At 40.6% G+C, this 1,153,433-nt stretch overlaps 4 protein-coding genes, 2 long non-coding RNA genes and 4 pseudogenes across 7 annotated transcripts; 8 read left to right on the forward strand and 2 right to left on the reverse strand.

Moving 5' to 3' along the window:
• Nucleotides 1-17,467: 17,467 nt before the first annotated feature.
• LOC147361867 (uncharacterized) lies at nucleotides 17,468-19,579 on the forward strand. The gene is made up of 3 exons (XR_015137687.1): nucleotides 17,468-17,622; nucleotides 18,244-18,341; nucleotides 19,163-19,579. It is a non-coding gene; the product is annotated as an uncharacterized LOC147361867 (long non-coding RNA).
• A 3,185-nt stretch (nucleotides 19,580-22,764) lies between these two features.
• Nucleotides 22,765-99,601, forward strand: LOC147361868 (ATP-binding cassette sub-family C member 4-like). Its single transcript, XM_086328625.1, is given in 11 exon segments — nucleotides 22,765-23,045; nucleotides 54,228-54,389; nucleotides 55,575-55,700; nucleotides 56,853-57,102; nucleotides 60,682-60,783; nucleotides 72,649-72,738; nucleotides 78,280-78,300; nucleotides 78,302-78,472; nucleotides 83,909-84,002; nucleotides 84,226-84,312; nucleotides 98,814-99,601. Coding segments are annotated over 11 exon segments (1,374 nt in total). The 5' UTR covers nucleotides 22,765-22,974; the 3' UTR covers nucleotides 99,014-99,601.
• Nucleotides 99,602-105,291: 5,690 nt separating this feature from the next.
• On the forward strand, nucleotides 105,292-473,782 carry LOC147361869 (ATP-binding cassette sub-family C member 4-like). The gene is made up of 31 exons (XM_086328626.1): nucleotides 105,292-105,419; nucleotides 186,381-186,491; nucleotides 187,577-187,697; nucleotides 212,813-213,037; nucleotides 226,109-226,198; nucleotides 228,534-228,697; nucleotides 229,868-229,993; nucleotides 231,125-231,374; nucleotides 275,386-275,487; nucleotides 285,193-285,282; nucleotides 287,824-288,015; nucleotides 298,384-298,478; nucleotides 298,704-298,790; nucleotides 313,913-314,009; nucleotides 319,788-319,997; nucleotides 321,243-321,383; nucleotides 322,180-322,217; nucleotides 322,611-322,705; nucleotides 325,063-325,209; nucleotides 375,507-375,586; nucleotides 380,796-380,946; nucleotides 390,405-390,524; nucleotides 391,815-391,925; nucleotides 392,882-392,982; nucleotides 394,040-394,231; nucleotides 404,418-404,573; nucleotides 418,414-418,503; nucleotides 430,177-430,349; nucleotides 430,941-431,046; nucleotides 436,784-436,918; nucleotides 473,399-473,782. The coding sequence occupies exons 1-31, from the start codon at nucleotides 105,346-105,348 to the stop codon at nucleotides 473,441-473,443; spliced, it is 3,915 nt and encodes a 1,304-aa protein (XP_086184752.1). The 5' UTR covers nucleotides 105,292-105,345; the 3' UTR covers nucleotides 473,444-473,782.
• On the reverse strand, nucleotides 271,612-273,759 carry LOC147361870 (glutamyl-tRNA(Gln) amidotransferase subunit A, mitochondrial pseudogene; annotated as a pseudogene).
• Nucleotides 473,783-495,558: 21,776 nt separating the features above from the next.
• On the forward strand, nucleotides 495,559-944,118 carry LOC147361871 (ATP-binding cassette sub-family C member 4-like). Its single transcript, XM_086328628.1, has 40 exons — nucleotides 495,559-495,781; nucleotides 497,713-497,911; nucleotides 515,777-515,890; nucleotides 516,436-516,556; nucleotides 526,888-526,989; nucleotides 539,781-539,870; nucleotides 541,765-541,957; nucleotides 547,517-547,611; nucleotides 547,835-547,921; nucleotides 570,571-570,704; nucleotides 656,008-656,118; nucleotides 657,198-657,318; nucleotides 680,706-680,930; nucleotides 698,697-698,786; nucleotides 707,210-707,373; nucleotides 708,520-708,645; nucleotides 709,787-710,036; nucleotides 732,669-732,770; nucleotides 742,226-742,315; nucleotides 746,483-746,674; nucleotides 757,033-757,127; nucleotides 757,353-757,439; nucleotides 789,748-789,844; nucleotides 795,636-795,845; nucleotides 797,059-797,199; nucleotides 799,048-799,085; nucleotides 799,488-799,582; nucleotides 801,399-801,545; nucleotides 850,076-850,155; nucleotides 856,168-856,318; nucleotides 863,731-863,850; nucleotides 865,138-865,248; nucleotides 866,209-866,309; nucleotides 867,370-867,561; nucleotides 877,557-877,712; nucleotides 887,661-887,750; nucleotides 898,471-898,643; nucleotides 899,220-899,325; nucleotides 904,804-904,938; nucleotides 942,277-944,118. The coding sequence occupies exons 10-40, from the start codon at nucleotides 570,631-570,633 to the stop codon at nucleotides 942,319-942,321; spliced, it is 3,915 nt and encodes a 1,304-aa protein (XP_086184754.1). The 5' UTR covers nucleotides 495,559-495,781; nucleotides 497,713-497,911; nucleotides 515,777-515,890; nucleotides 516,436-516,556; nucleotides 526,888-526,989; nucleotides 539,781-539,870; nucleotides 541,765-541,957; nucleotides 547,517-547,611; nucleotides 547,835-547,921; nucleotides 570,571-570,630; the 3' UTR covers nucleotides 942,322-944,118.
• Nucleotides 729,143-730,635, reverse strand: LOC147361872 (glutamyl-tRNA(Gln) amidotransferase subunit A, mitochondrial pseudogene; annotated as a pseudogene).
• On the forward strand, nucleotides 797,214-798,849 carry LOC147361873 (large ribosomal subunit protein uL18 pseudogene; annotated as a pseudogene). The gene has a single exon (XR_015137688.1). The product of XR_015137688.1 is annotated as a large ribosomal subunit protein uL18 pseudogene (transcript).
• Nucleotides 944,119-994,803: 50,685 nt separating the features above from the next.
• On the forward strand, nucleotides 994,804-1,015,151 carry LOC147361874 (uncharacterized). The gene is made up of 3 exons (XR_015137689.1): nucleotides 994,804-994,925; nucleotides 1,005,220-1,005,444; nucleotides 1,015,060-1,015,151. It is a non-coding gene; the product is annotated as an uncharacterized LOC147361874 (long non-coding RNA).
• A 990-nt stretch (nucleotides 1,015,152-1,016,141) lies between these two features.
• On the forward strand, nucleotides 1,016,142-1,138,333 carry LOC147361875 (ATP-binding cassette sub-family C member 4-like). The gene is made up of 26 exons (XM_086328419.1): nucleotides 1,016,142-1,016,327; nucleotides 1,016,416-1,016,579; nucleotides 1,017,759-1,017,884; nucleotides 1,018,835-1,019,084; nucleotides 1,021,454-1,021,555; nucleotides 1,033,435-1,033,524; nucleotides 1,035,430-1,035,621; nucleotides 1,040,335-1,040,429; nucleotides 1,040,653-1,040,739; nucleotides 1,049,715-1,049,811; nucleotides 1,053,649-1,053,846; nucleotides 1,055,176-1,055,316; nucleotides 1,056,076-1,056,113; nucleotides 1,056,808-1,056,902; nucleotides 1,060,589-1,060,735; nucleotides 1,065,956-1,066,035; nucleotides 1,069,494-1,069,644; nucleotides 1,082,798-1,082,917; nucleotides 1,084,062-1,084,172; nucleotides 1,087,539-1,087,639; nucleotides 1,088,823-1,089,014; nucleotides 1,100,308-1,100,466; nucleotides 1,118,578-1,118,667; nucleotides 1,130,263-1,130,435; nucleotides 1,131,547-1,131,652; nucleotides 1,138,106-1,138,333. The coding sequence occupies exons 1-26, from the start codon at nucleotides 1,016,142-1,016,144 to the stop codon at nucleotides 1,138,238-1,138,240; spliced, it is 3,426 nt and encodes a 1,141-aa protein (XP_086184545.1). The 3' UTR covers nucleotides 1,138,241-1,138,333.
• A 14,962-nt stretch (nucleotides 1,138,334-1,153,295) lies between these two features.
• Nucleotides 1,153,296-1,153,433, forward strand: part of LOC147361876 (small ribosomal subunit protein uS12 pseudogene) — a 431-nt pseudogene continuing 293 nt past the window's right edge.

Genomic DNA, 1,153,433 nt, shown 5'->3' on the forward strand with positions numbered 1-1,153,433 from the left:
TTGTACAGAGGCTGTGCCCAGAGGGGCTGGTGGCTTAAGGTTGCCCACTAGCAGCACTTCTAGTGGCTGGGCAGTGAGTCTGTGAAGGGAGGTTGAACAGCACATCTGCATGCCCCTCATGGCATGTGTCACAGCTCCAGGGGTAGGTGATGAGTGTGTACTATGATGGAAACTCTTGGTGATTGATGTTTAACTAAAATGACTGAGTAACTGATTCTCCTCAATACCCTATGGTTTAAAAAATAAAGGAGGAAGTCCATGTAGGGGAGAAATCCTCATTCTGTAGGGTCAGCCCAGTTGTCACCTCCTCTAGGAAGCAATCTCAAGACCATTCATCATCCTAGTTAACACTTATTTCTCTGATATCCTGGTTATCTCTCATTTGTTAAACCCAATCATGCTTGGCTAGTGCCTGGTCACACCATCTTGAAATACTTAATTTTTGAACAAGGGTCCCTTCTTTTGCCATTTTGCACTGGGTTCTGTAAATTATGTAGCCTACCCTGACTATGAGTATTCATAGGTGGTTTGTTTTCTTACTAAACCATGAGCTCCTAAAAACTTTAAACTGTGCCCTGTCTACTTTTTAATTACATCTTGCAGCACAATGTCTATCACATTTTTGTTGTTCATTAGTCGCTAAATTGTGTCCAATTCTTTTGCAACCCCATGGACTGTAGGCCACTAGGCTCCTCTGTCCATGGGATCTCCCAGGTAAGAATACTGGAGTGGGTTGCCATTTCCTTCTCCAGGGGGTTTTCTGGACCCAGGGATCATACCCACGTCTCCTGCATTGTCAGGCAGATTCTTTACCACTGAGTCACCTGGCTAGCCTTGCAGCACAGTGTCTGTCACATAAGGGATGCTTGTTGCTGAATGAACATTGACTGGAAACAAATATTCTTTCTGAACGTTATGATTTTGAAATTTTTTAAAAAATTTTTATTGTTTTTTTATTTTTTTATTTTATTTTATTTTTAAACTTTACAATATTGTATTAGTTTTGCCAAATATCGAAATGAATCCGCCACAGGTATACCCGCGTTCCCCATCCTGAACCCTCCTCCCTCCTCCCTCCCCTACCCTCCCTCTGGGTCGTCCCAGTGCACCAGCCCCAAGCATCCAGTACCGTGCATCGAACCTGGACTGGCAACTCGTTTCATACATGATATTATACATGTTTCAATGCTATTCTCCCAAATCTCCCCACCCTCTCCCTCTCCCACAAAGTCCATAAGACTGATCTATACATCGGTGTCTCTTTTGCTGTCTCGTACACAGGGTTATTGTTACCATCTTTCTAAATTCCATATATATGTGTTAGTATACTGTATTGGTGTTTTTCTTTCTGGCTTACTTCACTCTCTACAGAGTGATTTTGAAATTTTAAGAGGTAGCCTGGAGAAGGCATGGCAACCCACTCCAGTACTCTTGCCTGGAAAATCCCATGGATGGAGGAGCCTGGTAGGCTGCAGTCCACAGGGTCACAAAGAGTTGGACACGACTGAGCGACTTCACTTTCACTTTTCACTTTCATGCATTGGAGAAGGAAATGGCAACCCACTCCAGTGTTCATGCCTGGAGAATCCCAGGGACGGGGGAGCCTGGTGGGCTGCCATCTATGGGGCTGTACAGAGTCGGACATGACTGAAGCGACTTAGCAGCAGCAGCAGCAGCATCCTGGTATAATAGAAAGCCCTAGGTTTGGAGGCAGTCACATTGATCTGCATGCCAATTCTTTATCTGCTACTTGCTAGCAGTGTGGGTGTTCAAAAAGTGTAGTGTCCAATTGGGACACTTGGGAGTGAAAGGAAATAACTAGCTGAGTTACCAACTTAATAAACTGGCACCAACCTTGACAAAATGGGCTCTGGATACCACATAGGTAAGTCTCAAGTTCTGAATCTCAGCTTCTTCATCTGGAAAATGAATGTAACTTCTGCTCTTGAGCAGTTGCTTTGGTTGGATGATGGATGGACCGAAAGTATCCAAAGAAGCAAAAGATGGAATCACTGACCTTGGTGATTCTTAATCACCAAGAGAAGAGAGCGAGATGGGTATGTTTGAAAGTAGGTAAGAGACTGTAAAGGGTGTTTTTGAGTAGGTTCTCATCTGATGGCCAAAGTTATAACTGTTCCTCTTCATTTAACATATAGTTAAAATGACATAAGCACATGGGGAGGAGCACAAGCTCTGGAGTCAGCCTTCTAGGGACAAATACTGGCTTCTCTGGGCATTGCTGACTGGGTTTGGATACGAGTTCTGCTACCTGTTAATTGTGGGCTGTTAAGGTTGGGAAGCCCACTGTGCTTCAGTTTCTTTGTAACGTTGAGATGGGAGTGGTATGTTTCTCAGAGAGCAATTTCAAAGATTAAATACATCAAAGACAGTCACAGAATATGGTCTGTGAGCTGGTGCCAGTTCATGACCTGTTTGTAACCAGGTCTGAAATAAGTACAGAAAATTCAAGAAAGCTAGAAACTCACAGCCATCTGCTGTTGCAGTGACATCCACACTCAGGATGGCTGGGATCTTGAACAGCCCAGAGACCATTGTGAGTGTTGCACTTGCAAAGGGAGGTGCATGTGGCTGAGCTGCACACTAGCTGTGCACAATGGATCAGTGATTAGGCTGCAATGGGCTGAAAATGTAAAAGCTGATTCTTAATCTGAGATGTGAGAAACACTACTTTAGAACAATACTGGATATCTGGTTAGCTCAACTACTTTCTTTATTGTTACCATATATATATTTAAAATTAGAACATAGTGGTAATTCCCTGTCAGTTGAATGGTTAAGACTCTGCGCCTTTATTGCTGTGGGCATGTGGGATGCTGATGCTGGTGCTCTGTGGACCACACTTTGCCAAAAGAGTGCCTGGAGGAGACGGCTCTGGACTGGGGTGTGTCTCCTTGGCTCTCAGGGGCTTCACCCCATGGGGACTGGGATGAGGGTGTCAGCAGAGGACTAGACTGGGGTTCTTTAAAGTGTGAGGCTCAGGGAAGAGGCCTCTTGCCCTGCTCTAAGGATAGCCTGGTCCCCTCTTTGCCCATGTCCCCATGCATCCATGGGCTCTGTTGCCACACTGCAGGCTCTGGTTCTCCCATACCAGCTCTGCCAGCAATAACCTCCTGTAGAGCACAGGGAACAATATTCAATATATTTTAATAACCTTAATGGAAAAGAATCTGAAAAATATATAATATATATATTATGTACATATTATATATATAACTGAATCATCTTTGCCATACACTTGGAACTAATATAATATTGTAAATCAACAGTACTGCAAAAGATACTAAGTCCTTCTTCAAAAAAGTTTTAAAGAATAAAAGGATGAAATCCTGCTTACAACTATGAATGTGGTGACACCTAGTGAGTTCACCTGGCCACCACTCCTCACCTGCACTCTGTAGGTGGGAGCCTGAGTTATCTTTCCTTATGGTTACCTGCAGGATTCAGGCTAGCCATACCTGCTGTGTGTGTGTACACACGCACATGCACACAATTACAGGTAATCTTTTGAGAGTCTGGGCACCACACATGAGCAGGAATGCCTACAACTCTCTGCCTTTATTGATGTTCCTGTACCTACCACGACCCTCCAGTCCCTTGCCATCTCTATGGAAGGCAGAGGAAAGCTGGCAGCTCATGTATGAATGTGGGGTTCCCATCCAGTGGACAAGGACCACAAAGAACTGTTGGGAGGCAATCCTCAATGCATATGCTTACCTAGTGTTGCTGCTGCTGCTAAGTCGCTTCAGTCATTTCCTACCCTGTGCGACCTCATAGATGGTAGCCCACCAGGCTCCCCCATCCCTGGGATTCTCTAGACAAGAACACTGGAGTGGGTTGCCATTTCCTTCTCCAATGCATGAAAATGAAAAGTCAAAGTGAAGTCGCTCAGTTGTGTCTGACTCTTATCTATAGGCAAAAATAAATGGAGTCTTGAGAAAACATGTGATGCTCTTTTTCAAACTCAGGTAGGAGATAGGGTTCCTGAAAATATAATTTTAAGTTTAAAATATTTCTGATTCCAGGGTAGCTCTCCTCAAAGACTTTTTTGCTCAATCAACAGAGCACAGCAGCACAACTGTAATTGTACTGTAGGGGCCTGTGATTTCCTCCCAACTTTCATCCACGCCACCCCCAGTGAGTGGCAGCCACTTTGGATCTGCCAAAATCATTGGTTTACAAGCCTGGCTACACATTAGAATCACCCCAAGAGTTTCTCTGATGCCCATCCACTCCTATTCCTATGGAATCGGGATCACTAGAGAGAGGTGATCCTGATGGGCAGAGGGGTGGCAAACCCCTGGTCCAACAGAGGACTCTCATCTTCTGGACACATTGATTATAGATAGCAGTGACCTGAGACCTAAACCAATCAGCATAAAATGAGGTGCAACAAGAGTGGTCTAAAGATACATATGTATCTTGATCCCTGGAACCTGTGAAAATTACCTAATATGGTAAATGATGTGGGTAAGTAAGCATCTCCAGAAGAGGAATTCATCCTAGATTATCTGGGTGGATCCTAAGTGCCATAACATGTATCCTTGTAAGAGAGGCTCAGAGACTTTAGAGGTAGACAAGTGGAGGAGAGGTGACATGATGGTGGAGCACAGAGAGATGCAGCTGGAAGTCAAGGAAAGCCAACAGCCACTGGAAGATGGAAGAGGAGGATCTCTGGTAGAGCCTCCAGGGGGAGTGTGGGCCTGCCTGTCCCCTGATTTCAGACTTCTGGCCTCCAGAACTGTAAGAGAATAAATGTCTCTTGTATTAAGAAATAAATGAGAATTCCATCTCCCTGAAATCCTCACCAATACTTGGTTTTGTCAGTCTTTTTAATCATAGCCATTCTAATTGATGTGTAGTGGTATCTCATTTAGTTTTAATTTGAATTTCCTTAATGGCTAGTGATGTTGAACATCTTTGCATTTGTTTGTTTGCCATGTAGATCTTCTTTTGAATTTTTTTATTATAGTTTATATGATTTAGCATACATTATAATGGATACTTTTTTGGATTATCCATTATCCAAAATGGTAGGATCCTGAAAGGGGAACTCCCCAGGTCGGTAGGTGCCCAATATGTTATTGGAGATCAGTGGGGAAATAACTCCAGAAAGAATGAAGGGATGGAGCCAAAGCAAAAACAACACCCAGTTGTGGATGTGACTGGTGACAGAGCAAGGTCCAATGCTGTAAAGAGCAATATTGCATAGGAACCTGGAATGTCAGGTCCATGAATCAAGGCAAATTGGAAGTGGTCAAACAGGAGATGGCAAGAGTGAATGGCGACATTCTTGGAATCAGCAAACTAAAATGGACTGGAATGGGTGAATTTAACTCAGATGACCATTATATCTACTACTGTGGGCAGGAATCCCTCAGAAGAAATGGGGTAGCCATCATGGTCTACAAAAGAGTCTGAAATGCAGTACTTGGATGCAATCTCAAAAACAACAGAATGATCTCTGTTCATTTCCAAGGCAAACCATTCAATATCATGGTAATCCAAGCCTATGCCCCAACCAGTAACACTTAAGAAGCTGAAGTTGAAAGGTTCTATGAAGACCTTTTAGAACTAACACCCAAAAAAGATGTCCTTTTCATTATAGGGGACTGGAATGCAAAAGTAGGAAGTCAAGACACACCTGGAGTAACAGGCAAATTTGGCCTTGGAGTACAGAATGAAGCAGGGCAAAGGCTAATAGAGTTTTGCCAAGAGAATGCATTGGTCATAGCAAACACCCTCTTCCAACAACACAAGAGAAGATTCTACACATGGACATCACCAGATGGTCAACACCAAAATCAGATTGATTATATTCTTTGCAGCCAAAGATGGAGAAGCTCTATACAGTCGGCAAAAACAAGACCGGGAACTGACTGCGGCTCAGATTGTGAACTCCTTATTGCCAAATTCAGACTTAAATGGAAGAAAGTGGGGAAAGTCACTAGAACATTCAGGTATGACCTCAATCAAATCCCTTATGATTATACAGTGGAAGTGAGAAATAGATTTTAAGGGACTAGATCTGGTAGAGTGCCTGATGAACTATGGACAGAGGTTCCTGACATTGTATAGGAGACAGGGATCAAAACCATCCCCATGGAAAAGAAATGCAAAAAAGCAAAATGGCTGTCTGAGGAGGCCTTACAAATAGCTGTGAAGAGAAGAGAAGAGAAAAGCAAAGGAGAAAAGGAAAGATATAAGCATCTGAATGCGGAGTTCCAAAGATTAGCAAGGAGAGAAAAGAAAGCCTTCCTCAGCGATCAATGCAAAGAAATAGAGGAAAACAATAGAATGGGAAAGACTAGAAATTTCTTCAAGAAAATTAGAGATACCAAGGGAACATTTCATGCAAAGATGGGCTCAATAAAGGACAGAAATAGTATGGACCTAACAGAAGCAAAAGATATTAAGAAGAGGTGGCAAGAATACACAGAACTACAAAAAGATCTTCACGACCCAGATAACCACGATGGTGTGATCACTGACCTAGAGCCAGACATCCTGGAATGTGAAGTCAAGTGGGCCTTAGAAAGCATCACTACGAACAAAGCTAATGGAGGTGATGGAATTCCAGTTAAGCTATTTCAAATCCTGAATGATGATGCTGTGAAAGTGCTGCACAATATGCCAACAAATTTGGAAAACTCAGCAGTGGCCACAGGCCTGGAAAAGGTCAGTTTTCATTCCAATCCCAAAGAAAGGCAATGCCAAAGAATGCTCAAACTACTGCACAATTGCACTCATCTCACACGCTAGTAAAGTAATGCTCAAAATTCTCCAAGCCAGACCTCGGCAGTCCGTGAACCATGAACTTCCAGATGTTCAAGCTGGTTTTAGAAAAGGCAGAGGAAGCAAAGATCAAATTGCCAACATCCGCTGGATCATGGAAAAGCAAGAGAGTTCCAGAAAAACATCTATTTCTGCTTCATTGACTATGCCAAAGTGTTTGACTGTGTGGATCACAAGAAACTGTGGAAAATTCTGAAAGAGATGGGAATACCAGACCACCTGACCTGCCTCTTGAGAAACCTGTATGCAGGTCAGGAAGCAACAGTTAGAACTGGACATGGAACAACAGACTGGTTCCAAATAGGAAAAGGAGTACGTCAAGGCTGTATATTGTCACCCTGCTTATTTAACTTATATGCAGAGTACATAATGAGAAACGCTGGGCTGGAGAAAGCACAAGCTGGAATCAAGATTGCTGGGAGAAATATCAATAACCTCAGATATGCAGATGACACCACCCTTATGGCAGAAAGTGAAGAGGAACTCAAAAGCCTCTTGATGAAAGTGAAAGAGGAGAGTGAAAAAGTTGTCTTAAAGCTCAACATTCAGAAAATGAAGATCATGGCATCCGGTCCCATCACTGCATGGGAAATAGATGGGGAAACAGTGGAAACACTGTCAGACTTTATTTTTTGGGGCTCCAAAGTCACTGCAGGTGGTGATTGCAGCCATGAAATTAAAAGACGCTTACTCCTCGGAAGGAAAGTTATGACCAACCTAGATATCATACTGAAAAGCAGAGATATTACTTTGTCAACAAAGGTCTGTCTAGTCAAGGCTATGGTTTTTCCAATGGTCATGTATGGATGTAAGAGTTGGACTGTGAAGAAAGCTGAGGGCCGAAGAATTGATGCTTTTAAACTGTGGTGTTGGAAAAGACTCTTGAGAGTCCCTTGGACTGCAAGGAGATCCAACCAGTCCATCCTAAAGGAGATCAGTCCTGGGTGTTCATTGGAAGGACTGATGCTGAAGCTTAAACTCCAATACTTTGCCCACCTCATGCGAAGAGTTGACGCATTGAAAAAGACCCTGATGCTGGGAGGGATTGGGGGCAGGAGGAAAAGGGGATGACAGAGGATGAGATGGCTGGATGGCATCACCGACACGATGCACATGAGTTTGAGTGAACTCCGGGAGATGGTGATGGACAGAGAGGCCTGGCGTGCTGTGATTCATGGTGTCATAAAAAGTCGGACACGACTGAGTGACTGAATAACTAACTAACTATAATGGATAATGAATTAATTTATACAAATTTAACTATTTTGTTGAGAACAAATAATAAAAAATTATATAAAAATAAAGGAAAGCATCTTTCAGTTTATACTTTGTATTATAAAACAGCATACTGAATACATTCTTTTTTTAAAAATTTTATTTTATTTAACTTTACAATATTGTATTGATTTTGCCATATATCAAAATGAATCTCCCACAGGTATACATGTGTTCCCCATCCTGAACCCTTCTCCCTCCTCCCTCCCCATACCATCCCTCTGGGTCCTCCCAGTGCACCAGCCCCAAGCATCCAGTATCGTGCATCGAACCTGGACTGGCAACTCGTTTCATACATGATATTATACATATTTCAATGCCATTCTCCCAATTCATCCCACCCTCTCCCTCTCCCTCTCCCACAGAGTCCAAAAGACTGTTCTATACATCATTGTCTTTTTTGCTGTCTCGTATACAGGGTTATTGTTACCATCTTTCTAAATTCCATATATATGTGTTAGTATACTGTATTGATGTTTTTCTTTCTGGCTTACTTCACTCTGTGTAATAGGCTCCAGTTTCATCTACCTCATTAGAACTGATTCAAATGTATTCTTTTTAATGGCCAAGTAATACTCCATTGTGTATATGTACCATAGCTTTCTTATCCATTCATCTGCTGATGGACATCTAGGTTGCTTCCATGTCCTGACTATTATAAACTGTGCTGCAGTGAACATTGGGGTACATGTGTCTCTTTCAATTGCCACAGTCATCAAGACAGTATGGTACTGGCACAAAGAAATATAGATCAATGAATACATTCTTAATGAACTCTATTGTACGTCCCTTCCTTTATTAGGCACTAACATTTGGAGCAATGGGGCTGAATCAGACTTCATATCAGGTGCAACATCAAGTCTCTTCATTTATTCTGTTTCTGTTGGAGCACAGAGGGTGTAATCACAATGGGGAGAAGAACATAAATGGCATGTTTTGCAATATTGGGGCATTTTTGCAATGGGCTGCTCTGAAAATCATTATTTCATCTTGGATAGCTCTCCTTCCAGTTTTTCAGGATCTGAAGGCTAAAATTATTCATCTTCATTCTGAATTGTTCAATTTTTTGTGTTTTCAGAGCCACAAAATTGACTTTTGGTTTAAAACTGCAGGTCTTTCAGATCCATTCACAAGACAAATAAAAATAAATAAAATAAAATAAAATACACAAGGAACATTGAAATTCTCACAAATATGTGCTGAAATTATGACTCATAACAGGCTGGTGACTGTTGAGAAGACAGCATGCTGCTTACCTCTCCATGGGCATCATACATGGACACATGAGGTGCCCTTATTTCCTGATCTCCCCAGGTATGCTGTACCATTGTAAAAGGGACATTGTCTTGTTTTAGTAATAACCTCTTATAAACATATTTAATATTGTTCTTACATATATTTAAAAACTACACATAAGAACATATATTCTTGCATAGATTTTTGCTGCTGTTGTTAAAGAACTGACTGTTATGATCATGGATAAGTCTGTGAAACTCTGTACCAAGCAGATTCAAATTCATTATTTCACTGAATTTTATTTCAACTCTAGATGAAATAAAATTCACAGTTTAGCAGGTTAAAACTCATTTTAAATGTACTATCTGAATAAAAGCTTTTTTTTTTTCCCCCCAAACTTGCTCCAGCCTGTTGTGAAGAACAAGGACTCAGGATGTGAGATTTGGACGGAATCTTTAAGCCCATCTAGTTGAGCCTCCTCAGCTAACAGCAGACTGAAATCACATTATGAAATCTCACAGCAGTGTAATGGTTTTCTGTGAAAATCTCTAAAACACAAGGATGTTTTAAAATAACCACAATATCAAATGCCCACCTAAAAACAATTAGCAATAATTTTTAACAATCAAATACCTGTTTATATATAAAATAATTTGAACTTATAATTATTTCATAGAAGATAGATTCGCCATCGTCTTGATATATAATCACTGTTTAATCTGTCCTTTTATCCTTGTTCCACAATAGCTGAGTCCTGCACTCTGTATGGCACCTCACTCCAGTACTCTTGCCTGGAAAATCCCATGGATGGAGGAGCCTGTTAGGCTGCAGTCCATGGGGTCGCTAAGAGTCAGACACGACTGAGCGAATTCACTTTCACTTTTCACTTTCATGCATTGGAGAAGGAAATGGCAACCCACTCCAGTGTTCTTGCCTGGAGAATCCCAGGGACGGGGGAGCCTGGTGGGCTGCCGTCTATGGGGTCGCACAGAGTCAGACACGACTGAAGCGACTTAGCAGCAGCACTCTGTAAATGTTGTCATACTACATTTCACCAGTAGATGGCGCTGCTAATTATGGGGAAGAAAGATGCTTGTTACCATTCAGATTCCTGCTTCAACTTCCCCAGGAGTTCTGATTCAGTTTGTCTGGGTGGGATTTCCCATCTTCTCCAAGTAGTTTGGAAGAGTTTGTCAGGCTTTGAGAAACAATGTACAAGGCCCTAAACGGCCTTAAACTGGGATTGTTAAATTTTCTGACGGGGCTTTCTTTTGATACAGGGACGGGAATTAGAAAAAAATATTATAGTCTAGTAACAAGCAGGAGAAAAAGGTATAATTTAAAGATTTTATAACAACAAGAACTTTAACTTGTTTAAAAAAAGCAGTGTGTTGAACATATTGGCACTGCATATGAAGTACAAACCCTCAGGTCCAATTAGAATCCTGTCAGCCTGGAGTCAAAAGACCCTCATCTCACACAAATGGCCTGTGTAGTCTTGGGTAAATCACATGACATCCTCAGATACCAATGGAAAGAAACAGCTCTGAGACACCCCTCTCCCACTCCCCGTGGACTGGGTCCTCTGCGGCTGTGTGAACTGATTGTATTTAAGCAGGTGGGAGGACAGAATATTGAGATTGGGAGTATGACTGTAACTATGATCTCACTTGTACTCTCAGGTTGATGATTTTTTAAACTTCTTTTTCTAGATGAATTATACAAAATATGCCAAAGTCAGAAACTAATTTTATTGAGTAATTATGTATTTTTAATAGTTTATGTTTATAGCAGGACTGGGCTGGAGCGAAGAAGGGGGGATCACTGGCAGAAAGATGGCAAATTGCACAGAAAATCATTACATTGCTATGAGATTTCATAATGTGATATAAGTCTGCTGTTAGCTGAGGAAGGGTCAACTAGATGGGCTTAAAGATTCCATCCAAATTTCACATCCTAAGTCCTCATTCTTCACAACAGAATTTCACATCCTAAGTCCTCATTCTTCACAACAGACTGGAGCAAGTTTGGAAAATAAGTTTTTATTCAGATAGTACATTTATAATGAGTTTTAACATAGATCATTTGTGCAAATAGATTCAATTTGCTTTTTTTCTTAAACAGAAAATTATAAAAACATAAGGGCATCCATTATTTAACACTAAAAATTGTTGACCTAGTAAAGATGACAGGAGCTTCCCATGTTACCTCTTAAAAAAAAAATTGTTTGACATAAAAATTTTCCCTTGAAATTGGAATGTATTGAGCTTTTATGCATGATACACAGAGTCAACAGGCTATTTTCAATTTTTGCGTTAATATATTTATTTATAATTGCAAATTGCGTACAAATGATGTCTTCCTTTGTGTAAAAGTGAAGTGAAGTCGCTCAGTCGTGTCCGACTCTTAGCAACCCCATGGACTACAGCCTACCAGGCCCTCCGTCCATGGGATTTTTCAGGCAAGAGTACTGGAGTGGGGTGCCATTGCCTTCTCCGTTTGTAAACTGTTAGCTAATGTCACGATTATTAGTGCCATCTACTGGTGTTAAGTAGTATGACAACATTTACAGAGTGCAGGATACTGAACTACTGTGGGACAGGGAAAGGATAAAAGGACCCAGAGTGATGGTATGGGGAGGGAGGAGGGAGGAGGGTTCAGGATGGGGAGCACATGTATACCTGTGATAGATTCATTTTGATATTTGGCAAAACTAATACAATTATGTAAAGTTTAAAAATAAAATAAAATTAAAAAAAAAAGGACAGATTAAACAGTGATTATATATTAAGACGACCAGGGTATTTGATGATGTTAAAAATTATTGCTAATTGTTTTTAGGTTGGACATTGATGTTGTGGTTATTTTAAAACATCCTTGTGTTTTAGAGATTTGGGGCTAAGTCTGTCCCACTATCTGTTCCTTATGGCCTGTAAGCTAAGAACAGTTTTTATATTAATATTTTTAAATGGTTGAAAGAATACAAAGAAGAATATTTTCTCATAGGAAAATTATATGAAATTCAAATTTCAGTGTTCAGAAATAAGGTTTTATTGGAGCATAGCCATCCTCATTCACTAATATTTGTCTGTGGCTGCCTTTGTGCTCCACTAGGAGAGCTGAGGGGAGAAGGCAATGGCTCCCCACTCCAGCACTCTTGCCTGGAAAATCCCATGGACGGAGGAGCCTGGTGGGCTGCAGTCCATGGGGTTGCTAAGAGTCGGACATGACTGAGTGACTTCACTTTCACTGTTCACTTTCATGCATTGGAGAAGGAAATGGCAACCCACTCCAGTGTTCTTGCCTGGAGAATCCCAGGGATGGGGGAGCCTGGTGGGCTGCCATCTATGGGGTCACACAGAGTTGGACACGACTGAAGTGACTTAGCAGCAGCAGCAGCAACAGGAGAGCTGAGGGGTTGCAGAGATCATCTGATGTGAAAATCCTGGAAATGTATTTCCTGGTCCTCTATAGGAAACCTCTGCCCACTCAGCCCCAGAGCTCTGCTATTCTAAGTGTGGCATGTGGACCGGCAGCATAGGCTGGCCTGGGAGGCAGTTGGAATCTTGTCTCTACCCCAGACCCACTGACTCAGAATCTCTGGATCTCAGGTGAGTCCTGCTCACAGTACAGTCAGAGAAGCGCTGGTTTAGAAGCCCTGCTCGGTCCTACTGTGGTTGCACCCTCCCCAGGGGCAGGCGGAGAGGACTAGAGGGAGTGGCCACCTGGAGCCCTGTCCCCTCCAGGTTGTGCTCTGAGCACCTGGAGCCCAGAATCCTGCTCCCAGCACCGGTGCAGGCCTCTTCCTGGTGCCCATGCCCCAGCTCGATAGGTGGTCAAAATACAGTGTTTAGGGCGGGAAGAGGGCGGCCTGAGCTTGGACTTGAAGGCTGGGGGTGCTCTTGCTTGAGCAGTGGATTCCTCAGAGCACAGAGAGGGTCAGAGCCAGATGTGGGAAGAGCAGGGGGAGGGCTGGGACCTGGGGCGGCCCTTCCCTCTGCTGTCCTGCCTTCTGGTTCCAAACTCCGGGGTCCAGGAATCCCAGCCTGCTAGGTGGTTATGAAGGTGTACTTGACAATGTGTTAGCTTGACTTTTAACTTTTAAATATTTAAATATGTAGGATGGGCTTCATTTATACTCTTGACCCAGGGCCCACAGATGTGAGTGGCAGGTCTGTTAAATGCTTCTCAAAGTGTTCAGAGATCCCCTTGTGTCACATCCAATGGGGTGTTGGTTAAAAATTCAAATTTCCAGGCCCCACTTGTGTGACCCCCTCGATCAGATCTTTAGGGCTGGAGCCTGCTGCTGCTGCTGCTGCGTCTCTCTTCAGTCGTGTCCGACTCTGTGCGACCCCATAGATGGCAGCCCACCAGGCTCGCCCGTCCCTGGGATTCTCCAGGCAAGAACACTGGAGTGGGTTGCCATTTCCTTCTCTAGGAGTCTATATTCTAACCCCTCCCCTGGTGAGTCTGACCTACAGCAGAACTATGGGAAAACTTGTAATGGGGGTGGGGGGAGTGTGGAGAGGAGCAGGAAGCATCAGGGAGAAGAGAGGGAGGTCCCAGGTCAGAGGAAGGTGCCGACCATCAGCTCACACCTTCCTGTTTCTCTCCTGATTTTCTTCACAACTTAGCCTGACCCCACCCCTGGGAGTTGGCTGCAGGGAGAAGCTGCCAGAACTGGGCAAGGGTGTCCTCCTGCCGACTGTGGGACTCTCGGGGGCTGCTCTGCAGAAGGAAGGACCTGAGTCAGGGGCAATAGGAGCAAAAGGGCTGCGGGCGCCTGGAGGGACCACACGGATACACCTGGGGGGTCAGGCTGAAGCTGCTGAGCAGGTCTTTGGGCAGGGAGACCTCCTGGTCCTGCCGGGACATGGGTGGAGCTGGAACAGAGGCTGCATCTCTCAGGAGTCGAATGACATTGATCAAGGTCCTTAAGCTCTGTGGGTTTGTTTCCTGGTCTGTAAATGGGGATCCTAATACCGTCTGAGCCTGTGTTAAAATTAAACGTGATAAAGTAAAAACACATCCTGCCACACAAAGCAGAATAAGGGGTGGCTGCTGTTCATTGAGACGCTCATTAGCTTACATGTCTGCACTTTCGGATGCTCGATATCATAGGCACTTGTCACTGGCTGTGCTCAGTCATGCGTGACTCTTTGTGACCTTGTGACTGTGGCCCTCCAGGCTCATCTGTCTATGGGATTTTCCAGGCAAGAATACTGGAGTGGGTTGCCATTTCCTCCTCCCAGGAGTCTTCCGGACTCAGGGATCCAACTCACATCTCCTGTGTCTCCTGGATTGGCAGGTGGATTCCTTACCACTTAGCCCAGGAAGCACCTGTCACTGGAGGATAAGACCAATTTCCCAACCTCCCAGGGGGCGCTAGTGGTAAAGCATCTACCTGCCAATGCAGGAGATCTAAGAGACATAGGTAGGGGAACAGCCCCTGGAGGAGGAAATGGCAACCCACTCCAAGTATTCCTTCCTGGGAAACCCCATCCTCTGTCCACGGGGTCCCAGAGAGTCGTCATGACTGAGCACACACACACACCTCAAACCCCAGGCACAGGAATGGTCCAGTCACAGGCATGTGCCAGACCTGTGCTTGGCCAGTGGCCTGGAGCTCCCTGAGCTTCCCTGGACAGGAGCAGCTCCTGAAGTTACTGCCGAGCTGCTCATCCTGTTACAGTTCCCAGGGTTTCCCTCCCAGCAAGTTCATAGGGTTGTGCTGAGCTAGCACATACGGAGGATATAAAAAACTACCTGGATGAAGAAACAGAGTAAACAGAGCGATTCTTCAGGAGCAGGAGTGTGCATTTCTGTGTGCAGGGTGTAGATGAGGTGCTTGTAAGTTTGTGCTGAACTAACTGCGGAAAATTCTGAAAGAGATGGGAATACCAGACCACCCGACCTGCCTCTTGAAAAACTTACATGCAGGTCAGGAAGCAACAGTTAGAACTGGACATGGAACAACAGACTGGTTCCAAATAGGAAAAGGAGTACATCAAAGCTGTATTTTGTCACCCTGCTTATTTAACTTATATGCAGAGTACATTATGAGAAATGCTGGGCTGGAGGAAGCACAAATTGGAATCAAGATTGCCAGGAGAAATATCAATAACCTCAGATATGCAGATGACACCACCCTTATGGCAGAAAGTGAAGAGGAACTAAACAGCCTCTTGATGAAAGTGAAAGAGGAGAGTGAGAAAGTTGGCCTGAAGCTCAACATTCAGAAAACTAAGATCATGGCAACTGGTCCCATCACTTCATGGGAAATAGATGGGGAAACAGTGGAAACAGTGTCAGACTTTATTTTTTTTTTGGCTTCAACGTCACTGAAGATGGTGATTTCAGCCATGAAATTAAAAGACCCTTACTCTTTGGAAGGAAAGTTATGACCAACCTAGACAGCAGATTGAAAAGCAGAGACATTACTTTGCCAACATAGGTCCATCTAGTAAAGGCTATGGTTTTTCCAGTGGTCATGTATGGATGTGAGAGTTGGACTGTGAAGAAAGCTGAGTGCCGAAGAATTGATGCTTTTGAGCTGTGGTGTTGGAGAAGACTCTTGAGAGTCCCTTGGACTGCAAGGAGATCCAACCAGTCCATCCTAAAGGAGATCAGTCCTGGGTGTTCTTTGGAAGGAATGATGCTACAGCTGAAACTCCAGTACTTTGGTCACCTCATGCGAAGAGTTGACTCATTGGAAAAGGCTCTGATGCTGGGAGGGACTGGGGGCAGGAGGAGAAGGGGACGATAGAGGATGAGATGGCTGGATGGCATCACTGACTCGATGGATGTGAGTCTGAGTGACCTCCGGGAGTTGGTGATGGACAGGGAGGCCTGGCGTGCTGCAATTCACGGGGTTGCAAAAAGTCGGACACGGCTGAGCGACTGAACTGAACTGAACTGAACTGAAGGTGGGGGCCTGTGTGAAACCTCCAGGGAAAACTGTGCCACACTGAAAATCACCAGCAGGGGGCAGCATAATCCACGCGTCCAGGTGAGCAGTGTGCAAAGGCCGTGGAAAGAGGGGCCAGGAAGGCCTCACACGGGGCAAAAGGTGTCACAGCCCCCACCACCCCCCCCCCCCCCCCCACCCATCTACACCTTATACACAGAAACGCACACTCCTGCTCCTGCAGAATCACTCTATCAGTTTACCCTGTTTCCTCATCCAGGTACAGGTCTTTATATCTTCAGTATGGCAAAGGGCAGGGGTTTGTAAACTTGGCTACAGGGGAGTTCTTTGAAATCCCAGTGCTGAAGCCTCATCTCAGTTAACTCAGAATCTCGGGGGAGGGGAGGCAGGAGTCAAAACTTTTTAAAACCCCACAGGTGATTCCACCTTGCAGCAAAGTGAGAACCATTGTTGGAGGCAAAAGATCTCGTCTTCCCAAATGGCAGCTGCTTTCATTGCTAGCAAGTGTGAACAAGTATAAGTTGCTCAGTTGTGTCTGACTATTTGTGACTCCACGAACTATGTGGCCCACCAAAATTCCATGGACTTCCCCAGAGAAGAATACTGGAGTGGGAGGCCATTCCCTTCTCCAGGGAATCTTCTCAACCCAGGGATTGAACCTGGGTGTCCTCCATTGCAGTCAGATTCTTTACCATCTGAGCCACCAGTAAAACCAAAGATGGTTTGATTTCTTCCTATTTTGCTACCTACCCTCCCCAGTCAGACCCCAAAGGCCAAAGGGTTCCTTCTGCCAGGTATGTGTATGCTCAGTCACTTCTGACTCTTTGCAACCCCATGGACTGCAGCCCACCAGACTCCTTTGTCAATGGGATTTCCCAAACAAGAATAGTGGAGCGGTTTGCCAATTTCAGCTCCAGGGGATCTGCCTGACCCAGAAATCAATGAGAGTCTTCTGCACTGGCAGGCAGGTTCTCTACCGCTGAGCCACCTGGGAAGCCCCTCTGTCAGGTATGGCTTGTCCATTGAATGTGATACAGAGGACAGGCTTTCACATAAAAGCACCCCTGGGACTGCTGTGTGTGATTCCTGTCAGCTGGGGGATGGGTGGGTTCTCACAGAACAGGCTCAGGTGTGCTGCCTGTGACTCCAGATCATAGTGCTGGGTCAGCATCTCTGCACACGGCCCCCTGGCCGCCATCTTGAATCACAGTGCCCGGCGCAGAGACTCTGCACACGGCCCTCAGAGCTGAGGTGTCGGCACAGCCATTTTACACCAGGGAATCTCATCTGAAGGACCAAGTGTGAGGCTTCTGCGGGTGGCGCCCTGTGAACAAGTGAAAAAAGACTCGGCACAAAGGGAGAGATAAAAGGTAAACTTCATTTCATTAACCAGATTCTGACTTTACTCCTAGGGAATGGTTGATGGGCTTTATCAGTGATTGTTCCATCACAGCCCAGCCTCCCTGAATATTAAGGGCCCCAGCTTAACTTTAATGACTGTTTCCTTTGTTACCTGTGGAGATCATCTTGATGAAGAGAAAGAGACAAATTTCTCTTCTATGCCTGAAGATCCAAAAGGAAAGGTATTGATATAATCAGTTTTGTTTTTTTACCCATAAGGTAACTCCCTCTTGGCTGGGGCTTGATGTTGCTCCTGAAATAGGTGGGAGTCTGTGGTGCCCTTCATTTGAGGAGGACAACCTGGTATTGCTTAAATGGGCAAGGGAAGGGCCTGGGCATCAGAGTACACAGAGAACCAGGTCTGGATTCCCAGATGAGAGGCTAAGATGGCCTCATCACTATGGAAACAGTGTTTCTATGCTTGTGAGACAGGAAGGAAGAGGGCACAGATATTGAGAAAAACAGGATCCCACAAACACTGGCTTGAACCAGCTAAAATCAAGATGGTGTTGAGTACGGTCTGGCCTCTGACCTCTAACTCTTACACCTTCATTATAACACTAAAATTCACTCCCCTCTCACTGTGACAGGTGCTGTAATAGCTTAAGGCTGATCATAGAAAGCCAAACAGTGATACCGAAGAGGCGGGTCTGGCTTCTCGCTGCTCAAAAGCCAATAAAGAGGCCAGGTTGGTAGAAAGAACATTTACTTTATTTTGGATGCCAGTATGTGGTGAGGGGAAGGCTGGGAACCTCTCCAAAGGCTGCCTGCCTGCTCCCTTGAGAATGAATGGACAAGAGCTTTTATAGACAGAGGGAGAGGGTTACGTGTAGAAACAGCAGAGTCAACGCTGACAATCATCTTGAGATTGGTCATCAGTGGTCTGACCAGCTTTATCTTGATTGTTTTAAGTATAGTTACTCTTCAGTTCCAGGGTGTTTGTTCCCATTTCTCAAGGTCCATTCTCAGATCTGTGGCAGCTTATATCATGGCTACAGTCCCGTCATCATGTAGTTCTTTTACCTGGAGGGGTTTTCAGTACCTATAAGACAGCTCACAGGGTATGGCTCAGAATATTATCTATAGCCCTTGGGAAGGAATTAAGAGGTCCTTGACTATGCTTAATGGCTACATTGTTATTATTTGGTGTCCTTTAACTGTTTTTCTTTGTATCTGCATGTTCTCACTTCTGGGATTAAATTTATTATTTGGCTAAAGGTTTTCAATAGACAAAAGGCAGGCAGAGGACATGGGGGGCAAGGACCATAGGGTCCTGCTCCATTTCAAAAGTGTGCAGTGGTTCAGGTCTTGAAAATCCTGTTCCTTCCCTGTAATAGCAAGAATATTTGCCCCACTTATTATTGTATGAAATTACTCAGCCCATGACAACTAACAACCTGGGTCCTCTCACCTCCTGAGAGGGTCCATATTTTGACTATGGAATGTGTGTCTCCCTGAATAAGTCCATTTTCACTCTACTTCAGCTCCCTCTTCCACTCTCTCCTGCAGGAAGCCAAAGACCCTGACTTGGAAGCTGGTCCCTGGTACTCCCACATCTCCCAGGATGAGATATTTCCTTCTCCTGCACCACTTGTAACATGGAGAATGAAAAATAGGGACTATAGATCTAACCTGATTATAAAGCAGATGATCTAGATTTAGGAAGAGTTCTTATTTATCTTCCTGGTGTTGTTTCTTAAACTTTAGCAAAGTCTGGTTTCCACTTTTCTGGGCAAATGTTTTTTAAAATGTATTCTGTTTTTAAAATCAACTCTGCTGTGGGGTTTTAAAGGAAGGATGTAACTGAGTTCTCATCTGCTCCCCAGATGGATGGCACATGCTTCATCGCCTTCTATGGCATTCTGTCATCCTGGCTCACAGACTGTCTAAGCTTGCTGCCTCCCTCTTTCTGAATTTTCCAGACCCCAACTGGGAAATCAGGTTTTTCTATTTAACTTGTAACACAAAATGATGGTATGGGAGTCTCCTCTGCAAAGCAACCAACTCACCTGGCTTCTAGCAGGAGGTAAGGCACCAGCTGTACTTGAGTGGGGGGGGGGGGTTCTATGATATCCTGTATCCCCTCTACTTTGTCCTTGCCTGGGAGGTTGAGGATGGTGACTACTGGGGACAGGGGTCACCAACTCTCTGCCTCTTGTCCCCAGACCTTTGCTCTCCTCTGGCTTGCGTTTCAATCTCTCCTCTCTGGAGGAAAATTCATTTGGTTAAGTTTTCTTGCAAACTGTGCTCTTCATGCCAGCACCAGTGGTCTTTAAGCTATAACCTCAAGAATTCCATTTTCATTCCTTTAGCACAAACATTCATACCATAGCAAGGACAATTAATTTAATATTCTGATAAAATATCTTGCTATAATAACCTCCACTTATTGAACATCCTTTCTGCATCAGAAATTACAAAAAGCACTTTCACATAAACAATAACTCCATGAGACAGTTATTACTTTCTTTTTTTTTAATTTTGGCTTTGTTGGGGCTTTATGGCATGGGTGTCATGCAAGATCTTTCATTGGGGTACATTGAATCTCTTATATGGAGCGGGCAAGCTCAATAGCTGCAGTGCTCAGGCTTAGTTGCTCTGCTGGCATGTGGGCTCTGAGTTCCCTGACCAGAGATTGAAACCAACTCCCCTGCATTGCAAGGCAGATTCTTAATCCCTGGACTATGAGGGAAATCCCAGATACTACTTTTTAATACCCATTTTACAGATGAGAAACTGAGTTCAGAGAACATGTGTCACTCAACTAGAGGTGGAAGAGACGCCCCTATTATGGGGTGGCCTTCCTTATTTATCTGGTACAGCTTCTAGAAACCTTAAGAGTTTCCAGTTTTTGGAGGATCAGGTAGAAAGAAAAGACAAATGTTTTAATTCTACTTACAAAGTGTAATTAACCAAATTGTTGTAAGTCATAATTAGCTTGAAGGAAAGGATTTTCTTATGTTAGGAAAACACTAACTTAATCATTTAAATCACTAATATTTTAGACAAAAACAGTAAAATTTACAAGCATATTCTCCAGTTCACTCAGCAACTAGTCCTTTTTGTTAATGGTTTTATTGAAGGCATCAGGTTTTCCATTAGGACTTCATAATTTCTTACATAGTTTAGCTTGTGGTTTGAAACCTATCAGAAATATGTACTTGTCAAAAGTCCTTCCCATGAATCTTCTTAAAAATGAAGCAGTTTTACAAATGCATCTGAGTACAACAACAACTGTCTGTATGATGAAAGACTTATTGCATACATGTGCATGCCGTACAGGTTAATAAACTGTTTTTCTCTTGTTCATCTGTCTTACATCAGTTGAATTTCCCAGGCCCCAGCCAGAGGGCCTAGAAGGGTAAAAGGAAAAGGAATTTTCTCCTCCCTTACATGGTAAAATATACATAACACAAGTGAACAAGTTTAACCATTTTAAAATGTACTATTGTGGGTGTTGATTATATTCACACTTCTGTGCAACCATCACCACAGTCCCTCTCCAGAGCTTTTTCATCTTCCAATTGAAACTGTGTCCATTAAACACTCCCCACCCTCCCCGCCCCCCACCCCCCCAACAAACACCATTCTACTTTGTGTTTCTATGAATTTGACTAGTCTAGGCCCCTCATATAACTGGAATCACAGTATTTGTCTTTTGGTGACTCAGTACTTCTGGACACCATGTGTGTACTAAGCAATCCTAACCAATTCTCCAACTCACCAGACACAACTGTGTCCTGCAATTTAAGTCAGTTCTGACACTCTGCCTGAAGTTAGTGTTAGACCTCATCATGGGTTAAGGACTCAGTCTCACAAGACTGCCCCTTCTCAACTTCAGAGCCAGTCATGAGTCCTGTTCTCCTTATGGACTGCTCATAAATCAGGGTTCCCATAACCCCTTCCTTGGGTTTGATAATTTTCTAGAGTGGCTTACAGCTCAGGAAAACAGTTTACTCAACTAGATCACTAGTTTATTATAAAAGGATTCAAGTCAGGAACAGCCAGATGGAATGGATGCAGAGCAAGGTAGGGGGAGGGGAGGGGCTTCTAGGCCCTCTCCAGGAGAGAGCTTCCCAGAACCTGCACATGTTCACCAGCCGGGAAGCTCTGTGGACCCCATCCTATTGGTTTTTTATTGAGGCTTCATAGAAACATACTTAGGCAAGGTTGATTAAAGCATTGGCCATTGGTGGTTGAACTGTTTCCAGTCCCTCTCCGTGGATGTGGGGGGTGGGCTGAAACTGCCAACCCTTTAATCAGGTGTGATTTTTCTGACCAACAGATGCATTCACTAAAACTCAGGTGTAGTTGAAAGGGGCTTGTTACCATTATCAAGATACTTTTCCACTCTTAGAGCACCTAAGGGTTTTAGGAGTTCTGTGCCAGCAACAGCATGAAGATTAAGTATTCTGAGTCACAATACAAGTCTTCAAGGTTCATCCACTCTGCCGCATGTGTCAGAATTCCCTTCTTTTTTAAGGGTGAATGACACTCCACTGTATATACCACACTTTGTTTATTCATTCCAGAAATACTTTTGAATGCTTCATATATATTCATATGGGATTTATATATGGGAAAAAAGTTTGAAGTTCTTTATTTCCCTCTTGTACTGATTCCCGCTTATTGGCTGATTCAAAATTTATTTATTTGAGGGATAAACAAAGTTAACCTTGACTTCTTGCTTATGTACTTTTCTCTGTGCATCAGTTCACTGCTGAGTAACTGTCCTTCATGCCACGAGAAAGATGTTCTGTGGTCTTTCCTTTTCCCTCCTCTTATCAAAACAGGATTCCTCAGGGCCAGCCTATAGTAGAACAGACACTGGGGAGCCTGGGGCTGTCATCTCAGTAGCCTGGCAGCTTTGTGCCCGTCATCTGTGCTCACCTCCACTGACCAGTACTGGCCACTAGCTCAGGGTATCTCGCGGTGGGGTGGGGTCTCTTCCAGGAAGGCCCCCTAGGGTCCTGCTCCATTCCAGTTGGAGACTTTCCCACAGCGCCCTTGTTTGGTCCTGATGAGGGCAGCGTGCCCGGAAGGGCGGGCTGCTATCTCCTTCTGCCAGCTTTCTCCGGGTCTTCACCATAGCTGAGGGGCGTTTCCGCTGCAGCCTGCCCCTCCCTCTCCACCTTGTGGGTGCGGGTCCGGGCTTAGAGCGAGCCCTCGGGTAGCGTTTGCAGCCAGGGTGGAAACGAGGGCGCCTGGCGTCTTACGCCCCGCGCCGTGCAGTTCCCCCACCGCTACCATCAGCGGCGCCTGCGATCTCGCCTCACACCTGCGTGAGGCCCGCGGCTGCCCCCACCCCACAGGCCGGCAAGATGCGGCCGGTGTCCCCGGAGGAGAAGCCCAACCCGCTGCAGGACGCGAACATCTGCTTGCGGCTGTTCTGGTGAGGGCACGCCTGGGCTGAGACACCGCGCCGCCTCAGGCTCAGTGCCTGACGCTGCTGCGCCTTGCAGGGGCTGAGGGTCGAGGTCAGGGCGAGGGAGAGCTTTCCGATGGCTGCTTGGAGCGGGTGGGGTCTCCCCACGCCGGCCGCGGGGGTCCCTGTCTGTGCCCTCTGGGTGAGGCGGCGGGAAGGGGTAGCAGGAACGGGAAGAGCGACCTGGTGGCAGGGCGCAGGGTCTCCCTGCCTTGCAGCACGCTGCCCCGTCAGCCTCCTTAGTCCCGGGAGCAGGAGGGGCAGCGGGAGCAGGAGGCAGGGAGGCTGAGAACCCAGGCTGCCTCGGGGGTCACTGCCAGAAGGAGAAGGACCGGACCCGCACGCCATCCTTAGCCGGCTTCCCCAGGAGAGCTCCGGATTCGTAATTCTAAACTAGTTCGCACCCTTTCCCCACTAAGCAAAAGACATGAACAGCTTCCTTAATCTAATTAATGCTCTGCTCCTGTTGCCATCTGCCAATAATGTCCCCAGCTTCCTCCATATTCTTGAGGTGACAGCTGAGTTCCAACTGCACCAGGCTCCCTTGTCACTGTGTCTATGGCCATGTCTCCCTCCCTCCGTGTGCATCTCTCACTATATTTCAGTATCTAGTTGTGACAAATTTCATGTGTGTAAAAAAACACTTTTTAAAAAATGAACGGGGATATGATTCTTGAACCCATTTTGCTTTTATCTGGGATACATTGAGAGGACTGGAGGATGTATTTGACCAGCCCCTTTTCTTACTGTGAATCTCTGCTTCCACTTTTGAGAGTCACTCTGGGGATGGGGTCCCTGAAGCCTGTGGGGTCTTATCTGCATCTCTAGCCTTTCCAGAAGCAGTGCAGGGTCTTGATGCAGGTGGTCCTGCCCAGGAGTCCTCTGGTTCTGAAACCACCGACGGGCCTCTGAGCTGGGAGGAAACATAGATGAAAAGCAGCTCAGAGAGGTGAAGCTCTTAACTAAAGTTTTCCATCTGGTAATTGGGACCACTAATTAGGTGGGTTGGAACCTTTGGGTTTAATCACACTTGAGTGATTATGTCTTTCATTGATGGACCTTTAACCATCCATCTTTCCCACAAATTCTGATATTTCCATTTCTTTATATGGGAGGTCCTTGGGGATTCCCAGGAAACAGAAGCTTCTGTGCTTGTTCTGATGGTGGTGTATTCAGTGTGTGTAACTACATCTCTTGGCCATTTGGTGGCCCTTAAGGAAAGAGGGTCAAGAAGAAAAAATATGGGTGTAGGCTTCCTTGTTGGCTCAGTGGTAAAGAATCCACCTGCCAAAGGAGAAGACCAGGAGATGTGGGTTTGTTCCCTGGGTGGGGAAGATCCCCTGGAGTAGGGAATGGCAACCCACACCAGTATTCTTGTCTGGGAAATCCCATGGACAGAGGATCCTGGCAGGTTATGGTCCATGGGGTTGCAAAAGAGTCGGACATGACTTAGTGACTAAACAACAACCACAATAAATAGTAACAAAGTAGGGACACCTCTCCTTAACTTCAGACAGGGCAAGGAACTCTCCAGGGCAAGGAGTGTTCTATTTGTGGATTTTCAAAATGTATGTGCGTGGAAATGGGAATGTGAGGACTTCTTATTGATTTGGGTAGGCACCCATTTCCAATTTTTCTGCTGGAGTGGAAGGAGCTATTACCTCTTATTTAACATGTGAAATCACTGAAGCAGAGAGATTGAGTAATTTTTAAAAACACTTTTTATTTTATAAACTTGTGGCTCAGCTGGTAAAGAATCTGCCTGCAATGCAGGAAACCAGGGTTCGATCCCTGGGTTGGGAAGATTTCCCTTCTGGGAAAGGGTACCCACTCCAGTTTTCTGACCTGGAGAATTCCACGGACTGTATAATCTATGGAGTCGCAAAGAGTCGGACACGACTGAATGACTTTCACTTTCACAGCCAATTTACAATGTTGTTATAGTTTCAGGTGGACAGGAAAGTGATTCAGCCATATATAAACATGTATCCATTCTGCCCCAGATTCCAAGAGGTTGACCAGGTTGCCTACCATCACACAGCTACTAGTAAGAGTTGGATCCCAAACGAGGCAGTCTGGCTTCCGAGCCTGTGTTGATGTGGATGTAACTGCAGTACTGAGCTGCTTATGTTGAGATTCTTGTTCTTAAATGGAGGAAAAAGGTGATTCCAAACACACCTTTGGTCTTGTAGGTGGAGTTTCTCAAGGAAAGTTCTTAAAGATCTTGTTGCTGGAGATGATGCACGTGAAACGTCTCTATAATCAAGCTTTAGGGTGGCTGTTCTCAAATATGGCTTTCAGACCTGCAGCATCCTCCTCACCTGGGAGCTTGTTAGAAATGCAAATCACCACCCCCACCCCATCCCTGCCCCATGCTCCTTCTAGGCCAATTCTGTAAAGTTAGAAACCCTGGGGATGGGGTTAAACAAGCTCCAGGAGATTCTGATGGAAGGTAGAGGCTGTTTTCTGCTTTAAGCCACTCCTCCCATTGGCATTGTTCCTTCGGTGTTAACTTTTAAAAAGGGGTCCAGACTTTGTGAAGTTAGTTGGTGACCACAATTTCCATCTTGTTTGTAAAGTCTGAGGTACCCTCATGATTTCCTCGTGTCCCCCACTTGCTGTCCTGGGAAAATGAAATGAGCCCAGGCAGGAAGTGCTACCCAGAGTGTTGTCTATCCACCTTGTAGAGAAACTGAGTTTTCATCTTCTCATTGGGTGTTTGCATTTCTTACATTTCATCTGCTTTCTAAATTTGTAAATGATGCCAATAACTAGCTTATTGTCTTTATACAAATGACCTCACAGGGGTTTTAGTGTTTTCACAGCACAGGTAGGACTTAGAGTCTAAGAGAAGGCATACATTATGGCTATTGGTAATTGCAAATTTTAGAAAAGAATATATATTTTTCTATTTCTATAAAAAACTTTATGGAGGAAGAAGGGCTTCCCAGGTGGCCCAGACATAAGGAACCCACCTGCCAATGTGGAGACACAGAGACATGGGTTTGATCTCTGGGTCAGGAAGATCCCCTGGTGTAGGAAATGGCAACCCACTCCAGTACTGTTGCCTGGAGAATCCCATGGACAGAGGAGTCTGGTGGGCTACTCTGCAAAGAGAAAGACATGACTGAGCACATAGAAGAAGAAGAAAGGAACAAGGATTTTTTTTTTTTAAGCCAGGTATACTTGCTGATATTTTGGTTATTTCTTATTCTTTCCCCGTGAGGTTTTTGTGCATATCTGCACATGCACAGTTTTTTTTTTTAATCGAAATTATAGCTCATGGTTTTTTAGAATTTTATTGTAGCATAGTTGCTTAACAATGTTGTATTATGCACACTTTTCTATAAAGTTAAATATCTTTGGATCCTGATTCCTTCTTAATTTTCTATGGTTAACATTTATTTATAGCATTAAATAATGTTCAAAATGTGGCATTTATTTTTTAGGTAAACTTTTTATTTTGTATAGGAGTATATCCAACTGGCAATGTGATAGTTTCAGGTGGACAACAAAGGAACTCAGCCATACATAAACACGTATCCATTCTCCCCCAAACCCCACTCCCATCGAGGCTGGCACATAACATTGAGCAGAGTTCCCTTTGTGATACAGTGGGTCCTTGTTGCTTATCCATCCTAAATACAGCAGTGTATGCATGTTCCCACTAAACTCCCTATCACTTTCCCCTATCACTCTCCCTGGCAACCACAAGTTCATTCTCTAAGTCTGTGAATCTGTTTCTGTCAAAATGTGGTATTTAATTGAAATGTATGCAGTCTTTTGCTTTTGTTTAATAGAGTTTATTGCTAATTAGGATGTGATGCATATCTATGACCATATATTTTGGTGCATCTTTTCTTTTTCCAAATTCCCCAGAAGTAGAATAATTAGTGAAAGGCTGAATTGTTTTCCATTAGGTTCAGATCAGTTTGCCCTCTTAACAGGTGTTTGTGAGCTTATTTCATTGTCAACTTTGAGTACCTGAATTACATTTTTTTCCCTGGGCCTAAAGTTAAAAATAATTCAAAGAGTTTTAATTTGAATTTATTTGATTTATGTGTGCTCAGTCACCTACTCCAGTTTGACTCTGTGCAACCCCATGGACTGTGGCCTGTCAGGCTCCTCTGTCCATGGGATTTCCCAGACAAGAATACTGGAGTGGGTTGCCATTTGATTTGTAGAGATGGAAGATTTTTTATGTCTACTGACCATTTATTTGTGTTTCTTCAAATGTCTATTAATAGATTATTTTTCCTATAGAGCATTTATATTTTTGAAATAACTTGTAATAAATGCTTATAATAAGTGCATATAATACTTTTCCAGATTTTAATTTGTTCTTTAGAGGTTTTAAATTATATGTCACTGATTAAAATTGAGCTTTTTTTTTTTTTTTGATTTCTCTTGTTCATTTTGTAGTATGTGTTTTAAAAATCCTAACATCATCTAAAGCTCTGTGTTTAATTTTAGCTTTTTTCTTATTTTAACAGTAAAGGCAGCTAGAATTTTTTTAGTTTTTGATGTAAGAATAGGCCCCATTTTTTTCTAAGACAGCCCATTTTCCTGTTATGGTTTATTGAATAATAATTCTTCCCCATTATTGGAAATCAGTGGCCTAGTTTATGAACTACGTCCCTCTGGGGACTGGACTGTCCAGTCTGCTGAGACTCTCCCTGGTGATGTCCCTGATGTCCCTGCAGCCTCTGGGTGAGCTCTGCGTTTCTCTCCACCCTTGTCCCAGAGCCCACAGCAGGCTGGGGGTGAGTGCAGGACCTATCCCCAGGGATGAGGTGGAGCAGGGTCTTGGACCAGATGCACTTGACCCTTCAGGGAGTGGTTACATCCTTGCTCCCCTGACCCTGACCACGTCTCAGTCAGTGAACTGTCCCCTTGCAGAGTGAGTGCGGATGTGGAAACTGTCCACAAGACTCTCCAGAGACTCTTGTCAGAGAAGCTGATGACATGAGGGGGATGTGAACTGGCTGAGTGCTGAGATAGTTTAGGGAAGTTGGTCCTGTAAGGCCCTTAGTAGCTATCGATTGTGAATACACTGAAATGTTAAATTTCAAGCTAGGATTCTTTGCACCATTTTCAGAATATTACTTGTTATTCTTCATTAACAGTCAGAAATCCACATGTTGGAGAAGGAGGCTGGGTGAGCTCTGCAGGGCTGTTTCTCTGGCCTTGACCTGTTCTCAATAACTGTTTAATTTGATGAGTTTTGATAATTTTATACAATATCCACAGCCTCAAGCAAGAGGTAGAACATCCCAAAGGTATATTCACATTTAATGGTATGTCCTTATGGCAGAATAAACTTCCTAACAAATTTATCTCCTGTAGTTTATTCTTGATTTTTTTGGTCTTTATAGTTCTGCATCTTATCAGCCTGAGACAAGTGTCCTTTCAGATGTGTCAAGTGGATCATTTACCTTTTGGAGTTTTCCATGGGTCCCCCAATCATGTTGATTCCCTTCCCTCTGTTGACCTGAACAAACAGAGTGTCAGATATTTCTCCAGCAAAAATGGGTTTATTTAGAATCAGCAGAGAATTGCAGTTTGAGGTTTGCATTTGTGGAGAGCCAAGTGTAAGTCCCCAGAGTGCCAGGGCTGGAGAGCACTTTTATAGAGGAGAAGAGGAAGTTGGGATGGCTCTTTCAGAGTCATGGCTTTTCAGTGGCTGAGCCCTTGCCAGGAAAGGAGAGGAGTCTTTCTTCCTCTTGGGGGCTGCTATTGTTGTAACTTCATGTATCAAACTTTCAGAGGCTTTCTAATGGGGACCACATGGGATTACTCAAGCACTCTGTGGTGGTGATGACTGCTGTTTGTCTGGGGGTACTTTGTCCTGTTCAGAGCATCACTGACCCTCTCAGCATCCCAGGGAGATGTCTCTCCAGGTCTTCTCCCGACTTTCCTGAGGCCAGTACTGAGAGGTTTTGTGGCTGGTTCACGATCATATAACCAGGAAGTGGCAACGTCTAGCTCTAACACAGGAAGATTTCCAAATGAGGGACATCAGGTGCCATTTTTGTTTCTGACTAAATTTTTTAAAATTGTGGAAAATGCACACAACATAAAATTTACCATCTTGACAATTTTTAAGCGTGCAGTTCAGTATTGTTAAGTAATTCACATTATTGTGCAGCCAGTTTCCAGAACTCTTTTCATCCTGTACTGCTGCTGCTGAGTCGCTTAAGTTGTGTCTGACTCTGTGCGACCCCATAGATGGCAGCCCACCAGGTTCCGCCGTCCCTGGGATTCTCTAGCCAAGAACACTGGAGTGGGTTACCATTTCCTTCTCCAATGCGAGAAAGTGAAAAGTGAAAGTGAAGTCGCTCAGTCATGTCTGACTCTTCGTGACCCCATGGACTGCAGCCTGCCACGCTCCTCCATCAATGGGATTTTCCAGGCAAGAGTACTGGAGTGGGTTACCATTGCCTTCTCTGCGTCTTGTACTAGTGTGCTATTAAAACACTAACTGCCCACTTCCCTTGTCCCCAGCCCCTGGCAACCACAGGGCCACTTTGGTTCTCTTTGAATTTGACTACTCTGAGGACTTCATGTAAATCAAATCATAAAATCTTTGTCTTTTGTGATACACCATTTTACAATCCCACTGTCAGTGTGCAGATTTCCAGTTTCTCCACATCCTTGCCAACACTATCTTTTCTTCTTTCTTTTTCCCACAGTAGCCCTCCTAATATGTGTGAGCTGATGTCTCATTGTGGTTTTCATTTGCATTTCCCTCATGATTAGTGCCAGAGAAGGCAATGGCAACCCACTCCAGTACTCTTGCCTGGAAAATCCCATGGACGGAGGAGCCTGGTAGGCTGCAGTCCATGGGGTCACTAGGAGTCGGAGATGACTGAGTGACTTCACTTTCACTTTTCACTTTCATGCATTGGAGAAGGAAATAGCAACCCACTCCAGTGTTCTTGCCTGGAGAATCCCAGGGACGGCGGAACCTGGTGGGCTGCCGTCTCTGGGGTCGCACAGAGTCGGACGCGACTGAAGTGACTTAGCAGCAGTAGCATGATTAGTGATGCTGAGCATCTTTTCCTCTTCAAGCAGAATTTTAAAGAGGGTCTTTTGTGGGCTTCCCTTGTAGCTCAGATGGTAAAAAATCTGTAATGCAGGAGAACCTGGTTCAGTCCCTGGGTCAGAAACATCCCCTGGAGAAGGGAATGGGTACCCACTCCAGTATTCTTGCCTGGACAATTCTTTGGACAGACAATGGGGTCGCGAAGAGTCGGACACAACTGAGTGACTAATGCTTTCACTTTGGCTGCAGGGTATCATCATCTGGGTAAGTCCCAGTGCTGATTCCCTGAGCATTTTCTTTAGGGGACAAGTGTGGAATAAATCACCCAACATGTTTCAAACCTGCTTAGTGGTAAAGCTCCTAGATGTACACCATTGTTTTGGAAGGAAACTGAGACCTAGAGATGTTAAAGGTCATGGAGCTGCTGAATTGGAGTGGAGACGTGGAGCAGAGGACAGCTGAGGCCCTGGGTGCTCAGCACCACTGCTGGGACTAGAGTCCAGTCTTCTGACTCCTGGACTGGGATTCTTTAGGGGTGCCAAGGTACCCAGATTAGCAAAATCTGAAGTTCAGTTTATCTTATTTCTTCTTTAATGAGTCATGGATATTCATACATTCAACAAATATTTCTTGTGCATCTGTACCCATGTTATCATAGGAATAACAGGATAAAAGAAATGTGATCTCTGTCATTGCTGTTATTCAGTTTCTCAGTCGTGTCTGACTCTTTGCGACCCCATGGACCAGCACACCAGACTTCCTTGTCCTTTACTCTCTCCCGGAGTTTGCTCAAACTCATGTCCATTGAGTGGGTGATGTTATCTAACCATGTCATCTTCTGCTGCCCTCTTCTCCTTTTGCCTTCAACCTTTCCCAGCATCCAGGTCTTTTCCAATTAGTCAGCTCTTTGCATCAGCTTGGCCAAAGTATTGGAGCTTTAGCATCAGGCCTTCCAATGAATATTCAAGGTTGATTTCCTTTAGGACTAACTGGTTTGATCTCTATCCATGGGTTATTATGGTCTGGACTTGGAAATTTCCTTACCCTGGCAAAATTAGTAAAATGGTGTTTACCTATGTGCTGTCTCTGCATACTATTATCATTTAAATAATGCATGATCGATCTGAATAGGTTTTTTGGTGGGATCATCTGTACACTTATTGTTTTTTCCCTTTATAATAAATAATTGCAGAGAGATAAGTTGAGCTTATATAAATATCATCTTCTGCTTTAAACTTTCAGCCGGTTTTTAATTTCCATTGATGATTTTCTTGACTTGATTTTTCCTTTATTATTTTTATTTTTTTGAATTGTTAAACATGTTTATTGTGCAGATTTATAACTTTACAGGACATGCAGGATAAAAAAGTGTAAAATATCAGTAGGCATATAAAATTTCAGCAGTCTTTTGGACCAGCACTTGATTTGCACAAGGGACTAAGCATCTCTCTAGAACAGACATGTCTTGGAATACATAGTTTATAGATTGAATCACAAAACAGTTTCCCAAGTGATTTTCCTCATGTAAAGATAAAAAATATCTTGCACTTAAAAATTATTCAGTATAGTACATTTTCAGTTAGGTACATAGTTTAAAAGTAATTGATTACTCCTTTTATGTTTGTTTGCATTTGTTTGTGAGTTTTCCTTTCTCTCCTGTTTATGTAGCACTACTGATTCATGGATTCTTTCATTATTTACTGGGTTAAGCTTCATTGCCATTTGTTTGTTTTGATGCTCATAGTATTCCAGATTTGTCTAGCAAGAGCCATTCAAGCTTCTCTGTCCTTCTACACATCCTCATGATTCCTTGAGTGCTTCCTTATTTTATGGCACAAGATGTCTTAGACCCATCTTGGACTTTCCCTGCCTGTTGGTCTTGGCCTGTAGACAGTGAGACTTTTGCCAGGACTTCCTGGGGCTCTGCTCACCAGGGCTCATACTAGTTATGAGCAGCCCCCACAGAAATTCTCTTTTGCAGTCAGTGTTGTGGCTGGACCGGCCCTTGTGGTTCTTAGGATTGTGAGACACATCTCAGCAACAACCATCAGGGAACTTTGAAATGTCAAGGTGTATCACTCACATTCCCTGGAGGGTACAACGCACCCCTTTGGTGACACAGCGAGGTCCTGGGTGGAGAGAGAGAGCTCATGAGCCAGCTTGGACTTGGGGTTCTGCCTTTTTGAGGTTGAGGGTGGGGAGTCTAGAATTTTAAAGTTTCACTCTTTATTGGTGAATTTAAAAAATAAGAGAGGGAATTAAAGTGCAGGAAGGGAGGAGCAAACAGTCAGTGAGATGGTCTGTAATCAGGTCAACCAGAGCTTTCTGAAAGCGGGAACTTCATGGGTGGGGTGGCCTGGATCTTTACCTCGTTGTGTAGCTGTCATGTGTTCACCGGAGATGGATGCCTTTGACATGGATGTCTCCAAAACTTCATGTCAGGCACTTATGTTACAATAAAAAAGAATAGAATTATCACATGCTGACACACACTGCCCCAGTTTTGGAAACAGCCATTTCTTAGATGGTTCCTTTTAGGGGAGAAGGTATTAAAAAGCCAAGGTCTGGGTGAAGGGGGCCAGAGGGCACAAACTTCCATTATAAAATGAGTCAGTTATGGGGATGTAATGTGTGGTCTGGTGATTATAGTTAATCCTACTGTTCTGAATATTTGAAAGCTGGCCACCTCATGTGAAGAGTTGACTCATTGGAAAAGACTCTGATGCTGGGAGGGATTGGGGGCAGGAGGAAAAGGGGACAACAGAGGATGAGATGGCTAGATGGCATCACTGACTCAATGGACATGAGTTTGAGTGAACTCTGGGAGATGGTGATGGACAGGGAGGCCTGGCCTGCTGCGATTCATGGGGTTGCAAAGAGTCGGACACGACTGAGTGAACTGAACTGAAGAGAACTTAACATTTCTTACAACAACAAAAAAAATTGTGATTGTGTATGTTACCCCAAACCCCAAGATCAGGGGGCTAGAATGCTACCAGTGTGTCACTGCTTCCAGGGCCTCTCAGAGTACAGAGTTAGGGGCTGTGTGTATGTATGTGAGTGAGTGTGCAAACACATATCTAATTATTGCCGCTTGCCTCTATATATTTAAAATGTAATTTTTTGTTTTTATTTAACAAAGCCCATAAATGTAGGATTCTAATTAGAGATGTGTAATTTTGATGTACAGTTGAGCATCTGAGCAGAGCAGAGAGAATTGGATATATGTCACTGTCCTTTTAATTTTTAGCAGGTGGCTAAACCCCTTGTTTAGAATTGGTCATGAACAGAAATTAAAACAAGATGACATGTACTCGGTGTTTCCGGAAGATCACTCCCAGCGCCTTGGAGAAGAGCTGCAAGGCAGCAGGGGGGAAGGGAGGGAGAGTGAGAATTTCCACGTGGGGCTAAAGGTGCATGTGGCGGGGGCTTTGCTTCCTTTGGGTTCTCCTGAGCCTCCTCCCCTGACACTGAACGCTCACCCCCTCAGGCTGACCCAGGGCTCAGCCCACTTTGGAGGCTGTGGGAGCCCTTGTTCCCTGTGCATCTGTGGAAATGGAGGGAGCCCGCAGCCATGGCCCTGGAGGCTGAGCTCTGTCTCCGGAGGTGGGGTCCCTGGAGGACGGAGTCTGCCTCCCCTAAGCGGCTTATGACCTGTGAGTCCAGCAAAGCTTGGAAGGAACTTATTTCCAGAATTGGGACTTTTTCCTCTCAAAGCCTTTTATTCTGGTGCTTCAGGGTCTACATTGCTCATCTTTCAGGAGCCCTGTGAGCAGGTTCAGTTCAGTTCAGTTCAGTTGCTCAGCCGTGTCCGACTCTTTGCAACCCCATGAATCGCAGCACACCAGGCCTTCCTGTCCATCACCAACTCCCGGAGTTCACTCAGACCCACGTCCATCGAGTCAGTGATGCCATCCAGCCATCTCATCCTCTGTCGTCCCCTTCTCCTCCTGCCCCCAATCCCTCCCAGCATCAGAGTCTTTTCCAATGAGTCAGCTCTTTGCATGAGGCAGCCAAAATACTGGAGTTTCAGCTTCAGCATCATTCCTTCCAAAGAAATCCCAGGACTGATCTCAGTATTCAGAATGGACTGGTTGGATCTCCTTGCAGTCCAAGGGACTCTCAAGAGTCTTCTCTAACACCACAGTTCAAAAGCATCAATTCTTCGGCGCTCAGCCTTCTTCACAGTCCAACTCTCATATCCATACATGACCACAGGAAAAACCATAGCCTTGACTAGATGGACCTTTGTTAGCAAAGTAATGTCTCTGCTTTTGAATATACTATCTAGGTTGGTCATAACTTTCCTCCCAAGGAATAAACGTCTTTTAATTTCATGGCTGCAGTCACCATCTGCAGTGATTTTGGAGCCCCAAAAAATAAAGTCTGACACTGTTTCCACTGTTTCCCCATCTATTTCCCATGAAGTGATGGGACTGGATGCCATGATCTTCGTTTTCTGAAGTTTTAAGCCAACTTTTTCACTCTCCCCTTTCACTTTCATCAGGAGGCTTTTTAGTTCCTTTTCGCTTTCTGCCATCAGGGTGGTGTCATCTGCATATCTGAGGTTATTGAGATTTCTTCCAGCAATCTTGATTCCAGTTTGTGTTTCTTCCAGTCCAGCGGTTCTCATTATGTACTCCGCATATAAGTTAAATAAGCAGGGTGACAATATACAGCCTTGACATACTCCTTTTCCTATATGGAACCAGTCTGTTGTTCCGTGTCCAGTTCTAACTGTTGCTTCCTGACCTGCCTGCATCTTTTGCGCAGCCACAGAGCACCCTGTAGTGCAGGCTCGTCTCCCACTCTTCCCTGCCCCCTTTTCCCCTTTGGTGGACACACTGCTCTTCACTGTGCTCTGTTTCTCATCACAGGTACTGGGATCAAGAAGTTTTGAGAGCCAAGACATACAAACGGGAGCCTTGTTTAATGAAAGCAATCATAAAATGTTACTGGAAATCCTGTCTAGTTTTGGGAATATTTACATTTCTTGAGGTAAAAATTTTTACATACTGTGCGTTGCTTTTAAGTGTATGCAGTTCAGTACTGAGATGGATGTGATGGCGGGGAGAGAGAACAGTGGTTTGTCACAGGATAAATATCATGATGTAGCTCAGTGGTTATGTTTATTTTTAGAATGAACTGATGCTTAAAGGAGTGAGCCTCCAGGGGATTAGTACTAAGTTGGCCAAAAGTTCTTTCAGGTTTTCGCATAACTGCTTATGGGAAAGGATGGCACTGACAAGACGTTTTATACCATATTAGGATGTTTTTAGTGCTCAGTACTTGATATAAACGCTGAAAGTGATCCTTGAGATAAAGATCCTACAACCTCAGGAATATGAGCCTCCTGGTTTGGAGGAAGTAAGTTTGGATCAGAGCGCAGTAACATAAGCCATTTTACAGGTGCTCAAGCAAGTAATTTTTAACTTGCCCAGGTCACATCTGATAATCATTTCCTAAAAAGGGGTCCTCGCTTCTTCTCCTCTTGTGGAACAGAACTCTGGGCCCTGCATCTGCGTGGGGAGCTGCCAGACCTCCCTGTGGGCCAGGTGACCCGGGTCAGAAACCCCATGTGGAGGAGCTCCAGCTTCACCATGAATTCATGCACCCTCCATGGTGGTTTCTGTCCTGGCTGTGGGGGTGGTTTGCTGGTTGAAGGGAGAGTCTTGGTATCATGGCTTTGGTGGAGGGTGGAGGAGGGGATGTGCAGGAGGAAACCAGAGACATAAAGCTGTGAGGTCACTGACCTCTGTGACCCTGAAGATCCTGGGTCAAGATCCCCCAGAGGACAGTCCACCTGGGGACACAGTGCCGGCAGCCTCCCTGTTCTGGCTGAGCCTGCTGGAGGTCTGCTGCAGAACCCCCTGGGTGGGCTCGTGCTCACCATGGTCCCTTAGCGCTGCCTTAGGGACACAGGTGGCCTGTGAGTGTGTGATGGAAGGAGGGATGGAAGATGCAGTTGCTGTGAAAGGGGTGTTTTAGGTGGAGTAGGTGTGAGCTGTCATCAGTCCATTGTGTTGAGGTGAGGTTATGGGCCGGGTTGGAGAAGGCAATGGCACCCCACTCCAGTACTTTTGCTCGGAAAATCCCATGGATGGAGGAGCCTGGTAGGCTGCAGTCCATGGGGTCGCTAGGAGTCAGACGTGACTGAGCGACTTCACTTTCACTTTTCACTTTCATGCAATGGAGAAGGAAATGGCAACCCATTCCAGTGTTCTTGCCTGGAGAATCCCAGGACGGGGGAGCCTGGTGGGCTGCTGTCTATGGGGTCACACAGAGTCGGACACGACTGAAGTGACTTAGCAGCAGCAGCAGCAGCATGGGCCAGGTGGTTTATAGGTGGGTGGCGTGGCTCTTACTTAGAGGCTGTGCTGTACTGAAGGGCACTGCGGGCAGTGGGCAGTGGGTAGCTGGGTAGGTGACGTCCACCCTATACAACTGGAGAGACAGAGGATCTGTCAGCTCCCAGGTGACTGGGTGGTCCTGGGAGATGAAATTATTGTTGATAACAAAGTTGTGTTGACCACTGTGCCAGAGGGTGGGGACAGGTATATGGGGCAAAGTGCCACCTTAGAGAGGGCTCTGATTGCCGAGGTACTGCAGTGCCTTGTGAAGGGTGGGGTGGAGTGTTGATTTCACAGTTGTCCAGCCCCAGGAATACTTCCTGCTGGGGATCCAGGAAGGCCAGGCCTGGGGACTGCATAAAGTGTAACTGGTAGAGCCCCAGCCCCTCTTTCAGGAGGCTGGTTGTTGGGCGGTCATGGCAGAGAAGTGGGGAGTCGAGGACCTGGTAAATGGGGGGGCTCATCTCAGTAGTAGTACTGTAAGTACTGTAAGTAGTGGCAGTAACAAGGGGTCATACTGAGTAGTACTGGTGGTGGCAGCCGCAGTACTATTAGTGGTGCAGCAACAGCAATAGCAAGTGCTCGAAATAAGTTATGTATCAGGAATTGCTATGAGCACTTTATGCATAATAACATTTTTATTCCTTTGGCTAACTCAGCGAAGTTGTGGGTTTCCTATATACTCCATTGTAGGAGAAAGGACTCTGAACCCAAGTAATTACATAGGTTGCCTGTGGTTACAGGGAGCTTAAATGACAAAGTGAGGTTCCATTTCAGGCACTCTGACTTACAAGCCTGATCATCTCAATGGTTCATCCAGGGTCAGGAAGGCTTGTCTTTAGAGCTTTATCTTCAGGGTCTCAGACACATGCATCCTGAACTTTGTTTAAGGATAATAAATAGGACACTAAGAACTTTCTGAAGCAGAAAGTCAGATTTGGGATCGTAATTGTGGGTAGATTTCAGGTGACCTTGTCCCCTGGGTGCCAGATTTGACTAGGAGGTTGATGCCAGCAACAACATCATGCTGTGGTCAGATGGACCAGGAGCATCTTAAGAAGCCAGCTTCCCCTAATTACCATCCCTAAGTGGTGATAATTTTAGATAGTGGAAGATCTAGACTCAGCTCTGGATTCTCTAAAACATGAACACATTTACTTTGTGACCTCCTGCCCTCTTTTAATTCCTCTAGTGCACAGACGACTCATGGGTTACCCGTGGTTCCCAGACAGTGCTGTGACCAACCACAGCACAGGCACTCCTGGCAGCACAGGTGGGAAGAGGCAGGTGGTGCCAGTCCAGGGTGAGGATTCTGGGGTTAGGATTTAAGTGTGAAACCTCTGTCCTGTGAGAATTGAGGAGTGATCATAATGCTTGGGGAAGCCAGTACCAGGCTAATGTTCAACCTGGAGCATGTGCAGGTCACTCCTAATTAGAACAGAACGGCCAGTGAGTTCTCAGCACCCTGGCCCCTGTGAGCACCCTCATGGGGACTTTGGGTGAGGAGAACAGGTCTCCACCTGCCTGGGCCCCTCAGGGTGGAGAGGAGGGGCCTGAAGACTCTTCCTGGACCAGAGACACAGAGACCACTCCCCAGGTCATCAGGGCTTCTCTCTGAGAGGTGAGGTCTCCATCTGTTGGTGTGTAAGTGGGGTGGCCTCAGAGAACCAGAGGGGGTTCACCCAGTCCTTTCCCCTAAGAGGGGCAGAGTGAAGAGGGTTTATGTCTGCGAACCTTGGAAATGGCCGGCCTTGTCTAATTACTGACCTTTGTCCAAGGCCACTTTTGCTGGTTGTCTCTGCTTTAGGTGGAGAATGTAGGAAGTACATATTTGTGTAAATCTTCACATTGGAGCTCAACTAATGAGCAGGAAGTAAGCAGAATCCTCTGCGTCCCAAAGTGGGCTTTGTGCCTGGACTCAGGGCTTTGTGCCTTGACTCACTTCCGGAGAGCAGAGTGGTCTTTGCATTTATTTCCAACCCTTTCTTCCTTGTATCCCTCATTTCTGCTCCACCCAAGAGGCTGAGGAGTGGCTGCTGGTGGCAGAGATATGTGGGCTCAGAGCAACCACTGAGGACCACACAGCAAGGGAGAGGAGGAGAGAGCACTGAGCCAAGCAGACAGGGACCTGCAGAGCAGACCTGCCCTGCTGATTCTTGAGGGCTTAGCATGAGCCATCAGATGTCAGTAATATCCACAGTGACGACCTTGAGACATATATGAGGGTGATGCTTTTCAATTCATTTTTTAAAACTGTATTTTTATTGTCTCATTGAAAAAAAGTTTTAAAAATTGAAGTATGATTGACTTACAATATTATATTAGTTTCAAGTATATAGTGTAGTGACTCAGTATTTTTGTACATTATTAAATAATCACCCTGATCAGTCTAGTTATCCTCTGTCACCATCCAAATTTTTCCAGTGTTATTGACTGTATTCCCTATGTTGTACATTACATTCCCACAATTTGTTTATTTATAACTGGTTTGTGTCTCTTAATCTCCCTCACCTATTTCACTCATCCTCCAATTCCCCTCAATCCATTTTCTTTAAAAAATCAAGGAAATATATGACTCCTTTTTTTTAAAGATTACTTTCATAATGATGAAAAAAAACCAAAATCCTTTTTGGAAGTGAAACTTTTAATTACTTTCCAGAAAAGTTGGCTTTTAGAAGTGACTTTTCTCAAGAGATCTCATTCAGCCATAATGGCCTATAAACAGCAATGAGTTTTTTAAGCCCTTTGTGAAACCAGCCTCTGCCATTAAGGATAGAATGCGTCTCTTCCCAGGACTCCTGTCTTTTGTGCATACTGTAGAAATCCTTGCTAATTTTTTGATTTCTGATGTGACAAGATGTTTCTAGTTTATCTTTACACAAAAAAAGCTGCTCACCCTTAAGTACAAATTTGCTCCAGCCCTGGAATCTCCGTTTCTCCAAGCAGCCATGGCTCCTTCTAGTGGGAAATGGTATTTAGAGACTATGGTCTGGGCACTAGGGGTGCTCCTTGCTGTTGAGTTGTCTATTGTTCCTCAGCTTTGTCATTGGACAAAGCTAGTATACATTTTTTGTAGTAAACAAACCTTGAGTTTATATGGGTATTTTCAATCTAAATCAGATTCCAGACAGTAGTGTTTTTACTTTCTCTTTTAACTCTTAGATTGGTTTCTGTTTTCTTTCACTACCTGTTCTCTTTTCTGCCATGCCTAATCCCAGTTCTCAATGATATCAACATAATTACTCATTTAAAAATCTTATAGTATCAACACTATTAACCATAATGTGACTTTTGGAAGCTTTTGGGTTTTTTTTTTTTGCTGTTCGTATTGTCCTTAGGCATATCACACAGGGAATGTGTTTTTAAATTATTTTTTTACAACCACTTTTAATGATTCTCTTTTGTATAACTCAGCCTACTGGATGGATATAACTTTTGTTTCATTTTATTCTGAAATTTTAGGAATTGCTTTTGAAAACTTTATTGTTTTATAATTATAATTCTGTATAATGTTTTCCTTGGGCTTCCCTGGTGGCTCAGAGGTTAAAGCATCTGCCTGCAATGTGAGAGACCTGGGTTCGATACCTGGATTGGGAATATCCCCTGGAGAAGGAAATGGCAACCTACTCCAGTATTCTTGCCTGGAGAATCCCATGGACGGAGGAGCCTGGGGGCTACAGTCCACGGGGTCGCAAAGAGTCGGACACAACTGAGCGACTTCACTTTTACTTTCATAATGTTTTCCTGGGAAAGATTGAAGGCAGGAGGAGAAGGGGACAACAGAGGATGAGATGGTTGGATGGCATCACTGACTCAATGGAGATGGGTTTGAGTAGACTTTGGGAGTTGGTGATGGACAGGAAGGCCTGGCGTGCTGTGGTCCATGGGGTTGCAAAGAGTCGGACATGACTGAGCAACTGAACTGATAATGTTTTCACAATTTCAAACTCAGTCAACAGAAGAGGCTGTTTTTAAGGAAGACTGATATCCTTGTTGGCTCCATTCTAATTCTCCCTCCCCTTTTAGAGGTAACATTACAATTTTTGATTCATGTTTTTATTTTGTAGATACAGTATTTTGTAAACATTTGATTTTTTCCGTAGTGCCAAATGAAAGGTCTGAATTTCATCATTGGAGTCTCAAGAGTTTGGTTTCATAAGGAATTTTCCTAGAAGCATGATATGTAACATGGAACTGTGGTTAATACCCTCTGTGGCACTTGTAAGTCCTTCAGAGCAGGTTCATGGCCCCTCCACGTCCAGATGCCCTGATGATGCAGGAGAATAAGATGCTTACATGGGATTAGTTTCTGCATCCAGCGTCTTCTAGGGAGAGGGAACTTCAGGCTCCATCCCTAATCATATGAACCTAAATCAGTTTCTGCAGGCTGGGTTTCAGGCTTCAGAGTGCTCCTAACCCCTCCCAGGTGATGCTAAGCTGCAGTCAGGATGAAGACCACTGTGTCAGGAGGAGTGAAGTTATATTTAGAATCCTAATGGTTATTATTTTCCCAGATTCACTGCTTTTCCTCCTTAGCTCTGGATCTTTCTCAGCTCTACTCTTTGTCACCTGTTCCCCCATTTCTGAAGATAAACTGTCTATTCGTTTTTTCTGTAAGCTCATTATTTTCTGCTTATATATTTCACTCAAGCATTTTTTTCTTTGATAACTTGTTTCTATTTTCTGTGTTTTCTTAATTTTTCTCATGAAGTGGAGATGGTGGAGTTGGGTAAGAAACCTTTTAAGTACATGTAGAAATATAACAGAAAAACTATACTGACTAGGGAAGTTTTAGCACTTAACCCTCTGAGAAGTTCCCCTAAGAAGCAGGAAATAGGGCCCAAAAGTCAAGTACTTTCAGAAGGTTGATACTAGGGACTGCACCAAGAAATGTCTGTCTGTCTCTCTTATACCCTGAGATTCCTGTGGAAACTTGAACAAATGTTGTCATATTGTATTGGACTCTTTTAAAAATCCTTTATGGTTTCACAGTTGTGAAGAATTCCTGTGAAGGAGTAAGAACTCTATCCTCAATTGGTTTGTGGAAAGAATATTCACAGATCAAATTTAGACTGACGTCAAAGATGAATGGTTTGGGGAACAATTTTTGATCTTCTCCTTGCTTATCCAGAAAGTTTTAATTTGGTTAGTTTCAAGTTTGTGAAAGTCACTCAATTGTGTCTGACTCTTTGCGACCCCTGTAGACTATACAGTCCATGGACACTGGAGTGGGTAGCCTTTTCCTTCTCCAGGGGATCTTCCCAACCCAGGGATCAAACCCAGGTCTCCCACACTTCAGGTGGATTCTTTACCAGCTGAGCCACAAGGGAAGCCCAAGAATACTGGAGTGGGTAGCCTACCCCTTCTCCAGTGGATCTTCCCAACCCAGGAATCAAACATGGGTCTCCTCACTGCAGGTGGATTCTTTACAAACTGAGCTATCAGGAGAGCCCCTAGTTTCAAGTTTGATAGTGAATACTTTCTCGGTTGTTTTTTACCTCACTAATGGAGGGTTAGAATCAGGAACAGACAGAAGAGTAGAAGTTATAGGCCCTGGACTGGCATTAATCCTTAGTGAGGCTATTTGCTCAATTGGCATATTAAATTCTGTCTCTCAGCAGAAAAATCAAGACATTTAGGCAGTAATGACCTGCCTTTATTTTGCAGTATTTTTCTTTTTTTTTGCTGGATTTGTTGCATTTACATTGTTCAAATTTGTATGCAGGTCAGGAAGCAACAGTTAGAACTCGACATGGGACAACAGACTGGTTCCAAATAGGAAAAGGAGTTCGTCAAGGCTGTATATTGTCACCCTGTTTATTTAACTTATATGCAGAGTACATCATGAGGAACGCTGGGCTGGAAGAAACACAAGCTGGAATCAAGATTGTTGGGAGAAATACCAATAACCTCAGATATGCAGATGACACCACCCTTATGGCAGAAAGTGAAAAGGAACTCAAAAGCTTCTTGATGAAAGTGAAAGTGGAGAGTGAAAAAGTTGGCTTAAAGCTCAACATTCAGAAAACGAAGATCATGGCATCTGATCCAATCACTTCATGGGAAATAGATGTGGAAACAGTGGAAACAGTGTCAGACTTTATTTTTTTGGGCTTCAAAATCACTGAAGATGATGATTGCAGCCATGAAATTAAAAGACGCTTACTCCTTGGAAGGAAAGTTATGACCATTCTAGATAGCATGTTCAAAAGCAGAGACGTTACTTTGCCAACAAAGGTTCGTCTAGTCAAGGCTATGGTTTTTCCAGTGGTCATGTATGGATGTGAGAGTTGGACTGTGAAGAAGGCTGAGTGCCGAAGAATTGATGCTTTTGAACTGTGGTGTTGGAGAAGACTCTCGAGAGTCCCTTGGACTGCAAGGAGATCCAACCAGTCCATTTTGCAGGAGATCAGCCCTGGGATTTCTTTGGAAGGAATGATGCTAAAGCTGAAACTCCAGTACTTTGGCCACCTCATGCAAAGAGTTGACTCATTGGAAAAGACTCTGATGCTGGGAGGGATTGGGGGCAGGAGGAGAAGGGAACAACAGAGGATGAGATGGCTGGATGGCATCACTGACTCGATGGACGTGAGTCTCAGTGAACTCCAGGAGTTGGTGATAGACAGGGAGGCCTGGCATGCTGTGATTCATGGGGTCGCAAAGAGTCGGACACGACTGAGCGACTGATCTGATCTGATCTGACAGTGTTCTTTAAGTAGATGACATTACTCTTACTTTTCTTGTAATTACAATGATATTAGGACCAAATAGAGAGCTGAGTAACAGACTGTGGTCATTCCCAAAGAGAATCACAGTTTTAGGACACTTTGGGATGGCAGGTGTTACTGCTGGGATTCTGGTGGATATCCCCAGGTTTGTAGCCTGCAGCACTGGGCGTCCCTTGATCGTACCTGGGCTGGGACTGCCTTGTGTAGTTTGACATTCTTGCTTCTCTGTGTAAGCCTGCAGATTTCTATCTCAGTAAACTCTATAAACAGTGTGTTTTATAATCTATGGTGTGAGGGGCTCTTCCTAAGGTTTTAGCACTTCTAGGGGTGAATGATGGGGCTTTCTGGAAATGTAGCAGTGAGCTTTTGTGTTCTTAAAAACTGGGCATCTTACTCTGATATGGTCATGTTACTCATAATTCTTCCACTACATGGTCTTCTTGACTTCCTACCTTTGCATTCCAGTCCCCTATAATGAAAAGGACATCTTTTTTGGGTGTTAGTTCTAAAAGTCTTGTAGGTCTTCATAGGACCATTCAACTTCAGCTTCTTCAGCATTACTGGTTGGAGCATAGGCTTGGATTACCGTGATATTGAATGGATTGCCTTGGAAACGAACAAAGATCATTCTGTCGTTTTAGAGATTACATCCAAGTACTGCATTTTGGACTCTTTTGTTGACCATGATGGCTACTCCACTTCTTCTAAGGGATTCCTGCCCACAGTAGTAGATATGATGGTCATCTGAATTAAATTCACCCATTCCAGTCCATTTTAGTTCGCTAAATGAATCACAGCATGCCAGGCCTCCCTGTCTATCACCAACTCCTGGAGTTCACTGAGACTCACGTCCATCGAGTCAGTTTAGTTTAGTTTAGTTTAGTTTAGTTTAGAACATCCTAGAATATCGATGTTCACTCTTGCCATCTCCTGTTTGACCATTTCCAATTTGCCTTGATTCATGTACCTGACATTCCAGGTTCCTACGCAGGTTCAGCAGTACGTGAACCGTGAAATTCCAGATGTTCAAGCTGGTTTTAGAAAAGGCAGAGGAACCAGAGATCAAATTGTCAACATCCTCTGGATCATTGAAAAAGCAAGAGAGTTCCAGAAAAACATCTATTTCTGCTTTATTGACTATGCAAAAGCCTTTGGCTGTGGATCACAATAAACTGTGGAAAATTCTGAAAGAGATGGGAATACCAGACCACCTGACCTGCCTCTTGAGAAACCTATATGCAGGTCAGGAAGCAACAGTTAGAACTGGACATGGAGCAACAGACTGGTTCCAAATAGGAAAAGGAGTACGTCAAGGCTGTATATTGTCACCCTGTTTATTTAACTTATATGCAGAGTACATCATGAGGAACGCTGGGCTGGAAGAAGCACAAGCTGGAATCAAGATTGCTGGGAGAAATCTCAATAACCTCAGATATGCAGATGATACCACCCTTATGGCAGAAAGTGAAGAGGAACTCAAAAGCCTCTTGATGAAAGTGAAAGTGGAGAGTGAGAAAGTTGGCTTAAATCTCAACATTAAGAAAACTAAGATCATGACATCTGGTCCCATCACTTCATGGCAGATGGGGAAACAGTGGAAATAGTGTCAGACTTTATTTTTTATGGGCGCCCAAATCACTGCAGATGGTGACTGCAGCCATGAAATTAAAAGACACTTACTCCTTGGAAGGAAAGTTATGACCAACCTAGATAGCATATTCAAAAGCAGAGATATTACTTTGCCAACAAAGGTCCATCTAGTCAAGGCTATGGTTTTTCCAGTGGTCATGTATGGATGTGAGAGTTGGACTGTGAAAAAGGCTGAGCGCCAAAGAATTGATGCTTTTGAACTGTGGTGTTGGAGAAGACTCTTGAGAGTCCCTTGGAATGTGAGGAGATCCAACCAGTCCATCCTAAAGGAGATCAGTCCTGGGTATTCATTGGAAGGACTGAAGCTGAGATCCAATACTTTGGCCACCTCATGAGAAGAGTTGACTCATTGGAAAAGACCCTAATGCTGGGAAGGATTGAGGGCAAGAGGAGAAGGGGATGACAGAGGATGAGATGGCTGGATGGCATCACTGACTTGATGGACGTGAGTTTGAGTGAACTCTGGGAGTTGGTGATGGACAGGGAGGCCTGGTGTGCTGCAATTCATGGGATCGCAAAGAGTTGGACACGACTGCGCGACTGAACTGACTGAAATGGTCTTCTCTTCTCTGGAGTAGATGAAATCTCCTGTGACCTTGTGGAAGGTAAGGTAGGTGTTACAGCCTGTGAACATGTGTGTGTAGAGCAAGACAGGAGTGTAGGGCTTCAGTGCCTCATCCATTTGAGAGATGGAGTCAGCTTTCTGTAAATAATTTGAGCAGGCACTAGTTGGTTGAACAGAAAATATTTTTTAGTTGTGCTTCACATTTTGAGCTTTGGATTCTTCCTCCTTTCCTCTTGTGTGTGGGTGCCTCAACTTTGTACAGACAGTAGAGAGCTCTCAAAAGAAAACCCATCTGGGAACTTCCCTGGTGGTCCTAAGAGTCTGCCTTTCAATGCAGGGGTCATGAGTTTGATCTCTGGTCATGGAAGTAAGGTATTACATGCCTCAGGGCAACTAAACTGGCAGTTCCCAACAAAAGAAGCCTGAGCACTGCAATGAAGACTCAACACAGCCAAAAAAGGAGAAAAGTTTTGTGCTGGAGGTTTCTTGGTGGATAATGTTCCACAGTTGGTTAGACCAGTTGATAGTAGAAGTTGATAGAGATAAAATCCAGACATTGATTGAGAACAATCAATGTTATATCATGTGGGAGATAGCCAACATTCTCAAAATATCCAAAAAAACATCAAAAGTCATTTTGCCATTTTGTTTATGTTAATCACTTTGTTGTTTGTTTTCCATCTAAGTTAAGCAGGGGGCAAAAAACCCTTCTTGACCATATTTCCACACTCAATTCTCTACTGAAATGTAACTATTATTAAAATGCTCCTTTTTAAAAACAAATCGTGATGGGTGGTGAAAAGTGGATACTGTGCACCAATGTGGAATAGAAGAGATCATGGGGTAAGTGAAATGAACCACCACCAACCACACCAAAGTCCAGTCTTCATCCAGAGAAGTTGATGTTATGTATATTGTGGGAGTGAAAGGGAGTCTTCTATTATGACCTTCTTCTGGAAAACCAAACAGTTAATTCAAATGAGTACTTCTCCCAATTAGATCAACTTAAAGCAGCACTTGATGAAAAGTGTCTGAAATTAGTCATCAGAAAATGCATTATCTTCCATCAGGATAATGTAAGACCGCATGTTTCTTTGATGACCAGGCAGAAACTGTTACAGCCTGACCTGGAGGATCTATCTCATCTTCTATGTTTACCAGACATTGCATCTTCAGATTTCCATGTATTTTGTTTTTTTACAAAATTCTATTACTGGAAGAAAATTTTAATTCTCTGGAAGACTGTAAAAGGCACCTGAAATAGATACAAAGTTTTCCTCAAAAAGATAAAAAGTTTTGGGAAGGTGGAATTAGGAAATTGCCTGAAAAATAGAAGAAGGTAATGGAACAGAACTTTGAAAAGGTTGTTCAAAAAAATTCTTGGTGAAAATGTGCCTTTTATTATTGCTTAAAAAGCAAAAGAACTTTTTGGCCAACCCAATACTAAGGCTTTATTGTCTTTGAATGTAAGATTTTGGCTTACGTTAAAACTAAAACTGTTGTCTGCTTGTCTTCTTTGAGATAGTGGATCTGTGTACTTTTCTTTTAGATTAGCCATGAATGTAGCCTTTTTTCAAGATGGCTTTTTAACATGCTAATAATAAAGTAAAGCTTGTGTTAAGAAAAACTGGCATGACTTGTATTTCTAATTAAGGTTTTTTTCCTTCAGGAAGGCATCAAAGTAGTTCAACCCATGTTTTTGGGGAAAATGGTTAGTTATATTGAAAACTATGATCCCAATGATTCTGCCGCTTTGCACGAAGCCTACAGCTATGCGGCAGGGCTGAGCGCCTGCTGCTCTTGTGGGCCGTTCTGCACCACTTGTACTTCTACCACATGCAGCGTGTGGGGATGAGGCTGAGAGTAGCCGTGTGCCACATGATCTACCGCAAGGTGAGTGTTACTTAGTACCATGGTGTGTACCTCCCCTCAAGCAACAGAAGCATTTTGGGAAAGTTCTCTGAAAACTAAAAATTTGTAACTGGGATCATTTACACCTTCCTAGAGAGGTTTGCTATTTGCATCAGGCCAATTTTGTTGTTGTCATTTAAGCAAACTTTACCAGTAAATAATGAAAAGTTTTGTGTTGAGATCGGGTCAGAGCTGCCTTTGATAACTTTTATCCACAGGTTGTTGCATAATATCCACTCAGCTTGTAATGGATTCTGATTATCAAATTGGTTTTCAATGTTTTCATACTTAAATCTCATAGCTGTATTTGTGGAACTTTTGTTGTTCATTAAAACCTTCTTTTACATTGATCAGATCAGATCAGTCACTCAGTTGTGTCTGACTCTTTGCGACCCCATGAATTGCAGCAGGCCAGGCCTCCCTGTCCATCACCAATTCCCGGAGTTCACCCAAACTCGTGTCCATTGAATTAGTGATGCCATCCAGCCATCTCATCCTCTGTCGTCCCCTTCTCTGCCTGACCCCAATCCCTCCCAGCATCAGAGTTTTTCCAGTGAGTCAGCTCTTCTCATGAGGTGGCCAAAGTATTGGAGTTTCAGCTTTAGCATCAGTTCTTGCAAAGAACTCCCAGGACTGATCTCCTTTAGAATGGACTGGTTGGATCTTGCAGTCCAAGGGAATCTCAAGAGTCTTCTCCAACACCACAGTTCAAAAGCATCAATTCTTCAGCACTCGGCTTTCTTCACAGTCCAACTCTCACATCCATACATGAGCACTGGAAAAACCATAGCCTTAACTAGACGGACCTTTGTTGGCAAAGTAATGTCTCTGCTTTTGAATATGCTATCTAGAATGGTCATAACTTTCCTTCCAAGGAGTAAGCGTCTTTTAATTTCATGGCTGCAGTCACCATCTTCAGTGACTTTGGAGCCCCCAAAAATAAAGTCTGACACTATTTGCCCATCTATTTCCTATGAAGTGATGGGACCAGATGCCATGATCTTAGTTTTCTGAATGTTGAGCTTTAAGCCAACTTTTTCATTCTCCACTTTCACTTTCATCAGGAGGCTTTTGAGTTCCTCTTCCCTTTCTGCCATAAGGGTGGTGTCATCTGCATATCTGAGGTTATTGGTATTTCTCCCAACAATCTTGATTCCAGCTTGTGTTTCTTCCAGCCCAGCATTTCTCATGATGTACTCTGCATATAAGTTAAATAAGCAGGGTGACAATATACAGCCTTGACATACTCCTTTTCCTATTTGGAACCAGTCTGTTGCTCCATGTCGAGTTCTAACTGTTGCTTCCTTATCTGCATATAGGTTTCTCAAGAGGCAGGTCAGGTGCTCTGGTATTCCCATCTCTTTAAGAATTTTCCACAGTTTATTGTGATCCACATAGTCAAAAGTTTTCACATAGTCAATAAAGCAGAAATAGATGTTTTTCTGAAACTATCTTGCTTTTTCGATGATCCAGCAAATGTTGGCAATTTGAGCTCTGGTTCCTCTGCTTTTTCTAAAACCAGCTTGTACATCTGGAAGTTCATGGTTCACATATTGCTGAAGCCTGGCTTGGAGAATTTTGAGCATTCCTTTACTAGCGTGTGAGATGAGTGCAATTGTGTGGTAGTTTGAGCATTTTTTGGCATTGCCTTTCTTTGGGATTGGAATGAAAACTGACCTTTTCCAGTCCTGTGGCCACTGCTGAGCTTTCCAAATTTGTTGGCATATTGAGTGTAGCACTTTCACAGCATCTTCTTCCAGGATTTGAAATAGCTCAACTGGAATTCCATCACCTCCACTAGCTTTGTTCATAGTGGTGCTTTCTAAGGCCCACTTGACTTCACATTCCAGGATGTCTGGCTCTAGGTGAGTGATCACACCATCATAATTATCTTGGTCATGAAGACCTTTTTTGTACAGTTCTTCTGTGTATTCTTGCCATCTCTTTTTAATATCTTCTGCTTCTGTTAGGTCCATACCATTTCTGTCCTTTATGGAGCCCATCTTTGCATGAAATGTTCCCTTGGTATCTCTAATTTTCTTGAAGAGATCTCTAGTCTTTCCCATTCTGTTGTTTTCCTCTATTTCTTTGCATTGATTGCTGAGGAAGGCTTTCTTATCTCTCCTTGCTCTTCTTTGGAACTCTGCATTCAGATGCTTATATCTTTCCTTTTCTCCTTTGCTTTTTGCTTCTTTTCCTTTCACAGCTATTTGTAAGGCCTCCCCAGACAGCCATTTTGCTTTTTTGCATTTCTTTTCCATGGGGATGGTCTTGATTCCTGTCTCCTGTACAATGTCACAAACTTTCGTCCATAGTTCATCAGGCACTCTATCTATCAGATCTAGTCCCTTAAATCTATTTCTCACTTCCACTGTATAATCATAAGGAATTTGATTTAGGTCATACCTGAATGGTCTAGTTGTTTTCTCTACTTTCTTTTAAGTCTAAATTTGGCAATAAGGAGTTCATGATCTGAGCCACAGTTCCAGGTCTTGTTTTTGCTGACTGTATAGAGCTTCTCCATCTTTGGTTGCAAAGAATATAATCAATCTAGAAGAAATATACAAAAAAGATCTTCATGACCCAGATAACCACGATGGTGTGATCACTGGACGAGAGCCAGACATCCTGGAATGTGAAGTCAAGTGGGCCTTAGAAAGCACCACTATGAACAAAGCTAGTGGAGGTGATGGAATTCCAAGTGAACTATTTCAAATCCTAAAAGATGATACTGTGAAAGTGCTGCACTCAGTATGCCAGCAAATTTGGAAAACTCAGCAGTGGCCACAGGACTGGAAAAGGTCAGTTTTCATTCCAATCCCAAAGAAATAGAATGCTAAAGAATGTTCAAACTACCCCACAATTGAACTCATCTCACACGCTAGCAAAGTAATGCTCAAAATTCTCCAAGCCAAGCTTCAAGAGTATGTGAACTATGAACTTCCAAATGTTCAAGGTGAATTTAGAAAAGGCCGAGGAACCAGAGATCAAATTGCCGGCCTCCACTGGATCATCAAAAAAGCAAGACAGTTCCAGAAATACATCTACTTCTACTTTATTGACTATGCCAAAGCTTTTGACTGTGTGGATTACCACAAACTGTGGAAAATTCTTGAAGAGATGGGAATAGTAGACCACTTGACCTGCCTCCTCAGAAATCTGTAAGTAATAGTTAGAAACAATAGTTAGAAGCAGACATGGAACAACAACAGACTGGTTCCAAATTGGGAAAGGAGTACATCAAGGCTGTATATTGTCACCCTGCTCTTTTAACTTATATGCAGAGCACATCATGAGAAATGCCGGGCTGAATGAAGCACAGGCTGGAATCAAGATTGCCAGGTTAAATATCAATAACCTCAGATATGCAGATGACACTACCCTTATAGGAGAAAGCGAAGAACTAAAGTGCCTCTTGATGAAAGTGAAAGAGGAGAATGAAAAAGTTGGTTTAATACTCAACATTCAGAAAATTAAGATCATGGCATCCGATCCCATCACTTCATAGCAAATGGATGGGAAAACAATGGAACGAGTGAGAGATTTTATTTTTTTTTGGCTCCAAAATCACTGCAGATGGTGACTGCAGCCATGAAATTAAATGATCCTTACTCCTTGGAAGAAAAGCTATGATCAACGTAGACAGCATATTAAAAAGCAGAGACATTACTTTGCCAACAAAGTTCCCTCTAGTTAAAGCTATGGTTTTTCCATTAGTCATGTTTGGATGAAAGAAAGCTGAGCACTGAAGAATTGATACTTTTGAACTGTGGTGTTGGAGAAGACTCTTGAGAGTCCCTTAGACTGCAAGGAGATCCAACCAGTCCATCCTAAAGGAAATCAGTCCTGAATATTCATTGAAAGGACTGATACTGAAGCTGAAACTCCAATACTTTGGCCACCTGATGCAAAGAACTGATTCATTGAAAAGACCCTGATTATAGGAAAGATTGAAGGCAGGAGGAGATGGGGATGACAGAGGATGAGATGGTTGGATGGCATCACTGACTTGATGGACTTGAGTTTGAGTACTGACTGACTGATTGGGTATCTATTTATCTGTTAGTGGACATTTGAGTTGTTTCTACCTTTTGACTGTTGTACATAATGGTGCTATCAACAGGGTGCACAAATGACCAGTCAAATTCATGCTCTGTTATTCTGGGTACATTCTGGGAAATGAAATTGCTGTGCTGTGTACTAATTTCGTGTTTGGTTTTTGAGGAAATGCCATACTCTCTTCCATTGTGGCTACATCATTTTACATTTTCTCTTAAGCATTGATTTTTCTGTTTAACTTGAAGACTAAATAGAAAGAATTTATGAACCATGATATTTTGTTTGGACCCATGGCTCCAGCTGATGGTCTGTTGAAATTGCTCAAGGTGGTCTGTTCAGGTTTCTCAGTTCTAGGGAATTTTTCTGAGCTTTTTGTCAAATCAAGGGATTGTACAGCACAGTCTGTTTTTTTTGTAAAGTCAGCAGACTGGCGTTAAGAACACAGGTTCCTCACAGGATTAGTATTTTGACTGTTATACTGATCAATTTTAGAATGAGGAAACTAAGACCAAAGTGTTTAAATGGTGTCATACCTGGTATCAATGACCGACCAGATTTATAGTCCAGGTCCCCTAATCTCTTTCCTTAAGGCGGCCTCTCCACTTTCATCTTGTTGTTGTTCAGTCACTAAGTCCTGTCCAACTCTTTGTGACCCCATGGACTCCAGCACACCAGCCTTCCCTGTCCTTTATTATCTCTCGGAGTTTGGGCAAACTCATGTCCATTAAGTCAAGGATGCCATCCAACTATCTCATCCTCTGTTGCCCCCTCCTCCTCCTGCCCTTAATCTTTCCCAGCATTAGGGTCTTTGCCAATGAGTTGGCTCTTGGCATCAGGCAGCCACACTGTTGGAGCTTCAGTTTCAGTATCGGTCCTTACAATTAGTATTCAGGGTTGATTTTCTTTAGGATTGAGTGGTTGGATCTCCTAGCTGTCCAGGGGACTCTCAAGTCTTCTCTAGAACCACATTTCAAAAGCATCAGTTCTTCAGTGCTCAGCCTTCTTTATGGTCCAGCTCTCACATCAGTACATGACTACTGGAAAGAAGATAGCTTTGACTATATGGACCTTTGTTGGCATAATGATGTCTCTGCTTTTTAATATGCCATTTAGGTTTTGGCTGAAAATTACTTAGTTTACTTAGTCTAAACCTACATTCACTTATCCTTCGGACAGGTCCAAGTTCATTGTGAAACAGAGTGGAGGGTTTTGCTTCTGTCTCCTGCTCCTCCCTTTGCTGTCCTTGTAAGCAGGGCTGCCGCCACATTGAATCGTTTAAGGATGAACATGGGTCCCCAAAGCCCTGCTGTCAGGCATCATCCTGCTCGTCCTGACACCACACAAGACCCCATGAAAACGCACTCCATTTTGCTAAGTTCTCAGACTGACTTGGTATCACTGTAGGAATCGATTCTCTGTATCTTTCTCTCATTTCAGTCACTGTGCCTGAGTAGCTCAGCCATGGGGAAGACCACCACAGGCCAGATAGTCAACCTGCTGTCCAACGATGTGAACAGGTTTGATCAGGTGAACTGCCCCTGAGGGATCATCTTCCATTTCCCATCCTTCTTCTTACTGGATTTAGCTTATTGGGATGCCAGGTGCCAGGGTATGGTTCAATCAGTGTTCTGTTGAGGACATAAGACAAGGGTTCTCTTTATCCAACGCTCATTTCCTCTGTGTGCAGCTTAGATGTGATAATATGTTTTGTCCTGTACACGAGAAGTTTGTTTTTCTGACATTGTCTGCAATATACTTCAGTAATAGGCAGTAGTGTTCTGGGACAGCTTGATTAGTGTTAGTAGAGGTCCTCCATAGAAGTTTCGTAGTGGCCCTTCTTGGCATGTGGTGTCAGTGTTGCTGCCTGAACTGTCTTCCTCCTCCTCTGCATGATGAAGGCCTGGTGGGCAGGGATTGTTCCTTCTCCTGCCCCCTGTTCAGTGCTGCTGCATAGGGAGCCATGGAGGAATAATGCCAAGTGAGTGGTCTCCAGCTTTGCACAACCTCCTCTCTGCTGTCCCATCATACCTATTTCACACTTACCTTATGAATAGATCACAATTCCAGGGTGTTGCAGCTGTTGGACAGATCTGCATAGAACAGTTCTCTTTCCTGGATGATCCTGGCCTTTAAGTTTGGGGGCTTATCTGGTAGCTCCAGGTAAGAGCTGGAGTCCACCTGCAATGCAAGAGGCCCGGGTTTGATCCCTGGGGTCAGGAACATTCCCTGGAGAAGGAAATGGTACCCCGCTCCAGTTATCATGCCAGCATAATTCCATGGACAGAGGAGCCTGGTGGGCTATAATCCATGGGGTCGCAAAGAGTCGGACATGACTAAGCGACTAACACTTTCACTTCTCCTTCAATTATTCACTCATGAAACATGACGTAAGGCCTCTATTCAATTTGAAGGATGAATAAGCCTTAATTTCTGCCCTGGAAAGGCCACAGCCTGTCCAAAAGGTAAATGTACAAGCAGTTGTCGGAAGTGTGGTAAGTACCATAATATAGGCTCTTCTGGGGAGATGGGGCTGAATTTTGGGACAGAGAGAGTTGGGGAAGCCCTGAGTTCATCTGTGTTGTGGATAAAATCAACATCTTCCATCAGTGGTGCTGGTCGGGTTCTCCCTGGATGTCCCTGAGGCTGGCCCTGTGCTGCCCCAGAACAGCGTGATCTGGGGTGGAAGCTTGGATTTCTGCTTCAGCAGGTGTAAAACTCACTGAGATAATTTCTGTTTAAATTCCTGTCTGTTCCTTCAGAGCAGATTGTTTCTACACTGTGTCCTTACTGTATTGTTATATTGTATGCAGTCCTGAGAAGGCTTGTCTTTCTCTTTAACAGTGAGGATGTTCTTCACTATCTGTGGGTGGGGCCACTGCAGGCTGTCACAGTGACCGCCCTGCTCTGGATGGAAATAGGAATGTCGTGTCTTGCTGCGATGGCGGTTCTCATCATTCTTCTGCTTTTGCAAAGCTGCTTCGGGATGTTGTTTTCATCACTCCGGTAAGAGAAACACTGGTTTAAAAAATAGGTGATAAGTGCTTAGTAACATGCAGCATCTGCTCGATGCTTGTGTTCAAAAACAAAACCAATGCCTTCTCTGGTCTCTTCTTTGAGTGCATTGTAGACCCTTCAGGCTTTGCAGGTGGAGGCTCCAGCCTTAAGCTGAAGGCTGATCTTGAAGAGGGAAAGGAGATGGCACTCACTGGCTCCTCCCACTACCATAGCTGAATAAGTGGAGTGTCCTTGAGCAGAATGTACCTACATTGACGTTTTGTAAACTTTATTAAATAGTAATAATCCTATAGGCTCAAATTTAGCTACATGTGTTTTTGTTATTCTTATGCTAGAGCAATTTTCAGGTATCTATTTTCATGTTTTGTTTTTAATTCAGTGTTTCCATTAACTTATAAGTGCCTCAAGGACAAGGTCAATCTTAATTAACTATGTCTTAGTAAAGCCCCACAGTCCCAGCAGAATATGTGATAGAACAGTCACTGGTGATGAAGGACCTAATGGCGAAGAGATAGACCTGAAGCAGGTCCCAGAGGGTTGGAGGTGGGTCATTTGTCCAGGCTGTCAGGTGGTGGAGGTGTTGTGCTCTTTGAAGTTTTTTTTTTTTTTTTTCTTGAAATTTCTCTTCTTCTTTTTTTTTTTTTTAATGACTTTACATGTGATATTTTTGTCTATTTGCAATTTCCTTTCCTGTCTGCTGTGAAGAGATGTCCCTCATCCTTCGAGGCCCTGTTCCAGTGCTACCAGGTCTCTGAATTTCTTCTTGTTCTGCTTTCCTGGTAGAATTAACAGTCCCATCTTTTCTGCTTCCCAGAACTTCTCTCCTATTTTATCACAGCACAGACACTGTCTTCCCATTAGATTCAGTGTCTTTCTGCCTTCCCTGCCCAGCTGCGACCTTCTTGGGCAGAGTTTATACCTGACTGACTTTGGGTCTTCCTCAGCCAGTACTGCAAGTTCCCAAGTTACTCCTTGAATTAGGCTGAATGGTTGACTTCTAGAAGTCTTTTTCTCCATTTTCACTTTGAGAAGGACCTGCCTGTGATGTCAGCACAGAAGAGCTGTAGGGAATCATCGATCCCTGGTCCCTCCCTTTGCCCCCTCCTGCTGCTGCTGCTGCTGGAAAGTTGGGCTGTGGTCATTAAGTCTCATCTCTCACGTCTATTCCCTCAGGAGTAAGACCACAGCTTTCACAGATGACAGGATCAGGACCATGAGTGAAGTTATAACTGGCATCAGAACAGTAAAAATGTATGCTTGGGGACAGTCATTTATAGACCTTATTACCAGATTAAGAAGGTACGTTTTTATACATATCACACCATATTTTTGTACTTTCCCCTCTATTTTTATTGACTGAAATTAGAAGGCTTACCAAGTTTTCAAATGAAGATGAACTTAAATACTATGAACTCCACACCTCACATGTGGCAGGAGGGTTAAGTGGAAGAGGGGATATGTCATTTTAACCTGCTGTTCCATTACCATCTTCTTAAAGGAAAAATTATATACGCTTCTGAAGACATACAGATAGCCAATAAACACGTGAAAAAGTTCTCAACATCATTCTTTCTTAGAGAAATACAAATCAAGACTACAGTGAAGGCGCTCCTGGGGAAGGGGAGGGGAGGGGAGGGGGCGGGGGCCGGCGCCGACGCGACCGGAGTCGCCGCAGCCGCCGGCCGGGCCGCAGCCGTGCAGACACCGCCCGCGACGCAGCCGCCTGCCACTTCTCTGCCGCCTGGCTCGGCGCCTCGGCCGTCTAAAAAAAATTAGAAAAAAAAAAAAAAAGAAGAAAAAAAGACTACAGTGAAGTATCACCTCACACTGGTAGGCATGGCCATCAACAAAAAGTCTACAAACAGTACCCTCCTGCTCTGTGGTAGGAGTGCAAATTGGCACAGCTATTATGGAAAAGAGGCTGGAGATTCCTTAGAAAACTAGGAATAAATCTGCCATATGACCCAGCCATCCCTCTACTGGGCATATGCCCTGAGAAAACCAAAATTCAAAAAGACACATGTCCCTCAATGCTCATTGCAGCACTATTTCCAACACCCAGGACATGTGCTTCCATAGGGGCCATGGTGCCTGTCTCTGTCTAATGTCTTGGTGCCTCACAATTTTGGGGTGTTTTATTCTCTTCCCCCACAAATTCATGAGCTCCTGGAGGGGACGGACTGTGTCTTTCTGTCATTAGCGGGGAGCCTGGTCCAGGACTTGTGGTTATGAATATTTGTTGAAAGAATGTTCAAACCCAGTCCAGTTGACCCACAGTGTTTAAAAGGGTGACGTGAAGCCGCTGTTTAGTTGGAAGTGAAGTGGTGATGAAGTGTGCGTCCTGGTGTTGGGACGGAGCCCCAGGCGTGCAGTGTCTCCATGTGAGGACTTGAATTCGTGCCTTGGATGTCGATGCTCCTTTTAAAACCTCTTTCCTATTCTCTTTTTCAGGAAGGACATTTCCAAGATTCTGAGAATTTCCTACCTTAGGGGAATGAATTTGGCATCATGTTTGGCTGTCAGCAAAATTATAATTTTTGTCACCTTCATCACCAATGAGCTCCTTGACAACCTGATCACAGCCAGCCAAGTGTTTGTGGTGGTGATGCTGTTTGAGGCTCTGAGGTTTTCGAGCACCCCCTACTTCCCCATGTCCATTGAGAATGTGTCAGAGGCCGTTGTCAGCATCCGAAGAATCAAGGTTTGGGGACAAATAATTGCTTTCAGTTGTAGGTGGATTTTTTGTAAAATGCCCTTTTGTTTGGTGTCACTGTGTTCCAATTAGGAGATATTTAACTCTCTCAGTGCCAAAGCTGGCAGTCTTCCCAGAATGTTGTAGGTGCCCACTTCTGTTCATAGGTAGAGTGAGTTACCGATACCGTAAGACTGGTTTTCATGGAGGGGCAGTAGTATATATAAGTAGCAGTAGCACAGGGCTCTTGTGTAGTGATGCCTGCAGAGTGATTAAAATGTCTAAAAGCAGGAGAAGCAAACAGAGTGCATCTCCTGTGCTAACCCCAGTGACCAGGCAGTGACTGTGCACAGTCCTGGGGTGTAAGATTCCTCTCTGGGCTGGGAGGGGAGGAACTTGCTGAGAGCTCCCTGCTGCTTGGACAGAAAGACTGGCCTCAGATTCACTTAATTCTCTGTGTTAAAAAATGAGTTCTTTCCCCCACAGATGTTTTGCTTGTTGATGTCTGAGCCACCTTTTGCATCTGCCTTTTCATCCCTGTCCCCTCTTTATTTACTGCTTAATCTTCTCTCTCTAGCTGCCCTCTTCTTTTCACATTTATAATTCCCACCATTATGTGAATTAAGAAGTTCCAGATCCAAGCTGGATTTAGAAAAGGCAGAGTGCCGGGGACCAGCCCCGGCTGATCCAGGGTATTCAAAGGAGAGACGGCATAGGCGAGGATCAGGAAACACTTGCTTAATTAAACGTTAATTAAGGATATAAAGAGTAATAGAATGAGGATAGCTTAGTGAGGAAATTCAGTGGAGAAAAGAGGCTGAAATAAGGATAGCTCAGTGAGGAAATTCAGTGGAGAAAAGAGGCTGAATAATTCAGCCAGAAGGTAAGAGAAAGAATGACATGGTGAGACCAAGTTTCGGTGAACAAGGCCCGCACTTTATTTTCCAAAGTAGTTTTTATACCTTAAGTTATGCATAGAGGATAATGGGGGAAGGGGTAGAGTCAGGCAGCAAGCCAGGCTTTCTTCCTGCAAACATATCATATGCAAAAGCTTAGGTGATTTGCATCATCTTCTGGCCCGGAGGCCTGTTAACATTTTAAGACCTTTTCTTCAGAAAACTTATTTTTCTCTAAAGGTGACTGGTCAGGAGCCACCCTCCAAAAGCATTAGATAAAGTTGCATTTCTACAGAGCAAAGGTGTGGTGGGCTATAACAAGAAAAAGAATTAACTCAAGGGTCCCAGGTTACAAACATTAAAGCTACTATTTACACCAACTATATTAATCAATACACTGCCAGGGACACAGCAGGTAAGGGATATGGAAACTTAGCAGTAAACATTGGCCCAACAAGTGAAAATCCCTTCACCAATACAATTTCTAATCAATCTTTTAACTATTCAAAAGAATCTGTGTTTACACAGTTTAGAACATCTCCTGCCTCTCACAGTTGGGAGGCTCTGAACAATCACATGTGGCCGGAAAAACCTATTCAGGCAGGCTAGAGGATTTCCAAAGGAGTTTGTAGGTTAAACACTGTCACACCCAGGAATTATTAACTGGAGCTGTAAGCTAACTTTTTTCAGAGAGGTAGTGGGGGACAGCCCCCCGTAAAGTCAGAGGTGTAGGTGAAAGCACAAAGCAGAAAGTAGGCAGACTCTGGTTTTGGGTGTAAATGCTCAAGAATTTCCAGGGGGACTCCTGAGGCTCGATCCCGCCTTTGCGTGTGCCGAGCCGCTTTCCTCATGACCTTTGTCATGGGCGGAGTTCCTCACTGGCTCCCAGCAGTGATAGAATTCCAGTTGAGCTATTCCAGATCCTGAAAGATGATGCTGTGGAAAGTGCTGCACTCAATATGCAATATGCAGTATGCCGGCTCCCGGCAGCAGAGGAACCAGAGATCAAATTTCTAGCATCCAATGGATCATAGAAAAACAAGAGAATTCCAGAAAAACATCTGCTACTGCTTCACTGACTACTCTAAAGCCTTCAACTGTGTGGATCACAACAAACTGTGGAAAATCATGAAAGAGATGGGGATATCAAACCACCTTACCTGTCTCCTGTCAAACTTGTATGCAAGTCAAGAGGCAACAGTTAGAACTGGTCATCGAATAATGGACTGGTTCCAAATTGTGAAAGGAGTACATGAAGGCTGTATAGTGTAACCTTGCCTTTTTAACTTATATGCAAAGTACATCATGAGAAATGCAGGGCTGGATGAAGCTCAAGCTGGAATCAAGATTGCTGGGAGAGATATCAATAACCTCAGACATGCAGATGACACCATCCTTATGGCAGAAAGGGAAGAGGAACTAAAGAGCCTCTTGATGAAGGTGAAAGAGGAGAGTGAAAAAGCTGACTTAAACCTCAGCATTCAGAAAACTACAATCATGGCATCTCATCCCATTACTTCATGGCAATAGATGGGGAAACAATGGAAACAGAAACAGACTTTATTTTCTTGGGCTCCAAATCACTGCAAGTGCTGATTGCAGCCATGAAATTCAAAGACCCTTGCTCCTTCAAAGAAAAGCTATGACAATCCTATACAGTGTATTAAAAAGCAGAGACATTACTTTACCAATAATGTTCCCTATGGTCAAAGCTATTGTTTTTCCACTAGTCATGTATGGATGTGAGTGTTGGACCATAAAGAAGGCTGAGAATGGAAGATTTGATGCTTTTGAACTGTGGTGTTGGAGAAGACTCTTGAGAGCCCCTTGGACTGCAAGGAGATCAAACCAGCCAATCCTAAAGGAAATCAACCCTGAGTATTCATTGGAAGGTCTGATGCTGAAGCTCCAATACTTTGGCCACCTAATGCCAAGAGCCAACTCATTGGAAAAGACCCTGATGCCGGGCAAGATTGAGGGCAAGAGGAGAAGGGGATGAAAGAGGATGAGATGGCTGGATAGCATCGCTGACTCAACAGATATGAGTCTGAGCAAACTCTTGGAGATAGTGATGGACAGGGGATCCTGGAGTGCTGCAATCCATGGGATTGCAAAGAGTCAGACATGACTTAGTGACGGAGCAACAACAAATACACTATATTATATGATTATATTGATATATACCATGAGCTGTAATAATAGTAATTATTAATCATGTAATAATAGTAATTATGTAATATTTTGTTCTATACATTATTTAATATGTTCTGAGTGAAAGTGAAAGTTGTTCAGTTGTGTCTGACTCTTTGCAACCCTATGGACTATACAGTCTGTGGAATTCTCCAGGCCAGAATACTGGAATGGGTAGCCTTTCTCTTCTCCAGGACATCTTCCCAACCCAGGAATCAAACCCAGATCTCCTGCATTGCAGGTGGATTCTTTACTAGCTGAGCCATAAGGGAAGCCCAAGAATACTGGAGTGGGTAGACTAACCCTTCTCCAGTGGATCTTCCTGACCCAGGAATTGAACCAGTGTCTCATGTATTGCATAATATGTTCTGATGTGAACTAATACTTTTTAGCAAAACAGTATTTAGACTGTTCAAAGTTTGCAGATCCCAGGAAAGCAATTGTTTTTGTTTGTGCTTTCTTCCTGCAGTTTAACAATCTGTTTTTTCCCTCGTTTCTGTAGAATTTTTTATTACTTGATGAAATACCACAGGTCAGCACTCAGCTGCCATCAGAGGGTGAAGTGATGGTGGACATGCAAGATTTCATTGCTTTTTGGGATGAGGTAACAGATCTTCCATTCCAAGATCATGACTGCTAACAGACAACTTTGACTACGATTTATTGGAGAATTTTTAGATTTTATCCATGGTGTAAAATGTGACTTGCTCATTTACTAAAAGTATGTTGCAAAATTTTTCAAAATAGGGACTAATGTTTGTATCTAATGGAAATTAATTATAAAATCAGCCTAAGATGTTTGACATGTTGTGCTTGCTCTCATTTTCAAGAGAACTTTCAAAGTATTATCACATTTTGATCTCAAAGTCCATACAATTGTAATGTTAGCATTTACAGAATTGGACAAACAAAATGCTGCAATGTGATATGGGTTATCTGAAAAACACACAACTAGTTTTTAAAGAGGCTTTGGGGAATCAGCATATATTTTTTGCCTTGATTTTCAGACCAGTTCATTATACACAGAGTGAGGCCATGATCTGGATCTTTGTTGGTAGAGCGGGTGCTCTCCCATCCTGAGCTTCTGGATGGTTCTGAATACTTTGGTGGCATTCAGGGTAGGAGGAGACAGCAGGTGACCGTAGTGAGCACCAGTGATTCCTAGTTAAAGGATTACGCTGTGTGGAAGCTGACTAGGAGAGCTGATGATTTCCAACACTTGGTTTATTTGTTAGGTTCAGTCAAACAGAAAAAACAACAGGGTCTGGTCTCAAGAAGTTGTCAGTATCACACGCCCAGTGCAGCCCCTTTACCAACTGAAATGCCCCGCTGCTCCCCGGTTCCGTGGTCTTCTGTGCTCACCCTCCTGTATCAGTGAGGATTGGTTAGGAAAACAGAACCCCACCGCGGGAGAGGGAGTTCCATGCAGGGAATTAGTTACGCAGATGATAAAAGAGGGAGAAAAAAGCAGTAAGGGCAAAATGGTGGTGTGTGAGACAACCCAGGGGTTATCAAAGGCAGGAAGCTGCTCCCACCCCCAGGGCTGGAGGGACTCAGGGAGGCGGCGCCTCCACCAGAGGGTCCACCCTCCAGAGCAGAGCCCAGGAGCCAGGCTGTCAGAGTGGGGACCACAGAGCACATGTCCTGACTGTAGACTTGTCCTATATTTTGTCCCTGTGACTCTGTAGTGCTCCCTGCATCCTGTTCACCTGCTTCTGACTCAGCAGCTGCCATCCCCACCGACAACCAGTGGTTTGTTCCCTCATACATGAAACCACATCCCTGTACCTTCTGTCTGTGGAAACTCACACAAGGTGTCTGATCTAACCTGAGAGCTTCTGATACCTTAATATGGTGGATTTACCTTCTGGTTGATGTTTCTCGTCATAATGCTCTTGAAGCATTTATAGAAAGCACCACTAAAATTCCATTATAAAGAACATTTCATGTGAATGCTAACACATACTTTGTATGAACTTATTAGAATTCTTTTGTTCCCAGCAAACATGTAGATTTGTTTTAAATCAGTTCAGTATATATTCTGCAGTTATTAACTGAAATAAAATTATCTGTATTCAGCAGTCTGCCTGTGCAGCAAATGCCTGTAATGTAGAATAAGGGATTTTAGTTGTACTATAGTCCATGTGAATAAATCAGATGAAAAATCTGAAAAGGTTTCTATATAGCTTCTAGAGTTAAAAAAACAAAACAAAACAAAACACATTATTACTAACTCAAGATACTAAACTCCTGAAGGAAGAGGGGAAAAGGCTGTGAGTTCTGTTGTAAGTCTCTTGTAAAATCTAAAGGCATATTATGATTCTGTTAGAGCAGAATTCAAAATTACAGAGATGAGAGGCTTCGTCAGCTATGTTTACACAAAAATAGATACAATGTTAACATTATTGTGTGTCAAGGTTTCCTTGGAGAAGGAAACGGCCACCCCCTCCGGTATTCTTGCCTGGAGAATCCCATGGATAGAAGAGCCTGGTGGGCTACAGTCCATAGGGTTGCAGAGTCGGACATGACTGAAGTGACTTAGCAAAGCAAAGCAAAGGTATTCCTCTCTAGGTAAATGATGATTATGGTATTGTAGCTAATTTTTACCACTTTCAGAGAATGGAAATTCTAAATATTTTCAACTGAATCTAGTCTAATAGCACTCATTAGAAACTAACAGCCATGGCACCATAATAACATTTTTCATGCAGTACCAGACTGTCACTACTGAGGGAGACACAAAAATGTGAGGTAAGCATATCTTTTCCTAGAAACCTTTGAAGCCAGAGATATTAAACAATTAAGGCACTTGAAAACATTAGGGATATGTATAAACTTGCGAGTAAAACAAACTATAGCTGTACCAGCAAGCAATGAAGAAATAGTAAATCTTCATTTTATGAACCTTTAATTATCTAAATGTAAGGAATTTTGGCTTAAGAAATGGTCAAGAGCAACTTGTCATTTCTTACTATATAATATTGAAAACCAAGTGCTAAATTCAGCCATTGTAGGGTAAGGAAGCTAAAACAAAAAAGCCTTAATGACCTGGAGCCTTAGTGAGCAAAAGCTCATTTTAAACTGACTTAAACCCCTCAACTAATCCTGCGTGTCAAAGGCAGGGAAGAGGATCCCTCTAAACCTGAAAAAACTAGTGATTCATAAGGAAACTAAAGAGATGAAAGTATGCATGCTTACCATACCACAGGAATTGGAACTAAGAAGAAAAAGATGGGTGAGAAGAAATAAAAAGTGCGATCTATTTACCTAGGGCAATCATCATTATAAATTGACAGTAATCTGATCAACTAAGATTTTTTCTGAAATTATACTGCTCACATTTTCTGTGTCAAAACTTAAAATGATTGTCTCATTAAAGAGTAAATGATTCTAAAACAACTTCTTTCTTACCTCATAAAAGTTACATTTTAAAAAAGCTCAGTGGAAATCTTAAGGTACAACAGTTAGGAAACTTTTTTGAAGTATGAAGGAAAATATGATTAAATCAACTTTATACTTTTTAACAGCCATAATAAAAATTTAGGGTGGTTCAATAGATGAAGGCTTTTGACTTCCTATAAATTATTTAAGTTACTCGGGCTTGAAATTAAGTAGGTAAGTTTTCAGTTAAATACTAACAGTGTAGTATCTTAGAGCAGATTTTTTATTGCCCACATCAACAGTTATATCCTCAGACCAACTTCTCCCTTCTTTAATGTGAAATAGCAAATCACCAGCATTTTAGGTTAAGTCTAGACTTTAAGGCATTATTCTTTAATTTCTAAGTGATACAAAGTGCTTTATAAGTATGAACAATAATCTGTTATACTTTACTATTGTTTTGTCCTTTCCATTCATTTTTTAAAATCTGGAACATGGCATCTTTTTTTCCATGTAGAAAAAACTGTTATCAAGCACAAAATTTTACTCTAAGGATACTAAATTTTTAAATTTATTCCACTTTTTAAATGATAGCCAAAAATCCACCTGATTGATGCTCATTTAGCACCTTCTCAATTCTGGTCACTAAAGTACATCCTGAGTTTGAATAAAAATAATGCATCTTTCAGGCTTTAAAATGACTACTTTTTAAAAAATTTTAATTGGAGGCTAATTACTTTACAATATTGGGCTTCCGTGGTGGCTCCACGGTAAAGAATCTGCCTGCAGTGCAGGAGATCCAGGTTCGGTTCCTAGGTTGGGAAAATCCCCTGGAAAAGGGAATGGCAACCCACTCTAGTAATCTTGCCTAGGGACTGCTAAGTGACTTTTCCTGCACCTGCAAAAGGGTTATGAGGCTGTCTGCACAGGACAGTGTTTTCCATCACTTACAGAATTACATTTGGCATGTAAAGAAGAGAGAATCTAATCCCACAGCAGAAGGCATTTAAGGTATAAGAAGAAGCCACAAATATTCATGCGGAGTACTTTAAATATTCCCCTTGAGCAAAATGATTTAACTGATTTTTCTTCAAGAGCGATGCTCCTATATGCATCCCTTGAAAAATTAAAGATCCCAGAATAGCATGTTCCATGTGGGACATATTGAAAGACGATATTTTGGTTTCAGTGAGTTACACTCCAGTCCTTGTTCATTTAGCAGATCCATTTTCAGAGGGTGAGGTTGGTGTTAGTCGCTCAGTGGGGTCCAACTCTTTGTGACCCCAAGGATTGTAGCCCTCCAGGCTTCTCTGTCCATGGAATTCTTCAGGTAAGAATACTGGAATGGTTGTCATTCTCTTCTCCAGAGAATCTTCCCTACCCAGGGGTCAAACCTGAGTCTTGCACATTGCAGGCAGATTCTTTACCATCTGAGTCACCAAGGAAGTCCATAGAGTGTGGTAATTTTGTTTTTAGATTTGCAAATCTATAGAGAAAGAAAATTACAGCCTACACACCCAAGAAAGGACAGCTCCTCCAAAGAACCTGGCTGCATCAGAGGCAGACTTTGGCGTGGATTGTAAGCTCAGAGTTAGTGGTTTTAGTTACACATGATGTGGCAGCTGTGGTGGGAGCTGTGGAGGGGAAGGCAGAGTTGTGGTGTTAGCTCTCGAATTGGTTGGCAATGGTGTGACAGCGGGCACAGAAAGAATTCTGTGTTTACCAACTGGCAGTGACTAACTCTGAATTATGTAAACAGTAGCATTTACCTTTCATTCAGTCCAAAAGGAGGTAGTATTAGCAGCCTTAGCATCAAAACAGGAAACACAGCTGTTGTGGTTTCCCAGATTTCTGATGCTGGAGAGGTGTCCCTGAGGAGTTGGCGGTACTGGGGCTATCGTGGTGCTCAGTAAAGCTGGACTGTAGTCACATCAGCACCGGGGAGGTGTCCTGAGCCGGTCATCACACAGAGCATGGCTAGGCAGCCCGTGGCCCAGAGCAGCAGGTGGGAGAGCCCAACAACACGTCCTCCATGCAGGTGTTCAACTGGACCTGGGCGCCCAAAGCTGTGTCTGTCCTTCTGTCTCCTGCATCCTCACCGCCCCCCCTCCCCAACCAGTGTGTGCGGGTGTCCATTGGAATTGATTTTGTACCAAACTATGCGTGGCAGAAAGTGAAGAGGAACTAAAAAGCCTCTTGATGAAAGTGAAAGTGGAGAGTGAAAAAGTTGGCTTAAAGCTCAACATTCAGAAAACTAAGATCATGGCATCTGGTCCCATCACTTCATGGGAAATAGATGGGGAAACAGTGGAAACAGTTTTAGACTTTATTTTTTTTGGCTCCAAAATCACTGCAGATGGTGACTGCAGCCATGAAATTAAAAGACGCTTACTCTTTGGAAGAAAAGTTATGACCAACCTAGATAGCATATTGAAAAGCAGAGACATTACTTTGCCAACAAAGGTCCGTCTAGTCAAGGCTATGATTTTTCCAGTGGTCATGTATGGATGTGAGAGTTGGACTGTGAAGAAGGCTGAGCGCTGAAGAACTGATGGTTTTGAACTGTGGTGTTGGAGAAGACTCTTGAGAGTCCCTTGGACTGCAAGGAGATCCAACCAGTCCATTCTGAAGGAGATCAGCCCTGGGATTTCTTTGGAAGGAATGATGCTGAAGCTGAAACTCCAGTACTTTGGCCACCTCATGCAAAGAGTTGACTCATTGGAAAAGACTCTGATGCTGGGAGGGATTGGGGGCAGGAGGAGAAGGGGACAACAGAGGATGAGATGGCTGGATGGCATCACTGACTCGATGGACATGAATCTGGGTGAACTCCCGGAGTTGGTGATGGACAGGGAGGCCTGGCATGCTGTGATTCATGGGGTCGCAAAGAGTCTGATATGACTGAGTGACTGAACTGAAATGAACTGATGCAGCATTTTAAAATGAACTATCTTGTTCTTTCAAGAGCTTAATAACATGGTCACCGACTTCTGTGTAAATTTCACTGTAGTTCAGAATACCTTGTTCTGTTGTCCTGGCCTTTCCTATGGAAGGACTGTGTCCCTTGCTGGGGTCATTAGTCATTAGGGCTGTCAGGTTAGGTCATGGGTGAGGGAGCCTTTGGAGGGGAAGGGGAAGACATTGGGGTTTTGGATAGAAGCTGAGTCTGAATGAAGCCCCTGCTGGTCTCGGAGGCAAAAAACAGATGTGAGCTCTGTAACTTGCTCTCCTAGACAGCCAGGTGGGCAGGTGGGCAAGGTCTCAGGGACCCAGGTCTCATTCATGAAATGATGAGACTTGGTGTCGATCTTTAAGTTTTAAAATAAATGCTTCCAGGGCCTTCTCTGGTGGTCCAGTGATTAAGAATCCACCTTTCGGTATGGGGGACTCTAGTTCCATCCCTGGTTGAGGAACTAAGATCTCAAGCTATGAGAGATCACATGAGAGATCAACTAAGATCACATGCTATGGAGCAACTAAACCCACACACCCCAACAAAGACCCAGAGCAGCAGCCAAAAAAAAAAAAAAAAAAAAAAAAAGGCGAAACATACGTCTTGTGGGAGCCTCCAGATCTCACGGGGCAGGGTTTTGAACCTTGTCTGCACAGAGTAGTGGCTTAAATTATGATCCTTGTTAGTCAGTGTTCCTGAGCCTGGATAACCAGTGGGGGAGGGACCCAGCAGCATGAGCTGTCGAGTGCTGCCACCTTCTGGTCACCCTGGAGCAGTGCGTGATCCTGAAGCCTGAATGCAGAGGCAACTCTGTCCTTGACAGACTGAGGGGCTGTGATAGGAAGCTGGTGTTTGTAGGTGGTTCACTATTTTGCTGTCATACCTGATTGAAAAGTAGTAAAATAGGAATCCCAAGTGTCAGGCAGGAAGAAAGGAGTTCAGTTCAGTTCAGTCGCTCAGTCGTGTCGGACTCTTTGTGACCCCATGGACTGCAGCACACCAGGCCTCCCTGTCCATAACCAACTCCCGGAGTTCACCCAAACTCATGTCCATTAAGTCGGTGATGCCATCCAGCCATCTCATCCTCTGTTGTCCCCTTCTCCTCTTGCCCTTGATCTCTCCCAACGTTAGGGTCTTTTCAAATGAGTCAGTTCTTCGCATCAGGTGGCCAAAGTGTTGGAGTTTCAGCTTTAGCATCAGTCCTTCCAATGCACACTCAGGACTGATCTCCTTTGGGATGGACTGGTTGGATCTCCTTGCAGTCCAAGGGACTCTCGAGTCTTCTCCAACACTACAGTTCAAAAGCATCAATTCTTCGGTACTCAGCTTTCTTTATAGTCCAACTCTCACATCTATACATGACTACTGGAAAAACCATAGCCTTGACTAGATGGACCTTAGTTGACAAAGTGATGTCTCTGCTATTCAATATGCTGTCTAGGTTGATCATAGTTTTTCTTCCAAGGAGCAAGCGTCCTTTAATTTCATGGTTGCAGTCACCATCTGCAGTGATTTAGGAGCCCACCAAAATAAAGTCTGACACTGTTTCCACTGTTTCCCCATCTATTTGCCATGAAGAAATGGGACCAGAGTCCTTGATCTTAGTTTTCTGAATGTTGAGCTTTAAGCCAACTTTTTCACTCTCCTCTTTCACTTCCATCAAGAGGCTCTTTAGTTCTTCTTCGCTTTCTGTCATAAGGCTGGTGTCATCTGCATATCTGAGGTTATTGATATTTCTCCCGGCAATCTTGATTCTAGCTTGTGCTTCATCCAGCCTGGCATTTCTCATGATGTACTCTGCATATGTTAAATAACTTGGTGACAATATACAGCCTTGACATACTCCTTTTCCTATTTGGAACCAGTCTGTTGTTCCATGTCCAGTTCTATCTGTTGCTTCCTGACCTGTATACAGATTTCTTAAGAGGTAGGTCAGGTGGTCTGGTATTCCCATCGCTTAAAGAATTTTCCACAGTTTATTGTGATCCACACAGTCAAAGGCTTTGTCATAGTCAGTAAAGCAGAAGTAGATGATTTTCTGGAACTCTTTGACTTTTTTGATAACCCAGTGGATGTTGGCAATTTGATCTCTGGTTCCTCTGCCTTTTCTAAATCCAACTTGAACATCTTGAATTTCATGATTCACGTATTACTGAAGCCTGGCTTGGAGAATTTTGAGCGTTATTTTACTAGAGTGTGAGATGAGTGCAATTTGTTTAGTAGTTTGAACGTTCTTTGGCATTGCCTTTCTTTGGAATTGGAATGAAAACTGACCTTTTCCAGTCCTGTGGCCACTGCTGAGTTTTCCAAATTTGCTGGTATATTGAGTGTAGCACTTTCACAGCACCATCTTTTAGGATTTGGAATAACTCAGCTGGAATTCCATCACCTCCACTCTCTTTGTTTGTAGTGATGCTTCTTAAGGCCCACTTGACTTCACATTCCAGGATGTCTGGCTCTAGGTGAGTGATCACACCATTGTGATTTTCTGGGATGGTAAAGATCTTTTTTGTACAGTTCTTCTGTGTATTCTTGCCACTTCTTTTTAATGTCTTCTACTTCTGTTAGGTCCATACCATTTCTATCCTTCATTGCCCATCTTTGCATGAAATATTCCCTTGTTATCTCTAATTTTCTTGAAGAGATCTCTGGTCTTTCCCATTCTACTGTTTTCCTCTATTTCTTTGCACTGTTCACTGAGGAAGGCTTTCTTATCTCTCCTTGCTATTCTTTGGAACTCCACATTCAAATGGATGCACCTTTCCTTTTCTCCTTTGCTTTTTGCTTCTCTTCTTTTCTCAGCTATAATGTAAGGCCTCCTCAGACAGCCATTTTGCTTTTTTGCATTTCTTTTTCTTGGGGATGGTCTTGCTCCCTGTCTCCTGTACAATGTCATGAACCTCTGTCCATAGTTCATCCAGCAGTCTGTCTATCAGATCTTGAATCTGTTTTTCCACTTCCACTGTATAATTGTAAGGTACTTGATTTAGGTCATACCTGAATGGTTTACTGATTTCCCCTACTTTCTTCAATTTAAGTCTGATTTTGGTAATAGGGAGTTCATGATCTGAGCCACAGTCAGCCCCCCATCTTTTTTCTGCTGACTGTATAGAGCTTCTCCATCTTTGGTTGCAAAGAATATAATCAGTCTGATTTTGGTATTGACCATCTGGTGATGTCCAATTGTAGAGCCTTCTCTTGTATTGTTGGAAGAAGGTGTTTGCTATGACCAGTGTGTTCTCTTGGCAAAACTCTATTGTCCTTTGCCCTGCTTCATTCTGTACTCCAAGGCCAAATTTGCCTGTTAGTCTAGGTGTTTCTTGACTTCCTACTTTTGCATTCCAGTCCCCTATAATGAAAAGGACATCTTTTTTTTTTGTGTTAGTTCTGGTAGCTCAGACAGTAAGACATCTGCCTACAATGTGGAAGACCTGGGTTCAATCCCAGGTTGGGAAGATATCCTGGAGAAGGAAATGGCAACCCACTCCAGTATTCTTGCCTGGAAAATATCATGGACGGAGGATCCTGGTAGGCTACAGTCCATGGGATTGCAAAGAGTCGGACACAAATGAGAGACTTCACTTCACTTTCTAGAAGGTCTTGTAGGTCTTCATAGAACCATTCAACTTCAGCTTCTTCAGCGTTACTGGTTGGGGCATAGGCTTGGATTACTGTGATATTGAATGGTTTGCCTTGGAAACGAACAGAGATCATTCTGTCATTTTTGAGATTGCATCCAAGTACTGCATTTTGGACTCTCTTGTTGAGTACGATGGCCACTCCATTTCTTCTAAGGAATTCTTGCCCACAGTAGTAGATACAATGGTCATCTGAGTTAAATTCACCCATTCCAGTCATTTTATTTTGCTGATTCCTTAAATGTCAATGTTCACTCTTGCCATCTCCTGTTTGACCACTTCCAATTTGCCTTGATTCATGGACCTAACATTCCAGGTTCATCTACAATATTGCTCTTTACAGCATTGGACTTGGCTTCTGTCACTAGTCACATCCACAGCTGGGTGTTGTTTTTGCTTTGGCTCCGTCTCTTCATTCTTTATGGAGTTATTTCTCCACTGATCTCCAGTAGTATATTGGGCGCCTACTGACCTGGGGAGTTCATCTTTCAGTGTCTTATCTTTTTGCCATTTCATACTGTTCATGGGGTTCTCAAGGCAAGAATACTAAAGTGGTTTGCCATTCCCTTCTCCAGTGGACCACATTTTGTCAGAACTCTCCACCATGACCCGTTTGTCTTGGGTGGCCCTACATGGCATGTCTCATAGTTTCATTGAGTTAGACAAAGCTGTGGTCCATGTGATCAGATTGGTTAGTTTTCTGTGATTGTGGTTTTCAGTCTGTCTGCCTGCTGATGAAGATGGTTAAGAGGCTTATGAAAGCTTCTTGATGGGAGAGACTGACTGAGGGGGAAAGTGGAGAAGCTTAAAAGGCTTAAAAAATGTTTCTTGCATATGAAAATGTAGCTTCTTTTGGTAGATCATTCCTTCCTAAAATCTGAAACTAGTTTTTTTGGTGATGAAAAATCATTGTCATTTTTTAAGTATGTGAATGTTGTTTAATTAGTTCAGTCTTTTCTAGAAAAAAATTTCAATTTGATGATTATTCCAGACTTTTAATCCAGACTCTATGCCTTTAGTCTTTTGGGTGTTTTACTTAATAACATGAAACCTTTTTTTTTTTTTTTGACATAGCAGTTACTATTTTCTTAACACTAAAGATATGTAAAGACATGCAGATACTCTAGGTCTCTCTGGAATGTGACCTGTGATCAGCATGAGGAGTACTTTGTCCTTCACCCTTGAGTTGGATTATGTGTTGTCATATATACCTTCATGCTTTATATTTTTCTTACAGTAGGAGTACTTTATTGCCCTGTTTAGCCAGGACACATAATGCATGTATCATGTATAAAATTGAGGCTTTATCACTCTGACCCATGGTGTCATAATTAATTTCTTTATTACCCATTGTTTTGTTGTTGGTGTTGAATTAAAGCTCTCTTTAGAGCTTTGAAGATTACTTATAAGAGTTAATTTACCAAGAGTGACTTCTTAATATAAAGTGCCTGTTTGCTTATTGAGCATTACTGAGGTTTGTTCTATCAAAAGAAAATGGAGAGATTAGTGGAGCTTTCAAATTATTTAGGGCTTCCCTTATAACTCAGTTGGTAAAGAATCCATTTGCAATACAGGAGACCCCAGTTTGATTTCTGGGTTGGGAAGATCCCCTGGAGAAGGAATAGGCTACCTGTCTGGTATTCTTGGGCTTCCCTTGTGGCTCAGTTGGTAAAGAATCCTCCTGCAATGTGGGGGATCTGGGTTTGATCCCTGGGTTGGGAAGATCCCCTAGAGAAGGAAAAAGCTATTCACTCTAGTATTCTGGCCTGGAGAATTCCATGGACTTTATAGTCCATGGGATTGCAAAGAATTGGACAGGACTGAGCGACTTTCACTTTCAATTTATTTATTTAGTAAAAGGCCAGGCATGCCAGGTACTTATGCTGCTGCTTTGTGGAGATTAATGAAACAGTTAAAACCAAGGGTCCTGATGAAAACTTATAAATGATTAAAAACCTTCTACACTGGATATTGTATTAAGTACATTATTTTAATAAAGTAGTGTGCATCATTCAGTTTGCATTTCAGGAAGATGCCTTGTCATGTCTGCTACTAAATTCTGTGGGTGTCTAGAGCTGAATCCATATGTAAATCTGGTAAAAGAAAGAGGCTTCCTAAAGGCAACTTAGATGCACGATACTGGATGCTTGGGGCTGGTGCACTGGGACGACCCAGAGGGATGATATGGGGAGGGAGGAGGGAGGAGGGTTCAGGATGGGGAACATGTGTATACCTGTGGTGGATTCATGTTGATATATGGCAAAACCAATACAATATTGTAAAGTTAAAAAATTAAACAAACAAAAACTACTTCAAACCCCCTAAGTCATAGGATTGGATGAAAAGGCCTTCGGGACACAGTATCTTAAAATAGGAAGGAGAAAAATGTGAGTTAATGTCAGGATATCAGTGACTATTACATTATTTTTTCTACTTTTTAAAGTCATGTGTATTACTTTATTGAAATGGGTACATTTTTATAAACTTTAATTTGCAGGAATCAGAGACCCCAACCCTCCAAGGCCTTTCCTTTACTGTCAGACCTGGTGAACTGTTAGCTGTGGTTGGACCTGTGGGCGCAGGAAGGGTAAGTTGTGATGCCTTTTGTCAGCCTGATGCAATGCCACAGCCCCTGTTCAGACCTCAGAGTGGAGCCCAGAGCTGAGTGTGACTCAGTTTGAGCTAGAATTGGGTATATCTAGAAAGGTGTTTCTCTAAGTACATTAGTTTTGCAAAAAGGTTTCATGGCCAAATACATCGGGATAAATGCACATTGTGTTTTCCTTCTTGATGCTTCATGTGACATGGTTGGGAACTGCTCGTGGGGAGTTTGGACGTCTCAATGAAGGAGATTATCTATGTGGCAGCTGTTCAGGATGGATGGAGACAGTGGGGATTTCTTTTTGTCACAGTGGCCCCTCCAGGAAGTCTGGAGGTGGTGAAGGCTCTTCCAGGAAGCTCTGAGCATTTCTTCATGTGACTTGACTTGGTCCCATCAGTGCACATTAGGGAATGTGCAGCCATGTACTGGAGCTAAAGATATAGACATGAGCCAGATCTTGACACCTCTGTCCTCCAGAGGCAACCAGGTTTTGGGGCAAGACAGATATGCAGGCAGACTATTTCAGCCCAGTGTGGTGAGTGCTCTGATGATGTGGACATAGGCATGTCATTTCTCTGTGTTACAAGAGATATGAAGGACATGTACATGTGCACTTAGTGTCCTGTGTTTTGTACAACAAAATACAGAAACCTAAATGTGGGATGTGCACACGAGAGGGTGATGATTTCCTCCATGAAGGAGTTTTTTTTTTTTTTTCCCTAATTTTATTTTATTTTTAAACTTTACATAATTGTATTAGTTTTGCCAAATATCAAAATGAATCCGCCACAGGTATACATGTGCTCCCCATCCCGAACCCTCCTCCCTCCTCCCTCCCCATACCATCCCTCTGGGCCGTCCCAGTGCACCAGCCCCCAGCATCCAGCATCATGCATCGAACCTGGACTGGCAACTCGTTTCCTACATGATATTTTACATGTTTCATTGCCATTCTCCCAAATCTTCCCACCCTCTCCCTCTCCCACAGAGTCCATAAGACTGTTCTATACATTTGTGTCTCTTTTGCTGTCTCATACACCGGGTTATTGTTACCATCTTTCTAAATTCCATATATATGCGTTAGTATACTGTATTTATGTTTTTCCTTCTGGCTTACTTCACTCTGTATAATAGGCTCCAGTTTCATCCACCTCATTAGAACTGATTCAAATCTATTCTTTTTAATGGCTGAGTAATACTCCATTGTGTATATGTACCACAGCTTTCTTATCCATTCATCTGCTGATGGACATCTAGGTTGCTTCCATGTCTTGGCTATTATAAACAGTGCTGCGATGAACATTGGGGTACACGTGTCTCTTTCCCTTCTGGTTTCCTCAGTGTGTATGCCCAGCAGTGGGGTTGCTGGATCATAAGGCAGTTCTATTTCCAGTTTTTTAAGGAATCTCCACACTGTTCTCCATAGTGGCTGTACTAGTTTGCATTCCCACCAACAGTGTAAAAGGGTTCCCTTTTCTCCACACCCTCTCCAGCATTTATTATTTGTAGACTTTTGGATCACAGCCATTCTGACTGGTGTGAAATGGTACCTCATAGTGGTTTTGATTTGCATTTCTCTGATAATGAGTGATGTTGAGCATCTTTTCATGTGTTTGTTAGCCATCTGTATGTCTTTTTTGGAGAAATGTCTATTTAGTTCTTTGGCCCATTTTTTGATTGGGTCGTTTATTTTTCTGGAGTTGAGCTGTAGGAGTTGCTTGTATATTTTTGAGATTAGTTGTTTGTCCGTTGCTTCATTTGCTATTATTTTCTCCCATTCTGAAGGCTGTCTTTTCACCTTGCTAATAGTTTCCTTTGATGTGCAGAAGCTTTTAAGGTTAATTAGGTCCCATTTGTTTATTTTTGCTTTTATTTCCAATATTCTGGGAGGTGGGTCATAGAGGATCCTGCTGTGATGTATGTCGGAGAGTGTTTTGCCTATGTTCTCCTCTAGGAGTTTTATAGTTTCTGGTCTTACGTTTAGATCTTTAATCCATTTTGAGTTTATTTTTGTGTATGGTGTTAGAAAGTGGTCCAGTTTCATTCTTTTACAAGTGGTTGACCAGATTTCCCAGCACCACTTGTTAAAGAGATTGTCTTTAATCCATTGTATATTCTTGCCTCCTTTGTCAAAGATAAGGTGTCCATATGTGCGTGGATTTATCTCTGGGCTTTCTATTTTATTCCATTGATCAATATTTCTGTCTTTGTGCCAGTACCATACTGTCTTGATAACTGTGGCTTTGTAGTAGAGCCTGAAGTCAGGTAGGTTGATTCCTCCAGTTCCATTCTTCTTTCTCAAGATCGCTTTGGCTATTCGAGGTTTTTTGTATTTCCATACAAATTGTGAAATTATTTGTTCTAGCTCTGTGAAGAATACTGTTGGTAGCTTGATAGGGATTGCGTTGAATCTATAAATTGCTTTGGGTAGTATACTCATTTTCACTATATTGATTCTTCCAATCCATGAACATGGTATATTTCTCCATCTATTAGTGTCCTCTTTGATGTCTTTCACCAGTGTTTTATAGTTTTCTATATATAGGTCTTTAGTTTCTTTAGGTAGATATATTCCTAAGTATTTTATTCTTTCCGTTGCAATGGTGAATGGAATTGTTTCCTTAATTTCTCTTTCTGTTTTCTCATTATTAGTGTATAGGAATGCAAGGGATTTCTGTGTGTTGATTTTATATCCTGCAACTTTACTGTAGTCATTGATTATTTCTAGTAATTTTCTGGTGGATTCTTTAGGGTTTTCTATGTAGAGGATCATGTCATCTGCAAATAGTGAGAGTTTTACTTCTTCTTTTCCAATTTGGATTCCTTTTATTTCTTTTTCTGCTCTGATTGCTGTGGCCAAAACTTCCAAAACTATGTTGAATAGTAATGGTGAAAGTGGGCACCCTTGTCTTGTTCCTGACTTTAGAGGAAATGCTTTCAATTTTTCACCATTGAGGATAATGTTTGCTGTGGGTTTGTCATATATAGCTTTTATTATGTTGAGGTATGTTCCTTCTATTCCTGCTTTCTGGAGAGTTTTTATCATAAATGGATGTTGAATTTTGTCAAAGGCTTTCTCTGCATCTATTGAGATAATCATATGGTTTTTATTTTTCAATTTGTTAATGTGGTGTATTACATTGATTGATTTGCGGATATTGAAGAATCCTTGCATCCCTGGGATAAAGCCCACTTGATCATGGTGTATGATCTTTTTAATGTGTTGTTGGATTCTGATTGCTAGAATTTTGTTAAGGATTTTTGCATCTATGTTCATCAGTGATATTGGCCTGTAGTTTTCTTTTTTTGTGGGATCTTTGTCAGGTTTTGGTATTAGGGTGATGGTGGCCTCATAGAATGAGTTTGGAAGTTTACCTTCCTCTGCAATTTTCTGGAAGAGTTTGAGCAGGATAGGTGTCAGCTCTTCTCTAAATTTTTGGTAGAATTCAGCTGTGAAGCCGTCTGGACCGGGGCTTTTGTTTGCTGGAAGATTTTTGATTACAGTTTCAATTTCCGTGCTTGTGATGGGTCTGTTAAGATTTTCTATTTCTTCCTGGTCCAGTTTTGGAAAGTTGTACTTTTCTAAGAATTTGTCCATTTCTTCCACGTTGTCCATTTTATTGGCATATAATTGTTGATAGTAGTCTCTTATGATCCTTTGTATTTCTGTGTTGTCTGTTGTGATCTCTTCATTTTCGTTTCTAATTTTGTTGATTTGATTTTTCTCCCTTTGTTTCTTGATGAGTCTGGCTAATGGTTTGTCAATTTTATTTATCCTTTCAAAGAACCAGCTTTTGGTTTTGTTGATTTTTGCTATGGTCTCTTTTGTTTCTTTTGCATTTATTTCTGCTCTAATTTTTAAGATTTCTTTCCTTCTACTAACCCTGGGGTTCTTCATTTCTTCCTTTTCTAGTTGCTTTAGGTGTAGAGTTAGGTTATTTATTTGACTTTTTTCTTGTTTCTTGAGGTGTGCCTGTATTGCTATGAACTTTCCCCTTAGGACTGCTTTTACCGTGTCCCACAGGTTTTGGGTTGTTGTGTTTTCATTTTCATTCGTTTCTATGCAAATTTTGATTTCTTTTTTGATTTCTTCTGTGATTTGTTGTTTATTCAGCAGCGTGTTGTTCAGCCTCCATATGTTGGAATTTTTAATAGTTTTTCTCCTGTAATTGAGATCTAATCTTACTGCATTGTGGTCAGAAAAAATGCTTGGAATGATTTCTATTTTTTTGAATTTACCAAGGCTAGCTTTATGGCCCAGCATGTGATCTATCCTGGAGAAGGTTCCATGTGCGCTTGAGAAAAAGGTGAAATTCATTGTTTTGGGATGAAATGATGAAGGAGTTTTTTAAAAATTTATTTTTAATTGGAGGATAATCGCTTTACAATATTGTGTTGGTTTCTGCCATACATCAGCATGAATCAGCCATAGGTATACATATGTTTCCTCTCTCTTGAACCTCTTTCCCACCTCTCATCCCATCCTACCCTCCTAGGTTGTCACAGAGCCCAGGACTTGAATCCCCTGGGCATGATGGAATTCTGGTCTTCAAATACATCAACCTCAGAGTTCTTTTAAATAATAATCTTCTGATATATTTTTCACACATAGTTATCAGTTTTTTTAATATACTTATTTATGTGTTTGGTTGCATTGGGTCTTTGATACAGTGCATAGCATCTCTAATTGTGGCATGTGGGCTCAGTTGCCCTGGGCATGTGGGATATTAGTTCCCCCACCAGGGGACCAGGGATCTAACCAGAGCCTCTGGCATTGGAAGATGGATTCTTCTTTTTTTCAGTGTTTATTATTTGGATATAATTATTGTTTTTTTTAGCATTTCCTTTTGTACTGGGGTGTAGCCAGTTAACAATGTTGTGATAGTTTAACGTGAACAGTGAAGGGTGTATGTCAGCCATACGTACACATGTATCCATTCTCCCCCAAATTCCCCTCCCATCCAGGCTGCCACATAACATTGAATAGAGTTCCATGAGCTGTGCAGTAGGTCCTTGCTGGTAATCCATTTTAAATACAGCAGTGTGTACCTACCTGTCCATCCTGAACTCCTAATTATCCCTTCCTCCCATCCTGGAAGGTGGATTCTTAACCACTGGATCACTAGGGAAGCCCCACATAGCTTTTTAAAAACAAGTATTTGTCAAGTAAAAGATACTCAGATGCAGGAACAACTGCATTAAACATCAGATACAGAAAATACACATCCTGCTTGTCTACTCTGCTAGAAAAGGATGTTAAACATTCTTAGTCTTTGCTGAGTAGAGCATTTCATCTGAGGGAACTCAGGCAGAGTAGATTGTTATTGTGTTAATATTCCTTATCAACCTTTAGTTTACGGTGACCAATAATGCTCTTTTCCATTTTTTTCCCTGCAGTATCCAAAGCTGTACTTTATAGTCTTCTGATATCGTGTATCAAGCACCAGGGTGGTGTTGGTTCTGCTGTGGGTCGTGTTCCATTCTAAGTGCACCCTGTTCACCTGTGTGTGTTTCCGTCTGTTGCAGTCGTCACTGTTAAGAGCTGTGCTTAGGGGAGCTGCCCCCAAGCCAGGGGAAGGTCAGCGTGCTCGGGAGGATCGCATATGTTTCTCAGCAGCCCTGGGTGTTTCCAGGAACTGTGAAGAGTAACATTTTATTTGGGAAAAAATATGAAGAAGAACAATATGAAGAAGTAATAAAGGCTTGTGCTTTGGAAGAGGTGAGTAATGACTCTTGAGTTGCATGTAGTCGAATTTCAAATAATGATAACATTGATTTAAGCTCTAAGGTTTGTTAAAAGTTCTTTTTTTTTGAATCTGAAAGGTCTTATTTGTTGCTTTATGCTGGACTTCTGGGTAAGTATGAAGTCATATATGTTGCTGTTTTAATTCTGGTGTGATAATGATGGTCATAGAATGCCTTTGTTTCATTTGGTGAAGTATCATTCACTTTTAGATTTTTTTTTTAATGGACAGTTAACAAAATTTTGAAGAATAGAGAGTGCCATGTAATGAACCCTCATGTTTGCACCCCCAGGTTCAGCCGGGGTCAGCTGGTGGCCAGTCTTGCTGGGTCTTTACCCCTGCCCTGTGCCACCCCTCCACCCAACACCCCACCCCATCCCCCAGTATTCCAAAGCAGATCCTAGATCTCAGATAAGTTCATCTGTAAGCATTTCATTGTTGTTGTTCAGTCACAAAGTCCTGTCCAGCTCTTTTCGACTCCATGGACTGCAGCAGGCCAGGCCTCCCTGTCCTTCACCATCTACTGGAGCTTGCTCAAACTCATGTCCATCGAGTTGGTGATGCCATTGAACCATCTAATCCTCTGTTGTCCCCTTCTCCTCCTGCCCTCAATCTTTCCCAGTGTCAGGGTCTTTTTCAATGAGTTGGCACTTGTATCAGTTAGCCAAAGTATTGGAAATTCAGCTTTAGCATCAGTCCTTCCAATGAACATTTAGGGTTGATTTCCTTTAAGTATGCACTGGTTTGATCTCCTTGCAGTCCACGGGACTCTCAAGAGTCTTCTCCAGCACTACAATTCAAAAGTATCAGTTCTTTGGCACTCTGCCTTCTTTATGGTCCAACTCTCACATCCATACGTGACTAATGGAAAAACCATAGCTTTGACTATATGGACCTTTGTTGGCAAAGTGATGTCTCTGCTTTTTAATATACTGTTTAGGTTTGTAACAGCTTTTCTTCCAAGGAGCAAGCATCTTTTAATTTCATGGCTGCAGTCACTGTCTGCTGTGATTTCTGAGCCCAGGAAAATAAAATCTGTCACTATTTCTACCTTTTCCCCATCTATTTGCCAGGAAGTAACTGTGAAGACAGCTGAGTGCTGAAGAATTGATGCTTTTGAACTGTGGTGTTGAAGACTCTTGAGAGTCCCTTGGACTGCAAGGAGATCAAAACAGTCCATTCTAAAGGAGATCAGTCCTGGGTGTTCATTGGAAGGACTGATGCTGAAGCTGAAACTCCAATACTTTGGCCACCTCATGTGAAGAGTTGATTCATTGGAAAAGACTCTAATGCTGGGAGGGATTGGGGGCAGGAGGAGAAGGGGACGACAGAGGATGAGGTGGCTGGATGGCATCACCGACCTGATGAACATGAGTTTGGGTGAACCCCGGGAGTTGGTGATGGACAGGGGGGCCTGGCGTGTTATTTATGGGGTCACAGAGAGTCAGACATGACTGAGTGACTGAATTGAACTGAATGGGGCCAGATGCCACATAAATCATCAATAAACATATTCTGTTACCATAAGCAATATAGTATGTAACATTTTATATTATCATTAACCACTTTTAAAAACTTAATTTTTTAAAACAAGTTTAAAAAAATCTTTTAAGGATTTTAAAAAGTTTTAGGCATTACCTAGTTACAGGTATCATGTTGATAAATTCTGGTTTGATATTTTCCCATATATATTGCTTGACCTTACAAAGCCCTCTTGGACGCCTGTAAGTTTATACTTTCATATTTACACATTCCTGGCGACTTGGACATTTTCTTTTCAGGTTGCCTTGACAATCATAGATAATAAGATCCTTCTGTGTCTAGGTATAGAGGCCTGCGAGACTTGAGTTATTTTAGTGTTGCCTTCATTTCAGATATAATCTTTGGTCACCCCCTGGGCCATGTGATGTGAAAGAACAATAGGCTATGAAGTGGTTCAAAAGGACATGATCTGGTTCAGATTCCAGCTCTTCTGTTTAACAGCTGACCATCCTCAGACCAGTGATACGACCTCACTTAGTCTCAGTTTCCTCATCTGTGAAATGGGGCCAGTGCTTCCTGTGAGCTTGTTGTGAGGATTAGAGATAATCAGCATCAGGGTCCAGCACAGAGCTTGGTGCACAGATCTTACCCCCCATGACCTGAGAGAAGCCATGTACATGTGTACAAATGATGGAGCAGAATAAGATGGTCTTTCATGAGAGATGAGAGATGTAAACAGAGCCTTAGGAACCCAGCAGGTAGAGATGAGTCCAAGATGGTTTCATGCGAGAGTACACTTGGGATGAGCGTGGGAAAATGGGCAGGATATTGACAGGCTGTGAGAGGAGGGGTGATTCCATATGGAAGAAAAGCTGTGAAGGAAGCAGGGCTCCTGCTGCTTGACTCTAGAGTCCAGCCCTCCTCTGCCAGGGCCTCACGTCCGGACCCACATTTACCATTTCAGCAGTCTGCTCCGTGGTGCTTCTACTGTACGTCTCCACCATCACTGAAGGGCCCTTGATGTACTTCTGGATGGATGGCATCAGATCTGCTTTGCCATTTCCTAGTTTTCCTCTAGTGTGTGTGTCTTCTGTCCAGTGAGAATTGGGGAAACTTAAAGGAAAATAACGTGAATAAGAACACCTGTCAGTTGGGGAATTGTAGTCTATATGCAAGTCAGGCTTTTCCCTTTAACCTAATTGGAAAATGGTGGCTAGGAATTTAGCCTGACTTGGATTTTGTTGCAAATCCTGTGAAATGGTTTTCCCATTTGGGGCTGGTCCATAAATAATGTTCAGAGTCAACAACACAGTCACAGTCTTGCTACCAAACTCAGAGAGAGCCTGTTTCTTGTGCCCTAACTGTGCTAAGTGAATGTGTGGATTTAGGTGCTTTTTCTAGAACATGGTTAAGGTTGCTGTGCTATGATGTGTTACTATTTTGTTAAGCAAAATGAAACAATGTAGAATCAAAGCATAAAAGCTACTGCTGCTAAGTCACTTCAGTCGTGTCTGACTCTGTGCGACCCCATAGACGGCAGCCCACCAGGCTCCCCCGTCCCTGGGATTCTCCAGGCAAGAACACTGGAGTGGGTTGCCATTTCCTTCTCCAATGCAGGAAAGTGAAAAGTGAAAGTGAAGTCGCTCAGTCATGTCCGACTCTTCACGACCCCATGGACTGCAGCCTATCAGGCTCCTCAAGTTAAGTGGAGCAGTTTTCAAGGACTTCAACAGTGAAACAGAGGCCAATATATGTGTGTGTGTGTATGTGTGCATGTAGGGCTGGGAACCTGTTTAAAGTGGCTCATTGTTGTTCATGAAAACCAAATCAAGAGATGGTAATAACTTCTGAACTCAACAATGAAAGATGATGAAAGAATGATGAATTTTCATGACAGATCAGTTGCTGCCTTTCATTGGATATAACCTACTTAAGCTTTGAGTGAGCAGGGACCCTGTGTGTCTGTGTGCCTGTCAGGGAGGGAGGGTTACGATGGACACTCTTTCTTCTCTTTATGGTCATGTGCTTTGCATGTTATGACCCACACTGTGAATGTGGTCCCACTGTTGGTTTGATGGGAAAATAGGCATCAGCCACCAGTTGCAAATTACAATCAATTCCAGTCCTTTTTCCATTTATAGAGGGTGTTCTCACTTTTGAGTTTAGTGACTCTTGTTTTTGTAGCACATTCTGTAGAAGAGGAATGTGAGACTTAGGGAGATCAAAGGACTTGTTTCTCATGCAGACTCCAGTGTGCTACCCGTTTTCTCCCCAAATTTGCTAAAGTAGAAACAGAGAGTGAGGGCGTCATCTGCAGAAAGGAACTGCTGTGTATCTTAGGTTGATGCCTGAGGGGTTTAGTAGATAATTCAAAGATTTCTAACATAATAATTGTGTAACAAAACCTGATAGTTATCTTGTTATTGGGGGATATTGTTGTCATTGTTTTTTTAATTTCCCTAGATACTCTGGGGAAAATAGACTGATTTGTCCATTTACTTCTTAAATAATATTCAAATATAGCTTATGGTAGATTCCCAGATCCTCAAGTCAAAGCTTCATATCCTTCTTAACTTTGAGTTTTTCCTGCTTTCACAGACAAGCATCTACTTAGTCCAGCTGATCTGCTTGGTGTCCCTCAAGCACGTTGTTTCTTTCCTTTTGGTTTTCCTGCCCAGCCTGCTCTTTCTGCTCCCATTTCTCTACAGACCTTGTCTGTCACTCTATGAATTGCCTTAATTATCACTGTGAAGACATTGGTGAGGTGTTATCCCTTCTCTGAAAGTGAGAAGCAGAGACCAAGATCAGGAAAACTGGTAACTTGAGATAAAACAAGTCCTGTGCCTTCACCTCTTGGGCTTCCAGCTCTCACACCTGTGTCTCTAGCACAGACCTTTGCACCTGCATGTCCAGCTGCACCGTGATGTCACCGAGAGCTCATCTCAGCTTGTCCACAAGTGATGTCTCCTAAACCTGCCTCCACCATCTTCCCCCGCTCAGTAAATGGAGACCCTGTCCTTCCCCTTCTTCACTCCAGACACCACAGTCTCCTCTTCTCTTTACAGCCCACACCCATCCTGTCCGCAGGTCTTACAACTCTGCCTTCCAAATGTGTCTGGAGTGTAACCCTGTCTCTCCATTCCCACTGTTTTCTAGCTTATTCCAGTAATGTCCTCACTTGTATCTACCTTTACCCTTCCCCACTTACTGCCTGGTTTCTGCAAAGCACAGGAGTTTCCTTGTAAACCTCAGACCATGTCAGTCCTCCCCACCCCCTCCTCCTCTTACTGGAGTGCCCCCAGGCTCCTCCTGCTCTGTCTCCACCCTCACCCCCTCATTCTCACTCTGCTCTCCTGCCTCCTTGTCCTGAACCCCTTGGGCATCTCCCCATAGCCCCTGCACTCACCCCTCCCTCTGTGAGGACCAGCCTCTCCAGGTCTGCCTGAGCCCCTCCCCACCCCCAGATCTGCTCACACCCTCTCTGAGGAGAGCCCTCACACCCCAGTGTGGACTCACTTCCCTCCTTCACTCTCCATCCCCCTGAGCCGGCTTCCTTTTCCTTCTTGTCCTCAGTCCTTGTGCTCAGGTTAATTTTCCATATCACCTATCTCCCAGCACGGAAAGAAATTCTAAGAGCTCCGTTTCCTCGTGGCAGAATTCATTGTGCCCAGAATGGTGCCTGGTGTATAGTCAATCCTCAATAAATACGTGTTAAAGTGGTAAAATGCATAAATGCTTTGAAAAAATACAGAATGAAAAAAGTGAAAAGCCCTGAGAGTTTAATTTTCCTGGTTCCAATTTAGTCACTATGAAATAAGCACATTGCTGTTGATTAAACACTTGTATGAAGAACTGATGCTAAAAGGTTAGGATGGCAGGAGGACACATTTTAAACATTTTTCTTTTTTCCGTTTTCTATCTCTACACAGGATTTTCAGAATTTGAAGGAAAGAGATCTAACTGTGGCAGGAGATGGAGGAACCCCACTGAGTGAAGGACAGAAAGCCCTGTCAGTCTCGCCAGGTAAATGGGGTTTCAGTTGCCATCCTGCCCCTCTTCCTCTGCGGCTCCTAGTGGACATGAGCACGCAGACCCCGCTCACTGGGTGGGCCTGTGTGAAGCAAGGTCTTGGCCCTTTCCCTGGGCTTGTAGAAGGAACCTGGTGTTGTTGGACACCATCATGATTCAGAGATGAGACCCAGGGAGCGTGAAGTGTCCTTTCCTGATGTCTCTCCACATTTTCTAGAGCCATGTATCAGGATGCAGACATCTACCTCCTGGACAATCCGCTCAGCTCAGTGGACGCAGAAGTCAGCAGGCACTTGTTCTAACAGTGAGTTTGCATGTGTTTTATATCATTTTTTCTTTCCAGGAACCCTGAAGGGATCAGGAAAGGGAGCTCAGGAAAGCCTTTGTGCGAGACTCAACTCCCTCTGCTCTAGTGTTCCTCCCTCCCTTCTCTTCCCTCCACAGAAGATCCATCATAGAGAAATCTTACATCATGATGAGGTCAGGAGAGGAAAATACAGCAGGTGCTTCCAGTGTGTGGAGGAGAGTGGGGTCCATGCTTTAGGGAGAGAGGGATAGATGGCAGATTCCCCCATGACTTGCAGTTGATGGATCCAGACCCCAGGGATAAGCAGGGCAATGTAAAAATTTTAAATCGGAGAGTAGGACTTGGTAACCTGGTAACTGGATGCCAGTCCTTTTTCCTCCATTGTGTGTTGAAGGCACATTGCTGCTGCTTCTGCTAAGTCACTTGACTCGTGTCCGACTCTGTGTGACCCCATAGACGACAGCCCATCAGGCTCCCCGTCCCTGGAATTCTCCAGGCAAGAACACCGGAGTGGGTTGCCATGTCCTTCTCCAGTGCATGAAAGTGAAAAGTGAAAGTGAAGTCGCTCAATCGTGTCTGACTCGTAGCAACCCCATGGACTGCAGCCCACCAGGCTCCTCCGTTCATGGGATTTTCCAGGCAAGAGTACTGGAGTGGGGTGCCATTACCTTCTCCTGAAGGCACATTAGAAGTGAAGTTTTCAGTACCAACATAGGACTTCCATGGAAAGACTATTGGTTTTTGCTTATTAATTAATCTGTTGCTTTGGAAATACTTAATAAAGACTAAAATTTACAAATGATTTATTTCACATCTGAGTATAACTCAGTTGTTTTACATTGCTTCATGGATTCTTACTAGAATTAATAGTTAGACCCTTGTGTAGGTTTACCTTGAATTTGAAAATCAGTATCTTGGTTGAAGTCCTGACTCTCACTTTATTTCTGGAATTTGTTGTCAGTGGCTCTTTCTTGGCCACAGAACTCCTGGAGGAGAAGAGCTCTGATGCTTTTCTGTCCTAACACACGCTGACTGACGCCTCCGGTGGAGTCTAGACTGGCCTCTTTGTAAGCCTCATGAATTCGCTTTTTCTGAAACAGCCTCCACATCTACCCCACAGTTAGTTCCCTTGCTGTTGTTCACCTTGTAAAGCCAACGAGCTTTCCAGCTGCACTTATTAATGTCCTGCTGTATACACTGAGATCGATGCCCTTACAGATGTTCCTACACAAAACCTCTCAGTTTATAAGGAGGACGGTGAGCCAGGAGAGGGGAAGGACCACACTGGGCAGAATAAGGGAGACTAGGATGCCCAGCTCTCATTCCTGCCTTTGAGGAACCTGTCTCTACATGGAGCTGGTTAAGACAGATGCCTGGGAAAGCTCAGCAGAGTCATGGTTTAGAGAGTTTCCATACAGGGTAGGAAGTACTAAGTGGAAGCGGAAGTGGCAGCTGGAGGGTTTCACTGAAGTTGGAAGGTTCCCTGTGCCCGGGGCTGGGCGGGCAGTGCCCTGGGGCCTGCGGGCTGGGCAGATATGTGGAGGCTGAGAAGAGGACCCAGTCCTTTACTGAAGGAAGAGGAGAAGCTCAGGTGTGGAGGGAGGAGGAAGCAGGGCTGTGAGGAGGACAACAGGCACATCCTCGCCTGGAGGAGGCGGGGTGTTCGGTAGAGAGAAGCTGTTTGGGAATTCTCGTTGTCAGGTCCTGTATTAGTTTCTAGGACTGTGTCCATCCAGGCTGCTCTCACAGGAACCAGAGCTGGGTGGCTTAGAAATAATGGAAGTTTATCTATCTCGGTTCTGGAGGCTGAGAAAGTCCAAGTCACGGTGCTGGCAGATTCAGCATCTGGTGAGGGTCTGATTCCAGTGTCCTCTTGTGCTGGAAGGGTGAGGGAGCCCTGTGGTTCCTTTTATCAGGACACTAATCCCTTTCATGGAGGCTCCACCCTCATGACCCAATCACCTCCTGATGGCCCCACCTCCTAATACCAACACAGTGAGGATTAGGTTTTAATGCATGAATTTTGAGGACAAAAGCATTCAGTCTATAGCAAACTATCACAGATGGAGGTGCTTAGAGAACAGAAATTGATTCTCTCATGGTTGTCGAGGCTGGGAGTTCAGCGCGTGGGCAGCTTTGGTCTCTGCTGAGCATGCCTTCTCACCCGCTGGCGGTGGCCACCGCGCGGTGTCCTCACGCGGTCTCCCCTCTGTCCTTGAGCACCCCTGTGTCTCTGTCCTTCCTTATAAAAAAGTTTTTATTGAAATATGGTTAATTTACAATATTGTGTTACAATATTGTACAGCAAAATGGCTCAGTTATACACAGCTATACATTCTTTTTAATAGTCTTTTCTGTTATGGTTTATCTCAGGATATTGAATATCCTGAATACAGTTCTCTGCACTATACCATAGGACCGTGTTGTCTGTCCATTATACACATAATAGTTCGCATCTGCTAACCCCAAATTCCCAGTCCATCTCTCCCCCACACCCCTCCACCCATGCAATCCCAAATCTGTTCACTGTCTGTGAGTCTGTTTCTGTTTTGTAGATAGGTTCATTTTTGCCATTTTTTAGATTCCACATATAAGTGATACGTGATATCTTTCTCTTTCTGGCTTACTTCACTTAGTATGATAAAGTCTAGGTCCATCCACGTTTCTGCAAATGGTATTCTTTCTTTCTTTTTATTTTATGGCTGAGTAGTATTGCATCATCTATATGTATCATATCTTCTTTACCCATTCATTTGTCTATGGACATTTAGGTTGTTTCCGTGTTTTGGCTATTGTGAATAGTTTTGCTATGAACATAGGGTTGCGTGTGTCTTTTTGATTTATAGTTTCCCCCAGATATATGCCCAGAAATGGGATTACTGGATTATAAGATAATTCTGTTTTTAGTTTTCTGAGGAATCCCCATACTGTTTTCCATAATGCCTGCAACAACTGATAATCCCACCAGCAGTGTAGAGTGGTTCTCTTTACTCCATTCCCCCTCAGCCACTGTTATTTTAATGCTGGCCATTCTCACTAGTGTGAGGTGATACCAGATTGTAGTTTTGATTTGCATTTCTCCAATAATTCACAATGGTGAGCTTCTTTTGGCCATCTGTGTCTGTCCTTTGGAGAAATGTTTATTTAGTTCTGCCTATTTTTTGATTGGATTTTTTGTTGTTGTTGAGTTGTATGAGCTGTTTGTATATTTTGGAAATTAAGCCCTTGTTGATCACGTCACTTGTAGTATTTTTTTCCCATTCTGTAAGTTGTCTCTTCATTGTGTTTATGGTTTCCTTTACTGTGCAAAAGCTTGTAAGTTTGATTAGGTCCTATTTGTTTACTTTTTTTTTAATTAAAAATAATTATTTGTTTATGGCTGTGCTGGCTCTTTGTTGGTGGGGTTTTCTCTCTAGTTGTGATGAGCAGGGGCTTCTCTCTAGTTGCAGTGTGGGCTTCTCATTTCAGTGGCTCCTCTTGAGCAGAGCACCGGCTCTAGGGTGTGTGGGCTCAGTAGTTGAGGCTCCTGGACCCCAGAGCACAGACCCGGTAGTTGTGGCCCATGGACTGAGTTGCTCCGTGGTATGTGGGACCCTCCTGGACCAGGGATCGAAGCCATGTCTCCTGCATTGGCACATGGGTTCTTTACCAGTGAGCCACCAGGAAAGCCCTTTTTGTATATTTTTGCTTATATTTCTATTGCCTTAGGAGACTGACCTAAGGAAACATTGGTATAATTTATGTCAGAGAATGTTTGCCTCTAATCTCTTCTAGCAGTTTTATGGTGACAGTCTTACGATTAAGTCGTTAAGCCATTTTGAGTTTATTTTTGTGCATGGTGGGAGGGTGTGTTCCCACGTCATTGATTTGCAGTCCTGTGTCTCTGTCCTTGTGTCTTAGTCTCTGCTTCATCTAAACACACCAGTCAGATTAGATTAGGTCCAGTATAATTAAGGGTAATGATTAATTCTTTAAAGTTCCTGTCATCAAATTCTAAGGAACTGATGGTTAAAGTGTCAAGTGAATCTGAGAAATAGCCAAGTGAAGAGATTTCAGCAGAGTCCAGTGTGTGAGAGGGAGACGTGTGAGGAGCTCTGAGCTCTGGACACGAGGAGCTGGGATTCCACGTCCACTGGGGTCATTAGTCTTTGGTGGGACCTGCCCGGCTGTAAAATGTGCTGAGTGTTGGGGTGATGAAAGAGTCGTGGAGATGGATGGTGGTGATGGCTGCACAACTATGTGAATGTACTTAGTGCCACTGGGCTGTATGCTTAAAATTGTTAAAATGGTAAATTTCATGTTATATACATTGTAACACTTACACAAACCTGCATAGTAGCACTGAATCTTTGAGAACATGAGAGAACAGGGCAGATGACACATGGTGTGGCCTTCAGTTCTCTGATCTGTCCTCCCACCTTCTCCTTTTCATGACTTGATGAATTTTTCATTAGAGAAGTGCCTGTGTCTTGTCATGAGTTCAGTGACAGGAGCTAGTGCTGTGACAGCGATTCCCTACCCCCACCCTCCTGGCATCCTCCGTATCTCAGCATCTTTATTCCTAGGACCCTACCTTGAACTCACAAATGTGTGTCATCCCATCTTGTGAGCATCTGCATAAGTTTCCCATAAGGGCAGGAACAGATCCTACTGGCTGTTGCATCCATGTCACAGGGGAAGGCAATTGGTGTGAAGTACAGTGTGCTGATCACAGAAGTTGTCCTGAGTTATTTTTTGAACAGAGGAGATATTTACAAAATCCTCTCAAATATTTTGGGTGTACCACTTTGGATATATACTTGAGAGAAACAGGCTTAAGACAGTTGTTTGCTAATCAGAACCACATTCTCTAGGGTGATTTAAAGCAAAAGCAGGGAGTATGAAAGAAATTTAGGAAATCACTCAGCAGCAACTGGAGAGTGTTCTCAAGCTAGAGAATTGGATGGAACAATATGCTGTGAGAGATGGTGGTCATATGGAAGGTTAGTCATGTGAAGGGTTCTGTATTAAATGTGAACGAATCACACTTCTACTTACAATGAACAGATTCCTTCAGTCATGAAGGAAGGTCATTAAGGTTGTGAGTTTTACAATTTATGCTGTGAATACTAAATGGGTTCTGTCACCCACAGAAGGTTAGGGGCCTTGGGTGAACTGATGCTGTCTCACCTGTGTCCAGCTGTGGATCCTGTCCTGGTTCAGCCCCAAATCCCAGACCCCCGCCTCCTGCATTATCAAGTCTTTGGGTCTGTCCTGATCAGACTCCCATGCTGTTGTCTACACAGCTCACTCTCCTGCTCCAGCCCTTCTTAGACCCCTCTTCACATTTATGGAGCAGCTCCAGGTCCTCAGACAGAGAACAGGCTTCCTTGCCGTCTGCCCCCCTCAGCCTTTCCGGCTCCACCCCCACTCTGTGTCTGGCTGTGCAGGCTCTGTGGGGTCCTTTCTCACCCCATCTGTCTGTGCACACTGGTTCCTCTGTCCCAGAGCCAGGAGCAGTGCTCAGGATCCAGAAGGAAGGTGGCCCTGCCGTTCCCTCCCGCTCCTCCAGGGGGCGCCCATGCCCTCTGTGGGTGCACTTGACCATTTATGAGTCCCCCCACTGGCACCCCACTCCAGTGCTCTTGCCTGGAGAATCCCATGGATGGAGGAGCCTGGTGGGCTGCAGTCCATGGGGTCAAGAAGAGTCGGACACTACTGAGCGACTTCACTTTCACCCATTGGAGAAGGAAATGGCAACCCACTCCAATGTTCTTGACTGGAGAATCCCAGGGATGGTGGAGCCTGGTGGGCTGCCGTCTATGGGGTTGCACAGAGTCAGACATGACTGAAGTGACTTAGAAGCAGCAGCAGTAGCAGCCATCTGCCCCCAAGCTGTGAATGCAGGAAGGTGCTTTAGCCCAGCGTGTTCTGTTTCAGGACCCCTGCACTTGCTGTGTCTTCTTCCAGGATGTTTCTCTAGACAGTCTCAGGGCTCCCGTGTCTCCCCAGAAAAGTGAAAATCGTTCAGTCATGTCCGACTTTGTGACTTCATGGACTATACAGTCCATGGAATTCTCCAGACCAGAATACTGAAGTGGATGGCCTTTCCCTTCTCCAAAGGATCTTCCCACCCCAGGGATCAAATCCAGGTCTCTTGCATTGCAGGTGGATTCTTTAGCAGCTGAGCCACAGGGGAATCCAAGCAATATTGTAGTGGGTAGTCTATCCCTTCTCCAGCATATCTCCCCGACCCAGGAATCGAACTAGGGTCACCTGCATTGCAGGCAGATTCTTTACCAGCTGAGCTGTCAGGGACCAGCCCTTATATAGGATTATATGTGGGATTATAGGATTAATACAGCCTTTATATAGGAATAACAATCAAACAACTGGTAGCTGCTCAGTAATTTCTATGTCATGACTTGGAAATCTTTACTCTAAAAACTTGGAAAACAGCTGTTGGTGCCTCCTTCACTGGACTACTTTTTAGAATTTTTTCAGTTCAGTTTAGTCGCACAGTCATGTCTGACTCTTTGCGACCCCATGAGCTGCAGCACGCCAGGCCTCCCTGTCCATCACCAACTCCCGGAGTCTACCCAAACCCATGTCCATCGAGTTGGTGACGTCATCCAGCCATCTCATCCTCTGTATTCCCTTTTTTCTCCTGCGCTCAATCTTTCCCAGCATCAGGGTCTTTTCAAATGAGTTAGTTCTTCGCATCAGGTGGCCAAAGTATTGGAGTTTCAGCTTTAACATCAGTCCTTCCAATGAACACCCAGGACTGATCTCCTTTGGGATGGACTGGTTGGATCTCCTTGCAGTCCAAGGGACTCTCAAGAGTCTTCTCCAACACCACAGTTCAAAAGCATCAGTTCTTCGGCTCTCAGCTTTCTTCACTGTCCAACTCTCACATCCATACACGACCACTGGAAAAACCATAGCCTTGACTAGATGGACCTTTGTTGGCAAAGTAATGTCTCTGCTTTTGAGTATGCTATCTAGATTGGTCATAACTTTTCTTCCAAGGAGTAAGCGTCTTTTAATTTCATGGCTGCAGTCACCATCTGCAGTGATTTTGGAGCCCAGAAAAATAAAGTCTAACACTGTTTCCATTGTTTCCCCATCTATTTCCCATGAAGTGATTGGATCAGATGCCATGATCTTAGTTTTCTGAATGTTGAGCTTTAAGCCAACTTTTTCAGTCTCCACTTTCACTTTCATCAAGAGGCTTTTTATTTCTTCTTTACTTTCTGCCATAAGGGTGGTGTCATCTGCATATCTGAGGTTACTGATATTTCTCCCAGCAATCTTGATTCCAGCTTGTGCTTCTTCCAGCCCAGCGTTTCTCATGATGTACTCTGCATAGAAGTTAAATAAGCAGGGTGACAATATACAGCCTTGATGTACTCCTTTTCCTATTTGGAACCAGTCTGTTGTTCCATGTCCAGTTCTAACTGTTGCTTCCTGACCTGCATATAGGTTTCTCAAGAGGCAGGTCAGGTGGTCTGGTATTCCCATCTCTTTCAGAATTTTCCACAGTTGATTGTGATCCACACAGTCAAAGGCTTTGGCATAGTCAATAAAGCAGAAATAGTTGTTTTTCTGGAACTCTCTTGCTTTTTCCATGATCCACCAGATTTTGGAGGTTTGATTTCTGGTTCCTCTGCCTTTTCTAAAACCAGCTTGAACATCAATTAGATGGTGTATAAACCTGTGAAGTTCTCTAAGGGGTCGATAGGGGGATACTTTGTTAATATAGACCCTCATTAGTTACCCTCTGGTAACTAATATGTTACCAGAATTTCATAGATTTTTTCTCCCTTTTCCTTCCTTCCTTCCTCTTTGTCTTTTGAAGGGCATGTACAGAGATTTGCCCTAACTAATATCCCCATGCTCCACATCCGCCAATTACTAGCATTCCCTGCCAGAGTGATATGTTGGCAACATCTAATGAATCTACACTGACACATCATGTCCACCAAGCTCCATGGTTTACCTTAGGGTTCACTCTTGGTGTTGTACATTCTATGAGGTTGGACAAATGTACAATGACATTTCCATCATTTTGGTATCATATATAGTATTTTCTTTCTCCTTAAAAATCCTCTGTGCTCCACTTATTCATCCCTCACCCTTTCCACCACCTGCTAGCAACTATTTATCTTTTCATTGTCTTCACGGTTTTGCCTGTGTGACGATATAATGTAGTGAGGCTACACACTATGTAGCCTTCTCAGAGTGGCTTCTTTCCCTTAGTGATAAGTGTTTAAGTTTCTTGCACGTGGTGTCCTAACTTGGTAGCTCATTACTTTTTAGTGCTGAATAATAGTCCATATCTGGATGGACCAATTTATTTCTCCTTTCATTTGTTGAAGATCACTTGGTGAATTCCAAATACTGTGAAATATGATTAAATGTTGGGGAATGAAATGGCAACCCACTCCAGTATCCTTGCCTTAAAAATCCCATGGACAGAGGAGGCTGGCAGTTTGAAGTTCATGGAGTCACAAAAGAGCTGGACACGACTTACTAAGGAACTACAATAATATTTAGTTATTATTTAATCTTATTTAAATGTACTATAGGTATTCCATTAACTAAAAAGAAACTATTTCTTTCCCTTCAAAATTAAACATATAATCAACAGACTTACTTCCCATGAGCATCCAAACCAGACTGAACAGCAACCTCCTTTCTTCTACTTCCATGCTCTGTTCATCTTGTGTTCATTGCATGGTCAGTAATATCATCATGTTAATTGTATCCATTTTATATTCATTTATTTTAAGGAAACCAGGAAAATGTATTAAAACACCCAAATGAATCTACCAATAAGTGCCACTGTAAGCAGAGATGGCTGTTTTCTGGAAACTGACCAAGTAGACTGATGGGCAGAGATGGGTGGCAATGCTTGATAGCTGAAGGATGAAATTATAAATGTGAGATAAGAAAAGTGGTTTCAGGATAGCAGAGTAACGGTTACAGTCTTGTAGGACGTACAGTGGTGTGGTAGAAATAGCCTCCCTGGCTGTTTTCTTTAACAAGTGAAGACTTAAGTTTCATGACTGCTGAAAAATGCTAAGTGATGTGCATATACACATATCATTGTTGGTGAGAGGGGTGCAAACTTTTGGTCCAGAATTTGGTGTGAATCTAGAGAGAGTGGCATCTCTTCTGGGATACAAGCAAGCTATACTTCCTTGTTGGATTCTGAACTGTTTATGGATACATAACATGGGGTTAAATGTATCATTGCAGAACAGCTCCTTTGAAGAGGTGGCACCTCAGGCTTTTGGACCGAAACCATCATCTTTGGGCCAAAGGCCAGCCGCCCTTTCCCACTTGCTTCTTATTTAGAGTTACCACCCTAGCTTCTGTCCACAGAGCTATAAGGTGAAGCCCATGTCTAATTTTAAATTTTATAATAACCATGTTAAAAAGGAAAAACGAACTAGTGGAATTGATATTAGGAAGATGTTTTTAAACCTTCGTGTCCAAATAATATTATGTAAGCATGTAATCAATTATAAAATATTATTAGTGAGACCAACAAGTATTTTATAGTGTCTTTGAAATCCACTGTGTCTTTTACACATACAAAACATCTCATTTGGACCCAAAAGCATTTCAAGTTTCAAAACCCACATGTGGATCATGCTACCATAAAAGCTGAACCATAAGGAAGGCTGAGTGCTGAAGAACTGATGCTTTCCAAGTGCGGCGCTGGAGAAGACTCTTGACAGTCTGTTGGACTGCAAGGAGGTCAGACCAGTCAATCCTAAGATTATCAACCCTTTATATTCACTGGAAGGACTGATGCTGAAGCTGAAGCTCTAATACTTTGGCCACCTGATAGGAAAAGCTAACTCACTTTCCCAGACCCTGATGCTGGGAAAGGTTGCAGGCCAAAGGAGAATGGAGCAGCTGAGGATGAGATGGTCAGGCACCATCACTGACTCAGTGGCCATGAACTTGAGCAAACTCCCAGAGCTAATGGAGGACAGAAGACCTGGAGTGGTGCAGTCTGTGGGGTCACAAAGAGTCAGATGTGGCTTAGCGACTGAACGAAAGCAACCACAAATTGGTCAACCCACAGTATTCAGTATTAGTTAGGACTTAAAAAAATTTTCTTTTTAGCGTTCTTGAAATATCTCATGTTAAAAAGAGAGGAAAATTTTACTAATCATTTAGGAACAGGGTATAAAGACATTAGCAAACCAAAGCACCTTCTGACAGAAACATTCATGTCTTCAGCTGTCATTCTTTGGGCAAGTTCAGTCTTACAGAAGACAGCTGAGGAGAAGAGGCATCTAAGTTGCGTAAATCATATGTCCAAACTCATCCTTATTATTCCTAGTAGAGGCCCTCAGATCCTTATTTAAATCCTATTCATTCTTAACTTACAGAGCATCTTAAAAGTAGCAAAAAGTAAAATGCTGGCAGAGAAGCAGAGGAGAAATGTACAGACATGAAAGTGTTAAAGGATAAATGGTTGCTATTAAGTGTATGTATATACGTTGAAAAACCTAGACAGTGTACTAAAAAGCAGAGATGTCACTTTGCCCACAAAGGTCTGTATGGTCGAAGCTATAGTTTTTCCAGGAGTCATTAGTTTAAGTGAGTTTGGACCATACAGAAGGCTGAACACTGAAGAATTGATGCTTTCCAATTGTGGTGTTGGAGAAGACTCGTGAGACTCCCTTGGACTGCAAGGAGATCAAATTGGTCAATCATAAAGGAAATCAACCCTGAATATTCACTGGGAGGACTGATGCTGAAGCTGAAGATCTGATACCTTGGCCACCTGATTGAAGAGCCGACTCACTGGAAAAGACCCTGACGCTGGGAAGGATTCAGGGCAGGAGGAGAAGATGGTGACAGAGGATGAGATGGTTGGATGACGTCACTGCTCAATGGACATGAGTTTGAGCAAAATGCAGCGGATAGTGAAGGACAGGAAAGCCTGGGGTGCTGCAGTCCATGGGGTCACAAGGAGTCAAACAAGGACTTAGCTACCGAACAACAACAGCACCAAATGTAAATAAGTAAATCCATAAATGTTATACCCGTGCTACATTAGGCTGTTAGAATATTGTTCCAAATGGCACAATACATTATGATGGTAAGGATACCAAATAATCAATAACAACTGTCATGTTCTGCATACTCTAAGAATGGAGGTACATCAGTAACACATTTTAAAAAAAAGCCAAGCAAAAAATTCAACAAGTTTTGTGTTAATATTAAGACATAATGGACTTCATTTCTGTTGTCCACATTATAATGAAACCCTTTGGACAAAGCGTGACTCCAAGGATGGGAATTGCAGACCCAGTACACGCTGTAAGCTCTGTGAAGGTAGGACACACACATTTCATTTAGATGCAATTTGCTACTTTTGTACCTACAGCTTCCCTGAGAGTGCAGTTGCAAGTGGACTGTCTAAGCAGAATGAAGGGTAGTCTGTTTTCGGAAAACAAAAGAGAATCCTAAATTTCTTTATGTAGAGAAAGAGTTCTTCAGGTTTTAAAGGCCTGAGTGTTCTATAAGACATCTATGCATATCCAAAACAGAGACTAAATATTAATAGTCAAGCACTGCTAGTGAATTGAAAACCAAACTTTGTTTGTTCATTAACTTTTGGCCGTGGTGGGCCTTTGTTGCTTTGTGCTGGCTCTTTTCTGCTTGTGGGGATTGGGGGCTACTCTTTGTTGCCTTGTGTAGGCTTCTCATTGCAGGGGTTCGTCTTGTTGCCTTTCTTGCTGGGCAGCATGCGAACTTCAGTTGTTGCACTACCCAGGCTCAGCAGTTGTGGCTCACGGGCTCAAGAGTGAGGGCTTAGTGGTTGTGGTGCAGGGACTTAGTTGCTTGTCGGCATGTACGATTTTCCCAGTCTGGGTATTGAACCTGTGTCCTCTGCACTGGCAAGCAGATTTCTATCCACCGTGCCACTAGGGAAATCTGAAAATTAATCTTATAAGTGTATTTCTTAGCTCAACTTCTGTTTCTCCTAGCTCAATGGAAAGTCACATTTAATAAACCCAGAAATAGAGTTTGATGAAGGAGAAATGGCCCACAGAGGATGATTTTCAAGGGATGGAAAGGAGATTATGGGATAATTTTGGTAGTGTTTTATAAATTCTTTTTAAAAATTGACAAGAGCAAGGTTAAGTTTGGCCCTCTAGTTTTCTTGATTGTGTTGAAGAAAGCTATGGCTCTAATCAGATCTTGTATAAGCCCATGAAATTCTCTAAAGGGTTGATGGGGGGATATTTTGTTAATATAGACCCTCAGTCTATGACTTAAAAAAATTTCTTCTCCATATCCTATAATGTAACACTTCACATTTTGGATATATAAACTTCACCAATATATTACCAGCATTTCATAGATTGTTTTTTCGCTTTTCCTTCTTTTGTGTGTTCTTTTCTTTGAGGGGCTGTTCAGAGTTTTCCCCTAATCCATGTCCCCACACGCCACAGCCACCAATTACCAGCGTCCCCCACCAGACTGAGAGATCAGCTACCTCTAGTGAATCTACACTGACTCGTCAATGTCCCCCAAACACCGTGGTTTACATTAGGGTTCACTCTTGGTGTTGTGCATTCTATGAGGCGGGACAAATGTACAATGACATTACCCTAATTTTGGTATTATACAGAACATTTTATTTGTCCCAGAGGAAGAAGGATCCTCTGTCTTCCACGTATTCATCTCTCAGCCCCACCACCCCCTGCTGGCAACTATGGATCTTTCCATTGTCTCCAAAATTTCGCCTATTGACGATGTCATACAGATAGAAATACATACACCACATGGCTGTATCAAATGGGCTTCCTTCACTTGGTAATAGCATTTAAGTTTCCTCCTATTGGTTTTCTGACTTCACAGCTCGTTTCTTTTTAATGTGGAATAATAGTCCATATCTGGATAGATCAGTTTATTTCTCCATTTACTTACTGGCTATCATCTTGGTCACTTCCAAATTTTGTCAAATATGATTAAATGTGCTATCGGCAGTCCATGGAGTAAAAAAAAAAAAGAAAAAAAAACAGAAACAAACTGTTCGTTTCCCTTCAAAGTTAAACATATAATCAATAGGCTTACTTCCCATGAGCATCCAAACCAGACTGAACAGGAACCCCCTTTCTTCTACTTCATGCTCTGTCCATCTTGTGTTCATTGCATGGTCGGTAATATCATCATGTAAATTTTATCCATCTTCTATTCATTTATTTTAAGGAAACCAGGAAAATGTATTAAAACACCCAAATGAATCTACTAAGTGCTGTTATAAGCAGAGATGGCTGTTTTCTGGAAACTGACCAAGTAGACTGATGGGCAGAGATGAGTGGCAATGCTTGATAGCTGAAGGATGAAATTCTAAATGTGAAATAAGAACAGTGGTTTTAGGATAGCAGAGTAATAGTTACAGTCCTGTAGGACATACAGCGGTGTGGTAGAAATAGCCTCCACGGCTGTTTTGATTAACAAGTGAAGACTTAAATTTCATGACTACTGAAAAATGCTAAGTGAAATGTACATATACACACATCATTGTTGGTGAGAGGGGTGCAAACTTTTGGTCCAGAATTTGGTATGAATTTAGAGAGAGTGGCATCTCTTGTGGGATACAAGCAAGCTATACTTCCTTGTTGGATTCTGAACTGTGTATGGATACAGTGATATAGAAATATATCTATATAGTGATATAGAAAGTGAAAGTGAAGTCGCTCAGTCGTGTCCGACTCTTTACGACCCCGTGGACTGTAGCCCACCAGGCTCCTACATCCATGGGATTCTCCAGGCAAGAATACCGGAGTGGGTTGCCATTTCCTTCTTCAGGGCATTTTCCTGACCCAGGGATCGAACCCAGGTCTCCCTCATTGCAAGCAGATGCTTTAACCTCTGAGCCACCAGGGAAGCCCAAACATGGGGTTAAATGTATCATTACAGAATGGCTCCTTTGATGAAGTTTGACCTGAGACTTTATGACTAGAACTACTATGTTGGGACCCAAGGCGAGTTACCCTTCCTAGTTGCTTTTTATCTAATGTTGATACCCTCGTTTTGTTGTTAGAACCTTAATATATACATAGAATTATATATTTAGAATTTTATAGTGAAAAATAAATTGAACCACAACTGAAATTAAAAAAAATTTTTAGTACCTATATTCAAATACAAAAAAAAAAACCCAAAATTTAAACTTATTAGTGTTTAAACCAACATGTGCAAAATTATATTATTTTCCATGTATTCAATGTAAATGTCACTGAGATCAGGAAATGTTGTATACTGTCTTCAAAAGCTTTGTGTTTTACCATTATTTCACATCTCAGTTTTCAGTAGACATACTTCAAGTGGTCAGCATCCTATTGTGAGTAGTGCTCATTTGTTCAATAAAGCAGAGTTCATTGTATGAACTGGGTATGGAACAACAGACTGGTTCCAAATAGGAAAAGGAGTATGTCAAGGCTGTATATTCTCACCCTGCTTATTTAACTTCTATGCAGAGTACATCATGAGAAACGCTGGGCTGGAAGAAGCACAAGCTGGAATCAAGATTGCTGGGAGAAATATCAATAACCTCAGATATGCAGATGACACCACCCTTATGGCAGAAAGTGAAGAGGAACTAAAAAGCCACTTGATGAAAGTGAAAGAGGAGAGTGAAAAAATTGGTTTAACGAAGCTCAACATTCAGAAAAGTTAAATCATGGCATCTGGTCCCATCACTTTATGGGAAATAGATGGGGAAACAGTGGAAACAGTATCAGACTTTACTTTTTGGGGCCCCAAAATCACTGCAGATGGTGATTGCAGCCGTGAAATTAAAAGACGCTTACTCCTTGGAAGAAAAGTTATGACCAACCTAGATAGCATATTGAAAAGCAGTGAAGAAAGCTGAGAGCCGAAGAACTGATGCTTTTGAACTGTGGTGTTGGAGAAGACTCTTGAGAGTCCCTTGGACTGCAAGGAGATCCAACCAGTCTACCCTAAAGGAGATTAGTCCTGGGTGTTCATTGGAAAGACTGATGTTGAAGCTGAAACTCCAGTACTTTGGCCACCTGATGCAGAGAGTTGACTCTTTGGAAAAGACTCTGATGGTGGGAAGGATTGGGGACAGGAGGAGAAGAGGACAACAGAGGATGAGGTGGCTGGATGGCATCACCAACTCGATGGACATGGGTTTGGGTAGACTCCGGGAGTTGGTGATGGACAGGGAAACCTGGTGTGCTGTGGTTCACGGGTTCGTGACTGAACTGAACTGAAACTCAATAAATTTATGAAATATAAATTATATTATCATATATTGTATCAATTTTGTAAGTTTTTAAAATATAAATTATTATATTATAGTTAGGATATTGTGCAAGCAAAGGACAATATTCTTTAGCTCTTAGAAGGACATTTCTGTTAGTTGTCTTAATTAGGCCTCCCATGAACTCTGAGACAAGGATTTGAGTGAACGTAGGTAATTTAGAAGTGATCCCAGGAAACATTTGTAGGAAGTGGAGAAGTGAGACCGAGAATGATATTAAATCAATAAAAAGTGTGTTAACAACACAGTTACTGTTTGGGTTACTGGCCTCCTTCCTGCAGGGTCACCCTGGGAGACAGAATTGTTCCAACTGACAGGCAAAGGCACTGGGGTGTTTATCTACCCACTCCCCATCCATCATTGTTTGAGGGCTGAATCCAGGGGTTCTGGCTTATCTTGCGTATGTCCCCATTGTGCTCCCACAGGCAGAAAAAGGCCCTTCAGCAGAGAGCTGCAGGTAAGCAGTGAGTTGCCTGAATTTTGAATGAATGTCAGAGGACATGAGCTGGGAAGTGACAGTTTCTGCTCCAGCTTCTTCTGCTCCAGGTCACACCAGCCAATGAGGGATCCCCTTAGCCTCAGGAGTCCCAGAGACTTGATGCCACCAAGACTCTCTGTTACACCACTTGTCCTGTTCACTTATATATCCCTTGCTCCTGGAACAGTTGTTGGCACACAGTAGGTGTTTAATAAATAGCCATGACTGTATGACTTCCCCTTGAGTACCTGCTTTATTCTTTCAGGCATCTCCACATAAATGGGGCACATGGCTACCAGCAGTGTTTGGTCATATCCTTATAACTCCCTCATTAGAAATGAAAGAGAGGCCTTTCCCTTTCTAACTTCAGGAAAAGAAACAAAGATTCTCAAGGAGGAAAGCAAGTTAGTCTGATGTGGGCCACGAGGTTATTTCTGTGCCAAACCCTCTGGACAAGAACATGGTATATTACGATTGGCTATATTTGATTTGAGGGCTGACTCTTGAGCTTACAGAGGTGGATAGATTGATAGAAATTGCAGTAACAAAGACATTGTTGCCATATTCAGAACTGTGGATATTCACTGGAGTATATTCAAATTCTGAATGTCATCTCTCCTATGTGCCTTGGTAGAAAAATGCTTGAGGACCAGCACTGTCTTAACTGAAACATTTTATTAATATTATCACTCTTATACCTGGGCTTTCTAGGTGGCTTGGTGGTAAAGAGTCTGCTTGCTAATGCAGGAGACTTAGGAGACAGGGGTTCAGTCCCTGGGTTGGGAAGATCTCCTGGAGAAGGAAATGGCAACCCACTCCAGTATTCTTGCCTGGAAAATCCCATGGACAGAGGAGCTTGGTGGGCTACAGTTCATGTACTTGCAAAGAGTTGGACATTACTGTAAACCTACTTTAGATTTAACATGCTTTTTTGACTTTTTGACAGGATCCTTTAGACCATTTAGTAATTTATAGATTGCACATATACAAATTTGTATCATGTGTCCCTGAAGTTTGGGAAGGAATTATCAAGTCCAACAAGATTGAATCTCTCCTTAGAAGTTGTCTCATCATCCTCACTAGCGTCAGTGTTTGCCTTCACTAACTCAGCATAATGTTTTCAGTGTTCATCCATGTTGTAGCATACATCAGGATGTCTATCTTGCCAAATAGTATTCCATTGCATGTAATATCACAATTTATTTATCCACTCACTAGTTGATGTACACATGGTTCTGCACACCCCTAGTATACTTTTTGACTTTTTTTTGAATAATGCTACTATGACTTTGTATCAGGGTTTTTGTATAGACATAGGTTTTCATGTATCTTGGGTAGAAAACTAGGAGTAGTATTCCTAGGTTATATGGTACCTTTGTGGCTGTACTATTTTACATTCCTACCAGTGTATGAGGGTTCCCGTTTCTCTATATCCTTTCTACTTGCTATTGTCTTTTTAGTTATAGTACTGAACCATTTAAGATCAGTTGTTGTTCAGTTGCTCAGTCATGTCCGGCTCTTTGTGAATCCATGGACTGCATCACACCAGGCTTCCCTGTCTTTTACCATCTCCCAGAACTTGCTCCAACTCATATCCATTGAGTTGGTCCATTTACGTCAGTAAACAATTGCAGATAGAGGCCTTATGACATCATCCCCATGTTTACAAGCTTGTGCCTGGCCTAGTGGTCATGTACCTAGAAGGCCTTCATTTGTTCAGTGAATAAAAACAAACAGACAAACATTTTCTTGTATATTGCCTTAAAACCTAACGTTTTTTACAAAGTGTATTCACAATTTCTGAGGCTTACAATAACCCTGTAGGAAGTAGGAGAAATATGGGTTTCTCATTTTAGACCTGAGAAATTTAGATAACAATCAAAACATCAAGATCTTTGGTCCCTGGCTTAATATACAGTCTTCCCCGTATAATTCAACACTGGTTCTCAATATCTCTACTAAAAAGCATATTAGTTGATGTTCAGAAAAAATGCTAAGTTTCAAAAGATCTTAATTTTAAAAAAGACAAGAGAATGGACTGAGTGTACTCAGCAGTTTGGAGATCGCTAATTATGATCCTGAGATGGTAATGGGGACTGGAGACAACAGTCTGGGGCAGTCTGACAAGGGAAGTCACTAAACGTCCATCTTCAGCAAGAAATTTCTTCATCTTTGAAGTAGAACTAGGGCTGGAAAATGTAGGCAATGTCAAAGAGACCATCAAAGAGAACTGTAAATCAGATGTGAGGACTGACTATAAAGGTTGTAGATTGTGTTATCTGAGAAAGAACTAGCATCAGAAAGCAGGTAATTGAAAAGTTACATATTTCAGCTCTCATTGTCTTCCTTTTTGTAACAGAAAATTTCAAACAAACATGAAATATCAAGAAAATAGTATAGTAAACCCCTATCATGTCCATTAATTTAAAATTATCAACATTTTGCCATTCTTATACATTTGACTTAAAAAGTATTTGAATACATTAAGGCCTTCCTCAAAAGCCATTTTCCTTCCAGCTTTATTGAGGTATAATTGAGAGTCAAAAATTGTATATAGTTAAGTTGTAGTCTGATGACTAGATACATGTGTACACTGTGAAATGTAATACTTCACACTTTATCCATTTTCCCTTTTTTTATTTTTTATGTTGGGAACACTTAAGATGTACTCTCTTAGAAGATTAAAAGCATGCAGTACTGTATTGTTAACTCCTGTACATCAGTTCTGTAGCACATACTCATTTTTGAATGGCTGAAGCTAAAAGCCATTATTAATAACAATGTTTTAGCCAAGGGCGATGGGCAATTGTCAAAGAATAATAAAGTGATCTTGTTATAAGCACCACAAACTTTGATCTTTCTTCATTTATGATGAAAGGGAAGGGGAGCTGCTGAGCTAGTAAGACAGCCACACAAACAACTAAAGATTTGAGTGAGAGCCCAAGATCTTATTCTTTCAGTTATGAAGTCACTCATTCAAACAGCATATTCTAGACACTTTTCACACACACTGTCCATCCTCCAGTGAGACAGACCATGCTGGAATCTCACTTGAGTCTAAATTAGGATTCATCATTCACTTATTTGAAGACCTTGGACAAGTGCTGTCCTCATTTTTCTTATCTGTAAAGTAGCGATGATACTACTTTCTTGAATAGGGCATTGTTAGAGTTAAAATGAGGTAAGGCCCCCAGAAAAGCATACGACCTGTGCCCTAGAACATATGTCACTCTTATTCTGCCAGGCCCTGAGCTCATGATGAAAGAAATCATAAGGCAGCCTCTCTCTCCCCATGTTCTCCTTTCCCAATCCAAGAGGGCAGCAAAAACTCACAGAAATCCCCCACACAATACAAGATGTGAGATGCCAAAAGCCTTTCCCAATAACTGCATGGATTTGTCTTCCAAAATCATTTGAGCTTTTCTAACCTTCTGTTACCTTTCCTTAGGTGTTTGTAGCTGAGAGAGTTAGTTCCTAGGCAGGTTGATAGGGAGTCTAGGGGTCCCCAAGGGGAGAGGGGTCTGGAATGCTCAAGGAGGAAGAAAGGACAAACTTTTTTTCTTTCTCCAAATTCCTTAGGATTATGTAACAATAATGTATTCTGCCTAAGGACAGTCTTTGGATTAAACCTTCTGTTATCTTAAACTGTAAATTATGGGAGTAGACCTGGTCTTTACAAGGATGTATCCTGCCTGAGGACAGTGTTATCTTAAAATGTAAATTATGGGAGTAGGTCTGATGAGGTCTTTACAACCTCCAGCCATTCTTTGGATTCATTGGAGAGTATATAAGTTCATTGCTAACACTAGCAAGTAGATACTCTTTCTGCCCCCTTATGATGCCTGTGTCAGAAGCTTTCTCTATTTTGTTTATACTTTATTAAAACTTTATTACACAAAAGCTCTGAGCGATCAAGCCTCGTCTCTGGCCTCAGATTGAATTCTTCTCCTCCGGGGGCCAAGAATCTGGGTGTCTTCGCATGATTCAACAACCTTTCATAGCTCAACAAACAAACTGTGTTAAACCATGCTGTTGTTTGAGGTCAAATGCTTGGCCATGAATTGTGTATAACCCAAGTTACTAAGTTGGAGGCAAAGTGAGGCCAAACAAACCAAAACATAGGAGTTCAGAGCAGACAGAGACTTACTGTAAGGGCCAAAGCAAGGAGTACAGGCAGTTCATGCTCAAGAGAGCTGAACTTTCTGATGGATTTCAGGGGAGGCTCTTTAAAAGCACAGTGAGGGAGAGAGTCCAGGGTGTGTGATCAGCTACTGCTCTATTCTTTAATTGGTTGGTAACAAAGCTAGTGTCACAGGGTTTAGCATCATCAATCCTTAGGCTCCTGCTGGTCAGGGTTTTTGCAGTTAACTGCATCTGGTGGAGTTTTTAGCAAAACAACTCAAGATATGCATCAGACACTGTTACTAGGTTCTTCAGGGAGGAGCTATAGACTGTTACATGGCTGATCTACTGTTTAAATATTTTTTGACAATATGTTCACATTCTTTTAATCATTAATCCTGAGTTGGCCTTTTGTGACTCAGGGAAGGCCTAGGAGAGTAAAGCTTTTCTACAACAAGAGACAGGCAGAGGAAAAGGGCGTGGGGAGGCGCACATACCCTGGGAAAGGTGCTGCTCCACTACAGTTCTCCCACAGTGCCCTTTTTTGGTACTGATGAGGGCAGCTTGCCCAGAGGTCGGGCTGCTATCTCCTTTTACCAGCTGCAGCAGCGTGGGGGTGGGGGGGGGCGGTGGGGGGCGGCACGGGGGGTTGGGGGGAGGTGCGCCGTGGTGGGGTGGTGGGTGGGTGGCGAAGTCTATGCTCCCTCTGCACCTCCTCGGTGGGTGCCTGAGTTCACAGCAAGCACTTTGCTAGAGTCTGAAGTCAGGTGAGTAGGTTGGGGCGTCTGGGAGGACCCAGTGTGGCGGGTAATTCACTTATCCACCTCAATCAGCTGCCCTCATGGCCTTGCCTTCCACCTGCGTGGCTCCTTGCAGTGTCCTCCCTAACCTGGGGGTGGTGGTTGCGGGGCGCTCCCATCGCTCCCACCCCCGGGCACTCCTCAGCTGTGGCAGAGGCGCTTAGCGGGCGACCTGGAAGAGGGGGAGCCGACAGGCAGCTGGCACTCCAGTCCCAGAGACGCAGGTGGTTCTCAGTGTCGAAGGTCTCTGTCGGGCCCTACAGGAACAGGGGCAGCGATTGCAAGGACGGCCACGATCCTCACCCACACCCTCGGCCAGCAAGATGTTGCAGGTGTTCCCGGAGAGGAAGCCCAACCCGCTGCAGGACGCGAACCTCTGCTCACGCCTGGTATTCTGGTGAGCGCCCTGCCTGAGCTGAGACGCGCTGCCGAACTTAATGCCGCAGGCACTTTTCCCGAACTTAATGCCGCAGGCACTTTTCCCGGGACCAAGGGGTCGGGATGAGGGAGCGATTTCCGCTGGCTCTCCTACTGCCCGGTTTCTTGCTTTTGGTGGAGCCTTCCCACACCGGCGGGGTGATTTCTGCCTGCGCCTGGGTGCCCGCGGCGGGCGAGAACCTGACGGAGGTGGGGAGGGTGCCAGGGACCTGGTGACTGGGGCGCATCTCTTTCCACTCGAAGGCCCGCTAGCCTAGAGAGCGGGAGCGGGAGGCTGGGACGCTGCCCTGGGAGAGTCATCGCCCAACTGGAGAAGGACTGGATCCCCACACTCCATCCTTAGCCGGCTTCCCCAGTTACAGCTCCGGAGTTCGCAGTTCTGAACTAAAGTTGCACTCGTTTACCCTCCTTCCTTTATCTAATTAGTGCCCTGGACTGTTGTCACCTTCCAATAATGTCCCCACCTTTTCCCATATTCCTTAGGTGACAGCTGAGTTCCAACTTCACCTGGCCCCTTCGTCCCTGTGTCTATGACCATGTCTCCCTCTCTCCCTGTCTTCCAGTACACCTGTTACTGTACATCCTTGTATTTGGTTTGGGCAATTTTCATGTGGGTGAATAACAGTTATTTTGTATTTAACGAATGGGAACAGTATTCTTGAACACGTTTTGCTTTTGCCTGGGACACACGGCCACGACAGAAGAATGTATTTGACCAGCCCCTTTTCTTAATTTGGAGTAGAAAATGGCAACCCACTCCAGTGTTCTTGCCTGGAGAATCCCATGGACAGGGGAGCCTGTAAGGCTACAGTCCACGGGGTCGCAAAGAGTCTGACACTACTGAGCGACTGAGCATTTCCTTAATTGCTAGTATTTCTGCTTCCTCCTTTGAGGACAACCCTGGGGATGGGGTCCCCGAAGCCTGTGGGGTCTTATTTCTAGCCTTTAGAGAAGTGGTACATGGTCTTGAAGCAGGTGGTCTTGCTACCTAGTTAGACCTCCTTCTCCTTGCCCCAGGACAGGCCAGTAAATTGGGAGAGGGGTTGTTTGGGCAAGGGTTGTTTGGGCACTCTATTTGGAAAGTTAGAAGTCTGAGTAGACTGAAAATTAATGTCCTAGGAAACCATCTTACCAAGGTCTGGACACTAGTCTCTTTTATAGAACAAAAGGGAGGGAAGTGAGGAGGTAAAGTAGAAAGGCCATTTGTTGTTGTTGAGTTGCTAAATCATGGCTGACTCTTTTGTGACACCATGGACTGTAGCCCGCCAGGCTCCTCTGTCCATGTGATTTCCCAGGCAAGAATACTGGTGAGGGTTGCCATTTCCTTCTCCACAGGATCTTCCCTACCCAGGGATCAAACCCACACCTTCTGCATTGGCAGGTGTTTTCTTTATCACTGAGCCTCCTGGGAAACCTCAAAGGTCCTAAGTCATTGCAAATATCTCCTGGTCCCCTCTGAGTGTGTTAATATCTTTTGTCCTGCAGCCATTCATAGATGGTCTGGGTCAGGATGTTTCCTGTAAGCTAAACAAAGGTATTTTAGTTTAACATTAAGACTTGAGGGGCCATTATGTATAGTTTGAGCTATAGACATCCCTTTCCTGATTAACTTGTAGCAAAATCAATAGAATACAAAGGTTAAAATAAAAGTAACAGGTTTAACATGGAATCCAATTTTTTCTTCACTATTATAGGCCTTCCCTGGAGTCCTTTGTTCTTGAAAGCACTGAAGGTCCTTGAGCTGGGAGGAAACACAGATGAAAAAGGGCTCAGAGGTGAAACTCTTCTCCCACTCTCTTAGGCCATGCTGTGGGGCCTGCTGGGATTTTAGTTCCCCAACCAGGGATTGAACCCACACTCCGTGCAGTGGAAGTTCAGACTCTTAACCATTGACCCACCAGGGAAGTCCCTGAAACTTCAGTTTTCCATGTAGTAGCTGAGACTATTAACTAGGTGGGTCTCAGCCTTTGGGCTTTGATCACACTTGGGTGATTATTAGATTTTTTGTGCTGAGAACCCAATCTTTTCATCTTTCCTACATATTCTGATATTTCCTTTTTATGGGACCACCTAGGGGACCCCAGGGGATGGGAGTTCCTATGCTTTTTTCCACTGTGGTGTTCAGTTTGTGTAGCTGCCTCTCTGGGTCCTTTGGTGGCCCTTAAGGAAAGAGGGGCATAGAAGGAGGAATATGAATACTGGTACCTTAAATGGTAACAAAGTTGGCAACTGTCTCCTTAACTTCAAGCAGTTCTACAGCCAAAATTTTGGCTTTCTCTGCCTACTGATGCCAAATAAAAAATATATGGAGACAGAGTTTGGAGGGAATAGAAAGATGGCTTTAAAAATCAGCCAGCAGAGGGGAGAACACAGCAGGCTAAGGCCTCAAGAGCCATATACCCCCACCCCGGGGAACCAAGAGACTTTATATAGCCTGGCTCTTGTGGCCTTAGACTAAATGATAAAGTTCAGAGTAATGATGTTTTTGGGCTTCCAAGGTGGCGCAGTAGTAAGGAATCCGCCTGCTAATGCAGGAGATGCAAGACAGGTGGGTTTGATCCCTGGGTCAGGAAGATCCCCTAGAGTAGGAAATGGAAACCCACTCCCCATTCCTGCCTGGAAAACTCCATGAATAGAGGAGCCTGATGGGCCATAGTCCATGGTTTGCAAAGAGTTGGACATGACTGAACAGACACAGCACAATGAAGTTTTTGCATTTTTTTTCTTCCTGCATTATTTCAAAACAGTCACAGCTGGCATCAGGCAGCCTGGTAATTGGGGTCCACTTGTCTCTGGATTTTTGGTCTGCAGTCTTCTTTCTGAAATGCAAAAAAACTGTAAAGGGTAGTTTTCTGTAAGAGAGGTCAGGGAGAGCAAATACCAAGTGCAGGGTGTAATTTACCTAGTATTAGGGGGTAATAGGTTAGCTTCTGGTTACACTACAGGTTAGTAACCGTTAAAGTAAAACTAGAAGTGATTAATTCTTTCAGTCGTGTCCATGTTTCTTCCCTGGGCTGTTCACTGTTCTTACTTCCCTTGCTTTCAGGAGAGGAGAAACTTCATTTCTATTTTTGCTGCAATAGCAGGGCAAGGAACTCTCCAAGCATGTTCTGTTTGTGAGTTTCAAAGTGTATGTGCTTGGAAATGGGAAGGTGAAGACTTCTAATTTTGGACTAGGAAACTGTGACCCTGAGAGACCTCTTTAAATTGTTTGATATTTGATAGTAATAACACTGCTGCTGCTGCTGCTGCTAAGTCACTTCAGTCGTGTCCAACTCTGTGCACCCCATAGACAGCAGCCTACCAGGCTCCCCCATCCCTGGGATTCTCCAGGCAAGAACACTGGAGTGAGTTGCCATTTCCTTCTCCAATGCATGAAAGTGAAAAGTGAAAGTGAAGTTGCCCAGTCATGTCTGACTCTTAGTGACCCCATGGACTGCAGCCTATCAGGCTCCTCCATCCATGGGATTTTCCAGGCAAGAGTACTGGAGTGGGTTGACATTGCCTTCTCCAGTAATAACACTAGCTGTGGATAATTAAGTATGGATGATCAAAGCTCTGTTCTATCTTATAATCCCCCTAGTGGGTATTTTTTGCAAAGCTGGAAACTCTTCAGTTTCCATTAATAAAAGCAGTTTGTATTTCTCCCTGTACCTTTGAAATGGGAATCTGAGTTCTTGTTCATGAAGCCCAAGAATGAACATCACTAACATGCAAACACTCATGGTAGCAAACAAGCAGGATTTATTTTAAGGTAAAGAGAAGTACAAAGCCCCAGCATTGACACCAAGAGTGGGTGAAGTGACCAAAAAGGTGAGAATTATAGCAGTTTATGTCTTTATTAGTATTGATCTGTTCCTTTTTGGCTGGCTCATGTCCCTGACATATGTAATCTCTGACCAATCACTTTGAAGGGAACTATGTACACTTTGTCATCTTTATGTTTTTTTTTTTTGATCCCCAGTTTTTCAGTTTTTTTAGACATTGAGTCGCCATTCCTGTGATTCTTTCTCATGACCCCAGGCCACTGTTTAAGAACCAGATGTATGGGTTAAGAGTTAATGGTCCATCTGGTATTTTTCTTCTTGATAAATTGGACAGCATTAATGATTGTCCTGTCTTGGGTCTGGATATTTTATGACCAACCAGACTGAGGTGGCATTCTTTTGGATGCCTGGAAACTGGAACAACAAGTATAGCTTTAGGTTAATGGGTTGAGATGTTTATTTGGGAGGGTTGCAATTAAAAAAAGGAACCAAGGTCTCAGATCTACACTAACTGCCTAGCAACTTCTACCTCACCTTGAGAGGTAAATAATCTACTTGGGCTCTCAAGGAGAAACAATAGACAAAGGCCTTAAAAATTTTTTTTTTAGCAAGTTATTTATATTTCTTTATTTATTTGGCTGTTCTGGGTCTTTGTTGCGGCATATGGGGTCTTTGTTGCTGCATGTGAGCTTTCTTTAATTGCAGTGGGCAGGGGATGTTTTGAGCTTTGGTGCATGGGCTTCTCATGGTGGTGGCTTCTTCTGTTGTGGAACACAGGTTCTAGGGCCTGCGAGTTGTTGTAGCAGGCAGGCTTAGTAGCTGTGATGCTCAGGCTTAGTTGCCTCACAGCATGTGGGATTTTAGTTCCTGGACTAGGGATCAAACTCCTGTTTCCTGAACTGGCAGGCAGATTCTTAACACTGGGCCACCAGGGAGGTTTTTTTTTTTTTTTTAAATTTTATTTTATTTTTTAACTTTACAATATTTTATTGGTTTTGCCATATATCAACATGAATCCGCCACAGGTATACGTGTGTTCCCCATCCTGAACCCTCCTCCTTCCTTCCTCCCTGTACCATCCCTCTGGGTCAGTCCAGTGCACCAGCCCCAAGCTTTCAGTATTGTGCATCGAACCTGGACTGGCGACTCATTTCATATATGATATACATGTTTAACTGCCATTCTCCCAAATCATCCCACCCTCTCCCTCTTCCAAGAGTCCAAAAGACTGCTCTATACATCTGTCTATTTTGTTGTCTCATATACAGGGTTGTCGTTACCATCTTTCTAAATTCCATATATATGCGTTAGTATACTGTATTGGTGTTTTTCTTTCTGGCTTACTTCACTCTGTATAATAGGTTCCAGTTTCATCCACCTCATTAGAACTGATTCAAATGTATTCTTTTTAATGGCTGAGTAATACTCCATTGTGTATATGTACCAAAGCTTTCTTATCCATTCATCTGCTGATGGACATCTAGGTTGCTTCCATGTCCTGGCTATTAAAACAGTGCTGTGATGAACATTGGGGTACACGTGTCTCTTTCAATTCTGGTTTCCTCAGTGTGTATGCCCAGCAGTGGGATTGCTGGGTCATAAGGCAGTTCTATTTCCATTTTTTTAAGGAATCTCCACACTGTTCTCCATAGTGGCTGTACTAGTTTGCATTCCCACCAACAGTGTAAGAGGGTTCCCTTTTCTCCACACCCTCTCCAGTATTTATTGCTTGTAGACTTTTGGATCACAGCCATTCTGACTGGCATGAAACGGTACCTCATAGTGGTTTTGATTTGCATTTCTCTGATAATGAGTGATGTTGAGCATCTTTTCGTGTGTTTGTTAGCCATCTATATGTCTTCTTTGGAGAAATATCTATTTAGTTCTTTGGCCCATTTTTGGATTGGGTCATTTATTTTTCTGGAATTGAGCTGCAGGAGTTGCTTGTGTATTTTTGAGATTAGTTGTTTGTCAGTTGCTTCATTTGCTATTATTTTCTCCCATTCTGAAGGCTGTCTTTTCACCTTGCTTATAGTTTCCTTTGTTGTGCAGAAGCTTTTAAGTTTAATTAGGTCCCATTTGTTTATTTTTGCTTTTATTCCCAATATTCTGGGAGGTGGGTCATAGAGGATCCTGCTGTGATGCATGTCAGAAAGTGTTTTGCCTGTGTTCTCCTCTAGGAGTTGTATAGTTTCTGGTCTTACGTTTAGATCTTTAATCCATTTTGAGTTTATTTTTGTGTATGGTGTTAGAAAGTGTTCTAGTTTCATTCTTTTACAAGTGGTTGACCAGTTTTCCAAGCACCACTTTTTAAAGAGATTGTCTTTAATCCATTGTATGTTCTTGCCTCCTTTGTCAAAGATAAGGTGTCTATAGATTTATCTCTTGGCTTTCTATTTTGTTCCATTGATCTATATTTCTGTCTTTGTGCCAGTACCATACTGTCTTGATAACTGTGGCTTTGTAGTAGAGCCTGAAGTCAGGCAGGTTGATTCCTCCAGTTCCAGTCTTCTTTCTCAAGATTGCTTTGGCTATTTGAGGTTTTTTGTATCTCCATACAAATTGTGAAATTATTTGTTCTAGCTCTGTGAAGAATACCGTTGGTAGCTTGATAGGGATTCCATTGATCTATAAATTGCTTTGGGTAGTATACTCGTTTTCACTATATTGATTCTTCCAATCCATGAACATGGTATATTTCTCTATCTATTAATGTCCTCTTTGATTTCTTTCACCATAGTTTTCTATATATAGGTCTTTAGTTTCTTTAGGTAGATATATTCCTAAGTATTTTATTCTTTCCGTTGCAATGGTGAATGGAATTGTTTCCTTAATTTGTCTTTCTATTTTCTCATCATTAGTGTATAGGAATGCAAGGGATTTCTGTGTGTTGATTTTATATCCTGCAACTTTACTATATTCATTGATTAGTTCTAGTAATTTTCTGGTGGAGTCTTTAGGGTTTTCTATGTAGAGGATCATGTCATCTGCAAACAGTGAGAGTTTTACTTCTTCTTTTCCAATTTGGATTCTTTTTATTTCTTTTTCTGCTCTGATTGCTGTGGCCAAAAATTCCAAAACTATGTTGAATAGTAATGGTGAAAGTGGGCACCCTCGTCTTGTTCCTGACTTTAGGGGAAATGCTTTCAATTTTTCACCACTGAGGATAATGTTTGCTGTGGGTTTGTCATATATAGCTTTTATTATGTTGAGGTATGTTCCTTCTATTCCTGCTTTCTGGAGAGTTTTTATCATAAATGGATGTTGAAGTTTGTCAAAGGCTTTCTCTGCATCTATTGATATAATCATATGGCTTTTATTTTTCAATTTGTTAATGTGGTGTATTACATTGATTGATTTGTGGATATTGAAGAATCCTTGTATCCCTGGGATAAAGCCCACTTGGTCATGGTGTATGATCTTGTTAATGTGTTGTTGGATTCTGATTACTAGAATTTTGTTAAGGATTTTTGCATCTATGTTCATCAGTGATATTGGCCTGTCATTTTCTTTTTTTGTGGCATCTTTGTCAGGTTTTGGTATTAAGGTGATGGTGGCCTCATAGAATGAGTTTGGAAGTTTACCTTCCTCTGCAATTTTCTGGAAGAGTTTGAGTAGGATAGGTATTAGCTCTTCTCTAAATTTTTGGTAGAATTCAGCTGTGAAGCCGGCTGGACCTGGGCCTTTGTTTGCTGGAAGATTTCTGATTACAGTTTCAGTTTCTGTGCTTGTGATGGGTCTGTTAAGATTTTCTATTTCTTCCTGGTCCAGTTCTGGAAAGTTGTATTTTTCTAAGAATTTGTCCATTTCTTCCACGTTGTTCATTTTATTGGCATATAGTTGCTGATAGTAGTCTCTTATGATCCTTTGTATTTCTGTGTTGTCTGTGATATCTCCATTTTCACTTCTAAGTTTATTGATTTGATTTTTCTCCCTTTGTTTCTTGATGAGTCTGGCTAATGGTTTGTCAGTTTTATTTATCCTTTCAAAGAACCAGCTTTTGGCTTTGTTGATTTTTGCTATGGCCTCCTTTGTTTCTTTTGCATTTATTTCTGCCCTAATTTTTAAGATTTCTTTCCTTCTACTAACCCTGGGGTTTTTCATTTCTTCATTTTCTAGTTGCTTTAGGTGTAGATTTAGGTTATTTATTTGACTTTTTTCTTATTTCTTGTGGTATGCCTGTATTGCTGTGAACTTTCCCCTTAGGACTGCCTTTACAGTGTCCCACAGGTTTTCGGTTGTTGGGTTTTCATTTTCATTTGTTTCTATGCAAATTTTGATTTCTTTTTTGATTTCTTCTGTGATTTGTTGGTTATTCAGCAGCGTGTTGTTCAGCCTCCATATGTTGGAATTTTTAATAGTTTTTCTCCTGTACTTGAGATCTAATCTTTTCTAATTAATCTTTTCTAAAATCTAATCTTTTCTGAGATCTAATCTTTTCTAATCAATCTAATCTAATTGTGGTCAGAAAAGATGCTTGGAATGATTTCAGTTTTTCTGAATTTACCAAGGCTAGATTTAAGGCCCAGGAAGTGATCTATCCTGGAGAAGGTTCCGTGTGCACTTGAGAAAACGGTGAAATTCATTGTTTTGGGATGAAATGTCCTATAGAATATCAATTAGGTCTAACTGGTCTATTGTATCATTTAAAGTTTGTGTTTCCTTGTTAATTTTCTGTTTAGTTGATCTATCCATAGGTGTGAGTGGGGTATCAAAGTCTCCCACTATTATTGTGTTATTGTTAATTTCCCCTTTCATACGTGTTAGCATTTGTCTTACATACTGTGGTGCTCCTATGTTGGGTGCATATATATTTGTAATTGTTATATCTTCTTCTTGGATTGATCCTTTGATCATTATGTAGTGACCTTCTTGGTCTCTTTTCACAGCCTTTGTTTGAAAGTCTATTTTATCTGATATGAATATTGCTACTCCTGCTTCCTTTTGGTCTCTATTTGCATGGAAAATCTTTTTCCAGCCTTTCAGTTTCAGTGTGTCTGTGTCCCCTGTTTTGAGGTGGGTCTCTTGTAGACAACATATATAGGGGTCTTGTTTTTGTATCCATTCAGCTAGTCTTTGTCTTTTGGTTGGGCATTCAATCAATTTAGATTTAAGGTAATTATTGAGAAGTATGATCCCGTTGCCATTTGCTTTATTGTTTTGGGTTCGAGTTTATACACCCCTTTGTGTTTCCTGTCTAGAGAATATCCTTTAGTATTTGTTGGAGAGCTGGTTTGGTGGTGCTGAATCTCTCAGCTTTTGCTTGTCTGTAAAGCTTTTGATTTCTCCTTCATATTTGAATGAGATCCTTGCTGGGTACAGTAATCTGGGCTGTAGGTTATTTTCTTTCATCAGTTTAAATATGTCTTGTCATTCCCTCCTGGCTTGAAGAGTTTCCATTGAAAGATCAGCTGATATCCTTATGGGAATTCCCTTGTGTGATATTTGTTGTTTTTCCCTTGCTGCTTTTAATAGTTGTTCTTTGTGTTTGATCTTTGTTAACTTGATTAATATGTGTCTTGGGGTGTTTTGCCTTGGGTTTATCCTGTTTCGGACTCTCTGGGTTTCTTGGACTTGGATGGTTATTTCCTTCCCCATTTTCAGGAAGTTTTCAACTATTATCTCCTCAAGTATTTTCTCATGGTCTTTCTTTTTGTCTTCTTGTTCTGGGACTCCTATGATTCGAATGGTGTAGCGTTGTAATATTGTCCTGGAGGTCTCTGAGATTGTCCTCATTTCTTTTAATTCGTTTTTCTTTTATCCTCTCTGATTCATTTATTTCTATCATTCTATCTTCTAATTCACTAATCCTATCTTCTGCCTCTGTTATTCTACTATTTGATTTGTTGCCTTCAGAGTGTTTTTGATCTCATTTATCACATTATTCATTATATATTGACTCTTTTTTATTTCCTCTAGGTCCTTTTTAAACCTTTCTTGCATCTTCTCAATCCTTGTCTCCAGCCTATTTATCTGTGATTCCATTTTGATTTCAAGATTTTGGATCATTTTCACTATCATTATTCAGAATTCTTTATCAGGTAGATTCCCTATCTCTTTCTCTTTTGTTTGGTTTGGTGGGCATTTATCCTGTTCCTTTACCTGCTAGGTATTCCTCTGTGTCTTCATCTTGTTTATATTGCTGAGTTTCGGTTGTCCTTTCTGTATTCTGGCAGTTTGTGGAGTTCTCTATTGTGGAGTTTCCTCACTGTGGGTGGGTTTGTACATGTGGCTTGTCAAGGTTTCTTGGTTAGGGAAGCTTGTGTCGGTGTTCTGGTGGGTGGAGCTGGATTTCTTCTCTCTGGAGTGCAATGAAGTGTCCAGTAATGAGTTATGAGATGTCTATGGTTTTGTAGTAACTTTGGGCAGCTTGTATATTGGAGCTCAGGGCTGTGTTCCTGTGTTGCTGGAGATTTGCATGGTATGTCTTGCTCTGGAACTTGTTGGCCCTTGTGTGGTGCTTGGTTTCAGTGTAGGTATGGAGGCGTTTGATGAGCTCCTATCAATTAATGGTCCCTGGAGTCAGTAGTTCCCTGGAGTCAGGGTTTGGATTTAAGCCTCCTGCTTCAGGTTTTCAGTCTTATTTTTACGGTGGTGTCAAAACTTCTTGTATACAGCACCATTGATAAAACATCTAGGTTAAAGATGAAAAGTTTCTCCACAGTGAGGGACACCCAGAGATGTTCACAGAGTTACATGGAGGAGAGAGGAGAGAGGAGGGAGTTAGAAGTGACCCGAATGAGCTGAGGTGGAATCAATAGAGGAGAGAGCAGGCTAGCCATTAATCACTTCCTTTGTGCACTCCACAACTGGACCGCTCAGAGATGTTCACGGAGTTATACAGAGAAGAGAAGAAGGAGGAAGGAGACAGAGGTGGCCAGGAAGATAAAAGGGGGGAATGAAAAGGAGAGAGACGGATCCAGCCAGTAATCAGTTCCCTAAGTGTTCTCCACCATCTGGAACACACAGAAATTCTCAGAGTTGGGTAGAGTAGAGAGGGGTTAGGGAGGAGACATAGGCGACCTGATGGAGAAAAAGGAGAGTCCAAAGGAGGAGAAAGCAGTCAAGCCAGTAATCTCATTACCACATAAAAGTGGATACTGAAGATTGGGTTCTTATAGGTACAAAATTGATAACAAATACCAAAAAGCAAAAATTAAAAATCTAGAGTAGAGTTTGAAATTTCAAAAATACAATGTTAAAGAAAAGAAGAAGAACAAGACAGAAAAAAACAAAACAAAACAAATTCACAAAAATTATAAAAAAAAATATAGATACAAAATTGATAAGAAATACCTAAAAGCAAAAATTAAAAATCTAGAGTAGAATTTGGAATTTCAGAAATACAATATTAAAGAAAAGAAGAAGACAAAGAGAAAAAAAGTCACAAAAATTATATAAAAAAATATAGGTACAAAATTGATAACAAATACCAAAAAGCAAAAATTAAAAATCTAGAGTAGAGTTTGGCATTTCAGAAATACAATGTTAAAGAAAAGAAGAAAAAAAAAAAGAAAGAAAAGATAAAGTCACAAAAATTATAAAATATATATATGAAGTTTGCTTTTAAAAAATATGGTCTTTTTTTTTTTTTTTTTGCAAAGTAATAGTACGTTATAAAAGTGAAAATTAAAGGAGTAATAGAGGACTGAAAATTTTTTTTAAAAATTAAAAAAAAAAAAGAGTGATCATGCAAATAATAAAAATATATCTAGGACTTTCTCTGGTGTTGTTGTGGGTATTGTGGGGTCAGTTCATTTTTGGCTAGTTCCTTGGTCCAGCTTATATTTCTCAAGATCTATAGGCCCCTTCCTATGTAGTCCATACTAACGACAGGGTTTTAATCTATTGCACCTGTCGCTTCCAAGGCGGTTCCCTCTGTTTTAATGTCTTCTGTTTGCTGGTGTCTTCAGTGTCTGATTTCCACCCTGACACAAAGGGGGCAGTGGTGGACACTTTATTTATTTATTTTTTTAAGCTCCCTTGTTCAGTCGCACTGTGGGGAGGGAGGGACGCTGCAAACAAATAACACTGGCATGTGCTCGCAGTGCCTCAGCCACACTGGGCCTGCCCCTGCTCACAACGCGTGTACCCTCCCTGCCCACACTGCTCATGCCCTAGGTTGCTCTGCCGGGAACCATCTGAGGCTGGCCCTGGGCTGCATGCACCTTCCAGGTCTAAGCCACTCAGGTTCAGGCACTCGGGTAGTCCTCAGAGGCGCAGACTCAGTTGGGCCTGTGTTTTGTGCCCTTCCAAGGTCCAAGCAGCTCGGGTAATGAGGTGTTTGGCAAGCACTGTTGCTGCGACTTATTGCCTCCCCGCCACTTGGTTTTCTGGGTGTACAATTGGCGCACCTTCTAAGGGGGATGTTTACCGTCCAGAACCCCAAGAACTCTTAGTTAGCAAAGAAGCCTGCTTACAGCTTTGTAGATAATGTCTCTCTGGGGCTGCGATTGCCCCCTTCCGGCTCTGGCTGCCTATCACTGGAGGGGGATTGTCTGCAGCTGGCTATCTCTGTTCAGTCCTTTGTTCTGTGCGCGGGCCTGGTGGTGTCTTAGGTTAGGGCTGGCTTTTCACGTGGTAGTTATCCCACAGTCTTGTTTGCTAGCCCAAGTTATTTCACTCAGATAGCGCTCGGGGCATTCAGGCCAGTTCCTTACTGTAAGCGATGCAGCTCGCGCCTCCCTGCCCAGCCCCCGCTTGCTAGTGGTGGGTGCAGGCGTCTGCACTGCTTCTCCGCTGGGGGAGTTACCCTTGGGCTTGTAATCTGTAGGTTTAATTGTTTATTTATTTTTCCTCCCTGTTATGTTGCCTCTGTGCTTCCAAGGCTTGGCACAGACTCGGCAGTGAGAGTGTTTCCTGGTGTTTGGAAACTTCTCTCTTTTTAAGACTCCCTTCCCGGGATGGAGCTCTGTCCCTCCCTATTTTGTCTCCTTTTTTTCTTTTATATTTTTCCCTACCTTCTTTCGAAGACAATGGGCTGCTTTTCTGGGTGCCTGATGTCCTCTGCCAGCATTCAGAAGTTGTTTTGTGGAATTTACTTGGCATTTAAATGTTCTTTTGATGAATTTGTGGGGGAGAAAGTGGTCTCCCCATCCTATTCTTCCTCCATCTTAGCTCTTCCTCCACCAGGGAGGTTTTTAGAGAAAGGCCTTTTTAAACTCAAGCAGAAAAACTGAGATCTCTGGTTCCATCCGTATGTAAAAATTAATTCGTAAATGAGCTCTACTTAACTGACTTAAAAGTAAACCCTTACAAATTAAATACTACTTGCAAATCTTTAAAACATCAGCCAAATATATTGCAGGTTCACATGATCTAGGGAATATTTAGTACTGAATCATGTACTATTGAAGCTAGCTTAAGCTTGTTAGTTTGATTAACATAGGCATTTGTCATCAAGAAAAATAACTTGATATGATAAAAGGTAAACTCTATAGCAGTACTTATGTTTTGAAAACATCATCTCAAATCTTCAGATTTTGATAACCTGAAACTAAAGCTGAATGATAAGAATTCAGTGACTATCTGTGCCATTTCAAATAGGATGAAATATTGGAACATTTGTTGCTGGGCAGGTCTAAGTTGACCTACCTTTTTTTGCCTTGTTAGGAAAGGAAAACTAAAGCATAAGTTTCCAATCAGGAAGTGCTGCTATGACAAACAGTTCACAATTACTTGCCACTTGGTTTCCACTAGGAATTAATAAGATTTTTAAGAGTTGAGGATTCTATTTTAAATATGTGACTAAAGCCGCTAAAAATAATAAAAGAAACATTTCAGTATATAGTAGGAAATATGTTTTGAGTAGAAAAAGGAGTTTTGTACATGGTTGAGCTGAGGTTAGGTTAAACTTAGTTAAGTAAATGGATTTTGTTATTAAAAGTAGGATGGTACAGTACTAGTCTTGTTTCCACTCTGCTAAGAAAATAAGTTTTACTTAGAATACTGCTTTTGACAGCAGATTTTGTGAACTTCCTTGCCTTTAAGCAATCTGATTTGTTTGTAAATATTCACAGTGACATAGGATTCTTTTTTTTTAAATTATTTATTTTTGATTGGAGGATAATTGCTTTACAATATCGTGTTGGTTTGTGCCGTACATCAACATGAATCAGCCATGGGTGTATATATACGTCCCCTTCCTCTTGAACCTCTCTCCTACCTCCCACTGCATCTACCCCTCTAGGTTGACACAGAGCACCAGGTTGAGCTCCCTGAGTTGTCATACAGTAAATTCCCACTGGTTATCTATTTTACATATGGTAATATATCTGTTTCCTTGTTATTCTCTCAATTAGTCTCATCCTCTCCTTCCCTCACTTTGTCCACAAGTGTGTTCTCTATGTCTGTGTCTCCATTTCTGCTCTGCAAATAGGTCTATCAATACCATCTTTGTAGATTCCATATATATATACATTAAAATATGATATTTGTTTTCCTCTTTCTGACTTCAGTCTGTATAACAGGCTCTGGGTTCATCCACCTCATTAGAATAGCCTCAAATGTGTTCCTTTTTATGGCTGAGTAATATTCCATTGCATATATGTACCACAACTTCTTTATCCATTCATCAGTTGATGGACATTTAGGTTGCTTCCATGTCCTATCTATTGTTAATAGTGCTACAATGAACATTGGAATACATGTATCTTTTTCAATTATGGTTTTCTCAGGGTATATGTCCAGTAGTGGGATTGCTGGGCACAGTGGACTATGATTCTATCTGACCAAATGTTTTTAAAACTTTTTGATATTTTTTACAAACTTACTACCAAGTCTCAAAGTTTTTTGACTTCAGCTAACTTTTGGTTGCTTCAGAGAGCCTCTGAACCATCTCAGAGAAAAAAAATTTAACTAGGATTGGTTTGTATGTTAAATTACACAGGAAGCATTGTCAAATGAATGCTAACCCCCTCAGATTATATAGTATGGATAAATATTATTAATATAAATATCACAGAAATTATATATAGATTCTAAAATTTGAGTATCTTCTGATAAAATGTTACTAGTCATAATCTAGTTATTACATTGTAATTAGGTGTTTAACCGTGCCTTTTAACTCTATTATTTATAGACAGTTCTGATGCTTTGGCAAAAGTGCTTCATCTTCAAGAAGCTTCGTAGGACTTTTTGACAAGTGCAGGTCTCTGATAAATTTCAAATGATACTGCTGAACTGGTACCACATTAAAAATCCTAATGGAAAACGTGATGGCTTCTAAAGAAATTAACAAAGGTATTGATTACCAAGTAAACTGGTGAATGTGGTTATAATGTTTATGTTCTTTTTTTCTGTTGGTTGGAATTCTATTGGAATGCTATTGGTTTTGATCTGTTTTCCAGATACAGGGAAGCCCTTCCTCTCAAGTTACTCATGACTTATAGCAATTTGGTAAATTATCCCTCTGTGAATAAAATGAAATAGTTTTCTTTTTTTGAGGTGGGGGGCTGGTTCCTCCAGAAATGGAGACTTTTGGGTTCTAAGCAGCCTTACTCTGCATATAAGTTAAATAAGCAGGGTGACAATATACAGCTTTGATGTACTCCTTTCCTCATTTGGAACCAGTCTATTGTGCCATGTCCAATTCTAACTGTTGCTTCTTGACCTGCATACAGGTTTCTCAGGAGGCAGGTAAGGTGGTCTGGTATTTCCATCTCTTTAAGAATTTTCCAGAGTTTGTTGTGATCCACACAGTTAAAGGCTTTAGCATACAGTCAATGAAGGAGAAGTACATGTTTTTCTGGAATTCTCTTGCTTTTTCTATGATCACAGATATTGGCAATTTGATCTCTGGTTCCTCTGCCTTTTTAAAATACAGCTTGAACATCTGGAAGTTCTTGGTTCAGGTGCTGTTGAAGCCTGACTTGGAGAACTTTGAGCATTATTTTGATTGTGTGTGAGATGAGTGCAATTATGTGGGTATTTGTTTACTTGGCCAGTTATCTCGTTTCTTTCTTCTCACCTGACTGGTCCTTGGACCCTCTCCAAGATTTTGCCAAGATGGATCCCACTGCAGAGGCCTATAGGTGCATGTCTATGCTTATTATGGGGTGAAGCCCCCTCCCTTTTTGAACTCCAAGGAACCTTCTGTGTATGTGTGGAAGGGAAAGTTTTCCTTGACCTCAGGAGTGGGCACCTTATCTCTTTGTTTTAGCAGAGCTCAGCTTTTACCACTAGCTTTGTCATTGAAGTGTTTGGGTGAGAACAAAGCTTGAATTTTACTCCTCTTGACGAATACTAGTTGTCTAGCCCAGGGTCCATCTATCTCCTACTTCAAACTCTCCACTTACAAAGGGAGTGTGGATGTGGAAACTGCCGCTGGTGTCAAGACAGACTCTCTGGAGGCTCTTGTCAGAAAAGCTGATGACATGAGGGGGGATGTGAACTGGCTGAGAGCAGAGATGGTTTAGGCTTTCAGTAACTAGTGATCATGAATGTATATAAATGTTTAATTTCAAACTAGGATTCTTTACATTATTTTCAGAATACCGTATGTATTGCTGCTGCTGCTGCTAAGTCGCATCAGTTGTGTCCGACTCTGTGCGACCCCATAGACAGCAGCCCACCAGGCTCCTGCGTCCCTGGGATTTTCCAGGCAAGAGTACTGGAGTGGGGTGCCATTGCCTTCTCCGACCATATGTATTAATCTTGTTGTTTTTCACTAACAGTCAGAAATCCACGTGTCGTAAACAGAGGCTAGGTGAGCTCACCAGGGCTATTTCTCTGTTTCCATTAAACATTTAGTTTGATGATTTTGGCAATTTTATACAATAACTACAGCTTCAAGCAAGATGTAGAACAGACTAAAGGTGCATTAAAATTTACAACTAATTCCTTATAGTGGAATAGATAGTATAACAAGTATAAGTTTATCTCCTGTAGTTTATTCTTGATTTTTTGGATCTTTATAGTCCTGCATCTGGTCAGCCTGAGAAGTGTCAACTAGTGTCCATTCAGGTGTGTCAAGTGGATAATTTGTCTTTCTGAGTCTTCTGGGTGTCCCCCAATGTGTTGACTCCCTTTCTCTGTTGACCCAAAGCACATAGACTATCAGATATTTCTCCAACAAAGGTGGGTTTATTTGGGATCAGCAGAGAATTGCAATTCAGTGTCTGCAACCATGGTGAGTCACATGCAAGTCCCCAAAGGGCAAGGGAAGGAGAACTCTTTTATAGAGGGAAAGGAAGTTGGGAGGGTTGTTGTGGTCCATAACTTTTCATTGGCTGAATCCTTGTAAGGAAAGAAAAGTCTTTCTTCTTGCTGTTGGACTTTGCAAGTGTTGTAGGTGTGACATCCCACTTCTGGTCTTCTGACTATTTGAGGCTTTATTTACACCTCATTGTCTGTCTCCCAGGCTTTGTCTTCTCTGTGGAGTGTGGATCACCTTTATCCTAATCTTGTCTTTAACTTTGTTACTGTACACAAATTTGTGTGCTCTAAGCACAGTGAGGGTAAACGAGTTTAAATGTCAGAGTTTGGAGCAGATCAATGTTTATTGCAGGGCCATGCAAGGAGATGGGTGGTTTCTGCCTTATTCAAACCCCAAAGGGTTTCAGCAAAGTGTTTTAAAAGGCAAGATGAGGGAGGGACATGGTTGGTTGGTGCAAACTTTTGGTGTCATAATCCTTTGTTCTTGCAGCTATCCATATGTCAGGCCACGAAGTTCCTGTGAACCTCCAACAAGACAAATATTATTCTTTGTTTTGCAAATTTTATATCTCTGTATGACTGGAAAAGTGCTATATCCTTAGAGATCAGAGCCTTGAGAATGGGGTGTCCTTTATATTTCAGGCTATAGGCAATGTTCTTAACTTTATACAAAAGCAATAGAATGCAAAGATTAAAGTAAAGGAAACATATCTAAAATGGAGTTCTTCCCTATTACAGCTTTTTGATGGGGTCAGGGAACCCTGTCTTATCATGAAGATATCTCTGTGGATTCCTTCTTTGTGAAAGATAAGCCCCTGTAGACATTTTCTGTGTTTCTGTGTCCACCATGGGTGAAGATGGATGCCTGTAGTACAGTGAAAAAGTGTAGGCTACTGAATGACTGGATGGTCTTATCTTGGCCCTGAAAATTTTGTGTGGCTAAATGTGAGTGAAGCTCAGCTTTAGCTAGCTTAAAATTGGAAGGATGGGATGATCTTAATGTGTTCACCCATTCTAGGGTTAAGGCCTCATGTTATTGGGGCTAGGGAATACTTGAAGACAGGAAGGTAACTTTTAGATCCGTATAAAGATTAATAGGGCTTCCTTGGTGGCTCAGACAGTAAAGAATTTGCCTGCAATGCAGGAGACCCAGGTTCTATCCCTGGATGAGGACGATCCCCTGGAGTAGGAAGTGACAACCCTCTCCAGTATTCTTGCCTGGAGCATCCTTTGGAAAGAGAAGCCTGGTAGCTACAGACCATGGGGTTCAAAGAGTTGGACATGACTGAGCGACTAACACACACACAAAGATTAATGCTTTAAAAAAATCTGTTATATTAGGTATATATCTAGAGATGACATTACTGATAATCACACCTATTGGATGCTTCATGAGGGCTCATAATTTGTTACCATTTTTACATATGTCTTATTTAATCCTCAAACATGCCTATGAGGCAGGCATCATATGAATACTTACTTTACAAATAAGGAAAAATATGTCCAGAAAGTGTGGGCAGTTTTTTAGGAGCCTCATAGCTGGAAAGTCTCTATGCCCTAACTGCAGCTGTACTCACATCTTCAGCACACACTGAGGCTGGCAGTCCTCAGGTTCCTATTTACCTGGCTTTAACTCCCTCAGTTTGAGTGAATATTAAGTGAATATGCTAACTCAATCTAGCAGACATTTAACAGTCATATTAGTGACTGAATATACTTTTTGTATAGGCATGCATCTGAAGTGTGTTCTCCTACTTTATTATGGTGACTCTTGATTGCTGGAAGCGTTGTTGGAATCCTTATCCATCCAGTCCTGAAGGCATCAAGCTATCAGTTCTCCTTGACTTCTTCACTCTCATCTGCTAACATCAAATCCTACTGATTCAGCTTTAGACATGCCCTTGGAGTCACTCATTCTTTCAGTAACTGTTTCCTGAGTGTGGATGTGTGGGGCCCACAGGGAAGGCAGCTTCTGGAGTTTGTGTTCCTCGAACCCCCCCCTCCCCCTCCCCGCCCCTGCAGTCCTCACCTAACACTTTTGGCTTCTCTTCCTCCCAACGTGCATTCCTGCTACCAGTCTTTCCCCTAAAACAAACCCATGCTGTACTCTTGCTTAAAAACCTCTCCCACCTCCTGCTCTCAAGAGTAATTCTTTAGCCCTAGCCCTCATCCTGCTTATTTAACTTACATGCAGAGTGCATCATGAGAAATGCTGGGCTCGAAGAAGCACAAGCTGGAATCAAGATTGCTGGGAGAAATATCAATAACTTCAGATATGCAGATGACACCACCCTTATGGCAGAAAGTGAAGAGGAACTAAAAAGCCTCTTGATGAAAGTGAAAGAGGAGAGTGAAAAAACTGGCTTAACGAATGTCAACATTCGTGGAAACAGTGTCAGACTTTACTTTTTTGGGCTCCAAAGTCACTGCAGATGGTGATTGCAGCCATGAAATTAAAAGATGCTTACTCCTTGGGAGGAAAGTTATGACCAATCTAGATAGCATATTCAAAAGCAGAGACATTACTTTGCCAAAAAAGGTCCATCTAGTCAAGGCTATGGTTTTTCCAGTGGTCATGTATGGATGTGAGAGTTGGACTGTGAAGAAAGCTGAGCGCTGAAGAATTGATGCTTTTGAACTGTGGTGTTGGAGAAGACTCTTGAGAGTCCCTTGGACTGCAAGGAGATCCAACCAGTCCATTCTAAGGGAGATCAGTCCTGGGTGTTCATTGGAAGGACTGATGCTGAAGCTGAAACTCCAATACTTTGGCCACCTCATGTGAAGAGTTGACTCATTGGAAAAGACCCTGATGCTGGAAAGGATTAGGGGGAGGAGGAGAAAGGGATGACAGAGGATGAGATGGCTGGATGGCATCACCGACTCAATGGACATGAGTTTGAGTGAACTCCGGGAGTTGGTGATGGATAGGGAAGCCTGGCATGCTGCGATTCATGGGGTCGCAAAGAGTCAGACATGACTGAGTGACTGAACTGAACTGAGCCTTCAAGGATTCTTCTGAGTCTGCTTTCTGATCCTTATCTTCCATCGTTTCTTACACAGTTGCACTTATGATGAGTTGAGGCAGATCTTATAACTATCCTGTCTTTAGGGCTATCAGGGCTAGGATTGGGGTCCTGCCTTCTGAAAGGCATGCCCCTCTGAGTGAGCTGTTGGATTAGTAGGGCCATAGGAGTGAACGCAAGATAGCAGGATAGTGCCCATGTTGTTTTCCCAGCACCATGGCCAGAGGCTCATTTACACAACACTGCACCCTCATCCTGGTTGGGTAGTACAGTGGAGTGGCACCCCATTTGAAGCCAGATTGCCTGAATACAGATCTGACCTCTGCTGCTTACCTGATCATCATACCCACCTTATCAGATGGTGAAAAGCATTAAATGAACCAGACACACTGGTGAAACATTTAAAATAGCATCTGGCAGGTAAGTAAGTAAGTAAGTGTTAGTCATTAAGTCCTATCTGACTCCTTGTGAGCCTATGGACTGTAGCCCACCAGGCTCCTCTGTCCATGGGATTCTCCAGGCAAGAATAGTCGAGTGGGTTGCCATTTGTAAATGGTAAATAAATACTGAAAGATAGTCATGCCACCTTCCTTTTATTTCTTAACAATTGTAAGATAACATTTTCTTCTGTAAATTGCCATGGTTTATTTCCCAAATGGATTAAAAATGTAAAATTATGAATCCCATTTCTTACTCATAGGATCATAATCTCTTGTGATTATGTTGAGGTTGGGGTGAAGAAAGAAGTGTCATCCTGAAATCTGAATTTTTAAACTTGTTTCCTGAGTGATTCAGATGCTAAAATTTTGGAACCACTTCTCAGGTCTTTCTTAGCCCTAATGTCCATTTTTTTTTTTAAATTTTTATTTTTAAACTTTACAATATTGTATTAGTTTTGCCAAATATCGAAATGAATCTGCCACAGGTATACCCGTGCTCCCCATCCTGAACCCTCATCCCTCCTCCCTCCCCGTACCCTCCCTCTGGGTCGTCCCAGTGCACCAGCCCCAAGCATCCAGTATCGTGCATCTAACCTGGACTGGTGACTCGTTTCATACATGATATTATACATGTTTCAATGCCATTCTCCCAAATCTCCCCACCCTCTCCCTCTCCCACAGAGTCCATAAGACTGATCTCTACATCAGTGTCTCTTTTGCTGTCTCGTACACAGGGTTATTGTTACCATCTTTCTAAATTCCATATATATGCATTAGTATACTGTATTGGTGTTTTTCTTTCTGGCTTCACTCTGTATAATAGGTTCCAGTTTCATCCACCTCATTAGAACTGATTCAAATGTATTCTTTTTAATGGCTGAGTAATACTCCATTGTGTATATGTACCAAAGCTTTCTTATCCATTCATCTGCTGATGGGCATCTAGGTTGCTTCCATGTCCTGGCTATTATAAACAGTGCTGTGATGAACACTGGGGTACACGTTTCTCTTTCCCTTCTGGTTTCCTCAGTGTGTATGCCCAGCAGTGGGATTGCTGGGTCATAAGGCAGTTCTATTTCCAGTTTTTTAAGGAATCTCCACACTGTTCTCCATAGTGGCTGTACTAGTTTCCATTCCCACCAACAGTGTAAGAGGGTTCCCTTTTCTCCACATCCTCTCCAGCATTTATTGCTTGTAGACTTTTGGATCGCAGCCATTCTGAGTGGCGTGAAATGATACCTCATAGTGGTTTTGATTTGCATTTCTCTGATAATGAGTGATGTTGAGCATCTTTTCATGTGTTTGTTAGCCATCTATATGTCTTCTTTGGAGAAATGTCTATTTAGTTCTTTGGCCCATTTTTGGATTGGGTCATTTATTTTTCTGTAGTTGAGCTGTAGAAGTTGCGTGTATATTTTTGAGATTAGTTGTTTGTCAGTTGCTTCATTTGCTATTATTTTCTCCCATTCTGAAGGCTGCCTTTTCACCTTGCTAGTAGTTTCCTTTGTTGTGCAGAAGCTTTTAAGTTTAATTAGGTCCCATTTGTTTACTTTTGCTTTTATTTCCAATGTTCTGGGAGGTGGATCATAGAGGATCCTGCTGTGATGTATGTCGGAGAGTGTTTTGCCTATGTTCTCCTCTAGGAGTTTTATAGTTTCTGGTCTTACGTTTAGATCTTTAGATGTTAAACATCTTTAGATGTTAGGTGTTAGAAAGTGTTCTAGTTTCATTCTTTTACAAGTGGTTGACCAGTTTTCCCAGCACCACTTGTTAAAGAGATTGTCTTTAATCCATTGTATATTCTTGCCTCCTTTGTCAAAGATAAGGTGTCCATATGTGCGTGGATTTATCTTTGGGCATTTTGTTCCATTGGTCAATATTTCTGTCTTTGTGCCAGTACCATACTGTCTTGATAACTGTGGCTTTGTAGTAGAGCCTGAAGTCAGGTAGGTTGATTCCTCCAGTTCCATTCTTCTTTCTCAAGATAGCTTTGGCTATTCGAGGTTTTTTGTATTTCCATACAAATTGTGAAATTATTTGTTCTAGCTCTGTGAAGAATACCGTTGGTAGCTTGATAGGGATTCCATTGAATCTATAAATTGCTTTGGGTAGTATACTCATTTTCACTATATTGATTCTTCCAATCCATGAACATGGTATATTTCTCCATCTATTAGTGTCCTCTTTGATTTCTTTCACCAGTGTTTTATAGTTTTCTATATATAGGTCTTTAGTTTCTTTAGGTAGATATATTCCTAAGTATTTTATTCTTTCCGTTGCAATGGTGAGTGGAATTGTTTCCTTAATTTCTCTTTCTGTTTTGTCATTATTAGTGTATAGGAATGCAAGGGATTTCTGTGTGTTGATTTTATATCCTGCAACTTTACTATATTCATTGATTAGTTCTAGTAATTTTCTGGTGGAGTCTTTAGGGTTTTCTATGTAGAGGATCATGTCATCTGCAAACAGTGAGAGTTTTACTTCTTCTTTTCCAATTTGGATTCCTTTTATTTCTTTTTCTGCTCTGATTGCTGTAGCCAAAACTTCCAAAACTATGTTGAATAGTAATGGTGAAAGTGGGCACCCTTGTCTTGTTCCTGACTTTAGAGGAAATGCTTTCAATTTTTCACCATTGAGGATGATGTTTGCTGTGGGTTTGTCATATATAGCTTTTATTATGTTGAGGTATGTTCCTTCTATTCCTGCTTTCTGGAGAGTTTTTATCATAAATAGATGTTGAATTTTGTCAAAGACTTTCTCTGCATCTATTGAGATAATCATATGGTTTTTTATTTTTCAATTTGTTAATGTTGTACTTTTCTAAGAATTTGTCCATTTCTTCCACATTGTCCATTTTATTGGCATATAATTTTTGATAGTAGTCTCTTATGATCCTTTGTATTTCTGTGTTGTCTGTTGTGATCTCTCCATTTTCATTTCTAATTTTATTGATTTGATTTTTCTCCCTTTGTTTCTTGATGAGTCTGGCTAATGGTTTGTCAATTTTATTTATCCTTTCAAAGAACCAGCTTTTGGCATTGTTGATTTCTGCTCTGGTCTCCTTTGCTTCTTTTGCATTTATTTCTGCCCTAATTTTTAAGATTTATTTCCTTCTACTAACCCTGGGGTTCTTCATTTCTTCATTTTCTAGATGCTTTAGGTGTAGGGTTAGGTTATTTATTTGTCTTTTTTCTTGTTTCTTGAGGTATGCCTGTATTTTTATGAACTTTCCCCTTAGGACTGCTTTTAAAGTGTCCCATAGGTTTTGGGTTGTTTTGTTTTCATTTGTTTCTATGCAAATTTTAATTTCTTTTTTGATTTCTTCTGTGATTTGTTGGTTATTCAGCAGCGTGTTGTTCAGCCTCCATATGTTGGAATTAGTTTTTCTCCTATAATTGAGATCTAATCTTACTGCATTGTGGTCAGAAAAGATGCTTGGTATGATTTCTATTTTTTTTAACTTACCAAGGCTAGATTTATGGCCCAGGATGTGATCTATCCTGGAGAAGGTTCCATGTGCGCTTGAGAAAACGTTTAAATTCATTGTTTTTGGATGAAATGTCCTATAGATATCAGTTAGGTCTAACTGGTCTACTGTATCGTTTAAAGTTTGTGTTTCCTTGTTAATTTTCTGTTTAGTTGATCTATCCGTAGATGTGAGTCGGGTATTAAAGTCTCCCACTATTATTGTGTTATTGTTAATTTCCCCTTTCATACTTGTTAGCATTTGTCTTACATATTGCGGCACTCCCGTGTTGGGTGCATATATATTTGTAATTGTTATATCTTCTTCTTGGATTGATCCTTTGATCATTATGTAGTGACCTTCTTTGTCTCTTTTCACAGCCTTTGTTTGAAAGTCTATTTTATCTGATATGAGTATTGCTACTCCTGCTTTCTTTTGGTCCCTATTTGCATGGAAAATCTTTTTCCAGCCCTTCACTTTCAGTCTGTATGTGTCCCCTGTTTTGAGGTGGGTCTCTTGTAGATCACATATGTAGGGGTCTTGTTTTTGTATCCATTCAGCCAGTCTTTGTCTTTTGGTTGGGGCATTCAACCCATTTACATTTAAGGTAATTACTGATAAGTATGATCCCGTTGCCATTTGCTTTATTGTTTTGGGTTCGAGTTTATACACCGTTTTTGTGTTTCCTGTCTAGAGAATATCCTTTAGTATTTGTTGGAGAGCTGGTTTGGTGGTGCTGAATCTCTCAGCTTTTGCTTGTCTGAAAAGCTTTTGATTTCTCCTTCATATTTGAATGAGATCCTTGCTGGGTACAGTAATCTGGGCTGTAGGTTATTTTCTTTCATCACTTTAAGTATGTCTTGCCATTCCGTCCTGGCTTGGAGAGTTTCTATTGAAAGATCAGCTGTTATCCTTATGGGAATTCCCTTGTGTGTTATTTGTTGTTTTTCCCTTGCTGCTTTTAATGGTTGTTCTTTGTGTTTGATCTTTGTTAACTTGATTAATATGTGTCTTGGGATGTTTCACCTTGGGTTTATCCTGTTTGGGACTCTCTGGGTTTCTTGGACTTGGGTGATTATTTCCTTCCCCATTTTAGGGGACTTTTCAACTATTATCTCCTCAAGTATTTTCTCATGGTCTTTCTTTTTGTCTTCTTCTTCTGGGACTCCTATGATTCGAATGTTGTAGCGTTTAATATTGTCCTGGAGGTCTCTGAGATTGTCCTCATTTCTTTTAATTCGTTTTTCTTTTATCCTCTCTGATTGATTTATTTCTACCATTCTATCTTCTAATTCACTAATCCTATCTTCTGCCTCTGTTATTCTACTATTTGTTGCCTCCAGAGTGTTTTTAATTTCATTTATTGCATTATTCATTATATATTGACTCTTTTTTATTTCTTCTAGGTCCTTTTTAAACCTTTCTTGCATCTTCTCAATCTTTGTCTCCAGCCTATTTGTCTGTGATTCCATTTTGATTTCAAGATTTTGGATCAATTTCACTATCATTATTCGGAATTCTTTATCAGGTAGATTCCCTATCTCTTTCTCTTTTGTTTGGTTTGATGGGCATTTATCCTGTACCTTTATCTGCTGGGTATTCCTCTGTCTCTTCATCTTGTTTAAATTGCTGAGTTTGGGGTGTCCTTTCTGTATTCTGGCAATTTGTGGAGTTCTATTTATTGTGGTGTTTCCTTGCTCTGTGTGGGTTTGTACAGGTGGCTTGTCAAGGTTTCTTGGTTAGGGAAGCTTGTGTCCGTGTTCTGGTGGGTGGAGCTGTATTTCTTCTCTCTGGAGTGCAATGAAATGTCCAGTAATGAGTTATGGGATGTCTATGGTTTTGGGGTGACTTTGTCCTGCCTGTATCTTGGAGCTCAGGGCTGTGTTCCTTGTTGCTGGAGAATTTGCTTGGTATGTCTTTCCCTGAAACTTGTTGGCCCTTGTGTGGTGCTTGGTTTCAGTGCAGGTATGGAGGCATTTGATAAGCTCCTGTCAATTAATGTTCCTTGGAGTCAGGAGCTCCCTGGAGTCAGGGTTTGGACTTAAGCCTCCTGCTCCAGTTATTTGTCTTATTTTTACAGTAGTTTCAAAGCTTCTCCTTCTATACAGCACCATTGATAAAACATCTACATTAAAGATGAAAAGTTTCTCTACCGTGAGGGTCACCCAGAGAGGTTCACAGCGTTATACGGAGAAGAGCAGAGGGAGGAGGGAGTTAGAGGTGACCCGAATGAGATGAGGTGGAATCAATAGAGGAGAGAGTGGGCTATCCAGTAATCTCTTCCTTATGTGCACTCCACAACTGGACCGCTCAGAGTTGTTCACAGAGTTATACAGAGAACAGAAGAAGGAGGAAGGTGACAGAGGTGGCCAGGAGGATAAAAGGGGGGAATGAAAAGGGGGGAGACAGATCCAGCCAGTAATCAGTTCCCTAAGTGTTCTCCACTGTCTGGAACACACAGAAATTCTCAGAGTTGGGTAGAGTAGAGAGGGGTTAGGGAGGAGACACAGGCGACCTGGTGGAGAAAAAGGAGAGTCCAAAGGGAGAGAGAGCAGTTAAGCCAGTGATCTCACTCCCTAGTGAAAAATGGGTACTGAAGATTGGGTTCTTAAAGGTACAAAATTGGTAACAAATACATAAAAGCAAAAATTAAAAATCTAGAGTAGAGTTTGGAATTTCAAAAATACGATGTTAAAGAAAAGAAGAAGGAAAAGAAAGAGAGAAAAAACAAACAAACAAAAACAAACAAGGTCACGGAAATTATAAAGAAAATATAGGTACAAAATTGATAACTAATACCAAAAAGCAAAAGTTAAAAATCTAGAGTTGAGTTTGGAATTTCAAAAATACAATGTTAAAAAAAGAAGAAGAAAAAGAAAGAGAGAGAGAAAAAACCAAACAAGGACAAACAAAGTCGCATAAATTATGAAGAAAATACAGGTACAAAATTGATAACAAATACCTAAAAGCATAAATTAAAAATATAGAGTAGAGTTTGGAATTTCAGGTATACAATGTTATTTAAAAGAAGAAGAGAAAGAAACAGAGAAAAAGAAAAAGAAAAAAGAAAAAAGGGTCACAGAAATTATATATAAAAAAAACTATAGGTACAAAATTGATAACAAATACCACAAAGCTAAAATAAAAAATCTAGAGTAGAGTTTGGAATTTTAAAAATACAATGTTAAAGAAAAGAAGGAAAAAAAAAAAAAACAAGGTCAAAAAATTATAAAAAAAATATATATGAAGTTTGCTTTAAAAAAAAATAGGGTCTTTTTTTTTTTTTTTTTGCAAAGTAATCGGTTATAAAAGTGAAAATTAAAGGAATAATAGAGGACTTAAAATTTTTTTTTAAATTAAAAAAATAATAAAAAAGAAAGAAAGAATGTTCATAAAAATAGTAAAAATATATCTAGGACTTTCTCCGGTTTTGTTGTGAGTATTGTGGGTTCAGTTCATTTTTGGCTAGTTCCTTGGTCTGACTTATATTTCTCAGGATCTATAGGCCCCTTCCTATGTAGTTGGTACTAACCACAGGGTTTTAATCTATTGCCTGTAGCTTCCAAGGCGGTTCCCTCTGTTATAGCTTCTTCTGTTTGCTGGTCTCTTCAGTGTTTGGTTTCTGCCCTGACACAAAGGGGATGGTGGAGGACACTTTTTTTGTTTTTTTAGGCTCACTTGTTCAGTCACGCTGAGGGGAGGTAGGGAGGAATGCTGCAAACAAATAACACTGGTGTGTGCTCGCAGTGCCTCAGCCACACTGAGTCTGCCCCCCCGTTCATGGCGCGTGTAGCCTCCCTGCCCACGCTGCTCAGTCTCTAGGTTGCTCCGCCGGGAACCATCCGTGGCCGGCCCTGGGCTGCCTGCACTTCCCAGGTCCAAGCCGCTCGGGTTCAGGCACTCGGGTAGTCCTCAGAGCGCAGACTCTCGGTTGGGCCTGTGTTTTGTGCCCTTCCCAGATCCAAGCAGCTCAGGTGATGAGGTGTTTGGTGCGCACGATTGCTGCGACTTATCGCCTCCCTGCCGCTCGGTTATCGAGATGTGCACCGGCGCACCTTCTCAGGCGGATGTTGACCATCCAGGCCCCCAAGAAGTTTTAGTTAGCAAAGAAGCCTGCTTACAGTTTTATAGATAATGTCTCTCTGGGGCTGCGATTGCCCCCTTCCTGCTCTGGCTGCCTGTCACCAGAGGGGGAAGGTTTGCAGCCGGCTATCTCTGTTCAGTCCTTTGTTCTGTGTGCGGGCCTGGCGGTGTCTTAGGTTAGGGCTGGCTTTTCGCGTGGTAGATATCCCACAGTCTGGGTTGCTAGCCCAAATTATTTCGCTCAGATAGCGCTTGGGGTATTCAGGCCAGATCCTTGTGGTGCAGCCTGCGCCGTGCCTCCCTGCCCAGCCCCCGCTTGCTAATGGAGTGTGCAGGTATCTGCACTGCTTCTCTGCTGAGGGAGTTACCGTAGGGCTCGCAATGTACGGGTTTTAATTGTTTATTTATTTTTCCTCCCTGTTATGTTGCCCTCTGTGCTTCCAAGGCTCGGCACAGATTTGGCAGTGAGAAGGTTTCCTGGTGTTTGGAAACTTCTCTATTTTTAAGACTCCCTTCCCAGGATGGAACTCCGTCCCTCCCTCTTTTGTCTCTTTTTTTGTCTTTTATATTTTTTCCTACCTCCTTTCGAAGAGTTGGGTTGCTTTTCTGGGTGCCTGATGTCCTCTGCCAGCATTCAGAAGTTGTTTTGTGGAATTTACTTGGCGTTTAAATGTTCTTTTGATGAATTTTTGGGGGAGAAAGTGTTCTCCCTGTCCTACTCCTCCACCATCTTAGCTCCTCCCCCCATTTCTTTTTAGAGCAAGGTAGGAGACCAAGGGTACTGATACGGTTCTGATTCTCTGTGGCAGTGAAACTACTTTGTATTATACAATAATGATGGATAAAAGTTCTTATACACTTGTCCAAACCTATAGAATATACAAAACCAAGGGTGAACTTTAATGTAAACTATGAACTTTGGGTGATAATGACAGATCAGTGTAGGTTCATTATTTGTAACAAGTATACCTATCTGATGGGCGTTGTTGATAATGGGGGAGGTTGTACATGTTTATGGGGAAAGAGTATGTCAACTGAAAGTAAAAACACACAATCTAAAAGCTGAGGATTATGTTTTAGTTAGGCAGGCAAAACTGAGGACTTCAAGTCCATGTGGCCTCTCAAGTAGCTCTGAGAGACATCTCTGAAGAGGTAAGGGAGGCACCAAATGATATAGGAGTGTCTGCAAAAGAAAACTCCATGTTGTTGGAACAGCAAAAGATTACAGTTAATTAAAGAAAATCAGATACCCAAAGTTAAGGAACTTAGAACTTTTCTATGTCTGGGAAGATAAAAGATGCAAGTGTGGGTCCATTTAAATCACTCCTATGATATGCACCTCAACAATCTGGGGCTTATATCCTATACATTCTCTTCTTAAGTCTTCTCAGGGTGTGCCATCAGGGGTGGTTGTGGCAGCTGACTGCTAGATGGGGGGTGTTTTGTTCCTATCCTGAGTTCCCTCAGGGCACACTGTTGGGACAACTATAATGTAGTAACTTGAGGACTGCACTATCCTTTGTTTACTGATATGGCAGGCAACTTTTTTTTTTTTGATAGATATATGGAAACTCTCTGTACTACTCAGTGTTGCTATGACTGTATAACTGTGCTAAAAAAAAAAAATCTGTAGAAACAAAAAGGGTGTATTACTGAAAGCAAGTTTATGTATGTGATACATGGTGAAACAGTACTGAAATACTGAAGTTTGAGGCAGAGAAAGGTTTATTGCAGGGCTATGCAAAGAGACAGGTGACTTATGCCCCCCAAACCCTAAATTTCCTGGAGTTTAAGCAAAGCACTTTTAAAGGGCAGGTAAGGGAAGGGGCATTGCAGGGTAAATAATCAGCTCATGCACAGTTCTCTGGTTGGTTGATGGTGTCACAGATTAACATTATCAACCTTTAAGCTTCAGGAGGCCTGGAGGCTATATGCTCCTAGTATCAAGTAGTTAACATTTTCCTTTGGTGGTGGTGGGTGGTTTTCAAATTTGTAAAACAACTCAGGAATGTACATCAGATACTGTTGTCTAGGTACTTTGTGTGTGAAGTGGCTCAGTCCTATCCCACCCTTTGTGACCCCGTGGACTGTAGCCTGCCAGGCTTCTCTGTTCATGGGATTCTCCAGACAAGAATACTGGAGTGGGTTGCCATTTCCTTGTCCAGGGGATCTTCCCAACCCAGCTATTGAACCCGGGTCTCCTCCATTGCAGGCAGATGCTTTATCCTCTGAGCCACTAGGGAAGCATAGAAGTGAAGTCACTCAGTCGTGTCCAACTCCTTGCAACCCCATTGACTGTAGCCTACAAGCCTTCTCTGTCCATGGAATTTTCCAGGCAAGAGTACTGGAGTGGGTTGCCATTTCCTTCTCCAGGGGATCTTCCCTACCCAGGGATCGAGCCCGGGTCTCCTACACTTTACAGTCTGAGCCACCAGGGAAGCCCCTCCAGGGAAGCATAATGTAAACCAGTTAAAGTCAATTGGGTCCATCGTGATTATCTTGGTCATGAAGATCTTTTTCTTACAGTTCTTCTGTGTATTCTTAACACCTCTTCTTAATATCTTCTGCTTCTCTTAGGTACCTACAATTTCTGTCCTTTATCGAGCCCATCTTTGCATGAAATGTTCCCTTGGTATCTCTAATTTTCTTGAAGAGATCTCTAGTCTTTCCCATTCTGTTGTTTGCCTCTATTTCTTTGCATTGATCACTGAGGAAGGCTTTCTTATCTCTCCTTGCTATTCTTTGGAACTCTGCATTCAGATGCTTATATCTTTCCTTTTTTTCCTTTGCTTTTCACTTCTCTTCTTTTCACAGCTATCTGTAAGGCCTCCTCAGACAGCCATTTTGCTTTTTTGCATTTCTTGTCCATGGGGATGGTCTTGCTCCCTGTCTCCTGTACAATGTCAAGAACTTCTGTCCATAGTTCACCAGGCACTCTGTCTATCAGATCTAGTGCCTTAAATCTATTTCTCACTTCCACGTATAATCATAAGGGATTTGATTGAGGTCATACCTGAATGGTCTAGTGGTTTTCCCTACTTTCTTCAATTTCAGTCTGAATCTGGCAATAAGGAATTCATGATCTGAGCCACAGACAGCTCCCGGTCTTGTTTTTGGTGACTGTATAAAGCTTCTCCATCTTTGGCTGCAAAGAATATAATCAATCTGATTTTGGTGTTGACCATCTGGTGATGCCCATGTGTAGAGTCTTCTCTTGTGTTGTTGGAAGAGGGTGTTTGCTATGACCAGTGCATTCTCTTGGCAAAACTCTATTAGTCTTTGCCCTGCTTCATTCCGTATTCCAAGGCCAAATTTGCCTGTTACCCCAGGCGTTTCTTCACTTCCTACTTTTGCATTCCAGTCCCCTATAATGAAAAGGACACCCTTTTTGGTTGTTAGTTCTAAAAGGTCTTCATATAACCATTCAACTTCATCTTCTTCAGTGTTTCTGGTTGGGGCATAGACTTGGATTACTGTGATATTGAATGGTTTGCCTTGGAAACGAACAGAGATCATTCTGTCATTTTTGAGATTGCATCCAAGTACTGCATTTCGGACTCTCTTGTGGACCATGATGGCTACTCCATTTCTTCTAAGGGATTCCTGCCCACAGTAGTAGATATAATGGTCATCTGAGTTAAAGTTACCCATTCCAGTGCATTTTAGTTTGCTGATCTAGAATGTCGCCATTCACTCTTGCCATCTCCTGTTTGACCACTTCCAATTTGCCTTGATTCATGGACCTGACATTCCAGGTTCCTATGCAATATTGCTCTTTACAGCATCGGGCCTTGCTTCTATCACCAGTCACATTCACAACTGGGTATTGTTTTTGCTTTGGCCCCATCCCTTCATTATTTCTGGAGTTATTTCTCCACTCATCTCCAGTAGCATATTGGGTACCTACTGACCTGGGGAATTCATCTTTCAGTATCCTATCATTTTGCCTTTTCATACTGTTCATGGGGTTCTCAAGGCAAGAATACTGAAGTGGTTTGCCCTTCCCTTCTCCAGTGGACTACATTCTGTCAGACCTCTCCACCATGACCCTCCCGTCTTGGGTGGCCCCACAGGGCATGGCTTAGTTTCATTGAGTTAGACAAAGCTGTGGTCCGTGTGATTAGATTAACTAGTTTTCTGAGATTATGGTTTCAGTGTGTCTGCCCTCTGATGCCCTCTCACAACACCTACTGTTGTACTTGGGTTTCTCTTACCTTGGACGTGGGGTATCTCTTCATGGCTGCTGCAGCAAAGCACAGCCACTGCTTCTTACCTTGGACGAGGGATATCTCCTCACCGCTGCCTCTCCTGACCTTGAACGTGGAGTAGCTACTCTAGGCCCTCCTGTGCCCATGCAGCCACTGCTCCTTGGATGTGGGTTTGTTCCTCTCAGCCACTGCCCCTGACCTTGGGCATGGGGTAGCTCCTCCTGGCCGCCGCCCCTGACCTCGGATGTGGGTAGCTTCATTCGGCCGCCACCCCTGACCTTGGGCGAGCTCCTCTCGGCCAGGCTTCTGTGCAGTCCATTGCAGCCAGCGCACTTTTGTGCGGTCTGGTTAGTGCCTTTGGGACATACCAAAGAGTAGCCTCTTCAGAGTCCCTCAATTGTGCCCACTGCCGCCTGTTTGCGGGTGATTCAAGGAAACAAGAAATGAGAGATTGTAAAGGAATTAAGATTTTGTTAGGCATGTCCCTCCAGCCATAGGAGCGAGGACCACCTAAGTTAACCGGAGGTCTTCTGGAATCTGAGACTGAGCCGTGTGAGCTTTATGCTGAGTTCATTTTTCATTGTCCCGGTTTCCAGCATGATGGGCTTTCCCCTTCGTTGGGTTTTCTTCACATTCTTCTTCTACTGCAGGAGCTTTGCTGAGTTGGGCTCCTGCTGTCCTAGGTACTTTAGAGAGGAGCTAAAGCAGAGGATGGGCTTCCCTTGTAGCTCAACTGGTAAAGAATCTGCCCTCAATGCCGGAGACCTGAGTTTGATCCCTGGGTTGGGAAGATCCCCTGGAGAAGGGAAAGGTTACCCACTCCAGTGTTCTGGCCTGGAGAATTCCATGGACTGTATAGTCCATGGGGTCGCAAAGAGTCGGACATGACTCAGTGACTTTCACTTCACTTAAAGCAGAGGATATGGGGGAAGAGCTTGCCCCAGGAAGGCCCCATGGATCCTGCTTGATTACAATACCCCTTTTCTCTTCGATACTCCTCAATCTTCAGGAAAACTGGTGTTGGACAAGAAAAAGGAATTATTTTTGGATAAAGAGTTTAATCATAAACTCAATAGAGGAACTAGATTTTAGGGGAACTTGGTTTCAATCTCCAATCCTATCTCATCCCTCCCCAAATCTTTCAGGGAATGAGGCAATAACTGGTCTGGCTACTTGCTGCTGAAATGGGTTGTAGTCCTGCCTCAGTTTGGGGACTGAACACCAAATTGGAAATATTCCCGAGTTTCAAGTTTCTGAGTCTTGTGTGATTAAGATCTCAGTCACTTGGTCTTCCCTTTGGTGCCAAAAGACTCAATTAGAAATAGATGGAGGAGTGACAGCCAGAACAAAATAGATCTCATTCGTTGAGCAATTCAGGAGAAAAAGTCTAAAGGCCAGTCTGGACCTGGTTCTTTTGGGGAGACTTGTAGCTAGGTAGCTGGTTGTCTATTTTTATCTTCTGTAGGTTTTGACTTCCAATGTGGGATTAACATATACATAATAGGAGATATTGGCTAGTACATATGTATCCTTTTTCTGCTAATATCTGATTTAAAGCAACTGCAGCCATGAAATTAAAAGATGCTTGCTCCTTGGAAGAAAAAAGTATGACCAACCTAGACAGCATATTAAAAAGCAGAGACATTACTTTGCCGACAGAGGTCCGTCTAGCCAAAGCTATGGTTTTTCCAGTAGTTATGTATGGATGTGAGAGTTTGACCATAAAGAAAGCTGAGCGCTGAAGAACTGATGCTTTTGAACTGTGGTGTTGGAGAAGATTCTTGAGGGTCCTTTGGACTGCAAGGGCATCAAACCAGTCAATCCTCAAGGAAATTAGTCCTGAATATTCATTGCAAGGATTCATGCTGAAGCTGAAACTCCAATATTTTGGCCACCTGATGTGAAGAACTGACTCATCTGAAAAGACCCTGATGCTGGGATAGATTAAGGGCAGGAGGAGAAGGAGAAGACAGAGGATGAGATGGTTGGATAGCATAACCGACTCGATGGACATGAGTCTGAGAAAGCTCCGGGAGTTGGTGATGGGCATGGAAGCCTGGCATGCTTCAGTTCATGGGGTTGCAAAGAGTGGGACACGACTGAGCAATTGAAATAAACTGAACTGATAAGTAAGAATTTAAGTTAAGAACTTCTATTAGGTGCAGCCGGGTATATCCACAGGTTATCTGAGTTTGTTTCATACTTATCCTTTTCTTTAAGGGAAATTGTATATTGGTATTGTCCAAAAGATACCCAGCCCAATTTCTTACTATTACTAGGCTGGTTATTCTAGCATGGTTTAAAGGGATCCTTTAAACTTAAATGACCACAGCCATGTGTTAACCACATAAATCCATCCCATAGTTGTGGGAGGTTATTTTCTATGGTTGAACTACTGTTTGTTGGTCTGATGGAGTGCGAGTAACTTTAGAAGAAAACTCATATTTATGTCTGGGTTCAGAGAATTATTATTATTTTTAGTTTTAGTTATTATAAAATTGCCTTAGTTCACTTTTTTCCACATTACAAGCTGGCGGTGAGCAATGGCCTGCTGTGCTCCTAACAATACTGATTGGAGCAGGTATTATTAATTGACCAGGTGAGGGAATCCCACCTGGTAATATCAATAGTGGCCTGAATAGAACTATAATTTCTTCCTTCTAGAATAAATTTCCTAAGGGCCAACGAATAAGAGATTTGGAGTGAAGAAATCCACCAGGGTAACCCAGAAGTACTGAATATAGGTAGTGACTGTAAATCTAAAGTAATTGGATTACTTCAACTCTGCATAAGATTGTGAAATACAGTTGGTTCATAAGAAAGGTACAAGCAATTATCAAAGTAATTGGTATACATACCTGTTCCGCATCTTACATCTGTTGTCCACTTAAACTGTTGTCTTCTTCTTATCCTGGTATGGTAGTTTCCCCTCTGAAAAAGAAAGAAAGAAAAAAAAGTTAGTCACTCAATCGTGTCCAACTCTTTGTGACCCCATGGACTGTAGCCCATCAGGCTCCTCTGTCCTTGGATTTCTCCAGGCAAGAATACTGGAGTGGGCTGCCGTTTCCTTCTCCATCAGGTCTTCCAAACCCAGGGATCAAACCTAGGTCTCCCACACTGCAGGCAGACTCTTTACCATCTGAGCCATCAGGGAAGCCAGTTTTCCCTTTGAGTGTTATTTAAAGGTAATTTTGAGATCAGCAGTCCTCTCTATAGGCCAGTCCAGTATACAGCCCCGTATAAGTTGAAATGTTAATCCAAGAGTCAATTCTCTTCAGTTCCATTGCGTATGAGCTAGTTAAGTGTGCCTGATAAGGGTCTTTTTAAAATCTGGTTTGGAAATAGCCCGTTAAATGATGCTCCTTGCACTATGTATAATCCCTGGCTGCAGGTCATAAGGCATCTGATACTCATCCAAAGGTAGATTAAGCCTCAGAAATATAGACTTAGAATGTCTTTAATAATTCAATTAAACTTTACAATTATGTAGGATGACAGCAAGGAACTATCTGGGAAGTGAGTCTTAGACAGTACATGCAGACCTCAGTTAATGGAATCAGAATTTGACACCCACTGCAACATAATCTTTCTCTAAAACCCTAATTTTTATCAAAAACAGCTAAATTAAGACTAGCTTGTTTGCAAAATGAGTCTGGTTAATTGAGCATGTTGGTTCCTTTAAATTGGCTGTGCTGCAGCTTTTCATAAGGAGTCTCAGACTGAAATTTAAAGGGCCTTTCAGGGTTAGGAAAGCCATACCAAGGACTTGCCATATATTTTACCTTACAAATTTAGGTGAATTTCTCCCTTTTTGAGGTCCCCAAAATACTTTATGATTTTTTTCACCTGTTCGGAAGTGGCCTTCCTAATTTACCTGATAAAGCTGTTGGGAACCTGAGAGTTTCCAATCTCTGGAGAGATCAGATAAACAGAAAAGATAAATGTTTCAACTGTGCTTACAAAGGTATACTTTACCAAATTGATAGAAGTCATAATTGGCTTAAGAGGAAAGTTTCCTTTTGGGTATGGTTCTTTTTCCTTGGTCTTTGTCTTGTCATAGTGAAAAATTAAAATGACAAACCATGAAAGCTCACACAGGCAGGATTTATTAAACAAGCGACATGAAATATGCTCCTGAGATGTGAGGGTGGGCTGACCCTTATATAAGTGATCCCACCCTGTTTCAGGCTTTCCTTTCTATGTCCTTTGTCCCCCAAACAGATCCCAGAACCTGATTTTTTTCTGCCCCATGTCAAAGCAGGGAGCTTCCCAGGTGGAACTAGTGTTAAAGAACCTGCCTGCCAATGCAGGAGATGTAAGAGATGTGGATTCAATCCCTGGGCTGGGAAGATCCCCTGGAGGAGGGCACAGCAACCCACTCCAGTATTCTTGCCTGGAGAATTCCATGGACAGAGGAGCCTGGTGGTCTACAGTGCATTGGGTCAAAAGAGTCGGGCACCACTGAAGTGACTTAGCATGCACTTATGCATGTCAAACAGGCCTTGTACCTTAGGCCAACCAGAGAAGGGGGAGTGTTGGGTGTGTTTTTCCTGCCAAATGTTTTTACTCCATGCTGCGGATTTTCCCTTTGTTCTGTTTTTTGAGGGCTATTTCATATCTTTGTTTGCCTTTTAGCTGCTGCTGTTTAACTGCCGTTCTGGACTCTTTATTCTAATTACCTAACATTCCTCCCTCAAGAGATGGGAGGCCCAGTTCTTTGGGAATAGGGACACTGATGTCGCTCTGGCTACTGCTTCCTGAGTTGGGATGGCAAGGAGTGTTGGGCCTTTCCCTCTTGTTAGCCTCAAGCTTCAGGGACCTTATGGTGGTGTCTGGTTAAGGGTGAGTGATAGATATTTTCTGTGGTCAGGTGTAGTTCTACATATCCTTGTTGAATCAACTGCATTTTGTAGCTTGCTGACCTGGGCAGAGACAAAACAGGTTAAACAATTGATAACACATGAAGCAATCACAAATAGTATTAATATGGTGATAACGGGTTTTAATAGGGGCATCAGCCAATTTCAAATCCTCCTTTACCAGGAGAAGAATTCCCCAAAAGAGATTGTAGCCATCCTGAGGACTCTCTAGCTCATTCTTTTTTTTTTTTTTTTTTACAAAGATAACGTTGTATTTAATTTTCACAGCACTTGAACCAGGTAAGTGAAAGTGAAATCGCTCAGTCGTGTCCGACTCTTTGCGACCACATGGACTGTAGCCTATCAGGCTCCGGTGTACATGGGGTTTTCTAGGCAATAGTACTGGAATGGATTGCCATTTCCTTTTCCAGCGGATCTTCCCAACCCAGGGATCGAACCTGGGTCTCCCCCATTGTAGACAGACGCTTTACCGTCTGAGCCACCAGGGAAGCCCTCTAGCTCATTCTTTAAGATCCTGTAGGATCTAAATGGTTTCCTTGAGGACTGTGAGACTTTTTTCGACTTGGCTGGAGATGTTTACCCCAAAACAACACGTGTCATTTAAGATGGCGCAAGCCCCTCCTTGTTTAGCCTTCAGGAGATATGCTGCCCTTCTATTTTGGAGTGCAACCTCTGTCAAGCTGTTGATGGATTTTGTTGGGCCTCTAAGGCCAATACTGTGGCTTTTTATCCCTGCTGCATTATCACTGAAAAATTTATGATTTGTCTTTCCAAGTGAGGTATTTCCCTAGACCAGATAAAGCCCTGAATAATATTGTGTCCAATTCTGGGGTCCTTCAAGATAGGGCTATATTGGTAATTGAGGTGTCCAGATCTCTCAGGAGAGAGGTTATATGAAGGGAAATTCTGCCTTGCTGTTCAGTCACTCAGTTGTGTCTGACTATTTGCAACCCCATGGACTGCAGCACACCAGGCTTCCCTGTCCTTCACCATCTCCTGAAGCTTGCTCAAACTCATGTCCATTGAGTCAGTGATGCCATCTAACCAACTCGTCCTCTGTCATCCCCTTCTCCTGCCTTCAATCTTTCCCAGCATCAGGGTCTTTTGCAATGAGTTGACTCTTCCCATCAGGTGACCAAAGCACTGGAGCTTCAGCTTCAACATCAGTCCTAATGAATATTCAGGATTGATTTCCTTTAGGATTGACTGGTTTGGTCTCCTTGCAGTCCAAGGGACTCTCAAGAGTCTTCTCCAACACCACAGTTCAAAAGCATTAATTCTTCAGCATTCAACCTTCTTTATGGTCCAACTCTCACATCTATACACGACTACTGGAAAAATCACAGCTTTGACTAGACTAGACCTTTTGTAGGTAAAGTACTGTCTCTGCTTTTTAATATGCTGTCTAAGTTTGTCATAGCTTTTCTTCCAAGGAGCAAGTGTCTTTTAATTTCATCACTGCAGTCACCATCTGCAGTGATTTTGGAGCCTAAGAAAATAAATTCTGTCACGGTTTCCTTTGTTTCCCCATCTCTTTGCCATGAAGTGATGGGAGCAGATGCCATGACCTTTGTTTTTTGAATGTTGAGTTTTAAGTCAGCTTTTTCACTCTCCTCTTTCACTTTTGTCAAGAGGCTCTTTAGTTCCTCTTGGCTTTCTGTCATAAGGGTGGTGTCATCTGCATATCTGAGGTTATTGATATTTCTTCTCGCAATCTTCATTCCAGCCTGTGTTTCCTCCAGCTCGGTATTTCACATGTTGTACTCTGCATATAAGATAAATAAGCAAGGTGACAATATACAGCTTTGATGTACTAATTTGGAACCAGTCCATTGTTGCAAGTCCAGTTCTAACTGTTGCTTCTTGACCTGCATACAGGTTTCTCAGGAGGCAGGTAAGGTGGTCTGGTATTCTCATTTCCTTAAGAATTTTCCAGAGTTTGTTGTGATCCACACAAAGGCTTTAGCATAATCAAGGAAGCAGAGGTAGATGTTTTTCTGGAATTTTCTTGTTTTTCCTGTGATCCAACGGATGTTGGCACTTTGATCTCTGGTTCCTCTGCCTTTTCTAAATCCAGCTTGAACATCTGAAAGTTCATGATTCATGTACTGTTGAAGCCTGGCTTGGAAAATTTTGAGCATTACTTTGCTAGTATGTGGAATAAGTACAATTGTATGGTAGTTTGAACATTCTTTGGCATTGTCTTTCTTTGTGATTGGAATGAAAACTGACCTTTTCCAGTCTTGTGGCCACTCCTGAATTTTCCATATTTGCTGGAATATAGAGTGCATCAGTTTAACAGCATCATCTTTTACGATTTGAAATAGCTCAGCTGGAATTCCATCACTTCCACTAGCTTTGTTCGAAGTGATGCTTCGTAAGCCCCATGTAACTTCACACTCTAGGACTTTGCATTCTTCTTAGAACAGCTCAAAGCATCATCTCATAAGGTCTGCTCTAAGAAGGAGCCTAGGTTTGGAATTTCTCCCAAGGTGGCCTTAACTTCTTGGGTTGTGGAATCTTACTCGTGGAGCAACTTTAACAATTGAACAGTCTTTGCCATTTAGTTAGAAGTGTGATATACAAGTTTTTCCCACATGGGAAATAGTATTCAATCCCTATTAAGGATACTGTGGTAGGAGTCTGGCAGGCAGGATAAGTGATGACCACCAACAGAGGATGTTTCAAAAGGCCAGAGATAAACTGCTGTCTTTTATAAGCGTATACTTGACTAAGTAGGTTGTCCAGGTGGTCTTAGTTGAGGAGGCTGGGGACTTAGTTGAGGTAATAAGGACTCCTCGGATTATAATTTTAAATTCCATCTGATCTTCCTCCCAAGGTCAGGTTACTGGTGGGAGAGAGGTTTATATATCTACCCGTAAACCAGGTTAGGTTGTTGTTGTTTGGGAAGCTGTATTATTGATAATATGCTCTAAGCTATAGAGTATATTTGTTTTATTTCTATTTGGTCCCAGGTTCAGATCTAGGAGATCTCAGCTAAGAGCTTGTCCAAACAGATGAGGACTATTAATTGAATCCCTGAGGTAATACTGTCCAGGTCATTTGTTGGCGTTTTTTTCCTGGAGCCTCCCACTAGAAGGCAAAAAGTATTTCTCAGCCAGTGGTGTGCAAAAGAATGTGTCCTTAAGATCCAGGAGAGTAAACCACTTGAAATTGTGTGGGATTTCTCCCAGGATTACATAGGAATCAGGCACTGAGGGGTGGAGGGGGCCTACAGCCTCATTTATGATCTGCAGATCTTGAACCACACACCAGATTCCCTCCTTTTTCTTTACAGGGAGGATCGAGGTGTTACATGCTGAATTGGTGGGGACCAATAGCCCACAGGCAAGGAATTTATTTATTAGAGGTTTTAGTCCTTCCTGAGCTTCTCTTCTGAGGGGGTATTGTTTCTGATTTGGAAACTAAGTGGGGTCTCAGGACAATGACAACCAGTCCAGCTCAGTGAGCTCATCCAGGAGTCCCCTGATCCCACACCTAGGGGTTAATTTTGTCCTCTCAAAGTTTTTTTGCCCAATTGGAGAGGCTATAATGGGTTCCTCAGCAGTAACCAGGAGCTGCAGAGCCCCAGGGGCTGAAAGCTTCTAATCATAAATATGGTTCCCAGCTTGATGAGTATATCTCTTCCCAATAAGGGGGTAGGGCACTCAGGGACCACAAGAAACGAATGGGAAAATATTTATCCACCCCAGCAACAAAAAAGTGCTCAGATGAATCTTTTTCTCATTGTTTTTCCCATAGCACTCAAAATGGTACAGGTTTGGGAGGAGAAGGCTCCAGAGTAGGAGGTCAGGACAGAGGAGGTAGCCCCTGTGCCAACCCAGAAATTCTTGGACCTACCTGTCACATCCACTTGCACTCTTGGCTCCAGCCCCATGATGGTTATATGTGACAGTGGCTGGCTGGAGCAGGCTGCTTCAGTCCTGTTGAACCATCATGAGGGAAGGTTTGGTAGTTGACCTTGAGGCTCTTGGGTCCCCAGGGCAGAGTGCCGCCCAGTGTCCTGACTGATGGCATTTGTGGCAAGCTGTTTTAGGAGGCTTGTCATGATTTGGACACTTTGGCCCAATGTCCTGCCAGGACAGATTAGGCATTTGTTTCATGCCCTGTCATTTAAGGATTCAGGGTTTGCCATAGGGCTTCCCTGAAGGGCAGCCAGGGTCTAGGCATGCTTTATCTCTTTACTTCTCTCCCTTTCCTGGGTCTTGGCTTTCCTCTCCTGTTCTCTGTTATAAAAGGTTTTGGTGGCTGTCTGGACCATCTTGTCTAAGGAGGCAGTAAGGCTATGTTGCTATAGCTATTGTTACTTTATATCTGATGCACATTGGGACAGGAATTTGTCATTTAAAATCACCTGCCCCTCATAAGAGTCAAAGTTCAGACAGGTAAACTTTTGAAGGGCCTCTTTTAACCTTTCCAGAAAAGTAGTGAGCTCCTAATTAGTGCTGAGACCTGGGCATAGTTGGTTACTTTTTATTGGGCTGTCTTTAATCCTGAAAGTGAAAGTGAAAGTTTCTCAGTCGTCCCCGACTCTTTGAGGCCTCGTAGACTATACAGTCAATAGAATTCTCCAGGCCAGAACACAGGAGTGAGTAGCTGTTCCTTTCTCCAGGGGATCTTCCCAACCCAGGGATCGAACTCAGGTCTCCTGCACTGCAGGTGAATTCTTTACCAGCTGAGCTACCGGGGAAGCACGTCTTTAGTCTTGCCTTTACACAAATCAGAAAATGTTCCTTTTCCCAGTTATACTCAGGATCATTAGAGTTTCAGCTGGGATCTGAGGAGGGAACTGCAGTTTACCCCTTGACATGTAAAGTCCTGTAGCGTGTTTTTGGGCTTCTTTAAAGACCCTAGTGTCCTTGGGGTCAGATAAAGTTTGATCAAATAAAACCATGATGTTCACATCAAGTCAGAGGCCAAAGTCATGTGGTAGCATGTGTCTATATATTTGTCTGGGTCATCTATATAGCTTCCCAGGTCTTCCCTGAGTTGTCTTAATTCTAAGAGGGAGAAAGGCTTATGGACCTGGGTTGGTCTGAATTTCCCTCTGATTTCAACTAAGGATGTACTCAGGCTGGCTCTTGTGGTCGGAATTCTCCTCCAGTTTCAATCAAAGGACATACTGGGGCTGGCTCTTGTGGAGGGAGTGCACCAGGGTATGGGGCCAATTTTGGATATAAGGGAAAAGGAGCACCAGAAGACTCAAGCCATGAGATAAGCCTTCATGGGGGACTTCTTCCCTTGGTTGTCTGTGACTAACACTATTTGCCTAGTAGGCTAGCTTTTAGGGCATTCATCAATCCCACACTTAAGACAGAGTCCCTTCATGTCCCTTAGCTGAGAGAAAATTTGGACATAGGTGATCTCTGTCCATTTCCCTTGCTTTTTGCAGAGAAAGTTTAGCTGCAGGATGGTATTGTAATTTAAACTCCAATCCTCAGGTCAGTGTTCCCCATCCCCCAGTGAATATAGCAGCTATGCAGTGTTTTTTTTTTTTTTTTCCCCTTTTCAATCTTTTTCCTCTATATCTTTTTAAAATAAAATTAATTTATTTATTTTAATTGGGGGCTAATTACTTTACAATATTTGATGGTTTTTGCCATACATTGACATGAATCAGCCATGGGTATACATCCTGAACCCCCCACCCACCTCTCTCCCCATCCCCTCCCTCAGGATCATCCCAGTGCACTGGCTTTGAGTGCCCTGTTTCATGCATTGAATTTGGACTGGTGATCTATTTCACGTATGGTAATATACATGTTTTAGTGCTCTTCTCTCAAACCATCCTACTCTCATCGTCTCCCACAGAGTCCAAAAGTCTGTTTTTTTTTGTATCTGTGTCTCTTTGCTCTCTCACATATAGAGTCATCGTTACCATCTTTCTAAATTCCATGTATATGCATTAATATACTGTATTGGTGTTTTTCATTCTGACTTACTTTACTCTGTATAATAGGCTCCAGTTTCATCCACCTCATTACAACTGATTCAAATGTGCTTTTTAATAGCTGAGTAATATTCCATTGTGTATATATACCACAGCTTTCTTATCCATTCATCTTCTGATGGACATCTAGGTTGCTTCCATATCCCAGCTATTGTAAAAAGTGCTGCGATGAACATTGGGATACACCCATCTCTTTCAATTCTGGTTTCCTTGGTGTGTATGCCCAGCAGTGGGATTGCTTGGTCGAATGGCAGTTCTATTTCCAGTTTTTTAAAGGAATCTCCACACTGTTTTCCATAGTGGCTGTACTAGTTTGCATTCCCACCAACAGTGTAAGAGGGTTCTCATTTTTCCACATCCTCTCCAGCATATATTGTTTGTAGACTTTTTGATAGCAGCCATTCTGACCAGCATGAGATGATACCTCATTGTGGTTTTGATTTGCATTTCTCTGAAAATGAGTGCTGTTGGGCATCTTTTCATGGGTTTGTTAGCCATCTGTATGTCTTCTATGGAGAAATGTCTGTTTAGTTCTTTGGCCCATTTTTTGATTGGGTCATTTATTTTTCTGGAATTGAGCTGCAGGAGTTGCTTGTATATTTTTGAGATTAGTTGCTTGTCAGTTGCTTCATTTGCTATTATTTTCTCCCATTCTGAAAGCTGTCTTTTTACCTTGTTTATAGTTTCCTTTGTTGTGCAGAAGCTTTTAAGTTTAATTAGGTCCCATTTGTTTATTTTTGCTTTTATTTCCAATATTCTGGGAGGTGGGTCATAGAGGATCCTGCTGTGATGCATGTCGGAGAGTGTTTTGCCTATGTTCTCTAGAAATTTTATAGTTTCTGGTCTTACATTTAGATCTTTCATCCATTTTGAGTTTACTTTTGTGTATGGTGTTAGAAAGTGTTCTAGTTTCATTCTTTTACAAGTGGTTGGCCAGTTTTCCCAGAACCACTTGTTAAAGAGATTGTCTTTTCCCCATTGTATATTCTTGCCTCCTTTGTCAAAGATAAGGTGTCCATAGGTGCGTGGATTTATCTCTTGGCTTTCTATTTTGTTCCATTGATCTATATGTCTGTCTTTGTGCCAGTACCATACTGTCTTGATGACTGTGGCTTTGTAGTAGAGCCTGAAGTCAGGCAGGTTGATTCCTCCAGTTCCATTCTTCTTTCTCAAGATTGCTTTGGCTATTTGAGTTTTTTTTTTTTTTTTTGTATTTCCATACAAATTGTGAAAGGATTTGTTTGAGCTCTGTGAAAAATACCATTGGTAGCTTGATAGGGATTGCATTGAATCTATAGATTGCATTGGGTAGTATACTTATTTTCACTATATTGATTCTTCCAATCCATGAACATGGTATATTTCTTAATCTACTTGTGTCCTCTTAGATTTCTTTCACCAGTGTTTTACAGTTTTCTATATATAGGTCTTTGGTTTCTTTAGGTAGATTTATTCCTAAGTATTTTATTCTTTCGTTGAAATGGTGAATGGGATTGTTTCCTTAATTTCTCTATTTTCTCATTATTAGTGTACAGATATGCAAGGGATTTCTGTGTGTTGATTTTATATCCTGCCTTTACTACATTCATTGATTAGCTCTGGTAATTTTCTGGTGGAGTCTTTAGGGTTTTCTATGTAGAGGATCATGTCATCTGCAAACAGTGAGAGTTTTACGTCTTCTTTTCCAATTTGGATTCCTTTTATTTCTTTTTCTGCTCTTATTGCTGTGGCCAAAACTTCCAAAACTGTGTTGAATAGTAGTGGTGAAAGTGGGCACCCTCGTCTTGTTCCTGACTTTAGGGGAAATGCTTTCAATTTTTCACCATTGAGGATAATGTTTGCTGTGGGTTTGTCATATATAGCTTTTATTATGTTTTTATCATAAATGAATGTTGAATTTTTTCAAAGGCTTTCTCTGCATCTATTGAGATACTCATATGGCTTTTATTGTTCAATTTGTTAATGTGGTGTATTACATTGATTGATTTGCGGATATTGAAGAAACCTTACATCCCTGGGATAAAGCCCACTTGGTCATGGTGTATGATCTTTTTAATGTGTTGTTGGATTCTGATTGCTAGAATTTTGTTAAGGATTTTTACATCTATGTGCATCAGTGATATTGGCCTGTCGTTTTCTTTTTTTTGTGGCATCCTTGTCAGGTTTTGGTATTAGGGTGATGGTGGCCTCATAGAATGAATTTGGAAGTTTACCTTCCTCTGCAGTTTTCTGGAAGAGTTTGAGTAGGATAGTTGTTAGCTCTTCCCTAAATTTTTGGTAGAATTCAGCTGTTAAGCCGTCTGGACCCGGGCTTTTGTTTGCTGGAAGATTTCTGATTACAGTTTCAATTTCCAATCTTGTGATGGATCTGTTAACATTTTCTATTTCTTTCTGGTTCAGTTTTGGAAAGTTGTACTTTTCTAAGAATTTGTCCATTTCTTCCAAGTTGTCCATTTTATTGGCATATAATTGCTGATAGCAGTCCCTTATGATCCTTTGAATTTCTGTGTCTTCTGTTGTGATCTCTCCATTTTCATTTCTAATTTTACTCATTTGATTTTTCTCCCTTTGTTTCTTGATGAGTCTGGCTAATGGTTTGTCAATTTTATTTATCCTTTCAAAGAACCAGCTTTTGGCTTTGTTGATTTTTGCTATGGTCTCTTTTGTTTCTTTTGCATTTATTTCTGCCATAATTTTAAAGATTTCTTTCCTTCTACTAACCCTGGAGTTCTTCATTTCTTCCTTTTCTAGTTTCTTTAGATGTGGAGTTAGGTTATTTATTTGACTTTTTTTTTTGTTGTTTCTTGAGGTATGCCTGTATTGCTATGAACTTTCCCCTTAGCACTGCTTTTACAGTGTCACACAGGTTTTGGGTTGTTGTGTTTTCATGTTCATTCATTTCTATGCATTTTTGGATTTCTTTTTTGATTTCTTCTGTGATTTGTTGGTTATTCAGCAGCATGTTCTTCAGCCTCCATATGGTGGAATTTTTAATAGTTTTCCTCCTGTAATTGAGATCTAATCTTTCTGCATTGTGGTCAGAAAAGATGCTTGGAAAGATTTCAACTTTTTTGAATTTACGAAGGCTAGATTTTTGTCCCAGGATGTGATCTATCCTGGATAAGGTTCCATGTACACTTGAGAAAAAGGTGAAATTCACTGTTTTGGGGTGAAATGTCCTATAGATATCAATTTGGTCTAACTGGTCTATTGTATCATTTAAACTTTGTATTTCTTTGTTAATTTTCTGTTTAGTTGATCTATCCATAGGTGTGAGTTGGGTATTAAAGTCTCCCACTATTATTGTGTTATTAATTTCTCCTTTCATACTTGTTAGCATTTGTCTTACATAATGTGGTGCTCCTATGTTGGGTGTATATATATTTATAATTGTTATATCTTCTTGGATTGATTCTGTGATCATTATGTAGTGTCCTTCTTTGTCTCTTTTCACAGCCTTCTTTTTAAAGTCTATTTTTTCTGATATGAGTATTGCTACTCCTGTTTTCTTTTGGTCTCTATTTGCATGGAATATCTTTTTCCAGCCCTTCACTTTCAGTCGGTATGTGTCCCCTGTTTTGAGGTGGATCTCTTGTAGACAACATATATAGGGGTCTTGTTTTTGTATCCATTCAGCCAGTCTTTGTCTTTTGGTTGGGGCATTCAACCCATTTACGTTTAAGATAATTACTCGAGATCAGTGGAGAAATAACTCCAAAAAGAATGAAGGGATGGAGCCAAAGCAAAAACAATACCGAGTTGTGGATATGACTGGTGATAGAAGCAAGGTCTGATGCTGTAAAGAGCAATATTGCATAGGAACCTGGAATGTTAGGTCCATGAATCAAGGCAAATTGGAAGTGGTCAAACAAGAGATGGCAAGAGTGAATGTTGACATTCTAGGAATCAGCGAACTAAAATTCACTGGAATGGGTGAATTTAACTCAGATGACCATTATATCTACTACTGTGGGCAGAAATCCCTTAGAAGAAAGGGAGTAGCCATCATGGTCCACAAAAGAGTCCGAAATGCAGTATTTGGATGCAGTCTCAAAAACGACAGAATGATCTCTGTTCGTTTCCAAGGTAAACCATACAATATCACAGTAATCCAAGTCTATGCTCCAACCTGTAATGTTGAAATAGCTGAAGCTCAACGGTTCTATGAAGTCCTACAAGACATTTTAGAACAAACACCCCCAAAAGATGTCCTTTTCATTATAGGGGACTGGAATGCAAAAGTAGGAAGTCAAGAAACACCTGGAGTAACAGGCAAATTTGGCCTTGGAAATGGAATGAAGCAGGGAAAAGACTAATAGAGTTTTGCCAAGAAAATGCACTGGTCATAGCAAACACCTTCTTCCAACAACACAAGAAGAGACTGCACATGGACCTCACCAGATGGTCAACACTGAAATCAGATTGATTATACTCTTTGCAGCCAAAGATGGAGAAGCTCTATACAGTCAACAAAAACAAGACCAGGAGCTGACTGTGGCTCAGATCATGAACTCCTTATTGCCAGATTCAGACTGAAATTGAAGAAAGTAGGGAAAACCACTAGACCATTCAGGTATGACCTCAATCAAATCCCTTATGATTATACAGTGGAAGTGAGAAATAGATTTAAGGCATTAGATCTGATAGACAGAGTGCCTGATGAACTATGGACTGAGGTTCATGACATTGTACAGGAGACAGGGATCAAGACCATCCCCATGGAAAAGAAATTCAAAAAGCAAAATGGCTGCCTGAGGAGGCCTTACAAATAGCTGTGAAAAGAAGAGAAGCAAAAAGCAAAAGAGAAAAGGAAAGATATAAGCATATGAATGCGGAATTCCAAAGAATAGCAAGAAGAGATAAAAAAGCCTTCCTCAGTGATCAATGCAAAGAAATAGAGGCAAACAACAGAATGGGAAAGACTAGAGATCTCTTCAAGAAAATTAGAGATACCAAGGGAACATTTCATGCAAAAATGGGCTCGATAAACGGCAGAAATGATTGGGACCTAACAGAAGCAGAAGATATTAAGTAGAGGTTGCAAGAATACACAGAAGAACTGTATGAAAAAGATCTTCGCGACCTAGATAATCACGATGATGTGATCACTGACCTAGAGCCAGACATCCTGGAATGTGAAGTCAAGTGGGCCTTCAAAGCATCACTATGAACAAAGCTAGTGGAGGTGATGGAATTCCAGTTGAGCTATTTCAAATCCTGAAAGATGATGCTGTGAAAGTGCTGCACTCAATATGCGAGCAAATTTGGAAAACTCAGCAGTGGCCACAGGACTAGAAAAAGTCAGTTTTCATTCCAATCACAAAGAAAGGCAATGCCAAAGAATGCTCAAACTACCGCACAATTGCACTCAGATCAGATCAGTCACTCTGTCGTGTCCGACTCTTTGCGACCCCATGAATCACAACACGCCAGGCCTCCCTGTCTATCACCAACTCCCGGAGTTCACTGAGACTCACGTCCATCGAGTCAGTGATACCATTCAGCCATCTCATTCTCTGTCGCCCCCTTCTCCTCCTGCCCCTAATCCCCCCCAGCATCAGAGTCTTTTCCAATGAGTCAACTCTTCGCATGAGGTGGCCAAAGTACTGGAGTTTCAGCTTTAGCATCATTCCTTCCAAAATAATCCCAGGGCTGATCTCCTTCAGAATGACTGGTTGGATCTCCTTGCAGTCCAAGGGAGTCTCAAGAGTCTTCTCCAATACCACAGTTCAAAAGCATCAATTCTTCGGCGCTCAGCCTTCTTCACATCCATACTCTCACATCCATACATGACCACAGGAAAAACCATAGCCTTGACTAGACGGACCTTTGTTGGCAAAGTAATGTCTTTGCTTTTGAATATGCTATCTAGGTTGGTCATAACTTTCCTTCCAAGAGTAAGCGTCTTTTAATTTCATGGCTGTACTCACCATCTGCAGTGATTTTGGAGCCCAGAAAAATAAAGTCTGACACTGTTTCCACTGTTTTCCCATCTATGTCCCATGTAGTGGGACCGAATGCCATGATCTTCGTTTTCTGAATGTTGAGATTTAAGCCAACTTTTTCACTCTCCACTTTCACTTTCATCAAGAGGCTTTTGAGTTCCTCTTCACTTTCTGCCATAAGGGTGGTGTCATCTGCATATCTGAGGTTATTGATATTTCTCCTGGCAATCTTGATTCCAGCTTGTGTTTCTTCCAGTCCTGCGTTTCTCATGATGTACTCTGCATATAAGTAAAATAAACAAGGTGGTAAAGTAATGCTCAAAATTCTCCAAGCCAGGCTTTAGCAATACATGAACCGTGAACTTCCTGATGTTCCAGCTGGTTTTAGAAAAGGCAGAGGAACCAGAAATCAAATTGCCAACATCCGCTGGATCATGGAAAAAGCAAGAGAGTTTTGCCAAACAATGTTTGGCAAAACTAATACAATATTGTAAAGTTTAAAAATAAAATAAAATTAAAAAAAAAAAAAGCAAGAGAATTCCAGAAAAACATCTATTTCTGCTTTCTTGACTATGCCAAAGCCTTTGACTGTGTGGATCACAAGAAACTGGAAAATTCTGAAAGAGATGGGAATACCAGACCACCTGACCTGCCTCTTGAGAAACCTATATGCAGGTCAGGAAGCAACAGTCAGAACTGGACATGGAACAACAGACTGGTTCCAAATAGGAAAAGGAGTACATCAAGGCTGTATATTGTCACCCTGCTTATTTCAGTTTTATGCAGAGTACATCATGAGAGGCGCTGGTCTGGAGGAAGCACAGACTGCAATCAAGATTTCTGGGAGAAATATTAATAACCTCAGATATGCAGATAACACCACCCTTATGGCAGAAAGTGAAGAGGAACTAAAATTCCTCTTGATGAAATTGAAAGAGGAGAGCAAAAAAACGGCTTAAAGCTCAACATTCAGAAAACGAAGATCATGGCATCTGGTCCCATAACTTCATGGGAAATAGATGGGGAAATAGTGGAAACAGTTTCAGACTTTATTGTTTTTGGCTCCAAAATCACTGCAGATGGTGACTGCAGCCATGAAATTAAAAGGCCCTACTCCTTGGAAGAAAAGTTATGACCAACCTTGATAGCATACTTGATAGCGTACTATGGGATTTCTTTGGAAGGAATGATGCTAAAGCTGAAACTCCAGTACTTTGGCCACCTCGTGCGAAGAGTTGACTCATTGGAAAAGACTCTGATGCTGAGAAGGATTGGGGCAGGAGGAGAAGGAGACGACAGAGGATATGATGGCTGGATGGCGTCACTGACTGATGGACGTGAGTCTGAATGAACTCCAGGAGTTGGTGATGGACAGGGAGGCCTGGCGAGCTGCAATTCCTGAGGTCGCAAAAGTCGGATACGACTGAGCGACTGAACTGAACTGAACTGAACTGATGATACCGTTGTCTTTGACTTTATTGTTTTGGGTTCCAGTTTATACACTCTTTTTGTGTTTCCTGTCTAGAGAATATCCTTTAGCATTTTTTGGAGAGCTGGTTTGGTGGTGCTGAATTCTCTGAACTTTTGCTTGTCTGTAAAGCTTTTGATTTCTCCTTCATATTTGAGTGAGATCCTTGCTGGGTACAGTCATCTGGGCTGTAGGTTATTTTCTTTCATCACTTTAAGTATGTCTTGCCATTCCCTCCTGGCCTGAATAGTTTCTATTGAAAAATCAGCTGTTATCCTTATGAGAATCCCCTTGTGTGTTATTTGTTGTTTTTCCCTTGCTGCTTTTAATATTTGTTCTTTGTGTTTGATCTTTGTTAATTAATATGTATCTTGGGGTGTTTCACCTTGGGTTTATCCTGTTTGGGACTCTCTGGGTTTCTTGGACTTAGGTGATTATTTCCTTTGCCATTTTAGGGAAGTTTTCAACTATTATCTCCTCAAGTATTTTCTCATGGTGTTTCTTTTTGTCTTCTTCTTCTGGGACTCCTATAATGCGAATATTGGGGCATTTAATATTGTCCTGGAGGTCTCTGACGTTATCCTCATTTCTTTTAATTGGTTTTTCTTTTTTCCTCTCTGATTCATTTATTTCTACCATTCTATTTTCTACTTCACTAATCCTATCTTCTGCCTCCATTTTTCTACTATTTGTTGCCTCCAGAGTGTTTTTGATTTCATTTATTGCATTATTCATTATGTATTGGCTCTTTTTTATTTCTTCTAGGTACTTGTTAAACTTTTCTTGCATCTTCTCAATCCTCATCTCCAGGCTATTTATCTGTGATTCCATTTTGATTTCAAGATTTTGGATCCTTTTCACTATCATTATTCAGAATTCTTCATCAGGTAGATTCCCTATCTCTTCCTCTTGTTTGGTTTGGGTGGCATTTATCCTGTTCCTTTGCCTGCTGGGTATTACTCTTTCTCTTCATCTTGTTTATCTTGCTGAGTTTGGGGTGTCCTTTCTGTATTCTGGCAGTTTGTGGAGTTCTCTCACTGTGGGTGGGGTTGTATGGGTGGCTTGTTAAGGTTTCCTGGTTAAGGAAGCTTGTGTCGGTGTTCTGGTGGGTGGAGCTGAATTTCTTCTCTCTGGAGTGCAATGAAGTGTCCAGTAATGAGTTATGAGAGATCAATGGGTTTGATGAGTAACTTTGAGCAGCCTGTATATTGAAGATCAGGGCTGTGTTCCTGTGTTGCTGGAGAATTTGCGTGGTATGTATGGCTCTGGAACTTTTTGGCCCTTGGGTGGTGCTTGGTTTTAGTGTAGGTATGGAGGCATTTGATAAGCTCCTGTTGATTAATGTTCCCTGGAGTCAGGAGTTCTCTGGTGTTCTCAGGATTTGGACTTAAGCCTCCTGCTTCTGGTTTTCAGTCTTATTTTTACAGTAGCCTCAAGACTTCTCCATCTATACAGCACAGTTGATAAAATATCTATGTTAAATATGAAAAGTTTATCCACATTGAGGGACACCCAGAGAGGTTCACCGAGTTTCATGGAGAAGAGAGGAGGGAGGAGGGAGATAGCGGTGACCTGGTGGAGAAAAAGGAGAGTCCAAAGGGGGAGAGAGCAGTCAAGCCAGTAATCTCACTCCCAAGTAAAAATGGGTACTAAAGATTAGGTTCTTAAAGGTACAAAATTGATAATAAATACCAAAAAGCAAAGATTAAAAATCTAGAGTAAAGGTTGTATTTTCAAAAATACAATATTAAAGAAAAGAAGGAAAAAAACATAAGAAAACAAAACAAAGTCACAAAATTATATTAAAAAATACATATATGAAGTTTGCTTTAAAAAAATAGGGTCTTTTTTTTTTTTTTTGCAAAGTAATAGTAGGTTATAAAAATGAAAAAGGAGTAATAGAGGACTTAAAAATTAAAAAAAAATTAAAAAAAAGAATAATCATGAAAATAGTAAAAATATATCTAGGACTATCTCTGGTGTTGTTGTGGGCAGTGTGGGGTCAGTTCATTTTTGGATAGTTCCTTGGTCTGGGTTATATTTCTCAAAATCTATAGGCCCCTTCCTAGGTAGTTGGTACTAACGCCAGGGTTTTAATCTTTTGCACCTGTCGCTTCCAAGCTGGTTCCCTCTGTTTTAGCTTCTTCTGTTTGCTGGTCTCTTCAGTGTCTGATTTCCGCCCTGACACAATGGGGGCGGTGTGGACACTTTTTTTAAGCTCACTTGTTCAGTCGCTCTGTGGGGAGGGAGGGACGCTGCAAACAAATAACACTGGCATGTGGTTGCAGTGTTTCAGCCACACTGGGCCTGCTCACTGTGCATGTGCCCTCCCTGCCCACACTGCTCAGGCTCTAGGTTGCTCTGCCATGAACTGTCCAAGGCCGGCCCTGGGCTGCATGCACCTCCCAGGTCTATGCCGCTCAGGTTCAGACACTCAGGAAGTCCTCAAAGGCGCAGACTCAGTTGGGCCTGCGTTTTGTGCCCTTCCCAGATCCGAGCAGCTCAGGTGATGAGGTGTTTGGTGAGCGCGGTCGCTGAGACTTATCGCCTCCTCCATCCCTGCCGCTTGGTTTTCTGGGTGTACAACCAGCACACCTTCTCAGATGGATGTTGACTGTCCAGAACCCCAAGAAGTCTTAGTTAACAAAGAAGCCTGCTTGCGGTTTGGTGGATAATGTCTCTCTGGGGCTGCAATTGTCCCCTTCTCGCTCTGGCTGCCTGTCACCGGAGGGGGATGGTCTGCAGCAGAGTAACTCTGTATAGTCCTTTGTTCTGTGAGTGGGCTTAGTTAGGGCTTTTCACGTGGTAGCTATCCCACAATCTGGTTTGCTAGCCCAAGTTAGTTCTCTCAGATTGCTCTTGGGGCATTCAGGCCTGGTCCTTACTCTAAGCAATGCAGCCCCTGCCTCCTTGCCCAGCCCCCGCTTGCTAGTCGGGGGTGGAGGGGAGGGGTTTGCAGGTGTCTGTGCTGCTTCTCCACTGGGGGAGTTACCGTTGGGCATGTAATCTGTGGGTTTTAATTATTTATTTATTTTTCCTCCCAGTTATGTTGCCTTCTGTGGTTCCAAGGCTTGCCACAGACTCGGCAGTGAAATTGTTTCCTGGTGTTTGGAAACTTCTCTCTTTTTAAGACTCCCTTCCTGGGACAGAGCTCCGTCCCTACCTCTTTTGTCTCTTTTTTTGTCTTTTATATTTTTTCCTACCTCCTTTCGAAGACAATGGGCTGCTTATCTGGGTGCCTGATGTCCTCTGCCGGCATTCAGAAGTTGTTTTGTGGAATTTACTCAGCATTTAAATGTTATTTTGATGAACTTGTGGGGGAGAAAGTGGTCTCCCCATCCTATTCCTCCTCCATCTTAGGACCGCCCCCTGTTTGTATTTTTAATAGTTTTTTTCCCCTGTAGTTGACATCTAATCTTACTGCATTGTGATCAGAAAAGATGCCTGAAATGATTTCAATTTTTTTGAATTTAACAAGGCTAGATTTATGGCCCAGGATGTGGTCTATCCTGCAGAATGTTTTGTGTGCACTTGAGGAAAGGTGAAATTCATTGTTTTCGGGTGAAACGTCCTATAGATATCAATTAGGTCTAACTGGTCCACTGTATAATTTAAAGTTTGTGTTTCCTTGCTAATTTTCTATTTGGTTGATTTATCCATAGGTGGGGTATTAAAGTCTCTCACTATCATTGTGTTACTGTTAATTTCCCCTTTCACCCTTGTTAATATTTGCCTTATGTATTGAGGTGCTCTTATGTTGGGTGCATATATATTTATAATTGTTATATCTTCTTCTTAGATTGATCCTTTGATCATTATGTTGTATCCTTTGTCTCTTTTCATGGCCTTTATTTCAGAATCTATTTTATCTGATATGCATATTGCTACTCCTGCTTTCTTTTGGTCTCAGTTGCATGAAATATCTTTTTCTAGTCCTTCACTTTTATGTCCCTTGGTTTGAGGTGGGTCTCTTGTAGACAGCACATATAGGGGTCTTTCTTTGTATCCATTTGGCCAGTCTTTGTCTTTTGGTTGGGGCATTCAACCCATTTACATTAAGGTAAGTATTGGTAAGTATGATCCCATTGCCATTTACTTTGTTGTTTTGGGTTTGAGTTTATAAACCTTTTCTGTGATTCCTATCTAGAGATTAATAATAAAAGAAAATTCCTTTAGAATTCTGTTGAAGAGCTGGTTTGGTGGTGCTGAATTCTCAGCTTTTGCTTGTCTGTAAAGCTTTTGATTTCTCCTTCATATTTGAATGAGATCCTTGCTGGGTACAGTAATCTGGGTTGTAGATTTTTCTCTTTCATCACTTTAAGTATGTCCTGCCATTCCCTTCTGGCCTGAAGAGTTTCTATTGAAAGATCAGCTAGTATCCTAATGGGGATGTTATTTGTTGCTTTTCCCTTGCTGCTTTTAATATTTGCTCTTCGTGTTTGATCTTCATTAGTTTGATTAATATGTGTCTTGGGGTCTTTATCCTTGGGTTTATCCTGTTTGGGACTCTCTGGGTTTCTTGGATTTGGGTGGCTATTTCCTTCCCCATTTCAGGGAAGTTTTCAACTATTATCTCCTCAAGTATTTTCTCACAGCCTTTCTTTTTGTCTTCTTCTTCTGGGACGCCTATGATTTGAATGTTGGGATGTTTAACATTGTTCCAGAGGTCTCTGAGGTTGTCCTCATTTCTTGTGATTCTTTTTTCTTTTTTCTTCTCTGCTTCATTTATTTCCACCATTTTGTCTTCCACCTCACCTATCCTGTCTTCTGCCTCAGTTATTCTACTGTTGGTTTCCTCCAGAGTACTTTTGATCTCCATTATTGTATTATTCATTGTTCTATGTCTTTGTTAATCATTTCTTGCATCTTCTCAATCCTTGTCTCTAGTCTATTTATCTGTAACTCTATTTTGGTTTCAAGATTTTGGATCATCTTTACTATCATTATTCTGAATTCTTTTTCAGGTAGACTCCCTGTCTCCTCTTCTTTTGTTTGGCTTGGTGGGCATTCATCATATTCCTTTTCATGCTGTATATTTCTCTGTGCCTTTTCATTTTGTTTAGATTGCTGTTTTGGGGGTGGCCTTTCTATAGGCTGGAAGTTTGTGGTAGCTCTTAATTGTGGAGCTTGCTGTCTGTGGGTGGGGAGGACTAGTGGCTTGTCAAGGTTTCCTAGTTAGGGAAGCTTGTTTCTGTATTCTGGTGGGTGTATCTCTGTCTCTTGTCTTCTCTCTGAAGTGCAGCGAAGTGTCCAGTAGTGAGTTCTGGGGTGTCTATGGGTTTGGTATGGCTTTGGGCATCCTGTCTTTTAGTCCTCAGTGCTGTGTTCTTGCTTTGCTAGATAATTAGCATGGTATATCTTGCTCTGGAACTTGTTGACTCTTTGTTGGAGTTTGGTTTCAGTGTAGGTATGGAGGCTTTTGGATGAGTTCTTGTCAAATTAATTAATGTTCCCTGGAATCAGGAGTTCTCTGATGTTCTCAAGTTTTGGAGTTAAGCCTCCTGCCTTTGGCTCTCAGTCTTATTCTTACAGTAGCCTCAAGACTCATTTTGAAGAGAATGGGCTGCCTTTCTGGGTGCCTGGTGTCCGCCACCAGTGTTCAGAAGTTGTTTCGTGGAAGTTGTTCAGCATTCAAACGATCTTTTGATGAATTTGTGGGGGAGAAGGTGGTCTCTTGGTCCTATTCCTCTGCCATCTTGGGACTACCCTCTGCAGCTATGCAGTTTTACAAAATAATCTCAAGCATCTTAGCCTTAGAGTCTGAGGGTCGAACAGCTCCCAGTTATCAAGGATGTATCTCAAGGGCATCTGTGCGGGAGTGGATTTTTTTTTTCTCCCATCTGAAAGTAATGACAGGAAAAGCTAATAGGATCCCATGGGTGGACTTCCCTGGGCTAACGCTTATCCTTCCCAGCACTGGGGCAACCTGAGAGCTGAGCGTCCTTGTGTCAAGATGCAGATCCCTGGGAAGGTGAAGGCAGGTCAAACTCCTGGGATCCCAGAAGTGGAGTTAGGCATTCCCAAGGCCTCCAGCATGACTAGTGCTGAGTAGGATTAAGACATTGTGTTCTGAGAGCCAAGCATCCATCCCTCGGTCAGGACATGGATGCCAAGGGAGCTTGAGAGACTTGTTGGGATCCCCTTTACTGGAATTGGGTGTCCCCAGGGTTTCCAGTAGAGGAGTGTCACATGGACCTGAATGGAAGAAGTGGTCAGACTTGTTGTCAGTTTGTCCACCTCAGTTGGAAATAAATAGCATGATGAAGAGCAATCCAAGCCTATGCCCTGAAACTGGGAACTTGGTGGAATAGCTGCAAATTTAATTTTGTATTGTCCTGAGGGTTGTAGTCATTGGTTTTTAATTTTTTAAGAAAAGTTTTCTGAGTCAACCGATTAGAGCCTTGGAATGGAGAGATCCACCAAGGTAGCCCAGAAGTGCTAGACATAGATAACTGGCCACAAACCCAACAATTTGGTTGATTTTTTAAATTAGCATAGGATCATGTCTATGATAGAAAAATATTTGATTTAAATGCAAAGATCTAAAAAATCAAGAAATCATTATAAAGAAAACATGATGAATCATACGAATCAAGGCTCTTGGATGAGTTGTCCTACTTCTGATGTCATCTTTTTATCCTTGTGTGAGTGTAATTTTTCCCCGTTTGAGCATTGTTTTAAGGTGATTTTGAGGTCGCAGTTCTCTCTATAGGCCACTCCAGTGCAGGGACCCTTTGTCAGTGGAAGCTAACCCTAGAGTTAATTTTCTTTTAGTTTCACTGTACATGAGCCAGTTAATACCTGATAAGGGTCCTTCTATCTAGGTTGGTGATAGTCCTTTGCATTGTGTCTTTTCTAGAACCTATAATCCTCTGGTTGTAGGCCACAGAGCATCTGATTGCCCTCCAAAGACACATTACTGAGATAAGCTTTAGAAACAAACTTTAGAGTATCTCTTAATAACTCAATTAAAGTTTTTAGTAATATGACAAAACAGCAAAGGAAGACCTGGGAAGTGAGCCTTGGCAAACATAGACCTTAATTAACAAAACTAGAATTTAATATTTAGTGAAACATAAAGAAAATTTTCCTTCATGAGGACATATTAACTCTGCAGCCAGGCAAGGCTTTATTCCATCAAATAAAAATGAGATTTGTTACAGAGCTGGGGAAAGCCAAGTGACCATCTTGTGTTTCCCTCAACCCTATTTGATTTATAGTTAGTTTACCCATTTTAATTTCCCCAATTTAGGAGTAGACTGTTGCCATGTTTTAAGGACATCAGGATAGCAAGCATCTGACAATAAGGGGTTAATTTTTGTAAAAGCAAAATAAAGACTCTGGTCAGTTCAGTTAGTCAGTTCAGTCGCTCAGTTGTGTCCAACTCTTTGAGACCCCATGAATCTCAGCACGCCAGGCCTCCCTGTCCATCACCAACTCCCGGAGTTCACTCAGACTCACGTCCATCGAGTCAGTGATGCCATCCAGCCATCTCATCCTCTGTTGTCCCCTTCTCCTCCTGCCCCCAATCCCTCCCAGCATCACAGTCTTTTCCAGTGAGTCAACTCTTCACATGAGGTGGCCAAAGTACTGGAGTTTCAGCTTCAGCATCATTCCTTCCAAAGAAATCCCAGGGCTGATCTCCTTCAGAATGGACTGGTTGGATCTCCTTGCAGTCCAAGGGAGACTCAAGAGTCTTCTCCAACACCACAGTTCAAAAGTATCAATTCTTCAGCCCTCAGCTTTCTTCACAGTCCAACTCTCACATCCATACATGACCACAGGAAAAACCATAGCCTTGACTAGACAGACCTTTGTTGGCAAAGTAATGTCTCTGCCTTTGAATATGCCATCTAGGTTGGTCATAACTTTCCTTCCAAGGAGTAAGCGTTTTTTAATTTCATGGCTGCAGTCACCATCTGCAGTGATTTTGGAGCCCAGAAAAATAAAGTCTGACACTGTTTCCACTGTCTCCCCATCTATTTCCCATGAAGTGATGGGACCGGATGCCATGATCTTCGTTTTCTGAATGTTGAGCTTTAAGCCAACTTTTTCACTCTCCAGTTTCACTTTCATCAAGAGGCTTTTTAGTTCCTCTTCACTTTCTGCCATAAGGGTGGTGTCATCTGCATATCTGAGGTTATTGATATTTCTCCCGACAATCTTGATTCCAGCTTGTGTTTCTTCCAGCCAGTGTTTCTTATAATGTACTCTGCATATAAGTTGAATAAGCAGGGTGACAATATACAGCCTTCACGTACTCCTTTTCCTATTTGGAACCAGTCTGTTGTTCCATGTCCAGTTCTAACTATTGCTTCCTGACCTGCATACAGATTTCTCAAGAGTCAGGTCAGGTGGTCTGGTGTTCCCATCTCTTTCAGAATTTTCCACAGTTTATTGTGATACACACAGTCAAACGCTTTGCCATAGTCAATAAAGTAGAAATAGATGTTTTTCTGGAACTCTCTTGCTTTTTCCATGATCCAGCGGATGTTGGCAATTTGATCTCTGGTTCCTCTGCCTTTTCTAAAACCAGCTTGAACATTACGAAGTTCATGGTTCACATATTGCTGAAGCCTGGCTTGGAGAATTTTGAGCATTACTTTACTAGCGTGTGAGATGAGTGCAATTGTGCAGTAGTTTGCGCATTCTTTGGCATTGCCTTTCTTTGGGGTTGGAATGAAAACTGACCTTTTCCAGTCCTGTGGCCACTGCTGAGTTTTCCAAATTTGCTGGCATATTGAGTGCAGCACTTTCACAGCATCATCTTTCAGGATTTGAAATAGCTCAACTGGAATTCCATCACCTCCACTAGCTTTGTTCGAAGTGATGCTTTCTAAGGCCCACTTGACTTCATATTCCAGGATGTCTGGCTCTAGGTCAGTGATCACATCATCATAATTATCTGGGTTGTGAAGATCTTTTTTTGTACAGTTCTTCTGTGTATTCTTGCCACCTCTACTTAACATCTTCTGCTTCTGTTAGGTCCATACCATTTCTGCCCTTTATCGAGCCCATCTTTGCATGAAATGTTCCCTTGGTATCTCTAATTTTCTTGAAGAGATCTCTAGTCTTTCCCATTCTGTTGTTTTCCTCTATTTCTTTGCATTGATCGCTGAGGAAGGCTTTCTTATCTCTTCTTGCTATTCTTTGGAACTCTGCATTCAGATGGTACATGTAGATTAAGCTCAGCCTTATTTACTTTAACAGAGTAAGAAAAGCTTTTAAAAACAAATATAAACCAGTTAAAAGCAAAGAAATTCACACTGTGTTATTAAATACCACATTCCTAGATAACTTTGTTTTCTTAACAGAGAGGAAAAAAAAAAAAAACAGTGGCACCAGGTTACTATTAATTATAAAATTTGTTTATCTGGTTCATCTTTAAAAATGTTTACCATAAACCTTAAAGAAGCAGCGGTATTTTTGCAAAAGCATCAAAATGAAACCATGGAAGACACATTTAGAATCTGATTACATTGCAGTTGACAAAGCAACCTGGTTATTGCTGTGTCATGTAACACTTTAATATGATAATTAGAATCACAACTGACAATATTTTTGCAGGACATATCAGATCTTTATGAATTTCACATGATTTTTAGACTACCTGCATTAGTGTCATTTACCATATAATATAGCCTAAAAAGATTTGTTAGTTATTTACAGTACTTCCCATGTACCTTTAACATATTAAATGAACATAATTAGTTTAATATCCTTCTTTGGGATGCCTCAGGGCCCCTCAGAAACACCTCAAAGTTAGCTAGAAGTCAAAACAACTTCATTTGACTTTAAGGAAGTTTTCCCCAAAATATCTAAAGGGTTTATAACATTCAGTGAGATAGGATCATGCAGTTCACTGTGAAACAACAGTTATTCACTTAGCAATAGTAACAAGAGATTTCAAAGGTAAACACAGAACAGATCATTTCAAAGGAAAATAAACAATATCCATTATCAAAGGCAATTTAACATTTTAAGAAAACTTGTACGACGCACCCTATATTTCTTAAGCAACCATGAAGTATCCTTTATATCAGTACAGTACTCTATAGATTGGTAAATATAAATCACTTAAAGCTCTTACCTCATTTGCATTTTCTTTCCTTTAAAGTTTCTTTGCATCGTCACTTTCCTTGCTGACAATTTGCAACAGATATAAACCTATGCACAGTAAAAGTATTACACAATGTCAATGACTCAAGACACGTCTCTGTTAATTAGATCACCAAACAAACACAAACAGTTCACATGAAACTGAAATTCATTTAGTTTAATTTTTTTTGAATTTAGAATTATTTGATTTGTAAGCACTTACTTTTCTTTAGGCCAACTAAATTAGAGCTCATTTATAAATTAGCCTCAGTAATATTATCCAGAGACAAAGATACACACTGAGACATACATATATATCCAGATAGAGACTTTATAATTTTTTTGTTTGATCAGAAGAACCAGACAGGGTAAAGAAACTGGGTAGGGGAAGGAGTGAGGGAATCTGGGCTCTCCTTCCCCCTGAGAGATAGGAGAATTTAGATGGGAATTCTTTATGATGTTAGGAGAGTTTTCTGATTTTTTAGGCTATGGATTATAGGATAAAGTCCTAGTATTTTAACAGAGGATTTTTGAACACAGAGTAAGGTGGGAGATTGTTCTTCTCAAGTACAGTGGGTGAGAAAAATCCAAGGAAAAAGTAAAGAGCAGAGCACGCTGGCTGGTGAGATGGTATGAGGACTAGCAAGCTGCTCAGGAAGAAAGATTCTGAGAGGCAGCAGGACCTGGGGGAGGCAAATTTTTTTTTTTTATCCCAGGAAAACAAGTTTATCATTCAGTGGTGCAGATTTGTTGCAGCAGGCGCCAAGTTCCAACTCCTAGCACACTGTTCGCCCTGTTGAGAAAAACACAATCCTAGTGCATAAGGCATACTGGGGGTTGTAGTTTAGGCAGAGTGAGAGAAAGAGAGAGAAAAGTCAGAAGTCTCCAGCCGAGGTTTGGGCGAGACCTGCAGTTTACCTTACATCTGAGGCATGGCACCAAATTGTCAGGTGTGGTTCTTTTTCCTCCATCCTTGTCTTGTAGAAAAAAATTAAAATTACAGATCAGGAAAGCTCATGCAGGCAGGATTTATTAAACAAGCGACATGAAACACACTCTTGAGTTGTGAGAGCAGACCGACCTCTGTAAGAGTGGTCCCACCCTGTCTTAGGCTTTCTTTTAATGTCCTTTGTTCCGTCTCCTAAGCAGTCCCCGGAGTCTGATTTGTTCTGCCACATGTCAAACAGCTAGTTGTGATTTTGGTGTTCTTGTAGAAAATGAGCGCATGCCCTTCTATTCTGCCATCTTAAAGATATTACTAGCAATATCACAAGGTTGCCAGGGGGAGTGTCAATAACCTCAGATATACAGATGTCACTACTCTAATGGCAGAAAGCAAAGAAGAACTAAGGAGCCTCTTGATGAAGGTGAAAGAGGAGAGTGAAAAAGCTGGTTTAAAACTCAACATTTAAAACACGAAAATCATGGCATCTGGTCCCATCACTTCATGGCAAATAGATGGGGAAACAATGGAAACAGTGACAGACTTTATTTTCTTGGGCTCCAAAATCACTGTAGATAGTGACTGCAGCCATTAAATTAAAAGATGCTTGTTCCTTGGAAGAAAAGCTATGACAAACCTAGACAGCATATGAAAAAGCAGAGACATCACTGCCATCAAAGGTTCATATAGTCAAAGCTATGGTTTTTCCAGTAATCATGTCTGGATGTGAGATTTGGACTATAAAGAAGGCTGAGCACCAAAGAATTGATGCTTTCAAACTGTGGTGCTGGAGAAGACTCTTGAGAGTTCCTTGGACTGCAAGGAGATCAAACCAGTCAATCCTAAAGGAAATCAATCCTGAATATTCATTGGAAGGACTGGTGTTGAAGCTGAAGCTCCAATACTTTGGTCACTTGATGTGAAGAAGCCAATTCATTGGAAAAGACCCTGATGCTGGGAAAGATAGAGGCCAGGAGGAGAAGGGGATGACAGAGGATGAGATGATTGGATGGCATCATCCATTAAATGGACATGAGTTTGAGCAAGCTCTGAGAGATGATGAAGGACAGGGAAGCCTGGTGTGCTGCAGTCCATGGGGTTTCAATGAATCAGAAAGGACTGAGCGACTGAAGAACAACAGCAGCGTCAATCAGGGCTTATACCTGAGACCAACCAGGGAAGGGGTCATGATGGGTGTGTTTTTCCCACCAATGATTTTTACTCCAGGCTGCAGAGTTTTCCTTTGTTTTATTTTACTCTGGCTTTTTTTATTTCTTTGTTTGCCTTTTAGTTGCCACTGTTTAACTGCCATTTTGGACTCCTTTCTCAAACCACCTAACATTTCCTTATATCTGTAGAAACACAGATTAAGGACTGGTAGTATTTCAGACAAAACCTCAAAATTATAACCCATATGTATCAGTTTGTGTGAATGTGTGTGTTCAGTGAAGTCTGACACTTTTGCAACCCTATGGACTGTAGCCTGCCAGATTCCTCTGTCCATCAAATTTTCCAGGGAAGAATACTGGAGTGGGTTCCCATTTTCTACTCTAGGGGATCTTCCCGACCCAGGGATTGAACCCACATCTCCAGCGAGTTCTTTACCACTGTACCACTTGGGGAGCCCATTCATTAGTTTACTCAATCTTATAGAATTAATCATTTTTACTAGCATTTTCATGAAGTGAGAAATTCTGTTAAATTTTAAATATCTTACCTGGTTCAGCAGCATGATATGAAAGTTTTCAGAAACCTGTTCTTGTCAGAAGTCCTTCCTGTGACTCTTCTTAAAGATGGAGCAATTTGGAAAGCCTCAGCTTAAACTGTCTGCAGATGATTAAAGACTTAAAAAAGCAAAGTTAGAGATCTGATTACAGTGTTTTTTGACAAGGAAGTTTAACCAAGTTGTTGGGGCATCCAGTATTTTAAGATAACAACTAGAATTATGACTGATACAATTATACCAGTACATATCCAAATTTCAGAAACTTTAACTTTTACCATGTCTGTGTTAATAACATTCATTCATAAAGTATACTCTAAGTAGCTTTATCACTCATGTGATAATGCTGTCCAGTAATTTTATGTACCAAATAATATTAGTTAAGAATTTCTCTTAGATGCATCAGGGGCTCTCTAAAGCATTTTAAAGCTGTCTGGAAATCAAAAGAACTTTAATGAAAATTGTATATTTGAAAAGTTTGTGAAAAATTTTCAAAACACTTGGTCAAATAAGGTCATAGATCACTGTGAAACATTACTTCTTTCTTAACCAAAGTGAGAAGACATCTCAAACGCAAATACAGATCACTTCAAGGCACAGAAGTTCACACAATCTGTTATCAAAGTCAGCATTCCAGGAGAACTTTGTCCTTCTAACAGAAAGAGAAAACCAAATCTAGTCTTGTACCAGTTTGCTTTTAATAATAAAAGTCATTTACTTAATTAAATTCAGTATAAACTTAGCCCATCTGTACCATACACAAAGTTCTTTTTTCAGTGTTGCCTTTCTACAAACCTTTCATCATTTTCTGTATCTATGTTATTTTGTTCTTAAATTATCCCGTGTTGGAACAACTGCATAAACTTCCATCATTTAACTTGATTTAGCACAACTCTAAAATTTTACATTACCAAATATCTGTAGAGATCATTTATATCTAAAAGGCACAAAAAGAGAAATGCAAATTTCTCTTCTAACTCATTATACAAAACTCAATCATCTTGGCTATTTTCAGGAATTTTTTTTCTCCAGTTCTCAAGTATCCATTTAAGTTTTAAAAAACAGATAATAGTAATAGACAGCAATGTATGTCATTTGCTCACATTCACATGGCTCACTTAAAACCAGAAAGAGGGAACAGGATTTGGACTCAGGCAGGAAGATAACACAGACACCCACACACATATCCTCCAATATAAGCCAAATTGCAAAAGGCCCATTTTGATACAATAGCAGAGCCATTATGGGTCATTGTTCTCCAGATCTTAGAGAGTATTGAGCATACACAGTGTTACAATAAAAATACAGTTTTCTTTCATTTACATGAACATAGCTGAAGATCTCCCAGTTTTGTAACATATACCCTAGCGGAACTGTAAGATGGAGCAGAGCTCTGATCATCCATTATTCATGGCTGGTGTCATCAAATATCAAGCAAACAACAATTTAAAATGTTCTCTCAGGATCACAGTTCCCTAGCCCCAAACAGGGAGATTCCAAAACCATGTCCCTTTAGTCAAAATGGGGAGAATCTCAACCAACATCCCATCAGAAATAAAACTGAATGAATGACCAAGGCTAGTCCAAAAGGGAAAATGCTAAGCAGTGCTGCACCACAGGCAAAGCCCAACTCAATGCATCATCACACATGAGCTGCACTATTCACCAAAGACATCTCAGTTGGCCAGTGCAAGTACTGACGCACATACAAACAACAAACGTATGGTCCCACATACAAAGAATCAGCCCAGGTAGAGCCCCCAAATTCCACCTCCATTTCCAGATGGAGGCCGCAGAGTGACCTGGCTCCCAAAAGAGACTGGACACAAGTGACTCACCCCAAAATGATACAAAAGCATATGAAATACAGTTGCACAGACAGAAATTCAGAGGAGGTGTAAAAATTTTTATATCCATACCCAGATAGAGGCCTCTAAACAGATTGGCCCAGTTCTCTAAAGAGAACAGACCCAGAGTGGCTCACTTCCTGTAAGAGAAGCAGCCCAAATGGAGTAGAGAGAGTTCCCAGCCTGCACAGGCTGGAATGACTTAACTTCCAAGCAACACTGAATGTGAACTGCAGCTCTGGACATTTCTTTGCTCCAAACAGTCTTGTGCCATGAGGCAGTTGGTACCTCTCAAGGACAGTGCCTCCCAGTTCCTTGGAGCAAATGAGCTCCAGCAGCCTCTGGGGACTCAGAGAAGGGGCTTTCTGTGGCTGGAGTTGACCTACTGTGGGCACAGACTCTGGGCTGCCTTGCCAAAATTGTAACTGAAAGCAAGTTCATGTGCCTGATGTACAGTGAAGCCAAACAATAAGGAAATGTCAGAGTTTGGAGGAGAGCAAGGTTTATTGTAGGGCCATGCAAGGAAATGGGTGGCTTATGCCTCCAAAACTCCAAAATCACCAAAGGATTTCAGGAAATTATTTTTAAAGGCTAGGTAAGGGAGAGGGGTCACAGGGTATGTGATCAGCTCATGTACAATTCTCTTGATTGGTTGATGGTGAGGTAAAAGGACAGTGTCACAGGGGTTAACATTATCAATCCTTAGGCTTCAAGGGGCCTGGGAGCTATATGCTCATGATCATCAACTAGTTAACATCTTCCTTTAGGTGGGGGTTTTCATATCTGTAAAACAACTCAGGAAATATGATTCAAATACTGTCATCTAGGTGCTTCAGAGAGGAGTTAAAACAGGATATGGGGAAGGGATCTGTCTTGGGAAGACCCCATAGGGTCCTGCTCAGTTACAGATAAAGGCCTATGAGGGACTGGGGTGGATGCAGGGTGGGAGGATAAAGGTAGGCATGTCAGTGAGTGTTCAGGAACAAGATGGAAACCAACCTGGCTGTGAGAAAAGATTCCTGTTGGGACAGAGGGATATATGATGGGAAAAGCAGGTTGGGGCTATTGCAAATATGCAGGCACTCACATTGGTCCTGATTGTACTGAGGCAGGAGGCTTGGCTTTGCAAGCTGCATAAGATGATATATCTCCTAAATTCACCTAAATGCACCGATGTTTATTTCTCAGGGACTGATAAACTGAGCAATCTGTTAAAGCACCAAGATAACTCACAAGATTCTATCAGTTCTTTGGTCTTGAGTTGTGTCCTTTAATTAAGAAAATATGAATTGCATGTTCATGTGCATTTAATTCAGGTTCTGGAATGATTATTTGATCCAAGTAAAGTAGTTTCTTTCCTATGCTTTGGTTTCTCAAATCCCAGTGAGTGGCATCAAAGGCTTGCTTGGGTAGTCAGATATACTCCCTACTTTCAGGAAGGATACCTGGAACTTGGAAGCAAGAGCTCTGTCCTTCCTCATGGGGAAGAATTTTAATAGTTTAGAAGAAAGTGGTTGATTGGAACAGATACTAAAGACCAAATATTCTGAGGTGAGTCAGAACTAGGCACTTGGAGGGACTTTGGTGATGATTGAGTCCTGTACCTAGTGGTGGCTGTACACCTGTTACATGCAGGTAGGGCATCATCTGCTCGTTGCTTACTGGTTCCAATCCCCATGGACTGCAGCCCACCAGGCTCCTCCGTCCATGGGATTTTCCAGGCAAGAGTACTGGAGTGGGGTGCCATCGCCTTCTCCAAGCAGTACTTTAATCCTATCACAACGTTGGGAGTTGGTCAGCGAGAACAGTATTTTAGTTGTGACTCCTCATTTTTTACTCTCACTGTTGCTGAATTTTTGCAAATGTATCAAATGTGTGTGTCTTTTTTTTTCTCTTAAAGAAGAGGATTTAAAACAGTTATCTGTGTGTAATAGTAGATTCTTGGTGTTAGCTGTAGTGTGGGAAAAAGTGTTGGGAATATGTGTGTTGATAAGACAAGGGACACTGAAGAAGTAAAGTCTTTGATTACCTGATAGGAAAGAAGGGAGACAAAAGGCCAGGCATGAAGCAAAAAAGGCCTAGAAGTTCTGAGGCAGGAAGGCTCTGCAGTGCCCACAGCCTGGTGGACCCCAGGGCAGAGGGTGTGGAGAAAACTGGAGAACCTTGGGGAGGGTGGGGCATGCAGCCTGCACTGCTGCTTCAATTATTTTGAAGTGGAAAGAACAGAGAGTTGATGAAAGGGGAAGGGATGAGAAAATGGATTGTGAGCAAGTTTTAGGAACCAAGGCAAGTCTCAGAGGAAAGGAGAGAAGATTCTAGCTTGAGCATTGACACTCATGACTAATTGGATTTGGCTTGGGTCACTCTGAGAAAGCCAGGGTGGTGCCCCATAGCTCAACAGCAATGTGGGTGTTCTGATATCCTCCTGGATGGGTTCCAGTGACATCTATGCTAGGCGCTGTGCTTGGTCATGGAGATTCCATGTAGTATGTAAGTAGTCATTGCCCTGAAGGATTGTGGTCTCTGGTGGGACAGTTAGTGGGAAATACTGCTGCTGGATGAAGAGTTGTAGGAGGAGAGGGAAGGAGAAAGGATCATGGTGGAGAGGATAATTCTTGGAGTGGAACTGGGTTGGGGGATAGCTCATTCAGCATTGGTTGAATTGTTGAGTATATGCCCTCAGGGATAAATTGGAATTAAGGAGTCAGGTCTGCAGGTCCAAATCCTTATTTAGGTGGTGACATGTGATTTAGGTTCCTGTCAGTCATCTAAAGGAGGTGAAAATCTTCATCCCTTGATGGTGTCCAGAGGGCTCTGTCTGGAATTTTGAGATTTGGCAGCAAAGGAATTTGTGAAAGTTCTTAAATCAAGAGCCATGGGGAAAGAAATTTGCCTAATTGAGCAAATTAATTTCTTTTCTGCATGGGATTACTCAAGAGTGGTGTCGTGGTGACAGCTGCTCTTTGTCTGACTTTGTCCTGTTCAGAGCAACATTGATCCTTTCAGTTAACTCAACAGCCCAGGTGGGTGTTATTATCTCCAGGTGTTCTCCCCACTTTCCAGAGACTGATACTGAAAGGTTACTTGACTAGTTCAAGGTCATACAGCCAGAGAGTGGTAAAACCTAGACTCTAACACAGGAAGATTTCCGCCTGAGGTATACCAAGTACAATTTTTTTTATCTTTAAATTTTAAAAAGTAGTGGTAAAATGCAAAAACCATAAATTTACCATCTTAACTACTTTTAAGCATTTGATTCAGGGTTGTTATGTACATTCACATTATAATACAACTTATTTTCAGAACCCTTTTCATTCTGCATTAGTGTGTCATTAAACACTAACTCCGCAGTCCCTTTCCAGCCGCTGGGAATCACAGGGCCACTTTGTTTCTCTCTAAATTTGACTGCTCTGAGTACCTTCATGTAAGTAGAATCATACAGTATTTTTCCTGTGTCCATTTTACACCCCCTCCCTCACCATCAGTGTGTAAGGGCCCAGTTTCTTCACATCCTTGCTAAACCTTCTCTTTTCTTCTTTGTTTTCCCCATATTAGTTCCTCTAAAATGTGTGAGGTAGTGTCTCATTTCCCTGATGGTTAGTGATGTTGAACATCTTTCCTGCTCAAGCAGAATTTTACAGAGGACCTCTCAGGCAGGGTGTCATTATCTGGGTAAGTCCCAGTGCTAATTTCCTGAGTGATTTCTGTAGGGAATAACTGTAGGATAAATGACCCAACATCTTTTAAGCCAGTTTGGTAATAAAACTCATAGATTTATACTTTTGTTTTGGAAGGAAATTGAGACCTAGAAATATTAAGGGTCATGAATGTACCGAACTGGAATGGAGTAGGGGAGCAGTGGGGAGGTGGACATTTAAGGCCCTGGGTCCTCATTACCACTGCTGGGAGTAGAATCCAGTCTTCTGACTCCTGGACCAGGGTCCTTTAGGCATGCCAGGCAGGGTTTACACAATCTGAAGCTCAGTCTCTTATTGCTTATTTAATAATTCATAGACATTCATTTATTTAACATGTAATTCTTAAGCATCTTCTCTGCACTATATATTGTGCTAGAAATAAAGCAATAGGTATAAGAAATCTGATCTCCACTTTTACAGGTTATTATTATTTCACCTTGAAAATTTCCTAGCTCTGGCAAAATCAGTAAATTGATCTTAGTCTTTGGGCTATCTCTGCATATTAATTATTATCACTTACACAGTGCATACTGGATTTGAATGGGGTTTTGTGGGGTGATCTTCTATTTAGTTACTGTTTTCTCCTGTTAAAATTAATAAACAATTTGCAGAGAAATAATTTGAGATTATATAAATATCATACTCCACATCAAACTTTTACCCATTAGTTTTAAGTTCCATGGATAATTTTCTAACTCCATTGTTGCTTCTATGTTTGTTTGCATTCTAGAATGGAAAAGCTTTCCCTTCTCTCTTGTTTATGTTACAGTAAGGATTCATGGATTCATTCATTATTTAGTGGGTTATGATTCATTGCCATATATTTTAATTTTTTTTTTTTTTTCTAAAGGCAAGATTGTTTCTTTATTATTTCTGGCTGTGCTGAGTCTCTATTGCTGTGTGTGGGCTTTCCTTGTGAAGAACAGGGGCTACTTTCTAGTTTGGTTTGTGAGCAGTGGTCTCTCTTGTTTCAGAGCATGGGCCCTAGAGTGAGTGGGCTTCAGTAGTTTCAGTTCTTGGGCTCAGCAGTTGTAGCTTATGGGCTCTAGAGTGCTGGCTGAGTGGTTATCCTGTGACATGTGGGATCCTCCTGGACCAGGGATCAAAGCTGTCTTGCCTGCATTGGCAGACAGATTCTTTACTACTGAGCCACCAAGGAAGCCCCATTCACTTATTTCTGTGCTTGAAGTATCCCAGGTTTGTCTAGTGAGAGCCCTGCGAGTTGACTTCTCTGTCCTTTCTACACATCCTCATGATTCTGTTGAAAAAAATTTCACAACATGAAAGTTGGGAATTACAATTTATTTGCCAGCAAATTTGGAAAACTCAGCAGTGGACACAGGACTGGAAAAGGTCAGTTTTCATTTCAATCCCAAAGAAAGGCAATGCCAAAGAATGCTCAAACGACTGCACAATTGCACCCATCTCACACGCTAGTAAATTAATGCTCAAAATTCTCCAAGCCAGGCTTCAGCAATACATGAACCATGAACTCCCAGATGTTCAAGCTGGTATAGAAAAAGCAGAGGAACCAAAGATCAAATTGCCAACATCCGCTGGATCATGTAAAAAGCAAGAGAGTTCCAGAAAAACATCTATTTCTGCTTTATTGACTATCCCAAAACCTTTGACTGTGTGAATCACAATAAACTGTGGAATATTTTTAAAGAGAGGGGAACACCAGATCGCCTGACCTGCCTCTTGAGAAACTTATATGCAGGTCAGGAAGCAACAGAACTGGACATGAAACAACAGACTGGTTCCGGATAGGAAAAGGAGTATGTCAAGGCTGTATATTGTCACCTTGCTTATTTAAAGTATATGCAGAGTACATCATGGGAAATGCTGGGCTGGAAGAAGCACAAGCTGGAATCAAGACAGCCGGGAGAAATATCAATAACCTCAGATATGCAGATAACACCACCCTTATGGCAGAAAGTGAAGAGGAGGTAAAAAACCTCTTGATGAAAGCATATTAAAAATTAGAGACATTACTTTGCCAACAAAGGTCCATCTAGTTAAGGCTATGGTTTTTCCAGTGGTCATGTATGGATGTGAGAGTTGGACTGTGAAGAAAGCTGAGCGCTGAAGAGTTGATGCTTTTGAACTGTGGTGTTGGAGAAGACTCTTGAGAGTTCCTTGGACTGCAAAGAGATCCAACCAGTCCATTCTAAGGGAGGTCAGTCCTGGGTGTTCTTTGGAAGGACTGATGCTGAAGCTGAAACTCCAATACTATGGCCACCTCATGGGAAGAGTTGACACATTGGAAAAGACCCTGATGCTGGGAGGGATTGGGGGCAGGAGGAAAAGGGGACAACAGAGGATGAGCTGGCTGGATGACATCACCAACTCGATGGACATGAGTTTGAGTAGACTCCGGGAGTTGGTGATGGACAGGGAGGCCTGGCGTGCTGCGATTAATGGGGTCGCAAAGAGTCTGACACGACTGAGCGACTGAACTGAACTGAACTGAACTGATCTGAATTGAGGCAAAATGAGGACTGTGACCCGGGAGACAGCTTTAGAGAAATGGCTCAACGGAGGCAAGAGGAGGAGCTAGGATATATAGGAGTTTTGAAACAAAGGGCAAGTAGCCAGGAACATCAAAAGATTATTGTAAATTAAAGTAAATCCAATATCCCAAGTTAAGGAATTTAGTGCTTTTATATATATGGGAAGACAAGAGTCTGGGCTCACTGAACATATTTCTTTGCTGTATATCTCTGTTATCTGGAGCCCGTATCCTGTGTTTTCATGTGCTGAGTTTCCTTAGGGCTCATCACAGGGAATGGCTGCAGAGAGTGGCTGAGGTCTAATGGCTACTAGATGGCAGGTATTCTTTTCCTTCCTGAATTTCCTCAGGGCTCACCAGTTCCTGCTGATGTTTGTGACATCCTTGTTTACTGATATTGCAGGAAATATTTAATTTCTTAAAATAATTTCATCTCTCAATTCCTTGCTTCCTTATTTTATGGTGCAAGGTGTTTCAGGCCCAGCTTGTACTTTCTCTGGCTGTTGTTTTTCACCTACTGATAGGGGTTCTGCTACTGGAAATGCCTGGGACTTTGCTCACCTGAGTTCATACTAGTTATAGCAGCACCCACAGATGTTCCTTTTTTGGAACCAGTCTTGTGACCTGACCTGTACTTGAGTTCTTAGGATTGTGAGACGAGTCTCAGCAAGAACCATTAGGGAACTTTGAAAAGTCAAGGTTTATCACTCACAAGTACACGTTGGGTGACAGAGTGATGTCCTGGATGAAAGAGAGAGAGTTCAGTTCAGTTCAGTTCAGTTCAGTTTACTCAGTCAAGTCCGAGTCTCTGTGACCCCATGGACAGCACGCCAGGCTTCCCGGTCCATCACCAACTCCCAGAGCTCACTCAAACTCATGTCATCGAGTTGGTGATGCCATCCAACTATTTCATCCTCTGTCGTCCCCTCCTCCTACCACCTTCGATTGTTCCTAGCATCAGGGTCTTTTCTAAAGAGTCAGTTCTTTGCATCAGGTGGCCAAAGTACTGGAGTTTCAGCTTTAGCATCAGTCCTTCCAATGAATATTTAGGACTGATGTCCTTTAGCATGGATTGGTTAGACCTCCTTGCAGTCCAAGGGACTCTCAAAAGTCTTCTCCAACACCACAGTTCAAAAGCATCACTTCTTCAGCACTCAGCTTTCCTTATAGTCCAACTCTCACATCCATACATGACTAATGGAAAAATCATAGCTTTGACAAGGTGAGCCTTTGTCAGCAAAGTAATGTCTCTACTTTTTAATATGCTATCTAAGTTTGTCATAGCTTTTCTTCCAAGGAGCAAGCATCTTTTATTTACAGATGGCTGCAGTCACCATCTGTAGTAATTTTTGAGCCCAAGAAAATAAATTCTGTCACTGTTTTCATTGTTTCCCCAACTATTTGCCCATGAAGTGATGGGATTGGATGCCATGATCTTTGTTTTCTGAATGTTGAGTTTTAAGCCCACTTTTTCACTCTCCTCTTTCACATTCATCAAGAGGCTCTTTAGTTCTTCTTCAATTTCTGCCATAAGGATAGTGTCATCTGCATATCTGAGGTTATTGATATTTCTCCCAGTAATCTTGATTTCAGCTTGTGCTTCATCCAGCCGAGCAATTCTCATGATGTACTCTGCATATAAGTTAAATAAGCAGGGTGACAATATATAGCCTTGACGTACTTTTTTCCCAATTTGGAACCAGTTCGTTGTTCCATGTCTGGTTCTAACTGTTGTTCTTGACCTGCATACAGATTTCTAAGGAGGCAGGTAAGTTGGTCTGGTATTCCCATCTCTTGAATAATTTCCCACAGTTTGTTGTGATCCACACAGTTAAAGGCTTTAGGGTAGTCCAGGGAGAGAGTATTTGGATCTGGACTTCTGCCTCTTTGGGGTTGAGAGTGTGGTGTCTAGTATTCAACAGGTTCACTCTTTATTGGTTAATTAAAACATGAGAGTGGGACTTAAAAAAACAGGAAGGGAGGAGCAAGCAAGCAGTGAGATAGTCTGTTATCATGTCAATGTGAGCTTTCTACAAAAAGGAACTTCGTGGATAAGCTGGCCTGGCTCTTTATCTAGTCGTGTAGTTGGCATGTGTTCACTGGAGGTGAATGTTTTTGTAATGGATGTCTCCATAGCTTGATGTTAGGAAATTACATTATAATCAAAACAGCTAATTGTCAGGTGTTTGCATACAGTCTCCCAACCCTGGAGTTAGCCATTGCTTCAAGGAGCCTGGTTCCTTTTAGGAAAAAATGTATTAAAAACCAGGATCTAGGTGAAGAGGAACAAAAGGCACAAAATTCCAGTTACAAATAAATCATGAAGACTTAATGTCCAGGTTAGTAACTGTAGTTAATAATACTGTATTGCAGACTTTCCTGGTGGTCCAGTCATAAAGAATCCACCTGCCAATACAGGGAACACAGTTTCAGTCCCTGGTCTGGGAATACCTCACATGCTGCAAGGCAACTAAGCCCATGCAGCATGGAGCCCATGCTCCCCAATAAGGGAAGCCATCACAATGAGAAGCCTGAGCACCACAACTAGAGAGTAGCCCCTGCTCGACACAACTCAAGAAAGCCCATTCATAACAATGAAGACCCAGTGCAACCATAAATAAACAAAGTTAAAATTACCTCCCCCAAACTACTAATACATTGAAAAATTACTATACTGCATATTTGAAAGCACTGGCACCCCACTCTGGTACTCTTGCTTGGAACTCCCATGGACGGAGGAGCCTGGTGGGCTGCAGTCCATGGGGTCGCTAAGAGTTGGACACGACTGGGCGAATTCCCTTTCACTTTTCACTTTCATGCACTGGAGAAGGAAATGGCAATCCACTCCAGTATTCTTGCCTGGAGAATCCCAGGGACAGAGGAGTCTAGTGGGCTGCTGTCTGTGGGGTCGCACAGAGTCGGACACGACTGAAGCGACTTACCAGCAACAGCAGCAAAGTGCCTAAGGGAGAAGGCAACGGTAACCCACTCTAGTACTCTTGCCTGTAAAATCCCATGGGTGGAGGAGCCTGGGAGGCTACGGTCCATGGGGTCGTGAAGAGTCGGACACGACTGAGCGATTTCACTTTCACTTTTCACTTTTATGCATTGGAGAAGGAAATGGCAACCCACTCCAGTGTTCTTGTCTGGAGAATCCCAGGGACGGGGGAGCCTGGTGGGCTGCCGTCTATGGGGTCAGACTGAGTCGGACACGACTGAAGCTACTTAGCAGCATCAACAACAGCAAAGTACCTAAGAGAGTCGATTGAGAAAAAATTGCAGAGCCTAAATATTGACAGTTATGTTTTATTCAGTAGATATTCTTAAGACTTCAAGTCTAGGAGGAAGCATCTCAAGTAACCCTGAGAAAAGTGTTCTGAGGAGGTGAGGGTGTAGAGCCCAGTTATATAGGAGTTTTCCCCTAAAGGACAGGTAGTCTGAACGTCAAAATATTCTTAATGAAAGAAAACCAGATATCTCAAATTGAAGAATTTAGTGCTTTCCTTTGAATGGGAAAATGCAGGAATCTGGGCTCATGGAAATTATTCCTTTGATATGCACCTCAGTTATCTGGGGCCAGTATCTAGTGTTTTGTCATCCTGTGCTCCCTCTGGGGTCATTATTGGGGGTTGCTGCAGTTTGACTGTTGCTGGGAAGGATTGAGGGCAGGAGGAGGAGGGGCAACAGAGGATGAAATGGTTATATGGCATCATTAGCTCAATGGGTATGAGTTTGAGCAAACTCTGGGAGATCGTGAAGGGCAGGAAACCCTGGCATGCTGCAGTCCATGGGGTCCCAATGAGTCAGACCTGACTGAGCGACTGAACAGCAACAACATATAGCATGGTTTTTTGTTTGTTTGTTTGTTTCCTTCCTGTGTTCCCAAAGGACTCACCAGTTCACTCACTCAGAGGGAGGTGGCTGCAATTATTGATGACTCTGATATCCTTTGTTTACTGGTATGGGAAGCAGTATTTTATTTCTCAACTGTGAAAGTTCTCATCATGAGAAAAATATTTTGTAATTGTGTAGGTTAAAGAAACAAAACCCCTAACATTTGGGGGCTGGAATGTTCTTTGCAACTGGTATGTCTTTGCTTTTAGGACCCCTTCAGTGTGTAGAGCTAGGGCATATATATGAATGTATTGTTGTTTAGTCATTAAGTTGTGTCTGACTCTTTTGTGACACCATGCACGTTAGCCCACCAGGCTCCTCTGTGCCTGGGATTTCTGAGGCAAGATGCTGGAGGGGGTTACCACTTCCTTCTCCAGGGGATCTTTCTGACCCAGGGATCGAATCCGTGTCTTCTGCATTGGCAGGTGGATTCTTTACCACTGAGCCACCAGGGATGCCCATATATTCCCCCCACTCATGTCTCTATATATTTAAAATGTAGAATTTTCTTTTTAATAAAGCCCATTAATATAGGGTTCTAATTAGAGATTGTTACCGAGTCCAAGCTCACTATGCTCACCTCACAATAGGCTGATGAATCTGACAGATGAGCTGCTGATGCAAGGTAGAGACTTTAATTGGGGAACTGACAGAGAAGATGGCAGGCTCAGTTCAGTTCAGTTGCTCAGTTATGTATGACTCTTTGTGACCCCATGAACTACAGAATGCCAGGCCTCCCGGTCCATCACCAGCTCCTGGAGTTTACCCAAACTCATGTCAATTGAGTCAGTGATGTCATACAACCATTTCATCCTCTGTCATCCCCCTCTCCTCCTGCCCTCAAACTTTCCCAGCATCAGGGTCTTTTTAATGAGTCAGTCCTTCACGTCAGGTGGCCAAAGTATTTGTACTTCAAATGAACACCCAGGACTGATCTCCTTTAGGAGGGACTGGTTGGATTTTCTTGCAGTCCAAGGGACTCTCAAGAGACTTCTCCAACACCACAGTCCAAAAGCATCAATTCTTCGAAGCTCAGGTTTCTTTATAGTCCAACTCTCACATCCATACACGACTACTGGAAAAACCATGGCCTTGACTAGACGGACCTTTGTTAACAAAGTAATGTCTCTGCTTTTCAATATGCTGTATAGGTTGGTCATAACTTTCCTTCTAAGCAGTAAACTTTCTTTTAATTTCATGGCTGAAATCACCATCTACAGTGATTTTGGAGTCCTAAAAAATAAAGTCAGCCACTGTTTCCACTGTTTCCCCATCTATTTGCCATTAAGTGATGGGATCAGATGCCATGATCTTAATTTTCTGAATGTTGAGCTTTAAGCCAACTTTTTCCACTCCCCTCTTTCACTTTCATCAAGAGCCTCTTTAGTTCTTCTTCAATTTCTTCCATACGAGTGGTGTCATCTGCATATCTGAGGCTTTTGATATTTCTCCCGGCAATCTTGATTCCAGCTTGTGTTTCTTCCAGTCCAGCGTTTCTCATGATGTACTCTGCATATAAGTTAAATAAGCAGGGTGACAATATACAGCCTTGACATACTCCTTTTCCTGTCTGGAACCAGTCTGTTATTCCATGTCCAGTTCTAACTGTTGCTTCCTGACCTGCAAATAGGATTCTTAAGAGGCAGGTCAGGTGGTCTGGTATTCCCATCTCTTTCAGAATTTTCCACAGTTGATTGTGATCTACACAGTCAAAGGCTTTGGCATAGTCAATAAAGCAGGAATAGATGTTTTTCTGGAACTCACTTGCTTTTTCAATAATCCAGTGGATGTTGGCAATATGATCTCTGGTTCCTCTGCCTTTTCTGAAACCAGCTTGAACATCTGGAAGTTCGTGGTTCACATACTGCTGAGGCCTGGCTTGGTGAATTTTGAGCATTACTTTACTAGAGTGTGACATGAATGCCATTGTGTGGTAGTTTGAGCATTCTTTGGCATTGCCTTTCTTTGGGATTGGGATGAAAACTGACTTTTCCAGTCTTGTGTCCACTGCTGAGTTTTCCAAATTTTTGGCATATTGAGTGCAGTACTTTCACAGCATCATCTTTCAGGATTTGAAATAACTCAACTGGAATTCCATCACCTCCACTAGCTTTGTTCATAGTGATGCTTCCTAAGGCCCACTTGACTTCACATTCCAGGATGTCTGGCTCTAGTTGAGTGAACACACCATCATGATTATATGTGTCATGAAGATCTTTTCTGGTGGAGTCTTTAGGGTTTTCTATGTAGAGGATCATTTCATCTGCAAACAGTGTGAGATTTACTTCTCCTCTTCCAATTAGAATTCCTTTTATTTCTTTTTCTGCTCTGATTGCTGTGGCCAAAACTTCCAAAACTGTGTTGAATAGTAGTGGTGAAAGTGGGCACCCTTGTCTTGTTCCTGACTTTAGGGGAAATGCTTTCAATTTTTCACCATTGAGGATAATGTTTGCTGTGGGTTTGTCATATATAGCTTTTATTATGTTGAGGTATGTTCCTTCTATTCCTGTTCTCTGGATAGTTTTTATCATAAATGGATGTTAAATTTTGTCAAAGGCTTTCTCTGCATCTATTGAGATAATCATATGGCTTTTATTTTTCAATTTGTTAATGTGGTGTATTACACTGATTGATTTGTGGATATTGAATAATCCTTGAATCCCTGGGATAAAGCCCACTTGGTCATGGTGTATGATCTTCCTAATGTGTTGTTGGATTCTGATTGCTAGAATTTTGTTAAGGATTTTTGCATCTATTTTCATCAGTGATATTGGCCTGTAGTTTTCTTTTTTTGTGGCATCTTTGTCAGATTTTGGATTAGAGTGATGGTGGCCTCATAGAATGTGTTTGAAAGTTTACCTTCCTCTGCAATTTTCTGGAAGAGTTTGAGTAGGATATGTGTTAGCTCTTCTCTAAATTTTTGATAGAATTCAGCTGTGAAGCCGTCTGGACTTGGGCTTTTGTTTGCTGGAAGATTTCTGATTACAGTTTCAATTTCTGTGCTTGTGATGGGCCTGTTAAGATTTTCTATTTCTTCCTGGTTCAGTTTTGGAAAGTTGTACTTTTCTAAGGATTTGTCCATTTCTTCCATGTTGTCCATTTTATTGGCATATAATTGCTGATAGTAGTCTCTTATGATCCTTTGTATTTCTGTGTTGTCTGTTGTGATCTCTCCATTTTCATTTCTAAGTTTATTGATTTGATTTTTCTCCCTTTGTTTCTTGATGAGACTGGCTAATGGTTTGTCAATTTTATTTATCCTTTCAAAGAACCAGCTTTTGGCTTTGTTGATTTTTGCTATGGCCTCCTTTGTTTCTTTTGCATTTATTTCTGCCCTAATTTTTAAGATTTCTTTCCTTCTACTAACCCTGGGGTTCTTCATTTCTTCCTTTTCTAGTTGCTTTAGGTGTAGAGTTAGGTTATTTATTTGACTTTTTTCTTATTTCTTGAGATATGCCTGTATTGTTATGAACTTTCCCCTTAGCACTGCTTTTACAGTGTCCCATAGGTTTGGGGTTGTTGTGTTTTTATTTTCATTCATTTCTATGCATATTTTGATTTCTTTTTTGATTTATTCTGTGATTTGTTGGTTATTCAGCAGCATGTTGTTTAGCCTCCATATGTTGGAATTTTTAACAGTTTTTCTCCTGTACTTGAGATCTAATCTTTCTGCATTGTGGTCAGAAAGGATGCTTGGAATGATTTCAATTTTTTTGAATTTACCAAGGCTAGATTTATGGCCCAGGACGTGATCTATCCTGGAGAAGGTTCCGTGTGCGCTTGAGAAAAAGGTGAAATTATTTATCCTTTTCCTTTACCTGCTGGGTATTCCTCTGTCTTTTCATCTTGTTTGTATTGCTGAGTTTGGGGTGGCCTTTCTGTATTCTGGCAGTTTGTGGAGTTCTCTTTATTATGGAGTTTCCTCACTGTGGATGGGGTTGTACAGGTGGCTTGTCAAGGTTTCTTGGTTAGGGAAGCTTGTTTCGGTGTTCTGGTGGGTGGAGCTGAATTTCTTCTCTCTGGAGTGCAATGAAGTGTCCAGTAATGAGTTATGAGATGTCAGTTGTTTGGAGTAACTTTGTGCAGCCTGTATATTGAAGCTCAGGGCTGTGTTCCTGTGTTGCTGGAGAATTTGCATGGTATGTCTTGCTCTGGAACTTGTTGGCACTTGGGTTGTGCTTAGTTTCAGTATAGGTATGGACGCCTTTGATGAGCTCCTATCGATTAATGTTCCCTGGAGTCAGGAGTTCTCTGATGTTCTCAGGATTTGGACTTAAGCCTCCTGCTTCTGGTTTTCAGTCTTATTTTTACAGTAGTCTCAAGACTTCTCCCTCTATACAGCACTGTTGATAAAACATCTAGGTTAAAGATGAAAAGTTTCTCCACGGTGGGGGACACCCAGAGAGGTTCACAGAGTTACATGGAGAAGAGAAGAGGGAGGAGGGAGTTAGAGGTGACCCGAATGAGATGAGGTGGAATCAATAGAGGAGAGAGCAGGCTAGCCAGTAATCACTTCCTTATGTGTACTCCACAGTCTGGACCGCTCGGAGATGTTCACGGAGTTATACAGGGAAGAGAAGAGGGAGAAAGGCGACAGAGGTGGCCAGGAGGATAAAAAGGGAGAATCAAAAAGAGAGAGACCTACCCAGCTAGTGATCAGTTCCCTAAGTGTTCTCCACCATCCGGAACACACTGGTGATTCACAGAGTTGGGTAGAGAAGAGAAGGGGGAATGAGGAGACAGAGGCGACCTGGTGGAGACAAAGGAGAGTCCAAAGGGGGAGTGAGTAGTCAAGCCAATAATCTCGCTCCCAAGTAAAAATGGGGACTGAAGATTGTGTTCTTAAAAGTACAAAATTGATAACATACCAAAAAGCAAAGATTAAAAATCTAGAGTAAAGGTTGGATTTTAAAAATAAAATATTAAAGAAAAGAAGAAAAACAAAACAAAACAAAGTCACAGATATTAAAAGAAAAAAAAATATAAGTTTTTAATAGTTCTTCTGTGTATTCTTGCCACCTCTTCTTAATATCTTCTGCTTCTGTTAGGTCCATACCATTTCTGTCCTTTATTGAGCCCATCTTTGCATGAAATGTTCCCTTGGTATCTCTAATTTTCTTGAAGAGATCTCTAGTCTTTCCCATTCTATTATTTTCCTCTATTTCTTTGTATTGATCCCTGAGGAAGGCTTTCTTGTCTCTCCTTGCTATTTTTTTGGAACTCTGCATTGAAATGGGTATATCTTTCCCTTCTTCCTTTGCTTTTCACTTCTCTTCTTTTCACAGCTATTTGTAAGGCCTCCTTAGACAGCCATTTGGCTTTTTTGCGTTTCTTTCTTGGGGATGGTCTTGATCCCTGTACAATGTCACGCTAATGCCTCAAAATAACCATTTTATTGGGGTCTGGATACCAGATTCTTTTATAGATCACAGAGAGAAAAACAATCAGTAGCTAAAGTCAAAAGGCAAAATAGAGAGGGAGAGGCAGTAAAGTAAAAGGGTCTTCAGTCTTTCAAAACATCTCCAAGGGAATGACCAGCCTTTGAAGTGGGTGTGTCAAGCTCTTCTACTCACAGGTAGGGAGGGACAAACTCTGTCTCAATGAGCTGAACAAAGGCACTGTAGTTTACAGTGAAGCAGAAGGGCAAGGGTTCTTTTAGGAGGCCGTTGTGTATGATTTTACTAATAAAAGCAAGTCAAAGAAACAGTTTTCAACATGGAGTCAGAATTGGCTTCTTCTCTGCGACAAGATGTGTAGTTTGAATTTACATCTGTTTTCTTTTCTCTTAATTTTTAACAGGTGGATAAATCCCTTGTTTAAAATTGGTCACAAACGGAGATTAGAAGAAGATGACATGTACTCGGTGCTTCCAGAAGATCGCTCCCAGCACGTTGGAGAAGAACTGCAAGGGTAAGCACAGGCAGCAGGGAGAAGGGGAGGAGAGTGAGAATTTCCACATGGGGCTAAAGGTGTGTATGTGGGGGGCTTTGCCTTCCTCTGGGTTCTTCTGAGCCTCCTCCCCTGACTTCACATGCTCACCTATCTCAGGCTAACCCTGGTCTTAGCCCACTTTGGAGGTTCAGGGAATCTGTGTTCCCTGTGCATCTGTGCAAGTGGAGGGAGCCCACAGTCGAGGCCTTGGAGGCTGAGCTCTGTCCTGGGAGGTGGGGTCCCTGGAGTGTTACTGAGTCCAAGCTCACTCTGCTCACCGCATGACAGACCAATGAATCTGAGAGACAAGGTATTGAGGCAAGGAATATGACTTTATTCAGAAAGCTGGCTGACCCAGAAGGTGGCAGACTGGTGACCCAGAGTAACCATCTTGTGGAGGTCTGGATGCCAGGTTCTTTTGTAGAGTCAGAGAGAAGGAAGCAATGGGGAACTAAAGTCAAAATGCAGAATAGAGAGGGAGAGACAATGGGGAAGTAAAGTGAAAAGATTTTCAGTCCTATAATACACCTCCAAGGGAATGGCCAGCCTTTGGAAGGGGAGTGTTAATCTCTTCTATTCACAGGTGGGAGGTCAGATTATCTACAAACTGAACAAAGGCACTTTAGTTTACAGTCAGGCAGAGTGGCAGGGTCCTCTGAGGCAGGCCATTACCTATGACTGTAATAACAAAAGCAACAAAAAGCAAGTCAGAAAAACAGTTTCCAACATGTAGTCAGGATTAGCTTTTTTTTTTTCCTGCAGCAGGAGGAAGGTGTCTGCCCTCTTGAGCTGTTCATGGTGCTGTGAATCCAGCAAAGTTTGGCAGGAACTCATTTCCTGAGACTAGGACTTTTCTCTTCAAGGCTTGTTGAAGGGAAACACACCTGGTACTTCAGGGTCTGCACCGTTTATCTTTGCTTACAGAAGCCCTATGGGCAGTTAGCCAGCATCTATAGGGTAGCCACAGGGCGCCTTGTAGTGAAGGCTCATCTTCCACTCCGCCCCTCCCCTGTTTTCCCTTTGTGGACATGCTGTTCTTTACTGTGCTTTGTTTCTTATCACAGGTACTGGGATCAAGAAGTTAAGAGAGCTGAGAAAGATGCACGGGAGCCTTCTTTAATGAAAGCAATCATAAAGTGTTACTGGAAATCCTATTTGCCTTTTGCAATTTTTAAGCTTTTTGAGGTAAAAGCTTTTATATACAGTGCATTACTGTATACATGCAGATCAGTACTGAGATGGATGCAACTGGTAGGGAAAGAGGCCAGAGGTTTAAGATCAGAGGATAAAATGTCTAGGAAACATGATGTAGCTCAATGGTTGTATTTATCTTTAGAATACAAAGATAATTAAAGGACTGGACCTCTGGTGGTTACTCTTTTCCTTTTAACTGATTAAAATGTAGTATCCTGGAATGAAGGACTGAAAAGAAAAGACATTTTATTCCAAGTTAGGATATTGTTCAGTTCAGTTCAGTCGCTCAGTTGTGTCATACTCTTTGTGACCCCATCAACTGCAGCATGCCAGGCCTCCCTGTCCATCACCAACTCCTGGAGTTTACCCAAACTCATGTCCATTGAGTCGGTAATGCCACCCAACCATCTCATCCTCTGTCATCCCCTTCTTTTCCTGCCTTCAATCTTTCCCAGCATCAGGGTCTTTTCAAATGAGTCCACTCTTTGCATCAGGTGGCCAAAGTATTGGAGTTTCAGCTTCAACATCAGCCCTTCCAGTGAACACCCAGGACTGATACCCTTTAGGAGGAACTGGTTATATCTCCTTGCAGTCCAAGGGACCCTCAAGAGTCTTCTCCACCACCAGAGTTCAAAAGCATCAATTCTTCAGTGCTCAGCTTTCTTTATAGTCCAAATCTCACATCCATACATGACTACTGGAAAAACTATAGCCTTGACTAGACGGATCTTTGTTGGCAAAGTAATGTCTCTGCTTTTCAATATGCTTTCTAGGTTGGTCATAACTTTCCTTCCAAGGAGTAAACTTTCTTTCAATTTCATGGCTGCAGTCACCATCTGCAGTGATTTTGGAGCCCGCCAAAATAAAGTCTGACACTGTTTCCACTGTTTCCCCACCTATTTCCCATGAAGTGATGGGACCAGATGCCATGATCTTAGTTTTCTGAATGTTTAGCTTTAAGCCAACATTTTCACTCTCCTCTTTCACTTTCATCAAGAGGCTCTTTAGTTCTTCTTCAATTTCTGCCATAATGGTGGTGTTATCTGCATATCTGAGGTAACTGATATTTCTCCCGGCAATCTTGATTCCAGCTTGTGCTTCTTCCAGCCCAGCGTTTCTCATTATGCACTTTGCATATAAGTTAAAAAAGCAGGGTGACAATATACAGCCTTAATGTATACCTTTTCCTATTTGGAACCAGTCTGTTCTGTGTCCAGTTCTAACTGTTGCTTCCTGACCTGCAGACAGGTTTTTCAAGAGGCAGGTCAGTGGGTCTGGTATTCCCATTTCTTTCAGAATTTTCCACAGTTTATTGTGATCCACACAGTCAAAGACTTTGGCATAGTCAATAAAGCAGAAACAGATGTTTTTCTGGAACTCTCTTGCTTTTTCAATGATCCAGCAGATGTTGGCAATTTTTCTATGGTTCCTCTGCCTTTTCTAAAACTAGCTTGAACATCAGGAATTTCACGGTTCACGTATTGCTGAAGCCTGACTTGGAGAATTTTGAGCATTACTTTACTAGCGTGTGAGATGAGTACAATTGTGCAGTAGTTTGAGCATTCTTTGGCATTGCCTTTCTTTGGGATTTGAATGAAAACTGACCTTTTCCAGTCCTGTGGCCAATGCTGAGTTTTCCAAATTTGCTGGCATATTGAGTGCAGTACTTTCACAGCATCATCTTTCAGGATTTGAAATAGCTAAACTGAAATTCCATCACCTCCACTAGCTTTGTTCGAAGTGATGCTTTCTAAGGCCCACTTGGCTTCACATTCCAGGATGTCTGGCTCTAGGTGAGTGATCACACCATCGTGATTATCTTGATCGTGAAGATCTTTTTTGTACAATTCTTCTGTGTATTCTTGCCACCTCTTCTTAATATCTTCTGCTTCTGTTAGGTCCATACTATTTTTGTCCTTTATCGAGCCTATCTTTGCATGAAATGTTCCCTTGGTATCTCTAATTTTCTTGAAGAGATCTCTAGTCTTTCCCATTCTGTTGTTTTCCTCTATTTCTTTGCACTGATCACTGAGGAAGGCTTTCTTATCTCTCCTTGCTATTCTTTGGAACTCTGTAGTCAAATGGGTATATCTTTCCTTTTCTCCTTTGTTTTTCACTTCTCTTCTTTTCACAGCTATTTGTAAGGCCTCCCCAGGCAGCCATTTTGCTTTTATGCATTTCTTTTCCATGGGGATGGTCTTGATCCCTGTCTCCTGTACAATGTCACGAACCTCAGTCCATAGTTTGTCAGGCACTCTGTCTATCAGATCTAGTCCCTTAAATCTATTTCTCACTTCCACTGTATAATCGTAAGGGATTTGATTGAGGTCATTAAACAAATCCATTTAAGTCTGAATTTGGCAATAAGGAACTCATGATCTGAGCCACAGTCAGCTCCCGGTCTTGTTTTTGCTGACTGTATAGTGCTTCTCCATCTTTGGCTGCAAAGAGTATAATCAATCTGATTTCGGTGTTGACCATCTGGTGATGTCTATGTGTAGAGTCTTCTCTTGTGTTGTTGGAAGAAGGTGTTTGCTGTGGCCAGTGTGTTCTCTTGGCAAAACTCTATGAGCATTTGCCGTGCTTCATTCCATATTCCAAGGCCAAATTTGCTGGTTACTCCAGGTGTTTCTTGACTTCCTACTTTTGCATTCCAGTCCCCTATAATGAAAGGGACATCTTTTTTTGGGTGTTAGTTCTACAAGGTCTTGTAGGTCATCATAGAACCGTTCAACTTCAGCTTCTGCAGTGTTACTGGTTGGGGCATAGACTTGGATTACTGTGATATTGAATGGTTTGCCTTGGAAACAAACAGAGATCATTCTGTTGTTTTTGAGATTGCATCCAAGTACTGCATTTCAGACTCTTTTGTTGACCATGATGGCTACTCCATTTCTTCTAAGGGATTCCTTCCCTCAGTAGTAGATATAATGGTCATCTGAGTTAAATTCACCCATTCCAGTCCATTTTAGTTTGCTGATTCCTAGAGTGTTGACATTCACTCTTGACCACTTCCAATTTGCCTTGATTCATGGACCTAACATTCCAGGTTCCTACGCAATATTGCTCTTTACAGCATCAGACCTTTCTTCTATCACCAGTCACATCCACAACTGGGTACTGTTTTTGCTTTGGCCCCATCCCTTCATTCTTTCTGGAGTTATTTCTCCACTCATCTCCAGTAGCATATTGGGCACCTACTGACCTGGGGAGTTCCTCTTTCAGTATCCTATCATTTTGCCTTTTCATACTGTTCATGGGGTTCTCAAGGCAACAATACTGAAGTGGTTTGCCATTCCCTTCTCCAGTGGACCACATTCTGTCAGACCTCTCCACCATGGCCCTCCTGTCTTGGGTGGCCCCACAGGGCATGGCTTAGTTTCATTGAGTTAGACAAGGCTGTGGTCCTAGTGTGATTAGATTGAGTAGTTTTCTGAGATTATGGATTCAGTGTGTCTACCCTCTGATACCCTCTTGCAACACCTAACATCTTACTTGTGTTTCTCCTACCTTGGGCATGGGGTATCTCTTCATGGCTGCTCCAGCAAAGTGCAGCCGTTGCTCCTTACCTTGAAGGAGGGGTATCTCCTCACCACCGCCCCTCCTGACCTTGAACGTGGAGTAGCTCCTCTAGGCCCTCCTGCACCCGCGCAGCCACTGCTCCTTGGATGTGGGGTAGCTCCTCCCAGTGCTGCCCTTGGCCTCGGATGTCGGTTAGCTCCTCTGGGCCATGCTTGTGCTCCGTCACAGTCACTTGTGTTTGTGCCATATCTAGGCTCATGTGTCATAAGCCTAGATATTTAAACAGTGGACATTTATCAATAGGCCTGTGGTCATATCCTGATAAACATAATGGGATTTATGACTTTGTTCTGTTACAGAGATAATTAGCACATTCTTTTAGGTGACTGGAGAGTCTAGGTACAAATCCTGAGGCTCCTTCCTCTGGGGTGGGGGGGAAGTGGTGTCTGGTTTTCCATTAGTATGTTGTTTCCATAGATACTGGGCATGAAGCTCAAAGTTCACAGTCCAGCCCAAGATGGAGTCTTGCTCTCAAGATAGAGCCTGTTCTGTTTCCTCCTTCAATAAATGAAGGTTATCTTTTCAATCCACTTTCGTTTTCTTTTTAAAAGCATGTGTAAGTTTTTATTATAGCATTAAAAATTAAAATAAATTAAGTATAATTGACTTACAACATTGTATTATTTTCAGGTGTGCCACATAGGTTTTCAAGAATATTTCAAAAATACAAAAACAGTATAGGATTATAGGGCAGCAGAATATGTCACCCCAGAACATGCATCTTTGGATTGTTTTGAGCTGATTTTTTTTTTTTTTTTTTGAGACTAGACACAGGAGAAGATCTGAAGACAGAGTATAAACTAACCTTCCGTGAGGGACATTTACATTGATAAAGGAAATCTCCATTTGTAAGAGTGTCTCCCTCTTTGTACCAGAAAGATGGCTCTAAATCACATAAGAATCCTGTCAATGGAAAAGTCTTCCAGAAGCCTTAATTATGCATGACACACCCAGTCCCATGGTGTTGCTTTTCCTATTAATCTCTTATAAGTACTACCTCACTTTTTTGTTTGTCTTGAGCTCAAGATGGTATTTAAGGTAGTGAATTGAGCCAGGAGATACCTGAGTATCTCCCAGGTATATAGGAGGTCTGCATATTAATAAACTTCTGTTTCTTTTTCTCTTGTTATTCTGTCTCTTATTACAGGGAGTGTTAGTTAAGAACTCAGAGGGTAGGGGGAAAATAAGCCTCTATGTCATCCTAAGTCAGCTTCAATAGTTCCCAACTCACGAGCAGTCTTGAATCATCTGAACCCCTACTCTCACTTCCCCAAATTATTTTGAAGCAGTACCTAGATATCGCATCATTTTTATTCTGTAAATATTTTAGTCTGTATCTTTAAAAGATGTAGAATTGTCCCTTTATATAACTCTATTCCCATTATTATGCCTAAACATTAACTTTCGGTTCAGTTCAGTTCAGTCACTCAGTCGTGTCCGACTCTTTGCAACCCCATGAATTGCAGCATGCCAGGCCTCCCGGTCCATCACCATCTTCCAGAGTTCACTCAAACTCACGTCCATTGAATCAGTGATGCCATCCAGCCATCTCATCCTCTGTGATCCCCTTCTCCTCCTGACCCCAATCCCTCCCAGCATCAGAGTCTTTTCCAATGAGTCAACTCTTCGCATGAGGTGGCCAAAATACTGGAGTTTCAGCTTTAGCAACATTCCTTCCAAAGAGCACCCAGGGCTGATCTCCTTTAGAATGGACTGGTTGGATCTCCTTGCAGTCCAAGGGACTCTCAAGAGTCTTCTTCAACACCACAGTTCAAAAGCACCAATTATTTGGTGCTCAGCTTTCTTCACAGTCCAACTCTCACATCCATACATGACCACTGGAAAAACCATAGCCTTGACTATATGGACCTTTGTTGGCAAAGTAATGTCTCTGCTTTTCAATATGCTATCTAAGTTGGTCATAAACATTAACTTTAATATCATCAATATTGAGCCATTGCACACATTTGTCCTATTTCCCCCTGCCTTGTAGTCTGAAGCAGAATCAAAAAAGGTGCATTTGGTTGACAGAGGTTGCATGGGTTACTTTCTATTCCCCTCTACCTCCTGTCTCTTTCCTCTCAGCTATTTATTTTACTTATTATTATTTTTTAAAGTTATTCCTCTTTGGTTATTTATTTATTTTATTATTATTATTTTTTACTTTACAATATTGTATTGGTTTTGCCATACATCAGCATGCATCTGCCATGGGTGTACACGTGTTCCCCATCCTGAACCCCCCTCCCACCTCCCTCCCCATACCATCCCTCTGGGTCATCCCAGTGCACCAGCCCCAAGTTTCCTGTATCCTGCATCAAACCTGGACGGGCGATTCGTTTCTTATATGATATTATACATGTTTTAATGCCATTCTCCCAAATCATCTCCCCCCTACCCCCCATAGAGTCCAAAAGACTGTTCTATACATCTGTGTCTCTTTTGCTGTGTCGCATAACGACAACCCTGTATGCGAGACAGCAAAAGAGACACAGATATATAGAACAGTCTTATTATTATTTTTTAAATGGAAGAAACCAAGTTGTTTGTCCTGGAGAGATTCCCACAGTCTGGATTTGGCTGACTGCTTCTCTCGCTGTGTCATTTAACATGTTCCTCTGACAGCCTACAGTCCATGGGGGTCACAGAGTTGAACACGATTGAGCGACTAACACTTTCACTTTCTGGCACCTTAAGTTAGTGGTTAGAAGCTGATCTGACTCATTCAGGATTTCTCTGCCCCTCCTTTATATAGGAGGTAGGCTTGTAGGGTTGTGCACCTCCCTTATAAAGTAGATAAAGTCTTCTCTTTTTGTGTGTGTGAGATGTTAGGAACTATTCATAATCATTACTCAAGTTTCATTAACTCATTAAGAATTACAAAATGTTGACGTTCTAATTCTCATTTTTACCTTTTTCATTTATTAGCTAAAATAAAGAGCCACTTTGTCATTGTTAACTCTTTGGTTACCCCGAGCTATAGTATGCATAGGAATGTCAGGGGAAATTCTTATTTTTTTAACTTAAAGCATTTTTTTTCCCCTTCTTTGTTATTTTTGCCAAGCCAAGTGACATGTGGAATCTTTGTTCCCTGACCAGGGATCAGACCCATATTCCCTGCATTGAAAGTGTGGAGTCTTAACCACTGGACCACCAGTGAAGTCTCTTTTTTACTTTTTTTTCTTAATATATGTGCTTTGTTGTAGTGTAGTTGACTTACAATGTTTCAGATGTACAGTAAGGTGATTCAATTATATATAGTAGTATTAGTCACTCAGTCCTGTCCAACTCATTGTGACCCCATGGACTGTAACCTGCCAGGCTCTTCTGTCCATGGAATTCTCTAGGCAAAAATACTGGAGTGGGTTACCATTCCCTTCTCCAGAGGATCTTCCCAATGCAGGGATCGAACCCAGGTCTCCCACATTTCAGGCAGATTCTGGGCCACAAGGGAAGACTCCAATTATACATATATGCATATATTATTTTTTAAATTATTTTCTATTATAGGTTATTATAAGATATTGATTATAACTCCCTATGCTATACAGTAAACCTTTGTTGCTTTTCAGGTATTTATTTTTTTAAAATTAGGAATCTAGCATTCTATCCATACTAAGTCAAACAAGTAGAATCAAAATGTCATAAAATTTTTATCTAGGTAAAAGCTCATGTTTTCTAAAATATATATATTATATATATTATTTATTTATACAAAAGCTTTCCTACTGCACTTGATAAAGGCTTGAGGAAGAACATCAAAAACAAAAGAAGAGATGGAGAAATTGGAAAATACAAACTAAATAAAATTGGAGCACTGAATATGAAATAGAAAAAGTGAAACAAGTTAGATAAAAGTAAAAGATCATCATATAGTCCAGTTATTTTTATTTTATTTTTTTAAAGTGTTTACCAAATTTTATTTTTATTTTTTTAAATTTTATTTTTAAACTTTACATAATTGTATTAGTTTTGCCAAATATCAAAATGAATCCATCACAGGTATACATGTGCTCCCCATCCTGAACCCTCCTCCCTCCTCCCTCCCCATACCATCCCTCTGGGTCGTCCCAGTGCACTAGCCCCAAGCATCCAGTATCGTGCATTGAACCTGGACTGGCATCTCGTTTCATACATGATATTTTACATGTTTCAATGCCATTCTCCCAAATCTTCCCACCCTCTCCCTCTCCCAGAGTCCATAAGACTGTTCCATACATCAGTGTCTCTTTTGCTGTCTCGTACACAGGGTTATTGTTATCATCTTTCTAAATTCCATATATATGCGTTAGTATACTGTATTGGTGTTTTTCCTTCTGGCTTACTTCACTCTGTATAATAGGCTCCAGTTTCATCCACCTCATTAGAACTGATTCAAATCTATTCTTTTTAATGGCTAATACTCCATTGTGTATATGTACCACAGCTTTCTTATCCATTCATCTGCTGATGGACATCTAGGTTGCTTCCATGTCCTGGCTATTATAAACAGTGCTGTGATGAACACTGGGGTACACGTGTCTCTTTCCCTTCTGGTTTCCTCAGTGTGTATGCCCAGCAGTGGGATTGCTGGGTCATAAGGCAGTTCTATTTCCAGTTTTTTAAGGAATCTCCACACTGTTCTCCATAGTGGCTGTACTAGTTTGCATTCCCACCAACATTGTAAGAGGGTTCCCTTTTCTCCACACCCTCTCCAACATTTATTATTTATAGACTTTTGGATCGCAGCCATTCTGACTGGTGTGAAATGGTACCTCATAGTGGTCTTGATTTGCATTTCTCTGATAATGAGTGATGTTGAGCATCTTTTCATGTGTTTGTTAGCCATCTGTATGTCTTCTTTGGAGAAATGTCTATTTAGTTCTTTGGCCCATTTTTTGATTGGGTCATTTATTTTTCTGGAGTTGAGCTGTAGGTGTTGCTTGTATATTTTTGAGATTAGTTGTTTGTCAGTTGCTTCATTTGCTATTATTTTCTCCCATTCTGAAGGCTGTCTTTTCACCTTGCTGATAGTTTCCTTTGTTGTGCAGAAGCTTTTAAGTTTAATTAGGTCCCATTTGTTTATTTTTGCTTTTATTTACAATATTCTGGGAGGTGGGTCATAGAGGATCCTGCTGTGATGTATGTCAGAGAGTGTTTTGCCTATGTTCTCCTCTAGGAGTTTTATAGTTCTGGTCTTATGTTTAGATCTTTAACCAATTTTGAGTTTATTTTTGTGTATGGTGTTAGAAAATGTTCTAGTTTCATTCTTTTACAAGTGGTTGACCAGTTTTCCCAGCACCACTTGTTAAAGCGATTGTCTTTAATCCATTGTATATTCTTGCCTCCTTTGTCAAAGATAAGGTGTCCATATGTGCGTGGATTTATCTCTGGGCTTTCTATTTTGTTCCATTGATCTATATTTCTGTCTTTGTGCCAGTACCATACTGTCTTGATAACTGTGGCTTTGTAGTAGAGCCTGAAGTCAGGTAGGTTGATTCCTCCAGTTCCATTCTTCTTTCTCAAGATCACTTTGGCTATTCGAGGTTTTTTGTATTTCAACACAAATTGTGAAATTATTTGTTCTAGCTCTGTGAAGAATACTGTTGGTAGCTTGATAGGGATTGCATTGAATCTATAAATTGCTTTGGGTAGTATACTCATTTTCACTATATTGATTCTTCCAATCCATGAACATGGTATATTTCTCCATCTATTAGAGTCCTCTTTGATTTCTTTCACCAGTGTTTTATAGTTTTCTATATATAGGTCTTTAGTTTCTTTAGGTAGATATATTCCTAAGTATTTTATTCTTTCTGTTGCAATGGTGAATGGAATTGTTTCCTTAATTTCTCTTTCTGTTTTCTCATTATTAGTGTATAGGAATGCAAGGGATTTCTGTGTGTTGGTTTTATATCCTGCAACTTTACTATAGTCATTGATTAGTTCTAGTAATTTTCTGGTGGAGTCTTTAAGGTTTTCTATGTAGAGGATCATGTCATCTGCAAATAGTTAGAGTTTTACTTCTTCTTTTCCAATTTGGATTCCTTTTATTTCTTTTTCTGCTCTGATTGCTGTGGCCAAAACTTCCAAAACTATGTTGAATAGTAATGGTGAAAGTGGGCACCCTTGTCTTGTTCCTGACTTTAGAGGAAATGCTTTCAATTTTTCACCATTGAGGATAATGTTTGCTGTGGGTTTGTCATATACAGCTTTTATTATGTTGAGGTATGTTCCTTCTATTCCTACTTTCTGGAGAGTTTTTATCATAAATGGGTGTTGAATTTTGTCAAAGGCTTTCTCTGCATCTATTGAGATAATCATATGGTTTTTATTTTTCAATTTGTTAATGTGGTGTATTACATTGATTGATTTGTGGATATTGAAGAATCCTTGTATCCCTGGGATAAAGCCCACTTGGGCATGGTGTATGATCTTTTTAATATGTTGTTGGATTCTGATTGCTAGAATTTTGTTAAGGATTTTTGCATCTATGTTCATCAGTGGTATTGGCCTGTAATTTTCTTTTTTTGTGGGATCTTTGTCAGGTTTTGGTATTAGGGTGATGGTGGCCTCATAGAATGCGTTTGGAAGTTTACCTTCCTCTGCGATTTTCTGGAAGAGTTTGAGCAGGATAGGTGTTAGCTCTTCTCTAAATTTTTAGTAGAATTCATCTGTGAAGCCCTCTGGACCTGGGCTTTTGTTTGCTGCAAGATTTTTGATTACAGCTTCAATTTCCGTGCTTGTGATGGGTCTGTTAAGATTTTCTATTTCTTCCTGGTCGAGTTTTGGAAAGTTGTACTTTTCTAAGAATTTGTCCATTTCTTCCATGTTGTCCATTTTATTGGCATATAATTGCTGATAGTAGTCTCTTATGATCTTTTGAATTTCTGTGTTGTCTATTGTGATCTCTCCATTTTCATTTCTAATTTTATTGATTTGATTTTTCTCCCTTTGTTTCTTGATGAGTCTGGCTAATGGTTTGTCAATTTTATTTATCCTTTCAAAGAACCAGCTTTTGGTTTTGTTGATTTTTGCTATGGTCTCTTTTGTTTCTTTTGCATTTATTTCTGCTCTAATTTTTAAGACTTCTTTCCTTCTACTAACCCTGGGGTTCTTCATTTCTTCCTTTTCTAGTTGCTTTAGGTGTAGAGTTAGGTTATTTATTTGACTTTTTTCTTGTTTCCTGAGGTGTGCCTGTATTGCTATGAACTTTCCCCTTAGGACTGCTTTTACCATGTCCCACAGGTTTTGGGTTGTTTTGTTTTCATTTTCATTCGTTTCTATGCAAATTTTGATTTCTTTTTTGATTTCTTCTGTGATTTGTTTGTTATTCAGCAGCGTGTTGTTCAGCCTCCATATGTTGGAATTTTTAATTGTTTTTCTCCTGTAATTGAGATCTAATCTTACTGCATTATGGTCAGAAAAGATGCTTGGAATGATTTCTATTTTTTTTGAATTTACCAAGGCTAGCTTTATGGCCCAGGATGTGATCTATCCTGGAGAAGGTTCCATGTGCGCTTGAGAAAAAGGTGAAATTCATTGTTTTGGGATGAAATGTCCTATAGATATCAATTAGGTCTAACTGGTCTATTGTATTATTTAAAGTTTGTGTTTCCTTGTTAATTTTCTGTTTAGTTGATCTATCCATAGGTGTGAGTGGGGTATTAAAGTCTCCCATTATTATTGTGTTATTGTTAATTTCTTGTTTCATACTTGTTAGCATTTGTCTTACATACTGCGGTGCTCCCGTGTTGGGTGCATATATATTTATAATTGTTATATCTTCTTCTTGGATTGATCCTTTGATCATTATGTAGTGACCTTCTTTGTCTCTTTTCACAGCCTTTGTTTTAAAGTCTATTTTATCTGATATGAGTATTGCTACTCCTGCTTTCTTTTGGTCCCTCTTTGCTTGGAAAATCTTTTTCCAGCCCTTCACTTTCAGCCCGTATGTGTCCCCTGTTTTGAGGTGGGTCTCTTGTAGACAACATATGTAGGGGTCTTGTTTTTGTATCCATTCAGCCAGTCTTTGTCTTTTGGTTGGGGCATTCAACCCATTTACGTTTAAGGTAATTACTGATAAGTATGATCCCGTTGCCATTTACTTTATTGTTTTGGGTTCGAATTTATACACCGTTTTTGTGTTTCCTGTCTAGAGAATATCCTTTAGTATTTGTTGGAGAGCTGGTTTGGTGGTGCAGAATTCTCTCAGCTTTTGCTTGTCTGAAAAGCTTTTGATTTCTCCTTCATACTTGAATGAGATCCTTGCTGGGTACAATAATCTGGGCTGTAGGTTATTTTCTTTCATCACTTTAAGTATGTCTTGCCATTCCCTCCTGGCTTGAAGAGTTTCTATTGAAAGATCAGCTGTTATCCTTATGGGAATTCCCTTGTGTGTTATTTGTTGTTTTTCCCTTGCTGCTTTTAATATTTGTTCTTTGTGTTTGATCTTTGTTAATTTGATTAATATGTGTCTTGGGGTGTTTCGCCTTGGGTTTATCCCTTTGGGACTCTCTGGGTTTCTTGGACTTGGGTGATTGTTTCCTTCCCCATTTTAGGGAACTTTTCAACTATTATCTCCTCAAGTATTTTCTCATGGTCTTTCTTTTTGTCTTCTTCTTCTGGAACCCCTATGATTCAAATGTTGTAGCGTTTAATATTGTCCTGGAGGTCTCTGAGATTGTCCTCATTTCTTTTAATTCATTTTTCTTTTATCCTCTCTGATTCATTTATTTCTACCATTCTATCTTCTAATTCACTAATCCTATCTTCTGCCTCTGTTATTCTACTATTTGTTGCCTCCAGAGTGTTTTTAATTTCATTTATTGCATTATTCATTATATATTGACTCTTTTTTATTTCTTCTAGGTCCTTGTTAAACCTTTCTTGCATCTTCTCAATCCTTGTCTCCAGGCTGTTTATCTGTGATTCCATTTTAATTTCAAGATTTTGGATCAATTTTACTATCATTATTCGGAATTCTTTATCAGGTAGATTCCCTATCTCTTCCTCATTTGTTTGGATTGGTGGGCATTTATCCTGTTCCTTTATCTGTTGGGTATTCCTCTGTCTCTTCATCTTGTTTAAATTGCTGATTTTGGGGTGTCCTTTCTATATTTTGGCAGTTTGTGGAGTTCTCTTTATTGTGGCTTTTCCTCGCTGTGTGTGGGTTTGTACAGGTGGCTTGTCAAGGTTTCCTGGTTAGGGAAGCTTGTGTCGGTGTTCTGGTGGGTGGAGCTGTATTTCTTCTTTCTGGAGTGCAATGAAATGTCCAGTAATGAGTTATGAGATGTCTATGGTTTTGGGGTGACTTTGGGCAGCTTGTATCTTGAAGCTCAGGGCTGTGCTCCTTTGTTGCTGGAGAATTTGCTTGGTATGTCTTGCCCTGGAACTTGTTGGCCCTTGTGTGGTGCTTAGTTTCAGTGTCGGTATGGAGGCGTTTGATGAGCTCCTGTCAATTAATGTTCCTTGGAGTCAGGAGTTCCCTGGAGTCAGGGTTTGGACTTAAGCCTCCTGCTTCCAGTTGTCGGTCTTATTTTTACAGTAGTCTCAAAACTTCTCCTTCTATACAGCACCATTGATAAAACATCTACGTTAAAGATGAAAAGTTTCTGTACTGTAAGGGTCACTCAGAGAGGTTCACAGCATTACATGGAGAAGAGAAGAGGGAGGAGGGAGTTAGAGGTGACCCAAATGAGATGAGGTGGAATCAATAGTGGAGAGAGTGGGGTAGCCAGTAGTCACTTCCTTATGTGCACTCCACAACTGGACCACTCAGAGATAATCACGGAGTTATACAGAAAAGAGAAGAAGGAGGAAGGAGACAGAGGTGGCCAGAGGGATAAAAGGGGGGAATGAAAAGGAGGGAGACAGATCCAGCCAGTAATCAGTTCCCTAAGTGTTCTCCACCATCTGGAACACACATAAACTCACAGAGTTGGGTAGAGTAGAGAGGGGTTAGGGAGGAGACACAGGCGACCTGGTGGAGAAAAAGGAGAGTCCAAAGGGAGAGAGAGCAGTCAAGCCAGTAATCTCGCTCCGTAGTGAAAAATGGGTCCTGAAGATTGGGTTCTTAAAGGTACAAAATTGGTAACAAATACATAAAAGCAAAAATTAAAAATCTAGAGTAGAGTTTGGAATTTCAAAAATACAATGTTAAAAAAAAAGGAAGAAGAAACATAAAGAGAGAAAACAAACAAACAAAAACAATGTCGCAAAATTATAAAGAAGATACAGGTACAAATTTGATATCAAATACAAAAAAGCATAAATTAAAAATCTAGAGTAGGGTTTGGAATTTCAGATATACAATGTTATATAAAAGAAGAAGAGAATGAAACAGAAAAAAGAAAAAAAGTCACAGGAATTATAAAAAAAAACTGTAGGTACAAAATTGATAACATATACCAAAAAGCTAAAATTAAAAAACTAGAGTAGAGTTTGGAATTTCAAAAATACAATGTTAAAGAAAAGAAGAAGAAAAAAAAAGGTCAAAAAATTATAAAATATATATATATGAAGTTTGCTGAAGAAGAAAAAAATAGGGTCTTTTTTTTTTTTTTTGCAAAGCAATAGGTTATAAAAGTGAAAATTAAAGGAACAATAGAGGACTTAAAAATTTTTTTTTAATTAAAAAAAAGAAAGAAAGAAAGAAAGAAAGAAAGAATGATTGTAAAAATAGTAAAAATATATCTAGGACTTTCTCTGGTTTTGTTGTATTGTGGGTTCAGTTCATTTTTGGGTAGTTCCTTGGTCTGACTTATATTTCTCCAGATCTATAGGCCCCTTCCTATGTAGTCCGTAGTAACCACGGGGTTTTAATCTATTGCCTGTAGCTTCCAAGGCGTTTCCCTCTGTTATAACTTCGTCTGTTTGCTGGTCTCTTCAGTGTCTGACTTCCGCCCTGACACAAAGGGGACGGTGGGGGAAACTTTTTTTTTTTTAGGCTCACTTGTTCAGTCGCGCTGTGGGGAGGGAGGGAGGGATGCTGCAAACAAATAACACTGGCGTGCGCTCGCAGTGCCTCAGCCACACTGGGTCTGCCCCCACTCACGGCGCGTGTAGCCTCCCTGCCCACACTGCTCGGGCTTTAGGTTGTTCCGCCGAGAACAATCCGAGGCCAGCCCTGGGCTGCATGTACCTCCCAGGTCCAAGCCGCTCAGGTTCAGGCACTCGGGTAGTCCTCAGAGGCGCAGACTCAGTTGGGCCTGCATTTTGTGCTCTTCCCAGGTCCGAGCAGCTCAGGTGATGAGGTGTTTGGCGAACTCCAATGCTGCGACTTATCGCCTCCCCACCACTCGGTTATCTGGGTGTAAAACCGGCACACCTTCTCAGGCAGATGTTGACCATCCAGACCCCCAAGAAGTTTTAGTTAGCAAAGAAGCCTGCTTACAGTTTTATAGATAATGTCTCTCTGGGGCTGCGATTGCCCCCTTCCTGCTCTGGCTGCCTGTCACCAGAGGGGGAAGGTCTGCAGCCGGCTATCTCTGTTCAGTCCTTTGTTCCGTGCGCGGGCCTGGCGGTGTCTTAGGTTGGGGCTGGCTTTTCGCGTGGTAGATATCCCACAGTCTGGTTTGCTAGCCCAAATTATTTCACTCAGATAGTGCTCAGGGTATTCAGGCCAGATTCTTACTCTAAGCGATGCAGCCGGCGCCGCGCCTCCCTGCCCAGCCCCTGCTTGCTAATGGCGTGTGCAGGCGTCTGTGCTGCTTCTCCGCTGGGGAAGTTACCGTATGGCTTGCAATCTGCGAGTTTTACTTGTTTATTTTTTCTCCCTGTTATGTTGCCCTCTGTGCTTCCAAAGCTCGGCACAGATTTGGCAGTGAGAAGGTTTCCTGGTGTTTGGAAACTTCTCTCTTTTTAAGACTCCCTTCCCGGGATGGAACTCTGTCCCTCCCTCTTTTGTCTCTTTTTTTGTCTTTTATATTTTTTCCTACCTCCTTTCGAAGAGTTGGGTTGCTTTTCTGGGTGCCTGATGTCCTCTGCCAGCATTCAGAAGTTGTTTTGTGGAATTTACTTGACGTTTAAATGCTCTTTTGATGAATTTGTGGGGGAGAAAGTGTTCTCCCCGTCCTACTCCTCCGCCATCTTGGCTCCTCCAGTCCAGTTATTTTTAAACATGGCTGTTCATTAGAGATATATCTAAAGCTCTGGAGAAAAAAAAGCAATACCTATACATTTATATTTTTTGAAAAATTCCAAGATAATTCTGATATGCATCTGGATTTAAAAAAAGGATACAGGAAGCTTGGGGCTGGTGCACTGGGATGACCCAGGGGGATGGTATGGAGAGGGAGGTGGGAGGCAGGGGTTCAGGGTGCGGAACACGTGTACACCCATGGTGGATGCATGTTGATGTATGGCAAAACCAATACAATATTGTAAAGTAAATAACAATAATAATAATAAAATTAAAAACAAAACAAAACAAAAGTGGTAACAAGTTTTTCTATTAAATTGTACTTTTCATGATATAGAGTATTATTTTTCTGTTGACCAATCATGACAAAATGGTATTAAGTGAGTGAGGTGAAGTGAAGTGAAGTCGCTCAATCGTGTCCGACTTTTTGCGACCCCATGGACTGTAGTCTACCAGGCTCCCCTGTCCATGGGATTTTCCAGGCAGTAGTCCTGGAGTGCATTGCCATTTCCTTCTCCAGGGGATCTTCCCAACCCAGGGCTCGAACCCAGGTCTTGCTTTGTCTTTGGATGTGGGGTATCTTTTTTTTTTTTTGGTATGTTCCAGCATCCTCCTGTCAATAGTTGTTCAGCAGTGAGTTGCAATTTTGGTGCTCTTGTAGGGGAAGATGAGTGCATGTCCTTCTATTCTGCCATCTTGAACTGCCTGTTTTTACATTTTAAAAACTAGTTTTCAAAATAATGAGTTGCTTCTCCTCTGGAGATAATGAATTTTGTGCTGTTGTTATTTATTTTGTTGTTTTGTGAAGCCCCAGAGTATTTAAGCATTTCTGATGTGCTTCAGTTGTTATGATGATTACAGTTGTTATGCTTAAGCCAAACTTTGGCCATCTTTGGCCAGTGGGAGTCCATCCAGGTTGGGTCCTAAGTCTTTTGTACATATTCTAGTAGGCTTAGCTAGCCTTTTTTCCTTTCTGGTGTGACAAGATATTTCTAGTTCATCTTGTACAGCTTTTCCCCCAGCCCTGGTATCAGAATTTCTTCAAGCAACTCTGGCTCCTTTTGGTGGGAAATGGTATCTAAAGTTTATAGTCTGAGCACTAGAGTTGCTCCTTGCTGCTTAGTTGTTTATTGCTTCTCAGCTTTTTGATTGGACAAAGAGAGAATACATTTAACAGTTTTTAAATTTGGTTTATTTTTATTTTTGGTTGTGCTGGGTCTTTGTTGCTGTGTGGGCTTTTCTCTGGTTGCTGCTAATGGGGGCTACTCTCTGGTTGTGGTGTGTGGGCTTCTCACTGTGGTGGCTTCTCTTGTTGCAGAGTACAGGCTCTAGGGCACTCAGGCTTCAGTAGTTGTGGCACATGGGCTTAGTTACACTCTGGCATGTGGAATCTTCCTGAGTCAGAAATAGAACCAGAGTCTCCTGTATTTGGCAGGTGAATTTCTAACCAGTAGACCACCAGGGAAGCTGTAGAATACATTTTTTTTTTTTTTTAAGGTAAACATATCATGAGTCTACATGAGTATTTCCAATTCAAATCAGATTTAGGACATTAGTGTTTTTTCTTCATCTCATTTCTCTTAAATCTATAATATATCTCTTTTTTCCTGTCATCTATTCTCTGTTGTCCCATATCTAATCCCAGTTTTCAATGATAGCAATATAATTATATTCAAGTGTTTTACCTTATGATATGAACACTATCACCCATAATGTGACTTCTCAAAAGAGTTTTAGAATTTTTTTTGCAGTTCATATTCTCTTTAAGTAGATATCTCACACAGAGGGTACATTTTCAAATTATTTTGTTTTAAAATCATTTAAAGATAGTTCTTTTTAATATGGCTCTGCCAACCAATTGGATGAGTATATATTTAGTTACTTTTGTTTCACTTTACTCTGAGATTTTAGGAGTTGCTTTTTAAAAAATTAGTTGTTTTGTAACTATAATTCTGTATAATGGTTTCATGCTTCCAAAGTTAAATCAGCAGAAGAGCTACTTTTTTTAAAAAAAGGTGATATCCTTGTTCCATTCTAATTCCTTCTCCTTTTAGAGGCAACTTAACAAACCCATTTGGATTCATCTTTTCATTTTGTGAATGTAGTGTTTTCTGAACACTCAATTTTTCCTACTGTGCAGAAAGGTCTTAATTTCATCATTGGAACCTCAGGATTTGCGGTCATAAAGATTTTTCTGGAAGTATGATATGTCATATTGAATTCTGATTAAAACCCTTTGTGGTAGACATCCCTGGCATTCCAGTGGTTAGGAATCAGCCTGCCAATGCAGGGGACACTGGTTCTATCCCTGGTCTGGAAAGATTCCACATGCTACAAGGTAATTAAACCCCACTGCACCACAACTACTGAGCCTGTGCTCTAGAGGTTGGGAGCCACAACTAAGGAAACCCACGTGCAAAGAACCCGTGCTAGGCAACATGAGAAGCCACCACAATTAGAAGCCTGGGCACTATAACTACAGACTAGCCCCTGCTTGCTGCAACTAGAGAAAGCTTATTTTCAGTAATGAAGACCACGCACAGCCAATCAATCAACCAACCAATCAACCCACCTACCAATTCAGTCAGCCTTTGTGGTACTTGTAAGTAGGTCTGTAGCTTTTCCAGGCTCAAATGCCATGACATTGTGGGAGAGGAGGATAGCAGATACTTACATGGGATTAGTTCCTGTACCCAGAATTGTCCATGGAGAGGGAACTTCAGGATCCATCCTTAACCAGTTGAACCTAAAGCAGATTCTGGAGGCAGGTCTCAGTTCTTTGAGTGCTCTTAACTGCATTGCTCCCCTAGGTGATGCTAAGGTGCAGTCAGGATGAAGACCACTGTGTAAAAGAGAAGTGAAAGTATATCTAGGGTCCTGATGGTTGTGATTTCCCCAGATTCACTGCTTTTCCTCCTTAGTTCTGGATCTTTCTAAACTCTACTCTTGTCACATTTTCCCCATTTCTAAAGATTAACTACCTATTCATTTTCCCACAAACTCACTCTTTTCTGCCTATGTTTGACTCAAGCAGTCTTTCTTTGCCTGATTTCTTATTTCTATATCCTGTGTTTTCTTTCTTTCTTTCTTTCTTTTTTTGATCATGGAATTGGGCAAGAAATGTTTCATGGGGAAACACTGAGGAGGCATTGTACCCTCTGAGGAAATTCTAGCACCAAACGTGTAAGAAGTTCCCCTGAACCAAGACATGGGGTCAAACAGATGATGCTTTTAGAAGGCTGAATACGAAGGACTCCATCAAGAAATGTCTGCCTCAGAGACTCTGAGACTCTCAGAGAACTTTGAATGATGAGCATTGTGGAATTAAGTTGGGCTCTTTAAAAAAATCTTGTATGGTTTTACAGTTGTGAAGAATACTTGTGAAGGAATAAAACTATTTTTAGTTGGTTTGTGGAAAGAATTTTCATTGGGTCATAGATTCGTGTCAAAAGAGAAGGATTTATGAGGATGATTTTTGTCCTTGTTCCTACTTATCTGGTTAGTTTCAGGTCTGATAGTGACTATTTTCTCAGCTGTTGTATTTCTTACTTGTTGAGGTTCAGGATCAAGAATAGACAGAGGAGTTCAAGCTATGGGACATGAACTAGCATTACTCTTTAATAAGACTGTTTTTTAAACTGGGTTATTAAATGATACCTTTTAGTATAAAAATCCTGACACTTAAGCAGTAATGACGTACCTTTATTTGCACTCCCCCCCACCCCCGAATTTGTTGCATCTGTCGGTATGCTCTTTGGTGGGTGATATTGCTCTTACTTTCTTTTATAATTACACCAATGTTAGGCTAAATCAAAGAGCTGAGTAACAGGCAACAGTGACTCCCAGAGACAATCATAAGTTTCAGGACAGTTTGGGAAGGCAGGTGTTAGTGCTGGGCTTCTGGTGGAGAGCCCCAGGTTTGCAGGCTGCAGCACTGGGCTGTCCTTGGCCATACCTGGGCTGGAACTGTGCATGTGTCCAGTCTGACATTCTTGCTTCTCTGTGCAAGCCTCCCATTCCACCTCAGTAAACTCTATAAAAAGTGTGTTTTATCATCTATTGTATGAGGGGCTCTTTTAAGCTCTTCATGCCCCTTGGAATGAATGATGAAGCATGCTGGAAAGGTAATAGTGAGCCTTTGTGCTTTTGAGAACTGAGCATCTTGCTCTGATTTGATCATCTTACCCATATTTAACTAAGCATTATTTGCTTACTTCTCTATTGTTGCTGTTTAGTTGCTAAGTTGTGCCTGACTCTTGCAACCCCATGGATGGTAGCCTGCCAGGCTTCACTGTCCATGGGATTCTCTAGGCAAGACTACTGGAGTGGGTTGCCATTTCCTTCTCCAGGGGATCTTCCTGACCCAGGGATCGAACCTGCAGCTCCTGCTGCATCTCCTGCATTACAGGCAGATCCTTTAACGCTGAGCCTTTGGGGAAGCCCTACTTCTCTATAGTAGATGAAAACTTCTGTGACCTCTTGGAAAACAAAGCAGTTGATGCAGTGTGTGAACATGTGTGTGCAACAAAACAGGAGTGTTGGGGTTCAGTGTCACACCCATCTGAGGGATGAGGATAGCTTTCTGTACATATCCTGATTGGGTACTAGTTGGCTGAGCAGAAAATGCTCATTAGTTTTATCTTATGTTTGGTGTTTTGGATTCTGCTTTCCCTTCCTCTTGTGCATGGGTTTCCCAACTTCAGATAACAGAAGAGAACTATCAAAGCAGGCCTGCCAGTTGTTTACCTTGTCTGTGTTAGTAAGGAGATTGCTTAAAGGAAAAATTTATCTCAAAATGGAATTCCAGAAAGATTTCCAAGCTTTTGGCATTTTGTCTTTTGATAAGTCTGTGGAGGAAATGATGTTGAGGGCCTAAGTGTTTACTTTTTGTGACTTGAATTCGTGTTGAGAGTTTGATTTTCCTTCCTGGGGAAAAAGGGTACTTTCTCAAGGTGTGACTACAGGGAGGAAGTAGTAGGATGTTTGGTGGAGTGGCTATTTGGCAGGGTGGGCAAGTGTTGCTATTTCTTTGGGGAAAGACAATTGTTTTCTGTAAGTCTTATTCAGGAGTTAAGCCCTAATGCCTCCCAACTTATTGGTTTAGTATTTTAAATTTTTGCTCTGGGGAAGAAATAATTTCTTCCAAACCAACACCTGCAGTGTGTGGCTGATGGAGAACCACGGATGTTTTATTTTTAGCTTGTCTTCTGCTGTGTTTAACTTTTAACTCCAAGGAACATCCCAGCTTCTAAGGTCTAGAGATATATTGATGCAGTGCCACCTGGAGCTGAGAGTTTGGGAATCTCCCAAGCCTGGTTTATTTGTGATACTCCAACAAAAGCTAAAGTCTGATATCTTGATCTGCTGACATGTGGAATTCTGGCTGGGAAAGATTGTATCTGTTTTTTCCCAATGTGTCAGTTCATAAAGGCTCTTAAAGCAAAAGATGATAGCAGGAGTGTGTCATGCCTACATGTGCCATCTTGACTTTTCTGTCGTGCTGGGATGTTGAGACTACAGGGGACAGGGGCAGGCTACCAGCAGGGCTTGCTCATATGGAAGCAAATCTCTTATCCTTCTTCTGTCACCTTTTCCTCATTCATCTTAGGCAAAGACTCACTTGGTGTTTTACTAAATGTGTTCTAAAACACTGGATGTAATATTTATTGAGCATCCACAGTGTGCCAAACACAGTGTACCAAGGATTTATTACCTTGGAAAATTTTGGCTTAAGTTTAAAGCTATTGTCTGCTTGTCTTATAGAAGAGAGTAGATCTGTATATTTTTCTTTTAGATTAGCCATGAGTGTAGCATTTTGTGAAAATGCCATTTTAATATGCTAATAATAAAGGTGAAGCTGGTTTGTGTATAGAAATGCAAGAGACTTATGGGTATTGATTTTGTTTCTTGAAAGCTTACTGAATTCATTGATGAGCTTTAGTAGTTTTCTGGTAGCAGCTTTAGCAATTTCTATGTATAGTATCATGTCATTTGCAAACAGTGAAAATTTTACTTCTTTTCCAATTTAGATTCCTTTATTTCTTTTTCTTCTCTGATTGCTGTGGCTAGGACTTTAAAAACTATGTTGAATAAGAGTGACAAGAATATACATCCTTTTTTTGTTCTTGATCTTAGAGGAAATACTTTCAACTTTTCACCACTGAGTATGTTAGCTGTGGGTTTGTGGCATATGGCCTTTATTTTGTTTAGGTAAGTTCCCTTTATGCCCACTTTCTGCAGAGTTCTTACCATAAATGGGTGTTAAATTTTGTTGAAAGCTTTTTCTGCATCTATCGGGATGATCATATGGCTTTTATTCTTCAATTTGTTAATATAATATATCACATTGATTGATTTGCATATACGGAAGAGTCCTTGCCTCCCTGAGATAAATCCCACTTGATCATGGTGTGTGATCTTTTTAATGTGTTGTTGGATTTGATTTGCTAGTATTTTGTTGAGGATTTTTGTTTCTATGTTCATCAGTGAGATTGGCTTGTAATTTTCTTTTCTTTTCTTTTCTTTTTTTTGTGGTATCTTTGTCTGTGAAGCCATCGGGTCCTGGACTTTTGTTTTTTGGGAGGTTTTTACTCACAGTTTCAATTTCAGTACTTATGATTAGTCTGTTCATATTTTCTACTTTTTCCTGGTTCAAAATTCAATCTTGGAAGGTTTTATTTTTCTAAACACTTGTCCATTTCTTCGAGGTTGTCCACTTTATTGGCATATATTTGCTTATAGTAGTCTCTCATCTTTCTTTGTATTTCTTTAGTGTCCATTGTAATGTCTCCTTTTTCATTTCTAACTTTGTTGATTTGAGCCCTCTTCCTTTTTTGCTTGATAAGTCTGGTTAAAGGCTTATCAATTTTGCTTATATTTTTGATGAACCAGCTTTTAGTTTCATTGATCTTTTCTATTATTTTCCTTATCTCTATTTAATTCATTTCTGCACTAATATTTATCATTTTTTCCCTCCTCCTAACTTTGAATTTTTTTTTTTTTTTTAGTTCTTTCTCTAGTTGCTTGAGGTGTAAGATTAGGTTGTTTATTTGAGATTTTCTTGTTTCCTGAGATAAGATTGTATTAGTATAAACTGCCCTCTTAGAACTGCTTTTGCTGTATTCCATAGGTTTAGGATCATTTTGTTTTCATTTGTCCCTAGGTATTTTTTGGTTTCCTTTTTGATTTCTTCAGTGATGCATTGGTTGCTTAGTAAGATATTATTTAGCTTTCATATCTGTTTTTTTTTTTTTTTTTTTTAACAGTTTTTCCCTTGTAGTTGATTTGTAATCCATAATGTTGTGTTGGATAAGATGCTTGATATGATTTCAGTGTTCTTAAATTTATTGAGCGTTGCTTTGTGGCCCAGCATGTTAGCTATCCTGGACAATGTTCCATGTGCACTTGAAGAGAATGTGTATTCTGCTGCATTCATATAGGATGTCATATAAATATCAATTATGTCCATATGGTCTAATATGTCATTTAAGGCCTCTGTTTCCTTATTGATTGTTCTGTCTGTATGGTTTGTCCATTGATGTAAGTGGAGTGCTAAAGTACCCCACTTTCTTGTGCCAATGTTGATTTCTCCTTTTATGAAAAGACAACCCACAGAATGGGAGAAAATATTTGCAAATGAAGTGATTGACAAGGGATTGATGTTCAAAATATATAACAGCTTATGCAGCTCAAAATACATACATACATATATATATATATATATATATATATATATATACACCCAATCAAAAAATTTGCAGAAGGTCTAAATAGACACTTGTCAAAAGAAAACATACAGATGGCCAAAAGGCACATGAAAAGATGCTTAACATTGTTAATTATTAGAGAAATGCAAATCAAACTATGAGTTGTCACCTGACACCAGTCAGAATAACCATCATGAAAAAGTCTGCAAATAATAAATGCTGGAGAAGATGTGGAGAGAAAGGAAACCTCCTACACTGTTGGTGAGATTGGAGGTTCCTCAAAAAAACTAAAAAAATAGAACTACCACATGATCCAGCAATCCCTCTACTGGGCATGTATCTGGAGGAAACCTTAATTTGAAAAGAGACATGCACCTCAGTGTTCATTGCTTCACTATTTACAATAGTCTGGAAGCAATATAAAAGTCTATTGACAGAGAAATGGATAAAGAAGATGTGGTATGTATATACAATGAAATATTATTCAGTCACCAAAAAGAATGAAATAATACCATTTGCAACCACACGGTTGGGCTTAGAGATTATAACACTGAGTGAAGTAAGTCAGATAGAGAAGGACAAATATCATATGGTATCAATTATATGTGGAATCTAAAAAAATGATACAAATGAACGTTGTTCCAAACAGACTTCAAGCACGGTTTTCAAAGGGGAAAGGCATGGGGAAGAATAAATTAGGACTTTGAAGTGAATATATACACACTACTATATATGAAATTGATACTAATAGTTAACAAGGGCCTACTGTGTAGCATGGGGCTTCCCTCGTGGTTTAGTAGTGAAGTATCCACCTGCTAATGCAGGAGATGCAGGAGATGTGGTTTTGATCCCTGGGTCAGGAAGATCCCCTAGAGGGGAAGTGGCAACCCACTCTAGTATTCTTGCCTGGAGAATCCCATGGACAGTGGAGCCTGGCAGGCTACAGTCCATAAGGTTGCAAAGCATCACACAGTGAGCAGACAGCACTGTGTAGCACAGGGACCTCTACTCAATAATCTGTGATAGCCTATATGGGAAAAGAATCTGAAAAAGAATAGATATATGTATATGTATAACTGAATCACTTTGCTGTACACCTGAAACTAACATAGCATTGGAAATTAACTATACTTTACTGTGCCAGTAAAGGTCCACATAGTCAAAGCTTTGGTTTTTCCAGTAGTCATGTATAGATGTGAGAGTTGGACCATAAAGAAGGTTTAGCACTGAAGAATTAATGCTTTCAAACTGTGGTGCTGGAGAAGACTCTAAAGAGTCCCTTTGACTTCAAGGAGATCAAAGCAGTCAATCCTAAAGGAAATCAATCCTGAATATTTATTGGAAGGACTGATGCTGAAGCTGAAGCTCCAATTCTTTGGCCACCTGATGCAAAGAGTCAACTCACTGGAAAAGACCTTGGTGCTAGGAAAGATTGAGGGCACAAGGAGAAGGGGGCGACAGAGGATGAGATAGTTAAATGGCATCACTGACTCAATGGACATGAGTTTGAGCAAACTCTGAGAGATAGTTAAGGGCAGGAAAGCCTGACATGCTGCAGTCCATGGGGTTACAAAGCAATGGACATGACTTAGCAACTGAACCACAGAAAAAATTAAATTAAAAAAAGTGAAGCTTGTGATAAGAAAAACTGATATGGCTTGTATTTCTAATTAAGGTTTCTTTTCCTTTCCTTTTAGGAAACCTTCAGAGTACTATTACCGAGATATTTTGAGGATTTACTTACTCATTTTCAAAAGTTTGATCCCTCTGATTCTGGGGTTTTGTTCAAAACCTATGGCTACACTGCTGTACTGAATCTCTGCCTTTTCATTTGGTCAATTCTGGTGCACTTTTGCTTCTATTACGTTCAGCGTATAGGAATGAGATTAAGAGTAGCCATGTGCCATATGATTTACTGCAAGGTAAGTGTCATTTGGTACAAAAGTTTGTACCTCCTCTGGAGAATCAGAAACATTTGGGGAAAGTTCTCTGTAGATTAAAAATTTTGTAACTGGTGTCATTTACTCCTTGCCAGAGATACTCGATATTTGTTTCAAGCCATTTTGTTGTTGTTTGAGCAAACTTTACCAATATATAATGAAAAGTTTTGTTTGGAGATCAGACCAGGGCTGCCTTTGATAACTTTATGCATAGGCTGGTGCATAATACCCATTAAACTTATATTGAAACTAATTAAAAAATAGGTATCAAAATTATCAAACTGATTTTCAATGTTTTCTTGCCTAAATCTTATTGTGGTATTCATGGAAATTTTGTTGTTTTTCATTTAAACCTTCATTTACATCAAAGTTGTATTTAAAAGTGACTTTAGTGATTGTATCTATAGCATTAAATTTAGGAGAAAAATATGTTTTTAATAAAATAAATGATTATATTTTACATGATGCATCTAGTCATGTTTAATATAATTGTGCTTACTAAATAAAAATATAAGTGAAATCTGTGCCAAATTAGACTCACTCATGATCTTCTGTAGTTCTGATTGTTTTTGATAATATTAAAGAAAATGGCTGTTTGGGAGAAAACTTGAAATTTTAATTTGTTTTTAGCAATTTTAGAGGGCATTTATGTTGCTATTCATTGAAGTTATTTTCTTAATACAATATTTGCTTTTTTTTTAGTATGCATTATAGCAGCTTTAATAAAATCTGGTTTGATGTTTCTAGTGTTTTTGTATTGAGAAATGCTGTAAAATTATTCTATGTTTTACTCTAGTCTTATCTAGTATAAAAGGAGTTAAGTATTTCAATGTCTTTACAAATGAACTGCCACAGATACATCAGTGTCATGTGCTGGAAAGCTCTTGATAAATGAGATCTTAGATATCTCTTTGTCCTGGGCTGTTTCATTAAAAAAAAAAAATCCTTATTTAACCATGTTGTATATTTGAAATATTCTGAGAGAGAGATTATAAGTGTTTTCACTGCACACAAAAAAAGATAAGTACATGAGGCAATGGATATGTTAACTGTTTTAACTATAGTAATCATTTCCCAGTGTACATTTATGTCAAACATCTTGTTGTGCACATTTATATATATATATATATATATATATATATATTTCATTAAAAATAAACAAAATCCTCATTGAAAGATAAAACCAAGCAATTTAAATGAAAACAAGCACTTCTTTTACTTGGTTGCTACTTATCTGAAACTTCTATTTTTTAGGAATACTTTTCTTAGCAAATTAAAGATATCTTTCCTCAGCCTTTTTTGAGCAGAGTCTTGTTAATCTTTGGGCTATGTGAACCTGATTCATGGACCTAACATTCTAGGTTCTTATGTAATATTGCTTTTTACAGCATTGGACTTTCCTTTCACCACTAGACACATCCACAATGGGGCTCTGTTTTCACTTTGGCTCAGCCTCTTCATTCCTTCTGGAGCTATTTCTTCGCTCTTCTCCAGTAGCATGTTGGGCATCCACTGACCTGGGGAGTTCATTTTTTAGTGTCAAATCGTTTTGCCTTTTCATACTGTTCATGGGATTCTCAAGGAAAGAATGCTGAAATGGTTTGCATTTCCTTCTCCAGTGGACCACTTTTTTCCAGCTGAGCTGTTTCAAATCCTAAAAGATACTGCTGCTAAAATTCTGCACTCTGTATGCCAGCAAATTTGGAAAACTCAGCTGTGGCCATAGCACTGGAAAAGGTCAGTTTTCATACCAATCCCAAAGAAAGGCAATGCCAAATAATGTTCAAACTATTGCACAATTGCACTCATTTCACATGCTAGCAAAGTAATGCACAAAACTCTCCAACCTAGGCTTCAACAGTACATGAACCAAAAACTTCCAGATTTTCAAGCTAGAGTTAGCAAAGGCAGAGGAACCAGAGATCAAATTGCCAACATACGTTGAATCATAGAAAATGCAAGAGAATTCCAGAAAACATCTACTTCAGCTTCATTGACTACACTAAAGCCGTTTACTTTGTGGATCACAACAAACTCTGGAAAGTTCTTAAAGTGATGGGAATACCAGAACACCATACCTGCCTCCTGAGAAACCTGTATGCAGGTCAAGAAGCCACAGTTAGAACTGGACATGGAACAATGGGCTGATTCCAAATTGGTAAAGGAGTACGTCAAGGCTGTATATTGTCACCCTTGTTATTTAACTTCTATTTAGAATACATCCAGAGAAGGCAATGGCACCCCACTCCAGTACTCTTGCCTGGAAAATCCCATGGGTGGAGGAGCCTGGTAGGCTGCTGCCTATGGGGTCGCCAAGAGTCAGACACGACTGAGCGACTTCACTTTCACTTTTCACTTTCGTGCATTGGAGAAGGAAATGGCAAACCACTCCAGTATTCTTGCCTGGAGAATCCCAGGGACGGAGGACCCTGGTGGTCTGCTGTCTATGGGGTTGCACAGAGTCGGACATGACTGAAGCGACTTAGTAGCAGCAGCAGCAGCAGCAGCAGGGCACATCATGGAAAATGCCACGCTGAATGAAGCACAAGTTGAAATCAAGACTTCTGGGAGAAATATCAATAACCTCAAATATGTAGATGACACCACCCTTATGGAAGAAAGCAAAGAGAAACTAAAGAGCCTCTTGATGAAAGTTAAAGAGGAGAGTTCAAAAGCTGGCTAAACCTATTATACAGAATGAAGTAAGCCAGAAAGAAAAACACCAATACAGTATACTAATGCATATATATGGAATTTAGAAGATGGTAACAATAACCCTATATACGAGACAGCAAAAGAGACACTGATGTATAGAACAATCTTTTGGACTCTGTGGGAGAGAGAGAGGGTGGGATGATTTGGGAGAATGGCATTGAAACATGTATAGTGTCATATATGAAATGAGTCGCCAGTCCAGGTTCGATGCACGATACTGGATGCTTGGGGCTGGTGCACTGGGACAACCCAGAGTGATGGTACGTGGAGGGAAGAGGGTTCAGGATGGGGAACACGTGTATACCTGTGGTGGATTCATGTTGATATATGGCAAAACCAATACAATATTGTAAAGTTAAAAAAAAAAAAGCTGGCTAAAACTCAGCATTCAAAAAACAAAGATCATGGCATCCAGTCACATCGCTTCATGACAGATGGGGAAACAATGGAAACAGTTTCAGACTTTATTTATTTATTTATTTTTTTGGGTGGGGATCTCCAAAATCACCACAGATGATTACAACCTTGAAATTAAAAGGCACTTGCTCCTTGGAAGAAAAGCTATGACCAACCTAGACAGCATATTGAAAAGCAAAGACATTACTTTACCAACAAAGGTCTAGTCAAAGCTATGTTGTTTTTTTTTTTTTCCAGTAGTCATGTAGGTATATGAGAGTTGGACCATAAAGAAAGCTGAGCGCCAAAGAATTGATGCTTTTGAACTGTGGTGTTGGAGAAGACTCTTGAGAGTCCCTTGGACTGCAAGGAAATCAAACCAGTCAATCCTAAAGGAAATCAATCCTGAATGTTCATTGGAAGGACTGATGCTAAAGCTGAAACTCCAACACTTTGGCTACCTGATGCGAAGAGCTGACTTGTTGGAAAAACCCTGTTGTTGGCAAAGATTGAGGGCAGGAGGAGAAGGGGGTGACAGAAGATGAGATGGTTAAATGGCATCACCAACTCCATGGACATGAGGATGAACAAGCTCCGGGAATTGTTGATGGATAGGACAGCCTGATGTGCTGCAGTCCATGGGGTTGCAAAGAGTCTGACATTACTGAGCAATTGAAGAACAACAACAAGTGTGAAACTGGGGGTCTGGCATGTCACTGTCAGTCATAGACTGTAGAACATAAGCTAATTTGTTCCTAGTTGATGTGGAAATGCAACGATGCCCATACACTCCAGTCAAGCATCTTCCTTGTCCTCAATCATCATGTTTGTTATTCTGTTGCACCTCCTTCTATTTAGAAGATGAATACTCAGGTTTCCCTACAAATTGTCTAGAAGTTTGTCTTTGCAGATCATGTTTAACTCCTATAAATAAATAAATAGGAAATTTCACCAGAAGTACACTATGAAACTCTTATATTAGTTGTGAGGTGATGTTTTACTCAAAGTTTACTCTTTGTTCCACATGTAAGCCATTGTCCAACTGGTTTCCTTTCTCTACCCACTAGTTCTTTGGAATGTTGCCTTTGAGAAATTGGACCCTTCCTGGCATGCTGCTTGAAAGTGAAAGTGACAGTCTTAGTTGCTCAGTCATGTCCAACTCTTTGTGACTCCATGGACTGTAACCTGCCAGGCTCCTCTGTCTATGAAATTCTCCAGGCAAGAATACTGGAATGGGTTGCCATGCCCGTCTCCAGGGGGGCATGTTTCTTACATGAAAGTAAACATTTTCCAAAGGCATTAATTTGCCTACTTGATTAGCCTTAAGGAATTGTTTCCTTTTCCATTTTTTAGAAAATTTTATATGATATTTAAAGATTACACTCCATTTAGAGTTATTATAAGATATTGGCTGCATTCCCTGTGTTGTACTATATATCATTGTAGGCTACCTTACTCCCAATAGTTTGTACCTCCCACTCCCCCATCACTATATGGCTCCCCCACTTCACTGGTAACCACTAGTTTGTTCTCTGTATCTGTGAGCCTATTTCTCTTTTGTTTTATTCACTAGTTTATTGTATTTTTAGGCTCCACTTATAGACAATATCATACAGTATTTATCTCTCTCTCTCTCTGACTTGTTTCATTTAGCATCAGTTCCATTCAGTTCAGTCACTCAGTCATGTCTGACTCTTTGTGACACCATGGATTGCAGCACTCCAGGCTTCCCTGTCCATCACCAACTTCTGGAGCTTGCTCAAACTCATGTCCATTGAGTTGGTGATGCCATACAACCATCTCATCCTCTATCATCCCCTTCTCCTCCCGCCTCCCATCTTTCCCAGCATCAGGGTCTTTTTCAGCGAGTCAGTTCTTGGCATCAGGTGGCCAGAGAATTGGAGTTTCAGCTTCAGCATCATTCCTTCTAATGAATATTTAGGATTGATTTCCTTTGGGATTAACTGGTTTGATCTCCTTAATGTCCAAGGGACTCTTAAAGGTCTTCTCCAACACCACAGTTCAAAAGCATCAATTCTTTGGTGCTCAGCTTTCTTTATAGTCCAACTTTCACATCCATACATGACTACTGGAAAACCTATAGCCTTGACTAGAAGGACCTTTGTTGGCAAAGTGATGTCTCTGCTTTTTAATATGCTGTCTAGGTTGGTCATAGCTTTTCTTCCAAGGATCATGTTTCTTTTAGTTTCATGGCTGCAATTACTATCTGCAGTGATTGGATGTCTGTGTATGGATGCTTAGGTTGCTTGCATATCCTGAGAACTGTAAATAATGCTTATATGAACATTGTGGTACATGTATCTTTTTTGAAGTAGTGTTTTTGTGGTTTTTTTTTTGGATATATCACAGGAAGTTGAATTGCTGGGTCATGTGGTAGTTCTCTTTTTAGTTCTTTGACAAGCCTTCATACAGTTGTTCACAGTGGTTGTCCAATATACATTTCCACCAATAGTGTATGAGTGTTACCTTTCCTCCACATCCTTACCAGAATTTGTTATTCATGTTCTTTTTGATTAAAGTCATTCTGACAGGTGTGAGGTGATATCTCATTGTGGTTTCGATTCAAATTTCCTCATTGGAAAAATGTCCATTTAATTCTTTATGTCCATTTTTAATAGGGTTGTTTGTTTTTATGATGTTGTGTTATATAAATTGCTTGTATACATAGGATATTAATCCCATATAGGTCATATCATTTACAAATATTTCCTATGATTCAGTATCTTTTCTTTTCATTTGGTTGATGATTCCCTTCTCCATGCAAAAGTTTTTAAGTTTAGTTCTTTTCTATTTGTTTTTGCTTTCATTTCTTTTACTTTGAGAGAACCCCAAAATACATTGCATTGGTTTTTGTCAAAGAGCGTTCTGCCCATGTTTCCCTCTAGGAGTTTTATAGTATCTGGTCTTACATTTAGGTCTTTAATACATTTTGAGTATATTTTTGTATATGGTATTAGAGAATGGTTTAATTTCATCCTTTTAAATGTAGCTGTCCAGTTTTCCCAGACCTTTGTTGGTAAAGTAATGTGTCTGCTTTTTAATATGCTGTCTAGGTTTGTCATAGCTTTTCTTCCAAGAAGCAAGCTACATTTAAAAATAGCCAAACTGATCACTTGAATCACAGCCTTGTCTAACTCAGTGAAACTATGAGCCATGCCGTGTAGGGCCACCCAAAATGGATGGGTCATAGTGGAGAGTTCTGACAAAATGTGGTCCACTGGAGAAGGAAATGGAAAAATCACTTCAGCATTCTTGCCTTGAGGACTCCATGAAGAGTATGAAAAGGCAAAATGATAGGACACTGAAAGATGAGCTCCCTAGGTCGGTAGGTGCTCAATATGATACTGGAGAAGAGTGGAGAAATAGCTCCAGAAGGAATGAAGAGGCTGAGCCAAAATGAAAATGACACCTAGTTGTGCGTGTGACTGGTAATAGAAGTAAATCCTGATGCTGTAAAGAACAATATTGCATAGGAACCTGGAATGTTCCATCTATGAATCGTGGTAAATTGGAAGTAGTCGAATAGGTTATGGCAAGAGTAAACATCAACATTTTAGGAATCAGTGAAATAAAATGAGCTGGAATGTGTGAATTTAATTCAGATGACCATTATATCTACTACTGTGGACATGAATTCCTTAGAAGAAATGGAGTAGCCCTCATAGTCAACAAAAGAGTCTGAAATGCAGTACTTGGATCCAGTCTCAAAAATGACAGAATGATTTCTGTTTGTTTCCAAGGCAAATCATTGAATATCAGAGTAATCTAAGTCTATGCCCCAACCAGTAATGCTGAAGAAGCTAGAGTTGAATGGTTCTATGAAGACTAACAAGAACTTCCAGAACTAACAGCCAAAAAAAGATGTCCTCTTCATTATAGGGGACTGGAATGCAAAAGTAGGAAGTCAAAAGATACCTGTAATAACAGGCAAACTTGGCCTTAGAGTACAAAATGAAGCAGGGCAAAGGCTAACAGCATTTTGCCAAGAGAATGCAGTGGTTATAGCAAACACCCTCTTCCAACAACACAACAGACAACTACACAAGGACATCACCAGATGGTCAATACCAAAATGAGATTGATTATATTCTTGGCAACAGAAGATGAATAAGCTCTGTACAGTCAGCATAAACAAGACTGGGAGCTAACTGTGACTGAGTTCATGAACTCCTGATTGCCAAATTCAGGATTAAATTGAAGAAAGTAGGGAAAACCACTGTGCCATTCAGGTATGACCTAAATCAAATCCCTTATGATTATGTAGTAGATGTGGCAAATAGATTGAAGGCATTAGATCTGATAGATACAGTGCCTGAAGAACTATGGATGGAGGTTCATAACATTGTACAGAAGGAAGTGATAAAAACCATCTCCAAGAAGAAGAAATGCAAAAAGGCAAAATGATTGTCTGAGGAGAGCTTTCAAATAGCTGAGAAAAGAAGAGAAGTGAAAGGCAAAGGAGAAAAGGAAAGATATACCCATTTGAATGCAGAGTTACAAAGAATAGCAAGGAGAGATGAGAAAGCCTTCTTTAGTGATCAATGCAAAAAAAAAAAAAAAAAATAGAGGAAAACAATAGAATGGAAAAGAGAGATCCCTTCAAGAAAATTAGAGATACCAAGGGAATATTTCATGCAAAGATGGGCTCAATAAAGGACAGAAATAATATGGACCTAACAGAAGCATAAGATATTAAGAAGAGGTGGCAAGAATACACAGAAGAACTATTCAAAAAAGATCTTAATGACCCAGATAATCATAATGGTGTGATCACTCATCTAGAGCCAGATATCCTGGAGTGTGAAGTCAAGTGGGCCTTAGGAAGCATCACTATGAACAAAGCTAGTGGAGGTGATGGAATTCCATTTGAGCTATTTCAAATCCTAAAAGATGATGCTGTGAAAGTGCTGCACTCAATATGCCAGCAAATTTGAAAAACTCAGAAGTGAACATAGGATGGGAAAACTCAGTTTTCATTCCAATCCCAAAGAAAGGCAATGCCAAGGAATGTTCCAACTACTGAGCAATTGCACTCATTTCACATGCAACCAAAGTAATGTTCAAAATTCTCCAAGCTAGGCTTCATCAGTACACGAACCGAGAACTTCAGATGTACAAGCCAGATTTAGAAAAGGCAGAGGAACCAGAGATCAAATTGCCAATATCCGTTGGATCATAGAAATAGCAAGAGAATCCAGAAAAACATTTACTTCTGCTTCATTGACTACACTCAAGCCTTTTACTTTGCTTGTTGTGGGTCATAACAAACTCTGGAAAATTCTTGAAGAGATGGGAATACCAGACCACCTTACCTGCCTCCTGAGAAACCTGTATGCACGTCAAGAAGCAACAGTTAGAACCAGACATGGAACAATGGAATGGTTCCAAATTGGGGAAAGAGTGCATCAAGGCTGTATATTGTCACCCTGCTAATTTAACTCATATGCAGAGTACATCATGCGAAATGTTGGGCTGAATGAAGCACAAGCTGTAACCAAGATTGCAGGGAGAAGTATCAATAACCTCAGATATGCATATGCCACCACCCTTATGGCAGAAATCAAAGAGAAACTAAAGAGCCTCTTGATGAAAGTGAAAGAAAAGTGTAAAAGCTGGAATAAAACTTAAAAAAAAAACAAAACACGAAGATCATGGCATTTGGTCACATAATTTCTTGGCAAATAGATGGGGAAACAATGGAAACAGTGACAGACTTCATTTTCTTGGGCTCCAAAATCACTGCAGACAGGGACTGCAGCCATGAAATCAAAAGATGCCTACTTCTTGGGAGAAAAGCTATGACCAATCTAGACAGCATATTAAAAAGCAGAGACAGTACTTTACTGACAAAGGTCCATCTAGTCAACTGTGGTTTTTCCAGCAGTCATGTATGGATATGATAGTTGAACCTTAAAGAAAGCTGAGTGCCAAAGTATTGGTGCTTTTGAACTATTGTGTTGGAGAAGACTGTTGAGATTCCTTTGGATAGCAAGGACATCAAACCAGTCAATCCTAAAGAAAATCAGTCCTGAATATTCACTGGGAGGACTGATGCTGAAGTTTAAGCTCCAAAACTTTGGCCACCTGATGTGAAGAACTGATTCATTGGAAAAGACCCTGATACTGGTGAAGTTCGAAGGCAGGAAGAGAAAGAGACAACAGAGGATGAGATGGTTGGATGACATCACTGACTTGATGGACATGAATTTAAGCAAGCTCTGAGAGTTGGTGATGGGCTAGGAAGACTGGTGTGCTTCAGTCCATGGGGTCACAAAGAGTTGGACATGAGTGAGTGACTAAACTGAACTGTGCATTTTTTCAGCACCAGTTATTGAAGAGACTGTGCTTTCTCCATTGTGTATTCTTGCCTCCTTTGTCTTAAATTAGTTGACCCTAAGTGTATGGGTTTATTTCTGGGCTGTCTATACTGTTCCATTGATCTATGTGTCTGTTTTTGTGCCAGTATCTACTCTCTTCCCTTGGACTTCCCTTGTGGCTCAGCTGGTAAAGAATCGCCTGCAATGTGGGAGACCTGGGTTTGATCCCTGAGTTGGGAAGATCCCCTGGAGAAGAGAAAGGCCACCCACTCTAGTATTCTGGCCTAGAGAATTCCATAGACTGTATAGTCAATGGGGTCACAAAGAGTTGGACGCAGCTGAGTGACCTTCACTTCACTTTCATACTATTATTTTGATTACTGTAGCTTTGTACTATGGTCAAAGTCAAGGAGTGTGATTCCTCCAGCTTTGTTCTTCTTCTTCTTTTTTTTTTTTTTTGACTATTTGTGTCATTTGTTTTTCCATACAAATTTTATATTTTTTTGTTCTAGTTCTGTGAAAAATGCCATTGGTAATTTGATAGGTGTTGCATTGAATCTGTAGATTGCCTTGGGTTGTACGGTTATTTTGACAATACTAATGTTTCCAATCCAAGAACATGGTATATCTTTCCATCTGTTTTGTCATCTTCAATTTCTTTCATCAGTGTCTTATAGTTTTGGGGGTACAGATCTTTTGCCTCCTTAGGTAGGTTTATTCCTAGGCATTTTAGTCTTTTTGATGCAATGGTAAACGGGATTGTTTCCTTAATTTCCCTTTCTGATACTTTCTTAATAATGTATAGAAATGCAGCACATTTTTGTATATTAATTTTGTATCCTGAAACTTTACCGAATTCATTGATGAACTCTAATGGTTTTCTGGTAGTGTCTTTAGGATTTCCTATGTATGCTGGGAGGGATTGCGGGCAAGAGGAGAAAGGGACAACAGAGGATGAGATGGCTGGATGGCATCACTGACTCGATGGACGTGAGTCTCAGTGAACTCCAGGAGTTGGTGATGGACAGGGAGGCCTGGCATGCTGCGATTCATGGGGTCACAAAGAGTCGGACACGACTGAGCGACTGACCTGATCTGATCTAATGTATAGTATCATGTCATCTACAAGTAGTGACAGTTTGACTTCTTCCTTTCCAATTTAGAGTCTTTGTATTTAAAAGAATTGTCTTTTTACAAAGTTAGGAATTGCTGAGGTAAAACCACAGAGGTAACGTGGATTTTAAGAAACATCACTCAATTGTGTCTAACTCTTTGCGACCCCATGGACTATACAATCCATGGAGTTCTCCAGGCCAGAATACTGGAGTGGGCAGCTGTTCCCTCCTGCAGGGGATCTTTCTAACCCAGGGATTTAACCCAGGTCTCCCCACATTGCAGGCAGATTCTTTACCAGCTGAACCACCAGGGAAGCCCAAGGATACTGCAGTGGATAGCCTATCCCTTCTCCAGGAAATCTTCCTGACCTAGGAATTGAACTGGAGTCTCCTGCATTGCAGGTGGATTCTTTACCAGCTGAGCTACTAGGGAAGCCCCTCCAGACACAGGAGAGACAGTTTCCTCATGCACTTTCATGCATCTAGAATCCTGCTGAGGTGAAGAAATAAGATGTTTCTTTTTTGTAGGTTACAGGTGGGCTGACTCTTTAGGGCAAAAGCTGGTGCTGCAGAACGGCTCTAAAAGGCCCATCTGAATGTTCCTGGTTTATGCTGAGGCCCTACTTGCTCATCTCTAGTCCTGGAAAGAAATCAGATTGAGTGTTAGAAATGGGATGGCCGATAAGCTTATAGTCATAGTTTGTATTGTTGAGTGATTTGTGGCATGTATGATATATAGAAAATGACTTGTCTTTTAATTACCTTTCCACAACTGTGGTAAAATACCTTTTGGCTTTTGATCATTGATTTTTTTAAAAGTTGCAACAAAATATACACAACAAAATTTACAGTTTTAACTCTTTTTAAGTGCACCATTTAATGACATCAGGTACATTCATATTGTTGTGGAGTTATCATCATTATGCATCTCCAGAACTTTTTCATCTTCCCAAATTGGCACCCATTAAACACTGTTTCTACTCCCATCCCTTCACCACCATCACCATTCTACTTCTCTTAATGAATTTCACTACTCCAGGTGCCTCATATAAGTGAAAGCATATGATGTCTGGATTATGTCACCTAGCATAATGTTTTCAAGGTTTATCCATGTTGTATCAGGTGTCAGAATTAAATTCCTTTTTAAGACTGAATGATATTTCATGGTAGGTATGTACAATATTTTGTGTATTCATTCATCTGTTAATAAATGTTTGGGTTGTTTCAATCTTATATCTATTGTGAATAGTGCTGCTATGAACATAGGTAAACAAATATCTGTTCAAGGTTGTCCTTTCAGTTCTTTTGAGTACATTCCCAGTAGTGGAACTGTTGTGCTATATATTAATCTTATGTTTAATTTTTTGAGAAACTGCCATACCCTCTTTCATCATGGCTACATCATTTTATATTTCCTACTTGATCACTGATTTTTCTCTTTAACTTGAGAACTAAATGAAAAATTTTCATGAATCCTGACATTTTGTTTGGATCCATGGCTCCAGTTGGTAGTCCACTGAAACATCTTACAGTGGTCACTTCAGATTCCTGATCTCTAGGGCATATTTTGGAACTTTTTACCAAATAAAGGGATTGTGTAAAACAGGCTATTTTTTGTAAGGTCAGGCATTAAAGGCCACAGATTCCTCATGAGAATATTATTTTGAACATTATTCTCTGCTCATTTTATTGTATATTATTTTAAAACATTTTAAAAAAGAATTTAATAAGTATTTATTTTTGTCTGTGCTGGGCCTTTGTTGCTTTGTATGGGTTTTCTCTAGTTTCCTTGTTGAGGGCTGCTCTCTAATTGCAGTGTGCAGATGGTTTCTCTTATTGTGGAGATGGCTTCTCTTATTGCAGAACACAGGCTGTAGGGTGCTCAGGCCCAGTAATTGTGGTGCACAGGCTTAGTTGCCCTGCAGCATGTGGGATCTTTCCAGATGAGGGATCAAAGCTGTGTTTCCTGCATTGGCAGGCAGATGCTTAACCACTGAACCACAAGGGAAATTCTCTGCTCATATTGGAATGAGGAAACTAAGGTCAAAGTTCTTAAATGATTTCACATACAGTGTGATTGATTCCAAGTCTCCTAATTTCTAGTCCAAGTCCTCTAATTTCTTGCTTTAAGGCAGTTTCTCCACTTTCATCTAGTTAGGCTCACATTTACTTTATTTTGCTTCTAAATCTAAACCTACATCCTTTACACTCTGGGCAGACCCAATTTAATTGCGAAACAGGGTGGTGGATTTTTTTTTCCCCTACCTCCTACTCCTTTGCTGTCCTTGCTGTCCTTCTGGGTGGGGCTTCTGCCACATTGAGGAGATAAAGGATGAACACGGGTCCCTAGAGCCCTGCTGTCAGGGGTTATCCTGCTCATCCTGATACCATGGATGATCCCAAGAAAGTGTTATCCAGTTTGCTATGTTTTAAGTGTGAATTTGTATCAACATGGGAATCCAATTCTCTGTCTCCCTCTCTTATTTCAGACCCTTCGCCTGAGTAACTCAGCCATAGGGAAGACTACCACAGGCCAGATAGTCAACATGATGTCTAACGATGTGAACAGGTTTGACAGGGTAAGTGACCAAGGGATCCTCTTCATTTCTCACTGGGTTCAGCTTTTTGGGAGCCAAGTGCCAGGGTTTGGTGTCAGCCAGGGTTCTGTTGAGAACCTAAGATAAGGAAGGGTTGTTGTTATCCAACTCTCATCTCCTGTGTGCAACTTACATGTAAAAAGATGTATTGACCTGTGGATTGGAATTTTGTTTTTCTAATACTAGATAGGCAGCAGTGTTCTATCCCAGCTCGGTTAGTGTCCCTAAAGGTCCTCCTGGTGTAGCCCTTCTTGGCACATGCTGTCAGTGTTGCTGAACTGTCTTCCTCCTCCTCTGGATGATGAAGGCTTGATGGTCAGGGATTGTTATTTCCCCTGTGCCCTGTTCAGTGCTGCTGCACAGGGAGCCTGTGAGGAATATGCCAAGTAGGTTTTCTCCAGCCAGACTCAACTTCCTCTCAGCTGTCAACCCCACACTCTTTTTTCTTTTTACACTTACCTTATGACTATGCAGTACTTGTTTCCACTGTTTCACATCAATTTGCCATGAAGTGATGGGACCAGATGCCAAGATCTTAGTTTTCTGAATGTTGAGTTTTAAGCCAACTTTTTCACTATCTTCTTTCACTTTCATCAAGAGGCTCTTTGGATCTTCTTCACTTTCTCCTTAATTGTGGTGTCATCTGCATACGTGAGGTTATTGATATTTTCCCCGGCAATCTTGATTCAAGCTTGTGCTTCATCCAGTCCAGCATTTCTCATGATGTACTCGGCATATATTTTTGGGCTCCATAATCACTGCAGATGGTGACTACAGCCATGAAACTAAAAGATGATCGCTCCTTGAAAGAAAAGTTATGACCAAACTAGACATCATATTAAAAAGCAGAGGCATTACTTTGCCAACAAAGGTCCATCTAGTCAAGATTATGGTTTTTCCAGTAGTCATGTATGGATGTGAGAGTTGGACTATAAATAAAGCTGAATGCCAAAGAATTGATGCTTTTGAACTGTGGTGATTGAGAAGACTCTTGAGAGTCCCTTGGACCACAAGGAGATCCGACCAGTCCATCCTAAAGGAAATCAGTCCTGAATATTCATTGGAAGGACTGATGCTGAAATTCTAATACTTTGGCTACCTGATGGGAAGAACTGACTCATTTGAAAAGACTGTGATGCTGGAAAGATTGAAGGTGGGAGGAGAAGGGGACAACAGAGGATGAGATGGTTGGATAGCATCACTGACTCAATGGACATGAGTGTGAGAAATCTCCAGGAGTTGATGATGGACAGTGGGGCCTGGCATGCTGCAGCGCATGGGGCCACAAAGAGTTGGACATGACTGAGAGACTGAACTGAACTGAATGCAGTACTAGGATACAATCTCAAAAATGACAGAATGATCTCCATTCATTTCCAAGGCAAACCATTCAATATCACAGTAATCCAAGTCTATGCCCTGACCAGTAATGCTGAAGACGCTGAAGCTGAATGGTTTTGTGAAGACGTACAAAAACTTCTAGAACTAACACTCAGAAAGATATCCTCTTCATTATAGGGGACTGAAATGCAAGAGTAGGAAGTTAAGAGCTATCTGGAGTAACAGACAAATTTGGCCTTGGAGTACAAAATGAAGCAGGGCAAAGGCTAACAGAGTTTTGCCAAGAGAACACATTGGTCATAGCAAATACCCTCTTTCAACAACACAAGAAAAGACTCTATACATGGACATCACCAGATGGTCAATACCGAAATCAGATTGATTATATTCTATGCAGCCAAAGATGGAGAAGCTCTATACAGTCAGCAAAAACAAGACTGGGAGCTGACTGTGGCTCAGATGATGAACAACAACAACTTCTCTTTCAGTTATTCATTCATCAGACATGAAATCAGGTACCTCTTCAATTTCAGGGATAAATAAGGCTTAGTTTCTGCCCTGGAGAAGTCAAAGCCCATCAGGGAGGTAAATATACAAGTCATTACTGGAGAGAGTGGTAGGTACCATAATGTAGACTTTCCTGGGGTTGCAGGGAGCCCCAGGGAAAAAGGCGCCTGAATTTTGGGACAGAGACTTTAGGGATTCCCTGAGACCATCTGCATTGTTGACAAAATCATTTTCCTTCCAGTGTGCCTGTCTGCTTCTCCCTGGATGTCCTAAACCCAGCCTTGTGCTGCCCCAGAACAGCATCATCTGGGGAAGATGCTTCGATTTCTGCTTCAGCAGGTTTAAAACCCACTGAGATCATTTCTATTTAGGCTCCTGTCTCTTCCTTCAGAGCAGATTGTTTCTAAATTGTGTGCTTATGGTTTTGCTTTTATACAGTTCTAAGAAGACTTTGTCTTTTTCTTTTAAGGTAATGATACGCTTGCACATCCTGTGGATTGGGCCACTTAATGCTATCACAGCGATTATCCTGCTCTGGATGGAAATAGGAATATCATCTCTTGCCGGGATGGCACTCCTCATTATTTTTATGCTTTTGCAAAGCTTCTCTGGGAAGTTGTTTTCATCACTCCGGTAAGAGAAACACTGGTTTAAAAAAACAGATGATATGTACTTGGTGAATCCACAGTCTACTCTATCCTTTTGTTAAAACAATAACAACAACAACAACAACCTTCTCTGATCTCTTTTTTTGCACGTCTTGTAGACCCTTCAGGCTTAGCTAGTGGAGGCCCCATCCTTAAACCAAAGACTGATCTTGAAGGGGGAAAGGTGAAGCCATTTCCTGGCTCTTCTTGGAATTGTACTTGAATAAGTATAGTGTCTGTAAGCAGAATTTACCTAAGTCCAGGTTATTTAAACATTCTTAAATAGTAATCATCCTATAGGCCCAATCCAAGCTGCATATATTTTTGCTATGCTTGTTTTAGGATCATTTTCAATTATTTAAGTTCATGTCTTGTTTTTAATTCACTGTTTGCATTAAGTTATCAGAAGTCCAAGGGCATAAAGACATAAATTTATAAAGCCCCACAGTTTGTTTGTTCCCCACAGTACCAGCAGCTTATGTGGTAAAAGAGTGTCTAGTGATGAAGGGTCTAATGGTGATGAGTTAGACTCGAAGCATATATCAAGGGATTGGAAGTGTGTTGTTCAGATTGTCAGGTGATAGAGATGTACTGTTTGAAGCACATTGAGCTCTTTTCCTTTCTTTTTTTTGGTGACTTTATGCATATTATTTTTCTCTACTTGGAATTTCATTTCTTATCTTTACCACAGAGAGATGTTCCTTATCCTTTGAAGCCCTGTTCAAGTGCTACTATGTCTCTGAAGCTTTTCTTGCTCTGCTTTCCCAGTGGTATTCACAGCCCCATCTTTTCTGATTCCCAGCACCTTAATCCTATTTTATTATAGCACATTGTCTCAATTAGATTCGGGTGTCTTCTGCCTTCCCTACCAGACCACAACTTCCTTGGGCAGGTGGATTGTACCTGACTTACTTCAGGTCTTCCTTAGCCAATACTGCAAGTTCTCCAAGTTATTTGTTGAATTGGGCTGCATGGTTGACTTCCTAATTGAAGTCCTCCTCTGTTTGTACTTTGAGTAGGACCTGCCTGTGTTGTCAGCTTAGGGGAGCTGTAGGAAATCATTTGATCCCTGGTCTCTGACTGTGCCAATGCTGCTGTCAGGAAGGAAATTTTTGTTGTGATCACTAAGGCTCATCTCTCATGTTTGTTCCCTTAGGAGTAAGAGTGCAGCCTTCACAGACACCAGGCTCAGGACCATGAATGAAGTTATAACTGGCATCAGAACAATAAAAATGTATGCTTGGGAAAAGTTATTTGCTGAGCTTATCACCAGATTGAGAAGGTAACTTTCTGTATATGTCAAACCACAGTTTGTACTTTTTTATTTCCTGTTTTTACTGAATGGTTTAAAAGTATTACTGTTTTTTTATTTACCATCCTCCTAAAGGAAAAATATATATGCTTCTTTCTTATATAGAAATGAAATTTCACATATTAATACCCAAATCTCAAGGAAGCAATGATCCTAAGATGTTCGTATTTGAGTTGATGACGTTTAAACTAAAACTACAATTTATGTTAATATAGAACAAATGGGAAGATTGTAGAGATTGGGTATATTTGTATTGGGCCAAACTTTATGAATCAGTATTTTTTATTCCAAACAGAGCCATGAAAATACCATTCCTTTTGAATTTGCTTTAGGTTTATAGAAATTTTGTCCATCTTTCATTTAAATATCTGATGACTGTTTATACTCCAGCACAAGCTATTCATAATTCTCTGGCTGCATCCTGTTACCTCTCACCTTCGCACCTTTGTAAGGGCCCCTCCCTCTGCTGGGAATACACCCTCTCATCTTCCTTCTTCTCTGGCTTCCACCAGCCCTAACTGACTCCCACTCATCTTCTCAGGGTCCATGTATTTGTGAATTGCCTCTGGGTTACAAATCTCTGTTCTGTGCTCCCATGGGGGCCATGCTGGCTGCCTCTGTCTAATGTCTTGGTGGACATGTGAAATCTTAGTTCCCTGACTGGGGATCAAATCTATGGCCACTGCGTTAGAAACATGGAATCTTAACCACTGGACCACCCATCTTCTTTTCTAAGTTCATGAACTCCTGGAAGGGACAAGTTCTCTCTTTCTGCCATCCTCAAGGTACCCTGCACAGGACTTGTGATTACAAATGCTTGTTGAATGAATGTTCAAACTCAAGTGTTATTGACCCAAAATGTTTAAAAGTGTGATATTAAGCCTCCATTTAGGTGGGAGAGTGAAGCGATGATGAAGTGTGTGGTCCTTGGGTCGGGGCAGAGCCCCAAGTGTGCACTATATAGTGTCTCCATGATGTGAGGGATGGTTCATCTTAATCTGTGTCCACTCCCTAGAAAGGGGCCACTCACACAGGGCATTTGAATTCATAGCTTGGATGTTGATGCTTCTTTTAAAATCTATTCCCTTCTCTCTTTTACAGGAAGGAAATTTCCAAGATTCTGAGACGTTCCTACCTTGATGGAATGAATTTGATATTCTTTGACGTTTCAAGCAAACTCATCCTTTTCATCACCTTTACCACCTACGTGCTTCTTGGCAACACGATCACAGTTAACCAAGTGTTTTTGGCCATAACACTGTACCAAGTTGTGCAGTTTACAGGCATCCTCCTCTTCCCCACAGCCATTGAGAACATAGCAGAAACAGTCGCCAGTGTCCGAAGAATCAAGGTTTGGTGACAGATAACTTTTTAAAGTTTTAGGTAGATTTTAGGTAAAATGGTTCCTTTTATTTGGTGTCACTGTGTGCCAGTTAGGTGAGATTTAATGCTTTTGGACATAACTGGTAGCTGTTCCAAAATGTCATACATACTCCCCTCTCTTCTTTGGTAGAATAAATTACAAATAATGTAAGATCACTGCTTATTTATGAGCAGCAGTAGCAGTGGCACAGGGTTCTTGATGTACAAGTGATGGCTGCAGGGCAACTAAAATGTCTAAAAGCAAAAGAAGTAAATAGATTGCATCTCCTGTGTTAACTTGAATGACTAGCACCTGTGTCCAGCCTTGGGGTGAAGTGGATTCCTCTCTGAATCTGGAGGGAAAGCACTTGCTGAGAGGTCCTGCTCCTTGGACAGGAAGAGTGGCCTCAGATTCACTTAATTCACTGTTTAAAAATGGTTTCTTTCCTCCACAGATGGCTTGCTTGTTGATTTCTGAACATGTCTTTTGGATCTGACTTGTCCTCTTTACCCTTACTCTTTAATCCTATCTCTAATTGGCTTCTTCCTTTCAGATTTGTGATTTCCACCATATCCACTGTCTCCTTTTTTTTCTGTCTCTGTATTGCCAAGGGCAAATAATTTACGTCACCAAAATAAGAGCCTGGCATACAGTAGGCTCTAAAGTACTTGCATGTTTATGAGTAGGTCTAAAATGAAGGTAAACTGGCTCTGTGAGCCAGCCTGGGCATGACTGAATATCTGGGCTTTATAAAATATTTAATTGCTTTTGTCCTTCTCCTCAGTGATGGACAGACAGTAACAGATCTATAGTGAAGTTAGATAGGTTTGGGTGCGATTTTATTTTATTTTTGGGTCTTATCATAAAAGTTGTATTTTTTTATGATGAAGTTTCTATATACTATAAAAAAAAATGATTACTCACAAAGCAGATCAGTCATACAGGGTTAGTTCTGGTCCCCTGAGTTTTGTCATTCTTTCTGCCTGGGGCTTCTAGCAACACTGTTAAGGGATGGTCCATTCAGTTCAACAATTTTTTTTTTTTTTCCCCTTAGCTTTTGCATCTTGAAAGAAAACACTTAGGAATATTCCTGGGCCATAGTCACATTGTCAATGACAGGGTAATGTGTCCAGATGGAGGCTTCATACATGTGCTGTACTGCTGTGATTTTGTTACAGCGCTGTGATTTTGACACAGCCACTATCTTTGATCGCTGTTGCCAGGGCTCACTGTGTGGTCTGGGTACACGCAAAGTCTTACAGGGTTTCTCATTTAATCCTGACAGCAATTGAATGAGATTAGCATGTGTCCCTGCTTTACAACTAAGGAAACGGTTTTCTGTATCAGGTGAAACAATACACCATCCTCAAATAGCCTGTAAATGACATTCTAGGATTCTACCCAAAGCCTGGTTTCTTAGCCATTGTTACATTATTGTCTTCTTTGTACCTTCTGCCAAGTGGAGTAACTCCTTAAGTGTGATTTACATCAACTAGTCTCACTCTGAAAATATGCAAAGGTTCCCTGCTTCCTGAAAAATTAAACATTTTAACTGTTAGCTCCATTGGCCATTCTGTTTGTTTCCCAGCACTTTGACAAGTGAGGAGGGAGGGAGGTGGTGAGGTTGTCTCTGTGACTGCCACAGTCACCCCCACTTTGGGGTCTTGGCTTACTCTGTTGGGCCCCCTGGGTCGCCTTCTCTTCTCTCGTTGATTTAAGCAAATACTGTTGAGTCTCCAGTAGCCCCACGAGCCTCTCTCAGCACTTTCATTCACACTGATCCAGGGCTTCCGTTTATGTATACAGCCAGTCCCGCGCCACCTAGCATCATGTCAGGTGGGCTGATGTTGACTCCCTGGTAGTGTTCCAAGCCCTGTGACAGCTGACTGTGTCTGGTAGACTGTGTCTGATTCTTTAATGTAGTGCCTGGACCATACTGGACATACCATGGGCATCAAATACATACTGGATTGACTGAAACAACAATTACAGGAAATGGCTGGGAGCCTACAGAGGCCCAGGGTGGCTCAACCTGCACTAGAAGCTGGAGAAATGCAGAGGGAGGGAGCAGACTGGGGTTAGCATTCCTGGAACATTGATCTTTGGTGTGTATGTGTGGTAGTGTGTTTCAACTTAGGGGAGCTGGATCTTATCAAGTGGAAATAGATCTGAATCTTCCCTTTGTTTTCTGTGTCTGTCAGTGGGCCTGCTCTCTAAAGAGAGGAGTTGTGGCTAACACATCCTGGTGTTCATGTAGACTCTGCTGGCCTGACTCCTGGTCTGGGCTCTTGAGTCTTGTAGATAAATAGGAACACTCAGTCTTGATTAACAAACTTAGTCTGAAAGTCTTGCCAGCCATCATGAGATAAAAGAAGGTTAAAACTATCAGACTTTATGCTAAAATGTATCTGGAGTCCAAAGATGATCTTGACACAGAATTTCCTCCTGTTTGGAGTTGGTCAGTCTTTTTTCTCTTTTTTTCTTATTTTCATTTTATTTATTTATTTTTAATTGGAAGATAATTGCTTTACAATGTTGTGTTGATTTCTGCTGTACAAGATAGTGAATCAGTCATAATTATACATATATCCCCTCTTAAACCTCCAACTCTTTTCACTCCTGTGGATTGTAGCACACCAGGCTCCTCTGTCCGTGGAATTCTCCAGGCAAGAATACTGGAGTTGGTTGCCATTTCCTTTTCTAGCAGTTCTTCCCAACCCAGGGATCGAACCCAGGTCTCCTGCATTGTAATCAGATTCTTTACCATCTGAGCTACCAGGGAAGCCCTATTTTCATTTTATGTATTTATTTTTAATTGGAGGATAATTACTTTACAATGTTATGTTGATTTCTGCCATACAATGTCATGAATCAGTCATAATTATACATATATATCACTTCCCTCTTAAACCTCCCTCCCCTCCACATCCCACCCCTCTAGGTTGTCACAGAGCACCAGGTTGAGCTCCCTGTGTTGCACAGCAACTTCTCTCTAGCTAAGTTGCTCAGTCATGTCCAACTCTTTGCAACCCCCTGGACTGTAGCCCACTAGGCTCCTCTGTCCATGGGACTCTTCAGGCAAAAATACTGGAGTGGGTTGCCATTTCCTACTCCAGGGGATCTTCCCAACCCAGGGACTGAACCTGTGTCTTCTGCATTGGCAAGTTGATTCTTTACCACTGAGCCACCTCTGTTTTAACACGATAGTGTATATATGTTAGTGCTATTTTTCTCTCTCAATGTATGTCCCACCCTCTCCTTCTCCTGCTGTGTCCACAAGTCTGTTCTCTACATCTGCTTCTCCATTCCTTCCATGCAAATAGATTCATCAATATCATTTTTCTAGATTCCATATTTATACATTAATTTATGATATTTATTTTTCTTTTTCTGACTTACTTCTCTGTATATAACATGCTGTAGTTTCATCCACCTCACTATAACTGACTCAAATTCATTCCTTTTTATGGCATTGCCAAATTTCGTTGGATCTTAGAGAAAGCAAGGGAATTCCAGAAAAACATTTATTTCTGCTTCATTGACTATGCCAAAGCCTATGACTGTATGGATTACAACAAACTGGAAAATTCTTAAATAATTGGGAATACCAGACCATCTTACCTGTCTCCTGAGAAACCTGTATGCAGGTCAAGAAACAACAGTTAGAACTGGACATGGAACAATGGACTGGTTCAAAATTGGGAAAGGAATACAACAAGGCTGTATATTGTCACCATGTTTATTTAACTTATATGCAGAGTACATTATGAGAAATGCAAGAATGGCATTTGTGAGTTGAAAACAGGGATCAAAGAATGCTGGGAGAAATATCAGCAACCTCAGATATGTAGGTGATACTACTCTAATGGCACAAAGCAAAGAAGAACTAAAGAGCCTCTTAATGAGGGTGAAAAAGTAGAGTGAAAAAGCTGGTTTAAAACTCTGTATTAAAAAACTAAGATCATGGCATCTGATCCCATCACTTCATGGTAAATAGAAGGGGAAAAGTTTTAAACAGTGACAGGTTTTCTCTTCTTGAGCTCTGAAATCACTGCAGATGGTGACTGCAGCCTTGAAATTAGAAGACACTTGTTTCTTGGAAGGAAACTATGACAAACCTAGACAGCCTAACATGTATAATATCATGTATGAAATGAGTCGCCAGTCCAGGTTTGATGCACGATACTGGATGCTTGGGGCTGGTGCACTGGGACGATCCAGAGGGAGGGTATGGGGAGGGAGGAGGGAGGAGGGTTCAGGATGGGGAACACAGGTATACCTGTGGCAGATTCATTTCGATATTTGGCAAAACTAATACAATATTGTAAAGTTTAAAAATAAAATAAAATTTAAAAAAATTAAAAAAAAAATAAAAAGGAAAGACATCATCTTGCTAACAAGATGTAAGGTCTGTATAGCCAAAGTTATGGTCTTTCTAGTAGTTGTATATAGATGTGAGAGCTGGACCATAAAGAAGGCTGAGCACCAAAGAATTGATGCTTTCAAATTGTGGTGCTGGAGAAGACTCGTGAAAGTCCCTTGGACAGCAAGGAGATCAAACCAGTCAATTCTAAAGAAAATCAACCCTGGATATTAATAGGAAGGACTGATGTTGAAGCTGCAGCTCCAATAATTTGGCCACCTGATGTGAAGAGCTAACTCAATGGAAAAGACTCTGATGCTGGGAAAGATTGAGGGCAGGAGATGAAGCGGGCAACAGAGGATGAGATGGTTGGATGACATCACTGTTTCAACAGACTTGAATTTGTACAAACTCTGGGAGATGATGAAGGACAGGGAGGCCTGGTGTGCTGTAGTCCATGGGGTTGCAAAGAGTCAGACACGACTTAGTGATGGAAAAACAACAACAAATATTCCGTTGTATATATATACACCACGATTTCTTTATCCATTCATCTGTCGATATATATCTAGATTGCTTCCATGTCCTGGCTATTGTAAATAGTGCTACAGTCAACACTGAGGTACACATGTCTTTTTGCATTATGATTTTTCTCAGAGTCAGTGCTCAGTGGTGAATTTCTGGGTCATGTGGTAGTTTTATTCCTAGAATTTTAAGGACTTCCATACTGTTCTCCATAGTGGCTTGTATGGATTTACATGCCCACCAACAGTGTAAGAGAGTCCCCCTTTTTCCACATCCTCTCCAGAATTTATTGTTTGAAGGTTTTTTGATGATGGCCAATTTGAGTGGTATGAGGTGATATCTCATTTAGTTTTGATTTGCGTGTCAAAAAGGAATGCAAAAAAAGCAAAATGGCTGATTGGGGAGGCCTTACAAATAACTGTGAAAAGAAGAGAAGTGAAAAGCAAAGGAGAAAAGGGAAGATATAAGCATCTGAATGCAGAGTTCCAAAGAATAGCAAGAAGAGATAAGAAAGCCTTCCTCAGAGATCAATGCAAAGAAATAGAGGAAAACAACAGAATGGGAAAGACTAGAGATCTCTTCAAGAAAATTAGAGATACCAAGGGAACATTTCATGCAAAGATGGTCTTGATAAAGGACATAAATGGTGTGGACCTAACAGAAGCTGAAGATATTAAGAAGTGGTGGCAAGAATACACAAAAGAACTGTACAAAAAAGATTTTCACAACCAAGATAATCACGATGGTGTGATTACTGACCTAGAGCCAGACATCCTGGCTTAGAAAGCATCACTACAAACAAAGCTAGTGGAGGTGATGGAATTCCAGTTGAGCTATTTCAAATCCTGAAAGATGATTCTGTGAAAGTGCTGCATTCAATATGCCAGCAAATTTGGAAAACTCAGCAGTGGCCACAGGACTGGAAAAGGCCAGTTTCATTTCAATCCCAAAGAAAGGCAATGCCAAAGAATGCTCAAACTACCACACAATTGCACTCATCTCACATGCTAGTAAAATAATGCTCAAAATTCTCCAAGCCAGGCTTCAGCAATACGTGAACCGTGAACTTCCAGATGTTCAAGCTGGTTTTAGAAAAGGCAGAGGAACCAGAGATCAAATTGCCAACATCTGCTGGATCATGGAAAAAGCAAGAGAGTTTCAGGAAAACATCTATTTCTGCTTTATTGACTATGCCAAAGCCTTTGACTGTGTGGATCATAATAAACTGTGGAAAATTCTAAAAGAGATGGGAATACCAGACCACTTGACCTGCCTCTTAAGAAACCTATATGCAGGTCAGGAAGCAACAGTTAGAACTGGACATGGAATAACAGACTGATTCCAAATAGGAAAAGGAGTCTGTCAAGGCTGTATATTGTCACCCGGCTTATTTACCTTATATGCAGAGTACATCATGAGAAATGCTGGGCTGGAAGAAGCACAAGCTGGAATCAAGATTGCTCAGGGAAATATCAATACCCTCAGATATGCAGATGACACCACCCGTATGGCAGAAAGTGAAGAGGAACTAAAAAGCGTCTTGATGAAGGTGAAATAGGAGAGTGAAAAAGTTGGCTTAAAGCTCAACATTCAGAAAACTAAGATCATGACATCCAGTCCCATCATTTCATGGCAAATAGATGGGGAAACAGTGGAAATAGTGTCAGAGTTTTTTTGGGGGGCTCCAAAATCACTGCAGATGATGATTGCAGCCATGAAATTAAAAGACACTTACTCCTTGGAAGGAAAGTTATGACCAACCTAGATAGCATATTCAAAAGCAGAGACATTACTTTGCCAACAAAGGTCCATCTAGTCAAGGCTATCGTTTTTCCAGTAGTCATGTGAGAGTTGGACTGTGAAGAAAACAGCACCGAAGAATTGATGCTTTTGAATTGTGGTGTTGGAGAAGACTCTTGAGAGTCTCTTGGACTGCAGGGAGATCCAACCAGTCCATTCTAAAGGAAATCAGTCCTGGGTGTTCTTTGGAAGGAATGATGCTGAAGCTGAAACTCCAGTACTTTGGCCACCTCATGCGAAGAGTTGACTCATTGGAAAAGACTCTGATGCTGGGAGAGGGGGCAGGAGGAGAAGGGGACGACAGAGGGTGAGATGGCTGGATGGCATCACCGACTCGATGGATATGTGTTTGAATGAACTCTGGGAGTTGGTGATGGACAGGGAGGCCTGGCGTGCTGCAATTCATGGGGTCGAAAAGAGTCGGAGACAACTGACTGAACTGAACTGAACTGAACTGAATAATGAGTGATGTTGAGCATCTTTTCATATGTTTATTGGCTATCTGTATGTCTTTGGAGAAGTGTCTGCTTAGATCTTCTGCTCATTTTTTGATTGGGTTGTTTGTTTTTCTGATACATTTCATGAGCTTATATATTTTGTAGACTAATCCTTTGTCAGTTGTTTCATCTGCAATTATTTTCTCCTATTCTGATGGTTGTCTTTTCATCATATTTATTGTTTCCTTTGCTGTGCAAAAGCTTTTAAGTTTAATTATATCCCATTTGTTTATTTTTGTTTTTATTTCCATTACTCTAGGAATTGGGTTAAAGAGAATGTTGATGTGATTTTTGTCAAAGAGTGTTCTGCCTACTTTTCCTCTAAAAGTTTTGTAGTTTCTTGCCTTACATTTAATCCGTTTCAAGTTTATTTTTGTGTGTGGTGTTAGGAAATGTTCTAATACCTTTCTTTTACAAGTAGCTGTCCAGTTTTTTCATCATCACTGATTGAAGAGGCTGTGTTTTCTCCATTGTATGTTAGTCTTTTTTCTCTTAAGGCCTTTGACTAATTGCATGAGGCCCACCCACATTATACAGGTTTCTCGCTGGTCTCTGACCCTAGGGTAGACAAAGTGTGAGTCGGAAAGCTGGATGAAAGTGTGAGGAGCCATAGGAACTGCTGCTGCTAAGTCACTTCGGTCATGTCTGACTCTGTGCGACCCCATAGAGGGCAGCCCACCAGGCTCCCCCATCCCTGGGATTCTCCAGGCAAGACCACTGGAGTGGGTTGCCATTTCCTTCTCCAATGCATGAAAGTGAAAAGTGAAAGTGAGGTTGCTCAGTCGTGCCCGACTCTTATCGACCCCATGGACTGCAGCCTAGCAGGCTCCTCCGTCCACGGGATTTTCTAGGCAAGAGTACTGAAGTGGGTTGCCATTGCTGGAGTGGGGTGCCATTGCCTTCTCCAATAGGAACTACAGGCATGCTTTATTTGCTAGTGGCTGATACAGCAGCAGCAGGGATTTTCAGGTGGGCTTATAAGGTATACATGAACAGAAGTGGCAAGTGGCCAAGCTATTACTTTGTATTGTTCCTGTGCAGTGCTATAGATGATCTCAGCCATTACAGAATCATGTAACACCATTGTTTCTAGAAGTGGGGCAAAAGAGCCAGACCATTTCCATCTTGGCTACTTAGTATTCTTCTACAAGAGGATAGTCTGCTTTACTGAGTCTACTGGTTTTAATACTAATCTCATCTAAAAATACTTTCACTGTAATAACCAGGTGTGTTTGAGCAGGTGTCTGAAGACTGTGGTTTAGTCAAGTTGACATAAAATTAACCATCACACCCTCTTTAATCCCCATCTCTTCCTTTGAGCTCATGGATGTGACTTTGCACTCACTAAACCATGTGTTTGTGGATTTCTTTCCTTCCCTGAACTGCAGACTTATCTAAAGGGCAGATACAGTGCCTCATTCGTCTTTGTAGTCCTCAAAAATAGCAGGTGCCCAGAAAGTATGTAACTGATGGAACCATCCAGCTCCATCATATCTGGGAGGGATTCTGCAAATGCCTAACCATTAAGCGTGGTTTTAGTGGGAAAAATGTTAACTCTTATTCTTTGGTGGATTATGTGGTGCACCAAAGAGTGTAGCACAAAAGGGGTGCTAAATAAGGTTTCTATGGAATTGTGCTCAAATATTTGGGTAGGATTTTTTTTTCCATCAAAATTCAACTGAACTGTGTCTGAGGCTTGAAATTCCTTCCTATGTAGGTGTGTGCAATAACATTAACATTATGACCTGCTGAGAACTTTGAATTTTCCTGGTGCTGACTTTGTCAGGTTTCTTTGTGTCCTGGTAAAGGAAGCACATTTGATTTGGGCAAGAAACACCAATTTTCCCTCATGTACATAAAATTTCTGGCTGGAAGATGGCCTAGGAATTGACATCTTTTTGACAGTCATTTTCAGTAAATGTGGGACAAATGGCCAAGAATAGAGTGATGAGAAGGGTTAGTGTCAGAATGGCAAACTGCTTCCTGGTGGGTTGAAATCATTATTGAAACATATATAATTTAAAATTTTAGATTTTAGCCTCTTTTTGAGTTCATTTGATTTCTCTAACCCTTAAAAAGGTTAGTTCTCTAGTTTATCAGAATCACCTGTAGTGCTTATTAAAACTAAATGATCACACCTTGGAGATTCTGATTCACTAGGTGTTGGCTGGAATCCGAGGTGTCTATTAATACACCTTTAGTAAATGTCCCTGGGTACCTGAAAATAGGTCACATTTGGCAAACAGTGCCCTAGTTGTGGAAAAGAGCAAACAAATCCAAACTGTGCAAATCCAATAAAGAGGATGTCAAGATCATTTGAAAAGTAAAATTAGTTGAGAGGAAAAACCTGTCTTGGTTTACACTAGATGTTTTAGGGGAAGATTTGGAATTTATTCATCTATTCCATCACCAAGATAATTGAATACATAATTGAAGCCTGGCACAGGCTAGGTGTGTATGTATAATGGCTGGTAAGGAAATACAGAGAAGTCTGTCCTGCTTGGAATTCCTTTCATCAAGTGGAGGGTTAATAACAAACCAAACAGTGAAACTCACTGTGGATGTGTGTTTTTGTGTCATTAGTCCTTGGAAGGAGAAGTCTGAGTTGAAATGAGGTACTTTGATAGAGACGCTGGTTTAATTTTGGAGATGGTACTTCCTGGGAAGACTGGAGAATTTCATGTGTGGGGGTGGGGGAGGTGGGAAGCTGATACTTTGCATTTTCATGGGGATGGTGACTGTGACAAAGGCTTTTAGTGCATAAGAAGGAAACAAAAATGTTTGAGGCTGCAGAGTAGGAAGTACTGGAGGCCTGAGGAGGGAACTGAAAGGAAATCACAAGTTAAGGTTTTTAGTGTCTCAGAACTCAGCCTGGCTGCAGCCTTGGGAACTGGACAGGGAGGTGGGGTGGGAACCTAGAACAGAGGCAGGGAGATGAGTGGGTCAGGAGCAGTACATGGTCCAGGGGCGAGATGATGTGGTTTGGTTTAGGGTGAAATAGACTTGGCCAGATTTCAGAGCATTCAAGCACAACTCAGCGCATGTCTTGAATTGGGTATGGCAGAAAGGGAGAGGTGAATGCTGGGCTGTTTTGGGTTATGGGGCTGTAAAATACCTGAATTTGTTGAAATATAGAGTTCTAATACCCTGGCAAATTTGGAAACTCAGCAGTAGCCACAGGACTGGAAAAGGTCAGTTTTCATTCCAATCCCAAAGAAGACAATGCCAAAGAATGTTCAAGCTACTGCACAATTGCATTCCTCTCACATGCTAGCAAGGTAATGCTGAACATTTTCCAAGCTAGGCTTCAACAATATGTGAAATGAGAATTTATAGATGTTCAATCTGGATTTAGAAAAGGCAGAGGAGCCAGAGATCAAATTGCCAACATCCGTTGGATTATAGAAAAAGCAAGAGAGTTCCAGAAAAACATCTACCTCTGCTTTATTGACTACGCCAAAGGCTTTGATTGTGTGGATCACAAAAATACTGTTGAAAATTCTTCAGGAGATGGGAATACCAGACCACCTTACCTGCTTCCTGAGAGATCTATAAGTAGGTCAAGTAGCAACTGTTAGAACCAGACATGAAACAATGACTGGTTCCCAATACAGAAAAGAGTACATCAAGGCAGTATATTGTCACCCTGCTTATTTAACTTATATGCATAGTGCGTCATGAGAAATGCTGGACTGGATGAAACACAAGCTGGAATCAAGATTGCAGGGAGAAATAGCAATTACCTCAGATATGCAGATGACATCACCCTTATGGCAGAAAGCGAAGAAGAACTAAACAGCCTGTTGATGAAAGTGAAAGAGGAAAGCAAAAAAGTTGTCTTAAAATTCAACATTCATAAAATGAAGATCATGGCATCCGGTTCCATCACTCCATGGCAAATAGATAGGGAAACAGTGGAAACAGTGAGAGACTTTATTTATTTATTTATTTTTTGGCTCCAAAATCGCTGCAGATGGTGACTGCAGCCATGAAATTAAAAGACGCTTGCTCCTTGAAAGAAAATCTATGACAATCCTAAGTTCAGTTCAGTTCAGTCACTCAGTCATTTCTGACTGTTTGCGACCCCATGGACTGCAGTGTGCCAGGACTTCCTGTCTATCACCAACTCCCGGAGTTTTCCCAAACTCATGTCCATTGAGTTGGTGATGCCATACAACCATCTCATCCTCTGTCATCCCCTTTTCCTCCTGCCCTCAATCTTTCCCAGCATCAGGGTCTTTTCTAATGACTCAGCTCTTCATATCAGGTGACCAAAGGATTGGAATTTCAGCTTCAGCATCACTTCTAATGAACACCCAGGACTGATTTCCTTTATTTTTTTTTTAATTTTATTTTTAAACTTTACATAATTGTATTAGTTTTGCCAAATATCAAAATGAATCCGCCACAGGTATACATGTGTTCCCCATCCTGAACCCTCCTTTAGAATGGACTGGTTGGATCTCCTTGCAGTCCAAGGGACTCTCAAGAGTCTTCTCCAAAACCACATTCAAAAGCATCAATTCTTCAGCACTCAGCTTTCTTTATGGTACAACTCTCACATCCATACATGACTACTGGAAAAACCATAGCCTTGACTAGACGGGCCTTTGTTGGCAACGTAGTGTCTCTGCTTTTTAATATGCTGTCTAGGTTGGTCATAACTTTCCTTCCAAGGAGTAAGTGTCTTTTAATTTAATGGCTGCAATCACCATCTGCAGTGATTTTGGAGCCCCCCAAAATGAAGTCAGCCATTGTTTCCCCATCTATTTCCCATGAAGTGATGGGACCAGATGCCATGATCTTCATTTTACGAATGTTGAGCTTTCAGCCAACTTTTTCACTCTCCTCTTTCACTTTCATCAAGAGGCTTTTTAGTTCTTCTTCACTTTCTGTCATAAGGGTGGTGTCATCTGCATATCTGAGGTGATTGATATTTCTCCTGGAAATCTTGATTCCAGCTTGTGCTTCATCTAGCCCAATGTTTCTCATGATGTACTCTGCATTTAAGTTAAATAAGCAGGGTGACAATATACAGCCTTGATGTACTCCTTTTCCTATTTGGAACCAGTCTGTTGTTTCATGTCCAGTTCTAACTGTTGCTTCCTGACCTGCATACAGATTTCTCAAGAGGCAGGTCAGGTTGTCTAGTATTTCCATCTCTTTCAGAATTTTCCACAGACAGCGTGTTAAAAAGCAGAGACAATACTTTGCTGACAAAGATCCATATTGTCAAGGCTATGGTTTTTCCAGTATTCATGTATGGATGTCAGAGTTGGACCATAAAGAAAGGTGAACACTGAAGAATTGATGCTTTTGAATTATGGTGTTGGAGAAGACTCTTGAGAGTCCCTTGAACTGCAAGGAGATTCAACTAGTCGTTCCTCAAGGAAATCAGCCCTGAATATTCATTGAAAGGACTGATGCTGAAGCTGAAACTCAAATACTTTGACAACCTGATGCTAAGACCTGACTCATTAGAAAAGACCCTGATGCTGGGAAAGATTGAAGGTGGGAGGAGAAGGGGACAACAGAGGATGAGATGGTTGGATGGCATCACTGACGCGATGGACGTGAGTTTGAGCTAGCTGCTGGAGATGGTGAAGTACAGGGAAGCCTGGCGTGCTGCAGTCGTTAGGGTCTCAAAGAGTTAGATTCAACTGAGTGACTGAACAACAAGGGAAAGAGAAGATCATAAACTCGGTTTTGTATTCTGAGAGGCTTTTGAAATCCCCCAGTGTTTGCTATACGATCCACCCCAATGATGAGCCAAGTCTGATTCAACCTCCTTCCTAGTTTCTAAAAGGAAATAGGAAATAAATATAATTATCTGATCTGATGTTCGTTTTTCTTCCTTCCCATGCCTCTCACTTATATGTGTTAATCCCAATTAAAAGGTGAATTTGGAAACAGGAAAGAAAGAAAAGATCAGCTGAGTTTACTGACTAGGTGGTCAAAACTGGGCAAGGTTTGACTGTAGATCACCTGGGATCATTATGAGGTATAGAGTTTAGAAGATAGTATGGTGTTGAGCCCTGCTGCTTCCTGCAGCCTGGTACTTCGTAGACTGTATAGTCATCTCTCATAATTTCCACTTATCATGTCTGGGAGCCCTAGGAAGAAAATCCACCACCCCTGCTCACCTTGGAGGGGGTTTAGTGGTTTTACCTGTGGACCTGCATATGGGTTTCATAGCATTGTATCCTCTTGTTTATACATGCTTTTCAATTTCCTTTTTTCCATGTACATAAAATGAAAATTTATTGATATTATAACCACATACCAAGAAGTCCATCTATTTTTCTTTAAGTGAGGAAAGGGGCCCTGCAGTTTTGGCATTGCATTACTTCAATAGGATTTCAAAAGATCTTGTTTTAACTTCAAAGCACTAAAAATCTTAAATAACTTTTACATCCAGTAAAATGTTTCTCTGAGGTTATATTTTTCACAAAGCTGCTTAGATTTTCCCCTATTAGCCATTGGAAAGTCAATCTTTTTGGCTCTAGTTCTGACCCTGATACTTTCCTGCATGACCTGTGCTTGTCCTGCACTTCATGGTGAGATAGACTGAGATGTGGGATGCTTTACTGGACTGCTTATAGGTGTAAAAACATCTCTTTGAGCAACAAAATATAAAGAAACTATAAGACTAAAGAAACTATAAGACATAAGAAACTATGAGACTAAAAATAACTGCATGCACTGGCAGTTGGGATAAATTATGAGCAATAAGATACAAAAGGCCAAAACCAAACTGCCATTTCTGAGGTACCCAGAGCAAAAGCAATGTACTGCACATGATCCCCGCACATAGCACCATCAAAGGGGTGGGCAGACCACCTAAGCCACCTCTTCAGTCCCATCCACTGATCCGCCTCAATTTTCGCTCCATTTAAGGAACTAGTTTAGCCCCCACCCCAGCCCCCTGTGAGTGAGCAAGGACACGTGTTAGTTGTTTCCACTCCTAAGTCAAAGTGCACTCTGCTTATTACATGGCAGTCCAATATATCAGAGACAATGTGTTGAGGCAAGAAATGCAACTTTTTTGGAAAGCTATCTGATCAAGAAGATGGCAGACTACTGTCTCAAAATAACCATTGTATTTGGTCCTGAATGCAGGTTTCTTTTGTAGACTACAGAGCAGGAAGAGGTGAGGAAGTAAAGTAAAAAGGTCATTAATCTTGCAAATATCTCTTGGAATGGCTAGCCTCTGGTAGGGGATGTATTAATTTCTTCTTTTTTGCAGCCGTTCTTAGGTGGACAGCTTCAGGATGTTTCCATGAACAAAGGCATTTTGGTTTAACATTCAGACAGAGAGGCAGGGTTCCTTGAAACCAGGCCATTGTGTACCTTAAAGCTATAGACAATGATTATAATAACAAAAGTTCCAAGGCAAACCATTCAGTATCACAGTAATCCAAGTCTATGCCCCAACCTGTAAGGCTGAAGAAGCTGAAGTTGAACAGTTCTATGAAGACCTAAGACCTTTTAGAACTAACAGCCAAAAAAGGTGTCCTTTTCATTATAGGGGACTGGAATGCAAAAGTAGGAAGTCAAGAAACACCTGGAGTAACAGGCAAATTTGGCCTTGGAATATGGAATGAAGCAGGGCAAAGACTAATAGAGTTTTGCCAAGAAAATGCACTGATCATAACAAACACCCTCTTCCAACAACACAAGAGAAGACTCTACACATGGACATCACCAGATGGTCAACACCAAAACCAGATTGATTATATTATTTGCAGCCAAAGATGGAGAAGTTCTATATAGTCAGTAAAAACAAGACCAGGAGCTGACTGTGGCTCAGATCATGAACTCCTTATTGCCAAATTCAGACTTAAATTGAAGTAGGGAAAGTCACTAGACCATTCAGGTATGACCTAAATCAAATCCCTTATGATTATACAGTGGAAGTGAGAAATAGATTTAAGGGTCTAGATTTGATAGATAGAGTGCCTGATGAGCTATGGAATGAGGTTCGTGACATTGTACAGGAGACAGGGAGCAAGACAATCCCCGTGGAAAAGAAATGCAAAAAAGCAAAATGGCTGCCAGAGGAGGCCTTACAAATAGCTGTGAAAAGAAGAGAAGCATAAAGCAAAGGAGAAAAGGAAAGATATAAGCATCTGAATGCGGAGTTCCAAAGAATAGCAAGAAGAAATAAGAAAGCCTTCTTCAGAGATCAATGCAAAGAAATAGAGGAAAACAACAGAATGGGAAAGACTAGAGATCTCTTCAAGAAAATTAGAGATACCAAGGGAACATTTCATGCAAAGATGGGCTCGATAAAGGACAGAAATGGTATGGACCTAACAGAAGCAGAAGATATTAAGAAGAGATGGCAAGAATACACAGAAGAACTGTACAAAAAAGATCTTCATGACCCAGATAATCACGATGGTGTGATCACTGACCTAGAGCCAGACATCCTGGAATGTGAAGCCAAGTGGGCCTTAGAAAGCATCACTACGAACAAAGCTAGTGGAGGTGATGGAATTCCAGTTGAGCTATTTCAAATCCTGAAAGATGATGCTTTGAAAGTGCTGCACTCACTATGCCAGCAAATTTGGAAAACTCAGCAATGGCCACAGGACTGGAAAAGGTCAGTTTTCATTCCAATCCCAAAGAAAGGCAATGCCAAAGAACGTTCAAACTACTGCACAATTGCACTCATCTCACATGCTAGTAAAATAATGCTCAAAATTCTCCAAGCCAGGCTGCAGCAATACGTGAACCATGAATTTCCAGATGTTCAAGCTGGTTTTAGAAAAGGTAGAGGAACCAGAGATCAAATTGCCAACATCTGCTGGATCATTGAAAAAGCAAGAGAGTTCCAGAAAAACATCTATTTCTGCTTTATTGACTATGCCAAAGCCTTTGACTGTGGATCACAATCAACTGTGGAAAATTCTGAAAGAGATGGAATACCAGACCACCTGATCTGCCTCTTGAGAAACCTGTATGCAGGTTAGGAAGCAACAGTTAGAACTGGACATGGAACAACAGACTGGTCCCAAATAGGAAAAGAAGTCTGTCAAGGCTGTATATTGTCACCCTGCTTATTTAACTTATATGCAGAGTACACCATGAGAAACGCTGGACTGGAAGAAACACAAGCTGGAATCAAGATTGCTGGGAGAAATATCAATAAACACAGATATGCAGATGACACCACCCTTATAGCAGAAAGTGAAGAGGAACTAAAAAGCCTCTTGATGAAAGTGAAAGTGGAGAGTGAAAAAGTTGGCTTAAAGCTCAATATTCAGAAAACGAAGATCATGGCATCTGATCCCATCACTTCATGGGAAATAGATGGGGAAACAGTGGAAAGAGTGTCAGACTTTAGTTTTTTAGGCTCCAAAATCACTGCAGATGGTAAGTGCAGCCATGAAATTAAAAGACGCTTACTCCTTGGAAGGAAAGTTATGACCAACCTAGATATCATATTCAAAAGGAGAGACATTACTTTGCCAACAAATGTTAGTCTAGTCAAGGCTATGGTTTTTCCAGTGGTCATGTATGGATGTGAGAATTGGAATGTGAAGAAGGCTGAGCGCCAAAGAATTGATGCCTTTGAATTGTGGTTTTGGACAAGACTCTTAAGAGTCCCTTGGACTGCAAGGAGATCCAACCAGTCCGTTCTGAAGGAGATCAGCCCTGGTATTTCTTTGGAAGGAATGATGCTAAAGCTGAAACTCCAGTACTTTGGCCACCTCATGCGAAGAGTTGACTCATTGGAAAAGACTCTGATGCTGGGAGGGATTGGGGGCAGGAGGAAAAGGGGACGACAGAGGATGAGATGGCTGGCTGGCATCACTGACTCGATGGACGTGAATGTGGATGAACTCCGGGAGTTGGTGATGGACAGGGAGGCCTGGCGTGCTGAGATTCATGGGGTCATAAAGAGTAAGACACGACTGAGCAACTGAACTGAACTGAAAGTAAAGGAAACAGATCCAACATGGAATCGGACTTTGTTCTTGTCTTTTACACTCCCTCATACTGCAGCATGAGTCCCACTAAAACTTGCCTGAATTTCTCATCTGATCTCTTATCAATTTCTATTGATTCAAGAGTCCAAGAACCCAGGTCTGTGATAGTGGCTCTAATGGCAACTTAATTTCAGTTTTTTCATCACCATGGTCGCTAGAGAATTCAGCCAGGACTTCTGACACCTTTACAAGCTGGTCAGATATTGACTGAAGTCTCATCTAACCTCTGGAAGATTGTAACTTCCCCCTCAGATGTGTTATTTATAGACAAGTGCTCAACAGATTTTCTTCCTCTTTTAAGGCATAATTCTTATTTTTGAAGGTGGAGAATTCTATATTCTAATATGCATACACTGAATATTAAGTTTTATGTTTTGGTAATATGCTTAAGCTTCAATTGGAATTTCTGCCTTGACAAGATTTATAACATATATAATTTTTTTCTTGTTGCTGTATTAGCTCTGACTATGCAAGGCTGTAGCTTGTCTGTAGTTGGACTGATTTGAACAGCCCTACAGTCTGTTCCTTCCTTTAGCAGATACCCATGATGGGCCGACTCTGTGCAAGATTCAGTCTCATTAGAGTTGGGGCTGTGTCTGTAAATGCTTGAATGACATGGTTATCCACCCTCTATGTGATGTAATGGTAATCCCCCATGGGAATTCAGAGGTAAGGAAGTAAGTGTAAGCTGAAGACATTCTGACTGGCTCCCAGGAGGATTAGTATTTGAGGTGATGCTGAAGAATGGGTGATGTTAGTACTCAGGGTCTCCAGGCAGAGGCCACTTGGGGAGTGTGGATTTAGGTACTTTGGTCACTGGAGGGTTTTAAGCATGGTGAACACTCCTAGAGGTGTTAAATCTAGATCTCTTAGATCTCTCTCTGTAAAGACATCAGGAGGAAGTGGTGTTGGGAAGAGCTGGGGAAGGAACTGCTACCAGGGTTCTTAGCCTTCTTGAACAATAGAAATTGACTAGAGACCAGACAAGAAATTCAGGCAAGGCTTTATTGGGGCCCCTGCTCCAGCAGTGGGGAGGGAAAACAAACAATAGTTTCCCTTGCTTGCTCGCTCCCCCATGAGGGGCAAGCCTGTTCCTTATATGGGGAGAGGGTAGGGGTGTGTCCAGGGGTCAGGCCACAGGTGTGGTTTAGGTGTGTCATCCACTCCTAAGGTGGTATTGTGTGCAGGGGCATGTGCAGTACCCTGCTTTTGTTTTGACATGCTGCTTTTGCTCCAGGCTTTTCAAAAAGTGGCAGTTTGGGTTTTTGATCTCTTTCTATCTTTTGGGTCCAGAATTTGCCCCAACTGCGCATGCACCCAGTTATTTTTAGTCACATAAGATTTATTTGTAGTTGGTTCCTGGAGGAGAGATGTAAGATTAATAGTGAGAGTCTGAAATTGTGTTGTTTCAAGAAAAAAGCAGAATTGGGAGAGGGTTGAGCTGTGTCAGAATCGATGAGAGCCCATACCTGGCTGACGATGGGAGAGGTGGTGTGGAGAGAGAACTCAGGCTGCGGTGGTTGAGAGTCTGCAGAGGAGTCCTTAGACCACCATCCGTCCATCCTGCCTCCTGTTGAACACAGGCTCAGGGCAGGTAGGAGTAGCCATGCTCAGTGTTAGGGTCTCAGTGAACCTGGGTAAGAGGAAGAGGGAAACAGTTGATCACATCTCCTACCAGTTAGTCTTTGAGAGAAATGCAAGGATCCTGTCTTCCTTTTCCTGCACAGAAGCAGGTTATCATATTCTATTTTTAACTAGTTGTTCTTTGCTTTTCCTTTGAAAAAAATTTATTTCAAATTATACATACATACAGAGAAGGCAATGGCACCCCATTCCAGTACTCTTGCCTGGAAAATCCCATGGATGGAGGAGCCTGGTAGGCTGCAGTCCATGGGGTCGCTAAGAGTCGGACACGACTGAGCGACTTCGCTTTCACTTTTCACTTTCATGCATTGGAGAAGGAAATGGCAACCCACTCCAGTGTTCTTGCCTGGAGAACCCCAGGGATGGGGGAGCCTTGTGGCTGCCGTCTATGAGGTCACACAGAGTCGGACACGACTGAAGTGACTTAGCATAGCATAGCATACATGCATAAAAAAGACTGGGGCAAAGATTTATTTGCCTGACATTTACATCATACATTCTCCCCCAACTGAGAGTTTTGTTATAAAGTAAAGCAATTCTTTATTCTTTGGGGACCCAAAATCACTGCAGATGGTGACTGCAGCCATGAAATTAAAAGACACTTGCTCCTTGGTAGAAAAGCTATCACCAACCTAAACAGCATATTAAAAAGCAGGGACGTTACTTTGCCAACAAAGGTATGTCTAGTCAAAATTATGGTTTTTACAGTAGTCATGTATAGATGTGAGAGCTGGACTATAAGGAAAGCTGAGCACCAAAGAATTGATGCCTTTGAACTGCAGTGTTGGAGAAGACTCTTGAGAGTCCCTTGGACTGCAAGGAGATCCAACCAGTCAATCCTCAGGGAAATCAGTCCTGAATATTCATTAGAAGGACTGATGCTGAAGCTGAAAATCCAATACTTTGGCTACCTGAAGAACTGACTTATTGGAAAAGATGCTATTGCTGGGAAAAATTGAAGGCAGGAGAAAATGACAGAGGATGAGATGCTTGGATGGTATCACCAACTTGATAGGCATGAGTTTGAGCAAGCTCTGGGAGTTGGTGATGGACAGGGAAGCCTGGCATGCTTCAGTCCACGGGGTCTCAAAGAGTCCGACAAGACTGAGTGACTGAACTGAACTGAATTCTCTGTTGTGAATTTCTTCTCTTTCAGGGATTCACAGTCAAAATATCCAAAAATATAGTGTACCTTTCACAGAAAACTTTTATGTAAGCTTATCAAATTGAATATTTGGTAGTGGGAGAATCCCAGGGAGAGAGAAAACTACTAATGAAAATTACCAGGCAGGTTAAACTCCCACCATGCGATGTTCTAGTGGTTTCAAGAAGGTTCTGCCTCTTATGTTTTCCTTCATGTGTTTCACATTTAGAAAAGCTTTTTCCCCCCTTACTAAACAAAGTAAGTTTAGTAAATTATATTTGTTTGAAATAATTTAAATAATTTAAAGTTTGTTAAATTATTTAATAAACTATTAAATAATTTGCCTCCCTACTTATCAACAATAAATGTGTTAAAGTAGAATACTTATACTTATCAAGAGTAAATGTGTCAAATGATAAACATGAGGTGACATTGATTTCTGACAAAGATTGAACAATGAAACTTTAAGTGGGTAAATATATGATTTTCATTAGTTTTTTTTCAAGTTCTGAGTACATACTCCCATTAATGTTTCTTTGCACTCAAGGAGCCTAAGGAGAGACCAGTTGTAAAGAAACTTTCTCACTAAAGCTGTGCTCTACTAGCTACCAAGTTTTGAGTCCATTGTGGTCTGTTAGATCATAACAAACTTCTCTGTGACATCACTGAGCTTATTTGTGATTGGTAACTAGGAGAATGAACTCAGTGTAACATGGAGTTATTCTGGTTCTTTTGCATGGGACTCTGAAATAGCAGAAGTGACATTTTAACTTTTAGAAGGAAAGGAAAAAAGTTCTCATTCGTTACAGCTCTATTCTTAGAGAAGTGCTGATATGTTGGTCTCTCCCTAGAGAGAGGCACATGGCTATCTGGTATGACTCTGGGGCCCATCAGGTTGTACTTCCTCCTCTACTCAGAGTTCCTCTTCCACCTGTTCTGCTCAGATTTGGAGATGGATATTACCATTTTACTGTTTTTTTTTTTTTTTTTGGTGCATTTTTAACATCTGCTGAGGTGGCCCCCACTGAACATTGAGTTGCCTGTTCACTGAGCTGTCCAGGTTATCTCTGTAGGTACAGAGATATTTTTGCTTTGGGTTTGGGTTTTTGCTGTACCTCCATTGAGGTACAGGTTATTATTATTTTTTTAACTTATTTATTTTTAACTGAAGGATAATTGCTTTACAGTATTACATTGGTTTCTACCAAACATCAGCATGAATCAGCCATAGGTTTACCCATGCTCCTCCCACCTGAACGTCCCTCCCACATCCCTCTGGATATCACCCCTCTAGGTTGTTACCCAGCCCCTGATTAGAGTTCCCTGAGTCAGACAGCAAATTCCCATTGGCTATCTCTTTTATATATGGTAATGTATGTTTCCATTTTACTCTCTCCATACATCCCCCTCCTTCCTCCCCCACTAGCCTTGTCTGTAAGTCTGTTCCCTATGTTTGTGTCTTTACTGCTGCTCTGCAAATAGGTTAATCCGTATTATCTTTCTAGATTCCACATATGTGCGTTAGTATTTGATATTTGTTTTTCTCTTTCTGACATAATTCACTCTGTATAATAGGCTCTAGTTCATCCACCTCATTAAAGGGAAAGGGAAGTCACTCAGTCATGTCTGACTTTTTGCAACCCCATGGGCTGTAGCTTACCAGGCTCCTCCGTCCATGGAGTTTTCCAGGCAAGAGTACTGGAGTGGGTTGCCATTTTCTTCTCCAGGGAATCTTCCTGACCCAGGGATTGAACCTGGGTCTCCCGCATTGTAGGCAGACGCTTTACCATTTGAGCCACCAGGGAATCCCATCCAACTCGTTAGGGCTGACTCAAATGCATTCCTTTTAATGGCTGAGTAATATTCCATTGTATATATATACCACCACTTCTTTTTCTTTTTAGTGAATTTATTTATTTTAATTGGAGGCTAATTACTTTATAATATTGTAGTGGTTTTTGCCATACATTGACATGAATCAGCCATGGGTGTACATGTGTTCACCATCTGGAAACCTCCTCCTACCTCCCTCCCCATCCCATCCCTCAGGGTCATCCCAGTGCACCAGCCCTGAGCACCCTGCCTCATGCATTGAACTTGGAATGTTGATCTGTTTCACATGTGGTAATATACGTTTCATTGCTATTCTCTCAAATCATTCCACCGTCACCTTCTCCCACAGAGTCCAAAAATCTGTTCTTTATCTCTGTGTCTCTTTTGCTGTCTCAAATATAGGGTCATCATTACCATCTTTCCAAATGCCATATATATGTATTAGTATACTGTATTGGTGTTTTTCTTTCTGGCTTACTTCACTCTGTATAATAGTCTCCAGTTTCATCCAACTCATTAGAACAGATTCAAATGCATTCTTTTTAATGGCTGAATAATATTCCATTGTGTATACGTACCACAGCTTCCTTATCCATTTGTCTGCTGATGGACATCTAGGTTGTTTCCATGTCCTGCCTATTGTAAACGGTGCTGCGATGAACATTGGAGTACATGTGTCTCTTTCAATTCTGGTTTGTTCTAGTTCTGTGAAAAATACCATTGGTAGCTTGATAGGGATTGCATTGGATCTGTAGATCGCTTTGGATAGAATACTCATTTTCACTGTATTGATTCTTCCAATCCACGAACATTGTATATTTCTCCATCTATTTGTGTCATCTTTGATTTCTTTCATCAGTGTTTTATAGTTTTCTATATACAGGCCTTAGTTTCTTTTGGTAGATTTATTCCCAAGTATTTTCTTCTTTTCATCGCAATGATGAATGGAATTTTTGCCTTAATTTCTTTTTCTGTTTTATCATTGTTAGTGTACAGGAATGCAAGGATTTCTCTGTGTTAATTTTATATCCTGCAACTTTACCATATTCATTGATTAGCTCTAGTAATTTTCTGGTGGTGTCTTTAGGGTTTTCTATGTAGAGGATCATATCATCTGCAGTGAGAGTTTTTCTTCTTTTCCAATCTGGATTCCTTTTATTTCTTTTTCTTCTCTGATTGCTGTGGCTAAAACTTCCAAAACTATGTTGAATAGTAGTGATGAGAGTGGGCACCCTTGTCTTGTTCTTGACTTTAGGGCAAATGCTTTCAATTTTTCACCATTGAGTATAATGTTTGCTGTGGGTTTATCAGATATGGCTTTTATTATTTTGTGGTTTGTTCCTTCTATGCCTGTTTTCTGCAGGGTTTTTTTTTTTTTTTTTATCATAAATAGATGTTGAATTTTGTCAAAGGCTTTCTCTGCATCTATTGAGATAATTATATGTTTTTTATCTTTAAGTTTGTTAATGTGGTGTATCACATTGATTGATTGTGAATATTAAAGAACCTTGCATCCCTGGGATAAAGCCCACATGATCATGATGTATGATCTTTGTAATGTGTTGTTGGATTCTGTTTGCTAGAATTTTGTTGAGGATTTTTGCATCTATGTTCGTCAGTGATATTGGCTTTAGTTTTCTTTTTTGTGGCATCTTTGTCTAGTTTTGGGATTAGGGTGATGGTGGCCTTATAGAATGAGTTTGGAAGTTTTACCTTCCTCTTTAACTTTCTGGAAGAGTTTGAGTACAATAGGTGTTAGCTCTTTTCTAAATTTTTGGTAGAATTCACCTGTGGAGCCATCTGGTCCTGGGCTTTTGTTTGCTGGAAGATTTTTTTATTACAGTTTCAATTTCTGTGTTTCTGATGGGTCTGTTAAGATTTTCTATTTCTTCCTGGTTCAGTTTTGGGAAGTTATACTTTTCTAAGAATTCGTCCATTCCTTCCAAGTTACCCATTTTATTGTCATATTGCTGCTAATAGTAGTCTCTTACGATCCTTTGTATTTCTGTGTTGTCTGTTGTAATTTCTCCGTTTTAATTTTTAATTTTGTTGATTTGATTCTTCTCCCTTTTTTCCATGATAAGTCTGGCTAATGGTTTGTCTATTTTATTTATCTTCTCAAAGAACTAGCTTTTAGTTTTGTTGATTTTTGCTATAGTCTCCTTTGTTTCTTTTTAATTTCTTTCTGCCCTAATTTTTATGATTTATTTCCTTCTATTAACCCTGGGGTTCTTCATTGTTTCTTTTTCTAGTTGCTTTAGGTGTAAAGTTAGGTTATTTATTTGATTTTTCTCTTCTTTCTTGTGGTAAGCTTGCATTGCTGTGAACCTTCCCTTTTGCACTGCTTTTACTGAATCCCATAGGTTTTGGGTTGTGGTGTTTTCATTTTCATTTGTTTCTATGAATTTTTTGATTTCTTTTTTTGATTTCTTCCACGATTTGTTGGTTATTCAGAAGCATGTTGTTTAGCCTCATATATTTGTATTTTTAATATTTTTTCCCTGTAGTTCACATCTAATCTTACTGCATTGTGATAGAAAAGATGCTTGAATGATTTCAATTTTTTTTGAATTTACCAAGGCTAGATTTATGGCCCAGGATGTGATCTATCCTGGAGAATGTTCTGTGTACTCTTGAGACAAAGGTGAAATTCATTGTTTTGGGGTGAATTGTCCTATAGATATCAATTAGGTCTAACTGGCCCATTGTATCATTTAAAGTTTGTGTTTCCTTGCTAATTTTCTGTTTGGTTGATCTATCCATAGGTGTGAGTGGAGTATTAAAGTCTCCCACTATTATTGTGTTACTGTTAATTTCCCCTTTCATCCTTGTTAGCATTTGTCTTACATATTGTGGTACTCCTATTTCGGGTGCATATATATTTACATTTGTTATATCTTCTTCTTGGATTGATCCTTTGATCATTATGTAGTATCCTTCTTTGTCTCCTTTCACAGCCTTTATTTCAAAGTCTATTTTATCTGATATGAGTATTGCTACTCCTAGTTTCTTTTGGTCTCCGTTTGTGTGAAATATCTTCTTCCAGCCCATCACATTCAGCCTGTATGTGTCCCTTGGTTTGAGGTGGGTCTCTTGTAGACAGCACATATAGGGGTCTTTTTTTTGTATCCATTCAGCCAGTCTTTGTCTTTTGGTTGGGGCTTTCAACCCATTTACATTTAAGGTAATTATTGATAAGTATGATCATCTGGTCCCATCACTTCGTGGGAAATAGATGAGGAAACAGTGGAAAGAGTGTCAGGCTTTATTTTGGGGGGCTCCAAAATCACTGCAGATGGTGATTGTAGCCATGAAATTAAAAGACGCTTACTCCTTGGAAGGAAAGTTATGACCAACCTAGATATCATATTCAAAAGCAGAGACATTACTTTGCCAACAAAGGTCTGTTTAGTCAAGGCTATGGTTTTTCCAGTGGTCATGTATGGATGTGAGAGTTGGACTGTGAAGAAAACTGATCACTGAAGAATTGATGCTTTTGAACTGTGGTTTTGGGGAAGACTTTTGAGAGTCCCTTGGACTGCAAGGAGATCCAACCAGTCCATTCTAAAGGAGATCAGTCCGAGTGTTCATTGGAAGGACTGATGCTAAAGCTGAAACTCCAATACTTTGGCCACCTCATGCGAAGAGTTGACTCATTGGAAAGACTCTGATACTGGGAGGGATTGGGGTCAGGAGGAGAAGGGGACGACAGAGGATGAGATGGCTGGATGACATCACTGACTCGATGGACATGAGTTTGATTAAACTCCGGGATTTGGTGATGTGCAGGGAGGCCTGGCATGCTCCAATTCATGGGGTCCCAAAGAGTCGGACACGACTGAGCGACTGAACTGAACTGAATGATCCCATTGCCATTTACTTTGTTGTTTTGGGTTCAAGTTTATAAACCTTTTCTGTGTTTCCTATTTAAAGAATATCCTTTAGCATTTGTTGAAGTGATGGTTTGGTGGTGCTGAATTCTTAGCTTTTGCTTGTCTGTAAAGCTTTTGATTTCTCCTTCATATTTGAATGAGATCCTTGATGGGTATAGTAATCTTGGTTGTACGTTGCCAGAGTCCAGCTCCAGCAGCCAGGGATTCAACCTGAAAAGATGAACGGTGTCAGCGATGAGGAAGCCTCTCTATTTTCTTTTGGACTGCCTGTTTATTTCAAGTTTAAGATTCTCTTTTATACTTTTACAAAAACATTAGGCCAGAGGCTTGACATATTCAGTTCCCCCTCTCCCAGATTTATTATCTCCATAAATCATTGTTGCGCTTCAAACAGAGTTCCTGCTTCAGTGATTCTCTTAGAATCAGCCTTATCATCTATTATGTACCTCCTCTAATATGTCCTATAGTTAACTTGTGATTACATTGTAACTCAAGCTACATTCCTCAGTTTACTACTTATCTTCCTAAATCCTGTTTGCTCCTAACATCCTGAGCTCACTATCTCTTAAAAAGGCTTCTAGCTATAGTGTCTCTAAAAATTCCTAACTTCTATAAGCTAGAGTAAAATATGCTAACTTTACAACATTACTTAAATCTTTAACTTCTAACTGTTTTAATTATTTCTAAGCCCTAAAGCCAGTAAACTCCTTTGCCATAAACATTCTCCTCACATATCAGATCAGATCAGTCGCTCAGTCGTGTCCGACTCTTTGCGACTCCATGAATTGCAGCACGCCAGGCCTCCTTGTCCATCACCAACTCCCGGAGTTCACTGTGACTCACGTCCATCGAGTCAATGATGCCAGCCAGCCATCTCATCCTCTGTCGTCCTCTTCTCCTCCCGCCCCCAATCCCTCCCAGCATCAGAGTCTTTTCCAATGAGTCAACTCTTCACAGGAGGTGGCCAAAGTACTGGAATTTCAGCTTCAGCATCATTCCTTCCAAAGAAATTCCAAAGCTGATCTCCTTCAGAATGGACTAGTTGGATCTCCTTGCAGTCCAAGGGACTCTCAAGAGTCTTCTCCAACACCACAGTTCAAAAGCATCAATTCTTCAGCCCTCAGCCTACTTCACATTCCAACTCTCACATCCATACATGACCACAGGAAAAACCATAGCCTTGACTAGACGAACCTTTGTTGGCAAAGTAATGTCTCTGCTTTTGAATATGATATCTAGGTTGGTCATAACTTTCCTTCCAAGGAGTAAGCGTCTTTTAATTTCATGGCTGCAGTCACCATCTGTAGTGATTTTGGAGCCCAGAAAAATAAAGTCTGACACTATTTCCACTGTTTCCCCATCTATTTCCCATGAAGTGGTGAGACCGGATGCCATGATCTTCGTTTTCTGAATGTTGAGCTTTAAGCTAATTTTTTCACTCTCCACTTTCACTTTCATCAAGAGGCTTTTGAGTTCCTCTTCACTTTCTGCCATAAGGGTGGTGTCATCTGCATATCTGAGGTTATTGATATTTCTCCCAACAATCTTGATTCCAGTTTGTGTTTCTTCCAGTCCAGCGTTTCTCATGGTGTACTCTGCATATAAGTTAAATAAACAGGGTAACAATATACATTCTTGATGAACTCTTTTTCCTATTTGGAAACAGTCTGTTGTTCCATGTCCAGTTCTAACTGTTGCTTCCTGACCTGCATACAAATTTGTCAAGAGGCAGATCAGGTGGTCTGGTATTCCCATCTCTTTTAGAATTTTCCACAGTTTCTTGTGATCCACACAGTCAAAGGCTTTGGCATAGTCAATAAGGCAGAAATAGATGTTTTTCTGGAACTCTATTGCTTTTTCCATGATCCAGAGGATTTTGGCAATTTGATCTCTGGTTCCTCTGCCTTTTCTAAACCCAACTTGAACATCAGGAAGTTCACGGTTCACGTATTGCTGAAGCCTGGCTTGGAGAATTTTGAGCATTACTTTACTAGCGTGTGAGAGGAGTGCAATTGTGCAGTAGTTTGAGCATTCTTTGGCATTGCCTTTCTTTGGGATTGGAATGAAAACTGACCTTTTCCAGTCCTGTGGCCATTGCTGAGTTTTCCAAATTTGCTGGCATATTAAGTGCAGCGCTTTCACAGCATCATCTTTCAGGATTTGGAATAACTCAACTGGAATTCCATCACCTCCACTAGCTTTGTTCGTAGTGATGCTTTCTAAGGCCCACATGACTTCACATTCCAGGATGTCTGGCTCTAGGTCAGTGATCACACCATAGTGATTATCTGGGTCGTGAAGATCTTTTTTGTATAATTCGTCTGAGTATTCTTGCCATCTCTTCTTAATATCTTCTGCTTCTGTTAGGTCCATACCATTTCTGTCCTTTATCGAACTCATCTTTGCATGAAATGTTCCTTTGGTATCTCTGATTTTCTTGAAGAGATCCCTAGTCTTTCCCATTCTGTTGTTTTCCTCTATTTCTTTGCATTGATCTCTGAAGAAGGCTTTCTTATTTCTTCTTGCTATTCTTTGGAACTCTGCATTCAGATGCTTATATCTTTCCTTTTCTCCTTTGCTTTTCACTTCTCTTCTTTTCACAGCTATGTGTAAGTCCTCCCCAGACAGCCATTTTGCTTTTTTGCATTTCCGTTCCGTGGGGATGGTCTTGATCCCTGTCTCCTGTACAGTGTCACGAACCTCATTCCATAGTTCATCAGGCAGTCTATCTATCAGATCTAGGCCCTTAAATCTATTTCTCACATCCACTGTATAATAATCATAAGGGATTTGATTTAGGTCATACCTGAATGGTCTAGTGACTTTCCCTACTTTATTCAATTTAAGTCTGAATTTGGCAATAAGGAGTTCATGGTCTGAGCCACAGTCAGCTCCTGGTCTTGTTTTTGCTGACTGTATAGAACTTCTCTGTCTTTGTCTGCAAAGAATATAATCAATCTGATTTTGGTGTTGATCATCTGGTGATGTCCATGTATAGAGTCTTCTCTTGTGTTGTTGGAAGTGGGTGTTTGTTATGATCAGTGCATTTTCTTGGCAAAACTCTATTAGTCTTTGCCCTGCTTCATTCCATATTCCAAGGCCAAATTTGCCTGTTACTCCAGGTGTTTCTTGACTTCCTACTTTTGCATTCCAGTCCCCTATAATGAAGAGGACATCTTTTTTGGGTGTTAGTTCTAAAAGGTCTTGTAGGTCTTCATAGAACTGTTCAACTTCAGCTTCTTCAGCATTACTGGTTGGGGCATAGACTTGGATTACTGTGATATTGAATGGTTTGCCTTGGAAACAAACAGAGATCATTCTATTGTTTTTCAGATTGCATCCAAGTGCTGCATTTTGGACTCTTGTTGACTATGATGGCCACTCCATTTCTTCTGAGGGATTCCTGCCCACAGTAGTAGATACAATGGTCATCTGAATTAAATTCACCCATTCCAGTCCATTTCAGTTCGCTGATTCCTAGAATGTCGACATTCACTCTTGCCATCTCTTGTTTGACCACTTCCAATTTGCCTTGATTCATGGACCTGACATTCCAGGTTCCTATGCAATATTGTTCTTTACAGCATCGGACCTTGCTTCTATCACCAGTCACATCCACAGCTGGGTTTCTTTTTCCTTTGGCTCCATCCCTTCATTCTTTCTGGAGTTATTTCTCCACTGATCTCCAGTAGCATATTGGGCACCTACTGACCTGGGGAGTTTCTCTTTCAGTATCCTATCATTTTGCCTTTTCATACTGTTCACGGGGTTCTCAAGGCAAGAATATTGAAGTGGTTTGGCATTCCCTTCTCCAGTGAACCACATTCTGTCAGATCTCTCCACCATGACCCGCCTGTCTTGGGTTGCTCCATGGGTATGGCTTAGTTTTATTGAGTTAGACAAGGCTGTGGTCCTAGTGTGATTAGATTGACTAGTTTTCTGTGAGTATGTTTTCAGTGTGTTTGCCCTCTGATGCCCTCTTGCAACACCTACCATCTTACTTGGGTTTCTCTTACTTTGGGTGTGGTGTATATCTTCACGGCTGCTCCAGCAAAGTGCAGACATTGCTCCTTACCTTGGACGAGGGGTATCTCCTCACTGCTGCCATTCCTGACCTTTAATGTGGGATAGCTCCTCTAGGCCCTCCTGCGCCCGCGCAGCCTCGGCTCCTTGGACGTGTGGTTGGTCCTCCCGGCCACCGCCCCTGGCCTCAGTCGTGCGGTTGCTCCTCCCCACCGCTGCCCTTGGCCTTGGGCTTAGAGGCGTGGGGTAGATCCTCCCGCCTATCGCCCCTGGCCTCTGGCTTGAGGTGTGTGGTACTTCCTCCCGGCTGCCGCCCCTGGCCTCAGACTTGGGGTAACTCCTCTGGTCGCTGCCCCTGGCCTCAGGTGTGGGTTGCTCCTCCCGGCCGCCGACCCTGGCCTCCGGCGTTGGGGCGTGGGGTAGCTCCTCCGGGCGGCCGCCCCTGACCTCAGACGCTGGGTATCTCCTCTCGGCCGCCCCCCCCCCCCCCCCCACCCCGACCTCGGATGCGGGGTAGCTCCTCTTGGCCGTTCGCAGCCGCCTGTGCTATGGCGCACCCGTCGCAGCCGCCTGCGCTATTCTCCTTACAAATAGGCTTCAAATAGCAATCCCTCCCATGGGCCTCAAGCTATGGCCTATGTGCTTATCCTGGAACACTCTTTTGAAAAAATCCTTGAACAAATGACAATGTAACTTTATGAATTATTTTCTGAGCACAGCTGCAGAAGGCTTTGTGCCTTCTCATGCTCCTCTCAAGAACAATAAGCACCTTAATATTCCTTTTCAGTCATCTCAGCCAAGGAGAGGAAAAGACAAGTCAGAATTACAAAGCCTAACTCCTTCATACCGGGGCTGTGCCTGCGGAATGAGGAGAGGGGTCTGTGGCCGTGCCTCCATTTTGTCAGTAATGCCTAACGCAGCTCCTGACAGTACATTTTTCTCTTTCATCACTTTAAGTATGTCCTGCCATTCCCTTTGGAGAAGGCAATGGCACCCCACTCCAGTACTCTTGCCTGGAAAATCCCATGGGCGGAGAAGCCTGGTAGGCTGCAGACCATGGGGTCGTGAAGAGTCGGACATGACTAGGCGACTTCACTTTCACTTTTCCCTTGCATGCATTGGAGAAGGAAATGGCAACCCACACCAGCGTTCTTGCCTGGAGAATCCCAGGGGCAGGGGAGCCTGGTGGGCCACCGTCTATGGGGTTGCACAGAGTTGAACACGACTGAAGCGACTTAGCAGCAGCAGCAGCAGCAGCAGCAGCAGCAGCAGCAGCCATTCCCTTCTGGCCTAAAGAGTTTCTATTGAAAGATCAGCTGTTATCCTAATGGGGATGTTATTTGTTATTTTTACCTTGCTGCTTTTAATATTTGCTCTTTGTGTTTGATCTTCATTAGTTTGATTAATATGTGTCTTGGGGTCTTTATCCTTGGGTTTATCCTGTTTGGGACTCTGTGTTTCTTGACTTGGGTGGCTATTTCCTTCCCCATTTAAGGGAAATTTTCAACTATTATCTCCTTGAGTATTTTCTCATGGCCTTTTTTTGTTTGTTTGTTTCTTCTGGGACTCCTTTGGTTCAAATGTTGGGCATTTAACATTGTCCCAGAGGTCTCTGAGGTTGTCCTCATTTCTTGTAGTTCTTTTTTCTTTTTTCCTCTCTGCTTCATTGATTTCCATCATTTTATCTTCCACCTCACCTATCCTATCTTCTGCCTCAGTTATTCTACTGTTGGTTTCTTCCAGAGTGATTTTGATCTCAGTTATTGCAATATTGATTGACTCTTCTTTATTTCTTCTAGGTCTTTGTTAAACATTTCTTGCATCTTCTCAATCCTTGTCTCTAGTCTATTTATCTGTAACTCCATTTTGTTTTCAAGATGGCGGACCATCTTTCCTATCATTATTCTGAATTCTTCTCCAGGTAGTCTCCCTATCTCCACCTCTTTTGTTTGGTTTGATGGGCATTTATCATGTTCCTTTACCTGCTGTATATTTCTCTGCCTTTTCATTTTGTTTAGATTGCTGTGTTTGGGGTGGCCTTTCTGTAGGCTGGAAGTTTGTAGTTCCTCTTTTTGTGAAGCTAGCTCCCTGTGGGTGGGGTTGGACGAGTGGTTTTCAAGGTTTCCTGGTTAGGTGCTGGGACCAGCCCAACAACAAATTGACATGAGGGAGCAGTGCCGCAGAAGAATAAAGAAAACTAAGACTCAGAAATAAGGTGAGGATCAGGGGGCTGATGCCATTCGCAGGCAAAAGCCAAGATCCTGATCCTTGCAGGCTTTTTATTGCTAACATCTACTTTCTTGTGTGTGCTCTAAAGACATCTGTTTTTTACAATTTCAGATCAGGGATAAATGACATACAATGCACAGTCTTCAATGTCAAACCTTCAGGCATTTCATAACTATGTTTAGCCCTGCAGCTAGTGACGACCTTTCTCAGCAACTCCCTCAAGGCTCTGGTCAGGAGAACAGTCACTAATATTTTTCCATCAATCACATCACTACTTCAGCATCTTGTTTTCAAGAAGTTTTCCCACGATTTACTTTTTACTGCTCCTGGCCCTTTGCCTGGAGGTGATGAGAAAGTCATTCTTATTTTTCAAAGAAGCCTTGTTAATTATAGTACAGGCCTGTGCATAGCATATTCCCTACATATCCCCCCCCCCCTTTTTTAGAAGCTTACTTTTTTATGATTATTGTTGATCATAGAAGCCAAAGCGATAGTCACTAATTGCTGTTGTCCGTTGACTTTCTTGGTGATTCACCACCAGACTATGTAGAAACAGAGAAAAAGACATACGAAAATTAACATAAATTGATTCTCCGTTAGTTGTCAGGGGTGGAATGCGATTTAATTGAGAAATACCATTGCTGCCGCTTCCAGCAGATTAGATCCTTGCAAAAGGTGTAGTTTCCGAGAGAAAGTTTCCATAATCTCTTGTTGTAAGTTATTAATATCCAGAGATATATTACCTTGACTGAAGCGGTGTTGTTTAACTTTGTCTCAATGAAATGCAGATTCATTATATTTGTGAGGAGTGACACAAAAAGAAGTTATGTTCCAATCACACTTAAGACGAATCTGTTTTTGCATACTATTTACTCGATCACCTAGTAGTATAGCAACCTGTTGTAAATCAGCCATTTGTGCAGCTAATTTTCCATCTGTTTTTCTCTGGGTAGAGCAAAGAACATCAGAGTCTTTATGCCATTCTTGCACAAAGGGCACAGTCTGTTCACTCTGAAGTAATGCCACTCTTTCTACAGCTGCTGTAGTAGCTATAGAAATAATTCCTAAAATGGCAGCAATTAACAGTCCAATAAACCGTTTAGTGTGTTTTAACACTTTCTTAAGGATTTCTTCTACAATATAGACTGTGAGGGTATCATGCCATGGTCTATTCATTTTTACAGGAAGCCATACTCCAGATCTGATTTTTAGAATATATAGAGAATAGTCATTCTGAAACTGGAGAGAAGAATTGATACAAGTGTAAAAGGAACAATTTTGACAAGTAGGTAACCCAGAAGAGGAATTATAAAAAGTAGGTCCTGTCAAAAATACAAAAGGTAAATGAATAGATGCTTTAATCCAATGGGTTGAATTTTTATAAAAATGTAAGGAATGACCAGATGCTATCGAGTTAAATTGCCCTTTCCATGCTGTTATGGGTTGAAAGGCGGCTGATATTTTCCACAATTCTGAATGTAAAGGCAAACAAGGTAATTTAGGTAAGGGAGGGGAGAAACTCCCTCCATGCCAATATATAGAGCTAATAACAATGTTATTGATAGAGTCTAAAGTATTGTTTAACAATATCAGATCAGATCAGTCACTCAGTCGTGTCTGACTCTTTGCGACCCCATGAATCACAGCACGCTAGGCCTCCCTGTCCCTCACCAACTCCTGGAGTTCACTCAGACTCACGTCCATCGAGTCAGTGATGCCATCCAGCCATCTCATCCTCTGTCGTCCCCTTCTCCTCCTGCCCCCAATCCCTCCCAGCATCAGAGTCTTTTCCAATGAGTCAACTCTTCGCATGAGGTGGCCAAAGTACTGGAGTTTCAGCTTTAGCATCATTCCTTCCAAAGAAATACCAGGGCTGATCTCCTTCAGAATGGACTAGTTGGATCTCCTTGCAGTCCAAGGGAGTCTCAAGAGTCTTCTCCAACACCACAGTTCAAAAGCATCAGTTCTTCAGCGCTCAGCCTTCTTCACATTCCAACTCTCACATCCATACATGACCACTGGAAAAACCATAGCCTTGACTAGACGAACCTTTGTTGGCAAAGTAATGTCTCTGCTTTTGAATATGCTATCTAGGTTGGTCATAACTTTCCTTCCAAGGCGTAAGCGTCTTTTAATTTCATGGCTGCAGTCACCATCTGTAGTGATTTTGGAGCCCAGAAAAATAAAGTCTGACACTGTTTCCACTGTTTCCCCATCTATTTCCCATGAAGTGGTGAGACCGGATGCCATAATCTTCGTTTTCTGAATGTTGAGCTTTAAGCCAATTTTTTCACTCTCCACTTTCACTTTCATCAAGAGGCTTTTTAGTTCCTCTTCACTTTCTGCCATAAGGGTGGTGTCATCTGCATATTTGAAGTTATTGATATTTCTCCCGGCAATCTTGATTCCAGCTTGCGTTTCTTCCAGTCCAGCATTTCTCATGGTGTACTCTGCATTTAAGTTAAATAAACAGGGTGACAATATACATTCTTGATGAACTCTTTTTCCTATTTGGAACCAGTCTGTTGTTCCATCCAAATTATTATTTTTGTCTAAAGGATCTCCTTTGGGACTCCAATCAGTAATTTCTCCATCAGAAGTATTGGCCATAATGTGTCCAGTATTAGCTTTCCATAATTTCCATTGTACCCAATGTTCTATTCCAGATTTTATAGAAATAATACATTTCGGTAGATGGGGTGGAAACATAGTAGTATTTTCTCCTGTGATATTAAAGGAAATGTTTCTAATAAGAAAAAATGAGTTTTGGTCCCTTGAGGTTCTTTAACTATAGATAACCATCTTTGTAATCCTCTTTTTAAGACAATGAATTTCCACTCCCATACATATAGGGGTAAGATCTGTTCCCACAGTATAATTAACACTAACATTTGAAAGTTGTCGGGTCTCTTCTGATTTTAAAGGAAGGCTCAGTCAAAAGATCCGGGTAACCAAGGAGAGTCATTTATGAAAATTGGAAAAGAAGAATCCTCCCACATAATTGGCCTTAATAGGGGAGGATTGGGAACATACCCCCAATAAGTATGATTGGCACCTACTGTGGTAGTTACCACAGATAACATAGCCAGGAACATGGTAGCTGAGGTCAAAGGCTGTCCCTGTTCTTTGACCAATTTTTCCTATTCAATGGTCAATTTCTTCAATTGACCCCAAGTGGGTGGTTTGGCTTTGTTGGTCCTTGGAGCTGGTTCAGGGCCGTTGCTGATCATCAGTCTTGTTATCCCCATCACTGGTGGCTCTCCAGAAGGATCAATGTCAAACCATGTCCTCTTCTTTCCTTACTTTGACATGCCTTCCTGGTATCCAATGGTGTTGTCCATCATCTGAAATGACAAGAGCATAACCTCGTCCTTTCTTAAGTCTAAAGCCCTTACACCAATAGTTCATAGCATTTTCCAACCATACCGGAGTATTATCTGCAATCATTTGACCAGGAATATAATTTTCACTAAGAATGGTATTCTGAAACTGCAGTGTTACTGCTGGCGTTGTATGATCCAATTGTAAATCCAAAAAATTTAAAGTAAATTAGCTTGGGCTAATTTCTCTTTTGGTGTCATCAGTATGCCATACTTTTCTCCCCCTTTCTGTTTAAAAAACGTATTTTTCAGAGTATGATGAGTGTGTTCAAGACCACAATGAGTGGTCTTGAGAATTATATGGAATACCTGTAGAATGAGAAATATTCCAATCAGATAAAAATTTTGCAAAACCATGACTCACATATGCAGGGCCATTATCAGTTTTAACATGTTTTGGTAGGCCCATGTAAGAAAAGGCCTTCAAAAAACGTGAGATAACACGAGCAGATGTTTCTTCAGAATGAGCAGAAGCATAAATCATGCCCGAATATGTATCCACAGAAACATGAACAGCTCCCAAATGTCCAAAAGAAGGGACATGAGTAACATCAGTCTGCCACAAAGCATTGGGATAAAGGCCTCTGGGATTAACTCCTGTAGTTGTAGGAATGTGGTAACTAAGAATATATGTAGGGCAGGCAGAAACAATATTTCTGGCCTCTTATCTGGATAATTGAAATTTATTCATCAAGCCATGTATATTTATATGTGTGAGTTGATGAAATTCATAATGAGTAAGAAAAGCAATTAACAAAGAGTTGATGGAATCATTGCCCTTTGCCAATGGTCTGAGGAATATAGAATGAGATCTGATATGTGTAATGTGAAAAGGGGTAGAATGAAGCCTTACTATATTTTGTAATTGAGATAACATTGTAATAATAGATGATTTAGAAGAAGCCTTTTGTAGAGATATGGTTTCAATGATTTGTGTTATCTGTATAGCATCTTGAGAATCTGATATAATATTTAAAGCTGTAGAAACATCCTGTAATAAGGTAGCAATAACCTCTAATTCATCTTGTTGAACAGAGGCTAGGGTAGATTGACAAACCTTTGTTGTGGGTACAGTATAATCAGCTTTGAGAGTTTTGTGTCAGTAAAATACATGGGGCATGAGCAAGAGGAATTGTTTTAGTAATAATAGGAATTATCCAATTGTGTTTAGCAGCAATAGTAATCAAAGGTGACTTTGGAAAATGGTTATGAACCTCACCTATGAAATCAGCAATGGCAATTTGCCAATCCATACTGGTAACAAATAATCTATGGATTTGTTCATTAGTGAAAGGAAAAACAATTCATATGGATCATAACCAGAAAGTTGTATACATCTGGATCTCATTTTTGAAATAAGAAAGGAAATAAGCATTATATAAGTAGTCATTATTTTCTTAGGAGTGTGGGATAAAATTCCCCATTCAAGGATACCCTGCAGTTGTCATAATATTCCTGTAGGGGAATCTAAAGCAGGAAGAATAAGTAAAGAAATTGGAACAGTCAGATCTACTTGTTTAAGTTGTCTCTGTTGTATAGCTTGATTTACAAGATTCAATTTCTGTTTAGCCTGTTCTGTTAGTATATGGGGTCTGTTTAAATCAGATTCTCCTTGCAGGATTTGAAATATATGTGTTAAGGAATGATTGGGAATTCCTAAAGATGGTTGTAACCAATTTATATCTCCTAAATAATTTCTTAAAATCATTTAAAATTTTCAAGGAATCAGTTTGAATTTGTATTTTTTTGAGGTTTAATAATATTTACTTGCAATATATATCCTAAATAGGTATATGGTTCCTGCTCTTGTGATTTATCGACAGCAATATATAACCCATATTCTTTTACTTTAATTTCTGTATTTAAGAAAATACGTTGAAGTTCCTCAGCAGAAGGAGAAGCTAAAAGAATATCATTCATATAGTGGATAATATAAGCATGAGGGAATTGTTTTCTAATAAATTTAAGTGGTTGGGAGATGTATAATTGACATAATGTAGGACTATTAAGCATTCCTTGTGGCAATACCTTCCAGTAATATCGAGACACTGTTTTTTTTTTTTTTTTTTTTATTAATTGATGGTATAGTAAAAGCAAAATGGAGAGCATTAAATTCTTGTAGAGGAATAGTATAAAAACAATCTTTAAGATCAATGATTTTTATTTTCCAATTTCATGGTATCATAGAAGGTGACGGAATGCCTGGTTGTAAAGCACCCGTAGGTTTGATTAAGCATTAATTGTTCTTAAATCAGGTAACATTCTCCATTTCCCAGATTTCTTCTTAATAACAAAGACAGGAGAATTCCAAGGACTGGTAGTTGAAGCAATATGATTAAGAGACACTTGTTCCTCTATTAGCTGTTCAAGAGCCTGTAACTTTTCATGTGATAGGGGCCACTGGTCTGTCCAAGTAGGCTCATCAGATTTCCATGTCAACTTAAGTGCTGTTTTTTGTTGTTTGCCAGTTCAGTTAAGTTCAGTTCAGTCACTCAGTTGTGTCTGACTCTTTGCGACCCCATGAGTTGCAGCACGGCAGGCCTCCCTGTCCATCACCAACTCCTGGAGTTCACTCAGACTCATGTCCATTGAGTCAGTGATGCCATCCAGCCATCTCATCCTCTGTCTTCCCCTTCTCCTCCTGCCCCCAATCCCTCCCAGCATCAGAGTCTTTTCCAATGAGTCAACTCTTCGCATGAGGTGGCCAAAGAAATCCCAGGGCTGATCTCCTTCAGAATGGACTGGTTGGACCTCCTTGCAGTCCAAGGGACTCTCAAGAGTCTTCTCCAACACCACAGTTCAAAAGCATCAGTTCTTCGGCGGTCAGCTTTCTTCACAATCCAACTCTCACATCCATACATGACCACTGGAAAAACCATAGCCTTGACTAGACAGACCTTTGTTGGCAAACTAATGTCTCTGCTTTTCAATATGCTGTATAAGTTGGTTATAACTTTCCTTCCAAGGAGTAAGCATCTTTTAATTTCGTGGCTACAGTCACCATCTGCAGTGATTTTGGAGCCCAAAGAAATAAAGTCTGACACTGTTTCCCCATCTGTTCCCATGAAGTGATGGGCCAGATGCCATGATCTTTGTTTTCTGAATGTTGAGTTTTAAGCCAACTTTTTCACTCTCCTCTTTCACCTTCATCAAGAGGCTTTTTAGTTCCTCTTCACTTTCTGCTATAAGGGTGGTGTCATCTGCATATCTGAGGTTATTGATATTTCTCCCGGCCATCTTGATTCCAGCTTGTGCTTCCTCCAGCCCAGTGTTTCTCATGGTGTACTCTGCATATAAGTTAAATAAGCAGGGTGACAATATACAGCCTTGATGTACTCCTTTTCCTATTTGGAGCCAGTCTGTTGTTCCATGTCCAGTTCTAACTGTTGCTTCCTGACCTGCATACAAATTTCTCAAGAGGCAGGTCAGGTGGTCAGGTATTCCCATCTCTTTCAGAATTTTCCACAGTTTCTTGTGATCCACACAGTCAAAGGCTTTGGCATAGTCAATAAAACAGAAATAGATGTTTTTCTGGAACTCTCTTGCTTTTTTGATGATCCAGCAGTGGCCTCCACTAAAAAGCCTGTGTATTTTGAACAGGACTGTATCCCATATTTTCCATAATTTGTTTAGCTTGAGAAGATATAGTAAGAATTGTTACATAAGCTGTCCATTGCATCAATAGATCTCATCTCCATAAATTAATAGGGATATCTGCAACTAAAGGTTGTAAAGTAGCATGTTGTTGTTTGGGGCCTGAACAGGTCAAAATATTAGCACTTTTTTGAATATTTTCCATAGTTCCAATTCCTGATGCTGGGAAAGATTGAGAACAGGAGGAGAAGGGGACGACAGAGGATGAGATGCCTGGATGGCATCACCGACTCGATGCACATGAGTTTGGGTGAACTCCGGGAGTTGGTGAGGGTCAGGGAGGCCTGGCGTGCTGTGATGCATGGGGTTGCAGAGAGTTGGACACGACTGAGCGACTGAACTGAACTAAATAATGAATGATGTTGAACATCTTTTCATGTAATTATTAGCCATCTATATCTTTTCTTTGGAGAAATGTCTGCTTTGGGCTTTTGCCCACTTTTTGATTGGGTTATTTGTTTTTCTGGTATTGATTTGTACAAGCTGCTTGTATATTTTTGAAATTAACCCTTGTCAGTTCTTTCATTTGCTATCATTTTTTCCCATTCTGAGGGTTGTCTTTTCACCTGTTTACAGTTTCCTTTACTGTGCAAAAGCTTTTAAATTTACTTAGGTCCCATTGTTAATTTATTTTTTTATTTCCTTTACTGTAGGAGGTGGGTCATAGAGGATCTTGCTGTGATTTATGTCATAGTGTTCTGCCTATGTTTTCCTCTAAGATTCTATAGTTTATGGCCTTATATTTAGATCTTTAATCCATTTTGAGTTACATTCTTTTTCATGTAACTATCCAGTTTCCCCAGCAGCACTTATTGAGGAAACCGTCTTTGCCCCATTGTGTGTTCTTGCCTCCTTTGGCAAAAATAAGCGTACCAGTGATTTTGTTAGTGCTTTGGTTGCAAAGATGTAGGCGTTTTGAAAGGTTTACTCCTAAGCTTACTTGTACTGTAAGCAGCGTTGTTTTTAATGATCATTTTTGCTGAATGCATCATTTTTCAGTAACAGGTATATTGTATGATAATAGAAATCCTATACTTTGTTTATACTTAGTGGATGCTTAATAAATTCTGACAGATTTTTATAATTAACTACATCACAAGAATTTTAAAAAGTGATTTCAAGGAATGACTGTAATGAACCAAATTACAAGATCACTTAAATTGTCTAGAACATAAAAGCTTTAAAAGTCATAATAATTTGCATGGTATAGTTATTACTACTATTTTAGAGAAGCAGAGATAACGTTTAATTTTCACAGTTTGATGAACAATCATCCATTAGTTTGATAAGTTGAGTAACAGGAAACAGTACTTGTTTTTCAAACCATTTGCAAACTGTAAAAAAGCAGCTGGTCACAAAATGTACAACCATTAAACTGCAGTCCTATTGACAATCCTTGGCTTGACAGGGCTGTAGGGACACTCACCAATGGCAATTCTGCCATATTACAGTCTGTGTAAAAATATCACCCTGGGCAATTCATGTTCTGTTGTCTTCTTTGATGCACTTTGTGTATGGCACTGCCTCACTCAAGGCAGTGGAAGTTAGCAAAACATCTACTCCAGAGTTAAAAACATTCACAAAATCATTAGTAATGAGTCATCTCACTTTCTCTGCTTTGATAAAATAGTTCTCATAATTTTCTTTTAATAAGAAAGTTTCCTGAGAGGATTCTTCCCCACACCAAATCATTGAACTCTTCTTGTTTAGTTGCAGCATACATGGCTTCAGTAGACACATCAATGTTAAATCAGTGACCATATTCTAACCTATCAAATCTTGCCATATTTGATGCCACTTCTGATGTACACAGTACATGGTAGCAGACAATTGAAAACTGGTTGGGGCAGGGACACTTCAATTACTTTGGCCCCCTCAGACTAAAAGAGATTAGCAGCTTTGGACCAAAAAGATTGTACTTCACTTGACAATTCTTGTATAAGATATTCCTTTGGAATTCCTATACATCATTTGCTCATATCTGTTAAACTGGGAAGCATAAATGGTTTTAACAGGATCTTGAATTGTGGTAGAATCTTAGAGATCCTGCCCAGCTAGTATACTCAACACATTGGTGCATCATCCACACCTTTAGTTAAGATTCTGGGCACATCATTGAATTCACCAGGGGAATGAGGCCATGACAAGAAACTAAGTCATAGCTGGATTTTAAACCAACAACCTCATAGTGGGCAGCTGGATTGCTGGTTGATCCTCTGGAATCTGGTCCTAAAGCAACGAAGCAAGTGAATGCTGACCCAGCCACTGTACTCCCTCCTGAGCTTCCTCCAGTTATAAGCCAATTTGAATCCTTATTCTCACCATGAGACTTCTGCTTCCTCTTTTCTCTATATTGTTTGAATAACTCCATGGGTTTATAACTGGTCCAAAAATTCCATCTGTGCTTCTGTATCCCATAGCAGACTCATCTAAGTTTGTTTTTACCATTAACAGAGCTCCCTGATCCAACAATCTCTGTGGAATTTAAAGTGATACTTAACTTTTCAGTATGTTTGATGCACATGTTGTCTCAATGCCAGATGTGCTAAAGTTGTCTTTTACTGCAATAGGAATTTCATCTAAATTCCACAGTGAGTGACCTTATATCTTTTCTCTGATTCTTCAACTTGCTTTAAGACCACCTCTTCTGATACAGTAACTTGGTCTTCTTGATAAAGGAGAGCTATCCTTGACAGAGCTCAGTTGGAGTAACTTGGCCTTGTTCTAGTGCCACAGAAACTTCTTGGAGGGTCCAACCCAACGTGGTCCTTGTGCCCTGCCTGCCACCACCAGGGCCTGGTGACAAAGGAGGAAGAGGAACAGTTGTTCTTTTGAAGTAGAAGGTGTTTATCAAATTTGTAGCTTTATGGCACAATAGATAAGGGTGTCAAGGACTTGAAGGCTATTTATGAGGTTTAGGGTAGTAGGTTACTATTCACGTCCATTTTCTTTTTCGAACATCATCACATGTTTGTTTCAGTTGCCCCCTGTGTTGGTTAAGATTCTGTGCCTATAGGTCCTAGAATTACGCATGGCAAAGCCACTTTTCACAGAAATATAGTTTGTTTTTCACTCATGCAAGAAACCTTGTAAGGCTTTGTATCTGTTTTCTGGGGCTGCCATGACCAAGTACTACAAACCAGATGTTAAAACAATAGAAATTTACTGTTTCCCAGTTGTGGAGGTTGGAAGTCTGAAATCAAGGTGTCAGCAGGGTCACCGATCCCTCTGAATTCTGGTCACAGGGAGAATCTTTCTTTGCCTCTTCTAGATTTTGGTGGTTGGAGACAAACCTTGGGTTCCTTGGTTTTTAACTGCCACCACTCCAGTTTCCGTTTTCTTCAGGTGGCTGTTTTCTGACTGTGTTTGTCTCCTTATAAGGACATCAGTCATATTGGATTTAGGGCCAACCTGACTCCAGTATGATTGTATATTAATCAGACCCTAATTCCAAATTAAGTCATGTTTTGATGTAACTGGAGTTCCTAGATAGGACTTCAGTGTATCATTTGGGAGAGGGATATAATTTAACCTGTAACAAGCTCCATGGCTAGTATGATCCTCCATGATGTTAAATACATTGACCTTGACCATGCTGGCAGCCTCCAAGGCCCAGGCCATGGGGTGGAGAAAGAGCCTGGTTGTCACCCTCCACTGACCTGGATTTAGTCACGTGGCTGCTCCTATTTGCTCAGAAGGCTGGAGAGAGAGAGGGCCTCTTTTCAGGTTGTCATGTGGAGCTAAAATTCAAGGTTTTGTTAGCATGGAAGAAAGAGAGCAAGAAAGAGAGGACAGCCAGTAGTCTCTGCCACATGTTCATAGTACTTGGGGTTGGGGGTGGGAGTGGTCTCAGTTGTTCATTTTCTTTCCCACTGTGCCTTTTCTCATTGAATTATTTTTAGCATTTAAAGGGTAAGAGGGAGTTTCCTGTATATGATTATATTAGATTTCTAATGATTTTCAAGACTTTATTTTATTCAGCTAAATTGCATTGAATAGTTCCTATTAATAATTGTGCAGAAAATAGCAAGAAGTGGAAGATGTGATCATTCTGTTGAGGAGGAGAGGACTTTGACTAAGGAGCAGAGACAAGTGTTTGTCAAAAGATGCTTGTGAAAAGTAAGAAAGAGATAGAGACTTAATAGCATTATCTTTTAAGAATGATGATTTTAATGATAGTTAATGACAACCAGTGATAGGGATTTGATACACAGGAGGAGGAAAGCAGAGTAAGGCTTTCATTCAGAGTTTCTTCCAAAGGTCTTATGTTCCCAGCCTGTCCTTTGCCACCTGACTGCTGAAGGCCTGGGAATGACCTTCCTCTCTGTGTTCCCAGCAGTGTTGCATGGTGCTTGGAACCTGGTTGGATTCAGTAAATATTTATGAAATTATTTTCTGTCAAAACCCATTTGTATTATTAATAACACAAGAAAAATATCCCGCTTCTTGATGTGTTCAAATTTGGAGACATATTTGTTCTTTAAAGGGGAGCCAGTATACTTGTTAAAAAAGTTACAAAGATAGTTCCATGGCCTGAAACTATGTGTGTGTGTGTGTGTGTGTGTGTGTGTGTGTGTGTGTGTACCTATATACACACCATAAGCTATATGTGTATACTGTATGTACTATACTATATGCTATAATACTTTATACTACAGATTATTTAGTATTTCTAATGACCTAACATTGGACTTACCTGGTGGCTCAGATGGTAAAGCATCTGTCTAGAATGTGGGAGACCCTGGTTCGAGCCCTGGGTTGGGAAGATCCCCTGGAGAAGGAAATGGCAGTCCACTCCAGTACTACTGACTGGAAAATCCCATGCACAGAGAAGCCTGGTAGGCTACAGTCTATGGGGTTGCAAAGAGTCGGACACGACTGAGCGACTTCACTTCACTTCAATGACCTAACATAATGAAATACAGTTTAAAAATATATTGCAAATTTCATGGAAGCAATTATTTTGCTTGTGCTTTATTCCTACAGTTTAAACAATCTGTGTTTTTCCTTTTTCTGTAGAACTTTCTGTTACTTGATGAGCTACCACAGTGTGATCATCAGCTGCCATTAGATGGTAAAACAGTTGTGAATGTGCAAGATTTCACTGCTTTTTGGGATAAGGTAACAAATCCTTAATTTCACAATTGTGACTGCTAAAGGACAACTGTAACATAGATTTATTGGAGGATTTTGAGATTTTACACATGATACAAAATGTGACTTGCCCATTTACTATGGAAGTATGTTATAAAAATTCTGAATCAGGAATGAGGTTTACAATTAACAGAGGTTAAAAATAAAGATGGTTGTTTTGAGGCATTAGCCTGTAGTCTTCCTGGTCTACCAGCTCCCCAATTAAGGTCTTTTCCTTGCCTCAAAACCTTGTCTCTCAGATTCATTACCTGTCATGCAGTGAGCAGAGCAAGGTTGGACTCGGTAAAAATTTGGCTTAGTCAGCCAGGAGCCTTGCTGCTTGTGGCTAGCCGGCATCAATCAGGGAATACTGGAGCAAGACCCTAGCAGCTGCTGGGATCACTTGTCCTGAGGTTCTTTCCTTCAAGATTCCCTGAATGGGTACTGACTTCCCTCAGCTTGACAATTGAGACAAGGAACTGACAAACTTCTAGAATCAACAGACTTGATTTCGGTTGTAGGGTAAGTCTACCCAATTTGATAGCTGATTCAACCAGTTCACTTGTTTTGTGTGTCGTTTTATGTTAAGAGCTGACAGGCTTGATTTTGAAGGGTAAGTCGCTCCAATGTGCACACCGGGAACATTTTTTCCCCTCAATCTGGGCTTTTCCTTTACAGGACAAGCTAATTTGGTTGGGTACCTGTTTACAGAGGGGAGGTGTTGTTGGACTCTACCCTGAACTAGTTCATTGGGAACTAGTTCTCATGGGGCAAGCCCACCATAGCTCATATGTAGGGTACATTTATTTACCTGATTTGGGAACTGGTTCAGTTGGAACCGGTTCATTTGGGAGCTAGTTCTTGTGGGAGTGGGTAACCTAGATAGAATTAGTCCATTTGTTTTATAGGGTAAATTTATTTACCCTGTTGGTGGCCAGTTCATCTGTGTGCATTGATGCTGGAATCTGTCTTGTACCATTTTTGTTGGAAATTGCCTGCATCTTTTGTGTTTTGGTGTTTTGCAAAAATGGGAAATATTTCATCTGTCCTGAAGGAAAGATCTTTGGGGTGCATATTGGATATGTTAAGATCAAAAGAGCAATGGCCTCTGTATGGCTCACAATTAAACAATCTGGCACTCAGAAGTGCTTTACAAAGCACTTCTTTGTAAAGAAGTATAAAGCACTTCTTTGTAAAGAAAAAAATTCCTCTGTTTACACAGGAGAGGAATGCTCTGGTAATGAACATGCCCGGGGTGGGGGTGGGGGTTTCCCTTGGACTTGAGGCATCCAATTGTAATTTCCCCTACAGGAACTCCAAAGAAAGAAATGGCAAACCACTGTGGTATTCTTGGTTGGAGAATTTCATGGACAGAGAAACCTAGCCGGCTACAATCCATGGGATCACAAAGAGTCAGACACGACTGAGAAACTAACACTTGCTAACACTAAAAATAAAGTCAGCCTGAGGCATTTGATGTATTATTATTTATCTCACTTTCAAGAGAACCTTCAAAGGGTTATCATATTTTGAACTTGAAGTAAGTGCATTTATAATATTAGAATTTGTAGAATTGGAGAGACACAATGCTGCAGTATAGAAAGGGTTAACTAACAAATACACAATCAGTTGTTAGAGACCAGAGACTTTGGATGCAATCAGTATATGCTTTTTGCCTTAATGTTATCAAATATCTTATTACATAGTGTGAGTGAGTGCATCTTTGCTGGGGTAGGGTGGGGCTCCTCTATGCTAAGCTTCTGGATGGTTCTGGCTACTTTTGTGGCAGCCAGGGGCAGGAGGAGAGAGCAGGTGGGCATAGTGAGTACCAGTGATTCCAAGTTGAAGGGTTGTACTGTGTGACAAGCTGACAAGAAGAACTGGTGATATCACAAAGATTTTCCCAGCACTTGGTTTATTTCTGAAATTTAGCAAATAGGAAAAACAATAGGGACCACTCTCCAAAAGGTCTCAAGTTTGCACTCCCAGTGCAACCCCATTACAGACAACTGAAAGTCTCCTCCTGCCTCCAGCTTTATAGTTCTTTGTGCATATCCTCCTGTATCAGTGTGGATTAATCAGGAGAACCTACAGCAGGGGAGAGGGGATTCCATGCAGGAAATTAGTTACATAGGAGATGAAAGAACAAAAAAGGGCAAAGCAGTGGTGGATGAGGCAGCCCAGAGATTAGCAAAGGCAGGAAGCTGTTCCCACCCCAGGACAGGAAGGAGTTAGGGAGGAGACACCTCTACCAGAGGGTCTCCCCTCCAGATCAGAGTCCGGGAGCCTGGCTGCTGCCAGAGTGGGGACCACAGAGCAAATGTCCAGACTCTGTAGACTCCTCCTGTCTTTCATGCCTGTGACTCTGTTGTGCCACCTGCATTGTGTTCACCTACTTCTGACTCAGTACCTTTCATCTCCACTAGCAAGACAGTAGTATGTTCTATATAAATATATAGAAAATATATAAACCACATCCCTACACCTTTTGCACATGGGAACTCATACAAGGTGGCTGACCTACCCTACCTTAATAGAATAGATTTGCCTCCTGCTTGGTATTTTTTGTCATAATCCACTTGAAGCATTTATGGAAAGCACCACTAAAATTCCATTATGATGTTAACTTTATGTGAATGTTGACACATACTTTGTATGTTGTTTTTCAGTTGCTAAGTTGTGTCTCTTTGTGACCCCATGGACTGTTGCTCACCAGGCTCCTCTGTCTGTGAGGATTCTCCAGGCAAGAATACTGGAGTGGGTTTCCATGCCCTCCTCCAGGGGATCTTCCCAACCCAGGGATCAAACCTAGGTCTCCTGCATTGCAGGTGGATTCTTTACCTTCTGAGCCACCATTTGACAAATTACCAAATTTCTCTTATATCAAACTATGCAACATTATAAACTAAGATGTTTTGTTTTTCTTCAAGAACTTCCAAGAACATGTTCTTAGACTTCTGTACAACTTGCATAATTGTACAGAACACTCTATTGTGTTGTCCTGGACTTGCCGATGGAAAGACTGCACCTTGGCAGAGTCATTAGTAGTTCAGTTCAGTTCAGTCGCTCAGTCGTGTCTGACTCTTTGCGGCCCCATGAATCGCAGTACGCCAGGCCTCCCTGTCCATCACCAACTCCCAGAGTTCACTCAGACTCACATCCATTGAGTCAGTGATGCCAGCCAGCCATCTCATCCTCTGTCGTCCCCTTCTCCTCCTGCCCCCAATCCCTCCCAGCATCAGAGTCTTTTCCAATGAGTCAACTCTTCGCATGAGGTGGCCAAAGTACTGGAGTTTCAGCTTTAGCATCATTTCTTCCAAAGAAATCCCAGGGCTGATCTCCTTTAGAATGGACTGGTTGGATCTCCTTGCAGTCCAAGGGACTCTCAAGAGTCTTCTCCAACACCACAGTTCAAAAGCATCAATTCTTTGGTGCTCAGATTTCTTCACAGTCCAACTCTCACATCCATACATGACCACTGGAAAAACCATAGCCTTGACTAGATGAACCTTTGTTGGCAAAGTAATGTCTCTGCTTTTCAATATGCTGTCTAGGTTGGTCATAACTTTTCTTCCAAAGTGTAAGCGTCTTTTAATTTCATGGCTGTACACACCATCTGCAGTGATTTTGGAGCCCCCAAAAATAAAGTCTGACACTGTTTCCACTGTTTCCCCATCTATTTCCCATGAAATGATGGGACCAGATACCATGATCTTTGTTTTCTGAATGTTGAGTTTTAAGCCAACTTTTTCACTCTCCTCTTTCACCTTCATCAAGAAGCTTTTGAGTTCCTCTTCACTTTCTGCCATAAGGGTGGTGTCATCTGCATATCCGAGATTATTGATATTTCACCCCTCAGTCTTGATTCCAACTTGTGCTTCTTCCACCCAGTGTTTCTCATGATGTACTCTGCATATAAGTTAAATAAGCAGGGTGACAATATACAGCCTTGATGTACTCCTTTTCCTATTTGGAACCAGTCTGTTGTTCCATGTCCAGTTCTAACTGTTGCTTTCTGACTTGCATACAAATTTCTCAAGAGGCAGGTCAGGTGGTCTGGTATTCCCATCTCTTTCAGAATTTTCCACAGTTTATTGTGATCCACACAGTCAAAGGCTTTGGCATAGTCAATAAAGCAGAAATAGATTTTTTCCTGGAACTCTCTTGCTTTTTCTATGATCTAGCGGATGTTGGCAATTTGGTTTCTGGTTCCTCTGCCTTTTCTAAAACCAGCTTGAACATCTGGAAGTTCACGGTTCACGTATTGCTGCAGCCTGGCTTGGAGAATTTTGAGCATTGCTTTACTAGCGTGTGAGATGAGTGCAGTTGTGTGGTAGTTTGAGCATTCTTTGGCATTGCCTTTCATTAGTAGTTAGGGGCTGTCAAGTTAGGTCATGGGTGAGAGGGCCCTTGGGAGGGAGAAAGGCAAAGACATTGGAAGTTTTGAAGAGAAACTAAGTCTTAATGAAGCCTCTGCTGGGTTGGGAGGCAGGAGATAGACATGAGCTCTAACTGGCTCCTCTGGACAGCCAGGTGGACAGGTTGGAGATGGTCTCATGGACGCAAGTCTCATTCATGAAATGATGGGAATTGATCTCAATCTCTAATCTTTAAAGTATATTTGGGGGTATCTCTAAATCTCCACAGGGCAGGGGTTTCAAACTGTTTTCACACAGAGTGGGGACTCAGCTGATAATCTTTGTTGAGTCAGTGGTCCCCTGAGCCTGAATAACCAAGAGGGAACATACCCAGGACCCATGGGCTGTCGAGTGCTGCCCCCTTCTGGTTGTGGCAGAGCAGTGCTTGATCCCGAAGCCTGAACTGGGAGGGAACTCTGTGTGGCCTTGATAGACTTTGAGATCTGCAGACAGGAATTTGATGTTTGTATTTTGTAGTCTTAACCAAGTGAAAAGTAGTAAAATAGGAACCCTAAGTGTCAGGCAAGAAGAAAGGAGTGGATAAGCTTAAAAATGTTTCTCATGTATTAAAATTTAGTTTCTTCTTGATCAGTTCTGTTCAGAGGCTCAGTCATGTTGGACCCTTTGTGACACCATGGACTGCAGCATGGCAGGCCTCCCTGTCCATCACCAACTCCCAGAGCTTGCTCAAACTCATGTCCATTGAGTCGGTGATGCCATGCAACCATCTCATTCTCTGTCGTCCCCTTCTCCTCCTGCCTTCCTTCTTTCCCAGCATCAGGGTCTTTTCCAGTGAGTTCTTCCCATCAGGAGGTCAAAGTATTGGAGCTTCAGCTTCAGCATCAGTCCTTCCAATGAATATTCAGGACTGACTTCCTTAGTCTGGTTGGATCTCCTTACAGGCCAAGGGACTCTCAAGAGTCTTCTCCAATACCACAGTTCAAAAGCATCAATTCTTTGGTGCTCAGCTTTCTTTATAGTTCAACTCTCACATCCATACATGACTACTGGAGAAACCATAGCTTTGACTATATGCATCTTTGTTGACAAAGTAACATCTCTGCTTTTTAATATGCTGTCTAGGTTTTTCATAGCTTTTCTTCCAAGGAGTAAACTATATTCTTGACACTGTTCATAATACCTATAAAATCTGGTATAATTTGATGATTAAAAGTAATTGTTGTTTTAGTAAGTGACTGTTCCATAATCAGTTCAGTTATTTCTAGAGGAATTTTTACTTAGAAGATTTTCCAAACTGTTAATTTAGATCCTGTTCCTTTAGCCTTTCAGGCATTTTGCTAATCACAGGTGATCACTCTCTTAAGAAAAAGAAAAAACTAGCAGTTATTGAGAAGTTTTCTTAATACTTAGTATATGTAAATGTATGTGTATGTATATATACACACACACCCTTAAATCTCTTTACCTTAGAACTTACAGATTACTCAGAAATACAACTTGTGAATGGCATGATGAGCGCTCTGTCATTTGCTCTTGTGTTGGATTGTACATGCTATAGCACATCTGATTTTTTTTTCTTTAAACAGAAGTACTTTGTTATCCCTGTTTAGCCAGGGCAGATTATGCACGTAATAAGTGTAAAATTTAGGGGTATCACTGTAACCCATAATGTCATACTTTACATCTATTTCCTTTTTTGTTTTTGTTGGTTTTGGTGTTAAGTTAGAGCTCTAGTGAGATTAGAGTCTTGACTGCCTTTTGCAGGAAATTTTTATGGTTGGCTAAAAAGTTTCTTTGGTTTTTAAGTAAAAATAAAAGACGTAGTTTTAATTTTCACTAAGAACTTTTCAATTTTTCACAATTTTGGGTTGAATTTTTATTTGCTATTTGCCAAAGAATGCTCTAGTACTCTTGCCTGGAGAATCCTAGGGACGGAGGGGCCTGGTAGGCTGCCATCTATGGGGTCACACAGAGTTGGACACGACTGAGTGACTTAGCAGTAGCGGCAAAGAATGCTCAATCTACTGCACAATGCACTCATCTCACACACTAGTAAAGCAATGCTCAAAACTCTGCAAGCCAGGCTTTAGCAATACGTGAACCGTGAATTTCCAGAGATGTTCAAGCTGGTTTTAGAAAAGGCAGAGGAACCAGAGATCAAATTTCCAACATCCACTGGATAATGGGAAAAGCAAGAGAGTTCAGCTTTATTGACTATGCCAAAGCCTTTGACTGTGTGGATCACAAGAAACTGTGGAAAATTCTGAAAGACATGTGAATACCAGACAACCTGACCTGTCTCTTGAGAAACCTATATGCAGGCCAGGAAGCAACAGTTAGAACTGGACATGGAACACCAGGCTGGTTCCAAATAGGAAAATGAGTACATCAAGGCTGTATATTGTCACCCTGCTTATTTAATGTATATGCAGAGTACATCATGAGAAATGCTGGGCTGGAGGAAGCACAGCTCGAATCAAGATTGCCAGGAGAAATATCAATAACCTCAGATATGCAGATGACACCACCCTTATGGCAGAAAGTGAAGAGGAACTAAAAAGCCTCTTGATGAAAGTGAAAGAGGAGAGTGAAAAAGTTGGCTTAAAGCTCAACATTCAGAAAACAAAGATCATGGCATCTGGTCCCATCACTTCCTGGCAAATAGGTGGGGAAATAGTTGAAACAGTGTCAGACTTTATTTTTTGGGGGCTCCAAAATCACTGCAGATGGTGACTGCAGCCATGAAATTAAAAGATGCTTACTCCTTGGAAGGAAAATTATGACCAACCTAGACAGCATATTGAAAAGCAGAGACATTACTTTGCCAACAAAGGTCCATCTAGTTAAGGCTATGGTTTTTCCAGTGGTCATGTATGGATGTGAGAGTTGGACTGTGAAGAAAGCTGAGCACTGAAGATTCATGCTTTTGAACTGTGGTTTTGGAGAAGAGTCTTGAGAATCCCTTGGATTGCAAGGAGATCCAACCAGTCAATCCTAAAGGAGATCAGTCCTGGGTGTTCATTGGAAGGACTGATGCTGAAGCTAAAACTCCAATACTTTGGCCACCTCATGCGAAGAGTTGACTCATTGGAAAAGACTCTGATGCTGGGAGGGATTGGGGGCAGGAGGAGAAGGGGACGATAGAGGATGAGATGGTTGGATGGCATCACCGACTCGATGGACATGAGTTTGAGTGAACTCCGGGAGTTGGTGATGGACAGGGAAGCCTGGCGTGCTGTGATTTATGGGGTCACAGAGTCGGACACGACTGAGTGACTGAACTGAACTGAACTGATTACCATGTAAATATCATTAACTGCTAGGAAAAGTAGTGTGTAGTGTTCACTTTTTCTTTTTTTCATGAAAGTTCCTCCTACCCTTCTGAAATTTATCCATTTTTCATTTGATTAGTTTATGTATATAAATCCATCAATAATTCTTTCCTTATTCAGCTGCTTGTCAGTACTATTTTCTATGTGGACAAAGGGCATGGGTAGTCTTCCTAGCATAACTTTTCCTGGAGCCCTCTCTCAGAGTTCTTGTTGCTCTGGTTGATTGTCACCAAGAACTTCATTGAACAACATACTCACTGTTTTGTTCCACTACCTTCTGCCATTTTCCAGGGAACTGCATAATTCCATCTTTTCAAAATTTTTTGATTTTTTTTGAGCAAAGAACTTTTCCAGATACCTTTTACAGTTTTCCAGGGAATTGAATTTTTTCCATTAAGAGAATTTTGTAAAGACTGAAATAAATGGAAGTCCAAAAGTACAATGTCTGGTGAATACGGGGGATCAGTCAGAACTTCCCAGCCAATCTGTAACAGTTTTTTGCCTGGTCATCAAAGAAACATGCAGTCTTGTGCTATCCTGATGGGAGATTATGCATGTTCTGTTGACTAATTCTGAATGCTTTTCATAGAGAACTACTTTCAGTTGATCTAATGGGAGCAGTATTTGTTGGAATTAATCATTTGGTTTTCCTGAAGGAGCTCATAATAGAGCATTCCATTGCAATACCACCATATACACAATATCACCTTCTTTGGATGAGGACTGGCTTTTGGTTGTGGTTGGTGCTGGTGCATTTCACTTGCCCACAATCTATTCTGTTCCACAGTATTGTACAGTATCCATTTTTCATCACCTGTCACAATTTGTTTTAAAAATGGAATGTTTCTGTTACGTTTAAGTGGAGAACTGCGTGCAGAAATATGGTCAAGAAGGGTTTTATTTGCTTAACTTCTGTGAAACTCAAATATCAAGGTGATTAACATAACCAAGTTGGTGCAAACGATTTCCATTCAATACTTTGCATGAAATATTTGAATACTTTGAGTTGTCAGCTGATATAGCGTTGTTTGTTCTTCATGTCTTGATGTAATCTCTATCAACTTCAACTGGCATACCTAACAGTAGAGCATTGCCCAAAAAGAAATATCCAGCACAAAACTTTGCAGGCCACTTTTGACACATTTGATCAGTCATAGCACATTCTCCATACACTGCACAAATCTTTTTCTGCATTTCAGTTGCATTTTTACCTCTTTTTAAATAATAAAGCAAAAAAAAAAAAAAAAAGAAATAGTAAAACATAATGTACCAAAAATGTTGCTTTTCAATTTTAATATTAAAATGGCTACACAAAAATTCACCAATTTTAAAAAGTTTTTTAAAATGCATGCTGATATGACAGCTGTCATAATACAATCTTAATGACATTGTTAATGCTACTAGAGCCATCTTACAGAAAAAACTGAACAGACTTTTTGGCCAACCCATATTGAGAATGACTTCTTTATATAAAGTGCTCCTTTGCTTTCTGAGCATTACTGAGATTCTTTCTTTATCAAGTGAAAATGGAGAGATTAGTGGAGATTCAAATTATTTAAAGGGCCAAGTCTGCCATATACCTATGTAGCTCCCTTGTGGAGATTAATGAGATATAGTTAATTAAAGCCAAGGGTCATAATGAAAACTTATAAATGATTAGAAAACTTCACATACTGGATACTCTATGAAGTATATTATTTTAATAAGTTAATATGCATCATGAAGTTTTCACTTCATGCGGGTGCCTTGTCATTTCACCTACTTAAAATCTGTGGGTGTCTAAAGGCAACTAAAGCTGCCTGAAACTCCCGAAGAGATATGATTGGATGAAAAGGCCTCCAGGACAGGACGTCTTAAAATAGGCTGGAGAAAAATGTGGGTTAATTTGCATATCAATGTATATTATATTGTTTTCTCCATTTTCTGTAGCATTTGGCATACTTTATTGAAATGGATATGTTTTTATAAACTTTAATTTGCAGGAATTAAGAACCCCAACCCTACAAGGCCTTTCCTTTACTGTCAGACCTGGTGAACTGTTAGCTGTGGTTGGACCTGTGGGCGCAGGAAAGGTAAGTTGTGGTGCCTTTCAGCAGTTTGATGCAACACTACAGTCCCTATTAAATTTTCAGAGTTGAGCCCAAAGCTGTGTGTACAATGTTTTTTTTTTTTTTTTTCCAAACAGGATAGTTTATTGAAATTGAATAATAGTAAAATAATTACAGTGAAACCCATCTCTGCATTGCCTCAGTTTTGGCACATCCGTCTTGATTCTCAGAAAGTTTTACGTGTACACATGTGTGTTGATTCCTTAAAATTTATAATGTCATATAAGAGATATTTGGTAAGGATTACAGTGATTGCCATGAAACTTACTGACAAGAGCATGGAGAAGCCTGCCGTAGCTTTCTCATGGGCACAGGAGTCCTGGACAGACCCAGGGACCTTCTGAGCCAAAGTGTAAGTTCATTTCACAGAGGGATCTATAAAGATTTACTCTCTTGAGAAGTTTTCATTGATCTTCACATTTGTGAAATCTCCATGATGATTATAGTCCATATCTTTCAGCTCATTAAAAATGCTATTCTATTGTCCTAGGTTTACATTGTTTTAATAAGTCATCCATGGTCATTCTTTTTTTAAATTTATTTTTCAATTGGAACATAATTGCTTCACAATGTTGTGTTAGTTTCTGCTGTACAACAATATGACTCAGCTGTAAGTATGTGTATGTATATATATATATATATCCCCTCGCTCTTGAGCCTCCCACCCACCCTCCCCCAATCCCACCCTTCCAGGTCATCACAGAGCACTGAGTTGAGCTCCTTGTGCTGAGCTGTGCTTAGTCACTCAGTTGTGTCCACCTCTTTGCTACCCCATGGACTGCAGCATGCCAGGCCTCCCTGTCCATCACCAACTCCCGGAGTCCACTGAAACTCATGTCCATTGAGTTGGTGATGCCATCCAACCATCTCATCCTCTGTTGTCCCCTTTTCCTCCTGCCTGCAATCTTTCCCAGCATCAGGGTTTTTTCAAGAGAGTCAATTCTTTGCATCAGTTGGCCAAAGTATTGGAGCTTCAGCTTCAGCATCAGTCCTTCCAATAAATATTCAGGACTTATTTCCTTTAGATGGACTGGTTGGATCTCCTTGCAGTCCAAGACACTCTCAAGAGTCTTCTCCAGCAGCACAGTTCAAAAGCATCAATTCTTTGGTAATCAGATTTCTTTATAGTCCAACTCTCATATCCATACCTGAGTACTGGAAAAACCATAGCTTTGACTAGACAGGCCTTGGTTGGCAAAGTTATGTCTCTGCTTTTTAATAAGCTTTCAAGGTTGGTCATAACTTTTATTCCAAGGAGTAAGCGTCTTTTAATTTCATGGCTGCAGTCACCATCTGCAGTGATTTGGGAGCCCCCCAAAATAGTCTGTCACTGTTTCCACTGTTTCCCCATCTATTTGCCATGAAGTAATGGGGCCAGATGCCATGACCTTGGCAATGGCAACCCACTCCAGTACTCTTGCCTGGAAAATCCCATGGACAGAGGGGCCTGGTAGGCTGCAGTCCATGGGGTCGCTAAGAGTCGGACACTACTGAGTGACTTCACTTTCACTTTTCACTTTCATTCATTGGAGAAGGAAATGGCAACCCACTCCAGTGTTCTTGCCTGGAGAATCCCAGGGATGGGGGAGCCTGGTGGGCTGCCATCTCTGGGGTCTTACAGAGTCAGAAATGACTGAAGTCACTTAGCAGCAGCAATGGGACCAGATGCCATGACCTTAGTTTTCTAAATATTGAGTTTTAAGCCAACTTTTTCACTCTCCTTTTTCACTTTCATTAAGAGGGCCTTTAGTTCTTCTTCATTTTCTGCCATAAGGGTAATGTCATCTGCATATCTGAGGTTATTGATATTTCTCCTGGCAATCTTGATTCCAGCTTGTACTTCATCCAGTCCAGCATTTCTCATGATGCACTATGTATATAAATTAAATAAGCAGGGTGACAATATACAGCTTTGACATACTCTTTTCCCTGTTTGGAACCACAGCTACACTTTGAAAGAACAAAATGTGGAAATCTAGATGTGAGATGTGCACTCAAGAGAGTGATGATTTCCTTTAGGATGGTCTTTTGCTCTTTGGACACAACTCACTTCAGAGTTCTTTTAATAATAATCTTTGGATATATTGTTCACATGTAGCTTTTTAATAAGTGTTTGTCAAGTAAAGGATACCTGGATGCAGAAAGAACTACTTGAAACATTGGATACATGAAATACACATCCTGCTGCACTGCTGTGCTAGTTAAGAATGTTTAACTTTCTTAGCTAGACTTTTCTGAGTATAATTTTTTATTTGGGGGAAAATTCTGAGCAGTTTAGGTTGTTATAGTATTATATTAATGTTTCTTATCAACCATTAGTAGTACATGGACCAATGGGGTTCTTTTCTTTTCTTTTTTTCGCAATTGCCAGGGATCTACTTCATCCTGTTATAAATGAAAGGGTTCTATAATGTACCAAGGGCAACGGTGGGGTCTGCTGTACTACGGGTCTTGTTCTATCCTGAGTGCTGCCTGTTCACATGTGTGTGTTGCCATCTGTTTCAGTCGTCACTGTTAAGTGCTGTGCTGGCGGAGCTGCCCCCAAGCCAGGGACAGGTCAGCGTGCACGGGAGGATTGTGTATGTGTCTCAGCAGCCCTGGGTGTTCTCAGGAACTGTGAGGAGTAACATTTTATTTGGGAAAAAATATGAAGAAGAACGGTATGAAAAAGTAATAAAGGCTTGTGCTTTGGAAAAGGTGAGTAATGACTTTTGAGTTGCATATACTTAAATTTCAAATAATGATAGTGTTGGTTTAAACTACAGAGTTTATTAAAGTTTTGTTTCAAATTTTGAAAGCTTTCTGGGTAAATATACACATGTAACCCAGCTGTTTCAATGGCCAATGTGATAGCAGCACTTACAGAAATGCCTTTAGAAAGTAGTGGGTGGTTGTTTAATTGTATAAGGTTTTATTCACTTTTTAATTTCTTTCTTTAATGAATGATTACAAAAATTTACAGAAATAGTGTAGTATAATGAACTCTCATGTACCACCCCCAGCTTTAGCCAAGATCAGCTGGTGGCCAGTTTTGCTGCATCTCTACCCCTGACCCCTGCCAGCCCCACACCCACCCCAGAGTATTCTGAAGCAGATCCTAGACATCAGATTTGTTCATCTGTAAACATATCATTAGTTTTCTCTACAAGATAGGATAGCCTTTGGGAAAAAATCACCACATTATTTCACCTGAAAAATAGCTCAAATACTTGAATATCATCAAGCTTCTAGTCTGTGTTTTTTTTTTTTTAATTAATTAATTTATTTTAATCAGAGGCTAATTATTTTACAATATTGTAGTGTTTTTGCCATACATTGACATGAATCAGTCATGGATGTACATGTGTTTCCCATCATGTCCCTCCCTCCCCATCCCATCCCTCAGGGTCATCCCAGTGCATCAGCCCTGAGCACCCTAAATTATAAATCGAACCTGGACTGGTGATTTGTTTCACATATGATAATTTACATGTTTCAATGCCATTCTCCCATATCATCCCGCCCTCGCCCTCTCCCACAGAATCCAAAAGACTGTTCAATAAATCTGAGTCTTTTTCACTGTCTTGCATACAGGGTTATTGTTACTATCTTTCTAAATTCCATATATATGTGTTAGTATACTGTATTGGTGTTTTTCTTTCTGGCTTACTTCACTCTGTATAATAGGCTCCAGTTTCATCCACCTCATTAGAATTGATTCAAATGTATTCTTTTTAATGGCTGAGTAATATTCCATTGTGTATATGTACCACACTTTCTTATCCATTTATCTGCTGATGGACATCTAGGTTGCTTCCATGTCCTGGCTATTGTAAACAGTGCTGTGATGAACACTGGGGTACACGTGTCTCTTTCAATTCTGATTTCCTTGGTGTGATTGCCCAGCAGTGTGATTGCTGGGTCATAAGGCAGTTCTATTTCCAGTTTCTTAAGGAATCTCCACACTGTTCTCCATAGTGGCTGTACTAGTTTGCATTCCCACCAACAGTGTAAGAGGGTTCCGTTTTCTCTGCACTCTCTCCAGCATTTATTGTTTGTAGAATTTTTGATAGCAGCCATTCTGACTGGCATAAGATGGTACCTCACTGTGGTTTTGATTCGCATTTCTGTGATAATGAGTGATGTTGAGCATCTTTTCATGTGTTTGTTAGCCATCTGTATGTCTTCTTTGGAGAAATGTCTGTTTAGTTCTTTGGCCCATTTTTTGATTGAGTCGTTTATTTTTCTGGTATTGAGCTGCATGAGCTGCTTGTATATTTTTGAGATTACTTCTTTGTCAATTGCTTCGTTTGCTATTATTTTCTCCTAATCTGTGTTTACATGTTGTTAATCATATCATTGAGGAATCTCCTTCACCATTGTTGAAATCAGACTCTGTATGACGTCTGTCCATTGTACTTGGTTGATGCCTTCTTGCTCCATTTCAGTCTCTAGGTTTCCCTCTCCACTTCATTTTTGACTTGTAGTTTATTCTTTAAAGAAAATCAAATGCTTTAACATTTCCTTTTAATACTGCATCTTTTACTTTGGAGAGGTTGTTTTCAGGAATGGCACTGAGTTTCACAGGAAATGGCAAGATGAAATGTTTAACTGTATATTGGGGTATAAATTAGTGAATAATGAAAACTAAACCTACCTGATAGGAGAATATCATTTGGCAAAAAAAAAAAAAAAAAGAAAAATTTAAATACTGGTAAATACTATGTTACTCTCTTGGGTTAGAAAAATCAGTGAATAACAGTGTTAAAGGGCTTCCCCTGGGGTCTACTCAGTGCAGTCTGGACATCTGATTTCTTTTATATTGTGAAGAAAAGGATGGGACAGACTTTCAAAGTTGTGGGGTTGAAGGCTTCAGACCCACTTTCTGAGGAAATAGTAATTTTGCTTGAGCAATGGCTTGAGTTTCATAGATTATATCAGGTGAGTACCATTTTATGATGATGTGGACAAACAAAATTGCTTGTTTAACTGTCTTATTTCTTTCTCCTGGGTTATTGTTAATGGATGATTGTGCTTTTGCAGAAATGATGTCGTTAGCAGTAATGAACTAGATTTTTATTAAATGACATACTTACTGTGTAAGAAAATAAGAGGGAAAGCAAATGTAAGACAGTGAGACAATAGCTCTCATTTATTGAGTCCATGTGCCAATCTGCTTTCTGTGTATCACTCACACATGCACACATGTACATACATAAAAAAAATACGAGTTATGAATCTTTTACCAGTGTCTTTGATGTTACCACCTCATTTTATAGTTGGTAAAACTGAGTCTTGGTGAGAAGAAATGACTCACCTCAATACTGGCAGCTCAGGTTCAGAGCTGTTTCAGCAGCACTCTAGACTCCACAGTGCCATGCTACCTTTCAATTGAGGAAGTTTATAAGGAACAACTTATTTAAAAAATTGGGTGATTTATGCAAGTGGGATGGGAAATAAATAGATTTCAGGCATTTCATAAGAAACAGGTTAATAATTACCTTAATCAAGTTGAGTTTTTGATGTCCAGATCAGGCTCCAAAGACCCAGGCCACTGTGCAGCTGTTTCTTTTATGACCTTGCCTTTCTGGTAAAGCTCAGCATTATCTTTTGCCCCAAACTTGAGCATCTCTGAAGAAGAGCAGGTACTGGGACAGTGGCTGTCATTCAGTATTTCCCATGGGAGCTGATGCTTTGCTGCAGCCACATGGGGTGACTGGACCAGTAATGTGGGAGGTGTCCTGGGGCTTCACCCAGCCTAGGGCATGTGTGCAGCACAGACCCTGGTGGGAAGGGGACCTGCAGGACCGGTTTCTGAAATGTCATCTGTGACTATGATTAGCAAGGGGTCAGCAAGGTTTTTACACCTGGGAACCACCTAATGAGATTCTTTGCTTATCTTTTTTTGAATCCCTATATCAGTGTGCGGGCATAATACTTCCATAGATAATAGGGGTTTCTAGAACTATTTTGACCTGTAGTTATAAAAACTGTATGTGTAGAAGAAAAGGCTTGGCTTTTGGAGAGAAACAAGTGATCTTCTGTATGTGATGTGGTGTTTATAAACACGGACTGCTCTCCTGTTTTCTGCATGTTTGGGTTATGGAGTTGGGGCCCCTTGTGTCCATTTCCTCCCTGGCAGGAAGGGAGGGATCAGAGAGCAGAGTCTTGTCCCCAGCTTTGTCACTTGCTCACTGTCACTCTGGACATGTCCTGTTACCTGCCTGGACCTCTGATGTATCTGCAGTAAAACAAGGACTCTGGATCAGAGGGTATCCAGGAGGTTTTGTTACTGCTCTGAAATGTCATCTGTGACTATGATTAGCAAGGGGTCAGCAAGGTTTTTACACCTGGGAACCACCTAATGAGATTCTTTGCTTATCTTTTTTTGAATCCCTATATCAGTGGGCGGGCATAATACTTCCATAGATAATAGGGGTTTCTAGAACTATTTTGACCTGTAGTTATAGAAACTGTATGTGTAGTAGAAAAGGCTTGGCTTTTGGAGAGAAACAATCTTAGTTGTTAACTCTGGGTGTTTATCTCAATTTATTTTCTTATTGAATGCAAGGAGAGGTGGAATTATTGTAAAGGCTACAGGCCATGCATGTGGAATGCAAACATGCCAGTGTTTCAGTAAATGGTAGCTATTTTTACTATTATAGCCCTTTTCTCTACAAATATACATACATATAAATGAAGATGTCTCCTCACTGTTTTCCCTAACCCCACTGCCCCCAAATCCGGGAGCAGTAAAAAGAGCAAATTTTCTTGTATTACATATGTTAATTACAACATCATATATTATACTAGATTTAATTGAAGTAACATTTAAGTTCATTGAGCTGAAAACATTTCTATTAATATGATAAAATAGGGAGAAATGAAGTAATCACAGTGGCAAGATCAATTCAGACTGATGACATCAACTTCAAGGCCCAGGAGTCAGAGGCTCAGGAATTGAGTCTGTTTCTCTGTTCACTAGGTGCATGATCCTTCATCTGTAAAATAGAGGTAATAATACTATTAACCTCATAATGTTGTTTTGAGGATGAAATGCAGGAGAGATTTTAAAGCACCTGATTGCTAGGGACATAACAGGCACTTTATAAATGTTAGAATAATTTTGAAAAAAATTAGCTGTTAATTTTAAGCTCAGTAAGTTTTTGGTAAAACACATCCATAAAATATGACATGTAAGAAAGAAGGTATTTGAATATTTAACTTCCATTATTTAAGTTTATATTTATGTAGGTGCTCTGTACATAGTACATTATGTAAAGGCATTCCTCAGAGCAGTGATGTGACCTCACTTAGTCTCAGTTTCCTCATGTGTGAAATGGGGCCAGTACTTCCTGTATAGCTTGTTGTGAGGATTAGAGATAAACAGCATCGGGGTCCACCACAGATCTTACCCTCCAGGAGCTGAGAGACACCTTGTGCATGTATACAAATGATGGACCAGAATAAGACAGTTCTTCATGAGAGATGAGAGATGTAAGTAGAACTTTAGGAAACCCGTAGGAAGAGATGAGTCCAGGATGGGTTCATGGGAGAGTGTGTTTTGGCTGAGCCTGGCAAGATGGGCGGGATATTGACAGGATGTGAGAGGAAGGGCGATTCCAAGTGGAAGAAAAGCTGTAAGAAAGACAAGACATCCGCCGTTTGACTCTGGAACCCAGCCTTCCTCTGTCAGGGCCTCATTAACAGTTTCAACAGTCTACTGTGTGGTGTTTCTACACTAAGTCTCCACCATCATTGAAGGGCTCTTCATGTTCTTCTGGATGGATGGCATCAAGAATCAGCAGCACCATTTCCTAGTTTGCCTCTAGTGTGTGTGTCTGCTGTTCAGTGAGAATTGGTTAAATTTAACTTCGAGGAAAATAACGTGAATAAGAACACCTTCCTGTCAGTGGGAGGAACTGTAATATATGCTCAACTCAGGCTTTTCCCTTTAACCTAATCTGAAAATGGTGGCTGGGAATTAACCTGACTTGGATTTTACTTCAAATCCTTTGAAATTGTTTTCCCATCTTGGTTTGTCCATGAATAATTGTCAGAGCAATTGTCATTCTAGCAAAGTAATGTTCAAAATTCTCCAAGCCAGGCTTCAACAGTATGTGAGCCATGAACTTCCAGATGTTCAAGCTTGATTTAGAAATGGTAGAAGAACCAAAGATCAAATGGCCAACATCCGTTGGATCATCAAAAAAAAAAGCAAGAGAGTTCCAGAAAAGCACCCACTTCTCCTTTATTGACTATGCCAAAGCCTTTGATTGTGTGGAACACAACAAACTGTGGAAATTTCTTCAAGAGATGGGAATAGCAGACCACCTTACCTGCCTCCTGAGAAATCTGTATGCAGGTCAAGAAGCAACAGTTAGAACTGGACATGGAATAATAGACTGGTTCCAAATTGGGAAAGAAGTACATCAAAGCTGCATATTGTCACCCTGTTTATTTAACTTATATGCAGAGTATATCATGAGAAATGCTGGGCTGGATGAAGCATAAGCTGGAATCAAGATTGCAGAGAGAAATATCAATAACCTCAGATATGCAGATGACATCACCCTTATGGCAGAAATCCCAGAGGAACAAAAGAGCCTCTTGACAAAAGTGAAAGTGGAGAGTGAAAAAGTTGGCTTAAAGCTCAACATTCAAAAAAAGAAGATTATGGCATCTGGTCCCAACACTTTATGGCAAATAGATGGGGGAAACAGTGAGTAACTTTATTTTCTGGGGCTCCAAAATCACTGCTGATAGTGATTGCAGCCATGAAATTAAAAGACGCTTGCTCCTTGGAAGAAAAGCTATGACCAACCTAGATAGCGTATTAAAAAGCAGAGACATTACTTTGCCAACAAAGGTCCACCTAGTCAAAGCTATGGTTTTTCCAGTGGTCATGTGTGGATGTGAAAGTTGGACTTTGAAGAAATCTGAGCACCAAAGAATTGATGCTTTTGAACTGTGGTGTTGGAGAAGACTCTTGAGAGTCCCTTGGACTGCAAGGAGATCCAACCAGTCCATCCTAAAGGAGATCAGTCCTGGGTGTTCATTGGAAGGACTGATGTTGGAGCTGAAACTGCAATACTTAGGTCACCTGATGTAAAGAGCTGACTCATTTGAAAAGACCCTGATGCTGGGAAAGATTGAAGGCAGGAGGAGAAGAGGACGACAGAGGATGAGATGGTTGGATGGCATCACCGACTTAACAGACATGAGTTTGAGCAAGCTCTGGGAGTTGGTGAGAACTGAACTAAATTGTCAGAGTCAAGGAGGCACTCAAAGTCCTCCCACCAGATCTGGAGAGAGAGTGCTTGCATCTTATGCTCTGACTGTGCTAAATGAAGGAGTGGATTCAGGTGCCTTTTCTAGAGCATGGTTGAGATTGCTGTGCTACAATGTGGTGCTCTTTTGAGAAAGAAATGAAAACAACATAAAATCAAAGCATAAAAGCTAAGTGGAACAGTTTGTGAAGACTGTCAACAGTGAAACAGAAGCCAGGTAAACAGTTGTGTGTGTGTGTGTGTGTGTGTGTGTGTGTGTGTGAGGCTGGGAACCTATCTTAAAATGGCCTGTTGTTTTTCTCTAAAGCCAAAAGCATGAGATGATAATTTCTGAGCTCCACAAAGAAAGAAGGTGCAATAATGAATTTCCACAACAGAGCTATTGCTGCCTTTCATTGGATGCACTCCAGTTTAAGCTTTGAATGAGCAGGGAACCTGTGTGCCTGTATGTCTTTGTGGCTGTCAGGGAGGGTTATGATGGAGACAATCTCTTTTTCTTTTGGTCACATGCTTTGCATATTGTGATCCAGACTATGAGCAGGGTCCCATTGTTGGCTTGATGTGAAAATAGGTCTCAGTCACCAATAGCAAGTTACAATCAATTCATGTCCTTTTTTTTATTTATGGAGGGTGTTCATATGTGTGTTTTGATTCTCACAGCATCATTGAGTTTAGTGACTCTTGTTTCTGCAGCACATTCTGTAGAAAAGGAAAGTGAGACTTAGGGAGATCAGACAACTTCTTATCCTGGAGACCCTACTGTGCCATGTGCTTTCTCCCCAAATTTGCTAAAGTAGAGACAAAAGAGGGCTTTATATGCAGACAGGTACTGCTGGGCATCATAGATTGATGCCTGATGGGTTTAGTAGATAACAAACTCCCCCAAACTCTGTTTGTCTGTGCCAGGATCTGTCCAGTGGTAATTACAGGCAATCTAAGATTTGTAATATAATGCTGTGTAACATAAACTTTGGTTGTTATCTTGTCATTTGGGGATGTTCTTATTATCTCCCCCCCAACCCCCACCAGATACTCTGATTTGTCTACTTAGTTCTTAAATAATGTAAAATTATAACTTTTGATAGATTTCCAGATTCTCAAGTTGAAACTTCATATACTTCTTAGCTTTGAGTTTTTCCTGCTTCCATGAACAAGAATCTACTTAGTCCAGCAGTTTTGCTTGGTGTCCCTTGAGCACACTGTTTCTTTCCCTTTGATTTTTCATGCAGACTGTTCCATCTTTTTTTTTTTTTATGCTTCATTTTATAGCAGTTTTAGGTTTATAGAAAAATTGAGCAGGCACTGAAGAGTTCCCATACACTCCATCTTCTGATTACCCCTCCCCCAGTTTTCACTATTATCATCTGCATTAGTGTGGTACATTTGTTACAATAGATGAACCCAAAACAACACATTATTATTAACTAAAATCCACACTTTACATTAAAGTTCATTTTTTATTGTACATTTCTATGGGTTTTGACAAATACGTAATGTCATACATTCGCTAGTACTGTATCATACAGAGGTTTTACTGCCCTAAAAATCTGTGCTCTGCATCTTCATCTTTCCTCCTCACTCAACCATTAGTGATCACTGATCTTTTTCATGTATTTATAGTTTGCCTTTTTCATAGTGTTTTAGAGTTAGAATCATACATAATGAAGCATTTTCAGACTGGCTTCTTTAATTTAGTCAAATGCATTTAAGATTTCCACACATGGCCTGATAACTCATTCATTTTTATTGCTAAATAATATCCCGTGGTATGGTTGCACCTCAGTTTGTTTCTAAATGCAGCTAGTGAAGGCCATCTTTCTTGCTTCTAGTTCTTAGAAATTATGAAAGATATTGATATGAGTATTAAGGTATAGGTTCCTGTGTGGACATAAATTTTCAATTCATATGGGCAAATATCTAGGAGAATGATTACTAGATCATGTAGTAAGCCCCATGTTAAACTTTGTAAAAAAAAGTGCCATAATATCTTCCACAATGGCTATGCCATTTCACATCCCGTTAGTAATGAATTATAGTTCCTGTTGCTCCACACCCTCTTCAACATTTGGTGTTTTCAATGTTTTGAATTTTAGCCAGTCTAATAGGTATATAGTAGTATCTTGTTGTTTTGATTTGTAATTTCCTAATGACATTTCTGTCAAATATCTTTTCATATGCTTATTTTTTTCTGCTTCCATTTCTTGTACTGATCTCATCAGTCTACCACTTGCCTTAAGTATCACTGTGGAAGACACAGGTCAGGTATTATCTCTTCAGAGAGCATGGGAAGCTGAGGCTGAGATCAGTAAAATGTTTTGTTTAAGACACATTTACTCCTTGATAAAGTAAGACCTGTGCCTTCACCATGGCACCCCACTCCAGTACTCTTGCCTGGAAAATCCCATGGATGGAAGAGCCTGGTAGGCTGCAGTCCATGGGGTTGCTAAGAGTCAGACACAACTGAGCGACTTCACTTTCACTTTTCACTTTGATGCATTGGAGAAGGAAATGGCAACCCACTCCAGTGTTCTTGCCTGGAGAATCCCAGGGATGGGGGAGCCTGGTGGGCTGCCGTCTATGGGGTCGCACAGAGTCGGACATGACTGAAGCGACTTAGCAGCAGCAGCAGCAGCAGCAGCAGCAGCAGTAGCAGCAGTGCCTTCACCTCCTGGGCCACCAGCTCTCACACCTGTGTCTCTAGCACAGACCTTCACACCTGCATGCCCAGCTGCACTGTGACACCACTGGGAGGTCATCTTAGCTTGTCCACAAGAGAAGTCTCCTAAACCTGCCTCCACCATCTTCCCCAACTCAGTAAATGGAGACCCTGTCCTTCCCCTTCCTCACCCCAGACACCACAGTCCTCTTCTCTTACAGCCCACACCTGTCCCGTCAGCAGGTCTTCCAGACTCCACATTCCAAGTGTGTCTGGAGTGTGATCCCCTCTCTCCATTCCTGCTGCTTCCACTCTGGTCCTGGCCACTGTAATCTCTCACCTAGATTATTCCAGTAGCCTCCTCACTTGTACTGCCCTCACCTTTCTCCCATTATTGTCTGTTTTCCACAAAGGGCAGGACTGATTTCTTAAAAATCTCAGACCATGTCAATACTCCCCTTACTTCTTTATTGAAGTGACCCCAGGCTCCTCCTGCTCTGTCTCCACCCTCACTCCCCTCATTCTTACTCTGCTCTGCTCTCCTGGCCTCCTTGCTTGTCTTGAACCCCTTGGGCATCTCCCCGTGGCCCCTGCACTTGCCCCTCCCTCTGTGTGGAGCAGCCCCTCCAGGTCTGCCTGAGCCCCTCCCCACCCCAGATCTGCTCACACCCTCTCCGAGCAGAGCCCTCACACCCCAATGTGGACTCACTTCCCCCCTTTACTCCCTATCTGCCTGAGCCCGGCTTCCTTTTCCTTCCTGTCCTCAGTACTTGTGCTCAGGTTAATTTTCTATATCATCCGTCTCCCTCCATGGAAAGAAATTCTGAGCATTTGTTTCCTCATGGCTGAATTCTTGTGCCCAGAATGATGCCTGCCATATAGTTGATGCTCAATAAATACCTGTTATAATGGTTAAATGCATAAATGCTCTGAAAAAAATATAGAATGAAAACACATTAAAAGCCCTGAGAAGGTTTTTTTTTTTTTTAATGTTCAAAGTTACAATTTAGTTGCTATGAAAAATAAGCACACTGCTGCTGATCAAACACTTGTATGAATTACTAACGCTGAAGGGCTAAGATGGCAGGAGGACAACACATTTCAATTCTTTGTTTTTTTCCCTTTTCTCTCTGTATGTAGGATTTACAGTTTCTGGAGAATGGAGATCTAACTGTCGTAGGAGACCGAGGAACCACACTGAGCGGGGGGCAGAAAGCCCGGGTCAGCCTCGCCAGGTAAATGGCACTTCAGTTGTCATCCTGCCCCTCCTTCTCCATGGCTCCTAGTGGACATGAGCACACAGACCCCGCTCACCGGGTGGGCCTGTGTGAAGCAGGGTCTTGGCTCTTTCCCTAGGCTCTTGGAATGAACATAAAGAGTTTTTGAACACTGTCTCGGTTTAGAGATGAGACTCAGGGAGTGTAAAGTGTCCTCTCCTGATGTCTCTCTACGTTTTCTAGAGCCCTGTATCAGAATGCAGACATCTACCTCCTGGATGATCCACTCAGTGCTGTGGATGCAGAAGTCAGCAGGCACTTGTTCAAACAGTGAGTTTGCTCCTATTGTCTATCATTTCTGCTTTCCAGGAACTCTGTACAGATCAGGAAAGAGAGCTCAAGGAAGCCTTTGTACTTTGGGAGACTCAGCTCACTCTGCCTGGTATCTCTCTTTCCCCTCCCTTCCCCTCACAGAAGATCCATCATAGAGAAATTTTGCATCATGCTGAGGTCAGGACAGGAAAATAGAGCAGGTGCTTCCACTGTGTGGAGGACAGTGGGGTCTGTGCTTTAGGCAGTGAGGGATAGATGGCAGATTTCCCCCTGCTATTTGTAGTTGCTGAATCCAGACACCAGGGATAAGAAGGACAATGAATAGGGTGGTCTGGTGGTATAGTGGTTAAGAATCTGCCTTGCAATGTAGTGGACATGGGTTTTATCCCTGTTGGAGAACTAAGATCTCTTATGCCATGGAGTAACTAAGCCCATGTGTTACAACTGTTGAGCCTGAATGCTCCAGAGCCTGCGCACCACAGCTTGAGAGTCTGCATCGCAACAAAAGATGCTGCATGAAATGACTAAGACCTGATGCAGCTAAATAAATAAATAAATATTTAAAAAGAAGAAAGATGATGCATGCTTTTTTTTTTCTTCTTCTTCTTCTTCTTCTTCTTTTTTTTTTGTTTATGTGTCAGGGGGAAATGTTCTGCATAATCTTGAGTCTAGAGTGACCTTGTGAAATTACAGGAGGCTCACCCTGCCTCTGGCATCACATGTTCTATACGCACAGCCTGGTGATTTAGACATAGCCTTTTCTTAAAGTTGTCCAGGGCACAAGACCTCAGACTTCCCCCAGTCATCCATGCTGGTCCCAAACTCACCTCCAGTGCTTGGCTCATGCCGTCCCCTCTGCCTGACATCTCTTTTCTCCTCTCCTCACCTTCTCATTCTTTTTTTTTTTCCTCTGTGTAACACTTTAGAGGTATCTTTTTTTGACTCATTTTTTAAAATTTTAATTGGAAACTAATTACTTTACAATATTGTATTAGTTTTGCCATACATTGACATGACTCCGCCACGGGTGTACATGTGTTCCCCATCCTGAACCCCTCTCCCACCTACCTCCCTCCCCATCCCATCCCTCACTGGGATTGACCCAGAGGGATGCATGCTTTTTAAATTGGAGAATGGGACTAGGTGACCTACTACTTGGCTGCCAGTTCTTTTCCTCCATCATTTGTTCAAGGCCCATTAGAAGCCAAGTTTTTAGTACTGGTATATGGCTTCTGTGGAAAGGCCTTGTTGGTTTATTTTGCTTGTCATTCCATTGGTTTGAAATTCTTACTAAAATCAAGAATTTCAAAGTGATTTATTCCTCACCAGCATATGGCCTCAAACATTAAAATTGCTTCATTGATGCTTAGTAGAATGAATACTTAGACCCACAATGTAGGGTTAACTTGAATTTGAAACTAGGTATCTAGAATCTGACTCTTTGTGTCTGGATTTAGTTGTTGGTAGTTCTTGTTTGACAACTGAATCCCTGAGGTAGAAAGACTCTGATGCTTTTCTGTGTATAATGTGTCCTAATACACGCTCACCGAGACCTCTGGTGGAGTCTAGATGGGTCTTTTTGAAAGTCTCCCAAACTTTCTTTTTCTGAAGCAGCATTCACATCTACTCCATCTTGCTGTTGTTCACCTTGGTGAAGCCAACAAGTCCTTCCAGCTGCACTTATTAAAGCCCTGCTGTGTGCCCTGAGATCGATGCCCTTAGAGATGTCATTGCACAAAACCTCTTAGTTTACAAAGCAAGATGGTCAGCCATGAGAAGGGAAGGACCTACACTGGTCAGTATTAAGGGAGACCAGGATGCTCAGCTCTCATTCCTGCCTGTAAGGAACCTGTCTCTACATGGAGCTTGTTAAGACAGAGGGCTGGGAAAAGGTCAGCAGCTCAGTTCAGTTCAGTCACTGAGTCATGTTCGACTCTTTGTGACCCCATGGGCTGCAACATGCCAGGCCTCCCTGTCTATCACCAAATCCCAGAGTTTACTCAAACTCATGTCCATTGAGTTCATGATGCCATCCAACCATCTCATCCTCTGTCATTCCCGTCTACTCCTGCCTTCAATCTTTCCCAACATCAGGGTCTTTTCAAATGAGTCAGTTCTTTGCATCAGGTGGCCAAAGTATTGGAGTTTCAGCTCCAACATAAGTCCCTCCAATGAATATTCAGGACTGATTTCCTTTATGATGAACTGGTTGGATCTCCTTACAGTCCAAGGGACTCTCAAGAGTCTTCTCCAATACCACAGTTCAAAAGCATCAATTCTTCGGTGCTCAGCTTTCTTTATAGTCCAACTCTCACATCCGTATATGACTACTGGAAAAACCATAGCTTTGATTACCTGGACGTTTGTTGGCAAAGTAACATCTCTGTTTTTTAAGAAGCTGTCTAGGTTAGTCATAACTTTTCTTTCAAGGAGTGAGCATCTTTTAATTTCATGGCTGCAGTCACCATCTGCAGTGATTTTGGAGCTCCCCAAAATGAAGTCTGTCACTATTTCCACTGTTTTCCCATCTATTTCCCATGAAGTGATGGGACCAGATGCCATGATCTTCTTTTTCCAAATGTTGAGTTTTAAGCCAACTTTTTCACTCTCCTCTTTCACTTTTGTCAAGTCAACTCTTTCACTCTCCTCTTTCACTTATCCATTCATTGTCAAGAGGTTGTCTAGTTCTTCTTTGCTTTCTGCCGTAAGGGTGATGTCATCTGCATATCTGAGGTTATTGATATTTCTCCCTGCAATCTTGATTCCAGCTTGTGCTTCATCCAGCCCAGCATTTTTCATGATGCCCACTGCATACAAGTTAAATAAGCAAGGTGGCAATAAACAGCCTTGACATACTCCTTTCCTGATTTGGAACCAGTCTGTTGTTCCATGTCCAGTTCTAACTATTGCTTCTTGACATTTAGAGGGTTTTAATACAGAATAGTAAGTGCTGAGTGAAAGCAGAAGTGGCAGCTGGAGGCTTTCACTGAAGTTGGAAAGTTCCCTGTGCCCAGGGCTGGGCAGGAAATGCCCTGGGGGCCTGCAGGCTGGGCTGGTGTGTGGAGCCTGAGAAGAGGACCCAGTTCTTTTTTTTTTAATTAATTACTTAATTTATTTTACTTTACAATAGTGTATTGGTTTTACCATACATTGACTTGAATCTACCATGGCTGTACATGTGTTCCCCATCCTGCATCCCCCTCCCAATCCCTCCCCATCCCATCCCTCTGGGTCATCCCAGTGCACCAGCCCTGAGCACCTTGTATTATAAATCAAACCTGGACTGGCAATTTGTTTCACATATGATAATTTACATGTATTAATGCCATTCTCCCATATAATCCCTCCCTCGCCCTCTCCCACAGAATCCAAAAGACTGTTCAATACATCTGTGTCTCTTTTGCTGTTGCATACAGGGTTATCGTTACCATCTTTCTAAATACCATATATATGCATTAGTATACTGTATTGGTGTTTTTCTTTCTGGCTTACTACACTCTGTATAGTAAGCTCCAGTTTCATCCACTTCATTATAACTGATTCAAATGTATTCTTTTTAATGGCTGAGTAATATTCCATTGTGTATATGTACCACACTTTCTTATCCATTCATCTACTGATGGACATCTAGGTTGCTCCCATGTCCTGGCTATTATAAATAGTGCTGCAATGAACACTGGGGTACACATGTGTCTTTCAATTCTGGTTTTCTCAGTGTGTATGCCCAGCAGTGGGATTGCTGGGTCATAAGGCAGTTCTATTTCCAGTTTTTAAAGGAATCTCCACACTGTTCTCCATAGTGGCTGTACTAGTTTGCATTCCCACCAACATTGTAAGAGGGTTGCCTTTTCTCCACACCCTCTCCAGCATTTATTTTTGTAGACTTTTGGATAGCAGCCATTCTGACTGGCGTAAGTTGGTACCTCACTGTGGTGTTAATTTGCATTTCTGTGATAATGAGTGATGTTGAGCATCTTTTCATGTGTTTGTTAGCCATCTGTATGTCTTCTTTAGAGAAATGTCTATTTAGTTCTTTGGTCCACTTTTTGATTGGGTCGTTTATTTTTCTGGAATTGAGCTGCACGAGTTGCTTGTTTATTTTTGAGATTAATTCTTTGTCTGTTGCTTTGTTTGCTATTATTTTCTCCCATTCTGAAGGCTGTCTTTTCACCTTGCTTATAATTTCCTTTGTTGTGCAGAAGCTTTTAATTTTAATTAGGTCTGTTTGTTTATTTTTGCTTTTATTTCCAGTATTCTGGGAGGTGGGTCATAGAGGATCCTGCTGTGATTTATGTTGGAGAGTGTTTTGCCTATGTTGTCCTCTAGGAGTTTAATAGTTTCTGGTCTTACGTTTAGATCTTTAATCCATTTTGCATTTATTTTTGTGTATGGTGTTAGAAAGTGTTCTAGTTTCATTTTTTTACAAGTGGGGTTTTACCAGTTTTCCCAGCACCATTTGTTAAAGAGATTGTCTTTCCTCCATTGTATATTCCTTCCTCATTTGTCAAAGACAAGTGTCCATAGGTGCGTGGATTTATCTCTGGGCTTTCTATTTTGTTCCACTGATTTATATTTCTGTCTTTGTGCCAGTACCATACTGTCTTGATGATGGTGGCTTTGTAGTAGAGCCTGAAGTTAGGCAGGTTGATTCCTCCAGTTCCATTCTTCTTTCTCAAGATTGCTTTGGCTATTTGAGGCGTTTTGTATTTCCATATAAATTGTGAAATTATTTGTTTTAGTTGTCTGAAAAATACCCTTAGTAGCTTGATAGGGATTGCATTGAATCTATAGATTGCTTTGTGTAGTATACTCATTTTCACTATATTGATTCTTCTAATCCATGAACACGGTATATTTCTCCATCTATTTGTGTCCTCTTTGATTTCCTTCACCAGTGTTTTATAGTTTTCTCTATATAGGTCTTTTGTTTCTTTAGGTAGATATATTCCTAAGTATTTTATTCTTTTCATTGCAATGGTGAATGGAATTGTTTCCTTAATTTCTCTTTCTGTTTTCTCATTGTTCATGTATAGGAATGCAAGGGATTTCTCTGTGTTGATTTTATATCCTGCAACTTGATTATATTCATTGATTAGCTCTAGTAATTTTCTGGTGTAGTCTTTAGGGTTTTCTATGTAGAGAATCATGTCATCTGCAAACAGTGAGAGTTTTACTTCTTCTTTTCCAATTTGTATTCCTTTTATTTCTTTTTCTGCTCTTATTGCTGTGGCCAAAACTTCCAAAACTATGTTGAATAGTAGTGGTGAGAGTGGGCACCCTTGTCTTGTTCCAGACTTTAGGGGAAATTCTTTCAATTTTTCACCATTGAAGATAATGTTTGCTGAGGGTTTGTCATCTATAGCTTTTATTATGTTGAGGTATGTTCCTTCTATTCCTGCTTTCTGGAGAGTTTTTATCATAAATGGATGTTGAATTTTGTCAAAGGCGTTCTCTGCATCTATTGAGATAATCATATGGTTTTTATTTTTCAATTTGTTAATGTGGTATATTACATTGATTGAGTTGTGGATATTGAAGAATCCTTGCATTCCTGGGATAAAGCCTACTTGGTCATGATGTATGATCTGTTTAATATGTTGTTGGATTCTGTTTGCTAGAATTTTGTTAAGGATTTTTGCACTTATGTTCATCAATGATATTGGCCTATAGTTATATTTTTTTGTGGCATCTTTGTCAGGTTTTGGTATTAGGATGATGGTGGCCTTATAGAATGAGTTTGGAAGTTTACCTTCCTCTGCAATTTATCTGGAAGAGTTTTAGTAGGCTAGGTGTTAGTTCCCTAAATTTTTGCTAGAATTCAGCTGTGAAGCCGTCTGGTCCTGGGCTTCTGTTTGTTGGAAGATTTCTGATTACAGTTTCAATTTTCATGCTTGTGATAGGTCTATTAAGATTTCTATTTCTTCCTGGTTCAATTTTAGAAAGTTGTACTTTTCTAAAAATTTGTCCATTTCTTCCAAGTTGTCCATTTTATTTGCATATAGTTGCTGATAGTAGTCTCTTATGATCCTTTGTATTTCTGTGTTGTCTGTTGTGATCTCTCCATTTCCATTTCTAATTTTGTTGATTTGATTATTCTCCCTTGTTTCTTGATGAGTCTGCCTAATGGTTTGTCAATTTTATTTATCTTCTCAAGAACCAGCTTTTGGTTTTGTTGATTTTTGTCTCTTTTGTTTCTTTTGCATTTATCTCTGCCATAATTTTTGAGATTTCTTTCCTTCTACTAACCCTGGGATTCATAGTTTCTTCCTTTTCAAGTTGCTTTAGATGTAGATTTAGGTTATTTATTTGACTTTTTTCTTGTTTCTTGAGGTAAGCCTGTATTGCTATGACTGTTCCCCTTAGCACTGCTTTTACAGTGTTCCACAGGTTTTGGGTTGTTGTGTTTTCATTTTCATTCATTTCTATGCATATTTTGATTTCTTCTGTGATTTGTTGGCTATTCAGCAGCATGTTGTTCAGCCTCCATATGTTGGAATTTTTAATAGTTTTTCTCCTGTAATTGAGATCTAATATTACTGCATTGTAGTTAGAAAAGATGCTTGGAATGATTTCAATTTTTTTGAATTTACCAAGCCTAGATTTATGGGCCAGGATGTGATCTATCCTGGAGAAGCTTCTGTGTGCACTTGAGAAAAAGGTGAAATTCATTGTTTTAGGGTGAAATGCCCTATAGGTATTAATTAGGTCTAACTTGTCTATTGTATCATTTAAAGTTTGTGTTTCCTTGTTAATTTTCTGTTTAGTTGATCTATCCATAGGTGTGAGTGGGGTCTTAAAGTCTCCCACTATTACTGTGTTATTGTTAATTTTCCCTTTCACACTTGTTAGCATTTGTCTTACATATTGTGGTGCTCCTATATTGGGTGCATATATATTTATGATTGTTATATATTCTTGTATTGTTCCTTTGATCATTATGTAGTGTCCTTCTTTGTCTCTTTTCACAGCCTTTGATTTAAAGTCTATTTTATCTGATATAAGTATGGCTATTCCTGCTTTCTTTTTGTTTCTATTTGCATGGAATATCTTTTTCCATTCCTTCACTTTCAGTCTGTATGTGTCCCCTGTTTTAAGGTGGGTCTCTTGTAGACAACATATATAGGGGCCTTGTTTTTGTATCCATTCAGCCAGTCTTTGTCTTTTGGTTGGGGCATTCAACCCATTTACATTTAAGGTAATTATTGATAAGTATGATCCATTGCCATTTATTTTACTGTTTTGGGTTCGAGTTTATATACCCTTTCTGTGTTTCCTGTCTAGGGAAGATCCTTTAGCATTTGTTGGAGAGCTGGTTTGGTGGTTCTGAATTCTCTCAGCTTTTGCTTGTCTGTAAAACTTTTGATTTCTCCTTTATATTTGAGTGAGATCCTTGCTGGGTACAGTAATCTGGGCTGTAGGTTATTTTCTTTCATCACTTTAAGTATGTCTTGCCATTATTGAAAGATCAGCTGTTATCCTTATGGGAATCCCCTTGTGTGTTATTTGTTGTTTTTCCCTTGCTGCTTTTAATATTTGTTCTTTGTTAATTTGATTAATATGTTTCTTGGGGTGTTTCTCCTTGGGTTTATCCTGTTTGGGACTCTCTGGGTTTCTTGGACTTGGGTGATTATTTCCTTCCCCATTTTAGGGAAGTTTTCAACTATTATCTCCTCAAGTATTTTTTCATGGTCTGTCTTTTTGTCTTCTTCTTCTAGGACTCCTATGATTCTATGTTGGGGTGTTTAACATTGTCCCAGGGCTCTCTGAGGTTGTCCTCATTTCTTTTAATTCCTTTTTCTGATTCCTCTCTGATTCATTTATTTCTACCATTCTATCTTATACCTCATTTCTGCCTCCATTATTCTCCTGTTGGTTCCCTCCAGAGTGTTTTTTATCTCATTTATTGCATTATTCGTTATATATTGACTCTTTTTTATTTCTTCTAGGTCCTTGTTAAACCTTTTTTGCATCTTCTCGATCCTTGTCTCCAGGTTATTTATCTGTAATTCCAATTTGTTTTCAAGATTTTGAATCATTTTCATTATCATTATTCAGAATTCTTTATCAGGTAGATTCCCTATCTCTTCCTCTTTTGTTTGGTTTGGTCCCTATCTCTTCCTCTTTTGTTTGGTTTAGTGGGCGTTTATCCTGTTCCTTTACCTGCTGGGTATTTCTCTGCCTTTTCATCTTGTTTATATTGCTGTGTTTGAGGTGGCCTTTCTGTACTCTGGCAGTTGGTGGTTCCTCTTTATTGTGGAGGTTCCTTGCTGTGGGTGGGGTTGTACGGGTGGCTTGTCAAGGTTTCCTGGTTAGGGAAGCTTGTGTCGGTGTTCTGGTGGGTGGAGCTGAATGTCTTCTCTCTGGAGTGCAATGAAGTGTCCAGTAATGAGGTTTTAGATGTCAGTGTGTTTGGTGTGACTTGGGCAGCCTGTATATTGAGGCTCAGGATTATATTCCCGTGTTGCTGGAGAATTTGCGTGGTATGTCTCTCTCTGGAGCTTGTTGGCCCTTGGGTGGTGCTTGGTTTCAGTGTAGGTATGAAGGTGTTTGATGCGCTCCTATCAGTTAATGTTCCCTGGAGTCAGGAGTTCTCTTGTGCTCTCAGGATTTGGATTAAGCCTCCTGCCTCTGGTTTTCAGTCTTATTCTTACAGTAGCCTCAAGACTTCTCCATCTATACATCACCAATGATAAAACATCTAGGGTAATGATGAAAAGTTTCTCCACAGTGAGGAACACCTGGAGAGGTACACAGAGTTACATGGAGAAGAGAAGAGGGAGGAGGGAGAAAGAGGTGACCAGGAGGAGAAGAGGGGGAATCAAAAGGGGAGAGAGCAAGTGAGCCAGTAATCACTTTCCTATGTGCTCTCCACAGTCTCGATCCCTCAGAGATGTTCACAGACTTAAACAGAGAAGAGAAGAGTGAGGAAGGAGACAGAGGTGGCCAGGAGGATAAAAGGGGGAATCAAAAGGAGAAAGACAGATCCAGGCAGTAATCAGTTCCCTAAGTGTTCTCCACAGCCCAGAACACACAAAGAGATTCGAGTTGGGTAGAGAAGAAAAGGGGGAGGGGGAAGATAGAGGCGACCTGTTGGAGAAAAAGGAGAGTCAGAAGGGGGAGAGAGCAATCAGGCCAGTGATCTCGCTCCCAAAGTTAAAGACTGGGTTCTTAAAGGTACAAAGTTGATAACAAATACCAAAAAGCAAAGATTAAAAATCTAGACTAGAGGTTAGATTCTCAAAATTACAATATTAAAAAAGTCACAAAAATTATAATATATATATACAAAGTTTGCTTTAAAAATAGGGTCTTTTTTTTCTCAAGGTAATAGTAGGTTATAAAAATGACAATTAAAGCTGTAATGGGGACTTAAAAATCAAAAAAATAAAATAAAATAATTTTTTAAATTAAAAAAATGACAATAGTTAAAATATATCTAAGACTTTCTCTGGAGCTATTGCAGTCAGTGTGGGTTCAGTTCATTCTCAGATAGATCCTTGGTCCAGCTTGTACTTCTCAAGGGCCATAGGCCCTTTCCTATGTAGTCGGTGCTAACTGTAGGATTTTAATTGACTGCACCTGTCACTTCCAGAGCAGTTCCCTCTGTTTATTTTAGCTTCTTCTATTTGCTGGTCTCTTCAGTGTCTAATCTCCGCCCTGACACAAGGGGCGTGATGGTGGTCACTTTTTTTTAGGCTTGCTTATTCAGTCGTGCTTTGGGGAGGGAGGAACACTGCAAACAAATATCACTAGCATGTGCTCATAGTGATTCAGCCACACTGGGTTTGTCCCCGCTCACAGTGTGTGTGCTTTTCCAGTCTGCTCAGACTCTAGGTTGCTCTTCTGGGAACTGTCTGATGCGGGCCCTGGTTTGCATGCACTTCCCAGGTCTAAGCTGCTCAGGTTCAGGTTCTCAGATACTCCACAAAGGTGCAGACTTGGTTGGGCGTGTGTTTTGCTCCCGTCCCAGGTCTGAGCAGCTCAGGTGACTGGGTGCTTGGCGCGCATAGTCTTCCCCAGTTGAAGGCTGTGGCTTATCCCCTCCCCCATCCCAGCCGCTCGGTTTTCTGGGTGTACAATGGGCGTGCCTTCTCAGGTGTGCTGTGTGTCGCTTCTGGGGAGCTAATCTCTGGCTGCGACCCTCCTGGCAGATGTCGACCATCCAGAATCCCAAGAAGTATTGGTTAGCAAAAAAGTCTGCTTGCAGTTTGGTATAGGATGCCTCTCTTGAGCTGTGATTGCACCCTTCTGGCTCTGGCTGCCATCGCCTGCCTTTCTCTGGTGGGGGATGGGCTGGTCCACAGCCAGCTAGCTCTGCTCAGTCCTTTGTTCTGTGAGCATGCCTGGCAGTGTCTTAGGTTAGGGCTTTTCACGGGGTAGCTATCCCACAGTCGGGCAGGTCATGGTGGAGAGGTCTGACAGAATGTGGTCCACTGGAGAAGGGAATGGCAAACCACTTCAGTATTCTTGCCTTGAAAACCCCATGAACAGTATGAAAAGGCAAAATGATAGGATACTGAAAGAGAAACTCCCCAGGTCAGTAGGTGCCCAATATGTTACTGGAGATTAGTAGAGAAATAACTCCAGAAAGAATGAAGGGATGGAGCCAAAGCAAAAACAATACCCAGCTGTGGATGTGACTGGTGATAGAAGCAAGGTCCGATGCTGTAAAGAGCAATATTGCATAGGAACCTGGAATGTCAAGTCCATGAATAAAGGCAAATTGGAAGTGGTCAAACAAGAGATGGCAAGAGTGAATGTCGACATTCTAGGAATCAGCGAACTGAAATGGACTGGAATGGGTGAATTTAACTCAGACGACCATTGTATCTACTACTGCGGGTAGGAATCCCTCAGAAAAAAAGGGAGTAGCCATCATGGTCAACAAAAGAGTCCGAAATGCAGTACTTGGATGCAATCTCAAAAACGACAGAATGATCTCTGTTCATTTCCAAGGCAAACCATTCACTATCACAGTAATCCAAGTCTATGCCCCAACCAGTAATGCTGAAGAAGCTGAAGTTGAACGGTTCTATGAAGACCTACAAGACCTTTTAGAACTAACTCCCAAAAGAGATATCCTTTTCATTATAGGGGACGGGAATGCAAAAGTAGAAAGTCAAGAAACACCTGGAGTATCAGGCAAATTTGGCCTTGGAATACAGAATGAAGCAGGGCAAAGACTAATAGAGTTTTGCCAAGAGAATGCACTGGTCATAGCAAACACCCTCTTCCAACAACACAAGAGAAGACTCTATACATGGACATCACCAGATGGTCAACACCAAAATCAAATTGAGTATATTCTTTGCAGCCAAAGATGGAGAAGTTCTATACAGTCAGCAAAAACAAGACCAGGAGCTGACTGTGGCTCAGATCATGAACTCCTTATTGCCAAATTCAGACGTAAATTGAAGACAGTAGGGAAAACCACTAGACCATTCAGGTATGACCTAAATCAAATCCCTTATGATTATACAGTGGATGTGAGAAATAGATTTAAGGACCTAGATCTGATAGATAGAGTGCCTGATGAACTATGGAATGAGGTTCGTGACACTGTACAGGAGACAGGGATCAAGACCATCCCCATGGAACAGAAATGCAAAAAAGCAAAATGGCTGTCTGGGGAGGCCTTACAAATGGCTATGAAAAGAAGAGAAGTGAAAAGCAAAGGAGAAAAGGGAAGATATAAGCATCTGAATGCAGGGTTCCAAAGAATAGCAAGAAGAGATAAGAAAGCCTTCCTCAGCAATCAATGCAAGGAAATAGAGGAAAACAACAGAATGGGAAAGATTAGAGATCTCTTCAAGAAAAATAGAGATACCAAGGGAACATTTCAAGCAAAGATGAGCTCGATAAAGGACAGAAATGGGATGGACCTAACAGAAGCAGAAGATATTAAGAAGAGGTGGCAAGAATACACAGAAGAACTGTACAAAAAAAGATCTTCATGACCCAAATAATCATCATGGTGTGATCCCTCAACTAGAGCTAGATATCCTGGAATGTGAAGTCAAGTTGGCCTTAGAAAGCATCACTACGAACAAAGCTAGTGGAGGTGATGGAATTCCAGTTGAGCTATTCCAAATCCTGAAAGATCATGCCGTGAAAGTGCTGCATTCAATATGCCAGCAAATTTGGAAAACTCAGCAGTGGCCACAGGACTGGAAAAGGTTAGTTTTCATTCCAATCTCAAAGAAAGGCAATGCCAAAGAATCCTCAAACTACTGCACAATTGTACTCCTCTCACATGCTAGTAAAGTAATGCTCAAAATTCTCCAAGCCAGGCTTCATCAGTACATGAATCATGAACTTCCAGATGTTCAAACTGGTTTTAGAAAAGGCAGAGGAACCAGAGACCAAATTGCCAACATCTGCTAGATCATGGAAAAAGCAAGAGAGTTCCAGAAAAACATCTATTTCTGTTTTATTGACTATGTCAAAGCCTTTGACTGTGTGAATCACAATAAACTGTGAAAATTCTGAAAGAGATGGCAATACCAGATCACCTGATCTGCCTCTTAAGAAACCTGTATGCAGGTCAGGAAGCTGGCATACGAGAGGAAGGGACTCACTGCAAAGGGGTACAAGGAATTTTGGGGGGATGATGAAAATATTCCAATCCATGACTCTGATGATGGTAAGCTACTGCATAACTTTTTAAACTTATTGATTTGTATAATGAAGTGCTGAATTTTATTTTTCATTTAATATTCTTCAATAAAAGTGATTAATATTTAAAAAAAGAAAAAAAAAAAAAAAAAAGAAACCTGTATGCAGGTCAGGAAGCAACAGTTAGAACTGGAAATGAAACAACAGACTGGTTCCAAATAGGAAAAGGAGTACGTCCCAGCTTATTTAACTTATATGCAGAATACATCATGAGAAACACTGGGCTGGAAGAAACACAAGCTGGAATCAAGATTGCTGGGAGAAATATCAATAACCTCAGATATGCAGATCACACCACCGTTATTGCAGAAAATGAAGAGGAACTAAAAAGCCTCTTGATGAAGGTGAAATTGGAGAGTGAAAAAGTTGGCTTAAAACTCAACATTCAGAAAATGAAGATCATGGCATCTGGTCCCATCACTTCATGGGAAATAGATGGGGAAACACTGGAAACAGTGTCAGACTATTTTTTGGGCTCCAAAATCACTGCAGATGGTGACTGCAGACATGAAAATAAAAGATGCTTACTCCCTGGAAGAAAAGTTATGACCAACCTAGATACAATATTGAAAAGCAGAGAAATTACTTTGCTAACAAAGGTCTGTCTACTCAAGGCTATGGTTTTTCCAGTGGTCATGTATGGATGTGAGAGTTGGACTATGAAGAAACTAAGCGCCAAAGAATTGATGCTTTTGAACTGTGGTGTTGGAGAAGACTCTTGAGAGTCCCTTGAACTACAAAAAGGTCAAACAAGTCAGTTCTAAAAGAAATCAGTCCTGAATATTCATTGGAAGGACAGATACTGAAGCTGAAACTCCAATCCTTTGGCCACCTGATGCAAAGAGCCAACTCATTGGAAAAGACCCTGACACTGGGAAAGATTGAAGGCAAAAGGAGAAGGGGGCAGCAGAGGATGAGATGGTTAGATACCATCATTGACTTAATAGACATGAATTTGAGCAAACTGTGGAGACAGTGGAGGACAGGGAAGCCTGGTGTGCTGCAGTCCATGGGGTCAAAGAGAGTTGGACATGACTTATGGACTAATTGACAACAATTCCGTGAAAAACTTTAATACTAACTGGAGATGGGGTTACTCAGTCAAGAAACTTATGTTCAAAAGCTGAACTAAGACATGTCAAAAGGTAAAAATAAATCTGTTTGGAATTAATGAAACGATGCTGAATGTGTCTGCATCCCAGGGTCTTCTTTCTGATCACAGACCCTGTGTCCAGAGTGTCCCCTCAGAGTTTTTCTATTCTGAGTCCAAAGCATATGACCACTTGTGGTTAGGGAGGAGTGGGGAAGGGAGCTGGCATTTACTGAGCAGATGGGTGGTTAGATTTCTCAGAACATGTGATTGTCATTGATGTTGTTCTGAGATGAAGAAACTGAGGCTTAGTGGCTTGTCTGATGGAACTGAGCTGCAGTCTACTGCCTCCAGGTTCTCCATCTGACTCACTCAGCAGGTTGAGCTCTGGCCCATGTTCCTGAGATTTGCTTTGTGAGGGTGCAGGGCACTCAGAGTACCTGCCTGGAGCCCTGCCCATGCTCACTGGGGCCTCGGACCTGGCTACTCACTTCTCTGAAGGGGTTGTGGACGCTGTAGGAAGAGACTGGGGCTGAGTTCCTTGGGGTCTGCATTTAAAATGTAGGGGCAGTTTGAGGGGGTTGCTGTGAAAAAAAAATACTTAAGTTTGGATAGTTTGGGGGGATCTTGGCTAAGAGAATTGTGTGTCTTGAGCTGTTGGATTATTTCCTCTAATTTGGGCCATTTGGACTCTCATCTTTCATTTTCATATTCAGAAAGTTTTTGGTTCAAATGAAACGTTTAATTCCTGGTTGGGATGGAATGTTGCAGAGACATATGGAGGCCACATTAGCATTCATTTTCTGTCTAATGCTATTTGGGAAGAAGTGTCTAGAAAATGCACTCTGGCAAAGGTTACCAAGAGTCTATTAATTTGTTGTTGTTACTATGTACATTATAAATCATAAACAATCACTTAGAAAACTGCCTGAGAAAAATATAAAGAGTTTTAAATGACATAGATTCCTCTTCTCCCATTCCTGTATAGTGATGAAATAGTATTTTAGTTCAGTTAGTTGTTCAGTATTGGTCAGTTGTTTATTATCATCAAATGTGTAAATAATTGATGAGTTTTTTGAGGAAAAAAAAACCTAGCTGTTGGTGCCTCCTTCACTGGACTGGTTTGTAGAATTTTTGAACAGAGCTGGATTCAGGTTTGCTGCTGATGAATTTGAGGACTTAGTCAGATTTATTGATTTATATTGGTACTTAATTTGTATTATGTATTTGGTATTTAAACCATGGATCTTCAACTCCTGTGTTGTCTTTGTCTCATTATGTTTTCAAAATATGTGTTTTCAATTGGAAGCACCCCCATTCATGTTTTTACATACTGTACCTTTTACGTTTGTAGGTGTATTTGCCAAGGCTTGCATGAGAAGATCACAATCTTAGTGACTCATCAGTGGCAGTACCTGAAAGATGCAAGTCAGATTCTGGTATTGGAAAAGGTAAGTAATTTCTAGAAGTCTGTGGAACTTGCTGACACTCAGGTGTGTTGAAGGTCAGGCCTCCCAACCGGTCACTCTCTTTGGATTAATGGTAAATGCCCTCTTCTCCCTCAGTTGTACACTCCCTTCTTCTCAGAGCTGGTGGTATTCTTACACTTGAGGATGAATCCAAAGGCCTGTAGAAATGTCACTATTACACTGTAAGCCACATGAAGCTTAAAGTGTATAGAAGCACAACCACAAGGCTACTGAATCATCACTGTTCTAGTGAAATTGTTAAGGATACTGATGGCAATGTTTTTTAGAACTTTTTGTTTTCCTTTTCCAGGATTTAAGTCAAATTGTATTATTTGTAAATTAGAGATACTAAGACCTGTTTGTAGTCACATGATTGTCATGCAGTTTGCCTGAAGAGCATCTTCCATTAGTACAGGAAGCAAGGTTGGGTAGCCAAGCACCTGGGTCAGAGACACCCTCTCTGCTGGTGTTGCCAGTCGCTGGTCTCCCTGCCCAGGTCTCTATGTGCCCAATACATGTGGGAGCCTGTGCAGCAGGACAAGGCCCTGCCCTCACGGGGCTCCTGTTCTTATGGGGACAGATATGACAAAGAAGGTGACATCCTGGCTGCCTCCCTGAGGAGCTGGCGCCTCACGAGGTCTGAGTGACATGAAGGTGGGGACCATGCTGTCACCTGGGAGGGGGAATCTGAGGCAAGGGGGTCTTAAGGAAGGAGCTGACCTGGCATGTTGGAGGAACATCAGGAAGACCAGCATGTCTGAGGAGAGTGAGCAGGGGGATGTGGAGGGAGCTGGTCTCTGAGCAGTGGGCAGTGAGCCCAGAAGTGAGATGGAAGCCTTGGATGGTCCAGAGCAGAGGAGGATGTGGTCTGATGTGGGATTTAAAAGATTCCTCTGATGGTCACTGGAGAGGTGACAGCAGAAGCAGTTACAAGGCTTAGTAAAGCTGAGAAGACAGAAGTGTGGGCTCAGGCTAGAGTATCAGTTTCTAGCTGCTGTAACAAAGTACTGCAAACTGGGTGACTTCAAACAACAGAAATATATTTTATTTTCTTGAAATATAGTTGATTTACAATATTGTATTAATTTCTGCTGTACAGTGAAGTGATTCAGTTATACATATACATATATTTATTTTTAAATATTCTTTTCCATTATGGTTTATTATAGGATACTGAATATAATTCTTCGTGTGCTACACAGTAGGACCTTGTTGTTTATCCATTCCATATATAACGCTTACATCTGCTAATCCGAAACCTCGTACTCGAAGTCTCCCCAGCTCCCTCCCTGTTGGGAACTATAGGTCTGTTCTCTCTGTCCTAAAAACAACAGAGATTTATTGTCTCCCAGTCTGGAGGCTACAGACCAGGCCACAGCCCTGCTAGTCCAGGTGCTGGCAGGGCTGTGTTCTCCCTGAAGGCTGCAGGAGAGAATCCTTCCTTCCTGCCACTGGTGTGCCCCGGTCTTCCTTGTGTTCTTTGGCTTCCAGCTGCAGTATTGTGGTCTCTGCTTCTGATACCACGTGGCCATTATCCCTTGTTTGTCTGAATCTCTTCTGTTCTCATAAGGACATCAGTCATATTGGATTTAGAGTTACCCTGCTCCAATGTGACCTCATCTTAGCTTGATTGCATCTGCAAAGACCCTGCTTCCAAATAAGGTAAGTTCACAGGTATCATGTTTAGGGCTTGAACACACCTTTTTAAGGGGCCACCATTAAGTGCACAATACCTCACAAGATTGGGAGTGGGTTGGAGATTAGTGAGAATTTTTCAGACTTGGTAATTGTTTGATGTTTCACCCCTTAGTTTGTCTGTGTCTGTGCCTCAGCACCTCTGTTGTTAACCCTTGTCTCTTTCAACAGACACATGGCAAAATCTCTCACTTATCAAATGAATTTCTGTTCTAAGAAAGATGATTAAAACATAGCATCTCTACCTCTCAAAGCAATTCCATGTGTAGACTGTTCTCCACTCCTCCAGGAATGTGGAGCTCAGATTTCTTAAGCTTGAGACCAGTTAACTTCACATGCAAAGCAGATGATGTGCTGTGCTTGGTAACTCAGTCATGTCCAACTCTTTGTTACCCCAGACTCCTCTGTCCATGGGGATTCTCCAGGCAAGAATACTGGAGTGTGTTGCCATTCCATCCTTCAGGGGATCTTCCCATCCCAGGGATTGAACCCAGGTCTTTTGCATTGCAGGCAGATTCTTTACCATCTACGCACCAGAGAAGTCCAAGAATACTGGAGTTGGTAGCCTATCCCTTCTCCAGGGGATACTCCTAACCCAGGGATTGAACCAGGGTCTCCTGCATTGCAGGTGGATTCTTTACCTGCTGAGCTACCAGGGAAGCCCACAGAGCAGGTGATACTAGTATGTAAAACCCTGCATTGGCAGTATTGAGTACAGAATGGTGAGAGGCACAATAACATATTTAGCCAGTCCCTAGATGTTTTGGGGCCCCCTTATTGATTCTTTTGAGAATACCATCCTCAATTTTAGAACAACAATTTGTCCACTAGTGAGCACCTGGATGAGTTGGGGGTCCATCCTTTCTATTTGTCTGATCTCTCTCTCACACCAGAGGGGGGATGGCATGCCCCCTTGTCCCCTTGGAATTGTCAGGGCTTGGCTGCTGAGTGAAATTACTGTCTTTGTACCACTAGTAATTTCCTTGTGCAGCTTACAGATACTAAGTAGAAAGTGGTAATTTCATTAAGTAAGGTGTATGTATTTTGTCTCTCAAGTGGCACAAGACACAATATATCTTGAATAAAATTCTAATTCTTCAGTATCAGATGGTTCCCAAAGGTTTCATAGGGTTTCTTCAGGGGACCACCTCAGGAGATAGGATGAGAGGGGTCAAAGGTAGGGTCATGGGGCACTTTCTTCTACTTGATCTACCTTAACCAGATTCCCTCTTTTGATTGGTTTTGCATCCTGAAATTTTGGCCTCATATTTTGTTTGCCACTGAGTGAATTAGCTGTGTCTTGTTTCATGGGGTTAGAAAACAGTGAAAGCACCTGCATATGGGAGTTCCAAAGAACAGCAACGAGAAATAAGAAAACCTTCCTCAGTGATCAATGCAAAGAAACAGAGGAAAACAATAGAATGGGGAAGACTAAGGATCTCTTCAAGAAAATTAAAGATACCAAGGGAACATTTCATGCAGAGATGGGCACAATAAATGACAGAAATGGTATGTACCGAACAGAAGCAGAAGATATTAAGAAGAGATGGCAAGAGTACACAGAAGAACTGTAGAAAAAAGATCTTAATGATTCAGATAACCACAATGGTGTGATCACTCACCTAGAGACAGACAGACTGGAGTGTGAAGTCAAGTGGGCCTTAGAAAGCCTCACTATATAAAAAAAAATAAAATAAAAAAATTAAAAAACAAAACAAAAAAAGAGAAAGCCTCACTATGAACAAAGCTAGTGGCAGTGATGGAATTCCAGGTGAGCTGTTTTAAACCTTAAAAGATGATGTTGTGAAAGTGCTGCACTCAATATGCCAGGAAATTTGGAAAACTCAGCAGTGGCCACAGGACTGGAAAGGGTCAGTTATCATTCCAATTCCAAAGAAAGGCAATGCAAAGAATATTCAAACTACCACACAATTGCACTTATCTCACACTCTAGCAAAGTAATGCTCAAAATTCTCCAAGCTAGGCTTCAACAGTACATGAACTGAGAACTTTCAGATGTTCATGTTGTATTTAGAAAAGGCAGAGGAACCAGAGATCAAATTGCCAACATCCATTGGATCATTGAAAAAGCAAGAGAGTTCCAGAAAAACATTTACTTCTGTTTTATTGACTACGCTAAAGCCTTTGTCTGTGTAGATCACAACAAACTGTGGAAAATTCTTCAAGAGATGGAAATACCAGACCACCTGACCTGCCTCCTGAGAAATCTGTATGCAGGTCAAGAAGAAACAGTTAGAACCAGACACGGAACAGAAGACTGATTCCAAATGAGGAATGGAGCATGTCAAGACTTTATATTGTCACCTTATATATTTAACTTCTATGCAGAGTACATCATGTTAAATACTGGGCTGGATGAAGCACAAGCTGGAATCAAGATTGCCAGGAGATTATCAATAACTTCAGATATGCAGATAGCATCACCCATAAGGCAGAAAGCAAAGAAGAACTAAAGAGACAGTCTCTTGATGAAAGTGAAAGAGGAGAGTGAACAATCTGGCTTAAAACTCAACATTCAAAAAATGAAGATCATGGCATCTGATCCCATCACTTTATGGCAAATAGACAGGGAAACAAAGGAAACAGTGACAGACTTTATATTTTTTGGCTCCAAAATCACTGCAGATGGTGATTGCAGCCATGAAATTAAAAGATGCTTGCTCTTTGGAAGAAAAGCTATGACCAACCTAGATAGCATTTTAAAAAGCAGAGACATTACTTTGCCAACAAATGTCCATCTAGTCAAAGCTATGGTTTTTCCATTAGTCATGTATGGATGTGAGAGTTGGATCATAAAGAAAGCTGAGCACGGAAGAATTGATGCTTTTGAACTATGGTGTTAGAGAAGACTCTTGAGAGTCCTTTGAACCACAAGGAGATCCAACCAGTCAATCCTCAAGGAAATCAGTCCTGAATGTTCATTGGAAGGAATGATGCTGAAGCTGAAGCTCCAGTATTTTGGCCTCCGGATATGAAGAACTGACTCATTGGAAAAGGCCCTGATTCTGATAAAGATTGAAGGCGGGAAGAGAAGGTGACAACAGAGGATGCAATGGTTGGATGGCATCACTGACTCAGTGGACATGAGTTTGAGTAAACTCCAGGAGTTGGTGATGGACAGGGAGGCCTGGTGTCCTGCAGTCCATGGGGTCTCAGAGAGTCAGACACGACCAAGCAACTGAACTGAATTGAACTGGAGGGAGGGAAACTGAAGTAAAATATCATGTATTTTCAAAAAACTTGATTAGATTGGCAGTAGCTTAAGCAGTTACCTGATCTGAGGAGGCCTGGTTATCTGCTTGTGATTGGTTGTTTTTAAGTTTTCCTCTCAAATTTGAGCGCACTGATTCTGGGTTAGGTTTTGGTTTGCTGCCAAGGCTTTACAACCACTCTAGTGTCATGGCCTTCTTTTTTAATGACTTGAACAGAAAGAATATTAAATTTGCAGTTGGGAACTTCCTGAGTTTGTGGGGAAGTTATAAAGACAGTGAAGACACAGATAATGGATTCTCTGTCCAGAGCTACTTTTTACAGGTCTTGTCCCAGCTGAACACATGCTTCTGTGATAGTAACATGGTCAGCAAAGATTTGATGAATGACTCTTACCTATGCAGATGTGCTTGTGCCCATCTCTGTGTCAGTCTCAAATTTGTTTCCTGGAATATCTTTTCCAATTGACTTTTTAAAAATTCTGCTTGTCACATGAAATTTATCTGAATTGTCTAAAAAAACTCTTTTGATACTTCTACTGGCGTCTATAGTTTTTGCTTCCCTAAGTGCCCACAGTAGTTATCTCAATGGCCTCCATTTTTAACACATGAGCACACATTTCTTTCATATCTGCCCGCACCTTACACAGTATTTGGTTTGGCAGAGGACAGAAGGCTTGTACTGAAATAGATTTGTGAACTATAATTCCAGACCTAAAAAATATTTTCTTAAAAAAGTTATAGTTTAATACCAGTTAACTTTTCTTGATTAGTATTTAGATTAGTATTATCTAATGCAAGTACATTCATCTCAAGTTTAAAATTTTTATTTTAGGGTGAAATGGTGCAAAAAGGGACTTATGCTGAGTTACTGAAATCTGGGATAGATTTTGCTTCCCTTTTAAAGAAGGAGAATGAGGAGGCTGAACCATCTCCAGTTCCTGAATCTCCCACTATGAGGACTCAGACCTCTTCCGAGTCTTCAGTTCAGTCTCAACAGTCTTCCACACCCTTGTTGAAAGATGCAGCTGCAGAAGACCAAGATGTGAGTTTCTCATTCTGCAACATCCCGGTCTGTCTGCTTTTGATGGCCGTTCAGTCTTCTCCTCTCATGACATCTTGTCTCAAAGTAAAAAAGTTTTCAGGGCCTTATTCCATGGAATTGGTAGAATTAAATTGCTCTCTGACCAGGGTTCTCCTCTGGGTATAGGATGATGAATCTTATCAAGATCAGTAGTGGGTACACTGCTATGAATTTCTGGGTGTATGTTTATAATGGCTCCCAGCTTCCCTTTTACATCCAGAGGCTTACTATGAAGACCCTCTCCTATCAAATCCTGCTATGACCACATTAAATCAGCTATTTTTTCCTACATATTGGAATGTTCTGGCACTGCAGATGACTGATTGTCATATTCTGTCTTGGTGTCAGAAGGTTTGTGATAGACCAGAGATAACGTGTGCTAAGGACCTGACACACAGCAGACACTGATTAGTCTCTCACATTCCACACTCAGGAATCACTGAAATTCAGGAACCACATAGATTCAGATCATATGCTGTCCTCCTGCTATCCAAACTACCTTACTCCAACTTATTGTGTGAACTCAGCTTATTGTATTTGAATAGTATTTTGAGGCCCAGCTATGTTTTATGTTTTCATCATTGAATGACACAAGTCATCTAGAGGGATACATTAGCTACATATCATTTTGTGTGTTATTTTGGAACAAACTTCTGCATTCATATTTGAATTGGATATGTTTTGCATGTGCTGAAAGTCATAATATCCTACTTTTATTCTTTAGTCATATAATTTATTTTTTAATTGGAGTATAACTGCTTTACAATGTTGTGTTGCTTTCCACTGTGCAATGAGGTGAATCTGCTCTATGTATACATATATCCCCTCCCTCTTGGACTCCCTTTCCCCCCTACACCCCTGTCCCAAACATCTAGATCATCACAGAGCACTGCTACTTTAAGCAAAGCCACACAACTATGAATAACCTTGTGCAAATGATATTCCCTTATTTCTTTTTTTTCTATTTCCTTATTTCTAATAGATAACTAGAAGTAGTATGGCTGGGTCCAAGAGCCAATGCATATATGGTTTGGTTAGATATTTTCATACCTTCTCCATAGGAGATGGACCATCTTGCACTCCTACCAGCATGTGAGGTGTGTCTGTTTTCACCACAGAATTGCAATTTAGGGCATTGTTGAACTTTTGTAGTTTTGTAGTTCATTATTTAAAATTTTGTCTTTCACTACCATTTTTCCCTCCAAGACTGAGAATATACAGCATACACTATCTGAGGCGAGACGTTTAGAAGGAAAAGTTGGTTTTAAGACCTACAAGAATTACTTCAGAGCTGGTGCTCACTGGTCTGTCATCATTTTCCTTATTCTAGTAAACATAGCAGCTCAGGTAAGTAAGGAAATTTGTTTTGGTGTGTTCCCTTAGCTTGATATGCACATACTATTTATACTGTACCTATATTTAATTATTATTATGTTTCTGAAGAGATTTATTAAAAAAAAAAAAACTGGCTCATGAAGCTGTGGGATCTACCTGGGTGAATCTGAAAGCAGAAGAGCAGGCCTGCAGGCTGGAACCTCAGGCAGGAGCTGCAGTCTTAAGGCAGAATTTCTTCCTCCTCCAGGAAGCTTCAGGTTGTGCTCTTACAGCCTTCGACTGACTGGATGAGGCCCACCACATTGTTGATGGTTATTTTTACTTAAGGTGACTAATTATAGATATGAACCACAATCCACAAAATATACCTTCACATTAATATCTACAGGAGTGTTTGATTAAGTGACCAGAGACTAGAATGGCCAAGATGACACAGAAAACTGACCATCACAGTACTGTAAAGAGTCTTCCTTCAAAACACTGAGCATTTACACTCCTACTTTTTTTTTTGACATGTACTTGGATTTGCACTCAAATATGCTATCTTTGGGTAACAAAATAAGTGAGGCTTATTGGTGTGTGTTTGTGACAGAGTCTAGGAAAAAAAAAAAAAGAATGCCTTTTAGAGATATTAAAATATAACATACCCTCCCCTGACCTCTCATCATCTGGGATGTGGGGCTTGACACAGACCTGAGTCGGAAGGACCATCTCCCTGTTCTCAAACCTTTCCGTCCCCCATCCTAGTGAGTGGGGTGTGAGGGCTCAGTAATGTCAGTGTGTGAGTGACTGTTGTTTCCTGCTCTAGGTTGCCTATATCTTGCAAGATTGGTGGCTTTTAAACTGGTGAGTGATTCCTGCTCTGGTCCAAAGTACTGTGAAGTCTACACAGAGCCTCACTTTCCCACAGGGTCAGGGGGAGGGGTGGGGATTGTTCAGCCTCCTCTTCTGACCCTCATGTAGTTTCCCTGAAGAAAAATCATAGTTCCTGCTGGACTGTGACCCTCCCATGGTCTCTCTCCATGTCTCACTCTCAGAAGCTTCCTCACAGACATTTTTGAGAATTGAAAGCTGTGATTCAAGTGGTATCTCTATAAGGTAGAGAGACATAGGGCCCTTAGAGCTGGGAACCATTTTCTAGCATTAAATTCATCTCCTAAATCAAGGTTAATTTTTTTTTTCTGGTATATATGTATATTCTATCTATAGCATAATATTTTTTTCTTCCCTGTTCCATAGGGCAAATGAACAGGATACTCTTAATATCACGGCACATGAAAAAGGAAATATAACAGAGATGATTGATCTGGACTGGTACTTAGGAATTTTTTCAGGTAAAGCCGAATCATCTGGTCTATTATACTAGAGTTTGAGGTGCTTACAAGGAGCCTGTGTGAGCAACTAGGGCTTCCAGGAGAAATTCAGAAATACATCAACAAATAAGAGTCTGACTCGTATTTACTCTATTAATTAATTGGAATAATTATTTAAAAAATCTACTAGAAGAAGATGAATGAAGACTCTTAATTTGCTCTGTATTGGATTTTGGAAGTTAAACTAGAATTGAACATCCAGAAAATCAGCCACTGGAAACGTGCTACTGTCTATTCTGATAGGTTGCTTTATCTAAATCTTATTATATGGATGGACAAGGGGATTAGAAATGGATCCCCACCCAGTGGTTTGAATTTTTCCAGTTCTGTCTGAATAAACCCTGTCTTTTATTGAACTTAGATGAATTCCTCTGGCAGCAAGGGCCCCCAAGCAAAAGCACTATTTTCTTGCAGGTATGCAAACTCCCCTTTGCCACACTGCTCATCTCATGGGCTTCACCAATTACTTAAGAGAGAAGCTAAGTAGGGAGAAATCCAGTGTCTGGGAATTAATTAGGATTCCTTCTCTTTCTTACCTTGAGATCACAATGTTATTGCACCTCCAATTGTATGATTAATTTAACATCTGGCTTGCCAGACTAATATTAATTAATATGGCTCTGTTTTCACAAGAGTGCCTAAAATATGTGTAGCATTGCATACTTTCAAAAGGAAATCCTCATCTAAAATTTTAAATTATTTGCACAAGAAACATGCATACTAACTTTCTGCAAAGATACAGTGAATTAGATCTTTGTAAGAACTCACTCATTGAAATTTGGTATTTCTTTTGTTGATCACTTGCTAAGAAACCTAAATCCGTTAGTTGTTTACCTTCTGAATTGGTGGACTGTGGGGGCTTAAAGGAAGAAGGAAAAGATTCTGTTGTATATTCATTTAGGATAGTCAGCTAAGGCAGATACCTGTTGATGGAATTCAGGCATTCGAACAGCTTCCAGAGTTGGAATAACAGTGATGTGAAAAGCTGAAGGAGAAAAAATACTTGATGGAATATTTATAACAGAAGTTATTTCCAGTTTCCTTAGTATCATGGGTTCAAGAGATGTTTGGAGGGCTATTTTAATTTTTATATGCATAGTAAACACTTATTTATGTCATAAATAAAACAAATTTCAATAATTATGTGCATTTACAAATGCTTTTTGTTTCTATAAAACAATGAGAATAGATGCTCTTTTAGGTTAATTATCTTGTGTTAAGATATAATTTGTATTTTCTTGCAATTCAACTATTTAAGACATTTTCTACTTGTAACTTAGTATGGTATTTTCCTATTTTTAAAGCTACTGGGTATTTTGTACAATGAAGTGAAATAATTTCTCCTGTTTCCCGTTAATTCACATGCTGGTACCAAAGCATACCACAATTTCACATTATGGAAAATTTTGTAAATAGATTTGAAACATGGAGAAAGAACGATTAACTACTTTTTATAATTAATTTTTCTGCTGAGTTTTTATTCAGTTCAGTTCAGTTCAGTAGCTCAGTCGTGTCGGACTCCTTGCGACCCCATGAATTGCAGCATGCCAGGCCTCCCTGTCCATCACCAACTCCTGGAGTTCACCCAAACTCATGTCCATCGATTCGGTGATGGCATCCAGCCATCTCATCCTCTGTTGTCCCCTTCTCCTCCTGCCCCTAATCCCTCCCAGCATCAGAGTCTTTTCCAATGAATCAACTCTTCACATGAGGTGGCCAAAGTATTGGAGTTTCAACTTTACAATCAGTCCTTCCAAAGAACACCCAGGACTGATCTCCTTCAGAATGGACTGGTTGGATCTCCTTGCAGTCCAAGGGACTCTCAAGAGACTTCTCCAACACCACAGTTCAAAAGCATCAATTCTTCGATGCTCAGCTTTCTTCACAGTCCAACTCTCACATCCATACATAACTACTGGAAAAACCATAGCCTTGACTAGATAGACCTTAGTTGGAAAAGTAATGTCTCTGCTTTTGAATAGTTTTTATTAGAACTTGCAGATTGAGTTTGGAAAGCCTAGAATGAAATTGTAGTTTACACTTCACTTTTTCTTCACATGTGGTTTCTGTTTAATGAAAGTAAAATACTGATTTTCATATTCTTTTTAATGTCTCTTGTGAATGCATTAAACTCTTACAGAATCCATTCTATATATGTATCTAAACTTATTTATTTCAAATTCTATATATAAAATTTATATGTAAATTCTTTTTATAGTGGAAAATACATAATATCTTTATAAACTGCTTGCTGTACTTCAGTATCGTTGAAGAAAAGACAGAGATTTTATGTTATGAGTGACATTTCTTTATTTCAGGTTTAACTGCATCTAGTCTCCTTTTTGGTGTCACAAGATCTCTCTTGGCATTGTACATCCTTGTTAATTCTTCACAAACTTTGCACAACAAAATGTTGAAGTCCATTTTGAGAGTTCCGGTATTGTTCTTTGATAGAAATCCAGCGGGTAAGTCAGACACCAGTTTTCTCAGTAAATATATCTTAACACATTTAGTGCTTTGCCATGTTCTGGTATTTGAAAATGGAAGAGATGCTTGGAAGAAATCACTGTGTGTGTCGATTCATTTTCTACAAAAATCTTCACTGATATATTTCCTCTTACTAGAGAAAATTTGAATATAGGCGCATATAAGCTTTTCATTTATGTGTGTGGGGGAAGGTAAATCAGTGTTCACTTAGCAGAATGATTTAGAAATCCATTTGTTGTATGGCTTATGAAACACCATATATTTGTTTTAAAAATGTATTTATTTTAATTGGAGGGTAATTAATTTATAATATTGTGGTGGTCTTGCCATACATCATCATGAATCAGCCATGGGTGCACAATTGTCCCTTCATCCTGAACCCTCCTCCCACCTCCCTCTCCACCTCATCCCCCAGGATTGTCCCAGAGTACCAGCTTGAGTGCCCTGCTTCATTCATTGAACTTGCATTGGTCATCTATTTTACATATGGTAATATACATGTTTCAATTCTATTTTCTCAGATCATCCCACCCTTGCCTACTCCCACATAGTCCAAAAGCCTGTTCTTTACAGGCTCTGTGTCTCTTTTGCTGCCTTGCATATAGGATCGTCATTACCGTCTTTCTAAATTCCATATATATGCGTTAATATTCTGTATTAGTGTTTGTCCTTCTGACTTACTTCACTCTGTATAATAGACTCCAGTTTCATCCACCTCATTTGAACTTACTAAAATGATTTTTTTTCGAGCTGAGTAATATTCCATTGTGTATATGTATCATAACTTCCTTATCCATTTGTCTGTTGATGAACATCTAGGTTGCTTTCATGTCCTAGGTATTGTAAACAGTGCTGTAAAGGACATTGAGGTGCATGTGTCTCTTTCAATTCTGGTTTCCTCAGTGTTTATGCCTAGCAGTGGGATTGTTGGGTCATATGGCAATTCTATAGCCAGTTTTTTAAGGAATCTCCACACCATTTTCCATAGTGGCTGTACTAGTTAGTGTTTCCACCAACAGTGTAGGAGGGAAATACCCTATATTTGATGTAAACATATTTAAATGTCCTAGACTAGTTGCTAAAACATGGACTCTTAAATAGCATTAAGTTAGGTTGTCCCATATGAAGAACCTTCTTACAAGTAATCTCCCTATAGGACACAGGCTATATATTTCTTTCTTTCATTGCCCTTTCATTCCTGGAATCACACAGCTCTGGCATGTTCTCCAGCTATGAGGTTTTCCTAATAAGGTAATGACTTCAAATTACATATAAGAGGCTTTGTATTATCTAACAGGTGAATCTTCAATAGTAAGTTTCGAATATGAGTGTCCCTGGAGGTTTACCAGTGGTTGATGCCTCCACCTTGAGGCCTTTCACCTGTCTTTGGAAGGTATCCTCCTAACTTGGGTTTCTATGAAGAGTTAGTTCATCAGTTAATTGGACACGTTCAGTCTGCCAGTTAATTAGACTTGTGCTGAGGCCCAGGGCAGCTTTGTTTTTGCAGGTGATGATTGACAGGACCTACTGAGGTACAGAGGTGGGCTGGAGGGAGGATGGAAGTAGTCTTGGACTGGCCATCAACTAGTCGTGTGATGAAGCCCAAAGCAAGTGCATACTACTTGAGCAGCCAAATATCAAGGCATGATATTATCATGATATAAGTATGGACTGTGGAGCCACCTTCCTAGGTTCAGTCCCAGTGCTAGTTCCTAATTGTGATAGCTGATTGTAGTTATGTTAATACTTATGTGTTAATTTCTCTGTGTCATAGTTTTCTCACCTGTAAAATAGAGATGCTGTTCATATCTACCATGTCACAATAACATGAAAATTAAACAGGTTAATATATTCAGAGGGCTTAGCACATGGTTAGTGCCTAATGAACCTTAGTGATGATGATGACATCATCACAAAGTCTGGGAACTTTGTCTTCTGTGGGATGGGAATAATGGCTGCCCTCCTTGTTTCATAAGACTTTTGTGAGAATTAAATAAGACTGTTTAGGGTAGTATCCTGTGAAAATTTATTCAGCACTTGTTTAGTTCAGGCACTGGATAAAACACAGGATAATAACCTGCAAAAGCCCACACAAATCTCATCTTACTATGAAACTGTAGAGAGAAAGTGATTGGAGAAGTCTATGCTATTATGGCTGTGAAGTTGTTCCACTTTGTCAGTTAATGCAAAAACTACAGTCATAAAGTTTGAAGCATTAAGTGGGACTGGATTTATTTCATCACAGCTTCTGAGTGCTCATGACCACAGTTAACCAGGTTCTTCATGTTCAAGACCTGTAGGCTTCTCCACATGCTGATTCATTTATTTTTCAAGGATTTGGGACCAAGTTTAAATTTTTGAGGTTGCTTATCTTAGAGCAGCCGGCACACTCGTGTTTATCTTGCTTCCTTTTCCTTGTATCTCTCAGCACGACTTCATTGTTTCAAGAAAATAGAAGTCCAGATAAGTACTGCAAAGACAGGCCTAGTTTGCTCAAAAGGTTTAGGGGCAGAAAATTATTTATTTTCTCTTTTAATGATGTGTTAAATTAAACTCCTGTTTATAGTTTATTTTCAAAGTAGAATTTGTAATAAATTGTTTGTGGTGGGCTTTCTTTCTTGTATGTGATGGCATGAAGAGCAAACCACATATAGTGATTCTTTGGAACTTCTTTGGAAGTTCATAGATCCAGACTATTCAAGCTTCCAAGTTCTGTTGTCTGTCAATCAAGGAACTGAAACTGTTAAACAACGAATACATTTCCCTGGGGTTTATTTATGCTTTAAAGAAGTTTTGTGGGTTAAATATTTGATATCTGATAGTAGCTTTACCTCACAAACTTAGGCCTTTATGAAGTAAAGAGGAGGAATTATTTTTCACAGAGCTAGAACAAATAATTTCACAATTTTTATGGAAATACAAAAAACCTCAAATAGCCAAAGCGATCTTGAGAAAGAAGAATGGAACTGGAGGAATCAACCTACCTGACTTCAGGCTCTACTACAAAGCCACAGTTATCAAGACAGTATGGTACTGGCACAAAGACAGAAATATAGATCAATGGAACAAAATAGAAAGCCCAGAGATAAATCCACGCACATATGGACACCTTATCTTTGACAAAGGAGGCAAGAATATACAATGGATTAAAGACAATCTCTTTAACAAGTGGTGCTGGGAAAACTGGTCAACCACTTGTAAAAGAATGAAACTAGAACACTTTCTAACACCATACACAAAAATAAACTCAAAATGGATTAAAGATCTAAACATAAGACCAGAAACTATAAAACTCCTAGAGGAGAACATAGGCAAAACACTCTCTGACATACATCACAGCAGGATCCTCTATGATCCACCTCCCAGAATATTGGAAATAAAAGCAAAAATAAACAAATGGGACCTAATTAACCTTAAAAGCTTCTGCACATCAAAGGAAACTATCAGCAAGGTGAAAAGACAGCCTTCAGAATGGGAGAAAATAATAGCAAATGAAGCAACTGACAAACAACTAATCTCAAAAATATACAAGCAACTCCTACAGCTCAACTCCAGAAAAATAAATGACCCAATCAAAAAATGGGCCAAAGAACTAAATAGACATTTCTCCAAAGAAGACATACAGATGGCTAACAAACACATGAAAAGATGCTCAACATCAGTAATTATCAGAGAAATGCAAATCAAAACCACTATGAGGTACCATTTCACACCAGTCAGAATGGCTGCGATCCAAAAGTCTACAAATAATAAATGCTGGAGAGGATGTGGAGAAAAGGCAACCCTCTTACAATGTTGGTGGGAATGCAAACTAGTACAGCCTCTATGGAGAACAGTGTGGAGATTCCTTAAAAAACTGGAAATAGAACTGCCTTATGATCCAGCAATCCCACTGCTGGGCATACACACTGAGGAAACCAGAAGGGAAAGAGACACATGTACCCCAGTGTTCATCGCAGCAATGTTTATAATAGCCAGGACATGGAAGCAACCTAGATGTCCATCAGCAGATGAATGGATAAGAAAGCTATGGTACATATACACAATGGAGTATTACTCAGCCATTAAAAAGAATTCATTTGAATCAGTTCTAATGAGGTGGATGAAACTGGAGCCTATTACACAGAGTGAAGTAAGCCAGAAGGAAAAACACCAATACAGTATACTAATGCATATATATGGAATTTAGAAAGATGATAACAATAACTCTGTGTACGAGACAGCAACAGAGACACTGATGTATAGAACAGTCTTATGGACTCTGTGGGAGAGGGAGAGGATGGGAAGATTTGGGAGAATGACATTGAAACATGTAAAATATCATGTATGAAACGAGATGCCAGTCTAGGTTCGATGCACGATACTGGATGCTTGGGGCTAGTGCACTGGGACGGCCCAGAGGGATGGTATGGGGAGGGAGGAGGGAGGAGGGTTCAGGATGGGGAACACATGTATACCTGTGATGGATTCATTTTGATATTTGGCAAAACTAATATAATTATGTAAAGTTTAAAAATAAAATAAAATAAATTTCTAAAATAAATAAATAAATAAATCACAAATAGATCCACTAGTCAATTGTTAAAATCAATAAATGATAAACTAGTACTTTAAAAAAAAATCAGACATTTAAAATCTATTATTGGACAGAGAGTTGGGATGTAGGTGAAGATGCTATGACATCCCAGTTCTACTGAAACATAGCTTTGGAACAGCTGTGCCAGTCACTTTTCTTCTCTTGGCCTCAGGTTTTAACATGTAAGAAGTGGGGACCTTTTCACTCTATTGGTCTTCTACTAGTTGTTATTTGTGGACCCAAGCACTAGAGAAAAAGTCCCTGTCTTCAAGGTATTTGAAAACATAAGTAATTGCAGACAATGGATTGATTCTTTTTTTTTTTTTTAATGTCATGTCAATATTCTTTGATTCCGTATGGAAAAGATACAGATCCAAAATTTAATATAGCTGTAGATTGGAGATCTCAATTCACACGTACACACAACATAGACACTTATAAGCATAGTCCTGTGGTGTATTTCTTTTTCATAGTCAATTACATAAGTTGTTGCCCTTATTTAAAAAAAAAATTCTAAAAACTGTTCTGGAACTTAAAGATGAACGGTTTCAAAATGAAATCACACCAGTGGGAATGTGAGAGGAATTTAGGAAACAAAACTGATTAAAAACAAAACAAAACAAAACAAAACAAAACAAAACAAAACTATCATCTCTAAGCTTACAGCAAACTCAGCTCAGTATCCAGACTCTTGATGATACTGAAATGCTTTCTTGAGCCACCAGGGACAATCTAGGTGCTAAAGCTAATCTCAGAAAGTGTGTTAGGGAAAGAAGAGGGAAGCCAGCACTTTCACTGTTGCCCTTGGTAATCTCTACGCACACTTGTCTCTGGGCCTTTTAGAAGCATGTTACAAATGTTTTGACAGTAGGCTGAACATAAGCAATGATGTTTCCTTCATAAATACTGTCATGAAACTAACTGTGATCTGTTGAATGTTTTTTTCATTCTTGGTAACTAGGATTAATTTTCAGAAATTTCTCCCTCAGGTGAAACTCTAATATATAGGAAAAAAGATGACAAACTTCCAAGTACACTTTGAGTGGAAATTTATTAAGAGATTGTTGAGTACAAAGCTATTATAAAATCAAAGTCTGTGTTCTGGAAATATTTTCCTTTCCTTTCCTTTTTTGCAACTGCATTTTAATAGATTGTATCCCATGGGATTAGTTTTCATTCCAATCCCAAAGAAGGGCAATGCTAAAGAATGTTCAAACTACGGTATTATTGCACTCATTTCATATGCTAGCAAGGATATGCTCAAATCCTTCGAGCTAGAACAACTGACTAAGAATTAATCTCCAAAATATACAAGCAGCTCATGTAGCTCAATACCAAAAAAGCAAACAACCTAATAAAAAAGTGGACTGACTGAAGAACTGAACAGACATTTCTCAAAAGAAGATTTATAAATGGCTAATAAACACATGGGAAAATGCTCACCCTCGGTCATTATTAGAGAAATGCAAATCAAAACCAAAATGAGGTGTCATCTCAAGTCGGTCAGAATGGCCATCATCCAAAAGTCCACAAACGATAAGTGCTGGAGAGGGTGTGGAGAAAAGGGAACCCTGTTGCACTGTTGGTGCGAATGTAAACTGATACAGCCATTATGGAAGACAGTATTTTTGTTGCTGTTCAGTCATTCACTCGTGTCTGACTCTTTGTGACCCCATAGACCACAGTACACCAGGCTTCCTGTCCATCATCAATTCCCAGAGCTTACACAAACACATGTCCGTCGAGTTGGTGATGCCATCCAACCATCTCATCCTCTGTTGTCCCCTTCTTCTGCCTTCAATCTTTCCCAGCATCAGGGTCTTTTCCAATGAGTCAGTTCTTCACATCAGGTGGCCAAAGTTTTGGAATTTCAGCTTCAGCATCAGTCGTTCCAATGAATATTCAGGACTGATTTCCTTTAGGATTGACTGGTTTGATCTTGCAGTCCAAGGGACTCTCGAGAGTCTTCTCCAACACCACAGTTGAAAAGCATCAGTTCTTCAGCACTCAGCCTTCTTTATGCTCCCAACACTCACATCCATACATAACTATGGAAAAACCATAGTTTTGGCTAGGCAGACATTTGTTGTCAAAGTTATGTGTCTTCTTTTTAATACACTGTCTAGGTATATCATAGCTTTTCTTCCAAGGAGCAAGCGTCTTTTAATTTCATGGCTGCAGTCACTGTCCATGGTGATTTTGGAGCCCCCCAAAATAAAGTGTGTCACTGTTTCCATTGTCTCCCATCTATTTGCCATAAAGTGATGGGACCAGGTGTCATGATCTTTGTTTTTTGAATCTTGAGTTTTAAGCCTTGAGTTTAAGTGAAAAAGTTTTAATTTTTTTCATTCTCCTCTTTCACCTTTATCAAGAGGCTCTTTAGTTCCTTTTTACTTTCTGCCATAAGGGTGGTGTTATCTACATATCTGAGGTTATTGATATTTCTCCCAGCAATCTTGATTCCATCTTGTGCTTCATCCAGCCTGGCATTTCACATGATGTACTCTGAATATAGGTAAATAAGCAGGGTGACGATATACAGTCTTGAGGCACTCCTTTCCCAATTTGGAAACAGTCCCTTGTTCTGTGTCCAGTTCTAACTATGGTTTCTTGACCTCCATACAGGTTTCTCAGGAGGCAGGTAAGATGGTCTGGCATTCCCATCTCTTGAAGAATTTTCCAGAGTTCGTTGTGATCCACACAATCAAAGGCTTTGGTATAGTCAATGAAGCAGAAGTAGATGTTTTTCTGGAATTCTTTTGCTTTTTCTATGATCCACTGGATGTTGGCCATTTGATCTCTGGTTCCGCTGCCTTTTCTAAATATAGCTTGTACATCTGAAAGTTCCTGGTTCATGTACTATTGAAGTGTAGCTTGAAGTATTTTGAGTATTACCTTGCTAGCATGTGAAATGAATGCAGTTGTGCAGTAATTTCAACATTCTTTGGCATTGCCCTTCTTTGAGACTGGAATGATACCTGACCTTTTCCAGTCCTGTGGTCACTGTTGAGTTTTCCAAATTTGCTGACATATTGAGTGCACCACTTTCACAGCATCATCTTTTAAGATTTGAAACAGCTTAGCTGGAATTCCATCAAATCCAGCAGTTTTGTTCATAGTAGTGCTTACTAAGGCCCATGTGACTTCACACTCCAGGGTATCTGGCTCCAGGTGAGTGATCACACCATCGTACTTATCTGGGTTGTGAAGATCTTTTCTGTACAGTTCTTCTGTGTATTCTTGCCACCTCTTCTTAATATCTTCTGCTTCTGTTATGTCCCTACGGTTTCTGTCATTTACTGTGCCCATCTTTGCATGAAATGTTCCCTTGGTATCTCTAATTTTCTTGAAGTGATCCCTAATATTTCCCATTCTATTGTTTTTCCTCTGTTTCTTTGAACTGTTCACTTCATAAGACTTTTTATCTTTTCTTGCTATTCTTTGGAACTCTGCATTCAGATGCATGTATCTTTTCTTGGCTCCTTTAGCTTTTGCCTTCTATTCTTTTCCCAGCTATTTGTCAGGCCTCCTTAGACAGCCATTTTGCCTTGTTGTGTTTCTTTTTCTTGGGGGTCATTTTAGTCACCACCTCCTGTACAATGTTATGAACCTCTGTCTATAGTTTTTCATGCACTATTTCTATCAGAGATAATCCTTGAATCTATTTGTCACTTGTACTGTATAATCATTAAAGGATTTGATTTAGGTCATACCTGAATGGTCTAGTGGTTTTCCCTACTTTCTTCAATTTAAGTCTGAATTTTGCAATAAAGAGCTCATGATATGAGCCACAATAAGTTCTTGGTCTTGCTTTTGTTGACTATATAGAGCTTCTCCTGCACAAAAGAGCTGGCTGCAAAGGATATAATCAATCTGATTTCAGTATTGGCCATCTGGTGATGTCCATGTATAGAGTCACAGTCTATGGGGTCTGAAAGACATGGACGTAACTTATGGACTAACAGTCCCATAGGGAAATGGGGAAATGTTTCAACTTCTTGAACACTTGGAAAGTCTATTTTAGACTTGTTATATGTTTAAAAATCTCTATCTATATGTTATTACAAACAGTCATGCTTCTCATGATGGGAAAATCCTGCCTCCAAACCTGCCATTGAGAGAAGGCAGTGTTATATAGCAGAATGTTGTTAACAATTAAGTAGAAAACAGAGCAACGGCCCTGGGTGATTTTCTGTCTAAGTCCCTGATTTGGGGATTTTTAAGTGAACAATTAGTTAATTATTTCTTTCTGAACTTTAAGTGAATGTTTCTGGAAGTGTTCTTTTGATTCAGTGAGTAATCTTATCCTTCGCTCTGTTTGATTGAAGCATGTAAGCAAAAAGAAGAGAATCTTGAAGGTGTCATAAGAAAAATAATGCGGTCATTTCTTGCCATCCTACACAAAGAAAGATATTTGAACAGGTATTGCAGTGTATGTGGACTAGTACTTAAATACATTTTCTCACATAAATAATTCTATGTATCTAAATAAGCAGCAGTGCTTTGAATTATAGGCAGAATCATGGATTAATTGTTTTTTATTACCTTTATTTATTTTTAATATAAATTTATTTATTTTATTTGGAGGCTAATTACTTTACAACATTGTATTGGTTTTGCCATACATCAACATGAATCCGCCACGGGTATACACGTGTTCCCCATCCTGAACACCCCTCCAACCTCCCTCCCCATACCACCCCTCTGGGTCATCCCAATGCACCAGCCCCAAGCATTCTGTATTATGCATGGAACCTGGACTGGCAATTTGTTTCATATATGATATTATACATGTTTCAATGCCATTCTCCCAAATCATCCCACCATCTCCCTCTCCCACAGAGTCCAAAAGACTGCTCTGTACATCTGTGTCTCTTTTGCTGTCTCGCATATGGGGTTATCGTTACCATCTTTCTAAATTCCATATATATGCATTAGTATACTGTATTGGTATTTTTCTTTCTGGCTTACTTCACTCTGTATAATAGGCTCCAGTTTCATCCACTTCATTATAACTGATTCAAATGTATTCTTTTTAATGGCTGAGTAATACTCCGTTGTGTATATATACCACAGCTTTCTTAACCATTCATCTGCTGATAGACATCTAGGTTGCTTCCATGTCCTGGCTATTATAAACAGTGCTGTGATGAACATTGGGGTACATGTGTCTCTTTCAATTCTGGTTTCTTCAGTGTGTATGCCCAGTAGTGTGATTGCTGGGTCATAAGGCAGTTCTATTTCTAGTTTTTAAAGGAACCTCCACACTGTTCTCCATAGTGTACTAGTTTGTACTAGTTTGCATTCCCACCAACAGTGTAAGAGGGTTCCCTTTTCTCCACACCCTGTCCAGCTTTTATTGCTTGTAGATATTTTTTGGATAGCCATTCTGACTGGCATGAAATGGTACCTCATTGTGGTTTTGATTTGCATTTCTCTGATCATGAGTGATGTTGAGCATCTTTTCATGTTTGTTAGCCATCTGTATGTCTTCTTTGGAGAAATGTCTGTTTAGTTCTTTGGCCCATTTTTTGATTGGGTCGTTTATTTTTCTGGAATTGAGCTGCAGGAGTTGCTTGTACATTTTTGAGGTTAGTTGTTTGTCAGTTGCTTCATTTGCTATTATTTTCTCCCATTCTGAAGGTTGTTTATTCACCTTGCTTATAGTTTCCTTTGTTGTCCAGAAGCTTTTAATTTTAATTAGGCCCCATTTCTTTTTTTTTTCCTCATTCTTTTTTTTTCTTTTTTCTTTTTTTTTCTTCTAATTTTATTTTTAAACTTTACATAATTGTATTAGTTTTGCCAAATATCAAAATGAATCCGCCACAGGTATACATGTGTTCCCCATCCAGAACCCTCCTCCCTCCTCCCTCCCCATACCATCCCTCTGGGCCGTCCCAGTGCACCAGCCCCAAGCATCCAGCATCGTGCATCGAACCTGGACTGGCAACTCGTTTCCTACATGATATTTTACACGTTTCAATGCCATTCTCCCAAATCTTCCCACCCTCTCCCTCTCCCACAGAGTCCATAAGACTGTTCTATACATCAGTGTCTCTTTTGCTGTCTCGTATACAGAGTTATTGTTACCATCTTTCTAAATTCCATATATATGCGTTAGTATACTGTATTTATATTTTTCCTTCTGGCTTACTTCACTCTGTATAATAGGCTCCAGTTTCATCCACCTCATTAGACCTGATTCAAATGTATTCTTTTTAATGGCTGAGTAATACTGCGTTGTGTGTATGTACCACAGCTTTCTTATCCATTCATCTGCTGATGGACATCTAGGTTGCTTCCATGTCTTGGCTATTATAAACAGTGCTGCGATGAACATTGGGGTACACGTGTCTCTTTCCCTTCTGGTTTCCTCAGTGTGTATGCCCAGCAGTGGGATTGCTGGATCATAAGGCAGTTCTATGTCCAGTTTTTTAAGGAATCTCCACACTGTTCTCCATAGTGGCTGTACTAGGTTGCATTCCCACCAAGAGTGTAAGAGGGTTCCCTTTTCTCCACACCCTCTCCAGCATTTATTATTTGTAGACTTTTGGATCGCAGCCATTCTGACTGGTGTGAAATGGTACCTCATAGTGGTTTTGATTTGCATTTCTCTGATAATGAGTGATGTTGAGCATCTTTTCATGTGTTTGTTAGCCATCTGTATGTCTTCTTTGGAGAAATGTCTATTTAGTTCTTTGGCCCATTTTTTGATTGGGTAGTTTATTTTTCTGGAGTTGAGCTATAGGAGTTGCTTGTATATTTTTGAGATTAGTTGTTTGTAGGTTGCTTCATTTGCTATTATTTTCTCCCATTCTGAAGGCTGTCTTTTCACCTTGCTAATAGTTTCCTTTGATGTGCAGAAGCTTTTAAGGTTAATTAGGTCCCATTTGTTTATTTTTGCTTTTATTTCCAATATTCTGGGAGGTGGGTCATAGAGGATCCTGCTGTGATGTATGTCGGAGAGTGTTTTGCCTATGTTCTCCTCTAGGAGTTTTATAGTTTCTGGTCTTACGTTTAGATCTTTAATCCATTTTGAGTTTATTTTTGTGTATGGTGTTAGAAAGTGGTCCAGTTTCATTCTTTTACAAGTGGTTGACCAGATTTCCCAGCACCACTTGTTAAAGAGATTGTCTTTAATCCATTGTATATTCTTGCCTCCTTTGTCAAAGATAAGGTGTCCATATGTGCGTGGATTTATCTCTGGGCTTTCTATTTTATTCCATTGATCAATATTTCTGTCTTTGTGCCAGTACCATACTGTCTTGATAACTGTGGCTTTGTAGTAGAGCCTGAAGTCAGGTAGGTTGATTCCTCCAGTTCCATTCTTCTTTCTCAAGATCGCTTTGGCTATTTGAGGTTTTTTGTATTTCCATACAAATTGTGAAATTATTTGTTCTAGCTCTGTGAAGAATACTGTTGGTAGCTTGATAGGGATTGCGTTCAATCTATAAATTGCTTTGGGTAGTATACTCATTTTCACTATATTGATTCTTCCAATCCATGAACATGGTATATTTCTCCATCTATTAGTTTATTTTTGCTTTTATTCCCAATATTCTGGGAGGTGGGTCATAGAGGATCCTGCTGTGATTTATGTTGGAGAATGTTTTGTCTATGTTCTCCTCTAGGCGTTTTATAGTTTCTGCTCTTACATTTAGATCTTTCATCCATTTTGAGTTTATTTTTGTGTATGGTGTTAGAAAGTGTTCTAGTTTCATTCTTTTACAAGTGGTTGACAAGTTTTCCCAGCACCACTTGTTAAAGAGATTTTCACTTTTCCATTGCATATTCTTGCCTCCTTTGTCAAAGATAAGGTGTCCATATGTATGTGGATTTAATCTCTGTGCTTTCTATTTTGTTCCATTGATCTATATTTCTGTCTTTGTGCCAGTACCATACTGTCTTGATGACTGGGGCTTTGTAGTAGAGCCTGAAGTCAGGTAGGTTGATTCCTCCAGTTCCATTCTTATTTCTCAAGATTGCCTTGGCTATTTGATTTTTTTTTTTTTGTTTGTATTTCCATACAAATGTATTTGTTCTACCTCTGTGAAAAATACTGTTGGTAACTTGATAGGGGTTGCATTGCATCTATAGATCACTTTGGGTAGTATACTCATTTTCACTATATTGATTCTTCCGATCCATGAACATGGTATATTTCTCCATCTATTAGTGTTCTCTTTGATTTCTTTCACCAGTGTTTTACAGAGGGATTGGGGGCAAGAGGAGAAGGGGACGACAGAGGATGAGATGGCTGGATGGCATCACTGACTCGATGGACGTGGGTCTCAGTGAACTACTGGAGTTGGTGATAAACAGGGAGGCCTGGCATGCTGCGATTCATGGGGTCGCAAAGAGTCGGACACGACTAAGTGACTGATCTTATCTGATGTGATATATAGGTCTTTAGTTTCTTCAGGTAGATATATTCCTAAGTATTTTATTCTTTTCATTGCAATGGTGAATGGAATTGTTTCCTTCATTTCTCTATTTTCTCATTATTAGTGTATAGGAATGCAAGGGATTTCTGTGTGTTGATCTTATATCCTGAAACTTTACTGTATTCATTGATTAGTTCTAGTAATTTTCTAGTGGAGTCTTTAGGGTTTTCTTTGTAAAGGATAATGTCATCTGCAAACAGTGAGAGTTTTACTTCTTTTCCAATTTGGATTCCTTTTATTTCTTTTTCTGCTCTGATTGCTGTGGCCAAAACTTCCAAAACTACATAGAATAGTAGTGGTGAAAGTGGGCACCCTTGTCTTGTTCCTGACTTTAGGGGAAATGGTTTCAACTTTTCACTGTTGAGAATAATGTTTGCTATGGGTTTGTCATATATAGCTTTTATTATGTTGAAGTATGTTCCTTCTATACCTGCTTTCTGGAGAGTTTTTATCATAAATGGATGTTGAATTTTGTCAAAGGCTTTCTCTGCATCTATCGAGATAATCATATTGCTTTTATTTTTCAATTTGTTAATGTGGTATATTACACTGATTTGCCGATATTGAAGAATCCTACATCCCTGGGATAAAGCCCACTTGGTCATGGTTTATGATCTTTTTAATATGTTGTTGGATTCTGATTGCTAGAATTTTGTTAAGGATTTTTGCATCTATGTGCATCAGTGATATTGGCCTGTAGTTTTCTTTTTTTGTGGCATCTTTGTCAGGTTTTGGTATTAAGGTGATGGTGGCCTCATAGAATGAGTTTGGAAGTTTACCTTCCTCTTCAATTTTGTGGAAGAGTTTGAGTAGGATAGGTGTTAGCTCTTCTCTAAATTTTTGGTAGAATTCAACTGTGAAGCCATTTGTACCTGGGCTTTTGTTTGCTGGAAGATTTCTGATGACAGTTTCAATTTCCGTATTTGTGATGGGTCTGTTAAGATTTTCTATTTCTTCCTGGTTCAGTTTTGGAAAGTTGTACTTTTCTAAGAATTTGTCCATTTCTTCTACGTTTTCCATTTTATTGGCACATAATTGCTGATAGTAGTCTCTTATGATCCTTGGTATTTCTGTGTCTTCTGTTGTGATCTCTCCATTTTCATTTCTAATTTTATTGATTTGATTTTTCTCCCTTTGTTTCTTGATGAGTCTGACTAATGGTTTGTCAATTTTATTTATCCTCTCAAAGAACCAGCTTTTGGCTTTGTTGATTTTTACTATGATCTCTTTTGTTTCTTTTGCATTTATTTCTGCCCTGATTTTTAAGATTTCTTTCCTTCTGCTAACCCTGGGGTTCTTCATTTCTTCCTTTTCTAGTTGCTTTAGGTGTAGAGTTAGGTTATTTAATTGACTTTTTTCTTATTTCTTGAGGTATGCCTTTATTGCTATGAACCTTCCCCTTAGCACTGCTTTTACAGTGTCCCATAGGTTCTGGGTTGTTGTGTTTTCATTTTCATTAGTTTCTATGTGTATTTTGATTTCTTTTTTGATTTCTTCTGTGATTTGTTGGTTATTCAGTAGCGTGTTGTTCAGCCTCCATATGTTGGAATTTTTAATAGTTTTCCTCCTGTAGTTGAGAACTAATCTTACTGCATTGAAGTCAGAAAAGATGCTTGGAATGATTTCAATTTTTTTTGAATTTACCAAGGCTAGATTTATGACCCAGGATGTGCGCTATCCTGGAGAAGGTTCCGTGTGCACTTGAGAAAAAGGTGAAATTCATTGTTTTGGGGTGAACTGTCTGATAGATATTAATTAGGTCTAACTTGTCTATTGTATCATTTAAAGTTTTTGTTTCCTTGTTAATTTTCTGTATAGTTGATCTATCCATAGATGTGAGTGGGGTATTCAAGTCTCCCACTATAATTGTGTTATTGTTACTTTCCCTTTCATACTTATTAGCATTTGTCTTACATATTTCAGTACTCCTATGTTGGGTTCATATATATTTATAATTGTTATATCTTCTTCTTGGATTGCTCCTTTGTTCATTATGTAGTGATCTTCTTCCTCTTTTTTCACAGCCTTTGTTTTAAAGTCTATTTTATCTGATATGAGCATTGCTACTCCTGCTTTCTTTTGGTCTCTATTTGTGTGGAATATCTTTTTCCAGCCCTTCACTTTCAGTGTGTATGTGTCCCCTGTTTTGAGGTGGGTCTCCTGTAGACAACATATATAGGGGTCTTGTTTTTGTATCCATTCAGCCAGTCTTTGTCTTTTGGTTGCGGCATTCAACAAATTTACATTTAAGGTAATTATTGATAAGTATGATCCCATTGCCATTTATTTTATTGTTTTGGGTTCAAGTTTATTCACCCTTTCTGTGTTTCCTGTCTAGAGAAGATCCTTTAGCATTTGTTGGAGAGCTGGATTGGTGGTGCTGAATTCTCTCAGCTTTTGCTTGTCTGTAAAGCTGTTGATTTCGACTTCATATTTGAATTAGATCCTTGCTGGGTACAGTAATCTGGGCTGTAGGTTATTTTCTTTCATCACTTTAAATATGTCCTGCCATTCCTTCCTGGCCTGAAGAGTTTCTATTGAAAGATCAGGTGTTATCTTTATGGGAATCCCCTTGTGTGTTATTTGTTGTTTTTCCCTTGATGCTTTTAATATTTGTTCTTTGTGTTTGATCTTTGTTAATTTGATCAATATGTTTCTTGAGGTGTTTTGCCTTGGGTTTATCCTGTTTGGGACCCTCTGGGTTTCTTGGAGTTGGGTGATTATTTCCTTCCCCATTTTCGGGAACTTTCCAACTATTATCTCCTCAAGTATTTTCTCATGGTCTTTCTGTTTGTCTTCTTGTTCTGGGACTCCTATGATTCGAGTGTTGGGGCGTTTATCATTGCCCTGGAGGTCTCTGAGGTTGTCCTCATTTCTTTTAATTCGTTTTTATTTTTTCCTGATTCATTTATTTCTACTATTCTATCTTCTACTTCACTAATTCTATTTTTTGCCTCAGTTATTCTGCTATTTGTTCCCTCCAGAGTGTTTTTGATCTCATTTATTGCATTATTCATTACATATTGGACTCTTTTTTATTTCTTCTAGGTCCTTGTTAAACCTTTCTTGCATCTTCTTAATCCTTGTCTCCAGGCTGTTTATCTGTGATTCCATTTTGATTTCAAGATTTTGGATCATTTTCACTATCATTATTCGGAATTCTTTATCAGGTAGATTCCCTATCTCTTCCTCTTTTGTTTGGTTTGGTGGGCATTTATCCTGTTCCTTTACCTGCTGTGTATTCCTCTGTCTCTTCATCCTGTTTATATTGCTGTGTTTGGGATGTCCTTTCTGCATTCTGGCAGCCCTTTCTGTATTCTGGTAGTTTGTGGAATTCTCTTTATTGTGGAGTGTCCTCACTGTGGACGGGGTTGTATGGGTGGCTTGTCAAGGTTTCCTGGTTAGGGAAGCTTGTGTTGGTGTTCTAGTGGGTGGAGCTGGATTTATTCTCTCTGGAGTACAATTAAGTGTCCAGTAATGAGTTATAAAATGTCAATGGGTTTGTAATGACTTTGGGCAGCCTGTATATTGAAGCTCAGGGCTATGTTCCTGTGTTACTGGAGAGTTTGCATGGTATTTCTTGCTTTGGAACTTGTTGGCCCTTGGGTGGTGCTTGGTTTCAGTGTAGGTATGGAGGTCTGGAAGAAACACAAGCTTGAATCAAGATTGCCGGGAGAAATCTCAATAACCTCAGATATGCAGATGACACCACCCTTATGGCAGAAAGTGAAGAGGAACTCAAAAGCCTCTTGATGAAAGTGAAAGTGGAGAGTGAAAAAGTTGGCTTAAAGCTCAACATTCAGAAAACGAAGATCATGGCATCCGGTCCCAACACTTCATGGAAATAGATGGGTAAACAGTGGAAACAGTGTCAGACTTTATTTTTCTGGGCTCCAAAATCACTGCAGATGGTGACTGCAGCCATGAAATTAAGACTCTTACTACTTGGAAGGAAAGCTATGACCAACCTGGATAGCATATTCAAAAGCAGAGACATTACTTTGCCAACAAAGGTTCGTCTAGTCAAGGCTATGGTTTTTCCTGTGGTCATGTGTGGATGTGAGAGTTGGACTGTGAAGAAGGCTGAGTGCTGAAGTATTGATGATTTTGAACTGTGGTGTTGCAGAAGACTTTTGAGAGTCCCTTGGACTGCAAGGAGATCCAACCAGTCCATTCTGAAGGAGATCAGCCCTGGGATTTCTTTGGAAGGAATGATGCTAAAGCTGAAACTCCAGTCCTTTGGCCACCTCATGTGAAGAGTTGACTCATTGGCAAAGACTCTGATGCTGGGAGGGATTGGGAGCAGGAGGAGAAGGGGATGACAGAGGGTGAGATGGCTGGATGGCATCACTGACTCGGTGGACGTGAGTCTCAGTGAACTCTGGGAGTTAGTGATGGACAAGGAGGCCTGGCATTCTGCGATTCATGGGGTTGCAAAGAGTTGGACACGACTGAGCGACTGATCTGATCTGATCTGATGGAGGCATTTGATGAACTCCTGTTGATTAATGTTCCCTGGAGTCAGGAGTTTTCTGGTGTTCTCATGATTTGGACTTAAGCCTCCTGCTTCTGGTTTTCAGTCTTATTTTTAAAGTAGCATCAAGACTTCTCCATCTATACAGCACCAGTGATAAAACATCTAGGTTAAAGATGAAAAGTTTCTCCACAGTAGGGGACTCCCAGAAAGGTTCACAGAGTTACATGGAGATAAGAGAAGAGGGAGGGGGGAGATAGAGGTGACCCAAATGACATGAGATGGAATCAAAAGAGGAGAGAGCAAGCTTGCCAGTAATCACTCCCTGTGTGCATTCCAGAGTCTGGGCCACTCAGAGATGTTTACGGAGTTATACAGAGAAGAGAGGAGGGAGGAAGGAGGCAGAGGTGGCCAGGAGGATAAAGCAGGAGGAATCAAAGGGAGAAAAACAGATCCAGCCAGTAATCTGCTCCCTAAGTGTTCTCCACTGTCTGGGTCACAGAAAGAGATTCACAGAGTACAGTAGAGAAGAGAAGGTGGATGGAGGAGATAGAGGAGACCTGGTGGAGAAAAAGGAGAGTCCAAAGAGGGAGAGAGCAATCAAGCCAGTAATCTCGCTCCTAAGTAAAAATGGGTACTGAAGATTGGGTTCTTAAAGGTACAAAATTGAAAACAAATACCAAAAAGCAAAGATTAAAAATCAAGAGTAGAGGTTGAATTTTGAAAAATACAATATTAAAGAAAAGAAAAAAAGAAAAGAAAAAAAGAAAAGAAAAAAAGAAAAGAAAAAAAAAACAAATAAACAAAGTCACAAAATTACATTATATATATATATATATATATATATATGAATGAAGTCTGCTTTAAAAATAGGGTCTTTTTTTTTCCAAAGTAATAATAGGTTATAAAAATGAAAATTAAAGGAGTAATAGAGGACTTAAAAATTTAAAAAAATTTAAAAAATGATAGTAAAAATAGTAAAAATATATCTAGAACTTTCTCTGGTGTTGTGGGTAGTGTGGGGTCAGTTCATTTTCAGCTGGTTCCTTGGTCCGGCTTATATTTCTCAAGATCTATAGGCCCCTTCCTATGTAGTCAGTACTAACACCAGGATTTTAATCTATTGCACCTGTCACTTCCAAGGCAGTTCCCTCTGTTTTAGCTTCTTCTGTTTGCTGGTCTCTTCAGTGTCTGATTTTCACCCTGACTGAAGGGGATGGTGGTGGACACTTTTTTAGGCTCACTTGTTCAGTCGTGCTGTGGGGAGGGAGGGATGCTGCAAACAAATAACAGTGGCATGTGCTTGCAGTGTCTCAGCCACACTGGGCCTGCCCCTGTTCACGGCACGTGTGCCCTCCCTGCCCCCACTGCTAAGGCTCTAGGTTGTTCCGCCGGGGACTGTCGGAGGTTGGCCTGGGCTGCATGCATATCCCGGGTCTAAGCTGATCAGGTTCAGGCACTCGGGTAGTCCTCAGAGGCGCAGACTCGGTTGGGCCTGTGTTTTGTGCCCTTTGCAGGTCCGAGCAGCTCAGGTGATATGGTGTTTGGAGAGCGCAGTTGCTGCAACTTATCGCCTCCCTTGTCCCTGCCATTTGGTTTTCTGGGTGTACAACTGGCAAGCCTTCTCAGGCGGAAGTTGACCATCCAGAACCCCAAGAAGTCTTAGTTAGCAATGAAACCTGCTTGCAGTTTGGTAGATAATGCCTCTCTGGGGCTGAGATTGCCCTTTTTGAATCTGGCTGCCTGTCGCCAGAGGGGGATGGTCTGCAGCTGGCTATCTCTGCTCAGTCCTTTGTTCTGTGAGCAGGCCTGGCGGTTTCTTAGGTTAGGGCTTTTCTCGTAGTAGCTATCCCACAGTCTGGTTTGTTAGCCCAAGTTAGTTCCCTCAGATTGCCCTCGGGGCATTCAGGCCTGGTCCTTACTCTAAGCAATTCAGCCCACGCCTCCCTGCCCAGCCCCTGCTTGCTAGTGGCGGATGCAGGCGTCTGCGCAGCTTCTCCACTGGGGGAGTTACTGTTGGGCACATAATCTGTGAGTTTTAATTGTTTATTTACTTTTCTCCCAGTTATGTTGCCCTCTGTGATTCCAAGGCTCACCACAGACTTGGCAGTGAGAGTGTTTCCTGATGTTTGGAACTTCTCTCTTTTTAAGACTCCCTTCCCCTATGGAGCTCTGTCCCTACCTCTTTTGTCTCCCTTTTTGTCTTTTATATTTTTTCCTACCTCCTTTCAAAGACAATGGGCTGCTTTTCTGGGTGCCTGATGTCCTCTGCCAGCATTCAGAAGTTGTTTTGTGGAATTTACTCAGCGTTCAAATGTTCTTTTGATGAATTTGTTGTGGAGAAAGTCTCCCCATCCTATTCCTCTGCCATCTTAGGACCGCCCCCCTTTTTATTGACTTTTAATATTTAGTTAGTTCAGTTGCTCAGTTGTGTCTGACTCTTTGAGACCCCATGAATCAGAGCATGTTAGGCCTCCCTGTCCATCACGAATTCCCGGGGTTTACTCAAACTCAAGTCCATCAATTTGGTGATGCAATACAGCCATCTCAACCTCTGTTGTTCCCTTCTCCTCCTGCCCCTAATCCCTCCCAGCATCAGGGTCTCTTCCAATGAGTCAACTCTTTGCATGAGGTGGCCAAAGTATTGGAGTTTCAGCTTCAGCATCAGTCCTTCCACTGAACACCCAGGACTGATCTCCTTTAGGATGGACTGGTTGGTCTCTTTGCAGTCCAAGGGACTCTCAAGAGTCTTCTCCAACACCACAATCCAAAAGCATAAGTACTTCAGCGCTCAGCTTTCTTCATAGTCCAACTCCCACATCCATACATGACCACTGGAAAAATCATAGCCTTGACTAGATGGACCTTTGTTGGCAAATTAATGGCTCTGCCTTTTAATATGGAACTTTGCTTCCAAGGAGTAAGCGTCTTTTAATTTAATGGCTGAAATCACCATTTGCAGTGATTTTGGAGCCCAGAAAAATAAAGTCAGCCAGTTTCCACTGTTTCCTCATGGATTTGCCATGAAGTGTTGGGACCGGATGCCATGATCTTAGTTTTCTGAATGTTGAGCTTTAAGCCAACTTTCACTCTCCTCTTTCATATTCATCAAGAGGCTCTTTAGTTCCTCTTCACTTTCTGCCTTAAGTGTGGTGTCATCTGCATATCTGAGGTTATTGATATATCTCCTGGCAATCTTAATTCCAGCTTGTGCTTCCTCCAGCACAGCGTTTCTCATGATATACTCTGCATATAAGTTAAATAAGCAGGGTGACAATATACAGCCTTGATGTACTCCTTTTCCTATTTGGAACCAGTCTGTTGTTCCATGTCCAGTTCTAACTGTTGCTTCCTGGCCTGCATATAGGTTTCTCAAGAGGCAGGTCAGGTGGTCTTTCCAGAAGAAGAAAGGTCAGAACTTTCCACAGTTTATTGTGATCCACACAGTCAAAGGCTTTGGCATAGTCAGTAAAGCAGAAATAGATGTTTTTCTGGAACTCTCTTGCTTTTTCCATGATCCAGCGGATGCTGGCAATTTGATCTCTGGTTCCTCTGCCTTTTCTAAAACCAGCTTGAACATCTGGAAGTTCTCAGTCATGTATTGCTGAAGCCTGGCTTGGAGAATTTTGAGCATTACTTTACTAGCGTGTGAGATGAGTACAATTGTGTGGTAGTTTGAGCATTCTTTGGCATTGCCTTTCTTTGGGATTGGGAGGAAAACTGAACTTTTCCAGTCCTGTGGCCACTGCTGAGTTTTCCAAATTTTTGGCATATTAAGTGCAGCACTTTCACAGTCTCATCTTTCAGGATTTGAAATACCTCAACTGGTATTCCATCACCTCCACTAGCTTTGTTCATAGTGATGCTTCCTAAGGCCCACTTGACTTCACATTCCAGGATGTCTGGCTCTAGGTCAGTGATCACACCATCGTGATTATCTGGGTCATGAAGATCTTGTTTGTACAGTTCTTCTGTGTATTCTTGCCACCTCTTCTTAATATCTTCTGCTTCTGTTAGGTCCATACCATTTATGTCCTTTATTGAGCCCATCTTTGCATGAAATATTCCTTTGGTATCTCTAATTATCTTGAATAGGTCTCTAGTCTTTCCTATTCTATTGTTTTCCTCTATGTCGTTGCATTGATCAATGAGAAAGGCTTTCTTATCTCTCCTTGCTATTCTTTGGAACTCGGCATTCATATGGGTATATCTTTCCTTTTTTCCTTTGCTTTTCACTTCCCTTCTTTTCACAGCTATTTGTAACGCCTCCTGAGACAGCCATTTTGTTTTTTTGCATTTCTTTTTCTTGGGGATGGTGTTGATCCCTGTCTACTGTAAAATTTCATGAACCTCCATCCATAGTTGATCAGGCACTCTGTCTATCAGATCTAGTCCTTTAAATCTATTTCCCACTTCTACTGTATAGTCATAAGGGATTTGATTTAGGTCATACTTGAATGGTCTAGTGTTTTCTCCACTTTGTTCAATTTCAGTCTGTATTTGGCAATAGGAGATCATAATCTGAGCCACAGTCAGCTCCAGGTCTTGTTTTTACTGACTGTATAGAGCTTCTTCATCTTCAGATGCAAAGAATATAATCAATCTGATTTCGTTGTTGACCATCTGGTGATGTCCATGTATAGAGTCTTCTCTTGTGTTGTTGGAAGAGGGTGTTTGCTATGACCAGTGCATTCTCTTGGCAGAACTCTATCAGCCTTTGCCCTGCTTCATTCTGTACTCCAAGGCCTAATTTGCCTGTTACTCCAGGTGTTTCTTGACTTCCTACTTCTGCATTCCTGTCCCCTATAATGAAAGATCAGATCAGATCAGTCGCTCAGTCGTTTCCGACTCTTTGCGACCCCATGAATCGCAGCACGCCAGGCCTCCCTGTCCATCACCAATTCCCGGAGTTCACTCAGACTCACGTCCATTGAGTCAGTGATGCCATCCAGCCATCTCATCCTCTGTCGTCCCTTTCTCCTCTTCCCCCCAATCCCTCCCAGCATCAGAGTCTTTTCCAATGAGTCAACTCTTTGCATGAGATGGCCAAAGTACTGGAGTTTCAGCTTTAGCATCATTCCTTCCAAAGAAATCCCAGGGCTGATCTCCTTCAGAATGGACTGGTTGGATCTCCTTGAAGTCCAAGGGAGTCTCAAGAGTCTTCTCCAACACCACAGTTCAAAAGCATCAATTTTTCGTCGCTCAGCCTTCTTCACAGTCCAACTCTCACATCCATACATGACCACTGGAAAAACCATAGCGTTGACTAGACAAACCTTTGTTGGCAAAGTAATGTTTCTGCTTTTGAATATGCTATCCAGGTTGGTCATAACTTTCCTTCCAAGGAGTAAGCGTCTTTTAATTTGATGACTGCAGTCACCATCTGCAGTGATTTTGGAGCCCAGAAAAATAAAGTCTGACACTGTTTCCACTGTTTCCCCATCTATTTCACATGAAGTGATGGCACCGTATGCCATGATCTTCGTTTTCTGAATGTTGAGCTTTAAGCCAACTTTTTCACTCTCCACTTTCACTTTCATCAAGAGGCTTTTGAGTTCCTCTTCACTTTCTGCCATAAGGGTGGTGTCATCTGCATATCTGAGGGTATTGATATTTCTCTGAGCAATCTTTCAGCCCAGCATTTCTTATGATGTAGTCTGCATATAAGTTAAATAAACAGAGTGACAATATACAGCCTTGACGTATTCCTTTTCCTATTTGGAACCAGTCTGTTGTTCCGTGTCCAGTTCTAACTGTTGCTTCCTGACCTGCATACAAATTTCTCAAGAGGCAGATCACATGGTCTGCTATTCCCATCTCTTTCAGAACTTTCCACAGTTTATTGTGATCCACACAGTCGTCAATAAATCAGAACTATAATGAAAAGGACATCTTTTTTGGGTGTTAGTTCTAAAAGGTCTTGTAGGTCATCATAAAACTGTTCAACTTCAGCTTCCACAGTGTTTCTGGGTAAAAGAGTATTTAGTAATTTGAAATTTTAACTTTACAAAAATCTATCCTTTCCCCAACTAATTTTAGAAAGCAAGTTTAAGAAGTTGGACCTGGATTGTTGTGGGTCAAATTTAAAGGAACCTGCCATTTCTTTTCTCTCTCTCTCTCTCGTTTTTTCTTCAATTTTCCTTCCCTGATAGCTCAGATGTTAAAAAATCTGCCTGCAGATTACAGTCCATGGGGTCACAAAGAGTAGGACAGGACTGAGTGACTAACACACAACACTTTCATAGTTGATTTACAATGTATCAAATGTATAGTGGAGTGATTCAGTTATGTCTACATATATAAAATATGTACATGTATGTATCTTTTTAAGATTCTTTTCCATTATATGTTATTAGAAGTTATTGAATATAGATCCCTGTGCTATATAGAGTAGGTCCTTTCTGTTTACCTATTTTATGTACAGTACTTTGTATCTGTTAATGTCAGATTCCCAATTTATTCCTTCCTTCCCTTTTCCCTTTGGGAACCATAAATTTGTTTCCGATGTTTGTTAGTCTGTCCTGTTTTTTAAATAAATTCATTTGTGTCATATTTTAGATTCCACATGTAAGTGGTACCATAAAGTATTCATTTTTCTCTGTATGATTTACTTCACTAAGTTCACTTAGTTCATCTATGTTGCTGCAAATGGCATTATTTCATTGTTCTTTATGGTTGGGTAATATTCCATTTTGTGTATGCACTGCATCTTCTTTATCCATTCATTTGTCAGTGAACAATTAGGTTGTTTCTATGCCTTGGCTTTTGTAAATAGTGTCACATATCTTTTAGAGTTATTGGATTTCCCGGATATATGCCCAGGAATGGGATATGGTAGTTTTATTCCTAGTTTTTAAAGAAATATCCATATTGTTTTCCAAAGTGGCTATATTAATTTACATTCCCACCAACAGTGTAAGAGAGTTCCCTTTTCATCACACCCTCTCCAGCATTTATTATTTATAGACTTTTTAATGATGACCATTTTGACAGGTGTGACATAATAGATTACTGTAGTTTTGATCTACATTTGTGTAATAATTAGTGATGTAGAGCATCTTTTCATGTGCTTGTTGGCCAATATATGTCTTCTTTGGAGAAAAGTCTATTTAGGTCAGCTGCCCATTTTTTGATTAGGCTGTTTTTTTCTTTATACTGAGATGTATAAACTATATAATATAATTAGGTATAATTAATTTATATTCTGGAAATTAATTTTTCATAAATCTCATCATTTGCAAATATTTTGTCCTATTCAGTAGGTTGTGTTTTCATTTTGTTGATGATTTCCTTTACTGTGAAAAAGCCTTTAATTAGATTCCATTTGTTTATTTTTGCTTTTGTTTCCATTACTCTAGGAGATGGATCTAAAGTATATTGATAAATTTATATCAAAGAGTGTTCTGCCTGAGGTATCCTCTAAGAGTTTTATGTTAGCAATATTGATCCTTCCAATTCAAGAATACAGTGTATCTTTTTGTCTGTGTGGTTTTCAGTTTCTTTATCAGTGTCTTATAGGTTTTGCCTCCTTAGGTAGATTTATTCCCAGGTTTTTGGATATTGTTTTGATCCTATGGTATACGGAATTGTTTCCTTAATTTTTCTTTCTGATACTTTGTTATTAGTGTATATAAATGCAGCAGGTTTCTGTATCTTAATTTTGTATCCTGGAACTTTACCAAATTCATTGATTGGCTCTAATAGTTTCCTAGTGGCATCATTATGATTTTTGTTGTTATCTGCAAATGATTAACAGTTTTACTTCTTCCTTTCCAATTTGGGTTCCTTATTTTTTCTTTTTCTTTCCTGATTGCTTGGCTAGGCCTTCTAAAACTGTGTTGAATAAGAGTAGTGAGAGTGAACATCCTTGTCTTGTTCCTGATCTTAGAGAAAATACTTTCAATTTCACCATTGAATATGATATTAGATGTGGGTTTGTTATATATGGCCTTTATTATGTTGAGGTGTGTACCTTCTATGCCCACTTTCTGGGGAGTTTTTCTTTTTTTTTAAATCATGAATGGGTGTTTAGTTTTATCAAAAGCTTTCCCTACATGTATTGAGATGATCATATGGTTTTTATTATTTAATTTGTTAATATGATGTATCATATTGATTTATGGCTATTGAAAAATGCCTGAGATAAATCCCACTTGATTATGTTGTATAATCTTTTTAATGGATTATTGGAGCTAATTTGCTAGCAATTTTTTTTCTTTTTGAATTAGTGTTTTTGTTTTCTTAAAAAAAAAACAAAAAAACACCTATTCTGTATTGAGGTATAGCTGATTAACAATGTGATAGTTTCAGCTAAACATTATGTGCTAGAATTTTGTTGAGGATTTTTGCATCTATGTTTATGAGTGATATTTGGAGAAGGCAATGGCAACCCACTCCAGTACTCTTGCCTGGAAAATCCCATGGATGGAGGAGCCTGGTGGGCCGCCGTCCATGGGGTCGCTAAGAGTCGGACAAGACTCAGCTACTTCACTTTCACTTTTCCCTTTTCACTTTCATGCATTGGAAAAGGAAATGGCAACCCACTCCAGTGTTCTTGCCTGGAGAATCTCAGGGATGGGGGAGCCTGGTGGGCTGCCGTCTATGAGGTCACACAGAGTCGGAGACAACTGAAGTGACTTAGCATAGCATTATGAGTGATATTGGCTTGTAATTTTCTTTTTTTGTGATATCTTTGTCTAGTTTTAGTATCAGGGTGATGGTGGCCTCATAGAACAAATTCAGAATTGTTTTTTACTTTGCAGTTTTTTTCTGGACTAGTTTCAGAAAGATGGGTGTTTATTCATCTTTAAATATTTGTTAGAATTTGCCTGTGAAGCAGCTGATCCTGGACTTTTGTTTGTAGGAGTTTTAAAATTACTGATTCACCGTCAGTATTGGTAATTAGTCTGTTCATATTTTCTATTTCTTTCTGGTTCCGTTTTGGGAAATTGTACCTATCTAAGATTTTATCTACTTTATTGATGTATAGTTGTTTGTAGTAGTTTTAGGATCCTTTGTATTTCTGTGGCATCAGTTACAATTTCTCCTTTTTCATTTCTGATTAATTTGAGCTTTTTTTCTTGTTGAGTCTGGCCAAAGTCTTGCCAATTTTGTTTGAGTCTTACCAGTTTTGAGTCTTGAGTCTTACCAATTTTTAAAAAAAAAATTTTAAATTTTATTTTATTTTTAAACTTTACAATATTGTGTTAGTTTTGCCAAATATCGAAATGAATCCACCACAGGTATACATGTGTTCCCCATCCTGAACCCTCCTCCCTCCTCCCTCCCCATACCATCCCTCTGGGTCGTCCCAGTGCACCAGCCCCAAGCATCCAGTATCATGTATTGAACCTGGACTGGTGACTCGTTTCATACATATTATACATGTTTCAATGCCATTCTCCCAAATCTTCCCACCCTCAGAGTTTTACCAATTTTGTTTATCTTAAAAATAAACATCAGCTTTTGGTTTCATTGATCTTTTCTATTTCTTTTTAATCTTGATTTCATTCATTTCTGCTTTGATATTTGTGATTTCTTTGCTTCTAATAAGAAAGAGTTATCATTTGGGTTTTGTTTGTTCTTCTTTGTCTAGTTGCTTTAGGTGTAAGTTTAGTTTATTTATTTGAGATGTTTCCTGTTTCCTGAGGTAAGGTTGTATCACTATAAACTTCCCTCTTAGAACTGCTTTTGCTATGTCCCAGAAGTTTGTATTGTCATTTTTGGCTATGGTTTGTTTTTGTTTATATTAGTATTTGTCTCCAGTTATTTTTTTATTTCCTCCTTGATTTCTTCAATGATCCATTGTTAGTTTAGTAGCATATTGTTTACCTTCCACTTGTTTGTGGTTTTTAATAATTTTATTTTTCTTGTAGTTGATTTCTAATCTCATAATGTTATGGTCAGAAAAGATGGTTGGTATGATTTCAGTTTTCTTAAATTTACTAAGGCTTGCTTTGTGGCTCAACAAGTGATCAATCCTAGAGAATATTTCATGTGCACTTGAGAAGAATGTGCATTCTGTTGCTTTTGGATGGAATACTCGGTAAATACAATTTACATTGGTTTAATGCATTATTTAAGGCCTGTGTTTCCTTATTGATTTTCTGTCTGGATGATCTATTTGTCCATTGATGTAAGTGGGGTGTTAAAGTCCCCTACTGCTATTGTGTTACTGTCAATTTCTTCCTTCATGACTGTTAATATTTTCCTTATATATTGAGGTGTTTTTATGTTGGGTGCATATATATTTATAATTGTTAGATCTTAGATTGATCTCTTGATCATTATGTAATCTCCTTTTTTGTCTCTTGTAAGTGTCTTTATTTTAAAACCTATTTTGTTCTGATATAAGTATTACTATTCCTGCTTTCTTTTGATTTCTATTTATGTGAAGTGGCTGGATGGCATCACTGACTCAATGGACGTGAGTCTCAGTGAACTCCGGGAGTTGGTGATGGACAGGGAGGCCTGGTGTGCTGCGATTCATGGGGTCGCAAAGAGTCGGACACGACTGAGTGACTGATCTGATCTGATCTGATCTTTAACTATCCCCTCACTTTCATCTGGTATGTGTCTCTAGATCTGAAGTGAGTTTTTTATAGTCAGCATATATATAGGTATTGTTTTTGTATCCAGCAAGCCAGTCTTTGTCTTTTGGTTGAAGGATTTAGTCTGTTTACATTTAAAGTAATTATCAATATGTATATTCTTATTGCTATTTTGTTTATTATTTGGAGTTTGCTTTTGTAGGTCTCCCCCCCCCCCCCCGCCCCTTTCTTCTTTTGTTCTCTTCTCTTGTGAGTTTATGACTATCGTTACCATTATGTTTGGATTCCTTTTCCTTTTTTGTGGACATATCTATTACAGACTTTTGTTTGTAGTTACTATATATAGTACTATATGTTTTCCTTTACTGGTGAGATTTTTCATTCTGTAATTTTCTTGTTTCTAGTTGTGATCTTCTTTTGCCTAGAGAAGTTCCTTTGACATTTATTGTAAAGCTGGTTTGTTGGTACTGAATTCTTTTATCTTTTGCTTGTCTATAAAGCTTTTGATTTCTCCATCAATTTTGAATGAGAGCCTTGTTGGGTGAAGTATTCTTGATTGTAGGTTTTCCCTTTCATCACTCTAAAGACACTGTGCCACTCCCTTCTTGCTACAGGATTTCTGATGAAAAATCAGCTGATAGCCTATGGGAATTCCCTTATATGTTATTTGTTGCTTTTAATAATCTCTCTTTATCTTTTTGTTGTTTTGATTACAATGTGTCTTGGAATGTTCCTCTTTGGGTTAATCCTGTATGGGACTCTCTGGGCTTCCTGGGTTTGGGTAACTATTTCCTTTCTCAGGTTAGGGAGATTTTCACTTATTATCTCTTCAAATATTTTCTTGGGCTGTGTTTCTTTCTCTTCTCCTCTGACATTCCTATGATGCAGATACTAATGTTGTATTGGCCTGTCAGTGACCAGAGCCAGGGCCTAGCTGATCCCAAGGTAGGATCTGTTTTACATTGCTGGGATTGTAGTTTTCTTGCTTCTAGTGTCTGTTCCCTGGTGGGTGAGGATGCTCTAGAGGCTTGTGCAGGTTTCCAGGTAAGGAGGGCCATGTCTGTCTACTGGTGGTTGGAATTGGGTCTTGGCCCTCTGAGGGCTGGGCCATGTTTAGACACATGTCCAGAGGTGGCTGTGAGCTCTCTAGTCTTTAGGCAGCCTATCTTCTGATGGGTGGGCCCATGTCCTGTCCAGTTAGTTGTTTGGCCTATGGTGTCCCTACACTGGTGTCTATAGGCTGTTCAGTGGGACCAAGTCTTGGCTCTAATGTTCTAAGATTTCAGCCTGCAGAAGTGTTCATGTGGCTGAATGTTCCCTACTTCTTCCACCAGTATCTATACCCGTAGGGTGAGCTACAGCCACCCTCCATCTCTCTAGAAGACTCTCGAAAACCAGCAGGTACATCTGCCCCAGGCTTCTATTAAATTATTGTTTTTGCCCTGAGTCCTGGTGCATGTGAGATTTTTGTGTATGCCCTGTAAGAGTGAAGTGTCTATTTCTTCCAGCCCTTTTGGAACTCCTGTAGTTAAATCCCACTGGCATTCAAAACCAAATGTTCTGGGGCTTGTCTTTCCAGTGCCAGAACCCTGGGCAGTGGAGCCTGATGTTGGGCTCAGGTTTCACTCCCATGGGAGAACCTCTGCAGTATAATTATTTTCCAGTTTTAGGTTGCCCGCCTCGGGGCATATGGGATTTGATTATATCGTGAGTCTGTCCCTCCTCCCATCTTGATGTGGTTCCTTCTTTGTCTTTAGTTTATAGAAGATATTTCCTGGTAAGTACTGGTCTTTTTCACTGATGGTTGTTCTTCAGATAGTTGTGATTTTGGTGTGCTCTTGAAGTGAGGTGGGATGAAGGGCTTTCTACTCCACCATTTTGGCTGATCTCTCTGCTCAGTTTGGATGTGTTTGGAGTTTAAGATGTTCTGTAGGACAGCCACATGCCCAAGAAAGAGATTAGGAGTGGAGATATGATTTGGGATGCATAAGCAAATAGGAAATCATAATAATAAAAGTGAGCGAAGTTTAGAAAGAGCACCAGGAAAAGGAGAAATGGTCAATGGAACTATCCTTAGAAAGAAATGAGGCAGTAAGGGATATTGCAGGAAGTTGTGCTACATAGTAGGGTTTCCTTGCCTCCTTTCTGTGCTAAGTGGAAATTCCAGGATGACTGTAGGGAAGCCCTTGACGTTAGCACCCACCCCATAATGAAATGTTATTGCATCACCCTGAGCAAGGTTGGACCTTGTCTCTTATATCACTGGAAGCTTGGTTTACAAAGGGATTTGGACATTTCTCTTAGCTGCAGAAACCTTTCTTCAAAGGCCATTACTATGTGAACATCCAGATATATGTAAGGGACTCTGTTTGAGGAGGATGGGCAGCAAGGGAGACATCCAGATGGTGTGCCTGGAACTGGGCAAACTTGGCCATTACTCCCTCTTTTGCATCATTCTCTGAGGCACCTCTGTTGCATATCATATGTTTCACAGGACAAAGTTTGGAAATTACTATCCCTGATGATCTTTCATGTCCCTTAAAGCCCTAAAATCTCAAGGGATAATATGAATAATATCTTGCATGCATGTGTTTCTTTACAGTTTAGGAAGAAACTGACTAAGCATGATGTTTTATCCTGTGAATGTTATCTCACCTTTAAAAATAAGGTATTTACCTCTCAGTGGAGTTTGGATGAGTTGCCTAAATGCTTATTGCTACAGTGCATTAGAGGAGGCCCAGAACCTTGTGTTTTTCCACTGATGGTTTCCTAATTCCTGTTCTATTATGTTGGTGCATTTTATTTATTTATTTATTTTTATGTTGGTGCATTTTAATAGTGAGTTTTAAATCATTTTAAATTTAAGTTTAAATAGTGATATTTAAATCATTATAACTAGGCTCAAACACATCTTTAATTAATTAAAGTAGGAACCATTTCAATCAACACATTTTTGCCAACAAGAAAAAATTTTTATTCCTGTAGGAAAAAAAAAAAATCTGTGCTTTGGAATTTGATGAATTATTGGAAAGTACTTTTTGCATCCTGCTGGTTGTGGAATCATATCCTCTGCAAAGAGTTGTTGAGATTCTTGAAGTGGTAGTTTGTTGGTGAGAGGTCAAGTGAATAAGGTGAATGAGGCAAATCTTTGTAGATAGGGAAAAAGATGGCGAGAAATAGGTAGACATGGAGTACATGTCTCTCTATGGAAATGTCAGGAATACACCTTCAGACACCACTGCTTGGAGAACACCAGCTAAGAGCCAACAGGAGTACCTGACCACTGGAAAAGAATATATAGAACCACATAAAACTGAATAGGATGAAGGAATTAGGGGGAAAAACAGGAGTGTTCGTAGGACTGGACCTACCCTTGGTGGGTGAGGGAATTGAAGCAGGGGTCAAATCCCCACATTGGGACAGTAGTCTGGGTCAGAAGAAAAACATTTAAGGCTGAGAGTGAAACAGCTGATTTGTGGCAGCCTAAATGGAATGAGAATTAGACAGTACATATTGTAACCATATGTACCCCAGAGAGGGATTCAGATCCCCTAGAAGATGCAGCAACTGGGAGCTGGAGCGTAGGGATTATGGAGCAATCCCAGGGTGAGCGCTGCTGTTGACTGTGGAGAGATGGAGTGAGGGGACATGAGGGAGGAGATTGTGGTGGGAAATGTCTGTGGAAGAAAGCCAGGCAGGCATGGAAACAAGGCGATACTGCTGAGACATGTGTAGGGGGTGGAGCCATTACAGTAGCTTTTCCTGCCACACAGGCAGCATCAGCAACAGAACAAAAGAGAGGCTGGCCTATCAAATGGCTGACGCACTGAACTACAGAGTAGGACCCCACCCAGGGTGCTCCTTTAAGTGACTGGTTCACCAGACTACAGAGTAGAACCCCATCCAAGGTGCCACTTTAACTGCCTGATGCATGGATCTACAGAGTAGGACCCCAGTCTGGGGGGCTCCTCTATGTGCCTGATCTCCTGAACAACAGAGAAGGACCCCAGGCAAGGGAGCCCTCTAAGTGCCTGAATGGGCAGAATTATGGAGATAGAACTAGCCAAAGAGGTCTTCTGATCACCAGCTACCAGAGGCTTGAAAAAAGATGCTGATAGGGCCATAACTCCTGTGGCAGAGACAGTCCATGTCCCTGCACAATTAGCGCCACCAGGTACCCACAGCCCAAGCAGCTGCACCACCTTAATGCTCAACTCTCACTGGGGCAGAGCTGCCACAGGCAAAAAAAGTCTTGAGTCTATGCACGTAGGGTCACTTAAGTCGTGTTGGACTCTGTAACCCTGTGGACTGTGGCCTGTGAGGTTTCTCTGTCAGAAGGGTTCTCCAGGCTAGAATACTGGAGTGTATTGGCCAATACTGGTTGCCATACCCTTCTACAGCAGTATATTTCCTGCTGCCCTAGCCACCAACTCCCCTGAGTACCTGGTGCTGCCAGAACCCCTGTGACCCAAGCAGCTGCAACATCTCCACATGTGGCCTTCACTGGGGCAGACCCAAGTCCTCCAGGGCAGCCTCAGGAGCAAACCCCTGGGGATGACCCACATGCAGAGGTGGAAATAAAACCACAATTGAAACCCGGGGACAGTGTGGCTAAGGAAGAAGACACAAAACCTTCCCACCAGCTATACGAGCTGCAGATTAAATCCATATGATGAACTAGGCAGACTCTGTGTCTATATAAAAGGACACTGAGAGCTCCACAAAAGAAAACACACTAGTTCTGATAGTTGTGTACATTGGAGGCAAGAACACACAGAAATAGGACCAGATTAGAGTCTGAGCTACCCCCACAGCAGGTCCAGAGACCAGCACAGTGTTGGAGGGCATCCTAGGGAGGTAAGGTGGACTATGACTCCCAGCGAGGGAAAGGATGCTGACAGGAGAGACTCAAGAAAAACATTTATTATTCTTATCTTTGACTTGTTCTGTAGTTTATTTTGGATCCCCCCCCCTTGTAGTTGTTGATTTTATTAGCACTGTGAAATCTAATTAAGCTTTTGAGGGTTTCTTTTTTAAATTTTCCTTCAATCACACTTTTTATTGCTGTTACAAAACTCTGCCTGTATGTTGGCCTTTTTAAGTTCTGTGGAGTTTTCATTTTTTTTCTTCTACTTTTTATCCCCTCTCTTTTTAATTTTAATTTTTAAATTTTTAAAATCTATTATTATTTTTCTACATTTATTCCTTTGTTTGTTTTTCCTACTCTTATTTCCCCCATGCAATTGATCTTTAATATATATAAATCTTCTTTATATACCTTTATTTAACTCTGTATTTCTATTCTTTCTTCTTTCTTTTTCTCACCATATATCTTAGTTTTGCTTTCACTGCTTTATTCCCCATTTGACACCTTGCTGTAGTTTTGTTTTCCAATTTGTGCTTTAGTTAGTTTTGTTCTTAACTGGCATATATCATTTTTTGTTTCCTTTGTTTGCTGAGTTGATATACTGTACTTTATGTTTGTTGGTCTGTTTTGATTTTGCTTATGGATGTATATGTATATGTGTATACTTCATTATTTTAATTATTATTTACCTGATTTTGTAACTTCCATTTGTCTAGCATTCATCTTTGGTTTCCTGTTTTGGGGTATTTATTTTAATCCCACTTAATGCCATAACAAACCACCTGAGGAATCTCCATCCTGGCCACAGATCAAGCCCTGAGCCTTTGGAGTGGGAGTGCTGACTCCAAGAAGACTACCAGAGAACTAACCCTAGGGAGTATTCAATAGTGAGAACTCCCACAAAGGCAGCCACTTGTATACAAGACCTGGCATCACCCAGGATGCCTCATCAAAACAACAAACAAAGCAAAAATACAAACCTAATCATCAGCAGACAGGATTAACACCTCACTCTGCCCATCAGAGGAAAAAAACAACAACAACTCAGCACAAATCTCACCCTACATGAGGCTTACACAAACCACTGGACCAGCCTTAGGAGGGAAGAAACCAAAAGGAATAAATAATTCAAACTTGAAGCCTGGGAAAAGGAGACCTCAAACACAGTAAGTTAAAAAAATAGATAATGAAAAGGTAGAGAAATACTGCACAAATGAAGGAACAGACTAGTAATACACAAGCCCAAATAAATGAAGAGGAAATAGGCAAACTGCCTGAAAAAGAATTCAGAATAATGATAGTGAAGATAATAAAAAACCTTGAAAATAGAATGGAGAAAATGCAACAATCAATTAAAAAAGACTTAAAAGAATTAAAGAATAAACATATAAAGACAAATAGCACATTAATAAAATTAAAAATACTCTAGAAGGAATCAGTAGCAGAATATTTGAAGCAGAGGAACAGACCAATGAGCTGGAAGATAAAATGGTGGAAATAACTGCTTAAGAGTAGAATAAAGTAGAGAGTGAAAAGAACTGAGGTTAGTCTCAGAGATTTCTGGGACAATATTAAATGCACCAACATTCAAATAATAGGGGTCCTAGAAAAAGAAGGTAAAAATAAAAGTTGAGAAAAAATTTGAAGAAATTATAGTTGAAAATTTCCCCAACATGGAAAAGGAAATAGTCAATCAAGTCAAAGAGGCACAAAGAGTCCCATATAGGATAAACCCATGGAGAAACACACTAAGACATACTAATCAAACTAACAAAGATTAAACACACAACGAATATTAAAAGCAGCAAGGGAAAAGCAACAAGTAACGTACAAAGGAAATCCCATTTACTTAACAGCTGATCTTTCAGCAGAAACTGCAGGTCAGAAGGGAATGGCAGGATATATTTAAAGTACTGAAAGGGAAAAATCTACAACTAAGATAACTCTACCTGGCAAGGATCTCATTCAAAATTGATGGAGAAATCGAAAGCTTTTCAGACAAGCAAAAGTTAATAGAATTCAGTACCACCAAACCAGCTTTACAACAAATGTTAAAGGGAATTATATAGTCAGGAAATACAAAAGAAGAAAAAGATCTACAAAAGCAAACCCAAAGCAATTAAGAAAATGGCAATAGGAACCTATATATCAACAATTACTTCAAATATAAAAGGATTAAATGCTCCAAGCAAAAGATACAGACTGGCTGAATGGATATAAAACAAGACCCATATATATGCTGTCTACAAGAAAGCCATTTCAGACCTAAAGACATATATAGACTGAAAGTGAGAGGATGGAAAAATATATTCCATGGAAACGGAAAGCAAAAGAAAACTGAAGTGGCAATTCTCGTATTAGACAAAATAGATGTTACGATAAAGAAGATTACAAGAGATAAGGAAGGACACTACAAATGATCAAGGGGCCAATCCAAAAGACATAACAATTTTGAATATCTATGCATCCAACACAGGAGCACCTCAATACATAAGACAAATACTAACAGACATAAAAGGAGAAATGACAGTAGCACAATAATAGGAGGAGAGTTTAACATCCCACTTACACCAACAGACAGGTCATCAAAATAGAAAATTAATAAGGAAACGCAAGTCTTAAACCATACATTAGATGAGATGGATCTCATTGATACCTTCAGGACATTCCATCCAAATGCAAAAGAATACACCTTCTTCTCAAGTGCACATGGAACATTCTCCAGAAGAGAGCACATCTTGGATCATGAATCAAACCTCAGTAAATTTTAAAAAATTGAAATTGTATCAAGCATCTTTTCTGATGACAATGCTATAAGACTAGATATCAATTACAAGAAAAAAAATCTGTAGAAAAACACAAACAAATGGAGATTAAAAAATATGTTTATAAATAATGAACTGGTTACTGAAGAAATCAAAAGGGAAATAAAATTCCTAGAAACAAATGACAATGAAAACATGACAAGTCAAAACATATGGGATGCAACAAAAGTGGTTCTAAGAGGGAAGTTTATAGCAATACAATCCTACCTCAAGGAACAAGAAAAGTGTCAAATAGATAACCTAACTTTACACCTAAAACAAACTGGAAAAAGAAGAAGAAAAAAGAAATCCCAAAATTATCAGAAAGAAAGAAATAAAAAAGATCAGAGCAGAAATAAATGAAAAAGAAATGAAAGAAACAATAACAAGAATTAATAAAACCAAAAGATGGTTCTTTGAGAAGATAAACAAAATTGACTAACCTTTATCCAGACTTATCAAGAACAAAAGAGAGAAGAATCAAATCAACAAAATTAGAAATGAAAAAGGAGAGGTTACAACAGACAATACAGAAATACAATGATTATAAGAGACTATTACAAACAACTACATGGCAATAAAATGGATAACCTGAAAGAGATGGACAGATTCTTAGAAAAGTTTGATCTTCCATTACTGAACCAGGAAGAAATAAAGATTATGAATGACCCAATTACAAGTACTGAAATCAAAGCTGTGATAAAAAGTCTCCCAAAAAACAAGCCTAGGACCAGATAACTTCACAGGTGAATTCTGTCAAACATTTAGAGAAGAGCTAATGCCTATCCTTCTAAAACTCTTTCAAAAAATTGCAGAGGAAGGAACACTTCTAAACTCATTCTATGAGGCCACCATCACCCTGATACCCAAACCAAAGACAACACAAAAAAAGAAAGCTACAGGCCAATATCACTGATGAACATAGATGCAAAAATTCTCAACAAAATTCTAGCAAACAGAATTCAACAACACATTAAAAAGCTCATACATCATGATCAAATTGGGTTTACTCCAGGGGTACAAGGATTCTTCAATATATGCAAATCAATTAATGTGATGCATCATATTAACAAATTGAAAGATAAAAACCATATGATAATCTCAACAGATGCAGAAAAAGCCTTTGACAAAACTTGGCACCCATTTATAATTGAAATTATTCAGAAAATAGGAAATAAAGGAACCTACCTCAACATAGTAAAGGCTATATATGTGCCGGGGTCCAGCCTCAGCAGAGGCCAGGGATACCCTCAGGATGAACAGCGTCAGTGAGAGAGATGAAAGTAAAGGAGAGAGAAAGAGGCTGATATTCCTTGGTTTACACAGAAAGCCAATAAAGCCCCTGACATGGGACTTGCTCTGTTCACAGAGGCCTCAGGCGCCCTCTCGATGGGGTCTTAGAAGCTTGGGCAGGAAAGTGAACTCAGAGAGCCTCAGGATCAGCCTGAAAAAAAGAGAAGGAGAGAGAGTGAGTGAGAAAGAGAGAAAGAAAGACACGGGGAGACCAAGCTTAGGTGGAACGGGTCTGCAATTTTATTTTCAAAAGGAGCTTTTATACCCTGAGTTACACATTTACAGAAGTGAAAGATGCAGAGTCATGCAGAGTCAGCTCAACATTCCATCAGATTTAACCTTTATCGAAACCAGGCTGTTTTTCACATACCTTTCCACTTACAAGGGTCTTCTGTTGTGTACATTATCTCCTGGCCCTGTGGCCTGTTAACATTTTATCTCTTTCCTGATAAAGGTTGGTCAACCAGAAAACTTGTTTTCCTTAAAATGCTTTTTCTTTATTTTTCCAATCTGCGTCCCCCTCAGAAAATAAAGTTACATTCTTATGGAGCAAAGGTGCAGTGGGTTACAACAAAGAAAGAACTTATTAACTCAAAGGTCTTATGTTGCTAATGCCAAGGCTACTACTTGTTTTTCCTACATTCTAACTATATCAACTAATGCACTCCCAGGCACACAGTGGGTAAGCAAGCATTGGCTCAACAATGCAGTGTTATTCTTTTTTTTTTTTTAATTTTATTTTATTATTTAATTTTATTTTTTAACTTTACAATATTGTATTGGTTTTGCCATACATCAACATGCATCTGCCACAGGTATACACGTGTTCCCCATCCTGAACCCTCCTCCCTCCCCATACCATCCCTCTGGGTCATCCCAGTGCACCAGCCCCAAGCATCCAGTATCGTGCATCAAACCTGGACTGGTGACTTGTTTCATATATGATATTATATATGTTTCAATGCCGTTCTCCCAAATCATCCCACCCTCTCCCTCTCCCACAGAGTCCAAAAGACTGATCTATACATCTGTGTCTCTTTTACTGTCTCGTATACAGGGTTATTGTTACCATCTTTCTAAATTCCATGTATATGCGTTAGTATACTGTATTGGTGTTTTTCTTTCTGGCTTGCTTCACTCTGTATAGTAGGCTCCAGTTTCATCCACCTCATTAGAACTGATTCAAATGTATTCTTTTTAATGGTTGAGTAATACTCCGTTGTGTATACATACCACAACTTTTTCACCGCTCGAAGGTCATGGTTGGGATGTTGTGAACAATCATGTGCGTTAGTTGCAAGAGTATGGATAAACCTGACAAGGAATCTAAAATGCCAACAGAGGGGTTTGAATTGAAATACTCCATTCATGCCCAGGAGACTTATTAATTAGAGCCTTAAGTTGATCTCCTTCAGAGAAAGGTGGTCAGGGAGAGCCCCCTGTTACATCCTGGAATGTGAAGTCAAGTGGGCCTTTCCTGAAAGATGATGTTGTGAAAGTGCTTCACTCAATATGAAAGCAAATTTGGAAAACTTAGCACTGGCCACAGGACTGGAAAAGGTCAGTTTTCATTCCAATCCCAAAGAAAGGCAATGGCAAAGAATACTCAAACTACCGCACAATTGCACTCATCTCACACTCTAGTAAAGTAATGCTCAAAATTCTCCAAGCCAGGCTTCAGCAATATGTGAATCGTGAACTTCCTGATGTTCAAGCTGGTTTTAGAAAAGGCAGAGGAAACAGAGATCAAATTGCCAATATCTGCTCGATCATGGAAAAAGCAAGAGAGTTCCAGAAAAACATCTATTTTTGCTTTATTGACTATGCCAATGCCTTTGACTGTGTGGATCACAATAAGCTGTGGAAAATTCTGAAAGATATGGGAATACCAGACCACTTGACCTGCCTCTTAAGAAACCTATATGCAGGTCAGGAAACAACAGTTAGAACTGGAAATGGAACAACAGATTGGTTCCAAATAGGAAAAGGAGTACATCAAGGCTGTATATTGTCACCCTGTTTATTTAACTTATATGCAGAGTATGTCATGAGAAACGCTGGACTGGAAGAAACAAAAGCTGGAACCAAAATTGCCAGGAGAAATATCAATAACTTCAGATATGCAGATGATACCACCCTTATGGCAGAAAGTGAAGAGGAACTAAAAAGCCTCTTGATGAAAGTGAAAGTGGAGAGTGAAACAGTTGGCTTAAAGCTCAATATTCAGAAAACGAAGATCATGGCATCCGGTCCCATCACTTAATGGGAAATAGATGGGGAAACAGTGGAAACTGTGTCAGACTTTATTTTTCTGGGCTCCAAAATCACTGCAGATGGTGATTGCAGCCATGAAATTAAAAGACGCTTACTCCTTGGAAGGAAAGTTATGACCAACCTAGATAGCATATTCAAAAGCAGAGACATTACTTTTCTAACAAAGATTCATCTAGTCAAGGCTATGATTTTTCCTGTGGTCACGTATGGATGTGAGAATTGGACTGTGAAGAAGGCTGAGCGCTGAAGAATTGATGCTTTTGAACTGTGGTGTTGGGGAAGACTCTTGAGAGTCCCTTGGACTGCAAGGCGATCCAACCAGTCCATTCTGAAGGAGACCAGGCCTGGGATTTCTTTGGAAGGAATGATGCTAAAGCTGAAACTCCAGTACTTTGGCCACCTCATGTGAAGTGTTGACTCATTGGAAAAGACTCTGATGCTGGGAGGGATTGGGGGCAAGAGGGAAAGGGGACGACAGAGGATGAGATGGCTGGAAGATATCACTGACTCGATGGACTTCAGTCTGAGTGAACTCTGGGAGTTGGTGATGGACAGCAGGGAGGCCTGGTGTGCTGCCATTCATGGGGTTGCAAAGAGTCGGACAAGACTGAGCAACTGATCTAATCTGAATGTCAAAAGAGTTGGTGAAAGGCATAATATAGTAAACAGTAGACAGACAGACTTTGGTTTCAGGGTAGATGCTCGAGCAGGTCCAGGGTGTCCTTTGAGTCCTGATCCTCCTTGCCTGTCAGTTCTCCTCTGCATGACCTTGCTATGGGTGGGATCTCCTGTGCTGGCTCCCGACATATATGATAAGCCCACAACCTATGTTATTCTTAATGGTGAAAAACTGCAAGCATTTCTCCTAAGATGAGGAACAAGACAAGGGTGTCCACTCTCACCACTGCTATTCAACATAGATTTGGAAGTCCTAGCTACATCAATCAGAGAAGTAAAATAAGTAAAAAAAAAAAAAAAAATCCAGATCAGAAAAGCAGAAACAAAGCTCTCACTGTTTGCAGATGGCATGATACTATACATAGAAAACCCTAAAGATACTATCAGAAAATTACTGGAGCTAATCAGTGAATTTAGCAAAGTCACAGGCACAGGATACAAAAATCAATACACAGAAATCACTTGTATTCCTATATACCAACAATGAAAAATCAGAAAGAGACATTAAGGAATCACTCCCCATTCGCCATTGCAACAAAAAGAATTAAATATCTAGGAATAAACCTACCTAACAAGAAAAAAAGACCTGTACACAGAAAATTATAAGACTCTGATGAAAGAAATCAAAGATGGCATAAACAGATGGAGATATTCCATGTACCTGGGTAGGAAGAACCAATATTGTGAAAATGACTATACTACCAAATGCAATCTACAGATTCAATGCAATTCCTATCAAATTACCAATGGAATTTTTTCACAGAACTAGAACAAAAAATCTCAAAACTCTTTTGGAAACACAGAAGACCCCAAATAGCCAAAGCAGTATTGGGAAAGAAGAATGGAACTGGAGCAATCCACCTTCTTGACTTCAGATTATACTACAAAGCTACAGTTATCAAGACAGTATGGAACTGGCACAAAAACAGAAATATAGGCAAATGGAACAAGATAGAAAGCCAAGAAATAAACCCATGCATCTATGGGTATCTTATTTTTGACAAAGGAGGCAAGAATATACAATGGAGCAAAGACAGCCTCTTCAATAAGTGGTGCTGGGAAAACTGGACAGCTACATGTAAAAGAATGAAATTAGAACACTTCCTAACACCATACACAAAAATAAATTCAAAATGGATTAAAGACCTAAATATAAGATCAGATACTATAAAACTCTTTGAGGAAAACATGGGCAGAGCACTCGATGACATAAAATAAAGCAAGATCCTCCATGATCCACCTCCTAGAATAATGGAAATAAAAACAAAAGCAAACAAATGGTACCCAATTAAACTTAAAAGCTTTTGCACAGCAAAGGAAACTGTAAACCCAGTGAAAAGACAACCCTCAAAATGGAAGAAAATAATAGCAAATGAAACAACTGACAAAGGATTAATTTCCAAAATATACAAGCAGCTCATATGGCACCCCACTCCAGTGCTCTTGCCTGGGAAATCCCATGGATGGAGGAGCCTGAAAGGCACAGTCCATGGGGTCTCTGAGGGTCGGACATGACTGAGGGACTTCACTTTCACTTTTCACTTTCATGCATTGGAGAAGGAAATGGCAACCCACTCCAGTGTTCTTGCCTGGAGAATTCCAGGGACGAGGGAGCCTGGTGGGCTGCCATCTATGGGGTTGCACAGAGTCAGACACGACTGACGTGATTTAGCAGCAGTAGCAGCATACAACTCAATACCAGAAGAAAAAAACAACCCAATCAAAAAGTGGGAAAACTACCTAAACAGATGTTTCTCCAAAGAAGACTACAGATGACTAACAAACACATGAAAAGATGCTCAATATTGCTCATTATTGCTCCTGCTGCTGCTGCTAAGTTGCTTCAGTCATGTCCGACTCTGTGCGACCCCATAGACGGCTGCCCACCTGGCTCCCCTGTCCCTGGGATTCTCCAGGCAAGAACACTGGAGTGGGTTGCCATTTCCTTCTCCAATGCATGAAAGTGAAAAGTGAAAGTGAAGTCCCTCAGTCGTGTCCAACTCTTAGCGACCCCATGGACTGCAGCCCTCCAGGCTCCTCCGTCCATGGGATTTTCCAGGCAAGAGTACTGGAGTGGGGTGCCATTGCCTTCTCCGATTGCTCATTAATAGAGAAATGCAAATGAAAACCACAATAAGATGTCACTTCACACCAGTCAGAATCAATTCAGTCAATTCAGTTGCTCAGTTGTGTCTGGTTCTTTGCAACCCCATGAACCACAGCACGCCAGGCCTCCCTGTACATCACCAACTCCTGGAGTCCACCCAAATCCATGTCCATTGAGTCGGTGATACCATCCAACCATCTCAGCCTTTGTTGTCCCCTTCTCCTCCCATCTTCAATCTCTCCCAGTATCAAGGTCTTTTCAAATGAGTCAGCTCTTTACATCAGGAGGCCAAAGTATTGGAGTTTCAGCTTCAACATCAGTCCTTCAAATGAACACCCAGGACTGATCTCCTTTAGGATGGATTCGTTGGATCTCCTTGCAGTCCAAGGGACTCTCAAGAGTCTTCTCCAACATCATAGTTCAAAAGCATCAATTCTTTGGTGCTCAGCTTTCTTCACAGTACAACTCTCACATCCATACATGACCACAGGAAAAACGATAGCCTTGACTAGATGAACCTTTGTTGGCAAAGTAGTGTCTCTGCTTTTTAATATGCTGTCTAGGTTGGTCACAACTTTGCTTCCAAGGAGCCAAGTTGTTTTAGTTTCATGGCTTCAGTCACCATCTGCAGTGATTTTGGAGCCCAGAAAAATAAAGTCAGCCAGTGTTTCCACTGTTTCCCCATCTATTTGACATGAAGTGATGGGACCAGATGCCATGATCTTAGTTTTCTGAATGTTGAGCTTTAAGCCAACTTTTTCACTCCCCTATTCCACATTCATCAAGAGGCTGTTTACTTCTTCTTCACTTTCTGCCATAAGGGTGGTGTCATCTGCATATCTGAGGTTATTGATATTTCTCATGGCAATCTTGATTCCAACTAGTGCTTCCTCCAGCCCAGTGTTTTTCATGATGTACTCTGTTTATAAGTTAAGCAAGCAGGGTGACAATATATAGCCTTGACGTACTCCTTTTCCTATTTGGGTGCAGTCTGTTGTTCCATGTCCAGTTCTAACTGTTGCTTCCTGACCTGTATACAGGTTTCTCAAGAGGAAGATCAGGTGGTCTGGTATTCCCATCTCCTTCAGAATTTTCCACAGTTTATTGTGATCCACACAGTCAAAGGCTTCGGTATAGTCAATAAAGCAGAAATTGATGTTTTTCTGGAACTCTCTTGCTTTTTCTATGATCCAGCAGATGTTGGCAATTTGATCTCTGGTTTCTCTGCCTTTTCTAAAACCAGTTTGAACATCTGGAAGTTCATGGTTCATGTATTGCTGAAGCCTGGCTTGAAGAATTTTAAGGATCTCTTTACTAGCATGTGAGCTGAGTGCAATTGTGTGGTAGTTTGAACATTCTTTGAAATTGCCTTTCTTTGGGGTTGGAATGAAAACTGACCTTTTCCAGGCCTGTGGCCACTGCTGAGTTTTCCAAATTTGCTGACATACTGAGTGCAGAACTTTCACAGCATCATCTTTCAGGATTTGAAATAGCTCAACTGGAATTCCATCACCCCCACTAGCTTTGTTCTTAGTGATGCTTCCTAAAGCCCACTTGCCTTCACACCCCAGGATGTCTGGCTCTAGGTGAGTGATCACAGCATCGTGATTATCTGGGTCACGAAGATCTTGTTTGTACAGTTCTTCTGTGTAATCTTGCCACCTCTTCTTAATATCTTCTGCTTCTTTTAGGTCCATACCATTTCTGTCCTTTATTGAGCCCATCTTTGCATGAAATGTTCTCTTTGTATCTCTAATTTTCTTGAAGAGATCTCTAGTCTTTCCCGTTCTATTGTTTTCCTTGATTTCTTTGCTTTGCTTGCTGAGGAAGGCTATCTTTTCTCTCCTTGCTATTCTTTGGAACTCTGCATTCAGATGGCCAGTGAGCATGGCCATCATCAAGAAGTCTACAAACAATAAATGCTGGACAGGATGTGGAGAAAAGGGAGCCCTCTTGCACTGTTGGTGGGAATGTAAATTGGTACAGTCAGTATAGAAGATGGTATGGAGATTCCTTAGAAAACTAGTAATAAAACCACCATAAGACCCAGCATTCTTTGACATTGCCTTTCTTAGGGCTTGGAATGAAAAGTCACTTTTACAGTCCCTGTGGCCACTGCTGAGTTTTCCAAATTTGCTGGCATAGTGAATGCGCCACTTTACAGCATCACCATTTAGGATTTGAAATTGTTCAACTCAAATTCCTTTGCCTCCACTGGCTTTGTTTGTAGTGATGCTTCCTAAACCCACTTGACTTCACATTCCAGGGTGTTTGGCTCTAGGTGAATGATCACACCATTGTGATTTTCTGGGTTGTGAAGATCTTTTTTGTACAGTTCTTCTGTGAACTTCCAGATGTTCAAGCTGGATTTAGAAAAGGCAGAGGAACCAGAGATCAAATTTTCAACATTCACTGGATAATTGAAAAAGCAAGGGAGTTCCAGAAAAAAACATTTATTTCTGCTTTATTGACTATGCCAAAGCCTTTGACTGTGTGGATCATAAGAAACTGTGGAAAATTCTGAAAGACATGGGAATGAATGCCTTTCCCAAGAGGCAGGTCAGAGGCAGACCACCTGACCTGCCTCTTGAGAAACCTGTATGCAGGTCAGGAAGCAACAATTAGAAATGGACATGGAACAACAGACTGCTTCCAAATAGGAAAAGGAGTATGTCAAGGCTGTATATTGTCACCTTGCTTATTTAACTTATATGCAGAGTACATCATGAAAAACACTGGGCTGGATGAAGCACAACCTGGAATCCAGATTGCCTTGAGAAATATCAGTAACCTCAGATATGAAGATGACACCATGAAACTTAAAGAGGAGAGTGAAAAAGGTGGCTTAACGCTCAACATACAGAAAACTGAGATCATGGCATCCAGTCCCATCACTTCATGGCATTGATGGAGAAACAGTGAAAACAATGAGAGACTTTATTTTTTGGGGGTTCCAAAATCACTGCAGATGGTGACTGCAGCCATGAAATTAAAAGACACTTACTCCTTGGGAGGATAGTCATGACCAACCTAAACAGCATATTAAAAAGCAGAGACGTTGCTTTGCCAACAAAGGTCCATCTAGTCAAGGCTTAATTTTTCCAGTGGTCATGTATGGATGTGAGAGTTGGACTGTTAAGAAAGCTGAACGCCAAAGAATTGATGCTTTTGAACTGTGGTGTTGGAGAAGACTCTTGAGAGTCCCTTGGACTGCAATGAAATCCAACCAGTCCATTCTGAAGGAGATCAGCCCTGGGATTTCTTTGGAAGGAATGATGCTAAAGCTGCAACTCCAGTACTTTGGCCACCTCATGTGAAGAGTTGACTCATTGGAAAAGACTCTGATGCTGGGAGGGATTGGGGGCAGGAAGAGAAGGGGATGACAGAGAATGAGATGACTGGATGGCATCACCGACTCGATGGACGTGAGTCTGAGTGAACTCTGGGAGATGGTGATGGACAGGGAGGCCTGGCATGCTGCGATTCATGGGGTCGCAAAGAGTCGGAGATGACTGAGCAACTGACCTGAACTGAATTACTTTACAATATTGTGTGTGTGTGTGTGTGTGGGGGGGGGGTTTGCCATTCATTCACACGAATCAGCCGTGGATGTACATGTGTTCCCCATCCTGACCCACCCTCCCACCTACCTCCCCATCCCATCCCTCAGGGTCATCCCAGTGCACCAGCCCTAAGCACCCTGCCTCATGCATGGAACCTGGATTGGCGATCTGTTTCACATATGATAATATACATGTTTCAATGCTATTCTCTCAAATCATCCCACCGTCACCTTCTCCCACACAGTCCAAAAGTCTGTTCTTTACATCTGTGTCTCTGCTATCTCACATATAGGGTCATCGTTATCATCTTTCTAAATTCCATCTGTATGCGTTAATATACTATATTGGTGTTTTTCTTTCTGACTGACTTTGTTCTGTATAATAGGATTCAGTTTCATCCACCTCATCAGAACTGATTCAAATACATTCTTTTTAATAGCTGCGTAATATTCCATTGTGTATATGTATCACAGCTTTCTTATCCATTCATCTGCCGATGGGCATCTAGGTTGCTTCCTTGTCCTGGCTATTGTAGACAGTGCTGAGATGAACATTGCGGTACACGTGTCTCTTTCAGTTCTCATTTCCTCGGTGTGTGTATGCCCAGCAGTGGGGTTGCTGGGTCATATGGCAGTTCTATTTCCAGTTTTTTAAGGAAATCTCCACACTGTTATCCATAGTGGCTGTACAAGTTTGCATTCCCACCAACAGTGTAAGAGGGTTCCTTTTTCTCTTCACCCTGTCCAACATTTATTTTGTAGACTTTTTGATAGCAGCCATCCTGGAGATCCAACCAGTCCATTCTGAAGGAGATCAGTCCTGGGTGCTCTTTGGAAGGAATGATGCTAAAGCTGAAACTCCAGTACTTTGGCCACCTCATGCGAAGAGTTGACTCATTGGCAAAGACTCTGATGCTGGGAGGGATTGGGAACAGGGGGAGGAGGGGACGACAGAGGATGAGATGGCTGGATGGCATCACTGACTCGATGGAAGTGAGTCTGAGTGAACTTCTGGAGTTGGTAATGGACAGGGAGGCCTGGCGTGCTGCGATTCATGGGGTCACAAAGAGTCGGACACGACTGAGTGACTGAACTGAACTGAATTCTGACCGGCGTGAGATGGTACCTTATTGTGGTTCTGATTTGCATTTCTCTGATAATGAGTGATGTTAAGCATCTTTTCATGTGTTTGTTACCCATCTGTATATCTTCTTTGGAGAAATGTCTGTTTAGTCATTTATTTTTCTGGAATTAAGCTGCAGGGGTTGCTTGTACATTTTTGAGATTAATTCTTTGTTGCTTCATTTGCTATTATTTTCTCCGATTCTGAAGGCTGTCTTTTCACCTTGCTTATGGTTTCCTTCATTGTGCAAAAGCTTTTAAGTTTAATTAAGTCCCATTTTTTATTTTTGCTTTTATTTCCATTACTCTGGGAGGTAGGTCATAGAGGATCCTGCTATAATTTACATCAGAGAGTGTTTTGCCTGTGTTTTCCTCTAGGAGTTTTATAGTTTCTGGCCTTACATTTAGATCTTTAATCCATTTTGAGTTTATTTTTGTGTATGGTGTTAGAAAGTGTTCTAGTTTCATTCTTTTACAAGTGGTTGACAAGTTTTACCAGCACCACTTGTTAAAGAGATTGTCTTTTCTCCATTGTATATTCTTGCCTCCTTTGTCAAAGATAAGGTGTCAATAGGTGCGTGGATTTATCTCTGGGCTTTCTATTTTGTTCCATTGATCTATGTATCTGTCTTTGTGCTGGTACCATACTGTCTTGATGACTGTGGCTTTGCAGTAGAGCCTGAAGTCAGGCAGGTTGATTCCTCCAGTTCCATTCTTCTTCTCAAGATTGCTTTGGCTATTTGAGGCGTTTTGTATTTCCATACAAATTGTGAAATTATTTGTTCTAGTTCTCTGAAAAATACCATTGGTAGCTTGATAGGGATTACATTGAATCTGTAGATTGCTTTGGGTAGTATACTCATTTTCACTATATTGATTCTTTTGATATCCATAAACATGGTATATTTCTCCATCTATTTGTGTCCTTTTTGATTTCTTTCACCAGTGTTTTATAGTTTTCTCTATATAGGTCTTTTGTTTCTTTAGGTAGATATATTCCTAAGTATTTTATTCTTTTCGTTGCAATGGTGAATGGAATTGTTTCCTTAATTTTTCTTTCTGTTTTCTAATTACTAGTATATAGGAATGCAAGGGATTTTTGTGTGTTGATTTTTATATCCTGCAACTTTACTATATTAATTGATTAGCTCTAGTAATTTTCTGGTGGTGTCTTTAGCATTTTCTATATAGAGGATCATGTCATCTGCAAATATTGAGAATTGTACTTCTTCTTTCCAATCTGTATTCCTTTTATTTCTTTTTCTTCTCTGATTGCTGTGGCTAAAACTTCCAAAACTATGTTGAATAGTAATGGTGAGAGTGGGCATCCTTGTCTTGTTCCTGACTTTAGGGGAAATGCTTTCAATTTTTCACCTTTGAGGATAATGTTTGCTGTGGGTTTATCATTATCTGTTCTCTTAATGTTTCTTAGTGCAAGAAGTAACTGTTAAACTTGCTGACCTCACATTTTCTGCACTCAGCTCATTGCTGATTAGAGTTTAGTTTTTTTTTTTATTATGATATTTGATATTTAGTTCAGTTTTTGTAGTTGCTATGTGGAGAGATGGTTTTTCTCATTGGTTTTGTTTTTCTTGTATTCTACAAACTTTGCTAATCCTGTCTCTCAGACCTTAAGTCACCCACATCTGGTGAAAAGTAAAGGGGTGTTTTCATGTACTGTTCATCTCTGGGTAGCCTTTTCATCTTTAATAAAATTCCATCATTACCTTATACACTTTTTAAGCTGAATTGTATTTACAGGGTTTCCAAATTCTGCCTATGTTAAATAGTTGTACTCTTCCGCTGATGAAACCATATGCATGTAAACTGTGTCTTTAACATTTTTTGACATACATTTTCCTTGTTTTTGGTATTATTACTTTGAGAAGTTAAAAAATGACCATTCAGGGCTTCCCTGGTGGTCTAGTGGTTAAGAATACACCTGGCAATGCAGGGATAACTGGTTTGATCCCTGGTCTGGGAAGATTCCGCATGCCATAGGGCAGCTAAGTCAATGCACCACAAATCCTGAAGCCTGTGTGCCTAACGCCCATGCTCAGCAACAAGAGAAACCACCGTGCTGCAACTAGAGAAAGCCCATGTGCAGCAATGGAGATCCAGCACAGCCAAAAATGAAATAAATAAATAAATCTTAAAAAAAAAAAAAAAGAAGAAGACTAGGTAGGTAGCAAAATTATCTAGAATATTTGAAAAATAACCCATTTGATTTTAATGTTCCTAAAGCAGAACTGATTAAATAACCCAACCTCTTGCCCCTCGAAGTGTGGTGTGGGAAACAGCAGAAAGGGTGTCATGCTGCAGCTTGGTGGAAATGCAGACTCTCTAACTCCCCCAGCCCTCCTGAGTCAGAATCTGCATTTTACCAAGTGGACCTCCTGCATCGCCTGGTGGACTTTCGCAGGAGACGTGATGCTGCAGAACCTGGGGGTCAGAATCATCATCTCACCTTGGTGGTTGAGTGCCTGGTAACTTACCTGGCATAGTGGCTGGGTTCTTTCACCTGCAAGAGCCTATTTAATCCTGAGAATCACCCTCTAAAACAGGCATTCTTACAATATCAGAAGAGTTGTCACCAGATCTGCCAAAGGTATCACTAAAAGACAGTTTTTGCATCTGTATTTCCTAAGTCTGAGTAGGGAAATTTGAGGCCCAGTCTGTAATGCTGGCCTGGCCAAGGGTGAAAGCCTCCAGTGACTCCAGTTCCTGGTGTGGGCACACCCTGTGCTTCCAGTGAGCCAGACACCCTGTGGACAACAGAAGAGCCTCACATCCCAGCAGAAGTTGAAACTCAGCCCCAACTGCTGCTCATTCACAGTCCTGTTGTGGGTTGATGTGAAGGGCCTTGGGAGGAAGTCATCTGTGCCTGAGGTCAGGAAGAGCAGGTAGAGGTCCCACATCTCATCTGCAGGCTGGCTTCCTGAAGCTTCAATTACAAATGAAGCTCAGAGGGGTAGATAAACACATTTCCCAGGGTAGATAAACACATTTCCCTGGATATACCAAAATTGATTGTGTGTATGTATGTATTTGTGTAGCTTCAGGGTTGTTTGAATTAAATCATTAAAAGCAGTAGATATTAGAAATTCTCATCTTCCAATTCTGCAGCATTTAGGATATACTGTTTTAGTGAATTTTGAGAAGGCAAATAAAATCAATGATAAGAAGCACTTGGAATGAAGCCTTAGATGGGGTGGATCTAAAAGGAGGGAACATACTAAAATCCATCAACCCTTCCACAAGATTCCCTGCCCTCAGCCCACCATTCTTTTAAAAACCAAGGGCTAATTTCAATCCCACCAACTTCTATTTGGTGGTATTTTTGTTTCTTTTTAGGTATTATCCTATTTTCTCCTTCTTTACCACTGACATCAGCTTATTTCATATGACTCTGAAATATATTAAATAAATATGCATTTAAAATATTATTTTATTTGGTCATGAATTGTTTGTCTTAAAGGGCCTGTCTGGGTCAAAGAGTAATTTCTCATATCCTGTTCTTACAGGAAGAATTTTAAATCGTTTCTCCAAAGACATTGGGTATATGGATGATGTGCTGCCTTCATCATTTCAAAAGTTCTTCCAGGTAATGTATCAGTCCTGTCAGAGTTCTCACAGGGAAGAACAGAGAGCCTGTTTCTCAAGGCCTTTTCACAGGGATTGAGGGTGGGCCTTTCAGCCTGGTGATGTGTCCTTTAATCTTAAATAAAAGCCATGTTTGTGAGAGAAAGGTGTGGCTGTGATTGGGAGGCTGAGTTAACATTAGTAACACCTGGGACAGAAATGGCTACTCTGTCATGTCAGGGTTGGTCTGAAGCAGCACATGCTGGGTAAGTGGTTCTCCCTCTGCCTCCCAGGTGTCTGGTGTGGATTCCCTTTACTGTAAGCATATTTCATAATAGAAACAAGCACCTCTCATGAAAAGATAGCCAAGATGAACTAAATTGTGTATTGTATTACCATAAAAGACAAATATATACTTCACCTTTTTTTCTAATAAAGCACGTGTTACAAAGAAAAGATTAATAATAATAAGGTAACCAATAATACTTGAACAGAAACAATCATTGTTGTTCACTCGCTAAGTTGTGTCTGACTCTTTGCAACCCCATGGACTGCAGCACACCAGGTTTCCTTGTCCTTCACTATCTCCCATAGTTTGCTCAAGCTTATGTCCATTGAGTTGGTGATACCTTCAAACCATCTCATCTTCTGTCACCCTCTTCTCCTCCTGTCTTCAATCTTTCCCAGCATCAGGATCTTTTCCAATGAGTTGGCTCTTTGCATTAGGTGGCTAAAGTTTTTGAGCTTCAGCTTCAGCATCAGTCCTTCCAATGAACATTCAGGGTTGATTTCCTTTAAGATTGACTAATTTGATCCCCTTGCAGTCCAAGGGACTCTCAAGAGCCTTCTCCAATGCTGCAATTCAAAGGCATCAATTCTTCAGTGCTCAGGCTGCTTTATGGTCCAACTCTTACATCCATACATGACTACTGAAAAAACCATAGATTTGACTACATAGATCTTTGTCGGCAAAGTGATGTCTTTGCTTTTTAATGTGCTGGCTAGGTTAGTCATAGCTTTTCTTCCAAGGAGCAAACGTCTTTTAATTTTGTGGCTGAAGTCACTGTCTGCAGTGATTTTGGAGCCCAAGAAAATAAAGTCTTGTTACTGCTTCCTCTTTTCCCTCTTCTATTTGCCATGAAGTGTTAGGACTAGATTCCATGGTTGTTTTTTGAATATTGAGTTTTAAGACATCTTTTTCACTCTCCTCTTTCACATTCATCAAGAGGCTCTTTAGTTTCTCTTCTGTTTATGCCATTAGGGTGGTATCATCTGCATATCTGAGGTTGTTGATATTTCTCCTGCAATCTTGATTCCAGCTTGTATAGAGTCTTGCCCTCCCTATTAATATTCAAGAATGTTAACACTAAACCCCATCTCAGCACAATATCAGGCTAATGGAATTTCTCCTCTAGGTGTATTTATCATATTCTGCAAATTAAATACTTATCTGAATTGTGAAAAATGACCATGTACTCTCAAGTGAAAGAGTCATCCAAAAGATTATTTCTATTTATTCATGTGGATTCATGACTTCTGATAGAATTCCCAACTGGTGTGCTCCCAGTGGGAAATAAACATATCAAAATAATGATTCCCCTTATTTCCTGGAGCATCAGGACTTGGATCACTTCTTCTGGGTCAACATGTTTCTTGTTGTACACATATCATTGTCTTTGTGCCATGGTGAGACAGAAGTACAGAAGCACTGGCCATGGTAATATGGGCCATCAGATGGGTCTGAAATCCAATCAGATGGGGAGAATTGTGTGTGTAGCTAGGATTAGGCTCATTGAAATTCCTGAGAATGTGGAAGAAAGAAATGAGACTGGCTTCAAGGAAGGGATCTCTGTCTCACACAGAAATCTGCTCCCTCCCTCTTCAGAGTGTTGACTTTTTGCTTGGATACTATTTTTGTCTTCTACAGCTTCTGTTAACAGTTTGAGACAGCTGGTAATAAAAGATTCATACATTCATAAATAAATTTAAATATAAACTCTTGCATTGTATATATGTTAATATAATATAATATGTAAAATCCACTATGAAAGTGAAAGTTGCTCAGTTGTGTCCAATTCTCTGTGACCCTGTGGACTATACAGTTAATGGAATTCTCCAGGCTAGAATACTGGAGTGGGTAGCCTTTCCCTTCTCCAGAGAATCTTCCCAACCCAGGGACTGAACCCAGGTATCCCACATTGCAGGCAGATTCTTTACCAGCTGAGCCACAAGGAAAGCCCAATATCCACTATAAGGCTGGATAGGGTATGACTTGTAAATAGAAATAAAGCTCTTATAAAAAGCCTATTTGAATTGCTTCAGAATTAAGGAGCATGAAATCTGAAGGACCTAATTTAGGAGCTTTTGAGAGCAACAGTCACAAGTTTTTAATAGGGACTCAGGGAAAAAGTATTGGTACAGCTCAAGTGGAGCCCTTCATTTTGATCTTACCTCTTCTTCCTAGGTTATCTGCCATGCTGGGTTGGTCATAAAAGGCCCTCACCTGGGGAGAGCCAGGCTATTGAAACTGGTGAATATTGTCCAATAAAATAATGTGTCTATGAAAAAGCTGTAATTTGAATTTTTTATAATTGACGTTTCAGATCTTTTTTCCTGACAACTACTGATGGCAAACCTAGTGACTTGACTTAAGATCACACACAGAAGGAAGGACCCCTCCCCATGAGAAAAAGGTATAGCAAGGTGGGATGCATTAGTTAATCCTATGGCTGTAAGAAATTGTTCAACTGAAAATATAATAGAAGGGAGGTTAGACAGACCTATATTTTTCCACTTATGATTGAAATTTGTTCCTTCAGATTCCATGATTTTCACTCTGAATTTTATATTGACACCACAGCAGATGGGAAGAAACAGGAAAAGCAAATGTCTCTATCCAAATAATGCAGTTTGATTCACAAGGGCTCCTGGACACAGAATCACAGTTCTGGACATTTCCTTCTCCTTTCAGGCTCCCCTGCAAACAACTGTGTCTCTGAGATTCCCAGAGTACAGATTCTTCCTGTCTTTCTTCATGACCTGCAGTACCTTCCTGGGAAAACTTAGGACAACTGCTTACCCTCCTAGCTTACCATTTTCTTACCTATAAATGGAAATGAAAGTTCTTGCTTTTCTCATTCACAAATGGTTGTGAAGATCATCTGAGAAAACTTATATGGAAGAGCTGTGAAATGATAACCCAAGTCTCTGTGATATAGGCATTACTCTGCTAATGCATCCACCAAAGACATGCTGGGAACAGCTGCCCTGGGCAACAAAGTGTGGAGGTCCTGGGTTGGTGAGCAGGGGTGCTGGTTCTAAGAGGCACAGAACACCTGGTGCTAACTTGGACAAGCCATTTGATCTTCCCAGCCCAGCTCCCTTTTGGTCAAAATTTCCAGGAATTGTGATTGCTACCCCAAATTATTCATGTCGTTCTCTGTTTCTCTGGCCTGTGAAATTCAGTTGTTAATCTCTTCTTCAAAGTTTCAATAAAGGATTCCCATGTTCTTCCCTGTGTTTCCCCAGTGCCTTGTGCAGATCACCATGGAACTGTATCCATCTGAGATCATAAACTCTGGAGGCATTGGCCCAAACTCTGTGAATCTGCATATCCTCAACTTTTGACCCCTTTTCATAGCAGGCTAGATACTAAGATAGATACTACACATAGATACTAAGTGCTGGTTGCATTCCTATCACCTGAAACTTTTCACCAGGGTATCATACTTTTCCTGATAAATATGTATGTCTAAATCAGCATCAATCAATGATTTGGGCTTCTATTCTACCTGCTGTGTTTTTAGACCAAGATCATTTCCCAAGATAAAATCACCTCATGGAACGATGTGATGCTCAAGTGAATGATTATGGAACTCTTATCGAAGTGCTGTGCATAGAGTAAACACCTGGTAAATGGCACCCCCTGTTGTTATAATCACTACTCCTTAAAATAGTCATCTTTATCATAATGTTAAAAAATTTAATGTATATCCAGAGGATAAAACAAACAAACAAACAAACAAAAAATATATTCATGATTTAAAGTTGTTTATTATTAAAATTCTTCCCCTGATTTCTAGGAAATACCAAAAACTGGTTTTATCACATTTCTCTTCTTTTGTCTGTTCTTTATTGGGCATGCTGATGAGCTCTGAAATTCCTTAAATAAGGTATTTAGAAGAAAAATTTAAGATAAATTAGGAGGCTCAAATAAGTAAAAATAATTTTCCTGGACAATAAATAGTTGGTGGTATGTTGGGAACAAGCTTAAGTATGTCCTAATGGCTCATGATGTAGACTCTCTGGCTCCATGGCTCAGGCTTTGTTTCCATCAAGCTCCTTTTCCTTTCCCTGTGCCTCAGTGTTTCCATCTGTAAAATGAGATAATACTAGTACTTGATTGGGCTATTGTGAGAAGTAATAAGCTAATACATGTCAAGTATTAAATGTGTAGCCCTGTACAGAGTCAGCACTCAGTAAATGTTAACTATGGATAGAAAACCAGCAAAGAAAAATTTCCACTTTAAAAGTCACATTTGCATCTTTTCCTCCTTTACTGGACACTAACTTTGTAATTAACCACTTCTTTATCCTTACCTGGGTAACTGAGGCTTCCGGTTTCCTTATCTGTGATGCCTGCTCATTCATCTCTAGTAATACCTACTGACTCATGATATTTTAGGGTTCAAGTCCTAGTCTCTCTGAACGTAAAATATTCTCTCATCTATTAAAATTAGTAATTCCTACCTTATAGACTACAAAGTGTATTAAAAGAGCTAGTACCTAGAAGATTCTTAAGGTTTTGGGCACACAGCAATCATGTAATAAAGCTTCCCAGGTGGCTAGTGGTAAAGAATTCACCTGGCAATGTAGGAGATGCAGGAGGCCCATTTGATTCTTAGGTGGGGAAGATCCCCTGGAGGAGGAAATGGCAACCCACTCCAGTATTCTTGCCTGGAAAATTCCATGGACAGAGGTGCCTGGAGGGCTGCAGTTCATGCAATCACAAAGAGTCAGACACAACTAAGCAACTGAGCACACACACATAATCTTGCAATAAATATCATTAGAACCACCTATAATTTTATTTGGATGGCAAAGCTATCTCTACTATTTCAATACATCTTTCAGGAAAAGAAGTTTAATCACAACAAAATAGTCTATTAAAGTTTATTTTTGAAAAGAGTCCTTGACAAAGAGTCTCCTACATCTATTTTTCACTCTTCTAGACATTCCTACAAGTGATTGGTGTGGTGGTTGTGGTGGTGGTGGTGATTCCTTGGATTGCTATACCTGTGATTCCCCTTGGCGTCATTTTCTTTTTTCTTCGGCGGTATTTCTTAGAGACGTCACGAGATGTGAAACGCCTGGAATGTTCAAGTGAGTACTGGGACTCTCAGGTTGGGATGGCAATGCAGGTTGGCTGCATTTATACCATAATTAACCACACCCCTGAAAACCTACAGAATATATCTTTTTTAAAAAAAAGTCTCCCTAAGTCAGCATTGCTGCTGCTGCTGCTAAGTCGCTTCAGTTGTGTCCGACTCTTTGCGACCCCATAGACGGCAGCCGACCAGGCTCCCCTGTTTCTGGGATTCTCCAGGCAAGAATACTGGAGTGGGTTGTCATTTCCTTCTCCAATGCATGAAAGTGAAAAGTGAAAGTGAAGTCGCTCAGTCGTGTCCGACTCTTAGCGACCCCATGGACTGCAGCCTAGCAGGCTCCTCTGCCCATGGGATTTTCCAGGCAAGAGTACTGGAATGGGTTGCCATTGCCTTCTCCGCATGACAGTCTACTGCTACTGCTAAGTCACTTCAGTCGTGTCCGACTCTGTAGGACCCCATAGACAGCAGCCCACCAGGCTCCCCCGTCCCTGGGATTCTCCAGGCAAGAATACTGGAGTGGGTTGTCATTTCCTTCCCCTAAGTCAGCATTAGGTAATTATATATTATGGGCCCTGTGAGTCAGTGTGACCCTTAAGCCAAGTTAAGCTGGTAGCAGGTCACCTGCAGCTTTGCATTTTAGCACAAGGACAAATGTGGACAGGGGCCATTTCTGTCTTGTTCATGACATCCTTCTGAACACAGAACAGCCACCCAGTAAACAGTGTTCCAAAAAATAATATGTTTCATCATGTTGGTACTATTGTAGAAGGAAAATAGGGAATTTTTCTTCCCTTAGAGTTACTAGAAATGACGAGGAAAGGCAAATATTAAGAAAAGAAAAGGAAGCATCAGGAAATGTACTCATACGTCAGAGGTGATAGTTTTAGAAAATACATTCTTTCACATACTCCTAAGATGGTAATTAAATTGTAGTTGTTAAATGTATTGAAAAGATAAGCCCTGTTATTTCCAGGTTTGCTCTTTATCATCACCAGTATTTGAGCTGATGTCACACTGTGGTCAGCCCTCCCCAAGGCTGTTCATATAAATGGTGCTGGAAATAATCCCTTCAGGAGGACCCAAGATGAGGATCTGTTTAGTAGACTTTTAGTTTATAACTCCATTCAGCTTCCTAGTTTTAGAATAATGAGGAACATTATTTTATGATTAATCATTCTATTCTTCAGGTTATCAGTTCAGTTCAGTCACTCAGTCATGTCCGACTCTTGCGACCCCATGAATTACAGCACACCAGGCCTCCCAGTCCATCACCAACTCCCGGAGTTCACTCAAACTCACGTCCATCGAGTCGGTGATGCCATCCAGCCATCTCATCCTCTGTCATCCCCTTCTTCTTCTGCCCCCAATCCCTCCCAGCATCAGAGTCTTTTCCAATGAGTCAACTCTTCGCATGAGGTGGCCAAAGTATTGGAGTTTCAGCTTTAGCATCATTCCTTCCAAAGAACACCCAGGACTGATCTCCCTTAGAATGGACTGGTTGGATCTCCTTGCAGTCCAAGGGACTCTCAAGAGTTTTTTTCCAACACCACAGTTCAAAAGCATCAATTCTTCGGTGCTCAGCTTTCTTCACAGTCCAACTCTCACATCCATACATGACCACTGGAAAAACAGCCTTGGCTAGATTGACCTTTGTTGGCAAAGTAATGTCCCCGCTTTTGAATATGCTATCTAGGTTGGTCATAACTTTCCTTCCAAGGAGTAAGCGTCTTTTAATTTCATGGCTACAATCACCATCTACAGTGATTTTGGAGCCCCAAAAATAAAGTCTGACACTGTTTCCACTGTTTCCCCATCTATTTCTCATGAAGTGATGGGGCCAGATGACATGATCTTCGTTTTCTGAATGTTGAGCTTTATGCCAACATTTTCACTCTCCTCTTTCAGTTTCATCAAGAAGCTTTTTAGTTCCTATTCACTTTCTGCCATAAGGGTGGTATCATCTGCATATCTGAGGTTATTGATATTTCTCCCAGCAATCTTGATTCCAGCTTGTGCTTCATCCAGCCCAGCACTTCTCATGATGTACTCTGCATATAAGTTAAATAAGCAGGGTGACAATATTCAGCCTTGATGTACTCCTTTTCCTATTTGGAACCAGTCTGTTGTTCCATGTCCAGTTCTAACTGTTGCTTCCTGACCTGCATACAGGTTTCTCAAGAGGCAGATCAGGAGGTCTGGTATTCCCATTTCTTTCAGAATTTTCCACAGTTTATTGTGATCCACACAGTCAAAGGCTTTGGCATAATCAATAAAACAGAAATAGATGTTTTTCTGGAATTCTCTTGCTTTTTCGATGATCCAGCAGATGTTGGCAATTTGACCTCTGGTTCCTCTGCCTTTTCTAAAACCAGCTTGAACATCTGGAAGTTCACAGTTCACATATTGCTGAAGCCTAGCTTGAAGAATTTTGAGCATTACTTTACTAGTGTGTGAGATGAGTGCAATTGTGTGGTAGTTTGAGCATTCTTTGGCATTGCCTTTCTTTGGGATTGGAAGGAAAACTGACCTTTTCCAGTCCTATGGCCACTGCTGAGTTTTCCGAATTTGCTGGCATATTGAGTGCAACATTTTCACAGCATCATCTTTCAGGATTTGAAATACCTCAACTGGAATTCCATCACCTCCACTAGCTTTGTTCATAGTGATGCTTTCTAAGGCCCACTTGACTTCACATCCCAGAGTGTCTGGCTCTAGGTGAGTGATCACAGCATTGTGATTATCTTGGTCGTGAAGAGCTTTTTTTGTACAGTTCTTCTGTGTATTCTTGTCACCTCTTCTTAATATCTTCTGCTTCTGTTAGGTCCATACCATTTCTGTCCTTTATCAAACCCATCTTTGCATGAAATGTTCCCTTGGTATCTCTAATTTTCTTGAAGAGATCTCTAGTCTTTTCCATTCTGCTGTTTTCCTCTATTTCTTTGCATTGATCGCCGAGGAAGACTTTCTTATCTCTCCTTGCTATTCTTTGGAACTCTGCATTCAGACGCTTATATCTTTCCTTTTCTCCTTTGCTTTTTGCTTCTCTTCTTTTCACAGCTATTTGTAAGCCCTCCCCAGACAGCTATTTTGCTTTTTTGCATTTCTTTTCCATGGGGATGGTCTTGGTGTACTGTCTCCTGTACAATGTCAGGAACGTCATTCCATAGCTCATCAGGCACTCTATCAGATCTAGTCCCTTAAATCTGTTTCTCATGTCCACTGTATAATCATAAGGGATTTGATATAGGTCATACCTGAATGGTCTAGTGGTTTTCCCTACTTTCTTCAATTTAAGTCTGAATTTGGCAGTAAGGAGTTCATGATCTGAGCCACAGTGTAATCACAGAGGATGAAATAATCCAGAACTTATCTCATCATTGATGCACAGATGTATTTCATCAATATTAAAACAAATAATTATAATGAAAGTAGAAATGTTAAATATTTTTAAAGAAGGTATAAGGACAGAAAATAAAGGAAGATGTTTGTGTCAGAAACCTTAACTATGGATATTTATTGTAATTTAATACCAACTTAACTCTAGAAACCCAGCCAAGAAGAAAAACATATTGAGTCTCATTCTTCTCTGTATCTACTAAGTGGAAAAATCTAAGTTAATCAAGACAAAGGACTTTTGGCGGTGAAATGTGTGTGTTTCATTTTTAATAATAAACTCTTGAGAGGCATTCATCCTGTGTATTTGCATAAAGTACACTTGGTGTCATAAATGCTGTAGAAAATTTCAGCCAAGAGAACCAGCTAAACTCCCATGAGGTCTGGGTTTTGGGAGGTGTTTGATTGGATTATGGAGCAGTAGAGTTAAAATGTGTGTGATATTTTGCTGATGTGATTCCGTAGGATGGTAAGACCTGGGAAAACAGAATAGAAGTGATGAGCTCCATACAGTCTTTTGTGTAGACAGGGCTTCAATCATTTTATGATTTGAAGTCAGTCATCAAATGGAGTCATTCAATAGTCTTGTTCAAAGCAGGTAGTTCCATTCAAAGAGGAATTGCTCCAGAAGGAATGTTTTTCAGAAATTTTTGCCTGGAGCATGGGTCACTTCCCATCCGCATGAAAGTGGAGAAAAGGGCAACTTCTGAGGCTCTTTTCAAAAAGCAGTACAGGATTTCACCTGTAGAGTCTGAGAACTTTTTGGCCCCATCCCTGTGGAGTATTTGGATTTTTTGCAACCTCATAGGCTGCAACAATGTTAGACAGTAAATTCAATCCAGATACCCCTCTTCCACACCTCAGGTAACCAAATGAGATGGCCTGTTGATTAGAACATTTATGTTCTCTCTCCAGGTTGTTGGTCTGTGCCATAAATAATGATACCACTTTTTTCTCTATGCAGTGACTAATCGTTTATCTTAAGGCCACTGCTGGAGCCACCAGGAAAAAGACATCTGATCGCTGTAACCAGAAAGCACAAGCCTACTTCATTCCTGTGTTCTGAAAAACTGCTAAAATGCTGAGGTTTATATTCAGATCAAGCTGCCTACCTTTCTGGAGCATTATGTTGAATTTTGTCCTCTTAGTGACAAATCTGCAGCTGATCATAATGGTTTTTCATTTTTATAGAACTGAGCATAACTATAATTCAAAACCAGGATGGCACTTCTTTGCATTTCTCTAGCCAAATCTATTCATTTGGCAGTGCCTGAATTATGAATCTGTATCAAATCCTATCTATAAGGATTCTGTGACCAACTAGCAATGTCTGCCAGGGACATTGCAAAGGGAGGTTTAGCACATATGCCACATTTATTCAGATCATGGATCCTCAAGTCTGCTGTTTTAAGGCATTCTCATGCCGGATTCCCTGGGACTTTATTCAACCTAAGGTGCTTAGCATGATGTATGGTAATGGCTAGGGCTGTTGGATGTTAGCTAAGTAAGATTTGAGGGTTTTCTGAAGGTAAACAAAGTCTGGAGAAAAGTGCATTTAGTCACACATGGACATCCTTAAACCTGATTATTCTCCCTCTGAGACACTGCTGTTGTGATTAAAAGCACAGCCTTGGAAATAAGACAGAATTGGGTCTGACACTCAGCTCTACCACTTAGGTGAGTTAATTTACTTAATCTTGGGCAGGAAGTGCTCTTAATTCCTCGGTCTGGTTTTTCCTCTGTCACAGGTATACTAATACCTGCCTTCTGGGGCTCTCAGGATTTCTTGAATTGAAGCTTGTAAAATACTTGCTGTGCTGTGCTGTGCTTAGTTGCTCAGTCATATTGACTTTTTGTGACCCCATGGACTGTAGCTACCAGGCGCCTCTGTCCATAGGGATTCCAGTCAAGAATACTGGAGTGGGTTGCCATGCCCTCCTACGGGGGATCTTCCCAACCCAGGGACTGAATCAAGGTTTCCTGCCTTGCAGGTGGATTCTTTACCATTTGAGCCACCAGAGAAGCCCATGAATGCTTGAATGGGTAGCCTATCCCTTCTCCAGGGGATCTTCACAACCCAAGAATTAAACCATGGTCTCTTGCATTGCAGGCAAATTCTTTATCAGCTGAGCTGCCAGGGAAGCCCCAAAGTATTTGGTAGTGACTACCAAAGGCACCAGAACTTTGAACATGAGGGTATTTAAATTTTTTTATTTATTTGTTTTTGGTTGTGCTACGTCTTCGTTGGTATGTGGGCTTTTCTCTAGTTGTGGTATGGGGGCTTCTTACTGTGATGGCTTCTTTTGTTGAGGGGACACAGGCTCTATGAGGCTTGGGCTTCTAGCTTGTGAGCTCAGTATTTGTGGCTCTCAGGCTTGAGAGCACAGTCTCAATAATAATTGTGCATGAGTTTATTTGCTTTTTGGCATGTGGGATCTTCCCAGATCAGGGATTGAGCCCTTGTCTCCTGCACTGGCAGCAAGATTCTCATCCACAGAGCCACCAGGGAAGTCCAAATGTGAAGGAATTAAGAACATAGTAACAACTGGCAGTTCTCACATAGGTGAATGATAACCTGCAGCAAGGCTGCCACCCTGGGGTTTTTTCATGTGGTTCCCTGCCCCCGCCCCCAGCCCAGGGAAGATCTGCAGTCCAGGTGGAATGTGTCCCCAAGTGTCCTCAGGGTTGTGGAGACACAGCCGTATGTCATGTAAACTGTAGGGTTACATGCGTCTATGACTTCTGACTGATGTCATGGCTGTTTTATAGTCTGCTTCAGGATCGTGGGCTCGGTCTTTGTGGGGGAAAGGGTGTTATGTTGGGCAAGGTAAGACCAGAGCCTTGACATCCCCTCTCCTCATGTACTAGTTAATTTTCTTTGCAGACCCTCCGGTTCCCTCATTCTGGCATCCTGCTCACCCCTAGTGGGGTTTGAAAGAAACAGGATAGATTTTCACAGGTCAGCATTCCCTCTGGCCCACTGTAACTCTTGGGTATGAGGTGAGGTAGGTGATGGAGTGTTTTCTTCCCTGGTGTTCAAGGCTGAGATGACATCTAGTTTCTAAAATCAACCCCATCCTCCATCCCTGCTGGAGAGAATCAGCTGCACTTTGATCTCCTGGTGAGGGAGGCCATGCTGAAGAGTTCATTCCAGGACTCTCCCTGGGGGGACAGGCATGCCTGCCTCCTGCTCAGAAGCCTTGTTTGTGATGAATAGTGTTGATGTCACATTTGCTCTGGAAATCACGGCCTGGTTCTAGTGAGTTTTCTGTGTTCTCTGGAGTTGGACTCTTGACATCCTCCTGACAGTGTGATGGGCCCGGAATTCACCTGTGTCATCGCTGTGAGCCCCCTGCTTCCAGAATAATTGAGTTCTGGGGTCTGGTTGGGACACCTACTGGGAATGCAGAAAAGGCCTGAAGAGAGTTCTTAGCCTTTGTTATTTGGAGCATAAGCTCAGCCTTAAAAGTGCTGTTAAAAGTTTATATTGCTATTTTAAAAGTGTAAAGTTAAAGCTAAAATAAATACAATTAAATGTTACTCAATAGAATAAGGGTTTCCCAGGTGGTGCTAGTGGTAACAAACTCACCTACCAATGCAGGAGACTAAAGAGATGCCGGTTTGATCCCTGGGTTGGGAAGATCCCCTGGAGGAGGGCACAGCAATCCTCTCCAGTATTCTTGCCTGGGGAATCCCATGGACAGAGAAGCCTGGTGAACTGCAGTCTATAGGATTGCAGAGTCAGACATGATTGAAGCAACTTGCCATGCAATAGAATGAAGAGAGAGAACAGTGTGGATGCTGAAGTAAGACCACAGACATGCCCTTGGAAGGTCAGAGACACCATTGAACCACTTTAGGCTCTTTGCCTGAATTAGACACAAAGGGAAATGTTATATCATGTCCTGTTTCAAAGAAGGTTTTTTCCTTACAGCAATATTACAGCTGAGGGTCCCTAACAGTTAGGGTTCCTGATCAGATGTCCCAGGTAGAAAGAGCCACAGGGCTGAGTGGATGGTCAGCTAGGACCCAGCCCAGGCTGTCCTCCCCCCAGCACAGAGCTTCCCACCCTCTCTGAGCTCCAGTGTCTCAGAGGAGGAAGCCTGCTCCTTCCTTTCTTATATGATAGATCCAGGAATAATAAACACAAGAGGAGTTCTGTGTCTTTGCCCATTTATACCCTGCCCCCCTACAGCCACTCCACGCCCGTGGAGCCTGTGTGTATGTCGATAATGACTGAACTGTCACCCAGACAGGCATTTGGATGCCAGGCTAAGGAGTGAAAACCTGAAAATAATTTGGAGTTTCTCCCCTTTGATTCTTTCCCCATCATTTTATATAATTTTTGAGGCCTCCTGCAAGATAAGCGACCTTAACTTCCCCTAAATGCCCAGATTTTATTAACAGGTCTTTTTAGGAGATGTACAAGTAAGAAAGTGATGTCAGCATTTCCTGCTGATACAGCACAAGTTATTACTCACCCCAGACAGAGATCACAGGCTCACTATCTGCCTCTAACAGCAGCAGGTTACAGCCTCATTCATGGTGGAAATGAGAACTGTAAGGGTCCTCCCTGGCTGGCAGCCTGCAGCCCACCTATTCCCTGATGGGCAGGTGCCTAACCCTGGTGCTTGTGGTCAATGGCCTCTTAGAGAAGATGGCAGGAAATGAATGGTCAGTGAAGGGACACCAGACCCCAAACCCACATGAAGTCACTCAAAGAGAATGATCACTAAGGGCACAGTTAGGTTTTATAAGGTATGTGAGTATCACATGCCACAGTGACCTCCAAATGCCAGAAAAAGCATTGAGCAGGTAGTTTTAAAAACCTGGATTAGATTCCCAGAGCAGAAGTCAAGACCATTCAGAGACACCTGGCTAAGCAAGTCCTGTGGGCACAAGAGCGGTGCAGTACCAGGTGTTCTGTGACCCGTGCAGAGACACCTGGTGCAGGTGCAGGGAGAGTCCCAGGATGGGGGAGATGGCAGACTGTCTGCTCCTCTTACTCATCTTGCTCCTGTCCTATGTCTGGCTCTGGTTCAGCATAGGGATGTACTGGCTCTATCCTGGCTCTTAGGTTACTCATCTAAATTGGAGACAGCACACAGATAGCTCACCAAAATTCAGTGTGGTAAGAACTCTCAAAGAGAATTAAATTTAAAAATGTTATTGAATTGGGACTACCCTGCTCATCCAGCATTTAAGAATCTGCCTTCCAATGCAGGGGACTTAGTCTTGATCCCTGATTGGTGAACTAGGATCATATATGTCACAGGGCAACTAATCCTGTGTGCCACAACTAGAGAGCCCATGTGCTGCAACTACTGAGCCCATGAGCTCTAGAGCCTGTGATCTAAAATAATGGAAGCCCAGGCACTGCAACTAAAGAACGCTTGCATGCCGCAATGAAGACCCAGTGCAGTCAAAGAAAGTGCTATTGAATCAAAAGTTTGTGAACAGTTTCCACCCAGAGAGATGTCAGTGAAGAATTTGGAGAGAGGCCATGTTTGAGGATTGTGATGAATGAGCTAGTAAAGAGTTCCAGTATCTAAATCTAGGTCAGGTTTGAATTTGGTTAAAGATAGATTCAAGCTTCCCTGGTGGCTCAGCGGTAAAGAATCAGCCTGCACTGCAGGAGCCACAAGAGACACGGGTTCGATTCCTGGGTTGGGAAGATCCCCTGGAAAAGGGTATGGCAACCCACTCCAGTATTCTTGCCTAGAGAAACCTCTGTACAGAGGAGCCTGGTGGGCAAGTCCATAGGGTCGTGAAGAGTCAGACACAACTGAAAAGACTTAACATGCATGCACAAAGATAGATTTAAAGAGAATCTTTCATTTCTAGGTTGTTAAGGTAAAGCTTGACGTGAGCAGGAGTTTGAGCGGCACATGGAGAATTCTCTCAGAAAGGGCATCATCCCTTCTTCCCCAGGCAGCCCAACCAAGAATTCTAGTGCACTGTTTGGCAGAACGTGCAATCACAGCACACGGGAGGCTATGGGTTTCTTTGCATCCAGCCTCCTTGACGTTCTCTGTCGTGTGTCTGTCTCTGCTTCCCCAGCACAGAGCCCAGTGTTTTCCCACTTAGCATCTTCTCTCCAAGGACTCTGGACCATCCGGGCGTACAAAGCTGAGCAGAGGTTTCAGGAACTGTTCGACTCACACCAGGACTTGCATTCAGGTCTGTGAGTTTCTGGAGATGATTTCAAAGGATGAGATGTGCTGTCGTCTGAGGCCTGACCTCCCTCTCAGGTGGTCTTGCTGGCCAGCACCTCTCTCTGTGCTGCCCCATGTTCCCCTTTGCACACCTGCGTCCCCCACCCCTTCCTCTCAGAACCCCGTCTGTGCTCCCCTTTTCCCCCTTCTCCCCAGACCGACTTCCATTGTCCTTCCATCACGGAGTCCTATAGCTTTCTGTCGCTTTAGGACAGAAGTCAGTATACTTTTTTTTCAAACAATAGATAGTAAATATTTTAGACTTTGTGTGCCATTCTATCTCTGTTGTAACTTATCAACTTTGCTGTTGTAACACAAAAACAGGCAAAGATAATACATCAGCAAAAGCACATGACTGTGTTCCAATAAAACTTTATTTACAAAAGCAGGTGATGGCCATTCTTGGCCCACAGGCTATCATTTGTCAACTCTCTTTTCAGAGCATGCAGGGCAGCAGATTTCATTGAGGTAAATCATTATCTAATTAACAGATTTTTAACTCACTTGGTTAATATTATTCTGAATATTGGTAATATTTTTCCCTAAGTAGAAATTTCAGAATTCCCTCTAGATCTGTAAAATCCTGGCCCAACTCTCCAATCTTTATTGTATCTTAAAGATAAAATGGCATTTTGAAAGTCACATGCAGATCCAGTTAGCTCATGGTTGTATAGACGCTGGCTCCTAAGAATAAACACTGTGCAGGGCCCTGTAGTAAGTGTGGAGGTGCTGGAAACAGCGTGTGAGCTGTGCTCTCTGCTGTCACAAAGCTGGGAACAGTTGCTCCTGAGAGAGGATGAGCCTCACGTCGAGGCCTAGCACTGTAGGAAATGCACCAATGAGACCATTTTTCCATTTTCTCCATTGTGATCATATTACTGTTTATAACCTGTGAGTTGAATTTTTTTCTTATTGAAGTATAGTTGATAAACAGTAGTATGTTAGTTTCAGATGTACAGCAAAATGATTCAGTTTTATATGTGCATTTTTTTCAGATAATTTCCTATCATAAATTATTACAAGTTATTAAATATAGTTCCACAGAGCCCCTGGCTTGATTCTTCTGTGTCCCATATTATCTGGTATCAAAACAGCTTTTTGGAACCTTCATGTTCCTTGGGTGTATAACTTTGCCACCCTACTTTGTGTAAAAATCTTCTGTAGCTCAACTGAGCAAAATGGTCTTTCTTGTTCAAAGCAGTTAACATGGTTTTTCTAACTTATTCATTTTGCTTATTATGGTTCACAAATCCAGAGGCCTGGTTCTTGCTTTTGACTATAACCCGATGGTTCTCTTTGCGTCTGGATATCATCTATTTAATCTTCATCTGTCTTGTTGACTTTGGGTCCCTGCTTCTTTCACAAAGTAAGTATGGGTGTAAGTAACTATTTATGGTGTGATTAAAATTTATAGCTGTATTTATAGTTATTATATTAAACTCTTGCTGCCTTGTCTAACAAGTACAGTTTGGTTCTAATGAATTGTATTAAAGCATTTGCAGCATGTGATTCCACAGTGTGGCCCATGTAGAGAGGTCATTTGGTCTTGTTGGGACCTTTTATTCTTTTCTCTTTCTTTGAATGAGTTGATGTCTACTCAGCGATAGCAAGCTGACCTTAGAAATTTCCTGGTAGTGTTTAGTAGTTGGATGGAGAGAACCAAATTTGCCGTAAAGCTTTTTGTCCAAGTTAGGACTTTAGATTTTGGCTTTAGGGCTACTTGGGTCTCTTGGTTGTAGGTGCTTGGTGCACGAGGATGAGAAATATTCTCTGTAGCAAAGGACACCATCCTCATCACTGTTTGGGTACCAGATGAGCAGGTGTTGGTGTAAATGTCATGAATTTACCAGCCCTAAATATTCTATAAGAACAATATTGAATCACAGTATTTAATATGGAACAATGAGAATTTTATTTCAGTTTTAAAAGCACTGGCTTTTAGAAACCATTGCCTTGTTTTTCATGGTTTCCAACTATGGTTGCATTGGACATAGAAAGTGACATTGCTTGATTGTTCTTGAAACCACAATGACAAAAGTCTTAATAATAACATTATTCCTCATTGTCTACTGTATATTGACAATGTTGAGATTAAGTTCATTTAAGTCTTTCTGAATTCATAGTGGTTTTAATTTTTGGGGAGGGAGGTTTTAATTGTATTGTGGACTCAATCAAATGATAGTAAAAGTATAAGTAATATTGTCATTATATGTTAATGATTTAAATATTATAAACGAGTTATCTTAATAAAGTGATAGAAGGAACTGGCCTCAAGGTCAAAAACAGGACTGACTTTTTTCCCCCCTCTTCTTCCTCATTTAGTTTTGAATGTCGGGCAGCTTGGCCTGATACTGTCCTATGCCCTCAACGTCATGGTGGTGTTCCCATGGTGCATCAGGCTAAGCGTTGAAGTTGAGAATATGGTGATGTTTATCTTAACATTCTTAACCTTGTACTACTTCTTGCCATTAAAAAGTGTAAAAGGAATTCTTATGTAAAATATTAAAACTTGTTTTTACATCTAGCTTACAGAGGTTTTTATATCCTCCTCCATCTGTTTAAAGCTAATGTAAAAAAATATATCTTTTACTCAGTCTTATGTGTGCCATGTCAGCAGGTTTTTATTCATCACAAACTGTCTTCAAATGTAATAAATGTCTCTGTAGGAGGGAGGTTCTGAAATGTTGGAGAGAATATAAACCAGTTTGGGGAGAGGTTGTTTATTATTGTTTCTTAACTGGTAATTGCTCATTATTGGTAAAAGAAGAATTCAATATTTTGTAGTTCTTTGTTTAATTGATAGATATCTGTCCCTGCCTCATTTTAGCATTTATTCTTGTATGTGTTAAACACCTGAGTATGCTGCTATCCCTCCTTTTTGGTAGAATAAGCCACCTTTCTGAATGTGCTGTCAAAGATAAGTTATTTTTGTTTAGGAGGCCTTGGTCAGTATTTAAATTATATTCTCCTTTGAGTATTGCATATTGTCCCAAAGAGAGAAAAACAATAAAAATGCAATATTTGCATTTCTCTCTTCTAATAGAGTAGAAAGTGAGAAATTATTAAAATGAGGTTTGATGACCATCCAGTTCTACTCCTCTGTAACACGTGGCCCTTTTATAACCACTGATTAGTGTTCATATATATTCTTTTCTTTGACAAAATTCTTTTTATTTAGATATGGAAAGTGAATAAATAAAATCTTTGCATTCATTTATCTAATTCTTTTAGTTTTAATAAAATGCTGAAGGAAGCAGCCCTAAGTGAAACTGTTATAGGATGATGAATAAGTTTGCAAATCATCAAAGGAGTCATCACACTCCTACTTCAGTCCTTCACAGATACTAAGACCTGGAATATTCTTAACCATATAAAAAGCAGATATAAAGATATAAAAACAGAACACCTTATTTACAGTCTCTGAACGTCCATAAATAAAACCTTCAGCTCCTAACCCACATGATGTCATATATGTTTCAGATGATTTCAGTAGAAAGAGTGATAGAATATACAGAGCTTGAGCAAGAAGCACCCTGGGAACTCGAGTTTCGTCCACCACCAGACTGGCCCAACAATGGAATGATTGCCTTGAGCGATGTGAACTTCAAGTACAGCTCAGATGGGCCTCTGGTATTGAAGGATCTGACAACAGACATTAAACCAGGAGAAAAGGTTTGTTTAAGCCATTTGCCTTTTTAAAATTCAGCTGAAGATTTAGTGCCACATCTGCTGTTGACTTTCTTGTGTGTGTTGGGGGGACTCTTTGTTCTTCATGGGTGCAGATTAGATCAGTGACACCACAGGTGAATCTCTCTTGAAAACTGACCAGGGATGGGGATCCCAGTATTTCTTTCCCTGTGTTGTGAACTCCCTCATGGTGGTTGGAGGGTCCTGAGCTCCTGAACTATAACTTAGCCTGACCCAGGACACTATATTGACACCTGATTATTCATGTGGATTCTGAGAAGTCAGCCTTGACTCACTGTCTCTTAACTCTCCAATATCTCCTTTTTTCCCCATCCATTCTTCTTTGTATTTCTGAAATCTTCTCTTCTTCCTCTGATGCCCTTCAGCTATGGCCTCCTCCTCTGTTCTTTCAGCCTTCCCGTAGACTTGTCCTCCATTAACCCACACTCGACTGTCATCCTCCTGCCTTGCGCCCACAGACTGCTTCTTTCTTAAGCACAGATCTGATCCTTACTGGACTGGGCGAGCTGCTGCTGGAACCATAGGGCAGCCCTAGATCCATTCTAGCAGGGATTGTGTGGCCAGCTCAGAGCCACCAGAGAAGAGCCCAGAATCAGTCAGGGGTGAAAAACCAGAGCCCTCCATGGAGGCAGAGTTCGGAGACTCAATCAGAGTTGATGAAAGCAAACCAAGAAGATCAGGGAAGATTCCAGGTGGAAGATGGCAGAAAGACTTGTGACCTGGTCCTGTCAGCACCCATGTTTGCAAGTGATGTTCCTTTTCCATGCATCTTGAGGCCCTCAGCTGGGACCAGGGCAGAGTCTTGAAGAACAGACTAAACCAGAACAGACAAGGCAGTAGGCATCTCTTCCCCACCTACCTCTCCAGCCTCAAGTCCTCATGTTCACACACTCCCCAACACTCAGGTTGTGTGTAGATTCTCCTAAAGTACCACATCCTCCCTGCTTCCCATGTGCACACACGGCCCTCTCTACTTCAGAGACCCTTCCCCTCTGTCATCTTCTGGTTAAAGCCTCCTCATTTTCTGAGTTAATTCTAATGTGTCTGCTTCCCAATTCCTCCTAATGTTGTATACCCTTAAGATAGCATTTATTGTACACGTCTGTACAAGTATCCATCAACAGGTGAATAGATAAATAAAATGTTACTCACTCACTCTCCCAGCCAGCAGTCCCTCAGCACCCTCCCTGTGCCCTGCAGAATGCCATTTTCTGAGGAACAGAGCTAAAAATAAGATTCTCCCTGATCCATACAATGTAATATTATTCAGCCTTAAAAAGGAAGGAATTTCTGACCCATGGATAAACCTTGAGTACATCATACTAAATGAAATATGCCAGACACACAAGAAAAAAATACTATATAATTCTACTTTTATGGGGTTCCTAGAATAGTCAAATTCCTAAACACAGAAAGTAGAATGATGGTCACCAAGGTAAGAAGGATGGGAAGTAGGGAGTTATTGTTTAATGAGTATAGAATTTAAGTTCTACAAGACAAAGAATAAAAGGCAAAAAATATTCTGGAGGTTTGTTGCACAACAATATGAAAACTTAAGACTAAGCTGTCAATTTAAATATAGTTAAACTGGCAAAGTGTATGTTATATGTATTTTACCACAATTAAAATAAAAGAAAGCATCGTCACATGCTTTGTAATTTTGAGTATATATCCCAGAATACCCTAAGGCTTCTAAAGATCAGGGAACATCTTATTTTTAGCTCTGTTCCCCAGAAAGTGTTCTGCAGGGCACACAGAGTGCTGAGGGACTGCTGGCTGCGAGGTTGAGTGAATAATACATGGATAAGTGCAACCAGTAACCAAAACATACACACAGGGCAACTCATTGTAAGTAACCAGTTTCCTAGATGTGTTAAATACTTTAGGAACTGCTGTTTAAATCTCTATCTACCTCAGACCCACCTAGTGGACCATAGCCATATTTAATGAATGATACCCTTGTGACTCTGTGTGACGCTATGGACTGCATCCCTCCAAGCTCCTCTGGTCATGGGATTTTCCAGGCAAAAATACTAGAATGGGTTGCCATTTCCTTCTCTAGGGGGTCTTCCCAACCCAGGGATTGAACAGAGGTCTCTTACCTCTACTTGCATTGGCAGGAGGATTCTTTACCACTAGCGCCACCTGGGAAGCCCTTGTGACATGAAAGAATATTAAATATAATGCCCAAATGATATCCAGGGCCTGGAGGAGGACATGGCAACCTAGTTCAGTATTCTTGCCAGGAAAATCCCCATGTACAGAGGAACCTGGCGGGCTACAGTCCAGAGAGCAGCTTCAGTTAGTCACATGGCAAAAGCTTGCTCCTAAGTATTTCCAGTTTCAGTGTAGGTTGGGAAAATAGTAATTGTACCTCATGATGCAATCCTGTCCTTAAAATCACCATAGGTGATGTTTGCTTACTAGCAGTTAAGTATGTCCATCAGATTTCTCATCATAAACATAATTCTGTCAATTTGCTCCTGTCTTAAATTTTGCCCAAAGACATCAAATATGAATTATCTATATCTTAGGGACATAACATATTTGTATTCTTCTACCTTAAAATTCTCAAATCATAGGACTATCTGAGCTTCTAAAATGTTTGAGGGATGATTGAATCTGGAGACTGAGTTAATAACTTCAGTTACTTGACTTTTGATTTGTGTCATGGTCCACTCACAGTATCACCATTAGTTTCATTTCTGTGTTTAAAGATTATAACAGGCAGCATGTTCATGAGGTGATTTCACACCACCTGTGTACATCCTCAGGTTTCCTCTCCTGCTCACTTGTTCCAGGCCCCGTCACTCCTGGATACCCTTTTGTGTTGGATTTGATTGACTGAGGTTGCTGGGAGTGAGCCAGACCAGCAGAAATTGGGCTTTATTCTCTCCCTCATTTCCTCTGCTGTCCTAATTCCTGGAAGTTAGGGTAAACGGGAAAAATTAATAGGTATTATGCTGGTTTCTAATTTATAGAAGAAATAGCAAGCAAAAAATGAGGTAAATAGCACCTTAGGCTTCCTGCCTAGATATTGAACCTGGGTTGAGTTTTTCATTTAGATGATTTGATGGTTTATTTGATCATTTTAGAGAGTCTAGGCTATTTTAAAGCATTTTTCAGCTCTAGAGGTAGATTGATATTGGTTTGTTATATTTTTTTCTTGCTCAGAGTTATTACTTAGATAATACATTTTAATAGATGCTTACTAGACCTTGATATAATGTACAAATATGTTAGTTTCCTACATTTTCTCCTTGTTTTTTTCCTCAGCAACTCCTCTCCCCACTCCCAAATTGTCCCACTTTCTTTACCAGCTTCCTAATTCCTCATGACTCAGACTGTGGTGCCACAGTCAACAGCACCTGCATCTCCTGGAGCTTCTTAGAGATGAAGAATCCCATTCTCATCCAGACTTCTTGACTCAGCATCAAATTTGAACAAGACCTCCTAGTAAAGTCCTTTCTCTCCCATAGACAGTGTTTGATGACTCATAACCCATAATTTCCATGAAACATTCTTTGACAGTTTGAAATTGAGCTCATGAATCACCCAAACCCCTCTTGTGTCTGAGCATGAGACTCTAGAAAGTTCTGTATCACCTACCACCCTACAGATTCATATTTATATTCTGCAAATCATGCCTTTACAGTATAATCTAAGACTGTGTGATTCCACTGCATTTCTTTGCATCTTTTCAGTGAGTCTGTCTTCATTACAGGCAGTTTTCATCCTGCTCCAGCCTTCCCCACACCAGCCTCCTGCAGGGACTGGAGGGATTTCCCACAGGCTCAGTCCTGCCTGGACCTAGAATCAGAGACAGCCCTGCACAGCAGTGTATGTGCAGCTCTTTCACCACCTAATGGGATCAAAAATGAGTCTTGCTGCCCTAAGCAGTGCCTGCGGTCTGTTTGGCCTGTTTCCTGGGAAACCTTATGTCCCACTTAGCTGCAGGGTTCTCCCCCAGCCCACCTGTAGGTGCTGGTTTTTCATGCTTACAGCCTGCCCACCTGATCTCAGTCATTCTCTTTGTTCAGAGATTTTGTCCTTCTTGTCCCACCCACTACTTTATAGTCACCCGTATCCATAACTTGCTTAAACTCTCTGGCCATAGGATCTCCATGTTAGGTCTGTTCCTTTAACTGTAGCTACACCTCTCCCCACTTTCTCTGTTCTAGTTAGCCAGAGGGACATAATAGGGAGTCATGCCAACCAGGTGATAAAGAGGCCATCAGCAGAATGGAAAAGAACTTGACATATGTGGAATGAGTCCCATCCTTGCACTTAAAAACTTTATTATTTCAGGTGGACTAGTTAATCTAACTAAGCTTTGATCATCTCTTTTGCAAAATGGAGGTGACAGGACCTAATCTCTAAGGTAGTTGTACAACTTAAACAACATAACATACATAAAACACCCAGCATGGAGATCAGCATGCAGTACATGCTTGGACAAAGATAGCTGTCATTTTCATAAGGTGTAAAATGACCATAATCACTTATGCTTTGTTTACTTATAAACTATCTCATGAAAATGAGCTTAGCCATTTGCAATTGTATTTATGGCTATAGAATCCTTATGCTGTGTCTGTTTTTCTGTCCAGCTTATCACATTCCTAGACAATATAGTAATAGATCTTTCATACATTTCTCCAGCCTGAGTTAAAAACTTCAGCTCCCTACAGAAGCCTCTTTTGCACAGGACACCATAGGTAATGCAAAGGCAAATCCAATGCAGATCCTACTCTCAACATATACAGTCCAGTTGAAGAATAAGAAAAAGGCTGTATTAACTTTGTAAGAACTTTTATGGAAGTTTATTAAAAGATGGTATAACATCTGTTAGGGTTGAAACAAACCCCCATGAGGGGAGAAGTACAGAATTTCCAAGGAATTACACAGGTAAGAGAGGCTTTAGTGACTTGTGGTTAGAATTTTAGCAGGTGGAAATGTATATGAAAGTCATTCCAGTAAGTGGGACATAAGCAAAACATGATGCTCTGATTCTGTGAATGAAGACTTAGGCACCTAGTATTCAGTTAAGTGAACTATCAGATGTATAACACACTTTCATGTCCAACTCCACAACTACCTAGTGACCCCAAGGAAACTGACTCATAGACATGAAGAATGGAGAGGTCAGATATCCTGGGGTGGAGCAATGGGCACAGAACCGGCCTTCGTGAGGTTAATCTGAGAAGTGAGAGCATGTGCACCAGAGTGGGCAGACGTGAGAGGCAGGGAGCCAGGAACTCTTGTGCCTCCAGGAAGCTGTCCTGGGAATATGATACCACATTTTGAAATCAAACTGATGTAAATTAAAACTAAGTTATAACACATGGGTTTGTGAATGTGCAGGGAAACAGCTGAAAGTAGAAATTGCTATCATATTTCTGGAGGTAGTTTGGCAGTACTTAAGAGTCTACTTTAAAAATGTTCATACCTGTTTCTTGGCAATTCCACATATGAGAACTTATCTTAAGAAAATAATGACAGTTGTTTGCAAAGATTTGGCTTCAAGGGTATTTAACACACAGTTATTTATAATAGCAAAATATTAGAGACTGCCTAAATATTCACCAATAGGGGGTTTATTAAATAAATTATCACACATACTATAATATTATATAGTCATTAAAATAAATATTTTTAGTGAATATTAAATGAAAACAAATTGCAATATGTTCATATCTCTTTTTTTAATGAGTTTTTGTCTTCAACATACACACACATAGACACACACACATCCAGAAAGAAAATACATCAGTATCTTAGGAATGGATTTATTGGTGTGCAGGGGTGATGACTAGTATTTATTTACTTTCTAGATTTATTTGCATTGATTATGATTAACAAAAAGATTTGTTTGGTTTTTTAAAAGCTAACACAGCCTGTTACTCACATAATGATTATGGTCATTAAAATAAGGGATTGAGTCATGAAACATTGCAGGTATAGAATCTGTAGGCCTTGGTACCATGCTGGAATCAGGGAAAACTGGAAATAAAGTGGACAGTTGAGCCTGGGAAAGAAGTAATGAGATTAAAGTAGGAAAGTCAGAAGAAGTGGCTGTTTTGTGGGGGCATTTGATGTTAATCATGTGGAGTTCAATGTATCAGTATGGAAATAGATCCGGGGGCAGATGTCAACAAGTTGGTGTGGTTGTCAGAGACCAACCCTGGCCTGGTTGGAAAAACAAAAAGGAGCAGTTGTAAAGCTGAGGTAAGACTGTTTCCAAGTACCTTTGGATTTAGGAATATAAAATTACCGAGATTGGTGACATTCCCCACAGGCACTTAGCAAAACCCTTTGGTGACCTGGGAAAGACTTCCAGACATAGCTTTGAAAACTGAACGGTAGAAATAGCCCAGGCCAGATTTTCTTTGAGTTGCCTTTTTCTTATTCTTCTTTTTGGAATTTGTAGTTTATAGTCCTGCTCACACACATTCTTACAACACAGTTCTCACCTATGTCCCGATATGTTTTGATTCACATATGAGAACACCCAGAAATACAGGGATACCTGGTTTTATTGTGATTGACTGATACTGCATTTTTTGCAAATTGAACGTTTGTGGCAACCCTGCCTCAAACATGTGGATAAGTACCATTTTCCCTACAGAATTTGCTAATTTCATGTCTTTCGGTCACATTTTGATAATTCTCGCAATATTTCAAACTTATTATATTATTATATTTGTTATGATCTGTGATCAATGATCTTTTATGTTGCTGCTATAATTTGCCAGAGGCTCAGTTGATAGTTAGCATTTTTAAGCAATAAAGTTTTTTTAAATTAAGATACTAATACTGTTTTTTAAGATGTAACACTATTGCTCACATGACAGACTATAGTATAGCATACCATGACTGAGTGACTGAACTGAACTGAACTGAACTTTTATATAGATGGGAAAACTAAAAAAGTGTGACTTGTTTTATTGCAATACTTATTTTATTGCAGTGGTCTGGAACTGAACCTGCCATGTTGCCCAGATCAGCCTGTACAGAGAATATATGAGCTATTCATGTATGCAGAAGAACCTACCTATACGCAGAAAATGACCCATCAGTGTTAAAAAAATTAAGATAGAAAATTGGCTACAAAGATAAATCAACTAAAGCTACTTTTCTTACATGTAATCTCTGTAAAGATAAATTCCTTTTTGAAGTGCCATTATTGATCTTATAGGTTAAGCTTTGGAATTTTGAAGGTATTCAAATGAGAAAATATGTAAGGTTCCCAGAATATAATCAGTGCTCAGAAAGATTTAATTCTTCTCTGTTTAAAGCTGTGAATTTTCAATACTGGATGCTTGGGGCTGGTGCACTGGGACAACCCAGAGGGTTGGTACAGGGAGGGAGGAGGGAGGAGTGTTCAGGATGGGGAACACGTGTATACCTGTGGTGGATTCATGTTGATATATGGCAAAACCAATACAATATTGTAAAGTTAAAAAATAAAAAAATAAAAATTTACTAACTGAATTAATTTACAAATGATTGAAAGCATGTCTTATGCACATCATCAATTCCAAATTCCTAAATAGAGAGAAAATCATCTTTTGAGAAGCTCTCACTAAGGAATCTGCAGTTATGCAAGCTCATTGCTATAAAAAAGCCAGTTTCTGCATACATGCTTTTATTTATTTTTATTGAAGTATAGTTGATTTACAATGTTGTATTACTTTCAGGTGTATAGCAAGGGGATTCAGATGTATAGATTCTTTTTCCATATAGATTATTACAAAATACTGAGTATAGTTCCTTATGCTATATGGTGAAGTGAAGTTGCTCAGTCATGTCCTACTCTTTGTGACTCCATGAACTGTAGCCCACCAGGCTCCTCCATCCGTGGGATTTTTCCAGGCAAGGGTACTGGAGTGGGTTGCCATTTCCTTCTCCAGGGGATCTTCCTGACACAGGGATTGAATCCAGGTCTCCCACATTGTAGCCAGATACTTTACCATCTGAACCACCAGGGAAGCTATAGGGTAGGACCTTTTTATTTTATATATGGTAATGTGTATGCGCTGTGCTATATTTAGTCACTCAGTTGTGTCTGACTCTGAGATCCCATGATCTGTAGCCCGCTAGGCTCCTCTGTCCATGGGGATTCTCCAGGCAGGAATACTAGAGTGGGTTTCCATGCCTTCCTCCAGAAGAAGTGTGTATATGTTACTCCAAAATTCCTAATTTATTCCCCCACCACTTTCCCCTTTGGTAACCATAAATTTGTTTTCTATGTCTGTGAGTCTGTTTCTGTTTTGTAAATAAGTTCATTTGTATCATTTTTTTTTAAGATTCCACATGTAAGTGATAACATGATATTTTCTTTGCCTTTGTCTGATTTACTTCACTTAGTATAATCTCTTGGTCCATCCATGTTGCTGCAAATGGTAACATTTCATGACTTTTTATGGCTGAGTAGTATTCCCTTTGGAGAAGGAAATGGCAACCCACCGCAGTGTTCTTGCCTGGAGAATCCCAGGGACGGGGGAGCCTGGTGGGCTGCCGTCTATGGGGTCGCACAGAGTCGGACACGACTGAAGCGACTTAGCAGCAGTAGCAGTATTCCCTTTATATATGTATCACATCTTCTTTATCGATTCCTCTGTTAATGGACATTTAGTTTGCTCCCATGTCTAGGCTACTTTATATTGTGCTCTGCATGCATGTTTATAGCACACAGTGAAAAGCCAACTTTTATTTTTTTATTTTTTTTAATTAATTTTATTTTATTTTTAAACCTTACATAATTGTATTAGTTTTGCCAAATATCAAAATGAATCCACCACAGGTATACATGTGTTCCCCATCCTGGACCCTCCTCCCTCCTCCCTCCCCATACCATCCCTCTGGGTCGTCCCAGTGCACCAGCCCCAAGCATCTATTAAAAAGAATACATTTGAATCAGTTCTAATGAGGTGGATGAAACTGGAGCCTATTATACAGAGTGAAGTAAGCCAGAAGGAAAAACACCAATACATTATACTAAAGCCAACTTTTATAATACAGTTTCATTCCTAATCAGCATTTTACCTGCATTATTGTGATTCTTTGATCTTATTTTTAATGTACTAATTTCTTTATGCCTTGGTTTTAAATTACCAGACTGATTCTTGACATATATCTTTCCAAGGCTTAACTATAAGTATTAATTGGTTTGTAAAATGCCTTTTGAACTGTTCAGATGAAAGGTTCCATATAAATAGCAAATGTTTTTGTGTTGTTGTTGATTTTATTATATGTGTTTTGCGTACTGGCTACTGTCTTTTAAGACACTGAGATGAGTATTTTGCAATTTTAAAATGATTCCTTTCAAGACAGAACATAACCAAGGCATTTAATACCTTGAAGTGATTTAGTTTCTCTACCAGAGAATGTATGTGTGCTCAGTTGCTCAGTCGTTTCTGACTCTTTGCAACCCTATGGACTTTAGCCTGCCATTCTCCTCTGTCCATGGGATTCTCCAGGCAAGAATACTGGAATGGGTTGCCATTACCTACTCCAGGGAATTTTTCCAACCTATGGATTGAACCACTACATCGTTGACATCTCCTGCATTGGCAAGCAGGTTCTTTACCACCAGCGCTACCTGGGAAGCCCAGAGAATAAGCCCTTTTAAATAAGAGAACTCTGGGAAAATGTATACTTATTTATATGTAACAGTTCTGATTTGATTTGTTGATATCTCTATGAAATTATCCACAAAATTCTCAAGGTTCAAAATATGCAGACAGTAGAAATAAAAACTAAAGATTTATTTCTTATGGAACACTTAGGCAACTTCTGATTTTTTGTTGCTAGTAGATTGATTCTGTTATTTTTAACTCTTCTTTGGACCAGGGGATCTCAACCCGAAGACATTTGTCAATGTCTGACATTTTTGGTTGACAGTTTAGGGGTGCTTCTGGCCTCTAGTGGGTAGAGTCCATGGCTACTGCTAAACATCCTACAATACACAGGACAGCCTCCCACCCCATAACAACGAAGTATTTAAACAAAAATGTCAATAGTGCCATGGTTGAAAAATGGATAGACTATATTCAATATAGAGCTTTTAAAATTCAACTTCAAGCACCAGGGTTTCTCCCAGGTTTGTTGCATGTTGTTAGTTCTTAATCCCTCCTGGATCTCTTCACAGGTTGGCATCGTGGGAAGAACAGGAGCTGGAAAAAGTTCTTTCATTGCTGCCCTCTTTAGATTGTCAGAGCCTGAAGGTAGAGTTTGGATTGATAAGATCTTGATAACCAAAATTGGACTTCATGATTTAAGGAAGAAAATGTCAATCATACCTCAAGTATGTACATCAGAATATTCTCACATGTTCTTTTCATCCAGTATCTAAGTTTAATTGCTTTTAATTTGATTGATTTTAAAAAATGAATGAAACGATTAATATTCCCCCCCACCCCACCCCAGTAGAGCATATTTTTAACAGCAGGTATTTTCAACAGATACTTTAATCAGAAACCAGGTTTTGTTGTTTGTTCTTTTGGTTTGTATATATGTGATTTAATAACTTATCCAGATAGATTTCTAGACTCAAAACTTTGCCAGATGCCACAATCTTATCCACTGATAACACACAATTCTGAGAACAATATGATAAATGATTTAGCACTGGAACACAGGTTGTGTCTTACTGATGGAATTTTGCTATGGGAAATAAAGTTAACTTTTTAAACATGATTATCTCAAAATGGATTAAAGATCTAAATGTAAGACCAAAAACTATAAAATTCCTAGAGGAAAACATAGGCAAAACACTCTCCCACATACATCACAGCAGGATCCTCTATGACCCACCTCCCAGAATATTGGAAATAAAAGCAAAAATAAACAAATGGGACCTAATTAAAATTAAAAGCTTCTGCACAACAAAGGAAACTATTAGCAAGGTGAAAAGACAGCCTTCAGAATGGGAGAAAATAATAGCAAATGAAGCAACTGACAACTAATCTCAAAAATATACAAGCAACTCCTACAGCTCAATTCCAGAAAAATAAATGACTCAAACAAAAAATGGGCCAAAGAACTAAATAGACATTTCTCCAAAGAAGACATACAGATGGCTAACAAACACATGAAAAGATGCTCAACATCAGTAATTATCAGAGAAATGCAAATCAAAACCACAATGGGACACCATTTCACGCCAGTCAGAATGGCTGCTATCCAAAAGTCTACAAGCAATAAATGCTGGAGAGGATGTGGAGAAAAGGGAACCCTCTTACAATGTTGGTGGGAATGAATGCAAACTGGTACAGCCACTATGGAGAACAGTGTGGAGATTCCTTTAAAAACTGGAAATAGAAGAACTGCCTTATGACCCAGCAATCCCACTGCTGGGCATACACACCGAGGAAACCAGAATTGAAAGAGACACGTGTACCCCAATGCTCATAACAGCACTGTTTATAATAGCCAGGACTTGGAAACAACCTAGATGTCCATCAGCAGATGAATGGAAAAGAAAGCAAGGGTACATATACACAATGGAGTATTACTCAGCCATTAAAAAGAATACATTTGAATTAGTTCTAATGAGGTGGATGAAACTGGAGCCTATTATACAGAGTGAAGCAAGCCAGAAAGAAAAACACCAATACAGTATACTAACGCATATATATGGAATTTAGAAATATGGTAACAATAACCCTGTATGCGAGACAGCAAAAGAGACACAGATGTATAGAACAGTCTTTTGGACTCTGTGAGAGAGGGAGAGGGTGGGGTCATTTGGGAGAATGGCATTGAAACATGTATAATATCATATAAGAAATGAATCACCAGTCCAGGTTCAGTGTAGGATACAGGATGCTTGGGGCTGGTGCACTGGGATGACCCAGAGGTATGATATGGGGAGGGATTGGGAGGGGGGTTCAGGATGGGGAACATGTGTATACCCATGGCGGATTCATGTTGATGTAGGTCAAAACCAATACAATATTGTAATTAGCCTCCAATTAGAATAAATTTAAATTAAAAATAAATAAATAAAGGTGATTATCTCCCTGCAGGGCTTTTTGTGAAACTGTGGGGTTTTAAGAATTACAGAGTGTATGGATGCTTTGGGGAGACTTTAATAAATGAGTGATTAATAAAAGATTTTAATGAGGCAAGCAAATCATTTCAGCATTCTTGCATTGAGAACCCAATGAACAGTATGAAAAGGCAAAAAGATATGACACTGAAAGATGAACCCCTCAGGTCAGTAGATTTCCAATATGCTACTGGAGAAGAGTGGAAGAATAGCTCCAGAAGGAATAAAGAGGCTGAACCAAAGTGGAAGCAACGCCCAGTTGTGGATGTGTCTGGTGGTAAAAGTAAAGTCTGATGCTGTAAAGAACAGTATTGCATAGGAACCTGGAATGTTAGGTTCATGAATCAAGGTAAATTGGAAGTGGTCAAACAGGAGATGGCAAGAGTGAACATCGACATTTTAGAAATCAGTGAACTAAAATGGATGGGAATAGGTGAATTTAATTCAGATGACCATTATATCTCCTACTGTGGGCAAGAATCTCTTAGAAGACATGGAGTAGCCTTCATAATCAACAGAAGAGTATGAAATGCAGTACTTGGTTGCAATCTCAAAAATGACAGAATGCTCTTGGTTTGTTTCCAAGGCAAACCATTCTACATCACAGTAATCCAAGTCTATGCCCTAATCACTAATGCTGAAGAAGGTGAAGCTGAATGGTTCTATGAAGACCTACAAGACTTTCTAGAACTAATACCAAAAAAAAAAAAAAAAAGTCCTTTTCATCAAAATCATTGCAGATGGTGGCTGCAGCCATGAAATTAAAAGACACTTGCTCCTTGGAAGAAAAACAATGACAAAACCAGACAGCATATTAAAAAGCAGAGACATCACTTTGCTGACAAAGGTCTGTATAGACAAAGCTATGGTTTTTCTAGTAGTCATGCACAGATATGAGAGTTGAACCGTAAAGAAGGATGAGTACTGAAGATTTGATGCTTTCAAACTGTGGTGCTGGAGAAGATGCTTGAGAGTCTCTTCAACAACAAGATCAAGCCAGTCAATCTTAAAGGAAATCAACTCTGAATATTCATTGGAAGGACCGATGCCAAAATTGAAGCTCCAATACTTTGGCCATTTGATGTGAAGAACTGACTCTTTAGAAAAGACTTTGATGCTGGGAAAGATTGCAGGAAGGAGGAAAAGGGGTGACAGAGGATGAGATGGTTGGATGGCATCATTGACCCAATGGACATGAGTTTGAGCAAACTCTGGGAGATAGTGAAGATAGTGAAAGCCTGGCGTGCTGCAGTCTATGGGGTCACAAAGAGTCAGACACAACTTAGTGACTGAACAACAACAGCAACAAGCAGGCAAGCAGTAGAGAATAGTGAAGAAGAATATGGGATATGGTATTTGATCTCTGTGCACCTCAATTTTCTCTCCCTTACAAGGCAGCTAACAAGTACCAACTCCTTGAACTATTGTGAGGACTTAATAGGTCTGTGTATGGAATGCTTCATATAAAACCAGTATCTGGCTGCTGTGATCATGGAAAGTTGAATTGTCCATTTCTTCTTGGTCTCTGATTCTGTTTTCCTTTGTTCTGCTTCTTAAAGAAGTATAATTTTGAGGAAATATCTTGGCGATTCTCTAGAATGTAACAAAAGTAAATAAGTATAGATCAAAACAGGACAATATTTCTTCTAGTGCTATGTCCTTCACTTGAACAGTATCAGTTTAGAAACAAGTTTATTTACTTATGTGTCATGGACTAATAAATGTCAGAAGATACTAAAAATCTTAGCCCTCCCCAGCCAAGAGTCCTTTCTCTTCACAACATCTTGCTGACTACAGAGATGGAGAAAGTCTGTTGACTTGATTACTTAAAGTTACTTGTCTGAGTGCAAAAAGCTTATATCCCCCTTCCCCAAAGGAGTAGGAAGCAGTGATGCTTGTACCTCAACACACTGATTTAGGGAACCTAGGAAGCTGAGAGGAGATTCTGCAGAGGGGGAGCCCAAGGCTGTTTCTTTGAGTTGTCCCACTCAGCTGAGCTAGGCCCACACCATCTTCCCTAGCTCCCTGCTCCCTGTGATCCTGGGAGCAGCAGCGAGCTTCTGGGATCATCTCTCTCTCTCTCTCTCTCTCTTTCTGTCTCTCTCCCCTCTAGGCTCATCCCCCTCACTGTTGACCCCACCATGAGCAAGTCAGAACGGGGGGAGATGTGATAGCACCAAGGGCCTGCATAGGAGCTAGAGGCAGGGAAATGGTGTCATAGAGCATCAATCCTGGAGTCATGGGGGGTGGTGGGAAGGTTTCAGAAACAAATACTATATTCTTAAGAAAGTACTCCTCAATTTGTGTTCAAAATTTCAGGAATAAGTAAAAACTGAAAGCACTTCCTAGATAATTTCCTTAAACAACAGGGGGCTGAAGTGTATGCATCCTTTATGCTCATGATGTGAAGTAGTTATGTTCCCCAGAGAGAACACCGTGGAGTGATTACATTCAAGTAGTAGCTGCTTATCTAAAAGAACCTAAAAAAATGGATTTCAAAACTTCTTTGGATGACACTGCACCTAGAGACCCTTATGCTGTTGGCACAAAGAAAATGTTTTTTTAATTTTAATTTTTATTTTTTTACTTTATAATATTGTATTGGTTTTGCCATACATGGAAGCAACCTAGACGTCCATCAGCAGATGAATGGATAAGAAAGCTGGGGTACATATACACAATGGAGTATTAGCCGTTAAAAAGAATATATTTGAATTAGTTCTAATGAGGTGGAAGAAAATGTTTTCAGTTGAAGAGAGATTCCTTGCAAATTGAGTGTTTATGATTACAGACCAAGGGTTGGCAAAGATCAGCACAGATCTGTTTATTATTAAACAGATTCATTTTTATATGTTATAGATTTTTGAAATATCAAGGCAAAAGTTAGGTTTTTTTTTTTTTTTAATAGCCCACTCTGCTCTTTTGATATTTCTATTTCTCGAGTTTTCTCCAGTAGGTTGAAAGAGGTAAATCAGAGCTGTCTCTCTCTAAGACATCCCAAATTACCTGGCTTTCTTTCCCCTTTTTTCCTCATTGAGAACAAAACTCAGAACATGTGGATGTTCTATTACTAGACTCTAGACCAATGCAGTCAGAAGCCTTTGTTAAATCCCTTTGAACTGCTCCCTGGAGCTACCAAAAGAGAACTTTACAGGACTTATATTCATTTATTTTGCTGGCAAACAATACTCTTTCTTCTGAATATGGATGATGATCAGTTCATTTAGAGGCTGCTGCTGCTAAGTCTCTTCAGTTGTGTCTGACTCTTTGTGACCCCATGGACTGTAGCCTGTCAGGCTCCTCTGCCCATGGGATTCTCCAGGCAAGAATACTGGAGTGCCATTTCCTCCTCCAGGGGATCTTCCTGAGCCAGGGATTAAATTTGTTTAGAGGCTACAGGATTACAAAAAAAGATGAAGAAGAAGAAGAAGAAGCAAACTAAGATTTTAAAACAACTCTGGGTCCTTATTCTTGAAACAGGGAGATTAGCTGCACCTTAAAGGTTCTCAGATTAGAAATGAGGACAGAGCTTTTAGGACTCAAGGGAGCAGCAGCTATAGTTACGCTTCATAAACATTAGTGGAGGGCAGTTTCCTGGTTTTGGACTGAAATCATTAAAACTGTTGTTCTGTATCTGCCCCATTTGTAACCACTTGTATGATTTTTGTCTGGGTCCCAGGCTGTTTTAAGCATCAGATTAGTGGGTAGGGCTTCTTTGTAAGATAATGAGAGTCTTATCTTCCAGGAGCATATAAAAAGGTCCAGTAAGACTGAGGTTTTCAGGCTTGCAGTTGTGTTGAGGGGTTATTAATTTGCTACACTAAATGCTCTGATTCAGAGTGGCCATTTTTGTGTCACATGTCTAATATGAACTTACAGTAGTAAGAAGGGAAAAATTACTACTAAATATGGTATGAAGGGTTACATTTAAAAAGTATCAACTTTATACCATGATGAAAAACAGGTTTGAAACTAGTACTCCATAAAACTCCAATAAAACTCCATTATATTGATGAAGAGCATTTGTTTCCCTGATTCTGCTGTGCCAGCTAACTCTTATTGTTGTTGTTCAGTTGTTATGTGCAACACTTTGCAACGTCATGGACTGTAGCACACCAGGCTCCTTTAACTGTTTAATTCTTATTAAATGAGATTTAATTGTGTACCTTCAGAAAGAATATACTTAGGCCAACAAATTTAGTGTATATATAAGCATTTTTTATGTTCTACTGTAAATCTCTACACTGAAGTGTTCTGCCTGTACACATCTTTATAATGATTATTTATAAGATAAGTTTATTTACTTCATTGCCTAGAGGTACTGTAGTACCTGATACTGTAATAATAATATGTTTTTATTACTTTGATCCTTATCTGCCCTTGCATATGTGTCTACTGTGAGCACTTTTACAGTCAGTTCCACAATTCATGTTTTAATAGATAATTCTTTTTATTCAATAAGCTTTGATGAAAATTTTACTGATTTTGAGATATATATTTGGCATGTAGAACAAAGGGAAATACTCTTATTTACTAAACTCTGTTCTTCCATATACTACAGCTAAATGAGCATGCATAATCTCCCCATATATCCTTTTAGACTGGCAGTATAGATGTAAGTGTGTGCCCATATTGCAATGGGAAATGCTTAAATTTAATTTTTAGTTTTAGTTGCTCAGTCTCAGCAAGGAGAGATAAGAAAGCCTTCCTCAGTGATCAGTGCAAAGGAATAGAGGAAAACAATAGAATGGAAAAGACCAGAGATCTCTTCAAGAAAATTAGAGATACTGAGGGAACATTTCATGCAAAGATGGGCACAATAAAGGACAGAATTGGTAGGGACCTAACAGAAACAGAAGATATTAAGAAGAGGTGGCAAGAATACACAGAAGAACTATACAAAAAAGATCTTCATGACACAAATAATCACGATGGTGTGATATCCCACCTAGAGCCAGACATCCTGGTGTGAAGTTAAGTGGACCTTAGGAAGCATCATTATGAATGAAGTTAGTGGAGGTGATGGATGGAATTCCAGTTGAGCTATTTCAAATCCTAAAAGATGATGCTGTTAGAGTGCTGCACTCAATATGCCAACAAATTTGGAAAACTCAGCAGTGGCCACAGGACTGGAAAAGGTCAGTTTTCATTCAAATTCAAAGAAAGGCAATGCCAAAGAATGTTCATACTACTGCACAATTGCACTCATCTCACATGCTAGCAAAGTAATGCTCAAAATTCTCCAAGCCAGGCTTTGACAGTAAGTGAACTGTGAAATTATAGATGTTCAAGCTGGATTTAGAAAAGGCAGAGGAACCAGAGATCAAATGCCAGCATCTGTTGGATCATTGAAAAAGCAAGAGAGTTCCAGAAAAACATCTGCTTTTTTGACTATGCCAAAACCTTTCATTGTGTGGATCACAACAAACTCTGGAAAATTCTTAAAGAAATGGGAATACCAGAGGGAGGAGCTAAGATGGCGGAGGAGTAGGACGGGGAGAACACTTTCTCCCCCACAAATTCATCAAAAGAACATTTAAACGCCGAGTAAATTCCACAAAACAACTTCTGAATGCTGGCAGAGGACATCAGACACCCAGAAAAACAACCCAAGTCTTCGAAAGGAGAGAGAAGAAATACAGCTCCACTCACCAGAACACCGTCACAAGCTTCCCTAACCAAGAAACCTTGACAAGCCACCTGTACAAATCCACACAGAGCGAGGAAATGCCACAATAAATAGAACTCCACAAACTGCTAGAATACAGAAAGGACACCCCAAACTCAGCAATTTAAACAAGATGAAGAGACAGAGGAATACCCAGCAGATAAAGGAACAGGATAAATGCCCACCAAACCAAACAAAAGAGGAAGCGATAGGGAATCTACCTGATAAAGAATTCCGAATAATGATAGTGAAATTGATCCAAAATCTTGAAATCAAAATGGAATCACAGATAAATAGCTTGGAGACAAAGATTGAGAAGATGCAAGAAAGGTTTAACAAGGACCTAGAAGAAATAAAAGAGAGTCAATATAAAATGAATAATGCAATAAATGAAATTAAAAACACTCTGGAGGAAACAAATAGTAGAATAACAGAGGCAGAAGATAGGATTAGTGAATTAGAAGATAGAATGGTAGAAATAAATGAATCAGAGAGGATAAAAGAAAAATGAATTAAAAGAAATGAGGACAATCTCAGAGACCTCCTGGACAATATTAAACGCTACAACATTCGAATCATAGGGGTCCTAGAAGAAGAAGACAAAAAGAAAGACCATGAGAAAATACTTGAGGAGATAATAGTTGAAAACTTCCCAAAAATGGGGAAGGAAATAATCACCCAAGTCCAAGAAACCCAGAGAGTCCCAAACAGGATAAACCCAAGGCGAAACACCCCAAGACACATATTAATCAAATTAACAAAGATCAAACACAAAGAACAAATATTAAAAGCAGCAAGGGAAAAACAACAAATAACACACAAGGGAATTCCCATTAGGCTAACAGCTGATCTTTCAATAGAAACTCTTCAAGCCAGGAGGGAATGGCAAGACATACTTAAAGTGATGAAAGAAAATAACCTACAGCCCAGATTATTGTACCCAGCAAGGATCTGATTCAAATATGAAGGAGAAATCAAAAGCTTCTCAGACAAGCAAAAGCTGAGAGAATTCAGCACCACCAAACCAGCTCTCCAACAAATACTAAAGGATATTCTCTAGACAGAAAACACAAAAACAGTGTATAAATTCGAACCCAAAACAATAAAGTAAATGGCAACAGGATCATACTTATCAGTAATTACCTTAAATGTAAATGGGTTGAATGCCCCAACCAAAAGACAAAGACTGGCTGAATGGATACAAAAACAAGACCCCTACATATGTTGTCTACAAGAGACCCACCTCAAAACAGGGGACACATACAGACTGAAAGTGAAGGGCTGGAAAAAGATTTTTCATGCAAATAGGGACCAAAAGAAAGCAGGAGTAGCAATACTTATATCAGATAAATAGACTTTAAAACAAAGGCTGTGAAAAGAGACAAAGATGGTCACTACATAATGATCAAAGGATCAATCCAAGAAGAAGATATAACAATTATAAATATATATGCACCCAACACGGGAGCACTGCAATGTGTAAGACAAATGCTAACAAGTATGAAAGGAGAAATTAACAATAACACAATAATAGTGGGAGATTTTAATACCCCACTCACATCTATGGATAGATCAACTAAACAGAAAATTAACAAGGAAACACAAACGTTAAACGATACAATAGACCAGTTAGACCTAATTGATATCTATAGGACATTTCATCCCAAAACAGTGAATTTCACCTTTTTCTCAAGCGCACATGGAACCTTCTCCAGGATAGATCACATCCTGGGCCATAAATCTAGCCTTGGTAAAATCAAAAAAATAAAAATCATTCCAAGCATCTTTTCTGACCACAATGCAGTAAGATTAGATCTCAATTACAGGAGAAAACCTATTAAAAATTCCAACATATGGAGGATGAACAACACCCTGCTGAATAACCAACAAATCACAGAAGAAATCAAAAAAGAAATCAAAATTTACATAGAAACTAATAAAAATGAAAACACAACAACTCAAAACCTGTGGGACACTTTAAAAGCAGTCCTAAGGGGAAAGTTCATAGCAATACAGGCATACCTAAAGAAACAAGAAAAAAGTCAAATAAAAAACCTAACCCTACATCTAAAGAAACTAGAAAAGGAAGAAATGAAGAACCCCAGGGTTAGTAGAAGGAAAGAAATCTTAAAAATTAAGGCAGAAATAAATACAAAAGAAACAAAAGAGACCATAGCAAAAATCAACAAAGCCAAAAGCTGGTTCTTTGAAAGGATAAATAAAATTGACAAACCATTAGCCAGACTCATCAAGAAACAAAGAGAGAAAAATCAAATCAATAAAATTAGAAATGAAAATGGAGAGATCACAACAGACAACACAGAAATACAAAGGATCATAAGAGACTACTATCAACAATTATATGCCAATAAAATGGACAACGTGGAAGAAATGGACAAATTCTTAGAAAAGTACAACTTTCCAAAACTGAACCAGGAAGAAATAGAAAATCTTAACAGACCCATCACAAGCACGGAAATTGAAACTGTAATCAAAAATCTTCCAGCAAACAAAAGCCCAGGTCCAGACGGCTTCACAGCTGAATTCTATCAAAAATTTAGAGAAGAGCTAACACCTATCCTGCTCAAACTCTTCCAGAAAATTGCAGAGGAAGGTAAACTTCCAAACTCATTCTATGAGGCCACCATCACCCTAATACCAAAACCTGACAAAGATCCCACAAAAAAAGAAAACTACAGGCCAATATCACTGATGAACATAGATGCAAAAATCCTTAACAAAATTCTAGCAATCAGAATCCAACAACACATTAAAAAGATCATACACCATGACCAAGTGGGCTTTATCCCAGGGATGCAAGGATTCTTCAATATCCGCAAATCAATCAATGTTATACATCACATTAACAAATTGAAAAAAAAAAACCCATATGATTATCTCAATAGATGCAGAGAAAGCCTTTGACAAAATTCAACATCCATTTATGATAAGAACTCCCCAGAAAGCAGGAATAGAAGGAACATACCTCAACATAATAAAAGCTATATATGACAAACCCACAGCAAACATTATCCTCAATGGTGAAAAAATGAAAGCAGTTCCTCTAAAGTCAGGAACAAGACGAGGGTGCCCACTTTCACCATTACTATTCAACATAGTTTTGGAAGTTTTGGCCACAGCAATCAGAGGAGAAAAAGAAATAAAAGGAATCCAAATTGGAAAAGAAGAAGTCAAACTCTCACTGTTTGCAGATGACATGATCCTTTACATAGAAAACCCTAAAGACTCCACCAGAAAATTACTAGAACTAATCAATGATTATAGTAAAGTTGCAGGATATAAAATCAACACACAGAAATCCCTTGCATTCCTATACACTAATAACAAGAAAACTGAAAGAGAAATTAAGGAAACAATTCCATTCACAATTGCAACGGAAAAAATAAAATACTTAGGAATATATCTACCTGAAGAAACCAAAGACCTATATGTAGAAAACTATAAAACACTGGTGAAAGAAATCAAAGAGGACACTAATAAATGGAGAAATATACCATGTTCATGGATTGGAAGAATCAATATAGTGAAAATGAGTATACTACCCAAAGCAATTTATAGATTCAATGCAATCCCTATCAAGCTACCAACAGTATTCTTCACAGAGTTAGAACAAATAATTTCACAATTTGTATGGAAATACAAAAAATCTTGAATAGCCAAAGCTATCTTGAGAAAGAAGAATGGAACTGGAGGAATCAACCTGCCTGACTTCAGGCTCTATTACAAAGCCACAGTTATCAAGACAGTATGGTACTGGCACAAAGACAGAAATATTGATCAATGGAACAAAATAGAAAGCCCAGAGATAAATCCATGCACATATGGACAACTTATCTTTGACAAAGGAGGCAAGAATATACAATGGATTAAAGACAATCGCTTTAACAAGTGGTGCTGGGAAAACTGGTCAACCACTTGTAAAAGAATGAAACTAGACCACTTTCTAACACCATACACAAAAATAAACTCAAAATGGATTAAAGATCTCAATGTAAGACCAGAAACTATAAAACTCCTAGAGGAGAACATAGGCAAAACACTCTCCGACATACATCACAGCAGGATCCTCTTTGACCCACCTCACAGAATATTGGAAATAAAAGCAAAAATAAACAAATGGGACCTAATTAAACTTAAAAGCTTCTGCACAACAAAGGAAACTATTAGCAAGGTGAAAAGGCAGCCTTCAGAATGGGAGAAAATAATAGCAAATGAAGCAACTGACAAACAACTAATCTCAAAAATATACAAGCAACTCCTACAGCTCAACTCCAGAAAAATAAATGACCCAACCAAAAAATGGGCCAAAGAACTAAATAGACATTTCTCCAAAGAAGACATACAGATGGCTAACAAACACATGAAAAGATGCTCAACATCACTCATTATCAGAGAAATGCAAATCAAAACCACTATGAGGTACCATTTCACGCCAGTCAGAATGGCTGCAATCCATAAGTCTACAAGCAATAAATGCTGGAGAGGGTGTGGAGAGAAGGGAACTCTCTTGCACTGTTGGTGGGAATGCAAACTAGTACAGCCACTATGGAGAACAGTGTGGAGATTCCTTAAAAAACTGGACATAGAACTGCCTTATGATCCAGCAATCCCACTGCTGGGCATACACACTGAGGAAACCAGAAGGGAAGGAGACACGTGTACCCCAATGTTCATCGCAGCACTGTTTATAATAGCCAGGACATGGAAGCAACCTAGATGTCCATCAGCAGATGAATGGATAAGAAAGCTGTGGTACATATACACAATGGAGTATTACTCAGCCATTAAAAAGAATACATTTGAATCAGTTCTAATTAGATGGATGAAACTGGAACCTATTATACAGAGTGAAGTAAGCCAGAAAGAAAAACACCAATACAGTATACTAACGCATATATATGGAATTTAGAAAGATGGAAACAATAACCCTGTGTACGAGACAGTAAAAGAGACACCAATGTATAGATCAGTCTTATGGACTCTGTGGGAGAGGGAGAGGGTGGGGAGATTTGGGAAAATAGCATTGAAACATGTATAATATCACGTATGAAACGAGTCGCCAGTCCAGGTTCGATGCACGGTACTGGATGCTTGGGGCTGGTGCACTGGGATGACCCAGAGAGAGGGGAGGGGAGGGAGGAGGGTGGAGGGTTCAGGATGGGGAACGCGGTTATACCTGTGGCGGATTCATTTCGATATTTGGCAAAACTAATACAATATTGTAAAGTTTAAAAAAAAAAAAAAAAAAGAAATGGGAATACCAGACCACCTTACTAGCCTCCAGAGAAATCTGTATGCAGGTCAAGAAGCAACAGTTAGAACTGGACATGGAACAACAAATTGGTTCCAAATCAGGAAAGGAGTATGTCAAGGTTATATATTGTCACCCTGCTTATTTAACTTATATGCAGAGTATATCATGAAAAATGCTGGGCTGGATGAAGCACAAGCTGGAATGAAGATTGCCAGGAGAAATATCAATAACCTCAGATATGCAGATGACACCACCCTTAGGGCAGAAAGCAAAGAAGAGCTAAAGCAGCCCTTGATGAAAGTGAAAAAGGAGAGTGAAAAAGTTGGCTTAAAACTCAACATTCAGAAAACTAAGATCATGACATCTGATCCTATCACTTCATGACAAATAAATGGGGAAACAATGGAAACATTGAGAGACTTTATTTTTGGGGCTCCAGAATCACTGCAGATGGTGATTACAGCCATGAAACTAAAAGACACTTTCTCCTTGAAAGAAAAGCTATGACCAACCTAGACAGCATATTAAAAAGCAGAGACATGACTTTGCCAACAAAGGTCTGTCTAGTCAAAGCTATGGTTTTTCCAGTGATTATGTATAGATGTGAAAGTTGGAGTATAAAGAAATCTGAACATAGAAGAATTGATGCTTTTGAACTGTGGTGTTGTAGATGACTCTTGAGAGTCCCTTGGACTGCAAGGACATCAAACCAGTCCATCCTAAAGGAAATCAGTCCTGGATATTCATTGGAAAGAAGCTGGAACTCCAATACTTTGGCCACCTGATGCGAAGAGTTGACTTATTTGAAAAGACCCTGATGCTGGGAAAGATTGAAGGCAGGAAGAGAAGGGGATGACAGAGGATGAGATCGTTGGATTGCATCACTGACTCGATGGACATGAATTTGAGTAAGCTCTGGTAGTTGGTGAAGGACAGGGAAGCCTGGTGTTTTGCAGCAGTCCATGAGGTCACAAAGAGTTGGACATGACTGAGTGATTGAACTGAATTGAAGTGATTTGCAACCTTACTATTAATGATTGTAGTAAACTTTGCCTTTTTTTTTTTTTTTGCATTTTAAATCTGTTCTCTAAAAATTGGAATGAAATAAAAAGAGATTGCAGTAATAACATTCTCTATTTTGTTGTATTTAGGACCCTATTGTGTTCACTGGAACAATGAGGAAAAATCTGGATCCCTTTAATAAGCATACAGATGAGGAACTATGGAATGTCTTAGAAGAGGTAATTTATTAAATATGATAAACTTGTTAGCATCAATATCTCATGTGTGTACATTTAAAAGCATTGTAGGTAATTAAGGGAGCTTAACAGTTTAATTGACTTCATTTACCTCCTAGAAGAACATTGATGACATGGATGTACTTAAAATATGTTTATGATGCAATGAGTAAATATGAAAACCAACAGTATAATTCATCATGTTTCCATTTTACCTTTTTCCCTAGAACCCAAAACAATTAGATACATTACATTTCTTGCCCTTCAGTTCAGTTCAGTTCAGTTGCTCAGTCGTGTCTGACTCTTTGTGAGTCAATCACAGCAGGCCAGGCCTCCCTGTCCATCACCAACTCCTGGAGTTCACTCAAACTCATGTCCATTGAATCAGTGATGCCATCCAGCCATCTCATCCTCTGTTGTCCCCTTCTCCTCCTGCCCCCAATCCCTCCCAGCATCAGGGTCTTTTCCAATGAGTCAACTCTTCGCATGAGGTGGCCAAAGTATTGGAGTTTCAGCTTCAACCTCAGTCCTTCCAATGAACACTCAGGACTGATCTCCTTTAGGATGGACTGGTTGGATCTACTTTCAGTCCAAGGGACTCTCAGGAGTCTTCCCCAACACCACAGTTCAAAAGCATCAATTCTTTGGCACTCAGCTTTCTTCACAGTCCAACTCTCACATCCATACATGACCATTGGAAAAACCATAGCCTTGACTAGATGGATTTTTGTTGGCAAAATAATATCTCTGCTTTTGAATATGCTATCTAGGTTGGTCATAACTTTCCTTCCAAGGAGGAAGCGTCTTTTAATTTCATGGCTGCAGTCACCATCTGCAGTGATTTTGGAGCCCCAAAAAACAAAGTCTGACACTGTTTCCACTGTTTCCCCATCTATTTCCCATGAAGTGTTGGGGCCAGATGTCATGATCTTAGTTTTCTGAATGTTGAGCTTTAAGCCAACTTTCTCACTTTCCTCTTTTTTGCCCTTAGTAGAACACTAAACCAGGTGGTAAAATTATGTGTTCAAATTCTCCTAGTGACCTAGTGAATTAATTACCTTAATTTGCAACATTCATTTTTATTCCTTTGGTCTTAGGAAATATCTACTATATGGCAATATCAGTTGTTTTTCATTGTTAACAGAAAGATAAATGAGATCATGCCAGTAACATGGTATGAAATTTCATAAGAAAGAATTTATTAAAGGTATATTATACATTTGAAAAGTGATAATTATTTATTAGCAGCTGCATCATTCAATGCTGCAGAGCATATGCTGGTCACAGAACTCTGGAGCTTTTGCTGAGGCTTTGTACTAAGTTCATTTCTAGAGGATTTTCTATTATTTATATCATATTTCTCTTTGGCCCACTACTTTGAATCTCCTCAGTCTTGCATGAAAAGGGTTTTGACTGTTAAGGTGCTCTTTTGTTTTTTAATGTTAATTATTTTTGTGGATTTTCCCTAGTTTTGCAAATTTATTCTAAGGTACTGATGGCAGAAACTCTACCTAGACTTCTAAATAATAGGCAGACTTCTAGGCTCTTATAGAAAATACCTAGCCAGGTCTTTTACCTTGAAAAAGTATGTGTTGCACAAATAGGCAGTGAATATTTACTTTCTCTTATTTTAGAGAATTGTATCTTATTTTTTTGTCAAAAATACCAGAAAGCAATTGCTCACATTGTTGTTTTGCCTCAGTGTTTTTATCTTTTGGTGTCACTCTTCCAGGGATAGCACTGAGATGTGTAATTCATAAAGGGCCTTTGACTATGAGTCAACAGATTTGGAGGTCTGAGAACTTCCTGCCAGTAATTCTGGTTTCTGAAGGTTGTCAGCACTGGGTCTTTACACACCCACCCTGCTTTCCAGCGATTGTGGTAATTTTATTTTCCTAAATCAGGCTGTTACTTCACCTTACCCTAATTGGAAAACAGTGGGCCTCTGATTCATTTAAATTTTTAAGTCTTTCTACAGTGAAATTCTAGAAGAAAAGAGGTGGGGAGAACAATAAACCACTAAGTGTAAATAAAGGTAGGATGATAGACTGTTCTCGTGGTCATAGGATGCATTTACTGGTGAAATTGGGACACTGGTATATCCCTGTTTATTTCTGAGCTTGTGATCTCTCTTCAGAGATTATCAGAAAAATTACTTTTAAATTTTAGAAAACATTATTCCATGGACAGAAAAGAAATGTTAGCTGGAGACAAATCCTGTTAAAAACTCTCTTAGAACTTAGCACTAACTTGTCAATTCACCTGAAGGAGCTAAAATTAAAATAAAATTTAGTAGCCTCTCAATTCTAAAATTATGAATGGTACATGATACTAAGATCTACATTTATTTAGACTACATTTGGAACTTTCCATAAACAGAAATAAATATGAGTTTATGCACAAAGTAAAGTGTGTGGTTTCTGTTATTGCTTCTGAAATTAACCCTATTATTTTAGTGATATATCTTAAAGTGAGAAATCACCCCATCATTGTGTTCCTCTGGGAATTATTTCTTTATGTCCTTTGTATATGTTGTTTACCGATCTTCACTGGAAAACTTGTAAATCTCATAAAGAAATCATTCCTAGAGGAACACAATGATGGGATGATTTCTCAGTCTAAGCAATGAGGTCAGTTTTTAGGTGGATTAAAAACCCCAGTCATTGCTTTATAAATAAAGCCAAAGTGAAAATGTCAATCAAAACTAATACAGTTGACCTGAGAGTAAGAGGGCACCCATTTTACTCTTTAAGAACTTTAACTAAAAGGAAAAGATGCTTTTAAAATTTTTTTAAAGTCCTCTATTTCTGCCTCCTCATTCTCTCCTGTTAGAGATGAACGTCCATAAGGAAGATAGCCCTATGGATGCTGTCCCTCTCATCTTGGTTATTTTTCAAAATATGTTAAAAATATGTTTTTCAATTTCTGAAAAATAGCCAACTTACTATACACTAAAGAATGTTCATTAGAAGTTAGAGAACCTAAAAAAACAACAGCAGGTCTACAAATATATAGAGTAGTGCTTAAAAATGAAGCACTTTATCACTCAAAGATTAAAAGAGCACAGTAGATAAAACTCTGGAAATGAATCAGCAGTGTGTTGCTTCCTCTGAAAAAACAAAACAGTTTTGATCCAGGAGTTTACAATTGAGAATATAGTATTTCATGTCAAAACTGTGCAGAAAACATCCAGATATGTGAACCGTTGATAGTATCTCTGTTAAAATACGTGTATGTCTCATCACACAGGAAGCCAAGATACAGAAATCTGGGCATCAGCAACCTGTACACACGGTTCAGTCCTTGCTATGGCAACAGGTCATAGGCCCATTTCCCAGGGGCCTTGTATTTAGGTGAACAAGCTCCCCTTTACTTCATTTACTGCTGGCTCTGCTCTGGTAATAGCTCTTCCCCATTTGCTGATTGCATTTCACTGTCTCTTTCCAGCCCACACCAGCCTTTCATTTTGAAAAGTAAGGGTTCACAAAATGTGGAAACCATCTTACATCTGTGTTAACCTTCTGTGAGGGACATTGGCACCTGGTTGAGAAAGATGGTTTATTTACTAGGTTATTTGAAAGTGTTTATGATGATAGAACTGAGATGTCCTATAAGTTCAGCTTATTATTTTCAGTTTTGCTGTAGTTTATTATTTTCCCAAGCTCAAAAATGATCTGAACTATTCTATACAAGATATGTAATTTCAAATAGTGTTATTTTCTCTGTTTTTCTTAAATTACCAACTTTTTAAAAAAAAGTTTTCCATAGTTTAAAGTTAGATATTATGATATCTTGGGGACAGTTAATTGTTGTTATAAGGAATATATTTCTTTCATAATGATATTTAATGAGAAAATAGAATTATATAAAATTATGTATGGATTTATTTCCTATCTTATAGAAACAGGTTATGTCACAAGATAAGATGCACTTGTCGCTTCATTCATACTTCCAATAAATGTGTATTGAGAGTTTTTTGGATAGGCAGTGTTGCAATGGCACCCCACTCCAGCACTGTTGCCTGGAAAATCCCATGGACGGAGGAGCCTGGTGGGGTCCATGGGGTCGCTAAGAGTTGGACAAGACTCAGCGACTTCACTTTCACTTTTCACTTTCATGCATTGGAGAAGGAAATGGCAACCCACTCCAGTGTTCTTGCCTGGAGAATCCCAGGGACGGGGGAGCCTGGTGGGCTGCCATCTCTGGGGTCTTACAGAGTCAGAAAGGACTGAAGTCACTTAGCAGCAGCAGCAGCAGCAGCAGTGTTGCAGATTCTGAGGCTATCACAGTTACCAGAAGAGACAAAGTCTCTACCTTTTGGAGTTTATTTTCCTATAGAGAAGGTAAAAAGAAAACCACCAATGTGTGTAATAAAGTCTCAGTACTGAAACATGCAGGGAGAAGAATAAAGTAGAACATGAGGAGAGGATAGCTGACAGCACTATTAACAATGGGCAATATCTGTTGATCCCTTCATATCAACCTCTGTTGTAGATTCTACAGGTACTGACTCACATTATACTCTAACAATGTTAGGAGGAAGACACTTTGTTACAATATTATAGTCTTATTTAGAGTTTAGGAAGCTAAGATAGATTAAGCTCAGGAAATTTCCCAGTTGGCAGACCAGGCCGGACTTATGCCTAGGCCGTCTAAGTTCAAGGTCCCAATTTTCTGTTTTAAAAATTTCAAATCACAGGAACATGAAAGGAATGGTATGATGAACACATATATAACTTCACCAAAATTCACCAGTTGTTCATATTTTTTCTGTATTTGCTTTCTCTCTTCTATCATCTATACTTTGCTGAACTGTTTGAAAGTAAGTTGCAGAAACTTTTTTTAAAGTTGCAACTCATCCTATATACATAAACATGCACTTTTAAAAAACAAGAACATTCTCCTAATTGCTGAGGTCCAGCCCCGGCTGATCCAGGGTATTCGAAGGAGAGACGGCGTCGGTGACTTATTTAAATATTAATTAGAGATATAAAGAGTAAGAGAATGAGGATAGCTCAGTAGGAAAAGTCAGTGGAGAAAAGAGGCTGAGTAGCTTGGTTTACGCGGAAAATCAATATAACCTGTGACACCAGGTTAGCTCTGACCACAGAGGCCGCAGGCACCCTCTCGAATAGCAGAAGGTGCCCCACCTTAGACACCTTCTCGAGTGGGTCTTAGAAGCCCAGGCAAATAAATGATCGCAGAGGACCTCTGCACTCCAGATGGAGACTCAGCCGGAATGTGAGAAGAAAGAATGACATGGGGAGACCAAGCTTTGGTGAGCAAGGCCCATAGCTTTATTTTCAACAGGGTTTTTTATACCCTAAGTTACACATAGAGGATAATAGGGGATGCAAAGTCAGCAGTCTTTGACCCTTATCAAAAACTAGGTGTTTTTTTTTTTTTTTTTTTTCCTGCAAATTTATCATATACAAATGGTTTAGGTGATTTACATCATCTTCTGGCCAGAAGGCCTATTAACATTTTATGACTCTTGACAAAGGTTTGTCAACCGTAAGACTTATTTTCTCTAAGAGTAATTATTTTAAGGTTTGGCGCCATCCTCCAAAGGTGTTAGATAAAATTGCATTCCTATAGGGCAGAGGTGTAATGGGTTTACAACAAAGGAAAGAATTTATTACCTTAAGGGTCTAAAGTTGCTAACACCAAGGTCACTACTTATTTTTTCTACATACCAACTATATTAATTAATACACATTCAAGGATACAATACAGGGAATGTGGAAGCTTGGCAGCAATCATTGGCTCATCAATGAAATCTTTTACTAGTTTTATTCTGACAGTTTCTAACTCCCTGAGAGGCTCTAAGCTATTTGAATATCTTAAGCTTCCCATGCCTCTTGAGGCTGGGAGACTGTAAACAATCGTATGCATAGCTGTAGGAGTCCGGGTAAACTTGTCAGGCGAGTTAGAGAGCTATCTGAGGGGTTTAGATTTAAACACTCCTAATGCCCAGGAACTTTATTAATTGCAGCTGTAAGTTAACTCTTTTTCAGAGAGAGCGAGATGGTGGTAGGGGACAGCTCCCAGTAAAGTCAGAGGTGAGAGCACAAAGCAATAAAGTAGGCAGACTCTGGTTTTGTGGAGGGTAGATGCTCGAGAATATCCAGGGGGACTCCTGGGGCTCGATCCCACCTTTGCGTATGCCAAGCCTCCTTCGTCATGACCTTTGCCATGAGTGGAGTGCCTCTCGCCGGCTCCCGGCACCTAATGTTCCTAATAACATTATGCTAATATCTCACTCAAGAAATTTAATAGTAATATTACACTATTGGGCTTCCCTGATAGCTCAGTTGGTAAAGAATCTGCCTGCAATGCAGGAGACCCTAGTTGGATTCCTGGGTCTGGAAGATCCCCTGGAGAAGGGATAAGCTACCCACTCCAGTATTCTTAGGCTTCCCTGGTGGCTCAGCTGGTAAAGAATCCACCTGCAATGCGGGAGACCTGAGTTCGATCCCTGAGTTGGGAAGATCCCTTGGAGAAGGGAAAGTTAACCCACTCCAGTATTCTGGCCTGGAGAATTCCATGGACTGTTGTCCATGGGGTCTCAAAGAGTTGGATATGACTGAACGACTTTCACTTCACTTCGCTGTATTACACTATTATCTGATATGTTTTCAGATTCTCCAGTTGTAACTCCTAGTTATTGTCTACTGTCTCTTTTGTCTTTTTTTCCCTTCAAAAAATTATAACTTGATTATATGATTACACTACAAAGGGTCTTATTTGCAGCATTGTCATAACCATCCCTGATCCATAAATGAAGTTAGAGTCTCAGAAAACCATGTGTTCTGGAAAACATTTTCACCTCACAACAGCTTATTCCTTGTCAGGCATTTGTAGACAACTTGAAGGAAAGTAAAAATCAGATTAGTGGTGAGATATCACCTGAGTCACCAGTAGGTTTGAGGTTATTTCCTCACAGTCATCATGTCAGTCTTAAGAAAGACCAATTTGCATTTACAAGGATTTCCAAAGTCAACTCAGAAGGAAAAGAGAAAGTCTTGCCAGTGTTACACTCTTGATCAGTCCCATCACTTGAGTTTAGATTTATGGAATATGTTTCATAGAATATTCAGTAAGGCTTCTTCCTTGTAATGAGATGGGCGGGGCGGGGGGGGGTGATTAAGCTGACTTCCATTTTATAATTTTCAATGGAGCCATTTATCTCATAATCCATATCTTATCCTTCAAATTTTGCATATTTTTCATGCTATCACTAAATACTAATACCATGTTTAATCCTTACTCAGAATTCCCATTTCTATGGATTAGACTTTCAAAAGGAACACAATTCAGGATAACATTCATGGAAGTACTCCAGCATTTAGGATACCATGAAAACATTGCCCACTCACCTTGGTGTTCTGTAATTTGCCTTTGTAATTCTGTGTACCTGCTAATTGGCCATCACTCATCAATCTTTAATCCTTTAATTTGAAGTGTATTTACTCTCTGTTCTTTAATTTCAAGCACAGTCTGAATTTTGTTCTTAATCTATAACATTTTATGACTCGACAAAGGTTTGTCAACCGTAAGACTTATTTTCTCTAAGAGTAATTATTTTAAGGTTTGGCGCCATCCTCCAAAGGTGTTAGATAAAATTGCATTCCTATAGGGCAGAGGTGTAATGGGTTTACAACAAAGGAAAGAATTTATTACCTTAAGGGTCTAAAGTTGCTAACACCAAGGCCACTACTTATTTTTTCTACATACCAACTATATTAATTAATACACATTCAAGGATACAATACAGGGAATGTGGAAGCTTGGCAGCAAGCATTGGCTCATCAATGAAATCTTTTACTAGTTTTATTCTGACAGTTTCAAGTCTGGGGTAAATAACTTCTTGTGTTGTGGTCTTGTTTTCCTGAGTTTTCACTGAAAAACATTTATGAAATTCTTCAAAGGAGACATACATGAATAGACACATGAAAAGATGCTCAGCATTATTAATTATTAGAAAAATGCAAATCAAAACCACAATGAGGTACAAACTCATACCAGAGTGGCTATCATCAAAAAGTTTATAAATAATAAATGCTAGAGAAGATGTGGGAAAAAAGGAACTCCAACACACTGCTGTGTGTGTATGCTCAGTCATGTTTGACTTTTTGCAACTCTATGAACTGTAGCTGGCCAGACTCCTTTGTCCACAGGATTTTCCAGGCAGGAATACTGGAGTGGGTTGTTATTTCCTTCTTCAGAGGATCTTCCTGACCCAGGGATCAAACCCACATTTCTTTCATCTCCTGCATTGGTAGCTGGATTTTTTACCATTGAGCCACTTGGGAAATCCCCAACACACTGTTGGTGGGAATGTAAATTGATATGTGGAAAACAGTATGGAAGTTCCTAAAAAAACTAAAAATAGAGCTACCACATGAGCCAGTAATTATACTCCTGGGTAGATATCTGGGGGAAATGGAAATACTAATTTGAAAAGATACATGCACCCCAGCATTCATTGCTGCACTCTTTGCAATAGCCAAAATATAGAAGGAACTCAAGTGTGTGTCAACAGAAAATTGGTTTAAGAAGATGTGGCACCATACACACATAAATATATATATATATATTTATATTTATATGTATATATGTATGTATATTGTGTTATACAGACATAAAAAGTAATGAAATATTGCTTTTTGAAGCAACATGGATAGACCTAGAAACTCATCCTAAGTGAAGTCAGAGAAAGACAAATATTACTAATATCACTTATATGTGGATTCTAAAAATAAAATAAAGCAAATTAATGTATATATAAAAAGAAACAGACTCACAGACATAGAAAGTAAACTTACGGTTACCAAAGGGGAAAGAGAGGAATCAATCAGGAGTATGAAATTCACAGATGCAAACTACTATACATAAAATAGAGAAGCAACAAGGATTTACTGTATAGCACAGGCAACTAGAGTACCTTACAGTAAGGGATTAGATCTGATAGACAGAGTGCCTGAAGAACTATGGACGGAGGTTCATGACATTGTACAGGAGGCAGTGATCAAAACCATCCCAAATAAAAAGAAATGTAAAAAGGCAAAATTGTTGCCTGAGGAGGCCTTACAAATAGCTGAGAAAAGAAGAGAAGTGAAAAACAAAGGAGAAAAGGAAATATATACTCATCTGAATGAAGAGTTCCAAAGAATGACAAGGAGAGATAAGGAAGCCTTCCTAAGTGAAAAATGAAAAGAAATAAAGGAAAACAATAGGGTGGGAAAGACTAGAGATCTCTTCAAGAAAATTAGAGATACAAAGGGAACATTTCATCAAAGATGGGCACAATAAAGGACAGAAAAGGTATGGACCTAACAGAAGTAGAAGATATTAAGGAAAGGTGGCAAGAATACACAGAAGAACTATACAAAGGAGATCTTAATGACCCAGATAACCATGATGGTGTGATGCCTCACCTAGAGCCAGACATCCTGGGGTGCGAAGTCAGATGGGCCTTAGCAAGCATCTCTATGAACAAAGGTAGTGGAGGTGATGGAATTCCAGTTGAGCTATTTCAAATCCTAAAAGATGATGCTGTTGAAGTGCTGCACTCAATTTGCCAACAAATTTGTAAAACTCAGTAGTGGCCACAGGACTGGAAAAGGTCAGTTTTCATTCAAATCTCAAAGAAAGGCAATGGCAAAGAATGTCCAAACTACTTCACAGTTGCACTCATCTTACACACTAGTAAAGTAATGCTCAAAATTCTCCAAGCCAGGCTTCAACAGTAAGTGAACTGTAAACTTCCAGACGATCAAGCTGGATTTAAAAAGGCAGAGGAACCACAGATCAAATTGCCAACATCTGTTGGATCATTGAAAAAGCAAGGGAGTTTCAGAAAAATGTCTACTTTTGCTTTATTGACTATGCCAGAGCCTTTGATTTTGTGGATCACAACAAACTGTGGAAAATTCTTAAAGCCATGGGAATACCAGGCCACCCGACCTGCCTCCTCAGAAATCTGTATTCAGGTCAAGAAGGAACAGTTAGACCCAGACAGAACAATGGACTGGTTCCAAATTGGGAAAGGAGTATGTCAAGACTGTATATTGTCACCCTGCTAATTTACTTACATGTAGAGTACATCATGTGAGATGCTGGGCTGGATAAAGCACACATTGCAATCAAGACTGCCAGGAGAAATATCAATAACCTCAGATATGCAGATGACACCACCCTTATGGCAGAAAGCGAAGAACTAAAGCACCTCTTGATGAAAGTGAAAAAGGAGAGTGAAAAACCTGGCTTAAAACTCAACATTCAAAAAAAGAAGATCATGGCATCTGGTCCCATCACTTCATGACAAATAGATGTGGAAACAATGGAAACAGTGAGAGACTTTATTTTTTGGGCTCCAAAATCACTGCAGAGGGTGACTGCAGCCATGAAATTAAAAGACAATTTCTTCTTGAAAGAAGAACTATGACCAACCTAGACAGCATATTAAAAAGCAGAGACATTACTTTGCTGACAAAGATCTGCCTAGTCAAAGCTATGGTTTTTCCAGCAGTCATGTATGGATGTGAGTGTTGGACCATAAAGAAAACTGAGTCCCAAAGAATAGACGTTTTTGTACTGTGCTGTTGGAGAAGACTCTTGAGAGTCCCTTGGACTGCAAGGAGATCCAACCAGTCCATCCTAAAGGAAATCAGTCCTGGGTGTTCATTGGAAGGACTGATGCTGAAGCTGAAACTCTAATACTTTGGCCACCTCATGTGAAGAACTGACTCATTTGGAAAGACCCTGATGCTGGGAAAGATTTAGGGGAGGAGGAGGAGATGACAGAGGATGAGATGGTTGGATGGCATCACCAACTTGAAGGACATGAGTTTGAGCAGGCTCGGAGAGTTGGTGATGGACACTGATGATGGAAGCCTGGTGCACTGCAATCCATGGGGTGGCAAAGAGTCAGACAGGACTGAGCGACTATACTGAACTGACTGATAGTAAATTACAGTGGAAAATAATCTGAAGGATATATATATATATATAAACTGATTCACTTTGCTGTATACCTGAAACTAAAATAATATAGTAAATAAATTACAGTTAAAAAAAAACTTTTCAAAATTATAACATTGAAGAAAACACACTTGACTTGTTCACAATTATGGAATTAAACATGAGAAAGAATCATCACCAAAATAGCTCTAGTTTTACAGATCTATGAGGTACAATTTGCCATTGTTTGAATTTATTTTTTTTTTTAGACATTTGGACCTTGCAAAATGGTAAAGTGCTGATAAGATTATATATTTAGAGAACCATACTTCCTACAATCAATATATATATATATATATTTAATTTACTTTAGTAACTCCTTTACAAAATCTATTTTTGGGAAATCTGACTCATCCATAGCGTCCTTTTAACTTTTCTGTTCAAATAATACTGAGAGAAATAGCTTAGTTTTTTGAGAGACTTTCTTAACTAATCCTTAAGTCGGTGTGGGGGACACTGAAACCTTTTTGTCCTGAGTTGACTCCACCATTTTCCTCAGTGAAAACTCTTTGGAAAGAGTTCTCCCCATCATCTGGCTGTACATGTAAGATACATAAGAAGTCCTGAGGACATCAAAGCTCTAGCGTCTAAGAGGCTTGTCTACTTCAGTAGTTGTTTAAGAAAATGTCATTCTTCTTTCTATATGCACAGGTTCAACTTAAAGAAATCATCGAAGAGCTTCCTGATAAAATGGATACTGAATTAGTAGAATCTGGATCGAACTTAAGTGTTGGGCAAAAACAACTGGTGTGCCTTGCCAGGAATATTCTCAGAAAAAATCAGATATTGATTATTGATGAAGCCACAGCACATGTGGATCCAAGGTATGGAGCTGAGATTCATGAAACTTGGAATCTGAATTTTAAATATAGTAAATGGGAAATATTTAGTGATGTTGAGAAATGTTTTTTATGTGCTCTGTTTGCCCCAAAGACATCTCCTGATAACAATAATTCCAGAAAACAGAGGAAGAAATCAAAACGTGGTAATAATGTTGTTATCAGGCATCCTGAGAAAGCTAGATTTGTAAATCCAGCTCCTGATAGTTTCAAGTAATTTGGCAGGAAGAAAACTTTCCATTGTTTTATGAAAAGTAGTAAGTTTCCAAGTAGACTTTCCCCTGGGTTGGGAAGATTTCATGGAGCAGGAAATGGCAACCCACTCCAGTATTTTTGCCTGGGAAATCCCATGGACAGAAGAGCCTGGTGGGCTATAATCCATGAGGTTGCAAAAGAGTCAGACACAATTTAGCAACTAAACAACAACAACAAAGACTTTTTATACTTAGTGTTTCAAGAGCAGGATTATGTCTTAACTATTGATTATTAAAAGCATAAAAATATCATGTGATATTTTCAAGTCTTAAGTCTGCTTTTCCTGTCTTTACTTAACTAAATGCAATTCTTTGATTCCAGCACTGATGAGTTAATACAAAAAAAGATCCGTGAGAAATTTGCACAGTGTACTGTGCTAACCATTGCACACAGGTTGAGCACCATTATTGACAGTGACAGGATAATGGTAAGGCCCTCACCTATGGGATTTCTATTGTCTCCATTTACCTTCAATTTTTAAATTTATTCTTCCTTGTATAACTTGATTAAAACTTCTAATTAATTAATTAATTCTTTTTTTTCTCTCATCCTTTACAATAACTCAAGTACTTAAGCGTAGTTTCAGAATGTACTATTAAATAATACATTCAGTAATTTTCTATTTCCATTTAAAAGTTTATTTGAATTGCTGTTTTTTTAAGGTATCCAACCATGAAAATATTCCAAACTCACAATGCGACTTCAGATTTCAGAGTGGTGCAGCAAAGTCATTTTTACTGTGTCACAGTTCTTTCAGCTTTTTTGTATTCCCTTAATAAAAACAGCATTTCATTACACTGCCAGGCAGTTGTTAGGTGAAGTTGAAGAATTTCCAAGTTGTTGGGACATTCACAATACGTGCTCTCAGAGGGGAGTCATGGAGGAGAAGACGCCTAATGAGAAAAAGTATTTAAACAGAAAGGATTTAATAAAGAAAATTTGTTACACAAGAATTGGAGGACTGGAAAAATGAATCACTGGGATAATAATTTTAGGAAGAAATGACTATGTTCTAGGATAGATCTCCAGACCTAAGACTCAGAGAAGAAGTCTTATGAGTCAGTGCTGAGTCCTCCAGTTCAGTTCAGTTCAGTACAGAAATTAAAAGATGCTTACTCCTTGGAAGGAAAGTTATGACCAAACTAGCTAGCATATTCAAAAGCAAAGACATTACTTTGCCAACAAAGGTCTGTCTAGTCAAGGCTATGGTTTTTTCAGTGGTCATGTATGGCTGTGAGAGTTGGACTGTGAAGAAAGCTGAGCGCCAAAGAATTGATGCTTTTGAACTGTGGTGTTGGAGAAGACTCTTGAGAGTCCCTTGGACTGCAAGGAGATCCAACCAGTCCATTCTAAAGGAGATAAGTCCTGGGTGTTCTTTGAAAGGACTTATGCTAAAGCTGAAACTCCAGTACTTTGGCCACCTCATGCGAAGAGTTGACTCATTGGAAAAGACCCTGATGCTGGGAGGGATTAGGGGCAGGAGAAGAAGGGGATGACAAAGGATGAGATGGCTAGATGGCATCACCGACTCGATGGACGTGAGTTTGAGTGAACTTCAGGAGTTGGTGACGGACAGGGAGGCCTGGTGTGCTGCGATTCATGGGGTCGCAAAGAGTCGGACATGACTGAGCGACCTCCAAGGGGAGGTCATTGTCTAGCTACTGGTCATATTTGTGAGTGAGCATGATGAGGCTAGTTCTCCATGTGCTGATAGAAGCTGGAGTTATGCTGCAGAAGTAGCAGAAAGGAGGGAGACCATTTGCTCTGTTTCCCACCTTCCTCCTCCCTCTAGTGCCCCCTACTGGCAGAACCTCACAAAGGGCCAGCAGGCCAAAGAGCCTCTGAAATATGATTTGCAGAGACAACTTCTGCATCACAGATGAAAGTGTAGAAAGAAAGGCAGATGGAGACTGAGTGACTGTAGATGGACAAGCAGCTAGTCTCTCTCTCTTATTTTTTTTTTTTACTAGCAAGTCTCTTATACAATGTATCCAGGCATTGCAGACACAGCAAGCTCCAAACTTTGGTCTCTGGATGTCTGTCTAGTGTCTTTCTTTCAGGTTTGATTGGCTCTTTCTTCCTTAGTAATTTAATATTTCCTTCCATAGCTTTATCTCCTCCATTTCTTTCTCCCTTCATTTTCTCTCTTTTTCTTTCTATTCTCTCTCTTTGTTCTTCCCCTCTGTTGCTTGCTGAGTTTCAATAGATTTTAGGTTGTGGCTTATTAAATGACAAGGAAATCATCCCTCAAAGGAAAAACCTTTGGCAGCAAATAAGCCCAAAAGAAGCAAGGTATTTACAGCCTAACCTAGTCTGGGTCAATGAGCTTATTTCACCCACTGTATAAATACTAGTCATCACAAGACTCCAGAGTATACAATTGATGCTGATTAGTGATGAAGTAAATAGATAAAGAAGGCCTGCACAATGCACAAGAGGCAGCAGATGGAATTAACCAGTGATTTTGATGGTCCACACTAAACAGGTAAGAATCAGGAATAAATGGTCAGTAATACCTCAAATTCCTTATGTCCAATGATATAATGGAACTTTTGACTTCTTGGGCAGTTTCTAGAAAATCACATCCCACCCTCCTCCCCATGCATTGTCAGGTGGGATCATCAGTGGGGACACTGAATAGATACCAGACTGTCAGCACTGAGGCAGTACCTGTAGCCTCACTCCCCTGATCTGAATATGCACAGAAGTGAGCTCTGTGGAGGCAGATGACAGGAGTCGGGGATTGCCAACCAAAGGGATGCTCTAGGCTCCAAGCAGTGCAGCTGTTCACAGGACAAGAACATCTCAGTAGGAAGCAGGCTTCTCCTGCAGAGTTTGTGAGGGACCGGGTGACAATCCAAGATTGTAGAACAGTGACTCTTAGAATCCAGAGATGTTTAGCATGGAGCATCTTTAGTCACTCATTTTGTGTTCTTGAATGCTAATGGGAAAAGTAACCTTTTCCTTCTACTCTTTACCTGTCACTTTGTTAATTCTTATCTCTCAGCATTGCATTTCTATACTGTTCTCACTTCTTCCACAGTAAGTGAATGATGCTGTGAACTTTACCTGTTTCAAGCCCTTTTTCAGGTTTTTCTTTCACCCTGTCCTTGCCCTCCACCTCTCCCTGCAGCCACCCCATTGTCATTGAAGACATCCTACCAATAAAAATGAATTAAATTATCTTGCATTGGGTCCATTTAAGTTTTATGCCTAGGACAACTAGCTGGAATATCAGCAGATACAGAAGCCAGCTAAATACATCTTTATTGCATTTATATAACTGAATTAGATAATATAATGCATTTTTCCTAAACCTACTAGAGAGTGGCAAGCAATTTGAGGTTGGTATTCATTGGGGTTGAGAGTTGAGGGATTCTTATCACACCAAATTGAATGTGTGGTTTACTTTATAGTTTAACTTGAGTTATGGGAAGAATGGAGATATACCTGGAGATTACAGGAGACTTTTAATTTCAAGATTAAAGGGTTTTAAAATAAAAAAGTTAACACTATACATATTTTTTCTGAACACAAAGAAAAAAATTATAGTTGTTTATGTCAATTTGTTCTGAAATATCTAGAATCTTTGATCAAAGCTGTAAATGTAAAGGCTAAGTTGGTAAAATTCTGTTCCTGGCATTTTTCAGTCTGGGTCCCATCTCAGCTCTTGTTGCCTGACATGAGTCTGAGCTGCACTAAACTCTTGCTCCTTTCAACTCTCCCTCCTCTCTGACTGTCCTTTTTCTTTCTTTTATTCCGATATTTGATGTAAATGAGTTTCAGTCCTCAACCCTGCTTTGTCCCTCCCTCATTTCCCCTCTCACTCTCCCTCTTGGCCACAGTCATCAATCTGGGGCATGTCGTCCTCCAGGTCCACATTGCTATTCCCCATGCCAGCTGGACTCATTCTCCAAAGCTCCTGATCTCATCCTATAGCCTTGACAGATTATACCATCGGGTAGTCACTCATTCATGTCCTGAATTTAGTTTCCTTTCATTTAACTTCCAATGAGCATGTATTAAGTGCCTGTTACCTGTCATGTACAATGCCAGGGGCCTGAGATGCAACACCAAACAAGGGAGATTGCATACCCTGCACTTAAGGAGATGCCAGTCTCTCCTCCAGCCCTCTTGACCTAGGTTATGCCCTGTGTCTGGAATGACCATTGTCCACCCACCCACCCACCCCCACTTCTGCATGTTCATGTCTATCCATTCTTCGAGGCCCAGTTCATTGCCCAATCTCCTCCTTGAAGCTCATACTCAGAACCTCTGACAGAAGTCATCTTTTCTGTTACTAAACTCCTTTTTATTTTTTTCTCTTGCATTGTAGACATTTGAGGATTTCCTTCTCTCTCTCCTCTCAGTACAGGCTCCCTGAAGGCAGAGGCTGTGACTCACTTATGTTTGGCTCTTCCACAACATCTAGCATAATGACAGGAATGCAATTAAATGTGTAATAAATATTTGCTGAATAATTCAGAAATTAATGAAAAATTTTCTTGTGTTCCTCAAATGTGTTTTGCCTATGTGTTACTTAACTCTTTATTAATCTTGAAAGCTAAATCAGATTTGTTTTATTTTTCTGTGAATGTATAAGAGGTACAGAGTAAATAATTTGAGCCTGAGTGTAATAAAAATTGCAGTAGAAAGTAGGGGAAATATTTATGCTTATGGGCATATTTGTTTAATTTATATATAAAGCTAGTACAAAGTCTTCAGTTCAGTTCAGTCTCTCAGTCATGTCCAACTCTTTGCAACCCCATGAACTGCAGCACTCCAGGCCTCTCTGTCCATTACCAATTCCTGGAATTTACCCAAACTCATGTCCATTGAGTCAGTGACGCCATCCAACCATCTCATCCTCTGTCGTCCCCTTCTCTTCCTGCCCTCAATCTTTCCCAGCATCAGGGTCTTTTCAAATGAGTCAGCTGTTCACATCAGGTGGCCAAAGTATTGGAGTTTTAGCTTCAGCATCAGTCCTTCCAATGAACACCCAGGACTGATCTCCTTTAGGATGGACTGGTTGGATCTCCTTGCAATCCAAGGGACTCTCAAGAGTCTTCTCCAACACCACAGTTCAAAAGCATCAATTCTTCAGTGCTCAGCTTTCTTTATAGTCCAACTCTCCCATGCATACATGACTACTGGAAAAATTGCTTCTTTAGTCTTACTCAAAGAGAAAATTGGATTTCTAGATATTTCTTCAGTGCAGAGCGATTATACTAAAGCTGCTTATGTAGCAACTCTTTTTTGTCAGGCTTTCACTCTCAGGATAATAAACTACAACCAAAACCAACTTTTAGAAGCACTTTAACCTCACTGACAAGGGATTCAGCCCCAAAGAGGTGACATAATCTGGAAACACTTACTTTTTTACCAAGTTTTGCTCAGTGTTTTTAAACCAACTTGACAGTTAATTTGCTGTCAGGTCACTGTTGTCTGATTTATATGATACCACTGTACTTTTTCAGAGAAGGCAATGGCAAGCCACTCCAGTACTCTTGCCTAGAAAATCCATGGATTGGAGGAGCCTGTCCATGGGGTCGCTAAGAGTCAGACACAACTGAGCGACTTCACTTTCACTTTTCACTTTCCCGCAATGGAGAAGGAAATGGCAACCCCCTCCAGTGTTCTTGCCTGGAGAATCCCAGGGACGGGGGACCCTGGTGGGCTGCCGTCTATGGGGTCACACAGAGTCGGACATGACTGAAGCGACTTAGCAGCAGCAGCAGCAGCAACTGTACTTTTTAGATAAATTGAGTTTGATTTTCTTGAATTAAGAAATTTCCCAGCTTTGAATGTCTGTATAAACAACTCTCAAATCTTAGAGTCTGAAAGCTAAAAATACTAACTAATCATAATAACCCCAAATGCCATTGACAGAATATAAATGATATAGATTGTTAAGTGCCTGTAATCATAGTCTAAAACTTTGATTTTCTTCTATTCCTATAACATTATAATAGTAAAACATTGGGTTAGGGCTTGATCTACTAGTAAACTAGAGTAATCAAACTATTTAAATACCAGCCAGTCTTACCACCCAAATAGATTCTCTGTATTATCCCTGTCCCGCCCCTTTTTGAAATATTGTTGGAGTTATAATAAGTTACTGTGAAATGTTGTGTGCTAACAGGTTTCCTTCTGCTGCTTAACAGGTTTTGGATTCAGGAAGACTAGAAGAATATGATGAGCCATATGTTTTGCTGCAAAATAGAGACGGCCTGTTTTATAAGATGGTGCAACAACTGGGCAAGGCCAAGGCCGCTGCCCTCACTGAAACAGCAAAACAGGTGAGCCCACTGTGGGGAGTTGTAATTACAATTTATCTCCACAGTTCACTCCTCACGATTTGGTAGCAGGGGTCCAGTAACAAGCTCTCTGTGTCCTTTTCAGTCATACGCCTCCAGAGACAAAGATTCATGAATGGATCTTTACATGTTGCAGGTGGAAGCCAGGTCTGCTGGGACTCTGCAGAAGCAGTGGGGATGGGGTCAGGATGTGTGCATGCACGTGCACCTGAGAGAGATTTTGGATTGGACTTGGCACACATTTAGACTCTGGGTTCAGATTCTCACAGAGCACAGGACACCCATTTTGCGGACCTTTCACATTCATTCTGATTGGTGCTCAGCACATTTGTGATACAAGTTCTGTCAAAGAATGTCCAGGAAATTTGAGAGTTTAAGGGAACAAATTTGGAGTATTTTGATTCTAGGAAAATCTTCCAGGGAAAAGTGTAGGTCTCTTCTGTGTTCTGATCTGTAAATAAAACTCCTACCTGATACTGTCACTTTCTCTCCAGTTCTTTGTTGTTTCAAGTTAGGTGCATTTGCCCCCCATGCTTTCTCTAGCATACGGAAAATGAAATTGTCATCAGGACAAATCAGGAGCTCACAACACCTTCACACTGTAGTCTGAATGGTGCCTGAAGGTTTACAGAGCACTTTCTCAGAGATGAGGTGTGTGAAGCACTAAGCACTGTGCATGGTGTGAGGAAGGGGCTCGATGGGTAACACTCAGGTCATGTGGTTTTGTACTGAAAAATTTGGTCTTTGTTTCCAATGCTGAATGAGAATAATGAAGACAAGTTTCAAAGAATAAAGGAAAGAAATTTGTTAATTTGCTAGCAAATGAGTAGGATAGCAGACTAATTTTTTAAGAACTATCATCCTGCCTTCTAAGAGACAGCAGGTGTATTTCAAGAAAAGTTTTAGGGTGCTTATATGACAGCTGTCACATATAGTTGATTTTTTTTTTAGGATATCTATTTCCATGATGGTATCCCTGGTCATTTTGGTCCCCTGGTCCCAGTCAAAATGTTTCTGTTTTGATATTTTTTGCTTTGCTGACTCATGGCCTTGGGTTTCTGTGGTTACGACAAGAGGAACAAGCAGAAATGGCAAGAATGCCTGCACAGAGGTCTGGTTTAAGGAACTTAGTCATTGTCATGCAGCTGCCTGTAATTCTTTCTGGAACAAGGTGAGAGTGGGGTTGATGGAAGGATGGAAGGAGGGAATGATGGTCTGGTGCTCTTGCCCCTTGAGATGCATGGCTTGAGGTGGGATGAGGCTTCTAACTGTGTGTAGTGAGGCTTCCCCATTGAAACTAAATCTCTGAGCTTTAAATTACAGGTGCGTACTTACTTCTTCATACTTCGTACTTTGCATTTCCCAGATTTTTCACTTGTAAAGAATAAATTTACTTTTGTAATATTTTAAATATATCTTAAAAACATATTCCAAGTATCTCACAGTATTTCTGTTAGATATACTGTGGAAAATTCTTCAAGAGATGGGAATACCAGACCACCTGAATTACCTCCTGAGAAATCTGTATATAGGTCAAGAAGCAACAGTTAGAACTGGACAAGGAACAACATACTGGTTCCAAACTGAAAAGAAGTACGTCAAGGCTGTATATTGTCACTCTGCTTATTTAACTTACATGCAGAGTACATTATGTGAAATTCTGGGCTGGATGAATCACAACCTGGAATTAAGATTTCCAGGAGAAATATCAATAACCTCAGACATGCAGATGACACCATCCTTATAGCAGAAAACAGAGAAGAACTAAAGAGCATCTTGATGAAAGTGAAAGAGGAAAGTGAAAAAGCTGGCTTAAAACTCAACATTCAGAAAACTAAGATCATGGTATCCAGTCCCATCACTTCATGACAAATAGATGAGGAAACAATGGAAACAGTGGCTTGAAAATCACTGCAGATGGTGACTGCAGCCATGAAATTAAAAGACACTTCCTCCCTGGAAGAAAAGCTATGACAAACCTAGACAGCATATTAAAAAACAGAGACATGACACTGCTGACAAAGGTCCATCTAGTCAAAGCATGGTTTTTCCAGTAGTCATGTATGGATGTGAGTTGGACTGCAATGAAAGCTGAGCACCAAAGAATTAATGCTTTTGAACTGTGGTGTTGGAGAAGACTCTTGAGTCCCTTAGACTGCAAGCAAATCCAACCAGTCAACCCTAAAGGAAATCAGTCCTGAAAATTCATTTGAAGGACTGATGCTGAAGTTGAAGCTCCTGTACTTTGGCCTCCTGATGTGAAGAACTGACTCATTGGAAATGACCCTGATGCTGGGAAAGATTGAAGGAAGGAGGAGAAGGGGATGACAGAAGATGAGATGGTTGGATGGCATCACCAACTCAATGGACATGAGTTTGAGCAAGCTCCAGGAATTGGTGATGGATAGGGAAGCCTGACATGCTGCAGTCCATGGGGTTGCAAAGAGTTGGACATGGCTGGGTGACTGAACTGAACTGAATGGTATTTCTATGTGAGAGATTTATCTAAAATGTAGCTCACATTTCCTCTGTCACTGTTTCACCTCATTCCTTCTCCTTAGAGATGAAGAGTAGTACCTTCCACTTTTCACAGGGTGGGAAGTTGCACAGCATCATCGAGCTGGCTGAAGAGTTGGCAGCGTGAGAATTCAATTCTTGGAATAGGGATGAGAAGTCTATGTTCTGAACTTTTCATAAGTACTTATATTGTGTGCAGATATAGAGAAGCTGTAGTTGGAGCCCTGATTTATTTTTAATTCCTGAAACTCACAGAGTGTTTTTACCTACCAGAGCAGAGGTCCCCAACCCCTAGGCCACAGACCAATACTGGTCTATGTCCTATTAGGAACTGGGCAGTACTGCAGGAGGTAAGTGGCAGGTGAGCAAGCCAAGCTTCATCAGTGTTTGTAGCTTTTTCTCATATCCCCTGAGCTCTGTCTCCTGTCAGATCAGTGGCAGCATTGGATTCTCATAGGAGCGTGAACTTTAACCCAAAAGTTGAGGTGAAATAACCTAAGATTGCCACAAAACAGAAATAAAGAGCACAATAAATGTAATGCACTTGAATCATCCCAGAACCATCCCCCAACCCAATCCATGGAAAAATTGTATTCCACAAAACTGGTCCCTGGTGCTAAAAAGGTTGGGGACCTCTGTACTAGAGTGTCTCCCAGTCAGAGCTTCCCCACTAAGGTGTGATGATCATTTGTGATTCCTTGAATAAGTAGTCACAAAGAAGTCAGGAATTTATAAACATTTGTTCCTTTGACCTTATGCATTCCACATCAAAAGGACATGTCCTCACCTGTGTGTCAGTCTTCATTTAAAAAATGTGTTGTCATTTTATCTTTTTCAAAATTGAGTAATGAGAAAATAGACCAGGGAATTTTAGATAGGTCCAAATATTTAATAACAGAGTTCACCACGGTCATTTTACAGATGAGGAAACTAAGACTCTTTGGAAGGAAGATGGAACTGATGTATGTAACTAGTTGTTTTGCTAGTTTGCAGCAGATACTACAGAATTAGAAACTTGTTTTTTCAGCATGTGCTTCAAATCAAGTTTAACATACCTACAAAAACAGAAATGGGTTATATAAATCTCATGATTGTGGTCTATAATCTTGCACCTAGTTTAAAAATATCACTAAGTTGTATTTGTATTGTTCTTTACAATTGTTTTACATAGTTCTCACATGTATTATTTCACTTAATCCTCTTGATAGTTGTTTTTTATCCACATCATGGATGAAGAGATTTGGTCACACATAAGGTCACAGAGAAAGAGATGACAACCCATTCCAGTATCCGTCCCTGGGAAATCCCAGAGACAGGGGAGCCTTGTGGGCTACAGTTTATGGGCTCACAAGAGTCAAACATGACTTAGTGACTAAGCCACCAAGGTCACAGAGGGCTTCCCTGGTGGCTCAGATGGTCAAGAATCTACCTTCAATGTGGGATATCTGGGTTTGACCCCTGGGTTGGGGAGATCTCCTGGAGAAAGGAATGGCAACCCACCCCAGTATTCTTGCCTGGAGAATCCCCATGGACAGAGGGAACTGGGGGCTACAGTCCATGGGGTCACAAATAGTTGGACACTACTGAGTGACTAAGCACAAGGTCACAGAGGTGATCCAGGAAACAGAAAGGCTGGGTGCTGCCCTAGGTACTGTGTTTTGTATCGAGTCTGAGAATGCTGCTCCTTCTTTAATTGATAGCCAAGTTGTGTCGTCACCCAAGTTCATCGGGTGGCAAAGCATCAGTTTCTCTTCGATTTCAGCCCTACCACTGGTTCAGGTCACCTCTGCAGAAAACATAAGGAAATACATATCCTGATTCCCCATCCAGCTGAGTATCTTTTAGACATTCTTTCTGCATATGCTTGTGCCGGGAGCCAGCGTGAGGAACTCCACCCATGGCAAAGGTCATGAGGAAGGAGGCTTGGCATACGCAAAGGTGGGATCGAGCCTCAGGAGTCCCCCTGGATATTCTTGAGCATCTACCCCCAAAACCAGAGTCTGCCTACATTATTGCTTTGTGCTCTCACCTCTGACTTTATGGGGGCTGTCCCCCACCACCATCTCGCTCTCTCTGAAAAAGAGTTAACTTACAGCTGCAGTTAATAAAGTTCCTGGGCATAATAAGAGTGTTTAAATCAAAACCCCTCAGATGGCTCTCTAACTTGCCTGACAAGTTTCCCCAGACTCCTATAGCTATGCATATGATTGTTTACAGTCTCCCAACCGCAAGAGGCACGGGAAGCTTAAGATATTCAAATAGCTTAGAGCCTCTCAGAGAGTTAGAAGCTGTCAGAATAAAACTAGTAAAAGATTTCATTGATGAGCCAATGCTTGCTGCCAAGTTTCCTCATCCCCTGTATTGTATCCTTGGATGTGTATTAATTCAGTTGGTATGTAGAAAAAATAAGTAGTGGCCTTGGTGTTAGCAACTTTAGACCCTTGAGGTAATAAATTCTTTCCTTTGTTGTAAACCCACTGCACCTCTGCCCTATAGGAATGCAACTTTATCTAACACCTTCGGAGGATGGCGCCAAACTTTAAAATAATTACTCTTAGAGAAAATAAGTCTTATGGTTGACAAACCTTTGTCAGAGTCATGAAATGTTAATAGGCCTTCTGGCCAGAAGATGATGTAAATCACCTAAACCATTTGCATATGATAAATTTGCAGAAAAGAAACCCTGGTTTTGATAAGGATCAAAGACTGCTGACTTTGCATGATTTCACACCCCCTATTATCCTCTATGTGCAACTTATGGTATAAAAGCCCCAGTTGAAAATAAAGCTATGGGCCTTGCTCACTGAAGCTTGGTCTCCCCATGTCATTCTTTCTTTCAATCTCTGGCTGAGTTCCCATCTGGAGTGCGGAGGCCTGCCAAGCTTTACTAATTTTGCCTGGGCTTCTAAGATCCGACAGGGGAGGCCTCAGTGTCTCCTCTCCCATGGGAGAACGGAAGGATGCCTGTGGCGTACGTAAGTGCTGCAAACTTCTTGTCTCAAAGTTTTATTGGTTTTCCATGTAAACCAAGTTACTCAGACTCTTTCCACCACTGAATTTTCTTACTGAGCTATCCTTATTCTATTACTCTTTATATCTTTGATTAATATTTAATTAAAGCCAGTGTACTCGCCGATGCCGTCTCCCCTTCGAATTCCCTGGATCTGCCAGGGCTGGACCCTGGCATATTTGGTCCTCTTAGGTGAACAAGCTATGAGATTGTCAATTTTTTTTAAAGTGCATGCATCAGATATCAATGCATGGTTCAGAGTTGTAACACTGGGAACATTGCTGCTAAGTCACTTCAGTCGTGTCCGACTCTGTGCAACCCCATAGACGGCAGCCAACCAGGCTCCCCCATCCCTGGGATTCTCCAGGCAAGAACACTGGAGTGGGTTGCCATTTCCTTCTACAATGCATGAAAGTGAAAAGTGAAAGTGAAGTCGCTCAGTCGTGTCCGACTCTTAGCGACCCCATGGACTGCAGCCTACCAGGCTCCTCTGCCCATGGGATTTTCCAGGTAAGAGTACTGGAGTGGGGTGCCATTGCCTTCTCCGCTGGGAACATTAGCCTAAGTCAAAAAGCTTTTCACTCTAATAGAATAAAATTCATTCATTTGAAAAGAAAACTCAACATCTGGTAGAAGGTGCTTCCAAATCACATTTTCTTGACCATGTAGTTGCTTCTCTGAAAATGTTGGTATAAGAAAGCTCAGTAACTGTCTGACCCTTTTAGATGATACATAAAACAGTAGAGAAAGTACTTTCTAGAAATATAAAGCTGCAGGGTTCATTAGTTTGCTAGAGCTGCCATACAAAGCACCAAAGAATAGGTGACTTAAACAACATAAATGTACTACTTCACAGCCTTGGAGACTGCAAGTCTGAGGTCACAGTGTCGGTAGGGTGGTTTCCTCTGAGGTCTCTCTTCTTGGCTTGGAGAAGCCATCTTCTCTCTGTGTCCTCATGTGGTCTTTCCTCTGTGTGTGCCTGTGTCCTAATCTCTTCTTTCTATGAGAACGTCAGTCATATTACATTAGGACCTGCCTATATGTCTGCATTTTAACTTTATTGTCTCTTTAAAGACCCTGTCTCAATATGGAGTCACATTCTGAGATACCGTGCATAGGGGAAGGTTGGGGCTTCTACATATAAAATTTGAGGGGACAGGATTCAGCCCATAACAAAGGATGAAAGCTATCATTCGTTTTCTTCTGTGATGAAGCAGACCTGATTGAGATTTTTTGAAGTTTATTTGTTTCCAATGTGTAACAGAGGGGTCATTTTTTCTATTTGTGTTATCACCAGATACAACCCAAAAGTTATGAAACCCTCATCTTGGATCTAGGAGCCTGGACCAGTTTGAATAAATGGAGTTGGCACTTAGCAGCCATGTGGCCTTGTGTCCCCCAAGGTCTCTGAGCCTCAGATCCTCACCTGTATGTAAAGCAGAGATTACATCCCTGCCCGGCTTCTTCAAGTTATTACAAGGATCAGATGAAAGAGCAGATGCTTTGGTGCTTTGAGAATATAGAACGTTTTACAGTATAAAAGTGGGATTATTATTTTTTTTTTAAGGCTTAGAGTGAACCCTTACTTCCCAATAATAGGAAAATGCACCTACAGTTCTGAATAGCTTTAGAGACTCAATATAAATAAAATGTATTTTTAATAATTAGCTTTTAAAGAGATGATACATCTAATGCTATAACATTTTAAAACTTCAGTTTTAAAAATAAATTCTTTAAAATGTATGAATGAAAAGTAAATCACTCTCCACTCCTGTCATCACACAGCTCCTTCCCAGGTGGAGCCCCAGCTCCACTGTTGGCTGTTCTGTTGAGTGTTCTGTGCATCAGGAAGAACTTGTGCAGATATGCCCTTCCTGTTTTTAAGCACAAATGGTGGCTGTTCCTTGTTGTTTTCATTTAATATAATACCTCAGATTATATCAGTGCATAGTTATTCTTGTAATGGCTACATAATATTTATGATTTCTCTATTCCCTACTCCTCATTTTCCCTTCTAATTAACTGTTACCATTTGGTGCTTTTCCCCCTAAAGAAGCAGCTCCCAAATTCACTATTTGTATTTTTTTTAATATAATCTATCACTTTCTGCTTTTTATCTTTAAAAATTCCATCCTCCCTTTGGTTTATTTTGTTGTCACTTCTCACTTCTTGAATGTGTTTATTTTTATTTTTTCTTATCTATTAATATAAATGTTTTAAGGCTGTGAACTTCTCTCTGCATATTGTTCTAGTTGTATCCTATGGGCTGGTGTGTAGCCCTTTCATTATAGTTAGGTTTTTATTTATAGATTTCTATAATTTTGGCTTTCATTTCCTCTTTGGTCCAAGAATTACTTGAGAAGGAGGTCATTAAAGTTTCCTGGGTATAGAGGATTTTTTTTAAACATTGATTTGTTTTCTAATTTACTCTTTATTTTATTCATTTCATTGCTTTGTGATTAAAAAAAAAAAGTTATCTGTACTATTTTCACCCAGAAAGTGTATTTGTTAATAATTTTTCGTGTTCTAGTATATAGATAAGTTTTGTGAATGTTCTTTGAGCATTTAAAAAGATGAACTATTTTAACTCTCTTTCTGACTGTGCTGGGTCTTCATTGCTGCATGCACGCTTTCTCTAGTTGCAGTGAGTGGAGGCTACTCTTCATTGCAGTATGCTTGCTTCTCATTCTCAGTGGCTTCTCTTGTTATGGAACACAAGCTTTAGGGTTGTGAGCACCAGTAGTCACAGTGTGTGGGCTCAGTATATGTGGCTCATAGGCTGCAGAGGACAGGCTCAGCAGTTGTGGCACATGGCTTAGTTACTCTGTGGCATGTGGAATCTTCCCCGATCAGGGATCAAACTTGTGGCCCCTGCTTTGGTAGGCGGATTCTTATGCACTGCGCTACCAGGGAATCCACAATACAGAGTTTAATTTGTAATTAGATTGAGTTATTAATTTCATTACTTAGGTTTTCTCTATCCTTCTTTATTTTGGTTCCTTTGATGTGACTTGGACTTAGGTGAATTAGTCTCACCTTGTACCATGTTTCACTTTTTAGTTCTTGTCATTTTTGTTTTGATAATTTTGATGCAGTGACTTTTTAGTCCACAAATATTCAAGATTTGGGTTTTCACTAAGAATTATATTTTCCACTATTTTTGAGGTGCCTTTCTTTGATATTTTTAATGTTTCTTGCCTGAATCCAAGCTAGTTCAAGACTAAAATCGAGTCCTCTGTTTTCACTTTGTTTTCATTTGCCTGTTATGTCTTTCACTGTCTTTAAATATCAGATTGTAGATGTGTCTCCTGCAATGGTAAGTAGTTAGGTTTAGCTCTGAGTTTAATCTTAGCCCTTATAGGTATGTTTTATGTGAGTTCTTTTATGTTATGCTTTCAGTTTTAAGTGTTGTCTTTTTTTTAAAACCTTTTAGTTTGCAGTCTGTTTGTTGTTGTTGTTGTTGTTGTTCACTATTGTATGTGTGTTGCTTTCATTTATTCTAGGGATAGTTTATTTTGTTATTATTGACTCCACATTATAAACATTGAAAACATAGTTCCCTTTTTTCCTTTCTACCACCAGATTTGTTATTTAAATTGTGTTTTATCTTCAAATATTTAAAGATATTTTAACCTCTATATTTTGCTTAATTTTTTAAAAGTTAATTTATTTATTTAAATTAGAGTATATTTACAACATTGTGATGGTTTTTGCCATACATCAACATGAATCACCATAGGTATACATGTGTTCCCCCACCCCCATCCTGAATCCCTTCCACTCCCTCCCCACCCAATCTCTTTAAGTTGTCCCAGAGCATTGGCTTTGGGTGCCCTGCTAATGCACCAAACTCCCACTGTCATCTATTTTACATAAGGTAATGTATATTTTTCGATGTTATTCTTTCAAATCATCCTACCCTCGCCTTCTTCCACTGGGTCCAAAAGTCTGTTCTTTATGTCTGAGTCTCTTTTGCTGCCCTAACAAGTGTTTTATAATTATTTCATCACAACAATTTTTTGTCTGGTTGCTGCTATTGTTTTGGAACTTAAAAGTTCACTCTTTTGCTCCTGTGGGGTTATGCTGAAATACAAAATTAGTAGTTAAAACAATTTAATTCATACCACTTTAGGATTATTGATTTTTTACAATTTAATCACAATGCCAATAAAAGTGATATCTTTAGATTTGTGCACAAAACACAAAATATGCTTATGCATATTAATTCTTGCAAACAGACATTTTAAAATAATTTGTTTTTACACCTTTTAACCAAAGATTTAAGTTTTCAATTAGGGGTTTTTATTTGGCTGCTTGTGAGAAAACTTCTAAACAATCATTTTTGAGATCTTGCAAAATCTTAAAAACTTCTTAAACACTCAGTTAGCTTGCAGAAAATTTGCATGAATAACATGGCTTTTAGGTCATGCTCTTTCAATTCCTTGTCTTTAAAAGCAAACAACTTATTAACCTATATTAACAGTTCCTCATAAATAAAATTTTTAAAGAATCTCTCCTTATTTTGAATTAGAAAATCTGTAATAATTTCTTCCATCTCTTTGTCACTCTCATCTTTTTTCTAATATAAATTTATTTATTTTAATTGGAGGCTAATTGCTTTACCATATTGTATTGGTTTTGCCATATATTGACATGAATCTGCCATGGGTGTACATATGTTCCCATTCCTGAACCCCCCTTTCACCTTCCTCCCCAACCCATCCGTCTGGATCATCCCAGTGCACCAGCTCTGAGCACCCTGTATCATTCATTGAGCCTGGACTGGTGATTCATTTCACAGATGATAATAACATGTTTCTATGCTATTCTCCCAAGTCATCCCACCCTCGCCCTCTCCCACAGAATCCAAAAGACTGTTCTATACATCTGTGTCTTTTTGCTGTCTCACATACAGGATTATTGTTACCATCTTTCTAAATTCCATATATATGCGTTAGTATACTGTATTGGTGTTTTTCTTTCTGGCTTACTTCACTCTGTATAATAGGCTCCAGTTTCATCCACCTCATTAGAACTGATTCAAATGCATTCTTTTTAATGGCTGAGTAATATTCCATTGTGTATATGTACCACGCTTTCTTATCCATTCGTCTGCTGATGGAACATCTAGCTTGCTTCCATGTCCTGGCAATTATAAACAGTGCTGCGATGAACATTGGGGTACACGTGTGTCTTTCAATTCTGGTTTCCTTGGTGTGTATGCCCAGTAGTGGGATTGCTGGGTCATAAGGCAGTTCTATTTCCAGTTTTTTAAGGAATCTCCACACTGTTCTCCATAGTGGCTGTACTAGTTTGCATTCCCACCAACAGTGTAAGAGGGTTCCCTTTTCTCCACACCCTCTCCAGCATTTATTGCTTGTAGACTTTTGGATAGCAGCCATTCTGACTGACGTGAATGGTACCTTATTGTGGTTTGAATTTGCATTTCTCTGATAATGAGTGATGTTGAGCATCTTTTCATGTGTTTGTTAGCCATCTGTATGTCTTCTTTGGAGAAATGTCTGTGTAGTTCCTTGGCCCATTTTTTGATTGGGTTGTTTATTTTTCTGGTATTGAGCTGCAGGAGTTGATTGTATATTTTTTAGATTAGTTGTTTGTCAGTTGCTTCATTTGCTATTATTTTGTCCCATTCTGAAGGCTGTCTATTCACCTTGCTTATAGTTTCCTTTGTTGTGCATAAGCTTTTAAGTTTAATTAGGTCCCATTTGTTTATTTTTGCTTTTATTTCCAATATTCTGGGAGGTGGGTCATAGAGGATCCTGCTATGATTTATGTCGGAGAGTGTTTTGCCTATGTTTTCCTCTAGGAATTTTATAGTTTCTGGTCTTACATTGAGATCTTTAATCTATTTTGAGTTTATTTTTGTGTATGGTGTTAGAAAGTGTTCTAGTTTCATTCTTTTACAAGTGGTTGACCAGTTTTCCCAGCACCACTTGTTAAAGAGATTGTCTTTAATCCATTGTATATTCTTGCCTCCTTTGTCAAAGATAAGGTGTCCATAGGTGTGTGGATTTATCTCTGGGCTTTCTATTTTGTTCCATTGATCTATGTTTCTGTGTTTGTGCCAGCACCATACTGTCTTGATGACTGTGGCTTTGTAGTAGAGCCTGAAGTCAGGCAGGTTGATTCTTCCAGTTCCATTCTTCTTTTTCAAGATTGCTTTGGCTATTTGAGTTTTTTTTTTTTTTTCCATACATATTATGAAATTATGTGTTCTAGGTTTGTGAAAAATAACGTTGGTAGCTTGATAGGGATTGCATTGAATCTATAGATTGCTTTGGGTAGTATACTCATTTTCACTATATTGATTCTTCTAATCCATGAACACAGTATATTTCTCCATCTATTTGTGTCCTCTTTGATTTCTTTCACCAGCTTTTTATAGTTTTTTATATATAGGTCTTTTTTTTCTTTAGGTAGATATATTCCTAAGTATTTTATTCTTTTTGTTGAAATGGTGAATGGAATTGTTTCCTTAATTTCTCTTTCTGTTTTTTCATTGTTAGTGTATAGGAATGCAAGGAATTTCTGTGTGTTAATTTTATATCCTGCAACTTTACTATATTCATTGATTAGTAATTTTCTGGTGGAGTCTTTAGGGTTTTCTATGTAGAGAATCATGTCATCTGCAAACAGTGAGAGTTTTACTTCTTCTTTTCCAATCTGGAATCCTTTTATTTATTTTCCTGCTCTGATTGCTTTGGCCAAAACTTCCAAAACTGTGTTGAATAGTAGTGGCGAGAGTGGGCACCCTTGTCTTGTTCCTGACTTTAGGGGAAATGCTTTCAATTTTTCACCATTGAGGATAATGTTTGCCATATATAGCTTTTATTATGTTGAGGTATGTTCCTTCTATTCCTGCTTTCTGGAGAGATTTTATCATAAGTGGATATTGACTTTTGTCAAAGGCTTTCTCTGCATCTATTGAGATAATCATATGGTTTTTATTTTTCAAATTTGTTAATGTGGTGTATTACATTGATTGATTTGCAGATATTGAAGAAACCTTGCATTACTGGGATAAAGCCCACTTGGTCATGATGTATGATCTTTTTAATATGTTGTTGGATTCCGTTTGCTAGTGTTTTGTTGAGGATCTTTGCATCTATGTTCATCAGTGATATTGGCTGTAGTTTTCTTTTCTTCTTCTTCTTTTTTTTGTGGCATCTTTGTCAGGTTTTGGTATTAGGGTGATGGTGGCCTCATAGAATGAGTTTGGAAGTTTACCGTCCTCTGCAGTTATCTGAAAGAGTTTGAGTAGGATAGGTGTTAACCCTTCTCTAAATTTTTGATAGAATTCAGCTGTGAAGCCATCTGGTCCTGGGCTTTTGTTTGCTGGAAGATTTCTGATTACACTTTCAATTTCCGTGCTTGTGTTGGGTCTGTTAAGATTTTCTATTTCTTCCTGGTTCAGTTTTGGAAAGTTGTACTTTTCTAAGAATTTGTCCATTTCGTCCAAGTTGTCCGTTTTATTGGCATATAGTTGTTATAGTAGTCTCTTATGATCCTTGGTATTTCTGTGTTGTCTGTTGTGATCTCTCCATTTTCATTTCTAATTTTATTTATTTGATTTTTCTCCCTTTGTTTCTTGATGAGTCTGGCTAATGGTTTGTCAATTTTATTTATCTTCTCAAAGAACCAGCTTTTGGCTTTGTTGATTTTTGCTATGTACCGGGGTCCAGCCCTGGTTGGATCCAGGGATTCCCTCTGGAGGACAGTGTCAGCGAATAGAATAGCAACAGTGGAGAGATTAGAGGCTTATTATAATTGGTTTATGCGGAAAATCAATAAAACCTGTGACACCAGGTTTGCTCTGACCACTGAGGCCGCAGGCGCTCTCTCGAGTAGCAGAAGGTGTCCCACCTTAGGCACCTTCTCGAGTGGGTCTTAGAAGCCCAGGCAAATAAGTAGTCTCAGAGGACCCTGCGCTCCAATTATTTTGGCCTGAAAGAAGAGCAGAGAACAAAAGGAGAGAAAAGGAAGCAAGAACAACACGGGGAGACCAAGCCTGTTGAGCAAGGCCCATAGCTTTATTTTCAGGAGATTTTATACCCTAAGTTATACATAGAAGATAATAGGGGATGCAAAGTCATGCAAGGTCAGCAGAGCTTGACCATTATTGAAACCAGGCTTTTCTTCTGCAAACTTATCAGATACAAAGGCTTTAGGTGATTTACATCATCTTGTGGTCAGGAGACCTACTAACATTTTTCTTCTGATAAGAATTAGTCAACCAGAAAAACTTATTTTCTCCAGAAGTGATTTTTCTTAAAGTTTGGTGCCATTCCTGAAAGCACTAAATAGAGTTGCATTCCTATAGGGCAAAGGTGCAGTGGGGATAATTAAGGGAAGAATTTATTAGCTCAAGGGTCTAAGGTTATAATTAACATTAAAGCTTCTACTTATATTTCTATATACAAACTGTATTAATCAATACACTCCCAGGGACACAGTGGGTAAGGGATATGGAAACTTGGCAGCAAACATTAGCTCAACAAATAAATCCTTTATTAGTTCTATTTTAATAATTTCTAGCTCCCTGAGAGGCTCTGCATTGTTAGAATATTTTAAGTCTCATGCGCCTCACATGGTTGGAAGGCATCAAACAATCACATGCATAGCTGTAAGAGTCTGGAAACCTCTCAGGCAGGTTAGAAAGCTTTCTGAGGGATTTGAATTGGAACACACCTTATTATACCCTGGAGACTTATTAACTAGAGCTCTAAGTTGATTTTCTTACAGAAAAAGTGGTCAGGGATAGCCCCTCATGACTGTTAGAGGAGTTGGTGAAAGTCATAAAACAGTAAAACAGATTCTGGTTTTGGGTTAGATGCTCAGGCAGGTCCAGAGGGGCACCCCTCGAGCTCTGACTCGTCTTGCCCATCAGAGTTCTCCTGCATGACCTTGTCATGGGTGGGGACTCCCGTGCTGGCTCCCGGCAGCTATGGTCTCTCTTGTTTCTTTTGCATTTATTTCTGCCCTAATTTTTAAGATTTCTTTCCTTCTAGTAAACCTGGGGTTCTTTATTTTTTCATTTTCTAGTGCTTTAGGTGTAGAGTTAGGTTATTTATTTGGCTTTATTCTTGTTTCTTGAGGTCAGCCTGTATTGCTATGAACCTTCCCCTTTGCACTGCTTTTACAGTGTCCCATAGGTTTTGAGTTGTTGTGTTTTCATTTTTATTCATTTATATGCATATTTTTATTTCTTTTTTGATTTCTTATGTGATTTTTTGGCTATTTAGCAGCGTGTTGTTCAGCCTCCATATGTTGGAATTTTTAATAGTTTTTCTCCTGTAATTGAGATCTAATCTTACTGCATTGTGGTCAGAAAAGATGCTTGGAATGATTTCAATTTTTTTGAATTTACCAAGGCTAGATTTATGGCCCAGGATGTGATCTATCCTGGAGAAGGTTCCTTGTGCACTTGAGAAAAAGGTGAAATTCATTGTTTTGGGGTGAAATGTCCTAGATATCAATTAGGTCTAACTGGTCTATTGTATCATTTGAAGTTTGTGTTTCCTTGTTAGTTTTCTGTTTAGTTGATCTATCCATAGGTGTGAGTGGGGTATTAAAGTCTCCCACTATTATTGTGTTATTGTTAATTTCCCCTTTCATACTTGTTAGCATTTGTCTTACATATTGTGGTGCTCCTATGTTGGGTGCATATATATTTATAATTGTTACATCTTCTTGGATTGCTCCTTTGATCATTATGTAGTGTCCTTCTTTGTCTCTTTTCACAGCCTTTGTTATAAAGTTCATTTTATCTGATATGAGTATTGCTACTACTGCTTTCTTTTGGTCTCCATTTGTGTGGAATATCTTTTTCCAGCCCTTCACTTTCAGTCTGTATGTGTCCCTTGTTTTGAGGTGAGTCTCTTGTAGGCAACATATATAGGGGTTTTTGTATCCATTCAGCCAGTCTTTGTCTTTTGGTTGGGGCATTCAACCCATTTACATTTAAAGTAATTATTGATAAGTATGATCCCATTGCCATTTACTTTATTGTTTTGGGTTCAAGTTTATTAACCCTTTCTGTGTTTCCTGTCTAGAGAAGATCCTTTAGCATTTGTTGGAGAGCTGGTTTGGTGGTTCTGAATTCTCTCAGCTTTTGCTTGTCTGTAAAGCTTTTGATTTCTCCTTCATATTTGAATGAAATCCTTGCTGGGTACAGTAATCTGGGCTGTAGGTTTTTTTCCTTTAACACTTTAAGAATGTTCTGCCATTCCCTTCTGGCCTAAAGAGTTTCTATTGAAAGATCAGCTGTTATCCTTATGGGAATCCCCTTGTGTGTTACTTGTTGTTTTTCCCTTGCAGCTTTTAATATTTGTTCTTTGTTTTTGATCTTTGTTAGTTTGATTAATATGTGTCTTAGGGTGTTTCACCTTGGATTTATCCTGTTTGGGACTCTCTGGGTTTCTTGGACTTGGGTGATTATTTCCTTCCCCATTTTTGGGAAGTTTTCAACTATTATCTCCTCAGGTATTTTATCATGGTCTTTCTATTTGTCTTCTTGTTTTGGGACTCCTATGATTCGAATGTTGGGGCGTTTTACCTTGTCTCAGAGGTCTCTGAGGTTGTCCTCATTTCTTTTAATTATTTTTTCCTCTCTGTTTCATTTATTTCTACCGTTCTATCTTCTACCTCACTTATCCTATCTTCTGCCTCCGTTATTCTACTGTTGGTTCCCTCCAGAGTGTTTTTGATCTCATTTATTGCATTCTTCATTATATATTGACTTTTTTTTATTTCTTCTAGGTACTTGTTAAACCTTTCTTGCATCTTCTCGATCCTTGTCTCCAGGCTATTTAACTGTAACTTCATTTTGTTTTCAAGATTTTGGATCATTTTCACTATCATTATTTGGAATTATTTATCAGGTAGATTCCCTATCTCTTCCTCTTTTGTTTGGTTTGGTGGGCATTTATCCTGTTCCTTTACCTGCTGGGTATTTCTCTGCCTTTTCATCTTGTTTACATTTCTGTGTTTAGGGTGGCCTTTCCATATTCTGGCAGTTTGTGGTTCCTCTTTATTGTGAAGGTTCCTCACTGTGGGTGGGTTTGGATGGGTGGCTTGTCAAGGTTTCCTGGTTAGGGAAGCTTGTGTTGGTGCTCTGGTGGGTGCAGCTGGATTTCCTCTGTCTGGAGTGCAATGAAGTGTCCAGTAATGAGTTTTGAGATGTCAGTGGGTTTGGTGTGACTTTGGGCAGCCTGTATATTGAAGATCAGGGCTATGTTCCTGTGTTGCTGGAGAATTTGCATGGTATGTCTTGCTCTGGAACTTGTTGGCCCTTTGGTAGTGCTTGGTTTCAGTATAGGCATGGAGGTGTTTGATGAACTCCTATCAATTAACGTTCCTTGGAGTCAGGAGTTCTCTGGTGTTCTCAGGATTTGGACTTAAGCCTCCTGCCTCTGGTTTTTAGTCTTATTCTTACAGTAGCCTCAAGACTTCTCCATCTCCTTTCGAAGACAATGGGCTGCCTGTCTGGGTGCCTGATGTCCTCTGCCAGCATTCAGAAGTTGTTTTGTGGAATTTGCTCAGCGTTCAAATGTTCTTTCGATGAATTTGGGGGGCAGAAAATGGTCTCCTTTTCCTATTCCTCTGCCATCTTAGGGCCACCTCCCTGCTTACTTGTTTTAAATTATACTTCTTCCATCTCTAGTGTGCTAAAGTTTGTCTTCTAGTATAGTGTTGTTCAAGCTCTGGATTGTGATTCATTAGCAGGGCTTTGAAATTTGTTTAGCCTAGTCATGATAAGCATGTTTTAAGAAATGAGATAGAAAAGAATGGAATATAAGAAAAGTAGCAATCTTTCCATTGTAGTAACAGTAAGTATTGCATGAAACTATTATCAGAATATCTAACTATAGATAGTGACTCTATACTAAGATTCAATGTAAAGTTAAGTGTATTTACTATTCTGTGTAGCAGTACAAATGAAAGGTTGAAAACAAGACTGTACAAACTTAAAGGAGGGTCCATTTGAGTTAGAATTCCTGACTAATTGTAAATATAGTTGATTCTTGAAAAGCACAGTTTTGGGCTGCATGAGTCCACTTACATGTGGATTATTTTCAATAAATATGTGCTGTAGTACTATACCATCCACTGTTGATTGAATCTGTGGATACAGAAGGCTGACTATAATGTTATACACAAATTTTTAACTGTTCAGAGGGTCAGGCCTCTAACCCCTTTGTTGATCAAAGATCAACTGTGTGAAATATTTATCTGTTGTCTCTCTAAAGTAACTTAATTTTTCCTGGATGCTCAAAAAATTCTTTCTCTATGTTGAAGATCATTAGTTTTTTCTAGGACTTCCTTAGTCTGCACATTCAAGTTTTTTTTTTTTTTTCCTGTAACTTTACTTGAATTATATCTTTGAGTTCCTTTTATTTCATTGGACTCTCTTCTTTATAAATATCTATATGTATATATGGTGCATCATTTGTCTATTGTATAAAGCTATTATCTCCTTAATCATTTTAATTTTTTTATTAATTTACAGTTATGTGCCTTGCATTCTTAGTCCCGTTTTTCATATCTCACACTTTTTTTCAGCAATGACTAATCTTTGTGACACCTTATAGAATGATCATTCTTTGATGCTTTCATGTTCCTCTTCCTCTCCACTTTCAACCTCTATCAACTCATGTTTCATCATCTTCTGTTGCTGTGCCATGCTTTCCTGCATTCCTATTTATCTGTTGTCCACAGATTGATTGTTCTATGGTATTTTAAAAAATATATTGCATTATGTATTTTTATAATTTTCATCTTCAGTGAGTATTTTCATCTGCATCTGCTTATCTTGTTCTTTAGCCTCATTTTTTGTTTGTGTCTTTTACAGATCCTATATGACTTTTTAAATTGTTGTTATTCATACTACTCACCCTTGAATTTAATATTTTTTTTCCTAGATCATATATTTGCCACATAGTTGTGGCTAGGTAACCATTTCAGGCTAAAAGGGATTCTCTCTATTTTATACAGAAGCTCCTCATGGCTCAGAGAGGGAGAACATATATAGGTGAGGGAGAAATAAATGAGAACCTGTATTCATTTAGCTTGTATTCTTCTCTAACCTGCAGAGTTGGGCAGTCAATGCTGCTTGCACTCCAGAATTTCTCTTCTCCTAGGACCTGACAGTACATCCTTCAGGCAAAGATAGTGATTCTATTTATATACTTCCTCATGGGTATACCTTAGAATTTCCAGTTAGTTGGAGAACTGTGCTCTCCATGATTGCTCTCCATAAGATCCACTCCCCTTATATACTCTCTCTGTCTTGGCACAGCCCATTGGATCCAGTTGCTTAAGGCAACCTGTCAAGATTTTTTGTCATTTGAGTTTTCAAATGACTCCTGATTTCATCAAAGATTGAGCTTTTTTAAAATCTCCCAATATCCTTGCTGTTTAAGGTGATTTCTGAGAGGATAGGGAAGGGAAATTCATTATTTCCTTGTGTTAAAAGTAGAAATCGTCTCTAACTCTCCAGCATTCTTTAACTTGGATAATTTATCTGCTAGTATGTACACCAAAGTTAGTTGCTTTAAATATGAGGAGTTTGAGGATTACTGGGATTGAACTAGGGCCATGCAGCTTAGTGAGAATGAATGGTCAGAGACTTAAGCTAGAATTGTACATATATTAAATCATTGATTGCTGGCCTTTGTCCATGCAGGGGGACTTTTATTGCTCTGTTGCTTTTAGTAAGATCTAATTCCATGATGGTGGCTTTATTTACAAACTGGAGTTTAAATACTGGACTTAGTTTCAGACTATATTAGAGGAACTATAATGAACAAGCCCAAGAGAAGGAAGAGGATAGGGTCAAGAAACCCACCACTCACTGGTCTATTTGCCCTGAAATTTGAACTTTTTTGGCCTTGTATCTACTTGAATCTTAACAACTATTCTGAGCTGGCACTATAATCCCTCAGATGTAGAAACTAAGACAGAAGCCCCCAAGTAACTTCTTAAAGTCACAGGAGAGAAAGAGTTAGTAATCTTTTAACCACCTTCTGCCTCTTGGTCACTATATTCACTGAATTAAATACATCTCCACTAAGGCTCTGGGCTTGCTTAAAGGTAAAATCAGAAGATTCATTAAAGTGCCTCCCAGATGTTTTGTTTTCGTTGTTAAAGCCGGATGATGCTGCTACTTTTCATGAACTAAGGGGCCACATCTCAGCAGTATCATAATCACACCCAACACTTAGCTCAGCATGTTTACAACCTGCAGTTTATAGCCGTCACTTAGTTCCTATGAGGTAGGTCACTGTCTCATTTCACAAATGAACTAGCTGGTGTGGCGAGAGCTTAAGTGATTTTTCCAGGATCAGCAGTGGTCCCAGGAGAGAGGTGAGACTGGGCTTCTCCATCCCAGACGCAGCCTATCCACAAGGACTCTGCTAACAAGCGTTCAGTCATCTCAACTCCCTTAGCAACATTCCCTGTGAAAAACATGCCTTCTCTAACTCCTGCTGTCAACTAGAGTGTGATCTACACCAGGGCAAACAGATGAGAGAGAGAAAGGTCAAACCAAGGAGTTTATGCATAGGAAGCTATTCATGAAGCAAAACCCATTTTGGCTTAAAGGTGAAAACAATAACATTTTCTTCATAAAAGTTACATTGAGAAGAGCTATGGGAAAATGAATTCTCTGATTTGGGGAGGACTATGATGCTGTGAAAGTGCTGCACTCAATATGCCAGCAAATTTGGAAAACTCAGCAGTGGCCACAGGACTGGAAAAGGTCAGTTTTTATTCCAATCCCAAAGAAAGGCAATGCCAAAGAATGCTCAAACTACCGCATAATTGCACTCATCTCACACGCTAGTAAAGTAACGCTCAAAATTCTCCAAGCCAGGCTTCAACAATATGTGAACCATGAACTTCCTGATGTTCAAGCTGGGTTTAGAAAAGGCAGAGGAACCAGAGATCAAATTGCCAACATCCGCTGGATCATGGAAAAGCAAGAGAGTTCCAGAAAAACATCTATTTCTGCCTTATTGACTATGCCAAAGCCTTTGACTGTGTGGGTCACAATAAACTGTGAAAAATTCTGAAAGAGATGGGAATACCAGACCACCTGATATGCCTCTTGAGAAATTTGTATGCAGGTCAGGAAGCAACAGTTAGAACTGGACATGGAACAACAGACTGGTTCCAAATAGGAAAAAGAGTTCGCCAAGGCTGTATATTGTCACCCTGTTTATTTAACTTATATGCAGAGTACATCATGAGAAACGCTGGACTGGAAAAAAACACAAACTGGAATCAAGATTGCCGGGAGAAATATCAGTAACCTCAGATATGCAAATGACACCACCCTTATGGTAGAGAATGAAGAGGAACTCAAAAGCCTCTTGATGAAAGTGAAAGTGGAGAGTGAAAAAGTTGGCTTAAAAGCTCAACATTCAGAAAACGAAAATCATGGCATCCGGTCCCATCACTTCATGGGAAACAGATGGGGAAACAGTGTCAGACTTTATTTTTCTGGGCTCCAAAATCACTGCAGATAGTGACTGCAGCCATGAAATTAAAAGATGCTTACTCCTTGGAAGGAAAGTTATGACCAACTTAGATAGCATATTCAAAAGCAGAGACATTACTTTGCCAACAAAGGTTGGTCTGGTCAAGGCTATGGTTTTTCCTGTGGTCATGTATGGATGTGAGAGTTGGACTGTGAAGAAGGCTGAGCACCGAAGAACTGATGCTTTTGAACTGTGGTGTTGGAGAAGACTCTTGAGAGTCCCTTGGACTGCAGGAGATCCAACCAGTCCATTCTGAAGGAGATCAGCCCTGGGATTTCTTTGGAAGGAATGATGCTAAAGCTGAAACTCCAGAACTTTGGCCACCTCATGTGAAGAGTTGACTCATTGGAAAAGACTGTGATGCTGGGAGGGATTGGGGGCAGGAGGAGAAGGGGACGACAGAGGATGAGATGCCTGGATGGCATCACTGACTCTATGGACATGAGTCTGGGTGAACTCCATGGGTTGCTGATGGACATGGAGGCCTAGCGTGCTGCAATTCATGGGGTCGCAAAGAGTCGGACACGACTGAGAGAGTGATCTGATCTGATCTGATCTGATCAAACAGTAGAAAGTGAAACATATTTCCATTTGTTATTTTGGATAATTTTGTTTCATAAAGGGAATACATATGCATATAACCATAAAAAATATGGCTAGTTCAGTAAAATGGAAGAGGGAGATGATATGCAATTAGACTTCCCAAAAGCCTTACTTTAGTTTTTATTTTTATTGACATATAGTTGGTTTACAATGTTGTGTCCATCTCTGATGCACAGAGATGCAGAAAACAAACAAACCAAAAAAAAAAAAAAAAAAAAGGAGAGAGAGAGAGTTCCAGAAAAACAACGAAAAGAATGTATTTATATGTACAATTGAATCACTTTGCTGTGCAGCAGAGGTGGACAAAACATTGTAAACCAACTATATGTCAATAAAAATAAAAAATAAAAGTGAGACTTTTGGAAGTCTAATTGCATGTCATCTCCCTCTTCCATTTTTTAAAGCTAGCCATATTTTGTGCCTCTGCTTTATTGAGTACACCAAAGCCTTTGACTGTGTGGATCACAACAAACTGGAAAATTCTTAAAGAGATGGGAATGCCAGACCACGTTACCTGCCTCCTGAGAAATCTGTATGCAGGTCAAGAAGTAACAGTTAGAACTGGACATGGAGCAAAGGACTGGTTCCAAATTGGGAAAGGGGTACATCAAGGCTGTATATTGTCACCTTGATTATTTAACTTATATACAGAGTACATCATGCAAAATGCTGGGCTGGAAGAAGTACAAGCTGGAATCATGATTGCCAGGAGAAATGTCAATAACCTCAGATATTCAGGTGACACCACGCTTATGGCAGAAAGTGAAAAAGAACTAAAGAACCTCTTGATGAAAGTGAAAGAGGAGAGTGAAAAAGTTGGCTTAAAGCTCAACATTCAGAAAACTGAGATCATGGATTCCAATCCCATCACTTCATGGCAAATAGATGGGGAAACAATGGAAACAGTGAGAGATTTTATTTTCCTGGGCTCCAAAATCACTGCAGGTGGTGACTGCGGCCATGAAATTAAAAGATGCTTACTCCTTGGAAGAAAAGCTATGACCAACCTAGATCAGATCAGATCAGTCGCTCAGTCGTATCCAACCCTTTGCGACCCCATGATTGCAGCACGCTGGGCCTCCCTGTCCATCACCAACTCCCAGAGTTCACTCAGACTCACGTCCATCGAGGCAGTGATGCCATCCAGCCATCTCATCCTCTGTCGTCCCCTTCTCCTCCTGCCCCCAATCCCTCCCAGCATCACAGTCTTTTCCAATGAGTCAACTCTTCGCATGAGGTGACCAAAGTGTTGGAGTTTCAGCTTTGGCATCATTCCTTCCAAAGAAATCCCAGGGCTGATTTCCTTCAGAATGGACTGGTTGGATCTCCTTGCAGTCCAAGGGACTCTCAAGAGTCTTCTCCAACACCACAGTTCAAAAGCATCAATTCTTTGGCACTCAGCCTTCTTCACAGTCCAACTCTCACATCCATACATGACCACAGGAAAAACCATAGCCTTGACCAGACCAACCTTTGTTGGCAAAGTAATGTTTCTGCTTTTGAATACGCTATCTAGGTTGGTAATAACTTTCCTTCCAAGGAGTAAGCGTCTTTTAATTTCATGGCTGCAGTCACCATCTGCAGTGATTTTGGAGCCCAGAAAAATAAAGTCTGACACTGTTTCCACTGTTTCCCCGTCTATTTATTTCCCATGAAGTGATGGGACCAGATGCCATGATCTTCGTTTTCTGAATGTTGAGCTTTAAGCCAACTTTTTCACTCTCCACTTTCACTTTCATCAAGAAGCTTTTTAGTTCCTCTTCACTCTCTGCCTTAAGGGTGGTGTCATCTGCATATCTGAGGTTATTGATATTTCTCCCAGCAATCTTGATTCCTTGTTTCTTCCAGTCCAATGTTTCTCATGATGTACTCTGCATATAAGTTAAATAAACAGGGTGACAATATACAGCCTTGACGAACTCCTTTTCCTATTTGGAACCAGTCTGTTGTTCCATGTTTAGTTCCAACTGTTGCTTCCTGACCTGCATACAAATTTCTCAAGAGGCAGATCAGGTGGTCTGGTATTCCCATCTCTTTCAGAATTTTTCACAGTTTATTGTGACCCACACAGTCAAAGGCTTTGGCATAGTCAATAAGGCAGAAATAGATGTTTTTCTGGAACTCTCTTGCTTTTTCGATGATCCAGCGGATGTTGGCAATTTGATCTCTGGTTCTTCTGCCTTTTCTAAAACAAGCTTGAACATCAGGAATTTCACAGTTCACATATTGCTGAAGCCTGGCTTGGAGAATTTTGAGCATTACTTTACTAGCGTGTGAGATGAGTGCAATTGTGCGGTAGTTTGAGCATTCTTTGGCATTGCTTTTCTTTGAGATTGGAATGAAAACTGACCGTTTCCAGTCCTGTGGCCACTGCTGAGTTTTCCAAATTTGCTGGCATATTGAGTGTAACACTTTCACCGTATCATCTTTCAGGATTTGGAATAGCTCAACTGGGATTCTATTACCTCCACTAGCTTTGTTCGTAGTGATGCTTTCTAAGGCCCACTTGACTTCACATTCCAGAATGTCTGGCTCTAGGTGAGTGATCACACCATCGTGATTATCTGGGTCGTGAAGATCTTCTTGGTACAGTTCTTCTGTGTATTCTTGCCACCTCTTCTTAGTATCTTCTGCTTCTATTAGGTCCATCCCATTTCTGTCCTTTATCGAGCCCATCTTTGCATGAAATGTTCCTTTGGTACCTCTGATTTTCTTGACGAGATCTCTAGTCTTTCCCAGTCTGTTGGTTTCCTCTATTTCTTTGCATTGATCGCTGAAGAAGACTTTCTTATCTCTTATTGCTATTCGTTGGAACTCTGCATTCAGATGTTTATATCTTTCCTTTTCTCCTTTGCTTTTCACTTCTCTTCTTTTCACAGCTATTTGTAAGGCCTCCCCAGACAGCTATTTTTCTTTTTTGCATTTCTTTTCCATGGGGATGGTCTTGATCAACCATCCCCATGGAAAAGACCAACCTAGATAGCATATTAAAAAGCAGAGACATGACTTTGCAGGCAAAGGTTCATCTAGTCAGAGTCTAGTTTTCCCACTAGTCATGTATGGCTTGAGAGTTGGGCCATAAAGAAAGCTGAATGGTGAAGAATTGATGCTTGTGAGCTGTGGTGTTGGAGAAGACTCTTGAGATTCCCTTGGGAGACTTCAAGGAGATCAAGCCACTCAATCCTAAAGGAAATCAGTCCTGAGTATTCATTGGAAGGACTGATGCTGAAGCTGAAACTGCAATACTTAGGCCACCTGATACAAAGAACTGACTTATTTGAAAAGACCCTGTGAACTGACTTATTTGAAAAGATGCTGGGAAAGATGGAAGGCAGGAGGAGAAGGGGATGACAGAGGATGAAATGGTTGAATGGACTCACCAACCTGGATGGACATGAGTTTGAGCAGGCTCTGGGAGTTGGTGATGGACAGGGAAGTCTGGCATGCTGCAGTCCATGGGTTGCAAAGAGTCGGACATGACTGAGCAACTGAACTGAACTGATACACTCTTTTTTTATGTTTTTTTTTTTGTTTGTTTGTTTGTTTCTACTATGTTTTAATCACAGGATACTGAATATAGTTCCCTATGCTATGCATTAAGGCCTTTTTTTGTGTGTGTGCACAATATATTTATTTATTTGGCTTTGTTGGGTCCTAGTTGCAGCATGTAGGATCTTCCTTGTATCATGTAGGATCTTTTGTTGAGGCACATGGACTTTCTAGTTGTGGTTCACAGGCTTAGTTTCTCCACAGTATGTGGGATCTTAGATTCCTAGTCAAGGATCAAAACCCGTGCCCCCTGCACTGCAAGGCAGAATCTTAACCACTGGACCACCAGCGAAGTCCCAGGACCTTCTTTTTATCCATTCTGAATGTAATGATTTGCATCTACCAACCTTAAACTCCTAGTCCCTTCCACTCCCTTCCCCTTTCCCCCTTGGCAACCACAAGTCTGTTCTCTATGACTGTGAGTCTGTCTCTGTTTTGTAGGTAGGTTAATTTGTGCCATATTTCGCATTCCATATATAAGTGATATCATATGATATTTGCCTTTCTCTTTCTGACTTACTTAGTATGATAATCTGTAGTTGCATCCATGATGCTGCAGATGACATTATTTTGTTCTTTTTATGGCTGAGTAGTATTCCATTGTATATATGTACCACATCTTTTTTTTTAAAAAATTATTTGTTTTAATTGGAGGCTAATTGCTTTACAATATTGTGGTGGTTTTGTCATACATCAACATGGATCAGCCACAGGTGCACATGTGTTCCCCCATCCTGAACCCCGTCTTCCATCTCCCTCCCCACCCCAACCCTCTGGGTTGTCCCAGAACACCAGCTTTGAGTGCCCTGCTTCATGCATCGACCTTGCACTGGTTATCTATTTTACATATGGTAATATACATGTTTCAGTGCTATTCTCTCAAATCATCCCACCTTCGCCTTCTCCCACGTAGTCCAAAAGTCTGTTTTTTACATCTGCATCTCTTTTGCTGCCTTGCATATAGGATCGTCATTACCATCTTTCTGAATTCCATATATATGTGTTAATATACTGTATTGGTGTTTCTCTTTTTGACCCACTTCATTCTGTATAATAGGCTCCAGTTTCATCTACCTCATTAGAACTGACTCAAATGTGTTCTTTTTTATAGCTGAGTAATATTCCATCGTGTATGTGTACCACAACTTCCTTATCCATTCGTCTGCCAATGGACATCTAGGTTGCTTTCATATCCTAGCTATTGCAAACAGTGCTGCAGTGATCATTGGTGTATGTGTGTCTCTTTCAGTTCTGGTTTCTTCGGTGTGTATGCCCAACAATACCCCATTTTTTTTTATCCGTTACTTCATCAATGGACATTTAGATTGCTTTCATGTTTTGGCTATTGTGAATACTGCTGCTATGAACATAAACATGCATGTATCTTTTTGAATTCTAGTTTTTTCTGGGCATATGCCCAGGAATGGGTTTACTGGATCATAAAGTAATTCTATTTTTAGTTTTCTGAGGAACCTCTGTATTGTTTCCCATAGTAGCTGTATCAACCCTAACTTACACTCCCACCATTAGTGTGGGAGGGTTCCCTTTTCTCCACACCCTCTCCATAATTTATTATTTGTAGACTTTTTAATGATGGACATCCTGACCAGTGTGAGGTGGTAGATTTGATTTGCATTTCTCTAATAATTAGTGATGTCAAATATCTTTGCTGGTGCCTACTGGCCATCTGCATGTCTTCTTTGGAGTAATATCTATTAAAATCTTCTACCCATTTTTTGGTTGGGTTGCATGTTTTTATTTTGTTGAGTTGTATCAGCTGTTTGTATATTTTGGAGATTAAGCCCTTGTCTGTTGCATCATTTACAAATATTTTTCTCCCATTCTATAGGTTGTCTTTTTGTTTTGTTTTATCATTTCCCTTGCTGTGCAAAGTCTTGTAAGTTTGGTTAGGTCCCATTTGTTTATTTTTATTTTTAATTCTATTGCCTTAGGAGACTGACATAAGAAAACATTGGTATGATTTATGTCAGGGAATATTTGCCTATGCTTTCTTCTAGGCATTGTATGGTGTGATGTCTTATGTTTAAGTCTTTAAGTCATTTTGAGTTTATTTTTGTGCATGATGTGAGGGTGTGTTCTACCTTCATTGCTTTACATGCAGCTGTCCAACTTCCTTAGCACCACTTGCTGAAGAGACTATCTTTTCCCTATTTAAAATTTTTACTTCCTTTGTTGAAGATTAATTGACAGTAGGTATGTGGGTTTATTTCTGGGCTGTATATTCTATTCCATTGATTTTTATGCTATTTTCACACCAATGCCACACAGCTTTGATTATTGTAGCTTTGTAGGTTTGTCTGAAGTCTGAGAGAGTTATGCCTCTAGGTTTATTTGTTTGTTTGTTTTTGCCTCAAGATTTCTTTGGCAATTCTGGGTCTTTTGTGGTTCCATAAAAAAATTTAGATTATTTATTTTAGTTCTGAGAAAAATGTCATGGGTAGTTTGATAGGGATCACATTAAATCTTTAGATTTCTTTGGATAGTATTGCCATTTTAACAATATTGATTCTTCCAATTCAAGAACATAGAATATCTTTCAATTTATTTCATTCATCTTTAATTTCCTTTATCAGTGTTTTATAGTTCTTGGCGTATGTCTTTCACCTCCTTGGTTAGGTTTATTCCAAGGTTTTTTCTTTCTTTTTTTTTTTTTTTTGATGTGAGTTTTAAAAGGTATTGCCTTTCTGATATTTCATTCTTAGTGTAAAGGATTGCAAACACTTTCTGAATGTTAATCTTGTATCTTGCTACTTTGCTGAATTCATTTATTAGATCTAGCAGTTTTTGTGTGGAGTCTTTAGGGTTCTCTTCATATAGTGTCATGGAATCTGCATATAGTGACAGTTTTACCTCTTCCCTTCCAATTTGGATGCATTTTATTTCTTTTAATTGTCTTCTAACTGTGGCTAGGACTTCCAATACTATGTTCAAAAGAAATGGTGAGAATGGGCATCCTTGTCTTATTCCAGATTTTAGAGGAAGGCTTTTAGCTTTTCACTATTGAGTATTATATTGGCTGTGGGTTTGTTATAAATGGCTTTTATTATGTTGGGATATGTTCCCTCTATTCCCACATTAGTAAGAGTTTTTATCATGAACAGATGTTGACTTTTATCAGATCCATTTTCTGCATTTATTGAGATGATCAGGTTTTTTTCTTTTTTTACTTTTCTTTTGTTAATGTGGTATATTACATTGACTTGCATGTGTTGAACCATCCTTACGAATCTGGGATGAATATCTACTTGGTCACCATATCCATACCCACTTGGTCATGGTGTATGATCTTTTTTATGTGTAGGTTTATTTAATTTGCTAACATTTTGTTGATAATTTTTACATGTATCAATAGATTCGTCAGAGATTTTGGCCTGTAATTTTCTTTTCTGGTGTTATCTTTGTCTGATTTATTATCAGGGTGATGGTAGCCTCATAGAATGTTTTGGGGAGTATTCCCTGCTCTTTAATCTTTCGGAAGAGTTTGAGAAGAATTGGTATAAGTTTTTCTTTGTATGTTTGGTAGAATTTGCCTGTGAAGCCATCTGGTCCTGGACTTTTGTCTGTAGGGAGTTATTAAAATATAGATTCTATTTCAGTTCTAGTGATTTATCTGTTCAAATTATCTATTTCTTCTTGCTTCAGTTTTAGTTGGGTTATATATTTCTAGAAAGTTGTCCATTTTTTCTAGATTGCAAAATTTGTTGGCATATAATTGGTATTCTCTTATGGTTTTTTGTATTTCTGTGGTATCAGTTGAGATTTTTCCTTTTTGAGTTTCTATTTTATTTGTTTGGGTTCTCTCTTCTTTCTTCCTGGTGAGCCTGGCTAGAAGTTTGTCAATTTTGTTTACTCTTTCGAAGCACTAGCTCTTGGTTCTGTTGATTTTTTTTCCTATTTTTTAATCTCTATTTTATTTATTTTCCCCTGATTTTTATTATTTTCTTCTTTCTGTTGATTTTAGGTTTTGTTTGTTCTTCTTTTTCTAAGTCTTTTAGGTGGTAGGTTAGGTTGTTTACTTGAGATTTTTCCGTTTGTTGATGAAGACCTGTATGACTATAAACTTCCCTCTAAGAATTGCTTTTGCTGCGTAGCATAGTTTTGTGGGGGCTTCCCTGGTTGCCCCTGGTAAAATGAAAGTGAAACTTGCTCAGTTGTGTCCGACTCTTTGGGACCCCATGGACTATAATGTCCATGGAATTTTCCAGGCCATAATACTGGAAAGGGTAGCCTTTCCCTTCTCTAGGGGATCTTCCCAACCCAGGGATAGAACCCAGGTCTCCCACATTGCAGGTGGATTCTTTACCATCTGAACCACAAGGGAAGCCCCATACAGTGGTAATGTATCTGCATGCAATGCATGAGACACAGGAGATGCAGGTTCAACCCCTGGGTTGGGAATATCCCTTGGAGGAGGACATGGCAACCCACTCCAGTATTCTTGCCGGGAAAATCCCATGGAGAGAGAAGCCTGGTGGGCTGCAGTCCATAGAGCCACAGAGAATTGGACATGACTGAGCAACTGAGCAATCCAATCAAAATAGATTTTGTATAGTTAAGTTTTCATTGTTGTTTGTCTCAAGATAATTTTAAATTTCCTTTTTAATTTTCTCACTGACCCACTGGTTTTTAAGTAGTGTGTTATTTAGTCTCCATGTAATCTTTTTTTTTTTTTCTCCTTGTTTCTTTTCCTGTAGTTGATTTCTAGTTTCATGCCATGTGGTCAGAAGAGATTCTTGAAGTAATTTCTATACTCAAATTTATTGAAGTTAATTTTGTGCTTTAATATATGGTAAATCCTAGAGAATGTTCTATGTCTACTTGATAAGAATGTATACCTTGTTTTTTTTTTTTATGTAGTGTTCTGAAAATATCAATTAAATCTAATTCTTCTATTGTATCATTTAGGACCTCTGTTTCCATATTGATTCTCTGTATGGAAGACCTGTGCATTGATGTGAATGGGTGTTAATGTCTTCTCTTATTATTGTATTCTTATTGCTTTCTCTTGTTATGTATGTTAGTATTTGTTTTATGTATTTTGGTGCTCCTATAGGTGCATATATGTTGATGAATGTAAAATCCTCTTTTTGAACTGACCTTTTTATCATTATATAACGTCCTTCTTTATGTTTCTTTATAGCCTTTGCTTTAAAGACTTTTTTTTTTTTTTTGATGAGTTCAGTTCAGTTCAGTCGCTCAGTCGTGTCCGACTCTTTGCGACCCCATGAATCGCAGCATGCCAGGCCTTCCTTTCCATCACCAACTCCCGGAGTTCACTCAAACTCATGTCCATCGAATCAGTGATGCCATCCAGCCATCTCATCCTCTGTCGTCCCCTTTTCCTCCTGCCCCCAATCCCTCCCAGCATCAGAGTCTTTTCCAATGAGTCAACTCTTTGAATGAGGTGGCCAAAGTGTTGGAGTTTCAGCTTTAGAATCAATCTTTCCAAAGAACACCCAGGACCGATCTCCTTTAGAATGGACTGGTTGGATCTCCTTGCAGTCCAAGGGACTCTCAAGAGTCTTCTCCAACACCACAGTTCAAAAACATCAATTCTTAGGTGCTCAGCTTTCTTCACAGTCCAACTCTCACATCTGTACATGACCACTGGAAAAACCATAGCCTTGACTAGAGGAACCTTTGTTGGCAAAGTAATGTCTCTGCTTTTGAATATGCTATCTAAGTTGGTCATAACTTTCCTTCCAAGGAGTAAGCATCTTTTAATTTCATGGCTGCAATCACCATCTGCAGTGATTTTGGAGCCAATAAATAAATAAATAAATAAAATAACATAAAGTCTGACACTGCTTCCACTGTTTCCCCATCTATTTCCCATGAAGTGATGGGACCGGATGCCATGATCTTAGTTTTCTGAATGTTGAGCTTTAAGCCAACTTTTTCACTGTCCTCTTTTACTTTCATCAAGAGGCTTTTTAGTTCCTCTTCACTTTGTGCCTTAGGGTAGTGTCATCTGCATATCTGAGATTATTGATATTTCTCCTGGCAATCTTGATTCCAGCTTGTGCTTCTTCCAGCCCAACATCTCTCATGATGTACTCTGCATGTAAGTTAAATGAGCAGGGTGACAATATACAGCCTTGACGAACTCCTTTTCCTATTTGGAACCAGTCTGTTGTTCCATGTCCAGTTCTAACTGTTGCTTCCTGACCTGCATACAGGTTTCTCAAGAAGCAGGTCAGGTGGTCTGGTATTTCCATGTCTTTCAGAATTTTCCACAGTTTATTGTGATCCACACAGTCAAAGGCTTTGGCATAGTCAATAAAGCAGAAATAGATATTTTTCTGGAACTCTCTTGCTTTTTCGATGATCCAGTGGATGTTGGCCATTTGATCTCTGGTTCCTCTGCCTTTTCTAAAACCAGCTTGACCATCTGGAAGTTCATGGTTCATGTATTGCTGAAGCCTGGCTTTGAGAATTTTGAGCATTACTTTACTAGCATGTGAGATGAGTGCAATTGTGCGGTAGTTTGAGCATTCTTTGGCATTGCCTTTCTTTGGGATTGGGATGAAAACTGACCTTTTCCAGTCCTGTGGCCACTGCTGAGTTTTCCAAATTTGTTGGCATATTGAATGCAGCACTTTCACAGCATCATCTTTCAGGATTTAAAATAGCTCAACTGGAATTCTATCACCTCCACTAGCTTTGTTCGTAGTGATACTTTCTGAGGCCCACTTGACTTCACATTCCAGGATGTCTGGCTCTAGGTGAGTGATCACACCATTGTGATTATCTGGGTCATGAAGATCTTTTTTGTACAGTTCTTCTGTGTATTCTTGCCATCTCTTCTTAATATCTTCTGCTTCTGTTAGGTCCATACCATTTCTGTCCTTTATCAAGCCCATCTTTGCATGAAATGTCCCCTTGTATCTCTAATTTTCTTGAAGAGATCTCTCATCTTTTCCATTCTATTGTTTTCCTCTATTTCTTTATATAGATCTCTGAGGAAGGCTTTCTTATCTCTTCTTGCTATTCTTGGAACTCTGCATTCAGATACTTATATCTTTCCTTTTCTCCTTTGCTTTTCACTTCTCTTCTTTTCACAGCTATGTGTAAAGCCTCCCCAGACAGCCATTTTACTTTTTTGCATTTCTTTTCCATGAGTACAGTATCAGAATTCCTGCTCTCCTGTCATTTCTGTTTGCATGAAATATCTTTTTTCATCTTTACACTTTCAATCTGTATGTATCCTTTGCCTAAGTTGAGTATTGTAGGCAGCATGGGTCTCTTTTAGGCTCTTGGTATTTTTTTCCAATTTTTTTAAATTTATTATTTTTTTTAATTGAAGGATAATTCCTTTACACAATTTTGTGGTTTCCTGTCATACATCAACAAGAATCAGCCATAGGTACACCAGTGTCCCCTCCCTCCAGAACCTTCCTCCCCATCCCACCCTTCTAGATTTTCACAGAGCCCCTGTTTTAGTTCCCTGAATCCAAGTTCTTGTTTATAATGCAGTTGGCCACTGTGTGTCTTTTGATTCTGCACCTATTGACATTTAAGGTAATTATTGATACATATGTATTTATTTCTATTTCAAACCTAGTTTTCCAGTTGATTCTTTGCTTCTTCTTTGTTCTTCTTTTTATTTTTGCTTTCCTTTCCATATTTTAATGATTTAACTTTATTTTATGCTTTATTTTATTCTCTTCTCTCTCTCTCTCTCTTTTTTTTTTTTTCTTTTTTTGTGATTCTATTGTATGCTTTTGACTTGTGGTTGCCCTGTTTTTCAAGTATGTTAACACTTTTATATATCTGCTTGCTTTAGACTGTTAGTCAGATAGGCTCAAACACATTCTAAAAATAAGAAACACAATTTGCATTTTCTTATTCTCCTTCCCCACATATTTGGGCTTGCTTCATGGCTCAGATGGTAAAGAATCTTCCCGCAGTTTGGGAGACCCAGGTTCGATCTCTGGGTTGGGAAGATCCCTTGGAGAAGAGAATGGAAACCCACTCCAGTATTCTTGCCTGGAGAATTACATGGACAGAGGAGCCTGGCAGACTACAGTTCATGGGGTTGCAAAAAAAGTCAGACATGACTGAGCAACTAACACTTTCACACTTTTCCCCACATAATATGATTTTAATGTCCCTTTTTACATCTTCATGTTTATCTTTTTGCTGCTCCCTGTGTTTATCATTGCTTTCACAAATAGGGTTTTTTTTTTTTTTTTTTTTTTTTTTGACCTGTATTCTCACTAATTTAAGTGATTTACTTTTCAACTGTGATTTCCTCCTTCCTATATCTTCCTGCTTCTTTTCTATTTAGAGATAACTTTTCAATATCTCTTTTAGGATAGTTTTAGTATTGCTGTATTCCTTTAGTTTTTGCTTATCTGAGAAATTACTTCTCCTGTCATTCTAAATAATCTTTCTGGGTAGAGTATTGCTGTTCAGTCACTCAGTCATGTCCAACTCCTTGTGACCCCATGGACTGCAGCAAGCCAGGCTTCCCTATCCTTTTCTGTCTCCTGGAGTTTGCTCAAATTCATGTCCATTGAGTTGATTTTTTTTTCTCTTTTAATACTTTCAATATATTTTGCCACTCCCTTCTGGCATGTAGTGTTTCTGTAGAGAAATCAGCTGACAGCCTATGGGAATTCTCTTAAATGAGCTCTTTGTTTTTCTCTTGCTGTCTTTAGAATCTTCTCTTTATCTCTAACTTTTACCATTTTTATCATAATATGTTGGTATTAGACTTTTTGGGTTCATCTTGTTTGGGGCTGTCTGTGCATCTTGTATCTAGGAAGTTTTCAGCCATAGTTTTTTCAAATACATTTTCAATCCCCTTTTCTTTTTCTTTTTTTTTTCTCCTTCTGGAATCCCTATTATATATAGATTGGCCTGCTTTATATTATCCCATAGCTTTCTTACATTGCTTTAATTTTTCATTTGGCTTTTTGTCTGCTGTTTTGATTAAAGAATTTCCATTATTCTATCTTCCAGGTCACTTATTCTTTCTTCTGCATTATTCATTCTGCTCTTCATTGCCTTGAGCTCAGTTTTAGTCTCAGCAAATGCATTCTCCTGAATCCTTATAGTTTCTAGTTCCTTTTCCCAGTAATCTGCATTTCTGTTGATAGCCTTTCTTCATTCCTTCAGTATTTTCATTGCCTCCTTTTGAGCTTGCTGTCTATTAGACTGAAGAGATCTGTTTCATTGTTCCTTCAAGGGAATTTTCTTGGTCTTTTAACTGAGAGTGATTCCTCTTCTTAATTTTGCTTATGTTTCTCTTTGAATTTAGGTGAAACAATTATCTACTGTTGTCTTAGAGTGTTATTTATATGTGGGAGTGTCCCTCTGTAGCTTTTGTGGATTTAATTTTTTTTTGGGGGGGTGGGTAGGAGGACTGTTTTAGGTTTTGATGCATGCCATCTATTTCCTCAGCATATGCTGGCTATTTTCCCCTTGATGGGGGTGTGCAGTTGTGTGGGTGTATGGCATGTGCACTCTCCAGGAAGGCACTTGGCTCCCAGTCACGGGTGCCTTGGCAGTGGTGGTGAGCCAGGCATACTTCAAGGAAGGTGGGGGAAGTGACTTGCATCAACTCACAGGACCGTTGGAGGTGGTAGTAGCATCTGTCCGTGCCTGCCTCTGGGGTCTGAGGTGGCAGCATCAGCTTACACCTACCCCTGGAGCTCATGTAGGCAGTACCCTGCCACCTCAGAGTACACAGATAAAGAAGCGCCTATGGGGGCTTGCCCCTCAACTTGAGTGCCCCCAACAATACCACCTTAAAAGGGCTTACTTTTTTTACTTTAAAAAATTTTATTTATTTATCTAGTTTTTGCTGTGCTGGGTCTTCATTACTGCACACAGGCTTTCTCTAGTTGTGGTGAGCAGGGGGCTATTCTATAGTTGTGGTGTGCAGGCTTTTCTTACTTCTCTTGTTATAGAGCATGAGCTCTAGGGTGCACTGGCTTCAGTAGCTGTGGCATACAGGATTCATAATAGAGACATGTGGACTCAGTAGTTATGGCACACAGGCTTAGCTGCCCTATGATATGTGGATCTTCCTGGACTAGGGATCAAACCTTTGTCCTCTGCATTGGCAGGTGGATTCTGAACCACTGGATCCAAAGCTTCCCCTCCCCGATCTTTTTTTTTTTAATCCTTGCATTTGTAATGGAACTAGCCTGAGATTTCATCCATGGGCCCTAAACATTCTTGGAGAATTTCTTGTTTTTATCCTTAACTTAAGGGACATTTTGATATATATCATTTCATATGCAGTGCTCTTTAGGGAATAGCAAGTGTGTAATGAGAAAAAGTACACTTAATATAAAGGTAGGTGTCTCAGAGCTTTTCTGTTTCATATGTGAAGCCCACTATCTCTCATGATAACTTTGTTGATAACATTTACAAATGGACTTAGAATCAAGTTTCATAAAATGAATCTGGATCACATGACCTAGCAACCTAGCTCATGACATGAGTCAGCTTCAGATAGATGGCACATTTTGTGTTTTAAACACTCAAACAAAAGTTCACACATTCTTATTTGGGGGAAAAAAAATGACATTTGAAGTCCTTTTTCACCCAAACACATTTAGAGGTAAGAGCTCACAAGTCTTGACATTATATCATTTTGTTATGTGCATTCATCAAGAAACCAAGATATGGTGCAGCTACAAAAACTGATGATTGTGGAATGGACAAATTTGACAGCACTTCACTTCCTTTATGTTCTGATTATACATTTATCAGAAAACCTCTGTCTCTTCCAGTTCAGCTAGAAATTGGTAAAATTCAAGAATTCAAAGGCCTGGCAAACCTGATATTAACATCTAGATTGATGGTGCTCATTTTTGTGTAAAAGTGAGACACCCTCATGCAGACACTAGATCCCAGCCTCTTTGTCATCTTGTTTATAATTTATCTCCATGTTTTAATTCTGTAAAATGATTTTGGTTATCAATTAGTGATTAAAGCTTATCTGTGAATCAGAATGATTAGAACCCAAGGGAATCACGTTTGGCATTCAACCCAGCCCCATTGAGGGTTTTAATGGGGAGACATCCTTCATAGAATAAACACATCACTGGGTTTAAAAATTGTGCCTCCATTAGTGTTATGATTTGTTTCACATGAAAAAGTGACCCTAGAAATGTGTTGCTTTAGAAAGGACTTTACAGCTTTTAAGTGTGTTGTTTTTCTTTCTTTCTTTTTTTTTTTTTTCAGGTGTACTTCAAAAGGAATTATCCAGATAATGATGATGCTCAGTGACTGTGTGGTTATGAATGCTTCCAATGGACAGACCTTAATCTTAACTATTTTTGAGATAGCAGTGTGATCCTCCTGTGAAGTCAAGTCTATTCTGAAGGCATTTCTTCAATAGTATTTGCCTTGCATAAACTAAATTGTACTTCTTTATACCAGCAACAAATATTTACACATACAAGATGTTAGTTTATTTGGAGTTATCTCTCTCCAACTTCACACAGTGATTTCAAACTCTTACAAAATGACTTAATAATTTTGAAAGGTTATACTATTTTCTTTTCTTTATCCAAATCTGAGAAGCAAGCCACCAATAAAATCTGTCTCCCAGGTTTTTTGCCTTGAGAGAGTCCAGAGCTAAAGCTTATTTTCTAAGTTATAAAACAAATTTGTCACAGATTTTTTTTTTTTTTACTGTTCCCAGAATTACATATTACTTTCCAGTTATATCAAGGATTCTGTTTACTTGAAAACTGTGATGTTGCTGTTTTGTTTCACAACTGCCTTTAATATAACTAGGATCAATTATTTCACCCAAAGGCCTCTGGTTAAAATACTACAGAGAAAACTGATAGGAAAAACAAAAAATATACTCTAAGTGATATTATAGGGGAGAGTGGTGCTCCCGAAAAAGAAGATATGTGATTAAGATACAGAAGGACAATATTTAATTTTATATCTTAAAAGAGAAGGGAGAGAAAACATGCTTTCTCAAAATAAGAACCCTTTGAGGGCATTTGATAATGAAGAACAGACATGATCATTGATTGTCTTCTAGATTGGGGATTTTTTTAACATTTATTTTATGGTACACTGCAAAGAAATAGAGGAAAACAACAAAATGGGAAAGACTAGGGATCTCTTCAAGAAAATCAGAGATACCAAAGGAACATTTCATGCAAAGATGAGCTCGATAAAGGACAGAAATGGTATGGACCTAACAGAAACAGAAGATATTAAGAAGAGATGGCAAGAATACACAGAAGAACTGTACAAAAAAGATCTTCATGACCCAGATAATCACAATGGTGTGATCACTCACCTAGAGCCAGACATTCTGGAATGTGAAGTCAAGTGGGCCTCAGAAAGTATCACTACGAACAAAGCTAGTGGAGGTGATGGAATTCCAGTTGAACTATTCCAAATCCTGAAAGATGATGCTGTGAAAGTGCTGCACTCAATATGCCAGCAAATTCGGAAAACTCAGCAGTGGCCACAGGACTGGAAAAGGTCAGTTTTCATCCCAATCCCAAAGAAAGGCAATGCCAAAGAATGCTCAAACTACCGCACAATTGCACTCATCTCACATGCTAGTAAAGTAATGCTCAAAATTCTCAAAGCCAGGCTTCAGCAATACATGAACCATGAACTTCCAGATGGTCAAGCTGGTTTTAGAAAAGGCAGAGGAACCAGAGGTCAAATGGCCAACATCCGCTGGATCATCGAAAAAGCAAGAGAGTTCCAGAAAAACATCTATTTCTGCTTTATTGACTATGCCAAAGCCTTTGACTGTGTGGATCACAAGAAACTGTGGAAAATTCTGAAAGAGATGGGAATACCAGACCACCTGATCTGCCTCTTGAGAAACTTGTATGCAGGTCAGGAAGCAACAGTTAGAACTGGACATGGAACAACAGACTGGTTCCAAATAGGAAAAGGAGTTCGTCAAGGCTGTATATTGTCACCCTGTTTATTTAACTTATATGCAGAGTACATCATGAGAAACGCCAGACTGGAAGAAACAAAAACTGGAATCAAGATTTCCCAGAGAAATATCAATAACCTCAGATATGCAGATGACACCACCCTTATGGCAGAAAGTGAAGAGAAATAAAAAGCCTCTTGATGAAAGTGAAAGTGGAGAGTGAAAAAGTTGGCTTAAAGCTCAACATTCAGAAAACGAAGATCATGGCATCTGGTCCCACCACTTCATAGGAAATAGATGGGGAAACAGTGGAAACAGTGTCAGACTTTATTTTTCTGGGCTCCAAAATCACTACAGATGGTGACTGCAGCCATGAAATTAAAAGACGCTTACTCCTTGGAAGGAAAGTTATGACCAACCTAGATAGCATATTCAAAAGCAGAGACATTACTTTGCCAACAAAGGTCCATCTAGTCAAGGCTATGGTTTTTCCTGTGGTCATGTATGGATGTGAGAGTTGGACTGTGAAGAAAGCTGAGCACCTAAGAATTGATGCCTTTGAACTGTGGTGTTGGAGAAGACTCTTGAGAGTCCCTTGGACTGCAAGGAGATCCAACCAGTCCATGCTGAAGGAGATCAGCCCTGGGATTTCTTTGGAAGAAATGATGCCAAAGCTGAAACTCCAGTCCTTTGGCCACCTCATGTGAAGAGTTGACTCATTGGAAAAGACTGTGATGCTGGGAGGGATTGGGGGCAGGAGGAGAAGGGGACGACAGAGGATGAGATGGCTGGATGGCATCACTGCCTCGATGGACGTGAGTGTGAGTGAACTCTGGGAGTTAGTGATGGACAGGGAGGCCTGGCATGCTGAGATTCATGGGGTCGCAAAGAGTCGGACACGACTGAGCGACTGATCTGATCTGATCTGATACTGCTGTTAAGTCGCTTCAGTCATGTCCGACTCTGTGCGACCCCATAGATGGCAGCCCACCAGGCTCCCCCGTCCCTGGGATTCTCCAGGCAAGAATTCTGGAGTGGGTTTCCATTTCTTCCTCCAATGCATGAAAGTGAAAAATGAAAGTGAAGTCTCTCAGTCGTGTCTGACTTGTAGCGACCCCATGGACTGCAGCCCACCAGGCTCCTCCGTCCATGGGATTTTCCAAGCAAGAGTACTGGAGTCGGGTGCCATTGCCTTCTCCGATGGTACAGTATAGATAACATAAAATTTGCCATATTACCATTTTTAAACATACAATTCAGTGGCATTAATTGTATCCACAATATTGTACAACAATCAACATCTATTTAATTTTTGTTAATTATATTAGTACTTTTCAGTGTGTTATTTCTACAGAGTCATTTTTGGTGAAGTTTTATTTCTTTAGCAGTGGATTTGTTTCTGTGAGTGTTGAGCTTGACTGGCATAAAATTATTCATAGTATCTTAAATGTTTAATCTCTGCTGCATCTAAAATTATGTTGTTCTTTGCTTTTTAACTTTGTGACTCTGCCCTGTTTTTTTCCTTGAAAAGTCTTTTTTTTAATTTTAAGTTTTTAATTTTTTTTAAATTTATTTATTTTAAAGTCTTGAATGACTTTTTCCTATTAATTTTCAAAGAATAATTTTTTTTGCTTCATTGACCCTTTGGTGGGTTTCTTTTCCTTTTTTTTTTTTTGGTAGTTTCACTATATTATTTTTTCTTTCCTTTAACTTTTCTTCATTTACTTTGTGATATTTTTCACTAAATTCTTAAATTAGAAACTTATATTAGAAAAGTGATTAAGTTAAAAATTAAGTACACAAAGCCTACTTTTTCCCCCTAAGACTCACTTTAGCTGCAACTACAAGTTTTGGTACTTAGCACTGATCAATAACCATTGTATTTAGGTATTTTCTAATTTTTAATTTTATTCATTATATCTTTTACCCATGAGTTATTCATAAGTGTAATGTTCTCTAAATTTCAAATGCGAATTGCTTTTTACTATGAGATTAAACCATGTGAAAATCACATACAGCCTTGTTTTAACCTATAAAAACGGCAGTTTCATATGGTTCAACATATTAATTTTCTTTTGTTATTAACCTAAAACTTAATTTTGTTTTAGTCAGACATTAGATTGAGGATTTTAAACCAAAGATAACCACACTCACACAGAGAGTCCTTGTTTCCATTTTATATATTTACTTGGTGATTTAGAAATATTATGTATGTAAACAGTGTTTTCAAATAAAAATCCTGGTCAAGAACTGAATGTTTTTTGATACATGCTACAGATTGTTTCTCTGACATGCAGTCTTGGATGGAGTTCAGTATTGGCATATGTATTAAGGGTGCCATTAGGATCAGCACTTGTGGAATCAAGAGGGAAGAAATGGGATAGGGCAGAGGAAAAAATCAAGCTGGAGCACTGGCCAGATGACCTTAGCTGATCCATGGGAGTTCTGATGTGATGACCCTTTGGGATTGTTGTGACATATCCACTGGCCAGCTTTTCATACATCCACCTGGATGGGTCATTGTACAAAGGTTGCGCCCAGGGCGGCTGGTGGCTTAAAGTCACCCACTAGCAGCACTTCTAGTGGCTGGGCAATGAGTCCGTGAAGGGAGGTCTGAACAGCACAACTGCATGCCCCTCATGGGTGTGTCACAGCTCCAGAGGTAGGTGATGAGTGTGCACTGTGATGGAAACTCTTGGTGATTGATGTTTCACTAAAATGACTGAGTAACTGATTCTCTGGTATTCCCTATGGTTTAAAAAATAAAGGAGGAAGTCCATGTAGGGGAGAAATCCTCATTCTGTAGGGTCAGCCCAGTTGTCACTTCTTCTAGGAAGCAATCTCAAGATCATTCATCATCCTAGTTAATGCTTATTTCTCTGATACCCTGGTCACCTCTCATTTGTTAAACCCAATAATGCTTGGCTAGTGCCTGTTCTCACCATCTTGAAATACTTAATTTTTGAACAAGGGTCCTTCTTTTTCCATTTTGCACTGGGTTCTGTAAATTATGTAGCCTACCCTGATTATGAGTATTCATAGGTGGTTTGTTTTCTTACTAAACCACAAGCTTCTAAAAACTTTAAACTGTACCCTGTTTACTTTTTAATTACATCTTGCAGCACAATGTCTATCACATTTTTGTTGTTCATTAGTCGCTAAATTGTGTCCAACTCTTTTGCAATCCCATGGATTGTAGGCCACTAGGCTCCTCTGTCCATGGGATCTCCCAGGTAAGAATACTGAAGTGGGTTGTCATTTCCTTTTCCAGGGGATTTTCTGGACCCAGGGATCATACCTGCATCTCCTGCATTGGCAGGCAGATTCTTTATCACTGAGTCACCTGGCTAGCCTTACAGCACAGTGTCTGTCAAACAACATAAGGGATGCTCATTGCTGAATGAATTTTGACTGAAAACAAATATTCTTTCTGAACGTTATGATTTTGAAATTTTAAGAGGTAGCCTGGAGAAGGCAATGGAAACCCACCCAAGTACTCTTGCTTGGAAAATCCCATGGACGGAGGAGCCTGGTAGGCTGCAGTTCACGGGGACACAACTGAGGGACTTCACTTTCACTTTTCACTTTCATGCAATGGAAAAGGAAACGGCAACCCACTCCAGTGTTCTTGCCTGGAGAATCCCAGGGTTGGGAGAGCCTGGTGGGCTGCCATCTATGGGGTTGCACAGAGTCAGACACAACTGAAGTGACTTAGCACCAGCAGCAGCAGCAGCAGCCTGGGATAACAGAAAGCCCTGGGTTTGGAGTCAGTCACATTGATCTGCATGCCAATTCTTTATCTGCTACTTGCTAGCAGTGTAAGTGTTCAAAAAGTGTAGTGTCCAACTGGGACACTTGGGAGTGAAAGGAAATAACTAGCTGAGTTACCAACATAATAAACTGGCACCAACCTTGACAAAATGGGCTCTGGATACCATATAGCCATGTAGCCTTAATTACTTGCATAGGTAAGTCTCAGCTTCTGAATCTCAGCTTCTTCATCTGGAAAATGAATATAACTTCTGCTCTTGAGCAGTTGCTTTGGTTGGATGATGGATGGACAGAAAGCATCCAAAGAAGCAAAGGATGGAATCACTGACCTTGGTGATTCTTAATCATCAAGAGAAGAGAGCAAGATGGGTATGTTTGAAAGTAGGTAAGAGACTGTAAAGGATGTATTTGAGTAGGTTCTCATCTGACAGCCTAAGTTATAACTGTTCCTCTTCATTTAACATATAGTTAAAATGATGTAAGCACATGGGGAGGAGCACAAGCTCTGGAGTCAGCCTTCTAGGGACAAATACTGGCTCCTCTGGGCATTACTGACTGGGTTTGGATACGAGTTCTGCTACCTGTTAATTGTGGGCTGTTAAGGTTGGGAAGCCCACTGTGCTTCAGTTTCTTTGTAACGTTGAGATGGGAGTAGTATGTTTCTCAGAGAGCAATTTCAAAGATTAAATACATCAGAGACAGTCACAGAATATGGTCTGTGAGCTAGTGCCAGTTCATGACCTGTTTGTAACCAGGTCTGAAATAAGTACAGAAAATTCAAGAAAGTAGAAACTCACAGCCATCTGCTGTTGCAGTGACATCCATACTCAGGATGGGTGGGATCTTGAACAGCCCAGGGACCATTGTGAGTGTTGCACTTGCAATGGGAGGTGCATGTGGCTGAGCTGCACACTAACTGTGCACAATGGATCAGTGATTAGGTTGCAATGGGCTGAAAATATAAAAGCTGACTCAATCTGAGATGTGAGAAGCACTACTTTAGAACAATACTGGATATGTAGTTAGCTCTACTACCTTCTTTGTTACCATATTTGTTACCATATTTATATTTAAAATTAGACCATAGTGGTAATTCCCTGTCAGTTGAATGGTTAAGACTCTGCACCTTCATTGCTGGTGCCATATGGGATGTTGATGCTGGTGCTCTGTGGACCACACTTTGCCAAGCAAGCACCTGGAGGAGAGGGCTCTGGACTGGGGTGTGTCCCCTTGGCTCTTAGGGGCTTCACCCTATGGGGACTGGGAGGAGTGTGTCAGCGGAGGACTAGACTGGGGTTCACTAAAGTGTGTGGCTCAGGGCAGAGGTCTCTTGCCCTGTTCTAAGGGCAACCTGGTCCCCTCTTTGCCCATGTCCTGATGCATCCATGGGCTCTGTTCTCACACTACAGGCCCTGGTCCTCCCCTACCAGCTCTGCCAGCAAGAACCTACTGTAGAGCACAGGGAACAATATTCAATATATTTTAATAACCTTCATGGAAAAGAATCTGAAAAAAATATTATATATATATATATAGTGTACATATTATATATATAACTGAATCATCTTTGCTGTCCACTTGAAACTAACATAATATTGTAAATCAACAATACTTAAATAAAAAAAATGATGCTAAGTTCTTCAAAAAAGTTTTAAAAAATAAAGGGATGAGATCCTGCTTGCAAATATGAATGTGGTGATACCCAGTGAGTTCACCTGGCCACCACTCCTCACCTGCACTCTGTAGGTGGGAGCTCGAGTTATCTTTCCTCATGTTACCTGCAGGACTCAGCCTAGCCATGCCTGCTGTATGTGTGTACACATGCACACGCACACAATTACAGGTAATCTTTGAGAGTCTGGGCACCACACATGAGCAGGAATGCATAGCACTCTCTGCCTTTATTGATGTCCCTGTACCTACCATGACCCTCCAGTCCCCTGCCATCTCTATGGGAGGCAGAGGAAAGCTGGCAGCTCGGGTATGAATGTGCCGTTCCCATCCAGTGGACAAGGACCACAAAGAACTGTTGGGAGGCAATCCTCAATGCATATGCTTACCTACTGTTAACTATAAACAAAAATAAATGGAATGTCGAGAAAACATGTGATGCTCTTTTTCAAACTCATGTAGGAGATAGGGTTTTAAGTTTAAGTTTATTTTTAAAAATTTATTTTAATTGGAGGTTAATTACTTTATAATATTGTATTGGTTTTGCCATACATCAACATGAGTCCACCACAGGTATACACGTGTTCCCCACCCCAAACCCCCTCCCTCCTCCCTCCCTGTACCATCCCTCTGGATCGTCCCAGTGCACCAGCCCCAAGTAACCAGTATCATGCATCAAACTTGGACTGGCGATTCATTTCATATATGATATTATACATGTTTCAGTGCCATTCTCCCAAATTATCCCACCATCTCCCTCTCCCACAGAGTCCAAAAGACTGTTCTATATATCTGTGTCTCTTTTGCTGTCTCACATACAGGGTTATTGTTACAATCTTTCTAAATTCCATATATATGCGTTAGTATAAATTGCCAACATCCGCTGGATCATGGAAAAAGCAAGAGAGTTCCAGAAAAACATCTATTTCTGCTTTATTGACTATGCCAAAGCCTTTGACTGTGTGGATCACAAAAACTGTGGAAAATTATGAAAGAGATGGGAATACCAGACCACCTGATCTGCCTCTTGAGAAATTTGCATGCAAGTCAGGAAGAACAGTTAAAACTGGACATGCAACAACAGACTGGTTCCAAATAAGAAAAGGAGTACGTCAAGGCTGTATATTGTCACCCTGTTTATTTAACTTATATGCAGAGTACATCATGAGAAACGCTGGACTGGAAGAAACACAAGCTGGAATCAGGATTGCCGGGAGAAATATCAATAACCTCAGATATGCAGATGGCACCACCCTTATGGCAGAAAGTGAAGAGGAATTCAAAAGCTTCTTGATGAAAGTGAAAGTGGAGAGTGAAAAAGTTGGCTTAAAGCTCAACATTCAGAAAACGAAGATCATGGCATCTGGTCCCACCACTTCATGGGAAATAGATGGGGAAACAGTGGAAACAGTGTCAGACTTTATTTTTCTGGGCTCCAAAATCACTACAGATGGTGGCTGCAGCCATGAAATTAAAAGGTGCTTCCTCCTTGGAAGGAAAGTTATGTCCAACCTAGATAGCATATTCAAAAGCAGAGACATTAATTTGCCATCAAAGGTTTGTCTAGTCAAGGCTATGGTTTTTCCTGTGGTCATGTATGGATGTAAGAGTTAGACTGTGAAGAAGGCTAAGGCTGAGTGCCAAAGAATTGATGCTTTTGAACTGTGGTGTTGGAGAAGACTCTTGAGAGTCCCTTGGACTGCAAGGAGATCCAACCAGTCCATTCTGAAGGAGATCATCCCAGGGATTTCTTTGGCAGGAATGATGCTAAAGCTGAAACTCTAGTACTTTGGCTACCTCATGGGAAGAGTTGACTCATTGGAAAAGACTCTGATGCTGGGAGGGATTGGGGGCAAGAGGAGAAGGGGACGACAGAGGATGAGATGGCTGGATGGCATCACTGACTCGATGGACCTGAGTCTGAGTGAACTCTGGGAGTTAGTGATGGACAGGGAGGCCTGGCATGCTGCGATTCATGGGGTCGCAAAGACTTGGACATGACTGAGTGACTGATCTGATCTGATCTGATCTGATACTGTATTGCTGTTTTTATTTCTGGCTTACTTCACTCTGTAGAATGGCTCCAGTTTCATCCACCTCATTAGAACTAATTCAAATGTATTCTTCTTAATGGCTGAGTAATACTCCATTGTGTATATGTACTGCAGATTTCTTACCCATTCATCTGCTGATGGACATCTAGGTTGCTTCCATGTCCTGGCTATTATAAATAATGCTGCAATGAACATTGGGGTACATGTGTCTCTTTCAATTCTAGTTTCCTCAGTGTGTATGCCCAGCGGTGGGATTGCTGGGTCATAAGGCAATTCTATTTCCAGTTTTTTAAGGAATCTCCACATTGTTCTGCATAGTGGCTGTACTAGTTTGCATTCCCACCAACAGTGTGAGAGGGTTCCCTTTTCTCCACATCCTCTCCAGCATTTATTGCTTGTAGACTGTCGGATTGAAGCCATTCTGACTGATGTGAAATGGTACAGCATTGTGGTTTTGATTTGCATTTCTCTGATAATGAGTAATGTTGAGCATCTTTTCATGTGTTTGTTAGCCATCTGTATGTCTTCTTTGGAGAAATGTCTATTTAGTTCTTTGGCCTATTTTTTGATTGAGTCATTTATTTTTCTGTAATTGACCTGCAGGAATTGCTTGTATATTTTTGAGATTAGTTGTTTGTCAGTTGCTTCATTTGCTATTATTTTCTCCCATTCTGAATGCTGTCTTTGCACCTAGCTTATAGTTTCCTTTATTGTGCAGAAGTTTTTAAGTTTTATTAGGTCCCATTTTGGAGAAGGCAATGGCAACCTACTCCAGTACTCTTGCCTGGAAAATCCCATGGACCAAGGAGCCTGGTAGAGTGTAGTCCATGGGGTCGCTAGGAGTCGCTTTTCACTTTTCACTTTCATGCATTGGAGAAGGAAATGGCAACCCACTCCAGTGTTCTTGCCTGGAGAATCCCAGGGACAGGGGAGCCTAGTCGGCTGCCGTCTAAGGGGTCGCATAGAGTCGGACACGACTGAAGTGACTTAGCAGCAGCAGGTCCCATTTATTTATTTTTGCTTTTATTTCCAATATTCTGGGAGATGGGTCATAGAGGATCCTGCTGTGATTTATGTCGGAGAGTGTTTTGCCTATGTTCTCCTCTAGGAGTTTTATATTTTCTGGTCTTATGTTTAGATCTTTAATCCATTTTGAGTTTATTTTTGTGTATGGTGTTAGAAAGTGTTCTAGTTTCATTCTTTTACAAGTGGTTTACCAGTTTTCCCAGCACCACTTGTTAAAGAGATTGTCTTTAATCCATGGTATATTCTTGCCTCCTTTGTCAAAGATAAGGTGTCCATAGGTTTGTGGATTTATCTCTGGGCTTTCTATTTTGTTCCATTGATCTATATTTCTGTCTTTGTGCCAGTACCATACTGTCTTGATGACTGTGGCTTTGTAGTAGAGCCTGAAGCCAGGCAGGTTGTTTCCTCCAGTTCCATTCTTCTTTCTCAAGATTGCTTTGGCTATTTGAGTTTTTTTTTTTTTTTTTTGTATTTCCATACAAATTGTGAAAGGATTTGTTCTAGCTCTGTGAAAAATACCGTTGGTAGCTTGATAGGGATTGCATTGAATCTATATATTGCTTTGGGTAGTATACTCATTTTCACTATATTGATTCTTCTGATCCATGAACATGGTATATTTCTCCATCTATTAGTGTCCTCTTTGATTTATTTCACCAGTGTTTTATAGCTTTCTATATATAGGTCTTTTTTTTCTTTAGGTAGATATATTCCTAAGTATTTTATTCTTTTCATTGCAATGATGAATGGAATTGTTTCCTTAATTTCTCTTTCTGTTTTCTCATTATTAGTGTATAGGAATGCAAGGGATTTCTGTGTGCTGATTTTATATCCTGCAACTTTACTATATTCATTTTTGAAGTTAAAAAATATATAATATAATTTTAAGTTTAAAATATTTCTGATTCTAGGCTTCAGTTCAGTTCAGTCATTGAGTCATGTCCGACTCTTTGTGACCCCATGAATTGCAGCACGCCAGGCCTCCCTGTCCATCACCAACTCCCAGAGTTCACTCAAACTCATGTCCATTGAGTTGATGATGCCATCCAGCCATCTCATCCTCTGTCGTCCCCTTCTCCTCCTGCCCCCGATCCCTCCCAGCATCAGTATCTTTTCTATTGAGTCAACTCTTTGCATGAGGTGGATAAAGTATTGGAGATTCAGCTTCAACATCAGTCCTTCCCATGAACACCCAGGACCGATCTCCTTTAGAATTAACCAGTTGGATCTCCTTGCAGTCCAAGGGACTCTCAAGAGCCTTCTCCAACACCACAGTTCAAAAGCATCAATTCTTTGGCACTCAGCTTTCTTCACAGTCCAACTCTCACATCCGTACATGACCACAGGAAAAACCATAGCCTTGACTAGACAGACCTTTGTTGGCAAAGTAATGTCTCTGCTTTTGAATATGCTATCTAGGTTGGTCATAACTTTCCTTCCAAGGAGTAAACATCTTTTAATTTCATGGCTGAAATCACCATTTGCAGTGATTTTGGAGCAAAAAAAAAAAATAAGTCTGATACTGTTTCCACTGTTTCCCCATCTATTTCCCATGAAGTGATAGGACCAGTTGCCATGATCTTCGTTTTCTGAATGTTGAGTTTTAAGACAACATTTCCACTCTCCTCTTTCACCTTCATCAAGAGGCTTTTTAGTTCCTCTTCATTTTCTGCCTTAAGGGTGATGTCATCTGCATATTTGAGGTTATTGAGATTTCTCCCCGAAATCTTGATTCCAGCTTGTGTTTCTTCCAGTACAGCATTTCTCATGATGTACTCTGCATATAAGTTAAATAAGCAGGGTGACAATATACAGCCTTGGCGTACTCCTTTTCCTATTTGGAACCAGTCTGTTTTTCCATGTCCAGTTCTAACTGTTGCTTCCTGACATGCATATAGGTTTCTCAGGAAGTAAGTCAGGTGGTCTGGTATCCCCATCTATTTCAGAATTTTCCACAGTTTATTGTGATCCACACAGTCAAAGGCTTTGGCATAGTCAATAAAGCAGAAATAGATTTTTTTTTGTGTGGAATTCTCTTGCTTTTTCGATGATCCAGTGGATGTTGGCAATTTGATCTCTGGTTCCTCTGCTTTTTCTAAAACCAGCTGGAACATCTGGAAGTTCATGGTTCACGTATTGCTGAAGCCTGGCTTTGAGAATTTTGAACATTACTTTACTAGCGTGTGAGATGAGTGCAATTATGTGATAGTTTGAGCATTCTTTGACATTGCCTTTCTTCGGGATTGGAATGAAAACTGACCTTTTCCAGTCCTGTGGCCACTGCTGGGTTTTCCAAATTTGTTGGCATATTGAATGCAGCACTTTCACAGCATCATCTTTCAGTATTTGAAATAGCTCCACTGGAATTCCATCACCTCCACTAGCTTTGTTCGTAGTGATGCTTTCTAAGATTCAACTGACTTCACATTCCAGGATGTCTGGCTCTAGGTAAGTGATCACACCATCGCGATTATCTTGATTCCAGGGTAGCTCTCCTCATAAGAGTTTTTTGCTCAATCAACAGAGCACACCAGCACAACTGTAATTGTAATTTAGGGGGCTGTGATTTTGTCCCAACTTTCATCCACGGCACCCCCAGTGAGTGGCAGCCACTTTGGATCTGCCAAAATCACTGGTTTACAAGCCTGGCTACACAGTAGAATCACCTCAGGGGTTTTTCTGATGCCCAGCCACTCCTCTAACTCTGGGATCAGGATCACTAGAGGGAGAGGTGATCCTGATGAGCAGAGGGTTGGCAAACCCCTGGTCCATCAGAGGACTCTCATCTTCTGCACACATTGATTATAGATAGCAGTGACCTGAAACCTAAACCAATCAGCATAAAATGAGGTGCAACAACAACAGTGGTCTAAAGATACATATGTATCTTAATCCCTGGAATCTGTGAAAAATACCTAATATGGTGAATGATGTAAGTAAGGATATCCAGAGGAGGAATTCATCCTAGATTATCTGGGTGGATCCTAAGTGTCATAACATGTATCCTTATAAGAGAGGCTCAGAGACCTTAGAGGTAGACAAGTGGAGGAGAGGTGATGTGATGGTGGAGCAGAGAGAGATGCAGCTGGAAGTCAAGGAAAGCCAACAGCCACTGGAAGATGGAAGAGGAGGATCTCTGGTAGAGCCTCCAGAGGGAGTGTGGGCCTACCTGCCCCCTGATTTCAGACTTCTGGCCTCCAGAACTGTAGGAGAATAAATGTGTCTTGTGTTAAGAAATAAATGAGAATTCCATCTTCCTGACATCCTCATCAACACTTGGTTTTGTCAGTCTTTTTAATCATAGCTATTCTAATGGATGTGTAGTGGTATCTCATTTAGTTTGAATTTTCTTAATGGCTAGTGATGTTGAACATCTCTGTATTTGTTTGTTTGCCATGAAGATTTTCTCTTGAATTGTTTTTTATTATAGTTTATATGATTTAGCATACACTATAATGGACAGTTAATTAATTTATACAAATTTAACTATTTTGTTGAGAACAAATTATAAAGACTATATAAAAATAAAGCATCTTTCAGTTTACACTTTTTATTATAAAACAACATACTGGATGCATTCTTAATGAACTCTATTGTATGTCCCTTACTTTATTAGGCACTAAGATTTGGAGCAATGGGGCTGAGTCAGACTTCATATCAGATGCAACATCAAGTCTCTTCATTTATTCTGTTTCTGTTGGAGCACAGAGGGTGTAATCACAATGGGGAGAAGAACATAAATGGCATGTTTTGCAATATTGGGGCATTTTTGCAATGGGCTGCTCTGAAAATCATTATTTCATCTTGGATAGCTCTCCTTCCAGTTTTTCAGGATCTGAAGGCTAAAATTATTCATCTTCATTCTGAATTGTTCAATTTTTTGTGTTTTCAGAGCCACAAAATTGACTTTTGGTTTAAAACTGTAGGTCTTTCAGATCCATTCACAAGACAAATAAATGTTTTAATACACAAGGAAAATTGAAAGTCTCACAAATATTTGCTGAAATTATGACTCATAACAGGCTGGTGACTGTTGAGAAGATAGCATGCTGCTTACCTCTCCATGGGCATCATACATGGACACATGAGGTGCCCTTATTTCCTGATCTCCCCAGGTGTGCTGTACCATTGTAAAGGGGACGTTGTCTTATTTCAGTAATAACCTCTTATAAACGTATTTAATATTGTTCTTACATATATTTAAAAACTACATTTAAGAACATATATCCTTGCATAGATTTTTGCTGCTGTTGTTAAAGAACTGACTGTTAAGATCATGGATAAGTCTGGGAAACTCTGCACCAAGCAGATTCAAATTCATTATTTCACTGAATTTTATTTCAACTCTAGATGAAATAAAATTCACACTTTAGCAGGTTAAAACTCATTTTAAATGTACTATCTGAATAAAAGCTTTTTTATGAAATCTCACAGCAATATAATAGTTTTCTGTGCAAATCTCTAAAACACAAGGGTGTTTAAAAATAACCACAGTATCAAATGCCCCACCTAAAAACAATTAGCAATAATTTTTATCATAATCAAATACCAATTTATATATATAACAATTTGAATATATATTATATATAATAATTTGAATTTATAATTATTTCATAGAAGATAGATTCGCTATCGTCTTAATATATAATCACTGTCTAATCTGTCCTTTTATCCTTTACTTGTCCCACAGTAGCTGAGTCCTGCACTCTGTAAATGTTGTCATACTACATTTCACCAGTAGATGGCACTGCTAATTGTGGGGAAGAAAGATGCTTGTTACCATTCAGATTCCGGCTTCAACTTCCCCAGGAGTTCTGATTCAGTTTGTCTGGGTAGGACTTCCCATCTTCTCCAAGTAGTTTGGAAGAGTTTGTTAGACTTTGAGAAACAATGTATAAGGCCCTCATTTGCCTCAAACTGGGATTGTTAAATTTTCTAATGGGGCTTTATTTAGATACAGGAATGGGAATTAGAAAAAAAATATTATAGTCTAGTAACAAGCAGGAGAAAAAGGTATAATTTGAAGACTTTATAACAACAAGAACTTTAACTTGTTTAAAAAAAGCAGTGTGTTGAATATATCAGCACTGCATATGAAGTACAAACCCTCAGGTCCAATTAGAATTCTGTTAGCCTGGAGTCAAAAGACCCTCATCTCACACAAATGGCCTGTGTAGTCTTGGGTAAATCACATGACATCCTCAGATACCAATGGAAATAAACAGCTCTGAGACATCTCTCTCCCACTCCCCGTGGACTGGGTCCTCTGCGGCTGGGTGAACTGGTTGTATTTAAGCAGGTGGGAGGACACAATATTGAGATTTGGAGTATGACTGTAATTATGATCTCACTTGTACTCTCACGTTGATGATTTTTTTAACTTCTTTTTCTAGATGAATTATACAAAATATGCCAAAGTCAGAAACTAATTTTATTGAGTAATTATATATTTTTAATAGCTTATGTTTATAGCAGGATTGGGCTGGAGGGAAGAAGGGAAGATTACTGGCAGAAAGATGGCAAATTGCACAGAAAACCATTACATTGCTATGAGATTTCATAATGTGATATAAGTTTGCTGTTAACTGAGGAAGGGTCAACTAGATGGGCTTAAAGATTCCATCCAAATTTCACATCCTAAGTCCTCATCCTTCACAACAGACTGGAGCAAGTTTTGAAAATGTTTTTATTCAGATAGTACATTTATAATGAGTTTTAACATAGATCATTTGTGCAAATAGATTAAATTTGCTTTTTTCTTAAACAGAAAATTATAAAAAATAAGGGCCTCCATTATTTAACACTAAAAATTGTTGACCTAGTAAAGATGACAGGAGCTTTTCATGTTACTTACCTCTTTAAAAAAAAAATTGTTTGACATAAAAATTTTTCTTTTATTGTGCATTGAACCTGGACTGGCATCTCGTTTCATACATGATATTTTACATGTTTCAGTGCCATTCTCCCAAATCTTCCCACCCTCTCCCTCTGTCCAGGTTCAATGCACAATACTGGATGCTTGGGGCTAGTGCACTGGGACAACCCAGAGGGATGGTATGGGGAGGGAGGAGGGAGGAGGGTTCAGGGTGCGGAGCACATGTATACCTGTGATGGATTCATTTTGATATTTGGCAAAACTAATACAATTATGTAAAATTTAAAAACAAAATTAAAATTTTCCTTGAAATTGGAATGTATTGAGCTTTTTATGCATGATACACAGAGTCAACAGGCTATTTTCAATTTTTGCGTTCATATATTTATTTATAATTGCAAATTGCATACAAATGATGTCTTCCTTTGTGTAAACTGTTAGCTAATGTCACGATTATCAGTGCCATCTACTGGTGTTAAGTAGTATGATGACATTTACAGAGTGCAGGATACTGAGCTACTGCGGGACAGGGAAAGGATAAAAGGACAGATTAAACAGTGATTATATATTAACGAAAAGGGTATTTGATGATGTTAAAATTATTTGTAATTGTTTTTAGGTTGGAAATTGATGTGGTTATTTTAAAACATCTTTGTGTTTTAGAGATTTGGGGCTAAGTCTGTCCCACTATCTGTTCCTTATGGCCTGTAAGCTAAGAACAGTTTTTTTATTAATATTTTTAAATGGTTGAAAGAATCCAAAGAAGAATATTTGTCTCATAGGAAAATTATATGAAATTCAAATTTCAGTGTTCAAAAATGAGGTTTTATTGGAGCATAGCCATCCTCATTCACTAATATTTGTCTGTGGCTGCCTTTGTGCTCCACTAGGAGAGCTGTACTCTTGCCTAGAAAATCCCATGGATGGAAGAGCCTGGTAGGCTGCAGTACATGGGGTCGCTAAGAGTCAGACATGACTGAGTGACTTCACTTTCACTTTTCACTTTCATGCATTGGAGGAGGAAATGGCAACCCACTCCAGGGTTCTTGCCTGGAGAATCCCAGGGATGGGGGAGCCTGGTGGGCTGTCATCTATGGAGTCGCACAGAGTCGGACACGACTGAAGCGACTTAGTAGCAGCAGCAGCAGCAGGAGAGCTGAGGGGTTGCAGAGATCATCCAATGTGAAAATCCTGGAAATGTATTTCCTGGTCCTCTATAGGAAACCTCTGCCCACTCTGCCCCAGAGCTCTGTTATTCTAAGTGTGGCATGTGGACCAGCAGCATAGGCTGGCCTGGGAGGCAGTTGGAATCTTGTCTCTACCCCAGACCCACTGACTCAGAATCTCTGGATCCCAGGTGAGCCCTGCTCACAGTACAGTACAGTCAGAGAAGCGCTGGTTTAGAGGCCCTGCTCCGTCCTCCTGTGGTTGCACACTCCCCAGGGGCAGGCAGAGAGGGGTAGGGGCATGGCCACCTGGAGCTCCGTCCCCTCCAGGTCGTGCTCTGAGCACCTGGAGCCCAGAATCCTGCTTCCAGCGGCAGTGCAGGCCTCTTCCTGGGGCCCATGCCCCAGCTCGACAGGTGGTCAAGATACAGCTGTTTATCTAATTGTTTTTAGGTTGGACATTGATGTTGTGGTTATTTTAAAACATCTTTGTGTTTTAGAGATTTGGGGCTAAGTCTGTCCCACTATCTGTTCCTTATGGCCTGTAAGCTAAGAACAGTTTTTATATTAATATTTTTAAATGGTTGAAAGAATCCAAAGAAGAATATTTGTCTTATAGGAAAATTATATGAAATTCAAATTTCAGTGTTCAAAAATAAGGTTTTATTGGAGCATAGCCAATGCTCCAATAAATCCCATTATACTTGAAGGCTTGGGGTGCTCTTGCTTGAGCAGTGGATTCCTCAGAGCATAGAGAGGGTCAGAGCCAGGTGTGGGAAGAAGAGGGGGAGGGCTGGGGGCTGGGGCGGGCCTTCCCTCTACTGTCCTCCCTTCTGGCTTCAAACTCCGAGGTCCAGGAATCCCAGCCTACTAGGTGGTTATGAAGGTGCACTTGACAATGTGTTAGCTTGACTTTTAACTTTTAAATATTTAAATATATAGAATGGGCTTCATTTATACTCTTGACCCAGGGCCCACAGATGTGAGTGGCAGGTCTGTTAAATGCTTCTCAAAGTGTTCAGAGATCCCCCTGCATCATATCCAATGGGGGTGTTGGTTAAAAATTCAAATTTCCAGGCCCCACTTGTGTGACTCCCTCAATCAGATCTTTAGGGAATGGAGCCTACTGCTGCTGCTGCTGCTGCTAAGTTGCTTCAGTCATGTCCGACTCTGTGTGACCCCAGATGGCAGCCCACCAGACTCCCCAGTCCCTGGGATTCTCCAGGCAAGAACGCTGGAGTGGGTTGCCATTTCCTCCTCTAGGAACCTATATTCTAACCCCTCCCCTGGTGACTTTGATCTACAGCAGAACTATAGGAAAACTTGTAATGAGGGTGAGGGGAGTGTGGAGAGGAGCAGGAAGCATCAGGCAGAAGAGAAGGAGGTCCCAGGTCAGAGGAAGGTGTCGACCATGAACTCACACCTTCCTGCGTCTCTCCTGATTTTCTTCACAACTTAGCCTGACCCCACCCCTGGGAGCTGGCTGCAGGGAGAAACTGCCAGAACGGGGCAAGGGTGTCCTCCTGCCGACCGTGGGGCTCTCGGGGGCTGCTCTGCAGAAGGAAGGACCTGAGTCAGGGGCAATAGGAGCAAAAGGGCTGTGGGCGCCTGGAGAGACCACACGGATACACCTGGGGGGCTCAGGCTGAAGCTGCTGAGCAGGTCTTTGGGCAGGTAGACCTCCTGGTCCTGCCGGGACACGGTGGAGCTGGAACAGAGGCTGCATATGTCAGTTAGGAGTCGAATGACGTTGATCAAGGTCCTTAAGCTCTGTGGGTTTGTCTCCTTGTCTGTAAGATGGGGATCCTAATACTGTCTGAGCTTGCATTAAAATTAAACGTGATAAAGTAAAAATACATCCTGCCTCACAAAGCAGAATAAGGGGCTGCTGCTGTTTATTGGGACACTCATTAGCTTACATCTCTGCACTTTCGGATGCTAGATATCATAGGCACTTGTCACTGGCTGTGCTCAGTCATGCATGACTCTTTGTGACCTTGTGACTGTAGCCCTCCAGGCTCGTCTGTCTATGGGATTTTCCAGGCAAGAATACTGGACTGCGTAGCCATTTCCTCCTCTGGGGAGTCTTCCGGACTCAGGGATCTAACTCACGTCTCCTGTGTCTCCTGGATTGGCAGGTGGATTCTTTACCACTTTAACCCAGGAAGCACCTGTCACTGGATGATAAGACCAATTTCTCAACCTCCCAGGGGGTGCTAGTGGTAAAGCATCTGCCTGCCAATGCAGGAGATCTAAGAGACGTAGGTAGGGGAACAGCCCCTGGAGGAGGAAATGGCAACCTACTCTAAATATTCCTGCCTGGGAAATCCCATCCTCTGTCCACGGGGTCCCAGAGAGTCGTCACGACTGAGCACACACACACACACACACACCTCAAACCCCAGGCACAGGAATGGTCCAGTCACAGACATGTGCCAGACCTGTGCTTGGCCAGTGGCCTGGAGCTCCCTGAGCTTCCCTGGGCAGGAGCAGCTCCTGAAGTTCCTGCCGAGCTGCTCATCCTGTTACAGTTCCCAGGGTTTGCCTCCCAGCAAGCTCATAGGTTGTGCTGAACTAAGCACATACGAAGGATATAAAAAAAATGTACCTGGATGAAAAAACAGAGTAAACAGAGTGATTCTTCAGGAGCAGGAGTGTGCATTTCTGTGTGCAGGGTGTAGATCAGGTGCTCATAAGTTTGTGCTGACCTAACTGTGGAAAATTCTGAAAGAGATGGGAAGACCAGACCACCTGACTTACTTCCTGAGAAACCTATATGCAGGTCAGGAAGCAACAGTTAGAACTGGACATGGAACAACAGACTGGTTCCAAATAGGAAAAGGAGTACGCCAAGGCTGTATATTGTCACCCTGCTTATTTAACTTATATGCAGAGTACATCATGAGAAATTCTGGGCTGGAAGAAGCACAAGCTGGAATCAAGACTGCTGGGAGAAATATCAATAACCTCAGATATGCAGATGACACCACCCTTAAGGCAGAAAGTGAAGAGGAACTAAAAAGCCTCTTGATGGAAGTGAAAGAGGAGAGTGAGAAAATTGGCTTAAAGCTCAACATTCAGAAAATGAAGATCATAGCAACTGGTCCCATCACTTCATGGGAAATAGACAGGGAAACAGTGGAAACAGTGTCAGACTTTATTTTTTTTTTGGCTCCAAAATCACTGCAGATGGTGATTGCAGCCATGAAATTAAAAGATGCTTACTCCTTGGAAGGAAAGTTATGACCAACCTAGATAGCATATTCAAAAGCAGAGAGATTACTTTGCAAACAAAGGTCCATCTAGTCAAGGCTGTGGTTTTTCCAGTGGTCATGTATGGATGTAAACTGTGGTGTTGGAGAAGACTCTTGAGAGTCCTTCAGACTGCAAGGAGATCCAGCCAGTTCATTCTAAAGGAGATCGGTCCTGGGTGTTCTTTGGAAGGAATGATGCTAAAGCTGAAACTCCAGTACTTTGGCCACCTCATGCGAAGAGTTGACTCAATGGAAAAGACTCTGATGCTGGGAGGGATTGGGGGCAGGAGGAGAAGGGGAGGACAGAGGATGAGATGGCTGGATGGCATCACCGACTCAATGGACATGAGTTTGAGTGAACTCCGGGAGTTGGTGATGGACAGGGAGGCCTGGCGTGCTGCGATTCATGGGGTTGCAAAGAGTCAGACACGACTGAGCGACTGAACTGAACTGAACTGAACTCAACTGAAGGTGAGGCTTGTGTGAAACCTCCAGGGAAAACTGTGCCACACTGAAAATCACCAGCAGGGGGCAGTATAATCCTCACGTCCAGGTGAGCAGTGTGCAAAGGCCGTGGAAAGAGGGGCCAGGAAGGCCTCACACGGGGCAAAAGGGGTCACAGGCCCCCCACCTCATCTACACCTTATACACAGAAACACTCCTGCTCCTGCAGAATCACTCTATCAGTTTACCCTGTTTCCTCATCCAGGTACAGGTCTTTACATCTTCAGTATGGCAAAGGCCAGGGGTTTGTAAACTTGGCTACAGGGGCGTTCTTTGAAATCCCAGTGCCGAAGCCTTGTCAGTTAACTCAGAATCTTGGGGGAGGGGAGGCAGGAGTCAACACTTTTTAAAACCCCACAGGTGATTCCACCCTGCAGCCAAGTGAGAACCATTGTTGGAGGCAAAAGATCTCATGTCTTCCCAAATGGCAGCTGCTTTCATTACTAGAAAGTGTGAACAAGTATAAGTTGCTCAGTTGTGTCTGACTGTTTGTCACTCCACGAATTATGTGGCCTACCAGAATTCCATGGACTTCCCCAGGGAAGAATGCTGGAGTGGGAGGCCATTCCCTTCTTCAGGGAATCTTCTCAGCCCAGGGATTGAACCTGGGTGTCCTCCATTGCAGTCAGATTCTTTACCATCTGAGCCACCAGTAAAACCAAAGATGGTTTGATTTCTTCCTATTTTGCTACCTACCCTCCCCAGTCAGACCCCAAAGGCCAAAGGGTTCCTTCTGCCAGGTATGTGTATGCTCAGTCACTCAGTCATTTCTGACTCTTTGCAACCCCATGGACTGCAGCCCACCAGACTCCTCTGTCAATGGGATTTTCCAAACAAGAATAGTGGAGTGGGTTGCCAATTTCAGCTCCAGGGGATCTGCCTGACCCAGAAATCAATGAGAGTCTCCTGCACTGGCAGGCAGGTTCTCTACCACTGAGCCACCTGGGAAGCCCCTCTGTCAGGTATGGCTTGTCCATTGAACGTGATATAGAGGACAGGCTTGCACCTAAAAGCACCCCTGGGACTGCTGTGTGTGATTCCTGTCAGCTGGGGGATGGGTGGGTTCTCACAGGACAGGCTCAGGTGTGCTGCCCGTGACTCCAGATCATAATGCTGGGTCAACATCTCTGCACACGGCCCCCTGGCCGCCATCTTGAATCACAGTGCTGGGCTCAGCATCTCTCCACACGGCCCCCTGGCTGCCAAATTGAATCACAGTGCCGGGCGCAGAGACTCTGCACATGGAACTCAGAGCCGAGGTGTCGGCACAGCCATTTCACACCAGGGAGTCTCATCTGAAGGACCAAGTGCGAGGCTTCTGCGGGTGGCGCCCTGTGAACAAGTGAAAAAAGACTCAGCACAAAGGGAGAGATAAAACGTAAACTTCATTTCATTAACCAGATGCTGACTTTACTCCCAGGGAATGGTTTATGGGCTTTATCAGTGATTGTTCCATCACAGCCCAGCCTCCCTGAATATTAAGGGCCCCAGCTTAACTTTAATGACTGTTTCCTTTGTTACCTGTGGAGATCATCTTGATGAAGAGAAAGAGACAAATTTCTCTTCTATGCCTGAAGACCCAAAAGGGAAGGTATTGATATAATCAGTTTTGTTTTTTTACCCATAAGGTAACTCCCTCTTGGCTGGGGCTTGATGTTGCTCCTGAAATAAGTGGGAGTCTGTGGTGCCCTTCATTTGAGGAAGACAACCTGGTATTGTTTAAATGGGCAAGGGAAGGGCCTAGGCATCAGGGTACAGAGAACCAGGTCTGGATTCCCAGATGAGAGGCTAAGATGGCCTCATCACTATGGAAACAGTGTTTCTATGCTTGTGAGACAGGAAGGAAGGGGGCACAGATATTGAGAAAAATGGGATCCCACAAAAACTGGATTGAACCAGCTAAAATCAAGATGGTGTTGAGTATGGTCTGGCCTCTGACCTCTAACTCTTACATCTTCATTATAACACTAAAATTCACTCCCCTCTCACTGTGACAAGTGCTGTGATAGTTCCAAGGCTGACCATAGAAAGCCAAATAGTGATACCGAAGAGGCGGGTCTGGCTTCTCACCGCTCAAAAGCCAATAAAGAGGCCAGGTTGGTAGAAAGGAACATTTACTTTATTTTGGATGCCAGTATGTGGTGAGGGGAAGGCTGGGAACCTCTCCAAAGGCTGACTGCCTGCTCCTTTGAGAATGAAGGGACAAGAGCTTTTATAGACAGAGGGAGAGGGTTGCATGTAGAAATAGCAGAGTCAACGCTGACCATCATCTTGAGATTGGTCATCAGTGGTCTGACCAGCTTCATCTTGATTGTTTTAAGTATAGTTACTCTTCAGTTCTAGGGTTTGTTTGTTTCCATTTCTCAAGGTCCATTCTCAGATCTGTGGCAGCTTATATCATGGCTACAGTCCGGTCATCATGTAGTTCTTTTACCTGGAGGGGTTTTCAGTACCTACAAGACAGCTCACAGGGTATGGCTCAGAATATTATCTATAGCCCTTGGGAAGGAATAAAGAGGTCCTTGACTATGCTTAATGGCTACATTGTTATTATTTGGTGTCCTTTAACTGTTTTTCTTTGTATCTGCATGTTTTCACTTCTGGGATTAAATTTATTATTTGGCTAAAGATTTTCAATAGACAAAAGGAAGGCAGAGGACACTAGGCAAGGACCACAGGGTCCTGCTCCATTTCAAAAGTGTGCAGTGGTTCAGTTCTTAAAAATCCCTGTTCCTTCCCTGTAATAGCAAGAATATTTGTCCCACTTATTGTCATATGAAATTACCCAGCCCATGACAACTAACAACCTGGATCCTCTCACCTTCTGAGAGGGTCCATATTTTGACTATGGAGTGTGTGTCTCCCTGAATAAGTCCATTTTCACTCTACTTCAGCTCCCTCTTCAACTCTCTCCTGCAGGAAGCCAAAGACCCTGACTTGGAAGCTGGTCCCTGGTACTCCCACATCTCCCAGGATGAGATATTTCCTTCTCCTGCACCACTTGTAACATGGAGGATGAAGAATAGGGACTATAGATCTAACCTGATTATAAAGCAGATGATCTAGATTTAGGAAGAGTTCTTATTTATCTTCCTGGTGTTGTTTCTTAAACTTTAGCAAAGTCTGGTTTCCACTTTTCTGGGCAAATGTTTTTTAAAATGTATTATTTTTATTTATTTATTTTGATGGTACGGGGAGGGAGGAGGGACGAGGGTTCAGGATGGGGAACATGTGTATTCTGTTTTTAAAATCAACTCTGCTCTGGGATTTTAAAGGAAGGATGTAACTGAGTTCTCATCTGCTCCCCAGATGGATGGCACATGCTTCATCGCCTTCTATGGCATTCTGTCATCCTGGCTCACAGACTGTCTAAGCTTGCTGCCTCCCTCTTTTGAATTTTCCAGACCCAAAGTGGGAAATCGGGTTTTTCTATTTTACTTGTAACACAAAATGATGGTATGGGAGTCTCCTCTGCAAAGCAACCAACTCACCTGGCTTCTAGCAGTAGGTAAGGCACCAGCTGTACTTGGGTTGGGGGGGTTCTATGATATCCTGTATCCCCTCTACTTTGTCCTTGCCTGGGAGGTTGAGGATGATGACCATTGGGGACAGGGGTCACCAACTCTCTGCCTCTTGTCCCCAGACCTTTGCTCTCCTCTGGCTTGGATTTCAATCTCTCTTCTCTGGAGGAAAATTCATTTGGTTAAGTTTTCTTGAAAACTGTGCTTTTCATGCCAGCACCAGTGGTCTTTAAGCTATAACCTCAAGGAATTTTCATTCCTTTAGCACAAACATTCATACCATAGCAAGGACAATTAATTTAATATTCTGATAAAATATCTTGCTATAATCTCCACTTATTGAACATCCCTTCTGCATCAGAAATTACAAAAAGCACTTTCACATAAACAGTAACTCCATTAGACAGTTATTACTTTTTTTTTTTTTTAAAATTTTGGCTTTGTTAGGGCTTTGTTGTGGCACTCAGGACCTACGTTGTGTCATGTGAGATCTTTCATTGGGGTACATGGACTCTCTTATATGGAGCGGCCAGGCTCAATAGCTGCGGTGCTCAGGCTTAGTCACTCTGCTGGCATGTGGGCTCTGAGTTCCCTGACCAGAGATTGAAACCAACTCCCCTGTCTTGCAAAGCAGATTCTTAACCACTGGACTACCAGGGAAATCCAAGATACTACTTTTTAATACCTATTTTACAGATGAGAAACTGAGTTCAGAGAACATGTGTCACTCAACTAGAGGTGGAAGAGTTGCCCCTATTATGGGGTGGCCTTCCTTATTTATCTGGTACAGCTTCTGGAAACCTTAAGAGTTTCCAGTTTTTGGAGGATCAGATAGAAAGAAAAGACAAATGTTTTAATTCTACTTACAAAGTGTAATCAACCAAATTGTTGTAAGTCATAATTAGCTTGAGGGAAAGGATTTCCTTATGTTAGGAAAACACTAACTTAATCACTTAAATCACTAATATTTTAGACAAAAACAGTAAAATTTATAAGCATATTCTCCAGTTCACTCAGCAACTAGTCCTTTTTGTTAATGGTTTTATTGAAGGCATCAGGTTTTCCATTAGGACTTCATAATTTCTTACAAAGTTTAGCTTGTGGTTTGAAACTTATCAGAAATATGTACTTGTCAAAAGTCCTTCCCATGAATCTTCTTAAAAATGAAGCAGTTTTACAAACACATCTGAGTACAACAACAACTGTCTGTATGATGAAAGACTTCTTGCATACACGTGCAGGCTGTACAGGTCAATAAATTGTTTTTCTCTTGTTCATCTGTCTTACATCAATTGAATTTCCCAGGCCCCAGCCAGAGGGCCTAGAAGGGTAAAAGGAAAAGGAATTTTCTCCTCCCTTACATGGTAAAATATACATAACACAAGTGAACAATTTTAATCATTTTAAAATGTACTATTGTGGGTGTTGATTATATTCACACTGCTGTGCAACCATCACCACAGTCCCTCTCCAGAGCTTTTTCATCTTCCAGTTGAAACTGTGTCCATTAAACACTCCCCACCCTCCCCCAACAAACACCATTCTACTTTGTGTTTCTATGAATTTGACTAGTCTAGGCCCCTCATATAACTGGAATCACAGTATTTGTCTTTTGGTGACTCAGTACTTCTGGACACCATGTGTGTACTAAGCAATCCTAACCAGTTCTCCAACTCACCAGACACAACTGTGTCCCGCAATTTAAGTCAGTTCTGACACTATCTGCCTGAAGTTAGTGTTAGACCTCATCATGGGTTAAGGACTCAGTCTCACAAGACTGCCCCTTCTCAACTTCAGAGCCAGTCTTGAGTCCTGTTCTCCTTATGGACTGCTCATAAATCAGGGTTCCCATAACCCCTTCCTTGGGTTTGGTAATTTTCTAAAGTGGCTTACAGCTCAGGAAAACAGTTTATTCAACTAGATCACTAGTTTATTATAAAAGGATTCAAGTCACGAACAGCCAGATGGAATGGATGCAGAGCAAGGTAGGAGGAGGGGAGGGGCTTCTAGGCCCTCTCCAGGAGAGAGCTTCTCAGAACCTGCATATGTTCACCAGCCAGGAAGCTCTGTGGACCCCATCCTATTCATTTTTTATTGAGGCTTCATAGAAACATACTTAGGCAAGGTTGATTAAAGCATTGGTGGGCTGAAACTGCCAACCCTTTAATCGGTGTGATTTTTCTGACAAACAGATGCATTCACTAAAACTCAGGTGTAGTTGAAAGGGGCTTGTTACCATTATCAAGATACTTTTTCACTCTTAGAGCACCTAAGTGTTTTAGGAGATCTGTGCCAGCAACAGCATGAAGATTAAATAAGTATTCTGAGTCACAAGTCTTCAAGGTTCATCCACTCTGCAGCATGTGTCAGAATTCCCTTCTTTTTTAAGGGTGAATGATACGCCACTGTATATTTATACCACATTTTGTTTATTCATTCCAGAAATAATACTTTTGAATGCTTCCTATATATTCATATGGGCTTTATATACGGGAAAAAAGTTTGAAGTTCTTTTTTATTTATTTATTTATTTATTTTTTACTTTACAATATTGTATTGGTTTTGCCATATATATTTCCCTCTTGTACTGATTCCCGCTTATTGGCTGATTCAAAATTTATTTCTTTGAGGGATAAACAAAGTTAACCTTGACTTCTTGCTTATGTACTTTTCTCTGTGCATCAGTTCACTGCTGAGTAACTGTCCTTCATGCCACAAGAAGGATGTGCTGTGGTCTTTCGTTTTCCCTCCTCTTATCAAAACAAAGATTCCTCAGGGCCAGCTGAAAGGTTGTTGTTGAATCACACGAAGACACTGGGATTCTTGGCCCTGGGAGGAGAAGAATTCAATCCGGGGCCAGAGACGAGGCTTGATTGCTCAGAGCTTTTGTGTAATAAAGTTTTATTAAAGTATAAAGGAGATAGAGAAAGCTTCTGACATAGGCATCAGAAGGGGTCAGAAAGAGTACCCGCTTGCTAGTGTTAGCAATGAAGTTATATACTCTCCAATGAATCCAAAGAATGTCTGGAGGTTGTAAAGACCTCACCAGACCTACTCCCATAATTTACATTTTAAGATAACAGAATTAGCCAGAAGGTTTAATCCAGAGACTGTCCTCAGGCAGGATGCATTATCATTATATAATCCTAAGGAATGTAGAGAAGGAAAAGTTTGTCCTTTCTTCCTCCTTGAGAATTCCAGATCCCTCTCTCCTTAGGGACCCCTAGACTCCTTATCAACCTGCCTAGGAAGTGACTCTCTCACAGCCTAGCAGTAGAACAGACACTAGGGAGTCGGGAACTGTCATCTCAGTAGCCTGGCAGCTTTGTGCCCATCATCTGTGCTCACCTCCACTGACCAGTACTGGCCACTAGATCAGGGTATCTCATGGCGGGGTGGGGTCTCTTCCAGGAAGGCCCCCCAGGGTCCTGAGCCATTCCAGTTGGAGACCTTCCCACAGCTCCCTTGTTTGGTCCTGATGAGGGCAGCGTGCCCTGAGGGCGGGCTGCTATCTGCTTCTGCCAGCTTTCTCCAGGTCTTCACTATAGCTGAGGGGCATTTCCGCTTCAGCCTGCCCCTCCCTCTCCACCTTGTGGGTGCGGGTCCGGGCTCAGAGAGGGCCCTCCGGTAGCGTTTGCAGCCAGGGTGGAAACGAGGGTGCCTGGGGTCCTGTGCCCTGTGCCCTGTGGTTCCCCCATCACCACCATCAGCGGCGCCTGCAGCCTCGCCTCACACCTACATGTGGCCCGCAGATACCCCCACCCCACAGGCCGTCAAGATGCGGCCGGTGTCCCCGGAGGAGAAGCCCAACACGATGCAGGACGTGAACATCTGCTTGCTGTTCTGGTGAGCCCCGCCTGGGCTGAGACAGCCCGCAGCCTCAGGGCCAGTGCCTGACGCTATTGCGTCTTGCAGGGGCTGAGGGTCGAGGTCAGGGCGAGGGAGAGCTTTCCGATGGCTGCTTGTAGCGGGTGGGGTCTCCCCACGCCTGCCGCGGGGGTCCCTGTCTGTGCCCTCTGGGTGAGGCGGCGGGAAAGGGTAGCAGGAACGGGAAGAGTGACATGGTGGCGGGGCGCAGGGTCTCCCTGCCTTGCAGCTCACTGCCCCGTCAGCCTCTTTAGTCCTGGGAGCAGGAGGGGCAGCGGGAGCAGGAGGCAGGGAGGCTGAGAACCCAGGCTGCCTCGGGGGGTCACTGCCAGAAGGAGAAGGACCGGGCCCCGCGTGCCATCCTTAGCTGGCTTCCCCAGGAGAGCTCCGGATTCATAATTCTAAACTAGTTCACACACTTTCCCCACTAAGCAAAAGACATGAACAGGTTTCTTAATCTAATTAGTGCTCTGCTCTTGTTGCCATCTGCCAATAATGTCCCCAGCTTTCTCCATATTCTTGAGGTGACAGCTGAGTTCCAACTGCACCAGGTTCCCTTGTCACTGTGTCTATGGCCATGTCTCCCTCCCTCCCTCCCTCTGTGTGCATCTCTCACTATATTTCAGTATCTAGTTGTGACAAATTTCATGTGTGTAAAAAAACACTTTTTAAAAAATCAACGGGGACATGATTCTTGAACCCATTTTGCTTTTATCTGGGATACATTGAGAGGACTGGAGGATGTATTTGACCAGCCCCTTTTTTTTACTGTGAATCTCTGCTTCCACTTTTGAAAGTCACCCTGGGGATGGGGTCCCTGAAGCCTGTGGGATCTTAGCTGCATCTCTAGCCTTTCCAGAAGCAGTGCATGGTCTTGATGCAGGTGGTCCTGCCCAGGAGTCCTCTGGTTCTGAAACCACCGAGGGGCCTCTGAGCCAGGAGGAAACACAGATGAAAAGCAGCTCAGAGAGGTGAAGCTCTTAACTGAAGTTTTCCATCTGGTAGTTGGGACCACTAATTAGGTGGGCTGGAACCTTTGGGTTTAATGACACTTGAGTGATTATTATGTCTTTCATTTCTGGACCTGAAACCGTCCATCTTTCCCACAAATTCTAATATTTCCTTTTCTTCATATGGGAGGTCCTTGGGGATTCCCAGGAAACAAACGCTTCTGTGCTTGTTCTGATGGTGGTGTATTCAGTGTGTGTAACTACATTTCTTGGCCATTCAGTGGCCCTTAAGGAAAGAGGGTCAAGAAGAGAAAATATGGGTGTAGGCTTCCTTGTTGGCTCAGTGTTAAAGAAGGCACCTGCCATAGCAGAAGACCAAGAGATGTGGGTTTGTTCCCTGGATGGGGAAGATCCCCTGGAGTAGGGAATGGCAACCCACTCCAGTATTCTTATCTGGGAAATCCCATGGACAGAGAAGCCTGGCAGGTTATGGCCCATGGGGTTGCAAGAGAGTCGGACATGACTTAGTGACTAAACAACAACCACAATAAATAATAACAAAGTAGGGACACCTCTCCTTAACTTCAGACAGGGCAAGGAACTCTCTAGGGCAAGGAGTGTTTTATTTGTGGATTTTCAAAATGTATGTGCATGGAAATGGGAATGTGAGGACTTCTTATTGATTTGGGTAGGCACCCATTTCCAATTTTTCTGCTGGAGTGGAAGGAGCTATTATCTCTTATTTAACATGTGAAGTCACTGAAGCAGAGAGATTGAGTAATTTTTAAAAACACTTTTTATTTTATAAACTTGTGGCTCAGCTGGTAAAGAATCTGCCTGCAATTCAGGAAACTGGGGTTCGATCCCTGGGTTGGGAAGATTCCCTTGGTGTTTCCCAGAGATTTCCCTTCTGGGAAAGGGTACCCACTCCAGTATTCTGACCTGGAGAATTCCACGGACTGTATAATCTATGGAGTTGCAAAGAGTCAGACATGACTGAATGACTTTCACAGCCAATTTACAATGTTGCTATAGTTTCAGGTGGACAGGAAAGTGATTCAGCCATATATAAACATGTATCCATTCTGCCCCAGATTCCAAGAGGTTGACCAGGTTGCCTACCATCACACAGCTACTAGTAAGAGTTGGATCCCAAACGAGGTAGTCTGGCTTTCAAGCCTGTGTTGATGTGGATGTAACTGCAGTACTGAGCTGCTTCTGTTGAGATTCTTGTTCTTAAATGGAGGGAAAAGGTGATTCCAAACACACCTTTGGTCTTGTAGGTGGAGTTTCTCAAGGGAAGTTCTTAAAGATCTTGTTCTTGGAGATGATGCACATGAAACGTCTCTAATCAAGCTTTAGGGCGGCTGTTCTCAAATATGGCTTTCAGACCTGCAGCATCCTCCTCACCTGGGAGCTTGTTAGAAATGCAAATCACCACCCCTACCCCACCCCTGCCCCATGCTGCTTCTAGGCCAATTCTGTAAATTTAGACACCCTGGGGATGGGGTTAAACAAGCTCTAGGAGATTCTGATGGAAGGTAGAGACTGGTTTCTGCTTTAAGCCACTCCTCCCATTGGCATTGTTCCTTTGGTGTTAACTTTTAAAAAGGGGTCCAGAGTTTGTGAAGTTACTTGGGGACCACAATTGCCATCCTGTTTGCAAAGTCTGAGGTACCCTCATGATTTCCTCGTGTCCCTCACTTGCTGTCCTGGGAAATTGAAATGAGCCCAAGCAGGAAATGCTGCCCAGAGTGCTGTCTATCCACCTTGTAGAGAAACCGAGTTTTCATTTTCTCATTGTGTGTTTGGTTTTCTTACAGTTCATCTGCTTTCTAGATTTGTAAATGGCTTATTGTCTTTATACAAATGACCTCACAGGGGTTTTAGTGTTTTCACAGCACAGGTAGGACTTAGAGTCTAAGAGAAGGCATACATTATGGCTATTGGTAATTGCGAATTTTAGAAAAGAATATATATTTTTCTATTTCTATAAAAAACTTTATGGAAGAAGAAGGGCTTCCCAGGTGGCCCAGACATAAGGAATCCACCTGCCAATGTGGAGACACAGAGACATGGGTTTGATCCATGGGTCAGGAAGATCCCCTGGTGTAGGAAATGGCAACCCACTCCAGTACTGTTGCCTGGAGAATCCCATGGACAGAGGAGTCTGGTGGGCTACTCTGCAAAGAGAAAGACATGACTGAGCACATAGAAGAAGAAGAAAGGAACAAGGATTTTTTTTTTTTTTTTTTTTTTAGCTAGGTATACTTGCTGATAATTTGGTTATTTCTTAGTCTTTCCCTGTGAAGTTTTTGTGCATATCTGCAAATGCAGTTTTTTTTTTAATTAAAATATAGCTCATGGTTTTTTAGAATTAATTTTTACCATAGCATAGTTGCTTAACAATGTTGTATTATGCACACTTTTCTATAAAGTTAAATATCTTTGAATCCTGATTCCTTCTTAATTTTCTATGGTTAACATTTATTTATAGCATTAAATAATGTTCAAAATGTGGCATTTATTTTTTAGGTAGGCTTTTTATTTTGTATAGGAGTATATCCAACTGACAACGCGATAGTTTGAGGTGGACAACAAAGGAACTCAGCCGTACATAAACACGTATCCATTCTCCCCCAAACCCCACTCCCATTGAGGCTGGCACATAACATTGAGCAGAGTTCCCTTGGTGATATAGTGGGTCCTTGTTGCTTATCCATCCTAAATACAGCAGTGTACACATGTTCCTACTAAATTCCTAACTATCCCTTTCCCTCATCACTCTCCCTGGCAACCACAAGTTCTCTAAATCTGTGAATCTGTTTCTGTCAAAATGTGGTATTTAATTGAAATGTATGCAGTCTTTTGCTTTTGTTTAATAGAGTTTATGGCTAATCAGGATGTGATGCATATCTATGACCATATATTTTGGTGCATCTTTTCTTTTTCCAAATTCCCAGAAGTAGAATAATTAGTGAAAGGCTGAATTGTTTTTAATTAGGTTCAGATCAATTTGCCCTCTTAACAGCTCTTTGTGAGCTTATTTCATTGTCAACTTTGAGTACCTGAATTACATTTTTTTCCTGGGCCTAAAGTCAAAAATAATTCAAAGAGTTTTAATTTGAATTTATTTGATTTATGAGTGCTCAGTCACCTACTCCAGTTTGATTGTTTGCAACCCCATGGACTGTAGCCTGTCAGGCTCCGCTGTACATGGGATTTCCCAGACAAGAATACTGGAGTGGGTTGCCATTTGATTTGTAGAGATGGAAGATTTTTTATGTCTACTGACCATTTATTTGTGTTTCTTCAAATGTCTATTAATAGATTATTTTTCCTATAGAGCATTTATATTTTTGAAATAACTTGTAATAAATGCTTATCATTTCAGTTCAGTCACTCAGTTGTGTCCGAATCTTTGCAACTCCATGAATCACAGCACGCCAGGCCTCCTTGCCCATCACTAACCCCCAGAGTTCACTCAGACTCACGTCCATCGAGTCGGTGATGCCATCCAGCCATCTCATCCTCTGTCATCCCCTTCTCGTCCTGCTCCCAATCCCTCCCAGCATCAGAGTCTTTTCCAATGAGTCAACTCTTCGCACGAGGTGGCCAAAGTACTGGAGTTTCAGCTTTAGCTTCATCCTTCCAAAGAAATCCAGGGCTGATCTCCTTCAGAATGGACTGGTTGGATCTCTTTGCAGTCCAAGAGACTCTCAAGAGTCTTCTCCAACACCACAGTTCAAAGGCATCAACTCTTTGGGGCTCAGCCTTCTTCACAGTCCAACTCTCACATCCATACATGACCACTGGAAAAACCACAGCCTTGACTAGACGAACCTTTTTTGGCAAAGTAATGTCTCTGCTTTTCAATATGCTATCTAGTTTGGTCATAACTTTCCTTCCAAGGAGTAAGCGTCTTTTAATTTCATGGCTGCAGTCACCATCTGCAGTGATTTTGGAGCCAAAGAAAATAAAGTCTGACACTGTTTGCACTGTTTCCCCATCTATTTCCCATGAAGTGATGAGACCAGATGCCATGATCTTCGTTTTCTGAATGCTGAGCTTTAAGACAACTTTTTCACTCTCCTCTTTCACCTTCATCAAGAGGCTTTTGAGTTCCTCTTCACTTTCTGCCTTAAGGGTGGTGTCATCTGCATATCTGAGGTTACTGATATTTCTCCCGGCAATCTTGATTCAAGCTTATGTTTCTTCCAGCCCAGCATTTCTCGTGATTCACTCTGCATATAACTTAAATTAGCAGGGTGACAATATACAGCCTTGACGTACTCCTTTTCCTATTTGGAACCAGTCTGTTTTTCCATGTCCAGTTCTAACTGTTGCTTCCTGACCTGCATACAAATTTCTCAAGAGTCAGGTCAGATGGTCTGATATTCCCATCTCTTTCAGAATTTTCCACAGTTTCTTGTGATCCACACAGTCAAAGGCTTTGGCATAGTCAATAAAGCAGAAATAGATGTTTTTCTGGAACTCTCTTGCTTTTTTGATGATCCAGCGGATGTTGGCAATTTGGTCTCTGGTTCCTCTGCCTTTTCTAAAACCAGCTTGAACATCTGGAAGCCATGAACAGTATGAAAAGGCAAAATAATAGAATACTGAAAGAGGAACTCCCCAGATCAGTAGGTGCCCAATATGCTACTGGATATCAGTGGAGAAATAACTCCAGATAGAATGAAGGGATGGAGCCAAAGCAAAAACAATACCCAGCTGTGAATGTGACTGGTGATAGAAGCAAGGTCTGATGCTGTAAAGAGCAATATTGCATACGAACCTGGAATGTCGGGTCCATGAATCAAGGCAAATTGGAAATGGTCAAACAAGAGATGGCAAGAGTGAACATCGACATTCTAGGAATCAGTGAACTAAAATGGACTGGAACGGTTGAATTTAACTCAGATGACCATAATATCTACTACTGCGGGCAGGAATCCATCAGAAGAAATGGAGTAGCCATCATGGTCAACAAAAGAGTCTGAAATGTATTACTTGGATGCAATCTCAAAAACGACAGAATGATCTCTGTTCGTTTCCAAGGCAAACCATTCAATATCACAGTAATCCAAGTCTATGCCCCAACCAATAATGCTGAAGAAGCTGAAGTTGAATGGTTCTGTGAAGACCTACAAGACCTTTTAGAACTAACACCCCAAAAAGATGTCCTTTTCATTAGAGGGGAATGGAATGCAAAAGTAGGAAGTCAAGAAACACCTGGAGTAACACACAAATTTGGCCTTGGAATACGGAATGAAGCAAGGCAAAGACAAATAGAGTTTTGCTAAGAAAATGAACTGGTCATAGCAAACAACCTCTTCCAACAACAAAAGAGAAGACTCTACACATGGACATCACCAAATGGTCAACATTGAAATCGGATTGATTATATTCTTTGCAGCCAAACATCTAGAAGCTCTATATAGTCAACAAAAACAAGACCAGGAGCTGACTGTGGCTCAGTCATGAACTCCTTATTGCCAAATTCAGACTTAAATTGAAGAAAGTAGGGAAAACCACTAGACCATTCAGGTATGACCTAAATCAAATGCCTTATAATTATCCAGTGGAAGTGAGAAATAGATTTAAGGGACTAGATCTGATAGATAGAGTGCCTGATGAACTATGGGCTGAGGTTTGTGACATTGTACAGGAGACAGGGATCAAGACCATCCCCATGGAAAAGAAATGCAAAAAAGCAAAATGGCTGTCTGGGGAGGCCTTACAAATAGCTGTGAAAAGAAGAGAAGCGAAAAGCAAAGGAGAAAAGGAAAGATATAATCATCTGAATGCAGCGTTACAAAGAATAGAAAGAAGAGATAAGAAAGCCTTCCTCAGCGATCAATGCAAAGAAATAGAGGAAAACAACAGAATGGGAAAGACTAGAGATCTCTTCAAGAAAATTAGAGATACCAAGGGAATATTTCATGCAAAGATGGGCTCGATAAAGGACAGAAATGATATGGACCTAACAGAAGCAGAAGATATTAAGAAGAGGTGGCAAGAATACACAGAAGAACTGTACAAAAAAGATTTTCACGACCCAGATAATCACGATGGTGTGATCACTGACGTAGAGCCACACATCCTGGAATGTGAAGTCAAGTGGGCCTTCAGTTCAGTCGCTCAGTCGTGTCCGACTCTTTGCAACCCAATGAATCGCAGCACGCCAGGCCTCCCTGTCCATCACCAACTCCCGGAGTTCACTCAAACTCAAGTCCATTGAGTCGGTGATGCCATCCAGCCATCTCATCTTCTGTCATGCCCTTCTCCTCCTGCCCCCAATCCCTCCCAGCATCAGAGTCTTTTCCAATGAGTCAACTCTTCACATGAGGTGGCCAAAGTACTGGAGTTTCAGCTTTAGCATCATTCCTTCCAAAGAAATCCCAGGCCTGATCTCCTTCAGCATGGACTGGTTGGATCTCCTTACAGTCCAAGGGACTCTCAAGAGTCTTCTCCAACACCACACTTCAAAAGCATCAATTCTTCGGCACTCAGCCTTCTTCACAGTCCAACTCTCACATCCATACATGACCACAGGAAAAACCATAGCCTTGACTAGACGGACCTTTGTTGGCAAAGTAATGTCTCTGCTTTTGAATAGGCTACCTAGGTTGGTCATAACTTTCCTTCCAAGGAGTAAGCATCTTTTAATTTCATGGTTGCAGTCACCATCTGCAGTGATTTTGGAGCCCAAAAACATAAAGTCTGACACTGTTTCTCCATCTATTTCCAATGAAGAGATGGGATGCCATGATCTTTATTTTCTGAATGTTGAGTTTTAAGCCAACTTTTTCACTCTCCATTTTCACTTTCATCAAGAGGTGTTTTAGTTCGTCTTCACTTTCTGCCATAAGAGTTGGTGTCATCTGCATATCTGAGGTTATTGATATTTCTCCTGGCAATCTTGATTCCAGCTTAGAAAGCATCATTACGAACAAAGCTAGTGGAGGTGATGGAATTCCAGTTGAGCTATTTCAAATCCTGGAAGATGATGCTGTGAACGTGCTGCACTCAATTTGCCAGCAAATTTGGAAAACTCAGCAGTGGCCACAGGACTGGAAAAGGTCATTTTTTATTCCAGTCCCAAAGAAAGGCAATGCCAAAGAGTGGTCAAACTACTGCACAGTTGCACTCATCTCACACGCTAGTAAAGTAGTGCTCAAAATTCTCCAAGCCAGGCTTCAGCAATACGTGAATAAATGCTTATAATAAGTGCATGTAATACTTTTTCAGATTTTAGTTTGTTCTTTAGAGGTTTTACATTATATATCACTAATTAAAATTGAGCTTTTAATTTTGATTTCTCTTGTTGATTTTTTAGTATGTGTTTTAAAAATCCTAATATCACCTAAATCTCTGTGTTTAATTTTAGCTTTTTTCTTATTTTGACAGTAAAGGCAGCTAGAATATTTTTAGTTTTTGGTGTAAGAATAGGCCTCATTTTTTTTTTTTTTCTAAAACAGTCCATTTTCCCATTATGGTTTATTGAATAATAATTCTTCCCTATTATTGGAAATCAGTGGCCTCGTTTATGAACAGCGTCCCTCTGGGAACTGGACTGTCAAGTCTGCTGAGACTCTCCCTGGTGATGTCCCTGATGTCCCTGCAGCCTCTGGGTGAGCTCTGCGTTTCTCTCCACCCTTGTCCCAGAGCCCACAGCAGGCTGGGGGTTGAGTGCAGGACCTGTCCACAGGGATGAGATGGAGCAGGGTCTTGGACCAGATGCACTTGACCCTTCAGGGAGTGGTTACATCCTTGCTCCCCTGACCCTGACCACGTCTCAGTTAGTGAACTGTCCCCTTGCGGGAGTGAGTGCGGATGTGGAAACTGTCACTGGTGTTAACACAGACCCTCCAGAGACTCTTGTCAGAGAAGCTGATGACATGAGGGGGATGTGAACTGGCTGAGTGCTGAGATGGTTTAGGGAAGTTGGTCCTGTAAGGCCCTTAGTAACTATCGATTGTGAATACATCGAAATGTTAAATTTCAAGCTAGTATTCTTTGCACCATTTTCTGAATACTACTTGTTATTCTTCATTAACAGTCAGAAATCCACGTGTTGGAGAAGGAGGCTGGGTGAGCTCTGCAGGGCTGTTTCTCTGGCCTTGACCAGTTCTCAATAACTTTAATTTGATGAGTTTTGATAATTTTATACAATATCAACAGCCTCAAGCAAGAAGTAGAACACCCCAAAGGTATATTCAAATTTACTGATATGTCCTATGGCAGAATAAACTTCCTAACAAATTTATCTCTTGTAGTTTATTCTTGATTTTTTTTTTTTTTTTGGTCTTTATAGTTCTGCATCTGATCAACCTGAGACATGTGTCCTTTCAGATGTGTCAAGTGGATCATTTGCCTTTGGAGTCTTCCATGGGTCCCGCAATCATGTTGATTCCCTTCCCTCTGTTGACCTGAACAAATAGAGTGTCAGATATTTCTCCAGCAAAAATGGACTTATTCAAAATCAGCAGAGAATTTCAGTTTGAGGTTTGCATTTGTGGAGAGCCAAGTTTAAGTCCCCAAAGTGCCAGGGCTAGAGAGCACTTTTATAGAGGCGAAGAGGAAGTTGGGAGGGCTCTTTCAGAGTCATGGCTTTTCAGTGGCTGAGCCCTTGCCAGGAAAGGAGAGGAGTCTTTCTTCTTCCTCTTGGGGGCTGCTATTGTTGTAACCTCATGTATCAAACTTTCAGAGGCTTTCTAATGGGGACCACATGGGATTACTGGAGCACTCTGTGGTGGTGATGACTGCTGTTTGTCTGGAGGGACTTTGTCCTGTTCAGAGCATCACTGACCCTCTCAGCATCCCAAGGAGGTGTCTCTCCAGGTCTTCTCCCCACTTTCCTGAGGCCAATACTGAGAGGTTTTGTGGCTGGTTCACGATCATATAACCAGGAAGTGGTTATATGATCTATATACACGTCTAGCTCTAACACAGGAAGATTTCCAAATGAGGGACATCAGGTGCCATTTTTGTTTCTGATTAAATTTTTTAAAATTGTGGAAAATGCACACAACATAAAATTTACCATCTTGACAATTTTTAAGCCCGCAGTTCAGTATTGTTAAGTACATTCACATTATTGTGCAGCCAATTTCCAGAATTCTTTTCATCCTGTACTGCTGCTGCTGAGTTGCTTAAGTCATGTCTGACTCTGTGCGACCCCATAGATGGCAGCCCACCAGGCTCCGTCGTCCCTGGGATTCTCTAGGCAAGAACACTGGAGTGGGTTACCATTTCCTTCTCCAATGCATGAAAGTGAAAAGTGAAAGTGAAGTCGCTCAGTCATGTCTGACTCTTCGTGACCCCATGGACTGCAGCCTACCATGCTCCTCCGTCCATAGGATTTTCCAGGCAAGAGTACTGGAATGGGTTACCATTGCCTTCTCTGCATCTTGTACTAGTGTGCTATTAAAGCACTAACTGCCCACTTCCCTTATCCCCAGCCCGTGGCAACCACAGGGCCACTTTGTTTCTCTTTGAATTTGACTACTCTGAGGACTTCATGTAAATCAAATCATAAAACCTTTGTCTTTTGTGATACACTGTTTTACAATCCCACTGTCAGTGTGCAGATTTCCACATCCTTGCCAACACTATTTTTTCTTCTTTCTTTTTCCCATGGTAGCCCTCCTAATATGTGTGAGCTGATGTCTCATTGTGGTTTTCATTTGCATTTCCCTCATGATTAGTGATGCTGACCATCTTTTCCTCTTCAAGCAGAATTTTAAAGAGGGTCTTTTGTGGGCTTCCCTTGTAGCTCAGATGGTAAAAAATCTGTAATGCAGGAGAACCTGGTTCAGTCTCTGGGTCAGAAACATCCCCTGGAGAAGGGAATGGCTACCCACTCCAGTATTCTTGCCTGGAGAATTCTGTGGACAGACAATGGGTCACGAAGACTCGGACACAACTGAGTGACTAATGCTTTCACTTTGGGGGCAGGATGCCATCATCTGGGTAAGTCCCAGTGCTAATTCCCTGAGCATTTTCTGTAGGGGACAAGTGTGAAATAAATCACCCAACATGTTTCAAACCTGCTTAGTGGTAAAGCTCCTAGATGTACACCATTGTTTTGGAAGGAAACTGAGACCTAGAGATGTTAAAGGTCATGGAGCTGCTGAAGTGGAGTGGAGATGTGGAGCAGAGGACAGCTGAGGCCCTGGGTGCTCAGCACCACTGCTGGGACTAGAGTCCAGTCTTCTGACTCCTGGACCGGGATTCTTTAGGGGTGCCAAGTACCCAGATTAGCAAAATCTGAAGTTCAGTTTATCTTATTTCTTCTTTAATGAGTCATGGATATTCATACATTCAACAAATATTTCTTTTTTTTAAATTTAATTTTATTTTTAAACTTTACAATATTGTATTAGTTTTGCCAAATATCGAAATGAATCTGCCACAGGATAAAAAATGTGATCTCTGTCGTTGCTGTTATTGCTCAGTCATGTTGCTCAGTCATGTCTGAATCTTTGCGACCCCATGGACCAGCACACCAGACTTCCTTGTCCTTTACTCTCTCCCGGAGTTTGCTCAAACTCATGTCCATTGAGTGGGTGATGTTATCTAACCATGTCATCTTCTGCTGCCCTCTTATCCTTTTGTCTTCAACCGTTCCCAGCATCCAGGTCTTTTCCAATTAGTCAGCTCTTTGCATCAGTTTGGCCAAAGTATTGGAGCTTCAGCATCAGGCCTTCCAATGAATATTCAAGGTTGATTTCCTTTAGGACTGACTGGTTTGATCTCTATCCATGGGTTATTATGGTCTGGCCTTGGAAATTTCCTTACCCTGGTAAAATTAGTAAAATGGTATTTACCTATGTGCTGTCTCTGCATATTATTATTATTTAAATAATGCATGATCTATCTGAATAGGTTTTTTGGTGGGATCATCTGTACACTTATTGTTTTTTCTCTTTATAATAAATAATTGCAGAGAGATAAGTTGAGATTATGTAAATATCATCTTCTGCTTCAAACTTTCAGCCAGTTTTTAATTTCCATGGATGATTTTCTTGACTTGATTTTTCCTTTATTATTTTTATTTTTTTGAATTGTTAAACATGTTTATTGTGCAGATTATAACTTTACAGGACATGCAGGATAAAAAAAAGTGTAAAATATCAGTAGGCATATAAAATTTCAGCAGTCTTTTGGACCAGCACTTGATTTGCACAAGGGACTAATCATCTATCTAGAACAGACATGTCTTGGAATACATAGTTTATAGATTGAATCACAAAACAGTTTCCCAAGTGATTTTCCTCATGTAAAGATAAAAAATATCTTGCACTTAAAAATTATTCAGTATAGTACATTTTCAGTTATGTACATAGTTTAAAAGTAATTGATTACTCCTTTTATGTTTGGTTGCATTTGTTTGCAAGAGCTTTCCTTTCTCTCCTGTTTATGTAGCACTACTGATTCAAGGATTCTTTCATTATTTACTGGGTTAAGCTTCATTGCCATTTGTTTGTTTTGATGCTCATAGTATTCCAGATTTGTCTAGCAAGAGCCATTCAAGCTTCTCTGTCCTTCTACACATCCTCATGATTCCTTGAGCGCTTCCTTATTTTATGGCACAAGATGTCTTAGACCCATCTTGGACTTTCCCTGCCTGTTGGTCTTGGCCTGTAGACAGTGAGACTTTTGCCAGGACTTCCTGGGGCTCTGCATACCAGGGCTCATACTAGTTATGAGCAGCCCCCACAGAAATTCTATTTTGCAGTCAGTGTTGTGGCTGGACTGGCCCTTGTGGTTCTTAGGATTGTAAGACACATCTCAGCAACAACCATCAGGAAAATCTGAAATGTCAAGGTGTATCATTCCCATGTCCTGGAGGGTACAAGGCACACCTGGCATGACACAGCGAGGTCCTGGGTGGAGAGAGAGAGAAAGCTCATGAGCAAGCTTGGACGAGGGGTTCCACCTTTTTGAGGTTGAGTGTGGGATGTCTAGGATTTTAAAGTTTCACTCTTTATTGTTGAATTTAAAAAATAAGAGAGGGAATTAAAGTGCAGGAAGGGAGAAGCAAAGAGTCAGTGAGATGGTCTGTTATCAGGTCAACCAGAGCTTTCTGAAAGAGGGAACTTTATGGGTGGGGTGGCCTGGCTCTTTATCTGGTTGTGTAGCTGTCTCGTGTTCACCAGAGATGGATGTCTTTGACATGGATGTCTCCAAAGCTTCATGTCAGGCACTTATATTACAATAAAACAACAACAACAAAAAAGAATTATCACATGCTGACACACACTGCCCCAATTTTGGAACCAGCCATTTCTTAGTTGGTTCCTTTTAGGGAAGAAGGTATTAAAAAGCCAAGGTCTGGGTGAAGGGGGTCAAAAGACACAAACTTCCATTATAAAATGAGTCAGTTATGGGGATGTAATGTGCAGTCTGGTGATTATAGTTAATCCTACGTTTCTGAATATTTGAAAGCTGGCCACCTCATGCGAAGAGTTGACTCATTGGAAAAGACTCTGATGCTGGGAGGGATTGGGGGCAGGAGGAAAAGGGGACAACAGAGGATGAGATGGCTAGATGGCATCACTGACTTGATGGACGTGAGTTTGAGTGAACTCTGGGAGATGGTGATGGACAAGGAAGCCTGGCGTGCTGCGATTCATGGGGTTGCAAAGAGTCGGACATGACTGAGCAACTGGACTGAACTGAACTGAAGAGAACTTAACATTTCTTACAACAACAAAAAAAATTGTGATTGTGTATGTTACCCCAAACCCCAAGATCAGGGGGCTAGAATGCTACCAGTGTGTCACTGCTTCCAGGGCCTCTCAGAGTACAGAGTTAGGGACTGTGTGTATGTATGTGAGTGAGTGTGTAAACACATATCTAATTATTCCCCCTTGCCTCTATATATTTAAAATGTAGTTTTTTGTTTTTATTTAACAAAGCCCATAAATGTAGGAGTCTAATTAGAGATGTGTAATTTTGATGTACAATTGAGCATCTGAGCAGAGCAGAGAGAATTTGCATATATGTCACTGTCCTTTTAATTTTTAGCAGGTGGCTAAACCCCTTGTTTAAAATTGGTCACGAACAGAAATTAAAACAAGATGACATGTACTCGGTGTTTCCGGAAGATTGCTCCCAGCGCCTTGGAGAAGAGCTGTAAGGGTGAGCACAGGCAGCAGGGAGGAAGGGAGTGAGAGTGAGAATTTCCACGTGGGGCTAAAGGTGTGTGTGTTGGGGCTTTGCTTCCTCTGGGTTCTCCTGAGCCTCCTCTCCTGACACTGAACGCTTACCCCCTCAGGCTGACCCAAGGCTCAGCCCACTTTGGAGGCTGGGGGAGCCCGTGTTCCCTGTGCATCTGTGGACGTGGAGGGAGCCTGCAGCCATGGCCCTGGAGGCTGAGCTCTGTCCCCGGAGGTGGGGTCCCTGGGGAAAGGAGTCTGCCCCCCTAAGCGGCTCATGACCTGTGAGTCCAGCAAAGTTTGGAAGGAACTTATTTCCAGAATTGGGACTTTTCCCCCTCAAAGCCTTTTATTCTGGTGCTTCAGGGTCTACACTGCTCATCTTTCAGGAGTCCTGTGAACAGGTAGCCGGCATCTATTGCACAGCTGCAGAGCACCCTGTAGTGCAGGCTCTTCTCCCACTCTTCCCTGCCCCCTTTCCCTTTGGTGGACACGCTGTTATTTACTGTGCTCTGTTTCTCATCACAGATACTGGGATCAAGAAGTTTTGAGAGCCAAGACATACAAACGGGAGCCTTGTTTAATGAAAGCAATCATAAAGTGTTACTGGAAATCCTGTCTAGTTTTGGGAATATTTACATTTCTTGAGGTAAAAATTTTTACATACTGTGCATTGCTTTTAAGTGTGTGCAGATCAGTACTGAGATGAATGTGATGGTGGGGAGAGAGAACAGTGGTTTGTCACAGGATAAATCTTATCATGATGTAGCTCAATGGTTGTGTTTATTTTTAGAATGGACTGATGCTTAAAGGAGTGAGCATCCAGGGGATTAGTACTAAGTTGGCCAAAAGTTCTTTCAGGTTTTCCCATAACAGCTTATGGGAAAGGATGGCACTGACAAGACAAGACGTTTTATACCATATTAGGACATTTTTAGTGCTCAGTACTTGATATAAACGCTGAAATGATCCTTGAGAAAAAGATCCTACAACCTCAAGAAATATGAGCCTCCTGGTTTGGAGAAAGTAACTTTGGATCAGAGCCCAGTAACATAAGGCATTTTACAGGTGCTCAAGCAAGTAATTGTTAACTTGCCTAGGTCACATCTGATAAATGATTTCCTAAAAAGGGGTCCTCGCTTCTTCTCTTCTTGTGGAACAGAACTCTGGGCCCTGCATCTAGCGGGGGGAGCTGCCAGAGCTCCAAGAGCACGCCCTTCCCTGGGCTGCACCCTCCTCGTGGGCCAGGTCACCCAGGTCAGAGACCCCGTGTGGAGGAGCTCCAGCTTCACCATGAATTCATGCACCCTCCATGCTGGTTTCTGTCCTGGCTGTGGGGGTGGTTTACTGGTTGAAGGGAGAGTCTTGGTATCCTGGCTTTGGTGGAGGGTGGAGAAGGGGATGTGCAGGAGGAAACCAGAGACAGAAAGCCGTGAGGTCACTGACCTCCGTGACCCTGAAGATCCTGGATCAAGATTCCCCAGAGTACAGTCCACCTGGGGACACAGTGCCGGCAGCCTCCCTGTTCTGACTGAGCCTGCTGGAGGTCTGCTGCAGACCCCCCTGGGTGGCTCGTGCTCACCATGGTCCCTTAGCACTGCCTTAGGGACACAGGCGGCCTGTAAGTGTGTGAGGGCAGGAGGGATGGAAGATGCAGTTGCTGTGAAAGGGGTGTTTCAGGTGGAGAAGGTGTGAGCTGTCATCAGTCCATTGTGTTGAGGTGAGGTTATGGGCCAGGTGGTTTACAGATGGGCGGCGTGGCTCTTGTTTAAAGGCTCTTGTTTAAAGTGCTGTACTGAAGGGCGCTGCGGGCAATGGGCAGCTGGGCAGGTGAAGTCCACCCCATACAACTGGAAAGACAGAGGATCTGTCAGCTCCCGGGTGACTGGGTGGTCCTGGGAGATTGAGTTCTCGTTGATAACAAAGATGGTTGACCACTGTGCCAGAGGGTGGGGACAGGTATATGGGGCAAAGTGCCACCTTAGAGAGGGCTCTGACTGCCGAGGTACTGCAGTGCCTTGTGAAGGGTGGGGTGGAGTGTTGATTTCACAGTTGTCCAGCCCCAGGAACACTTCCTGCTGGGGATCCAGGAAGGCCAGGCCTGGGGGCTACATAAAGTGTAACTGGTAGAGCCCCAGCCCCTCTTTCAGGAGGCTGGTTGTTGGGCGGTCATGGCAGAGAAGTGGGGAGTCGAGGACCTGGTAAATGGGGGGGCTCATCTCAATAGTAGTGCTGTAAGTACTAGTGGCAGTAACAAGGGATCATACTGAGTAGTACTGGTGGTGGCAGCCACAGTACTATTAGTGGTGCAGCAATAGCGATAGCAAGTGCTCGAAATAAGTTATGTATCAGGAACTGCTATGAGCACTTTATGCATAATAACATTTTTATTCCTTTGGCTAACTCAGCGAAGTTGTGAGTTTCCTATTACTCCCGTTGTAGAGGAAAGGACTCTGAATCCAAGTAATTACATAGGTTGCCTGTGGTTACAAGGAGCTTAAAGGACAAAGTGCGCTTCCATTTCAGGCACTCTGACTTACAAGCCTGATCATCTCAATGGCTTGTCCAGGGTCACGAAGGCTTGTCTTTAGAGCTTTGTCTTCAGGGTCTCAGACACATGCATCCTGAACTTTGTTTAAGGATAATAAATAGGACACTAAGAACTTTTTGAAGCAGAAAGTCAGATTTGGGATCATAATTGTGGGTAGATTTCAGGTGACCATGTCCCCTGGGTGCCAGATTTTACTAGGATGTTGATGCCAGCAGCAACATCATGCTGTGGTCAGATGGACCAGGAGCGTCTTAAGAAGCCAGCTTCCCCTCATTACTATCCCTAAGTGGTGATAATTTTAGATAGTGGAAGATCTAAACTCAGCTCTGGATTCTCTAAAACATGAACACATTTACTTTGTGACCTCCTGCCCTCTTTTAATTCCTCTGGTGCAAAGACGAGTTATGGGTTACCCGTGGTTCCCAGACAGTGCTGTGATCAACCACAGCACAGGCACTCCTGGCAGCACAGGTGGTGCCAGTCCAGGGTGAGGATTCTGGGGTTAGGATTTAAGTGTGAAACCTCTGTCTTGTGAGAATTGAGGAGTGATCATAATGCTTGGGGAAGCCAGTACCAGGCTAATGTTCAACCTGGAGCACGTGCAGGTCACCCCTGATTAGAACAGAACAGCCAGCGAGTTCTCAGCACCCTGGCCCCTGTGAGCACCCCCATGGGGACTTTGGGTGAGGAGAACAGGTCTCTGCCTGCCTGGGCCCCTCAGGGTAGAGAGGAGGGGCCTGAAGACTCTTCCTGGACCAGAGACACAGAGACCACTCCCCAGGTCATCAGGGCTTCTCTCTGAGAGGTGAGATCCCCACCTGTTGGTGTGTAAGTGGGGTGACCTCAGAGAACCAGAGAGGGTACACCCAGTCTCTTCCCCTGAGAGGTGCGGAGTGAAGAGGGTTTATATCTGCTTCCTGGGAACCTTGGAAATGGCTGGCCTTGTCTAATTACTGACCTTTGTCCAAGGCCACTTTTGCTGGTTGTCTCTGCTTTAGGTGGAGAATGTAGGAAGCACATATTTGTGTAAATCTTCACATTGGAGCTCAACTGATGAGCAGGAAGTAAGCAGAATCCTCTGCATCCCAAAGTGGGCTTTGTGCCTGGACTCGGGGCTTTGTGCCTTGACTCACTTCCAGAGAGCTGAGTGGTCTTTGCATTTATTTCCCAACCCTTTCTTCCTTGTATCCCTCGCTTCTGCTCCACCCAGGAGGCTGATGAGTGGCTGCTGGTGGCAGAGATATGTGGGCTCAGAGCAACCACTGAGGACTACACAGCAAGGGAGAGGAGGAGGGGGCACTGAGCCAAGCAGACAGGGACCTGCAGAGCAGACCTGCCCTGCTGATTCTTGACAGCTTAGCATGAGCCATCAGATGTCAGTAATATCCACAGTGACGACCTTGAGACATATATGAGGGTGATGCTTTTCAATTCATTTTTTTTTTAAATCTGTATTTTATTATCTCATTTAAAAAAAGTTTTAAAAATTGAAGTATGATTGACTTACAATATTATATTAGTTTCAAGTGTATAGTGTAGTGACTCAGTGTTTTTGTACATTATTAAATGATCACCCTGATCAGTCTAGTTATCCTCTGTCACCATACAAATTTTTCCAGTGTTATTGACTGTATTCCCTATGTTGTACATTACATTCCCACGACTTATTTCTTTTATAACTGGTTTGTGTCTCTTAATCTCCCTCACCTATTTCACTCATCCTCCAATCCCCCTCAATCCATTTTCTTTAAAAAATCAAGGAAATAGATGACTCCTTTTTTAAAAGATTACTTTCATAATGAGGAAAAAGTCAAAACCCTGCTTAGAAGTGAAACTTTTAATTACTTTCCAGAAAAGTTGACTTTTAGAAGTGACTTTTCTCAAGAGATCTCATTCAGCCATAATGGCCTATAAACAGCAATGAGTTTTCTAAGCTCTTTGTGAAACCAGCCTCTGCCATTAAGGATAGAATGCGTCTCTTCCCAAGACTCCTGTCTTTTGTGCATACTGTAGAAATCCTTGCTAATTTTTTGCTTTCTGATGTGACAAAATGTTTCTAGTTTATCTTTACACAAAAAAAGCTGCTCACCCTTAAGTACAAATTTGCCCCAGCCCTGGAATTTCCATTTCTCCAAGCAGCCATGGTTCCTTCTAGTGGGAAATGGTATTTAGAGACTATGGTCTGGGGGGTGCTCCTTGCTGTTGAGTTGTCTATTTTCCCTCAGCTTTGTCATTGGACAAAGCTAGTATACATTTTTTGTAGTAAACAAACCTTGAGTTTATATGGGTATTTTCAATCTAAATCAGATTCCGGACAGTAGTGTTTTTACTTTCTCTTTTAACTCTTAGATTGGTATCTGTTTTCTTTCACTATCTGTTCTCTTTTCAGCCATGCCTAATCCCAGTTCTCAATGATAGCAACATAATCACTCATTTAAAAATCTTATAGTATCAACACTATTAACCCTAATGTGACTTTTGGAAGCTTTTTGTATTTTTTTGCTGTTCATATTGTCCTTAGGCATATCACACAGGGAATGTGTTTTCAAATTATTTTTTTACAACTACTTTTAATAATTCTCTTTTGTGTAACTCAGCCTACTGGATGGATATAACTTTTGTTTCATTTTACTCTGAAATTTTCGGAATTGCTTTTGAAAACTTTATTGTTTTATAATTATAATTCTGTATAATGTTTTCTTTGGGCTTCCCTGGTGGCTCAGAGGTTAAAGCGTCTGCCTGCAATGTGGGAGACCTGAGTTCGATCCCTGGATTGGGAAGATCCCCTGGAGAAGGAAATGACAACCTACTCCAGTATTCTTTTCTGGAGAATCCCATGGACGGAGGAGCCTGGAGGGCTATAATCCATGGGGCTGCAAAGAGTCGGACATGACTAAGTGACTAACATTTTCACTTCTTCAATTATTTACTCATCAAACATGATGTAAGGCCTCTACTTAATTTGAAGGATGAATAAGCCTTAATTTCTGCCCTGGAAAGGCCACAGCCTGTCCAAAAGGTAAATGTACAAGCAGTTATTAGAAGTGTGTTAGGTACCATAATATAGGCTCTTCTGGGGAGATAGGGGCTGAATTTTGGGACAGAGAGAGTTTGGGGAATCCCTGAGCTCATCTGTGTTGTGGACAAAATCAACATCATCCGTCAGTGGTGCTGGTCAGGTTCTCCCTGGATGTCCCTGAGGCTGGCCCTGTGCTGCCCCAGAACAGCGTCATCTGGGGTGGAAGCTTGGATATCTGCTTCAGCAGGTGTAAAACTCACTGAGATAATTTCTGTTTAGATTCCTATCTGTTCTTTCAGAGCAGATTGTTTCTACACTGTGTCCTTACTGGTTTTATTGTATGCAGTCCTAAGAAGGCTTGTCTTTCTCTTTATTGGTGAGGATGTTCTTCACTATCTGTGGGTGGGGCCACTGCAGGCTGTCGCAGTGACCGCCCTGCTCTGGATGGAAATAGGAATGTCATATCTTCCTGCGATGGCGGTTCTCATCATTCTTCTGCTTTTGCAAAGCTGCTTCAGGATGTTGTTTTCATCACTCCGGTAAGAGAAACACTGGTTTAAAAAATAGGTGATAAGTGCTTAGTAACATGCAGCATCTGCTCGATGCTTCTGTTCAAAAACAAAACCAGTGCCTTCTCTGGTCTCTTCTTTGAGTGCATTGTAGACCCTTCAGGCTTTGCAGGTGGAGGCTCCAGCCTTAAGCTGAAGGCTGATCTTGAAGAGGGAAAGGAGATGGCACTCACTGGCTCCTCCCACTACCATAGCTGAATAAGTGGAGTGTCCTTGAGCAGAATGTACCTACATTGACGTTTTGTAAACTTTATTAAATAGTAATAATCCTATAGGCTCAAATTTAGCTTCATGTATTTTTGTTATTCTTATGCTAGAGCAATTTTCAGGTTTCTATTTTCATGTCTTGTTTTTAATTCAGTGTTTCCATTAACTTATAAGTGCCTCAAGGACAAGGTCAATCTTAATTAACTATGTCTTAGTAAAGCCCCACAGTCCCAGCAGAATATGTGATAGAACAGTCACTGGTGATGAAGGACATAATGGTGAAGAGATAGACCTGAAGCAGGTCCCAGAGGGTTGGAGGTGGGTCATTTGTCCAGGCTGTCAGATGGTGGAGGTGTTGTGCTCTTTGAAGTTTTTTTTTCCTTGAGATTTCTCTTCTGTTTTTTTTTTTTGTTTTGTTGTTGTTGTTGTTGTTTATGACTTTATATGTGATATTTTTGTCTATTTGCAATTTCTTTCCTGTCTGCTGTGAAGAGATGTTCCTCATCCTTCGAGGCCCTGTTCCAGTGCTACCAGGTCTCTGAATTTCTTCTTGTTCTGCTTTCCTGGTAGAATTAACAGTCCCATCTTTTCTGCTTCCCAGAACTTCTTTCCTATTTTATCACAGCACAGACACTGTCTTCCCCTTAGATTCAGTGTCTTTCTGCCTTCTCTGCCCAGCTGCGACCTCCTTGGGCAGAGAGTTTATACCTGAATTACTTTGGGTCTTCCTCAGCCAGTACTGCGAGTTCCCAAGTTACTCCTTGAATTAGGCTGAATGGTTGACTTCTAGAAGTCTTTTTCTTCATTTTCACTTTGAGAAGGACCTGCCTGTGATGTCAGCACAGAAGAGCTGTAGGGAATCATCAATCCCTGGTCCCTCCCTTTGCCCCCTCCTGCTGCTGCTGCTGCTGCTGGAAAGTTGGGCTGTGGTCATTAAGTCTCATCTCTCACGTCTATCCCCTCAGGAGTAAGACCACAGCTCTCACAGATGACAGGATCAGGACCATGAGTGAAGTTATAACTGGCATCAGAACAGTAAAAATGTATGCTTGGGAACAGTCATTTATAGACCTTATTACCAGATTGAGAAGGTACGTTTTTATACATATCACACCATATTTTTGTACTTTCCCGCCTATTTTTATTGACTGAAATTAGAAGTCTTACCAAGTTTTCAAATGAAGATGAACTTAAATACTATGAACTCCACGCCTCACATGTGGCAGGAGGGTTAAGTGGAAGAGGGGATATGTCATTTTAACCTACTGTTCCATTTACCATCTTCTTAAAGGAAAAATTATATATGCTTCTGAAGACATACAGATAGCCAATAAACACAGGAAAAAATTCTCAACATCACTCTTTCTTAGAGAAATACAAATCAAGACTACAATGAAGTATCACCTCACACTGGTAGGCATGGCCATCAACAAAAAGTCTGCAAACAGTACCCTCCTGCTCTGTGGTAGGGGTGCAAATTGGCACAGCTATTATGGAAAAGATGCTGGAGATTCCTTAGAAAACTAGGAATAAATCTGCCATATGACCCAGACATCCCTCTACTGGACATATGCCCTGAGAAAGCCAGAATTCAAAAAGACACATGTCCCTCAATGCTCATTGCAGCACTGTTTACAATAGCTAGGACATATGCTTCCATAGGGGCCATGGTGCCTGCCTCTGTCTAATGTCTTGGTGCCTCACAATTTTGGGGTGTTTTATTCTCTTCCCCCACAAGTTCATGAGCTCCTGAAGGGGACAGACTGTGTCTTTCTGTCATCAGTAGGGACCTGGCCCAGGACTTGTGGTTATGAATGCTTGTTGAAAGAATGTTCAAACCCAGTTCAGTTGACCAACAGTGTTTAAAAGGGTGACATGAAGCCTCTGTTTAGTTGGAAGTGAAGTGGTGATGAAGTGTGCGTCCTGATGTTGGGACGGAGCCCCAGGCGTGCACTGTGTAGTGTCTCCATGTGAGGACTTGAATTCGTGCCTTGGATGTCGATGCTTCTTTTAAAACCTCTTTCCTACTCTTTTTTTCAGGGAGGAAATTTCCAAGATTCTGAGAATTTCCTACCTTAGGGGCATGAATTTGACATCATTTTTTGGTGTCAGCAAAATTATAATTTTTGTCACCATCATCACCAATGAGCTCCTTGACAGCCTGATCACAGCCAGACAAGTGTTTGTGGTGGTGATGCTGTTTGAGGCTCTGAGGTTTTCGAGCACCCTGTACTTCCCCATGGCCATTGAGAAGGTGTCAGAGGCCGTCGTCAGCATCCGAAGTATCAAGGTTTGGGGACAAATAATTGCTTCAGTTATAGGTGGATTTTTTGTAAAATGCTCTTTTGTTTGGTATCACTGTGTTCCAATTAGGAGATATTTAACTCTCTCAGTGCCAAATCTGGCAGTCTTCGCAGAATGTTGTAGGTGCCCACTTCTATTCATAGGTAGAGTGTGTTACAGATACCGTAAGAGTGGTTTTCATGTAGGGGCAGTAGTATATATAAGTAGCAGTAGCACAGGGCTTTTGTGTAGTGATGCCTGCAGAGTGATTAAAATGTCTAAGAGCAGGAGAAGCAAACAGAGTGCATCTCCTGTGCTAACCCCAGTGACCAGGCAGTGACTGTGCACAGTCCTGGGGTATAAGATTCCTCTCTGGGCCAGGAGGGGAGAAACTTGCTGAGAGCTCCCTGCTGCTTGGACAGGAAGTCTGGCCTCAGATTCACTTAATTGTCTGTGTTTAAAGATGAGTTCTTTCCTCCACAGATGTTTTGCTTGTTGATGTCTAAGCCACCTTTTGCATCTGCCTTTTCATCCCTGTCCCCTCTTTATTTACTGCTTAATCCTCTCTTTCTAGCTGCCCTCTTCTTTTAACATTTATAATTCACACCATTATGTGAATTAAGAAGTTCCAGATACAAGATGGATTTAGAAAAGGCAGAGGAACCAGAGATCAAATTTCCAGCATCCATTGGATCATAGAAAAACAAGAGAATTCCAGAAAAACATCTGCTACTGTTTCACTGACTACTCTAAAACCTTTGACTGTGTGGATTACAACAAACTGTGGAAAATCATGAAAGAGATGGGAATATCAAACCACCTTACCTGTCTCCTGTCAAACTTGTATGCAAGTCAAGAGGCAACAGTTAGAACTGGTCATCGAATAATGGACTGGTTCCAAATTGCGAAAGGAGTACATGAAGGCTGTATAGTGTAACCTTGCTTTTTTAACTTATATGCAGAATACATCATGAGAAATGCTGGGCTGGATGAAGCTCAAGCTGGAATCAAGATTGCTGGGACAGATATCAATAAATTCAGACATGCAGATGACACCACCCTTATGGCAGAAAGTCAAGAGGAACTAAAGAGCCTCTTGATGAAGGTGAAAGAGGAGAGTGAAAAAGCTGACTTAAACCTCAGCATTCAGAAAACTACAATCATGGCATCTCATCCCATTACTTCATGGCAATAGATGGGGAAACAATGGAAACAGAAATAGACTTTATTTTCTTGGGCTCCAAAATCACTGCAAGTGCTGATTGCAGCCATGAAATTCAAAGACCCTTGCTTCTTCAAAGAAAAGCTATGACAATCCTAGACAGTGTATTAAAAAGCAGAGACATTACTTTGCCAACAATGTTCCCTGTAGTCAAAGCTATGGTTTTTCCACTAGTCATGTATGGATGTGAGTGTTGGACCATAAAGAAGGCTGAGAATGGAAGATTTGATGCTTTTGAACTGTGGTGTTGGAGAAGACTCTTGAGAGCCCTTTGGACTGCAAGGAGATCAAACCAGCCAATCCTAAAGGAAATCAACCCTGAGTATTCGTTGGAAGGTCTGATGCTGAAGCTCCAATATTTTGGCCACCTAATGCCAAGAGCCAACTCATTGGAAAAGACCCTGATGCTGGGGAAGATTGAGGGCAAGAGGAGAAGGGGACGAAAGAGGATGAGATGCTTGGATAGCATCGCTGACTCAATGGATATGAATCTGAGCAAACTCTTGGAGATAGTGATGGACAGGGGATCCTGGAGTGCTGCAATCCATGGGATTGCAAAGAGTCAGACATGACTTAGTGACTGAGCAACAACAAATACACTATATTTTAAGATTATATTGATATATACCATAAGATGTAATAATAGTAATTATGTAATAATAGTAATTATGTAATATTTTGTTCTATACATTATTTAATATGTTCTGAGTGAAAGTGAAAGTTGGTCAGTTGTGTCCGACTGTTTGCAACCCTATGGACTATACAGTCCGCGGAATTCTCCAGGCCAGAATACTGGACTGGGCAGCCTTTCCCTTCTCCAGGGCATCTTCCCAACCCAGGGATCGAACCCAGGTCTCCTGCATTGAAGGTGGATTCTTTACCAGCTGAGACATAAGGGAAGCCCAAGAATACTGGAGTGGGTAGACTAACCCTTCTCCAGCGGATCTTCCTGACCCAGGAATCGAACCAGTGTCTCATGTATTGCATAATATGTTCTGATGTGAACTAATACTTTTTAGCAAAACAGTATTTAGACTGTTCAAAGTTTGCAAATCCCAGGAAAGCAATTGTTTTTGTTTGTGCTTTCTTCCTGCAGTTTAACAATCTGTTTTTTCCCTCGTTTCTGTAGAATTTTTTATTACTTGATGAAATACCACAGGTCAGCACTCAGCTGCCATCAGAGGGTGAAGTGATGGTGGACATGCAAGATTTCACTGCTTTTTGGGATGAGGTAACAGATCTTCCATTCCAAGATCATGAATGCTAACAGACAACTGTGACTACAATTTATTGGAGAATTTTTAGATTTTACCCACGGTGTAAAATGTGACTTGCTCATTTACTAAAAGTATGTTGCAAAAATTTTCAAAATAGGGACTAATGTTTGTATCTAATGGAGATAAATTATAAAATCAGCCTAAGATGTTTGATATGTTGTGCTCGCTCTCATTTTCAATAGAACTTTCAAAGTATTATCATATTTTGATTTCAAAGTCCATACAATTGTAATGTTAGCATTTACAGAATTGGACAAACAAAATGCTGCAATGTGATATGGGTTATCTGAAAAATACACAACTAGTTTTTAAAGAGGCTTTGGGGAATCAGCGTATATTTTTTGCCTTGATTTTCAGACCAGTTCATTATACACAGAGTGAGGCCATGATCTGGATCTTTGCTGTGGGGTAGAGTGGGTGCTCCCCCATCCTGAGCTTCTGGATGGTTCTGAATACTTTGGTGGCATTCAGGGTAGGAGGAGACAGCAGGTGATCATAGTGGGCACCAGTGATTCCTAGTTAAAAGATTGCGCTGTGTGGAAGCTGACTAGGAGAGCTGGTGATTTCCAACACTTGGTTTATTTGTTAGGTTCAGTCAAACAGAAAAAACAACAGGGTCTGGTCTCAAGAAGTTGTCAGTATCACACGCCCAGTGCAGCCCCTTTACCAACTGAAATGCCCTGCTGCTCCCCAGTTCCGTGGTCTTCTGTGCTCACCCTCCTGTATCAGTGAGGATTGGTTAGGAAAACAGAACCCCACCGCGGGAGAGGGAGTTCCATGCAGGGAATTAGTTACGCAGATGATAAAAGAGGGAGAAAAAAGCAGTAAAGGCAAAATGGTGGTGCGCGAGACAACCCAGGGGTTATCAAAGGCAGGAAGCTGCTGCCATCCCCAGCGCTGGAGGGACTCAGGGAGGCGGCGCCTCCACCAGAGGGTCCACCCTCCAGAGCAGAGCCCAGGAGCTGGGCTGTCAGAGTGGGGACCACAGAGCACGTGTCCTGACTGTAGACTTGTCCTGTATTTTGTCCCTGTGACTCTGTGGTGCTCCCTGCATCCTGTTCACCTGCTTCTGACTCAGCAGCTGCCATCCCCACCGACAACTAGTGGTTTGTTCCCTCATACATGAAACCACATCCCTGTACCTTCTGTCCGTGGAAACTCACATAAGGTGTCTGATCTAACCTGAGAGCTTCTGTTACCTTAATACGGTGGATTTACCTTCTGGTTGGTGTTTCTCGTCATAATGCTCTTGAAGCATTTATAGAAAGCACCACTAAAATTCCATTATAGAGAACATTTCATGTGAATGCTAACACATACTTTGTTTGAACTTATTAGTGGAATTCTTATGTTCACAGCAAACATGTAGATTTATTTTAAATCAGTTCAGGATATATTCTGCAGTTATTAACTGAAATAAAAATATCTGTATGCAGCAGTCTGCCTGTGCAGCAAATGCCTGTAATGTAGAATAAGGGATTTTAGTTGTACTATAGTCCATGTGAATAAATCAGATGAAAAATCTGAAAAGGTTTCTATATAGCTTCTAGAGTTAAAACACACACACACACACACACACACACACACACACACACACATTATTACTAACTCAAGATACTAAACTCCTGAAGGAAGAGGGGAAAAGGCTGTGAGTTCTGTTGTAAGTCTCTTGTAAAATCTAAAGGCATATTATGATTCTGTTAGAGCAGAATTCAAAATTACAGAGATGAGAGGCTTCATCAGCTATGTTTTCACAAAAATAGATACAATGTTAACATTATTGTGTGTCAAGGTTTCCTTGGAGAAGGAAATGGCAACCGCCTCCAGTATTCTTGCCTGGAGAATCCCATGGATAGAAGAGCCTGGTGGGCTACAGTCCATAGGGTTGCAGAGTCGGACATGACTGAAGTGACTTAGCAAAGCAAAGCAAAGGTATTCCTATCTAGGTAAATGATGATTATGGTATTGCAGCTAATTTTTACCACTTTCAGGGAATGGAAATTCTAAATATTTTCAACTGAATCTAGTCTAATAGCACTCACTAGAAACTAACAGTCATGGCACCATAATATTTTTCATGCGGTACCAGACTGTCACTACTGAGGGAGACACAAAAATGTGAGGTAAGCATATCTTTTCCCAGAAACCTTTGAAGCCAGAGATATTAAACAATTAAGGCACTTGAAAACATTAGGGATATGTATAAACTTGTGAGTAAGACAAACTATAGCTGTACCAGCAAGCAATGAAGAAATAGTAAATCTTCATTTTATGAACCTTTAATTATCTAAATGTAAGGAATTTTGGCTCAAGAAATGGTCAAGAGCAACTTGTCATATCTTACTATATAATATTGAAAACCAAGTGCTAAATTTAGCCATTGTAGGGTAAGGAAACTAAAACAATAAAGCCTTAACGACCTGGAGCCTTAGTGAGCAAAAGCTCATTTTAAACTGACTTAAACCCCTGAACTAATCCTGTGTGTCAAAGGCAGGGAAGAAGGATCCCTCTAAACCTGAAAAAACTAGTGATTCACAGGGAAACTAAAGAGATGAAAGTATGCATGCTTACCATACCACAGGAACTGAAACTAAGAAGAAAAAGATGGGTGAGAAGAAATAAAAAGTATGATCTATTTACCTAGGGCAATCATCATTATAAATTGACAGTAATCTGATTAACTAAGATTTTTTCTGAAATTATACTGCTCACATTTTCTGTGTCAAAACTTAAAATGATTGTTTCATTAAAGAGTTAGTAAATGATTCTAAAACAACTTCTTTCTTACCTCATAAAAGTTACATTTTAAGAAAGCTCAGTGGAAATCTTAAGGTACAACAGTTAGGATACTTTTTTGAAGTACAAAGGAAAATATAATTAAATCAACTTTATACTTTTTAACAGCCATAATAAAAATTTAGGGTGGTTCAATAGCTGAAGGCTTTTGACTTCCTATAAATTGTTTAAGTTACTCTGACTTGAAATAAAGTAGGTAAGTTTTCAGTTAAATACTAACAGTGTAGTATCTTAGAGCTGATTTTTTATTGCCCACATCAACGGTTATATCCTCAGACCAACTTCTCCCTTCTTTAATGTGAAATAGCAAATCACCAGCATTTTAGGTTAAGTCTAGACTTTAAGGTATTATTCTTTAATTTCTAAGTGATACAAAGTGCTTTATAAGTATGAACAATAATGTGTTATACTTTACTATTTTTTTGTCCTTTCCATTCATTTTTTAAAATCTGGAACATGGCATCTTTTTTTCCATGTAGAAAAAACTGTTATCAAGCACAAAATTTTACTCTAAGGATACTAAATTTTTAAATTTATTCCACTTTTTAAATGATAGCCAAAAATCCACCTGATTGATGCCCATTTAGCACCTTCTTCTCAATTCTGGTCACTAAAGTACATCTTGAGTTTGAATAAAAATAATGCATCTTTCAGGCTTTAAAATGACTACTTTTTAAAAAATTTTAATTGGAGGCTAATTACTTTACAATATTGGGCTTCCGTGGTGGCTCCATGGTAAAGAATCTGCCTGCAGTGCAGGAGATCCAGGTTCGGTTCCTAGGTTGGGAAAATCCCCTGGAAAAGGGAATGGCAACCCACTCTAGTGATCTTGCCTAGGGACTGCTAAGTGACTTTCACTGCACCTGCAAAAGGGTCATGAGGCTATCTGCACAGGACAGTTTTCCATCACTTACAGAGTTACATTTGGCATGTAAAGAAGAGAGAATCTAATCCTACAGCAGCAGGCATTTAAGGTATAAGAAGAAGCCACAAATATTCATGCAGAGTACTTTAAATATTCCCCTTGAGCAAAATGATTTAACTGATTTTTCTTCAAGAGCAATGCTCCTATATGCATCCCTTGAAAAATTAAAGATCCCAGAATAGCATGTTCCATGTGGGACACATTGAAAGACGATATTTTGGTTTCAGAGAGTTACACTCCAGCCCTTGTTCATTTAGCAGATCCATTTTCAGAGGGTGGGGTTGGTGTTAGTCACTCAGTCGGGTCCAACTCTTTGTGACCTCAAGGATTGTAGCCCTCCAGGCTTCTCTGTCCATGGAATTCTCCAGGTAAGAATACTGGAATGGTTGTCATTCTCTTCTCCAGAGGATCTTCCCTACCCAGGGATCAAACCTGGGTCTTGCACATTGCAGGCAGATTCTTTACCATCTGAGTCACCAAGGAAGCCCATAGAGTGTGGTAATTTTGTTTTTAGATTTGTAAATCTATAGAGAAAGAAAATTACAGCCTACACACCCAAGAAAGGACAGTTCCTCCAAAGAACCTGGCTGCATCAGAGGCAGACTTTAGCATGGATTGTGAGCTCGGAGTTAGTGCTTTTAATTACACATGATGTGGCAGCTGTGGTGGGAGCTGTGGAGGGGAAGGCAGAGTTGTGGTGTTAGCTCTCGAATTGGTTGGCAATGGTGTGACAGCGGGCACAGAAAGAATTCTGTGTTTACCAACTGGCAGTGACTACCTCTGAATTATGTAAACAGTAGCATTTACCTTTCATTCAGTCCAAAAGCAGGTAGTATTAATAGCCTTAGCATCAAAACAGGAAACACAGCTGTTATGGTTTCCCGGATTTCTGGTGCTGGAGAAGTGTCCCTGAGGAGTGGCGGTACTGGGGCTATCGTGGTGCTTAGTAAAACTGGACTGTAGTCACATCAGGAACCAGGGAGGTGCCCTGAGCCGGTCATCACACAGAGCGTGGCTAGGCAGCCTGCGGCCCAGAACAGCAGGTGGGAGAGCCCAACAACTCGTCCTCCGTGCAGGTGTTCAAGTGGACCTGGGCGCCCAACGCTTTGTCTGTCCTTCTGTCCCCTGCATCCTCACCACCCCCCCACCAGTGTGTGCGGGTGTCCATTGAATTGCTTTTGGGCCAAACTATGCATGACAGAAAGTGAAGAGGAACTAAAAAGCCTCTTGATGAAAGTGAAAATGGAGAGTGAGAAAGTTGGCTTAAAGCTCAACATTCAGAAAACTAAGATCATGGCATCTGGTCCCATCACTTCATGGGAAATAGATGGGGAAACAGTGGAAACAGTGTCAGACTTATTTATTTATTTATTTATTTTTGGCTCCAAAATCACTGCAGATGGTGACTGCAACCGTGAAATGAAAAGACGCTTACTCCTTGGAAGAAAAGTTTTGACCAACCTAGATGGCATAATGAAAAACAGAGACGTGAATTTACCAACAAAGGTCTGTCTAGTCAAGGCTATGGTTTTTCCAGTGGGCATGTATGGATGTGAGAGTTGGACTGTGAAGAAATCTGAGTGCCGAAGAATTGATGCTTTTGAAGTGCAGTGTTGGAGAAGACTCTTGAGAGTCCCTTGGACTGCAAGGAGATCCAACCAGTCCATTCTGAAGGAGATCAGCCCCAGGATTTCTTTGGATGGAATGATGCTAAAACTGAAACTCCAGTACTTTGGCCACCTCATGCGAAGAGTTGACTCATTGGAAAAGACTCTGATGCTGGGAGGGATTGGAGGCAGGCGGAGAAGAGGATGACAGAGGATGAGACGGCTGAATGGCATCACTGACTTGATGGACGTGAGTCTCTGGGAGTTGGTGATGGACGGGGAGGCCTGGTGTGCTGCGATTCATGGGGTCGCAAAGAGTCAGACACGACTGAGTGACTGAACTGAACTGAACTGATGTAGCATTTTAAAATGAACTATCTTGTTCTTTCAAGAGCTTAATAACATGATCACTGACTTCTGTGTAAATTGCACTGTAGTTCAGAATACCCTGTTCTGTTGTCCTGGCCTTGCCTGTGGAAGGACTGTGCCCCTTGCTGGGGTCATTAGTCATTAGGGCTGTCAGGTTAGGTCATGGGTGAGGGAGCCTTCGGAGGGGAAGGGGAACACATTGGGGTTTTGGACAGAAGCTGAGTCTGATTGAAGCCCCTGCTGGGCTGGGAGGCAGGAGACAGATGTGAGCTCTGTAACATGCTCTCCTAGACAGCCAGGTGGACAGGTGGAGAAGGTCTCAGGGACCCAGGTCTCATTCATGAAATGATGAGACTTGGTATCGATCTTTAAGTTTTAAAATAAATGCTTCCAAGGCCTTCTCTGGTGGTCCAGTGATTAAGAATCCACCTTTCGGTATGGGGGCCTCTGGTTCCATCCCTGGTTGAGGAATTAAGATCTCAAGCTATGAGAGATCACATGAGAGATAGCTAAGATCACATGCTATGGAACAACTAAGCCCACATATCCCAACAGACACAGAGAAGCAGCCAAAAAAAAAAAAAAAAGAAACAAACGTCTTGTGGGAGCCTCCAGATTTCACAGGGCAGGGTTTTGAACCTTGTCTGCACAGAGTAGTGGCTTAGATTATGATCCTTGTTAGTAAGTGTTCTCTGAGCCTGGATAACCAGTGCGGGAGGGACCCAGCAGCATGAGCTGTCGAGTGCTGCCATCTTCTGGTCACCCCGGAGTACCGGGGTCCTGCCCCTGTTGGATCCAGGGATTCCTTGGGGAGGATGGCGTTGGTGATTAGAATAGCAAAGCAGAGAGATTAGAGGCTCATTATAACTGGTTTATGCGGAAAGTCAATAAAACCCATGACATCAGCTTTGCTCTGACCATGGAGGCCGCAGGCACCCTCTCGAATCGCTGAAGGTGCCCTACCTGAGGCATTTTCTCGAGTGGGTCTTAGAAGCCCAGGCAAGTAAGTGGTCCCAGAGGACCCCCGAGCTCCAATTAAATGTCCTGAAGGAAGAACAGAAAAGAAAAGGAGAGAAAAAGAAACAAGAAAGAACGACACGGGGATACCAAGCTTTGAGCAAGGCCCATAGCTTTATTTTCAAAGGGAGCTTATATACCTTAAGTTGTGCATAGAGGATAATAGGGGGTGTGAAATCATGCAAAGTCAGCAGTCTTTGATCCTTATGGAGACCAGGCTTTCTTTTCTGAAAACTTATCCTATACAAATGGTTGAGGTGATTTACATCATCTTCTGGCCAGAAGGCCTGTTAACATTTTATGACTCTGATAAAGGTTTGTCAACTATAAGACTTATTTTCTCTAAGAGTAATTATTTTAAAGTTTGGCGAAGGTGTTAGATAAAGTTGCATTCCTATGGGGCAAAGGTGCAGTGGGCTTACAACAAAGGAAAGAATTTATTAACTTAAGGGTCTAAAGTTGTTAACACCAAGGCCACTACTTATTTTTTCTATATACCAACTATATTAAATAATACACTTCCGAGGATACAATACAGGGGATGTGGAAACTTGGCAGCAAGCATTGGATCAACAATGAAATCTTCTACTAGTTTTATTCTAATAATTTCTAACTCCCTGAGAGGCTCTATACTATTTGAATATCTTGAGCTTCCCAAGCCTCTCCCAGTTGGGAGACTGTAAACAATCCTTTGCATAGCTGTAGGAGTCTGGGTAAACCTGTCAGGCAAGTTAGAGAGACCTCTGAGGGGTTTGGATTTAAACACTCCTATTATGCCCAGGAGGCTTATTAACTAGAGCTTTAAGTTGATTTCCTTCAGAAAAAGGTGGTCGGGGATCAGTTCAGTTCAGTTGCTTAGTTGTGTCCAACTCTTTGTGACCCCATGAATCACAGCATGCCAGGCCTCCCTGTCCATCACCAACTCCCGGAGTTCACCCAGACTCACGTTCATCGAGTCAGTGATGCCATCCAGCCATCTCATCCCGTCATCCCCTTCTCCTCCTGCCCCCAATGCCTCCCAGCATCAGAGTCTTTTCCAATGAGTCAACTCTTCACATGAGGTGGCCAAAGTACTGGAGTTTCAGCTTTAGCAGCATTCCTTCCAAAGAAATCCCAGGGTTGATCTCCTTCAGAATGGACTGGTTGGATCTCCTTGCAGTCCAAGGGACTCTCAAGGGTCTTCTCCAACATCACAGTTCAAAGGCATCAATTCTTTGGCACTCAGCCTTCTTCACAGTCCAACTCTCACATCCATACATGACCACAGGAAAAACCCTAGGCTTGACAAAACGAAACTTTGTTGGCAAAGTAATGTCTCTGCTTTTGAATATGCTATCTAGGTTGGTCATAACTTTCCTTCCAAGGAGTAAGCGTCTTTTCATTTCACGGTTGCAGTCACCATCTGCAGTGATTTTGGAGCCAAAAATAAATAAATAAATAAATAAGTCTGAAACTGTTTCCACTGTTTCCCCATCTACTTTCCATGAAGTGATGGGACCAGATGCCATGATCTTAGTTTTCTCAATGTTGAGCTTTAAGCCAACTTTCTCACTCTCCACTTTCACTTTCATCAAGAGGCTTTTTAGTTCCTCTTCACTTTCTGCCATAAGCGTGGTGTCATCTGCATATCTGAGGTTATTGATATTTCTCCCGGCAATCTTGATTTCACCTTATGATTCTTCCAGCCCAGCATTTGTCATGATGTACTCTGCATAGAAGTTAAATAATCAAGGTGACAATATACAGCCTTGACGTACTCCTTTTCCTATTTGGAACCAGTCTGTTGTTCCATGTCCAGTTCTAACTGTTATTTCCTGACCTCCATACAAATTTCTCAAGAGGCAGATCAGGTGGTCGGGTATTCCCATCTCTTTCAGAATTTCCCACAGTTTATTGTGATCCACACAGTCAAAGGCTTTGGCATAGTCAATAAAGCAGAAGTAGATGTTTTTCTGGAATTCTCTTGCTTTTTCCATGATCCAGCGGATATTGGCAATTTGATCTCTGGTTCCTCTGCCTTTTCTAAAACCAGCTTGAACATCAGGAAGCTCACGGTTCACATATTGCTGAAGCCTGGCTTGGAGAATTTTGAGCATTACTTTACTAGCATGTGAGATGAGTGCAACTGTGTGGTAGTTTGAACATTCTTTGGCATTGCCTTTCTTTGGGATTGGAATGAAAACTGACCTTTTCCAGTCCTGTGGCCACTGCTGATATTTCCAAATTTGCTGGGATATTGAGTGTAGCACTTTCACAGCATCATCTTTTAGGATTTGGAACAACTCAGCTGGAATTCCATCACCTCCACTCTCTTTGTTTGTAGTGATGCTTCTTAAGGCCCACTTGACTTCACATTCCAGGATGTCTGGCTCTAGGTCAGTGATCACACCAGCATGATTTTCTGGATTGTGAAGATCTTTTTTGTACAGTTCTTCTGTGTATTCTTGCCACTTCTTTTTAATGTCTTCTACTTCTGTTAGGTCCATACCATTTCTGTCTTTTATTGCCCATCTTTGCATGAAATATTCCCTTGTTATCTCTAATTTTCTTGAAAAGATCTCTGGTCTTTCCCATTCTATTGTTTTCCTCTATTTCTTTGCACTGATCAGTGAGGCAGGCTTTCTTATCTCTCCTTGCTATTCTTTGGAACTCCACATTCAAATGGATGCATCTTTCCTTTTCTCCTTTGCTTTTCGCTTCTCTTCTTTTCTCAGCTATAATGTAAGGCCTCCTCAGACAGCCATTTTGCTTTTTTGCATTTCTTTTTCTTGGGGATGGTCTTGCTCCCTGTCTCCTGTACAATGTCATGAACCTCTGTCCATAGTTCAACCAGCAGTCTGTCTATCAGATCTAGTCCTTTGAATCTGTTTCTCACTTCGAATGGTTTATTGGTTCCCCCTACTTTCTTCAATTGAAGTCTGATTTTGGCAATAGGGAGTTCATGATCTGAGCCACAGTCAGTTCCCTGTCTTTTTTCTGCTGACTGTATAGAGCTTCTCCATCTTTGGCCACAAATAATATAATCAATCTGATTTTGGTATTGACCATCTGGTGATGTCCATGTGTAGAGTCTTCTCTTGTATTGTTGGAAGAAGGTGTTTGCTGTGACCAGTGTGTTCTCTTGGCAAAACTCTATTGTCCTTTGCCCTGCTTCATTCTGTACTCCAAGGCCAAATTTTCCTGTTAGTCTAGGTGTTTCTTGACTTCCTACTTTTGCATTCCAGCCCCCTATAATGAAAAGGACATCTTTTTTTGTGTGTTAGTTCTGGTAACTCAGACAGTAAGACATCTGCCTACAATGTGGAAGACCTGGGTTCAATCCCAGGTTGGGATGATATCCTGGAGAAGGAAATGGCAACCCACTCCAGTATTCTTGCCTGGAAAATCTCATAGACAGTGGAGCCTGGTAGGCTACAGTCCATGGGATTGCAAAGAGTTGGACACAGCTGAGTGACTTCACTTCACTTTCTAGAAGGTCTTGTAGGTCTTCATAGAACCATTCAACTTCAGCTTCTTCAGCGTTACTGGTTGGGGCATAGGCTTGGATTACTGTGATATTGAATGCTTTGCCTTGGAAATGAACAGAGATCATTCTGTCATTTTTGAGATTGCATCCAAGTACTGCATTTTGGACTCTTTTGTTGACTACAATAGCCACTCCATTTCTTCTAAGGAATTCTTACCCACAGTAGTAGATACAATGGTAATCTGAGTTAAATTCATCCATTCCAGTCATTTTATTTTGCTGATTCCTAAAATGTCAATGTTCACTCTTGCCATTTCCTGTTTCACCACTTCCAATTTGCCTTGGATCATGGACCTAACATTCCAGATTCATCTACAATATTTCTCTTTTCAGCACTGGACTTTGCTTCTGTCACTATTCACATCCACAGCTGGGTGTTGTTTTTGCTTTGGCTCTGTCTCTTCATTCTTTATGGAGTTGTTTCTCCACTGATCTCCAGTAGTATATTGGGCACCTACTGACCTGGGGAGTTCATCTTTCAGTGTCTTATCTTTTTGCCATTTCATACTGTTCATGGGGTTCTCAAGGCAAGAATACTGAAGTGGTTTGCCATTCCCTTCTCCAGTGGACCACATTTTGTCAGAACTCTCCACCATGACCCATTTGTCTTGGGTGGCCCTACATGGCATGGCTCATAGTTTCATTGAGTTAGACAAAGCTGTGGTCCATGTGATCAGATTGGTTAGTTTTCTGTGATTGTAGTTTTCAGTCTGTCTGCCCTCTGATGAAAATGGATAAGAGGCTTATGGAAGCTTCTTGATGGGAGAGACTGACTGAGGGGGAAAGTGGAGAAGCTTAAAAGGCTTAAAAAATGTTTCTTGCATATGAAAATGTAGCTTCTTTTGGTAGATCATTCATTCTTAGAATCTGAAACTAGTTTTTTTGGTGATGAAAAATCATTGTCATTTTTTTAGCATGTGAATGTTGTTTAATCCGTTCAGTTTTTTCTAGAAAAAAATGTCAATTTGATGATTATTCCAGACTTTTAATCCAGACTCTACGCCTTTAGTCTTTTGGGTGTTTTACTTAATAACATGAAACCTTTTTTTTTTTTTTTTTTGACATAGCAGTTACTATTTTCTTAACACTCAAGATATGTAAAGACACGCAGATACCCTAGGTCTCTCTGGAATGTGACCTGTGATCAGCATGAGGAGTACTTTGTCCTTTACCCTTGAGTTGGATTATGTGTTGTCACATATACCTTCATGCTTTATATTTTTCTTACAGTAGAAGTACTTTATTGCCCTGTTTAGCCAGGACACATAATGCATGTATCATGTATAAAATTGAGGCTTTATCACTCTGACCCATGGTGTCATAATTAATTTCTTTATTACCCATTGTTTTGTTGTTGGTGTTGAATTAAAGCTCTCTTTAGAGCTTTGAAGATTACTTATAAGAGTTAATTTACCAAGAGTGACTTCTTAATATAAAGTGCCTGTTTGCTTATTGAGCATTACTGAGGTTTGTTTTATCAAATGAAAATGGAGAGATTAGTGGAGCTTTCAAATTATTTAGGGCTTCCCTTATAGCTCAGTTGGTAAAGAATCCATTTGCAATACAGGAGACCCCAGTTTGATTCCTGGCTTGGGAAGATCCCCTGGAGAGGGAATACGCTACCTGCCTGGTATTCTTGGGCTTCCCTTGTGGCTCAGTTGGTAAAGATTCCTCCTGCAATGTGGGAGATCTGGGTTTGATCCCTGGGTTGGGAAGATCCCCTAGAGAAGGAAAAGGCTATTCACTCCAGTATTCTGGCCTGGAGAATTCCATGGACTTTATAGTCCATGGGATTGCAAAGAGTTGGACATGACTGAGCGACTTTCACTTTCAGTTTATTTATTTAGTAAAAGGCCAGGCATGCCAGGTACTTATGCTGCCGCTTTGTGGAGATTAATGAGCCAGTTAAAACCAAGGGTCCTGATGAAAACTTATAAATGATTAAAAACCTTCCACACTGGATATTGTATTAAGTACATTATTTTAATAAAGTAGCGTGCATCATTCAGTTTGCATTTCAAGAAGGTGCCTTGTCATCTCTGCTACTAAATTCTGTGGGTGTCTAGAAATGAATCCGTATGTAAATCTGGTAAAAGAAAGAGGCTTCCTAAAGGCAACTTAGATGCACGATACTGGGTGCTTGGGGCTGGTGCACTGGGGCGACCCAGAGGGATGGTACAGTGAGGGAGGAGGGAGGAGGGAGGAGGGTTCAAGATGGGGAACATGTGTATACCTGTGGTGGATTCATGTTGATATATGGCAAAACCAATACAATATTGTAAAGTTAAAAAGTTAAACAAACAAACAAACAAAAACTACTTCAAACCCCCCAAGTCATAGGATTGGATGAAAAGGCCTTTGGGACACAGTATCTTAAAATAGGAAGGAGAAAAATGTGAGTTAATATCAGGATATCAGTGACTATTACATTATTTTTTCTACTTTTTAAAGTAATGTGTATTACTTTATTGAAATGGGTACATTTTTATAAACTTTAATTTGCAGGAATCAGAGACCCCAACCCTCCAAGGCCTTTCCTTTACTGTCAGACCCGGTGAACTGTTAGCTGTGGTCGGACCTATGGGCGCAGGAAGGGTAAGTTGTGATGCCTTTTGTCAGCCTGATGCAATGCCACAGCCCCTGTTCAGACCTCAGAGTGGAGCCCAGAGCTGAGTGTGACTCAGTTTGAGCTAGAATTGGGTATATCTAGAAAGGTGTTTCTCTAAGTACATTAGTTTTGCAAAAAGGTTTCATGGCCAAATTCAGGATAAATGCACATTGTGTTTTCCTTCTTGATGCTTCATGTGACATAGTTGGGAACTGCTCGTGGGGAGTTTGGACATCTCAGTGAAGGAGATTATTTATGTGGCAGCTGTTCAGGATGGACAGAGACAGTGGGGACTTCTTTTTGTCACAGTGGCCCCTCCAGGAAGTCTGGAGGTGGTGAAGGCTCTTCCAGGAAGCTCTGAGCATTTCTTCATGTGACTTGACTTGGTCCCATCAGTGCACATTAGGGAATGTGCAATCATGTGCTGGAGCTAAAGATATAGACATGAGCCAGATCTTGACACCTCTGTCCTCCAGAGGCAACCAGGTTCTGGGGCAAGACAGATATGCAGGCAGACTATTTCAGCCCAGTGTGGTGAGTGCTCTGATGGCGTGGACATAGGCATGTCCTTTCTCTGTGTTACAAGAGATATGAAGGACACGTACATGTGCACTTAGTGTCCTGTGTTTTGTACAACAAAATACAGAAACCTAAATGTGGGATGTGCACATGAGAGGGTGATGATTTCCTCCATGAAGGAGTTTTCTAAAAATTTATTTTTAATTGGAGGATAATCGCTTTACAATATTGTGTTGGTTTCTGCCATACGTCAGCATGAATCAGCCATAAGTTTACATGTTTCCTCTCTCTTGAACCTCTTTCCCACCTCTCATCCCATCCTACCCTCCTAAGTTGTCACAGAGCCCAGGATTTGAATCCCCTGGGCATAATGGACTTCTGGTCTTCAAATACATCAACCTCAGAGTTCTTTTAAATAATAATCTTTGGATATATTCTTCACACATAGTTATCAATTTTTTAAAATATACTTATTTATGTATTTGGTTGCATTGGGTCTTTGTTGTAGTGCATAGCATCTCTAATTGTGGCATGTGGGTTCAGTTGCCCTGGGCATGTGGGATATTAGTTCCCCCACCAGGGGACCAGGGATCTAACCAAAGCCTCTGGCTTTGGAAGATGGATTCTTCTTTTTTTCAGTGTTTATTATCTGGATATAATTATTGTTTTTTTTAACATTTTATTTTGTACTGGGGTGTAACCAGTTAACAATGTTGTGATAGTTTCAGGTGAACAGTGAAGGGTGTATGTCAGCCATACGTGCACATGTATCCATTCTCCCCCAAATTTCCCTCCCATCCAGGCTGCCACATAACATTGAATAGAGTTCTATATGCTATGCAGTAGGTCCTTGCTGGTGATCCATTTTAAATACAGCAGTGTGTACCTACCTGTCCATCCTGAACTCCTAATTATCCCTTCCTCCCATCCTGGAGGGTGGATTCTTAACCACTGGATCACCAGGGAAGCCCCACATAGCTTTTTAAAAACAAGTATTTGTCAAGTAAAAGATACTCAGATGCAGGAACAACTGCATTAAACATCAGATACAGAAAATACACATCCTGCTTGTCTGTTCTGCTAGAGAAGGATGTTAAACATTCTTAGTCTTTGCTGAGTAGAACATTTCATCTGAGGGAACTCAGGCAGAGTCGATTGTTATTGTATTAATATTCCTTATCAACCTTTAGTTTACGGTGACCAATAATGCTCTTTTCCATTTTTTTCCCTGCAGTATCAAAGCTGTACTTTATACTCTTCTGATATCGTGTATCAAGCACCAGGGTGGGGTCGGCTGTGCTGTGGGTCGTGTTCCGTCCTGAGTGCACCGTGTTCACGTGTGTGTGTTGCTGTCTGTTTCAGTCCTCGCTGTTAAGAGCTATGCTTGGGTGAGCTGCCCCCAAGCCAGGGGAAGGTCAGTGTGCTCGGGAGGATCGCATGTGTTTCTCAGCAGCCTTGGGTGTTTCCAGGAACTGTGAAGAGTAACATTTTACTTGGGAAGAAATATGAAGAAGAACAATATGAAGAAGTAATAAAGGCTTGTGCTTTGGAAGAGGTGAGTAATGACTCTTGAGTTGCATGTAGTCGAATTTCAAATAATGATAACATTGATTTAAGCTCTAAGGTTTGTTAAAAGTTCTTTTTTTTTTTTTTTTTTTGAATCTGAAAGGTCTTATTTGTTGCTTTATGCTGGACTTCTGGGTAAGTATGCAGTCATATATGTGGCTGTTTTAATTCTTGTGTGATAATGATGGTCACAGAATGCCTTTGTTTCATTTGGTGAAGTATCACTTTTAGATTCTTTTTTTTAATGGACAGTTAACAAAATTTTGAAGAATAGAGAGCGCCATGTAATGAACCCTCATGTTTGCACCCCCAGGTTCAGCCGGGGTCAGCTGGTGGCCAGTTTTGTTGGGTCTTTACCCCTGCCTTGTGCCACCCCTCCACCCAACACCCCGCCCCATCCCCCGGTATTCCAAAACAGATCCTAGACCTCAGATTAGTTAATCTGTAAGCACTCATTGTTGTTTTTCAGTCACTAAGGCCTGTCCAGTTCTTTTCGACTCCATGGACTGCAGCAGGCCAGGCCTCCCTGTCTTTCACCATCTTCTGGAGCTTGCTCAAACTCATGTCCATCGAGTCGGTGATGCCATTGAACCATCTAATCCTCTGTTGTCCCCTTGTCCTCCTGCCCTCAGTCTTTCCCAGTGTCAGGGTCTTTTTCAATGAGTTGGCACTTCATATCAGTTAGCCAAAGTATTGGAAATTCAGCTTTAGCATCAGTCCTTCCAATGAATATTTAGGGTTGATTTCCTTTAAGTATGCACTGGTTTGATCTCCTTGCAGTCTATAGGACTCTCAAGAGTCTTCTCCAGCACCACAATTCAAAAGTATCAATTCTTTGGCACTTTGCCTTCTTTATGGTCCAACTCTCACATCCATACATGACTAGTGGAAAAAACATAGCTTTGACTATATGGACCTTTGTTGGCAAAGTGATGGCTCTGCTTTTTAATATACTGTTTAGGTTTGTCACAGCTTTTCTTCCAAGGAGCAAGCATCTTTTAATTTCATGTCTGCAGTCACTGTCTGCTGTGATTTCTGAGCCCAAGAAAATAAAATCTGTCACTGTTTCTACCTTTTCCCCATCTGTTTGCCAGGAAGTAACTGTGAAGATAGCTGAGTGCTGAGGAATTGATGCTTTTGAACTGTGGTGTTGGAGAAGACTCTTGAGAGTCCCTTGTACTGCAAGGAGATCCAAACAGTCCATTCTAAAGGAGATCAGTCCTGGGTATTCACTGGAAGGACTGATGCTAAAGCTGAAACTCCAATACTTTGGCCACCTCATGCGAAGAGTTGACTCATTGGAAAAGACTCTGATGCTGGGAGGGATTGGGGGCAGGAGGAGAAGGGGATGACAGAGGATGAGATGGCTGGATGGCATCACTGACTCGATGGACATGAGTTTGGGTGAACTCCGGGAGTTGGTGATGGACAGGGAGGCCTGGCGTGTTATTTATGGGGTCGCAGAGAGTCAGACATGACTGAGTGACTGAATTGAACTGAATGGGGCCAGATGCCACATAAATCATCAATAAACATATTCTGTTACGATAAGCAATATAGTATGTAACGTTTTATATTATCATTAACCACTTTTAAAAACTTAATTTTTTTAAACAAGTTTTTAAAAAAATCTTTTAAGGATTTTAAAAAGTTTTAGGCATTACCTAGTTAAAGGTATCATGTTGATAAATTCTAGTTTGATATTTTCCGATATATATTGCTTGACCTTACAAAGCCCTCTTGGACGCCTGTAAGTTTATACTTTCATCTCATATTTACACATTCCTGGTGACTTGGACATTTTCTTTTCAGGTTGCCTTGACAATCATAGATAATAAGATCCTTCTGTGTCTAGGTATAGAGGCCTTCAAGACTTGAGTTATTTTAGTGTTGCCTTCATTTCAGATATAATCTTCAGTCACCCCCTAGGCGATGTGATGTGAAAGAGCAATAGGCTATGAAATGGTTCAAAAGGACATGATCTGGTTCAGATTCCAGCTCTTCTGTTTAACAGCTGACCATCCTCAGACCAGTGATACGACCTCACTTAGTCTCAGTTTCCTCATCTGTGAAATGGGGCCAGTGCTTCCTGTGAGCTTGTTGTGAAGATTAGAGATAATCAGCATTAGGGTCCAGCACAGAGCTTGGTGCACAGATCTTACCCCCCATGACCTGAGAGAAGCCATGTACATGTGTACAAATGATGGAGCAGAATAAGACGGTCTTTCATGAGAGATGAGAGATGTAAACAGAGCCTTAGGAACCCAGCAGATAGAGATGAGTCCAGGATGGTTTCATGCGAGAGTATACTTGCGATGATACTGGGAAAATGGGCAGGATATTGACAGGCTGTGAGAGGAGGGGTGATTCCACATGGGAGAAAAGCTGTGAAGGAAGCAGGGCTCCTGCTGCTTGACTCTAGAGTCCAGCCCTCCTCTGCCAGGGCCTCACGTCCGGACTCACATTTACCATTTCAGCAGTCTGCTCCATGGTGCTTCTACTGTAAGTCTCAACCATCGCTGAAGGGCCCTTGATGTGCTTCTGGATGGATGGCATCAGATCTGCTTTGCCATTTTCTAGTTTGCCTCTAGTGTGTGTGTCTGCTGTCCAGTGAGAATTGGGGAAACTTAAAGGAAAATAATGTGAATAAGAACACCTGTCAGTGGGGGGAATTGTAGTCTATACGCAAGTCAGACTTTTCCCTTTAACCTAATTGGAAAATGGTGGCTAGGAATTTAGCCTGACTTGGATTTTGTTGCAAATCCTGTGAAATGGTTTTCCCATTTGGGGCTGGTCCGTGAATAATGTTCAGAGTCAACAACACAGTTACAGTCTTGCTACCAAACTCAGAGAGAGCCTGTTTCTTGTGCCCTAACTTGTGCTAAGTGAATGTGTGGATTTAGGTGCTTTTTCTAGAACATGATTAAGGTTGCTGTGCTATGACGTGTTACTATTTTGTTAAGCAAAATGAAACAATGTAGAATCAAAGCATAAAAGCTACTGCTGCTAAGTCATTTCAGTCGTGTCTGACTCTGTGCAACCCCATAGATGGCAACCCAACAGGCTCCACCATCCCTGGGATTCTCCAGGCAAGAACACTAGAGTGGGTTGCCATTTCCTTCTCCAATGCAGGAAAGTGAAAAGTGAAAGTGAAGTCGCTCAGTCATGTCCGACTCTTCACGACCCCATGGACTGCAGCCTATCAGGCTCCTCAAGTTAAGTGGAGCAGTTTTCAAGGACTTCAACAGTGAAACAGAGGCCAATATATGTGTGTGTGTGTATGTGTGTATGTAGGGCTGGGAACCTGTTTAAAGTGGCTCATTGTTGTTCATGAAAACCAAATCAAGAGATGGTAATAACTTCTGAACTCAACAATGAAAGATGATGAAAGAATGATGAATTTTCATGACAGATCAGTTGCTGCCTTTCATTGGATATAACCTACTTAAGCTTTGAGTGAGCAGGGACCCTGTGTGTCTGTGTGCCTGTCAGGGAGGGAGGGTTACGATGGACACTCTTTCTTCTCTTTATGGTCATGTGCTTTGCATGTTATGACCCACACTGTGAATGTGGTCCCACTGTTGGTTTGATGGGAAAATAGGCATCAGCCACCAGTAGCAAGTTACAATCAATTCCAGTCCTTTTTCCATTTATAGAGGGTGTCCTCACTTTTGAGTTTAGTGACTCTTGTTTTTGTAGCACATTCTGTAGAAGAGGAATGTGAGACTTAGGGAGATCAAAGGACTTGTTTCTCATGCAGACTCCAGTGTGCTACCCGCTTTCCCCCCAAATTTGCTAAAGTAGAGACAGAGTTAGCACGTCATCCGCAGAAAGGTACTGCTGTGTATCTTAGGTTGATGCCTGAGGGGTTTAGTAGATATTTCAAAGATTTCTAACATAATAATTGTGTAACAAAACCTGATTGTTATCTTGTTGTTGGGGGATATTGTTGTCATTGTTTTTTTTAATTTCCCCAGATACTCTGGGGAAAATAGACTGATTTGTCCATTTACTTCTTTTTTTTTTTTAATTTTATTTTATTTCTAAACTTTACAATATTGTATTGTTTTGCCAAATATCGAAATGAATCTGCCACAGGTATACCTGTGTTCCCCATCCTGAACCCTACTTCTTAAATAATATTCAAATATAGCTTATGGTAGATTCCCAGATCCTCAAGTCAAAGCTTCATATCCTTCTTAACTTTGAGTTTTTCCTGCTTTCACAGACAAGCATCTACTTAGTCCAGCTGATCTCCTTGGTGGCCCTCAAACACGTTGTTTCTTTCCTTTTGGTTTTCCTGCCCAGCCTGCTCTTTCTGCTCCCATTTCTGTACAGACCTTGTCTTTCACTCTCACTTGCCTTAATTATCACTGTGAAGACATTGGCGAGGTGTTATCCCTTCTCTGAAAGTGAGAGGCAGAGACCAAGATCACGAAAACTGGTAACTTGAGATAAAACAAGTCCTGTGCCTTCACGTCCTGGGCTTCCAGCTCTCACACCTGTGTCTCTAGCACAGACCTTTGCACCTGCATGTCCAGCTGCACCGTGATGTCACCAAGAGCTCATCTCAGCTTGTCCACAAGTGATGTCTCCTAAACCTGCCTCCACCATCTTCCCCAGCTCAGTAAACGGAGACCTTGTCCTTCCCCTTCCTCACCCCAGACACCACAGTCTCCTCTTCTCTTACAACCCACATTCATCCCGTCATCAGGTCTTACAACTCTACCTTCCAAATGCATCTGTAGTGTAACCCCGTCTCTCCATTCCCACTGTTTTCTAGCTTATTCTAGTAATGTCCTCACTTGTATCTGCCTTTACCCTTCCCCGCTTACTGCCTGGTTTCTGCAAAGCACAGGAGTTTCCTTGTAAACCCTAGACCATGTCAGTCCTCCCCTCCCCCTCCTCCTCTTACTAGAGTGCCCCCAGGCTCCTCCTGCTCTGTCTCCACCCTCACCCCCTCATTCTCACTCTACTCTCCTGCCTCCTTGTCCTGAACCCCTTAGGCATCTCCCCATAGCCCCTGCACCCACCCCTCCCTCTGTGAGGAGCAGCCTCTCCAGGTCTGCCTGAGCCCCCCAGCCCCAGATCTGCTCACACCCTCTCTGAGCAGAGCCCTCACACCCCAGTGTGGACTCACTTCCCTCCTTCACTCTCCATCCCCCTGAGCCGGCTTCCTTTTCCTTCTTGTCCTCAGCCCTTGTGCTCAGGTTAATTTTCCATATCACCTATCTCCCAGCATGGAAAGAAATTCTAAGAGCTCTGTTTCCTCGTGGCAGAATTCATTGTGCCCAGAATGGTGCCTGGTGTATAGTCCATCCTCAATAAATACGTGTTAAAGTGGTAAAATGCATAAATGCTTTGAAAAAAATACAGAATGAAAACAAGTGAAAAGCCCTGAGAGTTTAATTTTCCTGGTTCCAGTTTAGTCACTATGAAATAAGCGCATTGCTGTTGAGTAAACATTTGTATGAAGAACTGATGCTAAAAGGTTAGGATGGCAGGAGAACACATTTTAAATGTTTTTCTTTTTTCTGTCTTCACACAGGATTTTAAGAATTTGGAGGAAAGAGATCTAACTGTGACAGGAGATGGAGGAACCCCACTGAGTGAAGGACAGAAAGCCCGGGTCAGCCTCGCCAGGTAAATGGGGTTTCACTTGCCATCCTGCCCCTCCTCCTCCGTGGCTCCTAGTGGACATGAGCACGCAGACCCCGTTCACTGGGTGGGCCTGTGTGAAGTAAGGTCTTGGCCCTTTCCCTGGGCTTGTAGAAGGAACCCGGTGTTGTCGGACACCATCATGATTCAGAGATGAGACCCAAGGAGTGTGAAGTGTCCTCTCCTGATGTCTCTCTACATTTTCTAGAGCCGTGTATCAGGACGCAGACATCTACCTCCTGGACGATCCGCTCAGCTCAGTGGACGCAGAAGTCAGCAGGCACTTGTTCAAAAAGTGAGTTTGCACCTGTTTTATATCATTTCTTCTTTCCAGGAACCCTGTAGGGATCAGGAAAGGGAGCTCAGGAAAGCCTTTTTACGAGACCCAACTCCTTCTGCTCTGGTGTTCCTCCCTCCCCTCTCTTCCCTCCACAGAAGATCCATCATAGAGAAATCTTACATCATGATGAGGTCAGGATAGGAAAATACAGCAGGTGCTTCCAGTGTGTGGAGGAGAGTGGGGTCCATGCTTTAGGGAGAGAGGGATAGATGGCAGATTCCCGCATGACTTGCTGCTGATGGATCCAGACCCCAGGGATAAGAAGGGCAATGTAAAAATTTTAAATCAGAGAGTAGGACTTGGTAACCTGGATGCCAGTGCTTTTTCCTCCATTGTGTGTTGAAGGCACATTGCTGCTGCTGCTGCTAAGTCACTTCACTCGTGTCCGACTCTGTGTGACCCCATAGACGACAGCCCACCAGGCTCTCCCGTCCCTGGGATTCTCCAGGCAAGAACACTGGAGTAGGTTGCCATTTCCTTCTCCAGTGCATGAAAGTGAAAAGTGAAAGTGAAGTCGCTCAGTTGTGTATGACTCTTAGCCACCCCATGGACTGCAGCCCACCAGGCTCCTCCATCCATGGGATTTTCCAGGCAAGAGTACTGGAGTGGGGTGCCATTACCTTCTCCTGAAGGCACATTAGAAGTGAAGTTTTCAGTACCAACATAGGACTTCCGTGGAAAGAGTATTGGTTTATGCTTATTAATTAATCTGTTGCTTTGGAAATACTTAATAAAGACTAAAATTTACAAATGATTTATTTCACATCTGAGTATAACTCAGTTGTTTTACATTGCTTCATGGATTCTTACTAGAATTAATAGTTAGACCCTTGTGTAGGGTTACCTTGAATTTGAAACTCGGTATCTTGGTTGAAGTCCTGACTCTCACTTTGTTTCTGGAATTTGTTGTCAGTGGCTCTTTCTTGGCCACAGAACTCCTGGAGGAGAAGAGCTCTGATGTTTTTCTGTCCTAACACACGCTGACTGAGGCCTCTTTGTAAGCCTCATGAATTCACTTTTTCTGAAACAGCCTCCACATCTACCTCTTGCTGTTGTTCACCTTGTAAAGCCAACAAGCTTTCCAGCTGCACTTATTAATGTCCTGCTGTATACACTGAGATTGATGCCCTTACAGATGTTCCTACACAAAACCTCTCAGTTTATAAGGAGGATGGTGAGCCAGGAGAGGGGAAGGACCACACTGGGCAGAATAAGGGAGACTAGGATGCCCAGCTCTCATTCCTGCCTCTGAGGAACCTGTCTCTACATGGAGCTGGTTAAGACAGATGCCTGGGAAAGCTCAGCAGAGTCACGGTTTAGAGAGTTTCCATACAGGGTAGGAAGTACTAAGTGGAAGCGGAAGTGGCAGCTGGAGGGTTTCACTGAAGTTGGAAGGTTCCCTGTGCCCGGGGCTGGGCGGGCAGTGCCCTGGGGCCTGCAGGCTGGGAAGATATGTGGAGGCTGAGAAGAGGACCCAGTCCTTTACTGAAGGAAGAGGAGAAGCTCAGGTGAGGAAGCAGGGCTGTGAGGAGGACAACAGGCACGTCCTCGCCTGGAGGAGGCGGGGTGTTCAGCAGAGAGAAGCTGTTTGGGAATTCTCATTGTCAGGTCCTGTGTTAGATTCTAGGACTGTTTCCATCCAGGCTGCTCTCACAGGAACCAGAGCTGGGTGGCTTAAAAATAATGGAAGTTTATCTATCTCGGTTCTGGAGGCTGAGAAAGTCCAAGTCAGGGTGCTGGCAGATTCAGCATCTGGTGAGGGTCTGATTCCAGTGTCCTCTTGTGCTGGAAGGGTGAGGGAGCCCTGTGGTTCCTTTTATCAGGACACTAATCCCTTTCATGGAGGCTCCACCCTCATGACCCAATCACCTCTTGATGGCCCCACCTCCTAATACCAACACAGTGAGGATTAGGTTTTAATGCATGAATTTTGAGGACAAAAGCATTCAGTCTATAGCAAACTGTCACAGATGGAGGTGCTTAGAGAACAGAAATTGATTCTCTCACGGTTCTTGAGGCTGGGAGTTCAGCGCGCGGGCAGCTTTGGTCTCTGCTGAGCACGCCTCCTTGCCCGCTGGTGGTGGCCACCGTGCGGTGTCCTCACGCGGTCTCCCCTCTGTCCTCAAGCACCCCTGTGTCTCTGTTCTTTCTTTAAAAAAGTTTTTATTGAAATATGGTTAACTTACAATATTATGTTACAATATTGTACAGCAAAATGGCTCAGTTATACACAGCTATACATTCTTTTTAATACTCTTTTCCGTTATGGTGTATCTCAGGGTATTGAATATCCTGAATACAGTTCTCTGCACTATACCATAGGACTGTGTTATCTGTCCATTATACACATAATAGTTCGCATCTGCTAACCCCAAATTCCCAGTCCATCTCTCCCCCACACCCCCTCCATCCATGCAATCCCAAATCTGTTCACTGTCTGTGAGTCTGTTTCTGTTTTGTAGATAGGTTCATTTTTGCCATTTTTTAGATTCCACATATAAGTGATACGTGATATCTTTCTCTTTCTGGCTTACTTCACTTAGTATGATAAAGTCTAGGTCCATCTACATTTCTGCAAATGGTATTCTTTCTTTATTTTATGGCTGAGTAGTATTGCATCATCTATATGTATCACATATTCTTTACCCATTCATTTTTCTATGGACATTTAGGTTGTTTCCATGTTTTGGCTATTGTGAATAGTTTTGCTATGAACATAGGGTTGCATGTGTCTTTTTGATTTATAGTTTCCCCCAGATATATGACCAGAAATGGGATTACTGGATTATAAGATAATTCTGTTTTTAGTTTTCTGAGGAATCTCCATACTGTTTTCCATAATACCTGCAACAACTGATAATCCCACCAGCAGTGTAGAATGGTTCTCTTTACTCCATTCCCCCTCAGCCACTGTTATTTTAATCATGGCCATTCTCATTGGTGTGAGGTGATTCCAGATTGTGGTTTTGATTTGCGTTTCTCCAATAATTCACAATGGTGAGCTTCTTTTGGCCATCTGTGTCTGTCCTTTGGAGAAATGTCTATTTAGTTCTGCCTATTTTTTGATGGGATTTTTTTGTTGTTGTTGAGTTGTATGAGCTGTTTGTAATTTTGGAAATTAAGCCCTTTTTGGTCACATCATTTGTAGTATTTTTTCCCATTCTGTAAGTTGTCTCTTCATTGTGTTTATGGTTTCCTTTACTGTGCAAAAGCTTGTAAGTTTGATTAGGTCCTATTTGTTTACTTTTTTTTTTATTAAAAATAATTATTTGTTTGTGGCTGTGCTGGCTCTTTGTTGCTGTGGGGCTTTCTCTCTAGTTGTGATGAGCAGGGGCTTCTCTCTAGTTGCAGTGTGGGCTTCTCATTTCGGTGGCTCCTCTTGAGCAGTGCACCAGCTCTAGGGTGTGTGGGGCCAGTAGTTGAGGCTTCTGGGCCCCAGAGCACAGGCCTGGTAGTTGTGGTCCATGGACTGAGTTGCTCCGTGGTATGTGGGACCCTCCTGGACCAGGGATCGAAACCATGTTTCCTGCATTGGCACACGGGTTCTTTACCAGTGAGACACCAGGAAAGCCCTTTTTGTATATTTTTGCTTATATTTCTATTGCCTTAGGAGACTGACCCAAGAAAACATTGGTATAGTTTATGTCAGAGAATGTTTGCCTCTAATCTCTTCTAGTAGTTTTATGGTGTCCTGTCTTACGATTAAGTTGTTAAGCCATTTTGAGTTTATTTTTGTGCATGGTGGGAGGGTGTGTTCCAACGTCATTGATTTGTAGTCCTGTGTCTCTGTCCTTGTGTCTTAGTCTCTGCTTCATCTAAGCACACCAGTCAGATTAAATTAGGTCCAGTATAATTAAGGGTAATGATTAACTCTTTAAAGTCCCTGCCATCAAATTCTAAGGAACTGATGGTTAAAGTGTCAAGTGAATCTGAGAAATAGCCAAGTGAAGAGATTTCAGCAGAGTCCAGTGTGTGAGAGGGAGAAGTGTGAGGAGATCTGAGCTCTGGACATGAGGAGCTGGGATTCCACATCCACTAAACTGGGGTCATTAGTGTTTGGTGGGACCTGCCTGAGTGTAAAATGTGCTGAGTGTTGGGGTGATGAAAGAGTTGTGGAGATGGATGGTGCTGATGTCTGCATAACTGTGTGAATGTACTTAGTGCCACTGGGCTGTATGCTTAAAATTGTTAAAATGGTATATTTCGTGTTATATATATTGTAACACTTATACAAACCTGCATAGTAGCAGTGAATCTTTGAGAACATGAGAGTACAGGGCAGATGACACATGGTGTGGCCTCCAGCTCTCTGATCTCTCCTCCCACCTTCTCCTTTTCATGACTTGATGAATTTTTCATTAGAGAAGTGCCTGTGTCTTGTCATGAGTTCAGTGACAGGAGCTAGTGCTGTGACAGCAATTCCCTACCCCCACCCTCCTGGCATCGTGAGTATCTCAGCATCTTTATTCCCAGGACCCTACCTTGAACTCACAAATTTGTGTCATCCCATCTTGTGAGCATCTGCACAAGTTCCCCATCAGGGCAGGAACAGATGCTACTGGCTGTTGCATCCATGTCACAGGGGAAGGCAATTGGTGTAGAGTACAGTGTGCTGATCACAGACGTTCTCCTGAGTTCTTTTTTTGAACAGAGGAGATATTTTCAAAATCCTCTCAAATATTTTGGGTGTACCACTTTGGATATATACTTGAGAGAAGCAGGCTTAAGACAGTTGTTTGCTAATCAGAACCACATTCTCTAGGGTGATTTAAAGCAAAAGCAGAGAGCATGAAAGAAATTTAGGAAATCACTCAGCAGCAACTGGAGAGTGTTCTCAAGCTAGAGAATTGGATGGAACAATATGCTGTGAGAGATGGTAGTCATGTGGAAGCTGAGTCATGTGAAGGGTTCTGTATTAAAAGTGAACGAATCACACTTCTACTTACAATGAACAGACTCCTTCAGTCATGAAGGAAGGTCATTAAGGTTTGTGAGTTTTACAATTTATGCTGTGAATACTAAATGGGTTCTGTCACCCACAGAAGGTGAGGGGCCTTGAGTGAACTGATGCTGTCTCACCTGTGTCCAGCTGTGGATCTTGTCCTGGTTCAGCCCCACATCCCAGACCCCCGCCTCCTGCATTATCAAGTCTTTGGGTCTGTCCTGATCAGACTTCCATGCTGTTGTCTACACAGCTCACTCTCCTGCTCCAGCTGGTCTCAGACCCCTCTTCACATTCAGGGAGCAGCTCCAGGTCCTCAGACAGAGAACAGGCTTCCTTGCCGTCTGCCCCCCTAAGCCTTTCCGGCTCCATCCCCACTCGGTGTCTGGCTGTGCAGGCTCTGTGGGGTCCTTTCTCACCCCATCTGTCTGCACACTGGTCCCTCTGTCCCAGAGCCAGGAGCAGTGTGCAGGATCCAGAAGGAAGGTGGCCCTGCTGTTCCCTCCCGCTCCTCCAGGGGGCGCCCATGCCCTCCGTGGGTGCACTTGACCATTTATGAGTCCCCCCACTGGCACCCCACTCCAGTGCTCTTGCCTGGAGAATCCCATGGATGGAGGAGCCTGGTGGGCTGCAGTCCATGGGGTCGCGGAGAGTCCTACACGACTGAGCGACTTCACTTTCACTTTTCACTTTCACCCATTGGAGAAGGAAATGGCAACCCACTCCAGTGTTCTTGCCTGGAGAATCCCACGGATGGTGGAGCCTGGTGTGCTGCCGTCTATGGGGTTGTACAGAGTCGGACACAACTGAAGTGATTTAGCAGCAGCAGCAGTAGCAGCCACCTGCCCCCAAGCTGTGAATGCAGGGAGGCGCTTTAGCCCAGCATGTTCTGTCCCAGGACCCCTGTACTTGCTGTGTCTTCTTCCAGGATGTTTCTCCAGACAGTCTCAGGGCTCCTATGCCTCCCCAGAAAAGTGAAAATCGCTCAGTCATGTCCGACTCTGTGACTTCACGGACTATACAGTCCATGGAATTCTCCAGGCCAGAATACTGAAGTGGGTGGCCTTTCGCTTCTCCAAGGGATCTTCCCAACCCTGGGATCAAATCCAGGTCTCTTGCATTGCAGGTGGATTACTTTAGCAGCTGAGCCACAGGGGAATCCCAGCAATACTGGAGTGGGTGGTCTATCCCTTCTCCAGCATATCTTCCGAACCCAGGAATTGAACTAGGGTCACCTGCATTGCAGGCGGATTCTTTACCAGCTGAGCTGTCATGGACCAGCCCTTATATAGAATTATATGTGGGATTATAGGATTAACACAGCCTTTATATAGGAATAACAGTCAAACAACTGGTTGCTGCTCAGTAATTTCTATGTCATGACTTGGAAATCTTTATTCTAAAAACTTGGAAAACAGCTGTTGGTGCCTCCTTCACTGGACTACTTTTTAGAATTTTTTCAGTTCAGTTTAGTTGCACAGTCATGTCCAACTCTTTGTGACCCCTGAGCTGCAGCATGCCAGGCCTCCCTGTCCATCACCAACATCTGGAGTCTACCCAAACCCATGTCCATCGAGTTGGTGATGCCATCCAGCCATCTCATCCTCTGTAGTCCCCTTCTCCTCCTGTGCTCAATCTTTCCCAGCATCAGGATCTTTTCAAATGAGTCAGTTCTTCGCATCAGGTGGTCAAAGTATTGGAGTTTCAGGTTCAACATCAGTCCTTCCAATGAACACCCAGGACTGATCTCCTTTAGGATGGACTGGTTGGATCTCCTTGCAGTCCAAGGGACTCTCAAGAATCTTCTCCAACACCACAGTTCAAAAGCATCAGTTCTTCGGCTCTCAGCTTTGTTCACCATCCAACTCTCACATCCATACATGACCACTGGAAAAACCATAGCCTTGACTAGATGGACCTTTGTTGGCAAAGTAATGTCTCTGCTTTTCAACATGCTATCTAGGTTGGTCATAACTTTTCTTCCAAGGAGTAAGTGTCTTTTAATTTCATGGCTTCAGTCACCATCTGCAGTGATTTTGGAGCCCCACAAAATAAAGTCTGACACTGTTTCCACTGTCTCCCCATCTATTTCCCATGAAGTGATGGGACCAGATGCCATGATCTTAGTTTTCTCAATGTTGAGCTTGAAGCCAACTTTTTCCACTCTCCACTTTCATTTTCATCAAGAGGCTTTTTAGTTCCTCTTCACTTTCTGCCATAAGGGTGGTGTCATCTGCATATGTAAGGTTATTGAGATTTCTCCCGGCAATCTTGATTCCAGCTTGTGCTTCTTCCAGCCCAGCATTTCTCATGATGTACTCTGCATAGAAGTTAAATAAGCAGGGTGACAATATATCAGGGAGCCTTGATGTACTCCTTTTCCTATTTGGAACCAGTCTGTTGTTCCATGTCCAGTTTTGACTGTTGCTTCCTGACCTGCATATAGGTTTCTCAAGAGGCAGGTCATGTGGTCTTGTATTCCCATCTCTTGAAGAATTTTCCACAATTTATTGTGATCCACACAGTCAAAGGCTTTCTCATAGTCAATAAAGCAGAAATAGATGTTTTTCTGGAACTCTCTTGCTTTTTCCATGATCCAGCAGATGTTGGCAATTTGATCTCTGGTTCCTCTACCTTTTCTAAAACCAGCTTGAACATCAATTAGATGGTGTATAAACCTGTGAAATTCTCTAAGGGGTCGATGGGGGGATACTTTGTTAATATAGACCCTCAGTCTATAACTTAAAAAAAAACCTGTCTCCATTTCCTGTTTCGTAACATTCCATATTTTGGATATATAAAATTCACTGATATGTTGCCAGAATTTCATAGATTTTTTTCTCCCTTTTTCTCCCTTTCTTCCTTTTTGTCTTTTGAAGGGTATGTACAGAGATTTGCCCTAACTCATATCCCCATGCCTCACATCTGCCAATTACCAGCATTCCCTACCAGAGTGATATGTTGGCAACATCTAATGAATCTACACTGACACATCATGTCTGCCAAGCTCCATGGTTTACCTTAGGGTTCACTCTTGGTGGTGTACATTCTATGAGGTTGGACAAATGTACAATGACATTTCCATCATTTTGGTATCATATATAGTATTTTCTTACTCCTTAAAAATCCTCTGTGCTCCACCTATTCATCCCTCACCCTTTCCACCACCTGCTAGCAACTATTAATCTCTTCATTGTCTTCCCAGTTTTGCCTGTGTGACGATATAATGTAGTGAGACTTACACACTATGTAGCCTTCTCAGACTGGCTTCTTTCTCTTAGTGATAAGCATTTAAGTTTCTTGCATGTGATGTCTTAACTTGGTAGCTTATTACTTTTTAGTGCTGAATAATATTCCATATCTGGATGGACCAATTTATTTCTCCATTCATTTATTGAAGATCACTTGGTGAATTCCAAATATTGTGAAATATGATTAAATGTTGGAGGGTGAAATGGCAACCCACTCCAGTATCCTTGCCTTAAAAATCCCATGGATAGAGGAGGCTGGTAGTTTGAAGTTCATAGAGTCACAAAAGAGCTGGATATGACTTACTAAGGAACACCAATAATAACTTATTTAAATGTACTATAGCTATTCCATTAACTAAAAAGAAACTATTTATTTCCCTTCAAAATTAAACATATAATCAATGGACTTACTTCCCATGAGCATCCAAACTAGACTGAACAGCAACCTCCTTTCTTCTACTTCCATGCTCTGTTCATCTTGTGTTAATTGCATGGTCAGTAATATCATGTTAATTGTATCCATTTTCTATTCATTTATTTTAAGAAAACCAGGAAAACGTATTAAAACACTCAAATGAATCTACCAATAAGTGCCATTGTAAGCAGAGATGGCTGTTTTCTGGAAACTGACCAAGTAGATTGATGGGCAGAGGTGGGTGGCAATGCTTGATAGCTGAAGGATGAATTTCTAAATGTGAGATAAGAAAAGTGGTTTCAGGATAGCAGAGTAACGGTTACAGTCTTGTAGGACATACAGTGGTGTGGTAGAAATAGCCTCCCTGGCTGTTTTGATTAACAAGTGAAGACTTAAGTTTCATGACTGCTGAAAAATGCTAAGTGATGTGCATATACACATATCATTGTTGGTGAGAGGGGTGCAAACTTTTGGTCCAGAAATTTGGTATGAATCTAGAGAGAGTGGCATCTCTTGTGGGATACAAGCAAGCTATACTTCCTTGTTGGATTCTGAACTGTGTATGGATACATAACATGGGGTTAAATGTATTGTTACAGAACAGCTCCTTTGAAGAGGTGGCACCTCAGGCTTTCTGACTGAAACCGTCATCTTTGGGCCAAAGGCCAGCCACCCTTTCCCACTTGCTTCTTATTTAGAGTTACCGCCCTATCTTCTGTCCACAGAGCTATAAAGTGAAGCCCATGTCTAATTTTAAATTTTATAATAACCATGTTAAAAAGGAAAAAGGAACTAGTGGAATTGATATTAGGAAGATGTTTTTAAACCTTCGTGTCCAAATAATATTACTTAAGCACGTAATCAAATATAAAGTATTATTAGTGAGACTAACAAGTATTTTATACTGTCTTTAAAATCCACTGTGTCTTTTACACGTACAAGACATCTCATTTGGACCTGAATGCATTTCAAGTTTCAAAACCCACATGTGGATCACGCTACCATAAAAGCTGAACCATAAGGAAGGTGAGCGCCGAAGAACTGATGCTTTGCTGGAGAAGACTCTTGACAGTTTGTTGGACTGCAAGGATGTCAGACCAGTCAATCCTGAGATTATCAACCCTTTATATTCACTGGAAGGACTGATGCTGAAGCTGAAGCTTTAATACTTTGGCCACCTGATAGGAAAAGCTAACTCACTTTCCCAGACCCTGATGCTTAGAAAGATTGCAGGCCAAAGGAGAATGGAGCAGCTGAGGATGAGATGATCAGGCACCATCACCGACTCAGTGGCCGTGAACTTGAGCAAACTCCTGGAGCTAATGGAGGATAGAGGACCTGGAGTGGTGCAGTCCGTGGGGTCACAATGAGCCAGACATGGCTTAGAGACTGAACCAAAGCAACCACAAATTGGTCAACCCACAGTATCCAGTATTAGTTAGGACTTAAAATTTTTTTCTTTTTAGCATTCTTGAAATATCTCATGTTAAAAAGAGAGGGAAATGTTACTAATCGTTTAGGAACAGGTATAAAGACATTAGCAAACCAAAGCACCTTCTGACAGAAACATTCATGTCTTCAGCTGTCATTCTTTGGGAAAGTTCAGTCTTACAGAAGACAGCTGAGGAGAAGAGGCATCTAAGTTGCCTAAATCATGTGTCCAAACTAGTAGAGGCCCTCAGATCCTTATTTAAAACCTAATCATTCTTAACTTACAGAGCATCTTAAAAGTAGTAAAAAGTAAAGTGCTGGCAGAGAAGCAGAGGAGAAATGTACAGACATGAAAGTGTTAAAGGATAAATGGTTGCTATTACGTGTATGTATATACATTGAAAAACCTAGACAGTGTACTAAAAAGCAGAGATGTCACTTTGCCCACAAAGGTCTGTATGGTCGAAGCTAGTTTTTCCAGGAGTCATGAGTTTAAGTGAGTTTGGACCATACAGAAGGCTGAACACTGAAGAACTGATGCTTTCCAATTGTGGTGTTGGAGAAGACTCGTGAGACTCCATTGGACTGCAAGGAGATCAAACTGGTCAATCATAAAGGAAATCAACCCTGAATATTCACTGGGAGGACTGATGCTGAAGCTGAAGATCTGATACCTTGGCCACCTGATTGAAGAGCCAACTCACTGGAAAAGACCCTGATGCTAGGAAGGATTCAGGGCAGGAGGAGAAGATGGTGACAGAGGATGAGATGGTTGGATGACGTCACTGCTCAATGGACATAAGTTTGAGCAAAATGCAGCGGATAGTGAAGGACAGGAAAGCCTGGGGTGCTGCAGTCCATGGGGTCACAAGGAGTCAAACAGGACTTAGCCATCGAACAACAACAGCACCTAATGTAAATAAGTAAATCCATAAATCTTATACCTGTGCTACATTAGGCTGTTAGAATATTGTTCCAAATGGCACAATACATTATGATGGTAAGGATACCAAATAATCAATAATGATTGTTATCTTCTGCATACTCTAAGAATGGAGGTACATCAGTAACACATTTTAGAAAAAAGCCAAGCAAAGAAGTCAACAAGTTTTGTGTTAATATGAAGACATAATGGACTTCATTTCTGTTGTCCATGTTATAATGAAACCCTTTGGACAAAGCGTGACTCCAAGGATGGGAATTGCAGACCCAGTATACGCTGTAAGCTCTGTGAAGGTAGGACACACACATTTCATTTAGATGCAATTTACTACTTTTGTACCTACAGCTTCCCTGAGAGTGCAGTTGCAAGTAGACTGTCTAAGCAGAATGAACGGTAGTCTGTTTTTGGAAAACAAAAAAAAATCCTAAATTTCTTTATGTAGAGAAAGAGTTCTTCAGGTTTTAAAGGCCTGAGTGTTCTATAAGACATCTATGCATATCCAAAACAGAGACTAAATATTAATAGTCAAGCACTGCTAGCGAATTGAAAGCCAAACTTTGTTTGTTCATTAACTTTTGGCCACGGTGGGCCTTTGTTGCTTTGTGCTGGCTCTCTTCTGCTTGCAGGCATCGGGGGCTACTCTTTGTTGCCTTGTGTAGGCTTCTCATTGCAGGGGTTCTTCTTGTTGCTTTTCTTGCTGGGCAGCACAGGCTGTAGGCGTGTGGACTTCAGTTGTTGCACTACCCAGGCTCAGCAGTTGTGGCTCACAGGCTCAAGAGTGAGGGCTTAGTGGTTGTGGTGCAGGGACTTGGTTGCTTGTCGGCATGTACAATTTTCCCAGTCTGTGTATTGAACCTATGTCCTCTGCACTGGCAAGCAGATTTCTATCCACTGTGCCACTAGGGAAATCTGCAAATTAATCTTATAAGTGTATTTCTTAGCTCAACTTCTGTTTCTCCTAGCTCAATGGAAAGTCACATTTAATAAACCCAGAAATAGAGTTTGATGAAGGAGAAATGGCCCACAGAGGATGATTTGCAAGGGACGGAAAGGAGATTATGAGGATAATTTTGGTAGTGTTTTATAAATTCTTTTTAAAAATTGACAAGAGCAAGGTTAAGTTTGGCCCTCTAGTTTTCTTGATTGTGTTGAAGAAAGCTGTGGCTGTAATCAGCTCTTGTACAAGCCCATGAAATTCTCTAAGGGGTCGATGGGGGGATATTTTGTTAATATAGACCCTCAGTCTATGACTTAAAAAAATTTCTTCTTCATATCCTATAATGTAACACTTCACATTTTAGATATATAAACTTCACCAATATGTTACCAGCATTTCATAGATTGTTTTTTCGCTTTTCCTTCTTTTGTGTGTTCTTTTCTTTGAGGGGCTGTGCAGAGTTTTCCCCTAATCCGTGTCCCCACATGCCACAGCCACCGATTACCAGCGTCCCCCACCAGACTGAGAGATCGGCTACCTCTAGTGAATCTACGCTGACTCGTCAATGTCCCCCAAACACCGTGGTTTACATTAGGGTTCACTCTTGGTGTTGTGCATTCTATGAGGTGGGACAAATGTACAATGATATTACCATAATTTTGGTATTATATAGAACATTTTCTTTGTCCCAGAGGAAGAAGGATCCTCTGTCTTCCACGTATTCATCTCTCAGCCCCACCACCCCCTGCTGACAACTATGGATCTTTCCATTGTCTCCACAGTTTCACCTATTGACGATGTCATACAGAAAGAAATACATACACCACATGGCTGTATCAAATGGGCTTCCTTCACTTGGTAATAGCATTTAAGTTTCCTCCTATTGGTTTTCTGACTTCACAGCTCGTTTCTTTTTAGTGTGGAGTAATAGTCCATATCTGGATAGATCAGTTTATTTCTCCATTTACTTACTGGCTATCATCTTGGTCACTTCCAAATTTTGTCAAATATGATTAAATGTGCTATCGGCAGTCCATGGATTAAAACAAACAAACAACAACAACAATAACAACAAAAACAGAAACAAACTGTTTGTTTCCCTTCAAAGTTAAACATATAATCAACAGGCTTACTTCCCATGAGCATCCAAACCAGACTGAACAGGAACCTCCTTTCTTCTACTTCATGCTCTGTCCATCTTGTGTTAATTGCATGGTTGGTAATATCATCATGTAAATCTTATCCATCTTCTATTCATTTATTTTAAGGAAAATGTATTAAAACACTCAAATGAATCTACCAATAAGTGCCATTATAAGCAGAGATGGCTGTTTTCTGAAAACTGACCAAGTAGACTGATGGGCAGAGATGGGTGGCAATGCTTGATAGCTGAAGGATGAAATTGTAAATGTGAAATAAGAACAGTGGTTTTAGGATAGCAGAGTAATGGTTACAGTCCTGTAGGACATACAGAGGTGTGGTAGAAATAGCCTCCGTGGCTATTTTGATTAACATGTGAAGACCTGAGTTTCATGACTGCTGAAAAATGCTAAGTGACATGTACATATACACACATCATTGTTGGTGAGAGGGGTGCAAACTTTTGGTCCAGAATTTGGTATGATTTTAGAAAGAGTGGCATCTCTTGTGGGATACAAGCAAGCTATACTACCTTGTTGGATTCTGAACTGTGTATGGATACATAGAAAGTGAAAGTGAAGTCGCTCAGTCGTGTCCAACTCTTTGTGACCCCGTGGATTGTAGCCCACCAGGCTCCTCCGTCCATGGCATTCTCCAGGCAAGAGTACTGGAGTGGGTTGCCATTTCCTTTTCCAGGGGATCTTCCTGACCCAGGGATCGAACCCAGGTCTCCTGCATTGCAAAAAGATGCTTTAACCTCTGAGCCACCAGGGAAGCCCAAACATGGGGTTAAATGTATCATTACATAACAGCTCCTTTGATGAAGTTTGACCTGAGACTTTCTGACTAGAGCTACTATGTTGGGACCCAAGGCGAGTTACCCTTCCCAGTTGCTTCTTATCTAATGTTGGTACCCTCATTTTGTTGTTAAAACCTTAATATATACATCAGATCAGATCACATCAGTTGCTCAGTCCTGTCCGACTCTTTGCAACCCCATGAATTGCAGCACGCCAGGCCTCCCTGTCCATCACCAACTCCCAGAGTTCACTCAGACTCACATCCATTGAGTCAGTGATGCCATCCAGCCATCTCATCCTCTGTAGTCCCCTTCTCCTCTTGCCCCCAATCTCTACCAACATCAGAGTCTTTTCCAATGAGTCAACTCTTTGCATGAGGTGGCCAAAGTACTGGAGTTTCAGCTTTAGCGTCATTCCTTCCAAAGAAATCCTAGGGCTGATCTCCTTCAGAATGGACTGGTTGGATCTCCTTGCAGTCCAAGGGACTCTCAAGAGTCTTCTCCAACACCACAGTTCAAAATCATCAAGTCTTCAGCACTCAGTCTTCTTCACAGTCCAACTCTCACATCCATACATGACCACAGGAAAAACCATAGCCTTGACTAGACGGACCTTTGTTGGCAAAGTAATGTCTCTGCTTTTTAATATACTGTCTAAGTTGGTCATAACTTTCCTTTCAAGGAGTAAGCATCTTTTAATTTAATGGCTGCAATCACCATCTGCAGTGATTTTGGAGCCTAAGAAAAGAAAGTCTGACACTGTTTCCACTGTTTCCCCATCTATTTCCCATGAAGTGATGGGACCAGACGCCATGATCTTAGTTTTCTGAATGTTGAGCTTTAAGCCAACTTTCTCACTCTCCACTTGCACTTTCATCAAGAGGCTTTTGAATTCCTCTTCACTTTCTGCCATAAGGGTGGTGTCATCTGTATATCTGAGGTTATTGAGATTTCTCCCGGCAATCCTGATTCCAGCTTGTCTTTCTTCCAGTCCAGCGTTTCTCATGATGTACTCTGCAGAGAAGTTAAATAAACAGGGTGATAATATACAGCCTTGACGAACTCCTTTTCCTATTTGGAACCAGTCTGTTGTTCCATGTCCAGTTCTAACTGTTGCTTCCTGACCTGCATACAAATTTGTCAAGAGGCAGATCAGGTGGTCTGGTATTCCCATCTCTTTCAGAATTTTCCACAGTTTATTGTGATCCACATAGTCAAAGGCTTTGGCATAGTCAATAAAGCAGAAATAGATGCTTTTCTGGAACTCTCTTGCTTTTTCCGTGATCCAGCAGATGTTGGCAATTTGATCTCTGGTTCATCTACCTTTTCTAAAACCAGCTTGAACATCAGGAAGTTCACGGTTCACATATTGCTGAAGCCTGGCTTGGAGAATTTTGAGCATTACTTTACTAGTGTGTGAGATGAGTGTAATTATGCGGTAGTTTGAGCATTCTTTGGGATTGGAATGAAAACTGACCATTTCCAGTCCTGTGGCCACTGCTGAGTTTTCCAAATTCGCTGGCATATTGAATGCAGCACTTTCACAGCCTCATCTTTCAGGATTTGAAATAGCTCAACTGGAATTCCATCACCTCCACTAGCTTTGTTTGCAGTGATGCTTTCTAAGGCCCACTTGACTTCACATTCCAGGATGTCTGGCTCTAGGTGAGTGATCACACCATCGTGATTATCTGGTCGTGAAGATCTGTTTTGTACAGTTCTTCTGTTTATTCTTGCAACCTCTTCTTAATATCTTCTGCTTCTGTTAGGTCCATATCATTTCTGTCCTTTATTGAGCCCATCTTTGCATGAAATGTTCCTTTGGTATCCCTGATTTTCTTGAAGAGATCCCTAGTCTTTCCAATTCTGTTGTTTTCCTCTATTTCTTTGCATTGATCGCTGAAGAATGCTTTCTTATCTCTTATCGCTATTCTTTGGAACTCTGCATTCAGATGTTTATATCTTTCCTTTTCTCCTTTGCTTTTTGCTTCTCTTCTTTTCACAGCTATGTGTGAGGCCTCCCCAGACAGCCATTTTGCTTTTTTGCATTTCTTTTCCATGGGGATGGTCTTGGTCCCTGTCTCCTGTACAGTGTCACGAACCTCATTCCATAGTTCATCAGGCACTCTATCAGATCTAGGCCCTTAAATCTATTTCTCACTTCCACTGTATAATCATAAGGGATTTGATTTAGGTCATACCTGAATGATCTAGTGGTTTTCCCTACTTTCTTCAGAATTATATATTTAGAATTTTATAGTGAAAAATAAATTGAACCACATCTGAAATTAAAAAAAAATTTAGTACCTATATTCAAACACACAAAAAACCAAAATTTACACTTATTAGTGTTTAAACCAACATGTGCAAAATTATATTATTTTCCATGTATTCACTGGAAACGTCACTGACATCAGGAAATGTTGTATACTGTCTTCAAAACTCTTTGTGTTTTACCATTATTGCACATCTCAGTTTTCAGGAGACATACTTCAAGTGGTCAACATCCTATTGTGAGTAGTGCTCCTGTGTTCAATAAAGCAGAGTTCATTGTTTGAACTGGGTATGGAACAACAGACTGGTTCCAAATAGGAAAAAGGAGTAGGTCAAGGCTGTATATTGTCACCCTGCTTATTTAACTTCTATGCAGAGTACATCATGAGAAACGCTGGGCTGGAAGAAGCACAAGCTGGAATCAAGATTGCTGGGAGAAATCTCAATAACCTCAGATATGCAGATGACACCACCCTTATGGCAGAAAGTGAAGAGGAACTAAAAAGCCTCTTGATGAAAGTGAAAGAGGAGAGTGAAAAAATTGGTTTAACAAAGCTCAACATTGAGAAAACTAAGATCATGGCATCTGGTCCCATCACTTCATGGGAAATAGATGGGGAAACAGTGGAAACAGTGTCAGACTTTACTTTTTGGGCTCCAAAATCACTGCAGATGGTGATTGCAGCCATGAAATTAAAAGACGCTTATTCCTTGGAAGAAAAGTTGTGACCAACCTAGACAGCATATTGTAAAGCAGAGACGTTACTTTGCCAACAAAGGTCTGTCTAGTCAAGGCTATGGTTTTTCCAGTGGTCATGTATGGATGTGAGAGTTGGACTGTGAAGAAAGCTGAGCCTCGAAGAATTGATGATTTTGAACTGTGGTGTTGGAGAAGATTCTTGAGAGTCCCTTGGACTGCAAGGAGATCCAACCAATCTACCCTAAAGGAGATCAGTCCTGGGTGTTCATTGGAAGGACTGATGTTGAAGCTGAAACTCCAGTACTTTGGGCACCTGATACAGAGAATTGACTCATTGGAAAAAACTCTGATGCCGGGAAGGATTCGGGACAGGAAGAGAAGAGGATGACAGAGGATGGGATGGCTGGATGGCATCACCGACTCGATGGACATGTGTTTGGGTAGACTCCAGGACTTGGTGATGAACAGGGAGGCCTGGTGTGCTGCAGTTCATGGGTTCGCAAAGAGTCGGACATGACTGAGTGACTGAACTGAACTGAAACTCATTCAACAAATTTATGAAATATAAATTATATTATCATATATTGTCTCGATTTTATAAGTTTTAAAAATATAAATTATTATATTATAGTTAGGATATTGTGTAAGGAAAGGACCATATTCTTCAGCTCTTAGAAGGACATTTATGTTAGGTGTCTTAATTAGGCCTCCCATGAACTCTGAGACAAAGATTTGAGTGAATGTAGGTAATTTAGAAGTGATCCCAGGAAACATTTGTAGGAAGTGGAGAAGTGAGACCGAGAATGATATTAAATCAATAAAAAGTGTGTTAACAAGACAGTTACTGTTAGGGTTACTGGACTCCTTCCTGCGAGGTCACCCTGGGAGACAGAATTGTTCCAACTGACAGGCAAAGGCACTGGGGTGTTTATCTACCCACTCCCCATCCATCATTGTTTGAGGGCTGAATCCAGGGATTCTGGCTTATCTTGCCTATGTCCCCAGTGTGCTCCCACAGGCAGAAAAAGGCCCTTCAGCAGAGAGCTGCAGGTAAGCAGTGAGTCGCCTGAATTTTGAATGAATGTCAGAGAACACGAGCTGGAAAGTGACAGTTTCTGCTCCAGCTTCTTCTTCTGCTCCAGGTCACACCAGCCAATGAGGGATCCCCTTAGCCTCAGGAGCCCCAGAGACTTGATGCCACCAAGACTCTCTGTTACACCACTTGTCCTGTTCACTTATATATCCCTTGCTCCTGGAACAGTTGTTGGCACACAGTAGGTGTTTAATAAATAGCCATGACTGTATGACTTCCCCTTGAGTACCTGCTTTATTCTTTCAGGCATCTCCACATAAATGGGGCACATGGCTACCAGCAGTGTTTGGTCATATCCTTATAACTCCCTCATTAGAAATGAAAGAGAGGCCTTTCCCTTTCTAACTTCAGGAAAAGAAACAAAGATTCTCAAGGAGGAAAGCAAGTTAGTCTGATGTGGGCCACGAGGTTATTTCTGTGCCAAACCCTCTGGACAAGAACATGGTATATTATGATTGGCCATATTTGATTTGAGGGCTGACTCTTGAGCTTACAGAGGTGGATAGATTGATAGAAATTGCAGTAACAAAGACATTGTTGCCATATTCAGAACTGTGGATATTCACTGGAGTATATTCAAATTCTGAATGTCATCTCTCCTATGTGCCTTGGTAGAAAAATGCTTGAGGACCAGCACTGTCTTAACTGAAACATTTTATTAATATTACCACTCTTATACCTGGGCTTTCTAGGTGGCTTGGTGGTAGAGTCTGTTGCTAATGCAGGAGACTTAGGAGACAGGGGTTCAGTCCCTGGGTTGGGAAGATCTGGATAAGGAAATGGCAACCCACTCCAGTATTCTTGCCTGGAAAATCCCATGGACAGAGGAGCCTGGTGGGCTACAGTTCATGTAGTTGCAAAGAGTTGGACACGACCGTAAACCTACTTTAGATTTAACATGCTTTTTTGACTTTTTGACAGAACCCTTTAGACCATTTAATAATTTATAGATTGCACATATACAAATTTGTATCACGTGTCCCTGAAATATGTTTGGGAAGGAATTATCAAGTCCAACAGGATTGAATCTCTCCTTAGAAGTTGTCTCATCATCCTCACTAGAGTCAGTGTTTGCCTTCACTAACTCAGCATAATGTTTTAAGTGTTCATCCATGTTGTAGCATACATCAGGATGTCTATCTTGCCAAATAATATTCCATTGCATGTAATATCACATTTTATTTATCCACTCACCAGTTGATGTACACATAGTTCCGCACACCCCTAGTATACTTTTTGACTTTTTTTTTGAATAATGCTACTATGATTTTGTATCAAGGTTTTTGTATAGACATAGGTTTTCATTTATCTTGGGTAGAAAACTAGGAGTAGTATTCCTGGGTTATATAGTACCTTTGTGGCTGTACTATTTTACATTCCTACCAGTGTATGAGGGTTCCCGTTTCTCTATATCCTTTCTACTTGCTATTGTCTTTTTAGTTATAGTACTGAACCATTTAAGATCAGTTGTTGTTCAGTCGCTCAGTCATGTCCAACTCTTTGTGAGTCCATGGACTGCATCACACCAGGCTTCCCTGTCTTTTACCATCTCCCAGAATTTGCTCCAACTCATATCCATTGAGTTGGTCCATTAACCTCAGTAAACAATTGCAGATAGAGGTCTTATGACATCATCCCCATGTTTACAAGCTTGTGCCTGGCCTAGTGGTCATGTACCTAGAAGGCCTTCATTTGTTCAATGAATAATAAAAAAACAAAAAACAAAAAACATTTTCTTGTATATTGCCTTAAAACCTAACGTTTTTTACAAAGTGTATTCACAATTTCTGAGGCTTACAATAACCGTGTAGGAAGTAGGAGAAATATGGGTTTCTCATTTTACACCTAAGAAATTTAGATAACAAGCAAAACATCAAGATCTCTGGTCCCTGGCTTCATATACAGTCTTCTCTGTATAATTCAACACTGATTCTCAATATCTCTACTAAAAAGCATATTAGTTAATGTTCAGAAGAAATGCTAAGTTTCAAAAGATCTTAATTTAAAAAAAGACAAGAGAATGGACTGAGTGTATTCAGCAGTTTGGAGATGGCTAATTATGATCCTGAGATAGTAGTGGGGACTGGAGACAACAGTCTGGGGCAGTCTGACAAGGGAAGTCACTAAACGTCCATCTTCAGCAAGAAATTTATCTTTGAAGTAGAACTAGGGCTGGAAAATGTAGGCAATGCCAAAGAGAACATCAAAGAGAACTGTAAATCAGATGTGAGGACTGACTATAAAGGTTGTAGATTGTGTTAACTGAGAAAGAACTAGCATCAGAAAGCAGGTAATTGAAAAATTACAAATTTCAGCTCTCATTGTCTTCCTTTTTGTAACAGAAAATTTCAAACATGCATGAAACATCAAGAAAATAGCATAGTAAACCCCTATCGTGTCCATTAATTTAAAACTATCAACATTTTGCCATTCTTATACATTTGACTTAAAAAATATTTGAATACATTAAGGCCTTCTTCAAAAGCCATTTTCCTTCCACCTTTATTGAGGTATAATTGAGAGTCAAAAATTGTATATAGTTAAGTTGTAGTCTGATGACTAGATACATGTGTATATTGTGAAATGTAATACTTCACACTTTATCCATTTTCCCTTTTTCATTTTTTATGCTGAGAACACTTAAGATGTACTCTCTTAGAAAATTAAAAGCATGCAGTACTGTATTTTTAAGTCCTGTATATCAGTTCTGTAGCACTTACTCATTTTTGAATGGCTGAAGCTAAAAGCCATTATTCATAAACAATGTTTTAGCCAAGGTAGATGGGCAATTATCCAAGAATAATAAACTGATCTTGTTATAAGCACCACAAACTTTGATCTTTCTTCATTTAGGGTGAAAGGGAAGGGAAGCTGCTGAGCTAGCAAGACAGCCACACAAAGAACTAAAGATTTGAGTGAGAGCGCAAGATCTTATTCTTTCAGTTATGAAGTCACTCATTCAAACAGCATATTCTAAACACTTTTCACACACACTGTCCATCCACCAGTGAGACAGACCATGCTGGAATGTCACTTGAGTCTAAATTAGGATTCATCATTCACTTGTTTGAAGACCTTGGACAAGTGCTGTCCTTGAGCCTCATTTTTCTTATCTGTAAAGTAGCGATGATACTACTTTCTTGAATAGGGCATTGTTAGAGTTAAAATGAGGTAAGGCCCCCAGAAAAGCATACGACCTGTGCCCTAGAACATATGTCACTCTTATTCTGCCAGGCCCTGAGCTCATGATGAAAGAAGTCATAAGGCAGCCTCTCTCTCCCCATGTTCTCCTTTCCCAATCCAAGAGGGCAGCAAAAACCCACAGAGATCCCCCACACAATACAACATGTGAGATGCCAAAAGCCTTTCCCAATAACTGCGTGGTTTCATCTTCCAAAATCATTTGAGCTTTTCTAACCTTCTGTTTCCTTTCCTTAGGTGTTTGTAGCTCAACAAACAAGCTGTGTTAAACCCTGCTGTTGTTTGAGGTCAAATGCTTGGCCATAAATTGTATATAACCCAAGTTACTAAGCTGGAGGCAAAGTGAGGCCAAACAAACCAAAACATAGTAGTTCAGAGCAGACAAAGACTTACTGTAAGGGCCAAGGCAAGGAGTACAGGCAGCTCATGCTCAAAAATCTGAACTCTCTGATGGATTTCAGGGGAGGCTCTTTAAAAGCACAGTGAGGGAGAGAGTCCAGGGTGTGTGATCAGCTACTGCTCTATTCTTTAATTGGTTGGTAACAAAGCTAGTGTCACAGGGTTTAGCATCATCAATCCTTAGGCTCCCGCTGGTCAGGGTTTTTTGCAGTTAACTGCATCTGGTGGGGTTTTTAGCAAAACAACTCAAGATATGCATCAGACACTGTTACTAGGTTCTTCAGGGAGGAACTATAGACTGTTACATGGCTGATCTACTGTTTAAATATTTTTTGATAATATGTTCACATTCTTTTAATCATTAGTCCTGAGTTGGCCTTTTGTGACTCAGGGGAGGCCTGGGAGAGTAAAGCTTTTCTACAACAAGAGACAGGCAGAGGAAAAGGGCGTGGGGAGGCGCACATACCCTGGGAAAGGTGCTGCTCCACTACAGTTCTCCCACAGTGCCCTTTTTTAGTACTGATGAGGGCAGCTTGCCCAGAGGTCGGGCTGCTATCTCCTTTTACCAGATGCAGCGGCGGGGCGGGGGGCGGGGACGGGAGGTGGGGGGAGGGGGGATGGCGGGCGGCGGCGGGGGGCGGGGGGGGGGGGAGGTGCGCCGTGGAGCGGTGGGTGGCAAAGTCTATGCTCCCTCTGCACCTCCTCGCTGGGTGCCTGGGTTCACAGCAAGCACTCTGCTAGAGTCTGAAGTCAGGTGAGTAGGTTGGGGCTTCTGGGAGGACCCAGTGTGGCGGGCAATTCACTTACCCACCTCTATCAGCTGCCCTCATGGCCTTGCCTTCCACCTGCGTGGCTCCTTGCAGTGTCCTCCCTAGCCTGGGGGTGGGGGTTGCGGGGCACTCCCATCGCTCCCGCGCTGGGCACTCCTCAGTTGTAGCAGAGCGCGTAGCGGGCGACCTGGTGGGAGGGCGCTGACAGGCAGCTGGCACTCCACTCCCAGAGACGCAGGTGGTTCTCAGTTCACGCCAAGCAGACCGGAGAGGCGGCCAGGTCTCCAAAGTCTCTGTCCGGCCCTACAGGAACAGCGGCAGCGATTGCAAGGACGGCCACGACCCGCACCCACACCCTCGGCCAGCAAGATGTTGCAGGTGTTCCCGGAGAGGAAGCCCAACCCGCTGCAGGACGCGAACCTCTGCTCACGCCTGGTATTCTGGTGAGCGCCCTGCCTGAGCTGAGACGCGCTGCCGAACTTAACGCTGCAGGCGCTTTTCCCTGGACCGAGGGTCAGGATGATGGAGCGCTTTCCGCTGGCGCTCCTACTGCCCGGTTTCTTGCTTTTGGTGGAGCCCTCCCACACCGGCGGGGTAATTTCTGCCTGCGTCTGGGCGCGTGCGGCGGGCGGGAACCTGATGGAGGTGGGGAGGGTGCCAGGGACCTGGTGACTGGGGCACATCTCTTTCCACTCGAAGGCCCGCTAGCCTCCAGTGCCCGGGAGCGGGCCCACTGAAGAAGTACTGTATCCTCACACTCCATCCTTAGCCGGCTTCCCCAGTTAGAGCTCCGGAGTTCGCAGTTCCGAACTAAAGTTGCACTCGTTTACCCTCCTTCCTTTATCTAATTAGTGCCCTGGAGTGTTGTCACCTTCCAATAATGTCCCCACCTTTTCCCATATTCCTTAGGTGACAGCTGAGTTCCAACTTCACCCGGCCCCTTCGTCCCTGTGTCTATGACCATGTCTCCCTCTCTCCCTGTCTTCCAGTACACCTGTTACTGTACATCCTGGTATTTGGTTGGGGCAATTTTCATGTGGGTGAATAACAGTTATTTTGTATTTAACGAATGGGAACAGTATTCTTGAACACGTTTTGCTTTTGCCTGGGACACACAGCCATGACTGAAGAATGTATTTGACCAGCCCCTTTTCTTAATTTGGAGTAGGAAATGGCAACCCACTCCAGTGTTCTTGCCTGGAGAATCCCATGGACAGGGGAGCCTGTAAGGCTACCGTCCACAGGGTCGCAAAGAGTCTGACACTACTGAGAGACTGAGCATTTCCTTAATTGCTAGTATTTTTGCTTCCTCCTTTGAGGACAACCCTGGGGATGGGGTCCCTGAAGCCTGTGGGGTCTTATTTCTAGCCTTTGGGGAAGTGGCGCATGGTCTTGAAACAGGTGGTCCTGCTACCTAGTTAGACTTCCTTCTCCTTGCTCCAGGACAGGCCAGTAAATTGGGAGAGGAGTTGTTTGGGCAAGGGTTAGTCACTCTATTTGGAAAGTCAGAAGTCTGAGTAGACTGCAAATTAATGTCCTAGAAAACCATCTTACCATGGTCTGGACACTAGTTTCTTTTATAGAACAAAAAGGAGGGAAGTGAGGAGGTAAAGTAGAAAAGCCATTTGTTGTTGTTGAGTTGTTAAATTTTGGGTGACTCTTTTGTGACCCCATGGACTGTAGCCTGCCAGGCTCCTCTGTCCATGTGATTTCCCAGGCAAGAATACTGGTGAGGGTTGCCATTTCCTTCTCCACAGGATCTTCCCTACCCAGGGATCAAACCCACACCTTTTGCATCGGCAGGTGTTTTCTTTATCACTGAGCCACCTGGGAAACCCCCAAAGGTCCTAAGTTATTGCAAATATCTCCTGGTCCCCTCTGAGTGTGTTAATATTTTTTGTCCTGCAGCCATTCATAGATGGTCTGGGTCAGGATGTTTCCTGTGAGCTAAACAAAGGTATTTTAGTTTAACATTAAGACTTGAGGGGCCATTATGTATACTTTGAGCTATAGACATCCCTTTCCTGATTAACTTGTAGCAAAATCAATAGAATACAAAGGTTAAAATAAAAGTAACAGATCTAACATGGAATCCAATTTTTTCTTCACTCTTATAGTCCTGCCCTGGAGTCCTTTGTTCTTGAAAGCACTGAAGGTCCTTGAGCTGGAAGGAAACACAGATGAAAAAGGGCTCAGAGGTGAAACTCTTCTTCCACTCTCTTAGGCCACGCTGTGGGGCCTGCTGGGATTTTAGTTCCCCAACCAGGGATTGAACCCACACTCCCTGCAGTGGAAGTTCAGACTCTTAACCATTGACCCACCAGGGAAGTCCCTGAAACTTCAGGTTTTCCATCTAGTAGCTGAGACTATTAACTAGGTGGGTCTCAGCCTTTGGGCTTTGATCACACTTGGGTGATTATTAGATTTTTTGTGCTGAGAACCTAATCTTTTCATCTTTCCTACATATTCTGATATTTCCTTTTTATGGGACCACCTAGGGGACCCCAGGGGGATGGGAGTTCCTATGCTTTTTTCCATTGTGGTGTTCAGTTTGTGTAACTGCATTTCTGGGTCCTTAGGTGGCCCTTAAGGAAAGAGGGGCCTAGAGGGAGGAATATGGATACGGGTACCTTAAATGGTAACAAAGTTGGCAACTGTCTCCTTAACTTCAGGCAGTGCTACAGCCGAAATTTTGGCTTTCTCTGCCTACTGATGCCAAATTAAAAAAAAATATGGAGACAGAGTTTGGAGGGAATAGAAAGATGGCTTTAAAAATCAGCCAGTAGAGGGGAGAACACAGCAGGCTAAGGCCTAAAGAGCCATGTACCCCCACCCTGGGGAACCAAGAGACTTTATATAGCCTGGCTCTTGTGGTCTTAGGCTAAATGATAAAGTTCAGAGTAATGATGTTTTTGGGCTTCCAAGGTGGCGCAGTGGTAAAGAATCTGCCTGCCAATGCAGGAGATGCAAGACAGGTGGGTTTGATCCCTGGGTCAGGAAGATCCCCTAGAGTAGGAAATGGAAACCCACTACACATTCCTGCCTGGAAAACTCCATGAACAGAGGAGCCTGATGGGCCATAGTCCATGGGTTTGCAAAGAGTTGGACATGACTGAACAGACACAGCACAATGAAGTTTTTGCATTTTTTTTTTTTTCTTCCTGCATTATTTCAAAACAGTCACAGCTGGCATCAGGCAGCCTGGTAATTGGGGTCCGCTTGTCTCTGGATTTTTGTCCTGCAGTCTTTCTGAAATGCAAAAACCTGTAAAGGGTAGTTTTCTGTAAGAGAGGTCAGGGAGAGCAAATACCAAGTGCAGGGTGTAATTTACCTAGTATTAGGGGGTGATAGGTTAGCTTCTGGTTACACTACAGGTTAGTAATGGTTAAAGTAAAACTAGAAGTGATTAATTCTTTCAGGCCTGTCCACGTTTCTTCCCTAGACTGTTCACTGTTCTTCTTACTTCCCTTGCTTTCAGGAGAGGAGAAACTTCATTTCTATTTTTGCTGCAATAGCAGGGCAAGGAACTCTCCAAGCATGTTCTGTTTGTGAGTTTCAAAGTGTATGTGCTTGGAAATGGGAAGATGAAGACTTCTAATTTTGGACTAGGACACTGTGACCCTGAGAGACCTCTTTAAATTGTTTGTTTGATATTTGATAGTAATAACACTGCTGCTGCTGCTGCTAAGTCGCTTCAGTCGTGTCCAACTCTGTGTGACCCCATAGACGGCAGCCTACCAGGCTCCCCCATCCCTGGGATTCTCCAGGCAAGAACACTGGAGTGGGTTGCCATTTCCTTCTCCAATGCATGAAAGTGAAAAGTGAAAGTGAAGTTGCCCAGTCGTGTCCGACTCTTAGTGACCCCATGGACTGCAGCCTATCAGGCTCCTCCGTTCATGGGATTTTCCAGGCAAGAGTACTGGAGTGGGTTGACATTGCCTTCTCCAGTAATAACACTAGCTGTGGATAATTAAGTATGGATGATCAAAGCTCTGTTCTACCTTATAATCCCCCTAGTGGGTATTTTTTGCAAAGCTGGGAACTCTTCAGTTTCCATTAATAAAAGGAGTTTGTATTTCTCCCTGTACCTTTGAAATGGGAATCTGAGTTCTTGTTCATGGAGCCCAAGAATGAACTTCATGAGCATGCAAACACTCATGGTAGCAAACAAGCAGGATTTATTTTAAGGTAAAGAGAAGTACAAAGCCCCAGCATAGACACTCAGAGTGGGTGAAGTGCCCAAAAAGGTGAGAATTATAGCATTTCATGTCCCACTCCAGTGTTCTTGCCTGGAGAATCCCAGGGACAGGGGAGCCTGGTGGGCTGCCATCTCTGGGTCACACAGAGTCGGATACGACTGAAGTGACTTAGCAGCATGTCTTTATTAGTATTGATCTGTTCCTTTTTGGCTGGCTCATGTCCCTGACATATGTAATCTTTGACCAATCAGTTTGAAGGCCACTGTGTACAGTGTGTCATCTTTATGTTTTTTTTGATCCCCAGTTTTTCAGTTTTTTTAGACATTGAGTTGCCATTCCTGTGATTCTTTCTCATGACCCCAGGCCACTGTTTAAGGACCAGATGTATGGGTTAAGAGTTAATGGTCCATCTGGTATTTTTCTTCTTGATAAATTGGACAGCAGTTAATGATTGTCCTGTCTTGGGTCTGGATATTTTATGACCAGCCAGACTGAGGTGGTATTCTTTTGGATGCCTGGAAACTGGAACAACAAGTATAGCTTTAGGTTAATGGGTTGAGATGTTTATTTGAGAGGGTTGCGATTAAAAAAAGGAACCGAGGTCTCATACCTACACTGACTGCCTAGCAATTTCTACCTCACCTTGAGAGGTAAATAATCTACTTGGGCTCTCAAGGAGAAAAAATAGAGAAAGGCCTTAAATTTTTTTTTTTTTTAGCAAGTTATTTATATTTCTTTATTTATTTGGCTGTTCTGGGTCTTTGTTGCAGCATATGGGGTCTTTGTTGCTGCATGTGAGTTTTCTTTAATTGCAGTGGGCAGGGGATGTTTTGAGCTTTGGTGCATGGGCTTCTCATGGTGGTGGCTTCTCCTGTTGTGGAACACAGGTTCTAGGGCCTGCGAGTTGTTGTAGCAGGCAGGCTCAGTAGCTGTGATGCTCAGGCTTAGTTGCCCCACAGCATGTGGGATCTTAGTTCCTGGACTAGGGATCAAACTCCAGTTTCCTGCACTGGCAGGCAGATTCTTAACACTGGGCCACCAGGGAGGTTTTTTTTTTTTTTTAATTTTATTTTATTTTTTACCTTTACAATATTTTATTGGTTTTGCCATACATCAACATGAATCCAACACAGGTATACACGTGTTCCCCATCCTGAACCCTCCTTCTTCCTCCCTTCCTGTACCATCCCTCTGGGTCGTCCCAGTGCACCAGCCCCAAGCTTCCAGTATCGTGCATTGAACCTGGACTGGTGACTCATATATGATATACATGTTTCAATGCCATTCTCCCAAATCATCCCACCCTCTCCCTCTCCCACAGAGTCCAAAAGACTGTTCTATACATCAGTGTCTCTTTTGTTGTCTCGTATACAGGGTTGTCGTTACCATCTTTCTAAATTCCATATATATGCGTTAGTATACTGTATTGGTGTTTTTCTTTCTGGTTGACTTCACTCTGTATAATAGGCTCCAGTTTCATCCACCTTATAAGAACTGATTCAAATGTATTATTTTTAATTGCTGACTAATACTCCATTGTGTATATGTACCACAGCTTTCTTATCCATTCATCTGCTGATGGACATCTTAGTTGCTTCCATGTCCTGGCTATTATAAACAGTGCTGCGATGAACATTGGGGTACACATGTCTCTTTCAATTCTGGTTTCCTCAGTGTGTATGCCCAGCAGTGGGATTTCTGGGTCATAAGGTAGTTCTATTTCCAGATTTTTAAGGAATCTCCACACTGTTCTCCATAGTGGCTGTACTAGTTTGCATTCCCACCAATAGTGTAAGAGTGTTCCCTTTTCTCCACACCCTCTCCAGCATTTATTGCTTATAGACTTTTGGATTACAGCCATTCTGACTGGCATGAAATGGTACCTCATAGTGGTTTTGATTTGCATTTCTCTGATAATAAGTGATGTTGAGCATCTTTTCATGTGTTTGTTAGCCATCTGTATGTCTTCTTTGGAGAAATGTCTATTTAGTTCTTTGGCCCATTTTTTGATTGGGTCATTTATTTTTCTGGAGTTGAGCTGTAGGAGTTGCTTGTATATTTTTGAGATTAGTTGTTTGTCAGTTGCTTCATTTGCTATTATTTTCTCCCATTCTGAAGGCTGGCTTTTCACCTTGCTGATAGTTTCCTTTGTTGTGCAGAAGCTTTTAAGTTTAATTAGGTCCCATTTGTTTATTTTTGCTTTTATTTCCAATATTCTTGGAGGTGGGTCATAGAGGATCCTGCTGTGATTTATGTCAGAGAGTGTTTTGCCTAGGTTCTCCTCTAGGAGTTTTATAGTTTTTGGTCTTAAATTTAGATCTTTAATCCATTTTGAGTTTATTTTTGTGTATGGTGTTAGAAAGTGTTCTAGTTTCATTCTTTTACAAGTGGTTGACCAGTTTTCCCAGAACCACTTGTTAAAGAGATTGTTTTTAATCCATTGTATATTCTTGCCTCCTTTGTCAAAGATAAGGTGTCCATATGTGCGTGGATTTATCTCTGGGCTTTTTATTTTGTTCCATTGATCTATATTTCTGTCTTTGTGCCAGTACCATACTGTCTTGATGACTGTGGCTTTGTAGTAGAGCCTGAAGTCAGGCAGGTTGATTCCTCCAGTTCCATTCTTCTTTCTCAAGATTGCTTTGGGTATTTGAGTTTTTTTTTTTTTTTTTTTGTATTTCCATACAAATTGTGAAAGGATTTGTTCGAGCTCTGTGAAAAATATCATTGGTAGCTTGATAGGGATTGCATTGAATCTGTAGATTGCTTTGGGTAGTATACTCATTTTCACTATACATTTTCACTAGTATATACATTTTCACTAGTATAATCATTTTCATTGATACTTCCGATCCATTAACATGGTATATTTCTCCATCTATTAGTGTCCTCTTTGATTTCTTTCACCAGTATTTTATAGTTTTCTATATATAGGTCTTTAGTTTCTTTAGGTAGATATATTCCTAAGTATTTTATTCTTTTTGTTGCAATGGTGAATGGAATTGTTTCCTTAATTTCTCTTTCTGTTTTCTCATTGTTAGTGTATAGGAATGTAAGGGATTTCTGTGTGTTGGTTTTATATCCTGAAACTTTACTACATTCATTGATTAGCTCTAGTAATTTTCTGGTGGAGTCTTTAGGGTTTTCTATGTAGAGGATCATGTCATCTGCAAACAGTGAGAGTTTTACTTCTTCTTTTCCAATCTGGATTCGTTTTCTTTCTTTTTCTGCTGTGACTGCTGTGGCCAAAACTTCCAAAACTGTGTTGAATAGTAGCGGTGAAAGTGGGCACCCTTGTCTTGTTCCTGACTTTAGAGGAAATGCTTTCAATTTTTCACCATTGAGGAAAATGTTTGCTGTGGGTTTGTCATATATAGCTTTTATTATGTTGAGGTATGTTCCTTCTATTCCTGCTTTCTGGAGAGTTTTTATCATAAATGGATGTTGAATTTTGTCAAAGGCTTTCTCTGCATCTATTGAGATAATCATATGGTTTTTATTTTTCAATTTTTTAATGTGGTGTATTACATTGATTGATTTGTGGATATTGAAGAATCCTTGCATCCCTGGGATAAAGCCCACTTGGTCATGATGTATGATCTTTCTAATGTGTTGTTGGATTCTGATTGCTAGAATTTTGTTAAGGATTTTTGCATCTATGTTCATCAGTGATACTGGCCTGTTGTTTTCTTTTTTGTGTCATTTTTGTCAGGTTTGGGTATTAGGGTGATGGTGGCCTCATAGAATGAGTTTGGAAATTTACCTGCCTCAGAAATTTTCTGGAAAAGTTTGAGTAGGATAGGTGTTAGCTGTTCTCTAAATTTTTGGTAGAATTCAGCTGTGAAACTGTCTGGACCTGGGCTTCTGTTTGCTGGAAGATTTCTGATTACAGTTTCAATTTCCGTGCTTGTGATGGGTCTGTTAAGATTTTCTATTTCTTCCTGGTCCAGTTTTGGAAAGTTGTACTTTTCTAAGAACTTATCCATTTCTTCCACGTTGTCTATTTTATTGGCATATAATTGCTGATAGTAGTCTCTTATGATCCTTTGTGTTTGTGTGTTGTCTGTTGTGATCTCTCCATTTTCATTTCTAATTTTATTGATTTGATTTTTCTCCCTTTGTTTCTTGATGAATCTGGCTAATGGTTTGTCAATTTTATTTATCCTTTTAAAGAACCAGCTTTTGGCTTTGTTGATTTTTGCTATGGTCTCCATTGTTTCTTTTGCATTTATTTCTGCCATAATTTTTAAGATTTCTTTCCTTCTACTAAGCCTGGGGTTCTTCATTTCTTCCTTTTCTAGTTGCTTTAGGTGTAGAGTTAGGTTATTTATTTGACTTTTTTCTTGTTTCTTGATGTATGCCTGTATTGCTATGACCTTTCCCCTTAGGACTGCTTTTACAGTGTCCCATAGGTTTTTGGTGGTTGTGTTTTCATTTTCATTTGTTTCTATGCAAATTTTGATTTCTTTTTTGATTTCTTCTGTGATTTGTTGGTTATTCAGCAGCGTGTTGTTCAGCCTCCATATGTTGGAATTTTTAATAGTTTTTCTCCTGTAATTGAGATCGAATCTTACTGCATTGTGGTCAGAAAAGATGCTTGGAATGATTGCAATTTTTTTGAATTTACCAAGGCTAGATTTAAGACCCAGGATATGATCTATCCTGGAGAAGGTTCCATGTGCGCTTGAGAAAAAGTTGAAATTCATTGTTTAGGGTGAAATGTCCTATAGATATCAATTAGGTCCAACTGGTCTATTGTATCATTTAAAGTTTGTGTTTCCTTGTTAATTTTCTGTTTATTTGATCTATCCATAGGTGTGAGTTTGGTATTAAAATCTCCCACTATTATTGTGTTATTGTTAATTTCCCCTTTAATACTTGTTAGCAAATTTCTTACATATTGTGGTGCTCCTGCGTTGGGTGCATATATATTTATAATTGTTATATCTTCTTCTTGGATGGATCCTTTGATCATTATGTAGTGACCTTCTTTCTGTCTCTTTTCACAGCCTTTGTTTGAAAGTCTATTTTATCTGAGATGAGTATTGCTACTCCTGCTTTCTTTTGATCTCTGTTTGCATTGAAAATCTTTTTCCAGCCTTCACTTTCAGTCTGTATGTGTCCCCTGTTTTGAGGTGGGTCTTTTGTAGACAACATATATAGGGTTCTTATTTTTGTATCCATTCAGCCAGTCTTTGTCTTCTGGTTGGGGCATTCAATACATTTACATTTAAGGTAATTATTGATAAGTATCATCCCATTGCTATTTACTTTATTGTTTTGGGATCAACTTTATACATGCTTTTTGTGTTTCCTGTCTAGAGAATATCCTTTAGCATTTGTTGGAGAGCTGATTTGGTGGTGCTGAATTCTCTCAGCTTTTGCTTGTGTGTAAAGCTTTTGATTTCTCCTTCATATTTGAATGAGATCCTTGCTGGGTACAGTAATCTGGGCTGTAGGTTATTTTCTTTTATCACTTTAAATATGTCTTGCCATTCCCTCCTGGCTTGAAGAGTTTCTATTGAAAGATCAGCTGTTATCCTTATGGGAATCCCCTTGTGTGTTACTTGTTGTTTTCCCCTTGCTGCTTTTAATATTTGTTCTTTGTTTTTGATCTTTGTTAGTTTGATTAATATGTGTCTTAGGGTGTTTCACCTTGGATTTATCCTGTTTGGGACTCTCTGGGTTTCTTGGACTTGGGTGATTATTTCCTTCACCATTTTAGGGAAGTTTTCAACTATTATCTCCTCAAGTATTTTCTCATGGTCTTTCTTTTTGTCTTCTTCTTCTGGGACTCTTATGATTCGAATGTTGTGGTGTTTAATATTGTCCTGGAGGTCTCTGAGATTGTCGTCATTTCTTTTAATTTGTTTTTATTTTTTCTTCTCTGATTCATTTATTTCTACCATTCTATTTTCTAATTCACTAATCCTGTCTTCTGCCTCTGTTATTCTACTGTTTCTTGCCTCCAGAGTGTTTTTGCTCTCATTTATTTCATTATTCATTATATATTGACTCTTTTTTATTTCTTCTAGGTCCTTTTTAAACCTTTCTTGCTTCTTCTCAACCCTTGTTTCCAGGCTATTTATCTGTGTTCCCATTTTGATTTCAAGATTTTGGATCATTTTCACTATCATTATTTGGAATTCTTTATCAGGTAGATTCCCTATCTCTTCCTCTTTGGTTTGGTGGGCATTTATCCTGTTCCTTTACCTGTTGGGTATTCCTCTGTCTCTTCATCTTGTTTATATTGCTGAGTTGGGGTGTCCTTTCTGTATTCTGGCAGGTTTTGGAGTTCTCTTTATTGTGGAGTGTCCTCGCTGTGTGTGGGTTTGTACAGGTGGCTTGTCAAGGTTTCTTGGTTAGGGAAGCTTGTGTCAGTGTTCTGGTGGGTGGAGCTGGATTTATTCTCTCTGGAGTGCAATGAAGTGTCCAGTAATGAGTTATGAGATGTCTGTGATTTTGTAGTAACTTTGGGCAGCCTGTATATTGTAGCTCAGGGCTGTGTTCCTGTGTTGCTGGAGAATTTCTATGGTATGTCTTGCTCTGGAACTTGTTGGCCCTTGGGTGGTGCTTGGTTTCAGTGTAGGTATGGAGGTATTTGATGAGCTCCAGTCAATTAATGTTCCCTGGAGTCAGGAGTTCCTTGGAGTCAGGGTTTGGACTTTAGCCTTCTGCTTCAGGTTTTCAGTCTTATTTTACAGTAGTCTCAAAACTTCTCCTTATATACAGCACCACTGATAAAACATCTAGGTAAAAGATGAAAAATTTCTCCACAGTGAGGGACACCCAGAGAGGTTCACAGAGTTACATGGAGAAGAGAAGAGGGATGAAGGAGTTAGAAGTTACCCAAATGAGATGAGGTGGAATCAATAGAGGAGAGAGCAGGCTAGCCAGTAATCACTTCCTTATGTGCACTCCACAACTAGACCACTCAGAGATGTTCATGGAGTTATACAGAGAAGAGAAGAGGGAGGATGGAGACAGAGGTGGCCAGGAGGATAATGGGGGGAAGAAAAGGAGAGAGACAGATCCAGCTAGTAATCAGTTCCCTATGTGTTCTCCACCATCTGGAACACACAGAAATTCTCAGAGTTGGGTAGAGCAGAGAGGGGTTAGGGAGGAGACAAAGGCGACCTGGTGAAGAAAAAGGACAGTCCAAAGGAGGAGAGAGCAGTCAAGCCAGTAATCTCGCTCCCACATAAAAATGGGTACTGAAGATTGGGTTCTTAAAGGTACAAAATTGATAACAAATACCAAAAAGCAAAAATTAAAAATCTAGAGTAGAGTAGAGTTTGGATTTAGAGTTAGAATTTCAAAAATACAGTGTTAAAGAAAAGAAGAAGAACAAGAAAGAGAGAAAAAAATAATTCACAAAAATTGTATTTAAAAAAAATAGGTACAAAATTGATAACAAATACCTAAAAGCAACACCAGTACTCTTGCCTGGAAAATCCCATGGATGGAGGAGCCTGGTAGGCTGCAGTCCATGGGTTCGCTAAGAGTTGGATACGACTGAGCGACTTCACTTTTACTTTTCACTTTCCTGCATTGGAGAAGGTAATGGCAACCCACTCCAGTGTTCTTGCCTGGAGAATCCCAGGGACGGGGGAGCCTGGTGGGCTGCCGTCTATGGGGTCGCACAGAGTCGGACACGACTGAAGAGACTTAGCAGCAGCAGCACCTAAAAGCAAAAATTAAAAATCTAGAGTAGAATTTGGAATTTCAGAAATACAATATTAAAGAAAAGAAGAAGACAAAGAAAGAGAGAAAAAAAAAAACCCCCACAAAGTCACAAAAATTATAAAAAAAAATATAGGTACAAAATTGATAACAAATACCAAAAGGCAAAAATTAAAAATCTAGAGTAGAGTTTGGCATTTCAGAAATACAATGTTAAAGAAAAGTAGAAATAAAAAAAGAAAGAGAAAAAATAAAGTCACAAAAATTATAAAATATATATATATATGAAGTTTGCTTTTAATAAAATAGGGTCTTTTTTTTTTTTTTGCAAAGTAATAGGTTATAAAAGTGAAAATTAAAGGAGTAATAGAGGACTTAAAATTTTTTTAAAAATTTAAAAAAAAAAAGAAGAAAGAAAGAGTGATCGTACAAATAGTAAAAATATATCTAAGACTTTCTTTGGTGGTGTTGTGGGTATTGTGGGTCAGTTCATTTTCGGCTAGCTCCTTGGTCTGGCTTATATTTCTCAAGATCTATAGGCCCCTTCCTATGTAGTCGGTACTAATGACAGGGTTTTAATCTATTGCACCTGTCGCTTCCAAGGCTTCTTCTGTTTGCTGGTCTCTTCAGTGTCTGATTTCCGCCCTGACACAAAGTGGGCGGTGGTGGACACTTTTTTTTTTTTTAAGGCTCCCTTGTTCAGTTGCACTGTGGGAAGGGAGGGACGCTGCAAACAAATAACACTGGCGTGTGCTCACAGTGCCTCAGCCACACTGGGCCTTCCCCTGCTTTCGGCGCATGTACCCTCCCTGCCTACACTGCTCAGGCTCTAGGTTGCTCTGCCAGGAACCAGCCGAGGCCGGCCCTGGCCTGCATGCACCTCCCAGGTCTAAGCCGCTCAGGTTCAGGCACTCGGGTAGTCCTCAGAGGCGCAGACTCAGTTGGGCCTGCGTTTTGTGCCCTTCCCAGGTCCAAGCAGCTCGAGTGATGAGGTGTTTAGCGAGCGTGGTTGCTGCGACTTATTGCCTCCCCGCCACTTGGTTTTCTGGGTGTACAATCGGTGCACCTTCTCAGGGGGATGTTGACCGTCCAGAACCCCAAGAAGTCTTAGTTAGCAAAGAAGCCTGCTTACAGTTTTGTAGATAATGTCTCTCTGGGGCTGTGATTGCCCTCTTCCGGGTCTGGCTGCCTGTCACTGGAGGGGGATGGTCTGCAGCCAGCTATCCTTGTTCAGTCCTTTGTTCTGTGCATGGGCCTGGGGGTGTCTTAGGTTAGGGCTGGCTTTTTGCATGGTAGTTATCCCACAGTCTGGTTTGCTAGCCCAAGTTATTTCGCTTAGATAGCGCTCGGGGCATTCAGGCCAGTTCTTTACTCTAAGCGATACAGCCCACACCTCCCTGCCCAGCCCCCGCTTGCTAGTGGCGGGTGCAGGTGTCTGCACTGCTTCTCCACTGGGGGAGTTACCCTTGGACTTGTAATCTGTGGGTTTTAATTGTTATTTATTTTTCCTCCCTGTTATGTTGCCCTGTGTGCTTCTAAGGCTCGGCACAGACTCGGCAGTGAGAGTGTTTCCTGGTGTTTGGAAACGTCTCTCTTTTTAAGACTCCCTTCCCAGAACGGTCCCTCCCTCTTTTGTCTCTCTTTTTTCTTTTATATTCTTTCCGATCTCCTTTTGAAGACAATGGCTGCTTTTCTGGGTGCCTGATGTCCTCTGCTGGCATTCAGAAGTTGTTTTGTGGAATTTACTAGGCTTTTAAATGTTCTTTTGATGAATATGTGGGGGAGAAAGTGGTCTCCCTGTCCTATTCTTCCGCCATCTTAGCTCCTCCTCCACCAGGGAGGTTTTGAGAGAAAGACCTTTTTAAACTCAAGCAGAAAAACTGAGATCTCTGGTTCCATCCTTATGTAAAAATTAATTCGTAAATGAGCTCTACTTAACTGACTTAAAAGTAAACCCTTACAAACTAAATACTACCTGCAAATCTTTAAAACATCAGCCAAATATATTGCAGGTTCACATGATCTGGGGAATATTTAGTACTGAATCATGTACTATTGAAGCTAGCTTAAGCTTGTTAGTTTGATTAACATAGGCATTTGTCATCAAGAAAAATAACTTGATATGATAAAAGGTAAACTCTATAGCAGTAATTATGTTTTGAAAACGTCATCTCAAATCTCTTCAGATTTTGATAACCTGAAACTAAAGCTGAATGGTAAGAATTCAGTGACTGACTGTGCCATTTCAAATAGGATAAAATATTGGAACATTTGTTGCTGGGCAGGTCTAAGTTGACCTACCTTTGTTTTCCTTCTTAGGAAAGGAAAACTTAAGCATAAGTTTCCAATCAGGAAGTGCTGGTATGACAGACAGTTCACAATTACTTGCCACTTGGTTTTCATTAGGAATTAGTAAGATTTTTAAGAGTTGAGGATTCTATTTTAAATATGTGACTAAAGCTGCTAAAAATAATAAAAGAAACATTTCAGTATATAGTAGGAAATATGTTTTGAGTAGAAAAAGGAGTTTTGTACATGGTTGACCTGAGGTTAGGTTAAACTTAATTAAGTAAGTGGATTGTGTTATTAAAAGTGGGATGGTACAGTACTAGACTTGTTTCCACTCTGCTAAGAAAATAAGTTTTACTTAGAATACTGCTTTTGACAACAGATTTTGTGAACTTCCTTGCCTTTAAGCAATCTGTGCTGTTGCTGCTGCTGCTAAGTTGCTTAAGTCGTGTCCGACTTTGTGCGACCCCATCTGTATTTGTTTGTAAATATTCACAGTGACCTAGGATTCTTTTTTTTTTAATTATTTATTTTTGATTGGAGGATAATTGCTTTACAATATCGTGTTGATTTGTGCCATACATCAACATGAATCAGCCATAGGTATATTTATGTCCCCTTCCTCTTGAACCTCTCTCCTACCTCCCACTGCATCCACCCCTCTAGGTTGACACAGAGCACCAGGTTGAACTCCCTGAGTTGTCATACAGTAAATTCCCATTGGTTATCTATTTTACATATGGTAATATATCTGTTTCCTTGTTATTCTCTCAATTAGTCCCATCCTCTCCTTCCCTCACTTTGTCCACAAGTGTGTTCTCTATGTCTGTGTCTCCATTTCTGCTCTGCAAATAGGTCTATCAGTACCATCTTTGTAGATTCCATATATATATACATTAAAATACGATATTTGTTTTCCTCTTTCTGACTTCACTCTGCATAACAGGCTCTGGGTTCATCCACCTCATTAGAATAGCCTCAAATATGTTCCTTTTTATGGCTGAGTAATATTCCATTGCATATATGTACCACAGCTTCTTTATCCATTCATCTATTGATGGACATTTAGGTTGCTTCTATGTCCTAACTATTGTTAATAGTGCTACAGTGAACATTGGAATACATGTGTCTTTTTCAATTATGGTTTTGTTAGGGTATATGTCCAGTAGTGGGATTGCTGGGCACAGTAGACTATGATTCTATCTGACCAAATGTTTTGAAAACTTTTTGATATTTTTTACAAATGTACTACCAAATTCCAAAGTTTTTTTGACTTCAGCTACCTTTTGGTTGCTTCAGAGAGCCTCTGAACCATCTCAGAGAAAAAAAATTTAACTAGGATTGGTTTGTATGTTAAATTACACAGGAAGCATTGTCAAATGAATGTTAACCCCCTCAGATTATATACTATAGATAAATATTATTAATATAAATATCACATAAATTATATATAGGTTCTAAAATTTGAGTATCTTCTGATAAAATGTTACTAGTCATAATCTAGTTATTACATTATAATTAGGTGTTTAACTGTGCCTTTTAACTCTATTATTTATAGACGGTTCTGATGCTTTTGCAAAAGTGCTTCATCTTCAAGAAGCTTCATAGGACTTTTTGACAAGTGCAGGTCTCTGATAAATTTCAAATGATACTGCTGAACTGGTACCACATTAAAAATCCTAATGGAAAACGTGATGGCTTCTAAAGAAATTAACAAAGGTATTGATTACCAAGTAAACTGGTGAATGTGGCTATAATGTTTATGTTCTTTTTTTCTGGAATGCTATTGGTTTTGATCTGTTTTCCAGATACATGGAAGCCCTTCCCCTCAAGTTACTCATGACTTATAGCAATTTGGTAAATTAACCCTCTGTGAATAAAATGAAATAGTTTTCTTTTTTTTGAGGTGGGGGGCTGGTTCCTCCAGAAACTGGAGACTTTGGGGTTCTAAGCAGCCTTACTCTGCATATAAGTTAAATACGCAGGGTGACGATATACAGCTTTGATGTACTCCTTTCTTCATTTGGAACCAGTCTATTGTGCCATGTCCAATTCTAACTGTTGCTTCTTGACCTGCATACAGGTTTCTCAGAGGGCAGGTAAAGTGGTCTGGTATTTCCATCTCTTTAAGAATTTTCCAGAGTTTGTTGTGATCCACACAGTTAAAGGCTTTAGCATAGTCAATGAAGGAGAAGTAGATGTTTTTCTGGAATTCTCTTGCTTTTTCTATGATCACAGATATTGGCAATTTGATCTCTGGTTCCTCTGCCTTTTTTAAATACAGCTTGAACATCTGGAAGTTCTTGGTTCAGATGCTGTTGAAGCCTGACTTAGAGAACTTTGAGCATTATTTTGATTGTGTGTGAGATGAGTGCAATTGTGTTGGTCTTTGTTTACTTGGCCAATTATCTCATTTCTTTCTTCACACCTGACTGGTCCTTGGACCCTCCCCAAGAATTTGCCAAGATGGATCCCACTGCAGAGGCCTATAGGCGCATGTCTATACTTATTATGGGGTGAAGCCCCCTCCCTTTTTGAACTCCAAGGAGCCTTCTGTGCATGTGTGGAAGGGAAAGTTTTCCTTGACCTCAGGAGTGGGCACCTTATCTCTTTGTTTTAGCAGAGCTCAGCTTTTACCACTAGCTTTGTCGTTGGAGTGTTTGGGTGAGAACAAAGCTTGAATTTTACTCCTCTTGACAAACACTAGTCGTCTAGCCCAGGGTCCATGTATCTCCTACTTCAAACTCTCCACTTACAAAGGGAGTGCGGATGTGGAAACTGCCACTGGTTTCAAGACAGACTCTCTGGATGCTCTTGTCAGAGAAGCTGATGACATGAGGAGGGATGTGAACTGCCTGAGGGCTGAGATGGTTTAGGCTTTCAGTAACTAGTGATCATGAATGTATAGAAATGTTTAATTTCAAACTAGGATTCTTTACATTATTTTCAGAATACCATATATATTAATCTTGTTGTTTTTCACTAACAGTCAGAAATCCACGTGTTGTAAACGGAGGCTAGGTGAGCTCTCCAGGGCTCTTTATCTGTTTCCCTTAAGCATTTAGTTTGATGAGTTTTGGCAATTTTATACAATAACTACAGCTCCAAGCAAGATGTAGAACAGACTAAAGGTGCATTAAAATTTACAACTAATTCCTTATAGTGGAATAAATAGTATAACAAGTATAAGTTTATCTCCTGTAGTTTATTCTTGATTTTTTGGATCTTTATAGTCCTGCATTTGGTCAGCCTAAGAAGTGTCAACTAGTGTCCATTCAGGTGTGTCAAGTGGATAATTTGTCTTTCTGAGTCTTCCGGGTGTCCCCCAATGTGTTGACTCCCTTTCTATGTTGACCCAAAGCACATAGACTATCAGATATTTCTCCAGCAAAGGTGGCTTTATTTGGGATCAGCAGAGAATTGCAGTTCAGTGTCTGCAACCATGGTGAGTCACATGCAAGTCCCCTAAGGGCAAGGGAAGGGGAATTCTTTTATAGAGGGAAAGGAAGTTGGGAGGGTTGTTGTGGTCCATAACTTTTCATTGGCTGAATCCTTGTAAGGAAAGAAAAGTCTTTCTTCTTGCTATTGGGCTTTGCTAGTGTTGTAGGTGTGACATCCCACTTCTGGTCTTCTGACTATTTGAGGCTTTATTTACACCTCATTGTCTGTCTCCCAGGCTTTGTCTTCTCTGTGGGGTGTGGATCACTTTTATCCTAATCTTGCCTATACCTTTGTCACTGTACACAAATTTGTGTGCTGTAAGCACAGTGAGGGTAAATGAGTTTAAATGTCAGAGTTTGGAGCAGATCAAGGTTTATTGCAGTGCCATGCAAGGAGATGGCTGGCTTCTGCCTTATTCAAACTCCAAAGTCCCCGAGGATTTCAGCAAAGTGTTTTAAAAGGCAAGATGAGGGAGGGACATGGTTGGTTGGTGCAAACTTTTGGTGTCATAATCCTTTGTTCTTGCAGCTATCCATATGTCAGGCCACGAAGTTCCTGTGAACCTCCAACAAGACAAATATTATTCTCTGTTTTGCAATTTTTAAATCTCTGTATGACTGGAAAAGTGCTATATCCTTAGAGATCAGAGCCTTGAGAATGGGCTGTCCTTTATATTTCAGGCTATAGGCAATGTTCTTAACTTTATACAAAAGCAATAGAATACAAAGATTAAAGTAAAGGAAACAGATCTAAAATGGAGTTCTTCCCTATTACAACTTTTTCATGGGGCCAGGGAACCCTGTCTTATTATGAAGATATCTCCATGGATTTCTTCAAGCCCCTGTAGACATTTTTCTGTTTCTGTGTCCACCATGGGTGAAGATGGATGCCTGTAGTACAGTGAAAAAGTGTAGGCTACTGAATGACTGGATGGTCTTATCCTGGCCCTGAAAATTCTATGTGGCTAAATGTGAGTGAAGCTCAGCTTTAGCTGGCTTAAAATTGGAAGGATGGGATGATCTTAATGTATTCACCCATTCTAGGGTTAAGGCCTCATGTTGTTGGGGCTAGGGGATACTTGAAGACAGGAAGGTAACTTTTAGATCCATATAAAGATTAATAGGGCTTCCCTGGTGGCTCAGACAGTAAAGAATTTGCCTGCAATGCAGGAGACCCAGGTTCTATCCCTGGATGAGGAAGATCCCCTGGAGTAGGAAATTACAACCCCCTCCAGTATTCTTGCCTGGAGCATCCTTTGGAAAGAGAAGCCTGGTGGCTTCAGTCCATGGGGTTCAAAGAGTTAGACATGACTGAGCGACTAACGCACACACAAAGATTAATGCTTTAAAAAACCTCTTATATTAGGTATATATCTAGAGATGACATTACTGATAATCACACCTATTGAATGCTTCATGAGGGCTCATAATTTGTTACCATTTTTACATATGTCTTATTTAATCCTTTAAACATTCCTATGAGGCAGGCATCATATGAATACTTACTTTACAAATAAGGAAAAATATGTCCAGAAAGTGTGGGCAGCTTTTTAGGAGCCTCATAGCTAGGAAGCCTCTGTGCCCTAACTGCAACTGTACCCACATCTTCAGCACACACTGAGGCTGTCAGTCCTCAGGTTCCTATTTACCTGGAATTAACTCCTGCAGGTTGAGCGAACATTAAGTGAATATGCTAACTCAATCTAGCAGACATTTAACAGTCGTGTTAGTGACTGAATATGCTTTTTATATAGGTGTGCATCTGGAGTGTGTTCTCCTACTTTATTATGGTGACTCTTGATTGCCGGAGGCGTTGTTGGAATCCTTATCCATCCAGTCGTGAAGGCATCAAGCTATCAGTTCTCCTTGACTTCTTCACTTTCATCTGCTGACATCAAATCCTACTGATTCAACTTCAGACATGCCCTTGGAGTCACTCATTCTTTCAGTAACTGTTTCCTGAGTGTGGATGTGTGGGGCTCACAGGGAAGGCAGCTTCTGGAGTTTGTGTTCCTCGGACCCACCCCTCCCCCTCCCTGCCCCCACAGTCCTCACCTAACACTTTTGGCTTCTCTTCCTCCCAACGTGCATTCCTGCTACGAGTCTTTCCCCTACAACAAACCCATGCTGTACTCTTGCTTAAAAACCTCTCCCGTCTCCTGCTCTCAAGAGTAATTCTTTAGCCCTAGCCTTTACCCTGCTTATTTAACTTATATGCAGATTACATCATGAGAAATGCTGGGCTGGAAGAATCACAAGCTAGAATCAAGATTGTCGGGAGAAATATCAATAACCTCAGATATGCAGATGACACCACCCTTATGGCAGAAAGTGAAGAGGAACTAAAAAGCCTCTTGATGAAAGTGAAACAGGAGAGTGAAAAAATTGGCTTAACAAAGCTCAACATTCAGAACACAAAGATCATGGCATCTGGTCCCATCACTTCATGGGAAATAGATGGGGAAACAGTGGAAACAGTGTCAGACTTTACTTTTCTGGGCTCCAAAATCACTACAGATGGTGACTGCAGCCATGAAATTAAAAGACGCTTACTCCTTGGAAGGAAAGTTATGACCAACCTATATAGCATATTCAAAAGCAGAGACATTACTTTGCCAACAAAGGTCCATCTAATCAAGGCTATGGTTTTTCCAGTGGTCATGTATGGATGTGAGAGTTGGACTGTTAAGAAAGCTGAGCGCCAAAGAATTGATGCTTTTGAACTGTGGTGTTGGAGAAGACTCTTGAGAGTCCCTTGGACTGCAAGGAGATCCAACCAGTCCATCCTAAAGGAGATCAGTCCTGGGTGTTCATTGGAAGGATTGATGCTGAAGCTGAAACTCCAATACTTTGGCCACCTCATGCAAAGAGCTGACTCATTGGAAAAGACCCTAATGCTGGGAGGGATTGGGGGCAGGAGGAGAAGGGGACGACAGAGGATGAGATGGCTGGATGGCATCACCAACTCGATGGACGTGAGTCTGAGTGAACTCTGGGAGTTGGTGATGGACAGGGAGGCCTGGCGTGCTGTGATTCATGGGGTCACAAAGAGTCGGACACGACTGAGCGACTGAACTGAACTGAGGATTCTTCTGAGTCCACTTTCTGATCCTTATCTTCCATCGTCTTTTACACAGTTGCACTTATGATGAGTTGAGGCAGATCTTATAAGTATCCTGTCTTTGGAGGGCTATCAGGGCTAGGACTGGGGTCCTGCCTGCTGAAAGGCATGTCCTTCTGAGTGAGCTGTTGGATTACTAGGGCCATGGGAGCGAATGCAAGATAGCAGGCCAATGCCCATGTTGTTTTCCCAGCACCATGGCCAGAGACTCATTACCCAACACTGCACCTTATCCTGGTTGGGTAGTACAGTGGAGTGGCACCCCATCTGAAGCCAGATTGCCTGAAAACAGATCTGACCTCTGCTGCTTACCTGATCATCATACCCACCTTATCAGATGGTGAAAAGCGTTAAATGAACCAGACACACTGGTGAAACATTTAAAATAGAGTCTGCCAGGTAAGTAAGTAAGTAAGTGTTAGTCACTAAATCATGTCTGACTCTTTGTAACTCTATGGACTGTAGCCCACCAGGCTCCTCTGTCCATGGGATTCTCCAGGCAAGAATAGTTGAGTGGGTTGCCATTTGTAAATGATAAATAAATACTGAAAGATAGTCATGCCACCTTCCTTTTATTTCTTAACAATTGTAAGATAACATTTTCTTCTGTAAATTTCCATGATTTAGTTCCCAAATGGATTAAAAATGTAAAATTATGAATCCCATTTCTTACTCATAGGATCATAATCTCTTGTGATTATGTTGAGTTTGGGGTGAAGAAAGAAGTGTTATCCTGAAATCTGAAATTTTAAACTTGTTTCCTGAGTGATTCAGATGCTACAATTTTGGAACCACTTCTCAGGTCTTTCTCAGCCCTCAATGTCCATTTCTCTTTTAGAGCAAGGTAGAAGACCAAGGGAACTGATATGGTTCTGATTCTCTTTGGCAGTGAAACTACTTTGTATTATACAATTATGATGGATAAAAGTCCTTATACACTTGTCCAAACCTATAGAATGTACAAAACCAAGAGTGAACTTTAATGTAAACTATGAACTTTGGGTGATAATGACAGATCAGTGTAGGTTCATTATTTGTAACAAGTATACCTATCTGATGGGCGTTGTTGATAATGCGGGAGGTTGTACATATTTGTGGGGAAAGAGTATGTCAACTGAAAGTAACAACACACAATCTAAAAGCTGAGGATTATGTTTTAGTTAGGCAGACAAAACTGAGGACTTCAAGTCCATGTGGCCTCTCAAGTAGTTTTGAGAAACATCTCTGAAGAGGTAAGGGAGGCACCAGGTGATATAGGAGTGTCTGCAAAAGAAAACTCCATGTTGTTGGAACAGCAAAAGATTACAGTTAATTAAAGAAAATCAGATACCCAAAGTTAAGGAACTTAGCACTTTTCTATGTCTGGGAAGATAAAAGATGCAAGTGTGGGCCCATTGAAATCACTCCTATGATATGCTCCTCAGCAATCTGGGGCTTATATCCTATACATTCTCTTCTTAAGTCTTCTCAGGGTGTGCCATCAGGGGTGGTTGTGGCAGCTGACTGCTAGATGGGGGGTGTTTTGTTCCTATTCTGAGTTCCCTCAGGGCACACTGTTGGGACAACTATAATGTAGTAACTTGAGGACTGCACTATCCTTTGTTTACTGATATGGCAGGCAACTTTTTTTTGATGGGTATATGGGAACTCTCTGTACTACTCAGTGTTGCTATGACTGTATAACTGTGCTAAAAAAAAAAAAAAAAAGTCTGTTGAAACAAAAAGGGTGTATTACTGAAAGCAAGTTTATGTACGTGACACATGGTGAAACAGTACTGAAATACTGAAGTTTGAAGCAGAGAAAGGTTTATTGCAGAGCCATGCAAAGAGACAGGTGACTTATGCCCCCCAAACCCTAAATTTCCCAGAGTTTAACCAAAGCAATTTTAAAGGGCAGGTAAGGGAAGGGGCATTGCAGGGTATATAATCAGCTCATGCACAGTTCTCTGGTTGGTTGATGGTGTCACAGATTAACATTATCAACCTTTAAGCTTCAGGAAGCCTGGAGGCTATATGCTCCTAGTATCAAATAGTTAACATCTTCCTTTGGTAGTGGGGGGTGGGTTTCAAATTTGTAAAACAACTCAGGAATGTACATCAGATACTGTTGTCTAGGTACTTTGTGTGTGAAGTGGCTCAGTCCTGTCCTGCCCTTTGCAACCCCTTGGACTGTAGCCCGCCAGGCTCCTCTGTTCATGGGATTCTCCAGGCAAGAATATTGGAGTGGGTTGCCATTTCCTTCTCCAGGGTATCTTCCCAACCCAGGGATTGAACCCGGGTCTCCTGCATTGCAGGCTCAGAGGATACTCTGAGCCACTAGGGAAGCATAGAAGTGAAGTCACTCAGTCGTGTCCAACTCTTCCGACACCATTGACTGTAGCCTACAAGGCTTCTCTGGCCATGGAATTTTCCAGGCAAGAGTACTGGAGTGGGTTGCCATTTCCTTCTCCAGGGGATCTTCCCCACCCAGGGATCGAACCCGGGTCTCCTGCATTGCAGGCAAACACTTTACAGTCTGAGCCACCAGGGAAGCCCCTCCAGGGAAGCATAATGTAAACCAATTAAAGTCAACTGGGTCCATCGTAATTATCTTGGTCGTGAAGATCTTTTTCATACAGTTCTGTGTATTCTTGCCACCTCTTCTTAATATCTTCTGCTTCTGTTAGATCCCTACCATTTCTGCCCTTTATCGAGCCCATCTTTGCATGAAATGTTCCCTTGGTATCTCTAATTTTCTTGAAGAAATGTCTGGTCTTTCCCATTTTGTTGTTTGCCTCTATTTCTTTGCATTGATCACCGAGGAAGGCTTTCTTGTCTCTCCTTGCTATTCTTTGGAACTCTGCATTCAGATGCTTATATCTTTCCTTTTATCCTTTGCTTTTCACTTCTTTTCTTTTCACAGCTATCTGTAAGACCTCCTCAGACAGCTATTTTGCATTTCTTTTCCATGGGAATGGTCTTGATCCCTGTCTCCTGTACAATGTCACGAACTTCTGTCCATAGTTCATCAGGCACTCTGTCTATCAGATCAAGTCCCTTAAATCTATTTCTCACTTCCACTGTATAATCATAAGGGATTTGATTGAGGTCATATCCGAATGGTCTAGTGGTTTTCCCTATTTTCTTCAATTTATGTCTGAATCTGGCAATAAGGAGTTCATGATCTGAGCCACAGTCAGCTCCTGGTCTTGTTTTTGGTGACTGTATAGAGCTTCTCCATCTTTGGCTGCAAAGAATATAATCAATCTGATTTCGGTGTTGACCATCGGTGATGTCCATGTGTAGAGTCTTCTCTTGTGTTGTTGGAAGAGGGTGTTTGCTATGACAAGTGCATTTTCTTGGCAAAACTCTATGAGCCTTTGCCCTGCTTCATTCCGTATTCCAAGGCCAAATTTGCTTGTTACTCCAGGTGTTTCTTGACTTCTACTTTTGCGTTCCAGTCCCCTATAATGAAAAGGACATCTTTTTTGGGTGTTAGTTCTAAAAGGTCTTCATATAACCATTCAACTTCAACTTCTTCAGTGTTGCTGGTTGGGGCATAGACTTGGATTACTGTGATATTGAATGGTTTGCCTTGGAAACAAACAGAGATCATTCTGTCGTTTTTCAGATTGCATCCAAGTACTGCATTTCAGACTCTTTTGTGGACCATGATGGCTACTTCCTTTCTTCTAAGGGATTCCTGCCCACAGTAGTAGATAGAATGGTCATCTGAGTTAAATTCACCCATTCCAGTCCATTTTAGTTCGCTGATTCCTAGAATGTTGCCGTTCACTCTTGCCTTCTCTTGTTTGACCACTTCCAATTTGCCTTGATTCATGGACCTGACATTCCAGGTTCCTATTCAATATTGCTCTTTATAGCATCGGACCTTGCTTCTATCACCAGTCACATCCACAGCTGGGTATTGTTTTTGCTTTGGCCCCATCCCTTCATTATTTCTGGAGTTATTTCTCCACTGATCTCCAATAGCATATTGGGCACCTACTGACTTGGGGAATTCCTCTTTCAGTATCCTATCATTTTGCCTTTTCATACTGTTCATGGGGTTCTCAAGGCAAGCATACTGAAGTGGTTTGACATTCCCTTCTCCAGTGGACCACAGTCTGTCAGATCTCTCCACCATGAGCCTCCCATCTTGGGTGGCCCCACATGGCATGACTTGGTTTCATTGAGTTAGACAAGGCTGTGGTCTGTGTGATTAGATTGACTAGTTTTCTGAGATTATGGTTTCAGTGTGTCTGCCCTCTGATGTCCTCTCACAACACCTACCATCTTACTTGGGTTTCTCTTACCTTAGACGTGGGGGTATCTCTTTATGGCTGCTGCAGCAAAGCACAGCCACTGCTCCTTACCTTTGGTGAGGGATATCTCCTCACCGCCGCCTCTCCTGACCTTGAACGTGGAGTAGCTCCTCTAGGCCCTCCTGTGCCCATGCAGCCACTGCTCCTTGAATGTGGGGTTGCTCCTCTCAGCCACTGCCCCTGACCTCGGGGATGGGGTAGCTTCTCCTGGCTGCTGCCCCTGACCTCGGATGAGGGTAGCTTCATTGGGCCACCACCCCTGACCTTGGGTGAGGTCCTTTCAGCCAAGCTTCTGTGCAGTCCATCGCAGCCAGTGCACTTTTGCATGGTCTGCTTAGTGCCTTTGGGACATACCAAAGAGTAGCCTCTTCAGAGTCCCTCAGTTGCGCCCACTGCCACCTGTTTGCAGGGGATTCAAGGAAACAAGAAATGAGAGATTGTAAGGAATTAAGATTCTGTTAGGCATGTCCCTCCAGCCATAGGAGCGAGGACCTCCTAACTTAACCGGAGGTCTTCTGGAATCTGAGACTGAGCCGTGTGAGCTTTCTGCTGAGTTCATTTTTCACTGTCCTGGTTTCCAGCATGATGGGCTTTCCCTTTTGTTGGGTTTTCTTCACATTCTGCTTCTACTGCAGGAACTTTGCTGAGTTGGGCTCCTGCTGTGCTAGATACTTTAGGGAGGAGCTAAAGCAGAGGATGGGCTTCCCTTTTAGCTCAGCTGGTAAAGAATCTGCCCTCAATGCTGGAGACCTGGGTTTGACCCCTGGGTTGGGAAGATCCTCTGGAGAAGGGAAAGGCTACCCACTCCAGTATTCTGGCCTGGAGAATTCCATGGACTGTATAGTCCATGGGCTGGCAAAGAGTCGGACATGACTGAGTGACTTTCACTTCACTTAAAGCAGAGGATATGGGGGAAGAGCTTGCCCCAGGAAGGCCCCATGAATCCTGCTTGATTACAATACCCCTTTTCTCTTCGATACTCCTCAATCTTGAGGAAAACAGGTGTTGGACAAGAAAAAGAAATTATTTTTGGGTAAAGAGTTTAATCATAAACTCAACAGAGGAACTAGATTTTAGGGGAACTTGGTTTCAATCTCCAATCCTATCTCATCCCTCCCCAAATCTTTCAGGGAATGAGGCAATAACTGGTCTGTCTATTTGCTGCTGAAATGGGTTGTAGTCCTGCCTCAGTTTGGGGACTGAACACCAAATTGGAAATATTCCCGAGTTTCAAGTTTCTGAGTCTTGTGTGATTAAGATCTCAGTCACTTGGTCTGCCCTTTTGGTGCCAAAAGACTCAATTAGAAATAGATGGAGGAGTGACAGCCAGAACAAAATAGATCTCATTCATTGAGGAATTCAGGAGAAAAAGTCTAAAGACCAGTCTGGACCTGGGTCTTTTGGGGAGACTTGTAGCCAGGTAGCTGGTTGTCTATTTTTATCTTCTATAGGTTTTGACTTCCAATGTGGTATTAACATCGGAGAAGGTGATGGCACCCTACTCCAGTACTCTTGCCTGGAAAATCCCGTGGATGGAGGAGCCCAGTAGGCTGCAGTCCATGGGGTCGCTCAGAGTAGGACAGGACTGAGCTACTTCACTTTCACTTTTCACTTTCATGCATTGGAGAAGGAAATGGCAACCTACTCCAGTATTCTTGCCTGGAGAAGCCCAGGGACAGGGGAGCCTGGTGGGCTGCCGTCTATGGGGTCGCACAGAGTCGGACACGACTGAAGCGACTTAGCAGCAGTGGTATTAACATATACATAATAGGAGATATTGGCTAGTACATATGTATCCTTTACTGCTAATATCTGATTTAAGGCAACTGCAGCCATGAAATTAAAAGATGCTTGCTCCTTGGAAGAAAAAAAGTATGACCAACATAGACAGCATATTAAAAAGCAGAGACATTACTTTGCTGACAAAGGTCCATCTAGCCAAAGTTATGGTTTTTCCAATAGTCATGTATGGATGTGAGAGTTTGACCATAAAGAAAGCTGAGCGCTGAGGAACTGATGCTTTTGAACTGTGGTGTTGGAGAAGATTCTTGAGGGTCCTTTGGACTGCAAGGGCATCAAACCAGTCAATCCTCAAGGAAATCAGTCCTGAATATTCATTGCAAGCAATTCATGCTGAAGCTGAAACTCCAATATTTTGGCCACCTGGTGTGAAGAACTGACTCATTTGACAAGACCCTGATGCTGGGATAGATTAAGGGCAGGAGGAGAAGGAGAAGACAGAGGATGAGATGGTTGGATAGCATCACCGACTCGATGGACATGAGTCTGAGTAAGCTCCGGGAGTTGGTGATAGGCATGGAAGCCTGGCATGTTTCAGTCCATAGGGTCGCAAAGAGTGGGACACGACTGAGCAACTGAAATGAACTGAACTGATAAGTAAGAATTTAATTTAAGAACTTCCATTAGGTGTAGCCAGGTATATCCACAGGTTATCTGAGTTTGTTTCATACTTATCCTTTTCTTTAAGGGAAATTGTATATTGGTATTGTCCAAAAGATACCCAGCCCAATTTCTTACTATTATTAGGCTGGTTATCCTAGCATGGCTTAAAGGGATCCTTTAAATTTAAATGACCACAGCCATGTGTTATTAAATAAATCCATCCTATAGTTGTGGGAGGTTATTTTCTATGGCTGAACTACTGCTTGTTGAACTGATAGAGTACAAGTAACTTTAGAAGAAAACTCATGTTTATGGCTGGGTTCAGAGAATTATTATTATTTTTATTTTTAGTTATTATAAAATTGCCTTAGTTCACTTTTTTCCACATTACAAGCTGGCGGTGGGCAATGGCCTGCTGTGCTCCTAACAATACTGATTGGAGCAGGTATTATTAATTGATCAGGTGAGGGAATCCCACCTGGTAATATCAATAGTAGCCTGAATAGAACTATAATTTCTTCCTTCTAGAATAAATTTCCTAAAGGCCAATGAATAAGAGATTTGGAGGGAAGAAATCCACCAGGGTAACCCAGAAGTACTGAATATAGGTAGTGACCATAAATCTAAAGTAATTGGATTACTTCAACTCTGCATAAGATTGTGAAAAACAGTTGGTTCATAAGAAAGGTGCAAGCAATTATCAAAGTAATTGGTATACATACCTGTTCCTGCCGGGAGCCGGCATATTGCATATTGCATACTGAGTGCAGCACTTTCCACAGCATCATCTTTCAGGATCTGGAATAGCTCAACTGGAATTCTATCACTGCCGGTAGCCAGCGTGAGGAACTCCGCCCATGACAAAGGTCATGAGGAAGGAGGCTCGGCATATGCAAAGGCGGGATCGAGCCTCAGGAGTCCCCCATCTACCCCCAAAACCAGAGTCTGCCTACTTTCTGCTTTGTGCTTTCACCTACACCTCTGACTTTACAGGGGGCTGTCCCCACTACCTCTCTGAAAAAAGAGTTAGCTTACAGCTCCAGTTAATAATTCCTGGGTGTGACAGAGTTTCAACCTACAAACTCCCTTGGAAGTCCTCTAGCCTGCCTGAATAGGTTTTTCCGGCCACATGTGATTGCTCAGAGCCTCCAAACTGTGAGAGGCATGAGATGTTCTAAACTGTCTAAATACAGATTCCTTTGAGTAGTTAAAAGATTGATTAGAAATTGTATTGGTGAAGGGATTTTCACTTGTTGGGCCAATGTTTGCTGCTAAGTCTCCATATCCCGTACCTGCTGTGTCCCTGGCAGTGTATTGATTAATATAATTGGTATAAATAGTAGCTTTAATGTTTGTAACCTGGGACCCTTGAGTTAATTCTTTTTCTTGTTATAGCCCACCACACCTTTGCTCTGTAGGAATGCAACTTTATCTAATGCTTTTGGAGGGTGGCGCTTGACTTATCACCTTTAGAGAAAAATAAGTTTTCTGAAGAAAGGGTCTTAAAATGTTAACAGGCCTCCAGGCCAGAAGATGATGCAAATCACCTAAGCTTTTGCATATGATAAGTTTGCAGGAAGAAAGCCTGGCTTGCTGCATGACTCTACCCCTTCCCCCATTATCCTCTATGCATAACTTAAGGTATAAAAACTACTTTGGAAAATAAAGTGCGGGCCTTGTTCACTGAAACTTGGTCTCACCATGTCATTCTTTCTCTTACCTTCTGGCTGAATTATTCAGCCTCTTTTCTCCACTGAATTTCCTCACTGAGCTATCCTCATTCTATTACTCTTTATATCCTTAATTAATGTTTAATTAAGCAGTTGTTTCTTGATCCTCGCCGACGCCGTCCCCGCTTCGAATTCCCTGGATCCACCGGGGCTGGACCCCAGCATGTTCCAGCATCTTACATCTGTTGTCCACTTAAAATGTTGTCTTCTTCTTATCCTGGTATGGTAGTTTCCCCTCTGAAAAAGAAAGAAAGAAAATAAAGTTAGTCACTCAATCGTGTCCAACTCTTTGTGACCCCATGGACTGTAGCCCACCAGGCTCCTCTGTCCGTGGAATTCTCCAGGCAAGAATACTGGAGTGGGCTGCCATTTCCTTCTCCATTGGGTCTTCCCAACCCAGGGATCTCACACGTGGGAAACCTAGGAAACCTAGGTCTCCCACACTGCAAGCAGACTCTTTACCATCTGAGCCATCAGGGAAGCCAGTTTTCCCTTTGAGTGTTATTTAAAGGTAATTTTGAGATCAGCAGTCCTTTCTATAGGCCAGTTCAGTATAGAGCCCTATATAAGTTGAAATGTTAATCTAAGAGTCAATTCTCTTCAGTTCCATTGCGTATGAGCTAGTTAAGTGTGCCTTGATAAGGGTCTTTTTTTAAAATCTGGTTTGGAAATAGCCCCTTAAATGATGCTCCTTCCAGTATGTATAATCCCTGGCTGCAGGTCATAAGGCATCTGATACTCATCCAAAGGTAGATTAAGCCTCAGAAATATAGACTTAGAATATCTTTAACAATTCAATTAAACTTTACAATTATGTAGGATGACAGCAAGGAACTATCTGGGAAGTGAGTCTTAGACAGTACATGCAGACCTCAGTTAATGGAATCAGAATTTGACATCCACTGAAATATAATCTTTGTCTAAAACCCTAATTTTTATCAAAAACAGCTAAATTAAGACTAGCTTGTTTGCAAAATGAGTTTGGTTAATTGAACATGTTGGTTCCTTTAAATTGACTGTGCTGCAACTTTTAATAAGGAGTCTCAGACTGAAATATAAAGGGCCTTTCAGGGTTAGGAAAGCCATACCAAGGACTTGCCATATATTTTACCTTACAAATTTAGGTGAATTTCTCCCTTTTTGAGGTCCCCAAAATACTTTGAGACTTTTTTTCAACTGTTAGGAAGTGGCCTTCCTAATTTACCTGATAAAGCTGTTGGGAACCTGAGAGTTTCCAATCTCTGGAGAGATCAGGTAAACAGAAAAGATAAATGTTTCAACTGTGCTTACAAAGGTATACTTTACCAAACTGATAGAAGTCATAATTGGCTTAAGAGGAAAGTTTCCTTTTGGGTATGATTCTTTTTCCTTGGTCTTTGTCTTGTCATAGTGAAAAATTAAAATGACAAACCAGGAAAGCCTACACAGGCAGGATTTATTAAACAAGTGACATGAAATGTGCTCCTGAGGTGTGAGGGTGGACTGACCCTCATGTAAGTGGTCCCACCCTGTTTCAGGCTTTCCTTTCTATGTCCTTTGTCTCCCAAACAGATCCCAGAACCTGATTTTTTTTCTGCCCCATGTCAAACGGAGCTTCCCAGGTGGCACTAGTGTTAAAGAACCTGCCTGCCAATGCAGGAGATGTAAGTGATGTGGATTCAATCCCTGGGTTGGGAAGATCCCCTGGAGGAGGGCCAGCAACCCACTCTAGTATTCTTGCCTGGAGAATTCCATGGACAGAGGAGCCTGGTAGGCTACAGTGCATTGGGTCAAAAGAGTGGGGCACCACTGAAGTGACTTAGCACGCATTCATGCATGTCAAACAGGCCTTGTACCTTAGGCCAACTAGGGAAGGGGGAGTGTTGGGTGTGTTTTCCTGCCAAATGTTTTTACTCCATGCTGCGGATTTTCCCTTTGTTCTGTTTTTTGAGGGCTATTTCATATCTTTGCCTTTTAGCTGCCGCTGTTTAACTGCCATTCTGGACTCTTTATTCTAATTACCTAACATTCCTCCCTCAAGAGATGGGAGGCCCAGTTCTTTGGGAATAGGGACACTGATGTCTCTCTGCCTACTGCTTCCTGAATTGGGACGGCAAGGAGTGTTGGGCCTTTCCCTCTTGTTAGCCTCAAGCTTCAGGGACCTTATGGTGGCGTCTGGTTAAGGGTGAGTGATAAATATTTTCTGTGGTCAGGTGTAGTTCTACATATCCTTGTTGAATTAATTGCATTTTGTAGCTTGCTGACCTGGGCAGAGACAAAACAGGTTAAACGATAACACATGAAGCAATCACAAATAGTATTAATATGGTGATAATGGGTTTTAATAGGGGCATCACCCAATTCCAAATTCTTCTTCATCCTGAGGACTCTCTAGCTCATTCTTTAAGATCCTGTAGGATCTAAATGGTTTCCTTGAGGACTGTGAGACTTTTTTTGACTTGGCTGGAGATGTTTACCCAAAAGCAACACGTGTCACTTAAGATGGCATAAGCCCCTCCTTGTTTAGCCTTCAGGAGATATACTGCCCTTCTATTTTGGAGTACAACCCCTGCCAAGCTGTTGATGGATTTTTTTGGGCCTCTAAGGCCAATACTGTGGCTTTTTATCCCTGCTGCATCATCACTGAAAAATGTATGATTTCTCTTTCCAAGTGAGATATTTCCCTAGACCAGATAAAGCCTTGAATAATATTGTGTCCAATTCTGGGTCCTTCAAGATAGGGCTATATTGGTAATTGAGGTGTCCAGATCTCTCAGGAGAGAGGTTATATGAAGGGAAATTCTGCCTTGCTGTTCAGTCACTCAGTTGTGTCTGACTATTTGCAACCCCATGGACTGCAGCACACCAGGCTTCCCTGTCCTTCACCATCTACTGAAGCTTGCTCAAACTCATGTCCATTGAGTCAGTGATGCCATCCAACCATCCAACTGTCATCCCCTTCTCCTCCTGCCTTCAATCTTTCCCAGCATCAGGGTCTTTTGCAATGAGTTGACTGTTCCCATCAGGTGACCAAAGCACTGGAGCTTCAGCTTCAACATCAGTCCTAATGAATATTCAGGATTGATTTCTTTTAGGATTGACTAGTTTGATCTCCTTGCAGTCCAAGGGACTCTCAAGAGTCTTCTCCAACACCACAGTTCAAAAGCATTAATTCTTCAGCATTCAACCTTCTTTATGGTCCAACTCTCACATCTATACACGACTACTGGAAAAATCACAGCTTTGACTAGACTAGACCTTTTGTAGGTAAAGTACTGTCTCTGCTTTTTAATATGCTATCTAAGATTGTCATAGCTTTTCTTCCAAGGAGCAAGTGTCTTTTAATTTCATGGCTGCAGTCACCATCTGCAGTGATTTTGGAGCCCAAGAAAATAAATTCTGTCACGGTTTCCTTTGTTTCCCCATCTATTTCCCATGAAGTGATGGGAGCAGATGCCATGATCTTTGTTTTTTGAATGTTGAGTTTTAAGCCAGTTTTTCACTCTCCTCTTTCACTTTTGTCAAGAGGCTCTTTAGTTCCTCTTGGCTTTCTGCCATAAGTGTGGTGTCATCTGCATATCTGAGGTTATTGATATTTCTTCTCTCAGTCTTCATTCCAGCTTGTGCTTCCTCCAGCTTGGTATTTCACATGATGTACTCTGCATATAAGATAAATAAGCAAGATGACAATATACAGCTTTGATGTACTCCTTTCCTAATTTGGAACCAGTCCATTGTTGCAAGTCCAGTTCTAACTGTTGCTTCTTGATCTGCATACAGGTTTCTCAGGAGGCAGGTAAGGTGGTCTGGTATTCCCATTTCCTTAAGAATTTTCCAGAGTTTGTTGTGATCCACACAGTCAAAGGCTTTAGCATATTCAAGGAAGCAGAGGTAGATGTTTTTCTGGAATTTTCTTGTTTTTCCTATGATCCAACAGATGTTGGCAATTTGATCTCTGCTTCCTCTGCCTTTTCTAAATCCAGCTTGACCATCTGAAAGTTCATGATTCATGTACTGTTGAAGCCTGGCTTGGAAAATTTTGAGCATTACTTTGCTAGCATGTGAAATAAGTGCAATTGTGTGGTAGTTTGAACATTCTTTGACATTGTCTTTCTTTGTGATTGGAATGAAAACTGACCTTTTCCAGTCCTGTGGCCACTCCTGAATTTTCCATATTTGCTGGAATATAGAGTACATCAGTTTAACAGCATCATCTTTTAGGATTTGAAATAGCTCAGCTAGAATTCCATCACTTCCACTAGCTTTGTTCAAAGTGATGCTTTGTAAGCCCCATGTAACTTCACACTCTAGGGCTTTGCATTCTTCTTAGAACAGCTCAAAGCATCATCTCATAAGGCCTGCTCTAAGAAGGAGCCTAGGTTTGGAATGTCTCCCAAGGTGGCCTTAACTTCTTCGGTTGTGGAATCTTACTCGTGGAGCAACTTTAACAATTGAACAGTCTTTGCCATCTAGTTAGAAGTGTGATATACAAAATTTTTCCACATAGGAAATAGTATTCAACCCCTATTAAGGATACTGTGGTAGGAGTCTGGCAGGCAGGATAAGTGATGACCACCAACAGAGGATGTTTCAAAAAGCCAGAGATAAACTGCTGTCTTTTATAAGCATATACTTGACTAAGTAGGTTGTCCGGGTGGTCTTAGTTGAGGAGGCTGGGGACTTGTAGGTAATAATGACTCCTTGGATTATAATCTTAAATTCCATCTGATCTTCCTCCCAAGGTCAGGTTACTTGTGGGAGAGAGGTTTATATATCTACCCGTAAACCAGGTTAGGTTGTTGTTGTTTGGGAAGCTGTATTATTGGTAATATGCTCTAAGCTATAGAGTGTATTTGTTTTATTTCTATTTGGTCCCAGGTTCAGATCTAGGAGATCTCAGCTAAGAGCTTGTCCAATCAGATGAGGACTATTAATTGAATCCCTGAGGTAATACTCTCCAGGTCATTTGTTGGTGTTTTTTTTTTCCTAGAGCCTCCCACTAGAAGGCAAAAAGTATTTCTCAGCCAGTGGTGTGCAAAAGAATGTGTCCTTCAGATCCAGGAGAGTAAACCACTTGCAACTGGGTGGGATTTCTCCCAGGATTACATAGGAATCAGGCACTGAGGGGTAGAGGGGGACTACAGTCTCATTTATGATCTGGAGATCTTGAACCACACACCAGATTCCCTCCTTTTTCTTTACAGGGAAGATCGAGGTGTTACATGCTGAATTGGTGGGGACCAATAGCCCACAGGCAAGGAATTTATTTATTAGAGGCTGTAGTCCTTCCTGAGCTTCTCTTCTGAGGGGGTATTGTTTCTGATTTGGAAACTGAGTGGGGTCTCAGGACAATGACAACCAGTCCAGCTCAGTGAGCTCGTCCAGGAGTCTCCTGATCCCACACCTAGGGGTTAATTTTGTCCTCTCAAAGATTTTTTGCCCAATTGGAGAGGCTATAATGGGTTCCTCAGCAGTAATCAGGAGCTGCAGAGCCCTAGGGGCTGAAAACTTCGAATCATAAATATGGTTCCTAGCTTGATGAGTATATCTCTTCCCAATAAGGGGGTAGGGCACTCAGGGACCACCAGAAACTAATGGGAAAACATTTATCCACCCCAGCAACAAAGAAGTGCTCAGATGAATCTTTTTGTAATTGTTTTTCCCATAGCACTCAAAATGATAGAGGTTTGGGAGGAGAAGGCTCCAGAGTAGGAGGTCAGGACAGAGGAGGTAGCCTCTGTGTCAACCCAGAAATTCTTGGACCTACCTGTCACATCCACTTGCACTCTTGGCTCCAGCCCCATGATGGTTATATGTGACAGATGGGCTGGCTGGAGAGGCCTGCTTCAGTCCTATTGAACCATCGTGAGGGAAGGTTTGGTACTTGACTTTTAGGCTCTTGGGTCCCCAGGGCAGAGTGCCACCCAGTGTCCTGACTGATGGCATTTGTGGCAAGCTGTTTTAGGAGGCTTGTCATGATTTTGACAATTTGGCCCAATGTCCTGCCAGGACAGATTAGGCATTTGTTTCATGCCCTGTCATTTAAGGATTCAGGGTTTGCCATAGGGCTTCCCTGAAGGGTGGCCAGGGTCTAGGCATGCTTTATCTCTTTACTTCTCTCCCTTTCCTGGGTCTTGGCTTTCCTCTCCTGTTCTCTGTTATAAAAGGTGTTGGTGGCTGTCTGGACCATCTTGTCTAAAGAGGCAGTAAGGCTCTGTTGCTATAGCTGGTTACTTTTTATTGGGCTGTCTTTAATCCTGAAAGTGAAAGTGAAGTGAAAGTGAACGTTTCTCAGTCGTCTCCTACTCTTTGCGACCTCATAGACTATACAGTCAATAGAAATCTCCAGGCCAGAACACAGGAGTGAGTAGCTGTTCCTTTCTCCAGGGGATCTTCCCAACCCAGGGATCGAACTCAGGTCTCCTGCACTGCAGGTGAATTCTTTACCAGCTGAGCTACCGGGGAAGCCCATCTTTAGTCTTGCCTTTACACAAATCAGAAAATGTTCCTTTTCCCAGATATGCTCAGGGTCATTAAGAGTTTCAGCTGGGATCTGAGGAAGGAACTGCAGTTTACCCCTTGACATGTAAAGTCCTGTAGCATGTTTTTGGGCTTCTTTAAAGACCCTAGTGTCCTTGGGGTCAGATAAAGTTTGGTCAAATAAAACCATGATGTTCACATCAAGTCAGAGGCCAAAGTCATGTGGTAGCATGTGTCTATATATTTGCCTGGGTCATCTATATAGCTTCCCAGTTCTTCCTTGAGTTGTCTTAATTCTAAGAGGGAGAAGGGCTTATGGACCTGGGTTGGTCTGAATTTCCCTCTGGTTTCAACTAAGGATGTACTCAGGCTGGCTCTTGTGGTCGGAATTCTCCTCCAGTTTCAATCAAGGGACATACTTGGGCTGGCTCTTGTGGAGGGAGTGCACCAGGGTATCGGGGCAATTTTGGATATAAGGGAAAAGGAGCACCAGAAGACTCAAGCCTTGAGATAAGCCTTCATGGGGGACTTCTTCCCTTGGTTGTCTGTGACTAACACCATTTGCCTAGTAGGCTAGCTTTTAGGCATACATCAATCCCACACTTAAGACAGAGTCCCTTCATGTCCCTTAGCTGAGAGAAAATTTGGACATAGGGGATCTCTGTCCATTTCCCTTGCTTTTTGCAGAGAAAGTTTAGTTGCAGGATGGTATTGTAATTTAAACTCCAATCCTCAGGTCAGTGTTCCCCATCCCCCAGTGAATATAGTGGCTATGCAGTGTGTGTTTTTTTTTTTTTTCCTCTTTTAAATCTTTTTGCCTCTATATCTTTTTTAAAATAATATTAATTAATTTATTTTAATTGGAGGCTAATTACTTTACAATATTTGGTGGTTTTTGCAATACATTGACATGAATCAGCCATGGGTATACATCCTGAAACCCTTCCCACCTCTCTCCCCATCCCATCCCTCAGGATCATCCCAGTGCACTGGTTTTGTGCCCTGTTTCATGCATTGAACTTGGACAGGTGATCTATTTCACATATGGTAATATACATGTTTTAGTGCTATTCTCTCAAACCATCCCACTCTCATCGTCTCCCACAGAGTCCAAAAGTCTGTTTTTTTGTATGTGTGTCTCTTTGCTCTCTCGCATATAGAGTCATCATTACCATCTTTCTAAATTCCATTTATATGCGTTAATATACTGTATTGGTGTTTTTCATTCTGACTTACTTTACTCTGTATAATAGTCTCCAGTTTCATCCACTTCATTACAAATGATTCAAATGTGTTTTTTAATAGTTGAGTAATATTCCATTATGTATATATACCACAGCTTTCTTATCCATTCATCTTCTGATGGACATCTAGGTTGCTTCCATGTCCCAGCTATTGTAAAAAGTGCTGCGATGAACATTGGGATACACTCGTCTCTTTCAATTCTGGTTTCCTTGGTGTGTGTGCCCAGCAGTGGGATTGCTTGGTTGAATGGCAGTTCTATTTCCAGTTTTTTAAAGGAATCTCCACACTGTTCTCCATAGTGGCTGTACTAGTTTGCATTCCCATCAACAGTGTAAGAGGGTTCTCGTTTTTCCACATCCTTTCCAGCATTTATTGTTTGTAGACTTTTTGATGGCAGCCATTCTGACTAGCATGAGATGATACCTCATAGTGGTTTTGATTTCCATTTCTCTGAAAATGAATGATCTTGGGCATCTTTTCATGGGTTTGTTGGCCATCTGTATGTCTTCTATGGAGAAATGTCTGTTTAGTTCTTTGGCCCATTTTTTGATTGGGTCGTTTATTTTTCTGGAATTGAGCTGTAGTAGTTGCTTGTATATTTTTGAGATTAGTTATTTGTCAGTTGCTTCATTTGCTATTATTTTCTCCCATTCTGAAGGCTGTCTTTTCGCCTTGCTTATAGTTTCCTTTGTTGTGCAGAAGCTTTTAAGTTTAATTAGGTCCCATTTGTTTATTTTTGCTTTTATTTCCAATATTCTGGGAGGTGGGTCATAGAGGATCCTGCTGTGATGCATGTCGGAGAGTGTTTTGTCTATGTTCTCCTCTAGGAGTTTTCTAGTTTCTGGTCTTACGTTTAGATCATTCATCCATTTTGAGTTTATTTTTGTGTATGGTGTTAGAAAGTGTTCTAGTTTCATTCTTTTACAAGTGGTTGACCAGTTTTCCCAGAACCACTTGTTAAAGAGATTGTCTTTTCTCCATTGTATATTCTTGCCTACTTTGTCAAAGATAAAGTGTCCATAGGTGCATGGATTTATCTCTGGGCTTTCTATTTTGTTCCATTGATCTATATTTCTGTCTTTGTGCCAGTACCATACTGTCTTGATGACTGTGGCTTTGTAGTAGAGCCTGAAGTCAGGCAGGTTGATTCCTCCAGTTCCATTCTTTTTTCTCAAGATTGCTTTGGCTATTTGAGGTTTTTTGTATTCCCATACAATTTGTGAAATTATTTATTCTAGCTCTGTGAAAAATACCAAGGGTAGCTTGATAGGGTAGTATACTTTGGGTAGTATACTCATTTTCACTATATTCATTCTTCCGATCCATGAACATAGTATATTTCTTAATCTATTTGTGTCCTCTTAGATTTCTTTCACCAGTGTTTTATAGTTTTCTTATATAGGTCTTTGGTTTCTTTAGGTAGATTTATTCCTAAGTATTTTATTCTTTTCATTGCAATGGTGAATGGGATTGTTTCCTTAATTTCTCTATTTTCTCATTATTAGTGTATAGGAATGCAAGGGATTTCTGTGTGTTGATTTTATATCCTGAAACTTTACTACATTCATTGATTAGCTCTAGTAATTTTCTGGTGGAGTCTTTAGGGTTTTCTATGTAGAGGATCATGTCATCTGTAAACAGTGAGAGTTTTACTTCTTCTTTTCCAATCTGGATTCGTTTTCTTTCTTTTTCTGCTGTGACTGCTGTGGCCAAAACTTCCAAAACTGTGTTGAATAGTAGTGGTGAAAGTGGACACCCTTGTCTTGTTCCTGACTTTAGGAGAAATGCTTTCAATTTTTCACCATTGAGGAAAATGTTTGCTGTGGGTTTGTCATATATAGCTTTTATAATGTTGAGGTATGTTCCTTCTATTCCTGCTTTCTGGAGAGTTTTTATCATAAATGGATGTTGAATTTTGTCAAAGGCTTTCTCTGCATCTATTGAGATATTCGTATGACTTTTATTTTTCAATTAGTTAATGTGGTGTATTACCACATTGATTGATTGATTTGTGGATATTGAAGAATCCTTGCATCCCCGGGATAAAGCCCGCTTGGTCAGGTGTATGATCTTTTTAATGTGTTGTTGGATTCTGATTGCTAGAATTTTGTTAAGGATTTTTGCATCTATGTTCGTCAGTGATATTGGCCTGTAGTTTTCTTTTTTTGTGGCATCTTTGTCAGGTTTTGGTATTAGGGTGATGGTGGCCTCATAGAATGAGTTTGGAATTTTACCTTCCTCTGCGATTTTCTGGAAGAGTTTGGGTAGGATAGGTGTTAGCTCTTCCCTAAATTTTTGGTAGAATTCATCTGTGAAGCCGTCTGGACCTGGGCTTTTGTTTGCTGAAAGATTTCTGATTATAGTTTCAATTTCCATGCTTGTGATGGGTCTGTTAAGATTTTCTATTTCTTTCTGGTTCAGTTTTGGAAAGTTGTACTTTTCTAAGAATTTGTCCATTTCTTCCAAGTTGTCCATTTTATTGGCACATAATTGCTGATACTAGTCTCTTATGATCCTTTGCATTTCTGTGTCTTCTGTTGTGATCTCTCCATTTTCATTTCTAATTTTATTGATTTGATTTTTTCTCCCTTTGTTTCTTGATGAGTCTGGCTGATTATTTGTCAATTTTATTTATCCTTTTAAAGAACCAGCTTTTGGCTTTGTTGATTTTTGCTATGGTCTCTTTTGTTTCTTTTGCATTTATTTCTGCCATAATTTTAAAGATTTCTTTGCTTCTACTAACCCTGGGGTTCTTCATTTCTTCCTTTTCTAGTTGCTTTAGGTGTAGAGTTAGGTTATTTATTTGACTTTTGTTTGTTTCTTGATATATGCCTGTATTGCTATGAACTTTCTCCTTAGCACTGCTTTTACAGTGTCCCACAGGTTTTGGGTTGTTGTATTTTCACTTTCATTCATTTCTGTGCATTTTTTTATTTTTGATTTCTTCTGTGATTTGTTGGTTATTCAGCAGCATGTTGTTCAGCCTCCCTTTGTTGGAATTTTTAATAGTTTTTCTCCTGTAATTGAGATCTAATCTTTCTGCATTGTGGTCAGAAAAGATGCTTGGAAAGATTTAAACTTTTTTGAATTTATCAAGGCTAGATTTGTGTCCCAGGATGTGATCTATCCTGGAGAAGGTTCCGTGTGCACTTGAGAAAAAGGTGAAATTCACTGTTTGGGTGAAATGTCCTATAGATATCAATTAGGTCTAACTGGCCTATTGTACCATTTAAAATTTGTGTTTCTTTGTTAATTTTATGTTCAGTTGATCTTTCCATAGTTGTGAGTGGGGTATTAAAGTCTCCCACTATTATTGTGTTATTGTTAATTTCCCCTTTCATACTTGTTAGCATTTGTCTACATATTGTGGTGCTCCTATGTTGGGCATATATATATTTATAATTGTTATATCTTCTTGGATTGATCCTGTGATCATTATGTAGTGTCCTTCTTCGTCTCTTTTCACAGCCTTTGTTTTAAAGTCTATTTTATCTGATATGAGTATTGCTACTCCTGCTTTCTTTTGGTCTCTATTTGCATGGAATATCTTTTCCCAGCCCTTCACTTTCAGTCTTTATGTGTCACCTGTTTTGAAGTGGGTGTCTTGTAGACAACATATATAGGGGTCTTGTTTTTGTATCCATTCAGCCAGTCTTTGTCTTTTGGTTCGGGCATTCAACCCATTTATCTTTAAGATAATTACTGGAGATCAGTGGAGAAATAACTCCAGAAAGAATGAAGGGATAGAGCGAAAGCAAAAACAATACCCAGTTGTGGATATGACTGGTGATAGAAGCAAAGGCCAATGCTGTAAAGAGCAATAATAGGAAACTGGAATGTCAGGTCCAGGAATCAAGGCAAATTGGAAGTGGTCAAACAAGAGATGGTAAGAATGAATGTCAACATTTAGGAATCAGCGAGCTAAAATGGACTGGAATGGGTGAATTTTACTCAGATGACCTTTATATCTACTACTGTGGGCAGGAATCCCTTAGAAGAAAGGGAGTAGTCATTATGGTCCACAAAAGAGTCTGAAATGCAGTCCTTGGATGCAGTCTAAAAATGACAGAATGATCTCTGTTTGTTTCCAAGGCAAACCATTCAATATCACAGTAATCCAAGTCTATGCCCCAACCAGTAATGCTGAAGAAGCCGAAGTTGAATGGTTCTATGAAGACCTACAAGACCTTTTAGAACAAACGCCCAAAAAAGATGTCCTTTTCATTATGGGGTACTGGAATGCAAAAGTAGGAAGTCGAGAAACGCCTGGGGTAACAGGCAAATTTGGCCTTGGAATACAGAATGAAGCAGGGCAAAGACTAATAGAGTTTTGCTAAGAAAATGCACTTGTCATAGCAAACACCCTCTTCCAATAACACAAGAGGAGACTCTACACAAGACATCACCAAATGGTCAACACTGAATTCAGATTGATTATATTCTTTGCAGCCAAAGATGGAGAAGCTCTATACAGTCACCAAAAACAAGACCAGAAGCTGACTGTGGCTCAGATCATGAACTCCTTATTGCCAGATTCAGACTTAAATTGAAGAAAGTAGGGAAAACCACTAGACCATTCAGGTATGACCTAAGTCAAATCCCTAATATATACAGTGGAAGTGAGAAATAGATTTAAGGGACTTGATCTGATAGACAGAGTGCCTGATGAACTATGGACTGAGGTTCGTGTCATTGTACAGGAGACAGGGATCAAGAGCATCCCCATGGAAAAGAAATGCAAAAAAACAAAATGGCTGTCTGAGGAGGCCTTAAAAATAGCTGTGAAAAGAAGAGAAAACAAAAGCAAAGGAGAAACGGAAAGATATAAGCATCTGAATGCAGAATTCCAAAGAATAGCAAAAGAGATAAAAAAGCATCCCTCAATGATCAATGCAAAGAAATAGAGGAAAACAACAGAATGGGAAAGACTAGAGATCTCTTCACGAAAATTAGATACCAAGGGAACATTTCATGCAAAGATGGGCTTGATAAAAGACAAAATGGTAGGGACCTAACAGAAGCAGTAGATATTAAGAAGAGGTAACAGGAATACACAGAACTGTACAAAAATGATCTTCACAACCAAGATAATCATGATGATGTGATCACTCACCTAGAGCCAGACATTCTGGAATGTGAAGTCAAATGGGCATGAGAAAACATCACTATGAACAAAGCTAGTGGAGGTGATGGAATTCCAGTTGAGCTATTTCAAATCCTGAAAGATGAGGCTGTGAAAGTGCTGCACTCAATATGCCAGCAAATTTGGAAAACTCAGCAGTGGCCACAGGACTGGAAAAGTCAGTTTTCATTCCAATCCCAAAGAAAGGCAATGCCAAAGAATGCTCGAACTACCGCACAATTGCACTCATCTCATACGCTAGTAAAGTAATGCTCAAAATTCTCCAAGCCAGGCTTCAGCAATACGTGAATTATGAACTTCCTGATGTTCAAGCTGGTTTTAGAAAAGGCAGAGGAACCAGAAATCAAATTGCCAACATCTGCTGGATCACGGAAAAAGCAAGAGAGTTCCAGAAAAACATCTATTTCTGCTTTATTGACTATGCCAAAGCCTTTGACTGTGTGAATCGCAAGAAACTGTGGAAAATTCTGAAAGAGATGGGAATACCAGAACACATTACCTGCCTCTTGTGAAACCTATATGCAGGTCAGGAAGCAACAGTCAGAACTGGACATGGAACAACAGACTGGTCCAAATAGAAAAAGGAGTACATCAAGGCTGTATATTGTCACCCTGCTTATTTAACTTCTATGCAGAGTACATCATGAGAGGCGCTGGGCTGGAGGAAGCACATTCTGCAATCAAGATTGCTGGGAGAAATATCAATAACCTCAGATATGCAGATAACACCACCCTTATGGCAGAAAGTGAAGAGGAACTAAAATACCTCTTGATGAAATTGAAAGAGGAGACCAAAAATGTTGGCTTAAAGCTCAACATTCAGAAAATGAAGATCATGGCATCTGGTCCCATAATTTCATGGGAAATAGATGGGGAAACAGTGGACACAGTGTCAAACTTTATTTTTTTGGGCTCCAAAATCACTGCAGATGGTGACCGCAGCCATGAAATTAAAAGACACTTACTCCTTGGAAGAAAAGTTATGACCAACCTAGATAGCATATTGAAAAGCAGAGACATTACTTTGCCCACAAAGGTCTATATAGTCAAGGCTATGGTTTTTCTAGTGGTCATATATGGATGTGAGAGTTGGACTGTGAAGAAAGCTGAGCACCGAAGAATTGATGCTTTTGAACTGTGGTGTTGGAGAAGACTCTTGAGAGTCCCTTGGATTGCAAGGAGATCCAACCAGTCCATTCTGAAGGAGATCAGCCCTGGGATTTCTTTGGAAGGAATGATGTTAAAGGTAAAACTCCAGTACTTTGGCCACCTCATGCGAAGAGTTGACTCTGGAAAAGATTCTGATGCTGGGAAGGATTGGGGGCAGGAGGTGAAGGGGGCAACAGAGGATGTGATGGCTGGATGGCCTCACTGACTTGATGGACGTGAGTCTGAAAGAACTCCGGGAGTTGGTGATGGACAGGGAGGCCTGGCGAGCTGCAGTTCATGGGGTCACAAAGAGGCGGATACGACTGAGTGACTGAACTGAACTGAACTGAACTGATGATCCCGTTGCCATTTACTTTATTGTTTTGGGTTCGAGTTTATACACCCTTTTTGTGTTTCCTGTCTAGAGAATATCCTTTAGCATTTGTTGGAGAGCTGGTTTGGTGGTGCTGAATTCTCTGAGCTTTTGCTTTTCTGTAAAGCTTTTGATTTCTCCTTCATATTTGTGAGATCCTTGGTGGGTACAGTATTCTGGGCTGTAGGTTATTTTCACTCATCACTTTAAGTATGTCTTGCCATTCCCTCCTGGCCTGAATAGTTTTTATTGAAAGATCAGCTGATATCCTTATGGGAATCCCCTTGTGTGTTTTTTGTTGTTTTTCCCTTGCTGCTTTTAATATTTGTTCTTTGTGTTTGATCTTTGTTAATTTGATTAAAATGTGTCTTGGGGTGTTTCACCTTGGGTTTATCCTGTTTGGGACTCTCTGGGTTTCTTGGACTTGGGTGATTATTTCCTTCGCCATTCTAGGGAAGTTTTCAACTATTGTCTCCTCAAGTATTTTCTCATGGTCTTTCTTTTTGTCTTCTTCTTCTGGGACTCCTATGATTCGAATGTTGTCCTTTTATATTTATATTTAAATATAAATATTTATATATTTAAATATAAACATAAATATAAAAATAGTTATTATAAATATTTATATTTAATATTGTCCTGGAGTTCTCTGACATTGTCCTCATTTCTTTTAATTGGTTTTTCTTTTTTCCTCTCTGATTCATTTATTTTTACCATTCTATTTTCTACTTCACTAATCCTATCTTCTGCCTCCATTATTCTACTATTTGTTGCCTCCAGAGTGTTTTTTGTCTCATTTATTGCATTATTCATTATATATTGACTCTTTTTTATTTCTTCTAGGTCCTTGTTAAACCTTCCTTGCATTTTCTCAATCCTTATCTCCAGGTTATTTATCTGTGATTCCATTTTGATTTCAAATTTTTGGATCATTTTCACTATCATTATTTGGAATTCTTTATCAGGTAGATTCCATATCTCTTCCTCTTTTGTTTGGTTTGGGTGGCATTTATCCTGTTCATTTACCTGCTGGGTATTCCTCTGTCTCTTCATCTTGTTTATATTGCTGAGTTTGGGGTGGCCTTTCTGTATTCTGGCAGGTTTTGGAGTTTTCTTTATTGTGGAGTTTCCTTGCTGTGGGTGGGGTTGTACGGGTGGCTTGTTAAGGTTTCCTAGTTAGGAAGCTTGTGTAGGTGTTCTGGTGGGTGGAGCTGGATTTCTTCTCTCTGGAGTACAATGAAGTGTCCAGTAATGAGTTATGAGAGGTCAGTGGGTTTGGAGTAACTTTGAGCAGCCTGTATATTGAAGCTCAGGGCTGTGTTCTTGTGTTGCTGGAGAATTTGCATGGTATGTCTTGCTCTGGAACTTGCTGGCCTTTGGGTGGTGCTTGGTTTTAGTGTAGGTATGGAGGCGTTTGATGAGCTCCATTCAATTAATGTTCCCTGGAGTCAGGAGTTCTCTGGTGTTCTCAGGATTTGGATTTAAGCCTCCTGCTTCTGGTTTTCAGTCTTATTTTTACAGTAGCCTCAAGACTTCTCCATCTATACAGCACTGTTGACAAAATATCTATGTTAAAGATGAAAAGTTTCTCCACAGTGAGGGACACCCAGAGAGGTTCACAGAGTTTCATGGAGAAGAGAAGAGGGAGGAGGGAGATAGAGGTGACCACTATGAGATGAGGTGGAATAAAAAGAGGACAGAGCAAGCTATCCAGTAATCAATTCCTTATGTCCTGCTCCACAGTCTGAACCACTCAGAGATGTTCACGAAGTTATACACAGAAGAGAAGAGGGAGGAAGGGGACAGAAGTGGCCAGGAGGATAAAGGGGGAAATCAAAAGGAGAGAGACGGATTCAGCCAGTAATCAGTTCCCTAAGTGTTCTCCACCGTCTGGAACACACAAAGCGATTCACAGAGTTGGGTAGAGAAGAGAAGGGGGAGGAGGGAGATAGAGGCGACCTGGTGGAGAAAAAGGAGAGTCCAAAGTGGGGAGAGAGCAGTCAAGCCAGTAATTTCACTCCCAAGTAAAAATTTGTACTAAAGATTGGGTTCTTAAAGGTACAAATTGATAACAAATACAAAAAAGCAAAGATTAAAAATCTAGAGTAGGGGTTGGATTTTCAAAAATACAATATTAAAGAAAAGAAGAAAAAACATAAGAAAACAAAACAAAGTCACAAAATTATAAAAAAATATATATATGCATATATGAAGTTTGCTTTAAAAATAGGGTTTTTTTTTTTTTTTTTTGTAAAGTACTAGTAGGTTATAAAAATGAAAAAGGAGTAATAGAGGACTTAAAAATTTAAAAAAAAATTAAAAAAAAAGAATGATCATGAAAATAGTAAAAATATATCTAGGACTATCTCTGGTGTTGTGGGCAGTGTGGGGTCAGTTCATTTTTGTATAGTTCCTTGGTCCAGGTTATATTTCTCAAGATCTATAGGCCCCTTCCTATGTAGTTGGTACTAACGCCAGGGTTTTAATCTATTGCACCTATCACTTCCAAGCTGGTTCCCAATATTTTAGCTTCTTCTGTTTGCTGGTCTCTTCAGTTTCTGATTTCCACCCTGACACAATGGGGGCGGTGTGGACACTTTTTTTAGGCTCACTTGTTCAGTCGCGCTGTGGGGAGGGAGGGACGCTGCAAACAAATAACACTGGCGTGTGCTCGCAGTGTCTCAGCCACACTGGGCCTGCTCACAGTGCATGTGCCCTCCCTGCCCACACTGCTGAGGCTCTAGTTTGCTCCGCCGGGAACCGTCCAAGGCCTGGCCTGGGCTGCATGCACCTCCCAAGTCTAAGCTGCTCAAGTTCAGACACTCAGGAAGTCCTCAGAGGCGCAGACTCGGTTGGGCCTGCGTTTTGTGCCCTTCCCAGATCCGAGCAGCTCAGGTGATGAGGTGTTTGGCGAGTGCAGTTGCTGAGACTTATCGCCTCCTCCATCCCTGCCACTTGGTTTTTTGGGTGTACAACCGGCACACCTTCTCAGGCGGATGTTGACTGTCCAGAACCCCAAGAAGTCTTAGTTAGCAAAGAAGCCTGCTTGTGGTTTGGTAGATAATGTCTCTCTGGGGCTGTGATTGTCCCCTTCCGGCTCTGGCTGCCTGTCACCGGAGGATGGTCTGCAGCCGAGTAACTCTGTATAGTCCTTTGTTCTGTGAGCAGGTCTGGTGGTGTATTATGTTAGGGCTTTTTGCGTGGTAGCTATCCCACAGTCTGGTTTGCTAGCCCAAGTTAGTTCCCTCAGATTGCTCCTGGGGCATTCAGGCCTGGTCCTTACTCTAAACAATGCAGCCCGTGCCTCCCTGCCCAGCCCCCGCTTGCTAGTGGGGGGGAGGTGCAAGCGTCTGCGCTGATTCTCCACTGCGGGAGTTACCTTTGGGCATGTAATCTGTGGGTTTTAATTATTTATTTATTTTTCCTCCCAGTTATGTTGCCCTCTGTAGTTCTAAGGCTCGCCACAGACTCGGCAGTGAGAGTGTTTCCTGGTGTTTGGAAACTTCTCTTTTTTTAAGACTCCCTTCCTGGGATGCAACTCTGTCCCTACCTCTTTTGTCTCTTTTTTTGTCTTTTATATCTTTTCCTACCTCCTTTCGAAGACAATGGACTGCTTTTCTGGGTGCCTGATGTCCTCTGCTGGCATTCAGAAGTTGTTTTGTGGAATTTACTCAGCATTTAAATGTTCTTTTGATGAATTTGTGGGGAAGAAAGTGGTCTCCCTGTCCTATTCCTCCTCCATCTTAGGACCACCCCCTGTTTGTATTTTTAATAGTTTTTTTTTTTTTAATTTTATTTTATTTTTAAACTTTACATAATTGTATTAGTTTTGCCAAATATCAAAATGAATCTGCCACAGGCATACATGTGTTCCCCATCCTGAACCCTCCTCCCTCCTCCCTCCCCACACCACCCCTCTGGGTCGTCCCAGTGCACCAGCCCCAAGCATCCAGTATCGCGCATCGAACCTCAACTGGCAACTCGTTTCTTACATGATATTCTACATGTTTCAATGTCACTCTCCCAAATCTTCCCACCCTCTCCCTCTCCCACAGAGTCCATAAGACTGTTCTATACATCAGTGTCTCTTTTGCTGTCTCGTACACCAGGTTATTGTTACCATCTTTCTAAATTCCATATATATGCGTTAGTATACTGTATTTCTGTTTTTCCTTCTGGCTTACTTCACTCTGTATAATAGGCTCCAGTTTCATCCACCTCATTAGAACTGATTCAAATGTATTCTTTTTAATGGCTGAGTAATACTCCATTGTGTATATGTACCACAGCTTTCTTATCCATTCATCTGCTGATGGACATCTAGGTTGCTTCCATGTCCTGGCTATTATAAACAGTGCTGCGATGAACATTGGGGTACACGTGTCTCTTTCCCTTCTGGTTTCCTCAGTGTGTATGCCCAGCAGTGGGATTGCTGGATCATAAGGCAGTTCTATTTCCAGTTTTTTAAGGAATCTCTACACTGTTCTCCATAGTGGCTGTACTAGTTTGCATTCCCACCAACAGTGTAAGAGGGTTCCCTTTTCTCCACACCCTCTCCAGCACTTATTATTTGTAGACTTTTGGATCGCAGCCATTCTGACTGGTGTGAAATGGTACCTCATAGTGGTTTTGATTTGCATTTCTCTGATAATGAGTGATGTTGAGCATCTTTTCATGTGTTTGTTAGCCATCTGTATGTCTTCTTTGGAGAAATGTCTATTTAGTTCTTTGGCCCATTTTTTGATTGGGTCATTTATTTTTCTGGAGTTGAGCTGTAGGAGTTGCTTGTATATTTTTGAGATTAGTTGTTTGTCAGTTGCTTCATTTGCTATTATTTTCTCCCATTCTGAAGGCTGTCTTTTCACCTTGCTAATAGTTTCCTTTGTTGTGCAGAAGCTTTTAAGTTTAATTAGGTCCCATTTGTTTATTTTTGCTTTTATTTCCAATATTCTGGGAGGTGGGTCATAGAGGATCCTGCTGTGATGTATGTCAGAGAGTGTTTTGCCTATGTTCTCCTCTAGGAGTTTTATAGTTTCTGGTCTTACGTTTAGGTCTTTAATCCATTTTGAGTTTATTTTTGTGTATGGTGTTAGAAAGTGTTCTAGTTTCATTCTTTTACACGTGGTTGACCAGATTTCCCAGCACCACTTGTTAAAGAGATTATCTTTAATCCATTGTATATTCTTGCCTCCTTTGTCAAAGATAAGGTGTCCATATGTGCGTGGATTTATCTCTGGGCTTTCTATTTTGTTCCATTGATCTATATATCTGTCTTTGTGCCAGTACCATACTGTCTTGATAACTGTGGCTTTGTAGTAGAGCCTGAAGTCAGGTAGGTTGATTCCTCCAGTTCCATTCTTCTTTCTCAAGATCGCTTTGGCTATTCGAGGTTTTTTGTTTTTCCATACAAATTGTGAAATTATTTGTTCCAGCTCTGTGAAGAGCACTGTTGGTAGCTTGATAGGGATTGCGTTGAATCTATAAATTGCTTTGGGTAGTATACTCATTTTCACTATATTGATTCTTCCAATCCATGAACATGGTATATTTCTCCATCTATTAGTGTCCTCTTTGATTTCTTTCACCAGTGTTTTATAGCTTTTTATATATAGGTCTTTAGTTTCTTTAGGTAGATATATTCCTAAGTATTTTATTCTTTCCGTTGCAATGGTGAATGGAATTGTTTCCTGTAGTTGACATCTAATCTTACTGCATTATGATCAGAAAAGATGCCTGAAATGATTTCAGTTTTTTTGAATTTACCAAGGCTAGACTTATGGACCAGGATGTGGTCTATCCTGCAGAATGTTTCGTGTGCACTTGAGGAAAAGGTGAAATTCATTGTTTTGGGGTGAAACGTCCTATAGATATTAATTATGTATAAATGGTCCACTGTACAATTTAAAGTTTGTGTTTCCTTGCTAATTTTCTGTTTGGTTGATTTATCCATAGGTGTGAGTAGGGTATTAAAGTCTCCCACTATCATTGTGTTACTGTTAATTTCCCTTTTCATCCTTGTTAATATTTGCCTTATGTATTGAGGTACTCCTATGTTGGGTGCATATATATTTATAATTGTTATATCTTCTTGGATTGATCCTTTGATCATTATGTTGTATCCTTCTTTGTCTCTTTTCATGGCCTTTATTTCAAAGTCTATTTTATCTGATATGAGTATGGCTACTCCTGTTTTCTTTTGGTCTCAATTGCATGAAATATCTTTTTCTAGTCCTTCACTTTCAGTCTGTATATGTCCCTTGGTTTGAGGTGGGTCTCTTGTAGACAGCACATATAGGGGGTCTTTCTTCGTATCCATTTGGCCAGTCTTTGTCTTTTGGTTGGGGCATTCAACCCATTTACATTAAGGTAATTATTGGTAAGTATGATCCCATTGCCATTTACTTTGTTGTTTTGGGTTCAAGTTTATAAACCTTTTCTGTGATTCCTATCTAGAGAAGTTCCTTTAGCATTTTGTTGAAGAGATGGTTTTGTGGTGCTGAATTCTCAGCTTTTGCTTGTCTGTAAAACTTTTGATTTCTTCATCATATTTGAATGAGATCCTTGCTGGGTACAGTAATCTGGATTGTAGATTTTTCTCTTTCATCATTTTAAGTATGTCCTGCCATTCCCTTCTGGCCTGAAGAGTTTCTATTGAAAGATCAGCTATTATCCTAACGGGGATGTTACTTGTTGTTTTTCCTTTGCTGCTTTTAATATTTGCTCTTCGTGTTTGATCTTCATTAGTTTGATTAATATGTGTGAACTGGGATCTTTATCCTTGGGTTTATCCTGTTTGGGACTCTCTGGGTTTCTTGGATTTGGGTGGCTATTTCCTTCCCCATTTCAGGCAAGTTTTCAACTATTATCTCCTCAAGTATTTTCTCACAGCCTTTCTTTTTGTCTTCTTCTTCTGGGATGCCTATGATTTGAATGTTGGAATGTTTAACATTGTCCCAGAGGTCTCTGAGATTGTCCTCATTTCTTGTGATTCTTTTTTTCTTTTTTCCTCTCTGCTTCATTGATTTCCACTATTCTGTCTTCCACCTCACCTATCCTATCTTCTGCCTCAGTTATTCTACTGTTGGTTTCTTCCAGAGTACTTTTGATCTCCGTTATTGCATTATTCATTATTCTATGTCTTTGTTAAACATTTCTTGCATCTTCTCAATCCTTGTCTCTAGTCTATTTATCTGTAACTCTATTTTGTTTTCAAGATTTTGGATCATCTTTAGTATCATTATTCTGAATTCTTTTTCAGGTAGACTCCCTGTCTCCTCTTTTTTTGTTTGGCTTGGTGGGCATTCATCATGTTCCTTTACATGCTGTATATTTCTCTGCCTTTTAATTTTATTTAGATTGCTGTGTTTGGGGTGGTCTTTCTGTAGGCTGGAAGTTTATGGTTCCTCTTTATTGTGGAGCTTGCTCTCTGTGGGTGGGGAGGACTAGTGCCTTGTCAAGGTTTCCTAGTTAGGGGAGCTTGTTTCTGTGTTCTGGTGGGTGTAGCTCTGTCTCTTCTCTTCTCTATGAAGTGCAATGGAGTGTCCAGTAGTGATTTCTGGGGTGTCTATGGGCTTGGTATGGCTTTGGGCATCCTGTCTTTTAGTGCTCAGTGTTGTGTTCTTGCTTTGCTGGATAATTAGTATGGTATATCTTGCTCTGGAACTTGTTGACCCTTTGTTGGAGCTTGGTTTCAGTGTAGGTATGGAGGCTTTTGGATGAGCTCTTGTCTATTAATGTTCCCTGGAATCAGGAGTTCTCTGATGTTCTCAAGTTTTGGAGTTAAGCCTCCTGCCTTTGGCTTTCAGTCTTATTCTTACTGTAGCCTCAAGGCTCATTTTGAAGGGAACAGGCTGCCTTTCTGGGTGCCTGGTGTCCTCCACCAGTGTTCAGAAGTTGTTTCGTGGAAGTTGTTCAGCATTCAAATGATCTTTTGATGAATTTGTGGGGGAGAAGGTGGTCTCTTGGTCCTATTCCTCTGCCATTTTGGGACTACCCCCTGCAGCTATGCAGTTTTACAAAATAATCTCAAGCATCTTAGCCTTAGAGTCTTAGGGTCGAAGAGCTTCCAGTTATCAAGGATGTATCTCAAGGGCATCTGTGGGAAGTGGATTTTTTTTCCCATCTAAAGTAATCACAGGAAAAGCTAATAGGATCCCATGGGTGGACTTCTCTGGGCTGACGCTTATCCTTCCCAGCACTGGGGCAACCTGAGAGCTGAGCGTCCTTGTGTCAAGATGCAGATCCCTGGGCAGGTGAAGGGAGGTCAACCTCCTGGGATCCCAGAGGTGGAGTTAGGCATTCCCAAGGTCTCCAGCATGACTAGTGCTGAGTAGGATTAAGACATTGTGTTCTGAGAGCCAAGCATCCCTCAGTCAGGACATGGATGCCAAGGGAGCTTGAGAGACTTCTTGGGATCCCCTTTACTGGAATTGGGTGTCCCCAGGGTTTCCAGAGAGGAGTGTCACATGGACCTGAATGGGAGAAGTGGTCAGACTTGTTGTCAGTTTGTCCACCTCAGTTGGAAATAAATAGCATGATGAAGAGCAATCCAAGCCTATGCCCTGAAACTGGGAACTTGACGAAATAGCTGCAAATCTAATTTTGTATTGTCCTGAGGGATGTAGTCATTGATTTTTCAATTTTTAAGAAAAATTTTCTGAGTCAACCAGTTAGAGCCTTGGAATGGAGAAATCCCCCAAGGTAACCCAGAAGTGCTAGACATAGATAACTGGCCACAAACCCAACAATTCGATTGATTTTTTAAATTAGCATAGGATCACGTCTATGATAGAAAAATATTTGATTTAAATGCAAAGATCTAAGAAATCAAGAAATCATTATAAAAAAAACATGATGAATCATATGAATCAAGGCTCTTGAATGAGTTGTCCTACTTCTGATGTCATCTTTTTATCCTCGTGTGAGTGAAATTTTTCCCTCTGTTTGAGCATTGTTTTAAGGTGATTTTGAGGTTGCAGTTCTCTCTATAGGCCATTCCAGTGCAGGGACCCTTTGTCAGTGGAAGCTAACCCTAGAGTTAATTTTCTTTTAGTTTCACTGTACGTGAGCCAGTTAATACCTGATAAGGGTCATTCTGTCCAGGTTGGTAATAGTCCTTTGCATTGTGTCTTTTCCAGAACCTATAATCCTCTGTTGTAGGCCACAGGGCATCTGATTGCCCTCCAAAGACATTACTGAGATAAGCTTTAGAAACAAATTTAGAGTATCTCTTAATAACTCAATTAAAGTTTTTAGTAATATGAGAAAACAGAAAAGGAAGAGCTGGGAAGTGAGCCTTGGCAAACATAGACCTTAATTAACAAAATTAGAATTTAATATTTAGTGAAACATAAAGAAAATTTTCCTTCATAAGGACAGATTAACTCTGCAGCCAGGGAGGCTTTATCCCATCAAATAAAAATGAGATATGTTACACGGCTGGGGAAAGCCAAGTGACCATCTTGTGTTTCCCACAACCCAACTTGATTTATAGTTAGTTTACCCATTTTAATTTCCCCAATTTAGGAGTAGACTGTTGCCATGTTTTAAGGACATTAGGATAGCAGGCATCTGACAATGAGGGATTAATTTTTGTAAAAGCAAAATAAAGATCATGGTCAGTTCAGTTAGTCAGTTCAGTCGCTCAGTCGTGTCTGACTCTTTGCGACCCCATGAACTGCAGCTTGCCAGGCCTCCCTGTCCATCACCAACTCCCGGAGTTCACTCAGACTCACGTCCATCGAATGGGTGATGCCATCCAGCCATTTCATCCTCTGTTGCCCCCTTCTCCTCCTACCCCCAATCCCTCCCAGCATCAGAGTCTTTTCCAATGAGTCAATTCTTTGCATGAGGTGGCCAAAGTACTGGAGTTTTACCTTTAACATCATTCCTTCCAAAGAAATCCCAGGGCTGATCTCCTTCAGAATGGACTGGTTGGATCTCCTTGCAGTCCAAGGGACTCTCAAGAGCCTTCTCCAACACCACAGTTCAAAAGCATCAATTCTTCGGCGCTCAGCCTTCTTCACAGTCCAACTCTCACATCCATACATGACCACAGGAAAAACCATAGCCTTGACTAGACGGACCTTTGTTGGCAAAGTAATGTCTCTGCTTTTGAATATGCTATATAGGTTGGTTATAACTTTCCTTCCAAGGAGTAAGCATCTTTTAAATTCATAGCTGCAGACACCATATGCAGTGATATTGGAGCCCAGAAAAATAAAGTCTGACACTGTTTCCACTGTTTCCCCATCTATTTCCCATGAAGTGATGGGACCAGATGCCATGATCTTAGTTTTCTGAATGTTGAGCTTTAAGCCAACTTTTTCACTCTCCTCTTTTACTTTCATCAAGAGGCTTTTGAGTTCCTCTTCAATTTCTGCCATAAGGCTGGTGTAATCTGCATATCTAAGGTTATTGAGATTTCTCCCGGCAATCCTGATTCCAGCTTGTGCTTCTTCCAGTCCAGCGTTTCTCATGATGTTCTCTGCATAGAAGTTAAATAAGCAGAGTGACAATATAAAGCACTGATGCACTCCTTTTCCTATTTGGAACCAGTCTGTTGTTCCATGTCCAGTTCTAACTGTTGCTTCCTGACCTGCATACAGATTTCTCAAGAGGCAGGTCAGGTGGTCTGGTATTCCCATCTCTTTCAGAATTTTCCACAGTTTCTTGTGATCCACACAGTCAAAGGCTTTGGCATAGTCAATAAAGCAGAAATGGATGTTTTTCTGGAACTCTCTTGCTTTTTCCATGATCCAGCAGATGTTGGCAATTTGATCTCTGGTTCCTCTGCCCTTTCTAAAACCAGCTTGAACATCTGGAATTTCACGGTTCACGTATTGCTGAAGCCTGGCTTGGAGAATTTTGAGCATTACTTTACTAGCGTATGAGATGAGTGCGATTGTGCGGTAGTTTGAGCATTCTTTGGCATTGCCTTTCTTTGGGATTGGAATGAAAACTGACCTTTTCCAGTCCTGTGGCCACTGCTGAGTTTTCCAAATTTGCTGGCATATTGAGTGCAGCACTTTCACAGCCTCATCTTTCAGGATTTGAAATAGCTCAACTGGAATTCCATCACCTCCGCTAGCTTTGTTCGTAGTCATGCTTTCTAAGGCCCAATTGACTTCACATTCCAGGATGTCTGGCTCTATGCCAATGATCACATCATCATGATTATTTGGGTCGTCAAGATCTTTTTCATACAGTTCTTCTGTGTATTCTTGCCACCTCTTCTTAATATCTTCTGCTTCTGTTAGGTCCATACCGTTTCTTTCTTTTATCGAGTCCATCTTTGCATGAAATATTCCCTTGGTATCTCTAATTTTCTTGAAGAGACCTCTAATCTTTCCCATTGTATTGTTTTCCTCTATTTCTTTGCATTGATCGCTGAGGAAGGCTTTCTTATCTCTTCTTGCTATTCTTTGGAACTCTGCATTCAGATGGTACATGTAAATAAAGCTCAGCCTTATTTACTTTACCAGAGTAAGAAAAGCTTTTAAAAACAAATATAAATCAGTTAAAAGCAAAGAAATTCACACTGTCTGTTATTAAATACCGCATTCCTAGATAACTTTGTTTTCTTAACAGAAAGGAAAAAAAAATTCAGTCTGGCACCAGGTTACTATTAATTATAAAATTTGTTTATCTGGTTAATCTTAAAAAATGTTTACCATAAACCTTAAAGAAGCAGCAGTATTTTTGCAAAAGCATCAGAGTGAAACCACAGAAGACACATTTAGAATCTGATTACATTGCGGTTGACAAAGCAACCTGGTTATTGCTGTGTCATGTAACACTTTAATATGATAATTAGAATTATAACTGACAATATTTTTGCAGGACATATCAGATCTTTATGAATTTCACGTAATTTTTAGACTACCTGCATTAGTGTCATTTACCATATAATATAGCCTGAAAAGATTTGTTAGTTATTGACAGTACTTCCCATGTACCTTTAACATATTAAATGAACCTAATTAGTTTAATATCCTTCTTTGGGATGTGTCAGGGACCCTCAGAAACACCTCAAGGTTAGCTAGAAGTCAAAACAACTTCTGGAGAAGGCAATGGCACCCCACTCCAGTACTCTTGCCTGGAAAATCCCATGGATGGAGGAGCCTGGTGGGCTGCAGTCCATGGGGTCGCTAAGAGTCAGACATGACTGAGCAACTTCACTTTCACTTTTCACTTTCATGCATTGGAGAAGGAAATGGCAACCCGCTCCAGTGTTCTTGCCTGGAGAATCCCAGGGACGGGAGAGCCTGGCGGGCTGCCATCTATGGGGTCGCACAGAGTCCTACATGACTGAGGCGACTTAGCAGCAGCAGCACCAGCAGCAAAACAACTCCATTCGACTTTAAGGAAGTTTTTCCAAAAATATGTAAAAGGTTTATAACATTCAGTGAGATAGGATCATGCAGTTCACTGTGAAACAACAGTTATTCACTTAGCAATAGTAACAAGAGATTTCAAAGGTAAACACAGAACAGATCATTTAAAAGGAAAATAAACTTAATATCCATTATCAAAAGCAATTTAACATTTTAAGAAAACTTGTACCACGCACCCTACATCTCTTAAGCAACCATGAAATATCCTTTATATCAGTACAGTACTCTATAGATTGGTAAATATAAATCACTTAAAGCTCTTACCTCATTTGCATTTTCTGTCCTTTAAAGTTTCTTTACATCGTCACTTTCTTTGCTGACAATTTGCAACAGATATAAACCTATGCACAATAAAAGTATTACACCATGTCAATGACTCAAGACACGTCTCTGTTAATTAGATCAGCAAACAAACACAAACAGTTCACATGAACCTGAAATTCATTTAGTTTAATTTTTTTGAATTTAGAATTATTTGGCTTGTAAGCACTTACTTTTCTTTAGGCCAACTAAATTAGAGCTCATTTATAAATTAGCCTCAGTAATATTATCCAAAGACAAAGATACACACTGAAACATACATATATATCCAGATAGAGACTTTATAATTTTTTTGTTTGATCAGAAGAACCTGACAGGGTAAAGAAATTGGGTAGGGGAAGGAGTGAGGGAATCTGGGCTCTCCTTCCCCCTGAGAGATAGGAGAATTTAGATGGGAATTCTTTATGATGTTAGGAGAGTTTTCTGATTTTTTAGGCTATGGATTATAGGAGAAAGTCCTAGTATTTTAACAGAGGATTTTTGAACACAGAGTAAGGTAGGAGATTGTTCTTCCTAAGTAGAGTGGGTAAGAAAATCCCAGGAAAAAGTAAAGGGCAGAGCACACTGGCTGGTGAGATGGTACAAGGACTAGCAAGCTGCTCAGGGAGAAAGATTCTGGGAGGCAGCAGGACCTGGGGGAGGTAATTTTTTTTTTTTTTTTTTTTTAATCTCAGGAAAACAAGTTTGTCATTCAGTAGTGCAAATTTGTTGAAGGTAGCAGCAGGCGCCAAGTTCCAACTCCCAGCGCATTGTTTGCCCTGTTGAGAAAAACACAATCCTAGTGCACAAGGCATACTGGGGATTGTAGTTTAGGCAGAGTGAGAGAAAGAGGGAGAAAAGTCAGAAGTCTCCAGCCGAGGTTTGGGCGAGACCTGCAGTTTACCTTACATCTGAGGCATGGCACCAAATTGTCAGGTGTGGTTCTTTTTCCTCCATCTTTGTCTTGTTGTAGTAAAAAAAATAAAATTACAGATCAGGAAAGCTCATGCAGGCAGAATTTATTAAACAAGTGACACGAAACACACTCTTGAGTTGTGAGAGCAGACTGACCTCTGTAAGAGTGGTCCCAGCCTGTCTTAGGCTTTCTTTTAATGTCCTTTGTTCCGTCTCCTAAGAAGTACCCGGAGCGTGATTTGTTCTGCCACATGTCAAACAGCTAGTTGTGATTTTGGTGTTCTTGTAGAAAATGAGCACATGTCCTTCTATTCTGCCATCTTAAAGATATTACTAGCAATATCACAAGGTTGCCAGGGGAAGTGTCAATAACCTTAGATACACAGATGTCACTACTCTAATGGCAGAAAGCAAAGAAGAACTAAAGAGCCTCTTGATGAAGGTGAAAGAGGAGAGTGAAAAAGCTGGCTTAAAACTCAACATTTAAAACACGAAAATCATGGCATCTTGTCCCATCACTTCATGGCAAATAGATGGGGAAACAATGGAAACAGAGACAGACTTTATTTTCTTGGGCTCCAAAATCACTGTAGATAGTGACTGCAGCCATTAAATTAAAAGGTGCTTGTTTCTTGGAAGAAAAGCTATGACAAACCTAGACAACATATGAAAAAGCAGAGACGTCACTGCCAACAAAGGTTCATATAGTCAAAGCTATGGTTTTTCCAGTAATCAGGTATGGATGTGAGATTTGGACTATAAAGAAGGCTGAGCACCAAAGAATTGATGCTTTCGAACTGTGGTGCTGGAGAAGACTCTTGAGAGTCCCTTGGACTGCAAGGAGATCAAACCAGTCAATCCTAAAGGAAATCAATCCTGAATATTCATTGGAAGGACTGATGTTGAAACTGAAGCTCCAATAGTATGGTCACCTGATGTGAAAAAGCCAATTCATTGGAAAAGACCCTGATGCTGGAAAAAATAGAGGCCAGGAGGAGAAGGGGATGACAGAGGATGAGATGGTTGGATGGCATCATGCATTAAATGGACATGAGTTTGAGCAAGCTCTGAGAGATGATGAAGGACAGGGAAGCCTGGTGTGCTGCAGTCCATGGGGTTGCAATGAGTCAGAAAGGACTGAGTGACTGAAGAACAACAGCAGTGTCAATTAGGGTTTGTACCTGAGACCAACCAGGGAAGGGGTCATGTTGGGTGTGTTTTTCCCACCAAAGGTTTTTACTCCAGGCTGCAGAGTTTTCCTTTGTTTTATTTTACTCAGGCTTTTTTATTTCTTTGTTTGCCTTTTAGTTGCCGCTTTTTAACTGCCATTTTGGACTCCTTTCTCAAACCACCTAACATTTCCTTATATCTGTAGAAACACAGATTAAGGACTGGTAGTATTTCAGACAAAACCTCAAAATTATAACCCATACGTATCAGTTTGTGTGAATGTGTGTGTTCAGTGAAGTCCGACACTTTTGCAACCCCATGGACTGTAGCCTGCCAGATTCCTCTGTCCATCAAATTTTCCAGGGAAGAATACTGGAGTGGGTTCCCATTTTCTACTCCAGGGGATCTTCCCGACTCAGGATTGAACCCACATCTCCTGCCTGGACATTCATTAGTTTACTCAATGTTATAGAATTAATCATTTTTACTAGCATTTTCATGAAGTGAGAAATTCCATTAAAATTTAAATATCTTACCTGGTTCAGCAGCATGATATAAAAGTTTTAAGAAACCTGTTCTTGTCAGAAGTCCTTCCTGTGACTCTTCTTAAAGATGGAGCAACTTGGAAAGCCTCAGCTTTAACTGTCTATAGATGATTAAGGACTTAAAAAAGCAAAGTTAGAGATCTGATTAGTGTTTTTTGACAAGGAAGTTTAACCAAGTTGTTGGGACATCTTGTATTTTAAGATAACAACTAGAATTATGACTGATACAATTATACCAGTACATATCCAAATTTCAGAAACTTTAACTTTTACCATGTCTATGTTTGGAGAAGGCGATGGCACCCCACTCCAGTACTCTTGCCTGGAAAATCCCATGGACGGAGGAGCCTGGTAGGCTGCAGTCCATGGGGTCACAAAGAGTCGGACACGACTGAGTGACTTCACTTTCACTTTTCACTTTCATGCATTGGAGAAGGAAATGGCAACCCACTCCAGTGTTCTTGCCTGGAGAATCCCAGGGATGGGGGAGCCTGGTGGGCTGCCCTCTATGGGGTCACACAGAGTTGGACACGACTGAAGCGACTTAGTGATAGAGATGTCTATGTTAATAACATTCATTCATAAAGTATACTCTAAGTAGCTTTATCACTCATATGATAATGCTCTCCAGTAATTTTATGTACCAAAAAATACTAGTTAAGAATTTCTCTTAGATGCATCAGGGGCTCTCTAAAGCATTTTAAAGCTGTCTGGAAGTCAAAAGAACTTTAATGAAAATTGTATATTTGGAAAGTTTGTGAAAATTTTTCAAAACACTTGGTCAAATAAGGTCATAGATCACTGTGAAACATTACTTTTTTCTTAACCAAAGTGAGAAGACATCTCAAATGCAAATACAGATCACTTCAAGGCACAGAAGTTCACACAATCTGTTATCAAAGTCAGCATTCCAGGAGAACTTTGTCCTTCTAACAGAAAGAGAAAACCAAATCTAGGCTTGTACCAGTTTGCTTTTAATAATAAAAGTCATTTACTTAATTAAATTCAGTATAAACTTAGCCCATCTGTACCATGCACAAAGTTCTTTTTCCAGTGTTGTTTTTCTACAAACCTTTCATCATTTTCTGTATCTATGTTATTTTGTTCTTAAATTATCCCATGTTGAAACAACTGCATAAACTTCCATCATTTAACTTGATTTAGCACAACTCTAAAATTTTACGTTACCAAATATCTGTAGAGATCATTTACATCTAAAAGGCACAAAAAGAGAAATGCAAATTTCTCTTCTAACTCATTATACAAAACTCAATCATCTTGGCTATTTTCAGGAAATTTTTTTCTCCAGTTCTCAAATATCCATTTAAGTTTTAAGAAACAGATAATAGTAATAGTAATGTATATCATTTGCTCACATTCACATGGCTCACTTTAAGCAAAACCAGAAAGAGGGAACAGGATTTGGACTCAGGCAGGAAGACAACACAGACAGCCACACACATATCCTCCAATATAAGCCAAATTGCAAAAGGCCCATTTTGATACAAAAGCCGAGCCATTAGGGGTCATTGTTCTCCAGATCTTAGAGAATATTGAGCATACACAGTGTTACAATAAAAATACAGTTTTCTTTCACTTACATGAACATAGCTGAAGATCTCCCAGTTTTGTAACATATACCCTAGCAGAACTGTAAGATGGAACAGAGCTCTGATCATCCATTATTCATGGCTGGTGTCATCAAATATCAAGCAAACAACAATTCAAAATGTTCTCTCAGTATCACAGTTCCCTAGCCCCAAACAGGGAGATTCCAAAACCATGTCCCTTTAGTCAAAATGGGGAGAACCTCAACCAACATCCCATCAGAAATAAAACTGAATGAATGACCAAGGCTAGTCCAAAAACGAACATGCTAACGAGTGCTGCACCACAGGCAAAGCCCAACTCAATGCATCATCACACATGAGCTGCACTATTCACCAAAGACATCTCAGTTGGCCAGTGCAAGTACTGACACACATATAAACAACAAACGTATGGTCCTACACACAAAGAATCAGCCCAGGTATAGCCCCCAAATTCCACCTCCATTTCCAGATGGAGGCAGCAGAGTGACCTGGCTCCCAAAAGAGAATGGACACCGAGTGACTCACCCCAAAATGATACAAAAGCATATGAAATATGGTTGCACAGACAGAAATTCAGAGGAGGTGTAAAAATGTTTATATCCATACCCAGATAGAGGTCTCTAAACAGATTGGCCCAGCTCTCTAAAGAGAACAGACCCAGAGTGGCTCACTTCCTGTAAGGGAAGCAGCCTAAATGGAGTAGAGAGAGTTCCCAGCCTACACAAGTTGGAATGACTTACCTTCCAAGCAACACTGAATATGGGCTGCAGCTCTGGACATTTCTTTGCTCCAAACAGTCTTGTGCCATGAGGCAGTTGGTACATCTCAAGGACAGTGCCTCCCAGTTCCCTGGAGCAAATGAGCTCCAGCAGCCTCTGGGGACTCAGAGAAGGGGCTTTCTGTGGCTGAAGTTGACCTACTATGGACACAGACTCTTGGCTGCCTTGCCAAAATTGTAACTGAAAGCAAGTTCACGTGCCTGATGTACAGTGAGGCCAAACAATAAGGAAATGTCAGAGTTTGGAGCAGAGCAAGGTTTATTGTAGGGCAATGCAAGGAAATGGGTGGCTCATGGTGCCAAAACTCCAAAATCCCCAAAGGATTCCAGGAAGGTATTTTTAAAGGCTAGATAAGCGCAGGCGGCTGCGACGGGTGCGCTAAGCGCGGCTGAGAGGAGCCACCCCGTGTCCGAGGTCAGGGGCAGAAGCCCGAAGGACCCCATGCCCGAAGGGCAGCGGCCAAGAGGAGTTACCCCACGTCCGAGGTCAGGGGCAGAGGCCAAGAGTACCAGACTGCGACGGCACAGGAATGGCAGAGAGGAGCTACCCCGTGTCCGAGGTCATGGCGGGCGGCCGAGAGGAGATACCCATCGTCCGAGATCGGGGCAGCGATGAGAGGAGTTACCCCGCGTCCGAAGTCAGGGGCAGCGGCCGGGAGAAGATGACCCACGCCCCAAGCCCGAGGCCAGGGGCGGCGGGTAGGAGGAGCTACCCCACGCCCCTAAGCCCAAGGCCAAGGGCGACGGCTGGGAGGACCAACCCCACGTCCAAAGAGCCATGGCTGCGTGGGCGCAGGAGGGCCTAGAAGAGCTATTCCACATTGAAGGTCAGGAAGGGCGGCAGTGAGGAGATACCCCTCATCCAAGAAAGGAGCAATGGCTGTGCTTTGCTGGAGCAGCTGTGAAGAGATACCCCACACGCAAGGTAAGAGAAACCCAAGTAAGATGGTAGGTGTTGCAAGAGGGCATCAGAGGGCAGACACACTGAAACCATACTCACAGAAAACTAGTCAATCTAATCACACTAGGACCACAGCCTTGTCTAACTCAATGAAACTAAGCCATGCCCGTGGTGCAACCCAAGATGGGCGGGTCATGGTGGAGAGATCTGACAGAATGTGGTCCACTGGAGAAGGGAATGGCAAACCACTTCAGTATTCTTGCCTTGAGAACCCCATGAACAGTATGAAAATGCAAAATGATAGGATACTGAAAGAGAAACTCCCCAGATCAGTAGGTGCCCAATATGCTACAGGAGATCAGTGGAGAAATAACTCCAGAAAGAATGAAGGGATGGAGCCAAAGCAAAAAGAATACCCAGCTGTGGATGTGACTGGTGATAGAAGCAAGGTCTGATGCTGTAAAGAGCAATATTGCATAGGAACCTGGAATGTCAGGTCCATGAATCAAGGCAAATTGGAAGTGGTCAAACAAGAGATGGCAAGACTGAATGTTGACATTCTAGGAATCAGTGAACTGAAATGGACTAGAATGGGTGAATTTAACTCAGATGTCCATTATATCTACTACTGCGGGCAGGAATCCCGCAGAAGAAATGGAGTAGCCATCATGGTCAACAAGAGAGTCTGAAATGAAGTACTTGGATGCAATCTCAAAAACGACAGAATGATCTCTGTTTGTTTCCAAGGCAAACCATTCAATATCACAGTAATCCAAGTCTATGCCCCAACAAGTAACGCTGAAGAAGCTGAAGTTGAACGGTTCTGTGAAGACCTACAAGACCTTTTAGAACTAACACCCAAAAAAGATGTCCTTTTCATTATAGGGGACTGGGATGCAAAAGTAGAATTCAAGAAACACCTGGAGTAACAGGCAAATTTGGCCTTGGAATATGGAATGAAGCAGGGCAAAGACTAATAGAGTTTTGCCAAGAAAATGCACTGGTCATAGCAAACACCCTCTTCCAACAACACAAGAGAAGTTTCTATACATGGACATCACCAGATGGTCAACACTGAAATCAGATTGATTGTATTCTTTGCAGCCAAAGATGGAGAAGCTCTATAGAGTCAGCAACAACAAGACCAGGAGCTGACTGTGGCTCAGACCATGAACTCCTTATTGCCAAATTCAGACATAAATTGAAGAAAGTAGGAAAAACCACGAGACCATTCAGGTATGACTTAAATCAAATCCCTTATGATTATACAGTAGAAGTGAGAAATAGATTTAAGGGCCTAGATCTGATAGATAGAGTGCCTTATGAACTATGGAATGAGGTTCATGACATTGTACAGGAGACAGGAATCAAGACCGTTCCCATGGAAAAGAAATGAAAAAAGCAAAATGGCTGTCTGGCGAGGCCTTACAAATAGCTGTGAAAAGAAGAGAAGCGAAAAGCAAAGGAGAAGAGGAAAAATATAAACATCTGAATGCAGAGTTCAAAGAATAGCAAGAAGAGATAAGAAAGCCTTCTTCAGTGATCAATGCAAAGAAATAGAGGAAAACAACAGAATGGGAAAGACTAGGGATCTCTTCAAGAAAATCAGAGATACTAAAGGAACATTTCATGCAAAGATGGGCTCAATAAAGGACAGAAATGGTATGGACCTAACAGAAGCAGAAGATATTAAGAAGAGATGGCAAGAATACACAGAAGAACTGTACAAAAAAGATCTTCATGACCCAGATAATCACGATGGTGTGATCACTGACCTAGAGCCAGACATCCTGGAATGTGAAGTCAAGTGGGCCTTAGAAAGCATCACTTCGAACAAAGCTAGTGAAGGCGATGGGATTTCAGTTGAGCTATTCCAAATCCTGAAAGATGATGCAGTGAAAGTGCTGCACTCAATATGCCAGCAAATTTGGAAAACTCAGCAGTGGCCACAGGACTGGAAAAGGTCAGTTTTCATTCCAATCTCAAAGAAAGGCAATGCCAAAGAATGCTCAAACTACCGCACAACTGCACTCATCTCACACGCTAGTGAAGTAATGCTCAAAATTCTCCAAGCCAGGCTTCAGCAATACGTGAACCGTGAACTTCCTGATGTTCAAGCTGGTTTTAGAAAGGGCAGAGGAACCAGAGATCAAATTGCCAACATCCGCTGGATCATGGAAAAAGCAAGAGAGTTCCAGAAAAACATCCATTTCTGCTTTATTGACTATGCCAAAGCCTTTGACTGTGTGGATCACAAGAAACTGTGGAAAATTCTGAAAGAGATTCAAATACCAGACCACCTGACCTGCCTCTTGAGAAATCTGTATGCAGGTCAGGAAGCAACAGTTAGAACTGGACATGGAACAACAGACTGGTTCCAAATAGGAAAAGGAGTTCGTCAAGGCTGTATATTGTCACCCTGCTTATTTAACTTCTATGCAGAGTACATCATGAGAAACGCTGGACTGGAAGAAGCACAAGCTGGAATCAGGATTGCCGGGAGAAATATCAATAACCTCAGATATGCAGATGACACCACCCTTAAGGCAGAAAGTGAAGAGGAACTAAAAAGCCTCTTGATGAAAGTGAAAGAGGAGCGTGAAAAAGTTGGCTTAAAGCTCAACATTCAGAAAATGAAGATCATGGCATCCGGTCCCATCACTTCATGGGAAATAGATGGAGAAGCAGTGGAAACAGTGTCAGACTTTATTTTTCTGGGCTCCAAAATCACTACAGATGGTGACTGCAGCCATGAAATTTAAAGACGCTTACTCCTTGGAAGGAAAGTTATGACCATCCAGATAGCATATTCAAAAGCAGAGACATTAGTTTGCCAACAAAGGTTCATCTAGTCAAGGCTATGGTTTTTCCTGTGGTCATGTATGGATGTGAGAGTTGGACTGTGAACAAGGCTGAGCGCCGAAGAATTGATGCTTTTGAACTGTGGTGTTGGAGAAGACTCTTGAGAGTCCCTTGGATTGCAAGGACATCCAACCAGTCCATTCTGAAGGAGATCAGCCCTGGGATTTCTTTGGAAGGAATGCTGCTAAAGCTGAAACTCCAGTACTTTGGCCACCTCATGTGAAGAGTTGACTCATTGGAAAAGACTCTGATGCTACGAAGGGTTGGGGGCAAGAGGAGAAGGGGAGAAAAGAGAATGAGATGGCTGGATGGCATCACTGACTCGATGGACGTGAGTCTGAGTGAACTCCGGGAGTTGGTGATGGACAGGGAGGCCTGGCGTGCTGCGATTCATGGGGTTGCAAAGGGTCAGACACCACTGAGCGACTGTTCTGATCTGATCTGATCTGAAGGGAGAGGGGTCACAGGGTATGTGATCAGCTCATGTACAATTCTCTGGATTGGTTGATGGTGAGGTAAAAGGACAGTGTCACAGGGGTTAACGTTATCAATCCTTAGGCTTCAAGGGACCTGAGAGCTATATGCTCATGGTCATCAAGTAGTTAACATCTTCCTTTAGGTCGGGTTTTTCACATCTGTAAAGCAACTCAGGAAATATGATTCAAATACTGTCATTTGGTGCTTCAGAGAGGAGTTAAAAGAGAGGATGTGGGGAAGGGATCTGTCTTGGGAAGACCCCATAGGGTCCTGATCAGTTACAGATAAAGGCCTATGAAGGACTGGGGTGGATGCAGAGTGGGAGGATAAAGGTAGGTGTGTCAGTGAGTATTCAGGAACAAGATGGAAACCAACCTGGCTGTGAGAAAAGATTCCTGTTGGGACAGAGGGATATGTGATGGGAAAAGCAGGTTGGGGCTATTGCGAATATGCAGGCACTCACATTGGTCCTGATTGTACTGAGGCAGGAGGCTTGGCTTTGCAAGCTGCATAAGATGACATATCTCCTAAATTCACCTAAATGCACTGATGTTTATTTCTCAGGGACTGATAAACTTTGAGCAATCTGTTAAAGCACCAAGATAACTCACAAGATTTTATCAGTTCTTTGGTCTTGAGTTGTGTCCTTTAATTAAGAAAATATGAATTGCATGTTCATGTGCATTTAATTCAGGTTCTGGAATGATTATTTGATCCAAGTAAAGTAGTTTCTTTCTTATGCTTTGGTTTCTCAAATCCCAGTGAGTGGCATCAAAGGCTTGCTTGGGTAGGCAGATATACTCCATACTTTCAGGAAGGATACCTGGAACTTGGAAGCAAGAGCTCTGTCATTCCTCATGGGGAAGAATTTTAATAGTTTAGTAGAAAGTGGTTGATTGGAACAGATACTAAAGACCAAATATTCTGTGGTGAGTTAGAACTAGGCACTCAGAAGGACTTTGGTGATGAGTGAGTCCTGTACCTAGTGGTGGCCACACCTGTTTCATGCAGGAGGGCATCACCTGCTCGTTGCTTACTGGTTCCAATCAGCAGTACTTTAATCCCATCACAATGCTGGGAGTTGGTCAGCAAGAACAGTATTTTAGTTGTGACTCCTCATTTTTTGCTCTCACTGTTACTGAATTTTTGCAAATATATCAAATGTGTGTGTCTTTTTTTTCTCTTAAAGAAGAGGATTTAAAACAGTTACCTGTGTGTAATAGTAGATTCTTGGTGTTAGCTGTAGTGTGGGAAAAACTGTTGAGAATATGTGTGTTGATAAGACAAGGGACACTGTGAAGAAGTAAAAGTCTTTGACTACCTGATAGGAGAGAAGGGATACAAAAGGCCAGGCATGAAGCAGAAAAGGCCTAGAAGTTCTGAGGCAAGAAGGCTCTGCAGTGCCCACAGCCTGGTGGACCCCAGGGCAGAGGGTGTGGAGAAAACTGGAGAGCCTTGGGGAGGGTGGGGCATGCAGCCTGCACTGCTGCTTCAATTATTTTGAAGTGGAAAGAACAGAGAGTGGATGAAAGGGGAAGGGATGAGAAAATGGATTTTGAGCAAGTTTTAGGAACCAAGGAAAGTCTCAGAGGAAAGGAGAGAAGATTCTAGCTTGAGCATTGACACTCATGACTAATTGGATTTGGCTTGGGTCACTCTGAGAAAGCCAGGGTGGTGCCTCATAGCTCAACAGCAATGTGGGTGTTCTGATATCCTCCTGGATGGGTTCCAGTGACATCTGTGGCAGGCACTGTGCTTGGTCATGGAGATTCCATGTAGTATGTAAGTAGTCATTGTCCTGAAGGAGTGTGGTCTCTGGTGGGACAGTTAGTGGGAAATACTGCTGCTGGATGAAGAGTTGTAGGAGGAGAGCGAAGGAGAAAAGATCATAGTGGAGAGGATAATTCTTGGAGTGGAACTGGATTGGGGGATAGCTCATTCAGCAGTGGTTGAATTGTTGAGTATGTGCCCTCAGGGATAAATTGGAATTAAGGAGTCAATTGATCCAGGTCTCCAGGTCCAAATCCTTATTTAGGTGGTGACATGTGATTTAGGTTCCTGTCAGTCCTCTAAGGGAGGTGAAAATCTTCATCCCTTGATGGTATCCAGAGGGCTCTGTCTGGCATTTTGAGATTTGGCAGCAAAGGAATTTGTGAAAGTTCTTAAATCAAGAGCCATGGGGAAAGAAATTTGCCTAATTGAGCAAATTCATCTCTTTTCTGCATGGGATTACTCGAGTGGTGTCCTGGTGACAGCTCTTTGTCTGACTTTGTCCTGTTCAGAGCAACATTGATCCTTTCAGTTAATAACTCAAGCGGATTCATTTCGATATTTGGCAAAACTAATACAATATTGTAAAGTTTAAAAATAAAATAAAATTAAAAAAAAATAAATCAACAGCCCAGGTGGGTGTTATTATCTCCAGGTGTTCTCCCCACTTTCCAGAGACTGATACTGAAAGGTTACTTGACTAGTTCAAGGTCATACAACCAGAGAATGGTAAAACCTAGACTCTAACACAGGAAGATTTCCGCCTGAGGTACAACAAGCACATTTTTTTTTTCTCTTTAAATTTTAAAAAATAGTGGTAAAATGCACAAACCATAAATTTACCATCTTAACTACTTTTAAGCATTTGATTCAGGGTTGTTATGTACATTCACATTATAATACAACCTATTTTCAGAATCCTTTTCATCCTGCATTAGTGTGTCATTAAACACTAACTCCCCAGTCCCTTTCCAGCTGCTGGGAATCACAGGGCCACTTTGTTTCTCTCTAAATTTGACTGCTCTGAGTACCTTCATGTAAGTAGAATCATACAGTATTTTTCCTGTGTCCATTTTACACCCCCTCCCTCACCATCAGTGTGTAAGGGCCCAGTTTCTTCACATCCTTGCTAAACCTTCTCTTTTCTTCTTTGTTCTCCCCATATTAGTTCCTCTAAAATGTGTGAGGTAGTGTCCCATTTCCCTAATGGTTAGTGATGTTGAGCATCTTTCCTGCTTAAGCAGAATTTTACAGAGGACCTCTCAGGCAGGATGTCATTATCTGGGTAAGTCCCAGTGCTAATTTCCTGAGTGATTTCTGTGGGGAATAACTGTAGGGTAAATGACCCAACATCTTTTAAGCAAGTTTGATAATAAAACTCATAGATTTATACTTTTGTTTTGGAAGGAAATTGAGACCTAGATATATTAAGGGTCATGAACGTACTGAACTGGAATGGAGTAGGGGAGCAGTGGGGAGGTGGACCTTCAAGGCCCTGGGTCCTCCTTACCACTGCTGGGAGTAGAATCATCTTCTGACTCCTGGACCAGGGTCCTTTAGGCATGCCAGGCAGGGTTTGCACAATCTGAAGCTCAGTCTCTTATTGCTTATTTAATAATTCATAGACATTCATTTATTTAACATATAATTATTGAGCATCTTCTCTGCACTATATATTGTGCTAGACATAAAGCAATAGGTATAAGAAATCTGATCTGCACGTTTACAGGTTACTATTGTTTCACCTTGAAAATTTCCTAACCCTGGCAAAATCAGTAAATTGATCTTAGTCTTTGGGCTATCTCTGCATATTAATTATTATCACTTACACAGTGCATACTGGATTTGAATGGGGTTTTGTGGGGTGATCTTCTATTTAGTTACTGTTTTCTCCTGTTAAAATTAATAAATAATTTGCAGAGAAATAATTTGAGATTATATAAATATCATACTCCACATCAAACTTTTACCCATTAGTTTTAAGTTCCATGGATAATTTTCGAACTCCATTGTTCCTTCTATGTTTACATTCTAGAATGGAAAAGCTTTCCCTTCTCTCTTGTTTATGTTACAGTAAGGATTCGTGGATTCATTCATTATTTAATGAGTTATGATTCATTGCCATATATATATATTTTTTTTTTCTAAAGGCAAGATTGTTTCTTTATTATTTCTGGCTGTGCTGAGTCTCTATTGCTGTGTGTGGGCTTTCCTTGTGAAGAACAGGGGCTACTTTCTAGTTGTGGTTTGTGAGCAGTGGTCTCTCTTGTTTCAGAGCATGGGCCCTAGAGTGAGTGAGCTTCAGTAGTTGCAGTTCTTGGGCTCAGCAGTTGCATCTTAGGGGCTCTAGAGTGCTGGCTGAGTGGTTATCCTGTGACATGCGGGATCCTCCTGGACCAGGGATCAAAGCTGTCTTGCCTGCATTGGCAGGCAGATTCTTTAACACTAAGCCACCAAGGAAGCCCCATTTATTTATTTCTGTGCTTGAAGTATCCCAGGTTTGTCTAGTGAAAGCCCTGCAAGTTGACTTCTCTGTACTTTCTACACATCCTCATGATTCTGTTGAAAAAAATTTGCACAACATGAAAGTTGGGAATTACAATTTATTTGCCAGCAAATTTGGAAAACTCAGCAATGGCCACAGGACTGGAAAAGGTCAGTTTCATTCCAGTCCCAAAGAAAGGCAATGCCAAAGAATGCTCAAATGACTGCACAATTGCACCCATCTCTCACGCTAGTAAAGTAATGCTCAAAATTCTCCAAGCCAGGCTTCAGCAATACGTGAACCATGAACTTTCAGATGTTCAAGCTGGTTTTAGAAAAGGCAGAGGAACCAGAGATCAAATTGCCAACATCTGCTGGATCATCAAAACAGCAAGAGAGTTCCAGAAAAACATCTATTTCTGCTTTATTGACTATGCCAAAGCCTTTGACTGTGTGGATCACAAGAAACTGTGGAAAATTCTGAAAGAGATTCAAATACCAGACAACCTGACCTGCCTCTTGAGAAACCTATATGCAGGTCAGGAAGCAACAGAACTGGACTTGGAACAAAAGACTGGTTCCAGATAGGAAAAGGAGTACATCAAGGCTGTATATTGTCACCCTGTTTATTTAACTTATATGCAGAGTACATCATGAGAAATGCTGGGCTGGAAGAAGCACAAGCTGGAAACAAGATAGCTGGGAATATCAATAACCTCAGACATGCAGATAACACCACCCTTATGGCAGAAAGTGAAGAGGAAGTAAAAAACCTCTTGATGAAAGCATATTAAAAAGCAGAGACATTACTTTGCCAACAAAGGCCCGTCTAGTCAAGGCTATGGTTTTTCCAGTGGTCATGTATGGATGTGAGAGTTGGACTGTGAAGAAAGCTGAGCGCTGAAGAATTGATGCTTTTGAACTGTGGTGTTGGAGAAGACTCTTGAGAGTCCCTTGGACTGCAAGGAGATCCAATCAGTCCATTCTAAGGGAGATCAGTCCTGGGTGTTCTTTGGAAGGACTGATGCTGAAGCTGAAACTCTAGTACTTTGGCCACCTCATGGGAAGTGTTGACTCACTGGAAAAGACCCTGATGCTGGGAGGGATTGGGGGCAGAAGAAGGGGACAACAGGGGATGAGATGGCTGGATGGCATTACTGACTCGATGGACATGAATTTGAGTAGACTCCAGGAGTTGATGATGGACAGGGAGGCCTGGCGTGCTGCAATTCATGGGGTCACAAAGAGTCTGACATGACTGAGCGACTGAACTGAACTGATCTGAACTGAGGCAAAATGAGGACTGTAGCCCGGGAGACAGCCTTCAAGAAATGGCTCCAGGGAGGCAAGAGGAGGAGCTAGGATATATAGGAGTTTTGAAACAAAGGGCAAGTAGCCAGGAACACCAAAAGATTATTGTAAATTACAGTAAATCCAATATCCCAAGTTAAGGAATTTAGTGCTTTTATATGTATGGGAAGACAAGAGTCTGGACTCACTGAAGTTATTCCTTTGATATGTATCTCTGTTATCTGGAGCCAGTATCCTGTGTTTTCCTGTGCTGAGTTTCCTTAGGGCTCATCACAGGGAATGGCTGCAGAGAGTGGCTGAGGTCTAATGGCTACTAGGTGGCAGGTATTCTTTTCCTTTCTGAATTTCCTCAGGGCTCACCAGTTCCTGCTGATGTTTGTGACATCCTTGTTTACTGATATTGCAGGAAATATTTAATTTCTTAAAATAATTTCATCTCTCAATTCCTTGCTTCCTTATTTTATGGTGCAAGGTGTTCCAGGCCCAGCTTGTACTTTCTCTGGCTATTGTTTTTCACCTACTGATAGTGGTTCTGCTACGGGAAATGCCTGGGGCTTTGCTCACCTGGGTTCATACTAGTTATAGCAACACCCACAGATGTTCCTTTTCTGGAACCAGTGTTGTGACCTGACTTGCACTTGTAGTTCTTAGGATTGTGAGATGAGTCTCAGCAACAACCATTAGGGAACTTTGAAAAGGCAAGGTTTATCACTCACATGTACACGTTGGGTGATACAGTGATGTCCTGGATGAAAGAGAGAGAGTTCAGTTCAGTTCAGTTCACTCAGTCGTGTCCGAGTCTTTGCGACCCCGTGGACAGCACACCAGGCTTCCCTGTCCATCACCAACTCCCAGAGCTCACTCAAACTCATGTCCATCGAGTTGGTGATGCCATCCAACCATTTCATCCTCTGTCGTCCCCTTCTCCTACCACCTTCAATTGTTCCTAGCATCAGGGTCTTTTCCAAAGAGTCAGTTCTTTGCGTCAGGTGGCCAAAGTATTGGAGTTACAGCTTCAGCGTCAGTCTTTCCAATCAATATTTAGGACTGATTTCCTTTAGGATGAATTGGTTGTATCTCCTTGCAGTCCAAGGGACTCTCAAAAGTCTTCTCCAACACCATAGTTCAAAAACATCAATTCTTTGGCACTTGGCTTTCTTTATAGTCCAACTCTCACATCCATACATGACTAAGGGAAAAACCATAGCTTTGACAAGACGAGCCTTTGTCAGCAAAGTAATGTCTCTACTTTTTAATATGCTATCTAGGTTTGTCATAGCTTTTCTTCCAAGGAGCAAGCATCTTTTATTTACAGATGGCTGCAGTCACCATCTGTAGTAATTTTGGAGCCCAAGAAAATAAATTTTGTCACTGTTTTCATTGTTTCCCCAACTATTTGCCATGAAGTGATGGGACTGGATGCCATGATCTTTGTTTTCTGAATGTTGAGTTTTAAGCCCGCTTTTTCACTTTCCTCTTTCACATTCATCAAGAGGCTCTTTAGTTCCTCTTGACTTTCTGCCATAAGGATGGTGTCATCTGCATATCTGAGTTTATTGATATTTCTCCCAATAATCTTGATTTCAGCTTGTGCTTCATCCAACCTAGCGATTCTCATGATGTACTCTGCATATAAGTTAAATAAGCAGGGTGACAACATATAGCCTTGACGTACTCTTTTCCCAATTTGGAACCATTTTGTTGTTCCATGTCTGGTTCTAATTGTTGTTCTTGACCTGCATACAGATTTCTAAGGAGGCAGGTAAGTTGGTATGGTATTCCCATCTCTTGAATAATTTTCCACAGTTTGTTGTGAAAGTTAAAGGCTTTAGCATAGTCCAGGGAGAGTATTTGGATCTGGGTTTCTGCCTCTTTGGGGTTGAGAGTGTGGTGTCTAGTATTCAGCAGGTTCACTCTTTAATGGTTAATTAAAACATGAGAGTGGGAATTAAAAAAACAGGAAGGGAGGAGCAAGCAGGCAGTGAGATAGTCTGTTATCATGTCAACCTGAGTTTTCTACAAAAGGGAACTTCGTGGGTGAGCTGGCCTGGCTTGCTATCTAGTCGTGTAGCTGGCATGTGTTCATTGGAGGTGAATGTTTTTGAAATGGATGTCTCCATAGCTTGATGTTAGGAAATTACATTATAATGGAAACAGCCAATTGTCAGGTGCTTGCACACAGTCTCCCAACCTTGGAGTTAGCCATTGCTTCAAGGAGCCTCGTTCCTTTTAGGAAAAAATGTATTAAAAACCAGGATCTAGGTGAAGAGGAACAAAAGGCACAAAATTTCAGTTACAAATAAATCATGAAGACTTAATGTCCACGTTAGTAACTATAGTTAATAATACTGTATTTCAGACTTTCCTGGTGGTCCAGTCATAAAGAATCCACCTGCCAATACAGGGAACACAGTTTCAGTCCCTGGTCTGGGAATACCTCACATGCTGTAGGGCAACTATGCTCCCGAATAAGGAAAGCCATCACAATGAGAAGCCTGAATACCACAACTATGGAGTAGCTCCTACTCAACACAACTCAAGAAAGCCCATTCATAGCAATGAAGACCCAGTGCAACCATAAATAAATAAAGTTAAAATTACCTCCCCCAAACTACTAATACATTGAAAAATTACTATATTGCATATTTGAAAACACCTGAGCGACTGATTTGATCTGATCTGAAAGTGACTAAGGGAGAAGGCAATGGCAATCCACTCCAGTACTCTTGCCTGTAAAATCCCATGGGCTGAGGAGCCTGGTAGGCTGCAGTCCATGGGGTCACTGAGGGTCAGAAACGACTGAGCGACTTCACTTTCACTTTTCACTTTCATGCATTGGAGAAGGAAATGGCAACCCACTCCGGTGTTCTTGCCTGGAGAACCCCAGGGACTGGGGGGGGGGGGGGGCGGCGGGAGGGGGCTGGTGGGCTCCGTCTATAGGGTCACACAGACTTGAACACGACTGAAGCTACTTAGCAGCAGCATCAGAAGAAAAGTACCTAAGAGAGTCGATTGAAAAATCATTGCAGAGCCTAAATATTGACAGTTATGTTTTATTCAGTAGATATTCTTAAGACTTCAAGTCTAGAAGGAAGTATCTCACGTAACCCTGAGAAAAGTGCTCTGAGGAGGTGAGGGTGTAGAGCCCAGTTATATAGGAGTTTTCCCCTAAAGGACAGGTAGTCTGAACGTCAAAATATTCTTAATGAAAGAAAACCAGATATCTCAAATTAAAGAATGTAGTGCTTTTCTTTGAATGGGAAGATGCAGGAATCTGGGCTCATGGAAATTATTCCTTTGATATGTACCTCAGTTACCTGGGGCCAGTATCTTGTGTTTTGTCATCCTGTGCTCCCTCTGGGATCATTATTGGGGGTTGCTGCAGTTTCACTGTTGCTGGGAAGGATTGAGGGCAGGAGGAGGAAGGGCAACAGGGGATGAAATGGTTGTATGGCATCATTAGCTCAATGGGTATGAGTTTGAGCAAACTCTGGGAGATCGTGAAGAGCAGGAAACCATGGCGTACTGCAGTCCATGGGGTCACAATGAGTCACACATGACTGAGCAACTGAACAGCAACAACATATTGCAGGGTTTTTTGTTTGTTTGTTTGTTTCCTTCCTGTGTTCCCAAAGAACTCACCATTTCACTCACTCAGAGGGAGGTGGCTGCAATCATTGATGACTCTGATATCCTTTGTTTACTGGTATGGGAAGCAGTATTTTATTTCTCAACTGTGAAAGTTCTCATCACGAGAAAAATATTTTGTAATTCTGTAGGTTAAAGAAACAAAACCCCTAACATTTGGGAGCTGGAATGTTCTTTGCAACTGGTGTGTCTTTGCTTTTAGGACCCCTTCAGTGTGTAGAGCTAGGGCATATATATGAATGTATTGTTGTTTAGTCATTAAGTTGTGTCTGACTCTTTTGTGATGCCATGCACGTTAACCTGACAGGCTCCTCTGTGCCCGGGATTTCCGAGGCAAGATGCTGGAGGGGGTTACCATTTCCTTCTCCAGGGGATCTTTCTGACCCAGGGATCGAATCCATGTCTTCTGCATTGGCAGGTGGATTCTTTACCACTGAGCCACCAGGGATGCCCATATATTCCCCCCAGTCATATATCTATATATTTAAAATGTAGAATTTTCTTTTTAATAAAGCCCATTAATATAGGGTTATAATTAGAGATTGTTACCAAGTCCAAGCTCACTATGCTCACCTCACAATAGGCTGATGAATCTGACAGATGAGCTGCTGAGGCAAGGTACAGACTTTAATTGGGGAACTGACAGAGAAGATGGTGGGCTCAGTTCAGTTCAATGGCTCAGTTATGTCTGACTCTTTGTGACCCCATGAACCACAGAATGCCACGCCTCCCTGTCTATCACCAACACCTGAAGTTTACCCAAACTCATGTCCATTGAGTCAGTGATATCATCCAACCATTTCATCCTCTGTCGTCCCCTTCTCCTCCTGCCCTCAAATTTCCCAGAATCAGGATCTTTTCAAACGAGTCAGCTCTTCACATCAGGTGGCCAAAGTATTGGAGTTTCAGCTTCAACATCATTCCTTCCAATGAACACCCAGGACTAATCTCCTTTAGGATGGACTGGTTGGATTTTCTTGCAGTCCAGGGGAACTTCAAAAGTCTTCTCCAACACCGCATTTCAAAAGCATCAGTTCTTCAGCACTCAGGTTTCTTTATAGTCCAACTCTCACATCCATACATGGCTACTGGAGAAACCATAGCCTTGACTAGATGGACCTTTGTTGACAAAGTAATGTCTCTGCTTTTCAATATGCTGTATACGTTGGTCATAACTTTCCTTCCAAGGAGTAAGCTTTCTTTTAGTTTCATTACTGCAATCACCATCTATAGTGATTTTGAAGTCCCAAAAAATAAAGTCAGCCACTGTTTCCACTGTTTCCCCATCTATTTGCCATAAAGTGACAGGACCAGATGCCATATTAGTTTCCTAAATGTTGAGCTTTAAGCCAAGTTTTTCACTCCCCTCTTTCACTTTCATCAAGAGACTCTTTAGTTCTTCAATATCTGTCATAAGAGTGGTGTCATCTGCATATCTGAGGTTATTGATATTTCTCTCACTATCTTGATTCCAGCTTGTGCTTCTTCCAGCCCAACGTTTCTCATGATGTACTCTGAATATAAGTTAAATAAGCAGGGTGACAATATACAGCCTTGATGTAGTCCTTTTCCTGTCTGGAACCAGTCTGTTTTTCCATGTCCAGTTCTAACTGTTGCTTCCTGACCTGCATACAGATTTCTCAAGAGGCAGGTCAGGTGGTCTGGGATTCCCATCTCTTTCAGAATTTTCCAGTTTATTGTGATCCACACAGTCAAAGGCTTTGGCATGGTGAGTAAAGCAGGAATAGATGTTTTTCTAGAACTCTTGCTTTTTCAATGATCCAGCAGATGTTGGCAATTTGATCTCTGGTTCCTCTGCCTTTTCTAAAACCAGCTTGAACATCTGGAAGTTCATGGTTCATGTACTGCTGAAGCCTGGCTTGGTGAATTTTGAGCATTACTTTACTAGCGTGTGAGATGAGTGCAATTGTGTGGTAGTTTGAGCATTCTTTGGCATTGTCTTTCTTTGAGACTGGAATTAAAACTGACTTTTCCAGTCCTGTGGCCACTGCTGAGATTTTCAAATTTGCTGGAATATTGAATGCAGCACTTTCACAGCATCATCTTTCAGGATTTGAAATAACTCAACTGGAATTCCATTACCTCCACTAGCTTTGTTTGTAGTGATGCTTCCTAAGGCCCACTTGACTTCACATTCCAGGATGTCTGGCTCTAGTTGAGTGAACACACCATCGTGATTATCTGGATTGTGGAAATCTTTTTTGTTTTTTTTTTTAATTTAAATTTATTTATTTTCATTGGAGGCTACTTACTTTACAATATTATATTGGTTTTGCCATACATCAACATGGCTCCTCCAGGGGTGTTCCCCATCCTGAACCCCCCTCCCACCTCTCTCCCTGTACCATCCCTCTGGGTCATCCCAGTGCAGCAGCCGCAAGTATCCTGTATCCTGCATCAAACCTGGACTGGTGATTAGCTTCTTATATGATATTATACACGTTTCAATGCCATTCTCCCAAATCCTACCACCCTCTCTCTGTCCCACAGAGTCTAAAAGACTGTTCTATACATCTGTGTCTCTTTTGCTATCTTGCATACAGGGTTATCATTACCATCTTTCTAAATTCCATATATATGCATTAGTATACCGTATTGGTGTTTTTTGTTCTGGCTTACTTCACTCTGTGTAACAGGCTCCAGTTTCATCCACGTCATTAGAACTGATTCAAATGTATTCTTTTTAATGGTTGAGTAATACTCCATTGTGTATGCGTACCACAGCTTTCTTATCCATTTGTCTGCCGATGGACATCTAAGTTGCTTCCATGTCCTGGCTATTATAAACAGTGCTGTGATGAACATTGTGGTACACATCTCCTTCAATTCTGGTTTCCTCAGTGTGGGATTGCTGGGTCATAAGGTAGTTCTATTTCCAGTTTTTAAGAAATCTCCACACTGTTCTCCATAGTGGCTGTACTAGTTTGCATTCCCACCAACAGTGTAAGAGTGTTCCCTGTTCTCCACACCCTCTCCAGCATTTATTGCTTGTAGACTTTTGGATCACAGCCATTCTGACTGGTATGAAATAGTACCTCATTGTGGTTTTGATTTGCATTTCTCTGATAATGAGTCATGTTGAGCATCTTTTCATGTGTTTGTTAGTCATCTGTATGTCTTCTTTGGAGAAGTGTCTAGTTCCTTGGCCCATTTTTTGATTGGGTTGTTTATTTTTGTGGAATTGAGCTGTAGGAGTTGCTTGTATATTTTTGAGATTCGTTGTTTGTCATTTGCTTCATTTGCTATTATTTTCTCCCATACTGAAGGCTGTCTTTTCACCTTGCTTATAGTTTCCTTTGTTGTGCAGAAACTTTTACGTTTAATTAGGTCCCATTTGTTTATTTTTGCTTTTATTTCCAATATTCTGGGAGGTGGGTCATAGAGGATCCTGCTGTGATTTATGTCAGAGAGTGTTTTGCCTATGTTCTCCTCTAGGAGTTTTATAGTTTCTGGTCTTACGTTTAGATCTTTAACCCATTTTGAGTTTATATTTGTGTATGGTGTTAGAAAGTGTTCTAGTTTCATTCTTTTACAAATGGTTGACCAGTTTTCCCAGCACCACTTGTTAAAGAGATTGTCTTTAATCCATTGTATATTCTTGCCTACTTTGTCAAAGATAAGGTGTCCATAGGTGTGTGGAATTATCCCTGGGCTTTCTATTTTGTTCCATTGACCTGTATTTCTGTCTTTGTGCCAGTACCATACTGTCTTGATGACCTTGGCTTTATAGTAGAGCCTGAAGTCAGGCAGGTTGATTCATCCAGTTCCATTCTTCTTTCTCAAGATTGCTTTGGGTATTTGACTTTTTTTTGTATTTCCATACAAATTGTGAAATTATTTGTTTGAGCTCTGTGAAAAATACCATTGATAGCTTGATAGGGATTGCATTGAATCTATAGATTGCTTTGGGTAGTATACTCGTTTTCACTATATTGATTTTTCCGATCCATGAACATGGTATATTTCTCCATCTATTAGTGTCCTCTTTGATTTCTTTCACCAGTGTTTTATAGTTTTCTATATATAGGTCTTTAGTTTCTTTAGGTAGATATATTCCTAAGTATTTTATTCTTTTCATTGCAATGGTGAATGGAATTGTTTCCTTAATTTCTCTTTCTATTTTCTCATTATTAGTGTATAGGAATGCAAGGGATTTCTGTGTGTTGATTTTATATCCTGCAACTTTACTATATGCATTGATGAACTCTAGTAATTTTCCGGTGGAGTCTTTAGGGTTTTCTACGTAGAGGATCATGTCATCTGCAAGCACTGTGAGTTTTACTTCTTCTCTTCCAATCTGGATTCCTTTTCTTTCTTTTTCTGCTCTGATTGCTGTGGCCAAAACTTCCAAAAATATGTTGAATAGTATTGGTGAAAGTGGGCACCCTTGTCTTGTTCCTGACTTTAGGGGAAATGCTTTCAATTTTTCACCATTGAGGATAATGTTTGCTGTGGGTTTGTATATATAGCTTTTATTATGTTGAGGTATGTTCCTTCTATTCCTGCTTCTGGAGAGTTTTTTTTTTTTTTTTATCATAAATGGATGTTGAATTTTGTCAAAGGCTTTCTCTGCATCTATTGAGATAATCATATGGCTTTTATTGTTCAATTTGTTAATGTGGTGTATTACACTGATTGATTTGTGGATATTGAAGAATCCTTGCATCCCTGGGATAAAGCCCACTTGGGCATAGTGTATGATCTTTTTAATGTGTTGTTGGATTCTGATTGCTAGAATTTTGTTAAGGATTTTTGCATCTATGTTCATCAGCGATATTGGCCTGTTGTTTTCTTTTTTGTGTCATTTTTGTCAGGTTTTGGATTAGGGTGATGGTGGTCTCATAGAATGAGGTTGGAAGTTTACCTTCCTCTGCAATTTTCTGGAAGAGTTTGAGTAGGATAAGTGTTAGCTCTTCTCTAATATTTTGGTAGAATTCAGCTGTGAAGCCGTCTGGACCTGGGCTTTTGTTTGCTGGAAGATTTCTGAATACGGTTCCAATTTCCGTGCTTGTGATGCGTCTGTTAAGATTTTCTATTTCTTCCTGGTCCAGTTTTGTAAAGTTGTACTTTTCTAAGAATTTGTCCATTTCTTCCACGTTGTCCATTTTATTGGCAAATAATTGCTGATAGTAGTCTCTTATGATCCTTTGTGTTTGTGTGTTGTCTGTTGTGATCTCTCCACTTTCATTTCTAATTTTATTGATTTGATTTTTCTCCCTTTGTTTCTTGATGAGTCTGGCTGATGGTTTGTCAATTTTATTTATCCTTTCAAAGAACCAGCTTTTGGCTTGGTTGATTTTTGCGATGGTCTCCATTGTTTCTTTTGCATTTATTCTGCCATAATTTTTAAGATTTCTTTCCTTCTACTAACCCTGGGATTCTTCATTTCTTCCTTTTCTAGTTGCTTTAGGTGTAGAATTAGCTTGTTTATTTGACTTTTTTCTTGTTTCTTGATGTATACCTGTATTGCTATGAACTTTCCCCTTAGTACTGCTTTTACAGTGTCCCATAGGTTTTGGGTTGTTGTGTTTTCATTTTCATCCGTTTCTATGCAAGTTTTTATTTCTCTTTTGATTTCTTCTGTGATTTGTTGGTTATCAGCAGCGTGTTGTTCAGCATCCATATGTTGGAATTTTTAATAGTTTTTCTCCTGTAATTGAGATCTAATCTTAGTGCATTGTGGTCAGAAAAGATGCTTGGAATGATTTCAATTTTTTTGAATTTACCAATGCTAGATTTATGGCCCAGGATGTGATCTATCCTGGAGAAGGTTCCATGTGTGCTTGAGAAAAAGGTGAAATTCATTGTTTAGGGTGAAATGTCCTATAGATATCAATTAGATCTAACTGGTCTATTGTATCATTTAAAGTTTGTGTTTTCTTGTTAATTTTCTGTTTAATTGATCTGTCCACAGTTGTGAGTGGGGTATTAAAGTCTCCCACTATTATTGTGTTATTGTTAATTTCCCCTTTCATTCTTGTTAGCATTTGTCTTACATATTGTGGTGCCTCTGCGTTGGGTGCACATATATTTATAATTGTTATATCTTCTTCTTGGATGGATCCTTTGATCATTATGTAGTGACCTTCTTCGTCTCTTTTCACAGCCTTTGTTTGAAAGTCTATTTTATCTGATATGAGTATTGCTACTACTGCTTACTTTTGATCTCTATTTGCATGGAATATCTTTTTCCAGCCCTACACTTTCAGTGTGTATGTGTCCCCTGTTTTGAGGTGGGTCTCCTGTAGACAACATATATAGGGGCCCTGTTTTTTTATCCGTTCTGCCAGTCTTTGTCTTTTGGTTGGGCATTCAACCCATTTATGTTTAAGGTAATTATTGATAAGTATAATCCCGTTGCCATTTACTTTATTGTTTTGGGTTCAAGTTTATGCACCATTTTTGTGTCTCCTCTCTAGAGAATATCCTTTAGCATTTGTTGGAGAGCTGGTTTGGTGGTGCTGAATTCTCTCAGCTTTGGCTTGTGTGTAAAGCTTTTGATTTCTCCTTCATATTTGAATGAGATCCTTGCTGGGTACAGTAATCTGGGCTGTAGGTTATTTTCTTTCTTCACTTTAAGTATGTCTTGCCATTCCCTCCTGGCCTAAAGAGTTTGTATTGAAAGATCAGCTGTCATCCTTATGGGAATCCCCCTTGTGTGTTTTTTGTTGTTTTTCCCTTGCTGCTTTTAATATTTGTTCTTTTTATTTGATCTTTGTTAATTTGATTAATATGTGTCTTGAGGTGTTTTTCCTTGGGTTTATCCTGTTTGGGACTCTCTGGGTTTCTTGGACTTGGGTGATTATTTCCTTCCCCATTTTAGGGAATTTTTCAACTATTGTCTCCTCAAGTATTTTCTCATGGTCTTTCTTTTTGTGTTCTTCTTTTGGGACTCCTATGATTCGAATGTTGGGCCATTTAATACTGTCCTGGAGATCTCTGAAGTTGTCCTCATTTCTTTTCATTTGTTTTTCTTTTTTCCTCTCTGATTCATGTATTTCTACCATTCTATCTTCTACTTCAGTAATGCTACCTTCTGCCTGTGTTATTCTATTATTTGTTGCCTCCAGAGTGTTTTTGCTCTCATTTATTTGATTATTCATTATATATTAACTCTTTTTTTTTTTTATTTCTTCTAGGTCCTTGTTAAACCTTTCTTACATTTTCTCAATCCTTGTCTCCAGGGTATTTATCTATGATTCTATTTTTATTTCAACATTTTGGATCATTTTCACTAGCATTATTCAGAATTTTTTATCAGGTAGATCCCCTATCTCTTCCTCTTTTTTTTTTTGGTTTAGTGTGCATTTATCCTGTTCCTTTACCTGCTGGGTATTCCTCTGTCTCTTCATCTTGTTTATATTGCTGAGTTTGGGGTGTCCTTTTGGTATTCTGGAGTTTGTGGAGTTCTCTTTATATGGAGTTTCCTCACTGTGGGTGGGGTTGTACGGGTGGCTTGTCAAGGTTTCTTGGTTAGGGAAGCTTGTGTCAGTGTTCTGGTGAGTGGAGCTGAATTTCTTCTCTCTGGAGTGCAATGAAGTGTCCAGTAATGTGTTATGAGATGTCATTGGTTTTGGAGTAACTTTGGGCAGCCTGTATATTGAAGCTTAGGGCTGTGTTCCTGTGTTGCTGGAGAATTTGCATGGTATGTCTTGCTCTGAAACTTGTTGGCCCTTGGGTAGTTCTTGGTTTCAGTGTAGGTATGGAGGCGTTTGATGAGCTCCAATTGATTAATGTTCCCTGGAGTCAGGAGTTCTATGATGTTCTCAGGATTTGGACTTAAGCCTCCTGCTTCTGGTTTTCAGTCTTATTTTTACAGTAGTCTCAAGACTTCTCCTTCTATACAGCACCACTGATAAAACATCTAGGTAAAAGATGAAAAGTTTCTCCACAGTGAGGGACACCCAGAGAGGTTCACAGAGTTTCATGGAGAAGAGAAGAGGGAGGAGGGAGTTAGAGGTGACCCGAATGAGATGAGGTGGAATCAAAAGAGGAGAGAGCAAGCTAGCTAGTAATCACTTCCTTATGTGCACTCCACAACTGGACCACTCAGAGATGTTCACGGAGTTATACAGAGAAGAGAAGAGGGAGGAAGGAGACAGAGGTGGCCAGGAGGGTAAAGAGGGAGAATCAAAAGGAGAGAGACAGATCCAGCCAGTAATCAGTTCCCTAAGTGTTTTCCACCGTCTGGACACACTGGTGATTCACAGAGTTGGGTAGAGAAGAGAAGGGGGAGGGAGGTGACCTGGTGGAGAAAAAGGAGAGTCCAAAGAGGGAGAGAGCAGTCAAGCCAGTAATCTTGCTCCCAAGTAAAAATGGGGAGTGAAGATTGGTTGCTTAAAAGTACAAAATTGATGACAAATACCAAAAAGCAGCGATTGAAAATCTAGAGTAAAGGTTGGATTTTCAAAAATACAATACTAAAGACAAGAAGAAAAACGAAACAAAACAAAGTCACAAAAATTATATGCAATTTATAGATTCAATGCAATCCCTATCAAGCTACCAACGGTATTCTTCACAGAGCTAGAACAAATAATTTCACAATTTGTATGGAAATACCTAAAATAGCCAAAGCAATTTTGAGAAAGAAGAATGGAACTGGTGGAACCAACCTGCCTGACTTCAGGCCCTACTATAAAGCCACAGTCATCAAGACAGTATGGTACTGGCACAAAGACAGAAATATAGATCAATGAAACAAAATAGAAAGCCCAAAGGTAAACCCACGCACCTATGGACACCTTATCTTTGACAAAGGAGGCAAGAATATACAATGGAGAAAAGACAATCTCTTTAACAAGTGGTGCTGGGAAAACTGGTCAACCACTTGTAAAAGAATGAAACTAGAACACTTTCTAACACCACACACAAAAATATACTCAAAATGAATTAAAGATCTAAGCGTAAGACCAGAAACTAGAAAACTCTTAGAAGAGAACATAGGCAAAACACTCTCTGACATAAATCACAGCAGGATCCTCTATGACCCACCTCCCAGAATATTGGAAATAAAAGCAAAAATAAACAAATGGGACCTAATTAAACTTAAAAGCTTCTGCACAACAAAGGAAACTATAAGCAAGGTGAAAAGCCAGCCTTCAGAATGGGAGAAAATAATAGCAAATGAAGCAACTGACAACCAACTAATCTCAAAAATATACAAGCAACTCCTACAGCTCAATTCTAGAAAAATAAACGACCCAATCAAAAAGTGGGCCAAAGAACTAAATAGACATTTCTCCAAAGAAGACATACAGATGGCTAACAAAGACATGAAAAGATGCTCAACATCACTCATTATCAGAGAAATGCAAATCAAAACCACAATGAGGTACCATTTCACGCCAGTCAGCATGGCTGCAATCCAAAAGTCTACAAGCAATAAATGCTGGAGAGGGTGTGGAGAACAGGGTACCCTCTTACACTGTTGGTGGGAATGCAAACTAGTACAGTTACTATGGAGAACAGTGTGGAGATTCCTTAAAAAACTGGAAATAGAACTGTCTTATGACCCAGCAACCCCACTGCTGGGCATACACATTGAGGAAACCAGAATTGAAAGAGATGTGTACCCCAATGTTCATCGAAGCATTGTTTATAATAGCCAGGACATGGAAGCAACCTAGATGTCTGTCAGCAGATAAATGGATAAGAAAGCTGTGGTACATATACACAATGAAGTATTACTCAGCCATTAATAAGAATACATTTGAATCAGTTCTAATGAGGTGGATGAACCTGGAGCCTATTATACAGAGTGAAGTAAGCCAGAAAAAAAACACCAATACAGTATACTAATGTATATATATGGAATTTAGAATTATGGTAACAATAACACTGTATTCGAGACAGCAAAAGAGACACTGATGTATAGAACAGTCTTTTGGACTCTGTGGGAGAGGGAGGGGGTGGTATGATTTGGGAGAATGGCATTGAAACATGTATAATATCATATATGAAATGAGTCGCCAGCCCAGGTTCAATGCACAATACTGGATGCTTGGGGTTGGTGCACTGGGACGACCCAGAGAGATGGTACGGGAGCGAGGAGGGAGGAGGGTTCAGGATGGGGAACACGTGTATACCTGTGGCGGATTCATGTTGATATATTTCAAAACCAATACAATATTGTAAAGTTTAAAAAAAAAGGCAGAGAAGAACAACAATAACAAATATATATATATATATATATATATATATATATATATATGAAGTTTTTAATAGTTCTTTTGTGTATTCTTGCCACCTCTTCTTAATATCTTCTGCTTCTGTTAGGTCCATACCATTTCTGTCCTTTATTGAGCCCATCTTTGCATGAAATGTTCCCTTGGTATCTTTAATTTTCTTGAAGAGATCTCTTGTCTTTCCCATTCTATTATTTTCCTCTATTTCTTTGCATTGGTCGCTGAGGAAGGCTTTCTCATCTCTTCTTGCTATTTTTTTTGGAACTCAGCATTCAAATGGGTATATCTTTCCTTTCTTCCTTTGCTTTTCGCTTCTCTTCTTTTCACAGCTATTAGTAAGGCCTCCTCAGACAGCCATTTGGCTTTTTTGCATTTCTTTTTCTTGGGGATGGTCTTGATCCCTGTCTCCTGTGCAATGTCACGCTAATGCCTCAAAATAACCATCTTATTTGGGTCTGGATACCAGATTCTTTTATAGATCACAGAGAGAAAAACAATAAGTAGCTAAAGGCAAAAGGCAAAATAGAGAGGGAGAGGCAGTAAAGTAAAAGGGTCTTCAGTCTTGCAAAACATCTCCATGGGGATGGCCAGCCTTTGGAAGGGGTGTGTTAAGCTCTTCTACTCACAGGTAGGGAGGGACAAACTATCTCTCCATGAGCTGAACAAAGGCACTGTAGTTTACAGTCAAGCAGAAGGGCAAGGGTTCTTTTAGGAGGCCATTGTGTATGATTTTACTAATAAAAGCAAGTCAAAGAAACAGTTTTCAACATGGAGTCAGAATTGGCTTCTTCTCTGCAACAAGATGTGTAGTTTGAACTTACATCTCTCTTCTTTTCTCTTAATTTTTAACAGGTGGATAAATCCCTTGTTTAAAATTGGTCACAAACGGAGATTAGAAGAAGATGACATGTACTCGGTGCTTCCAGAAGATCGCTCCCAGCACCTTGGAGAAGAACTGCAAGGGTAAGCACAGGCAGCAGGGAGAAGGGGAGGAAGAGTGAGAATTTCCACATGGGGCTAAAGGTGTGTGTGTTGAGGGCTTTGCCTTCCTCTGGGTTCTTCTGAGCCTCCTCCCCTGACCTCGCATGCTCACCCATCTCAGGCTAACCCTGGTCTTAGCCCACTTTGGAGGTTCGGGGAATCTATGTTCCCTGTGCATCTGTGCAAGTGGAGGGAGCCCACAGTCGAGGCGTTGGAGGCTGAGCTCTGTCCTGGGAGGTGGGGTCCCTGGAGTGTTACTGAGTCCAAGCTCGCTCTGCTCACCACATGACGGACCAATGAATCTGAGAGACAAGGTATTGAGGAAAGGAATATAACTTTATTCAGAAAGCTGGCTTACCCAGAAATGGCAGACTGGTGACTCAGAGTAACCATCTTGTGAAGGTCTGGATGCCAGGTTCTTTTGTAGAGTCAGAGAGAAGGAAGCAATGAGGAACTAAAGTCAAAATGCAGAGTAGAGAGGGAGAGGCAATGGGGAAGAAAAGTGAAAGGATTTTCAGTCCTATAACACATCTCCAAGGGAATGGCCAGCCTTTGGAAGGGGAGTGTTAATCTCTTCTATTCACAGATGGGGAGGTCAGATTATCTAGTAACTGAACAAAGGCACTTTAGTTTACAGTCAGGCAGAGTGGCAGTGTCCTTTGAGGCAGGCCATTATGTATGACTGTAATAACAAAAGCAAAAAAAGCAAGTCAGAGAAACAGTTTCAAACATGTAGTCAGAATTAGCTTTTTTTCTGCAGCAGGAGGAAGGTGTTTGCCCTCTTGAGCTGTTCATGGTGCTGTGAATCCAGCAAAGTTTGGCAGGAACTCATTTCCTGAGACTAGGACTTTTCCCTTGAAGGCTTATTGAAGGGAAACAGGCCTGGTGCTTCAGGGTCTGCACCTTTCATCTTTGCTCACAGAAGCCCTGTGGGCAGTTAGCCAGCATCTATAGGGTAGCCACAGGGTGCCCTGTAGTGAAGGCTCATCTTCCACTCTGCCCCTCCCCTGTTTTCCCTTTGTGGACAAGCTGTTTTTACTGTGCTTTGTTTCTTACCACAGGTACTGGGATCAAGAAGTTAAGAGAGCTGAGAAAGATGCACGGGAGCCTTCTTTAATGAAAGCAATCATAAAGTGTTACTGGAAATCCTATTTGCCTTTTGCAATTTTTAAGCTTTTTGAGGTAAAAGCTTTTATATACAGTGCATTACTGTATACATGCAGATCAGTACTGAGATGGATGCAGCTGGTAGGGAAAGAGGCCAGAGGTTTAACATCAGAGGATAAAATGTCTAGGAAACATGATGTAGCTCAATGGCTGTATTTATCTTTACAATACAAAGATATTTAAAGGACTGGATCTCTGGGGGATTACTCTTTTCCTTTTAACTGATTAAAATGTAGTATTCTGGAAAGAAGGACTGAAAAGAAAAGACATTTTATTCCAAGTTAGGATATTGTTCAGTTCAATTCAGTCGCTCAGCTGTGTCATACTCTTTGCGACCCCATCAACTGCAGCTTGCCAGGCCTCCCTGTCCATTACTAACTCCTGGAGTTTACCCAAACTCATGTCCATTGAGTCGGTGATGCCACCCAACCATCTAATCCTCTGTCGTCCCCTTCTATTCCTGCCTTCAATCTTTCTGAGCATCAGGGTCTTTTCAAATGAGTCTGCTCTTCGATTCAGGTGGCCAAAGTATTGGCTGAAGTATTCAGCTTCAACATCAGTCCTTCCAGTGAACACCCAGGACTGATCTCCTTTAGGAGGGACTGGTTGGATCTCCTTGCAGTCCAAGGGACTCTCAAGAGTCTTCTCCACCATCACAGTTCAAAGCATCAATTCTTCAGTGCTCAGCTTTCTTCATAGTCCAACTCTCACATCCATACATGACTACTGGAAAAACTATAGCCTTGACTAGACGGATCTTTGTTGGCAAGGTAATGTCTCTGCTTTTCAATATGCTGTCTAGGTTGGTCATAACTTTCCTTCCAAGGAGTAATCTTTCTTTTAATTTCATGGCTGCAATCACCATCTGCAGTGATTTTGGGGCCCCCAAAAATAAAGTCAGCCACTGTTTCCACTGTTTTCCCATCTATTTCCCATGAAGTGATGGGACAAGATGCCATGATCTTAGTTTTCTGAATGTTGAGCTTTAAGCCAACCTTTTTGCTCTCCTCTTTTACTTTCATCAAGAGGCTCTTTAGTTCTTCTTCACTTTCTGCCATAACGGTGGTGTTATCTGCATATCTGAGGTTATTGATACTTCTCCTGGCAATCTTGACGACAGCTTGTGCTTCTTCCAGCCCAGCGTTTCTCATGATGTACTCTGCATATAAGTTAAATAAGCAGGGTGACAATATACAGCCTTGACGTATAACTTTTCCTATTTGGAACCAGTCTGTTCCGTGTCCAGTTCTAACTGTTGCTTCCTGACCTGCAGACAGGTTTCTCAAGAGGTGGGTCAGGTGGTCTGGTATTCTCATCTCTTTCAGAATTTTCCAGTTTATTGTGATCCACACAGTCAAAGGCTTTGGTATAGTCAATAAAGCAGAAATAGGTGTTTTTGGAACTCTCTTGCTTTTTACATAATCCAGCAGATGTTGGCAATTTTTCTATGGTTCCTCTGCCTTTTCTAAAACAAGCTTGAACATCTGGAAGTTCACTGTTCCTGTATTGCTGAAGCCTGACTTGGGGAATTTTGAGCATTACTTTACTAGAGTGTGAAATGAGTGCAGTTGTGCAGTAGTTTGAGCATTCTTTGGCATTGCCTTTCTTTGGGATTGGAATGAAAACTGACCTTTTCCAGTCCTGTGGCCACTGCTGAATTTTCCAAATTTGCTGGCATATTGAGTGCAGTACTTTCACAGCGTCATCTTTCAGGATTTGAAATAGCTAAACCGAAATTCCATTACCTCCACTAGCTTTGTTTGAAGTGCTGCTTTCTAAGGCCCAATTGACTTCACATTCCAGGATGTCTGGCTCTAGGTCAGTGATCACACCATCGTGATTATCAGGGTTGTGAAGATCTTTTTTGTACAGTTCTTCTGTGTATTCTTGCCATCTCTTCTTAATATCTTTTGCTTCTGTTAGGTCCATACCATTTCTGTCCTTTATCGAGCCCATCTTTGCATGAAATGTTCCCTTGGTATCTCTAATTTTCTTGAAGAGATCTCTAGTCCTTCCCATTCTGTTGTTTTCCTCTATTTCTTTGCATTGATCGCTGAGGAAGGCTTTCTTATCTCTCCTTGCTCTTCTCTGGAACTCTGCATTCAGATGCTTATATCTTTCCTTTTCTCCTTTGCTTTTCACTTCTCTTCTTCTCACAGTTATTTGTAAGGTCTCCCCAGATAGCCATTTTGATTTTTTGCATTTATTTTCCATGGGGATGGTCTTGATCCCTGTCTCCTCTACAGTGTCACGAACCTCAGTCCGTAGTTCATCAGGCACTCTATCTATCAGATCTAGTCCCTTAAATCCACTTCTCACTTGCACTGTATAATCATAAGGTATTTGATTTAGGTCTCATACCTGAATGGTCTAGTGGTTTTTCCTACTTTCTTCAATTTAAGTCTGAATTTGCCAATAAGGAGCTCATGATCTGAGCCACAGTCAGCTCCCGCTCTTGTTTTTGCTGACTGTATAGAGCATGTCCATCTTTGGCTGCCAAAAATATAATCAATCTGATTTCTGTTGACCATTTGGTGATGTCCATGTATAGTCTTCTCTTGTGTTGTTGGAAGAGGGTGTTTGCTATAACCAGTGCATTCTCTTGGCAAAACTTTATGAGCCTTTGCCCTACTTCATTCCATATTCCAAGGCCAAATTTGCCTGTTACTCCAGGTGATTCTTGACTTCCTACTTTTGCATCCCAGTCCCCTATAATGAAAAGGAGATCTTTTCTGGGTGTTAGTTCTAAAAGGTCTTGTAGGTCTTCATAGAACCGTTCAACTTCAGCTTCTTCAGCATTACTGGTTGGGGCATAGACTTGGATTACTGTGATATTGAATGGTTTGCCTTGGAAACGAACAGAGATCATTCTGTCGTTTTTGAGATTGCATCCAAGTACTGCATTTTGGACTCTTTTGTGGACCATGATGGCTACTCCATTTCTTCTGAGGGATTTCTTCCCACAGTAGTAAATACAATGGTCATCTGAATTAAATTCACCCATTCCAGTCCATTTTATTTCACTGATTCCTAGAATGTCGACGTTCACTCTTTCCATCTCTTGTTTGACCACTTCCAATTTGCCTTGATTCATGGACCTGACATTCCAGGTTCCTATGCAATATTGCTCTTTACAGCATCCGACCTTGCTTCTATCACCAGTCACATCCACAACTGGGTATTCTTTTTGCTTTGGCCCCATCACTTCATTCTTTCAATGAAGTTATTTCTCCACTGATCTCCAGTAGCATATTGGGCGCCTACTGACCTGGGGAGTTTCTCTTTCAGTATCCTATCATTTTGCCTTTTCATACTGTTCGTGGGGTTCTCAAGGCAAGAATATTGAAGTGGTTTGCCATTCCCTTCTCCAGTGGACCACATTCTGTCAGACCTCTTCACCATGATCTGCCTGTCTTGGGTGGCCCCACAAGGCATGGCTTAGTTTCATTGAGTTAGACAAGCCTGTGGTCCTAGGGTGATTAGATTGACTAGTTTTCTGTGATTATGGTTTCAGTGTGTCTGCCCTCTGATGCCCTCTTGCAAAACCTGCCTTCTTACTTTGGTTTCTCTTACCTTGGACATGGGGTATCTCTTCCCGGCTGCTCCAGCAAAGCCCAGCAGCTGCTCCTTACCTTGAACGAGGGTTATCTCCTCACCACTGCCCCTCCTGACCTTGAATGTGGAGTAGCTCCTCTAGGCCCTCCTGCACCTGTGCAGCCACCAGTCCTTGGACATGGGATATCTCCTCCTGGCAGCCGCCCTTGGCCTTGGATGTGGGTTAGCTCCTCTGGGCCACGCTTGTGCTCCTTTGCAGCTGCCCGCACTTGTGCCATATCTAGGCTCATGTGTCATAAGCCTAGATATTTAAACAGTGGACATTTATCAATAGGCCTGTTGTCATACCCTGATAAACATAATGGGATTTACGACTTTGTTCTGTTACAGAGATAATTAGCACATTCTTTTAGGCGACTGGAGAGTCTAGGTACAAATCCTGAGGCTCCTTCCTCCTGGGGGTCTGGTTTTCCATTGGTATGTTGTTTCCATAGATACTGGGTATGTAGCTCAAAGTCCACAGTCCAGCCCAAGATGGAGTCCTGCTTTCAAGATGGAGCCTGTTCTATTTCCTCCTTCAATAAATGAAGGTTATCTTTTCAATCCTCTTTAGTCTTCTTTTTAAAAGCATGTATAAGTTTTTATTATAGCATTAAAAATTAAAAAAAATGAAGTATAATTGACTTACAACATTGTATTAGTTTCAGGTGTGCCACATAGGTTTTCAAGAATATTTCAAAAATACAAAAAGAGTATAGGATTACAGGGCAGCATGTCACCCCAGAACATGCATCTTTGAATTGTTTTGAGCTGATTTTTTTTTTTTTTTTTTTTTTGAGACTAGACACAGGAGAATCTCTGAAGACAGAGTATAAGCTAACCTTCTGTGAGGGACATTTACATTGATAAAGGAAATCTCCATTTGTAAGGGTGTCTCTCTCTTTGTACCAGAAAGATGGCTCTAAATCACCTAAGAATCCTGTCAATGGAAAAGTCTTCCAGAAGCCTTAAATCTGCATGACACACCCAGTCCCACCATGTTGCTTTTCCTATTAATCTCTCATAAGTACTACCTCACTTTTCTGTTTGTCTTGAGCTCAAGATGGTATTTAAGGTAGTGAATTGAGCCAGGAGATACCTGAGTATCTCCCAGGTATATAGGAGGTCTGAATATTAATAAACTTCTGTTTCTTTTTCCCTTGTTATTCTGTCTTTTATTACAGGGAGTGTTAGCTAAAAACTCAGATGGTAGAGGGAAAATAAGCCTCTATGTCATCATAAGTCAGCTTCAATAGTTCCCAACTCATGAGCAGTCTTGAATCATCTGAACCTCTACTCTCACTTCCCCAAATTATTTTGAAGCAGTAACTAGATATCACATCATTTTTATTCTGTAAATATTTTAGTCTGTATCTTTAAAATATGTAGAATTGTCCCTTTATATAATTCTATTCCCATTATTATGCCTAAACATTAACTTTCAGTTCAGTTCAGTTCAGTCACTCAGTCGTGTCCGACTCTTTGTGACCCCAAGAATCGCAGCACGCCAGGCCTTCCTGTCCATCACCATCTCTTGGAGTTCACTCAAACTCATGTCCATAGAATCGGTGATGCCATCCAGCCATCTCATCCTCTGTCATCCCCTTTTCCTCCTGCCCCCAATCCCTCCCAGCATCAGAGTCTTTTCCAGTGAGTCAACTCTTCACATGAGGCGGCCAAAGTACTGGAGTTTCAGCTTTAGCATCATTCCTTCCAAAGAAATCCCAAGGCTGATCTCGTTTATTTATTTATTTTTTATTTTTTTTATTAAGTTTATTAAATATTAAAAAAAAAAATCACATGCTCCCCATCCTGAACCCTCCTCCCTCCCAACCTCCCCATACCATCCCCCTGGGCCTTCCCAGCGCACCAGCCCCAAGCATCCAGCATCGTGCACTGAACCTGGACTGGCATCTCGTTTCATACATGACATTTCACATGTTTCAATGACATTCTCCCAAATCTTCCCACCCTCTCCCACAGAGTCCATAAGACTGTTCTATACATCAGTGTCTCTTTTGCTGTCTCGTACACAGGGTTATCGTTACCATCTTTCTAAATTCCATATACATGCGTTAGTATACTGTATTTATGTTTTTCCTTCTGGCTTACTTCACTCTGTATAATAGTCTCCAGTTTCATCCACCTCATTAGAACTGATTCAAATGTATTCTTTTTAATGGCTGAGTAATACTCCATTGTGTATATGTACCACAGCTTTCTTATCCATTCATCTGCTGATGGACATCTAGGTTGCTTCCATGTCCTGGCTATTATAAACAGCGCTGCGATGAACATTGGGGTACACGTGTCTCTTTCCCCTCTGGTTTCCTCAGTGTGTATGCCCAGCAGTGGGATTGCTGGATCATAAGGCAGTTCTATTTCCAGTTTTTTAAGGAATCTCCACACTGTTCTCCATAGTGGCTGCACTAATTTGCATTCCCACCAACAGTGCAAGAGGGTTCCCTTTTCTCCACACCCTCTCCAGCATTTATTATTTGTAGACTTTTGGATCGCAGCCATTCTGACTGGTGTGAAATGGTACCTCATAGTGGTTTTGATTTGCATTTCTCTGATAAAGAGTGATGTTGAACATCTTTTCAAGTGTTTGTTAGCCATCTGTATGTCTTCTTTGGAGAAATGTCTATTTAGATCTTTGGCCCATTTTTTGATTGGGTCATTTATTTTTCTGGAGTTGAGCTGTAGGAGTTGCTTGTATGTTTTTGAGATTAGTTGTTTGTCGGTTGCTTCATTTGCTATTATTTTCTCCCATTCTGAAGGCTGTCTTTTCACCTTGCTAATAGTTTCCTTTGATGTGCAGAAGCTTTTAAGTTTAATTAGGTCCCATTTGTTTATTTTTGCTTTTATTTCCAATATTCTGGGAGGTGGGTCATAGAGGATCCTGCTGTGATGTATGTCAGAGAGTGTTTTGCCTATGTTCTCCTCTAGGAGTTTTATAGTTTCTGGTCTTATGTTAAGATCTTTAATCCATTTTGAGTTTATTTTTGTATATGGTGTTAGAAAGTGTTCTAGTTTCATTCTTTTACAAGTGGTTGACCAGATTTCCCAGCACCACTTGTTAAAGAGATTGTCTTTAATCCACTGTATATTCTTGCCTCCTTTGTCAAAGATAAGGTGTCCATATGTGCGTGGATTTATCTCTGGGCTTTCTATTTTGTTCCATTGATCTATATTTCTGTCTTTGTGCCAGTACCATACTGTCTTGATAACTGTGGCTTTGTAGTAGAGCCTGAAGTCAGGTAGGTTGATTCCTCCAGTTCCATTTTTCTTTCTCAAGATCGCTTTGGCTATTTGAGGTTTTTTGTATTTCCATACAAATTGTGAAATTATTTGTTCTAGCTCTGTGAAGAATACTGTTGGTAGCTTGATAGGGATTACATTGAATCTATAAATTGCTTTGGGTAGTATACTCATTTTCACTATATTGATTCTTCCAATCCATGAACATGGTATATTTCTCCATCTATTAGTGTCCTCTTTGATTTCTTTCACCAGTGTTTTATAGTTTTCTATATATAGGTCTTTAGTTTCTTTAGGTAGATATATTCCTAAGTATTTTATTCTCTTCGTTGCAATGGTGAATGGAATTGTTTCCTTAATTTCTCTTTCTATTTTCTCATTATTAGTGTATAGGAATGCAAGGGATTTCTGTGTGTTGATTTTATATCCTGCAACTTTACTATAATCATTGATTAGTTCTAGTAATTTTCTGGTGGAGTCTTTAGGGTTTTCTATGTAGAGGATCATGTCATCTGCAAATAGTGAGAGTTTTACTTCTTCTTTTCCAATTTGGATTCCTTTTATTTCTTTTTCTGCTCTGATTGCTGTAGCCAAAACTTCCAAAACTATGTTGAATAGTAATGGTGAAAGTGGGCACCCTTGTCTTGTTCCTGACTTTAGAGGAAATGCTTTCAATTTTTCACCATTGAGGATAATGTTTGCTGTGGGTTTGTCATATATAGCTTTTATTATGTTGAGGTATGTTCCTTCTATTCCTGCTTTCTGGAGAGTTTTTATCATAAATGGGTGTTGAATTTTGTCAAAGGCTTTCTCTGCATCTATTGAGATAATCATATGGTTTTTGTTTTTCAATTTGTTAATGTGGTGTATTACATTGATTGATTTGCGGATATTGAAGAATCCTTGCATCCCTGGGATAAAGCCCACTTGGTCATGGTGTATGATCTTTTTAATGTGTTGTTGGATTCTGATTGCTAGAATTTTGTTTAGGATTTTTGCATCTGTGTTCATCAGTGATATTGGCCTATAGTTTTCTTTTTTTGTGGCATCTTTGTCAGGTTTTGGTATTAGGGTGATGGTGGCCTCATAGAATGAGTTTGGAGGTTTACCTTCCTCTGCAATTTTCTGGAAGAGTTTGAGCAGGATAGGTGTTAGCTCTTCTCTAAATTTTTGGTAGAATTCAGCTGTGAAGCCGTCTGGACCTGGGCTTTTGTTTGCTGGAAGATTTTTGATTACAGTTTCAATTTCCATGCTTGTGATGGGTCTGTTAAGGTTTTCTATTTCTTCCTGGTCAAGTTTTGGAAAGTTGTACTTTTCTAAGAATTTGTCCATTTCTTCCTCGTTGTCCATTTTATTGGCATATAATTGTTGATAATAGTCTCTTATGATCCTTTGTATTTCTATATTGTCTGTTGTGATCTCTCCACTGTCATTTCTAATTTTATTGATTTGATTTTTCTCCCTTTGTTTCTTGATGAGTCTGGCTAATGGTTTGTCAATTTTATTTATCCTTTCAAAGAACCAGCTTTTGGCTTTGTTGATTTTTGCTATGGTCTCTTTTGTTTCTTTTGCATTTATTTCTGCTCTAATTTTTAAGATTTCTTTCCTTCTACTAACCCTGGGGTTCTTCATTTCTTCCTTTTCTAGTTGTTTGAGGTGTAGAGTTAGGTTATTTATTTGACTTTTTTCTTGTTTCTTGAGGTGTGCCTGTATTGCTATGAACTTTCCCCTTAGGACTGCTTTTACTGTGTCCCACAGGTTTTGGGTTGTTTTGTTTTCATTTTCATTCGTTTCTATGCAAATTTTGATTTCTTTTTTGATTTCTTCTGTGATCTGTTGGTTATTCAGCAGCGTGTTGTTCAGCCTCCATATGTTGGAATTTTTAATAGTTTTTCTCCTGTAATTGAGATCTAATCTTACTGCATTGTGGTCAGAAAAGATGCTTGGAATGATTTCTATTTTTTTGAATTTACCAAGGCTAGCTTTATGGCCCAGGATGTGATCTATCCTGGAGAAGGTTCCATGTGCGCTTGAGAAAAAGGTGAAATTCATTGTTTTGGGATGAAATGTCCTATAGATATCAATTAGGTCTAACTGGTCTATTGTATCGTTTAAAGTTTGTGTTTCCTTATTAATTTTCTGTTTAGTTGATCTATCCATAGGTGTAAGTGGGGTATTAAAGTCTCCCACTATTATTGTGTTATTGTTAATTTCTCCTTTCATACTTGTTAGCATTTGTCTTACATACTGCGATGCTCCCGTGTTGGGTGCATATATATTTATAATTGTTATATCTTCTTCTTGGATTGATCCTTTGATCATTATGTAGTGACCTTCTTTGTCTCTTTTCACAGCCTTTGTTTTAAAGTCTATTTTATCTGATATGAGTATTGCTACTCCTGCTTTCTTTTGGTCCCTATTTGCATGGAAAATCTTTTTCCAGCCCTTCACTTTCAGTCTGTATGTGTCCCCTGTTTTGAGGTGGGTCTCCTGTAGACAACATATGTAGGGGTCTTGTTTTTGTATCCATTCAACCAGTCTTTGTCTTTTTGTTGGGGCATTCAACCCATTTACGTTTAAGGTAATTACTGATAAGTATGATCCCGTTGCCATTTACTTTATTGTTTGGGGTTCGAATTTATACACCATTTTTGTGTTTCCTGTCTAGAGAATATCCTTTAGTATTTGTTGTAGAGCTGGTTTAGTGGTGCAGAATTCTCTCAGCTTTTGCTTATCTGAGAAGCTTTTGATTTCTCCTTCATACTTGAATGAAATCCTTGCTGGGTACAATAATCTGGGCTGTAGGTTATTTTCTTTCATCATTTTAAGTATGTCTTGCCATTCCCTCCTGGCTTGAAGAGTTTCTATTGAAAGATCAGCTGTTATCCTTATGGGAATTCCCTTGTGTGTTATTTGTTGTTTTTCCCTTGCTGCTTTTAATATTTGTTCTTTGTGTTTGATCTTTGTTAATTTGAGTAATATGTGTCTTGGGGTGTTTCGCCTTGGGTTTATCCTGTTTGGGATTCTCTGGGTTTCTTGGACTTGGGTGATTATTTCCTTCCCCAGTTTAGGGAAGTTTTCAACTATTATCTCCTCAAGTATTTTCTCATGGTCTTTCTTTTTGTCTTCTTCTTCTGGAACCCCTATGATTCGAATGTTGTAGCGTTTAATATTGTCCTGGAGGTCTCTGAGATTGTCCTCATTTCTTTTAATTCGTTTTTCTTTTATTCTCTCTGATTCATTTATTTTTACCATTCTATCTTCTAATTCACTAATCCTATCTTCTGCCTCTGTTATTCTACTATTTGTTGCCTCCAGAGTGTTTTTAATTTCATTTATTGCATTATTCATTGTATATTGACTCTTTTTTATTTCTTCTAGGTCCTTGTTAAACCTTTCTTGCATCTTCTCAATCCTTGTCTCCAAGCTATTTATCTGTGATTCCATTTTAATTTCTAGATTTTGGATCAATTTCACTATCATTATTCGGAATTCTTTATCAGGTAGATTCCCTATCTCTTCCTCTTTTGTTTGGTTTGGTGGGCATTTATCCTGTTCCTTTATCTGCTGGCTATTCCTCTGTCTCTTCATCTTGTTTAAATTGCTGAGTATGGGGTGTCCTTTCTGTATTCTGGCAGTTTGTGGAGTTCTCTTTATTGTGGCTATTCCTCACTGTGTGTGGGTTTGTACAGGTGGCTTGTCAAGGTTTCCTGGTTAGGGAAGCTTGTGTCAGTGTTCTGATGGGTGGAACTGTATTTCTTCTCTTTGTTCAGTCGAGCTGTGGGGAGGGAGGGAGGGATGCTGCAAGCAAATAACACTGGCGTGCGCTCGCAGTGCCTCAGCCACACTGGGTCTGCCCCCGCTCACTGCGCGTGTAGCCTCCCTGCCCACACTGCTCGGGCTCTAGGTTGTTCCGCCGGGAACAATCCGAGGCTGGCCCTGGGTTGCATGTACCTCCCAGGTCCAAGCCGCTCAGGTTCAGGCACTCGGATAGTCCTCAGAGGCGCAGACTCAGTTGGGCCTGAGTATTGTGCTCTTCCCAGGTCCGAGCAGCTCAAGTGATGAGGTGTTTGGCGAGCGCCAATGCTGCGACTTATCGCCTCCCCGCCACTCGGTTATCTGGGCGCAAAACCGGCGCACCTTCTTAGGCAGATGTTAACCATCCAGACCCCCAAGAAGTTTTAGTTAGCAAAGAAGCCTGCTTACAGTTTTATAGATAATGTCTCTCTGGGGCTGCGATTGCCCCCTTCCGGCTCTGGCTGCCTATCACCGGAGGGGGAAGGTCTGCCGCCGGCTATCTCTGTTCAATTCTTTGTTCCGTGCGCGGGCCTGGCGGTCTTAGGTTGGGGCTGGCTTTTCGCGTAGTAGATATCCCACAGTCTGGTTTGTTAACCCAAATTATTTCGCTCAGATAGTGCTCAGGGTATTCAGGCCAGATTCTTACTCTAAGCGATGCAGCCCGCGCTGCGCCTCCCTGCCCAGCCCCCGCTTGTTAATGGCGCCTGCAGGCGTCTGCGCTGCTTCTCCACTGGGGGAGTTACCGTAGGACTCGCAATCTTCGAGTTTTAATTGTTTATTTATTTTTTCTTCCTGTTATCTTGCCCTCTGTGCTTCCAAAGCTCGGCACAGATTCGGCAGTGAGAAGGTTTCCTGATGTTTGGAAACTTCTCTCTTTTTAAGACTCCCTTCCCGGGACGGAGCTCCGTCCCTCCCTCTTTTGTCTCTTTTTTTGTCTTTTATATTTTTTCCTACCTCCTTTCGAAGAGTTGGATTGCTTTTCTGGGTGCCTGATGTCCTCTGCCGGCATTCAGAAGTTGTTTTGTGGAATTTACTCGACGTTTAAATGCTCTTTTGATGAATTTGTGGGGGAGAAAGTGTTCTCTCTGTCCTACTCCTCCGCCATCTTCTGAAGCTCTCTGATCTCGTTTAGAATGGACTGGTTGGATCTCCTTGCAGTCCAAGGGACTCTCAAGAGTCTTCTCCAACACCACAGTTCAAAAGCATCAATTCTTCAGTGCTCAGCTTTCTTCACAGTCCACCTCTCACATTCATACATGACCACTAGAAAAACCATAGCCTTGACTAGCCAGACCTTTGTTGGCAAAGTAATGTCTCTGCTTTTGAATATGCTATCTAGGTTGGTCATAAACATTAACTTTAATATCATCAATATCGAGCCATTGTGCACAGTTGTCCTATTTCCCCCTGCCTTGTAGTCTGAAGCAGAATCAAAAAAGGTGCATTTGGTTGACAGAGGTTGCAAGGGTTACTTTCTATTCCCCTCTATCTCCTGTCTCTTTCCTCTCAGCTATTTATTTTACATATTATTATTTATCATTTTTTAAAAAGTTATTTCTCTTTGGTTATTTATTTTATCATTATTATTATTATTTACTTTACAATATTATATTGGTTTTGCCATACATCAACATGCATCCGCCACGGGTGTACATGTGTTCCCCATCCTGAACCGCCCTCCTACCTCCCTCCCCAAACCATCCCTCTGGGTCATCCCACTGCACTAGCCCCAAGTTTACTGTATCCTACATTGAACCTGGACTGGCGATTTATTTCTTATATGATATTATACATGTTTTAATACCATTCTCCCAAATCATCCCCCCATCCCTCTCCCACAGAGTCCAAAAGACTGTTCTATACATCTGTGTCTCTTTTCCTGTCTTGCATAACAACAACCCTGTATGCGAGACAGCAAAAGAGACACAGATGTATAGAATAGTCTTATTATTTTTTTTTAAATGGAAGAAACCAAGTTGTTTGTCCTGGAGTGATTCCCACAGTCTGGATTTGGCTGATTGCTTCTCTCCCTGTGTCATTTAACATGTTCCTCTGATAGCCTACAGTTCATGGGGTCACAGAGTTGAACATGATTGAGCGACTAACACTTTCACTTTCTGGCACCTTAAGTTAGTGGTTAGAAGCTGATCCAACTCATTCAGGATTTCTCTGCCCCTCCTTTATATAGGAGGCAGGCTTGTAGGGTTGTGCACCTCCCTTATAAAGTAGATAAAGTCTTCTCTTTTTTTGTGTGTGAGATGTTAGAAACTTTTCATGATCATTACTCAAGTTTCATTAACTCATTAGGAATTACAAAATGTTGACATTCTAATTCTCATTTTTACCTTTTTCATTTATTAGCTAAAATAAAGAGCCGCTTTGTCATTGTTAACTCTTTGGTTACCCCGAGCTATAGTATGTATAGGAATGGCAGGGAAAATTCTTATTTTTTTAACTTAAAACATTTTCCCCCCTTCTTTATTATTTTTGCCAAGCTAAGTGATATGTGCAATCTTTGTTCCCTGACCAGGGATCAGACCCATATTCCCTGCATTGAAAGTGTGGGGTCTTAACCACTGGACCACCAGTAAAGTCTCTTTTTTACTTTTTTTTTTCTTAATATATGTGCTTTGTTGTAGTGTAGTTGACTTACAATGTTTCAGATGTACAGTAAGGTGATTCAATTATATATAGTAGTACTAGTCACTCAGTCCTGTCCAACTCGTTGTGACCCCATGGACTGTAACCTGCCAGGTTCCTCTGTCCATGGAATTCTCTAGGCAAAAATACTGGAGTGGGTTACCATTCCCTTCTCCAGAGGATCTTCCCAACGCAGGGATCGAACCCAGGTCTCCCACATTGCAGGCAGATTCTAGGCCACAAAGGAAGACTTCAATTATACATATATGCATATATTATTTTTGAAATTATTTTCTATATAGGTTATTATAAGATATTGATTATAGCTCCCTATGCTATACAGTAAACCTTTGTTGCTTTTCAGGTATTTATTTATTTTTTTAAATTAGAAATCTAGCATTCTATCCATACTAAGTCAAACAAGTAGAATCAAAATGTCATAAAATTTTTAGCTAGGCAAAAGTTCATGTTTTGTAAAATATATATATTATACATATCATTTATTTATACAAAAGCTTTCCTACTGCACTTGATAAAGGCTTGAGAAAGAACATCAAAAACAAAAGAAGAGATGGAGAAATTGGAAAATACAAACTAAATAAAATTGGAGCACTGAATATGAAATAGAAAAAGTGAAACAAATTAGATAAAAGTAAAAGACCATCATATAGTCCAGTTATTTTTAAACATGGCTGCTCATTAGAGATATATCTAAAGCTCTGGAGAAAAAAAAGCAATACCTATACATTTGTATTTTTTGAAAAATTACAAGATAATTCTGATATGCATCTGGATTTTAAAAAGTGGTAACAAGTTTTTTCTATTAAATTGTAGTTTTCATGATATAGAGTATTATTTTTCTGTTGACCAATCATGACAAAATGGTATTAAGTGAGTAAAGTGAAGTCGCTCAGTCATGTCCGACTCTTTGCGACCCCATGGACTGTAGTCTACCAGGCTCTTCTGTCCATGGGATTTTCCATGCAATAGTCCTGGAGTGGATTGCCATTTCCTTCTCCAGGGGATCTTCCCAACCCAGGGCTGGAACCCGGGTCTTGCTTTGTCTTTGGATGTGGGGTATCTTTTTTTTTGGTATGTTCCAGCATCCTCCTGTCAATAGTTGTTCAGCAGTTAGTTGCAATTTTGGTGCTCTTGCAGGGGGAGATGAGTGCATGTCCTTGTACTCTGCCATCTTGAACTACCTGTTTTTACATTAAAAACTAATTTTCAAAATAGTGAGTTGCTTCTCCTCTGGGGCTAATGAATTTTGTTGCTGTTGTTATTTTTTTTTTGTTTGTTTTGTCAAGCCCCAGAGTATTTAAGCATTTCTGATGTGCTTCAGTTGTTATGATGATTACAGTTGTTATGCTTAAGCCAAGCTTTGGCCATCTTTGGCCAGTGGGAATCTATCTAGGTTGGGTCCTAAGTCTTTTGTACATATTCTAGTAGGCTTAGCTAGCCTTTTCTGCTTTCTGGTGTGACAAGATATTTCTAGTTTATCTTGTACAGCTTTTCCCCTAGCCCTGGTATCAGAATTTCTTCAAGCAAATCTGGCTCCTTTTGGTGGGAAATGGTATGAGCACTAGAGTTGCTCCTTGCTGCTTAATTGGTTATTGCTTCTCAGCTTTTTAATTGGAAAAAGAGAGAATACATTTAACAGTTTTTTAATTTGGTTTATTTTTATTTTTGGTTGTGCTGGGTCTTTGTTGCTGTGTGGGCTTTTCTCTGGTTGCTGCGAATGGGGGCTACTCTCTAGTTGTGATGTGTGGGCTGCTCACTGTGGTGGCTTCTCTTGTTGCAGAGTACAGGCTCTAGGGTACTCGGGCTTCAGTAGTTGTGGCACATGGGCTTAGTTACACTCTGGCATGTGGAATCTTCCTGGGTCAGAAATAGAACCAGAGTCCCCTGCATTTGGCAGGTGAATTCCTAACCACTAGACCACCAGGGAAGCTGTAGAATACTTTTTTTTTTTTTTTTTAATGTAAACATATCATGAGTCTACATGAGTATTTCCAATTCAAGTCAGATTCAGGACATTAGTGCTTTTTCTTCATCTCATTTTTCTTAAATCTATAATATATCTCTTTTTTTCCAGTCATCTATTCTCTGTTGTCCCATATCTAATCCCAGTTTGCAATGATAACAATATAATTATATTCAAGTGTTTTACCTTATGATATGAACACTATCACCCATAATGTGACTTCTCAAAACAGTTTAGAATTTTTTGCAGTTCATATTCTCTTTAAGTAGATATATCACACAGAGGGTACATTTTCAAATTATTTTGTTTTAAAACCATTTAAAAATAGTTCTTTTTAATATGGCTCTGCCAACCAATTGGATGAGTATATATTTAGTTACTTTTGTTTCATTTTACTCAGATTTTAGGAGTTGCTTTTTAAAAAGTTAGTTGTTTTGTAATTATAATTCTGTATAATGGTTTCATGCTTCCAAAGTTAAATCAGCAGAAAAGCTACATTTTTTAAAAAAAGGTTGATATCCTTGTTCCATTCTAGTTCCTTCTCCTTTTAAAGGCAACTTAACAAACCCATTTGGATTCATCTTTTCATTTTGTGAATGTAGTGTTTTCTGAACACTCAATTTTTCCTACTGTGCAGAAAGGTTTTAATTTCATCATTGGAACCTCAAGACTTGGGGTCATAAGGATTTTCCTGGAAGTACAATATGTCACATTGAATTCTGATTAAAACCCTTTGTGGTAGACATCCCTGGTGCTCCAGTGGTTAGGAATCTGCCTGCCAATGCAGGGGACACTGGTTCTATCCTTGGTCTGGAAAGATTCCACATGCTACAAGGTAACTAAACCCCACTGCACCACAACTACTGGGCCTGTGTTCTAGAGCTTGGGAGCCACAACTAAGGAAACCCACGTGCATAGAGCCCATGCTAGGCAACAACAGAAGCCACCACAATGAGAAGCCTGGGCCCTGTAACTACAGAGCAGCCCCTGCTTGCTGCAACTAGTGAAAGCTCATTTGCAGTAATGAAGACAAAGCACCGCCAACCAATCAACCAACCATTCAACCCACCTACCAATCCAGTCAGCCTTTGTGGTACTTGTAAGTAGGTCTGTAGCTTTTCCAGGCTCAAATGCCATGACATTGTGGGAGAGGAGGATAGCAGATACTTACATGGGATTAGTTCCTGTACCCAGAATTGTCCATGGAGAGGGAACTCAGGATCCATCCTTAACCAGTTGAACCTAAACCAGATTCTGGAGGTGGGCCTCAGTCCTTTGAGTGCTCTTAACTGCATTGCTCCCCTAGGTGATGCTAAGGTGCAGTCAGGATGAAGACCACTTTGTAAAAGAGGAGTGAAAGTATATCTAGGATCCTGATGGTTAAGATTTACCCAGATTCACTGCTTTTCCTCCTTAGTTCTGGATCTTTCTAAACTCTACGCTTGTCACTTGTTCCCCATTTCTAAAGATTAACTGCCTGTTCATTTTCCCACAAACTCACTCTTTTCTGCCTATATTTGACTCAAGCAGTCTTTCTTTGCCTGATTTCTTATTTCTATATCCTGTGTTTTATTTTTTTTTTCCTCATAAATCAAAGATCATGGAATTGGGCAAGAAATGTTTCATGGGGAAACATAGAGGAGGCATTGTACCCACTGTGGAAGTTCTAGCATCAAACGTGTAAGAAGTTCCCCTAAACCAGACACGGGGTCAAACAGATGATGTTTTTAGGAGGCTGAATACAAAGGACTCCATCAAGAAATGTCTGCCTCAGAGACTCTGAGACTCTCAGAGAACTTTAAATGATGAGCATTGTGGAATTAAATTGGGCTCTTTAAAAAAAATCTTGTATGGTTTTACAGTTGTGAAAAATACTTGTGAAGGAATAAAACTATTTTCAGTTGTTTTGTGGAAAGAATTTTCATTAGGTCATAGATGGGTGTCAAAAGTGAAGGATTTATAGGGGTGATTTTTGTCCTTGTTCACACTTACCCAGAAAATTTTAATTTGGTTAGTTTCAGGTTTGATAGTGAATATTTTCTCAGCTGTTGTATTTCTTACTAGTTGAGGTTCAGGATCAAGAATAGACAGAGGAGTTCAAGCTATGGGACATGAACTGGCATTGCTCCTTAATGAGACTGTTTTTTTCAACTGGGTTATTAAGTGATACCTTTTAGTATAAAAATCCTGACACTTAAGCAGTAATGACATACCTTTATTTGCACTTTTTTTTTTTTTTTTCCTGAATTTGTTTCATCTGTTGGTATGCTCTTTGGTGGGTGATATTGCTCTTACTTTCTTTTATAATTACACCAACGTTAGGCTCAATCAAAGAGCTGAGTAACAGGCAACAGTGATTCCTAGAGACAATCATAAGTTTCAGGACAGTTTGGGAAGGCAGGTGTTAGTGCTGGGCTTCTGGTGGAGAGCCCCAGGTTTGCAGACTGCAGCACTGGGCTGTCCTTGGCCATACCTGCTCTGGAACTGTGCCTGTGTCCGGTTTGACATTCTTGCTTCTCTGTGCAAGCCTCCCATTCCATCTCAGTAAACTCTATAAAAAGTGTGTTTTATCATCTATTGGATGAGGGGCTCTTTTAAGCTCTTCATGCCCCTTGGAATGAATGATGAAGCATGCTGGAAAGGTAATAGTGAGCCTTTGTGCTTTTGAGAACTGATCATCTTGCTCTGATTTGATCATCTTACTCATATTTAACTAAGCATTATTTGCTTACTTCTCTATTGTTGCTGTTTAGTTGCTAAGTCGTGCCTGACTTTTGCAATCCCATGGATCGTAGTCTGCCAGGCTTCACTGTCCATGGGATTCTCTAGGCAAGACTACTGGAGTGGGTTTCCATTTCCTTCTCCAGGGGATCTTCCTGACCCAGGGATCAAACCTGCAGCTCCTGCTGCATCTCCTGCATTACGGGCAGATTCTTTAATACGGAGCCTTTGGAGAAGCCCTACTTCTCTATAGTAGATAAAAACTTCTGTGACCTCTTGGAAAACAAAGTAGTTGATGCAGTGTGTGAACATGTGTGTGCAACAAAACAGGAGTGTTGGGGTTCAGTGTCACACCCATCTGAGGGATGAGAATAGCTTTCTGTACATATCCTGATTGGGTACTCGTTGGCTGAGCAGAAAATGCTTGTTAGTTTTGTCTTATGTTTGGTGTTTTGGATTCTACTTTCCCTTCCTCTTGTGCATGGGTTCCTCAACTTCAGATAAAAAGAAGAGAACTATCAAAGCAGCCTGTCAGTTGTTTACCTTGTCTGTGTTAGTAAGGAGATTGCTTAAAGGAAAAATTTATCTCAAAATGGAATTCCAGAAAGATTTCCAAACTTTTGGCATTTTGTCTTTTGACAAGTCTGTGGAGGAAATGATGTTGAGTGCCTAAGTGTTTACTTTTTGTAACTTGAATTCGTGTTGAGAGTTTGGTTTTCCTTGCTGGGGAAAAAGGGTACTTTCTCAAGGGGTGACTACAGGGAGAACGTAGTAGGATGTTTGGTGGAGTGGCTATTTGGCAGGGTGGGCAAGTGTTACTATTTCTTTGGGGAAAGACAATTGCTTTCTGTAAATGTTACTTACTCAGGAGTTAAGCCCTAATGCCTCCCAACTGATTGGTTTAGTATTTTAATTTTTTGCTCTGGGGAAGAAATCATTTTTTCCAAACCAACACCTGCAATGTGTGGCTGATGGAGAACCATAGACATTTTATTTTTAGCTTGTCTTCTGCTGTGTTTAATTTTTAACTCCAAGGAACATCCCAGCTTCTAAGGTCTAGAGATATATTGATGCAGTGCCACCTGGAGCTGAGAGTCTGGGAACCTCCCAAGGCTGGTTTATTTGTGATACTCCAACAAAAGCTAGTCTGATATCTTGATTTGCTGACATGTGGAATTCTGGCTGGGAAATATTGGATCTGTGTTTGTGCCAATGTGTCAGTTCATAAAGGCTCTTAAAGCAGAGGATGGTAGCAGGAGTGTGTCTTGCCTACATGAGCCACCTTGACTTTCTGCCAGGCTGGAACATTGAGACTACATGAGACAGGGGCAGGCTACCAGCAGGGCTTGTTCATATGGAAGCGAATATCTTATCCTTCTTCTGTAACCTTTTCCTCATTCATCTTAGGCAAAGACTCACTTGGTGTTTTACTAAATGTGTTCTAAAACACTGGATGTAATATTTATTGAGCATCCACAGTGTACCAAACACAATGTACCAAGGATTTATTACCTTGAAAAATGTTGGCTTAAGTTTAAAGCTATTGTCTGCTTGTCTTATAGAAGAGAGTGGATCTGTATATCTTTCTTTTAGACTAGCCATGAGTGTAGCATTTTGTGAAAATGCCACCTTAATATGCTAATAATAAAGGTGAAGCTGGTTTGTGTATAGAAATGCAAGAGATTTATGGGTATTTATTTTGTTTCTTGAAAGCTTACTGAATTCACTAATGAGCTTTAGTAGTTTTATGGTAGTGGCTTTAGAAATTTCTGTGTATAGTATCATGTCATTTGCAAACAATGAAAATTTTATTTTCCAATTTGGATTCCTTTATTTCTTTTTCTTCTCTGATTGCTGTGGCTAGGACTTTAAAAGCTATGTTGAATAAGAGTGGCAAGAATGGACATCCTTTTTTTGTTCCTGATCTTAGAGGAAATACTTTCAGCTTTTCATCATTGAGTATGTTAGCTGTGGGTTTGTGGTATATGGCCTTTATTTTGTTTAGGTAGGTTCCCTCTATTCCCACTTTCTGCAGAGTTTTTATCATAAATGGATGTTTAATTTTGTTGAAAGCTTTTTCTGCATCTATTGAGATGATCATATGGCTTTTATTCTTCAATTTGTTAGTATAATATATCACATAGATTGATTTGCATATACTAAAGAGTCCTTGCATCCCTGAGATAAATCCCACTTGATCATGGTGTATGATCTTTTTAATGTGTTGTTGGATTTTATTTGCTAGTATTTTGTTGAGGATTTTTGTTCCTATGTTCATCAGTGAGATTGGCTTGTAATTTTCTTTTTCTGTGGTATCTTTGTCTGGTCAGCCAGACAAAGGTCCTGGACTGATGGACAAGGCCATCAGGTCCTGGGAAGCTTTTTGGGAAGTTTTTACTCACAGTTTCAATTTCAGTACTTATGATTAGTCTGTTCATATTTTCTATTTCTTCCTGGTTCAGACTTCAATCTTGGAAGGTTTTACTTTTCTAAACACTTGTCCATTTCTTCCAGGTTGTCCACTTTATTGGCATATATTTGCTTGTAATAGTCTCTCATATTTCTTTGTATTTCTTTAGTGCCCATTGTAACTTTTTCTTTTTCATTTCTAACTTTGTTAATTTGAGCCCTCTTCCTTTTTTTCTTGATAAGTCTGGTTAAAGGCTTATAAATTTTGCTTATATTTTTGATGAACCAGCTTTTAGTTTCATTGATCTTTTCTATTGTATTCTTTGTCTCTTTAATTTCTGCTCTGATATTTATAATTTTTTCTCTTCTCCTAACTTTGAATTTTGTTTGTACTTCTTTCTCTGGTTGTTTGAGGTGTAAGGTTAGGTTGTTTATTTGAGATTTTTCTTGTTTCCTGAGATAAGATTGTAGTAGTATAAACTTCCCTCTTAGAACTGCTTTTGCTGCATCCCATAGGTTTAGGATCATTGTGCTTTCATTTATCTCTAGGTATTTTTTGAGTTCCTCTTTGATTATTTCAGTGATGCATTGGTTGCTTAGTAAAGATATTATTTAGCTTTCATATCTGTGTGATTTTTTTTTTTTTACAGTTTTTTCCCTTGTAGTTGATTTGTAATCCATAATGTTGTGGTTGGATAAGATGATTGATATGATTTCAGTTTTCTTAAATTTACTGAGGGTTGCTTTGTGGCTCAGCATGTTAGCTATCCTGGAGAATGTTCCATGTACACTGGAGGAGAATGTGTATTCTGCTGCATTCAGATAGAATGGTCTAATGTGTCACTTTAGGCCTCTGTTTCCTTATTGATTGTTCTGTCTGTATGATCTGTCCATTAATGTAAGTGGAGTGCTAAAGTCCCCCACTATTCTTGTGCAAATATTGACTTCTCCTTTTATGAAAAGACAACCCACAGAATGGAAGAAAATATTTGCAAATGAAGTGATTGATAAGGGATTAATCTTCAAAATATATAACAGCTCATGCAGCTCAATAGATAAAAAGAACCCAATCAAAAAATTGGCAAAGGTCTAAATAGACATTTCTCAAAAGAAATATACAGATGGCCAAAAAGCATGTGAAAAGATGCTTAACATTGTTAATTATTAGAGAAATGCAAATCAAACTGCTATGAGTTGTCACCTGACACCAGTCAGAATAACCATCATCAAAAAGTCTGCAAATAATAAATGCTGGAGAAGATGTGGAGAGAAAGGAAACCTCCTACACTGTTGGTGAGAATGTAAATTATACAGTATGGAGATTCCTCAAAAAAACTAAAAATAGAACTACCACATGATCCAGCAATCCCTCTACTGGTCACATATCCAGAGGAAACCATTATTTGAAAAGACACATGCACCTCAGTGTTCATTGCATCACTACTTACAATAGTTTTGAAGCAATATAAAAGTCTATTGACAGAGAAATGGATAAAGAAGATGTGGTATGTATATACAATGAAATATTACTCAGTCACAAAAAAGAATTAAATAATACCATTTGCAACCACATGGATGGGCTTAGAGATTATAATACTGAGTGAAATAAGTCAGATAGAGAAGGACAAATATCATATGGTATCAGTTATATGTGGAATCTAAAAAAATGATATAAATGAACGTTGTTCCAAACAGACTTCAAAAACAAACTTTTGGTTTTCAAAGGGGAAAGGCAGGAGGAGGAATAAATTAGGACTTTAAGGTGAACATATACACACTACTATATATGAAATATATATTAATAATTAACAAGGACCTACTGTATAGCATTGGAGAAGGAAATGGCAACCCACTCCAGTGTTCTTGCCTGGAGAATCCCAGGGACGGGGAAGCCTGGTGGGCTGCCGTCTATTGGGTCGCACAGAGTCGGACACGACTGAAGTGACTTAGCAGCAGCAACTGTATAGCGTGGGGCTTCCTACGTGGTTTATTGGTGAAGTATCCACCTGCTAATGCAGGAGATGCAGGAGATGTGGTTTGGATCTCTGGGTCAGGAAGATCCCCTAGAGGAGGAAATGGCAACCCGCTCCAGTATTCTTATCTGGAGAATCCCATGGACAGAGGAACCTGGCAGGCTACAGTCCATAAGGCTGCAAAGCATCAGACAGTGAGCAGAAAGCACTGTGTAGCACAGGGAACTCTACTCAATAATCTGTGATAACCTATATGGGAATATAATCTGAAAAAGAATAGCTATATGCATAACTGAATCACTTTGCTGTACACCTGAAACTAACATAGCATTGTAAATCAACTGTGCTTTATTGTGCCAATAAAGGTCCACATAAACAAAGCTTTGGTTTTCCAGTAGTCATGTACAGGTGTGAGAGTTGGACTGTAAAGAAGGTTGAGCACCTGAAACTAACATAGCATTGTAAATCAACTATGCTTTATTGTGCCAATAAAGGTCGACATAATCAATGCTTTGGTTTTTCCAGTAGTCGTGTACAGATGCGAGAGTTGGACCATAAAGAAGGTTGAGCACTGAAGAATTAATGCTTTCAAACTGTGATTCTGAAGAGAGCCCCTTTGACTTTAAGGAGATCAAAGCAGTCAATCCCAAAGGAAATCAGTCCTGAATATTTATTGGAAGGACTGATGCTGAAGCTGAAGCTCCAATCCTTTGGGCAACTGATGCAAAGAGCTAACTCACTTGATGCTGGGAAAGATTGAGGGCACAAGGAGAAGGGGGTGACAGAGGCTGAGATAGTTAAATGGCATCACTGACTCAATAGACATGAGTTTGAGCAAACTCCAAGAGATAGTGAGGGACAGGGAAGCCTGGCATGCTGCAGTCCATGGGGTCACAAAGAATCAGACATGACTTAGCAAGTGAACCACAACAAAAATTAAATTTAAAAAAAGTGAAGTTTGTGATAAGAAAAACTGGTATGGCTTATATTTCTAATTAAGGTTTCTTTTCCTTTCCTTTTAGGAAATCTTCAGAGTACTATTACCAACATATTTTGAGGATTTACTTACTTACTTTAAAAACTATGATCCCTCTGATTCTGGGGCTTTGTTCAAAGCCTATGGCTACACTGCTGTACTGAATGTCTGCTTTTTAATTTTGAACATTCTGCACAACTTTTTCTTCTATTACACTCAGCGTATAGGAATGAGATTAAGAGTAGCCATGTGCCATATTATTTACCGCAAGGTAAGTGTCATTTGGTACAAAAGTTTGTACATCCTCTGAAGAATCAGAAGCATATTGGGAAAGTTTTCTGTAGATTAAAAATTTTGTTGCTGTGTCATTTACTTCTTACCAGAGATACTTGATATTTGTTTCAAGCCAGTTTGTTGTTGTTTGAGAAAACTTTACCAATATATAATGAAAAGTTTTGTTTGGAGATCAGACCAGGGCTGCATTTGATAACTTTTATGTATAGGCTGGTGCATAATACCCACTAAACTTATACTGAAATCTAATTAAAAATTAGGTATCAAAATTATCAAACTGATTTTCAATGTTTCTTGCCTAAATTTTATTGTGGTATTCATGGAAATTTTGTTGTTTTTCATTTAAACCTTCATTTACATCAAAGTCATGTTTAAAAGTGAGTTCAGTGATTGGACATATAACATTAAATTTAGGAGAAAAATATGTTTTTAATAAAATAAATGATTATATTTTAAATGATGCATCTAGTCACATTTAATATAATTGTGCTTATTAAATAAAAATAGAAGTGAAATCTGTGCCAAATTAGATTTACTCATGCTATTCTGTAGTTACTATTGTTTTTGATAATGTTAAAGAAAATGGTTGAGTGTTTGGGAAAAAAATTGAAATTTTAATTTGTTTTTAGCAATTTTAGAGGGTATTTATGTTGCTATTCATTGAAGTTATTAATGCAATATTTGGGGGTTTTGTTTAGTATGCATTATAGCAGCTTTAATAAAATCTGGTTTGATGTTTCTAGTGTTTTTGTATTGAGAAATGCTATAAAGTTATTTTATATTTTACTCTAGTCTTATCTAGTATCAGATCAGATCAGTTACTCAGTCATGTCCGACTCTTTGCGACCCCATGAATCGCAGCACGCCAGGCCTCCCTGTCCATCACCAACTCCCGGAGTTCACTCAGACTCACTTCCATCGAGTCAGTGATGCCATCCAGTCATCTCATCCTCTGTCGTCCCCTTCTCCTCCTGCTCCCAGTCCCTCCCAGCATCAGAGTCCTTTCCAATGAGTCAACTTTTCACATGAGATGGCCAAAGTACTGGAGTTTCAGCTTCAGCATCATTCCTTCCAAAGAAATCCCAGGGCTGATCTCTTTCAGAATGGACTGGTTGGATCTCCTTGCCGTCCAAGGGACTCTCAAGAGTCTTCTCCAACACCACAGTTCAAAATCACCAATTCTTCAGCGCTCAGCCTTCTTCACAGTCCAACTCTCACATCCATACATGACCACAGGAAAAACCATAGCCTTGACTAGACGGACCTTTGTTGGCAAAGTAATTTCTCTGCTTTTGAATATGCTATCTAGGTTGGTCAGAACTTTCCTTCCAAGGAGTAAGCGTCTTTTAATTTCATGGCTGCAGTCATCATCCGTAGTGATTTTGGAGCCCAGAAAAATAAAGTCTGACACTGTTTCCATTGTTTCCCCATCTATTTCCCATGAAGTGGTGGGACTGGATGCCATGATCTTCGTTTTCTGAATGTTGAACTTTAAGCCAACTTTTTCACTCTCCACTTTCACTTTCATCAAGAGGCTTTTGAGTTCCTCTTCACTTTCTGCCATAAGGGAGGTGTCATCTGCATATCTGAGGTTATTGATATTTCTCCCGACAGATATCTTTACAAATGAACTGCCACAAATGTCATGTGCTGGAGAGCTCTTGTTAAATGAGATCTTAGATATCTCTTTGTCCTGGGCTCTTTGATTTTAGAAAATCCTTATTTAACCACGTTGTATACTTCAAATTTTCTGAGAGAGTAGATTATAAATGTTTTCACTGCAGACACAAAAAGATAGCTATACAAGGCAATGGATATGTTAACTGTTTTAACTATAGTAATCATTTCCCAGTGTACATTTATGTCAAACATCTTGCTGTGCACATTAATATATATATATTTCATTAAAAATAAAATCCTCATTGACAGATAAAACCAATCAATTTAAATGAAAACAAGCACTTCTTTTACTTGGTTGCTACTTATCTAGAGCTTCTATTTTTTAGGAATACTTTTCTCAGCCAATTAAAGATATCTTTCTTCATCCTTTTTTGAGCAGAGTCTTGTTAATCTTTGGGCTATGTGAACCTGATTAATGGACCTAACATTCCAGGTTCCTATGCAATATTGCTTTTTACAACATTGGATTTTCCTTTTACCACCAGACACATCCACAATGGGACATTGTTTTCACTTTGGCTCAGCCTCTTCATTCCTTCTGGAGCTATTTCTTCGCTCTTCTCCAGTAGCATGTTGGGCATCTACTGACCTGGGGAGTTCATCTTTTAGTGTCAAATCTTTTTGCCTTTTCATACTGTTCATGGGATTCTCAAGGCAAGAATGCTAAAGTGGTTTGCATTTCCTTCTCCAGTGAACCACGTTTTTTCAGCTGAGCTGTTTCAAATCCTAAAAGATGATGCTGTTAAAATGCTGCACTCTGTATGCCAGCAAATTTGAAAAGCTCAGCAGTGGCCACAGCACTGGAAAAGGTCAGTTTTCATACCAATCCCAAAGAAAGGCAACGCCAAATAATGTTCAAACTATGGCACAATTGCACTCATTTCACATGCTTGCAAAGTAATGCTCAAAACTCTCCAACCTAGGTTTCAACAGTACATGAACCAAAAGCTTCCAGATTTTTAAGCTAGATTTAGAAAAGGTAGAGGAACCAGACATCAAATTGCCAACATCCATTGGATCATAGAAAAAGCAAGAGAATTCCAGAAAACATCTAGTTCTGCTTCATTGACTACACAAAAGCCGTTTAATTTGTGGATCACAACAAACTTTGGAAAATTCTTAAAGTGATGGGAATACCAGAACACCATACCTGCCTCCTGAAAAACCTGTATGCAGGTCAAGAAGCAACAGTTAGAACCAGACATGGAACAATGGACTGGTTCCAAATTCGGAAAGGAGTACGTCAAGGCTGTATTTTGTCACCCTTGTTATTTAACTTCTATTCAGAGTGCATCATGCAAAATACCAGGCTGAATGAAGCACCAGCTGAAATCAAGACTGCTGGGAGAAATAGCAAAAACCTCAAATATGTAGATGACACCACCCTTATGGCAGAAAGCAAAGAGAAACTAGAAAGACTCTTGACGAAAGTGAAAGAGAGGAGTTAAAAAGCTAGCATAAAACTCAGCATTCAAAAAACAAAGATCATGGCATCCAGTCCCATCACTTCATGGCAAATAGATGGGGAAACAATGGAAACAGTGACAGACTTTATTTTTGGGGGGGCTCCAAAATCACCACAGATGGTGACTACATCCTTGAAATTAAAAGATGCTTGTTCCTTGGAAGAAAAGCTATGACCAACCTAGATAGCATATTAAAAAGCAGAGACGTTACTTTACCAACAAAGGTCTGTCTAGTCGAAGCTATGTTTTTTTTTTTTTTTTTTTTTCCAGTAGGCGTGTAGGCATATGAGAGTTGGACCATAAAGAAAGCTGAGCACCAATAATTGATATTTTTGAACTGTGGTGTTGGAAAAGACTCTTGAGAGTCCCTTAGACTGCAAGGATATCAAACCAGTCAATCCTAAAGGAAATCAATCCTGAATATTCATTGGAAGGACTGATGCTAAAGCTGAAACTCCAACACTTTGGCTACCTGATGTGAAGAGCTGACTTATTGGAAAGGACTCTGGTGCTGGCAAAGACTGAGGGCAGGATAAGGGGATGACAGAGGATGAGATGCTTGGATAGCATCACCAACTCGATGGACATGAGTATGAACAAGCTTTGGGAATTGTTGATGAACAGGAGAACCTGGTGTGCTGCAGTCCGTGGGGTTGCAAAGTCGGACATGACTGAGCAATTGAAGAACAGCAACAAGTGTGAAAATGGGGGCCCTGGCATGTCACTGTCAGTCATAGACTGTAGCTGCTGCTGCTGCTGCTGCTACTGCTGCTAAGTCACTTCAGTAGTGTCTGACTCTGTGTGACCCTGTAGACGGCAGCCCACCAGGCTCCTCTGTCCCTGGGATTCTCCAGGCAAGAACACTGGAGTGGGTTGCCATTTCCTTCTCCAATGCATGAAAGTGAAAAGTGAACGTGAAGTCGCTCAGTTGTATCTGACCCTCAGTGACCCCATGGACTGCAGCCTTCCAGGCTCCTCCATCAATGGGATTTTCCAGGCAGGAGTACTGGAGTGGGGTGCCATTAAGTCACATCAAATGTGTCTGACTCTCTGTGACCCCGTAGATGGCAGCCCACCAGGCTTCTCTGTCCCTGGGATTCTCCAGGCAAGAATACTGGAGTGGGTTGCCGTTTCTTTCTACAATGCATGAAAGTGAAAAGTGAAAGTGAAGTCGCTCAGTCGTTTCCAACTCTTCGCGACCCCATGGACTGTAGCCTACCAGGCTCTTCTGTCCATGGGATTTTCCAGGCAAGAGTACCGAGTTGCCATTGCCTTCTCCACATAGACTGTAGAACATAGGCTAATTTGTTCCTAGGTGATGGGGAAATGCAACAATGCCCATACACTCCAGTCAAGCATCTTCCTTGTCCTCCATCATCATTTTTGTTATTCTGTTGCACCTTCTACCATTTAGAAGGTGAATACTCAGGTTTCCCTACAAATTATCTAGAAGTCTGTCTTTGCAGATAATGTTTAACTCCCATAACTAAATAAACAAATAGAAAATTTCACCAGAAGTGCACTATGAAAATCTTATATTAGCTGTGAGGTGGTGTTTTGCTCAAAGTTTACTCTTTGATGCACGTGTAAGCCATTGTCCACCTGGTTTTCTTCCTCTTCGCACTAGTGTTTGGAGTGTTACCTTTGAGAAATTGAACCCTTCCTGGCATGCCGCTTGAAAGTGAAAGTGACAGTCTTAGTTGCTCAGTCATGTCCAACTCTTTGCGACTCCATGGACCGTAACCTGCCAGGCTCCTCTGTCCATGGAATTCTCCAGGCAAGATTACTTGAGTGGGTTGCCATGCCCTTCTCCAGGGGAGCATGTTGCTTACAAGAAAGTAAACATTTGCCAAAGGCATTAATTTGCCTACTTGATTAGCCTTAAGGAATTGTTTCTTTTTCCATCTTTTAGAAATTTTTATATAATATTTAAAGATTACACTCCATTTACAGTTATTATAAGATATTGGCTGTATTCCCTGTGTTGTACTACATATCGTTATAGGCTACCTTACTCCCAATAGGTTGTACCTCCCACTCCCCTATCACTATATGGCTCCCCCACTTCACTGGTAACCACTAGTTTGTTCTCTGTATCTGTGAATCTATTTCTCTTTTGTTTTATTCACCAGTTTCTTATATTTTTAGGCTCCAATTATAAGCAATATCATAAAGTATTTACCGCTCTCTCTCTCTCTGACTTGTTTGATTTAGCATCGGTTCCATTCATTTCAGTCACTTAGTCGTGTCTGACTCTTTGCGACCCCATGGACTTCCAGGGCTTCCAAGCACACCAGGCTTCCCTGTCCATTACCAACTCCTGGAGCTGGCTCAGACTCATGTCCATCGAGTCCGTGATGCCATCCAACTATCTCATCCTCTGTCATACCCTTCTCCTCCCACCTTCCATCTTTCCCAGCATCAGGATCTTTTCCAACGAGTCAGTTCTTGGCATCACGTGGCCAAAGTATTGGAGTTAGAGCTTCAGTATCAGTCCTTCTAATGAATATTTAGGATTGATTTCCTTTGAGATTGACTGGTTTGATCTCCTTGTAGTCCAAGGGACTCTCAAGAGTCTTCTCCAACACCACAGTTTAAAAGCGTCAGTTCTTCGGTGCTCAGCTTTCTTTATAGTCCAATTCTCACATCCATACATGACTACTGGAAAAACCATAGCCTTGACTAGATGGACCTTTGTTGGCAAAGTAATATCTCTGCTTTTTAATATGCTGTCTAAGTTGGTCATATCTTTTCTTCCAAGGAGCATGTGTCTTTTAGTTTCATGGCTGCAGTTACCATCTGCAGTGATTTTGCCCACCTGCCCCGCCCCCCCCAAAAGGTATGTGGATGGATACTTAGGTTGCTTGCATATCCTGACAATTGTAAATAATGCTTATATGAACATTGTGGTACATGTATCTTTTTTGAAGTAGTGTTTTTGTTTTTTTGGATATATCACAGGAAGTTGAATTGTTGGGTCATGTGGTAGTTCTGTTTTTAGTTCTTTGACAAGCCTTCATACAGTTCTTCATAGTGGCTGTCCAATTTACATTTTAACCAATAGTGTATGAGTGTTACCTCTCCTCCACATCCTTACCAGCATTTGTTATTTATGGTCTTTTTGATGAAAGGCATTCTGACAGGTCTGAGGTGATATCTCATTGTGGTTTTGATTCACATTTCCTCATTGGAAAAATGTCTATTTAGTTCTTTCTGCCTATTTTTAATAGGGTTGTTTTTTTTTGAAGTTCTGTTATATAAATTGCTTATATATGTTGGATATTAATCCCATATAGGTCATATCATTTACAAATATTTCCTATGATTTAGTATCTTTTCTTTTCATTTTGTTGATGATTTCTTTCTCCAAGTGAAAGTTTTTAAGTTTAGTTCTGTTCTAGTTGTTTATTTTTGCTTTCATTTCCTTTACTTTAAGAGAGAACCCCAAAATACACTGCTTTTGTTTATGTCAAAGAGTGTTCTGCCTATATTTCCCTCTAGGAATTTTATAGTATCTGGTCTTACATTCAGGGCTTTAATACATTTTGAGTATATTTTTGTATATGGTATTAGAGAATGCTTTAATTTCATCCTTTTAAATGTAGCTCCAGTTTCCCCAGACCTTTATTGGTAAAGTAATGTGTCTGCTTTTTAATATGCTGTCTAGGTTTGTCATAGCTTTTCTTCCAAGGAGCAAGTTACATTTAAAAATAACCAAACTGATCACTTGAATCACAGCCTTGTCTAACTCGGTGAAACTATGAGCCATGCCATGTAGGGCCACCCAAAATGAATGGGTCATGGTCGAGAGTTCTGACAAAATGTGGTCCACTGGAGAAGGGAATGGAAAAACACTCCAGCATTCTTGCCTTGAGGACTCCATGAAGATATGAAAAGGCAAAAAGACAGGACACTGGAAGATGAACTGTCCGGGTCAGTAGGTGCCCAATATGCTACTGGAGAAGAGTGGAGAAATAGCTCCTGAAGGAATGGAGAGGCTGAGCCAAAATGAAAATGACACCTAGTTGTGGATGTGACTGGTGATGGAAGTAAATTCTGATGCTGTAAAGAATAATATTGCATAGGAACATGGAATGTTCTGTCTATGAATCATGGTAAATTGGAAGTAGTCAGATAGGTTATGGCAAGAATAAGCATCAACATTTTAGGAATCAGTGAAATAAAATGAGCTGGAATGTGCGAATTTAATTCAGATGAACATTATATCTACTATTGTGGGCAGGAATCCCTTAGAAGAAATGGAGTAGCCATCATAGTCAATGAAAGAGTCTGAAATGCAGTACTTGGATGCAGCCTCAAAAATGACAGAATGATTTCTGTTCATTTCCAAGGCAAACCATTTAATATCACAGTAATCTAAGTCCACACCCCAAACAGTAATGCTGAAGAAGCTAAAGTTGAATGGTTCTGTGAAGACCTACAAAAACTTCTAGAACTAACACACAAAAAAGATGTCCTCTTCATTATAGAGGATTGGAATGCAAAAGTAGGAAGTCAAGAGATACTTGTAATAACAGGCAAATTTGGCCTTGGAGTACAAAATGAAGCAGGGCAAAGGCTAACAGCATTTTGCCAAGAGAATGCAGTGGTCATAGCAAACACCCTCTTCCAACAACATAATAGACAACTCTACACAAGGACATCACCAGATGGTCAATACCAAAATGAGACTGATTATATTCTTTGCAACTGAAGACGGGTAAGCTCTATACAGTCAGCAAAAATAAGACTGGGAGCTGACTGTGGCTGAGTTCATGAACTCCTTATTGCCAAATTCAGACTTAAATTGAAGAAAGTAGGGAAAACCACTGTGCTATTCAGGTATGATTTAAATCAAATCCCATATGATTATGCAGTAGATGTGGCAAATAGATTCAAGGCATTAGATCTGACAGATACAGTGCCTGAAGAACTATGGATGGAGGTTCATAACGTACAGGAAGTGGTGATCAAAATCATCCTCAAGAAGAAGAAATGCAAAAAGGCAAAATGGTTGTCTGAGGAGACCTTACAAATAGCTGAGAAAAGAAGAGAAGTGAAAGGCAAAGGAGAAAAGGAAAGATGTACCCATTTGAATGCAGAGTTCCAAAGAATAGCAAGGAGAGATAAGAAAGCTTTCCTAAGTGATCAGCTCAGTTTAGTTCAGTTGCTCAGTCGTGTCCAACTCTTTGTGACCCCATGAATCGCAGCACGCCAGGCCTCCCTGTCCATCACAAACTCCCGGAGTTCACTCAGACTCACGTCCACTGATTCAGTGATGCCATCCAGCCATCTCATCCTCTGTTGTCCCCTTCTCCTGCCCCAAATCCCTCCCAGCATCAGAGTCTTTTCCAATGAGTCAACTCTTTGCATGAGGTGGCCAAAGTTCTGGAGTTTCAGCTTTAGCATCATTCCTTCCAAAGAAATCCCAAGGCTAATCTCCTTCAGAATGGACTGGTTGGATCTCCTTGCAGTCCAAGGGACTCTCAAGAGTCTTGTCCAATACCACAGTTCAAAAGCATCAATTCTTCAGCGCTCAGCTTTCTCACAGTCCAATTCTCACATCCATACATGACCACTGGAAAAACCATAGCCTTGTCTAGACAGACCTTTGTTGGCAAAGTAATGTCTCTGCTTTTGAATATGCGATCTAGATTGGTCATAACTTTCCTTCCAAAGAGTAAGCGTCTTAATTTCATGGCTGCAATCACCATCTGCAGTGATTATAGAACCCCCAAAAATAAAGTCTGACAGTTTCCACTGTCTCCCTATCTATTTTCCATACGTGATGGGACCAGATGCCATGTTCTTTGTTTTCTGAATGTTGAACTTTAAGCCAATTTTTTCACTCTCCACTTTCACTTTCATCAAGAGGCTTTTGAGTTCCTTTTCACTTTCTGCCATAAGGTTGGTGTCATCTGCTTAACTGAGGTTCTTGATATTTCTCCTGGCAATCTTGATTCCAGCTTATGCTTCTTCCAGTCCATCATTTCTCATGATGTACTCTGCAGATAAGTTAAATAAGCAGGGTGACAATATACAGCCTTGACATACTCCTTTTCCTATTTGGAACCAGTCTATTGTTCCATGTCCAGTTCTAACTGTTGCTTCATGACCTGCATATAGGTTTCTCAAGAGGCAGGTCAGGTGGTCTGGTATTCCCATCTCTCTCAGAATTTTCCTAAGTGATCAGTGCAAAGAAATAGAAGAAAACAATAGAATGGAAAGATAGAGATCTCTTCAAGAAAATTAGAGACACCGAAGTTGGGCATAATAAAGAATAGGAATGGTATGGACCTAACAGAAGCAGAAGATATTAAGAAGAGGTGGCAAGAATACACAGAAGAACTATACAAAAAAGATCTTAATGACCCAGATAATCATGATGGTGTGCTCACTCACCTAGAGCCAGACATCCTGGAGTGTGAAATCAAGTGAGCCTTACTTAGGAAGCATTACTACAAACAAAGCTAGCAGAGGTGATGGAATTCCAGTTGAGCTACTTCAAATCCTGAAAGATGATGCTGTGAAAGTGCTGTGCTCAATATGCCAGCAAGTTTGAAAAATTCAGCAGTGACCACAGGACTGGGAAAGTCAGTTTTCTTTCCAATCCAAAAGAAAGGCAATGACAAAGGATGTTACAACTACTGCACAATTGCGCTCATTTCACATGTAACCAAAGTATTATTCAAAATTCTCCAAGCTAGGCTTCAGCATATATGAACCAAGAATTTCCACATGTACAAGCCAGATTTAGAAAAGGCAGAGGAACCAGAGATCAAATCGCCAACATCCGTTGGATCATAGAAAAAGCAAGAGAAACCAGAAAAAACATTTACTTCTGCTTCATTGACTACACTCAAGCCTTTTACTTTGTGGGTCACAACAAACTCTGGAAAATTCTTCAAGAGATGGGAATACCAGACCACCTTACCTGCCTCCTGAGAAACCTGTATGCAGGTCAAGAAGCAACATTTAGAACCAGACATGGAACAGTGGACTGGTTTCAAATTGGGAAAGGAGTGCATCAAGGCTGTACATTGCTACCCTGCTTATTTAACTCATATGCAGAGTACATCATGTGAAATGTTGGGCTGAATGAAGCACAAGCTGTAACCAAGATTGCAGGGAGAAATATCAATAACCTCAGATATGCAGATGACACCACCCTTATGGCAGAAAGCAAAAAGAAACTAAAGAATCTCGATGAAAGTGAAAGAAGAAAGTGTAAAAGTTACCTAAAACTTTCAAAAAACGAAGATCATTGCCTTCAGTCCCATCATTTCATGGCAAATAAATGAGGAAACAATGGAAACAGTGACAGACTTTATTTTCTTGGGCTCCAAAATCACTGCAGATGGTGACTGCAGCCATGAAATTAAAAGATGCTTGCTTCTTGAAAGAAAAGCTATGATCAATCTAGACAGCATATTAAAAAGCAGAGGCAGTACTTTACCAACAAAGGTCCATTTAGTCAACTATCATTTTTCCAGCAGTCATGTATGGATGTGAAATTTGAACCATAAAGAAAGCTGAGTGCCAAAGTATTGATGCTTTTAAACTGTTGTGTTGGAGAAGACTCTTAAGAGTCCCTTGGACAGCAAGGAGATCAAACCAGTCAATCCTAAAGGAAATCAGTCCTGAATATTCACTGGGAGGACTGATGCTGAAGTTGAAGCTCCAACACTTTGGCCACCTGATGTGAAGAACTGACTTATTGGAAAAGACCCTCATGCTGGGGAAGATTAAAGACAGGAAGAGGAGACAACAGAGGACGAGATGGTTGGATGGCATCACTGACTTGATGGACACGAGTTTAAGCAAGCTCTAGGAGTTGCTGATGGGCTGGGAAGCCTGGTGTGCTGCAGTCCATGGGGTCACAAAGAGTTGGACACAACTGAGTGACTGAACTGTCCAATTTTCCCAGCACCACTTATTGAAGAGACTGTGCTTTCTCCATTGTGTATTCTTGCTTCCTTTGTCTTAAATTAGTTGACCCTAAGTGTGTGGGTTTATTTCTGGGCTCTCTATGCTGCTCCATTGATCTATGTGTCTGTTTGGGTGCCAATATCATACTCTTTTCCCTTGGGCTTCCCTTGTGGCTCAGCTGGTAAAGAATCTGCCTGTAATATGGGAGACTTGGGTTTGATCCCTGGGTTGGGACAATCCCCTGGAGAAGGGAAAGGCCACCCACTCTAGTATTCTGGCCTAGGGAATTCCATGGACTGTATAGTCAATGGGGTCACAAAGAGTTGGACATGGCTGAGTGACTTTCACTTCACTTTCATACTATCATTTTGATTACTATAGCTTTGTACTATGGTTGAAGTCAAGGAATGTGATTCCTCCAGCTTTGTTCTTCTTTTTCAATTTTGTTTTGACTATTTGTGTCATTTGTTTTTCCATACAAATTTTATATTTTTTTGTTCCAGTTCTGTGAAAAATTCCATTGGTAATTTGATAGGCATTGCATTGAATCTGTAGATTGCCTTGGTATGGTCATTTTGACAATACTGATTTTTCCAACCCAAGAACATGATATATCTTTCCATCTGTTTTGTTATCTTCAATTTCTTTCATTAGTGTCTTATAGTTTTGGGGGTACCGGTCTTTTACCTCCTTAGGTAGGTTTATTTCTAGGCATTTTAGCCTTTTTGATGCAGTGGTAAATGGGATTGTTTCCTTAATTTCCCTTTCTTATACTTTGTTAATAATGTATAGAAATGCAGCAGATTTTTGTACATTAAGTTCATATCCTGAAACTTTACTGAATTCACTGATGAACTCTAATAGTTTTCTGGTAGTGTCTTTATGATTTCCTATGTATAGTATCATGTCATCTACAAATAGTGATAGTTTGACTTCTTCCTTTCCAATTTAGATTTTTTGTATTTAAAAGATTGTCTTTTTACAAAGTCAGGAATTGCTGAGGTAAAATCATAGAGGTAATGTGGATTTCCAGAAACATCATTCAGTCGTGTCTAACTCTTTGCGACGCCATGGACTATACAGTCCATGGAATTCCCCAGGCCAGAATACTGGAGTGGGTAGCTGTTCCCTCCTCCTGGGGATCTTCCCAACCCAGGGATTGAACCCAGGTCTCCCCACATTGCAGGCGGATTCTTTACCAGCTGAGCCACCAGGGAAGCCCAAGAATACTGTAGTGGGTAGCCTATCCCTTCTCCAGGAAATCTTCCTGACCCAGGGATTGAATTTGGTCTCCTGAATTGCAGGTGAATTTTTTACCAGCTGAGCTACCAGGGAAGCCCCTCCAGAAACATAGGAGAGAGAGAGTTCCTCATGCACTTTCATGCATCTAGAATCCTGCCGAGGTGAAGAAATAAGACATTTCTTTTTTGTAGGTTACAGGTGGGCTGATTCTTTAGGGCAAAAGCTGCTGCTGCAGAGCAGCTTTAGAAGGCCCATCTGAATATTGCTGGTTTATGCTGAGGCCCTACTTGCTCTTCCCTAGCCCTGGAAAGAAATCAGATTGAGTGATAGAAATGGAATGGCTGCTAAACTTATAGTCATAGTTTGTATTGTTGAATGATCTTGTGGGATGTATGATATATAGAAAATGACTTGTCTTTTAATTGCCTTTTAATAACTGTGGTAAAATAACTTTTGGCTTTTGATCATTGATTTTATAAAAAATTGCAACAACATATACAGAACAAAATTTACAGTTTTAACTCTTTTTAAGTGCAGCATTTATTTCCAGTTTTTTTAAGGAATCTCCACACTGTTCTCCATAGTGACTGTACTAGTTTGCATTCCCACCAACAGTGTAAGAGGGTTCCCTTTTCTCCACACCCTCTCCAGCATTTACTGCTTGTAGACTTTTGGATCGCAGCCATTCTGACTGGTGTGAAATGGTACCTTATAGTGGTTTTGATTTGCATTTCTCTGATAATGAGTCATGTTGAGCATCTTTTCATGTGTTTGTTAGCCATCTGTATGTCTTCTTTGGAGAAATGTCTATTTAGTTCTTTGGCCCATTTTTTGATTGGGTCATTTATTTTTCTGGAGTATGGGGCCATGGTGGTTAAAAGATTTACAGTTAACCCAAAAGGACAAGATTCACTTCTTTTCTTTGTAGATTTCCAATCCTCTGATATTCCAAGTCACCTTTTATTAGCCCCTCAATATGACTCAATAAGACAAAAGTTTTTCTTATGAGAATTCAGGCTTCTAGAGTTTTTCTTTTTTCTATGTTTATAGAGCAAGTACTTTGTATGTCTTTTGGCATTTGGGAATTTTCTCTTCATTTCCTTATTTTTTTCTTTGGGAGTATTAATGTGTCTCTAATTGCCATATAAGAGCTCTTTATGTGTGTAGGATATTATACTTGTTTGACACAGCATTCAAGTATTTTTTCCAAGTTTCTCATTTGCTGTTTATTTTGGTTCACACACTTTTTGAAATACAATAATTTGATATCTTTTTTTTTTTTTTTTGCAGACAAAGATATAAATCTTTTTCTTTTTGCCTAATTTCTTATTCGACATTCTCCTGAAGAGCTTCAGGATGTCCATGAATCTTTCAGAAATGTATCTTAAATTAGATGTACATATAAGAGTATAAAATATACAAATAAAGTAGGTTCAATTTCCCTTTTATGGATTCTTATATACTTTGGTGTGTAGTTTTCTTTTCCAGTATAGTATAAGTTGGGTAGTAAGATAATCCTTCTCTACGTAAACATTTCCAAGCTGTTTTAAAGAGCACTGGCAATTACAAAGAAGTTACAGATTTGAATTGCAGAATTAGAGTGCAAGCAACTAATTAATAAAAAAGATTTAGAAGATAAAAAAAAATAAGTGCAGCATTTAGTGACATCAGGTACATTCACATTGTTGGGGAGTTATCACCATTATGCATCTCCAGAACATTTTTATCTTCCCCAAATCTACAACCATTAAAAAATAAGTTTCTACTCCCCTCCCTTCACCACCATCACCATTCTACTTCTCTTTCTGAATGTCACTACTCCAGATGCCTCATATATATAAGTGAAAACATATAATGTCCGGATTATGTCACCTAGATTAGTGTTTTCAAGGTTTATCCATGTTGTATCAGGTGTAAGAATTTAATTCCTTTTTAAGACTGAATGATATTTAATGATAGGTATGTACAAATAGCTGTGAAAAGAAGAGAAGTGAAAAGTAAAGGAGAGATATAAGCATCTGAGTGCAGAGTTCCAAAGAATAGCAAGGAGAGATAAGGAAGCCTTCCTTAGTGATCAATGCAAAGAAATAGAGGAAAACAACAGAATGGGAAAGACTAGAGATCACTTCAAGAAAGTTAGAGATATCACGGGAACATTTCATGCAAAGATGGGCTCGATAATGGACAGAAATGGTATGGACATAACAGAAGCACAAGATATTAAGAAGTGGTGCCAAGAATACACAGAAGAACTGCACAAAAAAGGTCTTCATGACCAAGATAATCACGATGCTGTGATCACTCACCTAGAGCCAGACATCCTGGAATGTGAAGTCAAGTGGGCCTTAGAAAGCATCACTACGAACAAAGCTAGTGGAGGTGATGGGATTTCAGTTGAGCTATTTCAAATCCTGAAAGATGATGCTGTGAAAGTGCTGCACTCAATATGCCAGCAAGTTTGGAAAATTCAGCAGTGACCACAGTACTGGGAAAGGTCAGTTTTCATTCCAGTTCCAAAGAAAGGCAATGCCAAAGAATGCTCAAACTACCGCACAATTGTACTCATCTCACACGCTAGTAAAGTAATGCTCAAAATTCTCCAAGCCAGGCTTCAGCAATACATGAACCGTGAACTTCCACATGTTCAAGCTGGTTTTAGAAAAGGCAGAGGAACCAGAGACCAAATTGCCAACATTCACTGGATCATGGAAAAACCAAGAGAGTTCCAGAAAAACATCTATTTCTGCTTTATTGGTTATGCCAAAGCCTTTGACTGTGTGGATCACAATAAACTGTGGAAAATTCTGAAAGAGATGGGAATACCAGACCACCTGATCTGCCTCTTGAGAAATTTGTATGCAGGTCAGGAAGCAACAGTTAGAACTGGACATGGAACAACAGACTGGCTCCAAATAGGAAAAGGAGTATGTCAAGGCTGTATATTGTCACCTGCTTATTTAACATATGCAGAGTACATCATGAGAAACGCTGGACTGGAAGAAACACAAGCTGGAATCAAAATTGCCAGGAGAAATATCAATAACCTTAGATATGCAGATGACACCACCGTTATGGCAGAAAGTGAAGAGGAACTTAAAAGCCTCTTGGTGAAAGTGAAAGAGGAGAGTGAAAAAGTTGGCTTAAAGCTCAACATTCAGAAAACCAAGATCATGGCATCTGGTCCCATCACTTCATGGGAAATAGATGGGGAAACAGTGGAAACAGTGTCAGACTTTATTTTTCTGGGCTCCAAAATCACTGCAGATGGTGATTGCAGCCATGAAATTAAAAGACGCTTACTCCTAGGAAGGAAAGTTATGACCAACCTAGATAGCATATTCAAAAGCAGAGACATTACTTTGCCAACAAAGGTCTGTCTAGTCAAGGCTATGGTTTTTCCCGTAGTCATGTATGGATGTGAGAGTTGGACTGTGAAGAAAACTGAGCACTGAAGAATTGATGCTTTTGAACTGTGGTATTGGAGAAGACTTTTGAGAGTCCTTTGGACTGCAAGGAGATCCAACCAGTCCATTCTAAAGGAGATCAGTCCTGGGTAATCTTTGGAAGGAATGATGCTAAAGCTGAAACTCCAGTACTTTGGCCACCTCATGGAAAGAGTTGACTCATTGGAAAAGACTGTGATGCTGAGAGGGATTGGGGGCAGGAGGAGAAGGGGACGACAGAGGATGAGATGGCTGGATGGCATCACCGACTCGCTGGACGTGAATTTTAGTGAACTCCGGGAGGTTGTGATTAACAGGGACGCCTGGTGTGCTGCAATTCATGAGGTCACAAAGAGTCGGGCACGACTGAGCAACTGAACTGAACTGAACTGAACTGATGTACAATATTTTGTGTATTCATCTGTTAATAAACATATGGGTTGTTTTCCTCTTATATCTATTGTGAATAGTGCTGCAATGAACATAGGTAAACAAATATCTGTTCAAGGTTGTGCTTTCAGTTCTTTTGTGTACATTCCCAGTAGTGGAAATGTTGTGCTATATACTAATCTTATTTTTAATTTTTTGAGAAACTACCATACCGTCTTCCATCATGGCTACATAATTTTATATTTTCTACTTGATCACTGATTTTTCTCTTTAACTTGAGAACTAAATGAAAACTTTTCATGAATTCTGACATTTTGTTTGGATCCGTGGCTCCAGTTGGTGGTCCACTGAAACATCTCACAGTGGTCACTTCAGATTTCTGATCTCTAGGGCATATTTTGGAACTTTTTTTTTTTTTTTTGCCAAATAAAGGAATCGTGTAAAACAAGCTATTTTTTTGTAAAGTCAGGCATTAAAGGACATAAATTCCTCACCAGAATATTATTTTGAACATTATTCTCTGCTCATTTTATTGTATATTATTTTAAAACATTTTTAAAAGAATTTAATAAGTATTTATTTTTGTCTGTGCTGGGTCTTTGTTGCTTCGTATGGGCTTTCTCTTGTTGTTTCTCTTCTTGAGGGCTGCTCTCTAATTGCAATGTGCAGATGGTTTCTCTTATTGTGGAGATGGCTTCTCTTATTGCAGAACACAGGCTGTAGGGTACTCAGGCCCAGTAATTGTGGTGCACAGGCTTAGTTGCCCTGAAGCATGTGGGATCTTTCCAGATAAGGAATCAAAGCTGTGTCCCCTGCACTGGCAGCAGATGCTTTACCATGGAACCACCAGGGAAGTCCTCCGCTTATATTGGAATGAGGAAACTAAGGTCAAAGTTCTTAAATGATTTCTCATATGGTATTAATGATTGATTCCAAATTCCCTAATTTATAGTCCAAGTCCTCTAATTTCTTGCTTTAAGGCAGTTTCTCCACTCTCATCTAGTTAGGCTCAAATTTACTTTATTTTGCTCTTAAGTCTAAACCTCGGAGAAGGCAATGGCACCCCACTCCAGTACTTTTGCCTAGAAAATCCCATGGATGGAGCAGCCTGGTAGGCTGCAGCCCATGGGGTCGCTAGAGTCGGACACGACTGAGTGACTTCACTTTCACTTTTCACTTTCATGCATTGGAGAAGGAAATGGCAACCCACTCCAGTGTTCTTGCCTGGAGAATCCCAGGGACGGGAAGCCTGGTGGGCTGCTGTCTATGGGTCACACAGAGTCAGACACGATTGAAGCGACTTAGCAGTAGCAGCAAGTCTAAAACTATATCCTTTACACTTTGGGCAGAAACAGGGTGAGGGATTTTGTTTCTACCTCCTACTCCTCCCTTTGCTGTCCTTGTGGGTGGGGCTTCTGCCACATTAAGGAGATAAAGGGTGAACATGAGTCCCTAGAGCCCTGCTGTCATGGGTTATCCTGCTCATCCTGATACCATGCATGACCCCAAGAAAGTGTGATCCACTTTGCTATGTTTTAAGTATGAATTTGTATCAACACAGGAATCCAATTCTCTGTTTCCCTCTTATTTCAGACACTTCGCCTGAGTAACTTGGCCATAGGGAAGACCACCACAGGCCAGATAGTCAACCTGGTGTCCAACGATGTGAATAGGTTTGACTGGGTAAGTGCCCAGGGGATCCTCTTTCATTTCTCACTGGGTTCAGCCTTTTGGGAGCCAAGTGCCAGGGTTTGGTGTCAGCCAGGGTTCTGTTGAGAACCTAAGATAAGGGTTGTCATTATCCAGGTTTCATCTCTTCTATGTGCAACTTACATGTAAAAATATGTATTGTCCTGTGGATTAGAATTTTGTTTTTCTAATACTAGATAGGCAGCAGTGTTCTATCCCAGCTCGGTTAGCTTTAGTTTCCCTAAAGGTCCTCCTGGTGTAGTCCTTCTTGGCACATGCTGTCAGTGTTGCTGAACTGTCTTCCTCCTCCTCTGGATGATGAAGGCTTGGTGGGCAGGGATTGTTATTTCCCCTGTGCCCTGTTCAGTGCTGCTGCACAGGGAGCCTGTGAGGAATATGCCAAGTAGGTGGTCTCCAGACAGACTCAACTTCCTCTCAGCTGTCCATCCCCCACTCTTTCTTTTTTTTTTTACATGTACCTTATGACTATTCAGTATTTGTTTCTACTGTTTCCCCATCAATTTGCCATGAAGTGATGGGACCAGATGCCAAGATCTTAGTTTTCTGAATGTTGAGTTTTAAGCCAAATTTTTCACTTTCATCAAGAGGCTCTTTAGTTCTTGTTTGCTTTCTCCTTAATTGTGGTATCATCTGCATATCTGAGGTTATTGATATTTCTCCTGGAAATCTTGATTCAAGCTTGTGCTTCATCCAATCCAGCATTTGTCATGAGGTACTCTATATATTTTTGGGCTCCAAAATCACTGCAGATGGTGACTGCAACCATGAAATTAAAAGGTGCTTGTTCTTTGAAATAAAAGTTATGACCAAACTAGACAGCATATTAAAAGGCAGAGACATTATTTTGCCAACAAAGGTCCATCTAGTCAAGGCTATGGTTTTTCCAGTAGTCATTTATAGATGTGAGAGTTGGACTATAAAGAAAGTTGAGTGCCAAAGAATTGATGCTTTTGAATTGTGGTGATTGAGAAGACTCTTGAGAGTCCCATGGACCACAAGGAGATCCAACCAGTCCATCCTAAAGGAAATCAGTCCTGAATATTCACTGGAAGGACTGATGCTGAAATTCTAATACTTTGGCCACCTGATGGGAAGAACAAACTCATTTGAAAAGACCATGATGCTGGGAAAGATTGAAGGCAGGAGGAGAAGGGGACAACAGAGGATGAGATGGTTGGATGGCATCACCGACTCAATGGAGATGAGTGTGAGAAAACTCCAGGAGTTGATGATGGACAGGGAGGCCTGGCCTTCTGCAGTGCATGGGGTTGCAAAGAGCTGGACATGACTGAGTGACTGAACTGAACTGAATGTAGTACTAGGATGCAATCTCAAAAACGACAGAATGATCTCCATTCATTTCCAAGGCAAACCATTCAATATCACAGTAATCCAAGTCTATGCCCCGACCAGTAATGCTGAAGAAGCTGAAGCTGAATGGTTCTATGAAGACACAAAAATTTCTAGAACTAACATCCAAAAAAGGTGTCCTTTTCTTTTTCTTTTTCTTTTTTTTCAGGTTTTAAATTTTATTTTATTTTTAAACTTTACAATATTGTATTAGTTTTGCCAAATATCAAAATGAATCCGCCACAGGTATACCCGCGTTCCCCATCCTGAACCCTCCTCCCTCCTCCCTCCCCTACCCTCCCTCTGGGTGTCCTTTTCATTATAGGAGACTAGAATGCAAGAGTAGGAAGTCAAGAAACACCTGGAGTAACAGGCAAATTTCGCCTTGGAGTACAAAATGAAGCAGGGCAAAGGCTAATAGAGTTTTGCCAAGACAACACACTGGTCATAGCAAACACCCTCTTTCAACAATGCAAGAGAAGATTCTACACATGGACATCACCAGATGGTCAATACCGAAATCAGATTGATTATATTCTATGCAGCTAAAGATGGAGAAGCTCTATACAGTCAGCAAAAACAAGGCCAGGAGCTGACTGTGGCTCAGATCATGAACTCCTTATTGCCAAATTCAGACTTAAATTGAAAAAAGTGGGGAAAACGACTAGGCCATTCAGGTGTGACCTAAATCTAATCCCTTATGATTATATAGTGGAAGTGACAAATAGATTCAAAGGGTTAGATCTGATAGAGTGCCTGAAGAACTGTGGACAGAGGTTTGTGACATTATACAGGAGGCAGTGAAGACCATCTGCAAGAAAAAGAAGTGCAAAAATGCAGAATGGTTGTCTGATGAGGCCTTACAAATAGCTGAGAAAAAGAAAAGAAGCTAAAGGCAAAGGAGAAAAGGAAAGATATACCCATATGAATGCAGAGATCCAAAGAAGAGAAAGGAGAGATAAGAAAGCCTGCCTCAGCAGTCAATGCAAGGAAATAGAGGAAAACAGTATAGACTGGGAAAGACTATAGATCTCTTCAAGAAAATTAGAGATCCCAAGGGAACATTTCATGCAAAGATGGGCACAATAAAGGACAGAAATGGTATGGACTTAACAGAAACAGAAGATATTAAGAAGAGATGACAGGAATACACAGAAGAACTATACAAAAAAGATCTTCATGATCCGGTTAACCACGATGGTGTGATCACTCACCTAGAGCCAGACATCCTGGAATGTGAAGCCAAGTGGACCTTATGAAGAATCACTACAAACAAAGCTAGTGGAGGTGATGGAATTCCAGTTGAGCTATTTTAAATCCTAAAAGCTGATGCTGTGAAAGTGTTGCTTTCAATATGCCAGCAAATATGGAAAACTGAGAAGTGGCCACAGGACTGAAAAAAGGGTTTTCATTCCAATCCCAAAGAAAGGCAATGGCAAAAAATGTTCCAGCTACTGCACAATTGCAATCATCTCACACCCTAGCAAAGTAATGTTCAAAATTCTCCAAACCAAGCTCCAACAGTACGTGAACCATGAATTTCCAGATGTTTAAGATGAATTCAGAAAAGGCAGATGAACCAGAGATCAAATTGCCAACATCCGTTGGATCATAGAAAAAGGATGAGATTTCCAGGAAAGTATCTACTTTTGCTTTATTAACTATGCCAAAGCCTTTCACTGTTTGGATAACAACAAATTGTGGAAAATTCTTAAAGAGATAGGAATACCAGACCACCTTACCTGCCTCCTGAGAAATCTCTGTGCAGGTCAAAAAGCAACAGTTCAAACTGGACATGAAACAACAGATTGGTTCCAACTGGGAAAGGAGTACGTCAAGGCTGTATATTGTCACCCTGGTTATTTAACTTATATGCAGAGTACATCAGGCAAAATGCCAGGCTGGATGAAGCACAAGTTGAAATCAAGATTTCAGGGAGAAATATCAATAACCTCAAATATGCAGATGATAGCACCCTTATGGCAGAAAGTGAAGAAGAACTAAAGAGCCTCTCAATGAAAGTGAGAGAGTGAAAAAGTTGCCTTAAAACTCAACATTCAAAAAACAAAGATCATGATATCCTGTCCCATCACTTCATGGCAAATAGACGGGGTAACAATGGAAACAGTGACAGACTTTATTTTCTTGGGCTCCAAAATCACTGCAGATTGTGACTGCAGCCATAAAATTAAAAAAACACTTGCTCCTTGGAAGAAAAGCTATAACCAACCTAAACAGCTTATTAAAAAGCAGAGACATTACTTTACCAACAAAGGACAGTCTAGTCAAAGCTATGGTTTTTCCAGCAGTCATGTATGGATGTGAGAGTTGGACTATCAAAAAGCTGAGCCCCGAAGAATTGATGCTTTTGAACTGTGGTGTTGGAGAAGACTTTTGAGAGTCCCTCGGACTGCGAGGAGATCCAACCAGTCAATCCTAAAGGAAATCAGTCCTGAATATTCATTAGAACTGCTGATGCTGAAGCTGAAACTCCAGTTTTTTGGCTACCTGATGGGAAGAACTGACTCATTTGAAAAGACTGTGATGCTGGGAAAGATTGAAGGTGGGAGGAGAAGGGGATGTCAGAGGATGGGATGGTTGGAGGCATCACAGACTCAATGAACATGAGCTTGAGCAAGCTCTCATATTTGCTAATGGACATGGAAGCCTGGCATGCTTCAGTCCATGGGGTTGCAGAGTCAGACATGACTGAGTGACTGAACTGAATGAAGATGATGATGACCTCCTTCAAAAGGTCCTGTGTATGAACTGCCACAGTCGGTGTCTCCAATCCTGTAGCAGGGCACAGCCAACCCATGCCTCTGCCAGAGACTTTTGGACACTCATGGGCAAGTCTGGGTCAGTCTCTTGTGGGGTCACTGCTTTTTTTTCCTTGGTCCTTGTGCACACAAGGGTTTTTTTTTTTTTTTTTCCCTCTTGCCCTTCAAGAGTCTGTTTCCCTAGTCCTGTGTAAATTTTGGTGGCCTTATGGTGGAGTTAATGGCAACCTCCTCCAAGAGGGCTTATGCCATACCCAGGTCTGCTGCACCCAGAGCCCCTGCCCCTGTGGCAGGCCACTGCTGACCTGTACCTCCACAGAAGACATTCAAACAGGCAGGTCTGGCTGGTCTGGCTCAGTCTCTGTAGGATCTCCTGGTGTGCACAAGATTTTGATGGCCATAGTACTGGAAAAGGTCAGTTTTCATTCCAATCCCAAAGAAACTCAATACCAAAAAATGTTCAAACTATCACACAGTTGCACTCATCTCACACACTAACAAACTAATGTTCAAAATTCTCCAAGCCATGCTTCAACAGTATGTGAACAGTTAACTTCCAGAAGTTCAAGCTGGATTTAGAAAAGGCAGAGGAACCAAATTGCCAACATCCGTTGGATCATAGAAAATGCAAGAGAAACATCTACTTCTGCCTTATTGACTATCCCAAAGCCTTTGACTGTGTGAATCACAACAAACTGTGGAAAGTTCTTCAGGAGATGGGAATACCAGACCACCTGACCTGCCTCCTGAGAAATTTATATGCAAGTCAAAAAGAAAGTTAGAACTGGACATGGAACAATAGACTGGTTCCAAATAGGGAAAGGAGTGTGTCAAGGCTGTATGTTGTCACCCTGCTTATTTAACTTATATGCAGAGTACATCAAGCGAAATGCTGGGCTGGATGAAGCACAAGCTGGAATCAATCTCCTGTTGCCAGGAGAAACAGCAATAACCTCAGATATGCAGATGACACCACCCTTATGGCAGAAAGTGAAGAAGAACTAAAGAGCCTCTTGATGAAAGTGAAAGAGGAGAGTGAAAAAGTTGCCTTAAAACACAACATTCATAAAATGAAGATCATGACACCTGGTCCCATCACTTCATGGCAAATAGACAGGGTAACAATGGAAACGTTGACAGACTTTATTTTCTTGGTCTCCCAAATCACTGCAGATGGTGACTGCAGCCATTAAATTAAAAGACACTTGCTCCTTGGAAGAAAAGCTATGACCAACCAAGACAGTGTATTAAAAAGCAGAGACATCAAAGGACCTTTTCTGACAAAGGTCCTTGTAGTCAAAGCTATGGATTTTCCAGTAGTCATGTATGGATGTGAGAATTGGACTATGAAGAAAGCTGAGTGCAAAGAATTAATGTTTTCAAACTGTAGTGCTGGAGAAAACTTCTTAGAATCCCTTGAATAGCAAGGAGATAAAGCCAGTCAATCCTAAAGGAAATCAGTCCTGAATACTCATTGGAAGGACTGATATTGAAGCTGAAACTCCAATACTTTGGCCACCTGATGGGAAGAACTGAATCATTGGAAAAGACACTGATGCTGGGAAAGATTGAAGGTGGGAGGAGAAGGGGATGACAGAGGATGAGAAGGTTGGATGGCATCACCGACTCAACAGACATGAATTTGAGTAAACCCGGGGAGTTGGTGATGGACAGGGAGGCCTGGCAAGCTGCAGTCCATGGGGTCGCAAAGAGTGGGACACCACTGAACGACTGAACTGGACAGAGATCTCTTCAAGAAAATTGGAAATACCAAGGGAACATTTCACGGAAAGATGAGCACAATAATCGATAGAAATGGCATGGACCTAACAGAAGCAAAACATATTAAGAAGTGGTGGCAAGAATACACACAGAAGAACTGTAAAAAGATCTCCACGACCCAGATAAACATGATAGCATGATCACTTACCTCGAGCCAGACATCCTGGAGTACGAAGTCAAGTGTGCCTTAGGAAGTATTACTACCAACAAAGCTAGTGGGCATGATGGAATTCCAGTTGAGCTATTTTAAATCCTAAAAAATGATGCTGTTAAAGTACTCCACACAAAATGCCAGCAAACTTGGAAAACTAATCGTGACCACAGGACTGGAAAAGGTCAGTTTTCATCCCAATCCCAAAGAAAGGCAGTGTCAAAGAATGTTCCAAGTACCACACAATTGCACTCATTTCACATGCTAGCAAGGTAATGCTCAAAATCTTTTAAACTAGGCTCCAACAGTATGGGAACAGAGAAATTCCAGATGTATAAGCTGGATTTAGAAAAGGCAGAGGAATCATAGATCAAATTGCCAACATTCCTTGGGTCATAGAAAAAGGAAGGGAATTCCAGAAGAACATCTACTTCTGCTTCATTAACTATGCTAAAGCCTTTCACTGTGTGGATCACAATAAAATGTGGGAAATTCTTTAAAAGATGGGAATACTAGACCACCTACCTGCCTCCCAAGAAACCTGTAGGCAGGTCAAGAAGGAAGAGTTAGAACTGTACATAGAATAACAGACTGTTTCCAAATGAGGAAAGGAATATGTCAGGGCTGTATATTGTCACCCTGATTATTCAGCTTTCATACAGAGTACATCATGCAGAATCCTGGGCTGGGTGAAGCTCAAGCTGGAATCAAGATTGCTGGGAGAAATATCAATAACCTGAGATGTGCAAATGACACCACTCTAATGGCTGAAAGCAAAGAGGAAATAAAAAGCCTCTTGATGAAGGTGAAAGAGGAGAGTTAAAAAGCTGACTTAAAATTCAACATTCAACAGACTAAGATCATGGCATCCAGTCCCATCAGTTCATGGCAAATAGATGGGAAAACAATGGAAACAGTGGCTCACTTTATTTTCTTGGGCACCCAAATCACTGTAGATGGTAACTATAGCCATGAAATTAAAAGATGCTTTTTCCTTGGGAAAAAAAAATGTTATAACAAACCTAGATAGCCTATTAACAAGGAGAGACATCACTTTTCTGACAAAGATCCATGTAGTGAAAGCTATGGTTTTTTTCACTAGTCTTATATAGATATGAGAGTTGGACCATATCATGAAGTCTGAGCGCCAAAGAATTAATGCTATCAAACTGTGGTGCTGGATAAAACTCCTGAGAGTCCCTTGGATAGGAAGGAGATCAAACCAGTCAATCCTAAAGGAAATCAACCATGAACATTCATTGAATTGACTGATGGTGAAGCCAAAGCTTTAATCCTTTGGCCACATGATGTGAAGAGTTGACTCACTGGAAAAGACCCTGATGCTGGGAAAGATTGAGGGGCAGGAGCAGAAGTGGACAAGAGAGGATGAGATGGTTGGATGGCATCACTGTCTCAATGTACATGAGTTTGAGCAAGCTCCTGGAGATGGTGAATGACAGGGAAGCCTGGTGTGCTGCAGTCCATGGGGTCACAAAGAGTCGGAAATGACTAAGTGATGAACAACAGCAACTTCTCTTTCAGTTACTCATCCATCAGACATGAAGTCAGGTACCTCTTCAGTTTCAGGGATAAATAAGGCTTAATTTCTTCCCTAGAGAAGTCAAAGCCCATCAGGGAGGTAAATACACAACTCATTACTGGAGGGAGTGGTAGGTACCATAATGTAGACTTTCCTGGGGTTGCAGGGAGCCCCAGGGAAAAAGGCGTCTAAATTTTGGAATGGAGAGAGAGTTTAGGGATACCCTGAGATCATCTTCATTGTTGACAAAATCAACATTTTCCTTCCAGTGTGCCTGTCTGCTTCTCCCTGGACATCCCTGAACCCAGCCTTGTGCTGCCCCAGAACAGCATCATCTGGGGAGGATGCTTCGATTTCTGCTTCAGCAGGTTTAAAACCCACTGAGATCATTTCTCGGAGAAGGCAATGGCACCCCACTCCAGAACTGTTGCCTGGAAAATCCCATGGATGGAGCAGCCTGGTAGGCTGTAGTCCATGGGGTCGCTAAGAGTCAGACATGACTGAGCGACTTCCCTTTCACTTTTCACTTTCATGCATTGGAGAAGGAAATGGCAACCCACTCCAGTGTTCTTGCCTGGAGAATCCCAGGGAGGGGGGAGCCTGGTGGGCTTCCGTCTATGGGGTCGCACAGAGTTGGACAGGACTGAAGCAACTTAGCAGCAGCAGCAGCAGCAGCAGAGATCATTTGTATTTAGGTTCCTGTCTCTTCCTTCAGAGCAGATTGTTTCTAAATTGTGTGTTTATGGTTTTGCCTTTATACAGTTCTAAGAAGACTTTGTCTTTTTCTTTTAAGGTAACAATATGCTTGCACAGCCTGTGGATTGGGCCACTTATGGCTATCACAGTAATCATCCTGCTCTGGATGGAAATAGGAATATCATCTCTTGCCGGGATGGCACTCCTTATTATTTTGATGCTTTTGCAAAGCTTCTCTGGGAAGTTGTTTTTATCACTCCGGTAAGAGAAACACTGGTTTAAAAAAATAGATGATATGTACTTGGTGAATCCACAGTCTACTCTATGCTTTTGTTAAAACAACAACCACCACCTTCTCTGATCTCTTTTTTTGCATGTGTTATAGACCCTTCAGGCTTAGCTACTGGAGACTCCATCCTTAAACCAAAGACTGATCTTGAAAGGGGAAAGGTGAAGCCATTTTCTGGCTCTTCCTGGAATTGCACTTGAATAAGTATAGTGTCTGTAAGCAGAATTTACCTAAGTCCAAGTTATTTAAACATTATTAAATAGTAATCATCCTATAGGCCCAATTCAAGCTGTGTATTTTTGGTATGTTTGTATTAGGATCATTTTCAGTTATTTAAGTTCATGTCTTGTTTTTAATTCACTGTTTGCATTAAGTTATCAGAACTCCAAGGGCATAAAGACATAAATTTATAAAGCCCCATAGTATCAGCAGCTCATGTGATAAGAGTATCTAGTGATGAAGGGTCTAATGGTGATGAATTAGACTTGAAATATATGTCAGGGGATTGGAGCTGTGTTGTTGTTCAGATTGTCAGGTGATGGAGATGTTGTACTGTTTGAAGCACATTGAGCTCTTTTCCTTTCTTTTTTTGGTGACTTTATGCATGTTATTTTTCTCTACTTGGAATTTCATTTCTTATGGTTACCACAGAAAGATGTTCCTTATCCTTTGAAGCCCTGTTTGAGTGCTACCAGGTCTCTGAAGCTTTTCTTGCTCTCCTTTCCCAGTGGAATTCACAGCCCCATCTTTTCTGATCCTCAGCACTTTAATCCTATTTTATTAAAGCACTATGTCTTTCCATTAGATTTGGGTGTCTTCTGCCTTCCCTACCTGACCACAACCTCCCTGGGCAGGTGGTTTGTACCTGACTTACTTCAGGTCTTCCTTAGCCAATACTGCAAGTTCTCCAAGTTACTTGTTGAATTGGGCTGAATGGTTGACTTCCTAACTGAAGTCTTTCTCCATTTGTACTTTGAGTAGGACCTGCCTGCATTGTCAGCTTAGGAGAGCTGTAGGAAATCATTTGATCCCTGGTCTCTGACTGTGCCACTGCTGCTGTCGGTAAGGAAATTTTGGCTGTGATCACTAAGGCTCATCTCTCATGTGTGTTCCCATAGGAGTAAGATTGCAGCTTTCACAGACACCAGGCTCAGGACCATGAATGAAGTTATAACTGGCATCAGAACAATAAAAATGTATGCTTGGGAAAAGTCATTTGCAGAGCTTATTACCAGATTGAGAAGGTAACTTTCTGTATATGTCAAACCACAGTTCATACCTTTTTATTTCCTGTTTTTACTGAATGGTTTAAAAGTATTACTGTTCTTTTACTTACCATCCTCCTAAAAGAAAAATATATACACTTCTTTCTTATATAGAAATGAAATTTCACATATTAATACCCTAAAACTCAAGAAAGCAATGATCTTAAGACGTTAGTATTTGAGTTGATGACATTTAAACTAAAACTACAATGTATGTTAACATAGAACAAAAGGGAAGATTGTAGAGATTGGGTATATTTGTATTGGGCCAAACTTTATGAATCAGTATTTTTTATTCCAAACAGAGCCATGAAAATACCATTCCTTTTGAATTTGCTTTAGGTTTATAGAAATTTTGTCCATCTTTCATTTAAATAGCTGATGAGTGTTTATACTCCAGCACAAGGTATTCATAATTCTCTGGATGCATCCTGTTACCTTTCACCTTTGCACCTTTGTGAGGGCCCCTCCCTCTGCTGGGAATACACTCTCTCATCCTTCTTCTCTGGCTTCCACCAGCCCTGACTGACTCCCACTCATCTTCTCAGGGCCCATGTATGTATGAATTGCCCTGACTTTACTGCTCTGGGTTACACATCTCTGCTTTGTGCTCCCATGGGGGCCATGCTGGCTGCCTCTCTCTAATGTCTTGGTGGACATGTGAAATTTTAGTTCCCTGACTAGGGATCAAACCATGGATGCTGTGTTAAAAGCACAGAGTCTTAACCACTGGGTAACCCATCTTCTTTTTTAAGTTCATGAACTCCTGGAAGGGACAAGTTCTCTCTCTCTGTCATCCTCAAGGTACCCTGCACAGGACTTGTGATTATGAATGCTTGTTGAATGAATGTTCAAACTCAAGTGTTATTGACCCAAAATGTTTAAAAGTGTGACATTAAGCCTCCATTTACTTGGGAGAGTGAAGTGGTAATGAAATGTGTGGTCCTTGGGTCAGGGCAGAGCCCCAAGTGTGCATTGTATAGTGTCTCCATGATGTGAGGGATGGTTTATCTTAATCTGTGTCTACTCCCTAGAAAGGGGCCACTCACACAGGGCACTTGAATTCATAGCTTGGATGTTGATGCTTCTTTTAAAATCTATTTCCTTCTCTCTTTTACAGGAAGGAAATTTCCAAGATTCTGAGAAGTTCCTACCTTTATGGAATGCATTTTATATTCTTTGACACTGCAATCAGAGTCATCCTTTTTGTCACCTTTACCACCTATGTGCTTCTTGGCAACACAATCACAGTTAACCAAGTGTTTTTGGCCATAACACTGTACCAAGTTGTGCAGTTTACAGGCCTCCTCCTCTTCCCCATGGCCATCGAGAATGTAGCAGAAACAGTCGCTAGTGTCCAAAGAATCAAGGTATGGTGACAGATAACTTTTTAAAGTTTTAGGTAGATTTTAGGTAAAATGGTTCCTTTTATTTGGTGTCACTGTGTGCCAGTTAGATGAGATTTAATGCTTTTGGGTATAGCTGGTAGATGTTCCAAAATGTCATACATATTCCCCTCTCTTCTTTGGTAGAATACATTACAAATAATGTAAGATCACTGCTCATTTATGAGCAGCAGTAGCAGAGGCACAGGGTTCTTGATGTACAAGTGATGGCTGCAGGGCAACTAAAATGTCTAAAAGCAAAAGAAGTAAACAGATTGCATCTCCTGTGTTAACTTTAATGACTAGCAACTGTGTTCAGTCCTGGGGTGAATTGGATTCCTCTCTGAGTCTGGAGGGAAAGAATTTGATGAGAGGTCTTGCCCCTTGGACAGGAAGAGTGGCCTCATATTCACTTAATTCATTCTTTAAAAATGGTTTCTTTCCTCCACAGATGGTTTGCTTGTTGATTTCTAAACATGCCTTTTGGATCTGACTTGTCCTCTTTACCCTTACTCTTTATTTATTTATTTTTTTTTTTTTACTTTTTTTTTTTTTTTTTACACACTGATTCAGGGCTCCCATTTATGTACACAGCCAGTCCTGCGCCAGCTAGCATCATGTCGGGTGGGCTGATGTTGACTCCCTGGTAGTGTTCCAAGCCCCGTGACAGCTGACTGTGTGTCTGGTAGACTGTGTCTGATTCTTTAGTGTAGTGCCCGGACCATACTGGACATATCATGGGCATCAAATACATACTGGATTGACTGAAACAACAGTTACAGGAAATGGCTGGGAGCCTACAGAGGCCCAGGGTGGCCCAACCTGCACTAGAAGCTGGAGAAATGCAGAGGGAGGGAGCAGACTGGGGTTGGCATTCCTGGAAGATTGATCTTTGGTGTGTATGTGGTAGTGTGTTTCAACTTAGGGGAGCTGGATCTTATCAAGAGTGGAAATAGATCTGACTCTTCCCTTTGTTTTCTGTGTCTGTCTGTGCATCAAACCAGCCCAACTGGACTCAGTGGGCCTGCTCTCTAAAGAGAGGAGTTGTGGCTAGCACAGCCTGGTGTTCAATGAGACTCTGCTGGCCTGGCTCCTGGTCTGGGCTCTTGAGTCTTGTAGATAGTTAGGAACACTCAGTCTTGATTAACAAAGTTAGTCCGAAAGTCTTGTCAGCCATCATGAGATAAAAGATTAAAACCATCAGACTTTATGCTAAAATGTATCTGGAGTCCAAAGATGATCATGACACAGAATTTCCTTCTGTTTGGAGTTGGGCAGTCTTTTTTCTCTCTCTCTCTCTCTCTTTTTTTTCTTATTTTCATTTTATTTATTTTTAATTGGAGGATAATTGCTTTACAATGTGTTGATTTCTGCTTAGATCATGAATCAGTCATAATTATACATATATACCCTCTTAAACCTCTGACTCTTTTCAATCCCATGGACTGTAGTCCACCAGGCTCCTCTGTCTGTGGAATTCTCCAGGCAAGAATACTGGAGTTGGTTGCCATTTCCTTTTCTGGCAGTTCTTCCCAACCCAGGGATCGAACCCAGGTCTCCCACATCGTAGGCAGATTCTTTACCATCTGAGCTACCAGGGAAGCCCTATTTTCATTTATTTATTTATTTTTAATTGGAGGATAATTACTTTACAATGTTATGTTGATTTCTGCCATGCAATGTCATGAATCAGTCATAATTATACATATATATCATCTCCCTCTTAAACCTCCCCCCCCTCCACATCCCACCCCTCTAGGTTATCACAGAACACCAGGTGGAGCTCCCTGTGTTACACAGCAACTTCTCTCTAGCTAACTTGCTCAGTCATGTCCAACTCTTTGCAACTCCCTGGACTGTAGCCCACTAGGCTCCTCTGTCTATGGGATTCTCCAGGCAAGAATACTGGAGTGGGTTGCCATTTCCTACTCCAGGGGATCTTCCCAACCCAGGGATTGAACCCGTGTCTCCTGCATTGGCAAGTTGATTCTTTACTACTGAGCCAGCTCTGTTTTACACTTGATAGTGTATATATGTCAGTGCTATTTTTCTCTCTCAACCTATGTCCCACCCTCTCCTTCCCCTGCTGTGTCCACAAGTCTGTTCTCTACATCTGCTTCTCCATTCCTTCCCTGCAAATAGATTAATCAGTATCATTTTTCTAGATTCCATATACATTAATTTATGATATTTGTTTTTCTTTTTCTGACTTACTTCTCTGTATATAACAGGCTGTAGTTTCATCCACCTCACTACAACTGACTCAAATTCATTCCTTTTTATGGAATTGCCAACATTTCTTGGATCTTACAGAAAGCAAGGCGATTCCAGAAAAACATTTATTTCTGCTTCATTGACTATGCCAAAGCCTATGACTGTATGGATCACAACAAACTGGAAAATTCTTAAAGAATTGGGAATACCAGACAATCTTACCTGTCTCCGGAGAAACCTGTATGCAGGTCAAGAAGCAACAGTTAGAACTGGACACAGAACAATGGACTGGTTCAAAATTGGGAAAGGAATACAACAAGGCTGTATATTGTCACCATGTTTATTTAACTTATATGCAGAGTACATCATGATAAATGCCAGACTGGCATTTGTGAGTTATAAACAGGAATCAAGAATGCTGGGAGAAATATCATCAACCTCAGATATGTAGATTATACTAGTCTAATGGCACAAAGCAAAGAAGAACTAAATAGCCTCTTAATGAGGGTGAAAAAAAGAGAGTGAAAAAGCTGGTTTAAAACTCAGTATTAAAAAACTAAGATCATGGCATCTGATCCCATCACTTCATGATAAATAGAAGAGGAAAAGTTCTAAGCAGTGACAGATTTTCTCTTCTTGAGCTTTAAACCACTGCAGATGGTGAATGCAACCTTGAAATTAGAAGCTTGTTTCTTGGAAGGAAAGCTATGACAAACCTAGACAGCCTATTAAAAAGGAAAGACACCATCTTGCTAACAAGATGTAAGGTCTGTATAGTCAAAGTTATGGTCCTTCTAGTAGTCTTGTATGGATATGAGAGCTGGACCATAAAGAAGGCTGAGCACCAAAGAATTGATGCTTTCAAACTGTGGTGCTGGAGAAGACACATGAAAGTTCCTTGGACAGCATGGAGATCAAACCAGTCAATCCTAAAGGAAATCAACCCTGGATATTCATAGGAAGGACTGATGTTGAAGCTGCAGCTTCAATACTTTGGCCACCTGATATGAAGAGCTAACTCAATGGAAAAGACTCTGAGGCTGGGAAAGATTGAGGACAGGAGATTAAGAGGGCAACAGAGGATAAGACGGTTGGATGACATCACTGATTCAATGGACTTGAACTTGGGCAAACTCTGGGAGATGATGAAGGACAAGAGAGCCTGGTGTGCTGCAGTCCATGGGGTTGCAAAGAGTCAGACATGACTTAGTGATGGAAAAACAACAAATATCCCATTGTATATATGTACCACAATTTCTTCATCCATTCATCTGTCATTGAATATCTAGATTGCTTCCATGTCCTGGCTATTGTAAATAGTGATACAGGGAACATTGAGGTACATGTGCCTTTTTGAATTATGGTTTTTCTCAAGGTGAATGCTCAGTTGTGAATGCTGGGTCATACAGTAGTTTTATTCCTAGAACTTTAAGGACTTCCATACTCTTCTCCATAGTGGCTGTATGGATTTACATTCCCACCAACAGTGTAAGAGGGTCCCCCTTTCTCCACATCCTCTCCAGCATTTATTGTTTGAAGGTTTTTTGATGATGGCCAATCTGAGTGGTATGAGGTGGTACCTCATTTAGTTTTGATTTGCATCTTGAAAGGAAATGCAAAAAAACAAAATGGTTGTCTGGGGAGGCCTTACAAATAGCTGTGAAAAGAAGAGAAGCGAAAAGCAAAGGAGAAAAGGGAAGATATAAGCATCTGAATGCAGAGTTCCAAAGAATAGCAAGAAGAGATAAGAAAGCCTTCCTCAGTGGTCAATGCAAAGAAATAGAGGAAAACAACAGAATGGGAAAGACTAGAGATGTCTTCAAGAAAATTAGAGATACCAAGGAACATTTCATGCAAAGATGGGCTCGATAAAGGACAGAAATGGTATGAATCTAACAGAAGCAGAAGTTATTAAGAAGAGGTGGCAAGAATACACAGAAGAACTGTACAAAAAAGATCTTCATGACTCAGATAATCATGATGGTTTGATCACTAATCTAGAACCAGACTTCCTGGAATGTGAGAGTCAAGTGGGCCTTAGAAAGCATCATTACGAACAAAGCTAGTGGAGGTGATGGAATTCCAGTTGAGCTCTTTCAAATCCTGAAAGATGATGCTGTGAAAGTGCTGCACTCAACATGCCAACAAATTTGGAAAACTCAGCAGTGGCCACAGGACTGGAAAAGGTCAGTTTTGATTCCAATCCCAAAGAAAGGCAATTCCCGAGAATGCTCAAACTATCGCACAATTGCACTCATCTCACATGCTAGTAAAGTAATGCTCAAAATTCTCCAAGCTAGGCTTCAGCAACACATGAACCGTGAACTTCCTGATGTTCAAGCTGGTTTTAGAAAAGGCAGAGGGACCAGAGATCAAATTGCCAACATCCGCTGGATCATGGAAAAAGCAAGAGAGTTCCAGAAAAACATATACTTCTGCTTTATTGACTATGCCAAAGTCTTTGACTGTGGATCACAATAGACTGTGGAAAATTCTTCAAGAGAAGGGAATACCAGACCACCTGACCCGCCTCTTGAGAAATCTGTATGCAGGTCAGGAAGCAACAGTTAGAACTGGACATGGAACAACAGACTGGTTCCAAATAGGAAAAGGAGTACGTCAAGGCTGTATATTGTCACCCTGCTTATTTAACTTATATGCAGAGTACATCATGAGAAACGCTGGACTGGAAGAAACACAAGCTGGAATCAAGATTGCTGGGAGAAATATCAATAACCTCAGATATGCAGATGACACCACCCTTATGGCAGAAAGTGAAGAGGAACTAAAAAGCCTCTTGATGAAAGTGAAAGAGGAGAGTGAGAAAGTTGGCTTAAAGCTCAACATTCAGAAAATGAAGATCATGGCATCTGGTCTCATCACTTCATGGGAAATAGATGGGGAAACAGTGGAAACAGTGTCAGACTTTATTTTTCTGGGCTCCAAAATCACTGCAGATGGTGACTGCAGCCATGAAATTAAAACATGCTTACTCCTTGGAAGGAAAGTTTTGACCAACCTAGATAGCATATTCAAAAGCAGAGACATTACTTTGCCAACAAAGGTCCGTCTAGTCAAGGCTATGGTTTTTCCTGTGTTCATGTATGGATGTGAGAGTTGGACTGTGAAGAAGGCTGAGCACCGAAGAATTGATGCTTTTGAACTGCAGTATTGGAGAAGACTCTTGAGAGTCCCTTGGACTGCAAAAAGATCCAATCAGTCCATTCTGAAGGAGATCAGCCCTGCAATTTCTTTGGAAAGAATGATGCTAAAGCTGAAACTCCAGTACTTTGGCCACCTCATGCGAAGAGTTGACTCATTGGAAAAGACTCTGATGCTGGGAGGGATTGGGGGCAGGAGGAGAAGGGGACGACAGAGGATGAGATGGCTGGATGGCATCACTGACTCGATGGACGTGAGTCTGAGTGAACTCCGGGAGTTGGTGATGGACAGGGAGGCCTGGCGTGCTGCCATTCATGGGGTCGCAAAGAGTCGGACACGACTGAGTGACTGAACTGAACTGAACTGAACTGAGGTGGCCTCCACTGAACATAGAGTTGCCTATTCACTGGGCTGTCCAGGTTATTTCTGTAGGTACAATTTTTTTTTTTTTTAACTTATTTATTTTTAAGTGAAGGATACTTGCTTTACAGTATTGCATTGGTTTCTACCAAATATCAACATGAATCAGCCGTAGGTTTACCCATGTTTCTCCCACCTGAACATCTCTCCTACATCCCTCCCAATATCACCCCTCTAGGTTGTTACCCAGCCCCTGATTAGAGTTCCCTGAGTCAGACAGCAAATTCCCATTGGCTATCTCTTTTACATATGGTAATGTATATTTCCATTTTACTCTCTCCATACATCCCTCTCCTTCCTCCCCCACTAGCCTTGTCCATAAGTCTGTTCTCTATGTCTGTGTCTTTATTGCTGCTCTGCAAATAGGTTGATCTGTATTATCTTTCTAGATTCCACATATGTGCATTAGTATTTGATATTTGTTTTTCTCTTTTTGACATAATTCATTCTGTATAATAGGCTCTAGTTCATCTACCTCATTAAAGGGAAAGGGAAGTCGTTCAGTCGTGTCCGACTCTTTGTGACCCCATGGGCTGTAGACTACCAGGCTCCTCCATCCATGGAGTTTTCCAGGCAAGAGTACTGGAGAGGGGTGCCATTTTCTTCTCCAGGGGATCTTGCCTACCCAGGGATTGAACCTGGGTCTCCCGCATTGCAGGCAGACACTTTACCATCTGAGCCATGAGGGAAGCCCATCCACCTCGTTAGGGCTGACTCAAATGCATTCCTGTTAATGGCTGAGTAATATTTCATTGTATATATATACCACCACTTCTTTTTCTTTTTAGTTAATTTATCTATTTTAATTGGAGGCTAATTACTTTATAATATTTTAGTGGTTTTTGCCATACATTGACATGAATCAGCCATGGGTGTACATGTGTTCTCCATCCTGAACCCCCTCCCCATCCCATCCCTCAGGGTCATCCCAGTGCACCAGCCCTGAGCACCCTGCCTCATGCATTGAACTTGGAATGGTGATCTGTTTCACATATGGTAATATACGATTCGTTGCTATTCTCTCAAATCATCCCACCTTCACCTTCTCCCACAGAGTCCAAAAGTCTGTTCTTTATCTCTGTGTCTCTTTTGGTGTCTCAAATACAGGGTTATCATTACCATCTTTCCAAATATCATATATATGTGTTAGTATGCTGTATTGGTGTTTTTCTTTCTGACTACTTCACTGTGTATAATAGGCTCCAGTTTCATCCAACTCATTAGAACAGATTCAAATGCATTCTTTTTAATGGCTGAATAATATCCCATTGTATATACCTACCATGGCTTTCTTATCCATTTGTCTGCTGATAGACATCTAGGTTGTTTCCATGTCCTGCCTATTGTAAACAGTGCTGCGATGAACATTTGGGTACATGTGTCTCTTTCAATTCTGGTTTATTCTAGTTCTGTGAAAAATACCATTGGTAGCTTGATAGGGATTGCATTGAATCTGTAGATCGCTTTGGATAGCATACTCATTTTCACTATATTGATTCTTCTGATCCACAAACATTGTATATTTCTCTGTCTATTTGTGTCATCTTTGATTTCTTTCATCAGTGTTTTATAGTTTTCTATATACAGACCTTAGTTTCTTTAGGTAGATTTATTCCTAAGTATTTTATTCTTTTCATCGTAATGGTGAATGGAATTTTTGCCTTAGTTTCTCTTTCTGTTTTCTCATTGTTAGTGTATAGGAATGCAAGGATTTCTCTGTGTTAATTTTATATCCTGCAACTTTACTGTATTCATTGATTAGCTCTAGTAATTTTCTGGTGGATTCTTTAGGGTTTTCTATGTAGAGGATCATGTCATCTGCAAGCAGTGAGAGTTTTTCTTCTTTTCCAATCTGGATTCCTTTTATTTCTTTTTCTTCTCTGATTGCTGTGGCTAAAACTTCCAAAACAATGTTGAATAGCAGTGGTGAGAGTGGGCACCCTTGTCTTGTTCTTGACTTTAGGGCAAATGCTTTCAATTTTTCTCCATTTAAGATAATGTTTGCTGTGGGTTTATTAGATATGGTTTTTATTATTTTGTGGTATGTTCCTTCTATGCCTGGTTTCTGGTGGGTTTTTTTTTTTTTTTAATCATAAATAAATGTTGAATTTTATCAAAGGCTTTCTCTGCATCTATTGAAATAATTATATGTTTTTTATCTTTCAGTTTGTTAATGTGGTGTATCACATTGATTGATTTGTGAATATTAAAGAATCCTTGCATCCCTGGGATAAAGCCCACTGGGTTATGATATATGATCTTTTTAATATGTTGTTGGATTCTGTTTGCTAGAACTTTGTTGAGGATTTTTGCATCTATGTTTGTCAGTGATATTGGCCTGTAGTTTTCTTTTTTGTGGCATCTTTGTCTGGTTTTGGTATTAGGGTGATGGTGGCCACATAGAAAGTGTTTGGAAGTTTACCTTCCTCTTCAATTTTCTGGAAGAGTTTGAGTAGACTAGGTGTTAGCTCTTTTCTAAATTTTTGATAGAATTCACCTGTGAAGTCATCTGGTCCTAGGCTTTTGTTTGCTGGAAGATTTTTGATTTCAGTTTCAATTTCTGTGCTTGTGATGGGTCTGTTAAGATTTTCTATTTCTTCCTGGTTCAGTTTTGGAAAGTTATACTTTTCTAAGAATTTGCCCATTTCTTCCAAGTTGCCCACTTTATTGTCATATGGTTGCTGATAGTAGTCTCTTATGATCCTTTGTATTTCTGTGTTGTCTGTTGTGATTTATCCGTTTTCACTTTTAATTTTGTTAATTTGATTCTTCTCCCTTTTTTCCTTGACGAGTCTGGCTAATGGTTTGTCTATTTTATTTATCTTCTCAGAGAACTAGCTTTTAGTTTTGTTGATTTTTGCTATAGTGTCCTTTGTTTCTTTTTCATTTATTTCTGCCCTAATTTTTATGATTTATTTCCTTCTACTAACCCTGGGGTTCGTCATTGTTTCTTTTTCTAGTTGCTTTAGGTGTAAAGTTAGGTTATTTATTTGATTTTTCTCTTGTTTCTTGAGGTAAGCTTGTATTGCTGTGAACCTTCCCCTTTGCACTGCTTTTACTGAATCCCATGGGTTTTGGGTTGTGGTGTTTTCATTTTCGTTTGTTTCTATGAATATTTTTATTTCTTTTTTTAAATTTCTTCCATGATTTGTTATTCAGAAGCATGTTGTTTAGCCTCCATATATTTGTATTTTTAATAGTTTTTTTTTTTTTTCCCCCTGTAGTTGACATCTAATCTTACTGCATTGTGATCAGAAAGGATGCTTGAAATGATTTGAATTTTTTTTTTTTTTTTTTGAATTTACCAAGGCTATATTTATGGCCCAGGATGTGATCTATCCTGGAGAATGTTCTGTGTGCTCTTGAGAAAAACATGAAATTCATTGTTTTGGGGTGAAATGTCCTAAAGATATCAATTAGGTCTAACTGGCCCATTGTATCATTTAAAGTTTGTGTTTCCTTGCTAATTTTCTGTTTGGTTGATCTAACCATAGGTATGAATGGGGTATTAAAACTCCCACTATTATTGTTTACTGTTAATTTCCCCTTTATTCCTTGTTAGCATTTGTCTTACATATTGTGGTGCTCCTATGTTGGGTGTATATATATTTATAATTGTTATATCTTTTCCTTGGACTGATCCTTTATCATTATGTAGTATCCTTCTTTGTCTCTTTTCACGGCCTTTATTTCAAAGTCTATTTTATCTGATATGAATATTGCTACTCCTGCTTTCTTTTTGTCTCCATTTGCATGAAATATCTTTTTCCAGCCCTTCACATTCAGTCTGTATGTGTCCCTTGGTTTGAGGTGGGTCTCTTGTAGACAGCATATATATAGGGGTCTTTTTTTTGTATCCATTCAGCCAGTCTTTGTCTTTTTGTTGGGGCTTTCAACCTATCTACATTTAAGGTAATTATTGATAAGTATGATCCCACTGCCATTTATTTTGTTGTTTTGGGTTCGAGTTTATAAACCTTTTCTGTGTTTCCTATATAGAGAATATTCTTTAGCAGTTATTGGAGAGACGGTTTGGTGGTGCTGAATTCCCAGCTTTTGCTTGTCTGTAAAGCTTTTGATTTCTCCTTCATATTTTAATGAGATCCTTGATGAGTATAGCAATCTTGATTGTAGGTTTTTCTCTTTCATCACTTTAAGTATGTCCTGCCACTCCCTTCTGGCCTGAAGAGTTTCTATTGAAAGATTAGTTGTTATCCTAATGGGGATGTTATTTGTTGCTTTTTCCTTGCTGCTTTTAATATTTACTCTTTGTGTCTGATCTTCATTAGCTTGATTAATATGTGTCTTGGGGTCTTTATCCTTGGGTTTATCCTGTTTGGGACTCTCTGGGTTTTTTGACTTGGCTGGCTATTTCCTTCCCCATTTTAGGGAAGTTTTCAACTATTATCTCCTCGAGTATTTTCTCTTGGCCTTTCTTTTTGTTTTCTTCTTCTGGGACTCCTATGGTTCAAATGTTGGGCATTTAATATTGTCCCAGAGGTCTTTGAAGTTGTGCTCATTTCTTGTAGTTCTTTTTTTCTTTTTCCCTCTCTGCTTCATTGATTTCTATCATTCTATCCTCCACCTCACCTATCCTATCTTCTGCCTCAGTTATTCTACTGTTGGTTTCCTCCAGAATGCTTTTGATCTCAGTTATTGCATTATTCATTATTGACTGACTCTTCTTTATTTCTTCTAGGTCTTTGTTAAACATTTCTTGCATCTTCTCAATCCTTGTCTCTAGTCTATTTATCTGTAACTCCATTTTGTTTTCAAGATGTTGGACCATCTTTACTATCATTATTGTGAATTCTCCCTATCGCCACCTCTTTTGTTTGGTTTGATGGGCATTTATGTGTTCCTTTACCTGCTGCATATTTCTCTGCCTTTTAATTTTGTTTAGATTGCTGTGTTTGGGTTGGCCTTTCTGTAGGCTGGAAGTTTGTGGTTCCTCTTTATTGTGAAGCTAGCTCCCTGTGGGTGGGGTTGGACAAGTGGTTTGTCAAGGTTTCCTGGTTAGGTGTTGGGACCAGCTCAACAACAAACTGACATGATGGAGTGGTGCTGCAGAAGAATAAAGAAAAGTAAGACTCAGAAATAAGGTGAGGATCAGGGGGCTGAAGCCATTTGTAGGCAAAAGCCAAGATCCTGATCCTTGCAGGCTTTTTATTGCTAACATCTACTTCCTTTTGTGTGCTCTAAAGATATCTGTTTTTTACAATTTCAGATTGGGGATAACGATATACAATGCACAGTCCTCAATGTCAAACCTTCAGGCATGTCATGACTATGTTTAGCCCTTCAGCTAGTGACGACCTTTCTCAGCAACTCCCTCAAGGCTCTGGTCATGAGAACAGTCACTAATATTTTTCCATCAATCACATCACTACTTCAGCATCTTGTTTTCAAGATGTTTTTCCACGATGTACTTTTTACTGCTCCCAGCCCTTCGTCTGGGGGTCATGAGAAACTCATTCTTATTTTTCAAAGAAGCCTTGTTAATTATAGTATAGGCCTGTGCATAGCATATTCCCTATATGCCCCCCCCCCCTTTTTAGAAGCTTATTTTTAATGATTATTGTTGATCATAGAAGCCAAAGTGATAGTCACTAATTGCTGTTGTTGTCCATCGACTTTCTTGGTAATTCACTGCCAGACTATGAAGAAACAGAAAAAAAGACATATAAAAATTAACATAAAACCAGCCATTTATCCTCTGATAGTTGTCAAGTATGGAATGGGATTTAATTGAGAAACCCCATTTGCTGCTGCTTCTAGCAGATTAGATCCTTGCAAAAGGTGTAGTTTCTGAGAGAAAGTTTCCATAACCTCTTGTTGTAAATTATTAATATCCAGAGATATATTACCTTGATTTAAGAGGTGTTGTTTAACTTTGTCTCAATGAAGTGAAGATTCATTATATTTGTGAGGAGTGACACAAAAAGAAGTTATGTGCCAATCACACTTAAGACGAATCTGTTTTTGCATACTATTTACTCAATCACCTAGTATAACAACCTTTGTAAATCAGCCATTTGTGCAGTGAATTTTTCATCTGTTTTTCTCTAGGTAGACCAAAGAACATCAGAGTCTTTATGCCATTCTTGCACAAAGTGTGCAGTCTGTTCACTCTGAAGTAATGCCACTCCTGCTACAGCTGCTCTAGTAGCTATAGCAATAATTCCTAAAATGGCAGCAATTAACAGTCCAATAAACCGTTTAGTGCGTTTTAACACTTTCTTAAGGATTTCTTCTGCAATATAGACTGTGGGGGTATCCTGCCATGGTCTATTCATTTTTACAGGAAGCCATACTCCAGATCTGATTTTTAGAACATATAGAGAATAGTCATTCTGAAACTGGAGAGAATAATTGATACAAGTGTAAAAGGAACAACTTTGACAAGTAAGTAACCCAGAAGAGACATTATAAAAAGTAGGTCTTATCAAAAATACAAAAGGTAAATGAACAGATGCTTTAATCCAATGGGTTGAATTTTTATCAAACTGTAAGGAATGACCAGATACTATTGAATTAAATTGCCCCTTCCATGCTGTTATGAGTTGGAAGGCAGCTGATATTTTCCACAATTCTGAATGTAAAGGCATATAAGGTAATTTAGGCAAGGGAGGGGAGAAGCTCCCTCCATGCCAATATATAGAGCTAATAACAATGTTATTGATGGAATCTAAAGCTGAAACTCCAGTACTTTGGCCACCTCATGCAAAGAGTTGACTCATTGGAAAAGACTCTGATTCTGGAAAGGATTGGGGGCAGGAGGAGAAGGGAACGACAGAGGATGAGATGGCTGGATGGCATCACTGACTCAATGGACGTGAGTTTCAGTGAACTCCAGGAATTGGTGATGGACAGGGAGGCCTGACGTGCTGCAATTCATGGGGTCTCAAAGAGTCAGACACGACTGAGCGACTGAACTGAACTGAATGTATTGTTTAATGATACAGGTAAATCCAAATTATTATTTTTGTCGAAAGGATCTCCTTTGGGACTCCAATCAGTAATTTCTCCATCAGAAGTATTGGCCATAATATGTCCAGTATTAGCTTTACATAATTTCCATTGTACCCAATGCTCTATTCCAGATTTTATCGAAATAATACAGTTAGGTAGATGGGGTGGAAACATAGTAGTATTTTCTCCTGTGATATTAAAGGAAATGTTTCTAACAAAAAAAAATGAGTTTTGTTCCTTTGAAGTTCTTTAACTATAGATAACCAACTTTGTAATCCTCTTTTAAGACAGTGAGTTTCCACTCCCATACATATAGGGGTAAGATCTGGTCCCACAGTATAATTGACAGTAACATTTGAAAGTTGTCGGGCCTCTTCTTCTAGTTTTAAAGGAAGGCTTGGGTCAAAAGAGCCAGGTAACCAAGAAGAGTCATTTATGAAAATTGGAACAGAAGAATCCTCCCACATAATTGGCCTTAATAGGGGAGGATTGGGCACAGATGGAGAAACAGTGGAAACAGTGTCAGACTTTATTTTTTTGGGCTCCAAAATCACTGCAGATGGTGATTGCAGCCATGAAATTAAAAGACGCTTACTCCTTGGAAGGAAAGTTATGACCAAACTAGATAGCATATTCAACAGCAGAGACATTACTTTGCCAACAAAGGTCCATCTAGTCAAGGCTATGGTTTTTCCTGTGGTCATGTATGGATGTGAGAGTTGGACTGTGAAGAAGGCTGAGCGCCAAAGAATTGATGCTTTTGAACTGTGGTGTTGGAGAAGACTCTTGAGAGTCCCTTGGACTGCAAGGAGATCCAACCAGTCCATTCTGAAAGAGATCAGCCCTGGGATTTCTTTGGAGGGAATAATTCTAAAGCTGAAACTCCAGTACTTTGGCCACTTCATGCGAAGAGTTGACTCATTGGAAAAGACTCTGATGCTGGGAGATGCTGGGAGGGATTTGGGGCAGGAGGAGAAGGGGACAGCAGAGGATGAGATGGCTGGATGGCATCACTGACTCGATGGACGTGAGTCTGAGTGAACTCCGGGAGTTGGTAATGGACATGGAGGCCTGGCGTGCTGTGATTCATGGGGTCGCAAAGAGTCAGACACAACTGAGCGACTGAACTGAGCACATATGCCCAGTAAGTATGACTGGCACCTACCATGGTAGTTACCACAGATAACATAGCCAAGAACAAGGTAGCTGAGGTCAAAGGCTGTCCCTGTTCTTTGACCAATTTTTCCTATTCAATGATCAATTTCTTCAATTGACCCCAAGTGGGCGGTTTGGCTTTGTTGGTCCATGGAGCTGGTTCAGGGCAGTTGCTGATCATCAGTCTTGTTACCCCATCACTGGCAGCTCTCCAGGAGGATTGATGTCAAACCATGTCCTCTTCTTTCCTTACTTTGACATGCCTTCCTGGTATCCAATGGTGTTGTCCATCATCTGAAATGACAAGAGTGTAACCTTGTCCTTTCTTAAGTCTAAAGCCCTTACAACAATTATTCATAGCATTTTCCAACCATACAGGAGTATTATCTGCAATCATTTTCACTAAGTATAATTTTCACTAAGAATGGTGTTCTGAAAATGCACTGTTGCTGCTGATGTTGTATGATCCAATTGTAAATCCAAAAAAATTAAAGTAAATTAGCTTGGACTAATTTCTATTTTGGTGTCATCAATATGCCATACTTTTCTCCCCCTTTCTGTTTAAATAGCATATTTTTTAGAGTGTGATGAGTGCGTTCAAGACCACAATGAGTGGTCTTGAGAATTATATGGAATACCTGTAGAATGAGAAATATTCCAATCAGATAAAATTTTTGCAAAACCATGACTCACATATGCAGGGCCATTATCAATTTTAACATGTTTTGGTAGGCCCATGTAAGAAAAGGCCTGCAAAAAACGTGAGATAACATGAGCAGATGTTTCTTCAGAATGAGCAGAAGCATAAATCATGCATGAATATGTATCCACAGAAACATGAACAGCTCCTAAACGTCCAAAAGAAGGGACATGAGTAACATCAGTCTGCCAAATATTGGGATAAAGGCCTCTGGGATTAACCCCTGTAGCTGTAGGAATGTGGTGAGTAAGAGTACACATAGGGCAGGCAGAAACAATATTTCTGGCCTCTTGTCTGGATAATTGAAATTTATTCATCAAGCCATGTATATTTATATATGCGAGTTGATGAAATTCATAAGAAGTAAAAAAAGCAATTAACAAAGAGTTAATGGAATCATTGCCCTTTGCCAACGGTCCAGGCAACTTAGAATGAGATCTGATATGTATAATGTAAAAAGGGGCAGAACAAAGCCTTAATATATTTTGTAATTGAGATAACATTGTAATAATAGATGATTTAGAAGAAGCCTTTGGTAGAGATATGGTTTCAATGATTTGTTTTATCTGTATAGCATATTGAGAATCTGATATAATATTTAAAGCTGTAGAAACATTCTGTAATAAGGTAGCAATAGCCTTTAATTCATCTTGTTGAACAGAGGCTAGGGTAGACTGACAAACCTTTGTTGTGGATACAGTATAACTGGCTTTGAGAGTTTTATTTATGTCAGTAAAATACATGGGGGCATTAGGAAGAAGAATTGTTTTAGTAATAATAGGAATTACCTATTTGTGTTTAGCAGCAATAGTAATCAAAGGTGACTTTGGAAAATGGTTATGAACCTCACCTATGAAATCAGCAATGGCTATTTGCCAATCCATACTGGTAACAAATAATCTATGGATTTGATTATTAGTGAAAGGAAAAACAACTTCACATGGATCATAATCAGAAAGTTGTATACATCTGGATCTCATTTTTGAAATAAGAAAGGAAATAAACATGTAAGTAGTCATTATTTTCTTAGGAGTGTGGAATAAAATTTCCCATTCCAGGATACCCTGCAATTGTCATAATATTCCTGTAGGGAAATCTAAAGCAGGAAGAATAAGTAAAGAAATTGGCACAGTCAGATCTACTTGTTTAAGTTGTCTTTGTTGTATAGCTTGATTTACAAGATCCAATTTCTGTTTAGCCTGTTCTGTTAGTATACAGGGTTTGTTTAAATCAAATTCTCCTTGTAGGATTTGAAATATATGTGTTAAGGAATGGTTGGGAATTCCTAAAGATGGTTGTAACCAATTTATATCTCCTAATAATTTCTGAAAATCATTTAAAATTTTCAAGGAATCAGTTCAAATTTATATTTTTTTGTGGTTTAATAATATTTCTTTGCGATATATATCCTAAATAGGTATATGGTTCCTGCTTTTGTGATTTATCAACAGCAATATATAACCCATATTCTTTTAATTTAATCTCTGTATTTAAGAAAATGCATTGAAGTTCCTCAGCAAAAGGAAAAGCTAGAATAATATCATTCATACAGTGGATAATATAAGCATGAGGGAATTGTTTTCTAATAAATTTAGTGGTTGGGAGATGTATAATTGACATAATGTAGGACTATTAAGCATTCCTTGTGGCAATACCTTCCAGTAATACCGAGACCCTGGTTTTTTATTATTAAATGACAGTATAGTAAAAGCAAAATGGAGAGCATTAGATTCTTGTAGAGGAATAGTATAAAAACAATCTTTAAGATCAATGATTTTTATTTTCCAATTTCATGGTATCATAGAAGGTGACAGAATGCCTGGTTGTAAAGCACCCGTAGGTTTGATTATAGCATTAATTTTTCTTAAATCAGTTAACATTCTCCTTTTCCCGGATTTCTTCTTAATAACAAAGACAGGAGAATTCCAAGGACTAGTAGTTGAGGTAATATGATTAAGAGATAATTGTTCCTCTACTAGCTGTTCAAGAGCCTGTAACTTTTCATGTGATAGGGGCCACTGCTCTGTCCAAGTAGGCTCATCAGATTTCCATGTCAACTTAAGTGCTGTTTTTGTTGTTTGGGAGTGGCCTCCACTAAAAAACCTGTGTATTTTGAACAGGATTGTATCCCATATTTACCGTAATTTTTTTAGCTTGAGAAGCTATAGTAGGAATTGTTACATAAGCTGTCCATTGCACCAATAGATCTCACCCCCATAAATTAATAGGGATATCTGCAACCAAAGGTTGTAAAGTTGAAGGTTGTTGTTTGGGGCCTGAACGGGTCAAAATATTAGTACTTTTTTGAATATTTTGCATAGTTCCAATTCCTGATGCTGGGAAAGATTGAGGGCAGTAGGAGAAGGGGATGACAGAGGATGAGATGGCTGGATGACATCACCGACTCGATGCACATGAATTTGGGTGAACTCCGGGAGTTGGTGATGGACAGGGAGGCCTGGTGTGCTGTGATTCATGGGGTTGCAGAGAGTTGGACATGACTGAGTGACTGAACTGAACTAAATAATGAATGATGTTGAACATCTTTTCAGGTAATTATTAGCCATCTGTATCTTTTCTTTGGAGAAATGTCTGCTTAGGTCTTTTGCCCACTTTTTGATTGGGTTATTTGTTTTTTCTGGTATTGATTTGTATAAGCTGCTTGTATATTTTTGAAATTAACCCTTTGTCACTTGTTTCATTTGCTATTATTTTTTCCCATTCTGAGGGTTGTCTTTTCACCTTGTTTATAGTTTCCTTTACTGTGCAAAATCTTCTAAATTTACTTAGGTCCCATTGTTAATTTATTTTTTTATTTCCATTACTGTAGGAGGTGGGTCATAGAGGATCTTGCTGTGATTTATGTCATAGTGTTCTGCCTATGTTTTCCTCTAAGATTCTATAGTTTATGGTCTTATATTTAGATCTTTAATCCATTTTGAGTTTATCTTTGTGTATGGTGTTAGGAAGTATTTTAATTTCATTCTTTTACATGTAACTATCCAGTTTTCCCAGCGGCACTTATTGAGGAAATTATCTTTGCCCCATTGTATATTCTTGCATCCTTTGTCAAAAATAAGGGTACCAGTGATTTTGTTAGTGCCCTCGTTACAAAGATGTAGAAGTTTTGCTTACTCTAAGCTTACTTGTACTGTAGGCAGTGTTGTTTTTAATGAATATTTTGGCAGAATGCATCATTTTTCAGGAACAGGTATATTGTATTATAATAGAAATCCTGTACTTTGTTTATACTTCAGTTCAGTTCAGTCACTCAGTCATGTCCAACTCTTTGTGACCCCATGAATTGCAGCACGCCCAGCCTTCCTGTCCATCATCAACTCCCAGAGTTCACTCAAACTCATGTCCATCGAGTCAGTGATGCCATCCATCCATTTCATCCTCTGTCGTCCCCTTTTCCTCCTGCCCCTAATCCCTCCCATCATCAGAGTCTTTTCCAATGAGTCAACTCTTCACATGAGGTGGCCAAAATACTGGAGTTTCAGCTTTAGCATCATTCCTTCCAAAGAACACCCAGGACTGATCTCCTTTAGAATGGACTGGTTGGATCTCCTTGCAGTCCACGGGACTCTCAAGAGTCTTCTCCAACACCACAGTTCAAAAGCATCAATTCTTCAGCGCTCAGCTTTCTTCACTGTCCAACTCTCACATCCATACATGACCACTGGAAAAACCATAGCCTTGACTTGACAGACCTTTGTTGACAAAGTAATGTCTCTGCTTTTAAATATGCTATCTAGTTTGGTCATAACTTTCCTTCCAAGGAGTAAGCGTCTTTTAATTTCATGGCTGCAATCACCATCTGCAGTGATTTTGGAACCCCCCCCAAAAAAAGTCTGCCACTGTTTCCACTGTTTCCCCATCTATTTGCCATGAAGTGATGGGACCAGATGCCATGATCTTAGTTTTCTCAATGTTGAGCTTTAAGCCAACTTTTTCACTCTCCTCTTTCGCTTTCATCAAGAGGCTTTTGAGTTCCTCTTCACTTTCTGCCATAAGGGTGGTGTCATCTGCATATCTGAGGTTATTGATATTTCTCCCTGCAATCTTAATTCCAGCTTGTGCTTCCTCCAGCCCAGCGTTTCTCATGATATACTCTGCATATAAGTTAAATAAGCAGGGTGACAATATACATACTTAGTGGATACTTAATAAATGCTGACAGATTTTTTATAATTAAATACATCACAAGAATTTTAAAAAGTGATTTCAAGGAATGACTGTACTGACAATGAATCAAATTACAAGATCATTTGAATTGTCTAAACACATGTATACCTGTGGTGGATTCATTTTGATATTAGGCAAAACTAATAAAATTATGTAAAGTTTAAAAATAAAATAAAATTTAAAAAAAAATAAAAGCTTTAAAAGTCATAATAATTTGAATGGTATAGTTATTACTACTATTTTAGAGAAGCAGAGATAATGTTTAATTTTCAAAGTTTGATCAACAATCATCCATTAGTTTGAGAAGTTGAGTAACAGTAAACTGCACTTGCTTTTCAAACCATTTACAGACTGTAAAAAAGCAGCTGGTCACAGAATGCACAACCATTAAACTGCAGTTCTATTGACAGTCCTTGGCTTGGCAGGGCTGTAGGGACAGTCACCACTGGGAATTCTGCCAAATTTACAGTCTGTGTAAAAATATCACCCTGGGCAATTCATGTTCTGTTGTCTTCTTTGATGCACTTTGTGTATGGCACTGCCTCACTCAAGGTAGTAGAAGTTAGGAAAACATTTACTCCAGAGTTAAAAACATTCACAAAATCATTAGTAATGAGTCCTCTCACTTTCTCTGCTTTGATAAAATAGTTCTCATAATTTTCTTTTAATAAGAAAGTTTCCTGAGAGGATTCTTCCCCACACCAAATCATTGAACTCTTCTTGTTTAGTTGCAGCATACATGGCTTCAGTAGACACATCAATGTCAAATCAGTGACCATATTCTAACCTATCAAATCTTGCCATATTTGATGCCACTTCTGATGTACACAGTACATGGTAGCAGACAACTGAATAACTGGTTGGGGCAGGGACACTTCATTTACTTTGGCCCCCTCAGACTCAAAGAGATTAGCAGCTTTGGACCAAAGAGATTGTACTTCACTTGACAATTCTGGTATAAGATATTCCTTTGGAATTCCTATACATCGTTTGCTCACATCTGTTAAACTGGGAAGCATAAATGATTTTAACAGGATCTTGAATTTTGGTAGAATCTTAGAGATCCTGCCCAGCTAGTATACTCAACACAATGGTGCATCATCCATGCATCTAGTTAAGATTCTGGGCACATCATTGAATTCACCAGAGGAATGAGGAAACTAAGTCATAGCTGGATTTTAAACCAACAGCCTCATAGTGGGCAGCTGGATTGCTGGTTGATCCTCTGGAATCTGGTCCTAAAGCAGGGAAGCAAGTGAATGCTGACACAGCCACTGCACTCCCTCCTGAGCTTCCTCCAGTTATAAGCCAATTTGAATCCTTATTTTCACCTTGAGACTTCTGCTTCCTCTTTTCTCTATATTGTTTGAATAACTCCATGGGTTTTTAACTGGTCCAAAAATTCCATCTGTGCTTCTGTATCCCATAGCAGACTCATCTAAGTTTGTTTTTACCATTAACAAAGCTCCCTGATCCAACAACCTCTGTGGAATTTAAGGTGATACTTAACTTTTCAGTATGTTTGATGCACATGTTGTCTCAATGCCAGATGTGCAAAAGTTGTCTTTTACTACAATAGGGATTTCATCTAAATCCCCCAGTGAGTGACCTTATATCTTTTCTCTGATTCTTCAACTTGCTTTAAGACCACCTCTTCTGATACAGTAACTTGGTCTTCTTGAGAAAGGAGAGCTATCTTTGGCAGAGCTCAGCTGGAGTAACCTGGCCTTGTTCTAGTGCCACAGAAACTTCTTGGAAGGTCCAACCCAACATGGTCCTTGTGCCCTGCCTGCCACCACCAGGGCCTGGTGACAAAGGAGGAAGACGAAAAGTTGTTCTTTTGAAGTAGAAGGTGTTTATCAAATTTGTAGCTTTATGGCACAATAGATAAGGGTGTCAAGGTCTTGAAGGCTATTTATGAGGTTTAGGATAGGAGGTTACTATTCACGTCCATTTTCTTTTTTGGAACATCATCACATGCTTGTTTCAATTGCCCCCTGTGTTGGTTAAAATTCTGTGCCCGTAGGTCCTAGAATTATGCATGGTAAAGCTACTTTTCACAGAAATATAGTTTGTTTTTCACTCATGCAAGAAACCTTGTAAAGCTTTGTATCTGTTTTCCAGGGCTGCCATGACCAAGTACTACAAACCAGGTGGTTAAAACAATAGAAATTTATTGTTTCCCAGTTGTGGAGGTTGGAAGTTTGAAATCAAGGTGTCAGCAGGGTCACTGATCCCTCTGAATTCTGGTCACAGGGAGAATCTTTCTTTGCCTCTTCTAGATTTTGGTGGTTGCAGGCAAACCTTGGGTTCCTTGGTTTTTAACTGCCACCACTCCAGTTTATGTTTTCTTCAGGTGGCTGTTTTCTGCCTGTGTTTGTCTCTGGGTATCCTTATAAGGACATCAGTCATATTGGATTCAGGGCCAACCTGACTCCAGTATGATTGCATCTTAATCGGACTCTAATTCCAAATAAAGTCATGTTTTGATGTAACTGGAGTTCCTAGATAGGACTTCAGCCTATCTTTTGGGAGAGGGATATAATTTAACCTGTAACAAGCTCCATGGCTAGTATGATCCTCCATGATGTCAAATGCATTGACCTTGACCATGCTGGCAGCCTCCAAGGCCCAGGCCATGGGGTGGAGAAAGAGCCTGGTTGTTGTCACCCTCCACTGACCTGGATTTAGCCATGTGGCTGCTCCTATTTGCTCAGAAGGCTGGAGAGAGAGAGGGCCTCTTTTCAGGTTGCCATGTGCAGCTAAAACCCAAGGTTTTGTTAGCATGGAAGAAAGAGAGCAGGTTTTGAGGACAGCCAGTAGTCTCTGCCACATGTTCATAGTACTTGGGGGTGGGGGTGGGAGTGGTCTCTGTTGTTCATTTTCTTTCCCACTGTGTGTTTTCTCATTGAATTATTTTTAGCATTTAAAGATTAAGAGGGAGTTTCCTGTATATGATTATATTAGTTTTCTAATGATTTTCAAGACTTTATTTTATTCAGCTAAATTGCATTGAATAATTCCTATTAATAATTGTTGTGGAAAATAGCAAGAAGTGGAAGATATGATCATTCTGTTGAGGAGGAGAGGACTTTGACTAAGGATCAGAGACAAGTGTTTGTGAAAACATGCTTGTGAAAAGTAAGAAAGAGTTAGAGATTTAATAGCCTTATCTTTTAAGATGATGATTTTAATGATAGTTAATTACAAGCAGTAATAGGGATTTGATACTCAGGAGGAGGAAAGCAGAGTAAGGCTTTCATTCAGAGTTTCATCCATAGGTCTTATGTTCCCAGCCTGTCCTTTTCCACCTGACTGCTGAAGGCCTGGGAATGACCTTCCTCTCTGTGTTCCTAGCAGTGTTGCATGGTGCTTGGAACCTGGTGGGATTCAGTAAATATTTATGGAATCATTTTCTGTCAAAACCTGTGTGTATTATTAATGAAACAATAAATGTCCCGGTTCTTGATGTGTTCAAATTTGGAGACATATTTCTTTTTTAAGGGGAGCCAGTATACTTGTTAAGAAAGTTACAAAGATAGTTCCATGGCCTGGAACTCTTTTGTGTGTGTGTGTGTGTGTGTGTGGTGTGTTTACATATATACACACTATAAGCTATATGTGTATACTGGATGTACTATACTATATGCTATAATAGTTTATACAACATATTATTTAGTATTGCTAATGATCTAACATAATGAAATACAGTTTGTAAAATATATTGCAGATTTCATGGAAGCAATTATTTTGCTTGTGCTTTGTTCCTACAGTTTAAACAATTTGTGTTTTTTCTTTTTCTGTAGAACTTTCTGTTACTTGGTGAGCTACCACAGTGTGATCATCAGCTGCCATCAGATGGTAAAACAGTTGTGAACGTGCAAGATTTCACTGCTTTTTGGGATAAGGTAACAAATTCTTAATTTCATGATTGTGACTGCTAAAGGACAACTGTGACATAGATTTATTGGAGGGTTTTGAGATTTTACACATGATACAAAATGTGACTAGCCCATATACCATGGAAGTATGTTATAAATATTCTGAATCAGGAATGAGGTTTGCAATTAACAGAGATTAAAAATAAAGATGGTTGTTTTGAGGCACTAGCCTGTAGTATTCCTGGTCTACCAGCTCCCCAATTAAGGTCTTTTCCCTGCCTCAAAACCTTGTCTCTCATTGCCTATCTTGCGGTGAGCAGAGCAAGGTTGGACTTGGTAACAATTTGGCTTAGCCAGCCAGGAGCCTTGCTGCTTGTGGCTAGCCAGCACCAATCAGGGAATATTGGAGCAAGACCCTAGCAGCTGCTCGGTTCATTTGTCCTGAGGTTCTTTCCTTCAAGATTCCCTGAATGGGTACCGGCTTCCCTCAGCTTGACAATTGAGACAAAGAACTGACAAACTTCTAGAGTCAACAGACTTGATTTCGGTTGTAGGGTAAGTCTACCCAATTTGATAGCTGATTCAACCTGTTCGCTTGTTTTGTGTGTCGTTTTGTGTTAAGAGCCGACGGGCTTGATTTCAAAGGGTAAGTTACTCCGGTGTGCACACTGGGAACATTTTTTCCCCTCAATCTGGGCTTTTCCTTTACAGGACAAGCTAATTTGGTTGGGTACCCATTTACAGAGGGGAGGTGTTGTTGGACTCTACCCTGAACCAGTTCATTGGGAACTAGTTCTCATGGGACAAGCCCACCATAGCTCATATGTAGGGTAAATTTATTTACCTGATTTGGGAACTGGTGCAGTTGGAATCAGTTCATTTGGGAGCTAGTTCTTGTGGGAGTGGGTAACCTAGATAGAATTAGTTCCTTTGTTTTATAAGGTACATTTATTTACCCTGTTGGTGGTCAGTTCATCTGTATGCATTGATGCTGGAATCTGTCTTGTACCATTTTTTGTTGGAAATTGTCTGCATCTTTTGTGTTTTGGTGCTTTGTGTTTTGCAAAAATGGGAAAAATATTTCATCTGTCCTGAAGGAAAGATCTTTGGGATGCATATTAGATATGTTAAGATCAAAAGAGCAATGGCCTCTGTATGGCTCACAATTAAACAATCTGCCAGTCAGGAGTGCTTTACAAAGAACTTCTTTGTAAAGAAACAAATTCCTCTCTTTACAAAGGAGAGGAATGCTCTGGTAATGAACATGCCTGGAGGGGCTCCCTTGGACTTGAGGTGTCCAATTCTAATTTCCCCTACAGGGTCACCAGAGAAAGAAATGGCAAACCACTGTGGTATTCTTGCTTGGAGAATTTCATGGACAGAAGGACCTAGCCGGCTACAATCCATGGGATCACAAAGAGTCAGACACGACTGAGAAACTAACACTTGCTAACACTAAAAATAAAGTCAGCCTGAGGCATTTGACATATTATTATTTACCTCACTTTCAAGAGAACTTTCAAAGCATTATCATATTTTGAACTTGAAGTAAATGCATTTATAATATTAGAATTTGTAGGATTGGAGATACAAAATGCTGCAGTATAGAAAGGGTTAACTAACAAATACAAAATCAGCTGTTAGAGACCAGAGACTTTGGATACAATCAGTGTATGTTTTTTGCCTTAATGTTATCAAATATCTTATTACATAGTGTGAGTGATTTGCATCTTTGCCGTGGGTAGGGTGGGGCTCCTCTATCCTAAGCTTCTGGATGGTTCTGGCTACTTTGGTGGCATCCAGGGGCAGGAGGAGAGAGCAGGTGGGCATAGTAAGTACCAGTTATTCCAAGTTGAAGGGTTGTACTGTGTGACAAGCTGACAGGGAGAACTGGTGATATCACAAAGATTTTCCCAGGACTTGGTTTATTTCTGAAATTTAGCAAATAGGAAAAACAATAGGAACCACTCTCCAAAAGTTCTCAAGTTTACACTCCCAGTGCAGCCCCATTACAGACAACTGAAAGTCTCCTCCCGCCTCCAGCTTTATAGTTCTTTGTGCACATCCTCCTGTATCAGTGTGGATTAATCAGGAGACCCAAACCTGCAGCAGGAGAGAGGGGATTCCATGCAGGAAATTAGTTACATAGGAGATGAAAGAACAAAAAAGGGCAAAGCAGTGGTGGATGAGGCAGCTCAGTGATTAGCAAAGGCAGGAAGCTGCTCCCACCCCAGGACTGGAAGGACTCAGGGAGGAGACACCTCTACCAGAGGGTCCACCCTCCAGAGCAGAGTCCGGGAGCCTGGCTAGTGTCAGAGTAGGGACCACAGAGCAAATATCCAGGCTCTGTAGACTCCTCCTGTCTTTCATGACAGTGACAATGTTGTGCCACCTGAATTGTGTTCACCTACTTCTGACCCTAACCTTTCATCTCCACCAGCAAGACAGTAATATGTTCTACATAAATATATAGAACAAATATATACAACCACATCCCTACACCTTTTGCATACAGGAACTCATACAAGGTGACTGACCTACCCTACCTTAATAGAGTAGATTTGCCTCCTGCTTGATATTTCTTGTCATAATCCACTTGAAGCACTTATGGAAAGCACCACTAAAATTCCATTATGATGTTAACTTTATGTGGATGCTGACACATACTTACCTTGGGCGTGGGGTATCTCTTCATGGCTACTCCAGCAAAGCGCAGCCATTGCTCCTTACCTTGGACGAGGGGTATCTCCTCACCCCTGCCCTTCCTGACCTTCAATGTGGGATAGCTCCTCTAGGTCCTCCTGCGCCCACGGAGCCACGCCCAAGGTAAGAGAAACCCGAGTAAAACGGTAGGTGTTGCAAGAGGGCATCAGACGGCAAAAGCACTGAAACCATACTCATAGAAAAATAGTCAATCTAATCACACTAGGACCACAGCCTTGTCTAACTTAATGAAACTAAGCCATGCCCGTGGGGCAACCCAAGATGGGCGGGTCATGGTGGAGAGATCTGACAGAATGTGGTCCACTGGAGAAGGAAATGGCAAACCACTTCAGTATGCTTGCCTTGAGAACCCCATGAACAGTATGAAAAGGCAAAATGATAGGATACTGAAAGAGAAACTCCCCAGGTCAATAGGTGCCCAATATGCTACTAGAGATCAGTGGAGAAATAACTCCAGAAAGAATGAAGGGATGGAGCCAAAGCAAAAAGAATACCCAGTTGTGGATGTGACTGGTGATAGAAGCAAGGTCCGATGCTGTAAAGAGCAATATTGCATAGGAACCTGGAATGTCAGGTCCATGAATCAAGGCAAATTGATAGTGGTCAAACAAGAGATGGCAAGAGTGAACATCGACATTCTAGGAATCAGCAAACTGAAATGGACTGGAATGGGTGAATTTAACTCAGATGACCATTATATCTACTACTGCGGGCAGGAATCCCTCAGAAGAAATGGAGTAGCCATCATGGTCAACAAAAGAGTCTGAAATGCAGTACTTGGATGCAATCTCAAACACGACAGAATGACCTCTGCTCATTTCCAAGGCAAACCATTCAATATCACAGTAATCTAAGTCTATGCCCCAACCAGTAACGCTGAAGAAGCTGAAGTTGAACGGTTCTATGAAGACCTACAAGACCTTTTAAAACTAACACCCAAAAAAGATGTCCTTTTCATTAGAGGGGACTGGAATGCAAAAGTAGGAAGTTAAGAAACACCTGGAGTAACAGGCAAATTTGGCCTTGGAATACGGAATGAAGCAGGGCAAAGACTAATAGAGTTTTGCCAAGAAAATGCACTGGTCATAGCAAACACCCTCTTCCAACAACACAAACGAAGACTCTATATACATGGACATCACCAGATGGTCACCACCAAAATCAGATTGATTATATTCTTTGCAGCCAAAGATGGAGAAGTTCCATACAGTCAGCAACAACAAGACCAGGAGCTGACTGTGGCTCAGACCATGAACTCCTTATTGCCAAATTCAGACTTAAATTGAAGAAAGTAGGGAAAACCACTAGACCATTCAGGTATGACCTAAATCAAATCCCTTATGATTATACAGTGGAAGTGAGAAATAGATTTAAGGGCCTAGATCTGATCGATAGAGTGCCTGATGAACTATGGAATGGGGTTCGTGACATTGTACAGGAGACAGGGATCAAGACCGTTCCCATGGAAAATAAATGCAAAATGGCTGTCTGGGGAGGCCTCACAAATAGCTGTGAAAAGAAGAGAAGCGAAAAGCAAAGGAGAAGAAGAAAGATATAAACATCTGAATGCAGAGTCCCAAAGAATAGCAAGAAGAGATAAAAAAGCTTTCTTCAGTGATCAATGCAAAGAAATAGAGGAAAACAACAGAATGGGAAAGACTAGAGATCTCTTCAAGAAAATTAGAGATACCAAAGGAACATTTCATGCAAAGTTGGGCTCGATAAAGGACAGAAATGGTATGGACCTAACAGAAGCAGAAGATATTAAGAAGAGATGGCAAGAATACACAGAAGAACTGTACAAAAAAGATCTTCATGACCCAGATAATCACGATGGTGTGATCACTGACCTAGAGTCAAACATCCTGGAATGTGAAGTCAAATGGGCCTTAGAAAGCATCGCTACGAACAAAGCTAGTGGAGGTGATGGAATTCCAGTTGAGCTATTCCAAATCCTGAAACATGATGCTGTGAAAGTGCTGCACTCAACGTGCCAGCAAATTTGGAAAACTCAGCAGTGGCCACAGGACTGGAAAAGGTCAGTTTTGATTCCAATCCCAAAGAAAGGCAACGCCGAAGAATGCTCAAACTACCGCACAATTGCACCCTTCTCACATGTTAGTAAAGTAATGCTCAAAATTCTCCAAGCCAGGCTTCAGCAACATGTGAACCGTGAACTTCCAGATGTTCAAGCTGGTTTTAGAAAAGGCAGAGGAACCAGAGATCAAATTGCCAACATCCGCTGGATCACTGAAAACGCAAGAAAGTTCCAGAAAAACATCTATTTATGCTTTATTGACTATGCCAAAGCCTTTGAGTGTGTGGATCACAAGAAACTGTGGAAAATTCTTCAAGAGATGGGAATACCAGATCACCTGACCTGCCTCTTGAGAAACCTATATGCAGGTCAGGAAGCAACAGTTAGAACTGGATATGGAACAATAAACTGGTCCCAAATAGGAAAAGCAGTACATCAAGGCTGTATATTGTCACCCTGCTTATTTAACTTATATGCAGAGTACACCATGAGAAACGCTGGGCTGGAGGAAGTACAGCTGGAATCAAGATTGCCGGGAGAAATATCAATAACCTCAGATATGCAGATGACACCACCCTTATGGCAGAAAGTGAAGAGGAACTCAAAAACCTCTTGATGAAAGTGAAAGAGGAGAGTGAAAAAGTTGGCTTAAAGCTCAACATTCAGAAAATGAAGATAAGGGCATCCTGTCCCATCACTTCATGGAAAATAGATGGGGAAACAGTGGAAATAGTGGCTGACTTTATTTTGAGGGGTTCCAAAATCACTGCAGATGGTGACTACAGCCATGAAATTAAAAGACGCTTACTCCTTGGAAGGAAAGTTATGACCAAATTAGATAGCATATTAGAAAGCAGAGACATTACTTTGCCAAAAAAGGTCCGTCTAGTCAAGGCTATCGTTTTTCCAGTGGTCATGTATGGCTGTGAGAGTTGGACTGTGAAGAAAGCTGAGTGCCAAAAAATTGATGCTTTTGAACTGTGGTGTTGAAGACCATTGAGAGTCCCTTGGAGTGCAAAGATATCCAACCAGTCCATCCTAAAGGAGATCAGTCCTGGGTGTTCATTGGAAGGATTGATGTTGAAGCTGAAACTGCAATACTTTGGCCACCTCATGTGAAGAGTTGACTCATTGGAAAAGACTCTGATGCTTGAAGATGCTGGGAGGGATTGGGGGTAGGAGGAGAAGGGGACGACAGAGGATGAGATGGCTGGATGACATCACCGACTCGATGGACATGAGTTTGAGTGAACTCCGAGAGTTGGTGATGGACAGGGAGGCCTGGCGTGCTCTGATTCATGGGGTTGCAAAGAATCGGACACGAGTGAGTGACTGAACTGAACTGAACTGAACTGTTGACCATGTAAATATCATTAACTTCTAGGAAAAGTAGTGTGTAGTGATCACTTTTTTGTTTTTCATGAAAGTTCCTCCTACCCTTCTGAAATTTATCCATTTTTAATTTGATTAGTTTATGTATATAAGGCCATCAATAATTCATCTTTCCTCTTTCAGCTGCTTGTCAGTACTATTTTCCATGTGGCCAAAGGGCATGGGTAGTCTTCCTAATATTGCTTTTCCTGGAGCCCTTTCTCAGAGTTCTTATCACTCTGGTTGATTGTCACCAAGAACTTCATTGAACAACATATTCACTGTTTTGTTCCACTACCTTCTGCCATTTTCCAGGGAACTGCATAATTCCATCTTTTCAAAATTTTTTAATTTTTTGAGCAAAGAACTGTTCCAGATACCTTTTACAGTTTTACAGGGAATTGAATTTTTTCCATTAAGAGAATTTTGTAAAGACTGAAATAAATGGAAGTCCAAAAGTACAATGTCTGGTACAATACAGGGGATCAGTCAGAACTTCCCAGCCAATCTGTAACAGTTTTTTGCCTGGTCATCAAAGAAACATGCGGTCTTACGTTATCCTGATGGGAGATTATACATTTTCTGTTGACTAATTCTGGATGCTTTTCATAGATAGCTGCTTTTGTTTGGTCTAATGGGAGCAGTATTTGTTGGAATTAATCATTTGATTTTCCTGAAGGAGCTCATAATAGAGGATTCCATTGCAATGCCACCATATACACAACATCACCTTCTTTGGATGAGGACTGGCTTTTGGTGTGGTTCGTGCTGGTGCATTTCACTTGCCCACAATCTATTCTGTTCCACAATATTGTATAGTATCCATTTTTCATCACCTGTCACAATTTGTTTTAAAAATGGAACATTTCTGTTACGTTTAAGTGGAGAACTGCATGCAGAAATATGATCAAGAAGGGTTTTTTTCCTTAACTTCTGTGAAACTCAAATATCAAGGTGATTAACATATCCAAGCTAGTGCAAACAATTTCCATTCAATACTTTGAATGAAATATTTGAATATTTTGAGTATGTCAGCTGTCTCCTGCATGGTATAGCGTTGTTTGTTCTGAATGTCTTGATGTGATCTCTATCAACTTCAACTGGCATACCTAACAGTAGAGCATCGTCCGACAAGAAATACCCAGCACAAAACTTTGCAAGCACTTTTCATACATTTGATCAGTCACAGCACATTCTCCATACACTGCACAAATCTTTTTCTGCATTTCAGTTGCATTTTTACCTCTCTTGAAATAGTAAAGCAAAAAAAAAAAAAAAAAAAAAGAAAAGAAAGAAAGAAGAAAATAGTAAAACATAATGTGCCAAAAATGTTGCTTTTTAATTTTAATATTAAAATGGCTACACAAAAATTCACCAATTTTAAAAAGTTTTTTTTAAATGCATGCTGATATGACAGCTGTCATAAACAATCTTAACAACATTGTTTTGAATAAAGTTAAAGACAACTTAGTACTACTAGATGCCGGGGTCCTGCCCTGGCTGATCCAGGGTATTCGAAGCGGGGATGGCGTCGGCGACCTATTTATTTAAATATTTTATCAAAGATATACAGAGTAATAGGATGAGGATAGCTCAGTAGGAAAATTCAGTGGAGAAAAGAGGCTGAGTAGCTTGGTTTACGCGGGAGACCAATAAAACTTCAAGACAAGAAGTTTGCACCACTTACGTAGGCCGCAGGCGTCCTTCCATTCCCCCGAAGGAGAGGAGACACTGAGGCCTCCCCGGTCGGATCTTAGAAGCCCAGGCATAATTAGTAAGCATGGCGGGTTCCGCGCTCCAGATGGAGACTCAACCAGAGTGAAAGAGAGAGCGACATGGGGAGACCAGTATTTTGAGAAACTGATCCCAATTCTTTATTTTCCAGAGTCTGTTTTTATACACTGAGATGTTATACAAAAGTCACGTGGGGACAGCAGTCCTGACTTTTATCAAAGTCAGGTGCTTCACACAAATGCATACAGAGGTCTTGGGGGTGTTACATCATCTTCTGGCCAGGGGGCCTGCTGACAATTTATGACCCTCTCCTTGTGACAACGGTCAGTCAACCAGGACACTTATTTCTCCAGGGGTGATTATTCTTAAAACAGACGCCACCCAAATAAAGTTACATTCCTATAGGGTGAGGGTGTAGTGGGTTTTAGTTAAGGAAAGTATTTACTTAGCCTAAGGTCTAACGTGATTAATATCAAAGGTTAATACTTATTTCTTCTATATATTCATTAATGTGTGTAAGGGCAGGGGATGTGGAGAGTTAGCAACAAACATTGGCTCAACAAATGAAAAACCCTTCACCAATACAATTTCTAATCAGCCCATTATACTTATACTAATAGTTTTCTAACTTTTCTAAGGAACCTGTTTTTAGAAGGTTTAAAGCATCTCATGCCTCTCACGGTTGGGAGGCTGTGAGCAATCACATGTGGCCGGACAAGCCTGTCAGGCAGGCTAGAGAAACTTCAGAGGAGTTTGTAGGTTAAAACACTCTTATCACGCCCAGGAATTATTATTAACTGGAGCTCTAAGTTAACTCCTTCTCCGAAAGAGGTGGTGGGGGACAGCCCCCCGTAAAGTCAGAGATGTAGGTGAGAGCACAAAGTACTAAAGTAAGCAGGCTCTGGTTATGGGGGTAGATGCTTGAAGATTTCCAGGGGGACTCCTGAGGCTCGATCCCACCTTTGCGTATGTCGAGCCTCCTTCCTCATGAACTTTGTCACGGGCAGAGTACCTCACTCTGGCCCCCAACAACTAGAGCCATCTTACAGAAAAAACTGAACAGACTTTTTGGCCAACCCATATTGAGAATGACTTCTTTATATAAAGTGCTCCTTTGCTTGCTGAGCATTACTGAGATTCTTTCTTTATCAAGTGAAAATGGAGAGATTAGTGGAGATTCAAATTATTTAAAGGGCCAGGTCTGCCATATACCTATGTAGCTCTCTTGTGGAGATTAATGAGATATAGTCAGTTAAAGCCAAGGGTCATAGCGAAAACTTATAAATGATTAAAACAACTTCACATACTGGATACTCTATGAAGTATATTATTTTAATAAGTTAATATGCATCATGAAGTTTTCACTTCATGTGGGTGCCTTGTCATTTCACCTACTTAAAATCTGTGGGTGTCTAAAGGCAACTAAAACTGATTGAAACTCCCGAAGAGATATGATTGGATGAAAAGGCCTCCAGGACAGGATGTCTTAAAACAGGCAGGAGAAGAATGTGGGTTAATTTGCATATCAATGAATATTATATTATTTTCTCCATTTTCTGTAGCATTTGGCATACTTTATTGAAATGGGTATGTTTTTATAAACTTTAATTTGCAGGAATTAAGAACCCCAGCTCTACAAGGCCTTTCCTTTACTGTCAGACCTGGTGAACTGCTAGCTGTGGTCGGACCTGTGGGCGCAGGAAAGGTAAGTTGTGGTGCCTTTTGGCAGCTTGACGCAACACTACAGTCCCTATTAAATTCTCAGAGTTGAGCCCAAAGCTGTGTGTACAATGTTTTTTTTTTTTTTTTTTAACATGATAGTTTATTGAAATTGAATAATAGTAAAATAATTACAGTGAAACCCATCTCTGCATTGCCTCAGTTTTGGTCCCACACATCCATCTTGATTCTCAGAAAGTTTTACATGTACACAGTGTATTGATTCCTTATAATTTATAACGTCATATAAGAGATATTTGGTAAGGATTTCAGTGATTTCCATGAAACTTGCTGAGAAGAGCATGGAGAGGCCTGGCATAGTTTTCTCATGGGCACAGGCGTACTGTACAGTCATTGGAGGACCCAGGGACCTTCTGAGCCAAAGTGTAAGTTCATTCCACAGAGGGATATATAAAGATTTACCCTCTTGAGATGTTGTTGTTGATCGTCACACTTGTGAAATCTCCATGATGATTATAGTCCATATCTTTCATTAAAAATGCTATTGTTCTAGGTTTACATTGTTTTAATAAGTCATCCATGCTCATTCTTTTTTTAAATTTATTTTTCAATTGGAACATAATTGCTTCACAATGTTGTTAGTTTCTGCTGTACAACATGACTCAGCTGTATGTGTGTGTGTGTATGTATGTGTGTGTGTGTATATATATATATATATATATATATATATATATATATATATCCCCTCCCTCTTGAGCCTCCCACCCACCTTCCCCCCATCTAACCCTTCCAGGTCATCACAGAGCACTGAGTTGAGCTCCCTGTGCTGAGCTGTGCTTAGTCACTCAGTTGTGTCCAGCTCTTTGCTACCCCCATGGACTGTAGTTTGCCAGGCTCCTCTGTCCATGGGGATTCTCCAGCAGGAATACTGGAGTGGATTGCCATGCTCTCCTCCAGGGGATCGAACCGAGGTCTCCCTCCTAAAACAAGAACAAGGTGATGTTAGGAAGTATTCTAATTTCATTATTTTACATGTAGCTGTCCAGTTTTCTCAGCAGCACTTATTGAAGAGGCTATCTGTTCTCCAATGTATATTCTTGCCTCCTTTGTCAAAGATAAGGTGTCCATAGGTGCATGGGTTTATCTCTGGGCTTACCATACTGTTCCATTGATCTGTATTTCTGTTTTTTTTTTTTTTTTTTGTGCCAGCCCCATACTGTCTTGATTACTATAGCTTTGTAGTATAGTCTGAAGTCAGAGAGCTTGATTCTTCCAGCTCTGTTTGTTTGTTTTTTTTTTCCTTCTCAAGATTACTTTGGCTATTTGGGGACTTTTGTGTTTCCAAACAAATTGTAAAAATTTTTGTTCCAGTTCTGTGAAAAATGCTATGTGTAATTTGACAGGGTTTGCATTGAATCTGTATATTGCTTTGGGTAGTATAGTCATTTTCACAATATTGATTCCTACAGTCCAAGAACACGGTGTATCTGTTCATGTCATCTTTGATTTCTTTCATCAGTGTCTTACAGTTTTCTTCATTGTGGTTTTTTGTCTCCTTAGGTAATTTTTTCCCTAAGCATTTTATTCTTTTTGATACAATGATGAATGGGATTATTTCCTTAATTTCTCCTTCTGGCTTTTTGTTGCTAGTAACACAAATTTTTTTTTCCCTTTGAGAAAGATCTTTATTAGTTTTATGGACAAGAAGACAGAACTTTCCTTCAGCATCCATTGCAAGAATGTCTGCCTCTGGTTTACTTCTTCTTCTTCTTCTTTTTTTTTTGCTGCACCTATGAGGTATGTGGGATCTTCATTTCCAAACCAGGGGTAAAAACCATGCACCCCACAGTGGAAACGCAGAGTGTCAACCACTGTACCACCAGGGAAATCCTGCCAGTGGTTTTTTATTGGGGAAGGACTTTCCTTTGACTTTTTATGCTGCTATAAGGAAAACAGTTCTAATTAGATGTATCTAGAACAGCATTTCTCTAGGTGTGTTCTATGGAATTTTTATTTTACAAGATGGTTTCATGGCTTCCCTGGTGGCTCAGATGGTAAAGCATCTGCCTACAATGTGGGAGATCCAGGTTCGATCCCTGGGTCGGGAAGATCCTCTGGAGAAGGAAATGGCAACCCACTCCAGTACTCTTGCCTGGAAAATCCTATGGATGGAGGAGCCTGGTAGGCTACAGTCTATGGGGTTGCAAAGAGTCGGACACGACTGAGCGACTTCAGTGTTACTTTCACTTTCATGGCCACACAAATCTGGGTAAATGCACCTTATGTTTTCCTTCTTGGTGCTTCATGTTGTACAGTTGGAAACAGCTTGTTGGGAATTTGGACATCTCATTAAACGAAATTATTTATGTGACAGCTGTTCAGGATGGACAGAGACATGTGGACTTCCTTTTCATTACAGTGGCCTCTCCATGAAGTCTGGAGGTTGCAAAGGCTCTTCCAGGAAGCTCTGAGTGTTTTCTCATGTGACTTGACTTGGTCACATCAGTGTAGTAAAGGTGCAGCCATGTGCTGGAGCAAAAGATTTGGACGTGAGGCAGACCCTGATGCCTCTGCCCTCCAGAGGCAACCAGGTTCCTGGGTGAGACCAATACACAGGCAGATTATTTCAGCTTAGCGTGATGTGGACACACACATAACACATCTATGTGTTGTTAAAGATTTGAAGTAAATATTCAGCTGTCAGTTCAGTTAAGTTCAGTTGCTCAGTTGTGTCTGACTCTTTGCGACCCCATAGACTGCAGCATGCCAGGCCTCCCTGTCCATCACCAACTTCCAGAGTCCATTCAAACTCATGTCCATTGAGTCGGTGATGCCATCCAACAATATCATCCTCTGTTGTCCCCTTCTCCTCCTTCAATCTTTCCCAGCATCAGGGTCTTTTCAAAAGAGTCAGTTCTTAGCATCAGGTGGCCAAAGTATTGGAGCTTCAGCTTCAGCATCAGTCCTTCCAATAAATATTCAGGACTGATCTCCTTTATGATGGACTGGTTGGATCTCCTTGCAGTCTAAGGGACTCTCAAGTGTCTTGTTCAACACCACAGTTCAAAAGCATCAATTCTTTGGTGCTCAGCTTTCTTTATAGTCCAACTTTCATATCCATACATGACTACTGGAAAAACCATAGCTTTGACTAGATGGACTTTGTTGGCAAAGTAATGTCTCTGCTTTTTAATAAGCTTTCTAGGTTGGTCATAATTTTATTCCAAGGAGGAAGCGTCTTTTAATTTCATGGCTGCAGTCACCATCTGCAGTGATTTGGGAGCCCCCCAAAATAGTCTGTCATTGTTTCCACTGTTTCCCCATCTATTTGCCATGAAGTGATGGGACCAGAAGCCATGATCTTAATTTTCTGAATGTTGAGTTTTAAGCCAAATTTTTCAGTCTCCTTTTTCACTTTCATTAAGAGGCTCTTTAGTTCTTCTCTTTCTGCCATAAGGGTATGTCATCTGCATATCTGCAGTTATTGATATTTCTCCTGGTAATCTTGATTCCAGCTTGTGCTTCATCCAGTCCAGCATTTCTCATGATGCACTATGTATATAAATTAAATAAGCAGGGTGACAATATACAGCCTTGACATACTCCTTTCCCTATTTGGAACCAGAGCTGTACTTGGTCTGAAACAACAAAACGTGGAAATCTAGATGTGCGATGTGTACACAAGAGAGTGATGATTTTCTTTAGGATGGACTTTTGCTCTTTGGACACAACTCACTTCAGAGTTTTTTTAATAATAATCTTTGGATATATTCTTCACATGTAGGTTTTTAATAATAAGTGTTTGTCAAGTAAAGGATACCTGGATGCAGAAACAACTACCCGAAACATTGGATACATGAAATACACATCCTGCTACACTGCCCTGCTAGTTAAGAATGTTTAACATTCTTAGCTAGTCTTTTCTGAGTATAAGTTTTCATTTGGGGGAAATTCTGAGCAGTGTAAGTTGTTGTAGTATTATACTGATGTTCCTTATCAACCATTAGTAGTACGTGGGCCAATGGGGTTCTTTTCTCTCTTTTTTTCACTATTGCCGGGGATCTACTTCATCCTGTTCTAAATGAAAGGGTTCTATAGTGTATCAAGTGCAACGGTGGGGTCTGCTGTACTATGGATCTTGTTCTATCCTGAGTGTTGCCTGTTCATGTGTGTCTGTTGCCATCTATTTCAGTCCTCACTGTTAAGTGCTGTGCTGGGAGAGCTGCCCCCGAGCCAGGGACAGGTCAGTGTGCACGGGAGGATTGTGTATGTGTCTCAGAAGCCCTGGCTGTTCTCAGGAACTGTGAGGAATAACATTTTATTTGGGAAGAAATATGAAGAAGAACGGTATGAAAAAGTAATAAAGGCTTGTGCTTTGGAAGAGGTGAGTAATGACTTTTGAGTTGCATATACTTAAATTTCAAATAATAATAGTGTTTGTTTAAACTACAGGGTTTATTAAAATTTTGTTTCAAATTTTGAAAGATTTCTGAGTAAATATACACATGTAACCCAGCTGTTTCAATGCAAATGTGATAGCAGCACTTACAGAAATGCCTTTAGAAAATAGTGGGTGGTTTTTAATTTTATAATGTTTTATTCACTTTTAAATTTCTTTCTTTAATGAATGATTACCAAAATTTACAGAAATAGTGTAGTATAATGAACTCTCATGTACCACCCCCAGCTTTAGCCAAGATCAGCTGGTGGCCAGTTTTGCTGCATCTCTACCCCTGCCCCCTGCCAGCCCCACCCCCACCCCAAAGTATTCTGAAGCAGATCCTAGACATCAGATTTGTTCATCTGTAAACATATCATTAGTTTTCTCTACAAGATAGGATAGACTTTGGGAAAAAAATCACCATATTATTTCACCTGAAAAATAGCTCAAATTCTTGAATATCATCAAACTTGTAGTTTGTGTGTTTTTTTAATTAATTAACTTATTTTAATTAGAGGCTAATTATTTTACAATCGGAGAAGGTGATGGCACCCTACTCCAGTACTCTTGCCTGGAAAATCCCGTGGACGGAGGAGCCTGGTAGGCTGCAGTCTACGGGGCCGCTTAGAGTCGGACATGACTGAGTGACTTCCCTTTCACTTTCATGCTTTGGAGAAGGAAATGGCAACCCAGTCCTGTGTTCTTGCCTGGAGAATCCCAGGGACAGGGGAGCCTGGTGGGCTGCCGTCTATGGGGTCACACGGAGTCGGGCACGACTGAAGTGACTTAGCAGCAGCAGCATTTTACAATAGTGTAGTGTTTTTGCCATACATTGACATGAATAAGCCATGGGTGTACATGTGTTTCCCATTGTGACCCTCCCCATCCCATCCCTCAGGGTCATCCCAGTGCATTAGCCCTGAGCACCCTGTATTATAAATCGAACTTGGACTGGCGATTTGTTTCACATATGATAATTTACATGTTTCAATGCTATTCTCCCATATCATCCCACTCTCGCCCTCTCCCACAGAGTCCAAAAGACTGTTCAGTACATCTGTGTCTCTTTTGCTGTCTCACATGCAGGGTTATAGTTACCATCTTTCTTAATTCCATATATATGCATTAGTATACTGTATTGGTGTTTTTCTTTCTGGCTTACTTCACTCTGTATAATAGGTTCCAGTTTCATCCACCTCATTAGAACTGATTCAAGTGTATTCTTTTTAATGGCTGAGTAATATTCCATTGTGTATATGTACCACAGCTTTCTTATCTATTCATCTGCCGGTGGATGTCTAGGTTGCTTCTATGTCCTGGCTATTGTAAACAGTGCTGCGATGAACATTGGGGTACACGTGTCTCTTTCCCTTCTAGTTTCCTCAGTGTGTATGCCCAGCAATGGGATTTCTGGGTCACATGGCAGTTCTATTTCCAGTTTTTTAAGGAATCTCCACACTGTTCTCCATAGTGGCTCTACTAGTTTGCATTCCCACCAACAGTGTTAAGAGGGTTCCCTTTTCTCTGCACCCTCTTCAGCATTTATTGTTTGTAGACTTTTTGATAGCAATCATTCTGACTGGCATGAGATGGTACCTCACTGTGGTTTTGATTTGCATTTCTCTGATAATGAGTGATGTTGAACATCTTTTCATGTGTGTTAGCCATCTGTATGTCTTCTTTGGAGAAATATCTGTTTAGTTCTTTGGCCCATTTTTTGATTGAGTCGTTTATTTTTCTGGTATTGAGTTGCATGAGCTGCTTGTATATTTTTTAGATTAGTTCTTTGTCAGTTGCTTCGTTTGCTGTAATTTTCTCCTAATCTATGTTTACATGTTGTTAATCATATAACTGAGAAATCTCCTTCACCATTGTTGAAATCAGACTCTGTATGAGGTCTGTCCATTGCACTTGGTTGATGCCTTCTTGCTCCATTTCAGTCTCTAGGTTTCCCTCTCCACTTCATTTTTGACTTGTGGTTTAATCTTTAAAGAAAATGGAATGCTTTAACATTTCTTTTTAATACTGTATCTTTTACTATGGAGAGGTTGTTTTCAGGAATGGCACTGAGTTTCACGGGAAATGGCAAGATGAAATGTTTAACTGTACATTGGGATATAAATTAGTGAATAATGAAAAGTAAATTTACCTTATAGGAGAATATAATTTGGCAAAAAGAAAGAAAAAATTAAATACTGATAAATACTATATTACTCTCTTGGGTTAGAAAAATCAGTGAATAACACAGTTAAAGGGCTTCCCCTGGGGTCTATTTAGTGCAGTTTGGACATCTGATTTCTTTTATACCGTGAAGAAAAGGTTGGGACAGACTTTCAAAGGTGTGGGGTTGAAGGCTCCAGACCCACTTTCTGAGGAAATAGTAATTTTGCTTGAACAATGGCTTAAATTTCATAGATTGTATCAGGTGAGTCCCATTTTATGATGATGTGGACAAACAAAATTGCTTATTTAACTGTCTTATTCTTTCTCCTGGGTTATTATTAGTGGATGATTGTGCTTTTGCAGAAATGATGTTGTTAGCAGTAATTAACTAGATTTTTGTTAAATGACATACATACTGTATAAGAAAATAAGAGGGAAAGCAAATGTAAGACAGTGAGACAATAGCTCTCATTTATTGGGTCCATGTGCCAATCTGTTTTCTGTGTATTGCTCACACGTGCACACATGTACACAGATAAAAAGAAATATGAGTTATGAATCTTTTACCAGTGTCTTTGATGTTACCACCTCATTTTATAGTTGGTAAAACTGAGGCTTGGTGAGAAGAAATGACTCACCTCAACTGGCAGCTCAGGTTCAGAGCTGTTTCAGCAGCACTCTAGACTCCACAGTGCCATGCTACCCTTCAATTGAGGAAGTTTATAGGGAACAACTTATTAAAAAATTGGGTGATTTATGAAAGTGGGATGGGAACTAAATAGATTTCAGGCATTTCATAAGAAATAGGTTAATAATTACCTTAATCAAGTTGAGTTTTTGATGTCCAGATCAGGCTCCAAAGACCTAGGCCACTGTGTGGCTGTTTCTTTTATGACCTTGCCTTTCTGGTAAAACTCAGCATTATCTTTTGCCCCACACTTGAGCATCTCTGAAGAAGAGCAGGTACTGGGACAGTGGCTGTCATTCAGTATTTTCTGTGGGAGCTGATGCTTTGCTGCAGCCACGTGGGGTGGCTGGACCAGTAATGTAGGCAGTGTCCTGGGGCTTCACCCAGCCTAGGGCATGTGTGCAGCACAGACCCTGGTGGGAAGGGGACCTGAAGGACCAGCCTGTACAATGATTCTTCTGTATATGATGTTATGCTTATAAACATGGACTGCTCTGCTGTTTTCTGCATGGTTGGGTCATGGAGTTGGGGCCCCTTGTGTCCATTTCCTCCCTTGGCAGGAAGGGAGGCATCAGAGAGCAGAGTCTTGTCCCCAGCTTTGTCACTTGCTCACTGTCACTCTGGTCATGTCCTGTTACCTGCCTGGACCTCTGATGTATCTGCAGCAAAACAAGGACTCTGGATCAGAGGGTATCCAGGAGGTTTTGTTACTGCTCTGAAATGTCATCTGTGACTATGATTAGCAAGAGGTCAGCAAGGTTTTTACACCTGGGAACCACCTAATGAGATTCTTTACTTATCTTTTTTGGAATCCCTATGTCAGTGGATGGGCATAATACTTTCATAGATAATAGGGGTGTTCTAGAACTATTTTGACCTGTAGTTACAGAAACTGTATGTGTAGTAGAAAAGGCTTGGCTTTTGGAGAGAATCAATCTTAGTTATTAACTCTGGATGTTTATCTCAATTTCTTTTCTTACTGAATGCAAGGAGAGATGGGATTATTGTAAAGGCTACAGGCCATGCATGTGGAATGCAAACATGCCAGTGTTTCAGCAAATGGTAGCTATTTTTACTATTATAGCCCTTTCTCTACAAATATACATACATATAAATGAAGATTTCTCCTCACTGTTTTCCCTAACCCCACTGCCCCCCAAATCCTGGAAGAAAAAAAACAGTAAAAAGAGCAAATTTTCTTGTATTACATATGTTAATTACAACATGATATATTATACTAGATTTAATTGAAGTAAACATTTAAGTTCATTGAGCTGAAAACATTTCTATTAATATGATAAAATAGGGAGAAATGAAGTAATCACAGTGGCAAGATCAATTCAGACTGATGACATCAACTTCACAGAGTCAGAGGCTCAGGAATTGAGTCTGTTTCTCTGTTCGCTAGGTGCATGATTCTTCATCTGTAAAATAGAGATAATAATACTATTAACCTCATAATGTTGTTTTGAGGATGAAATGCAGGAATGATTTTAAAGCACCTGATTGCTAGGGACATAACAGTCACTTTATAAATGTTAGAATAATTTTGAAAAAAATATTAGCTCTTAATTTTAAGCTCAGTCAGTTTTTGGTAAAACACATCCATAAAATATGACATGTAAGAAAGAAGATATTGAATATTTAACTTCCATTATTTAAGTTTATATTTATGTAGGTACTCTATACATAGTACATTATGTAAAGGCATTCCTCAGAGCACTGATGTGACCTCACTTAGTCTCAGTTTCCTCATCTGTGAAATGGGGCCAGTACTTCCTGTGCAGCTGGTTGTGAGGATTAGAGATAAACAGCATTGTGGTCCACCACAGATCTTACTCTCCAGGAGCTGAGAGACACCTTGTGCATGTGTACAAATGATGGACCAAAATAAGACAGTCCTTCATGAGAGATGAGAGATGTAAACAGAACATTAGGAAATCAGCAGGAAGAGATGAATCCAGGATGGGTTCATGGGAGAGTGTGTTTTGGCTGAGCCTGGAAAGATGGGCAGGATATTGACAGGATGTGAGAGGAAGGGCGATTCCACATGGAAGAAAAGCTGTAAGAAAGGCAAGATGTCCGCTGTTTGGAACCCAGCCTCTGGAACCCAGCCTTCCTCTGTCAGGGCCTCATTAATGGTTTCAACAGTCTACTGTGTGGTGTTTCTACACTAAGTCTCCACCATCAGAGAAGGCCTCTTCATGTTCTTCTGGATGGATGGCATCAAGAATCAGCATCACCATTTCCTAGTTCGCATGTCTGCAGTTCAGTGAGAATTGGTTACATTTAACTTAGAGGAAAATAACGTGAATAAGAACACCTTCCCGTCAGTGGGAGGAACTGTAATATATGCTCAACTCAGGCTTTTCCCTTTAACCTAATCCAAAAATGGTGGCTGGGAATTAACCTGACTTGGATTTTACTTCAAATCCTTTGAAGTGGTTTTCCCATCTGTGGTTTGTCCATGAATAATTGTCAGAGTAATTGTCATGCTAGCAAAGTAATGCGCAAAATTCTCCAAGCCAGGCTTCAACAGTATGTGAGCTGTGAACTTCCAGATGTTCCAACTTGATTTAGAAATGGTAGAAGAACCAAAGATCAAATGGCCAACATCCATTGGATCATCAAAAAAGCAAGAGAGTTCCAGAAAAACACCTACTTCTGCTTTATTGACTATGCCTATTGACTATTGACTATGGAACACAACAAACTGTGGAAAATTCTTCAAAAGACCACCTTACCTGCCTCCTGAGAAATCTGTATGCAGGTCAAGAAGCAACAGTCAGAACTGGACATGGAACAATAGACTGGTTCCAAATTGGGAAAGGAGTACATCAAGGCTGCATATTTGTCACCCTGCTTATTTAACTTATATGCAGAGTATATCATGAGAAATGCTGGGCTGGATGAAGCACAAGCTGGAATCAAGATTGCTGGGAGAAATATCAATAACCTCACATATGCAGATGACATCACCCTTATGGCAGAAATCCCAGAGGAACCAAAGAGCCTCTTGACAAAGGTGAAAGAGGAGAGTGAAAAAGTTGGCTTAAAACTCAACATTCAAAAAAAGAAGATCATGGCATCTGGTCTCATCACTTTTTGGCAGATAGATGGGGAAACAGTGAGTAACTTTATCTTTTTGCACTCCCAAATCGCTGCCAATAGTGATTGCAGCCATGAAATTAAAAGACACTTGCTCCTTGGAAGAAAAGCTATGACCAACCTAGATGGCATATTAAAAAGCAGAGACATTATTTTGCCGACAAAGGTCCATCTAGCCAAGGCTATGGTTTTTCCAGTAGTCATGTATGGATGTGAGAGTTGGGCCATAAAGAAAGATGAGTGCCAAAGAATTGATGCTTTTGAACTGTGGTGTTGGAGAAGACTCTTGAGAGTCCCTTGGACTGCAAGGAGATCCAACTAGTCCATCCTAAAGGAGATCATTCCTGGGTGTTCACTGGAAGGACTGATGTTGGAGCTGAAACTGCAATACGTAGGCCACCTGATGCGAAGAGCTGACTCATTTGAAAAGACCCTGATGCTGGGAAAGATTGAAGGCCGGAAGAGAGGGGACGACAGAGGATGAGACGGCTGGATGACATCACCAACTAAACGGACATGAGTTTGGGCAAGCTCCGGGAGTTGGTGAGAACTGAACTGAATTGTCAGAGTCAAGAAGGCACTCAAAGTCCTCCCACCAGACCTGGAGAGAGAGTGCTTGCATCTTATGCTTTGACTGTGCTAAATGAAGGAGTGGATTCAGGTGCCTTTTCTAGAGCATGTTTGAGATTGCTGTGCTACAATGTGGTGCTGTTTTGAGAAAGAAATGAAAAGAACATAAAATCAAAGCATAAAAGCTAAGTGGAACAGTTTGTGAAGACTGTCAACAGTGAAACAGGCCAGGTAAACAGTGTGTGTGTGTGGGGGGGGGGGGGGGCGCTGGGAACCTATCTTAAAATGTCCTGTTGTTTTTCATTAAAGCCAAAAGCATGAGATGATAATTTCTGAGCTCCACAAAGAAAGAAGGTAAAATAATGAATTTCCACCACAGAGGTATTGCTGCCTTTCATTGGATGCACTCCAGTTTAAGCTTTGAGTGAGCAGGGAACCTGTGTGCCTGTATGTCTTTGTGGCTGTCAGGGAGGGTTATGATGGAGACAACCACTTTCTTTTTCTTGTGGTCACATGCTTTACATATTGTGATCCAAACTATGAGCAGGGTCCCATTGTTGGCTTGATGTGAAAATAGGCCTCAGTCACCAATAGGAAGTTACAATCAATTCATGTCCTTTTTTTTATTTATGGAGGGTGTTCATATGTGTGTTTTGATTCTCACAGCATCATTGAGTTTAGTGACTCTTGTTTCTGCAGCACATTCTGTAGAAGATGAAAGTGAGACTTAGGGAGATCAGAAAACTTCTTATCCTGGAGACCCTACTGTGCCACTTGCTTTCTCCCCAAATTTGCTAAATTAGAGAAGGCAATGGCACCCCACTCCAGTACTCTTGCCTGGAAAATCCCATGGATGGAGGAGCCTGGTTGGCTGCAGTCCATGGGGTTGCTAGGAGTCAGACACGACTGAGCGACTTCGCTTTCACTTTTCACTTTCATGCATTGGAGAAGGAAATGGCAACTCACTCCTGTGTTCTTGCCTGGAGAATCCCAGGGATGGGGGAGCCTGGTGGGCTGCCATCTATGGGGTCTCACAGAGTCAGACATGACTAACGCGACTAAGCAGCAGCAGCAGCAGCAGAGACAAAAGAGGGATTTATCTGCAGAAAGGTACTGCTGGGCATCATAGATTGATGCCTGACGGGTTTAGTAGATAACAAACTCCCCCAAACTCTGTTTGTCTGTGCCAGGATCTGTCCAGTGGTAATTACAGGCAATCTACAATTTGTAATATAATGCTGTGTAACATAAACTTTGGTTGTTATCTTGTCATTTGGGGATGTTCTTATTTTCTCTCCCTCCCACTCCCACCAGATACTCTGATTTGTCTATTTAGTTCTTAAATAATGTTAAATTATAACTTTTGATAGATTCCCAGATTCTCAAGTTGAAACTTCATATCCTTCTTAGCTTTGAGTTTTTCCTGCTTCCATGAACAAGAATCTACTTAGTCCAGCAGTTTTTCTTGGTGTCCCTTGAGCACACTGTTTCTTTCCCTTTGATTTTTCATGTCCAGACTGTTCCGTCTTTTTTTCTTTTATGCTTTATTTTATAGCAGTTTTATGTTTATAGAAAAATTGAGCAGTCACTGCAGAGTTCCCATACACTCCATCTTCTGATTACCCCTTCCCAGTTTTTGCTATTATCATCTGCATTAGTGTGGTATATTTGTTACAATAGATGAACCCAAAACAATTTATTATTATTAACTAAAATCCACACTTGACATTAAAGTTCATTTTTTATTGTACATTTCTATGGGTTTTGACAAATACATAATGTCATACATTCAGTAGTACATTATCATACAGAGGTTTTACTGTCCTAAAAAATCTGTGCTCTGCATCTTCGTCTTTCCTCCTCACTCAACCATTAGTGGTCACTGATCTTTTTCATGTAGTTATAGTTTGCCTTTTTCATAGTGTTTAAGAAAATGAAGCATTTTCAGACTGGCTTCTTTAATTTAGTCAAATGCATTAAGATTTCTCCACATGGCCTGATAACTCATTTATTTTTATTGCTAAATAATATCCCATGGTATGGTTGCACCTCAGTTTGTTTCTAAATGGAGCTAGTGAATGCCATCTTTCTTGCTTCTAGTTCTTAGAAATTATGAAAGAAATTGATATGAGTATTGAGGTACAGGTTCCTATGTGGACATAAATTTTCAATTCATATGGGCAAATATCTAGGAGAATGATTACTAGATCATGTAGTAAGCCCCATGTTAAACTTTGTAAAAAAAAGTGTCAAAATATCTTCCACAATGGCTGTGCCATTTCAAATCCCATTAGTAATGAATTATAGTTCCTGTTGCTCCACACCCTCTTCAACATTTGGTGTTTTCAGTGTTTTGAATTTTAGCCAGTCTAATAGATATATAGTAATCTAGTTTTGATTTGTAATTTCCTAATGACATTTTGGTTGAATATCTTTTCATATGCTTATTTTTTATTCTTCCATTTCTTGCACTGATCTTGTCAGTCTACCACGTGCCTTAAGTATCACTATGGAAGACACAGGTCATGTATTATCTCTTCAGAGAGCGTGGGAAGCTGAGGCTGAGATCAGTAAAATGTTTTGTTTAAGAAACATTTACTCCTTGATAAAGTAAGACCTGTGCCTTCACCTCATGGGCCACCAGCTCTGATACCTGTGCCTCTAGCACAGACCTTCACACCTGCATGTCCAGCTGCACTGTGACACCACTGGGAGGTCATCTCAGCTTGTCCACAAGAGAAGTCTCCTAAACCCGCCTCCACCTTCTTCCCCAACTCAGTAAATGGAGACCCTGTCCTTCCCCTTCCTCACCCCAGAAACCATAGTCCTTTTCTCTTATAGCCCACACCTGTCCCGTCAGCAGGTCTTCCAGACTCCACCTTCCAAGTGTGTCTGGAGTGTGATCCCCTCTCTCCATTCCTGCTACTTCCACTCTGGTCCTGGCTACTGTCATCTCTCACCTAGATTATTCCAGTAGCCTCCTCGCTTGTATCTGCCCTCACCTTTCTCCCATTATTGTGTGTTTTCCACAAAGGACAGGACTGATTTCTTAAAAATCTCAGACCATGTCAATACTCCCTTTACTCCTTTATTGGAGTGACCCCAGGCTCCTCCTGCTCTGTCTCAGCCCTCACTCCCCTCATTCTTACTCTGCTTTGCTCTCCTGGCTTCCTTGCTTGTCCTGAACCCCTTGGGCATCTCCCCGTGGCCCCTCTACTCGCCCCTCCCTTTGTGTGGAGCAGCCTCTCCAGGTCTGCCTGAGTTCCTCCCCCCACTGCCCAGATCTGCTCACACCCACTCTGAGCAGAGCCCTCACACCCCAGTGTGGATTCACTTCTCCCCCTTTACTTTCCATCTGCCTGATCTGGCTTCCTTTTCCTTCTTGTCCTCAGCACTTGTGCTCAGGTTAACTTTCCATATCATCCGTCTCCCACCGTGGAAAGAAATTCTGAGCCTTTGATTCCTCATGGCTGAATTCTTGTGCCCAGAACAATGCCTGCTGTATAGTTGATGCTCAATAAATGCCTGTTATAATGGTTAAATGCATAAATGCTGTGAAAAAATTATAGAATGAAAACACATTAAAAGCCATGAGAAGTTTTTTGTTTTTTGTTTTTTTTTAATGTTCAAAGTTACAATTTAGTTGCTATGAAAATAAGCACACTGCTGCTGATCAAACACTTGTATGAAGTACTAATGCTGAAGGGCTAAGATAGCAGGAGGACAACACGTTTTAATTCTTTGGTTTTTCCCCTTTTCTCTCTCTCTATAGGATTTACAGTTTCTGGAGAATGGAGATCTAACTGTCGTAGGAGACCAGGGAACCACACTGAGGGCGGGGCAGAAAGCCCGGGTCAGCCTCGCCAGGTAAATGGCATTTCAGTTGTCATCCTGCCCCTCCTTCTCCATGGCTCCTAGTGGACATGAGCGCAGAGACCCTGCTCACCGGGTGGGCCTGTGTCAAGCAGGGTCTTGGCTCTTTCCCTAGGCTCTTGGAATGAATATAAAGAGTTTTCAAACACTGTCACGATTCAGAGATGAGACTCAGGGAGTGTGAAGTGTCCTCTCCTGAAGTTTCTCTACGTTTTCTAGAGCCCTGTATCAGGATGCAGACATCTACCTTCTGGACGATCCACTCAGCACAGTGGATGCAGAAATCAGCAGGCACTTGTTCGAACAGTGAGTTTACTCCTGTTTTCTATCATCTATGCTTTCCAGGAACTCTGTAGAGACCAGGGAAGAGAGCTCAGGAAAGCCTTTGTACTTTGGGAGACTCAGCTCGTTCTGCCTGGTGTCTCTCTCTCCCCTCCCTTCCCCTCACAGAAGTTCCATTATAGAGAAATTTTGCATCATGCTGAGGTCAGGACAGGAAAATAGAGCAGGTGCTTCCACTGTGTGGAGGACAGCAGGGTCTGTGCTTAGGGAGTGAGTGATAGATGGCAGATTTCCCCCTGCTACTCATAGTTGCTGAATCCAGACCCCAGGGATAAGAAGGATGATGAATAGGGTGGTCTGGTGGTCTAGTGTTTAAGAATCTGCCTTGCAATGCAGTGGACATGGGTTTTATCCCTGTTGGAGGACTAAGATCTCTTATGCCATGGAGTAACTAAGCCCCTGGGTCACAAATGTTGAGCCTGTATGCTCCAGAGCCTGCACACACAGCTTGAGAGTCTGCATTGAAATAAAAGATGCTGCATAAAATAACTAAGACCTGACACAGCTCAATAAATAAATAAATATTTAAAAAGAAGAAAGATGATGCATGCTTTTAATTTTTTTTCTTCTTCTTTTATTTATTTATTTATTTTGATTTAAGTGTCAGGGGGAAATGTTCTGCATAATCTTGAGTCTAGAGTGACCTTGTGAAATTACAGGAGGCTCACCCTGCCTCTGGCATCACATGTTCTATGCGCACAGCCCTGTGGTTTAGACATAGCCTTTTCTTAAAGTTGTCCAGGGCACAAGACCTCAGACTTCCCCCAGTCATCCATGCTGGTCCCAAACTCACCTCCAGTGCTTGGCTCATGCTGTCCCCTCTGCCTGACATCTCTTTTCTCCTCTCCTCACCTTCTAGTTCTTTTTTTATTCCGTGTAAGACTTTAGAGGTTTTTTTCTTTTTTTTTACTTATTTTTTTTTTGGAAGCTAATTACTTTACAATATTGTATTGGTTTTGCCATACATTGACATGAGTCCACCACAGGTGTACATGTGTTCCCCGTCCTGAACCCCCCTCCAACCTCCCTCCCTCCCCATCCCATCCCTCACTGGGATGACCCAGAGGGATACATGCCTTTTAAATTGGAGAATGGGACTAAATGACCTGCTACTTGGCTGCCAGTTCTTTTCCTCCATCATTTGTTTAAGGCTCACTAGAAGCCAAGTTTTTAGTACTGGCATGTGACTTCTGTGGAAAGGCCTTGTTGGTTTATTTTGCTTGTCATTCCACTGGTTTGAAATTCTTACTAATGTCTAGAATTTCAAAGTGATTTATTCCTCACCAGCATATGGCCTCAAACATTAACATTGCTTCATTGATGCTTAGTAGAATGAATACTTAGACCCACATGTAGGATTAACTTGAATTTGAAACTAGGTATCTGGAATCTGACTCTTAATTTGTGTCTGAAATTTTTGTTGGTAGTTCTTGTTAGACCACTGAATCCCTGAGGTGAAAGACTCTGATGTTTTTCTGTGTATAATGTGTCCTAATACATGCTGACCGAGACCTCTGGTGGAGTCTAGATGGGTCTTTCTGAAAGTCTCACAAACTTGCTTTTTCTGAAGCAGCATCCACATCTACTCCATCTTGCTGTTGTTCACCTTGGTGAAGCCAATGAGTCCTTCCAGCTGCACTTATTAAAGCCATGCTGTGTGCCCTGAGATCGATGTCCTTAGAGATGTCATTGCACAAAACCTCTTAGTTTACAAAGCAAGATGGTCAGCCAGGAGAGGGGAAGACCCACACTGGGCAGAATTAAGGGAGACTAGGACACTCAGCTCTCATTCCTGCCTGTAAGGAACCTGTCTCTACATGGAGCTTGTTAAGACAGAGAGCTGGGAAAAGGTCAGCAGCTCAGTTCAGTTCAGTCACTGAGTTGTGTTTGACTCTTTGTGACCCCATGGACTGCAGCATGCCAGGCCTCCCTGTCTATTACCAAATCCCAGAGTTTACTCAAACTCATGTCCTGCGGGGAGCGAGCTCCGCCCCTGGCAAAGGTCATGATGAAGGAGGCTTGGCATACGCAAAGGCGGGATCAAGCCTCAGGAGTCTCCCTGGAAATTCTCGAGCAATCTACCCCCAAAACCAGAGTCTGCCTACTTTCTGCTTTGTGCTTTCACCTATACCTCTGACTTTACCGGGGGGGGGCTGTCCCCCACTACCTCTCTGAAAAAAGAGTTAGCTTACAGCTCCAGTTAATAATTCCTGGGTGTGACAGTGTTTCAACCTACAAACTCCCTTGGAAGCCCTCTAGCCTGCCTGAATAGGTTTTTCCGGCCACATGTGATTGTTCAGAACCTCCCAACTGTGAGAGGCAGGAGATGTTCTAAACTGTCTAAACACAGATTCTTTTGAGTAGTTAAAAGATTGATTAGAAATTGTATTGGCGAAGGGATTTTCACTTGTTGGGCCAATGTTTGCTGCTAAGTTTCCATATCCCTTACCTGCTGTGTCCCTGGCAGTGTATTGATTAATATAATTGGTGTAAGTAGTAGCTTTAATGTTTGTAACCTGGGACCCTTGAGTTAATTCTTTTTCTTGTTATAGCCCACCACAGCTTTGCTCTGTAGGAATGCAGCTTTATCTAATGCTTTTGGAGGGTGGCTCCTGACCAATCACCTTTAGAGAAAAATAAGTTTTCTGAAGAAAAGGTCTTAAAATGTTAACAGGCCTCCGGGCCAGAAGATGATGCAAATCACCTAAGCTTTTGCATATGATAAGTTTGCAGGAAGAAAGCCTGGCTTGCTGCCTGACTCTACCCCTTCCCCCATTATCCTCTATGCATAACTTAAGGTATAAAAACTACTTTGGGAGGGGAGGAGCCAAGATGGCGGAGGAGTAGGACGGGGAGAACACTTTCTCCCCCACAAATTCATCAAAAGAGCATTTAAACGTCGAGTAAATTCCACAAAACAACTTCTGAATGCCGGCAGAGGACATCAGGCACCCAGAAAAGCAACCCAACTCTTCGAAAGGAGGTAGGAAAAAATATTAAAAACAAACAAAAAAAAAGAGACAAAAGAGGGAGGGACGGAGTTCCGTCCCGGGAAGGGAATCTTAAAAAGAGAGAAGTTTCCAAACATCAGGAAACCTTCTCACTGCCGAATCTGTGCCGAGCTTTGGAAGCACAGAGGGCAACATAACAGGGAGAAAAAATAAATAAACAATTTAAAACTCGCAGATTGCGAGCCCTACGGTAACTCCCCCAGCAGAGAAGCAGCGCAGACGCCTGCATCCGCCATTAGCAAACCGGGGCTGGGCAGGGAGGCGCGGCGTGGGCTGCATCGCTGAGAGTAAGAATCTGGCCTGAATACCCTGAGCGCTATCTGAGCGAAATAATTTGGGCTAGCAAACCAGACTGTGGGATACCTACCACGCGAAAAGCCAGCCCTAACCTAAGACCGCCAGGCCCGCACACGGAACAAAGGACTGAACAGAGATAGCCGGCTGCAGACCTTCCCCCTCCGGTGACAGGCAGCCAGAGCTGGAAGGGGGCAATCGCAGCCCCAGAGAGACATTATCTATAAAATTGTAAGTAGGCTTCTTTGCTAACTAAAACTTCTTGGGGGTCTGGACGGTCAACATCTGCCTGAGAAGGTGCGCCGGTTTTACATCCAGATAACCGAGTGGCGGGGAGGCGATAAGTCGCAGCATTGGCGCTCGCCTGGGAAGAGCAAATTGGCGCTCGGACCTGGGAAGAGCACAAAACGCAGGCCCAACAGAGTCTGCGCCTCTGAGGACTACCCGAGTGCCTGAACCTGAGCGGCTTGGACCCGGGAGGTGCATGCAGCCCAGGGCCAGCCTCGGATTGTTCCCGGCAGAACAACCTAGAGTCCGAGCAGTGTGGACAGGGAGGCTACACGCGCCGTGAGCGGGGGCAGACCCAGGGTGGCTGAGGCACTGCGAGCCCACGCCAGTGTTATTTGTTTGCAGCATCCCTCCCTCCATCCCCACAGCGCGACTGAACAAGTAAGCCTAAAAAAAAAAAAAAAAAAAAAAAAAGTGTCCTCCACCGTGCCCTTTGAGTCAGGGCGGAAACCAGATACTGAAGAGACTAGCAAACAGAAGAAGATATAACAGAGGGAAACGCCTTGGAACCTACAGGCAATAGATCAAAACCCTGTGGTTACTACGGACTACATAGGAAGGGGCCTATAGATCTTGAGAAACATAAATCTGACCAAGGAACTAGCCAAAAATGAACTGAACCCACAACACCCACAAAAAAAAAAAACAAAAAATTCCTAGATATATTTTTATTATTTTTACGATCATTTTTTCTTTTTTTTTTTTAACTAAAAAAAAAAAAAAATTTAAGTCCTCTATTGTTCCTTTAATTTTCACTTTTATAACCTATTACTTTGCAAAAAAAAAAAAAAAAAGACCCTATTTTTTTCTTCTTCAGCAAACTTCACATATATATATTTTATAATTTTTTGACCTTGTTTTTTTTTGTTGTTGTTGTTTTTGTTTTTGTTTTTTTCTTCTTTTCTTTAACATTGTATTTTTGAAATTCCAAACTCTACTCTAGATTTTTAATTTTCGCTTTTTGGTATATGTTATCAATTTTGTACCTATAGTTTTTTTTTATATAATATCTGTGACTTTTTTTTTTTCTTTTTTTTTCTTCTTCTCTGTTTCTTTCTCTTCTTCTTTTATATAACATTGTATATCTGAAATTCCAAACTTTACTCTAGATTTTTAATTTATGCTTTTTGGTATTTGATATCAATTTTGTACCTGTATTTTCTTTATAATTTTTGTGACATTGTTCGTATTTGTTTGTTTGTTTTCTCTCTTTATTTTTCTTCTTCTTTTTTTTTTTTAACATTGTATTTTTGAAATTCCAAACTGTACTCTAGATTTTTAATTTTTGCTTTCTGGTATTAGTTATCAATTTTGTACCTGTACTTTCTTTATAATTTTCGCGACCTTGTTTGTTTTTGTTTGTTCGTTTTTTCTCTCTTTCTTTTCCTTCTTCTTTTCTTTAACATCGTATTTTTGAAATTCCAAACTCTACTCTAGATTTTTAATTTTCGCTTTCTGGTATTAGTTATCAGTTTTGTACCTGTACTTTCTTTATAATTTTCGCGACCTTGTTTGTTTTTGTTTGTTCGTTCTTTCTCTCTTTCTTTTCCTTCTTCTTTTCTTTAACATCGTATTTTTGAAATTCCAAACTCTACTCTAGATTTTTGATTTTTGCTTTTATGTATTTGTTACCAATTTTGTACCTTTAAGGACCCAATCCTCAGGACCCATTTTTCACTAGGGAGTGAGATTACTGGCTTGACTGCTCTCTCTCCCTTTGGACCCTCTTTTTTCTCCACCAGGTCGCCTGTGTCTCCTCCCTAACCCCTCTCTACTCTACCCAACTCTGTGAATTTCTGTGTGTTCCAGATGGTGGAGAACACTTAGGGAACTGATTACTGGCTGGATCTGTCTCCCTCCTTTTCATTCCCCCCTTTTATCCTTCTGGCCACCTCTGTTACCTTCCTCCTTCTTCTCTTCTCTGTATAACCCCGTGAACATCTCTGAGTGGTCCAGTTGTGGAGTGCACATAAGGAAGTGACTACTGGCTAGCCCACTCTCTCCACTATTGATTCACCTCATCTCATTTGGGTCACCTCTAACTCCCTCCTCCCTCTTCTCTTCTCCATGTAACCCTGTGAACCTCTCTGAGTGACCCTCACTGTAGAGAAACTTATCATCTTTAATGTAGATGTTTTATCAATGGTGCTGTAGAGAAGGAGAAGTTTTGAAACTACTGTAAAAATAAGACCGATAATCGGAAGCAGGAGACTTAAGTCCAAACCCTGACTCCAGGGAACTCCTGACTCCAAGGAACATTCATTGACAGGAGCTCATCAAATGCCTCCATACTGACACAGAAACCAAGCACCACACAAGGGCCAATAAATTCAGGGCAAGACATACCAAGCAAATTCTCCAGCAACAAAGGAACACAGCCCTGAGCTTCAAGATACAGGCTGCCCAAAGTCACCCCAAAACTATAGACATCTCATAACTCATTACTGGACATTTCATTGCACTCCAGAGAGAAGAAATACAGCTCCACCCACCAGAACACCGACACAAGCTTCCCTAACCAGGAAACCTTGACAAGCCACCTGTACAAACCCACACACAGTGAGGAAACGCCATAATAAAGAGAACTCCACAAACTGCCAGAATACAGAAAGGACACCCCAAACTCAGCAATTTAAACAAGATGAAGAGACAGAGGAATACTCAGCAGATAAAGGAACAGGATAAATGCCCACCAAACCAAACAAAAGAGGAAGAGATAGGGAATCTACCTGATAAAGAATTCCGAATAATGATAGTGAAATTGATCCAAAATCTTGAAACTAAAATGGAATCACAGATAAATAGCCTGGAGACAAGGATTGAGAAGATGCAAGAAAGGTTTAACAAGGACCTAGAAGAAATAAAAAAGAGTCAATATATAATGAATAATGCAATAAGTGAAATTAAAAACACTCTGGAGGCAACAAATAGTAGAATAACAGAGGCAGAAGACAGGATTAGTGAATTAGAAGATAGAATGGTAGAAATAAATGAATCAGAGAGGATAAAAGAAAAATGAATTGAAAGAAATGAGGACAATCTCAGAGACCTCCAGGACAATATTAAACGCTACAACATTCGAATCATAGGGGTTCCAGAAGAAGAAGACAAAAAGAAAGACCATGAGAAAATACTTGAGGAGATAATAGTGGAAAACTTCCCTAAACTGGGGAAGGAAATAATCACCCAAGTCCAAGAAACCCAGAGAGTACCAAACAGGATAAACCCAAGGAGAAACACCCCAAGACACATATTAATCAAATTAACAAAGATCAAACACAAAGAACAAATATTAAAAGCAGCAAGGGAAAAACAACAAATAACACACAAGGGGATTCCCATAAGGATAACAGCTGATCTTTCAATAGAAACTCTTCAAGCCAGGAGGGAATGGCAAGACATACTTAAAATGATGAAAGAAAATAACCTACAGCCCAGATTATTGTACCCAGCAAGGATCTCATTCAAGTATGAAGGAGAAATCAAAAGCTTTTCAGACAAGCAAAAGCTGAGAGAATTCTGCACCACCAAACCAGCTCTCCAACAAATACTAAAGGATATTCTCTAGACAGGAAACACAGAAAGGGTGTATAAACTCGAACCCAAAACAATAAAGTAAATGGCAAAGGGGAACATACTTATCAGTAATTACCTTAAATGTAAATGGGTTGAATGCCCCAACCAAAAGACAAAGACTGGCTGAATGGATACAAAAACAAGACCCCTACATATGTTGTCTACAAGAGACCCACCTCAAAACAGGGGACATATACAGACTGAAAGTGAAGGGCTGGAAAAAGATTTTCCATGCAAATAGGGACCAAAAGAAAGCAGGAGTAGCAATACTCATATCAGATAAAATAGACTTTAAAACAAAGGCTGTGAAAAGAGACAAAGAAGGTCACTACATAATGATCAAAGGATCAATCCAAGAAGAAGATATAACAATTATAAATATATATGCACCCAACACGGGAGCATCGCAGTATGTAAGACAAATGCTAACAAGTATGAAAGGAGAAATTAACAATAACACAATAATAGTGGGAGACTTTAATACCCCACTCACACCTATGGATAGATCAACTAAACAGAAAATTAACAAGGAAACACAAACTTTAAACGATACAATAGACCAGTTAGACCTAATTGATATCTATAGATCATTTCATCCCAAAACAATGAATTTCACCTTTTTCTCAAGTGCACACGGAACCTTCTCCAGGATAGATCACATCCTGGGCCATAAAGCTAGCCTTGGTAAATTCAAAAAAATAGAAATCATTCCAAGCATTTTTTCTGACCACAATGCAGTAAGATTAGATCTCAATTACAGGAGAAAAACTATTAAAAATTCCAACATATGGAGGCTGAACAACACGCTGCTGAATAACCAACAAATCACAGAAGAAATCAAAAAAGAAATCAAAATTTGCATAGAAACGAATGAAAATGAAAACAAAACAACCCAAAACCTGTGGGACACGGTAAAAGCAGTCCTAAGGGGAAAGTTCATAGCAATACAGGCACACCTCAAGAAACAAGAAAAAAGTCAAATAAATAACCTAACTCTACACCTAAAGCAACTAGAAAAGGAAGAAATGAAGAACCCCAGGGTTAGTAGAAGGAAAGAAATCTTAAAAATTAGAGCAGAAATAAATGCAAAAGAAACAAAAGAGACCATAGCAAAAATCAACAAAACCAAAAGCTGGTTCTTTGAAAGGATAAATAAAATTGACAAACCATTAGCCAGACTCATCAAGAAACAAAGGGAGAAAAATCAAATCAACAAAATTAGAAACGAAAATGGAGAGATCACAACAGACAACACAGAAATACAAAGGATCATAAGAGACTACTATCAACAATTATATGCCAATAAAATGGACAACGTGGAAGAAATGGACAAATTCTTAGAAAAGTACAACTTTCCAAAACTGGACCAGGAAGAAATAGAAAATCTTAACAGACCCATCACAAGCATGGAAATTGAAACTGTAATCAAAAATCTTCCAGCAAACAAAAGCCCCGGTCCAGACGGCTTCACAGCTGAATTCTACCAAAAATTTAGAGAAGAGCTAACACCTATCCTGCTCAAACTCTTCCAGAAAATTGCAGAGGAAGGTAAACTCCCAAACTCATTCTATGAGGCCACCATCACACTAATACCAAAACCTGACAAAGATCCCACAAAAAAAGAAAACTACAGGCCAATATCACTGATGAACATAGATGCAAAAATCCTTAACAAAATTCTAGCAATCAGAATCCAACAATACATTAAAAAGATCATACACCATGATCAAGTGGGCTTTATCCCAGGGATGCAAGGATTCTTCAGTATCCACAAATCAATCAATGTAATACACCACATTAACAAATTGAAAAATAAAAACCATATGATTATCTCAATAGATGCAGAGAAAGCCTTTGACAAAATTCAACATCCATTTATGATAAAAACTCTCCAGAAAGCAGGAATAGAAGGAACATACCTCAACATAATAAAAGCTATATATGACAAACCCACTGCAAACATTATCCTCAATGGTGAAAAATTGAAAGCATTTCCTCTAAAGTCAGGAACAAGACAAGGGTGCCCACTTTCACCATTACTATTCAACATAATTTTGGAAGTTTTGGCCACAGCAATCAGAGCAGAAAAAGAAATAAAAGGAATCCAAATTGGAAAAGAAGAAGTAAAACTCTCACTATTTGCAGATGACATGATCCTCTACATAGAAAACCCTAAAGACTCCACCAGAAAATTACTAGAAATAATCAATGACTACAGTAAAGTTGCAGGATATAAAATCAACACACAGAAATCCCTTGCCTTCCTATACACTAATAATGAGAAAACAGAAAGAGAAATTAAGGAAACAATTCCATTCACCATTGCAACGGAAAGAATAAAATACTTAGGAATATATCTACCTAAAGAAACTAAAGACCTATATATAGAAAACTATAAAACACTGGTGAAAGAAATCAAAGAGGACACTAATAGATGGAGAAATATACCATGTTCATGGATTGGAAGAATCAATATAGTGAAAATGAGTATACTACCCAAAGCAATTTATAGATTCAACGCAATCCCTATCAAGCTACCAACAGTATTCTTCACAGAGCTAGAACAAATAATTTCACAATTTGTATGGAAATACAAAAAACCTCGAATAGCCAAAGCGATCTTGAGAAAGAAAAATGGAACTGGAGGAATCAACCTACCTGACTTCAGGCTCTACTACAAAGCCACAGTTATCAAGACAGTATGGTACTGGCACAAAGACAGAAATATTGATCAATGGAATAAAATAGAAAGCCCAGAGATAAATCCACGCACATATGGACACCTTATCTTCGACAAAGGAGGCAAGAATATACAATGGATTAAAGACAATCTCTTTAACAAGTGGTGCTGGGAAATCTGGTCAACCACTTGTAAAAGAATGAAACTGGACCACTTTCTAACACCATACACAAAAATAAACTCAAAATGGATTAAAGATCTAAACGTAAGACCAGAAACTATAAAACTCCTAGAGGAGAACATAGGCAAAACACTCTCCGACATACATCACAGCAGGATCCTCTATGACCCACCTCCCAGAATATTGACAATAAAAGCAAAAATAAACAAATGGGACCTAATTAACCTTAAAAGCTTCTGCACATCAAAGGAAACTATTAGCAAGGTGAAAAGACAGCCTTCAGAATGGGAGAAAATAATAGCGAAGCAACCGACAAACAACTAATCTCAAAAATATACAAGCAAGTCCTACAGCTCAACTCCAGAACAATAAACGACCCAATCAAAAAATGGGCCAAAGAACTAAATAGACATTTCTCCAAAAAAGACATACAGATGGCTAACAAACACATGAAAAGATGCTCAACATCACTCATTATCAGAGAAATGCAAATCAAAACCACTATGAGGTACCATTTCACACCAGTCAGAATGGCTGCGATCCAAAAGTCTACAAATAATAAATGCTGGAGAGGGTGTGGAGAAAAGGGAACCCTCTTACACTGTTGGTGGGAATGCAAACTAGTACAGCCACTATGGAGAACAGTGTGGAGATTCCTTAAAAAACTGGAAATAGAACTGCCTTATGATCCAGCAACCCCACTGCTGGGCATACACACTGAGGAAACCAGAAGGGAAAGAGACACATGTACCCCAATGTTCATCGCAGCACTGTTTATAATAGCCAAGACATGGAAGCAACCTAGATGTCCATCAGCAGATGAATGGATAAGAAAGCTGTGGTACATATACACAATGGAGTATTACTCAGCCATTAAAAAGAATACATTTGAATCAGTTCTAATGAGGTGGATGAAACTGGAGCCTATTATACAGAGTGAAGTAAGCCAGAAGGAAAAACATAAATACAGTATACTAACGCACATATATGGAATTTAGAAAGATGGTAACAATAACCCGGTGCACGAGACAGCAAAAGAGACACTGATGTATAGAACAGTCTTATGGACTCTGTGGGAGAGGGAGAGGGTGGGAAGATTTGGGAGAATGGCAATGAAACATGTAAAATATCATGTAGGAAACGAGTTGCCAGTCCAGGTTCGATGCACGATGCTGGATGCTTGGGGCTGGTGCACTGGGACGGCCCAGAGGGATGGTATGGGGAGGGAGGAGGGAGGAGGGTTCGGGATGGGGAACACATGTATACCTGTGGCGGATTCATTTTGATATTTGGCAAAACTAATACAATTATGTAAAGTTTAAAAATAAAATAAAATTGAAAAAAAAAAAAAAAACTACTTTGGAAAATAAAGTGCGGGGCCTTGTTCACCGAAACTTGGTCTCACCATGTCGTTCTTTCTCTTACCTTCTGGCTGAATTATTCAGCCTCTTTTCTCCACTGAATTTCCTCACTGAGTTATCCTTATTTCAGCCTCTTTTCTTCACTGAATTTCACTGAGCTATCCTCATTCTATTACTCTTTATATCCTTAATTAACATTTAATTAAGCAATTGTTTCCTGATCTTCGCCTATGCCGTCTCTCCTTCGAATACCCTGGATCAGCCGGGGCTCGTCCCAGGCAATGTCCATTGAGTTGGTGATGCTATCTAACCATCTCATCCTCTGCCGTCCGCTTATCCTCCTGCCTTCAATCTTTATCAACATCAGGGTCTTTTCAAATGAGTCAGTTCTTTGTGTCAGGTGGCAAAGTATTGGAGTTTCAGCTTCTACATCAGTCCTTCCAATGAATATTCAGGACTGATCTCCTTTATGATGGACTAGTTGGATCTCCTTGCAGTCCAAGGGACTCTCAAGAGTCTTCCCCAATACCACAGTTCAAAAGCATCAATTCTTTGGTGCTCAGCTTTCTTTATAGTCCAACTGTCTCATCCATATATGACTACTGGAAAAACCATAGCTTTGACTAGCTGGACATTTGTTGGCAAAGTAACATCTCTGGTTTTTAAGAAGCTGTCTAGATTGGTCATAACTTTTCTTTCAAGAAGTGAGCATCTTTTAATTTCATGGCTGCAGTCACTATCTGCAGTGATTTTGGAGCTCCCCAAAATGAAGTCTGTCACTGTTTCCACCATTTTCCCATCTATTTTCCATGAAGTGATGGGATCAGATGCCATGATCTTCTTTTTCTGAATGTTGAGTTTTAAGCCAACTTTTTCATTCTCCTCTTTCACTTTTGTCAAGAGGTTCTTTAGTTCTTCTTCGCTTTCTGCCATAAGGGTGATGTCATCTGCATATCTGAGGTTACTGATTCCAGTTACAATCTTGATTCCAGCTTGTGCTTCATCCAGCCAAGCATTTCTCATGATGTACTCTGCATATAAGTTAAATAAGCAGGGTGACAATATACAGCCCTGACATACTCCTTTCCTGATTTGGAACCAGTCTGCTGTTCCATGTAGAGTTCTAACGGTTGCTTCTTGCCATTTAGAGGGTTTTAATACAGGATAGTCATCTGCATATCTGAGGTTATTGATATTTCTCCTGGCAATCTTGATTCCAGCTTGTGTTTCATCCAGCCCAGCATTTCTCATGATGTATGCTGCATATAAGTTAAATAAGCAGTGTGACAATATACAGCATTGACTTACTCCTTTTCCTATTTGGAACCAGTCTGTTGTTCCATGTCCAGTTCTAACTGTTGCTTCCTGACCTGCATACAAATTTCTCAAGAAGCAGATCAGGTGGTCTGGTATTCCCATCTCTTTCAGAATTTTCCACAGTTTATTGTGATCCACACACTCAAAGGCTTTGGCATAGTCAATAAAGCAGAAATAGATGTTTTTCTGGAACTCTCTTGCTTTTTCAATGATCCAGTGGATGTTGGCAATTTGGTCTCTGGTTCCTCTGCCTTTTCTCAAACCAGCTTGAACATCTGGAAGTTCACGGTTCACATACTGTTGAAGCCTGGCTTGGAGAATTTTGAGCATTTCTTTACTAGCGTGTGAGATGAGTGCAATTGTGCAGTAGTTTGAGCATTCTTTGGCATTGCCTTTCTTTGGGATTGGAATGAAAACTGACCTTTTCCAGTCCTGTGGCCAATGCTGAGTTTTCCAAATTTGCTGGCATGTTGAGTGCAGCACTTTCACGGCATCATCTTTCAAGATTTGTAATAGCTCAACTGGAATTCCATCACCTCCACTAGCTTTGTTCGTAGTGATGCTTTATAAGGCCAACTTGACTTCACATTCCAGGATATCTGGCTCTAGGTGAGTGATCATACCATCGTGATTATCTGGGTCATGAAGATCTTTTGTGTACAATTATTCTGTGTATTCTTGCCAACTGTTCTTAATATCTTGTGCTTCTGTTAGGTCCATACCGTTTCTGTCCTTTATCGGGCCCATCTTTGCATGAAATGTTCCCTTGCGATCTCTAATTTTCTTGAAGAGATCTCTAGTCTTTCCCATTCTGTTGTTTTCCTCTATTTCTTTGCATTGACTGCTGAGGAAGGCTTTCTTATCTCTTCTTGCTATTCTTTGGAACTCTGCATTCAGATACTTTTATCTTTCCTTTTCTCCTCTGCCCTTCACTTCTCTTCTTTCACAGTTATTTGTAAGGCCTCCCCAGACAGCCATTTTGCTTGTTTGCATTTCTTTTCCATGGGATGGTCTTGTCCCTGTTTTCTGTACAATGTCACAAACCTCAGTCCATAGTTCATCCGGCACTCTATCAGATCTAGGCCCTTAAATCTATTTCTCACTTCCACTGTATAATCATAAGGGATTTGATTTAGGTCATACCTGAATGGTCTAGTGGTTTTCCCTACTTTCTTCAATTTCAGTCTGAATTTGGCAATAAGGAGTTCATGATCTGAGCCACAGTCAGCTCCTGGTCTTGTTTTTGTTGACTGTATATTTGATTTTGGTGTTGATCATCTGGTGATGACCATGTGTAGAATCTTCTCTTGTTTTGTTAGAAGAGGGTGTTTGCTATGACCAGTGCATTTTCTTGGCAAAACTCTATTAGTCTTTGGCCTGCTTCATTCTGTATCCCAAGGCCAAGTTTGCCTGTTACTCCAGGTGTTTCTTGACTTCCTACTTTTGCATTCCAGTCCCCTATAATGAAAAGGACATCTTTTTCAGGTGTTAGTTCTAAAAGGTTGCCCGGAGAAATATCAATAACCTCAGACATGCAGATGACACCACCCTAATGGCAGAAAGTGAAGAGGAGCTAAAAAGCCTCTTGATGAAGGTGAAAGAGGAGAGTGAAAAAGTTGGCTTAAAACTCAACATTCAGAAAATGAAGATTATGGCATCTGGTCCCATAATTTCATGGGAAATAGACGGGGAAACAGTGGAAACAGTGTCAGACTTTATTTTTTTTGGTCTCCAAAATCACTGCAGATGGTGACTGAAGCCATGATATTAAAAGACGCTTACACCTTGGAAGAAAAGTTAAGACCAACCTCGATAGCATATTCAAAAGCAGAGACATTACTTCGCCACCAAAGGTCTGTCTAGTCAAGGCTATGGTTTTTCCAGTATTCATGTATGGATGTGAGAGTTGGACTGTGAAGAAAGCTGAGCGCCGAAGAATTGGTGCTTTTGAAGTGTGGTGTTGGAGAAGCCTCTTGAGAGTCCCTTGGACTGCAAGGAGATCCAACCAGTCCATTCTGAAGGAGATCAGCCCTGGGATTTCTTTGGAAGGAATGATGCTAAAGCTGAAACTTCAGTACTTTGGCCACCTCATGCGAAGAGCTGACTCATTGGAAAATACTCTGATGCTGGGAGGGATTGGGGGCAGGAGGAGAAGGGGACAACAGAGGATGAGATGGCTGGATGGCTTTCACTGAATTGATGGACGTGAGTCTGAGTGAACTCTAGGAGTTGGTGACGGACAGGGAGGCCTGGCATTCTGCGATTCATGGGATCACAAAGAGTCGGACATGACTGAGCGACTGAACTAAACTGAACTGAACTAAATACAGGATAGTAAGTGCTGGGTGAACGCACAAGTGGCAGCTGGAGGGTTTCACTGAAGGTGGAATGTTCCCTCTGCCTGGGGCTGGATGGGAAGTGCCCTGGGGGCCTGCAGGCTGGGCAGGTGTGTGGAGGCTGAGAAGAGGACCCAGTTCTTTTGTTTTAAATCAATTAATTTATGTTACTTTATAATATTGTATTGGTTTTACCATACTTTTACTTGAATCCGCCATGGGTGTTCATGTTTTCCCCATCCTGAACCCCCCTCCCAACCCCTCCCCACCGCATCCCTCAGGGTCATCCCAGTGCACCATCCCAGATGACCAGCACTGGTCATCCCAGTGAGCACCCTGTATTATAAATCAAACCTGGACTGGCGATTTGTTTCACATATGATAATTTACATGTTTTAATGCCATTCTCCCATATCACCCCACCCTCACTCTCTCCCACAGAGTCCAAAGACTGTTCTATACATCTGTGTCTCTTTTGCTGCCTCACATACAGGGTTATCGTTAACATCTTTCTAAATTCCATATTTATGCGTTAGTATACTGTATTGGTGTTTTTCTTTCTGGCTTACTTCACTCTGCATAAGAGGATCCAGTTTCATCCGCCTCATGAGAACTGATTCAAGTGTATTCTTTTTAATGGCTGAGTAATATTCCATTGTGTATATGTACCACAGCTTTCTTATCTATTCATCTGCCAGTGGACATCTAGGTTGCTTCCATGTCCTGGCTATTATAAATAGTGCCGCGATGAACATTGGGATACACGTGTCTCTTTCCCTTCTGGTTTCCTCAGTGTGTATGCCCAGCAGTGGGATTGCTGGGTAACATGGCAGTTCTATTTCCAGTTATTTAAGGAATCTCCACACTGTTCTCCATAGTAGTTGTACTAGTTTGCATTCCCACCAACAGTGTAAGAGGGTTCCCTTTTCTCTGCACCCTCTCCAGCATTTATTGCTTGTAGATTTTTGGATAGCAGCCATTTTGACAGGCGTGAAATGGTACCAAATTGTGGTTTTGATTTGCATTTCTCTAATAATGAGTGATGTTGAACATCTTTTCATGTGTTTGTTCGCCATCTGTATGTCTTCTTTGGAGAAATATCTGTTTAGTTCTTTGGCCCACTTTTTGATTGGATCTTTTATTTTTCTGGAATTGAGCTGCAGGAATTGCTTGTATATTTTTGAGATTAGTTGTTTGTCCATTGCTTCATTTGCTATTATTTTCTCCCATTGTGAAGGCTGTCACTTCACTTTGCTTATAGTTTCTTTTGTTGTGCAGAAGCTTTTAATTTTAATTAGGTCCCATTTGTTTATTTTTGCTTTTATTTCCAATATTCTTGGAGGTGGCTCATAGAGGATCCTGCTGTGGTTTATGTCATAGAGTGTTTTGTCTATGTTTTCCTCTAGGAGTTAAATAGTTTCTCATCTTACGTTTAGATCCTTAATCCATTTTGAGTTTATTTTTGTGTATTGTGTTAGAAATTGTTCTAGTTACATTCTTTTACAAGTGGTTGACCAGTTTTCCCAGCACCACTTGTTAAAGAGATTGTCTTTTCTCCATTGTATATTCTTGCCTCCTTTGTCAAAGATAAGGTGTCCATGGGTGCATGGATTTATCTCTGGGCTTTCTATTATGTTCCATTGATTTATATTTCTGTCTTATCTGCCAGTACCATACTGTCTTGATGACTGTGGCTTTGTAGTAGAGCCTGAAGTCAGGCAGATTGATTCCTCCAGTTCCATTCTTCTTTCTCAAGATTGCTTTGGCTATTCGAGGTTTTTTGTATTGCCATACTAATTGTGAAATTATTTGTTCTAGTTCTCTGAAAAATACTGTAAGTAGCTTGATAGGGATGGCATTGAATCTATAGATTGCTTTGGGTAGTATACTCATTTTCACTATATTGATTCTTCCGATCCATGAACATGGTATATTTCTCCATCTATTTGTGTCCTCTTTGATTTCTTTCACCAGTGTTTTATAGTTTTCTATATATAGGTCTTTAGTTTCTTTAGGTAGATATATTCCTAAGTATTTTATTCTTTTCATTGCAATGGTGAATGGAATTGCTTCCTTAATTTCTCTTTCTGTTTTCTCAATATTAGTGTATAGGAATGCAAGGGATTTCTGTGTGTTGATTTTATATCCTGCAACTTTATTATATTCATTGATTAGCTCTAATAATCTTCTGGTGGATTCTTTAGGGTTTTCTCTGTAGAGGTTCATGTCATCTGCAAACAGTGAGAGTTTTACTTCTTCTTTTCAAGTCTCAGATCAGATCAGATCAGATCAGTCGCTCAGTCGTGTCCGACTCTTTGTTACCCCATGAATTGCAGCACGCCAGGCCTCCCTGTCCATCACCAACTCCCGGAGTTCACTGAGACTCACGTTCATTGAGTCAGTGATGCCATCCAGTCATCTCATCCTCTGTTGTCCCCTTCTCCTCCTGCCCCCAATCCCTCCCAGCATCAGAGTCTTTTCCAGTGAGTCAACTCTTTCCATGAGGTGGCCAAAGTACTGGAGTTTCAGCTTTAGCATCATTCCTTCCAAAGTAATCCCAGGGCCGATCTCCTTCAGAATGGACTGGTTGGATCTCCTTGAGTCCAAGGGATTCTCAAGAGTCTCTTCCAACACCACAGTTCAGAAGCATCAATTCTTCGGCGTTCAGCCTTCTTCACAGTCCAACTCTCACATCAATACATGACCACAGGAAAAATCATAGCCTCGACTAGATGGACCTTTGTTGGCAAAGTAATGTCTCTGCTTTTGAATATGCTATCTAGGTTGGTCATAACTTTCCCTCCAAGGAGTAAGCGTCTTTTAATATCATGGCTGCAGTCACCATCCGTAGTGATTTTGGAGCCCAGAAACATAAAGTCTGACACTGTTTCCACTGTTTCCCCATCTATTTCCCATGAAGTGGATGCCATGATCTTCATTTTCTGAATGTTGAGCTTTAAGCCGACTTTTTCACTCTCCACTTTCACTTTCATCAAGAGGCTTTTGAGTTCCTCTTCACTTTCTGCCATAAGGGTGGTGTCATCTGCATATCTGAGGTTATTGATATTTCTCCCAGCAATCTTGATTCCAGTTTGTGTTTCTTCCAGTCCAGCATTTCTCATGATTTACTCTGCATATAATTTAAATAAACAGGGTGATAATATACAGCTTGACGAACTCCTTTTCCTATTTGGAACCAGTCTGTTGTTCCATGTCCAGTTCTAACTGTTGCTTCCTGACCTGCATACAGATTTCTCAAGAGGCATATCAAGTGGTCTGGTATTCCCATCTCCTTCAGAATTTTCCACAGTTTATTGTGATCCACAGAGTCAAAGGCTTTGGCATAGTCGATAAGGCTGAAATAGATGTTTTTCTGGAACTCTCTTGCTTTTTCAATGATCTAGCGGATGTTGGCAATTTGATCTCTGGTTCCTCTGCCTTATCTCAAACCAGCTTGAACATCTGCAAGTTCATGGTTCACATATTGCTGAAGCCTGGCTTGAAGAATTTTGAGCATTACTTTACTAGCGTGTGAGATGAGTGCAATTGTGCGGTAGTTTGAGCATTCTTTGGCATTGCCTTTCTTTGGGATTGGAATGAAAACTGACCTTTTCCAGTCCTGTGGCCACTGCTGAATTTTCAAAATTTGCTGGCATATTGAGTGCAGCACTTTCATGGCATCATCTTTCAGGATTTGAAATAGCTCAACTGGAATTTCATCACCTCCACTAACTTTATTTATAGTGATGCTTTCTAGTGCCCACTTGACTTCACATTCCAGGATGTCGGGCTCTAGGTCAGTGATCATACCATCATGATTATCTGGGTCATGAAGATCTTTTTTGTACAGTTCGTCTGTGTATTCTTGCCATCTCTTCTTAATATCTTCTGCTTCTGTTAGGTACATAACCATTTCTGTCCTTTATTGAGCTCATCTTTGCATGAAATGTTCCTTTAGTATCTCTGATTTTCTTGAAGAGATCCCTAGACTTTTCCATTCTGTTGTTTTCCTCTATTTCTTTGCACTGATCGCTGAAGAAGGCTTTCTTATCTCTTCTTGCTATTCTTTGGAACTCTGCGTTTGATGTTTATGTCTTTCCTGTTCTCCTTTACTTTTCGCTTCTCTTCTTTTCACAGTTATTTGTAAGGCCTTCCCAGACAGCCATTTCCATTCTGGATTCCTTTTATTTCTATTTCTTCTCTGATTGCTGTGGCCAAAACTTCCAAAACTATGTTGAATAGTAGTGGTGAGTGTGGGCACCTTTTTCTTGTTCCTGACTTTAGAGGAAATGCTTTCAGTTTTTCACCATTGAGGATAATGTTTGCTGACGGTTTGTCATCTATAACTTTTATTATGTGTAGATATGTTCCTTCTATTCCTGCTTTCTGGAGGGTTTTTTTTTTTATCATAAATGGATGTTTAATTTTGGCAAAGGCTTTCTCTGCATCTATTGAGATAATCACATGGTTTTTATTTTTCAATTTGTTAATGTGGTATATTACATTGATTGAGTTGTAGATATTGAAGAATCCTTGCATCCCTGGGATAAAGCTTACTTGATCATGATGTATGATCTTTTTAATATGTTGTTGGATTCTGTTTGCCAGAATTTTGTTAAGGATTTTGCATTTATGTTCATCAGTGATATTGGTCTATAGTTTTTTTTTTTTGTGTGTGTGTGTGGCATCTTTGTCAGGTTTTGGTAGTAGGGTGATGATGGCCTCATAGAATGAGTTTGGCAGTTTACCTTCCTCTGCAATATATCTGGAAGAGTTTTAGTAGGATAGGTGTTAGTCTTCTAAAATTTTGGTAGAATTCAGCTGTGAAGCTGTCTGGTCCTGGGCTTTTGTTTGTTGGAAGATTTTTTATTACAGTTTCAATTTCCGTGCTTCTGATGGGTCTATTAAGATTTTCTATTTCTTCCTGATTCAATTTTGGAAAGTTGTACTTTTCTAAGAATTTGTCCATTTCTTCCAAGTTGTCCATTTTATTTGCATATAGTTGCTGATAGTCATCTCTTATGATCCTTTGTATTTCTGTGTTGTCTGTTGTGATCTATTCATTTTCATTTCTAATTCTGTTGATTTGATTTTTCTCCCTTTGTTTCTTTATGAGTCTGCCTAATGGTTTGTCAATTTTATTTATCTTCTCAAAGAACCAGCTTTTGGTTTTGTTGATTTTTGTCTCTTTTGTTTCTTTTGCATTTATCTCTGCAGTAATTTTAAAGATTTCTTTCCTTCTACTAACCCTGAGGTTCATAATTTCTTCCTTTTCAAGTTGCTTTAGGTGTAGAGTTAGGTTATTTATTTGACTTTTTTCTTGTTTCTTGAGGTAAGCCTGTATTGCTATGCCCCTTCCCCTTAGCACTGCTTTTACAGTGTCCCATAGGTTTTGGGTTGTTGTGTTGTCATTTTCATTCATTTCTATGGATATTTTGATTTCTTTTTTTATTTCTTCTGTGATTTGTTGTTTATTCAGCTTCGTGTTGTTCAGCTTCCATATGTTGGAATTTGTAATAGTTTTTCTCCTATAATTGAGATCTAATCTTACTGCATTGTGGTCAGAAAAGATGCTTGGAGTGATTTCAGTTCTTTTGAATTTACCAAGTCTAGCTTTATGGCCTAGGATGTGATCTATCCTGGAGAAGGTTCTGTGTGCACTTGAGAAAAAGGTGAAATTCATTGTTTTGGGGTGAAATGTCCTATAGATATCAATTAGGTCTAACTGATCTATTGTATCATATAAAGTTTGTGTTTCCTTGTTAATTTTCTGTTTAATTGATCTATCCATAGGTGTGAATGGGGTATTAAAGTCTCCCACTACTATTGTGTTATTGTTAATTTCTTCTTTCATACTTGTTAGCATTTGTCTTACATATTGTGGTGCTCCTATGTTGGGTGCATATATATTTATGATTGTTATATCTTCTTCTTGGTTTGATCCTTTGATCATTATGTGGTGTCCATCTTTGTCTCTTTTCACAGCCTTTGTTTTAAAGTCTATTTTATCTGATATGCATATTGCTACTTCTGCTTTCTTTTGGTCTTTATTTGCGTGGAATATCTTTTTCCAGCCCTTCACTTTCAGTCTGTATGTGTCCCTTGTGTTGAGGTGGGTCTCTTGTAAACAACATATACAGGGGTCTTGTTTTTGTATCCATTCAGCCAATCTTTGTCTTTTGGTTGGGGAATTCAACCCATTTACGTTTATGGTAAGTATTGATAAGTATGATCCCATTGCCATTTACTTTATTGTTTTGGGTTCGAGTTTATACACCCTTTCTGTGTTTCCTGTCTAGAGAATATCCTTTAGCATTTGTTGGAGAGCTGGTTTGGTGGTACTTAATTCTCTCAGCTTCTGCTTGTCTGTAAAGCTTTTGATTTCTCCTTCATATTTGAATGAGATCCTTGCTGGGTACAGTAATCTGGTCTGTAGATTATTTTCTTTCATCACTTTAACTATGTCCTGCCATTCCCTTCTAGCCTGAAGAGTTTCTATTGAAAGATCAGCTGTTATCTTTATGGGAATCCCCTTGTGTGTTATTTGTTGTTTTTCCCTTGCTACTTTTAATATTTGTTCTTTGTGTTTGATCTTTGTTAATTTGATTAATATGTGTCTTGGAGTGTTTCTCCTTGGGTTTATCCTGTTTTGGACTCTCTGGATTTCTTGGACTTGGGTGACTATTTCCTTTGCCATTTTAGGGAAGTTTTCAACTATTATCTCCTCAAGTATTTTCTCATGGTCTTTCTTTTTGTCTTCTTCTTCTGGGACTCCTATAATTCAATGTTGGGGCATTTAACATTGACCCAGAGGTCTCTGAGGTTGTCCTCATTTCTTTTAATTCTTTTTTCTTTTCTCCTCTCTGTTTAATTTATTTCTACCATTCTATCTTCTACCTCACTTATCCTATCTTCTTCCTCCGTTATTCTACTGTTGGTTCCCTCCAGAGTATTTTTGATCTCATTTATTGCATTATTCATTATATATTGACTTTTTAAAATTTCTACTAGGTCCTTGTTAAACCTTTCTTGCATCTTCTTGATCCTTGTCTCTGGGCTATTTATCTGTAACTCCAATTTGTTTTCAAGATTTTGGATCATTTTCACTATCATTATTTGAAATTCTTTATCAGGTAGATTCCGTATTTCTTCCTCTTTTGTTTGGTTTGGTGGGCATTTATCCTGTTCCTTTACCTGCTGGGTATTTCTCTGCATTTTCATCTTGTTTATATTGCTGTGTTTGAGTTGGCCTTTCTGTATTCTGGGAGGTGGTGGTTCCTCTTTATTGTGGAGGTTCCTGGCTGTGGGTGGGGTTGGATGGGTGGCTTGTCAAGGTTTCCTGGTTAGGGAAGTTTGTGTCGGTGTTCTGGTGGGTGGAGCTGGATTTCTTCTTTCTGGAGTGCAATGAAATGTCCAGTAATGAGTTTTGAGATGTCAGTGGGTTTGGAGTGACTTTGGGCAGCCTGTATATTGAGGCTCAGGGTTATGTTCCTGTGTTGCTGGAGAATTTGCGTGGTATGTTGCTCTGGAACTTTTTGGCCCTTGGGTGGTGCTTGGTTTCAGTGTAGGTATGGAGGCATTTGATGAGCTCCTTTTGATTAATGTTCCCTGGAGTCAGTAGTTCTCTGGTGTTCTCAGGATTTGGACTTAAGCCTCCTGCCTCTGGCTTTCAGTCTTTTTCTTACAGTAGCCTCAAGACTTCTCCATCTATACAGCACCAATGATAAAACATCTAGGTTAATGATGAAAAGTTTCTCCACAGTGAGGGACATCTGGAGAGGTACACAGAGTTACATGGAGAAAAGAAGAGGGAAGAGGGAGATAGAGGTGACCAAGAGGAGAAGAGGGGGAATCAAAAGGGGAGAGAGCAAGTTAGCCAGTAATCACTTCCCTATGTGCTCTCCACAGTGTGGATCCCTCAGAGATATTCATGAAGTTACACAGAGAAGAGAAGAGAGAGGAAGGAGACACAGGTGGCTAGGAGGATAAAAGGGGGAGTCAAAAGGAGCGAGACAGATCCAGCCAGTATTCAGTTCCCTAAGTGTTCTCCACAGCCTGGAACACACAAAGAGATTCACCAAGTTGGGTAGAGAAGAAAAGGGAGAGAGGGGAGATAGAGGCGACCTGTTGGAGAAAAAGGAGAGTCAAAAGGGGGAGAGAGCAATCAGGCCAGTGATCTCGCTCCCAAGTTAAAATGGGCACTGAAGATTGGGTTATTAAAGGTACAAAGTTGATCAGTTCAGTTCAGTTCATTTACTCAGTCATGTCCGAGTCTTTGCGACCCCATGAATTACAGCATGCCAGGCCTCCCTGTCCATCACCAACTCCCGGAGTTGATTCAAACTCATGTCCATTGAGTCAGTGATGCCATCCAGCCATCTCATCCTCTGTCATCCCATTTTCCTCCTTTCTCCAATCCCTCCCAGCATCAGGGTCTTTTACAATGAATCAACTCTTCCCATGAGGTGGCCAAAGTACTGGAGTTTCAGCTTCAGCATCAGTCCTTCCAAAGAACACCCAGGACCCATCTCCTTTAGAATGGACTGGTTGGATCTCCTTGCAGTCCAAGGGACTCTCAACAGTCTTCTCCAATACCACAGTTCAAAACATCAATTCTTTGGTGTTCAGGTTTCTTTATAGTTCAACTCTCACATCCATACATGACCACAGGAAAAACCATAGCCTTGACTAGACGGACCTTTGTTGGCAAAGTAATGTCTTTGCTTTTCAATATGCTGTTTCCCCATCTATTTCCGATGAAGTCATGGGACCAGATGCCATGATCTTCATTTTCTGAATGTTGAGTTGATAACAAATACCAAAAAGCAAAGATTAAAAATCTAGAGTAGAGGTTAGAGTCTCAAAATTACAATATTAAAAAAAGTCACAGAAGTTATTATATATATATATATATATATATATATATATATATATATATATATGAAGTTTGCTTTAAAAATAGGGTCTTTTTTTTGCAAGGTAATAGTAGGTTATAAAAATGAAAATTCAAGCTGTAATGGGGACTTAAAAATCTAAAAAATAAAATAAAATACATATTTTTTCATTAAAAAATGATAATAGTAAAAATATATCTAAGACTTTCTCTGGAGCTGTTGCAGACAGTGTGGGGTCAGTTCATTCTCAGACAGTTCCTTGGTCCAGCTTGTACTTTTCAAGGGCTATAGGCCCCTTCCTATGTAGTCGGTGTTAACTACAGGATTTTAATCTATTGCACCTGTCACTTCCAGAGTGGTTCCCTCTGTTTATTTTGGCTTCTTCTGTTTGCTGGTCTCTTCAGTGTCTAATTTCCACCCTGACACAAGGGACACGGTGCTGGTCACTCTTTTTAGGCTCGCTTGTTCAGTCGTGCTTTGGGGAGGGAGGAACACTGCAAACAAACATCACTGGCATGTGCTCACAGTGATTCAGCCACACTGGGTTTGCCCCTGCTCATGCCATGTGGGCTTTTCCAGTTTACACTGCTCAGACTCTAGGTTGCTCTGCTGGGCACTGTCTGATGGAAGCCCTGGTTTGCATGCACTTCCCATGTCTAAGCTGTTCAGGTTCAGGTTCTCGGATACTCCACAAAGGCACAGACTTGGTTGGGGCTGCATTTTGCACCCGTCCCAGGTCCGAGCAGCTCAGATGACCAGGTGCTTGGCGCGCAAGTCGCCCCCAGTTGAAGGCTGCGGTTTATCCCCTCCCCCATCCCAGCCGCTAGGTTTTCTGGGTGTACAATGGGTGTGCCTTCTCAGGTGTGCTGTGTGTCTCTTTTGGGGTGCTGATCTCTGGATGCGACCCTCCCAGTGGATGTCGACCTTCCAGAATCCCAAGAAGTCTTGGTTAGCAGCAAAGTCTGCTCACAGTTTGGTATAGGATGCCTCTCTGGGGCCGTGATTGCCCGCTTCCGGCTCTGGCTGCCCTCGCCTACCTGTCTCCAGTGGGGGATGGGCCGGTCCACAGCCAGCTAGCTCTGCTCAGTCATTTGTTCTGTGAGCATGCCTGGTGGTGTCTTAGCATAGGGCTTTTCATGGGGTACCTATCCCACAGTCTGGGTTGCTATCTCAAGCTAGTTCCCTCAGATTGCCATCAGGGCATTCAGGCGGGTCCTTACCCTAAGCAATGCAGCCCGCTCCTCCCTGTCCCTCCCCTGCTTGCTAGAGTGGGATGTGAGCATCTGGCTGCTGCTTCGCTGGGAGTTGCTGTTAGGCATGTAATCTGTGGGTTTAAATTATTTATTTATTTTTCCTCCTGGTTATTTTGCCCTCTGAGATGCCAAGGCTCGCCACAGACCCTCCAGAGAAAGTGTTTCCTGGTGTTTGGAAACTTCTCTCTTTTTTAAGACTCCCTTCCCGGGATGGATCTCCGTCCCTACCTCTTTTGTCTCTCTTTTTATCTTTTATATTTTGTCCTACCTCCTTTCAAAGACAATGGGCTGCCTTTCTGGGTGCCTGATGTCCTCTGCCAGCATTCAGAAGTTGTTCTGTGGAATTTGCTCAGCGTTCAAATGTTCTTTCAATGAATTTGTGGGAGAGAAAGTGGTCTCCCCATCCTATTCCTCTGCCATCTTAGGACTGCCTCTGAGGACCCAGTTCTTTTGCTGAAGGACGAGTAGAAGCTCAAGAGTGGAGGGAGGAGGAAACAAGACTGTGAGGAGAATAGCAGGCACGTCCTCACCTGGAGGAGGCGGGGTGTTCGGCAGAGAGAAGCTATTTAGAAATTCTTGCTTTCAGATCCTGTGTTAGTTTGCTGGGGCTGTGTCCATCCAGGCTGCTCTCACAGGAGACCAGAGCCTAGGAAGCTTAGAAATAATAGAAGTTTATCTCTCATAGTTTTGGAAGCTGGGAAAGTCTAAGATCAAGGTGTGGGCAGTTTGGTTTCTCCTTAGACCTCTCTACTTGGCTTCTAATGGCATTCTTCTTGCATGGTCCTCAAATGGCCCTCCCTCTGTCCATGTGCACCCCTGTGTCTCTGTCCTTATGTCTTAGTTTCCTCTTCTAAGGACACTAGTCAGATTATATGTGGCCCACTCTAATGGCCTCATCTAACTTAAATACCTCTTTGAAGGCCCTGTCACCAAATTCTAAAGTATTGGGGGTTAAGACGTCAGTATGTACATTTGTAGGGGAAAGAATTCATTCACAACTCACAATTCATGCTACCTGGCAAAGTAAAAAGATTTAAGCAGAATTAGCAGTCTGTGTGTGTGTGTATGTGAGAGAGAGAGAGAGAGAGAGAGAGAGACATGTGGGGGCAGCTCTGATACAAGCTCTGGATACAAGGAGCTGGTATTTCACATTCACTAGCAGGGTCATTTCTTTGAGGCCCCTTTTTTTTTTGCGGGTTGTGGGGGGAGGCAAGAATACTTGAGTGAGTTGCCATTCCCTTCTTCAGGAAATATTCCCGACCCAGGGATTGAAGCCGGGTCTCCCGCATTGTAGGCAGACGCTTTACCATCTGAGCCACCAGGGAAGTCAACCTAGATAGCATATTAAAAAGCAGAGACAATGACTTTGCCAACAAAGGTCCGTCTAGTCAAAGCTATGGTTTTTCCAGTAGTCATGTATGGATGTGAGAGTTGGACTGTGAAGAAAGCTGAGCACCAAAGAATTGATGCTTTTGAACTGTGGTGTTGGAGAATACTCTTGAGAGTCCCTTGGACTGCAAGGAGATCCAACCAGTCCATTCTAAAGGAGATGGATCCTGGGTGTTCATTGGAAGGACTGATGCTGAAGCTGAAACTCCAATACTTTGGCCACCTCATGGGAAGAGTTGACTCATTGGAAAATACTCTGATGCTGGGAGGGATTGTGGGCAGGAGGAAAAGGGGACGACAGAGGATGAGATGGCTGGATGGCATCACCGACTCAATGGACATGAATTTGGGTAAACTCTAGGAGTTGATGATGGACAGGGAGGCCTGGCGTGCTGCAATTCATCGGGTCACAAAGAGTCGGACATGACTGAGTGACTGAACTGAACTGAACTGAACTGAGCAGGGTCATTGTACGAGTTCTACCAAAGTTTGTGTGTAATTTGTGCTTAGTATTGGGGTGATGAAAGAGCTCTGGGGATGAGTGGTGATGATGGTTACACAACAACATAAATGTACTTAATGTTACTGAGCTGTATACTTAAAAATGGTTAAAATGGTAGATTTCATATTATGTGTATTTTGCCACACAAAAAATGCACAACAGTACTGACTCTTTCAAAGTAAGGGAGCAGCACAGCTGACCCTTGACATGGCCTCCAGCTCTCTGGTCTGACCCCCTTTCCTACCCTCTCCTGATGATGGCTTGATGAATTTTCCCTTAGAGAAATGCCTTGTGTCTTGTCATGAGTTCAGTGATGGCTCTAGTGCTGTGGCAGAGATTCCCCACCCTGCCATTCTGGCATCATGAGTAGTTCAGCCTCCCTGTTCTCAATACCCTACCCTGAACTCACAAATGTCTGTCATTCTGTCTTGTGTGCATCTGCACAAGTTCTCCATCAGTGTAAGAAGACATTCTGCTGACTGTTATATTTGCATCGCTGGGAGGGGAGAAGACAGAGCTCTGATTGTCAAGTGTCACTGTGTTCATCACAAAAGCTCTCCCAGGCTCTTTTTTGAACCCAGGGTGTGTTTATAAAATCCTCTCAACATTTTGGGTGTAATGACTCTGGATGTACACTTGATAGAAGCAAGTTTGCTAATTAAGACTGTCCCTTGCCAATCAGAACCACATTTTCTGGGGAAACTTAGGGCAGGGAGCATGAATGCAATATTTAGGATACCACTTAGCAGCAACTGAGAATGTTCTCAGTGAGTTAGAAAATTGGATGGAACATTATACTATGAGAGATGGTGGTCGTGTTGAAGCTTAATAATGGGGAGTATTTTGTATTAAAAATGAGTGAATAATATTTCTACTAGCCATTAACAGTTTTCTTCAGTCATGAATCTATATCCAAGGTTATTAAGGTCCGTAAGTTTTACACCTATATGTTGTTATACTTACTACACTAAGTGAGTTCTATCACCTACATAAGGTGTGGGGCCTTAGGTGAACTGATGCAGTGACACCTGTGTCCAGCCATGGATCGTGTCCTGGTCCAGTCCTACATCATCAGACCCCCCCACCTCCTGCATCATCTGCTCTTCAGGTCTGTCCTGATCAGATTCTGACACTGCTGTCTATACAGCTCACCCTCCTGTTCCAGCCCTTCATAGATTCCCCTTGTCCCCCCTCCCCATTCAGGATGCAGTTCTAGGTCCTCAAACAGAGAACAGGCTTCTTTGCCGCCTGCCCCATCAACCTTTCCAGCTCATCCCCACACCCAATCAGTATCCGGCTGTGCTGGATTTATGGGGGTTCCTTTCCCACCCCTGTCTGTACATACTGGTCCCTCTGTCCCAGAGCCAGGGAGCAGTGTACCAGCACACAGAAGAAAGGTGGAAGATGGGTCCTGCCATTCCCTCCTGTTCCTCCAGGGGGTCCCATGCCCTCTGTATTCCCACAGCCCTCAGTGGGTGCACTTGACCATTTATGAGTCCCCCTGCTGCCCGCCTCCCCCCCCCCCCCCCACCTCAATCCTAAGCAGTGAATGCAGGAAGGCGCCTCAGCCCAGCATGTTCTGTCCCAGGACCCCTGCACCTGCTGTGTCTTCTTCCAGGATTTTTCCCCAGATAGTCTCAGGGCTCCCATGTTACCCTATCTAAGACAGCAGTGCCCCCTTGCTTTTCCCTCAGACCACACATCATAGCCCAATAGTGCATTTTTCTATACTAGTTCAGTATATTCCCCTCTCCATGGTGCAGAGTGTTGTCTACTGTCTTGACCTGTGGGTGTATCCTCAACACTTGGGATAGCGCCTCTGCCTAACCAAAGTCTGCCAGTTGAATGAATGAAGGTGGGACTCTGTATTACTTATATCCTTTCTACAATAACCTGCTATGTCCCCTCTTAACACAGCATTTATATAGGATTATTTTGATATAGGGAATTATATGGTTAACAGCTCTTATCTAGAAATAATGTGTAAACAGTTCATCACTGAAGCAGTTATTTTTTATGGCATGACTTGGAAAACTTTACTCTTAAAAGCTTGAAAAATAAATCATTTTTCTAGAGATTTGGATAAAAATTATTATTTGGGAAGAAATTCAAAATCATCAACTGATCACTTCATTGTAATTATATTACCTCATCTGTGATGGCATGTTAGGAAGAAAACATTTAAAAACTTTTCGGTTGGTCCATCTTGGATAAAGCAATGCATCATATTTGATTAACATCTGCCTTCGGGTACTATTGACAGGTATTTTGAACTAAAGAAAAACAATTCCATGAGTTCCAACGAACATTCCCAATAATGTTCAAATTACTGAACAATTGCACTCATTCCATAAACTAGCAAGGTAATGCTCAAAGTCCTCCAAGCTAGGCTTCAGCAGTATGTGAACTGAGAACTTCCAGATGTACAAGCTGGGTTTAGAAAAGACAGAGAACCCAAATTGCCATCATTCACTGAATCATAGAGAAATCAAGGAAATCTAAAAAAAAATCCACTTCTGTTTCTTTGACTATTGACTATTGACTATTCTAAAGCCTTTAACTGTGTGGATCACAACAAACTGTGGAAAATTCTTCAAGAGAAGGGAATACCACACTACTTTACCTGTCTCCTGAGAAACCTGTATGTGGGTCAAGAAGCAACAGTTAGAACTGGACATGGAGCAACTGACTGGTTCAAAATTAGGAAAGGAGTATGTCAAGGCTGTATACTGTCACCCTGCTTATTTTACTTTTATGCAGAGTACATCATGTAAAATGCTGGGCTGGATAATCACAAACTGGAATTAAGATTGCTGGGAGAAATGTGAACAAGCTCAGATTTGCAGATGATGCCACCCTTAATGGAAGAAAGTGAAGCAAAACTAAAGAACCTCTTGATGGGGGTGAAAGTGTGTACACGTGTATTCTCAGTCATGTCTGACCCTTCAACCCCATGGACTGCAGCCTGCCAATCTCCTTTGTCCATGGAGTTTTCCAGGCAAGAATACTGGAGTGGGTTCCCATTTCTTTCTACAGGGGATCTTCCAAACCCAGGGATTGAACCCATGTCTCCTGCATTCGCATGCAAATTCTTTATCACTGTGCCACCTGAGGATGAAAGAAGAGAGTGAAAAAGCTGGCTTGAAGCTCAACATTAAAAAAAAACTAAGATTATGACATCCAGTCCCACCACTTCATGCCAAATAGAAGGGGAAAATGTAGAAACAGTGACATTTTATTTTTCTGGGCTCCAAAATCACTGTGGACAGTGACTGCAGCCATGAAATTAAAAGACACTTGCCCTTTGGAAGGAAAACTATGACAAACCTAGACAGTGTATTAAAAAGCAAAGACATTACTTTGCGGACAAAAGTCTGTGTTGTCATAGCTATGGTTTTTCCAGTAGTCATATATGGACATGAGAGTTGGTCCACAAAGAAGGCTGAGTGCCAAAGAATTGATGCTTTCAAACTATGGTCATGGAGAAGACTCTTGAGAGTTCCTTGGACTTAAAAAGGGTCAAAAAGTCAGTTCTAAAGGAAATCAGTCCTGAATATTCATTGGAAGGATAGATGCTGAAGCTAAAGCTCCAATCCTTTGGCCACCTGATGTGAAGAGCCAACTCATTGGAAAAGATCCTGACACTGGGAAAAATTGAAGGCAAAAGGAGAAGGGGGCAGCAGAGGATGAGATGGTTAGATAGCATCATTGACTTACTAGACATGAATTTGAGCAAACTGTGGAGACAGTGGAGGACAGGGAAGCCTGGTGTACTGCAGTCCATGGGGGTCACAGAGAGTTGGACATGACTTATACTGATTGACAACAATTCCATGAAAATCTTTAGTACAAAAGCTGAACTAAGACATGTCAAAAGGTAAAAATAAATCTGTTTGGAATTAATGAAATGATGGTGAGTGTGTCTGCATCCCAGGGTCTTTTTTCTGATCACAGACTCTGTGTCCAGAGGATTCCCTCAGAGTTTTTCTATTCTGAGTCCAAAGCATATGACCACTTGTGGTTAGGGAGGAGTGGGGAAGGGAGCTGGCATTTACTGAGCAGACGGGTGGTTAGACTTCTCAGAACATGTGATTGTCATTGATGATGTTCTGAGGTGAAGAAACTGAGGTTTAGTGGCTCGTCTGATGGAACTGAGCTGCAGTCTACTGCCTCCAGGTTCTCCATCTGACTCATTCAGCAGGCTGACCTCTGGCCCATGTTCCTGAGATTTGCTTTGTGAGGGTGCAGGGCACTCAGAGTACCTGCCTGGAGCCCTGCCCATGTTCACTGGGGCCTTGGACCTGGCTACTCACTTCTCTGAAGGGGTTGTGGACCTTGTAGGAAGAGACTGGGGCTGAGGTCCTTGGGGTCTGCATTTAAGATGTAGGGGCAGTTTGAGGGGGTTGCTGTGAAAAAAAAAACACTTAAGTTTGGATAGTTTGGGTGGGGGTCTTGGCTAAGAGAATTGCATGTCTTGAGCTGTTGGATGATTTCCTCTGAGTTGAGCCATTTGGACTCTCATCTTTCATTTTCATATTCAGAAAGTTATCAGTTCAAATGAAAAGTTTAATTCCTGGTTGGGATGGAATGTTGCAGAGATGTATGGAGGCCACACTAGCATTCATTTTCTATCTAATGCTATTTGGGAAGAAGTGTCTACAAAATGCACTCTGGCAAAGGTTACCAAGAGTCTATTAATTTGTTGTTGTTACTATGTACATTATAAATCATAAACAATTGCTTAGAAAACTGCCTGAGAAAAATGTGCAGAGTTTTAAATGACATAGATTCCTCTTCTCCCATTCCTGTATAGTGATGGAATAGTGTTTTAGTTCAGTCAGGTTTTGGAATCTCACTATTGGTCAGTTGTTTATCATCATGAAATATGTAAATAATGGATGAGTTTTTTGAGGAAAAAAAAAAAAACCTAGCTGTTGGCGCCTCCTTCACTGGACTGGTTTTTAGAATTTTTCAGCAGAGCTGGATTCAGGTTTGCTGCTGATGAATTTGAGGACCTAGTCAAATTTATTACTTTATATTGGTACTTACTTTGTATTATATATTTGATATTTAAACCACGGATCTTCAACTCCTGTGTTGTCTTTGTCTCATTATGTTTTCAAAATATGTGTTTTCAATTGGAAGCACCCCCATTCATGTTTTTACATACTGTACCTTTTACCTTTGTAGGTGTATTTGCCAAGTCTTGCATGAGAAGATCACAATCTTAGTGACTCATCAGTGGCAGTACCTAAAAGATGCAAGTCAAATTCTGCTATTGGAAAAGGTAAGTAATTTCTAGAAGTCTGTGAAACTTGCTGACACTCAGGTGTGTTGAAGGCCAGACCTCCCAACAGGTCACTCTCCTTGGATTAATGGTAAATGCCCTCTTCTCCCTCAGTTGTACACTCCCTTCTTCTCAGAGCTGGTGGTATTCTTACATTTGAGGATGAATCCATAGGCCTGTAGAATGTCACTATTACACTCTAAGCCACATAAAGCTTAAAGTGTATAGAAGTACAACCACAAGGCTACTGACTCATCACTGTTCTAGTAAAATTGTTAAGGATAATGATGTAATGTTTTTTAAAACTTTTTGTTTTCCTTTTCCAGGATTTAAGCCAAGTTGTATTGTTTGGAAATTAGAGATACTAAGACCTGTTTGTAGTCACATGATTGTCATGCAGTTTGCCTGAAGAGCATCTTCCATTAGTACAGGAAGCAAGGTTGGGTAGCCAAGCACCTGGGTCAGAGACACCTTCTCTGCTGGTGTTGCCAGTCGCTGGTCTCCCTGCCCAGGTCTCTATGTGCCCAATACATGTGAGAGCCTGTACAACAGGAGGACAAGGCCCTGCCCTCACGGGGGTCCTGTTCTTATGGGGACAGATATGACAAAGAAGGTGACATCCTGGCTGCCTCCCTGAGGAGCTGGTGCCTCACAGGGTCTGAGTGACATGAAGGTGGGGACTGTGCTGTCACCTGGGAGAGGGAATCTGAGGCAGGGAGTCTTAAGGAAGGAACTGACCTGGCAGGTTGGAGGAACAGCAGGAAGACCAGCATGTCTGAGGATACTGAGCAGAGGGATGTGGAGGGAGCTGGTCTCTGAGCAGTGGGCAGTGAGCCCAGAAGTGAGATGGAAGCCTTGGATGGTCCAGAGCAGAGGAGGATGTGGGATTTTAAAAATTCCTCTGACGGTCACTGGAGAGGTGACAGCAGAAGTAGTTACAAGGCTTAGTAAAGCTGAGAAGGCAGAAGTGTGGGCTCAGGCTAGAGTATCAGTTTCTAGAGCTGCTGTAATAAAGCACTGCAAACTGGGTGACTTCAAACAACAGAAATTTATTTTATTTTCTTGAAATATAGTTGATTTTCAATATTGTATTAAATTCTGCTGTATAGTAAAGTGATTCAGTTATACATATACATATATTTATTTTTAAATATTCTTTTCCATTATGGTTTATTATAGGATACTGAATATAATTCTTTGTGTGCTACATAGTAGGACCTTGTTGTTTATCCATTCCATTTATAATGCTTACATCTGCTATTCTGAAACTTCATACTCAAAGTCTCCCTAGCTCCTTCCCTGTTGGAAACTACAGGTCTGTTATTTCTGTCCTCCAAACAACAGAGATTTATTGTCTCCCTGGTCTGGAGGCTACAAGTCCCCAGTCCAGGTGCTGGCAGGGCTGTGTTCTCCCTGAAGGCTGCAGGGGAGAATCCTTCCTTCCTGCCACTGGTGTGTGCCAGTTTTCCTTGTGTTCTTTGGCTTCCAGCTGCAATATTGTGGTCTCTGCTTCTGATACCATGTGGCCATTATACCTTGTTTGTCTGAGTCTCTTCTGTTCTCATAAGGACATCAGTCATTTTAGATTTAGGGTCTTCCTGCTCCAGTATGACCTCATCTTAGCTTGATTGCATCTGCAAAGACCCTGCTTCCAAATAAGGTCAATTTACAGGTATCATGTTTAGGGCTTGAACATACCTTTTTAAGGGGCTACCATTCAGTGCACAATACATCACATGATTGGGAGTGGGTTGGAGATTAGTGAGAATTTTTCAGACTTGGTAATTGTTTGATGTTTCACCCCTTGGTTTGTCTGTGTCTGTGCCTCAGCACCTCTGTTGTTAACCCTTGTCTCTTTCAACAGACCCATGGCCAAATCTCTCACTTATCAAATGAATTTCTGCTCTAAGAAAGATTATTAAAACATAGCATCTCTACCTCTCAAAGCAATTCCATATGTAGACTGTTCTCTACTCCTCCAGGGATGTGGCTCAGATTTCTTAAGCTTGAGACCAGTTAACTTCATGTGCAGAGCAGATGATGTGCTGTGCTTAGTCACTCAGTAATGTCCAACTCTTTGTGACCCCAGACTCCTCTGTCCATGGTGATTCTCCAGGCAAGAATACTGGAGTGGGTTGCCATCCCCTCCTCCAGGGGACCTTCCCATCCCAGGGATCAAACCCAGGTCTTTTGCATTGCATGTAGATTCTTTACCATCTAGGCCACCAGAGAAGTCCAAGAATACTGGAGTGGGTAGTCTATCCCTTCTCCAGGGGATACTCCTAACCCAGGGATCGAACCAGGGTCTCCTGCATTGCAGGCAGATTCTTTACCTGCTGAGCTACCAAGGAAGCCCACAGAGCAGGTGATACTAGTATGTAAAACCCTGCATTGGAAGTATTGAGTACAGAATGGTGAGAGGCACAATAACATATTTAGCCAGTCCCTAGATGTTTTGGGGCCCCCTTATTGCTTCTTTTGAGAATACCATCCTCAATTTTAGAACAAGAATTTGTCCACTAGAGAGCACCCCTGGATGAGTTGGGGTCCATCCTTTCTATTTGTCTGATCCATCTCTCACATCAGAGGGAGGATGGCATGCCTCCTTGTCCCCTTGGAATTGTTAGGGCCTGGTTGCTGAGTGAAATTACTGTCTTTGTACCACTAGTAATTTCCTTGTGCAGCTTACAGATACTAAGTAGAAAGTGGTAATTTCATTAAATAAGGTGTATGTATTTTGTCTCTCAAGTGGCACAAGCCACAATATATCTTGAATAAAATTCTAATTCTTCAGTATCAAATGGTTCCCAAAGGTTTCATAGGGTTTCTTCCAGGGGACCACCTCAGGGGATAGGATGAGAGGGGTCAAAGGTAGGGTCATGGGACACTTTCTTCTACTTGATCCACCTTAACCAGATGCCCTCCTTTGATTGTTTTTACATCCTGAAATTTTGGCCTCATATTTTGTTTGCCAATGAGTGAATTAGCTGTATCTTGTTTCATGGGGTTAGAAAATAGCGAAAGCATATGCATATGAGAGTTCCAAAGAATAGCAAGGAGAGATAAGAAAGCCTTCCTGAGTGATCAGTGCAAAGAAAAAGAGGAAAACAATAAAATGGGGAAGACTAGGGATCTCTTCAAGAAAATTAGAAATACCAAGGGAACATTTCATGCAAAGATGGGCTCAATAAATGACAGAAATGGTATGTACCGAACAGAAGCAGAAGATATTAAGAAGAGGTGGCAAGAGTACACAGAAGAACTCTATAAAAAAGATATTCATGACCCAGATAATCATGATGGTGTGATCACTCACCTAGAGCCAGACAGCCTGGAGTGTGAAGTCAAGTGGGCCTTAGAAAGCATTACTATGAACAAAGCTAGTGGCGGTGATGGAATTCTAGGCGAGCTCTTTTAAATCCTAAAAGATGATCTGTGAAAGTGCTGCACTCAATACACCAGCAAATTTGGAAAACTCAGCAGTGGCCACAGGACTGGGAAGGGTCAGTTATCATTCCAATCCCAAAGAAAGGCAATGCAAAGAATATTCAAACTACCACACAGTTGCACTTATCGCACACTCTAGCAAAGTAATGCTCAAAATTCTCCAAGCTAGGCTTCAACAGTACATGAACTGAGAACTTTCAGATGTTCATGTTGTATTTAGAAAAGGCAGAGGAACCAAAGATCAAATTGCCAACATCTGTTGGATCATAGAAAAAGCAAGAGAGTTCCAGAAAAACATTTACTTCTGCTTTATTGACTCTGCTAAAGCCTTTGTGTAGATCACAACAAACTGTGGAAAATTCTTCAAGAGATGGAAATACCAGACTATCTTACCTGCCTCCTGAGAAATCTGTATGCCGGTCAAGAAGAAACAGTTAGAACCGGACACAAAACAGCAGACTGGTTCCAAATGAGGAATGGAGTACGTCAAGACTTTATATTGTCACCTTATATATTTAACTTCTATGCAGAGTACATCATGTGAAATACTGGGCTGGATGAAGCACAAGCTGAAATCAAGATTGCCAGGATATTTATCAATAACTTCAGATATGCAGATAGCACCACCCATATGGCAGAAAGCAGAGAAGAACTAAAGAGTCAGTCTCGTGATGAAAGTGAAAGAGGAGGGTGAAAAAGCTGGCTTAAAACTCATCATTCAAAAAACAAAGATCATGGGATCTGGTCCCATCACTTTATGGCAAATAAATGGGGAAACAAAGGAAACAGTGACAGACTTTTTTTTTTGTTTGTTTACAAAATCACTGCAGATGGTGACTGCACCCATGAAATTAAAAGACGCTTGCTCTTTGGAAGAAAAGCTATGAGCAACCTAGATAGCATTTTAAAAAACAGAGACACATGTTGGTATATGGCAAAACCAATACAATATTACAAAGTTAAAAAATAAAATAAAAAAAATAAATGGAAAAAAAAAAAAAGCAGAGACATTACTTTGCCAACAAACGTCCATCTAGTCAAAACTACGGTTTTTCCAGTAGTCATGTATGGATGTGAGAGTTGGACAATAAAGAAAGCCGAGCATTGAAGAACTGATGGATTTGAACTATGGTGTTAGAGAAGACTTTTGAGAGTCCTTTGAACTACAAGGAGATCCAACCAGTCAGTTCTCAAGGAAATCAGTCCTGAAGGAAGGAATGATGCTGAAGCTGAAGCTCCGGTACTTTGGCTTCCTGATATGAAGAACTGACTCATTGGAAAAGGCCCTGATTCTGATAAATATTGAAGGTGGGAAGAGAAGGTGATGACAGAGGATGTGATGATTGGATGGCATCACTGACTCAATGGACATGAGTTTGGGTAAACTCCGGGAGTTGGTAATGGACAGGGAGGCCTGGCATGCTGCAGTCCATGAGGTTGCAGAGAGTCAGACGCGACTGAGCGACTGAACTGAATTGAACTGGAGGGAGGGAAACTGAAGTAAAATGTCATGTATTTTCCAATAACTTGATTAGATTGGCAGTGGCTTAAGCAGTTGTCCGATCTGAGGACGCCTGGTTATCTGCTTGTGATTGGCTGTTTTTAAGTTCTCCTCTCAAGTTTCTCTCAAGAATCTCCACTGATTCTGGGTTAGGTTTTTGTTTGCTGCCAAGGCTTTAGAACCACTGCAGTGCCATGGCTTTCTTGTTTAATGACTTGAACAGAAAGAATATTGAATTTGCAGTTGGGAAATTTCTGAGTTTGTGGGGAAGTTATAAAGACAGTGAAGACACAGCTCATGGATTCTCTGTCCAGAGCTACTTCTTACAGGTCTTGTCCCAGCTGAACACAGGCTACTGTGACAGTGACATGGTCAGCAAAGATTTGATGAGTGATTCTTACCTATGCAGATGTGCTTGTGCCCACCTCTGTGACAGTCTTAAGTTTGTTTCCTGGAATATCTTCTCCAATTGACTGTTTTTAAAAATTCTGTTTCTCACATGAAGTTTATCTGAATTGTCTAAAAAAACTACTGATACTTCCACTGACATCTATAGTTTTTGCTTCCCTAAGTGCCCACAGTAGTTATCTCAATGGCCTCCATTTTTAACACATAAGTACACATTTCTTTCATATCTGCCAGCATCTTACACAGTATTTGGTTTGGCAGAGGACAGAAGGCTTATACTGAAATAGATTTGTGAACCATAATTCCAGACCTAGAAAATTTTTTCTTAAAAAAGTTATAGTTTAATACCAGTTAACATTTCTTGATTAGTATTTAAATTAGATTATATTATCTAATGCAAGTGAATTTATCTCAAGTTTAAAATTTTTATTTTAGGGTGAAATGGTGCAAAAAGGGACTTATGCTGAGTTACTGAAATCCGGGGTAGATTTTGCTTCCCTTTTAAAGAAGGAGAATGAGGAGGCTGCACCATCTCCAGTTCCTGAATCTCCCACTATAAGGACTCAGACCTCCTCTGAGTCTTCAGTTCAGTCTCAACAGTCTTCCACACCCTTGTTGAAAGATGCAGCTGCAGAAGACCAAGATGTGAGTTTCTCATTCTGCAACATCCTGGTCTGTCTGCTTTTGATGGCTGTTCAGTCTTCTCCTCTCATGACATCTTTGTCTCAAATTAAATAAGTTTCCAGGGCCTTATTCCATGGAATTGGTAGAATTAAATTGCTCTCTGATCAGAGTTCTCCTCTGGGTATAGGATGATGAATCTTATCAAGATCAGTAGTGGGTACACTGCTATGAATTCCTGGGTGTATGTTTATAATGGGTTCCAGCTTCCCTTTTACATCCAGAGGCTTACTATGAAGACCTTATCCTATCAAATCCTGCTGTGACCACATTAAATCAGCTATTTTTCCTACATATTGGAATGTTCTGACACTGCAGATGACTGATTGTCGTATTTTGCCTTGGTGTCAGAAGGTTTGTGATAGACCAGCGATAACGTGTGTGACACACAGCAGACAATGATTAGTCCCTCACATTACACACTCAGGAATCACTGAAATTCAGGAACCACATAGATTCAGATCATATGCTGTCCTCCTGCTATCCAAACTCACCTTACTCCAACTTGTTGTGTGAACTCAGCTTATTGTATTTGACTAGTATTTTGAGGACCAGCTATGTTTTATGTTTTCATCATTGAATGACACAAGTCATCTAGAAGGATACATTAACTACATATCATTTTGTGTGTTATTTTGGAACAAACTTCTGCATTCATATTTGAATTGGATATGTTTGCATGTACCAAAAGTCATAATATCCTATTTTTATTCATTAGTCATATAATTTATTTTTTAATTGGAGTATAACTGCTTTACAATGTTGTGTTGCTTTCCATTGTGCAATGAAGTGAATTCACTATATGTATACATATATCCCCTCCCTCTTGGACTCCCTTTCCCTCCTACACCCCTGTCCCAAACATCTAGATCATAATGCAGCACTTCTACTTTAAGCAAAGCCACACAACAATGAATAACCTTGTGCAAATGATATTTCCTTATTTCTAATAGATTACTAGAAGTAGTATGGCTGGGTCCAAGAGTCAATGCATATATGGTTTGGTTAGATATTTTCATACCTTCTTCATAGGAGATGGACCATCTTGCACTCCTACCAGCGTGTGAGGTGTGTCTGTTTTCACCACAGAATTGCAATTTAGGACATTGTTGAACTTTCGTAGTTTTGTAGTTCATTATTTAAAATTTTGTCTTTCCCTGCCATTTTTCCCTCCAAGACCGAGAATATACAGGATACACTATCTGAGGAGAGACGTTTAGAAGGAAAAGTTGGTTTTAAGACCTATAAGAATTACTTCAGAGCTGGTGCTCACTGGTCTGTCATCATTTTCCTTATTCTAGTAAACATAGCAGCTCAGGTACGTAAGGAAATTTGTTTTGGTATGTGCCTTTAGCTTGATATTCACATACTATTTATACTGTATCTATTTATTTAATTATTATTATGTTTATGAAGAGATTTATTTTAAAAAACTGGCTCATGAAGCTGTGGGATCTGCCTGGGTGAATCTGAAAGCAGAAGAGCAGGCCTGCATGCTGGAACCTCAGGCAGGAGCTGTAGTCTTAAGGCAGAATTTCTTCCTCCTCCAGGAAGCTCCAGGTTGTGCTCTTACAGCCTTCGACTGACTGGATGGGGCCCACCACATTGTTGATGGTTATTTTTACTTAAGTTGACTAATTATAGATATGAACCACAATCCACAAAAAATACCTTCACATTAATATCTAGAGGAGTGTGTGATTAAATGACCAGAGACTGGAATGGCCAAGGTGACACAGAAAACTGATTATCACAGTACTGTCAAGAGTCTTCCTTCAGCTTTTTCCTCCCCGGAGCTGTGCTGGTTCTGCAGCTCTGTGGCAAGCCGCGGAGTCAGGGTTCTGTTCTGCAGGACGGGGTTTGTTAAAGTTGTCAAGAACAAGGCCTACTTCCAGAGATACCAAGTGAAATTCAGAAGAAGGTGAGAGGGCAAAACTGACAACTATGCTTGGAAAGGATTGGTAATCCAAGATAAAAATAAGTACAATACACCTAAATACAGAATGATTGTTTGTGTAATGAACAGAGATATCATTTGTCAGATTGCTTATGCCCATATATAAGGAGATATGATAGTTTGTGCAGCTTATGCTCACAAACTCCCAAAATATAGTGTGAAGGTTGGCCTGACAAATTATGCTGCAGCATATTGTACTGGCCTGCTGCTGGCCTGCAGGCTTCTTAATAGGTTTGGTATGGACAAAATTTATGAAGGCCAAGTCGAGGTGACTGGAGATGAATATAGTGTGGAAATCATTGATGGTCAACCTGGTGCCTTCACTTGTTATTTGGATGCAGGACTTGCCAGAACTACTACCGGGAATAAAGTTTTTGGGGCCCTAAAGGGAGCTGTCGATGAAGGCTTGTCTATCCCTCACAGTACCAAATGGTTCCCTGGTTATGATTCAGAAAGCAAAAAATTCAGTGCTGAGGTACACCGAAAGCACATCATGGGGCAAAACGTTGCAGATTACATGTGTTACCTGATTGAAGAAGATGAAGATGCTTACAAGAAACAATTCTCTCAGTACATAAAGAACAATGTAACTCCAGACATGATGGAAGAGATGTATAAGAAAGCTCATGCTGCAATACGAGAGAATCCAGTGTATGAGAAGAAGCCTAAGAAAGAAGTTAAAAAGAAGAGGTGGAACCGTCCCAAAATGTCACTTGCCCAGAAGAAAGATCAGGTAGCTCAGAAGGCGAGCTTCCTTAGAGCTTAGGAACAAGCTACTGAGAGTTAAACCAAACCACAATTTTCTATCGATTTTTCAGATAAGACAATAATAAACTTGTTTTACAAGGAAAAAAAAAATAGTCTTCCTTCAAAACCCTGAACATTTACACTACAACATTTTTTTTTTTAATGTACTTGGATTTGCATTCAAATATGCTATCTCTGGGTAGCAAAACAAGTGAGGCTTATTAGTGTTGTGTGTTTGTGACAGATTCTAGAAAAAAAAAAAAAAAAGAATGCCTTTTAGAGATATTAAATTATAACATGCCCTCCCCTGACCTTTTGTCATTTGGGATGTGGAGCTTGGCACAGACCTGAGTCGAAAGGACCGTCTCCCTGTTCTGGAGCCTTTCCGTCCCCCATCCTAGTGAGTGGGGTGAGAGGGCTCAGTAACGTCAGTGTGTGAGTGACTGTTGTTTCCTGATCCAGGTTGCCTATATCCTGGAGGATTGGTGGCTTTTAAACTGGTGAGTGATTCCTGCTCTGACCCAAAGTGCTGTAAAGTCTATACAAAGCCTCACTTTCCCACAGAGTCAGGGGGAGGGGTGGGGATTGTTCAGCCTCCTCTTCTGACCCTCATGTAGTTTCCCTCGATTATGTCAGGGAAACTACATCACAGTTCCTGCTGGACTGTGACCTCCCATGGTCTCTCTCCATGTCTCACTCTCAGAAGCTTCCTTACAGACATTTTTGAGAACTGAAAGTTGTGATTCAAATGGTATCTCTATAAGGTAGAGAGACATAGGGCCCTTAGAGCTGGGGACCATTTTCTAGCATTAAATTCATCCCCTAAATCAATATTAATTTTTTTCTGGTATATATGTATATTCTATCTATAGCATAATATATTTTTCTTCCCTGTTCCATAGGGCAAATGAACAGCATACTCTGAATATCACGGCACATGAAAAAGGAAATATAACGGAGATGCTTGATCTGAACTGGTACTTAGGAATTTTTTCAGGTAAAGCTGAATCATCTGGTCTATTATACTAGAGTCTGAGGTGCTTACAAGGAGCCTGAGTGAGCAACTAGGGCTTCCAGGAGAAATTCAGAAATATCTCAACAAATAAGAGTCTGAGTCGCATTTACTCTATGAATTAATTGGAATAATTATTTAAAAAATCTACTAGAAGAAGGTGAATGAAGACTCTTAATTTGCTCTGTACTGGATTTGGAACTTAAACTAGAATTGAACATTCAGAAAATCAGCCACTGGAAACGTGCTACTGTCTATTCTGATAGGTTGCTTTATCTAAATCTTATAATGTGGATGGACAAGGGGATTAGAAATGGATCCCCACCCTGTGGTTTGAATTTTTCCAGTTCTGTCTGAATAAATCCTGTCTTTTATTGAACTTAGATGAATTCCTCTGGCAGCAAGGGCCCCCAAGCAAAAGCACTATTTCCTTGCAGGTATGCAAACTCCCCTTTGCCACACTGCTCATCTCTTGGGCTTCACGAGAAGCTAAGTAGGGAGAAATCCAGTGTCTGGGAATTAATTAGGATTCCTTCTCTTTCTTACCTTGAGATAATAATGTTATTGCACCTCCAATTGTGTGATTAATTTAACATCTGGCTTGCCAGACTAATATTAATTAACATGGCTCTGTTTTCACAAGAGTGCCTAGAATATGTGTAGCATTTCATATGTTCGAAAGGAAATCCTTATCTAAAATTTTAAAATATTGGACAAGAAACATGCATACGAACTTTCTGCAAAGATAGAGTGAATTATATCTTTGTAAGAACCCACTCATTGAAATTTGGTATTTCTTTTGTTGATCACTTGCTAAGAAACCTAAATCCATTAGCTGTTTACCTTCTGAATTGGTGGACTGTGGGGGCTTAAAGGAAGAAGGAAAATACATTTAGAATAGTGGGCTAAGGCAAATGCCTGTGGATGGAATTTAGGAATTTGAACAGTTTCATGGTTGGAATAACAGTGATGTGAAAAGATGAAGGAGAAAAAATATTTGATGGGATGTTTATAACAGAAGTTATTTCCAGTTTCCTTAGTGTCGTGGGTTCAAGAGATGTTTGAAGGGCTATTTTAATTTTTATATGCATAAATACTCATTTATGTCATTAATAAAATAAATTTAAATAATTATGTGCATTTGCAAATACTTTTTGTTTCTATAAAATAGTAAGATTAGTTGCTCTTTTAGGTTAATTATCTTGTGTTAAGATATAATTTGTATTTTCTTACAATTTAACTATTTAAGACATTTTCTACTTGTAACTTAGTATGATATTTTCCTATTTTTTAAAGCTATTGGGTATTTTGTACAATGAAATGAAATGATTTCTCCTGTTTCCTGTTAATTCACATGCTGGTACCAAAGCATACCACAATTTCACATTATGGAAAATTTTGTAAATAATGAGATTTGAAACATGGAGAAAGAACTATTAACTACTTTTTATAATTAGTTTTTCTTCTGAGTTTTTATTAGAATAGAGTTTAGAAAGCCTAGAATGAAATTATACTTTACACCTCATTTTTTCTTCACACATGGTTTCTGTTTAGTGAAAGGAAAATACTGATTTTCATATTCTTTTTAATAAATGTATTTTGTGAATGCATTAAACTCTTACAGAATCCATTCTATATATGTATCTAAACATTTATTTCACATTCTATATATTAAAATTTATATGTAAGTTCTTTTTATAGAGGAAAATACATAATATATTTACAGACTACCTGCTGTACTTCAGTATTATTGAAAAAAAGGCAGAAATTTTGTGTTATAAGTGACATTTCTTTATTTCAGGTTTAACTGTATCTACTCTCATTTTTGGTGTCACAAGATCTCTGTTGGCATTGTACATCTTTGTTAATTCTTCACAAACTTTGCACAACAAAATGTTGAAGACCATTTTGAGAGTTCCGGTATTGTTCTTTGATAGAAATCCAGCGGGTAAGTCAGACACCAAGTTTCTCAGTAAATATGTCTTAACACAGCTAGTGCTTTGCCATGTTCTGGTATTTGAAAATGGAACAGATGCTTGGAATAGATTACTGTGTGTATTGATTCATTTTCTACAAAAGTCTTCACCGATATTTTTCTCTTACTAGAGAAAATTTGAATATAGGAGCATATAAGCTTTTTATTTATGTGCGTGGGGGAAGGTAAATGAATGTTCACTTAGCAGAATGATTTAGGAATCCATTTATTGTGTGGCTTATGAAACACGATATATTTGTTTTAAAAATGTATTTTAATTGGAGGATAATTAATTTACAATATTGTGGTGGTCTTGCCATACATCAACATGAATCAGCCATGAGTGCACAATTGTCCCTTCATCCTGAACCCCCTCCAACCTCCCTCTCCACTCCATCCCTCAGGGTTGTCCCAGAGTACTGGCTTGAGTGCCCTGCTTCATTCATCGAACTTGCACAGGTCATCTGTTTTACATATGGTAATATATGTGTTTCAATTCTATTTTCTCAGATGATCCCACCCTTGCCTTCTCCCACATAGTCCAAGAGCCTGTTCTTTACATCTATGTCTCTTTTGCTGCCTTGCACATAGGTTCATCATTATCGTCTTTCTGAATTCCATATATATGCATTAATATACTGTATTGGTGTTTCTTTTTTCGACCTACTTCATTCTGTATAATAGGCTCCAGTTTCATCTACCTCATTAGAACTGACTCAAATGCATTTTTTTTTAGAGCTGAGTAATAGTCCACTGTGTATATGTATCACAACTTCCTTATCCATTTGTCTGTCAATGGACATCTAAGTTGCTTTCATGTCCTAGGTATTGTAAACAGTGCTATAATGAACATTGGGGTGCATGTGTCTCTTTCCATTCTGGTTTCCTCAGTGTGTATGCCCAGAAGTGGGATTGCTGGGTCATATGGCAATTCTATTTCCAGTTTTTTAAGGAATCTCCACACTGTTCTCCATAGGGGCTGTACTAGTTTGCATTCCCACCAACAGTGTAAGAGGAAAACATATATTTGATGTTCAGTTCTGTTCAGTCATTCAGTAATGTCCAACTCCTTGTGACCCCATGAACCACAGCATGCCAGGCCTCCATGTCCATCACCAACTCCTGGAGTCCACCCAAACCCATGTCCATCAAGTTGGTGATGCCATCTGACCATCTCATCCTCTATTGTCCCCTTCTCCTCCTGCCCTCAATCTTTCCCAGCATCAGGGTCTTTTTCAATGAGTTAGTTCTTTGCATGAGGTGGCCAAAGTATTGGAGTTTCAGCTTCGGCATCAGTCCTTCCAATGAACACCCAGGGCTGATCTCCTTCAGAATGGACTGGTTGGATCTCCTTGCAGTCCAAGGGACTCTCAAGAGTCTTCTCCAACACCACAGTTCAAAATCATCAATTCTTTGGCGCTCAGTTTTCTTTATAGTCCAAGTCTCACATCCATACATGACCACTGGAAAAACCATAGCCTTGACTAGATGGACCTCTGTTGACAAAGTAATGTCTCTGCTTTTTAATATGCTGTCTAGGTTGGTCATAACTTTCCTTCCAAGGAGAAAGTGTCTTTTAATTTCATGGCTGCAATTACCATCTGCAGTGATTTTGAAGCCCAGAAAAATAAAGTCAGCCACTGTTTCCCCATCTATTCCCCATTAAGTGATGGGACTGGATGCCGTGATCTTAGTTTTCTGAATGTTGAGCTTTAAGCCAACTTTTTCACTCTCCTCTTTCACTTTCATCAAGAGTCTCTTTAGTTCTTCTTCACTTTCTGCCATAAGGGTGGTGTCATCTGCCTATCTGAGGTTATTGATATTTCTCCCGGCAACCTTGATTCCAGCTTGTTTTTCATCCAGCCCAGTGTTTCTCATGATGTACTCTGCATAGAAGTTAAATAAGCAGGTGACAATATACAGCCTTGACATACTCCTTTTCCTATTTGGAACCACACTGTTGTTCCATGTCCAGTTCTAACTGTTGCTTCCTGACTTACATACATCTCTTCCAGAATTTTCCACAGTTTATTGTGATCCACACAGTCAAAGGCTTTGGCATAGTCAATAAAGCAGAAATATTTGATGTAAACATATTTAAATGTCCTTGACTAGTTGCTAAAAGATGGACTCTTAAATAGCCTTGTTAGGTTGTCCCATATGAAGAAACTTCTTACAAGTAATCTCCCTATAGGACACAGGCTGTATGTTTCTTTCTTTCATTGCCCTTTCATTCCTGGAATCACACAGCTCTGGCATGTTCTATGGCATAGTTGGTTCTAAAACCAACTATGAGGTTTTCCTAATAAGGTAATGGCTTCCAATTACATATAAGAGGCTTTGTGTTACCTAACAGGTGAATCTTCAATAGTAAGTTTCCAATATGAGAGTCCCTGGAGGTTTACCAGTGCTTGATGCCTCCACCTTGAGGCCTTTCACTTGTCTTTTGGAAGATATCCTCCTGACTTGGGTTTCTATGAAGAGTTAGTTCATCAGTTAATTGGACATGCTCACTCTGTCCAGTTAATTAAACTTGTGCTGAGGCACAGGGCAGCTTTGTTTTTGCAGGTGATGATTGACAGGACCTGCTGAGGTATGGAGGTGGGCTGGAGGGAGGATGGAAGTAGTCTTGGACTGGCCATCAACTAGTTGTGTGATGAAGCCCAAAGCAAGTGCATACTACTTGGGCAGTCAAATACCAAGGCATGATATTGTCATGATATAAGTATGGACTCTGGAGCCACCTTCCTAGGTTCAGTCCTGGTGCTAGTTCCTAATTGTGATAGCTGATTGTAGTTATGTTAATACTTATGTGTTAATCTCTGTGTCTTAGTTTTCTTACCTGTAAAATAGAGATGCTGTTCATATCTACCATATCACAATACCATGGAAATTAAACAGGTTAATACATTCAGAGGGCTTAGCACATGGTCGGTGCCTAATGAACCTTAGTGATGAGGACTACATGGTGTCTGGGAACTTTGTCTTCTGTGAGATGGGAATAATGGATGCCCTCCTTGTTTCATAAGACTTTTGTGAGAATTAAATAAGACTGTTTAGGGTAGTATCCTGTGCAGATTTATTCAGCAGTTCAGGCACTGGGTAAAACACAGTATAATAACCTGCAAAGGCCCATACAGATCTTGTCTTACTATGAAACTGTAGACAGAAAGTGATTGGAGGAGTCTATGCTATTACGGCTGTGAACTTGTTCCACTTTATCAGTTAATGTGAAAACTACAATCATAAAGTTTGGAGCATTAAGTGGGACTGGATTTCTTTCATCACAGCTTCTGAGTGCTCATGACCACAGTTAACTAGGCTCTTCATGTTCAAGACCTGTAGGCTTCTCCACATGCTGATTCATTCATTTTTCAAGGATTTGGGACCAAGTTTAAATCTTTGAGGTTGCTCATCTTAGAGCAGCTGGCAGACTAGTGTTTATCTTGCCTCCTTCTCCTTGTATCTCTTAGCAGGACTTCATTCCTTCAAGAAAATAGAAGCCCAAATAAGTACTGCAAAGACAGGCCTAGTTTGCCCAAAAGGTTTAGGGGCCAAAAATTATTTATTTGCTCTTTTAGTGATGGGTTAAATTAAACTCCCTTTTATTGTTTATTTTCAAAAGTAGAATTTGTAATAAGTTATTTATGGTGGACTTTCTTACTTGTATGTGATAGCATGAAGAGCAAACCACATATAGTGGTTCTTTGGAAGTTGTAGTTCATAGATCCAGACTATTCAAGCTTCCAAGTTCTGTTGTCTGTCAATCAAGGAACTGAAACTGTTAAACATCTAGTACATTTCCCTGGGGGTTATTTATGCTTTAAGAAATTATGTGGGTTAAATATTTTATATCTGATAATAGTTTTACCTAACAAACTTAAGCCTTTATGAAGTAAAGAGAAGGAATTCATCCATTTTAAAACATCAGTAGACATTTAGTTGAGCTATTTCAAATCCTGAAAGATGATGCTGTGAAGTGCTGCACTCAATATGCCAGCAAATTTGGAAAACTCAGCAGTGGCCACAGGACTGGAAAAGGTCAGTTTTCATTCCAATCCCAAAGAAAAGCAATGCCAAAGAAGGCTTAAACTATTGCACAATTGCACTCATCTCACATACTAGTAAAGTAATGCTCAAAGTTCTCCAAGCCAGGCTTCAGCAACATGTGAACCGTGAACTTCCAGATGTTCAAGCTGGTTTTAGAAAAGGCAGAGGAACAAGAGATCAAATTGCCAACATCTGCTGGATCATTGAAAAAGCAAGAGAGTTCCAGAAAAACATCTATTTATGCTTTATTGACTATGCCAAAGCCTTTGACTGTGTGGATCACAAGAAACTGTGGAAAATTCTGAAAGAGATGGGAATACCAGAGCACCTGACCTGCCTCTTGAGAAACCTATATGCAGGTCAGGAAGCAACAGTTAGAACTGGACATGGAACAACAGACTGGTTCCAAATAGGAAAAAGAGTATGCCAAGGCTGTATATTGTCACCCTGCTTGTTTAACTTATATGCAGCATACATCATGAGAAACACTGGACTGGAAGAAGCACAAGCTGGAATCAAGATTGCCGGGAGAAATATCAATAACCTCAGATATGCAGATGACACCACTCTTATGGCAGAAAGTGAAGAGGAACTAAAAAGCCTCTTGATGAAAGTGAAAGAGGAGAGTGAAAAAGTTGGCTAAAAGCTCAGCTTTTGGAAAACTAAGATCATGGCATCTGGTCCCACCACTTCATGGGAAATAGATGGGGAAACAGTGGAAACAGTGTCAGATTTTGTTTTTTTGGGCTCCAAAATCACTGCAGATGGTGATTGCAGCCATGAAATTAAAAGACGCTTACTCCTTGGAAGGAAAGTTATGACCAACCTAGATAGCATATTCAAAAGCAGAGACATTACTTTGCCAATAAAGGTCCGTCTAGTCAAGGCTATGGTTTTTCCAGTGGTCATGTATGGATGTGAGAGTTGGACTGTGAAGAAGGCTGAGTGCAGAAGAATTGATGCTTTTGAACTGTGGTGTTGAAGAAGACTCTTGAGAGTCCCTTGGACTACAAGGAGATCCAACTAGATCATTCTAAAGGAGAGCAGTCCTGGGATTTCTTTGGAAGGACTGATGTTGAAGCTGAAACTCCAATACTTTGGCCACCTCATGCGAAGAGTTGACTTATTGGAAAAGACTCTGATGCTGGGAGGGATTGGGGGCAGGAGGAGAAGGGGACGACAGAGGATGAGATGACTGGATGGCATCACCGACTCGATGGATGTGAGTCTGAGTGAACTCCGGGAGTTGGTGATGGACAGGGAAGCCTGGCGTGCTGCAATTCATGGGGTCGCAAAGAGTCGGACACCACTGATCGACTGAACTGAACTGATTGGACAGAGAGTTGGGATGTAGGTGAAGATGCTGTGACATCCCAGTTGTACTGAAACATAGCTTTGGAAGAGCTATGCCAGTCACTTTTTTTCTCTTGGCCTCAGGTTTTAACATATAAGAAGTGGGGGACCTTGTCACTCTATTGGTCATCTACTAGTTGTTATTTGTGGACTCAAGCACTAGAGAAAAAGTCCCTGTTTTCAAGGTATTTGAAAACTTAAATAATTGAAGACAATGGATTGATTTTTTTTTAATGTCATGTCAGTATTCTATGATTCATTATAGAAAAGATACAGATCCAAAATTTAATACAGCTGTAGACTGGAGATCTCAATTCATATGTACAGACAACACAGACACTTATAAGTGTAGTCCTGTGGTGTATTTCATAGTCAATTACATAAGTTGTTGCCCTTATTTTCAAAAAATTTCTAAATACTGTTCTGGAATTTAAAGATGGAATGTTTTCAAAATGAAGTCACACCAGTGGGAATATGAGAGGAATTTAGGAAATAAAACTGATTTTTTAAAAAAAAAAACAACAATCATCTCTAAGGTTACAGCAAACTCAGCTCAGTATCCAGACTCTTGATGATACTGAAATGCTTTCTTGGGCCACCAGGGACAGTCTGGGTGCTAAAGCTAATGTCACAAAGTGTGTTGGGGAAAGAAGAGGGAAGCCAGCACTTTCACTGTTGCCCTTGGTAATCTCTACACACACTTCTCTCTGGGCCTTTTAGAAGCATGTTACAAATGTTTTGACAGTAGTCTGAACATAAGCAATGATGTTTTCTTCATAAATAATGTTGGCATAAAACTGTGATCTGCTGAATGTTTGTTTGTTTGTTTTTCACTCTTGGTAACCAGGATTAATCTTCAGAAATTTCTCCCTCAGGTGAAACTCTAATATATAGGAAAAAAGATGACAAGCTTCCAAGTACACTTTGAGTGGAAATTTATTAAGAGGTTGTTGAGTACAAAGCTATTATAAAATCAAATTCTGTGTTCTGGAAGTATTTTCCTTTCCTTTCTTTTTTTGCAACTGCATTATAATAGATTGTGTCCCATGGGATTAGTTTTAATTCCAATCCCAAAGAAGGGCAATGCTAAAGAATGTTCAAACTATGGTACTATTGCACTCATTTCATATTCTAGCAAGGGTATGCTCAAATCCTTTGAACTAGAACAACTGACCAAGAATTAATCTCCAATATATACAAGCAGCTCATGTAGCTCAATACCAAAAAAGCAAACAACCTAATCAAAAAGTGGACTGAAGATCTAAACAGACATTTATCCAAAGAAGATATATAAATGGCTAATAAGCATATGGAAAGATGCTCACCCTTGGTCATTATTAGAGAAAGGCAAATCAAAACCACAATGAGGTGTCATCTCACGTTGGTCAGAATGGCAATCATCCAAAAGTCCACAAACAATAAATGCTAGAGAGGGTGTGGAGAAAAGGGAACCCTGTTGCACTGTTGGTGCAAATGTAAACAAATACAGCCGTTATGGAAGACAGTATTTTTATTGCTCTTCAGTCATTCACTTGTGCCTGACTCTTTGTGACCCCATGGACTGCAGCACACCAGGTTTCCAGTCCATTACCAACTCCCTGAGCTTACTCAAACTCATGTCCATTGAGTCAGTGATGCCATCCAACCATCTCATCCTCTATTGTCCCCTTCTCCTCCCTCCTTCAATCTTTACCAGCATCAGGTTCTTTTCCAATGAGTCAGTTCTTTGCATCAGGTGGCCAAAGTTTTGGAGTTTCAGCTTCAGCATCAGTCCTTTCAATGAATATTCAGGACTGATTTCCTTTAGGATTGACTGGTTTGATCTTATTGCAGTCCAAGGGACTCTTGAGAGTCTTCTCCAACACCACAGTTGAAAAGCATCAATTTTTCAGTGCTCAGCTTTCTTTATGCCCCCAACAGTCACATCCATACGTGACTACTAGAAAAACCATAGCTTTGGCTAGGCGGACCTTTGTTGTCAAAGTTAAATCTCTTCTTTTAAATACACTACCTAGGTATGTCATAGCTTTTCTTCCAAGGAGCAAGCGTCTTTTAATTTCATGGTTGCAGTCACCGTCCATGGTGATTTTGGAGCCCAAGAAAATAAAGTGTGTCACTGTTTCCATAGTTTCCCTATCTATTTGCTGTAAAGTGATGGGGCCAGGTGCCATGATCTTTGTTTTTTGAATGTTGAGTGTTAAGCCTCTAGTTTAAGTGAAAAAGTTTTAATTTTTTTCTCTCTCCTCTTCCCTTTATCAAGAGGCTCTTTAGTTCCTCTTCATTTTCTGCCATAAGGGTGGTGTTATCTACATACCTTAGGTTATTGATATTTCTCCAAGCAATCTTGATTCCATCTTGTGCTTCATCCAGCCTGGCATTTCATATGATGTACTCTGAATATAATTAAATAAGCAGTGTGATGATATACAGTCTTGAGGCACTCCTTTCCTAATTTGGAATCAGTCCCTTGTTCTGTGTCCAGTTCTAACTGTTGCTTCTTGACCTCCATACAGGTTTCTCAGGAGGCAGGTAAGGTAGTCTGGTATTCCCATCTCTTGAAGAATTTTCCACAGTTTGTTGTGATCCACACAATCAAAGGATCTGGCATAGTCACTGAAGCAGAAGTAGATGTTTTCTGGAATTATCTTGCTTTTTCTGTGATCCACTGGATGTTGGCCATTTGATCTCTGGTTCCTCTGCCTTTTCTAAATATAGCTTGTACATCTGAAAGTTCCCAGTTCATGTACTATTGAAGTGTAGCTTGAAGGATTTTGAGCATTACCTTGCTAGCATGTGAAATGAATGCAATTGTGCAGTTATTTGAGCATTATTTGGCATTGTCCTTCTTTGAGACTGGAATGAGACCTGACTTTTTCCAGTCCTGTGGTCGCTGCTGAGTTTTCCAAATTTGCTGGCATATTGAGTGCAGCACTTTCACAGCATCATCTTTTAGGATTTGAAATAGCTCAGCTGGAATTCCATCATATCCACCAGTTTTGTTCATAGTAATGCTTTCTAAGGCCTATGTGACTTCACACTCAGGATGTCTGGCTCCAGGTAAGTGATCACACCATCGTGCTATTCTTGGTCCTTAAGACTTTTTCCCCACAGTTCTGTGTATTCTTGCCACCTCTTCTTAATATCTTCTGCTTCTGTTAGGTCCCTACTATTTCTGTCATTTATTGTGCCCATCTTTGCACGAAATGTTCCCTTGGTATCTCTAATTTTCTTAAAGGGATCCCTAGTCTTTCCCATCCTATTGTTTTCCTCTGTTTATTTGCACTGTTCACTTCATAAGACTTTTTAAAATCTCTTCTTGCTATTCTTTGGAACTCTGCATTCAGATGCATGTATCTTTTCTTATCTCCTTTTGCTTTTGGCTTCTCTTCTTTTCCCATCTATTTGTCAAGCCTCCTTAGACAACCATTTTGCCTTGTTGCATTTCTTTTTCTTGGGGATGGTTTTAGTCACCACCTCCTGTACAGTGTTATGAACCTCTGTCCATAGTTTTTCATGCACTCTTTATATCAGATCTAATCAGATCTAATCTAATCAGATCTAATCTAATCTAATCAGATCTAATCCCTTGTCACTTCCACTGTATAATCATAAAGGATTTGATTCAGGTCATACCTGAATGGTCTAGTGGTTTTCCCTACTTTCTTCAATTTAAGTCTGAATTTTGCAATTAGGAACTCATGATATGAGCCACATTCAGTTCCTGGTCTTGCTTTTGCTGACTATATAGAGCTTCTTCTACACCAAAGAGCTGGCTGCAAAGGATATAATCAATCTGATTTCAGTATTGACCATCTGGTGATGTCCATATATAGAGTCACAGTCTGTGGGGTCTCAAAGACATGGACACAACTTATGGACTAACAGTCCCAAAGGGAAATGGGGAAATGTTTCAACTTCTTCTTCTTTTTTTTTTAATTTTATTTTATTTTTAAACTTTACATAATTGTATTAGTTTTGCCAAATATCAAAATGAATCCATCACAGGTATACATGTGTTCCCCATCCTGAACCCTCCTCCCTCCTCCCTCCCCATACCATCCCTCTGGGTCGTCCCAGTGCACTAGCCCCAAGCATCCAGTATCGTGCATTGAACCTAGACTTGCATCTCGTTTCATACATGATATTTTACATGTTTCAATGCAATTCTCCCAAATCTTCCCACCCTCTCCCTCTCCCACAGAGTCCATAAGACTGTTCCATACATCAGTGTCTCTTTTGCTGTCTCGTACACAGGGTTATTGTTATCATCTTTCTAAATTCCATATATATGCGTTAGTATACTGTATTGGTGTTTTTCCTTCTGGCTTACTTCACTCTGTATAATAGGATCCAGTTTCACCCACCTCATTAGAACTGATTTAAATGAATTCTTTTTAATGGCTGAGTAATACTCCATTGTGTATATGTACCACCGCTTTCTTATCCATTCATCTGCTGATGGACATCTAGGTTGCTTCCATGTCCTGGCTGTTATAAACAGTGCTGCGATGAACATTGGGGTACACGTGTCTCTTTCCCTTCTGGTTTCCTCAGTGTGTATGCCCAGCAGTGGGATTGCTGGGTCATAAGGCAGTTCTATTTCCAGTTTTTTAAGGAATCTCCACACTGTTCTCCATAATGGCTGTACTAGTTTGCATTCCCACCAACAGTGTAAGAGGGTTCCCTTTTCTCCACACCCTCTCCAGCATTTATTATTTGTAGACTTTTAGATGGCAGCCATTCTGACTGGTGTGAAATGGTACCTCATAGTGGTCTTGATTTGCATTTCTCTGATAATGAGTGATGTTGAGCATCTTTTCATGTGTTTGTTAGCCATCTGTATGTCTTCTTTGGAGAAATGTCTATTTAGTTCTTTGGCCCATTTTTTGATTGGGTCCTTTATTTTTCTGGAGTTGAGCTGTAGGAGTTGCTTGTATATTTTTGAGATTAGTTGTTTGTCCATTGCTTCATTTGCTATTATTTTCTCCCATTCTGAAGGCTGTCTTTTCACCTTGCTAATAGTTTCCTTTGATGTGCAGAAGCTTTTAGGTTAATTAGGTCCCATTTGTTTATTTTTGCTTTTATTTCCAATATTCTGGGAGGTGGGTCATAGAGGATCCTGCTGTGATGTATGTCAGAGAGTGTTTTGCCTATGTTGTCCTCTAGGAGTTTTATAGTTTCTGGTCTTATGTTTAGATCTTTAATCCATTTTGAGTTTATTTTTATGTATGGTGTTAGAAAGTGTTCTAGTTTCATTCTTTTACAAGTGGTTGACCAGTTTTCCCAGCACCACTTGTTAAAGAGATTGTTTTTAATCCATTGTATATTCTTGCCTCCTTTGTCAAAGATAAGGTGTCCATATGTGCGTGGATTTATCTCTGGGTTTTCTATTTTGTTCCATTGATCTATATTTCTGTCTTTGTGCCAGTACCATACTGTCTTGGTGACTGTGGCTTTGTAGTAGAGCCTGAAGTCAGGTAGGTTGATTCCTCCAGTTCCATTCTTCTTTCTCAAGATCGCTTTGGCTATTCGAGGTTTTTTGTATTTCCATACAAATTGTGAAATTATTTGTTCTAGCTCTGTGAAGAATACTGTTGGTAGCTTGATAGGGATTGCATTGAATCTATAAATTGCTTTGGGTAGTATACTCATTTTCACTATATTGATTCTTCCAATCCATGCACATGGTATATTTCTCCATCTATTAGTGTCCTCTTTGATTTCTTTCACCAGTGTTTTATAGTTTTCTATATATAGGTCTTTAGTTTCTTTAGGTAGATATATTCCTAAGTATTTTATTCTTTCCGTTGCAATGGTGAATGGAATTGTTTCCTTAATTTCTCTTTCTGTTTTCTCATTATTAGTATACAGGAATGCAAGGGATTTCTGTGTGTTGATTTTATATCCTGAAACTTTACTATAGTCATTGATTAGTTCTAGTAATTTTCTGGTGGAGTCTTTAGGGTTTTCTATGTAGAGGATCATGTCATCTGCAAATAGAGTTTTACTTCTTCTTTTCCAATTTGGATTCCTTTTATTTCTTTTTCTGCTCTGATTGCTGTGGCCAAAACTTCCAAAACTATGTTGAATAGTAATGGTGAAAGTGGGCACCCTTGTCTTGTTCCTGACTTTAGAGGAAATGCTTTCAATTTTTCACCATTGAGGATAATGTTTGCTGTGGATTTGTCACATATAGCTTTTATTATGTTGAGGTATGTTCCTTCTATTCCTGCTTTCTGGAGAGTTCTTATCATAAATGGATGTTGAATTTTGTCAAAGGCTTTCTCTGCATCTATTGAGATAATCATATGGTTTTTATTTTTCAATTTGTTAATGTGGTGTATTACATTGATTGATTTGTGGATACTGAAGAATCCTTGCATCCCTGGGATAAAGCCCACTTGGTCATGGTGTATGATCTTTTTAATGTGTTGTTGGATTCTGATTGCTAGAATTTTGTTAAGGATTTTTGCATCTATGTTCATCAGTGATATTGGCCTGTAGTTTTCTTTTTTTGTGGGATCTTTGTCAGGTTTTGGTATTAGGGTGATGGTGGCCTCATAGAATGAGTTTGGAAGTTTACCTTCCTCTGCAATTTTCCGGAAGAGTTTGAGCAGGATAGGTGTTAGCTCTTCTCTAAATTTTTGGTAGAATTCAGCTGTGAAGCCATTTGGACCTGGGCTTTTGTTTGCTGGAAGATTTTTTATTACAGTTTCAATGTCCGTGCTTGTGATGGGTCTGTTAAGATTTTCTATTTCTTCCTGGTCCAGTTTTGGAAAGTTGTACTTTTCTAAGAATTTGTCCATTTCTTCCACGTTGTCCATTTTATTGGCATATAATTGTTGATAGTAGTCTCATGATCCTTTGTATTTCTGTGTTGTCTGTTGTGATCTCTCCATTTGCATTTCTAATTTTATTGATTTGATTTTTCTCCCTTTGTTTCTTGATGAGTCTGGCTAATGGTTTGTCAATTTTATTTATCCTTTCAAAGAACCAGCTTTTGGTTTTGTTGATTTTTGCTATGGTCTCTTTTGTTTCTTTTGCATTTATTTCTGCTCTAATTTTTAAGATTTCTTTCCTTCTACTAACCCTGGGGTTCTTCATTTCTTCCTTTTCTAGTTGCTTTAGGTGTAGAGTTAGGTTATTTATTTGGCTTTTTTCTTGTTTCTTGAGGTGTGCCTGTATTGCTATGAATTTTCCCCTTAGGACTGCTTTTACCGTGTCCCACAGGTTTTGGGATGTTGTAGTTTCATTTTCATTCATTTCTATGCAAATTTTGATTTCTTTTTTGATTTTTTCTGTGATTTGTTGGTTATTCAGCAGCGTGTTGTTCAGCCTGCATATTTTGGAATTTTTAATCGTTTTTCTCCTGTAATTGAAATCTAATCTTACTGCATTGTGGTCAAAAAAGATGCTTGGAATGATTTCTATTTTTTTTGAATTTACCAAGGCTAGCTTTATGGCCCAGGATGTGATCTATCCTGGAGAAGGTTCCATGTGCGCTTGAGAAAAAGGTGAAATTCATTGTTTTGGGATGAAATGTCCTATAGATATCAATTAGGTCTAACTGGTCTATTGTATCGTTTAAAGTTTGTGTTTCCTTGTTAATTTTCTGTTTAGTTGATGTATCTATAGGTGTGAGTGGGGTATTAAAGTCTCCCACTATTATTGTGTTATTGTTAATTTCTCCTTTCATACTTGTTAGCATTTGTCTTACTTACTGCGGTGCTCCCGTGTTGGGTGCATATATATTTATAATTGTTATATCTTCTTGGATTGATCCTTTGGTCATGATGTAGTGACCTTCTTTGTCTCTTTTCACAGCCTTTCTTTTAAAGTCTATTTTATCTAATATGAGTATTGCTACTCCTGCATTCTTTTGGTCCCTATTAGCATGGAAAATCTTTTTCCAGCCCTTCACTTTCCGTCTGTATGTGTACCCTGTTTTGAGGTGGGTCTCTTGCAGACAACATATGTAGGGGTCTTGTTTTTGTATCCATTCAGCCAGTCTTTGTCTTTTGGTTGGGGCATTCAGCCCATTTACGTTTAAGGTAATTACTGATAAGTATGACCCCATTGCCATTTACTTTATTGTTTTGGGTTCGAACTTATACACTGTTTTTGTGTTTCCTATCTAGAGAATATCCTTTAGTATTTGTTGGAGAGCTGGTTTGGTGGTGCAGAATTCTCTCAGCTTTTGCTTGTCTGAAAAGCTTTTGATTTCTCCTTCATACTTGAGTGAGATCCTTGCTGGGTACAATAATCTGGGCTGTAGGTTATTTTCTTTCATCATTTTAAGTATGTCTTGCCATTCCCTCCTGGCTTGAAGAGTTTCTATTGAAAGATCAGCTGTTATCCTTATGGGAATTCCCTTGTGTGTTATTTGTTGTTTTTCCCTTGCTGCTTTTAATATTTGTTCTTTGTGTTTGATCTTTGTTAATTTGATTAATATGTGTCTTGGGGTGTTTCGCCTTGGGTTTATCCTGTTTGGGACTCTCTGGGTTTCTTGGACTTGGGTGATTATTTCCTTCCCCATTTTAGGGAAGTTTTCAACTATTATCTCCTCACATATTTTCTCATGGTCTTTCTTTTTGTCTTCTTCTTCTGGAACCCCTATGATTCGAATGTTGTAGTGTCTAATATTGTCCTGGAGGTCTCTGAGATTGTCCTCATTTCTTTTAATTCGTTTTTCTTTTATCCTCTCTGATTCATTTATTTCTACCATTCTATCTTCTAATTCACTAATCCTATCTTCTGCCTCTGTTATTCTACTATTTGTTGCCTCCAGAGTGTTTTTAATTTCATTTATTGCATTATTCATTATATATTGACTCTTTTTTATTTCTTCTAGGTCCTTGTTAAACCTTTCTTGCATCTTCTCAATCCTTGTCTCCAGGCTATTTATCTGTGATTCCATTTTAATTTCAAGATTTTGGATCAATTTCACTATCATTATTCGGAATTCTTTATCAGGTAGATTCCCTATCTCTTCCTCTTTGGTTTGGTGGGCATTTATCCTGTTCCTTTATCTGCTGGGTATTCCTCTGTCTCTTCATCTTGTTTAAATTGCTGATTTTGGGGTGTCCTTTCTGTTTTCTGGCAGTTTGTGGAGTTCTCTTTATTGTCGCTTTTCCTTGCTCTGTGTGGGTTTGTACAGGTGGCTTGTCAAGGTTTCCTGGTTAGGGAAGCTTGTGTCGGTGTTCTGGTGGGTGGAGCTGTATTTCTTCTCTCTGGAGTGCAATGAAATGTCCAGTAATGAGTTATGAGATGTCTATGGTTTTGGGGTGACTTTGGGCAGCTTGTGTCTTGAAGCTCAGGGCTGTGTTCCTTTGTTGCTGGAGAATTTGCTTGGTATGTCTTGCCCTGGAACTTATTGGCCCTTGTGTGGTGCTTGGTTTCAGTGTCGGTATGGAGGCGTTTGATGAGCTCCTGTCAATTAATGTTCCTTGGAGTCAGGAGTTCCCTAGAGTCAGGGTTTGGACTTAAGCCTCCTGCTTCCAGTTATTGGTCTTATTTTTACAGTAGTTTCAAAACTTCTCCTTCTATACAGCACCACTGATAAAACATCTACGTTAAAAATGAAAAGTTTCTCTACTGTGAGGGTCACTCAGAGAGGTTCACAGCGTTACATGGAGAAGAGAAGAGGGAGGAGGGAGTTAGAGGTGACCCAAATGAGATGAGGTGGAATCAATAGTGCAGAGAGTGGGGTAGCCAGTAGTCACTTCCTTATGTGCACTCCACAACTGGACCACTCAGAGATGTTCACGGAGTTATACAGAGAAGAGAAGAAGGAGGAAGGAGACAGAGGTGGCCAGAGGGATAAAAGGGGGGAATGAAAAGGAGGGAGACAGATCCAGCCAGTAATCAGTTCCCTAAGTGTTCTCCACCATCTGGAACACACATAACCTCACAGAGTTGGGTAGAGTAGAGAGGGGTTAGGGAGGAGACACAGGCGACCTGGTGGAGAAAAAGGAGAGTCCAAAGGGAGAGAGAGCAGTCAAGCCAGTAATCTCGCTCCCTAGTGAAAAATGGGTCCTGAAGATTGGGTTCTTAAAGGTACAAAATTGGTAACAAATACATAAAAGCAAAAATTAAAAATCTAGAGTAGAGTTTGGAATTTCAAAAATATGATGTTAAAGAAAAGAAGAAGGAAAAGAAAGAGAGAAAAAACGAACAAAGAAAAACAAACAAGGTCGCGAAAATTATAAAGAAAATACAGGTACAAAATTGATAACTAATACCAAAAAACAAAAATTAAAAATCTAGAGTAGAGTTTGGAATTTCAGATATACAATGTTATATAAAAGAAGAAGAGAATGAAACAGAAAAAAAAAAAAAGTCACAGAAATTATAAAAAAAAAACTGTAGGTACAAAATTGATAACATATACCAAAAAGCTAAAATTAAAAAACTAGAGTAGAGTTTGGAATTTCAAAAATACAATGTTAAAGAAAAGAAGAAGAAGAAGAAAAAAAAAAAAAAAAAAACAAGGTCAAAAAATTATAAAATATATATATATGAAGTTTGCTGAAGCAGAAAAAAAATAGGGTCTTTTTTTTTGTGCAAAGTAATAGGTTATAAAAGTGAAAATTAAAGGAACAATAGAGGACTTAAAAATTTTTTTTAATTAAAAAAAAAAAGAAAGAAAGAATGATCGTAAAAATAGTAAAAATATATCTAGGACTTTCTCTGGTTTTGTTGTATTGTGGGTTCAGTTCATTTTTGGCTAGTTTCTTGGTCCGACTTATATTTCTCAAGATCTATAGGCCCCTTCCTATGTAGTCCGTAGTAACCACGGGGTTTTAATCTATTGCCCGTAGCTTCCAAGGTGTTTCCCTCTGTTATAACTTCTTCTGTTTGCTGGTCTCTTCAGTGTCTGGCTTCCGCCCTGACACAAAGGGGACAGTGGGGGAAACTTTTTTTTTTTTTTTTAGGCTCACTTGTTCAGTCGCGCTGTGGGGAGGGAGGGAGGGATGCTGCAAACAAATAACACTGGCGTGCACTCGCAGTGCCTCAGCCACACTGGGTCTGCCCCCATTCATGGTGCGTGTAGCCTCCCTGCCCACACTGCTCGGGCTCTAGGTTGTACTGCCGAGAACAATCCGAGGCCGGCCCTGGGCTGCATGTACCTTCCAGGTCCAAGCCGCTCAGGTTCAGGCACTCGGGTAGTCCTCAGAGGCGCAGACTCAGTTGGGCCTGCATTTTGTGCTCTTCCCAGGCCCAAGCAGCTCAGGTGATGAGGTGTTTGGTCAATGCCAATGCTGCGACTTATCGCCTCCCCGCCACTCAGTTATCTGGGTGTAAAACCGGCGCACCTTCTCAGGCAGATGTTGACCGTCCAGACCCCCAAGAAGTTTTAGTTAGCAAAGAAGCCTGCTTACAGTTTTATAGATAATGTCTCTCTGGGGCTGCGATTGCCCTCTTCCGGCTCTGGCTGCCTGTCACCGGAGGGGGAAGGTCTGCAGCTGGCTATCTCTGTTCAGTCCTTTGTTCATTGCGCGGGCCTGGCGGTGTCTTAGGTTGGGGCTGGCTTTTCGCGTGGTAGATATCCCACAGTCTGGTTTGCTAGCCCAAATTATTTTGCTCAGATAGTGCTCAGGGTATTCAGGCCAGATTCTTACTCTAAGCGATGCAGCCGGCACCACGCCTCCCTGCCCAGCCCCCGCTTGCTAATGGCATGTGCAGGCGTCTGCGCTGCTTCTCCGCTGGGAGAGTTACCGTAGGGCTCGCAATCTGCTCGTTTTAATTGTTTATTTTTTCTCCCTGTTATGTTGCCCTCTGTGCTTCCAAAGCTCGGCACAGATTCGGCAGTGAGAAGGTTTCCTGGTGTTTGGAAACTTCTCTCTTTTTAAGACTCCCTTCCTGGGACAGAACTCCGTCCCTCCCTCTTTTGTCTCTTTTTTTGTCTTTTATATTTTTTCCTACCTCCTTTTGAAGAGTTGGGTTGCTTTTCTGGGTGCCTAATGTCCTCTGCCAGCATTCAGAAGTTGTTTTGTGGAATTTACTCAACGTTTAAATGCTCTTTTGATGAATTTGTGGGGGAGAAAGTGTTCTCCCTGTCCTACTCCTCCGCCATCTTGGCTCCTCCGTTTCAACTTCTTGAACACCTGAAAAGTCTATTTTAGACTTGTTATGTGTTTAAAAATCTTTATCTATACGTTATTACAAACACAGCCGTGTTTCTTATGGTGGTAAAACCCTGCCTCCAAACCTGCCATTGAGAGAAGGCAGTGTTATATAGCAGCATGTTGTTAACACTTCAGTAGAAAACAAAGTATCTGCTCTGGGTGATTTTCAGTCTAAGTCCCTGATATGGGAACTTTTAAGTGCACAATTAGTTAATGATTTCTTTCTGAACCTTAAGTGGATGTTTCTTGAAGTGTTCTTTTGATTCAGTGAGTAATCTTATCCTTCAATCTGTTTGATTAAAGCATGTAATCAAAAAGAAGAGAATCTTGAAGGTGTTGTAAGAAAAATAATGCAGTCATTTCTTTTCATCCTACACAAAGATATTTGAACAGGTATTGCAGTGTATGTGGACTTAAATATATTTTCTCACATGAATAATTCTATATATCTAAATCAGCAGCAGTGCTTTGAGTTATAGTCAGAATCATGGATTAATTGTTTTTTTATTACCTTTAAATATTTAGAAATAGATTAAGAAGGAAAAGGTGGCTTTCCTTTCCTTTTTGTACATAGTCATATTTTAGAATTCTTTTATTTTTTTCCTTTTGTTATCAGACCAACTTAGGCTTATAAAATCTATTTCCTTTGGGGGAACTATAAACTATAAAGTCAGTCTTGCCTTTTGGAGAATAAAATGTCAATAACACCTTCAAATTATATCTCTTGCTAATACAGATATTCTCTATTTATCTTTTATTCTGTAGTCTATATTTCACTTAAATCATATATGGCTTAATGAGTTCCACCAATGAGTAATGGAAGCTGTAGATAGAAGCATTTCCTATTGGTGCCAACTTATAAATATTAGTCTTAATATAGTCCTGTAAGTGGAAGGAAAATAAATACCAATTTCAATATGATAAGTAATCAGTGTTACTAGAAAATTGTTCTTCCTTGACTTCAAGATTAAATAAATAGTTGTTGACAGAAATAGCCAGAGTCATGAGAGACAGCACCTGTGTAATCCAGACAGTACAGTCGGGGATGCAGAGTCGGACACGACTGAGCAACTAACGCTTAACCATCCTGGTGGCTCAGACAGTAAAGAATCTTCCTGTAAGACAGGAGACCCAAGTTCAATCCCTGGGTCAGGAAGATCCATTGGAGAAGGGAATGCTACCCACTCTGGTATTCTTGCCTGGAGAATTCCATGTACAGTGAATTCTCTGGTGGGCCATAGTCCATAGCATTGTAAAGAGTCAGACACAACTGAGTGACTAACACTTTCACAAGGCCATTTTAGATCGTCAAGCCTTCAAGTTTTATTCGTGGGATATTTTTATAAATTTCATGGTTTGTTCACTCTAGTTAATTACAGACAGATCTTCTGCATTTCTATCAGATGGACATTCTGATACTTCAAAACTTCCATTTGTACAAAATATGGTTAAAGCAGCCTGGAAAGAAAATCTGAATCCTGGTTTATAACTCTTATAAAATATAAATTTTATTTTTAAACCAATTAAACATATAACAAAAGCAACAGAGCAAATACAACTCTCCTCTAAATACTGCTTCATTAACATTAATAAGCTAACCATTTAAATGCCTTACTACTGACTAGGTATAATGGTATTGAGATAGTTGAAGAATTGTTTAGTTTTGGGTAGAGAGACCTTGGTGAAGACAAACAGCACATACTTGGTTGATAACTGCCTGCCAGGTAGCTGTGTTAGGCAGGGAGCACCTACCTTGTCCTGAGTCTTGACATTCAGCCTCAGTTATGTCTGAACGGCCTTCAACTCTGAAATTCAGTGATTCTATCATCCTGCGGAACTCTCTTGGAAATAATTTGATTAAAAAGAAGACCACAAATAGATTGTAAGGACTTCAGAGGATTTTTTTGATACACCGTCTAATGTCTCAGAGATCTGCTGCATGACAGAGGTTTTCTCTGTTGGTAGTCATAATGTAGTTCCATATCATATTGAATATCAGCCTAAAGTATGATACATTTGTTCTGTTGCCCTATGTCTTGTCATTCCAAAGCAATGTTGTACATTTATTTGACAATTTAAATGTATTACAATACCATCACTTCCATTGTCTCATTTCATCTTTAATAGCAACCAAACAATGAGGAATCTGCTGCAGTCCCTTCTGTTTCTGGAGCTTGTGGACAGCAGATCCTTACTCTGCTCTGCCTCCTTTCCCAGTCTTCTTATTTCCCTCATCAGTTTTTATATGGGGACTATCGTCCTACAATGTTAGGTGCCTATGTGCCACCCCACCAGTGGGACCACTGCAATTAGGTTAGTCCTCCTGTCTCTTCCCCTACTTCTTCCCCCATCAAACTGTTGCCACTGGAGCTAACAGGAGACATGTCTGGGACTCATTCCCAGACCCTAGTTCTGACTTTCCATGGTGTGTAATTAGGCAGGTAGAGTAGGTACAAGAAACCAATACCTGTAGGTATGTTTATTTCATATATGCTGTGACAGGGAAGAAGGACATTTTCGGGCTTCTTTCTTAGCACAAGGTTAAACTCACCCTCTCAGGCTCGAGTGCCAAATTTAGTGCCTTAAAAAATAGTCTCGGTTACGATTAACGTTTTTAAGACTGCTATTTGAGTGAAAAGCCATCTCTTACATGGTTTACCTTTCAATTCTGAGAGGAATTCCTAGGTTTAGAGGAATTATATATGCCTAGGTCACGGGCAGGCCAGAGCTTTTCCTCAATTTCTGGTTACCTTAGAACATTATACTCTGCCTTGCATTTCCTTTCCTGTCTGTCCCATCCATCCTTATCTCCATCTCCATCATCCTCCTATGAGCTGCATATGCTTTACACCCATACCTTGCTTCTTTCTCTATCCACCCACCCAGGACATGGGGACTATTGTGCCCTTGTCCCTCTTACCCCTCTTTGAGATGCTATGCTTCCCCACTTTTTGAAATGCTTTCCTTCCCATCACGCCAGCTTCTGTAAATTATTGAACCCCAACTCAGTCTGCAACTAGCAACTTCAATGCCCTTAGAAGGAGCACAGACAAATACATTGCTTCAACAACTCAGAGGAAGTGAAAGTATTGTTAACAACTCTCCCAAGTGGGGATCCAACAAAAGTCCTTCTGTTTGGTGTCATTTGAGCCAAAAGAAGGAGCCCAAGTACTCTTCGGAAACAAAGGAAAGTTTTATCCTTTGATTAAAGAATGGAGAGGTGAATGCTTGCACTCAAGAATACATGCTCTTCCCTAAAAGTTGAGGTGCTGGGTGGGTAGGGATTGCTTTATAGGATTTTTGTCAGTGGGGTAGAGTACCTAGTTCTTAATAGGTTGGGCCCAGCTATGCTATTCACAACTCCAGATCCAAGTGTTAGTGCAGCCATTTCAGACAAGGGACTCTGGTCTGAAAGACCAGATATGAGGCCTCTCACAAGGTACCCTGTAAGCAAGTAAAGTGCACTTGACTAAGTGCAAAGGGAAAAAAAAAAAAGGTTAGACTTTATTTTGTGACTCATATTCTAATTTTACTCCCTGGGAATTGTTAATAGACTTTGCTGGTGACAGTATGACAAACCAGACACTTCATGTTGCAACATGAATTTTCCTAAATTGGAAAACAATAGCAAACAAATGAAGAAAAGCCTTATGACATATCAATAGAGACTGAAATTTGGAAACAAATTTTTAGAACTGCTTGTTTTATTGATTTATTCAGAATATGCTCATCTACCTTCATTATGTGAGGCATTGGTCCAGGCACTGGGGTAACAGCAATGAATAAAACAGACAAAACCCCTGCCCTAATAATGTCCATATTCTAATTTAATTTGTATGAATAAAAAGACAAGTGGTCATTAGCTCCTGAAAGCAAAGAAGGGAATTTAAACGAGCAGTAATTTTATGTGGAGATAAGAGAAGTTTAATTTAAATGTTCTTGAGACAGATGGTGTAACTGATCCCCAGCAGGTCAGTGACCCTTCAATGGGTCCTTTGCCTGGACTTGCAAATGATGCATATGAACCTGGGTTCTGTGTGGCAGAGCAGAAACTATGTTCATTGATTGGTCAGGGAATGGAAAAGGGAGAGCTTGTGTTCTACAAACATCTCCTTAAGAGGAGGAGAGTAAAGGAACTTTAAGAGGTAGGGTAGGCAGGTCTCAGGGACTCTAAGAAAGGAGTAGAGATTTCCAGGAACAGTAGGGTAGCTGGGGCATGTGCAGACTTCCATGCTCCTTTGCATTTGGCAGGAACTGTGCCTTGCAGAATACAAGTACCTCCTTGGGCGGAGATCTTAGCATGGTAATGAAGCAAAGGTTAATTTCAGACACCTCTAGGTCTCATCTGAGCAGGCACATTCCAGTAGTCAAGTCAGAGCCTGTTTAAGAGAGTTGACCACTGCATATCTCTTAAAACATAACTGAAAAACGTGTCTGTCAAATAGCAGGAGCTTTTGAAACAAACACAGAGGTAAATCAAGGCAGAGATCCTATAGCTCTGGGGAGCAAGTATAGGTGATAAGGGAACATTATCAAGAAATGTTCAATTTCTCCCTTGTTACTCAAAGTGTGGTCCCTGGACCAGCAGCATCAGCATCACCTGAAGTTGTTAGAAACCAGGATCTCAGACCTCAACCAGTGCTCATGAGAATATACATCTTAACCAGATCCTGGGATACTCATGTACAGATTAGTGTGGGAAGCATTATTCTTATGAGTATTGGGCTAACTCAAATTAATGACCTAACTTCACTTGGATCCATAGGAGCCCTCTATGGCCTGGTGTTTCACCCATGTGTTTACAAATCAGAGACAAGAATGTTGGTAGACTCCATAGTGATCAGAATTGATCTTTCCAACTGTGTCCCCTTGACTGACATGTAGCAAGATTGTCATTGAGGAAGTTTCAGGTCTTACAGTCTCTCATCAGTGAGAACCACTTTGTAAATACTAATTTTATAGATTTATTTTACAGTTTTGTATAATAGTTCTTCAACATAGAAGGTTTCCCATAAAAAAGAAAGTTGGAAAGCCAATAGGTTTATGGTGCTTTATTGGTAAATCCCATTTGAGCACTCTGCATCCTGGACAGGTTGCACCTTGTTATAGATTGTGTGTTAAGCATGATCCGTGTTTACAAAGGGTATATAATCTAGAGGTGAACTAGTAAACATGAAAAGTTGTTAAACTACTAAGTAGATTATACTATGATATGTTCTGAGAATAGACCCAGACTCCAGGTGGAATCTAGAAGCATGCTGAAACAGTCCCTCATCAAACAAAGTGTCAACAAAACCTATGCCTTTAAACATGAAGACTTTATGTCTTTGTGAGAGCTTATGGAGTCTTATTTTAGGCCTGACTTGGCTGCAGTGTCTCTTCAGTCCTCAGCACTAAAAGTAAAAATGGAGGGTGGAGGCAGATGCTGGACAATAACAAAATGTATCAGGTGAAAGCACAGTATTATAAAAATATTGAAAAAGTAGTAGGGCAGGAGATTGGAGTGTATCTTTAAGTAACCTCAAGTAGCTTCAAAAGACATCACTGTGTTTAAAAACAGATAAACCATTCACTGCTGTGTTTAAAAACAGCTAAAACAGCTCAAAATTTTCAATCTGGGTCATCAAGAAAGGATATATTTATGCTCCTGTACCTTTTGTTTAAGATGACAAAAGTCTGTAGTCTACATGAAAAAGATTCTGCCAAAATGATCAAAATACATTTCGTTGTTTAAAAGGGTATTTAGTAATTTGAAATTTTAACTTTACAAAAATCTATCATTTCCCCAACTAAATTTTAGAAAACAAGTTTGAGAAGTTGGACCTGGATTGTTGTGGGTCAACTTCAAAGGATTCTGTCATTTCTTTTCTCTCTCTCTCTTTTTTTTCTTTTTCAGTTGGTCTTCCTTGGTAGCTTAGATGCTAAAGAAGCTGCCTGCAGATTACAGTCCATGGGGTCACAAAGAGTAGGACAGGACTGAGTGACTAACACACAACACTTTCATAGTTGATTTACAATGTATCAGATGTATAGTGGAGTGATTCAGTTATGTATACATATATTATGTATCTTTTAAAGATTCTTTTCCATTATAGATAATCAGAAGTTATTGAACATAGATCCCTGTGCTATATACAGTAGGTCCTTTCTGTTTACATATTTTATGTACAGTACTCTATATCTGTTAATGTCAGATTCCCAATTTATTTCTTCCTTCCCTTTCCCCTTTGGGAACCATAAATTTGTTTCCTATGTTTGTTAGTCTGTTCCTGTTTTGTAAATAAGGTCATTTGTGTCATATTTTAGATTTCTTATATAAGTGGTACCATACAACATTCATTTTTCTCTGTATGACTTACTTCACTAAATTCACTTAGTTCATCTATGTTGCTGCAAATGGCATTATTTCATTGTTCTTTATGGTTGGGTAATAGACCACCACTGAAAAAGGTCAGTTTTCATTCCAATCTCAAAGAAAGACAATGCCAAAGAATGCTCAAACTACCACACAATTGCACTCATCTCACACGCTAGTAAAGTAATGCTCAAAATTCTCCAAGCCAGGCTTCGGCAATACATGAACTATGAAATTCCAGATGTTCAAGCTGGTTTTAGAAAAGGCAGAGGAACCAGAGATCAAATTGCAAACATCTGCTGGATCATCGAAAAAGCAAGAGAGTTCCAGAAAAACATCTATTTCTGCTTTATTGACTATGCCAAAGCCTTTGACTCTGTGAATCACAATAAACTGTGGAAAATTCTTCAAGAGATGGGAATACCAGAGCACCTGACCTGCCTCTTGAGAAGCCTATATGCAGGTCAGGAAGCAACAATTAAAACTGGACATGGAACAACAGACTGGTTCCAAATAGGAAAAGGAGTACGTCAAGGCTGTATATTGTCACCCTGCTTATTTAACTTATATGCAGAGTACATCATGAGAAACGCTGGGCTGGAAGAAGCACAAGATTGCCGGGAGAAATATCAATAACCTCAGATATGCAGATGACACCACCTTTATGGCAGAAAGTGAATAGGAACTAAAAAGCCTCTTGATGAAAGTGAAAGTGGAGAGTGAAAAAGTTGGCTTAAAGCTCAAAATTCAGAAAACGAAGATCATGGCATCTGGTCTCATCACTTCATGGCAGATAGATGGGGAAACAGTGGAAACAGTGTCAGACTTTATTTTTTGGGGTTCCAAAATACTGCAGATGGTGACTGCAGCCATGAAATTAAAACACGCTTACTCCTTGGAAGAAAAGTTCTGACCAACCTAGATAGCATATTCGAAAGCAGAGACATTACTTTGCCAAGAAAGGTCTGTCTTGTCAAGGCTATGGTTTTTCCAGTGGTCATGTATGGATGTGAGAGTTGGACTATGAAGAAAGCTGAGTGCTGAAGAATTGATGCTTTTGAACTGTGGTATTGGAGAAGACTCTTGCGAGTCCCTTGGACTGCAAGGAGATCCACCAGTCCATCCTAAAGGAGATCAGTCCTGGATGTTCTTTGGAAGGACTGATGCTGAAACTCCAATACTTTGGCCACCTCATGCAAAGAGTTGACTCATTAGAAAAGACTCTGATGCTGGGAGGGATTGGGGGCAGGAGAAGAAGGGGACGACAGAGGATGAGATGGCTGGATGGCATCACTGACTCGATGGATATGAGTCTGAGTCTGAGTGAACTCCGGGAGCTGGTGATGGACAGGGAGGCCCGGTGTGCTGCGATTCATGGGATCGCAAAGAGTCGGACACGACTGAGCGACTGAACTGAACTGAATAGTCCATTGTGTGTATGTGCTGCATCTTCTTTATCCATTCATTTGTCAATGAACAATTAGGTTGTTTCTATGTCTTGGCTTTTGTAAATAGTGTCACATCACATATCTTTTAGAGTTATTGAATTTTCTGGATATATGCCCAGGAATGGGATTGCTAGATCATATGGTAGTTTTATTCCTAGTTTTTAAAGAAATCTCCATACTGTGGATTTCAGATCCACTGTGGATCACAGATTTCAAAGTGGCTGTATCGATTTACATTCCCACCAACAGTGTAAGAGGGTTCCCTTTTCATCACACCCTCTCCAGAATTTATTTATAGGCTTTTTGATGATGACCATTTTGATGGGTGTGACATAATACATTACTGTAGTTTTGATATGCATTTGTGTAATAATTAGTGATGTTGAGCATCTTTTCATGTGTCTGTTGACCAATATATGTCTTCTTTGGAGAAATGTCTATTTAGGTCATCTGCCCATTTTTTTATTGGGCTTTTTAAAAATTTATACTGAGATGTATGAGCTATAAAATATAATTATGTACAATTGATTTATATTCTGGAAATTACTTTTTCATCAATCTCATCATTTGCAAATACTTTGTCCTATTCAGTAGGCTGCTTTTTAATTTTGTTGATGATTTCCTTTGCTGTGAAAAAGGCTTTAATTAGATTCCATTTTTTTATTTTTGGTCTTGTTTTCATTACTCTAGAAGATGGATCTAAAATATATTGATGAATTTATGTCAAAAAGTGTTCTGCCTGAGGTATCCTCTAAGAGTTTTATGTTAGCAATATTGATTCTTCCAATTCAAGCATACAGTATATCTTTTGTCTGTGTGGTCTTCTGTTTCTTTTATCAGTGTCTTACAGGTTTTGATTCCTTAGGTAGATTTATTCCCAGGTTTTTGGTTATTGTTTTGATGCAACAGTATATGGAGTTGTTTCCTTAATTTTTCTTTCTGATACTTTATTAGTGTATAGAAATATAGAAGATTTCTGTATCTTAATTTTATATCCTGGAACTTTAAAAAATTCATTGATTAGCTCTAGTAGTTTCCTAGTCATTATGATTTTTGTTGTTATCTGCAAATGATTAACAGTTTACTCCTTCCCTTCCAATTTGGGTTCTTTTATTTTTTTTCTTTTTCTTTCCTGATTGCTTGGCTAGGCCTTCTAGAACTCTGTTGAATAAGAGTAGTGAGAGTGAACATCCTTGTCTTGTTCCTGATCTTAGAGGAAATGCTTTCAACTTTTTACCATTGAATATGATACTAGATGTGGGTTTGTTATGTATGGCCTTTATTATGTTGAGGTATGTTCCTTCTATGCCCACTTTCTGGGGAGTTTTTTTTTTTTTTTTTAATCATGAATGGGTGTTGAGTATTATCAAAAGCTTTCCCTACATGTATTGAGATGATCATATGGTTTTTATTCTTTAATTTGTTAATATGATGTATTACACCAATTGACTTGTAACTATTGAAAAATTCTTGCATGCCTGAGATAAATCCCACTTGATTATGTTGTATAATCTTTTTAATGGACTATTAGAGCTAATTTGCTAGCAATTTTTTATTTTTGAGTTAGTGTTTTTGTTTTCTTTTTTAAAAAACTATTTTGTAGTGAGGTATAGCTGCTTAACAATGTGATAGTTTCAGCGAACATTATCTGCTAGAATTTTGTTGAGGATTTTTGCATCTATGTTTATGAGTGATATTGGCTTGTAATTTTCTTTTTTGTGATATCTTTGTCTAGTTTTAGTATCAGGGTGATGGTGGCCTCATAGAACAAGTTCAGAATTGTTCTTTACTTTTCAGTTTTTTCTGGACTAGTTTCAGAAAGATGGGTGTTTATTCATCTCTAAATATTTGTTAGAATTTGTCTGTGAAGCAGATAATCCTTGACTTTTGTTTGTAGGAGTTTTAAAATTACTGATTCACCTTCAGTACTGGTAATTAGTCTGTTCATATTTTCTATTTCTTCCTGGTTCCGTTTTGGGAAATTGTACCTTTCTAAGAATTTGTCTATTTTATTGATGTATAGTTGCTTGTAGTAGTTTTATGATCCTTTGTATTTCTGTGGCATCAGTTACAATTTCTCCTTTTTCAATTCTGATTAATTTGAGCCCTTCCCTTTTTTTTCCTGTTGAGTCTGGCCAAAGGTTTATCAATTTTCTTTATTTAAAAAAAATGGTTTTTGGTTTCATTGATCTTTTCTATTTCTTTTTAAATATAAATTTATTTATTTTAATTGGAGGCTAATTACTTTACAATATTGTATTGGTTTTGCCATACATCAATATGAATCTGCCACGGGTATACATGTGTTCCCCATCCTGAACCTCTCTCCGACCTCCCTCCCTGTACCATTCTGCTCTGATATTTGCGATCTCTTTGCTTTCAATAACAAAGGGTTATCATTTGGGTTTTATTTGTTCTTCTGTGTCTAATTGCTTTAGGCATAAGGTTAGTTATTTATTTGAGATATTTCTTGTTTCCTGAGGTAAGATTGTATCACTATAAACTTCCCTCTTAGAACTGCTTTTGCTATGTCCCAGAAGTTTGTATTGTCATTTTTCTGTTATGGTTTGTTTTTGTTTTTATTAGTATTTGTCTTCAGGTATTTTTTGATTTCCTCTTTTATTTCTTCAATGATCCATTGTTAGTTTAGTAGCATATTGTTTACTCTTCACTTGTTTGTGTTTTTTAATAGTTTTATTTTTCTTGTAGTTGATCTCTAATCTCATAGTGTTATGATCAGAAAAGATGTTTGGTATGATTTCAGTTTTCTTAAATTTACTAAAGCTTGCTTTGTGGTTCAACATGTGATCAATCCTAGAGAATGTTTCATGTGCACTTGAGAAGAATGTGCATTCTGTTGCTTTTGGATGGAATGCTTTGTAAATACAATTTATATTGGTTTAATGTGTTATTTAAAGCCTGTGTTTCCTTATTGATTTTCTGTCTGGATGATCTATTTGCCCATTGATGTAAGTGGGGTGTTAAAGTCCCCTACTGTTATTGTGTTACTGTCAATTTCTTCCTTTCTGCCTATTAATATTTTCCTTATATATTGAGATGTTTTTATGTTGGGTGCATATATATTTATAACTGTTAGATCTTAGATTGATCTCTTGATCATTATGTAATCTCCTTCTTTGTCTCTTGTGCCTTTATTTTAAAACCTATTTTTTTCTGATATAAGTATTGCTACTCCTGCTTTCTTTTTATTTCTATTTATGTGAAGTATTTTTAACCATCCTCTCACTTTCATCCAGTATGTGTCTCTAGATCTGAAAGTGAGTCTTTTGTAGGCAGAATATATATAGGCCTTGTTTTTGTATCCAGTAAGCCAGTCTTTGTTTTTTGGTTGAAGCATTTAGTTTGTTTACATTTAAAGTAATTATGAATATGTTTCTTATTGCTATTTTATTATTTGGAGTTTGCTTTTGTAGATCTTTCCCACCCTTTCTTCTTTTGTTCTCTTCTCTTGTGAGTTTATCACTATCTTTACCATTATGTTTGGATTCCTTTTTCTTTTTTGTGGGCATATCTATTACAGATTTTTGGTTTGTAGTTACTATATATAGCACTATATGTTTGCCTTTACTGGTGAGATTTTTCATTCTGTAATTTTCTTGTTTCTAGTTGTGATCTTTTTTTTTTTTTTTTTTTGCCTAGAGAAGTTCCTTTGACATTTATTGTAAAGCTGGTTTGTTGGTACTGAATTCTTTTATCTTTTGCTTGTCTATAAAGCTTTTGATTTCTCCATCAAATTTGAATGAGAACCTTGTCAGGTGAAGTATTCTTGATTGTAGGTTTTTCTTTTTCATCACTCCAAAGATACTGTGCCATTCCTTTCTTTTTTTTTTAAATTTTATTTTATTTTTAAACTTTACAATACTGTATTAGTTTTGCCAAATATCGAAATGAATCCGCCACAGGTATACCCGCGTTCCCCATCCTGAACCCTCCTCCCTCCTCCCTCCCCTACCCTCCCTCTGGGTCGTCCCAATGCACCAGCCCCAAGCATCCAGTACCGTGCATCGAACCTGGACTGGCGACTCGTTTCATACATGATATTATACATGTTTCAATGCTATTCTCCCAAATCTCCCCACCCTCTCCCTCTCCCACAGAGTCCATAAGACTGATCTATACATCGGTGTCTCTTTTGCAGTCTCGTACACAGGGTTATTGTTACCATCTTTCTAAATTCCATATATATGCGTTAGTATACTGTATTGGTGTTTTTCTTTCTGGCTTACTTCACTCTGTATAATAGGCTCCAGTTTCATCCATCTCATTAGAACTGATTCAAATGTATTCTTTTTAATGGCTGAGTAATACTCCATTGTGTATATGTACCACAGCTTTCTTATCCATTCATCTGCTGATGGGCATCTAGGTTGCTTCCATGTCCTGGCTATTATAAATAGTGCTGCAATGAGGCAAGAATATACAATGGATTAAAGACAATCTCTTTAACAAGTGGTGCTGGGAAATCTGGTCAACCACTTGTAAAAGAATGAAACTAGAACACTTTCTAACACCATACACAAAAATAAACTCAAAATGGATTAAAGATCTCAACGTAAGACCAGAAACTATAAAACTCCTAGAGGAGAAAAGAGGCAAAACACTCTCCGACATACATCACAGCAGGGTCCTCTATGACCCACCTCCCAGAATATTGGAAATAAAATCAAAAATAAACAAATGGGACCTAATTAAACTTAAAAGCTTCTTCACAACAAAGGAAACTATTAGCAAGGTGAAAAGGCAGCCTTCAGAATGGGAAAAAATAATAGCAAATGAAGCAATGGACAAACAACTAATCTCAAAAATATACAAGCAACTCCTACAGCTCAACTCCAGAAAAATAAATGATCCAATCAAAAAATGGGCCAAAGAACTAAATAGACATTTCTCCAAAGAAGACATACAGATGGCTAACAAACACATGAAAAGATGCTCAACATCACTCATTATCAGAGAAATGCAAATCAAAACCACTATGAGGTACCATTTCACGCCAGTCAGAATGGCTGCAATCCAAAAGTCTACAAGCATTCCTTTCTTGCTACAGGATTTCTGATGATAAATCATCTGATAGCCTATGGGAATTCCCTTATATGTTATTCGTTGCTTTTAATAATCTCTCTTTATCTTTTTGTCATTTTGATTACAATGTGTCTTGGCATGTTCCTCTTTGGGTTAATCCTGTATGGGACTCTCTGGGCTTCCTGGATTTGGGTAGCTGTTTCCTTTCTCAGGTTAGGGAAGTTTTCACCTATTATCTCTCCTAATATGTTCTTGGGCTCTTTCTCTTTCTCTTCTCGTCTGACACTCCTATGATGCAAATACTAATGTTGTATTGGCCTGTCAGTGGCCAGAGCCAAGGCTTAGCTGGTCCCAAGGTAGGATCTGGCCTGTATTGTTGGGATTGTAGTTTTCTTGCTTCTAGTGTCTGCTCCCTGGTGGGTGAGGCTGCTCTAGAGGCTTGTGCAGATTTCCAGGTAGAGAGGGCCATGCCTGTCTACCAGTGGTTGGAATTGGGTCTTGGCCCTCTGATGACTGGGCCATGTTTAGACACATGTCTAGAGGTGGCTGTGAGCTCTCTAGTCTTTAGGCAGCCTATCTTCTGACGGGTGGGGCCATGTCCTACCCATGTCCAGCTAACAACAGTTAGTTGTTTGGCCTATGGTGTTCCTACATTGGTGTCTATAGGCTGTTCAGTGGGACCAAGTCTTGGCTCTAATGTTCCAATATTTCAGCTTCCAGGAGTGTTCACGTGGCTGAATATTCCCTATTTCTGCCACCAGTATCTGTACCCCTAGGGTGAGCTGCAGCCACCCTCCATCTCTCTAGGAGACTCTCAAAAACCAGCAGGTATATCTGCCCCAGGCTTCTATTAAATTATTGCTTTTGCCCTGAGGCCTGGTGCATGTGAGATTTTGTGTGTGTCCTTTAAGAGTGAAGTGTCTATTTCTTCCAGTCCTTTTGGAACTCCTGTAGTTAAATTCAAAACCAAATGTTCTGAGGGCTTGTCTTTCCAGTGCCAGAACCCTGGGCTGTGGAGCCTGATGTTGGGCTCAGGTTTCACTTCCATGGGAGAACTTTTGCAGTATAATTATTATCCAGTTTGTAGGTTGCCCAGCCAGGGGCATATGGGATTTGATTATATCGTGAGTCTGTCCCTCCTCCCATCTTGATATGGTTCCTTCTTTGTGTTTAGTTTATAGAAGATATTTTCTGGTAAGTTCTGGTCTTTTTCACTGATGATTGTTCTTCAGATAGTTGTGATTTTGGTGTGCTCTTGAAGTGAGGTGGGATGAAGGACTTTCTACTCCACCATTTTGGCTGATCTCTCTGCTCAGTTTGGTTGTGTTTGGATCTTAAGATATTCTGTAGGGCAGCCACATACCCAAGCAGGAGATTAGGAGTGGAGATATGATTTGGGGTGCATAAGCAAATAGGAAATCATAATAACAAAAGTGAGCGAAGTTTAGAAAGAGCACCAGGAAAAGGAGAAATGGTCACTGGAACTATCCTCAGAAAGAAATGAGGCAGTAAAGGAAATTGCAGCAAGTTGTGCTACATAGTAGGGTTTCCTTGCCTCCTTTCTGTGCAGAGTGGAAATTCCAGGATGACTGTAGGGAAGCCCTTGACATTAGCACCCACCCCATAATGAAATTTTATTGCATCACCCTGAGCAAGATCGGACCTTGTCTCTTATATCACTGGAAGCTTGGTTTACAAAGGGATTTGAACATTTCTCTTAGCTGCAGAAACCTTTCTCCAAAGGCCATCACTATGTGAACATCCAGATATATGTAAGGGACTCTGTTTGAGGAGGATGGGCAATAAGGGAGACATTCAGATGGTGTGTCTGGAACTGGGCAAACTTGGCTGTTGCTCCCTCTTTTGCGTCATTCTCTGAGGTACTTCTGTTGCATCTCATATGTTTCATAGGACAAAATTTGGAAATTACTATCCCTGATGACCTTTCATGCCCCTTAAAGCCCTAAAATCTCATAAGGACAATATGAATAATACCTTGCATGCATGTGTTTCTTTACAGTTTAGGAGGGAACTGACTAAGCATGATGTTTTATCCCGTAAATGTTATTGTCTCACTTTTAAAGATAAGGTATTTACCTATCAATGGAGCTTGGATGAGTTGCCTAAATGCTAAATGAGTTGCCTATTGCTACTGTGCATTAGAGGAGGCCCAGAACCTTGTGTTTTTCCACTGATGGTTTCCTAATTTCTGTTCTATTAGGTTGGTGCATTTGAATAGTGAATTTTAAACCATTTTAAATTTAAATAGTGAATTTTAAATCATTATAACTAGGCTCAAACACATCTTTAATTAATTAAAATAAGAACCATTACAATCAACACATTTTGCCAACAAGAAATTTTTTTTTATTATTCCTGTAGCAAAAAAAAAAAAAAAGAAAGAAAGAAAAAGAAAAAAAAAAAAAAAACGTGCTTTGGAATTCAATGAATTCTTGGAAAGTACTTTCTGCATCCTGCTGGTTGTGGAAGCATTTTCCCTGCAAAAAGTTGTTGATATTCTTGAAGAAGTGGTAGTTGGTTGGTGAGAGGTCAAATGAATAAAGTGGATGAGGCAAAACTTTGTAGATAGGGAACAAGATGGTGAGGAGTAGGTGGACATGGAGTATATGTCTCTCTATGGATATGTCAGGAATACACCTTCAGACACCACTGCTTGGAGAACACCAGCTGAGAGCAGACAGGAGTACCTGGCCCTTGGAAAAGAATATATAGAACCACATAAAACTGGATAGGTTGAAGGAATTAGGGGGAAAAACAGGAGTGTTAGTAGGAATGGACCTGTCCTTGGTGGGTGGGGGAACTGAACCAGGGGTCCGAGTCTAACATTGGGGCAATTGTCTGGGTCAGAAGAGAAACATTTAAGGTTAAGAGTGAAGCAGCTGATTTGTGGCAGCCTAAATAGAATGAGAATTAGACAGTCCTTGTCGCAGCCATACATACCCCGAACAAGGATGCAGGTCCCCTAGACAATGCAGCAACTGGGAGCTGGAGCATAGGGATTATGGAACAATCCCAGGGTGAGGGCTGCTATTGACTGTGGAGAGATGGACCGAGAGGATGTGAGGGAGGAGATTGTGATGGGAAATGTCTCTGGAGGAAAGCCAGGAAGGCATGGAAGCAAGGCGATACTGCTGAGTCATGCGTAGGAGGTGGAGTCATCACTATAGCCTCTCCCACCACACGGGCAACAGAACAATAGAGAGCCTGGCCTATCAAATGGCTGACGCACTGAACTACAGAGTAGGACCCAACCCAGGGTGCTCCTTTAAGTGACTGATTCGCCAAACTACAGAGTAGAACCCCACCCAAGTTGCCCCTTTAACTGCCTGATGCATGGATCTACAGAGTAGGACCCCAGTCTTGGGCAGCCCCTCTATGTGCCTGATGTGCTGAACAACAGAGAAGGACCCCAGGCAAGGGAGCCCTCTAAATGCCTAAATGGGCAGAGCTATGGAGAAAGACTGGCCTTTCTCCAAAGAAGACCTCCAAAGAAAGAGGTCTTCTGATCACCAGCTACCAGAAGCTTGAAAAAAGACGCTGATAGGGCCATAACTCCTGCGGCAGAGACAGTCCATGTCCCTGCATACTTGGCGCCATCAGGTACCCATGACCCAAGCAGCTGTGCCACTTCAATGTTCAACTCTCACTGTGGCAGAGCTGCCACAGGCAAAAAAAGTCTTGCATCTATGCATGTGGGTCACTTAAGTCGTGCTGGACTCTGCAACCCTGTGGACTATGGCCTGCGGGGCTTCTCTGTCAGAGGGCTTCTTCAGCTAAGAATCAGATCAGTCGCTCAGTCGTGTCCAACTCTTTGCGACCCCATGAATTGCAGCATGCCAGGCCTCCCTGTCCATCACCAACTCTCGGAGTTTACTCAGACTCACGTCCATTGAGTCAATGATGCCATCCAGCCATCTCATCCTCTGTCGTCCCCTTTCCTTCCTGCCCCAAATCCCTCCCAGCATCAGTCTTTTCCAGTGAGTCAACTCTTTGCATAAGGTGGCCAAAGTACTGGAGTTTCAGCTTTAGCATCATTCCTTCCAAAGAAATCCCAGGGCTGATCTCCTTCAGAATGAACTGGTTGGATCTCCTTGAGTCCAAGGGATTCTCAAGAGTCTTCTCCAACACCACAGTTCAAAAGCATCAATTTTTTGGCGCTCAGCCTTCTTCATAGTCCAACTCTCACATCCATACATGACCACAGCAAAAACCATAGCTTGACTAGACGAACCTTTGTTGGCAATGTAATGTCTCTGCTTTTGAATATGCTATCTAGGTTGGTCATAGCTTTCCTTCCAAGGAGTAAGCGTCTTTTAATTTCATGGCTGCAGTCACCATCTGTAGCGATTTTGGAGCCCAGAAAAATAAAGTCTGACACTGTTTTCACTGTTTCCCCATCTATTTCCCATGAAGTGATGGGACCGGATGCCGTGATCTTCGTTTTCTGAATGTTGAGCTTTAAGCCAACTTTTTCACTCTCCTCTTTCACTTTCATCAAGAGGCTTTTTGGTTCATCTTCATTTTCTGCCATAAGGGTGGTGTCATCTGCATATCTGAGGTTATTGATATTTCTCTTGGCAATCTTGATTCCAGCTTGTGTTTCTTCCAGTCCAGTGTTTCTCATGATGTACTCTGCATATAAGTTAAATAAACAGGGTGACAATATACAGCCTTGACATACTCTTTTTCCTATTTGGAACCACTCTGTTGTTCCATGTCCAGTTCTAACTGTTGCTTCCTGACCTGCATACAAATTTCTCAAGAGGCAGATCAGGTGGTCTTGTATTCCCATCTCTTTCAGAATTTTCCACAGTTTCTTGTGATCCACACAGTCAAAGGCTTTGGCATGGTCAGTAAAGCAGAAATAGATGTTTTTCTGGAACTCTCTTGCTTTTTCAATGATGCAGCAATTGTTGGCAATTTGATCTCTGGTTCCTCTGCCTTTTCTAAAACCAGCTTGAACATCAGGAAGTTCACAGTTCACATATTGCTGAAGCCTGGCTTGGAGAATTTTTAGCATTACTTTACTAGCGTGTAAGATGAGTGCAATTGTGTGGTAGTTTGAGCATTCTTTGGCATTGCCTTTCTTTGGGATTGGAATGAAAACTGACCTTTTCCAGTCCTGTGGCCACTGCTGAGTTTTCCAAATTTGTTGGCATATTGAGTGCAGCACTTTCACAGCATCATCTTTCAGGATTTGGAATAGCTCAACTGGAATTCCATCACCTCCACTACCTTTGTTCATAGTTCAGTATTCTTGCCTTGAGAACCCCATGAACAGTATAAAAAGGCAAAATGATAGGATATTGAAAGAGAAACTCCCCAGGTCAGTAGGTGCCCAATATGCTACTGGAGATCAATGGAGAAATAACTCCAGAAAGAATGAAGGGATGGAGCCAAAGCAAAAAGAACCCAGCTGTGGATGTGACTGGTGATAGAAGCAAGGTCCAATGCTGTAAAGAGCAATATTGCATAGGAACCTGGAATGTCATGTCCATGAATCAAGGCAAATTGATAGTGGTCAAACAAGAGATGGCAAGAGTGAATGTCGACATTCTAGGAATCAGCAAACTGAAATGGACTGGAATGGGTGAATTTAACTCAGATGACCATTATATATACTACTACGGGCAGGAATCCCTCAGAAGAAATGGAGTGGCCATCATGGTCAACAAAGGAGTCCGAAATGCAGTACTTGGATGCAATCTCAAAAACTACAGAATGATCTCTGTTCATTTCCAAGACCAACCATTCAATATCACAGTAATCCAAGTCTATGCCCCAACCAGTAACACTGAAGAAGCTGAAGTTGAACGGTTCTATGAAGACCTACAAGACATTTTAGAACTAACACCCAAAAAAGATGTCCTTTTCATTAGAGGGGACTGGAATGCAAAAGTAGGAAGTCAAGAAACACCTGGAGTAACAGGCAAATTTGGCCTTGGAATACGGAATGAAGCAGGGCAAAGACTAATAGAGCTTTGCCAAGAAAATGCACTGGTCATAGCAAACACCCTCTTCCAACAACACAAGAGAAGACTCTACACATGGACATCACCAAGTGGTCAACACTGAAATCAGATTGATTATATTCTTTGCAGCCAAAGATGTAAAAGCTCTATAGAGTCAGCAAAAACAAGACCAGGAGCTGACTGTGGCTCAGACCATGAACTCCTTATTGCCAAATTCAGACTTAAATTGAAGAAAGTAGGGAAAACCACTAAACCATTCAGGTATGACCTAAATCAAATCCCTTATGATTATACAGTGGAAGTGAGAAATAGATTTAAGGGCCTAGATCTGATCGATAGAGTGCCTGATGAACTATGGAATGAGGTTTGTGACATTGTACAGGAGACAGGGATCAATACCATCTCCATGGAAAAGAAATGCAAAAAAGCAAAATGGCTGTCTGGGGAGGCCTTACAAATAGCTGTGAAAAGAAGGGAAGCAAAAAGCAAAGGAGAAAAGGAAAGATATAAACATCTGAATGCAGAGTTCCAAAGAATAGCAAGAAGAGATAAGAAAGCCTTCTTCAGTGATCAATGCAAAGAAATAGAGGAAAACAACAGAATGGGAAAGACTAGGGATCTCTTCCAGAAAATCAGAGATACCAAAGGAACATTTCATGCAAAGATGAGCTGGATAAAGGACAGAAATGGTATGGACCTAACAGAAGCAGAAGATATTAAGAAGAGATGACAAGAATACACAGAAGAACTGTACAAAAAAGATCTTCACGACCCAGATAATCACGATGGTGTGATCACTGACCTAGAGCCAGCCAAGAATACTGGAACATATTGGCCAATGTTGGTTGCCATACCCTTCTAAGCACTATATTTCCTGCTGCCCTAGCCACTAACTTGCCTGAGTACCCGGTGCTGCCAGAACCCCTACGACCAGGCAGCTGCAACATCTCCACACGTGGCCCTCACTGGGGCAGACCCAAGTCCTCCAGGGCAGCCTCAGGAGCAAACCCCAGGGGACGACCCACATGCAGAAGTGGAAATAAAACCACAATTGAAACTCAGGGACAGTGTGGCTAAGGAAGAAGACACAAAACCTTCCCACCAGCTATACAAGCTGCAGATTAAATCTATATGATCAACTAGGCAAACTCTGTGTCTATGGATTATATAAAAGGACACTGAGAGCTCCCACAAAAGAAAACACACTAGTTCTGATAGCTGTGTACATTGGCAGCAAGAACATACAGGAATAGGACCAGATTAGTGTCTGAGCTGCCCCCATAGCAGATCCAGAGACCAGCACAATGTTGGACGGCATCCTAGGGAGGCAAGGTGAACTCTGACTCCCAGAAAGGGAAAGGATGCTGACAGCAGAGACTCAAGAAAAACATTTATTATTCTTATATTTTGACTTGTTCTGTAGTTTATTTTGGATTTTTTTCTTTTTTTCCCCCTCTCTTGCAGTCATTGATTTTATTAGCACTATGAAATCTAATTAAGCTTTTGAGGTTTTTTTTTTTTTTTTTTTTTTTTTAAATTTTTCTTCAATCACACTTTTTATTTCTGTTATAAACCTCTGCCTGTATGTTGGCCTTTTTCAGTTCTGTGGTGTTTTCAATTTTTTTTTTATACTACTGTTTTCTCCTCTCTTTTTAATTTTAATTTTTAAGTTTTTAAAATCTATTATTATTTTTCTACATTTAATTTTTGTTTGTTTTTTGTTTGTTTGTTTTTCCTACTTTAATTTCTCCCTTGCAGTTCATCTTTAATATATATAAATCTTCTTTATATACCTCTAACTTTGCATTTCTATTCTTTCTTCTTTATTTTTCTCACCATATTTCTTAGTTTTGTTTTCATTGCTTTATTCCCCAGCTGGCACCTTGCTTTAGTTTTGTTTTCCAAGTTGTGTTCTTAACTGGTTGGTATCATTTTTTATTTCCTTTGTTCACTGGGTCGATCTACTGTACTTTATGCTTGTTGGTCTGTTTTGATTTTGCTTCTGGGTGTATATGTGTATATTCCATTATTTTAATTATTATTTGCCTGATTTTGTGACTGCCATTTGTCTAGGGTTCATCTTTGGTTTCCTGTTTATGGATATTTGTTTTTTCAATAATTAGAACTCCCACAAATTCAGCCACTTGTATACAAGACCTGGCATCACCCAAATGCCAGTAGCACCCTGTGCAGGATGCCTCATCCAAACAACAGACAAAACAAAAATACAAACCCAGTCATCAGCACACAGGATTAACACCACACTGTGCCCATCAGAGGGAGAAAAAAAAAAAAAAAAAACTCAGCACAAATCTCACCCTACATGAGGCTTACACAAACCACTGGACCAACCTTAGGAGGGGAGAAACCAAAAGGAATAAATAATTCAAACTCGAAGCCTGGGAAAAAGAGATCTCAAACACAGTAGTTTAAAAAAATAATGAAAAGTCAGAGAAATAATGCACAAATGAAGGAATAGACTAGAAACACACAAATAAATGAAGAGGAAACAGACAAACTGCCTGAAAAAGAATTCAGAATAATGATAGTCAGTTCAGTTCAGTTCAGTTCAGTCACTCAGTCATGTCCGACTCTTTGTGACCCCATGAATTGCAGCACGCACCTGGCCTCCCTGTCCATCACCAACTCCTGGAGTCCACCCAAACCCATGTCCATCGAGTCAGTGATGCCATCCAGCCATCTCATTCTCTGTCATCCCCTTCTCCTCCTGCCCCCAATCCCTTCCAGCATCAGGGTCTTTTCCAATGAGTCAACTCTTTGCAAAGGTGGCCAAAGTATTGGAATTTCAGCTTCAACATCAGTCCTTCCAATGAACACCCGGGACTGATCTCCTTTAGGATGGACTGGTTGGATCTCCTTGCAGTCCAAGGGACTCTCAAGAGTCTTCTCCAACACCACAGTTCAAAAGCCTCAATTCTTCTGTGCTCAGCTTTCTTCACAGTCCAAATTTCACATCCATACCTGACCACTGGAAAAACCATAGCCTTGACTAGATGGACCCTTGTTAACAAAGTAATGTCTCTGCTTTTTAATATGCTATCTAGGCTGGTCATAACTTTCCTTCCAAGGAGTAAGCGTCTTTTAATTTCATGGCTGCAATCACCATCTGCAGTGATTTTGGAGCCCCCCAAAATAAATTCTGAATAGTAAAGATGATCAAAAACCTTGAAAATAGAATGGAGAAAATGCAAAAATCAATTAACGAAGACTTAGAAGAATTAAAGAATAGACATATAGAGATAAACAGCACATTAATGAAATTAAAAATACTCTAGAAGGACGCAATAGCAGAATATTTGAAGCAGAGGAACAGATCAATGAGCTGGTAGATAAAATGGTGGAAATAACTGCTGAAGAGCAGAATAAAGTAAAAAGAATGAAAAGAACTGAGGTTAGTCTCAGAGACCTCTGGGACAATATTAAATGCACCAACATTCGAATTATAGGGGTCCCAGAAAAAGAAGGAAAAAATAAAAGTTATGAGAAAAATTTTGAAGAGATTATAGTTGAAAATTTCCACAACAAAGAAATAGTCAATCAAGTCCAAGAGGCACAGAGTCCCATACAGGATAAACCCATGGAGAAACATGCCAAGACACATACTAATCAAACTAACAAAGATTAAACACAAAAAGAATATTAAAAGCAGCAAGGGAAAAGCAACAAGTAACATACAAAGGAAACCCCATTTGCTTAACAGCTGATCTTTCAGCAGAAACTCTGCAGGCCAGAAGGGAATGGCAGGATATATTTAAAGTACTGAAAGGGAAAATTCTACAACCAAGAGTACTCTACCTGGCAAGGATCTCATTCAAAATTGATGGAGAAATCAAAAGCTTTTCAGAGAAACAAAAGTTAAGAGAATTCAATACCACCAAACCAGCTTTACAACAAATGTTAAAGGGTCTTATATTGTCAGGAAATACAAGAGAAGAAAAAGATCTACAAAAGCAAACCCCAAGCAATTAAGAAAATAGCAATAGGAACATATATATCAATAATTACTGTAAATGTAAATGGATTAAATGCTCCAAGCAAAAGATATAGACTGGCTAAATGGATACAAAAGCAAGACTCATGTATATGCTGTCTACAAGAAACCCATTTCAGACCTAAAAACATATGTAGACTGAAAGTGAGAGGATGGAAAAATATATTCCATACAAACGGAAAGCAAAAGAAAAGTGAAGTAGCAATTCTCATGTTAGACAAAGTAGACCTTACAATAAAGATTACAAGAGATAAGGAAGGACACTACAAATGATCAAGGGATCAATCCAAGAGAAAGACATAACAATTTTAAATATCTATGCATCCAACACACGAGCACCTCAATACATAAGACAAATACTAACAGACATAAAATGAGAAATGACAGTAGCACAATAAGAGTAGGAGACTTTAACATCCCACTTACACCAACAGACAGATCATCAAAATGGAAAATTAATAAGGAAACGCAAGTCTTAAATCATTAGATGAGATGGATCTCATTGATACCTTCAGGACATTCCATCCAATACAGAAGAATAAACCTTCTTTTCAAGTGCACATGGAACATTCTCCAGGAGAGAGCACATCTTGGATCACGAATCAAACCTCAGTAAATTTAAACAAGTTGAAATTGTATCAAGCATCTTTTCTGACCACTATGCTATGAGACTAGATATCAATTACAAGAAAAAAAATCTGTAAAAAACAAACAAATGGAGATTAAACAATATGTTTCTAAATAATGAACAGGTTACTGAAGAAATCAAAAGGGAACTAAAATAATTCCTAGAAACAAATGACAATGAAAACATGGCAAGTCAAAACCTATGGGATGCAACACAAGCAGTTCTAAGAGGGAAGTTTATAGCAATACAATCCTACAGCAAGAAACAAGAAAAACATCAAATAGACAACCTAATTTTACACCCAAAACAACTGGAAAAGAAGAAGGAAAACAAAACAAAACAAAATTAGCAGAAGGAAAGAAATCAAAAAGATATGAGCAGAAATAAATGAAAAAGAAACAAAAGAAACAATAGAAAAGATTAATAGAACCAAAAGCTGGTTCTTTGAGAAGATAAACAAAATTGACAAACCTTTATCCAGACTCATCAAGAACAAAAGAGAGAAGAATCAAATCAACAAAATTAGAAATGAAAAAGGAGAGGTTACAACAGACAATACAGAAATACAAAGGATTATAAGAGACTATTATGAACAACTACATGGCAATAAAATAGATAACCTGGAAGAAATGGACAGATTCTTAGAAAAGTTTGATCTTACAAGACTGAACCAGGAAGAAATCGAGATTATGAATAACCCAATTACAAGCACTGAAATCAAAGCTGTGATCAAAATCTCCCAAAAAGCAAAGCCTAGAACCAGAAAGCTTCACAGGTGAATTCTGTCAAACATTTAGAGAAGAATTAATGCCTATCCTTCTAAAACCTTTCAAAAAATTGCAGAGGAAGGAACACTTTCAAAGGCCATCACCTTGATAACCAAAACCAAAGACAGCACACAAAAAAAGAAAACAACAGGCCAATATCACTGATGAACATAGATGTAAAAATCCTCAACAAAATTCTAGCAAATAATTCAACAACACATTAAAAAGCTCATACACCATGATCAAATTGGGTTTATTCCAGGGGTACAAGGATTCTTCAATATATGCAAATCAATCAATGTGATATACCATTTTAACAAATTGAAAGATAAAAACCATATGATAATCTCAATAGATGCAGAAAAAGCCTTTGACAAAACTCAGCACCCATTTATAATTGAAATTCTTCAAAAAATAGGCATGGAAGGAACCTACCTCAACATAGTAAAGGCTATATATGATAAGCCCACAGCCTACATTATTCTCAATGGTGAAAAACTGCAAGCATTTCCCCTAAGATCTGGAAAAAGACAAGGGTGTCCATTCTCACCACTATTCAACATAGTTTTGGAAATCCTAGCTACAGCAATCAGAAAAGAAAAATAAAAAGAATCCAGATCAGAAAAGCAGAAGCAAAGCTCTCACTTTTTGCAGATGCCATGATACTATACATACTGCTGCTGCTGCTGCTAAGTCGCTTCAGTCGTGTCCGAATCTGTGTGACCCCATAGACAGCAGCCCACTAGGCTTCTCTGTCCCTGGGATTCTCCAGGCAAGAACACTGGAGTGGGTTGCCATTGCCTTCTCCAATGCATGAAAGTGAAAAGTGAAAGGAAAGTCACTCAGTCGTGCCCGACTCTTAGCGACCCCATGGACTGTAGCCTACCAGGCTCCTCCATCCATGGGATTTTCCAGGCAAGAGTACTGGAGTGGGGTGCCATTGCCTTATCCAGATACTATACATAGAAAACCCTAAAGATGCTATCAGAAAATTACTGTAGCTAATCAGTGAATTTAGCAAAGTCACAGGTGCAGGATATAAAATTCAGTACACAGAAATCACTTGCATTCCTATATACCAATGATGAAAAATCAGAAAGAGACATTAAGGAATCAATCACCATTCAACATTGCAACAAAAAGAATTAAATATCTAGAAATAAACCCACCTAAGGAGACAAAAGACCTGTACACAGAAAATTATAAGACACTGATGAAAGATATCAAAGATGACATAAACAGATGGAGAGATATTCCATGTACCCGGGTAGGAAGAACCAATAATGTAAAATAAAATAAAAAAAGAAGGAAAAATAAATAAAATTTAAAAAAATAAAATGAAAATGACTATACCAATATTGTGAAAATGACCAAATGCAATCTACAGATTCAGTATGATTCCTATCAAATTACCAATGGCATTTTTCACAGAACTAAAATAGAAAATTTCACAATTCATATGGAAATACAGAAGACCCTAAATAGCCAAAGCAGTCTTGAGAAAGAAGAATGGAGCTGGAGCAATCCACCTTCTTGACTTCAAATTATACTACAAAGCTACAGTCATTAAAGATCGACTCCTGGGGTACATTCCTAGAAATGGAATTTCTGGGTGAGAAAGGATGTACTTTTAGAGTTGTTTATATGTATTACTCAATTGATCCCCTAAATTTACCTGTGCCATAGATGGGAGTGATGTGGATTTTCATTACATCCATATCCAAAATATGATCTGGCCTCCAAAATTTACCATGTTTTTCAGCTTTGTGACTGGTTATGCAGGATGAGAGAGGTGGTGATTTTACTCCTGGGCACAAGGCATTAACTGGGACTGGCCATCTGAGTCTGGTCAAGAGGCAGTGGCCAGGATAGGACCATGCCTTATTAGAGATCATGAGGCACCAAGGAGTAGTGGCTGGAAAGGATATGATTCACTTCCTTCAAGTGTTTGAAAGACTGTCATGTTGACAGAAATTAGATTCAGTTTGTGTGCTTATAAGGAGAGAATAAGCATCAGAGTTTGGATCTTCCAGGAAGACAAGATTCAGTTTAATGTGAGAAAGCCCTAACAGAATAGTCTGAAAATTAACTGGATTCCCCTTGTTTACTGTGAATCATCTTTCCCTCTGTATCCTTGGAGATATTCCAGTAGGGGTCATGTGTCCTGTGTCATTCAGATGAAGAGTCATAGCATGTGTGTGAAGGGAGTTTATCCTAAGGCTCTCACATGGAGACCATTGAGAGAATTTTAATACTGGAAGGCCATGAAGTTGGAATTACAGCTTTGATTACAACAGTCTATCTCAAAGCCATAGGAAATAAATATTCTGAAAAACTATCTGTTCTCTCTTTTTTTTTAATTTTATTTTTTAAAAAATTATTTTAATTGGAGGCTAATTTCTTTACAATATTGTGGTGGTTTTTGCCATACATTCACATGAATCAGCCATGGGTGTACATGTGTTCCTCCCCATCCTTACTCCCCCTCCCACCTCCCTCCCCACCCCATCCCTCAGGGTCATCCCAGTGCACCAGCCCTGAGCACCCTGTCTCATGCATCAAACCTGGATTGGCAATCTATTTCACATACGATAATATACATGTTTCAATGCTATTTTCTCAAATCATCCCACCCTTGCCATCTCCCAGAGTCCAAAAGTCTGTTCTTTACATCTGTGTCTCTTTTGCTGTCTTGCTTATAGGGTCATCGTTACCATCTTTCTAAATTCCATATATATGTATTAATATACTGTATCAATATTTTTCTTTCTGACTTTGCTCTGTATAATAGGTTCCAGTTTCATTGACCTCATTAGAACTGATTCAAATGCATTCTTTTTAATAGCTGAGTAATATTCCATTGTGTTATGTACCACAGCTTTCTTATCCATTCATCTGCCGATGGACATCTAGGTTGCTTCCATGTCCTGGCTATTGTAAACAGTGCTGCAAAGAACATTGGGGTACACGTGTCTCCTTCAATTCTGATTTCCTTGGTGTGTATGCCCAGCAGTGGGATTGCTGGGTCATATGGCAGTTCTATTTCCAGTTTTTTAAGGAATCTCCACACTGTTCTCCATAGTGGTTGTCCTAGTTTGCATTCCCACCAACAGTGTAAAAGGGTTCCTTTTTCTCCACACCCTCTCGAGCATTTATTGTTTGTAGACTTTTTGATAACAGCCATTCTGACCGGCATTGAGATGGCACCTTATTGTGATTTTGATTTGCATTTCTCTGATAATGAGTGATGTTGAGCATCTTTTCATGTGTTTGTTAGCCATCTGTACGTCTTCTTTGGAGAAATGCCTGTTTAGTTCTTTGGCCCATTTTTTGATTGGTTCACTTATTTTTCTGGAATTGAGCTGCAGGAGTTGCTTGTGTATTTTTGAGATTAGTTGTTTGTCAGTTGCTTCATTTGCTATTATTTTCTCCCATTCTGAAGCCTGTCTTTTCACCTTGCTTAGAGTTTCCTTCGTTGTGCAAGAGCTTTTAAGTTTAATTAGGTCTCAGTTGTTTATTTTTGCTTTATTTCCATTACTCTGGGAGGTGGGTCATAGAGGATCCTGCTATGATTTACATCAGAGAGTGTTTTGTGCATGTTTTCCTCTAGGAGTTTTATAGTTTCTGGTCTTATATTTAGATCTTTAATCCATTTTGAGTTTATTTTTGTGTATTCTAGAAACTAGGAAGTGTTCCAGTTTCGTTCTTTTACAAGTGGTTGATCAGTTTTCCCAGAACCACTTGTTAAAGAGATTGTCTTTTCTCCATTGTATATTCTTGCCTCCTTTGTCAAAGATAAGGTGTCCATAAGTGTGTGGATTTATCTCTAGGCTTTCTATTTTGTTCCATTGATCCATGTTTCTGTCTTTGTGTCAGTACCATACTGTCTTGGTGACTGTTGCTTTGTAGTATACAGTGAAGTCAGGCAGGTTAATTCCTCCAGTTCCATTCTTCTTTCTCAAGATTGCTTTGGCTATTTGAGGTTTTTTGTATTTCCATACATATTGTGAAATTATCTGTTCTAGTTCTCTGAAAAATACCATTGGCAGCTTGATAGGGATTGCATTGAATCTACAGATTGCATTGTGTAGTATACTCATTTTTCACTATGTTGATTCTTCCAATCCATGAACATGGTATATATTTCTCCATCTATTTGTGTCATCTTTGATTTCTTTCATCAGTGTTTTATAGTTTTCTATATACAGGCCTTAGTTTCTTTAGGTAGATTTATTCCTAAGTATTTTATTCTTTTCGTTGCAATGGTGAATGGAATTGTTTCCTTTCTTTCTCTTTCTGTTTTCTCATTGTTAGTGTATAGGAATGCAAGGGATTTCTGTGTGTTAATTTTATATCCTGCAACTTTACTGTATTCATTTATTAGCTCTAGTAATTTTCTGGTGGAGTCTTTAGGGTTTTCTATGTAGAGGATCATGTCATCTGCAAATAGTGAGAGTTTTACTTCTTCTTTTCCAATCTGGATTCCTTTTATTTCTTTTTCTTCTCTGATTGCTGTGGCTAAAACTTCCAAAACTATGTTGAATAGTAGTGGTGAGAGTGGGCATCCTTGTCTTGTTCCTGACTTTAGGGGAAATGCTTTCAATTTTTCACCATTGAGGATAATGTTTGCCTTGGGTTTATCACTGTCTGTTCTCTTAATGTTTCTTAGTGCAAGAAGTAACTGTTAAACTTTCTGACCTCACATTTTCTTCACTCAGCTCATGGGTACATAAGAGTTTAGCTTTTTTTTTTAAATGATATTTGATATTTAGTTAAGTTTTTGTAGTTGCTATGTGGGGAGATGTTTTTTCTCATTGTTTTTTTTTTTTTCTTTTCCTTGTATTCCACAAACTTTGCTAATCCTCAGTCTCTCAGACCTTAAGTAACCCACATCTGGTAAAAGTTAAAGGGGTGGTTTTCATGTACTGTTCATCTCTGGGTAGCCTTTTCATCTTTAAAAAAATTCCATCATTGCTTTAAACACTTTTTAAGCTGAATTGTATTTATAGTGTTTCCAAATTCTGCCTATGTTAAATAGTTATACTCTTCCACTGATTAAATCATATACATGTAAACTATATCTTTAGCATTTTTTGACATATATTTTCCTTATTTTGGTATTATTACTTTGAGAAGTTAAAAAATGACCATGTAGGGCTTCCCTGGTGGTCTAGTGATTAAGAATCCATCTGACAATGCAGGGGTAACTGGTTTGATCCTTGGTCTGGGAAGATTCCACATGCCGTAGGGCAACTAAGTCTGTGCACCACAACTGCTGAAGCCTGTGTGCCTAAGGCCCATGCTCAGCAACAAGAGAAGCCACCACGCTACAACTGGAGAAAGCCCATGTGCATCAATGGAGATCCAGCACAGCCAAAAATGAAATAAATAAATAAATCTTAAAAAAAAAAAAAGTCTATGTAGATCACAAAATTCTCTAGAATATTTGAAAAATAACACATTTGATTTTAATGTTCCTAAAGCAGAACTGATTAAATAACCCAACCTCTTGCCCCTCGAAGCTTGGTGTGGGAAACAGCAGAAAGGGTGTCATGTGGCAGCTTGGTGGAAATGCAGACTCTCTGGCTCCCCTAGCACTCCTTAGTCAGAATCTGAATTTTACCAGTTGGACCTCCTGTAGCGCCTGGTGGACTTTCCCAGGGGATGTGATGCTGCAGAACCTGGGGGTCAGAATCATCATCTCACCTTGGTGGTTGAGCGCCTGGTAACTTACCTGGCATTGTGACTGGGTTCTTTCACCTGCAAGAGCCTATTTAATCCTGAGAATTACCCTCTAAAGCAGGCATTCTTACAATATTAGAAGAGCTGTCACCAGATCTGCCAAAGGTGTCACTAAAAGACAGTTTCTGCATCTGTATTTCCTAAGTCTGAGTAGGGAAATTTGAGGCCCAGTCTGTAATGCTGGCCTGGCCAAGGGAGAAAGCCTCCAGTGACTCCAGTTCCTGGTGTGGGCACACCCTGTGCTTCTGGTGAGCCAGGCACCCTGTGGACAACAGAAGAGCCTCACATCCCAGCAGCAGTGGAAACTCAGCCCCCAACCACTGCTCATTCACCAGCCTTTTGTGGGTTGATGTGAAGGGCCTTGGGAGGAAGTCATCTGTGACTGAAGTCAGGAAGAGCAGATAGAGGTCCCACATCTCATCTGCAGGCTGGCTTCCTGAAGCTTCAATTACAAATGAAGCTCAGAGGGGTAGATAAACACATTTCTCAGGGTAGATAAACACATTTCCCTGGATACAACAAAATTGATTGTGTGTATATATGTATTTGTGTAGCTTCAGGGTTGTTTGAATTAAATCATTACAAGCAGTGGATATTAGAAATTCTCATCTTCCAAATCTGCAGCATTTAGAATATACTGTTTTAGTGGATTTTGAGAAGGCAAATAAAATCAAAGATAAGAAGCACTTGGAATGAAGCTTTAGATGGGATGGATCTAAAAGGAGGGAAAATTCTAAAATCCATCAACCCTTCCAAAAGGTTCCCTGCCCTCCCCCACCCACTTCTATTTGGTGGTATTTTGGTTTCTTTTTAGGTATTATCCTATTTTCTCCTTCTTTGCCACTGACATCAGCTTATTTCATATGATTCTGAAATATATTAAATAAATATGTATTTAAAACATTATTTTATTTGATTATGAATTGTTTGTCTTAAAGGGCCTGTCTGGGTAAGAGAGTAATTTCTCATATCCTGTTCTTACAGGAAGAATTTTAAATCGTTTCTCCAAAGACATTGGGCATATGGATGACTTGCTGCCTGCATCATTTCAAGAGTTCATCCAGGTAGTGTATCAGTCTTGTCAGAGTTCTCACAGGGAAGAACAGAGAGCCTGTTTCTCAAGGCCTTTTCACAGGGGTTGAGGGTGGGCCTTTCAGCCTGGTGGTGTGTCCTTTAATCTTAAATAAATGCCATAAATGTGAGAGAAAGGTGCAGCTGTGATTGGGAGGCCGAGTTAACATGAGTAACCCCTGGGGCAGGAGTGGCTACTCTGTCACATCAGGGTTTGTCTGAAGCAGCGACATGCTGGGTAAGTGGTTCACCCTCTGCCTCCCAGATGTCTGGTGTGGATTCCCTTACTGTGAGCACATTTCATAATAGAAACAAGTACCTCTCATGAAAAGATAGCCAAGATGAACTAAATTGTGTATTGTATTACCATAAAGGACAGATGCTTACTGCACCTTTTTTTTTTTTTGATAAAGCATGTGTTACAAAGAAAAGATTAATAATAATGTGGTGACCAATAATACTTGAACAAAAACAATCCTTGTTGTTCACTCGCTAAGTTGTGTCTGACTCTTTGCAACCCCATGGATTGTAGCACACCAGACTTCCTTGTCCTTCACTATCTCCCATAGTTTGCTCAAGCTCATGTCCATTAAGTTGGTGATGCCTTCCAACCATCTCATCCTCTGTCACCCGCTTCTCCTTCTGTCTTCAATCTTTCCCAGCATCAGGATCTTTTCCAATGAGTTGGCTCTTTGCATTAGGTGGCTAAAGTTTTTGAGCTTCAGTATCAGTCCTTCCAATGAATATTCAGGGTTGATTTCCTTTAAGATTGACTAATTTGATCCCCTTGCAGTCCAAAGGATTCTCAAGAGCCTTCTCCAACACTGCAATTCAAAGGCATCAATTAAAACAAAAACAAAAACAAAGGCATCAAATCTTCAATGCTCAGGCTGCTTTATGGTCCAACTCTCACATCCATCCATGACTACTGGAAAACTCATAGATTTGACTATATAGATCTTTGTCGGCAAAGTGATGTCTTTGCTTTTAATGTGCTGTCTAGGTTAGTCATAGCTTTTCTTCCAAGGAGCAAACATCTTTTAATTTCGTTGCTGCAATCACTGTCTGCAGTGATTTTGGAGCCTAAGAAAATAAAAGTCTTGTTACTGCTTCCTTTCTTCCCCCTTCTATTTGCTACGAAGTGTAAGGACTGGATGCCGTGGTTGTTTTTTGAGTTTTGAGTTTTAGCACATCTTTTTCACTCTCCTCTTTCACACTCATCAAGAGGCTCTTTAGTTTCTCTTCTCTTTATGCCATTAGGGTGGTATCATCTGCGTATCTGAGGTTGTTGATATTTCTCCTGCAATCTTGATTCCAGCTTGTATAGAGTCTTAACTTTCCTATTAATATTCAAGAATGTTAACACTAAGCCCCATCTCAGTACAATATCCAGCTAATGGAATTTCTCCTCTAGGTGTAGTTATCATACTCTGCAAACTAAATAATTATTCTGAATTGTGAAAAATCACCATGTACTTTCAAGTGAAAGATTCATCCAAAAAATTATTTCTATTTATTCATGTGGATTCATGATTTCTGATAGAATTCCCCAACTGATGTGCTCCCAATGGGAAATAAGCATATCAAAATAATGGTTCCCCTCATTTCCTGGAGCATCAGGTATTGGGTCACTTCTTCTGGGTCAACATGTTTCTTGTTGTACACATATCATTGTCTTTGTGCCATGGTGAGACAGAAGTACAGAAGCACTGGCCACGGTAATATGGGCCATCAGATGGGCCTGAAATCCAATCAGATGGGGAGAATTGTGTGTGTAGCTAGGATTAGGCTCCTTGAAATTCCTGAGAATGTGGAAGAAAAGAAATGAGACTGGCTTCAAGGAAGGGATCTCTGTCGCACACAGAAATCTGCTGTTTCCTTCTTCAGAGTGTTGACTTTTTGCTTGGATACTATTTTTGTCTCCTACAGCTTCTGTTAACAGTTTCAGACAGCTGGCAATAAAAGATTCATAAATGTATATGCATAAATAAATTTAAATATAAACTTATGCATTGTATATATGTTAATATAATATAATATGTAATATCCACTATGAAAGTGAATGTTTCTCAGTTGTGTCCAATTCTTTGTGACTCTGTGGACTATACAGTTCATGGAATTCTCCAGGCTAGAATACTGGAGTGGGTAGCCTTTCCCTTCTCCAGAGAATCTTCCCATACCCGGGACTGAACCCAGGTCTCCCACATTGCAGCCAGATACTTTACCAGCTGAACCACAAGGAAAGTCCAATATCCACTATAAGGCTGGTTAAGGTATGACCTGTAAATAGAAATAAAACTCTTATAACAAGTCTATTTGAATTGCTTCAGAATTAAGGAGCATGAAATCTGAAGGACCTAATTTAAGAACTTTTGAGAGCAACAGTTACAGGTATTTAATGGGGACTCAAGGAAAAAGTATTGGCACAGCTCAAGTGGAGCCCTTCATTTTGATCTAACTCTTCTTCCTAGGTTATCTGCCATGCTGGGTTGGTCATAAAAGGCTCTCACCTGGGAAGAGCCAGGCTATTGAAACTGGTGAATATTGTCCAATAAAATAATGTGAATCTACTAAAAAACTGTAATTTGGATTTTTTATAATTGGCATTTCAGAAGACCTTTTTTCCTGACAACTACTGATGGCAAACCTCGTGACTTTACTTAAGATCACACACAGAAGGAAGGACCCCTCCCCATGAGAAAAAGGCATAGCAAGGTGGGATGTATTAGTTAATCCTATGGCTGTAAGAAATTGTTCAACTGTAAGTATAATAGAAGGGAGGTCAGACAGACCTATATTTCTCCACTTATGATTGGAATTTGTTCCTTCAGATTCTATGCTCTTCATTCTGAGTTTTATATTGATACCACAGCAGATGGGGAGAAACAGGAAAAGCATATGTCTCCATCCAAATAATGCAGTTTGGTTCACAAGGGCTCCTGGACACAGAGTCACAGTTCTGGACATTCCCTTCTCCTTTCAGGCTCCTCTGCATACAACTATGTCTCTGGGATTCCCCGAGTACAGATTCTTCCTGTCTTTCTTCATGACCTGCAGTACCTTCCTAGGAAAACTTAAGACAAACACTTACTCTCCTAGCTTATCATTTTCTTACCTATAAATGGAAATGAAAGTTCTTGCTTTTCTCATTCACAAATGGTTGTGAAGAGCATCTGAGAAAACTTATCTGTAAGAGCTGTGAAATGATAACCCAAGTCTCTGTGATATAGGCATTACTCTGCTAATGCATCCTCCAGAGATGTGCTAGGAACAACTGCCCTGGACAACAAAGTGTGGAGGCCCTGGGTTGGTGAACAGGGGGTGCTGGTTCTAAGAGGACACAGAACACCTGGTGCTAACTTGGATAAGCTATTTGACCTTCCCAGCCCAGCTCCCTTTTGGTCAAAATTTCCAGGAATTGTGATTGCTACCCCAAATTATTCATGTTGTTCTCTGTTTCTCTAGCCTGTGAATTCAGTTGCCAATCTCTTCTTCCAAGTTTCAATAAAGGATTCACATGTTCTTCCCTGTGTTTCCCCAGTGCCTTGTGCAGATCACCATGGAATTGTATCCATCTGAGATCATAAACTCTGGAGGCATTGGCCCAAACTCTGTGAATCTGCACGTCCTCAACTTTCGACCTCCTTTCATAGCAGGCTAGATACTGAGATAGATACTACACATAGATACTAAGTGCTGGTTGCATTCCTATCACCTGAAACTTTTCACCAAGGTATCATACTTTTCCTGATAAATAAATATGGATGTCTAAATCAGCATCTATCAATGATTTGGGCTTCTATTGTACCTGCTGTGTTTTTAGACCAAGATCATTTCCCAAGATAAAATCACCTCATGGAATGATGTGATGCTTAAGTGAATGATTATGGAACTCTTACCACAGTGCTGTGCATAGAGTAAACACCTGGTAAATGGCACCCCCTGTTGTTATAATCACTACTCCTTAAAACAGTCATTTTTATCATAATGATAAATAATTTAATGTATATCTATAGGATAAAATAAAAGAAAAACTTCATGTGTTTTAAGTTGTTTCTTTATTATCAAATTCTTCCCCAGATTTCTAGGAAATGCCAAAAATTGGTTTTATCACATTTCTATTGTCTGCTCTTTATAAGGCACGCTGAAGGACTCTGAAATTCCTTAAATAAGGTATTTAGAAGAAAAATTTAAGATAAATTAGGAGGCTCAAATAAGTAAAAATAATTTTCCTGGACAATAAATATTTGGCTGTATGTTGGCAGCAAGTTTAAGTATGTCCTAATGGTTCGTGATGTAGACTCTGGCTCCATGGCTCAGGCTTTGTGGTTTCCATCAAGCTCCTTTTCCCTTCTCTGTGCCTCAGTGTTCCCACCTGTAAAATGAGATAAGACTATTACTTGATTGGGCTATTGTGAGGGGTAATAAATTAATACATGTCAAGTACTAAATGTGTAGCCCTGTACAGAGTCAGCACTCAGTAAATGTTAACTATGGATAGAAAACCAGGAAAGAAAAATTTCAACTTCCAAAAGTCACATTTGTACTTTTTACTCCTTTACTGGACACTAACTTTGTAATTAACCACTTCTTTATACCTACCTGTGTAACTGAGGCTTCTGGTTTGCTCATCTGTGATGCCTGATCATTCATATCTAGTAATACCTACTGAAAGTGAAAGAGGAGAGTAAAAAAGTTGGCTTAAAGCTAAACATTCAGAAAACAAAGATCATGGCATCTGGTCCCATCATTTCATGGGAAATAGATGGGGAAACAGTAGAAACAGTGTCAGACTTTATTTTTTTGGGCTCCAAAATCACTGCAGATGGTGATTGCAGCTATGGAATTAAAAGACACTTACTCCTTGGAAGGAAAGTTATGACCAACCTAGATAGCATATTCAAAAGCAGAGACATTACTTTGCCAACAAAGGTCCGTCTAGTAAAGGGTATAGTTTTTCCTGTGGTCATGTATGGATGTAAGAGTTGGACGGTGAAGAAAGCTGAGTGCTGAAGAATTGATACTTTTGAACTGTGACGTTGGAGAAGACTCATGGGAGTCCCGTGGACTGCAAGGAGTTCCAACCAGTCCATCCTAAAGGAGATCAGTCCTGGGTGTTCATTGAAAGGACTGATGCTAAAGCTGAAACTCCAATACTTTAGCCACCTCATGCAAAGAGCTGACTCATTGTAAAAGACCCTGATGCTGGGAGGGATTGGGGGCAGGAGAAGAAGGGGACGACAGAGGATGAGATGGCTGGATGGCATCACTGATTCGATGGACATGAGTTTGAGTGGACTCCGGGAGTTGGTGATGGACAGGGAGGCGTGGTATGCTGCAATTCATGGGGTTGCAAAGAGTCAGAGATGACTGAGTGACTGAACTGAACTGAACTGAATACCTACTGACTCATGATAGTTTAGGGTTCAAGTCCTAGTCTCTCTGAACCTCAAATATTCTCTCATCTATTAAAATTAGTAATTCCTACCTTATAGGAATTAGGCTACTAAGTGTATTAAAAGAGCGAATACCTAGAAGGTTCTTAAGGTATTTGGCACACAGCAATCATAGAATAGAGCTTCCCAGGTGGCTAGTGATAAAGAATTCACCTGCCAGTGTAGGAGATGCAGGAGGCATGGATTTAATTCTTTGGTCACGAAGATCCCCTGGAGGAGGAGATGGAAACCCACCCCAGTATTATTGCCTGGAAAATTGCCTGGAAAATGCCTGGAGAGAGGTGCCTGGAGGGCTGCGGTACATGCAATTGCAAAGAGTCGGACACGATTCTTTGTCGGACATGACTAAGAGCACACACACAAAATCTTGCAATAAATATCATTAGAACCACCTATAATTTTATTTGTTTGGATGGCAAAGCTTGCTGTACTATTTCAATACATCTTTTAAGAAAAGAAGTTTAATCCCAACAAAATAGTCCATTAAAGTTTATTCTTGAAAAGAATCCTTGATAAAGAGGCCCCTGTATCTGTTTTTCACTCTTCCAGACATTTCTACAAGTGATTGGTGTGGTGGTTGTGGTGGTGGTGGTGATTCCTTGGATTGCTATACCTGTGATTCCCCTTGGCATCATTTTCTTAATTCTTCGGCGATATTTCTTAGAGACATCACGAGATGTGAAACGCCTGGAATGTTCAAGTGAGTACTGGGACTCTCAGGCTGGGATGGCAATGCAGGTTGGCTGCAATTTATACCATAATTAACCACACCCCTGAAATCCTGCAGAATATATCTTTTGGAATTTCTCCCTAAGTCAGCATTAGGTATTTGTATATTATGGGACCTGGGAGTCAGTATGACCCTTAAGCCAAGTTGAGCTGGTGACAGGTCAGCTGCAGCTTTGCATTTTAACACAAGGATGAATATGAGCACCATGAGGAGAGGGGCCATTTCTGTCTTGTTCATGACATACTTCCTAACACAGAACAGCCATCTAGTAAACAGTTTTCCAAAAAATAATATGTTTCATCATGTTGGTACTATTGTATAAGGAAAATAGAAATTTTTCTTCCCTTGAAGTTACTAGAAATGACAAGGAAAGGAAAATATTAAGGAAAGGAGGCATCAGGAAATGTACTCATATGTCAGAGGTGATATTTTTAGAAAATACACTCTTTCACATACTCCTAAAATGGTAAGTAAGTTGTAGTTGTTAAGTGTATTGATAAGATAAGCCCTGTTTTCTCCAGGTTTGCTTTTTATCATCACCAGTATTTGAGATGATGTCACACTATGGTAACCCCTCCCCAAGACTGTTCATATAAATGATGCTGGAAAAAATCCCTTTAAGAGGACCCAGGAGGCAGATCTGTTTAGTAGTTTTAATTTATTACTTTTAGTTTATCACTCCATTCAGCTTCCTAGTTTTAGAATAATGGGGAACATTATTTTATGATTAATCATTCTGTTCTTCAGGTAATCACAGAGGATGAAATAATTCAGAATTTATCTCATCATTAATGCACAGACATATTTAATCAATATTAAAACAAAAAATTATAATGAAAGTATAATTGCTAAGTATTTTTTAAAAAGGTATAAGGACATCAGACAGAAAGTAAAGGAAGAAGATGTTTGTATCAAAAACCTTAAACATGGATACTTCAGATCAGTTCAGTTCAATTGAATCACTCAGTCGTGTCTGACTTTTTGCAACCCCATGAATCACAACACGCCAGGCCTACCTGTCCATCACCAACTCCCGGAGTTCCCTCAGACTCACGTCCATCGAGTCAGTGATGCCATCCAGCCATCTCATCCTCTGTCATCCCCTTTTCCTCCTGCCCCAAATCCCTCCCAGCATCAGAGTCTTTTCCAATGAGTCAACTCTTCGCATGGGGTGGCCAAAGTACTGGAGTTTCAGCTTCAGCATCATTCCCTCCAAAGAAATCCCAGGGGTGATCTCCTTCAGAATGGACTGGTTGGATCTCCTTGCACTCCAAGGGACTCTCAAGAGTCTTCTCCAACACCACAGTTCAAAAGCATCAATTCTTCGGTGCTCAGCCTTCTTCATAGTCCAACTCTCACATCCATACATGACCACAGCAAAAACCATAGCCTTGACTAGACGGACCTTTCTTGGTAAAGTAATGTCTCTGCTTTTGAATATGCTATCTAGGTTGGTCATACCTTTCCTTCCAAGGAGTAAGCGTCTTTTAATTTCATGGCTGCAGTCACCATCTGCAGTGATTTTGGAGCCCCCAAAAAATAAAGTCTGACACTGTTTCCACTGTTTCCCCATCTATTTCCCATGGAGTGATGGGACCGGATGCCATGATCTTTGTTTTCTGAATGTTGAGCTTTAAGCCAACTTTTTCACTCTCCACTTTCACTTTCATCAAGAGGCTTTTGAGTTCCTCTTCACTTTCTGCCATAAGGGTGGTGTCATCTGCATATCTGAGGTTATTGATATTTCTCCTGGCAATTTTGATTCCAGCTTTTGTTTCTTCCAGTCCAGCGTTTCTCATGATGTACTCTGCATATAAGTTAAATAAGCAGGATGATAAAATACAGCCTTGATGTACTCCTTTTCCTATTTGGAACCAGTTTGTTGTTCCATGTCCAGTTCTAACTGTTGCTTCCTGACCTGCATACAGATTTCTCAAGAGGTAGATCAGGTGGTCTGGTATTCCCGTCTCTTGAAGAATTTTCCACAGTTTCTTGTGATCCACACAGACAAAGGCTTTGGCATAGTCAATAAAGCAGAAATAGATGTTTTTTCTGGAACTCTCTTGCTTTTTTGATGATCCAGCGGATGTTGGCAATTTGATCTCTGGTTCCTCTGCCTTTTCTAAAACCAGCTTGAACATCTGGAAGTTCACGGTACACGTATTGCTGAAGCCTGGCTTGGAGAATTTTGAGCATTACTTTACTAGCGTGTGAGATGAGTACAATTGTGCGGTAGTTTGAGCATTCTTTGGCATTGCCTTTCTTTGGGATTGGAATGAAAACTGATTTTTCCAGTCCTGTGGCCACTGCTGAGTTTTCCAAATTTGCTGGCATATTGAGTGCAGCACTTTCACAGCATCATCTTTCAGGATTTGAAATAGCTCAACTGGAATTGTATCACCTCCATTAGCTTTGTTTGTAGTGATGCTTTCTAAGGCCCACTTGACTTCACATTCCAGGATGTCTGGCTCTAGGTGAGTGATCACACCATCGTGATTATCTGGGTCGTGAAGATCTTTTTTGTACAGTTCTTCTGTGTATTCTTGCCACCTCTTCTTAATATCTTCTGCTTCTGTTAGGTCCATACCATTTCTGTCCTTTATCGAGCTCATCTTTGCATGAAATGTCCCGTTGGTATCTCTAATTTTCTTGAAGAGATCTCTAGTCTTTCCCATTCTGTTGTTTTCCTCTATTTCTTTGCATTGATCACTGAAGAAGGCTTTCTTATTTCTTCTTACTAGTCTTTGGAACTCTGAATTCAGATGCTTATATCTTTCCTTTTCTCCTTTGCTTTTTGCTTCCCTTCTTTTCACAGCTATTTGTAAGGCCTCCCCAGACAGCCATTTTGCTTTTTTGCATTTGTTTTCCATGGAGATGGTCTTGATCCCTGTCTCCTGTACAATGTCACGAACCTCATTCCATAGTTCATCAGGCACTCTTATCTATCAGATCCAGGCCCTTAAATCTATTTCTCACTTCCACTGTATAATCATAAGGCATTTGATTTAGGTCATACCTGAATGGTCTAGTGGTTTTCCCTACTTTCTTCAATTTCAGTCTGAATTTGGCAATAAGGAGTTCATGATCTGAGCCACAGTCAGCTCCTGGTCTTCTTTTTGTTGACTGTATAGAGCTTCTCCATCTTTGACTGCAAAGAATGTAATCATTCTGATTTTGGTGTTGACCATCTGGTGATGTCCATGTGTAGAGTCTTCTCTTGTGTTGTTGGAAGAGGGTGTTTGCTTTACTGCAAGTTAATACCAACTTAACTTTCTAGAAACCAAGCGAAGAAGAGAAACATATTGAGCTTCATTGTTCTCTGTATCTGCTAAGTGGAAAAATCTAAGTTAATCAAGACAAAGGAGTTTTTGGTGGTGAAATTTGTGTGTTTCATTTTAAATAATAAACTCTTGAGAGGCATTCATCCTATGTATTTGTATAAAGTACAGTTGGTGTCATAAAAGCTATAGAAAAAATTTTCAGTCAAGAGAAGCAGCTCAACTCCCATGAGGTCTGGGTTTTGTGAGGTGTTTGATTGGATTATGGAGCAATAGAGCTCAGATGTGTGTGATATTTTGCTGATGTGATTTGGTAGGATGGTAGGACCTGGGAAAACAGAATAGAAGTGATGAGCTCCATTCAGTCTTTTGTGTAGACAGGACTTCAATCATTTTATGATTTGAAGTCAGTCATGAAATGGAGTCATTCAACAGTCTTGTTCAAAGGAGGTTGTTCCATTCAAAGAGAGATTGTTCCAGAAGGAAGGTTTTTCAGAGATTTTTTGGCTGGAACATGGGCCACTTCCCATCCACATGGAAGTGGAGAGAAGGGCACCTTCTGAGGCCTTTTTCAAAAACAGTGCAGGATTTCACCTGGAAAGTCTGAGAACTTTTTGGCCCCATCCCTGTGGAGTATTTAGATTTTTTGCAACCAAGTAGGCTGCAACAATGTTAGACAGTAAATTCAATCCAAATACCCCCTCCTCCACATCCCAGGTAACCAAATGAAATGGGGTGTTGATTAGAACTCTTTATGTTCTCTCTCCAGGTTGTGGGTCTGTGCCATAAATAATAATACCACTTTTTTTTTCTATGCAGTAACTAATAGTATATCTTAAGGCCACTGCTGGAGCCACCAGCAAAAAGGATCACTATAACCAGAAGGCATAAGCCTACTTCATTCCTGTGCTCTGAAAAACTGCTAAAATCCCGAGGTTTATATTCAGATCCAACTGCCTACCTTTGTGGAGCATTATGTTGACTTTTGTCCTCTTAGTGACAAATCTGCAGCTGATCATAATGGTTTTTAATTTTTATAGAACTGAGCATAACCAAGATGCAAAACCAGGATGGCATTTGGTTGCATTTCTCTAGCCAAACCTATTCATTTGGCAGTGCCTGAGTTATGAATCTGTACCAAATCCTATCTGTAAAGATTCCATGATCAACTAGCAATGTCTTCCAGGGACATTGGTGAGGGAGGTTTAGCACATGTGCCACATATATTCAGACCACGGATCCTCAAGTCTGCTGTTTTAAGGCATTCTCATGCCGGATTCCCTGGGACTTTATTCAACCTAAGGTGCTTAGTATGCTGCTGCTGCTGCTGCTAAGTCGCTTCAGTCGTGTCCGACTCTGTGCAACCCCATGGACTGCAGCCTACCAGGCTACTCTGTCCATGGGATTTTCCAGGCAAGAGTACTGGAGTGGGGTGCCATTGCATTCTCCGGCTTAGTATGGTGTATGGTAATGGCTAAGGCTGTTGGATGTTAGCTAAGTAAGATTTGAGGGTTTTCTGAAGGTAAACAAAGTCTGGAGAAAAGTGCATTTAGTCACGTATGGACATCCTTAACCCTGATTATTCTCCCTCTGAGACACTGCTGTTATGATTAAAGGCACAGCCTTGGAAATAAGACAGAATTGGGTCTGACACTCAGCTCTATCACTTAGGTGAGTTAATTTACTTAATCTTTGGCAGGAAGTACTCTTAATTCCTCAGCCTGGTTTTCCCTCTGACACAGGTATACTAATACATGCCCCCTGGGGCTCTCTGGATTTCTTAAATTGAAGCTTGTAAAATACTTGCTGTGCTGTGCTGTGCTTAGTTGCTCAGTCATGTTGACTCTTTGTGACCCCATAGACTGTATCCCACGAAGCTCCTCTGTCCATGGGGATTCTAGGCAAGAATACTGGAGTGGGTTGCCATGCCCTCTTCCAGGGGATCTTCCCAACCCATGGATTGAACCAACATTTCCTGCCTTACAGGTGGATTCTTTACCATCTGAGCCACCAGGGAAGCCCATAAATACTGGAGCAGGTAGCCTATCCATTCTCCAGGGGATCTTCACAACCCAAGAATTGAAACAGGGTCTCTTGCATTGCAGGCAGATTTTTTACCAGCTGACCTACCAGGAAAGCCCCAAAATACTTGCTAGTGACTACCAAAGGCACCAGAATTTTGAACATGAGGGTATTTAAAAAACTGTATTTATTTGTTTTTGGCTGGCATGCTGTGATTCATGGGGTTGCAAAGAGTCTGACACGACTGAGAGACTGAACTGAACTGAACTGAAATCTTCATTGCTATGCGGGCTTTTCTCTAGTTGTGGTATGCGGGCTTCTCACTGTGATGGCTTCTTTTGTTTCAGAGCACAGGCTCTGTGGGGCTTGGGCTTCCAGCTTGTGGGTTCAGTACCTGTGGCTCCCAGGCTCTAGAGCACAGGTTCAATAATTATTGTGCAACAGTTTAGTTACTCTTTGGCATATGGGATCTTCCCAGATCAGGGATTGAGCCCTTGTCTCCTGCACTGGCAGCCAGATTCGCATCCACAGAGCCACCAGTGAAGTCCAAATGTGAAGGAATTAAGAACATAGTAACAACTGGCAGTTTCCACATAGATAAATGATAAGCTGCAGCAAGGCTGCCACCCTGGGGTTTTTTCATGTGGTTCCCTGCCCCTACTCCCCGCCCCCCACACCCCAGGGAAGATCTGCAGTCTAGGTGGAACATGTCCCCAAGTGTCCTCAGGGTTGTGGAGACACAGCCGTATGTCATGTAAACTGTAGGGTTACACGTGCCTATGACTTCTGACTGATGTCATGGCTGTTATATAGTGTGCTTCAGGATTGTGGTCTCAGTCTTTATGGGGAAAAAGGTGTTATGTTGGGCAAGGTAAGACCAGAGCCTTAGCATCCCCTCTCCTCATGTACTAGTTAATTTTCTTTGCAGACCCTCCAGTTCCCTCGTTCTGGCATCCTGCTCACCCGTAGTGGGGTTTTAAAGAAACAGGACAGATTTTTCACAGGTCAGCTTTCCCTCTGGCCCACTCTAACTCTTGGGCATGAGGTGAGGTAGGTGATGGGATGTTTGGTTCCCTGGGGTTCAAGGCTGAGATGACATCTGGTTTCTAAAGTCGACCCTGCCCTCCATCCCCCCTGGAGAGAATCAGCTGCACTTTGATCTCCTGGTCAGGGAAGCAGGTGCAGGAGGCCACGCTGAAGAGTTTGTTCCAGGAGTCTCCCTGGGGGAACAGGCACATCTACTTCCTGCTCAGAAGCCTTGTCTGTGATGAATAGTGTTGACGTCACATTTGCTCTGGAAATCACAGCCTGCTTCTAGTGAGTTTTCTGTGTTCTCTGAAGTTGGACTCTTGACATCCTCCTGACAGTGTGATGGGCCTGAAATTCACCTATGTCATCACTGTGAGCCCCTGCTTCCAGAATAATTGAGTTCTGGGGTCTGGTTGGGACACCTGCTGGGAATGCAGAAAAGGCCTGAAGAGAGTTCCTAGCCTTTGTTATTTGGAGCATGAGCTCAGTCTTAAAAGTGCTGTTAAAAGTTCATATTGCTATTTTAAAAGTGTAAAGTTAAAGCTAAAATAAATACAATTAAATGTTACTCAATAGAATAAGGGCTTCCCAAGTGGTACCAGTGGTAAAGAAGTCACCTACCAATGCAGGAGACTAAAGAGATGCTGGTTTGATCCCTGGGTCAGGGAGATCCCCTGGAGGGGGGCATGGCAATCCACTCCAGTATTCTTGCCTAGAGAATCCGATGTACAGAGGAACCTGGTGGGTGAGTCCATAGGGTCGTGAAGAGTCAGACACAATTGAAGAGACTTAACATGCATGCACAAAGATAGACTCAAAGAGAATCTTTCATTTCTAGGTCATTAAGGTGAAGCTTGACGTGAGCAGGAGTTTGAGTGGCACATGGAGAATTCTCTCCAGAAAGGGCGTCATCCCTTCTCCCCCAGGCAACCCAACCAGGAATTCCACTGTGCTGTTTGGCAGAACGTGCAAACACAGCACACGGAAGGCAATGGGTTTCCTTGCATCCAGCCTCCCTGACTCTCTGTCATGTGTTTGTCTCTGCTTCCCCAGCACGGAGCCCAGTGTTTTCCCACTTAGCATCTTCTCTCCAAGGACTCTGGACCATCCGGGCATACAAAGCTGAGCAGAGGTTTCAGGAACTGTTCGACTCACACCAGGACTTGCATTCAGGTCTGTGAGTTTCTGGAGATGATTTCAAAGGATGAGATGTGCTGTCGTCTGAGGCTTGACCTCCCTTTCGGGTGGTCTTGCTGGCCAGCACCTCTCTCTGTGCCACCCCACGTCCCCCTCTGCACACCTGCCTCCCCCACCCCTTCCTCTCAGCATCCCCTCTGTGTGCCTGTCTTCCCTCTTCTCCCTAGACCGACTTCCATTGTCCTTCCATCATGGTGTCCTATGGCTTTCTGTCCCTTTAGGACAGGAGTCAGTATACTTTTTGTTTTTCAAACAACAGATAGTAAATATTTTAGATGTTGTGTGCCATTCTATCGCTGTTGTAACTTATCAACTTTGCTGTTGTAGCACAAAAACAGGCAAAGATAATACATCGGCAAAAGCACATGACTGTGTTCCAATAAAACTTTATTTACAAAAGCAGGTGATGGCCATTCTTGGCCCACAGGCTATAGTTTGTCAACTCTCTTTTCAGGGCATGCAGGGCAGCAGATTTGGTTGAGGTAAATCATTACCTAATTAACAGATTTTTAACTCACTTGGTTTATATTATTCCGAGTATTGGTAATATTTTTCCCTAGGTAGAAATTTCAGAATTCCCTCTAGATCTGTAAAGTCCTGGCCCATCTCTCCAGTCTTTATTGTATCTTAAAGATAAAATGGCATTTTGAAAGTCACATGCAGATCCAGTTAGCTCATGGTTGTATAGACGCTGGCTCCTAAGAATAAACACTGTGCAGGGCCCTGTAGTAAGGTGGAGGTGCTGAAAACAGCATGTGAGCTGTGCTCTCTGCTGTCACAAAGCTGGAAACAGTTGGCCCTGAGAGAGGATGAGCCTCACATCGAGGCCTAGCACTGTAGGAAATGCACCAATTTGACCATTTTTCCATTTTCTCCATTGTGATCATATTACTGTTTATAACCTGTGAGTTGAATTTTTTTCTTATTGAAGTACAGTTGATAAACAGTAGTATGTTAGTTTCAGATGTACAGCAAAATGATTCAGTTTTATATGTGTACTTTTTCAGATAATTTTCCATCATAAATTATTACAAACTATTGAATATAGTTCCACATAGTCCCTGGCTTGATTCTTCTGTGTCCCATGTTATCTGGTATCAAAACAGCTTTTTGGAACCTTCATGTTCCTTGGGTGTATAGCTTTGCCATCCTACTTTGTGCAAATATCTTTTGTAGCTCAACTGAGAAAAATGTTCTTGTTCAAAGCCGTTAACATGGTTTTTCTAATTTATTCATTATGCTTATTATGGTTCACAAATCCAGAGGCCTGGTTCTTGCTTTTGACTATAACCCGATGGTTCTCTTTGCGTCTGGATATCATCTATTTTATCTTCATTTGCCTTGTTGACTTTGGGTCCCTGCTTCTTGTACAAAGTAAGTATGGGTGTAAATAACTATTTATGGTGTGATTAAAATTTATAGCTGTATTTACAGTTATTATATTAAACTGTTGCCACCTTGTCTAACAAGTACAGTTTGATTCTAATGAGTTGTATTAAAGCATTTGCAGCATGTGATTCCACAGTGTGGCCTGTGTAGAGGGGTTATTTGGGTCTTGATGGGACCTTTTATTCTTTTCTCTTTGTTTGAATGAGTTGATGTCTACTCAGCGATAGCAAGCTGACCTTAGAAACTTTCCTGGTAGTGTTTAGTAGTTGGATGGAGAGAACCAAATTTGCCACAAAGATTTTTGTCCAACTTAGGACTTTAGACTTTGGCTTTAGGGCTACTGTGGTCTCTTGGTTGTAGGTGCTTGGTGCACTGGGATGAGAAAGATTCTCTGTAGCAAAGGATACCATCCTCATCGCTGTGTGGGTACCAGATGAGCAGGTCTTGGGGTATATGGCATGAATTTACCAGCCCTAAATATTCTATAAGAGTAATATTGAATCACAGTATTTAATATGGAACAATGAGAATGGTATTTTAGTTTTAAAAGCACTGGCTTTTAGAAACCATTGCCTTGTTTTTCATGGTTTCCAACTATGGCTGTGTTGGACATAGAAAGTGAAATTGCTTGATTGTTCTTGAAACCACAATGACAAAAGTCTTAATAATAACATTATTCCTCATTGTCTACTGTATATTGACATTGTTGAGATTAAGTTCATTTAATAGTCTTTCTGAATTCATAATGGTTTTAATTTTTTGGGAGGGAGGTTTTAATTGTATTGTGGACTCAATCAAATGATAGTAAAAGCATAAGTAATATTGTCATTATATGTTAATGATTTAAATATTATAAAGGAGTTATCTTAATAAAGTGATAGAAGGAACTGGCCTCAAGGTCAAAAACAGGACTGACTTTTTCCCCCCCTCTTCTTCCTCATTTAGCTTTGAGTTTTGGGCAGGTTGGCCTGATACTGTCCTATGCCCTCAACGTCATGGTGGTGTTCCCATGGTGCATCAGGCTAAGTGTTGAAGTTGAGCATATGGTGATGTTTATCTTAACATTCTTAACCTTGTACTACTTCTTGCCATTAAAAAGTGTAAAAGGAATTCTTATGTAAAATATTAAAACTTGTTTTTACATCTAGCTCACAGAGTTTTTTATATCATCCTCCATCTGTTTAAAGCTAATGTAAAAAAATATATCTTTTACTCAGTCTTATGTGTGCCACGTCAGCAGGTTTTTATTCATCACCAACTGTCTTCAAATGTAATAAATGTCTCTGTAGGAGGGAGGTTCTATAATCTTGGAGAGAATATAAACCAGTTTGGGGGGAGGTTGTTTATTATGGTTTCTTAACTGGCAATTCCTCATTATTGGTAAATGAAGAATTCAATATTTTGTAGTTCTTTGTTTAATTGATAGATATTTGTCCCCGCCTCATTTTAGCATTTATTCTTGTTTGTATTAAACACCTGAATGTACTGGTATCCCTCCTTTTTGGTAGAATAAGCCACCTTTCTGAATGTGCTATCAACGATGTCAAGTTATTTTTGTTTAGGAGGCCTTGGTCAGTATTTAAATTATATTCTCCTTTGAGTATTGCATATTGTCCCAAAGAGAGAAAAACAATAAAAATGCAATATTTGCATTTCTCTCTTCTAATAGAGTAGAAAGTGAGAAATTATTAAAATGAGGTTTGATGACCATCGAGTTCTACTCCTCTGTAACACGTGGCCCTTTTATAACCACTGATTAGTGTTCATAAGTATTCTTTTCTTTGACAAAATTCTTTTTATTCAGATGTGTAAAGTGAATAAATAAAATATTTGCATTCATTTATCTAATTCTTTTAGTTTTAGTATAATACTGAAGGAAGCAGCCCTAAGTGAAACTGTTACAGGATGATTAATAAGTTTGCAAATCATCAAAGGAGTCATCACACTCCTACTTCAGTCCTTCGCAGATGCTAAGACCTAGAATATTCTTAACCGTATAAAAAGCAGATATAAAGATATAAAAACAGAACACCTTATTTACAGTCTCTGAACATCCATAAATAAAGCCCTCTGCTCCTAACCAACATGATGTCATATATGTTTCAGATGATTTCAGTAGAAAGGGTGATAGAATATACAGAGCTTGAGCAAGAAGCACCCTGGGAACTCGAGTTTCGTCCACCACCAGACTGGCCCAACAATGGAATGATTGCCTTGAGCGATGTGAACTTCAAGTACAGCTCAGATGGGCCTCTGGTATTGAAGGATCTGACAACAGACATTAAACCAGGAGAAAAGGTTTGTTTAAGCCATTTGCCTGTTTAAAATTCAGCTGAAGATTTAGTGCCACATCTGCTGTTGACTTTCTTGTGTGTGTTGGGGGGACTCTTTGTTCTTCATGGGTGCAGATTAGATCAGTGACATCACAGGTAAATCTCTCTTGAAAACTGACCAGGGGATGGGGATCCCAGTATTTCTTTCCCTGTGTTGTGAACTCCCTCATGGTGGTTGGTGGGTCCTGAGCTCCTGAACTATAATTTAGCCTGACCCAGAACACTATATTGACACCTGATTATTCACGTGGATTCTGAGAAGTCAGTCTTGACTCACTGTCTCTAACTCTCCAATATCTCCTTTTTCCCCATCCATTCTTCTTTGTATTTCTGAAATCTTTTCTTCCTCTGATGCTCTTCAGTTATGGCCTCCTCCTCTGTCCTTTGACCCTTCCCATAGACTTGTCCTCCATTAACCCACACTCGACTGTCATCCTCCTGCCCTGCCCCCACAGACTGCTTATTTCTGAAGCACAGATCTGATCCTTACTGGACTGGGCAAGCTGCTGTTGGAACCATAGGGCAGTCCTAGATCCATTCTAGCATGGATTGTGTGGCCAGCTCAGAGCCAGTAGAGAAGAGTCCAGAATCATGATTCAGTCAGGGGTGAAAAACCAGAGCCCTCCATGGAGGCAGAATCCGGAGACTCACTCAGAGTTGATGAAAGCAAACTGAAAGTAGCAGGGAAGATTCCAGGTGGAAGATGGCGGAAAGGTTTGTGACCTGGTCCTGTCAGCACCCATGTCTGCAAGTTGTGTCCCTTTCCCATGCAGCTTGAGGCCCTCAGCTGGGGACCAGGGCAGAGTCTTGAAAAACAGACTAATCCAGAACAGACAAGGCAGTAGGCATCTCTTCCCCACCTACCTCTCCAGCCTCAAGTCCTCATGTTCACACTCCCCAACACTCTGGTTGTGTGTAGATTCTCCTAAAGTACTGCACCCTCCCTGCTTCCAGTGTGCACACACGGCCCTCTCTCCTTCAGAGACCCTTCCCCTCTGTCATCTTCTAGTTAAAGCCTCCTTATTTTCTGAGTTAATTCTAATGTGTCTGCTTCCCAATTCCTCCTAATGTTGTATACCCTTAAGACAGCATTTATCGTACATGTGTGCTTATAAGTATCCTTCAACAGATGAATAGATAAATAAAATGTTACTCACTCACTCTCCCAGCCAGCAGCCCCTCAGCACCCTCTATGTGCCCTGCAGAATGCCATTTTCTAGGTAACAGAGCTAAAAAGAAGATTCTCCCTGATCCTTACAATGTAATATTATTCAGCCTTAAAAAAGAAGGAATTTCTGACCCATGGATAAACCTTGAGTACATCATATTAAATGAAATATGCCAGACACAAAAGAAAAAATACTATATAATTCCACTTTTATGGTGTTCCTAGAGTAGTCAAATTCTTAAAGACAGAAAGTAGAATGATGGTCACCAAGGACAGGGGAATGGAAAGTAGGGAGTTATTGTTTAATGAGTATAGAATTTAAGTTCTACAACACAAAGAATAAAAGGCAAAAAATATTCTGGAGGTTTGTTGCATGACAATATGAAAACTTAAGACTAAACTGTCAATTTAAATATAGTTAAATTGGCAAAGTGTATGTTATATGTGTTTTACCACAATTAAAATAGAAGAGAGCATCTTCACATGTTTGTAATTTTGAGTCTATATCTCAGAATACCCTAAGGCTTCTAAAGATCAGGGAGCATCTTATTTTTAGCTCTGTTCCCCAGAAAGTGTTCTGCAGGGCACACAGAGTGCTGAGGGACTGCTGGCTGCAAGGTTGAGTGAATAATACATGGATAAGTGTAACCAGTAACCAAAACATACACACAAGGCAACTCATTGTAAGTAACCAGTTTCCTAGATGTGTTAAATACTTTAGGAACTGCTGTTTAAAACCCACTAGGTGGGTCTACCTCAGACCCACCTAGTGGACCATAGCCATATTTAGTGAATGATACCCTTGTGACTCTGTGTGACGCTGTGGACTGCAGCCCTCCAGGCTCCTCTGGTGATTGGATTTTCCAGGCAAAAATAGTAGAATGGGTTGCCATTTCCTTCTCCAGGGCGTCTTCCCAACCCAGGGATTGAACAGAGGTCTCTTACCTCTACTTGCATTGGCAGGTGGATTCTCTACCACTAGCGCCACCTGGGAAGCCCTTGTGACATGAAAGAATATTAAATTTAATGCCCAAATGATATTCAGGGCCTGGAGGAGGACATGGCAACCTACTTCAGTATTCTTGCCAGGAAAATCCCCATGCGGAGAGGAACCTAGCGGGCTACAGTCCAGAGAGCAGCTTCAGTTAGTTACATGGCAAAAGCTTGCTCCTTAGTATTTCCAGTTTCAGTGTAGGTTGGGAAAATAGTAACTGTACCTCATGATGCAATCCTGTCCTTAAAATCACCATAGGTGATGTTTGCTTACTAGCAGTTAAGTATGTCCATCAGATTTCCTATCGTAAACATAATTCTGTCAATTTGCTCCTGTCTTAAATTTCCCCCAAAGACATCAAATATGAATTATCTATATCTTAGGGACATAACATATTTGTATTCTTCTACCTTAAAATTCTCAAATCATAGGACTGTCTGAGCTTCTAAAATGTTTAAGGGATGATTTAATCTGGAGACTGAATCAATAACTTCAGTTACTTGACTTTTGATTTGTGTCATGGTCCACTCACAGTATCACCATTAGTTTCATTTCTGTGTTTAAAGATTATAACTAGGCAGCATGTTCATGAAGTAATTTTCACATGACCTGTGTACATCCTCAGGTTTCCTCTCCTGCTCACTTGACCCAGGCCCTGTCACTCCTGGATACCCTTTTATGTTGGATTTGATTGACTGAGGTTGCTGGGAGTGAACCAGACCAGCAGAAATGGTGCTTTATTCTCTCCTTCATTTCCTCTGCTGTCCCAATTCCTGGAAGTTAGGGTAAATGGGAAAAATTAATAGGTATTATGCTGGTTTCTAATTTATAGAAGAAATAGCAAGCAAAAAATGAGGTAAATAGCACCTTAGGCTTCCTACGTAGATATTGAACATGGGTTGAGTTTTTCATTTAGATGATTTGATGGTTTATTTGATCATTTTAGAGTCCTAGGCTATTTTAAAGCATTTTTCAGCTCTACAGGTAGATTGATGTTGGTTTGTTATATTTTTTCTTGCTCAGAGTTATTACTTGGATAATACATCTTATAGATGCTTACTAGACCTTGATATAATGTGCAAATATGCTGTTTTCCTACATTTTCTCCTTGTTTATTTCCTCAGCAACCCTTCCCCCACTCTCAAATTGTCCCACTTTCTCTACTCGCTTTCTAATTCCTCATGACCCAGACTGTGGTGCCAGGGTCAACAGCACCTCCATCTCCTGGAGCTTCTTAGAGATGAAGAAACCCGTTCTCATCCAGACTTCTTGACTCAGCATCAAATTTGAGTAAGACCTCCTACTAAAGAGCTTTCTCTCCCATAGACAGTGTTTGATGACTCATAACCCATGATTTCCATGAAACATTCTTTGACAGTTTGAAATTGAGCTCATGAATCACCCAAACCCCTCTTGTGTCTGAGCATGAGACTCTAGAAAGTTCTGTATCACCTACCACCCTACAGATTCATATTTATATTCTGCAAATCATGCCTTTACATTATAATCTAAGACTGTGTGATTCCATTGCATTTCTTTGCATCTTTTCAGTGAGTCTATCTTCATCACAGGCAGTTTTCATCCTGCTCCAGCCTTCTCCACACCAGCCTCCTGCAAAGACTGGAGAGATTTCCCACAGGCTCAGTCCTACCTGGACCTAGAATCAGAGACAGTCCCACACAGCAGTGTATGTGTAGCTCTTTCATGACCTAATGGGATAAAAAATGAGCCTTGCTGCCCCAAGCAGTGCCAGAAGTCTGTTTGGCTTGTTTCCTGGGGAACCTTATGTCCCACTTAGCTGCAGGGTTCTTCCCCAGCCCACCTGTAGGTGCTGGTTTTTCCTGCTGACAGCCTGCCCACCTGATCTCAGTTCTGCTCTGTGTTCAGAGATTTTTGTCCTTCTTGTCCCACACACTACTTTATACTCTTCCGTGTCCACATCTTGCTTAAACTCTTTGGCCATAGGGTCTCCATGTTAGGTCTGTTCCTTTAACTGTAGCTACACCTCTCCCCACTTTCTCTGTTCTAGTTAGCCAGAGGGACATAATAGGGAGTCAAGCCAACCAGGTGATAAAGAGGCCATCAGCAGAATGGAAAAGAACCTGACATATATGGAATGAGTCCCATCCTGGCACTTAAAAACTTTATTATTTCAGGCAGATTAGTTAATCTAACTAAGCCTTGACCTTCTCTTTTGCAAAATGGAGGCGACAGGACCTAATCTCTAAGGTAGTTGTACAACTTAAACAACATAAGATACATGAAACACCCAGCATGGAGATTAGCATGCAGTACATGCTTGGACAAAGATAGCTGTCATTTTCATAAGGTGTAAAATGACCATAACCACTTATACTTTGTTTACTTACAAACTGTCTATCTCATGAAAATGAGAAGCTTAGCCATTTGCAATTGTATTTATGGCTATAGAATCCATCTGTTGTGCCTGTTTCTCTGTCCAGCTTATCACATTTCTAAACAATATAGTAATAGATCTTTCATCCATTTCTCCAGCCTGAGTTAAAAAACCTCAGCTCCCTACAGAAGCCTGTTTTGCACAGGACACCATAGGTAACACAAATAATACAAAGGCAAATCCAATGCGGATCCTACTGTCAACACACACAGTCCAGTTGAAGAATAAAAGAAAAAGGCTGTATTAACTTTGTAAGAACTTTTATGGAAGTTTATTAAAATATGGTATAACATCTGTTAGGGTTGAAACAAGCCCCCATGAGGGGAGAAATGAAGAATTTCCAAGGAATTACATAGGTAGGAGAGGCTTTAGTGACTTGTGGTTAGAATTTTAGCAGGTGGAAATGTATGTGAAAGTCATTCCAGGAAGTGGGACTAGCATAAGCAAAACACGATGCTCTGATTCTATAAATGAAGACCTGCTGCTGCTGCTAAGTCACTTCAGTCATGTCCGATTCTGTGCGACCCCATAGACGGGCAGCCCATGAGGCTCCCCTGTCCCTGGGATTCTCCAGGCAAGAACACTGGAGTGGGTTGCCATTTCCTTCTCCAATGCATGAAAGTGAAAAGTGAAGTGAAGCCGCTGAGTCTTGTCCGACTCTTAGCGACCCCATGGACTGTGGCCCACCAGGCTCCTCCATCAGTGGGATTTTCCAGGCAAGAGTGCTGGAGTGGGGTGCCATTGCCTTCTCCGAATGAAGACCTAGGCACCTAGTATTCAGTTAAGTGAACTATCAGATATATAACACACTTTCATGTTCAACTCCACAACTACCTAGTGACCCCAAGGAAACTGACTCATGGACGTGAAGGATGGAGAGGTCAGATATCCTGGGGTGGAGTGATGGGCACAGAACTGGCCTTTGTGAGGTTAATCTGAGAAGTGAGAGCACGTGCACCAGAGTGGGCAGACGTGAGAGTCAGGGAGGCAGAAACTCTTGTGCCTCTAGGAAGATGTCCTGGGATTCCACTTTTTGAAATCAAACTGATGTAAATTAAAACTAAGTTATAACACATGGGTTTGTGAATGTGCAGGGAAATAGCTGAGAGTAGAAATTGCTATCATATTTCTGGAGGTAGTTTGGCAGTACTTAAGAGTCTACTTTAAAAATGTTCATACCTGTTTCTTGGCAATTCCACATATGAGAACTTAAGAAAATAATGACAGTTGTTTGCAAAGATTTGGCTTCAAGGATATTTAACACACAGTTATTTATAATAGCAAAATATTAGAGACTGCCTAAATATCCACCAATAGGGGATTTATTAAATAAATTATCACATACTATAGTATTATATAGTCATTAAAATAAATATTTTAGTGAATATTAAATGAAAACAAATTGCAATATGTTCATATCTCTTTTTGTTTAAATGAGTTTTTGTCTTCAACATACACACACATAGATACACACACATCCAGAAAGAAAATACATCAATATCTTAGGAATGGATTTATTGGTGTGCAGGGGTGATGACTAGTATTTATTTACTTTCTAGATTTATTTGCACTGATTATGATTAATAAAAAGATTTGTTTGGTTTTTTAAAAGCTAACACAGCCTGTTATCACATAATGATTATGGTCATTAAAATAAGGGATTGAGTCATGAAACACTGCAGGTATAGAATCTGTAGGCCTTGGTACCATGCTGGAATCAGGGAAAGCTGGAAAAAAAGTGGACAGTTGAGCCTGGTAAAGAAGTAATGAGATTAAAGTAGGAAAGTCAGAAGAAGTGGCTGTTTTGTGGGGGCATTTGATGTTAATCATGTGGAGTTCAATGTATCAGTATGGAGATAGATCCAGGGGTGGATGTCAACAAGTTGGTGTGGTTGTCAGAGACCAACCTTGGCCTGGTTGGAAAAACAAAAAGGAGCAGTTGTAAAGCTGAGGTAAGACTGTTTCCAAGTACCTTTGGATTTAGGAATGTAAAATTACTGATATTGGTGACATTCCCCACAGGCACTTAGCAAAACCCTTTGGTGACCTGGGAAAGACTTCCAAACATAGCTTTGAAAACCGAATGGTAGAAATAGCCTGGGTCAGATTTTCTTTGAGTTGCCTTTTTCTTACTCTCCTTTTTGGAGTTTATAGTTCATAGTCCTGCTCACAAACATTCTTACAACACAGTTCTCACCTATGTCCTGATGTGTTTTGATTCACATATGAGAACACCCAGAAATACAGGGATACCTGGTTTTCTTGTGCTTTACTGATACTGCATTTTTTGCAAATTGAACATTTGTGGCAACCCTGCCTCAAACATGTGGATCAGTACCATTTTCCCTACAGAATTTGCTAACTTCATGTCTTTGGGTCACATTTTGGTAATTCTCACACTATTTCAAACTTATTACTAAATTTGTTGTGATCTGTGATCAATTATCTTTGATGTTACTGCTATAATTTGCCAGAGGCTCAGTTGATAGTTAGCATTTTTAAACAATAAAGTTTTTTTTTTTTAAATTAAGATACTAATACTCTTTTTTTAAGATGTAACACTATTGCTCACATGACAGACTGTAGTATAGCATACCACGACTGAGCGACTGAACTGAACTGAACTGAACTTTTATATAGATGGGGAAACTAAAAAAGTATGATTTGTTTTATTGCAATACTCATTTTATTGTGGTGGTCTGGAACTGAACCTACCATGTTGCTCAGATCAGCCTGTACACAGAACATATGAGCTACTCATGTATGCAGAAGAACCTGCCTACATGCAGAAAATGACCCATCAGTGTTAAATAAATTAAGATAGAAAATTGGCTACAAAGATAAATCAACTAAAGCTACTTTTCTTACATGTAATCTCTGTAAAGATAAATTCCTTTTTGAAGTGCCATTGTTGATCTTACAGATTAAGCTTTGGAACTTTGAAGATATTCAAATGAGAAAATATGTAAGGTTCCCAGAATGTAATCAGTGCTCAGAAAGATTTAATTCTTCTCTGTTTAAAGCTGTGAATTTTAAAAATTTACTAACTGAATTAATTTACAAATGATTGAAAGCATTTTTTATGCCCATCATCAATTCCAAATTCCTAAACAGAGAGGAAATCATCTTTTGAGAAGCTCTTACTAGGGAATCTGCAGTTATGCAAACTCATTGCTATAAAAAAACCAGTTTCTGCATATATGCTTTTATTTATTTTTATTGAAGTATAGTTGATTTATAATGTTGTATTACTTTCAGGTGTATAGCAAAGGGATTCAGATGTATAGATTCTTTTTACATATAGGTTATTACAAAATACTGAGTATAGTTCCTTGTGCTATATGGTGAAGTGAAGTTGCTTAGTCATGTCCTACTCTTTGTGACCCCATGAACTGTAGCCCACCAGGCTCCTCCATCCATGGGATTTTTCCAGGCAAGGGTACTGGAGTGGATTGCCACTTCCTTCTCCAGGGGATCTTCTTGACCCAGGGATTGAATCCAGGTCTCCCACATTGTAGGCAGATGCTTTACCATCTGAACCACCAGGGAAGGTATAGGGTAGGACCTTTTTTATTTTATATATGGTAATGTGTATGTGCTGTGCTATGCTTAGCCGTTCAGTTGTGTCTGACACTGAGACCCCATGGTCTGTAGCCTGCCAGGCTCCTCTGTCCATGGGGATTCTCCAGGCGGGAGAAGTAGTGTGTATATGTTACTCCAAAATTCCTAATTTATTCCCCCACCACTTTCCCCTTTGGTAACCATAAATTTGTTTTCTATGTCTGTGAGTCTGTTTCTGTTTTGTAAATAAGTTCATTTGTATCATTTTTTTTAAGATTCCACATGTAAGTGATAACGTGATATTTTCTTTGCCTTTGTCTGATTTACTTCACTTACTATAATCTCTTGGTCCATCCATGTTGCTGCAAATGGTAACATTTCATGACTTTTTATGGCTGAGTAGTATTCCCTTTGGAGAAGGAAATGGCAACCCACCCCAGTGTTCTTCCCTGGAGAATCCCAGGGATGGGGGAGCCTGGTGGGCTGCCGTCTATGGGGTCACACAGAGTCGGACACGACTGAAGCGACTTAGCAGCAGTAGCAGTATTCCCTTTATATATGTATCACATCTTCTTTATCGATTCCTCTGTTAATGGACATTTAGTTTGCTCCCATGTCTAGGCTACTTTATATTGTGCTCTGCATGCATATTTATAGCACACAGTGAAAAGCCAACTTTTATAATACAGTTTCATTCCTAACCAGCATTTTACCTGCATTATTGTGATTGTTTGATCTTATTTTTAATGCACTAATTTCTTTATGCCTTGGTTTTAAATTACCAGACTGATACTTGACATATATCTTTCCAAGGCTTAACTATAAGTATTAATTTTGTAAAATGCCTTTTGAACTGTTCAGATGAAAGGTTCTATATAAATAGCAAATGTTGTTTGTGTTGTTGTTGATTTTGTTGTTGATAAAATATGTGTTTTGCCTACTGGCTACTCTCTCTTAAGACACTGAGATGAGTATTTTGCAATTTTAAAATGATTCCTTTCAAGACAGACCATAACCAAGGCATTTAATACCTTGAGTGATTTGTTTCTCTACCAGAGAATGTATGTGTGCTCAGTCGCTCAGTCGTGTCTGACTCTTTGCGACCCTATGGACTTTAGCCTGCCATTCTCCTCTGTCCATGGGATTCTCCAGGCAAGAATACTGGAGTGGGTTGCCATTTCCTACTCCAGGGAATTTTTCCAACCTAAGGATTGAACCTACATCGTTGACGTCTCCTGCATTGGCAAGCAGGTTCTTTACCACCAGCGCTACCTGGGAAGCCCAGAGAATAAGCCCTTTTAAATAATAGAACTCTGGGAAAATGTATACTTATTTATATGTAACAGTTCTGATTTGATTTGTTGATATCTCTATGAAATTATCCATAAAATTCTCAAGGTTCAAAATATGCAGATAGTAGAAATAAAAACTAAAGATTTATTTCTTATGGAACACTTAGGCAACTTCTGATTTTTTGTTGCTAGTAGATTGATTCTGTTATTTTTAATTCTTCTTTGGGCCAGGGAATCTCAACCCGAAGACATTTGTCAACGTCTGACATTTTTGGTTGACAGTTTAGGTGTGCTTCTGGCCTCTAGTGGGTAGAGTCCATGACTACTACTAAATACCCTACAATACACAGGACAGCCTCCCACCCCATAACAATGAAGTATTTAAACAAAAATGTCAATAGTGCCATGGTTGAAAAATGTATAGACTATATTCAATATAGAGCTTTTAAAATTTATCTTCAACCACCAGGGTTTCTCCCAGGTTTGTTGCATATTGTTAGTTCTTAATCCCTCCTGAATCTCTTCACAGGTTGGCATCATGGGAAGAACAGGAGCTGGAAAAAGTTCTTTCATTGCTGCCCTCTTTAGATTGTCAGAGCCTGAAGGTAGAGTTTGGATTGATAAGATCTTGACAACCGAAATTGGACTTCATGATTTAAGGAAGAAAATGTCAATCATACCTCAAGTATGTACATCAGAATATTCTCACATGTTCTTTTAATCCAGTAGCTAAGTTTAATTGCTTTTAATTTGATTGATTTTAAAAAATGAATGAAAGGGTTAATATTTCCCCCCTCAGTAGAGAATATTTTTAACAACAGGTATTTTCAACAGATACTTTAATCAGAAACCAGGTTTTGTTGTTTGTTCTTTTGGTTTGTATATATGTGATTTAATAACTTATCCAGATAGATTTCTAGACTCAAAATTTTGCCAGATGCCACAATCTTATCCACTGATAACACACAATTCTGAGAACAATATGAAGATTTAGCACTGGAGATGATTCTATAGGGAAACACAGGTTGTGTCTTACTGATGGAATTTTGCTATGGGAAATAAAGTTAACTTTTTAAAGGTGATTATCTCAAAATGGATTAAAGATCTAAACGTAAGGCCAGAAACTATAAAACTCCTAGAGGAGAACATAGGCAAAACACTCTCTGATATATAACAGCAGGATCATCTATGACCCACCTCCCAGAATATTGGAAATAAAAGCAAAAATAAACAAATGTGACTTAATTAAAATTAAAAGCTTCGGCACAACAAAGGAAACTATAAGCAAGGTGAAAAAACAGCTTTCAGAATGGGAGAAAATAATAGCAAATGAAGCAATGGACAAACAACTAATCTCAAAAATATACAAGCAACTCCTACAGCTCAATTCCAGAAAAATAAGTGAACCAATCAAAAAATGGGCCAAAGAACTAAATAGACATTTCTCCAAAGAAGACATACAGATGGCTAACAAACACATGAAAAGATGCTCAACATCACTCATTATCAGAGAAATGCAAATCAAAGCCACTATGAGGTACCATTGCATGCCAGTCAGAATGGCTGAGATCCAAAAGTCTACAAGCAGTAAATGGTGGAGAGGGTGTGGAGAAAAGGGAACACTCTTACACTGTTGGTGGGAATGCAAACTAGTACAGCCACTATGGAGAACAATGTGGAGATTCCTTAAAAAACTGGAAATAGAATTGCATATGACCCAGAAATCACACTGCTGGAAATACACTCTGAGGAAATCAGAATTGAAAGAGACACGTGTACCCCAATGTTCATCGCAGCACTGTTTATAATAGCCAGGACATGGAAGCAACCTAGATGTCCATCAGCAGATGAATGGATAAGAAAGCTGTGGTACACATACACAATGGAGTATTACTCAGCCATTAAAAAGAATACATACATTTGAGTCAGTTTTAATGAGGTGGATGAAACCGGAGCCTATTATACAGAGTGAAGTAAGCCAGAAAGAGAAACACCAATACAGTATACTAATGCACATATATGGAATTTAGAAAGGTGGTAACAATAACCCTGTATGCGAGACAGGAAAAGAGACACAGATGTATAGAACAGTCTTTTGGACTCTGTGGGAGAGGGAGAGGGTGGGATGATTTGGGAGAATGACATTGAAACATGTATAATATCATATAAGAAATGAATCGCCAGTCCAGGTTTGGTGCAGGATACAGGATGATTGGTGCTGGTGCACTGGGATGACCCAGAGGGATGATACGGGGAGGGAGGTGGGAGAGGGGTTCAGGATGGGGAACATGTGTACACCCGTGGCGGATTCATGTTGATGTATGGCAAAACCAATACAATATTATAAAGTAATTAGCCTCCAATTAAAATAAATTTAAATTAAAAATAAATAAATAAAGGTGATTATCTCCCTGCAGGGCTTTTTGTGAAACTGTGGGGCTTTAAGAATTACAGAGTGTATGGATGCTTTGGGGAGATTTTAATATATGAGTGATTAATAAAAGATTTAATGAGGCAAGCACATCACTTCAGCATTTTTGTGTTGAGAACCCAATGAACAGTATGAAAAGGCAAAAATATATGACACTGAAAGATGAACCCCTCAGGTCAGTAGGTTTCCAACATGCTACTGGAGAAGAGTGGGAAAATATCTCCAGAAGGAATAACGAGGCTGAACTAAAGTGGAAGCAACACCCAGTTGTGGATGTGTCTGGTGGTAAAAGTAAAGTCTGATGCTGTAAAGAACAGTATTGCATAGGAACCTGGAATGTTAGGTTCATGAATCAAGATAAATTGGAAGTGGTCAAACAGGAGATGGCAAGAGTGAACATCGACATTTTAGAAATCAGTGAACTAAAATGGATGGGAATAGGTGAATTTAATTCAAATGACCATTATATCTACTACTGTGGTCAAGAATCTCTTAGAAGACATGCAGTAGCCTTCATAATCAACAAAAGAGTCTGAAATACAGTACTTGGTTGCAATCTCAAAAATGACCAAATGCTCTTGGTTTGTTTCCCAGGCAAACCATTCTACATCACAGTAATCCAAGTCTATGCCCCAACCACTAATGCTGAAGGGTGAAGCTGAATGGTTCTATGAAGACCTACAAGACTTTCTAGAACTAACACCAAAAAAAGATGTCCTTTTCATCAAAATCATTGCAGATGGTGGCTGCAGCCATGAAATTAAAAGACACTTGCTCCTTGGAAGAAAAACTATGACAAACCCAGACAGCATATTAAAAAGCAGAGACATCACTTTGCTGACAAAGGTCTGTATAGACAAAGCTATGTTTTTTCTAGTAGTAATGCACAGATGTGAAAGTTGGACCATAAAGAACGATGAGCACTGAAGATTTGATGCTTTCAAACTGTGGTGTTGGAGAAGATGCTTGAGAGTCTCTTCAACAACAAGGAGATCAAGCCAGTCAATCCTAAAGGAAATAAACTCTGAATATTCATTGGAAGGACCAATGCCGAAATTGAAGCTCCAATACTCTGGCCACTTGATATGAAGAACTGACTCTTTAGAAAAGACTCTGATGCTGGGAAAGACTGCAGGAAGGAGGAAAAGGGGGTTGAGGATGAGATGGTTGGATAGCATCATTGACCCAATGGACATGAGTTTGAGCAAACTCTGGGAGATAGTGAAGATAGTGAAAGCCTGGCATGCTGCAGTCTATGGGGTCGCAAAGAGTCAGACACAACTTAGTGACTGAACAACAACAGCAACAAGCAGGCAAGCAGTAGAGAATAGTGAAGAAGAATATGGGATATAATTCCATCTCTGTGCACCTCAATTTTCTCTCCCTTACAAGGCAGCTAACAAGTACCAACTCCTTGAACTATTGTGAGGACTTAATAGGTCTGTGTATAGAATGCTTCATATAAAACCAGTATCTGGCTGCTGTGATCATGCAAAGTTGAATTGACCATTTCTTATTGGTCTCTGATTCTGTTTTCCTTTGTTCACCTTCTTAAATCAAAGAGGACACTAATAGATGGAGAAATATACCATGTTCATGGATTGGAAGAATCAATATAGTGAAAATGACTATACTACCCAAAGCAATTTATAGATTCAATGCAATCCCTATCAAGCTACCAACAGTATTCTTCACAGAGCTAGAACAAATAATTTCACAATTTGTATGGAAATACAAAAAACCTCGAATAGCCAAAGCAACCTTGAGAAAGAAGAATGGAACTGGAGGAATCAACCTACCTGGCTTCAGGCTCTACTACAAAGCCACAGTTATCAAGACAGTATGGTACTGGCACAAAGACAGAAATATAGATCAATGGAACAAAATAGAAAGCCCAGAGATAAATCCACACACATATGGACACCTTATCTTTGACAAAGGAGGCAAGAATATACAATGGGTTAAAGACAATCTCTTTAACAAGTGGTGCTGGGAAATCTGGTCAACCACTTGTAAAAGAATGAAACTAGAACACTTTCTAACACCATACACAAAAATAAACTCAAAATGGATTAAAGACCTAAACGTAAGACCAGAAACTATAAAACTCCTAGAGGAGAACATAGGCAAAACACTCTCTGACATACATCACAGCAGGATCCTCTATGACCCACCTCCCAGAATATTGGAAATAAAAGCAAAAATAAACAAATGGGACCTAATTAAACTTAAAAGCTTCTGCACATCAAAGGAAACTATTAGCAAGGTGAAAAGACAGCCTTCAGAATGGGAGAAAATAATAGCAAATGAAGCAACTGACAAACAACTAATCTCAAAAATATACAAGCAACTCCTACAGCTCAACTCCAGAAAAATAAAGGACCCAATCAAAAAATGGGCCAAAGAACTAAATAGACATTTCTCCAAAGAAGACATACAGATGGCTAACAAACACATGAAAAGATGCTCAACATCACTCATTATCGGAGAAATGCAAATCAAAACCACTATGAGGTACCATTTCACACCAGTCAGAATGGCTGCGATCCAAAAGTCTACAAATAATAAATGCTGGAGAGGGTGTGGAGAAAAGGGAACCCTCTTACACTGTTGGTGGGAATGCAAACTAGTACAGCCACTATGGAGAACAGTGTGGAGATTCCTTAAAAAGCTGGAAATAGAACTGCCTTATGATCCAGCAATCCCACTGCTGGGCATACACACTGAGGAAACCAGAAGGGAAAGAGACACGTGTACCCCAATGTTCATCGCAGCACTGTTTATAATAGCCAGGACATGGAAGCAACCTAGATGTCCATCAGCAGATGAATGGATAAGAAAGCGGTGGTACATATACACAATGGAGTATTACTCAGCCATTAAAAAGAATACATTTGAATCAGTTCTAATGAGGTGGATGAAACTGGAGCCTATTATACAGAGTGAAGTAAGCCAGAAGGAAAAACATCAATACAGTATACTAACGCATATATATGGAATTTAGAATGATGATAACAATAACCCTGTGTACGAGACAGCAACAGAGACACTGATGTATAGAACAGTCTTATGGACTCTGTGGGAGAGGGAGAGGGTGGGAAGATTTGGGAGAATGACATTGAAACATGTAAAATATCATGTATGAAACGAGATGCCAGTCCAGGTTCAATGCACGATACTGGATGCTTGGGGCTAGTGCACTGGGACAACCCAGAGGGATGGTATGGGGAAGGAGGAGGGAGGAGGGTTCAGGATGGGGAACACATGTATACCTGTGGCAGATTCATTTTGATATTTGACAAAACTAATACAATTATGTAAAGTTTAAAAATAAAATTTAAAAAAGGAAGAATGATCATAAAAATAGTAAAAATATATCTAGGACTTTCTCTGGTGTTATTGTTGGTATTGTGGGGTCAGTTCATTTTCAGCTAGTTCCTTGGTCTGGCTTATATTTCTCAAGATCTACAGGCCCCTTCCTTCCTATGTAGTCGGTACTAACAACAGGGTTTTAATCTATTGCACCTGTCGCTTCCAAGGCGTTTCCCTCTGTTTTAGCTTCTTCTGTTTGCTGGTCTCTTCAGTGTCTGATTTCCACCCTAACACAAAGGGGGTGGTGGTGGACACTTTTTTTTTTTTTTTTTAGGCTCACTTGTTCAGTCATGCTTTGTGGAGGGAGGGATGCTGCAAACAAATAACACTGGCGTGTGCTTGCAGTGCCTCAGCCACACTGGGCCTGCCCCCGCTCATGGTGCGTGTACCCTCCCTGTCCACGCTGCTCAGGCTCTAGGTTGTTCTGCCGGGAACCATCCGAGGCTGGCCCTGGGCTGCATGCACCTCCCAGGTCTAAGCTGCTCAGGTTCAGGCACTCAGGTAGTCCTCAGAGGTGCAGACTCGGTTGGGCCTGTGTTTTGTGCCCTTCCCAGGTCTGAGCAGCTCAGTTGATGAGGTGTTTGGTGAGCGCGGTTGCTGCAACTTATCGCCTCCCTGCCGCTCGGTTTTCTGGGTGTACAACCGGCGCACCTTCTCAGGTGGATGTTGACCATCCAGAGCCCCAAGAAGTCTTAGTTAGCAAAGAAGCCTGCTTACAGTTTTGTAGATAATGTCTCTCTGGGGCTGTGATTGCCTCCTTCCAGCTCTGGCTACCTGTCACAGGAGGGGGATGGTCTGTAGCCTGCTATCTCTGTTTAGTCCTTTGTTGTGTACGCGGGCCTGGCGGTGTCTTAGGTTAGGGTTGGCTTTTTGCGTGGTAGTTATCCCACAGTCTGGTTTGCTAGCCCAAGTTAGTTCGCTCAGATAGTGCTCGGGGCATTCAGGCCAGATCCTTACTGTAAGCGATGCAGCCCGCGCCTCCCTATCCAGCCCCTGCTTGCTAGTGCAGGCGTCTGCATTGCTCCTCCACTGGGGAAGTTACCATTGGGCTCGTAATCTGTGGGTTTTAATTGTTTATTTATTTTTCCTCCCTGTTATGTTGCCCTCTGTGCTTCCAAGGCTTGGCACAGACTCGGCAGTGAGAGTATTTCCTGGTGTTTGGAAACTTCTCTCTTTTTAAGACTCCCTTCCCGGGACGGAGCTCTGTCCCTCCCTCTTTTGTCTCTTTTTTTTGTCTTTTATATTTTTTCCTACCTCCTTTCTAAGACAATGGGCTGCTTTTCTGGGTGCCTGATGTTCTCTGCTGGCATTCAGAAGTCGTTTTGTGGAATTTACTCGGCGTTTAAATGTTCTTTTGATGAATTTGTGGGGGAGAAAGTGGTCTCCCCATCCTATTCCTCCGCCATCCTGTTTCTCCCCCCTATTCTTTCTTCTGGATATGGATGATGATCAGTTCATTTAGAGGCTGCTGCTGCTAAGTGTCTTCAGTTGTGTCTGACTCTTTGTGACCTCATGGACTGTAGCCTGCCAGGCTCCTCTTCCATGGGATTCTCCAGGCAAGAATACTGGAGTGCCATTTCCTCCTCCAGGGGATCTTCCTGAGCCAGGGATTAAACTCGTTTAGAGGCTACAGGATTACAAAAAAAAAAGAAGAAGAAGAAAACTAAGATTTTTAAACAACTCTGAGTCCTTATTCTTGAAACAGGGAGATGAGCTGCACCTTAAATATTCTTAGATTAGAAATGAGGACAGAGCTTTTAGGACTCAAGGAAGCAGCAGCTATCGTTATGCTACATAAACATTAGTGGAGGACAGTTTCCTGGTTTGGGACTGAAATCATTAAAACTGTTGTTCTGTATCTGCCCCATTTGTAACCACTTGTATGATGTTTGTCTTGGTCCCAGGCTGTTTTAAGCATCAGATTAGTGGGTAGGGCTTCTTTGTAAGATAATGAGAGTCTTATCTTCCAGGAGCATATAAAAAGGTCTAGTAAGACTGAGGTTTTCAGGCTTGCAGTTGTATTGAGATATTATCAGTTTGCTACACTAAATGCTCTGATTCAGAGTGGCGATTTTTGTGTTACATGTCTAATATGAACTTACAGTAGTAACAAGGGAAAAATTACTACTAAATATGGTATGAAGGGTTACATTTTAAAAGTATCAACTTTATACCATGATGAAAAACAGGTTTGAAGCTAGTACTCCATTTAAAATGCTATATTGACAAACAGCATTTGTTTTTCTGACTCTGCTGTGCCAGCTAACTCTTATTGTTGTTGTTCAGTTGTTATGTCCAACACTTTGCAACGTCATGGAATGTAGCACACCAGGCTCCTGTAACTGTTTAATTCTTATTAACTGAGATTTAATTGTGTACCTTCAGAAAGAATATACTTAGGCCAACAAATTTAGTATATATATAAGAAGTTTTTATGTTCTACTGTAAATCTCTACACTGAAGTGTTCTGCCTGTACACATCTTTATAATGATTATTTATAAGATAAGTTATTTACTTCATTGCCTAGAGGTACTGTAGTACCTGATACTGTAATAATAATATGTTTTTATTACTTTGATCCTTATCTGCCCTTGCATATGTGTCTACTGTGAGCACTTTTACAGTCAGTTCCACAATTCATGTTTTAATAGATAATTCTTTTTATTCAATAAGCTTTGATGAAAATTTTAATGATTTTGAGATATATATTTGGCATGTCAAACAAACTGAAATACTCTTATTTACTAAACTCTGTTCTTCCATCTACTACAGCTAAATGAACATGCATAATCTCTCAATATATCCTTTTAAACTGGCAGTATAGATGTAAGTGGGTGCCCAAATTGCAATGGGAAATGCTTAAATTTAATTTTTAGTTTTAGTTGCTCAGTATCAGAAAGGAGAGATAAGAAAGGCTTCCTCAGTGAGCAGTGCAAAGAAATAGAGGAAAACAATAGAATGGGAAAGACTAGCGATCTCTTCAAGAAAATTAGAGATACTGAGGGAACATTTCATGCAAAGATGGACACAATAAAGGACAGAAATGGTAGGGACCTAACAGAAGCAGAAGATATTAAGAAGAGGTGGCAAGAATACACAGAAGAACTATACAAAAAATATTCTCATGACCCAAATAATCACAATGGTGTGATCTCCCACCTATAGCCAGACATCCTGGTGTGAAGTTAGGTGGACCTTAGGAAGCATCATTATGAACGAAGTTAGCGGAGGTGATGGATGGAATTCCAGTTGAGCTATTTCAAATACTAAAAGGTGATGCTATTAGAGTGCTGCACTCAATATGCCAACAAATTTGGAAAACTCAGCAGTGGCCACAGGACTGGAAAAGGTCAGTTTTCATTCAAATTCAAAGAAAGACAATGCCAAAGAATGTTCATACTACTGCACAATTGCACTCATCTCACATGCTAGCAAAGTAATGCTCAAAATTCTCCAAGCCAGGCTTCGACAGTAAGTGAACTGTGAAATTCTAGATGTTCAAGCTGGATTTAGAAAAGGCAGAGGAACCAGAGATCAAATTGCCAGCATCTGTTGGATCACTGAAAAAGCAAAAGAGTTCCAGAAAAACATCTACTTCTGCTTTATTGACTATGCCAAAACCTTTCATTGTGTGGATCAGAACAAACTCTGGAAAATTCTTAAAGAAATGGGAATACCAGGCCACCATACTTGCCTCCAGAGAAATCTGTATGCAGGTCAAGAAGCAACAGTTAGAACTGGATATGGAACAACAGATTGGTTCCAAATCAGAAAAGGAGTATGTTAGGGTTATATATTGTCACCCTGCTTATTTAATTTATATGCAGAGTATATCATGAAAAATGCCAGGCTGGATGAAGCACAAGCTGGAATCAAGATTGCCAGGAGAAATATCAATAACCTCAGATATGCAGATGACACCACCCTTAGGGCAGAAAGCAAAGAAGAGCTAAAGCAGCCCTTGATGAAAGTGAAAAAGAAGAGTGAAAAAGTTGGCTTAAAACTCAACATTCAGAAAACTAAGATCATGACATCCAATCCTATCACTTCATGACAAATAGATGGGGAAACAATGAAAACAGTGAGAGACTTTATTTTTTCGGGCTCCAGAATCATTGCAGATGGTGATTACAGCCATGAAATTAAAAGACACTTGCTCCTTGGAAGAAAAGCTATGACCAACCTATTCAGCATATTAAAAAGCAGAGACGTGACTTTGCCAACAAAGGTCTGTCTAGTCAAAGCTATGTTTTTTCCAGTAATTATGCATAGATATTAAAGTTGGAGTATAAAGAAATCTGAACACAAAAGAATTGATGCTTTTGAACTGTGGTGTTGGAGAAGACTCTTGAGAGTCCCTTGGACTGCAAGGAGATCAAACCAGTCCATCCTAAAGGAAATCAGTCCTGGATGTTCATTGGAAGGACTGATGCTGAAGCTGGAACTCCAATACTTTGGCTACCTGATGCGAAGAGTTGACTCATTTGAAAAGACCCTGATGCTGCAAAAGATTGAAGGCGGGAAGTGAAGGGGATGACAGAGGATGAGATGGTTGGATTGCATCACTGACTCAATGGACATGAGTTTGAGTAAGCTCTGGGAGTTGGTGAAAGGCAGGGCAGCCTGGTGTTTTGCAGTAGTCCATGAGGTCACAGAGTTGGACATGACTGAGTGATTGAACTAAATTGAACTGATTTGCAACCTTACTATTAATGATTGTAGTAAACTTTGTTTGTTTTCTTTTTTTGCATTTTAAATCTGGTCTCTAAAAATTGGAGTGAAATGAAAAGAGACTGCAGTAATAACATTCTCTATTTTGTTGTATTTAGGACCCTATTGTGTTCACTGGAACAGTGAGGAAAAATCTGGATCCCTTTAATAAGCATACAGATGAGGAACTATGGAATGTCTTAGAAGAGGTAATTTATTAAATATGATAAACTTGTTAGCATCAATATCTCATGTGTGTACATTTAAAAGCATTGTAGGTAATTAAGGGAGCTTAATAGTTTAATTGACTTCATTTATCTCCTAGGAGAACATTGATGACATGGATGTACTTAAAATGTGTGTATGATGAAATGAATAAATATGAAAACCAACAGTATAATTCATGTTTTCATTTTACCTTTTTCCCTAGAACCCAAAGCAATTAGATACATTACATTTCTTGCCCTTCAGTGCAGTTCAGTTCAGTCACTCAGTCATGTCTGACTCTTTGCGAACCCATGAATCGCAGCATGCCAGGCCTCCCTGTCCATCACCAACTCCCAGAGTTCACTCAAACTCATGTCCATTGAGTCGGTGATGCCATCCAGCCATCTCATCCTCTGTCGTCCCCTTCTCCTCCTGCCCCCAATCCCTCCCAGCATCAGGGTCTTTTCCAATGAGTCAACTCTTCCATGAGGTGGCCAAAGTACTGGAGTTTCAGCTTTAGCATCAGTCCTTCCAAAGAACACCCAGGACTGATCTCCTTTAGGATGGACTGGTTGGATCTCCTTGCACTCCAAGGGACTCTCAAGAGTCTTCTCCAATACCACAGTTCAAAAGCATCAATTCTTCGGCGCTCAGCCTTCTTCACAGTCCAACTCTCACATCCATACATGACCACTGGAAAAACCATAACCTTGACCAGACGGACTTTTATTGGCAAAGTAATGTCTCTGCTTTTGAATATGCTATCTAGCTTGGTCATACTTTCCTTCCAAGGAGTAAGCGTCTTTTAATTTCATGGCTGTAATCACCATCTGCAGTGATTTTGGAGCCCCCCAAAATAAAGTCTGACACTCTTTCCACTGTTTCCCCATCTATTTCCCATGAAGTGATGGAGCCGGATGCCATGATCTTAGTTTTCTGAATGTTGAGCTTTAAGCCAACTTTTTCACTCTCCTCTTTCTTTGTCCTTAGTAGAACATTAAACTAGAAGGTAAAATTATGTGTTAAAATTCTACTAGTGACCTAGTGAATTAATTACCTTAATTTGCAAAATTCATTTTTATTCTTTTGATCTTAGGAAGTATCTACTATGTGGAGATATCAGTTGTTTTTCATTATTAACAGAAAGATAAGTGAGATCATGCCAGTAACATGGTATGAAATTTCATAAGAAAGAGTTTATTAAAGGTATATTATCCATTTGAAAAGTTATAATTATTTATTAGCAGCTTCATCATTCAATGCTGCAGAGCATATGCTGTTCACAGAACTCTGGAGCTTTTGCTGAGGCTTTGTACTAAGTTCATTTCTAGAGGATTTTCTATTATTTATGTCATGTTTCTCTTTGACCCACTACTTTGAACCTCCTCAGTCTTGCATGAAAAGGATTTTGACTGTTAAGGTGCTCTTGTTTTTTTTTTTTTTTTTAATTTTAATATTAATTATTTTTGTGCATTTTCCCTAGTTTTGCAAATTTATTCTAAGGTACTGATGGCAGAAACTCTACCTAGACTTCTAAAAAATAGGCAGACTTCTAGGCTCTCATAGAAAATACCTAGCCAGGTCTTTTGCCTTGAAAAAGTGTGTGTTGCACAAATAGGCACTGAATATTTACTTTCTCTCATTTTAGAGAATTGTATCTTATTTCTTAATTTTTTTTTTTTTTTTTTTGTCAAAAATACCAGAAAGCAATTGCTCACATTGTTGTTTAGAATCAGTGTTTTCATCTTTTGGTGTCACTCTTCCAGAGATAGCACTGAGATGTGTAATTCATAGAGGGCCTTTGACTATGAGTCAGCAGATTTGGAGGTCTGAGAATTTCCTGCCAGTAATTCTGGGTTCTGAAGGTTGTCAGCACTGGGTCTTTACATACCCACCCTGCCATCCAGCAATTGTGGGAATTTTATTTTCCTAAATCAGGCTGTTACTTCACCTTATCCTAATTGGAAAACAGTGGGCCTCTGCTTTCACTTAAGTTTGTAAGTCTTTCTACAGTGAAATTCTAGAAGAAAAGAGGTGGGGAGAACAATAAACCATTAAGTGTAAATAAAGGTAGGATGATAGACTGCTCTTGAGGTCATAGGAGGCATTTACTGGTGAATTTGGGACACATTTTAAACTGGAAGCCCTGGTATATCCCCGTTTATTTCTGAGCTTGAGATCTCTCTTCAGAGATTCTCAGAAAAATTACTTTAAAATTTTAGAAAACATTATTCCATGGGCAGAAAAGAAATGTTGGTTGGAGACAAATCCTGTTAAAAACTCTCTTAGAACTTGGCCTTACCTTGTTAATTAATCTGAAGGAGCTAAAATTAAAATAAAATTTAGTAGCCTCTCAATTCTAAAATGATGAGTGGTACATGATACTAAGATCTACATTTATTTAGACTACATTTGGAACTTTCCATAAACAGAAATAAATATGAGTTTATGTCACAAAGTGAAGTGTGTGGTTTCTGTTATTGCTTCTGAAATTAACCCTATTATTTTAGTGATATATCTTAAAGTGAGAAATCATCCCATCATTGTGTTCCTCTGGGAGTTATTTCTTTATGTCCTTTGTACATATTGTTTACGGATCTTCACTGGAAAACATGTAAATCTCATAAAGAAATAATTCCTAGAGGAACACCATGATGGGATGATTTCTCAGTCTAAGTAATGAGGTCAGTTTTTAGGTGGATTAAAAACCCCAGTCATTGCTTTATAAATAAAGCCAAAGTGAAACTGTCAATCAAAACTAATACAGTTGACCTGAGAGTAAGGGGGCACCCATTTTACTCTTGTGGTGGATGCATGTTGATGTATGGCAAAACCAATGCAAAATTGTAAAGTAAAAATAATAATAATAATAAATTAAAAAAAAAAGAACTTTAACTAAAAGGGAAAGATGCTTTTTAATTTTTTTTAAAGTCCTCTATTTCTGCCTCCTCATTCTCTCCTGCTAGAGATGAACATCCATAAGGGAGATAGCCCTATGGATGCTGTCCCTCTCATCATGGTTATTTTTCAAAATATGTTAAAAATATGTTTTTCAATTTCTGAAAAATAGCCAACTTACTATACACTGAAGAATGTTCATTAGAAGTTAGAGCACCTAAAAAAACAACAGCAGCTCTACAAATATATAGAGTAGTGCTTAAAGATGAAGCACTTTATCACTCAAAGATTAAAAGAGCACAGTAGATAAAACTCTGGAAAGGAATCAGCAGTGTGTTGCTTCCACTGAAAAAAACAAAACAGTTTTGATCCAGGAGTTTACAATTGAGAATATAGTATGTCATGTCAAAACTGTGCAGAAAACATCCAGTTATATGAACCGTTGATAGTATCTCTGTTAAAATACAAGTATGTCTCATCACACAGGAAGCCAAGATACAAAAATCTGGGCATCAGCAACCTGTACACGCGATTCAGTCCTTGCTATGGCGACAGGTCACAGGCCCATTTCCCAGGGCCTTGTATTTAGGTGAACAAGCTCCCCCTTTACTTAATTTACTGCTGGCTCTGCTCTGGTAATAGCTCTTCCCCATTTGCTGATTGCATTTCACTGTCTCTTTCCAGCCTACACCAGCCTTTCATTTTGAAAAGTAAGGGTTCACAAAATGTAGAAACCATCTTACATCTGTGTTAACCTTCTGTGAGGGACATTGACACCTGGTTGAGAAAGATGATTTATTTACTAGGTTATTTGAAAGTGTTTATGATGATAGAACTGAGGTGTCCTATAAGTTCAGCTTATTATTTTCAGTTTTGCTGTAGTTTATTATTTTCCCAAGCTCAAAAATGATCTGAACTATTCTATACAAGATATGTAATTTCAAATAGTTCTATTTTCTCTGTTTTTCTTAAATTACCAACTTTTTAAAAAAAGGTTTCCATAGTTTAAAGTTAGATATTATGATATCTTGGGGCCAGTTAATTGTTGTTATAAGGAATATATTTCTTTTACAATGATATTTAATGAAAAAATAGTATTATATAAAATTATGTATGGATTTATTTCCTATCTTATAGAAACAGGTTATGTCACAAGATAAGATGCACTTGTTGCTTCATTCATACTTCCAACAAATGTGTATTGAGAGTTTTTTGGATAGGTAGTGTTGCAGATTCTGGGGCTATCACAGTTACCAGAAGAGACAAAATCTCTATCCTTTTGGAGTTTATCTTCTTATAGAGAAGGTAAAAAGCAAACCACCAATGTGTGTGAAATAAAGTCTCAGTATTGAAACATGCAGGGAGAAGAATAAAGTAGAACACGAGGAGAGGATAGCTGACAGCACTATTAACAATGGACAATATCTGTTTATCTCTTCTTATCAACCTCTGTTGTAGATTCTACACATACTGACTCACATTATACTCTAAAAATGTTAGGAGGAAGGAAGGAATACTACAATATTATAGTCTTATTTAGAGTTTAGGAAAAAAAATAAATAAATAAAAGTAGAGTTTAGGAAGCTAAGATAGATTAAGCTTAGGAAATTGCCCAATTGGCAGACCAGGCAGGACTTATGCCTAGTCTGTCTAGGTTCAAGGTCTCAATTTTCTGTTTTAAAACTTTCAAATCACAGGAATATGCAAGGAATGGTATGATGAATACATATATAACTTCACCAAAATTCACCAGTTGTTGATTTTTTTTTTTCTGTATTTGCTTTCTCTCTTCTATCATCTATATTTTGCTGAACTGTTTGAAAGTAAGTTGCAGAAATTTTTTTTTAAGTTGCAACTCATCCTAAATATGTAAACATACACTTTTTAAAAACAAGAACATTCTCCTACATAACATTATACTAATATCTCACTCAAGAAATTTGATAGTAATATTACACTATTGGGCTTCCCTGATAGCTCAGTTAGTAAAGAATTTGCCTGCAATGCAGGAGACCTCAGTTGGATTCCTTGGTCTGGAAGATCTGCTGGAGAAGGGATAGGCTACCCACTCCAGTATTTTTTGGGCTTCCCTGTGGCTCAGCTGGTGAAGAATCCACCTGCAATGCGGGAGACCTGGGTTCGATCCCTGAGTTGGGAAGATCCCCTGGAGAAGGGAAAGTTTACCTACTCCAGTATTCTGGCCTGGAGAATTCTATAGACTGTTGTCCATGGGGTCTCAAAGAGTTGGATACGACTGAGCGACTTTCACTTCACTTCGCTGCATTACACTATTATCTGATATGTTTTCAGATTCTCCAGTTGTAACTCCTAGTTATTGTTTACTGTCTCTTTTGTCTTTTTTCCATTTAAATAATTATAACTTGTTTATATGATTACACTACAAAAGGTCTTCATATTTATAGTATTGTCAACCATCTCTGATCCATAAATGAAATTAGAGTCTCAGAAAACCATGTGTTCTGGAAAGCATTTTCACCTCACAACAGCTTATTCCTTGTCAGGCATATGTAGACAACTTGAAGGAAAGTAAAAAAAACAGATTAGTGGTGAGATATCACCTGAGTCACCAATAGGTTTGAGGTTATTTCCTCACAGTCATGATGTCAGTCTTAAGAAAGACCAGTTTGCATTTACAAGGATTACCAAAGTCAACTAAGAAGGAAAATTGAGAAAGTCTTGCCAGTGTTACACTCCTATCAGTCCTATCACTTGAGTTTAGATTTATGGAATATGTTTCATAGAATATTCAGTAAAGCCTCTTCCTTGTAATGAGGTGGCAGAGGTGGGGGTGATTAAGCTGACTTTCATTTGATAATTTTCATTGCAGCCACTTGCCTCATAATCCATATCTTATCCTTCAGATTTTGCATATCTTTCAAGCTATCACTAAATACTAATACCATGTTTAATCCTTACTCAGAATTCCCATTTCTATGGATTAGACTTTCATAAGGAACGCAATTCAGGATAACATCCATGGAAGTACTCCAGCATTTAGGATACCATGAAAACATTGCCCACTCACTCTGGTGTTTTGTAATTTGCCTTTGTAATTCTGTGTACACTAATTGGCCATCACTCATCAATCTTTAATCCTTTAATTTGAAGTGTATTTACTCTCTGTTCTCTAATTTCAAGCACAGTCTGAATTTTGTTCTTAATCTATAATATTTCTCCAAAACAAATATTCATTGACCCCTGTAACTCAATATGGTTTCAGATTATCTTTGGCAGTTAAAAAGTTGATTTTTTTAATCTTGCAATTTTGATTTTATGAGGATAGATTAATACAAATACCACCTACACCCATAGTCTGGGGGAAATAACTTCTTGTGTTGTGGTCTTGTTTTCCTGAATTTTCACTGAAAAACATTTATGAAATTATTCAAAGAAGACATACAGATGGCCAATAGACACATGAAAAGATGCTCAGCATTATTAATTATTAGAGAAATGCAAATCAAAACCACAATGAGGTACAAACTCACACCAGTCAGAATGGCTATCATCAAAAAGTTTATAAATAATAAATGCTAGAGAAGATGTAGGAAAAAAGGAACTCCAACACACTGCTGTGTGTGTGTATGCTCAGTCATGTTCAACTCTTGGCATCCCTATGAACTGTAGCCTGCCAGACTCTTCTGTCCACAGGATTTTCCAGGCAGTAATACTGGAGTGGGTTGTCATTTCCTTCTCCAGAGGATCTTCCTGACCCAGCGATCAAACCCACATTTCTTTCATCTCCTGCATTGGCAGCTGGCTTTTTTACCATTGAGCCACTTGGGAAATCCCCAAGACACTGTTATTGGGAATGTAAATTGGTGTGTGGAAAACAGTATGGAGGTTCCTTAAAAAACTAAAAATAGAGCTACCACATGATCCAGCAATTATACTCCTGTGTATATATCTGGGGAAAATGGAAATACTAATTTGAAAAGAACATGCACCCCAGGGTTCATTGCTGCACTATTTGCAATAGCCAAGATATAGAAGGAACTCAAGTTTCTGTCAACAGACAAGACAACATCTTTTGAAGATATGGCAACATACACACATAAATATATAAAACACACATATTTTATATGTGTATATGTATGCATATTGTGTTATACAGACATAAAAAGCAATGAAATATTGCCATTTGCAGCAACATGGATAGACCTAGAAAATCATCCTAAGTGAAGTCAGAGAAAGACAAATATTATATGATATCACTTATATGTGGATTCTAAAAAATAAAGCAAACTAATATATATATATATAAAGAAACAGACTCACAGACATAGAAAATAAACTTATGGTTACCAAAGGGGAAAGAGAGGGATTAATCAGGAATATGAAATTCACAGATACAAACTACTATACATAAAATAGAGAAGCAACAAGGATTTACTGTATAGCACAGGGAACTAGAGTACCTTACAGTAAGGGATTAGATCTGATAGACAGAGTGCCTGAAGAACTATGGATGGAGGTTCATGACATTGTACAGGAGGCGGTGATCAAAACCATCCCTAATAAAAAGAAATACAAAAAGGCAAAATTGTTGCCTGAGGAGGCCTTACAAATAGCTGAGAAAAAGTGAAAGGCTAAGGAGAAAAGGAAATGTATACTCATCTGAATGAAGAGTTCCAAAGAATAACAAGGAGAGATAAGGAAGTCTTCTAAGTGAAAAATGGAGAAGGAAATGGCAACCCACTCCAGTATTCTTGCCTGGAGAATCCCATGGATGGAGGACCTTGGTGGGCTACAGTCCATGGGTCACAAAGAGTCAGACAGGACTGAGTGACTTCACTTTCACTTCACTTAAGTGAAAAATGAAAAGAAAAAAGTAAAACAATAGAATGGGAAAGACTAGAGATTGCTTCAAGAAAATTGAAGATACAAAGGGAACATTTCATCAAAGATGGGCACAATAAAGGACAGAAATGGTATGGACCTAACAGAAGTAGAAGATATTAAGGAAAGGTGGCAAGAATACACAGAAGAACTATACGAAGAACTATAGAAGATCTTCATGACCCAGATAACCATGATGGTGTGATCCCTCACCTAGAGCCAGACATCCTGGACTGTGAAGTCAAATGGGCCTTAGGATGCATCACTATGAACAAAGGTAGTGGAGGTGATGGAATTCCACTTGAACTATTTCAAATCCTAAAAGATGATGCTGTTAAAGGGCTGCACTCAATATGCCAACAAATTCAGAAAACTTAGTAGTGGCCACAGGACTGGGAAAGGTCAGTTTTTCATTCAAATCCCAAAGAAAGGCAATGCCAAAGAATGTCCAAACTACTTCACAGTTGCACTCATCTTACATGCTAGCAAAGTAATCCTCAAAATTCTCCAAACCAGGCTTCAACAGTAAGTGACCTGTGAACTTCCAGATGTTCAAGCTGGATTTAAAAAGGCAGAGGGACCACAGATCAAATTGCCAACATCTGTTGGATCATTGAAAAAGCAAGAGAGTTCCAGAAAAATGTCTACCTCTGCTTTATTGACTATGCCAGAGCCTTGGATTGTGTGGATCACAACAAACTGTGGAAAATTCTGAAAGAGATGGGAATACCAGACCACCTGACCTGCCTCCTGAGAAATCTGTATTCAGGTCAAGAAGGAACAGTTAGACCCAGACATGGAAAAATGGACTGGTTCCAAATTGGGAAAAGAGTATGTCAAGACTGTATATTGTCACCCTGCTAATTTACTTACATGCAGAGTACATCATGTGAGATGCTGGGCTGGATGAAGCACAAGTTGGAATCAAGATTTCTAGGAGAAATATCAATAATCTCAGATATACAGATGACACCACCCTTAAAGCAGAAAGTGAAGAAGAACAAAAGCACCTCTTGATGAAAGTGAAAAAGGAGAGTGAAAAAGCTGTCTTACAACTCAACATTCAAAAAACAAAGATCATGGCATCTGGTCCCATCACTTCATGACAAATAGATGTGGAAACAATGAAAACAGTGACAGACTTTATTTTTTAGGCTACAAAATCACTGCAGATGGTGACTACAGCCATGAAATTAAAAGACATTTGCTCCTTGGAAGAAAAGCCATGACCAACCTAGACGACATATTAAAAAGCAGAGACGATACTTTGCTGACAAAGATCTGTCTAGTCAAAGCTATGGTTTTTCCAGCAGTCATGTATGGATGTAAGAGTTGGACCATAAAGAAAGCTGAGCCCCAAAGAATTGATGTTTTTGTACTTTGGTGTTGGAGAAGACTCTTGAGAGTCCCTTGGACTGCAAGGAGATCCAACCAGGCCATCCTAAAGGAAATCAGTCCTGGGTGTTCATTGGAAGGACTGATGCTGAAGCTGAAACTCCAATACTTTGGCCACCTGATGTGAAGGGCTGACTCATTTGAAATGACCCTGATTCTGGGAAAGATTGAAGGCAGGAGGAGAAGGAGAGGACAGAGGATGAGGTGGTTGGATGGCATCACCGACTTGATGGACATGAGTTTGAGCAGGCTTGGGGAGTTGGTGCTGGACACTGATGGAAGCCTGGTGCACTGCGGTCCATGGGGTGGCAAAGAGTCATACAGGACTGAGGAACTAAACTGAACTGACTGATAGTAAGTTACAGTGGAAAATAATCTGAAGGAAATATATATACATATATATATATATGTATATATATATATAAACTGATTCACTTTGCTGTATACGTGAAACTAAAATAATATAGTAAATAAATTACTGTTCAATAAAAAAAACTTTTCAAAATTATAACATTGAAGAAAACGCACTTGACTTGTTCACAATTATAGGATTAAACATGAGAAAGAATCATCACCAAAATAGCTCTGGTTTTACTGATCTATGAGGTACAATTTGCCATTATTTGAATTTATATTTTTAGACATTTGGACTTTCCAAAATGGTGAAGTGCTGATAAGATTATATATTTAGAGAACCATACTTCATACAATTAATATATATATGTTTTTAATTTACTTTAGGGAGAAGGCAATGGCACCCCACTCCAGTACTCTTGCCTGGAAAATCCCAAGGACAGAGGAGCCTGGTACTCTGCAGTCCATGGGGTCGCTAAGAGTCAAGCACGACTAAGCAACTTCACTTTCACTTTCACTTTCATGCATTGGAGAAGGAAATGGCAACCCACTCCAGTGTTCTTGCTTGGAGAATCCCAGGGACAGAGGAGCCTAGTGGGCTACCGTCTATGGGGTCTCACAGAGTCAGACACGACTGAAGCGACTTAGCAGCAGCAGCAGTGTAGTAGAAAGTGAAGTTGCTCAGTCGTGTCTGACTCTTGGCGACCCCATGGACTGTAGCCTACCATGCCCCTCCGTCCGTGGAGTTTTCCAGGCAAGAATACTGGAGTTGGTTGCCATTTTCTTCTCCAGGAGATCTTCCCAACACAGGGATCGAACCCAGGTCTCCGGCATTGCGGGCAGACGCTTTACCATCTGAACTACCAGGGGAGCTCAAGTGTAGTAACTCCTTTGCCAAATCTATTTTTGGGAAATTTGACTCATCCATAGAGTCCTTTAAACTTTTCTGTTCAAATCGTACTGAGAGAAATAGCTTAGTTTTTTGAGAGACTTTCTTAACTAATCCTTAAGTCAGTGTGGGGGACACTGAGACCTTTTTGTCCTGAGTTGACTTCCACCATCTTCCTCTTTGGAAAGAGTTCTCCCCATTACCTGGCTATACATGTAAGATACATAAGAAGTCCTGAGGACGTCAAAGCTCTAATGTCTAAGAGGCTTGTCTACTTCAGTATTTGTTTGTTTAAGAAAATGTCATTCTTCTTTCTATATGCACAGGTACAACTTAAAGAAATCATCGAAGAGCTTCCTGATAAAATGGATACTGAATTAGTAGAATCTGGATCGAACTTAAGTGTTGGGCAAAAACAACTGGTGTGCCTTGCCAGGGCTATTCTGAGGAAGAATCAGATATTGATTATTGATGAAGCCACAGCACATGTGGATCCAAGGTATGAAGCCGAGATTCATGAAACATGGAATCTGAATTTTAAATATGGTAAATGGGAAATATTTAATGATGTTGAGAAATGTTTTTTTATGTGCTCTATTTGCCCCAAAGACATCTCCTGGTAACATTAATTCCAGAAAACAAAGGAAGAAACCAAAATGTGGTAATAATGTTATGAGGCATCCTGAGAGAGCTAGATTTGTAAATCCAGCTCCTGATAGTTTCAAGCAATTTGGCAGGAAGACAACTTTCCACTGTTTTATGAAAAATAGTCAGTTTCCAAGTAGACTTTCCCCTGGGTTGGGAAGATTTCCTGGAGCAGGAAATGGCAACCCACTCCAGTATTCTTGCCTGGGAAATCCCATGGACAGAAGAGCCTGGTGGGCTATAGTCCATGAGGTTGCAAAAGAGTCAGACACAACTTAGCAACTAAACAACAACAATAAAGACTTTTTATACTTAGTGTTTCAAGAGCAGGATTATGTCTTAAGTATTGATTTTTAAAAGCGTAATATTTTTAAGTCTTAAGTCTGCTTTTCCTGTCTTTACTTAACAAAACGCAATTCTTTGATTCCAGCACTGATGAGTTAATACAAAAAAAGATCCGTGAGAAATTTGCACAGTGTACTGTGCTAACCATCGCCCACAGGTTGAGCACCATTATTGACAGTGACAGGATAATGGTAAGGCCCTCACCTGTGCGATTTCCATTGTTTCCTTTACCTTCAATTTTAAAATTTATTCTTCCTTGTAAAACTTGATTAAAACTTCTAATTAATTCTTATTTTTCCTTTCATCCTTGACAATAACTCAAGTACTTAAGTGTAGTTTCAGAATGTGCTATTAAACAATACATTCCAGTATTGTTTAGGAATAGGAAACAGTAATTTCTTATTTCCATTTAAAAGTTTATTTGAATTTCTGTTTTTTGTTTTTTTTTTTAAGGTATCCAACCATGAAAATATTCCAAACTCACAATGCGACTTCAGATTTCAGAGTGGTGCAACAAAGTCATTTTTACTGTGTCACAGTTCTTTCAGCATTTTTGTATTCCCTTAATAAAAACAGCATTTCATTACACTGCCAGGCAGTTGTTAGGTGAAGTTGCAGAATTTCCCAATTGATGGGACATTCACAATATGTGCTGTCAGAGAGGAGGCATTGAGGAGAAAAGGCCTAATGAGAAAAAGTATTTAAACAGAAAGGATTTAATAAAGAAAATTTGTTATGTAGGAAATGGAGGACTGGAAAAATGAATCACTGGGGTAATAATTTTAGGAAGCAATGACTATGTCCTAAGACAGATCTCCAGACCTAAGACTCAGAGAAGAAGCCTTATGAGTCAGTGCTGAGACCTCCAGTTCAGTTCAGTTCAGTACAGAAATTAAAAGACGCTTACTCCTTGGAAGGAAAGTTATGACCAACCTAGATAGCATATTAGAAAGCAGAGACATTACTTTGCCAACAAAGGTCTGTCTAGTCAAGGCTATGGTTTTTCCAGTGGTCATGTAGGGATGTGAGAGTTGGACTGTGAAGAAAGCTGAGTGCGGAAGAATTGATGCTTTTGAACTGTGGTATTGGAGAAGACTCTTGAGAGTCCCTTTGACTGTAAGGAGATCCAACCAATCCATTCTAAAGGAGATCAGTCCTGGGTGTTCATTGAAAGGACTGATGCTAAAGATGAAACTCCAATACTTAGGCCACCTCATGCGAAGAGTTGACTCATTGGAAAAGACTCTGATGCTGGGAGGGATTGGGGGCAGGAGGAGAAGGGGACGACAGAGGATGAGATGGCTGGATGGCATCACTGACTAGATGGACGTGAGTTTGAGTGAACTCCGGGAGTTGGTGATGGACAGGGAGGCCTGGCGTGCTGTAATTCATGGGGTCGCAAAGAGTCGGACATGACGGAGCAACCTCCAAGGGGAGGTCGTTGTCTAACTACTGATCATATTTGTGAGTAAGCATGATGAGGCTAGTTCTCCATGTGCTGATAGAAGCTGGGGTTATGTTGCAGAAGTAGCAGAAAGGAGGGAGACCATTTGCTCTGCTTCCCACCTTCCTCCTCCCTCTAGTGCCCGCTACTGGCAGAACCTCACAAAGGGCCAGCAGGCCAAAGAGCCTCTGAAATAGGATTTGCAGAGACAACTTCTGCATCACAGATGAAAGTGTAGAAAGAAAGGCAGATGGAGATTGAGTGACTGTAGATGAACAACTAGCAAGTCTCTCTCTCTCTCTTTTTTTTACTAGCAAGTCTCTTATACAATGTATCCAGGCATTGCAGACACAGCAAGCTCCAAACTTTGGTCTCTGGATGTCTGTCTAGTGTCTTTCTTTCAGGTTTGTTTGGCTCTTTCTTCCTTAGTAATTTAATATTTTCTTCCTTAGTTTTATCTCCTCCATTTCTTCCTCCCTTCATTTTCTCTCTTTTTCTTTCTATTCTCTCTCTCTTTGTTCTTCCCTTCTGTTGCTTGCTGAGTTTCAATAGATTTTAGGTTGTGGCTTATTAAATGACAAGGAAATCATCCCTCAAAGGAAAAACCTTTGGCAACACATAAGCCCAAAAGAAGCAAGGTATTTTCAGGCTAAGCTAGTCTGGTCAATGAGCTTATTTCACCCACTGTATAGATACTAGTCATCACAAGACTCCAGAGTATACAATTGATGCTGATTAGTGATGAAGTAAATAGATAAAGAAGGCCTGCACAATGCACAAGAGGCAGCAGATGGAGTTAACCAGTGATTTTGATGTTCCACACTAAACAGGTAATAGTCAGGAATAAATGGTCAGTAATACCTCAAATTCCTTATGTCCAGTGATATAATGGAGCTTTTGACTTCTTAGGTAGTTTCTAGAAAATCACCTCCCACCCTCCTCCCCATGCATTGTCAGGTGGGATCATCAGTGGGGACACTGAATAGATACCAGACTGTCAGCACTGAGGCAGTGCCTGTAGCCTCACTCCCCTGATCTGAATATGCACAGAAGTGAGCTCTGCGGAAGCAGATGACAGGAGTCGGGGATTGCCAACCAAAGGGATGCTCTAGGCTCCAAGCAGGGCAGCTGGTCACAGGACAAGAACATCTCAGTAAGAAGTAGGCTTCTCGTGCAGAGTTTGTGAGGGACCGGGTGACAGTCCAAGATTGTAGAACAGTGACTCTTAGAATCCAGAGATGTTTAGCATGGAGCATCTTTAGTCACTCATTTTGTGTTCTTGAATGCTAATGGGAAAAGTAACCTTTTCCTTCTACTCTTTACCTGTCACTTTGTTATTTCTTATCTCTCAGCATTGTATTTCCATACTGTTCCCACTTCTTCCACAGTAAGTGAATGATGCTGTGAACTTTACCTGTTTCAAGCCCTTTTTCAGGTTTTTCTTTCACCCTGTCCTTGCCTTCCACCTCTCCCTGCAGCCACCCCATTGTCATTGAAGGCATCCTACCAATGAAAATGAATTAAATTATCTTGCATTGGGTCCATTTAGGTTTTATGTCTAGGACAACTAGCTGGAATATCAGCAGATACAGAAGCCAGATAAACACATCTTTATTGCACTTATATAACTGACTCAGATAATATAATGTATTTTTCCTAAACCTACTAGAGAGTGACAAGCAATTTGAGGTTGGTATTCATTGGGGTTGAGAGTTGAGGGATTCTTGTCACACTAAATTGAATGTGTGGTTTACTTTATAGTTTAACTTGAGTTAAGGGAAGAGTGGAGATATACCTGGAGATTACAGGAGACTTTTAATTTCAAGATTAAAGGATTTTAAAATTAAAAGTTAATACTATACTTAATTTTTCTGTACACAAAGAAAAAAATTATAGTTGTTTATGTCAGTTTGTTCTGAAATATCTAGAATCTTTGATCAAAGCCATAAATGTAAAGGCTAAGTTGGTAAAATTCTCTTCCTGGTATTTTTCAGTCTGGGTCCCATCTAAGCTCTTGTGGCCTGACATGAGTCTGAGCTGCACTAAACTCTTGCTCCTTTTGACTTTCCCTCCTCTCTGACTGTCCTTTTTCTTTCTTTTATTCCTATATTTGATGTAAATGAGTTTCAATCCTCAACCCTGCTTTGTCCCTCCCTCATTTCCCTTCTCACTCTCCCTCTTGGCCACAGTCATCAATCTTGGGCACGTGGTCCTCCAGGTCCACATCCCCAATCCTTAGCTATTCCCCATGCCAGCTGGACTCATTCTACAAACCCCCTGATCTCATCCTATAGTCTTGACAGACTACACCATTGGGTGGTCACTCATTCATGCCCTGAATTTAGTTTCCTTTTCATTTAACTTCCAATGAGCATGTATTAAGTGCCTGTTACCTGTCATGTACAATGCCAGGGGCCTGAGATGCAACACCAAACAAGGGAGATTGCATACCCTGCACTTAAGGAGATGCCAGTCTCACCTCTAGCCCTCTTGACTTAGGTTATTCCCTGTGTCTGGAATGACCATTGTCCACCCACCCACCCCCACTTCTGCATGTTCACGTCTATCCATTCTTCAAGGCCCAGTTCATTGCCCGATCTCCTCCTTGAAGTTCATACTCAGAACCTCTGACAGAAGTCATCTTTTCTGTTACTAAACTCCTTTTTATGTTTTTCTTCTCTTGCATTGTAGACATTTGAGGATTTCCTTCTCTCTCTCCTCTCAGGACAGGCTCCCTGAAGGCAGGGGCTGTGACTTACTTGTATTTGGCTCTTCCACATCATCTAGCATAGTGACAGGAATACAATTAAATGTGTAATAAATATTTGCTGAATAATTCAGAAATTAATGAAAAATTTTCTTGTGTTCTTCAGATGTGTTTTCCCTATGTGTTACTTAACTCTTTATTAATCTTGAAAGCTAAATCAGATTTGTTTTATTTTTATGTGAATATATAAGAGGTACACAGTAAATAATTTGAGCCTGAGTGTAATAAGAATTGCAGTAGAAAGTAGGGGAAATATTTATGCTTATGGGCATATTTGTTTAATTTATATATAAAGCTAGTATAAAGTCTTCAGTTCAGTCTCTCAGTCATGTCTGATCTTTGCAACCCCATGAACCACAGCACTCCAGGCCTCTTTGTCCATCACCAACTCCTGGAATTTACCCAAACTTATGTCCATTGAGTCAATGATGCCACCCAAACACCTCATCCACTGTCGTCCCCTTCTCTTCCTGCCCTCAATCTTTCCCAGCATCAGAGTCTTTTCAAATAAGTCAGCTCTTCACATCAGGTGGCCAAAATATTGGAGTTTCAGCTTCAGCATCAGTCCTTCCAATGAATATTCAGCACTGATTTCCTTTAGGATGGACTGGTTGGATCTCCTTGCAGTCCAAGGGACTCTCAAGAGTCTTCTCCAACACCACAATTCAAAAGCAATTCTTTGGCACTCAGCTTTCTTTATAGTCCAACTCTCACATGCATACATGACTACTGGAAAAATTGCTTCTTTAGACTTACTCAAAGAGAAAATTGGATTTCTAGATATTTCTTCAATGCAGAGAGATTATACTAAAACTGCTTATGTAGCAACTCTCTTTTTGTCAGGCTTTCACTCTCAGGATAATAAACTACAACCAAAACCAACTTTCAGAAGCACTTTAACCTCACTGACAAGGGATTCAGCCCCAAAGAGGTGACATAATCTGGAAGCATTTACTTTTTTCCCAAGTTTTGCTCAGTGTTTTTAAACCAACTTGACAGTTAATTTGCTGTCAAGTCACTGTTGTCTGATTTATATGATACCACTGTACTTTTTAGATAAATTGAATTTGATTTTCTTGAATTAAGAAATTTCCCAGCTCTGAATGTCTGTATAAACAACCCTCAAATCTCAGAGTCTGAAAGCTAAAAATACTAATCATAACAACCCCAAATGCCTTTGCAGAATATAAATGATATAGATTGCTAAGTGCCTATAATCATAGTCTAAAACTTTGATTTTCTTCTATTCCTATAACATTATAATAGTAAAACATTAGGTTAGGGCTTGATCTACTAGTAACCTCAGGTAATCAAACTATTTAAATAGCAGCCAGTCTTACCACCCAAATAGATTCTCTGTATTCTCCCTGTCCTGCCCCTTTCTGAAATATTGTTGGAGTTATTATAAGTTACTGTGAAACATTGTTTACTAACAGATTTCTTTGTGCTGCTTAACAGGTTTTGGATTCAGGAAAACTGGAAGAATATGGTGAGCCATGTGTTTTGCTGCAAAATAGAGACGGCCTGTTTTACAAGATGGTGCAACAACAGGGCAAGGCCAAGGCCGCTGCCCTCACTGAAACAGCAAAACAGGTGAGCCCACTGCGGGGAGTTGTAATTAAAATTTATCTGCACAGTTCACTCTTCACAATTTGGTAGCAGGGTTCCAGTAACAAGCTCTCTGTGTCCTTTTCAATCGTACGCCTCCAGAGACAAAACTTCATGAATGGATCTTTACATGTTGCAGGTGGAAGCCAGGTCTGCTGGGACTCTGCAGAAGCAGTGGGGATGGGGTCAGGATGTGTGCATGCACGTGCACCTGAGAGAGATTTTGGATTGGACTTGGCACACATTTAGACTCTGGGTTCAGATTCTCACAGAGCACAGGACACCCATTTTGCAGACCTTTCACATTCATTCTGATGGTGCTTAGCACATTTGTGATACAAATTCTGTCAAAGAATATCCAGGAAATTTGAGAGTTTAAGGGAACAAATTTGGAGTATTTTGATTATAGGAAACTCTTTCAGGGAAAGGTGTAGGTCTCTTCTGTGTTCTGATCTGTAAATAAAACTCCTACCTGATACTGTCACTTTCTCTCTAATTCTTTGTTATTTTGAATTAGGTGCATTTGCCCCCCATGCTTTCTCTAGCTTACGGAAAATGAAATTGTCATCAGGACAAATCAAGAACTCACAACACCTTCACACTGTAGTCTGAATGGTGCCTGAAGGTTTACAGAGCACTTTCTCAGAGATGAGGTGTGTGAAGCACTAAGCACTGTGTGTGGTGTGAGGAAGGGGCTCGATGGGCAACACTCAGGTCATGTGGTTTTGTACTGAAAAATTTAGTCTTTGTTTCCAATGCTGAATGAGAATAATGAAGACAAATTTCAAAGATTAAAGGAAAGAAATTTGTTAATTTGCTAGCAAATGAGTAGGATAGCAGGCTAATTTTTTAAGAACTATCATCCTGCCTTCTAAGAGACAGCAGGTGTATTTAAAGAAAAGTTTTAGGGTGCCTATATGATGGGTGTCACATATAGTTGATTTTTTTTTTAGGATAGCTATTTCCATGATGTTATCCCTGGTCATTTTGGTCCCCTGGTCCCAGTCAAAATGTTCCTGTTTTGATATTTTTTGCTTTGCTGACTTCATGGCCTTGGGTTTCTGTGGTTATGACAAGAGGAACAAGCAGAAATGGAAAGAATGCCTGCACAGAGGTCTGGTTTAAGGAACTTAGTCATTGTCATGAAGCTGCCTGAAATTATTTCTGGAACAAGGTGAGAGTGGGGTTGATGGAAGGAGGGAATGATGGTCTGGGGTTCTTGCCCCTTGAGATGCATGGCTTGAGGTGGGATGAGGCTTCTAACTGTGTGTGGTGAGGCGTCCCCATTGAAACTAAATATCTGATCATTAAATTATAGGTGCATTTTTATTTCTTCATACTTCATACTTTGCATTTCCCAGATTTTTCACTTGTAAAGAATAAATTTATTTGTGTAATATTTTAAATATCTTAACATATTCTAAGTATCTCACAGTATTTGTTAGGTATACTGTGGAAAATTCTTCAAGAGATGGGAATACCAGACCACCTTACTTACCTCCTGAGAAATCTGTATGCAGGTCAGGAAGCAACAGTTAGAACTGGAAAAGGAACAACAGACTGGTTCCAAACTGAGACAGAAGTATGTCAAGGCTGTATATTGTCACTCTGCTTATTTAACTTATATGCAGAGTACCTCATGTGAAATGCTGGGCTGGATGAAGCACAAGCTGGAATCAAGATTGCTAGGAGAAATATCAATAACCTCAGATACGCAGATGACACCACCCTTATAGCAGAAAGCAAAGAAGAACTAAAGAGCATCTTGATGAAAGTGAAAGAGGAAAAAAAGGCTGGCTTAAATCTCAACATTCAGAAAACTAAGATCATGGTATCTGGTCCCATCACTTCATGACAAATAGATGAGGGAAACAATGGAAACAGTGAAAGACTATTTTCTTGGGCTCCGAAATCACTGAAAATGGTGACTTCAGCCATGAAATTAAAAGACGCTTGCTCCTTGGAAGAAAAGCTATGACAAACTTAGACAGCATATTAAAACAGAGACATGACTTTGCTGACAAAGGTCCATCTAGTCAAAGCATGGTTTTTCCAGTAGTCATGTATGGATGTGAGAGTTGGACTATAATGAAAGCTGAGCACCAAAGAATTGATTTTTTTGAACTGTATTGTTGGAGAAGACTCTTGAGTCCCTTGGACTGCAAGCAAATCCAATCAGTCAATCCTAAAGGAAATCAGTCCTGAATATTCATTGGAAGCACATGCTGAAGCTGAAACTCCAATACTTTGGCCACCTGATGTGAAGAACTGACTCATTTGAAATGACCCTGATGCTGGGAAAGATTGAAGGCAGGAGGAGAAGGGGATGACAGAAGATGAGATGGTTGGATGGCATCGACATGAGTTTGAGCAAGCTCCAGGAGTTGGTGATGGATATGGAAGCCTGGCATGCTGCAGCAATGGGGTCACAAAGAGTCGGACATGGCTGAGTGACTGAACTGAACTGAACAGTATTTCTATGTGAGATTTATCTAACATGTAGCTCAAATTTCCTCTGTCACCATTTCACCTCATTCCTTCTCCTTAGAAATGAAGAGTAGTACCTTCCACTTTTCACAGGGTGGGAAGTTGCACAGCATCATCGAGCTGGCTGAAGAGTTGGCAGCATCAGAATTCAATTCTTGGTATAGGGATGAGAAGTCTGTGTTCTGAACTTTTCGTAAGTACTTATATTGTGTGCAGATATAGAGAAGGTGTACTTGGAGCCCTGTTTTATTTTTAATTCCTGAAACTCACAGAGCATTTTTACCTACCAGAGCAGAGGCCCCAACCCCTAGGCCATAGACCAGTACTGATCTATGTCCTGTTAGGAACTGGGCAATACTGCAGGAGTAAGTGGCAGGTGAGCAAGCGAAGCTTCATCAGTGTTTGTAGCTTGCATATCCCCTGAGCTCTGTCTCCTGTCAGATCAGTGGCAGCATTGTATTCTCATAGGAGCATGAACTTTAACCCAAAAATTGAGTTGAAATATCCTAAGATTGCCACAAAACAGAAATAAAGAGCACAATAAATGTAATGCACTTGAATAATCCCAGAACCATCACCCAACCCAATCCATGGAAAAACTGTATTCCACAAAACTGGTCCCTGGTGCTAAAAAGGTTGGGGACTTCTGTACTGGAGTGTCCCCAATCAGAGCTTCCCTGCTAAGACCTGATGATCATTTGTGAGTCCTTGAATAAGTAGTCACAAAGAAGTCAGAAATTTCATACACATTTGTTCCTTTGACCTTATGCATTCCACATCAAAAGGACATGTCCTCACCTGTGTGTCAGTCTTCATTTTAAAAATGTGTTATTGGAAACCAACTTTGTCCGGTTCTATAGAATATCATGGCCCTCCTAGGTCAGGTCATCTTTCCTTTCCGTAGTCCTTGTTTGATCCCTGAATTCTAGACAGCTTGGATTGCCTCTGTGGGCTGGATGTATTGTCCTCCCGTTTCACCGGGCGGCGGTAGCGAGGTACCAGAGGCTCTCCTGGAACCGGGCGTGGGGGCGGGGCTCACCGGGAGCCCGTGGTGAAGGAAATGTTGGTCTTCAGCGATGTTCAAAGCCTGTGTATTTCCGCTAGACTCTGGCTTCAGGTCGGTTCCCCAAAAGGCTCAGAAGCGACCTGAACCAAACAAAAAGATTCCGAGGACTAGGAGCCAAGATGGCGGAGGAGTAGGACGGGGAGAACACTTTCTCCCCCACGAATTCATTAAAAGAGCATTTAAACGTCGAGTAAATTCCACAAAACAACTTCTGAATGCCGGCAGAGGACATCAGGCACCCAGAAAAGCAATCCAACTCTTCGAAAGGAGCGCGACTGAACAAAGAGAAGAAATACAGCTCCACCCATCAGAACACCGACACAAGCTTCCCTAACCAGGAAACCTTGACAAGCCACCTGTACAAACCCACACACAGCGAGGAAAAGCCACAATAAAGAGAACTCCACAAACTGCCAGAATACAGAAAGGACACCCCAAAATCAGCAATTTAAACAAGATGAAGAGACAGAGGAATACCCAGCAGATAAAGGAACAGGATAAATGCCCACCAAACCAAACAAAAGAGGAAGAGATAGGGAATCTACCTGATAAAGAATTCCGAATAATGATAGTGAAATTGATCCAAAATCTTGAAATTAAAATGGAATCGCAGATAAATAGCTTGGAGACAAGGATTGAGAAGATGCAAGAAAGGTTTAACAAGGACCTAGAAGAAATAAAAAAGAGTCAATATATAATGAATAATGCAATAAATGAAATTAAAAACACTCTGGAGGCAACAAATAGTAGAATAACAGAGGCAGAAGATAGGATTAGTGAATTAGAAGATAGAATGGTAGAAATAAATGAATCAGAGAGAATAAAAGAAAAACGAATTAAAAGAAATGAGGACAATCTCAGAGACCTCCAGGACAATATTAAACGCTACAACATTCGAATCATAGGGGCCCCAGAAGAAGAAGACAAAAAGAAAGACCATGAGAAAATACTTGAGGAGATAATAGTGGAAAACTTCCCTAAACTGGGGAAGGAAATAATCACCCAAGTCCAAGAAACCCAGAGAATCCCAAACAGGATAAACCCAAGGTGAAACACCCCAAGACACATATTAATCAAATTAACAAAGATCAAGCACAAAGAACAAATATTAAAAGCAGCAAGGGAAAAACAACAAATAACACACAAGGGAATTCCCATAAGGATAACAGCTGATCTTTCAATAGAAACTCTTCAAGCCAGAAGGGAATGGCAAGACATACTTAAAATGATGAAAGAAAATAACCTACAGCCCAGATTATTGTACCCAGCAAGGATTTCATTCAAGTATGAAGGAGAAATCAAAAGCTTCTCAGACAAGCAAAAGCTGAGAGAATTCTGCACCACCAAACCAGCTCTCCAACAAATACTAAAGGATATTCTCTAGACAGGAAACACAAAAATGGTGTATAAATTCGAACCCCAAACAATAAAGTAAATGGCAATGGGATCATACTTATCAGTAATTACCTTAAACGTAAATGGGTTGAATGCCCCAACCAAAAGACAAAGACTGGCTGAATGGATACAAAAACAAGACCCCTACATATGTTGTCTACAGGAGACCCACCTCAAAACAGGGGACACATACAGACTGAAAGTGAAGGGCTGGAAAAAGATTTTCCATGCAAATAGGGACCAAAATAAAGCAGGAGTAGCAATACTCATATCAGATAAAATAGACTTTAAAACAAAGGCTGTGAAAAGAGACAAAGAAGGTCACTACATAATGATCAAAGGATCAATCCAAGAAGAAGATATAACAATTATAAATATATATGCACCCAACATGGGAGCACCACAGTATGTAAGACAAATGCTAACAAGTATGAAAGGAGAAATTAACAATAACACAATAATAGTGGGAGACTTTAATACCCCACTTACACCTATGGATAGATCAACTAAACAGAAAATTAGCAAGGAAACACAAACTTTAAACGATACAATAGACCAGTTAGACCTAATTGATATCTATAGGACATTTCATCCCAAAACAATGAATGTCACCTTTTTCTCAAGCGCACATGGAACCTTCTCCAGGATAGATCACATCCTGGGCCATAAAGCTAGCCTTGGTAAATTCAAAAAAATAGAAATCATTCCAAGCATCTTTTCTGACCACAACGCAGTAAGATTAGATCTCAATTACAGGAGAAAAACTATTAAAAATTCCAACATATGGAGGATGAACAACACCCTGCTGAATAACCAACAAATCACAGAAGAAATCAAAAAAGAAATCAAAATTTGCATAGAAACGAATGAAAATGAAAACACAACAACCCAAAACCTGTGGGACACAGTAAAAGCAGTCCTAAGGGGAAAGTTCATAGCAATACAGGCACACCTCAAGAAACAAGAAAAAAGTCAAATAAATAACCTAACTCTACACCTAAAGCAACTAGAAAAGGAAGAAATGAAGAACCCCAGGGTTAGTAGAAGGAAAGAAATCTTAAAAATTAGAGCGGAAATAAATGCAAAAGAAACAAAAGAGACCATAGCAAAAATCAACAAAACCAAAGCTGGTTCTTTGAAAGGATAAATAAAATTGATAAACCATTAGCCAGACTCATTAAGAAACAAAGGGAGAAAAATCAAATCAATAAAATTAGAAACGAAAATGGAGAGATCACAACAGACAACACAGATATACAAAGGATCATAAGAGACTATTATCAACAATTATATGCCAATAAAATGGACAACGAGGAAGAAATGGACAAATTCTTAGAAAAGTACAACTTTCCAAAACTCGACCAGGAAGAAATAGAAAACCTTAACAGACCCATCACAAGCACGGAAATTGAAACTGTAATCAAAAATCTTCCAGCAAACAAAAGCCCAGGTCCAGACGGCTTCACAGCTGAATTCTACCAAAAATTTAGAGAAGAGCTAACACCTATCCTGCTCAAACTCTTCCAGAAAATTGCAGAGGAAGGTAAACTTCCAAACTCATTCTATGAGGCCACCATCACACTAATACCAAAACCTGACAAAGATCCCACAAAAAAAGAAAATTACAGGCCAATATCATTGATGAACACAGATGCAAAAATCTTAAACAAAATTCTAGCAATCAGAATCCAACAACATATTAAAAAGATCATACACCATGACCAAGTTGGCTTTATCCCAGGGATGCAAGGATTCTTCAATATCCACAAATCAATCAATGTAATACACCACATTAACAAATTGAAAAACAAAAACCATATGATTATCTCAATAGATGCAGAGAAAGCCTTTGACAAAATTCAACACCCATTTATGATAAAAACTCTCCAGAAAGCAGGAATAGAAGGAACATACCTCAACATAATAAAAGCTATATATGACAAACCCACAGCAAACATTATCCTCAATGGTGAAAAATTGAAAGCATTTCCTCTAAAGTCAGGAACAAGACAAGGGTGCCCACTTTCACCACTACTATTCAACACAGTTTTGGAAGTTTTGGCCACAGCAATCAGAGCAGAAAAAGAAATAAAAGGAATCCAAATTGGAAAAGAAGAAGTAAAACTCTCACTATTTGCAGATGACATGATCCTCTACATAGAAAACCCTAAAGACTCCACCAGAAAATTACTAGAATTAAACAATGATTATAGTAAAGTTGCAGGATATAAAATCAACACACAAAAATCCCTTGCATTCCTATACACTAATAATGAGAAAACAGAAAGAGAAATTAAGGAAACAATTCCATTCACCATTGCAACGAAAAGAATAAAATACTTAGGAATATATCTACCTAAAGAAACTAAAGACCTATATATAGAAAACTATAAAACACTGGTGAAAGAAATCAAAGAGGACACTAATAGATGGAGAAATATACCATGTTCATGGATTGGAAGAATCAATATAGTGAAAATGAGTATACTACCCAAAGCAATTTATAGATTCAATGCAATCCCTATCAAGCTACCAACAGTATTCTTCACAGAGCTAGAACAAATAATTTCACAATTTGTATGGAAATACAAAAAACCTCGAATAGCCAAAGCGATCTTGAGAAAGAAAAATGGAACTGGAGGAATCAACCTACCTGGCTTCAGGCTGTACTACAAAGCCACAGTTATCAAGACAGTATGGTACTGGCACAAAGACAGAAATATAGATCAATGGAACAAAATAGAAAGCCCAGAGATAAATCCACGCACATATGGACACCTTATCTTTGACAAAGGAGGCAAGAAAATACAATGGATTAAAGACAATCTCTTGAACAAGTGGTGCTGGGAAATCTGGTCAACCACTTGTAAAAGAATGAAACTAGAACACTTTCTAACACCATATACAAAAATAAACTCAAAATGGATTAAAGATCTCAACGTAAGACCAGAAACTATAAAACTCCTAGAGGAGAACATAGGCAAAACACTCTCTGACATACATCACAGCAGGATCCTCTATGACCCACCTCCCAGAATATTGGAAATAAAAGCAAAAATAAACAAATGGGACCTAATTAAACTTAAAAGCTTCTGCACATCAAAGGAAACTATTAGCAAGGTGAAAAGACAGCCTTCAGAATGGGAGAAAATAATAGCAAATGAAGCAACCGACAAACAACTAATCTCAAAAATATACAAGCAACTCCTCCAGCTCAACTCCAGAAAAATAAATGACCCAATCAAAAAATGGGCCAAAGATCTAAATAGACATTTCTCCAAAGAAGACATACAGATGGCTAACAAACACATGAAAAGATGCTCAACATCACTCATTATCAGAGAAATGCAAATCAAAACCACTATGAGATACCATTTCACACCAGTCAGAATGTCTGCGATCCAAAAGTCTACAAATAATAAATGCTGGAGAGGGTGTGGAGAAAAGGGATCCCTCTTACACTGTTGGTGGGAATGCAAACTAGTACAGCCACTATGGAGAACAGTGTGGAGATTCCTTAAAAAACTGGAAATAGAACTGCCTTATGATCCAGCAATCCCACTGCTGGGCATACACACTGAGGAAACCAGAAGGGAAAGAGACACGTGTACCCCAATGTTCATCGCAGCACTGTTTATAATAGCCAGGACATGGAAGCAACCTAGATGTCCATCAGCAGATGAATGGATAAGAAAGCTGTGGTACATATACACAATGGAGTATTACTCAGCCATTAAAAAGAATACATTTGAATCAGTTCTAATGAGGTGGATGAAACTGGAGCCTATTATACAGAGTGAAGTAAGCCAGAAGGACAAACACCAATACAGTATACTAACGCATATATATGGAATTTAGAAAGATGGTAACGATAACCCTGTATACAAGACAGCAAAAGAGACACTGATGTATAGAACAGGCTTATGGACTCTGTGGGAGAGGGAGAGGGTGGGAAGATTTGGGAGAATGGCATTGAAACATGTGAAATGACATGTATGAAATGAGATGCCAGTCCAGGTTCAATGCACGATGCTTGATGCTTGGGACTGGTGCACTGGGAAGACCCAGAGGGATGGTATGGGGAGGGAGGAGGGAGGAGGGTTTATTTTTAAAAATAAAGAAATTTAAAAAATAAATAAATAAAATAAAAATGTGTTATCACTTTATATTTTTGAAAATTGAGTAATGAGAAAATAGACCAGGGAATTTTAGGTAGGTCCAAATATTTAATAACAGAGTTCACCACGGTCATTTTACAGATGAGGAAACTAAGACTCCTTGGAAGAAAGATGGAACTGATGTATGTAACTAGTTGTTTTGCTAGTTTGCAGCAGATACTACAGAATTAGAAACTTGTTTTTTCAGTATGTGCTTCAAATCAAGTTTAACAGACATACAAAAACAGAAATGGGTCATAGAATTAGAAATCTCATGATTGTGGTCCATAATCTTGCACCTAGTTTAACAATATCACTAAGTTACATTTGTATTGTTCTTTACAATTGTTTTACATAGTTCTCACATGTATTATTTCACTTAATACTCTTGATGGTTGTTTTTTATCCACATCATGGATGAAGAGATTTGGTCACACATAAGGTCACAAGGAAAGAAATGACAACCCACTCTAGTATTCTTGCCTAGGAAATCCCAGAGACAGGGGAGCCTTGTGGGCTACAGTTTATGGGCTAACAAGAGTCAAACACAACTTAGTGACTAAGCCACCAAGGTCACAGAGGGCTTCCCTGGTGGCTCAGATGGTAAAGAATCCACCTTCAATGTGAGAGAGCTGGGTTTGATCCCTTGGTTGGGAAGATCCCCTGGAGAAGGGAATGGCAACCCACTCCAGTATTCTTGCCTGAAGAATCCCCATGGACAGAGGAGCCTGGCAGGCTATAGTCCATGGGGTCTCACAAAGAATTGGACACTACTGAGCGACTAAGCACAAGGTCACAGAGGTGGTCCAGGAAGCAGAGAGGCTGGGTGCTGCCCTAGGTACTGTGTTTTGTATCAAGTCTGAGAACACTGCTCCTTCTTTAATTGATAGCCAAGTTGGGTCATCGCCCAAGTTCATCAGGTGGCAAAGCATCAGTTGCTCTTAGATTTCAGCCCTACCACTTGTTCAGGTCACCTCTGCAGAAAACATAAGGAAATACATATCCTGATTCCCCATCCAGCTGAGTATCTTTTAGACATTATTTCTGCATATGTTTGGTCCTGTTAGGTTAACAAGCTATCAGATTGTCAATTTTTTAAAAGTGCATGCATCAGATATCAATGCATGGTTCAGAGCTGTAATACTGGGAACATTAGCCTAAATCAAAAAGCTTTTCTCTCTAATAGAATAAAATTCATTCATTTCAAAAGAAAACTCAACATCTGGGAGAAGGTGATTTCAAATCACATTTTCTTGACCATGTAATTGCTTCTCTGAAAATGTTGGTGCAGGCAAGCTCAATCACTGTCTGACTGACCCTTTTAGATGATCCATAAAACAGTAGAGAAAGTACTTTTTAGAAATATAAAGCTGCAGGGTTCATTAGTTTGCTAGAGCTACCATACAAAGCACCAAAGAATAGGTGAGTTAAACAACATAAATGTAGTACTTCACAGCTTTGGAGACTGCAAGTCTGAGGTCACAGTGTCGGTAGGGTGGTTTCCTCTGAGGTCTCTCTTCTTGGCTTGGAGACGCCATCTTCTCTCTGTGTCCTCATGTGGTGTTTCCTCTGTATGTGCCTGTGTCCTAATCTCTTCTTTCTATGAGGACATCAGTCAGATTACATTAGGACCTGCCTATATGACTGCATTTTAACTTTATTGTCTCTTTAAAGACCCTGTCTCAATATGGAGTTACATTCTGAGATACTGTGCATAGGGGAAGCCATATATAAAATTTGAGGGGACAGGATTCAGCCCATAACAAAGGATGAAAGCTATCATTCATTTTGTTCTGTGATGAAGCAGACCTGATTGAGATTTTTTGAAGTTTCTCTGTTTCCAATGTGTAACAGAGGGGTCATTTTTTCTATTTGTGTTATCACTAGATACAACCCAAAAGTTATGAAACCTTCATCCTGGATCTAGGAGTCTGGGCCAGTTTGAATAAATGGAGTTGGCACTTAGCAGCCATGTGGCCTTGTGTCCCCCAAGGTCTCTGAGCCTCAGATCCTCACCTGTATGTAGAGCAGAGATTACATCCCTGCCCGGCTTTTTCACAGTTATAAGGATCAGATGAAAGAGCAGATGCTTTGGTGCTTTGAGAATATAGAGTGTTTTACAGTATAAAGGTGAGATTATTTTTATAAAAGGCTTAGAGTGAACCCTTACTTCCCAATAATAGGAAAATGCACCTACAGTTCTTCTGAGTAGCTTTAGAGACTCAAAATAAATAAAATGTATTTTTAATAATTAGCTTTTAAAGAGATGACACATCTAATGCTATAAAATTTTAAAACTTCAGTTTTAAAAACAAATTCTTTAAAATTTATGAATGAAAAGTAAATCACTCTCCACTCCTGTCATCACACAGCTCCTCCCCAGGTGGAGCCCCAGCTCCACTGTTGGCTGTTCTGTTGAGTGTTCTGTGCATCAGGAAGAACTTGTGCAGATGTGCCTTTCCTGTTTTTAAGCACAAATGGTGGTTGTTCCTTGTTGTTTTCATTTAATATAATACCTCAGATTATATCAGTGCATAGTTATTCTTTGTAATGGCTACATAGTATTTATGATTTCTCTATTCCCTACTCCTCATTTTCCCTTCTAATTAACTGTTACAGTTTGGTGCTTTTTCTTCCAAAGAAGCAGTTCCCAAATTCACTTACTATTTGTATTTTTTTAATATAATCTATCACTTTCTGTTTTTTATCTTTAAAAATTCCACCCTCCTTTTGTTTTATTTTGTTGTCACTTCTCACTTCTTGAATGTGTTTATTTTTTTTTTCTTATTTGTTAATATAAATGTTTTAAGGCTGTGAACTTCTCTCTGCATACTGTTCTAGTTATATTCTATGGGCTGGTGTGTAGCCCTTTCATTATTGTTAGGTTTTTACTTATAGATTTCTATAATTTTGGCTTTCATTTCCTCTTTGGTCCAAGAATTATTGAGAAGGAGGTCATTAAAATTTCCTGGGTATAGAGGATTTTTTAACATTGATTTGTTTTCTAATTTTCTCTTTATTTTACTCATTTCATTGCTTTGTGATTAAAAAAAAAAAGTTATCTGTACTATTTTCACCCAGAAAGTGTATTTGTTAATAATTTTCTGTGTTCTAGTATATAGATAATTTTTGTGAATGTTCTTTGAGCATTTAAAAAGATGAACTATTTTAACTCTTTATTTCTGACTGTGCTGGGTCTTCATTGCTGTATGCAGGCTTTCTCTAGTTGTAATGAGTGGAGGCTACTCTTCATTGCAGTATGTGTGCTTCTCATTCTCAGTGGCTTCTCTTGTTATGGAACACAAGCTTTAGGGTTGTGAGCATCAGTAGTTGCAGTGTGTGGGCTCAGTATTTGTGGCTCATAGGCTGCAGAGGACAGGCTCAGCAGTTGTGGCACATGGCTTAGTTACTCTGTGGCATGTGGAATCTTCCCAGATCAGGGATCAAACCTGTGTCCCCTGCTTTGGTAGGCGGATTCTTAGGCACTGCGTTACCAGGGAATCCAAGATACAGAGTTTAATTTGTAATTAGATTGAGTTATTAATTTCATTACTTAGGTTTTCTCTATCCTTCTTTATTTTGGTTCCTTTGATGTGACTTGAACTTAGGTGAATTAGTCTCACCTTGTACCATGTTTCACTTTTTAGTTCTTGTCATTTTTGTTTTGATAATTTTAATGCAGTGATTTTTCAGTCCACAAATATTCATGATTTGGGTTTTCACTAAGAATTATATTTTCCACTATTTTTGAGGTGCCTTTCTTTGATATTTATAATGTTTCTTGCCTGAATCCAAGCTAGTTCAAGACTAAAATTGAGTCCTTTGTTTTCACTTTGTTTTCATTTGACTGATATGTCCTTAAATATCAGATTGTAGATGTGTCTCCTACAATGGTAAGTAGTTAAGTTTAGCTCTGAGTCTAATCTTAGCCCTTATAGGTATGTTTTACGTGAGTTCTTTTATGTTATGCTTTCAGTTTTAAGTGTTGTCTTTTTTTTTTTTTAAACCTTTTAGTTTTCAGTCTGCATTTTTTTGTTGTTGTTGTTCACTATTGTATGTGTGTTGCTTTCATTTCTTCTAGGAATAGTTTATTTTGTTATTATTGACTCCACATTATAAACATTGAAAACATAGTTCCCTTTTTTCCTTTCTACCACCAAATTTTAGTTATTTAAATTGTGTTTTATCTTCAAATATTTAAATATATTTTAACCTCTATTATTTTGCTTAATTTTTTAAAAGTTAATTTATTTATTTTAATTAGAGTATATTTACTTTAACATTGTGATGGTTTTTGCCATACATCAACATGAATCGCCATAGGTATACATGTGTTCCCCCACCCCCATCCTGAATCCCTCCCACTTCCTCCCCACCCAATCTCTTTAAGTTGTCCCAGAGCATTGGCTTTGGGTGCCCTGCTTCATGCATCAAACTCCCACTGTCATCTGTTTTACGTAAGGTAATGTATATTTTTCGATGCTATTATCTCAAATCATCCTACCCTAGCCTTCTTCCACTGGGTCCAAAAGTCTGTTCTTTATGTCTGAGTCTCTTTTGCTGCCCTGACAAGCGTTTTATAATTATTTCATCACAACAATTTTTTGTCTGGTTGCTGCCATTGTTTTGGAACTTAAAAGTTCACTCTTTTGCTCCTGTGGGGTTATGCTGAAATTAAAAATTAGTAGTTAAAACAACTTAATTCATACCACTTTAGGATTATTGATTTTTTACAATTTAATCACAATACCAATAAAAGTGATATCTTTAGATTTGTGTACAAAACACAAAATATGCTTATGCATATTAATTCTTGCAAACAGACATTTTAAAATAATTTGTTTTTACACCTTTTAACCAAAGATTTAAGTTTTCAATTAAGGGTTTTTATTTGGCTGCTTGTGGGAAACCTTTTCTAAACAATCATTTTCGAGATCTTGCAACATCTTAAAAACCTCTTAAACACTCAGTTAGCTTGCAGAAGTTTTGCATGAATAACATGGCTTTTAGGTCATGCTCTTTCAATTCCTTTGTCTTCAAAAGCAAACAACTTATTAACCTATATTAAAAGTTCCTCATAAATAAAGTTTTTAAAGAATCTCTCCTTATTTTGAATTATAAAATCTGGTAATAATTTCTTCCATCTCTTTGTCACTCTCATCTTTTTTTTTTAATATAAATTTATTTATTTTAATTGGAGGCTAATTACTTTACCATACTGTATTGGTTTTGCCATACATTGACATGAATCTGCCACGGTGTACACGTGTTCCCATTCCTGAACCCCCTCTCACTTTTCTCCCCAACCCATCCCTCTGGATCATCCCAGTGCACGAGCCCCGAGCACCCTGTATCATGCACTGAACCTGGACTGGTGATTCATTTCACATATGATAATATATATGTTTCAGTGCCATTCTCCCAAGTCATCCCACCCTTGCCCTCTCCCACAGAGTTCAAAAGACTGTTCTATACATCTGTGTCTCTTTTGCTGTCTTGCGTACAGGGTTATCATTACCATCTTTCTAAATTCCATATATATGCATTAGTAGATGATATTAGTGTTTTTCTTTCTGACTTACTTCACTCTGTATAATAGGCTCCAGTTTCATCCACCTCATTAGAACTGATTCAAATGCATTTTTTAATGGCTGAGTAATATTCCATTGTGTATATGTACCACAGCTTTCTTATCCATTCGTCTGCTGATGGAACATCTAGGTTGCTTCCATGTCCTGGCAATTATAAACAGTGCTGTGATGAACATTGGGCTATACATGTCTCTTTCAATTCGGGTTTCCTTGGTATGTATGCCCAGCAGTGGGATTACTGGGTCATATGGCAGTTCTATTTCCAGTTTTTTAAGGAATCTCCACACTGTTCTCCATAGTGGCTGTACTAGTTTGCATTCCCACCAACAGTGTAAGAGGGTTCCCTTTTCTCCACACCCTCTCCAGCATTTATTGCCTGTAGCCTTTTGGATAGCAGCCATTCTGACTGGCGTGAAATGGTACCTCATTGTGGTTTTGATTTGTATTTCTCTGATAATGAGTGATGTTGAGCATCGTTTCATGTGTTTGTTAGCCATCTGTATGTCTTCTTTGGAAAAATGTCTGTATAGTTCCTTCGCCCACTTTTTGATTGGGTTGTTTATTTTTCTGGAATTGAGATGCAGGAGTTGCTTGTGTATTTTTCAGATTAATTCTTTGTCAGTTGCTTCATTTGCTATTATTATCTCCCATTCTGAAGGCTGTCTTTTCACCTTGCTTATAGTTTCCCTTGTTGTGCAGAAGCTTTTAATTTTAATTAGGTCCCATTTGTTTATTTTTGCTTTTATTTCCAATACTCTGGGAGGTGGGTCATAGAGGATCCTACTGTGATTTATGTTGGAGAATGTTTTGCCTGTGTTTTCTTCTAGGAGTTTTATAGTTTCTGGTCTTACATTTAGATCTTTAATCCATTTTGAGTTTATTTTTGTGTATGGTGTTAGAAAGTGTTCTAGTTTCATTCTTTTACAAGTGGTTGACCAGATTTCCCAGCACCACTTGTTAAAGAGATTGTCTTTAACCCATTGTATATTCTTGCCTCCTTTGTCGAAGATAAGATGTACATAGGTGTATGGATTTATCTCTGGACTTTCTATTTTGTTCCACTGATCTATATTTCTTTCTTTGTGCCAGTACCATACTGTCTTGATGACTGTGGCTTTGTAGTATAGCCTGAAGTCAGGCAGGTTGATTCCTCCAGTTCCATTCTTCTTTATCAAGATTGCTTTGGCTATTTGAGGTTTTTTGTATTTCCATACATATTTTGAAATTATTTGTTCTAGTTCTGTGAAAAATACCATTGGTAGCTTGATAGGGATTCCATTGAATCTATAGATTGTTTTGGGTATTATACTCATATTCACTATATTGATTCTTCTGATCCATGAACAAGGTATATTTCTCCATCTATTTGTGTCCCCTTTGATTTCTTTCACCAGTGTTTTATAGTTTTCTATATATAGGTCTTTTGTTTCTTTAGGTAGATATATTCCTAAGTATTTTTTTCTTTTCATTGAAATGGTGAATGGAATTGTTTCCTTAATTTCTCTTTCTGTTTTCTCATTGTTAGTGTATAGGAATGCAAGGGATTTCTGTGTGTTAATTTTATATCCTGTAACTTTACTATATTCATTGATTAGTAATTTTCTGGTGGATTCTTTAGGGTTTTCTATGTACAGGATCATGTCATATGCAAACAGTGAGAGTTTTACTTCTTTTCCAATATGGAATCATTTTATTTCTTTTTCTTCTCTGATTGCTGTGGTAAAACTTCCAAAACTATGTTGAATTGTAATGGTGAGAGTGGGCACCCTTGTCTTGTTCCTGACTTTAGGGGAAATGCTTTCAATTTTTCACCATTGAGGATAATGTTTGCTGTGGGTTTGTCACACAAGCCTTTTATTATGTTGAGGTATGTTCCTTCTATTCCTCCTGTCTGCAGAGTTTTTATCATAAATAGACGTTGAATTTTGTCAAAGGCTTTCTCTGCATCTATTGAGATAATCATATGGTTTTTATTTTTCAATTTGTTAATGTGGTGTATTACATTGATTGATTTTCAGATATTGAAGAAACTTTGCATCCCTGGGATAAAGCCCACTTGGTCATGATGTATGATCTTTTTAATATGTTGTTGGATTCTGTTTGCTAGAATTTTGTTATGGATTTTTGCATCTATGTTCATCAGTGATATTGGCCTGTACTTTCTTTCTTTCTTTCTTTTTTTTTTTTGTGGCATATTTGTCAGGTTTTTGTATTAGGGTGATGGTGGCCTCATAGAATGAGCTTGGAAGTTTACCTTCCTCTGCAGTTATCTGAAAGAGTTTGAGTAGTATAGGTGTTAGCCCTTCTCTAAATTTTTGATATAATTCAGCTGTGAAGCCATCTGGACTTGGGCTTGTTTGCTGGAAGATTTCTGATTACAGTTTCATATTCCGTGCTTGTGATGGGTCTGTTAAGATTTTCTATTTCTTCCTGCTTGTTGTGAAAAGTTTTACTTTTCTAAGAATTTGTCCATTCCTTCCAAGTTGTCCATCTTATTGGCATATAGTTGCTTATAGTAGTCTCTTATGATCCTTTGTATGTCTGTGTTGTCTGTTGTGATCTCTCCGTTTTCATTTCTATTTTTTTTATTCGATTCTTCTCCCTTTGTTTCTTGATGAGTCTAGATAATGGTTTGTCAATTTTATTTATCTTCTCAAAGAACCAGCTTTGGCTTTGTTGATTTTTGCTATGGTCTCTTTTGTTTCTTTTGCCTTTATTTCTGCCCAATTTTTAAGATTCCTTTCCTTCTGCTAACCCTGGGATTCTTTATTTTTTCATTTTCTAATGTTTTAGGTGTAGAGTTAGGTTATTTATTTGACTTTTTTATTGTTTGTTGAGGTCAACCTGTATTGCTATGAACCTTCCCCTTAGCACTGCTTTTAAAGTGTCCCACAGGTTTTGGGTTGTTGTGTTTTCATTCTCATTCATTTCTATGCATATTTTGATTTCTTTTTTGATTTCTTCTGTGATTTGTTGGTTATCCAGCAGCGTGTTGTTCAGCCTCCATATGTTGGAATTTTTAATAGTTTTTCTCCTGTAATTGAGATCTAATCTTACTGCATTATGGTCAGAAAAGATGTTTGGAATGATTTCAATTTTTTTGAATTTACCAAGGCTGGATTTATGGCCCAGGATGTGATCTATCCTGGAGAAGGTTCCATGTGCGCTTGAGAAAAAGGTGAAATTCATTGTTTTGGGGTAAAATGTCCTAGATATCAATTAGGTCTAACTGGTCTAGTGTATCATTTAAAGTTTGTGTTTCCTTGTTAATTTTCTGTTTAGTTGATCTATCCATAGGTGTGAGTGGGGTATTAAAGTCTCCCACTATTACAGTGTTACTGTTAATTTCCCCTTTCATACTTGTTAGCATTTGTCTTACATATTGCAGTGCTCCTATGTTGGGTGCATATATATTTATAATTGTTATATCTTCTTCTTGGATTGATCCTTTGATCATTATATAGTGTCCTTCTTTGTCTCTTTTCACAGACTTTGTTATAAAGTCCATTTTATCTGATATGAGTATTGCTACTACTGCTTTCTTTTGGTCTCCATTTGCATGGAATATCTTTTTTCAGCCCTTCACTTTCAGTTTGTATGTGTCCCTTGTTACGAGGTGGGTCTCTTGTAGACAACATATATACGGGTTTTGTTTCTGTATCCATTCAGCCAGTCTTTGTCTTTTGGTTGGGGCATTCAGCCCATTTACATTTAAGGTAATTATTGATAAGTACGATCCCATTTCCATTTACTTTATTGTTTTGGGTTCGAGTTTATGCACCCTTTCTGTGTTTCCTGTCTAGAGAAGATCCTTTAACATTTGTTGGAGGGCTGGTTTGGTGGTGCTGAATTTTCTCAGCTTTTGCTTGTCTGTAAAGCTTTTGATTTCTCCTTCATATTTGAATGAGATTCTTGCTGGATACAATAATCTGGGCTGTAGGTTTTTTGTTTTTTTTTTTTCTTTCAACAGTTTAAGAATGTTCTGCCATTCCTTTCTGGCCTAAAGAGTTTCTATTGAAAGATCAGCTGTTTTCCTGATGGGAATCCCCTTGTGTGGTACTTGTTGTTTTTCCCTTGCTGCTTTTAATATTTTTTCTTTGTTTTTGATCTTTGTTAATTTTATTAATATGTGTCTTAGGGTATTTGACCTTGGGTTTATCCTGTTTGGGACTCGATGGGTTTCTTGGACTTGGGTGATTATTTCCATCTCCATTTTAGGGAAGTTTTCAACTATTATCTCCTCAAGTATTTTCTCGTGGTCTTTCTATTTGTCTTCTTCTTCTGGGACTCTTATGATTCGAATGTTGGGTGTTTAACATTGTCCCAGAGCTCTCTGAGGTTGTTCTCATTTCTTTTAATTCCTTTTTCCTCTCTGTTTCATTTATTTCTACCATTCTATCTTTTACCTCACTTATCCTATCTTCTGCCTCTGTTATTCTACTGTTGGTTCCCTCCAGAGTGTTTTTGATCTCATTTATTGCATTTTTTGTTATATTGACTCTTTTTTATTTATTCTAGGTCCTTGTTAAACCTTTCTTGCATCTTCTTGATCCTTTTCTCCAGGCTATTTATCTGTAACTCCATTTTGTTTTCAGGATTTTGGATCATTTTCACTATCATTATTTGGCATTCTTTATCAGATAGATTCTCTATCTCTTCTTTTGTTTGGTGTGGTGAGCATTTATCCTGTTCCTTCACCTGCTGGGTATTTATCTGCCTTTTCATCTTGTTTATGTTGCTGTGTTTGGGGTGGCCTTTCCATATTCTGGCAGTTTGTGATTCCTCTTTATTGTGAAGGTTCCTCACTGTGGGTGGGGTTGGATGGGTGGCTTGTCAAGGTTTCCTGCTTAGGGAAGCTTGTGTTGGTGCTCTGGTGGGTGGAGCTGGATTTCTTCTCTCTGGAGTGCAATGAAGTGTCCAGTAATGAGTTTTGAGATGTCAATGGGTTTGGTGTGACTTTGGGCAGCCTTTATATTGAAGCTCAGGGCTATGTTCTTGTGTTGCTAGAGAATTTGTATGGCATGTCTTGCTCTGGAACTTGTTGGTCCTTGGGTGGTGCTTGGTTTCAGTGTAGGTATGGAGGTATTTGATGAGCTCCTATCGATTAATGTTCCCTGGAGTCAGGAGTTCTCTGGTGTTCTCAGGATTTGGATTTAATCCTCCTGGTCTGGTTTTCAGTCTTATTCTTACAATAGCCTCAAGACTTCTCCATCTCCTTTTGAAGACAATGGGCTGCCTTTCTGGGTGCCTGATGTCCTCTGCCAGCATTCAGAAGTTGTTTTGTGGAATTTACTCAGCATTCAAATGTTCTTTCGATGAATTTGTGGGGGAGAAAGTGGTCTCCCTGTCCTATTCCTCCACCATCTTAGGACCACCTTCCTGCTTACTTGTTTTAAATTATACTTCTTCCATCTCTAGTTTGCTAAAGTTTGTCTTCTAGTATAGTGTTTTTCAAACTCTGGATTGTGATTCTTAACAGGGCTGTGAAATTTGTTTAGTCCAGTCATGACCAGTATGTTTTAAGAAATGAGATAGAAAAGAATGGAATAGAAGGAAAGTAGCAATGTGTCCGTTGTAGTAACAGTAAATATTGCATGAAACTCTTTTCAGAATAGGTAACTATAGATAGTGATTCTATACTGAGATTCAATGTCAAGTTAAGTGTATTTACTATTCTGTGTAGCAGTACAAATGAAAGGTTGAAAACAAGACTGTACAAACTTAAAGGAGGGTCCATTTGAGTTAGAATTCCTGACTAATTGTAAATATAGTTGATCTTTGAAAAGCACAGGTTTGGACTGCATGGGTCCACTTACATGTGGATTATTTTCAAAAAATATGTGCTGTAGTACTATACCATCTACTGTTGATTGAATCTGTGGATACAGAAGGCTGACTATAATATTATACACAGATTTTTAACTGTTCAGAGGGTCAGTGCCTCTAACCCCTTTGTTGATCAAAGATCAACTGTGTGAAATATTTATCTGTTGTCTCTCTAATTTAAAATAACTTAATTTTTCCTGGATGTTCAAAAAACCATTTCTCTATGTTGAAGGTCATTAGTTTTTTCTAGGACTTCCTTAGTCTGCACATTCAAGTTTTTTTTTTTTTTTTTCCCATATAACTTTACTTGAATTATATCTTTGAGTTCCTTTTATTTCATTGGACTCTCTTCTTTACAAATATCTATATGTATATATGGGCTTCACTGGTGGCTCAGAGGTTACATCCTTTGTCTATTGTATAAAACATATCTCCTTAACCTTTAAAAATTTTTATTAATTTACAGTTATGTACCTTGCATTCTTAGTCCTGTCCTTCATGTCTCATACTTTTTTCAGCAATGACTAATCTTTGTGGCACCCATTCTTTGATGCTTTCATGTTCCTCTTCCATTCCACTTTCAACCTCTGTCAACTCATGTTTCATAATCTTCTGTTGCTGTGTCATGCTTTCCTGTACTCCTATTTATCTGTTGTCCACAGATTGATTGTTCTATGATTTTTTTTAATGTATTACATTATGTATTTTTATAATTTTCATCTTTCAGTGAGTATTTTCATCTGTCATCTGCTTATCTTGTTCTTTAGCCTCATTTTTTGTTTGTGTCTTTCACAGATCCTATACTACTTTTTTATTATTGTTATTCATACTACTCACCCTTGAATTTAATGTTTTTTTCTAGATCATATATTTGCCATATAGTTGTGGCTAGGTAACCATTTCAGGCTAAAAGAAATTCTCTCTATTTTACACAGAAGCTCCTCATGGTGCGGAGAGACAGAGAGAGACAGAGAGAGAGAGAGAGAAAGAGAGAGAGAGAACATATATAGGTGAGGGAGAAATAAATGAGAACCGATATTCATTTAGCTTGTATTCCTCTCTAACCTGCAGAGTTGGGCAGTCAATGCTGCTTGCACTCCAGAATTGCTCTTCTCCTAGGACCTGACCGTACATCATTCAGGCAAAGATAGTGATTCTATCTATATACTCCCTCATGGGTATACCTTACAGTTTGCCAGTTAGTTGGAGAACTGTGCTGTCCATGATTGTTGAGATCCACTCCCCTTATATACTCTCTCTGTCTTGGCACAGCACATTGGATCCAGTTGCTTAAGGCAACCTGTCCAGATTTTTTGTTATTTGAGTTTTCAAATAACTCCTGATTTCATCAAAGATTTAGTGTTTTTTTTTTTTTTTAATCTCCCAATATCCTTGCTGTTTAAGGTGATTTCCGAGAGGATAAGGGAAGGGAAAATTCATTATTTCATTGTGTTAAAAGTGGAAATCCTCTCTAACTATCCAGCATTCTTTAACTTGGATAATTTATCTGCCATTATGTACACCAAAGTTAGTTGCTTTAAATATGAGGAGTTTGAGGATTACTGGGATTGAACTAAGGCCATGCAGCTTAGTGAGAATGAATGGTCAGAGACTTGAGCTAGAATTGTACATATATTAAATCATTGATTACTGGCCTTTGTCCATGCAGGGGAACTTTTATTGCTCTGTTGCTTTTAGTAAGATCTAATTCTGTGATGGTGGCTTTATTTACAATCTGGAGTTTAAATACTGGACTTAGTTTCAGCCTATATGAGAGGAACTACAATGGACAAATCCAAGAGAAGGAAGAGCATAGGGCCAAGAAACCCACCACTCACTAGTCTATTTGCCCTGAAATTTGAACTTTTTTGGCCTTATATCTACTTGAGTCTTCACAATTATTCTGAGCTGGCACTATAATCCCTCAGATGTAGAAACTAAAAGAGAAGGCCCCAAGTAACTTCTCAAAGTCACAGGAGAGAAAGAGTTAGTAATCTTTTAACCACCTTCTGCCTCTTGGTCACTATATTCACTGAATTAAACACATCTCTACTAAGGCTCTGGGCTTGCTTAAAGATAAAATCAGAAGATTCATAAAAGTGCCTCCCAGATGTCTTGTTTTGTTTTCGTTGTTCAAGCTAGGTGATGCTGCCACTTTTCATGAGCTAAGGGGCCACATCTCTGAGCAGCATCATAATCACACCCAACACTTAGCTCAGCATATTTACAACCTGAAGTTTGTAGCTGTCACTTAGTTCCTATGAGGTAGGTCATTGTCTTGTTTCACAAATGAACCAGCTGGTGTGGAGAGAGCTTAAGTGATTTTTCCAGGATCAGCAGTGGTCTCAGGAGAGAGGTGAGACTGGGCTTCTCCATCCCAGATGCAGCCCATCCACAAGGACTCTGCTAATAAGCATTCAGTCATCTCAACTCCCTTCGCAAACTGCCCTGTGAAGAAGATGCCTTCTCTCACTCCTCCTGTCAGCCAGTGTGTGATCTACACCAGGGCAAACAGATGAGAGAGAGAAAGGTCAAACCAAAGAGTTTATACATAGGAAGCTATTAATGAAGCAAATCCCATTTTGGCTAAGAGGTGATAATAATAACATTTTCTTCATAAAAATTACATTGAGAAGAGATATGGGAAAAGGAATCCTCTGATTTGGGGAGGGCTGTTAAACAGTAGAAAGTGAAACATATTTCCATTTGTTATTTTGGATGTTTTTGTTTCAAAAGGAATACATACACATATAACCACACAAAATATGGCTAGCTTAATAAAATGGAAGAGGGAGATGATATGCAATTAGACGTCCCCAAAGCCTTACTTTTATTTTTTGTTTTTATTGACATATAGTTGGTTTACAATGTTGTGTCCATCTCTGCTGCACAGAGATGCAGAAAACAAACAAACAAAAGAGAGTTCCAGAAAAACAAAGAAAAGAATGTATTTATATTTATAATTGAATCACTTTGCTGTGCCTCTGCTTTATTGAGTACACCAAAGCCTTTTACTGTGTGGATCACAGCAAACTGTGGAAAATTCTTAAAGAGATGGGAATAACAGACCATCTTACCTGCCTCCTGAGAAATCTGTAGGCAGGTCAAGAAGCAACAGTTAGAACCGAACATGGAGCAAATGACTGGTTCCAAATTGGGAAAGGGGTACATCAAGGCTATATATTGTCACCCTGCTTATTTAACTTATATGTAGAGTACATCATGCAAAATGCTGGGCTGGAAGAAGCACAAGCTGGAATCAAGATTGCCAGGAGAAATATCAATAACCTCAGATATGCAGGTGACACCACCCTTATGGCAGAAAGCGAAGAAGAACCAAAGAACTTCTTGATGAAAGTGAAAGTGGAGAGTGAAAAAGTTGGCTTAAAGCTCAACATTCAGAAAACTAAGACCATGGCATCCAGTCCCATCACTTCATGGCAAATAGATGGGGAAACAATGGAAACAGTTAGAGACTTGATTTTCTTGTGCTCCAAAATCACTGCAGGTAGTGACTGCAACCATGAAATTAAAAGATGCTTACTCTTTGGAAGAAAAGCTATGGCCAACCTAGATAGCATATTAAAAAGCAGAAACATGACTTTGCAGGCAAAGGTCTGTCTAGTCAAAGCTCTAGTTTTCCCACTAGTCATGTATGGCTTGAGAGTTGGACCATAAAGAAAGCTGAGTGCTGAAGAATTGATGCTTGTGAGTTGTAATGTTGGAGAAGACTCTTGAGATTCTTTTGGGAGACTGCAAGGAGATCAAGCCACTCAATCCTAAAGGAAATAAGTCCTGAGTATTCATTGGAAGGACTGATGCTGAAGCTGAAACTGCAATACTAAGGCCACCTGATACAAAGAACTGACTCATTTGAAAAGACCCTGATGCTGGGAAAGACGGAAGGCAGGAGGAGAAGGGCATGACAGAGGATGAAGTGGTTTAATGGCCTCCCCAACTGGATGGACATGAGTTTGAACAGGCTCAGGGAGTTGGTGATGGACAGAAAAGCCTGACATGTTGCAGTCCATGGGTTGCCAAGAGTCAGACATGACTGAGCAACTGAACTGAACTGAACTGATACATTCTTTTTTTATGTTCTTTCCCACTATGTTTTAATCACAGGATATTGAATATAGTTCCCTATGCTATGCATTAGGGCCTTGTTTTTTTTTTTTTTTTTTGTAATATATTTATTTATTTGGCTTTGTCAGGTCCTAGTTGCAGCATGTGGGATCTTCCTTGTATCATGCAGGACCTTTTGTTGCGGTACATGGATTTTCTAGTTGTGGTACACAGGCTTAGTTTCTCCACAGTATGTGGGATCTTAGTTTCCTAGTCAGGGATCAAAACCCATGCCACCTGCACTGCAAGGCAGAACCTTAACCACTGGAACACCAGGGAAGTCCCAAGACCTTCTTTTTATCCATTCTGAACGTAATGGTTTGCATCTACCAACCTTAAACTCCTAGTCCCTTCCAATCCCTTCCCCTTTCCCCCTTGGTAACCACAAGTCTGTTCTCTATGACTGTGAGTCTATCTCTGTTTTGTAGGTAGGTGAATTTGTGCCATATTTTGCATTCCATATATAAGTGATATCATATCGTATTTGTCTTTCTCTTTCTGACTTACTTAGTATGATAATCTGTACTTGCATCTATGATGCTGCAGATGACATTATCTTGTTCTTTTTATGGCTGAGTTATATTCCATTGCCTTGAGAACACCATGAACAGTAAGAAAAGGCAAAATGATAGGATACTGAAAGAGGAACTCCCCAGGTCAGTAGGTGCCCAATATGGTACTGGAGATCAGTGGAGAAATAACTCCAGAAAGAATGAAGGCATGAAGCCAAAGCAAAAACAATACCCAGTTGTAGATGTGACTGGTGAAAGAAGCAAGGTCCGGTGCTGTAAAGAGCAATACTGCATAGGAACCTGGAATGTCAGGTCCATGAATCAAGGCAAATTGGAAGTGGGCAAACAAGACAAGGCAAGAGTGAACGTTGACATTCTAGGAATCAGCGAGCTCAAATGGACTGGAATGGGTGAATTTAACTCGGATGACCATTATATCTACTACTGTGAGCAGGAATCCCTCAGAAGAAATGGAGTAGCCAGCATGGCCAACAAAAGAATTCAAAATGCAGTACTTGGATGCAATCTCAAAAACGGCAGAATGATCTCTGTTCGTTTCTAAGGCAAACCATTCAATATTATGGTAGTCCAAGTCTATGCCCCAACCAGTAATCCTGAAGAAGCTGAAGTTGAATGGTTCTATGAAGACCTTCAAGACCTTTTAGAACTAACACCCAAAAAAGATGTCCTTTTCATTATAGGGGACTGGAATGCAAAAGTAGGAAGTCAAGACACACCTGGAGTAACAGGCAAATTTGGCCTTGGAGTACAGAATGAAGCAGGGCAAAGACTAATAGGGTTTTGCCAAGAGAATGCATTGGTCATAGCAAACAGCCTCTTCCAACAACACAAGAGAAGACTCTGGACATGGACATCACCAGATGGCCAACACTGAAATCAGATTGATTATATTCTTTGCAGCCAAAGATGGAGAAGCTCTATACAGTCAACAAAAAGAAGACCAGAAGCTGGCTGTGGCTCAGATCATGAACTCCTTATTGCCAGATTCAGACTGAAATTGAAGAAAGTAGGGAAAACCACTAGACCATGCAGGTATGACCTAAATTAAATCCCTTATGATTATGCAGTGAAAGTGAGAAATAGATTTAAGGGACTAGATCTGATAGATAGAGTGCCTGATGAACTGTGGACTGAGGTTCGTGACATTGTATAGGAGACAGGGATCAAGACCATCCCCATGGAAAAGAAATGCAAAAAAGCAAAATGGCTGCCTGGGGAGGCCTTAAAAATAGCTCTGAAAAGAAGAGAGGTGAAAAGCAAAGGAGAAAAGGAAAGATATAGGCATCTGAATGAAGGGTTCCAAAAATAGCAAGAAGAGATAAGAAAGCCTTCTTCAGCGATCAATGCAAAGAAATGGAGGAAAACAACAGAATGGGAAAGACTAGAGATCTCTTCAAGAAAATTAGAGATACCAAGGGAACATTTCATGCAAAGATGGGCTCAATAAAGGACAGAAATGGTATGGACCTAACAGAAGCAGAAGATACTAAGAAGAAGTGGCAAGAATACACAGAAGAACTGTACAAAAAAAGATGTTCACAACCCAGGTAATCACGATGGTGTGATCACTCACCTAGAGCCAGACATCCTGGAATGTTAAGTCAAGTGGGCCTTGGAAAGCATCACTATGAACAAAGCTAGTGGAAGTGATGGAATTCCATTTGAGCTATTTCAAATTCTTAAAGATGATTCTGTGTAAGTGCTGCACTCAATATGCCAGCAAATTTGGAAAACTCAGCAGTGGTCAAAGGACTGGAAAAGGTCACTTTTCATTCCAATGCCAAAGAATGCTAAAATTGCTGCAGAATTGCACTCATCTCACACGCTAGTAAAGAAATGCTCAAAATTCTCCAAGCCAAGCTTCAGCAATACATGAACCGTGAACTTCCAGTTGTTCAATCTGGTTTTATAAAAGGCAGAGGAACCAGAGATCAAATTGCCAACATCCAGTGGATCATGGAAAAAGCAAGAGAGTTCCAGAAAAACGTCTATTTCTGCTTTATTGACTATGCCAAAGCCTTTGACTGTGTGGATCAGAATAAACTGTGAAAAATTCTGAAAGAGATGGGAATACCAGACCACCTGACCTGCCTCTTGAGAAATTTGTATGCAGGTCAGGTAGCAACAGTTAGAACTGGACATGGAACAACAGACTGGTTCCAAATAGGAAAAGGAGTACGTCAAGGCTGTATATTTTCACGCTGCTTATTTAACTTATATGCAAAGTACATCATGAGAAATGCTGAGCTGGAAGAAGCACAGGCTGGAATCAAGATTGCCAGGAGAAATATCAATAACCTTAGATATGCAGATGACACCACCCTTATGGCAGAAAGTGAAGAGGAACTAAAAAGCCTCTTGATGAAGGTTAAAGAGGAGAGTGAAAAAGTTGGCTTAAAACTCAACATTCAGAAAACGAAGATCATGGCATCCAATCCCATCACTTAATGGGAAATAGATGGGGAAACAGTGGAAACAGTGTCAGACTTTTTTTGGGGGGGGAGAGGGGGCTCCAAAATCACTGAAGATGGTGATTGCAGCCATGAAATTAAATGACACTTACTCCTTGGAAGAAAAGTTATGACCAACCTAGATAGCATATTGAAAAGCAGAGACATGACTTTGCCAACAAAGGTCCGTCTAGTCAAGGCTATGGTTTTTCCAGTGGTCATGTATGGATGTGAGGGTTGGACTGTGAAGAAAGCTGAGTGCTGAAGAATTGATGCTTTTGAACTGTGGTGTTGGAGAAGACTCTTAAGAGTGCCTTGGAGTGCAAAGAGATCCAACCAGTCCATTCTGAAGGAGATCAGCCCTGGGATTTCTTTGGAAGGAATGATGCTAAAGCTGAAACTCCAGTACTTTGGCCACCTCATGCAAAGAGTTGACTTATTTGAAAAAACTCTGGGAGGGATGCTGGGAGGGATTGGGGACAGGAGGAGAAGGGGACGACAGAGGATGAGATGGCTGGATGGCATCACTGACTCAATAGATGTGAGTCTGAGTGAACTCTGGGAGTTGGTGATGGACAGGTAGGCCTGGCGTGCTGCTGTTCATGGGATCGCAAAGAGTCAGACACGACTGAGCGACTGAAGTGAACTGAACTGAGTATTCCATTGTATATATGTACCACATCTTTTTCAAAAATTTTATTTGATTTAATTGAAGCCTAATTGCTTTACATTGTTGTGGTGGTTTTGTCATACATCGACATGGATCAGCCACAGGTGCACATGTGTCCTCCCATCCTGAACCCCCTCTTCCATCTCCCTCCCCACCCCACCCCTCTGGGTTGTCCCAGAACACCAGCTTTGAGTGCCCTGCTTCATGCATCGACCTTGCACTGGTTATCTATTTTACATATGATAATATACATGTTTCAGTGCTATTCTCTCAAATCATCCCATCCTCGCCTTCTCCCATATAGTCCAAAAGTCTGTTCTTTACATCTGCATCTCTTTTGCTGCCTTGCATATAGGATTGTCGTTACCATCTTTCTGAATTCTATATATATGTGTTAATATACTGTATTGGTGATTCTCTTTTTGACCCACTTCATTCTGTATAATAGGCTCCAGTTTCGTCTACCTCATTAGAACTGATTCAAATGTGTTCTTTTTTATAGCTGAGTAATATTCCATCGTGTATGTGTACCACAACTTCCTTATCTATTCGTCTGCCAATGGACATCTAGGTTGCTTTCATGTCCTAGCTATTGTAAATAGTGCTACAGTGAACACTGGTGTATGTGTGTCTCTTTCAGTTCTGGTTTCTTTGGTGTGTATGCCCAACAATACCACATCTTCTTCATCCATTACTTCATCGATGGACATTTAGGTTGCTTTCATGTTTTGGCTATTGTGACTACTGCTGCTATGAACATAAGCATGCATGTATCTTTTTGAATTCTAGTTTTTTTCTGGGCGTATGCCCAGGAATGGGTTTGCTGGATCATAATTATTTTTCTGAGGAACCTCTGTATTGTTTTCCATAGTAGCTGTATCAACCCCAACTTATATTCCCACCATTAGTGTGGGAGGGTTCCCTTTTCTCCACACCCTCACCATAATTTATTATTTGTAGACTTTTTAATGATGGACATCCTGACCAGTGTGAGGTGGTAGATTTGATTTGCATTGCTCTAATAATTAGTGATGTCAAATATCTTTTCAGGTGCCCATTGGCCATCTGCATGTCTTCTTTGGAGTAATATCTATTAAGATATTCTGCCCATTTTTTGGTTGGGTTGCATGTTCTTATTTTGTTAAGTTGTATCAGCTCTTTGTATATTTTGGAGATTAAGTTCTTGTCTGTTGCATCATTTACAAATATTTTTCTCCGATTCTATAGGTTGTCTTTTTGTTTTGTTTTATCATTTCCCTTGCTGTGCAAAGTCTTGTAAGTTTGATTAGGTCCCATTTGTTTATTTTTATTTTTAATTCTATTGCCTTAGGAGACTGAGAAAACATTGGTGTGATTCATGTCAGAGAATGTTTGCCTATGCTTTCTTCTAGGCATTTTATAATGTCATGTCTTATGTTTAAGTCTTTAAGTCTTAAAGTTTATTTTTTTTTTTTTTTTTGAGTTTATTTTTGTGCATGATGTGAGGGTGTGTTCTACCTTCATTGCTTTACATGCAGCTTTACAACTTCCTTAGCACCACTTGCTGAAGAGACTGTCTTTACCCCATTTTAAATTCTTACTTCCTTTGTTGAATATTAATTGACAGTAGGTATGTTGGTTTATTTCTGGGCTGTCTATTCTATTCCATTGATTTTTATGCTATTTTCACACCAATAACACACTGCTTTGATTATTGTAGCTTTGCCGTATTTTCCGAAGTCTCAGAGAGTTATTCCTCTAGGTTTTTTTTTTTTTCCTCAATATTTCTTTGGCAATTCTGGGTCTTTTGTAGTTCCATATAAATTTTTAGATGATTTGTTTTAGTTCTGAGAAAAATGTCATGGGTAGTTTGATAGGGATCATGTTAAATCTTTAGATTTCTTTGGATACTATTGCCATTTTAACAATATTGATTCTTCCAATTCAAGAACATAGAATATCTTTCAATTTATTTCAGTCATCCTTAATTTCCTTTATCAGTGTTTTATAGTTCTCAGCATATGCCTTTCACCTCCTTGGTTAGGTTTATTCTAAGGTTTCTTCTTTCTTTCTTTTTTTTTTGGGGGGGGTGTGAGTTTTAAAAGGTATTCCCTTTCTGATATTTCATTGTTAGTGTAAAGGACGACCCAGAGGGAAGGTATGGGGAGGGAGGAGGGAGGAGGGTTCAGGATGGGGAACACGTATATACCTGTGGTGGATTCATGTTGATATATGGCAAAACCAATACAGTATTGTAAAGTTAAAAAATAAAATAAAATTAAAAAAAAAGGATTGCAAACAATTCCTGAATGTTAATCTTGTATCTTGCTACTTTGTTGAATTCATTTATTAGATCTAGCAGTTTTGGTGGTTCTCTTTATATAGTGTCATAGAATCTGCATATACTGACAGTTTTACCTGTTCCCTTCCAATTTGTATGCATTTTAATTGTCTTCTAACTATGCAATTAAATTGTCTTTAATTGTCTTCTAACTATGGATAGGACTTCCAATACTATGTTGAAAAGAAGTGGTGAGAATGGGCATCCTTGTCTTATTCCAGATTTTAGTAGGAAGGCTTTTGGCTTTTCACTATTGAGTATTATATTGGCTGTGGGTTTGTTATAAGTGGTTTTTATTATGTTGAGATATGTTCCCTCTATTCCCACATTAGTAAAAGTTTTTATCATGAATAGGTGTTGAGTTTTATCAGATCCTTTTTCTAAATTTATTGAGATGATCAGGTGTTTTAAATTTTTTTTTCTTTTGTTAATGTGGTGTATTACATTGATTTGCATGTGTTGAACCATCCTTATGAATCTGGGATGAATACCCACTTGGTCACCGTATCCATACCCTCTTGGTCATGGTGTATCTTTTTTATGTGTAGGTTTATTTAATTTGCTAACATTTTGTTGATAACTTTTATATCTATCAATAGATTGATCAGAGATTTTGGCCTGTAATTTTCTTTTTTGGTGTTATCTTTGTCTGACTTATTATCAGGGTGATGGTGGCTTCATAGAATGTTTTTGGAAGTATTCCCTCCTCTTTAATCTTTTGGAAGAGTTTGAGAAGAATTGGTATCATCTGGTCCTGGACTTTTGTCTGTAGGGAGTTATTAAAATATAGATTGTATTTCAGTTCTAGTGATTTATCTGTTCAAATTATCTATTTCTTCTTGCTTCAGTTTTAGTTGGGTTATGTGTTTCTAGAAAGTTGTCCATTTTTCCTAGATTGCAAAATTTGTTGACATATAATTGATATTCTTTTATGGTTTTTTATATTTCTGTGGTATTAGTTGAGATTTTTTCTTTTTGAGTTTCTATTTTGTTTGTTTGGGTTCTCTCTCCTTTCTTCCTGGTGAACCTGGCTAGAAGTTTGTCAATTTTCTTTATTCTTTCAAAGCACTAGCTCTTGGTTTTGTGATTTTTTTCAATTTTTTAAAATCTCTATTTTATTTTCCTCCAATCTTTATTATTTCCTTCTTTCTGTTGATTTTAGGTTTTGTTTGTTCTTCTTTTCTTAAATCTTTTAGGTGGTGGGTTAGGTTGTTTACTTGAGATTTTTCTGTTGATGAAGACCTGTGTGACTATAAACTTCCCTCTAAGAATTGCTTTTTTTTGCACAGCATAGATTTTGTGGGGCTTCCCCAGTTGCTCAGTGGTAAAGTGAAAGTGAAAGTTGCTCAGTCGTGTCTGACCCTTTGGGACTCCATGGACTATAAAGTCCATGGAATTTTCCAGGCCAGAATACTGGAGAGGGTAGCCTTTCCCTTCGCCAGGGCATCTTCCCAGCCCAGGGATCAAACCCAGGTCTCCCACATTGCAGGTGGATTCTTTACCATCTGAGCCACAAGGGAAGCCCCATACAATGGTAAAGTATCTGCATGCAATGCAGGAGACACAGGAGATGCAGGTTTAACCCCTGGGTTGGGAAGATTCCCCTGGAGGAGGACACAGCAACCTACTCTAGTATTCTTGCCATGGAGACAGAAGCCTGGTGGGATGCAGTCGATAGAGCCACAGAGAATTGGGACATGACTGAGCAACCCAATCCAAATAGATTTTGTATAGTTACGTTTTCATTGTTGTTTGTCTCAAAATATTTTTAAATTTCCTTTTAAATTTTCTCCTTGGCCCACTGGTTTTTAAGTAGTGTGTTATTTAGTCTCCAGGTAATCTTTTTTTCTTGTTTATTTTCCTGTAGTTGATTTCTAGTTTCATGCCATGTGGTCAGAGAAGATGCTTGAAATATTTCTATACTCATATTTATTGAAGTTAATTTTGTGCCTTAATATATGGTAAATCCTAGAGAATGTTCTGTGTCTACCTGATAAGAATGTATACTTTGGGTTTTTTGGGTTTTTGTTTTTTGTTTTTTGATGTAGTGTTCTGAAAATATCAATTAAGTCTAACTCTTCTATTGTATCATTTAGGACCTCTGTTGCCATATTGATTCTCTGTATGGAAGATTTGTGCATTGATGTGAATGGGTGTTAATATCTTCTATTATTATTGTATTCTTATTGCTTTCTCTTGTTGTGTATGTTAGTATTTATTTTATGTATTTTGGTGCTCCTATAGGTGCATATCGGAGAAGGCAATGGCACTCCACTCAGTACTCTTGCCTGGAAAATCCCATGGATGCAGGGGCCTGGTGGGCTGCAGCCCATGGTGTCGCTAGGAGTCGGACACGACTGAACGACTTCACTTTCACTTTTCACTTTCATGCATTGGAGAAGGAAATGGCAACCCACTCCAATGTTCTTGCCTGGAGAATCCCAGGGACGGGGGAGCTTGGTGGGCTGCCGTCTCTGGGGTCGCACAGAGTCGGACACGACTGAAGCGACAGCAGCAGCAGTAGCAGTATAGGTGCATATATGTTGATGAATGTTATATCCTCTTTTTGTATTGACCTCATTATATAATGTCCTTCTTTATCTTTCTTTATAGCTTTTGCTTTAAAGTCTTTTTTTTTTTTTTAATGAGTACAGCATTGTAATTCCTGCTCTCCTGTCATTTCTGTTTGCATTAAATATCTTTTTTCATTTCCACACTTTCAATCTGTGTGCATCCTTTGCCTAAGTTGCGTATTGTAGGCAGCATGGGTTTCTTGTAGGCTCTTGGTATTTTTATTCCCAAATTTTTTTAATTTATTTATTTTTAATTGAAGGGTAATTGCTTTACACAATTTTGTGGTTTCCTGTCATACATCAACAAGAATCAGCCATAGGTACACCAGTGTCCCCTCCCTCCAGAACCTCCCTCCCCATCCCATCATTCTAGATTTTCACAGAGCCCCTGTTTGAGTTCCCTGAGCACAGATTCTTGTTTTTAATTCAGTTGCTCCCCCACCCCCCATATCTTTTGATTCTACACCCATTGACATTTAAGGTAATTATTGATACATATGTATTTATTTCTATTTCAAACCTTGTTTTCCAGCTGATTTTTTGCTTCTCCTTTGTTCCTTTTTTTTATTTTTGTTTTTATTTCCATAGTTTAATGACTTAACTTTATTTTATGCTTTATTTTATTCTCTTCTTGTTTGTGTGTGTGATTCTATTATATGCTTTTGATTTGTGGCTGCCCTGTTTTTCAAGTAGGTTAACCCCTTTATATATCTGCTTGCTTTAGACCGTTCATCAGATAGGCTCAAACACATTCTAAAAATAAGAAACAGAATTTGCATTTTCTTATTCTCCTTCCCCACATATCTGGGCTTGCTTGGTGGCTCAGATGATAAAGATCTTCCTGAAAATTGGGAGACCCAGATTCGATCTCTGGGTTGGGAAGATCCCTTGGAGAAGAGAATGGAAACCCATTCTAGTATTCTTGCCTGGAGAATTTCATGGACAGAGGAGCCTGGCAGACTACAGTTCATGGGGTTGCAAAAAGTCAGACATGACTGAGCAACTAACACTTTCACACTTTTCCTCACATAATATGATTTTAATGTCCCTTTTTTCATCTTCATGTTTATCTTTCTGCTGCTCCTTGTGTTTATCATTGCTTTCACAAATAGGTTTTCTTTTTTTTTTTTTTTACCTGTATTCTCACTAATTTAAGTGATTTACTTTTCAATTGTGATTTCCTCCTTCCTATATCTTTCTGCTTCTTTTCTATTTAGAGATGATTTTTCAATATTTCTTTTAGGATAGTTTTAGTATTGCTGTATTCCTTTAGTTTTTGCTTATCTGAGAAATTATTTCTCCTGCCATTCTAAATAATCTTTCCGGGTAGAGTATTGCTGTTCAGTAACTCAGTCATGCCCAACTCCTTGTGACCTCATGGACTGCAGCAAGCCAGGCTTCCCTGTCCTTCACTGTCTCCTGGAGTTTGCTCAAATTCATGTCCACTGAGTTGATTTTTTTTTCTCTTTTAATACTTTCAATATATTTTGTCACTCCCTTCTGACCTGTAGTGTTTCTGTAGAGAAATCAGCTGATAGCCTATGGGAATTCTCTTAAATGAGCTCTTTGTTTTTCTCTTGCTGTCTTCAGAATCTTCTCTTTATCTCTAACTTTTACCATTTTTATCATAATATGTCTTGGTATTGGACTGTTTGGGTTCATCTTGTTTGGGGCTCTCTGTGCCTCTTGTATCTAGGAAGTTTTCAGCCATAATTTTTTCAAATACATTTTCAATCCCCCTTTTTATTTTTCTTCTCCTTCTGGAATCCCTATTATATATAGATTGGCCTGCTTTATATTATCCCATAGCTTTCTTATATTGCTTTAAATTTTCATTTGGCTTTTTGTCTGCTGTTTTATTAAATAATTTACATTATTCTATCTTCCAGGTCATTTATTCTTTCTTCTGCATTATTCATTCTGCTCTTCATTGCCTTGAGCTCAGTTTTAGTCTCAGCAAATACATTCTCCTGAATCCTTATAGTTTCTATTTCCTTTTCCCAGTAATTTGCATTTCTGTTGATAGCCTCTTAATTCCTTCAGTATTTTCATTGCCTTGTTTTGAGCTTTCTATTAGACTGAAGAGATCTGTTTCATTGTTCCTTCAGGGGAATCTCTTGGTCTTTTAACTTAGAGTGGTTTCTCTTCTTCATTTTGCTTATGTTTCTCTTACTCTGAATTTAGGTGAAACAATTATCTACCATTGTCTTAGAGGGTTATTTATATGTGGGAGTGTCCCTCTATAGCTTTTGTGGATTTAATTTTTTTTTTTTTTGGTAGGAGGACTGTTTTAGGTTTTGATGCTTGTCATCTATTTCCTCAGCGTACGCTGGCTATTTTCCTCTTGATGGGGGTGTGCAGTTGTGTGGGTGTATGGCATGTGCACTCTCCAGGAAGGCACTTGGCTCCCAGTCATGGGTGCCTTGGCAGTGGTGGTGAGCCATGCATACTTCAAGGAAGGTGGGGGAGTGACCTGCACCAACTCACAGGATCCTTGGAGGTGGTAGTGGCATCTGTCTGTGCCTGCCTCTGGAGTCTTAGGTGGCAGCATCAGCTTACACCCACCCCTGGAGCTCATGTAGGCAGTACCCTACCACTTCAGAGTACACAGAGAAAGCTCCTATGGGGGCCTGCCCCTCAACTTGAGTGTCTCCAACAATGCCATCTCAAAAGGGCTTACTATTGTTACTTTAATTTTTTTATCTATTTAGTTTTGGCTGTACTGGGTCTTCATTACTCCACACAGGCTTTCTCTAGTTGTGGTGAGCAGGGGGCTATTCTATAGTTGTGGTGTGTGGGCTTTTCTGAATTCTCTGGTTACAGAGCATGAGCTCTAGGGTGCACTGGCTTCAGTAATTGTGGCATACGGGATTCATAGTAGAGACATGTGGACTCAGTAGTTATGGCACACAGGCTTAGTTGCTCTATGACATGTGGATCTTCCTGGACTAGGGATCAAACCTATGTCCCCTGCATTGGCAGGTGGATTCTGAACCACTGGATCCAAAGCCCCCACCCCCAACCCCCCCCCCCACCCCGCCCCGCCACCACTTTTTTTAAATTCTTGCATTCATAATGGAACTAGCCTCAGATTTCATCCATGAGCCCTAAACATTCTTGGAGAATTTCTTGTTTTTCTCCTTAACTTAAGGGACATTTTGATATATAGCATTTCATATGCAGTGCTGTTTAGGGAGTAGCATGTGTGCAGGTAACAAGAGAAAAAGTACACCTAATATAAAGGTAGGTGTCTCAGAGCTTTTCTATTTCATATGTGAAGCCCACTATCTCTCATGATAACTTTGTTGATAGCGTCTACAAATGGACTTAGAATCAAGTTTTATAAAATGAATCTGGAATCACATGACCTAGCAACCTAGCTCATGACATGAGTCAGCTTCAGATAGACGACACATTTTCTGTTTTAAACACTCAAACAAAACTTTACACATTCTTATTTGGGGGAAAAAATGACATTTGAAGTCCTTTTTCAGCCAAACACATTTAGAGGTAAGAGCTCACAAGTCTTGACATTATTTCATTTTGTTATGTGCATTCGTCAAGAAACCAAGATATGGTGCAGCTACAAAAACTGATGATTGTGGAACAGACAAACTTGACAGCACTTCACTTCTTTTATGTTCTGATTATACATTTATCAGAAAACCTCTGTCTCTTCCAGTTCAGCTAGAAATTGGTAAAAGTCAAGAATTCAAAGGCCTGGCAAACCTGATATTAACATCTAGATTGATGGTGCTCTTTTTTTGTGTAAAAGTGAGAAATCCTCATGCAGACACTAGATTTCCCAGCCTCTTTGTCATCTTGTTTATAATTTATCTCCATGTTTTAATTCTGTAAAATGATTTTGGTTATCAATTAGTGATTAAAGCTTATCTGTGAATCCGAATGATTAGAACCCAAGGGAATCACGTTTGGCATTCAGCCCAGTCCCACTGAGGGTTTTAATGGGGCTATACCCTTCATAGAATAAGCACATCACTGGGTTTAAAAATTGTGCCTCCATTAGTGTTACAATTTGCTTCACATGAAGAAGTGATCCTAGAAATGTGTTGCTTTAGGAGGGACTTTACAGCTTTTAAGTGTGTTGTTTTTATTTCTTTTTTTTTCAGGTGTACATCAAAAGGAATTATCCAGATAATGATGATGCTCAGTGACTGTGTGGTTATGAATGCTTCCAATGGACAGACCTTAATCTTAACAATTTTTGAGATAGCATTGTGATTCTCCTGTGAAGTCAAGTCTATTCTGAAGGCATTTCTCCAGTGATATTTGCCTTGCATAATCTATATTGCACTTCTTTATACCAGCAACAAATATTTACACATACAAGATGTTAATTTGGATTTATCTCTTTCCAACTTCACACAATGATTTCAAACTCTTACAAAATGACATTAATTTTTAAAGGTTATACTATTTTTTTTTTTCCTTATCCAAATCAGAGAAGCAAGCCACCAATAAAAGCTGTCTCCCAGGTTTTGTGCCTTGGGAGATTCCAGAGCTAAAGCTCATTTTCTAAGTTATAAAACAAATTTGTCACAGATTTTTTTTTTACTGTTCCCAGAATTACATATTACTTTCCAGTTATATCAAGGATTCTGTTTACTTGAAGACTGTGAAGTTGCCGTTTTGCTTCACAACTGCCTTTAATATAACTAGGATCAATTATTCCACCCAAAGACCTCTGGTTAAAATACTACAGAGAAAACTGATAGGAAAAACAAAAAATATACTCTAAGTGATATTATAGGGGAGAGTTGTGCCCCCCCCAAAAAAAGAAGATATGCAATTAAGATACAGAAGGACAATATTTAATTTTATATCTTAAAAGAGAAGGGAGAAAAAACATGCTTTCTTAAAATAGGAACCCTTCGAGGGCATTTGATAATGAAGAACAGATATGATCATTGACTGTCTTCTAGATTGGGGATTTTTTTACATTTTTTTTTTACAGTACATATAACATAAAATTTGCCATATTACCATTTTTAAACATATAATTCAGCGGCATTAATTGTATCCACAGTATTGTACAACAATCAACATCTACTTAATTTTTGTTCATTATTTTAGTACTTTTCAGTGTATTATTTCTACAGATTCATTTTTGGTTAAGTTTTATTTCTTTATTAGTGGACTTGTTTCTGTGAGTTTTGAGTTTGATTGGCATAAGATTATTCATAGTATCTTAAATATTTAATCTCTGCAGCATCTATAATTATGTTGTTCTTTGCTTTTTAACTCTGTAACTTTTCCCTGTTTTTTTTTTTTTTTTCCTTGAAAAATCTTGAATGACTTTTTCCTATTAATTTTCAAAGAATAAGTTTTTTTGCTTGATTGATCCTTTGGTGGGTTTTGTTTGTTTGTTTGTTTTGGTGTTTTCACTATATTATTCTTTCTTTCCTTTAACTTTTCTTCATTTACTTTTTGATATTTTTCACTAAATTCTTAAATTAGAAACTTATATTAGAAAAGTGATTAAGTTAAAAGTTAAGTACATAAAGCCAACTTTTTTCCCCTAAGACTCACTTTAGCTGCAACTACAGGTTTTGGTACTTAGCACTGATCAATAAACAGTATTTAGGTACTTTCTAATTTTTAATTTTATTCATTATATCTTTTACCCATGAGTTATTCATAAGTGTAATGTTCTCTAAATTTCAAATGCTAAGTGCTTTTTACTATGACATTAAACCGTGTGAAAATCATATCCAATCTTTTTTTAACCTATAAAAACGGCAGTTTCATATGGTTCAACATATTAATTTTCTTTTGTTATTAACCTAAAACTAAAACTTAATTTTTAGTCAGACATTAGATTGAGGATTTTAAACCAAAGGTAACCACACTCACACAGAGAGTCCTTGTTTCCATTTTATATTTTACTTGGTGATTTAGAAATGCTACAAGTATGTATGTAAACAGTATTTTCAAATAAAAATCCTGTCGAAGAACTGAATGTTTTTTGACACATGTTACAGGTTGGTTCTCTGACATGCAGACTTGGATGGAGTTCAGTATTGGCATATGTATTAAGGGTGCTGTTAGGATCAGCACTTGTGGAATCAAGAGGGAAGAAATGGGATAGGGCAGAGGAAAAAATCAAGCTGGAACACTGGCCAGATAACTTTAGCTGACCCCATGGGAGCTCTGGTGTGATGACCCTTTGGGATTGTTGTGACATATCCACTGGCCAGGCCGTCATACATCCACCTGGATGGGTCATTGTACAGAGGCTGTGCTCAGAGGAGCTGGTGGCTTAAGGTTGCCCACTAGCAGCACTTCTAGTGGCTGGGCAATGAGTCCATGAAGGGAGGTCTGAACAGCATATCTGCATGCCCCTCATGGCATGTGTCACAGCTCCAGGGGTAGGTGATGAGTGTGTACTGTGATGGAAACTCTAGGTGATTGATGTTTAACTAAAATGACTGAGTAACTGATTTTCCTCAATACCCTATGGTTTAAAAAATAAAGGAGGAAGTTCATGTAGGGGATAAATCCTCATTCTGTAGGGTCAGCCCAGTTGTCACCTCTCCTAGGAAGCAATCTCAAGATCAGTCATCATCCTAGTTAACGCTTATTTCTCTGATACCCTGGTTACCTCTCATTTGTTAAACCCAATCATGCTTGGCTAGTGCCTGTTCTCACCATCTTGAAATACTAATTTTTGAACAAGGGTCCCTTCTTTTTCCATTTTGCACTGGGTCCTGTAAATTATGTAGCCTACCCTGACTATGGGTATTCATAGGTGGTTTGTTTTCTTACTAAACCATGAGCTTCTAAAAACTTTAAACTGTACCCTGTCTACTTTTTAATTACATCTTGCAGCACAATGTCTATCACATTTTTGTTGTTAATTAGTCGCCAAATTGTGTCCAATTCTTTTGCAACCCCATGGACTGTAGGCCACTAGGCTCCTCTGTCCATGGGATCTCCCAGGTAAGAATACTGGAGTGGGTTGCCATTTCCTTCTCCAGGGGATTTTCTGGACCCAGGGATCATACCTGCATCTCCTGCATTGGCAGGCAGATTCTTTATCACTGAGTCACCTGGCTAGCCTTGCAGCACAGTGTCTGTCACATAAGGGATGCTCGTTGCTGAATGAATGTTGACTGAAAACAAATATTCTTTCTGAACGTTATGATTTTGAAATTTTAAGAGGTAGCCTGGAGAAGACAATGGCGACCCACTCCAGTACTCTTGCCTGGAAAATCCCATGGATGGAGGAGCCTGGTAGGCTGCAGTTCACACAGTCACAAAGAGTCGGACACAAATGAGTGACTTCACTTTCACTTTTCACTTTCATGCATTGGAGAAGGAAATGTCAACCCACTCCAGTGTTCTGGCCTGGAGAATCCCAGGGATGGGGGAGCCTGGTGGGCTGCCATCTATAGGGTTGCACAGAGTCGGACATGACTGAAGCAACTTAGCAGCAGCAGCCTGAGATAACAGAAAGCCCTGGGTGTGGAGTCAGTCATATTGATCTGCATGCCAATTCTTTATCTGCTACTTGCTAGCAGTGTGGGTGTTCAAAAAGTGTAGTGTCCAATTGGGACACTTGGGAGTGAAAGGAAATAACTAGCTAAGTTACCAATATAATAAACTGGCACCAACCTTGACAAAATGGGCTCTGGATACCATATAGCCATGTAGCCTTAATTACTTGCATAGGTAAGTCTCAACTTCTGAATCTCAGCTTCTTTATCTGGAAAATGAATATAACTTCTGCTCTTGAGTGGTTGCTTTGGTTGGATGATGGATGGACTGAAAGCATCCGAAGAAGCAAAGGATGGAATCACTGACCTTGGTGATTCTTAACCACCAAGAGAAGAGAGCAAGATGGGTGTGGATGAAAGTAGGCAAGAGACTGTAAAGGGTGTATTTGAGTAGGTTCTCATCTGACAGCCTAAGTTATAACTGTTCTTCTAACATATAGTAAGAATGACATAAGCACATGGGGAGGAGCACAAGCTCTGGAGTTAGCCTTCTAGGAACAAATACTGGCTCCTCTGGGCATTGCTGACTGGGTTTGGATACGAGTTCTGCTGCCTGGTAATTGTGGGCTGTTAAGGTTGGGAAGCCCACTGTGCTTCAGTTTCTTTGTAACATTGAGATGGGAGTAGTATGTTTCTCAGAGAGCAGTTGCAAAGATTAAATACATCAGAGACAGTCACAGAATATGGTCTGTGAGATAGTGCCAGTTCATGACCTGTTTGTAATCAGCTCTGAAATAAGTACAGAAAATTCAAGAAAGCTAGAAACTCACAGCCATCTGCTATTGCAATGACATCCATACTCAGGATGGGTGGGATCTTGAACAGCCCAGGGACCATTGTGAGTGTTGCACTTGCAATGGGAGGTGCAAATGGCTGAGCTGCACATTAACTGTGCACAGTGGATCAGTGAATATGTTGCAATGGGCTGAAAATGTAAAAGCTGATTCTTAATCTGAGATGTGAGATGCACTACTTTAGAACAATACTGGATAGGTCGTTAGCTCAACTACCTTCTTTATTGTTACTACATTTATATTTAAAATTAGACCATAGTGATAATTCCCTGTCAGTCTAATGGTTAAGACTCTGTGCCTTCATTGCTGTGGGCATGTGGGATGCTGATGCTGGTTCTCTGTGGACCACACTTTGCCAAGCGAGCGCCTGGAGGAGAGGGCTCTAGACTGGGGTGTGTCTCCTTGGCTCTCAGAGGCTTCAACCCATGGGGACTGGGAGCGGAGTGTCAGCAGAAGACTAGACTGGGGTTCTTTAAAGTGTGAGGGTCAGGGAAGAGGCCTCTTGCCCTGCTCTAAGGATAGCCTGGTCCCCTCTTTGCCCATGTCCTGATGCATCCATGGGCTCTGTTCTCACACTACAGGCCCTGGTCCTCCCCTACCAGCTCTGCCAGCAAGAACCTACTGTAGAGCACAGGGAACAATATTCAATATATTTTAATAACCTTCATGGAAAAGAATCTGAAAAAGAATATTATATATATATATAGTGTACATATTATATATATAACTGAATCATCTTTGCTGTCCACTTGAAACTAACATAATATTGTAAATCAACAATACTTAAATAAAAAAAAATGATGCTAAGTTCTTCAAAAAAGTTTTAAAAAATAAAGGGATGAGATCCTGCTTGCAAATATGAATGTGGTGATACCCAGTGAGTTCACCTGGCCACCACTCCTCACCTTCACTCTGTAGGTGGGAGCCCGAGTTATCTTTCCTCATGTTACCTGCAGGACTCAGGCTAGCCATACCTGCTGTGTATGTGTATACATGCACACAATTACAGGCAATCTTTTGAGAGTCTGGGCACCACACATGAGCAGGAATGCCTAGCAGTCTCTGCCTTATTGATGTCCCTGTACCTACCACGACCCTCCAGTCCCCTGCCATTTTTATGGGAGGCAGAGGAAAGCTGACAGCTCGTGTATGAATGTAGGGTTCCCATAAATCCTCAATGCATAGGCTTACCTAGTGTTGCTGCTGCTGCTGCGGCTGCTAAGTTGCTTCAGTTGTGTCTGACCCTGTGCGATCCCATAGACAGCAGCCCACCAGGCTCTCCCTTCCCTGGGATTCTCTAGGCAAGAATACTGGAGTGCGTTGCCATTTCTTTCTCCAATGCATGAAAGTGAAAAGTCAAAGTAAAATTGCTCAGTCGTGTCCAACTCTTATCTATAGGCAAAAATAAATGGAATCTTGAGAAAACATGTGATGCTCTTTTTCAAACTCAGGTAGGAGATAGGGTTCATGAAAATATAATTTTAAGTTTAAAATATTTCTGATTCCAGGGTAGCTCTCCTCAAAAGACTTTTTTGCTCAATCAACAGAGCACAGCAGCACAACTGCAATTGTACTGTAAGGGGCTGTGATTTCCTCCCAACTTCCATCCATGCCAACCCCAGTGAGTGGCAGCCACTTTGGATCTGCCAAAATCACTGGTTTACAAGCCTGGCTGGCTACACAGTAGAATCACCTCAGGAGTTTCTCTGATGCCCAGCCACTCCTATAACTATGGAATCAGGATCACTAGAGGGAGAGGTGATCCTGATGGGCAGAGGGGTGGCAAACCTTTGGTCCATCAAAGGACTCTCATCTTCTGGATACATTGATTATAGATAGCAATGACCTGAGACCTAAACCAATCAGCATAAAATGAGGTGCAACAACAACAGTGGTCTAAAGATACATATGTGCCAGGGTCCTGCTCTGGTTGGATCCAGGGATTCCCTCGGGGGGGACGGCGTTAGTGAAAAGGATAGATAAAAGGAGAAAGAGATAAGGAAAGAATTTTGCAGTTAAGAAAAGAGAGGAGAGAAAAGAGGCTGGTATTCCTTGGTTTATGCAGAAAGCCAATAAAGCCTCGGTACGGGACTTGCTCTGTTCACATAGGCCGCAGGCACCCTCTCGAATTGCTGAAGGTGCCCCACCTTAGGCACCTCCTCAAGTGGGTCTTAGAAGCCCAGGCAAGAAAGTGAATGCAGAGGGCCCCTGCACTCCAGGGGATCAGCCTGAAAAGGAAAAGGAAAGAGAAAGAACGACATGGGGAGACCAAGCTTCAGTGAGCAAGGCCCACACTTTATTTTCCAAAGTAGTTTTTATACCTTAAGTTGTGCATAGAGGATAATGGGGGGGTGGGGGGGTGGGGGGAGTAGAGTCATGCAAGGTCAGCAGTCCTTGATTCTTATCGAAGCCAGGCTTTCTTTCTTCAAACTTATCATATGCAAAAGCTTTAGTTGATTTACATCATCTTCTGGCCAGGAAGCCTGTGAACATTTTATGACCCTTTCTTCAGAAAATTTATTTTTCTCTAAAGGTGATTATTCTAAAGTCAGGTGCCACCCTCCGAAAGTGTTAGATAAAGTTGCATTCCTGTAGGGCAAAAGTGTGGTGGGCTCTAACAAGAAAAGAATTAACTCAAGGGTCCAAGGTTACAAACATTAAAACTGCTATTTACATTTCTATATACCAACTATATTAATCAATACACTCCCAGGGACACAGTATGTAAGGGATATGGAAACTTGGCAGCAAGCATTAGCTCAACAAAGAAATCCTCTACTAGTTCTATTCTAACAATTTTAACTCTCTGAGAAGCTCTGCATTGTTAGAATATCTTAAGCTTCCTGTGCCTCTCGTGGTTGGGAGGCTGTGATTCTGAACAAACCCGTCAGACAAGCTAGAAAGTCATCAGAGGGATTTGAATTGAAACACTCCTATTATGCCCAGGAAAATTATTAACTAGAGCTCTAAATTGATTTTCTTACAGAGAAAGGTGGTCGGGGATAGCCCCCGTAAATGTCAGAGGAGTTGGTGAAGGTCATGAAATAGTAAAACAGACAGATTCTGGTTTTGGGGTAGATGCTCAGGCAGGTCCCTGGGGTGGGGGGCCTCGAGCTCTGACTCGCCTTGCCCATCAGAGCTCTCCCTCATGACCTTGTCATGGGTGGGGACTCCTGTGCTGGCTCCCAGCACATATGTATCCTAATCCCTGGAACCTATGAAAATTACCTAATACGGTAAATGATGTGGGTAAGTAAGGATCTCCAGAGGAGGAATTCATCCTAGATTATCTGGGTGGATCCTAAGTGCTATAACATGTATCCTTGTAAGGGAGGCTCAGAGACTTTAGAGGTAGACAAGTAGAGGAGAGGTGACGTGATGGTGGAGCACAGAGAGATGCAGCTGGAAGTCAAGGAAAGCCAACAGCCACTGGAAGATGGAAGAGGAGGATCTCTGGTAGCGCCTCCAGGGGGAGCATGGGCCTGCCTCTCCCCTGATTTCAGACTTCTGGCCTCCAGAACTGTAAGAGAATAAATGTCTCTTGTGTTAAGAAATAAATGAGAATTCCATCTTCCTGACATCCTCACCAGTACTTGGTTTTGTCAGTCTTTTTAATCATAGCCATTCTAATGGATGTGTAGTGGTATCTCATTTAGTTTTAATTTGAATTTCCTTAATGGCTAGTGATGTTTAACATTTTTGCCTTTGTTTGTTTGCCATGTAGATTTTCTTTTGAATTGTTTTTTATTATAGTTTATATGATTTAGCATACAATATAATGGATACTTTTTTGGATTATCCATTATCCAAAATGGTAGGATACTGAAAGGGGAACTCCCTGGGTCAGTAGGTGCCCAATATGTTATTGGAGATCAGTGGATAAATAACTCCAGAAAGAATGAAGTGATGGAGCCAAAGCCAAAACAATACCCAGTTGTGGATGTGACTGGTGACAGAAGCAAGGTCCGATGCTGTAAAGAACAATATTGCATAGGAACCTGGAATGCAAACCATTCAATATCACAGTAATCCAAGCCTATGCCCCAACCAGTAATGCTGAAGAAGCTGAAGTTGAACGGTTCTATGAAGACCTACAAGACCTTTTAGAATTAACACCCAAAAAAGATGTCCTTTTCATTATAGGGGACTTGAATGCAAAAGTAGGAAGTCAAGAAACACCTGGAGTAACAGGTAAATTTGGCTTTGGAGTACAGAATTAAGCAGGGCAAGGGCTAATAGAGTTTTGCCAAGAGAATGCATTGATCATAACAAACAGCCTCTTCCAACAACACAAGAGAAGACTCTGCACATGGACATCACCAGATGGTCAACACTGAAATCAGGTTGATTATATTCTTTGCAGCCAAAAATGGAGAAGCTCTATACAGTCAGCAAAAATAAGACTGGGAGCTGACTGTGGCTCAGATTATGAACTCCCTATTGCCAAATTCAGACTTAAATGGAAGAAAGTGGGGAAAATCACTAGACCATTCAGGTATGACCTAAATCAAATCCCTTATGATTATACAGTGGAAGTGAGAAATAGATTTAAGGCACTAGATCTGATAGAGTGCCTGATGAACTATGGACAGAGGTTCGTGACACTGTACAGGAGACAGAGATCAAGACCATCCCTATGGAAAAGAAATGCAAAAAAAAAAGCAAAATGGCTGTCTGAGGAGGCCTTACAGATATCTGTGAAAATAAAAGAAGTGAAAAGCAAAGGAGAAAAGGAAATATATAAACATCTGAATGCCTTGTTCCAAAGAATAGCAAGGAGAGATAAGAAAGCCTTCCTCAGCCATCAATGCAACGAAGTAGAGGAAAACAACAGAATGGGAAAGATTAGAAATTTCTTCAAGAAAATTAGAGATACCAAGGGAACATTTCAAGCAAAGATGGGCTCGATAAAGGACAGAAATGGTATGGACCTAACAGAAGCAGAAGATATGAGAAGAGGTGGCAAGAATACACAGAAGAACTGTACAAAAAAGAGCTTGATGACCCAGATAATCACGATGGTGTGATCATTGACCTAGAGCCAGACATCCTGGAATGTGAAGTCAAGTGGGCCTTAGAAAGCATCACTATGAACAAAGCTAGTGGAGTTGATGGAATTCCAATGGAGCTATTTCAAATCCTGAAAGATGATGCTGTGAAACGGCTGCACTCAATATGCCAGCAAAATTGGAAAACTCAGCAGTGGCCACAGGACTGGAAAAGGTCAGTTTTCATTCCAATCCCAAAGAAAGGCAATGCCAAAGAATGTTCAAACTACCGCACAATTGCACTCATCTCACACGCTAGTAAAGTAATGCTCAAAATTCTCCAAGCCAGATCTCAGCAGTATGTGAATCATGAACTTCCAGATGTTCAAGCTGATTTTAGAAAAGGCAGAGGAACCAGAGATCAAATTGCCAACATCCGCTGGATCACCGAAAACGCAAGAGAGTTCCAGAAAAACATCTATTTCTGCTTTATTGACTATGCCAAAGCCTTTGACTGTGTGGATCACAATAAACTGTGGAACATTCTGAAAGAGATGGGCATACCGGACCACCTGACCTGCCTCTTGAGAAACCTGTATGCAGGTTAGGAAGCAACAGTTAGAACTGGACATGGAACAACAGACTGGTTCCAAATAGGAAAAGTTGTATGTCAAGGCTGTGTATTGTCACCCTGTTTATTTAACTTCTATGCAGAGTACATCATGAGAAACTCTGGGCTAGAAGAAGCACAAGCTGGAATCAAGATTTCCAGGAGAAATATCAATAACCTCAGATATGCAGATGACACCACCCTTATGGCAGAAAGTGAAGAGGAACTCAAAAGCCTTTTGATGAAAGTGAAAGAGGAGAGTGAAAAAGTCGGCTTAAAGCTCAACATTCAGAAAACGAAGATCATGGCATCTGGTCCCATCACTGCATGGTAAATAGATGGGGAAACAGTGGAAACAGTGTCAGATTTTATTTTTATGGGCTCCAAAATCACTGAAGATGGTGATTGCAGCCATGAAATTAAAAGACGTTTACTCTTTGGAAGGAAAGTTATGACCAACCTAGATAGCATATTCAAAAGCAGAGACATTACATTGCCAACAGAGGTCCGTCTAGTCAAGGCTATGGTTTTTCCAGTGGTCATGTATGGATGTGAGAGTTGGACTGTGAAGAAAGCTGAGTGCCGAAGAATTGATGCTTTTGAACTGTGGTGTTGGAGAGGACTGTTGAGAGTCCCTTGGACTGCAAGGAGTTCCAACCAGTCCATCCTAAAGGATATCAGTCCTGGGTGTTCATTGGAAGGACTGATGCTGAAGCTGAAACTCCAATACTTTGGCCACCGCATGCGAAGAGTTGACTTATTGGAAAAGACCCTGATGCTGGGAGGGATTGGGGGCAAGAGGAGAAGGGGACAACAGAGAATGAGATGGCTGGATGGCATCAGTGATTTGATGCACATGAGTTTGAGTGAACTCTGGGAGTTGGTAATGGACAGGGAGGCCTGAAGTGCTGTGATTCATGGTGTCATAAAAAGTCAGACTCGACTGAGTGACTGGAGTAACTAACTATAATGGATAATTAATTAATTTATACCAATTTAACTATTTTGTTGAGAACATATGATAAAAAACTATATAAAAATAAAGCATCTTTCAGTTTACACTTTGTATTATAAAACACAACATACTGAATACATTTTTAATGAACTCTATTGTATGTCCCTTCCTTTAGGCACTAACGTTTGGAGCAATGGAGCTCAGTCAGACTTCATATCAGATGCAACATCAAGTCTCTTCATTTATTCTGTTTGTGTTGGAGCACAGAGGGTGTAATGACAATGGGGAGAAGAACATAAATGGCTTGTTTTGCAATATTGGGGCACTTTTGCAATGGGCTGCTCTGAAAATCATTATTTCATCTTGGATAGCTCTCCTTCCAGTTTTTCAGGATCTGAAGGCTAAAATCATTCATCTTCATTCTGAATTGTTCAATTTTTTGTGTTTTCAGAGCCAAAAAATTGACTTTTGGTTTAAAACTGCAGGTCTTTCAGATCCATTCACAAGACGAATAAAATAAATGTTTTAATACACAAGGAACATTGAAACTGTCACAAATATGTGCTGAAATTATGACTCATAATAGGCTGGTGACTGTTGAGAAGACAGCATGCTGCTTACCTGTCCATGGGCATCATACATGGACACATGAGGTGCCCTTATTTCCTGATCTCCCTAGGTGTGCTGTACCATTGTAAAAGGGACATTGTCTTTATTAATAACCTCTTATAAACATATTTAATATTGTTCTTACATATATTTAAAAACTACATTTAAGAATATATATCCTTGCATAGATTTTTGCTGCTGTTGTTAAAGAACTGACGTTAAGATGATGGATCAGTCTGGGAAACTCTGTACCAAGCAGATTCACATTCATTATTTCACTGAATTTTATTTCAACTCTAGATGAAATAAAATTCACAATTTAGCAGGTTAAAACTCATTTTAAATGTACTATCTGAATAAAAGCTTTTTTTTTTTAAACTTGCTCCAGCCTGTTGTGAAGAACAAGGACTCAGGATGTGAGATTTGGATGGAATCCTTAAGACCATCTAGTTGAGCCTCCTCAGCTAGACAGCAGACAGAAATCACGTTATGAAATCTCACAGCAATGTAATGGCTTTCTGTGAAGATCTCTAAAACACAAGGATGTTTTAAAATAACCACAATATCAAATGCCCACCTAAAAACAATTAGCAATCATTTTTAACATAATCAAATACCCGCTTATATATATAATAATTTGAATATACATATTATATATAATAATTTGAATTTATAGTTATTTCATAGAATATAGATTCGCCATCCTCTTAATATATAATCACTGTCTAATCTGTCCTTTTTCCTTTACTTGTTCCACAGTAGCTGAGTCCTGCACTGTAAATGTTGTCATACTACATTTCACCAGTAGATGGCACTGCTAATTGTGGGGAAGAAAGATGTTTGTTACCAATAAGATTCCTGCTTCAACTTCCCCAGGAGTTCTGATTCAGTTCGTCTGGGTGGGATTTCCCATCTTCTCCAAGTAGTTTGGAAGAGTTTGTCAGGCTTTGAGAAACAATGTACAAGGCCCTAAACTGCCTTAAACTGGGATTGTTAACTTTTCTGACGGGGCTTTCTTTTGATACAGGGACGGGAATTAGAAAAAAATATTATAGTCCAGTAACAAGCAGGAGAAAAAAATGTAAAGACTTTATAACAACAAGAACTTTAACTTGTTTAAAAAAGCAGTGTGTTGAGAATATCAGCACTGCATATGAAGTACAAACCCTCAGGTCCAATTAGAATCCTGTCAGCCTGGAGTCAAAAGACCCTCGTCTCACACAAATGGCCTGTGTAGTCTTGGGTAAATCACATGACATCCTCAGATACCAATGGAAAGAAACAGCTCTGAGACACCCCTCTCCCACTCCCCGTGGACTGGGTCCTCTGCGGCTGTGTGAACTGATTGTATTTAAGCAGATGGGAGGACAGAATATTGAGATTGGGAGTATGACTGTAATTATGATCTCACTTGTACTCTCAGGTTGATGATTTTTTAAACTTCTTTTTCTAGATGAATTATACAAAATATGCCAAAGTCAGAAACTAATTTTCTTGAGTAATTATATATTTTTAATAGTTTATGTTTATAGCAGGACTGGGCTGGAGCAAAGACGGGGAGATCACTGGCAGAAAGATGGCAAATTGCACAGAAAACCATTACATTGCTATGAGATTTCATAATGTGATATAAGTCTGCTGTTAGCTGAGGAAGGGTCAACTAGATGGGCTTAAAGATTCCCTCCAAATCTCACATCCTAAGTCCTTGTTCTTCACAACAGACTGGAGCAAGTTTGGAAAATACGTTTTTATTCAGATAGTACATTTATAATGAGTTTTAACATAGATCATTTGTGCAAATAGATTCAATTTGCTTTTTTTCTTAAACAGAAAATTATAAAAACATAAGGGCCTCCATTATTTAACACTAAAAATTGTTGATCTAGTAAAGATGACAGGAGCTTCCCATGTTACCTCTTTTAAAAAAAATAAAATTTGTTTGACATAAAAATTTTTCCTTGAAATTGGAATGTATTGAGCTTTTATGCATGATACACAGAGTCAACAGGCTATTTTCAATTTTTGTGTTCATATATTTATTTATAATTGCAAATTGCATACAAATGATGTCTTCCTTTGTGTAAACTGTTAGCTAATGTCACAATTATCAGTGCCATCTACTTGTGAAGTAGTATGACAACATTTACAGAGTTTAGGATACTAAGCTACTGTGGGACTGCTGCTGCTAAGTTGCTTCAGTCGTGTCCGACTCTGTGCGACCCCATAGATGGCAGCCCACCAGGCTTCCCCGTCCCTGGGATTCTCCAGGCAAGAACACTGGAGTGGGTTGCCATTTCCTTCTCCAATGCATGAAAGTGAAAAGTGAAAGTGAAGTCGCTCAGTCCTGTCCAACTCTTCGAGACCCCATGGACTGCAGCCTACCAGGCTCCTCGGTCCATGGGATTTTCCAGGCAAGAGTACTGGAGTGGGGTGCCATTGCCTTCTCTGTACAGGGAAATAATAAAAGGACAAATTAAACAGTGATTATATATTAATACAAAAAGGGTATTTGATGATGTTAAAAATTATTGGTAATTGTTTTTAGGTTGGACATTGATGTTGTGGTTATTTTAAAACATCCTTGTGTTTTAGAGATTTGGGGCTAAGTCTGTCCCACTATCTGTTCCTTATGGCCTGTAAGCTAAGAACAGTTTTTTTTTTATTAATATTTTTAAATGGTTGAAAGAATCCAAAGAAGAATATTTGTCTCTCATAGGAAAATTATATGAAATTCAAATTTCAGTGTTCAGAAATAAGGTTTTATTGGAGCATAGCCATCCTCATTCACTAATATTTGTCTGTGGCTGCCTTTGTGCTCCACCAGCAGAGTTGAGGGGTTGCATAGATCATCCGATGTGAAAATCTGGAAATGTATTTCCTGGTTCTTTATAGGAAATCTCTGCCCACTCTGTCCCAGAGCTCTGCTGTTCTAAGTGTGGCCTGTGGACCAGCAGCATCGGCTGGCCTGGGAGGCTGTTGGAATCTTGTCTCTACCCCAGACCCACTGACTCAGAATCTCTGGACCCCAGGTGAGTCCTGCTCACAGTACAGTTAGAAAAGCACTGGTTTAGAAGCCCTGCTCGGTCCTCCTGTAGTTGTACCCTCCAGTACAACTACAGCCTACAACAGGTGCAGGCTTCCAGGGAGGACCAGGGGGTGTGGCCACCTGGAGCCCCATCCACTCCAGGCCGTTCTCTGACCACCTGGAGCCCAGAACCCTGCTCCCAGCGTCAGTGCAGGCCTCCTCCTGGGGCCCACGTCCCAGCTTGACAGGTGGTCAAGATACAGCTGTTTAGGGTGGGAAGAGGGTGGCCTGAGCTTGGACTTGAAGGCTGGGGGTGCTGTTGCTTGAGCAGTGGATTCCTCAGGGCACAGAGAGGGTCAGAGCCAGAGGTGGGAAGAGCAGTGGGAGGGCTGGGGGCTGGGGCGGCTCTTCCCTCTGCTGTCCTGCCTTCTGGCTCCAAACTCCGAGGTCCAGGAATTCCAGCCTGCTAGGTGGTTATGAAGGTGCACTTGACAATGTGTTAGCTTGACTTTTAACTTTTAAATATTTAAATATATAGGATGGGCTTCATTTATACTCTTGACCCAGGACCCACAGATGTGAGTGGCAGGTCTGTTAAATGCTTCTCAAAGTGTTCAGAGATGCCCCTGCGTCACATCCAAAGGATGTTGGTTAAAAATTAAAATTTCCAGGCCCCACTTGTGTGACCCCTTCGATCAGATCTTTGGGGCTGGAGCCTAGGAACCTATAACCCTCCCCTGATGACTCTGATCCACAGCAGAACTATAGGAAAACTTGTAATGGGGGTGGTGGTGGGGAAGTGTGGAGAGGAGCAGGAAGCATCAGGGAGAAGAGAGGGAGGTCCCAGGTCAGAGGAAGATGCCGACCATGAGTTCACACCTTCATGCCTCTCTCCTGATTTACTAACAATCTAGCCTGACCCCACCCCTGGGAGCTGGCTGCAGGGAGAAGCTGCCAGAATGGGGCAAAGGTGTCCTCCTGCTGACCGTGGGGCTCTTGGGGGCTGCTCTGCAGAAGGAAGGACCTGAGTCAGGGGCAATAGGAGCAAAGGGGCTGCGGGCGCCTGGAGGGACCACACGGACCCATCTGGGGGGTCAGGCTGAAGCTGCTGAGCAGGTCTTTGGGCAGGGAGACCTCCTGGTCCTGCCGGGACACGGGTGGAGCTGGAACAGAGGCTGCATCTGTCAGTTAGGAGTCAAATGCCATTGATCAAGGTCCTTAAGCTCTGTGGGTTTGTTTCCTTGTCTGTAAAATGGGGATCCTAATACCTTCTGAGCTTCCGTTAAAATTAAACGTGATAAAGTAAAGACACATCCTGCCACATGAAGCAGAATAAGGGGCATCTGCTGTTTATTGGGACGCTCTTTGGCTTACATCTCTGCACTTTCGGATGCTCGATATCATAGGCACTTGTCACTGGCTGTGCTGAGTCATGAGTGACTCTTTGCGACCTTGTGACTGTAGCCCACCAGGCTCATCTGTCCATGGGATTTTTCAGGCAAGAATACTGGAGTGGGTTGCCATTTCATCCTCCAGGGAGTCTTCCGGACCCAGGGCTCCAACTCACGTCTCCTGTGTCTCCTGCATTGGCAGGTGGATTCTTTACCACTGAACCTGGGAAGCACCTGTCACTGGACAATAAGACCAGTTTCCTCAAACCCCCAGGGGGCGCTAGTGGTAAAGCATCTGCCTGCCAATGCAGGAGATCTAAGAGACGCAGGTAGGGGAACAGCCCCTGGAGGATGAAATGGCAACCCACTCCAAGTATTCCTGCCTGGGAAATCCCATCCTCTGTCCACGGGGTCACAGAGAGTCGTCACGACTGAACACACACACACCCCAGACTCCAAGTACATGAATGCTCCAGTCACAGGCATGTGCCAGACCTGTGCTTGGCCAGTGGCCTGGAGCTCCCTGAGCTTCCCTGCATAGGAACAGCTCCTGAAGGTACTGCGGAGCTGCTCATCCTGTTACAGTTCCCAGGGTTTCCTTCCTAGCAAGCTCATAGGTTGTGCTGAACTAAGCACATACTAAGGATATAAAAAACTGAATGAGGAAACAGGGTAAACCCAGTGATTCTTCAGGAACAGGAGTGTGCGTTTCTGTGTGCAGTGTGTAGATGAGGTGCTCATAGGTTTGTGCTAACCTAAGGCGGTGCTTATTGAAAAGCAGAGACATTACTTTGCCAACAACGGTCCATCTAGTCAAAGCTATGGTTTTTCCAGTGGTCATATATGGATGTCAGTTGGACTGTGAAGAAAGCTGAGTGCCAAAGAATTGATGCTTTTGTTTTGTTTGTTTGTTTGTTTAGTTTAATTTTATTTTATTTTTAAACTTTACAATATTGTATTAGTTTTGCCAAACATCGAAATGAATCCGCCACAGGTATACATGTGCTCCCCATCCTGAACCCTCCTCCCTCCTCCCTCCCCATACCATCCCTCTGGGTCTTCCCAGTGCACCAGCCCCAAGCATCCAGTATCGTGAATCGAACCTGGACTGGCAACTCGTTTCATACATGATATTATACATGTTTCAAAGCCATTCTCCCAAATCTTACCACCCTCTCCCTCTCCCATAGAGTCCATAAGACCGTTCTATACATCAGTGTCTCTTTTGCTGTCTCGTACACCAGGTTATTGTTACCATCTTTCTAAATTCCATATATATGCGTTAGTACACTGTATTGGTGTTTTTCTTTCTGGCTTACTTCACTCTGTATAATAGGTTCCAGTTTCATCCACCTCATTAGAACTGATTCAAATGTATTCTTTTTAATGGCTGAGTAATACTCCATTGTGTATATGTACCACAGCTTTCTTATCCATTCATCTGCTGATGGACATCTAGGTTGCTTCCATGTCTTGGCTATTATAAACAGTGCTTCGATGAACATTGGGGTACATGTGTCACTTTCCCTTTTGGTTTCCTCAGTGTGTATGCCCAGCAGTGGGACTGCTGGATCATAAGGCAGTTCTATTTCCAGTTTTTTAAGGAATCTCCACTCTGTTCTCCATAGTGGCTGTACTAGTTTGCATTCCCACCAACAGTGTAAAAGGGTTCCCTTTTCTCCACACCCTCTCCAGCATTTATTGCTTGTAGACTTTCAGATCGCAGCCATTCTGACTGGCGTGAAATGGTACCTCATAGTGGTTTTGATTTGCATTTCTCTGATAATGAGTGATGTTGAGCATCTTTTCATGTGTTTGTTGGCCATCTGTATGTCTTCTTTGGAGAAATGTCTATTTAGTTCTTTGGCCCATTTTTTGATTGGGTCATTTATTTTTCTGGAGTTGAGCTGTAGGAGTTGCTTGTATATTTTTGAGATTAGTTGTTTGTCAGTTGCTTCATTTGCTATTATTCTCTCCCATTCTGAAGGCTGCCTTTTCACCTTGCTAATAGTTTCCTTTGTTGTGAAGAAGCTTTTAAGTTTAATTAGGTCCCATTTGTTTATTTTTGCTTTTGTTTCCAATATTCTGGGAGGTGGGTCATAGAGGATCCTGCTGTGATTTATGTTGGAGAGTGTTTTGCCTATGTTCTCCTCTAGGAGTTTTATAGTTTCTGGTCTTACCTTTAGATCCTTAATCCATTTTGAGTTTATTTTTTATATGGTGTTAGGAAGTGCTCTAGTTTCATTCTTTTACAAGTGGTTGACCAGATTTCCCAGCACCACTTGTTAAAGAGATTGTCTTTAATCCATTGTATATTCTTGCCTCCTTTGTCAAAGATAAGGTGTCCATATATGCGTGGCTTTCTATTTTGTTCCATTGATCTATATTTCTGTCTTTGTGCCAGTACCATACTGTCTTGATGACCATGGCTTTGTAGTAGAGCCTGACGTCAGGCAGGTTGATTCCTCCAGTTCCATTCTTCTTTCTCAAGATAGCTTTGGCTATTCGAGGTTTTTTTTGTATTTCCATACAAATTGTGAAATTATTTGTTCTAGCTCTGTGAAGAATACTGTTGGTAGCTTGATAGGGATTGCATTGAATCTATAAATTGCTTTGGGTAGTATACTCGTTTTCACTATATTGATTCTTCCAATCCATGAACATGGTATATTTCTCCATCTATTAGTGTCCTCTTTGATTTCTTTCACCAGTGTTTTATAGTTTTCTATATATAGGTCTTTAGTTTCTTTAGGTAGATATATTCCTAAGTATTTTATTCCTTTTGTTACAATGGTGAATGGAATTGTTTCCTTAATTTCTCTTTCTGTTTTCTAATTATTAGTGTATAGGAATGCAAGGGATTTCTGTGTGTTGATTTTATATCCTGCGACTTTACTATAATCATTGATTAGTTCTAGTAATTTTCTGGTGGAGTCTTTAGGGTTTTCTATGTAGAGGATCATGTCATCTGCAAACAGTGAGAGTTTGACTTCTTCTTTTCCAATTTGGATTCCTTTTATTTCTTTTTCTGCTCTGATTGCAGTTGCCAAAACTTCCAATACTATGTTGAATAGTAATGGTGAAAGTGGGCACCCTTGTCTTGTTCCTAACTTTAGAGCAAATGCTTTCAATTTTTCACTATTGAGAATAATGTTTGCTGAGGGTTTGTCATATATAGCTTTTATTATGTTGAGGTATGTTCCTTCTGTTCCTGCTTTCTGGAGAGTTTTTATCATAAATGGATGTTGAATTTTGTCAAAGGCTTTCTCTGCATCTATTGAGATAATCACATGGTTTTTATTTTTCAATTTGTTAATGTGGGTATTACGTTGATTGATTTGTGGATATTGAAGAGTCCTTGCATCCCTGGGATAAAGCCCACTTGGTCATGGTGTATGATCTTTTTAATGTGTTGTTGGATTCTGATTGCTAGAATTTTGTTAAGGATTTTTGCTTCTATGTTCATTAGTGATATTGGCCTGTCATTTTCTTTTTTGTGGCATCTTTGTCAGGTTTTGGTATTAGGGTGATGGTGGCCTCATAGAATGAGTTTGGAAGTTTACCTTCCTCTGCAATTTTCTGGAAGAGTTTGAGCAGAATAGGTGTTAGCTCTTCTCTAAATTTTTGGTAGTATTCAGGTGTGAAGCCATCTGGACCTGGGCTTTTGTTTGCTGGAAGATTTCTGATTACAGTTTCAATTTCTGTGCTTGTGATGGGTCTGTTAAGATTTTCTATTTCTTCCTGGTCCAGTTTTGGAAAGTTGTACTTTTCTAAGAATTTGTCCATTTCTTCCTCGTTGTCCATTTTATTGGCATATAATTGTTGATAGTAGTCTCTTATGATCCTTGTATTTCTATGTTGTCAGTTGTGATCTCTTCATTTTCATTTCTAATTTTATTAATTTGATTTTTTCCCTTTGTTTCTTGATGAGTCTGGCTAATGGTTTGTCAATTTTATTTATCCTTTCAAAGAACCAGCTTTTGGCTTTGTTGATTTTTGCTATGGTCTCTTTTGTTTCTTTTGCATTTATTTCTGCTCTAATTTTTAAGATTTCTTTCCTTCTACTAACCCTGGGGTTCTTCATTTCTTCCTTTTCTATTTGCTTTACATGTAGAGTTAGGTTATTTATTTGACTTTTTTCTTGTTTCTTGAGGTATGCCTGTATTGCTATGAACTTTCCCCTTAGGACTGCTTTTACAGTGTCCCACAGGTTTTGGATTGTTGTGTTTTCATTTTCATTCGTTTCTATGCAAGTTTTGATTTCTTTTTTGATTTCTTCTGTGATTTGTGGTTATTCAGCAGCATGTTGTTCAGCCTCCATATGTTGGAATTTTTAATAGTTTTTCTCCTGTAATTGAGATCTACAATCTTACTGCATTGTGGTCAGAAAAGATGCTTGGAATGATTTCTATTCTTTTGAACTTACCAAGGCTAGATTTATGGCCCAGGATGTGATCTATCCTGGAGAAGGTTCCATTTGTGCTTGAGAAAAAGGTGAAGTTCATTGTTTTGGGATAAAATGTCCTATAGATATCAATTAGGTCTAACTGGTCTATTGTATCATTTAAAGTTTGTGTTTCCTTGTTAATTTTCTGTTTAGTTGATCTATCCATAGTTGTGAAAGGGGTATTAAAGTCTCCCACTATTATTGTGTTATTGTTAATTTCTCCTTTCATACTTGTTAGCATTTGTCTTACATATTGCGGCGCTCCCGTGTTGGGTGCATATATATTTGTAATTGTTATATCTTCTTCTTGGATTGATACTTTGATCATTATGTAGTGACCATTTTTGTCTCTTTTCACAGCCTTTATTTCAGTCTATTTTATCTGATATAAGTACTGCTACTCCTGCTTTCTTTTGGTCCCTATCTGCATGGAAAATCTTTTTCCAGCCCTTCACTTTCAGTCTGTATGTGTCGCCTGTTTTGAGGTGGGTCTCTTGTAGACAACATATGTAGGGGTCTTGTTTTTGTATCCATTCAGCCTGTCTTTGTCTTTTGGTTGGGGCATTCAACCCATTTATGTTTAAGGTAATTACTGATAAGTTTAATCCCGTTGCCATTTACTTTATTGTTTTGGGTTTGAATTTATACACCGTGTTTGTGTTTCCTGTCTAGAGAATATCCTTTAGTATTTGTTGGAGAGCTGGTTTGGTGGTGCAGAATTCTCTCAGATTTGCTTGTCTGAAAAGCTTTGAATTTCTCCTTCATATTTGAATGAGATCCTTGCTGGGTACAATAATCCGGGCTGTAGGTTATTTTCTTTCATCATTTTAAGTATGTCTTGCCATTCCCTCCTGGCTTGAAGAGTTTCTATTGAAAGATCAGCTGTTAATCTTATGGGAATCCCCTTGTGTGTTATTTGTTGTTTTTCCCTTGCTGCTTTTAATATTTGTTCTTTGTGTTTGATCTTTGTTAAATTGATTAATATGTGTCTTGGGGTGTTTCGCCTTGGGTTTATCCTGTTTGGGACTCTCTGGGTTTCTTGGACTTGGGTGATTATTTCCTTCCCCATTTTAGGGAAGTTTTCAACTATTATCTCCTCATGTATTTTCTTATGGTCTTTCTTTTTGTCTTCTTCTTCTGGGGCCCCTATGATTCGAATGTTGTAGCATTTAATATTGTCCTGGAGGTCTTTGAGATTGTCCTCATTTCTTTTAATTCGTTTTTCTTTTTTCCTCTCTGATTAATTTATTTCTATCATTCTATCTTCTAATTCACTAATCCTATCTTCTGCCTCTGTTATTCTACTATTTGTTGCCTCCAGAGGGTTTTTAATTTCATTTATTGCATTATTGATTATATATTGACTCTTTTTTATTTCTTCTAGGTCCTTGTTAAACCATTCTTGCATCTTCTCAATCCTTGTCTCCAGGCTATTTATCTGTGATTCCATTTTGATTTCAAGATTTTGGATCAATTTCACTATCATTATTCGGAATTCTTTATCAGGTAGATTCCCTATCTCTTCCTCTTTTGTTTGGTTTGGTGGGCATTTATCCTGTTCCTTTACCTGCTGGGTATTCCTCTGTCTCTTCATCTTGTTTAAATTGCTGAGTTTGGGGTGTCCTTTCTGTATTCTGGCAGTTTGTGGAGTTCTCTCTATTGTGGCGTTTCCTCACTGTGTGTGGGTTTATACAGGTGGCTTGTCAAGGTTTCCTGTTTAGGGAAGCTTGTGTCGGTGTTCTGGTGGGTGGAGCTGGATTTGTTCTCTCTGGAGTGCAATGAAGTGTCCCGTAATGAGTTATGAGATGTCTATGGTTTTGGGATGACATTGGGCAGCCTGTATCTTGGAGCTCAGGGCTGTGTTCCTGTGTTGCTGGAGAATTTGCTTGGTATGTCTTGCCCTGGAACTTGTTGGCCCTTGTGTGGTGCTTGGTTTCAGTGTAGGTATGGAGGCGTTTGATGAGCTCCTGTCAATTAATGTTCCCTGGAGTCAGGAGTTCCGTGGAGTCAGGGTTTGGACTTTAGCCTCCTGCTTCCTGTTATCGGTCTTATTTTTACAGTAGTCTCAAAACTTCTCCTTCTATACAGCACCATTGATAAAACATCTACGTTAAAGATGAAAAGTTTCTCCACCATAAGGGTAACCCAGAGAGGTTCACAGCATTACATGGAGATGAGAAGAGGGAGGAGGGAGTTAGAGGTGACCCGAATGAGATCAGGTGGAATCAATAGAGGACAGTGTGGGCTAGCCAGTAATCACTTTCTTATGTGCACTCCACAACTGGACCACTCAGAGATGTTCACAGATTTATACAGAGAAGAGAAGAGGGAGGAAGGAGACAGAGGTGGCCAGGAGGATAAAAGGGGGGAATGAAAAGGAGGGAGACAGATCCAGCCAGTAATCAGTTCCCTAAGTGTTCTCCACTGTCTGGAACACAGAAATTCACAGAGTTGGGTAGAGTAGAGAGGAGTTAGGGAGGAGACACAGGCGACCTGATGGAGAAAAAGGAGAATCCAAAGAGGGAGAGAGCAGTCAAGCCAGTAATCTCGCTCTCTAGTGAAAAATGGGTACTGAAGATTGGGTTCTTAAAGGTACAAAATTGGTAACAAATACAGAAAAGTAAAAATTAAAAATCTAGAGTAGAGTTTTGAATTTCAAAAATACGATGTTATAGAAAAGAAGAAGGAAAAGAAAGAGAGAAAAAACGAACAAACAAAAACAAACAAGGTCATGAAAATTATAATGAAAATATAGGTACAAAATTGATAACTAATACCAAAAAGAAAAAGTTAAAAATCTAGAGTAGAGTTTGGAATTTCAGAAATACAATGTTAAAAAAAAAGAAGAAGAAGAAGAAGAAAAAGAAAGAGGGGAAAAAAAAAAAAGTCGCAAAAATTATAAAGAAAATACAGGTACAAAATTGATATCAAATACCAAAAAGCATACATTAAAAATCTAGAGTAGGGTTTGGAATTTCAGATATACAATGTTATATAAAAGAAGAAGAGAAAGAAACAGAGAAAAAAAAAAGTCACAGAAATTATTAAAAAAAAAAAAAACTATAGGTACAAAATTGATAACAAATACCAAAAAGCTAAAATTAAACATCTAGAGTAGAGTTTGGAATTTCAAAAATACAATGTTAAAGAAAAGAAGAAAAAAAAGGGGGTCAAAAATTATTAAAAAAAAAAAAAATATATATATATATATGAAGTTTGCTGTAAAAAAAATTGGGTCTTTTTTTTTTTTTTTGCAAAGTAACAGGTTATAAAAGTGAAAATTAAAGGAATAATAGAGGACTTAAAATTTTTTTAATTAAAAAAAAAGAAAGAATGATCATAAAAATAGTAAAAATATATCTATATATCTAGGACTTTCTCTGGTTTTGTTGTGAGTATTGTGGGTTCAGTTCATTTTTGGCTAGTTCCTTGGTCCGACTTATATTTCTCAAGTTCTATAGGCCCCTTTCTATGTAGTTAGTAGTAACCACAGGGTTTTAATCTATTGCTTGTAGCTTCCAAGGCGGTTCCCTCTGTTATAGCTTCTTCTGTTTGTTGGTCTCTTCAGTGTCTGGTTTCTGCCGTGATGCAAAGGGGACGTTGGAGGACACTTTTTTTTTTTTTTTAGGCTCACTTGTTCAGTTGTGCTGTGGGGAGGGAGGGAGGGATGCTGCAAACAAGAAACACTGGCGTGTGCTCTCAGTGCCTCAGCCACACGGGGTCTGCCCCTGCTCATGGCATGTGTAGCCTCCCTGCCCACTCTGCTCAGGCTCTAGGTTGCTCTGCTGGGAACCATCCGTGGCCAGCCCTGGGCTGCCTGCACCTCCCAGGTCCAAGCCGCTCAGGTTCAGGCACTTGGGTAGTCCTCAGAAGCGCAGACTTGGTTGGGCCTGCATTTTGTGCCCTTCCCAGGTCCGAGCAGCTCAGGTGATGAGGTGTTTGGCGAGCACGATTGCTGCGACTTATCGCCTCCCCACCGCTCGGTTATCTAGGTGTACAACCGCCGCACCTTCTCAGGCAGATGTTGACCGTCCAGACCCCAAGAAGTTTTAGTTAGCAAAGAAGACTGCTTACAGTTTTATAGATAATGTCTCTCTGGGACTGCGATTGCCCCCTTCCGGTTCTGGCTGCCTGTCACCAGAGTGGGAAGGTTTGCAGCCGGCTATCTCTGTTCAGTCCTTTGTTCCGTGTGCGGGCCTGGCAGTGTCTTAGGTTAGGGCTGGCTTTTCACGTGGTAGATATCCCACAGTCTGGTTTGCTAGCCCAAATTATTTCACTCAGATAGCGCTCAGGGTATTCAGGCGAAGTCCTTATTCTAAGCAATGCAGCCCGCGCCCCACCTCCCTACCCAGTCCCTGCTTGCTAATGGCGTGTGTAGGCGTCTGCGCTGCTTCTCCGCTGGGGGAGTTACCGTAGGGCTTGCAATCTGCGCGTTTTCATTGTTTATTTATTTTTCCTCTCTGTTATATTGCCCTCTGTGCACACAAAGCTTGGCACAGATTCAGCAGTGAGAAGGTTTCCTGGTGTTTGGAAACTTCTCTCTTTTTAAGACTCCCTTCCCAGGACGGAATTCCGTCCCTCCCTCTTTTGTCTCTTTTTTTGTCTTTTATATTTTTTCCTACCTCCTTTCGAAGACTTGGGTTGCTTTTCTGGGTGCCTGATGTCCTCTGCCGGCATTCAGAAGTTGTTTTGTGGAATTTACTCAGCGTTTAAATGTTCTTTTGATGAATTTGTGGGGAAGAAAATGTTCTCCCCATCCTACTCCTCCACCATCTTGCCTCCTCCCCGAATTGATGCTTTTGAACTGTGGTATTGTAGAAGACTCTTGAGAGTCCCTTGGACTGCAAGGAGATCCAACCAGTCCATTCTGAAGGAGATCAGCCCTGGGATTTCTTTGGAAGGAATGATGCTAAAGCTGAAACTCCAGTACTTTGGCCACCTCATGTGAAGAGTTGACTCATTGGAAAAGACTCTGATGCTGGGAGGGATTGGGGGCAGGAGGAGAAGGGGACAACAGAGGATGAGATGGCTGGATGGCATCACTGACTCGATGGACGTGAGTCTGAGTGAACTCCGGGAGTTGGTGATGGACAGGGAGGCCTGGCGTGCTGCGATTCATGGGGTCGCAAAGAGTCGGATATGACTGACCAACTGAACTAAACTGAACTGAAAGTGGGGCTTGCATGAAACCCTCCAGGGAAAACTGTGCCACACTGAAAGTTACCAGCAGGGGGCAGCAGAATCCATGTGTCCAGGTGAGCGGCTTGCAAAGGCCGTGGATAGAGGGGCCAGGAAGGCCTCACACGGGGGGAAAAGGGATCACAGCCGCCCCCCCCCCCACCTCATCTACACTTTATATACAGAAACGCACACTCTTAAAGGCCAGGGGGTTGTAAACTTGACTACAGGGAAGACTCTTTGAAATCCCAGTGCTGAAGCCTCATCTCAGTTAAATCAGAATCTCGAGGGAGGGGAAGCAGCCGTCAACACTTTTTAAAACCCCACAGGTGATTCCACCCTGCAGCCAAGTGAGAACCATTGTTGGAGGCAAAAGATCTCATGTCTTCCCAAATGGCAGCTGCTTTCATTGCTAGAAAGTGTGAACAAGTGTAAGTTGCTCAGTTGTGTCTGACTGTGACTTCACGAATTATATAGCCCACCAGAATTCCATGGACTTCTCCAGGGAAGAATGCTGGAGTGGGAGGCCATTCCCTTCTCCAAGGAATCTTCTCAACCCAGGGATTGAACATGGGTCTCCTCCATTGCAAGCAGATTCTTTACCATCTGAGCCACCAGGAAAACCAAAGATGGTTTGACTTCTTCCTATTTTGTTACCAACCCTCCACAGTCAGAGCCCAAAGCCCAAAGGGTTCCTTCTGCCAGGTGTGTGTGTGTGTGTATGTGCTCAGTCACGTCTGACTCTTTGCAACCCCATGGACTGCAGCCCACCAGACTCCTCTGTCAATGGGGTCTCCCAGACAAGAATAGTGGAGCAAGTTGCCAATTTCAGCTCCAGGGGATCTGTCTGACCCAGGGATCAATGTGAGTCTCCTGCACTGGCAGGCAGGTTCTCTACCGCTGAGCCACCTGTGCTGTAGAGGACAGGCTTTCTTCTAAAAGCACCCCTGGGACTGCTGTGTGTGATTCCTGTCAGGGGGATGGGTGGGTTCTCACAGGACAAACTCAGCCCGTGGCTCCAGATCATAGTGCTGGGTCAGCATCTCTGCACACGGCCCCCTGGCTGCCATCTTGAATCACAATGCCAGGCGCAGAGACTCTGCACAGGGCCCTCAGAGCTGAGGTGTCGGCACAGCCAATTCACACCAGGGAGTCTCATCTGAAGGACCAGGTGTGAGGCTTTTGTACGAGGCGCCCTGTGAGCAAGTGAAACAAGACTCAGCACAAAGGGAGAGATAAAAGGTAAACTTCATTTCATTATTCAGATTCTAACTTTACTCCCAGGTAATGGTTGATGGGCTTTATCAGTGACTGTTGCATCACAGTCCAGCTTCCCTGAATATTAAGGGTCCCAGCTTAACTTAAATGACTGTTTCCTTTTTACCTATGGAGATCATCTTGATGAAGAGAAAGAGACAAATTTCTCTTCTATGCCTGAAGATCCAAAAGGGAAGGTATTGATATAATCAGTTTTTGTTTTTTTTTTTTCAACCTATAAGATAACTCCCTCTTGGCTGGGGCTTGATGTTGCTCCTGAAATAAGTGGGAGTCTGTGGTGCCCTTCATTTGAGGAAGACAACCTGGTATTGCTTAAATGGGCAAGGGAAGGACCTAAGTATCAGGGTACACAGAGAACCAGGTCTGGACTCCCAGATGACAGGCTAAGATGGCCTCATCACTATGGAAATAGTGTTCCTATGCTTGTGAGACAGGAAGGAAGAGGGGCACAGATATTGAGAAAACAGGATCCCACAAAAACTGGCTTGAACCAGCTAAAATCAAGATGGTGTTGAGTACGGTCTGGCCTTTGACCTCTAACTCATTACACCTTCATTATAACACTAAAATTCACTCACCTCTTACTGTGACAGGTGCCGTGATAGTTCCAAGGCTGACCATAGAAAGCGAGGCGGGTCTGGCTTCTCTGCCCTCAAAAGCCAATAAAGAGGCCAGGTTGGTAGAAAGGAACATTTACTTTATTTTGGATGCCAGTTTGTGGTGAGGGGGAGGGTGGGCACCTGTCCAAAGGCTTACTGCCCTCTCCCCTGAGAACGAATGGACAAGATATTTTATAGACAGAGAGAGAGAGGGTTATGTGTCAAAATAGCAGTCAGTGCTGACAGTCATCTTGAGATTGGTCACTGGTGGTCTGATCAGCCTCATCTTGATTGTTTTAAGTATAGTTACTCTTAAGTTCCAGGGTTGGTTTGTCCCCATTTCTCAAGGTCTATTCTCAGAACTGTGGTAGCTTATATCATGGCTACAGTCCGGTCATCATGCAGTTCTTTTACTTGGAGGGGTTTTCAGTACCTATAAGACAGCTCACAGGATATGGCTCAGAATAGTATCTATAGCCCTTGGGAAGGAATTAGGAGATTCTTGACTATGCTTAATGACTACATTATTATTATTTGGTCTCCTTTAACTGTTTTCTTTTGCTTCTGCATGTTCTCACTTCTGGGATTAAACTTATTTTTTGGCTAAAGATTTTCAACAGACAAAAGGCAGGCAGAGGACACTGGGGGCAAGGACCATAGGGTCCTGCTCCATTTCAAAAGTATGCAGTGGTTCAGTTCTTGAAAATCCCTGTTCCTTCCCTGGAATAGCAAGAATATTTCTCCTGCTTATTATCATATGAAATTACCCAGTCCATGACAAATAACAACCTGGCCCTTTCATCTTCTGAGAGGGTCAATATTTTGACTATGGAGTGTGTGTCTCCCTGAATAAGTCCATTTTCACTTTACTTCAGCTCCTTCTTCAACTCTCTTCCACAGGAAGCCAAAGACCCTCACTTGGACGCTGGTCCCTGGTACTCCCACGTCTCCCAGGATGAGATATTTCCTTCTCCTGCACCACTTGTAATGTGGAGGATGAAGAATAGGGACTATAAATCTAACCTGATTATAAAGCAGATGATCTAGTTTTAGGAAGAGTTTTTATTTATCTTCCTGTTGTTGTTTCTTAAACTTTAGCAAAGTCTGGTTTCCACTTTTCTGGGCAAATGTTTTTTAAAATGTATTCTGTTTTTAAAATCAACTCTGCTGTGGGATTTTATTTATTTATTTATTTTAAATTTTATTTTATTTTTAAACTTTACAATATTGTATTAGTTTTGCCAAATATTGAAATGAATCCGCCACAGGTATACCTGTGTTCCCCATCCTGAACCCTCCTCCCTCCTCCTTCCCCATACCCTCCCTCTGGGTCATCCCAGTGCACCAGCCCCAAGCATCCAGTATCGTGCATCAAACCTGGACTGGCGACTCGTTTCATACATGATATTATACATGTTTCAATGCCATTCTCCCAAATCTCCCCACCCTCTCCCTCTCCCACAGAGTCCATAAGACTGATCTATACATCAGTGTCTCTTTTGCTGTCTCGTACACAGGGTTTTTGTTACCATCTTTCTAAATTCCATATATATGCGTTAGTATACTGTATTGGTGTTTTTCTTTCTGGCTTACTTCACTCTGTATAATAGGTTCCAGTTTCATCCACCTCATTAGAACTGATTCAAATGTATTCTTTTTAATGGCTGAGTAATACTCCATTGTGTATATGTACCACAGCTTTCTTATCCATTCATCTGCTGATGGACATCTAGGTTGCTTCCATGTCCTGGCTATTATAAACAGTGCTGCGATGAACATTGGGGTACACGTGTCTCTTTCCCTTCTGGTTTCCTCAGTGTGTATGCCCAGCAGTGGGACTGCTGGATCATAAGGCAGTTCTATTTTCTCCAAAGAAGACATACAGATGGCTAACAAACACATGAAAAGATGCTTAACATCACTCATTATCAGAGAAATGCAAATCAAAACCACTATGAGGTACCATTTCACGCCAGTCAGAATGGCTACGATCCAAAAGTCTACAAGCAATAAATGCTGGAGAGGGTGTGGAGAAAAGGGAACTCTCTTACACTGTTGGTGGGAATGCAAACTAGTACAGCCACTATGGAGAACAGTGTGGAGATTCCTTAAAAAACTGGAAATAGAACTGCTGTGGGATTTTAAAGGAAGGATGTAACTGGTTCTCATCTGCTCCCCAGCTGGATGGCACATGCTTCATCACCCTCTATGGCATTCTCTCATCCTGGCTCACAGACTCTAGTTGAACTGTTTCCAGTCCCTCTCCTCCCTGGACATGGGGGGTGGGCTGAAACTGCCAACCCTTTAATCAGCTGTTTGGTTTTTCTGACACACAGATGCATTCAGTAAAACTCAGGTGTAGTTGAAAGGGGCTTGTTATAATTATCAAGATACTTTTTCAGTCTTAGAGCACCTAAGGGTTTTAGGAGTTCTGTGCCAGCAATAGCATGAAGACTAAATAAGTATTCTAAGTCACAATATAACAGTCTTCAAGATTCATCCATGCTGCAGCACGTGTCAGAATTTCCTTCCTTTTTAAGGGTGAATGATACTCCACTGTATGTTTATACCACACTTTGTTTATTCATTCAAGAAATAATACTTTTGAATACAGTTATTTTCTTCATATATATTCATATGGGCTTTATATATGGGAAAAAAGTTTGAAGTTCTTTTTTTCTCTCTTGCACTGATATCTGCTTATTGGCTGATTCAAAATTTATTTATTTGAGGGATAAACAAAGTAAACCTTGACTTCTTGCTTATGTACTTTTATCTGTGCTCAGTTCACTACTGAGTGTGCTTCATGCCACGAGAAGCATGTGCTGTGGTCTTTCCTTTTCCCTCCTCTTATCAAAACAGGATTCCTCAGGGCCAGCCTAGCAGTAGGACAGACACTGGGGAGCCTGGGGCTGTCATCTCAGTAGCCTGGCAGCTTTGTGCCCATCATCTGTGCTCACCTCCACCGGCCAGTACAGGCCACTACCTCAGGGTATCTCTCGGTGGGGTGGGGTGTCTCCCAGAAAGGCCCACCAGAGTACTTCTCCATTCCAGTTGGAGACCTTCCCACAGCACCCTTGTTTGGTCCTGATGAGGGCAGCGTGCCCGGAGGGCGGGCTGCTATCTGCTTCTACCAGCGTTCTCCGGGTCTTCACCACAGCTGAGGGGCGTTTCAGCTCCAGCCTGCCCCTCCCTCTCCACCTTCTGTGTTGGGGTCCGGGCTCAGAGTGTGCACTCCGATAGCGTTTGCAGCCAGGGTGGGAACGAGGGCGCCTGGGGTCCTGCGTCCCCCGCCGTGCAGTTCCCCCACCGCCACCATCAGCGGCGCCTGCAGCCTCGCCTCACACCTGCCTGAGGCCTGCGGCTGCCCCCACCTCACAGGCGGGCAAGATGCGGCCGGTGTCCTCGGAGGAGAAGCCCAATCCGATGCAGGATGCGAACATCTGCTCACGGCTGTTCTGGTGAGCCCCGCCTGGGCTGAGACAGCCCGCAGCCTCAGGGCCAGTGCCTGACGCTGCTGCGCCTTTCAGGGGCTGCGGGTCGAGGGTCAGGGCGAAGGAGCACTTTCTGATGGCTGCTTGTAGCAGGCTTTGACTTTTCACTTTCATGCATTGGAGGAGGAAATGGCAACCCACTCCAGTGTTCTTGCCTGGAGAATCCCATGGACAGAGGAGCCTGGTGGGCTGCCGTTTATGGGGTCCACAGAGTCCGACACAACTGAAGCGACTTAGCAGCAGCAGCTGCAGCTTGTAGCAGGTGGGGTCTCCCCACGCCGGCCGCGGGGGTCCCTGTCTGTGCCCTCTGGGTGAGGCGGTGGGAAGGGGTAGCAGGGAGAAGAGGGTCCTGATGGTGGAGTGCAGGGTCTCCCTGCCTAGCAGCTCGCTGCCCTGTCAGCCTCCTTAGTCCAGGGAGCAGGAGGGGCAGTGGGAGCAGGAGGCAGGGAGGCTGAGAACCCAGGCTGTCCAGAGGGGTCACCGTCAGTGGGAGAAGGACCGGACCCCGCACACCATCCTTAGCTGGCTTCCCCAGGACAGCTCCAGATTCATAGTTCTGAACTAATTCGCACCCTTTCCCCACTAAGCAAACAGCCCTGAACCACTTCCTTAATCTAATTAGTGCTCTGCTCCTGTTGCCATCTTCCAATAATGTCCCCAGCTTTCTCCTTATTCTTGAGGTGACAGCTGAGTTCCAACTGTACCAGGCTCCCTTGTCACTGTGTCTATGACCATGTCTCCCTGCCTCCCTGTCTGTGTGCATCTCTCACTATATTCCAGTATCTACTGACAAATTTCATGTGTGTAAAAAAACACTTTTTAAAAAATGAACAGGGACATGATTCTTGAACCCATTTTGCTTTTATCTGGGATACCAGCCCCTTACTGTGAATCTCTGCTTCCACTTTAGAGAGTCACCCTGGGGATGGGGTCCCTGAAGCCTGTGGGGTCTTATCTACATCTCTAGCCTTTCCAGAAACAGTGCATCGTCTTGATGCAGGTGGTCCTTCCCAGGAGTCCTGTGATTTTGAAACCACTGAGGGGCCCCTAAGTTGGGAAAAAACACACAGATGAAAAGCAGCTCAGAGAGGTGAAACTCTTAACTAAAGTTTTCCATCTGGTAGTTGGGACCACTAATTAGGTGGGTTTAATCACACTTGAGTAATTATTATATCTTTCTTTTCTGGACCCGAAACCATCCATCTTTCCCACAAATTCTATTTCCTTTTCTTCATATGGGAGGTCCTTGGGGATTCCCAGGAAACAGAAGCTTCTGTGCTTGTTCTGATGGTGGTGTATTCAGTGTGTGTAACTACATCTCTTGGCCATTTGGTGGCCCTTAAGGAAAGAGGGTCAAGAAGAAAAAATATGGGTGTAGGCTTCCTTGTTGGCTCAGTGGTAAAGAATTCACCTGCCATAGCAGAAGACTAAGAGATATGGGTTTGTTCCCTGGGTGGGGAAGATCCCCTGGAGTAAAGAATGGCAACCCACACCAGTATTCTTGTCTGGGAAATCCCATGAATAGAGGAGCCTGGCGGGCTACAGTCCATGGGGTTGCAAAACAGTCGGACATGACTTAGTGACTAAACAGCAACCACAATAAATAATAACAAAGTTAAGGGACCCCTCTCCTTAACTTCAGACAGGGCAAGGAGCTCTCCAGGGCAAGGCATGTTCTGTTGTGGATTTTCAAATTGTATGTGTACAGAAATGGGAATGTGAGGACTTCTTATTGATTTGGGTAGGCACCCATTTCCAATTTTTCTTCTGGAGTGGAAGGAGCTATTACCTCTTATTTAACATGTGCAGTCACCTAAGCAGAGAGATTGAGTAAATTTTTTTTTAACTTTTTTTTTTTAATAAACTTCTGGCTCAGCTGGTAAAGAATCTGCCTGCAATGCAGGAAACTGGGGTTCAATCCCTGGGTTGGGAAGATTCCCTTGGAGAAGGGAAAGGGTACCCACTCCAGTATTCTGACCTGCAGAATTCCACGGACTGTATAATCTATGGAGTTGCAAAGAGTCAGACATGACTGAATGACTTTCATTTTCACAGACAATTTACAATGTTGCTATAGTTTCAGGTGGACAGGAAAGTGATTCAGCCGTATATAAACATGTATCCATTCTGCCCCAGATTCCAAGAGGTTGCCCAGGTTGCCTACCATCACACAGCTACAAGTAAGAGTTGGATCCCAAACCAGGCAGTCTGGCTTCCGAGCCTGTGTTGTTGTAGATGTAACTGTAGTACTGAGCTGCTTCTGTTGAGATTCTTGTTCTTAAATGGAGGGAGAAGGTGATTTCAAACACACCTTTGGTCCTCTAAGTGGAGTTTCTCAAGGGAAGTTCTTAAAGATCTTGTTCTTGGAGATGATGCACATGAAACGTCTCTAATCAAGCTTTAGGGTGGCTGTTCTAAAATATGGCTTTCAGACCTGCAGCATCCTCCTTACCTGGGAGCTTGTTAGAAATGCAAATCACCACCCCCACCCCGACCCCACCCTTGCTCCATGCTCCTTCTAGACCAATTCTGTAAAGTTAGAAACCGTGGGGATGGGGTTAAACAAGCTCTAGGAGATTCTGATGGAAGGTATAGGCTGTTTTCTGCTTTAAGCCACTCCTCCCATTAGCATTGTTCCTTCAGTGTTAACTTTTAAAAAGGGGTCCAGACTTTGTGAAGTTAGTTGGTAACCACAATTGCCATCCTGTTTGTAAAGTCTGAGGTATCCTCATGATTTACTCATGTCCCCCACTTGCTGTCCTGGGAAATTGAAATGAGGCCAGGCAGGAGCTGCTACCCAGAGACAAGACCCACCATGTAGAGAAACAGTTTTCATTTTCTCATTGGGTGTTTTCTTTTCCTACATTTCATCTGCTTTCTCAACTTGTAAATAATGCCAATAAATAGCTTATTGTCTTTATACAAATGACCTCACAGGGGTTTTAGTGTTTTCACAGGAGAGGTAGGACTTAGCGTCTAAGAGAAGGTATACATTATGGCTATTGGTAATTGTAAATTTTAGAAAAGAATATATATTTTTCTATTCTATAAAAAAATTTATGCAAGAAGAAGGGCTTCCCAGGTGGCCCAGATGTAAGGAACCCACCTGCCAATGTGGAGACACAGAGACATGGGTTTGATCCCTGGGTCAGGAAGATTCCCTGGTGTAGGAAATGGCAACCCACTCCAATACTGTTGCCTGGAGAATCCCATGAACAGAGGAGTCTGGTGGGCTAGTCTGCAAAGAGTCAGACACGACTTAACACATAGAAGAAGAAAGGAACAAGGATTTGTTGTTTTTTAGCTAGGTATACTTGCTGATATTTTGGTTGTTTCTTAGTCTTTCCCCATAAAATTTTTGTGCATATCTGCACATGCACAGTTTTTTTTTTTAATCAAAATTATAGCTCATGTTTTTTTAGAATTAATTTTTATTGTGGCATAGTTGCTAACAATGTTGTGTTATGCACACTTTTCTATAAAGTTAAATATCTTTGGATCCTGATTCCTTCTTAATTTTCTATGATTAACACTTATTTATAGCATTAATGTTCAAAATGTGGCATTTATTTTTTAGGTAAACTTTTTGTTTTGTATAGGAGTATATCCAACTGACAATGTGATAGTTTCAGGGGGACAACAAAGGAACTCAGCTGTACATAAACACGTATCCATTTTCCCCCAAACCCCACTCCCATCGAGGCTGGCACATAACATTGAGCAGAGTTCCCTTGGTGATATAGTGGGTCCTTGTTGCTTATCCATCCTAAATACAGCAGTGTATGCATGTTCCCACTAAACTCCCTAACTATCCCTTTCCCCCATCACTCTCCCTGGCAACCACAAGTTCATTCTCTAAGTCTGTGAATCTGTTTATGTCAAAACGTGGTATTTAATTGAAATGTATGCAGTCTTTCACTTTTGTTTAATAGAGTGTATTGCTAATTAGGATGTGATGCATATCTATGACCATATATTTTGGTGCATCTTTTCTTTTTCCAAATTCCCAGAAATAGAATAATTAGTGAAAGGCTGAATTGTTTTCCATTAGGTTCAGATCAATTTGCCCTCTTAACAGGTGTTTGTGAGCTTATTTCATTGTCAACTTTGAGTACCTGAATTACATTTTTTTCCTGGGCCTGAAGTTAAAAATAATTCAAAGAGTTTTAATTTGAATTTATTTGATTTATGTGTGCTCAGTCACCTACTCCAGTTTGACTGTTTGCAACCCCATGGACTGTAGCCTGTCAGGCTCCTCTCTCCATGGGATTTCACAGACAAGAATACTTGAGTGGGTTGCCATTTGATTTGTAGAGATGGAAGATTTTTTATGTCTACTGACCATTTATTTGTGTTTCTTCAAATGTCTGTTAATAGATGTTTTTTCTTATAGAGCATTTATATTTTTGAAATAACTTGTAATCATGCATATAATACTTTTGAGGTTTTAACTTGTTCTTTAGAGTTTTTTTTTTTTTCTTTTTTGCAGGTTTTTTATTATTTATTTATTTTTTTAAATTTAATTTTATTTGACTTTACAATATTGTATTGGTTTTGCCATAAATCAACATGAATCCACCACAGGTATACATGTATTCCACGTCCTGAAACCTCCTCCCTCCTCCCTCCTCTCTCCACATACCATCTCTCTGGTCATCCCAGTGCACCAGCCCCAAGCATCCAGTATCGTGCATCGAACCTGGACTTTCAGCTCATTTCATATATGATATTATACATATTTAAATGCCATTCTCCCAATCATCCCACCCTCTCCCTCTCCCACAGGATCCAAAAGACTGTTCTATACATCAGTGTCTCTTTTGCTGTCTCGTATACAGGGTTATTGTTACCATCTTTCTAAATTCCATATATATGCGTTAGTATACTGTATTGGTGTTTTTCTTTCTGGCTTACTTCACTCTGTATAATAGGCTCCAGTTTCATCCACCTCATTAGAACTGATTCAAATGTATTCTTTTTAATGGCTGAGTAATACTCCTTTGTGTATATGTACCACAGCTTTCTTATCCATTCATCTGCTGATGGACATCTAGGTTGCTTCCTTGTCCTAACTATTATCAACAGTGCTGCAATGAACATTGGGGTACACATGTCTTTTTCAATTCTGGTTTCCTCGGTGTGTATGTCCAGCATTGGGATTGCTGGATCATAAGGCAGTTCTATTTCCAGTTTTTTAAGGAATCTCCACACTGTTCTCCATAGTGGCTGTACCAGTTTGCATTCCCACCAACAATGTAAGAGGGACCCCTTTTCTCCACACCCTCTCCAGCATTTATTGCTTGTTGACTTTTGGATCGCAGCAATTCTGACTGGTGTGAAATGGTACCTCATAGTGGTTTTGATTTGCATTTCTCTGATAATGAGTGATGTTGAGCATCTTTTCATGTGTTTGTTAGCCATCTGTATGTCTTCTTTGGAGAAATGTCTATTTAGTTCTTTGGCCCATTTTTTTTGATTGGGTCATTTATTTTTCTGGAGTTGAGCTGTAGGAGTTGCTTTATATTTTTGAGATTAGTTGTTTGTCAGTTGCTTAATTTGCTATTATTTTCTCCCATTCTGAAGGTTGTCTCTTCACCTTGCTTATGGTTTACTTTGTTGTGAAGAAGCTTTTAAGTTTAATTAGGTCCCATTTGTTTATTTTTGCTTTTATTTCCAATATTCTGGGAGGTGGTTCATAGAGGATCTGCTGTGATGTATGGCGGAGAGTGTTTTGCCTATGTTCTCCTCTAGGAGTTTTATAGTTTCTGGTCTTAGGTTTAGATCTTTAATCCATTTTGAGTTTATTTTTGTGTATGGTGTTAGAAAGTGTTCTAGTTTCATTCTTTTACAAGTGGTTGTCCAGTTTTCCCAGCACCACTTGTTAAAGAGATTGTCTCTAATCCATTGTATTTTCTTGCCTCCTTTGTCAAATATAAGGTGTCCATAGGTGTGTGGATTTATCTCTGGGCTTTCTATTTTGTTCCATTGATCTATATTTCTGTCTTTGTGCCAGTACCATACTGTCTTGATGACTGTGGCTTTGTAGTAGAGCCTGACGTCAGGCAGCTTGATTCCTCCAATTCCATTCTTCTTTCTCAAGATAGCTTTGGCTATTCGAGGTTTTTTGTATTTCCATACAAATTGTGAAATTATTTGTTCTAGCTCTGTGAAGAATACTGTTGGTAGTTTGATAGGGATTGCATTGAATCTATAAATTGCTTTGGGTAGTATACTCATTTTCACTATATTGATTCTTCCAATCCATGAACAAGGTCTATTTCTCCATCTATTAGTGTCCGTTTTGATTTCTTTCACCAGTGTTTTATAGTTTTCTATATATAGGTCTTTAGTTTCTTTAGGTAGATATATTCCTAAGTATTTTATTCTTTTCATTGCAACGGTGAATGGAATTGTTTTCTTAATTTCTCTTTCTATTTTCTCATTATTAGTGTATAGGAATGCAAGGGATTTCTGTGTGGTGATTTTATATCCTGCAACTTTACTATATTCATTTATTAGTTCTAGTAATTTTCTGGTGGAGTCTTTAGGGTTTTCTATGTAGAGGATCATGTCATCTGCAAATAGTGAGAGTTTTACTTCTTCTTTTCCAATTTGGATTCCTTTTATTTCTTGTTCTGCTCTGATTGCTGTTGCCAAAGCTTCCAATACTATGTTGAATAGTAATGGTGAAAGTGGGCACCCTTATCTTGTTCCTGACTTTAGAGGAAATGCTTTCAATTTTTCACCATTGAGAAAAATGTTTGCTGTGGGTTTGTCATATATAGCTTTTATTATGTTGAGGTATGTTCCTTCCATTCCTGCTTTCTGGAGAGTTTTTTCATAAATGGATGTTGAATTTTGTCAAAGGCTTTCTCTGCATCTATTGAGATAATCATATGGTTTTTATTTTTCAATTTGTTAATGTGGAGTATTACATTGACTGATTTATAGATATTTAAGAATCCTTGCATCCTGGGATAAAACCCACTTGGTCATGATGTATGATCATTTTAATGTGTTGTTGGATTCTGATTGCTAGAATTTTGTTAAGGATTTTTGCTTCTATGTTCATCAGTGATATTGGCCTGTCGTTTTCTTTTTTGTGGCATCTTTGTCAGGTTTTGGTATTAGGGTGATGGTGGCCTCATAGAATGACTTTGGAAGTTTACCTTCCTCTGCAATTTTCTGAAAGAGTTTGAGTAGGATAGGTGTTAGCTCTTCTCTAAATTTTTGGTAGAATTCAGGTGTGAAGCCATCTGGACCTGGGCTTTTGTTTGCTGGAAGATTTCTGATTACAGTTTCAATTTCTGTGCTTGTGATGGGTCTGTTAAGATTTTCTATTTCTTCCTGGCCCAGTTTTGGAAAGTTGTACTTTTCTAAGGATTTGCCCATTTCTTCCACGTTGTCCATTTTATTGGCATATAATTGCTGATAGTAATCTCTTATGATCCTTTGATTTCTGTGTTGTCTGTTGTGATCTCTTCATTTTCATTTCTAATTTTATTCATTTGGTTTTTCTCCCTTTGTTTCTTGATGAGTCTGGCTAATGGTTTGTCAATTTTATTTATCCTTTCAAAGAACCAGCTTTTGGCTTTGTTGATTTTTGCTATGGTCTCTTTTGTTTCTTTTGCATTTATTTCTGCCCTAATTTTTAAGATTTCTTTCCTTCTACTAACCCGGGTCTTCTTCATTTCTTCCTTTTCTAGTTGCTTTATGTGTAGAGTTAGGTTATTTATTTGACTTTTTTCTTGTTTCTTGAAGCCTGTATTGCTATGAACTTTCGCCTTAGGACTGCTTTTAAAGTGTCCCAAAGGTTTTGGGTTGTTGTGTTTTCATTTTCATTCATTTCTATGCAATTTTTATTTCTTTTTTGATTTCTTCTGTGATTTGTTATTCAGCAGCGTGTTGTTCAGCCTCCATATGTTGAAATTTTTAATAGTTTTTCTCCTGTAATTGAGATCTAATCTTACTGCATTGTGGTCAGAAAAGATGCTTGGAATGATTTCAGTTTTTCTGAATTCACCAAGGCTAGATTTACGGCCCAGGATGTGATCTATCCTGGAGAAGTTTCCATGTGTGCTTGAGAAAAAGGTGAAATTCATTGTTTTGAGATGAAATGTCCTATAGATATCAATTAGGTCTAACTGGTCTATTGTATCATTTAAAGTTTGTGTTTCCTTGTTATTTTTCTGTTTCGTTGATCTATCCATAGGTGTGAGTGGGGTATTAAAGTCTCCAACTATTATAGTGTTATTGTTAATTTCTCCTTTCATACTTGTTAGCATTTGTCTTACATATTATGGTGCTCCTATTTTGGGTGCATAGATATTTATAATTGTTATATCTTCTTCTTGGATTGATCCTTTGATCATTATGTAGTGACCTTCTTTGTGTCTTTTCACAGCCTTTGTTTTAAGGTCTATTTTATCTGATATGAGTATTGCTACTCCTGCTTTCTTTTAGTCCCTATTTGCATGGAAAATCTTTTTCCAGCCCTTCACTTTGTCTGTATGTGTCCCCTGTTTTGAGGTGGGTCTCTTGTAGACAACATATGTAGGGGTCTTGTTTTTGTATCCATTCAGCCAGTTTTTGTCTTTTGGTTGCGGCATGCAACCCATTTACGTTTAAGGTAATTATTGATAAGTATGATCCCATTGCCATTTACTTTATTGTTTTGGGTTCGAATTTACACACCGTTTTTGTGTTTCCTGTCTAGAGAGTATCCTTTAGTATTTGTTGGAGAGCTGGTTTGGTGGTGCTGAATTCTCTCAGCTTTTGCTTGTCTGTAAAGCTTTTGATTTCTCCTTCATATTTGAATGAGATCCTTGCTGGGTACAGTAATCCTGGCTGTACGTTACTTTCTTTCATCACTTTAAGTATGTCTTTCCGTTCCCTCCTGGCTTGGAGAGTTTCTATTGAAAGATCAGCTGTTATCCTTATGGGAATCCCCTTGTGTGTTATTTGTTGTTTTTCCCTTGCTGCTTTTAATATTTGTTCTTTGTGTTTGATCTTTGTTAACTTGATTAATATGTGTCTTAGCGTGTTTCGCCTTGGGTTTATCCTGTATGGGACTCTCTGGGTTTCTTGGACTTGGGTGATTATTTCCTTCCCCATTTTAGGGAAGTTTTCAACTATTATCTCCTCACGTATTTTCTCATGGTCTTTCTTTTTGTCTTCTTCTTCTGGGGCCCCTATGATTCGAATGTTGTAGCATTTAATATTGTCCTGGAGGTCTCTGAGATTGTCCTCATTTTTTTTAATTCGTTTTTCTTTTTTCCTCTCTGATTCATTTTTTTCTACCATTCTATCTTCTAATTCACTAATCCTATCTTCTGCCTCTGTTATTCTACTATTTGTTGCCTCTAGAGTATTTTTTATCTCATTTATTGCATTATTCATTATATATTGACTCTTTTTTATTTCTTCTAGGTCCTTGTTAAACCATTCTTGCATCTTCTCAATCCTTGTCTCCAGGCTATTTATCTGTGATTCCATTTTGATTTCAAGATTTTGGATCAATTTCACTATCATTATTCGGAATTCTTTATCAGGTAGATTTCCTATCTCTTCCTCTTTTGTTTGGTTTGGTGGGCATTTATCCTGTTCCTTTACCTGCTGGGTATTCCTCTGTCTCTTCATCTTGTTTAAATTGCTGAGTTTGGGGTGTCCTTTCTGTATTCTGGCAGTTTGTGGAGTTCTCTCTATTGTGGAGTTTCCTTGCTGTGTGTGGGTTTGTACAGGTGGCTTGTCAAGGTTTCCTGTTTAGGGAAGCTTGTGTCGGTGTTCTGGTGGGTGGAGCTGGATTTGTTCTCTCTGGAGTGCAATGAAGTGTCCCATAATGAGTTATGAGATGTCTATGGTTTTGGGGTGACATTGGGCAGCCTGTATCTTGGAGCTCAGGGCTGTGTTCCTGTGTTGCTGGAGAATTTGCTTGGTATGTCTTGCCCTGGAACTTGTTGGCCCTTGTGTGGTGCTTGGTTTCAGTGTAGGTATGAAGGCATTTGATGAGCTCCTGTCAATTAATGTTCCCTGGAGTCAGGAGTTCCGTGGAGTCAGGGTTTGGACTTTAGCCTCCTGCTTCCTGTTATCGGTCTTATTTTTACAGTAGTCTCAAAACTTCTCCTTCTATACAGCACCGTTGATAAAACATCTACGTTAAAGATGAAAAGTTTCTCCACCATAAGGGTAACCCAGAGAGGTTCACAGCATTACATGGAGATGAGAAGAGGGAGGAGGGAGTTAGAGGTGACCCGAATGAGATGAGGTGGAATCAATAGAGGAGAGAGCGGGCTAACCAGTAATCACTTCCTTATGTGCACTCCACAACTGGACTGCTCAGAGATGTTAATGGAGTTATACAGAGAAGAGAAGAGGGAGGAAGGAGACAGAGGTGGCCAGGAGGATAAAAGGGGGGAATGAAACGGAGAGAGACAGATCCAGCCAGTAATAAGTTCCCTAGGTGTTCTCCACCGTCTGGAACACACAGAAATTCACAGAGTTGGGTAGAGTAGAGAGGAGTTAGGTAGGAGATACAGGCGACCTGGTGGAGAAAAAGGAGAATCCAAAGAGGGAGAGAGCAGTCAAGCCAATATTCTCACTCCCTAGTAAAAAATGGGTACTGAAGATTGGGTTCTTAAAGGTACAAAATTGGTAACAAATACCTAGAATTAAAAATTAAAAATCTAGAGTAGAGTTTTGAATTTCAAAAATACGATGTTATAGAAAAGAAGAAGGAAAAGAGATAAAGAAAACAAAAACAAAAACAAAGTCACAAAAGGTATAAAGAAAATATAGGTACAAAATGGATAACAAATACCAAAAAGCAAAAGTTAAAAATCTATAGTAGAGTGTGGAATTTAAAAAATACAATGTTAAAGAAAAGAAGAAGAAAAAGAAAGATAAAAAAAAAAAAGTCACAAAAATTATAAAGAAGATATAGGTACAAAATTGAAAACAAATACCAAAAAGCACAAATTAAAAATCTGAAGTAGAGTTCGGAATTTCAGAAGTAGAATGTTAAAGAAAACATGAAGATAAAGAAAGAGAGAAAAAAAAAAGTCACAAAAGTAATTAAAAAAAAAAAAAAGGTACAAAATTGATAACAAATACCAAAAAGCTAAAATTAAAAATCTAGAGCACAGTTTGGAATTTCAAAAATATAATGTTAAAGAAAAGAAAAAAAAAGAAAGAAAGAGAAAAAGAAAAAAAAAAACAAGGTCACAAAAATTATAAAAATATATATATATGAAGGTTGCTTTTTTTTTAAAAAAAGGGTCTTTTTTTTTTTTTTGCAAAGTAATAGTAGGTTACAAAAGTGAAAATTAAAGGAGTAATAGAGGACTTAAAAATTTTTTTTTTAATTAAAAAAAGAGAATTATCGTAAAAATACTAAAAATATATCTAGGACTTTCTCTGGTGTTATTGTGGGGTCAGTTCATTTTCGGCTAATTCCTTGTTCAGGCTTATATTTCTCAAGATCTATAGGCCCCTTCCTATGTAATCGGTACTAATCATGGGGTTTTAATTTATTGCCTGTCGCTTCCAAGGCGGTTCCCTCTGTTATAGCTTCTTCTGTTTGTGGGTCTCTTCAGTGTACGATTTCCACGCTGATACAAAGCGGGTGGTGGTGGACACTTTATTTTTTTTTTTTAGGCTCACTTGTTCAGTCACGCTGTGGGTAGGGAGGGACGCTGCAAACGAATAACACTAGTGTGTGCTCGCAGTACCTCAGCCACACTGGGCCCACCCCTGCTCATGGCGCGTGTAGCCTCCCTGCCCACACTGCTCAGGCTCTAGGTTGCTCCACTGGGAATCATCCATAGCCGGCCCTGGGCTGCTTGCACCTCCCAGGTCTAAGCCACTCAGGTTCAGGCACTCGGGTAGTCCTCAGAGGCACAGACTCGGTTCGGCCTGCGTTTTGTGCCCTTCCCAGGTCTGAGCAGCTCAGGTGATGAGGTGTTTGGAGAGCATGGTTGCTGTGACTTATCGCCTCCCCAGTGCTCGGTTATCTGGGTGTACATCTGGAGCACCTTCTCAGGCGGATGTTGACTGTCCAGACTCCCAAGAAGTTTTACTTATCAAAGAATCCTGCTTACAGTTTTGTAGATAATGTCTCTCTGGGGCTGTGATTGCCCCCTTCTGGCTCTGGCTGCCTGTCACCGGAGGGGGACGGTCTGCAGCCCGCTATCTCTGTTCAGTCCTTTGTTCCCTGTGTGGGCCTGACAGTGTCTTAGGTTCAGATCAGACCAGATCAGTTGCTCAGTCGTGTCCGACTCTTTGCGACCCCATGAATCGCAGCACACCAGGACTCCCTGTCCATCACCAACTCCCGGAGTTCACCCAGACTCATGTCCATCGAGTCAGTGATGCCATCCAGCCACCTCATCCTCTGTCGTCCCCTTCTCCTCCTGCCCCCAATCCCTCCCAGCATCAGAGTCTTTTCCAATGAGTCAACTCTTCACATGAGGTGGCCAAAGTACTGGAGTTTCAGCTTTAGCATCATTCCTTCCAAAGAAATCCCAGGGCCGATCTGCTTCAGAATGGACTGGTTGGATCTCCTTGCAGTCCAAGGGACTCTCAAGAGTCTTCTCCAATACCACAGTTCAAAAGCATCAATTCTTCAGCACTCAGCCTTCTTCACAGTCCAACTCTCACATCCATACATGACCACTGGAAAAACCACAGCCTTGACTAGACGAATCTTTGTTGGCAAAGTAATGTCTCTGCTTTTGAATATGCTATCTAGGTTGGTCATAACTTTCCTTCCAAGGAGTAAGCGTCTTTTAATTTCATGGCTGCAGTCACCATCTTCAGTGATTTTGGAGCCCATAAAAATAAAGTCTGACAGTGTATGCACTGTTTCCCCATCTATTTCCCATGAAGTGGTGGGACCGGATGCCATGATCTTCGTTTTCTGAATGTTGAGCTTTAAGCCAACTTTTTCACTCTCCACTTTCACTTTCATCAAGAGGCTTTTGAGTTCCTCTTCACTTTCTGCCATAGGGTGGTGTCATCTGCATATCTGAGGTTATTCATATTTCTCCCGGCAATCTTGATTCCAGCTTGTGCTTCTTCCAGTCCAGCGTTTCTCATGATGTACTCTGCATAGAAGTTAAATAAACAGGGTGACAATATGCAGCCTTGACGAACTCCTTTTCCTATTTGGAACCAGTCTGTTGTTCCATGTCTAGTTCTAACTGTTGCTTCCTGACCTGCATACAAATTTCTCAAGAGGCAGATCAGGTGGTCTGGTACTCACACCTCTTTCAGAATTCTCCACAGTTTATTGTGATCCATACAGTCAAAGGCTTTGGCATAGTCAATACAGCAGAAATAGATGTTTTTCTGGAACTCTCTTGCTTTTTCTATGATCCAGCGGATGTTGGCAATTTGATCTCTGGTTCCTCTGCCTTTTCTAAAACCAGCTTGAACATCAGGAAGTTCACGGTTCACATATTGCTGAAGCCTGGCTTGGAGAATTTTGAGCATTACTTTACTAGTGTGTGAGATGAGTGTAATTGTGTGGTAGTTTGAGCATTCTTTGGCATTGCCTTTCTTTGGGATTGAAATGAAAACTGACCTTTTCCAGTCCTATGGCCACTGCTGAGTTTTCCAAATTTGCTGGCATATTGAGTGCAGCACTTTCACAGCATCATCTTTCAGGATTAGGGCTGGCTTTTCGCATGGTAAGTATCCCACAGTATGGTTTGCTAGCCCAAATTGTTTTGCTCAGTTAGCGCTCGGGGTATTCAGGCCAGATCCTTACTCTAAGCGATGTAGCCTGCGCTGCGCCTCCCTGCCCAGCCCCCGCTTGCTAGTGGCGGATGCAGGCATCTGTGCTGTTTCTCTGCTGGGGGAGTTACTGTAGGGCTCGTAATCTGTGGGTTTTAATTGTTTATTTATTTTTCCTCCCTGTTATGTTGCCCTCTGTGCTTCCAAGGCTCGGCACAGACTCAGCAGTGATAATGTTTCCTGGTGTTTGGAAACTTCTCTCTTTTTAAGACTCCCTTTCTGGGACGGAGCTCCATCCCTCCCTCTTCTGTCTCTTTTTTTGTTTTTTATATTTTTTCCTACCTCCTTTCGAAGACAATGGGTTGCTTTTCTGGGTGCCTGATGTCCTCTGCCAGCATTCAGAAGTTGTTTTGTGGAATTTACTCGGCGTTTAAATGTTCTTTTGATAAATTTGTGGGGGAGAAAGTGTTCTCCCCGTCTTATTCCTCCCCCATCTTAGCTCCTCCCCTCTGGGTATCTAGAGGTTTTCAATTATATATCATTAATTAAAATTGAGCTTTTCTTTTTGATTTCTCTTGTTGCTTTTGTAGTATGTGTTTTAAAAATCCTAACATCATATAAATCTGTTTAATTTTACCTTTTTTCTTATCTTGTTTTAATAGTAAAGGCAGCTAGAATTTTTTAGTTTTTGATGTAAGATAGACCCCATTTTTTTCTAAAACAGCCCATTTCCCCATTATGATTTACTGAATAATTCTTCTTCCCCATTATTGGAAATCAGTGTCCTAGTTTATGAACTGTGTCCCTGTGGGGACTGGACTTTCCCGTCTGCTGAGACTCTCCCTGCTGTCCTCTCTGCAGCCTCTGGGGTGAGCTCTGTGTTTCCCTCCACCCTCGTCCCAGAGTCCAGCCAGCTGAGGGTGAGTGCAGGACCTGTCCCCAGGGATGAGATGGAGCAGGGTCTTGGACCAGATGCACTTGACCCTTCAGGGACTGGTTACGTTCTTGCTCCCTTGACACTGGCCACAGGGTGAGTGTGGATGTGGAAACTGTCACTGGTGTCAAGCCAGACTCTCCAGAGACTCTTGTCAGAGAAGCTGATGACATGAGGGGGATGTGAACTGGCTGAGTGCTGAGATGGTTTAGGGAGGTTGGTCCTGTAAGGTCCTTAGTAACTATCAATTGTGAATACATAGAAATGTTAAATTTCAAACTAGGATTCTTTGCACCATTTTCAGAATACACTTGTTATTCTTCATTAAAAGTCTGAAATCCACATGTTGGAGAAGGAGGCTGGGTGAGCTCTGCAGGGCTGTTTCTCTGGCCTTGACCTGTTCTCAATAACTGTTTAGTTTGATGAGTTTTGATAACTTTATACAATATCCACAGCCTCAAACAAGAGGTAGAACATCCCAAAGGTATATTAAAATTTATTGGTATGTCCTTATGGCAGAATAAACTTCCTAACAAATGTATCTCCTGTAGTTTATTCTTGATTTTTTTCGTCTTTATAGTTCTGCATCTGATCAGCCTGAGACAAGTGTCCTTTCAGCTGTGTCAAGTGGATCATTTGCCTTTTGGAGTCTTCCATGGGTCCGCCAATCATGTTGATTCCCTTCCCTCTGTTGACCTGAACAAACAGAGTGTCAGATATTTCTCCAGCAAAAATGGGTTTATTCAGAATCAGCACAGAATTGCAGTTTGAGGTTTGCATTTGTGGAGAGCCAAGTGTAAGTCCCCAAAGTGCCAGGGCTGGAGAGCATTTTTACAGAGGGGAAGAGGAGGTTGGGAGGGCTCTTACAGAGTCCATGGCTTTTCATTGCCTATGTCCTTGCCAGGAAAGGAGAGGAGTCTTTCTTCTTCCTCTTGGGCACTGCTGTTGTTGTAACCTCATGTATCAAACTTTCAGAGGCTTTCTACTGGGGACCACATGGGATTACTCGAGCATTCTGTGGTGGTGATGACTGCTCTTTGTCTGGGGGGACTTTGTCCTGTTCAGAGCATCACTGACCCTCTCAGCATCCCAGGGAGGTGTTCTCTCCAGGTCTTCTTCCCACTTTCCCAAGGCCAATACTGAGAGGTTTTGTGGCTGGTTCACGGTCATATAACCAGGAAGTGGCGAAGTCTAGACTCTAACACAGGAAGATTTCCAAATGAGGCACATCAGGTGCCATTTTTGTTTCTGATTAAATTTTTTAAAATTGTGGGAAATGTGCACAACATAAAATTTATGATCTTGACGATTTTTAAGCATGCAGTTCAGTACTGTTAAGTACATTCACATTATTGTGCAACCAATTTCCAGAACTCTTTTCATCCTGTACTGCTGCTGCTGCTGCTGCTAAGTCGCTTCAATTGTGTCCGACTCTGTGCGATGCCATAGATGGCAGCCCACCAGGCTCCACCGTCCCTGGGATTCTCCAGGCAAGAACACTGGAGTGGGTTGCCATTTCCTTCTCCAATGCATGAAAGTGAAAAGTGAAAGTGAAGTCACTCAGTCGTGTCCGACTCTCTGCAACCTCATGGACTGCAGCCTACCACGCTCCTCCAACCATGGGATTTTCCAGCCAAAAAGTACTGGAATGGGTTGCCATTGCCTTCTCCACATTCTGTACTAGTGTGCTATTAAAAGCTAGTGGAGGTGATGGAATTCCAGTTGAGCTATTTCAAATCCTGAAAGATGATGCTGTGAAACTTCTGCACTCAATATGCCAACAAATTTGGAAAACTCAGCAGTGGCCACTGGACTGGAAAAGGTCAGTTTTCATTCCAATCCCAAAGAAAGGCAATGCCAAAGAATGCATAAACTACCACACAAGTGCACTCATCTCACATGCTAGTAAAGTAATGCTCAAAATTCTCCAAGCCAGGCTTCAGCAATACGTGAACCGTGAACTTCCAGATGTTCAAGCTGGTTTTAGAAAAGGCAGAGAAACCAGAGATCAAATTTCCAACATCCAGTGGATCATGGAAAAAGCAAGAGAGTGCCAGAACAACATCTATTTCTGCTTTATTGACTATGCCAAAGCCTTTGACTGTATGGATCACAATAAACTGTGGAAAATTGTGAAAGAGATGGGAATACCAGACCACCTGACCTGCCTCTTGAGAAACCTGTATGCAGGTCAGGAAGCAACAGTTAGAACTGGACATGGAACAACAGACTGGTTCCAAATAGGAAAAGGAGTACGTCAAGGCTGTATATTGTCACCCTGCTTATTTAACTTCTATGCAGAGTACATCATGAGAAACACTGGGCTGGAAGAAGCACAAGCTGCAATCAAGATTGCCGGGAGAAATATCAATAACCTCAGACATGCAGATGACACCACCCTTATGGCAGAAAATGAAGAAGAACTAAAGAGCCTCTTGATGAAAGTGAAAGAGGAGAATGAAAATGTTGGCTTAAAGCTCAACATTCAGAAAACGAAGATCATGGCATCCAGTCCCATCACTTCAAGGCAAATAGATGGGGAAACAGTGGCTGACTTTATTTTTCTGGGCTCCAAAATCACTGCAAATGGTGATTGCAGCCATGAAATTAAAAGACGCTTACTCCTTGGAAGGAAAGTTATGACCAACCTAGATAGCATATACAAAAGCAGAGACATTACTTTGCCAACAAAAGTCCATCTAGTCAAGGCTATGGTTTTTCCAGTGGTCATGTATGGATGTGAGAGTTGGACTGTGAAGAATGCTGAGCACTGAAGAATTGATGCTTTTGAACTGTGGTATTGGAGAAGACTCCTGAGAGTCCCTTGGACTGCAAGGAGATCCAACCAGTCCATCCTAAAGGAGATCAGCCCTGGGTGTCATTTTGAAGGACTGATGTTGAAGCTGAAACTCCAATACTTTGGCCACCTGATGGGAAGAGCTGACTCATTGGAAAAGACCCTGATGCTAGGAAAGATTGAGGGGAGAAGGAAAAGGAGATGATAGAGGATGAGATGGTTGGATGGCATCACCGACTCGATGGATATGGGTTTGGGTGAACTCCGGGAGTTGGTAATGGACAGGGAGGCCTGGCGTGCTGTGGTTCATGTGTTCACAAAGAGTTGTACATGACTCAGCGACTGAACTGAACTGAACTGAAAAACACTAACTGCCCACTTCTCTTGTACACAGCCCCTGGCAACCACAGGGCCATTTTGTTTCTCTTTGAATTTGACTGATCTGAGGACTTCATGTAAATCAAATCATAAAATCTTTGTCCTTTTTGATACACCTTTTTGCAACCCCATCGCCAGTGTGCAAATTTCCAGTTTCTCCACATCCTTGCCCACACTATTTTTTCTTCTTTTTTTCCCCATTGTAGCCCTCCTAATATGTGTGAGCTGATGTCTCATTGTGGTTTTCATGTGCATTTTCCTCATGATTAATGATGCTGAGCATCTTTTCCTCTTCAAGCAGAATTTTAAAGAGGGTCTTTTGTGGGCTTCCCTTGTAGCTCAGATGGTAAAAAATCTGTTATGCAGGAGAACCTGGTTCAGCTCTAGGTCAGAAAGATCCCTTGGAGAAGGGAATGGCTACCCACTCCAGTATTCTTGCCTGGAGAATTCTGTGGACAGACCACGGGGTCAGGAAGAATCAGACACAACTGAGTGACTAACGCTTTCACTTTGGGGGCAGAGTGTCATCATCTCGGTACATCCCAGTGCTGATTCCCTGGGCATTTTCTGTGGGGGACAAGTGTGGAATAACACCCAACATGTGTCAAACCTGCTTAGTGGTAAAGCTCCTAGGTATACACCATTGTTTTGGAAGGAAACTGAGGCCTAGAGATGTTAAAGGCATGGAGCTGCTGAACCGGAGTGGAGACATGGAGCAGAGGACAGCAGAGGCCCTGGGTGCTCAGCACCACTGCTGGGACTAGAGTCCAGTCTTCTGACTCCTGGACTGGGGTTTCTTTAGGGGTGCCAAGGTACCTGGATTAGCAAAATTTTAAGTTCAATCTTATTGCTTCTTTAATGAGTCATGGATATTCATACATCCAACAAATATTTCTTGAGCATCTGTACCCATGTTGTCCTAGGAATAACAAGATAAAAGAAATATGATCTCTGTCCTGGATGTTTTTCAGTCGCTCAGTTGTGTCCGACTCTTTGCGACCCCATGGACCAGCACACCAGGCTTCCTTGTCCCCTACTCTCTCCTGGAGTTTGCCCAAACTCATGCCCATTGAGTCAGTGATCTTATCTAACCATCTCATCTTCTACTGCCCTCTTCTCCTTTTGCCTTCAACCTTTCCCAGCATCCGGGTCTTTTCCAATCAGTCAGCTCTTCTCATTAGCTTGGCCAAAGTATTGGAGCTTCAGCATCAGGCCTTCCAATGAATATTCAGGGTTGATTTCTTTTAGGACTGACTGATTTAATCTCTATCCATGGGTTATTATGGTCTGGCCTTGGAAATTTCCTTACCCTGGCAAAATCAGTAAAATGGTGTTTACCTATGGGCTGTCTCTGCATACTAACTATTATCATTTAAATAATGCATGGTCTATCTGAATAGGTTTTTCGGTGGGATTATCTGTATAGCTACTGTTTTTTCCCTTTATAATAAATAATTGCAGAGAGATAAGTTGAGATTATGTAAATATCATCTTCTGCTGTAAACTTTCAGCCAGTTTTTAATTTCCATTGATGATTTTCTTGACTTGATTGTTCCTTTTTTTTTGGAATTGTTAAATATTTTTATTGTGCAGATTTATAACTTTACAGGACATGCAGGATAAAAAAGTGTAAAATATCAGTAAGTATATAAAATTTCAGCAGTATTTTGGACCAGTACTTGATTTGCACAAGGGACTAAGCATCTATCTGGAACAGACATGTCTTGGAATACATAGTTTATAGATTGAATCACAAAACAATTTCTCAAGTGATTTTTCTCATATAAAGATAAAACATATCTTGCACTTAAAAATCATTCAGTACAGTACATTTTAAGTTATGTACACAGTTAAAAAGTAATTGATTACTCATTTTATGTGTGTTTGCATTTGTTTGCAAGAGTTTTCCTTTTTCTTCCATTTATTTAGCAGTACTTATTCATGGATTCTTTCATTATTTACTGGGTTAAGGTTCATTGCCATTTGTTTGTTCTGATGTTCAAAGTATCCCAGATTTGTCTAGCAAGAGCCATTCAAGCTTCTCTGTCCTTCCTACACATCCTCATGATTCTTTATTTTATGGCACAATGTGTCCCAGACCCATCTTGGACTTTCTCTGCCTGTTGGTTTTGGCCTGTAGACAGTGAGGCTTTTGCCTGGGGCTCTGCTCACCAGGGCTCATACTAGTTATGAGCAGCCCCCACAGAAATTCTCTTTTTGCAGCCAGTGTTGTGGCTGGACTGGCTCTTGTGGTTCTTAGGATTGTGAGACACGTCTTAGCAACAACCATCAGGGAACTTTGAACTGCCAAGGTGTATCACTCACATGACCCGGAAGGTACAAGGCACCCCTGGGGTGACACAGCGAGGTCCTAGGTGGGGAGAGAGAGCTCTCAAGTAAGCTTGGACTTGGGGTTCTGCCTTTTTGAGGTTGAGGGTAGGGTGTCTAGGATTTTAAAGTTTCACTCTTTATTGGTGAATTTAAAAAATAAGAGAGGGAATTAAAGTGCAGGAAGGGAGAAGCAAACAGTCAGTGAGATGGTCTGTTATCAGGTCAACCAGAGCTTTCTAAAGCGGGAACTTCACGGGTGGGGTGGCCTGGCTCTTTATCTCATTGTGTAGCTGTCACGTGTTCACTGGAGATGGATGTCTTTGACATGGATGTCTTCAAAGCTTTATTGCAGGCACTTATATTACAGTAAAAAAAAAAAAAAAAAAACAGAGTTATCAGTGCTGACACACACAGCCCCAATTTTGGAACCAGCCTTTTCTTAGTTGATTCCTTTTAGCAAAGAAGGTATTAAAAAGCCAAGGTCTGGGTGAAGGGGACCTAAGGGCACAACCTTCCATTATAAAATGAGTCAGTTATGGGGATGTAATGTGCAGTCTGTTGACTTTAGTTAATCCTACTGTTCTGAATATTTGAAAGCTGATAAGAGACCTTAACATTTCTTACAACAAGAAAAAAATTGTGATTGTGTATGTTACCCCAAACCCCAAGATCAGGGGGCTAAAATGCTACCAGTGTGCCATTGCTTCCAGGGCCTCTCAGAGTACAGAGTGAGGGACTGTGTGTATGTATGTGAGTGAGTGTGTAAACAGATATCTAATCATTCCCCCATACCTCTATATATTTAAAATGTAGTTTTTTTTTTGTTTTTATTTAACAAAGCCCATAAATATAAGATTCTAATTATAGATGTGTAGTTTGGATTTACAATTGAGCATTTGTGCAGAGCAGCAGAATTTGGATGTATATCACTGTCCTTTTAATTTTTAGCAGGTGGCTAAACCCCTTGTTTAAAATTGGTGATGAACAGAAATTAAAACAAGATGACATGTACTCAGTGCTTCCGGACGATCGCTCCCAGCACCTTGGAGAAGAGCTGCAAGGGTGAGCACAGGCAGCAGGGAGAAAGGGAGGGAGAGTGAGAATTTCCATGTGGGGCTAAAAGTGCATGTGGGGGGGCTTTGCTTCCTCCAGGTTCTTCTGAGCCTCCTCCCCTGACACTGAATGCTCCCCTCCTCAGGCTGACCCCGGGCTTAGCCCACTTTGGAGGCTGGAGGAGCCCGTGTTTCCTGTGCATCTGTGGATGTGGAGGGAGCCCACAGCCATGGCCCTGGAGAGCGAGCTCTGTCCCTGGAGGTGGGGTCCCTGAGGACAGTGTCTGCCCTGAGCTGCTCATGACCTGTGAGTCCAGCAAAGCTTGGAAGGAACTTGTTTCCAGAATCTGGAACTTTTCCCTCAAGGCCTGTTTCTCTGGTGCTTCAGAGTCTGCACCACTCATCTTTCAGGAGCCCTGTGATCAGTTAGCCAGCATCTATGGGGCAGCCGCAGAGCGCCCTGTAGTGAAGGCTCATCTCCCACTCCACCCCTCCCCCTTTCCTTTTGGTGGACACGCTGTTATTTACTGTACTCTGTTTCTCATCACAGGTACTGGGATCAAGAAGTTTTGAGAGCCAAGACACACAAACAGGAGCCTTCTTTAATGAAAGCAATCGTAAAGTGTTACTGGAAATCCTGTCTAGTTTTGGGAATATTTACCTTTCTTGAGGTAAATTTTTTTTACATACTGTGTGTTGCTTTTAAGTGTGTGCAGATCAGTACTGAGATGGATGCAATGGTGGGGAGAGAGGACAGCAGTTTGTCACAGGATAAATCTCATCATGATGTACCTCAGTGGTTGCGTTTATTTTTAGAATGGACAGAGCTTAAAGGAGTGAGCCTCCAGGGGATTAGTACTAAGTTGGCCAAAAGTTCTTTCAGGTTTTCTCATAACAGCTTATGGGAAAGGATGGCACTGATAAGACAAGACATTTTATACCGTATCACTCACCTAGAGCCAGACATCCTGGAATGTGAAGTCAAGTGGGCCTTAGACAGCATCACTATGAACAAAGCTAGTGGAGGTTATGGAATTCCAGTTGAGCTATTTCAAATCCTGAAAGATGATGCTGTGAAAGTGCTTCACTCAACATGCCAGCAAATTTGGAAAACTCAGCAGTGGCCACAGGACTGGAAATGGTCAGTTTTCATTTCAATCTCAAAGAAAGGCAATGCCAAAGAATGCTCAAACTACTGCACAATTGCACTCATCTCACATGCTAGTAAAGTAATGCTCAAAATTCTCCAAGCCAGGCTTCAGCAATACATGAACCGTGAACTTCCAGGTGTTCAAGCTGGTTTTAGAAAAGGCAGAGGAACCAGAGATCAAATTTCCAACATCCAGTGGATCATGGAAAAAGCAAGAGAGTTCCAGAAAAACATCTATTTCTGCTGTATTGACTATGCCAAAGCCTTTGACTGTGTGGATCACAATCAACTGTGGAAAATTGTGAAAGAGATGGGAATACCAGACCACCTGACCTGCCTCTTGAGAAACCTGTATGCAGGTCAGGAAGCAACAGTTAGAACTGGACATGGAACAACAGACTGGTTCCAAATAGGAAAAGGAGTACGTCAAGGCTGTATATTGTCACCCTGCTTATTTAACTTCTATGCAGAGTACATCATGAGAAACACTGGGCTGGAAGAAGCACAAGCTGGAATCAAGGTTGCTGGGAGAAATATCAATAACCTCAGATATGCAGATAACACTACCCTTATGGCAGAAAGTGAAGAGGAACTCAAAAGCCTCTTGATGAAAGTGAAAGAGGAGAGTGAAAATGTTGGCTTAAAGCTCAACATTCAGAAAATGAAGATCATGGAATCTGGTCCCATCACTGCATGGCAAATAGATGGGGAAACAGTGTCAGACTTTATTTTTATGGGCTCCAAAATCACTGCAGATGGTGACTGCAGCCATGAAATTAAAAGATGCTTACTTCTTGGAAGGATAGTTATGACCAACCTAGATATATTGAAAAGCAGAGATATTACTTTGCTGACAAACGTCCATCTAGTCAAGGCTATGGTTTTTCCAGTGGTCATGTATGGATGTGAAAGTTGGACTATGAAGAAAGCTTAGCACTGAAGAATTGATGCTTTTGAACTGTGGTGTTGGAGAAGACTCTTGAGAGTTCCTTGGACTGCAAGGAGATCCAACCAGTCCATCCTAAAGGAGATCAGTCCTGGGTGTTCATTGGAAGGGCTGATGTTGAGGCTGAAACTCCAATACTTTGGTCACCTCATGCGAAGAGTTGACTCATTGGAAAAGACCCTGATGCTGGGAGGGATTGGGGGCAGAAGGAGAAGAGGACAACAGAGGATGAGATGGTTGGATGGCATCACCGACTCAATGCACATGGGTTTGGGTGAACTCTGAGAGTTGGTGATGGACAGGGAGGTCTGGCGTGCCACGATTCATGGGGTTGCAAGGAGTCGGACACGACTGAGTGACTAATTAAGACTGAGGACATTTTTAGTGCTTAGTACTTGATACAAATGCTGAAAGTGATCCTTGAGGAAAATATCCTACAACCTCAAGGAATATGAGCCTCCTGGTTTGGAGGAGCTGGTTTGGAGGAGCCAGAGCTCCAAGAGCATGCCCTTCCCTGGGCTGTGCCCTCCCTGTGGGCCAGGTCACCCAGGTCAGAAACCCCATGTGGAGGAGCTCCAGCTTCACCATGAATTCATGCACCCTCCATGCTGGTTTCTGTTCTGGCTGTGGAAGTGGTTTGCTGGTTGAAGGGAGAGTCTTGGTATCCTGGCTTTGGTGGAGATGGAGGAGGGGATGTGCAGGAGAAAACCAGGGACAGAAAACTGTGAGGTCAATGACCTCCGTGACCCTGAAGATCCTGGGTCAAGACCCCGCAGTGAGATGGTTCACCTGGGGACACAGTGCCGTCAGTCCCCTGTTCTGGCTGAGCCTGCTGGAGGTCTGCTGCAGACCCCCCTGGGTGGCTCGTGCTCTCCGTGGTCCCTTAGCACTGCCTTAGGGGCACGGGTGGCCTGTGAGTGTGTGAGGGCAGGAGGGATGGAAGATGCAGTTGCTGTTAAAGGGGTGTTCTAGGTGGAGAAGGTGGTGAGCTGTCATCAGTTCATTGTGTTGGGGTGAGGTGGGTGGGCCAGGTGGTTTACAGGTGGGTGGCGTGGCTCTTATTTAAAGGCTGTGCTATACTGAAGGGCACTGTGGGCAGTGGGCAGCTGGGCAGGTGAAGTCTGCCCCACACAAATGGACAGACAGAGAATCTGTCAGCTCCCAGGTGACTGGGTGGTCCTGGGAGACGGAGTTCTCATTGATGACAAAGGTGAGTTGACAATTGTGCCATAGGGTGGGGACAGGTATGTGGGGCAGAGTGCCACCTTAGAGAGGGCTCTGACCACCAAGATGCTGCAGTGCCTTGTGAAGGGTGGGGTGGAATGTTGATTTCACAGTTGTCCAGCCCCAGGAACACTTCCTACTGGGGATCCAGGAAGGCCAGGCCTAGGGGCTGCATCAAGTGCAAGTGGTAGAGCCCCAGCCCCTCTTTCAGGAGGCTGGTTGTTGGGTGGTCATGGCAGAGAAGTGGGGAGTTGAGGACCTGGTAAATGGGGGTCTCATCTCAGTAGTAGTACTACAAGTACAAGTTGCAGTTACAAAGGGTCATACTGAGTAGTACTGGTGGTGGCAGCCGCAGTACTATTAGTAGTGCAGCAATAGCAATAGCAAGTACTCGAATTAAGTTATGTATCAGGAACTGCCACGAGCACTTTATGTGTAATAACATTTTTATTTCTTTGGCTAACTCAGCGAAGTTGTAGGTTTTCTATTACCCCCATTGTAGAAGAAAGGACTCTGAACCCAGGTAATTACATAGGTTGCCTGTGGTTACAGGGAGTTTAAAGGACAAAGTGAGGTTCCATTTCAGGCACTCTGACTTACAAGCCTGATCATCTCAATGACTAAGAGTTTATCCAGGGTCAGGAATGCTTGTCTTTAGAGCTTTGTCTTCAGGGTCTCAGACACATGGATCCTGAACTTTGTTTAATATAATAAATAGGATGCTAAGAACTTCCTGGAGCAGGAAGTCGGATTTGGGATCATAATTGTGAGTAGTTTTCAAGTGACCATGTCCCCTGGGTGCCAGATTTGACTAGGATGTTGATGCCGGCAACAATATCATGCTGTGGTCAGATGGACCAGGAGCCTCTTAAGAAGCCAGCTTCCCCTCATTACTGTCCCTAAGTGGTGATAATTTTAGATAGTGGAAGATCTAAACTCACTTCTGGATTCTCTAAAACATGAATACGTTTACTTTGTAACCTCCTGCCCTCTTTTAATTCCTGTGATGCACAGACGACTCATGGGTTACCCATGGTTCCCAGACAGTGCTGTGACCAACCACAGCAAAGGCACTCCTGGCACACAGTGGGAAGAGGCAGGGTGATGCCAGTCCAGCATGAGGCTTTTGGGGTTAAGATTTTAAAGTGTGAAACCTCTGTCCTGTGCAAATTGAGGAGTGATCATAAGGCTTGGGGAAGCAAGTACCAGGCTAATGTCCAACCTGGAGCACTTGCAGGTCACCCCTGATTAGAACAGAACAGCCAGCGAGTTCCCGGCACCCTGGCCCCTGTGTGCACCTCCATGGGGACCTTGGGTGAGGAGAACAGGTCTCTGCCTGCCTGGGGCCCTCAGGGTGGAGAGGAGGGGCCCGAAGACTCTTCCCGGACCAGAGACACAGAGACCACCTCCCCAGGTCATTAGGGCTTCTCTGTGAGAGATGAGGTGTCCACCTGCTGGTGTGTAAGTGGGGTGACCTCAGAGAACCAGAGGGGGTTCACCCAGTCCAGTTCACCCAGTCCCTTCCCCTGAGGGGGGCGGAGTGACCAGAGTTTATGTCCTCTTCCTGGGAACCTTAGAAATGGCCTGGCCTTGTCTAATTACTGACCTTTGTCCAAGGCCACTTTTGCTGGTTGTCTCTGCTTTAGGTGGAGAATGTAGGAAGCACATATTTGTGTAAATCTTTATATTGGAGCTCAACTGATGAGCAGGAAGTAAGTAGAATCCTCTGCATCCCAAAGTGGGCTTTGTGCCTGGACTCAGCGCTTTGTGCCTTGACTCACTCCTGGAGAGCTGAGTGGTCTTTGCATTTATTTCCCAACCCTTTCTTCCATGTGTCCCTCACTTCTGCTCCACCCAGGAGGCTGAGGAGTGGCTGCTTGTGACAGAGATATGTGGGCTCAGAGCAACCACTGAGGACCACACAGCAAAGGAGAGGAGGAGGGGGCACTGAGCCAACTAGAAAGGGACCTGCAGAATAGACCTGCTCTACTGATTCTTGAGAGCATAGCATTAGCCATCAGGTGTTAGTAATATCCGTGATGACCTTGAGACATATATGAGGGTAATGCTTTTCAATTCATTTTTTTTTTAATCTATACTTTTATTGCATCATTGAAAAAAAGTTTTAAAAATTGAAGTATGATTTTTGAAGTATAATATGAAGTATTATACTTTATAATATAATGAAGTATATATAAATATTAGCATAATATATAATATTATATATACTAATATATAATATAATAATATATAATATATATAGTGTAATGAAGTATAATATAAATATTATATTAGTTTCAAGTGTATAGTGAGTGTAGTGACTCAGTATTTTTGTACATTATTAAATGATCACCCTGATCAGTCTAGTTATCATCTGTCACCATACAAATTTTTCCAATGTTATTGACTGTATTCCCTATGTTGTACATTACATTCCCACGACTTATTTATTTTATAACTGGTTTGTGTCTCTTAATCTCCCTCACCTATTTCACTCATCCTCCAATCCCCCTCAATCCATTTTCTTTAAAAAATCAAGGAAATAGATTATTTCCTTGATGATTCCTTTTTTTTAAAAGATTGCTTTCATAATGATTAAAAAAAATCAAAATCCTGCTTAGAAGTGAAACTTTTAATTACTTTCCAGAAAAGTTGGCTTTTAGAAGTGACTTTTCTCAAGAGATCTCATTCAGCCATAATGGCCTATAAACAGCAATGAGTTTTCTAAGCTCTTTGTGAAACCAGCCTCTGCCATTAAGGATAGAATGCATCTCTTCCTAGGACTCCTGTCTTTTGTGCATACTGTAGAAATCCTTGCTAATTTTTTGCTTTCTGATGTGACAAAATGTTTCTAGTTTATCTTTACACACAAAAAAAGCTGTGCACCCTTAAGTAAAAATTTGCCCCAGCCCTGGAATCTCCATTTCTCCAAGCAGCCATGGTTCCTTCTAGTGGGAAATGGTATTTAGAGACTATGGTCTGGGCACTAGGGGTGCTCATTGCTGTTGAGTTGGCTATTATTTCTCAGCTTTTTCGTTGGACAAGGCTAGTATACATTTTTTTGTAGTAAACAAACCTTGAGTTTATATGGGTATTTTCAATCTAAATCAGATTCAGGACAGTGGTGTTTTTACTTTATCTTTTAACTCTTAGATTGGTATCTGTTTTCTTTCATCATCTGTTCTCTTTTCTGTCATGCCTAATCCCAGTTCTCAATGATATCAACATAATTACTCATTTAAAAATCTTATAGTATCAACACTATTAACCATAATGTGACTTTTGGAAGCTTTTTTTTTTTTTTTTTTTGCTGTTCATATTGTCTTTAGGCATATCACACAGGGAATGTGTTTTCAAATTATTTTTTTACAACCACTTTTAATAATTTTTTGTGTGTATAACTCAGCCTACTGGATGGATATACCTTTTGTTTCATTTCACTCTGAAATTTTAGGAATTGCTTTTTAAAACTTTATTGTTTTATAATTATAATTCTGTATAATATTCTTCTGGGAAAGATTAAAGGCAGGAGGAGAAGGGGACAACAAAGGATGAGATGGTTGGATGGCATTACCAACTCAATGGAGATGGGTTTGAGTAGACTTCAGGAGTTGGTGATGGACAGGGAGGCCTGGTGTGCTGTGGTCCATGGGGTTGCAAAGAGTCAGACACAACTGAGCGACTGAACTGAATTGAACTGATATTGTTTTCAAACTCTATCAACAGAAGAGGCTGTTTTTAAGGAAGTCTGATATCCTTGTTGGCTCCATTCTAATTCTCCCTCCCCTTTTAGAGGTAACATTACAAATTTTTATTCATGTTTTTATTTTGTAGATATAGTATTTTATAAACATTTACTTTTTTCTGTAGTGTCAAATGAAAGGTCTGAATTTCATCATTGGAGTCTCAAGAGTTTGGATTCATAAGGAATTTTCCTAGAAGCATGATATGTAACATGGAACTCTGGTTAAAACCCTCTGTGGCACTTGTAAGTCCTTCAGAGCAGGTTCATGACCCCTCCACGTCCAGATGCCCTGATGATACAGGAGAATACCAGATGCTTACATGGGATTAGTTTCTGCATCCAGCATCTTCTAGGGAGAGGGAACTTCAGGCTCCATCTCTAATCATTTGAACCTAAATCAGTTTCTGGAGGCTGGGTTTCAGGTCTCAGAGTGCTCCTAACCCCTCCTAGGTGATGGTAAGCTACAGTCAGGATGAAGACCATTTTGTCGGGAGGAGTGAAGTTATATGTAGAATGCTAATGGTTATTTTTTTCCCTGATTCACTGCTTTTCTTCCTTAGCTCTGGATCTTTCTCAGCTCTACTCTTTGTCACCTGTTCCCCCATTTCTGAAGATAAACTATCTATTCATTTTTTCCATAAGCTCATTCTTTTCTGCTTATATACTTCACTCAAGCATTTTTTTAGTTGATAGCTTGTTTCTATTTTCTGTGTTTTATTAATTTTTCTCATGAAGTGGAGATGGTGGAGTTGGGTAAGAAACCTTTTAAGTACATGTAGAAATGTAATGGGGAAACTATCCTGACTGGGGAAATTTTAGCACTTAACCCTGTGAGAAGTTCCCCTAAGAAGCAGGAAATGGAGCCCAAAAGCCAAGTACTTTCAGAAGGTTGAATACTAGGGACTGCACCATGAAATGTCTGTCTATTTCTCTCTTACCCTGAGATTTCTGTGGAAACTTGAACAAATGTTGTCACATTGTATTGGACTCTTTTAAAAATCTTTTATGGTTTCACAATTGTGAAGAATTCCTGTGAAGGAGTAAGAACTCTAATCTCAATTGGTTTGTGGAAAGAATATTCACAGATCAAGCTTAGAAGTCAAAGATGAAGGATCTTGGAAACAATTTTTTATCTTCTCCCTGCTTATCCAGAAAGTTTTAATTTGGTTAGTTTCAAGTTTGTGAAAGTCACTCAATTGTGTCTGACTCTTTGTGATCCCTACAGACTCTACAGTCCATGGAATTCTCCAGGCCAGAATACCGGAGTGGGTAGCCTTTCCCTTCTCCAGGGGATCTTCCCAACCCAGGGATCAAACCCAGGTCTCCCACATTGCAGGTGGATTCTTTACCAGCTGAGCCACAAGGGAAGCCCAAGAATACTGGAGTGGGTAGCCTATCCCTTCTCCAGCAGATCTTCACAACCCAGGAGTCAAACAGGGGTCTCCTCACTGCAGGTGGATTCTTTACCAACTGAGCTATCAGGAGAGCCCCCAGTTTCAAGTTTGATACTGAATACTTTCTCAGTTGTTTTTTACCTCACTAATTGAGGGTTAGGATCAGGAACAGACAGAAGAGTAGAAGATATAGGTCCTGGACTGGCATTACTCCTTAGTGAGGCTGTTTGCTCAGCTGGCATATTAAATTCTGTCTCTCAGCAGAAAAATCAAGACATTTAGGCAGTAATGACCTGCGTTTATTTTGCAGTATTTTTTTTTTTTTTTTTTTGCTGGATTTGTTGCATTTACAGTGTTCTTTAAGTAGGTGGCATTACTCTTACTTTTCCTGTAATTACAATGATATTAGGACCAAATAGAGAGCTGAGTAACAGACAGCAGTGATTCCCGAAGAGAATCACAGTTTTAGGACACTTTGGGATGGCAGGTGTTACTGCTGGACTTCTGGTGGAGAGCCCCAGGTTTGTAGCCTGCAGCACTGGGCTTCCCTTGATCATATCTGGGCTGGGGACTGCCCTGTGTAGTTTGACATTCTTGCTTCTCTGTGTAAGCCTCCAGACTTCTACCTAAGTAAACTCTATAAGCAGTGTGTTTTATAATCTATGATGTGAGGGGCTCTTAAGCTTTTAGCACCTCTAGGGGTGAATGATGGGGCTTTCTGGAAGTGTCGCAGTGAGCCTTTGTGTTCTTGAAAACTGGTCATCTTACTCTTATATGGTCATCTTACTCATAATTCTTCCACTACATGGTCTTCTCTTCTCTGGAGTAGATGAAATCTCCTGTGACCTTGTGGAAGGTAAGGCAGGTGTTAGAGCCTATGAACATGTGTGTGTAGAGCAATATAAGAGTGCCTCATCCATTTGAGTGCCTCATCTGTTTGAGACATGGGGTCAGCTTTCTGTAAATAATTTGAGCAGGCACTAGTTGGTTGAGCAGAAAATGCTTTTTTGTTATGCTTCACATTTTGAGCTTTGGATTCTTCTTCCTTTCCTCTTGTGTGTGGGTGCCTCAACTTTGTACAGACAGTAGAGAGCTCTCAAAAGAAAACCCATCTGGGAACTTCCCTGGTGGTCCTAAGAGTCTGCCTTTCAATGCAGGGGTCACAAGTTTGATCTCTGGTCATGGAAGTAAGATATTACATGCCTCAGGGCAACTAAACTGGCAGTTCCCAACAAGAGAAGCCTGCGCACTGCAATGAAGACTCAACACAGCCAAAAAAAGAGAAACGTTTTGTGCTGGAGGTTTCTTTGTGGCTGATGTTCCACAGTTGAGTAGACCATTTGATAGTAGAAGTTGACACAGATCAAATCCAGACATTGATTAAGAACAATCAGTGTTATATCATATGGGAGATAGTCAACATACTCAAAATAGCCAAAAAAAAAAAAAAAACACATCAAAAGTCATTTTACCATTTTGTTTATGTTAATGACTTTGTTGTTTTGTTTCCAACTAAGTTAAGCAGGGGGCAAAAAACCCTTCTTGACCATATTTCCCCACTCAATTCTCTACTGATACGTAATTATTAATAAAATGCTCCTTTTTAAAAACAAATTGTGATGGGCGATGAAAAGTGGATACTCTACACTGATGTGGCATGGAAGAAATCATGGGGTAAGTGAAATGAACCACCACCAACCGCACCAAAGTCCAGACTTCATCCAGAGAAGTTGATGTTATGTATACTGTGGGAGTGAAAGGGAGTCCTCTATTATGAGCTTCTTCCGGAAAACCAAAGAGTTAATTCCAGTGAGTACTTCTCCCAATTATATCAACTTAAGGTGGCACTTGATGAAAAGTGTCTGAAATTAGTCAACAGAAAATGCATTATCTTCCATCAGGATAATGTAAGACCGCATGTTTCTTTGATGACCAGGCAGAAACTGTTACAGCCTGACCTGGAGGATCTACCCCATCTTCTATATTTATCAGACATCGCACTTTCAGATTTCCATTTATTTTGTTTTTTACAAGATTCTCTTACTGGAAGAAAATTTTAATTCTCCAGAAGACTGTAAAAGGCACCTGAAATAGATACAAAGTTTTCCTCAAAAAGATACAAAGTTTTGGGAGGATGAAATTAGGAAATTGCCTGAAAAATGGAAGAAGGTAATGGAACAGAACTTTGACAAGGTTGTTCAACAAAGTTCTTGGTGAAAATGAAAAATGTGCCTTTTATTTTTACTTAAAAACCAAAAGAAGTTTTTGGCCAACCCAATACTAAGGCTTAATGTCTTTGATTGTAAGATTTTGGCTACGTTAAAACTAACACTGTTGTCTGCTTGTCTTTTTTGAGATAGTGGATCTGTGCATTTTTCTTTTAGATTAGCCATGAATGTAGCATTTTCTCAAGATGGCTTTTTCAACATGCTAACAATAAAAGTAAAGCTAGTATTAAGAAAAACTGACATCACTTGTATTTCTAATTAAGGTTTTTTTCTTTCAGGAAGGCACCAGAGTAGTTCAACCCATATTTTTGGGGAAAATGGTTAGTTATATTGAAAACTATGATCCTGCCAATTCTGCTGCTTTGCATGAAGCCTATGGCTATGCAGCAGGGCTGAGCGCCTGCGTGCTTGTGTGGGCCATTCTGCACCACTTGTACTTCTACCACATGCAGCGTGTGGGGATGAGGCTGAGAGTAGCCGTGTGCCATATGATCTATCGCAAGGTGAGTGTCGCTCGGTACCACGGTGTGTACCTCCCCTCAAGCATCATAAGCATTTTGGGAAAGTTCTCTGAAAACTAAAAATTTGTAACTGGAATCATTTACACCTTCCTAGAGAGTCTTGCTATTTGCATCAGGCCAATTTTGTTGTTGTCATTTAAGCAAACTTTACCGGTAAATAATGAAAAGTTTTGTGTTGAGATCGTGTCAGAGCTGCCTTTGATAACTTTTATCCACAGGTTGTTGCATAATATCCACTCAGCTTGTAATGGATTCTGATTATCAAATTGGTTTTCAATGTTTTCATACTTAAATCTCATAGCTGTATTTGTAGAACTTTTGTTGTTCATTAAAACCTTCTTTTACATTGAAGTTGTATTTAAAAGTAAACTTCAGTGATTGGATTTATAAAATTAAATCTAGGAGCAAAAAATGTATTTGAGAAAGGAAACGATTATATTTTTAAATGAAACATCTAATCATATTGAATATAATTGTGTGAACTAAAAAAACATATAAATGGAATCCATGCCAAACATAGACTCACTCACTATATTCTATAGTTATGATTATTTATAATGGTATTAAAGAATAGAGCTGAATGTTGGGATGAAACTTGAAATCACAAGTTTGTTTTTGGTATTTTGGTGAGAATTTGTTGCTATTTATTCAAGTTGTTTAATTCAGTGTTTCTTTTTTCTTAAGTATGCATTTTAGCACTTTTAATAAGACCTGATTTAATGTGTTCAGTGATTTTGTATTGAGAAATGCTGCAGAATTGTTCCATAGTTTACCCAGGTCTTAAATAGGTTAAAAGAAATAAGGATTTTGGGTGATTTTATTAAGGATTTGCCACAGATACACCAGTGTTATAAGCTGAAGGGCTGTTTATAAACTTGATCTTGGATGTCTCTTTGCCCTGGGCTGTTTACTTTTTTCTAGAAAAAAAAATTATATAACTGTTATTTTATAGTTGAAATTTGTAGAGAGAGTAGATCTTAAATGTTCTCACCACACATACAAAAGGGTAATTACATGTGATGATGGCATATGTTTGTTTTTCTACTGTAACTGTTTCCCAATGTTTATTTACATCAAAATATCACATTGCACATATTAAATACATTTAATTTTTACTACAAATAAACAAAATCCTCATTGAAAGCTAAAACCAAAAAATTTAAATGAAAAATATTGCTTCTCTTATTATTTGCTACATATCTAGAGCTTCTGTTTCTTGGGAATACTTTTCTGGGTAAAATGTAGCATGTGTTTTCCCCATCTTTCCTTTAGTAAAATCTTGTTAAATCTTGGGACTGTGAACTCAGGGCCCTGGCATCTCACTGTCTGTGTTTGGCTATGGCACATGAGTCCAGATTCTCCTTGGGTGACATACCCTAGTTAAGTGTCTTCATTGTCAGTCATCATCATATTTGTTATTCTCTTACACCTTGTTGTACCGTTTAGTAGACAAAATACTTAGATTTCCCCGCAAATTCAGTTCAGTTCAGTTGCTTGGTTATGTTCGACTCTTTGAGACCTCTTTGGACTGCAGCACACCAGGTCTCCCTGTCCATCACAAACTCCCAGAGTTTACTCAAATTCATGTCCATTGAGTCAGTGATGACATCCAACCATCTCATCCTCTGTTGTCCCCTTCTTCTCCCGCTTTCAATCTTTCCCCACATCAGGGTCTTTTCCAATGAGTCAGTTCTTCACATCAGGTAGCAAAATACTGGAGTTTCAGCTTCAGCATCAGTCCTTCCAATGAATATTCAGGACTGATTTCCTTTAGGATGGACTGGTTGGATCTCCTTGCAGTTCAAGGGACTCTCAAGAGTCTTCTCCAACACCACAGTTCAAAAGCATCAATTCTTCAGTGCTTAGCTTTCTTCATAGTCAGACTCTCACATCCATACATGATTAGTGGAAAAACCATAGCTTTGACTAGATGGATCTTTGCTGGCAAAGTAATGTCTCTGCTTTTTAATATGCTGTCTAGGGTTATCAGATTGAGCGACTGAACTGAACTAAACTGAACTGAGGTTTGTCATAGCTTCTCATCCAAGGAGCCAAGCGTCTTTTTTTTTTTAAACTTTACAATATTGTATTAGTTTTGCCAAACATCGAAATGAATCTGCCACAGGTATACCTGTGTTCCCCATCCTGAACCCTCCTCCCTCCTCCCTCCCCATACCATCGCTCTGGGTCGTCCCGGTGCACCAGCCCCAAGCATCCAGTATCATGCATTGAACCTGGACTGGTGACTCATTCATACATGACATTATACATGTTTCAATGCCATTCTCCCAAATCTCCCCACCCTCTCCCTCTCCCACAGAGTCCATAAGACTGTTCTATACATCAGTGTCTCTTTTGCTGTCTCGTACACAGGGTTATTGTTACCATCTTTCTAAATTCCATATATATGCGTTAGTATACTGTATTGGTGTTTTTCTTTCTGGCTTACTTCACTCTGTATAATAGGTTCCAGTTCCATCCACCTCATTAAAACTGATTCAAATGTATTCTTTTTAATGGCTGAGTAATACTCCATTGTGTATATGTACCACCGCTTTCTTATCCATTCATCTGCTGATGGACATCTAGGTTGCTTCCATGTCCTGGCTATTATAAACAGTGCTGCGATGAACATTGGGGTACACGTGTCTCTTTCCCTTCTGGTTTCCTCAGTGTGTATGCCCAGCAGTGGGATTGCAGGATCATAAGGCAGTTCTATTTCCAGTTTTTTAAGGAATCTCCACACTGTTCTCCATAGTGACTGTACTAGTTTGCATTCCAACCAACAGTGTAAGAGGGTTCTCTTTTCTCCACACCCTCTCCAGCATTTATTGCTTGTAGACTTTTGGATCGCAGCCATTCTGACTGGTGTGAAATGGTACCTCATAGTGGTTTTGATTCGCATTTCTCTGATAATGAGTGATGTTGAGCATCTTTTCATGTGTTTGTTAGCCATCTGTATGTCTTCTTTGGAGAAATGTCTATTTAGTTCTTTGGCCCATTTTTTGATTGGGTCATTTATTTTTTGGAGTTGAGCTGTAGGAGTTGCTTGTATATTTTTGAGATTAGTTGTTTGTCAGTTGCTTCATTTGCTATTATTTTCTCCCATTCTGAAGGCTGCCTTTTCACCTTGCTAATAGTTTCATTAAAGCATTTCCTCTAAAGTCAGGAATAAGACAAGAGTGCCCACTTTCACCATTACTATTCAACATAGTTTTGGAAGTTCTGGCCACAGCAATCAGAGCAGAAAAAGAAATAAAAGGAATCCAAATTGGAAAAGAAGAAGTCAAACTCTCACTATTTGCAGATGACATGATCCTCTACATAGAAAACCCTAAAGACTCCACCAGAAAATTACTAGAACTAATCAAGATTATAGTAAAGTTGCAGGATATAAAATCAACACACAGAAATCCCTTGCATTCCTATACACTAATAATGAGAAAACAGAAAGAGAAATTAAGGAAACAATTCCATTCACCATTGCAACAAAAAGAATAAAATACTTAGGAATATATCTACCTAAAGAAACTAAAGACCTATATATAGAAAACTATAAAACACTGGTGAAAGAAATCAAAGAGGACACTAATAGATGGAGAAATAGACCTTGTTCATGGATTGGAAGAATCAATATAGTGAAAATGAGTATACTACCCAAAGCAATTTATAGATTCAATGCAATCCCTATCAAGCTACCAACGGTATTCTTCACAGAGCTAGAACAAATAATTTCACAATTTGTATGGAAATACAAAAAACCTCGAATAGCCAAAGCTATCTTGAGAAAGAAGAATGGAACTGGAGGAATCAACCTACCTGACTTCAGGCTCTACTACAAAGCCACAGTCATCAAGACAGTATGGTACTGGCACAAACACAGAAACATAGATCAATGGAACAAAATAGAAAGCCAAGAGATAAATCCACGCACATATGGACACCTTATCTTTGACAAAAGAGGCAAGAATATACAATGGATTAAAAACAATCTCTTTAACAAGTGGTGCTGGGAAAACTGGTCAACCACTTGTAAAAGAATGAAACTAGAACACTTTCTAACACCATACACAAAAATAAACTCAAAATGGATTAAAGATCTAAATGTAAGACCAGAAACTATAAAACTCCTAGAGGAGAACATAGGCAAAACACTCTCCAACATACATCCAAGCGTCTTTAATTTCACGGCTGCAGTCACCATCTGCAGTGATTTTGGAGCCCCCACCCCCCCAAAAAATAGCTAGATGTTTACCTTTCCAGATCATGCTTAGCTCCCATAAGTATGCAGGAAATTTCACCAGAACTGTACTGGGAAAACCTTAAGTTATATTTGAGATGATGGTTTAGGCAAACAAAGCTCTTTCTTTGCTGTACAGGTGAGCCAGTGTCCGCCTGGTTTTCTTCCTCTTCCCACTAACACTTTGGAATGCCTCTTTTGGGAAATCTGATCTGACCTTGTATGTTGCTTATGTGAATGTGAACATCTCCCAAAATGTTCATTTACTGGCTTAATTGCCTAAAATAATTGTTTCTTTCAAAGTCAGAAACTGTATACATAAGCTGAAATTCCAGAAACATGGAAATTTCCTCATGGAAAGCCTTGCATCTAGATTCCTACTGAGATGGAGAAATAAGACACTTCTTTGCAGGTAACAGGTGGGCTGATTCCTTAGGGCAAAGCTGGGGTTGCCGAGAGGCTCTGAAATGTCCCTGTGAACGTCTGTGTTTCATACTTAGGCTCCACCTCCTGACCCCTGGTCCTGGGGAGAAATCAGATTGGGTGTTAGAAATGGGATGGCTGCTAAGCTCGTAGTCATAGTTTGTGATATTGAATGATTTTGGGAGATGTATCATATATAAAGATGATTTGTCATTTATTTACCTTTTGATAAAATTACTTATAGCTTTGGTTCATAATTTTAACAATTGTGGTAAAATATACACAGCATGCCTGGAGAATCCCAGGGATGGGGGAGCCTGGTGGGCTGCCGTCTATGGGGTCACACAGAGTCAGACATGACTGAAGTGACTTAGCAGTGACTTAGCATACACAACATAAAATTTACCATTTTAACTTTTTAAGTGCACCATTTAGTGACATTAAATACATTCACATTCTTGTGCAGCCATCACCACTCTGCATCTCCAGAATTTTTTCTTCTTCCAAAACTTAAGCTCTGCATTAATTAAATACTCCCCAGTCACCTCCTCTTCATCATCATGACTCTACTACATCTTTCTATGAATTTGACTCCTCTAGGTCCCTCATTTAAGCGAAATCATACAATATTTATTCTATGTCATGTAGTACAATGTCTTCAAGATTCATCCATGTTGGAACAGATGTCAGAATTTAAGTCCTTTTTAAAGGTGAATCATATTCCTTCACATGTATATACAATATTGTGTAAATCCTTATTGTCAAAATCAGACATAAGTTGAAGAAAGTAGGGAAAACCACTAGACCATTTAGCTCAACAATGAGAAAACTAAGATCATGACATCTGGTCCCATCACTTTATGGCAAATAGATGGGGAAACAGTAAGAGACTTTATTATTTGGGGCTCCAAAATCACTGCAAATGGTGACTGCAGCCAGGAAATTAAAAAACGCTTTCCCTTGGAAGGAAAGTTATGACCAAACTAGATAGCATATTGAAAAGCAGAGACATTACTTTGCCAACAAAAGTCCATTTAGTCTAGGCTATGGTTTTTCCAGTAGTCATGTATGGGTGTGAGAGTTTGATTATAAAGAAAGCTGAGAGCAGAAGAATTGATGCTTTTGAACTGTGGTGTTGGAGAAGACTCTTGAGAGTCCCTTGGAAGCAAAGAGATCCAACCAATCCATCCCAAAGGAGACCAGTCCTGAGTGTTCATTGGAAAGACTGATGCAGTGGCTGAAACGCCAATATTTTGGCCACCTGATGCGAAGAAGTGACTCATTTGAAAAGACTCTGACGTTGGGAGAGATTGAAGGTGGGAGGAGAAGGGGACGCCAGAGGATGAGATGGTTGGATGGCATCACCAACTCAATGGACATGAGTTTGAGTGAACTCCGGGAGTTGGTGATAGACAGGAAGGCCTGGCGTGCTGCAGTCCATGGGGTTGCAAAGAGTTGCACATGACTGAGCGACTGAACTGAACTGATTCAGGTATGACCTAAATCAAATCCCTTATGATTATACAGTGGAAGTGACAAATAGATTCAAGGGATTAGATCTGATAGACAAACTGCCTGAAGAACTATGGATGGAGGTTCTTAACATTGTACAGGTGGCCATGATCAAGACCGTTCCTGAGAAAAAGAAATGCAACAAGGCAAAATGGTTGTCTAAGGAGATCCTGCAAATAGCTGAGAAAAGAAGAGAAGCTAAAGACAAAGGAGAAAAGCAGGGATAGACTCATTCAAATTCAGAGTTCCAAAGAATAGCAAGGAGAAATTGGAATGCCTTCCTCAGTGATCAGTGCAAAGAAATAGAAGAAAACAATAGAATGGGAAAGACTAGAGATCTCTTCAAGAAAATTAGAGATACCAAGGGAACACTTCATGCAAATATGGGCACAATAAAGGACAGAAATGGTATGGACCTAACAGAAGCAAAAGATATTAGGAAGAGGTGGCATCAATACACAGAAGAACTATACTAAAAAGATCTTCATGACCCAGATAACCATGATGGTGTGATCATGGGACGAGAGCCAGACATCCTGGAATGTGAAGTCAAGTGGGCCTTAGGAAGCATCACTACAAACAAAGCTAGTGGAGGTGATGGAATTCCAGGTGAACTATTTCAAATCCTAAAAGATGATGCTGTGAAAGTGCTGCACTCAATATGCCAGCAAATTTGGAAAACTCAGCAGTGGCCACAGGACTGAAAAAGGTCAGTTTTCATTCCAATCCCAAAGAAAAGCAATGCCAAAGAATGTTCAAACCACCCCACAGTTGCACTCATCTCACATGCTAGCAAAGTAATGCTCAAAATTCTACAATCCAAGCTTCAAGAGCATGTGAACTATGAACTTCCAAATGTTCAAGGTGAATTTAGAAAAGGCAGAGGAACCTGAGATCAAATTGCCAAGCTCTGTTGGATCATTGAAAAAGGTAGAGAGTTCCAGAAATACATCTACTTCTGCTTTATTGACTATGCCAAAGCTTTTAACTGTGTGGATTACCACAAGCTGTGGAAAATTCTTAAAGAGATGGGAATAACAGACCACCTGACCCTGCCTCCTCAGAAATTTTTTGCAGTAGTTAGAAGCAATAGTTAGAACCAGACATGGGACAACAGACTGGTTCCAAATCGGAAAAGGAGTACATCAAGGCTGTATATTGCCACCCTATTTATTTAACTTATAGCAGACCACATCATGAGAAATGCCAGGCTGAATGAAGCACAGGCTGGAAGTAAGATTACCGGGAGAAATATCAATAACCTCAGATAAGCAGATGACATGACCCTTATGCCAGAAAGCGAAGAAGAAGTAAGAGCCTCTTGATGAAAGTGAAAGAGAAGAGTGAAAAAGCTGGTTTACTACTCAACATTCAGAAAATTATGATCATGGCATCCGATCCCATCACTTCATAGTAAATAGATGGGGAAACAATGGAAAGAGTGAGAGATTTTATTTTTTTGGGCTCCAACATCACTGCAGATGGTTATTGCAGCCATGAAATTAAATGATGCTTACTCCTTGGAAGAAAAGCTATGATCAACCTAGACAGCATATTAAAAAGCAGAGACATTATTTTGCCAACAAAGGTCTGTCTAGTCAAAGCTATGATTTTTCCAGTAGTCATGTTTGGATGAGAGTTGGAATCTAAAGGTAGCTGAGCACCAAATAATTGATGCTTTTGAACTGTGGTGTTGGAGAAGACTCTTGAGAGTCCCTTGGACTGCAAGGAGATCAAACCAGTCCATCCTAAAGGAAATCAACCCTGAATATTCATTGGAAGGATTGATGCTGAAGCTGAAACTCCAATAGTTTGGCCACCTGATGCAAAGAACTGACTCACTGGAAAAGACTCTGATGCTGGGAAAGATTGAAGGCAGGAGGAGAAGGGGATGACAGAGGATGAGATGGTTGGATGGCATCATCAACTCGATGGACTTGAGTTTGAGTACTGACTGACTGACTGACTGGGTATCTATTTATCTGTTAGTGGACATTTGAGTTGTTTCTACCTTTGACTGTTGTACATAATGGTGGTATGAACATGGTGCACAAATGACCAGTAAAATTCATGCTCTAAATTATTCTGGGTACATTCTGGGAAATGAAATTGCTATGCTGTGTACTAATTTCATGTTTGGTTTTTGAGGAAATGTCATCTCTTCCATTGTGGCTACATCATTTTACATTTTCTCTTGAGCATTGATTTTTCTGTTTAACTTGAAGACTAAACATAAAGAATTTATGAACCATGGTATTTTGTTTGGATCCATGGCTCCAGCTGATGGTCTGTTGAAACAGCTCAAGGTGGTCTGTTCAGGTTTCTCAGTTCTCCAGGGAATTTTTCAGAGCTTTTTAATCAAATCAAGGGATTGTACAGCACAGTCTGTGTTTTTTGTAAAGTCAGCAGACTGGCATTAAGAACATAGTTTCCTCACAGGATTAGTGTTTTGAATACTATACTGGTTAGTTTTAGAATGAGGAAACTAAGACCAGAGTGTTTAAATGGTGTCATACCTAGTATTAATGACTGACCAGATTTATAGTCCAGGTCCCCTAATCTCTTTCCTTAAGGCGACCTCTCCACTTTCATCTTGTTGTTGTTCAGTCGCTAAGTCCAGTCCAACTCTTTGTGACCCCATGGACTGCAGCACACCAGCCTTCCCTGTCATTTATTATCTCCCGGAGTTTGCACAAACTCATGTCCATTGAGACCAGGATGCCATCCAACTATCTCATCCTCTGTTTCCCCCTCCTCCTCCTGCCCTTAATCTTTCCCAGCATCAGGATCTTCTCCAATGAATCAGCTCTTGGCATCAGGCAGCCAAACTGTTGGAGCTTGTTTCAGTATCAGTCCTTACAATGAGTATTCAGGGTTGATTTTCTTTAGGATTGAGTGGTTGGATCTCCTAGCTGTCCAGGGGACTCTCAAGAGTTCTCTAGAACCACATTTCGAAAGCATCAGTTCTTCGGTGCTCAGCCTTCTTTATGGTCCAGCTTTCATATCAGTATATGACTACTGGAAAGAATATAGCTTTGACTATATGGACCTTTGTTGGCATAATGATGTCTCTGCTTTTTAATATGCTGTTTAGGGTTTGGCTGAAAATTACTTAGTTGGCTTGTAAGTCTAAACCTACATTCGTTTATCCTTCGGACAGGTCCAAGTTCACTGAGAAACAGGGTGGAGGATTTTGCTTCTGTCTCCTGCTCCTCCTTTTGCTGTCCTTGTAAGCAGGGCTGCCGCCACATTGAATTGTCTAAGGATGAACATGGGTCCCCAAAGCCCTGCTGTCAGGCATCATCCTGCTCGCCCTGACACCACACAAGACCCCATGAAAACGCACTCCATTTTGCTATGTTCTCAGACTGACTTGGTATCACTGTAGGAATCTGATTCTCTGTATCTTTCTTTCATTTCAGTCACTTCGCCTGAGTAGCTCAGCCATGGGGAAGACCACCACAGGCCAGATAGTCAACCTGCTGTCCAACGATGTGAAGAGGTTTGATCAGGTGAGCTGCCCCTGAGGGATCCTCTTCCATTTCCCACCCTTCTTCTTACTGGATTTAGCTTATTGGGATGCCAGGTGCCAGGGTTTGGTGTCCGTCAGTGTTCTGTTGAGGACATAAGACAAGGGTTCTCTTTATCCAACACTCATTTCCTCTGTGTGCAGCTTAGATGTGATAATATGTTTTGTCCTGTAGATGAGAAGTTTGTTTTTCTGACATTGTCTGCAATATACTTCAGTAATAGGCAGGCAGTAGTGTTTTTGGACAGCTTGATTAGTGTTCATAGAGGTCCTCCATAGAAGTTTTGTAGTGGCCCTTCTTGGCATGTGGTGTCAGTGTTGCTGCCTGAACTGTCTTCCTCCCTCTCTGGATGATGAAGGCCTGGTGGGCAGGGATTGTTCTTTCCCCTGCCCCCTGTTCAGTGCTGCTTCACAGGGTGCCTTTGAGGAATAATGCCAAGTGGATGGTCTCCAGCTTTGCACAATCTCCTCTCTGCTATCCCATCATACCCATTTCACACTTACCTTATGAATAGATCATGTTACCAGGGTGTTGCAGCTGTTGGCCAGATCTGCATAGAACAGTTCTCTTTCCTGGATGATACTGCCTTTAAGTTTGGGAGCTTACCTGGTAGCTCAGATGGTAAAGAGTCCACCTGCAATGCACGATGCCCAGGTTTGATCCCTGGGTCAGGAACATTCCCTGGAGAAGGAAATGGCACCCTGCTCCAGTTGTCATGCCAGGATAATTCCATGGACAGAGGAGACTGGTGGGCTATAATCCATGGGGTTGCAAAGAGTTGGATGACTAAGTGACTAACACTTTCAATTCCCCTTCAATTATTCATCAAACATGACGTAAGGCCTCTACTTAATTTGAAGGATGAATAAGCCTTAATTTCTGCCCTGGAAAGGCCACAGCCTGTCCGAAAGGTAAATGCACAAGCAGTTATTGGAAAGCGTGGTAGGTACCATAATATAGGCTCTTCTGGGGAGATGGGGCTGAATTTTGGGACAGAGAGAGTTTGGGGAAGCCCTGAGCTCATCTGTGTTGTGGACAAAATCAACATCTTCTGTCAGTGGTGCTGGTCAGGTTCTCCCTGGATGTCCCTGAGGCCGGCCCTGTGCTTCCCCAGAACAGCGTCATCTGGGGTGGACACTTGGATTTCTCCTTCAGCAGGTGTAAAACTCACTAAGATCATTTCTGTTTAGATTCCTGTCTGTTCCTTCAGAGTAGATTGTTTCTACACTGTTGTCTTTCTCTTTTAAGGTAGCGATGTTCTTGCACTATCTGTGGATGGGACCACTGCAGGCTGTCGCAGTGACCGCCCTGCTCTGGAAGGAAATAGGAATGTCGTGTCTTGCCGGGATGGCGGTTCTCATTATTCTTCTGCTTTTGCAAAGCTGCTTCGGGATGTTGTTTTCATCACTCCGGTAAGAGAAACACTGGTTTAAAAAATAGGTGATATGTGCTTAGTAACATGCACCGTCTGCTCGATGCTTGTGTTCAAAAACAAAACCAATGCCTTCTCTGGTCTCTTCTTTGAGTGCATTGTAGACCCTTCAGGCTTTGCAGGTGGAGGCTCCAGCCTTAAGCTGAAGGCTGATCTTGAAGAGGGAAAGGAGATGGCACTCACTGGCTCCTCCCACTACCATAGCTGAATAAGTGGAATGTCCTTGAGCAGAATATACCTACATTGATGTTATGTAAACTTTATTAAATAGTAATAATCCCATAGATTCAAATTTAACTGCATGTATTTTTGTTATTCTTATGTTAGAGCAATTTTCAGGTACCTATTTTTTTGTCTTGTTTTTAATTCAGTGTTTCCACTAACTTATAAATGCCTCAAGGACAAGGTCAATCTTAATTAACTATGTCTTTGTAAAGCCCCACAGTCCCAGCAGAATATGTGATAGAACAGTGGCTGGTGATGAAGGACCTAATGGCAAAGAGATAGACCTGAAGCAGATCCCAGAGGGTTGGAGGTGGGTCATTGTCCAGGTTGTTAGGTGATGGAGGTATTGTGCTCTTTGAAGTTTTTTTTTCCCCCTTGAGATTTCTCTTCTTTTTTTTTTTTTTTTATGACTTTACATGTGATATTTTTGTCTATTTGCAACTTCCTTTCCTGTCGGCTGTGAAGAGATGTTCCTTATCCTTCGAGGCCCTGTTCCAGTGCTATCAGGTCTCTGAATTTCTTCTTGTTCTGCTTTCCTGGTAGAATTCACAGTCCCATCTTTTCTGCTCCCCAGCACTTCTCTCCTATTTTATCATAGCACAGAGACTGTCTTCCTGTTAGATTCAGTGTATTTTTGCCTTCCCTGTCCAACTGTGACCTCCTTGGGCAGAGAGTTTATACCTGACTTACTTTGGGTCTTCCTCAGCCAGTACTGCGAGTTCTCCAAGTTACTCCTTGAGTTGGGCTGAGTGGTTGACTTCTAAAAGTCTTTTTCTCCATTTGCACTTTGAGAACGACCTGCCTGTGATGTCAGCACAGAAGAGCTGTAGGGAATCATCAATCCCTGGTCCCTCCCTGTGCCCCCTGCTGCTTCTGCAGCTGCTGAAGAAAGTTGGGCTGTGGTCACTGAGGCTCATCTCGTCTGTCCCCTCAGGAGTAAGACTGCAGCTCTCACAGACGACAGGATCAGGACCATGAGTGAAGTCATAACTGGCATCAGAACAGTAAAAATGAATGCTTGGGAAAAGTCATTTATAGACCTTATTACCAGACTGAGAAGGTAAGTTTTTGTGCATATCACACCATATTTTTGTACTTTCCCCTCTATTTTTACTGACTGAAATTAGAAGTCTTACCAAGTTTTCACATGAAGATGAGCTTAAATACTATGAACTCCATACCTTACATGTGGCAGGAGGGTTAAGTGGAAGAGGGGAAATGTCGTTTTAACCTGCTGTTCCACTTACAATCTTCTTAAAGTAAAAATTATATATGCTTCTGAAGACAAACAGATAGCCAATAAACACATGAAAAATGCTCAACATCACTCTTTCTTAGAGAAATTCAAATCAAGGCTACAATGAAGTATCACCTCACACTGGTAGGCATGGCCATCAACAAAAAGTCTACAAACAGTACCCTCCTGCACTGTGGTAGGAGTGCAAATTGGCACACCTATTGTGGAAAAGAGGGTGGAGATTCCTTAGAAAATTAGGAATAAATCCACCATATGACACAGCCATCCCACTACTGGGCATATGCCCTGAGCAAACCAGAATTCAAAAAGACACATGTACCTCAATGCTCATTGCAGCACTATTTACAATAGCCAGGACATGTGCTTCCAGGGTGGCCATGGTGTCTGCCTCTGTCTAATGTCTTGGTGTCTCACAATTTGGGGGTGTCTTATTCTCTTCTCCCACAAGTTCATGAGTTCCTGGAAGGGACGGACTGTGTCTTTCTGTTAACAGTGGGGAGCATGGCCCAGGACTTGTGGTTATGAATGCTTGTTGAAAGAATGTTCAAACCCAGTCCAATTGACCAACAGTGTTTAAAAGGGTGACATGAAGCCTCTCTTTAGTTGGAAGAGTGAAGTGGTGATGAAGTGTGTGTCCTGGTGTTGGGACGGAGCCCCAGGCATGCCCTGTGTAGTGTCTCCATGTGAGGGCTTGAATTCATGCCTTGGATGTCGATGCTTCTTTTAAAACCTCTTTCCTACTCTCTTTTCAGGAAGGAAATTTCCAGGATTCTGAAAAGTTCCTACCTTAGGGGCATGAATTTGGCATCATTTTTCGCTATCAGCAAAATTATGATTTTTGTCACCTTCATCACCAATGAGCTCCTTGACAACCGGATCACAGCCAGCCAGGTGTTTGTGGTGGTGATGCTGATTGAGGCTCTGCGGTTCTCGAGCACCCTTTACTTCCCCATGGCAGTCGAGAAGGTGTCAGAGGCTGTTGTCAGCATCCGAAGAATCAAGGTTTGGGGACAAATAATTGTTTTCAGTTTTCGGTGGATTTTTTGTAAAATGCCCTTTTGTTTGGTATCACTGTGTTCCAGTTAGGAGATATTTAGCTCTCTCAGTGCCAAAGCTGGCAGTCTTCCCAGAATGTTGTAGATACTCCCTTTTCTTCTTAGGTAGAGTGCATTACAGATATCATAAGAATGGTTCTCTTGTAGGGACAGTAGTATATATAAGTAGCAGTAGCACAGAGCTCTTGTGTAGTGATGCCTGCAGAGTGACTACAATGTGTAAAAGCAGGAGAAGCAAACAGAGTGCATCTCCTGTGCTGACTCCAGTGACCAGGAAGTGACTGTGCAGTCCTGGGGTACAGGATTCCTCTCTGGGCCGGGAGGGGAGGAACTTGCTGAGAGCTCCCTGCTCCTTGGACAGGAAGAATGGCCTCAGATTCACTTAATTCTCTGTGTTCAAAAATGAGTTCTTTCCTCTACAGATGTTTTGCTTGTTGATATCTGAGCCACCTTTTGCATCTGCCTTTTCATCCCTGTCCCCTCTTTATTTACTGCTTAATCCTCTAACTGCCCTCTTTTTTTTCACATTTATAATTCCCACCATTATGTGAACCAAGAAGTTCCAGATATACAAGCTGGATTTAGAAAAGGCAAAGGAACCAGAGATCAAATTTCCAGCATCCGTTGGATCATAGAAAAACAAGAGAATTCCAGAAAAATATCTGCTATTGCTTCATTGACTACTCTAAAGCCTTTGAGTGTGTGGATCACAACAAACTGGAAAATCATGAAAGAGATGGGAATATCAAATCACCTTACCTGTCTCCTGTCAAACTTGTATGCAAGTCAAGAGGCAACAGTTAGAACTGGTCATGGAATAATGGGCTGGTTCCAATTTGGAAAAGGAGTACATGAAGGCTATATATTGTAACCTTGCTTTTTTAACTTATATGCAGAGTACATCATGAGAAATGTTGGGCTGGATGAAGCTCAAGCTGGAATCAAGATTGCTGGGAGAGATATCAATAACCTCAGACATGCAAATGACACCACCCTTATGGCAGAAAGTGAAGAGGAACTAAAGAGCCTCTTGATGAAGGTGAAAGAGGAGAGTGAAAATGCTGACTTAAAACTCAGCATTCAGAAAACTACAATCATGGCATCTCATCCCATTACTTCATGGCAATAGATGGGGAAACAATGGAAACAGAAACAGACTTTATTTTCTTGGGCTCCAAAATCACTGAAGGTGATGATTGCAGCCGTGAAATTCAAAGACCCTTGCTTCTTTGAAGAAAAGCTATGACAATTCTAGACAGTGTATTAAAAAGCAGAGACATTACTTTGCCAACAACGTTCCCTATAGTTAAAAGTATGGTTTTTCCACTAGTCATGTATAGATGTGAGTGTTGGACCATAAAGAAAGCTGAGCACCGAAGAATTGATGGTTTGAACTGTGGTACTGGAGAAGACTCTTGAGAGCCCCTTGGACTGCAAGGAGATCAAACCAGCCAATCCTAAAGGAAATCAACCCTGAATATTCATTGGAAGGTCTGATGCTGAAGCTCCAATACTTTGGCTATCTAATGCCAAGAGCCAACTCATTGGAAAAGACCCTGATGCTGGGAAAGATTGAGGGCAAGAGGAGAAGGGGACGAAAGAGGATGAGATGGTTGGATAGCATCACTGACTCAACAGACATGAGTCTGAGCAAACTCTTGGAGATAGTGATGGACAGGGGATCCTGGAGTGCTGCAATCCATGGGATTGCAAAGAGTCAGACACGATTTAGTGACTGAGCAACAACAAATACACTATATTATATGATTATATTGATATATACCATGAGCTGTAATAATAGTAATTATTAATTATGTAATAATAACAATTATGTAATATATTTTTCCATACATTATTTAATATGTTCTGAGTGAAAGTGAAAGTTGGTCAGTTGTGTCTGACTCTTAGCAACCCTATGGACTATACATTCTGTGGAATTCTCCAGGCCAGCATACTGGAATGGGTAGCCTTTCCCTTCTCCAGGGCATCTTCCCAACCCAGGGATCAAACCCAGGTCTCCTGCATTGCAGGTGGATTCTATACCAGCTGAGCCACAAGGGAAGCCACAGCTGGAGTGGGTAGACTAACCCTTCTCCAGCGGATCTTCCCAACCCAGGAATCGAACTGGAGTCTCATGTATTGCATAATATGTTTTGATGTGAACTAATACTTTAAGAACAATTAGCAAAACATATTTAGACTGTTCAAAGTTTGCAAATCCCAGGAAAGCAATTGTTTTTGTTTGTGCTTTCTTCCTGCAGTTTAACAATCTGTTTTTTTACAATCTGGTTTTTTTTTTTTGCCTCATTTCTATAGAATTTTTTATTACTTGATGAAATACCACAGGTCAACACTCAGCTGCTATCAGAGGGTGAAGTGATGGTGGACATGCAAGATTTCACTGCTTTTTGGGATGAGGTAACAGATCTTCCATTCCAAGATCATGACTGCTAACAGACAACTGTGACTAAGATTCACTGGAGAATTTTTAGATTTTACCCATGGTGTAAAATGTGACTTGCTCATTTACTAAAAGTATGTTACAAAATTATTCAAAATAGGGACTAATGTTTGTATGTAATGGAGATTATAATATCAACCTAAGATGTTTGACATGTTGCTGTCTCTCTCATTTTCAAGAGAGCTTTCAAAGTATTAGCACATTTTGAACTTAAAGTCCATACATTTGTAATGTTAGCATTTACAGAATTGGACAGACAAAATGCTGCAATGTGATATGGGTTATCTGAAAAATAACTAGTTTTTAAAGAGGCTTTTGGGAATCAGCATATATTTTTTGCCTTGATTCTCAGACCAGTTTATTATACACAGAATGAGGCCATGATCTGGATCTTTGCTGTGGGGTAGAGTGGGGGCTCTCCCATCCTGAGCTTCTGGATGGTTCTGAATACTTTGGTGGCATCCAGGGTAGGAGGAGACAGCAGGTGATCATAATGAGCACCAGTGATTCCTAGTAAAAGGATTACATTGTGTGGAAGCTGACTAGGAGAGCTAGTGATTTCCAACACTTTTCAGTTCAGTCAGTTCAGTTCAGCTCAGTCGTGTCTGACTCTTTGTGACCCCCATGAATCGCAGCATGCCAGGCCTCCCTGTCCATCACCTTATTTGGTTTCTTTTTTTTTTTTGGTCTTCTTTTATTTATTTATTTATTTTTTTAAATTTTGTTTTATTTTTAAACTTTATAATATTGTATTGGTTTTTCCAAATATCAAAATGAATCTGCCACAGGTATACATGTGTTCCCCATCCTGAACCCTCCTCCCTCCTCCCTCCCCATACCATCCCTCTGGGTCGTCCCAGTGCACCAGCCCTAAGCATCCAGTATCGTGCATCGAACCTGGACTGGCGACTCGTTACATATATGATATTATACATATTTCAATGCCATTTTCCCATATCATCCCACCCTCTCCCTCTCCCAAAGAGTCCAAAAGACTGTTCTATACATCAGTGTCTCTTTTGCTGTCTCGTATACAGGGTTATTATTTGTTAGGTTCAGTCAAACAGAAAAAACAACAGGGTCTGGTCTCAAGAAGTTGTCAGTATCACACGCCCAGTGCAGCCCCTTTACCAACTGAAATGCCCCGCTGCTCCCCGGTTCCGTGGTCTTCTGTGCTCACCCTCCTGTATCAGTGAGGATTGGTTAGGAAAACAGAACCCCACCACTGGAGAGGGAGTTCCATGCAGGGAATTAGTTACGCAGATGATAAAAGAGGGAGAAAAAAGCAGTAAGGGCAAAATGGTGGTGCTCGAGACAACCCAGGGGTTATCAAAGGCAGGAAGCTGCTGCCACCCCCAGGGCTGGAGGGACTCAGGGAGGCGGCGCCTCCACCAGAGGGTCCACCCTCCAGAGCAGAGCCCAGGAGCCGGGCTGTCAGAGTGGGGATCACAGAGCACGTGTCCTGACTGTAGACTCACCCTGTCTTCCGTGCCTGTGACTCTGTGGTGCCACCTGCATCCTGTTCACCTGCTTCTGACTCAGCAGCTGCCGTCCCCACCGACAACCAGTGGTTTGTTCCTAGATACATGAAACCACATCCCTGTACCTTCTGTCCATGGAAACTCACACAAGGTGTCTGATCTAACCTGAGAGCTTCTGCTACCTTAATACAGTGGATTTACCTTCTGGTTGGTGTTTCTCGTCATAATGCTCTTGAAGCATTTATAGAAAGCACCACTAAAATTCCATTATAAAGACCATTTTATGTAAATGCTAACACATACTTTGTATGAACTTATGAGCAGATTTCTTTTGTTCCAAGCAAACATGTAGATTTACTTTAAATCAGTTCAGTATATGTTCTGCAGTTATTGATTAACTGAAATAAAAATATCTGTATGCAGCAGTCTGCCTGTGCAGCAAATGCCTGTAGGGTAGAATAAGGGATTTTAGTTGTACTACAGTCCATGTTAATAAATCAGATGAAAAATCTGAAAAGGTTTCTATATAGCTTCTAGAGTTAAAAAAAAAAAAACACATTATTACTAATTCAAGATACTAAACTGCTGAAGGAAGAGGGGAAAAGGCTGTGAGTTCTGTTGTAAGGTTCTTGTAAAATCTAACTAATGGGATATTATGATTCTGTTAGAGCAGAATTCAAAATTACAGAGATGAGAGTCTTCATCAGCTACATTTTCACAAAAATAGATGAAAATGTGAACATTATTGTGTGGCAAAGTTTCCTTGGAGAAGGAAATGGCAACTCCCTCCAGTATTCTTGCCTGGAGAATCCCATGGATAGAAGAGCCTGGTGGGTAGAGTCCATAGGGTTGCAGAGTGACTGAGCAAAGCAAAGGTATTCCTATCTAGGTAAATGATGATTATGGTATTGCAGCTAATTTTTACCACTTTCATGGAATAGAAATTCTAAATATTTTCAACTGAATCTAGTCTCTAATAGCACTCACTAAAAACTAACAGCCATGGCACCATAATAACATTTTTTGTGAGGTACCTAGACTGTCACGACTGAGGGAGACACAAAAATGTGAGGTAAGCATATCTTTTCCCAGAAACCTTTGAAGCCAGAGATATTAAACAATTAAGGCACTTGAAAACATTAGGGATATGTATAAACTTGCGAGTAAAACAAACTATAGCTGTACCAGCAAGCAATGAAGAAATAGTAAATCTTCATTTTATGAATCTTTAATTGTTTAAATGTAAGGAACTTTGGCTTAAGAAATGTCAAGAGCAACTTGTCGTTTCTTACTATATAATATTGAAAACCAAGTGCTAAATTCAGCCATTGTAGGGTAGGGAAACTAAAACAAAAAAGCCTTAATGACTTGGAGCCTTAATGAGCAAAAGCTCATTTTAAACTGACTTAAGTCCCTGAACTAATCCTGTGTGTCAAAGGCAGGGAAGAAGGATCCCTCTAAACCTGAAAAAACTGGTGATTCATAAGGAAACTAAAGAGATGAAAGTATGCATGCTTACCATACCACAGGAATTGGAACTAAGAAAAAAAAAGATAGGTGAGAAGAAATAAAAAGTACTATCTATTTTACCTAGCACAATCATCATTAAAAATCAACAGTAATCTGATCAACTAAAATTTTTTTCTGAAATTACACTGTTCACATTTTCTGTGTCAAAACTTAAAATGATTGTCTCGTTAAAGAGTTAGTAAATGATTCTAAAACAACTTCTTTCTTGCCTCATAAAAGTTACATTTTAAGAAAGCTTGGTGAAAATCTTAAGGTACAACAGTTAGGATACTTTTTTGAAGTACAAAGGAAAATATAATTAAATCAACTTTATACTTTTTAACAGTCATAAGAAAAATTTAGCGTGGTTCCATAGATGAAGGCTTTTGACTTCATATAAATTGTTTAAGTTACTCAGGCTTGAAATAAAGTAGGTAAGTTTTCAGTTATAACAGTGTAGTATCTTAGAGCAGATTTTTTATTGCCCACATCAACAGTTACATCCTCAGACCAACTTTTCCCTTCTTTAATGTGAAATAGCAAATCACCAGCATTTTAGGTTAGGTCTAGACTTTAAGGCATTGTTCTTTAATTTCTGAATGATACAAAGTGCTTTATAAGTATGAACAATAATCTGTTGTACTTAACTATTTTTGTGTCCTTTCCATTCATTTCTTTAAATCTGGAATGTGGCATCATTTTTCCATGTATAAAAAATAACTGTTATCAAGCACAAAATTTTACTCTAAGGATACTAAATTTTAAAATTTATTCCACTTTTTAAATGATAGCCAAAAATCCACCTGATTGATGCTCATTTAGCACCTTCTTCTAAATTCTGGTCACTAAAGTACATCCTGAGTTTGAATAAAAATAATGCATCTTTCAGGCTTTAAAATGACTTCTTTTTAAAAGAATTTTAATTGGAGGCTAATTACTTTACAATATTGGGCTTCCATGGTGGATCCATGGTAAAGAATCTGCCTGCAGTGCAGGAGACCCAGGTTCAGTTCCTAGGTTGGGAAGATCCCCTGGAAAAGGGAATGGCAACCCACTCTAGTAATGTTGCCTAGGGACTGCTAAGTGACTTTCACTGCACCTGCAAAAGGGTCATAGGCTGTCCTCACAGGACAGTGTTTTCCATCACTTACAGACTTACATTTGGCATGTAAAGAAGAGAGAATCTAATCCCACAGCAGCAGCCATTTAAGGTAAAAGAAGCAGCCACAAATATTCATGCAGAGCACTTTAAATATTCCCCTTGAGCAAAATGATTTAACTGATTTTTCTTCAAGAGCAATGCTCCGATATGCATCCCTTGAAAAATTAAAGATCCCAGAATAGCATCTTCCATGTGGGACATATTGAAAGATGATATTTTGGTTTCAGTGAGTTACACTCCAGCCCTTGTTAATTTAGCAGGTCTGTTTTCAGAGGGTGGGGTTAGTGTTAGTTGCTCAGTTGGGTCCAACTCTTTGTGATTCCATGGACTATAGCCCGCCAGGCTCTTCTGTCCATGGAATTCTCCAGGCAAGAATACTGGAGTGGGTTGCCATTCCCTTCTCCAGGAGGATCTTCCCTACCCAGGGATCAAACTTGGGTCTCGGCACATTGTAGGTGGATTCTCTACCATCTGAGTCATCAAGGAAGCCCATAGGGTGTGGTAATTTTTTGTTTTTAGATTTGCAAATCTATAGAGAAAGAAAATTACAGCCTACACACCCAAGAAAGGACAGTTCCTCCAAAGAACCTGGCTGCATCAGAGGCAGACTTTGGCATGGGTTGTGAGCTCAGAGTTAGTGGTTTTAGTTACACCTGATGTGGCAGCTGCAGTGGGAGCTGTGGAGGGGAAGGCAGAGTTGTGGTGTTAGCTCTCAAATTGGTTGGCAATGGTGTGACAGCAGGCACAGATACAGAAAGAATTCTGTGTTCACCACCTGGCAGTCACTAACTTTGAATTATGTAAACAGTAGGTCTTACCTTTCATTCAGTCCAAAAGCAGGTAGTATTAGCAGTCTTAGCATCAAAACAGGAAACATAGCTGTTGTGGTTTCCCAGATTTCTGGGGCTGGAGAGGTGCTCCTGAGGAGTGGCGGCACTGAGTGGTGGTGCTCAGTAAGGCTGAGCTGTAGTCACGTCAGGGCCAGGGTGGTGCCCTGAGCCGGTCATCACACAGAGCATGGCCAGGCAGCCCGTGGCCCAGAGCAGCAGGTGGGAGAGCCCGACAATACGTCCTCTGTGCAGGTGTTCATGTGGACCCATCGCTGCGTCCATCCTTCTGTCCCCTGCATCCTCTCCCCCAGTGTGAGCAGGTGTCCGCTGAATTGCTTTTGTACCAAACTATGGAGCAATGGCACCCCACGCCAGTACTCTTGCCTGGAAAATCACATGGACGGAGGAGCCTGGTGCCCTGCAGTCCATGGGGTCGCTGAGGGTCAGACACGACTGAGCGACTTCACTTTCACTTCTCACTTTCATGCATTGGAGAAGGAAATGGCAACCCACTCCAGTCTTCTTGCCTGGAGAATCCCAGAGACAGGGGAGCCTGCTGGGCTGCTTTCTATAGGGTTGCACAGAGTCAGACACAACTGAAGTGACTTAGCAGCAGCAGCAGGATGCAGCATTTAAAAATGAACTATCTTGTTCTTTCAAGAGCTTAATAACATGGTCACAGACTTCTGTGTAGTCCAGAACACCCTGTTCTGCTGCCTGTTCTGTAGTCCAGAACACCCTGTTCTGTTGCCCTGGCCTTGCCTATGGAAGGACTGTGTCCCTTGCTGGGGTCATTAGTAATTAGGGCTGTCAGGTTAGGTCATAGGTGAGAGAGTCCTTGGAGGGGAAGGGGAAGGCATTTAGGGTTTTGGAGAAAAGCTGAGTCTGAATGAAGCCCCTGCTGGGCTGGGAGGCAGGAGACAGACATGAGCTCTGTAATCTGCTCCCCTAGACAGCCAGATGGGCAGGTGGGGGCAGTTCTCAGGTACTCAGGTCTCATTCATGAAATGATGTGACTTGGTCTTGATCTTTAAGATTTAAAATAAATGGTTCCAGGGACTTATCTGGTGGTCCAGTGGTTCAGAATCCACCTTCCAATACAGGGGACTCTGGTTCCATCCCTGGTTGAGGAACTAAGATCTCACATGCTATGGAGTAACTAAGCCCCCTGCTGCTGCTGCTAAGTCGCTTCAGTCGTGTCGGACTCTGTGCGACCCCAGAGATGGCAGCCCACCAGGCTCCCCTCTCCCTGGGATTCTCCAGGCAAGCAAGAACACTGGAGTGGCTTGCCATTTCCTTCTCCAATGCATGAAAGTGAAAAGTGAAAGTGAAGTCGCTCAGTCGTGTCCAACTCCTAGCGACCCCATGGACTGCAGCCTACCAGGCTCCTCCATCCATGGGATTTTCCAGGCAAGAGTACTGGAGTGGGGTGCCATTGCCTTCTCCGACTAAGCCCCCATACCCCAACAAAGACCCAGAGCAGCAGCCAAAATAATAAAAAAAAGAATAAGCAAAACAAAGGTCTTGTGGGAGCCTCCAGATCTCAAGGTGCAGGGTTTTGAACCGTGTCTGCACAGAGTAGTAGCTTAGATGATGATCTTTATTGAGTCAGTGTTCCCTGAGCCCGGATAACCAGTGGGGGAGGGACCCAGCAGCCATGAGCTGTCGAGTGCTGCCCCCTTCTGGTCACCCCGGAGCAGTGCGCGATCCTGAGGCCTGAACACGGAAGGAACTCTGTCCTTGACAGACTGAGGGGCTGTGATAGGAAGTTGATGTTTGTAGTTGGTTCACTATTTTGCTGTCATAACTAGGTGAAAAGCAGTAAAATAGGAATCCCAAGTGTCAGGCAGGAAGAAAGGAGTTCAGTTCAGTCGCTCAGTCATGTCCAGCTCTTTGCGACCCCATGGACTGCAGCACGCCAGGCCTCCCTGTCCATCATAAACTCCTGGAGCTTACTTAAACTTATGTCCATTGATTCAGTGATGCCATCCAACCATCTCATCCTCTGTCATCCCCTTCTTCTCCTGACTTCAATCTTTCCCAACATCAGGGTCTTTTCAAATGAGTCAATTTTTTGCATCAGGTGGCCAAAGTATTGGAGATTCAGCTTCAACATCTGTCCTTCCAATGAATATTCAGGGATGATCTCCTTTGGGATGGACTGGTTGGATCTCCTTGCAATCCAAGGGACTCTCAAGAGTCTTCTCCAACACCACAGTTCAAAAGCATCAATTCTTCTGCTCTCAGCTTTCTTTATAGTCCACTCTCACATCTATACATCACTACTGGAAAAACCATAGCTTTGACTAGATGGATCTTTGTTGGTAAATTGATGTCTCTGCTCTAAAATATGCTGTCTAGGTTGGTCATAGCTTTTCTTCCAAGAAGCAAGCATCTTTTAATTTCATGGCTGCAATCACCATCTGCAATGATTTTGAAGCCCCCCAAAATAAACTCTCTCACTGTTTCCCCATCTATTTGCCATGAAGTGATGGGACCAGATTCCTTGATCTTAGTTTTCTGAATGTTGAACTTTAAGCCAACTTTTTCACTCTCCTCTTTCACTTCCATAGAGAGGCTCTTTAGTTATTCTTTGCTTTCTGCCATAAGGATGGTGTCATCTGCATATCTGAGGTTATTCATATTTCTCCTGGCAATCTTGATTCCAGTTTGTGCTTCATCCAGCCCAGCATTTCTCACAATGTACTCTGCATATAAGATAAATAAACAGGGTGACAATATACAGCCTTGACGTACTCCTTTTCCTATTTGGAACCAGTCTGTTGTTCCACATCCAGTTCTAACTGTTGCTTCCTGACCTGTATACAGATTTCTTAAGAGGCAGGTCAGGTGGTCTGGTATTCCCATTGCTTAAAGAATTTTCCACAGTTTATTGTGATCCACACAGTCAAAGGCTTTGGCATAGTCAATAAAGCAGAAATAGATATTTTTATGGAACTCTTTGACTTTTTTGTTAATCCAACAGATGTTGGCAATCTGATCTCTGGTTCCTCTGCCTTTTCTAAAACCAGCTTGAACATCTGGAAGTTCACAGTTCACATACTGTTGAAGCTGGCTTGGAGAATTTTGAGCATTACTTTACTAGTGTGTGAGATGAGTGCAATTGTGTAGTAGTTTGAACATTCTTTGGCATTGCCCTTCTTTGGGATTGAAATGAACTCTGACCTTTTCCAGTCCTGTGGCCACTGCTGAGTTTTCCAAATTTGCTGGCATATTGAGTGCAGCACTTTCACAGCATCATCTCTTAGGATTTGGACTAACTCAGCTGGAATTCCATCACCTCCAGACGCTTTGTTTGTAGTGATGCTTCCTAAGGTCCACTTGACTTCACATTCCAGGATGTCTGGCTCTAGGTGAATGATCACACCATCGTGATTATCTGGGTAGTGAAGATATTTTTTGTATAGTTCTTCTGTGTATTCTTGCCACCTCTTCTTAATGTCTTCTGCTTCTGTTAGGTCTGTACCATTTCTGTCCTTTATTGTTCCCATTTTTGCATGAAATATTCCCTTGTTATTTCTAATTTTCTTGAAGAGATCAGTAGTCTTTCCCATTCTAATGTTTTCCTCTATTTCTTTGCACTGATTACTGAAGAAGGCTTTCTTATCTCTCCTTGCTATTCTTTGGAACTCCACATTCAAATGGATGTATCTTTCCTTTTCTCCTTTGCTTTTCACTTCTCTTCTTTTCTCAGCTATTTGTAAGGCCTCCTCAGACAGCCATTTTGCTTTTTTGCATTTCTTTTTCTTGGGGATGGTCTTGCTCCCTTTCTCCTGTACAGTGTCACAAATCTCTGTCCATAGTTCATCCAGCATTTTGTCTATCAGATCTAATCCCTTGAATCTGTTTCTCATGTCTATTGTATAATCACAGGGATTTGATTTAGGTCATACCTGAATGGTTTACTGGTTTTCCCTACTTTTTTCAATTTAAGTATGAATTTGGCAATAAGGAGTTCATGATCTGAGCCACAGTCAGCTCCCCATCTTTTTTTTTTTTTTTTTTGCTGATTGTATAGAGCTTCTCCATCTTTGGCTGCAAATAATATAATCAGTCTGATTTCGGTATTGAACATCTGGTGATGTCCATGTGTAGAGCGTTCTCTTGTGTTGTTGGAAGAAGGTGTTTGCTTTGAGCAGTGAGTTCTCTTGGAAAAACTCTATTGTCCTTTGCCCTGCTTCATTCTGTACTCCAAAACCAAATTTGCCTGTTAGTCTAGGTATTTCTTGACTTCCTACTTTTGCATTCCTGTCCCCTATAATGAAAAGGACATCTTTTTTGGGTATTAATTCTGGTGGCTCAGACAGTAACACATCTACCTACAATGTGGAAGACCTGGGTTCAATCCCTGGGTCGAGAAGATCTCCTGGAGAAGGAAATGGCAACCCACTCCAGTATTCTTGCCTGGAAAATCTCATGGACAGAGGAGTCTGGTAGGCTACAGTCCATGGGATCGCAAAGTGTCGGACACAACTGAGCGATTTCACTTCACTTTCTAGAAGGCCTTGTAGGTCTTCATAGAACCATTCAACTTCTTCAGGGCATAGAGTTAGATTACCATGATATTAAATGGTTTGCCTTGGAAACTAATAGAGATCATTCTATCATTTTTGAGATTGCATCCAAATACTGCATTTCGGACTCTTTTGTTGACTGTGATGGCTACTCCATTTCTTCTAAGGGATTCTTGACCACAGTAGTAGATATAATGGTCATCTGAGTTAAATTCACCCATTCCATTCATTTTGTTTTGCTGATTCCTAAAATTTCGATGTTCACTCTCACCATCTCCTGTTTGACCACTTCCAATTTGCCTTGATTCCAGGTTCATATGCAATATTGCTCTTTCCAGCACGGGACTTTGCTTTTGTCACCAGTCACATCCACAACTGGGTGTTGTTTTTGCTTTGGCTCCATCTCTTCATTCTTTCTGAAGTTATTTCTCCACTGATCTCCAGTAGCACACTGGGTACCTACCGACCTGGGGAGTTCATCTTTCAGTGTCCTATCTTTTTGCCTTTTCATATTGTTCATGGGTTCTCAAGGCAAGAATACTGAAGTAGTTTGCCATTCTCTTCTCCAGTGGACCACGTTTTGTCAGAACTCTACACCATGACCTGTTTGTCTTGGGTGGCCCTACACAGCGTGGCTCATAGTTTCATTGAGTTAAACAAGGCTGTGGTCCATGTGATCAGATTGGTTAGTTTTTTATGATTGTGGTTTTCAGTCAGTCTGCCCTCTGATGAAGATGGATAAGAGGCTTATGGAAGCCTTTTGATGGAGAGACTGACTAAGGGGGAAAGTGGAGAAGCTTAAAAGGCTTAAAAAATGTTTCTTGTATATTAAAATGTAGTTTCTTTTGACAGATTTTTCATTCTTAAAATCTGAAACTAGTTTTTTTGGTGATGAAAAATTATTGTCATTTTTTTAGTATGTGAATGTTGTTTAAGCAATTCAGTTTTTTTCTAGAAAAAAAATTCAGTTTGAAGATTATTCAGACTTTTAATCCAAACTGTGTGCTTTTAGTCTTTTGAGCATTTTACTTAATCACATATAAACTTATTTTTTTGACATAGAAGTTACTATTTTCTTAACACTCAGGATATGTAAAGACACACAGACACCCTGAGTCTCCCAGGAATGAGACCTGTGACCAGCATGAGGAGTACTTTGTCCTTCACCTTTGAGTTGGATTATGTGTTGTCACATATACCTTCATGTTTTATATTTTTCTTACAGTAGAAATACCTTATTGCCCTGTTTAGCCGGGACACATAATGCATGTATCATGTACAAAATTGAGGCTTTATCACTCTGACCCATGGTGTCATAATTAATTTCTTTATTACCCATTTTGTTGTTGTTGTTGTAGGTGTTGAATTAAAGCTCTCTTTAGAGCTTTGAAGATTACTTATAAGAGTTAATTTACCAAGAGTGACTTCTTAATATAAAGTGCCTCTTTGCTTGCTGAACATTACTGAGTTTCATTCTATCAAGTGAAAATGGAGAGATTAGTGGAGATTTCAAACTATTTAGGGCTTCCCTTATAGCTCAGTTGGTAAAGAATCCATTTGCAATACAGGAGACCCCAGTTCAATTTCTGGGTCGGGAAGATCCCCTGGAGAAGGAATAGGCTACCTATCCATTATTCTTGGGCTTCCCTGTGGCTCAGTTGGTAAAGAATCCTCCTGCAAGGCGGGAGACCTGGGTTAAATCCCTGGGTTGGGAAGATCCCCTAGAGAAGGGAAAGGCTATCCACTCCAGTATTCTGGCCTGGAGAATTCCATGGACTTTACAGGCCATGGGATCACAAAGAGTTGTGATCACAAGACTGAGTGACTTTTACTTTCAATTTATTTGTTTAATAAAGGGCCAGGCATGCCAGGTACTTATGCTGCCGCTTTGTGGAGATTAATGAGACAGTTAAAACCAAGGGCCCTGATGAAAACTTATAAATTATTAAAAACATTCCACACTGGATATTGTATTTAAGTACATTATTTTAATAAACTAGTATGCATCATTCAGTTTGCATTTCGGGAAGGTGCCTTGTCATCTCTGCTACTAAATTCTGTGGGTGTCTAGAGCTGAATCCGTATGTAAATTTGGTAAAAGAAAGAGGCTTCCTAAAGGCAACTTAAAACTACTTCAAACCCCCTAAGACATAGGATTGGATGAAAACGCCTTTGAGACACAGTATCTTAAAATAGGAAGGAGAAAAATGTGAGTTAATGTTAGGATATCAGTGACTATTACGTTACTTTCTCTACTTTTTAAAGTAATGTGTATTACTTTATCGAAATGAGTACATTTTTATAAACTTTAATTTGCAGGAATCAGAAATCCCAACCCTACAAGGCCTTTCCTTTACTGTCAGACCCAGTGAACTGTTAGCTGTAGTCGGACCTGTGGGAGCAGGAAAGGTAAGTTATGATGCCTTTTGTCAGCCTAATGTAATGCCACCGCCCCTATTCAGTCCTCAGAGTGGAGCCCAGAGCTGAGTGTGGCTCAGTTTGAGTTTGAATTGGGTGTATCTAGAAAGGTGTTTCTCTAGGAACATTAGTTTTGCAAAAAGATTTCATGGCAAAATACATCGGGATAAATGCACACTGTGTTTTCCTTCTTGATGCTTCATGTGACATACTTGGGAACTGCTCGTGGGGAGTCTGCACATCTCAATGAAGGACATTATTTATGTGGCAGCTGTTCAGGATGGACGGAGACAGTAGGGACTTCTTTTTGTCATGGCGGCCCCTCCAGGAAGTCTGGAGGTAGTGAAGGCTCTTCCAGGAAGTTCTGAGCATTTCTTCATGTGACTTGACTTGGTCCCATCAGTGCACGTGTAGGGAATGTACAACCATATGCTGGAGCTAAAGATATAGACATGAGCCAGACCTTGACACCTCTGCCCACCAGAGGCAAGCAGCTTCTGGGGCAAGACAGATATGCAGGCAGACTATTTCAGCCCAGTGTGGTGAGTGCTCTGATGGCGTGGACATAGGCATGTCATTTCTGTGTGTTACAAGAGATATGAAGGACATGTACATGTGCATTTAGTGTCCTGTGTTTTGTACAGCAAAATACAGAAACCTAAATGTGGGGTGTGCACACAAGAGAGTGATGATTTCCTCCATGAAGGACTTTTTTAAAAATTTAATTTTAATTGGAGGATAATCACTTTACAATATTGTGTTGGTTTCTGCCATACATCAACATGAATCAACAGCCATAGGTATACATATGTTTCCTCTCTCTTGAACCTCTTTCCCACCTCTCATCCCATCCTACCCCACTAGGTTGTCACAGAGCCCAGGATTTGAGTTCCCTGGGCATGATGGACTTTTGTTCTTCAAATACAACAACCTCAGAGTTGTTTTAAATAATAATCTTTGGATATATTCTTCACACATAGTTCTTACTTTTTTAAAAAATATACTTATTTATGTATTTGGCTGCATTGAGTCTTTGTTGCAGTGCATAGCATCTCTAATTGTGGCATGTAGGCTCAGTTGCCCTGGGCATGTGGGGTATTAATTCTCCCACCAGGGGCCAGGGATCTAACCAGAGTCTATGGCATTGGAAGGTGGATTCTTCTTTTTTTCAGTGTTTGTTATCTGGATATAATTATTGTTGTTTTTTTTTTTAGCATTTCCTTTTGTACTGGGGTGTAGCCAGTTAACAATGTTGTGATAGTATCAGGTGAACAGTGAAGGGTGTATGTCAGCCATCCATACACATGCATCCATCCTCCCCCAAATCCCCTCCCATTCAGGCTGCCATGTAACAGTGAATGGAGTGCCATGAGCTGTGCAGTAGGTCCTTGCTGGTGATCCATTTTAAATACAGCAGTGTGTACCTGTTCATCCTGAACTCCCTAACTATCCCTTCCCCCAATCCAAGGTGGATTCTTAACCACTGGACCACCAGGGAAGCCCCACATAGCTTTTTAAGAACAACTATTTGTCAAATAAAAGATACCCAGATGCAGGAGCAACTGCATTAAACATCAGATACAGAAAATATACGTCCTGCTAGTCTGCTCTGCTAGTGAAGGATGTTAAACATTCTTAGTCTTTGCTGAGTAGAGCATTTCATCTGAGGGAACTCAGGCAGAGTAGATTGTTATCGTGTTAATATTGCTTATCAACCTTTAGTTTATGGTGACCAATAATGGCTCTTTTCCAATTTTTTTTCCTGCAGTATCAAAACTGTACTTTATACTCTTCTGATATCATGTATCAAGCGCCAGGGTGGGGTCGGCTGTGCTGCGGGGCATGTTCCATTCTGAGTGCACCCTGTTCACCTGTGTGTGTTCCCGTCTGTTGCAGTCATCACTGTTAAGTGCTGTTCTGGGGGAGCTGCCCCCAAGCCAGGGGAAGGTCAGCGTGCTCGGGAGGATCGCATATGTTTCTCAGCAGCCCTGGGTGTTTCCAGGAACTGTGAAGAATAACATTTTATTTGGGAAGAAATATGAAGAAGAACGATATGAAGAAGTAATAAAGGCTTGTGCTTTGGAAGAGGTGAGTAGTGACTCTTGAGTTGCATGTGGTCAAATTATGATAACATTGATTTAAGTTCTAAGGTTTGTTAAAAGTTCTTTTTTTTTTTTTAATTTGAAAGGTCTTATTTGTTGCTTTATGCTGGACTTTGCATAAGTATGCAGTCATATATGTTGCTGTTTTAATTCTGGTGTGATAATGATGGTCACAGAATGCCTGTGTTTCATTTGGTGAAGTATCATTTACTTTTAGATTCTTTTCTTAATGCACAAGTAACAAAAATTTGTAGAAGAGAGCACCATGTAATGAACCCTCATGTTCCCACCCCCAGGTTCAGCCAGGGTCAGCTGGTAGTCAGTCTTGCTAGGTCTTTACCCCTTCCCTGTGCCACCCCTCCACCCAACACCCCACCCCATCTCCCGGTATTCTAAAGCGGATCCTAGACCTCAGATTAGTTCATCTGTAAACACTTCATTGTTGTCGTTGTTCAGTCACTAAGTCCTGTCCAGCTCTTTTCGACTCCATGGACTGCAGCAGGCCAGGCCTCCCTGTCCTTCACCATCTCCTGGAGCTTGCTCAAACTCATGTTCATTGAGTCGGTGATGCCATCCAACCATCTAATCCTCCGTTGTCCCCTTCTCCTCCTGCTCTCAGTCTTTCCCAGTGTCAGGGTCTTTTCCAATGAGTTGGCACTTCGTATCGGGTGGCCAAAGTATCGGAGATTCAGCTTTAGCATCAGTCCTGCTAATGAATATTCAGGACTGATCTCCTTTAGGATGGACTGGTTTGATCTCCTTGCAGTCCAAGGGACTCTCAAGAGTCTTCTCCAGCACCACAATTCAAAAGTATCAATTCTTCGGCACTTTGCCTTCTTTATGGTCCAACTCTCACATCCATACATGACTAGTGGAAAAACCATAGCTTTGACTATATGGACCTTTGTTGGCAAAGTGATGTCTCTGCTTGTTAGTATACTGTTTAGGTTTGTCACAGCTTTTCTCCCAAGGAGCAAGCATCTTTTAATTTCATGGCTGCAGTCACTGTCTGCAGTGATTTTTGAGCCCAAGAAAATAAAATCTGTCACTGTTTCTACCTTTTCCCCATCTATTTGCCATAAACAAGTTTTATAAAAAAATTTTTTAAGGACTTTAAAAAGTTTTAGGCATTACCTAGTTACAGGTATCATGTTGATAAATTCTAGTTTGATATTTTCCCATATATATTGCTTGACCTTACAAAGCCCTCTTGGACGCCTGTAAGTTTATACTTTCATCTCATATTTACACATTCCTGGCAACTTGGCCATTTTCTTTTCAGGTTGCCTTGACAATCATAGATAATACGATCCTTCTGTGTCTAGGTATAGAGGCCTTCGAGACTTGAGTTATTTTAGTGTTGCATTCATTTCAGATATAATCTTCGGTCACCCCCTGGGCCGTGTGATGTGAAAGAGCAAAAGGCTATGAAGTGGTTTGAAAGGACATGATCTGATTCAGATTTCAGCTCTTCTATTTAGCAGCTGACCATCCTCAGACCAGTGATACCACCTCACTTAGTCTCAGTTTCCTCATCTGTGAAATGGGGCCAGTGCTTCCTCTTAGCTTGTTGTGAGGATTAGAGATAATCAGCATCAGGATCCAGCACAGAGCTTGGTGCACAGATCTTACCCCCCAGGGCCTGAGAGAAGCCATATACACATGTACAAATGATGGAGCAGAATAAGATGGTCCTTCTTGAGAGATGAGAGATGTAAACAGAGCCTTAGGAATCCAGCAGGTAGAGATGAATCCAGGATGGTTCCATGGGAGAGTGTGCTTGGGCTGAGCCTGGGAAAATGGGCAGGATATTGACAGGCCGTGAGAGGAGTGGTGATTCTACATGGAAGAAAAGCTGTGAAGGAAGGCAGGGCTCCTGCTGCTTGACTCTTGAGTCCAGCCCTCCTCTGCCAGGGCCTCACGTCTGCCCACATTTACCATTTCAGCAGTCTGCTTGGTGATGCTTCTACTGTAAGTCTCCACCATCGCTGAAGGGCCCTTGATGTGCTTCTGGATGGATGGCATCAAATCTGCTTTGCCATTTCCTAGTTTGCCTCTAGTGTGTGTATCTGCTGTTCAATGAGAATTGGGGAAACTTAAAGGAAAATAACGTGAATAAGAACACCTTTCTGTCAGTGGGGGGAATTGTAGTCTATACTCAAGTCAGGCTTTTCCCTTTAACCTAATTGGAAAATGGTGGCTAGAAATTTAGCCTGACTTGGATTTTGTTGCAAATTCTGTGAAATGGTTTTCTCATTTGGGGCTGCTCCATAAATAATGTTCAGAGTCAACAATGCAGTCGCAGTCTTGCTACCAGACTCAGAGAGAGCCTGTTTCTTGTGCCCTAACTGTGCTAAGTGAATGTGTGGATTTAGGTGCTTTTTCTAGAACATAGTTAAGGTTGCTGTGCTATGATGTGTTACTATTTTGTTAAGCAAAATGAAACAATGTAGAATCAAAGCATAAAAGCTGAATGGAACAGTTTGCAAGGACTTCAACAGTGAAACAGAGGCCAATAACTCTGTAGGTGTGTGTGTGTGTGCATGAATGTAGGTCTGGGAACCTATTTAAAGTGGCTCATTGTTGTTCATGAAAACCAAATCAAGAGATGGTAATAACTTCTGAACTTGTCAAAGAAAGAAAATAAAATAATGATGAATTTTCATGACAGATCAGTTGCTGCCTTTCATTGGATGTACCCCAGTTAAGTTTTGAGTGAGCAGGGACCCTGTGTGTCTGTGTGCCTGTCAGGGAGGGTTATGATGGACACTCTTTCTTCTCTTTATGGTCATGTGTTTGCATGTTATGACCCACAATGTGAATGTGGTCCCACTGTTGGTTTGATGGGAAAATAGGCATCAGCCACCAGTAGCAAGTTGCAATCAATTCCAGTCCTTTTTCCATTTATAGAGGGTGTTCTCACTTTTGAGTTTAGTGACTCTTGTTTTTGTAGCACATTCTGTAGAAGAGGAATGTGAGACTTAGGGAGATCAAAGGACTTGTTTCTCATGCAGACTCCAGTGTGCTACCTGCTTTCTCCCCAAATTTGCTAAAGTAGAGACAGAGGGAGCACGTCATCTGCAGAAAGGTACTGCTGTGTATCTTAGGTTGATGCCTGAGGGGTTTAGTAGATAATTCAAAGATTTCTAACATAATAATTGTGTAACTTAAACCTGATTATCTTGTCATTTGGGTGATATTGTTGTCATTTTTTAAAAAATTTCCCCAGATACTCTTGGGAAAATAGACTGATTTGTCCATTTACTTCTTAAATAATATTCAAATATAACTTATGGTAGATTCCCAGATTCTCAAGTCAAAGCTTCATATCCTTCTTAACTTTTGAGATTTTCCTGCTTTCACAGATAAGCATCTGCTTAGTCCAGCTGATATGCTTGGTGTACATCGAGCAGACTGTTTCTTTCCTTTTGGTTTTCCTGCCCAACCTACTCTTCTGCTCCCATTTCTTATACAGACCTTGTCTGTCATTGTATGACTTGCCTTAAGTATCACTGTGACGACATTGGCGAGGTGTTATCCCTTCTCTGAAAGTGAGAAGCAGAGACCAAGATCAGGACAACTGGTAACTTGAGATAAAACAAGTCCTGTGCCTTCACCTCCTGGGCCTCCAGCTCTCACACCTGTGTCTCTAGCACAGACCTTTGCACCTGCATGTCCAGCTTCACCATGACATCACCGAGAGCTCGTCTCAGCTTGTCCACAAGTGATGTCTCCTAAACCTGCCTCCACCATCTTCCCCAGCTCATTAAATGGAGACCCTGTCCGTCCCCCTCCTCACCCCAGACACCACAGTCTCCTCTGATAGCCCACACCCATCCTGTCAGCAGGTCTCACAACTCTGCCTTCCAAATGTGTCTGGAGTGTGACCCCGTCTCTCCATTCCCACTGTTCTCTAGCTTATTCCAGTAATGTCCTCACTTGTATCTGCCCTCACCCTTTCCCAATTACTGCCTGGTTTCTGCAAAGCACAGGAGTTTCATTGTAAACCTCAGACCGTGTCAGTCCTCCCCTCCCCCTCCTCCTCTTACTAGAGTGCCCCCAGGCTCCTCCTGCTCTGTCTCTGCCCTCACTCCCCTCATTCTTACTCTGCTCTGCTCTCCTGCCTCCTTGTCCTGAACACCTTGGGCACCTCCCTGTGGTCCCTGCACCCACCCCTTCATCTGTGAGGAGCAGCCTCTCCAGGTCTGCCTGAGCCCCAGCCCCCACCCCCAGATCTGCTCACACCCACTCTGAGCAGAGCCCTCCCAATCCAGTGTGGACTCACTTCCCTCCTTCACTCTCCATCCCCCTGAGCTGGCTTCCTTTTCCTTCTTGTCCTGGATACTTATGCTCAGGTTAATTTTCCATATCATCCACCTCCTACCATGGAAAGAAATTCTAAGGGCTCTGTTTTCTCATGGATGAATTCATTGTGCCCAGAACGGTGCCTGGTGTATATTCAATCCTCAGTAAATACATGTTAAAGTGGTAAAATGCATAAATGCTTTGAAAAAATACAGAATGAAAACAAGTGAAAAGCCCTGAGAGTTTAATTTTCCTGGTTACAGTATAGTCACTATGAAATAAGCCCATTGCTGTTGATTAAACACTTGTATGAAGAACTTATGCTAAAAGGTTAGGATGGCAGGAGAACACATTTTAAATGTTTTTCTTTTTCCCCTTTTCTATCCCCATACAGGATTTTCAGAATTTGAAGGAAAGAGATCTAACTGTGACAGGAGATGGAGGAACCCCGCTGAGTGAAGGCCAGAAAGCCCGGGTCAGCCTTGCCAGGTAAATGGGGTTTCAGTTGCCATCCTACCCCTCTTCCTCTGCAGCTCCTAGTGGACGTGAGCAGGTAGACCCCGCTCACCGGGTAGGCCTGTGTGAAGCAGGGTCTTGGCCCTTTCCCTGGGCTCCAGGAAGGAACATGAAGTTGTTGGACGCCATCATGATTCAGAGATGAGACCCAGGGAGTGTGAAGTGTCTTCTCTTGATGTCTCTCTACATTTTCTAGAGCTGTGTATCAGGACGCAGACATCTACCTCCTGGATGATCCGCTCAGCGCAGTGGATGCAGGAATCAGCAGGCACTTGTTTGAACAGTGAGTTTGCACCCGTTTTACATCATTTCTTCTTTCCAGGAACCTGTAGGGATCAGGGAAGGGAGCTCAGGAAGGTCTTTGTGCTCCAGGAGACTCAGCTCCCTCTGCCCTGGTGTTCCTCTCTCTACTCCCTTCCCTCCATAGAAGATCCATCCTAGAGAAACCTTACATCATGATGAGGTCAGGACAGGAAAATACAGCAGGTGCTTCCAGTGTGTGGAGGACAGTGGGGTCCATGCTTTAGGGAGTGAGGGATAGATCGAAGATTCCTCCATGACTTGTAGTTGATGGATCCAGACCCCAGGGATAAGAAGGGCAATGTAAAATTTTTAAATCAGAGAGTAGGACTTGGTAACCTGGTAACCAGCCCTTTTCCTCCATCGTGTGTTCAAGGCACCTTAGAAGTGAAGTTTTCAGTACTGACATAGGACTTCTTTGAAAAGACTTTTGGTTTATGCTTATGAATTAATCTGTTGGTTTGGAAATACTTAATAAAGACTAGAATTTGCAAATGATTTATTTCACATCTGAATATGATTCAATTATTTAACATTGCTTAATGGATTCTTCAGAGAAGGCAATGGCACCCCACTCCAGTACTTTCGCCTAGAAAATCCCATGGACTGAGGAGCCTGGTGTGCTGCAGTCCATGGGTTCGCTAGAGTCAGACACGACTGAGTGACTTCACTTTCACTTTTCACTTTCATGCATTGGAGAAGGAAATGGGAACCTACTCCAGTGTTCTTGCCTGGAGAATCCCAGGGATGGGGGAGCCTGGTGGGCTGCCATCTATGGGTCGCACAGAGTCGGACATGACTGAAGCGACTTAGCAGCAGCAATGGATTCTTACTAGAATTAATACTTAGACCCTCATGTAGGGTAACCTTGAATTTGAAACTTGATATCTTGGTTAAAGTCCTGACTGTCACTTGGTTCTGGAATTTGTTGTCAGTGGCTCTTTCTTGGCCACAGAACTCCTGAAGGAGAAGAGCTCTGATGCTTTTCTGTCCTAACACACGCTGACTGAGGCCTCTGGTGGAGTCTAGACTGGCCTGTTTGAAAGCCTCATGAATTTTCTTTTTCTGAAACAGCCTCCACATCTACCCCACAGTTAGTTCCCTTGCTGTCGTTCACCTTGTAAAGCCAAAGAGCCTTCCAGCTGCACTTATTAATGTCCTGCTGTATACACTGAGATCGATGCCCTTACAGATGTTCCTACACAAAACCTCTCAGTTTACAAGGAGGATGGTGAGCCAAGAGAGGGTAAGGACCACACTGGGCCGAATAAGGGAGACTAGGACACCCAGCTCTCATTCCTGCCTCTGAGGAACCTGTCTCTATGTGGAGCTTGTTAACACAGATGCCTGGGAAAGCTCAGCAGAATCACGGTTTAGAAAGTTTCCATACAGGGTAGGAAGTACTAAGTGGAAATGGAAGTGGCAGCTGGAGGCTTTCACTGAAGTTGGAAAGCTCCCTGTGCCCGGAGCTGGGCGGGCAGTGCCCTGGGGGCCTTCAGGCTGGGTGGGTGTGTGTGGAGGCTGAGAAGAGGACCCAGTCCTTTGCTGAAGGAAAAGGAGAAGCTCAGGTGTGGTGGGAGGAGGAAGCAGGGCTGTGAGGAGGACAGCAGGCATGTCCTCACCTGGAGGAGGCGGGGTGTTCAGCAGAGAGAAGCTGTTTGGGAATTCTCATTGTCAGGTCCTATGTTAGTTTCTAGGATTGTGTCCATCCAGGCTGCTCTCACAGGAACCAGAGCTGGGTGGCTTAGAAATAATGGAAGTTTATCTCTCTCGGTTCTGGAGGCTGAGAAAGTCCAAGTCAGGGTGCTGGCAGATTCAGCGTCTGGTGAGGGTCTGATTCCAGTGTCCTCTTGTGCTGGAAGGGTGAGGGAGCCCTGTGGTTCCTTTTATCAGGACACTAATCCGTTTCATGGAGGCTCCACCCTCATGACCTGATCACCTCCTGATGGCCCCACCTCCTAATACCAAGAAAGTGAAGATTAGGTTTTAATGCATGCATTTTGAGGACAAAAACATTCACTCTACCAAGTTGTCACAGATGGAGGTGCTTAGAGAACAGAAATTGATTCTCTCAGGGTTCTTGAGGCTGGGAGTTCAGCACATGGGCAGCTTTGGACTCTGTGGCGGCCACCGCATGGTGTCCTCACGTGGTCTCCCCTCTGTCCTCGAGCACCCCTGTGTCTCTGTCCTTTTTTTAAAAAAAATTTTTATTGAAATATGGTTAATTTACAATATTGTGTTACTTTCTTTGTACAGCAAAATGGCTCAGTTATACACAGCTATACATTCTTTTTAATACTCTTTTCCATTATGGTTTATCTCAGGATATTGAATATCCTGAATATAGTTCTCTGCACTGTACCATAGAACCATGTTGTCTGTCCATTATGGGGTCACACAGAGTCGGGCACGACTGAAGCGACTTAGCAGCAGCAGCAGCAGTTTGCATCTGCTAACCCCAAATTCCCAGTCCATCCCTCCCCCACACCCCCTCCACCCATGCAACCCCACGTCTGTTCACTGTCTGTGAGTCTGTTTCTGTTTTATAGATAGGTTCATTTTTGCCTTATTTTAGATTCCACATATAAGTGATATGTGATATCTTTCTCTTTCTGACTTACTTCACTTAGTATGATAAAGTCTAGGTCCATCCACACTTCTGCAAATGGTATTCTTTCTTTCTTTTTGTTTTATGGCTGAGTAGTATTGCATCGTCTATATGTATCACATCTTCTTTACCCATTCATTTGTCTATGGACATTTAGGTTATTTCCATGTTTTGGCTATTGTGAATAGTTTTGCTATGAACATAGGGTTGCATGTGTCTTTTTGATATATAGTTTTCCCCAGATATATGCCCAGAAATGGGATTACTGGATTATAAGATAATTCTGTTTTTAGTTTTCTGAGGAATCTCCATAATGTTTTCCATAATGCCTGCAACAACTAATAATCCCACCAGCAGTGTAAGAGGGTTCTCTTTACTCCATTCCCCCTCAGCCACTGTTATTTTAATGCTGGCCATTCTCACTGGTGTGAGGTGATACCAGATTGTAGTCTTGATTTGCATTTCTCCAATAATTCACAATGGTGAGCTTCTTTTGGCCATCTGTGTCTGTCCTTTGGAAAAAATGTCTATTTAGTTTTTCTGCCTAAAAAAAAGGCAGTTTAGTTTTTGATTGGATTTTTTGTTGTTGTTGCGTTATATGAGCTGTTTGTATATTTTGGAAATTAAGCCCTTGTTGGTCACATTATTTGTAGTATTTTTTCCCATTCTATAGGTTGTCTCTTTATTGTATTTATGGTTTCCTTTACTGTGCAAAAGCTTGTAAATTTGATTAGGTCCTGTTTGCTTACTTTTTTTTTTAATTAAAAATAATTATCTGTTTATGGCTGTGCTGGCTCTTTGTTGGTGGAGGTTTCCCTCTAGTTGTGATGAGCAGGGGCTTCTCTCTAGTTGCAGTGTGTGGGCTTCTCATTTCAGTGGCTCCTCCTGAGCAGAGCACTGGCTTTAGACTGTGTGGGCTCAGTAGGTGAGGCTTCTGGGCCCCAGAGCACAGGCTCAGTAGTTGTGGTGCATGGACTTAGTTGCACCATGGCATGTGGGACCCTCCTGGACCAGGGATCGAAACCATGTCTCCTGCATTGGCACACGGGTTCTTTACCAGTGAGCCACCAAGAAAGCCCTTTTTGTATATTTTTGCTTATATTTCTACTGCCTTAGGAGAAAATGTTGGTATAATTTATGTCAGAGAATGTTTGCCTCTAATATCTTCTAAAGTTTTATGGTATCACATCTTATGATTAAGTCGTTAAGCCATTTTGAGTTTATTTTTGTGCATGGAGGGAGGGTGTGTTCCAACTTCATTGATTTGCAGTCCTGTGTCTCTGTCCTTGTGTCTTAGTCTCCACTTCATCTAAGCACACCAGTCAGATTAGATTAGGTCCAGTATAATTGAGGGTAATGATTAACTCTTTAAAGTCCCTGTCACCAAATTCTAAGAAACTGATGGTTAAAGTGTCAAGTGAATCTCAGAGATAGCCAAGTGAAGAGACTTCAGAGCCCTGGATATGAGGAGCTGGGATTCCATGTCCTCTAAGCAGAGGTCGTTAGTCTTTGGTGGAACCTGCCCAGGTGTAAAACGTGCTCAGTGTTGGGGTGATGAAAGAGTCGTGGAGATGGATGGTGGTGATGCCTGCACAACTATGTGAATGTACTTAGTGCCACTGGGCTGTATGCTTAAAATTGTTAAAATGGTAAATTTCATGTTATATACATTGTAACACTTATACAAACATGCATAGTAGCACTGAATCTTTGAGAACATGAGAGAACAGGGCAGATGACACATGGCGTGGCCTCCAGTTCTCTGATCTGACCTCCCACCTTCTCCTGTTCATGACTTGATGAATTTTTCATTAGAGAAGTGCCTGTGTCTTATCATGAGTTCAGTGACAGGAGCTAGTGCTATGACAGTGATTCCCTACCCCCACCCTCCTGGCATTGTGAGTATCTCAGCCTCTTTATTCCTAGGACCCGACCTTGAACTCACAAATGTGTGTCACCCCATCTTGTGAACATCTGCACAATTTCCCCATCAAGGTGGGAACAGATGCTACTGGCTGTTGCATCCATGTCACAGGGGAAGGCAATTAGTGTGAAGTACAGTGTGCTGATCACAGAAGTTCTCTTGAGTTCTTTTTTGAACACAGGAGCTATTTATAAAATCCTCTCAAATATTTTGGGTGTCCCACTTTGGATATATTCTTGAGAGAAGCAGGCTTAAGACAGTTGTGTTAATCAGAACCACATTCTCTATGGTGATTTAAAGCAAAAGCAGAGAATATAAAAGCAATTTAGGAAATCACTCAGCAGCAGTTGGAGAGTGTTCTCAAGCTAGGGAACTGGACGAACAATATGCTGTGAGAGATGGTGGTCATGTGGAAGCTTAGTCATGTGAAGGATTTTGTATCAAAAGTGAATGAATCACACTTCTACTTACAATGAACAGATTCCTTCAGTTATGAAGGAAGGTCATTAAGGTTCGTGAGTTTTACATTATGCTGTGAACACTAAATGGATTCTGTCACCCACAGAAGATGAGTGGCTTTGGGTGAACTGATACTCTCTCACCTGTGTCCAGCTGTGGATCCTGTTCTGGTTCAGCCCCACATTCCAGACCCCCACCTCCTGCATTATCAAGTCTTCAGTTCTGTCCTGATCAGACTCACATGCTGCTGTCTACACAGCTCACCCTCCTGCTCCAGCCTTTCTCAGACCCCTCTTCACATTCGGGAAGCAGCTCCAGGTCCTCAGACAGAGAACAGGCTTCCTTGCCGTCTGCCCCCGCAGCCTTTCCAGCTCTACCCCCACTCGGTGTGTGGCTGTGCGGGCTCTGTGGGGTCCTTTCTCACCCCCTCTGTCTGTGCACATTGGTCCCTCTGTCCCAGAGCCAGGGAGCAGTGCACAGGACACAGAAGGAAGGTGGCCCTGCCATTCCCTCCCACTCCTCCAGGGGACGCCCCTGCCCTCTGTCTTCCCACAGCCCTCAGTGGATGCCCTTGACCATTTATGAGTGCCCTCACCTGCCCCCAAGCTATGAATGCAGGAAGGTGCCTCAGCCCAGCGTGTTCTGTCCCATGACCCCTGCACTTGCTGTGTCTTTTTCCAGGATGTTCTCCCAGAGAGTCTCAGGGCTCCCGTGTCTCCCCAGAAAAGTGAAAGTCACTCAGTCATGTCGGACTCTTTGTATAGTCCGACTTCACGGACTGTACAGTCAATGGAATTCTCCAGGCCAGAATACTAAAGTGGCTGGCCTTTCCCTTCTCCAGGGGATCTTCCCAACCCAGGGATCAAATCCAGGTTAGCAGCTGAGCCACAGGGGAATCCAGCAATACTGGAGTGGGTAGTCTATCCCTTATCCAGCATATCTTCCCAGGAAATGAACTAGGGTCTCCTGCATTGCAGGCAGATTCTTTACCAGCTGAGCTGTCAGGGACCAGCCCTTATATAGGATTATATGTGGGATTATAGGATTAACACAGCCTTTATATAGGAATAGCAGTTAAACAACTGGTTGCTGCTCAGTAATTTCTATGGCATGACTTGGAAATCTTTACTCTAAAAACTCGGATTCATTTTGATGTTTGGCAAAACTAATACAATATTGTAAAGTTTAAAAATAAAATAAAATTAAAAAAAGAAAAAAAAATAAAAACTTGGAAAATAGTGTATTTTCCTAATGATTTGGATAAAAGCATTATCTAGGAAAAATTCAAAGCCAGCAACTGATCACTTTGTTATAATTATTTATGTTACCTCATCTGTGATGGAATGTTAAGAAGAAAACAATTTAAAACTTTTGTGTTGGTCTATTTTGGACTTTACAGCCCATTAGATTTAATTAACATATGCCTTCCTAGACTACTGGCAGGTAATTATGAATTAAGGAGAAAAAAATTCTATTTAAAAGCTTTAGTATTAAATCTGAAAAAAGTGTTAGTCAAGAAACTTAGTATGAACACTTAACTAACACATGTTAAAGGGTAAACATGAATCCTTTTGGACTTAATGAAGCGATGGTTTGTGTGTTGAGTCCTGGGGTCCTGATTCTGATCACAGACCCAGTGTCCAGAGTGTCCCCTTAGGACTCTGTCCTGAGTCCAAAGCACAGGGCCACTTGTGGTTAGGGAGGAGCAGAGAAGGGGGCTGACGTTTACTGAACGTGTTGGTGGTTTGACTTCTCAGAACATGTGGATGAAGTTGTCACTGACATTCTGAGATGAAGAAAATGAAGTTTAGTTGCTTGTCTGACATCGTCAGACTCCTGAGAGGGACTGAGCTGCAGCCTGCTGCCTCCAGATTCTCCATCTGACTCGCTCACAGGCTGAGGTGTGGCCCATGCTCCTGAGATTTGCTCTGCAAGGGGCTTAGGTTCCCAGAGTACCTGCCTGGAGCCCTGCCCATGGTCAGCGGGGTGCCAGACCTGGACGCTCGCTTCCCTAGAGGGGTTGTGGACCCTGTGGGATGAGACTGGGGCTGAGTTCCTAGGGGTCTGCTTTTAAAAGGTAGGAGCAGTTGTAATTTTTTTTTCTGTGAAAAAAATTTAAGGTTGAATAGTGAGGGGGGTTTTGACTATAGAGAACTGGTGGGTGCTCTGAGCTGTTGGATGATTTCCATTTTGATTGGGGCCATTTGGGTTCTGTTCTTTTATTTTCATGTTTGGAAGGTGTTCAGTCCTAATGAAAGAAGTCTTGCTTCCTGTTTGGGACTGGGAATTTTGCAGAGACTGATGGAGGCCACACTAGGATTTAGTTTCTGTCTAAAGTTCTTTGGGAGCAAGTGTTTAGCAAATGCACTGTGGCAAAGATTACAGAGAATCTATTAGTTTTTTTCATTGCTAATATTTACATAATTGATTATAATCATGTAGAAAGTTGCCCTAGAATGTACACATTTTTATATGACATAGATCCCTCTTCTCTCATTCCCACATAGCGATGAAATAGTATTTTAGTTCAGTCAAATTTAGGAATCTCAGTATTAGTTGCTTTTCTTTATGAAACATGTAAATAATTGTTAAGCTGAGTTTTAGGGGAAAAAAACAAAAACAAAACTTAGCTATTGGTGCCCCTCCTTCATTGGATTACTTTTTAGAAGTTTTTCAGTTCAGTCGCACGGTCATGTCCGACCCTTTTCGACCCCATGAACTGCAGCATGCCAGGCCTCCCTGTCTATCACCACCTCCCGGAGTTCACTGAAACTCATGTCCATCGAGTTGGTGATGCCATCCAACCATCTCATCCTCTGTAGTCCCCTTCTCCTCCTGCCCTCAATCTTTCCTAGTATCAGGGTCTTTTCAAATGAGTCAGCTCTTCTCATCAGGTGGCCAAAGTATTGGAGTTTCAGCTTCAACATCAGTGCTTCCAGTGAAAACACAGGACTGATCTCCTTTGGGATGGACTGGTTGGATCTCCTTGCAGTCCAAGGGACTCTCAAGAGTCTTCTCCAACACCACAGTTCAATAGCCATCAATTCTTTGGCTCTCAACTTTCTTTATAGTCCAACTCTCACATCCATACATGACCACTGGAAAAACCATAGCCTTGACTAGATGGACCTTTGTTGACAAAGTTATATCTCTGCTTTTTAATATGCTGTCTAGGTTGGTCATAACTTTTCTTCCAAGGAGTAAGCATCTTTTAATTTCATGGCTGCAATCACCATCTGCAGTGATTTTGGAGCCCCCCAAAATAGCCACTGTTTCCCCATCTATTTGCCATGAAGTAATGGTACTGGATGCCATGATCTTAGTTTTCTGAATGTTGAGCTTTAAGCCAACTTTTTCACTCTCCTCTTTCACTTTCATCAAGAGGCTCTTTAGTTATTCTTCATTTTCTGCCGTAAGGGTGGTGTTATCTGCATATCTGAGGTTATTGATATTTCTCTCCTAGCAATCTTGATTGCAGCTTGTCCGTCATCCAACCTGGCATTTCTCATGATGTACTCTGCATATAAGTTAAACAAGCAGGGTGACAATATACAGCCTTGACGTACTCCTTTTCCTATTTGGAACCAGTCTGTTGTTCCATGTCCAGTTCTAACTGTTGCTTACTGACCTGCATACAGTTTTCTCAAGAGGGAGGTCAGGTGGCCTGATATTCCCATCGCTTAAAGAATTTTCCACAGTTTATTGTGATCCACACAGTCAAAGGCTTTGGCATAGTCAGAGTTAGGTTCAAATTTACTGGGGATGAGTTAGGTTCAAATTTACTGGGGATAAATGTAAGAACCTAGTAAGATTAATTGATTTATGTTTAATTTTTATTATTGATTTGGTTTTAAACTGCAGATTTTTGACTACTGTGTAGTCTGTCTTATTTTTTTCAAAATATAAGTTTCCGGTTTGAAGCACCCCATTAATGTGCATTTGCATACTGTGCCTTTTGCATTTGTAGGTGTATTCGTCAGGCCTTGAAGGAGAAAATCACAATCTTAGTAACTCATCAGTTGCAGTACCTAGAAGATGCAAGTCAGATTCTGATACTGAAAGATGTAAGTGGTTTCTAGAAGTCTGGGGAATTGCTTTTCTCTCAGGTGTGTTGAAGAACAGACCTCCCCACAGGTCATTCTCCTTGGATTCATGGTAAACACCCCCTTCTCAGAGTAGGTGGTGTTCATGCCTTGGAGGATGAACCCAAAGACCTGTAACCCCCAAGGCTCCTGTCCATGGGAATCTCCAGGCAACATTACTGGAGGGGGTGGCCATGGCCTCCTCCAGGGAATCTTCCTGACTCAGGGATCAAACCCGAGTCTCTTGCTATTGAATCCTGTCTCATTGGCAGTCGGGTTCTTTACCACTGGCACCACCTGGTAAGTCCAGAAATGTCACTGCTGCTGCTGCTGCCAAGTCGCTTCAGTCATGTTTGACTGTGTGACCCCATAGATGTCAGCCCACCAGGCTCCCCAATCCCTGGGATACTCCAGGCAAGAACAGTGGAGTGGATTGCCATTTCCTTCCCCAATGCAGGAAATGTCACTACTACACTCTAAGTCACATAAACCCTAAAGTATATAAAAGTGCAACAGTATTACTAAATCGTCACTGTTCTGATGAAATCTGTTAAGGATAATGATTCAATTTTGTTTAGAAGTTTTCATTTTCCTTTCACAACTTAAGTCAAAATGTATCACTTAGAAATTAGAGATACTAACATCTGATTGTATCTAAGTGATTGTTATACATAGTTTGCCTAAAGAGCATCTTCCATTAACACCAGAAGCCAGGTTGGGTATCCAAGCACTCAGGTCAGAGATGCCCACTCTGCTGGTGTTGCCAGTTGCTGGTCCCCCTGCCCAGGTCTCTATGTGCCCAATACGTGTGGGAGCCTATGCAACAGGAGGACAAGGCCCTGCTTTCACTGGGCTCCTGTTCTTATGGGGAAGATGTGACAGAGAGAGAGGTGGGCTAACATCCTGGCTGCCTCCCTGAAGAGATGGTGCCTTACGGGGTCTGAGTGACATGAAGGTGGGGGCCACATTGTCACCTGGGGGAGGGGGGTCTGAGGCAGGGGGTCCTAAGGAAGGCAGACTCCCTAAGGAAGGAGCTGACTGGGCAGGTTGGAGGAATGGCAGGAAGACCAGAGTGTCTGAGGAGAGTGAGCAGGGGACAGAAGGGAGCTGGTCTCTGAGCAGTGGACAATGGGCGGTTGTGGGATGGAAGCCATCGGATGGTCCAGAACAGAGGAGGGATGTGATCTGATGTGGATTTGAAAGATTCCTCTGATGGTCACTGGAGGGGTGACAGAAGAAGTAATTAGGAATCTTAGTAAAGCTGAGGAGACAGAAGTGTGGGCTCAGGCTAGAGTATCAGTTTCTAGAGCTGCTGTAACCAAGCACCGCAAACTGGGTGACTTAAAACAACAGAAGTTTATTGTCTCCTTGTTCTGGAGGCTACAAGTCCCAAATCTAGGTGCTGGCATGGCTATGCTCTCCTGAAGGCTGCAGGGGAGATTCCTTCCCTCCAGCCTCTGGTATTCACTGGCCTTCCTTGGTGTTCCTTGGCTTCCAGCTACAGCACTGTGGTCTCTGCCTCTGATGTCACATGGTCATTGTCCCCATGTTTGTCTGAGTCTCATAAGAACATCAGTCATATTGGATATAGGGTCACCCTACTCCAGGGTGACCTTATCTTAACTTGATTATATCTGCAAAGATCCTGCTTCCAAATAAGGTCATGTTCACAGGTGTCATGTGTGAACTTATCTTTTTGAGGAGGGGGCACCATCCAACCCACAACTCCTAGCATGGTTGGGGGTGGGGTGGAGAGTAGTGAGAAGTATTCAGACTTAGAGGTCGTTTGACGCTTCACTCCTTGGCTTGTTTGCCTCTGTGTCTTAGCACCTTTGTCATTAATCCCTGACTGTTCCACAGGCTCTTGGTCAAATTCTCGACTTAAGAAATGAATCTCTGCTCTAAGAAAGATTATTAGAATGCAGAACCTCTGTCTCTCTGGAAGCAGTTCCATGTGTTGACTCCTACCTGCTCCTCTAGGAATGGGAAGGGGGTGGTGGTTAAGGTTTTCTGAGCTTGAGAGCAGTTGATTTCATGTGCAGAGAGTGCAATTCTAGTGTGCAAATCCCAGTGTTGACAGTGTTATGAGCACAGGATCAGTGGGCAAGAGAATAACCTATTTATTCCATCCCTAGATGTTTTAGGGTCCCCTTATTACTTCCTTTGAGGACACTACCCCCAATTTTACTACTAACAAAACAACTATTTGTCCACTGGTGAATACTCCTGCATGAGTGGGGTCCATCCTTAGTGTTTGTTTGGTCCGTCTCTCACAGCAGAGGGGGGGATGGCTGCCCCCTTGTCCCCTTGGAATTGTCAGTGCTTGGCTGCTGAGTGAAATTGCTGTCTTTGTACTACCAGTCATTTCATTGTGTATATTACAGATATCAAGTGGTGAGCACTAATTTCCTTGAAGAGGTGTATGAATTTTGCCTCCCAAGTGGAACAAGACACACCATATCCTACATACGTTTCTAGTTCTGAAGTATCAGATGGTACCCAGATGCTTCACTGGGTTTCTCCCATTGGCTCACCTCAGGGGAAAGGGTGAGAGGAGTCCCAACCAGGGTCCGGAGTCGTCTTCCATCTTACCACTGTTGACCAGAGCTGCTTGCATTTGATGAGTTTTGCATCCTGGGATTTTTCTCCTATATGTTTTGTTTGCCACTGAGTGATTCAGGTGTGTCTTGCTTAGGGGTCAGAAAATAGTGAAACATATTTTTTTATATGACTTTCTAAGGGAGGGAAACTGTGCAAGGATCTGTCACTCGTGTTCGAAGAACATGATGAGATTGGCTATAGCTTAAGCAGTTGCCTGCTTTGGGGAAGGCTGGTTGGCTGCTTGTGGTTGGTTGGTCTTAAGTTTTTCTCTCGGATCTGAGTGCACTGATTCTGGCTTAGGTTTTGGTTTGTGGACACAGACTGCCAAGGCTTTAGAGCCACCCCAGCCCCATGGCCTCCTTGTTTAATTACTTTAAAAGGTGGAATATTGAATTTTAAGTTGGAAACTTGCTGAGTGTCTGGGGACAGTTGTAGACCAAGGAGAGGCCTCTCTTGGATTTTCTGTCCGGGACTGGTTCCTGTTATCCCAGCCGGGCACATGATAGTGTGACAGTGACAGTGGTCAGTGAAGATTTAATGAGAGACTCTTACCCATATGCAGATGTGCTGGTCCCCACCTCTGGGTTAAGTTTAAATTTCTTTCCTGGAATATCCTCCCCAGTTGACTGTTTTTAAAAATTCTGCTTCTCACCTAATGTGCTGTATGTGCTTAGTCATTCAAGTCATGTCAGACTCTTTGTGACCCCATGGACCCTCTGTCCATGGGATTTCCCAGGCAAGAACACTGGAGTGGATTGCCATGCCCTCTTCTAGGGGATCTTCCCAACCCAGGGGTCGAACCCAGGTCTCCCACATTGCAGGCATATTCTCTACTGTCTGAGCCACCAGGGAGGCTTCTCTCAATTCCCATGTTGTCTGTAGAGACTGTGCTGATCCTTACACCAAACTCTGTGCTTTTTGCTTCCCCAAGTGCCCAGGGTACTTAGGTCAATGACCTGCATTTTAAACACACAAGCACATGTTTCTTTCATATCCCCTAGCACCTAACACAGGGTTTGGCAGAGAACACAATGCTCAGTTCTATACTGAGTTGACTGAACTAGATTTTTCAACAAGACTTCTAGACTCAGGGATTTTTTTTTTTTTTTTACAAAAACCACAATTTAAGGCCACATAACTTTTCTTGACTAGTATTTAGCTTGTTTTAATATTATCAAATGTAAATTAATTCCTCTCAATTTTTTTTTTTTATTTTAGGGCAAAACAGTGAAAAGGGGGACTTACTCTGAGTTCCTGAAATCTAGGGTAGATATTCTTTCCCTTTTTGACAACGGGAATAAGCAATCTGAACCATCTCCAGTTCCAGGAACTCCCACTCTGATTTCCAAGTCTTTGAGTTGGTCTCTACAGTCTCCTAGACCCTCATGGAAGGATGTAGCTCCAGAAGACCAAGATGTGAGTTTCTATCCATCAGTGTGCCCTGGTCTTTCTGCTCTTGGTGGCTTCATGGACCTTCAGTCTGCTTCTCTAATGATATCTTCATTTTTCCCAAAGTAGACCCTTAAGTTCCCAAAGTCTTATTCCATGGAATTCATGGGAAAGCATGAAGGGAGCAAGCCTGTTTGTGGTTCTCCTTTGGGTGTAGTTGGAAAACCTTATGGAGGTCAGTAGTGGGTGCACTGCTGTGCATTTCTGGGTACATGTGGCTCACACTGATTGAGAACTCTTCAGTTTACCATGGTTGTGTCCTACTTGCTCTCATGGCTCCCAACTTCCCTTATGCATCCAGAAGCTTAATATGAAGACTACCTTAGACTGAGTCCTGCTGTTGCCATAGTAAATCATCTATTTTTCCTGTATGTTGGAATGTTCTAGCACTGCATATGACTAATGGTAGTATTTTGCCTTGGTGTCAGATGGTTTGTGATAGGTCAGAGGTAACGTGCAAAGGACCTGACACATGATAGACACTTTGGTGTTAGTTCCCGTTCTCCTTTCTTCCCCTTGAAGACCGACAACCACATCTTATCAACCTTGGATCCAGTGGCCAGGGTAGAGTAGAACATTTTAGGCTCCCGTGACTCCATAATGCATTCTAAGTGCTCCAGACAGAAATGCAGAAATATACTAGAGCTCCCTTAAAATACACAGATGTTCTTTGATATCCAAACCCAGGAGCCTGGCTGATTCTGATAATTACTGGGATTAGCTGTTAACTTTCTAAACTCAAGAATCACTCTGAAATTTCAGAATCAAATAGATTCAGATCATACATTTGCAATGTGCTATCCAAACTGATTATTCCAGCCCTCTCTGTGATCTCAGTTTACTGTATTTGGCTAGTATTTTGAGCCTGTGTTTTCTGTTTCTATCATTGAGTGACACAAGTCATCTAGAGGGATATATTAGCTCCATATCATTTTGTGTGTTATTTTAGAGCAAACTTCTGCATTTCTACATTAATTGATTTTGTTGTGTGTGTGCTGAAAGTCATGATCTATTTTAAGCAAAGCTACCCAACAGTGAATAACCTTGTGAGGATATTCTTTTATTTCTAATAGATTTCTAGAAGTAGGATGGCTGTGTCCAGGGGTAAATGCATATGTGATTTGGCTAGATATTCCCACACCCTTCTCCATAGGAGATGGGCCATCCTGCACTCCTGCCAGTGTATGCGATGTGTCTGTTTCCCCACAGTTTTGCAGTGGAGGGCAGTGTTGAACTCTTGAAATTTGGGGTTCATTATATAAAATTTCATCTCTCACTGCCATGTTTCCCTTCTAGACTGAGAACATACAGGTTACACTACCTTTAGAAGACCAGTTGGAAAGAAAAGTGGATTTTAAGACCTATGCAAGTTACTTCACAGCTGGTGCTCACTGGTCTGTCATCATCTTCCTTATTCTAGTAAACATCGCAGCTCAGGTACGTAAGGGCGTTTATTTTGATTTGTGTACCCAGGTTGATATTTACATACTATTTATACTGCATTTTATGATTTTTTTGTGTATTAAGAGATTTGTCTCAAATAATTGGCTCATGAGGTTGTGGGATCTAGCTGGGTGAATGTGAAATCAGAAAGGCAGGCCTGTAGGCTGGAACCTCAGGCAGGAGCTGACCCTGATGTCTTGAGGCAGAATTTCTTCCTCCTCCAGGAAGCCTCAGGTTTTGCTCTAAGGGCCTTTGACTGACTGGATGAGGCAACCACAGTGTTGAGGGTGATCTCCTCTACTTAACTTCTGATGAAGGATGTGAACTACATCCACAAACTAGTGGATGTAGTTTCACGGCAACATCTAGACCAGTGTTTGGTTGAATCACTGGAGACTGGCCCAGCCAAGCTGACACTGGAACTGACCATCACTGTACCTGTCAAGCTTTTTGCTTTGAAAAATCCTAACATTTGTACTGTTATTACTGCCTTTCACAGTCTACTTGGATTTGCATTGAAATACATTATATTTGGGGAGCAAAGTCTTCTAGGGAAAAGGGGGTTTCTTTTAAACATGTTAAACTGTAACATGCTCTCCCCTGACCTGTGGTCATCTGGGCATGGGGCTTGGTGCAGACCTGAGCTGGAAGGACCATCTCCACGTTCTGGAGCCTTTCCGTCCCCCTTCCTAGTGAGCGGGGTGTGAGGCTCAGTGATGTCAGTGTGTGAATGACTGCTGTTTCCTGCTCCAGGTTGCCTACGTCCTGCAGGATTGGTGGCTTTTAAACTGGTGAGTGATTCCTGGTTTGACTGAAAGTGCTGAAAGTCTATACAAAGCCTCACTTTCCCACAAAGTCAGGGGGACTGACCCTCACGTAGTTTCCCTGAAGAAAAATGAAAGTTCCTGTGGGTGGTGTGTGATCCCCCTGTGATCTCTCCCATGTCCCTCCCTCTAGCAGCTTCTTCACAGAAAGTTTTTTTTTTTACTTTTTTTGAACTTTTAATATTGTATTGGAGTATAGCCGATCAACAATGTTGTGATAGTTGGTGAACTATCAGGTGAACTCTCAGGTGAACTATCAGGTGAACTTCTAAGGGACTCAGTCATACATATGCATGTATCCATTCTCCCCCAAACCCTGCTCACATCCAGGCTGCCACATAACACTGGGCAGAGTTCCATGTGCTGTACAATAAATCCTTGTTGGTTACCTCTGTTAAATCTAGCAATGTGTGCATGACCATCCAAACTCTCTAATTATCCTTCCCCTCAGCAACTGTAAGTTCCTTTTCTAAGTCTGTCTTCACAGACAGTTTTGAAAACTGATTCAGATTTTTAAAGGGGAGATACACACAGGGTCTTGTGAGCTGGGAAACACTTTACAGCATAAAATACATTTCTTGAATTGAGGTAAAATTTTTGATATTTGTGTAAATTCTATATATAATCTATAGTGTAATATTTCTTCTTCCCTGTTTCATAGGGCGAATGTACAAAGTGGCCTGTATTTTGGGACATATGTAGAAGAAGCCACAGATGTAATGTTTGTTCTGAACTGGTTCTTAGGAGTTTATTCAGGTAAAGTTGCGTCATCTGCTCCATTATAGCAGAGTCTAAAGTGTTTATGGAGAAGGCAGTGGCAGCCCACTCCAGTACTCTTGCCTGGAAAATCCCATGGATGGAGGAGCCTGGAAGGCTGCAGTCCATGGGGTCACTGAGGGTTGGACATGACTGAGAGACTTCACTTTCACTTTTCACTTTCATGCATTGGAGAAGGAAATGGCAACCCACTCCGGTGTTCTTGCCTGGAGAATCCCAGGGATGGGGCATCCTGGTGGGCTGCCGTCTATGGGGTTGCACAGAGTCGGACACGACTGAAGTGACTCAGCAGCAGCAGCAAGGTGTTTATAAAGAGTCTGTGTGATAAACTAGGGCTTCTAGAGTAATTCAGTAATGTATTAACTGATTGTCTTAGTCTCATTTACTCTGTGAATTAATTAGAATAATTATTTTAAAGATCTACTAGAAGAAAAGAGGTTGAATGAAGACTCTTAATTTGCTCTGTACTGGATTTTGGTAGTTAAACCAGTATTGCACATTCAGAAAATCAGCCCCTGGAAAATACATGGCTATTGTCTATTAAATAGATTGCTTTAGCTAAATCTTTTATCCACTATATGGATGGGCAAGGGGATTAGAAATGAATCCCCACCCTGTGGTTCAGGATGTTCCAATTCAGTCTAAATAACCCCTGGCTTTTATTGATCTTGGGTGAAATCCTCTGGCAGCATGGGTCCCAGTTAAAAGCATTATTCCCTACCAGGTATGCAAAGCTCCCCTTTACCACACTGGTCATCTCTTGGGCTTCACTAATTACTAGAGAAGCTAAACAGGGGAAATCCAGGGCCTGGGATCAGATTCCTTCTCTTTCTTATCTTGAGATCACAGTGTTATCTCCTCCCCAACTGTGTGATTAATTTAACATTTGGTGTGCCAGACTAATATTAGCAGGACTGTCTCTATTCACAAGAATGTTTAGACTATATATCGCATTATGTACTACTTAAAGGGTATCTTCATCTAAAATGTCCATTTGTTGATGGACATTTAGGTTGCTTCCATGCTGTGGGTTTTGTAAATATTGCTGCTATGAATATTGGGGTACATGTGTCTTTTTGAATTATGGTTTTCTCAGGGTATAGGCCCAGTTGTGAGATTGCTGGGTCATATAGTAGTTGTATTTCTAGTTTTCTAAGGTACCTCCATACAGCTCCCCATAGTGGCTGTATCAATTTACATTCCTACCAACAGTGCAAGGGGGTTGTTTTTTCTCCACACTCTCTAGCATTTATTGTTTGTGTATTTTTTGATCATGGCCATTCCGACTGGTGTGAGGTAATATCTTATTGTAGTTTTGATCAACATCTCTCTAATAGTGATGCTGACCATCTTTTCACGTGCCTCTTGGGCATCTGTATGTCTTCTTTGAAGAAAGGTCTATTTAGGTCTTCTGCCCATTTTTAATTTTTTTCCCCTGATATTGAGCTGCATGAGCTGCTTGTATATTGTGGGGACTAATCCCTGTCAGTTGCTTAGTCTGCAGTTATTTTCTCCCATTCTCAGGACTGTCTTTTCATTTCATTTATGGTACATATATACACTGGAATATTACTCATCCATAGAAAGTAAGGAAATTGGGTCATTTGTAGAGATGTGGATGGACCTAGAGTCTATCATGCAGAGTAAAGTAAGTCAAAAGAGAAAAACAAACAAAATGCTTATATTAATGCATATATATGGAATCTAGAAAAACAGTACATATAAAACTACAGGGCAGGAACAGAGTCATAGATGTAGAGAACAGATGTGTGGACACAGTGAGGGGTAGGGAGGTGGGGAAGATGAACTGGGAGATTAGGATTGGCATACATACACTACCATGTGTAAAACAGATAGCTAGTCGGAAGCTGCTGTGTAGCACAGGGAGCTCAGCTCAGTGCTCTATGGTGACCTAGACGGGAGGGATGGGGGCAAGGGAGGTCTAAGAGGGAGGGGATATATGTATACCTACAGCTGGTTAACTTCATTGTATAGCAGAAACTAACACAACAGTGTAAAGCAACTATACCCTAATAAAATTAAAACAAAAACTAAATAAAAATTTAAATATCCTCACAGAAAATGCTTTTCAAAGTTTGCTTGTACAAATGCTTGTACAAAGATTAACAAAGAGTGTGTTATGTAAAAATCCACTCACTGAAATTTGGCATTTATTTTGTTGATTGCTTGTCAAGAAACTTGAATCCACCAGCAGTTTACCTTCTGAATTGGTGGACAATGAGAGCTTAGAGAAGAAGGGAGGTATTCTGTTACACATCCATATCGGATGGTGGGCTTAAGGCAAATGGCTGTTAATGGAATTCAGGAATTTGAGCAGCTTTCAGAATTTAAATAATACTGGTCAGCTGAATGGAAAAAAGTGTTTGATGGAATATTTATTACAGAAGCTACTCCAACTCTATTTACCATTGTGGGTTGAAGAGATGTTTAGAGGGTTCTTTTAATTTTTATATGCATCAGTTCAGTTCAGTTCAGTCGCTCAGCCATGTCTGACTCTTTGCCACCCCATGGACTGTAGCCCGCCAGGCTCCTCCGTCCATGGGATTCTCCAGGCAAGAATACTGGAGTGGGTTGCCATTTCCTTCTCCAGGGGATCTTCCCAACCCAGGGATTGAACCCAGGTCTCCCACACTGCAGGCAGACGCTTTAACCTCTGAACTATCAGGGAAGCCCTTTATATGCATAGTAGAGTTCATTTATGTTATTGATAAAACATAAATTTGCATGATTATATTTGTTTACAAATGCTTTGGGGTTCTATCAAACACTTAGTGAGAGATGAATTGCTTGTTTAGATTAATTATCTCATGCCAGAATATAATTTGTAGTTTCTTACAATTCAGTTATTTAAGAGATTGTCCACTTGCAACTTAACGTGGTCTTTTTATACTCTTTAAAGTTACTTGGGCCTAGAGTAGCTACTTTATTTTTAATATTTTAAATTTTTATTAATTTTTATTTCAGTATACTCACTCTCCAATGTTGTGTTAGTTTCTGTGGTACAGAAAAGTGAACCAATGATACAATATCCTCTCTTTGGATTTCCTTCCCATTTAGGTCACCACAGAGCACTGAATAGAGTTACCTGTGCTATACAGTAGGTTCTTAAGAAGCTACTTTACATGGAAGTAAATTTCCTTGTAAATTACAGGGAAATGGTAAATCATTTCTCCTATTTCCTGTTAATTCACATGCTGGTACCAAAGCATACATCACTTTTAGATTGTGGGACATGTTTGTAAATAGTGAAATTTGAAATGTGGAGAGAAGATCAACTACTTTTTGCAATTATCAATCTTGTGAGTTTTTATTAGAACTTGTAATTGAATTAGGAAAGCCTAGAATGAAACTGTAGGTAACAGATATTTTTACCCCTGTGTTGTTTCTATTTAGTGAGAGGAAAACATTGATTTTTATATTCTTCTTTATAAATGTATTTTTGTGAAAGCATTAAACTCTTACAGAATTTACTATATATATATATTTACATATAAAATTTTATTTATTCTATGTGTATGTAAATTTTTGTGTAAATTTTACCTATAGAATTAAATGCATTGTGTCTTTATAAACTGCCTACCATGCTTCAGCATCATTGAGGATTAGACAGAGATCTTGTGCTGATTGATGTTTCTTTATTTCAGGGTTAATTGTATCTACCTTCCTTTTTGGCATCACAAGGTCTCTGCTGTTATTCTATGTCCTTGCTAATTCTTCACAAACTTTGCACAACAAAATGTTGGAGAGCATTTTGAGAGCTCCGGTATTGTTTTTCAACAGAAATCCAATAGGTAAGTCAGACATGAAACTTCTCAATGAATATGTCTTATTAACACATTTAGTGCCTGATTACATTTTCATATTTGAAAATGGAAGATATGCTTGGAAGAAAATCACTGTCCGTGGTTTTTCATTTTGTACAAAAAGCTTCATTAATAATTTTTCTTGGTAGGAAAAAAATCTGAATATAGGAGCATATAAGCTTTTATTCCAATTTATGCATGTCTGTAAAAAAAATAACATTTACTTTGCAGGATGATTTAGAAATTCATTTGTTATATATACCCAATATACAATGCAAATGTGTTGAAATGTCTTCGACTAGTTGTTGGAACATTGGGCGTGTTACATGGTGTTAAGCTAACTAGGAATGACCTTCTTCCAGAAACATCTCTACAGGAGACAGGCTGTGTGTTTCTTTCTTTCATTGTCCATCCATTTCTGGGACCACAGAGCTCTGGCATGTGCTCATATTTTGAGGTTTATCTGAATTGCAATGGAAAATTAATTTAAATGCAAGATCAGTGAAAGGTATACCTCCTCTTCAGTAAAATCAACCCTCTAGTTTTACAATGGAATTCTGGTTACATTTAAGAGGTCTTGTGGTACATAGCAGGTGGATTTTCATTACTAAGTAAGGGTGTCCCTGAAGGTTTCCCAGTGGTTGTTTCCTCCATTCTGAGGCCTTTGACCTGTCTTGCTTTGCAAGGTAGTCTCCTGACGTGAGTTTCTACAAACAGGTAGTTCATCAGCATATATGCCCACTCTGTTCAGTTGGTTAGACTTGTGTTGAGGCCCAGGGCAGGTTTGTTTTTGCAGGTCATGATTGACAGGACCTGTTAAGGCAGGGATGTGACTGGAGAGAGGACAGGAGTTGCCTGGTCATCAACTAGCTGTGTGATCAAGGTCAAAGTAGGTAGATACTACTGGGCAGGCAAATCTCCAGGCAGGATATTGTCATGGTTATAAGTATGGACTCTGGAGCCAACTTCCTGGGTTCAGTCCTGGTGCTAGTTACTAGTAGTAATAGCCAGTTATATTTATGTTAATACTTATGTGCAAATTATTTAATTTCTCTGTGCCTCGATTTTCTTACCTATAAAATGAGGATATTATTCACACACTTACCAATATCTTGATTTTGTGGGCATTAAACAGGTTAATATATTCATAGCATTTAGCACACTGGCAGTAGCTAATGAACCTTAGTAAGGATAATGACATAGTTTCTGGGAACTTCCTCTCCTGTGAAATGGGAATAACAGTTGCCCTTCCTGTTTGACAAGGCTGTTGTGAGGATTAAATAAGACTGTTTAGGGCAGCATCTTGTGCAGATTTATTCAACACATGTCATTTAGTCCAGGCACTGTGTGGAGCACAGGATGGTAAGGTGCAGAGGCTCACATAGATCTCATCATATTATGAAGTCATAGAGAGGAAGTGATTGGAGGAGTCCATGCTATTTTGGCTGTGAAGCTGCTCTACTTTACTTTGCCTGTTAATGTGAAAGCTATGGTTATAAATTTGGGAGCATCAAGTGGGACTGAATTTCTGTTATCACAGCCTCTGAGTGCTCCTGACCACAGCTGAACAGGCTGATGATGACCTGTAGGCTTCTCCAGATGCTGATGTATTTATTATTCAAGGATTTGGAACCAAGTTTAAATCTTCAAGCTCACTAATCCTAGAGCAGCAGGCACACTAGTATATATATTGTTTCTTCATCCTGTGTCTATTATCAGAACTTCATTCCTTCAAGAAATAGAAGCCTAATTAAATGCTGCAAAGATACACCCAAAGGTTTCAGAGTATCACTTATTTACTCTTTTGTAGGTACACTAAGTTGAACTTTTCCCTGTGTTTATTTTCAAAACTAGAATTTGTAATAGACTGTTTATGGTGTCTTTGTTTCTGATGTGTGATGGCATGAAGAGAGAACCACATGGAGTGGGGTTACTTGTTACCAAGTTCAAGCTCACTCTGCTCGCCTCACAATGCCAGTAAATCTTACAGCTGATGTGTTAAAGCAAGAAATAAATAGCAACTTTATTTGGAAGCCTGGCAGACTAATGTCTCAAAATAACCATCTTATTGGGGTCTGGATGCCAGGTTCTTTTATAGAATACAGAGGAGAGGAGGTGAGGAAGTAAAGCCATTTGCCTTGCAAAATTGGAGGGGATTCGTTAATTTTTTCTTTTCTACAGCCATTCATAGGTGGTGAGGGTCAGATTGTCCCCCTGTGAGCTGAAAAAAGCCACTTTAGTTTAACTTTGAGGCAGAGGGTCAGGGTTCCCTAACAAAAGCAGTGAACAGCAATGGTCAAAGAAACAGATCCAGCTTGGAGTCAGTATTGGCTCCTCCTTGTTGCAGTTCCTTTGATGTGCACCTCTCCTGTCTGGGGCCAGTACCCTCTGCTTTCTCATCCTGCATCTCCTCAGGGTGCACCACCCTTGTAGGGTGGCTGCAGAGTCCTCATGGTTGCAGAATCCTTTGTTTGATGTGGCAAGTGGCGTTTTAAGTTTGCACTAGATATTTAATAGAAACTAGTTCTCATATTCTAATCCTGCAGCCTTTATATATATCATTGTGGATATACTATTGTTGTGGATTCTGAAAAGGGAAATAAAATCAATGATAAGTGATCCTTAGTGATTTAGTAATATATTTGTTTTCCTGCCTACATCCCTCTGATCTTCTTAGATGCTTATTCATAAGTCTGTGCTTGTCACACCTGGTACACCTCTGAAAATAATGACTTTATTACCCCAGTAGTAAACTCACAACTTGGAAATGGTCAAAACTCACAGTTTCCCCCAAATGTGAGGTGCTGTGAATGATCTGGAGGGAAAAAATTACAGAGAGATTATAATTATGTTGATTTAAAGAGTATCACTTGGGAAAATTAATCTTGACAACTAAAGCAAAGTTAGTGTAACATAGGATTAATTTGGGTATTTTGCAACTGTTTATTTACCAACTTAGCACTTGGAATGAGTCTTAGATGGGATGGATCTAAAGGGAGGGAACATACTGAAATCCATCAACCCTTTTTGATACTGCCACAAGATTCCTCCATTCTTTTAAAAATCAGGGCTCAGTTTCAACTCCCCACCCACTGACATTTAGTGGTAGTTTTGTTTCTTTTTAGGTATCATCCTGTTTTCTCTTTCTTTTTTTTTAGAGGGAATTTGACCTATAATTTTATTTTATTTATTTATTTTTAACCATTTATCATTTCTTTATTATTATTATTACTTTTTACTTTACAATATTGTATTGGTTTTGCCATACATCAATATGAATCCGCCACAGGTGTACATGTGTTCCCCTTCCTGAACTCCCCTCCCACCTCCCTCCCCATACCATCCCTCTGGGTCATCCCAGTGCACCAGCCCCAAGCATCCTGTATCCTGCATTGAACCTGGACTGACAATTCATTTCTTATGTGATATTATACATGTTTCAATGCCATTCTCCCAAATCATCCCACCCTCTCCCTCTCCCACAGAGTCCAAAAGACTGTTTCATACATCTGTGTCTCTTTTGCTCACTTGCATACAGGATTATTGTTACCATCTTTCTAAATTCCATGTATATGCGTTAGTATACTGTATTGGTGTTTTTCCTTCTGGCTTACTTCACTCTGTATAATGAGGCTCCAGTTTTCATCCATCTCATTAGAACTGATTCTAATGTATTCTTTTTAATGGCTGAATAATACTCCATTGTATATATGTACCACAGCTTTCTTATTTATTCATCTGCTGATGGACATCTAGGTTGCTTTCATGTCCTGGCTATTATAAACAGTGCTGCAATGAACATTGGGGTACACGTGTCTCTTTCCCTTCTGGTTTCCTCGGTGTGTATGCCCAGCAGTGGGATTGCTGGATCATAAGGCAGTTCTATTTCCAGTTTTTTAAGGAATCTTTACACTGTTCTCCATAGTGGCTGTACCAGTTTGCATTCCCACCAACAGTGTAAGAGGGTTCCCTTTTCTCCACACCCTCTCTCAGCATTTATTGCTTGTAGACTTTTGGATCGCAGCCATTCTGACTGAAGTGAAATGGTACTTCATAGTGGTTTTGATTTGCATTTCTCTGATAATGAGTGATGTTGAGCATCTTTTCATGTGTTTGTTAGCCATCTGTATGTCTTCTTTGGAGAAATGTCTATTTAGTTCTTTGGCCCATTTTTTTATTGGGTCGTTTATTTTTCTGGAATTGAGCTGCAGGAGTTGCTTGTATATTTTTGAGATTAGTTGTTTGTCAGTTGCTTCATTTGCTATTATTTTCTCCCATTTTGACAGCTGTCTTTTCACCTTGCTTATAGTTTCCTTTGTTGTGCAGAAGCTTTAAATTTTAATTAGGTCCCATTTGTTTATTTTTGCTTTTATTTCCAGTATTCTGGAAGGTGGGTCATAGAGGATCCTGCTGTGATTTATGTTGGAGAGTGTTTTGCCTATGTTCTCCTCTAGGAGTTTTATAGTTTCTGGTCTTACGTTTAGATCTTTAATCCATTTTGAGTTTATTTTTGTGTATGGTGTTAGAAAGTGTTCCAGTTTCATTCCTTTACAAGTGGTTGACCAGTTTTCCCAGCACCACTTGTTAAAGAGATTGTCTTTTCTCCATTGTATATTCTTGCCTCCTTTGTCAAAGATAAGGTGTCCATAGGTGCATGGATTTATCTCTGGGCTTTCTATTTTGTTCCATTGATCCATATTTCTGTCTTTGTGCCAGTATGATGACTGTCTTGATAACTGTGGCTTTGTAGTAGAGCCTGAAGTCAGGCAGGTTGATTCCTCCAGTTCCATTCTTCTTTCTCAAGATTGCTTTGCAATCTTGAAAGAAGAATCTTGCAAGATTGCTTTTAAGATATATTTATTTATAGTTGGATTGGGTCTTTGTTGCTGCACACGGGCTTTCTCTACTTACAGCAAGCAGGGCTGCTCTTCATTGTGGTGCTCCTGCTTCTCATTGCAGTGGCTTCTCTTGCTGTGGAGCTCAGGCTCTAAGCACAGGGGCTTCAGTAGTTGTGAAGGCTTAGTTGCTCTGTGGCATGTGGGATCTTCCTGGACCAGGGATTGAACCTATGTCCTTTGCACTGGGGACACTGTACCACCAGGAAAGTCTCTAAATACATATACTTTACAAACAGTGTTTTGATTTGTTTGTGAATTGTTTGTTTCCTATCTGAGGAAATGAGTAATTTCTCATATCCTGTTCTTGCAGGAAGAATTTTAAATCGTTTCTCCAAAGACATTGGGCATATGGATGACTTACTGCCCCAGATATTTCAAGATTTCATCCAGGTAACGTACCAATCCTCTCAGAGTTCTCACAGGGAATAGTAGAGTGCCTGTTTCTCAAGGCCATTTCAGAGGGACTGAGGGTGGGCCTTTCAGCCTGGCAATGTGTCCTGTTATCTTCTGTAAGGTCATGCTTATGAGAGAGAGGTGCAGCTGTGATTGGGAGGCTGAGTTAACATGAGAAACACCTGGGGCAAGAGTGGCTACACAGTGACATCAAGGTTGTTCTGAAGCAGTTGACATGCTGGGCAATTGGTTCTCCCTCTGCCTTCCAGGTGTCTCACTGGATTCCCTTTACTGTGAGACTTTCACAATATAGAAATAATCACCTCTCCTGGAAAGAGAGCCTAGATTAACTAAACTATGCATTGTATTAGGCTTCCCAGGTGGTTCAGTGGTGAAGAATTTGCTTGCCAGTGCAGGAGATGCAAGAGATGTGAGTTTGATCCCTGGGACAGGAAGATTCCCTGGAGGAGGAAAGAGCAACCCACTCCACTATTCTTGCATGGAGAATTCCATAGACAGAGGAAGCTGGTGGGCTACAGTCCATGGGGTCACAAGGAGTTGGACAGGACTGAGCATGAGCTGATACATTGTATTCCCACAGAGGACAAATACTTACTGCACTGTTTTATTTGGATAAAGCCAGGTGTGGTTACTTACCAAGAGAAGAGTGGTAAAAATAAGGTGAAATTCATACTTTAGCAAGGACAATGTTGTTTAGTTACTAAGTTGTGTCCAACTATTTTGTGATCCCATGGACTGTAGCCCGCCAGGCTCCTCCATCCATGGGATTTTTCAGGCAATAATACTCGAGTGGGTTGCCATTTCCTTGCCCAGGAGATCTTCCTGACCCAGGAATCAAACCTGCGTCTCTGCATTGGCAGGTGGATTCTTTACCAGTGACCCACCAGGGAATTCAACAAGTACAATACAGAGCAGTTATTGAAGATATAAAGCCTTTAAGCCAGTAATTCAATTCCACGATCAAAGCCATCTCATAAAATGTCTTTTGTTTTGTAGGAAGTTTTTCTTTTAACAAGTTGATTGCTGTCTTAAAGGGTCTTAAAAAAATGAGAGAGAGAGACCTACAGGAATACTGTCATCCAGCCTCTGTTTTGTCTGTGAATTTGAGGTTCTAAAGAATGATGTTGGGTCATCTCAGCTCTCATTTCTTCGCTCAGTACAGTTGCTCATGTGGAGTGTTTTTTTTTTTTTTTTTTTCTGTTATTTAATACTGTCAAATTTTTAGTGATTAAATCTGTGGAAAATTTTCATTTTCTTTCCAATTGTTAATTTCAGAAGTGAAATGCATTATCAAAAGCTGAGCGCAGAAATGCAGCAGTCAATATCTGACTGCAGACAGTGTAGCCTGTGAGCATGGCTTTCACTGTTATCAATGTGAATTAAGCTGAGATTAGGAGGCAGAGTGCTTTTACTGCAGAGATGTCTGGTCTTTTTTTTTTTTTTTTTTCCTCTTTCACAAACTGATTTTATAAGTACATCCTGCTGAGTTTAACTACATAATTTATCCCCAGAAACACTTCTTCCCTAAAAACAGTGCTATATTTTAACAATGATTGTGAATAGCTTTGAAAAGATTTTGTGAAAGGCTCTGTATCTTTGTTAATGACAAGCTAGGCCAAGGCTGGGTTTCCTCCGTGTGCTTAGTATTTGGTTAGTTAGTAGTCATTATCAGAATCGTCACATATTTTTGCATGACATAGGGAAGGACAGAGATAGATGCTACCTGATTTCTGTAGGATCCAGTCTCAGTAATGAGGAGATAAAATTCTAGTCTCACTGATTTTCAATCTCAGCTCTGCCCTGTAGTTCAATTATCTTGAAGTTGAAGGTGGAGATGACCTGCAGGTCATTGGAAGTAAGAGTCTGGTGTTCGAGGGAGAGACCTGGGATGAGCATGGAGCCTGTGTAGTTTTCACTGAGCAGGTATTAGTTGAATCTGTGAAGATGGCAACCCAGGGAGAGTGAAGCAGTTTTAGGGGTCAAGATAAGAAGGTTCGATACTCAGAGAGAAAGCAGAGAGAAAGGGGAGAGGAGACACACAATAAATAGCAAGTGAGAAAAGAGGAAGTAGGCTGGGGAGCCAAGGAAGGACGAGTCTGTTCAACTCAAATGAGAGGGTGAGTCTGTGGAAAATTGTCAGTTGATTTCAAATCAGGAGGCTTCTGGTGACTCAAGGAACAGGCTTCAGGTGGGAGGAGGCCAGACTGCAAAGGGTTGCAAATGCAGGAGGCGTGGAGGGAGTTGAGGTGAAGACAGGCTATTTTTGGAAGGAGTTTGACTGAAGCAGGAGAGAGGTCCATCTGGAATGTAGGGTCTGAGGATATATTGCTGGTTGTTTGGATTTTAAGTTTGTGAGTCAGGTGTGTGTGAGGTGGTGAGGGTATTTCCCTCTCTCCCTCCTTCCCTTCAACAAATGAAATAGATTTGAGGTCCTGAGGTACAGATGTGAGTCAGGCATGAAGTCTTCCCCTCATGGGTCTCCTCCAGTCCCCCAGGGGATGAAGACATCTAGAAACTCACCCCTTGATGCTTCTGGACTCCTAATTGTGGGAGCTCTGTCAAAAAATAAAGATTATGGCATCTAGTCCCATCACTTCATGGCAAATAGATGGGGAAACAATGGAAACAGTGACAGAATTTATTTTCTTGGGCTCCAAAATCACTGCAGACGGTGACTACAGCCATGTAATTAAAAGATGTTTCCTCCTTGGAAGAGAAGCAATGACAAACCTAGACAGTGTATTAAAAGCAGAGACATTCTTTGCCAACAAAGGTCTATCTAGTCAAAGCTATGGTTTTTCCAGTAGTGATGTATAGATGTGAGGGTTGGACTATAAAGAAAGCTGAGAGCTGAAGAATTGATGCTTTTGAACTGTGGTGGAGAAGACTCTTGAGAATCCCTTGGACAGCAAGGAGATTAAACCAGTCAATCCTAAAGGAAATCAACCCTGACTCTTCATTGAAGGACTGATGCTGAAGCTGAAGCTCCAATACTTTGGCTACCTGATGTAAAGAGCCAACTCATTGGAAAAGACCCTGATGCTGGGAAAGATTGAAGGCAGGAGGAGAAGGGGATGACAGAGGGTGAGATGGTTGAATGTTATCATTGACTCAATGGACATGAGTTGGAGCAAACTCTGGGAGATGGTGAAGGACAGGGAAGCCTAGTGTTTTGCAGTCCATGGGGTCACAAAGAGTCAGGCTTAAGTTAGCAAGTGAACAAGAATACTGAGAAAGTTCTTATCATAGTGTTTGGTTCATATAATAAACATTATGAGGACCTCCTATAGTTTTATTTCTTAAGATGCAAAAGCATTCCTTACTGTTTCAACAAGTCTTTCGAGCAAAGGAGTTTAATCCTAACAAAACAGCCCATTAAAGTTTGAGAAGTGTCCTTCCTAAGGAGCCCTCTGTATCTATTTTTGCCATTTCAGACGTTTTTACTTGTGATTGGTGTGATGGGCGTGATGGTGGCTGTGATTCCTTGGGTTACTGTACTTGTGATTCCCTTTGGCATCATTTTCTTTGCTATCCAGTGGTATTTCTTAAGGTCATCACGAGATGTGAAACGCCTGGAATCTGCAGGTGAGTACTGGTACTCTCAGGTTGGGATGGCAATGCAGGCTGGCTTCCATTTATGCTATAATTAACTATACTCTTGAAATTCCAGAGAGTCTTATCTTCTGGAATTTCTCACTAAGTTGACATTATGTAATTGAATGTGATGGCCACTGTGAGTCAGTGTGGCCTTTAACAGGTCAGCTGCAGTTTTGCATTTTAGCACAAAGAAGATGAATGTGAGCACGGTGAGGACAGGGACCGTTCTGTCTTGTTTATGACATACTGCCTAACAGATTATCCACTCTATAGATACTTTTCTTAAAAATAAAACATTTCATCATGTTTGAACTACTGTAGAAAGAAAATAGGAGTTTTTCTTCTGCTAAAGATGACATTTTTTTCTTCTCCTACTAGATATGACAAGGATAGTAAGAGATTAAGAAAAGGAAAGAAGATATTAAGGAAATGTGTGTCAGAAGTGATATATTTGAAAAATACATTCATTTACATGTCCGAGTAAGTTGCAGCTGTTAAATGTATTGGAAAGATAAGTCCTATTATTTTCAGCTTCATTCTTTATCATCACCAGTTTGTGATGGTCCCACACTGTTTGTGGTCCCTCCTTTCTCAAAACTTCTCGTATAAATGATGCTATATGGGAAAACTATATGAGATGCTATATGAAAAATATTCCCCTGGGAGGACCCAGGACGGGGAATCTGTTTGGTAGGCATTTGGTCTATTACCCCAATCAGTTTCCTACTTGTAGAATAATGAGGAACAGGGACTTCTCTGGTGGTCCTGTGGATAAGATTCTGTGCTTCCACTGCAGGGGGCACAACTTCAATCCCTGGTTGGGGAACTAAGATCCCACACAGCACAGCCAAAAAAAAAAAAATAATAATAATGGAGAACGCATTTTATGATGAATCCTTCTATACTATGGGTAATCACAGATGATGAAATAATTGAATTTATCTGATTATTAATGTACATATTTCATCAATATTAAAACAAAAAAATAAAGCAGAATTGTTATATGTTTTTTAAAAAGTTGTAAGAACTATAGCCAAAAAATAAGGAAGGAAAATATTTATATCAGAGACCCGAATCATGAATAATTATAACAAATTAATACCAACTTAACCTTCTAGAAACCAAGCCAAGAAGAGAAGCATATTGAGTCCTATGATTCTTTGTATCTACCAAGTGGAAAAAAAATCTAAGTTCATTCAAAGGAGTTTTTCCCCTTTATTGTGGCATTTGTGTGCTTTGTTTTTAATAATAAAAATGCTTAAGAGATACTTATTCTAATTATTTGCAAAAAGGATAGTGATCATCTGTTTTATAAAAGCTTTAGAAGTTTTCACTCATCAAGAGAACTAGCTGAACTCCTGTGAGGTGTGGTCTTGTGAGGTGTTTGGATGGATGGGGAGCAGTAGAGTCCAGGTGTGTGGCGTTCTGCTGATGTGACTTGGTAGCACAGTAGGACCTGGGGAGGCAGAAAAGGAAGTGATGAGCTCCATCCAGTCTTCTGTGTAGACAAGGCTTCAGACGTTTTATGATTTGAGGGTGCACATGAGCTGGAGTCATTCAGTAGTTTTGTTGGAAAAAGCAGGTCTCTGGTACATTCAAAGAGGTGTTGTTCCAGAAGGAACAAGTGATTAAGATTTATACACACTGAGGAAACCAGAAGAGAAGAGACACGTGTACCCCAATGTTCATCGCAGCACTGTTTATAATAGCCAGGACATGGAAGCAACCTAGATGTCCATCAGCAGATGAATGGATAAGCAAGCTGTGGTACATATACACAATGGAGTATTACTCAGCCATTAAAAAGAATTCATTTGAATCAGTTCTAATGAGGTGGATGAAACTGGAGCTTATTATACAGAGTGAAGTAAGCCAGAAGGAAAAACACCAATACAGTATACTAATGCATATATATGGAATTTAGAAAGATGGTAACAATAACCTGGTGTACGAGACAGCAAAAGAGACACTGATGTATAGAACAGTCTTAAGGACTCTGTGGGAGAGGGAGAGGGTGGGAAGATTTGGGAGAAGGACATTGAAACATGTAAAATATCATGTAAGAAACGAGTTGCCAGTCCAGGTTCGATGCACGATACTGGATACTTGGGGCTAGTGCACTGGGACAACCCAGAGGGATGGTATGGGGAGGGAGGAGGGAGGAGGGTTCAGGATGGGGAACACATGTATACCTGTGGCGGATTCATTTTGATATTTGGCAAAACTAATACAATTATGTAAAATTTAAAAATAAAGTAAAATTTAAAAAAATAAAAAATAAAAATAAAGTAAAATTAAAAAAAAAAAAAGATTTATACCTAGGGAAGGGCTACTTCCCATCCACACAGAAGTGGAGAGAAGGGCACCTCCTGAGGCTTTTTTAATGAAGAAGCAGTACAGGATTTTCTCAATGTTTCATCTGAAGAGTCTGAAAACTTTGGCCCCATCTCTGTGGAATATTGGAATTTTTGGTACTCTAGTAGGCTGCAGGAATGTTAGACTGTAAATTCAATCCAGATACCCCCTCCTACACACCCCAGATAACCACATGTGGTAGCTAGTTGATTAGAATTGTCTATGTTCTCTGTCTAGGTGGTGGGTCTGTGCCATAAATAATAACACTTCTGTTTTCTCTAAATAGTAACTTATAGTATATCTTAAGGTCACTGCTGGAACCACCAGCAAGAAGGACACCTGACATCTATTTTGTAAGGACATCTGTTCTGTAAGTTCACTTGTCTGACAGCTATGGCCAGAAGGCATAAACCTGCTTCTTCTTTGTGCTCTGAAGAACTACTGAAGTCCTGAGGTTTTGTTTCAGATCCTGCTGCCTAGTTGCCTCTAGAAGCTTAGGCTGACACTTTCATCTTAATGATGAATATGCAGCTGATTATAATGGGTTTATTGAGCACATTTTTGCAAAACTGAGCATAGCAATAGTCACAGAGCAGTACATAAAACCTGGATGGCATTTGATTGCCTTTCTCTGCTGCTGCTGCTGCTAAGTCGCTTTAGTCATGTCCGACCCTATGTGACCCCATAGACAGCAGGCCGCCAGGGTCCTCTGTCCCTGGGATTCTCCAGGCAAGAATACTGGAGCGGGTTGCCATTTCCTTCTCCAATGCATGAAAGTGAAAAGTGAAAGTGAAGTTGCTCAGTCATGTCCGACTCTTAGCGACCCCATGGACTGCAGCCTACCAGGCTCCTCTGTCCATGGGATTTTCCAGGCAAGAGTACTGGAGTGGGTTGCCATTGCCTTTTCCATGCCTTTCTCTCACCAATTCTTTATTGTTTGTTTTTAAACTTTTTATTTTATATTGGGGTATAGCCAATTAACAAACAACATTGTGATGGCTTCAGGTGAACAATGAAGGAACTCAGTAATACATATACATGTATCCATTCTACTCCAAAACCCTCTCCCAACCAGGCTGCACTTAACATTCCATGTGCTACTCAGTAGATATTTGTTGGTTATCCATTTTAAATACAGCACTGTGTAGACGTCCATCCAAAGCTCCCTATCTTTTCTCATTCTTCCCCCGGCAACCATAAGTTTGTTCTCTAAGTACGCGAGTCTGTTTCTGTTTTGTAAGTTCACTTGTATAATTTCCTATTAGATTCCACATATAAAGGATTTCGTACGATATTTCTCCCTTTTTGTTTGATTTAATTCATGTGACACTCTCTAGGTCCATCCATGTTGCTGCAAATGGCATTAGTTCATTCTTTTTAATGTTCTGGTCCACTCTGAATTTAGCAGTGCCTGAATGATGAAGTCACATGCAAATTCTATTTGAAAGGCTGCTGTGATCAACTAGCAATATCTGCCACAGGCTTTGGTAGCAGTGGGTTAGCAAGTTGTTCAGGTGTATTCAGACCATCCCTTAAATCTGCTGTTTTAAGGTGTTTTCATACAAGATTCCCAGGAACTTTGTTCAACCTCTGGTGCTTAATAAGATGTATGGTAATGGCAAAAGCTGTTAGTTACTAGCTGAGTTAGATCTGGGAGTATTCTGAATATAAATAACGAAGTCTGGAGGAAAAATGCATGTATTCACACATGGGCATCCTTAACCCTGATTATTCTCCCTCAGAGACACTGCAGTTCAGTTCAGTTCAGTTCAGTCTTGTCCGACTCTTTGTGACCCCATGAATGGCAGCACGCCAGGCCTCCCTGTCCCTCACCAACTCCCAGAGTTCACTCAGACTCACGTCCATCAAGTCAGTGATGCCATCCATCCATCTTATTCTCTGTCGTCCCCTTCTCCTTCTGCCCCCAATCCCTCCCAGCATCAGAGTCTTTTCCAATGAGTCAATTCTTCGAATGAGGTGGCCAAAGTACTAGAGTTTCAGCTCTAGCATCATTCCTTCCAAAGAAATCCCAGGGCTGATCTCCTTCAGAATGGACTGGTTGGATCTCCTTACAGTCCAAGGGACTCTCAAGAGTCTTCTCCAACACCACAGTTCAAAAGCATCAATTCTTCAGCACTCAGCTTTCTTCACAGTCCAACTCTCATATCCATACATGACCACTGGAAAAACCATAGCCTTGACCAGACGGACCTCTGTTGGCAAAGTAATGTCACTGCTTTTCAATATGCTATCTAGGTTGGTCATAACTTTTCTTCCAAGTAGTAAGTGTCTTTTAATTTCATGGCTGCAGTCACCATCTAAAGTGATTTTGGAGCCCCAAAAAATAAAGTCTGACACTGTTTCCACTGTTTCCCCATCTATTTCCCATGAAGTGATGGGACTGGATGCCATGATCTTCGTTTTCTGAATGCTGAGCTTTAAGCCAACTTTTTCACTCTCCTCTTTCACTTCATCAAGAGGCTTTTTAGTTCCTCTTCCCTTTCTGCCATAAGGGCGGTGTCATCTGCATATCTGAGGCTATTGATATTTCTCCTGGCAATCTTGATTCCAGCTTGTGCTTCTTCCAGCCCAGCGTTTCTCATGATGTACTCTGCATATAAGTTAAATAAGCAGGGTGACAATATACAGCCTTGACGTACTCCTTTTCCTATTTGAAACCAGTCTGTTGTTCCATGTCCAGTTCTAACTGTTGCTTCCTGACCTGCATACAGATTTCTCAAGAGGCAGGTCAGGTGGTCTGGTATTCCCATCTCTTTCAGAATTTTCCACAGTTTATTGTGATCCACTCAGTCAAAGCCTTTGGCATACTCAATAAAGCAGAAATAGATGTTTTTCTGGAACTCTCTTGCTTTTTCCATGATCCAGCGGATGTTGGCAATTTGATTTCTGGTTCCTCTGCCTTTTCTAAAACCAGTTTGAACATCCGGAAGTTCATGGTTCACGTATTGCTGAAGCCTGGCTTGGAGAATTTTGAGCATTACTTTACTAGTGTGTGAGATTAGTGCAATTGTGCAGTAGTTTGAGCATTCTTTGGCATTGCCTTTCTTTGGGATTGGAATGAAAACTGACCTTTTCCAGGCCTGTGGTCACTGCTGAGTTTTCCAAATTTGCTGGCATATTGAATGCACCACATTTACAGCATCATCTTTTAGAATTTGAAATAGCTCAACTGGAATTCCATCACCTCCACTAGCTTTGTTCGTAGTGATGCTTTCTAAGGCCCACTTGACTTCCCATTCCAGGATGTCTGGCTCTAGGTCAGTGATCACACCATTGTGATTATCTGGGTCATGAAGATTTTTGTATAGTTCTTCTGTGTATTCTTGCCACCTGTTCTTAATATCTTCTGCTTCTGTTAAGTCCATACCATTTCTGTCCTTTATTGAGCCCATCTTTCAATGAAATGTTCCCTTGGTATCTCTGATTTTCTTGAAGAGATCTCTAGTCTTTCCCATTCTGTTGTTTTCCTCTATTTCTTTGCATTGATTGCTGAGGAAGGCTTTCTTATCTCTTCTTGCTATTCTTTGGAACTCCAAATTCAGATGCTTATATCTTTCCTTTTCTTCTTTGCTTTTCACTTCTCTTCTTTTCACAGCTATATGTAAGACCTCCCCATACAGCCATTTTGCTTTTTTGTATTTATTTTCCATGGGGATGGTCTTGATCCCTGTCTCCTGTACAATTTCACAAACCTCAGTCCATAGTTCATCAGGTACTCTATCTATCAGATCTAGTCCCTTAAATCTGTTTCTTACTTCCACTGTATAATCATAAGGGATTTGATTTAGGTCATACCTGAATGGTCTAGTGGTTTTCCCTACTTTCTTCAATTTCAGTCTGAATTTGGCAATAAGGAGTTCATGATCTGAGCCACAGTCAGCTCCTGGTCTTGTTTTTGCTGACTGTGTAGAGCTTCTCCATCTTTGGCTGCAAAGAATATAATCAGTCTGATTTTGGTGTTGACCATCTATTGATATCCATATGTAGAGTCTTCTCTTGTGTTGTTGGAAGAGGGTTTTGCTATGACCAGTGCATTTTCTTGCAAAACTCTATTAGTCTTTGCCCTGCTTCATTCTGTATTCCAAGGCCATATTTGCCTGTTACTCCAGGTGTTTCTTAACTTCCTACTTTTGCATTCCAGTCCCCTATAATGAAAAGGACATCTTTTTGGGGTGTTCGTTCTAAAAGGACTTGTAGGTCTTCATAGAACCGTTCAACTTCAGCTTCTTCAGCGTTACTGGTTGGGGCATAGACTTGGATTACTGTGATATTGAATGGTTTGCCTTGGAAACAAACAGAGATCATTCTGTCGTTTTTGAGATTGCATCCAAGTACTGCATTTCGAACCTTTTTGTTGACCATGATGGTTACTCTATTTCTTCTGAGGGATTCCTGCCCTCAGTAGTAGATATAATGGTCATCTGAGTTAAATTCACCCATTCCAGTCTATTTTAGTTCTCTGATTCCTAGAATGTCGATGTTCACTCTTGCCATCTCTTGTTTGACCACTTCTAATTTGCCTTGATTCATGGACCTGACATTCCAGGTTCCTATGCAGTATTGCTCTTACAGCATCAGACCTTGCTTCGATCACCAGTCACATCTACAACTGGGTATTTTTTTTTGCTTTGGCTCTATCCCTTCATTCTTTCTGGAGTTATTTCTCCACTGATCTCCAGTAGCATATTGGGCACCTACTGACCTGGGAAGTTCCTCTTTCAGTATCCTATCACTTTGCTTTTTTATACTGTTCATGGGGTTCTCAAGGTAAGAATACTGAAGTGGTTTGCCATTCCCTTCTCCAGTGGACCACATTCTGTCAGACCACATTCATGTCTCCACCATGACCTGCCCATCTTGGGTGGCCCAACAGGCTTGGCTTAGTTTCATTGAGTTAGACAAGGCTGTGGTCCTAGTGTGATTAGATTGACTAGTATTCTGTGATTATGGTTTCAGTGTGTCTGCCCTCTGATGCCCTGTAGCAACACCTACCATCTTACTTGGGTTTCTCTTACCTTGGACGTGGGGTATCTCTTCACGGCTGCTCCAGCAAAGCGCAGCCACTGCTGCTTACCTTGAACAAGGGGTATCTCCTCACCACTGCCCCTTCTGACCTTGAACATGGACTAGCTCCTCTAGGACCTCCTGCACCCTGTGCAGCCACCACTCCTTGGAGGTGGGATTGCTCCTCCTGGCCGCAGCCCCTGGCCTCAGCATGGGGTAGGTCCTCCCGGCTGCCACCGCTGGCCTCGGACGTGGGGTAGGTCCTCCCAGCCACCGCCCCTAACCTCGGACACTGGGTAGCTCCTCTCGGCCGCTGCCCCTGACCTCGGACGTAGGATAGCTCCTCTCGGTCATTCCTGTGCCGTCTCAGCCTGGCACTCTTGGCTGCCGCCCCTGACGTTGGATGTGGGGTAACTCCTCTTGGCCACCTCCCCTCGGGCGTGGGGTCCTCCCAGATTCTGCCCCTGACCTCGGACGTGGGGTAGCTCCTCTCAGCTGTGCTAAGTGCGCTGGTCACAGCCGCCTGCGCTAAAAGAGACACTGCAGCTGTGAATAAAAGCCCAGCCTTGGGAATAAGGGGCTTCCAAAGAGTCGGACATGGCTGAGAGACTGAACTGAACTGAACTAGGTGGTGCTGGTGGTTATGCACCTGCCTTCCAGTGCAGGAGACATAAGAGATACAGGTTCAATCCCTCGGGTGGGAGGATCCCCTGGAGAAGGAAATGGCAACCCACTCCAGTATTCTTGCCTGGAGAATCCCATGGATAGAGGAGACTTGTGGGCAGCAGTCCATAGGGTTGCAAAGAGTCAGACATGACTATAATGACTTAATACACAGGTACAGACTTGGGAATAAAACAGAGTTGGGTCTGACATCTGCTCTACCACTTAGGTAGGTTAATTTACTTAATCTTACTTAAGTGAGTGTTCTTAACCCCTCAGTTTCTGGGGTTCCTATTGAGAATTTCTTGAGTTTGACACTTATAAAGTACTTGCAGGCCACTGCCAAAGACACCAGACCTTGAACAAGAAGAAATAAGAAAATATTAACAGTGATGTGATCACTCACCTAGAACCAGACATCCTGGAGTGTGAAGTCAAATGGATCTTAGGAAACATCACTACAAACAAAGCTAGTACAGGTGATCAAATTCCAGCTGAGCTATTTCAAATCCTAAAAGATGCTGTTAGTTTGCTGCAAACTCAATATGCCAGCAAATTTGGAAAACTCAGCAGTTGCCAAGGGACTGGAAAAGTCAGTTTTCATTCCAATCTCAAAGAAAGGCAATACCAGAGAATGTTCAAACTACTGCACAATTGCACTCATTTCTATGCTAGTAAGGTAATGTTCAAAACCCTTAAGGTAGGCTTCAACAGAACATGAACCAAGAACTACCCAGATGTGCAAGCTCGATTTAGAAAAGGCAGAGGAGCCAGAGCTCAAATTGCCAACATCCGTTGGATCATAGATAAGCAAAGGAATTCCAGAAAAGAATCTATTTCTGCTTCATTGACTACATGGAAGACTTTGGCTATGTGTATCACAACTGGAAAATTCTTGAAGAGATGGGAACACCAGACCACCATACCTACCTCCTGAGAAACCAGCATGCAAGACAAGAAACAACAGTAAGAACTGGACATGGAACAACAGACTGGTTCCAAAAAGGAAAAAGAGTACTTCAAGTCTGTACATTGTCACCCTGCTTATTTAACTTATATGCAGAGTACATAATGTGAAATGCCAGGCTGGATGAATCACAAGCTGGAATCAAAATTGCTGGGAGAAATATCAACAACCTCAGATATACAGGTGATACCACTTGAATGGCACAAAGCAAAGAACTAAAGAATCTCTTGATGAAGGTGAAAGAGGAGGGTGAAAAAAACTGGTTTTAAAGTTCAGCATTCAAAAAACTAGATCATGGCATCCAATCCCATCCCATGGTGGCAAATATATGGGGGAAAAGCGGAAACGGTTACACACTTTATTTTCTTGGGCTCTAAAATCACTGTGGATGTTGACCACAGTCATGAAATTAAAAGATACTTGCCCTTGGGAGAAAAACTGAAAAACCTAGACAGCATATTACAAAGCAGAGATATCACTTTGCTGACAGTGGTCTGTATAGTCAAAGGTATGGTTTGTCCAGTAGTCATGTATGGATGTAAAAGTTGGACCATAAAGAAGGTTGAGCGCAAAAGAATTGATGCTTTTGAACTTTGGTGCTGGAGAAGACTCTTGAGAGTCCCTTGGACAGCAAGGAGATCAAACCAGTCAATCGTAAAGGAAATCAGTCCTGAATATTCATTGGAAGGACTGATGCTGAAACTGAAATTCCAATACTTTGGCTACCTGATCTGAAAAGCCAACTCATTGGATAAGACCCTGATGCTGGGAAAGGTTGAGGGCAGGAGGAGAAGGGAACGACAGAGGATAAAATATTTAGATAGTATTACTGACTCAATGGACATGAATTTGAGCAAACTCTGGGAGATAGTGCAGGACAGGGAAGCCTGGCGTGCTGTAGTTCATTTGGTCGCAAAGAGTCAGACACGACTTAGGGACTGAACAACAATGACTAGCAGGTCTCACGGAGCATGAATGATAACCTGCAGGAAGGCTGTCAGCCCAGGGTCCTTGCATGCAATTCCTTCCCTCCCCCTGCCAGGGAAGTTGTCCTGGCCTTGTGGGGTTTGTTCCCAAGTGTCCTCAGGGTTGTGAAAAATGTAGCTGTCGGTCACATGAAATGTAGAGTTACACATGTCTGTGACTGCTGAGTGATTCCATGTCTGTTACATATCTGCTTCAGGATAGTGAACTCATTGTTTGTGGGAAAAAGAATGTTACATTGGGCAACATAATACCAGAGCCTTGACATCCCCTCTTCCCCTGTACAAATTAATTGTCTTTGCAGACACTCATCCTGGCATCCTGCTCAGCCCTAAGTGGGGTTTGAAAGAAACAGGATGGCTTTTCACAGGTGTGCGTTCCCTCTGGCCCGCTGAAACTCTTGGGCATGAGGTGAGGTAGGTGGTGGGATGTTTGGTTCCCTGGTGTTCAAGGCTGAGATGACACCTGGTTTCTAAAGTCGACCCTGGCCACCATCCCTGCTGGAGAGAATCAGCTGCAGCTTTGATCTCCCAACAGGGAAGCAGGTGAGGGAGGCCACACTGAAGAGTTCATTCCAGGACTCTCCCTGGGTGAACAGTCACATCTGCTTCCTGCTCAGAAGTCTTGTCTGTGATGAGTAGTGTTGATATCACCACATTTGCTGTGAAAATGGGAGCCTGGTTCTTGTGAGTTTTCTGTGCTCTCTGGAGCTGCAGCCTTGGCATCCTTCTGACAGGGTGATGGCCCCGGAATTCACCTGTATCACCCCTCTGAAAACCCTGGTTCCAGACTGAGTTCTGGGGTTGGATTGGGACACCTGCCGGGGTGCAGAAAAGGACTGAACAGAGCTCCCAGATTCTCTTATTTGAAGCATGAGCTCGGTCTGTGTTTGTGTTGCTCTTAAAAGGGCAAAGTTATAGGAAGCTAAAATAAAATGTTATTCAACTTAGTGAAGACAGAGAGCCGTGTGGATGCTGAAATGAGAACACAGGCACACAACTGGATGACCAAAGGCAAAGCACCATTGAATCACTTTCAGCTCTTTGCCTGAACAACGTACAAAGGGGAAATGTATGATCATGTTCAGTTTCACAGAAGGTTTTTCCTTTAAGTCAGTGTCACAGGTGGGGCACTAATAGTTATGGTTCCTGGTCAGACACCCCCAGGTGGAAAGAGCCCCAGGGTCCAGTGGATGGTCAGCTGGCCCCCAGCCCAAGCTGTCCACCCCCAGCCAGGGGTTCCTACCCTCTCTGAGCTCCAGTGTCTCACAGGAGGAAGGCTGCTCCTTCCTTGCTGGTAGAACGGAGGACACTAAGCATAAGAGGAGGTTCTGTGTCTTTGCCCCCTTGTATCCCAGCGCACCCCCACCCCACAACGCCCATGTGCACATTGCTACTGATTACACTGTCACCAGACAGATGTTTGGATGGTAGGCTAAGGAGTCAGGCCCTGAAAATAATTTGGAGTTCTCCCCCTTGACTTTTTTCCCTTTCATTTTATAAAATCTCCATAGCTGCCTGCAAGATAAGTGATCTTAACTTCTTCTAAACACCCAAGTTTTACTAATAGCTCTTCTCAGGAGATGCACAGGTAACAAGGTGATGTTGGTATTTTCTGCTGATACAACACAAGTTATCACTCGTCCCGGACAGAGGCCACAGTGTCACAGTCTGCCACTGACACAGCAAGTTACAGCCTTTTTCATGGTAGAGAATGAGAACCGTAAGGGGTCCTCCCTGCCCTGCAGCCTACAGCTCACCTGTTCCCTAATGGGCAGGAGCCTGACCCTGGTGCTCGTGGTCAGTGTGCTCTTAGAGAAGATGGCAGGAAACAATGACCAGTCATGTGACACCAGACCCAAAACTCACATGAAATCACTCAAAAGAGAGTGGACACTAAGGCCACTGTCAGATTCTAAAAAGGTGATGTGAATGTCATATGTCACAGTGACCTCCAAACACCAGGACAGGTATCCAGCAGGGAAGTTATAAAAACATCCATCAGGTTCCCAGAGCAGAAGTCGATACTATTCAAAGGCTCCTCATCTGCTGGGTCCTGTGGGCACAAGGGTGGTGCAGCACTGGGTGCTCCATGACCCGCACAGAGGCTCCTGGAGCAGGTGCAGGGAGAGGCTCAGGTCAGGGGAGGCATCAGACTCCACTCTCCTTACTCGTCTCACCCTGTCCTGGGTCTGGGTCTGGTCTAGGGTGGGGGATGTACTGACTCTATCCCAGCCTTTAGGCTACTCATCTAAGGTGGAGATGGCACACAGGTAGCTCATCAAAATTCAGTGTGGTGAGGACTCTAATGAATTAAATTTTGGAATGCCACTGACTCATAAATTAGTGAATAATTACTCAGTGATGAAAAAGGATGAAATACTACAATTTTCAGCAACATGGATGCAAAGAATATTATTCTTAGTAAAGTAATTCAGAGAAAAACAAATATGATACGTCATCACTTATACGTGGAATCTAAAAAGTAAAAGACTATATACAAAACAGAAATAGACTCAGAGATACAGAAAACAACTTATGGTTACCAAAGGGGACTGGAAGGGAGGAATAAATTAGGAATATGGGATTAACAGATAAACAGTACCATGTAAAAATAGGTAAGGAACAAGGATTGGCTGTAAAGCCCAAGGAATTTTATTCAGTATCTTGTAATAACCTATAATGGAATATAATAAGAAAAAATAAGTGACTCACTGTACTGTATACCTGAAACTAACATATTATTGTAAATCAACTGTCCTTCAATATGTTTTAAAAAACATTGTGAACAATTTCCACATGGAGAGATGCCAGAAGAATTTGGAGGGAGGCATGTTTGAGAGGACCTTGATGAGTTAAGAGTTCTTTTACCTAAATCTAGCTTCAATTTGAATTTGGTCAAAGGTGAGTTCAAAGAGAATCTTTAATTTCCAGGTTGTTAGAGTGAAGGTTGGCGTGAACAGGAGTTTGAGGGTCACATGGAGGATCCTTTCCAAAAGGGGCAGCTTCCTTCCCCAGGCGGCCCTCCAGGAAGCCCTGGGTGTGCCCTTTGTCGGGACGTGTGACCACAGAGCCCGGGAGGCAGTGGGTTTCCTCATGTCCAGCCTCCCTGACTTTCTCTGTCGTGTGTCTGTCTCTGCTTCCCCAGCACAGAGTCCAGTGTTTTCTCACTTAGCATCTTCTCTCCGGGGACTTGGGACCATCCGGGCGTACAAAGCTGAACACAAGTTTCAGAAACTGTTTGACACATACCAGGATTCGCACTCAGGTCTGTCAGTTTCTGGAGATGATTTCAAAGTATGAGGTCTGCTGCCTTCTGAGGCCTGATCTTCTTCTCAGGTGGCCTGGCTATTCTGTGCCACCCCTCATCCCCCTCTGCACACCTGCCTCCTCCACCCCTTCCTCTCAGCATCCCTCTGTGTGCCCCTCTTCCCCATCACCCCCTGCTTTTCTCCCCCGCCTTGTTTGCGTTGTCCTTCGTCCTTCCATCACTGTGCTCTGTGGTTTTCTCTCTCTTTAGGGCAGGAGTTAAGAAACCTTTTTCTTTTTTTTAATAAACATCCAGATAGAATATATTGTAGGCTTTTTGTACTATACTGTCTCTATTGCAGATACTTACCTTTGGTGTTGTAGCACAAAGACAGACAAAGATAATATGTCAGCAAACAGCTAGGGCTGTGTTCCAATAAAACTTTACAGAACCAGGTGGTGGCTGTTCTTGGCCCACAGGCTTTAGTTTATTGACTCTCCTTTCAGAGTATACAGGGTGGCAAATGTGACTGAGGAATATAATTTTCTGATTTGCCACCCACTTGATCATACTTTGTATCAATGAATTATTTTATAGGAAGAAATTTCAGAATTTCCACTAAGTCTGCAAAATTTTGAGCTATCTCTAAAATCTTTATTCTGTTTGAAGGTAATGACTGCATTTTAAAAACCACATGCAGATCTTGTTAGCTGATGGTCCTTTAGATATTAGCTCCTAAAAGTGGACACATGTAGGGTCATGTAATGAGTGCAGAAGGTGCTGGAAACAGTGTGAGCTGTGCTGTCTGCTATCAGAGAGCTGGGAACAGTTGACATGTGAGAGGATGACCTTCATGTTGAGGTCCAGCACTGCCGGAAATGTGCAGATTAGACTTTTTTCCCTCTTTTTCCTTGTGATTGTACTTCTGTTGATAACCAGTGAGTTGAAGTTTTCAACTTCACAAAGCCACTGGACTGATTCTATATGTGCTATATGTTGTCTTTGTCAGAACCTAGCTTTCTGGAATCTTCAGTTTCCTTGAATGTGTAACTTTGCTGTCCTACCTTGTGTAAATGCTTAACTAAGAAAAATGCTCTCCTTCATTAGGAGCAGCTAACATGGTTTTTATGTTTATTCATTATATTATGGTTCACAAATCCAGAGGCTTGTTTCCTGCTTTTGACGATGTCCCAACAGCTCGCTGTGTATCTGGATGTCATCTGTGCCATCTTTGTCACTATTGTTGCCTTTGCGGCCCTGATTCTGGCAGAAAGTAAGTAAAAATCTGAATATTTATGGAATGCTTACAGTTTATAGCTTCAGATTCTAATGAATTGTATTAAAGTGTTTGTAGCATGTGACTCCACATTGTGGTCCATGTGAAGTTATTTACATCTTGATAACTTTTATCTTTTTTTCCATTTATTTATTTACAGTAGATCCTTGTTGAGACCTTAAAAAAGAGATTTATTGGTGTTTATTTGCTTTACAATGTTGTATTAGTTTCTAATGTACAGCCAAGTGAATCTGTTACTGTGTGCTCAGTCTCTAAGCCATGTCAGCTCTTTGAAACTCCATGGACATAGCCTGCTAGGCTCCTCTGTCCATGGGATTTTCTAGACAAGAATGCTGGAGTGGGTTGCCATTTCCTTCAGGGGATCTTCCGGACCCAGAGATCAAGCCTGTGTCTTCTGCATTAGCAGGCAGATTCTTTACCACTGAGCCACATGGAAACCCAAATCTGTTATATTTATATCCCCCTTTTTTGGATTCTTTTTTTCTGCCTCATAAACATTGGGCTGCATGCATATTTTTAGTAATTTTCATTTTAAAGAATACTTCAAATAAATTGCCCTATTGGAAAGAACTTTTCTTTTTGGCTTTAGGAATCTTCAGGAACAAAGACCAGGTATGAACCTGCCTGTTCCAGCTGACCTGTGGTGCCTTGGGTGCCTGCTTTGACTCACTTGAGCCATTCTTTTATTTTTATTTTTAAAATATTTTATAGGGGTATAGTTGATTTTTACTGTTATCTTAGTGTACAGCACTTCATGTGTACAGCAAAGTGAATCTGCTCTACATATACCTACTGTTTTTTAGATTCTTTTCCCTGTAAGTCATTACAGAGTTCGCTGTACTTTATAGTAGGTCTTTATTAGTTATCTCTTTTATATATAGTAGTGTGTATGTGTCAGTCTTCCAAATTATCCCTTCCTTCCCTTACCCTTTGGATTTTCTGCATCTGTAAGTAGATTAGTTCATTTCTAGCCTTTTGTTGGATTCTACATATAGGCAATATCATATGCTATTTGTCTTTCTCTGAATCTGACTTATGACAGTCTCTAGGTTCATCCATGTTGCTGCAGACGGCATTATTTCTTTCTTTTTATGTCTGAGTAATAGTCCATTGTGTATATATACCATCTCTTCTTTATCCATTCCTCTCTTGGTGGACATTTATGTCCAACTTCTATGTTCTGGCTATTGTAAATAGTGCTGCAATGAACATTGGGGGGAATTATGGTTTTCTCTGGATATTTACCCAGAAGTGAGATTGCTGGGTCATATGGTAGTTCTATTTTAGTTTTTAAAGGAACCTCTGTATTGTTCTCAATATGGGCTATACCAGTTAACATTCCCACTAACAATGTAGGAGGTTTCCCTTTTCTCCACATCCTCTCCAACACTTATTGTTTGTAGGCTTTTTGATGATGGTCATTTTGACTGGTGTGAGGTGATACCTCATTGTAGTTTTGATTTGCATTTCTGTAATAATTAGAGATGTTGAGTGTCTTTTAATGTGCTTTTTTGGTCATTTTTTATGTCTTCTTTGAAGAATGTCATTTTTGATCTTCTGCCCATTTTTTGATTGGGTTATTTGTTTTGATATTGAACCATGGTCTGTGTATGTATTGGAGAATAATTCCTAGTTAGTCATTTTATCTGCAAATATTTTCCTCCATATTATGGGTTGTCTTTTCATTTTATTTATGGTTTCCTTTGCTGTATAAAAGCATTTAAGTTTAATTATGTCATATTTGTTAATTTTTTATTTTATTTTCACTACTTTCAGAGGTGGATCAAAAAGTTATGACTTCAGTTTATGTCACAGAGTGTTCTATCTATTTTCATCTGAGAATTTTATAGTGTCTAGTCTTACATTTATGTCTGTAATCCATTTTGAGTTTATTTTTGTGTATGGTGTTAGGGAGTGTTTTAATTTTGCTCTTTTACAAGTAGTTGTCCAGTTTTGCCAGCATCACGTATCGAAGAGACTGTCTTTTCTCCATTGTATATTCTTGCCTCCTTTGTCATAGATTAGGTGACATAGGAGCATGGGCTTATTTCTGTACTTTCAATCCTATTCCATTGATCTATATTTCTGTTTCTTGTGCCAGTAGCATACTCTTTTGATTACTGAAGCTTTGTAGTATAGTTTTAAGACTGGGAGCCTGATTACCTCAGCTTTGTTTTCCTTTCTCAAGATTGCCTTGGCTATTCATCGTCTTTCGTGTTGCCATACAAATTGTAAAATTTTTTGTTCTTATTCTGTAAAAAATGTCATTGGTTATTTGATAGGGATTACATTGAATCTATAGATTGCTTTGGATAGTTTCTTTGTATATTTATTTGCTGTAGGTCCTTGTTGAGACCTTTTATCTTTTCATCTTTCTTTGAAGGGATTGAGGTCTACACAGCTGTAGCAGCATGACATTCTGAACATTCCAGGTAGTGTCCTGTAATTGGGAGGGGAGAATCAAGTTTTCTATTAAACTTTTTCCACAAATAAGAGTTTAGGTTTTAGCTTTAGGTCTACTCGGATCTCTTAGTTATAGGTAATGGTACATTGGGGTGAGAAGGATTCTCTGTAGCAAAGATCAATATCCTCACTGCTGTATGCATACAAGATGAGCAGGTGTGGGTATCTGTGGCATGAACTCACCATCCCTAACTATTCATAGTAGTAACTCTGAATCATAGTCTTTAATAATGAAACATGAGAGTAATACTTTAGATTTAAAAGCATTGGCTCCTAGAATTGCCTTGTTTTTGTGATTTCAACTGCAGCTACAGTGGACATAGAAAGTGAGATTACATAATGATAATTGAAGCCATAATGATGAAAGTCTGAATAATGACATGATCCTCACCCATATAATACTGTCAACTGTATGTCAATCCAATTAGGATTAATAAAATCACCAGTTGGGATTAATAAAATCACCTTTCTAATTCTTTCTAAATCCATAGTGTTTTTTTCACTGTATTATGGTCCCAATCAATAGACAGTAATATTATGAGTAATATTACATGCAAATGATTAAAATGTCATAAAGAAGTCTTCTCACTACTATATATTAATATAAAATAGATAACTATTAAGGACCTACTATATAGCACAGGGAACTCTACTCAATACTCTGTAATGGCCTATACGGGAAAATAATTTTAGAATGAATAGATTTTATGTATATGTGTGGCTAATTCACTTTACTGTACACCTGAAACTAACACAACTTTGTAAATCAAATATGCTCCAATAAAAATTATAAAAATAAAAGAGTCTTCTTCATAAAGTGACAGAACTAGGTGAGGGGGTGGAGAAGGAGACTGACTGTTCCTCTTCTTCCTCATTTAGCTTTGAATCCTGGGGAGGTTGGCCTGGTCCTGTCTCTAATCATCACATTTACGGGGATGTTCCAGTGGTGTATCAGGCAAAGTACTGAAGTTGAGAATATGGTGATGTTTATCTTTTCATTCTTAGTCTTTTCAAGTCTCCTTGCTGTTAAACGGAATAAAAGCAATTCTAATGTAAAGTAATAAAACTATTTTTTTTACATCATTGTTAACAGAGGGATTTCTTTTTATTCTTCTCCATCTGCTTAATGTTACATAAAATATATACATCTTTTTCTTAGTTTTGTGTGCTTCATGTCAACAGGTTTTATAGTCACAAACTGTCCTCAAGTATAATAAATGTCTCTGCAGGAGGGAGTTCAGGTAATCCTGCAGAGAATATGAGCTAATTTCTTAGCAGCTTGTTTATCTTTGTTTCTTAAGGGGTAATTCCTCATTTTTAGTTAAAAAAAAAAAGTATTCAGCACTCTGAGGTTTGTTTATTTAATTAATAGCTTCCTCTGCCTTTCCCCCAACCCATTTTGTCATTTATCCTTGTATGTGTTGAGCACCTAAAATTGCTGGAAGCCCTTCTTTCTGGTAGGATAAGCTGTTTCTCAAAATGTGCTCTCCAAGGTGTGGAGTTATAGTTGTTTAAGAGGCCTTAATCAATATGTAAATTATACACTTTCTCTAAATATTTGCACCTTCTCCTAAAGGGAGAAAAACAATAAAAATGAAGTCTTTTAATTTTGGTCTTCTAACAGAGTAGAACCTGACTAATTATTAAAATGTTGGTTGATGACCATCCAGTCCTGCTCATCTGTAACACATGGCCCTTCTGTAACCACAGTTTACTAGTTGGTGTCCATAAGTGTTCTTTTCTTTGAGAAATTCTCTTTTTTAAAATTTTTTAAAAAAATGTATAGTCACAAACTATCAAACCTATTGACATGGAGCACACAAAACTGAGAAAAAGATGTATATATTTTATTTAACATTAAGCAGATGTGAAAGGTAGAGTGATAAAATCTTAAACAATCATTTCTCTAATTCTTTTAGCTTTAATATAAAGTTGAAGGAAGTAGTTGTAAGTAAAAGGGTTGAAGATGAATAAATTTGCAAATCACCCAAGGCCCCATAAGACTCCTACTTCTGTCCTTTGTGGATGCTGAGACCTGAGATATTCTATACCATATAAAGGCAAATGTGAAGATATAAAAGTAGAAGGTTTCACTTGCAGTTTCTAAAATTCATAAGCAAGACTGTCTGACACTTAACTCGTGTGATGTCATATGCATTTCAGATGATTTCAGTAGAAAGGGGGATTGAATATACAGACCTTGAAAAAGAAGCACCCTGGGAACTTGAGTATCGTCCACCACCATCCTGGCCTCATGAAGGAAGGATTTACATTACTTATGTTAATTTCAAGTACAGCCTGGATGGGCCTCTGGTATTGAAGAACCTGGACACACTCATTGACCCAAGAGAAAAGGTTAGTTTAAGCCATTTTCCTCTTTATTTATTTTTTTAAGTGTTAACATTTTATCTTGTTTATTGAGGTAAAATATACATAAAATTTACCATTCTAACTATTTTTAAATGTACTTCAGTGGCATTAAGTATATTCACATTGTTCTACAACCATCACCACTATCCATCTCCAGAACTTTTTAATTTAGAACATCTTTTTTTTTTTTTTTTACTTTACAATATTGTATTGGTTTTGCCATACATCAACATGCATCTACCATGAGAAGCTTGGAGCTGGTGCACTGGGATGACTCATTTGCCTTTTTAAAATCCAGCTAAAGATTTAGCACCACATCTGCTCTTGGCTTCCTTGTCAGTGTGTCAGGGGGACTCTGTTCCTAATGGATGCAGATTAGATCAGTGACATCATAGGTGAATCTTTCTTGGAAACTGACTATGAAATTGGGATACCAGTGATTTTTTCCCTGTGGAGTGAGCCCCCTCATGGTGGTAGATGGGTCCTTGGCTCCAGGGCTCAATCTTAACCTGACCCAGGACACTCTACAGGACACCTGATTATTCATACTAAGTCTGGGAAGTCAGCCGTGGCTCCCTGCCACTAACTGTCCAATATCCCCTGCCTTTCCTCCTTTCCGTTTTTTCTTCTTTGTATTTCTGATATCTCCTCCTGCTCCCATGGTGCCCTCTGGTGGCCGCCTCCTCCTCTCTCCATTAGCCCTTCCCGTAGACTTGTCCTCCATTCACCGACACTGAACTGCCATTGCCCTGCCCCACCCCGCAGACTGCTTCTTTCTGAAGCACAGATCTGACTTTTGCTGGCCTGGGTGAACTGCTGGTAGAACCACAGCACAGCCCCAAGCCCATTCCAGTAGAGGCTGTGGGGTGAGCTCGTAGCCACTAGAGAAAAGCCAGAATCATGACTCAGTCACGGGTGAGGCACCAGAGCCCCAGACGGAGATAGGGCCCAGAGACTTGCTCAGAGTCAAAAGCAAATTGAAGGGAGCAGGGAAGATTCACATTGGAAATGGCAGAGAGGCTAGTAACCTGCACCTGCCGGCGTCCATGTCCACTGGTGATGTTCCTTTCACGCTCAGATTGGGAACCTCACCTGGGGCCAGGGCAGACTCTTGAAGAAGAGACTAAACCAGAACAGACAAGGTGGTAGGAAGCCCTTGCCCCATCTACCTCTACAGCCAGGATGTCTCATGATTTACACACACCCCTGCACTCGGGTTGTGTGTAGGTTCTCCCAAAGCTATGTCCTCCCAGCTTCCAGTGTACACTATGTCCCTCAACCTGAGAGACCCGTCCCCTCCATCATCTGGATGGTGAAAGTCTCCTCATTTTCTGCTGCTGCTAAGTTGCTTCAGTCGTGTCCAACCCTGTGCGACCCCATAGATGGCATCTCACCAGGCTCCCCCGTCCCTGGGATTCTCCAGGAAAGAACACTGGAGTGGGTTGCCATTTCCTTCTCCAACACATGAAAGTGAAAAGTGAAAGTGAAGTCGCTCAGTCGTGTCCGACTCTTAGCGACCCCATGGACTGCAGCCTACCAGGCTCCTCCGCCCATGGGATTTTCCAGGCAAGAGTACTGGAGTGGGGTGACATTGCCTTCTCTGCCTCATTTTCTGAGGCATCTCTAATGCGTCTTAGAGACTCTCAATTCTTCCTCAGTGTCTTATATTTTCTTTTAACATAGCATTTACAGTACACCTGTGGTCATAGCAGGCAAAAGTTGGAAGGAACTAAATCCTTACAATGAAATATTATTCAGCCTTAAAAATGAAGAAAATTCTGGCCTATGGATAAAACTTGAGGACATCTTGCTAAATGAAATAAACCAGACACAAAAGAAATGAAAACTCTGATTCCACTCATGTGAGTTTCCTAGAGCAGTCAAATTCAAAAAGACAGGAAGTAGGATGGTGGTCTCCAGGGACTGTGGGACGGGAGATGGGGAGTTGTTTGTCTAAAGGGTATAGTATATCAGTTTTATGAGGCAAAAAAATAAATTCTCGAGCTTGGTTGCACAATAATGTGAATGTACTGAAAACCAAACTGTCTAATAAAATGGTTAAGTAGTTAAATCTTATGTTATGTGAATTTTATCATAATTAAATTAAAAGATAGCACCTGTGACATGCTTTGTAATTTGAGTCTGTATGTCACAGTACCTTGAAACTTTTTAAAATCAGGAAGCATCTTATTTTCATCTATGTTCCCTAGCAAGTGGCATTCTTCAGAGCACAGAGAGAGTACTGAGTGATTGCTGGATGAGAGGGTGAGTAATACACAGGTGTGAGCAACCAGGAACCAACACACACAGAGAAGACAACTCTGTAAATAACCAAAAGAACTGCTCTTTAAAACTCTTACCACCCCAGACCCATCTAGTGGAATGGAGCTGTAATTTAATGAATGGTAGCTTTGTAACATGAAAATGAAAAAATAAATATTCAACTTAATCCCCAAATGCTGCCCAGGGAGCAGCTTCAGTCAGTCACAGGGCAAAAGCTGGTCCTAATTATTTCCAATTCCACTGTAGGTCAGGAAGAAGGTGAACTGCCTTATCAGGAAAACATTCACCACAGCTTTTGATACAATTTTGTCCCTTAGAGCTCTGAGGGCGATGTTTGTTTACTCTCAGGCAATGAGTCTGTCCGATTTTCCATTGTAAATGTAATTCTGTTAACTTACATAAGAAACTCTGTAGTACAACTTAGGGACATAAGAGATTCTTATTCTTCTTTCTTAAACCCTGGAAATCATAGGATTATTGAGATTCTAAAATGTTTGAGGGCAAATTAAATTTGGAGACTGAATTAATAACTGCAGCAACTTGACACAGTGTCGCCATTAGTTTCATTTCTGTGTGGGGAGATGAAACCCGGGCAGCATGTTCATGAAGCCATTTCACTCCACCTGTGTACATCCCAGGTTTCCTCTCCTGCTCACAGGTCCCCACCCCTGTCACTCCAGGACACCCCCTTTGGTGTTGGATTTGATTGAGAGAAGCTGCTGTGGGAGAAGGAAATGGCAACCCACTCCAGTGTTCTGGCCTGGAGAATCCCAGGGACGGGGGAGCCTGGTGGGCTGCCATCTATGGGGTCGCACAGAGTCAGACACGACTGAAGCGACTTAGCAGCAGCAGCAGCAGCCGTGGGTGGGGAGGAGACATGGGAGTGAACCAGCTCAGCAGAAGGGGGGCTTTATTCTCTTTCCCTCGTTTCCTCTGCTGTCACGATTCCTGGAAGTTACCATCAATAGGAAAGTGTAGTAGGTACTATGTGGGACTTTAATCCATAGAAGAAATGACAAGTGAAAATAAAGAACCAGGACTTCCCTGGTGGTGCAGTGGAGAAGAATCGACCTTTCAATGCAGGGGACACTGGTTCAATCCTTGATCTGAACCGAGAAGATTTCACATGCCGCAGAGCAACTGAGCCTGTGCGCCACAACTGCTGAGTCCACGTGCCACAACTACTGAGCCTACATGCCACAACTACTAAAGCTTGTGCTCAGCAACAAAAGCAGCCACCTCAGTGAGAAGTCAGTTCACTGCAACAAGGAGTAGCTTCCACTCATCACAACTGGAGACAGCCTGCCCAAAGCAACCATGACCCAGCACAGCCAAAAACTAAAAAAAAAAAAAAAAAAAAATCAGCTTGAGGTAAATAGCATGCTAGGCTTCCTGGTTAGATTCTGAACATGGGCTGCATTTTTCATTTAGATGATTTTGTGGTTTATTTGATCGTTTTAGAGAGTCCTGGGCCATATTAAAGCATTTTCCATCTCTTGAGGTAGATTGATTTGTTTGTTTTTGCTCACGGCTCTTACTTGGGTAATACATTTTTACAGATGCTTACTAGACCTTTCTATAATGTGCAAAAATATTAGTTTTCTATATTTTCTCTTTTTTATGTAATGTTTTCTTGTAAACCCCTCCCTTCACTCTCAGCTTGTCCTTCTTCCCCTGCTGGCTTCCTCATTCCTTGTGACTCAGACTGTGGTGCCAGAGCAGCAGCACCTGCATCTCCTGGAGCTTCTTAGAAATGCAGGGTCTCAGACCCATTCAGATCACTTTCTCAGCATTGCAGGACCTCCTAGTAAAGTCCTTTCTCTCCCATGGGCAGGGTTCGATAACTGATAGCATGTGATTTCCAAGAAATGTGCTTTGACAGTTTGAAACTGAGCTCATGAATCACCCAAACCCCTATTGTGACAGAGCAGTAGACACTAGAAAGCTCTGTACCACTTACCCTACAGATTTACTTACGTTTATATTCTATAAATCGGGTCTTTACAGTATAATCTAATTCTGTGATTTTACTGCATTTATTTGCATCTTTCCATGGAGTCTGTCTTCATCGCGGGCCATTTTCATCCTGCTGTCTGTCCTTCTCCACAGCAGCCTTCTGTGGGGACAGGAGGAATTTCCCACAGGCTCAGCCCTGCCTGGAACTGGAGTCAGAGACTGCTGAGCAAGGTAGTCAGAGATTGCTGAGCGTATGCATGGCTCTTTCACCACCTGATGGGATGAAATATGAATCTTGCTCCTTAAGCAAGGCACGAGGTCTGTCTGGTCTGTTCCCCAGGCACCATGTGCCCCACTCAGCTGCAGATTTCTCTCAGCCCGGCTGTGGGTGCCGGTTCTTCCTGCTGACAGCTGGCCTACCTGACCTCAGGCACACTCTTGCTCCCACTCACCATGAACATGCCTGTGTCCACATCATGCTTTAACTCTCTGGCTATAGGATCTCTATGTTAGGCCTGTGCCTTTAACTGCAGCTACACTGACTTCTCCCCAGTTTCTCTGTTCTGGCTACACAGAGGGACATGATAAGGTGCCAGGCCATCAGCAGATGGAGAAGAGCCCGAGGATGTGGATTTGAGTCCCATCCTGTGACTTATGGGTTCTGACATTTCAGGCAGACTAATTAATCTAACTAAACCTCAATCTTTTCTTTTCCAAAATGGAAGCAATAGGATGTAACCTGTAGGGTTGTTGTACAACTTAAACAAGATAAGACATGTAAAACACCCAGCATAGGGATCAGAGTAATTGCTTGGATAAAGATGGCCATCAATTCATTGGGTATTAAATGACCATAACCACTTATACCCAAGTTGTCTATCCCATGAGAAAAGAGGTGTTGGCCATTTGAAGTATCTATAGCTGTAGGATCCATCTGTTGTGTTTCTCTGTCTGGTTTATCATATACCTAAATAATATAGTAATAGATTTTCCATAAATTTGTCTGGCCTGATTTAAAAATCTCAGTTCCCAATGGAAGCTTCTTTTTCTCAGGACACCATAGGTAATACAAATGAGTCAAATCCAATACAGATTCTGCTGTCAACATGTACAGTTCATCTGAAGAAACAAGAAAATGACTATATTAGCTTTGTAAGCTAGAAAGAGGTCATAATTTTTTAGAGGTTTTCACAAAAATAACATAACAGTTTTTTTTTTTTTTTTTTTTTTTTTTACAAAAATGACATAACATCTGTTAGGGTTGGGACAAGCCCACATGATGGGACAGGGAGAGTATTTCCAAGGATTTAGGCATGTGAGACAGACTTAGTGATGTGTGGTTAGGGTTTCAGCTGGTGGAGATGCATTCAGCAGAAATGCATGTGAAAATTCTTTAGGAGGTGGACTCAACATAAGCAAAAGCATGATGCCTTGATCCAGTGAATGAAGAACGAGGCACCTGCAGAGAATTCAGGAAAATCAGCTACCAGGTGTGCAGCAGAAAATTACATGTTCAACCCTGACAACTCCCGAGTCACCCCAAGGAAGCCAACTTGTGCACATGAAGGATGGAGAGGTCAGTGGGAACAGTTTTGTAGAAGAAACATCCTAGGGCGGAGTGATGGGCACAGAGCCTGTGGCCTTTGGGAGTTTAATCTGAGAAGTGAGAGCCTGAGGACCAGAGTGGGCAGATGCAGGAGGTGGGGAGCCTGGAGCTGTTGTGCCTCCAGGAAAATGTCCTGGAAAAGTGATTCCCCTTTTTGGAATCAAACTGATGTCGATTAAAACAAAGATATAACACTTGGGTTTGTGAATGTGCAAGGAATTGAGTGGGAGTAGAAAATGGTATCGTATTTCTGGAGAGTAGGTTAACAGCTTAACAGCTTCCTCTGAAAATGTTCACACTTGATTCTCAGTAGTTCCACATTTGAGAATTTATCTGAAGGAAATCCTTGAGAGTATTTGCAAAAAAGAAGATTTAGCTTCAAGGATATTTAGCAGAGTTATTTATAATAACAAATTATTGAAAACTGCCTAAATATCCAGAAGTAGGGGGTTTGTTAATTGATCACATATACTGTAATATTTTGTAGCCATTAAAATAAATATTCTTATGAAATACTAAATGAAAACACATAACAATATGTTCATATTAATCCCATTTTGTTTATATATGGGAACATGTGTCTTTAAGAACACATACAGAAGTCTAGAAAGTAAAAACATCATCTTGAAAATGTTTTTTTCAGAGTGCTGAGTATAGCTATTATTTATTTTTCAAATTTATACTGATTATGATTAAGGATCATAATCATAAAACATATTTTTTATAAATCATAAAGTTTGTTTTAATTTGTTTTTTAAAAGGTAATGCAGCCTGGCACTCCAGTGCTGACTGTGGCTCTTAAAATGAGGAACTGAGTCATAACACACTGCAAAGGTAGCGTCTTCAGGGCTTGGCACCATGCTGGACTCAGGGAAGTGAGGTGGACAGTTCAGCCCCTGAGGCTGGGAATGAAGTCATGAGAGTAACATGGGAAAGAGGAGGAATGGGTTGCTTTGTGTAGGGCATTGGGTGTTGATTATGTTGAGTTTGGTGTGTGCAGAGAAATCCAGGTGCAAATGTGTAACAAGTTGATATCATCAGAGACAAACCTGGTTGGAAAAACAGAAAGTGGCCATTTCAAAGCAAATAAAAAAAGATTTTCTCCAATGTCTTTATACTTTTATTTATTTATTTTTGTCTGAGCTGAGTCTTTGTTTCTGCTTGGGCTTTTCTCTAGTTGTGGTGAACGGGGACTCCTCTAGTTGTGTGCCTGAGCTTCTCATTGTGGTGGCCTCTCCTGTTACAAAGCACAGTCTGTAGCGTGTGAGGGCTTCAGTAGTTGTGGCTCAGTAGTTTTGGTTCCTGTGTTGTAGAGCACAGGCTCAATAGTTGTGGCACACGGGCTTAGTTGCTCTGTGGCATGTGGGATTCTCCTGGATGAGGGATTGCACACATGTCTCCTGTACTGGCAGGTGGATTCTTTACCACTGAGCCACCAGGGAAGCCCTCCAAGTGTCTTTAGATTGAATACTGTGAGCTTACTGATACTAGTGACCCTCTCCACGGGCAATTGGTAAAACCCTTTGGTTACCCAGAAAAGACATTCAGACTATAGTTTTGATGACTGAATGGCAGGATAGCCAGAGCCAGATTTTCTTTGAGTTGTCTTTTTCTTTTTGGGGGGGCCTGTGGCCACGCAGCATGTGGGATCTTAGTTCTCTGATGAGGGATTGAATTCACACCTCCTACAGAGGAAGTACAGAATCTTAACCACTGGACTGCCACGGAAGTCCCCCCCTTTTTTTGTGTTTGTTTTTCTTTTATTCTCCTCACTGGAGTATGGAGTTCACAGACCTGTGGTTATGAGCAGTCCTCAGTGCTCCTACATATCTCAGTCCATTTACCCAAAGTCTACAAATGTTCCTGTTTGTACAGATGGATCAGTTTCAGTGGAGCTGATAACATGGGAACAAACACACATTCTCACAGATACAGTTCTCACTTGTGTCCTGATATGTGTTGATTTGTGTATGAGAACACCCAGAAATATAGGCACATCTGTTTTATTGTGCCTCACAGATAATGCATTTTTTAAACAGATTGTACATTTATGGCAACACTGTATCAAGCAAGTATATTGGCACCATTTTTCCTACAGCATTTGCTAACTTCATGTATCTGTGTCACATTTTTGTAATTCTCGCAATATTGTAAACTGTTTCATTATTATTATATTTGTTATTCTGATCTGAGATCAGTGTATTTTAATGTTAAAGGCTCAGGTGATGGTTAGCATTCTTTTAGCAATAAACTATTGAAAATTAAGGTTGTACATCATTTTAATATATAATGCTACTGTACACAGTAGACTACAATATAGTATAAACATCAATTTATTTGAACAGAGAAACAAAAAATTCATATAACTTTATTTTGTGATTTTCACATGATTGAGGTTGTCTGAAACCAAATCCAAAATATCTTCAAGTTCTGCCTGTACACACATATGAGCCACATATGTACACACTACAACCTGTTTGTGTGCAGAGAATGGCCCATCTGTATTATACAGATTAGGGTTTAAAATAAGGTAAAAAAATGTCCTGAGAAACCTGTATTCAGGTCAAGAAACAAGAGTTAGAACTGGACATGGAACAAAAGACTGGTTAAAAATTGGAAAAAGTACGTCAAGGCTGTATATTGTTATCCTGCTTATTCAACTTATATGCAAAGTTCATCGTGTGAAATGCTGGGCTGGATGAAGCTCAAGCTGGAGTCAAGACTGCTGTGAAAAATATCAATAAACTCAGTTATGCAGATGACACCAACCTTATGGCAGAAAGTGAAAAAGAACTAAAGACTAAAAGTGAAAGAGGAGAGTGAAAAAGCTGGCTTAAAACTCAACATTCAATAAACAACAATCATGGCATCCAATCCCATCACTTTGTGACAAATAGATGGGGAAACAATGGAAACATTGACAGACTTTATTTTCTTGGTCTCCAGAATCCCTGTGGTCGGTGACTGCAGCCATAAAATTAAGACGCTTGCTCCTTGGAAGAAAAGTCTATGAGAAACCTAGACAGTGTATTAAAAAGCAGAGACATTACTTCGCCAACAAAAGTCCATATAATCAAAGCTATGGTTTTTGCAGTAGTCATGTATGGATGTGAGTGTTGGAATGTAAGGAAGGCTGAGCACCAAATAACTGATGCTTTTGAAATGTGGTGTTGAAGAAGACTCTTCGGAGTCCCTTGAACAGCAAGGAGATCAAACCAGTAAATCCTAAAGGAAATCAATCCTGAATATTCATTGGAAAAACATGCTGAAGCTGAAGCTCCAGTACTTTGGCTATCTGATGAGAAGAGCCAATTTATTGGGAAAGACCCTGTTGGGAAAGATTGAAGGCAGGAGGAGAAGGGGATGACAGAGGATTAAGATGGTTGGGTGGCATCACCGACTCAATGGACATGAGTTTGAGCAAGCTCAGGGAGATGATGAAGAACAGGGAGGCCTGGTGTGCTGCAGTCCATGGGGTTGCAAAGAGTTGGACATGACTGAGCAACTAAACAACAACAACAAATTATCTTATAGACATTGTATTATCTTCGTAAGATAATAAAATTAGCTAAACCCGCTTTTTCTTATGTTTAATCTCTTTAAAGGTAAATTCTGCTTTGAAATGCCATGATTGATTTGACAGACTAAGATGTGACACTTTAGAGATTCAAATCAGAAAATATGATTCAATTCAGAAAATATGAAAATTTCCAAGAATTCTGATTATATTGCTCAGAAAGATTTAGTTGTTCCATTTAAAGCTGAGTTTTAAAATTTTACTGTTTTACAAATGATCAAAAGCATGTCTTACACTGTCATCAGTTCCAGATTCTAAATAGAGATGAAATCATCTCTTGGGAAGCTTCCTTCAGGGAATTTGCAGTTGGGCTTCCCTGGTGGCTCAGATGATAAAGAATCTGCCTGCAAGGCAGGAGACCCGAGTTCCATCCCTGGGTCAGGAAAATCCCCTGGAGTAGGAAATGGCAACCCACTGTACTATTCTTGCTTTGAGAATTCCATGGACAGAGGAGCCTGGCAGGCTACATTCCATGGTGTTGCAAAGAGCTGGACAAGACTGAGTGGCTAATACTTTCTTTTACTTTCAAACTCATTAGTAAAAAAGGCCAGTTTCTACATACATATTTGAATGCAGTTTTATTCCTTACCAGCATTTAACCTGCACTGTATAGATTCTTTCACTTTATTGTTAGTCATTTAATTTCTCTCTGCTTTAGTATTAATAAATAGACTGACACGACATGTATTTTTTATTTTTCCAAAATTCAATTGTAAGTATTAAGTTTTTAATAAACTGCCTTTTGTGCTGCTCTGATGAAAGGTCCCATGTAAATATAAAATTTTCTTTGTGTTGTTTTTAATCTCATTATGTGCATTTTGTCTATTTTATATTTTAAGTTGTTTCAAGATAGAATGTAATTAAGATATTTAATATCAGGAAGTGATTTCATTTTTATACCAAAGAATAACTCCTCTTAAAAGATCCCTGAGAAAGTGAGTAATTGTTTGTGTATAACACTTATGACTTGCTGACATCTCTGTACAATTACCCGTGTAATTCTCAAAGTCAGATTACCCAGGCAGTAGGAATAAACCTAATTTAAAAACTGACTTCCTATGCACCACTTAGGAGACTGCTGTTTTTTCACTGCCAGCAGATTTTTTTTAAGTTATCTTCTTGCTTTATTTATGAATGTTAATTACACACATACATATACATGTATACACATACACCACACACAAAATATGTCTCCCCCTTTTAGCCTACCACATAATGGATACTATGTGATAATCACAGAAAACAAACAATTTTTAGCATATTAAGCATTCCTTCAGGGAAATCTGACTTCCCTGGTGGTTCAGATGGTAAAGCGTCTGCCTACAATGCAGGAGACCTGAGTTCGATCCCTGGGTTGGGAAGATCCTCTGGAGAAGGAAATGGCAACCCACTCCAGTAGTCTTGCCTGGAAAATCCCATGGAGGAGCCTAGTAGGTTATAGTCCATGGGGTCACAAAGAGTTGGAAACGACTGAGCAACTTCACTTTCACTTTTGGGAAATCTGAATAAAACTGCATAAATAAATAAAACTGTAAAAAGGCATAAAATCACTCACGTTTATATTACATATGCTTGGGTTGATGGTGGTCTCAAGGAGGGGCACTTGTAAATATCTGCCATTTTTGGTTGCCACAATTTGGGGGTTGCATCTGGTATCTAGTGGGTAGAGTTCATTGCTGCTGTCAAACATCTTACAATATGCAAGACAGTCCCCAGACCCCCCAACAATGAATTATCTGGACCCAAATGTCTCCAGGACCATGCTTGAGAAACTATAGACTACACTTTACATATAATAGAACTTTGAAAATTCGTTTTCAACAATCAGGGTTTAATTGCTCTGGGTCTCTTTACAGCGTGGCATTGTGGGAAGAACAGGAGCTGGAAAAAGTTCCCTCATCACTGCTCTTTTTAGATTGTCAGAACCTGAAGAACCTGACATTTGGATTGATGGGATCTGGACAACCAACATTGGACTTCATGATTTAAGGAAGAAAATGTCAGTTGCACCTCAGGTATGCACATCAGAGCATTCTCACATGTTCTTTTAATAAAGTATATAAGTTTCATTGCTTTTAGTTTGATTTTTATTTTCAAGTTACATGAAAGTGAAAGGTTGTTGTTGAATCACAAGAAGACACCGGGATTCTTGGCCCCCGGAGGAGAAGGATTCAATCTGGGGCCAGAGATGAGGCTTGATCGCTCAGAGCTTTTGTGTAAGAAAGTTTTATTAAAGTATAAAGGAGACAGAGAAAGCTTCTGACATAGGCATCAGAAGGGGGCAGAAAGAGTACCCGCTTGCTAGTGTTAGCAATGAAATTATATACTCTCCAATGAATCCAAAGAATGTCTGGAGGTTGTAAAGACCTCAGCAGACCTATTCCCATAATTTACATTTTAAGATAACAGAAGGTTTAATCCAAAGACTGTCCTTAGGCAGGATACATTATTGTTATATAATCCTAAGGAATGTGGAGAAAGAAAAAAGTTTGTCCTTTCTTCCTCCTTGAGAATTCCAGACCCCTCTCTCCTTGGGGACCCCTAGACTCCCTATCAACCTGCCTAGGAAATGACTCTCTCAAAAGCGTTGATCCTTTTTTTCCCAATAGAGCACATTTTTTAGCATTAGGTATTTTCAACAGACATTTTCATCGGATACCATGTTTTGTTTCTTTGTTCGTTTATTAGCTTTGTGTGCATGTGATTTAATAACTTACTGAGATAGATTTCTGGACTCAGTCTTCCTCAGTTGCCACAATTTTATCCACTGATAACCACATAATTCTGAGAATAAAAGGCTAAATGGTTTGTCTAGTGCTGGAGAGGTTCCTATAGGGAAACATGACTTTTAAGTGTTTTACAGATGGAATTTTGCTGTGGGAAATGAGGACATCTTTTCAAAGGTGATTATCTCCTTGGAGGACTTTATGTGAAACTGTTGAGCTTTGAGAATTACAGGGTATGTAGATGCTGGGGAGACTTTGACAATTTATCCATTAATAAATAGTTTTCACCAGGGAGGCAGTATAGAATATAGAACTGAGGTAGAGTAGGTAACTGAGAATTCTGTTTCTATGTACCTCAGTTTTATCTGTCTTACAAGGTAACTAACAGTACCAACCCCTTGAGCTGTTGTGAGGACAAAATAGGTCACTAAGTGTGAAGTGCTTCACATAGACCCTGATGCAACTGCTGTGATGGTGGAGCATGGAATTGGCCATTGGCTAGTCTTTTCCTGAACTCTGATTCTGTTTTCTTTTCTTCTGCATCTTAAAGAAGTATAACTTTCAGGGAGTGTTTGGAACTCTGGATTATATGCACAGTAGACACTCCTGTCATTCCTTGTGGTTAGTTCACTCACCATAATTTGGTGAATATTTACTGAGAAAATACTATCCTCCAGGTATATAGCCAAGGGAAGCCTAGATCCTGTGTCCTTATCTTCCATCCTGTACTCTGCTTTGACAGACTTACTGACTTAAAAAAATAATAATAGTAATTTGAATTTTTTAATATACTTGATAATTATACACCCATCAAAGGAAGCTCAGAAAAAAATACCCACTTGAAATGTAAAACAGAAAGGAGATGAGACAAAATGAGCCAGGCAGTTGTGCTTCCTGGAATGTGGGTGTAATGTGCCCTGAAATGCCTGTTTATTAGGAAGCATATAGAACATGGCACCCAAAGGGAAGGAGAATGTGGACTTGGGTACTGCTGTTGCTACCTACCCGTGACCTCTAAAATACCTGGAATTACTCTAAGTACTTTTGAAACCAAGATATTCTTTTCAGACTATAGTGAAATGCCACCTCACAACCTTTAAGATGTCTGCTATTAAACAGAGTGAAGTAAGCCAGAAAGAAAAACACCAATACAGCATACTAATGCATATATATGGAATTTAGAAAGATGGTAACAATAACCCTGTGTACGAGACAACAAAAGAGACACTGATGTATAGATCAGTCTTATGGACTCTGTGGGAGAGGGAGAGGGTGGGGAGATTTGGGAGAATGGTATTGAAACATGTATAATATCATGTATGAAACGAATCGCCAGTCCAGGTTCGATGCACGATACTGGATGCTTGGGGCTGGTGCACTGGGACGACCCAGAAGGAGGGTATGGGGAGGGAGGAGGGAGGAGGGTTCAGGATGGGGAACACAGGTATACCTGTGGCGGATTCATTTCGATATTTGGCAAAACTAATACAATATTGTTCAAAGTTTAAAAATAAAATAAAATTTAAAAAAAAGAGAGAGAGAAAGAGAATGACAAGTGTTGGCAAAGAGGTAGAGAAATTAGAAACCTTATTCATTGCTTGTAGGAATGTAAACTAGTACAGCCACTATGGAAATCAAGTTGATGTTTGCTCAGAAAAGTTAAAGATAGAATTGTCATATGACCTAGCAATCCTACTTTAGAGTATAAACACAAAAGAATTGGAAGAAGGGTCTTAAAGAGATACCTCTACATGCATGTTATAACAGCATTATTCTCAACAACAAAAAGGTGGAGGCATCCAAGAGTCCATTGACAGATGAATCAATAAAGTGTAGCATATATACATAGAGTGGAATATTATTTGGCCTTACAAAAGAAGAAAATTCTGAAACATGCTATAACACAGATGAACCTTGAGGAAATTAAACTAAGTGGAATAAGCCAGTCACAAAGGACAAATACTGTATGATTCTACTAATAGGAGGTTCCTAGAGTACTAAATTCATGGATACAAGATATAGAATAGTGGGTGCCAGAAGCTTTTGGGAAAGAGGAATTGTTGTTTAATGGGTACAGATTTTCAGTTCTGCCAGATGAAAGGAGATCTGTGGCTGGAAGGTGGTGATGATTGTACAACAGTGTGAATGTATTTAATACCAGTGAACTGTGCACTTAAAGGTGGTGAAACTAGTAAACTTTATGTGTATTTTACTACAATTAAAACAATTTTTATTCGAAGGTATTCCATTCAGGAAAAATGGGAAGAAATTTTTAGTACATTCAGTACCCATATTTAAAAATTTCCACTGTTTTGGCTGCAATAAAATCGATTTTGAAAAAAATTAAAAAAAAATTTCCTTTGGCTATTAGATTTATGACTTGTGGTTACATAGAAAATAAATGAGCTTAGATTCCCAAGTTTTATGTTTTGATGGTATTCCTCTCTGAAAAGGCCAAGTGAGATGATCAGTTAACAGAAATAAAGGGCATGTGTATAAAGTCCTTGGATACAAGGACTTAAACACATGCCCTACATTATTTTTAATGCTTCTCAATAGGAAAAAAGTTGTATGCTTGTGTACATAAAATAACGCTATAAGTAAATATCATTAGATTATTCTTGGCTCTGCTAATAATGTTTGGAAGCACATCTGAGCAAAGACCAAACAAACCTTTGCATCACCATGTTTTGGTTCTGTCCTGTTGGTTTCCACCCTTCCTTTGAGTATGCTCTATATGCACACTCCAGACAGCATGCTTACAAAATAGTCCTAAGCTTTGTATCCATGATTCTTGCCTTGGGAACCCTATCAATGGTATGTAAAGGTAAAAAGATAGGACACTGAAAGATGAAGTCCCCAGGTCGGTAGGTGCCCAGTATGCTACTGGAGATCAGTGGAGAACTAACTCCAGAAAGAATGAAGGGATGGAGCCAAAGCAAAAACAGCACCCAGTTGTGGATGTGACTGGTGATAGAATCAAGATCTGATGCTGTAAAGAGCAGTATTCCATAGAAACCTGGAATGTTAGGTCTATGAATCAAGGCAAATTGGAAGTGGTCAAACAAGAGACGACAAGAGTGAACATCAACATTCTAGGAATCAGTGAACTAAGATGGACTGGAATGGGTGAATTTGACTCAGACGACCAGTATGTCTACTACTGTGGGCAAGAATCTCTTAATAGAAATGGAGTAGCCATTGTAGTCAACAAAAGAGTCCAAAATGCAGTACTTGGATGCAATCTCAAAAACGACAGAATGATCTCTGTTTCCAAGGCAGGCCATTCAATATCATGGTAATCCAAGTGTATCCCCCAACCAATAATGCTGAAGAAGCTGAAGTTTAACGGTTCTAACAAGACCTACAAGACCTTTTAGAACTAACATCCAAAAAAGATGTTACTGGGGATTGGAATGCAAAGTAGGAAGTCAAGAAACACCTGGAGTAACAGGCAAATTTGGCCTTGGAATACGGGATGAAGCAGGGCAAAGGACAATAGAGTTCTGCCAAGAGAACACACTGATCACAGCAAACACCTTCTTCCAACAATACAAGAGAAGACTCTACATATGGACATCACCGGATGGTCAACACCAAAATCAGATTGATTATATTCTTTGCAGCGAAAGTTGGAGAAGCTCTATACAGTCAGCAAAAACAAGACCAGGAGCTGACTATGGCTCAGATCATGAACTGCTTATTGACAAATTCAGACTTAAATTGAATACAGTAGGATAAATCACTACATCATTTAGATATGATGTAAATCAAATCCCTTACGATTATACAGTGGAAGTGAGAAATAGATTTAAGGGTCTAGATTTGATAGACACAGTGCCTGATGAACTATGGATGGAGGTTCATGACTTTGTACAGGAGACAGGGATCAAGAACATCCCCATGGAAAAGAAATGAAAAAAAGCAAAATGGCTGTCTGAGGAGGTCTTACAAATAGCTGTGAAAAGAAGAGAAGCGAAAAGCAAAGGAGAAAAGGAAAGATATACCCATTTGAATGCAGAGTTCCAAAGAATAGCAAGGAGAGATAAGAAAGCCTCCCTCAGTGATCAGTGCAAAGAAATAGAGGAAAACAACAGAATGGGAAAGACTAGAGATCTCTTCAAGAAAATTAGAGATACCAAGGGAACATTTCATGCAAAGACGGGATCAATAAAGGACAGAAATGGTATGGACCTAACAGAAGCAGAAGATATTAAGAAGAGGTGGCAAGAATACACAGAAGAACTGTACAAAAAAGATCCTTACGACCCAGATAATCATGATGGTGTGATCACTCGCCTAGAGCCAGGCATCCTGGAATGTGAAGTCAAGCGGGCCTTAGGAAGCATCACTACGAACAAAGCTAGTGGAGGTGATGGAATTCCAGTTGAGCTATTTCAAATTCTAAAAGATGATGCTGATAAAGTGCTGCACTCAATATGCCAGCAAATTTGGAAAACTCAGCAGTGGCCACAGGATTGGAAACATTCAGTTTTCATTCCATTCCCAAAGAAAGGCAATGCCAAAGAATGTTCAGACTACTGCACAATTGCACCCATGTCACACGCTAGTAAAGTAATACTCAAAATTCTCCAAGCCAGGCTTCAAAAGTATATGAACCATGAACTTCAAGTTGGTCAAGCTGGATTTAGAAAAGGCAGAGAAACCAGAGGTCAAGTTGCCAACATCCGCTGGATCATCAAAAAAGCAAGAGACTTCCAAAAAACATCTATTTCTGCTTTATTGGCTATGCCAAAACCTTTGACTGTGTGGATCACAATAAACTGTGGAAAATTCTGAAAGAGATGAGAATACCAGACCACCTGATCTGCCTCTTGAGAAACCTGTATGCAGGTCAGGAAGCAATAGTTAGAACTGGATGTGGAACAACAGACTGGTTCCAAATAGGAAAAGGAGTACGTCAAGGCTGTATATTGTCACCCTGCTTATTTAACTTCTATGCAGAGTACATCATTAGAAAACCTGGGCTGGATGAAGCACAAGCTGGAATCAAGATTGCCGGGAGAAATATCAATAACCTCAAATATTCAGATGACACCACCCATATGGCAGAAAGTGAAAAGAACTAAAGAGCCTCTTGATGACAGTGAAAGTGGAGAGTGAAAAAGTTGGCTTAAAGCTCAACATTCAGAAAACTAAAATCATGGCATCCGGTCCCATCACTTCATGGCAAATAGATGGGGAAACAGTGGAAACAGTGACAGACTTTATTTTTCTGGGCTCCAAAATCACTGCAGATGGTGATTTCAGCTATGAAGTTAAAAGACACTTACCCCACGCCCCTAAGCCCAAGGCCAAGGGCGGCGGCAGGGAGGAGCAACTGCAGGGCCGAGGCCGGGGGCGGTGGCCAGGAGGACCAACCCCACGTCCAAGGAGCCGTGGCTGCACGGGAGCAGGAGGGCCTAGAGGAGCTATCCCACATTGAAGGTCAGGAAGGGCAGCAGTGAGGAGATACCCCTCGTCCAAGTTAAGGAGCAATGGTTGCGCTTTGCTGGAGCAGCTGTGAAGAGATACCCCATGCCCAAGGTAAGAGAAACCCAAGTAAGACGGTAGGTGTTGCCAGAGGGCATCAGAGGGCAGATACACTGAAACCATAATCACAGAAAACTAGTCAATCTAATCACACTAGGACCACAGCCTTATCTAACTCAATGAAACTAAGCCATACCCTTGGGGCAACCCAAGACGGGCAGGTCATGGTGGACAGATTTGACAGAATGTGGTTCACTGGAGAAGGGAATGGCAAACCACTTCAGTATTCTTGCCTTGAGAACAGTATGAAAAGGCAAAATGATAGGATACTGAAAGAGGAACTCCCCAGGTCAGTAGGTGCCCAATATGCTACTGGAGATCAGTGGAGAAATAATTCCAGAAAGAATGAAGGGATGGAGCCAAAGCAAAAACAATACCCAGCTGTGGATGTGACTGGTGATAGAAGAAAGGTCCGATGCTGTAAAGAGCAATATTGCACAGGAACCTGGAATGTCAGGTCCATGAATCAAGGCAAATTGGAAGTGGTCAAACAAGAAATGGCAAGAGTGAATGTCGACATTCTAGGAATCAGCGAACTGAAATGGACTGGAATGGGTGAATTTAACTCAGATGACCATTATATCTATTACTGCGGGCAGGAATCCCTCAGAAGAAATGGAGTGGCCATCATGGTCAACAAGAGAGTCCAAAATGCAGTACTTGGGTGCAATCTCAAAAACGACAGAATGATCTCTGTTTGTTTCCAAGGCAAACCATTCAATATCACAGTAATCCAAGTCTATGCCCCAACCAGTAATGCTGAAGAAGCTGAAGTTGAACGGTTCTATGAAGACCTACAAGACTGTTCAGAACTAACACCCAAAAAAGATGTCCTTTTCATTATAGGGGACTGGAATGCAAAAGTACGAAGTTAAGAAACACCTGGAGTAACAGGCAAATTTGGCCTTGGAATATGCAATGAAGCAGGGCAAAGACTAATAGAGTTTTGCCAAGAAAATGTACTGGTCATAACAAACACTCACTTCCAACAACACAAGAGAAGATTCTATACATGGACATCACCAGATGGTCAACACTGAAATCAGATTGATTATATTCTTTGCAGCCAAAGATGGAGAAGCTCTACACAGTCAGCAAAAACAAGACCAGGAGCTGACTGTGGCTCAGACTATGAACTCCTTATTGCCAAATTCAGACTTAAATTGAAGAAAGTAGGGAAAACCACTAGACCATTCAGGTATGACCTAAATCAAATCCCTTATGATTATACAGTGGAAGTGAGAAATAGATTTAAGGGTCTAGATCTGGTAGATAGAGTGCCTGATGAACTATGGAATGAGGTTCGTGACATTGTACAGGAGACAGGGATCAAGACCATCCCCATGGAAAAGAAATGCAAAAAAGCAAAACGGCTGTCTGGGGAGGCCTTACAAATAGCTGTGTAAAGAAGAGAAGCAAAAAGCAAAGGGGAAAAGGAAAGATATAAGCATCTGAATTCAGAGTTCCAGAGAATAGCAAGAAGAGATAAGAAAGCCTTCCTCAGTGATCAGTGCAAAGAAATAGAGGAAAACAACAGAATGGGAAAGACTAGGGATCTCTTCAAGAAAATCAGAGATGTCAAAGGAACATTTCATGCACAGATGAGATCGATAAAGGACAGAACTGGTATGGACCTAACAGAAGCAGAAGATATTAAGAAGAGGTGGCAAGAATACACAGAAGAACTGTACAAAAAAGATCTTCACGACCCAGATAATCACGATGGTGTGATCACTGACCTAGAGCCAGACATCCTGGAATGTGAAGTCAAGTGGGCCTTAGAAACCATCACTACGAACAAAGCTAGTGGAGGTGATGGAATTCCAGTTGAGCTATTCCAAATCCTGAAAGATGATGCTGATAAAGTGCTGCACTCAATATGCCAGCAAACTTGGAAAACTCAGCAGTGGCCACAGGACTGGAAAAGGTCAATTTTCATTCCAATCCCAAAGAAAGGCAATGCCAAAGAATGCTCAAACTACCACACAATTGCACTCATCTCACACGCTAGTAAAGTAATGCTCAAAATTCTCCAAGCCAGGCTTCAGCAGTATGTGAACCATGAACTTCCTGATGTTCAAGCTGGTTTTAGAAAAGGCAGAGGAACCAGAGATCAAATTGCCAACATCCGCTGGATCATGGAAAAAGCAAGAGAGTTCCTGAAAAACATCTATTTCTGCTGTACTGACTATGCCAAAGCCTTTGACTGTGTGGATCACAATAAACTGTGGAAAATTCTGAAAGAGATGGGAATACCAGACCACCTGATCTGCCTCTTGAGAAATTTGTATGCAGGTCAGGGAAGCAACAGTTAGAACTAGACATGGAACAACAGACTGGTTCCAAATAGGAAAAGGAGTTCGTCAAGGCAGTATATTGTCACCCTGTTTATTTAACTTATATGCAGAGTACATCATGAGAAACACTGGACTGGAAGAAACACAAGCTGGAATCAAGATTGCAGGGAGAAATATCAATAACCTCAGATATGCAGATGATACCACTCTTATGGCAGAAAGTGAAGAAGAACTCAAAAGCCTCTTGATGAAAGTGAAAGTGGAGAGTGAAAAAGTTGGCTTAAAGCTCAACATTCAGAAAACGAAGATCATGGCATCCGGTCCCACCACTTCATGGCAAATAGATGGGGAAGCACTGGAAACAGTGACAGACTTTATTTTTCTGGGCTCCAAAATCACTACAGATGGTGACTGCAGCAATGAAATTAAAAGACGCTTACTCCTTGGAAGGAAAATTATGACCAACCTAGATAGCATGTTAAAAAGCAGAGACATTACTTTGCCAATAAAGGACTGTCTAGACAAGGCTATGGTTTTTCCTGTGGTCATGTATGCATATGAGAGTTGGACTGTGAAGAAGGCTGAGCGCCGAAGAATTGATGCTTTTGAACTGTGGTGTTGGAGAAGACTCTTGAGAGTCCCTTGGACTGCAAAGAGATCCAACCAGTCCATTCTGAAGGAGATCAGCCCTGGGATTTCTTTGGAAGGAATGATGCTGAAGCTGAAATTCCAATACTTTGGCCACTTCATGCGAAGAGTTGACTCATTGGAAAAGACTCTGATGCTGGGAGGGATTGGGGGCAGGAGGAGAAGGGGACGACAGAGGATGAGATGGCTGGATAGCATTGCTGACTCAATGGATGTGAGTCTGAGTCAACTCCAGGAGTTGGTGATGGACAGGGAGGACTGGCGTGCTGCGATTCATGGGGTCGCAAATAGTCGGACACGACTGAGCGACTTATCTGATCTGATCTGATCTGACTCCTTGGTAAGAAAGTTATGACCAACCTAGACAGCATATTCAAAAGCAGAGACATTACTTTGCTGACAAAAATCTGTCTAGTCAAAGCTATGGTTTTTCCAACAGTCACATATGGATGTGAGAGTTGGACTATAAAGAAAGCTGAGTCCTGAAGAACTGATGCTTTTGAACTGTGGTGTTGGAGAAGACTCTTGAGAGTCCCTTGGACTGCAAGGGGATCCAACCAGTCCATCCTAAAGGAGATCAGTCCTGGATATTCATTGGAAGGACTGATGCTGAATCTGAAACTCCAATACTTTGGCCACCTGATGTGAAGAGGTGACTCATTTCAAAAGACCCTGATGCTGGGAAAGATTGAGGGCAGGAGAAGAAGGGGACAACAGAGAATGAGATTGTTGGATAGCATCACTGACTCAATGGAGATGTGTTTGGGTAAACTCTAGGAGTTGGTGATGGGCAGTGAGGTCTGGCGTGCTGCGGTTCATGGGGTCATGAAGAGCTGGACATGACTGAGTGACTGAACTGAACTTGTGTCCATGTAAATTCCATGTTATGTGGTTGTTCAAATTGAGAGAATCTAGAGAGAACTTGCAAAGGATCCGAGGAAACAATTCAGAAGGCAGACAGGGGTAGAAAGTTTAAAAGTGTAGACCGAGTGTCAACGTGACCCATAGTTTTATTCTTGCTCTGTCTCATATGACTGTAGGACCTTGTCGATGTCACCTGGCTGCGTCCTTATTCCAGGTCTGGGAATCATTGTCACACAGATTTGCTGTGAAGATGTAACTGGGTGTGAAAATGTTTGTGCCTGTGTCTAGTTCTTAGGAGAGTTCAGTCAATAAGAACTATTGTTATTCTTAAGGATCAGGGCACAGACCTTTGGGTATTATTTCTGCTTAAGTAAAAAGAGTAGCACCTTCTGGAGTGACTCTACTCTTTAATTTCTGCTTATGTGTTTATAGTCCTTGGTTATTTTCTTTATATTTATTGTTACAATATAAACTAAATTATTTTTATAAATATAAATAGTAAAGCAAAGAAACAAAAAATACAGTAGGAATTTTGGGGAAAAGTGTAACACAGAAATGTATCTGATGTTTTCCACCAAGAGCAAGAGGACAGACTAGCATTTTTTTGTACTTTTATTTCTGGCTGTCCTCCCACCTGCTTCTCTCCTGATCACCACCTTGTACACACTGGTACTTTCTTATTTACTTACTTATACACCAAGACCTCTGACCTTCTCAGTCTGCCTCACATTCTCAACTCTTTTCTTCCTTTCCTTGAGGACAGAGCCTATATTTCTCATGTCTGTTCTTCTAGTGCTTGTTACAATCCCTGGCAAGTTACATGAGTATTGATAATTCCTAATGTTTGTGGAATCATTAACATGCCTTAGCCACTTATCCTATCACTTCCTGCTTAATCCTCGCAATTCTTTTGTTATCCTTACCTGACAGATTTAAAAATTGAGGCACTGGGAGCTTATCCCACTGATCAAGTAAGGGACAGAGCCAGGATTTATTTTGTGTGTGTCTGTTTATTTTTTTAAATTGAAGAATAGTTGATTCACAGTGTTTCAGTAGTACAGCCAAGAGGTTCAGTTATATATATTTATATATATAATTTTATATAAATATATATATTTATATATACATTATATATATGCATGTATATACACACACACAGATCCTTTTATCATAGGTTATTGCAAGATGTTACAAATAGTTCCCTGTTCTATCAATAGATCCTTTTTTATCTATTTTGTATATAGTAGTGTGTATCTATTATTACCAGATTTCTAATTTATCCTTCCCTATCTCTTTTCCTTTGGTACCCATTATTTGTTTTCTATGTCTGTGAGTCTATTTCTGGGTTGTAAATAAGTTAATTTCTATCATTTTTTTAAGACTCCATATATAAGTAATCTCATATGATGTTTGTCTTTCTCTGTCTGACTTATTTCACTTAGCCTGACAATCTCTGGGTTCTTCCTTGTTGCTGCAAGTGGCATTGTTTGGTTCGTTTATATGGCTGATAATATTCCATTGTTTGTGCATGTGTGTGTATACTCCACATCTTCTTCATCCATTTATCTGTCCATGAGCATATCTTGGCTGTTGTTAGGTAGTTCTGTTGTGAACACTCAGGTGCATGTATTATTTTGAATAAGCATTTTTATCTTTTCCAGATATATGCTGAGGATTAGAGTTGTTGGATCACATGGTAATTCTTTTTCTGCTTTTAAGGAACCTCCACATTGTTTTCCATAATAGCTGCACCAGTTTACATTCCCACCAACAGTGTAGGAGAGTACCCTTTCTCCACACCCTTGCCAGCATTTATTATTTGCAGACTTTTTCATGATAGCCATTCTGACCAGTGTGAAGTCATACCTCATTGTAGTTTTGATCTGCATTTCTCTAATAATTAGTGATGTTGAGTATCTTTTCATATGCCTTTCGGCCATCTGTATTTTTCTTTGGAGAAATGTCTATTTAGATCTTTGGTCCATTTTTTGATTGGGTTTTTTGTGTCTTTGGTATTGAGCTGTATAAGCTGTTGTATATACAGAAATGTCTTGCATTTATATAGACTAAAATCAAAGTAAGAGATTTCTGTTACTTTGAAAGATTTCCCTTACTTTCTGAAAGATTTCTCTTTCAGAAAGAGAAATTAGGGAATCAACCTCGTTGGCCATCATGTCAAAGGGAAAAATAAAAACAATGCTAGGAATAACTAGGAATAAACCTACTTAAGAAGGCAAAAGACCCTTAATCTATAAGATGCTGATGAAAGAAATTGAAGACAACACAAACAGATGGAAAGATATACTGTGTTCTTAGATTGAAAGGATCAATATTGTTAAAAATGACAAAACTATACAAGGCAACTTACAGATTCAATGCAATCCCTATCAAATTACCAATGGCATTTTTTCACAGAACTAGAACAAAAGAAAAAAAATTTAATTTATATGGAAACAGAAAAGACCTCAAATAGCAAAAACCATCTTGAGAAAGAAGAACACAGCTGGAAGATTCACAGTCTCTGACTTCTAACTGTACTACAGACACACAATAATGAAAAGTATATTCCTGTCACAGAAACCAGGCACATAGATTAATGGAACAGGTTAAAAAACCCAGATATAAACCCATGCACTTATGGTCAGTTAATCTAAGACAAAAGAGGTAAGAATATGTAATGGATAAAAGACAGTCTCTTCAATAAATAGTGCTGGAAAATCTGGGCAACTATATGTAAAACAATGAAATTAGAACTCTCTCTAATAATGTAGACAAAAATAAAGTCAAAATAAATTAAAGACCTAAAGATTTGTAAGACAAGATCCTAGAGGAAAACATAGAATATTCTTTGACATAAATCACAGCAATATGTTCTTGGATCTGTCCCCTAAAGTCATGGAAAGAAAAGCAAAAATAAAGGGGACCTAGTTAAAAGGATTTGAAGCACCAAGTAAACCATAAATAAAACTGAAAAACAGCCTCTGGAAAGGAAGAAAATATTTGCAAATGTTGCAACCAACAAGGTATTAATTTCCAAAATATACTAACAGGATTCAAATTTAAAGAGATTCCCAACTCCAGAGCCTGGGCAGCAAATTACTCTGCTTGTGCCTTCAAGTGGCTGTTGAGTGTGGTCCATGTACAATTGATTTGTATCATGATTCATGTGCCTCCGTGTGCATACACACACACAGAGGAACAAAAATTTCACAAATAATATTACTCTTGCTCTGTGCTCTGATATTTTCTGTGATGCCAGTTCTATCCTAGTTCATATAAATGACAAAATGATGGTCACGAGGCACAAAATTGATTTCCTGATCCATTCATTGCACCTGCATTTTAACAAACACTGTCCCTCACTGTCCCCCTGCTGGGGGCTTCTGGTCCCCGTTAGCATCACAACAGGAGCTGCCCTGTTATTCCAGATTCTCAGAGCAGCCCTGCAAGGCTAACCCCAGTTTGCAGTAAGTCTTGGGAAGATCAATAATTTACCCTGAGTCTAATAACTAATGAGCAGTAAAATCAGAACTGAGAATTGTCTGACTCCAAGTTTATTTTTTTCAATAAATGTTAATTGAACTAAATTATGTTCTCATCAGATATTTTCCTATTTTTTTTTAAACATAACATAACATTTTATGTTAAAAAATCCTCAAAAGGATTCCCCAAACCATAATAAAAGTGAGTAAGTATGGAGCAAAGCCAGAAGTTACTACTGCTAATGCCCTATCTCTTATTTGGACAGCATCAGTTTTGAAATGGGTTTATTTGTTTATGTGTCTTGGGCTAATAAGTGTCAGAAGAACATACTCAAACTCTTACCCCTCCCCAGTCAAGAGCCCTTTGTCTTTACAATGTCTTACTGGCTCAGAGGTGAAGAAAGTCTGTTGGTTTGGTTACATGAAGTTAAGTTGTCTAAGTGCAGAAAACTTAAATCTCTCTTCCCCCGAAATGAATAGGAAGCAGTGATGTTTGTGTCTCAACATCCTAATTTAGGGAAGCTGAGAGCAGACTCTGCAGAAGGGGAGCCCAGTGCTGTTTCTTTGAGTTGCCCCTTTCAGGTGAGCCACTCAGATAATGAACTTGCATCACCTCCCCTAGCTACCTGCTCTCTGTGATCCTTGGAGCAGCAGTGAGCTTCTGGTTTCCTCTCTCTACCTCTCTCCCAGGCTCGTCCCACCATCCTGCTGACCCTGCATGAGCAGGTCAGAATTGGGGGAGATGGGATAGCAGCAAGGACCTGGATAGGAACCAGAGATAGGGGAGTGGGGACATAGACCATCAGTCCTGGGGGATCTTTTGAAGATGAATACTGTGTTTTAAAGAAGGTACTCCTCAATTTGTGTTCAAAATTCAGGAATGAGCAAAAATGAAAGCTCTTCCTAAATTATTTCCTTGAACAGAACAGGTAGGATGTATGTTCATCCTTTGTGCTGAGGATCTGAAGTAGGTTGATGTACAAAGTAGGTTGATGAACAAAGGATGTATGTTCATCCTTAGTGCTGAGTATCTAAAGTAGTTAAGTATGTTTCTCAGAAAGAACACTGATTGAGATTATGTTCATCAAGCAGCTGCATATCTGAAAGAATCTGGAAAATGAAGTGAATATGGAGAAAAGAGGAGTATTGGGGAGCAGCCTCCCCTTGCCTGACCATGTCATCTGTTTTAACCTCATGGAAACAACTGAAGGATGAAAAATTGCCTGCATGTAGCAATCTTAGGGTTGATAATTACAAAGAGTAAAAAAGGTTTTGTGAAAATCTGAAATAGAATGATGGTTCCCCTAACAAGGAACTCTTACCATTGCACAGATGGTTGTTTGGTCTTGGTCCTAAATTCAAGAGTTTGTTTGTTTTTTTGTTTGTTTTTAATTTTATTTTATTTTTTAACTTTACAATATTGTATTGGTTTTGCCATATATCGAAATGAATCCGCCACAGGTATACACGAGTTCCCCATCCTTAACCCTCCTCCCTCCTCCCTCCCCATACCATCCCTCTGGATCATCCCAGTGCACCAGCCCCAAGCATCCAGTATTGTGCATCGAACCTGGATTGGCGACTCATTTCATATATGATATTATACATATTTCAATGCCATTCTCCCAAATCATCCCACCCTCTTCCTCTCCCACAGAGTCAAAAGACTGTTCTATACATCAGTGTCTCTTTTGCTGTCTCGTATACAGGGTTATTGTTACCATCTTTCTAAATTCCATATATATGCATTAGTATACTGTATTGGTGTTTTTCCTTCTGGCTTACTTCACTCTGTATAATAGGCTCCAGTTTCATCCACCTCATTAGAACTGATTCAAATGTATTTTTTTAATGCCTTAGTAATACTCCATTGTGTATATGTACCACAGCTTTCTTATCCATTCATCTGCTGATGGACATCTAGGTTGCTTCCATGTCCTGGCTATTATGAACAGTGCTGTGATGAACATTGGGGTACATGTGTCTCTTTCCCTTCTGGTTTCCTCAGTGTGTATCCCCAGCAGTGGGATTGCTGGATCATAAGGCAGTTCTATTTCCAGTTTTTTAAGGAATCTCCACACTGTTCTCCATAGTGGCTGTACTAGTTTGCATTCCCACCAACAGTGTAAGAGGGTTCCCTTTTCTCCACACCCTCTCCAGCATTTATTGCTTGTCAAGCTACCAACGGTATTCTTCACAGAGCTAGAACAAATAATTTCACAATTTGTATGGAAATACAAAAAACCTCGAATAGCCAAAGCCATCTTGAGAAAGAAGAATGGAACTGGAGGAATCAACCTGCCTGACTTCAGGCTCTACTACAAAGCCACAGTCATCAAGACAGTATGGTACTGGCACAAAGACAGAAATATAGATCAATGGAACAAAATAGAAAGCCCAGAGATAAATCCATGCACTTATGGACACCTTATATTTGACAAAGGAGGCAAGAAATATACAATGGATTAAAGACAATCTCTTTAACAAGTGGTGCTGGGAAAACTGGTCAATCACTTGCAAAAGAATGAAACTAGAACACTTTCTAACACCATACACAAAAATAAACTCAAAATGGATTAAAGATCTAAACGTAAGACCAGAAAGTATAAAACTCCTAGAGGAGAACATAGGCAAAACACTCTCCAACATAAATCACAGCAGGATCCTCTATGACCCACCTTCCAGAATATTGGAAATAAAAGCAAAAATAAACAAATAAGACCTAATTAAACTTAAAAGCTTCTGCACAACAAAGGAAACTATAAGCAAGGTGAAAAGACAGCCTTCAGAATGGGAGAAAATAATAGCAAATGAAGCAACTGACAAACAACTAATCTCAAAAATATACAAGCAACACCTACAGCTCAATTCCAGAAAAATAAATGACCCAATCAAAAAATGGGCCAAAGAACTAAATAGACATTTCTCCAAAGAAGACATACAGATGGCTAACAAACACATGAAAAGATGCTCAACACGACTCATTATCAGAGAAATGCAAATCAAAACCACTATGAGGTACCATTTCCGCCAGTCAGAATGGCTGCGATCCAAAAGTCTACAAGCAATAAATTCAAGAGTTTTAAGGGAGACCTTAAATTTGAGTCTCAGGAGTTTTCAGTTCAGTAATCATTTTGAAATGTATGAGCAGTGATTTCACCACTTTGGAGGCATATTGGCCACTTAATCAACTTTGTGCAATAAAGCTCCTGTATAATTTCTTTTTAATTTTGGATTTTGCTTAGGGATACACATTTTTGGGGGCCACACCCCGAGTCTTCTGCATTCATTTGTCTCTCACCAGACTTAAAACAGAGACAATATTGAAAGAAAGTACAGGAGGCTCTCTGAGTGTCATTCTTCTTCATGACTAGGAAAAATAAATGTCTGTCTTCTTCATCTTCTCAGGCTTTTGTGAAGTGAGGAGGAAAGTCTAGCCCCAAGGCCAGGCAGGAGCTTTTGAACAAGATTCTCTCTTGAAACTTGGTAAAAAGGAAAGGAATGTGAAGTTGCTCAATCGTGTCAGACTCTTTGCGAACTGGTGGACTGTAGCCTACCAGGCTCATCCGTCCATGGGATTCTCCAGGCAAGAATACTGGAATGGGTTTCCATTTCCTTCTCCAGGGGATCTTCCCGACCCTGGGATCGAAACTGGGTCTCCCGCATTGCAGGCAGACGCTTTACCCTCTAAGCCACCAGGGAAGTCCTGAAACTTGGAAGGACTCATACATTTCTAGGGTAATTTACTTGTGGCTCCTCCTAAAGTTGAACAGGAAAAGTTATTTGAATAATTTTATTATGACCCAGTCATAATGGGTTTCAGGTCATTCTGACCTTGCAGTTAGTAGTAAGGAGGCTCTGTGAGGCAGGTCATCCTGATGCACAGGTGAGAGAATGTGGGGATCAGGTTGATGTAGAATCCAAGGAGATCTCTCCTTGGACAGAGCTGCTGCAGACACCAGGAGGTGACTTCTGTTTGCACGTGTGAGGATGTTCTTTCACACAAATGGAGAGATTCCATATCCTAGAAGACTGACCAGTGGAGAAAAAAGCCTAGTTTATTCTTCAGTGCCAGTGTGTAAATATTTAATGATTTTGCTTTGAGGCACAAACTTCAACTAATCATGCTACTGATATTTCCCAGTCACACTAAGATTGACAATTAATTTATGTAGATCTTGATGTAAAGTTTCTCCAGTAATTATATCCTCAGTTTGCGTGTGTGTGCTTAAGCCCATGGTCCCAGAAAGCCTTTTTTTTTTTTTTTATTTTAAAGAATCAAATTCTCTTTTCTATTCTTCAGGTTTTTTCTTAATATAAAAAATTTCTTCAACACTTTTTTCTTCTGTTAATGTTCAATAGTCTGCAGGATATCTTGTAGCATGCTTTGTACATGGAAAATTATTTTATAGATAGTTTTCTAAATATACATTTGCAATTTTATTATTAATACTTACAGTAATTTTGATATTTTATATTTAAATTCTGATCTGTAACCATTGGGATATAATGAAAAGAGGTTAAGTTAATAATATTCAGTATTTTGGGGTATTTAGGAACCTGTTTTATTCACTGGAACAATGAGGAACAATCTGGATCCTTTTAATGAACATACAGATGAGGAACTGTGGAATGCCTTAGAAGAGGTAATTTATTAATATTAAATATAATTAATTGTTAGTATCAGTATCCATGCATGTACATTTAGAGCATTGCAGGTAATTAAGAGGAGCTTAACAGTTTAACTGACTTTGTTTACCACCTAGAAGAACATTGATAACATGTGTACACTTACAATGTTTATTAATTGATGATGATGAAAAACAATATAATGCCATGTTTCCATTTTAGCATTTTCCTTAAAACCTTGAATGACTAGACACATTATCTTGTCCTTTGCAGAGCACTAAATTAAACATTAAAGCTGTGGGATCAAATTCTACTAGTGATCTAGTGATGTAATTACCCTAATTACCCTCCAGTGTTCATTTTATTCCTTTGATCTTAGGGAACATCTACTAAGTGGAGACAATAGTAGTTTTTCATTATTAACTGAAAGATGTGAATGAGATCAGACCAATAAAATGAGGAAGTTTCATAGCAAAGTGTCTATAAAAGTATATTTTATAGTTGAAATATGAGAAGAAGACAGAAAAAAGAGATTCACACAGTCATGTCTGACTCTGTGATCCCACAGACTGTAGCCTGCCTGGTTCCTCTGTCCATGGACTTCTCCAGGCAAGAATACTGGAGTGGGTTGCCATTCTGTCCTCCAGGAGATCTCCCCAACCCAGAGATCAAACCTGAGTCTACCACATTGCAGGCAGATTCTTTATTGTCTGAGGCACCAGGGAAGCCCTGGAATGTGAGAATGATTACTTATTGGTGATTATGTCATTTTAATGCCGTATCATGAATGCAGGTAACAGAACCCTGGAGAATTTGCTGAGCTCTTGTACGGAGAGGTTCATTTCTGGAGAATTTTCTGTCATTTGTGTCATGTTTCCCCTTGCCCCTCTTCTTTGAATTCCCTCACCCTTGTGTGAAACATTTTTGACTATTATCTTGCTGTTGGTTTGAATATTTAATGCAAATTATTTTGTGTATTTGCCCTCGTTTTACAAATTGATTCTACTTTGGGCAGAAACTCTAGACTTGTAAACCATAGACAGTCTTTGAATTTTTCACAGGACCTAACTTAGTCTTTGGAGAAGGCAATGGCACCCCACTCCGGTACGCTTGCCTGGAAAATCCCATGGACAGAGGAGCCTGGAAGGCTGCATTCCATGGGGTCACTAAGAGTCGGACACCACTGAGCGACTTCACTTTCACTTTTCACTTTCATGCATTGGAGAAGGAAATGGCAACCCACTCCAGTGTTCTTGCCTGGAGAATCCCAGGGACGACGGAGCCTGGTGGGCTGCCGTCTGTGGGGTCGCATAGAGTTGGACACGACTTAAGCGACTTAGCAGCAGCAGCAGCTTAGTCTTTTGTTTCTAAAAAGTAAGCATGCACATTCCTATACACTAACAATGAAATATCAGAAAGAGAAATTAGGAAACGACCCCATTACCATTGCAACAAAAAGAATAAAATACATAAAAATAAACCTACTTAAGGAGGCAATGCCAAAGAATGCTCAAACTACCACACAATTGCACTCATCTCACATGCTAGTAAAGTAATGCTCAAAATTCTCCAAGCCAGGCTTCAGCAATACATGAACCATGAACTTCCAGATGTTCAAGCTGGTTTTAGAAAAGGCAGAGGAACCAGAGATCAAATTGCCAACATCCACTGGATCATGTAAAAAGCAAGAGAGTTCCAGAAAAACATCTACTTCTGCTTTCTAGACTATGCCAAAGCCTTAACTGTGTGGATCACAATAAACTGTGGAAAATTCTGAAAGAGATGGGAATACCAGAACACCTGACCTGCCTCTTGAGAAACCTATATGCAGGTCAGGAAGCAACAGTTAGAACTGGACATGGAACAACAGACTGGTTCCAAATAGGAAAACGAGTACGTCAAGGCTGTATATTGTCACCCTGCTTATTTAACTTCTATGCAGAGTACATCATGAGAAACGCTGGGCTGGAGGAAGCACAAGCTGGAATCAAGATTGCCAGAACTATCAATAACCTCAGATATGCAGATGACACCACCGTTATGGCAGAAAGTGAAGAGGAACTAAAAAGCCTGTTGATAAAAGTGAAAGAGGAGAGTGAAAATGTTGGCTTAAAGCTCAACATTCAGAAAACGAAGATCATGGCATCCGGTCCCATCACTCCATGGGAAATAGATGGGGAAACAGTGGAAACAGTGTCAGACTTTATTTTTTGGGGCTCCAAAATCACTGCAGATGGTGACTGCAGCCATGAAATTAAAAGACACTTACTCCTTGGAAGGAAAGTTATGACCAACCTAGATATCATATTGAAAAGCAGAGACATTACTTTGCCAACAAAGGTCCGTCTAGTCAAGGCTATGGTTTTTCCAGTGGTCATGTATGGATGTGAGAGTTGGACTGTGAAGAAAGCTGAGTGCCGAAGAATTGATAGTTTTGAACTGTGATGTTGAAGAAGACTCTTGAGAGTCCCTTGGACTGCAAGGAGATCCAACCAGTCCATTCTAAAGGAGATTGGTCCTGGGTGTCCTTTGGAAGGACTGATGCTGAAGCTGAAACTCCAGTACTTTGGCCACCTCATGAGAAGAGTTGACTCATTGGAAAAGACTCTGATGCTGGGAGGGATTGGGAGCAGGAGGAGAAGGGGACGACAGAGGATTAGATGGCTGGACGGCATCACTGACTCGATGTACATGAGTTTGAGTGACCTCCGGGAGTTAGTGATGGACAGGGAGGCCTGGCCTGCTGCAATTCATAGGGTTGCAAAGAGTCGGACACGACTGAGTGACTGAACTGGACTGAACTGAAGGAGGCAAAAGATAAGCCCTCAGAAAACTGTAATTTACTGATAAAGGAAACCAAAGTTGACATAAACAGTTTGAAGATATATTCTTGGATTTGAAGAATCAATATTGTGAAAATGGCTATACTACCCAAAGAATCTACAGATTCAATACAATCCCTGTCAAATTACCAATGACATTTTTCATAGAATTAGGGCAAAAATTTTTACAATTTGTATGGAAACACAAAGCAATCTTAAGAAAGAAAATATGAAGCTGGGGATTAGGTTCCTTAATTTCAGACTACATTATTAAGTTGGCCAAAAAGTTCGTTACATAAGATATTATAGAAAGACCCAAATGAACTCTTTGACAAATTCACTGCAGAGATACAGTAGTCAAGATGGTATGGTACTGGCATGAAAAAAGAACAGCAATATAGATCAATGGAACAGTATAGAAAGCCCAGAGATAAACTCACATACCTATGGTCACCTAATCTATGACAAAGGAGGTAAGAATATAGAATGGAGAAAAGACATCTCTTCAATAAGTGGTGCTGGGAAAATTGGATGGCTACATGTAAAAGAATGAAATTAGAATACTCCCTAAAACCACATTGGAGAAGGAAATGGTAACCCACTCCAGTATTCTTGCCTAGGGAATCCCATGGACAGAGGAGTCTGGTGGGCTGCTGTCCATAGGGTCACACAGAGTCGAACACTACTGAACCGACTTAGCATGCATGCATGCATTGGAGAAGGAAATGGCAACCCGTTCCAGTATTCTTGCCTGGAGAATTCCAGGGACAGAGGAGCCTGGTGGGATGCCATCTATGTGGTCGCACAGAGTCGGACACAACTGAAGCAACTTAGTAGCAGCAGCAACAGCTAATACCATATACAAAAATAAACTCAAAATGGATTAAAGACCTAAATGTAAGACCAGACCCAATAAAATTCTTAGAGAAAACAAAGGAAAAACACTCTTTGACATAAATAACTACCAAATTTTCGATTGCTCTCTTCATTTCAGAGAAGTGTGGCATAGTTCTTTAAATTGTTGTTGTTACACAAATCTGAGTAATTGTTCTTGTTGTTTTGAATTGATGTATTTGCCATTTAGTGTTATCCTTCCAGGCAAGCTCTGAAATCTGTAATATGTAGATGAGCCTTGACTGTGAGCAGGCTGATTTGGATGGAGCTCATACATTTCCAGCCAGAAATTCTGGTTTCTGAAGATGTCAGCACTGAGTCTTTACACACCCACCTGGCTTTCCAGTAACGTTAGGATTTTGTTTTCCTAAATCGGGCCAATTGCTTTACCTTTTCCTGCCCCCAAAGAAGTGCACCTCTGATTTCATTTAAGTCTTTGAGTCTAGAGTGAAATTCTAGAAGAGAAGAGGGGAGAACAGTTAACTATCAAATATAATAAAAGATAGGATGATTCACTGATCTTGCTGAAGAATGCTGAAGAAGCTGCAGTTGAAAGTGAAACAGGAGAGTGAAAAAGTTGGCTTAAAACTCAACACTCAAAAAACGAAGATCATGGCATCTGGTCCCATCACTTCATGGCAAATAGATGGGGAAGCAATGAAAACACTGAAAGACTTTATTTTGGGGGCTCCAAAATCACTGCAGATGGTGACTGCAGTCATGAAATTAAAAGACACTAGCTCCTTGGAAAAAAATCTATGACAGCATATTACTTTAAATATTATATTACTTTGCTAACCTTAACAGCATATTATTTTAAATATCACATTACTTTGTCAACACAGTTCCATCTAGTCAAAGCTATGGTTTTTCTAGTAGTCATGTGAGAGTTGGACTATAAAGAAAGCTGAGTGGCAAAGAATTGATACTTTTGAACTGTGGTGTTGGAGAAAACGCTCGAGAGTCCCTTGAACTGCAAGGAAATCCAACCAGTCCATCCTGAAGGAAATCAGTCCTGAATATTCATTGATAGGACTGATGCTGAAGCTTAAACTCCAATACTTTGGCCACCTGATGCAAAGAACTGACTCATTAGAAAAGGCTCTGATGCTGGGAGGGATTGAAGGCAGGAAGAGAAGGGGATGAAGAGGATGAGATGATTGGATGTCATCACTGACTTGATGGACTTTAGTTTGAGTAAGCTCCAGGAGTTGGTGATGGACAGGGAAGCCTGGCGTTGTGTAGTCCATGGAGTCGCAAAGAGTAGGACATGACTGAGCAACTGAACTGAATTGAACTAATTGATCTTGAATTCACAGGACATATTTAATGGTGAAATTATGACATCTTAAGAAAAATACTGGAAGTACTGGTAAATTATTTTTCTATTTGTTTCCCAGCTGATACATTTTTTCACAGATTCTCAGGTAGAAAAATTACTCTAGAATTTTAGAACACATTGTTCCATGGACAGAGAGGCAATTTTTATCTAAATTCTAAAAATAATGAAGTGGTAGAAGGGGTAGATAATACTAAGATCTACCTTTATTTAAACTATATTTGGAGCTTTCTATAGAAAGAAATAGACGTGAGTCTATTTCAAAAGTGAAGTACGTGGTTTCCATATATTGCTTATGGAATTTACTGTGTTAACTTTGCTAATATCACTTAGAGAAATCATCCCATCATTGTTTTTCTCTAGGGATTGCTTCTTTATGGCTGTTTTAAAGAAAACCTACCAAATATTTCATTGAAAGCATACATATGTGATAAAGAAAAATTCCTGAAGAAATAGAATAATGGGGTGATTTATCACTCTAAGTGTGTGTGTGTGTGTGCATGTGCATGCTTGATCATGTCTGACTTTTTTGTGACCCTCTGTGGAACTATAGCCTGCCAGACTTGTCTGTCCATGGAGTTTTCCAGGTAAGAAATACTGGAGTGGGTTGCTGTTTCCTCCTTCAGAAGATCTTCCCAAACCAGGAATTGAACCCACATCTCTTGCATCTCCTGCATTTGGCAGGAGGATTCATAATCACTGTACCACGTGGAAAGCTTGTCACTCTAAGAGGTGATCACTAAATCAGTGAGGTCAACTTTTATATGAACTCAAAACCATCGTTATTAGTGTGTAAGTGGTGCCAAACTGGACATGTGAACCCAAACTCACAGAGGTGGCCTGAGAGTGAGTAGGAGGGAACCACTAATTTTTCCTCTTTTAAAGTCCGCTAGTTCTGTTTCCTCCTCCTTCCTTGGGAGAGATGGTCATTCAGAAGGGAGGCAGTCCAATGGATGCTGCCCATCTCATCATGGTTATTTTTCAAAATATGCTGAGACTACATTTTTCACATAGTGTAAACTAGCAACCTTACTGTAAACTGACAAAAATTCATCAGTTAATTAGTGTTGATAGGGGCACTAAGAAGCAAGATAATGCTGCAAGTATAACATGAATGTATCTGAAGAGGAAGCACCTTATCACTCAAAGGTTAAAAGAGCACAGTAGATAAAACTCTCAAAATGAATCACCAATGTGTCACTTCTGTTAAAAGAAAATGAGAACAAAACAGCTGGGATTCTGGGATATGAAGTTAAGCATATGGTCTGTCCTGTCAAAACTGGGGAAGAAATCATGCAGTCAAATGTTCGATGTTGATAGTGTCTCTGTTTGGACAGAAATGTGTCTCATTACACAGGAAACCGAGATACAGAAACCTGGGCATCAACAGCCTCTGCATCAGGAACCACTGATGCAGTGGTTCAGTCCTTGTGGTGGAGACAGATCACATGTTCACTTCCGGGCCTTGTGTTAGATGAATGGGCTCTCCCTTTACTTCCTTTACTGCCTGTCCTGCTCTAGTAAAAGTTCTTCCCCGTCTGTAGATTGCATTTCCCTTTCTCCTTCAGTCCACAGCAGCCTTTCTTTTTGAAAAGTAAGAAGGTTAATATAGAAACCGTCTGACATCTGTGTTGATCTCCTGAGCGGGGTGTTGGTGCCTGGTTGGTAGATTCAGTACATTAGTAGGTTACATTGAAATGTTTATAGTGATAGAAATAGGGTGCCTTCAATTTCAGTGTATTATTTTTCAATTTGCTATATTCTGTTATTTTCCCAAACTCAAAAACAGTCTGAAGGATTCTCTACTGAGATGTATAGTTTTGAATAGTATTATTTACTCCATTTTCCTTAAATCATAACTTTTTCAGTGCTTTCCACTGTTTAAAGTGTGAGGTTGTGATATCTTTGACCCAGTTAATTGTTATAATATATTCCTTTTACACTTAAACTTAATAAGAAGATAGTGTTACGTATAAATTATTTATATATGTGGATTTATTTTCTAATTTATAGGAACAGATGTGTTACATGATGGGATTCACTCATGCCTTCATTAAGGCAACAAATATCTCCTGAGAGCTTGTTAGACATGCAGTGTAGCAGATTGTAGGGCTATCACAGTCATCAAAAGACAAAATCTCTACCCTTGGAGCTTAAATTCTCTTGGAGAAGGTGGAAAACAAGTCGATGCATACATAACAAGGCCTCAGTGTTAATACATGCAAAGGAGGAAAATGGAGCAGAACATGAAGAGAGGCTAGCTGACAGCATTATTAATATTGGGCAATATCTATTGATCTGTCATAAATTCTACATGTACTGATTCATTTTATACTCTATCAATGTTAGGAGGTACCCATCTTTACAATTATGATATTATAGTCTTAGAGCTTAGGAAGCTAAGGTAGAATAAGTTTAGAAACTTGCCCAGTTGGCAGAGCCAGGCAGGATTTATGCTCAGGCTGTCTGGCTTCAAGTCTCCATTTTTTTTTTTTTTCCCCTTTGTCTGTGCTGGTTGTTCATTGCTGCTTCTAGGCTTTCTCTAGTTGTGGCAAACAGGGGCTAATCTTAATGGCAGTGCACAGCTTCTCACTGACATAGCTTCTCCTGTTGTGACACCTGGACTCTGGAGCACACAGGCTTCAGAACTGTGGCCTGCAGGCTCAGGAGTTGTAGCCTGTGGGCTCTAGAGTTGGGCTTAGTAGTTGTGGCACATGGGTTCACTTGCTTCTTGCCATGGGATCATCCTGGACCAGGGATGAAACCCATGTTCTGTGCATTGGCAGGTGGATTCTTAACCACTGGACCCTCAGGGAGTCCCAAGCCTCCAATTTATTGTTTTAAAATGTTCAAATCACAGGAACATGGAAGGAATAGCGTGATGAACACATACACATTCATCTGGATTCATCAGCTGTTAGTGTCTTCCCATATTTTCTCCATCAATATAATCTATATTTTGCTGAATTGTTTGTAAGTTGTAGAAATGTTTATTAAAAGTTGGATTTCACCTTTAAATACAAAAATGTACACCTTGTAAGAACAAGGACATTCCCTTATGTGTCCTAACACAGTCATGTCAATCAATAAATTTAACAGTAATATTATACTATTATCTGATATGTTTTCAGATTCTCTAATTGTAGCTTCTAGTTATTATTGTCTCTGCTTCTATTGTCCTTTTTTCCCATTTTAATACTTAATTATAATTTGATTTTATCATTACAATACAGAGGGCCTTCATATTCATATATTCTCATAACCATCCCTGATTTATAAATGAAGACAGAATCTCAGAAATTAATTTTCTGAAAAACATTGCCTCTCACAACCCTTTTTCCTTGTGGCGCCGATATGGACAAACTCGAAGGAAAGTATAAAATCAAATTAGTGATGAGATGTCATCCAAGTCAGAAGCAAGTGTGAGTCAGGATGTCAGCTTTAAGCAAGTCCAACTACTTGCACCACAATCCAAAGCTTACTCTTTAGATTTTATGTACTTTTCATGCTAACACTACCTACAAATACCATATTTAATCCTAACTCAGAATTCCCTTTTCATGTGATCAGACTCCCATCTGGAACACAATTCAGGTTCATATTCATAGATGTGCTCCAGCATTTAGGATACCTGAAAAATGAAAAATTAAAAACACTGCTCACTCATCCTTGGTGTGCTGTTATCTGACATTGTAAAATGTTGCATAATTTATCAGCCATCACTCATCAATCTGTTGGTCTCTTAATTTGGAGTGTATTTCTTCTTTGTTATTCAACTTCAAGGAAAGCCTGAGTTTGGTTCTCTCTCTATAATACTTTTCCAAAATAAATATTTATTGAACTGATCCCTGCTGCTGCTGCTAAGTCACTTCAGTCGTGTCCGACTCTGTGTGACCCCATAGACGTCAGTCCACCAGCTCCCCCGCCCCTGGGATTCTCCAGACAAAAACACTGGAGTGGGTTGCCATTTCCTTCTCCAGAACTGATCCCTACCACCAAATGTAGCTTCAGATTATCTTTGGCAGTTAAAAGTTTGTTTTTTATAATTTGTGGAGTATAACTTTATGAAGATAGATTAATATAAACATCACCTATATCCATATTCTTGGAAACAGTGTCAGACTTTATTTTTCTGGGCTCCAAAATCACTACAGATGGTGACTGCAGCCATGAAATTAAAAGACGCTTACTCCTTGGAAGGAAAGTTATGACCAACCTAGACAGCATATTCAAAAGCAGAGACATCACTTTGCCAGCAAAGGTTCGTCTAGTCAAGGCTATGGTTTTTCCTGTGGTCATGTATGGATGTGAGAGTTGGACTGTGAAGAAGGCTGCGTGCTGAAGTATTGATGCTTTTGAACTGTGGTGTTGGAGAAGACTCTTGAGAGTCCCTTGGACTGCAAGGAGATCCAACCAGTCCATTCTGAAGGAGATCAGCCCTGGGATTTCTTTGGAAGAAATGATGCTAAAGCTGAAACTCCAGTACTTTGGCCACCTCATGCGACGAGTTGACTCATTGGAAAAGACTCTGATGCTGGGAGGGATTGGGGGCAGGAGGAGAAGGGGACGACAGAGGATGAGATGGCTGGATGGCATCGCTGACTCAATGGACGTGAGTCTGAGTGAACTCCGGGAGTTGGTGATGCACAGGGAGGCCTGGCGTGCTGCAGTTCATGGGGTCGCAAAGAGTCGGACACGACTGAGCGACTGATCTGATCTGATATTCATTTTCTGGGGGAAATAATATGTTGTGTCTTATTTTTCATGAGTTTTCATTCACTGCAAGACATTTATGATATTGAAGAAAATGCACTTGATTGGTCCACTATTTATAGAATTAAACTTGGGAAAGAACCATCACCAGAGCAGGTTCCAGGATTACTAATGTATAAGGTGAAGTTTGCAATTGTTTGAATTTGTGTATTTTCAGTTCAGTTCCGTCATTCAGTCATGTCCAACTCTTTGCCACCCCATGAACCACAGCACGCCAGGACTCCCTATCCATCACCAACTCCCGGAGTCTACCCAAACCCATGTCCATTGAGTCAGTGATGCCATCCAACCATGCCATCCTCTGTCAACCCCTTCTCCTCCTGCCCTCAATCTTTCCCAGCATCAGGGTCTTTTCAAATGTGTCAGTTCTTCACATCAGGTGGCCAAGTACTGGAGTTTCAGCTTCAACATCAGTCCTTGCAATGAAAACCCAGGACTGATCTCCTTTAAGATGAACTGGTTGGATCTCCTTGCAGTCCAAGGGACTCTCAAGAGTCTTCCCCAACACCACAGTTGAAAAGCATCAATTCTTCAGTGCGCAGCTTTCTTTATAGTCCAATTCTCACATCCATACATGACTACTGGAAAAACCATAGCCTTGACTAGACGGACCTTTGTTGGCAAAGTAATGTCTCTGCTTTTTAACATGCTGTTTAGGTTGGTCATAACTTTCCTTCCAAGGAGTAAGCATCTTTTAATTTCTTGGCTGCAATCACCATCTGCAGTGATTTTGGAGCCCCCCAAAATAAAGTCAGTCACTGTTTCCACTGTTTACCCACCTATTTTCCATAAAGTGATGGGACTGGATGCCATGATCTTAGTTTTCTGAATGTTGAGCTTTAAGCCAACTTTTTCACTCTCCTCTTTCACTTTCATCAAGAGGCTCTTTAGTTCTTCACTTTCTGCCATAAGGGTGGGGTCATCTGCATATTTGAGGTTATTGATATTTTCTCCCAGAAATCTTGATTCTAGCTTGTGCTTCATCCAGCCCAGCGTTTTTCATGATGTACTCTGCATATAAGTTAAATAAGCAGGGTGACAATATACAGCCTTGACGTACTCCTTTTCCTATTTGGAACCAGTCTGTTGTTCCATGCCCAGTTCTAACTGTTGCTTCCTGGCCTGCATACAGGTTTCTCAAGTGGCAGGTCAGGTGGTCTGGTATTCCCATCTCCTACAGAATTTTCCACAGTTTATTGTGATCCACACAGTCAAAGGATTTAGCATAGTCAATAAAGCAGAAATAGATGTTTTTCTGAAACTCTCTTGCTTTTTCAATGATCCAGCGGATGTTGGCAATTTGATCTCTGGTTCCTCTGCCTTTTCTAAAACCAAATGTGCTGGTAAGATTTTATCTTCAGAGAAAAAGACTTACTGTAAAAGTTTTGAAGTTTTTCTTTAGTGTACCAACTCCTATGCAGAATGAATGTTGAGAAACTTGACTCAACCATAAAGATTGTTTTAACTTTTCTGTTTAAACCACATTGGGAGAAATAGCTTCATTTTTTGAGAAACTTCCTTAACTAATCCCTCGGTGCAGTTTCTGGAGGCTGTCCTGTGGCAGGGATGGGGGACATTGAGATCTTTCTGTCCTGACTTGACTCCACCATCTTTCTCAGTGAATGCTCTTTGGAAAAAGCTCTCCCCTTCACCTGGCTATACATGTAAGATACATAAGAAGTCCATGTAAGATACATAAGGACGTCAGAATTCTAATGTGTAAGAGGTTTGTCTACTTCAGTAACAGTTTACTTAGGAAAATGTTGTTCTTTCTGTATCTACAGGTGCAACTTAAAGACACCTTTGAACATCTTTCTGGTAAAATGAATACTGAATTAGCAGAATCTGCATTGAACTTAAGTGTTGGACAGAGACAACTGGTGTGCCTTGCTCGGACTATTCTCAAGAAAAATCAGATATTGATTATTGACAAAGCCACATCAAATGTGGATCCAAGGTATGGAGCTGAGATCTAAGAAACCTTGAATCTGAATCCTTGAATTCTAAAGGTGGTAACCAGAAGGGAAAGAGACACGTGTACCCCAATGTTCATTGCAGCACTGTTTATAATAGCCAGGACATGGAAGCAACCTAGATGTCCATCAGCAGATGAATGGATAAGAAAGCTATGGTACATATACACAATGGAGTATTACTCAGCCATTAAAAAGAATACATTTGAATCAGTTCTAATGAGGTGGATGAAACTGGAGCCTATTATACAGAGTGAAGTAAGCCAGAAGGAAAAACACCAATACAGTATACTAACGCATATATATGGAATTTAGAAAGATGGTAACGATAACCCTGTATACGAGACAGCAAAAGAGACACTGATGTATAGAACAGTCTTATGGACTCTGTGGGAGAGGGAGAGGGTGGGAAGATTTTGGAGAATGGCATTGAAACATGTAAAATATCATGTATGAAACGAGATGCCAGTCCAGGTTCAATGCACGATACTGGATGCTTGGGGCTGGTGCACTGGGATGATCCAGAGGGATGGTATGGGGAGGGACGAGGGAGGAGGGTTCAGGATGGGGAACACATGTATACCTGTGGTGGATTCATTTTGATATTTGGCAAAACTAATACAATTATGTAAAGTTTAAAAATAAAATAAAATTAATTAAAAAATTAAAAAAAAAATAAAGGTGGTAAATGGAAAACATTTAGTGATGCTTAGAAATGTTTCTAAGTGTTCTCTTGGCCTCATGGATATTTCTTTATAATATTAATTCCATAAAACAAAGGAAAAACCAAGACATGTTATAAAGGGTTAATGTTGTTATGAGGCATCCTGAGAGAACTAGATTCCTAAATCCAGCTCATTATAATCTCAAGCAATTTTGAGGGAAGACTATTTTCCATTTTTGAAAAACAGTAAATCTCTAAATAGACTTTTTATACTTAGTTTTTTTTGGAACGAGATTATACATTAAGATTATACATAATACAACGAGATTTCATTGATTTTTAAAAACATTATTAAAAGTATCATGATATTTTTAAGTCAAAAGTCTGCTTTTCCTGTTTTTACTGAACTGAATCAATTTCTTTGATTCTAGAACTGATGAGTTAATACAAAAAAAAATTCGTGAGAAATTTGCTCACTGCACTGTGCTGACCATCACACACAGGTTGAGCAATGTCATTGACTGTCAACAGATATCGGTAAGACTCTTACCATTTTAGTTGTTTTCATTTATGTTCAATTTTTCAATGTATCCTTCCTTGTAAAATTTGATACAAACCTCCAGTAATGTAATTTTCTATTAGTTTCTCCTCTCTTTCCTGAAAATTGTTGTTGTTCAGTCGCTCAGTCACGTCTGGTTGTTCATAACCCCATGGAGTTCAGCATACCAGGCCTCCCTGTGCTTCACTATGTCCCAGTTTGCTCAAACTCATGTCTGTTGAGTCTGTGATGTTGTCCAACCATCTCATCCTCTGTTGTCCCCTTGTCCTCCTGCCTTCAATCTTTCCCAGCATCAGAGTATTTTCCAATAAGTCAGCTCTTTGCATCACATAGCTAAAGTATTGTAGCTTCAGCTTTAGCATCAGTCCTTCTAATGGATATTCAGGGTTGATTTCCTTTAGGATTTACCGGTTTAATATTCTTTCAGTCCAAGGGACTCTCAAGAGTCTTTTTATTACCACAGTTAGTCTGTCACTGTTTCCATTGTTTCCCCATCTATTTGCCATGAAGTGATGGCACTGGATGCCATGATCTTTGTCTTTTGAATGCTGAGTTTTAAGCCAGCTTTTTTCACTCTCCTCTTTCACTTTCATCAAGAGGCTCCTTAGTTCCTCTTTGATTCTGCCATAAGGGTGGTGTCATCTACATATCTGAGGTTATTGATATTTCTCCTAGCAATCTTGATTCCAGCTTGAGCTTCATCCAGGCTGACATTTTGCATGATGTACTCTGCATATATGTTAAGTAAGAAGAGTGACAATATACAACCTTGACATCCTTTCCCAATTTGAACCTTATTTGTATTTCTTGCTTTAGAAATAGACATAGCTTTTTTATTGTACTTCCCAGGTACTGCATTTTTGCAAATTGAGAACTTATCATAACCCTGCATTGAGCAAGTTTATGGGCGCCATTTTTCAAACAGTATTTCCTCATTCCAATTCTCTGTCTCACATTTTGGTAATTCTCATTATATGTCAAACTTTTTCACAATCATTATAGTTTCTCTGGTGATCTATAACATCAATGTTACTGCTATGACTTGCTGAAGTCTCATCTGTTGGTTAGTATTTTTTTAAGCAATGCATTGTTTTTAGGTTAAGGTCTCTATATTGTTTTCTCAGACATAATGCTATTGCACACTTGATAGGCCAGTGTCATGCAAACATAACTTCTGTACGTTCTGGGAAACCAGAACATTCATATGACTCATTTTACTGCCATATTCACTTCGTTCCAGTGTTCTGGAACTATTCCCACACAGAGGGATGACTGTACCTCCTTCCTTTCTGGAAAGCAGGTGACTGTCTATTCTGAAAGCTTTAGTGTGGACATAAAGATGAGTCAATCTGTTTCAAAGCCTATGCTCCAGAAGGCAGGTGACCGGCCTTAAGGAGTAGCTGGGGAAGTGACAGGTGCTGATGAAGGGCATAACCAACAGGGTTGTCACCATAAAGTCCTATCATTGCAAGTGATAAGGTGTAATAATTACATTTTATTGCACATGAATACTTCTGCAGAAAGATAGATGAATATGTTTTTTTAATTCTATTTTAATTGAATCTAATCCATAAAAATATTTTTTTGTTATAAAAAAGCAATAAATGTGCAAGATAAAAATAGGAAAACAGAAGAAAATCTCATAAAGGGAAGGTTACAAAATACCCACCACCAGAAAGTGGCAGTTATATAGTGCTATAATTATTTGGATAACATTAGAGCCATTTTAATAATTTATTTTATTCTGCAAGACAGAATATTTCATTACCAGAATTTTTTTGTATTCTTAAAATTCCCCATGTCTTTTATTAATTTTCCACAGCTCAGTTCTTAAAGCTGAGTAAAATTTCATCATAGGGATAGAGCATGATTAATCTCAAACTTAGACATCTATATATTTTCCAAATTGTCACTTTTATCAAAAATCTTGAAATTATTAGATGGATATGGTTTTGTTCACTGTAAGTAAATCAGAGAAAGGGCTTGTTGGGAAACAATTGTAACCTAATTAATAGCTTTGTTTATGTGTTGTCTCTCCAAAGGGGTTTTCCCTGCTTTAGTTCATTAAGCACCATTCATGTGTCAGGCTTAGAATTCGATTTCACAAAGTTCTCTCAGTATTAAGTTTATTAAACATGATGGAGTCATAATGACAGCTAATATAATCTTCCTTACTTTCCCTGTTGCCACAAAACAGTGGAGCAAGACAGACAAATTAGAAATGCTCTTTATCCTAAGACTCACCACTCTCTCTACACTAGAGGGTTCTTCCTGTAGTTTTTCAGAGTATCTGGGTGCTCGTGACCTGCTTTCTCTGCAGCCAACAGCCCAGCTCTTCCCTCCAGTCTCTGCACACTGCTGCTTTCATATCACCCAGATTCTCCTGTTGGTGTGAACAAAGGAAGCATGTGACAATCTGCACTTGCTCCAACAGTGTTATCTGTGGTCAACACTTTCACTGTCCTCAGAGAATTCTCTGGAAATGAATGATGAAGAACCAAAAGCAGAGCTGAGAAACTCAGATCCCACCTCTTCTGTTTATAGTCCATCTTATGGTTTTATATTTTTTGTTTCTTCCTCATCTCAAACCTCTACTTAGAATTTTTCCCACAGAAGTGAAAATCAGAAATGGTTGTAACACACCCGCCTGAAAAGCATAAAACAGCTCAACCTAACTAGAGTTTTACTTAAATTCTATTTTTCACCTTAATGGTACTTTTCTTTCATAAACCTATATATTGCAATTAGAACATTTGAGAAGAGAAAAGCTCCTTCAAAAACACTGCAAGAGATTTCACTCAAGTTTTCAGAGGAAAGATAACTAACACTGAGGTAGGAAGTACAGTTGGGGAGAAGAAATACTTTATGGAGGGGGCGCGCTTGTGTGCAAAGGCAGCAGCTTTGGGAACGTGGCTGTGGAGGTCACCCTGACCCAGCCTTCATCCCTCCCCAGTGAGAAGAATGATTTACTATTTCAAGACCCAAGACAGGATTTTGAGTTAATAGTCGCCACATTGTCCAGTCACTGAGAAAATCACAGGTACCCATTTTACCGATGAGGACCCACCTTTCAGGGTTGGACAGCTATCCCGTGTCATCACCTGGCAGCCAGAGACAAATCTGACACTCAGATCTCCCCCTCCCAACTCTGCTTGTTGTGCAGCGGGATCTCTCTCCATTGTTGTCATCATTTCCCAGCATCTTTCTTACCAGGCTTCTCCTCCATCCTCTCCTGGGCACCACCACCTCTTGGTGCACTCACCCACCTCTCCCTGCATTCTTTATCTCTGATGACATCCTGCCAGTGAAAATGGATCAAATTATCTTGCAGTGCATCCATTTCATTTTTATGTCTAGGACAGCTGTCTGGAATATCTGCACATAAACAGGCTTCATAAACACATCTTCATTGAGCTTATGTAACTAACTTACTCATCCAACATAATGTATTTTTACTTAACGTACTAGAGCTTGATAAGCAGTTCAGGGTTGGGGTTCCTGGAGAGATCCTAGGATTTGGGGATTGTTATCATACCAACTTGAATATGTGGTTTAGTCAATAGTTTATCTCGGGTTACAAGGAGTTGGGGACCTAACGGGAGATTGTAGGAGCTTTTTCTTATAAGGGATGTTAAAAATCCAAAATTATACCTATTTTTCTGTACATAATGAGAATTTGGATTTGCTTTATGTTTATTTGTTCTGAAATATCTAGATTTTTTGACCAAACCAGTAAATGTAAAGGCTAAGTTGGTAAAATTCTATTTCTGGCCTTTTTTCAGTCTGTGTCCCATCTCAGCTCTTGTAGCCCCTACGTGAGCCTTGGCTTTTAAGTTTGATTAGGTTCCATTTGTTTTTGCTTTTATTTCTTTTGCTTTGGGAGACTAATCTAAAAAAAAATATTGCTATGATTTATATCAAAGAGTCTTTTGCCTGTATTTTCATTTAGTTTTGTAGTTCCCAGCCTTATATTAGATCTTGAAGCCATTTTGAGTTTATTTTTGTGCATGATGTGAGGGAGTGTCTAATTTCATATATCTTCAGGTGTTCAGCTTTCCCAGTACTATTTACCATAGAAACTGTCTTTTCTCCAATTCTTGTGTACTGTTTCATAGATTAATTGACGTAGATGTGTGGAGACCAGTGTTTTAAAACTGCAGTTTTTCTTCTTCAACATCAGGAGTGGTAGTTACGTTCTGTTATGCTATGCTTAAGTAGAATTGCACATGTGAGACATCTAAATTGACATGCCAAGTTACAGGGCTTCCCTGGTGGCTCAGAGGGTAAAGATTCCACCTGCAATGCAGGAGACTTGAGTTTAATCCCTGGGTCAGGAAGATCCCCTGGAGAAGGGGATGGCTACCCACTCCAGTATTCTTACCATGGACAGAGGAGCCTGGTGGACTACAGTCCCATGGGGTCATAAAGAATTGGACATGACTGAGCAACTTTCACTGAACATTTAAATTATTATGCAGATGTGAAAGTGAAAGTTGCTCAGTCATGTCTGACTTTTTATGATCCTATGGACTGTAGTCCACCAGACTCCCCTGTCCATATGATTTTCCAGGCAAGAATACTGGAATAGGTTGCTATGCCCTTCTCCAGGGGATCTTCCCAACCCAGGGATCGAACCTGTGTCTCTTGTGTCTCCTTCATTGCAGGCAGATTCTTTATCCACTGAGTTACCTTGGAAGCCCATTAAGTGGATGAAACAGATTCGATTATTCTCAGACTCTTTTGAGAAGGCTACCCTTAGCAGTGATTCACAGTAGTAAACAAATGATTAACAGGAAAATGGCATTTATGAGACTAATAAATGTTTCCAATTAAATGGAAAGGATTAAATTTATTGTAGTACTTATATGTTGAAAAACAACCTGTATGTTGTTTAGAGTTCCTGCATTCTGTTTAAAAATTTAAAAAAAAAACTTTTTTTAAAAAATATAAATTTATTTATTTTAATTGGAGATTAATTACTTTACAATATTGTATTGGTTTTGCCATACATCAACTTTTATTTATTTGTTTATTTTAGGCTGTGCTGGGTCTTCCTTGCTACACAGACTTTTCTCTAGTTGCAGCAAGTAGGGGCTACTCTTCATTGCCGTGTGCAGACTTCTCATTGCATGGGCTCTCTTGTTGTGGAGCATGGGTTCTAGGCATGTAGGCTCAATAGCTGAGGCTCCTGGGCTCTAGACCACAGGCTCTGTAGTTATGGCACATGGGCTTAGTTGCTCTGTGGCATGTGCGAGCTTTCTGAACCAGGGATGGAACACAAGACTCCTGCATTAGTAGGCAGATTCTTTTATCACTGAGCCACCAGGGAAGCTTATCCAGTATATTCTCTTAATATGCATTTATTTCAAATATGACCTAAATGAATTAAATACTACTGAACATCAGAACAGTTTTATAATTATATCACTTGGGCCAATTGTTTCAGACACTTTTTCCCCATCCAGAACCATTAACCAAAGTCACTAATAAGTAGAAAGGCAGAGTGAAGGACCCCTTCCTCTCCCTTTCAGTTTGCATTTAGCAGACTTATTAATGAGCAATAACAGGGGTGAAAGGAAAGCAGCTGAAGAAAGAAAGAGAAACAAGGAAAGAAAGATAATTTATGGAAACAGATTCAGATCCTAGGCAGTTCAGGTTGGGCTGGCCCCATGTGCTCTGTAACCCATGATCACTGGAATTTGGAGCTCAATTTCTTACTTGCTTCTTTAGTCTTATCCAAAGAGAAAACTGGATTTCTAGAGATTTCTTCTGTGCAGAGCAGTTTTGCAAAAGCTGCTTATGTACCAGCTCCTTTTGCCAGGCTTTCTCTCTCAGAAGAATAAACTACAACCACATCCAGCTTCAAGAAGCATCTCAATCCCTTGGACAAGGATTCTGTTCCTCTTAGAAGCTGGCATAATCCAGGATCCTTAAGAAATCCTGGAAGCCTTTGCTTTTTTCCCCAAATATTGCTCAGATTCTCAAATCGACCATTAATTTGTTGTCAGGGCACTGCTTTCTGGTTCGTATGACACCAACCTACTTTTTAGATAAATGGAATTTGATTTTCTTGAATGAAGATATTTGCCAACTCTGTGAATCTGTACAAATTGCCTCAAAGCTCAGAGTCTGAGTGTTAAAAGTGCTAATGATAACAACCCCAAATGCCCTGAACATAAAATAAGATGCTATAGAGTACTAGTAGTCATATTTTCTTTCTTTCCTATAACATTATAATATTAAAAGGTTAGCTTAGGCCTTTGTCTGCCTAGTAAAACAAATTAGTTGAACTATTAAAACATCAGCCAGCCCTACCACCCAAATAGATTTTCTCTGTTTCCCTATGCTGCCACTTTTTGAAATATTGTCTGAGTTATAATATGTTACTGGGAGACATTATGTACTAATGGGTTTCTTTTTGCTGTTTACAGGTTTTGGATTCAGGGAGACGGAAAGAAACTGGTCAGCCAAATGATTTGCTGCAGAATAGAAACAGTCTGTTTTATAAAATGGTGCAACATCTGGGCAAGGAGGAAGTAGCTGTCCTCACTGAAAGGGCAAAATAGGACAGGGAGTTGTCATTAAAGTTTGTCTCCAGGTTCACTCTTCACAAGATCTCTATCAGGGGTCTGATAACAAGCACTCTGTGGCCTTATAAACCTCCAGAGACTAAGCTTCATGAGTGGGTCTTAACAACACAAGGTGGGTTAAGAGCAGGTCTGCTGAAGATCTGCAGCAGTGGTGGGGGTGGGGTCAGGATGTGTGCACCCTTCTATGTGCACACACCTGTGCCTGCAACAGAGATTTCATTTTTTTTTAATTTTATTTTTTTTTAAACTTTACAATATTGTATTGGTTCTGCCATATATCGAAATGAATCCGCCACAGGCATACATGTGTTCCCCATCTGGAACCCTCCTCCCTCCTCCCTCCCCATACCATCCCTCTGGGTCGTCTCAGTGCACCAGCCCCAAGCATCCAGTATCATATAGATCTTGTGACAGAGATTTCAGATTGGACTTCCACATTTCTGGGCTCTGGGTTCAGATTCTCATAGAGCACAGAACACTCTCAGTTTGCAGACCCTTTACATTCATTCTGACTGGTGCTCAGCGTATTTGTGATGCAAGTTCTGTCAAGGAATATCCAGGAAATTTGAGAGTTCAGGGGACAATTTTTGAAATATTTTGATTCTAGGAAGATCTTCCAGGGAAAGGTGTAGGTCTCTTCTGTTTTCTAATCTGTAAGGAAAACTTCTTCCTCTACCTTCTAGAAGATGAAATTGTAATCAGGACAAATCAAGAACTCACAATACCTTCACACTGTAGTCTGAATGATGCTTGAAAGTTTACAAAGTACTTTTTCAGAGATGAGGTGTGCGAAGCACTAAGCACGGTGCATGGTATGAGGAACGGGCTTGATGGGTAACATTCAGGTCATGTGACATCTTCCAAACAAAGGTGAGATGGTAACTGAGGTCTAGGTTAGGATACTTAGCCATTGTCATTCAGCCATCTGTAAGTTTTTCTGGAAGAAGGTGGGAGTGGGAATAGGGTTGATGGGAAGATGGAGGGAAGGAAGGTCTGGTGTTCTTGACCCTTGACATGCAGGGTTTGGGGTGGGATGAGGCTTCTAGCTGCCTGTGGTGAGGCTTCTCCATAGAAAATTTATCTCTTAGTATTAAATTATGGGTATATTTTCTATTCTCATACTTTTGTGCATTTCCCAGATTTTCACTTGTAAGCAGAATAAGATTACTAGTGTAATATTTTAAATGTCTTAAAGAAAACATGTCCCAGTATCTTAAGTACTACTATATAAAGCATTTATCTAAAATGTGGCCTTAGTTCATCACTGTCTCATCTCAGCCCTCCTTAGAAATGAGGAAACGCAGAGCAGTACCTTCCACTGCTCATAGTGTAGGAGACTTCCTGGGTTGCAGAGCTGGTTGAAGAGGTGGTAGAATTAGAGTTTGTACTTAGGTTTAGGGACAAGGAAGTCTGTTCTGAACATTTCCAAAGTGCTTATATTGTATGCAAATATAGAGTGTGTGTGTTAGTCGTCAAGTCACGTTTGACTCTGCAACACCATTGTCTGTAGCTTGCCAGTCTCCTCTGTCCATGGAATTTTGCAAGCAAGAATACTGGCTGGGTTGCCATTCCCTTCTCAAGGGGATCTTCCCAACCCAGGGATCGAACTCCAGTCTCCCACATTGAGGACAAATTCTTTACCATCTGAGCCATATATATCACCCTTTATATTTTTTTAGTGCCTGAAATTCACAGAGCACTTTCATTAATTTGAGTGCCTGCCAGTCATTGAAGACTCGATAAGCATTTGTCATTTTCTGGGTGACAAAATCACAAAACAACCAGGAATCTCCCAAACCCTTTTGGTCTTTCCACCTTAGGCATTTCACATCAGAAAGAGGTGTGTCCATCTGTGTCAAAGTCTTCATTTAAACACTGTGTTATCATTATATATTATCAAGACATTGAGTAATGAGAAGTAGATCATAGAACTTCTGATAGGTCCGGATAACATAAGATAGGTTTCAACAACCTCATTTTACAGGTGATGAAACTGAGGCCCCTTAGAAGGAAGGTGGCCCTATGTATATAATTGGTGTGAAGTTAGTTTGCAGCAGATACAGAATTAGAAATCTTTTCTTTCAGTAAATGTTTTAAATCAAGTATAACATACATATAAAAACAGACATGGGTCATAGAATTAGAAATCTTGTGCTTCCTGGTCTAGTAATCCTGCACCTACTCTAACAATATTCAGGGTAAGTTACATTTGTGTAGTTTTTCTCAATTTATTTTACATTGCTCTCACATGTATGATTTCACATAATCTCATGATGGTCCATTTTTATCCATGTCACGGTTGGGGAGGGTGTGTCCACGGCTCACCTAAGGTCACAGAGCTGGTCCAGGGAGCAGAGGGGCAATTGCTAGGGGAGGCTGAGGGCCACCCTAGGTACTGTGTTCTGTATCAATTCTGAGAACACTGCTTCTTTCACGTGGTAGCCAAGATGGGGCCATCATGCAAGTTCACAGAGTAGCAGAACCTCACTCTTGAGTTGGAGTCCTGCCACTGGGTCAGGTCACCTCTACAGAACAAAAAAAAAAAGCATTTCTTGATCCTCATCCCAGTTGAACATCTTCTTGACATTATTTCTGCATACTCTGCATCCTCTTAGGTAAGCTGTCAGATTATCAGGTTTTTGGACGTGCAAGCATCAGATACCCATGCATTGTTCAGAGCTATAACACCAGGAGCATTAGCCTAAGTCAACAAAATTTTCACTCTAATAGAACAGAATTCATTCATTTGAAAAGAAAACTCAACAGCTGAGAAAAGGTGCTTCCAAGTCACATTTTTTAAAATACATAGTTCAAGTGAATCACTGATTCACTGTCTGATTGACCCTTTTAGATGATCTATGAAATAGCAGAGAAATTACCTTTCAGATACACAAAGCGGAAGGGGCATTAGTTTGCTAGGACTGCCATACAAAGTACCACAGAGTAGATGACTTAAACAACAGAAATTTATTTTCTCACAGCCCTGGAGAATGGATGTCTGAGGTCAAGGTGTCAGTAGGGTTGGTTTCCTCTGAGGTCTCCCTCCTTGGCTTGGAGATGCCATCTTCCCTCTGTGTCATCACATGGCCTTCCCTCTGTACCTATGTCCTGATCTTCTTTTCTTGTAAGAACTCCAGTCTATTAGATTAGGACCCATCTGTTTGACTTCATTTTAACTTTTTGCCTCTTTAAAGAGCCTGTCTCCAAATGCAGTCACATTCTGATGTACTAGCAGGTTTAGGACTTCAACATGTAAAATTGGAGGGGACACAATTCAACTCAAAGAAAAAATGCCTGTCATTTATTCTGTTCTGTGATGAAGCAGACCTGCTTGAAGTTTTTTGAAGTTTCTTTGCTCCTGGTGTGTAACAAAGGTGTTATTAATCTATTTATGAAATCACTTAATACAGCCCAGAAGTTACAAAATCCCAATATCCTAGTTCTAGGCGCCTGGACCAGTTTAAATCAATGGAGGAGGCATTTAGCATCCATGTGGCCTTGTGTCCCCTGAGGCCTCTCTGCTTCAGGTCCTTACCTGTGTGTAGAGCAGGGATTACAGGTCGGCCAGTTTCTTTACACTCATTACAGGGATCAGATGAGAGAGCAGATGCTTAAATGCTTTGAGACTTTAGAATGTTTTACAGTATAAAAGTGGGATCATTTTTCCAACCTGCAGAATGGGAGAAAATAATAGCAAATTAAACAACTGACAAAGGGTTAATTTCCAAAATATACAAGCTGCCCATGCAAGGCTTCCCTAGTGACTCAGATGGTAAAGAATCTGCCTGCAATGAGGGAGAACCCTGCAATGTGCAAGACCCAGGTTCAATCCCTGGTTCAGGAAGATCTTCTGGAGTAGGAAATGGCAACCCACTTCAGTATTCTTGCCTGGAGATTCCCATAGACAGAGGAGCCTGGTGAGCTACAGCCCATTGGGTCACAAAGAGTCGGACACAACTGAGATGCTAACATTACCACACTTCCATGCAAGTCAGTTCCAGAAAAACAAACAACCCAATCAAAAAGTGGGGAAAAGACATAAGCATACATTTATCCAAAGAAGACATACAGATGGCTAACAAACACATGAAAAGATGCTCAACATTGCTCATTATTAGAGAAATGCAAATCAAAACCACAGTGAGATATCACCTCACACCAGTCAGAATGGCCATTATCAAAAAGTCTACAAACACTAAACGCTGGAGAGGGTGTTGAGAAAAGGGAACCCTCTTTCACTATTGGTGGGAATGTAAGTTGATACAGCCACTGTGGAATACAGTATGGAGATTCCTTTAAAAATTAGGAATAAAACAACCATATGACACAGCAATCTCACTCCTAGGCATATACCCTGAGGAAACCAAAATTGAAAAACAAACATGTACTCCAATGTTGTAGCAGCACCATTTACAATAGCTAGAACATGGAAGCAACCTAGATGTCCATCGACAGATGAATGGATAAAGAAGTGTGGCACATATACACAGTGGAATATTACTCAGCCATAAAAAGGAATGTATTTGAGTCAGTTCTAATGAGGTGGATAAACCTCGAGCCTATTATACAGAGTGAAGTCAGTCAGAACGAGAAAAACAAGTATCACATACTAACGTGTATATATGGAGTCTAGAAAGATGGTACTGATGAAATTATTTGCAGGGCAGCAATGGAGACATAGACACAGAGAACACTTATGGTCCTGGTGGGATGGGGGGAGGAAGGAGAGGGTGGGATGTATGGAGACAGTAACATGGAAACTTACGTTACCATATGTAAAACAGCCAATGGGAATTTGCTGTATGATTCAGGAAACTCAAATCTGGGCTCTGTAACAATCTATAGAGAGGTGGAATGGGGAGGGAACATATGTATACCTAAGGCTGGTTCATGTTGGTGTTTGGAAGAAACCAACACTGTTCTATAAAGCGGTTATCCTTCAGTTTAAAAAAATTAAAATTAAAAAAAGAGGGGAAGGCTCTAGGCTCTGTAAAAGCTGTAGTCAGAAGCCTTGGCTCCCAACAATAAAACAAATATACCCATAGTTCTTCTAAGTAGCTTCAGAGACTCTAAATCAGGGATCCCCAACCACTGGACCACAGACTTGTACCGCTCCATGGGCTGTTGGGAACTGGGCCACACAACAGGAAGTGAGTGGTGGGGGAGTGAGCAAAGCTTCATCTGCCGCTCCCCATCATTCATATTACACCTGAGTGTAATCACTCGTATTACACCTCCCCCAACTCCCCTCCCACCCCGTCCTGTCTGTGGACAGCTTGTCTTCCATGCAACTGGGTTCCTGGTGCCAAAAAGGTTGGGGACTGCTGGTGTAAGTAATTAAAAGGTATTTTTAATAATAAGTTTGAAAACAAATGATACATATACTGCTACAAAATTTAAAATCTTTAAAAAATACTTTTTAAGGATTTATGAACAGAAAGTAAATCACCCTCCACTCCTGTCATCACACAGCTCCTCCCTAGATGGAGCCCCAGCACCACTTTTGACTGTCTTGTTGACTCTTCTGTGCATCAGGAAGAACTTGTGAAAATGTGGTCTTCCTGTTTTTAAGCACAGATGATAGCTGTTCTTTCCTTTTTTTTTTTTTTTCAGCTAATATTATATCTCAGATTATATCAATGCATATAGTTGTCTCATTCCTTTTAATGGCTACATAGTGCTACACTTTCTCCATTTCCTACTCCTTATTTTCAATACTTGTCAAGCAGAGTTTTTAAAACATAGGGATTACAACCTGATATTAACATCCAAATTCGTTGTGCTCATATTATGAGAAACCCTTGGGCAGACAGTATTAATAGATTTCCCAGCCTCTTTGTCACCCTGTGTTTATCTCCAGACTTTGAATTAGTAAAATGATTTTACTTATCAATTTGCTCTAGTGATAAAACTTATTTGTTAATCAGAATGATCAGAACTCTAGTGGATCTACAGGTTGTTTGGCATTCATTTCAGCCCCACTGAGGGTTCTAAGGGGGCTACTTCCTCCATAGAATAAACACACTTGTTTTTTTAAATTGTGTCTCCAGTAGTGATATGATTTGTTTCAAATGAAGAAGTGGACTTAGAAATGTGTTGCCTTAGGAGAAGGACTTTAAAACTCTTAAACATTTTGTTTTTGGCTTTCCCCACCCCCAGGTGCATTTTGAAGCAATAGCCAGATATCACTCACAGTGACTGTGTGGTTTTATCAATGTAATGAATGTCCAGTGGACAGCTCTCAGCCTTAGCAATTTTTGAGTCAACTCTATGATTCTACCATGAGTTCATGTCTATTCCAAAGGCATTTTTCCAATAGGTTTTTGCACTACATAAATTGTACTTTTTTGCATTAACAACAAATATTTACATATCACAAGATGTTTATTTTTTTTCTATAGCTTTTTTCTCCTCCTTCATTCAGTGATTTCAAGCTCTTGCAAAAGGATTTATTATCTTTATTTATATGTTACAGTGTTTTCTTTCTTATCCAAATCAGAGTACTGCTGCTAAGTCACTTCACTCGTGTCCGACTCTGTGCGACCCCATAGATGGCAGCCCACCAGGCTCCCCCGTCCCTGGGATTCTCCAGGCAAGAACACTGGAGTGGGTTGCCATTTCCTTCTCCAATGCATGAAAGTGAAAAGTGAAAGTGAAGTCACTCAGTCGTGTCCGACTCTTAGCGACCCCGTGGACTGCAGCCTTCCAGGCTCCTCTGTCCATGGGATTTTCCAGGCAAGAGTGCTGGAGTGGGGTGCCATTGCCTTCTCCAATCAGGTTTTCTGTCTTGAGAGACTCCAGAGCCAAACTCATTTTCTAAGATTTGAGACAAAGTTGTCACAGATGAGGGTTTTTTTTTTTTTTTTTTAACTGTTTCCAGAATTACATATTACTTTAGAATTATGTCAGGGCTTCTGTTTACTTGCAGGTAGTGTGAAGTTGCTGTTTTGTGTCACTACTTCCTTTAACACTATGATCCATTTTTCCACTCAAAGATCTCTGGTTAAAATACTAGAGATAACTAATAGGAAAAACATATGACACATAGTTTAAGTGACATTATAGGAAAGAGAGGTGTTGCCCTCCAAAAAAACTATGGTTAAAATATAGGACAATATTGTATGTTCATCTCCTGTATCCCCTGCATTGCAGGCAGATACTTTACCACTGAGCCACTGGGAAAGCCCTCTAAAAGAGAAGAAAGAGAAAATATGCTTTCTCAAAGTAGGAACCCTTCCTGGCATTTGCTCATGAAGGACAAATGTGTGCTATGACTGTCTTTTGGATACAGGATTTAATTATTTTTTACATTAAAAAAAAATGTGGTAAAACATATATAAAATAAAATTTGCCATATAACCATTTTTAATCATACAATTCAGTGGCATTAATCATGTTTACAAGATTGTGCAACCATCATTGTTTAGGTAACTTTTGGTAAAGGCTGTTATTTCTGCAGAGTCATTCTGGTACGTTTCATTTTTCTAGAAGTGGATTTGTTTCCTGTGAGTTTTGAGCTTGACTGGCATAAATGTTTTCACAGTATCTTATATGCTTAGTCTCTGCAGCATCTCTGTCCTTTTGGCTTTTAGTTTTCTTTAAGCTTTCGCTTTTTTATTAACAATTTTGCATAACTTTTTCCTATTTTCAAAAAATCAACTTTTTTATTGAGGCTCTGTTTTTTTTTTTTCTAATTCCTCACATCATTTTTTCTTTCTTTCAACTTTTCCTGAGATTTTTTTTCTCTAAATTCTTAAATTGGAAACATTAATAATGTCATTATTTTTCTAATATAAGTATATGAAGCTGACATTTTTTTCTGAGATCCACTTTAGCCGCAACCTACAAGTTTTGATACTTAGTACTACCAGTAGTCAAAGTATTATGTATTTTCTAAATACTAATTTAATTCATTAACTATATCTTTTATCTATGGGTTATTCATAAGTATAATGTTTTCTAAGTTTAAAATGCTAATGGATTTTTTCTATTAGATTGAACCATGTGGAACTGCTAACATTCAGTCTTTTTATAAACTATAAAATGGCACTTTCATATGGTTAAACATAATCATTTTCTTTTGTTATTAATATATAACTTAATTTCATTTTGGTCAGACAACATTAGATTGTGGATTTTAAACCAAAGGTAACCACATTAACACAAAAAGTCCTTGTTTCTACCATTTTGTATTTTATTTGGGGGTATTATAATGTTATAAATCTGTATGTAACCAGTAATTTTCAAATAAAAATCCTCCCCAAATACTGGAATGTTTTCTGACACATGCAGGCTGGTTCTCTAGGATGCAGACTCAGATGGAGTTTAGTGCTGGGGTGTATATCAGGGGTGCCCTTGGGGTCAGTGTTGTGGAATCAGGAGGGACGAAACGGGATACGGCAGAGGAACACTGGCCAGATGACCTTAGCTGACCACATGGGGGTTTGGAGTGATGAAGGCTCTCCAGGGTTGTCTTGACATGTCCACTGGCCAGGCTGTCATACCTCCCCGTGGATGGGTAGTGCAAATAGACTGCTCCTGGAAGGGCTGGTGGTTTAAACTTGCCCACTGAGCACTTCCAGCAGCTGGACAGTGAGTCCTTGGAGGGAGGTCAGGACAGCACATCTCCATGTTCCCCCCACAGCATGTATCACAGCTCCAGAGGTAGGTGATGAAGGTGTACTGTGGGGGAAACTCTTGATGACTGATATGTAAATCAAAACAGTGATTTAGTGATTCTCCTCAATACCCTCTGGTCTAAAAAATAGAGGAGAAGGTCCATATAGGGGAGATATCCTCATTCTCCAGGGTCAGCCCAGTTGTCACCTCTTCTAGGAAGTCATCATCCTAGGTAACTCGTATTTCTGTAGGACCCTGAGCACCTCTCATTTGTTAAACTGAACCATGCTTGGTTAGTATCCTGTTGTCTCCATCCTGAGATAATTCATTTGTCAACAAGGAGTCTGTTCTTTCCATTGTGCACTGCTTCTATATGATGTAGCTTAGAGGTTAAAGCATCTGCCTACAATGCAGGAGACCTGGGTTCGATCACTGGGTCAGGAGGATCCCCTGGAGAAGGAAATGGCAACCCACTCCAGTATTCTTGCCTGGAGAATCCCATGGGTGGTGGGCTATAGTCCACAGGGTCGCAAAGAGTCAGACACGACTGAGCGACTTCACTTTCACTTTCACCCTGATTGTGAGTGTTCACACATGGTCTGTTTTCTCATTAAATCAAGTGAGAAAAATACTTGGAATTATACCCTATCCACTTTTTAATTAAATCTTCCAGCACAGTGTGCATCATGTAGGGGGTGTTCAGTAAATGTTGGTTGAATGAATAAATGTTGACTGAGAACAAACCTTCCTTTTCAAATTTATAATTTTGAAATTCTAAGAGGTAGCCTGGGATAACAGACAGCCCTGGTTTTGGAATCAGTCACACTGACCTGCCTGTCAGGTCTTTCTGTGCTCTCACCAGCAGTGTGGGTGTCCAAAGAATGCATTGTCCAGAGTGGGACACTTGAGAGTGATGGGACACTGATAACCAGCCAGGATTCCAGGGAAATAAACTGGTACCATCCTTGATAAAAAGGGCTCTGGACATCCTACAGCCATGTTGACTTAGTTTCATGCTTGGGAGAGTGTCTTTACCTCTGCCTCTCAGCTACTTTGTCTGGAAAATGAATATAATTCCTGCTCTTGAACCACTGCTTTGGTTGGGATGATGGATGGACCAAGAGCATCCAAAGACACAGGGTACAATCACTGACCTTGGTGACTCTTAATCACCAAGAGAAAACAGCAAAATGGGTGTGGATGAAGGAGGTTTGTGGACTGTAGAAGGTGTATTTGAGGAGGTCCTCATCTGATGGGCTAAACCAGACTGTCCCTCCTTCACATGTAGTTAAAATGACACCAGCACATGGAGAGGAGCACAAGCTCTGGAGTCAGCCTTCCAGGGGCAAATCCTGGCTTCTCTGGACACTAACTGGGTTTAGATACAAGTTCAGCTGCCTGCTAATCATGGGCTTTTAAGGTTGGGAAGCCCACTGTGCTTCAGCATCTTTGTCTGAAAGTTGAAGTGGGGATAGTATGATTCTCAGAGGGTTGTTGCAAAGATTAACTATGACAGTGACACTCCCAATGTGGTCTGTGCACTAGTGCCAGTCTGTGGACTGTTTATAACCAGGTTAGAAGTACGCACAGGAAATTTAAGAAAGCTAGAAACTCGGAGCCATCAGCTATGGCTGTGACATCCACACTTAGGATGGTGGGATCCTGAACATCCCAGAGACCAGTGTGACTGTTGCACTTGCAGGGAGAGGGAGGGGCACAGGGCTGAGCTGCACACTAGCTGTGCACCGTGGATCACTGATTAGGTAGCAATGGACTGAAAATGTGAAATTAAATAAAAATGATACTTAATCCCAGACAGGTGAGAAACACTGCTTTTGAACAATGCTGGATGTGTGATTAGCTGTCGATCAGTACTACCCTCTCTAGTACTACCCTCTTTATTAATTGTTATCATCTTACTTATGCTTAAAATGAGACCATATGGGCTTTCAAAAGATCCTACTGTACATTATCAATATTTGTAATAGCATTAAAAACTTGGAAATAATTAAATTTCTCTTTACATTTAGAGGTCCCCCTATTCTTGAATCAGCAACATGGTCCTAAAGTTGAAGAAGGTACCTGGAAACACAACAGGCTACTTTAAAACTCTTCAGAGTTTTTTAAATACAAGGTTTATGTGTGAGCTCTTAATTTTCCTTTAAAAGCAGAAAGAATAGGGCTTAACTGAGCTTTTGCTTTTTAAACCTAATGTTCTAAGGAATTTTTTTTTTAAACTAAAATAGCAATGTGTGTTGAAAACTGGGATACACATATATTTATTTGAATTTAGACCTAAAAAATAACATTACAAGAAGGAATAACATGCCCAGCACTGTGAAACCTCCATCTGTACTCCAGACCCATCTGGCTTGCCTTAGGAGTTAAACTGGGATTGTGTGTTTGTGTGTGTGTGTGTGTTTTAAGAACCAATGTTAAGACACACTAAGAATTTTTTTTAATTTAATTTTATTTTATTTTTAACTGTACAATATTGTATTGGTTTTGCCAAATATCAAAATGAATCTGCCACAGGTATACATGTGTTCCCCATCCTGAACCCTCCTCCCTCCTCCCTCCCCATACCATCCCTCTGGGTCGTCCCAGTGCACTAGCCCAAAGCATCCAGTATCGTGCATCGAACCTGGACTGGCGACTCGTTTCATATATGATATTATACATGTTTCAATGCCATTCTCCCAAATCATCCCACCCTCTCCCTCTCCCACAGAGTCCATAAGACTGTTCTATACATCAGTGTCTCTTTTGCTGTCTCGTATACAGGGTTATTGTTACCATCTTTCTAAATTCCATGTATATGCGTTAGTATACTGTATTGGTGTTTTTCTTTCTGGCTTACTTCACTCTGTATAATAGGCTCCAGTTTCATCCACTTCATTAAAACTGACTCAAATGCATTTTTTTTTAATGGCTGAGTAATACTCCATTGTGTATATGTACCACAGCTTTCTTATCCATTCATCTGCTGATGGAACATCTAGGTTGCTTCCATGTCCTGGCTATTATAAACAGTGCTGTGATGAACAATGGGGTACACGTGCCTCTTTCAATTCTGGTTTCCTTGGTGTGTATGCCCAGCAGTGGGATTGCTGGATCATAAGGCAGTTCTATTCCCAGTTTTTTAAGGAATCTCCACACTGTTCTCCATAGTGGCTGTACTAGTTTGCATTCCCACCAACAGTGTAAGAGGGTTCCCTTTTCCCCACACCCTCTCCAGCATTTATTGCTTGTAGACTTTTGGATAGCAGCCATTCTGACTAGCGTGAAATGGTACCTCATAGTGGTTTTGATTTACATTTCTCTGATAATGAGTGATGTTGAACATCTTTTCATGTGTTTGCTAGCCATCTGTATGTCTTCTTTGGAGAAATGTCTATTTAGTTCTTTGGCCCATTTTTTGATTGGGTCATTTATTTTTCTGGAATTGAGCTGTAGGAGTTGCTTGTATATTTTTGAGATTAGTTGTTTGTCAGTTGCTTCATTTGCTATTATTTTCTCCCATTCTGAAGGCTGTCTTTTCACCTTGCTTATAGTTTCCTTTGTTGTGCAGAAGCTTTTAAGTTTAATTAGGTCCCATTTGTTCATTTTTGCTTTTATTGTCAATATTCTGGGAGGTGGGTCATAGAGGATCCTGCTGTGATGTATGTCGGAGAGTGTTTTGCCTATGTTCTCCTCTAGGAGTTTTATAGTTTCTGGTCTTACATTTAGATCTTTAATCCATTTTGAGTTTATTTTTGCGTATGGTGTTAGAAAGTGTTCTAGTTTCATTCTTTTGCAAGTGGTTGACCAGTTTTCCCAGCACCACTTGTTAAAGAGATTGTCTTTAATCCATTGTATATTCCTGCCTCCTTTGTCAAAGATAAGGAAGACACACTAAGAATGTTTTACACAAAGTTTACATTGAATGGTTCTGAGTAAATTCACTTTTTCACTCAGCAACCATGCTCACAAGTATCCATCCCAATAGATGGAAGCTTGGGGTATTCCAAAACAGTGTTTGATCCAAAATCTAATCATATTTACTTCTGAAGAACATTATGTAAAAAACATTTTTAAAATTACATTTTGCAGACTATCTAGACAAAGAATGAGTCTCTTAGATGTAGTTTATATCACATTAGCAATGTAATGAGTAATGATAAACAAAGGATTGAGGGTTATAAAACCCTACATTTCACAACAATAAAAATTTTTTTAATCTGAATTTATATTGATTCCAATAAGACAGAAAATAGGAGGAAGGGAAAGCTTTTTTGCAGTAGAATGCCAACTCACAAATCTAAACAGATTGACAGAAAAGTTTAGCCATCATTGTCATAAATAATTCGGACAAATTTCATCATTGGCTGAATAGACAGTGAATGTTTGGGGGTTGGGGGAGACATGGCATTTTCATGGACTCAAACTATTTTCTCAGATTAATTCTTTAGGGAAGAATTATATTTTTAAGTAGAAAAATCTGGCAAACACCAGGCTAAGCAAGTAACCAATATAAATATTACTAATAATGAACCTAATGACACCCTTAGCTTTTTTTCATGTTTCTTTAAAAATTTATTTAAGTATAGTTGACTTACAATGTGTTAACTTCTGCTGTACAGCAGTGATTCAGTTATAGAGATACATACATTCTATTTCATATAAATTAAATCAGGGTGACACTATCTAGCCTTGTCATACTCCTTTCCCAATTTTGACCCAGGCAGTTGTTCCATGTCCGGCTCTAACTGTTGCTTCTTGACCTGCATACAGGTTCCTCAGGGGACAGATAAGGTGGTCTGGGATTCCCATCTCTTTAAGTTTTCCAGTTTGTTGTGATCCACAGAAAGGCTTTCGCATAGTCAATGAAGCAGAAGTAGATGTTTTCCTGAGCACAGACCATAAGGCCCCCAAAGCCTGGAAATATACTTCCTGGTCCTTTACAGGAAAACTCCACCCACCCTGCTCCAGATCCCTGCTGTTCTAAGCCAGGCCTGTGGACCAGCATCCTTGGCCTGCCCCAGGAGGCTATTAGAACACGGAATTTTGTCTCTAACCCAGACCCACTGACTCAGAATCTCCGGATCCCAGGTGACTCCTGCTCCCAGTACAGTCAGAGAAGCACTGGTTTAGAAGCCCTGCTCCATCATTCTGTGGTTGCACCCTCCCCAGGGGCAGGCAGAGAGGACCAGGGGGTGTGACCACCTGGAGCCCCGCCCCCTCCAGGCCGTGCTCTGAGCACCTGGACCCCAAAATCCCTGCTCCCAGAACCAATGCCCGCCTCCCTCCCGGGGCCCATGTCCCAGCCCGACAGGAGGTCAAGATTCCGCTCTTTAAGTGGCGGAAGAGGGTGGTTTGAGCTTGGACTTAAAGGCTGGGGGTGCTCTTTCTGAGCAGCAGATTGCTCAGGGCACAAAGAAGGTCAGAGCCAGAGTTGGGAAGAGCAAGGGGAGGGCTTGGGGCTGGGGCGGCCCCTCCCTCTGCTATCCTGCCTTCTGGCTTGGAGCTCAGTGTCCAAAACCCCAGTCTGCCAGGTTTTAATAGTTATGAATGTGTAGTTGACTGACTGATTTATAACTTTTAAATGTTTAAACATATAGTTGGGCTTCATTTGTACTCTTGACCTGGGGCCACGGATGTGAGTGATAGGTCTGTTAAATGCTTCTCAAAGTGTGTTCAGAGGACCCCCTGCATCAAAACCCACTGGGTTGTTGGTTAAAAATTCAAATTCCCAGGCCCCACTATGTGACCTCCTGGATCAGATCTTTGGGAATGGAGCCCAGGAACCTGCATTCTGACCCCTCCTCTTGTGACTCTGATCCACAGCAGAGCTACAGGAGCACGTGTAATGAAGGTGGGGGGTGTGGAGGGGGGCTGCCACGAGTGGTGGGAAGTGTCAGGGAGAGAGAGGGAGGTCCCAGGTCAGAGCTAAGTGCTGACCACGAGCTCACTCCCTTCCTGTTTCTCTCCTGATTCTCCTCACAACCTGGCGTGACCCCACCCCCGGGAGCTGGCTGCAGGGAGAAGCTACCAGAACGGGATAAGGGTGTCCTCCTGCCGATGGTGGGGCTCTTGGGGGCTGCCCTGCAGAAGGAAGGACCCGAGTCAGGGGCAGTAGGAGCAAAGGGGCTGCGAGCGCCTTGAGGGACCTTACGGACCCACCCAGGGAGTCAGGCTGAAGCTGCTGAGCAGGTCTTTGGGCAGGGAGATCTGGTCCTGCGGGACACGGGTGGAGTGGGGACAGACTATGTGGTCCCACCTGCTTGGGCTCACAGGCTGTATCTGTCAGTTAGGAGTCCTATGACATTGATCAAGGTCCTAAAGTGCTATAAGATGGGGCTTCTAATACCCTCCGATCTTGTGTTAAAATTAAACATGATAGTCTTTTGTTCAGGCCTGTGACACTGGCAGAATGAGCAAGTGTTGTGGTCTTCATACTGCCAGGAATTTCTGTAGCTACCGACAAGCCCAGAAGCGGCATGGTAAGTAGTACAAGAAAGCCCATTTGGGCATAGCCCTGAAGGCCAACCCTTTTGGAGGCGCTTCTCAT

Source organism: Bos grunniens, chromosome 12, assembly GCF_055505025.1.
Source record: "Bos grunniens cultivar Pamir isolate PY7600 chromosome 12, Bosgru_T2T1.0, whole genome shotgun sequence".
Classification (NCBI taxonomy): Eukaryota; Metazoa; Chordata; class Mammalia; order Artiodactyla; family Bovidae; genus Bos; species Bos grunniens.

Excerpts from the sequence above, each read along its gene's own strand:
- LOC147361871 (XM_086328628.1), top strand. The coding sequence starts at position 570,631 with ATGTTGCAGGTGTTCCCGGAGAGGAAGCCCAACCCGCTGCAGGACGCG. Across the intron at positions 710,037-732,668 it reads CTAGTGTCCAAAGAATCAAG|AACTTTCTGTTACTTGGTGA; the intron begins GTATGGTGACAG and ends CTTTTTCTGTAG. Across the intron at positions 898,644-899,219 it reads ACAGCACATGTGGATCCAAG|CACTGATGAGTTAATACAAA; the intron begins GTATGAAGCCGA and ends CTTTGATTCCAG.
- LOC147361875 (XM_086328419.1), top strand. The coding sequence starts at position 1,016,142 with ATGGGGCTGAATTTTGGGACAGAGAGAGTTTGGGGAAGCCCTGAGCTC. Across the intron at positions 1,016,328-1,016,415 it reads GGATTTCTCCTTCAGCAGGT|GTAGCGATGTTCTTGCACTA; the intron begins GTAAAACTCACT and ends TTCTCTTTTAAG. Across the intron at positions 1,049,812-1,053,648 it reads AGATTCTGATACTGAAAGAT|GGCAAAACAGTGAAAAGGGG; the intron begins GTAAGTGGTTTC and ends TTTTTATTTTAG.
- LOC147361869 (XM_086328626.1), top strand. The coding sequence starts at position 105,346 with ATGTTGCAGGTGTTCCCGGAGAGGAAGCCCAACCCGCTGCAGGACGCG. Across the intron at positions 322,218-322,610 it reads GATTGGTGGCTTTTAAACTG|GGCAAATGAACAGGATACTC; the intron begins GTGAGTGATTCC and ends CCTGTTCCATAG. Across the intron at positions 380,947-390,404 it reads GAAACGCCTGGAATGTTCAA|CACAGAGCCCAGTGTTTTCC; the intron begins GTGAGTACTGGG and ends CTGCTTCCCCAG.